Source organism: Wyeomyia smithii, chromosome 2 (genome assembly GCF_029784165.1).
Source record: "Wyeomyia smithii strain HCP4-BCI-WySm-NY-G18 chromosome 2, ASM2978416v1, whole genome shotgun sequence".
NCBI classification, from domain to species: Eukaryota; Metazoa; Arthropoda; class Insecta; order Diptera; family Culicidae; genus Wyeomyia; species Wyeomyia smithii.
Window position 1 is genome coordinate 193,678,597 of NC_073695.1, and position 1,128,133 is coordinate 194,806,729.

The 1,128,133-nt window shown below is 39.1% G+C and overlaps 36 protein-coding genes across 75 annotated transcripts in view; 21 read left to right on the top strand and 15 right to left on the bottom strand.

Annotated features, from left to right (window-relative positions):
• LOC129725645 (uncharacterized) overlaps positions 1-18,112 on the top strand; it is a 73,214-nt gene extending 55,102 nt beyond the window's left edge. For both annotated transcript variants that reach the window (XM_055681695.1, XM_055681697.1), the window contains exons 4-7: positions 12,098-12,218; positions 12,817-12,893; positions 13,590-13,971; positions 14,043-18,112. In XM_055681695.1, the coding sequence (XP_055537670.1) occupies positions 12,098-12,218; positions 12,817-12,893; positions 13,590-13,971; positions 14,043-15,225 (1,763 nt within the window). In that variant the 3' untranslated portion in view covers positions 15,226-18,112. The remainder of the gene's footprint in view (positions 1-12,097; positions 12,219-12,816; positions 12,894-13,589; positions 13,972-14,042) is intronic.
• On the bottom strand, positions 17,132-29,875 carry LOC129725646 (sodium- and chloride-dependent glycine transporter 2-like). The gene is made up of 9 exons (XM_055681698.1): positions 29,696-29,875; positions 29,581-29,641; positions 29,290-29,524; positions 28,807-29,224; positions 20,595-21,333; positions 20,334-20,543; positions 20,100-20,273; positions 19,913-20,045; positions 17,132-18,344 (listed from the first exon to the last, which is right to left on the bottom strand). Exons 1-8 carry the CDS (start codon positions 29,719-29,721, stop codon positions 19,950-19,952), a joined length of 1,959 nt encoding a protein of 652 aa, XP_055537673.1. The 5' UTR covers positions 29,722-29,875; the 3' UTR covers positions 17,132-18,344; positions 19,913-19,949.
• On the bottom strand, positions 29,833-32,091 carry LOC129725648 (ankyrin repeat, SAM and basic leucine zipper domain-containing protein 1). Its single transcript, XM_055681701.1, has 4 exons — positions 31,571-32,091; positions 30,993-31,460; positions 30,454-30,941; positions 29,833-30,298 (listed from the first exon to the last, which is right to left on the bottom strand). Exons 1-4 carry the CDS (start codon positions 31,646-31,648, stop codon positions 29,944-29,946), a joined length of 1,389 nt encoding a protein of 462 aa, XP_055537676.1. The 5' UTR covers positions 31,649-32,091; the 3' UTR covers positions 29,833-29,943.
• Positions 32,092-36,135: 4,044 nt separating this feature from the next.
• Positions 36,136-37,615, top strand: LOC129725649 (superoxide dismutase [Cu-Zn]-like). The gene is made up of 3 exons (XM_055681702.1): positions 36,136-36,287; positions 36,347-36,434; positions 37,049-37,615. Exons 2-3 carry the CDS (start codon positions 36,369-36,371, stop codon positions 37,442-37,444), a joined length of 462 nt encoding a protein of 153 aa, XP_055537677.1. The 5' UTR covers positions 36,136-36,287; positions 36,347-36,368; the 3' UTR covers positions 37,445-37,615.
• A 150-nt stretch (positions 37,616-37,765) lies between these two features.
• LOC129720291 (superoxide dismutase [Cu-Zn]-like) lies at positions 37,766-38,137 on the top strand. The gene has a single exon (XM_055671755.1). The coding sequence runs from the start codon at positions 37,766-37,768 to the stop codon at positions 38,135-38,137; it is 372 nt and encodes a 123-aa protein (XP_055527730.1).
• A 48-nt stretch (positions 38,138-38,185) lies between these two features.
• On the bottom strand, positions 38,186-40,050 carry LOC129725647 (uncharacterized). 2 transcript variants are annotated; one of them, XM_055681700.1, is made up of 2 exons: positions 39,815-40,050; positions 38,186-39,739 (listed from the first exon to the last, which is right to left on the bottom strand). In XM_055681700.1, the coding sequence occupies exons 1-2, from the start codon at positions 39,884-39,886 to the stop codon at positions 38,387-38,389; spliced, it is 1,425 nt and encodes a 474-aa protein (XP_055537675.1). In that variant the 5' UTR covers positions 39,887-40,050; the 3' UTR covers positions 38,186-38,386. The 2 variants fall into 2 exon arrangements, with proteins under 2 accessions (XP_055537675.1, XP_055537674.1); XM_055681699.1 differs by having other exon boundaries at positions 39,794-40,045.
• A 2,291-nt stretch (positions 40,051-42,341) lies between these two features.
• LOC129725650 (pre-mRNA-splicing factor ATP-dependent RNA helicase PRP16) lies at positions 42,342-46,460 on the top strand. The gene is made up of 5 exons (XM_055681703.1): positions 42,342-43,005; positions 43,063-45,365; positions 45,421-45,562; positions 45,695-46,121; positions 46,188-46,460. The coding sequence occupies exons 1-5, from the start codon at positions 42,509-42,511 to the stop codon at positions 46,353-46,355; spliced, it is 3,537 nt and encodes a 1,178-aa protein (XP_055537678.1). The 5' UTR covers positions 42,342-42,508; the 3' UTR covers positions 46,356-46,460.
• A 1,302-nt stretch (positions 46,461-47,762) lies between these two features.
• LOC129722580 (DNA/RNA-binding protein KIN17) lies at positions 47,763-49,279 on the top strand. Its single transcript, XM_055676163.1, has 2 exons — positions 47,763-48,889; positions 49,000-49,279. The coding sequence occupies exons 1-2, from the start codon at positions 47,921-47,923 to the stop codon at positions 49,192-49,194; spliced, it is 1,164 nt and encodes a 387-aa protein (XP_055532138.1). The 5' UTR covers positions 47,763-47,920; the 3' UTR covers positions 49,195-49,279.
• A 39,481-nt stretch (positions 49,280-88,760) lies between these two features.
• On the top strand, positions 88,761-110,306 carry LOC129725061 (uncharacterized). Of its 7 annotated transcripts, none has more exons than XM_055680463.1 (8): positions 88,761-88,966; positions 94,526-94,870; positions 94,931-95,071; positions 106,680-107,306; positions 108,706-109,136; positions 109,193-109,348; positions 109,420-109,723; positions 109,784-110,306. In XM_055680463.1, exons 3-8 carry the CDS (start codon positions 94,954-94,956, stop codon positions 109,948-109,950), a joined length of 1,803 nt encoding a protein of 600 aa, XP_055536438.1. In that variant the 5' UTR covers positions 88,761-88,966; positions 94,526-94,870; positions 94,931-94,953; the 3' UTR covers positions 109,951-110,306. The 7 variants fall into 7 exon arrangements, with proteins under 7 accessions (XP_055536438.1, XP_055536434.1, XP_055536440.1 ...); XM_055680459.1 differs by having other exon boundaries at positions 94,537-94,870; XM_055680465.1 differs by having other exon boundaries at positions 94,601-94,870.
• A 6,062-nt stretch (positions 110,307-116,368) lies between these two features.
• On the top strand, positions 116,369-117,984 carry LOC129721654 (zinc finger protein 888-like). Its single transcript, XM_055674449.1, has 2 exons — positions 116,369-116,680; positions 116,733-117,984. Exons 1-2 carry the CDS (start codon positions 116,417-116,419, stop codon positions 117,864-117,866), a joined length of 1,398 nt encoding a protein of 465 aa, XP_055530424.1. The 5' UTR covers positions 116,369-116,416; the 3' UTR covers positions 117,867-117,984.
• Positions 117,985-118,813: 829 nt separating this feature from the next.
• On the bottom strand, positions 118,814-121,182 carry LOC129721658 (7-methylguanosine phosphate-specific 5'-nucleotidase). Of its 2 annotated transcripts, none has more exons than XM_055674455.1 (4): positions 120,921-121,182; positions 120,232-120,847; positions 119,467-119,893; positions 118,814-119,409 (listed from the first exon to the last, which is right to left on the bottom strand). In XM_055674455.1, the coding sequence occupies exons 2-4, from the start codon at positions 120,594-120,596 to the stop codon at positions 119,293-119,295; spliced, it is 909 nt and encodes a 302-aa protein (XP_055530430.1). In that variant the 5' UTR covers positions 120,597-120,847; positions 120,921-121,182; the 3' UTR covers positions 118,814-119,292. The 2 variants fall into 2 exon arrangements, with proteins under 2 accessions (XP_055530430.1, XP_055530429.1); XM_055674454.1 differs by having other exon boundaries at positions 120,907-121,182.
• Positions 121,183-127,520: 6,338 nt separating this feature from the next.
• Positions 127,521-130,069, top strand: LOC129721656 (uncharacterized). The gene is made up of 2 exons (XM_055674452.1): positions 127,521-127,973; positions 128,041-130,069. Exon 2 carries the CDS (start codon positions 128,061-128,063, stop codon positions 129,288-129,290), a length of 1,230 nt encoding a protein of 409 aa, XP_055530427.1. The 5' UTR covers positions 127,521-127,973; positions 128,041-128,060; the 3' UTR covers positions 129,291-130,069.
• A 3,532-nt stretch (positions 130,070-133,601) lies between these two features.
• LOC129721657 (oocyte zinc finger protein XlCOF8.4-like) lies at positions 133,602-135,141 on the bottom strand. Its single transcript, XM_055674453.1, has 2 exons — positions 134,081-135,141; positions 133,602-134,016 (listed from the first exon to the last, which is right to left on the bottom strand). Exons 1-2 carry the CDS (start codon positions 135,010-135,012, stop codon positions 133,803-133,805), a joined length of 1,146 nt encoding a protein of 381 aa, XP_055530428.1. The 5' UTR covers positions 135,013-135,141; the 3' UTR covers positions 133,602-133,802.
• On the top strand, positions 134,928-140,552 carry LOC129721655 (zinc finger protein 62 homolog). Its single transcript, XM_055674451.1, has 3 exons — positions 134,928-135,914; positions 136,025-137,001; positions 137,065-140,552. Exons 1-3 carry the CDS (start codon positions 135,762-135,764, stop codon positions 137,240-137,242), a joined length of 1,308 nt encoding a protein of 435 aa, XP_055530426.1. The 5' UTR covers positions 134,928-135,761; the 3' UTR covers positions 137,243-140,552.
• Positions 140,553-141,984: 1,432 nt separating this feature from the next.
• On the top strand, positions 141,985-144,164 carry LOC129722105 (myoneurin-like). The gene is made up of 4 exons (XM_055675340.1): positions 141,985-142,337; positions 142,391-142,636; positions 142,694-143,488; positions 143,814-144,164. The coding sequence occupies exons 1-4, from the start codon at positions 142,113-142,115 to the stop codon at positions 144,096-144,098; spliced, it is 1,551 nt and encodes a 516-aa protein (XP_055531315.1). The 5' UTR covers positions 141,985-142,112; the 3' UTR covers positions 144,099-144,164.
• A 102-nt stretch (positions 144,165-144,266) lies between these two features.
• Positions 144,267-160,631, bottom strand: LOC129722520 (uncharacterized). 8 transcript variants are annotated; one of them, XM_055675987.1, is made up of 8 exons: positions 160,316-160,344; positions 159,587-159,670; positions 153,826-156,549; positions 150,869-153,740; positions 145,834-147,017; positions 145,649-145,772; positions 145,030-145,209; positions 144,267-144,964 (listed from the first exon to the last, which is right to left on the bottom strand). In XM_055675987.1, the coding sequence occupies exons 1-8, from the start codon at positions 160,327-160,329 to the stop codon at positions 144,683-144,685; spliced, it is 7,464 nt and encodes a 2,487-aa protein (XP_055531962.1). In that variant the 5' UTR covers positions 160,330-160,344; the 3' UTR covers positions 144,267-144,682. The 8 variants fall into 8 exon arrangements, with proteins under 8 accessions (XP_055531962.1, XP_055531968.1, XP_055531965.1 ...); XM_055675993.1 differs by lacking the exons at positions 159,587-159,670; positions 160,316-160,344 and adding an exon at positions 160,482-160,631; XM_055675990.1 differs by lacking the exons at positions 159,587-159,670; positions 160,316-160,344 and adding an exon at positions 160,374-160,531.
• A 17,504-nt stretch (positions 160,632-178,135) lies between these two features.
• LOC129724076 (phospholipase D2) lies at positions 178,136-194,955 on the top strand. Its single transcript, XM_055678685.1, has 10 exons — positions 178,136-178,338; positions 190,563-190,950; positions 191,010-191,199; positions 191,263-191,445; positions 191,512-192,180; positions 192,344-192,454; positions 192,524-193,289; positions 193,350-193,920; positions 193,977-194,217; positions 194,283-194,955. Exons 1-10 carry the CDS (start codon positions 178,275-178,277, stop codon positions 194,721-194,723), a joined length of 3,624 nt encoding a protein of 1,207 aa, XP_055534660.1. The 5' UTR covers positions 178,136-178,274; the 3' UTR covers positions 194,724-194,955.
• Positions 194,956-205,803: 10,848 nt separating this feature from the next.
• LOC129724075 (zinc finger protein jing homolog) lies at positions 205,804-489,497 on the top strand. Of its 3 annotated transcripts, XM_055678681.1 has the most exons (7): positions 354,475-355,930; positions 413,775-414,009; positions 432,738-432,785; positions 469,156-473,284; positions 473,351-473,492; positions 473,564-473,741; positions 476,981-489,497. In XM_055678681.1, exons 3-7 carry the CDS (start codon positions 432,763-432,765, stop codon positions 477,456-477,458), a joined length of 4,950 nt encoding a protein of 1,649 aa, XP_055534656.1. In that variant the 5' UTR covers positions 354,475-355,930; positions 413,775-414,009; positions 432,738-432,762; the 3' UTR covers positions 477,459-489,497. The 3 variants fall into 3 exon arrangements, with proteins under 3 accessions (XP_055534658.1, XP_055534656.1, XP_055534657.1); XM_055678683.1 differs by lacking the exons at positions 354,475-355,930; positions 413,775-414,009; positions 432,738-432,785 and adding an exon at positions 205,804-206,202 and having other exon boundaries at positions 469,156-470,075; positions 470,145-473,284; XM_055678682.1 differs by lacking the exons at positions 354,475-355,930; positions 413,775-414,009 and having other exon boundaries at positions 469,156-470,075; positions 470,145-473,284.
• On the bottom strand, positions 489,238-491,707 carry LOC129724077 (peptide deformylase, mitochondrial-like). Of its 3 annotated transcripts, XM_055678686.1 has the most exons (4): positions 491,420-491,706; positions 491,263-491,355; positions 490,808-491,201; positions 489,238-490,751 (listed from the first exon to the last, which is right to left on the bottom strand). In XM_055678686.1, the coding sequence occupies exons 3-4, from the start codon at positions 491,183-491,185 to the stop codon at positions 490,428-490,430; spliced, it is 702 nt and encodes a 233-aa protein (XP_055534661.1). In that variant the 5' UTR covers positions 491,186-491,201; positions 491,263-491,355; positions 491,420-491,706; the 3' UTR covers positions 489,238-490,427. The 3 variants fall into 3 exon arrangements, with proteins under 3 accessions (XP_055534661.1, XP_055534662.1, XP_055534663.1); XM_055678687.1 differs by having other exon boundaries at positions 490,808-491,191; positions 491,263-491,707; XM_055678688.1 differs by lacking the exons at positions 491,263-491,355; positions 491,420-491,706 and adding an exon at positions 491,239-491,257.
• A 4,814-nt stretch (positions 491,708-496,521) lies between these two features.
• LOC129722817 (peptide deformylase, mitochondrial-like) lies at positions 496,522-498,253 on the bottom strand. Of its 3 annotated transcripts, XM_055676592.1 has the most exons (4): positions 497,979-498,253; positions 497,822-497,914; positions 497,367-497,760; positions 496,522-497,310 (listed from the first exon to the last, which is right to left on the bottom strand). In XM_055676592.1, the coding sequence occupies exons 3-4, from the start codon at positions 497,742-497,744 to the stop codon at positions 496,987-496,989; spliced, it is 702 nt and encodes a 233-aa protein (XP_055532567.1). In that variant the 5' UTR covers positions 497,745-497,760; positions 497,822-497,914; positions 497,979-498,253; the 3' UTR covers positions 496,522-496,986. The 3 variants fall into 3 exon arrangements, with proteins under 3 accessions (XP_055532567.1, XP_055532568.1, XP_055532569.1); XM_055676593.1 differs by having other exon boundaries at positions 497,367-497,750; positions 497,822-498,253; XM_055676594.1 differs by lacking the exons at positions 497,822-497,914; positions 497,979-498,253 and adding an exon at positions 497,798-497,816.
• A 5,643-nt stretch (positions 498,254-503,896) lies between these two features.
• LOC129723854 (protein DDI1 homolog 2) lies at positions 503,897-507,071 on the top strand. 2 transcript variants are annotated; one of them, XM_055678314.1, is made up of 5 exons: positions 503,897-504,154; positions 504,338-504,634; positions 505,231-505,949; positions 506,017-506,218; positions 506,383-507,071. In XM_055678314.1, the coding sequence occupies exons 2-5, from the start codon at positions 504,361-504,363 to the stop codon at positions 506,652-506,654; spliced, it is 1,467 nt and encodes a 488-aa protein (XP_055534289.1). In that variant the 5' UTR covers positions 503,897-504,154; positions 504,338-504,360; the 3' UTR covers positions 506,655-507,071. The 2 variants fall into 2 exon arrangements, with proteins under 2 accessions (XP_055534289.1, XP_055534290.1); XM_055678315.1 differs by lacking the exon at positions 503,897-504,154 and adding an exon at positions 504,216-504,233.
• Positions 506,998-508,525, bottom strand: LOC129723856 (actin-related protein 10). The gene is made up of 2 exons (XM_055678316.1): positions 508,342-508,525; positions 506,998-508,272 (listed from the first exon to the last, which is right to left on the bottom strand). The coding sequence occupies exons 1-2, from the start codon at positions 508,410-508,412 to the stop codon at positions 507,201-507,203; spliced, it is 1,143 nt and encodes a 380-aa protein (XP_055534291.1). The 5' UTR covers positions 508,413-508,525; the 3' UTR covers positions 506,998-507,200.
• Positions 508,526-509,454: 929 nt separating this feature from the next.
• On the top strand, positions 509,455-510,725 carry LOC129722332 (CD2 antigen cytoplasmic tail-binding protein 2 homolog). Of its 2 annotated transcripts, none has more exons than XM_055675696.1 (2): positions 509,455-509,727; positions 509,797-510,725. In XM_055675696.1, exons 1-2 carry the CDS (start codon positions 509,585-509,587, stop codon positions 510,692-510,694), a joined length of 1,041 nt encoding a protein of 346 aa, XP_055531671.1. In that variant the 5' UTR covers positions 509,455-509,584; the 3' UTR covers positions 510,695-510,725. The 2 variants fall into 2 exon arrangements, with proteins under 2 accessions (XP_055531671.1, XP_055531672.1); XM_055675697.1 differs by having other exon boundaries at positions 509,598-509,731.
• Positions 510,726-511,393: 668 nt separating this feature from the next.
• On the top strand, positions 511,394-522,158 carry LOC129720817 (probable citrate synthase 2, mitochondrial). Of its 4 annotated transcripts, none has more exons than XM_055672590.1 (6): positions 511,394-511,448; positions 511,757-511,862; positions 516,163-516,321; positions 518,694-518,820; positions 519,759-520,450; positions 520,510-522,158. In XM_055672590.1, the coding sequence occupies exons 2-6, from the start codon at positions 511,815-511,817 to the stop codon at positions 520,882-520,884; spliced, it is 1,401 nt and encodes a 466-aa protein (XP_055528565.1). In that variant the 5' UTR covers positions 511,394-511,448; positions 511,757-511,814; the 3' UTR covers positions 520,885-522,158. The 4 variants fall into 4 exon arrangements, with proteins under 4 accessions (XP_055528565.1, XP_055528566.1, XP_055528567.1 ...); XM_055672591.1 differs by lacking the exon at positions 511,394-511,448 and adding an exon at positions 511,458-511,700; XM_055672592.1 differs by lacking the exon at positions 511,394-511,448 and adding an exon at positions 511,458-511,690.
• Positions 521,779-537,607, bottom strand: LOC129720816 (putative leucine-rich repeat-containing protein DDB_G0290503). Of its 3 annotated transcripts, none has more exons than XM_055672588.1 (7): positions 537,542-537,607; positions 536,557-536,842; positions 525,738-525,870; positions 525,380-525,684; positions 525,153-525,322; positions 523,569-524,833; positions 521,779-523,508 (listed from the first exon to the last, which is right to left on the bottom strand). In XM_055672588.1, exons 3-7 carry the CDS (start codon positions 525,753-525,755, stop codon positions 523,398-523,400), a joined length of 1,869 nt encoding a protein of 622 aa, XP_055528563.1. In that variant the 5' UTR covers positions 525,756-525,870; positions 536,557-536,842; positions 537,542-537,607; the 3' UTR covers positions 521,779-523,397. The 3 variants fall into 3 exon arrangements, with proteins under 3 accessions (XP_055528563.1, XP_055528562.1, XP_055528564.1); XM_055672587.1 differs by lacking the exons at positions 536,557-536,842; positions 537,542-537,607 and adding exons at positions 526,362-526,612; positions 526,700-526,956; XM_055672589.1 differs by lacking the exon at positions 537,542-537,607 and having other exon boundaries at positions 536,557-536,914.
• Positions 537,608-538,873: 1,266 nt separating this feature from the next.
• Positions 538,874-539,730, bottom strand: LOC129723580 (vacuolar protein-sorting-associated protein 25). Its single transcript, XM_055677894.1, has 2 exons — positions 539,448-539,730; positions 538,874-539,386 (listed from the first exon to the last, which is right to left on the bottom strand). Exons 1-2 carry the CDS (start codon positions 539,495-539,497, stop codon positions 538,915-538,917), a joined length of 522 nt encoding a protein of 173 aa, XP_055533869.1. The 5' UTR covers positions 539,498-539,730; the 3' UTR covers positions 538,874-538,914.
• A 127-nt stretch (positions 539,731-539,857) lies between these two features.
• Positions 539,858-550,571, top strand: LOC129723578 (uncharacterized). Its single transcript, XM_055677891.1, has 3 exons — positions 539,858-540,421; positions 540,490-542,514; positions 549,113-550,571. The coding sequence occupies exons 2-3, from the start codon at positions 540,532-540,534 to the stop codon at positions 549,725-549,727; spliced, it is 2,598 nt and encodes an 865-aa protein (XP_055533866.1). The 5' UTR covers positions 539,858-540,421; positions 540,490-540,531; the 3' UTR covers positions 549,728-550,571.
• Positions 544,980-549,084, top strand: LOC129723579 (uncharacterized). Its single transcript, XM_055677892.1, has 2 exons — positions 544,980-546,917; positions 547,600-549,084. The coding sequence occupies exons 1-2, from the start codon at positions 545,420-545,422 to the stop codon at positions 548,355-548,357; spliced, it is 2,256 nt and encodes a 751-aa protein (XP_055533867.1). The 5' UTR covers positions 544,980-545,419; the 3' UTR covers positions 548,358-549,084.
• A 9,280-nt stretch (positions 550,572-559,851) lies between the features above and the next one.
• Positions 559,852-878,588, bottom strand: LOC129724986 (solute carrier family 12 member 4). 7 transcript variants are annotated; one of them, XM_055680328.1, is made up of 24 exons: positions 818,656-818,986; positions 773,008-773,752; positions 686,032-686,102; positions 651,421-651,541; positions 650,800-650,933; positions 641,136-641,218; positions 639,971-640,073; positions 630,675-630,780; positions 617,070-617,199; positions 616,820-616,941; positions 616,625-616,707; positions 616,300-616,435; positions 610,883-611,039; positions 610,361-610,753; positions 609,301-609,420; positions 608,563-608,925; positions 608,303-608,492; positions 608,030-608,245; positions 590,317-590,424; positions 588,189-588,248; positions 579,533-579,661; positions 579,170-579,342; positions 578,857-578,996; positions 559,852-566,646 (listed from the first exon to the last, which is right to left on the bottom strand). In XM_055680328.1, exons 2-24 carry the CDS (start codon positions 773,168-773,170, stop codon positions 566,555-566,557), a joined length of 3,393 nt encoding a protein of 1,130 aa, XP_055536303.1. In that variant the 5' UTR covers positions 773,171-773,752; positions 818,656-818,986; the 3' UTR covers positions 559,852-566,554. The 7 variants fall into 7 exon arrangements, with proteins under 7 accessions (XP_055536303.1, XP_055536302.1, XP_055536300.1 ...); XM_055680327.1 differs by having other exon boundaries at positions 579,170-579,357; positions 818,734-818,985; XM_055680325.1 differs by having other exon boundaries at positions 579,170-579,357; positions 818,656-818,985.
• Positions 878,589-962,765: 84,177 nt separating this feature from the next.
• On the top strand, positions 962,766-964,155 carry LOC129724785 (uncharacterized). The gene is made up of 3 exons (XM_055679947.1): positions 962,766-963,130; positions 963,190-963,333; positions 963,392-964,155. Exons 1-3 carry the CDS (start codon positions 962,783-962,785, stop codon positions 963,554-963,556), a joined length of 657 nt encoding a protein of 218 aa, XP_055535922.1. The 5' UTR covers positions 962,766-962,782; the 3' UTR covers positions 963,557-964,155.
• A 70,863-nt stretch (positions 964,156-1,035,018) lies between these two features.
• LOC129725140 (uncharacterized) lies at positions 1,035,019-1,037,490 on the top strand. Its single transcript, XM_055680615.1, has 8 exons — positions 1,035,019-1,035,131; positions 1,035,195-1,035,415; positions 1,035,467-1,035,626; positions 1,035,685-1,036,047; positions 1,036,105-1,036,216; positions 1,036,273-1,036,551; positions 1,036,607-1,036,817; positions 1,036,874-1,037,490. The coding sequence occupies exons 1-8, from the start codon at positions 1,035,074-1,035,076 to the stop codon at positions 1,037,381-1,037,383; spliced, it is 1,914 nt and encodes a 637-aa protein (XP_055536590.1). The 5' UTR covers positions 1,035,019-1,035,073; the 3' UTR covers positions 1,037,384-1,037,490.
• Positions 1,037,491-1,044,846: 7,356 nt separating this feature from the next.
• On the top strand, positions 1,044,847-1,062,965 carry LOC129720297 (uncharacterized). The gene is made up of 9 exons (XM_055671760.1): positions 1,044,847-1,044,861; positions 1,046,879-1,047,095; positions 1,047,225-1,047,261; positions 1,047,313-1,047,591; positions 1,047,650-1,047,860; positions 1,047,918-1,048,067; positions 1,055,432-1,055,536; positions 1,057,734-1,057,906; positions 1,062,962-1,062,965. The coding sequence occupies exons 1-9, from the start codon at positions 1,044,847-1,044,849 to the stop codon at positions 1,062,963-1,062,965; spliced, it is 1,191 nt and encodes a 396-aa protein (XP_055527735.1).
• Positions 1,062,966-1,063,096: 131 nt separating this feature from the next.
• On the bottom strand, positions 1,063,097-1,063,679 carry LOC129720298 (uncharacterized). Its single transcript, XM_055671761.1, has 3 exons — positions 1,063,590-1,063,679; positions 1,063,325-1,063,530; positions 1,063,097-1,063,273 (listed from the first exon to the last, which is right to left on the bottom strand). Exons 1-3 carry the CDS (start codon positions 1,063,642-1,063,644, stop codon positions 1,063,097-1,063,099), a joined length of 438 nt encoding a protein of 145 aa, XP_055527736.1. The 5' UTR covers positions 1,063,645-1,063,679.
• A 12,735-nt stretch (positions 1,063,680-1,076,414) lies between these two features.
• Positions 1,076,415-1,078,885, bottom strand: LOC129723281 (uncharacterized). The gene is made up of 7 exons (XM_055677403.1): positions 1,078,819-1,078,885; positions 1,078,551-1,078,756; positions 1,078,340-1,078,499; positions 1,077,905-1,078,270; positions 1,077,439-1,077,835; positions 1,077,170-1,077,380; positions 1,076,415-1,077,108 (listed from the first exon to the last, which is right to left on the bottom strand). Exons 1-7 carry the CDS (start codon positions 1,078,871-1,078,873, stop codon positions 1,076,560-1,076,562), a joined length of 1,944 nt encoding a protein of 647 aa, XP_055533378.1. The 5' UTR covers positions 1,078,874-1,078,885; the 3' UTR covers positions 1,076,415-1,076,559.
• Positions 1,078,886-1,079,499: 614 nt separating this feature from the next.
• Positions 1,079,500-1,093,887, bottom strand: LOC129720655 (uncharacterized). The gene is made up of 8 exons (XM_055672150.1): positions 1,093,173-1,093,887; positions 1,081,549-1,081,979; positions 1,081,366-1,081,494; positions 1,081,182-1,081,312; positions 1,080,979-1,081,128; positions 1,080,814-1,080,916; positions 1,080,224-1,080,751; positions 1,079,500-1,080,164 (listed from the first exon to the last, which is right to left on the bottom strand). The coding sequence occupies exons 2-8, from the start codon at positions 1,081,870-1,081,872 to the stop codon at positions 1,079,514-1,079,516; spliced, it is 2,016 nt and encodes a 671-aa protein (XP_055528125.1). The 5' UTR covers positions 1,081,873-1,081,979; positions 1,093,173-1,093,887; the 3' UTR covers positions 1,079,500-1,079,513.
• Positions 1,093,198-1,120,260, top strand: LOC129720657 (uncharacterized). Of its 5 annotated transcripts, none has more exons than XM_055672164.1 (5): positions 1,093,198-1,093,511; positions 1,117,674-1,117,950; positions 1,118,006-1,118,232; positions 1,118,302-1,118,412; positions 1,119,500-1,120,260. In XM_055672164.1, the coding sequence occupies exons 1-5, from the start codon at positions 1,093,376-1,093,378 to the stop codon at positions 1,119,550-1,119,552; spliced, it is 804 nt and encodes a 267-aa protein (XP_055528139.1). In that variant the 5' UTR covers positions 1,093,198-1,093,375; the 3' UTR covers positions 1,119,553-1,120,260. The 5 variants fall into 5 exon arrangements, with proteins under 5 accessions (XP_055528139.1, XP_055528140.1, XP_055528141.1 ...); XM_055672166.1 differs by having other exon boundaries at positions 1,093,368-1,093,825; XM_055672168.1 differs by lacking the exon at positions 1,093,198-1,093,511 and adding an exon at positions 1,117,092-1,117,323.
• Positions 1,120,261-1,128,133: the final 7,873 nt, after the last annotated feature.

Below are 1,128,133 nucleotides of genomic sequence, written 5' to 3' on the forward strand. Positions count from 1 at the left end.
TCGGGCGCAGTTGTTTATTTTTTTATGCTTTTTCATTTGCCGTCGGCATCTGTCATTCATAACTTTTTTCGCAAATTTCTGGGAAAATTCATTTTAATTAGGTACCTAGATTTGCATTCAACAGAACAGAGAATTGCCTAAACAATTAAAAGTGGGATGTGAATATCTGTCAACAAGTGTTGGAATAGCGATTCCCACATTGACCTTTTGTCGGTCCTGTCATAATTAAATGATTATACAATATTATTTATGACCTGTGTGTAGTTTTTTGGGTTTCATTAGCTAATTAGTATCACGCGTGCTTTGATACTTTCCGAATAACAATTTACCTTTCACTTTAATTCACTAAATACAGCTTCTACATGCCTAAATGAATGCAAAAAATAACATTCTGGAAGCAGAACTGTGAAAAACTAGTACTGTTTCCAACGTATTTAGATGTTTTCCCACAAAAAGACGTTAACCACATTGTTGTTTTTTTTTTTTAGCTCGAATTGAACGTTTTTGATCACAATTCAGCCAAAATGTAGATTTTGCTTTCTCCCTTATACGCGCTCGGTGCTTGGTGCTCGTCTTTGGATCGGCACGCAACGAATGAAGAACAATACCACACAGCGAACATCTTTTTTTTTAAATCTTTTCTACGGTTACATGGAGTGTTCGATGTGGCATCATAATCTGACTGATTTTTCCGTTGATCTACGGATTTTTTCGCTTCTATGGCTATACTGAATTTTTCGAAATATTTACAGAAATCTACGGTTCAGGGCAGTTTGGAGGATTCATCTCATTTGGGACACATGTGACATTATTTGTTTTATACCACCCTAGTGCATCCTTAGAGTAATGGCAGGAAGCAAGATCGGACCAAAAGATTGGAGGATTGTTATGCTGCTTAACCATGGGTAACAACCTTTTCTGCAAACACTCTTTTACGTAAATTTTACCATTCATTGTGTCATTCGTAATGAATGGACGAGATATTTTCCCACATTCACAAATGGCCTGCCAAACCATTACCTTCTTGCCGAATTTTTCGGTGTAAATGGCTTTCACTGGTCCAGGGACATCCTTTCCCTTCGGTGATGTATAAAATTGCGGTCCTGGTAGAGTCTTATAGTCCAGTTTTATGTAGGTTTCGTCATCCATGATAACACACCCCATTTTATTGGTCAGAAGTTTGAAATAAAGCTTCCGAGCTCTCGGTTTCACAGATTCAGCTTGTTTTGGATTTCGTTTTGGCTGCTTCTGCTTCCGACGGGTCTGCAGACCTATTCTTCCCTTGGCACGCATAACGTTACTCGCCGAGGTTCCAAGCTTTCTCGCCACATCTCGTACTGATACTGAAGGATGCCGCTTGTAGTATTCCTTAACCTTTTTGTCCATTGTGGGATCAACAGGCCCGGGTTTTCTACCACGTCTTGGGGCATCAGTAAATGTGCACTCTTCACAATACCTCCGCAATGCGGTTTGAACTACTCCGACACTTATACCTTCTTCTCTGGCTAATTTTCTTATAGAAAGACCACTGCACAATTTGTTTTCTTTGCTCGAGAGAAAGGCCACGCATTTTCAAAATTTCGCACCAAATGTTAGAAGAAATGACAGCATCTGTTTCTTTTGGATGTAAACAACAGGACGCAGCCAACGTTTGGTTGAATACTGCACGTTATTTGAAATGACGGTTGATCGTGAGTGTATTTATAATATATGTGAAAAAGTGTGGCAGCCATTTGGGCCCATCCACATTCCACGTGGACAGACTTCCCTTACGTGGACAACTGCCCATATAAATTGTGTGAGCAGAAAGTTGTGAATTTTACTACACTAAATGAAGACGCAGCTTATTGCCTTTAAAGTGGAATAGCAGCTAAACTAAAAGAGTACAACTTGTAGAGTAGACTTCAATGTTTAGTTTAATTAACAACAATACCCATGTCTATTACATATTTCAGATAAAAAAGTGCAGCTCAGATTTCAAAAAACATTTGATTTCACATTTGTTCCTTTTTAAGTGCTTTTTATTCTCTCTACTTTGACGTTTTTGAGACACTATTGTTAACCAAATTTTCTCAGCTTTCTAACGAAACCAGTAGAATTGAGCTAGCTATCACACTTTTTGTGCTAGAGCTCGTTAAAGGCAACATAACCGAAAACTGAAAAAGTGAATAACTCTGCAGTAGTTAAACTTTAGCCATATGCGTAGAAGGGTTTTTTCACCGAATAGGGTCTTCTATCACCTATTGAATGATTTTACCACCCTGTATATCGTCAGTTGATTTCAAGACTGACACAACTTAAAATGGATAGTTTTTATGAAAACGTATTTGTGAATTAGCGTTTAAAATTGCTTTTTCCCGAAAACTTTGAATAAAATTTGTCACTCGAGATAACATCAGTTCTCAACGTTTCATGCATTTCTTAGATAAAAAAAGCAAAGCCTTGGTGCTACATTCCGATTCGGAACTCGGCCTTCGGTTAATTAGACACAGACTTCGCAGCCAACTGTTAAGTGTACAGGACAATTGCGGGGCCAGCGCTACGATCCTACTAATACTAACAGTCTCTCCCGAGCCGAAACTTGAACCTACGACAACTGGCTTGTTAGGCCAGCATCGTACCTCGGGACCAGCTGGGAGGCTGGGAGGCATTTCCAAGATATTTAGCATGAAAAAAAATTGGTATCGACGATTTCATATCTGTGCATTTTTTCATCGATCGAAAAGTGAAATTTTGATCGGTATGAGGCATTGGGAACACCCCGAAGTCCGGTTGAGCTGAAAGTTTGACTGGGTACTCTTTTCGAAAAGACGAAGCACTACTTCCAAGCGAAATTCGAAGGTCAAAGTTTTCAAAGCCGCAGAAAGTCGATTTTTTTCGGGATTACACCAGATCTCGATGTTTCATGCATTTCTAAGACATTTGGTATTTAAAAAAATCGATATCGATGATATCATGTGCATTTTTTTCATCGATTAGGGGTATTATCCAGCAAAAAAATTTTTTTATTGGCTTAAATCATGCTAAAACTATCCTAGAATCAATATCTACATCGCCCAAGTACTGATCTAAACTAAAAATTCGTTAAAATCAATTTTTACCGAACAACTTTTATGTTTCAAAATAATGTTTTTCGTTTATTTTGGCGATGCCCGTTTTTTTTAATTCCGAGGCTTTGTAAACTAGAAAAAGTTACCTATAATCGATATCGTGTTTCAAATTTGAATTATAGAGGTCGCTGCATCAAGCTTCGACCGTTACAATGTCTCTACAGCACGTGTTTACTCACAATTTCCCTTTGTTTAGTCGATCAGCCGTTCTCGTACGTTACGTTTTTTGTTTGAGATTTTCTATACTTTTGCACGATTTGTGTGCTCTAAAAGGTGGGTAAAACATGAATATTAAATCCTTATTCCATTCCTGTAACGAAAGGCCTGAGCTTATATTCAAACAGCTTATTCAATCTTCACTCGAATTAGTATTACAGATTTCGACCAAACAATGCTGTTCGAAGCGGTTCTATCGTGATTCACACCGTATTACCCTGTTCAAAATAAAGAATTGAGGCCGTGAACTGAGTTAGCATCGGTACGGGATGTGACAGCCTGTTTACATTCATGTATGTCGAACTTGGTAACAAAGTTACCGGCTGTGAATCACTCAACCTTGAGCATCGATCAACGAGTGCCTGACTTTGTTAAGCCGCATCGCTGTGTTTATCACGATGCAAGTGATACTAAGTGTTAAGTCATTACCCGGAGAATTCACTCGTTCAGCTAAGCTTCCGATCGTTTCAAACGCCCGCGAACGTTAGTTGCCTGTGAAGTCGCTATTTTCGTGCCAATCGCAATTGTATCAAGATAAGTTTTTGTTGCGAGGTAGATACTGCATTTCGTACTATATGCTTTGAATGACTAACAAACGGCTGATAATGACGAATTGATTGCAATTGATGGTGCTTTGCTATCCGACGCGTGAACTGAGGTGGTATTCGCTCATTGAACTAAAACTTGTTTTCGTATGGAAGAAAAAAATGCTCGCAGTAGAAAGCAAAACAAACGGACCGGTTCGGAGTGGTATTCGGTTTGTTTATAAATATATATGTTTGCGGATATTTTCGGACGTGAACTTTTCGTTCGTTTGGCGGATGCAAAGGATCAAATCAACCAGTTTTTCGACCCGTCGGTTCTTACGTGTTTCTTTCCACACGTCGGATCATTATCCAAAACAAAACAGGTGATACCAAGCTTACGACGGCAGTACATGGCTCGGTTGTGCACCCGGGAACCGTTTACTATCTTATCTCTTGAAGACGTATGCTTGTTGCTAATGAAATAATCACTTCGGGAGATAGTGAACCACTTTATATCTTCTGTTTGGACGCTGTGACGAAATCCTGCCGCTTTGGAGCTGTGTGAAACGGAGCTTGACTCCGCGATAACATCGTTTGGCTTCAAGCGGTTTCTACAGGTTCCGCACAGCTCGCGTGGCTTTTCGTAGATTTATTTCTTTCCTTTTTATTTTTCTTTAGAATGCGTCATAGCCTTCACTATTGCATCCATTGGCGACAAACGTTTCATTGCTGGGGTACCGATAGCTTGATTAAAATTTTACTGCTTCGCTCGCACACGGTCTGTTTTATTATTGTTAATTGATTACTTAAGCGTGGTACGCAGTTGAAAAGAAAAGAGGTTCACGAAATTTTGCCCTTTTTACTAAACGGAATTTTGACAGCTGAGAATGCTTCACAGTAACGATATCTGACGTGAGTGAGCGCATGATTTTTCCTTTTTTCTAGAACACTCGAACATACATGTTTACCGCGATCTGGTGTGAGAGCAGGGATGCCAGGTAATTTTTTCAAAAGTCTGGTCCGCGAAAAAATGTCTTCCTACCCGAAGCCCGATGGCTGAAAAAACATTCCGGCAAATCGAAAACTGTCGAGCAAAAAAAATACAGGTCACTACTAATGCACTAATGTAAAATTCGGGTCATTCACATATTTTTCAATGTCTTCACATGTTTTCTCCAATGTCTTCACGTCACAAAAATGGATGTCTTCATCGTACACTCAAAATATTTTTCACGTTATTGTTACGTGAAAGTTCCTATACTTGTTCATTTCCTGTCATTTTGCATGATTTATGTGACAAACATAACATCTACGTGAAAATCTCATGCATACCATGGTTAATCACGTACCATCTACGTGAACTTGACAACGTCAAACAGGATGTATCGCGTGAATTCTCTGCGCGAAATGAACCAGAAATCAAAATGGCGAAGCTGTTGTCTGATTCTGAACATAGAACAGTCTGATTCTGAACATAGAACAGAATTTCTGGATGGCTTGCAAATAAGTGAATTTTCGAAAAATCCTAATAAACTTGAGACTTGAGCATACAGGTTTCACACAGCTTCAGTTCAAAGGTGGAAGAGTTACCTGAACGGAAACAGCTGCAGTGGACAATAACAATCCCCGAGAAGGTCGTAATATTCATCAGTTTTTATGTTGTTTTATTCATTTACGAATTGACGAATTTGCATACCTGAGTGATATCTGATAGCAATCACGTTTTACGAAATGTACAATTTTCATTTATCTCTCTAATTTTTATGAGATAGGAAACGCGTTTTAGAAACTATCAAAATATGTTGCGTAATAAATCACTCAGGTATGCAAATTCGTCGTTTACCAGTAGATGAATTCTACGTGAAACTCACATGAAATGCTTGCATCTACTGAATAAGTTTCAAAGGATAATTCATCTCACCAGGCCATGATGAACTCAAATTTGGGCGCGGACTGAATTTCAATATTTATTTCCCAAATTTCTAGTAGTGTCTAACGGAAACCGATAATTATTTCTTTTGATTTCATGAACTCAAATGACAATCACGTAGAATTTACTAGAAAACGATAGTGGAAAATATTCACGTAACTTTTCCGGTAACTATAACATGAAAAATATTTTGAATGTAGGCTAATGTCTTCCAATCTGGCATCGCTGGGTGTGAGACGACCAATCAACTGCCTGTCACTTTCAGTACCTGAATAATGTCAGTGCTAATTATTCCGTGCAAAAAAAAGTGACGTTTTGCTTCACAGCAGTGTTCACAGCAAGTGAACTTTGTTTTCCATTTCGGTTTATGATTTCTTTTTAGCTGCGTACTAGCTACCAGAAGAAATTTCATTGCCTGAATTTTACATGGGATTGAGATAGGAAAATGAATTTCTTTTTGAACTGCATACTGCGCTTTAGACAGGAATCGTATTGTCTAGCGATACCGACAATCGGTGCTACACTTGAAATGTACGTAAAATGATTGTGATTGCGCGTGGCTCTTTTTGATTCATGTCATATAGATAAGTTAGAAAATACTCTTTTGTAGGGTGATTGTTTCGTGAATCATGAGAGATCAAATTGATTCATACTACCAGCTCGCAAGATTTGGATATTTTTCAAACTTAAAATTTATTTATTAATAATCTAATTTTGAATGTATGTGGACCGTTTCATCTACAGAGGTTATTACCCCAATTGCAAATCCAGGAAAAAGCGTTACTTCTGATGGGGGATACTACGTCAGGAGTAACGTTTTTTCCTGGATTTGAAATTAGGGTAGTTGGTAATAGTGTTAATGAACCGTTTTTACCATTATGATAATTGAAAAATAACAATATATTAGTCACAAGTACAACCTCTCTAGCAACGCAGAAGTTTTTTTTCGCAATCGTGTTTATATGTTATCGAATACGTTGGAATGAACTTTCGAGTTTCGTTATTTGACTAGCAATATCAATGTTAATATTGGAAATCCACGTAAAGTTTTTAGTTCAAGTTCTTGTATAGAAACGTTGTTGTTCGGAGCGGAACCGGAACGGAAAGTTCCGGAACGGGCAATGGATAGGGCAGTGCTTTCGGAGTAACGAGAAATTCGTTGCAATTGCTCGCATTATTATAGGTAGCGGTGTTTTGCAGTTTTAATTGTAATGTCTTTCCACCATCAAGATTTTTTTTTGTTAGACTCCAAGATAAAAATTGCGTTATGGTGTAAATCTATGCGAATTACTTTCACTTAAACATTCCATCAAAATTGTAACAAGAAAACAATAAACTCAAATTATGCTATCATATAGTAACACAGAGGGCAAATAACCGCCGCGCGCCGTGTCAGAATCGGCTTATTATGCAACTTCAATGCACCTCGGATTTTTCTTCACCAAACGTTAGTGTAGGGTACAAGCCTTCAAATGAAAGTCGTTTTAAAATATTTTATCGGGGAAAACTAAAATAAAATGAGTTTGAATTTTTTTCACTATTTCCATAATTTTTACCCGTATACGGGGACGCTGAATACATTGTAACATATGGTATTGTAACGGTATAAACAGTGTCTGTATGTGTGTGTATGTGTAGATGAAAGAGAAAGTGAGAAGGGGGGGGGGTGAATAAGGAGAACACTGTGTAGTGTATGTCTGTGTAGTCGATAGGAAAAGAATAATACAAAATGTTTATGATAATGTATTTTTTACTGTGGTTCCATATAAAGTGATGACGAAAATAATAAATACACTTGCAGTGTTGGTTATTTTCCATATTTGCACACTGATTTTAGTTGTTGTATGATGTTCTGCTTATGTCTTTCTTGCGTTTTAGGAACTCAATGATTCATCCGTGTTTTAGCAGAATCATGGTGAATAATTTCAATGGTGTGTTCCGAACACCGTCCAAGTCCTTCATTTGCTGCAAAGCAAAACTCGGTTACATTAAAATTTATTGTATCTTAGAATCTTCGGAGTTATTGGATATCCTTAAGCCAACCAGCTTTCGCAAAAACAATTGATGAATTTGCGATATCCATATATACGCTCTGTTGCGAAGCATAACAATAAAGAAGGCATTAGGTTTGGTAAAACCATGAATCGGCTCACGAAAATAAACCACGGTTTTTTGAGTGTTCCTAAACTGATCGTTCGCTTGAAACCAAGTTTACCAAAACATCACAATTTTTTTGGATATGATATAAATTCCTGTCTCGATCTATGTCAATGTACTCATTATTCAAATCTTGCATTATGCAATTCACACATTTGTTGTGCGAAATTCGAACAAAAGTTGTGAAGGATTTCGTGCCAGCTCGATCAGACTTTGGCAGCACCCTATCAAAATTCAATAAACCTTTATGAGTGTGTAGGCATTACTACCCAAAGCAACTTTGCGTATTTTTAGAAATAAAGAAGTGACTGTGAGATTAAGAAAACATTAGTTTTAGTCTGAACTTTTATCGAAAAGTATTGGCGGAATAGAATTCGAGATTCGAGATTATATTCTTCTCTCTCTCTCTCTCTCTCACACACACACACAAACATTGCTTATAACGTTACCATACCATGCATTTCAATAAACCTAGTGTCTCCATAAATGAGCAAAAATTGTCGAAAATTAGGAAAAAAAATCAAACTCGTTTTATTTAAGTTTTCCCCGATAGAATATTTTAAAACCACTTTTATTTGAAAGCTTGGACCCTAAACTAACTTTTGGTGAAGAAAAATCCGAGGTGCATTGAAGTTGTATAATAAGCCGATTCTGACACGGCGTGCGCCGTAAACCAGCCAAGCATTTGGAGCGTGTGAATCATCCAGCGGCCAGCGCAACATCATCCGATTTTTTGTGTCCCCGTCCGTTCCTACATATGTAAAACTGCGACGACATTTTTCACAACACAACACACGAAAAAAAAAACGCGAGAGTTGACGGACGACCATTTTCATACCGCAATTATCACCGTCGTTTCTCGAATGGCACAGCTGCCGCCCAAAAACCAAAACACACTCCACACACAAAAGACACACAGCCTTTATGGATCGACATGCATTTTATCGGTCACCAGGACAGCCGTGGTCGAAAAAAAAATCGCTAAAATGTGACATTTAGTTTGTTTTATTAATCGTCGTAATAACACATATTCAGCCATGTGACTTGGCCGTAACCAGTGCAAACTAATATCAAAGCTGGGCGTTCATCCTGTCATGTTTTCAGCCGATAGAATCGATCAAGCAGAACGTTACGTCCACTCCATGGCGCCTGTAAATACTAAAAATATGACCCGTGGCATACATCTGGATCCACTTGTCCGTTTTTATTTTCGCTGAGTTAAGATTTTCTTCTACGAAGTGTCTACATACACATTCCTATTGAAGGAAAGTGACCGTGATCCATGGATATTTTCTCGGCCGGCGGCGACGTTTGGGAGCAATCACCATAAAAGAGTAACAAAAATGCGAAATAATCCCCCGGGCCGCCACTTAACTCAACTCGACTCGGTTCGGACGTCGTTTTCGGTCGTCGGCGCTACCGTAAGAGATTGGACGCGCGACGGCGCCAAGATGTACGCTCGCGATGGTCAATAGCAAAATTCCAACAACGCCGAACGGCGGCGAATCGCTAGATTTCAATGGCTTTTTTCCAACGAGGGAGAGTAACAGTCGGAGGAGGGTTTGATTTTCAACACAAGTGGAAACATACTTTCATCAGTGCGGAAAACATACTCCACCGCTACGAGGCTGTGAAAGATTTTGTTTATTGCGCGGCGAAATTGATGGCAGTATTTCATTTACCTGGTATTGAAGATTATTTCTGCTAGCACTTTTCTTGGTATCTGTTTGGAAATGTTACGAGAGACCGAGCGAATTTGTTTTCTTGCTTAAGCAACCAACTAAGCATTATTATCGCGAGCTCTTCCGATAAGTCAGTTTTCCCATAGACATCGGGGCACTATTAGTTTGAAGCCTTTTGTCATCGCTCCAGAAACTGCCACTCATTCGGCATAATACCGTTGTTATTTCAGAGCTGAAAATATTCTGAATGCCATTAGTGTATCGTATATATTTGTAAATTAAGACGTCTGAAAAATGTTTAATGGATTCCATTAGTTTCGCACATTGAAAAATGCTACTAGCGTGATTAGCGATTTATTATGCTAGAAAGCAGATTGATTGGGTTTGGGATTAAACATAAACGAATGGAAATATTTTAAACTTAGTATCTACGTTGTATTCGGACCTATGATGTTTAGTTCTGAAAATAAGATAGTCATACTATATTCGTGCTTTGCATTAGAAACTGTAAATTATTAAGCAGTTTACGCTGATGATACGTTTGGGAGCCGTCCACTTTTCGGTGGTCAGACATGCTTTTCCTCTTTGTCCACGTGGACATATTTTTACCCAGAAAAATTGAAAAGCATTTATTTCTGTTTTTCTATGTAGTGATTGAATATAAAAAAAATGTCAACAATTTTGAATTCAGCCCAATACCTCCTGGAGCGGAAAAGTTATGAACGAGAGAATCCCATCAAATTCAACCTAAAATGGCTCAGAAACGTACCAAACAAACAGGAAAGAGTACAGTAAAAAATAATTCCAAATTTTTCAGTAAATGGTTCTGAAGATGGAAGAGACCAAAAGCAGAAATGATTTCTAGTTGCTGTAAATTTTTGTTAAAAAAATCTGAAATGTTGATCTCATATTAGTCATAAAAACATAATAACTTCTTCAAGCCAGCAAAGGAGTTCAAATATTTGCGAACGCCTATATAGTCCAGGAGAAACCGACAAGAATATAATCACAATTTATTTGAATGATTGAAAGCACTTCTAAACACCAGAAAAAACAATACAATAGACCCCAAAATCCGCTCCAAAAAGCTAGAAAAACCAGAAGCAAAATAGTCAAAATTGCACCATGATATAACTGGAAGCCAACTTACATAATCAAAATTCAGCCAAAAAAAAGCCAGAGCCTGAAAAACGTAAAACAGTGAAAAACAGAAAACTATTCGAAATTGAAAATAAAACGGTTCGAAGGAGCTCATGAACCAAACTTGAGAAAAAACTATATTAAACTTAGTTTAAAATGCGTAAAAGCCCTTACAAATATAGGTCTAAACATTTGAAAACACTTCGAAGGCCAAAAAAAAATGAATTACGAATTCAGTTCAAAATGGTTGGAAAACATCTCTCAAGGCTGGGAAAGCCAACAATAAAATGTAATGGAATGGTTTCGAACGTTACGTAGCCTGTTATGAGTTACACCTCAGCTTCCAGGACAAATCGCGAGTCTAACATCAATATGTCATTCTCACAATGAAAGTGTGAAAGAAAAGCAATTTCCTGGGCAATGAGCAACGCCATTTGGTCCTAAAGTTTTAGACAGTTTTCTGATTTTAATGTATCATCTTTCAGCAATTTTCTGAGCAAAACGTGATTTTTGAAAAATGTTTATTGTTGTCCTTCGATTTTTAAATAAAGAATTAAAAACTGCCCGAAATGCATTAAGTGACAGTTCTCCCATATACCGTACATGGGCGAACTGTCATTTGAAACATTTCGAGTAGTTTTTTAGTCTTTATTTGAAAGTTGAAGGAAAACGATGAACATTTCTAAAAAATCACGTTTTGCTCAGAAAGCGCGGTTTTTCAAATGATATATAAGAACTGGTATAGCTTCAGGACCCAATTGTTCACTTAGTTGTTGAATTATCGTGTCTTTTTTTTACATGACCTGTATACGATTGTGACACAACATAAGTTATTTTCATCACAACGTTTATTTACTAAATTGTTGCATTCGTCCGTAATAAAAACTATCTGGAAACAATCTCATTATATTGATTTCTTATACAAACTGAATAAAGCTGAGCTGATCGAGATCGTTTGCTGCATTGTTTTATAATATATGGTGATAATTAGAGCAATAACGTAGAACCCGCGAACAAAGATAATTACCCGCAGTTTCGTGATTTATATATCCGCTTGCCGTTCAGTGTGTATCAAGGCTAGCTTAATACGTCTATGTTAGAGAATGATGCAAACCGTTTTTGTTGGATTGGTGAAGTGCTACGTTGGTGTTCGTCCTATTATCTGAGTTGATAATAGTTTTCGTGGTCGATAAATATTGCAATTTGTAATACATTTCTTCTGCCTACATACCAATACACTACCAATGTATAATAACCATCCTCCTCCATCGATTCTACCCTCAACTAAATTGATTTATTTCACTAATTTCCTGTTTTCCTTTTCGCCCCACGCAGGTGTCATGCAGGCCGCAACCATGGGTGGCACCAAGTTGGAAAAACGTTACTCGCCCAGCTTCCGGGATGACCCCGGTCGCAAACCCGCCGCCTCGAAGCGCAAGCGCGAGGAAGTACTTCGGTAGGTATCGCCTGTTTGGTCCCCTCCCCTTGCCATGACCACTATTTTGTAATCCAAATTGCAGCTTTGTTCAAACATACGTGTCACTGTGCGCGACATAAACGTACACACTCAGAGACACCGACTTGAATGGCGCGCATGAAAAACATGCCAGAGCTCGAATCGCTGCCTCCCAGCCAGCGAAAAGGCTCGACAAAATTGGGCTGACCGTTCGCGATAGTATCCCTATAGGCTGCTACTATCCGAAAGCGCAATTGTGGGAGCAGTGAATCCACTGTTTCGAAATCCACCCACGCCCGGCTCACACGCACTCGCTTCTGCCCTGTGGTCTGATAATGGTAAATTATTGCTTACCTATCGCAAAGAAAACCTGTGTCTGTTCCTCTTTCTCAGATTGAACAGAGTGATCCAAAATCATAACTTGTAGAGCATAAACATTTTATCCAGTGTCCTCTTGAATTGAGAATAAGTAGTAAATCTTTCGAAATCCATAAACAAAAAAAAACCTTCAAAAACTTTCAACCAATAACCTATGTTTCCTTTCGTGGTTGGCACTAATCAATGGCATTTGTTTTACTTCTCTTTCTTCTATTTGCAGGATGAAAATACATAAGAATGGGATACCTTCAGAGGTGTTAAAAAGTATTTCACAGATAGACAACTCCAATAAACAATGTTAGTATCACGGAATCATCGCCGCCAATGCGCTTCGTCCTTTCCTACATTTAGCGTACCCTACCTACATGCAATCGCTGATCGCACAATAGACACATCCACACACGGTCCACAAAGTCAGAGTTTCATCACTCGTCATCTCTGTCTACGTTTGTAGTCTGTCCTCGTGCGCAGTTTTAACATTGGGAGTAGAAGCTGCTCTGCATCATTGTTTGTTTTGTCACCCCACCACACTTCGGTTCAGTAAAGTTTGAAATTGAAGTCTACTCCGAAAACTTGTCACTGTTTTTGTTTCATCCGGAGTTTCATTAGTCTCAAACTGAGAACCGATGCTGTAGTAGCAAGGCCAAACAAACTCCAGTTTGTTTTATGTTTGTCAACACAAGTTAAACAGGTTCGGCTACCGGATCCTACGAAGAAGCAACCGACGGACTGTTTTGTTTGCTTTTCCACAAATCGCTTTTAAACAGCGCGCATGTCGTCGATCCGAGGCCGATCTGCAGGGCAGGATTTTGGTTTCGCTCATCACCTCATACAGCTCTCGCAAGTCAACGCTGTGCCCGTCTATCACCCATGTGCGATGCATCATCAAGCATATTAGCGAAATGTGTGACTTTTGTTTTATTTGTTATAACCTTCATGTCGAATGGCGTTCAAAATTATAATACTACTGTGTTTTATCTGTTGTTTCCACAGATTTCCTCATGCTGGAAAACATCACATCGGCTTACCGCCAACCTTGCATCCTAGATCTGAAGATGGGTACCCGCCAGCATGGAGATGATGCCTCGGCGGAGAAACGCAGCAAACAGATGGCAAAATGTGCCGCAAGCACATCCGCGTCTCTTGGCGTTCGCCTCTGCGGGATGCAAGTCTACCAAGCCGATATTGATCACTATATGAAGAAGGATAAGTACTGGGGCCGGGAGCTCAATGAGGACGGGTTCAAAGGTGCCCTGCACAACTTTTTCCACAATGGGCTAAAGCTACGCGTGAAAATTATCACCAAAGTACTGGACAAACTGGAGCAGCTGCGAAGAGTAATCGAAAAGCAATCCAGTTATCGGTTCTATTCCTGGTAAGCTCTATTTAACTTCAGCAGAAAATCCACTTCAGTAATGTATTTGTGTCTTTTAATTTATTCACCAGTTCTCTACTCATCGTATACGAAGGGTTCGAAGAACCTCCAGTAACACCTGTCTCCACCAGTCAACGTCCGTCGATTGGCGATTATCACTTGCTTGAAACGGAATCCAACTCATACTGCTACGATGCAGATGCGTCCAACAGTTCAATTGAACAGTGCAATCTGTCCTCATCGCATGAAGATATGATTACAAGCTCTGCGCATCATCGTCTGAATGCATCAATGGCGACCGTTGCTACGGCAGCCGCCGCAAGTTCATCTGCAGCAGCAAGTTTGCCATCCGGCACAAACGCGAATGCCATCAGTGCGGAAAAGATTCCCTTTGTCCCGATCTCCGAGGAAACAGTGTACCCGGGCGTCATCTGCGACTCACCGTTAGTGACGGCGGCTGCACAGAATGTCAGCTCTAGTCCGCACTCGATGGACTCTTGGATGAACTATAGTAGCAATAGCAGCAGTGACGACTACGCATCGGCATTTGTGGTACCGACTCATGTACAAAAAGCAGGTGTCGACACCAGCCCAGATTATGGTGGAGGTTTTAGTGGGCGTGTTGTTCCACCCGATGTCCGAAAGATGGATAGCGTGGAAGCAATGGAAGCGGAACGGGAGAAAACTTCAGAGACGGTATCCTCAATAACGACGATGACGACTGAGTTGACAACGGCGCCTGCAATGCCCACGACTAAGCATTGTTACGGTAGCAGCAGTATTAGTATTAGTAATACCAACAATAATAGTAACAGTAGCAGCTGTGGCAAAGTCCACGATCAGTCCGATGCTGGGTACCATGAAGAGGTGGATGATCTCGATGATGAGGAAGACGAAGGTGCTGTTGACGACGACGATGAGGAACAGCTGCTGCATGAATCGACCGTCAGTTCGAAGCGGCTGCGCGGTAAGGACAAACCGGGCAGTCGGGCAGCTAATGTCCAGCAGAGTCTTCGGAGACGGCTCAGTTCCAAATCGAAGTCCGCCTCTATAGGGAGCGGAAGCACAGGTAGCTGCGCCCTTGGTATGGCCGATGTACGAATGATTGATTTCGCGCACACGACGTTCGAAATCAAAAATGGAGCCTCGATATGTAGCCCCAGCACCAAGGTGCATCACGGTCCAGACAGCGGTTTCCTGCGGGGACTAGATAGCCTAAAGCGGATTCTCAACGAAATTTGCTCCGAGCACTGAGAAAAGCAACGCCGCTACATTTCCTGACGATGGTGGTGGTGGTGTGATGTGGTGATATGGCATGGTACGTTTCTGCTGGTGAAGTGGAGAAGCATGATCCGCCACTGCTCAGCTTAGTTGTATCGCGTAAAAGTGTTTGTCGATACCAGGGAAACACGTTTTTTTCTTGTGAAATATTGTGATACTGAAGCATTTTTCATCCAAGTACATATATAAAGTATATATTTAATATGAGAAGAGTATAGAAATCTACGGAAGCGAAAGCGTTACTTTTAGAAGAAAATTCCTTACAAAAATAGTTTACATCTGTCCAAGTCATCGTGAACGATTTTTCGCTAATTTTCGTTTCATCGAGGCAAGAAGGATTAGCGCAGCAAGGAAGTGACGTTTAATTCAAATAAAAACACACAGTAAATTCTGCTTGGGTGAGTTTGCCTGAAGTGAGCTTTAGCTCTGTCTTTACGTTAAATTTGCTTGAAAGTAAGTATTGTGATTGAGATAACAATCAAAGCTTTTTCTCCACTGATAACTGTCGACTTTCAACCGAATTTGTTTTGTGTAAAAACTAAGCGCTGAAAAGTTTAATTTCCTTCAATTGTATAGTTTGCTCAATTACCCTGATTGACGGCAATAAAATTGTGACAATTGAAACATAAAACGAACGACCATGCGCTTGCAGCTGTTTCAGTTCCATGGAGCCGCATGGTTTTTGAAAAATCTAAACAACAATATTAGAATAAAAAAAGAAACATGAATGAAGGTTAACCATGACCTGAATAGAGCAACCACGAAAAAGAATGATACAACGTATACGTCAAATGTATTGTGAATATTTTCTCCAATACATTGAAGATTGAATTTGGAGTTAATAACTTGTGTGGCAACATCGTTGGCACCAGTCCCTAAGAAATTGTGGTAATTTCTTTAACAATCAGTAAAAAAGGCAAAGGTAAGCAAGCTTCCTGTTTCTAAAAAGTAATGTTCTGGTTTTGGTTAGAATGCGTACTTATGAACCGAAGATAAATAACAGCATACACGTCAAATGTCTTTCATTTTCTTTGCTATTTTTGCTTTTGAATTTTAAAAGTTACCAACATATTTTTAACAAATGTTTGGTCACCGGCAGCCCTCGGTTAAGGTGTCATACTCGTGTGTCATTAAATTACTAACAAAATGGCACACGATAAAATAGAATTGGAAACAAACATTTTAGCTAAAGCCCACTTTACGCAAACTCACCTACAGAAGAACGATGCTATAAGTAATTTACGCCCAATTTCCCCTCCGATGGTGCTTGCGTTCATTTTTAGGTACATAGTTGTTGCAAAGTTTTCGTTATGGCGATTAGTTTTTTAGACGAATAATCTTGTTCCGGTATTGCCACAACCGTTCTAGATCTGTAGTAAGCGTTCTACCGACGTTATGTTAGACGCGTTCATAAATTATGTATATTTACCTTTAGATTTTTAGTGAGCTGACGACAGCTAGGCAGTGTAATTGCCATCGCATAGGAATCGTCTAGTTTTTGCAAACAATTTCGGAAACACCTCATACCGTAAGTTACAGAGTTGAATCCTAGATTATTCGGCATACATTGTTGCTAGACGGAAGGAAAATGAATCCCTCATTAGATTATGCCTACATAACCGATAGCAATAAGCAACACAAATCAGTTATCAGTATTACAATGATTTGACTGCACAGTTTCGTTTTCGGAGTTTGTCATCCAAACGATTATTTTAATGTCCATTTGAAAATGTGTGATGAACATTTGGCCAAACAAAATGATGCGAAATTAGCTACAGTTTCGAAGAAAAAAGTGTTTTTGAAAACGAAATTTGTATATTCAATCGCACTATCTTACTCTCTACTAGTTCCGTTAAATTCGTTCGTTGTGTTGTGACCATTTTCGTTTCGTTCAACTTGAATAGCGCTGAGAGGTATCATAACTACTAATACAGTGAAATCAAAGACCTGAACTTACCTTACTAACAGTTAGTGAACTTTTAAGCAAACCACACAACAAACATCGATTGTTGCAGAATCACACCCCCATAAAGTAAACAAAAACTCATTAATATCGTTATCTCGATTTATATAACTGTAAAATCTGAGAGTAGAAATGCCAACAAATAAAAGAAAAACCAAAAAAAGTCATCTATGTACTCAAGTCTACTAATCCTATATAAGAACCATAGGAAATCATATGGTAATCCAGAAATAATAAACAGCAAATCAAACACAGAATAAACCTTGCTGTAGATAGCGATATTTATTGAAGAAGATTGTAAAGAAAAATTGTGTACATTTTCTAGCAAAACAAACAGTTGTATCATAAGATAGCACGCACCCATGCGGGAAGATGTATTCCGTTCCCAAGTGGTGGCACCTGTTGCCAGGTAAAATCCACAAAGCTACTTACTAATACACATCTGCTAGCCATCCTTTTTCCTCGCCTTTCGTTTCCGCATAGGAAGCGTGAGTTCTTTCCTTTTATTAACTTCTAGTTACGTAGGAAACTGATGTATAATTTAGAGCAAAGAAAAGCCTGTCTTCGAAAACAGAACAGAAAAAAACTGAGCAAATCCGGGATATTATTCTCGGTAGGCCAAAACTTGCACATTTGAAAACAAAAAAAAAACAAACAAAATTGTTGGAAACCTGCTCGATAACGATTAGGTACGGCGTTCAAACATTAGATGCCCGTTTCATACTTTGGCAGTGTTTTGCAAACAAATTACTGGTAGACGATAATTGGAGTCGATATATATCGAAAAAATTGACAAAACAGAAAAATTGAATACCTACATATATATATTTATTTGTGATCGGACTAAAAACACAAAGCAGGGGTGTGAATAAAACTAGAATTTTGAAGTATTGGAAATATTCAACAGCTCGCTTCGTTTCCTTAGGCTCTTGATGACGTCCATATTTTGGTAATCAGCCGGTGGAGTTGACTGGCCGCTAGTGGCTGACGTGGTACATGATACTGTACGGTTATGGCGGCGGTGTTTTTTCGCTGATTTATCTTATCTCCGGACAGACGTTGTTTGGTGCTTCTTGTTGAACCAGGTCTTTATGATACTTTACAATGAACAGTGAACACTGCTACGTACCTATGGTGCGAAATCAAATCGAAATTGTTCGATGAACAAAAATGCGTCGATAATGATAAACAGAAAGCTGGTATTTTTGTTGTCTGTTGTCTGAGAGTAATCAAGTGAAAAATTTGAAGCAGCTGGACTTGATGCGGCTGTTATGTTACTGACATCATAGAGATAAGATAGCAGTTGCACTTTCAGTGTAAAATGGGGTTAATGTCGGCGAATATTTTATTTTTTGTTTATTTCGATTAACCACAATACTGGGGCTTATTACGGATGTCACCTCACGGTGAGAACGAAGTGAAAAAATCTCACGGCGAAAAAAGACGCGTGCAAACCAAATGGGAATCATTTTCATCGTGCCTATTACGGTTGTCATTACACCGTGAAGTGACTACCGTAATAAGCCCCACTATCGTCGAATGAGTATGCAAATTTACGCAGAAAAAATTCTATGCTAGAGTAAACGGAAAGATTGCATCGGAGGTGGATCTAAAACACCTTGAAAAGAGGAACGATCTAGATCTGCAAAAAAGCACTAGTCTAGAGCGTCTTGGTGACGCAGCTTAGGTTACGGCAGCCAAGTTGTTAACGATAATCCTACGGCAATGGAGATTTCTGATTTCATCCCTATGTTCCTCCGAACTAGTTGACACGGACCTTCAAGAGGGTCTTCTCATCAGTCGTAAGTGGTTTCGCATAACTTTTTTCGAGGTTAGAAAAGCTACAAAGAGAAATAATCTTTCACCTTTCTTTTAAAGTAAGGCATGATCACAATAAAACTACTTTTGTTATTTATAAAAAACGCAACTATTACTCTTCAGTTTGAAACAAGTTTTTTTTTTCAATTTCTTTTCGATTTCAATTTTTCACAAAAAATAAAACCAAATATTCTACGTTGTGCTAAAAAACTAAAACTTCGAGATGCTTATTTCTAGGTAGACAAGAATAGACCTTGTAGGACCTTTATTTTTGTCGAGATGCCCTTCTCCTGGTACCATCTATTTTTAAACTCCTATCAAAATCTCAATAACATCTATCATTCTCTACGGTAATTGCTTTGTTCAAATGCCATAAGCCTACGTAAACTAGAGGCACGTATCGTATAAGTCAACACAATTTAAGGGTACACGAACTTATCTAATTCCGCTGCATTCGTGGAAAACAACTTGTTTTTTTTTTGGTTCGTTATCATTAAAATCAATAGTTGCCCATCGTTTTCTCCGAGTTCGCTAATTAGGAAAGGTAATCTGTGCTCAGGATAGAATACAAAAATGGAAGCAATGTTGATATGGTAAACAAGTGTCTGCAACAAAAATAAACAATTTGCAATAATCATTAAGATGAAATTGCTTTAAAATCTCCATGGTAAATATTGATACTGCAATTCTGATGTCAAGATAACGCTATCGTACGATAAGTACGACTATAGCAACCAAAAGTGTGCCAGCGCGTTACGCCGTTGGCGTAAATATAATTTAATAAAACAAACAAGTAACGTGGATATGGGATTAATGGGGACCAGACTAGGTCTCGGTTCTTTCCGATAACATCCGCTACAGAGATATAATTTATCTCACCTTCCGTCTTGATGTTTATTAGCCTGCAAAACCAGGGTTAGATTTCAATGCCATGGTCGTCATACTCGAGATGGTAAAGTGAGGGTCGGGCCGCCTTCCACTCGTCGGTTGGTCTAAGTAGGATTGCGATTTGCTAAAATGGGAACATGTAGCACTCATATGTTAAATGCTGCACCAGCTAAAATACCTTTGTTATGGAGTCGTTACTGCTGTAGGAAAAAAACTTGTACAAAGCTGTGATTATTACGGCAGCTATGGGAAGTAACCCAATAATCCACCCAGCGATATCTGCCCAATCCGGATAGCTGTATTTACCATAGGACACAGGTTTGTATTGAATCCAGTTAAAGCACAGGATGAACTAGAAAAAAAGTCTTAGGTTGAAAATAAAAACACTCGAGAAATCAGAATTTTCCCTTACACACAGCGTAGCCGGAGTGACTACTTTCCAAATAGCGCTCCAGAACAGCACAAAGCATCTTGACCGAGTTCCAATCATTTCCTCAATATTACAAATGAACCTATGTGACCCGTAAATCCACGCTACCAAAATGCATTCGAGGATAGCGATCAGCAGCACGGACCAATTCGCGGCGTACTTATCGACCAATTGGAACCAATACATGCCACTCTAGAAGCAAATTGAATCATTTCGTGTCCATCATAGAACACCACCACTTACATTAGTAATGAAAACCAATCCCCCCGCATACCCAACGACGGCAACCCCAAACACGACTCGCAGCTTCCACCGCCTTAGTTTGGGAAACGTATCCAAGATACCGGTCACTACCGTTTCCATTAGAGCAAACTGAGAATCCAGACCGAGTGTGAGTAGCATGAAGAAAAACAGCACCGACCAGAACATTGGCATCTGCAGTTTAGTCACCATTTCTGGAAATACTACGAACGCCAGACCGGCACCCTGATCGATCACGCTTCCCACCTCGGTGTCCAATTCATGGGCCAAAAAACCAAGGATAGAAAATATCACAAACCCTGCGAAGAACGACGTCAGTATGTTCGATGTAGCCACTATGATTGCATCCCTGTAGCAGTTATTGGTGAACTTGTTGTAGGAAGCCAGCGTCAACAAACCACCCCAGGCTGGACTCAAGGCAAAGAAGATCTGCACGGCTGCGTCACCCCAGATCTGTGCACTCTTCAATTTGCCCCAGTCCGGCTCCAGGTAGTAACGGATGCCATTTCCAGCTCCGGGCAACGTTATACCCCGCACGAAGAGCATCACTAAAACGACGTATGGAAAGAGAGCCGTAAAGTAGACGACCTTTCCGGAAGACTTTACTCCACGACAGAGGCAGAGAAAAACGATGAGCCATGCCGCCAGCAGGGAAAACGCTAAGGTGTAGCTAATGTTTCCGGTGTGCTCGATGCCAGGTGATAGCTGTAAAAAATAGTTTCTGGAGTTCGAGAAAGAAAAAAAAAACAATTATTATAAAATGCCACAAACTAGAAATGATGAATGATTAGAGATTTAACAATATGTTCAATGGTATCATAGAGAATGTACACTGAATATCCTTTAAATTTGAAACTTGTCGTTTCACGCTGAAATCCACCTGATTAGCTTGAATCCGCGATAAAGACCGTATTAGATAAAAAACAAATCCACAAAAATGCTCGCGAATTGTTAAGGTTGATTTGATCCAGAAGGTTGCTTAAAAGATAAAAGTGTCTTGTCATGGTCGAGAGCCAGACAATATTTTCATTTTACTCTTCAAGATGTCTTTCTAAAAAAGACATGCGAGAAGTTACACATTTACTATAAATTCACAATCAAAGCTATTGTTCGAGACTTCTTGGTTTCTCGCTCGTCGTCCATCTGCATTTTACAGCAGATGGCACGCAGCTGCTTCCGGTCGAAGACAACGCGTTGGTCGTTCAGTCCTGATCTTGTGCCCGTTGACTTGCTAAAAGCAACAGCCGAGCTGCTGACCTATACGGATGTGTACGGTCTTCGTAGTAACCTTTTTTTGATACCGTGTATTGAAGGTAATTTGCGACGTTGTCACGGGTCAAAAACTGAAATTACATCAACAGCATCATCCATTATAGTTTTGTGCGCCCATTGGTTCGGTATTAAGGCAGATGGCATCACCTGACACTTGAACTTTGATTATAGTTTAACAATTACACCTGAAATTTTAAACTACCTCGAAGCTCAGGTCTCCCATCTCTACTGCACTTGATGGTATACCTTTCGTTTCACGAACACAAGCCATTTGTTCGCTCAATCCACTAGCTCTGGTATCCTTCCATTGGTCTAAAGATCGACGTGACTGTTCCCTGGCAGGAAAATTCGGATACAATGGCCTTTATTATAGAAGACGAGACTAGCGGCGAGTTACTCCTTTGACCAGTTTTGGCATTGCAGATGGTCAGTCGGCTGGATTTTGGGCAAGTACCTCGTCTGACACTCAGCTGCCACCAGGCAAGTTTCACTTGCGCTCTCTAATACAACATTTTGCTCGCTTTGTCAGTTACTGCGGGCTAGGCAAGCTGTTCGCCTCGTCTTCTGTAATAAGGACTAATTTGGAAATTCCATCTTGACATGTAAATATCACATTAAATTTCTGAATATTTTTTATTACAAGTATTTTCCATAGTGAACATCTAAACCAGTCCCTCAGTTAGCTTCACCAACTTCAAACACTTTTCGAAACTGCCGCACGCACGGATTTTATAGGCATTTGCTCGGCGTGCAGCCAAACCGAACCAAGCGCCAAGAACATTATTCCGAGTAAACGGCATACAAAATTTCATCACCTGGTATGTTTTCTGCAAATTGTTACAGAGAAATTTTGTTATCATAGCATTATGAACTGTTCAAATGATTTTGTTTTTTCATGAAAGATACTTTAATAATTTCAACATCTACTGATGTTGATAACTAAATTTAAAAAAAATGGCGCTTGGTTCGGTCTGGTCGCATTTTTCAACCAAAATTTTCTGGGAAACCAGTTCAAACTATTACAAGCTGGAGATCCTGTAATCAGCTAGCTTCGTCATCATGTAAAGCCATACAAAAAAGTTCATTGGGTTCAGATCTAAGGAGCTTGGCGGTCATTTTTTTCTTGTATGACTTACTCACTGCGACCAGAATCGTTGATCTATTTTGAGATATGCCCCGGTGGTTGCTGGTTCCTGCACTGATATTATTAGCAACACCGCTAAGAAGAACATATTTTGTTAAGAGGAAGTCACACTAAATTATCATAGAATTCAGGGTGCCTGAGAATAAACCCATGCTTCCTGGCCATTGCCGGCCATTCGTGTTCATCCAGAAAATCCGTCAAATTTACCCTACATCTTTTTTGAACAAAATTCGCAGTGTGCGCTGGTGCACCGTCTTACTGGAACACATAGTGGTCATTTCCGAAGATTCGGGGCCAAAACTCTTCGACCACGTCTTTCTTAATTCTCGTTTTTTGCCAGATGATCATCGGATATCACTTCGAGCGTTCACACTATAGTGAGCTGATATGATTTTTTGTTTCAGGTACGACGTTTATGGCTCAATGATATGATTTGACATTTGCTTTGGTAAATGAAAAGAGAAGAAACCATAAACAGGTCAAAGCTAAAACAAGAAAACAAGAGCAATGGGATTAGGATAGAGATGTCAGCTAGTTGGCTCGCACCAACGCGAACTCTCATATGCAATTGTCAAAATGTGCGGGATGAAAATAGCGAAAAGATTTCCTTCCTTTTTTCTCACATGCAACGCGAATTGCGAAATTGGTAGGGTTGCGTCAAATGTCCGTTGGTCGTGTTGCCAACTGCTGGAAATGTGGTTATTATTGGTTTTCGAACATGATATCCGCGATAGCATGTAGCCGAGGTGATATCCGTTGACAGCTCGATTGTATGGGATATCAGGTTATGGTGCTTTACGGGAGTCACTTCACGGTGAAATATATTTCACTTTCACGCTCACTTCACTTTTTGAGACCTATTCCCGACTCACCTCAAGTGAGGTGACAAAAATCAGCTCCGTGAAGTGAGATTGATAGTGAAGTGAAATAGAGAATAGGACAAGTGCAATGAGCGAGTTTCCCAGCTCAAAAATTTCAAGTCCCGGAAAGTCGATTGCGCTGAAATTTTGTATGAGAACATTTTTCGACAAGAGGAAACTTTTGAGCCCTACCACTAAACGAAATTCGAAGGTAAATTTTTCTGTAACGTTCCACCGGCCGCAGCTCAAAAATTTGTTAGTCCCAGAAAGTCGATTTTTTTCAAGGTAAAAAAAAGATTAGCCTTGTAACTGGAAAGTAAATCCCATATATATTATCACTAGATTACAAATCAATCGATTTTTAAACTTCCCTTTCTTCGTGAAATCATTTCACCGTTCAAAATGGTCGTGAAATAATTCCACGCGAAACGTCGCTTTTTCCGTTTCCACTTCACTCATATGACACTTATAATAACCCAAATTTCACGGCAGATGTCACCTTGCGACGTTTTTCTCACTTACGTGAGTCGCGTAATAGGACTTCATTCACTTCACTCTGATTTCACCGTGAAGTGACACCCGTAATAAGCGCCAATATGGATGGTGATATGGCTTCGATAGCACGAATCGTCTGATATCAGGTGATATGCGGTGTAGTGTGAACGGGGTATTTTACTGTTTTTTAAGCAGTACTGTGGAGTTGAAAAACATGGTTTCATGTCTAAGCAATCAACAGACACAAATCTCCTGACGCAATGGTCAGTTTTGACAACCAGTCTCAGAGGAATGTTTTTTCACCGACCTAAACCTGTCTGAAAAACCTAATTACTGAATGGCGGAAGTTGAAATCTTCGATATCGGTGACCCACTGCTCCACTGCACACTAGGCCAGGAATAGAATCTATAGCAGAACGAAATTATTAGCGATCTCAGGGTTTGACCAATTGGTTTGCAATCTTCTACAAAGTTTCTTGATATAGTTAGAGCTTCGATTTGGATGTTTGAATTAGTTCGGAATTAAGCTGCGAATTATAAAATCATTTGAATTTCACGTTTCATTGTGATAATTTTTTGAATTCGCTCGATTTGATTTCTTACAAATTTTTTTCTCGATTGAAATGGAATAATTAAGTCATTTTCTTCCGAGTACAGAAGTTTTTTAATTACTTAAGTGAATATGTGACACAAAATTTGAAAAAATACACAATTTTATGACTTAGATATCTCAACGGTTAGCAAGTATTAGCAAACCATTTTTTCTAAAAATTGTCCGTCAAAAAATCTTTGTTTTCTGAAATTTTGGGAGATGTGTTTTTTTTGTGTTTTTGTGATATTTCAATTTTAGTATAACCATAGGTTTCATGTAGAAATACAACTTCTATGTATTTATTGCATGGAATACACAGTCCAGTGCTCTGATACTCTACCCAATCGATTCTGATTCAGAAAATTGCGTATGCTTTGATGAGTAATGTTTCGTATCAAAAAATTATTTCGAAAACATGAAATTCAGACAAATTCAGCAAAAACTCGTATATTTCTGAAATTTGAAGAGACCGAAATTTTGTGTTCTCTACGAAGTTACATGAAGTTTTATGAATTCTATGATCTATCACTTTGTCGAAAACTGCAAAGCTCTAGCGTGTAAAAATAAAAAGTTGGTGTCGAAGGGCCATCTCTGCGGCCAAATCGCGAACTAATCTAAACGTCAAATTGAAGCCTTTATTACACCGAGAAACTTTGCTGAAGACCGATTATCGATTGGATAAAGTATCAGAGCAGAGCACTGGACTCTGTATTCCAAAGTCAGTCAAATTGGACAGGCATACAATAGAATGGGTGCATAATGCCAAAAATCTCGGCTTCAATTTTCAATCTGATCTTTAATGGGACAGCCTGATCAGTCAACAATGCGGTAAAATATACGCTAGCCTCCGCTCGCTCTACTGCTGCAGCTCATTTGCTTCTATTGATACTCGTCTGAAGCTTTTTAAGGCTCTTATCCTGCCGCACTTTTTGTTCAGCGATTTACTTTTAATCAACGCACGTTCCGGCGATACGGAAAGACTACGTATCGCTTTAAATTGTTGTGTACGTTTCGCATATGGCCTGAACCGCTACGCTTACGTGACACACCTGCAAAAGAGCTTGATCGGATGTCCTTTGACCACCTTCTACGCTTACCGCTCATGCATCTTCCTACGCAAGCTGCTCTCAACACGTTCTCCTCAATTACTGTTCCAGAAATTACTTCTGCTCCAAGGACGTCGTCTTCAAAATCTAATAATTCCACCAAACTACACAACCTGGTACTCTAACTCACTGTTCGTTCAATCAACATTTCCTGTTGCAAGCAAACGTTCAACCTCAGAAGTAGTTTGTAGGAGGGACTGCTAAGAATTTTGGAATCGATGATAGTATATGAAGAATAGATGTTTTATTATATGAAAAATCAATAGTCAATAAGATGTGTATGTTTAAATACATAGTAACGTTTGCGTTAGAAAAAATTAACAAAATATGACGATTTTTGATGGGTTTACCTTTACACGCACTGACGAAACTAGACACCGGACGCCCGTTCCGGGATTTGCAACATGTTGGCGCTATTGGACAACAATCAGAGCATCGAAAGAAAGCCCGGTTCCGGACGGGTGACGAGCATGGACAAACATGTCAGGAAGCGGTAGTCCCTTATACTGGTTTCGAAGCTACAGGCAATGACGCAGCCGTAGCGACTGAATAAGATGGTCAAGCAGATTTTCCTGGCGAATCGCGACGTGGCGATGGTGATGAACGACAAGATCTATCTCATACTGGAAGGCAACGACTGGCAGGGCACTTCGTGTTTTACTTCCCCCACGAAGGAAGTGAGCTCCGAGGTTCATTTCACACCAAGTTTCGCAAGAAGGTGCTGTTGTATTTTTTTATCACCATCCGAAAAAAGGTAAAAAAAGTACATTTTTAGTGCAAACGGTAAACAGTGTGTAGTCCTCAGTAAACAGATTTGTTCGCTTTGCTTTCCGAAAACTGCCGTGGTATAACCTCTTCCGACTACCAAGCTGTAAACACCTTGCAAATTTGCCGAGACGTTATTTGAGTTTTTTTTTTCTTGAACGGGTTAACCTCGTGGGTAGATCGAGCAACTCAACATTTATGTTCGCCCACGCATGTTACAGAACAGGTGAACAAACTACAGCAGCTTAAGCACAATAGTCGGTATTCAGTGCCACTTTAACCGTTACGCTACGTGCTTCGGTTCCGACGCCGCCGAGAGATATTGAAGACTCGTTTTTCGAGACTAGCACGTTATTTTTCTGGAATAAAAAGATCAGTTGGGCCACAAGGCCTGTTGATGTATTTTTAGAAATGAACAAATGAGTAATGAGACTTTTAACGTCATTTTTCTAGGTGAAACATATTATTCTCCGCAGAGTAAGGGTATAAATCGATTTTTCCATACATTATTGGCAATGGTAGACGTGCCGCAAGCCGATATGTGCAGGAGCTTGGACGGCAACCTCCGTACGGACGAGTGTGGGGTGATCGAAGGTGGAAGCAGCACTTCGATGAGCACCTGAACGGCGATGTAGCAAAGCGCGAGGACGGTATGGCAACTGATCTTGGTGCACGAACAGAAAACTACAGCATTCCAGCCCCCGATCCCCTGGAGTTGGAGAAGGAGATTAGCCGGCTGCAAAATAATAAAGCTGCTGGAATAATAAAGCTGCACCAACTTCCTAGCGAGCTGTTGAAATACGGTGGAGAAGCACTGGCTAGAGACATGCACTGGGTCATTGTCAAAATTTGGGAAGAAGAACGAGTACCGGAGAAGTGGATGGAAGGTATTGTGTGTCACATCTACAAAAAGGGTGACAAGCTGAAGTGCTGCAATTACCGAGCAATCACTCTGCTGCACGCCGCCTACAAGGTACTTTGCCAAATGCTCTGCCGTCGACTATCACCATTTGCGAAGCAGTTCCTGGGCACTCCCAGGCAGTATTCCGCACCACCACGGATCAGATATTCGCGGTTCAGCAGGTTATACAGGAATGCCGTGAATACAACGTGCCCACACACGGGTTCACAAGAAGACAGTGCAAACCTCCCACCTCGAGTCAAGTTGGTGGTCATCAAATCGAGCTGTTCGACGAGTTTGTAGACCTGGGCTCTCTGGTAACTGCCGATAACGATACCAGCAGAGAAATTCATTGGCGCATTATAGCAGGAATTCGTGCATCCTGTGGTCTCCGGAGGACGCTCCGATCGAGTAGAATTCGCCGCCGCCCCAAGTTAACCGTTTATAAGACGCTGATCAGACCAGTCCTCTACGGCCATGAGTCATGGACTATGCTTGTGGAGTCAACGCGCCTTGCGGTCTTCCAGCGAAAGGTGTTGGATGGAGAACGGAACTTGAAGGAAGCGAATGAACCACGAACCGCAGGAGTTGCTTGGGGAGTCATCTATCGTCCACACCGCCAAGATTGGCAGATTGTGGTGGACTGGGCATGTCGAAAGGATGTTGGACGACAGCTCAATGAAGATGGTTCTTGAAACCACTCTATCAGGGACGAGAAGGAGAGGTGCACAGTGCGTAAGGTGGATCGATCAGGTGGAAGACGATCTTATGCAGACTGCAGAGCTGCAGCCATGGACCGAGTGGAATGGAGACGACTCTTACGTATAGCACAGACTACACCACGGCTTGAGACTGTTTGATTAGTTAAGGTACCAATAGGTGACCCTATCGGTATTGTTAGTCTATGTCGGCTATGATGCGTACCTGGAGTCCAACTGTAAGTCTTCCTTAGTATAACTTTAAAAATATTTCTTCGACAGTATCATACATGTACATACTTAATTGAATTTTTTTCATGCTCCTAAAAAATGCCATAACCCTATTAAAATAAATACTTACTTGAAAAACTCCTCGGCAGGTGGCTTTTTAGGCATCTTTACAAAATTCTCGATCAGACTAGTATTGGCGAAGCATTCCCGCATATAGTAGATCCCATCTTCACTGAGGCACTTGTTTTCGTCTTCGTAAGAATAGCAGAGCTTGCTGGCCCAGGCATGATCACAACCCTTCCAGGGTAGCGGTTTCTCGAACGAAGCAAACATGTAGAATAATGTCCAAGCTAAGATAACATTGTAGTAAAGCATTACAATACCGGCAACCAAAACCATCCCCAAGCCGAGCCCTTGTAGCAGTGGGGATAACCGTTTAAACAGTACCGCTGGCCCAAGACCTGCATACTGTGCTAAGGACAGTTCCATAAACATCAGAGGTAAACCAGCGATCACCAGCATGACGGTGAATGGAATTAAAAATGCACCTGCGTTTCCCAAAAGAAAAACAAAGTTTTTTCCCGCACATGCGCACATGAAAATGTTAACTTACCGCCTCCGTTGTTGTAACACAAATAGGGAAATCGCCACACATTGCCAAGCCCGACAGAATACCCCAGTAGCGAAAGTAAGAAATCAAACCTTCCTGACCAGGAACCGCGTCTGGTTAGTACTTCATCTTCCTCCCCATTGTAATCGTCAAGATATGCGGCCCGTATTCGCTGATGGACTGCACTGCAATTGACGCTAGTACCGGTCAAAGTACTAAACCGGCGAAGTTTACTTTGCTAAAATGTATTTCCACTGCTACTCCATGATCATGTTTAAATTTATTGCTATCTACCTCAAAACTTCGTGGCATCTGCATGTTGGACGATCCGTTTAGAGTACTTGCTTGAAAACTACTGCTTGAACAAAAATGATCAGATAAGTTATAACAAGATTCATCATTGATTTACATTACTATCGTGGATTTGGCAAGCATATGTTAAACATTTTTCACGTGCGCATGAGTCCCGCTTTTGGATTTACATCTGTGCGCGTCCAGCTCAGCGCATCACTATTGAAGTACGACGTTAGTGAAAAGACAACATAGTTATAGGCGAATCTCTTTCGAAAATAAACTATTTATTGATATAAAGGACTTAAGGAACGATTTCTTCGAGAAGTTGTTATAATATTCTTTCATTACTATTAGAAAAAAGCGTCACTTATATAGCTTACGAAAGATACAATGAACAACTTTGGCAGTAGTTATTGCTCCTATGATACACAGAAAGGGCTGTTTCCAAAGAAAGAAACGTTCTGCTTTGGTACGTGTAGCATCGATATGCAACACTGGTGAAGACACTGTAACACTATCGATATGCTCCAGCTCCTGGTTAAACGAAGAAACAATTTGCTTGAACTGATTTATCTTGTTTTGACAAATAACTAGCTGCTGATCGAAGTCGTCTTTTATTTCCGCAGGGGACATCATTTGGCCTATATACAACAATGACGCTTGCATCACAGTTAGCTGCTTCAAATGATTACTAAGAAGTTCCAATAAGTCATAGGAGCTGAAATGAGATAAGCCTCGGTAGTTTTGGTCTTAATCATGAGTTTTTCAAAAACGTCCGATAGCAAAATTTTGTTTCTAGTTTTTTGTCAGTTAACACAAACAAACAGGCCTTTTTCGGAATATAAAATTTGAAACTAATCGTTAAATACTTACTCGAGTGATCTATCTTTGCCAAATTTCTTCAAACAATTCCTATTCCAAGGCTGACGATGAAATTTAAGCAATCCGTACAAAATTTTCTTACGCTCAAACGGCAGTATAAAGCCCAATCGTTTCAAATTCTCATCATTGAGGGTGAGAAATTGTAGCAGGTTGATACCCTCTTTAGCGAACACTTCCAGGTGCTGCTCACTGTACATTCCGTACAAGAGCAAGCCTATTTCCTGGTAGTATCCCGGCATTTCACTCTCCTTCCGACCTTGGCTTATATCTTGGTAAAACGCGTAATTTAAGTACTCTCTTGGAACATTGAAAAAATCCACTTCGTTCGGTAGCAATGCTGCAACCTCAGAATATGCCCTGAACTCGGCTTCTTGCTTTGGTGTAAATCCTCGTCTGTTTACGTTATCTGTGATAACGCCAGCTTTCAGCAGCATTTGCACAATCTCCGGTTGATTGTTATTTACTGCGTGAAATAGAGGCTGAAAAGACATAATTACCATTTGGAAATGTTTTACTATTCGTACACTTACGGTTAAACCTTCGTTATCGGTGGCCTCTAATGATGCCTGGTCTAGCATCAATTTGACTACTTCTGTGTGGCCGTTGGTAATGGCAGACATTAACGGTGTCGTTCCATAGCTGTCCTTACAATTTATTACGGCACCAAATTCCAATAATAATTCAACTACCTTTAATACTTGATCCGAACTGCGGGACGATTCACAAGCCGCCATAAGCGCTGTTTTGAGTCCCGATTGTTGATTCACATCAACTCGCTTTTCCTCTAAAAGGAACTTGACTATCTCGTATTGTGCCTCATTACATGCTAACAGTAGAACTGGCCAACCGTGCCTCAAACAACCATTCAGCAAATACCGGTCCATTTCCACTATCCGCCGCACTTCAGATAGATTTCCTTCCGTGGTTGCTTGATACAACAAGTCATCATTGCTCTCTACTGGTTTTGGCGCAGGCTGAGCGTTAACCCGGGAACGAGTCTGTGAAACACCAGTATGGTTAGAATTTATTTATTTATTTATTTCGTCAAGCAAATGTAGACTACAGTTATAATAATATTTCCCAGCATATACTAAATATTTACACTTACCTTCGGTTCACCGTAGCCATAATCAGAGTAATCGGAATCTTCCTCAGAATCCGAATAGTATCCTGCAGGTCGGAACATACCGTATTGAATACGTTGTTCGAACGGAATGGCCGAGCACGCGACAATGTAACAAATACGGCGAAAAGTAAATCGGTAAACCGAACAAAAACAAGTCGCTAATAGTTATATAAATGCGTTTGGTTTAAGGATCAACTAACATCAAGCAAATGCCAATTAGCATAAATTTGAGTAGTCCTACAATTTTAAATTATAAACTTTTCAACAACACATTTGTTGACATCAATGCACAATCTGGTTTATTTTTTGCCGGGGTTGCCGGGCAAAAATCGTCTAGGGATGCCAGACATTAATTTGCAGATTTGGATGTGATCAAACGAATATATTTTTATCCGATTACTTTAGTAACACCACGATAAATATTCCAGTAGCCTTATGTGTAATTGATACATTTTAACAAACTGCACAACTTTAATCAAAACTATTAGGTCAACTTGATTCCGTGTTCGTTGGTTAAAAACTGACAATCTGATAACCCTGATAACTCTGCATTTGTCGACAACGGGCCGTTATTTGTTGTCATAATGCTATCGGGTACAGTTTCTAAAGGGTGGTGTAAAAAAATCACATTCAAGGGCTCATCATTAATTACGTAACGATTAGCAAAAGACGGCAATTTTTTTTTTTTAGCAGTGCATAATATTTCCCATGAATGTTCAACACTTGTAACTTCGATCAATAGAATAGTAGTAGGTCTGTTTATGCATAGATTTTTGTGTGGTTCCCGTGTATTACACTGATATTTTATCCTTTGGCGTAAATAAGAAAGAATCCTAGGGGGGAAGGGCTAATTTTTCATGCAATAACGGCAGGAAGACGACAAAAACTGAACTAGCCCCCGTACGCCATTGAACTTATCATTTACATAGTTCAATATCAAATTTTTGTAAAAGGTGTCGCTGAGTCTCTTCCTGATATATAACATTATCAATGAAGTACAAAATAGGGGGTATAAAAGTCCTGACATTTATAACAGGCCTGTGTCATCGAAGAACCCTGATTCTTTTGTGTTTCAAATGTACCGACCTTTTATTTTAAGACTACCTGTCACGAATTATATTATTTATATTTATTTACTTAATTCGGAATAATCCTTTCTTTTCTGAACCCTATGACAAATGTAATTGTATTATGTCAGCGACTATCATTCTATAGAGTTCTCCAGGCGCGTGTGTATTAGTGCGATGTATTCGACTTTTCTTTGTTAGCTGTAAGAATTTTTTGTCAACTGTGAGAACTGTCATTTGAAAGAGAGGATAAAAAACTACCGAGTTTCATTCACACTCTCACAAATTTAAATATACAGTGTAAAACAGGCTGTGTCGTAGTGTTCGTGTGTTTTCGCTTGGAGAACTCTATACAACTCTATTTCATGTATCCAAAGCACAATTGGGTTGTTTAGCTACTCACGGATTTCTGATTTTTATATATCAGGTAAAAGAGTGTATTTTTTTAGCAAAACGTGATTTTTTTAAATTTCATAGCATTGTCCCTCGATTTTTAAAAGAAAAATAAAAATCGCACCAAATCGCTACAATGGCAGTTGGTTATGGGTGAACTGTTATTGTAGCTATTTCGGGCAGATTCCGAGCAATTTTTATTCGTGATTTGAAAATTGAATGACAACGATAGAAAATTTTTGAAAATCACGTTTTGCTTAGAAAATGCAGCTCTTTCAGATGACATAAAAACTGATATAGCTAAATAATAAATTATTCATCGAACGATAAACACTTCGAAAATTTACATATACCAGAGAGTTTGAACATTAAAGCTAAAACAAACTTTAATTGGAGTAAATTCAAATATTTTTTAAATAATAATAAATTGATAATCGTGAAAACACACCATGTGGCGCTAGCTGTAGCAAAGGATACTAGTACATCTGGTCTACACAGCATCCCGAAAAAATAACCTTTAAAATTGACATGTACATACTGCCGCTCTTCGCATATTTGTCCCATATCGATTTTCAATGATTTTGTTTTTTTTTTTGTGGAAATGTGTTCAAAATCATCTCAGGTTTTTAAAAAAATAATAAAATAATAAACTTTGTTCGCAAAATTTGAAAAATCAAACCCCGTTTGTGTTGTCTCATGTCGAAAATTTTGGGGGTCTCACTGATGTCTTGAAGTGTACATTTTTGAACCATACTATGTGATGGAAATGCTTATTATTCTGAAATTAACTCTAATCATACTTATATTACACAATACATTCAATAATTTACTTGCGTGTCGCCCTATTCCCCATACTGCCTGTTCTGGCCTAACACGCCAATCGTCGTAGGGTCGAGTCTCGGCTCGGGAGAGACTATTAGTGTTTGTAGGATCGTAGCGCTAGCCCCGCAATTGTCCTGTACACTAAACAGTTGGCTGCGAAGTCTGTGTATAATAAAACAGAAGGTCACGTTCCGAATCGGAATGTAGCACCAAGGCTTTGCTTCTATGTGTGGTGGATATAATATGGCATCACACGCAGGGAAAGGGGTAATAAGTAATTGACGATTGTGACAAAAAAATGGGAAAAGTAGGGTATTGGACTATTTCAGTAGCAGTTTTCTTTCTTGCATTAGATTGCTGTAGAAAACCTGCCGGAGAGAACCACTGCCGAAGTTGTCTGATACCCTGATGCAACACTTTTCTTCACGAGACGGTTATGCGAATGTTAAGCTGGTCAGATCGAAAATTATTCGCATATCAGTCACATTGCTGCTATATTTCTAGAGAAATATAATTTGTGTCATTTTTCTAGTCAATCAAATTAAACATACTTGAAAGAACCGAAAATTGATCGAATTATTCAATCGACGTTTTCTCCACTTGAGTTTTTTTTTGCTATGTGATCGACATGCGAATAGCGGCAGCATAGTTATATCACATACTAACAGACATAACACTTTTGACAAATTTTCAATAAAATCATCGTTCGGACGATTCCAGCACCATCTGCTGCCGTGTTCGCGCTGCGTCATGTATTTCGACATCAGCGCTAGCGTTACGGCATGTGCCAAATGGGGAACCACAAAATATACATGAGATTGCATGACAAGCGGCGTTGTCGCGCGATGACTTATTGGATTGGGAATTTGAAATGATCGCTTTTTCGTGACGATTGAGCTAGGGTTCAGTATAACGTCTGTTAGTCTGTGGTTATATCATAATTCATCAATAGTATATAGTTTAACTATAATTCAACTCTGTTTTTATATTTATAAATATCATAGTCCGAAACAATGAAAATAAACAACGAAAAAGGGGTTTATATGAATCTTAACAGCAATTTTTCAGGAATTTATCCCATACATGTAGAAGTCAATAACAAGGTTTTTCATGGTGAAATCGTCAGTGGAGGATTCAACTACAAAAAACGTAGTAAAAACATTGTAACGACTGGAAGCTCACAGCAAAAGTACCATGTTTTTATGGTTACATTATCGATTTCCTGTTTTTTCGGGCTTTTCTTTCGAATCTACTTTTTATGAGAATTGAAAATGATTAGGATCATTCAAATAATACATAACGCGCTCAGGGGTGGGTAGCGAACCTATACATTAGAGAAAAGACAAGACACTCACCGTTAAGGCAACTGTCAACATCAAAACGGATAACGGCAATGCAAAATGATACAACTCGCCCGTTTTGATGTTGACAGTTGCCTTAACGGTGAGTGTCTTGTCATTTCTCTAATGTATAGGTTCGCTAGGGGTGGGGGGGTATTCAGCGAAGCGTTATATTGCATGTAGTCAGCCTATACACCAGAGAGACGCCGAGACACTCACCGTTAAGGCAACTGTCAACATCAAAACGGGCGAGCTGTATAATTTTGCATTGCCGTTTTGCGTTTTGATGTTGACAGTTGCCTTAACGGTGAGTGTCTCGGCGTCTCTCTGGTGTATAGGCTGACTAATTGCATGTGGCAAACATGTAGAATTGCGTTACATGGGGGTGGGTGGGTATTGAATATTGCCAAATCCCGTGTTATGTAATGTTTGACTGATTTATATTCAAGTCCAGAATTCAGTAAAGGCTGGACGACGCACCCCTTGAAAACATGCGTTTCTAAAGGGTATCCTTATTTCATACGAACCGTTGTTAAAAAAACGATTCGTTTCATTCTGGTTTATAAAAACAAACCGTTTTATCAATGCAACGGAAAACCACAGACTAACAGACGTAACACTGGACCCTAGCTCCATCGCCACAAAAAACGTTCATTTCAAATTTTAAAGCGAATAACAGTCATCGCGCGAAAACGTCGTCTGGGGCGCTGTCATGCAATCTCATACATATTTTGTAGTTCCCCATTTGACACATGCAGTAACGCTGGCGCTGATGTCGAAATACATGACGCAGCGCGAACACGACAGCAGATGGTGCTAGTGTTACTAACGTAAAGTACTTGAATCGTCCAAACGATGATTTCATTGAAAATTTGTTCGAAGTGTTACGTCTGTTAGTCTGTGGGAAAACGAAAACAATTCTTGTATAGCGCGTATAGCGGAAATTAATAGCGGAATGCGAATTAAACGGTGACGCCTTCCTTCTACGGCTATTGCTTTTGCTTGTCATCGTCCGTCATTCGCTGTTAAGGCACGAGGAAGTGTAGAGCTCGTTTTAATTTTCTTTTTTAAGCAAAGGTATATAATTATTTCGAAACGGTTCGCACTAAAAGCAAGTAACATTCTGCCATTTTCAGTCAAATATTCACTGCACCGAAAATGCCGGCTAAAGCTGTCTGCGTTCTAAGCGGTGATGTCAAGGGCACCATATACTTCGAGCAAAACGTAAGTAACAAATAAACGCAAATAATTTGTCTTGGCCTTTCGCACCTCCATTACGCTTATAAATATGTATATAGATATGTTATCGTCGGTGTGCCTTTTATATAATCGTAAATCGAGAACATTCGCAGCTGTGGTTTATGTTTTTTGGGCACAAATTGTTCGATTATTGTTATCAAACTGAGATGCCGTGGGTGCAGTGTGCAAAAGTTATTCTCGTGTAAATGAAATAATAAATTCTTGAAAAAAAAACAAGCTTTATGCAATGCACAAGAAAATCGATTTCCGTGATGGCTTCTATTTGAGATAAATATATTCTAGTAGACAAGTGTTGTTTATTTTAGTTAAACCTTTATGATAAGATTACAATACATGAAATTATCAGAATGACTTTTAGACTTTGACAAAAATGTTGTGACAAGCAAATTTGTTTTAAAGGTATAAATTTAAAGAAAAGGAACTGGGCGAAATTAAAAAAAAAGGTTTATATTTGTAGCATCACTCTTCAATTAGATAACTTTGTCGACATACCAAGCGTTTTTGTTCTTTTCATTCAACTTACATTACTAACGTGCCTTCGATTCATGCACCCACACCGTTCATGGTTCTATTTACAGGGTGATGCCAGTCCGGTTAAGGTTACCGGCGAAGTAAGCGGCTTGAAGCCGGGCAATCACGGCTTCCATATTCACGAATTTGGTGACAACACCAACGGTTGTACGTCGGCCGGCCCACATTTCAATCCCCACAACAAGGAACATGGTGGTCCGGATGCAGCTGTAAGACACGCCGGTGATTTGGGTAACGTGGTGGCCGATGACAGCGGAGTCGCTAAAGTGGACATTACTGACAAACAGATTTCATTGTCTGGACCGTTAAGCATTCTCGGTCGCACAGTCGTTGTTCATGCCGATCCAGACGACCTCGGTCTCGGTGGTCATGAGCTGAGTAAGACCACTGGAAATGCGGGTGGTCGTTTGGCTTGCGGTGTAATTGGAATCTGCAAAATGTAGATCAACTAGTGTAGTGAATCGTAAAATGTATTCACTATAAGCTCAACTTTGGGAGCTGGGAATCTTGTCCTTTTTCAATCCTGTGCTAAGCATCCTTTAACTTTAAGTCAAAGAAGAACAATGTTCAACATTTCGGTCAATAAAATCGAAAATTTGTTATTCGTACCCTCATATGTGTTCGTTTTCATTTATTTTCAATAATTGACTAACCCTTACCCACTTCCTGCTACCTAGAACAATCCTTATCCCTACTTTCCTCCACAGGGTGGCCCGGTGTCAATCAATGGATATGTAGAAGGTTTATCGCCAGGTTATCATGGGATGCATATTCATGAATTTGGAGATTTTTCGCGAGGTTGCTTGTCAACTGGACCTCACTACAATCCATATGGCAAAGACCACGGTGGACCTGGGGACGCAAACCGACATGTTGGCGATTTGGGCAACATAAAAGCTTTCAGCACTGGCATCGCAAAAATTCACCTGGTAGATCATCAGATAACCCTATTCGGGGAGCACAGCATTCTCGGTCGCACTTTATCCATTACTGAGTTTGAAGACGATATGGGAAAGGGAGGTCACGATTATAGTAAAACTACTGGAAATTCCGGAAATCGACTTTGCTGCGCGATAATTGGTGTTGCTCGGGAGGAGTTTTTCCCGGAGCGAGGACATTTGACGACACGAGATTAGATTATTTGCAAGCGACTGGATAAATCTTAAGTCAATGATGCTAATAAATTTATATTTTTAATTAATTTTATTCATTTCTTGCGTTTACAGTCCTCCCAGTCACGATGCGCAACAGCGTCTAAATTGAAAAAAAAAAAAATATTGTTCAGTTTGAGAGTTACCAAAATTAAAACCACCATATAATACACATTTTTGTAGGGCTTTTAGAAATCAATGACACAGCTTGTTAACACTTGCATAATTGTAACTTTATTCTAACAAACTGCTAAGTGATTCCATGCTCTGAATGCGTCGTGGTGGTGTCGCTTCCCATGGATCAATACGAGTCGGAGAACAACCTGCAGATCGGAATCCAGTCGTACTGCTAGCGGTTATCATCTTACCACCAGCACCTGTTCCAGCAGTACTCTGACAGGGATGGATCGAGTGTACAAGTTCTCGAAAGGACGGCAGGAATGGTTCTTCATCTGAGCATTGCGTCGAGTCATTATCAGAAGATACAGCGGAAGACGACGAATGATCTTCCTCACTAGAACTATACTCAAATTGGGAGTCTTGCAGTACTGCTTGGGACAGTGATCTTCTTTTGAGTTCTTTCTTTTTTCGCGATTTTCGTTTAACACGTTTCAGCACTAGATCTGTTGAATTAATTATCACTGGTTCAACGATCGGAGCTCTATTTTTCATGCTTCGTTCTATGAAATCTAGCATTCGGGCCACTTTCTGGTTGTTTCCTAATTTTTTGTTGGCAGGTAATTGAGTGGAAGACTGGTTATCCATCTGTTGACTTCCTTCTGAATTCGTTCGAATGCTGTTCAGCGTCTCGAGAAATTGCAAAGGTTGCATTCGATTTTTCTTCAAAAGACGTTCCGCCGTTGGGAAAGTAGAATAGTTAGTTCGACGGTTCGATTTGTGCCTTTTCGAAGGCGAGACTTTCTTAACCTTTACTTTATGAGAGTTTGCATTTTCTGATCCAGGTAATGGCGGTACCTTGAATAACTCGTTATCAGGCTTCGCAATACCAGCTTTGTCCTCCTGAAACATTTGCAAACATCGCTTAAGTTGACGCTTGGTTTTATTTACTTCCAAATGAGTCACGGGTTCCAATGGTAGCGTATTGATCTGCTTCTTTTCTGGTGAAGGCTCCCCGAGATCGTTAAGAATATCGTCTATAAAACCGGTATCAAATCCTTCTGCGAGGTTTTTGTAGCTAAGCGAAGGACTGTCAAAAATGTTCAGATCACTTTGCCCAGGAGTGCTTGTAAAAGGTGTAAAAGCGTTTTGACTAGAAAATCGCTCGGGCGACTCGAAGGTTAATTTAAAGTCACCCGTCTGACTTGTCTTCGCTTGATCTACATCCTTAGGTGTAGTGGCCTCATTAACTGCTAAAGAACTAAAGTCCGGAATAGATATTTCTTCGTCAGCGGCTTGATAGTAATAAACGGTTTGTTCGACATAATTTTTGTACTTGAAATCTCGAAAAGGGTACATGCAACCTGCTGCTTCGCATTTATAAATCGCTTCTTGCATGTTAATATACATGTAACGCACGCTACTCTGCCGATTTTGTGACCAACATTTTGGACAAGATTCCGACTTTTCCTAGAAAATGGCAAATTGAGGAAACGATTCAAATGTGTGTTAAGTTGTAGTTACCACTTTGGGGTCTTCATTCACATAAACTTTGCGAACTTTCAGCGTCTTTGGAGCCGAACATTTGTTTGCAATTAAGCTTGCAAACAAATCCATTTCACCAACAAAATATTAACTTTAAATCAAATACTTCTCTCGTTTTTAGTTATTAAAATGCTTCACAATTTTTTATATGTGCAATTCCGGTTAAAAGTGCGAGAAAACAAACGTCAATTAACAACAGAGTTGCCATTTTTTATTGACAACACATGAAAATCATGAGTGCAGAATGCAAATGACAAAATGATAGTTCACCCTTCAGAATGTTCGCTAGAAACTAGCTGCGGCTTTGCCGTGATTTTACCGTGACCTGTTATCTATTGTCGTTTTCGTTTTCGCGGTGTAACTACACTCAAACGACACTTTTGACACCGAAAATGTTTTATTTGATTTTTCATGCTACCCTTTTTCTGTCTCTCCCTACACTTTTTCTGTCACTGATGACACCCGAAAAAAACAGAGTGTACTGTAGGAAGTTACCAACACATTCACACGTATGTGTCAAAACTGGTTTGTTTTGGTTTTCGTTCCACGTGGTAAAGTGTCAGGTAAATTTTTTCTCAGCACATTTGCGAGATGGACATATGAAATGGAAACCAGGAGGATGATATCTACTAGAAATCATGTATCGAACATCGTTAGCAATATGGCGGCGTTTGTGTACATGTGTACATTTATGTAGAACAAAAGTTATTACACATTATTTGTGTTTATACAACAGCCTGTGAATTAAAAATAAACAGTATAAATAACAGTTCACTTATTTAATACCGTTTCATACACATCACGTGATCAAATTGATAAATTTGATCGCTTTTAGTTTTATTTTGTCATCAAAAGATAGAGCTAACATATGGAGCAGTTGCCCGAAAATCCTTCCCTTTAGAGTAAACTGCCCATTTTCCGGGTACCGCTAGTGTCAGCGGACCATTGAGATGTTGAGTACAGTCGCCGTTCGATAACTGCAAGTCTTTTAACTGCAACGCTTTTTAACTGCCAGACCGATAACTGCAACAACTTTGCAGTTATCGGACCGCAATCCGTCAAATCTGAAGTCGAAGTCATATTTGACATTGAAGTGACAAATCTCGCGGGGGGATTCTAAATGCATTCGAAAATTAAAATTGTTGAATCTCTAGAAACATTTCAAAAGGACTTTTTCATTTTTCTCGATTTCGTTAACTTGTTGTCTCTTCATTCTAAATGGGAGATTATAGATCTCCACTATTAATCAATGAAGCAAAATCACCATGTTATGTGATTCACTTCCCGTAATTATTATAAGAGAAAAAAAATATTCCTTGTGCTTTGTTTGGCTAGCTTTCCCTACTCAGTGAGGCAGTGCATAGTAGATCACAAACAATATTTCTCGCGTAATTTTTCAAAGCGACCTATCTAACATTGAGAGACTCTCTTTGTTTACTTTCTCTTTGATCAATAATAATGTTTTTTTTTGCATATTTCATAACACTCAATGCATAGTAAGCAAGACAGTATTACTATCTCTCGATTAAGGGGAAGAAAGCTTAGAAAATATATATAATGACGACGTAATTAACGAAACAAAGTGAGAGATGAGAGAATCTGTCATTGTTACTTAGGTCCCTTTGAAAAATTACGCGAGATTTTGTGACCTAGCGTTGAATAGACCATTTTAAGACTGGTGTCACGGATCCTGCTGACATTGATGTTGCTTTTACTTGCGTTATGTCAACGGTTCCGAGCTTTCTGTCAAAATTTCATTCGTGAATTGAGTTCAGAAACGTCTCGTAAAATGGTCTTCTGTAGTGATGAACTTGATCTTCGCTTACATATTGGTTATGAAAAGTAGTTACTAAAACGCAATAAATTATGATGCGGAAATATGACTATCAAATTGATTAATCAAAAAGCTTGCCTATTTTAATTTTCTGCTATTTTTTGCCACTATTCCATTAAAAAAATACATTTCGACATCATTGAAAAATTAAAAACAAAAATGGTAGTGACGGAACCCCTCTAAATTTTGGCGTGTGTCAAGTGTTGCAGTTATTGAACGGCATTCGATAACTGCAATGTAAACATGTTGCAGTTAGCGAACGACGACTGTACACTGCAAATATATGAGATTTGACAGCGATAGTATAGTCCTGGATGGAAACGAGACATAATGACGAATGCGAAAATGACCAAAACAAAACGAATTGACAGCTATCCCATTATTACGCATACCAATGCAATGACACTGAAAATGTTTTATTTGAAGCTGCAAAGTATAGCACGGAAAAAGGGTAGCTACACCGCGAAAACGAAAACGACATATGTGATGGATTGTTAAGTTTTTCTAGTACATAGCGCATTTGGGATGAAAATATTATTTTCAATGTACAAATCAACATATATTCTATTGATAATGCGTGCAGATTATATTGGATTGGACACATGGAGTTGAATTGGACGCTGTGATTGATTTTTAAATGCAAACAGAATTTGGATCGATTGTGTCGATTCTTTTCAGTGTAAATGTCGTCGGCTTTGGCAAACCAAAGTGACATTTCTGTAAAGGATTGTTTGCAATTAAATTATTGCGATGTTGGTTGTAAAAATATAGTAATTTCGATAATAATCGAAATAAATCGTTTGAAGACTTTGTTTTACATATTCTGTAGCGATCTGAGTAGCCACCGTGCTTGAGCATTAATGGATAAGTTTTCCGATGTTTGTAAGTTGGAACAAAGTACTAACACGACCAGTGGGTTAATTATCAAGAAAAAGGACAAAGAAAAAGATGTTTTCAAAAAACCGAAACCCTCATTGCTGGGATTGGATAAATTGGCTGCAGCGCAAAGAGCACGCAAACAACAAGAAACAGTTCGGTTGTCTTTCAGAGAAGAAGATATGGAATGTGAGGATAATGTATCGAGCAACACACCTGGGAATCAGAGGAAGAATGCATCCTTCACATTATCATCAAAGAAGTATAGAGAAAGTACTGTAGAAACTCCGTCGTACACTGGAGGGGTAAGCGATGTGGCTAGAAAGCGACTGGATGAACGGCAAAGGGATGACCACGGTAAAGGTCTATACGCTTCATCGCAATCAAACAAGAACGATGAACAAGATAATCGGAAAAGGCACAAATATTCTATAAATAGCGCGAAGAGTCGCCGGGAAGATCCATCTCCTAGAACACCGAGGTAGGTATGATAGAGCATGTTATGAAGTTTAATACTCATAATAGTTATTTTATACAGTTACAAGGATGAACCGAGAACTCCTAGAAGCGATCGAAAGATGGATGCTTTTGGCTGGGAGGACGACGATGAACGACAACCTTCAACTTCGAGAAAATCTTCGTGGGATTATCCAACGCCAAAAATTCCCAAAGGCTCAGAATCTGTCCGAAGTAATCGTTCTTCGGCCTCATCTTTCCGGCGAAGAAGAGAAGACGACACACCAAGGCCTACACCAGCTCACAAATATAACAAATGGGCGCCTGACAGAAAAGAGTCCGGTGCTACACCCCGCACAACGAGAAAAGGGATTCCGTGGGAAACCGATGAGGACAAGGATTTGTGGGAGAAGGAGCAAGTTCGGTTAGATCGTGAATGGTATAGTATAGGAGAGGGGTACGACGAGGATAACAATCCTTTCTCAGGAGCCAGTTCAGAGTATCTTGCAAAGCGTGAAGAGCAACTGGAGCAACGCAGAATAAAACGCATGTCTGCACAACAAAGACAAATTAACAAAGATAATGAACTGTGGGAAAAGAATAGATTGTTAACATCGGGTGTCGTTATGTCTATCAACTTTAACGAAGACTTCGACGAAGAAGCAGTTGAACGGATTCATTTGTTAGTGCACCATACAGTGCCACCTTTCCTGGATGGTCGAATCGTTTTCACTAAACAACCAGAACCCGTTATACCGGTAAAAGACGCGACATCGGATATGGCTCTTGTTGCCAGAAAAGGAAGCCAGCTTGTAAGAACCTACCGAGAGCAGAAGGAACGGAAAAAAGCACAGAAAAAACATTGGGAGCTAGGTGGTACCAAATTGGGAAATATTATGGGTGTGGCGAAGAAACAGGACGACGAAGATGCAAAATATGATGCGGATACGGATACAGCTGATTATCGAAAGGATCAAAAGTTTGCACAACATATGCAAGATCAGGATGATGATGCTTTCATACGAAAGAGACCTATATATGAACAACGCCGATCGTTGCCAGTATTCGCTGTTCGGCAAGATTTACTGAATGTAATCCGGGAGAATTCTGTGATTATTATAGTAGGAGAAACAGGTAGTGGTAAAACAACACAACTGACACAGTATTTGCATGAAGATGGCTACAGTCGAATGGGAATGATTGGTTGTACACAGCCCAGGAGAGTAGCTGCAATGTCAGTAGCCAAGCGAGTTTCAGATGAAATGAATACAAAGTTGGGACAGGAAGTAGGATATGCTATTCGTTTCGAGGATTGCACTTCAGAGAAAACGGTGATAAAATACATGACTGATGGTATTTTATTAAGAGAGAGTTTAAGGGACAGCGATTTGGACGGTTATTCCGCTATTATTATGGATGAAGCTCACGAGCGTTCACTTTCCACTGATGTTCTTTTCGGTTTGCTACGAGATATAGTCGCTAGACGCAGAGATCTGAAGTTGATAGTCACTTCTGCCACAATGGATGCTACGAAGTTCGCCACGTTTTTTGGAAATGTCCCAAATTTTACCATTCCTGGTCGAACATTTCCTGTTGACATTATGTTCAGTAAAAATGTATGCGAAGATTACGTTGATTCGGCGGTTAAGCAAGCACTACAAATCCACCTACAACAATTGGAAGGAGATATGTTGATTTTCATGCCCGGTCAGGAGGACATTGAAGTTACATGCGAAGTCTTGACGGAACGACTGACCGAAATTGATAACGCGCCGCAACTTTCTATTTTACCGATTTATTCGCAGTTACCTTCCGATCTACAGGCAAAGATTTTTCAACGGTCAGCAGAAGGTTTAAGGAAATGTATTGTTGCTACAAATATTGCTGAGACATCTTTAACAGTAGATGGAATCATTTTTGTCATTGATTCCGGCTACTGCAAACTCAAAGTTTATAATCCACGAATCGGCATGGATGCGCTGCAAATATATCCCATTTCACAAGCGAATGCTAACCAACGTTCTGGTCGAGCTGGACGAACAGGTCCAGGGCAAGCTTTTCGACTTTACACTGAGCGGCAATATAAAGACGAGTTACTTCCTCTTACTGTACCAGAAATCCAGCGTACCAATTTAGCAAACACAGTGCTATTGCTCAAATCGCTTGGTGTAGCCGATTTACTACAGTTTCATTTCATGGATCCGCCCCCACAGGATAACATCCTAAACTCACTATATCAGCTGTGGATTCTTGGTGCACTAGATCACACAGGAGCTCTTACGCCGTTAGGACGACAGATGGCCGAATTTCCTTTAGACCCTCCACAATGCCAAATGCTTATCGTAGCCAATCAGATGGGCTGCAGTGCAGAAATTTTAATAATAGGTGAGTACGGTTTATTGGATATTTCACCGTCTGTTTAACTATAGTAAATTTTCAGTATCGATGCTTTCTGTACCATCAATATTCTATCGTCCCAAAGGAAGAGAAGAGGAAGCAGATAACGTTAGAGAAAAGTTCCAAGTACCAGAATCAGATCATTTAACTTATCTAAATGTCTATCAACAGTGGAAGATGAACAAGTGAGTATATTTATTATATACATGTTAAATGTTTATTAAAAGGGTTACCAAGTTATTTCGCTACTTCATTCATTAAATTCTAGTGATAAGTGTGATATTTTTTAGTAATAGGTAAAAATTTTATTGTTGCAGATATTCATCTAATTGGTGCAACGAACATTTTATTCATATCAAAGCAATGCGAAAAGTCCGTGAAGTTCGTCAGCAATTGAAAGATATTTATGTACAGCAGCGTCTAGATGTAAAATCCTGCGGCACCAATTGGGACGTCGTGAGGAAATGCATCTGCTCGGCCTATTTCTATCAAGCGGCTAGGCTGAAAGGCATTGGCGAATATGTTAATTTGCGTACCGGAATGCCCTGCTATTTGCATCCCACGTCTGCTCTATATGGTCTAGGAACCACTCCAGATTATGTTGTTTATCATGAGCTCGTAATGACGGCCAAAGAATACATGCAGTGTGCCACTGCTGTGGATGGTTTTTGGCTCGCCGAGCTTGGGCCAATGTTTTTCTCTGTTAAAGAAACTGGAAAAAGCAGTCGTGAAAAACGGAAACAGGTAATGGAATTTGCTGTTTTTGTAATAATTTTTTCATGTAATTTTAAAAATATGTTTTATTCTCAGGCAGCAGAACATTTACACGAAATGGAGTCTCAAATGCAAATGGCTCAGGAACAAATGGAGAAACAGAAACAAGAAGAGGTGCAAAAGCAGCAACAAGCAATGGTCAAACGAGAAATTGTCACTCCTGGAGCTACACCTCGTAGAACACCCTCACGAATTGGACTATAAATAAGCAGATTTTTTCACCAAACAGCTGTGAACCTACATGTAATGTAATATAGTTAATAAAAAATTCAACAAGTAAATAAAAACAACATAACTTTTGTTCAATAATCGCTCTGATAACCTAATATCATAGTATACAGGTAATTTATTTTACATGTTCAGGAATATATTAACCTTTTTATCCTTTTATTTTTCTTAGAATATTTCCCAAAGGTTTGCGAGACTGTTTGTTATTTTTTTTATTAAAACCAAAAAATACAAAAGTTTATAACGTGATTCTATTTCTAACAAAAAAAACAACAACAACAACAAACAATAATTATTCAGAAATCTTCAATTCAAATTTTAGGTTTATGCGAGACTGTTAGTTGTTTTTTTTTTAATTTAAAACCAAAAAAATACAAAACTTTCATAACGGGATTCTATTTCTAACTAAAAAAAAAACAACAACAACAACAAATAATTGTTCAGAAATCTTCAATTCCACGTTTTCAAGATTCATTTATCCAACAAAATTTAATTGAATTTCATATGGTGTACAAGTGCATTACCAGATTGTGGAGTCTATACGCGTTGACGGTGTTGCTGATATTTGTTTGGTTTTTGCATTCGAAAAAGAAGGAAGGAAATATTTTTGCTTTTGTCATCACGCACATTTTGACGATTACATATGAGTGTTCACGTAGGTACGAACAGCCTTCAAAATCTCTTTCAACGCGAATAACCCGAATTTAAATAATGATGATTTAGTTATTTTTAGGTCACAAAAATGCTCATCTAACAGAATCTACTTTCTAAAACAAGTAAGTCACTTCTGATTTATAAATTAAAAAGAAATTATACATCATTTTCTGGAAAAACTATTTTTTTTATCAGCGCCAGCTATGTGTCGAACGGAGACTTTTTCCTTTAAAAGGACGCCAGTAATGCCTGTTATTTAAATGTATTCCGCGACCTTTTGAAATGTGGCGCATGACATATAGAGTTCTCCAACCGAAAACACACAAACGCTACAGCACGGCCCGCTTTACACTGTATATTGAAATTTGTGAGAGTGTGAATCAAACTCGGTAGTTTTTTATGCTCTCTTTCAGATAACAGTTCTCACAGGTGACAAAAAATTCTTACACTAACAAAAAATAAATCGAAAACATCGCACTAATACAAACGCACCTGGAGAACTCTATATTAGAGTGCCTATAAAATAACTAGAGTGGCGCCATGTCATCAAAAGTAACGCTGGTAACACTGGTAACACTCAACATCCTTTCTCTTTTCCCCACACGAGTTTAATGGGTTGTTTGCTCAATTGGAATGACACTGACAGATGTTTTCTATTCCAATTTTGACAGTGGCGCCACTCTATATATATTTACAGGCACTCTAACATATATCTATCTGAGAAAAACAACTAGCAGCTCTGCTCTAATCATCAACATATCCAACGTCAACATTGAGTTGATATCGCATCTTTTAGCTTTTAGAAAGTTTATTAAATTAAAATTACATTATCGTATCTTGATTGTTGATAGTTGACATTCTGAGTGAGGTTTCTAAAGTTCCCAAAAATGGGTAAAGGAAAAGCGGAAGTGGGTACGCCCAAATATTTGGCGAATAAAATGAAGGCTAAAGGCTTGCAGAAACTTCGATGGTACTGCCAAATGTGCCAGAAACAGTGCCGAGATGAAAACGGTTTCAAATGTCACACCATGAGCGAATCCCATCAGCGACAGATATTGTTATTTGCCGATAATGCTGGCCGTTTCATAGATAGTTTTTCAGCAGAGTTTATGACGGGGTATATGCAAATCCTGCGTCGCCAGTTCGGAACCAAGCGTGTATCCGCAAACAAAGTATACCAGGATTATATTTCCGACCGACATCACCTGCATATGAATGCAACAAAATGGCATTCACTGTCCGAATTTGTGAAATATCTCGGAAGAAATGGCCATTGCGTGGTTGATGAAACAGATAAAGGTTGGTTCATTTCATACATTGATCGCGATCCAGACACACTTGCTATGCAAGAAAAACTGGCCAAGAAGCAGCAAATGGACAAAGATGATGCCGAGCGGCTAGCCGAGTTTATCGAAGAGCAGGTTCGGCGAGGCCAAAAAGATGAAAAACCAAGTACATCATACACCGAACTGAAGCGGGAAAATGAAGAGGAAACGATTAAAATTGAATTGAAATTGGGATCCAGTTCTAAAACAGAAACAAAACCTATCAAATTGGAGAAACGGCCACTTGAAGTCGCCCCTGAGACACGAAAAGAAAAAAAGTACAAGCCTGGGAACTCGGGGGAATTTAAAAAGCCATCGGCGCTCGATGAGCTGATTCGAGAAGAGGAGATAAAAAAGGAGAAGAGCAACCGGAAAGATTACTGGCTAGCGGAAGGGATCGTTGTGAAGTTAGTAACCAAATCGTTGGGTGAAGATTACTACAAAGAAAAAGGTGTCGTACTGGATGTGATTGATCGTTACAGGGCAAAAATCAAGCTGCTGGAAACTGGCGAAAAGCTTAAGGTCGATCAGGTAGGTTTATTTAAGCTATTTTGTGTGAAGCTGACCTAAGATTTCAGTGAAACTATGTTTTTCAAATTGTTTATTCTAATTTGGTCTATTTGTGTTCTCGTAAATTACAGGCCCATCTGGAGACAGTCATTCCGGCAATTGGCAAACAAGTACTTGTCCTAAATGGAGGCTACCGGGGGAGTACCGCTGTTCTTAAGGAGATTGACACGGATAATTATTGCGTGACAATAGAAATCGCAGCAGGTCCTCTGAAGGGACGAATCGTTAATAATGTACAGTACGAAGATATAAGTAAGCTTTTTTAAGTTTAAAAACATTAGAACTAGGTTACTACTAATTAACCACTTGCTTGAGAGTAAATTTACAAAATGCAGCGAATGCATAATTACAGTCCACGTCTTCTACACCGGTGGCGTCGCGACGGTCCAATGCATTGTTTCGTTTTTTGCATACACATTACTCACTTTTATTTTTCAGTAACTGTTACGCGATGTACCGGTGTCTTATATGTTTGTATACTTCCGATTTGGTTAGTACCGCATTCTCAATCGCTCACCTTCGCTGTATTCGAAAACATACACCCGAAAGCCCCAATGAGTGTGTCTTCATTTGTGTTTTTTTTTTCACCCAACGCTGCTGTAGAGTGCATAACAAAAGTAAAGAGCATAAATTTGTTACAAATCCATGCATACTTTTACTGTCGGCTGGCAATCAATGCGTGCTGTGTTGCGAAAGGTAATGGAAATCATGGGAATCGAGCGCGGTCATTATTTAAAAAAACGAATCACGGTGTATATGACGGTCGGTAACTTTTGGCAAGCAAGTTGTATCCGACAGTTTGCTCTATTACACGCAATTGCAGTTAGCGCCTGGCTATAATAATTGATCAACAAGGTGTTAAAGTAAGTAGTGAGGTATAAACAACGATTTGATTTTGACTAACGTTTGTTTCCGATACTGTCAACATGTCTATTCTTTATTACTCCAAGTTATAAGGATTTTTTTATTTACTACAGGTGGGCGCATAATTGTCGCATGTGACATTATTGCATTGTGCATGTCCAAGACCGATGTTATAGTGTATACGAATAGCCGCGCGAAGCGTAGGTTAATGTACAGCCTAAGCAGAGCTGTACATTTAGGCACAGCAAGGCAAATCGCCTCGCATCGCTATTCGCGTCCACTATGACATCGGTCTAACGATCAGTAATCCCATTGTTATAAGGTTATAGGTTCAAATTTCCTTTTTTTTTTCTCGCGTAGAGTTTAGGCCCAAGCATAATGGATACGGTTATGTTACGTTGTATGGAATAACCGTCAAATTGCTGCAAAAGCAGCCGCAACGTATCAGTTGTGTTTGGGTCTTTCATCGTCCTTTAATCGTGAATAAAGTTTAAAAATTGCGAAACTAAAACAGAGTTGTCACCTTGTTTGTTATGGGTATACACATTTTTTTTAAGAGGGGGATTTGTTAGTAGCTTAAGTATTTATGATAAATATTAGTAAGTAATGAGTATGTGTGTCCAATCACAAATGGTGACTTCTCAACACTGTTAAAAATTTGTAATTTTAATTGTTAGGATTTGTTTGCTTTCGCAATTAGGACTTATAGTTCGTAGGGATTTAAACCTACTTGTCAGAAAAGGGGAAGTAAACTTATAACTAACTTAATTGTTAACTTATTGGCTATAAAGAGAGCTTATCGTAGCAATTGAGGACTGCAACGATTTTTGTCGAAAATTGTTAATAATTTTATTTGACATAGCTTCTAATGGTTCAACACCAGTAAGACTATGTAATTCGAGTGTACCAAACCAAGAAGGACGCTTCAAAATCATTTTCAGAATTTTATTCTGAATCCTTTGGAGCGTTTTGTTACTTGTTGAACAGCAACTTGACCAGATCGGTACAGCATAAAGCATTGCTGGTCTAAAAATTTGTTTGTAAATCAAAAGTTTGTTCTTTAAACAAAGTTTAGAATTCCTGTTAATGAGAGGATATAAACATCTCGTATATTTGATGCACTTGGCTTGTGTACTTTCAATGTGCTCTTTGAAAATAAGTTATTTATCGTAAATTAGTCCCAAGTACTTAACCTTGTCAGACCAATTTAAAATAACCCCATTCATCTGGACAACGTGATTATTGTTTGGCTTGAGGAAAGAAGCCCTAGGCTTATGCGGAAAAATTATCATTCAAGTTTTAGAAGCATTGGGAGAGATTTTCCACTTTTGCAAATAGGAAGAAAAAATAACGGGTATACAAAATTAGGAACAATAATTGGTCGGTGTGCGCCATTCGAAAGAAATCAGTTATTAACACCAGTCGGGGTCGGATTCAGGTTTGTGGTGGTCCGGGGGCCAAGTGTTTTGCGGGGGTCCCTTTTTCAGCTAGCTCAGCAATATTGTGTTAAGCAGGTATTAGACGAAGCAAACAGTTGCTATTTTTGGTACGAATTTTATTTGCACAAAATAAAATCCGTACCAAAAATAGCAAATATTTGCTTCGTCTAATACCGGCATTAGTTTTATTAAAAATTCGATTATTATACAGTGTCACGATTTTTTTGAATTTCTACTCTTTTGAATTTAGTTATGAGTCATGCCCTCCCCCCAGGGACAACCCTAAATTCGGCTATAACACCAATGGAAGTGAAAATTAATAATCTATCTTTCATGAAAAAAAAAACGGAATCACTTATTTAAACAGTATTTAATGATTTAGTAACAAAATTTCTCTGTAGTAGCTTGCAGACATACGGGTTGGTAAAACTTTTAACTTCGATTACTCGAAATAATGTTTTTGATGCCTGGTTTGGCTGTTCATCAATCAACTGGGTTGTTGAGCTATATTAGTTTTCATGCATCATTTGAAAAAGCTGCATTTTCCGAGCAAACCGGGTTTTTTAGGCTTGTACAGAAAAATCAAAAACTCTTATATAACTAAGCAACCCAGTAGTAAACCAGGTGGATAAGCGAATTCGCGTTTCAGACAACAAAAATCTTCTGAAATAAAATTTAGTTCAAATTAATAAAATATTTTGATTACCTATTTTTAATTTTTACCTTTTAGCTCTTCGCACAGGAAATTCGGAAAAATAAAATTATATTGAGAAGTGAATTAATTTCACAACTTCTTCTTTGGTTACTTATTTACTGGTTTTACAATAATTTATGTAAGCAGATTCAGGGCCGGATTTAAAAAAAGGTCGCCCTAGGACTAGGTGGGTCCCTTCAATCGGGAGGCCCGGGGCATTTGCCCCCTTTGCCCCCCCTCAAATCCGGGCCTGAGCTGATTCCTAGATTTCTTTGAATCGCGATTCTGAACTACTGTTTCTCATTGCGTCTATTTGATTTCTCGCTTTCACGTCGTTTTTTCTGTTTTTTTTTTTCTTATTCAATAAAGAAGTATTGAAACCTAAATACTGGTGTTTGTAATTTAACTGACCATTCATCAAGAATTTATGCAGAAAAACTTGCTTTTTCAATTAGTTAAAAGTCAATTTGACGCATGAATATTTCTTTTTAATTGTTGTATCCACAGGGAATGAGAAGACGAAAGTTTTTTAATGTCTATTCCGAGATATCGAAACCTAATCAAAATTGTTTTCAAATATTACTCGAATTAGTGTCATTTTTTATTATTACAATCAGTTTATTTGTCGAAATTGAATCTATTTTCATTCCCCGGATGGTCGAAAGCTTGCTGCAAAGTAGCTAAATACATTTAATGTTTTTATACGGGATGTATTTTCTTTTAACCATTTTGTGCTCTACTAAGGGTCCATTTTTTTTCTGCTGGATAATTGCGTACAAAACTAGCCGACAAAGTTCCTGCAAATCCCTAACTCTAGCAGTTTCCGCATTAACTATTGCTTCGCAGTTTATCTTATAATAAATTATTTCGTTTCATCTACCTTCAGCACTATCAACAATACCTGCATGCTTATAGCAACCGCAACGCAATTGAGTCCATGTCGAAATTGTTGTGGGTCTCATTGCAGCTATCAACAGTAAGAGTCCATTGCCGTAACAGACAGCGGTTTCGACTGCGAAGAGTAAAGAAATTTATTAACTGTGCAAAAAACTTATACGGTTTGATGTTTAACCCTATGAGGTCCGTACGCGCAATCATTTTTCAAATTACGCTATCTTTGTGTTGAAAAGGGTGTTATTGGAACACACTTTAAATTGCAATCAATTTCTGGAATTTAAAAAAAATGATTTGAACTCTATATAGGTTATCTTCGAAGAAACCATCGGAATGGAATCGAAATCATGTCGATAGAATTGCATCATGTTCCATCGCCACTGCACCGTACAGGTGAATAGGCGGCCTTCTGAAGCTATATGTATTTCTTTTCAAAGCAACTCATTCCCTACTGACTCTATATACGTATTGCACCGAGTGCCATTTAATGTAATAATTTAGCTAGTACCATTACAGGCTAGGAATAATGCTTGTTTATGTAACGAGATTTACAACAAGTGACGACTAGCGGGTAAATTTCGGTTTCATACTCATCATGCTTCACTCCAGACTGTGTAAAACCATGGCTCATGGGTACGCATTCATTCAGTTTGGCACGGTTCCATTGGATGGTAATTGTTGTAAGACTCAACACCGACGAATTTCGCGACTCGATGCCCATTCCCTCAAGACGCCGATCGTTGTGTTGATAGATCTTAAATAGTATAACCCCAACTGCATATAGCTATTGGATTGTTTCGGAATAGCCGTTCAAGATCACTTATTTTTGGAGTGAGCCACAAGCTAGTCGGAATGGAAAATTTTTTTTACTTGCGCTTTGCAAGCCAAACACTGATGGGTCGAGAGTTGGATGAGGGACTGAAATGGAAAAAATATTTATCTATCAATGCGCTATGCGCCTTAAGCATGGTTTTTCATATTTACAAGTGGCAAGAAGCTTCGCTTGTTGACGCATTTCGCGATAAACCTTCAGACGCGCCGGCTCTGCGTTATTTATAGGTCATAGGTAATATTGACTTACTTTGCCAGAGCGTATTGTTTCATCTAGATGCACTTACTGTACCTAGGAACCGATCGCGAAATAGTTCTTCAAATGTTTCTTCAGTTGTAACGATACTTGAGTTTAAATGTCAAAATATGCAACTACTGGTTGCTCTTCAAGAAAAGGTAACCAAAAGATATATTACTGCTGTATAACTGCTCCAACAGTGATTTCAACTCAGCAATAAGCGCAATAGTTGATTTCTTGGTTTATGAATTTATCGTTGGTCATCTTAGAAACCTATATTCTTTTACATTCATTTTTAAATGTAGACCCAAAATATTTTGTTGCATAGAACATTTTCTAAAATTACGTTGTACGAAACAATCAAGCTTTGTAAAAAATATGCACCATTTGTTTCTACGAAAAATAAAAATCCACTAGAGTTCAGATTACACACATAATCATATTTTATGTTTCTCCAATATCTTTTTTGAAATTTGAAGCCACAATGGATCTTAGCAAAAGATAGGCTGCAAAGGTCTCCGTTCACGTGGTTGACCCACCGATGCGCGCAACGACGCCGCGTTCCTGTTGGGTCGTTATCCAGAACCATTGTAACTGGGTTTTCGTCCAACGTTCTTTTTTTTAAAATAAGGGGGCATGTTAGTAGTTTTAGTATTTATGATAAATATTAGTAAATAATGTGTGTCCAATCACAAATGGTGACTTCTCAACACTATATGAAAAATTGTAAATTTAATGGTTAGGATTTGTTTGCTGCCGCAATTAGGACTAATCATTCGTAGGGATTTAAACCTACTTGTCAAGAAAGGGAAGTAAACTTACCACTAACTTAATTGTTAACTTATTGGCTATAAAGAGAGCTTATTGTAGCAATTGAGGATTGGAACGATTTTTGTCGAAAATTGTAATAATTTTATTTGGCATAGCTTCTAATGTTTCAACACCAGTAAGTCTATGTAATTCGAGTGTACCAAACCAAGGAGGACGCTTCAAAATCATTTTCAGAATTTTATTCTGAATCCTTTGGAGCGTTTTCTTCCTTGTTGAACAGTAACTTGACCAGATCGGTACAGCATAAAGCATTGCTGGTCTAAAAATTTGTTTGTAAATCAAAAGTTTGTTCTTTAAACAAAGTTTAGAATTCCTGTTAATAAAAGGATATACACATCTCGTATATTTGATGCACTTGGCTTGTATACTTTCAATGTGCTCTTTGAAAATAAGTTTTTTTATCGTGAATTAGTCCTAAGTACTTAACCTTGTCAGACCAATTTAAAATAACCCCATTCATCTTGACAACGTGATTATTGTTTGGCTTGAGGAAAGAAGCCCTAGTCTTATGCAGAAAAATTATCATTTGAGTTTTAGAGGCATTGGGAGAGATTTTCCACTCTTGCAAGTAGAAAGAAAAAATATCTAAACTTTTTTGCAATCTACTGCATATGACACGAAGACTTTTTACTTTTACCGAAATGCTTGTGTCATCGCAGAACAATGACTTTGTGCATCCTGGAGGCAAATCAGGAAGATCTGAAGTGAACATGTTGTACAGGACTGGGCCCAAGACAGAACCTTGAGGCACACCTGCTCTGACAGGAACTCTATCAGATTTTGAATTCTGATAGACAACATACAGAGCTCGATCAGTAAGATAATTTTTCGAAATTTTGATTAGGAAAATTGGAAAATTATATGTTTGCAATTTCGCAATCAAACCTTTATGCCAAAAACTGTCGAATGGTTTTTCTATGACTAAAAGAGAAGCTCCAGTGAAATAACCTTCAGATTTGTTAGCTCGTATCATATTAGTAACTCTGAGCAACTGATTAGTAGTGGAATGCTCATGGCGAAATCCTGTCCATCTGCAAAAATTGGATTTTCATTGATGTGTGACATCATCCTGTCAAGAATAATTCTCCCAAACAGTTTACTTATTGAAGAAAGCAAACTGATGGTCGACAACTTGAAACCTCAGCTGGATTCTTATTCGGCTTTAAAATTGGAGTTATTTTTGCCTTTTTACATAATTTGGGAAAATATGCAATTTTGAAACAGTAATTGAACATTTTTAGTAAAAATTCTATTGTGCTCTCAGGAAGATGTTTGATTAATATGTTAAAGATTCCATCGTCACCGGGTGTTTTCATATTTTTAAGATTTTTAATAATTGATTTAATTTCATTCAAATTAGTTTCAATTAATTCTGCAGGTAAAAAATTCTGGGAAAAAATTAAATCAAATTGACGTGTGACTTCATTTTCAATTGGACTCACAAAATTCAAATTTAAATTGTGAATACTCTCAAACTGCTGAGCAAGTCTTTGAGCCTTTTGTTCATTCGATACAAGAAAACGTTCACCATCTTTTGAAACCGGTATGGGCTTTGAAGGATTTTAAAGTATCTTCGACAGCTTCCAAAAGGGTTTTGAATATAGTTTCAATTTTTCAAGTTTAGTCTCAAAATTTTGATTTCTCAGAAGAGTAAATCTATGTTTAATCTCTTTGTGTAAATCTTTATAAATAGTTTTAAAAACAGGGTCACGAGAACGTTGATATTGACGTCTGCGGACATTTTTCAAACGAATTAGAAGTTGAAGATTTTCGTCATTTATTGGTGAATCACTTTTCACTTGAGCCTTTGGAACAGAATAATTCCTGGCATCAATAATTGCACATTTCAATGCTTCCAAAGCGGAATCAATATTCACTTCGTTCTGCAAATCCAGTTCATTTTTGAAATTATTTTCAATATAAGTTTTATATCTTTCCCCATTAGCCTTGTGATAATTAAAAACAGAGCTTATGATATGGAAAAAGTTATTGGAAGATAATTAGAATCAAAGTCAGTATGTGTGATCAATTCACTACATACATGATTTTGATCTGTTAGCACCAAATCAATTGGCCTTGCCCTCAATGAGCGAGCATTCCAATTTAAAATTTTGATTGTTTTATTTAAAATCATTACTAAATTTTAAATTAGAAACAATTTTAATTGTAAAATTTGTTCCAATTTGAATGGCTTAAAACATGGATTTTGCCTGCAACATGGCGTTCATAAGATCGAACATTGCCTGTTGCAGAAAAGAAAGTTCACCTGCCGTAATAGGCCCCAGGCAGTTGACATTAGAAAACATATTTTCGGTAGCAATCTTAGCTGGGGTAATAGGTGTTTTTTATTTTCTACCGTATTTTTCTTACCTCCCATATTAACGATCATATTCGAACTACCAACATTAGGTGGTAGAATGTTCGAACTACCTGTAACCTGTAACATATGTAAAGCATGTGCTTTTTCAAAAAATTTTAAGTTATTAACCTCACTGCGGTTGAAATGAATTAAATAATTAACAAGGGAAATTCCAGTTCGCTGACTGTTTTCGCCTCGTGATTTTTGTTTCATTAGAATTACTTGGGTAGGGGCTATGCCAAGTAATTCTGTTAAAGTAAGTTTGATCTCATCACCGGTTTGATCGTTGGTGAGACCTTTCAATACTAACTTGAACGGCTTGGCGCTCTTAGTGTCATATGTAAAAAAATTATACATCTTTTCAGTTAAATACTGAATAAGACGATTACGACCCTTGATAGAGTCGGCTAATAAGCGGCATTCGCCTCTACGACCAATTTGATAGGTAACTTTAACGTCAGAAACAAACGTTGAAAGTTCCTTTTTGAAAATGTTGAATTCAGAAGAAATAGTTGCCACAATAGGTGGAACTTTCTCCTTTTTTAAAGATTTTACATTTTGTATAGTTTCATTACTACTAACTTCCATTTCACCAGCTTCTTGCTCAGGCAAAATATCAAAAGGATTGTCACTACAGACACTCGAAGTGTCAGAAAGAGATGCCTCTCTTTTCCTCCCCGCAGCGATGCGTGGTTTCTTTTCTCCTTCTTCAAAAGTAGGTAGTCTTGAGAAAGACTGATGGGAAATAACTTTCAGGTAGTCTTTAAAAGACACACTGACAAAACACAAACTTTGCAGCTATAGGCAGTCAAAGACCAGTCCACAAGCAACCGAAAACACGTCTGATCTTTAGGACAGTTCAAGACGCACTGATTTGAAAGCTCCAGTGTTTTGCGAGTCATAGGACCGTTCGATGTTATAAACCTCTTTGACTGCCTACCAATAGAAGTGTTTGTCCAGTTGAACTCCACCTTCAAAATTTCCCATGCTCTCAGCTCCATTTTGAGTTAAGAAGCGGATAAGCCACAGAAAGGTTCTGGTCCTATGAACTGATGAGACGATCCAAGTCTTGCAAGTTCATCGGCTTTTTTGTTCCCATCAATTCCACAGTGACCAGGAACCCAATATAAACTTACTTGATTATTGCAACCCAGTGTTTGAGGTGATTGAAAACACTCCCAAACAAGTTTTGATGTGCATGTTGCAGACTTCAGAGCATTAAAAGCTGTTTGACTGTCGGACATGATGCAAATGTTTGAGTGTCTGTATTTCCTGCGTAGGCATATAACAGAACATTCCAGCACAGAGAACAGACATTCATGTTCATATGAAGAAATTTGAAAATCGTGAGTAAAAATTTGAATCAAAATACGTTAATACACTAACGACATCTGTCTAATGGTGCCCTAGTTGCATTGCATAAATATTGCTGTATCGATATTTTATCGATATTAGTGCTTGGTTTGTAAGTGACAAAAGCGCCACATAGCGGGAGCATTACCACTTAGTGGTAAATGACGGTTGCAAGTTTTTACACATCTTTTGAAAAGAAGATGAACGTCTGTTCTCTGTGATTCTAGTATAGCTTGGACTTCGGCTTGGAAAACGGTTGGCCATCGACCCATCGGAATTGATAGATCTACTCCTGGGCCTGTTACTCCCACTGCTCCCACTCGATCATTCATTTTTGAACCATCTGTGTAAAAAACAATTGATCCCGGACGGAGATCGGGACCCCCGCGTTCCCAAACAACGCGCTCAGGTTTAACTATTTGATATCTTCTTTCGAAGTTGTATCTTTTCTCCATCCAGTATTCATTGTTGGTTACTAGGGGATTGATACGAATAGTTTTTAGAATATTTAGATGACCTGTTAAGTAACCTTCAAAGAGTTTCAAAAGTCTTTTGATCCTTAAAGCACTCTTCTCTGCTTCTAATTGTATAAACTGATGCAGTGGAAGCATAAAGAGAAAAGCTTGCTTTGGTTGGTGTACTTCTCATTGCACCCGTTATTGAGAGAGTAGCTAGCCGTTGAAGTTTTTCCAGCTTATCTTGAGCACCTCTTTCTATTGTTTTTGGCCACCAGACCAGTGAAGCGTAGGTAATTCTGGGTCTCACAATAACCAGATAAATCCAATGGATCATTTTCGGTTTTAGTCCCCATTGTTTACCAAAAGTTTTATTACATATTCATAGAGTATTTGTGGCTTTGCCTATTACTTGCTCTAGATGTGTATTCCAGTTAAGTTTTTTGTCAAGGAGTACCCCGAGATATTTGACGTTGTCTGAGAGTTTCAAGAGCTCACCTTTCAATCTTATATTATTTAGCATAACTTTTCTCCTTCGTGTAAATGGAACGATAGTAGTTTTTGAAGGATTTACATTTATACCTTCCCTATCGCACCACGAGAAACAATGTTTAGGGCAGTTTGCATTCGGTTAGCGATGATATCGTCATACTCGCCACGAACAATTATGACTATATCATCAGCGTACCCAACTATTTCAAACCTTTCATCTATCATTTATTTAAGAAGATCATCAACTGTTAACGACCACAATAGAGGAGATATCACTCCTGCTGGCGGGCATCCTTTTATTTCTTTTACACTTATGTACGAGCTTCCAAGGTTTGCTGATATTTCTCTTTTTGATAACATCTCGGTGATCCAATGAATAATGCAATTGTCGAAACCACGTTTCTTCATAGCAGCCGTCATTGAGTCATGGGATGAATTATCGAATGCTCCTCCTATATCAAGGAACGCCGCAAGTGAAATTTCATTCGCTGCAAAAGGTTTCTCTAGTTTTGTAACAATAGTATGAAGTGCTGTTACAGACGATTTACCCTACTGATATGCAAATTGATATTTGCTGAGAGGAGATTTAGAAAAATATGATGACTTGATGTGTTCACCGATTATTTTTTCCATTGTTTTGAGAAGGACTGACGATGAGCTTATAGGCCTAAAGGATTTTGGTGATGTTTTGTTCCTTTTATTGACCTTGGGGATTAAAATAACCCGTACTTGTCGCCGCGCTTTCGGAATATAACCTAGAATTAGGCTTGACTGAAAGAGTTGTGTTAGAATAGGTATTAAAACTGCTTTACCCCTCTGTAGTAGTACTGGATGAATCCCATACCTACCAGATGACTTGAAGGGCTCAAAAGAGTCTATTGCCCATTCAACTCTACTTCTAGTAAAAATTTTGTTGGCCAACGTAATTGTATCATCCCTGGTTCTATCCAGCCCAGTCGTCATATTCACTATTTCGTGAATTTCCGTCCTAGTTTCAGAAATTCCAGTTCTCGATGCAGATGTACTTTTGTCTACACGTGAGTCAATAATGGACCCGAGAAAATGTGTTCTCATCATTAGCTCCAATGTTTCGTTAGTAGAGCTAGTATAAGAACCATCTTCTTTCTTTAAAGTACCTAGTTCATTTGAATGATTTTTTGCAAGGACTCTTTGCAGCCTGGCGGCTGCTGGAGTATTTTCGATGTTTTCACATGTATGCCTCCAATGTGTCTTCTTTGATCTTCGAGTTTCCTTGTTATAGGCGGTGAGGGATTGTTTATATTCATCCCACTGTTGACTTCGTTTAGCCCGGTTGAACAATTTCCGGGTTTTTTTCCGAAGTTTTTGTAAGGATTGATTCCACCAAGGTACCTCTCTGTTTGTAGAACGTATCTTTGTAGGACAGCAATCTAAGTATGATTGTTGGATTAAATTTGAAAGATGTTTTGAGTTTACTTCCAGCTCTCTGTATGATTCGGAACATCCTTCAAAACCGTTCAAATCACCCATTAGTTTTGAAGTAATTCAGTGTGTTGTTGATTAGCTTCGTAATCAAATAACATTTGCTTGTGATCAGATAAAGATTCTTCATCTGGTACATGCCAGTTTTTTATCCTACCGGAAATAGTCGGACTGCATAATATTAAGTCAAGAAATTCTTGTCTTATTGCATTTACAAAAGTTGGTTTATCCTCTTTATTACATATATCTATCCCTTGTGATGATAAGAAATCCAAAAGGTATTTAATAGTTTAACTTTCGAATATTTCAATTTCGCCGGCTTCTTGCTCAGGCAGAATATCAAATAAATTTTCACTGCATAAGCTAGTGTCAGAAAGAGATGCCTCTTTTTTCCTCCCCGTAGCGATGCTTGGTTTCTTTTTTCGTCCTGCAATTTCAGGTGATACTTGGGAAAGTCTTGAGAAAGAGAGAAATAGGTAGTCTTGAGAAAGACTGATGTTTGTTAACTTCCAGGTAATCTTTAAAAGACACACTGACAAAACACAAACATTGAAGCTATAGGCAGTCAAAGACCAGTCCACAAGCAACCGAAAACACGTCTGACCTGTCGGGCAGCTCAAGACGCACTGAGATATATGTTACTAATTTTAATGATTGAAACGCAAACGATGCAAAGTTTTTAACATCTATTTTTTCATAGTTTCAAGGATGCAGGTGCTCCACCAAATATTTTGGCCTGAAAAAGTGCTCCGCCGAGCAAAAGTTCTGGGAACCCCTGGAATAAACCATCGACCTGTTCTGCTAATTGCTTCCGATAATTTAAAGAAATGAAAGAATAAATTGATGCAAAAGATTTTCAAGTGTCTAGTAGCAATATCCACAAATTTGTGTCTTTTATCATGAGATGAAGGAAAACACTTATTTGTCGATATTTTCATTTAACAAAATCAATCGCTTATCTAGACATTAACGCATATTATTTGCTGGCTTGGGTACAGATCCGGATTCAAATAGCATGTTACTAATTACCATCATGAAAACGACCAACATGTGTATCCCGGGAAAGCGATTTTTGCTTCCACCAACGGCATTGCAGTGAAAGGTGCAACGGCAGTAGCACAGCGCCCAAATGAACTAGAAGAGATAGTCGATTTATCAATTAGAGGTGCCCAAGCCACTATTCGACGCGTGTAGTTTTTTTCTGTATTCCTTATTACACGTTTCACACGTCTTTCACGACTAAAGCATGACTTACACGCAAAAAGAAAAAAGAAGAAAAATAGATACATCAATACGGGCACGTGCTGATTGCAGTCATCTGCAACATCCAACCGCGAACAATCACCCCTGTCCGAATAGAGGCAACGGCATCGCCACAGGTTCACAGTTCAGTTTTGTACTTAGGCAAAGGCCATTGGCCGTGACAGCGAATTTACTAAGCTCAAACTGTCAATCTCCAACCGTCATCATCCCTTGATTCAGAAAGGCTGTTGCCTTTCATTGGGTTGTAGAGGACAGAAGGGTTCAACGTGCACCTTAACAAAACAGGGTCAATAAATATAAAAATTCCTGCCTATCTGGCTTCAATATTGTCATGATGGACATGATTTAAAGTTTTTAAAAACCTTATTTTATGTGCAAAAAATAGGCACTTCACAGAAGAGTGGCAATACCCGTTTGAGCCAAATTGCCTCTCAATCTGCTGGATTGATTTTTGTTTGCCTTCCCGTATGGACCACTCCACTGCATTGAGTTGGTCGCCGGTTGGTTGATTATGTAGCCGATGAGGATTACCGCTTAAATGGCTAACCTGGCCAATTCCGAGTGAACGGTTTTGGAAATAATAGAGCAGAGTTCAGTCGTATGCATGTTAATATGATACCGAAATAGGGAAAGTCTGTGTTCGCATATGTAATTTTTTAATTTGCCATTGCCTTTCTTCGATTGTCGATTGACTTACGTGGCTAGTCAAAAGTTATAGACGTTGATGTCTCTCCTTTGGCTGGCAGCAATTATGCTATCAACCTACACACTGATGTATGAATCGAAATTACTAGATCATCCTCGGATAAAGTCATTTTTCAAACCCATCTATAACACTTGCAATCGCAATCGACTACGATAAAAATCTGTCTCGCTTATTAAGCGAATCGTATCATCATCGCCGGATGGGAAACTTGTTAGTGGACGAGCAACTTGATACGAAATTTTTTGACGCAGCTAATGGTTCAACCTAGGAAACACCTTCTCTCTCAGCGTGGGGTGGCAGCAAATGCCTCAAGGTGCCAAGGTTAAAGTCGCTGCGAAGGCTGCAACACTACCAGGGACACTTATCGGTCGTTTCGGGGGCAAGATCAAATCAAAACACTCCTCAGAGCGATACAGCTATACAGCTGTACAGTGTGTCTTCGGAAGTTTGAACACCGATTGGCTGGACACAAAGGATTCTCTGATGATATGTCATTCATGCTATAAATCCCTCATCTCGCATTGAGAGCATGCTACTCCAGCCACAGTACTGATCGGTAGCCTCATGGTAATTTAAGACCCTTCTACGTAGCACAACACGGACTGAGCTTCTAATGAGGATTCATTTGTCCTGTCTTCTAATTAGGTATAACTATATTCGAGCAAAGTTTGTTCAATTGATTAGAGTATTGTTTTTTTGTACGAATAATCGACAGCACTCATCCAACGAGTGCGGAATCTATCTCGAAGTTGACGGCTTCTATCGGGATTCCTGCTAAATATAGTTTTCCGCTAGTCCTTTCTCCGGCATTCATGATATATGCCCAGCTCACTCTAGCCTGCCGTGTTTTGTTTATTTGTTTATTTGAAATTCGAATATAGGCTGAAAGCCCGTTACCCATTCTTAAAAAAAAGTAGGAGGGTGGTATTCAAGACCCGACCGCATGACGTTGACTACCGTATTCTTAAAAAAAAAATATTCCATTGAAGCAAATAGTAGAGGGAATTGCAACGCTTCTTTTACAAAACTTCTGTAACAAAATTTCGAGGCTCCAAAAGGTACCAGTTTCCGATTATTCTCGTCCAGAATTCCAGCCATTTTAGTATTTTGCAGTGGCCACCAGCATCACGGGTCAAACCGGCACGAGATGACCGGTACTATTTTGTTTTTCCTCCTTTTAGCTGCTAACACCGAGCGTCCGTATGTACCCGGTACGGTTTAATAATGAAACTGATGGGGTGAAATGTTCGAACGATACGTTTTATACCAAGGCTTCGTCAGATAATTAGAAAGAGGGAGGGGCTACATAGATGATGGAATGGTAGAGACAAATGTTACTTGAAAGCTGCGCCGGCCGCTGTCATAATATTAACACCAACACAAACATGCATTTTTGCAAGGTTTTTTTCCGCTAGCAGCAGCATTTGGTAAAACAGAAAATTCAATTTGCCGCTTCTGTAACAAAATTTCGAGGCACCAAAAGGTGCCAGTTGCCGATTGCATTGTTGTTTTCTGGTGAAACTACTAAAAGCCACCAGCATAACGGGTGAAACCGGCACGAGATGACCGGTACTATTTTGTCTTTCCTCCTTTCAGCTGCTAACACCTAGCGCTGTCGTGAAATTAACATCAACATAAACATGCATTTTTGCAAGGTTTTTTCCGCTAGCAACAGCAATTGTAAAACATAAAATTCAACTAACCGCTTCTATTATAAAACTGCTAGGCACCAAAAGGTGCCAGTTGCCGATTTCTTGTTTACTGGTTTCCGTCCAGAATTCCAGCCATTTTAGTATTTTGCAGTAGCCACCAGCATCACGGGTCAAACCGGCACGAGATGACCGGTACTATTTTGTTTTTCCTCCTTTTAGCTGCTAACACCGAGCGTCCGTATGTACCCGGTACGGTTTAATAATGAAACTGATGGGGTGAAATGTTCGAACGATACGTTTTATACCAAGGCTTCGTCAGATAATTAGAAAAAGGGAGGGGCTACATAGATGATGGAATGGTAGAGACAAATGTTTCTTGAAAGCTGCGCCGGCCGCTGTCGTAATATTAACACCAATACAAACATGCATTTTTGCAAGGTTTTTTCCGCTAGCAGCAGCATTTGGTAAAACAGAAAATTCAATTTGCCGCTTCTGTAACAAAATTTCGAGGCACCAAAAGGTGCCAGTTGCCGATTATATTGTTGTTTTCTGGTTAATCTACTAAAATATTTTACAATCCATTCTTAATAATAAATTTCACGGTACACTTATACTGGTTAGTTACATACGTAAATATAATTATAAGATTAATAAAATTACGTAGACTAGTCAAACATTAAAAGAAAACACTAATACAGTTGTCCTTTAAAGTATATACTAGGCCTATGTTTCAACGTTGAGGTACTCATTTCGACATGATGATCTGCTGCAGTGTGTTGAAGGTATTCATAAATCGAGTAGTTGGCTCGTTCTGCGGATAATTTCTGGATCGGAAAGGAGGGTCGAAAGTTCTTCGTTGTGAAGCGTGACTTGGCTGTTGTTGAAGATCATTTATCCGCTTGACTATATCCGCCTGTATGCCTGGTACACTTCATAGTTTATGCGTCTGTGCCAAACACTATTTCCAGGTTGCCACCAAGGATTGACCGCAAGATACTACGCACGAAAACACTAAGAACTCGCAGATCAGCCTCTTTCAGTATCCATGCTTAATGGTATTGAGGGCCATCGGGAGAAGCCGTGTTTTACTAGGACCTCAGCTGGTTACGCAATCCATAGAAGGTCCTTTTTACGGCTGCTAGCCGCCTCTTTATTTCACGGCGAACCTCATTGTCACACGTCACCAATGTACCCAGGTAAATAAATTCGTCAACTACCCACTTCAAATGATATCATAACTATAACCACCGCAGCACCAATCTCCGACGGGCTACCAACCAGCATGTGAGACTTCGGCATGCTGGTGCCACTTTGCTACACGCCAGCTTTCCGTATAGCAACTTCCAATGCGACATCAATAATATGTTTGACAGCCCGTCACCCTAATGCAAACCATCTAACGTTTCGTGAGAAAGGGTCCGATATCTCACCATCTACCCTGACGCTTTATGTAGAACCATCAAAAGTGGCACGAATTAGTCTAATTCAATTTGTTAGAAAACCATGTTCGAGCATTATCTGCCAAAAATCATTTCTCTCAACTAAGTCGTACGCTGCCCTAAAATCTATGAACAGATGGTGAGTTTGCAAGTTGAACTCTCGAAATTTATCGAGGATTTGTCACAAGGTAATCATTTGGTCCGCAGTTGAGCGTTTCCCTCGAAAACCACATTGGTATTCGCCCACAAAGGTTTCCTGCAACGGCCTCAACGTGTGACAAAGGATGCGAGAGAGAATTTTATATACGGTATTGAGAAGAGTTATGCCCCGATAGTTACTACAGTCTAGGTGGTGTCTTTTTTTGTAAATCGAACATATGAGGCCCTCCAATCAGTCCGAAGGCAATTTTTCAACAGCCCACACTTCAGCATGATCCGATAAATGGCACGACATAGCTGTTTGCAAGTTCGGCGGGAATGCGGTCTTTCCCAGCTGCGTCTTTAACTGCTTTGTTGTCGAAATAATCATTCATAACACTAGTCATCACAGGTTTTGCCCTAGAGTGCTTTCGAGAAAACTTTATTGAAGTCTCTGAAGACAAGATGTACTTTACTTTGTATAGTTTAGTTGTCGTTAATTCTCCTCTGTTAGGAAGTTAACATCATCTATGATTTCTTATATTTCAGTCTATTATGGTTCATAACCTAGAATGCGTTTAGATCTGAAATATGTGCTAGTATTATCTAGATTGTTTGGCGAAACAAACCATCTTTTGAGCGAATGATACAGTCAAAGTTTCCTGTGTGTTAATTTATTTCACGAGAACTACAAACTAATATTTATTTCAAGTTTTGTTTTCAACTTTCCATAAGATTTTCTTACGATGGTAGTATTTTACTTATTTCCCACAATCTTTTACTGTTATTCTGTAGAATGCAGAGTGTTTTTCTACACCTCATTAGCGGAGTAGCACTGTTCAAACGAAAAGCGACCTCCCGAATAGGCTGAGAAACTTTCGACCAGTATGTGAGCGAGCAGACAGCTAAAACCAATCCGGTTTCGCGCAATGTTTAGGTCCCCAAGCTGTCTTCTGCTGCGGTTGGCGACGGAAGCAGCGCTGGCGGCGTTCGCAACAACGTGCGGAGCCAAAGTTCAATGGTAAGTTGTTTTTGGTTGCCATCGTGGGTATTACTATATTTGCCTTTTTATTTTGATACAGTCAGACGAACTAGCGTCCGGCCGCTTTCCCTTTCGGTAAACAGACAAGTTTCTTCTTGCATGCAAAGATACGATTTGCCTAGTATGGATGTTGTACGCGTGCAAGTTACCTCCGACGCGAAGCCGTGTCGTGCTAAAGACCTTTTTACATGGTCGCGCTTAGCTGTTGCGAAGCCTTCTTCTCCTGCTTCACTAGACATACAAGGAGGCTCGGATGCCGTTGCACGCGGGAAAAATCTCACCGTCCTTCGCGAACGTACATTTCTGCAGTTTTCTTTTGTAAATTTTAATGACTTCTCGACTGCATTCGAAGGTGAGCCAGCAGCGGCATGAATGCGGTTCTCTTTCAGTATGGTCAGTACACGGTCGTAGCCCTGAAATAGTTTCGTATCGGGGTGTGATGTTTATGTTCTCTGGTTAAGCCACCCTTGAATCAAAATTTGATGTTCAAAAAAGCGAACCGAGCAATTTGTTCCGAGCATTATTGTTTATTTATCTGCTTCCATCGTCGGTTCGTTTCGCCGTTGGGTTCGTCGCTGATATTTGACGAACCGTGCATTGAAATCCTTTGTTGCAGACCGGCTAGCGGTCGCATAAAGACGATAGAGTGTTAATCAAACAGCTTCTCGAGATCCAACAAGAGCTGCTTCCATCGAACAGGTGAAGGTTACCCTTGAAAACTTTTCGATTAGCATATCCGCGAAGCGCATTCGATATGTTTGAAAGGGGCAATAAAAATCGTTGAACAAGATGCTTCCGAAGCGGGGTATAGTGAAAAGTGGTTTTTGGTTTTTGGTTAATCGAGCCTATCATTATTCACCATACTCGAGCGTTCCATATTGAATTATACCGAGGCTAATTCGAAAATTGTATTTATCTTGTGGTAAATAAAGGAAAAGACTAAGTTTAGATTAGAAAAACACGGTGAATCATGAGAACAGTACTTTTCGCCATATATTCTGCAAGACAAATATTGTTTATGTGTGTTGTAAGTATGACTGTACTTTTTCGTTTTTGATTGTTACTTTTTGGTTTTCTTTTAACGGATTTTCTAATTAATTTGATTCTTCTAACAAGCACGCGTACCGTTTTGTACGAGTCTGAGAACTGGGATGGCATTGAACAATTGGCTTTTTATCAGTCTCGAAATGGGTACCACACTAACCTTAGCTTATTTGAACCATTAATAATTAATAACGCAAACTGTTTGCACAAGTTTTCCGTTTGTGGTTATTAATGTTTCCACATTGCAACGATTAGCACACGTTCCAAGTGTAAAACTAATTTACCTCAATGGCATCATAATTTCTCCGACTGTCGCAGTTTAACAGTAAATTACGAAACACATTATCGCTGCTCTTTTATAGCAGTATAAAAAAGAGTTTTAGTCTAACGAGTAAACGGAACATTATGCCGTATCGTTTGCAAAGAAATTAAGGGATTGAAGCTGCATCAATGTTAGTGAACGTCCAACAGAGAAATAAAAAACCTGAGGAAACTTTCCACTAGAGGCTAGGATTATTTGTACAAAGCATAATTTTCGCAGAGACAGAGAGCATATAAATCAACCGTAACGAAGGTAGTTACGCAAATATGCTATATTATACAGTTCTACTACCATGTAACAAGTGAAACAAAACCAACGAAAGGGAAATAAAAATGTCCACGTTATGCAATTATTAGAGTAATGTAGCAAAACTGTTTCATCAATTTATTAATGTTTATCATTACAGTCATAAATAAAATATTAAATTTGTAACATTCCAAAAATACTTGAGGCTGATAAAACTATCTAAAAGTGTGGCGTGATTGAATACTCTTATTATCCTCATCTCAATGTTTTTCAATCGGGTTTGCCTCAAATAAACACAGAACCGGGCTTCGGAGAAAAATTACCGCCACAATGTCATAATTGCTTATGATCTTCATGGACAGCGCAATACATGTTACAATGTTTTGAGCTCAGATAATGTTTTCAACTTTGTGGTTTGCGTTATATCACACCACCATTCATTGTGAATGCATTGGCATTATTCTTCGGTTTGACATACTTTTTCAAATAAACACCACTGGATTTGTGTGACCGTATTTTACCCCAACGCTAGAAGATCTGGTATCAAGCGCAGCTTATGCAATAATATACATTTCTTTCAATGCAACATAGATACCGCTGCACGTTTCATGTGGGAAATTTTCCGACGAGGAAGAGAACGGCCGGTAGTATTTTGCCCCTAGACATGCTCGTCGGTATCAGTACATATAGCCAGTTTTCGTGGAATGCAACTGAAATTGAGCTTTCAGTTCCTAGGGCTAGGTTTCGCGATGCAAATCCCCTCCGGCTCAATTAGATATGGCACGTGTGTTATGTAACAAAAGCAAAACTTAATCGTTTACAGTTACAACCAAAACCAGCTGCTGCTACACAATTGGTTTCAGCCCGATACGCACGGCGATTTGTTTACAACTCTTTGCTTTTCCTTATAGGTTGGCTGAAAAAGTGGACAGTTGTTACAAGCATTTTCAATTTGTAGGGCTTCAATTTGATGGTGACTGATGACAATCGTTTCCGTTATTTACCCGACGATTTCCTTTCCTCAAAATGCCTCTTATAGCCACAAACTGTACCTTTCAATCATGGTTGTCTGCTTTTTTGGGAATACCTAAGCTCACCTAACAGAGTTCTCTTTTCCATTTTCCATTCACCACGATCGGATTCAGTTATTAGGGTTTTCCGAAAAAAAAACCGATTCTGCAAATTACAAAATAAGAAAGCCACACTGCCAATCTATCATTCAGATTCAAAAGCGATAAAAAACAGAACAGTTTCTCAATTTAGGAAGTTTCCCATTATAATCGCCATGTTATAAGTTGTTTACGTTTCCGAATCGACCAGATACAAAGTAGACACACAAAAAAGCCATATTCGCTCATAATCGTTAGCGCATTTCAATCGCCGAACCCGTAAATGTGGCAGGTGCCTCCCGGCATAGCGCGAACCAAACGGCACAATTGACTAAGTGAAAATGAAAGCAATCGATTGTGGTCAAAACGACCTTTCTTTAGCAGCAGATGGCAACGTGTTTACATGTCGGAACAATAATTAACCGGATTTGGACGATTTTACTTTCCTGCTTCTGGCTTGGAGCACTCAATTGACAATTAGACAACTGCTTTTCGGGTGTTTTCAAAAGCACATGTAGGTACCTCCCAGTTAGTTTCGAAACACGAAACTAGTTTGACAAGCCAGTATAAGTACTCAGGTGGGAGAAAATATAAGATTTAGTAAGACAATGAATATTTAGTGAAACTTGCCTTGCCATACGATTGAAGAACATATGCAAATGTCAATACAGATCTCGTAATCCTATTTTGGAAACTATTTCTGAAGATTTTTTTCGGAATGAAAATTTTATGAGAAAAGCCACGAAATTAACACAAATTATAAAATCCTCTCTAGAACAAAGGTTTTTAAGATTCCTTTAAATCCAATCGCAGTTTTTGAAGATGGTGGCTTACTTAACAGTTCGGGAGTGTTCATAATTTTAATTTGAATTTGAATGTAGTGCGTATCCTATCAGAATACTACAATGTATACAGCCCTAGGGGTTGTACGAAATGGTGACGTAGGACTAAATGTATACATTTTATGCTGCGATAAACTGTTCATAGGCAACACTACCGTTTATATTTGATGGTCGTAATTGTGAAACTAACGATGCACAATTACATGAAAATTTTACACTAGTAGTAATTGCGAAAATTCTCATAATTCTTATCTTCAAGCATCTATACTGCCGGTAACCGCAAGTCAGTCCCATCTGTAATTTTGTCAATTTTGAGTTAGCATCGTATTTTGGCCTAGCTTTGAGTATATTTTCAGATGTACCGATAAACGATAGTGGTTTGTTCAACAAAAGTGGAAATCAATACCAAGTCGAATTGTCACATTAGGCAAAGTAACCGCAAGTCAGTCCCAGATGAAAAATAACCGAAAGTCAGTCCCGATTTACAAAAAAAACATGCATAATACAACAGTAAATGAATGGGGAGTAAAAAAGAGTTCGATACGATCGTTTAGAAATAAGTTATCTAGTAACAATTATCAATTATTGGGATTATTTTTTAGTTTGAATTGGTGATGAATTTATGTGGAGCAATTTTCTGCTAATACGAATTCAAGTCAATTTTTTTTCTTGGTTCGCTTCTTCGTAGATCTATCCGCATAATCTTGAGTATCGAAAAAACTTGCATCAGAATCGTTCCAAGAAATTTCCAAAGGTGATGCTCGAACCTCAAATGGATTTGGATCATCTTGACATTTGTTGTCGGATGAACCAACTGCAGTCCCGGCTTCAGTTTCTTTATCCGAGTCCTCACCGGATAAGCTATCATCGGTTCCGTACATCATGAGATTTTCCAACGTCGACATTTCTTAAAAGGTTCTCATGGACATACACTTCCTAACAGCGAAGGATTGACAGTTTTCCACGGCAACGAATAACAACACGTCAACACGCACTATAGTTTCAACATGGCAATGTGACTGACTTGCGGTTACTTTTCTCTTCGGTGTAGAATGTAACGGCAAGTCAGTCACACTCAAGGTTTTTATCATAAAATCAATTATATCAATGGTTTTTACAACGTAATTAGTGCGGGCTAGTATGCAAACTATATTTTAGCATGAATATTGTCAAAATAATTCATCTTATATAAGTGATAACTGAGCGTGAATGAAATATCTTTCGAAGCTGTTTTCTCGTTTTAACATTTTTACAGATGGGACTGACTTGCGGTTACCGGCAGTATAGTTCTGAAAAGAACCGATTCCATAATCTTCAGTATGAAATTCGTGCTACAGAACGCTGATGATCGCACTATCGGTAGCATTGAATATTTTGCTTGACTGCGCATAATCAAGTTTACTCTCCGCTGAGATAACATGTTCCGCAGTGCCTGGAACAAGACTCGTATGCAGCTCTCGTTTCTCAATGTCGCGTACCTCTAACAGCTATACTCCACTCGCTATTGTGTGACAAACTAGACTGAAGCTGAATTTTCTACACGCAGTCTTTTGTATCGAGTTCAGCGCAGATTTTTGCCATTAGGGCGTGGCCACGCAGCTTAGAGAAAAAGGAACAAAACAAAACACCTTCGATACTACTGAGTGATTTTCATAAGCATCAAATTTTTGTTACTAATATTTGACTGATAACGGTGTTCGAATGGACACAAAGAAACAATTAAACCGGAAAATCTCTCAATTTAGCAGTGAAAATTCTTGAAATGAGGGTTATATCTTGCTGTGATGAACTATTCATAGGCAACACTACTACCGTTTATCTTTGGTGCGCCCTGGTCGTTATTATAAAAATGATTATTGAATAATAGATGAACATTTTACACTAGTAGTAGTTGTGAAAATTCTCATAACTCTTATCTTCAAGCATTTATAGTTCTGAAAAGAACCGATTCCATAATCTTCAGCTCGAAATGTGTGCTACAGAACGCTGATGATCGCACCACCACCGGTAGTATTGAATATTTTGCTTGGCCGCGCATAATAAAATTTGCTCTCCGCTGTGTCCCCAAATATCCTGCAGCGTACGATGGTGCTTGTTGCTGCCGTATCTATACCTATAAAAATGCAGTCCGGTCTGTCTGTCGGTCTGTCTGTCTGTCTGTCCTTATAGGCTCGGAAACTACCGAATCGATCGACGTGAAAATTTGTATGTAGGGGTTTTAGGGGCCGAGAAAGGTTCCTATGATGGTTTGAGACCCCTCCATCTTCTGCAAGGGAGGGGTCCCATACAAATGAAACACAAATTTCTGCACAGCTCAAAAACTAACCTAGCAAATGAAACCAAATTTGGCATGTGCATGTTTTTGGGAGTAAAAAGTATGTCCATATTGGTTCGACACCCCTCCTTTTTCTGGAAGAGAGGGGTTTCATACAAATGAAACACAAATTTATGCACATCTCGAGAACTAACCAAGTAAATAGAACCAAATTTGGTAGGTGAATGTTTTTAGGGGTAACAAATATATCCATAATGGTTTGACTCGCCTCTCTCTTCTACAAGGTAGGGGTCCCATACAAATGAAACACGAATTTCGCAGAGCTCGAGAACCAATCAACCAAAAACAACCAAATTTGGTATGTGAATGTTTTTAGAGGTAAAAAATATGTCCATAATGGTTCAACTCCCCTCCCTCTTTTGTGAGGGAGGGGTTCCAAATAAATGAAACACAAATTTCTGCTTATCTCGAGAACTAACCAACTAAATGGTACCAAATTCGGCATGCGAATGTTTTTAGGGGTAACAAATATATCCATAATGGTTTGACACCCCTTCCTCTTCTATAATGGGACATACAAATGAAACTCAAATTTCGCACAGCTCGAGAACCAATCAAGCAAATATAACCAAATTTGGCAAGTGAATGTTTGTAGGTGCAACAAACATGTCCATAATGTTTCGACACCCTTCCTTCTTCTGGCATGTCTCAAAATACTATTTCGAAATCCAAGATGGCGACTTCCGGTTTCTGAAAAACAGCGGCAAATGACCAAATACCACCCAACATGGGTATTTCCGGCATTGTTATGATGCACTTACCGACCTTCGGACAACATGTTGAAATGTAAGATGGCGACTTCCAGTGTCTGAAAAACAGCCGAAAATGACCAAATACCACCCAATATGAGTGTTTCTTTAACCAGATTGACGCTCAGAGGCCAGAAATTGTTTGCAAATGCCATTTCGTTTTGAAATTCAAGATGGCGACTTCCGGTTTCTGAATAACAGCTGCAAATTATCAAATACCACTCAATATGGGTATTTCCGGAATTGTTATGATGCACTGAAGCCACAAACCGACCTCAGACAACATTTTGAATTGTAAGATGGCGACTTCCGGTGTCTGGAAAACAGCCGAAAATGACCAAATACCACCCAATATGAGTGTTTCTTTAACCAGATTGACGCTCAGAGGCCAAAAATTGTCTACTAATGCCATTTTGAAATCCAAGATGGCGACTTCCGGTTTTTGAAAAACAGCGGCAAATGACCAAATACCACCCAATATGGGTATTTCCGGGACTGTTATGATGCACTGAAGCCACAATTCGACCACAGACAACATTTTGAATTGTAAGATGGTGACTTCCGGTGTCTGGAAAACAGCCAAAAATGACAAAATACTACCCAATATGAGTGTTTCTTCAACCAGAATGACGCTCAGGGTTCAGAAATTGTCTCCAAATGCCATTTTAAAATCCAAGGTGGTGACTTACGGTTTCTGAAAAATAGCCTAAAGTGACCAAATACCACCCAATATGTGTATCACCGGATCCAGAATAATGCAAGGAGCTAAAAATTGACCTCAGACACCAGTTTGAATTGTAAAATGGCAACTTCTGGGAAACAGCCGAAAATAACCGAATACTACTACATATGAATATTTCCGTAATCGAAATGATGTATAGAAGCCAAGCATTGACCCTGGACACCATTTTGAATTCGAAGATGACCACTTTCAGTTTCGGGAAAACAACGAAAATAACTGAAATGCATTCAATATATTTCCGGAATAGAGGTGATGAACAAAAGCCAAAAGTCGAGGATGTTGTCATTCCGATAAAACCAATCATTTCAAACGATATAAACAAATCGCAAGGAATCAATGAATTTGAAATTTTTAAAATTATTAAATTAAACACTTAAATAGGCGGGACGAAGTTTGCCGGGTCAGCTAGTGTAAAATAAAACCGAAGCGCTCCCATAATCTTCAGCTCGAAATGTGTACTACAGAACGCTGATGAACGCACCACCGATAGCATTGAATATTTTGCTTGGTCGCGCATAATATAATTTGCTCTCCGCTGTGCCCTCCAATAGCTATGCCAGCAAAATATCCCGCAGCGTACGATGGTAACTGTTGCTACCGTATGCAAAATAAAGGTAACATGCTCCGCAGTGCCTGAAAGTTGACTCGTATGCAGCTCTCGTTTCTCAATGTCGTGTACCTCTAACAGCTATACTCCACTCGCTATTGTGTGGAAACTAGACTGAAGCTGAATTTTCTACACGAAGTCTTTTGTATCGAGTTCAGCGTAGATTTTCGTCATGAGGGCGTGGCCACGCAGTTTCGAGAAAGACAAACGGAACAAAATACTTTGTTGAGTCAAAATATGTAGGCAGTTGAATTTATTCCGTCCATGTTATTGTTATCCGTGCTCGGGAAGCAAGCCAATAGCGAGGGAAATGTATGGGAAAGCTTGACCTAGGAACTTTTCACCTTTTTTCACCATTAAGCAGTGAAGCAACAATGTTAAACATTATATCAAACAATTGTTTCACATTTTATCTATCCACCGACATATAAATGACTAAGTTGCATTAAGTCGCGAGGGTTTGATAGTAAGAATGTCAAATTATGGTTTTCCTCTTCAAATCACGAAAATGATACAAATCATTATTATTATTAATTTTATTAAAGACACTTTACACATATTGTGTGCATTCGTGTCTAAGTAAAATGATACAAAGCTTTTGGGCTTACTGAACTCTCCAGGGTGTCTGAATAATGATAAACTCAATAAATGGCCCGTTAGAGTTTGTGTACTTTGAGGAAGTATCTTGGACCCAGTCTTGAATATATTTTTATTTCTGAATTTCCTGATTTACTATCATCTTCTTCTTCTCATCCAGAAGTAGAGCCGAGGTGGCTCGTACCGCAGGGCCGGCGGTTCATGTAGGTAGTATGGGTAGTAGAAAAATATCCCTGTGGGTACTTACCCACACGGAATTATCGGAAAAAACCAAAAAAATGTAATGATTTCTATGTTCGAAACTTAAAATTGCCGCACACATATGCGAACGACCGCTTTTTAGTGGATGTCGTTGAGCGAGAGTTTATAAAGCTACAGATTTAATGTATTTCTAAGCAATTTACTATCGAACATAATTTCGATTTCAAAAACTTCAAGAGCTATTCTCGTGCATTTTTTTCATAGGTAAAAAAATGATACTTTCTGTAAGTGAAGCCTTACCAGAAGTCCACTTAAGTTTAAATTTTAGATGGAGATGACTTTGCATTAAAAAATGCACAAAAATTATCTATTTCTCATGGGCTTACCTTTATATACACTAACGAAACAACCCATGCAGCATCAATCATAGTAACCCATAAGTCACAGAAAAAAAAATCGAACTCTAACCGTGATGGCGAAAACAGTGAATCTACTTCATTCAGAACTGTGCGCGTTTAAAGAACGCTACCCCGCCACGCAAAAACGGATATCGTGCGACACTTTGTGGACGCCGGGTACGCCCGTTTCGGCATTTATAGTATCCTGGCACTATTGGACAAGAATCTTTGAATCGAAAAAAACCGGTTCCGAACGGCCGATGACCTTGAGCGATAAGAAGCTTTAAAGGCTGCTTAAGAGGAAAACCGAGGGCAAAGTGGCTACATCGCTGCGTGCGCTTGGTCGGGACCTTGGTGCCATCGGCCAAACTGTCAAAATTACCTGGCGAACATGGATGGCAACGACCGGCAGGGCACTTCGTATTTAACTTCCTCCACGAAGGAAGTGAGCTCCGAGGTGAAGATCATTTGACACACCAAGTTCCCCAAGAAGGTGCGGAAGTAGCTGACAATCAGCGAGAATGGGATGTCAAAGCCGCTGACTAGTAAGAAGTGCCTGCCGAATGTTGAGTCGTTCATCAAGAAATACCATAAGGGCGAAAAAGCGGTGTACTGGCTGGATCTGCCGTCGGCCCAATACTCGAAGCAAGCGTTGGAGGAGATGGTGCGACCCCCAGCTGGCCCCATCGAGAGTTTCTGGGGAAAACTGAAGCGTAAGATCTACCCCAACAATTTTGTCGCGAAAATTAAAAAATTGAATGAAGAAATAACTCAAAAACATGCCTACACGCATGTTTTCGTCCACCATGGCAATTTTTCCGGTTAACTACTGGAAGGCCACCCATGAACCTTCCATATTCCTTACTACCCACTTGAGAAAATAGTGTGACGCAGGCCCTGTCGTACCGTTCTGTGTATTGAACATAGCTAGCTTTAAAATGTGCAAAACAATTGCGGGGCTAGTGTGATGATTTTACTGACACTAACAGTCTTTCCCAAGCCGAGGTTCACATACGACGACTGGCTTTTTTGATCAGCGTCATGAATATCTGTTTTGTAAAGACAAGCATCTCCGCAAAAGGAAAACAAAGTCTCACCATGTAGGGTATCGAACGTCTTCGTCAGTGGTTTTCTTCGGCAGGTTGTGCATAAGATCGCTGCAGAAAACCTGCCGAAGAAAACCATTGACGAAGACGTTCGATACCCTATACCATTTTTTTGTCTGCAAACGAAATTTATTGAAATTGACTTTCTGAGAAAAATACTAAGTTGCAACCGAATTTGGTTGATGCATGAGCGTTTACAACCCGAAGATTTAATCGGCCGTTTGTGATTTGGAGGAATCTTTGCACACTTTCAAGGGTCATCGACAAATTACGTAAGGTTTCTGTAAAGGGAAGAGTAGGAGTTTTCCAAAATTTCTTTTGAATTTTTACGAAGGGAGACGATCCAATTTTAACAAAATTAATGCCGAATGAAATGGCTAGTTGTCCACTGATTGAAATTGGGTCCTAAAGTTTTAAACGGTTCCTGATTTTTATATATCAGTTAAAAGAATGCAATTTTCTGAGCAAAATGTAATTTTTAAAAAATGTTCATAAAGTTTCTTCGATTTTTAAATGAAGAATAAAGAACTGCTCGAAATGCCTTAAATGACAGTTCTCTCATATACCGTACATGGGCGAAACGTCATCTAAGACCTTTCGAGCAGTTTTTTTATTCTTCATTAAAATCGAAGGAAAACGATAAAAATTTTTTGTAAATCACGTTTTGCTCAGAAAAAGCGGCTTTTTCAAATGATATATAAAAACTAATATAGCTTTGGGACCCAATTGTGAATTTTGAGAATATTGAAAAGAGAGGTAGGTTGAGAAAGAGCAACCTAAATCAATGTCCATTATGTATCAGAACAGGATCAGAAAAACACTGGTTTGGCGTGCCCATGACACTCACTCTCGATACAGGTTACGTTGTAGTAGGGATATGAGTGCAGAAGAATATTGGAGAAAAAAAAGAGACAACAACATAAGAGATAAAGTGTTTTCCTGCTATCATTAGCGATGTTGCTTACCGTGCAAGGCACGTGGTGTTTAAAAAACTATTGCGTAGTTCAGTCGGTGGTCAATTCGGAAGCAACATTCGAATTGTTGTATATCGCATGACATAAACAGTATGGTGCCAATGGAAATCGACTTTTCGAATTTCGTTCAGCGGTAGGGCTCAAAAATTTCGTCTTCTCAAAAAAAAATCCCACGCAAAATGACCGGCCTTTCAGTAAGCACTACGTAATTTTTTCCTGATTTTTAAATTATAAAAATACATTTTCCCAAATTTTCACTGTGACATTTCTACACAACGACAGCTGGCTGGTCTGTGGGAAATAATACCATGGTTTACGTGTCATGACAGGGATACCAGATATGAAGACATAAATTCATTTCGAAGACATTAGAACAGGTGTCAAGACGTGGAAACTTAATAGTCGGTTGATAAACCGCTTCCGATTTAATGCGTTTACTAGGATTTTTGCCAATTGTCAAAATTTTAATAGGCACGTATTTACATGTAACAGTTTTTCGTGGAGTGTGAAGACATTTGAAAAAATCACCCGGCATCCCTGTGTCACGAACTCTTAACGGCTGGGGTGTCTTAAAACCACTAACGATTATTCAATTTTGAAATAGATTTTTTCAATAGTTCTGCTTTTTAAATTTAAAAATGTCAGTGAAATATGTAATTCTTTTGGCAAATCAAACAATAACAGACATACCCTTAAAATACCCTATGCACGAATTCAATTGGGATCCTACCCAGAGCGATTCGTTGTAGGGTTTGCAATCCCGGGAACGATTTCCCGGGAAATGTCTTTCTCCGGGATTGCCAAGTCTCGGTAACAGAAATATTGATTATCGGGATCCCGGGATTCCCGAGTTCCTAGAAAAAATCGCAAGATTTACTATACTATAGTGCAATACAACTAAATTCACTATCGAAACTCGAAACTGACTAAGTTATAAAGTAGGTAATGTATGTAATTTTTTTCGAGGATGCGAATAATGAACACGGGCTGAGGAGGATTTAGACTTAGAAAAAAAAATTCCTTGTCTGGACGGAACTGACGTTATTTGCTTGCCGTGTAATATCAATTTATTTGCTTCGATTACTTGTCAAAAATATTTGCTGTCTTATTTAGTAAACGAAAAATTAGGGGAATATTTGTTTCGTCTAATGTCATTCTTTCTAACTAGTAGTTCACTACTGAGCGAGCTGCTTGATTTCAAAAAAATCATTGACAAACATTTTTGAACCTGTAAATTGATATAAAAATATTGAAACCCGTTAATCAATGCAACCCGCAATAAATAATTTAATGAAGCTGAAAGTCAGTGCAACTTAGGTCGTGGGCGTGGCCGGGGTTTCACATGAAAAACATCTTTGGTATTCAAATGCTCTAAAACTTACCTATTTCGAGTCGATTATTTAGTATTCTATCGTTAACTTCAAACTTTCGAATGGCGGAATAAGGCTCCAGTTAATCAATTAAAATTTCCACACGGAGTCCTACTTTCTAATCCATGGTGATACCAACTCCAAAAGGGTTTGAAATATTGTTCTGCCAATAAAAACAAGATTTACCAGATATTTGATGAAAAATGAGCGATGAGGCAATAGTATTGCATATATATTAGCCCGTTAAAATGTGTTGCCCAAAAAATTCCGTACCGAATAAAGCAAATATTTGCCTCGTCTAATGCCTGCCTAACACTCCAGTTTCTAATGAAATGTAGCAAGAACTGGAATCGGTTATTCGTAGTACCCTAGAAACCAAAAACAGCGGTGATTGACTTAAATAAAGTTTTACAGAAAAATATTACATTATTTTATCTTAACGTAAATTTGTCAGCGGATCCGAAGCGATTGTTTGACGACATGAAAACTCTGAACCCTTCTTTTCTGCAAATATTCACAACAAAAATCGATCGTGAATCTCTTATGTAAACTTGAATGTTTTTTCTTTTTTAATTTGTTTTTCATGCGAATTGATAATGACATTTTAAACGAATGTTTGTTACCTTTTATTAATAAACTTAATTTGAAATTCCATTTTTGCTAAGAAATTTTTTCCATTCCCGAGTCCCGGGAATTCCCGGGAAATGAGAATTCTCATTCCCGTTTCCCGGAAAATCAATTCCCAGAAATATTGCAAACCCTAGTTCGTTGATTCTCTCCTTTAATATTCTGGATATCATGGGACCCAAACTTTGCGATTTCACTAATTCCATCATTATTATTTCGCAGGAACAGTCTTTATAACTAAAATTATACTTGGAGCAGAACGCGCATTCACTTGGCCTTGTTGCCAGACTCCTCTCTGCGTCTCCAGTAACTGCCTGAAAGATTAACTTAGCCTTTGCAATCGGACTTCTGACTTCTTTATGACTTCTTTATGACCAATGAGAAAGTGCATAAAATTTTCGATATAGTTTAGTAAAAGTTTTACTGATTCCGCAAAAACTTTACTGTAAAATCGAAAAACGAACGGAATACCGTAAATTTGTTTGCCGAAAAAAAACCGTGAAACTGCAAATTCCCGAATTCCGTAAACTAAAATACCGAATATCGATACCCTGATATCATTTAACTGAGATCTCGGCGAAGGAAATGGATAAACAAAAATAACATGAAGATAAATTCAAAAAAACAGTTTGAGGTAATCATTATTATTCAGCAAATTAGGATTCTTACTACGACACATGCACGAGCTATGCGACACAGGCACACGAATGTTAATAAGTTTTTTTTCTTCTTCAAATGTTAATAAGTTAGATTGAATAAATTATGAAAAATCCGATCTTGCAAAAACTATATACTGAAGTTTCTAATCTTACTAACTTTTATGGCGACAGGTCGTTAACGACCCGCTGCCGAATCCAGAATACATCTCCAAATCACTCGATCTTGGGCTAGTCTTCTCCAATCGTCTCTAACACCTGCCGATTGGGCGTCCTCCTCCACGTGACTAGCCCACTGTAGCCTACCGTGTTTCATCAGCTTGAAGATATCCGCATGTTGGTATGCTGGTGCTCGCCAGCACCGGGATGATCAGTGTCCTGTAGAGCGCAAATTTCGTGCGGACATGCTCAGCTGACTACATACACCGTATAAGGTTCTGTTAGCGGCTCCTATCCGTCTCTTCACTTCGCGGCTAACATCGTTGTCACACGTCACGAGAGTACCAAGGTGCACAAATGCGTCGGCTACCTCTATCACAATCTCAGTACCAAGTCTCGACAAACTTCCACGCTCTCTACCAGCCTCCATGTACTTTGTTTTGGCAGGGTTGATGATAAGTCCAATTCTCGCTGCTTCCCTTTGAAAAGGCACGAATGCCTCTTCCACTGCTCTGCGGTTAATAGCGACGATATCAATATCATCCGCAAAGCCAAGGAGTATATGAGACTTCGAAATAATGGTACCGCTCCAATGCATCCTCCAAGGCAATATTAAACAACAGATTCCAGAGCCCGTCACCTTGCTTCAGACCGTCCAACGTCACGAATGGGTCCGAGATTACGCCCGCTATCCTGACGCATGATGGAAGCCGTCAAGGGTGGCACGAATCAGCTTGATCAGTTTAGTTGGGAAACAGTGTTCAGGCATAATCTGCCATAACTCGTTGCGCTTAACTGAACCGTACACCGCCTTGAAGTCTATAAACAGATGGTGGGTCTGCATGTTTACAAATATCTTAAATACCAATATAGTTCACTTACGTGAAATTATGGAGAAAATTGAAAAAGACTGAAGCGTTAGTCACCTTTTCGACCGCTAGGTGCGCCACTTCTGATTTTGGTCTACACGACATGCTAAAAAGAGTAACTTTTCACAATAATATTACCCTAATGGGTACACTGAAAAAAATGCACATTTTATTGTGAAGTGGACTAGGCCGAATATTTTATAATAGTAAAGTTCGCCTATGTATGAGGCAATCCATGGGTGGTGTTCCACGGTTTGTACGTTTGTCGACCTCCGACAATATTTTGAGTTGTAGAATGGCGACTTCCGGTGACTGGAAAACTGCCGAAAATGACCAAATACCACCTAATATGGGTGTTTTTTTAACCAGAATGACGCTCAGAGGCCAGAAATTGTCTCCAAATGCCAGTTTGAAACCCAAGATGGCGACTTCCGGTTTCTGAAAACAGCTGCGAATGACCAAATATGGGTATTTCCGCGATTGTTATGATGCACTGAAGCCACGAATCGACCTCAGACAACATTTTGAATTGTAAGATGGCGACTTACAGTGATTGGAAAAGAGACGAAAATGACCAAATACCACTAAATATCGATGTTTCTTTAACTAGAATGACGCTCAGAGGCCAGAAATTGTCTCGGAATACCATTTTGAAATCCAAGATGGCGACTTCCGATTTCTGAGAAACAGCGAGATATGACCAAATACCACCCAATATGGGTATTTCCAAAATCGTGATGATGCACTGAAACCACAAATCGACCTCAGACAACATTTTGAGTTGTAGAATGGCGACTTTTGGTGACTGGAAAACTGCCGAAAATGACCCAAAAACAACCAAATATGGGTGTTTCTTTAACCAGAATGATGTTCAGAGGCCAGAAATTGTCTCCAAATGCCGTTTTGGAATCCAATATGGCGACTTCAGGTTCCTAAACAACAGTGGCAAACGACCAAATAACACTCATTATGGATATTTTCGGGATTGTTATGATCTACTAAAGCTACAAATCGACCTCAGACAACATTATGAATTGTAAAATGCCGACTTCCGGTGAATGGGAAACTGCCGAAAATGACCAAACACCACCCAATATGGGTATTTCTTCAACCGGCCGATTTCCATCCAATATGAGATGCTTCGATACCAGAATGATACACAGGAGCTAGAATCGACCACAGACACCATTTTGAATTCTAAGATGGTGACTTCTGGTTTCTGTAAAACAGCCGAAAATGACTAAATAACACCTCTTATTGGTGTTTCTTAAACCAGAATGACGCTCAGGGGCCAGAAATTGTCTCCAAATGCCATTTTCAAATCCAGGGTGGTGACTTCCGGTTTCTGGAAAATAGCCTAAAGGGACCAAATACCACCCAATATGAGAGTTTCTTTAACCAGAATGATGCATGGAACTAGAAATTGACCTCAGACACCATTTTGAATTGTCAGATGGCAACTTCTGGGAAACAGCCCAATACTACTGCATATGAATATTTCCGTAATCGAAATAATGTATAGAAGCCAAGCATTGACCCTGGACACCATCTTGAATTCGAAGATAACCCCTTCAGTTTCTGGAAAACAACGAAAATAACTGAATACCACCCAATATGAGTGTTTTCGGAATGTAGATGATGTACTAAAGGCAAAAGTCGAGGATGTTGTCATTCCGATAAAACCAATAATTTCAATCGATATAAAAAATCGCAAGAAATCAATGAATTTGGAATGTTGAAAATTTTTAAATTAAACACAAAAATAGGCGGGACGAAATTTGCCGGGTCAGCTAGTAAATACATAAATATGCTGGTTAAAGCAAAGCTGCAAGTGATGAATACGAAGATTAGAACTCGAGAGCAAAAAATTCGGAGGGATAAAAAAAAAATACTTTCAAAACGAAGAAAACTAAACATTAAATAATAGTTTTTGCGTAACAGTTGTTATCACTAATTATGTTTGTTTTGTTTAATATCTCTTATAAATATGATATAATAAAGCTTTTAAACCAGTTACAACATTATATGTATCCATACTTAAATTGTTGAATTGATAGAACATTCAAGTGTTATCTAAGCTAAAAGTTGCACAACACCATATTCGACTATTAACAACCATTGTGCGGTTTCTCCTTTTATCTTTTCCACGAGGTAATTGAAACATTCATTTAATTGTACATTTCGTGGCCTGCTTATTGAGCTTGAGCTTGACGGCCGCACATTTCGTAGTTGCTTCCCGTGATGGATCTGAGCTAGTGAAGTTACGTCTATAGCAACTTTGGTTGGGATTAGTTTACATTTACAGGTCGTGGCCTGATTATTCGAATATTTCTTCTTCGTGCCTCGATAAGCTACATCTATTATATTATCAATATTTAACTCCCGGTATGGCGTTAGTTTTACATACAAACAATATACGCACGAAATCTACAAATTTTTTTCTGTGAAAGTATGAAATTGAGTCAACTAAATCTAAAATTGAGTAAATTCAGTTTCGTGTGTGAGAATGTCACACGCTCACAGAAATTCAACAACAATGCACAGTGGTACAGTAAGGCAATGTAGGCAGACATGAGTTTTTCGATGCGATTTTGTGGTTTTAGAGTAAAATTTTTTTCTAAGAACTTGTTTCTTATATTTAGTCTATTTTTTATGTGCAAATGAAAATTAGGGTTGTCCTGAAATCGACTAGATAAAAAAACTAACTTTTTCATTTGCAGAAATAAATGTATACATTCATCGGCACAGTTGTAGATCAACTAATTTTAAGCAACTTTCGGTATTTCTTCACAATATTTATACAATATTTGCTCTTTCAAATGATACCAAAAAATATTGTTTATGTTTGCCCTAAACGGAGACATTAATATTTTAAAAGGGCCTATTTTTAAAATAGAAATAGTGAAAACTCTTCATCTGTACAATATATCGACAATGTTTTTTCGTCAAAATTGGCGTATTTTTGAATAAAGTTACCGAAGAAAACTTTGTTTTTAAATTTGAATTGAAAAAATAGAGCGAAAAGACTGTTTTTGGAAACCAAATTTAATGTCTACAAAAAAGTTTTTTCACAAAGTTACTTAGAATTAGTTGATCTACAAGTTTGCCAAAGAATGTTTACAATTATTTATGCAAATAAAAACAAGTTAGTTTGTTTTTATTTCGTTGATTTTAGGACCACCCTAATTTTCATTTGCACATAAATAGAGAACTATGTACGAAAAACAACTTGTTACAAAAACTATGGCTTTAAACCGCAAACCAAAATCGCAACGAAAAGCTCATGTCCGCCTAAAATGCCTTACTGTACCACTGTGCAACGAGTTCAGTTACCTTTTTCACCACAAGAGGGGGTGTTCCCTGTCTGTCTTCACGAAAATATATGTGAAATTCGAGAGTGAACTATATTGTTATTTTAAGATATTTGATGTTTACTTCTCTGAACTTGTCAAGGATTTGACGCAAGGTGAACATTTGGTCGCCTTTCCCGGATACCGCACTGGTATTCTCCAAGAGAGGCTTCCTGCAACGGCCTCATTCTATGAAACAAAATGCGGGAGAGTTTTTAATCATCGATATACTTGGATGTTTCCAGCTAGCTGCTGTTAACATGTTGTTATAAAACAATAACATGGTTCATAACGCTCGGAAACAACTATTAGGCACGGTGAATCTATCTAATGGCTATTTTAGAATATAATCCCTAAGTTGATAGGCACCACCGCAAATATGTTAGAGATATAAATAGAGCAATACATCCAGTTTTGTTTCTGAAATATGTCACATAGATTCACCGTCGCAATTTCGAACAATTTTATTGCTATGAGGAAAACTGCAAGGTGATTAGCAATTGTAACATCAGAGACGCGTCGTGACATTCAAAAACTATCCCACTGAACTCTCATAAATATTAAACTTTTTCACGCCTGGCAGAAGTAATGACTCGTAAATTATTTGCTGATTTTTTCTACATTTTTTCGTTGTTGTGAAAGGGATTATACCAGAGCAATTCTCGCTGAAACTAGGGAAGTAGGCCGTGATCAAGATTGGCCAGCTGGTTCCTGCTTTGAAATAATCATATTATTTGGTGATTTTCGGTTATTTTACACTTAAAGAATTGTTAAACATACATACAGGTGTTCTATTGCAATGTGCTGAGTGCGAAAAGTGTGAAGTTCCACAAAAAAAAGTGAATTTAATTGTGAAAATTGAATATCATTGTGTTGCTTTTTAGATTCACCGAAGTGTTTATTTTTTCTTGTTTTTTTTTTCTATCGCTGTCTTGGCGACGGTTTGAAAGTGTGGAGTGTGTGGTGTTATTGCATACAATAAGAATAGTGTTTTTCGAGCAGCTGCTCCACATAGTTTTATAGTGACTGAATGCTCATTAGGAATTTATCCGTTGGCATAGTGCAAATTATATTTGGCCTGTATCTAATTAAACTTGAATTGAAAATTTGCCAATAAGATCAAAACCACGCATCGCCGTTTACAGTGTTTATGTGCTATCTCTTTTCAACGAATGAAATGCTCTATGGATTAAACGAGTGTGTGAAGGCATACATGCATGTTGCCACTGTACTGCCATTTAAAGAAAAGTCCAAAAACGATGAAAACAACTGGAAAATGAAGATATGAAAGCTAAGTATACGTTTTGTCTTGTCTGTATTGTAAAGTGATATTTTGGTGCTTGTTTCTAGTTTTACTTTTTGTGAGAAAACAGATACAGAGAGATTTTGATTTCATCATTGAAATTTTGTGCGCGGTATATTTCTCGCAGGGTTTCAGTAACAAGTTTTGTTTTTGTCCACAAAGTGTTAGTGTGGTTTGTGGAGTTTGGAGTATGTGTTTCTCCGGAATCATATGCTTTGATTTTTTGATTGTTCTAGCTTTTGACCAGTTGTTTTACATAATATGTTATATTTATGACTAGTTCGGCACTTTGTCAACAAATTTAAAAATATATTCTGGCTAATATGTATATTTGCATTTTTTAAATTGTTGAGGCTTTGGATGCATGGAACTTTGCCAATTTTCATATTTATTAGGCAACTCGTACGTCGTTAAGAGAGAATCGACGTAAACGCCGAGTTCCTGCGCGTCCGTGTCGGCCGGCGGGATTAAAACGGTTGTTCGTAACGCTTCGGTGTAAACGCGTATTCAGCCCGGGCGGGTTTTGCTTATATATTGACTTCCGGCGTCAGGTGATTTCGCGAAGTCAACCCAGGTATTTCATCATATCTTTCTGATCTTCATCAACGTTGAGCCGGAGACTGCTCGCGCGTTGCATCTAAATTAATACATCGCAAATCGAAGTAGATTTCGTTCAATCGATAAATATCATTTCAACCTCCGCGTCGATACCTTCCATGAGGTCGTATTATCTACAGATAGAGCAACAACGCGCAATAGTTTTAGGTATAAAGAGGATCACCTTACGAGGAGATATACGGTAATTTTAAGTGGTCTCGGTTTAGTCAAAGGTCCTGTATCCTCGCGTACGTTTTATTGTTCCGGTGTTACATTATCAAACTAAATAAGTTCGAATCACATTATGAATATCGTGGCGGATGTAATAAACTTGTAGGTGCGGCACTTGTTCTGAAGAACCCGACATTCGAATATAGCGCATCGTTTACCAAAACGAACCCTGCTGTATACCTTTCCCTTTCTCCAACATCCCAGTGATTTCTCGTGGAAGTGCAGAGGTGTTCTCGGCTTCCAATAAAGCGAGTATCACGTCAACATATTCCTATACAAACTCCTTCTTCGACCTGCATTCGGATGCGGCCGGCGCTGGTATTGCCTAATATAAAGATTTAGGTCACCTGTTTTTACACATTGAGGATGCATGTTGGTCCCAAACATCATCTGTTGGTTCTTTGTGTAATTACAGCTGATCTGGCAATAACGGAGTAGCAACTGCGGGCGGTCAATCATGCTCATGCTCATGCTCATGCTCATTTTTTCGTTGTTGTGAAAGGTTAAACGAAAAACTGTCCACAGGTTAAATTATTGTGAAAAGCATAGAGAATTTGCCAATTCCTTCTATACTAGGCTTAAATCATTATACATAGTATAAAAGGTATTTACAGTTTCTAAAGCAAACTGCCAATTACAAATTCTAACACATGATTTTATTACACTAGTCAACACAGGTGCACTCAAAATATTCTAACCAGAAAAAAGTTGAAGGATTCAACCATTCCTGTGAATTTTGGTGTCCCTAGCCACTAACTTTTCCAGAGACTTAAATGAGTTTTCTCGTAAACATAACGTTGAGCGACGAACCCGGCGAGCAATTACTATGCGCACTCACGTAAGTTGACGCGTTTTGGTCAAGGCTTGGGGCAGCAAAATTCATAGGAATGGTTGAAAAGCAATAATTTTTCATTTTTTTCCAGTTTGAGTTTTTGGAATGCACTTTTTTCATTTTGTCGACCAGTATTATTTATGCAAAATTCATTTTTTAGAACATATCCATGTAGATCATACCGGCAGTTTATCGACAGGGAATTGTCAGCTAAACGCACTCCTAACCGCGAAAGTACCGTCGCGTCTCGTAATCTCGGTTCTTCGACGCCGACGACAACGACAAGCGCCGCGTCGTCGAGACGTCGCGTCGGATTGTTTCGCATTTTGCGCGATTCCATCATCTTTACTTAAGCCCAATTGAAAGCCCGACTGCAGGTTTGCCGGATCACGCGATTTCAGTTTCTGCACGCTTGTGCTTCGAAACGGTCGCGTTTTTCAGTTGCTTGCGCAGCAGTTAGCTTCTCTCGTATCGTGCTGTGATTGATCCGGTTGCAGATTTTGTAGTTGTGAATCTTCATGATTTGATTGTTGTTCGAGTTTTATCCAGGCGCGGTTTCGCTCCTTTGCAGGGCACACTATCAATGGTCTGCCGGTTGTTTGTCGGCGAATTTTTGTTATGGTGATTATCCTGCGATTGGTCGTGGTGATTATGCGATGGCAAAATATTTTTGTAAAACAAAAACGTAGTGGATATCCGTTACCGCATTGGTTATGGTATCAATTGATTTTCTTATCGGAGCATGGATTAAAATGGCTGGCAGTGTAAAAGCGATCCCCGTAAAATGTCAACATAGTGGAACCTGAATATTTGTGCCAACCATCGTTTTTGGTTTGTCGATGAGCGACCCGCACGAATTCGATTACGAGAAAGTGAAATTTCCGTTACCTGGGCCTTCACAGGTGATATGGATGCTCGCGTGCGATATATTGCGGGAAGTGGCGTTGTATGCAGTGGACAGGAAGCGTGGAAGAAATTCATATTCGTAGCGCTAGTAAGCTTGTGAAATGTGTCTATTTCAAAAGAAGTTCTCCATGCCAAGCGTGTGCATCTACTAGGCAAAGTTAGGGCTAAAAGTTGTTATCAGCGTGATTGTAAACTCAGTTTAAGGGGTCTCTGTGCTTGGTGAATAGTGTGATACCGCAAACATTCCAATTTTCCACACGATTGGACTCAATTGACTTTATCTTCACGGTGAAATGTGGCCAAATGTGCATTCGAGCATGTTTCTACTATTTATTCGCGTATACATATATTGTTACGGGCAACATTCCTCGTTGTCTTCTTACTCGTACGGTGTTTTTTCTTCTTTGTTTTGATCTTCATCCATTGCGCGATGATGATGAGCGTCGTCGTCTCGCTGATTGTTGGTAGGCAACCGGGCCACAGTCAGAGCGCTGGATATGAAAAAGTTATGCTAATTGTACGAAATCTATGTTTCGATGTGTTGAAATCGGTATAATAATGTGTGCATTATGAATATGAGCTGTCGAAATTTCGCAGCTAATCATTATCCAGCAGCTTCACCGATACCGGCTTTTTATTTTAGATTCTCCTGTCCTCATTGCTCGCACTTAATATGATACAGACGTAATATTTGCATGTTTTTTTGATAGATCTGTAATGAAAATAATTATAATTATAATTATTCGTTGAATCATCTGATCTGATTTATGCTCATTGCTGGATACTGCCAAATGAATGAAGGATTCAATCGAAATTAATCACAGCAGATTTTATCTTCAAAAAAGTTTCTATAATATGCATTCGACGACACCAACTGGATTTTAGGCGATAGAACCAGAGCTGCCAATTTTCAATCTAAGTTTTTGAAGCAGGATAACAGTAATTACTTGAGGCTAATATTGGCGGGGTGTTAAGTTCCTTCTTAGGGAAATATCTCAGAAGCTGATAGAGCATATTTGATGAAAAAATTCTTCTATGCAGTTGTCCTAGCATGGAATCTCTTATCAGAGTTATTTAACTTTGAAGTTTCTTAAATAAAAGCAAAGCAAAGCCTTCGTGCTACATTCCGATTCGAAACTCGACCTTCTGTTTATTTATACACAGACTTCGCAGCCAACTGTTTAGTGTACAGAACAATTCTTTAATTGCGTAATTCTTTAATTGTCTGCAAATCTGTGTTATTCTTTACAAGACGTCAAATTTTTCGAGATTATTCAAGTAGGATGTACGCACTTCACTAACTTGTGCGGTTTAAAAATTGCAACTTCCCATCCCACTTTCAATAAACAGAAAAGTTAAGGCCTTTGTTCAAAAGATTTTGTTGCTGGTGTGAAAATTCGTTTTTTCTCTAATTGTCTTTTTACTACTCTTATTTCGTAACAACAACTGTTCCCCCTCACACTGTTCTGCAACTTTTACTTTGGTCAAAAATTCTGGGCACCCAAAGGGAAACTCTTTGGCCAATCTCAAATGAAGGGAATAGCACTCTAAAGTGACTGAATTTAATTTACTATAGAGACGTACACTATTTTTTATCCACTCCAATTCCATCTTCCTAATGAGAAAAGGAGGAGTTAAAGTTCTAGTTCTAATTTTGACCTCATAACTTTTGGGAGTCAATCGGTATTTGACACATTGCTTTAAAAAAGCTATGTCTTTTTGAATTATTGCTATTTTCTTCCTCAACCCCAAAAACTTATTCGGCTCAAAAGGCTTGGATACCATGTTAAAATTCATTAATTCTGACGCGAGCTGTTGACAGAATCTCCACTGTTTTACACTAGGTACAGTTTTATTTCACTTCACTTTTTAATTCTATCACTTTTCACTTATCACTTGCAAATACGCATTTCAACGCTTACATAGCGCCTTCTTCAGTGCTTAGATGGACTGCTGAGGAAATAGCGAACCCTTTGAATTTTTATACCTAAGTAGGTAAAGGAATTGGTCAAATTTTAAGTCAGAGAACGTAAACAGCTTGAGTTAGGTAGAGGATCGTGTGGCCTGGTGATCCATGCCTTGTAAGGGAATTTTGGGTAGGCATTCGAGAAGCTATGAGAAGTAATTACCTTGATCTCTGTTAGGAAGGGTAGCTGGGTTTTGTTTAAAAATTTCCAAACTTTCTGCGACATCTAATTTCCAAGGGCATGTTACGGATCGAACTAGACTATTATTATTCATTATATATTCATGAAAAATTTGTTCGGCTTTTTTGGATCTGAAATGGTGAGTTATTCCCTTTTCCGAGTCTTTTTTAGCCTTTATAAGTTCTTCTAAAAGGCTCTTTTAATGAGGTCACAGAAAATTCCATCATCGACTATCATATTTTTGAAGTTCTTTATTCAAGTTGGCCTCGGGAACCTCTTCAGAAAGAAATTCTTGAGTGATCTGTTTATAATTTGGTGATATCTACTTCATTTTCAATAGGACTCAATGCGTTCGAATTGAAATTAGGAACTTTCTCAAACTGCTGGCAAGTTTTTTAACTTTATCTTTATTCGTAAAAAATGCGGTCATTATACTTGAGGATTGGAATGGGCTTTGAAGGTTTCTTAAGAACCTTCAAAAGTTTTCAGAAAGGTTTCGAACATGGTTTAAGTTGTTCAACTTCTCTCATGATGTTTTCATTGCGCAAAGGGTCATAGATTGTTTGATTTCCTTTTGTGACTTATTAAAGTATCTTTCATAGAAGCATCGAGTGATCTTGGTATTGACGATTTGGAGAGGAAAATTCGAATAAACTCCAGCCTAGCAATCGTTATACAATATTTCTCCATTGGGATTGCTTCGAGCATTATTTCGAGATCGATGTTTTGCAATTAAAATCACCGAGGATTGAAAATTTAAATTAATTTTTCGTGAGTTTTTGTCAATCTCTTTTGAAATGATTTTTTCCGCATTGAAAAACATAACGTTTGTCTCAACCTCGTACATCGAGTAATAGTACAAGAAAGTGAACATTAACTACAGCATTTAATGTTGTTGTAATCTCCAGAGGTCCATCTTCTCAGGAGTGCGACTACCCAAATCACAATTGGCTGACTTATCTACGCCAAACATATTACTTTATGAATATAAAATATTATTCGAAAGAGCATTAGCATATGAATAGGTGATGCCTGAACACCACTTTTTGTCTTTAATTTGCTGTTATGTAAACCTTCAGACACTTTTTTTTTGTAAGATTTGGACCACTGCGTTATTTATTTTGATATTTTGTGGTATATCTCTCCTTTAGGTATTCGTGGCATATCGCACTCTTTCTCTCAGTTTGGCACTGAATCTCGGCCAAAATGTATTACCTCATTAGAATTTGCAGACCGTAGACTCCATAGTTCCTTTGTCAAAAGCTCTTATTCTGCGCTGTATTAGTGCACTGCATTGTCAGAGCAAATGTTCTGCGGTTTCACATTCGAATCCGCAGAGGCGACAAGTTTTGTCATCTGACTGACCAATTTGCTTCAGGTGATGCTTACTTGGACAATATCCTGTAAACAGACCTGTGATTGCCCTGAGTTCCCTATGTTTAAACTAAGCAGTTGTTGTTTTTTTCCCACGCTTGGTTTTATAGACCGTTTCGACTGGCGCAGCTTTTCTTTCAGACACACTAGCTGTAGTAAATACTGGTGGTGCTTGAACTGTATTAAACGTCTTTTATTAGATTAGTAATTAGTATTGGTTGGTTTGAATACCTGCGTTGTCGGGATGCAATACTTTTTTACCTAACGGGACAATAAAAAAAAAAGAGATTTGTCTTTACCCCCACAATTCACACATTTGAAACTACTAGCGGCCTTTCTCACAGGACAGTTGTTTTTTGTGTGAGAAAAAACACCACAAATCATACAATTTTCTGCCGTATGGCTGTTATGAGTTCCATGAGGATAGACTTCGCAATTCCGGCATTTCGTGAAATTATCGATTTCTCCATGTCTTTTGAAAATTTTTAAGTCATTCTGTTGAACAATTATTAATTTCACCAACCTTTCAAAACAGCCCTAATCGGTCTCAAATTCTGTAAAAGATGATTATAGCCATCAAATGATTCGGCCAAAATACGAATTTCGCCTCGGCTGTCAACTTGAAGAGCAACTTTCACACCTGAGAGAAATGATGAATGTTCTGAATGAAAAGCTTTGAAATTTGCAACAATTACCATAATAGGTGAAAGTCTAGTTTTCTTCATAACAGCATAATGCTCAGAATGAGAAGCTTCAAATTCATGCAATGGAAGAAAAAATATCATACCTATTACAGGAGGTTTCTGTAGTCTGTATCATATCTTTGCATTCTGTACCATTTTAATCGATATCTTAAAATTTAATATTGTTTTGATTTCATTTTTGTTTGTTGAATAAATATTGTGTTCTCCGGGTTCGAATGAATAAATATTACAACGTGATTATGGTCATTTGATAAAAAAACTTGAAGATACATTTTCCTTTGAAATAAAAATAACTATGGCTATCTGTCTGACAAACCCTTTTGCAACTCATTGATTTTATGGTCCATTTTCACTTTTATACTGGAGTCATTAAAAGATAGCCGGTTTTTCTCACTTTCATTAGTTTTCCCCTCTGTGTATTGTTTGCGATGCTCTTTTTTACTAACTGTTTGTGTTTGCGGTCAATTTTTGGAACTATTGATATTGTTGTGTTCAGCTTACATAAAAATTCACGTGTGGTGTGCATGTATAATACTTGTGATATTCAATTGATCCGTGTGACACAGTTTTATGCGGAGATTTTCAAATTGCAAATTGCTCAGAAAAAAAAAGGAAACATTTGCAATATTTTGGTAATTATTACGGATGATTCATCTACGAATAATTCATAAGCTGCCAAACGTTTGCCACCACGAAACACATCATATCATTCCGGTTTCCATCTTTCAGAAAGCGAAGAGTGTGATCTTTTCATTTTTCAAAGCCTATCGGCGTTAATTTCCTGAAAATAAATTTTCGCTGTTTATCGAAGTGTTACGAGACATCCGTTAAAGGGCCTAATTGCTTGCAGACTGTAGAGCACTGAGTAAATAAAAAGGGAATGCAGAGGCGCGGTTTTTCCATTACAGATGAAAACGATAGAAAGCTCCTTCTCATTTGTGAATCTCGTGTTGTGCAGTCAAGCGTCTTAAATGCATTGATTGCCTTGGAAGATTTTAATCTGTCTGGTATATGTATAACTAAAGGTTGAGATTGTGACTTATTTTTAGTTCTTTGTTAGTGTTCTTCAATTATAACTAGAAGATAAGAATCGATTTGGCCACATCTCACGCTCAACTGTACAGGGTAAACCAATGAAGAGAAGAAAACGAAGAAAAAGTGCATTCGGAACGAGTGTCCAAACTGATTGCTGTTAGTGCAGTTGGCTAGGGGGTGAAATCATCGAACGGTCGCCGGCGGACGTCGGTGATGTAGAAATATGCTGTAAATATGTGACGATCGAGAATCAACTGAGGCCAAAGCAGTAGCAACAGCGGTAGAGAAAGTCCGTCTGATAATCGACGGTGCAGTTTTCTGCCTGTGCGACTCGAGCGACAACCGCTGAAATATTACTAGTAAGCGACGAACTTGTTTCTGTGACGTCACAACAACTATATGTTAACGCAAAATTATAGTCCACACAAGCTAGAGGAATAACATGAGCTTAAGGAGCTACGTCTGGCCAAGTATCGTTATCTTCCTAGGATTACTTTCAACCGAAAAATGTTGGTCCGCAACTGCGGATGACTTAGCTGGTCTGTCCGAGAGAGAAGTTGGTAAGTTCTAAACTCATTGTTTGAAATATATAAGGAAACAAATCGATTATGGGATAGAATAAATAAATATATGTCAACTGTAATCGAGAGGTTCACAATTGGCAAGTTATCACTATTTTAAGGAACACACGAACCGTTTATCAACTCCAGCATGTGTGATATCGCTCATAGGATTTGACTATAAGCTTTTGAAGTAGATAGTTATAGTTGATTGTTAATTTTATTAGTATCAATAAGCTTAATGTGAAACCGCATGTAAAGTCACGAAATGTTATCTTTCTTTGTTTGATATGGCATTGGTAAATTAGTGAAAAGGAAGGCCAAAATTCTGCACGCTGTCTGATTTGTTAGCGACAAACCGCCGGCATGATTGTTAATGTGTCCGCTATTTTGTTTTTGTTTTTTATCGACATATGAATAAAATGCAAGAGATTGTTTCTTTGTGTCGCTTTTTTAGTTTGTAAATTAAGAAAAACACCGTTTTGGAAGTCTCTAACGAGGAGACTTTTAAGGAAGAATACTTTAATGACGTAGCATCTTCTCATGATTTTCGTACCCCCTCCCTCCCCTCCTCGTAGCATTTGGTCACAAAATCTCGAAAATGCTACGATGATTCTAATCCAACAACAGACCCCCTGATCCAGCTTGTTTCTGCTTGTCACAAACCGATGATACCGCCCTCTTCCCGTCAATGCTATGCCATTCAATTGTGCTTTTTAACCGAATCAAATTTGAAGCACAATCTGAAAATTTTTACTTTTAACAAACTAACAGCTCCTTACACAATTTTGTTATATCTTTCCGATCGTAATGTATACTCATTTCCCATTAACTTCTGAATCGTTTCCTTCCTTCAATTTACCACTGTTTTATTTGTAAAGCCTAATATTTTATAGAGAAGAATGGGGTAAATGGGGATTTTCTCTATCAATTAAATAATAAAATTGTAGGTCTTTGTTTTATTCTCGAAAAGGATTCGACTAAAAAACCTAAAACTTAAAAAGTTATAAAATGCAATACGCCAGTAAAGGTTCAAAAATGAACCACAATAAAGGGATGAAAGGGGGGGTAAATTGAGTCACGTAAAGAGGGTAAATCAGAGCCGGATTTACGGTTGTGGTGGTTCGAGGCCCAGTCTTGTGTGGGGGCTCTAAATAATATATATATTTGGCAACCTTTATTTAGCTTTGAAAACTTGTCACAAATTTTTAGAACATCTTTTTATGAGTTTTTTTCGCTGAAAACTTATCAATTACAGAATCAACATTCAATTTCTTCAGTATATCGTATTTGCAACTTCACAATGTTATTCAGTTTCATTTTCGAAAAAGACAATGAAATTTCGTTGTTTAAAATACATTCATATATTGTTGTTCAAAAGCAGATTGTACAAATCTCGTATAATTTTTCAAACCGGCGTAAGTCGCAAAATGTAAACAAAGCTTTTAACGAACGAGCTTTTAATGTTATATTATCATGCAACATGTAATTTTGACAAAACGACCGAACTACCCTGCTTACACTTTTTGACTTACATCATTTTGCTAGCAAACCGTTATCCGGATAAGTACTCAGCTTCGATTTCGGCTTCCGCAAGTGATAGCATGAATTTTCTTTTTACTGTACAAGGAATTTGTCCAGTTTCCCTGGGGTTTACTTAAAGGATTGACCATTTATCTATTTATGCGAAACTATGGTTATGACTGGTCGACTGATTTCTAGGGTTAAATTCTCCAAAATCCACTGATTTAGCATCGAACAGAAGTTTCTTGATGATCTTCGGGAAAATTGTTTCTTGGGTACAGCCTTAACAAATTTCGCGCCCGTTATTATAATTTTACCCAGTATAACTATTAACATTCAACAGACTGAATTTTATATCCCGAAGGACTAACGTTCTATATGAAAAAAAATTCGCGTGTAACTTATCACTTCAATGTAACATTCTACTGTTTCGTGTTACTTTACTTATCTGCGATTCAAATAGTATTTTTACTTCGTTTTCTTAGATGTAACCCAATTCCAATATAGAAAACACAAATTGTATATTTTGTGGTACATACCACGCACACGTGTGCCTAGCTCCAACATCATCTCTGAATGTTGGTTTCAACCGGATTCAAATCATAGAATCTAATTCAATTCTGATATTTACTAGACCAACCACACACACACACACACTCGTGTGTGATCCCAACAATAGATATAATATTTGTTAGTTTAACTCGTTTCTAAAAATAAAAATTGCATGTATAATACAACTTTTATTTCTCTCAGAACTCCACAAATTTAAAAGTGGCTTCGGTATAAATCAGATCACGATGAGGTGTGTTGGTATAAATGCGTTGTCCGTTGGTTTAAATCGGTCCTAAATCAGAAAATTAAACAAATTTGTGCTCTGGTAAAATAAATCACTCACGCGTGGCCCCTACAGCATTTTTAGTGTACAGTCCCTCCACAGTTATGGGCCAGCTACAATAATGGGTCACTTTCACGCAAATACGTCTATTCTCACGAAACTGAACAATTTTCATTAGCAGTGGTATTTTTTGCAACTCATTTGTAACCTCATTCATACGATTAAAATGATTAAAAGTTGAAAATGTCACTAAAAACTATAAATCTTCTCGGTGCAATAAGTGAAGTGACCCATAATTGTAGTAATGTTACATCTTGCGGTAGGTACACAATTGTGGGTCAGCCCATATTTTGGCTATTTTTATTACTTTTACATGATTATGCGACAAGACTGAATGAAATAACTTATTATAAAGCTTTTATAACATAAAAAACTTGCGTTATGTAATTTGATGATTTTGTAGTCTAAATGATTTCGAATGCCAAAAGTGACCCATAACTGTGTCTCTGGGTATGTAAGTGATATTTTTCTTCCCAACCGATTTACACGCCTCAACTGCAGTGAAACTTATTGTTGATCGAAAGTACACATCAGAACACAGAGATAGATAGTAAAACATTCGTAGTTGATAATTTTTCCGATTTTATATCCATTTTTGAACATTCAGACAACACGTTGACTGACCCATAATAGTTTAAACCAGTAACAAATATGAATAAGCTAAGTGTGCACAGTGTTTTATTTTGTTGTTTTCGTGTGATTAATCAAAAAGCGACGGAAATGTTGATTATAGCCATAATGTATGTTCAGAGAAGTTTCAAGATATTCAAAAATGCATCTTTCTATGTAGGAAGATGAGTGATCAATCCAGCTAAAAGTGAGGTAGAAAATTTACTTTTTCATCAGATCATCATCAGATTGAGGTGTCTTCGGTAACATTTTAGGTGATCTCAAAACAGGAAACTTTGCCGAAGACATCATGTTTCTATCTCTTACATATTACGAGCAACATAAAGTTTTTACGAAAAGGCACTGAAAATCTCAATTTTCGTTATATCTTTTTTCTCAGATTTTTCCGAGTTTTAAAATTTTCTACAAAGTTATCAGGCATCCAAAAACGCATGTTTCTGCTGTACATTGTTATTTAAAAAAAATTATAACGAAAATTGTTATTTTCAGCACCTCTTCATAGAAAAATTTGTGTTGCTCGTTATATGTAAGAGATAGAAACATGATGTCTTCTACAAATTTCCTTGACTTAAGATCGCCTAAAATTTTGCCGAAGACACTATACGTCTATTTCAATCTGATGAAAAAATAAATTTTCTATCTCACTTTTAGGTGGATTGATCACTCATATTCCTACATCGAAAGATGCATTTTTGAATATCTTGAAACTTCTCCGAACATATGTTACGGCTATAATCAACATTTGAAACGCTATTTGATTAATCGCCCGAAAACGGCAAAATAAAACACTGTGGTGTGCTTCTCTGATCAGCCGATCGAATAGAGAATAAATCGAAAATAGTCCAATAGAGTTGGGTATAAATTATATGTATGATCGCATATCAAAGTGAATCCTGATCTAATTTACCCTTCCCTACTAACAAAAATCTTCTTCCTGTGACTTTTGTTAACACGGTCTCCGAATAGCAAGAGTCACACTAACATCCCTCCACGCTGGATGCCATCGCCTCCGTCACCAAGACGGCGGGAATAGCACTCCAGCGCAAGAGAAGGGGAATACGCTATTGCGCAATCGTCACGGTTGACGTGAAGAATGCGTTCAATAGCTCCAGTTGGGATTCCATAGCGCTCGCGCTCAGGAGCATCCACGTACCGGTGTCGCTGTACAAGATTCTGGAAAACTACTTCCAGAATCGAGTACTGCTTTACAACACAGAGGAGGGTCAGAAGTGCGTCCCAATCACCGCCGGGGTTCCGCAAGGTTCAATCCTGGGTCCGGTGTTGTGGAACGTCATGTATGACGGGATGTTGAAACTAAAGTTTCCTGTAGGGGTTGTGATCGTCGGCTTTGCAGACGACATAACGCTAGAGGTTTACGGCGAGTCGATCGAAAAGGTCGAGTTGACGACTTCGCATTGCATAAGGAAGGTCGAGGACTGGATGCGCTCCAGGAAACTGGAGCTCGCGCACCATAAGACGGAGGTCACGGTTGTGAACAACCGTAAATCAGAGCAACAGGCGGTGGTCAGAGTCGGAGACTGCACCATCACCTCAAAGCGATCGTTGAAGCTCTTGGGGGTTATGGTCGACGACAAGCTCACGTTCGGGAGCCACGTCGACTATGCCTGTAAGAGGGCCTCATCGGCTATTGCAGCACTATCTCGTATGATGTCCAATAGCTCAGCGGTCTATGGCAGCAAGCGAAGACTTCTTGCCAGCGTGGTTTCGTCCATACTTAGGTATGGTGGGCCAGTATGGTCCAGAGCGCTAGGTACTAACAGTTACCGCGGTAAACTGGAAAGTACCTACAGGCTCATGTGCCTGAGAGTTGTGAGTGCGTATCGTACGGTGTCATACGATGCAATCTGTGTCTTGTCCGGCATGATGCCTATCAGCATCGCCATCAAGGAGGACAGAGAGTGTTTCGACCACCAAGACACAAGGGGCATACGAGGCACCAGAAGGTCATTCTCGATGCTCCGTTGGCAGAGGGAATGGTCTAATTCCACGAAGGGCAGATGGACGCACCGACTTATACCGGAGATATCCGGCTGGGTCGGGAGGCGACATGGCGAGGTGAACTTCCACCTGACACAGATCCTGTCAGGCCATGGTTGCTTCAGGCAATATCTGCACAGGTTCGGGCACGCGGGGTCCCCCCTGTGTCCCGAGTGCGTGGAAGAGGAGGAGACTGCAGAGCATGTCTTCATCGTATGCCCCCGTTTCCTAAGAGCGAGGAGCAACATGATGGCTGTGAGCGGGCCTGGCACTACTCCGGACAATCTTGTCCGGAGGATGTGCGACGACCCGGACATCTGGAACGCGGCCTGTGCGGTCGCCTCCCAGATTGTCCTGGAGCTACAACGGGTCAATCACCAACACGCCAGTGGTAGCTAACTACCAGTCTCCAGGTAGTTAGCTAAGAGGTTATAAGAGTAAAGAGGGTGCATCACGCACAAAAGCCACTTCCCGACGTAATACTTAACCGTCGTTCCGGGAAGACCAGGGTTGGAGACTGGAGGGGTTTTAGTGGGTCAATCACCAACACGCCAGTGGTAACTAACTACCAGTCTCCAGGTAGTTAGCTAGGAGGTTATAAGAGTAAAGAGGGTGCATCACGCACAAAAGCCACTTCCCGACGTAATACTTAACCGTCGTTCCGGGAAGACCAGGGTTGGAGACTGGAGGGGTTTTAGTGGGTCGGGACAGGGATCAGTAGGGGTCTGCTTTTACCCATGCTGAGCAACCTAAGCTGAACAGCTAAAGCCCTTGGTCTCCCCGGGACCGCCGTTAGGCATTACTTCAGGGAGAGGGCCCGTCGTGCTTTTCGCACTTACCTCTATGGGTAGCAGAGCAGCCTATACAGGCCAGTTAGTTAAGCGTTAACTAACTGGGGCACGTCGATGGTTTCCCGTCGATTGGTGCCCTGCAAAATACTAACGATCTGTGATGCTGCCGTGATGACCGCATCCCAGATTTCCCTATTTTCGCACACTACGCACTATATTCTCTGGCGTGGTGTCCATCCCACTTATTGCCAGCATTTCGTACCGTACCCGCTCGAAGCGCGGACATGTGAAGAACACATGCTCTGCGCTTTCTTCCGCACCGGTACAAGCGGGGCACATAGGGGACTCGGCGTACCCGAACCTATGCAGGTACTGCCTAAAGCAGCCATGGCCTGACAGGATCTGTGTCAGATGGAAGGTTACTTCCCCATGGCGCCTATTATTCCAGCCTGCTAACTCTGGAATGAGTCGGTGTGTCTATCTACCTTTTGTAGTGTTGGACCACTCCCGCTGCCATTGAGGATGACCGTATGGTGTTGCGAATACCCCTCGTGTCACGTTGGTCGAAGCACTCTACATCCTCTTTGAAGATGATGCTGATGGGCATCATGCCAGCCAGGACGCAAACCGCCTCGTACGACACTGTTCGGTATGTGCACGCGACCCTTAGGCACATTAGCCTGTACGTACTCTCGAGTTTGCCGCGATGGCACGAGGTACTCAATACCTTGGACCACACTGGTCCTCCATACCTGAGTGTGGACGTGGCCACGCTAGCAAGGACTTTGCGCCTGCTGCTACGGACCGCCGAGCTGTTTGCCATCATGCGAGATAGCGCTGCCACAGCCATGGAAGCTTTCTTGCAGGTATAATCGACGTGGCTCCCTAACGTGAGCTTGTCGTCGATCATAACCCCCAGAAGCTTCAACGAGCGTTTTGAGGCGATAGTGCATGTACCGGCACTAATCGATGCCTCCTGCTCAGACTTTCTGTTATTTACAACAATAACTTCAGTCTTATGGTGCGCTAGCTCCAGTTTCCTGGAGTGCATCCAGTCTTCCACTACGCGTATTGATAGCGCGGCCTTTAACTCTACCTCTCTAATAGACTCGCCATAGACCTCAAGAGTTATGTCGTCGGCGAAGCCCACGATCACCACCCCTGGAGGGAGTGTTAGTTTTAACACGCCGTCATACATAGCGTTCCACAGTACCGGACCCAGGATGGAACCTTGCGGTACACCTGCGGTAACCGGAACGCTTTTCTGACCCTCGTTTGTGTTATACACTAGCACTCGATTCTGAAAGTAGTGCCCAGAATCTTGTACAGCGGCGTCGGCACTCTGAGACTCTGTAGCGCTAAGGCTATGGAGTCCCAGCTGGCACTGTTAAACGCGTTCTTCACGTCAAGCGCGACGATCGCGCAGTAACAAAAGCCCCTCCTCTTGCGTTGGATTGCAACCTCAGCCGTTTTGGTGACGGAGAGAATTGCATCCACCGTGGACCTACCTTTTCGAAAACCGAACTGGTTGCTTGATAGACCGTTCACACTTTCTGTATATTTCACCAGTCTATTGAGGATTACCCTCTCAAGCACCTTGCCCGCCGTGTCCAGCAGGCAGATTGGTCTGTATGCCGATGGGTCACCTGGTGGTTTCCCAACCTTCGGCAACAGCACCAGCCTCTGGCGCTTTCACACGTCCGGGAAGAGGCAGTCGTCAAGGCATTTCTGCATGACCGCCCTGAACAACCCGGGGGCTTCTTTGATGGCCGTCTTGATGGCCAAATTCGGGATTCCGTCTGGTCCCGGAGCCTTGCCTACCTTCAGGGAGTTTGCGATCTCGATCAATTCATCTTCCGTCACCCTTACCGCATCGTCAGCCTCTGCACGGCCGCCGTCACTCACGGTAGGTGGTGACTCGTTAGCCGGAAGCCAGGGACTTGGTTCGTGGCTTGGGAAGAGGCCCTGAATGATCGTTTCTAGCATCGCTGGTGATTGTTCGGCCGGGGCTAGCGCACCTCTAGTCTTGGTCATAACGATCCTGTAGGCGTCACCCCACGGGTTCGAATTGGCACTGGCGCAGAGTCGTTCGAAACAGGCTCGTTTGCTGGCTCTGATTGCGCTCTTAAGCGTTGCCTTAGCGGATCTGAATGCGACACCGCGTTCCGCTCTTTGCTCGTCGGAACGTGTGCGTTGCATCCTCCGTCTTGCACGGAGGCATGCATTGCGCAGACCTGCTATCGTATCGCTCCACCAGTATGTCGGTGGCCTACCCTCTCTAGGCGGACGAGACCTAGGCATCGTGGCGTCGCACGCCCATGACAGCATCGAATTTAGATGGTCCACATTCGGGAGCAGTTCACCCCCTTCGTGCTTCCATCTAATTGCCTGCCCAAAAACATCTGCATCGAAATGCAATGTTTTTCAGCCGTAGAAGGATGGAATATTGGCCCTACTCGCTGCTTGCTTCCGCACGCCTACCTCATAGCGGATCGATTGGTGATCGCTATTCGTGTAATTGTCGTCTACCCTCCAGTTAGTGATCAGTCCCGGGCTGCAGAACGTCACATCGATAATCGATTCGGCACCGTTTCTACTGTAGGTGCATTTTGTACCAACGTTAGCCAAGTCTAAGTTGAGCTTTGCCAAAGCTTCCAACAAGACCTGGCCCCTCTGGTTTGTACAGCGACTTCCCCACTCGACAGCCCAAGCGTTGAAGTCACCCGCAACCACCAACGGCCATAGGCCCGTCAGTTCCACGGTTGCTTGATCGACCATCTGCGTGAACGTTTCGGTAGACCAACTTGGCGGAGCATAGCAACTGCAGTAGAATACTCCATCCACTTTGGCTATAACGTACCCCTCTCTGGAGGTCGACACAATCTCCTGAACCGGGGACCTGCCTGTCGTGCAAATGGCCGTCTTCCCAGACTTGTCCGATGCCCAGTTACCGTTTCCGGTTGGGATGCGGTATGGGTCCGAGACGATGGCCACGTCCGACAACGACTCAGCAGCCGCTTGGTGTAGCAACTGCTGCGCCGCATAGCAGTGGTTCTGGTTTAACTGTATCACCCTCAGGCCAGCGGCTTAGTAGCCGGCCGTGCAGCCGGACATTTGGGGCCTCCCATGGCGTGTTTGGCGTCCCGTTTACCGGTGCATACCAGACACTTGGGAGGTGCACCGCAGTCCCGTGCCTTGTGGCCTGCGCCACCGCAGCGCCGGAATAAATTGGACCTGTCGGGCCCTTTGCACGACCAGGATTTATGCCCCCGCTCAAAGCACCTGAAGCAAACGTCAGGCTGTTGGAAGGTGCCCAGAGGGCAGACCGACCAACCCACCTTCAACGTGGCCTTCTTCAGGGCCTTGTTACCCTCCGCTAGTGGAAGCTTTATGGTAGCAACCTGGGTGCCGGCCGGGCCCCTGCGGAGACGAACTGCCTCTGCGGTCACTACCACTCCACACTCTCGTTCGAAGGCTTGTGCTATGTCGCACCCTTCGGTGATCTCGTCCAGGTTTTTAAGCTGGGGAGTCACTTCAGGAGTGAGGGCTCGGATTTGAACCTCCTCGCCTAGCACTTCCTGGGCCGTCTTTTTATAGGCACAGCCCTTGCCCTTCGCCTCTTTGCGGAGTTCGAGGATCATCTCACCGGTGCGTGACCGACGAATTGACCTGACGTCCGTGCCGAGGTCTTTGAGCTTGGGTTCGCCTCTCATGGCCTTCAAGACTTCGGCGTACTTAGACGCATCGGTCTTGAAAATGAGCGCGTCACCCTTGCTCCGCCTACTTGCCCCTTGTGGCTTCTTATTGCGGTCGCCGCGCTTCGCGCGTCGTTCCCGCTTCTACCGCTTCTTATTCACCACGGTGGTCCAATCCGTGGCTTCGCCGTTTGCCGGTTCTTTGCTCGGCTGGACCGACGAGCCAGCTTCCTGGCTGTTACCGAACAACCGCCTTCGTTGCGTCTTGGGGGCCGTTTCCCCCGGGGGCTCCCCGGGGGCTCCCCGGGGGAAAGCACGTTTGCCAGTCGGTTCAGTTGAACAGACTTCGGCAAACGATGCTGCAGCTGTTTGTGTGTATTTAGACACAGCTGCAGCACTCCCTTTTTTAGGCTGGTTGAGCCTCGCCTCTAGCGCGAGTGCCTTGCTTTCGGCATCGTTAGCCCGTTTAAGGGCTTGCGAAAGCTCGGACTTCGCGCTGCAAACGTTCATACGTAACAACAAGACATTGTTTCAGGTCTTTTGATATGTTGCTACGTTCGTCCGTGAACTTGAGTATTTCATCAAGTTGTACGGACACCGCCTCCACGCTCGGGAGCTTGTTCATGTGGCTTTCTACCGCAGAGAGTAGCATAGCCCCAGATATCTGTTCCCGCTCCTTGGCGGTTTTAGGTGTTTCCACCTTGCCACCAATCTTCGCCGTTCCGGTTGGTGCTGGCTTAGGCGTGCCCGCCTTTGCCCCAACTCGGAATTCCCCTGTCGGTGTCGCAAAAGGTGTACCAACCTGTGCGCCGCCTTTACCGGCATCGGCCAGTCTCGGTGGAGACCGGGCGATGCCCCGCCTGGCAAACGGCTTTACTAACCCGTCCGCCCCATCCACTACCTTCGCCTCTTCGTCGATTTTATAAGAAAACATTTTGGTTAAAAGGGTCCCCCTTCCAGCCGCTATCCTTGGTCATGGTGGAGTGGTCGCCTATATTGTCCCATAGTGGCCTATGCCGGAGCAGTGAGGTTATGGTAGGGGTCTGGGGGAGTGTAACTACCCCAGCATCTCTCCCCTAGTCTCATCCCCATACCCTGAGTTCTCTTCTCAGGTGTCTGTTTGCAGATTTCCACGCCACCTTTGAAAAAAAAAACACTAACATCCCTTCCCTCTTCCCACCTGATTGCAAGGACGTGGCCGGCGTCGTTATTGATCCTTCAAAGTATTGAATCACTTAAACGTGTACAATGAGAATAGTCGGTCACTCCCAGCCCCATTCAGTTGATTAACTGTGCAATTTTACCGATTCGGATCAATAACGGAGTGCAACCATTGATATGTATAGTCAGTCAAGCTAAGCTAAGCTAAGCCCTTTTGCTAGCAAACCGACGAAATTGCGAAACGAATTGCCATCTCAGATACGCTCTCATAAAATCGACGAAACCGATGCGAAAAAAAAAAACAAAATACCATCACAACATAACTTGAATTTAGCTACTTATTAAAATGTGATAAACAAATTACTCTAAAAATTTATTGTCAATGCAGTGGCATATCATCTCAAAAGCGATTTTTACGAGTTTTCATTGTTAAATCATTTAGTTTCGCGCTGCTGGTTATTCTCCAGATGTTTATATTTAATTGTTAAACAAGCTACAAATGCATCTTGAACATGTAATAGGTTAAATTAGAGTTATTATTATTTTTAAGCTTAATTAGCACTATTCAACTTGGTCGATCTAAGCATACTTATCAAATAGCTCAATAAGAGTATATAGAGCATAAAACACTGCATAATGCATGTACATTTTCTAGCAGGCTATATATCACTTTTTCATAACGATTTGGCCAATTACCATAAAAACGAAAGAGAGATAGATGGACAGTATCGTAACAGTTCGAAGAACACGATCTGGAAAACACCAAACTGAAACGAAACACTTTGAAGCGAGTGGTTTATGTTGCTCATTAACATATTTCGATTGTTGACACTATAAACGAACAGTGTTGGTGTTTGTCGTAGGTCAAGTAGTTCATTAATATTTTTATTCTTTTTCTCGTGTTTTCTTCGCAGTGGAAGCTCTTGTGAGAAAGTGGGCCCCCTTGGTTTGGTTGGCACCGAACGAAAAGTATCTACCAGGGTCAGTGTCAACGTTCCTGGAGCACGTGCATGCTGAGAAGGTAAAAGTTGTAACGGTTTATCCGGGCAACGAAATATCGGACGTCAGTGAGTTGAACCACTATCCATACTATTATGATACCGATAATGAGCTGACCTACTACGATCCAACGGTACGGCAAGCCCGTAACCGGAACAAGCGCAACTTTCGTGATCCATCAACATCACTCGATCTGTTGTTTGACCTACCAATTGGAAACGAGTCTAAGAATTGGTACCTGGTCACCAACAATGAAGTCGAGGAGCTTATAACTGATAAAAGCTCTTTCATATATGGACAGAACCCACAAAAAGAAAATGTGCCAATCTACGCTGTCGTGAGCATGTGCCGTTCGACGTCCGCCACGGTTGGATCGCCGTCACTTGTAGCCGCCGTGGCAGCAGCCGCAGCCGCTGAAGGAACTCCTCCACCGGTTACAGCAGTGCCAGTATCACTTTCGTCCTCTGTGCCACTGCAACCGCCAACGACCACTTATCCTCCACCATCCGCTACGGCGCATCACTATAATCACGTTGAAAATGGTAATTTTGTGCTTATATTCCTCATTAACTGCATCAGAATGTGAGATTTAAAAATTACAGAAGTTGAGTCTGAGATACGAACGCACGTTGATGTAGGATGACGTAAATCCAGTTTTTGCGTTAGAACCTTAAATGCTAGAGTAGTTTTTTTCATTAATTTTGAATTGATTGTTGACGAAGTATTTTGTGAATCTGACTCTAGAGAGATGGGTTAAATATTGCCACTTTATGATTAAGGGTTCTGCAAATGTTTTCAAATTTGAGCGAATAATCACCTCATTTATTTTTACTCCCTTGTTCTGCGAATGTACTTATTGTAAGTTATCGTAGGTTATTGTGGTAAACATATAACCTGTTGATCAAACAACAAAATACTTAGTTTTGAATTTTAAATCAGCTAAAATTTCACGGGAAAAGTTGATGAAATGTTTCATTTAACCGCATTATGTACAAACGTAGAACTCTATCCAATTATTATAACAAAAGAAGAACTGTGTGCTAATTCACTCATTTCAAAAACTGTAGATTGATCTAGTCAAAGGGTAAAATTTGTTTCGGTTGTGAATTGATGTTGTTTAAGAACAATATTACTACAAATATTGCAACATTAAGTTACCGAAATGTTTACCGGTCTGATAGCTAATTGCTTACTCATAATATTCAATTTAAAAAATAAAGTAAAGCCTAGAAGCTTAAACATTCCGCTGTCGGAACTTTACCCTTTTATAATTGGACTCAGTCTGCGAAAGACAATTATTAGTATACAGACTACAATTTTACTGACAAGATAATTTTAATTTATTCAGTAATTGAAAGTTACAGAAATTGAACCACGTAAAACCAGTCTGCATTAGAACCTTGAATGCCAGAAAAGAATTTTCATTGATTCGGACCACTAGATTCGATAGTTGATGGAGGATTGCGTGAACCTGGATCTATTTAACCCAGGAAAGATAGTCTGCGTCAATTTGACTCCTCATTTTCATTAATGTTGCGCTCGTTTCGTCCTACAGCGCGTCAGTATTTTCTCGTTTTTTCTTAATCAATAAAAAAAATATTGAAACCTAAATTCTACCGCGACTGCGAGTAATTCCGCGCAGCACATTTTTGCGTGCATTCATCTTGAAAAATTATTTTTCAACAGTAAATTTCACTAAAAAAAAACAATTAATTTGTGTGCTTTACCACGTGCATAGCATAGCCTGCTGTGATAGTACAGAAATTAGGTATGTTTTAGTAAAATTTACTGTTGAAAAACAGTTTTTTAAGATGAGTGCGCAAAAAAAAGTCCCCGCAGTCACGGTAATTATCTATCGTGAAATTATTTCTGATGTACTCATTCTTTCTCACTGTTTCAAATTATAACCGTATGTTAAACGAGTGATATTCTCCCTTGCAGAAGTAGTGTATAACACAATAGACCACATCGGTTACAAACGCCAATCGTACGCACCAGTGCACAAAAACCTCTTCGAATTGCAACCAGAACTCAAACCAGATATAAATAAGATCGAGAAAAGCATTAGACTCATACGGAAGCGTCGACGGCGAGGAATTTCGATGCCACAAATGCCAGTGTTGAGTAACAGAGGTAAGGACGAGGAAGTTACCGAAAGCCCCAGTGAGGAGTTATTAGACAAACTAATGGAGGGTCGCGCAGAAGATGAAGAGGATGATGACAACGAAAGTTTTATTAACAATGATAACGACGCTGATGAGTGGGAAACCATTACGGAACGACGCGATGGCATCACGATTCAGAGTGGAGATGATTCTAATGACTATCCGCACTTTCATGTGACCTACTGGATGTTTTATCCATACAGCCAGGTAAAACTGCATCACGTTAATTTTTCACATACGATATCAAAAATCTGTACTTCCAGGGTAAGGTTATCTGTACCGTCAATCTAGGCCCTCTAGGGCCATGGCCAATCCCTCTTCTTTTTGGCATGTGTCTTGGAACCAAAAAGGAATTCGGAAGCCATGTTGGCGATTGGGAACACATGAGCTTATTTTTTAGGGGCAAAAAGGAACCTGACGTAAGTTCATATTTTATTGTAAAAAAAATATTTTTAATTTTTGAAACAAAAAATTCTAATTCCTCTTTCAGGAAATGTATGTCTCAGCTCACGATGCCGGAGCGTTCTATTCATACGAACGACTCACGGGTACGTTCGAGTATCGCAGTCAGGAAACACGTAAAGGAATCCTACAGCGGCCAACTTTTCCAAAGACGGTAATCACCTCCGGTAATCATCCAGTTTTATTCGCAGCTGAGGGATCTCACGGTCTATGGACGGCACCCGGAAAGCACAAATATGTGCGCGTTCCTCGGCTGTATGATGTAAACGGTTTCGGCACACCATGGACAACGTGGAAAAGTGTCGAAGTGATTCACGAAAATGATTCTAAAGGTATTTGGGTTAATTAGCATATTTTCAGCCCGGTAATTAACCCCCTTCATCATATTCTAGGCCGCACTGCACTGAACCCCAAATGGCTAAAATTCAATGGTCGCTGGGGAAATCCGAAAAATCGCTGTCATCCGTTGAAACGTTTTGGTTTGCACATCTGTGAGCTGACCGATGGCCCAACTGGAATACCACGAAAAAAGCCCCATTTTAAGTGCAAAAAGCGATAACTTTCCAAGCACTCTCTCTCTCTGCATTATCTTTAGGATTTAGTAATTACTATTTATTTGGTATTTTAATAATTTATTTATTGCTTTGTTCTTCTTCCGCCATGGCGTCATATTCTCACAGCTTAGATCATCATTTATTTATTTTAATTTCTCTCATGTGCCTTTTATCTATACAAAATTTAAAAGCATATATTCTCATCTAAACCCATTTCATGCTAGCACTATCGCTTCATTTTATTTACGCAAAAACTTTGAAAAAGTTGAAAACCTACAAACTTCCATTGTGATTTGATAAACATGTTCCACTTAGTATTCGATGTATCATTGTGAAATGTAAATAAAAATGTTATTTTATTGTCTTCGAAATGCGATAAATAAACGAGAATACATAAATATTTTTAAATGAACAAGTTTATATTATTTAAATGTGCAATTTTATATTATTTATCCTTTAATTTCCTAAGAATATATAGTTATCTCCTTTTTTGTATCGACCATACAGCGACAAGTAAAAACTTGATGTTTTGTGGCATCGTCTGAACGTTTCTTACCGTTATCGTTACTTTTTTTGCAGTATTATAACTTTTTTTGTTCACAACATTTATTTGACACGGCAGTTCATCACTTTTTGAGAAGTTAAGTACCATGGAACGGGGTGAAATTGATTAATTTTTATAACAATTTCCAATTAACTAGCTTCATGTACATTTTTCCCGAATGGTATAATTTTAAAACAAGTACTGGTATGTGCTCCAGTAAACCTTTATGGCTATTGGCAAAATTTCTACCGTCTACTTCATGAAATAAATTCGATAATTCTATAAGGTACTATGAGGTAAATTGGGGTGGAATTGATCACCATTGAAATCCATACATTCTTTTGGCAATGTACTTTTTTTTCGATATGCTAAAGATAAATGATGATTTCTGTACTGAAAAATATTATTTACAGCTAGTTTGGAAACGAAAATAACGATATTTCAGGTTAAAGTTTGTTTATTTTGGTTCACGAGCTGCTTGTTGCTAAATTTGCTCTTATTTGATCGTCGTTAGACCGATTTCAATTGGGTTGTTTAGCTATATCAGTTTTTTATATCATCTGAAAGATCTGCATTTTCTAAGTAAAACGTGATTTAAAAAAAATTTCTATCGTTGTTCTTCGCTTTTTAAATCACGATTTAAAACTGCTCGAAATCTGCACGAAATCACTACAATGACAGTTCGCCCATATACTAACAGTCATTGTAGCGATATAGAGTGAATTTTTATTTTTCATTCAAAATTCGACGGTTAATGATATAAAGTTTATAAAAATCACGTTTTGCTCAAAAAATTACACTCTTTCAGATGATATATAAAAATCGGAAATCCGTGAAAAGCTAAACAACCCAATCCGGTTTGTTGCAAAAGCTCAAAAACTAGCTCTGAAATTAAAATCTTTGTGGTTTCCTGCGAATTCATCAGTGTTTCTTTAATGGTATGGAATGATAATTTTTGAAAATTACATTTTTTGAGCTTTTATCAGACTTTACTCACTTCTCCAAATTTAACGTAATTAACCCTCAACTAAGATTACTTTAAGTAAATTCAATACTTTTTTTTTGTTATTTGGAAACTTGTTTGATCAAATTTGGTAGAGTTTTGACTGAGTTAGAAGAATTTCTCGAAAATAAGAAAAATTGCACCGGGCATGTAAGGGTTAACTTTGACAGGTATGTGAATCATGCAAAAGTTGCGTTTAAGGATACGTTAACATTGCCTAGTGTTGTAAGAGCAATATCTTTTGATTAGTATTTTTATCACGAATTTTCAGGTGATCAATTTCACCCCGCTGATCAATTTCATCCCATTCCACGGTACCTGCTTCATGTGATAGATAATAGTCCTTGTATTCACCCAGATATTCGCTTATCTTCGTTATCGACCTTATCATCGCCTCAAGCATGTTGCTAAAGCATATAACACATGTTATGGGCGGATGAGAATTTTTCGTGTTGAGGAGTCGCCTGAGAATAAAAACCCCATGCTTAAGTCCTTCGATATCGAATGGCCTGATTTTACTAAGATTCGAACTCATGACCAACCCCCGCTCGTCAAAGCACACTCTTTAACCTTGCGGCTACAAAACTCATCATACATCTGTTGAAATAAAGGTGTGAGGTTATGTGTGAGGTTACAAATAAACTGCCGTGAGATGACAAAGTGACGCTGGGGGGCTCGGGGCAGATATTTTCGTGGGGCCCTCTATTCTTAAAAAAAATAGAGGTAAGATAATTTTTAATTTTGAAATGACTTGACGCTTCGCTGGAAGGTGACGATCAAAAAAGGTCACCACTCTGTCTTCACGTTTGGCCCAGGACCAGAGGGGCCCTTGAGTCGGAAGGCACGGGGGATTTGCCCCCGTTCGCGTTTTTCATGTTCTATTGCTAAACAAAATTGGGAATGCTCCAAAATTGCTTCATCACAGTGATTTTTAACTGGTGGCTCACAAACCTTCTGTATGGTAAACAAAATAATAATCAAATGTGGTGAAAGTAGATAAAATTAAACATAGTCACAAAATTTAACACCTTCACGGTTTTTGTGATGCACTTTATTATCCACCAGAACTTCCACCGTCAAAATTAGTTACACGAGTCAAATGAAAAAGTTAGTCAACATTGCGCTTTGAGAAGAGATCTGGCACCTCTGACATGTGAAACCTAGTTGCCAAATAGACCATTTTACGAGACGTTTCTGAACTCAATTCATGAATGAAATTTTGACAGAAAGCTCGGAACCGTTGACATAACGCACGTAAAAGCAGCAGCAATATGAGCAGGATCCGTGACACCTGTCAGTTCATAAAATGGCCTATAGGCAGTTATTTTCATCGCTTATCTCTCTCTGAGTATCTCTAGCGGTGATATGCTATCTCGTTTACACATACGTTGAGATGTTAGCCCTTGAAACCTGGCGCGATGCCTCAGGGGTGGTCAAGTATTTTCAACACTGAAAATAAATAAAGTTTATAAATTTTTCCACGATTCCTCTATTTTGGAATGGGCTTAGAAGTTCCAGCAGTAATGCCAATTGTAGCTAGTTATTTATTCACGTCGTCTGCTACAATTAATCGAAGCCAGTTAATTGTGGACTTCAGTTAAAACACACGCATCACGAACAAACAAACTTAAACCTTTTGAACTCCACGGTGTGTTACCACCGTCGCGCGATGAAAATTCATTGTGAGCGTGACAATATGCGCAAAATCTGATAAGCAACATCAAGTGTGCGATTTGTGCATCCAAATTATATGAATATTTTTGCCTGAGTACACACCTAACTGCATAATGTGTTTTCGGTAAAGAGAACACATTATGCAGTTAAGTGAGAACATGTTCGTCTACCGTTGTTTCGGGAAAAAATTACTGAGAAATCGGAAACCGAATGTGTGTACCGGGATACCGTAAATTTGTTTGCCAAAAAAATCCGTAAAACAACAAGTTTTCGAGTTCAGTAAACTAAAATACCAAATCTCGGAACCCAGACATCATTTAAACAAGATCTCGTCAAACCAAAAAAAAACTCTTACCGAGATTCCGAAAAATAGAGCTGTCAAAATAACGAAAGCTTCACTATCAGTTTTGCTCGTGTTTTGGTTCAGATCATCTGAATCAGATGTGAAAGAAGCAGGTGTTGCAGTTGATTATCATTATGAAGAAATTTGTAATATTCAGATTAACCTGAAATATTGAGAGAGTATATAGGGTAGAGCGGGGCTAGTTGGTCATACTTGGTCAAAATGTTCTGTAACTTTTTGTAGGAAACATTATGGCAAAAACTCATTCCATGGAAATATTGTGTTAAGTCTATAGCATCTAGAAAAAATATAAACTGTTCAGAACAGTTAACGATTTTGCGGATATTCTATGTTTTTTGATTGGATGTCTAATTGGCCAACTAGCGTCAGGTATGAAAGAGGAACACGTTTTTTTTTTCATGCAATTATGAGTTACTTTTCTTATGGTTTGGGATTTCGGAAAGCAAACGTATAAACAAAAAACCGGATGCGGTTTGACCTCCGCTGAGACGCTACAGGCTGCCACAAATGCAGTGAGGAAGGAAAACTGAATTGTCCTTCCGAAATATAAATGGTCAATTTACCCCACACACTGACCAACTTACCCCGACTGAGGGGCTAGTTGGCCAATTAGACATCCACTCAAAAAACATAGAATATCCGCAAAATCATTAACTATTTTGAACAGTTTATATTTTTTCTAGATGCTATAGACTTAACACAATATTTCCATGGAATGAGTTTTTGCCATAATGTTTCCTACAAAAAGTTACAGAACATTTTGACCAAACATGACCAACTAGCCCCGCTCTACCCTATTCTCATTGACCAACTTACCCCGTAACCAACTAGCCCCGCTCTACCCTACTGTTTTTCCTCAGATCTTGTTTATGTTTATTGCAAATAATACTAAAAGAAAACGATTAATTCTTTCTGCACTAAACTTTGTAGGTTAACAACTCGCTTCACTGGATGGAAGTTGCAGAGTGATGGATGTTGTTTCATTTCCAGGAAGCAACATAACCACAGACAGACGTCCAAGCTGAGTTCCAAACTTGTGTAAAGTTTTTTTAGTAGCAATTTGTAACCAGATGGCTCTACAAGTGACGCCAGCCTCGTACACCAGCGAAAAAAAATGTATTGTAGCGATAAGGTCACCAGGCGACGCTAGTGTGCAAGTGATTTATAACGCAATTCTCTTTGAAAATTTACACAGAATTTTCGATCAATGTTGTTCTTGCTTGGACGTCTGTCTGTCCCGTTTCTACCAATGATATAATTAGTTGAATCATTTAATTTAACCCTGGAAAGTTAGTCTGCGTCAATTTGACTCCTCGCTTTTAGCAACGTTGCGCTTTTTTCGCCTAACAGTACGTCAGTTTTTTTATTCTCGTTTTTTCTTAATCACTTAGGAATTTTAAAACCTTAATTCTAGTTTTTGTTATTTAACGATATGGTAACTCCGTAATGACCATTCGTCGATAATTTATAAAGAAAAAGTTGTATTTTCAATCATTTGAAAGTCGGGAGTCAATTTGACGTATGATTATACTTTTATGCATATCAAAGTGTGATTATCTTTTCAGGGTTAATAATTAATAAAATTATACGGATAATCAACTGCTTTGATCATTTTTATGGATTAATATGAAAAATCGCAAAATACGTACTTCAGTAAATTTTACCGAAGTTTTCGTAATAACACATACACATACACATACATACATTATGTATGTGGTAATAATTTGACAGTTGAAATTTCCGAGTGTTCAATAAATTAAAACGAGTTTCGGCGTTAAATAATGAGTATCCCGGTAAAATATTACTGAGAATCTCGTTGATGTTTGACAAGTTTTTAATTGTTGCTTTAACGAAATCTCGGTATTTTGATGTATTACCGAGGGGTAAGACAGTGAGTAAATTTGAGGTTTTCCGAGTTTTTCTGAGAAAACCTGAAAAATAAAGAGTAAATCTGAGTAACTCTCGTGTCACCGAATATCCATCCTAAAACTTTTTTCCCACCGCAAATGTACACATGAATGTTGCTCGGTCCCACCGTTCACATATATCTTGCTCTCAAGGTAATCAAAGATGTGAATCGTCTGAGGATTTTGGAGTAATATTGAGTAAATTAGAGTAACTTCCAAGCATAAGAGTAACACAGATAAAAGTGAGAAAATGTGAGTTTTTCTGCAAAACGTGAAAAATAAAGAGTAAATCTTAGTAACTATCGTGTCTCTGAATATCCATCCTTAAACCTTTTCTCCACCGCGAATATAAATATAAATGTTACTCGGTCACACCGCTCATATATTTTTCTTGTTCTCAAGGTAATCGAAGATGTGAATCATCTGGATATTTCGAAGTCATATTGAGTAAATAAGAGTTACTCTCAAGCATAAGAGTAACTCAGATAAAAGCTGTCTCGCTCCTCGTGTATTACCGAGATTTTTACCGAGATCTCAGCTGTTGAAATCTCGGTAATTTATTTTACCGTACTCGGTGATAATATCTAAGTGTGTAAACGCCATTTTTCCGAAACATGGGTAATTGGGTTGTTTAGCTATTCACAAATTTCTGATTTTTATATATCAGCTGAATGAGTGTAATTTTCTGAGTAAAACGTAATTTTTTAAAATTTTCTTTCATTGTCCTTCGATTTTGAAATGAAGAATAAAAATAGCTCTAAATCGCTTGAATGACAGTTGGTTATTGGGCAAACCACAAACATAAGTCATACGCATCTAAACGATCTAAACAACCCAATTATTTTTAGATTTCACGTTGATTTTTTTCGAGTAGTTTCCGATTTTTTTTCAAGAACATCTGGCACCTCTGGACGTTTGAGACAAAAGATAAACAAACAAAATATTAACACAAACGTGTTCGAAGGATTCGAATTTGTGAATGGTAAAAACGGAAAAAAATGTAATCTATCCAACAATCCTAAGAAAGTGTAACGTCAAAATGAACTTGAATACTTTTGATGCTCTGCAACAGAAATATGAATTTGTTTTACAAAACTTTCACCGGTTGTGCCGGATTTGTGCTGATACAAAAAGTCTTATAAACATCCTTGTGGTTGATGAGACCGCTGATGCTAAACCAGAGTGCTATGTCTACAATGCCGAGCGTAATATTGAGGCACTGCTGAAAGAAAATTATTTCCCCGTATGCATGACTTATATTAAAAAGATTTTATGTACATCGCAATTCATTTTAGTTCAATCCTACGGAGGAATCTGGTCTACCAAATTTTATTTGTGAGAAATGTGTAGACACTTTAGTTCGATGGCATCGCTTTCGGGAAGTTTTCGCTGTTACTACTAATCTGCTTCTTAAAGTGAAAGAACAAATAAATTCAGAGCTTATGGCAATTGATGAAAATTCTTTACTTGAAGGGTCTTGTACCGACAATGATAAGATTCTGAAAAGTGCGTTTGAGGAAACAGCAACTGAAACAGAATGCCATTATGAGATAGAATTTCTTCAAGCGTTACCAGCAGATGCTACTATCGATAATGTTACTATTGTAAAGGAGAGCAATGATTCACAGGATTATGATAAAATCGAAAGTGAACCTGGTTATCTCGAAGAGAATGATGATGAAATTCAGTGCTCGAGCAATTCAGCCACAGACAATGATGACAGGACGCAATCGATGATAAAAACAGCAAAACGTAAAAACCAAATAGAATCACTGAACAAATGTATTGATGACAATCCCGAGTGTAGAATACTTAAAACTAAGCGCGATTTTAATCAATGTCCTGTATGTGGTATAATTGTAAAAAGCAAAATGAAACACCACTTGATGCGACATGCAGTTCCCGGAGGTCGCCCTTTCAAGTGTCCTGAATGCGACAGGGCATATTCGTTTAAACGTAGCTTATCCGATCACATTCGGCAAGTACACGAAAACATTCGCCATATGTGCGAAATTTGTGAAAGGGAATTCGTCAGCCGAGACGTCTTACGAATTCACAGAAAGCTGCATTTGGATGAATCTTACCGATGCGACATTTGCGCTCAGACATTTCAACAGCGGGTATATCTTCGGAAGCATATGGCTATGCATGAAGTAAAGCGGTTTAGCTGTGGTGAATGTGGAAAAAATTTCCGTTATAAAGAACTGCTGAAACAACACATGCGAATTCATACCGGAGAAAAACCATTTGCATGCACCTTATGTCACAAAAAGTTCCGGACGTCCAGCCATCTCAAGCAGCACCATCGGACGCACACGAAGGTGAAACTGTTCAAGTGTAAACGTTGCCCCGCGGTAGAGTATGCTTGCAAGAAATCCTTGGATCGGCACAATTCATTAGAACATCCTACGACAAAAGATGCGCGGTAAGTGTTTTTTTTATCTGATTCGTTGCTCGTTTCAAAAGTGTGAACATCATCCTGTAAGTGCTGATGAAACAAGCAACATTTTCAATAATAAAATATTACCTTCAAAGACACTCCATCAGGAATAACTTTGCGTTTTGCGTAAAATGTTTGAAATTATTGAACATCTTTGTTGCCCCTCAAAACCTAAGAGCTCAAAACCAGCATTAAGCCACGCATAAAAACCGGTTCAAGCACAAAAAGGCCTGAACATAAACCATCATTTTGTGCTTGAAAAGTATCTGGTATAAAATTAAGATTAAACTCAGGCACAATTTTTCTAATAAAACCAGTATGTTCTAATTTTTAATATAAATAAATTTATGTAATGTCCAAGGGAATCAAAATATTATTATATTTTAAATATTTTATTACTTTGCTAAAGATGTTCTTCATAAACTTATTTCATGACTCGATTTATTTGCATTGTGCACAATGGCGTAGCGTGACTATGTGACTTTCGGACTGAAAGTTTTGTCAATGAATTTCAATAAAATATTGAAATTTTCTGTGCTCTAATCTAATGATTTGGTATCAACTGATAGGTAAATAGAACAGAGGTCATATAAAATAGACACATTTTACGTTGGAATGACCATTAATGGCATTTATTTTATTCAAAAGAATGTATACTTATTATAGCTAATTCTACTTCTTCTAATTTGCTCACTGCTCGCCTCGTTCAACTTACTGCCTCTTATAGGCAAAATTTAAGAAAGTATTTTTTGCATTACTTGTAGAGCTGAGACACTTGGTTAAAATTATGAAAACCATTTACCCTTTTCCAAAAATGAACCAGAAAACCGTAAAAAGTCACCAATTGCATGTTTCAATTAAATTCGTTGTTTCCTTTTGTTGGTAACTGTTTTACATTAGCTGGCAGTCATCTAGCATCAAATAAAACCAAAGATATTATCAGTTCAGATTGTTATATTACCGGTCCAACATTGATAATTGTCTACCAAATGTCCACAAGGGAAAACAGTAAACAAAAAGTTACTGCATACATTTAAAAATAATTCTGCTGGTTCATCTGCCGGTCAATTTTTAACATTTTTTTCGAGGTCGAAACATTTTACTTTTTCTCAATAGATAAATAAACATTTTGTAACTTTCTCTAAGTATCTACCGGTAGGCAGTAGTGTTGTTATGTCATTTCATTTAATTATTAGTATAGCGAAATGGTTGTGCTTCAAGTATCGCATGTAACTTTTGTAAACTAATGGCCTCATGGTTTTGTTTAAAATACTTATGCCACAGTTTAGGAAAATATTCTCGCATTTCACAAAAAAAAAAACAAACAACGTAGAAAACAAACAATCGATTACACACCGATGAAAGGTTATGAAAGAAATTATGCTAATACACTTTACGGGACAGTGACTTCGCTTTTACTGGTGAGATTTATTTTTAACCATTTCTAAGATCGCTCGTGGCACGTCCATAGTTTGATCATCAATCAGCACAATATCAAAGGTGTCCATGTAGCGTGGCAGATTTTGTTCCGGCTGAAAAAATGCATTATTTGTTCAATGAGACATTGTGTGACGATTTCAATTACTTACATGATCAAACAGAAAACCAATCTTCAATACATGAGACGAGGACGGTATGCCGTCGGCCATGCCTGCATCCCCGATCGAGTCTCCCATCACAATTACATGGTCCCGATCGTGCACTAGATCGTAGTACTCGGTACCTTCCAACGCTGTTTCATTTTTATTAAAAGTGTGAATCATCTTTTCCTGCAGTCCATTTAGGTTGCCGTCGGCGCCGTACTGCAGGAAATTTGAAATGACTTTAACGTTTGGATGTAGCACGTCGGCTTGCCGGAGGACCGACACGACAGAATCCCCGAGGCCGGCAGAAAACACTAAACACGGTACCCGCTGTTCATTCAAGTCCCAAAACATTTGATGCGTTCCGTCCCGCAAACCTTCCTTGAAGCGCTTAGCTACTTCGGCGATCTCTTCCTGCGGGAGCGGAAAACCTCTGTGGACAAAGAATAGAACGCATAGTGATGCTATTTAGTATAACTAACGCGCATATTATAAACTTAAACACCGAACTGAAATAGGAAAATATAACAATCAATATGTTAATTGAGCGTGCGTGCTATCCTATTGAAACGTCATTAAAAGAGTGATCGATTCAAAACAATAAAATTACGTCTATGAATACAAATAATCCAATGCTCAATTTAAGCCTTTGTTGTAAAGGACATTTTCAATGTAAAATACACATACAATGGAATCAATTGAATATGGCGTATATTTCAAACAATTTAAAATCCATTTAGTAGCGATTCCAAAAACATTCATCGTACTTACTTGAGTAAATCGCCTGTCTTGCTCCACCACTCAATCATGTAAATTATTTTCTCCTCCAGTGGCATATGCGGATCAATCTCGATCGGTCGGTACTTCTCAAACAATTTTTTCGATTCCAATAGCACACTGGCCGGTAGCGATCGACACTCGTTGAACATTCCGAAGCTCGTAAGAATCTTTTCCCCATTACTGAGCCGCTGTTTCGTTATTGTGTAATCGAAATCGGTCACAACTTGCAATTTTTCGATTCCGCCGGCCACCAGCTCATTTAGCATAAGCTCTACCTTGTCCGGATCACGAATTTTAACATGGTCCTTATTTAAGGCAGACACCTCGTTCAGTCGAAATCTACGTTGACCAACCATTATATTCCGTGCGGCTATAAACACTTGCCAGAAGCGAATTTTGCTTACTTAGACAATATAGCCTGTGATACTTATCTGTCGATTTCTGTCAATCTCCTTTTTGTTTTCTCTCTGCTCTAAGTAGTCAGCTGAGAATTTAAGGTCCGTTGAGGCAACACGCGCGATTTATCGTCTCGGACTTGTTTGTTTTATTTATAAATTCTTATACCGCAGTCAACAAGCAATCGGAATACTAACTGCCACGTAAAGCGCTGAAAAAGAAATAAAAACGTTTGCATTCAACAGCTGAGCTGAGTAACAACAATAATACTGCTCCACATATACGTTAAGTTTTTACAGATGCACTTGCACTTCCAGACAATTTTTTGCTGATGTAGTATTTTGCTGAGTCTATTTTTTATAGATTCTAGTTCACTTCTGTTAGAAAAAAAGTCGTGTTTTCCTTAATCAAACTCGTAAACATCTCACAAAACAACTGATAAGAAAATTGTTGCACTAATCAATTTTTTATTTTGGATCATATACAGAGAGCTGCAAAAAGTGTATTTTATCGTTCTCATAGTTCTGGATACTTGGCATACATTAGTGATGGGAAACTTATCGATACTTATCGATAATATCGATAAATGCTCGTCATCGATATTATCGTTAATTTTTTGACGTTAACGATAATTATCGATATTATAAGGGTGAGCACAAGTCAGTGCGGCTGGTTACTGGAGGAGACCCAAGAGAAGGAGACCTCACTTACCCTACCCCAGGAGTTGCTTTTGCTGCTAGGTATTTGTTGGGCGCTGCTATTCGACAAGACTTAGCATTGTTGGGGGTGGTGTAACGGTTCGCCCCGGGTGTCACTGAGTTTCCGAGAAATAATGGTAACTAAAAAGATATTCATAGTTTTTCGTTTCCTAAGAACAGATGAATTCGACAACTTAGTACTGGTGAACTTTATAACAATATCCAAACTTTTTGCACCATCTCATAAAAAGCAATGATACTAAATTGTAATAAAATGCATTTTCTTTGGCTTGCCAACTCTTATAATATGATGGACATGCATAGCGGCAGTCTATTGGTAATTCTTTGGTAATTGTTTAGTTTAACTTGGAACTGTTTAAGTTTAAAGTATCTGTTACCCAACAAACAATTTTTAGTTCCACTAAAAATCCAAATCAACGAAATTGTTGCGCCAAAAAAGTATCCTGATTTATACAGGGGGTAGACAAAATAATTGAGAAAAATAAAATTCTCTCGAATTTTAAATGGCCAGAACTTTACGAAAAATGAATCAATTTTGAAAACCGGTTTCATTTCACTACAAAACAGTATTATATTATAAGTTTAGTAAAGCGGGCAATGTATGCAGTTTGCGAGGATGCGAAAATGAACGGGAATAGAAGGTGTGACTTTTAGGCTTAGAAAAAAATTCCCTCGTCCAGACGTCTGGGTCTCGGAGCTGCAGGCAATGACGCAGCGACAGCCGGTGAATAAGACGGTCAAGTCGATTTTCCCTGCGAATCGCGACTGCCGCGGTATTGGACGACTAGACCTATCTCACCCTGGATGGCAACGACTAGCAGGGCTCTTCGAATTTTACCTCCCCCACGAAGGAAGCGAGCACCGAGCAGTAGCGTAGCGTGACCGGGTGACACCCGGGCGGAAAATTTAGGTTTCACCCCTTTCCCTCTGGGTGTCACCCCCACCAGATTGCAGTTAAATCATCTTGTTACCAAAAATGGCGAGAGTTAGTCCGCTCGTTTTCAAATGCACTAAATCTACCTGTTTTCGAAAAATTTATAAATTTTCGAGAATTTCAGCTCGACCTCCACTTAAATGGTAATTAATCTCACCCTTTCGAAGGCGACACGCATAAAAAATTTCTTCTAGGGGGTGACACCCGGGGCGGACCGCCCCCTCCACCCCCCTGACGCTAAGCCAGTGGCACCGAAGTAAAGTTTATTTCACAGACCAAGTTCCCCAAGAAGGTGCGGCTGTGGCTGACAATCAGCGAGAAAGGGATGTCAAAGTTGCTCTTCTTTCGCTCCGGGCTGGCCGTGAACGGGGAAATTTATAGTACGAAATGCCTGACAGAAGTTGCGTCGTTCATCAAGAAATACCATAAGAGCGAAGACACGGTGTTTTGGCCAGATTTGACATCGGACAACTACTCGAAGCGATCGTTGGAGGAGATGGAGCGGCTGAATATCGATGTGGTACCGAAGTCAGCGAATCCGCCCAATGTCCCCCACCTGCTTCCCATCGAGAATTTCTGGGAAAACTTGGAGCGCAAGATCTATCCCAACAATTTCATCGCGAAAACGGAGGAGGAATTAATAAAAAAACGAAGAAAGAGCTTAAAAACATAGCTACACGCATGTTTTCGTCCGCCATAGCGAATGTTCCGGTTAACTGCCGGCAAAAGGCTGCACGCAAGGACGTAATATTTTTTTGTGAGGAAGCTAACATGATAACCTTCCATGGGAAATTTATCCAACTCAATTATCTGTCATAGTATTTTTTCATCGCCATCTGAAATAGTTTTTTTTTTCATCACCATCTGAAATTTATTTTTTACTCCAAACGTTAGCTGTCAAATTATCGATTCTTATCGATAATATCGATAAAAGCCCCGGAATTATCGATTGTTATCGATGTCCGTTTTGGGCGATATTTCCCATCACTACATACATCCGACGCAAAATATGTGTACGAACTAAAAGTACTCAAACGTCAGAGGGTAGCCAGCATAAACAAAAACAAAATATTTTGGGAGAGTCATTTACAGAGAGAGAAGACAATGCATGTAGAAAAGTTTTCTTTGCTAATCCTTGGAAAAATTATGCTGCTAAACAACAAAGATGACAAATGTAAGCTTTCCGGGGGCAAATAGATGCTGAAGTGAAAATCCGTAAGAGCAAAAAATGCTCTGTTCGAGACGTAGCTGGCGCTGATGAAAAAATGATAATTTGCAAGCGAACTTGTAGCTCCATCGCCACAAAAAAAAACGATCATTTCAAATTTCCAATCGAACATGCTGTAAAAATCGACACATTACTGCGAAGTGGATTCCACTTACATCGATGCTAATAGATGAAACATTTCATATATACGTGGAATACATTTGCGTTTCAGTTCACAGCACAAAATCATGTGTTTTACGCTTCAGTTTGCTTCGTCAAGGTTATTTAAATCCAATGAGGTATACAAAGGTGAGGAAGAAGAAGACATTTGTCTGTATTAGTAACGAAAAAAAGGTAAACAGAAGCTCGTGTTGGGGTTGTGACGTAGATCTTCAAAAACAAGAAAATGCCATTTGGAATTGTGTTCCGCATTGTTTAACGGCGCAGGTAGGCATTTCCAGCCGTAAACCGTTATAACTTGTGAAAATTTCTTGAAAAAAATGTACCGAACATTGATTTTTGGGCATTGTTTTTGGAGTTCTACGTCATCACTGTTAACAAAAGAGGAGCCTTTTAAACCCGAGACTCAAACCATCTCCGTACCTTTCTATATTCCATTGATTTAAATCAACCTTCATAAACTCAGATTTCAATGCTTAACGCCAAAGATAACTAGAACAAGATACCTAACTCCATATTATTCATACATTTTGAACACGACCGATTTCCGACGGTTAGTGCTGCCATTTGATGACTTAAATTCTCATAAAATTGTCACTATGACCAAAACCGATTAATCGTGCATAGTCCGTCATCGATCGTTGAGCTGTTCAAGATTATATATGAAAAAGGTGTAGCAGATGTTGTCATTTTTCGCACTTAATGCTCTGCACCCCAAAGTTTGAAAGAAAAGTGTGAAATTGACTGTCAGAGTGGGGGTATATATTGAGGGGTTATATTTGTTTTCAGGTCCCATTCTACCAAAACTTAAAGTTAGATATGTCGCAAGCCAGGTTTCAGAACCATTGTGCATCTGATCAGGTTCACCGGGATACCCGATTTTTGCTTTATTAACCTCGAAAAGAGTGGAAAACTTGGCTGTAGAGCGTGCTCATAGCGGTTATCAGGAAGTTCTGATGGTACGCTTAAATTAGTTAAATATATAAATTATGTATAAATAATGTGTATAAATTAGTTCGACTTTTGCTCACGCGCAGCGACAATCATGTCCGATGAATTCTGCAAGAGTCAGATATCATGTTCTAGTCATCTTTGTTAACGCGCAACAACACCGTCTCGGGCGCTGTCATGCAATCTCATACATGTTTTGTGGTTCCCAATTTGACACATGCCCGTAGCGCTGATGCCGAAATCGTCGAAATACACTGGATTCTTTTTTTGCGCGAATAATGCGTCCATGATGTATAGATACATGGTGCAGGGATGCCAGGTCATTTTTCCATATGTCTTCACGTTCCAATTAAAAAAATGTCTTCACATGTCTTCCAACTCGAGATGGAAGAGATGGATAAATTACCGGCAAATCGAAAACTGTCGAGCAAAAAAAAGTCACATGTGCAAAATGTGGGTCATATTCACATACTTATGTCTTCACATATTTTCGAATGTCTTCCATTTGTCTTCACAAACAAGGATGTCTTCATCGCAGGGTTAATGTCTTCCATTTGAAGGCATGACTTCCAATCTGGCATCGCTGACATGGTGTAATGGTATGTCAAAATGCATAGTCAGCCATGTTGAAAAATCAGTTGACATGGCATCGATTTGTTTATAAATAATAATTGAATCATCAGTTGCAGAGAATAAAGCAAATAAGATTTGATCTGCTATTATCGGTATCGGCAAATCAATAGGGCGATCAACTAGCCCATCTAACTTAAAAAGATGACACCGTACCGGTATAGAATAATTTAAATATGAACAACGGGCATTATTGAAATCGGTAACAAAGATAGATGAATGGAAATGCCCTAACTTCAAATATCTTGTGGTTATTTATTTTTATCCAAGCGAGTTTTAACAATCGAAAAATTTCTTGCAGTTGGTTTTCCCGATCTTCAGGATCTGCTTTTGAAGAATTTGTTCCGCATATTAATTTTTCAGCACCTGCACAGATTTCTGGAGCCCCAATTTTCCTCCAATAGCTTCAGTGCTGTTTTGAACACTCGCTTTTGACCCAGAGCTCCTTATATACGTATATGATTCCTGAGAAATTTTATTAAACAATTGTGCGGCATTTGCTGTGCTGATTAGCCCGATTTACGCACGGTATGCTGCGGACGGCCGTTCTGATCTAAAATTGCTATTTCAGTTATTGTTATCAGTTCAGTACTCATCTTATCTGTATTTTATCCTTAGCGTAAAAGATCAGTCGCAGTGGCACATTCGGGACAGGACGATTATAACGGAACTCTTCTTAAGAAGGAAACGCAACTAGCGAATCAAGCGAAAACAAATGAACTGATGTTATTCGAAAATTTTCTAGCTGTCACTTAGCGACGTCTCGTCTCCATTCCTCCAGTGCAAAAAAGCTACGTCAGCACGCGCCTACTTTTTGATTAAACCGTTAAACCATGTATCTATACATCATGAATGCTTCCGCGTAATTTTAAACAAATCGCGTAAAAGAGATTGCGTAGTTTTAAACAAATCATGCAAAAAAGGATCGCGTCGTTTCGAAAAAATCTCGCTACGTGGTATATGTTGATATAACGCTGACGTCACTGCGGTGAAACTAACGACAGAGAAAACGCGTACCTTTATCATTGTTCCCGCTTATTTAGGATTATTAAATAAAAGCTAAAACACGCGTTTCATAACGGTTCAAATTTATCTTTTTTCTCACGCGGAATATAATAGTTGCCTTGTGTTCCACTGTCAGTATAGAACAATATCTGCAAACAGTATACGTGTTTATGTGTGTACGTGTATGTATGTGTGTGTATGTGTGTGAAAGTGTGTGTGTTATATCTTGGTTTATGTAGGAATGTTTCCCATATCACTAAACACGTAATTTCAAAAAATTCGCGTAAAAAGAGATCACGTGATTTCAAGAAAAACGCGTAAAAAAGATCGCGTGATTTCGAGAAAATCAGGTTAAAAAAATCGTTCAAAACAAAAGCACGTAAAATAAGTCGCGTAAAGAAAGGATTCAGTGTACGAGCTTTTTTTTCGAAAAGAATGTTTGTTTTCGTTACTTATCAAATTCTGATAACAATTTTTGACCACAGCTGAAGAGTTAGTTTTTCGTTCTGATATTATTTGAGTACAGCCTAAAGCGAAAAATATGCAAACGCTAATGAAATCAAGTAACTAGTAAGAGTATAAGAGGCCATTTTGAATATTAAACCTGCTCTTTCCTAAATGAATGAATGATAAATGACATCTTTTTGACTCGTGAGCTTAAAAAGTTTTTTTTGACTCGTTAATTAGAAAAGTGCCTTCTAGCTGGCCTCGAGGCTTTCTACTGATCTAACAAACCAATCGTCGTATGTTGAAATCCCTGCTTGGAAGATACTATTAGTGTCAGTAGGATCGTGACGCAAATATCCTGTACACTAAACAGTTGGTTTCGAATTTGTATCAAAAAAACAGAACAGAACGAGCCTCCTCGGCTCTAGTTCTGGATAAACAGAAGAAGTATTCGCTTGGTTTATCCATTTGCGGTCAATCATGTATTTCAAACAGAATGAGTTGCTCGTCGAAGCTTCTGTGATACGGCCAATAAGTAGACCATATTGTCAACACACTATTTTTACCTGGCTAAACCTGAAAAAAATATTTTCATAAGTGTAAGTTCTGTTTTTTGTAACATTTTTTGGGAAATGTTGTACCTAAAACATGTTATTTTTCGAAATAATATCTCATCGTAAAATAACATTAGGCATACTATCCAAGAGAACATAAAAAAATCTTCCTTTTGACCTACCGTTCATACGCTTTGTTGTGCTTCGAAAGCATAACAATGTTAGAGCTTTTAACATATACATGCAAGACAGCTGTCAAGGCTGGTTTGGCTCATAAGTGTTGCACACAGCATAACAATTTCAGGCGCTTAGATCGCAAGTGTACCCAGGTAGACAAATGGCCTAACGACAAAGGTAGCTTTATTTATTATTACCGTGTTCATTTCTGTTCCGAACCCGCCATGGATTGGTCGCATCTGCCGTTGGACCCGTTGGAAGTAATTTTCAGTAAGCTCGAGTTTAAAGATCGGATTGCTTGCTCGTTGGTGTGTCGCAGCTGGTGTAGTGCTCTGTTCTGTTGCCCAACATTGGCTCGCAGTATTGTGTTTAGTATTGGTCCTAAGTATTGCAGTGAAATTAAAAGTATAATAAGAGCTAGCGACCGCAATTACCGCCAGCTAGCAATTGTGTTGAATGATACCTCTGCTTTAACTTTAGATGAAATTGTTTCGGAAGCTTCCGAAAAGTGGGATGTCAGTTATGTTTCGCTGGTTAGTGACCCATCGCGATTGCTCAGTTGCATACGATCGAATAGCCAACTTTTCAACTGTATTACAGAGCTAAGTTTAGAATTTACCATGGATCGCGTGTGGCCAGAGATGCCAGTGCAAGAGGTAACTTTCAAGCATTTGAAGAAGTTTCACTACTTACAAGTTTACATAGGTCCCAATCATATGGGCATACTATTTCGTTTGAAAATTCCAAAACTGGAGTCGGCATCAATAGTTCTTGACTCGCTGGCTAATGAGGAAGCAATGTACTGGGAAGATCCTTTAATAGAACTGTTGGAATGTGATGAACTGAGATCATTGGAAGTTGATTTGAACAGCACTATGTGGGATAACTTTTTTGGAGTGAAAAGACCGAAAATGGAGCGTCTGGTGATACGACGCGCCAGTGATGAATGCCATGACCGGGATTGGAATCAACTTTTCAGTAATATGCCGAACATAAAGCACGTAGAATTTGCTTTCTCAAACGATATTATGCTTTCGAGTTTGGTTAATAATTGTAAACACATCGAGCAGATTATGTTTTACGGTTTTTGTCTCCATCATGGATCTTTTGCTAATAACATGGAGCTACTCCAACTAAAGCATGTACACTTGGATGGCTGGTTAACCGGATCACTGTTTTCCTCAGAAGGTCGGTTGGATTTGTTTCATCTAGATGAGCTGACATGGAAGTATGTAGAGTTGGCACCTGCTCAAGGCACTTTCACAATCGTCGCACCTGAATTAAAAAGGCTGACTTTGAGAGGTTGCGATTACAAGCGGTTTCTGTTAGAAATCGGTGACTGTTTGGAAGACGTAGATATGGATTATTACGAAACTCAAATAATGACACCGAACTTTTTCGGTTCGCTGGAACATCTTCAGAGACTTACCCTGCATATCAATAGTAACTCTCAGAAGTTGGCACTGGAAATAGCACCGATGCTGAGACTCAAATACTTCGAATTAGTATGTTCTACGGAACGTCACGGATACAACTGTAATGCTCTATTTCGCGGCATTTGTGAGAATTGTCCAGAGCTGGAAGAGATGTGCATACGTAACGAGCACGAGCACGAACTCAGACTAGGCTACTCTTTCTTTGTGCAGTTGGTTAGACTAACGCAGCTTCGTATACTTACAATGCACTACGTTACTCTGCTTGACGTTACCGGAGACATGCCGCTGCGGCATTTACAGCGGTTGAATATTTGGGGGTGTACAATTTGTGATAATTCATCAAAACAATGTTTCTTTTTTCGAGCAGAAGAAAACAAAATGGATACCTCAGAGAACGCGGTTCAAATGACTTAGTGTTGGAAAATATCTGGAAAAATTATACAAACATTTTACACTGAAAACAGCAAACGAAGGAAATTGGTTTTACAATTAAACATAACAACATCACCATAGTTAGCAGCATTCATCACGCAGGCAGGAAATGTAACCAGTTTTTTTTAAGTAGGTTTGATAATGCCAAATGGTTAAATCAACGAAAAAGGTCTGGAGATAGGTATCCGATTTAAGGTGAAGTGGAAATTCGAGAAAGTACTTCGAACTCATTGTAACAAAAGTAAAGAAATATCAATATTAGCAGAATTCAATAGTTTTGTCTTTGCATATTGTTTGAGAAGTGTGTGTTCGTAAATTTTAGTATTCGTAACAGTGAACTTTATTTGTACGTCATAATTATTTAAAAGAGAGATAAGGTAGTTCTTAGTGTAAGCATGTAGAATGTGACATTTTAGGGGCTATTTTACGCATTTGAAAACAAAAATTTCCGGACTACTTCGTGATTAGGGCGAAACTAGATAGGAAAACAAGCAAGGATTCGCCCTTATCACGAAGTAGTCCGGATTTGTGTTTAAATTCCGATATTCTAGACCCGAAAGTTCTTTAAAAATCGCCCCATGCATGTTTAATTTATTTGTGCACTATTATGAAATTAAAAACATCACAAATAGCCATAATACACATTAGGCTAAAAACATATGAATCTTTTGTAGGTCCCTTATGCCCCTTATGTACTATTATGTTAGATATTAAATTATTTTGTTCATATTAACAGAAAATATATTATAATGCACAACTGATACACTTTTCATTTTGATTTTACTATCGTCTTGCTTGTTGGTTCCTGTTGACTACCCATTTAATTACATTTAACATTTCATTGGTGAAATAGGATCGTTTTACGTTAACTACCGTCTTTTTCCTGGGTTTAGAAAGGGTGAAAAAAGTCAATGCTATATCATATTGCACCATCGTAAAAAAATAATAAAATTTGATGCCAATTGGGTCCTAAAGCTATACCAGTTTTTATATATAATTTGAAAAAGCCGCGTTTTCTGAGCAAAACGTGATTTTAAAAAAACGTTTATCGTTTTCCTTCGATTTTTAAACGAAGAATAAAAAAACTGCTCGAAAGGTCTTAGATGACGTTTCGCCCATGTACGGTATATGAGAGAACTGTCATTTAAGGCATTTCGAGCAGATTTTTACCCTTTATTTAAAAATCAACGGAAAATGATAAACATTTTTCAAAAATCACGTTTTGCTCAGAAAATTACACTCTTCCAGCTGATATATTAAAATCAGAAAACCGTTTAAAACTTTAGGACCCCATTCTTAAAAGGCAATGCAAACAAACTACTTCAAAAACTGCCTCTAGACCATCGTTATAACACAAAGGCATTGTATGCATCCAGGAGTATAAATTCTGTTGTTATGGTTTAATGGGAGCCGGAAACGAAAGGGACGATAATCAGCAGCCCTGCCTGCAGGTTCTGTTTTGTTCTTTCCACTCACTAATTTGTATGTCTTCTCTATTTTGCGCATTGCGAACCTTATCGGCTCGTTCCAACTAGGTTTAAATTGCCCTCCAAGTTCTCAGAATTAGAGCCTGACAGGCAGACAAGTGAGAATTTAGAAAATGGATGATTTTTCGTTTTTGTTCTCTGCTCCGTTGGTTTTCTAACCGTACGTGTCGACGAGCTCTTTTGGATTGTAATATTCTCTGAGTTATATTGCTCTTTTGTTATTTTATTTGTTTTTACGAATTACATGAAGGGGTAGAGCAAAAACTTGAAAGATTTGTACAAGATACCTGACTCTTGCAGTATGCAGCGGACACGATTGTCGCTGCGTGTGAACGAAAGTTGAACTAATTTGTATATGTACTGGTAATTTGATGATGACGCCAAGGTGGCGAAAGGTGAAGCAATTTTTTTCAATATCCTGTGTCCTGCACTAATTTTTAATATCCTTGCACGGTGCGGCCATCTGATGTTGGATATCCTTATACGGTGCTGCCATCTAGTTTTCATCTGGCGGACTATGCACGATAAATCGATTTTGCTAATGGGACACCCGAAAAAATGTTCAATGCTAAGAGATGGCGCTGTAGTGGCAGTGATAGTAAAATCGAAATTTTCACGGGCATTTTGCTTGACCGGAAAACTGCTATAAGTAACTTGTTTTTGTATTATTCTAACTTTCTAGTACACTATAAAAAAATGTCACGATTACTTCAAGTGTTTTTGCACTAGACTCAATTCGTCACATCACACTGCAAGTTGAAGTGATTTAGTGTTGATTTCTCGAAGATTAACACTTTCCAATGAAGTGATCTTGCGTTTGAAACAGGTTAATGGAAATCACCATCGTATTATAATGAATATCTCTTGTATTATCACCACTGTTTAAATCAATTGAATTACAGCTGCAATTCCAATTGACAAACGTCAAAACCATAAAGCGAAACAAAAATGTGACGATGGCGAACGGCGCAAGCAGCACATTAACCCAAAGATCAAAATTTTATTCGAGCGCAAGTTTCATTGAATCTTTTAAATTAAAATAACAATAAAATGACTTTTTACAGACCCTGAAATCTATTGCATCGATACAGTGACAGGGATAATCTCTAGGATCATTTTAATTAAATTCAATTAAAAATCTAAAATAAAATAAGAAGGAGAAATCTAAAATAAAAAGAAGTTTCTTGAATTTATTGTGAATTTATATAACTATCCAACTGACCGACATTCCGTATCTCAAACATAAGTATATCAACAAAGATTAACATAACAACAGAAAATAAAGTGATTTGCGGTTGAATCCATCGTTCTTTCAATTAATATATTTCTAAAGATTTTCATTCAACTCTGAAATGTTAAGCAAGTAGTGCGAATTCAACAGCAAATCACTTTACTTTGACGTGATTTTTATTAACAGTGTACTTACTTTCACCACAGACTAACAGACGTAACACTGGAACCTAGCTCCATCGCCGCAAAAAACGTTCATTTCAAATTTTTCAATCGAATAACAGTCATCGCGCGAAAACGTCGTCTGGGGCGCTGTCATGCGATCTCATACATATTTTGTAGTTCCTCATTTGACACATGCAGTAACGCTGGCGCTGATGTCGAAATACATGACGCAGCGCGAACACGACAGCAGATGGTGCTAGTGTTACTAACGTAAAGTACTGGAATCAATCGAACGATGATTTTATTGAAGATTTGTTTGAAGTGTTATGTCTGTTAGTCTGTGCTTTCACTATATGCAATCTATTTTTATCAAAAAACTTGATTTTCATTTACAACTATGTTGAGTCAACGGAGTTGTATAGAAAAATCATTTTTTTTTTGATAAAAGCAGATCGCATATAGTTAAGTACTAGAAAGTTAGAGTAATGAGTACAGGGTATCTAATAGCAGTTTCCCGGTCATTAAGCAAAATGCTCGTGGAAATTTCGATTTTACTACCACTACAGCGCCATCTCTTAGCATTGAACATTATTTCGAGTGTCCCATTATCACAGTTTTATGCGCATTTAAGGCAGCACTAGGTGTGGGCAGAATGTATGAAAAAACTGGAAGTCAGGTATCTTGTTCGTTATTGAAAACTCTATGATAATAGACCATTTTACGAACTGACAGGAGTCAGGGATCCTGCTGATATTGATGCTGCTTTTACGTGCGTTATGTCAGCGATTCCGAGCTTTCTGTTAAAATTTCATTCATGAATTGAGTTCAGAAACGTCTCGTAAAATGGTCTATGAGATCTCCCCCGCAGTTCTGGATAATTTTGGATCTAGAACCAGTTGGGTTAATCACGGATTTCTGGTTTTTATATATCAGCTGAAAGAGTGTAATTTTTTTGAGCAAAACGTGATTTTTTTTTAAAAAATCTATAACAATTTTCCTTAAATTTTAAAATGAAGAATAAAAATCGCTCTGAATCGCTACATGGGTGAGCTGTCATTGTAGCGATTTCGAGCAGTTTTAATTCGTTAATCAAAAACCGAAGGATAACGATAGAAAATTTTGAACAATCACGTTTTGCTTCGAAAACGCAGCTCTTTCAGATACATAATATAAAAACTGATATAGCTAAACAACCCAATTCCTGATCAAGCCCAGATAACATTCGGATTGAAAAGGTTCTGGGCGAGCGAGTGATGGAAAATGATATTTTCAAATATTTTTTGAAGTGTGTTGAAGATATGAGACGGAGCCATAATGATGATCATTGAGGCCGACCTGACCTTCCACCGATCTGATATTTTTTAAGACTCTGTTGGCGAGTACCGACGATTGATAAATAATTCTGAAAAGTCACTTGGACAATGTGGATCGGTTCCAGCATTTTGCTAGAGTGTGCTGTTTTATCGATTAATTTCCCCGCGAAGCATAGTCCCCAAGGTGTTATAATTGCAGCAAGCTAGGATATGTATAAACATGTCAATTTACACAAGCTTGTAAATCTGCCGTTCACCGTGGTGACCTAAGATGCAAAATCAACTCTGAATCATATCTTTTATTGTTTATTAGACTGATCTGCTGGTTTCGGATTTGGCACAATTTTGTTGTTGTCGGTTTTCTCTGACTCAACATTCTCGTTGTTTGGAGGTGCTCGGTGAGTTCGACCATGCTGCCGCAAGTGATTCATCGTTCGAAACTTCTTGGCGCAAATTTTACAACTGAAGGGCCGTTCTCCGGTATGAACACGCAAGTGTTCTTTAAGATATTCACTGAAACAGGATTACAATTTGCAGTTATCTCTGGTCATATTGATAAGTAATCAAGAAAACTTACCCTACTAGGAAAGATTTCCCACAAAAAGTACACATAAACTTTTTTACTCCCAGATGTTTCTGCTTGTGTTTATACAGGTACTTATTGGAAGTAAATATTTGATCGCATTGATCGCACCGGTACTGAACATCAGAGTTATGCAACTTTCTATGGACTGATAGAATATCCTTAGTGCTAAAAATTTTACCACATACGTCACAAGGATAGCGAATCATCAAATGTTCACGCTCCTGATGCTGACGGAGATTTTCTTTGCGACAGTAAGTCTTATCACATTGTTCGCATTTGAACGGTCTTCCTGTTGGATCGCTATGCACCAGCAAGTGTTCCTTGAGACCCCTCCTAAGGACCAGACCACAAATTGGACATTGCCGGCGATAGTCATAACGTTTTTTATCTTTGGCCTTAGCGGTCTGGCCACCCCTCTCTTCATGCTTGTTTGTTTGCTCTGTTTCAATTTCTTTATCGTGAGTCGGCTGCAACATTTCTACTTTTACTTCAACGACTCTGTCGCTCAAGTCATCCGGATAATCACATTCTGTTTGTCCCGTTTCGATGTATATATGTTCGAACTTGACATTCTGTACGACAATATCGGTGCCGATGAGTTCCTCTGCTTCTTCCAGGGCTTCTATTTGACAATCCATTTTCAATCCCTCAAGAAAACTATACGACTCTAAGCACTTTGTTCGAAAACAATGCCAATTTCGTAAACACTCGGTGCACTTTTCACACAAAAAGTTAGGCAAACCATCTTTTTGGTCAATAGGAATATAGCTGGGTTCTAGCAGTTCTGCTAGTTCATTAACCATTATTTGATTCGTCCGGAAGATCTGGGTCAGTCCTTCTGTTGCTAAACAGCAGCGACACACAATCGAAAAATCCGCTTTTATTATAGTAAAATCTTCAGGTATATCACACGAATCACTCATTTTACTATTTTTGAATCCTAATGCAAACAGGATGAAAACAGGAATTCGTTTATTTTCTTATGTCAAATTCGTTTTTGCGGCGGTACGAAACTGTTTTTGCAACTAAAAAACAAACTAACAAACAAAGTTACCACCAGGGTTGCCACATTTAAATCTGTGTTCGCCCTTGAAAAAATCTGTATCTGGTACAAAAATATCTGTAAAAAAAATCTGTATTGTTTAAACATAAAGAACTTTGTATTTTTTAAGTTTTTATGGTACATAAACAAAATTTTTAGCTTAAAACGTGTTAGGAGTTGAAAATATTTTCAATTTGCTTAATTTTTAATGAAATAAAATATGGAGTGTTTATAAAAATTGATGTCAATTTCGAAAAATCTGTAAGTCTTTACTTTTCGACGAAAATCTGTATATCTGTATATACAGATTTTGTACCGTTACTTCGGCCAAAAATCTGTAAAATACAGATTAATCTGTACATGTGGCATCTCTGGTTACCACCCTGCTACCAGACCACAGCTGCTAGAATGCACTTCAAAGACTTTTAAAGCATCCGCAACCGCAACCCGCAACTGGGGCTATGTCAAAAGTGTCAAAAGCCACTGATGCAAGAAGAAACGAAAGAGATCTAAAATAATTGACACCTTTGTGTTTGTATACACTTTACTAAGCAGTAAGCAGTTAAACGCCGTGCTTTCGTAAATATTAAATTAAAATTATAATTGTGTAGTTATTCCATTAGTGATACTATGAATAGACCTAGCCAAACGCAGTTTGAACAGATTTGTCGTTTGTGCTTAAATGCGACAGATTTGGTTAATTTATTCGAACGAAATCCAAAGACCCAAAAACAGTCACTCGGTTTGCTTGTCCGCGAGGCCGTTGAGATGCTCGGTTTAACGGTAAGTGTTCATATTTTATAGAAATGTAGAAATGCATAAATTTGCAACCAAAGCACATTTCTTTTACATTGGAAGCTAGATTGCAGATGTAACATTTCAAAACATTCTAGATCGAACCGGGCGATGGATTTCCAACCAAAATTTGCCTCACATGCAAAAACTTTCTGCGACAGCTGTACAAATTTCGGAATCAGTGCCAAGAAGCGAATGATTTACTGGTGGAAGCACTGTCCACATCTACGATTCACGAGAATTCACCGCAGAAAACCGCGTTATCAACCATTAAACAGATTCAATCGACTCCTCTTCAGAATATTTCCGAAAGTATTCGGCATAATCCGCAGCAAATGGAACATACTGCGGAAGCTGACTCCAGCAGTGGACTTGGCAAACAAGTAGCCATTAAGAATGAGTTACCAGATTCTCGGGAAGGTGAATGTGTAACTGCGAATTCTGGATCACTGAATGAGGAGTATGTTTTGGAGACTGTAGTAGAAGAAGTAGAGGAAGAAGAAATTCTACAGGAAGATCTTACAGAACATGTTGAAGACGTAGAATATGTGATCGAAGTACACGATGACGTTTTATCAGAGGAACAGAATCTTGAAATGTTAGTTGACGAAGACATCGACTCAGGACGTGAAGCAACGGTGGAGATGGAAAAGCATGAACCGAAACTAACGAGGGCATCGAAGGGCGATACGAATAAAGGAGAGTTATGCAAAGTTTGTGGTAATTATTCAACTTGTTTGAAATATCATATGATGTGTCATACCGGCGAGCGACCGTTCTCGTGTAGTCATTGTGACAAATCGTTTCGCACTAGTACCAAGTTGAGAATACACGTGAACGGTGTACACCTGAAGGTACGAAAATATACATGCGATATCTGCGGGAAAAAATTTTTGGACTCTGGCAACCTGAGGAATCATAAAGTAACTCACGATGGTGAACGGAAACATATGTGTGACTACGCAGGCTGCGGGAAATCCTTTCGACTACCCGGAACATTGACGGTTCACAAAAAGTCACATATACAAGATAAGACGTTTATTTGTGATATTTGCTCAAAAGCATTCCTCTATAAGTAAGAAACCAATGTTTATTTGATTGGGAAGTTTCAACTAATATCACATTTTTCATTTTGCAGATGGCTATTAGTTAAGCACATACGTACTCACACTGGCGAAAAGCCATACGAGTGTGAAGTGTGTCATAAAAGGTTTACTACTTCTACTCATATGCACACCCATAAGAAATTACATGACCCAAACCGAGAAAAATCTCTCAGAAAGCGAAAAATAAATAACGAAGATAAGGTGCAGTAGAAACACACATTAGGAGACATATAATATTTACGTTTAGTGTAAGTTCAATGTTTATAGGTAAAATCACCGAAAGAGTTGTGAATTTGGGTTCAAAAAAAAAGTGAATGATGAAAATGAGACACAACTTTGTTTATCTTTTATTGGTAAAGCTGCATAGAACAAACAGATTTAAATGTTCGTTAAGCAGTGAATGAATAAACAAGTTTTCAACCGGATATATCAAACAACTAACTGAAACTTTATGTGGATATTATTGTAATTAGGATATAAACACAAGGATTAGGCTTAAATTTTGCAAAATTGTCTTGCTTCAATTTTCTAATATTTAAGGCGTTTAATGTATTGCTTTTATCGTTTCCTGATTATTGATTACAAACCATAGCTTACAAGTCAGTCTTCTCTAATAACGCTTGTCGCTTATAATCCTTATAACGCTTATAACCGATTGGTTTGATCAGGCTGGAAAAAGTCTGGCAACTCTTAATCGAAATTTGAATCAGGTCTAAATGTACACTAACAAATCTATTCGATTCTTTCCGTAGCATCATATCATGTGATATCGCCAAGGGATGAAGTCAAGCAGTTTCGTTTTGAATCCATAAATCTACTTTTCATGAAAAAATTTGGTGTATGACATTTGATATTAAAATTGGTGATGATATCCGGTGTAGTGTGAACGGGTTATGATATTATATTACATGATATCGCCGGATGATTACGGCTATCACTTTTGACGTGCATTCATTAAGAACCAGCCAACGCAAACGGTCTGTCTATGTCTGTGAGTTGAATCATGACAATTGCAAAACATTTTTAACATTTGAAAAATTACCTCATAAAACAGCATTAAAATGTATCACTGTACCATAAACTGTGCCTGCATAGTTTAGATCACAATCCAAAACTAAAAACTTACTAAATAATCATTTTGGGCTGATTTGAATTTTCGCTTCTTCATATTTTTTCACTATGACTTCTTCATGAAAAAAAATGTGTTTTAAACTAAACAGCCTGTGAAATTTACCAAAAGAAACTGCAAAATGTACAAGGGAAAGGGAGGAGATTTTTCAAAAAACCGAAGCTCCTGAGCCCTATCGCTAAACGCAATTCGAAGGCCTTCTTTCCCCACAACTTCTGTTGGGCCCAGCTCGAGAATTCCTAAGCTCCAGAGTCTTTTTTTATTTGAAAAATGGTTTCCTGAGATAAAATAATTTTTTTCCAGTGCCGCAAAAGTGTACAGCGCATCGTTACTATGTCTGTCTCCTGCATCTTCAAAATTGAGCTCTATAGCGTAGCGTTATTACTTTCATAACATGTTAGACATAATTTACTTTACGAACTAATTTCAATTTTTGTCATGTGACTTACATTTAAAGTTTAGTAAAGCGGGCAATGTATGCAGTTTGCGAGGATGCGAAAATGAACGGGAATAGAAAGTGTAACTTTTAGGCTTAGAAAAAAAAAATTTTTTTTTGCAAGTTTGCGAGAATGCGAAAATGAACGGGAATAGGTGTGACTTTAGGCTTAGAAAAAATTTTCCTCGTTCAGGCCAGGCCCGTAGGTACCGGGGGGGCTTAGCCCCCCCACGCGTTTGTATTGCCTCACCACGCAATTTTCTCATGTATGTGATTGTTACTAGGTGAAAAAATCCAAAAGAAAAATCTGAAATATTAGCAATAAGCATTATAGCACATACATAAGACATACGTAACACTCAGGAAGAAATCTTCCAAAAAAGTTGGTATAAAATAAACCACTCGAAAGTACCAACCTCTGTAAAAAAAAACCTCTGTTTGAGTAGTTTATGGAGGTTATGTACCTGCGCAGCCCTGCATTTGTCTCGTTCCCACTCGAAAAATGCAGCATTCATTTTGTAAACAACTTTTTGACAGTTTCGTAAGGGATTTTGTTGAGGGCTCGAGTAGAGCCGCTATGAAGAAAATTCATTCCGTTCATTTTCGTCGAGCAGTTCATACTGGTGTTGGTACCGGGTGATATGGGGCAAAAAGACCAACAAAAATCGCCAGTGTTACGTATGTCTAAGTATGTGATTATAGTCACCAGTTTTTTTTATTGTTGACGGTATCAGTCAATTTTTCGGTCGAGCAAATATGCCAAAAAGGATAAATTATTCAATCTTTTGGTGAGTCAGTATCCTAACTTCCTGCAATATGATCGTGTGATTCATGTTCATGCTCAGTTCAATATATTTTGGCCGGATTTTTCCATATCTCGGAAGCATAACCCAGTCCGTTACCTGGCCCGGACAACTCTGTTCCGGTTCGGTCCAAAATAAAATCAGACTATAAAAATTGTAGTCTGACCGGACTTTGGACTAGGCATTCCACACTCTACCTGGTCTGATGGTAAACACTGATCAAACAAAGCCTATCGTAAATTTTAGTATTTGGGCTGACGGCTGAATCGCTCCATTCTCTCAGTATTTCTTCGCGAATAGTTTCTCTCAGTATCGTTGGTTGACATCGATCGGCGACTCTCAAAGCTGGATTTATAACGCTGTAATTCCTTCAATGCATTTGTTGCTTCAGAGTAGAACTTTTAAAAACTCTCTTCTGTTCTTAGTTTTTCGATCGCACATGGTCGCACCACATACATAAGACATACGTAACACTGGCGTTTTTTCTGGTACACGTTGCCCCATAGTACTCCGTACATCGCCCTGTCAAACTGCTCGATAAATAATGAACCAACTGAATTTTCTTTTTCTCGGCCTTATCGAGCCCCAAAGAAAATCCCATAAGGAACTGTCAAAAAGTTATTTACAAAATCGATGCAACACTTTTCGAGTAGAAACGAGACAAATGCAGGGCTGCGAAGGTACACAACCTCCAAAAATTATTCAAACAGAGGTTTTTATTACAGAGGTTGGCACCTTCGAGTAGTTCATTTTGTACCAACTTTTTTGGAAGATTTCTTCCTGAGTGTTACGTATGTCTTATGTATGTGGTCGCACCCTCAAGACATTTGAAAAAAAAGTGGAAGATACACAGTTTGGAAGTTGTGGATTCCATGATATTTTCAGTTAATTCAAGTTTCTACCTTCGTGACTACATTTACTCCTTGAACCAAAAGTTACGCTAATCAATAGCCGTTTTCACGTCGAGCTCGAATACAAATACCTAGTCGTAACCTGTATATTAGGGTGCCAATGAAAATCAATTTTTCGAATTTCGTGTAACGATAGGGCTCAAAAGTTTCGTCTTCTCGAAAAAAATCATCCAAAATTTTTTTTAAAGTCCCTTTTTTGTCGAGCACATAACGGTTTTAAACTGCTTAAGCAGGTATTAGACGAAGCAAATATTTGCTATTTTTCAATACAGATTTAATTTTGTGCAAATAAAAATCGTACCAAAAACAGCAAATATTTGCTTCGTCTAATACCTGCTTTACTCCACAAAAAATAACGTTTCATTTAATAAAAATTATCAGCCCCCCCCCCACGCAAAACGGAGTAGCTACGGCTCTGGTTCAGACGGGACTCGAACCCGCAATCTCCGTCGTCTTCGGCAAGGTGTTTTTGCCAATTAAACTACTGGGAAAGGTATAACTCACCCTAAACCAAAGTCGAATCACCCTCTACTATTGTGTTCCCGTATCCCAGCACGCCACGATGAACTGCACACACTGCCCTGTGGGAGTTTATTTTTGTAACTGAGAGAGTGGCCTCTTCACGCACACTGTGTATAACGACTTATTATATCTACAGCGACGCAAGAGTCGGTGAGACACTTCAGTCGGTGGCCAAACCCCAAATGCGTATCACGGAAGAGGTCCGTTGTGCTAAATTTACTTTACCAACTAATTTCATTTCTGTCATATGACTTACATTTTACTGTACTAAGTTGTCGTACCATGTTCACTAACCGATCTAAAAATAGGCGAAAAGGTGCCCATCGCTGATGGCAATAAATCGTACGTGTCTTTGATGATGAATATGATATTCTTTGCTCGATCGAGACAAACGAAAACCTAAGAAACAAATAAAAAGACCCTAATTAACTAATGAGGTGTAGAGAATAAATCTTGTTCGGATATTTTTGTATTTTAATTACGAGCATTTCACTATCCCCAGTGGAGTGCAATTCCTTACAGCACTTTTTTACCAGTGTTTGAAATGCATTTTGTACAAATGCAGCTGAACAAGCGCTTTAGCATTTGTACAAAATGCTGAAGCGCTAGTTCAGCTACAATTCAGTTTATATACAGCCAATGTAAAAACAACAGACATTTCGCTTCACAGTAGTGAACTTTGCTGTCACTTTCAGTCAATGATATCTTTCAAGCTGCGTGCCGTTTACGAAAAAAATTCATTGTCTAGTTCAATGCTCTAGGTTTACATGGGTTGTTTAGCTATATCAGTTTTTTCATATCATCTGAAAGAGCTGCATTTTCTGAGCAAAAGGCGATTTTCAGAAATTTTCTATCGTTGTCCTTTAATTTTTAAATCACGAATTCAAACTGCTCGAAATCGCTACAATGACGGTTCGCCCATGTATCAACTGTCATTGTAGCAATTTAGATCAATTTTTATTCTTCATTTAAAAATGGAAGGACAATGATGTAAGATTTAAAAAATCACGTTTTGTATGTAAAAATCAGAAATGCGTGAATAGCTGAACAATCCAATTGGGATAGGAAAAGATTTTTCTCAACTATATCGTTGTAGATATAAGTATAACATTTTATCAAGAATTAACATTTCTATTTGTTTCAGTGTAGACAAAAAAAGATCTAAAATCTGACATTTGTCTCAGCAGCAGTTTTGTTTATTGCGTGCGTTTATTTAGAAAGTTTTCAATTTTTAGTAAAAGTTTCTTTTTTGTTGAGTTTATTCTATTCTGTGGGAGTAATGGAACCCCCAGCGCATATTAGTGTTGCAGAGCAAAACGTTGATAACGAAGAAAAAAATAAACTGCTTGAGCAAATACGTTTCTATGTCGAAAATTATGAACGTTTGTGTCGGTTGTGTTTGACCAACCAACGTCTGGTAAATCTCTACAGCATCGTGCAAGAACGAAACGTTTATTATGTGCGACATTTCATCAAAGAAGCTTTGCGATTGATGGAGCAAACGGTAAGGAAACCCGCGGACTCTAGAAAACATTTCAAACCTTATCTGAATTTCAGATTGACAAAAAAGATCGCTTGCCGAATTTCATATGCGAAAAATGCGAACGAAATTTGAACATAATATTCAACTTTAAGAAAAAATGTGACAAATCACGACGTATTCTCGAAAAGGTTCGTGACAAATCAATTGCAGTTGATGATTTGGTGGACACCGACTCACAGCAAACTGCAGATAAACTCCATGTCAGTAGTCGCAGCCGGATGAAACGTGACAACCCGAATTGCGCTGATTTACTGAAGAAGGTATTCGTAATGATGGCTTTGTAACGTTTGAAACTGCAACATTTCTTTCTTCCTTAGCTCCCTAACGATATTAATATAGCAAAGGTGCGTGATTCAGCAAAATCTGGGAAGTTAGCTGTAGAAGAGCTGGCAAATAACGTGCTCAAACTCGAATCTGACGATATTAAGCAAGAAGTTGCTAGCTTAGGGCTTTTGTTTCCGGGAACGGATCTTAATATAGAGTTGAATGAATTTTCTAATCTGGTGGATGATGGCAGTGCTATCGTTTCTCAAGAAGATGTACACCATGATTCAGTAAGCGAAAAGGATTTCAAAGTCGATCATACTTCGGACAATGATTGGGAACCAAACGAACAACAAACTATGTCAGACGAGACGGATGAGCAATCAGCTAACGACCTTCCTGCAGAGCGGAAGAGAAGGAGGAATACAAAAGTTAGACACGGAAAACAAGGACGACCCATTGGCTCGAAGTCACGCGGCCAAGGAAAAAAACTGCCGAAGGAAAAAACCATCTGTCCGGTGTGCGGCGCGTTGGTGAACAACATTAAATGCCACATGGTCACCCACGATGAGATTCGGCCGCATCAGTGCGAACAGTGTCCGAAAGGTTTCACCTCCCGCAACAAGCTGCAGTCGCACGTAAACAGTGTTCATCTGAAAAAACGTGACTTTAAATGCGAAATCTGTGGCAAAGCGTTTCTGGAGAAGAACAACCTCAAAGGCCACCAGAGAATCCACAACGGAGAACGGAAGTACAAGTGCGACCTCTGCCCGAAGACATTTCTTTTCGCTGGTACATTGCGCTGTCACAAGCTGACCCACACGCAGGACAAGAAGCATGAATGTCAGGTTTGAAGCAATCTTCTTTGTAACTTATCTATATTCTACAATTCGATCAGGAACGGTTCAATGATTAGAAATGATATTTTGAACAAAACAAAACTGTGATATAACACAGTTTGATTCAATCTAGAAAGTTATTGACAGATCGGGTAATGATGCGAGCTTCGCTTAATTTAGACGTATTTCGTGGCTTACCAACATTCTTCACTAAGGTCATTTTAGAACCACAGTTGACCATACTTCAATTATTGGTAGAATTTTTTTTTTGTTATTGTCTATGGATCAATTGTGTTTGTAGCATTCGTGGACTAACGACATTCCATAATTGCAGGTTTGTGGCAAAATGTTCTTAATGCGTACCACGCTTAACAAGCACTTGTACGTGCACAGTAACGAGCGGCCGCATAAGTGCGATATGTGCGATAAAACGTTTCGGACGTCGACGCATAAAATCATACACATGCGAACGCACACAGGCGAGAAACCACTGCAGTGTCGGATTTGTGGAGCTGGTTTCGCACACCACAAGGCGCGTAGTGTCCACATGAAGACTAAGCATGCGGAAGAATTGGTCGCAATGGACATGCTGGATGAAAGAGGTCATCTAAAATTCTAGGAACATAACTGGGTAGGTGTTTGCCAAACCTCAATGTAGAGAATATATATGTATAATTTTTGCTCATCCGTACAACGATAAATTGTCCGAAAAATTCTTGGAGCAATTGAGAAAGTTTATCTACCAAAGTTGTTACATGGACCTGTCATCAAAATCGAAAACACAAGATTTGTAATTTTCTATATATCTATTGTGATGCTTACAATGTCTACGTAGTCTATGTAATTTTTCTTACTTCAAAATCTACGAAACAAAAACGTTCGAGTTTTACTATTCACTTACTGTACAGCAAGACAGTTTTCTGTGCTAATCAAGATCTAAATCGTTATCTCGATAAGTAGAGGTGCGTTTTTCACGTTATTTACAAATGATAAAGGTATGGCTGAACCATTAGAAGTGTCGTAAAAAATTGAAAAAAATGTCAATTACATTTAATTGACATAAACTCAATCAATCGACTAGTGCATCTTTTTTTGGATTTATATTTTAACAGAATCGTTTTCAACGTGAAAAAGAGAATCTAAAATAGTTAACACTTACCCCATTCATGCAACGCCAGGGTAATCGTTTGGAAAACAAGGAACCTAATCATCATCGATTACAATCACAGTTTCTTTTTGTCTTGGTTGTTCGCAGACCTTGCCGGCTATCGAGGTTTGCTTTGCTGAGATCGGATTCGTCATACGGTCCAGCACAGCTTGCGGTACAGAAACTCGTTTCGAGATTACTGACAGCGATTGAACGCTCGCGTTGGCCTTCAGTTTCTTCAAATATAATCGTCGCTTCGTTTGTTGCTCGCGCAGGAAGTCACTCTGCGTCGTAAGCGCCTCCGATGCCGACTTCAGCTCCTTAATCGTGTTTGTAGCCTATAACATAAAATAGCGTTGGGAATTTAACGTTTACCAATTAAACAGGTTAACAGTTTACCGACCTTAATAAATATATTTTCGAAGTACTTGTGACACATCTCCTTTTCATATTGTTCCTTTTTACAGCAAAGTATCGACAGTCGTAATAGCAGAAGTTCCTCGTAAAAGTTAGGTTTTGAACTCTGGAAGGCAAGGATTTCACTTGCTTTGTACAGATCTATCACTCCATCCGTAGAAACAATCTGTGGAAAAACGGGAGAAAATTTCATCATCAAAAAATTGTGTTACTATTTTACCATCTATGTTCTAAAGCAAGACATCGGATCGGGGTGAAGTGACTTGAGTTTATAACAGAGCGTTTCGGAGCACCCAACGGACCAGGTAAACGGTTTTTATCCTTCGAATTGCAGTCGCGTAGCTCGATTGGGTCAACTGCTTGAAAGTTCGTGACTCAACCAGGTTTTAGCTACTTTCCTACTCGATTCATCTTATATAATGGGGGTGAAAAAGTGAAGACGATCGAGTTTGCTTACAAGTTCTCAAATTAATTCAGTGATTCGAATCTATTTATCTGAAACATTGCCTCAAAATTTTCTTTAAAACTGAATCGTTGTAGAATACTCCACTGACAACACATGACGGCTCAAAGCTTTCACATAACAAGGTGTTCGTCATACTTACACATCTCAGGCTGATGGTGCTAATTAGATTCTCCTCCGATGGCAAAGGTGTTGATCGTTCTTCGAACTTCCAACCGATGGTTAAAGAGAACGGTTTGAAGGTGTACGTGTTTTTACGAATAAACCTGAAAGAGAGATATCAACGTATATTAGGATCTTTCTTGTAGGACTTTATCAAATTCTTACCGATTTAGTAACAAAACAGCTGCTTCGAAGTTTGCTAGTCGCACAAATTGATGCCTAACGGACAGTTCGCGCACCTTAACTACGATGTCTCTGGAGGACCATGTTACCGGAACCAAGCCCAGACCAGGAATGTTACTACGCATCACTCCATCGACAGGGATCCTTGGTGGCACAACGCGTCCATCCTTCTTGTACACCGAGCTTTTCTGCGTTAGCGGTGCCTGAGGTGTTGTCGGTGGGGTAATAATAGAGCTCGGAACCAAACTAGAAGAATTGGCTACTTCTTGTACTTTCGAACTACTGACAGGTTGCGCTTTAGAACTACTAGCCGTGACAGTGGGAATAGCTAGAGAAGAACCTTCGGTTATGCTGTTCATGAGGGATCGTTTTATTCGTAAAACTCCCGTTGAAGGATTATACACGACACCCTTCTGACTCGGGTTAAGTAGGTTGATTTTGCTTGCTATCAAAGCCGCCTGTTGACTGTTGAGAATCGTGGTACTGGAAGGTATTTTCGTGCTGGATGGTGGCGCCGAAAATTTCCGATTTGCGTCTGCACTGTTATCTTCGTCGTCATCAAGACATACAACATCATCAGCTGAGGCATGCGAGGCAGTTGGCGTAGGTAATGAAGTGCGCATTTTCTTCGCTTTTTCAGTTGCTGAAGTTTTTTGTTCAATTTCACTCGTGGATTTACGTTTTAGAGGGGCAGGTGTCTGTTGTATGCTAACGGCAGATTGGATTACCGCATTCTTTTGCGTATCAACTGGTGTGATAGAATCGTTAGATAATCGTTTAACAGGAGGACATTCAACCGATGTTGCTTTCACCTGCAGCTGTTTACTTTCGGCGATAGTTTTTTCAACAAGCTTCGAAAGTTGATTCTTAGGGGTGTGTTCAATATCGGGGATGATCGTTTCAGGTACCGGTTGCTGGGATGATAAAGTTTCCGTCTTCGAATCAGTGTCGGAATCTGAATCGTCATACAGCTGGTGGATCAGCGACTCTAGCTGACTGTTGTTTTTATACGTGTCCAGAACATCTATTTCTGATTGATTCGATAAGTTTGGAGTAACTTGCGCCAATGGATCAACCTTGTTGTTCTCATCGCCATCGTCATCATCATCGATTACGACACACTCGTCGCTGCTTGGACATGGTGCAGTTTCTGGTTTTGGAGAGGACTGGAATAAATAAAAATACCTTAACTGAAATAAAATTACGTAAAAACGGTATAGTAAGATAATATAGCAATGTTCTCTCCGAAGTGCTGTGAACTTGCTAGTATACAGCTCGATTGCAACCTAGGGAATCACCCAAATTTTTACCCCTTTACGTTTTATTTCAATTTTACTTTTCTATATCCTGCTTCTTGTGCAGTTTTTTAACGTTGTGAAAGAAGATTGGTAGGTAAGTGGCTGGGCACGTGTCACTTGAGACCATATTATGGTCATCCATTGCTGGACAGAATTCCTATCTCAACCTTCACGAGGCGCCGACCGGGATACGAGTAACCTTAGCGGAGATCGGGTAACCAGCCTCCAGTGGAAACTATGGCTGATTAGGAAGGGGGATCGTACGCGGCTGTATCTCTATGTTATGAGCGGCGTATAACAGTGTCTGTCTCGGAGCGGGCGGCTGAATCACGAAACGCGGTGCCTCGCCAGCTATATCTAAGACGGCAGCCTCGTCGTGAGACTAGGTTTCCCAGCCATAGTAAGGCAGCATACCGAATGTAAAGTACTACGAATAATCCAGATATAGATACGGAATGGAATAATCGGCATGGACCTAGGCGAACGAAAAAGGACAACGGTTATTGGAAACTCGGTACTTGGAATGTAAGGAGTCTACTCGAACCGGAACGAGCAGGTATCCTGGCTAGAGAGCTGCAGAAGGTGAATGTAGAGGTTGCTGCCATACAGGAGGTGAGGTGCACGAAAACGGGAGAAGTAGAATTCCGGGTAGTAGATCATATTGCGGGCACTTCATTTAAGTACCATATCTACTACAGTGGCGGCGTGAAAGCTAAAAGGGGAGTCGGTTTCGTGCTCGTAGGCGAACAGATAAAGCGTGTCATTAGATCGAGACCGATCAGTGACCGTATATGCCTGTTGAGAATTAAGGGCAAATTTTTTAACTACAGCCTGATAAATGTGCACGCACCAACCAACGATAAACCCGACGAAGAGAAGGAGGAGTTCTATGAGCTCCTGGAAAAGACGTATAATGAGTGCCCGAGACACGACATCAAGATCGTCATCGGGGATGCAAATGCGCAGGTCGACTAGGAGAACTTCTGACGCCCCGTGATTGGTAGAGGAAGCCACCACTCTACTACGAACGACAACGGCCTGAGGCTTATCAAATTCGCTGCAACCAGAGGCTATCTGAAGCACTTATTCTACACGCCGGAATATTCGTAAGCACACCTGAAATCCAGGACGACAATGAGGGTACAGTCGAACATCCAGCGGCTATCAACTGGAGAAGTGGCTATAGAGTACCAGCAGAAAGTTGATGAGCGGATCGAAGTTCAAGTTGGAGGTAGCCTGAATAAACAGTGGAGGCGTATCCACAGTACAATCAGCACCACAGCGGGAGAAGTGTTGGGTTCATCTGCGACAGCCACGTCCAATGAGTGATTTGACGGCGAGTGCCGGCGACGGATGAAAAGAATCGCGCCAGAGTTCACATGTTAGCCACGGCTGTGACTCTTCAGAGCTGCTGAGCCGTGAAGCTGGAGCTGCTGAAAGACTCCATCGCCGGAAGCAACGACAGCATTGGGAGCGTATTCTTGCGGAGGTGGAAGGTTGCTTCTCCAGGCACCATGCGAGAGGCTTCTACAAGAAGATAATGGAATCAGGAACCGAAACGTGTTAGCCCCTGTTATGTGCAACGATAGGAAGGGGAACCTGATTACCGATAGAACAGAGGTGGCCAGGCGTTGGAAGGAACACTTTAGGAGCAGGATGGTGAATAAGTAAAGCTGAGGACCCACCATCCATGTACGAGGTGAAAGAAAAAGTGCAAGAGCTGAAAAACTGCAAGACAGCTAGTAAGGACGGCATTCCAGTCGAACTCTTCAAAGTCGGGAGCGAACAGCTGTGTCGTGATGAAGAATTACCCTCGGACTGGTTGAAGGGTCTCAAATGTCCGATCTACGAGAAAGGCCACCGCTCGGACTACAGCAATTATCGGGGCTAACCCTTCTCAACACCGTTTACAAAATTTCTCTCTCGTATTCTGTTCCATAGACTGAGGCCGTTGCAGGAGACCTTTGTTGGCGAATACCAATGTGGTTTCCGAGGGGGACGCTCCACTATGGGCTAAATGTTCACCCTGCGACAGATCCTCGATAAATTTCGTGAATTTAACTTGCAGACAAATCATCTGTTAATCGACTGCAGCTGATACGTGCTACCCTTGAAGGCTCTACGTCATGCGTCAGGACTCCTTCGTGACGTTAGATGGTTTGAAGCAGTAAGACGGGCTGTCAAACTTATTGTTCAACAACGCATTGAAGGGTGATATGCAACGCATTGGAGGGTGTAAGCCTGCGTGCAAAGAAGCGGCACCATCTTTGCGGACGATTTCGACATCATTCGTAGAGCCCCTCGAACCTCTCAGGAGGGAAGCTGCAAGAATAAGGCTCATCATTAACTTTGCAAAAACGAAATACATGCTGGCTGGCAGAGGGCGTGGTAGTCCGACAGATGGTGCTGAGGTGGTGTTAGATGGGGAAACTTTTCAAGTAGTAGTTGCTATTTATTTACCTGGGTACACTTATTTACCTGGGTACATTGACACATTGACAAGTGACAAAGAGGTTAGCCGTGAGATAAAAAGACGGATAGCAGCTGCAAACAGGGCCTTTTACGGATTACGTAACCAGCTGAGGTCCAGCAGTCTGCAAACCTGTACTAAACTTGCACACTACAAAACGCTAATCCTTCCCGTAGCCTTTTTCTACGGCCATGAAGCATGGACGTTGAAAGAGGCCGATCGGCGGACTCTTGGTGTTCTTGAGCGTAGGATTTTGCGTTCATTCCTTGGTGGCAAACTAGAAAATGGTGTTTGGCGCAGACGCATGAACCATGAAGTGTACCGGATGTACAAAGCGGCGGATATAGTCAAGCGGATAAAACAGGTTGGTAGGTTGCAATGAGCTGGGCATGTAGCTAGAATGCCGGAAGAACGACCAGCGAACACCATGTTCAGCAGAAATCCCGGTAGAGGCCGTCGTCTTCGAGGTAGGTCCGCACTCGTTGGGTGTATGCTGTCGACGAGGATGCCCGCGAAATAGGTGCTGGGGTAGATTGGAGGATAGTAGCCCAAGAACGAGTGACACATTGCGACGTATTCTGGATTTGGCATTGGATCAATTATCGGTCCGTCGCCGTATAAGTAAAGTAGTGAAAGAAGCTTGATTCATAAAATAATTTGGTGACGATCTACACGGTTATGACAACTTAACATACAACTGAGACACTTTCATAACACTTCTTGACGAAAGCGAGAACAAATTGCCCGAAAGCTAAAAAAGTTGCCCAGAAAAGATTATAGCTTTTTAACCACACAATATCGCACGCTAGCTTGTGGGGCTAATAATGGTCTCAACTAGATTAGTTGAGAGAATTCGTTATCGATATTGTTTTTGGCACATTTTGTATGTGAAGGATAACTACAACGAAACACCGTGCTCCAGTGCTGAGTTGAGAAAATTTCCAGCTCGAAAACATCCTCTACCGTATGAAGAATCGAACCCGATATTACAATCGTGTGGGAGAGATAGCCGATCGACATTGCTAACCACAGAACCACGGGTACCAATAAATGCAAAAGTGTGTCAAACGGCCGCAGAAAAATTGCTCGCCGTGCTCGTCGTCGTAGGTCTGCTTCATTTAAGTCTCTGAAAAAGTTATCTTCGCTGGGGGTAGCAAGATTCACAGAAAGGGTTAAAAAGCTATAATCTTTCCTTTTTTCTAGTTTAAGCTTTTGCCCTAGAGCCCTAGAAAACAACAGTCTCACTTACCATGACTTGCATGTTTTGCGACGCAACGCTCGGCTTCATGTACAGCCACGACCCGGTGGTCTGTTCCGTTCGGACAATGTGATTGCTTTTTTCGTACTCTTCCCTGGTGAACATTTTACCGTCCACATTCTGGCACAGCATCAGATCGATGTTCTGTGTGTATTTGTACGGTCCAAGAAAGATGCAGTTGCCTTGGCCCGGAGCAGCGTAAATTTGAGGCAACACATCCTCTTGCTTGTTTTTCATCACAATCGACGTCAACTTAACGGTTTTGCCGTACCGGTTGGCCAAATGAATCGCCTGCTGGATCCGGCCGTACGTAAGACAGGACTTCCAGCTTGGGATGTATATATCGCTGAAATCATTTATCACATTCAACATGAACCAACGACGGGTGCCAACATTTGGAATGGCAATATTTTTGAAGTCTTTAATTTTCGTCTCCATTAGTTTTACATTGGTTTTGATGCTAAGTAGTTTTGGTGGTATTGTTCCGGATGACGATTTTCTATTCATTTCTTGGATTGATTGAGGCAAACTATCATCTTCTCGTTTGATTGGAATGGGTACTGTATCGGATTTTGGTACATGCTTAGATACAGCAGCAACCGCTGCCGCGGTTTGGTTTTTCTTACTGGCAACATACGCTTCAAAATATCGATTAATTTTGGGTGCTAATTTTGGATGTGACACTGGAGTCGGCCGTACTTCTATACCTTGATCTAAGGTGTTACTGCCGGATTTGATGAAACCACTGAACCGCCAGTAGTTTTCTGTTCCAAAAAGCACTAGCGATAACTTGTTAGTTTCGGGATTATCTATCTGGTACAGTACCATTTGTGACAACAATGAAACACCCTGAGTTTCTAATGTACAACGACGGGTTTGTCGAACGGATTTGGAGTTTTTGAAAGTAGGAGGGGTTTTTCTGCCATTGTCTGATGTAATGACTACTAGTTCCGAGCCATTTTGGAATGTTATATCCCAAACATCAACCGTTTCTTCGTTGAATGCTCGCAGAAATTTATCCCATCGAAACAGATAGAGTATACCCTTCTTTGGTGGATTCAATTTTGCGGTATTTTTTCGCAACATATCGCGAATATGCTGCATTGTGTGCATTATGTCTGAATTCACCTGATCAAGCATCAATTTTTGAGCATCAGTTTCCCCGGAAGAATCCTGCACAAGCGATGGAGTGCTGGAGTGTTCATCACTGTCGCAGTTATTCAAATCCACATGCTCATCTGCTGCCAACTCGTACGGTTGGTTTCGGCGGTAAGCTCGACCATGCAAAACGATTGTTTCATTCTTGTAGCTGAATGTGATGCTTTTGGCATGTGATTGTTTCGCAACTTTTCTAATCACGTATACCGTTGTACGAAATTTTTTCGCAATGCTACTCAAATTAACTTGACCATTTCGAATTGCATCGCTCTCCACATAATACTTCTTCTTTCCACAGGAAATGAGAACCTTATTGGTGTCCAATAGTGGACTGAACAAACTATGATTTGCGAGCTTATCATCACCTCCAACTATGTCGATGTGAATGGGATCACCTGTTTGTCCGGGTTTGTCCCGTTCGCTAATTGTTCTCGTCTTTGAAGCTGCTTTTTGAGAAGCCGCCTCAATTCCTCTCCGCCGTTCGTTTAAAAACGCTTTCTCACAACGTTCTAGAAGGAACTTTAGTCTTTTTTCAGCGTGGGGATTTTTCCGTTTCAATTCTTCTATGTCACGTTGGTAGCGTTCCTTTCTGTAATAGTTTTTTGTTTTATAATAACTTCTATTGACAGAAACTACTCGCCGGCATGTTAAACCTTCATCAGAGGGTACATTTTCGTCCGAAACTTTACTCGATATTGTTACCGATTCACCGCATTTCTTATCGTCTAACGAGCTTCGCTGAAGTGCATTTTCTTCTGTACGGCGTTTTTTCTTTCTACGCTCGTTCCATGGTTTGTATGACTCCTCAGAACTGTCTCGTTTACGCGTTGGCTGGGGTATAACTACTACTTCTTCGCCGGGTTTTTCAAAGGAATACAGCCGTCTTCGACGTGGTTCGTACACTTGTAATAACGGATCCGGTGGAGTAATCACTGGAGTTGGCAATACGATAGTGCTTTCTTCATTAAATTTGAATGGTTTGCCTGCAGTTGCATTTCCTTTACAGTAGCACCTATAAAGACAGTGGATCATGCACCACGGTTCAATGTCATTCAAATCCTGCAGCCGATTGAGCACTACGTGGCTGTGTCGAAGCTTATCTAGAGTACTTAACGGGCGATCAACAACAGCTACTGGAGCTCCTTTACCCGTACGATCTACCGACGTATCACGAAGGTTCGGTTCCGACTCTGAAGGAATTATTCCATTCAAGATATTCTTCACACTATCTCCGTTGTAATAATCGTCGTACTTTTTCGGTTTCTTTTTATGCCGTCGAGCATCCATTTCCGTGTTTCGAACAAGCACGGTACTGTTAGTGGTCATAATCACGGTTGGCGTGAACTCCCGCTCCTCTTTGGCCAATCGCGCGGTCGCTTTTTCCCGCAAATACTTGACATCTTCATTAGATAGTGAACTAAGGTCATTTGACATGTCTTCCATTCCAGCCGGTCCTGCCGTTCGTAATTTGGATTCGAAGCCACATTCGCATTCAAAAATACAGTCAATTTTGTTGCAATGTTTGCTCCCGCTAAGAACACTACTGCCAAGCATAGTCTTAGGTCGACCACCAAGCAATACGTCGCATATGCAGCCTTTTGAGCAATACTGTTCATTACAGCATAGTTTAGAATCGGTGCCTGCACCACTGCTGGGTTCCGGAATAGTCTCGATAATGGTTGCATTCAGCCGCTTCATTTCACGACTGTGAAAAAAGTATAAAGTATAAATAAATATTATTTAAATCGAGTTACTAACATTGTTCGAAAATAAAAATGATATATACTTACAGCATCCGTTTCGACTTGGCAGCACACTCGCTAGTTTTTCCCGCATCAGCGCCCCCAGAAATAGCTGTACTAGCTGTTTTATTGAGCGGCTTGTCCTCCTTGCCGTAATCGCAATCGGGATCCTGATCAATAAACAATTCATCGGCAAGTCCTATGGCAATAGCGTTGGTCATCTCTGACAAAATATCGGCACACTCTTTCTCGACCGGATCAATTTGTTTAAGCTTATCATCACCAACATCCAAATGCTTGCGAAACGATAAAGGTTGTTCTAATTCAGCCTCGAACTTCTGGCGATTTTCCGCTGAAGATAGTAACCGTGAACGGCCGGGAGTTTCTTCCAGCAGGCGACGCCGTATCAATAAACGGTGCTGATTGTTATTATATGGCAGTGAAAATGAAAATGAACTTTCGTCCTCATCGCGGTCTGGCGTTTTCAAAGTAGACACAGCAAATCGTGCCCATTTTTCAGTGATTCCACGGAAGGGTAGAATCATTTTAAGGTATGGCTTTACGGCTGGGTCTAGGGGGCGATCAATTCGTGGGAAAACTTCAATCTCAACACGAGGCATTTCAAGAATTTCCAGTGGTCCGAGATATGCATCTTCTTCGGTTATGGTTCTTGATTCCTGATTGTAGCTCAGTTTGGATGAAAGAGGACCTGGACGAATTTTAGACGTTGCTCGACTGATGTCGTTGCAGAGTAGCTTCTTATCTGGCTCAAAAGCAACAGTTTCGGTTTCTTCAGGTTCAATTTTGACCTTAGATGATGGCTGAATACTCGCACTGATATCTTGAATGTAGTTTTCTAGTAGCTCAGGACAGCGGCACGATAGTTTACGGGAAATTGTTGGAGGAACAGAGAACTGTTTCTTGCCGTGTCGTTTGCTGGCATGATTGCCTTTGCAGCCGCTCAGTTTTATGGAGTGATTGTCAACGCGGAGACTTTGGAAGAAGTATTTTCCTTTTTCGGTTCGTAACCAGGCAAGAGCTCGCCAAGTATCGCGGGTAAAAGGGATGTTTTGGTTCTGCAGCTCTAACATGCGTTCGAAGTCCAATTCGGCATCAATATTTTTGCTGCGTTTTTCTAACTCGTGAAAAATTTTAGATTCGTTATCTATCATGAGGTAGCGGACGTCATTCTTTTTTTGCAGAAGAATACGTTTTTGAGCAACCGTTCTAGGGCGAACCATATCGTCTGGACGTCGGGGACATTTTAGCCGTGGCGGCAGCGAGCCAAACGAAATCAAACCCTCTTCCCGGAAGAGATCATCGCGATTTTCTATTTTAATATCCTCGAAAGAAGTACCATGCGCAAGAAATGGAGCATTTGGTCGGGATTTTTTTACTATTGGTGTCGGCAGTAGGCCTGGAACGCTAGGTTTATCTAATTTAACTACCTCTCCCTCATCAAACCCGTAGAACTCTGAAGATGAGTTGGAATTTGTATTATCCAACTCGAGATTGAGGCTTTTATGGATTTTATCGAAGATCTTTGACGGACGGATTTTCTTCGGTTCATCTTCGTCTACATATCGTGGTTTCGTAGCAATCTTACTGCGATCACGTAGTCGACCTATCATGGATTCCTCATCCTCTGCCGATTGATTCAACGTTGCTTTTGATGGGGAATCTGGGAGCTTCAAATTGAACTTATTGAACAACGAATCAACAACTGAATTCTTTTTATCCACAGGCTCCAACTTAATAGTGCTAAACGTTGGATCGAGCAAATCTGTCTTGGAAATGTCTTTCAGGCTTTTGAGTTGTATCACGTTTTCTTTCGAATCCACTTGCTGCAGCATTGTTGCTTCGGAACTGTCATCTTCAAAAACATTTGCATCCACAAACAGAATTTCTGGTTTCGATTCTGCTTCTTCCGTGTCACCGGAATCTTTCTTGATTCCTTCTTTGGTGTCGTCATCATCAGAATCATCGTAATACTTCTCTGCTAAAGATTCCAATTCTGCAGTGTCGAACTCGGGTTCTTCACATGTTATCGTGGATGCAATAGGTTCCTCGAGTTGTACTTGGATTTGTTCATCCTCATCGGCATCGCACTCCAACTCTTTGGCTCGAGACCTCAACATTGAGAGCACAATTTGTATTTTCTCTTGTACCTCACAATACTCTATGATCTCTTGCTTTAGCACCGAAAACTTTGTTGGATCAGGAATTTCTATGTGTTTTGTTGGTCTCAGCTTTCGTTGGTCTTGTTCATCCAACAATATACAGTCGTCGTCGATATTGTTGTCGTTAGTAACCAAGGTAGCTTCACTAATACATGAAACATTCACTTCCTCTCCATCTGTATCAGTATTCTTTTCCAAGCGCCTTTGCTTCAGCATACACTTCCGGAAGTAGTTCGGAATCGTTCCTTGTACTTGAGGCAGCCCAACACGCTTATTCAGCACTAGGCGAAAACCCCGATGATGAGCATTTAATCGGTGCTCCAGATACCGTTTGTGCATCAGACGGTAGTAGAGATTCCGCAGCCTCCAGCGCCCACCGTTCGGTATACCAGGTGGTGGAAGCCGTTTGATGATACGAGTGCCTGTTCGGTAGTGCTTAAGCAACAGACGCTGGTACAGGGCACGCTTAGCGGCTGGTATCGGATGAGATCGTATAGCAGGACTGGTCTGCCTTGCTGCACCCATGCAATCTGTTTCTAGAGTTTCATCGCTGTTTAGTGTTGAAAATAGCTGCCGGTTATCGGCACGGCGCCTGTGCGTGTAAAAGAAAAAAAAAAACTCTAGGTTAGTGTAATCATTTCCCAATAGAACAGTAATTATTATGGAGTATTGGTACATGTCAATGTTTTTTCTTGTTTAAATTTTTAATCCAAAGACACAAAAAATATTCAGGAAGATTGGAGAGCTGATTGGGAAAAATTCGTTTCGATTCTATAGAACTGCGAGGAACTTCAAATTATAACTGGATTTAATTCTCCACCAAGGGAAGATTATTCTAATTTCGATCCTATAGTAGAGGTTTCATTCATCATGTTTAATTGAAAAATATCAGATATAAAAATTCTATCAATTTTATACAGTTTTAAACATAACTATATAGAATAGTGCTAAGTGCGCTTAAATTTGCTACGAAGGTTGTACACACCTGTCTGACTTGACTGGAAGTTATCAACTGAAAGCTCTTTAATATAGTTATAATTACCGAGCTGCTGTAATTGCTGTAATTGTAATTGCTGTAGCTGCTGTTTCCACAACATTATTGAAAAAATCTTTTTTTATGCGGTGGATAGGGACCGCATAAAAACAATTCTCAGTAAAAACTAACTCGAAAGTTAATGATTCTGATTAAGAATAACTGGCTCAAATAGTAACTTTTTGACGCAACACTTATGTAATGCGTTAAAATTCATTCAATCTTGTCGGATGTGGTTCTTTTTCATATACCGCACAAAAGAAAATTCGCATGAAAAAAATTGCACAAAGAAAATAACCGCATAAAAAAAGTCACACAAAGAAAATTTCGCACAAAAACAGGTTTGACTGTAATGGTTCATTGGATACTGAGTAAGAATATTAGTTCTTCGCTACCCCAATGATATTTTCATCAAAAGTTTGCTGGATTGCAATGCCTATTGACTGGTCCGCCCTCGGTGTCATGAAAGTATTTTCATGCGTGTCACCTTTAGAAAGGTGAACTCCGCGAAAAAAATTATCGATTATCATGCGTGGATCATTCAGAGGTGACACCCATGAAAATTAAAAACATTTTCTCTTTTTTTACTGCGACCTAGGAGGGCGACACTCAAAAATTTCCACCCCGGGTGTCACCTAGTTACGCTACGCCACTGATTGTGAGTGTTTTATCTACGTAGCGTTTTATGATAACAATGCTAGAAGTAATTCTATTTTTTGCCATTTTCACTCACTCTTCTTAGTTAATGCTCAAAACTGTAGGTAAACTTTTGTTTCTCACTATTGAGAGGAATACATTTTTGGAAAAATGCATTAAAATATTCGGCTTTAGAGCATGGTTTTACTTCAGGCCTAAAAACAATCGTTCAGGACCAGTGTTTAGCCCCGCTCATCACATTTTTTGAGTCGGATAAGCGGTTTCTGAGAAGTTAAATTAATCAGACAAATATTTCCGGATGTTTCGACCTTTTTTATTACAACTTTTCGAAAACATCCGCTAATCGTTCATTGTAAATTTATTTTTCTGGTATACGTTTTAAAAATTAAGTGTACTGTTCTAAAGTATTTTCGACAGTATACTGTAACAGGTTGGAATATTTAGAGGAGAATCACATAACTCAAACTTAGAACTCAAGCACTGCTTATTCCACTGTTTAACGTCAAAAATACAGTGACTACTCTGCGCAAATATTTTGGTAAGTACCATTATAAATCAGCAACATTTAACAAAAGTAAAAAACAACAGCTCCTTTTTAGTAGATATTTTTATTTGCGTTCCACTGCAAAATTAACGATTAGCGAAACGAAAATCAAAATTTCGTGACGCTAACAGTTTTACTAACCGATTGAAAAAAAATGTGAACAGTGTTGATAATATTCACTATCATGATATTCAAAAGCAGCAATTTTCAGCCTTCTTTATATTGATGACCTACTATCCTCGTGAACGTTGACGTTAATGATACCAAACAAGCGATGAACACTGACCGAATAAATATTCATAATCGTGTTGATAATTTGATCGTCAAAAATAAAAATCATTTCTTAATGGTGAAAATCAATACTACCTCATTTGACAATTTATGCTGTACCGTACCGTACCGCACAATGTTTGATAATCTCCGAAATTTCTCTGAATGTCATTTTCGAGATCTTTAATATTCATTCCACTGTTCTGTCATTGAATATAATAAACGAAATTCATTCATCGTCGCAATGAGCATTGGTTACTAAGTTACTAAGTTGCATCAGAAAATAAACGTGCTGATACTGAATTCATTTATTCGTGAACAAACACCGCTTTATATCACTGTTTGTGAATTCACTTGTTCGATAATAAACGTACCTAGTCATGAGAATATAGGTAATCAATTTCCATAACATTAGATGAAGAAAAAAAATCCGTAACATACAAGCAATGCAAAGCTTGCTGCGTACACTAAACGCTAACTATGTTCTGTCGATTGGATGATCCCTTGTTTCCCTAGGTAAAAATTTTAAATTCTAGTGACGATATATTAACGAATGAGCACAACGCGTACACCACTGAAATTCAAAATGGTTGCCTGTTTCAGAATATCAAAATGGCTACCACAGGCACAAAATATTCATCACGTAAAATAATACATCTTGACTGCAACCGGGAAAAATATTCATTGATTACAGAGCATCAAAGCACGTGCCAAATCTTAAAAAAATAAACTCCATGACACCTTTGACACACCCACTCATTTCAACACGAAAGTATTACCAACTATCAACTAAATTTTCTGTGATAGATATAATTGCTCTTTGTTAATTTGTCGATTACGAGATATACTCTACCGAAATATACCCACAAATGTTAAGACAACTTCAAGTCGTATTTATTCTTCACTTGCTAAACCATTAAAAGGATAAAATGGCAGTCGTCAACGCTTTTCTTTGCACTGAAAACACTACCACTTCTTACTTGAGCTATGGGCAAAGTGTGAATATTTCACAAAATACCTTCAACTTGCCATTTCGCCTCCTTCAGAATTCGTATTAACTGTAATACAATTTGCCTGCAAATATTTTCCACGCTAACTGAACTGCATCCGTACAGAATTCCTTACCGACGTGTAGCAAGATTTGTTTCCCTTTGCTCTACCCACCACAATGTTACTTTTATTCTGTCACAGCCTATAGTTTTGATGCTTCTGTGCGGGCAGTAGAATGATGTTTGTGACGATTATGGCTACGTGCGGCAAACGAATGCCTCTATGGTAGCGAGAGAGTAAAAACAGTCTCGCGAGCAAACCGACGTTCTTTACAATGGTATCGTACTAAGGTGCGCGCGAGATAGATACGAAAACCAAAACAAACACTGCAGAACGTTACATAAGCTAACTCATACGGGAATCACCTATTGTAATACACAGCACTGGCAAGTTGCTAAGTTAACTATGATCAGCTCGAATACTAAGAGATATAACGAAAAAACAAAAGTTCACCGCCATCTTGTTTTTGCATCCACCATATTGTTTTTGGTTGCAGCTTCACTGCATGTCGTTACTAGTAATTGCGCACTTCAGATACAAACCATTGCATTGGAAAATGAATCTACACTATTTTCAAAACACTTATCAGCAGTAGTTACGAGATGAGCCACATATTAATTCCAAACATAACCTCATAGCTACTTTAGGGTGCGTCTTTCGCAACCGTTTGTCAACGAAGCGTTTGTTTTTGTCTCCACAGAAAAAAGACGTGCGCAGTGTAAACACACAACTACGAAACGGTAACACTGCGGAATAACCAGCGAAAACGAAAATGGCGGCCGACTCACTTCACAGTAAGCTCACATTGTTGTTTTCATTTTTGCAGTAAAGTGCTTTTGTAACATTGGAAAACATCACCTACCGGTAGTTGAACGTTAACAAATCACAGTATACCACACTAAACCCCACTTAAGCAAGCATTTAAAAGGAAATTGTCTATTCAAATGGGCAAACACTTGATCCGACTCACTTTGACGTATGACTGAATAGCGTTGGTAGCGATTTTCCTGTTCCGGACCGGTAGCACTCTGAGTTGTCAAAAACGAAATGAGACAGACGCAGAAAAAAACTAACACTCACTAACGCTCACTTCGTTGGTAGCTCTCTTTTCACACATTTTGCTCCCGTGATAGTAAACGAATAATCTCTCGCTTTCGATAAGCACGTGGTTGTTATTATTGAATATAAAACACAGAGAACGGTGTTGGTAGGTAGTGGAATCATAAAAGGCTAAAAATCATATGGTTCTTAAGGATTCGATCGACCGATAGAGGGATGAAAGCAACATAAACAGACGGAGCGTTTGTCGTCACCATCTCAGCACTGACGAGAAATAATATCAGCGGAGTTGTATGCTTATATCATGTTAACTCTGTTTGAGTAAAATTGCTTTCAGAGAAGTATTGGAAAACGTTTGAGAAATATAAATATTTTGATAGGTAAATGCATCTGGGGAATTTGTGCAACATCCGAAAGTGTCAGCGATTTTTAAATGTCGCATTTAAAATTGTAGATAAAATTAATAACTAGCAGAAACATCAACAGTAAAATAAGGTTTATATTCTCACAAGCTGAGTAGATATTTTCTTTCTGAAGTCCTGCCTTTTTTTCAAGTTTTGGCTTAACAAAAATAACTATCATGTAAGCAAAAATAACAGAAAAAATATTTGAAGTGTCGCAGGAATTACTTTGTTAACGACCAATATCAAGCCGAAGTAAATTGTGTTAAAATATTGACCAATAAATACTCTAGAAATGGTTGTTTTGGTTTTGGTTGTTCTTTACAAAAGCAGCTATCAAAATATCTTTGATAATTTTTCTTGAACTTGTTTTAACTGTTTCACTAGGTTTAACACTTGAACTGAGACGACCAGAGTTGTTACTGAATGTGTAATGTTTTTGACAGCTATAGCTAAACATCCGAAAAGGGCACAAGCGGCAAATGTACAATTTTTGTTCTTTTAAATAACACGCCTGATTCACCTCTACACATCAAATTGTACGGTACGGCCTGTATTCAAGCGGATAGTTGTCCATCTTTTAGGCAGATTACAGGGAGAGTGAGGGGCGTGCGTTTTATCACTTTGGTGCTCGATGAAAGGTATTTTTTTTGTTGGAAAATAAGACGTGACGAAAAGTATTGACCAAATACATTAATTACACACCTCAGCAAAAAAAGCAGGATGAAGTTTGTTTACTTTGACACAGTTTTATCACTATAAAATTAGGAAATCTTTTCAAAGCAGGAAGAAAACAAACAATCGTTGCTCCTATGTGAAACATTTGCCCAGCTGTCAGTACACTCAACATACGAACACGATTCGCTAGTTGGGTGGTAACCAACGAACTCCGGCTATGAAGCTTTCCACGAGCGGTAATGGCGGATAGATTTGTCATTTCATGAAGGTTGTCAAACTACAAATTTCCATTGAACTAGTTTTAGTTCAATATAAATATTGAATTAGTAGTTTGACGACCTCCAAGCAAAGCAAAGCCTTGGTGCTACATTACAATTCGGAACTCGACCTTCTGTTTTATTTTTATTTATACGCAGACTTCGCAACCAATTGTTTAGTGTACAGGATAATTGCAAGGCTAGCGCTACGATCCTACTAACACGGACAGTCTTTCCGAACCGAGACTCGAACTCACGACGACTGGCTTGTTAGGCCAGCGTCGTACCTCAAAACCGTCTGGGAGACGATCTCCATTATATATCAAATCTATCCGCCATTACCGCTCGTGGAAAGCTGGAAAAAAAATTAACCTTCATATGAGCCGTTGCGGAACAGAGTGTTCTATAAACCATTTTTTTCAAAAATGAGTTTTTTTGCATAAGCTGCATCTACTGAAAAAAACTGAAGTTAGAAAATCATGAAAATTTAAAAAAAATTGAACTTTAAAACTGATTTATACCACGTTGAAATTTCGTCCGAAACATAATGGCCATTCTGTTTCGGAACAGAGTAATCTATGTACATAGATCGGTGTGATACCATCTCGTGATATGACATGTCACATGTGATTTGTAACTTGTTACACGTATTGTAACATGAAGAATGTAACATGCGATATAACATGTAATACGTAACATGTTGTGTTACATGTAATGTTACACGTCACATGTTACATGTGACATGCTATGTATATCATAAAATATGTGACACTAGCCATTGTTTACGAGTTACCGTTATTTTTATTATAGACCACTCTGTTCTGAAGCGATACGAAGATTCCAGTAAAATATATATGAAGTCAGAGTGGTCTATGTACATTGGTATGGTGAAATTACTTGTTTCTTCAAAAAAAAAATGGAAATTGTATGTATTCGCATGATGAACCGCTTCATACCCTTTCTATTAAAACATTTTGTTTGAAAAAAATCGTTGAACAGAATTTTATTTAGAGATTTTTCGAAAGTTGCCTCTTCTGGCAAATTTGCTCGATAGTACATAAATTACGCTGTTCCGCAACGGCTCATATAATTATAACTTTCACTGCTTTTACTATCAAATTTAAAAACATATTAGTAATTTGATTATTGAAAAAAAAAAAAAAAACAGGGATTTTATCAAAGTACAAAAGTTGTTGGATAATTGCAACATGTTTACATCGTCAACTTTTCAAAATATTTATTGCTGTCGGGATCCAAAAAAAATGTAGGCAAGGACAATTACCTTAATATTACTTAGGTAATTAGGTAGTACACAATATGTACTGTTCGATTTGAAAATTGTCTGGGCAAAGGCAAACGAGATAAACAAACAAAGCTGTCAAAGTTTATGGAGATTCATAATTTTGCACTATCAGTTGCATTTAGGAACCTCTCGCGATAATTTACATTTTAACGTCAAACATGACTTTGACATTAGAGTTGACGGACTGTGGTGTTGCAGTTATTGGTATTGTAGTGAAAAAGCGTTGCAGTTAAAGGTCTTACAGCTATCGAATGTTTTCTGTATTTGTAAAAATAATCTCAAACCATACAGAAGAAGCCGTGCTTTTCCACGAGAAAAGAAAAGGGTTGTTCGATCTATTTTGTATTATGAGTTTGACGTTGCTGAGGATCTGCCACATTATGCTGACGAACTTTTACTTCTTCGCACTTTAATATTTCTCATCGAGTGTTATTGCCATCACTTTTCTCCGTTTTGACAGCATTCATGTCAGAAAGGACAATGTTGTGGTGAATAATATGTTGCAGTGTTGCTAGAACGTAAATTTTCAAATTCAATATTCTTGCTTTTTTTCGAAAAATAGCAGTAAATTTATTATTTATAGAAAAATCCGATTTTAGCGCTATCTTTCTTTGAATACAACATACCTAGAAGAAACAATAGAAAAAACCCTCTGCTTGCGTTGTTTACGCGCGTGAAAAATAAACATTTTGTATTATATTATTATTACGCTTGAAGTCTTTTTAGAGCTGTTGATACAAATTAGGGAATTTGTTCCATTATTGTTCTTAGAACCTATATTCATCTCAAGGAACACTCAATTAAAAACTAAAGAGCTCATATTTTCTAACTAAATTTCTAGTCCTTTCTACACTCCACAGATTATCCGGATTTCTCTTTTTTAACGTGATACACGTCTTACTTTAGTAGGGTGGCATGCTGTGGAAAGTGTAACGAAAATAGGCCCTCTTGAAATGCATATTGTGTTTTTACCCCTGAACGGATTTCAAACGCCAATGTCTCAAAAGATGAAGGTTGGTCCAAATTTATGGTATAAGAATTAGCGTATTTTTGTTATGGTAAATTAGTGAAAATTTGAATTGAAAATCTTTAATTTCGGTATTGTTTCGCAGCTTTCAACTAATCACAAGCTCGCTTCCCCTGCACTTGTTTTCTGCTGCTTGCTGGCTCACATAAAAAGAGGAAGTACGAAAACCAATCACTCATTTTACTTTGTGTGATCGTGCTGCACAGATGTGTATTTCTCGATGGTTAGGCCGCGTCGAACACTGCAGCGGTAATGTTATCAATTTTAAATGCTTTAGACTCTAATACACTTTTTGACCAAGCGTCAAATATTTGTCACTTTTTGACAGATAAAAATTTGGTCAAAGATAATTGTTTGTCACTCTCCAATTTTAACATGGAGCAAACGCGGGCAAACAACAACCATGATGTCAAATAAATTTGACCATTATGTCAGAAGGTCAAATATTTGACCATTAGACAAGGAGTCTAATACAGGCTTTTCTGTGTCTTTACCACTGACTAGATTCCAGACACCAATATCTCGATCGACAGTCAAAACTTCCCTTCAATCACTGGAATATCTTTACAATACTAAACTTGTTAAAATTGTGTACATTCAACCAATCACAAGCTCGCTTCCCCGTCGTAGCTGTGACGAGCAGGTAGAGCGTTGCGATGTGTACTTCTGACTGGTTAAGTTAGACTGCATCACATACTGTAGCGGTAACAGATGTTATACACTCAAAATATTTTTCATATTTTTGTTACGTGCGATTTCGTGTACTTATTCGTTTTCTGTCATTTTGCAAGATTTATGTGACAAACATAACATCTACGTGAAAATCACATGCATGCTATGTTTTATCACGTAGTATCTACGTGAACTTGGGAACGTCAAACAGAATGAAGTATCGCGTGAGCTCTCTGTGCGAAAATATACAGAAATCAAAATGGCGAAGCTTTTGTGTAATTCAGTCTCTGAACATAGAAAGGATTTTTCGATGGCTTGCCAATGAGTGAGATTTAGAAAAACCATAAGAATTCGACATCGAATCTTTAGCTTACAGGTTTTACTCGGATTCAGTTCAAAGATCCAGGAGTTACCTGAACATAAATAGTTGCAGCTACAGTAGTTATCAACGGCGAATGTCTTAATATTTATCAGTTTTTATGTCGTTCGACCCATTTTCGAATTGGCGATTTTGCATGCCCGTGCGATGCCCGCGCGAAGCAACAAATTTCGAAAATTATACGTTTTATAAAACGTAGTAACTATCAGTTAATCAAATGCTTTCCACTTTACCGGTAATTAAGTTCTATGTGAAAACAGCATGAAACGCATATGCCTATTGAATAGGATTTACAGGATAAATCATCTCACCAGATCACGATGAACTCAAATGACAATCATGCAAAATCTACCTGAAAATGACAATGGAAAATATTCACATAACTTTTCCGGTAATTATAACGTGAAAATTATTTTGAGTGTACTTTCATTTTCAAATGCTACTCTTATAGACCATTTTACGAACTGACAGGTGTCACCGATCCTGCTGATATTGATGTTGCTTTTACGTGCGTTGTGTCAGCGGTTTCGAGCTTTCTGTCAAAATTTTATTCATGAATTGAGTTTAGAAACGTCTCGTAAAATGGTCTATTGTCACTGAACGGTTTTTTGACACCAATTTCTCTTCACAAAATTATTGAGTGGCGATGAACATTACTATTGCGCATCTGTAGCGCAATCTTTTGCTTTTGCTAAACCATTTGCTAAGCTTTGGTACGTGGCGTGATGAATTTCTATTCCTATTAAAACGTTGTGAGTTTTCTAAAATGGATTCAGCATTTTCAGCATTATTGAGTGGCGATGAACATTACTATTGCGCATCTGTAGCGCAATCTTTTGCTTTTGCTAAACCATTTGCTAAGCTTTGGTACGTGGCGTGATGAATTTCTATTCCTATTAAAACGTTGTGAGTTTTCTAAAATGGATTCAGCATTTTCAGCAGAACGTTCCGAACTTTTCTGTTTGAAATCGGATTAGGATTACGTAACTAACGCTAGGTAATGCACAGTTTTATCGAATTATAGTGTATCACACTACTACACACTTATTCTCGTTTTAATTGTTCAGTAATTTTTATTACCGTCATGTTCAGTAAATTTGAAAAAATACTGAGCATTTTGTAATTGTCTCAAAAATAACTGATTTCGGTTGAAGTTTTTACCGAATTACCGTTATGCAAAAGGCACTTGACGAGCTCAGCAAAAAACATTACTGACCTTTTCTGTAAACTAAAGTATGTTCTGCACTTTCATAAAGTTCAGTAAATATTTGACGATCTGTCAGCATCTTCCTAGGTGTTGCTGAAAACTCTTCAATTGTTTAACTGTACTCTTGTTGTTTTTTTACTATACTGTTCGGCAATTTTTCTGCATCTGTCAAAACGAAACATCAAATGTCCGCCATTCTCAAATATTCAGGGTTCCGAAGCTGAGTTTTTAAAGTGTTTCGCGTGTGATTTTCAAAAAAAAAATGGATATCTTACTTTCAAATCTACAAGAAAACGACGTGGAGGTACACGATCTATTCAGTCAGCATATGGAAATTTTTCCACTACAGGAGAAAAGTTTACTAGAAGCCTGCAACCAAAATCCTGTATTCATCAGAACATTAAACGTATCAAGTTTTTACTCGAATGTGCTGGAAACACCAGTATAATCGATCTAAACAATCCGAAATTCCTTCCTAAAATTATTCAACAGTTACATAGCAACTTTTACAATGGTTCATATTTCTCTCGTAACCATGAAAAAACTTTACGTTTACAGAATGCTCGGTACTTGTGACGAATCGTCAGCTTTGTAAATTTACAGAACGCTCGGTAATTCGTGACGAATAGTCAGCTTTGTGAATACCGAATCATGCAGCAATTTTTGTTGAACGCTTCGTAAATTTTTACTGAGCTATCTTCTATGTTTGACGTTTCAGCGAGAATGAAAAATTACCGAGCACTCGTCAAGTAAATAAATTGCTGAACAGATTGCTGATGGCTCAGCTGTTAAGAACTCGTTAAAAAGATTGCTGAGTTCGGTAAAAGAAACTAAGTGTGTACGCATTTGCAGCAGCTTCAAACCACAGTTGCCCTAGGAGTTAAAAAAAAAATAGTTTGCAAAAAAGATTACAGCTTTTTAACCATTCCACAGTGGTACGAGAGCTCAAAAACGTGAACCTTATTTATTTGCTCTCCAAATAATGGTTTTATTGACATACTATCTTCCGAAGATATTTAGTATATAAAAAGGCTCAAATCATGACAAAAATTTTTAGTTCGAAACTCAACCGCTAGTGGCGCTGCAAAATCTAACTTTTAGCCTTACACTTTAGAGAAATGGTGTCTTCAGCAGAAGTTATAGATAAATTTCTTACAAAAAACTTTGTCGAAAACACCTGCTTATTATTCTTCTTGTTTTGGGTATATAACGCTTCTTATTAGACTTGTTTTTAAAATTAGTTTTTTTTTCAAATATACAAAAAACTGTAACATTTAGGAGATAATAATGTACAGCATATATTTGTATATCATTAAAACACACCACTTTGTAAAAGACATAAAATAGATAGCTTCCACACAAACCGAGTTATTGCCAAAAAATTTTAAAAAATCATCATTTTTTGTACACACCAAGAACACAAAAAAGCAAAAATTAGCAGACGAAACCTGCATAGAATGAAATATTATCATAATCACTCTACTAAATCACTTTGATCGTTTGTCCCTTTTAGTATCTTCATTGCCTGATATGAAATTCAAAAAGACAGTTCATAGTGCAATTGCAAGGCGAATATGTCATAAACTTTAATTAGTTCACGCAAAGAATCGTTCTCACTGTATTGATCTGTTTTAGTACTGTAAATCTAGTAGGCATTTCCTAGTCCCTATTGGCCAGCTATCTGAGAAGGCAAAAGAAAGCCGGAACAAAGTCATCAAGAGGTATGGTGAACTTGCTGAAATATTTGAAAACGAAAAATAATTATTACCTTCATAAATACAGATTAGACCACACCAGAAAGTTTTCTAGAACAGCTTAAAATGTTGATTTACTACACCGTTATCTGGAATCAACAGATCCAGTTATAAGCAGTTTGCGAGACAAGTCACCTAATGAGCTCTGCGGTGATGCAAAATACAGGCTAGATATTAATTAGGAGGATAATGCTAATTCTGATGGGGATGATTTTTCAACTTTATATTTTTTATTCATTTATTTTAGCAAAATTAATACATGAAAATATAGTTTTATTATTAGAACAATGCAATAGATGATACAACATTTTCAATTTGGAAAAGGTATGTAGTGATCAGTAATCTGGCCATCGTTTTGACGTGTATTGTCATCGAAAACGTTGAGTAAGGCTGTTTTTGAAACAAAACTTAGGCAATGAAGATACTGGAGCATGAGCATGAGCATGAGCATTGACGACCGTGTACATATCGTAGTTGCACCTCCGTGATTGACCTGAGCTAGTGAAGTTGCACAGAGAACCACATGGATAGTTTTTGGGATGTTATACCATCTTCAATGTACAACAATTCAGTAACTCTCACTTTAAAAAGATCAATAACGGCGCCTTACAGTCGTTGGGGGAAATAGGAAGAGGATTGTTAGTTCGACAAACGTTGTTATGAGACCGAGTTCACCTCTGCATCTCTACGGATGTCACAGGAAGGGTATTTGTGTTAGGCAATACGATCAGATATTTTCAAATCACTCGCGCGAAGAATAATTTTGCAAACCAAATAATAAATCGTCAGATACAAAAGCTAAGCGCGAATCAACGAGCTGATTCGCAGGTACCGATTTTATGACCTGTGAGAGTAAGCTGCGCGATACGAATCTCCAGATCACCAGTCACAGCAAACCGAACTTAAACGATTGTTCACTGTACTTAAAACAAAACCTATCTTTCTTTATTTTTGTTATTCCAGAACCAATAAAGGTAATATATTTAATAATAAAAAACAATACTGTGAACAATTAATATATATCGCGATAACGTTGTTTGAAGCGCCCAGCTGTCCTTAGGCAATGAAGATACTGGAAGGGACAAACGTTTAAAATGATTTCGTAGAGTGATTATGATAATATTTCATTCTATGCAGGTTTCGTCTGCTAGTTTTTGCTATTTTGTGCTCTTGGTGTGTACAAAAATGATGCTTTTGTAATATTCTTTGGCAATAACTCGATTTTTGTGGAAGCTATCTATTTCGTGTCTTCTACAAAGTTGTGTGTTTTAATGATATACAAATATATGTTGAACATTATAACCTTCTAAATGTTACAGTTTTTTGTATATTCGAAAAAAACTGATTTTTAAGACAAGTCTAATAATAAACGTTATATATCTAAAACAAGAAGAGTTAGAAGAAAAGTGTCTTCGTTACAATTGAGTGGGATCATCACAAAATTCACATTTTTATTTTCACGCCCGGTTTGCGCCTGTTTCCTCGCAAAGGGTGTAAACTTCTCATTGATAATTCAATTTGTTCAGATTGGACCAACTTCTGAAATAATAATAAAGTACAATTTTTGTGTCATTCCTGTTTGGTCAATTTTAACCGTTTGTTTTAGCAGCTATGTCAGTCTAGTTTTCAACAGAAAAGTTACAGCGAAACGATGCCCACTGTAAAGCTTTCCTCTCTCTCTCTCTCTCAAAGTTGTGTCTCGATGTTGTTCATCAATTGCTCCTGAGTAAACGCTCCCAGCCTGCTCAGAAGGAGTCTGATGATACAGTATGCTGCTAGAGAGTATGCACACGCCTTCAGTCCAGTCAGTCAGTCGCATTCAAACCGTAGACGTTCGTGATCGTGTTTTATGCTGGCCCGAGTTGTTGATCGTCGGTTAATTCGTTTTACATATGTAGTGAATGAAAAAGTGTTTTTTTTTTTCTCATTTATACATTTATAATTGTTGATTGCTGCACTGCTGCTGGTTAGCGAATTAATATTGTGTGAGTGCTTTATATGCAATTCACCGTCAATAGGGCATCATTCACATTACTCAATGGGTTTTATTTGGTAAACTGTAACACAATTCCCCTGTCCTCTATATCAACAATTTCTGGCATAAAAATGTTTACGTGAGAAGCCCCAAATGTCAGGGACACTTCTGCGTTACATGTAGCGGCGTAGAATACGAGGGTCATATGAGTCATTCAGCAAAGCATTTGCAGAAAGATGATCGTTTGTTTCGGTGACGTTATTGGTTTGGTAGAGCTATCGATACAGTTGGGTCGACGCAACATGAAAGTGAATGACTTTGATAGGTCTAAACCGCTGACCTCGTCTCGGAGAACTGAAAATATATATTTTGTTCATATTCTGTATATGATGCCGAAATAATGCCAAAGAGAAAATGAGTGATTTTAGATATTTATGCGTGCTTCTCGTGTGTGAAGGCGAGCTGATTTAGATTTCGTTTATTATCAAATTGACAAAGATGCAAAAGAGTATCTGTATGTTGCTGGCAGAGATTTATAAGGAGTGCTACTTTAATCTGCAGCGTAAATTGCAGATAACTCGCTATAAAGACTCATAGCGAAAATGCAGTTCAAGTGATCCTATTTGAAAGTATAACGTTGTGTTATCTGTGTTTGGAATTTATTCGTGCCACTGGATCTGGCGGGTTTGTACATTCTTCAAGTCGCATTGCGTCAGTGCAAACCGTTCTTGATCGGCTAGGCAATTATCTTTAAATACAATGGTTGTGTTGTGTCTGTGACGTGCCGCTTTGGAATGTTATACTTCGTCAGTTGAACTGGGAAAATTATCAAAGTGGAGATTGTTTATTAAATTATATAATTGAGCGGTAAAAATTCCTGTATTATTCGCTATGATGAAAAAAAAAAAAACAAGAACATATTGACACCGAAAACAAGTAAAGCTATTAACTTGAATATAGAATATCCATAGTTAAACAGGAAATTTTGAATTGCATCGCTAAAGTAGCTATAATATCTAATAAAAATATACTATTAGATCACACCTACGTTAAAATTACATTTGTAATTGGAAAACTATTACTTTGCTTCTACGGTAATCAGTAGTACCGACCGTATATAAAACACACTAAGCCGCGACGTGTGCTAACTTCAGGTGGAATCTGATTACGGTGCCGATTGAATAATAGTAATAACAGTGATGGCAATAACGATGCAAATGAGTGATGTATTTCTTTCCGATGCTGCCGGGCGGGCTACTGACCGGGTAATATCGGAGTGTATGAGCGTTGGATAGGAAGTTATCATTTTACTGCGCCGAGACATGTGAGGAGCTATTAAGTTTATTTTCACACATCATGAATTGTTGTGATTGGTTTTGCTGTTCAGGCGGTTGTGATATATTGGTTCAGTGACCAAGTAACCATGCCTTGTACTGGACTTGTTCAACTGGCTTGAGTGTATTTGAAAAGCAAAAACAGTTCATTTGAAGTACGACATCGCTCAATCGGCACTTAATGTTTGATATCACTGTATAGAGAATAATAACCTGTATGAATTCCTAGAAAAGCTATTCAAGAGCACAACACGACAGTTCGCTAGAAGCGATAGTGATGTTATGGAGAAAAGTCAGTCGGATCGTATCGCTGGTCCCATAATTATTTTGTGCATTGACAGCTAGCAGAAAAGTCTGTTGAATAACAGAATGTCAAGGTCCTCAAGCGGAATGTAGAACATAGTCGTTCATCGGCGTTTTTATAGCGGTAGTATGTTAGATTTTTTAAATACATACGTTAAGTTATGCAAATGGTTCTCAAGGCTCGTTCCTAAATCTCTTTTCCTGTGTAGCTAATTATGGTTGTAGACCTAATAATAAACTCAGTTTTGTGGACTTCATACACTGATTCAGACATTGTCTAGATTCAAGAATGCGAAGTTGGAGTATACTAATCATAGCTGGGGTTTATTTCCGAACTACTTTCTGTTTTTATTACGACTGGTTATCTGTCAAAATTCAAGTTCTTAAAAGTAGACAGTGTATGCTGTTTCAACTTGTCAGGAATGCGAAAAATAAGCGAACTGGAAAAATGTGATATAGACTTGGAAAAATATACCGCATCCAGGCGGGACGCGGTACAATTTTTCCAGTCCGGTAATTTTTCGTTTTCCTAATTACGCTGTCAGCTTTGAAAACTTGAATGTTGACTCGTAAAAAGTCGTTTTAGATTAGAAATTGCTTCGAAAAAATTTCCGCCTAACAGAGCACCTAACATTGGTGTGTGGTAAAATACAGACTGGCTGGGTCTCGATCATAGAGGTAACCACTGGCGTAGTGTAGGGGGCCGGCGGGGGCGGTTCGCCCCGGGTGGCACCCTGAGGGGGGTGACACCCATGAGAGCATTTTCATGCGTATCACCTGTAGAAGGGTGACATCCGCGAAAATAATTATCGATTATCATACGTGTCATCCTTAAGAGTTGACACCCACGAAAACTATATACATTTTCTCCTATTGGTTGCAAGATAATTTTACTGAGACCTAGGAGGGTGACACCCAAAATTTTCCGCCCCTGGTGTCACCCAGTCACGCTACGCCACTGGAGGTAACAGAAGCTATCACTTACAGCAGACTCTTCTGCACGACACTTCAATCTGACTTGGGTATAGGCGAGGAGAAAGAAGGCAGGTGCTCCAGCCCCCGGCTGGGTGACATCCCTCCAAATTCTGGTCATAGAAGCCCGACAATGAAACACTCGGAGCCAGAGTAACATGATTTCTTCAGGCAACTATTTATCTTCAACTATCTTTACACATATGTATATTACGTCATCGCTTGCTGTATTACTTTTTTCACACACACACACACACACACACACAAACACACACACACACACAAACAAGTAAGTGGTCTGTTCAAGCACACCTCGTACAGATTTTGAAGACTTGATTAAGGACTTTTCAAAAGCAAAATCTGCACAGTGCTTCATGTAATTTTAAAATCTAGGAAATTCTACTACTTCAGTGTATAACAATAAACGCTATTGAAAACAATTACTTGCAATTTTCTTACCTTGGCCTTATCTGCCCGGACCCCTCAAGATCCAAATCCGGCCCTGCTCTCAATACTAGAAATACCTCCCGCACAGCAGTGTGTGTAATTAATCGGAGTACGCAATAGCAGACGGGACCGTTTTTCAAATCTATACCACATTTTTCCAGTTCGCTTTATTTTCCGCTTTTCTAATTACATACATTGTCTACTTTGAAGAATATGAAAAGAAGTCCTGGAAATATTCTAGTAACTTTTAATTAAATTATGTTCTCTAAGAAAATAAACTGGTTCAAAATAATCCGCCAATGTTGGGCACAAAGTATAGCAGCACAGTGAAGTTGTTGTTTGTTACACATTTTCTCTTCTTCTTATTATCTCAAATAATTTATTTTAATACAGCTTGATTTAAGTCATTACCAAACTGTATGCATTCAAACAATCTATTACTATAAATTTCAATATTAGAAAACCTCTAGTATCGCACATTGTTTTAATTCGTATATTTTTGCTTCAAAAAAAATGCATGAAAGATTAATTTTGGGAAAGCTTTTTATGTAAGTATTACTAGCTGACTAGCTGATCAGCTTTTTCATTCCCTTCAATGCCGCAATGCCCAGGTACCCAGAATAAGTTTACTTTACTATTTCTAGCCACCTGCTGTAGCAATTGAATACAATACCATACTAATTTCGAAGAACAGGAAACGGATTTCAGTGCTTTTAGTGCAGCTTGACTATCCGAAAAAATGCATATATTTGTATGTCTATAGTTACGTCGTAAGCATATTGTAGCGCATTCAATTATTGCCTGTATTTCTGCTTGAAATACTGTTGGCCACTCTCCCATAGGTATTGATAGACTGACTCCAGGGCCTGCCACCCCAGCACCAACCCTATTGTTTAACCTGGAGCCATCCGTGTAGAACACTATTGAGCCTGGTTGAATGCTAGGCCCACCTGATTCCCATTCAGTGCGACTTGGCTCAGTCACTTGGAATAGTCGTTCAAAGTTGTACTGCCTATCCATCCAGTCTTCCTGAGATAACATTGCACTGATTTTGAAATTTTCGAGTATACTGAGGTGTCCCCTAAGGTCTCCTTCAAGGAACTTTTTTGTTCTTTGTAGCCTTAGTGCGCTTTTTTCTGCTTCTAATTGTACAAATAGATGCAATGGAAGTAAGCTTAACATAGCATCTAGTGCCTTTGAAGGAGTACTTCGAATTGCTCCAGTGATGGAAATTGTGGCAAGTCTTTGCAACTTTTCCAGCTTCTTTTGAGCATACTTGACATTTGTTTTTGGCCACCATACTAAGGACGCATATGTTATTCTGGGTCTAACGATAGCTGTATAGATCCAATAGATCATCTTTGGCTTCAATCCCCATTTGTTACCAAAGGTTTTTTTACTGATCCATAAGGCACTTGTAGCCTTATTTATTATTTTTTCCATATGTAAGCTCCAGTTTAATTTGCTGTCTAGAGTTACTCCTAAGTAGTTGACTTCTTGCGAAAGTTCTAATTTCGTTCCATTGAGACATAAGTCAGGAATTTTGATTTTTTTCCTGCGTGTAAATAGAATAACGTTAGTTTTCTTTGGATGTATCGTAAGTCCCTCTTTTTTGCACCACATTGTAGTTAAATTTAGAGCATCTTGGAGTCTATCTTTGATTACATGCTCATATTTTCCACGAACTATAACTACTATATCGTCCGCAAAACCAATTACTTCGTAACCCTGTGATTCTAGTTGTGTCAACAGTTCATCAACCACTAATGACTGGAAGGGTTGGTTCCTACACGAATAAAATACGAATTTCTGCATAACTCGAGAACTAATCAAGCAAATAGGACCAAATTTGACATGTGGTGGACTTGTGGGAGGTGATTCCACACAAATGACACACATATTTCAACCAATTTTCCCGGAAAACAATATCAAATCGAAACCCAAGATGTCGACTTCCGGTTTCTGGAAAACACCCCAAAATTACTGTACACCACCCAGTATGTGAACTTGTGCAATTGACTCCACAATCAATTTTAAATTTTAAGATGGCGATTTCTGCTCTCTGTAGAATAGGACAAAACGTCCGAATACCTCCAAACACAAGTGTTTCCTCAATCTTGATGATGCATAGAAACCAAAAATTAACCCAATGCTATTTTTAGTCTTTTCAAGGTCAAGGTCTATATCAGTCAAAAAAATATTAAAAAAGAGAAGTTTGTTTCAAACTATTGATTTTAGTAACAAGCAGCCTTTTGTAGTTCTACGTTGAAATTAGAGATTTTTGTTTGGTTGATTTCGTTTCCGCAATATTTCTGCCGCTTAATATCGACGAAAGAGAAACTTATTACAAATATGCTCCCGAATACCTAACGAAATATTGTGAATGATTTTGAGTGCATTTGCAATCCTGGCGGCGAAGATCAACATGATCTAGTAACCTATTTGATCTCCAGGATATCGGAAACTAGGACTCTGTTATCGTTTGTAGGCACTATAAAGTCCTTGCATTGATCCGCTCCTGAGGTACTCACTGAAAAACAAGTCGATCACCTCGCGCTCGCTTGTGATCAAGTTTCTCTCCACATTCTCTCCACATATCTGGACTCGGTGTGTAAGCTTTACGGGATCTTAAGACCTACACGTGTAATAAGCCCGCAACAGTTGCTCCGGTTGTTAATGATCTCTGTCCTCCTGCTAATGTTACGCTGATTCCTCCTCAGAATCGTGGTCAACTCATTTCGAGCTCGTCGATATTTGGCTGTGTTTTCTCTTGTCGCGTTGCTTAGATATTTTTTCAAGCTCTCCTTTTTTTCTCTCCATCGCTTGCTGACATTTTCCGTGTAGCGCATACCCAGGGATAGGAGCATTCAAATCACACAGAGTTCATCCACTTACTATCAACATCCACCGGCAATCTTCAGTACGTTCATTTAGAATAGAAATCATTGATGCAAATAAACAAGATCACCTTCGAAAATATTGGTCAGAGAGCGAAGATCCCGAATGGAATAAAACCTGAAACCGTCCGTGAAACAGTCGACTAATCAATGAACTATACCTATTCTGTACAAGTGCTTACTCTCGACTCTCTTTTTAAAAATATAAAATCAATTCGGGTCGCTACGCTCTGTGGCCCTGCATTTCTCTCCACCTAACAAGATAAAAGCATTTTGAAGAGATATCTTTCAACTGCTTGGGACTGAAAAAATCTGGTCTACTGATTCACTTACGATCCACCATCGCGGGAGCCAGTTCCGCCAGTTCTCTTTCCTTATCGGGTTCACACTAAAAGTTCACTCGTCTTACTGTTCTCCACTTTTACTGGGGGACCATTTGGTAGTGCTGATGCATCGGAGTTACGTTCCGGAGTTACGTTCTTCTATGATCTCTTCGTCTTAATTTCGTTGCAGGCATCCTTCTAGCCCTGTAGATTGCGAGCTAAAAATCCTTAAATTCCAATTGAGGTTGAGTAAGCCTTAAAGATACGTTGGTCCTCCTCGAGTTTCTTGGCTGTAGAGGACTACCGGTCTGATCAGTATTTTGTAGATGGTCAACATTCTGGGTCGGCAGTTTTTATTCGAGTGGAGCGTTCTCTGGAAATCAAGGTAGGCACGATTTCCCGCCATAAGGCGTCGAAAATTTTTTCTCCTAAGGTCATTCACCACCTCGATTTCATTACCACTCATATGAAATCCTAATGGAAGATTGGCCCCATCTTCTTTAAAACATCTTCCTCTCATTTGACGCGTGCGATGCATGTATGATGATGCAGCATGAAAACGCGATCAAGATTCCTATAACATATAATTTATTCCGGATGATTACCAAAACTTTATCTGAAATGACAGATTTTGATTTTAGTGAAAAATTAGGGCAATATTCATTTATTATCTCCCAGCTGGTCTCGAGGTACGATGCTGGCCTAACAAGCCAGTCGTCGTAGGTTCGAGTCTCGGCTTGGGAGAGACTGTTAGTGTTAGTAGGATCGTAGCGTTAGCCCCGCAATTGTCTTGTACACTTAACAGTTGACAGCGAAGACTGTGTATAATAAACAAAAGGTCAAGTTCCGATACGGAATGTAGTACCAAAGCTTTGCTTTTTCGTTTATTAATGAACAATTTTGCTTAGTCCACTTGGGTAGATAAAAATACAGTCTCCAAAAACCATTGAACCAAACTGTCTTATTCAGAATCTGTTCTGATCGACTTGAAAATAGAGGTTGATTTATATTTCGAAATACTCCGTGCATGCTTATGAATAAAAATGAAAGAAGGAAAAGAATAGAAACAAACATGATTATTGGTTGATAGCCCTGATACGTTTGTACTTCACTCAAACACAGTGTTGTGTAACAACTTTAGCTCATAGTGTACTGTATATATGAACAAACGTAAAACTTTCATTGACATCCAATTTTCTTGTCACGCCAAAACTCGGAATGGTAGCAGATCATTCACAGGAGAATATTTACCTTAATAATAAGCAAAGGCGATTTGAAGGTCAATGACGTGGAATCTCATTGAACGTGATGAACATGAGTCTGTTGATCTTTATTAGCGAAACGCTCTGCACCATTTGGAAAAGATAAGTCCAGGACAGTCACGTGCCGGTGCCATGGGCTCGAGAATCGGACCTAATCGACATGTACATATAATTGGGCCAAGTTACGTGAATCGTTAGTTTGCTTATCAAACTATATCAAAAAGCTGTGCGATAATACCTTGTGTGGGACTCACTAACACTCGCCTGCCGCACTGATAGCGCAGGAGTGCCGTAGAACTTCCCGTCTCTCCTTAAGCATACACAAATGATAGCTCGTACTCTTTTCTATTTAGTATTATTTCGACTGTCGCGAAACGTGGACGCCACACCAGAAACCCGCCGATCGGTGACTAATCGTTCATTTGGAAAAAAAAGTACACACACTTGGCGCGATAGTAGACTGCACTGTTCTGGTCTTTACCTTTGGAATTAGAACCCTGGACGGGAACCGAAATGGAAGCGCACTTTAAACAAAGGCCCGTTCATCGGAGCATATCGTTGTTACTCAAAGATATCGGTGGGTGTCTACCACAGTAAATTCTGAATTCTGGGCTGCCTGTCAACGGGTTGCTAATAGTTCGTTTAATTACCTGAGGTGATAGTTCTGGTTGATAGAGAATTGTGTTAACTAATAGACGAAAAGATGATATTTAAAAAAACGTTCTGGATAATAACAGGTGTTTGCCAATACGCGTAGATAAGCGAGCGATCGGTGCGATCGATGTTAAGTGGTTGTGAACAGCTGTAGTCTGAGAGGATCGTTTGAATTTGTGTTTCATTGGTAATATGGTGGAGCGGGGTTTTCTTTTGCAAGTCGAGATAAGCACCGAAATAAAAAAACTGCTGAGTGTTATCATCGTTTGTGTTATCGTTTGAAATCAGCTGAATATACCTATGCGTTTTCTGGCGGTTATATGCTGTGGAAAGATACAAGAGCTATCGATTGCTGTAGTTGTTATCAGCCGTTGAGGAGAAAGGCAAATGCTATTTTCTACATAGCCCGGTTTTTTTCGTCACGAGGATTATTCGATGCTATAGCGGTGACAATAATGCTCCGCAAAAATACGAAAAGCAACGATCGTATTGGGGATCAGTGCGATCTGTTTATTCAACTGTTTGATAGCCAACAGATTTGTTATTAAAAATGTGTCATTACGTGTACTAGCGACGTATTTCCTTCTTCTTATTTATTTTAATTATTTACATACAGAAACATGAAGTTCTAACATTCATTCTGAATCATTTGCATTCGGATTCGGGACAATACCCTCTCATAAATAAATTCGCTTTATTGGTACAGTTTTCGCAGTATTTGGAATAATTAGGTGAGTACTGAGAATACACCACGAGCATGGAGCACAGAACGGAAGGTCAACTTCAGGTATATGATCGAACAGAAAGTGCACACAAAAAGGACTGAAAAATGACAATTGAATTTTCTGTGCTCTCGGGCAATATATATTTGTCGTGTACGTTTATGCCGCTTTGCCAGTGGTATAATGTGGCATAATTTATTCGATGTTTTGAATTGACGGTTATTTCAACAGTTTAACCCGTTTAATACAATCTATTACGTTCGATGCAAAAACGTTTTGGGTGAAAATTCGCAATTATTCACATTTGTGGAGTTTGTCATATTACAATAGTGTAACGAAGGTATTGTAATCGACAAATGTTGATTTGAAACACGAACAACAATCAATGTTATTGAAAAATCGTGCGTTTTAAAACGTTAATGTTGCAATTCCATTTACAATTGTACCATGTGTCATAGACAGCTATTTTTGAAAATTGTTAAAATTTAAAATGCAGCTCGTGAGTATTTTTTTTTTTTCAACTAAAGAAAGTACTTTGAGTTTTTAAAAATCATGGCACAGATGGATTTTTTAACGCAAATTTCCAGAATATTTATGATAAATGAATCACATTTTTATTCGAAAATGAAATTTATAAACTATTTTCATCCTCTTATAAGATTATATTAAATGTTTTGTCGATTGACTCTAGTCCATTCTGGAGAATATAGATTTTCTTCTCATTGATGGTACATACGACATGCCATTTAAACAAAAATAAGCTGAATAAGGTTAATTAAAATCAGGTTAGCTTCTAGAGCAACGAATAATGCGATTGTAAGAGGTACCGGTTTCATTGTGCAGTCCTTTTTTTAAATCTGATAAAAATCTAATCGTGATTCGAAAAAATGCGCTCGAGCAGGCAGAAATCTGTAAAAACTGCACACATTTTGAGAAAGTCATAGGAAAAAAAAATGTAGTTAACCTTCCGCATAATCAATAACCATAAAACGTGCCTAACAACTAGCTCGGGATATAGTTTCGACTGTATGGGGTATCGTTAAACCATATGGATTATCATCCGTTTATGGTTATTGATTATGCGGGATGGAGATTGAAAAAAACCGCACATACCTGCGAATCAAAACAAATCATCGTTTTGCTGACAAATCTGGTATCTTTGCTGACAACCGAAAGTGACAACCTTACAGAACACTAAAAAAGGATCCCAAGAGGTTCGTTTCTAGGGGTTTCGAAATGCGTCGTAACCTGAGAATACTCCGAAGTAACCAATGTCATTTTTTTCGAGTAATCAAAGATAACCACCAACAATCAATGACAAATAAACTCAAGTACGAGTAGTAAAAATTTATTTTATTTTTTATTCACTTTTCGGGTTTCTTGCATGCATTTGAATGTCGTTCCATTATGACATAAGAGCGCTTTTTAGATGGATTAGGGCCCAACTAACAAACCCCCGACTAAGGAGCAACCGGTAAGCGAATCACCATTGTATATCAATAGTGCCTTACCTCTAGCGTTCGTTCATATATGGAAACATTTGTATAATACATAACGCGCTCAGGGGAGAGGTGGAGGAAAGGTATCCAGCGAAGTGTTACACTGCATAAGACCACCATGCAAATTTGCGTTACTTATTTGATGGGGGTTTTGAAAATTGCCAAATTTCACGTTACGTAATATACGAATATTCTTTAAGAGGACTCTAAACGAGATGGTAATTAGAGACTTGAAACAAAAGATGCGACGCTCACTTTATGTAACTCGTGTTAATAATCTGTTTATTTTCACAGTTAAAAGGAGTAGATTACTGAAAAACAATAAAGGAACAGTTCTACAATCATCTATGCCGGTATCTGAGTCAGCTGTTTTGAAGAATGCTAGGGGCAAGACACTGCGTAACCCAATAGGTGATTAGTAATCCTAACAAAAAGAAACAACCGGTGTCATCTTGCAACCTGGATAGCTCAACCCAACGCGTGAAAGTCCTTCACTAGTTGGGCTACGAATTTAGTGCAACGAGCAAAATTTGATTGTATTATTGTTTCTAAGTGTTTATCGTTGCATTTTCAGACACTCCTCTAGTTACATCAAAACTCTTTGAAGTCATATTATCGTTGTTGTGATGTTGGTGTATAGAAACATAGTAAAATGGTATGTCAAAAGTACAACCGGCTATATTGCAAAAAAAAATGCCGAAGACTAAAGTTGTTTATTAAAACAACCGATGACCAAAATTCATCGCATCTTATAATATACTATTTCGATGCATTCAAATTAGAAAAATCCGGTAAAGCTACATACCTTGCTACTGATATTCATTCATTTTAGAAGCAGTTCACAACTTGAAACACATGAATTTGCGATTCATTTGCTTAGTTAGTAAGAATCTATTAACAAGTAGAAAAAGTTATTTGCTGTCGCTTGGTGATGCCTCGTCTTCAACCGTACAAAATAAAAAAACGCTTCCCCGCTCGTGCCTACTTGTTGATCAAACTGTTTCACCATGTCCTATACGCTATGGTTGGGAAGTTAATGTGATAAATAAATGATAGATATTAATATATATATCAACCATTACCGAAATATTTTTCATGAAATAAAGTTGTCAAGCCCCTAGAAATAATGTGTTTTTCTTCTTACAGATGCTTAGCAGGGTTAACCTGTAGTGTTTTCGCCGACAGATTTATACCAGTGTGTTTGATTGATTTCGATGAAAGTAGTATAAATTTTGTTTATTTTCCGTGTAAAAAGCGTTCTTTCCACCCCTAGAGAGCGCTGCAAAATTCACTGAGCACTTAGCAGTTTTCGTATCACAGATGACCTTCCGTTCTGTGCATGGAGTCAAAAATACTGGATGGATTTGAGCATGCAGTCATGTCATAACTGTTTTTTTTCATGAGATTTTAACTTAACAGGACTGTAGAACTGAACGAAAGCGTAATGTGTCTAATGAGTTCGTTATTCATAATTGATCTCTATTGCCTTTTTTTGTTGCTAGTTCAAATATGACTTTTGATCTGAATTTATCTCTGTATCTTCCATTTGAACAACAATTAGTAGAACTTTATAATAAGATGTTAAACGATACATTAAGCGAACATATATGGAAGATCATTTACGAAACTGTACGACCCGAATTTTTCCATTTTATGAGTTGCAAATATGTTTTCCATGATTGTACTGATAGGGAACCTGAATTGGTTTGCCTTCAATACACCGTAGCTTTACTAATGCCAGTTGCTAGAGAAAAAATGTCTTGTACACAGTATGAATCATATCTTATGATGTAATATCTCAGAAGTAGGAAGGTCTCTTTGTTTCTCGTGCCATTAAAAAAAATCCGGTAAATAGCGAATCCACTTGTTTTCTATTAACTAGTGTTGACCAATTAAACACTTTTTTTTGGTTCGATAATATTTTAAAACGATGAGCACTGAATGGTTGAAACACAAAATAATACTACCGGACCAAAGCATATTACCGAAATAGCGATTTATCAACCTAGCTTTTATTTTTTGGTGAAAAAAAAATGCGAAAAATAAAAATCGAGAGCTCAAATTACCTTTAAAATATTATAGAAAAATGGCGGAGAAATCTTTATTAGCTTTCTAATGTCATATGGTATCTTTTGCTAGAGTGGGATTTATATTCCAGACATCATCAAATATCGAGGATCTGCTCAACCTACGTTGAACTTATTTAAAATGTGTTGAAAAAATCAAAATACAAGATATCCTTTTCTGGATCAATTTTCATGGACGTAATGTTCAATGAAAACTTTTACGACGTATTAGCTAGGAGCACTCCCTCTTTGTATTGTATGGCCTGGCCCATCGCCATATCGTTCCAGATAAGAGCTTCTCAAACTAGTTCATACTGCTCATAGTGAACATTAGCGCTCTGTTTGGCCAGCGTGTGTGACCATACATAAAAGTTTAGGGGATTAAGTTCTAAGGAGCTGGGAGTTAACAAAGTTTCATCGAGAAAATCAGTCAAATTTTCCCGACACGACGGATGGACGATATTCGCCGTGAGAGCCGGTGCGCCGTCCTGTTAAAAGACGTTCACTACACTTCCCGCAAAGGTCTTGAAGTGCCGGTACCACAACCTTAACCAGAACCTCGATCTTATAATACGCGATGTTGATTTTTACGTTTTTTCCCGATAAACAACAGTGCGAGCTTCCCGCACTTGGGTAAGCCACCCAAACCATCACCGATGCGGCGCTTTAGAACCGCGGGATGTTTATGCAGGATCTTGCACGGTTCTTGGCCGGGTCCGTGTCTTGCTGCTGACGGATGGTGTCATAGATAAAATTCCGCTTCATTCCGTGCAATTACAACCGTCGGAATATATCGCCGGATCGCTCACTTTACTACGACGTCGCGGTACTCCTTCATCATGCGCGGTAAAAACACAGCAAATGACAGCAAGTCGACACTGTGCGCGTTGGTAAGCCTATAAATGAGGCTGAAACTGTCGCCAATACCAATACACAGAATGCACATGATGTGCTCCAGCACAACAACACAGTGAAAAGTAGTATTCGAATTTATTGAACACCCTGTGAAACTCTGAAAGTGATCTAATATACATTTGGCTTTGTAACAGTTGAAGTATTTGTATGCACAAGGCCAAATGGCATCTACGATAAAATTCGAGCTTAAAGTAATTCACAACGCAATGAACTCAACTCATTCAAACACCACAAGAAAGTCACCCATAATCCGTGCAAATAGCCAACTGCAGTGCGCAGTTAAAATATCGATTCACTGTGGATTCGCCAAATGCGCACTCGTCGGTAACGGATTCACATGTCGGTAAAGAGGGTTTGCAAAATAGTTTTGGAAAATCGGTAGCACGGCAACTGTCAGAGATAGAGGAGCTGTCAAAAGTATCATTAAAGTGCAGAGCAGACGGAAGTTCTTTCTCATTGTGGTGCCGGAACGTCGAGGTTGGTTGTAAAGCTGCAGCGCATCGTGTGTCAGAAAATTACTGCACAAACACAGCGGAAAACACAAAGGATAAACTTTGCCCGTCAAACCATTCGAGAAGCGAACAAAAGGCTCTCAGAGGAGGTAACCTCAAAAAGCTGAAAACACGTGTACACTTGCTAACGTAAGAACCGATTGGTTGCAGGGTTTTTGTTCCTGGTTCCGGTTTTGTCGGCATCCTGCGCTGTCGGTCTTGGCTACCACAATCGTCGCGAATGGTTTCTCCAGAGTTGAATACGAACCAGCACTGAGCGGAGGACGATCCGTAGGCACACCAACATCTTCGAGAAACTTGCCAAAGGGCACGCAACTGGGAGCTGTCTTTTGCCGTAGCATCGTCACAGTGGCTTCGCAGAGGAAATCAGCATTTGGCGGCCGGTTACTCATTGCGCTCGGCCATTGGAGGTCGACTCCCCGCAGCAGTTTTTATTATTATTGAATTCACGTCGTCATCCTCCTTCGTGAGCACCGAGGTGAAGTTTATTCCACACACCAAGTTTTCACAAGAAGGTGCTGCTGAGATGGCTGACATTCAGCTTTTCTTTTGCTCCGGACTGGCCGTGAACGGAGAAATTTATAGTACGAAGTGCCTGCCGGAAGTTGCCTCTTTGATCAAGAAATACCATAACGCCGAAGACGCGGTGTTCTGGTCGGATCTGACGTCGACCCACTACTCGAAGCGATCGTTGGAGAAGAAGTTGGCAAGCCCGCCCAACGTTCCCTAGTTGCGTTCCATCGAGGATTTATGGACAAGCCTGAAGCGTAAGGTAATCTACTCTAACAATTTTGTCGCCAAAACTGCGATTTTTTAGAAAAATGTCTCAAGCTCGTCATACAGCACAAAGACGGTGTACTTCCAGCTGATATGTCGTAAAGGTTCTTAATAAACACTGTTTAAATAAAAATTGATTCAGGATGGAATGTCTTGATTTTTATTTTTTAACACACTTTTAAAGTGCATTCGAACTTATTGAACACCCTGTAGTGGTTTTTCTTGCTCTTCCAACTTTTGGGCTTATCATCAGCTAACCTTACTTTTTAAATAGAATGTAAAATATCTGCTAAAATGCTAATTTTCAATAGTGGCCATGCATTTTCAACCTTATTATAATCAGAGACTTCTCCAAACCAAATTAGGATGACGTGTTGTGTTGATAAATGTAAACGACTTCATTGACAAAATTACACTTTAATACCAGATAGAGATGTAGAGTGAGCATTCATGTTGTATTAGAATTGTGATAAATAAACATCACACAATTCTTTTATCGTTATCATCAAATTAAGTTTTCAATGTTTACTCAGTCAAGCACAGAGTAGCTGAAATCAGTGCTTACTCAATCGGAGATGTGTAAGTTCATGTTATTTATTTGTAGCATGAATCATAGTGCTCCCTCTTGCTTAGCAGTTATAAAAATTCGCGGTAGGAAAATAGAGATATTAGCACAGACTAACAGACGTAACACTGGAACCTAGCTCCATCGCCACAAAAACGTTCATTTCGAATTTTCAATCGAATAACAGTCATCGCGCGAAAACGTCGTCTGGGGCGCTGTCATGCAATCTCATACATATTTTGTAGTTCCCCATTTGACACATGCAGTAACGCTGGCGCTGATGTCGAAATACATGACGCAGCGCGAACACGTCAGCAGATGGTGCTATGTCACTAACGTAAAGTACTGGAATCATCCAAACGATGATTTTATTGAAAATTTGTTCGACGTGTTATGTCTGTTAGTCTGTGATATTAGTTTTCTTAGGAGCTTTATCAATTCAAGTAAAACTATTGGTTGAATGGCATAGGCAGTGCGTTTCTGCTGCCTGATAGAATCAAGAGCAGGGCTTTGACGAATCTCACTTTCTAACGAAATCATAACAACCATTCATTCAATATCACCTTCTTCGTTTTGTGTGGGATTTCGCACATTATGCACCTCTCTGATTTTACTCGCTAGTGGAGATCCTGTGTCGAACCCAGAATACGTCTCCACGATGCCGCTCTTACACATCCAACTCTGCTGAATATTACAAACACTTTGTCGATCACTCGTCCACCATACGTGCTACGTGGAAACCCCATTTGTTCGTATACTTCGGGAGGATCAGCGTCAAGTAGAGCCCAATTTCGTGCTAATCTGTAGGCTGCGGCATCTAAACTGGCCCCGCAATTCGTAATAAACGCGGTTCGCTGCCGCAATCCGTTTCTTCACGTCGCGACTACCTCGTTATCACACGTTACAAATCGTTTGGCAATGCTTATGGTGAGTCCAATTAAAGAAGCATCCCTTATGAGCACTGTAAAGCCCTCCTCCACAGCTCTACGACTAACACCGATGATATGAGTGTCGTCAGCAAAACTTAGAAGCAGGTGAAACATCGTGATGATGATACCGCTCCACTGCATTCGTATAGCACTCGTCCCCTTGCTTCAGATCATCCAACGTCACGAACGCGTCACGAATTCGTCCGCTGTCCTGACGCATGATGTGAAATCGTCACGAATCGCACGTATTAGTATAATCAGTTTTGTTAAGAAACCATGTTCAAGCATGATCCGCCACAGCTTGTTGCGTTTCACTGAATCGTACGCCATCCTAAAGTCTATAAACAGATGATGTGTATTAGGGTGCCAGACAAAGTGGTCATGTCGAATTTAAAAAAAAAACCCTATACAAAATATTCACCTGCTCGAAAAAACACCCTGTGCAAAATTTCAGCTCAATCGGACTTAAAATGGGGTGGCGCAAAGCGATTGAAGTTTGACTTTTTTGAAAACCGAAAAATCACCCAAAACGTGAAATTTCGGTTTTCGAAATTTTTCTTTGATGCCAAATGACTTAAAAACGCATGAAACGTCGAGAATTGGAGTCATCTGAATTTTTTTTTTTTGCAAATTTACTCTCTAGGACTTAGTCGTTTTTTCAATTGTGGAAGACGGAGTTCAAAATGTTCAGAATTTATCTTTTGAAATTGATCACTAGTCTCTCGAAATAGCTTGTATAATGATATACACTATAACTAGCATCGAATACATTATGTTTCATCAGGGTGGTTCATTTATTCGGCATAGGGTGGTTCAAAATATTTTGAAAAATGAATATAAAATAAAAAAAGCACTTCGGTTCGTTTGATTATTGTGATGTCTTCGACAAAGCTGTAGATAATAATTCGGTCTTACCAAAAAATTACATTCAAAAAATTGTTCGTTCAAAAGTTAGGAGAAAGGTTAAACATTAATTATTCAAAAGAGCTCATATTTTAAAAACTTGATTTTTCAATGAAACCTACGAAAGATTACCAAAACAATGAAACCAGTGCTATCATATAGAAATCAAGAAAAATAAGTTATCATTCTTTGAAAAAAAAATTTTTTTTGAAAAAAAAATGTATTTTCAATCATTTTTTTTTAAGACAAATTTTTTTTGGAAGAACAAAATATTATCTACAACTTTGCCGAAGACACTATGCCGTTCGACTGTAGACATATTTTTAATTTCCAATAGAGCACTCTATGAGGAATCAACAATATTTCTACAGTCAAAACGGTTTATTTGATTGGCATAGTGTATCTGGCAAAGTTGTAAATAATAACTTCGTTCCTCCAAAAAAAATGTACCCTGTGAAAAAAAAATTAAAAAATATAACTTTTTTTCTGATTTCTCCATGGCCGGTTTCGTTGTTCAGAAAAAGTTTCGTAGTTTTTATAAAAAATAAATCAGTTGTTTTAAATGGGCTGTTTTCGATAATTAATTTATAACTTTCTTTTATTTTTTTTTAAATCAGTAATTTGTTTTTAGAGTGTATATTTTTTTGAAAAACAAAACTATTATCTACAACTTTGCCGAAGATGTCACACCGCACACCGACACGTTCACGTTCTGATGATGTAAACGTGACAGAAAATGTATGGTCGAACTGTCAAAACGACGCAAACCCAGAAAGAACGAGTCAATTGTGTTGCCTATCTGATTGAGATCCCTATATTCTCATTATCACTGAATAACATCGATACAGTCTTTTGTCCGATTATATAAGCCAGAGCACTGTGTGTTCAATCAAGTGTTGGCAAAGAACATTATTGTGGTAAATAAAACGAATAAATTGTCTGGTACAACATTCGAAAGACGAGTGCAAGTGTCTTAGAGAGTAGATTTTTCAAACAAAATAATATAACATATTCCATCAGTTTCCACCGTTTCATTTAAAAGTTTAAGACACTTGGAATCGAAAACATTTTTCAAATATTAAAATTCCATGTACCACCCGTGTGTGGTATTGCAAATGACATGAAGGCATTCAACATTTTCCACGAGACACAATTTTAATTTTGGCTGAGATAATTTTTTTTTGCACAGAGTAGTTCGATACATTTTGTAAATTTGTTTTGTAATATTTTGCCGTTTTACTTATAATTTTTCCAATTCAACATTGCCACCCTAACAACAATCATATAACAAATATTATATTTCCAGGAATTTTTCTTTTGGTATTCAGTGAAAAGTGATTTTTTCCATTTTATACTCATTTTTACACAATATTATGAACCACCCTATGTCGAATAAATGAAACACCTTAATGAAACATAATGTATTCGATGCTAGTTATAGTGTATATCATTATACAAGCTATTTCGAGAGACTAGTGATTGATTTCAAATAATAAATTCTAAACATTTTGAACTCCGCCTACCACAATTAAAAAAACGTTCCAGAGAGTAAATTTTCGCAAAAAAAATTTTTTTCAGATGACACCAATTCTCGACGTTTCATGCGTTTTTAAGTCATTTGGCATCAAAAAAAATTTCGAAAACCGAAATTTTACGTACCCCCCCCCCCCCTTGGGTGATTTTTCGGTTTTCAAAAAAGCCAAACTTCAATCGCTTTGCGCCACCCCATTTTAAGTCCGATTGAGCTGAAATTTTGCACAGGGTGTTTTTTCGAGCTGGTGAACATTTTGTATAGGGTTTTTTTTTTGAAATTTTCTGGTCACTTTTTTCCATACGATGATTGGCGCCCTAATGTGTATACATGTTGTGTTCTCGAAACTTATCTGGTCCGTTGTAGATCGTCCCGCCGCACAGTGGGACGAAATCAAAAATAGTAGGACATTGGTGTTTGTGACGAAACGCATGGTTTCAGCATTTTGATGTCTTTTAGAAAGTTTCTCAGCTTTATGAGTACTTTATTTTGACGATAATTTTTTTTTCATTAAGGGGGTTGTACACCAAAATAAAAATAATAACTTTTTTATTTCTTGATGAACTTGGTAATTTGCTTCCGACACATTGTAGAACTAGCTATTACGAGCAAGTTTGTAGAGCATTGGAAAATTCTATCTCTGAACCTAACAAATTTATAAGGTATTAAAGTAAAGCACCCCCTCAAAATGTGTTTTTGTGTGATAACGCTCTTATCTCAATTTTTCCATTGTTCAAGTGTTCTACAAAGTTTAAACTAAGATTAATTGTCACATTTTTTTAGGAGAAAGTGTATCGTTATCTCTTAATTTGGAGGAGTTATGTCTGTTTTTGCACTTTTATGGCACAATTTTTGAGAGAACATATTTTGTGGAAAGGCAGATATTGGCAGCTACTTTTAGTTTCATTGTATTTGGATACTTATTCCCTCCAATTGTGTATATATATATCGTACTGGAATCGAAGGGGATTGATAGTAATTTTTTGGAAATTAGGTTGCAACTTTTTTGGATTTTGATTATATTTTAATCAACTTTTTTTTTAAACCGGACAACCAGTGCCAGTAAATGAGTAAGCCATGGACGTTTGGTGATTCAACAAGTGCTCGGAAATTTTAGCAAAGTGTTGAAATGTGTAACTTTAAAAAATCTCAAAAAAATATATAACTCATAACATTTCCATTTCGTACCAGCGAATCGGACTTAAACCAGACGTCGGATTTTTCAAAATTACACATTTCAACACTTCGCTAAAATTTCCGAGCACCTGTTAAATCACCAAACGTCCATGGCTTACTCATTCACGGGCACTGGTTGTCCGGTTTAAAAAAAAAGTTGATTAAAAAAAAATCAAAATCCTTTTAAACCGCGCAATCCACTAAAATTATGATCGCTTGGCTAGAGCTTGTTCACCATAAACATCAACTTAAATTCGATGATTTTCAGCGTTACTTTTTCCCCATGTGGAAATAATTAAATAACAAATTTCAGGCACAAATTTTGATATGTTCGATGACGCACAACAAAATGTTATAAGCACATATACATACGGTCACATGGCGAAAAATGTACTCAATGTCAGTAACTTTAGAGAAAATATTTACTTCCATACGTGCGCCTTGGAAAGCTCTTGTAAGGCGCTATTAATTAATTTTAACCCTCTAATAATTTAATGCGTAATATTTTAATATGGTTACATATCATTGCAATCATTTTTTTTCTATTTCCAGATGAAATGTCCCTTGCCGAAGTCGGAACTTCGAATCCGGCAATAAACGACGATGACAACGGCACAGTCAGCACAGCACCGATAGATTTAAACTTCGACAGTAGTTTGGCCTGCTACTCGCTGGCCGAAGAGTATGATGAGAATCTCGGCTTTTCCGACTCGATCACCATCGTATCGATGGGTGGTGAGGGTCCAGTCGTGGTGCAACGGAAAGACGGCGACGTCGATAGCATTGCAACGGAATCGGAAATTCCGTACTCATGCGTACACAACCCACCGGTTAAGTTTAATTCAATGCACAGGAACATCTTCGTTCCCGGCCTCGAAATCAATGTTGAGATTATAGACTACGAGCGCAGCTCGACGGCGCATATCTTAAACCCCAATCTGTAGGTTATCAAGCAATGGATTAGTTGAGCTTAGTTAGGTAATCCTTTTACTTATTCAGGTACACGATTAAGTTCACACACGGTCAGTTTTCCTGGACAATCAAAAAGCGCTACAATCACTTTCGAAACCTGCACCAACAGCTGACAACGTTTCGAACGTCACTCAACATTCCGTTTCCCACCAAGAGTCACCGAGAACGACGAACTAGTTTTAGGAATATGCACAATGTGCACCAATGCACAGCTTCGGTAAGTCAATTAATGTCGGAGATGATTACAAATATGCGTCAAAATAAATGTTAATTTTTTCAGCCAACGATGCAGATGAAACTGGACAAACCAAACAAGAAGCGGAAACGAAGTGCTCTGCCAAGATTCCCACTGAAACCTGACTCTCTAGTGTCTTTCGATGCCATTCCCGAGCGTAAGAAGCAGCTGGAGGAATATCTGTATAACTTGCTGAATATCTCCTTGTATCGAAACCATCAGGACACGGTGAAGCTGGCTGTTTAATCACCAGAAGAAAAATTATTATGAGCAGACCATGTTTCTTATTTACAGATAAATTTTCTCGAAGTGTCGCACATTTCTTTCATCGCCGCACTTGGTGAGAAGGGCAAAGAATGCCTAGTGAAGAAGTGCACCGGATCCACCCGTGCTGGACAAGCCGGGTTCAATTGTTGTGGGTGTCTAACGGCTGGATGCTGCATCCGATGCAGCTACTTCTGCTCGGATGTCGTTTGGAGCAAGTGGCGAAATAGGTGGTTTTTTGTAAAGGAAACCTGTTTCGGTTACTTTCGTCCGAAAGATGGTGTGCTACGATGCGTTGTGCTCTATGACCAGGGTTTCGATATATCCTCGGGCATGTACAGTACCGGAATGCGCAATGGTTTGCAGATTGTGACCAACAGCCGCTACTTGGTGATCAAGCATCCTACCCGTCGGACGGCCAAAGAATGGATGTCATTTATGAAGCGGGTTGCGAATGAAACTGCGCGGGACTTTACAATGCCGAATCCACACCAATCGTTTGCACCGAGCCGACCAGGAATGCAAGCTGGTTGGTTCGTGGATGGTGCTAGTTATATGAGCGCTGTGGCGGACGCTCTGGAAGGTGCTACGGAGGAGATTTTCATCACCGATTGGATGTTGAGCCCGGAAATTCATATGAAACGACCAGCCATCGACGGAGACTACTGGCGGTTGGACAAGATTCTCAAGCGAAAAGCGGTGAGTAGAGTGGATTTTATGAGGGTTGATCGGTTTCATGTTGCAATCATTTCATTTCCATGATTTCATGCACATCTAGAAGGATGCAGGTAATTTCATGTTAGTCGTGGTTGTTTGAAAACTTCAAAGATTTCTCGACTAAACTTTTTTTTTATATTTTTAGGAACAAGGAATCAAAATTTTTGTGCTACTGTTCAAAGAGCTTGATTTTGCACTCGGGATAAATAGCTACTACAGTAAACAGAAACTAGTAGAACAGCATGAGAATATTAAGGTAAAAAACTTTTGGAATTACCGCTGAAACAAATTCAAAAATGCTGAGTACTGACTTACTTTCTTGTAGGTGCTCCGACATCCGGACCATGCCCGCGCGGGTGTTTTATTCTGGGCTCACCACGAGAAGTTGGTGATAGTCGATCAGACTTATGCCTTCGTGGGAGGCATCGATCTGTGCTACGGTAGATGGGACGACTTCAAACACCGGCTGACCGATCTGGGCAGTATATCCAGTAGTAACTGCAGTTCGGTTAACAACACCACAGTTCGCAAGCCATCTACGGTAGTGGAACTGGATGGTGGGGGTGCTGTATCGAATCTAATGAGAGCTTCGAAGAACATTGCGGAAGTAACGGCACTGGACACGGTAGACAGAGGATTGCCGATGTTGGAACCTGGTGATAAGTTGCTCGTAGCGGCTGCCCAAAAGTTGGCTCAATCGCCCCAGCCACAAAGAAATGAAAAAGAGGATATGCCGGAAAACATAAAGAAAGACACACCTGAAATGGAACGGAAGAACATAATGGGAAAGATTAAGGACATGGGAAGAGATCTGAAGAATAGGATTATTTTGTCTGATAGCGAAGGTGAACCAGGGAAAAGCAGCTCCAGTAGTCCCGGTTACCTATCTGATGAAGAAAGTAGGAAAAAGAGTAATTTAGAAAAAGTGGTTGAGCCAATCAACGACTTACCTCCGGATGGTGTATTGAGCCCAGTTCCATTTAAAAGTAAAGTTGTATTTGAGCTAGATGGACAGGCCAAATTTTGGATCGGAAAAGATTACATTAATTTTATCGTTAAGGATTTCTCTAACCTAGATATGCCTTATGTTGGTGAGTAAACATAAACCTATCTGGACATTACAGAATACAAAACATTGGTGTTTCGTATAGATCTTGTCGACCGCTCAACCACTGTCCGTATGCCGTGGCATGACGTAGCTACCGTAGTGTTAGGTCAAGCTGCCCGCGACGTCTCCCGTCATTTCATCGAACGATGGAATGCCGTTAAGTTGGAGAAATGCCGTGAAAATATACAATACCCGTACCTGCTGCCGAAAAGCTATAACGACATTAGAATAGATAGCCAGTTTTTGGATGTTCCTTTGCAGCACGTAACTTGCCAAGTGCTGCGCAGTGCATCCAGTTGGAACTGTGGTTTTATAGAGCAAGATTATGTTGAACAAAGCATCCATGAAGCATACGTACAAACCATTTCCAAAGCGCAGCATTACATCTACATTGAAAATCAGTTCTTCATTAGTTTGGAGTTTGGGAATGCGACGGTGAAGAACCAGATTGCAGAGTATCTGTTCAAGCGCATTATGCGAGCACACCGGGAGAAAAAAATCTTTCGAGTGTATGTTGTGATGCCTTTACTTCCTGGTTTCGAGGGGGATGTCGGTGGTGCTTCGGGAATCTCTCTGCGCGCCATAACGCACTGGAACTATACATCTATTTGCAGGTGTGTAATTTTAGTATTGATTTTACGAATTCCGTTACGAACTAATTTTTTTACAGGAGTAAAAGCGCGATTCTAACCCGGTTAAGTGCGTCAGGTATAAAGAATCCACTCGAGTATATCTCTTTCCACAGTTTACGGACGCACTCGACGCTCAATGGTGTTCCAGTTACGGAACTGATTTATGTTCATTCAAAATTGCTAATCGCCGACGATAAGGTAGTCATTTGTGGATCGGCTAACATCAATGACCGTTCATTGCTAGGTAAACGCGATTCTGAAGTGTGCGTCATGATCACGGTGAGTATAATATATTATAAATTCCTGAAATTTTTATAATAAATTGAGCTTGCAACATTATTTAGGATGAATGCTTCGAGGAGGGACGGATGAATGGTGAATCCTATCCGTGTGGAGTTTACGCCGGGAAGTTACGCAAGTATTTATTTAAGGAACACCTTGGTTTGCTGGAAGCGAATGCCAATCGTAGTCCCGTAGACGTGACTGATCCAGTGATTGATTCTTTCTGGAACGGTACTTGGCGGTGGACTTCCCGCAAGAACACTAGACTTTTCGATGAAATATTCCGCTGTATTCCGTCCGATAATGTGCAATCGTTTGTGATGTTGAAAAAGTTTCTTGAAGAGAAGAGCTTAGCACAGACGGACCCGGATGGGACCCAGAAAGCACTGCAGCGCATCGAGGGCAACCTAGTGGATTTACCGCTGAAGTTTTTGTGCAACGAAATTCTAACACCGCCAGGAACCAGCAGGGAGGGTATTATGCCCACCTACATGTGGACGTAAAGGTCCATTGTTGTATTATTTAATTGTAGAAAAAGTGACAATGCCCTTATAGGGGACACTAGTTTCAGTTTTAAAGAAGCATTTCATGGGAACAATTTTATTTTTCTGGTTTTAACTTTGCAGTGCAACAGTTATTAAAAGTAGATGTTTTTTTTATTTTATGGTTGCCACGTACTAGTATTGCAGAACAAAAGTGAATTAAAATAAATGACTTATTTTGCTACTGTTCGAATATGGTTCATGTTTCTATGTAATTGTTTAAAAACGAGAATTCGTTGATTCAAGTACCTAAACCTTTGTTTTTTATTTAGTTCCGCCAGCTAGGCTTGAACCACACACGGTTGTACGGAGCCTTCACAGTAGCAAACAATTTTGTGCATAATTCTGTTTTCTCTGTTCTAAGCAAGACTGAATAGTCGAAGTACGAGTAGGTACCAGCGAACGATGATGAAGCCGAAATGTGTACAGATAAAGAGGGAGGCTGAATGATTGTGAGGTGATCAAAAGGAGAAAGCAGCATTACGATGAACACCTGAATTGTGTGCAAGCAGGTGACCATAACAGGAGCGGAGGAGGCATGATCGGTGCAATGAACGACGAAGATGTGCCACCCCCAACAATAAGCAAAGTACAGGGTGCGCTCCGGCAGCTCAAGAAAAACAAATCGCCGGAATGGGGGCGTTGGAGCGTAACTTGTAAAAATGGGCCCGGGAAAATTGGCCAGCTCGCTTCATAGGTTGATTGTTGATTGATCGTAGGGGAGACTGAACAGCCATCGGAAGAGTGGAAAGAAGGGGTCATCTGCCCCATCTACAAGAAGCGCGACAAACAAGACTGTGAGAACTATCGAACGATCACAGTCCTACAAAGTAGATTTCGGGTGGAACGTCGGACTTCTTCGAGTTCCACAGGGGTCTTTGATTAGGTGATGGTCTCTCCGGCCTAATGTTTAACGTCGCACTAGACCAAAATGAAAGGCAGGTTCGAGCACGCCAGGGCACGATTAGGATTAGGTAACAATCTACGGGGATGAGTTCGGGGTAGTCGACGAATTTGTGTACCTCAGCTCTCTGGTAACTGAGAACAACGATAACAACTAGGAGATTAAATGGCGTATTATCAGAGAGTGTCGTGCCTATTAGGACCGGTCGTTCTTTACGGGCATGAGACGTGAACAATGCTCGGGAAGGACTCGTGAGCGTAGGATTTTCTGAACGCAGGGTGCTAAGAACCATCTTTGGTGGTGTGCAGTAGAACGGAGTCTGGAGGCGTAGGAAGGACCACGAGTTTTGGCGAACCCAGCATTCAGAAAGCGGCAAAAACTTAAAGGATACGCAGGCCAGGGCATGTAGCTAGAATGCGTAATAGCTACCCTACAAAATTGGTGTTCGCTTCAAAACCGGTAAGAACAAGAAGACGCGAAGAGCGAGATGGGTGGACCAAATGGAGCACGATCTACAGAGTACAGGGTGCCCGCGGAATTGGAGGCAGGCAGCCATGGACCGAGGAAATTGGCGGAACTACGTTGTGCACGCCTTGTCTTAGGACGTACGGCCATTTAAGTAAGTGAGTAAGTTTGCGTTGGTAAAATTTCTGGTAATTTCAGATAAGTGCAAGCCGAGTATGAGCAAAAGTTGAAGAGATTGTGTAAACGACACGACCACAAGTTAACGTAAAGTAAGTTAATTGGCCTACTGACTGGACATTGTCCGAGTAAGTATCAACAGACGTCCAAGCTGAGTTTCAAACTTGTGTAAAGTTTCTAGTAGTAGTAATTCGTAACCAGCTAGCGCTACCAGTGACGCTAGCCTCGAACATCAGCGAAAAAAATGCATTGTAGCAATTAGGTCACCAGGCAGCGCTAGTGTACAAGTGATTCATAACGCAATTCTCTTTGAAAATTTACACGGGATTTTCGATCAATATTGTTCTTGCTTGGACGTCTGTCTGTGGTATATATCACCTTTAAAAGTAGGTAAACTGACAGATGACATTAGTCTTTTTTGTAATTTCGAAGTAAAAACTTCGGAACACTTACATTACAGTGTCAATGCAGCCTTTCAGCGAAGACTGCGTATCCTCGGAAAACGTGTCCTTACGCCTAACGAGATACGGTCTGTTGAACTAATAAACGTAAGGAGTTTCATCAAAGAAGTCATACCTTATTAGGATGAAACGCATTGTATTAGAGCAACTATCACTGATACCCATAGTGATGGAACGAACTAACAGTGCATGAAAAATAACGTAGTAAGTACGTAGAATTAAATTCGACTGTGGTTATTCAATTTGTCGGTTGATTGGCCGCAATTTGCGTTCAAAACAAAAATCAACATTTTTCAATTGTACAATAGCAAGCATCACAAAATTGCAATTTTCCGCATTCCGAGGGATGCATAGCGAATTTTCCAATCGATTGCTGTAAAAATACAGAGCTAACCCATTATTTATTCAATAATTCATCCGACAACAGTCTTAATGTGTATATATATATATATATATATATATATATATATATATATATATATATATATATATATATATATATATATATATATATATATATATATATATATATATATAATATAATATATATATAAAATTATATATATATATATATATATATATATATATATATATATATATATATATATATATATATATATATATATATATATATATATATATATATATATATATATATATATATATATATATATATATATATATATATATATATATATATATATATATATATATATATATATATATATATATATATTAGGGGTGTGCGAAACTGGCTTTTCTGGTGTCGAAACGAAACGAAACGAAATTAACCCTTAATTTCGGTTTCGCCAAATTAGTCGAAACGAAATCAAGGTGGATTTCGAGTTCTCGATACGAAACGAAATTGGGCTCTAAATTTCGCGAAATTTCGCGAAATTTTGAAAAATAAAATAAATGTTTCTGAAACATAGCATTACAACGATTTGTAACGTTGGAGCGTACGCTAACGAAGTACGAAGAGTAACGGTATTCAGATATCGATAAACCGATAATGACGAGAAAATCAAAAATGTTAAAAACTAAAATCTTGATGCATTCATTTATACAGATTATATTGCAGGTAATAGCACCTCGATAGATACAAATGATATAAAGGTCAAACTCGAAATTTCTTTGTAAATAATAATTTAATACACTTCTGAACTGATTCTTTTGGTTTGAATGCAACTTTGTTTAAAATAGTAATCCTTCTTTCATAGCACTTTCATCATTCAAAATCCAAGTTTTGTCCTAGAGCTCGAACTGGAAAACATGAGAGATGGGCCCTATGCAAACGTAAAAGCGACGAATCCGATAAGCAATTACTCGGCGGCCTTCTGATTCTGATGAGCAAAATTCACAGGAATGGTTAAAAAGCTGTAAAACCTTTGGAGGGCAACTTTTTTGTCGCTTTTGTCGACCAGTGTAATTGAATTTTTTTTAACACCGTTTAGTCAGACTAGACTAAGTGACATCTTTATCAATTCGAGGAAAACAAAATTTAAGTTAACTATTCTGTAAACTTTTAAGTTTTCAATATTTTTGCACATTTTTTAATATAACTTAAAATTACTTTTTAACTGAGCAGTTCCACAAAAAATGTCCCAGTTTCAATATTTTTTGTCATTTTAGATTTGGCCTAAACTTTGCATAAACGTTTCTATAGGCTGAGAAGCTATTTAAAATGCTATTTTGGGAGGGTTATTGTGATTTTAAATATTTTCAGAGCGTAAAGTTTTTTGATCAGTGTGACGTCTCTGGAAAAGTTTTAGACACTAATTTTATCTTTCCGATCAAAGAAACTCTAAAAAATTCATTTTTTTATTGTAAAAGAAACATTAAAATTAAAACTTATTTTTCAAAAATCTTTTTTTTTTTTGTATAAAAATCACAAAAAAATTATCGAAGCGATGAAGGAGTCAAAAAAAAAAGTTATATTTAAAAAAAAAATTTACAACATGTTTATTTTTGGAAGGACAATATTATTATCTACAACTTTGCCAAAGCCACTATGCCAATCAAACCAACTGTTTCGATTATAAAAATATTTTAATTACCCACAGAGTGTCCAATTGGAGATTTAAATTATTTTTCCAGCTAAATAGGTTTGTTTGACTGGCATAACTAGTGTCTCTGGTAAGGTTGTAGAAAATAATTTTGTCCTAAAAAAATATGCCCTGTGAGTTTCTGCGAGACCAAAAATAATAAAATGCATTTGGGACCATTTCAAACTACGTGGTCATATTTTGATCCCTTTTATACCCCCCTACTCCCCCGTGGTCTCTCGTGGTCTTTTGTTTTGTTATCTTATTCTGCAAATATATGTACAATAAAGTATGAAAAATTTATAAAAAAAATTAAGGTTCAAGAAAACTGATTATTAGTTATTGCGCAAATTGTAAATAGAATTTTCAGTAATATCATTTTCTCACAACCAAAATAACAAATAGATAATGGTTGTTTAATTTTTAATAATATTTCATTGTCTTTTACATATATAATAATTTTCTTACCTGAAAGTAATTTAAAATATGTTTTCTGTTGAGTATATTCAAAATGATTTTTAATTTGTTGTTGAGTATCAAAATAAATAAAATTTGTTTAAGTAGTTTGATCATCTACGATAAATTCTTCGCTTATAGTTACGGTAAATTGTATACTCATCTAGAAATCATCTAGAAAAATATTTAGTTGATAATAAGTAAAACCTTACTTTTAGTGATTTTCAGATATCGGATTTGTAACTTAGTTTTTTTTAATAAATTACAAAGTTTTTGAATGTCGAACAAAGTATAAACATCTTTCTTTCTTCCTTCAGTTCACGAACATCCAGGTCTTATATATTGTTTTTAAGACCAAAACGTTGATTTGTTTTACCGGTCGTTGAGTATTGAAATATTCTTCCAGGAAAAATAACACAAATCCCGACGCATTGCAAAATAGAACTATTATTCTAAAGAAGAAAATGCCATATAAGGCAAAGCCTGTTTAAAACAAAAAAAAATTCTTCGTTCGGATAAATTTGAAATATGTTTCAAAAATTTGATTACAGTTAATTGCTGACAACTCTATTAATTAGTCGTGTCAAATAAATTTATTAATTAAAAACCTAAATTAATCCACCTAGCGGTCAGACCCAGCCTTTCTCATTTAAACTTATTATATGTTAGAATAGATTTACACGATTTAAGAGAAAAAAATACTCCTTGAAAATTTCTGCTGGTTTCAGCACAACTATACCATTATCAAATACGATACCATTATTAAATTAAAATTAAAAACCTAACATTCATACATATATGAGCATACATTAAAACATATATATGCAAAAATAATGAAATAAATATGTTTCGAATACATCACGCAAAAATCCAGATGACTACTTCTGGTTACCGGAGTACATCCTAAAATGGCTAAATTTTGCCTAATCCGGGTATTTCGATGGCGAAGATGCCGACTTCATCCATTATGAGTATTGCGGAAGCGGTACACCCAAAGGCCAGAAATCAACTTAGGACGCCATTTTAAATTTCTAGATACTTAGTAGCTTCCGATTTCTGGAAAACAACCTTAAAGGGACAAACATTACCAATGTTTTTCAGGAACATTATCCCGGGCTCGAAAGCCGGGAGCAAACTTCATATTTCACTTTGAAACCCGATTTTGCAGCTTTCGGTTTCTGGAAAACATCCACACACCCACACACAAACATATACACCAATACATGCACACGTGCAGAAAATGCTCGTTTCGTCGAACTGAGTCGAGTAGTATATGGCATTCGACCATTTGGATCACTTTTCTACCTTTTAATTAGCCAGTGATCGTTAGGAGAAAGTCAATATGTTTACTTTCATTATGTGATTTCACATTTTTATGAACAACGGACAAAGTTACAATCCGAATACAATGAAATTCAATAGCAACCTATGGGGCAACTAGACCTTTCATTTGACACTAATTTTGTGAAAATCGGTTCAGCCATCTCTGAGAAAAATGAGTGAGTTTAAACAACCTCAGGATAACTTTTCTTTACATAACTTTTGAACCATATGTTCAATCATAACGAAAATTAAAAGTTAAGGGTTTTGGAGACAGCCCGATCATTTGAAACCAGTTTTATTGAAATCGGTTATGTGGTTTCTGAGATATTGATGTTTCGTGATTTTAACATTTTGATACATAACTTCTAAACTAAATATCCGATTACAATGAAATTCAATAGCAACCTATGGCACAATTAGACCTTCCATTTGCAATTAATTTTATGAAAATCGGTCCAGCCATCTCTGAGAAAAGTGAGTGAGAAAAAAAGTTGCACATACACACACACACACACACACACACACACACACACATACATACATACAGAAAATGCTCAGTTCGTCGAAAGGGGTCGAGTGGTATATGACATTCGGCCATTGGGACCACTTTTATACCTTTGGTTTTCCCAGTGATTGCTATACCTTTCTAGGAGAAAGGCAAAAATTGCGAAAGCTTCGTCTTGACTTAGTGGCAATAAAAAATTATAAGTCAGAAAAAAGACTACGTGGTCTATTCGTTAACCCCCACACCCCCCACGTGATTTTTCGTGGTCTTTTGATAACCTCCCCGTCTCCCTATATATGACTACGTGGTTTGGGAACGGCCTCTTTGGAACAAACCTAAAATTATTTTTCTTTCAACCAATCAACAGTTAGAATGGAATGTTGTAATGCAACAAACAAATAGTTTTCTCTTTACTCAATTAAGTTATTCGTAATCATCTTCGTTCTCTTATTTCTCGTTCTTTCTAACCTTTCTTTTCTTCTACCTTGTATATTCGTCAAGTGCAAAGTCAGAATCACTTTTATGCTATAATCTGAACTTGTTTTTGACATTGTAAAATTTTGTGTCCCCTAAAACAAGAGTAACATTTCTCAGTTATGTGTTCAACGAGAGCAAACCATGTACTTTTTATTCATTCATTGATAAAGTATACTTTTTTGGTAACACGTTTAAAATATTTTTGATAAGGTACCTGGCAATTTTGAAACCTATGCTGACTTTGAAGTCAGAGTGTTTTGAAACAGTACTAAAAATTCAGGCAATTACAACTTTTTCTGCTTGACACATCGATCACTAAGTCTGCACACTATAAGGCATGATATCCCGTCAGCCTAGTGATAGCAATGAACTATCTGAAAAAACACATTTAAATACACTACGGTGTGCGAAGAGGAGTCCTCTAACACAGAGAAATCCGAAAAAAAGGCTTGAAAATTTTTACAAGTCGAGTAGCATAGAACATTTGGCCTGTAAGATAGAGCTTCAGAGCTTTAGTATTGACAAAAACTGCTATGCCCTCCTAAACGAAAGACTAAAAGTGACCTCTTTAACCTTGTGGGCTGCAAATATAACCACATTTTGATGTACGTAAAAGATGCGTAAAATTTATTCCTACAAACAAATTACTAGATACCTTGTAGTGCATTTGGACGGCTTCATATTCCTCGAATATGACTTCAGTGATGACATGAATTTTATGCTCTGCGTGAATAAAAAATATCTCCCGCATGATGTTACGGTTTTGCCTTTAAAAACAAAAATTACCGGCTGAGAGTTTATTCTTCTATGTCTGACTTAGTATACCAGATATCTGTTGAGATATATTCAATTTAATTTATAGTCGCAATGAGCACAAACCAAAATAATGTAATAATGTGCATCGGAAATTTGGTCCGAAATTTCGCGAAATTTCGTAATCGTCGAAATTGGAAGTTTAATTTGTTTAATGATTGAACATATGGTTCAAAAGTTATGTAAAGAAAAGTTATCCTGAGGTTGTTTAAACTCACTCATTTTTCTCAGAGATGGCTGAACCGATTTTCACAAAATTAGTGTCAAATGAAAGGTCTAGTTGCCCCATAGGTTGCTATTGAATTTCATTGCAATCGGATTGTAACTTTGTCCGTTGTTCATGAAAATGTGAAATCACATAATGAAAGTTAACATATTGACTTCCTCCTGACGATCACTGGCTAATTAAAAGGTAGAAAATTGATCCAAATGGCCGAATGTCATAAACTACTCGACTCAGTTAGACGAATCGAGCATTTTCTGCATATAAGCATGTATAGGTGTATATGTTTGTGTGTGGGTGTGTACGTGTGTATGTGCACCTTTTTTCGCACTCACTTTTCACAGAGATGGTCTGACCGAACAGATTTCAATGAAATTAATTGCAAATGAAATTTCTAGTTGCCCTGTAAGACCCTATTGAATTTTATTGTAATCTGATTTCTAGTTTAGAGGTTATGTATCAAAGTGTAAAAATCACGAAACATCAATATCTCAGAAACCACACATCTGATTTGATTAAAATTAGTTTCAAATGAACGGGCTACCATAAAAACCCTTAACTTTTGAATTTTATGAAGATTGAACATGTGGTTCAGGAGTTATGGAAAGAAACGCGTTCTGGAGACTATTTAATCTCTCCCATGTTTCTCAGAGATGGCTGGCCCGATTTTTATAAAATTAGTGTCATATGAAAGGTCTTGTTGCCCCATAAGACCCTAATGATTTTTTTTTTTCAAACGGATTATTACTTTGCCTGTTATGTTTAAAAATGTGAAATCCAGCTATGAAAAGAAACATATTCCAAGACAACTTACTTGGACTCACTCATATTTCTCAGAGATGGTTGACCCGATTTCCACAGAATTAGTATCAAATGAAAGGTCTACCTACCTCATAACTCCCTATTGAATTTTGCAGTAATCGGACTGTAACTTCGTCTGTAATGTATCGAAATGTGAAAATCACGAAACTTCATTATCTTAGAAACTACACAACCGATTTGAACAATATTGATATCAGATGAACGGGCTAGTTAAGGGTTAACTGATGAATTATGATTGAACACGTGGTTTCAAAGTTTGGCTGCCCCATACGTTACCTTTTCATTTGATTGTAATCAAGCTTAAGCAAGCGTTATGTTTTAATTTGTAAAACAACGAAAGTCTATTATCTCAAGTACTACACGACTTATTTAAACATAACTAGTGTCATACAAATGAGTCATCTCTCAAACTTACAAATAACAAACTTCATAACAATTTGATATGCTGTTCAAAAGTTTTAGAAAGAACAGAAATTCAAAGACTATTCAACACTTTACCTGCTTCGATCAATATATATGGCCTCAACATGATTTAGATGTGGTATCGTACTATCTGAACGTTCCCGGCATCGCTCGTGATTAAATTGTTTGAAATTAAGAGTCATTGCTTTTATTTCGCTATTTCTTAAGTACTAACATTACGTCAAATTTCATATTTTATACTTTAATTACAACATCAATATTTTAGAACCCAAAGAGTGGATAACATTTATTGGATTTAAGCATTCATGTAAATCTATTTTTACAAATAATAAGTTTGAATGAGAAAGGCTGAGTCTGACCGCTAGGTGGATTAATTTAGGTTTTTATATACCGGAAACATTAACGACACTTTTCATTTACCGGGAAATTGATGTTTTAGCAAGGAAAGATTGAAAATAGCAGCTAGCGGTGACTCTAAACTTCCGGAACATTTTTTCAGGAGTACAGCAGGAATTCCATCTGGTCCAGGGGAGTAGGACTGTTTCAGATCGCAGATGGCTTTGGAAACCTCTCCGATTGTGATCTCGAAGACTTCGGCATTGAAAACGTCGCTCGGCACAGAAGCCATTGTCGCGGCAATGTCGTTAGGTGAAGCGTGCTCCTTGTTGAAAACACTAGCGAAGTGCTCGGCAAACAAATCGCATTTACTGTTGTTAGTAGACGCTTCAAAAAAATTATGAAAATCCGTTGAAAACTGACTGAGATTGAGCGTTTGAAAATGACCATTTTTCGTGATGCCCTCGATGTTTTCGGTTTTTCAATTTGCACTCCCATAATAGGGTGTTTTAGGGGTATGTATATTATTTTTTTCTTTTGATAAGAAGTGTCAAAAGAAATACATATTCTACTGATATTTCTTAATTTAAACAGCAAAACTATTGAAAAAATCGATTTCGAATTTCAACAACTGTAAGTGATTTTAAAACATACCCTACCGTCAAGAAATCAGGACACAGGGAGGCCAGGCAATTTTTCAATTATCTTCACACTCCACAAAACAATGTCTTTATACATAGGAAATCTGTAAACACGGTCCCCGTTGAAAGTCTACAAAACTTTCAGTGACACATTAAATCGAGTGCGGCTAATCAACCGCCTATTAGGCTTCCACTTATTCACACGCGCTCAAATGTTTTCAATATTAAGACATGTTTTCACATCTGGCATCCCTGTCATGACACGTAAACCAGGGTTATATTTTCCACAAGCCAGCAGCAGAAATGCCACTTTGCTTACTATCAGGGTTATATTCCCCAAAAGCCAGCAACAGCAATGTCACTCTGTGCACTACTTGCCAGTTAGTGAAAATTTAAAACAAATATAAATTTTCAATTTTAAAATCAAAGAAAACTTGTAGAGATCTAAGACAAATTACGTAATGCCTACTGAAAGGTCGGTTATCGATAAGTATAAGAAAAAGCAGGTATTTTTTCAAATTAAAACCCCCTATTCTACGTCAAAAATGTGAAAAACTGTCATAATGTGATCTCAATCCCGGCCATTGCTTGCGTTGCACAGTGCTGCATTATTTCGTGAAACATTTCGTTTCGTCGAAATATTTCTTTTTCGGTAGGTAAGAATCGGGTAGGTAAGTTTACCTAGATTATTTCAACCGTATTTTAGTGCAAGCTTCAACAGGTGTGAAAAAGCTTTTTTGACGGGGGGTACGTAAGCAATGAGTTTGGTAACTGCTCAATGCGGGAATAGGAATCAAAACAAAACGTACGTAAAGCTCTACGAATATCTTCTCGCTTCGTTCGCTCTCACGAGTTATCAAATTCTTTCATACTGCTGATCGGTGTTATAAATATGTATATTATTTTGTTTCCACGCTGTGGTCAGATCTGTTTTTGTTAGACTGATAAAAATAAGCTAAGATACCTACTGGTGGTGATGATAGTTTATTGGCAAGAAACAAAATCTTTGCTGAACATATCCTTTAGTGAGCGATTGTGTAGTCTTTCCGGGTGCCGGTGGAACCGATTACCGGGCACCTGTTGCGGTTGTATGCAACTTATGCGAATAGTGTATAAGAAACAATCGCAATCAGTGCAGTGATAGCAAAACTAGATGTCAATAACAGCAGTGAAATTGTGCTTTTATTATTAGTCAATGAAGTGTATCTACTATGAATATCTTATGCTGATTACGGAAGTCGTTTTCAACAGTGGAATTACCAACAGTTAGAAGAAAGCGAAATATTGAAAGGCAGTGTAGGATGATCGATGTTTGAGAAAAACAAGAAGCCGGCTCCTAGTCATGCTTGGATTCAGCCAGTTCATTCAGGTTAGATAAACATAGTTATTATTACTGATACCAAAAAAAATATTTTCTGTGAATATTTTCCCAGGGTTAACATTTTCATAAATTTAAATTTGAATATATCAAACAACGATTTTTCTAGGAAGTTTGATTTGGTTTATAATTTCTTACAACCGTTGAGAACATATAAATAATATTTAGTTTTTTGAAAAGCTTCTTTTTGAAAAAAAAACCAGCTATATATCATGATAATGTCAACCAGAAACAGAAGATTGATTTGATACCATTAGCTATAACGTAGTTACTACGCTGCCGTTCTACCGATAGTTATCCCACATCCGCTGACGTCTATGAATTGCAAAAAAAAAAACGATTCTCAGTGAAAAATTAATATTTCTTATTATTTATTATTATTTAATAGCTTTCATAGACTTGACAACAAGCTCCCAGATGGTCTCGAGGTACGACCCGAAAATAAATAACATTAACAAAACATTAAAAAAACCTTAAAAATTGCTGTAATTGTACATAGTTATACCATAATTTAACTATGTTTTTCTTTGTAGATACATCAATTTTACATTAAATATCATTGTTCAGAACAATAAAAAACATCCTTTTGCCATTTTTACGCGATAGCTCCAAACGGCCGAAACACAAACGGCCGAATCTCAAACGGCCGAATTTCAAACGGCCGAATTATATCAATACTAACGAAAGGCCGAAATTTCGATCGGCCGAATCACGAAAGGCCGAATTTTATTTTTATTTGACTTTTTTTCTTGTTACAGATATTTTAAGCGGCGGCCTCTCGCATGCAAACAAGTGATCTACGGGATTGCCCGGTTTACTGAAGCATAGGGGCAATCCCCTAGTTGAACGAGCGGTAGCGAGTAAGGACAGCATGCGCCCCGGACAATCGAGTTGGCCGAAGGCCACGAGTGTGTTGCATTAAATTTTTAACAAAATCAATTTTTAATTTTTTTTTTCATTCTATGAAACAATTAGGGAACGGAAACAAAGAACAAGGAAACAAAATAAATATTTTCGAAACCTTCTTCTTTGTATAAATTCTCAAAAATTTTGGCATGGGTGGTAACACTTTATCGAATCAAATAGCCAAAATTCTCCTCAAGTATTACGTCTTTCATGGACGTTTTCTTACAACATTTCAGCTTTAGATAAGTCATACTTAAAATAAAGAAAAAAATCCTGCTATAAATAATCGAACCTAAAATGATATATAATAGTCCAACGTTATCCATATATTATTGAGTCTATGTATATTCGAGTCTATATATAATCGATTCTGATCTATAAATAAGTACAGTGACGTTTCGATTATACCAAGATCAATTTTTTATTTATTTCATGTTATTTTCGTGTGTATGTGTTAATATATGTTCATATGTGTGTGAATGTAAAGTTTTGAATGTTCGGTATAGTTGTGATGTTGGTTACCAAAAATTTGTTACTTAGAGTGAATAAGACATACACCAGAAATTATAGAAATCGTGTTAATCTATTTTAACAAATAGTAACTTCGAATGAAAAAGGCTGGGTTTCACCGCTAGGTGGATAATTTCGGGTTTCATTTAAATCAACATTAATTATCAATGATTTATCGGCCTTTTGAATGATTCGGCCTTTGTGGTTCGGCCGTTTGTTATTTCGACCGTTTGAAATTCGGCCGTTTGTGATTCGGCCGTTCGTGTTTCGGCCGTTTGTAGGTAAACCCATTTTCACAATGAAAAAGGGGGGTCGTTATGTATCTTAACAGCATTTTTTCAGGCATTTTTCCCATACATTTAGAAGTCATTGACAATGTTTTTCGTGGTCAAATTATTGTCGGTGGTAGATTCAACAACAAAAAACGTTGTTAAAACATAGCTTATATAGCTAAAACTTATACAGTAAAAATACCGTGTTTTTTATGAACCATAAAAACACGGTATTTTTACTGTATAAGCTTGTAAACGATTGTTGTCATTACCATGTTTTAACAACGTTTTTTGTTGTTGAATCTACCACCGACAATAATTTTACCATGAAAAACAGTGTCAGTGACTTCTAAATGTATGGGAAAAATGCCTGAAAAAATGCTGTTAAGATACATAACGACCCCCCTTTTTCATTGTAAAAATGGCAAAAACAATGTTTTTTATTGTTCTGGACAATGATATTTAATGTAAAATTGATGTATCTACAATGAAAAACATAATTAAATTATGGTATAACTATGTACAATTACAGCAGATTTTAAGGTTTTTTTAATGTTTTGTTAATGTTATTTTTTTTTCGGGGATGCTGGCTTAACAAGCCAGTCGTCGTAGGTTCGAGTCTCGGCTAGGGAGAGACTGTTAGTGTCAGTAGGATCGTAGCGCTAGCCCCGCAATTGTCCTGTACACTGAACAGTTGGCTGCGAAGTCTGTGTATAACAAACAGAAGGTCAAGTTCCGAATCGGAATGTAGCACCAAGGCTTTGCTTTTTTGCTTTTAGACTTGATAACACTGGTAAACACATGTTTTACCCTAGAGCTGCCGTGGTAGTGACCGCAGAGGCAGTTCGTCTCCGCAGGGGCCCGGCCGGCACCCAGGTTGCTACCATAAAGCTTCCACTAGCGGAGGGTAACAAGGCCCTGAAGAAGGCCACGTTGAAGGTGGGTTGGTCGGTCTGCCCTCTGGGCACCTTCCAACAGCCTGACGTTTGCTTCAGGTGCTTTGAGCGGGGGCATAAATCCTGGTCGTGCAAAGGGCCCGACAGGTCCAATTTATGCCGCCGCTGCGGTGGCGCAGGCCACAAGGCACGGGACTGCGGTGCACCTCCCAAGTGTCTGGTATGCACCGGTAAACGGGACGCCAAACACGCCATGGGAGGCCCCAAGTGTCCGGCTGCACGGCCGGCTACTAAGCCGCAGGCCTGAGGGTGATACAGTTAAACCTGAACCACTGCTATGCGGCGCAGCAGTTGCTACACCAAGCGGCTGCTGAGTCGTTGTCGGACGTGGCCATCGTCTCGGACCCATACCGTATCCCAACCGGAAACGGTAACTGGGTATCGGACAAGTCTGGGAAGACGGCCATTTGTACGACAGGCAGGTCCCTGGTTCAGGAGATTGTGTCGACCTCCAGAGAGGGGTACGTTATTGCCAAAGTGGATAGAGTATTCTACTGCAGTTGATATGCTCCGCCAAGTTGGTCTACCGAAACGTTCGCGCAGATGGTCGATCAAGCAACCGTGGAACTGACGGGCTTATGGCCGTTGGTGGTTGCGGGTGACTTCAACGCTTGGGCTGTCGAGTGGGGGAGTCGCTGTACAAACCAGAGGGGCCAGGTCTTGTTGGAAGCTTTGGCAAAGCTCAACTTAGACTTGGCTAACGTTGGTACAAAATGCACCTACAGTAGAAACGGTGCCGAATCGATTATCGATGTGACGTTCTGCAGCCCGGGACTGATTACGAACTGGAGGGTAGACGACAGCTACACGAATAGCGATCACCAATCGATCCGCTATGAGGTAGGCGTGCGGAAGCAAGCAGCGAGTAGGGCCAATATTCCATCCTTCTACGGCTGGAAAACATTGCATTTCGATGCAGATGTTTTTGGGCAGGCAATTAGATGGAAGCACGAAGGGGGTGAACTGCTCCCGGATGTGGACCATCTAAATTCGATGCTGTCATGGGCGTGCGACGCCACGATGCCTAGGTCTCGTCCGCCTAGAGAGGGTAGGCCACCGACATACTGGTGGAGCGATACGATAGCAGGCCTGCGCAATGCATGCCTCCGTGCAAGACGGAGGATGCAACGCGCACGTTCCGACGAGCAAAGAGCGGAACGCGGTGTCGCATTCAGATCCGCTAAGGCAACGCTTAAGAGCGCAATCAGAGCCAGCAAACGAGCCTGTTTCGAACGACTCTGCGCCAGTGCCAATTCGAACCCGTGGGGTGACGCCTACAGGATCGTTATGACCAAGACTAGAGGTGCGCTAGCCCCGGCCGAACAATCACCAGTGATGCTAGAAACGATCATTCAGGGCCTCTTCCCAAGCCACGAACCAAGTCCCTGGCCTTCGGCTGACGAGTCACCACCTACCGTGAGTGACGGCAGCCGTGCAGAGGCTGACGATGTGGTAAGGGGACGGAAGATGAATTGATCGAGATCGCAAACTCCCTGAAGGTAGGCAAGGCTCCGGGACCAGACGGAATCCCGAACTTGGCCATCAAGACGGCCATCAAAGAAGCCCCCGGGTTGTTCAGGGCGGTCATGCAGAAATGCCTTGACGACTGCCTCTTCCCGGACGTGTGGAAGCGCCAGAGGCTGGTGCTGTTGCCGAAGGTTGGGAAACCAACAGGTGACCCATCGGCATACAGACCAATCTGCCTGCTGGACACGGCGGGCAAGGTGCTTGAGAGGGTAATCCTCAATAGACTGGTGAAATATACAGAAAGTGAGAACGGTCTATCAAGCAACCAGTTCGGTTTTCGAAAAGGTAGGTCCACGGTGGATGCAATTCTCTCCGTCACCAGAACGGCTGAGGTTGCAATCCAACGCAAGAGGAGGTTACTGCGCGATCGTCACGCTTGACGTGAAGAACGCGTTTAACAGTGCCAGCTGGGACTCCATAGCCTTAACGCTACAGAGTCTCAGAGTGCCGACGCCGCTGTACAAGATTCTGGGCAACTACTTTCAGAATCGAGTGCTAGTGTATAACACAAACGAGGGCCAGAAAAGCGTTCCGGTTACCGCAGGTGTACCGCAAGGTTCCATCCTGGGTCCGGTACTGTGGAACGCCATGTATGACGGCGTGTTAAAACTAACACTCCCTCCAGGGGTGGTGATCGTGGGCTTCGCCGATGATATAACTCTTGAGGTCTATGGCGAGTCTATTAGAGAGGTAGAGTTAAAGGCCGCGCTATCAATACGCGTAGTGGAAGACTGGATGCACTCCAGGAAACCGGAGCTAGCGCACCATAAGACTGAAGTTATTGTTGTAAATAACAGAAAGTCTGAGCAGGAGGCATCGATTAGTGCCGGTACATGCACTATCGCCTCAAAACGCTCGTTGAAGCTTCTGGGGGTTATGATCGACGACAAGCTCACGTTCGGGAGCCACGTCGATTATACCTGCAAGAAAGCTTCCATGGCTGTGGCAGCGCTATCTCGCATGATGGCAAACAGCTCGGCGGTTCGTAGCAGCAGGCGCAAAGTCCTTGCTAGCGTGACCACGTCCATACTCAGGTATGGAGGACCAGTGTGGTCCAAGGTATTGAGTACCTCGTGCCATCGCGGCAAACTCGAGAGTACGTACAGGCTAATGTGCCTAAGGGTCGCGTGCGCATACCGAACAGTGTCGTACGAGGCGGTTTGCGTCCTGGCTGGCATGATGCCCATCAGCATCATCGTCAAAGAGGATGTAGAGTGCTTCGACCAACGCGACACGAGGGGTATTCGCAACACCATACGGTCATCCTCAATGGCCAGGTGGCAGCGGGAGTGGTCCAACACTACAAAAGGTAGATGGACACACCGACTCATTCCAGAGTTAGCAGGCTGGATTAATAGGCGCCATGGGGAAGTAACCTTCCATCTGACACAGATCCTGTCAGGCCATGGCTGCTTTAGGCAGTACCTGCATAGGTTCGGGTACGCCGAGTCCCCTATGTGCCCCGCTTGTACGGGTGCGGAAGAAAGCGCAGAGCATGTGTTCTTCACATGTCCGCGCTTTGAGCGGGTACGGTACGAAATGCTGGCAATAAGTGGGATGGACACCACGCCAGAGAATATAGTGCGTAGGATGTGCGAAAATAGGGAAATCTGGGATGCGGTCATCACAGATCGTTAGTATTTTACAGGGCACCAATCGACGGGAAACCATCGACGTGCCCCAGTTAGTTAACGGTTAACTAACTGGCCTGTATAGGCTGCTCTGCTACCCATAGAGGTAAGTGCGAAAAGCACGATGGGCCCTCTCCCTGAAGTAATGCCTAACGGCGGTCCCGGGGAGACCAAGGGCTTTAGCTGTTCAGCTTAGGTTGCTCAGCATGGGTAAAAGCAGAGCTGCCTCTAGCAAGGGTTTCTTTCTTAGAGAAAATGAGCTTTCCCGTAAGCCAATGTAGAAGCGACGAACTTGACGAGCACTTCCCGATCAGTCAAAAATATCAGATTTATAACAAACTTGATATTTTCTTACGAACTTTTTGTATCAACTTGTGTTCCAAATTTGGTCTCGTTAATAGTTATATTAATATTAATAGTTAATAGTTATTTCCTGCCAAAGTTACTTGCTGGTTATTACAAATTATAGAAAGTTTTGTAAGGTTTTTGGCAGAAAAAATAAGGATTATTTAGAATGTACCATATTTTGTTAATTAGATAACAAATTTTGTTATAAATATGCTTTTAAACACACTTTTGATCATTCAAGTGTATGATCATTCTGGTATATCAAAAATATTACAGGCTTAGTTGTTTTTTTATCAAGTTCAGATATATTTGTGTTACCCGTTTGCTATGATCATTAGATCGGGTTACTGTGCGGCACTTTGGGCGCACTTCTGCATACACTAGGGGCCAATGGGAACCATGTTGAAGCTCTCTATACAGACTTTAGCTAAGCATTCGATCGTATTAACATACCAATGCTACTTTTTAAACTGCAAAAAATTGTAATTGAGTCTGGCCTCCTAAAGTGGCTTGAATATTATTTAACAAACAGGCAACAAATAATAAAATTTAATGGAAGAAAGTCAAACCCCATTCAAGTTACTTCAGGTGTTCCCCAAGGCTCCCACTTAGGATAACATCTTTTTTTTTTGTACGTAAACGACATTTCCTTCATCCTCAAAAATATTAAAGTTCTAATATATGCCGACGACATGAAGCTGTTTTTGGAAATAAAAAATCAAGAAGACATCAATGTATTTCAGAATGAAATCCACACATTTTACATCTGGTGTAAGAAAAGCCTACTTGAAGTAAATGTAAAAAAATGCAATGTAATATCCTTAAGCAGAAAATTAACAACGCCCAAAATTGTAATTGCATTAGGAGATCAGAATGTTTTTTAGTTTTTAAATAGTTTATTTGACACGGCACGATACAATTTATGTTTAACTGAGCTAAGTACATTTTTTTTTAAATTCTTAATTAGCAGGGAAAAAAGAGGGAGGCCTTTTTTTTATTCTCGCGGCCGACTACGAGCTAGTGGGGATTTAAGGTGAGAGGAGGGGTGTTACAATTTTGTTTTTAACTTTATATTACAGAATGTATTCATTTGTACGTGGCTAACCAGTGATGTTCTATTTGAGCAGTTTTGGTCTGAGGTATCTGCGTAAACATAGAGATGCCGAGTCTTCGTTTTAGTGTCTCCAGCCGGGTGTATCATTCTCTTTCAGTTTGTGACAGAAATTGTATTCTAGCAAATAGATAAAAGAAATCAAATTTTAATGCCAGCATTTTTTATAAACCCGTATAGCTGTGTCATGTACTGGAGATCACCGCTTCCCAGAATGTCTCTAACGGGTACGTTCGGTTGTTTTCCTCGGGCCCGAAGGGAATCTATAAGCTCAGACCTAACACCACAGTATTCGGTACACGACCAAACAACATGCTTGATGTCATGGTAGCCATCGCCACAAACGCAGTGATTACTGTCTACAAGCCCTATACGAAAGAGATGCGTGTTTAACGTATAGTGATTGGACATAAGTCTGGACATCACGCGAATGAAGTCCCGGCCTACATCCAACCCCTTGAACCATGCTTTCGTCGATACCTTAGGAGAAATGGAATGTAGCCACCGTCCCAGTTCATCTGAGTTCCATGATGATTGCCAACTGTTGAGTGTTCTCTGACGCAAAATGCTATAAAATTCATCATAAGCAATTGGTCTTACATAAATATCGCCATCAATAGCACCCACCTTAGCTAAAGCGTCAGCCTTTTCATTGCCCGGAATGGAACAATGAGACGGGACCCACGCTAAGGTAACCCGGTAATTTTTATCTGTTAAAGCACTTAAAAACCGCCGTATTTTCCCCAGGAAATACGGGGTGTGCTTCACAGTCTTCATCGATCGCAGATCCTCAATGGCACTAAGACTGTCTGTGAAGATGAAGAAGTGGTCTATGGGCAGGGTTTCGATGATCCCAAGAGAGTACTGAATGGCAGCAAGCTTTGCGACGTACACGGAAGCAGGAGCATCGAGTTTGTAGGAGGCGGTAAAATTTTCGTGGAAAACACCGAAGCCAGTGGACTCATCTAGATTAGATCCGTCAGTGTAAAACCTTTTATCATAAATAACATGTTTAAACTTATTGGAAAAAATTTCAGGGATCTCTTGGGGTCGCAATTGATCCGGGATACCAGAAATGTCTTGTTTCATGGTGGTGTCGAAGAATATAGCATGATTAGAAGTATCTAAAAGTGCGACATTGGAGGAATCGTATGAAGAAGGATTAAAATCTTGAGCCATATAGTCAAAATATAAAGTCATAAATCTGGATTGAGATTGAAGGTCGACCAACCTCTCGAAATTTTCAATTACCAATGGGTTCATAACTGTGCATCGAATTAGCAACCGGTAAAAGAGATTCCAAAAACGATGTTTCAACGGAAGAATACCCGCTAGCACTTCAAGACTCATCGTATGGGTCGACTGCATGCAACCTAAGGCAATACGCAAACAACGATACTGTATTCGTTCCAGTTTGATCAAATGTGTGTTTGCTGCGGAGCGGAAGCAGAAACACCCGTACTCAATTACAGACAATATCGTTGGTAAAGCCTTAGAAGGTCTCCTGGGTGGGCTCCCCACCAGGTTCCGGTAATCGTACGAAGAAAATTAATCCTCTGTTGGCATTTTTGTGTCAGATACCTAATATGACAAGCCCAGGTGCATTTAGAGTCGAACCAGACCCCGAGATATTTAGCGACTAAAACCTGAGAGATCGTTTTACCCGTTAGTAGGAGCTGCAGCTGAGCTGGATTATGCTTCCTAGAAAAAACGACCAGCTCAGTTTTCTCCGGAGAGAATTCAATACCCAGCTTAAGAGCCCATTCAGACAAATTGTCTAAGGTATCTTGCAATGGTCCTTGCAGATCGCTAGCCTCGCTACCAGTAATGGATACAACGCTATCGTCTGCAAGTTGCCTTAGCGTGCATGAATTTGCAAGACATTCATCGATGTCATTGGGTAAAAATTATATAAGAGAGGACTTAAACATGAACCCTGGGGAAGACCCATGTAACTAATTCGGGAAGTTGTCGAATCGCCATGTGAGAAATACATATGCTTTTCTGACAACAAATTGAGCAAAAAGTTATTCAAATTTGGTGAAAGTCCCTGCGAATGAAGTTTCGCGCTTAAAACTTCTACAGAGACAGAGTCAAAAGCCCCCTTAATATCCATGAACGCAGAAGCCATTTGCTCTTTTCGAGCAAAGGCTAGTTGAATTTCAGTAGAAAGCAACGCTAGGCAATCGTTCGTCCCTTTGCCCCGGCGAAAGCCAAATTGAGTATCTGAAAGTAACACGTTTGTTTCGACCCATTTGTCTAACCGTAAGAGGATCATTTTCTCCATTAATTTCCGGAGGCAAGAGAGCATCGCAATCGGCCTATATGAATTGTGATCAGAGGCAGGTTTCCCGGGCTTCCGAATAGCAATGACTTTTACCTCCCTCCAGTCATGTGGAACAATATTTAGCTCAAGAAACTTGTTGAACAAATTCAACAAGCGTCTTTTTGCAGAGTCGGGTAGATTCTTCAACAGGTTGAATTTTATTCTATCTAACCCTGGAGCCTTATTGTTGCACGACAGGAGAGCCATTGAAAATTCCAACATCGAAAATGGAGGCTCTTCCGTAGTTACTAATAACGCGTCGCGAAAGGTTTTCTGTTCCGGTACAGAGTCCGGACAGACCTTTTTGGCAAAATCGAGTATCCAGCGATCTGAATACTCCTCGCTTTCATTCGAAACGTCACGGTTCCGCATGCGCCTGGCGGTATCCCAAAGAGTGCTCATCGCTGTTTCCCTCGACAACGCGTTTACGAACCGCCGCCAGTACCCGCGTTTTTTCGCCTTTACCAAGCTCTTCATCTGCCTGCCCAATGCCTCGTACTTTCGAAGCAGGTTGACAGTGCCGTACTCCCGGTAGTCCTTATACGCCGCGGACCTTCGCACGTACAGCTCAGAGCACTCTTTGTCCCACCATTTGTTGGGAGGGCGCTGTCTAATCGTTACCCCGGGTATCGGTTTCGTCTGAGCTTAAGTCGCGGCGTCGATTATCAAGCCAGCTAAGAACGCGTATTCTTCCTCCGGAGGAAGTTCCTCGTGAGTCTCGATAGATTGCGCTATAATAGACTCATAACACTTCCAATCAATATTACGTGTAAGGTCGTAGGAAATATTGATTGGGTTCGGGGGAGTTGAACCATTAGCAATTGATATAACGATTGGAAGATGATCACTACCGTGGGGATCGTTGATTACTTTCCACTGGCAATCTAACGCTAGTGATGTCGAGCAGAGGGATAGGTCAAGCACGCTTTCACGTGCTGGAGGATTAGGTACGCGTGTCGCTTCCCTAGTATTCAAAACTGTCATATTGAAGTCGTCGATCAAGTTACAGATTAAAGAAGATCGGTTGTCGTCGTACAGCGACCCCCATAGCGAACAGTGAGAGTTAAAATCTCCCAAAATCAAAAAAGGTGCGGGAAGCAATTCTGCTATACCAAGGAGTTGCTTCTGTTCAATCCGCGCGGATGGGGGAATATATGACGAAACAAGGCAAAGGTCTTTTCCTTTCATATTCGTTTGAATGGCAACAACTTCAATATTCGAGATCGAGGGGAGGTCGATTCTGAAAAAAGAATAGCACTTTTTGATCCCTAAAAGTACCCCTCCACCGTGTGAGTCTCGATCTCGACGAATGATGTTGAAATCGTGGAAATTAAGTTGGTCATTTGAATTGAGAAAAGTTTCACAGAGCGCGAACGCATCACAATTGTATGTGTTTATCAAATGTGAAAATAAATCGAATTTGGGGATGATATTGCTGTGAGTTGCTTCAAATAGGTTTTCACTGTAGGGAGAAGGGCAAGAAGAATGTTTTGAAGGGGATCTGGTATGTTGAATGTTTTAAATATCCAGTCCACAATATCAGAGAATTTTATGAACCCTGTTTCTTTTGTGTCTTCTGATCGAGAAATGGGTGCACGAGGGGTTTTTGGTGCCCCAGGAAGCGGTGGGTACTCCTGGTTTGATTTGAAATTAAAACCGGGGGGTACTTGCTTCGGTTTTTCTTCACCGCTTCCTTTCTGTGTTGTCTTATTGGACATTCCGCTAGGGGTTATCTTACGACCTTTGCGAGAAAGATTAGGAGAGTTGAGCATTTTCCTTTTCCTAGATCCCTCTGGCAAGGCATAAGAACACCCTTCGACGGGATCGTCAGATGTACCCTCATCGGTTGGCAAAAAGGAAAAGATGTTTCCTGTCGAGGGTGGCTCAGCCCTCTTAAGCATTTCTGCAAAAGAGCGCTTTGATCGTTCCTTAAGGGAACGCTTAATTTTTTCCTCGCGCTGTTTGTACGCGGGACACGCCGAAAGGTCATGCCGAGTTCCCTCGCAGTAAAGACACTTTTCAGTATCCTCACTGCAAGCGGTCTCAGCATGATTGCCTCCGCACTTGCTGCAGCGTGCCTTGTTGCAGCAGTAGGTGGCTGTATGACCTAACTGCTTGCAGTTTTGGCAATGCATGGCCCGCGGTACAAACAGGCGTACAGGCAGACGAACCCTGTCCGAAGAGATGTAGTTCGGCAGTGCGGATCCGGCGAATGTTACACGGAAGGAATCCGAAGGGAGGAATTTCTTCTTACCTTCTTCGATGGATACTGAATGTAATTGCTTGACATCCAGTATCTTTACATCTTGAATCAGGGGGTTCTTGAAGCAGCCAACCCCGTGACGCAAAATGTCATCGACCGTGAGGCTTCCTTCGGTAACCACACCGTCGATCTCCACGTCCTTGGCAGGGATGTACACGCGGTACTCCCTTGTAAAGAGCTCGTAGCTAGCAATTTCGTTTGCTTGCTTCAAGCTACTCACGACAACTCGCAGTTTGTTCGGCCTCACCTTCATAATCTCGGTTACGGCCGAAAACTGTTTTGCCAGGTCCTTGCCTATTTGTATAATGTTAAGAGGCTTCTTTATGGGCCTAAAGTAAACTACGAACGGACCTTTCGAAGCATCTAGGTAAGCTTTCACCCGTGTTGCCGGTACCCTTGGTACGGGGTTAGGTAGCGGGGAAGGTAGCGGGGAATTGATGGGGGAGATCTCAATCTCTTCCCCATTTGTTTCCACATCCAGGAATAGTTGCACCTGCATGTCGTCCATTTTGCGGGAGCGTTACGCTCTACCGCACACAAACGATAAATATTCGAATGAGGGGGGGGGGGTGGAGGGATCAAGTAGTTGATATTAAATTTTAAAAACAATTTTTCAAACTATAATGGATCAAAATAAAAAAAGACAGTAATACTAATACTAATAACAATAGTAATAATAGTAATAATAATAATAATAATTATAACAATAATAATAATAATAACAATAATAATAATAATAATTATAATAATAACAATAATAATAATAATATTAATAATAATGATAAAAATTCTAAAGTGAATACTTCATCGAACGTCTGTCACGACCTCACGGCTGATAGTTGGATTAATCGAGTGTCTCCGCAGAAAAAACAATGACGATCCAGCCTCGTGTTGTGACACAGTGGCCGTATCTTACACTCGACCTTGTAGATGCCACTTGTAGTTGACATCCACTCGCTCGATCGTATGATGGTCCGTGCTGCTAGCGGGGTAACAGCGGTGCGGGAGAATTATTCTTGCTGATATATCAGCTGCGTATCAGATCACTGGCGGGGTAGCCTGCCCCTACCAGTGTGCAGGAGATGTTTCTGCCGATATATTGCAGGCTATTGTTATCGCACACAAGAACTAATCGAAAAAAAAACACCCGTGCGATAACTCGTGTATTGTTATTTTGCGAATCAAACGGAGATAAACAATTTGCGTCTAATCAAGACGAAAGCAAAACAACGAATGAGATCAGAATGTGAAGAAATGTGATAAAGTTAGGAATTTAGGAATAATCTTAGATTCTAAACTTAATTTCATCGACCACTATAACACTATCATACACAAGGCAAACAACATGTTAGGGTTTATCAAACGCTTCTGCTACAATTTTCAAGACCTGTACACTATCAAAACTTTGTATATTGCCTATGTGAGGTCAATACTGGAATACTGTAGCATTGTGTGGTCTCCTCGTCCTGGCGTACACGAAGAAAGAATAGAATCAGTACAAAAGCAATTTCTACTATATGCTCTTCGTAAGCTAGGTTGAACCGCACATCGTCTTCCGTCATATGAAGCACGCTGCATGTTGATTGACATTCAAACATTAAAAGAACGGCGAGAGTACGCGATGGCTTCATTTGTAAACGATATCGTTTCGCAGAATGTTGACTCAGCAGTACTACTTTCTAAATTGAACTTTTATGCACCCATTCGACAACTTCGACACCGTAGTTTATTTGCTCTTAACCATCATCGTACAGAATACGCAAAAAATGGACCTATAAATAGTATGATGAATTCTTATAATCAACACTGCGAAGCCATTGACTTTACGATGTCCCGGTATAAACTGAAACAGTATTTCAAGTCCTTGAGGCTGAGGACACAAAATTAATTTGTTTTATAGTCGTGTATAGTTTAGAAATTAATGTAACCAGTCTACATATATGATTGACGAAATAAATAAATAATAGCTTAAGAAGTCAATCTTTATAGGGCAACTTATTTTTCGCTTTTGTCACCAATGTAATCATTGATCTTGAAACATCATTACCTGTTGCTTGAGTTTCTTCTCTAACATTTGACAGGAAAATGAAGGATGGTGATCGAAACCTCCGGGTGGATTACATTGGATTTAAAAATAGAATTTTTCAAGTCAGTATAAATTCAGGAAAAAAAAACTGACAGGAAGAGGAAGAATTGCAGGATTTTGAACATTTTTACTGTTTTTCTCTGTCTAGAAAGTCATTAAATACCCACAAGTATGTATTATAGAGTAAATATTTTTTAAATACTGTTTTGCTATATACCGTTTTCTTAAAGTTCAAAAACTTAATTAGGTATCACGATTCAAAACAGAAAATTCATCAAGAAATAAATTTAAAACACACCAGCAAACGATGATGCAAAACTGCACTAATCGTTTACACTTACGCAATTCAGAGCAGTGTTCATTATTAGTGAAGGAATGAATATGGAGATTGCATCTATCATCGAGGCGGTATCAAAACTTCATCACCATCATCACCGTTGTTGCAGATTTCTGCTGAAGCTTACCTCAGACCGTTCAAAGTTGTTCCAAATCAAATCACCCACTTGATCACGTATGCTGTTGCTCCCTCTTACACTCTTGTCCTGTGGCGTCGTTCATTGTTTTTTTTGTTGCGCTTGTTTGCAGTGATTGGCCACATTAATGTTGTTTTTGTTGTAAATGTGTATAACCACCAACATCGGCTTGTAATTTCCATCGTTTCAGTCGCACTGGTGCTTCGTCTCCTCTTGGTGAAACCTGCATCGCTGAATCTCAGCGATTGTCATGCGGACTATATAGCAATAAAAATGCATCACAAAAAAGGGGTTTGTCTTGTGTTCTGAGAGCTACCTACCCAGCCAGACGACAGTGAATTGCTGCGTATCCCTCGGCAGTGAGGCGATCAATTAAAACGGTACGATTATTAGATGCCTCCGTCCTCATTCGCAGACCTTTCCCTAACCTACGTGGAAAGATGGACAGAAAAATGATTTGATTGCCTTTTGACAACAAGAAAAATATAAGTGGCAATTGAAAAGCTGCATTTATCGAAATGGAAATATATATTTAATTTCGAACAACTCATTTTATTATGGTAAAACAAACAAAACACAGCGGGATATAATCCAATAAAAAAAAGAAAACACATGTATTTAGATCATCACAACCGAAAGTTTAGCCATTTATTCGCAACCGGAAATGCATTCGAAGCTCCGAAAATGACTAATTTACGTTTCAATATAATTACTAGATTGAGGCCACAAATCGAAATATGATTGCCTACCGAATGAAAATTGCCTTAATTATATTCCTTGCATCACCATAGAAAAAGGAAGAAAAAAAAACAGTTCGTGAGCGAGACCAAGGACAGGCGGCTATACGACCGACTATAAGCCTAACCCATGCTAGAAAGACGTTACATAACTGGTTCTGTCTATCGACACCGTGTCCGGTGATAATTTATCGTCAGCAGTTCTGTGACGCATTGTTGGCCTTTACCCGGTGGTAAGGATTTCAAATTTAAATGCAGCAGGAAACGTGAATCCGCTTGTCCCGTTGCCGTTACAAAATACGAGCCAGCAAACGTTGGATAAGGTCGAGAGGTCCCAGCTCGCATAGGTCAATGGCATCAAGGGTCCATCCGAAGTTGCAGCGTTTATACAAAGGTTCCCAGAAAAGCGGTAGGATTAGATCACGATTTCGACTCGAAATAGGCTATTCTGTCAGTTGAGACAATGGAGGGAATGTGTGTGGAAGTGTACATCTGAAAGATTTATCATAGGATATTTTGGTACTCGTTTACCATAGCATGGCAAACATTAACCATATACCAAACGCGTAAAGTTGGCAATTATACCGGAAACAAAACTATAACGCATTGTTTTTCTCTTAATATGCTCGAAAAACTGGTAAAGTGGAAACAACGTGGACAAAGCGCTACCCTGAAACACAGTTGAATATTTCACTGTTTGTTGAATGTTGAACTGTTGTATTCAAATAGTCACACTGTGCACAACCATAATAGCACGCGCGAGATCTCTAGTATATTGCCCTATTTGACAGTAAACTAAAAAGTTATTGAATAGGTTCGTTGAAATAGTACGATTCATTTATTCGAGCATAGATTTCGAGAATCAATACAAGTCACTCGCGACTTCACTAAACAAAAGTCATAAAAAAGAGTTTCTTCACTCGCCTAGAATGAATTGCTGACTCTTTTTCTGCTATTATCTAATAACTATTCGATTAGCAACAAAACTTAACCGAGAACTTTTCCTAATTACACTAATAATATTCAGAGAACAAAAACCTCTGTTACTAAGAATGTACGTAGACCTTAAAGACGCATAACACTTATTGGCCCTCAGATGTTTTCTTGTTTATTTTTAAATAATTATAAACTTTAATATCTCAAACTAGTTCACGTTTCTAGTTCATGAATCAGTCATTCAAATATATTGCTTTGTAGAGAAGTAACCTCAACTTTTCATTACGTTGCGTTAGACTCCCTTATTTTCATGGCGACAGGTCGTTATCGTCTCACTGCAGAATCCAGATCACGTCTTTTCGTCAGTCGAAAGGGGGGGGGGGGCTAGTCTTCTTGAATCGCTCCTAAAACTCGACGATCGGGTGTCCTTATATACACCACACATCCAACAGCACAGAGTCTACCATGGAGTCACCGATCTCTGACGGGCTCTCTATAGAATATTATCTTCGCAGGACGCTCCTCTGGCAATCGTGCCGTGTGGCCAGCCAGCCAGCTTGACGATATCCGCGTCTTGGTATGCTCGGTATAACTCATGGTTCCTCCAGTTTGCGCTAGAGTACCACCGGCAGTACAAGGCGCAAGGATTCGAAACAAGGTAAACATTTGTTTTCTTTTAAAACGCCCTTCCTAAAAGCCGTACTGAAACTCTCCAACAAAGGCTTCCTGCAATATTTTGAAACAGGATACGGGAGAGAAATTTGTATGAGAAATTGAGCTCTTTGCAAGCTCTCTTAACGTCTTCGTTTTTGTCGACTGCCTTACGTTCTTCGCCGTATCTCATCGGTTATCATGTTCCCATTCATGTTGTTTCACATGGCAGAGATTCAACAGTGATCCACTCTAGAGCTAATCACCGTCAAAACCTCAAACTCATTTTATGAATTACGGTTTTCTAAAGCCCTTTAACTTATTCCGTATCAAAATATTTACATAATATACCTACAACCTCCCAAAAATGGTCAAAACTCATCATACGACCACGCAGATGATTCGGAATTATAAAGTTAGGTTAATTGTAACCACATAATATGTCTAGGTAGTTACTGACCAGTCCTGGACATGTACCGGAGTTCAGTTTATTTTTAGCTAAACCAAATTCCGTCATGCAACCCTTCTTTTCCTGGATTCTCGTGGAGGGCTAATTCGCTTAACATTAACCTAATCAGTTACTCAAAATGTAATGCTTTAGGAGTGCAATCAAGCAAGTTTTTATCAGATACTTCAAGCATTAAACATTAAACGAACTTCGAAATAAAAGCTATAAGCCTATTTATTATCAATACTCATATTTACTAAGATGTATTACATAATCGAAATAACATTAGTGAGATTTGAAGGAAAATGTCTTAATCTGAAACAATTTCACACTTAAACGTTGTGTTCTCCACGTTGCTTATATTCGAAACAGCCGTTTGTTGAGCACGTGTTCCATTGCTACTACGATTGAATGAAGCGCATGAACGTGATTCGCAATCAGAATAACTTGCGTAAGAATATGTTCTTGTTATCTTGAATTGGATGGAAAGCTATCTATCGCTAGTTTTCGCTAACTCAAACTTTAACCATTTGGAAGCTTATGAATTAACCTTTTAAATGAAACCTATTGGATAGCGGGCTTTAATGGGAAACTATAGTTTTAAGGCATATTTAACCCGAAATATGTTTCTGAGACAACAATTTAATACAATACGCAAACCTCTAGTTGCTTGGAAGTTTCTGAAATCGATAAAAATTTGCCTTGAACATATGTGAACAGTTTTTTCTGAAGACGTCCTTATGTAAGGCATATAGTGATTATCCACGAAAAACACGATATTTGTCCATTCCAAATGCTATGAAAAAATCAAAACTCAATGGATTACACTCAAATGTTGGATTTTTATCACTGTTTTATAAAAACATTTTGTTTACTGTTTTATAAAAACTTCTCTCGTATCGTGCCTGGGCATACTTCCTCCGCTTTTGCGCAGTACTCGTGTTTCTGGCGCTGGTAGAGTCTCTCCTTTCGGCCGCTCTAGACTCTCGATTCATCTCATTTAGCAAGAACCACACGCGGTCGTTCTAAACACCTCTCGCGTAGAATGCCTGTATACACAGGAACGCCATGCCATCCAAGGTAACGCTGGCAACACTGGTAATACTGAAAATCCTTTCTCTTTTCTTCGCGCGAGTTTAACAGATAGTTTGCTCGATTGGAATGACACTGACAGATAATAGCAACTTCGTCAACCTCTGAGTATCCAACCGTATCCTCATCGAAGTGCTCTTATAACCTCCTAGTCAACCACCAGGAGAGTGGCAATTAGCTACCACTGGTGGTTAACCCGCCACATATTGTAGGACAACCTGAGAGGCGGCTGCAATAAACGCGCTCCGGATGTCCGAATCGTTGCATATCCTTCGGACTAAGTTGCCTGGAGTAGTGCCTGGCCCGCCCATTGCCATTAGGTAGCTCCTCGCACGTACAAAGCGAGGGCTTACAAAGAAGACATGTTCAGTACTCTCTTCCGTATCTACGCATTCGAGACAATTAAGAGTAGATATGGCCTGGAGCAACCATGGCCTTCTTTTTTAAGGTGGCGCGGAAATCTGCAAACAAACACCTGAGAAGAGAACTCAGGGTGTGGGGATGAGACTAGGGGAGAGATGCTGGGGTACCTACACTCCCCCAGACACCTACTGATCCTTGTCCCGACCCACTAAAACCCCTCCAGTCTCCAGCCCTGGTCTTCCTGGAACGACGGTTAAGTATTACGTCGGGAAGTGGCTTTTGTGCATGATGCACCCTCTTTACTCTTATAACCTCCTAGCTAACTACCTGGAGACTGGTAGTTAGCTACCATTGGCGTGTTGGTGATTGACCCGCCACACACGTTGTAGCTCCAGGACAATCCGGGTCGTCGCACATCCTCCAGATAAGATTGTCCGGAGTAGTGCCAGGCCCGCTCACAGCCATCATGTTGCTCCTCGCTCTTACGAAACGGGGGCATACGAAGAAGACATGCTCTGCAGTCTCCTCCTCTTTCACGCACTCGGGACACATGGGGGACCCCGCGTGCCCGAACCTGTGCAGATATTGCCTGAAGCAACCATGGCCTGATAGGATCTGTGTCAGGTGGAAGTTCACCTCGCCAAGTCGCCTTCCGACCCAGCCGGATATCTCCGGTATAAGTCGGTGCGTTCATCTGCCCTTTGTGGAATTAGACCATTCCCTCTGCCAACGGAGCATCAAGAATGACCTTCTGGTGCCTCGTATGCCCCTTGTGTCACGGTGGTCGAAACACTCTCTGTCCTCCTTGATGGCGATGCTGATAGGCATCATGCCGGACAAGACACAGATTGCATCGTATGACACCGTCCGATACGCACTCACAACTCTCAGGCACATGAGCCTGTAGGTACTTTCCAGTTTACCGCGGTAACTGTTAGTACCTAGCGCTCTGGACCATACTGGCCCACCATACCTAAGTATGGACGAAACCACGCTGCCAAGAAGTCTTCGCTTGCTGCCATAGACCGCTGAGCTATTGGACATCATACGAGATAGTGCTGCAATAGCCGATGAGGCCCTCTTACAGGCATAGTCGACGTGGCTCCCGAACGTGACAAGTCGACCATAACCCCCAAGAGCTTCAACGATCGCTTTAAGGTGATGGTACAGTCTCCGACTCTGACCATCGCCTGTTGCTCTGATTTACGATTGTTCACAACCGTGACCTCCGTCTTATGGTGCGCAAGCTCCAGTTTCCTGGAGCGCATCCAGTCCTCGACCTTCCTTATGCAATGCGCAGCCGTCAACTCGACCTCTTCGATCGACTCGCCGTAAACCTCTAGCGTTATGTCGTCTGCAAAGCCGACGATCACAACCCCTACAGGAAACTTTAGTTTCAACACCCTGTCATACATGACGTTCCACAACACCGGACCCAGGATTGAACCTTGCGGAACCCCGGCGGTGACTGGGACGCACTTCTGACCCTCCTCTGTGTTGTAAACCAGTACTCGATTCTGGAAGTAGTTTTCCAGAATCTTGTACAGCGACACCGGTACGTGGATGCTCCTGAGCGCGAGCGCTATGGAATCCCAACTGGCGCTATTGAACGCATTCTTCACGTCAAGCGTGACGATTGCGCAATAGTGTATTCCCCTTCTCTTGAGCTGGAGTGCTATCTCCGCCGTCTTGGTGACGGAGGCGATGGCATCCAGCGTGGACCTGCCCTACCGGAAGCCGAACTGGTTGCTTGCCAGACCGTTTACACCCCCTGTGTACCTCACGAGTCTGTTGAGGATAATCCTCTCAAGTACCTTGCCCGTCGTGTCTAGCAGGCAGATAGGCCTATATGCCGATGGGTCACCTGGTGGTTTCCAACCAATTTCTGCCGCTTCCACCTATCCGGAAAGAGGCAGTCATCCAGGCACCTCTGCATGACTACTCGAAACAGCCCGGGGGCCGTTTTTATCGCCAGCCTGATTGCCAGGTTAGGGATGCCATCCGGTCCCGGTGCCTTGCTCACCTTTAGAGAGTTGGTGATCACGATGAGTTCCTCATTCGTAACCCTTGCCTCCTCCTGAACCTCAACACGGCTGTCGTCGCCCACGGATTGGATGCTCGGCAGGTTGGCCGACCATCCCTGGTCTGTGTCTGAGATACTGGAACGTCGGACGTGGGACTCGACCGCCGGAGGCCAAGGACTTGGCTCGTGGCGCGGAAAGAGTCCCTCGATGATCTGCTCCAGCATCGCTGGTGATCGCTCTGCAGGCGCCAGCGCGCCTTTGGTCTTGGCCATTACGATCCTGTAGGCGTCACCCCACGGGTTCGTATTGGCACTCGCGCATAGCCTATCGAAACAGGCCCTCTTGCTGGCCTTAATCGCACTCTTCAGCGTCGATCTGGCAGAACTGAATGCTGCGCGGCGCTCTGTCCTCTGTTCGTCTGTTCGCGCACGCTGCATCCTCCGTCTCGCACGGAGGCACGCACTGCGAAGGTCCGCTATCTCGTCAGTCCACCAGTAGACCGGTGGCTTCCCATTCCTAGGTTGGCGAGTCCTAGGCATGGTGGCGTCGCACGCCCGAGATAGCATAGCAACTAGTTGGTCAGGCGTCGGGCGAAGCCGACTGCCCCCCTCGCGCTCTCGTCTAATTGCCTCTTCAAATACCTCGGCATTAAAATGCGATGTCTTCCACCCGCGGGCGAACGGAGTGTTGGCCCTACTCGTCGCTTGCCGCCTCTCGTTGTTGTCTACACTATAACAGACCGCCTGGTGGTCGCTATTAGTGTAGCCATCGTCTACCCTCCAGTTCTTGATCAGTCCTGGGCTGGAGAACGTCACGTCGATGATCGACTCCGCGCCATTTCTGCTAAATGTACTTTTGTTCCCAACGTTGGCCAGATCTAGGTTGAGCTTTGCCAAAGCCTCCAAAAAGATCTGGCCCCTCTGGTTCGTAAAGCGACTTCCCCACTCAACAGCCCAAGCGTTGAAGTCGCCCGCTACCACCAACGGCGTTAGGCCCGTTAGCTCCATGGATAGGAGATCGACCATCAGGGTGAACCTTTCGGTAGACCAACGTGGCGGAGCATAGCAAATGCAGTAGAACACTCCATTCACCTTAGAGTATCCAACCGTATCCTCATCGAAGTGCTCTTATACCTCCTACTTAACTACCTGTTGAGTGGCAATTAGCTACCACTGGTGATTGACCCACCACACACGTTAGAGCTCTAGGACAACCTGAGAGGCGGCTGCACTAAACGCGCCTCAGATGTCCGAGTCATCGCATATCCTCCGGACTAAGTTGTCTGGAGTAGTGCCTGGCCGGCACATTGCCATTATGTAGCTCCTTAAACGTACAAAGCGAGGGCATACACACTTAGTTTCTTTTACCGAACTCAGCAATCTTTTTAACGAGTTCTCAACAGCTGAGCCATCAGCAATCTGTTCAGCAATTTATTTGCTTGACGAGTGCTCGGTAATTTTTCATTCTCGCTGAAACGTCAAACATAGAAGATAGCTTAGTAAAAATTTACGAAGCGTTCATCAAAAATTGCTGCATGATTCGGTATTTACAAAGCTGGCTATTCGTCACAAATTACCGAGCGTTCTGTAAATTTACAAAGCTGACGATTCGTCACAAATTACCGAGCATTCTGTAAACGTAAAGTTTTTTCATGGTTACGAGAGAAATATGAACCATTGTGAAAGTTGCTATTGCAACTGTTGAATAATTTTAGAAAGGAATTTCGGATTGTTTAGATTGATTATACTGGTGTTCCCAGCACATTCGAGTAAAAACTTGATACGTTTAATGTTATGATGAATACAGGTTTTTTGTTGCAGGCTTCAAGTAAACTGCTCTCCTGTGGTGGAAAAATTTCCATATGCTGAGAATAGATCGTGTACCTCCACGCCGTTTTCTTGTAGATTTGAAAGTAAGATATCCATTTTTTCTTAAATCACACGCAAAACACTTAAAAACTCAGCTTCGGAACTCTGAATATTTGAAAATGGCGGACATTTGATGTTTCGTTTTGACAGATGCAGAAAAACTGCCGAACAGTATAGTAAAAAACAACAAGAGTACAGTTAAACAATTGAAGATTTTTCAGCAACACCTAGGAAGATGCTGACAGATCGTCAAATATTTACTGAACTTTATGAAATTGCAGAACATACTGTAGTTTACAGAAAAGGTCAGTAATGTTTTTTGCTGAGCTCGTCAAGTGCCTTTTGCATAACGGTGATTCGGTAAAAACTTCAACCGACATCAGTTATTTTGGAGAAAACTACAAAATGATCAGTATTTCTTCAAATTTACTGAACATGACCGTAATAAAAATTACTGAACAATTGAAACGAGAATAAGTGTGTACAAATAAGACATGTTCAGTACTCTCTTCCGTATCTACGCATTCGAGACAATTAAGAGTAGATATTGCCTGGAGCAACCATGGCCTGACAGCATCATTTTGCCATAGTGCCTCTCGGCTTAACCGGGTACATAACCAGAATAAAGCGGTGCGTTCATCTACCCTTCGTGGAGTTAGGCCATTCTTGCTGCCATCGAGACATCGAGGGTGTCCTTCTGGTGCCTCGTAAGCCCCTTGTGTCACAATGGTCGAAGCATTCTTTATCCTTCTTAATGGCGATGGGCATCATGCCGGACAACACACAGATTGCGTCGTAGAACACTGTGCCTGTAAGTACCTATAGGTACTTTTCACGATAACTGTCAATACCTAGAGCTTCGGACCACACTGACTCACCATACCTAAGTATGGACGAAACTGCTCTGATAAGTTTTCGCTTGCTGCCATACACCGCTGAACTATTAGACATCATACGAGAAAGTGCTGCAATAGCCAATGCCTTATTGGCATAGCCGATGGGGCACCCTAACGTGAGCTTATCGTCGACCATAACCCCCAAGGAGCTTCAACGATCACTTTGAGGTGCTTTGGTGCAGTCCTTGAATCTGACCACCGCCTGTTGCTCCGATTTACGATTATTCACCACCGTGACCTGGAGTGAATCCAGTTTTCGACCTTGCGTATACAGTACGCAGCCGTCAACCTCTCCGATTGACTCGCTGTAGACATCCGCAAAGCCTGTGGCTGTGTTTACCAATAATGGGACAGAAGAACTGTTCTGTATAACCTGTGCGTTTACGCCCCAAATGACGATCTTTTTATAATGTTTCAAGAATCCTTAGTTTGTTTGATCATGAATCATGGATAAAATTTCTTCTTCATGTCTTTGGGTTTGTCGTTTGCCGGTACCAGACTGTAATTGAAGAATCTGTCTTCGATTCTCAACACTCATAAGAGGCTGTCCTCCATCTAATATCATGCTTGATCTGTTACCCTTGTATGACGAAATTGACGGCTCGTTCACCTTTGTTCCCGCTACTGTGGGATATGTGGTATTTAAAAATCGTTCCCGCGATAGGATCTACCACACGGAACTCCCGTTCACCTGTCTTCAACCACCGCACTAACCTGGATAGCCACCTTCACTTTCCGCAGTTTCCTGGTTAAGATGCTCATGAGAGTTCCTGATGTTCCAATCACCGAGTTTCCAATCTTTGTTCCTTCTCGTTCACCTGGGTCGACACCTTTTGTTCCGATTTAATAGTATTTCTAGATTGTCTTTATGGCATACTGTCTTTCTAGGGCTGCAATACCTAGCCTCGCGACAGGGTCACCGTTCTGAATACAGCTGGCGAGACACCTCATTTCATAGCTCAACCGTCCGCTTCGGATCAGACACTTTTACACGCCGCTCAATATGGGAAAACTCAGTTAGCATGCGACCAAAGCTTTCACCGGTGGGATCCGATATACACTAAGGTTATTTGTATCCCAGTTAGCACCACGGAAAGGTTGAGATAGCGACATTCGCAGCGAAGCCTTGCAGTGCACTTACCGAAATTTACTAAAGGGTGTCCTACATCAAATCACGAAAAAAAAGCTGTAGAAAATTATCCATTGAGTATTTTGTCTTGAAAATTTGGATAGAAGTAGTTTTTAACTGTATTGTTTACACTGTATTTTCGGCACTGTCAGTTTTTCGAAAATTGGAAAAAATAGCCGGAAGGAGAAGTGCGATCAGAACAGATGAGATCTTTTAGTAATTAGAATCACAAGCGTGTCATTAAGGCGTTTACGTGGAATCTCAGCGCTCCGGTATTGTGGTCAAAAAGATGAATCTGTCCAAGTCTTTCGTTCTGAGAGCCAAGGACCGGGAGGTACTGCACACGTACAAAATGCAACAGGTTCCAAACCATGACGAACGGCAAAATTCGGTGGGAAAGTGATGGCCTCAAAAACTGTACAATCAGATGCTGACGAAGCCTTACTGTCTCATCATGGATGATGAGACTTAAGTCAAGGTGGACTTTCAGCAGCTTCCGGAGCTACTGTTCTTCACTGGGCAGTTTGATGTTCCGGAGAGAGTAAGGAAGCAGAAACTTTCAAAGTTTGCCAAGAAATGCCTGATTTTGCAAGCGATCGGCAAAAGGAGTGCACCGTTCGTGACCACCGGGGCCGTGAACGACCGACCTCAAGTAGTGCCTACAGAAGCGCATACTTCCTTCATTGAAGCAACACGAGAGACCTACGATCTTCTGGCCGGATCTAGCTTCGTGCCACTATTCAAATTATGTTCTGGAGTGATACGAAACCAACTTTCGCCTTCAAGGACATGCATCTCCCCAACGCACCGGAACTAAGGTCTATCGAAAAGTACTGCTTCAGCCAGATGTTGTACAATAATGCAATTTGATGTGGGTCACGTTTTAACCAACTTTGCTTTAGACTATAACTTTTAAAACTCCGCCTAACCAAATCGCACGCAGTGTCGAAATTTACAGATTTTGGAGAATAAACCATTGGTCTGTTGGTATGAATATCAAATGGAACCAACTATTCGTCCGACTGAGAAGAGTTTTTCCGGGGATCGAGTAACTCTTTCAAATGAATTTTCTAGAAAGAATTACCAAAAAAGCAAAAGAAAAAACTATCAACCACGCAATATATTTTTTCCGCCATTGGGCAACATTTAATCGAGAATCTTATTACAATATATAACTACTTTAGAATATTCAAAACTTAACTTAATCCTAAAATTGCTACTTTGAGGAACCGATTACTTTAGAATTCACAATAGAAATAATTTACAAACATCTTACTCGCTCTCGCCACTTACCCAATCCATTCCCACCCACACGGTCATCTAAAGAGGAAAAGAATTAAACTCATTTCACTCGGGGCTAGTCGTCAGATGAATTAGATAAAATTTGAACTTTAATCTACGTTTCATAATATTAAAACCCGTCTTCCCAAATACAACCGCCGTTTTGTTCCATCTATTCTGAAATACCCACAAAAGTGTTACAGAAAAGTGTTACATTTGCTTGATTGTATTAAAGCTCAACGGGGTAGAATCGCTAATAAAGTATGTAATGTAACAAAATGTATGGTAAAGTCTGTGAATCCCTGAAAGCGGAAGTTACTTTTGCCATACCCTCGCTCAGTTGTTTGATGATATGTGGTTAATCCAAATTGTGTAGATACACAAATGAACAAGGGTAGTTGGAGTTATTCTTTAAATCATCAGGAAATCAGACACAGCTCGAGTATTGTATTATCACATATTAGTAAATGCTGAAAAGAAAAGATAGAGTTCATACTATACATTTACTGCTTTGCAATCACAAGAATATTGGTGTAAAAAAACGTTGGATGGCACAGTTTCACCCCATCTAACGGTGTACACCTTTTAATTACGTTAACATATTGATCAATCATACATTCCAACTTTGACATAACCAGCGGTAATTAATTTGGTTATTTGCAATCGTGTCCTCTCCGTGGGTCAATTCATCCTACTCTAATTGCCCCAATCAGCCGCACGTCAATGGAAGCACGGCGACAATTGATGGAGCGGCAAATTTCGGGTTCGGATTGAAGTAAACCATCAAAACAATCGTTTGCTTAGATGAATAGATCCGGCCCGGGCGATTCGTCTCGCGTGCGCACGCTTTTTTGCTGTGATTTTCTATGCGATTTTTGTTTTGTCCACCGCGCCGTGCCGCCGCCGCCGGTGCCGCTGCCGTCACAGTAGTTGTCCAGCCGCACTCATCAAGGCGTGAAATTAGACAAGCGAATAGTAAAGGTGTCCACGCGCGTGTTTCTCACCAGTAATCGAGACTGGGGGAGAGGCGCCACCGTGGGCATTTAATTGAGCTGTTTCAGCTAGGTTTTGCCCGGCAATGATTGGGCGGATTTCGCAGATAGTGCGGACGGAACGCGTACTACTGGTGATGATCACCGACAGCGAGAACTGACGCTAATTGGAGTGTAAATCTTTACCATCAGCTTTACGAATCTGTAAACTCATCCGTAAGTGGCGATGTGCCTGAAAACACTTTATTTCACTGATGTTTGCAGAAGAAAAATAATAGCTAAAGATGAGCAGAAACGGAAGAGAACTCATTCTATTAGTCGACAAACGCTAGAAAAATTTGTGGCATTTCCTGTTCCGAAACTTCTGCATGCTACCCCGCATTGGTTGGATAACATTCTGAGGCACCTCAGTTTCAATAACTTTTCATGATGGGATCGTTGTTTTCAGATTAGAAAATGCCACGCATATTGGAGATTTCTAGCATGTTTATTAATGCCATAGTAATAATCGTAAACAGAATGGCTTATAATCATTACATGCTTGTCATAAACGACTTTTTGACGGAACATTGCAAGATACAAATTCGCTAACTCCAAATAAGTGCTTGCACGAATGGCAACCCGCAATCCAAATAAAGCTGAAGTGGGTATTTTCATTTCGCTGATTTGATTAGTTTGTATGTAATGTACATACATACAAATTATCGGTTCCTTGCATCAACTACCAGAGAGGACGCAGGCAATTTGTATAACTAGCATAGACTAACACTTAAAAAAATTTACTCAATTTAGAAACTACAAATAATTGAATTTATAAGCGTTTTTCCTTTGATAAATTCGGTTCACTGGTATTTTATTATTAGGTTGAATGTTGATTGCGGTTAATTACTTGGTGCTGACTTCCTTATGAGGTCATGGCTACTTTGCAACAATCTGGAAGAATTTCCCAAAAATGTAAATGTTACAACAGCCATCCGTTAATTAGCTGGCCCTGTATTGTGTTAGAACAGACAAATACACGAGTCGGAAATATGTCCCGGTCCCCACGACCGATGCCCGACCAATCTGTGTAGTGCGACAAAAAGCTTTAAAAGTTGCTTTCCGTATCCCCCTCGCAGTTCGAGAGTTTTTCGTACTTTCGCCTCCCGTAGTGTTTGTTGTGCAGTTACGTCTATTCACGTTTATCCACGAGGGCAAGAACATAAAATACAAGCTTGTAAGATTATACACACAGACAGTTGCTGTAATGCTGTTTAGGGGGTCACGAAATCAAATTCGAGTACTTTCCCCTTGAGGAGTGCTTTCTAACCTCGACATGGTACGACGTCTCCGGATTGTATGCACTGCTACGAGACAGAATCCATTTGCCGAAATTTTATTAGTTTACTAACCTCGCCCTGTTCGTTCTGAGTGACGCGGTGTCTTTTTTTTTCGAAAAGCACAAACTACTTCAATGAAGAAGTTCCCAAAAGTTACTACTAAGTGAATCGCTGCCAGACTTTTTATTTCCTCGACGGGTTCATTGGCTCATGGCGGACGATGCGTCGAGTGGGCCGCTACTTCCTCACCTCCGTATCGCGCTGAAAATGTCTTATGCATGGACAAAATAAATAACTTCTTTCATCCTTTTTCGCGTATGAATTATGTGACTTTGAAAAAGTTTCGTACAGCCGTGCTGTGGAAGCTTTGTGAGACGAAGGCACCCAGCCAAAAAAAAGGCAAATTTGCATAGGGAAATTATTCGAGCTTGCTTTTTCTCTAACAGTAAAACAACACCGCTAGCAGAAAAATATGGGAATATGAACGGTCATGAGAAGTGGCTTCCTTAACTTGCAGCACAAAAGCTGGATAATATAGCGTCGTGGAATGGTAATAAGATTTCCGGTGTATTTCATCCAAAAACTGTTTCATCGCGAGCACGCACATTAAAAACAAGAGCAGCAAATCATTGAAAGGAATTTCAATTTTAAACCTGTAGCTCTACAACTTTTCAAATTCTTTCAGTTTTACATACATTTCACCAATATCCTTGTTATCCCTGTTACTTAAGAGGGTGAACGGTAGCCGATACATATATATGTACTGTTTACGTACGTTACAGAAAAAAAAATTCAAAGGGGAACATGTGATTGTCTGCAAAGTTTTGAGAAAAATCGATGTTGTTTTATACTGTTTATGTATAAATTTTACTATTGGCACTTAGGACCGATGGTATTGGGTGCTATGAATGTGCTAAATGAAATAAATTACATCATTCCTAAAATGTGTGAAACCCTCTATTGTTAATCATTCGATGATACTATTTTGAAATTAACTATCCAGAATTGTTATATGATTGATACTAATTTTAAATTGATCATAAATTCTGTACAAGTGATACAATTCAAACTCTATGGCTACGATCGCGTCCTCGCGGAGGAGGCGAACTGCTGCACCAGACACGACACGAGGTCAGAAGAGAAATTGGAGAGGATGGATAAGCTGTGGATCTGTCAACCCTGGACGAGGTGAAAAACACTTGCAGAGAGCTAAAAAATCACAAAGCCACTGGGAAGCCGCTGTACAAGGACAAGTCCTCAGATTATTCTAAGGGTATCCTCTGAAAAGAAACTATCTACGGACTTGTTGGAAGGACTCATTAGCCGATCTACGAGAAGGGACATGCACTCGACTGTAGCCTCTATAAAAGTATAGCTCTACTTAATTCCACGTTAAAAATTCTCTGCCGCATCCTGTTCCTTAGACTGAAGTCGTTGTGAAAGCCTTTGCTGGTGAATAGTTATCAGTGCGATTTTCGAGAGGGATGATCTACAACGGATCTGAGAACAGATTCTCGAAGTAACTATACCATGGGCAAGTGTGCAGAGGAGCGGTGCCATCATTACAAAGTCTCACATGCTTCTAGGCTTTGCGGACGACATTGACATCATCAGTGTCCCTGCGGATCAACATCAAACAGCTCTGAACGCGCATCAGTTATTGGAAACGGCTGGTGCAGGATTCTCACATTTGGAATGCAGGCAGCGGTGAACAGGGCTTGGTATATACCTGAGCAAGCCGACGAGGGAGAACAAGACCTGGTAAAACAGGCACAAAACAACATGAGAAGGTGAACCAGTCTCGCAGAGGCTATGTGCAGCAAACCGGCATGTCCAACAACGCGTGATGGAAACCTTCTCACAGATGTCAGTAGAGTGGTCGACAGATGGGTGTAGCACTCCGATGGACACCTGCATGGCGGTACAGCAAGCGGAACAGGAACTGACCTAGGAACACCAGCAACAGATGATCGAGTCCCCGATGATCTTTGAATTTTTTGTGAGATCAGGAAACGGAAGAAAAACAAAACTGACTGCAGAGCGGGCTCTTCAAATGTGGTAGAGAGGCGCTGGCTAGCGCACTGCACTGGTTTATTCCTATGATTTGAGAGGACGAAAAGCTACCAGACGAGCGAATGGAGGGAGTCGACTGTTCTATTAACCAAAAAGACGACAAGCTAGAGTGCGGCAACTACCGCAGCATCCCTTTTATCAACGCCTTCTACAAAATACTATCACTTTCACTCAGGAAGTTTGTGAGCCAGTACCAAGCGGGTTTTATGGGACTCCCGGTTACCATGAACTAGATCTTTTCAATCTAACAGAACCTACAGAAATGTCATGATCACACAGTGCCAGATCTCAACGATCAGGTTAGCTTGGAGGATGAACTCAGATCGGTTATTGGAGAGCTCAGCGCACACCAGCTGACAAACGAAAACGGCCTTCGACTCATTGACTTCGCCACCTCCAAGAACATGGCCATACGTAGTACCTACTTCCAGCAAGGCCTTCCATATCGGTACACCACGACAGACTGAAACACAAATCGATCACGTATTGATTGACGGGAGGCACTTCTCGGATATTATCGACGTCCGAACCTATCGTGGCGCAAACATCGAATTCTCAAGAAAAAACGTAGATTCTACTAGAAACTAGGTCTAATTCCGTGAGCTGAAATGTGTCGGGCTAAAGAAGAAGGAATCTTAACGGATGAACGTGAGGTGATCGACAGGTTCCTGTCTGCATCAACTGATGTTCAGGATCTGGGATACATAACAGGTTACCGGGGGAGTGGAAGGAGGGAGTATTATGCCTAATATACAAGAAAAGCGACGAGTTGGAATGTAGGAACTACCGAGCGATCACGATTCTCAACGCAGCCTACAAAGTTCTCTCCAAGATCATCGGCATTAGCAGGTCTTGCCGCTAAGACGGAGGTTTGTGGAAAGTTATCAAGCCGGTTCTGTGGATGGACGATCGACAACGGACCAAATCTTTACGCTGCGGATGATCCGCGAATACCAAGTCCTCACGCACCATCTATTCATTGATGTTAAGGCCACTTACGATACTATCGCCCGTGTAGAGCTATGGAATGTTATGAACGAAAATGGCTTCCCTGGGAAACTAACAAGACCGATTAGGGCCATGATGGATGATGTACAGTGCTATGTGAAGATTACGGCTGCGGTGTCAAACCCGTTTGAAACACGCAAGGAACTACGACAAGGCGACGGTCTTTTCTACCTCCTATTCAACATTGTACATGAAGGTGTTACGAAACGTTCGGTCTCTAACATGCGGAGCACGATCTTCAATAAATCCAATCAGTTCATCTGCTTCGCTGATGGCGTGGACTTTTCCGGAAAGACGTTCCAGGCGGTTGTTGAACAGTACATTAAACTGAAACGTGAAGCTGAAAAGGTTGGATTGAAGGTGAATACGTCGAAGACAACGATCTGCTGGAAGGGGGAACCGAGTGCGATAGGATCCACAGAGGCAGTAGTGTAGTAATCGACGGATATGAGTCCGAGTTGGTTGGGGGATTTATAACAAGTACACCATGTACAAGACGCTCATGAGACAGACAGTCTTCAACGGGAACGAGTCATGAAACTATGCTCGAGAAAGAGCCATTTTCGAACGACCATCTTCGGCGCAGTATGTGAGGATGGGAATATGGAGGCGCAGAATCAACCACGAGCTGGCGCAACTTTACGGCGAGCCCAGTATCTAGAAAATCGCTAAAGCTGGAAGGGTACAATGGGCGGGATATGTTGTAACTATCCCGCAAACATGGTGTTCGTCTCGACATACACAATACAAACGGACGATGGAGAATGGCGAAGGTGCATGAACCATGAGCAGCACGCGTTGTTGGACCTTATTGCACACCTGGCGAAAGTCAACAGGCTGCGGTGGCCCGGACACGTCGCGAGGATTCCGGATGATAACCGAATGATATCGTTTATTCTCAGCAAACCTACCGGCTCCAGAAATAAAAGATCGCAGCGTGCACCAGCATTGCCAGGTGATTTTTTTTTAAATCTGGAAAAAGCAAAAATAAAATCTGGAAATAAGACTGGCAGTCATTCTGTGAGGCAAAAGGTATTTTTTTGGATAAAATTCTTGGGGTATTAAAAATTTAAAGTGACGAAATTGCAAAATTTTGCGCCAAATTTGAAGTGATGACCTTTTTGCGAAACAGAGAAAATAAAATCTGGATAATTGAGCATCAAATCTGTTTACCTGGATTCATGTTCAAAAATCTGGATAATCCGGATAAATCTGGATACCTGGCAACGCTGGCGTGCACGATGGCTCGACAAGATTGAAGAAGACTTGCAGGTGATAAGATCCTAGGAAACTGGTAAAACATGTCTCAGAACCAAACAACATGGTAACAGCTTTTTGATACAGCACGAAACACCACAGCTAAAATTGATCCACCTCTTAATCGGTACAAATCAATTCGATAGGAAGGTAGTTAGGAAGGTAGAGTTTTGCTGGTGCTTTTTATAGGTGGAAAGGGCAGAGAAATTGGACGGAAAAACGATCGGATCATCTTGAGGGTAAGCACCGAGGATGAAATACCCTCGGGATTCATATACAGTGGAATTTAGATTTTATCACGGTCAAAAACACACTTTCCGGTAAAGATAGCGAAACATTGGATTCGAGGAAATAATAGAGGTTAGTATTTTTTGTTGCATAGCAGTGAAATCTAACGAAAAACACTAATTTTTATCATTTCACCAAGTCCACAGTTTCGTTGGATTAATGGGAGGATGTTTTTTTGACCGTGATAAAATCGAAATTCTACTGTAATTACTATACAAGAAAAACTACCAACTCGATTATGTTCTCTAGATGAATTGTAACTCTCTGGAACATACTTTTTCGGAGGAAGAGGTCTATCGGGAAACTTTTTTAGGCAAGCACCAGAGCGATTTTCGTGAAAGGCATTTTATAATAAACCACTATGCTACGCCAAATTCTTGGTAAATTTTGAGGTCATCTTGCAAATTTTCAAAACGGTTGAACTTCAATACAGCGTACGAATTAGTTAAATGCAACAGGTTATGGTACATTTTAGACTGATTCGTGCTGCTTTTAATGGTTCGACATTATGTGTCAGCACTTGTTCATGCGGTTGGTTCCGCAAGGTGTGCTTTGAGCGCCCGTGCTGTGGCATTTGATATAAGATAAGGCATTTGTGACTTGTAATAGGAAACCCCAAAGTTGTTGGATGTGTTATATGGACGAGACGATATAGTCATGCAGTACTGGCTCGATGTTTGGCTTTCTGCAACAAAGCTACAATAGGCGAGTTAGTTCGCAAGTTAAATTTTGCGTGTATTTTCGAGAAAAATCGCATAAAATGGCATATCGATTATCTTGGTATTGCTACAATAGCTAATGCCGACGAAGTTCTTTTCTTTGGTGTTTCTACATTCTACAACATCCGCTTCATCAGTTTATATCGTACACTTCGGGCAAACTTGTGACAAAATTAACAACAAATGAGAATTTATACAATTTAAGATGAGTTGAATACGATATTGATACTTGAGCTAGATTAGAATTTATTTTCCAGGCATCATCTCAGTTCATAACTTTTTTGATGGGCCAGTTGATTTTATATTCTTATGCAAATCAGGCGAGAGTAATCCAAAATAAATCTGTACAATTTGCAATCTCAATTGGCCGAACGTTAAAGTTTCTGCTGAGTTCTTTATTCAGCATTAGCAGGTCGTGTGATACTGATTCTTGAACAACCTCAAGATAAATGAAAAATCTCAACGAAGATACATGCTTTTCAAAGTTGAATACTGAATACAATGCGAAAAAAATAAATTGAGCCGTCTCACTAACTTTACGATAAACTGCCACTGTGTTTCCAAGACATTATTTGAAATAGCACAAAAGAGGCATTACAATTCCTACTAAATCTTCTTTGTTTTGTTTTTCTTCCCCTTGAAATAGCACATCTTGAGTTCTGGCAAGGTGTAAAACGAATCCTGCGCGTACCTTTCGCAAAGCAAAAACGATCCAACATTATTCCACTTAATCAATATGTATGTCGATTTCCACGCGGAAAAAAATTAACATTGCGCATAATCATGCATTCGAGACAGCTAGCAGCTGCCTACCGTTCGACTGCCTGTCCGGGGCAATGTGATCCCGATTGATGGATTACTGCCAACGGCGGGTAGGCTCGGCTAGCTTTAAAGATAAAAAAAATCGATCCCCAAATATCGCTTCGTTTTTCTGCAGCCCGATGTTTGCGCAAATTGGGGCCACTGGGCGCTGCCTCGCACGTCAAAGCTACTTCCCGTTCTCCTGATCCAGCTTCAAATCCACTTTCTCGACCGTCAAGCCCTTATTCCTTTCGGCTGGTATGTTTGGCGATTAGTGCTTAAGAATCAGCTGAAGGAAGAAGACACGGTTTCTCGTTAATATCCTCTCGGCGTTTTTTCTTCTTCTTTTCTTTGTTAGTCGAAATCCCTTGCCCTCCAACTGTATCGGACCAAGACGATCTGGTTGGCCATAAATTTCCTCTCGGGTGGTGTGGCGGATGTTCTCGGAGTGAGCAACGATTTGCGAACAGTTATCGCATCGTTGCATCGTCCTTTTCGGTTACATTCTGAACAATCTTCCAACTTGCAGTGCGGGTTTAGGCGGCTTGCCGGTGGGGGTGCAGTCGCTCGGGAGGAAGACAAATCTTGCGAGACACTCAAGAATCCCATGAAGTAAGCAAATCGGAGAGAATCTGAGACTGACATTCGATACCGAGAAAACTGGTAAATCGCAGGGTCATTAGCATTTTGCTCGCACTTCCTTTCGGTGGACCACCAGAGGGATTCGATTCAACCGTAAAAACTCTATTTCGTTTCATACGGGGGGCTTGGCATGTGGATCTACTGGTTAGATTACTTGCTGGAATCTGGAAGAATAAATCACGGTAGTCAAATCGGGTAATCAGGTAAAATGTTATGCTCGTCTTTCGAAAACGAAAAAACGTTTTGAGTAAGTTATTGGTTTGCTTGTTTTGTCATGTGATTTCAAACAAACGAACATGTGAAATATTAGCGAATTTTCTAAGATCGTCAACGATGACTCATGTAATATGCCTTCAAAAATATTCATTTAGCGCGTTTTAAAAAGTTTCTGAACAATGGTTAATGTATTCCTCACAACTCAGGTCAACAATTTTCTTAAGCAGGACAATTTCTGAATTTTGGTGTATGAATTTAACTGTTTCATCACTAGAAGCCTATATTTTTTTCATTGATAGTCCTTAGCAAATCTCGTTTTCCCTTTTATACATAGGTTATTGAAAAACTCCAAGAAGTTAAACAAATATTCAATTATTTGTACCATTTTGATGCTTTGCTCATTACTTTTACTAGAAAAAAAATCATGTGATTTTGAACGATTAGCACATAATGAAGCCAAGTATTTTATACAATGTGTTTGTTTTTGAGCAATTTTCTGAAAAATTTCCCAATTTCAATATTTTTAAGTTGTCATTTATGATTTGGCACAGATTTTTGTTTTTAAAATGATTTTTTTTTTCAGTGTAGGATCTCAAATACAATTTTGTTAATATTTTTATATGAAAGTTCAGACTTTTATTTCTAAAAGTCATCTCTTGACAACTTTCCTCAAATCTTTTGTTATTATTCAGATATATCGGTTCATAAAAAAAACCTTCAGCCCACATGTTTGTATAAACAGAAATGTTTCTCTCGGTTCAAGAATAATAAAATGTACACAGACTCAGTTATTATAATAACCAGGATACTGGGTCCAAAATTTTAGAAGCATGATATAGACATAACCTGCGCCAGTAGCAATATGCATTTAAAAACAAAATTGGAGACTATCAGAGATTCTATTGACACTTTGAGTAAAGGGTGTTACATACTACAATAGTTCTAATTAATGGACGCAGTAGTCTAGTTCCACTACAAAAAAGGGTGTTACGGTCAAAAATTAGTCAGTTAGCATTGAACTGCATCTCGTTGACAACTTTCTTACGTGTCTTCTTGAGGTTCCGCTTGATGATAGCCCAATATTTTTCTATAGGGCGGAGCTCTGGTGTATTGGAAGGGTTCATATTCTTTGGCTCCGTTAGGACGCTGTTCGCAGCACACCACTCCATGGCCTTTTTCTGTAATGGTAAGGTGCCAAATCCGGCCAAAACAGAACGGAACAACTGAGTTACTTGAGGAAAGGCTAGAGACGATTTTTTTCAGGCGCTACTGAACATAAATTGACGAAAACTTTTGCGATTAAAATGTTGCTTTTAAAATCACAGGAACACAAACTTCGACAGCTTGATGTGTTTGACAACCTCTGTCACCTTTCTTTTACCAGTTGCCGTATAACATTCCTGTCTAGGAAGCTGCTGAAAGTCTGCCTTAATGTAAGTTTCATCATCCTGTACCACGCAATCGAACTTCATCTGCATCTTCACGTTCAACTTTCGCGATCGTTGTCTGGCCGACTTGTTTTGCTTATCGTCACAATTTGGAGTCACCACATTTTTATAAGTCGATCATCTCTACGTGAAGTTTAACTAATTTATGCTATTCTCTCCCAAATAAAATTAGTATATTCAGTGAGTTTCAAAGTTACATAGTTGCTGGTTACCGGAACAGTGAAAAAAGGAGTGACTAGGACATTTTAAGCAAGCTAAGTAACATTTTACTCTCGAAATTTGTTGTTTGTTTTGGAGTCGGTTAATCGAGACGCACAAAAAACACCGACGAATAAAGTACGCTCGCAGCGCCGTCTGTTAACGGATAGAAAAGCGAGACCATAGAGGTGTACATGAAAAAGTTGTGCATATAATTCACTCATATTCAGCTTATATTTTTCATTCATATTATGCATATGTTCCACTCATATTATTGCGGGCGCGTTGGCCAATCCCAATTTACCGTTTTACGAACTGCTAAGGTAGGATACACGGTATTTGCTGTTCCATATTTTCTGTGAAAATATTACTCTTGAGTTGAAATCTGAAACGTCTCGTAAAATGGTTTCGGTTTCGCTCAATTTGTAAATCGTCGCATCACGGTGCTCCGATTTTTCCATTTTTCGCCGATAACGTTCGAGGTTGTGGTAGATGCGTGAACGTGATCTGTTTAGATGACTTTATACGATGAATAGTCGTAGAAAAGAGCGACACTTCTGTGCAAGCGTTGCAATGTTTTTGTAATAACCTATTTCAATTCATGTTTTCAGCCGCTAAAAGGAGCACAACAACAACCATTGATAGTCATGAATTAGTCTAGAAAAAGTTCAACAATTCTTTTGGGAATACAATATAACAGACACTCGAATACGTCTTATTTTTTTTGCGTTTTCCACGTTAAAAATTTGAAAATTTCAGCTATGAGAGGCAGTCAACTGAGATTTTTATTACATGCCTCTTGTTGTATTTTATAATTCATTTTTATTAATCTTACATTATACAAGATCATACTTACAATGTTTGGATGACTTTATACGGTAAATGGTTGCGCTGCAATGTCGTTGTAATAACTTATTTCAATAATTGTTTTCAGCCGCCGAAAGCAGCACAATAACTACTATTGAAATGTCGTGAATTAGTCTAATATAAGTTCATCTATTGTATTTTAGCACAACATGACGGATAATTACCATATATTTTTCGAACCTATTTTTAATGTATCTTCAGCGTTTTCTGCGTTGAAAATTTAAATATTTCAGCTATCGAAGGCAGCCAACCGAGATCTTTTCTACATACCATAGTACTTCTTATTGTATTTTAGAATTCATCTTTATTGATCTCACATTATATGTATATGATCATATCTTACGGTTTAAGTTGGTTTATTTGACACGGCACGATACATCTTATGCTTTACTGAGCCAGATACAATTCTTATTGTGTCTAAGTTAGCAGGAGAAAGAGGGAGGCCATTTTTTTATTTCTCGCGGCTGACTTCGAGTTAGTGGGGATTAAAGGTTAGAGGAGGGGAGGTACAATTTTGAATTAAAACTATTTAGCACTTTGTTTTTCAACTGGTAGAACAGTAACAGTGATGTGGCGCAGTTTTGGTCTGAAGTGTTTACATAGATGTTGGCTCTTCGTTTTCGTGTCTCCAGCATAGTGGTATTCTGACAAATAGACAAAATAATTTTAAATTTTAATGTCAGCATTTTTCAAAAAACAGTATAACTGTGTCATGTACTGGAGATCCCCGCTTCCCAGAATGTCTCTGACGGGAACGTTCGGTTGTTTTCCTCGGGCTCGAAGGGAATCTATCAGCTTGGACCTAGCACCAGAGAATTCGGTACACGACCAAACAACATGCTCAATGTCGTGGTAGCCATCGCCACAAATGCAGTGATTACTGTCTACAAGCCCTATATGAAAGAGATGCGTGTTTAACGTGTAGTGATTGGACATAAGTCTGGACATCACGCGAATGAAGTCCCGACCTACATCCAACCCCTTGAACCATGCTTTCGTCGATACCTTAGGAGAAATGGAATGTAGCCACCGTCCCAGTTCATCTGTGTCCCATGATGTTTGCCAACTTTTGAGCGTCCTCTGACGCAAAATACTGAAAAATTCATCATAAGCAATTGGTCTATCATAAATATCGCCATCAATAGCACCCACCTTAGCTAAAGAGTCAGCCTTTTCATTGCCCGGAATGGAACAATGAGAAGGGACCCATGCTAAGGTAACCCGGTATTTTTTATCTGTTAAAGCACTTAAAAACCGCCGTATTTTCTCCAGGAAATACGGGGTGTGCTTCACAGGCTTCATCGAATCAAATTGAGTATCTGAAAGTAAACCGTTTGTTTCGACCCATTTGTCTAGTCGTAAAAGGATCATTTTCTCCATTAATTTCCGAAGGCAAGAGAGCATAGCAATCGGCCTATATGAATTGTGATCAGAGGCAGGTTTTCCGGGTTTTCGAATAGCAATCACTTTGACCTCCCTCCATTCGTGCGGAACAATGTTTAACTTAAGAAACTTGTTGAACAAGTCCAACAAGCGTCTTTTTGCAGAATCGGGTAGATTCTTCAACAAGTTGAATTTAATTCTATCCAACCCTGAAGCTTTATTGTTGCACGAGAGGAGAGCCATCGAAAATTCCAACATCGAAAATGGAGGCTCTTCCGTAGCTACTAAAAACGCGTCGCGAAAGGTTTTCTGTTCCGGTACAGAGTCCGGGCAGACCTTTTTGGCAAAATCGAGTATCCAGCGGCCTGAATATTCCTCGCTCTCGTTCGAAACATTACGATTCCGCATGCGTCTGGCCGTGTCCCAAAGAGTGCTAATTGCTGTTTCCCTCGACAACGCGTTTACAAACCGCCGCCAGTATCCGCGTTTTTTTGCTTTGATTAAACTCGTCATCTGCCTATCCAGTACATCGTACTTTCGAGGCAGATCAAGAGTACCGTGTTTTCGGAAGGCCAAATACACCGAGGACCTTTGCGCGTACAGTTCAGAGCACTCTTTGTCCCACCACTTGTTGGGAGGACGCTGCCTAATCGTTACCCCGGGTATCGGTTTCGTCTGAGCTTGAGTCGCGGCGTCGATGATCAAGCCAGAAAGGAACGCGTATTCTTCCTCCGGAGAAAGTTCCTCGTGAGACTCGATGGATTCCATTATGATCGTCTCATATGACTTCCAATCAATATTACGAGTAAGGTCGTAGGAAATATTGATTGGGTCCGGGGGAGTTGAACCATTAGCAATTGAGATAACGATTGGGAGATGATCACTACCGTGGGGATCATTGATTACTTTCCACTGGCAATCTAACGCTAGTGATGTTGAGGAAAGGGATAGGTCAAGCACGCTTTCACGAGCTGGAGGATTAGGTACACGTGTCGCTTCCCCAGTATTTAAAAGTGTCATATTGAAGTCGTCGATCAAGTTACAGATTAAAGAAGATCGGACGTCGTCGTAATGCGACCCCCATTGCAAACAGTGGGAGTTAAAATCTCCCAATATCAAAAAAGGTGCGGGAAGCAATTCTGCTATATCAGAAAGTTGCCTCTGTTCAATCCGCACGGATGGAGGGATATAAATCGAAGCAAGGCAAAGGTCTTTTCCATTCATATTCGTTTGAATGGCAACGACTTCAATATTCGAGAGCGAGGGGAGGTCGATTCTGAAAAAGGAATAGCACTTTTTGATCCCTAACAGTACCCCTCCATATGATCATATCTATATTGTTATATAATTCCAATTTAAATATCAAAGTGAATCCTGATCAAAAACCCATCCCACTAACAAAAATTCCTTTCCGTGGTATTTGTAGGGATGCAGAGGTATACTCGGTCTCTAACAAAGCAAAGACTACATACTAACATTTCTTCCTTATTGTAGGTTTCCTGCGTCACTGACACAACTCAAAATTCCTAGCTCCAAGAAGAACGGGATTGAAAAAAAAATTAACCATGAGCAAGTAAAAATCTCTTTTTTACTATCTTTGGAGCATGTTTTCGATTTGAAATCCAAAGACGCATCAGCTTATATCTAAGTTATTTTTTGTGAATTTTGAAATAAGTCTTTGTGGAATAAAACTTAATCCTATTTGGCATCATTTGACTAGAAAATGAAAAACTTTTGAGTTGTGCCGGTGTTGTACGAAACCGACGATATTCTCACCTGACTGTAAGGACGTGGCCGGCGCCGTTATTGGTCTATAAAAAATCGGGTCATTGAATGATGCACAGTGAGAAGAATTACCACTCCCAGTCGTTCTTTCAGTTGATTCATTGTGCATCTTGAGTGACTCGGACCCATCACGGAGTAGCAACCATTGATATGTACAGTCAGAACTAAGCTAAGCTAAGCAGAAAGTCTACAACCGAGCGTAACTTAAAGATTTGTGATCACTGAAACAGTTCAATGTCTTCTTTCATTGAATTATTACACTTCTTGTACGTCTGCAGTAAGCCATAAAAAGCGGCAAATCGCGATCAAGTTTCACCTACTTCAGAAGCACGCCATTTGAGGATACCCAGAGAAAAAAAAACGATAAAATGTAAATGAAACTTCAGTTAATGACAAATCTGAACCTCGCAAAAAAGCTCGTGAAATCAAATCAGAATTGGATGAATGATTAATGGTCTGCCAGACGTAATTAAAATGATTAATTCGAATGCCCCAAAACCGCCGATTAGCCGGCGTTTTTTTTTTTCTTTTGTCGCAAGGCAGTGTGATCGTCTCGTGACTTCATTCGTCGAAACAATTTGAAGTTCTACCGAAGCTCGACTGGACCCTGCTAATATCACCGATACCTACACATACAGTGCCGGACGCAGACAGGTATGCAATTTCGCAGACCATTATTCGACCGTTGGCGATACCGTCGTCCGGCCGGCAATGTCTGGCTACTTCTTCCGTTCTTAGTGCTGAGCGAGTTCCCGCCGACTTAGGCTATTAATTTCTGCTTTACGATCATTAGACCGAGAGCCGTTGTGTTTTGATCGTTCTTATTCTGTCGCGTTTGAAGGCGCCGCCGTTCACTGGAACTTTCTCGGAACATGAAAATAAGCGCCATTCCCATAGGGGACGGTTGATGGGTTCGGGATGTGGTAGCACTCGGTTTTGCGGTGGTCCTGTCACATTTATAATCTATAGAATTAAATTATTATCTGTCGGTAACAGTTCAACCAACACACTACATTACTACTCAAGAACGTTTGTTTCGTTATTCTAGTGTTTTTTGCGTGTCGTGAACAGAGATGATTATGGTTCACTCAGAATTTGGTGATTGCTATCACTACTCAAATGATCTGTTTACAATGCGCAAAAGTAAACCGCCGTCGCCACTTTGCCATTGAGAGCCTTACCTAATCCGGGCGCTTTGATAATAGATAAGGCATTGCGGAATTTCTTTCCCACAGTTCTTGATGTCCGTCGTCTAAGCTTGAGTTCGCTATCTTATCGTAACAGAATTCTCAGTAGGCTTATTGTTGGTTATTGGGGACGATTGCGCTACTCGGATTTGACATGTTTAAACATTACTGGGAATATTTGTAATCATGTCTCCATTACCTAGCTGAGTCTTAAAACAAGATATTTACAACCGATTGTATGTTTACTAACAAAGGCCACTCAAGCAGTCCTTGCGCCGAATGAAACCTGCCATAATAGAGATAACCTTGGCATACAATTTCCACCGTTTGAATTACCGTTACACAAGCACTGGGTAATTTAATTTTTAAAGGGACCTTTAACCGCCAGCACCCCCTCGGTGCCAGATCAGTCCCCTTCACACTCTGTAATAATTTATGTAAATTTTCATAACAGTTTTTCCCCATAATTTCTACCTTCTTCACCAATGTTTAAGTAACCCTCACAGATTTTTCCCATTCTGTTTTTCGCCTGTTTCAAACAAAGAAACCGTTTTTTTTTGTGCCGGACCGGTTTGCTGCAAACTGACACTTCTCTTCGCTTTCTCGATCTCTGTTTCTGCTTTCTGTGCAGAGATGCCAGACTTTTTTTTGGCAAGTCTGTATAATCCATAAAAATGTCTGTATAAGTCTGTATACCGCTGCGAAAAAAAGTGACCGATACATTGATACCTAATTATTTGTCGACCTGTCAGATTGTTTTGTTTTATTGCTTGTTTTGATTGTTCTTTTTCTAGTCTATCATAGTTGGTCGATTAAACGATAACTAATTTATCTTTTAAATCTAAGTAACACATAGAAGTAAGAGTCTTTCCCGTGATAAAAATCGTCGTTCGTCGTAATGTAGCTAAACTGATACATGATGGCAGAACACACATTTTAAGCAATTCTTCAACGTTGGATATTGCTCCGAATAGAACAAACGGTCTTTTCACCAATATAACCTGCATGGCAATCGATCGAGACAATCAGCTGTTTGTTACTGGGGGCGAAACAGGCAGATTAGTGCCCACGGGGCCGATAAAAACCCCGATAGCCTGACTCGATTCCCGTTGTCATGATTTCACTCTCAAAAACGCAAGATTAATATGTTCAGCAAAGTGTTCAGTTCCTAGTTCACTTTTTCCAGCAACGGCTACAGTGACTTTTGGTTTTTGTGTTCGTTTTTTTGTGTATACTGGTAAAACCATTATGTAGAATATCAGATATCTGTGTAATATCTGTATTATACTAAATGTATGTATACAATCTGTAGGCTTATGCGTGTCTGTATCGCAACACAGAAAGTCTGTATAATACAGATTTGTCTGTATATCTGGCATCTCTGTTTCTGTGGCACAGCAAATGCCCTTGAACTACGATAAAACTCACATGTTGCAGTGCAGCAAGCCCTGTGCATCCGTTTGGAAATTTGTCTAGCTTAGTGCTCTGTCTCATTCTTGCCACCAGGTAACGGCTGCGCTGCTGTGACCCCTCTAACGATAGCAGATTTTGAAGGGGTTTTTTATTGGTTCACTTCCTCTATCCAGAAACAACCCTTCGCATCTACGATTTAGCCGGATTTCGCACGTTTACTTCGATGGTTTAGGAGTGCTGCTATCATACAACCGGGTTGGAGATAGAAGCAATTTAAATGAAACTTGATATGCTCGTGCTGACATTCCATCTGCTATATCTATTTAATTCGTAATGAACCGTCGTTGAAAAAAAATAATACCATTATTATTTTGCATATCTCTCGTTTTTTCTGCTAATACTACGTTATGTGTTTATTGAGGGGAATTTATATATTGTGTAAAAACTACAAGGTTTTATAGTGGAATTGGCTGTAGATTTCCGTAGAATAAAATGAAAAAAAAAAAAAGAAAACAAAAAAAAACTCAGTAAATCATGAGATGGACGATAACTGTCGGAAAACCTTAACTCGAGATTATTTTGTGCGATTTACATTAGTATTCCTAAAAAAACTAATCCATCAACAGCCGTTGTAAAAAATCATTATAATTTAGAGGTCTACAACTGATGATATCATCGCTAGAGTCCTCTTTCGTCAAGACTCTGGAAAAAAAGAAACAGAACGCACTAAAACTTTTGTGTTATTCTCAGATTTATACTTAAATTACACTGGTAAATACAGGTATTGTCTAAGCGCTTAAACCGAAAAAATGGAAATTTTTAACTTTTTACCCATTCCTGTGAATTTCGGTGCCCCTATCAAAGATAACTTTTTCAGAGACTTTAAATGAGTTTCGCTGTAAGCCAACGTTGAATCAACGAACCTGGTGATCAATAACTCAGCGGCTTTTGGCATATTTCTGCATTTACTAGGGACACACTTTAGGGCAATCTTTTTCGCTATTGTTGTCCAGTGTTATCAATCTAAGTAGCCATATCATGATTAAGTTCATTCATTTCCAACTGTCTGTGCCTTTATAAATCGAGCTATCGTGCTGTTCAATACAATCAATAATTTTAGTTACGATTGAGAAATAAAAAATAAATCTTTTTTTTACTTAAGTGCTATAATTGATTGGGCTCTAAAAGTACGCGCTGCTTCATTTCAGTTTCAAAAAACTTTCGACATCGAAAAAGAAATCAGAAACTGTCATGATGCCATTTCTGAATAAACATTGAACAAAACTCTCCCCCGTCTAAAAATATAAAAAATAAAAAATATATGGTAACTTGAATTTCAGTTAGTTTTTTTTTTAATTCTATTAACACCATGTTTCAGGAAGCGTACAGAGTCAATATTAGCAATTTTCTATAAAATTATATTTTCTGATGATCTTGCACAATACTTACTTTACTTTGTTGGCCGAACAAATAGGAGATGTCCAGCTTTTTCTCTCTTGGGCAGGCGTTTTGCATCTTCTTTCACCGCGCACATTCATCGAGTGCGTGGCCTATCAAGGAGTCGACAGTCTCTTCCTGGTTCTCTGCTGTAAATAGTTTTGGCGGCTCTGGCGTCAGGCATTCTGGCTACATGTCCTGCCTTCTAGAACCAGCCACACTGTATTACCTTCACAATATCAGCCTGTTTGTACAACTACTACTCGTGATTCATGGGTCTGTGCAACACTCCATCGGCAATTAAACGCAGAACTTTGCGTTTAAAAACTCTTAGCACTCGTCGTGCTTTTTTCAGCGTCTAACTTTCATGTCCGTAAAGGGCGTCTAACTAGCAAACTACGGGACGTTAGGTTACGTAGTCCGTAGAAGGCCCTGTTCTCAGCTGCAACTCGTCGTTTCACTTCACGGCTCGTATGGTTTTTACATGTCACCAACGTACCAAGATAAACGAATTCATCAACCACTTCAATTCGTTCATCAATCTCCACTTCAGAGCCAACATTACCGGAACTCCCACGCTCCCTTCCAGCTACAATGTACTATGTTGCGTAGAATTAATGCTGCTTCAGTACATCCAACGTAACGAACGCGACTGATGGCTATCCGCACGCATGGTTTCGATACCTTCAGCGTCATACCACTCACCTTAATCAGTTTCGTCGGGAAACCGTGTTCCAGCTTAATTATCGAGGATCTGTCGCAGGGTGAAAATTTGATCCGTCGTGGAACGCATCTGTCGAAAACTAGCCTAGCTTTAACAACGAGGCTATTCCTCTCAGATAACAACGTTTCTGGAATCCAAAGAAAACCAACTGGAACTCTTTCAAGAAAAATTTGGTCAACGTGAGAACATCCTGCCATAAATATATTCCAACTCTAGCTTTTACTTCAAACTGTTAACTAAACAGACAGTCTGCTGCAATGTGCCTTGGAGGACTGAAACACTCAGCGAGATCAGATTTTCCTGGGGGGGGGGGGGGGGGGGGGAAACAGGACAACTGGGTTGGAAAAACGGGACTCTTGGAAAGATAAATTTTTGAAAATTTTCGTTAACCAAAGCATTGGTTGCTGTAAGAAACTTGCACAAGTTGCGGAATTTGTCACAGATAAAAGAGAATTTATGTGTTATGTTGTTTATGTGTATTAGGGCGCCAATCATCGTATGGAAAAAAGTGACCAGAAAATTTAAAAAAAACCCTGTTCAAAATGTTCACCTGCTCGAAAAAACACCCTGTGCAAAATTTCAGCTCAATCGGACTTAAAATGGGGTGGCGCAAAGCGATTGAAGTTTGGCTTTTTTGAAAACCGAAAAATCACCCAAGGAGGGGGGGGGGGTACGTGAAATTTCGGTTTTCGAAAATTTTTTTTGATGCCAAATGATTTAAAAACGCATGAAACGTCGAAAATTGTTGTCATCTGAAAAAAAAATTTTTTGCAAAAATTTACTCTCTGGGACTTAGTCGTTTTTTCAATTGTGGAAGGCGGAGTTCAAAATGTTTAGAATTTATTTTTTGAAATTGATCACTAGTCTCTCGAAATAGCTTGTATAATGATATACACTATAACTAGCATCGAATACATTATGTTTCATTAGGGTGGTTCATTTATTCGACATAGGGTGGTTCATAATATTGTGTAAAAATGAGTATAAAATGAAAAAAAAATCACTTTTCACTGAATACCAATAGAAATATTCCTGAAAATATAATATTTGTTATATCATTGTCGTTAGGGTGGCAATGTTGAATTGGAAAAATTATAAGTAAAATGGCAAAAAATTACAAAACAAATTTACAAAATGTATCAAACTACTCTGTGCAAAAAAAAAATTTATCTCAACCAAAATTAAGATTGTGTCTCGTGGAAAATGTCGAATGCTTTCATGTGATTTGCAAAATCACACACAGGAGGTACATGGAATTTTAATATTTGAAAAATGTTTTCGATTCCAAGTGTCTTAAACTTTCAAATGAAACGGTGGAAACTGATGGAATATGTTATATTACTTTGTTTGAAAAATCTACTCTTTAAGACACTTGCACTCGTCTTTCGCATGTTGTACCAGACAATTTATTCGTTTTATTTACCACAATAATGTCATTTGTCAACATTTGATTGAACACACAGTGCTCTGGCTTATATAATCGGGCAAAAGACTGTATCGATGTTATTCAGTGATAATGAGAGTTTAGGGATCTCAATCAGATACGCAACCCAATTGACTCGTTGTTTCTGGGTTTGCATCGTTTTGACAGTTCGACCATACATTTTCTGTCAAGTTTACATCATCAGAACGTGAACGTGCCCATTGGCTGAAACTTTGCATAGACGTTTTTATAGGCAAAAGATGCCATTTTGTACTATTGGTTTAATTTTTTGAAACCAATTCATTTTTGAAAAGCTATTGGAAAATGCTATTTCGGATAGGTATTGATGATTACAAAATTCTTTAGAGCCAACACGGTTCGTTTTAGCAGTGTGACATCTTCGGCAAAGTTGTAGATAATAGTTTTGTTTTTCAAAAAAAAAAAATATATATACATTCTAAAAACAAATTACTAATTTAAAAAAAAATAAAAGAAAGTTATAAATTAATTATCGAAAACAGCCCATTTAAAAAAACTGATTTTTTTTATAAAAACCTCGAAAGTTTACCTGAACAACGAAACCGACCATGGAGAAATCGGAAAAAAAGTTATATATTTTAAATTAATTTTTTTTTTCACAGGGTACATTTTTTTGGAGTATCGAAGTTATTATTTACAACTTTGCCAGATACACTATGCCAATCAAATAAACCGTTTTGACTGTAGAAATATTCTTGATTCCTCACAGAGTGCTCTATTAGAAATAAAAAATATGTCTACAGTCGAAACGGCATAGTGTCTTCGGCAAAGTTGTAGATAATATTTTGTCCTTCCAAAAAAATATGCCTTTTAAAAAAAATAATTGAAAATAATTTTTTTTTTCAAAAAAATTTTTTTTTTTTTCAAAAAATGATAAGTTATTTTTCTTAATTTCTATATGATCGGACTGGTTTCATTGTTTTGGTAATCTCTCGTAGGTTTTATTAAAAAATCAAGTTTTTAAACCATGAGCCCTTTTGAATAATCAATTTTTAATCTTTCTTCTAACTTCTGAATGAATAATTTTTTGAGTGTAATTTTTTTGAAAAGACAGAATTATTATCTACAACTTTGTCGAAATCGTCACACCAATCAAAAGAACCGGAGTGCTTTTTTTTATTTTATACTCATTTTTCACAATATTATGAACCACCCTATGCCGAATAAATGAACCACCCTAATGAAACATAATGTATTCGATGCTTGTTATAGTGTATATCATTATACAAGCTATTTCGAGAGACTAGTGATCAATTTCAAAAAATAAATTCTAATCATTTTGAACTCCGCCTTCCACAATTGAAAAAATGACTAAGTCCCAGAGAGTAAATTTTTGCAAAAAAAATTTTTTTCAGATGACACCAATTCTCGACGTTTCATGCGTTTTTAAGTCATTTGGCATCAAAAAAAAATTTCGAAAACCGAAATTTCACGTACTTTCCTGTACTTGGATGATTTTTCGGTTTCCAAAAAAGCCAAACTTCAATCGCTTTGCGCCACCCCATTTTAGGTCCGATTGAGCTGAAATTTTGCACAGGGTGTTTTTTCGAGCAGGTGAACATTTTGTATTGGTTTTTTTTTTTTTTGAAATTCGAGATGACCATTTTGCCTGGCACCGTAATGTGTATGTTATGTGGTCCCCGTGGCTCTGTAGTTAGCGATGTCGGTCGGCTAGCTCTCCCACACGGTTGTGATATCGGGTTCGATTCCCGATCGAGTCGAGGATCTTTTCGTGCTGTAAATTTTCTCGACTCAGCACTGGGGCACGGTGTATCGTTGTACTTATCCTACAACATGCAAAATATGCCATAAACAATATCGATAACGAATTCTCTCAACTAATCTAGTTGATCGAGACCGCTATTAGCCCCAAGGCTAAGCGTGCGATATTATTTTTAAAAGAGAATTTATGCCTAACTACTTGCCACTTGAAACCGTGACTTCTAATCAGTCAAAATACCTTACTTACCTTGAAAAGAATCGTTTTAATCGGGTTGTCGTCCGGCATCCTTGCGACGTGTCCAGCCCATCGCAATCTGTAAACTTTAACCAGATGTGCAACGGGGGTCTCAGCACTCTCCCAGCTGGTCTCGAGGTACGATGCTGGCTTAAGAAGCCAGTCGTCGTATGTTCGAGTCTTGTACACTTAGCAGTTGGCTGCGAACTCTGTGTATAATAAACAAAAGGTCGAGTTCCAAATCGGAATGTAGCACCAAGGCTTTGCTTTGCTTTGCAATGGAGGTCTCTCCTAGCAGCGCGTGCAGCTCATGGTTCATGCGTCTACACCATTCTACGTCTTCAGTCTGTACTCCACCGTAGATGGTTCGCAGCACCTTTTGTTCGAAAACTCCAAGGGTGCTGAGATCCTCTGAGCGCAGTGTTGTCTTCTCTAGCCCATTAGGACCACCTGTCTGAACAGTGTTTTGTACAGCTTCAACTTCGTACGACGGCGTACTAGGTTGGATCTCTTAGTACACGAACTCGTCTACCACCTCAAGCTCATCGCCGTCTACGGTGTTCCGGCGTGGGAGGCTAACATTAGTTTCCTTGAAGCCTCTTCCCTTTATCAGCAAAACCTTTAAACCTCTTTCCTCCATCAGCGAAGCCTTTGAGCTGAACTCGCTTCGTGAAAATCGTACTACTCGTGTCCATGCTCGCTCTTCGTGTGAGCAAACAGGAAAGTCCATCACTTTGTCTCAACCCTCGGCTAGACTCGAAGGAACTCGAGAGTATCCTCGAAACACGCAAGTAACACATCACACGATTCATGGTAGCCTTGATTAGCCGCGTCAGTTTTTCCGGAAAAATATCCTCGTTGTCGTGCATGATCTACATTAGCTGTTCTCGATCAACTGTATCATAGGCTGCCTTGAAGTCGATAAAACTGTGATGCGTGGACACGTAGCACTCACGACATTTTTGCGAAATCTGTCGGATTGAAAATATCTGGTCCGAAGTTTCGCGGGTCACGATAGTTGCAGCACACCAGTTTATCGCCCTTCCTATTATAGGACTGCACTGGGTCATTTTCAAGATCTGGGAAGAGGAAAAACTGTCGGAAGAGTGGATAGACGGAGTTGTTCACCCCATCTATAATAGGTGGGGTGAACAACTCCGTCTATCCACTCTCCATCTATAATGGGCCTTATTACGGGAGTCACTTCACGGTGGAATATATTTCACTCTCACGCTCACTTCACTTTTTTAGACCTATTCCCAATTCCACCTCAAGTGAGGTGACAAAAATCACCTCCGTGGAGTAAGATTGACAGTGAAGTGAAATTGAGAATAGGACAAGTGAAATGAGATTGTTTCCCAGCTCAAAAATGTCTAAGTCCCAGAAAGTCGTTTTTTCCCGTTTTTTTTAGAGAACACCAGATCTTGACGTGTTCCGCATTTCTAAGACATTCGGTATCAAAAAAAAATGTTTTTTTCGGTATCGAAAATTTCCTGAACTACACGCAAAAGTTCAAGTCGTGTACAATCATTGTACTTCCCGATTCGCACAGATTTCGCACTAAAATCGCACAATAAATGTGTGGAAAAGATGACGCAACATTTGTACTGCGAATACATTGACACAGAATGAAATCAGAATATGTATCATATATCGACACTTTATTTCTCACATCGAGTGTATTAGTGACTGCTACTCAAGGTGCAGTGCAAGCAGTGAACAACAACTTGTGAACTCACTAGATTTATATAGCCATAATACTCGATCGATTTGTCTCGATGGATTTGGTCATTTAAAAGTACCATTGAATGTTTTGCAAAAAATAACGAAACAAAATTATGTTAACAACATTTTGTAATCAACGCTAGCTTTACCGAAAACCCCCCATTCCACAAAGTCACAAAAGCGTTGCTAATGGCAACACTTGTAAACTGTGAATATTTATTATTTGTCATTCTGTGCACGAGCTTTTTCCTCAAGCGACGAGAGAAATTTCTCTCTCGCTCGTAGAATTTCCATGTTCGTGCGACAAAACTAGACACGTCACATACTATTTGCAGATTGCTCTTTCGCTTCACTTTCGGTTCGGATTGCGACGCGCAAGGCGATGTCTCGTTACTTCACGAAATGAGCGAGACACCCGTGATGTACATACTTGATACCAGTGTTGTTAGTTTCACTCATACTGTCGGTGCGTGCTTGCTGCTATTCAGAGGAATGCATGAAGAAGAAAAAGTATCTCGTGAGCGTGTGTGCAAAAGACTCGAAAAGCGTAGCATATGTCTTGTCCTCGAGCAGAAAGAAGGAGAAAGGTTTTGCTTCTCGCTCGCTTTGCAATGCTGCTTGATACCAGTTGAAACTGTTTGGGTGTAGTAGTTTGGAGCTGCCAAATACATTGGAGAAACGCTAGCGCATTTTGTGCCGTGTCATATAAATGTTGTGAAAAACAAAAAAAAACACTAGCGCATTAATTACGTTATGCCCAACACGCAATCATTGTACTGGTTACAAATTACATCAAAAATTGCACTGAAAACGCACAATTTTGTACTGGTTTCACACCATCCAACTTTTGCGTGTAGTTTGAATTTTTTTCATCGGGCAAAAAAATGAAAAATTGACCGCTTTAAGGCACGGATCAAACTCTGATTCGCTTCGTTATTGAAGAATAAATCCAATATTCACCATTAGATCACAAATCAATCAACTTTAAGACTTATGGCAGCTTCGCGGAATCATTTCACCGTTCAAAATGGTCGTGAAATAATTCCACGCGAAACGTCGCTTTTTCCGTTCTCACTTCACTGATATGACACTCATAATAACCCAGATTCCACGGCAGATGTCACTTCGCGACGTTTTTCTCACTTACGTGAGTCCGGTAATAGGATTTTGTTCACTTCACTCTGATTTCACCGTGAAGTAACTCCCGTAATAAGCACAACTCCGTCTATCCACTCTTCCGACGGTTTTTCCTGTTCCCAGATCTTGAAAATGGCCCAGTGCAGTCCTCTAGCAAGTGTTTCTTTACCATGTTTGTAGAGCTCACCCGGCTTGCCGTCTTTACCGGTGGTTTTGTTGTTCTTCAGCCCCATCTATAATAGATGGGGTAAACAACTCCGTCTATCCACTCTTCCGACAGTTTTTCCTCTTCCCAGATCTTGAAAATGACCCAGTGTAGTCCTCTAGCAAGTGTTTCTTTACCATGTTTGTAGAGCTCACCCGGCTTGCCGTCTTTACCGGTGGCTTTGTTGTTCTTCAGCCTCCCAATATCCCGCTGAATTTCGGGTATCGGAGGCAAATACCGTTCCGTTCCAGTTCCGCTTCTGTTTTTTGGCATCGCCATTCAGATGTTCATCGAAGTCTCCCTATCGACCACCTCGCCATAATACATGATGAAATCATCTTCCACATCCTTGCGAAAGTCGGCTCGCGGCACATAATCTTTGCGGGATTGGTTAATGTGTTCGTAGAACTTTCACGTATCACTAGCAGTGAATAGCTCTTCTAGCTTTTCATGGTTACGATCCGCTGTTCCTAGTGTCGTCGTCGCAGATTCTCTGATGGCCGTGTGAATCATGATCCAGCGATCCTCGAGAGAAGCTGCACCAAACTACTCTACCGTGGGCAATGCCGTTTCAAGCTATTGCGCGTAGACAGTCAACATACCATTTACAATAAAAATGTCCTTTTCAGTGGTGGGTGTGATACTGCCAGGAATGCGCAAAAGTTACTCAGTAACTTCAACATAATCCTAGTGGCTTAGAAAGTAATTATTAATATTTGAACCCAATAGTTTGCAGCTGTCACGGACTTTGTGTTCATTGGAGCCTTATTTGAACATTTTTCATCCAAAAAAAACGGTAAAAATAGGAAAAAAGATAGGGCGATTGGAAATGGCCCAAAAACGGTACTGTCCCGTTCAAAATGGTTCATCTGGTCAGCCTACAAAAGCAGATCCAGGGTTCGATTATGTGGGGACATTCCGACTTTGCCTGAGGCGACGCTATTCCAAAAAGCGATGCAAAAAGATCTTACGAATGGTCTTGAGTAATTGACTATCATTACCAAAGAAACGCTAGAGTTTCTTACGAACATCAACTTCCCTGACTCGACAGAGACCTCGGGATCGAACGTTCAAGATCTACAGAACCTCGGATCCAGACGCACGACGTCACGCGACTTCGCAGTGCTCGCTCGTCGACTGTTCACAGATCATTGAACTACACGACGTTCTGAAAAAACAATTTTAATGCAATTTTCAGCGCTCAAAACATGTTTTTTTTTTTGGGGAAAAATGTTCTTGTTTGCACTGAAAATAAAATTCTTATAACAACGATCGTTCAGATACCTGACACACTTTTAAACTAATGAAAGAATATGAGTTTTTTGATTTCAATTGATCCGCTGCGTTGCTATCGTAAACACCGCAAACCTCTGCCGGAAAAAAAAGCGTTTCGGGGAAACGGCCATTACTCCCCAAATAGTGGGTATTTCTTATGCACGAACGTGTTTTGTTGTTGTTAAATAGCTGAACTCAGAAAATTACTACTTATGCAATAAACTACTAATGCAATAAAAAGAAGTACTACACGCTTAAAAAAATTCAAACTTTGCTCTTTTTATCAAGCAAAAAGGTATATAACTCCTTAAAGTCCGCCAAATGTGTTTCCGAACTAGTCTGTCAGTGCAGTGCAGCACTCATGGAGCTTTCCCGCCTCAACAATGTTATGCTACTTTGGGTACCCGGTCACTGCGGAATCGAGGAAAAGGAACATGTTCACAGCCTAGCAAAATAAGAATCTGCTCAGCAATTAATTGGACCTGGACCGTTTTTGGGTAGGGTAAAGGCACCGGTTTTGGCCATAGTATGTTACTAATGAGAGATATTTGGCCTTCTTCCTTCGAGAAATATGTAATTGAATCAGTTCAACGTGGAAATCGGATGAACACGCCTATATTTTCACTAACATTGAGTTTAAATAAATAAATAATGTTATTTTGTTAACTTATTTAGCAACCAAAAAACTTCTCTAGGCTCTTATTTTGGCCAAAGCATTTCTTAATTGGCCACTTGGGGCTCCTATTTTGGCCAATTTGCGAAAAAGTTGAATTCACACGTTTTTACTATATAATTTGACTTTACCATGTAGATATATTTTATCACCAAAAATCATCGTTATTAAACTAACTGAAAGGCCCGTATATCTATCAATCAAACTGAATACTTACTTTACTTTACTTTTAAGGCGACAGACCGATTATCGATCCAGAATACGTCGCCATGTCCCTCGGTCTTGGGCTGCTATCCTCCAATCGCCCCTCCGACGGACTACCACGCACTCTGCCAGCCACCATGTATTTCGTTTTGGCAAAGTTTATGACAAGCCCTAATCTCGCAGCTTCCCTCCTGAGAGGTCCGAAGGCCTCTTCCACAGCTCTACGGTTGATACCAATAATGTCGATATCGTTCGCAAAACCGAGAAGCATAATCGACTTCGTAATGATAGTGCCGCTTCTCTGCACACCAGCCCTCCGTATAGCACCTTCTAATGCGATGTTGAACAATAAGTTCGACAGCCCGTCACCCTGCTTCAAATCATCTAACGTCACGAACGAGTCCAATATCTCACCGGCTATCCTGACGCTTGATGTAGAACCTTCAAGGGTGGCACGTATCAGCCTAATCAGCTTTGTTGGGAAGCCATGTTCAATCATAATCTGCCATAACTCATTTCTCTTGACTGAATCGTACGCTGCCCTGAAGTCTATGAACAGATGGTGCGTCTGCAAGTTGTATTCTCGAAATTTATCGAGCATTTGTCGCCAGGTAAACATTTGGTCCGTCGTGGAGCGTCCCCCCCCCCCCCGAAAACCGCATTAGTACTCGCCAACAAAGGTCTCCTGCAACGGCCTCAGTCTGTGGAACAGGATGCGAGAGAGAATTTTATACACGGTATTGAGAAGTGTTATGCCCCGATAATTGCTACAGTCCAGGCGATGGCCTTTTTTGTAGATCGGGCATATGAGACCCTCCAACCAGTCCGAGGGCAATTCTTCATCAGACCACACTCTCAGCATGATCCGATGGATGGCACGATACAGCTGATCGCTCCCGACTTTGAAGAGTTCGGCGGGAATGCCGTCCTTCCCGGCTGCCTTGCAGTTTCTCAGCTCTTTCACTGCTTTCTTCACCTCGTCCATGGATGGTGGATCCACAGCTTGACCATCATTCTCAATAGTCATCCTGCTCCTTTCGACTCCACTGTTTCCCTCACCGTTCAACAGCACACTGAAGTGTTCCTTCCAACGCCTGGCCACCTCTGTTTTATCGGTTATCAGGTTCCCCTCCCTATCGTTGCACATAACAGGGGCTGACTCGTTTCGATTCCTGATTCCGTTGACCTTCTTGTAGAAGCTCCTCGCATCGTGCCTGGAGAAGCAACCTTCCGCCTTCGCAAGAATACGCTCCCAATGCTGTCGTTTCTTCCGGCGATGGAGTCTCTTTTCAGCGGCTCTTGCATCTCGATCTCTACCCATGCTCTGACGAGTCACAGCCGTGGCCAACATGCCAACCCCTGGCGCGGTTCTTCTCCTCCGTCACTCGCTGGCACTCAGCGTCAAACCACTCATTGGGCGCAGCTGCCGCAGTTGTACCCAACACTTCTCGCGCTGTAGTGCTGATCGAACTGTGGATGTTCATTCAGGTTCCCTTCAACTCTCTCCTCAATCCGTTCATCAATCTTCTGCGAGTACTCTGCAGCCACTCCTTCAGTTGATGGCCGCTGGATGTTCAACTGCATCCTCCTCGTTGCCTTGGATTTCAGCACGTTGGACAGCCGGGCGCGGATTTTGGCTACTACGAGATAGTGATCCGAGTCAACGTTCGGTCCTCTGAACGACCTCACGTCTGTAACGTCTGAAAAATGCCGTCCATCAATCAGAACGTGGTCAATTTGAGAGCAAAGCTCTCCATTCGGGTGCATCCAGGTGTGCTTACGTATGTTCCGGCGTGCAAAATAAGTGCTACAGATAGCCATCCCCCTAGCTGCAGCGAAATTAACAAGCCTCAGGCCATTGTCGTTCGTAGTAGAGTGGAAGCTTTCCCTACTAGTTACGGGGCGGAAGAAGTCTTCCTGCCCGACCTGTGCATTTGCACCTCCGATGACAATCTTTATATCGTGTGCTGGGCACTCATTGTATGTCTTTTCCAGGAGCTCATAGAACTCCTCCTTTTCGTCATCGGGTTTCTCGTTGGTCAGTGCGTACACATTTATTGGGCTGTAGTCGAAGAGTTTGCCCTTAATTCTCAACACGCATATACGGTCACTGATCGGCCTCCATCTAATGACACGCTTCATTTGTTTTCCAATTAGCACGAAACCGACTCCTCTTTCTGCTTTCACGCCGCCGCTATAGTAGATGTGGTACTTAAATGAAGTGTCCGCAATAGGTTCTACTGCCCGGAATTCGCGTTCTCCCGATTTCGGCCACCGCACCTCTTGGGTAGCTGCAACCACATTCACCTTCCGCAGCTCTCTAGCCAGGATACTTGCGCGTGCCGGTTCGAGTAGAGTCCTTACATTCCAAGTACCTAGTTTCCAATAATCGTCGTCCTTTTTCGTTTGCCTAGGTCCATGCCGATTATTCCGTTCCGTATTTATATCTGGATTGTTCGTAGTATTTAATATTCAGTATGCTGCCTTACTAGGGCTGCGATACCTAGTCCCGCGACGGGGCTGCCGTCTTTGATATAGCTGGCGAGACACCGCGTTTAATGATTCAGCCGCCCGCTCCGGATCAGACGCTGTTGTACGCCGCCCCTAACATGGGGAAACAGCCGCGTACGTTCCCCCTTCCCAATCAGCATACGACCAAAGTTTCCACCGGGGTTGGTTACCCGATCTCCGCTAAGGTTACTCGTATCCCGGTCGGCACCACGTGGAGGTTGGTACTTCGGGCTAGAATTTTATTTAAATTGAGAAGGATATTTAACAACACTGACATGACATCGTCGTTCTATGTTAATTTCTCGTCTGTCATTTATCTTTATTAATAAGCTTCCGCTCTTTGATTTTTCTCACATAAAAACTTATTTGTATAGTCTACCAATCATAGTCATCAGGTTTAAAGGCCGAAGCGTTAAGCAGGTATTAGACGACGCAAATATTTGCTATTTTTGGTACGATTTTTATTTGCACAAAATAAAATCTGTATTGAAAAATAGCAAATATTTGCTTCATCTAATACCTGCTTTAGTTTCAGTAAATACAACCGAAGTTTCAGTTTTGTAAAAAATCTGAACAAATAGAGAACGGATATATTATACGGAACGGATGTATTATATCCAATACCGGTGCTGTAGTAATGCAATCGTTCTTATCCAAACCCATTTTTGTTTTTTCACTAATCGCATGCGATGTCTTATGACGGCTCGAAAAAATCCCTACTTTTCATGTTTTTGTTTATTTGTTTATTTATTTAATATCACATCATCTGACACATAGGTGGTCTTAATGATAAACTAAATCTAGGATGTACACGTAATAAAAGTTGCTTGAACATATTTACCGCCATATTAAAGTCAAATGAGGCTGCAACGGTGTTGAAGCTTGCTGACATAAAGCGAATGGGATCATGTTGTCCATATGATGCATTACGCTGGGGCAGAGAAAGAAAATTTCTTCGTCTTAATGATCGTTCTGGAGCATATAAATCTAATCGCTCTAAAATTTTTTGGGCGTCAATCCCACCAGCAAGAATTTTGAATACGAAGGTAGCCTGTGCATCAAAACGTCTTTTATGCAGTGTTTCTATGCCTAAAAGTCGGCAACGATCAGAATACTCCGTGAGCTGCTGGGGATCTTGCCATGGCAGAGAACGTAGGGCGTAACGTACGAACTTCCGTTGCACGGCTTCAATTTTTGTTATCCAATTTGCGTTGAATGGACACCACACTACCGCATTCGTTTCAAGAACAGAACGGACCAAGGAGATGTACAGTGATCGAAGGCACGAATTCCGATGCTATTCTCAAGATAAATCCAAGTTGTCGATTCGCCTTTGCAATAATCTCGTTGTAGTGCGCCCTGAATGATAGCGATGCGTCTAAAGTAACACCCAAGTCTCGAACCTGGTTAACTTTCGTTAATGTTTGGTCAAAGATGGTGTAGCTGAACGTTATAGGATCATTTTTTCTATGGGAAGAGATTACGCAACATTTCTGGATACCGATTGTTAGCAGGTTGATGGTACACCACTTATAAAAAATGTTGATAAGCCGCTGGAGTTCGTGACAGTCAGCGATACTTCGTATAATCCGCATTAATTTGACATCGTCCGCAAAAAACATTCGGCTTGGCTCTGGCAGTAATAAGGATGCGTCATTTATGAACAGTGCAAAGAGCAGTGGTCCTTAATTACTACCCTGCGGAACGCCGGATAGATTCGAAAAGTGTGTAGAATGTTGTGACCCGATTTTAACGTACAGCGTTCGATTTACCAAATAGGACCTTAGCCATTGTACGAGAGCAGAAGCAACTCCTAATTTCTCCAACTTGGCGAGCAGGACACAATGGTCAACGCGATCGAACGCAGCTTTCAAATCTGTATAAACTACGTCGATTTGGGCATCTTCAGTCATGTTCTGTATGCATGTAGTAGTAAATTGTACGAGATTGGTAGTTGTAGAACGATTTGGATAGAAGCCGTGTTGGTCCATCGAGATATAATGCTTGCAACTAGCAAAGAGTGCGTTGTAAATTATAATTTCGAATACTTTTGAACAAGCGCAAAGAGAAGTAATGCCTCTGTAATTCTGTATATCGCGTTTGTCACCTTTTTTGTGAACAGGGAACATAACCGACAATTTTCAACTGGTAGGAAAAGCACATCGCCGAAGCGACAAGTTAAATAGTAAATTAAGCGGGCGAAGAAAAACAGCTGTACATTTTTTCAAAACACAGGAAGGTATGCCATCAGGGCCAGGAGCAAGAGAGGACTTCATTTTTTCTATTGCAGCTTCTACTTCACGGTTGGTTATCAGGAATGGGCTAAAGTCAATTACGTCGCTAGGAACACAATCTAGAGCTGAGCTTATCTCTGCGATTGTAGCGGTAGAGCTACGAAAAATCTGCTGGAAGTGCTGGGCAAATAGTGCGCACTTCTCTAGAGCCGTGTTGCCATGTCTATCACCCAAAAACATATTTTTGGCAGGCCCACTTCCTTTCTCTTGCTGTTGACAAATGTCCAAAAAAGCCTAGGGTTCCGTCTTAGACAGCTCTGCTTCCGAAGAGTACGTCGTTTGTACAGGTAGAGATTTAAAATTCGGTAGGAGTTGCTAGCGTATTTAAACGCTTGTTTCGTTAGAGGGTTACGCATTCTGCAATATCTGCGCAGAGCCAAGGATCGTTGTGACAAACTTAAACAAGGTTATGCTCTATCAAAAATAGCTTGCAAATTACCTAAACGTTAGACTGTACAGTAAACCTGGGAGAGTATAATTAGTTCCTTTATTAAAAGTAAAATACGCATATTTGTTTGCTACAGTAAGTAATGTATTTGTCGAATAACATCAGCAGTTTCAAAAGCAGACTTCGAAATAGGAGTAATTTAAGTCACTTCTTCACAATTATCAATTTTATTCTATCATGGCCAAAACCGGTGTTTCTACTCTACCTCCACATCCACCATCAAAGGCGAATTAGGTACATGAGAAAAGCTAGCAACAAGGGGCAAGGTTGCAGACAAGCAAAACAGTTTATCTACCCTACATTGCAGCTACTTAAAGGCTTTGTTTACCTTGTAATGATCTACTTATCATCACCGTGAGGAGTCTCACTGGACACTATCCTGCTCTTTTTCATTCAAAGAAAATCGACAAAGTCCTTCTGCAACGCTAAATCTGAGAGCACAGCGCATTTGCTCTGCTTTTGAAAGGCTCTTGCTTCAACGTGGTTCAACTTCTACGGAAGTTACCTCTCAAGTCCACATCAGGTACGAGGAGCCAATCACAAAACGGTCACTGGTTTCGTCAACCAAGTAGTATCGAATTGGGACAAAGACTTGCAACCAACAAGCTCAACCCCATTAATGAATTTAAGCATCTTCTGCGTAAAAGCAATCAAATTGTTTTGGATTACTTTGCCATTTTTTCATTTCGAATTTCGCCGTTTGATGTATTTGAGATTACACCAAGACGCTTGAAACAATTTGTGTTCATTTGTTGCATTTTGCTAGACAAAACTGTAAAAAAGTCGTTTGTCAGTTATTTGATAGCAAAAATTATACTACTACTCCTAAGAATGATTGTGCTGAAAATAAAAACAACAAAATTGCGCTTATCGTTTTCATGACACTGTAATCCATAAACAGTAACAACAAATTCTTTAGCCACCAGGGCGCACATCCTGCTCTGTCCCCTCTTCGACCAATTTATTAGAAGTAGCCTAGGAGGGAGTACATTTAAAAAAGAGATCATTAGAGTCGCCCGTTGTCGCCGTGATAAACGATCCATTGCGGACTGGAGGCCGACCGTAGCGCGAGATAAAGTGATTGATTTTCTACATGATAAATTTGACGCGTAAGCTTGAAGTTTGTCCCCTGCTGCTGTCTCCAATACCCAGTGTGTGCTTTTTGCACAGTTTGCAAAATTGTTGTTAACCTACCTTACCTTGCAAGCCCAGAACACCCTCTGTCGCATTAGTGTCAGCGGACGTTGGACGGGTCGCCATAAGCATTTCTTCCCACATGGGGACCGATTGGTTCACCGCTCACTCACTCACTCACGCGTGTTAGTTTCTTGCGGCGAACGGTTGCACACTGGAAATGAGGTCAAATTACCGACAAAAACAAACGACTTCGAACCCGAACCACAGCGCACAGACTCCGGTTTGAAGAAATGTATTACGGCGACGACGATGGCGACGATGGTGGTGATGAAGATCCGTGGTAGTGTTAAACGATTTGCCACAGAAATGCAGAAAAACTGCATATGTGTACACATCTTGTGACGAATCATGCCGATCGCTCATTCCGAAAACATTGTAAAGTTGGTTACACAGTTTAAAAACAAACTGCTGGTTTTGGAACTAACAATTGGAATGCGTATCAAAGTTTCACATGAATTCTGAACTTCTCGCTAAACGACTAATAGAACGAATATCAGTACAAATGTTCCGAAATTGGTGTTACGGGGTTTTTTTGTCAAACACAGTTGTGCAGTTGTAGTTGTTGATAGCTGCATGTATATTGTTTCCGAACTCGACATGAACGGTGCATTAGAGGAGTTGTGGCAAATCGCCGAAGAATGGCGGTAAAATGATCATAAAGAAAAGCTTGTAATTTACGATATGGGAAACGACCGCAACAACCGCCACGTTTGAGTCAGACAAGGGCCGAATGCGTTGGCTGAGAATGACACTTTGCGTCGGTTGCTATGGGAACAACACGTAATAAAATTCTTGTGGTTATAACGCACGTGTGCATTACAATAATAATCAATGTTGAACTGATCTAGTTCAACAGTTATAATAAACAAAATTTTATCGTACAACGATATCCAATTTTAAAGGATCAACTTTGTACTGTAACTGTATAGAATGGATCTTCGCAAAAGTTGAAAGATATGTATCATAACAGGCCATCTCGCTTTGAGAAAAAGTATAGAATTTCACGTGTTACCATAGTAGAGCGGTATCATCATGATTTGATGGGCGGTACATCAATGGGATCACTGGAACAGCTGTTTGCTATTTCGCTTTGCAACGTATGCCCCAGGGGAGATGTTTCCAGTTTCCAGGTAGAACAAGGTGCGAAAGTTTACGGTTGACAGCTTTGTGGTGGGTCCACCGCTATCAAGTTTCATCGATGCGTAGAATTGTTTTTCTAACTTTTTCCGAGAAATTGTTTCCGTACGCTAACTCCAATAATATTTTGTCGCACCTTGTTCGTTTAGTTACGCCTTGCACCAGTTATCCACAATTCCTTGAATTCGATCCGTCACAATCGCGCAAAAAATGGACGTATAATTCTTATCACCTTCGGCGCCTTATCATTTCGACATACTTTCGATACCAGCCAACTAAACAATTTATTTATGTTGTTACTTCGGAAAGTATAGTAGCAAAGCAAAGGAGAACAGTTGATAAAGGAACTGATAGGAAGAGGCCGAACATAAAAAAGAACAAAAAGTAAACAGAAGTAGAGTCCCACTTTCACGTTCGCACCCTGAACTTTTTTCCAACGAACCGTCGAGTGAAGTTCAAACAGATAAGACTGATGTCGTAGGACAGGTGTAGGGTATTATTCACTTGCCCGAGCACGTCATTTTCTTCGAGGAGGATGGAATTCACCGGCCATCCGAAAACTATCTTGCCAGGTACCAATAATGACAATTGAGATGTTGTTCGTTCTCCTGTCTGCGATGAGCTTTCACCTTTGCCCAAGAGGTATTCAGTTTTACGCTGTCAGGAATTTGACAGTATTTGTCACCATCACGAGACATGGATGGTTCGATTGCTAAATTTTGGTCGGTCTTTGGCAAACAGTACTTTCAGATAAATACCTTCCGCAAAATGCAGCACGAAACAAGTTTCTAATATCCTAAAGGATATAATTTAGCTTGTATAGATTAATGGCATGTTTTTTGCTTGGAAACATAAATCAACTATACTAATAAAAGTGCAACAGAGTTGATTTAACGTAATTTAATTTAATTTATAAATTTCAAGTATTTCAATACAGTAAAGTTCTTTTTTACACGATTCCACGTACCGTGCGTAAACGTCGTAAAAAACCGCGTTATTTGGAAAAACTCGTAAAAAGAACCGTGTAAAATAAAACCGTGTAAAAATTAACCTGTGTAAAAAACAGCCTGCTATAGTACGTTACCGTTACTGTTACTTACTGTAACAATTTTACGCGAAGACGAAAAATCGTGCAAAAAAAACGTGTGAAAAACCGCGTTATTTGAGAAAACGACGTAAAAAAATCGCGTTATTTGGAAAATCGTCGTAATAAAGAAGCGAGCAAAAAAAACGAGTAAAAAAAACTTTACTGTACAGTGTCGACTTACAATCGACGTGGAAGTTCCATTAAGGCGTCTTACACAAATTACGTAACGCTAAAAATTCCAGATTTCAGACCCCCTCCACCCCCATAACGTTCAACGAGACTCCCCTCCCCCTAAAATTACGTAACACTAAGCCCCCCGAAATTTTCGACTTTGACGGGAAATCACAGTTACGTAACTGTTTCAACTAAACCACCCTCTTCCCCCATATGTAACGATAAGTAACGCCTACTAAAACCCCCCTTCCCCGCCACCTTTATGCGTAACGTAATTTGTGTACGACGCCCAACAATCAATTTATAACTTTCAGCTACCTAAACGAATTTTAATCAAGAAATCATTATTGTTAAATTGAAACTATAAAGAATGGGTGATTTTGACACAGTTAAAAAAATGTAAAATCTACGTCAAAAATTAAAATAAAAGGAATGTTCTATCATTTAGAGTATTTGAAGTAAACAGAAATAAATTCGTGTCTTCGATTTAAGGTAAAGTGAAACAAATAAATATCTTTTCGATTTCGATTGAAAATCTGCGAACAAAATAAAAAAATATTTTATTTAAGAAAATATAAGGTTGAAAGTCCAATGTTGCATCTTGCCGCCACGACTCCAATATTTCCAGTTGCATTTTTCCTATTGTAACATGATTTTATTCAGTAATAGGTACCATATTATGCCACATCATTCTTTTGTCCGTTTAGTTAAAGATTGTCGATTGCCTGTTTTCACGGAAGAATACGTAGATTATTTTGTGTGTCGGAAACACGCTAGAGAAAAACGTATTAGGATGTATTCATTCAACGACACAGTCTTTTTTTTTGCAGCAGCAGCAGCTGCATTGTGCAGTCTTAGCTACCCGCCCTAGTTGCGAAATCACTGACGCTGCCCCTGTCTTCCAACCAATCAGCTAACCCGCAAACCTTCCCCGTCGCCGGTTCGATCGTGACAGCCTTCCATGCAACTATTCTATTGCAAAATTAGATGGGTGATGGTGTGGGACTCCGAACGAAAAGCGAAAGGAACTCCAACGAGTGGTGGCGAAGCTTCAGCTGCACGATGCAGGTTTAGCAAGCACAGATTTTAAGGTTCACCATATACCGAGCAATGTACACCAGCCTTTAAGCAGTGGTCTAAGCGCGCGAGAGAGGCCGGTCGAATGACTAATCATCAAGCTGCACTACTGGACGCCAATGGAGTGGGAAGCGTTTGTTGTATTTACGTAACGCTCGCTGATTCGCCTCAAGAATTGACCTTCTTTTGGATGATAAACAAAATAGGGTAGTAAATCGATTTGAGGGTGAATTTTTATTGCTTCCTTGCAACCATTTTTTCTTTGCTTTAAATTTGTTCCGATCGACTATCAAATAGTTCATTTCTAGTTAAATTTCGGTAGAAAGAATGTAAACATTGACGATTCGCCCTCATGAACGTAACTTTATATAAATCACACATAGACTTGAGACATCTTCCGTGTGCTCATATGCATATGCAATCGCTGGAGATGACGTGGCTCCGGGTACATTCACATTCTCCACCAGCGCTAGCACATGATTATTACATCATTAGCCATTCCGCTCACAACCGCTACAGTTTGAATCGGCGCAATTACCGTTCTGCGATGACAAGATGCATCGCCGCCGGAGAGTGCAATATATATCGTGACGCCTCTGGTTCCACACTGCAGCTGTGCACACGCAGTCAGCCCGGAAGGATGCATCAGGCCGGTCCGACAGCCAACAAAAATGACAGCCGTCATCGTTTATCCTCCTACGGAGCTGCCTGGGAGCTACTTACCGGTCTTGTCAACCGGCCAAGCCTTTCCCGATGCGAGGTCCAAGGTGAAAGGCAATGAAGTGTGTACGTGTTGATGTACCTGTTGTATTGTCTCAATTACAGTTGGCCCACGTTAGTTTGACAAATTCTGGCGTCAAAGAGCATCGGTTTGTTGCTAGGGTAACACTGTATTGCCTCCAGTGCGAACCACGCGACGGTAGCTATCGCATTCAATTAGACTCATATTGTCGTCGAATGTGAGCTCAGTTTCTTTGTTAAATGCAATTTGCTTGTGGATAAGGTTCTGCATCGGATGCGCCGCCAAAAGAAACCAGGGGCGTGAATGTGTCATTCGAGCAAAAGTGTCGACAGCCGTAAGCTATTTATTGTCACTAAGAATTTCCGCTGTACTTTTGCTTCGCTGGGGCTTCAAGTAAATGGGTTACCGTTAGATCATTACCACCAGACCAGACGAAGCGACGTGAAAGGATGGCTGTCACTGAATGCAGTTTGGAAGAAAGCAGTTGGCATTTTATTAATTAATAAAAAAAATTCGGAAGAGAACAGCGGATTCCACGCAGTACTGCACAACATGAATGCGGTTGTAACGTAATAGAATCATTTTGTAACACTAGTGTTCAAACAGTGGTGGGCACCGCTAACCGAAAGTTTAGCGACGCTAATCGCTAAGTCGCTAACCGGAAAATTTAGCTCGATAATCGCTAAACGCTAACCGCTAAACCCACATTAGCGGAATTTCCGCTAATCGCTAATCCCTAACTAATTAATATGTAAATAGTCATATCGCTATATCTATTGCTCGTGTTTTGTAAGATTTGGACCAATGTGATCTTTTGTGGTAAAACAAACGAAAACAAATACTTTTGGAAGCTATTTACAATACGAGGTTCACAATACAGTGCTCATACTTGATTTTGAAAAACAAGGAGTAACAAAAGTTATTCAGCTTGAATAAAAACACCTTGGAATATTTTCATAAAAATTCAATTATTATCTGAATCGAAAAAGGAGAACCAAAGTTGTCATAATTTCAAACCGGAATACAAAAGTTCTTGGTTGCCGAAAATTCAATCTAGACCTTGAGCTTGTTCTGAAAAATGCTCCTGTGGCTTGTACGATAACTGGAACTCCATTCTAGGGTAAAAAGATTGGCTTGCACTTGTGTCGTAAAGAGAGGAACTCTAGACAATTGAGACAATTAAACGTTGTTTGAATGAAATATTCGTTCTAAAAGTAACTTTCGCAAGTATGTTCATCTTTCGAAGCAATTTACGTGCGCCATCAGCAATTCACAGTTTTTCTAAATATTTCTATTGTCGCTTCTCTACCAAATTTAGCGAATTAGCGATTAGCGTTTCGAAGGCCAAAATTTTAGCGACGCTAACAATTTCGCTAACTAGCTCAAAGATAAGCGAACACTTGGTGCTGGAGACAGAGTTTGTAGTTCTTATTAACCAAGACGTCAAAAAAACAAAAGATGTCAAAGTTTTCGAAATTTAATGAGCAGATTAGTGTGGGAAGCAAAGCACCACATTTGTGATAACCGGAACGGTCAAAAGGCCAGTATACAAGCAAGCATATTATTCAACTTTTGTACCTTCTATAAATAACTAATGGTCAAATTAGGGTTTTGTACATCGTCAGTTTCGTGCGGCTTCATATGCTCCTGGATCGAAGCATCCACCGAACGCAAAAGAAGGCCCGATTTCTAGTTTCAATACGTCGGTTGATCTCCTTACTTTTGTTATTGTCGGCGGTTACTAGAGATCTCACGTATACGAACTCATCTACGTCCCTGGGAGGCTAATGCTGGTTTCTTTCGATGGCCGCTCGTCGGATTATACCCCCAAAAACATTGTTGCAGGATAGGGAATTATAATTACGTTGTCCATTGATGCGAAATACGTGCAGGATAGTCTATCTCCTCGTCTCAACCCTCTGCGCGCTTCGAAGGAAGTCAAGAGTGACCCCGATACGTATACGTCACACATCACTCGATCCAAGGTAGCTTTGATAAGTAGCGTCAGTTTATCCGGAAACCCGGAATCGTGCATTATTTGCCATAGCTGGTCTCGATCGACTGTATCATACGCTTCCTTGAAGTTCATGAAAGACGCGATGTATGAGTACGTTGTTCTCCCGGAATTTCTGCAGGATCTGCTGGAGAGTGAAAACTTGATCCGTAGTAGTGCGTGCTTGCGTGAAGCCCGCTAGATACTACACTACGGATCCTTTTGCTAGAGAATTTGGGAGAGGACTATACAACTTCTGTCATCGAGTCCATAAAACTTGCGCGTGTCATTGGCCCGAAACAGTTGCTCCAGCTCTTCACGATCTCTTTCCTTTTGCTGGCGTTTCTTTCTCTTCAGAATCATGGTCAACTCATTTTGAGCTCGTCGATATTTGGTCACCTTCTGTCTTGTGGTGATGCTTGGACAGTTTTTCCAAGCTAGTTTTTTCCTCTCTCTTGCCCATCCATTGTCGAGAGTCGAAGTACAGTCGAATCCCTTTAAAGCGACATCGCAAGAGACTATCGTTATAGCGAAATGTCGCAATAATACGGAGAATTTTTGTATATGTAGGACAGAAGGTACCGTTGAGAATGTCGTTATAGATTTAGCAATGTCGTTATAGAGAGGTTCGATTGTACTATTGTCGCAATAAAGAATGACAAGTATGAGTTTTGGTATGCCGTTATAGAGGAAGGTCGTAATAGCGAAATGTCGCAACAAAACGAAAAATGTTAGTATAAAACTGAGGGACCTTTGAGAATGTCGCTATAGCGAGATTTGTCGTTATATAAAATGTCGTTTCAGAGGGATTCAGCTGTACATAGTTTCTCCGTGGAAGGTAGTGCCTCGTCAAGTAAACTGGCTGCCATCTTGGCTCTAGCGTTCGAGACATCACGTTTCTCAATTCAGCTGCTCAGACGATGTCGTTAGCTGCCCCTAGTCTGGAAAACAGACGCTCAGAAAGATTGGGATTACCTCCGGAAGGTCAACCCCCTTCCCCCTTTTCTGTCAGCATACGACCGAGATCCCACCACGTGTTGGTTACCATGATCTTCGCTTGGTTACTCATATCCCGGCTGGTACCACGAGGAGGTAAGGCGTCGTACACAAGTTACGTAACGCAAGAAGGGGGGTTGAGTCAGCGTTACTTATTGTTACGTGGGGGAGGGGGGAGGGTAGTAGTGACAGTTACGTAACTGTGATGTTTGCTCGAAATTGAAAATTTCGGAGGGAAGTCAGGCTGTTCAGCGTTACGTAATTTAAGGGGGGAAGTCATATCGAACGTTACCCATCGTTACATAGGGGGGAGAGGGTCTGAAATCTAGATTTTTAGCGTTACGTAATTTGTGTACGACGCTTAAGGATATGAAATGCTGTCTATTTAAAATGGGTCTATTTTATGTCTGCAGTACTGATGATACGCACTGCCCGGATATAGGTCGTGGACATCTGTCAACATCAGAAGCCGACAAAGTAACTTTCAATTGACAAACGTCAGATGATGATGACACTATCAACCGTCGTTTTCAATTGAAAAAACCAATTGTTTCATTTCCGAGCACTTGTTTGTCACGTAATAGCTGCTCGAATACTGAAGGGCTCGAAAATAATCGAAGAGGGATTTAAGAATATCCGGACGATACGTGATGTAGAAGGGGAAATAAAATGTTTAGAAATTAAAAAAAATGACTGGGAAAATTGAATAGTTTCTTTTTGGTTAGTAATTCTAATACCAGTTTTAAAACCCAGATCAGATACAAGACGCAGCTGCTTACGCATTAAAAAAAAAAATTAACATAAAATAACGTGGTCCAATTTTATTTGACACACTGAAGAAAAGGAAAGAGTCATAATTTGCGTTAGTCTCTTCGACAATTGAGACAGTCATTAGCATCATTTTAAATGAACCAATGAACCAGATGGTAAAGAAACTCGTAATCGAACCCGTTATAAACGAAAGCAATAAATAGCAACAACCAGTGTTTTGAGTATTATAAAATTTTGAATGTATCTAATTGTTTTTTTACAATAAAACCTCAAATTTAGAAAAGATGGCAAAAGTAAACTTGTACACCTGATGAAATGTTTCCCTCGGTATCCACCTACTTTTATGGAAAAAAATTGAATGAAAATATTCTATTACACTAGCGGTAGATTCCAAACTACACAGATGCATTTTTCCCCAGCAGTTGGAATCATATATTAAAGTCAATTTATTCAGTTCTACAGCCGAGATTACCTACTGTTTAAGACTATTTTGAATCCGCACCCTTACCAAACCAAACAACTTTTTTACAAGCTCATAAAATTCATCCCCTGCAAATTCTAACATCTTTCAGCTCTACAGAGATTGTAATCTTTTTTTCACTTTCTTAGAGATAATAATTTCTTTATGGTTAATGCTATCACTGGCCCACATCAGATAGCAACGAAAGAGAGTTCTTATGTTGTTTGTTCTATTTTGTTTTCGGTTGCATCAAATCCGGTTATTTCTTCGAGGTTTCTTTTCTCTTTCGCATCGAACATTTTTACCAACCCTCATCATCCCGGCTATTAAGCCTTGGTTGTTTTACGCATGAATGAACCCACCAACAAAGTGGATAAAAGCCGTTCAAAAGAATTTTTTGTTGTAGAATAATTGATAAAAATCAACTTGAACACGCTGATGCGGTTGAAGTTTGGAGCGAAGGATATGGATCCTTTGTTAGCAACCCAAAACCGGGATACCTGCATGATTTGAGCATGATTGTATTTGATGTTTTTTTTAAAGCAAATTTCGCCTCAACTCACAAATAAATGATAAATGATATTAAAAAAGACAACAGAGGAAACTAAGCAAAACACCCACAACCAATATGTTTTTTCCCGTACTATGAGAAATGCTTCCGAAGGAATATTTCAAACTCAATAAACACCATCGCTGCCGATAATAATAATTTTCGTGCAAATTATTCCATTTACTCCAAAGACTTTTTTCCTCCGTCAGATTTTTTTTTGTTCCTAGTCTCCCTTTGCATGGCTTGCTTACTTATCCCGGCGGTGATGGGAAATGGAGTTACATATTTTTTCCTTTGCAAGAGGCACCCTCTTCTCGTGGTGACGGCCATTGAGCCGCTTACTGCCTAGCTGGCTTGCACGGATGAGTGAGAATCGAAACAGATGGGGGACGATCACTTTTTGCTGGGATGATATTTGCTTTTTAGGGTGGCTCCATCCTGTTCTAAAACTATCTTTTCCCCCTACTTCCCGGTAATCATTTGCTCAACGATTATTTGACGGAATCCATTTTCGAAACATATTAATGGGCTTCGAACAAACTTCTTGTTTAATTTTTATTTTCAATTTGTCGTAGCCACCCTCCTGAACTGCAAGGCAAAAAGCTAGGTAAACGCTGCCTGTTCGTGAAAGGGCTTCCCCGCACGCACCCACTCTCTGCTGCTGAATTATGTTGCGATAGAAATTCATGATGTGCAAGGGCTGGCGATGCCCTTCCCGGACGAACCGTAACCATTCACTGAGAACATGCATATTCAGGGATTTTCGCTTCCAGGTTTTATTTTCTTCTACACCTAGTCTCACTGGGCCCTTCCTTCGCTTCAATTTGGCAGTAGCAGCAAGTTGCAGCCCCGAAAAGACCTCGTTCAAGACTTCTTAGCTGCCAAAGGAAAACGAGTGCCATTTAATAATAATAAAATTTGTAATAAAAAGTCAGGCAAATTCATCATGGTTTGCGCGTTAGTCAAATGAGTTTCATTCATGCGAGGGCTTGCCGGGAGGCACTGATGATGGGTTGTTATGGAAATCCGTAATTATTCAATTAAGAAGGTACAAGTGGGAATACGTCGGTCGGTATGGGAAGACAATAGAGTGTCACTTACCGCGAAATCATGCGAACATACTGAAGAACATAGCGCCGTGTTGTTTCTGTAAATTTATAGCTAATCTTGATGATTAATACTTTGAAAAAAAAAGGCACATCCCGCTAGAAGGACGCAACGAGTATTGAATAGCGTTTCAGTGGCTTTACATAAATCTTATACACCTGATTTCAATAGCTAGGTTGTCAACAGGTTCCCATTGAAAGCGACCACCTGGTGAATCAATGAATTAAATGAATGGAAATTAACGTCCCCTTGCACACGGCAGGTTGTCCGGGTTTTCCAGCAACAGCACTGTGAACGTAACTTGATGAATAATACAAGCTCATGAAAGCGACCCAAGCAACAGTTTAAATTTTATTGCTCTATATATGAGGTTGTTAAGGGCAATTTTATGCAACTGTTAATAAAACTAAAAGCTTCACCGTGACCTTCTAATAACCACCACAAAGCTATCCTCACGTCGAATGGCTCTTTTTCGATCAGGTTTTCAGTGATATGGAGAATATTCATTGGTGTTAGCTTAGGGTGGTACTGTGCAGCAGTCACAAATAGCCGACTTCAATTTTTTTAAGACACAAAATTCGGAAACAAACAAGATAGACATACAAGGAGGATCAATCGGCAAAGACCGGGGCGTTGATTTAGTAGTGCTGGGTAGCCAGAAGTTTAATTCATAAATAAAAAATTATTCAACTGCAGCCTAATCCATACTTACGCATCGACTACGATAAACCCGATGGCGTCAAGGACGAATTCTAGGTAAACCTCATGCGAACTTATGGTGAGTGCCCAAAACGCGACGTAAAAATCGTCTTCCCGGATAACTTTCGACCACAGTCTTCATGCTTCGACCAATGAGCCAGAGGTTGATAAACATGACCACGGCCAGAGGATGGTCAGCTGGAGCACCTACTCTCCACGTTTGAATATTCGAAGGCACACCTAGAGACACCCAAACGGTGACCCTTGCTCCCAGATTGTTCTGATTGAAGGGTCGACACTTTTCGGACGTTACGAATGTCAAGTCTTCTCAGGGACCGAACATCGACTCTCACTATTATCTCGTTTTATGCATGATCCGCGCACTGTTGTCGAACGTACTGAAATCTCGCACAGAAAGGACGATGCGTTACAACATCCAGCGATGATGATACTAGACGGGGATAAGAAAGGTCACTTGATAATCTTGAATCTCCTACCTGCTGAACCAGCAACGTACATGAATAGTGATTGGATGGAACCTACATCCAACTACGACATCCTTTACTCAGTGTATGAACCCTCTCGCTCAGTATGGGATGCGGGAGGACCTAGCGTTCGAAATGGCTCGATCAAGTTATATACTGACGGTTCAAAAATGGGGATCGTAACAGGAACGGGAGTGTACGGTCCTAGAACAAAAATAAAAGTAGCAATGGGAAACTGGCCTACAGTAGGCTCTGAAAGCCTACAAGTGCATGTCTAGCATTGTCTGGGGCTGCATTTGCCTTCTACAACAAATGAGCCAGCTGAACTCTGTAAATCTTTACTGGATTCCTGGTCACTGCGGAATAGAGGGCAATGAAGTCTGAAGACCTTCATTGGTCCAGAACCGTTTTGTGGTATCTCAGATTGTGTCCTGAAGGCTGAACTAAAGAAATGGGAACAACGAGAGATTGCAGCCAATTAGAAGGCAGTGGAATATAGATTTTACCAATCAAAAAGATTTATAACACCAAACAGAAAATTGCTCAAAAGTCGCTGAGTCTCAATTAGAGAGATCTCAGTATATTCACTGGCCTAATAACTGGTCACTGTCCGAGCAAACATCATCTTCAGAAAATTGGTTTCACCTAAGACGATATTTGTCGCTTCTACAGCTCAGAAAGCGAAACTTCGGACCATTTGCTCTGCAATTCCGGAGCACTAATTAGACGCAGACTTCAGTACTTCAATAAGGGCTCCCTTGAACCCAATGAAATCTGGTCTGCGCCGCCAGTCAGGGTAACTAGTTTCATAAAACGAGTTATTCCCGATTGGCACCTATCTCGCTATAGCTCGCCGTCTATCGCTTCCTCAATAAGTGGTAGACAAGCGCAGTACAGCAAACCGGGACGTACCACAATATTTCAAATAAATGGACACAGTGTTCCAAGAAAAACCCCAACAGGAAAAAAAAGCGAGAGAAATGGTGAGTAAGACGAATAGGTGTACTATAAGATCGAGGTTCTGGAGAAGGTTGTAGACTTCTACGGTAAGGATCATTACGTCATTCAACAGGACGGCGCTCCGGAGAATTTGACTGATTTTCTCGATAAGACTTTGTGAACTCCCAACTCCCGGATCCTAATCCCCTGGACTTTTATGTATAGTCGTACATGCTGGTCAAGCAAAGCGAACATAAAGTGAGCTCATTTTCAAGATCTGGGACAAGATTACGATGGACCAAGTGCTTACCGCGTGTGATTCTTTCGAGAAAGGTCTCAAGCTCCTCATACAGCACAAAGAGGGAGTGCTTTCAGCTAATGTTGTAGACTCTATAAACATTGTTCAATAATAATTTACTTTTCGAAGAACATCTTGTATTTTCATTTGGAAGTGTATTCGAATTAATTGAACACCCTGTAAACGCATCATGTTGCTAGAGCCATTATGTTGCTAAATTCATCGTTCACCTTGGAAACGTTCCATGTTCTTTTTTTTTTTTTTTTTGAATGGTTAGAACTCAAAAAAGTTGTAGTCTACCGACGAATTCAGAGCATATAATCAGCTTCCCGAATAGACAGTTTTCGGTGAAAAAAGAAACTTCGGAATACAATTCGTTTAGACAAAATTCAGATACTGAACACAAATCCAAATTCCATCAAAAGTTAATAAAAGAATGCACCGTTGCGTGACAAACGCCAGCACTGCGTGTATACAAATCGTACCTCCTTACTCTTTTCCTCCCTGTCATTGGATTCTCTATCGCGAACCCTCCGTACGACGATCAGCATACCTGAAAGGTATGCAGTAATAAAATTACTAAAATGAATAGAAGGCAATTTACGACTCCTATAAGAATCACTGCATCATGGTCAACGGCATTACGCTGGCTGGTTGGCATCGAACGCCCATGCAGCTGGTGTTGCAGTCGAAACTGACGGCGAGGATCCGCCCCGTAGTTCCCTCTACCTTCTCCCTCGTTGCGTTGGCTGATGTGTAGAGAGAGAGTCATTGCGTAGAATTACCATCAGTGCCCAACTCATTCCTCCAGTGCCAACTCCTACTGCGGGGACAAGTGCACACAAGTTGTCTTCATCTGTACGGTGTGTCTTTCGTGACCACTTCAACTATAAAATAAGCACTATAAACCGCATGCAGTTGGCCGTAACATGGAACAAACAGTAGAACGCAACTAAACGATGGGACTGCATAGTTAGGCGAACTTTGGAGCGAGGGAGACAAAGCGATAGGATCTCGGTGTTTTTTTTATAATCTCCTTCTATTTATCTTCTGCCGGTACCGTGCTGGTGCAACAGCTAATGCACATGCAGTGCCCGCCGTCAGGGATCTCAAACCGGTGAGAGCCGCGATACACTTTGGGTTGTGCGGCGAGGTGAGACACCAGATTGACTCCAAAGCAGAGTTTGCCAAGTGGCACAAAAACTGGACTTCGCCGCCGCCGGAGAACTGCCTGGTAAAGTGGAGGGAAGGTGGCGCAGCTGGGTTGTGTGTCTCTTTTGTGCGGAAAATGCGCAACCAGTTTGGGGATGAGTTTAGCCGGTGGGAGTTGGGGCGAACGGGTTGAAGTTGCTGCATTTTATGCGTACGAGACCCACTATTTATAAATTCAACAAGTTCTAATATAGACCGAGGTTGGTTTTGGCAGGAATGTAAACATTCAACGCTTGAAATAGTCGGACCGGTTTCTGCTGTGGACACAAACTGCACTGCACTGGCGATCGGAGCTCGTAGAACAAATTACCGTTACCAAACTCGAATATTGCAAATTTACGGCTACGCATTGCTGGATACAATTTTGACTGCAAGATATTCTCCTAAACTAATACCGTAGCTTTGATTTGTGTTGAAAACGAAAATAATACACTCTGCACGATGAACAATATTTAATTAATAATTTAATATTGGGTAGTGTTGAAATAATCATTGTTGTATTATAGAAGGAATACGATTGGTTGAATGAAAAAGGGCAATCATATGCTAGCTATACGAAAATAAAAAAAAACTTGAAGAGAATGAATGAATGAATGTAGAAAATTTGTGTAATGTTGTTAATGTTCAATGATCATAGCTCTACGCATAAGTGGAGAGGGTGGGTTTAGACCTTCCTTTCCGAAGGTGAAAAAAAAGTAACTGAAATGCGAAAGTCTAAAAATGTCAGGACGCTGAGAAATATAAGTATAAAACTGCCTCCAAAGGAGTAATTAGACTTTTGAAAATTTTATCAAGACTCTTATCAACATTTAAGAAGAAAAAACTGCAAATTTAAATAAAACCAAGATAACCAAGAATTACGCAAATTCTGAAAAAAATTGGGTCACATAAAAAAAATCTTGTAAAATGGTTAACAAAGTATCAGAGCGCTCACAATAAAAATCGCAAAAAATCTTGAAGACATAAAAATAAAGGAATCAAAGAGAAGTATCTGTGGGCTACAAACAACGGATTTACAGGTAAACTGTGGTGATTAGGACTATAACACTGGTAAACACAGGTTTGGCCCTAGAGCTCAGATAACAAAATGAAATAACATTGTTTTTTTAGATATTCTTGTAAATTTTGGTGCACCTAGCAAAAATCAAATACTTTTTCAAAGACTTCACTGAGATTTCCCGTAAGCCAACGTAGAAGCGACGAACTCGACGAGCAATTATGCTGGGGCCTTTTGATGCAAATCTACATTCACTAGGGGCAAAAAGCTATAATGTTCTCAGTGCAACTTGTTTGAGCTTTAGGGCAACTTTTTTCGCTTTTGTCGACTAGTGTTTTTTTTTAAAGGTGGCGGGGAAATCTGCAAACAGACACCTGAGAAGAGAACTCAGGGTGTGGGGATGAAACTAGGGGAGAGATGCTGGGGTAGTTACACTCCCCCAGGCACCTACTGACCCACTAAAACCCCTCCAGTCTCCAGCCCTGGTACCTTGACGGATATCGCACCAACTTGACAAGACGTTGGCAGTACCCTTTAAAAATCCAATGAAACTTTGTGTGTAGGCCTTACTACTCACTAGTTCCAAATGTGTACTTCTAGAAAATTGTATGAATTTGAAATTCTGCACTGAAAAAAACTTTTTGAAAGCAAAAAGTGATTTTAAAAACCGGTCATCTCAAAAATATTTTTATTTGTAATGGCTTAGCTATTGATCTGGATTGAAAAACTTTTTTGTCAGGTGAGATGCTAACAGTCGAACATTTTTTGTCATTCTCCCCGCGGACTAAGTTTCCGCTGTTTTTGTTAAAAAAATGAAATTTATTCTGAAAAAAAAAAGTTACCTATAAATTATTCAAAGTATTCACCGCAAGCCGCAAGTTTGTCGCATCTTTTTGGTAGACATCTTGGGGTTATGGCGAGTAAGGTAAGACTTCTCATTTGAGAGTTTTTATGTAAGTTTCAACGACTTTGGCAGTATGAGGCAGAGCGTTGTCATGCAGTAGAATCACTTTTCCATGCCTCTGTTAGTATTGTGGCCTGTTTTTCGCGCAGTGTTCAGCCTAATCACATCCATAGAGTGTTCTAGGGGTATTTATGTTATTTTTTCTTTTGATAAGCAATGTCAAAAGAAAGACACATTCCACTGACTTTTTTAATTTGAACAGCAGGACCATTGAAAAAATTAATTTCCATTAATCAAACCTACGAAACCAATCATCGTTGTTTAATTTGAAACGGCCTTCCCTTAAACTGTTTTTACTCTCGAGGCGCTTCAGCCTCCATTTTCTTCGAATGAAGTGCAAAAAGTAACATTTCACGCAAATGACGAATGAACAGAAAATCATTTTTATCACTGAACTAAATGTACCTGTATGAAGCCCCAATGAACTCTCTATCGTATCAAAGCAATTTGATTACCATATGTTTTAGCTTGGTTCATCACATTTTAATAAGGTAAAATGGACGCCATTTATTGGCAAATAGCGAGAATAACTTAAACTTGCAATATTTTCAACTGTTCGGGGCTTGTATCAGAAGTGTATGCCATCTTCGATCTGCAACCGCAACGGTTGTTTCACAAATGACATAATAAGTTAAAGGCTCTATTGTATGAATATACGTTTATTTTTATAGGGTGCCAATTCGAAATAGCGAAAATAGAGTGAAACGGCAGAATGAAAGATTTCAAATGCTTACAATTTTGTTAACACTCAACGGATTTCAATTATTGATCTCGTTGGATAGAAAAAAGTAGGAGGTTGTATCCAAGACACGTAGAACTACGCACACTATTAACAAATGCATTGTTGTAAATGTTTCATTAATGAGTCATAAAGTCTACTAATGGATGCTTTGTGCTGCCTCAACAGTGGGGGAATAAAGACACTGAAAACACGAGCTGTAAAAGCTGTTTCACATTCAGTAAATTAAACGGCCGCTACAGATTTAAATTGCAAGTATCCAGCACAGATTGCGCATTTGAGTTGTCAAAAAATTATTAACCTTCAAATACTTGTTTATTTGCCTTGAGAAAGGCATTTTGCTGCTTAAAATTGGATTTGCTGATGGCAACCTTTATGCTGCCTCAGTAGTGGGGCAATAACGGCAGTCTGACGACACACGCTGAGAAGTGAGAAGAACCGCGCTGCTCCTGAGACATGGTGACCAACCAAAGGGCAAGTGAATTGTTTGATTTAAAGGCAGCCATAGGCGCAACCCGCTGCTATCCGCTTCAATCTGCTGTTACTGCTGAGTGCTGATATCTGCTGCTACTGCTGTCAACGTTGTGGACGGTCCAGCCAGCTTACCTTCCGACTAATGAATGTAGTTGGTTTTACCAGAAACACTTTTAAAGCCGAAGGTTACTACGAAATAGGCCACGCTTTCCTGTTCAGTTTTACCATTCTCTAATGTTCTTTAGACGAATAATTCCACAATTCGCATTTGATTTTTGTATACAGCGAATAAACACCACTTTAGACGAATTATTTCACAATTCGCATTTGATTTTTGTTTTTAATGAATAAACACTGATGGTGCTCTCACACACGCAACGATTTTAACCCGTATCGTGTTGCGGTTTGTAACATCAAGCGATTTCGTTTGCTCGTTGTTGCGTGTTGCATCATGTTGCAACTGGGCAGCTGGGAGACGATGAAATTCTGTTCATGTTGATTGCTTGAATCGACTTCAATTTATTCCTGTAAAGTCGAATTAATCTCCTTTGTTAAGGCGTTCTAACAGAACAGGGCAGTTTGTTGTTCTAAATCGGTTATGCTGATCGCAGCCTTTATGCTGCCCCAACAGTGGGGGGATTAGGTAAATAAATAAAGTAAATTTTTCGATCACGATAGTATTTGATTGCTAGGATCCAGCACAGAATGCTTGTGTTATTGCCAAAAAGTTATTAACCTTCAATTACCTGTTAATTTGCCTTGAGAAAGGCATTTTGCTGTTCAAAACCTGTAAAAGCTGTTTTCGCATTCAGTAAATAAGACGGCCGCGCCAGATTGTGTTTTCTTGGATTCAGCACAGAATGTGTTGTTGCCAAGATAAAGTAAAATTTTATTGCGGGAAGAAAGCCGAAGCTCTTAACTGGCATATTGAGAGTTTGGTGCTATCTCGCTGCTGCTTAGATACGTGATGTGATTCGTTTACTGGCGCATTCCGCTGCTGCTGCTTCCGCAAATCGCTACGATGCGGCTAACTAGTTATACTATTCTGTCGACCTTTTTAGGTAAAGGCAGCAAGCGACCAATCAGTGGCCGTAATTTTCGATTCAACAAGGCTTCACAATTCTCAATAGTAAAATAGTTCGCCTAATCAGTCAACATTTTTCTACTTCTCGGTGGATGCGTGTATAATTTTCCAATCAATTGCTGCAAGAATCAAGGAAATCGGTTGAACTCAAACCGATTTATAAGCATTTAAAAAGGGACATTTCTCGTCCACTTTTCATTAGTAGTTTTCCTATTTTCATCCCTATGTGCTAGGCTAAAGAAAAACGTAGTTCTACGTCAAAAAAAATTCCAGTTTGTGAAAACTGTTTATGAGACATTTTCTTTATAAAAAAGAGGTTAAATTTGATTATAGTTCAAACCAATCGCGTTCCCGCAATGATGCAATCCAAGCACTTCCCCAGCACAGCCGACACTAATGATTTGCCTTTCCTTTGTTGGCTCGAGTACACAACGACACTCCCACCGGAAGTTTAACTATCATTAGTCACATACAAAAGCTCACATGCGACAATTTAGTCTCCATTGTTCATCGGATCAGTGTAACAGAACGATTTAATGAAAATTGGATCGACCATTAGCATGCAGACTTGCCGCAGCGCAGAGTTTTAGTTTCGGACCCAGCGTTCTTGACTAGCTCTTCTAGTAACAACAATAGAATGGGAGGCTAAACTTGGCTGCTCTAGCACTTGTCCGTGGCCCGCTTGTGCACACAATGCAATCTTAATGACGAGTTCGTTGACGGTTGCACAGTTGACGGAAACGTTCGTTTTTATACTTAAAAACCTAAATTAATTCACCTAGCGGTCAGCCTCAGCCTTTCTAATTCAAACTTATTATTTGTAAAAATAGATTTACATGAATGCTTAAATCCAAAAAGGTATATTCACTCTTTGGGTTCTAAAATATTGATGTTGTAATTAAAGTATAAAATATGAAATTCGACGTAATGTTAGTGCTTCAGAAATAGCGAAATATAAGAAATGACTCTTAATTTCGAACAATTTAATCACGAGCTATACCGGGAACGTTCAAATAGTACGATACCACATTTAAATCATGTTGAGGCCATATATATTGATCAAAGCAGCTATAGTGTTGAATAGTCTTTGTATTTCTTTTCTTTACAAACTTTTTGAACAGTATATCAAATTTTTATGAAGTTTGTTATTTGTAAGTTTGAGAGATGACTCGTTTGTATGACACTAGTTATGTTCAAAAAAGTCGTGTAATACTTGAGATAATAGGCTTTCGTTGTTTTACAAATTAAAACAACGGTTGCTTAAGTTTGATTACAATCAAATGAAAAGGGAACGTATGGGGGAGCCAAACTTTGGAACCACGTGTTCAATCATAATTCATCAGTTAACCCTTAACTATCCCGTTCATTCGATATCAATATTGTTCAAATCTGTTGTGTAGTTTCTAAGATAATTAAGTTTAGTGATTTTCACATTTCGATACATTACAGACGAAGTTACATCCCGATTACAGCAAAATTCAGTAGGGTGTTATGAGGCAGCTAGACCTTACATTTGATACTAATTTTGTGGAAATCTGGTCACCCATCTCTGAGAAAAGTGAGTGAGCCCAAGTAGTCATCAGAATATGTTTCTTTTCATAGCTGGATTTCACATTTTTAAACATAACAAGAAAAGTAATAATCCGTTCGCAAAAAAAATCATTAGGGTCTTATGGGGCAACAAGACTTTCCATATGACACTGATGAGATTAAACAGTCTCCAGAACACGTTTCTTTCCATAACTTCTGAACCATATGTTCAATCTTCATAAAATTCAAAAGTTGAGGGTTTTTAGGTAGCCCGTTCATTTGAAACTAATTTTGTTCAAATCGGTTGTGTAGTTTCTGAGATATTGATGTTTCGTGATTTTTACATTTTGATACATAACCTCTAAACTAGAAATCAGATTACAATCGAATTCAATAGGGTCTTAAAGGACAACTAGACCTTTCATTTGCAATTGATTTCATTGAAATCGATTCAGCCATCTCTGAGAAAATCGAGTGAGATTGGGAGAGCGCACACACACATGCAGAAAATGCTCAGCTCGTCGAACTGAATCGAGTGGTATACGACATTCGGCCCTTTTGAGCACTTTTATACCTTTAGTTTTTGCAGTGATTGCTGACCTTTCTAGGAGAAAGGCAAAAAGTGAAATGATAGAAATGACTTTTAATTTCAACTTCAATCCCGAGCAAGGCCGCAAACATTGAAATAGTACAATATTAAATTTAAATGATGTTGAGGCCACATATTTTGATCGTAGCTATAGTTTTAAACAGTCTGCGGGTTTCGTTTCTTCCTATAACTTTCAAACCACATGTTTAAACATTATGAAATTCATTGTTTAAGGGTTTGAAAGCCCATTCATTTGAATTCAACTATGTTCATAGCTTCTGAGATATAAGAGCATTTTTCACATTCTGACGCAGCGCCAAAACTAAAAGTTTGATTACAATGAAATTCAATAGCAACCTATGGGGCAACTAGACCTTTCATTTGACACTAATTTTGTGAAAATCGGTTCAGCCATCACTGAGAAAAATGAGTGAGTTTAAACAACCTCAGGATAACTTTTCTTTACATAACTTTTGAACCATATGTTCAATCATAACGAAATTCAAAAGTTAAGGGTTCTTGGGACAGCCCAATCATTTGAACGTACAAACGATCATTTGCCCAAACCAGTTTTATTGAAATCGGTTGTGTGGTTTCTGAGATATTGATGTTTCGTGATTTTTACATTTTGATACATAACCTCTAAACTAAAAATCCGATTACAATGAAATTCAATAGCAACCTATGGCGCAACTAGACCTTTCATTTGCAATTAATTTTATGAAAATCGGTCCAGCCATCGCTGAGAAAAGATAGTGAGAAAAAAAAGTTGCACATACACACACATACACATATACACACATACACACATACATTCATACATACAGAAAATGCTCAGTTCGTCGAAAGAAGTCGAGTGGTATATGACATTCGGCCATTGGGAGCACTTTTATATCTTGGGTTTTTTCCAGTGATTGCTATACCTTTCTAGGAGAAAGGCAAAACAATGCGCAACGCAGTCCAACCTTTTTGTTTTACCTTCATAATGTTCTTCATAATACCGTGTGCGTGGTCCCGTCCAATTGTCACATTAGTCCTCTCCATAGGTTTCTGAGACAATCGGATGGTAAACGTAGAAGAAGACGTTCAGCTAGTCCTGAGACTACTAACGCCACGGTTAGTATCCGTAAATTATGTGGGTTGATGCAAAAGTACCTATCGATCTGGCGGCTGCAATGTACCTTGCTGCGGAAGTTCTGGAAATGGCGGATAACGCTGCTTGAGATAATAGCACGAGAATCATTCTGCAAGTGGCAATTCGCAATGGCGAGAAACTGAACGAACTTCTATCCGGCATCACTAATTGCCCATGGAAATGTTCTTCCGAATACCCAAATTGTTCTGCCTTCGAAGAAAACAGAGAAAAGGCATTACTCGATTGATTTCTAGCTTTTTAGAAAATTAACCCAACCGTCCTTTTAGGGACGATCACTTGCTTTCAAGTTGAACAAATCAAAATTCATGTGGACTATTCGATGAAGAGTTACTTGATTTGAACAAATGGTCGGCGTGCGACCAGACCGAACCAAACGCCATTTTTTTAAATATTGAGTTTTTAACACCAGTGGATGTTGCAATTGATATTATATCTTTCGTGTAAAAAACGAAATCATTTGAATAGTTTATAATGGTATTATAACAAAATTTTTCTGCATCAGCTTGCAGGAATCATACGGCGTGGTTAAACTTTGATCGCCGATTACTCGAAACAATGTTTTTGGCGCTTGGTTCGGTCTGGTCGCACGCCGACCAAATTATAGTAGACTTTATGACAGCTTATGTAGTTCAGCCGAAATCCGTTTGATAGCAGCTTTACAAGTTGTAAATCAACAAAATTGTTTGTCGGGAAGCGTGCGTATTCTACGTCAGTTACGCGGTCGTGTATTTGTTACAACCTCCTACTATTTTCTGGAATTCAGTGTGAGGGAAGTATCGAAGTAGGGCGTAAAAGTCCCTCTGACATCGAACGGTTTGATTCTACTAAGATTCGAACTCATAACCTCTTCGCTTCGCTTATCCATTTGATACCATTTCATGATAAAAGTTATCATGAATCAAAATTAAACAGTGGCGTGGTCTATTTAGTCGTTTCAATATATTTTAATTATCTTTTAAATTCTGTTAAATATGCAAACAGACTATATGTATGCTTTGAACGTAATAACTATGAGATGCTAACTAACTATTTATTTCTTTACCAGTGAAAAGTGTTAAGATCTTTTCATCTCTGAAAGTCGGTCGACGGTCATGTTACTTGAAGGTATATATTATAATATAATGACAGGGTGAAAACTATGTGATGCATGAAATTGGAAAAATAAAAATAAAAGAAAGAGTCTCAGGTTTGCCCCGATTCAAGGTTCGTTCGACAAAAGGTTGTAATAAGTAAATAATGAACACCCAGATAAGCAAAATCTCTGCAAAACATCTTTACAAATCATCGTAATTACAGGAAATTTACTAACAAATCGAAAAAACGGCGGTTGAACTTGTTAACCAAACTACCTTACTGATGGATTGTACCAAAACCAATTGCACCAGCGCAGAAACCTTTCGCATCCCGTTACAGTAAATTTTCTTCGAGCTATGCACACAGGTAAGCCCGTGACCTGTTCTATAGCCCCTGGGGCACTAGCGTACAAACGACTATCTGCCAGGTGGCAGCCCGTGAGCCTGTGAGCCAACTATCAAAGTCTATTACGCGAGATGAAATTAGTTTTCAATTCAATTATCATTTATCGCTCCCACCTGTGCCCTCGCTTCCATACGTCGCGTTTGCCAGCAGCAACGGTGTATTGATAGCTCAGTGAAAAACCATTTAACCTCCGGTGCCCTATTCTCCACTTCTCTCCATCAATCCCGCGCCACTCAGCCGGCAGGCAGGCAGTGCTTCGACAGTCTATGTCTCGTCATTGCCGCACTCGAGGAGATTCCCAGTAACAATTTCATTTAACACTCCATCCGATTTGTTGCTTGACATGCTTGTTTCCAACCTGTCTGAGGTCGTACAGCTATTCCAGCGGGCGTGGAGAGAAGGAAGATGGAGGATCGGTGCGTGTCATCTGTATATACACCGCATCGCCCCGTTCGTTCGCATTATCTCGCGTTGAGTTCGAAGTTTATGAATACTCAGATTTCTTCCTCGAACCTCGAAAGTAAATCTCGGGTAATAGTGACGCAGCAAGTTTCCTCATTTCCCTTGCCTCTTAACGGCGCGGGACGAACGCGAAGCTCCAGTGGAAGCGGCTGTCAAGCGGTAGAAGGGAGTGCATTGACCTCTGCTCGGTTCAAGATGTTTCTTATGCAGTTTCCTTCAGCACCGTCGTCGTTGCCGTTGTTGTCGTCTTGCTCGGTGTCAACTCTGTTTGCAGGTATAGGAACAAGAATTCGTCTTCTTTGTGACGGTTTTGTCGCATACTTCCTCCATACTGCATACTGCGTATCAATTCTCATATCAGCACAACAATGAACGTAATTCATTCGCGTCAACAGAACAGAACGGTGTTTGCCGTACTGAGTGCGCTGGACGACAGCTATGTCCGCATCGGTTCGGATGCATCTTGTCGCGGGTTCAATTGTGTCTGGCTCAGACTGGGCTCGCTACTGTCAATCTGCAGCGAGAGACGACAAACGTGACACGAGCCACCGTCTACTGTGTCAAACTTTTACTTGCCACGCTAGTCATTGCCAGAATGCCGAAATGGTTGACAGACAGATGAACTCAATGAAAGAGTCTTGAGGAAGTTAAACATTAACAGTAGCTATGAAACTGTTTATATCGTTTATTTATTTATCCACTGAGTAAATATGGGCTATATACAACAACAATATAACAAAATCAATGTTTACTGCATTATTTCTTTGAACTTTTTTTTTTAAATGGATGGATGGATGTTACTATGCAGTTGACCAAGATACCTACATTAAATTTTTAACACAGTAATTTATGACGCAGTTCATTCAATGTGAAATACTCAAGCAATTAGAATTTTTAAGTTTACGTCTACAGCTTGGAGATAGGAAAATAATTTGAACAGTTGTTGTTTAGATTGTATTTCTAGAAAAATATTGTAATAAACCTCAGTTTTCGTTCATAAGAACGATACACCGTGCTCCATAGGAAGGGGGGAATGATTCCTAATTCCCAATTCCTAATTTCTAATTTATTTTTCGCAGTGTGTATAGATAAAATTGTTCTTGAATAGATTCGTCCTACATTCATACATTACTGCAAAGTGATCGAAGGTTTAAAACATAACTAGCTAGAATGATATTTTTTCATGAAAGCTTAAGTATTTGTAACCCCAAATCGAACTGAGGCAACAATCTTATTAAAATTCAGAACAAATTCAAATTAATTACTCTCAAATTATTCTGTTAAAACCGCGAATCATAATTATCAAATTTTCGTTCGTAATAACCGAACCTGCTGCATTGGCGAGGTTTCGGTCGAGCAAGAGCAAAACAAACCCAGTGTAATAAAATCCGTAAAGTTTTCACCGAAAAAAGCGGAGCAGCATTTCCCACATTGTTGTTGCACGATGCATCATGGCTGATGGCGGCAGCACCGCTCCGAAACCTTGCAACTCCGCTTTCCCTCCCGTCAGGGACAGTGACACGAAAGGGCAGTTCGGCAGACTCGTCGTTCCGATTGGACGCGTAGATACAGCATACGGATGTACGGTGAAACATAATGCCAATGTTATTTACACTTTAAAGTTAAATATTTAATTTGTCTGGCTGGTTGGATGGATGACAGATACCGGTACAAGGTGTGTCTGAGCCATGTTCTGGAGAAGGCAGGAACGGGGTCAGACTGTGGCAAGGCGCCACTATATAATGAGTCCAACATTATGGCAGTTTTGCATGAATGGCGAAAGCGTAGTTAGCCTGTACGAAACAAATTAAACGACAATCACAGTCTGAATCAAATTAGAAAATCGTGAAAAACCAAACAATATCTCACCAGTCGTTAATTCAATTCTAGATTCCTCCACACGCAGTGGATGCCTCTCCAACTCGGATAGTTACGTGACTCGATATAAAGCCACGGCTTAACAGAGTAATGTACACAAAACCCTCCTCATCCCGCCCCCGGTTACTTCTTTCGGTGCTCACCGTTGAAGAATCCTTACACGAAGGTGGCTCCGACTAGTACCTTCAGAGTTCAAGGTACCTTCTTCTTTCTTTGCCGGTTTCGTTCGAAAATTCTCCTCACTGTGCAGTTAATTTGTTTATTTTCCCTTTTTTTAACCCGCTGCTGTCCACGGTACCTCTTTTCACGTCTCTTTCCGTGATTTGAATGCAATGAATAAAAAACAGACACAACAGAATACGGTAGCGTACCAAGACCGAAACCTGTCCTCTACACCTTTGTACCGCTACCTTCAACCCAACCTTCACCACTCCAACACGGTACGAAGGGACATGACCACCAATAACAGCCGACTAGAAGGCAACACTGTGCGGCAGTGGTAACCGGGAAGAACGCTGAAGAGGCTGCCAGGGGCCACGAAACCGAGAGAGCAAATTTTAAATATTATTTTCCCGTCTGGTGAGTCTTTTTCCTTCGGCGAACCTCTGATCGGTGTAGATAAACACATTCGAAGCGTGTTGTGCGGTGGTGTGTACTTATATTTTTTTCTGCCACCAAAAGCTTAGCCAAACTACGTAAGCACGTTCGCCGACATGTCGTTGGCCTCTCTCTCCGTATCAGCTGGTTATCATGTTCTCCATCACACGACGGCAATACTGATGAAGAAATAACCTTATTTCACTGTGTATCTGGTGGATTTAATCTTTTTCATTTGTCATATTTGACATGGTTTGTGATGATGGACGAAAATGTATTAGCAAATTCAGATTTTAATCTTTTAAGTTAGTTTCAAAATTTCAAAAAAATAAATAAATTTTAAAAAACATTTAAACTATAATTTTTACTGACCTGTTGATAGATTTTTTTTACACTACATCTTATAACGGCTGACAATTAACAATTGTGTTGAAATATAGCTTGTTAAGCTACTATTCGGTAGATTTTGGTTGAACATAAGCTTAAAAGCTGTTGTACAACAAAATTGTTCTCTGGGCAGTCCCGCAGTTGCCCTGAACGTACACTAAACAATTGGCTGTGAAGTCGGTGTATAATAAACAGCAGGTCGAGTTCCGAATCGGAATGTAGCACCAAGGCTTTGCTTTGTATATACCTCAGGGTAGTGTTCTGGGTCCATTGCTACTCGTTTTGTACATCAATGACATGAAATGTCATTTTGGAAGACGTGCGGTAAAAATATTTACCGATAACTTTACGATTTTTTGGGGAGTGACGACTACATGTTCATGACTACAAATATATAACATATTAACTCAAGACACAAAATAGATGACAAATATCGCTCGATTCAGAAGGACGTTAACTGACTTTGTTAGGACACAGAGAACGACAACAACAACAACGACTGCAAAATTAGGAATATTTTCATTTATATAATAATAATAATGACAGGTGATGGACAAGCGCAGGAGAGAGATGCAACAAGTCGTGAAATACCGGAAAATAATCCGAAGACAAATATAGAAACTAAAAACAAACCTAAATTATCTATGACGATGGCCTGTGCGCACCTCCTAAAAAGCACATAGGTAATAGTATGCTGCTGTACCGACCTGACAATAGAATGACATATTTGTAAAAGGTGAAATGACACAAAAAGCAATACCAAGTTGATTTCGTTACGATCTACAGGATTGACTAAAATTTACAGATTTGGATTATAATATTACTGAAATTATCACTATATTATCTATAAAAGATATATCCTTATCAATTCTTGATTGTTCGTAGTATTTTAATGTTTCGGCATGCTGCCTTACTAGGGCTGCGGATGCCTAGTCACACGGCGGGGCTGCCGTCTTGGGTGTAGCTGGCGAGACGCCGCATTTCATAATTCAGCCGTCCGCTCCGGATCAGACGCTGTTTGAGCCGCCCCTAACATGGGGAACAGACGCTCGGACAAGCTGCCCTCCTAGGAGAGCAGCTCCCCCTTCCCTGTCAGCATACGACAAAGTTCCCACCGGTTCACCGATCTTCCCTTGGTTGCTCGTATCCCAGTCGGTACCATGTGGAGGTAGGGATAGGAGTATAAAAGATATATTATCTATGAAAGAGTGCCTCCTAGATGGTCTCGAGGTACGATGCTGGCCCAACAAGCCAATCGTCGTAGGTTCGAGTCTCGGCTCGGGAGAGACTGTTAGTGTCAGTAGGATCGTAGCGCTAGCCCCGCAATTGTCCTGTACACTTAACAGTTGGCTGCGAGGTCTGTGTATAACAAACAGAAGGTCAAGTTCCGAATCGGAATGTAGCACCAACGCTTTGCTTTTTTGCTATAAAAGAGAATTGTTTTTGAGCGCAGAATTAAAGTTGATTAAACAAGGAAGCTAAAATCTGAAGAGGGGAGCTCCGTAGCCGCAAGGTTACAGAGTCCGCTTTGGTAAGCGGGGGGTCGTGGGTTCGAATCTCAGTAGAATCAGGCAATTTGGTTGTCGAAGGACTTTACGATGGGTTTATTTTCAGGCTCCCCACCACGTATTTACCCTTCCTTCAATCTGAATTCTACAGTACCCCTGTTGACTCTCCTTCTAACAAAAAATAAGTCCCTATTATGATGGAAAAAATAAGTCCCTATAAAAATTGAAAGAATAAGTCCCTATTATTGGATGGACAGAGGCTCGATATAGTAGAGCGGTGAGTTTGAAACGGAAAGGTAAAACTTACACACAAGCACGGATATGAATAATAAGCGTATCACTTACATCAATAGTGATACTGCCAATAATATGAAGTGCAGAGTACAGAAAACACCTGGGCAATATCACAATAGATCTAATCTCTGGTCGCAGTGATGAGTCCACACAAAAAAAAATCTGAATGAAATCTTAAAATTTTAATCTCTAATAATATTTGGTGAAACATCGCATTGATCCAGCTTTTTTTATGTTGTGGAATTAGACTACTGCGTCCATTATTTAGAACTATTGTAGTATATCCCCCTTACTATACGTGCTATATAGGATACCCAGTCACCCCACTATTGATCGAGTGATGACCGGTTGCCTCGGCACGCTCCCAGTCAGGTATAATGTGCTTTATAAAGCGAATTACCTTCCGAGGATTAGCAGACCAAATTTCACTAGGTTGTAAGCAACCCTTGTTGAGAAATTTGATTCTGCTCATGTATAATGCACCACAGCTGCATATCAGATGTTCCGAGGTTTCACTTTCTATGCTACAAAAGCGACAAGTATCGTCTTGAACCCGACCAATGTTCTTTAGATGATACTTACTCGGACAGTGCCCTGTTATTAGTCCTGTGTAGATACAGAGCGCCCACTTATTAAGCTCTAATAGCTTTTTTGTAATTTTTACGTTTGCCGTTATTACCCTTTTGGACTGGTGACATCCTCCGACAGCCATCCAGTTGGAAGTCACCCGTTGTTCTTCCCAGTTTTCAAGTTCCATTTTTATTGTACAGTTTGAAATGCCACAAAAGGGTTCTGGACCAATGAATTGGGAGGTGGAGCCTTGTTTGGCCAGGTCGTCTGCTTTTTCATTGCCTTCAATTCCGCAGTGCCCTGGAACCCAGTACAGATTGACAGAGTTCATACGACACAGGCTCCGCAGAGAGAGAACGCACTCCCAGACAATTTTTGACGTGCATTTGGAGGCACATAAAGCCTTCAGCGCCGCTTGACTATCAGATAAAATGCAAATATTCGCATGTTCGTAATTTCTCCCTAAGCAAACGTTAGCACATTCAATTATAGCGTAATTCTCTGCTTTCTACTTTATTGTTCATAATTTTCTAAAATAGTATACTTTACAGTTGGTAAGTCGACATTTTTGGATTGCTTAAGTTCTCAAAATATTAAATCATCGAGGCATATTATTAAAGCAATCTTAGAGGTAAATATTCACCTAGATTCGAAAAAAAAGAAAGCAAGACGTGAGCAATGAAAAAATCTAAAATTTAACCTATATTAAGCCGAATCTAACAGTATTATTATTTGTCACGATACATATTTAAGGAAAATTATATTCTCTTATAATTGGAGACTATTTCGAATAATTTCGGAAGTTTTTCTTCGTTGAAATTTAGTTATAAATTTCAACAAGCGTATTGGCAGGAGGTGGATAAGAGGGTTGGGACCATCACAGGATTTAATGAAAAAAAATTCCTAAATATTGAAAATCCCAAACTGGCCTGTTAAATTTTTCAAACCTTCTAAGCTGTCAATATTATCGAAATGTCGTGAAAATGTATATAAAAAATGTCAAAAATGGAAATGATGGTAAATAAAATTTAAAACATCAAAAATGGTGAAAATGTCATTACTTATTACAATTTTAAGAAAGGCAGATATCTAAAAAATTCTATAACACACGACAACTGCCCCAAAATCAAATTGATTATGAACTAAATCGATTATTATGTGGAAAAAGTTTCTTTAGTATTAAGAGGAAAACAACTAACTTCTTCGATTCTGTTGTGTTTCCTCTGGAATCAGCGATCGAATGTTCTGAGATTTATCCAGAGGCATCGAAAAAAGCTTCTGCTTTTTTAGTTAATTTATTTTAACTTCTTCAAAACTTCGCCATAGTCCTCACCCAATACCTAGTATTTTAAGGTCGAAGTCGAATTCGTTTTCGCAGTGTAGCAACTTTTCCCCGGACTACACTTTTCAGCTTAAAAAAACATTTTCAGGGTAGTTGCATTGGTATGTGTAATAATGAAGAAAGCTGTCAATTTGTTTTGTTTTGGTCACTATCGCCATCGTCTTTTTGTCCCGTTCCCTTTCCATATTCCCATCTCGCAAATGTGCTGAAAAAAAAATTACCTGACACTTCACCACGTGGAACGATAACCAAAACAAACCAGTTTTGATTAGTGTTGCAAATTCTCACTGTCAGTGATAGGTTCTCAGTTGAAACTGAAAACTGCGAATATCAGATTCACCACGAGCGAGCTGACAGTGATAATCACTTTTAGTTCCAATCAGTTGACAGTGATAATGCAGCATTACTCTTATTTCGCACACGCTTTGTTACTTTAGCTATGTTTATGCGGTGGAGGATGAAGATACCTACCTACTCCATTGACTTTATGCAATGGATTGGCTCAGATCAAATCATTTCGGGATTAATTAGCACATATCATTTATGTCACTGACATGATTTTCATCGACAATTGACTCAGGTGACACTCAATATCAGTTTGAAGAGAGTAAGAGTGACTGCTGTTGTATTAGGGGCCATCCACATACCACGTGGACAGATTTTGACCGATTTTTACCCCCCCTCCCCCTCCGTGGACAACTGCCCATATAAATTCTAAAAAAAGTGTATGGACCGTGGACATTGGCCAACAGCCCCTCCCCCCCCAAAGCTGTCCACGTGGTATGAGGATGGCCCCTTATTTTCTTTTTGCACTGTCGAAATTTCGCAACACTGGTTTTGACACATACCTGTGAGTTATAGACACTATATATATATATATATATATATATATTATTTTCCCGAAATTTCGGTTTCGCGAAATTGCCGAAAAATTTCGTCGAGTTTCGCTAAATTCCGCCTGAATTTCGCGGAATTAAACTTCCAATTTCGACGATTACGAAATTTCGGACCAAATTTCCGATGCACATTATTTTGGTTTGTGCTAATTGCGACTATGAATTAAATAGAATATATCTCAACAGATATCTGGTAAACTAAGTCATACATAGAAGAATAAACTCTCAGCTGGTAATTTTTGTTTTTAAAGACAAAACCTTTTTTTTGCCTTTTCCAGATTTTTAAAAGAATGACCTGGCAACGCTGCCCACAAGGTTAAAGAGGCCAATTTTTGTCTTTCGTTTAGGAGGGCATAGTAATTTCTGTCAAAACTAAAGCTCTGAAGCTCTATCTTACAGGCCAAATGTTCTATGCTACTCGACTTGTAAAAATTTTCAAGCGTTTTTTCGGATTTCTCTGTGTTAGAGAACTCCTCTTCGCACACCGTAGTGTATTTAAATGTGTTTTTTCAGATAGTTCATTGCTATCACTAGGCTGACCAGATATCATGCCTTATAGTGTGCAGACAGAGTGATCGATGTGTCAAGCAGAAAAAGTCGTAATTGCCTGAATTTTTAGTATTGTTTCAAAACACTCTGACTTCAAAGTCAGCATAGGTTTCAAAATTGCCAGGTCCCTTATCAAAAATATTTTAAACGTGTTACCAAAAAAGTATACTTTATCAATCAATGAATAAAAAGTTATCAAAAGACCACGAAAAATCACGCGGGGGGTGTGGGGGTTAACGAATAGACCAAGTAATCTTTTTTCTGACTTATAATTTATTATTGCCACTAAGTCAAGACGAAGCTTTCGCAATTTTTTAATTAATAAATTTTTTTGACACGGCTAATTAATAAGTGTCACGGAAAGTTTGAGAGTTGTCAGCAATTAACTGTAATCAAATTTTTGAAACATATTTCAAATTTATCCGAACGAAGAAATTTTTTTTTTGTTTTAAACAGGCTTTGCCTTATATGGCATTTACTTCTTTAGAATAATAGTTCTATTTTGCAATGCGTCGGCATTTATGTTATTTTTCCTGGAAGTATATTTCAATACTCAACGACCGGTAAAAAAAATCAACGTTTTGGTCTTAAAAACAATATATAAGACCTGGATGTTCGTAAACTGAAGGAAGAAAGAATTTATATTTTGTTCGACATTCAAAAACTTTGTAATTTATTAATAAAAAAACTAAGTTACAAATCCGATACCTGAAAATCACTAAAAGTAAGGTTTCACTTATTATCAACTAAATATTTTTCTAGATGATTTCTAGATGAGTGTACAATTAACCATAACTATAAGCGAAAAATTTATCGTAGATGATCAAACTGCTTAAACAAATTTTATTTATTTTGATACTCAACAACAAATTAAAAATCATTTTGAATATACTCAACACAAAAGCTTATTTTAAATTACTTTCAGGTAAGGAAATTATTATATTTGTTAAAGACAATGAAATATTATAAAAAATAAACAACCATTATCTATTTGTTATTTTTTTTCTCGCTTGTTTACCGTCGGTATAGTTCCGCCACTGTTGTGGCCAATCACCGACGCCCAGGGAGGCGACTCCACACCCAGGACCCTAACTCACGACCCGTTTATTAACGGACCGGCGCCAACGGCTTTACTTCCTAATGCGATGGAAGGCGTGATCCCAGAGATTTTTCGCCTCAGAAAATCTCCCGGTGTCGGCTAGGATTGAATCTAGACCAGTTGGGTTGGTTGTGAGTGGATCACGCCACCTCACAACCATCGACACCTATGTCGGCGGTGGGATTCGAACCCAGGCGTCGAGCGTGGTTGGCGGAGACGTTACCAACCACACTAGGCCACACTATTTTGGTTCTGGGAAAATGATATTACTGAAAATTCTATTTACAATTTGCGCAATAACTAATAATCAGTTTTCTTGAACCTTCATTTTTTTTTATAAATTTTTCATACTTCATTGTGCATATATTTGCAGAATAAGATCACAAAACAAAAGACCACGAAAGACCACGGGGAAGTAGGGGGTATAAAAGGGATCAAAATATGACCACGTAGTTTTGGAATGGTCCCAAATGCATTTAATTATTTTTGGTGTCGCAGAAACTCACAGGGCATATTTTTTTAGGACGAAGTTATTTTCTACAACCTTACCAGAGACACTAGCTATGCCAGTCAAACAAATCGATTTAGCTGAAAAAATAATTTTAATTTCCAAACACTCTGTGGGTAATTAAAATATTTTTATAATCGAAACAGTTGGTTTGATTGGCATAGTGCCTTTGACAAAGTTGTAGATAATAATATTGTCCTTCCAAAAATAAACATGTTGTAAATTTACTTTACGAACTAATTTCATTTTTGTCATATGACTTACATTTTAAGTTTAGTAAAGCGGGCAATGTATGCAGTTTGCGAGGATGCGAAAATGAACGGGAATAGAAGGTGTGACTTTTAGGCTTAGAAAAAAATTTCCCTCGTCCATGTTGTGAATTTTTTTTTTTAAATATAACTTTTTTTTGACTTCTTCATCGCTTCGGTAATTTTTTTGCAATTTTCACGCAAAAAAAAAGATTTTTGAAAAATAAGCTTTTTTATATTACTTTAAATGTTTCTTTTACATTAAAAAATGAATTTTTTAGAGTTTTTTTATCGGAAAGATAAAATTACTGTCTATTACTTTTCCAGAGACGTCACACTGATCAAAAAACTTTTGGCTCTGAAAATATTTATAATCACAATAACCCTCCCAAAATAGCATTTTAAATAGCTTCTCAGCCTATAGAAACGTTTATGCAAAGTTTAGGCCAAATCTAAAATGACAAAAAATATTGAAACTGGGACATTTTTTGTGGAACTGCTCAGTTAAAAAGTAATTTTAAGTTATATTAAATAATGTGCAAAAATATTGAAAACTTCAAAGTTTACAGAATAGTTAACTTAAGTTTTGTTTTCCTCGAATTGATAAAGATGTCACTTAGTCTGACTAAACAGTGTTAAAAAAATTCAAAAAAAAAGTTGCCCTCCAAAGGTTTTACAACATTTTTGATTTTCTCGTCATTGTCGGTTTATCAATATATGAATACCTACGTTACTCTTCGTCGACCAGGTAAGCACCTTGCGATCAGCTACTGAAGGGTACTTCGTTAGCGTACGCTCCAACGTTACAAATCATTGTAATGCTATGTTTCAGAAACATTTATTTTATTTTTCGAAATTTCGCGAAATTTCGCGAAATTTAGAGACCAATTTCGTTTCGTCTCGAGAACTCGAAATCCACCTTGATTTCGTTTCGACTAATTTGGCGAAACCGAAATTAAGTGTTAATTTCGTTTCGTTTCGTTTCGACACCAGAAAAGCCAGTTTCGCACACCCCTAATAGAAAGAGGGTATCATTTCGAACGGGGACATTCCGTACCAACCGATCAGTATGTGAGATTTACATAAATATAATCATATCACAAAGCTAAGAAAGAACACTCCTTTGTTGACCAAAATCCTGGGATGGAACAAAGGGAATACCCTGTTTATGTTCTGGTTTCAAAACCAAGGACATAGCACCTATACTCGCTTGAAAAAATCTGCGAAAAAAACACTGTAAATGTAAACTTTAGTTCAGCAGATTATTGACACGCGCACACTGGTAGCTGTACCGCCAGAATTAAAATTGATAATAAATTTTCGTCCCGTGCGTTGCTGTGTAAATATCATAGAAGCTCTTTCCAATTCGAAAACCACAATTCCTGTGCAGTATAAATGTACTTTAATCCGGTTGAAAACATCGTCAATGGTACTTTCGACTCAATCTATTAAGTAAATAAATTAACTGACGGATTATGATGCCCGCTTCCCCATTGCGTGGTTGTAAATGGATATTCAACGAGAAAATCAATTTAGTAAAGCATAATACCACGTCCAGGCAGTTTAATCGTAAGAAATAATTGAAATGATAGGTACTGCCATGGTTATATTGAAAAGTGGTTCGCATAATTAATATCAATTTGCATTGCCCATACATTGTAGGTCTCTCTGCAAAAACGACATGGAACTGCACTCTGAGCTCATCTCCGGCCAACCGAACCGAGAACTGCAGCTAGTAGATCCTTATCGTCTCCGGGTGCAAGTGTTTCCGCTTGGCCCCACTCTTCGGTGGACGCCTCTGTCGGTCATTGCCGTCGAATGAATCAAATGCATTGTTGAAAAGTTCACCACTCTTATGCTACAGCCTGTAAACCAGCCAGTCAGACTGTCAGGGCAAATAATTCCCCCTATCGTCATAATTTCATACACTGTCGAATGCAGTTCTTGAAACCACACCTCATTCACTCCGTCACGCCGGGTAGGTTGGGCTGCTGTATGCATTACCCTACCCTGCCTTCGGGGAAGAGGATTTTCTTGAAGCTATTACGGAAGGTTACTGGGAAGTGTGACAGCAACTCCCCGAATCCGACCGTTTACTCGCTCGTTCGCTGGTAGTTTTGTTGGACACAATCGAGCTAATTTGCATACGGTGCAATCGCACAAATTGCAACCGTATTCAATGCCTAGCGAACCATCCATTGCGGAATGGTGATCGCGCTATTGTTGTGTACACCTGTTGACGGAAGAAGGGGACTGCCCCAATGTGTTTTGCAGTGTTCCGCTCACCTGTGAGTTTGTCAAAGGGGGTTCCGATGAAAGGTTAACCTCCAGTAAGGTGGGGTTTAACTATCGCCTGGGATCTCTTAATCGGGTCTTAAGAATGGGGTGATGACTGTCTAAGTGATGGCATGTTTTATATGAATGCTTGTACAAGTTCCGCGTCGGTACATTTCAATGCTTGGGTCACCGCAGATACGAAGGAGATGCAAAATTTATTGATCAGGCCAATCGTAGAATTAAAGTGTACTAAAGTTAAAACACGAAAAAATCCGGACACGTGAAGAATATTGGCATTTATTGATTTCATAAGTAAAAATATAGATCTTTTTACTGGCATACTGTAGGCATGTGTTGTCAGTATATGTTCATTTGTTTACATTCCGATGTCGCGTCGAGAATCAGCTGCTTTGAGAAATTTTAAATTCCAGGTTGCATCAGATCGTAACGCGAACCGATAATAAAGTTCTCAAAAAAAGCTTCAAGAGAATTTGCTGATATTGGGTAATCGCTCCATTATTCATCTCAACAGCTAGAAGCACCTATATTCATCTTATTTCTCTCATTTGTCCAATTTGCCATCGAATTTTCGAAGGTAAATCTATTTGCTTCTCGATTTTGTCAAGTGGTTGTAAATATGGTAAAATTCAACGATAAATTGATTAAACAGGCGTGATAAGATGAATATAGGTACTGAGATGAACATAGGAGCACTTACCCTATACGATATTTTTGCGTCGGTTGAAATGATGAAGTAACGAGAACATGACTATGATAAATTAGGGAATTAACCAGAAGTAGTTTACAGCCTTTTTCTGGAAGAGCATTAGAATTATGGCCACTTCTAGTTCTTTCCCAACCGCCATATTCGTTAGATATTGCATCATAGAAATATCACTTATTCTGTTCAATATCACATGGTTTGGCTGAACACCATTGCCGTATATATAAAAAATAATTTGAGTCGTGAATAGCCTTAGACGATGGAAGCTTTTAATACTATAACAGTATTCAAACTCTGCAGAAACTCAGGAAAAAGGTTGATACTAGTGATGGACAATATTTCAAATAATATATCTGTAACCATTTTGACGTAGAATTATTTCAAACGACCTGGAAAAACGCGAAAATTAAATCGATCATTTTTAAGTTGAATAGGTTTTATTCGAAGCATTGTAGTCCAGTAACCGTTGGTTCAATAGAAAAACTGTCTGAGAATGAGTTGTAGGGAATTAAAAAAACACTATCAAAAAATTATACACTGTACAAAAAAAATTTTTTGACCAAAAAAAATTAAAAATAAACATTAATTTCTAATTCAATTTTTCAAATAAACTTGACGTTAAAACGCAACTTTTAAAACAAGTCCAGGATGGAGAAATGAAAAATATTTTTTTATGGTAGATTGATTTTTTAATAAAAACTCTAATTCAAACATTTTTCAAAAAAATTTTATTCTGATGACTTTAAAAGATGCAGATAGTCATTTTAAATCAAAAAGCTTTTGGTAGTTAACATTCTAAAGGCATTGGGTTCCGAGTTATTTCTAATTGAAGCTCGAAAAATTTTTAAAAATTTAGGAAAATACACGTTTTACTTAATTTGTCCGTCGTTCTCCAGCAAAAACCATACGTTCATTGGAATGCTTGATCAAAAATATACAATTCATACTTTGACAACAAAACGATTGGGCGAACGGTTCTCAAGAAAAGAGCTCTGACAAAATCACACACTATAACAACTTCACCATCTTTTAAATTATTTTTTGCTTCTCTCATGTAAGTTGACTGTTGAATTTTTATGTGATCGTGGGTTATCAACTTTTCCAATTTTTCACAAAAATAAGATACAAATTCATCAATTGATTTCACAAGTGTCTCTATATTACTTCGATCTGTTGCAATCCACTGTTCGAAAGGTATTTCTCTCACACAACGTTCCTCAAGTTCTTTGAAAAACCTGTTTTCAAAATCCGAACGGCTTGGGCAATGTTCACATTTGCGGAGATAACAATATTTGGATCGTGTAGTTGAGCTACATAATAGTTGTTCAAAGTGAAATTTAGAATCATTTTGGAATGAATATTTCTTTAGACTGTGTATCATCAATTCAATATTCTCGTGATCAGTACAAACACAAATATTATGAGATCCTGAGCTTCCAAGTAATTTACAATGCTTAGGTTTCAGAGCTCTAAAAGAAGTCAACCGAATGGCCCTGGCATGGCTCTACTGACCTGGTCACTATCATAAAACTGCAATACCTCGTTTTTTACTTCCAGGGGCAATCCATGTCCAAGCCTCACGTCAGGAATAGCCAATATTCCACTAACCTCTGATATGCGCCGAGCCTGTTTCACAATGTATTTCGTTGTTTCAAACTTTTCTGTTACCGTTTGTTAGTTCCAAGATTTCGGTAGAACCGAAAGTATTCTTACTTTATCTTCCCTCGAGCATTCGGGCGCAGTAAATTATTCTTTTAACTGCAAAATCATCTCGTCGAAGTCTCTCGCTTTACGTTTCAATAAATCCAGGTCATCTTCAGCATCAAAATCGAAAATGTTTTGAAGTAGAATACTTCTCTCAGGAAGTTCGGCTACATAGGGATGTGAAATGAAAATCTAAAACCGAAAAAAGTGAAAAATATGTCCAATTTCAAATGCTAATGAATCGGTTAGTTTTCGATGGATTTCCTTCGTTTTTGCAGCAATAGATTGGAAAATCTTCTAAGATTCTTCCCAAAAGAAGATAATTGTAATTTTATTATTCACACTATTGTACTATTGAAAATAGCCAAGCCTTGTCAAAACGAAAAATTCGATCTCTGATTGGTCGTTATATGATTGCTTTCCCAAGCACGGTCGACAGAGTTATGGACCTAGTAAATTGGGAATGCATTATTTGGCCTATATAAGAGCCTTTATCAGATATTAAACAGACATCAGATATCAGAGAACAACTGAAATTTGAAGAACACAAATGAATATTTGAAAAGTTAATATTTTCTCGTTTTGCGCTATAATCCAAAGTTGATTATCGTCATCTACATGCATGCTCTGGCTATTATTACGTGTTTGCGTCGCTAAGTGTTTGGCTATGGTTATGCAGAACGCAAATGACGGCGCGATGCGATTCGGCAAGACGAAATGTGTTGAAATGTATAGCTCTACTTCGCCTTAAGAAGAGCTGTACATTTCACCACGGTAAGGCGAATCGCATCGCATGTGCATATTACAATTCGGCAGCACTTCAACTTCTCATTTGCGAAAAATTTTAAAAATATTCAATGAATTAGATTCAAAATATCAAATAAAGTGAAATTACAATACTTCCAATGAACGATCAACGTTTATTTACTAGAAAAAATGACTGACACGCAAGCAACCGGGTTATCTTTCTTGTAAAAGTATTCTACTTCAACCTTGCGATCGTGGCTTTGCATACAACCTTCCTGTGATTTTTTCTTATACCGTCAGTAATGTTCCGATACTTTTTTAAGGATATTTTTCCTGATTGAGCTTTGCCAGTGATAAAGGTGAAACGTTGATTCCAGCTAGGCCTTTGTTGAATAACTTAATTTTCTGTGTCCTGGAGTATTTTTTTGAATTCTTTCTTGAGAATATTGATGGTATCTCCGCCAATTCGTATACAGATGCAGATGGTTGCAACTCCGTCGGTAGAATGTTTCTTCCACATCCTGATGTTGATGGTTCCATATATGAATTGTGTGGATGCTCTTCGAGATCAAATTCATCTTTCACTTCGATACAATATGATCTACACGAATCACAAATCGATAAAGACGTATCAAAATGAGCTTGACAGTTCAATATTTTCAATTTTGCAATAACGTTTTCGTTAAATTAACGTAAGCTTGATGAGCACCGATGATCAGGAAAGAGTTTACAGCACTTGGGTTTGGTGTATTTCATTTTCACTTTATCCATCTTCACAAAATGCAAACTGTTACTAACACTTCTAAAAAAAGTGCAATCGTATTTATATACGAAAACAGATATTATAGGATATTGGTAGCGTACTTTACAAGTAGGTAGTGTTGCACGACAAACATATTTTTTTGTAAAACATTCGGCAAAGGGAAACGTGTAGGTAGGCTAAGGCACAGCGCCTGAGTTATTTATCCAATCGTTTTGCTGATCAAGCATTCCAATGAACGTATGGTTTTTCCTGGAGAACCATGGACAAATTAAGAAAAACGTGTATTTTCCTTAATTTTAATAATTTTTCGAGCTTAAATTAGAAATAACTCGAAAACCAATGCCTTTAGAATGTTAACTACCAAGAGCTTTTTGATTTAAAATGACTCTCTGCATCTTTTAAAATCATCAGAATACATTTTTTTTGAAAAATGTTTGAATTAGAATTTTCATAAAAAAATCAATCTACCATAAAAAAAATATTTTCCATTTCTGTATCTTGCACTTTTTCTTAAAAGTTGCGTTTTAACGTCAAGTTTATTTAAAAAAAATTTAAAAAAATTCAACTCGTTTATTTTTAATTGAAATTTAATGTTTGTTTTTAATTTTTTTTTTTTTGGTCAAAACAATTTTTTTCGTACAGTGTATAATTTTTTGATAATGCATTTTTAATTCCCTACAACTCATTCTCAGACAGTTTTTCTATACAACCAACGGTTTCTGGACTAAAATGCTTCAAACAACACCTATGCCAAAAGACATACGCCCTTTTAGAATGCAACTCATGGGTGTAAAAAATCTCTCCATCTGTGAAAAATGCTCAGTTTGCTAAGCCAAATACGTGTGCAAAGTTTCATTCAAATCAAAAATGGTCGATATTCGACCATCGGTCATTTGGCGCGATTTGTCTCATGAGCCGTTGCGGAACAGAGTGGTCTATGTGCCATCAAGCAAATTTTTCAGGAGAAGCAATTTTCGAAAATTCTCTGAATAAAATCCTGTTCAACAGATTCTTTTAAACAAAATGTTCTAATATAAAGGGTATAAAGTGGTTTAACATGTGAATACATAAAATGAATAGTTTCTTTGCGAAATAAGTGATTTTATATCACCAATGTACATAGACCACTCTGACTTCATATATATATTCACTGGAATCCTCGAATCGTTTCGGAACAGAGTGGTCTATATACACAAACCTGGTAAATGACAAAGAAAATGACGGTAACTCGTTTAAAATGGCTAGTGTCACATGTTATATGATACATATAGCATGTCACATGTAAGATGTCACGTGTAACATTACATGTAACACAACATGTTACATATTACATAATATTTTACATGTTACATTTTTCGTGTTACATTACGTGTAACATGTTACATATTACGTGTGACATATACAGAAAAAGTGACATGTTACTTATCACATGTAATATGCTACATGTTACGTGTGACATGATAGTATTACACCGATTTATGTACATAGACCACTCTTTTCCGAAACAGAATGGCTATTCTGTTTTTGACGAAATTTCAACACGGTATAAATCAGCTTTAAAGTTCGATTTTTCGAAATTTTCTTAATCTCCCAACTTCAGCTTTTTGAGTAAATGCGGTTCATGCAAAAACTCATTTTCGAAAAAAATGGTCTTCAGACCACTCTGTTCCGCAACGGCTCATATATAGGGGTGCAAATTGAAAAACCGAAAACATCGAGATCGTCACGAAAATTGTCCACTTTCAAATGTTTAAACCTAATCAGTTTCCAACGTAAATTCTTCATTCTTACATCGATTGGGAAATTAGGTATTAGCTATTAGCACCGAAATGCGGAAAATTGAAATTTTTTGATGCTAACACGCAGAGAATCCTAAGTGAGAATTCCGGATACCTATAACTCGGTGACGGAACTGCGATAGGAATCGTTTCTGTGATACGGACAGAATATGTGCGAATCGCATATGGGAAACATTCTTATAGATTCCTCAAGAATTGTGAGAGTAATCGTTTTTACGATCGGACAAAATCTGTGCGAACCTTCATTGATTCTTCAGGAATCCAAATGTAAGAATCTTTGGGATTCATTTTAGAAATCTCTCGGATTCTCCTAACTGATACACAGAGAAATCTGAGTGCGAATGCCCAGAAACAAAATCTTTCAGATTTGCATACACGTATCGAGGACGCTCACGAATTCAATGTGAGGAATCCTAGGGAATCCCAAGCAAAGTTTTTCCGTATTACCTAATTAGCAATAACGTGAAATGACTCTTTAGGTAACAATCTGTTACTTAAAAAGCAATAAAATTCATCTCCAGTCAAGTAACAACACATACTGTCACATAGCACGTGTTACAGGAGTATATCTAATAATGGACGTTTCAACCACATGCAAAATTTTCTCTGTCGAAAAATGCTCCCTTTCCATCTCCAGTCAAGAAACAACACCGTCGCATATGTTGTACATGCGCTGCGAGGGCGACCCCCCCTGCCGCAGGTTAATGTACAGCACTACTTAGAGCTGTTCATTAACTCACGGCAAGACAAACCGTCATCGCAACTCAAGCCGTTCCTTCTATCTCCAATTCATCCGGTGTGCGTATATTCGTTTGTTGTACGCATACGGAATAAAGAAATAATATGACAAGAGTTGCAAAGCAGCATTTTTTCCCGTCCTACAGTATGCAAACGTTGATGATTTCAAAGAAACTCAAATGCATCTTGGAATCACATCACGATTTGTAAACTGCGTCAGCGAAAAACACAAACATTTGCCTTTATGCAAGCTATCTAAAACACGCAATAAGTGTGCTTCATTTGGACTTGTTTGAAGATACAAAACTCGTGCCCATCCCGAACAATATTCGCAACTCTGGGCTCACGGTATTGCATATTTTCATTTCAAGCAAACACTGGGGAACGAAACAGTGGTGTTTCTAATTAGACATTCTAGGTTGACGGGCGAGATTCTTATTATGTGTGAATAAGGGGACAGAAATGAACCTGATCGTTGCATCAATACAAATGCAACGAGTGAAGTTTTGCTAACACATGCATTGCGGTTCTTGGCTGTGTGTTCTCCTGCAGAAACACATACAAGCGTGTGGCCGTCATAATTTTTGTTACTTTTTGTTTATTACTCTTTGTGTATAATGCGCGGTCTAATACACAATAAGTAATAAAAAGTTGCACCAAAGTAACTAAATGTTCCCCGTGTGTGTTGGGTGTACTGTTGAAAAATGTAGAGCCTAGTTGAACCGGCAGAGCAGCAGGGCTGAGCAGGCAACTTGCTCGGTTGTAGTGTTCTACACTGACCAACTGGCGGACCGCAGCATTGCATAGCAACGCTGTACATGTCCGGCCATTATTGTGATATACTCTTTTGATAATCAAATTATTCATCAATCAAGTGTATTACCAAACCTATTGCGAAAAATACAGTGACATAAGACAGGCTGTCGTAATGCTACGTAACTGTTTTTCATAATTATGTCACAATTTTAATGAAAAAGCGTGAGAGCTTCAGGTTTGCACTCAACCACTATCCTTTATCGCTGCGAAATAGATTGCAGAACAGACTAATGAGGAAGAACGTACAAGATGCCCCAGCAGAAACATTGCCAACAACATACAAACCTATGCCCTACATCGACAGATTAACGGCGCGCATAAAGAAATCACTGCGTATAGATTTCCCAGAAATTACCCTCGCTACACGTAATGAGCACACCATAAACAATTTGTTCACGAACACCAAAGATCGGATCGCAACATTAGATCGCAGCAACGTCATTTACAAAATTCCCTGTGCCAACTGCGATGCGTGCTATGTTGGACTCACTACACAGCATCTCAAAACAAGAATCAGCAACCACCGGTCAAACATTAAAAAACTGGATGAGCTCAAGTCAAACGAACATGCCACCAGCCCATCTACTATTGCCAAAATACATCACCTGAGGGAAAAAACTGCTTTACTCCAACACAGCATCGACGAGAACCATTCATTCAAGTTGAATGAGGTGTGTATCCTGGATGAACATAGGCGAAAAACAGCGTTGAACGTGTTGGAAATGTGCCACATTATCACGAACGATCATACGGTAAACAAACGCAGTGATGTTGAAGGCTTAAGCACAACATATACAGCAATCATGCAACACGTCAAGCGGAGTACAGAAATAAACAACAGCAAACGTCAACGGTCGCTGACAGCTTCCACCGAGTGTCACACAGCATAACTTGTGCGCAATAGAGTTTGCATGCAAGGTTGCTGGTTACGGAAAAAATGGTTTAGTATGATTGAGAGTGCTACGAGTTCCGCTTCGTTAAAGTGTACAGTTTTTAATTTGTTTTTTTTTTTTTTTAATTTGCATAATGTAAGAAGCATGAATTGTATTTGATATCATGTTTAGCTAATTTAATGTATTTTTGGATGTTCTGTTAGGATGATTACTTTCTGTTTCGACAATTAATGCTCTAGCCGAAGAACCACTTCACAGGAAAATGGTCCTCTCGGTAATGATGTTATGTGCATAATTTATGTATTTGTTTCTAAAAATCGTTTTGATCTTAATTTACTTGTAGAGCCTTGAACGTCGGTGTAAGAGAAAAATATCGTTTTCTTTTCACATTTTAAACACTGCGAAGCCGAAAGAAACTCCCCTGACCTGCACTAATATATTCACAAATTTTTTTTTTAATATTTTCATAATTATTCATTTGAAAAAATAACTTTAACCTTTCAACTTTTGAAGAAGAGCTATGTCTTGAAGGATCTCTATAAAGGTGTAAATTGGATTCAATAGTGTTTTTTTTCCACCACCCTAAAAACATTACCTCACGCAAAAATTTTTCGGAATCACCGACCCAGAAAAATTCCACTTATTTCTCCGTTCCTCTTTGAAAGAGAGTGTCTGCATAGTGTAATGACGTAACGTAACATCATATAACAACGAAATCAGTGCCCAAAATATGTAGAATGAACCAAAACTGCAAGTGTATTCATTATTTTCTTCATGACTGTATAACAAACAGTCTTACATACATCAACTTTATGGTCGTGGCTTTGCTTCGCCACAGAAAAAAAATCATTTTTTTTATCGAAATTAAAATATATAAACTACACTAGTCATCACATCTGTGGCCCCAAGACTCAAACTAGAAAAAAAAGTGAAGGATTATAGGTTTTCATCCATTTCTGCCCCAACCACTAAAAATTTTTCAAAGACTTAAATGAGTTTTCTCGTAAACATAACGCAGAAGCGACGAACCCGGCGGGCAATTACTATGCGACACTCTCACGTAAGTTGACGCATTTTCGTAATGGCTAGGGGCACCAAAATTGACAGGAATGGTTAAAAAGCTATAATCTCGCTAGTTCGAACTTTAGCAGTATTTTTCGTCTTCCTCGACCAGTGTTATAGACCACTTCATAAAGAAAAAAATCTGACTTCTACTCAATTTTACGATTATTTTTTCTAGATTAGGATTTTTTGAATTGCTCAACCTATAATTTTATTTGTATTGTTATTCATGTCACTAACCGAAGTTACTGACTTTCAACATAATTGTTCTTCACAACTTGTATTTTAAGAACAAGATTTCCGTTGACCATAATGTTAAAGGGATCAAAACTTTGAGTTTTTATCTTAACTACAATTTTATCACTTTTTTGTTTGTAATGCGTTGAGTTGACGTTGAGCACGTTTTCTTGGCAAAAACTAAAAAAAATGCATTAAAAACGTAATCGTAATACAGAATAGTTTGACAGTTTCCATTTAAGGCTGGTACTTCAGAAGCAAATAGCCTGTTATCCGAGCACTATAAATGCACCATTCAAATAACCGATTACTCAAATTAATATTGATCGACACGATAGTAGGGCTATTCAGCAAAGTTTCGACCAACACAATTTCACTGTTAAGAACTACAGCGGCACGATATCATGCATGACTTAATAACTAAGTGAAGGATAAATTCATTCACTGCCAGCCATCCATTTATCCCAGCTTATTTGGTCGGGTCTTCCATCACCCATAGATTGCGTGCCCCGTACTACACAGCTAATGATTAAATAATAAATAATAGTGTGGTAATTCATTAGATTCGAAATACCGATGCAGTATATGTAGGGCTGTGCACGTTAAGCTTTCACTTTGCACTATGGTCGTGCCATCGTTTGCATAATCAAATGGATGGGTAAACAAACGAAGTCTGAGAGCTGGATTTCCATCATCTTCGGAATGTTGGTCCGGCCTAATCGATTCCATTTCAACCTCGAACTGAGTTAGGATATCTGACCACTTTACATTTAAGCTGGCCCGAAAAAGAACATTTTCAATATTTTATAAGTATTTAATCGTTTTTCGCATCGGTTAATCGTAAACAGTAAATGACTTTTTTTGCGTGATGATGAGACATGGTAAAAAAAATTTTTTTTTTGAATCAGTCTGGCTGTATATGCAAATGACGGGTGAACCTAACCCTAGAAGATTCGTTGCATGCGCTATTCAAATGCACACTTTACAGGTTCTTCTTAGAGCGTTCTTCCACTGTACCAGTTGGTACCTGAAAATCAGAGAAAGAAAAACATTTAATTGCACAACAGCTTGTGGTGAACCGCAGGGCAAAGTAGCTTCAGCCTTATTCTGTAGGTACATAAAGAGTTACAGGTAGTACCATCTTGATGGCCTGATGAACCAACGAGGAGCACTGACTGTGCGTTGGATCCTCTATGTTTTCCCGTTAGGGACAATCTCTCGAAATGGCTTTGACCTGTGTACTCGAAAATGAAAAATTTTTCGTTCCGATCAATTTCATCTCCACCCGAGTGCGATATGCTGAAGAAACGGGAAGAAAAGCGCAAAATTCAATTAAAACTAATAAATCCGTCAGTATTTCCCTTGTTTTTAGATGCTGATAAACAATAAATGATCACACTTTCCCATTTCACATCATCAATCATCATCAGCTGTAATGAACCGTGACAGGTGTATGGAACGGGAAGGATGGTTTAGAAGGGGTAATACCAGTTTTGTTTGTCCCTTCGGGATCTTCGAGATAGGCCATATTGGGTCGAGATGTTTTTTTTTCTGCAGGTTGTTGTGGATGACAAATATTGGACATCCATTTTAATTATTAGTTTGGTCTTAGGCTGGAAATCCCGAGCAGAGTTTGAATACTAGGTGATAGCACCTAGATAATTAGTTTTTTTTAGAGATTGATCATTCTAATACCAGGGGGAAAACATAATTTTTTTCTGCTTAGAATATCGTTTTTTATCATTAAAAGAAACAATTTTAAATGTTAATTAGGTTCCCAGTTTTCATTATGAGTTTTAAATTAACCAAACTGTCTGATTAAAAGGTAATATTGTTTGATTGACTCAGTGAACAATCGATTACAAAAAATACTGATCTGATTTCAGGAACCTCTAAAGCTTGTTAAATAATAATGTTTCTGTTATCACCAGCGATTAGCATGACATGTATTTCTTCAAGCTCTTTGAGATGCAGGGGTTTTTGGAGAAAAAATGCATACGGGAGTAAAGTCGCTATTACTCTGACAAGTTTGTCAACAAGTTTGTTCATTTGTGCTTGTTAACATTTAATTTTGGATGTCAACATTTTATAGTACATTTTACCTTATTTTAATGCACATCTTTTTACAAAACCTATCTCAATCGCTTATTAGTTTTGTCCGAGTCAGATTACTAGAAAAATTCGCTAAATGCTGGGGAAAGTCTCCCGATATTTTAAGCTCATTTTAAACAGACTTACTCTAGATCAAAACGAATGTTCTAGACAACCCTTTCAGCGAGACATAAATGGCACGACGCTGACACGGTAATGAAAATAAAAATTATAACATAACGTGGTATAACGAATTTTTTACCTCGATTTAACATTTTGTGACCCTTTTTCAATTATTAACTATCGACTTAAAACTGGGAACTATTAACAATAAATTCTTTACTCATGCGCAGAACATTGATCTGAAATTGTATAGCCGTTTCTATTTAAGGAGGGGATTAGTTTTATTGTCTTGTTTCTTTTATCGGTAAAGGTGAAACCCTAGAAATTTCATGTGGCCGCCTTCAAACAAATTTTCTAATCCTCAAGAAATACACCCGATACGTAATGTGGTGTGTAGTTTTCGATCTTTTAACTTTTAAATTGAAGTGCTTTTCTGTTGGGTAGGTATATTACAACAGTTCTCCGTACCATGAAATAACACAAAATCGATCTTTCAACTCACCCACTAACTAGAAGTGTAGCAAGAAGAAAAGAAAACTCGTATTGAAAGAACTGCTACCAATAACAAAATCAGTGCCCGAAACTGTTTGTTTCATTCGTCAATTGAACGGTTGGTTAGAGCGGCGGGGATCCCATATGTACCATGGCCTTTACCTATACACAGATATTGCCTTCGCAGCTACCGGTTTTAGGCACTTTGTTTTCTTTGCAGCAGACCAATATCCAGCTGGAACAATTGGGTCCTCTCGTATTTTCCTTTTCGTTCGAGAACGAAGAAGGTAAACCTCCGAACGGCTCGCCCCGTATCTACTCTCCTGCCAGTAGCTGGGAATGTAATCATTGCTTCCGATTCGTGCCGAGCACACCCAAGAGGGACGGGCCACTCCAGAACGGGTCTATTCAAACGAGGCCCCGGCTGCCGACAGGATCGTTTTCCTTTTTATCAATTTATATACAGCAGTGGGAGCCATTTATTGTAGTCGAGGTTGTGATTGTTTCATTGAATGGCAATGTTTTCGATTGATACGCGATAGTAATTATTTCTTTAATACGTAGATTGTTTATTTAAATGTAACAATAGATTTACGTCATTACCTAACCGCGACTAAAACCTCCTCCTATTCTCATGCAAACACTCCTGTGCACAGCGTTGCCAGGTCATTTTTTTAAAAATCTGGAAAAGGCAAAATAAAAATCTGGAAAAAATCTGGCAGTCATTTCGTGGGGTGAAAGGTTAACTTTTCGGATAAAAGTCTTGGGGTACGCAAAATTTGAGGTGACAAAATTGCAAAATTTCGCGCCAAAATTGAAGTGATGACCTTTTTGCGGAACAGAGAAAATAAAATCTGGATAAAATCTGGATCTACCATGAAAAATCTGGATAATTGGACATCAAAGCTGTTTACCTGGATACATGTTCAAAAATCTGGATAATCCAGCTAAATCTGGATACCTGGCAACGCTGCCTGTGCATATGTTACAAGTTCCCTGCATCGCTGTTCCTACCTACTACACAGAGGTGTTGGTGCAGCCCAGCAGCAACAAATGCACATGTGGAGTGCCCTCGAATGGGTGAAATAACGAAAAAGAATCATAACAAAAAAAGAAAAATAATCAAACTCGTTGCATTCACTTCTTTTTCTTCTCCGATTTCCGTCCGTCGGTCCATCGTCGTTGTCGTTTGTGCAGCAACAAGACCGAAAACGACGAGGACCGGTTTTCAACTATTTTTCTAACAGCGGCTCTAAAACTGCAGCCAAGTAGCATGCAAGCGTTGCCGTTGCCTGGATGGAAAACTTTTTATAGCAAGGTATTCGTATGCGGAGACAGGCTCCCATCGTGTTTACAGACAGACTCTGGCCGCTAGTCGGGCTCAAAATGTTCCGTTTCAACTGCGCGGGTTTATACATGAGAGAACGAGACGGAGAAAGAGAGAGAGAATGGTTTCCTGTTGTCCGGCTTCGGCAGTGGCAATCCTGGCGTATGAGAACATATCGATCGATTTAAGTTTATTTTTGATTTAGATTTATTGTTTGTTGAATCGTAAACAATGGTTGGCTTACTTAATGCTTGGATTTAAATAATTTAATCTGTAAACAAAACTGATGAACAATCCGTGATACATGTATAAAATTTGAATTTGAACATTGATTCAAGATTCTTAATGCTCTTAAGTATGCTTATTGAACTAACCGCTGAAGAACTAAGTTGCAGTGCTTTTTATCATGCATCATTCGGAAATATGTATATTACTTGGGTGCTCAGTTCTTTAAATTTTGAAGTCAAAGATAGAGGAAGACAATGAAATGACAAAAATAACGTGCGCGAGGTTTCTTTACATTCAACCACAAGGGGCTTTTTTGTATGCTACTGTTATGGTTTGGTTACACTGAACATGACGAATGTAGAGTGATCAAGTCCATAAAACATATTTGTTCGAAGGAATTGTTATTATTGGCAATTGTGAGACACGTTTTTCATCACCAATTACTAACAAATTTCCTGATTATTAGGTGCACAAATAAACTCTCGCTGTTCTGTTTTTAGCAAAAATACAATTTAATTGTGACAAAATTGTCCCTATAAATCATTTGAAGTATTGCACATCGCTAGCTACAACTTTGTCACATATTTTTGGCAGAGAATAAGTTTTAATGACTTTGGTAGTATGAGGTCGAGCGTTGTCACGCAATAGAATCATTTTCAGTGCCTCTGCTCGTAATGTGGCCGTTTTTCGCGCTGTGCTCGGCCTAACCGCATCAATTGCAGTCGTTACCGTTTTCCAGTGATAGTTTCGTTCGATTTCAACATGACAAAAAATACCGACCGGTCTCACCAAATACACAGCATAACTTTCACAGCGTGTATATTCGGCTGAGTCGACGACGTAGAAGTGTGACCTTGTAGGTCCCACGGTTTTGTTTTGTTTCAACGAAAACGTTGTTTTATTACCCGTCACGCTGCGATAAAAAAAATCCCTTCCCTTTTTTGTCGTTGGAGCAGGCGAAAAAACTCAAGTTCCTTGTTTTTAAAACATTCCAAAAGCATGCAAACGCTTGGAAATGACTGCTCCCAATATCGAACCCAGCTGTTCCGACGTTTAGCATGAATCATTATCGAGCACACTCACTTATCAATCAGACGAAAGCCGTGGTGGCTCGTGCTGTATCAAGAAGTTGTCGCCATGTTGCTCGGTTTTGGGCTGTGTTTCACCAGTTCCCCAGGCGTCTCATCACCAGCAAGTTTTCTTCGATCTGGTCGAGCCATCGTGCACGCTGTATTTCACTATTTCTGGTGCCGGCAGGATTCCTGAAAAGAAGTGATTTCACAGGGTTGTCGTCCGGCTTCCTTACGACGTGACCGGCCAACCGCAACCTATTGACTTTCGCCAGGTGTGCAATGGGGTTCTCTCCAAGCACCGGTGCAGCTCATGGTTCATGCGTCGTCGCCATTCTTTGTCGTCGCCATTGGCGTTGTTTTCTCGAATCCGTAGACGACTACCTGTCTTATCAGGATTTTGTACAGTGTCAACTTCGTGCGTCGTCGCACTCGACTCGATTGAAGCTTCTTCCGAAGTGAAAAGTAGGCCTTATGTCCAGCCTGGATACGTCTCTGGATCTCATTGCTGGTGTTATTGGCTGCGGTCACCAGTGACCCCAAATACACGAACTGGTCGGCTACCACAAGCTCATCGCCGTCTACAGATACTCGAGTTGGGCGGCTGATGTTTTTCTCCTTGGAGCCTCTCACTCGCATGTATTTCGTTTTCGACGCATTTATTCGCAGGCCGATTCGTCCGTCTTAGGCTTCAATCGGGCGTAAATTTCCTCCACCGTCGCAAAGTTACGTGTTATGATGTCAAAGTCATCCGCGAAGCCCAGAAGTTGAACAGATCTTGCGAAAATCGTGCCCCTCGCGTCGATGCCTGCCCTCCGGATAACACCTTCAGGGACGATGTTAAACAGCAAACAGCAAAGTTCGTCACCTTGTCATAACCCTCTGCGCGATCTGCAATAGCTGTTTTCGATCGACTCGGAAGTCGATGAAGATGTGATGTGTGGGCACGTTGTACTCGCGGCATTTCTGTAAGATCTATCGGATTGAGAAGATTCGTTCATGGTTCATGGTTCATGGTGGTACGGGCTCCCATGAAACACGCTTGCTACTGGCCCACGAACCTACTGGTTGAAGGCAATAGACGAAGGAACAGGATCTGTGAGAGTATTTTGTAGGAGGCATTGATAAGCGAGATACCGCGGTAATTGCGGCACTCCAGCTTGCCGCCCTTCTCTTCGATAGGGCAGACGACTCCCTCCATCCACTCGTCTGGCAGTTTTTCCTCCTCCCAAATCCTGGAAATGACCCATTGCAGTGCCAGCGCCTCTCGCCCATGTTCTAAGAGCTCGCTCAGCAGTCCGTCTTTGCCTGCAGCTTTGTTGTTCTTCAGCTTCCAGATCTCACAAAGAACTTCATGAACATCGGGGGCTGGTACTCGGTCAGCTGCTGCTGGTGCTTCTAAGTCAGTTCCTGCTCCGCTTTTGTTTACTGTATCACCTTTCAGGTGTGCATCGAAGTACTGCTCCCACTTGTCGACCAGCCTCTGCGAGACTGGTTTACCTTCTCATGGAACTTTCGCGTATCACTGGCACGGTACAGCTGCTTCGGCTCCTCATATTCACGATCCTGGCGATTCTTTCGTCTGAGAATCGTGGTCATGTCGTTTCGCACCCGTTTGTAATTGACCTTGTTCTCTCTCGTTGATCTGCCTGCGTATATCGCCCAGGTCCGGTTCTTCTCATTAACCGCTGCCTCGCACTCCCCGTCGTTTCTGCCACTCGGTGCTTCCACTCCTAGTGTCGCCGTTGCGGTCTCCCCGATAGCTGTGCGAATGCTGCACCAGCCGTTCTCGAGAGGCGATGCGCCAAGCCCCTCCGCCGTGGGTAGTACATCTTCGAGCTGTTTCGGCGGTGTCGCGCGTGGTATACGGTCGACAGTTTCGAGCGCAAAGATACCACAACTAGATAGTGGTCAGAGCCAATATCGGTGCCACGATTGGTGCGTACAATTGTTATGTCTGAGAAGAACCGGCCGTCGATGAGAGCCTGGTCAATTTGGTTTGCTGTACGTTGCTGGTTTTTTGGATGTCCTTTCGAAGACTGCCAGTCCTCAGGAAGCTGCAAAGTTGACGCATCGCTAGCTATTGTCGTTCGTCACGGTGTACAGGCTGTGTTGGCGAATCACTGGCTTGTATATGTCTTCCCAACCGATCTGAGCGTTCTTGTCCCCGATGACGATCTTGATGTCTTTATGCGAGCAGCTTTCATAGCGTTTTACCAGCTGTGCGTAGAACGCTTCTTTCTCTAAACCGGGTCTTCCTTCTGAGAACAGTGGACATAATGTACTTGTGCCTTCAGTTTTCAACAAACACAATCTGTCGCTGAACACCTGCCACTTGATCACACGACTCTGCATCCTGCCCAGCACTATAAAACCGGTACCAGCTCATTGGCTGTGCCGCCGCTCTGGTACTACTGTGCCGTACGGCCACAAATCATCCGTACCTTCTCTTCTTTCCGGTGAAGCTCCTGAAGCTCAACGATGGCGAAGTGACGAGGTTCTAGCTGATCCAGCAGAATTCAGTCGCCACCCGGGACGTTTAGCGATCTAAAGTTCCATGTACCGAGCTTCCAATCGTCGTCCTTATTTTGTCGCCTAGGTCATTGCCGATTGGTCCGGTCCGTATTCAATTCTTGATTGTAGTATTTCTTGATTGTGTAGTCGTAGTATTTCAATTTTTCGGCATGCTGCCCTTTTAGGACACCCCGTCGCGAGACTAGGGATCGCGACAGGGTGCCGTCTCAAATGTAGCTGGCTAAACACCGCATTTAACAATTCAGCCGTCCGCACTGGATCAGACGCTGTTTGAGCCACCCCTAACATGCCCTCCTAGGAGAACAGCTACCCCTTCCCTGTCAGCATACGACCAAGTTCTCTCCGGCTCACCTATCTTCCCTTGTTTTTTTTTTCCTTTTAGGAGCCCTTGGTTGCTTGTATCCCAGTCGGTACCACGTGAAAATAAGGATAGGAGTTGCTTAACATTCTGCTTTGGACCACATTGGGACCGTCGGGATGCGGTATATGTTTCCAAATTCTGTATCATATTTCCAGTTCGCTTTTTTTTCGCTTCCCCTGCTGCACACATTGTCTGCCTTAAAGAACCACACTGGGGTCTACTTAATAACAACTAGTACGGGTGTACTACCGGTCTAAGTTGGTTACTCTCAAAACTACCATTCTAAACACTTAGTGTTAATTCAAAGACGCTTAGAAAACAAAAATTTTTACCGATATATTTCTAAAAGTTAGAATTTAAGGAATCATTTTTAAACTATCTTTTCAAACTCAAACTATTGTGGGCGAGCAGTTTCAAGTTGAATTCTAACCTGGAAAAAGGTTACTCAGTTCAACTTTGAATGAGTTTATGCCATTACTGTTGTCAGTATTAACATTAGTTATTGGCATTTTGGACACTTTGGACATTATTGACTTTATTAACATTATTGACATTATTGACATTATAGACATCATAGATGTTGTTTACATTGTAGACAATATAAACATGATTGATGATGTTTACATCGTAGACATTATCAACGTCATTATTATCAACAATAAATCTATTATTCGGATTTATTTATTTACGTATGAATGTGTTAGTGTTTGCTTGCAATGCTACGAAGCAGAACCTGCTGAATATAATCGACCGAAAATAGCAAAACGTGATAAAAAGTAGAAACAACTAGGTGCGATAATTTATAGTTTGTAGGAAACAAAAGCAATTTTACACGGCCTTATACGTTAACTAGTGTGTGTAGGTAAAAAGTCACTTATCTCTATTGCCATTTTTGGCATAGTTTCCATAATTGACATTTTTAACTGCTTTAACATTTTCGCTATTTCTGACAAAAAGAATTTTTTTTTATATATGACAATTTGAGCAGTTTTTTTTTCTCTGAACTAAGGATTGTACTCGAAAAAATTGCAACACTTTGTTCCGTGAACAACTCCAATTAAACAGAATTACTTTACTCTACTTTGTTGGCTAACGGACCGTTCACCGGTCTAGGGCCGAACGAATTTGAGATGTTCAGCTTCTTCTGTCTTGGGCAGCCGTTTTCCAGTCTCCCCGTACACCAGCAGATCGTGCATCTTCTTCCACCGCGCACATCCACCGCGTGCGAGGCTTACCACGGAGTCGACGGCCTCTTCCTGGTTCTCTACTGAAGATAGTTTTGGCGGCTCTCTCGTCAGGCATCCTGGCTACATGTCCAGCCCACTGAAGCCTGCCTCGCTGTATTACCTTCACTATATCAGCATGTTTGTATACCTGGTGTAACTCGTGATTCATGCGTCTGCGCCACACTCCATCTTCCAGTTTACCGCCAAGTATCGATCGCAGAACTTTACGCTCAAAAACTACGAGCACGCTTCAGCGTCCATGCTTCATGTCCGTTAAGTAGGCTGGAGAGCGCATCCCCCTGCTTCAGTCCATCCAACGTTACGAACGCGGCTGATGTCTCGCCAGCTATCCGCACGCACGATTTTGATCCCTCCAGTGTCATACGGCTCAGCTTTATTAGTTTCGTAGGGAAACCGTGTTCCAGCATGATCTGCCACAGCTCGTTTCTTTTCACTGAGTCGTATGCCGCCCTGAAGTCCACAAACAGATGGTGAGTCGGTAAGTTGTACTCCCGGAACTTATCGAGGATCTGTCGCAGGGTGAAGATTTGATCCGTCGTGGAGCGCCCCTGTCGAAAACCAGCCTGGTATACGCCAACAAAGGATTCCGTTAACGGTCTCAATCTGAAGAACAGGATACGGGAGAGCACTTTATATGCGGAGTTGAGCAACGTTATCCATCGATAGTTGCCACAATCCAATCGATGGCCCTTCTTATAGATATTCCAACCAGTGGTTCGGCATTTGTTCATCCACCCAGATCCTTAGTATTATCTGATTAATCGCATAGTACAGCCGCTTGCTTCCCGCTTTTAGAAGTTCGGCCGGGATACCGTCCTTCCCAGCGGCCTTGCCGTTTTTCCGCCCTCTAATCGCCTTTTCACCTTCTCCTGTCTTGGTGGCTCCACAGCTTGTTCGTCACTCATAATCGTCATCCTGTTCCTGCTCTGCTCATCTAGCTCCTCACCGTTCAATAGCGCCTGAAAATGCTCCTTCCACCTGGCTGCAACCGTCGGTTTATCAGTAAGCAGGTTGCCGTCCTTGTCATTACACATGACCGGCACAGGGAAATTCCTGCTTCTGACTCTGTTGACAGTTCTATAGAATCTCCGCACGTCGTTTTGAGCATAGCTGTCCTCTGCGCTGGCGAGCACCTGCTCCTCGTACTCGCGCTTCTTCCGACGGTGGGTTCTATTTTCTTGCCACCCTGTACCTCTCTCTGTTCTGACGCGTAGCCGCAGTGAGCATGCGGCTCCTGGCACGATTCTTCTCATCTGTCACTCTCTGGTACTCGGCATCGAACCAGCCATTAGGCTGTCTTCCACGCGTCGTACCTACCACCTCTCTCGCAGTCGTTTCGATGGCGCCGTGGATACTGCTCCACAGTCCATTTATGTTTTCCACTCCTTCCTCCTGCTGTTCTGCGATCCGTTGATCCAGCTCTCTGGCGTACTCTGCTGCCACGCCATCAGCTTACAACGGCTGAATGTTGAAACGCGTCGTCCTCTCTGTGCGAGATTTCAGCACGTTCGACAACCGTGCGCGGATCTTACAAACGACGAGATAATGGTCAGAGTCAATGTTTGGTCCCCGAAAAGACCTAACATCAGTAACATCCGAAAAGTGCCGACCGTCAATCAGTACGTGTTCGATCTGGGAGCAAGCTTCTCCATTTGGATGCCTCCAGGTGTGTTTCCGAATATTCTAACGTGGAAAATAGGAGCTACATATGGTCATTCCTCTGGCCGCGGCAAAGTTTATCAGCCTCAGGCCGTTTTCATTGGTTGACGAGTGGAGGCTATGCCTTCGAATGACCGGACGGAAGAATTCCTCCCTCCCAACCTGTGCGTTTGCGTCTCCAATGACGACTTTTACGTCGTGTTTTGGGCACTCGTCATAGATTCGCTCAAGCTTGTCATAGAACTCATCTTTGACTTCATCGGATTTGTCGTTTGTCGGTGCGTAGGTGTTGATTAAACTGTAGTTGAAGAATTCGCCCTTAATCCTCAACACACATTTACGGTCATCTACGGGCCTCCACCGGATGACTCTTGTTTTTTGATTTCCCAGTACTACGAAGCCGACGCCCCGTTCCGCTGCTTTGCCGCCACTATAGTAGATGTGGTAGTTGAAAGAAGTGCGTGCAATAGGGTCTACTGCGCGGAATTCCCTTTCTCCGGAATTTGGCCACCGAACCTCCTGAATCGCTGCGATTTCGACTCCCTGCCGCTGTAGTTCTCGAGCAAGCAAGCCAGCCCGCGCCGGTTCATTGAGAGATCGGACGTTCAAAGTACCCAATTTCCAATCGTTTACCTTAATCTTTTCCCGTGTTTGTAGCCTAGGTCTTTGCCGATTGATCCGTTCCGTATTTCTAAATTCGTTGTTCGTGGTTGATGAAAGGTTTCGGTATGCTACCTTACCAGGGTCGCGATACCTGCATCCTGCTGATGGGGCTGCCATCTTAGGTGTAGCTGACGGGATACAGCATTCCATAATTCAGCCGCTCCGGGTCAGACGCTGTTGAACAGAATACGAAAGGCCAAATTGGTGCAACCTAAATGCATTTTTAGTTATTCAACGTTTCCTATATAAAAATTGCCGATATAGGAAACGTTAAATAACGATAGTAGAATGCTCAAAATACCTTAGTTAAATAATTCTGGTTATACAAACCCGCAAAGTTCATGCGCTAAACAAAAAACGATACCTTTAATTGCTTTGAAAAAGCCGCAATCAACGGCCGAAACGTCCCATGTGAAGAAAATATTCGTTTAGATCCCTTACTAAGACTGCAAAGCCGAAAATCCAAGACCTTAAAATTTCTTTTTCGTGATCTTTACGCTTTTACTTTTTCCGATTTGTTTATTATATTATTTTCCTACTTCTGAATCAGGTTAATCGTTGTCTTCATCACTATTTTTAACATTTTCTCTCTTAGCAACTCGCTATTTTTTGTGATATTTAATTTTTTTGACCTTTATTATTTATTAATTTTTTCTCTACTCTACTTTCGTCTACTTTTCCAGATATTTATTTGGTGACTATTTTTCTAACCTCCCATTTTATTTCTAGATATAGTACTAGCACAGACAAACAGACGTGCCTCTTCGAAGAAAAACCCTGGAAAAACTTCGTCCTTATTCAAAACGTTACACTCATGCGCCACCATGGGAGCTTATTGCCTACTAACTCACTTTCGTAAAACGGTTTTTGTTTTTGCTAATGGGTGTGCACGCTTGCTTAAATCAACACCAGCGGCATTACTGATGGTTTTTGTCTTTGATAAGGAATGTGCACGCTTGCTTATAGCGACACTAGCAGCATTACTGCCCACTAAGTAAAATTTCAAAATAATCGTTATTTTTCTGGTCGATAAAATCGTCATCGAGTGGCACGTCTGTTTGTCTGTGGTACTAGTTTAAAATAACAGTCACCATATGTTCCAATCCCGACACGGGAGAGACTGTTATTGTGTTTAGTCAAGTTCCGAGGAAAGAATGTTGGTATCTAAGCATTACTTCACCTTTGATTGTTAATATGACCCATTTTCGTGATAATAGACTAACTAGACTAACGCAAAAACTAACTCACACCTGAACAATCCCAATACACCGAAACACGTCATGTTTTTCCAGAAACTTCACTCCACCAAACTTCCTCGTAGACGCAGGAGCGTGTAAATGACCGGTTTCATCGATTGTAAAATTGCGTGATTGCTATCAGATGTTTGCAGCGGGTAGAGTTTGTCTTTTGCATATTGACTACCCCGAAGGAGGTATCCGATGTCATGTAGTTTCAGTAATTGACAACTTGGTGGTACTTTCCGGTTTTCTCCCTACCTCAACGGAAAAGGAAGAAGCAACTAATGGTTATCGACTATTGTTGAACGGGTGACTTATACATGAAAGTTTTACTAGAGATAACACTACGAGGTATCAGCGAAGGTGGTGACCATTTTACCGTGGAAATTTCGCATGTGTCTCTTTATTTTTTGATTTATCAATTGGACTCATGAGTACCGTTGGATTGGTAGGCAGATGGCAACTGCGTGAAATGAGTTACGCAACCAATATATTGCAGGTGATTATCCTGCTGGCAGATAAACGGTTTGGTATCGATCAATAACAGTTTGTTGGTTTAATTGTTGTTTGGTTAACGGCGATAACGTGCGGCAGAATTAATGATTGCAATGTTTATTGACACAACAGCCAAATGAAGTTGAAGGCTGGTTGATCGGACAAATGACAAGCAAGCCGTGTTCATTCAACACAAAAGTAGAGACGTTCTACCGGGTGAGAAATTGGGTCCATCCATCGTTGTGGTGTAAAGTATTCAGCGGGGTCCTTCCACACCAGTAGGCAGTCGGTCGTTTCTAGTGCGGCTCTAACCTACAACACAAAGAATATAAAACATGAGAATGGCGAGAAAATCAACACCCCGAATCGGGGCGATATCCTTTTGCAACGACGACAGCACTGCGGCCAAACGGGTTGTCTTTTTCTCGACACATACCATCCTGCTGTATATGCATGAGGAAAGATAAATGTCTCATTAGTCGAAACAAGGCATCCCTCCGTGGTCGGAAATGAAGCGCGGTAGGTGGGATGGGTGCGATAAACGAAGGGAGAATCGTGCTTCTGCCAATATGGCACATTTCTGCTGGCGGCCAGCACCGGGGGCCGCCGTGTGTGGGAGGTGATTAAAATTAAAATTTAAATTATTCTCAAGTGATGCATGTTCACGCCATTTCGTTTGAAACTGTGCTGTACTGTGCATGTTGCATAAAGTACTAGCGTTTGCGAGAGTAATTACTGCCGGGAACTTTATTGTGCGATGAATTTTCAAACGGAACTGCGTTTGGAATTGTTACATAAATGCCTCACAAAGTGTACAATGAGATAAGTTAGCCTACGTTATGAACGGTTAACATTTGACTTGAGCAGAAACTATGTTTTGATAGGTTTTTAATTGTCTTTGTTCCGGTATTATTGGTTTGTTCGTTTGATTGCATAAGTAGAAAGACCTTTCATTGCCGAGTCCAACTAAGACTTTCTGGTTTGGAAATGGAAGAAGTGTACGGAGTTGGAATTATAGCATACCACAAATATAAATCTTTCCTGTAGGTATCATAAATTTTTAATCAGCTTTCTTGATAAAGTATTATGCGCCCTTACTTACGAATGCATGAATGAAGTTACTTCAGAACTTAAATTTATTAACTATGAGGGTGTAAACGGCTTCATATTAAAAAAACACACAGCGACTACTACGTCTTCACGGTTGTTATTGCACATGGGGATCAGACTTTGGCCAGTTGTAGTTTGTATAATATGTTTTATAGGTTATTGTGTTTATTTGAAATTTTAAGCTAGTACCGAACTTTGTGACATTAATAAAATATTTACAATTTCACATAATTTTACGGTGGCGGTCCTTGTTTTTACTGTAACAAAGAAAACTAGATTAATTAGCGAGCCTGATAAATTCAGGTCGACTTCAAAGTTCCATTGATTGTGATTTCCAATTAATCTCTGTGGGAAAAAGCGAAGTTGATTAGACGCGTTTGAAGGAGATCTGGGGTCCACAAGTGAAAGCTTTAAAGCTCCAAGAGCCCTGGTAACCGGTGGACCACACCCGAGATTCCATAACAAGATTCAATTCAATTAAATTCTAAATTCAAATAGAGGTATGCTAAACACACATGAGTAATTCTTTGGGACTTGAAACAGAAAAAAAGAAATCAAAACAATTAATGAGAGTAATTGACGGCTTCGTCAGCTCGCATGCGTTATCGGATGGTTCAATTTTATTTTCTCTTCTACTCTTATTTTACTCAGAAACTGAATAAAACACTGGTCGACAAAAGCAAGAGAAAAGTGAAAAAGCCAAAGAATAATTGCCCATGGGTTCGTCGCTTCTACGTTTGCTTACGGGAAAACGTATTTAAGTCTCTGAAAAAGGTTATCTTTGCTAGGGTCACCAAAATTCACAGGAATGATTAAAAAGCTATAGTCTTATATTATTTTTAACATATCCGTCGCATGAATAAATCACTGTGGTTAAGACTCGCGCTTTGCGGTCAAAACCAAGCGAATAGAGAAGGGTGTTGGCAGCAGTTAGACTGCAACTGGGTTGGCACTGGGAATAGAGAAATTCGCTATAACTAACAATCACGTACAGATTTATAGATTATCTCTTATTCGCAATTCGAATATTTTGGATTTATTATTTTGGCCTCGTTTCCCTAATTCTAATATTCTGTTCAAATATATAGAAATATGTATATTTCACGATACAAACAGAGCCTCAGGTACTTCTCCTTCATCTTCTTCTTGGTGGTGCTACACTCAGGGTGGCCACTCAAAACTCGAAAGTAAATTCCAGGTTTTTTCCCGGTTTTTCCCGGTTCGTTCAAATATTTTTCCCGGTTATTTGTACTTCTGAATCCTGCAGTTTTCCATACAGTTAAGGATTAAAAAAGCATGCCTTTTGATTTACATCATAATACGCTCAAAGTCACTTTTTAAACGTGTTCAGTCTTATTGAAATCTAGAGATATTGTTGCAGAAATCCGAAAGGAAGCGACAGTCCCGTTCACTGGTCTCGGAGCTACAGGCAATGACGCAGCGACAGCGGTTGAATAAGATGATCAAGTCGATTTTTCCGGCGAATCGCGACGTGGCAGTGGTGATGGACGACGAAACCTATCTCACCCTGGATGGCAAAGATTAGCTGGGCAGGGGCACTTCGTATTTTACTTCCCCACGAAGGAAGTTAACACCGAGGTGAAGTTTTTTTCACAGACCAAGAACCCCAAGAAGGTGCGGCTGTGGCTGACAATCAGCGAGAAAGGGATGTCAACGTCGCTCTTCTTTTGCGCCGGGCTGGCCGTGAGCGGAGAAATTTATAGTACGAAGTGCCTGCCAGAAGTTGCGTCGTTCATCAAGAAATACCACGAGGGCGAAGACATGGTGTTCTGGTCAGATTTGGCGTCGGCCCACTATTCGAAGCGATCGTTGGAGGAGATGGAGCGGCTGAATATCGATATGGTACCGAAGTCGGCGAATCCGCCCAACGTCCCCCAGCTGCGCCCCATCGAGAATTCCTGGGCAAACTTGAAGCGCAAGATCTATTCCAACAATTTTGTCGCGAAAACGGAGGAGGAATTAATAAAAAAAAACGAAGAAAGAGTTTAAAAACATTCCTACACACATGTTTTCGTCCGCCATGGCGAATGTTCCGGTTAACTGCCGGAACTCAATTATCCGTCTTAGTTTTTTTTTCATACCATCTGAAAAAAGTCCATTTTTTTACCGCAAACGTTATGTTGTCTACAAGTAACTTATAAACAACGCATATAATACTCATTACCAGGGACTCCTAGGCCAAATTAAGTTTGTAGGAACCGTTTTTACCTCAACCACCTAAGATTCAATATATAAAAAAAATATGTTACACGTTTCTTGCAAAACAAAATTTATATTGATCAGACCAATCAGATTCTCACAACACTTAAAACACATTACTTCACATTATACTTAAACACATTAGCTTCAAGAGCACGGGCCTTCTTCCGGGCTTCTTCATCTTGATCTGAATGTTCCTTCTTCTTTGTCTTCAACAATTCAACATATCGGCTATGTGAAATGCGAGCGTAATGGATTAACGACTTGGTGATATCAATTTCGTTTCCACCATCGGCATCCTGTACTGCATCGTACACCAACCGCTGGATCAAAATCGTCTTAAAAAACACGGTCAAGTTTGGAAGTTTCTTGCCTAAACTAGCTATCAGATCTCTACAGAAAGTATCAAGGCGCTTCTCGCTACGGCGGTAGGAAGTCAGCAATGTCTTCGTCGAATGCAATCTGTCAACTACAGTTCCCGCGAGATTATCTTTGTGAACCATTTGCTCTAGGCAAAATTCGAGCCGTTTGACTGCTACTTCCGGGGAGCTTACCATGGTCAAGTTAGCTTCCAAGAGAAAGATGAATAAAAACAAAACTGATATATGCACTGCAGGAAATGAGTTGAACATACTGTCAGCCGGGGTGAGATTGTGCCATCCAGCCCGTGACCTGTCAGCCATCTCTTCCGGGTCAGAAGACCAGTCTTTCTTGGTCAAGTTTTCGAGAAAACTTTTTCAGGAAATTCCGGTTTTGTGATCGCCATGAGATAGCTGACAATCTCACCCCGGCTTGTAATATTCAGTGAAATTCCCGGTTTTTCCCGGTTCCAAACAATTCCAGGTTTTTTCCCGGTTCTCCTGGTTTTCCCGGTTGGGTGGCCACCCTGTACACTCCGCAATCGGAACATGACCTTCTGTTTTACACTACGTAGACTTCGCGTCCATTTATTAGTATACAGGACAATTGCGTGGCTAACTTTGGCCGATGACATAGTAAGCGCGAATAGCGTCGCGAAGCGATTTGCCTTGCCATGGATAAATGTCAAGCCCTACTGAGAGCTGTACATTAATTCACAGCTTCACAGTCTTTTCCGACTCGAAGGTCGAACATACGACGACTAGTTTATTAGACCAGCATCGTACCTCGAGAGCAGTTGGAATGTATGTGTACTTATACATTCGGAATTATTCGACAAAACCAAAAATTCTAATGTTTTCTATGTTCGAAATTCAAAAATGCCGTGCGCCCGCGTAAGCAGACGACAATCGAGCTACAGTTCCCAATATTATACCTCTCTTTCTCCCTTTTTCTATTCTCTGAACGAGAGTGAAGCATGTGACTGAAAGCGAAGAGTAGCGTTTTAACATCTACAGCGTGAGGGATAATTATCCGTGTTTTTTGTTTCAATGTATGAATAAGAGTTGACAGATGTTGCAATGTGCTTACCTATGCAATTTTCAATCTTGGCTATGTGTAAACAAAGCCACGAAATCTTCTTTGAAACAGTGTGCATTTAGTGTCATAATGAAGTCAAGTCCATTACGCAGTGCGGTGATCGAGTTGTATAAACAAGGAAAGCGTCCAGTAAGTATCGCTAGTATGTTAAAAATGCCTATACAAACCATTAGCGGCGCTATAAAACGATAAAATGAGCTGGGAAACTTAGAGGACCGTTCAGGAAGAGCCAGAAAAAGAACCGCTAAAACCCCTGAGAACCGGATAATTATTCATCACCGGATTAACCGTGATTCTAAAAGGTCAATTCGAAAAATGGCAAAATCATTAAATATTGACCCGAAATCTGTACGAACTATTCTTTACAAGGTATAAGGGTTACGTTGTTACAAATTTTCAAAAAATCATTGCCTAAATGATAGGATGAAAGAAAATTGGTACCGAAAATCGAAGATTCTGTTGGAAGAATTTATCGATGGACGCCATCGCACAATTTTATTCACCGATGAAGAAATTTTCACTGTGGAGCAACCGTCAGCTTCTGCCTAAAGGCTCTTCTAAGCGTATGAACGTAGATCGATCACATCATCCAGTTCCGGCGATGGTTTGGGTGGAAATTACGGCTACCGGTAAACCCCCCCCCCCCACAGTGGCACCTTGGGCACGTGTACATTTCGGTAAAACTAAATGGACATTACAACCAGATTGGGCTCCATCGCATGGGGCGAAAAAAACACTGGAACTCTGTAGCAGACTTTTTCCGAGATATTTAACTAAAGATGAATGGCCTCCAAACTCTCCTGATTTAAATCCAATGGACTATTCCGTTTGGTCTACTCTTGAATCCAGAGCCTGTACTAAACTACACAAATCATTGGATCATTTGAAAGCTAGTCTAACCAAGCCTGGGATGCCATATCTGTGAAAGAACTATCGTCCATCGTCGATAATTTCCATATACGATTGAGGGCGTGCGTTGAAGCCAAGGGTGGGCATTCCGAGTCCGTGATGTAAATGTTACAAACCATGCTTATGTATCTACATTTTGTATAAATATCTTGCTGTTTAATATTGAAAGAAAAAAGTTATGACTAAAACATTAAACACGGATAATTTTTCCTCACCCTGTATATTCACGATAAAAAAGTGTGACGCCGGTCAATCTGCCTGGTCTCAATAACATCTTTACTACTGATATTCACTTGCTTTCTTTTGTATTTTTCCCAGGTAAACCCCACACACTTGTGCGCGGCCCCAACAGCATTCTTACCGTCTGTTAATCTAAGCTAGTTGTTGCTTCGCTAATCAGTCGACTGAACAGATATTAAACCGAAAATAGCTGAATGGATAAAGGAGAATAGTGCTGAAGCTGACATCATGGCAATCCGTTTCTGTAAGATCCATTCGACTTTAGTTGGAATTTTATATTCCTCCCAAACTCTCATGCTTAAAGTACCCCTCAGCTCAGACAGCTGAACGTAATCGTAACGCAGCACTGAAAAATTTACGTCGTCATAGAGCGCATAGCACTGAGCGTGATTTCAAGCGTGCAAGAGCAGCTTATTGTAGGCTAAATAGTATTCTGTATAAATCTCATGTACTCAGAGTTCGTAGTTTCTGAGGTTTTGTTGACAGTAAAAGGAAAAATTCGAGTTGAAAGGAATCAACGTGTCACTCTTGATGGTGAGAAATCTACATCCTCTGGTGAAATGTTTGCGTAACACTTCGCATCAGTCTTTGAACCGAGGGCGATTAGTAGCGTCGATGCAAAATCTGCTGCTTCTGATACTCCTGCTGACTTCTTGGATCAGTCCACTTTCATAGTTTCTCCAGTGCTTCCAGTGCTTTCAGCAACGAGAATACTCCAGAATTCGCTTGCTCTTGGGTCGAATGGGATTCCGGAAGTGGTCAATGCTTAGTTGCTTAAACCGATCTTATATCAGCCATTTTCAGTGCATCTTTTGAGGAAGGTAAATTACCACCATTATGGAAGAAGTCATTTTGGTTTCCCGTCTTCAACGCTGGGGACAAGCGAAACATAAGATCCTTTTGTGGTATTACCAAACTCAAGGCAGTGTCCAATCTTTTCGAGATCATCCAGAAGCCATCTTGAATCGCTCTAAAAACTACATTTCATTTGACCAGTATGGATTCATCCCCGGGCTTTCGGTAACTACTAACCTCTTATATTTTACTAGTACATGCATAAACGCACTAGAGGATAAAGCATAAGTAGACGTAATATATAGAGCATGATGTATAAAGACATGGTGTAACGATATATCAAAAGCAGAATCGGCCATTTTGGAAAAAAAGATTGCCAGCCAGTGGGTTTGTTTATAAACAACTAGGGCATAAAAATTATCGCATCTCGAATTATATCATTTGGATGCATTTAAATTATAAATATGGCAATGCTACATACCTTGCTACCAATATTCATTAATTTAAGAAACAATTTCCAACTTAAAACACCTGAATTTGCGGTATTCAATAGCCTAGTTAGTGAGGATATATCAACAAACACGAAAAAGTTATTCGCTGTTGCATAGTGATGCCTCGTCTCCAACCCTCCAAACTGAAAAAACGCTTCCTCTCCTCGCGCCTAGTTTTTGGTCAAACCGTTACACCATGTTCTACTCATCATGATATAAAGTAGAGATGGTCGGCTTTGGTTTTTTTCAAACCCGACCCGTACCCGATTTTTTTTTTTTTTCGGTTCAAACCCGAACCCGAAACTTTTTTTTTTCGATCAAACCCGAACCCGAAAATTTTATTTTTGTGAAACCCGAACCCGAAACTGTAAAACCCGACCCGAAACCGAGATTTTTTGGGGGTCGATTTTTCGTACCAATTTGAGGCTGTCCTAAAGCTTTGAGCCTCGAATGGTATTGAAATGTGATTTTTACTGTTGCATGAAATTTGGCATCATTATCTCATAAAAATGCTTATTTAATATAGTCGGGTCTCGAGTTTTCAGATCTAAACCTGACATTTTCAAACCCGAACCCGAACCAAACCCGATAATTTTTTTTCCACCAAACCCGAACCCGACCGATCCGTACCCGACACCTTCAAAAATTTTGAATTTTGATGGGTACGGGTCGGGTTTGGGTTTCGGGTTTGAAAACCCGAAATTCGACCATCTCTAATATAAACGTCTGAAAGCAGTAATCAATATGATCGACCATAAAATTTTTCTATGCAAGCTTTCACGACTTGGAGCGTCCGAGCAGCTAATAACATGATTGAACTCGTCCTTGACTGGAAGAACTCTGCGTGTGCGACTTGACTCTTGTGTCTCTACAGCGTCCATCAGCTCTCCCGGGGTACCACAAGGAAGCAACCTGGACCAACTTCTGTTCACATTATTCTTCAACGATGTGGCTGCTCTATTGGGAGTTGGATGCAAGCTCATTTATGCAGATGATTTCCAACTTTATGTTGTAGTTTACTCGATCGAGAACTGCCATCGTCTACAGGCTCAACTCAACTTCCGTATTCCCCGAAGGGACCATCCATTAATGATGTCACGCGTTTAGGGGGGGGGGGTTTCGATTATTGTGACATTTTGTGACATATGGGGGAGGGGGGGTTGGCTTGAGTGTGACATCATATTGCAACTAAAAAAAAAAAAAATAAATAAAAAAGTCACATACCTAACCACAAAGTTCAACTCAGAACTATTTATGATATTTACATCATTCATTTATAGTTCTACGATACCTTTTTTGCTTAAGATTTGCTTAAGATAAAATAAATGACAATTTTTTTTCTCGTTAAAAAGCATAATGTTCGTTAATTCTGTTTTACCGTTCATGTTCGTTTATGAATGACAGAGCAATTTCATCAATTTTTAGTGTCTCTCAATCCAATCAATACAAAAATTGTGACAAAACGTAAATAAGAATGCTTGGCTATTGTAACATGTGGAGAAGGTTTGGATTGCGAAATGATTGAAGAAGAGGAACTAAATATTGATGGTCTTTCAAAAATCAGCAATGATGCTGCAGTTACTGTCTCGGCTTTCTATGTCGTGGATATGCGACTCCATCAACAGTATCATTGGACTAAGAACTAAACGCCTTTTCTAGTTATCTTCTATAATCTTCTTTTCCTTTTAGTTTCAGTTTTTCTTTCAATAAAATCGTTCTTATTAAGAAAAAATGCATTCCTAACAAATTTCTCGATTTTTAATCAATTATTACCAAAGAAGGGGGAAGGGGGTATAAAAACGTGAAGTAATTAAGGGGGGGGGGGTCAAGGAAGTTGTGACAGCTTGTGACAAGGGGGAGGGGGGGAATTATTTTTTTCCAAATTTTGCGTGATATCATTAATGGATCGTCCCTAATTCGTGAATCTTCTGCGGTGGAGTCTCTGTTCGAGTTTGGTGAATCGTCGAACCAATTGAGGAATCGATTCAGAAGAGAATATTTTCAAATGTCTGTTTATGCTTTGTTATATGTAGTATACGTAAGTTTCATTAACGGTAGGATTCGACAAAATAAAAAAAAGTGCATTACAACAGCACAAACCGTAAAAAATGAAAGAAGGAAAGAAGATTACAGCTATTCAACCATTCCTATGAATTTCGGTGCTCCTAGCCATTACCAAAACGCGTCAACTAACGTGAGAGTTCGCATAGTAATTGCTCACCGGGTTCGTTGCTTCAACGTTGGGTTTGTGAGAAAACGCATTTAAGTCTCTGAAAAAAAGTTAGTGGCTAGAAACACCAAAATTAAAAGGAATGATTGAAAAGCTATAATTTTTCATTTTTTTTACCGGTTTGAGCTTTTGGAGTGCATCTGTGTTGACCAGTGATACAGTATATTATATTATAATCTTTCGATTTGTGGCAAGAAGTCGTTGTAAACTTTCATACTGACGCTGTAATTAACGAACAGAAGGAGGATAGGAGAAGCTCCCTCATAATTATTTAGGTCTTTATGAAAAGTTACGCGTGAATTGATTTCTATTTCAACTAGTTTAGATTTTTTATGCTGCAGAAGACAATTGTTGCAAATTTTCTACGCCCATTGATAACCATTGACTCAATTGTTTATCTTCGAATAACGCTTATTTCGTTGCACTAAAGGTAGCAAATAATTCAAGCACTTTGAACACATACGACTAATAAGAGCTACACGAGAAATACTAGAATAAAATTCAAGTTCAAGCTATTGTTATACAACGACTCCGCATATTGATTGTGTGTTTGTGGCCAGAACCAAAGGGAAGTTTTTTTTTGCAAAACTCGCGTTAGCTTATCTTTACTCAAGTTAATGAAAAGTAATTTAAAATGAATTATAATTGTCGATGACAATTGAATTGAGCAAGCTCATATTTTATTTTAATATCCAGATGCAAAAAGACACGTAATAAATCAAATCCAGTTATCAAAAGTTTGAATGGTAGATATAGCAACACTGAACAAAAACACAGCGAAAATATTTCGCTCTCTTTTAGCTTTAAACGTTCAGTTTAATCCTTCGTAACACTTCCTAATGAAACTGATGGCATAAACAGTAGGAAAGTATTCAAAAAATAATATAAGTTAATTACAATTCCAACTAAAGAGGGTGGGCAATTTGAAAGATAAATTAGTCACATGATAGCACAAAATCTGCATTGAACGGCCAATTAGAGCAGTAAATTTTATTAAAATCAAATAACTTTCTTTTGTTAAAACTGCTACCAGGCTGCTTTTAAAACACTAGTGAACTTCAAATCGAATCATACGTTCTAAGCTTCAGTTTGTATTTTTCCAGATTGTTATCTCTGTACGTAGAATGTTACGTTTGAAAAAATGCCATAAAAAGTTTTATGGCTTCCCACAATAAAAACTAACAATCAGTGAACCAACCAGAGCCATTAGTATTTATTCAATATGTATTTGTTCGCTGTCAAGATACACCCTTACTCGACAGAGAAAAAAAGAATCCTTATTCTGAAGCGGCATTTGATCCCGATGGTGATTCTCTTTAATTTTCCACCCCAACTCGAGAAATCTACTTTTACAAATAACTAATGCACACAAAAAATGCTGCTAGTAACTAGCAAAGCTATACACAGCCAACCAACTGCGAAGAAACACGCACACAGCAACGTTTTTCTTGTGGCGGCAGCAGAGGTAATACTCATCCCTCGATCAAACAGCGGGAGATCATGTGGATTTCACGCGCTGTGCCAGAGCCTAGGGTTAGGAGGCCACGTATTGCTTCCCGCTAGCGATGCCAGGATAAATCCCATCAACGGAAACTAAATCCCTGTCAAAACGTGTACCAGACAAACGCGCGGTCGTAACATCATCCACCCCAGCGTGCACTTCGAAGTAAGCAGAACAGGTTTCTAATCTGATGTGAAAAGAATTCATCAATAAGTTGGTATCTACTTGCTTTTAGCATGCTGTCATTCCGTAGGAAAATTCACATCTGCTTGCATTCACTGGTGCACTGCACGTTGTCAAAATGGTGTAATTTGGTTGTTTATAAGGTATGTTTAACAATTTAAATTATCCACAGTTGCTGAACTGCGATAACATAATGTGTAATCATTAAGTGAGAACATATGAAGTTCACTGTCAGAAGGGGAAAACTTTTCATTCCTTTGTCTCGCTACATGAACTGATGAAAGATGTAGTTTCAGTGCCAACCGTGACTCACACTTCATTCCTGCATAATTAGAAACCCCGCTTTCGCTAAATTCGAAAATAATCATCCTGCTATCTAGCAGGAAGCAGCTACACGTCTTGCAAAATTGCACCTAAACCGCACTCCAGACAAATGGGATTGGCTTCGGAGATCATAAAACTATCACCTCTTGGTTTTCGGCTCCAGTCTCTAGTACTAATGAAGGTTTCGTTCGTCTCCTAGCTTCAGTTTGTTTCAATACGATTGCATGTTCAGGACTAAAGCTGGTTCCAAATCGGTCGGGAGGATTGGCTGTTCAGAAGGTTAGACTCATAAATTAATCCGAATGGTATTTAGGTAGACAGCGGAAGGATGTTCTCCTTTTCCTGGAAATTACTTGACTCTCGAACAGTGACTGGAGCGAGAATGAATCCATGTGTGGTAAAATAGTAGCTACAGTATCGGATAATTTGCTGACATGAATCCAGTATTCCTTTTTCGGCTGGCTGGGAGAGGCCACTAGAGTTTAAATATCGTGACAACCTCCGGAGTGAACAACAACCGCAGTGGAGCGGGTTCGAAACCCAACAGACGTCGGAGATTATTTGTGCATGGAGCACCAAGACTCTGTTCATTAGTTAATGGGATTAAAGCTAGTGTCTTGAGTATATCGAATAGATTACACAAATATATTATATTATATATCATTATTATATTTAAGCAATTTTACGCAAAAATTAAGCATCCGAAAACGGATTTCTGTCAAACTTTGTACATTCACCTAATTATTTTTCTTCGAAAATAATTCAATAAACAATGCTTATTATCAATCCTTCTCAGCGGAACGAAGATAATTAGTTTGAAAATATGAATGGAATTATGAAAATATTTTACATAGCCAATTTTCAAAGTTAAGTTAACGTAACTTTGTGATTTTACATAATATGTGAAAATATAGTAAAGTTTCTACAAGTTTTTGAGCTACTAATGAAAAATGATAATTTTCATAAAAATATTGTTTTATTTCCTGACTCAGTGCTCCATCTTGAGTTGGTTAATTGTAACGGTCGACTAACATTTTAATGCCAATTTTGTAGTTCTGCGCGTCGAATCGTTCGAAGTAGACTTGTTACTGTATTTCTTCATTCGAGTGAACGCGCTTACCAGAAAGTTAAATTTTCAACCGGGAAAACAGCGTAAATCCTTACGTTACCTTACCTTACGCTACCATATTAATAAACAAACAAACAAGCGTAAATCTAATTCCAATTTATCGGTCGAATCGCGACCAGAATAAGCGGAAGTATTGTCGTGGTGAAAGAGCACCGGCCGTTTCACTTTGATTACAACATCCAATCGATCCAACAATGTGCAATAATATTGTTTATTCATTGTTTTACCATGTTCAAGAGAGTCGATGAATATTCCCCCCTTTGCGAACCTCCAAAAATACTGGCCAATACTTTATCGACTAATTGTTGCGTTTTTTATGACTTCCAACAGGTAAGGACCACTGTGCCGACTGCCGATTGGACTCAAGAGTGTCGTGATAGATCCTTGTTTATCTTTTGTACCGTATCGCCGCAAAAATTCTTACCTATTGCGCATAATCAATGCCAAACACTCTGTCGAAAGGTTGACAAGTCTTTTTGATCAATTGTTAAGAAACGCGGCACCCATCCCGCGAACAGCTTTTTCATGTGTGAACATTCATGATTGATATGACTAATAGTTTCTTTGAGTAAAAGAACACGCCAAATAACAGTATAACTTCGCGAGTAGTAATTTGAGAACGAGTTAATAGCATGTCATGTAATTTTGACAGTATTTAAGGTTGGTACATTCGGACAACCCCAAAGATTTTTTATTTACAGCGCCATCTCTGTGTGAGGTCGAAGCTCATGTAGTACATTAAATGGTTTGTAATGTAAGTGTTTGCATTTAAAGTTTTCAAAATTTGTAATACAATATACAAATAATATTTCTGGTGATTGTTTACTATTAGGTAAGACAGGAAAATTGAAAAGAAAAGTACACAAAGCTGGTGGATCATAAAAAACTCTTTGTTGGCCTTTTTATTTTCACCATACCTACACCAAGCACAATCGCAGCTGACATGCTGCTAACCTCAGTGTAAATTGTCTCGTGTTATTATATCCTACTTCTCTGATAAATTGTTTATATTTTTCCTTACCATAATTTGGCTTACGATAGACATCATCATAAACGAAACATTCACATTACGATTATGGCACACATTCATCATGCCGAAAGAAGATTTTCATCTGCTGCCGGGAAACAGAATTTTCCCCTAAATCTTCATCGTTGCAACATTTACGGTTCCGATTCTTATCACCGCTTGTATATGTTCGTGTTGCCGTGAAACCGTGACGAATGGAACGGCAGCTTGATGGATGGAAGGGTCTGCCAATCAATCGAACCACATCGCACTCACTCACTCGCTCACTCACTCGTTTTCGTCCTTGCCGGTCGCGAACTGGCGGCAGCAATAGTGACGAACCCTGGAAGTAATCACCCTCATGATTCGATTTCGTTTTTTCCCTCTCCTTTCCTCGGACTTACATTTGATTTTCCTGCAATTCATTTATTCATGTATGTACGCTTATAAATGGATCAATTTATTGATCTTTTTTCTTCGTTTCTTGATGATTCCCGAAAGAGGAATTGTAATCAACTGACGACGAACTGGCGTGCGATCTTCTCTCGATACATGCAACGCTACAATTTCCGTCGAAGGATGCCCACTTTCAACCGTATCCGCAGAAAAACACTCCAATAGGTTTCGGTTAGCTTTCGAGTATGGGATAAAATTACACTTCAAAAGTCCTCGAAAGCCCTATCTGGATGAATCCAGACGGATATCGCGACTACCCGTTCCTCCTTCCAGTACCTCCCCAGTTTCTTCCAATCGTAAAACAATCGCGTGCGTTTCGATAGCAGCCAAAGCAATTGCTATTGTTATTTATTATTAAATTAGGAACGCGTGCAGCAAACACCGCATTTGAAATGTTTTTTTCCCCCTTCGCGGCAGTCTGGAAGGTATCTTCTTTACGCCCTGTTTTTTTTGCTATGCTTGCTCTTGCTGCTTTGAAAGATGTGTTCCCGTACACGTGATGTTCGTTTCACAGGAACGACTTCGTGTAAAGCAGATTGTGTAAACGACATTCGAATCCGCATAAGATATGTTTTTGAACTGTTTCCTAGAAGTGATTCCATGAACGTAATAATAAAACTTTACTTTGTATTCCAGTTGGGAAACTGTTAGTTTATGATAGCGTAGCAGCTGAGGTGGAGAGAAGTCAATGCCTCTTGGGAAGGCAACGCGTTGTCAGGTGCACCAAGGGGCCATCCACATACCACGTGGACAGATTTTTGACTATTTTAATGTAAATTAAAGACTAGAAGGCATTCCAGCCTCATTTCTCAAAACTCAGTATGTCTTCTTTTCAACTTTGCTGAAAGATGCCTTCAACGAATGCGTTGAATCAGGATTGTCTCCGGATTTTTGCAAAATAGCTTAGTGTTGTACCTTTTCATGAGCCGCTTGTGATTTGGCTGATGGTGTTCCACAGGGAAGCAATATAGGCCCGTTGATGTTGAAATGAGATGATGAAATGAGAGTCAGTATATGTAAGCTTCCTCTCTCTATCTCTCTCTCTATCTCTCTATCTCTATCTCTCTCTCTCTATCTCTCTCCATCTCTCTCTATCTCTCTCTATCTCTCTCTCTATCTCTCTATCTCTCAATCTCTCTCTCTCTATATATCTCTCTCTCTCTATCTCTCTCTATCTTTCTCTCTATCTCTCTCTATCTATCTCTCTCTCTATCCCTTTCTATCTCTCTCTCTATCTCTCTCTCTATCTCTCTCTATCTCTATCTCTCTCTATCTCTATCTCTCTCTCTCTCTATCTCTATCTCTCTCTATCTCGCTCTATATCTCTCTCTATATCTCTCTCTATCTCTCTCTCTCTCTATTTCTCTCTCTCTCTCTATCTCTCTCTCTATCTCTCTCTATCTTTCTCTCTATCTCTCTCTATATATCTCTCTCTATCTATCTATCTCTCTCTCTATATCTCTTTCTCTTTTCTCTCTCTCCTCTTTATAACAGTATTTTTTATTTTGTTCATGCATGTCCAGTTTTATTCAAAGTGGCATTCAAACAAGGAGAATTCTGTAAGCGATTGTACAGTTCGCTATCAACTGCACAACAATTCTGGCAAAAAGTTCACGGTAAACCATTTTGAAAGCAAAAATCCATCGGTTTCGACTGTGTATAATTTTCTGCTAACCTCAACAATAATCCACCAGCCAGGTAATGAAATACCGGCCAGAGTAGTGGACAGAAAAGACTTTTTCCTTCTTGTTTAAATCATGGTTTAAGCCTAGAGGTTTGATTAACTGAAGATGTAAACGTAGAACTATTGTTTGAACAAAATTTTAATATGCATTTCTTCCAAAACACCATACCGATGTAAGTGTTATAGCCACATGTGTTGCGGCTAGATAAAGCAACTCCTATTCCCACCTTCGCGAGGTGCCGATCTGGATACGAGTAAGCTTAGCGGAGACCGGGTAACCAACCACCGCACATTGGGAAAAAGGACCCAAATTCCCACTAAATAACCGCCGCTGAGCTGGCAACCTGAAATATAGCATTTTTGCCTTTCTCCTAGAAAGGTATAGCAATCACTGGAAAAACCAAAGGTATAAAAGTGGTCCCAATGGCCGAATGTCATATACCACTCGACCCCTTTCGACGAACTGAGCATTTTCTGTATGTATGTATGTATGTGTGTATGTGTGTGTGTGTATGTGCAACTTTTTTTTCTCACTCACTTTACTCAGAGATGGCTAGACCGATTTTCATAAAATTAATTGCAAATGAAAGGCCTAGTTGCGCCATAGGTTGCTATTGAATTTCATTGTAATCGGATTTTTAGTTTAGAGGTTATGTATCAAAATGTAAAAATCACGAAACATCAATATCTCATAAACCACTCAACCGATTTCAATAAAACTAGTTTCAAATGATCGGGCTGTCTCCAGAACACTTAACTTTTGAATTTCGTTATGATTGAACATATGGTTCAAAAGTTATGTAAAGAAAAGTTATCCTGAGGTTGTTTAAACTCACTCATTTTTGTCAGAGATGGCTGAACCGATTTTGACAAAATTAGTGTCAAATGAAAAATCTAGTTGCCCCATAGGTTGCTATTGAATTTCATTGCAATCGGATTGTAATTTTGTCCGTTGTTCATAAAAATGTGAAATAACATAATGAGAGTAAACATATTGACTTTCTCCTAACGATCACTGGCTAATTAAAAGGTGGGAAAGTGATCCAAATGGCCGAATGTCATATACTACTCGACTTAGTTCGACGAATCGAGCATTTTCTGCATATAAGCATGTATAGGTGTATATGTTTGTGTGTGGGTGTATACGTGTGTATGTGCACCTTTTTTTCGCACTCACTTTTCTTAGAGATGGTCTGACCGAACCAATTTCAATGATATTAATGCAAATGAAAGGTCTAGTTGCCCTATAAGACCCTATTGAATTTAATTTTAATCTGATTTCTAGTTTAGAGGTTATATATCAAAAAGTAAAAATCACGAAACATCAATATCTCAAAAACTACACAACTGATTTGAACAATATTGGTTTCAAATGAACGGGCTACCATAAAAACCCTTAACTTTTGAATTTTATGAAGATTGATCATCTGGTTCAGAAGTTATGGAAAGAAACGTGTTCTGGAGACTATTTAATCTCACGCATGTTTCTCAGAGATAGCTGGCCCGATTTTTATAAAATCAGTGTCATATGGAAGGTCTTGTAGCCCCATAAGACTCTAATGATTTTTTTTTACAAACGGATTATTACTTTGCCTGTTATGTTTAAAAATGTGAAATCCAGCTATAAAATGAAACATACTCCGAAGACTACATAAACTCACTCACTTTTCTCAGAGATGGTTGACCCGATTTCCACAGAATTAGTATCAAATGAAAGGTCTAGCTGCCTTATAACACCGTATTGCATTTTGCTGTAATCGGACTGTAACTTCGTCTGTAATGTATCGAAATGAGAAAATCACGAAACTTCATTATCTTAGAAACTACACAACCGATTTGAACAATATTGATATCAGATGAACGGGCTAGTTAAGGGTTAACTGATGAATTATGGTTGAACACGTGGTTTCAAAGTTTGGCTGCCCTATATGTTACCTTTTCATTTGATTGTAATCAAACTTAAGCAATCGTTATGTTTTAATTTGTAAAACAACGAAAGTCTATTATCTCAAGTATTCACGACTCATTTGAACTTAACTAGTGTCATACAAACGAGTCATCTCTCAAACTTACAAATAACAAACAATTCATAACAATTTGATATGCTGTTCAAAAGTTTTGGAAAGAAAAGAAATTCAAAGACTATTCAACACTTTACCTGCTTTGATCAATATATATGGCCTCAACATGATTTAAATGTGGTATCGTACTATCTGAACGATCCCGGTATCGCTCTTGATTAAATTGTTCGAAATTTATTTCGCGATTTCTTGAGCACTAACATTACGACAAATTTCATATTTTATACTTTAATTACAACATCAATATTTTAGAACCCAAAGAGTGAATAAACCTTTATTGGATTTAAGCATTCATGTAAATCTATTTTTACAAATAATAAGTTTGAATGAGAAAGGCTGAGTCTGACCGCTAGGTGGATTAATTTAGGTTTTTATGTAGAATTGGTCAATAAATCGATTGGTGATGGTTTCATCCTGTGCATGGTACGGGAAAGGGTCTATTTTGCACTTTGCACCCTATATTTGCGTGTTTTTGGGTTTACTCTGTCTGGGTTTACTGTAGCTTTGATTGCCGCAGAAATTTTTGTGCAAAAACGAATACATCAGCGAAAGACTCCATAGAGTTGGTTTCATTCAGTTCCCAGCCCTAGAAATGGTGTATTTCACCCCATTTCAGCTTATATATGTGATTTTTGTGCTGAAACGTGTAAAACAACAAACGCCGCTCAGTAAGCTGAGTCAAAAGTGAAAATTTGTATGCAGGAGTTTTTGGAGCCGAAAAAGGTTATTATGTTAGTTTGAGGCCGAAATCACCACAAAAATATTTCTTGCTTCCAAAAACCCTCACATGCCAAATTTGGTTCCATTTGCTTGATAATTCTTAAGTTATGCATAAATTTGTGTTTCATTTGTTAAGGAGCCCTCCCTTCCAGATGAGGGAAAGGCCTTAAACCAGCATAATAACCTTTTTCGGCTCCAAAAACTCCTAAATACATAATTTCACTTTTGAACAGTAAGCTGAGCGGCGTTCGTAGTTATACACGTTTCAGCACAAAAACTACGTAAGTAGGGTGAAATGGGGAGAAATATACCAATTCTAGGGCCGGGAACTAAATGGAACCATCTCTATTATTTATTTATTTCTTCAAGCAAATGTAGACTACAGTTATATTATTACAATGTTTTCTTATATTCTATACATTATTTCCAGTAGTTAGTCGTTTTTTGATTTGAATTCTGCCCATAGTAATGTCGATATTTTCGCAGTGCCGGTTATAGTGACGCATCATGCGATTTATTGGGCCATTTTTTGAGTAGTTGGTTCTGTGGGAGTTTTCCGAAAATATTTTACGATTTCTTAATTGACGACTGGGTGCATAAAAATTTAATTGTGATAATAGTTTAGGAGATTGCACGCGTTGAGAAATAATGTCATTGATTGAATAAAGCATTGAAAGTTCGCGGCGTTCTTTACATGATGGTAAGGGAAATGCTGTCCAATTTAGCTTACGAAGCGCGTACAAAAGAAATTGTTTTTGGACAGATTCAATGCGTTCTTCATGTGTTACAATATAGGGATTCCATGCAATGCTACAGTATTCCAGAATTTGTCGGACGTATGTAATAAATAATAGTTTGATTGTATATGGGTCCTGAAAATTATGGCCGGAGCGTTTTATGAAGCCCAACATACTATTTGCTTTGTTGATTATTGTGTTATAATGTTCTATGAATGTAAGTTTGGAGTCTAAGACAACGCCTAGGTCCCTTACAATTTTGCATTTTTCTACTGGTTGGTTTCCTAAGAAAATGTCTGTTGGTGGTGTTACTATTTTTCTGCTGAAGACTATTGAATTACATTTTTTAATGTTGAGTTGTAATAGACTTTCGTTGCACCAAGTGTAGAATACATTAATTTCATTCTGGAATATTTAGAAGTCTTCTGCATTGATTATTTCTATAAAGAGCTTCATGTCGTCAGCATATACAAGCACATGTATTGATTTATGAAGAAAGGAAATGTCTTTCACGTATAATATAAAAAGAAGAGGAGGAACCCCAGAAGTTACTTCTATTGGGTTTGAAAAGGAATTCTGAAAGCGAACTATTTGTGTTCGTTTTGTTAAGTATGACTGCAGCCATTCCAAAAATTTTGTTTCCATTCCGTATTTTTCGAGCTTGAAGAGCAATAACGGTATGTCGATTTTGTCAAATGCCTTGCTAAAGTCCGTATAAAGAGCTTCTACGTGGTTGCCGTTGTCCATTACAGTCAAAGTGAAAGTTATGAATTCCAAAAGATTTGTGGTAGTTGATCGGCCTTTATAAAAGCCGTGCTGTTGAGTTGTAATTTGGTTTTTTACTTGCTGAAAGATTTTTTCATTAAATATTGATTCAAATAATTTTGGAATGCATGAAAGAATGGCTATTTCACGATAATTACGAATGTCAAATTTGGCCCTAGATTTGAAAATTGTCACTAAATATGAAGTTTTCCAGAGTTCTGGAAAAATTTCATTCTCCAGAGACATGTTAAAGAGGTGTAGTAAAGGTGTAGATAGTTCTTCTGGCAAGTTTTTGAGAAAAATTGGAGCTATTCTGTCAGGTCCAGGACCTTTCGTAGCGTCTAAATTTTTAAGTGCGTTCTGAATTTCGAATTCAGATATTTAATTGACAGATATAGAATTTAAATATTCAGGAAATACGAGAAATATTCGCGGTCTGTTTCTTCAAATGTGATATATGTTTCTTGAAAAAAAGTGGCAAAAATACTACACATTTCATTACTAGTATGTCCTACATTACTGTCAAGATGCATTCGTGATGGAAAGTTGTTACTTTTTAGTTTGATTTTTACGTAATTGAAGAAGTTCTTAGAGCAAGACTTGATTTGATGTTCCATTTTACGGTTATGTTCTTCATGTGCAATTTTAATGGCTGCGTCAAGTTGACAGCAAATTTCTTGGTATTTTTGAAGATTTTCGCTATTGTTGTCTTTTTTGTATATTTTATGTGCTTTTTGTTTTCTATTTTTTAGGTTCTTCAATTGTGAATTAAACCACACTGGATATTTGTTGGTGTTCGTTCGTCTTCTTTATCTTATTGTTACATTTTCTGATATAATTTGATCAATAATTTCATAAAATTCTTCGTTGACATTTCCTTCTTTACAAATTATACTACGCCAATTTATTATGCGTAGTCTACGTTTGACTTGTTCGAAGTCAGTTTTGTGGTATTCCGGTACATCCTCGTACTCGCAGTCGCTAGGGTATGAAGTGTTATTCATTACTATTGAATATTCAATTGCTGTGTGAAATGCTTCATTTTTCCAGATGTTCAGTTTGTGAATAATAGGTCTAAATATGCATTTTGTTTGTTTTTGGCATGATTGATTTGATATATAACACTGCAGTATCTTTTTGGCAAATCCTCAGAACTCGGTCTATGGGGCTTATCACGGGAGTCACTCCACGATGAAGTGACAACCGTAATAGGCACGGTGAAAGTGATTCCCATTTGATTTGCACGCGTCTTTTTTCACCGTGAGATTTTTTCACTTCGTTCTCACCGTGAAGTGACTCCCGTAATAAGCCCCATAGACCGAGTTCTAAGGATTTGCCAAAAAGATACTGCAGTGTTTCGTTTTCGCCTACGACAAGTCATTTTTGCATACAAAATTCAGTCGCAATCGTAGCTACGACAGAGTAAACCCAAAAACACGCAAATATAAGATAAAAAGTGCAAAATGAATCCTTTTCCGTGCCCTGAACAGTATGGAACCATCACTAATCGATTTGTTGACCAATTCTTCATAAGAAATGCTATATTTCAGGTTGCCAGCTCAGCGGCGTCTATTTAGTGGAAATATGGGTCCATTTTTTCCAGTGTGCACCGGAGGAAACTTTTATAGTATGCTGACTGGGAAGGGGGGTCATACATCGCTGTCTCCTCATGTTAGGGGCAGCGTACAACAGCGTCTGATCCGGACCGGGCGCTGAATCATGAAATACGGTACCTCATCTACTATATCCAAGACGGCCTCCCCGTCACGAAGCTAGGTAATGCAGCCCTAGTAAGGTAGCACACCGAATGTGAATTACTACGAACAATCCAGATAATATTACGGAACGGAATAATCGGCATGAACCTAGGCGTTTGGAAAAGGACAACGATGATTGGCAACTAGGTACTTGGAATGTTAAGACTCTACTCGAACCGGCACGGGCTTGTATCCTGGCTAGAGAGCTGCGAAAGGTGAATGTGAACGGCGGACACTGCATTTAAGTACCACATCTACTACAGTGGCAACATAGAAGCGAAAAGAGGAGTCGGTTTCGTGTTAATTGAGAAACAGATAAAACGTGTATTTAGATGTTGGCCTATGCGTGTTTAGGGGTAAAGGGTAAACTCTGAAATTATAGCCCAATCAATGTGTCCAGACCGACTAATGATAAACCCGATGACGAGAAGGAAATCTATGATCTCCTTGAGAAGACGTACAGTGAGTGCCCAGGACATCAAGATAGTCATCAGAGATTTAAGGTCGAGCAGGAAGTCCTCTTCCGCTCTGTATTTGGTAGAGAAAGCTCCCACTTTACTACGAACGAGCCTGAGCATTGTCAATTTCGCTGCAGCCAGAAGCATGGTTAACTGTAGCACTAATTTTGCACGCTGAAATATTCGTAAGCACACCTGGACAATGTTTTAATCAATGGTCGGCAATTTTTAGATGTTACAGAAGTAAGGTTGGTCAGAGGATCAAACGTTGACTTGGATCACTATTTCACCCCCGTAGAAAATACTAAACCAAATACGTGAACATAATTTGAATCCAAACCACTCGAAATTGAGCGATAGGCCGTTTGGCTAGAAAATTCACATTAGCAAGCATTGTTATTCTTCAAACAGCTGTTGAATAATTTAAATGCCAGGAGATTCTGACGTTACCCTTGGTTCTTTTAAGAATATTTATGAATTTGACTTGAAAACTGCTAAATGGACATTTATCCCCCATTGAAACTGAGTCGATTAGTTCTACAAAGCAGCGGCACTTCATTGTTGAAATATTCTCCAGTGCCTAGAATCAACCAAAGCATAGATCACATTACTAAACCATATTTTCGAAACAAAACATTTATCGATTTGAAGAAATCTATTTATCCCTTGAACTAGTTACCAAACAAATGGTAGATTATTATCTCGTATGTTTTATTTTTCTATCTTCATTTATCTTCAAATGTGCTCTGCGAACTGCTCAAATACATTTCCATCTTTTTTCTTTTGTTCAGGGTACAGTGGACAGGTGAAACCCATCATAGAGTGCTAGAGAAGCATTGATCATCAGACGATTCCATACGTACAGCTTTTTGTTGTTGCTTCTATTCACATGTGCTAGAAAACGATTTCAGGTCGCTGGTCTATTTACAGTGAACATCCTGATGAGAAATGTTCTTCAGAAGGGAAAACATTTTACCACCTTCTTCCTGTCGGTGGTTCCCACTAGCTTAGGGGAGGTGTTTTACTCTATTTCATTTGGTGCTGTTGTTAATACGCCATACGTGGTGTTCGTTGTTTTAATAGCTCCGGAGTATGGGTGCATTTTCGGATCCTTCGCCCGCCGGTCTGCTTTGTGCCCTTGCCATCTGCTCGATTTTTTTTGTTCATTTCCTTCTGCTGCAAGATGCGATTGAAAAATTGGTACAAGATGAATTAACTGAAAAGAATGAATGCTTTTTTTGGTGATTTGAATTGCCCAATTACCGATTTTGATAGATTTCGTGAGTAGATAGTCGTGAACAGTACAATTTCCGAACAGATGAAAATATAAATGCAGATGTAGTCGAACTTGTTGTACTTTTTTCCGTAAAATGCAAAGTTAATTCAATCTAATTGAAGTGCAATTTCACTTCATTTGTTGTCTATTTACATTTCTCTCCCTTGATTGACACTCCCAATGGAAATATTCAATATGAGCAAATTTCTGCAATTACCAGAACATAAAACAAATAAAACAAACGTTATTTGTGCCCCTATCAAGGACTTTGGCTTTCCCTTCTTCAATCTTTATGAAGTCGACGGTTTGTCTCCGTTTTTCTGGTTCAATTCATTGCGTGTAAACAAAATTTCCATTTAGCAAGGCTGAAGGTGTCCTCTGTCAGTTTTTAGCCATAAACCATAAAGTGAGATTACAGAAAACTGCAAAACCGCACTAATGGGTGCGAGAAAAATTTGATCCGAAAGGCTGACAAACTCCACCCCTCCATCGAAAAGTCAGAATAGAATCCCCTTCCCGTGGGAATCGCTGCAAGTGGTCGCTCGAAATCGAAAAGTTGATTAGGGGTGCGATTTTTACGACGAACGGCGCGCGCGCACGCATGGTTGCCGGGAAGCGCTACCAGGGCCAGGAACGGTGACTTCTGTTGCCAATCGCTGAAGGGAAGGCAGACGCACTTGGGACGAGCAAGAGTACGGGTGGAATCCTTCGCTCCGAATTGTTTCTTGTTTTCCAATTCCCTCGAGCGATGTTTTCCACTTCATAGTGTACGCAGTTCGTAGTTTGCTGATTGATGACTATCGACACGACGAGAACGATTGTTTGGGGACTGGCAATTTCCTTTATCTTACAAACTCCATCATTAGTTATGGTCAATTCAGTGCTGGGCCATTCCTGGTTGTTAGCTTCCACTCGGCTATTGAAGAATTTGATTCCACATAGAAAACATGTTTTTTGGCTATGCGCCTTGTGGCGCCAGACCCCTTAAAAATAAAAGTCATAATTTCGAAACATGGCTATGACAACAATTTTTTTTTGACTGTAGTAAACTCTTAGGTACCAAAATTTTTTGAATGAAAAAAGAGCTTAGTATTTTTTTTTTGTTTTCGAATAAAGTTATGATAAAACTTAAAATAAAAGTGATCTTATTTTATAAAACTTATAAAAAGTGATCAAAACATGACCACGTGGTTTAGGAACGCCCTAAGCCAACGTAGAAGCGAGGAACCCGGTGAGCTATTACTCTGCCGCACTTCGACGCACTTCTGCATGCCCTAGGGGCACTAAAATTCACAGGAATGGTTAAAAAGCTATAAAAATATAAAGGGCAACTATTTTGAGCTTTGGAGCAACTTTTTTTTCGCTTTTGTCGACGAGTTCGATTAATGGAAGGTACAGTTACGCTTTTGAATGTTATTACAAGTTTTGAATTCAAAAGCATAGAATGAATATAAAAAATTAATGTTTTAGTTTTTTTTAAATTTTTTATTATAGAGCTAACAGCTTTTTCGATTGATTGCAAAATTTTGTCTTTACAAATTTATACAAAATTCTGCAACTGACCTTGTCCTTCCAAAAAAACATACACTATATAGAAAGTTTATATTTTATATTTTTATTTATTTTTGAAAAATTTTTTTTTTTGAAGTTATTTTTTGTTAGTTTATCATGTGTAGCTTTCGTAGAAATAAGTCAGTGTTTGTGTTTTTTTTAACATTCTTTTTGTCTCATAGTGCATATTTTGACGTAGAACTACGTCTTTCAGAAAGTTACGCTGCATAGGGATGTAAAATGAAAACCTGAATAATTTTGAACGCCTGTAAGTCGTTTTTTTCAACGGATTTCCTTCGTTTATGCAACAATCGTTAGAAATATTAAGTATGCACCCACTCAAATTGCAATTTGATTATGCGGAATGTCGTACTATTGAAAATTGTCAAGCAGATTTCGTTTGCTTGCTCTCCCTAACACGGTCGATTGAATATTATAACTTGTTTTACTGGGAATGCACTCTTTGAGTTATATAAGACCCTCAATCTGCTCAAATCACTCATTTTACTAGTGGAAGATAGGAAGGACGGTCCCAATTTAGTAGCAGCTGGTAGCAGCAGCCGGCAGCAATAGTTGCAGCGAATACCAGTAACGGTTAAGGTAGCTTTCGGCTCAAAAAAATAATTATACTAGCAGTTGGTGGGACACCAACGGCTATTTCGTCCGGTGAGTATTCTGGATTCTAGCAATCAAAATCTGCTGGCCGTCTAATTTTCAGTGTGAACTTCTTACTGTGCTGTCGGAGTGCCTTATTTCCACTGTCGGTATAACACAGAGATGCGATCAGCGTTATATCCGATTAAAAATTGAACAACAAACTAGCTTTTTAGGATAGAACAAATAAATGATTGAAGATTTAATATTTTCTCAAGAGGTTTTTTGCTAGAATTACATAAAAGCGAAATACTTTTTTAATCTACATGCATTCTGACTGTTGAAACTTGTTTGCGCCGTTTCATTCCTAGTGAAGTTGTATTTTTTGTGTAAATTAAAGTCCGGAAGGACTTATTCTTTTAAAAATATTTATCAGTGCCCGATAGCCTCCAAATGTATTAGTGGCCGATCAAATAAACAAACAAATAAAAATATTCATTACACTTCATTCAAAATGTTGATGGTTAAGTCGACTTTACGGCAGCAATTCGAACACCATCCTCATTTCTGTCAACACGAACAGATTTTTTTTTGTCTTCCAGCCGCATAGCTGTAATATGCAACACGCAACAGCATAATAAACTGTTGTGTAACTGAGAGTGCGCCGCATCTTCTGCTATCTGCTTCCAATCGTCAAGAAAAGAAGAAAACGCTTGACGGTCCAAGCCGGAACACGATACTGGTTATATTGTTGCGTGTATGAGAGCTCCATCGGGATTTTTCCGCTGTTTACCAACATAAAATGCAACTCGTTACGTCTTGTGTCCAGCGAAACTTGACAAAAAGGCGGAGCTAATTACAAAACGGGCGTTGTCTCTTGCAACATCTCTCATTCTTTGGGCTATATAATAGCCTTCTTCTGTTCAAACAAATCATTTTACTATGAGATTGTGCGATCGTCGGACTTAATTTAGCAGCCGCGGATTAAATTGAGAATCTGGCACATTAAATTAAACTCCTAACGCATTTTTGCTGTATATCTCAAGTGACATCGAAACGATAGAGCCAAGCTTCGATCTTGATCTTGTAATAAGTCTTTACACATAAGCCTTTACACATAACCCTTGTGACTTTTTTTTGAAATGCCGTCAATGTTTAGCTAATCTTTTATTGATTTTAATAATTTTTTTTAAATTAGCTTCTCAAATAATTAATTTTAATATTTCTTTTTAACTTATTTTTCTCACAATTTTTTTCAGAGTGTATATTTTTTCAGAAAGAAAAAAATATTATCTGCAACTTTTCCTAAGACGTTACACCATTCGAACTAACCGGTTTGACTCAAACCATATTTGTAATGATCAATACTTTTTCTGCGTAGCATTTCCACATAGCGTTTCAAAAACGAATCGTGATTAAAAAAACAATAGCACAAAATGGCATCTTCTACCCATAGAACCAAAAAAAGTTTCAACGAAAATGAAAATGGTTGCCCGTTTTTTATGGAATTACTCAGTGTTTCTCCATTTTCTTCCAATAAACGAGTATCTCGTTTAAAACAAAATAACAGTGTTTATGAATGTGATTACATGAAAAACGCTAGAACATAAATAAGCAGTGGTGGGCACCATTCCGCTAATTCGCTAATTAGCGACGCTAAAATTCAGTTAGCGATTTAGCGATTTCGCTAATTTTTGAGCTGGTTAGCGAAACTGCTAGCGTCGCTAAAATTTTGGCCTTCGAAACGCTAATCGCTAATTCGCTAAATTTTGTAGAGAAGCGACAATAGAAATATTTAGAAAAACTGTGAATTGCTGATGGCTTACGTTAATTGCTTCGAAAGATGAACAAACGAAAGTTACTTTTGTCAGTTTTTGTTTACCTTAGAATGGAGTTCCAGTTATCGTACAAGTCACAGGAGCATTTTGAAGAACAAGCACAAGGTCTAGGTTGAATTTTCGGCACACCAAGAACTTTGGTAAATTGCAAAGCGCTTGAAATTATGACAACTTTGGTTCTTTTTCGATTCAGATAATAATTGAATTTTTATGAAAACATTCCTAAGAGTATCTATTTTCAATGCAAGCTAGATAACTTTTGTTATTCTTGTTTTTACAAAATCAAATATGAATACCGTTTCGTGAACCTCTTACTGTAAATAGCTTTAAAAAGTAATTGTTTTCGTTTGTTTAACCAAAACAGATCAAAGTAGTCCAAATCTTACAAAACACGAGCAATGAATATAGCGATATAACAATTTACATATTAAAAAGTTAGCGATTAGCGAAAGTTCCGCTAATGTGGGTTTAGCGTTTAGCGTTCAGCGATTATCGAGCTAAATTTTCCGGTTAGCGACTTAGCGATTAGCGTCGCTAAATTTTCGGTTAGCGGTGCCCACCACTGTAAATAAGACATAGAAAAACACTGATCGACAAAATGAAAAAAAAGTGTATTCCAAAAGCTATAATAGGTTTTTAGCCATTCCTGCTGATTTTGGTGCCCCCAGTCACCCACATTTTTTCAGAGACTTCAGTGAGTTTTCTCGTAAACATAACGTTGAAGCGACGAACCTGGCGAGCAACTACTATGCGACACCCTCATGTAAGTTGACGCGTTTTGGTAATGGCTAAGGGCACCAAAATTCACAAGAATGCCTTAAAAGCTATAATCTTCCTAGGGCAGCTATTTCGAACTGCAGGGCAACATTTTTTTCGCTTCTATCTGTTTCGGTTTAGTTGTGGTGGTGCGAATTTTTTTCAATTGTCGCAAAAAGCCCTTTCTAACTGATCCACAAAAGCTCTTGGGCTACTACGCCAATTCCGTACATCCGGCTCCTCCAGGTATCATCCCTTGAATCTTGGAATATCCGCAAATGCTGATAAAATTCAACAAAATTAGCAATATGACTACCCTACTCCACTAGTCAACTCGATGCCGTATATCGACAGTGCAAGTGTTGTTATGGCAAAAGAGGAAGAGGTAACTCGTACCGAGTACCGCGCGACATCGGATCGAAACAGAACGGAATGAAACGAAGCTAAATGTTATTATGGCTCGGCTCGGGCCCAACCAAAGCAAAGACGAACAGAGTGAAGTGAAGGGAGAAATTTATGATCGTGACGATAGGTGGTAGAGATAGAGAGCGAGGAGAGAGAACGGAGAAGATAAAAAACGATCGAAGTGTGCGTGTGCGTATTTTTCTTTTTACTTGTTCTATCGCTCAATGATCGGTCGGAAAAACTTCTGTGCACTAGTGTGGGTGAAAGCTTCTACTATTCGCATGTTATTGCTATATGTTTGTATTTATGCTACAATTTTGTTGGTTCGTAAGTCGCCTAGTGGGTAGTGGCGGCCCCCTTGCGCCTTTGCATTTATGCTGCTATGGTGTGAAGCGCACTCTCGCGCTCTCGGCCTGTTATTCTCGGGTTGATTCACTACTACTACTACTGGGAGCACATTCGGTTCGTGCTTGCTTATGCTGTGCGTGTCGAGCGAGGGGTTCTACGCTGCGACTGTCTGGGTTTTAAATCCAGTCCGCCTTGAACCTCCGAAGGGACGATATCGTTTTCGTCGGTTAGTGCGCGCGTGTGTCATTCTCCTTTAGGAACAATTTCAGGCTTTTGTTCTCCCCGAGGGAGGAAGGAAGAAACGGTTTGGTTTGGCTCACATACCATCCTGCCGGAACTGCAATCAATGAAAGCGAAGAAATAGAACACGGTGTTAAAGAGTAGGGCTTTTTTTTTGCTATATGTGTGATGATAGTTATGTAGTGTAACGAAATAACGCTCTCTATGTGTCTTCTCTGTTGTCTTAGAAGACTGAATAATAATTAGAAGTTCGATAATGATTAGATCCGCGCCCTCTTCCAAAAGTTAGCTCCATCAACAGTGCGGGGGGATTGGTTGGCTATTGCTGTTACACGCAACTCACTGGAGTGAAAAAGAGAGGGCAACCACTAATGTATGTGGAGCCATTGAGTGTCGGGGGCCAAAGCTAAAGCTTCCTGCAATAGAAATTTTCATTTCAAGTGAAGTCTCGATGCTGGTTGACGCGCTCCGCGAGTGTGTATGTGTGTATTTTTATGCTGCCCTCGTCTGCAGCATATCATCAGCCTCTCTCACTGTCTATGCCTATTATATAAGCGGAGAAGCATAAGTAGGGTTTGTTTCCGGAGGGGGGTTTCGGGTAGAGCGGGGTGTTCCCTAAGGGAAATCATCAACAGCGCGCGCGAGAGCAAGTTAGAGAGATTGGGAAGCCGACTGTGTGCGTAGGTACGTGCGCGGTCCGTCGGCGAAGTAGCACAAGGGTAGTGCGAAGGACGCAAAGGGCGCCAGTGGCAAGAGCGTGCCTGCTGTTTCGGGTGTGTTTGTGCGGGATATCGGTACTGCTTTTTTCCCAGCAAGAGGGCTCGCTTGTGTCCCGTTGTGTCCACACTGTGGTGTGCCTGTGCACCAGGAACCCTATATTGTGGGCTTGCGTCTGTCCGCGTTTCTGTGTGCGTATGCACGCAAAACCAGCCAGGAGAGGAGTCCAGAATACGAAGAAGAAACAGCACCACGGGAAGGAAGAAAATTTCATGCTGGCTCTGACGAGCATTAAAAATATGTTTTTCCATCGCGGTGAAGTCTCGGGGCATTCGGCCACAATTTGAAGGTTTCCTGGAAGAAAAAAGTCGCGAAAAGTGTTTTCGCTATTAGTTTACACTTCCGGCGCGCGATTCGAGTTTCTTCGGAAGTTAAACGAGAGTGCAGATTGAGTGCGATTCGCGGAAAAGTGCCATTATGGTGTAAATTAGAAGGATAGGTTTGACAGGCGCCTCACAAGGATTACTGAGAAAAATCGAAATCAGTAAGTGAGGGCAAACTGAGTTTCTCGACTTTTAGTGTCATCAATAGCAGATCAAATCTCGCTTTTCCATGTGCGACCAAGTATGGATTATCACCGGAAGCTGTAGAGCGAAAACCCGCAACTAGACATCTCGATCTCATCTAATAGAAAGGTAATTAGACTGTCTGTGTTAGGTTCGATTAGTATGGTCACCCAAGAGAAGGTCTAACTAGATCGATCATAATCTTTGGGTCGACACCATGAACCATCTTTTATTCACGGATAAACCTCTCGGTTCTCGAAAAATAACATAAAATGTCGAACATGCGGACATTTTCTCTTGTGGTTCTTATGTTGCTGCTGTTGCTGACATAGTCATCGCAATCATCATCCTTGCCACCATCTAGCATCATCATCATCCAGCCAAAGTACCGACTGACGACGGTGGAAGAACCCCGCAGAGCGAGTGTGTCGGTAGAGACAGACAGAGACAGAGCACTATACGGACGGACGAACGAGCGGCCGACCGAAACTGAAACCAGCAGCAGCAGCAACATCAACACCAACAACAACAACAGAGGATGCCCTCCGCTAACGTCGAATTTGTTACCCCGCACTGCCCCGGCCAACCGATCGACCGACTGCGTTCAGGCCGATGACTGATGGTTTCAGTTTTCTCTACTTTGACTGTACGATGACGGTGGTGATGATGATGCTGATGATGATGACGATGATGGTGGTTCGCGAGAATACCTTTCTTCTTCGGCGAAAAACTGAGTTTAACCGACGAGCCGAGCAGGGATTCGATCTCGCTGAACCAGGAAGACTTTTACCGAGTCGCTCCACCGAATCACGTACAGCGGCAGCAATCGGCTAGAATCAGTGTGGGGCATTATTTGTTTTTCTTTTCGTTCCTGCTTCGAAGCGGCAATCTCTCTTGGATTCTGCCCTCGGCGAAAGTGTCCCACGGGAGGAGCACAGTGTTACGAAGACGGTGGGTTGTAGTACCACTCTTGGAAGATAATCCGTCGCACTCGATTCACTTTAGTGAATAATTGTGCCCGCTTTGTGGCGTAGCTGTGGCACTAACTGCGAGCAGGTGTAATTGAAGAGATTAATTGAAAGTGCTAGCTAGCTACTTTGAGAAATTGAAACCATAGATTTGCAAATGGCATTAGTGCAAGATTGTGGCGCCACAGTCGAGGGAATTCTGTCGTTTACAGAGAGAAAATATCAGTTTTGTAATAATAACTCTTCAGTTTGAACGAAACTTCAATAAACGTTGCACAAAGTGAAACGGCCGATGCGAAAATTTTGAGAGAATTTGATGCCATTTGATTGGCATTTATTTATTTATTTATTGAATTAACGAGGTTTCAACCATCTGTTGGTCATTCGCCTCGAGCATTTGATTGGCATTGTTTGCCAATGAAAAATTTACTCTACCTTTCTGATGTCTGTGTTAGGGAAATAAACCAATCGCAAATTACTTTTTAGTACAGGAGAAAGCAATCACAATTTGCTTAGAGAAGGTTGTACAAACAGCTGTGGTCGAGCCAACAGGAAGACGCGAATTGACAATAATGAGGAAATTTTGCGAAATGATATGCCTTTTGGTTAGAATTGCTAGTTAAAGTATATTCACAATCATTTGCTCTACCTTTCTGTTGTCCGTGTTGGGAAGATAACTCTTCAGTACGAAGAAAAGCTTTCTTACCGTGAGAACATCTCCAATCAACTCTTCATTACGAAGGACAGTAAACACAATTAGTACATACAACTATGCGCATCAGCAGGCAGGTAACAACTGAAAATAATCACACTGCTAAAGTACTTATATGTATATCATTTCCTTTGCCAGGCTACGGGAACGGAATCCAATGGTGGTCCGTTGTCTTCTGACATGTTGTTCTTCGCTGCGTCATAGGTTACGCTACAATATTGTGCCGATTGGTTAGTATAGATCGTATACTTGCAATTATTACGTCTACTTTTTGGATGTCTGCGTTAGGGAAATAAGCCAATTACATGCAAAATGTATTTAAATGCTTGATCTTGAAACTACTTCGTAATTTTCAACAAGTAATAAGTAAAAGGCGGGCATAATTATCGTGTCATACACATCCTGTATGTTTTAGCTTTTCAACGACATATTATTCATTGAATTCGGGACAGTTATATTAGAGCTATTAGCATTTGAAAACTTCCATTCCGCATACATTTTAGTTTTACAGAATGTACCCCAGTATAATGAAGAAAGACGTAGTCCTACGTCAAAATGAGAGATTATAGCTTTCTAGTCGTGTGAAATCCCCCTTGCCGTCACGGAAGTGCGTGAAGTCTTTAGAGACTTAAATGAAGCTTTCCCATAAGCAAACGTGGAAGTGGCGAATAATTACTCTGTGACCTTTTGACGCACTCCTATTTTTGCTGTTCACAGGAATGGTTGAAAAGCTAAAATTTTTCAAATTTATCCAGTTTGAGCACTAGGATAAAACCTGTGTTAACCAGTGTAATCAAATCCGACCTGTAGAGTAGTGAGGAGCAGAAGTGCGCACCTATTTACTTTCGCAGCAGAACTGCTGCTGGAAAAACTATCATAAAATTCGATTTTGTGCTTGGTACCTTTTGTATTCAAAACGTTTTACCAGAGTTTTTCGAATTTTGCTTGCACGAATTTTTTTTTTTTTTTAGAAAAAAAACTGGAATGCGAACTTCTACCCCGCAAAAGTGGCAGAAGTGCGCCGTCTAGAAGGCGAAAGTTCACACTATACAAATTATTAAAACCCCTTAAAAAGTAAGTCATTATTTTGCTAATTTCATTTTTTATGTCACAAAATAAAATCTCCTATCTCTACGGCCTTATCCTAATACGAATAATATAAGATTCTTAGATATAACAATATATAATTGAATCCATCATGTGGATTTGAACTGAATATCTGCATTTGTTTGCTGCATATCCTGAAAAATTCTTGGCAACATATAAACATCCTACAAACACGATAAGCGGCTAAGGGTCGAAAACTGTGAACCTCTAAAAAACGATAGTGTCTTCTGAAAAACTATTTTCACGAAATCTGTTCTTCTTTAATCCAATTGTTACATTTATCTTTAAGGTGAAACGGTTTAAAAGCCAAAAATGGCCGACTTTGAATTTTCTGAGGCACAAGACTCGGAAAAAGGTAATTCATCACCTGTGAAAGCTTATCCCCCTGTATATATTTTTTGCATTATTTTTTGCATTAGCTTTTTTCCGAATCTTGTGCCTTTGAAAATACCAAGTCGGCCATTTCTGGCTCCTGTCCTCGAAGATTTTTTAAATTTTACTTCGTATTCTTAAGGGAGGTGTATTAATAATGACAATATCCAAAAATGTATCAGTTATGGCAAGAGCTAGTTATGCTCCATTAAGTTGTCAGCCATAACTGATACCATTGCGCTTATGCGGTATAGCCAGAACTTCTCTGATAACTCCTGTACAAAAAAAAAAACATTATTCAGAATGGTTGAATTTTTTTTTCCTCACGGCGTAGAATCTTAGTACGCTCGACTAACTTTTGCCCCAAAATAAGTTTCCCAACTGTTTTGATTTCTATGACAAGCGCTGAAGGATTTCAGTAGAACAAATTCATCTTACAAACCCCAAATACCAAAGAGTTTTTTAGGCTCTGTTATTTTCGAGTGTTCGTAGTTTTCGAGTAGATAAATTGGAATTCCCAGAATTCAAATATATCAGTGTTCATCAAATAACTGTCCATAGATAGGCTTGTTATTCTCCTAAATATGTGGAAACACGCAGTGAATATTTACCGCTCACTTTATGTCCAGCATGAGTGTTGCTCTTAGCAGTTTTTTGCACCACACTTTTTTCTTCTACTTTGTCCTGTGTTTCTGTTGTTCGCAGAAAAAATAATACACTTGCTGCTTACGCCACAGCTGAGCGAAACAAGAGTGTATCACTTTAGTGAGAATAAACAGAAGTACACCGTGGCGCGCACTCCTGAGATAAATTCGATAGCATTCGAAGAGCAAACGTGCAGTGAGCACTGTTGTGTAGTTATTGAGCGTAATATTCTTTCGAGTGAGAAAGCTCCTCGAATACACACGATTCGGTGCTCTATTCGAGCAAGTACGTCGCTTTGCCCACCAGAGTGAGAGCAGTTGGTTTCGCAGTGAAAGATATTCTCCTACACGTTAGTTATTCTGGGAGAAACGATAAGCCTGTCCATAGACAAAAACTATTAGCAATCTGCGATAATTCTTTCGCTAAACGTTTCTCGAGGAGAAACCCGAAGGAGTAAAAGGGGATAAATCCAATACCAGCCGCTCCAGGGGGAGTATCTTTGCTACATGTTAATGTTGAGCGATACTACGAATTCTCATCAATGAAATGAAAAAATCATCATTTCGATTCATGATGAAAATTTAGTTTAAAGCACTCTTTCTCGTTGCGCATCTCCTAGTTAAATTACACAATAAAACAATCGAGTATTTCCGACTTTGATCACCTAGTCATCAGATCTCATGGAATTGGAATAAAAACATGAGATTCCCAGAGCTGTTTCGGACTTTCTATGCTTTTGAATTCCATTTCCCTAAGACAAAAATGCAATAAAATTTGAAATAATTTCTAGCAACATCAAAGTATTTTAAATAACTTCTAGCAACACTAAAGCAAAAGAATTCCAATTCGAACAATTTTCAGATTACTAGGTAAATGGAATAAGGTCATCAATACTTCATTGTAAATATAAAATATCTAGCAATTTTGTCTCATAACAGTGCGCACGTTTTTGCAGGTGACTCAATTTTGATGTCTGAGAAAATGTGTTTGTTTGCGGCGGTTTTTTCTTTAATTTGAAATTTATTGCAAAGGTTGAACCAATCAAGGTTCAAATAGAAAATAACAACACTAGCCAACACAGGTAAAAAGCTATTATCTTTCCAGGGTATAGGAATATATTGAGCTTTGGGAAAGGATTTTTATTCATTTTTTCGATGAGTGTAATCTAAAAAAACATATTTTTTCTATAAATGTTCAATTGTGTGGCTTAAGCGTTATAATTTGATGTGATACCGCTGAACACTTTTTACGAATGCGCATTTAATTTGCATTACTTAAATACGGAGACAATATACACTTCTCCATTAAAACATTTCAAACCTTTTAACTTCGCAACTAATTAATGCAATTGTAATAATTTGATTCTTAGAGCAAAAAAATCTTAACAAATACCAACAAGTTGGATTGTTTTTACTGATATTCTCCTTCACAAAATGAAGGTAGTAAAATGTTCCACAATGTTTCAACGCAAGAAAAAATTAGATAGATGGAATGCTAGATGCTCTTTGCTCCGTCAGCTGTTTGTGAAATGCGATCAGTTCCTCACAAAAACGTGTAGTTCTAATCTACTGCTTCCATGATCTTCTTAGAATCTGATACATGTAATCGGAGCTAGAAAAAACACTCTTCTCTAGATCGAATTTCCACTACAACACTTTGATACGTTTGGTGTTCTTGGATTGTTACTGCAAAACATCATTTTCTTTACAACTTCTAACTTAATTATAACATCCCTAACAGTCGAGACTCCCAATCCTGCCGTTTACCAGCTGTTCTGTACAGCAGTTCCGATTTTCTTATTTCGAACAGAAGAAAAAACTCCCAAAAATACCCTCTACTAGTGGCATTACTCAAAACCGAGCCGAAAATCGCAAAGCACCCAAACCAGCAGTAAGCCAGCACAATCCCCGAAAGTGATTCCTCAGGACCGGTTTGGTATCGACTTGGGAAGCTTTACCTGCTGCCGCCGACTGACGGCGATGGTACCCAGAGTTGCCAATAAAATTTTCAATTTAACTGGAAAATGGCTGAAGAAAAAACTGGATTCCAAATAAATTTGTAAAAAAGCAATGAAATGATTTTGAGAGAGCTTTTTTGTCATGGAAACTAAATCCAGTGTCAGTTTCGAATACAGCAACTAACGAAATAACTCTTCGCACAAAATTACTCATTTTAATCAGAACTGTTTTGTTTCGGGCTTACATTTTTTTAAATTATGGACTGGAAAATTTCCTCTAACAGCAGCAAAATTTAAAATTACGCAATCAATCTACTTCAAAATTAAGAAAATAGAGCTTTTTCATTTACTTTTATCTTCAACAAAAGTATTGACGCAGCATTTTCATCCGTTACATCAGTGAAGTTTAAATTTCAATTATTTCTGACTTCGCTATCTTTTGGTATCTAATTCTTCTAACAATTTTTTAACTGCTACGCCACAGAAAATAAATAAAAGATTTTTTTCACGGTGTGATAAATTTGTTTGGTTTTATCTTAACCATGTCATGCAGTCTTTAATTAGATCGTGTTTCGTGCGAGAAGATAGAATACTGAAAAAGCTGTTAGAAATTGTCAAAATAATTTATCAATCTACAAAACCTACGTTTTAAAAATATTTCCGGAAACCAATCGGAGCTTGAGTGAATAAAAAACTGGATAAAACTGGCAAACATCTGAAAAAACTGTAAGATTTTGGGAATAAACTGTTTGACTGGATCACTTGAAAAAAACTGGAGGAATCCAGTTTAAACTGGAATATTGGCAACCCTGATGGTACCGCAGGCTGCTGCGGTCGATCGGAAGTTCAACAGCCTTTTTCGTCTTCTGCGGTTTGCCTGCGTTTTGCGGTGAGCTTTTTTGGCTGCACGATAGTGAGAGCGAAGCGAGAGAAGAACAAAACGAATGAGCAGGAAAACAATAAAGTCGACAGGCCAACAAATTATCCAAAATGTGTGTACATCATGACATGATCGCTTCGTCAGCAGGAACCGCATTCATTTACGTGACACATGCTGCCTGTTCGATAGGATGACCCCAGAACAACCAACATCGAGTCGATATCATACCTGCTTGCTTGCCGACCGAACATTCCCTGTGGTGTATTTCGTCTAACCGCTACTAATCGGTGGCAAAGGATAGCCAGCCGCCACAACCGGTAGTCGAGAATAATTGTAAATTATTATCATTATTTTGGGAGCCAACTTGGTGGACGAAAGACAGTCCCGCTCGAAAAAAAGGACAAACGGTATTGTAAATTATTAAATGTGTTCACTGCTACAAGCGAGGCTCGTTCCGTATGATGTGGACGGAGGACTGTTATTAATTTTTATGGATCACCAGGAATGTAATAATTGTAATTATCACATTCGGAACACATTTTTTTCTGGAATTTAACACAATTATAACCGAAGTTGAATGCAAAGGTTCCGAAACTTTGCGGATTCCGATTTCTTTGTGGAAATAACTGGGCCACGAAAAGAACGTTGATCATAATCAAGTAGTTATTTTCCGTGTCCAGACGCGTCAGGTGAAAAAGCTGATCAACTGGAATGTTCTTCAATCAAGAATAAATTCTACGTATATCACTTGTGATTTTTTTTTACTGCTATAGCTATAACACGAGCACAATTAAACTCGCGTTATCGAAACAATCACATATGTTCTTAAATTTGCTATTGTCCATCAGATCAGATCAAACAGGGTCTTTGAGCTAATTATTATAAAACAAAAATTGAAAGGTTTATAACTTCATAGCGCCATTTTGCATTTTCGAAACCCACTAGTGATCGAGAAGCGAGAATAATCAAACAGACGGTTACAGATTCTGAACAGAGAATTCAGATCGACCAAAATTGAGTGGGAATTAATTACCCTTCGCGCCCTTGGGATGGCGATTCCTCACGATTTGTAAAGTGCTTGGTAGCTCGCTGTCGTTGTATACTATAGTAAGTGGTAATTTAATACCTTCTTATTATTTATCTAGATTCTGCACCCTTCCAATACAACAAAGCAGCATTTCGACTGGGTGGCCAAATCTTTTTACGATTCGTTTGCAATGAAGCGTCGGCTGTGAATTTGCTTCTTTGGGGGAAAGAACGATTGCTCCGCCAAAGGATGGAATAGAGAGTGTAGCTGCTCTACTGTACGAACAGGTAGCGGGTTAGTGATTTTGAGTACCGTGGTAGCAAGAGATTTACCGGACGGTCTGGGTGTGCGTGATTTTTTTCTAGGATCGTTTTAACTTTGAGGGTTAATTTTCCGGCATATAATTGGAAATATTTGATGGCGTGCGTGTTCGTACTTATTTGCAAGGCTGAGTGGTATCGGTTACCAACTCAGAATAAAGGGATTTTCAACAACAATAAGCTTTGTGTGCTGAAACCATAACATGTAAATATTGCTATTTCTGCAATTCAAATATGAACTATTAGGAAATGTAAATATAATTCGATAGTCTAAAAAAAGTCTTGAACTTCAATACTAAAATGTAAAGATTCCAATAAAAAGTGCTGGGAAAAATCACAAAGTAAATTAAAGGTAGTCTAGTCGTCTAATATTAAAAACCTAACTTTTCTTTGCAACTTCCCTTGGTTGATCGAATTGAGTAAAAAACCGAGCTATCATTAAAGTAAAAATGTTGATTCCGCCTGAAAATCCACATTTCCTCAATCCTTCCCAGGGGTGCACAACAACATATTCGATCCCTATCGGGGACAGCTTCAATTTGCAAAGTCCCCCTGCACACCGGTAAGACCAAAAAAAGTTGATCACCTTCGTTTATTTTTCAATTAAAACACGCTGCATAATCCAATTAGGGGCCCAATTTAGCCCCATGCGGTCACCTATCATTTCTGCCGCGCAGCTGCAAACTGGACCGACTGCCTGCGAACGAAACAGCTGTAGATTTCGACCGCTAAACAAAAAAAAAAGCTAAACTGTTGGCGGCCCCCGGCGGTTCTCTTTTACCGCGCGATCGGAAAAATATTACTTCAATTATGCCCTGCCAATGTTGTGGCCCATGTGTTCGCTAAAATGCCTATTTAGGGCATATATTCTCCACCACCAGAGCATTGATCGACGATTACGGACAACCACTATTAAGTAAGGTATTGGGTGGAGGGTCCTTTTGCATTATTCCTTCCACTAGCCCGGATAGAAGGAGATTGCGGCGTTTCCCAACAATTTATCATCTTTACGCATATGCCGGGTTGTTAATTACAATTTTGCGTGCCCGCGCAGGTGCAATGTCATCGATAGTGAGTATTGAAAACAACTTGTCGGAAGTGTAAAAACGGAACGAAGAATTCTACTGCTTTAGTTCAATTAGACCGATTGGTATTGTAATATTTTCCGAAGACTTACAGCAAACAGGATTATCATTTTTTTCTCTTCAATAAAGTCCACTAATCATTGTTGACAGTCGTATGGCAAACTTTTTTAATACCTCTAAATGTAAAAAGTCATCGTCGAATCGCCAGACGGATCGATAAACACGCCGAAGAGAGGCATCTGTTTTGGTACCGGTTTGGCAGAACGTTAAATATTTGTGCTTTATTTAATTTTTTGTTCGTTCATTGCCGCTCGTAAATCGTAAATCAACCCTGCCGGGTGGTAGTGGCAAGCACTGTCAATTACGCTTATCATCAGAGGCTTGCTCTGCATCTCTTTCTCTCTGCTCCGCATCCCAATTATTTTTCGGGCAAGAGTATTGTGAAGCTCATTTCTCTTTTTCTCACTATCTTATCATTTTTTCTCTACGACTACTCTGTTGTCACCATCACCCAACACCCCTCGTCATGTTTTGCATTCGGGTCGAGTAAGTGCTATTAATTTCATCATTTTTCGCACCATCTCATTCTTGTCATCATCATCCACAGACAAGTGCACGCATATCGCATCGGTTATTTGTTGTTTGTTCTTCAGTGCAACGCATGATTCGCGCACCACTTACTGGTTGTGTGTATTTTTTTTCTCAGTACGTCATCGTTTCTCGCGTGCGGCATCGCTGCTCTTCGTCACCGCGCGACGCACTGTGCGTCGATGATAAATTTGGTCGCGTGCCATTTTTTTTATTATTCATAGCATCTTTGCAGCGTGCGAATGTTGCGTGAGAAACTCGTCGATCTCCTACTGGAAGTTGTGTTTTGTATTTCCCGCTCGACTGGTTGTAAGACTAAAACCATTTATTTCAGCGCGTTTACTGTAGCGGGTAAAATATGAGAACACACGGACGGCGGGTCGTCAACATCTGTCAGTCGAACAGTGTGTTTCGCTTGTAGTGTTTGCAGACTGTCTGTGCAGAGCGTTCCCCCCAAATAGCTCAGCTGTAATCGACACCTTGGGGACTGGTTTTCGGTATCTTTTTTCATCATAACATGAATTTTATAACGTGGACGCTATAACGCTGTATAATGGGGGTCTTTTTGATAAAAGGGTTGTGTTTCTAGTTTCCAAAACTGAACTAATTAATGTGATAGATTGTTTTTATAAAACATCATTCAAAATTTGTTGACTTTCCTGCCAGTATCATTCATTTTAATGAAAAACTGTATCAGCATTTTTTTAATGCACTGGATATCTGTTTATTTATCCGGTTTGAGACGAACATGTGTAAATACAATGCAACCAGGAAATTTTGAAAATTTTTTTATATATAGATACATACATACTCGAAAATAAAAATGCAGGAGCACTTTTCCCCCGTGCGTAAAGTAAGTTTAGAACGAATGATTCTGACTTTCTTTTCGTATTTTTACAGTTTTTTAAAATTATGTATAAGCAAACAGTCTGTCAGTTGGTCTCGAGGTACGATGCTGGCCTAACAAGCCAGTTGTCGTAGGTTCGAATATTGGCTCGGGAGAGACTGATAGGTGTCTGTAGGATCGTAGCGCTAGCCCCGCAACTGTCCTGTACACTAAACAGTTGGCTGCGAAGTTGGTGTAGAATAAACAGAAGGTCAAGTTCCGAATCGGAATGTAGCACCAAGGCTTTGCTTTTTTTATAAGCAAACATGAAGACGATTTCACGCAATTATTCAACTACAATCATTGAATTACATACAACTGCTACTAAATTAAAATAGAAAAGCGTAGAATTCGAGCGCGACTGGTTGTAGAGCGTCTTGGGTTTTCTTCTAAAGCCTTTCTCGGAGGTTAACTTTACGAGGATTTTTGAGTTAAGGCGGTTTTTACGTGGTATTTATCGACCGTGTAAAAAACCTGACTGTATGTGGATTCTATTTCCAAAATAAACTATACGTAGACAAAAGACAACAAAATAAGGTATTTGAAGCCATATTGCTGAAGATGTTTCATGATTCGATGTAATGTACAATTCGATATAAAGTACGTTTTAAAAATCGAAATGTACTTTATATCGAAGTTCGCCTATATTTGTGTTTTGTTACTTTTCTTGAATAGTTTGTGTTTCTAGGTTTGAGACATACATTTTTACTTATTCTTACAAATACAACTATCGAGAACTTTTATTTTGGTTCAATATTAAAAGCATGTAGAAAACTCAATCACCCTGCAGAAAGTCAACTGAGAAAAAATGGAGGAATTCGATAACCAAGTGAAAAATTAAGCAAATAACACTAAATAAAGGAATTTACGATCAAGAATTTGTCAACTTCAACTTGCCGTATTATTTTTATCGTTTTAAAAAAAGAATCTGAACAGCACTCATTTTAAAGATGTGTGTGTATCATAGTATCATGCCTTATACTGCCGCTCATGGCAAGTCCGTCCCAATTGCATTTTTGTCAATTTTGAGTTTATTTATGGAATCAATTCCTTTTCATATCTACTTTCGATAAAACAAATATTTTTGAATACTTCGTTCTGAGAAACTATAAAAAAAGTAGGAGGTTGTATCCAAGACACGACCGCATAAATGACGTAGAACTACGTACACTATTAACAAATGCATTGAGTGTTTCATTACCCTAGTAACACAACTGTTTTTATCAAAGTTTTATGGCGCTTTTTTGGCTGTATTGAGCGCTATCAAACTTTGATAAAACCAATATTTTTACTTGGGTAATGAGTTTTAATGTCTACTAATGAAGGGGTGTGAATTTCGTGAACCGGTTTCGGCAGTTAGCAGATCGTGCCGAGTTAAAAACCATACACAGCACACACACAAATCATACCATATCATTATACCATACACACATGATACCATATCATACACACACAGCAAGCAAGCGACCAATCAGAGGACGTTATTTTTATTTCAACAAGGCTTGACAATTTTCAATAGTGCAATAGTTCGTAGATTCAAACAACATTTTTCTGCATGTGGGCAGATGCGTGTATAATTTTCCAATCGATTGCTGCAAGAATGAAGAAAATTGGTTGAAAACCAACCGACTTATAAGCATTTGAAAAGGGACAAATTTCGTCCCAGTTTTTTAGTTTGCATCCCTGTGTGGTATGGTAAAGTAAAACGTAGTTCTAGGCCAAAAAGGCATTTTGTTGTTCAAAATCGGTTGCTGATCGCAACCTTTGTGCTGTCCCAATAGTGGGGGAGTTAAGATACACGGACAACATGCACTGTGGAAGCTATTTCACCTTCTGTAAATTAGACGGCCGCGACAGATGTAACTGCTAGAATCCGCACAGAATGCTTGCTTACGTTGTCAAAAATTATTAACTTTCAATGACTTGTTTATTTGCCTTGAAAAAAGGCATTTTGCTGTTCAAAATGGGATTTGGTGATGACGATCTTTATGCTGCCCCAACAGTGGGGGAATAATGGCAGTCTGGCGAGGCACGCTGAGAAGAACCGGGCTGCTACTGAGACGTGATGACCAACCACAGCGCAAGTGATTTATTTAATTTGAAGGCAGCCACAGGCGCAACCCGCTGTTACTTCTGAGTGCTGTATCTGCTTCTACTGCTGTCAACGTTGTGGACGGTCCATCCAGCTCGCCTTCCGGCTAATGAATGTAGCTAGTTTTCCCAGAAACACTCTTTTATAGCCGAAGAGTGCTACGTAATAGGCCACGCCTTTCAGTTCAGTTGTCTAATTCTCTAATATTCTTTAGACGAATTATTCCACAATTCGCATTCGATATTGGTTTCCAGCGAATAAACACCGATGGTGCTCTCACACACGCAACGGTTTTAACCCGTATTTTATTTCGATTTGTAACATCAAGCGATTTCGTTTGCTCGTTGTTGCGTGTTGCATCATGTTGCAACTTGACAGCTGGGAGACGACGAAATTCTGTTAATGCTGATTGATTGGATCGACTTCATATTAGCTCTGCATATTCGAATTAATTGCCTTTGTAAATGCGTTCTAACAGGGCAGTTTGTTATTCAAAATCGGTTATGTTGATCGCAGCCTTCGTGCTGTCCCAACAGTGGGGGTATTAACTAAATAAACTACAACAGAGTTTGATTGCTAGGATCCCGCGAGGAATGTTTGTTTGCGTTGATGCTAGGAAATTTTCACCCTTCAATTACTTGTTTATTTGCCTTGAAAAAAGGCATTTTGTTGTTCAAAATCGGTTGCTGTTCGCAACCTTCGTGTGGAAGCTATTTCACCTTCTGTAAATTAGACGCCCGCGACAGATGTAACTGCTAGAATCCGCACAGAATGCTTGCTTACGTTGTCAAAAATTATTAACTTTCAATGACTTGTTTATTTGCCTTGAAAAAAGGCATTTTGCTGTTCAAAATTGGATTTAGTGATGACGATCTTTATGCTGCCCCAACTTGGCTGGGGGAATAATGGCAGTCTGGCGACACACGCTGAGCAGAACCGCGCTGCTCCTGAGACGTGGTGACCAACCACAGGGCTATATGATTCTGTCGACCGTGCTTGGGAAGCAATCATATAACGACCAATCAGAGGACGTAATTTTCGTTTAAACAAGGCTTGACAATTATCAATAGTACAATAGTTTGCATAATCAATCAACAATTTTCTACATTTGGGTGGATGCGTGTATAATTTTCCAAACAATTGCTGCAAAAATGAAGGGAATCGGTTGGAAACAAACCGATTTAAAAGCATATAAAAAGGGACATATTTCGTCCCTTTTTCGTTAATAGTTTTCCTATTTACATCCCTATGTGGTAGGCTAAAGAAAAACGTAGTTCTACGTCAAAAAAGAGCAAGTCGGTTTGTCCCACAGCAAAAGTGATCGCAAGTCGGTCCCATTGCAAAAATCTTCGCAATTTAACCCCACAGCCAATAATGATTATGAAAAATGTGATATTTACCACAACTTATGGTGTTCAGGTTTAGAATTGGATGTACCAAGTGATATTCGATAGGAGGTTTGATTGAATTTTACGCGTTCTACATCGTGTGGCTCTAGCTGATAGTACAATGTTTTCTTCAAGACAAAGTTTCCACCAATAACTTTTTTCAGCTGTTGTTTGTTGACAGTGAACGCTTTAGGTGTGCCACTGTATTGTTAGTTAAAGCATTCTTTAGTCAATACTACTTTTCGTATTTTATCCGTATTTTATGTAAAGACGTGGGCAAGAATTGTTCAATTATTGTCGTGAATTTCGTTTTAAAGAATTTGCCAGTATATCAAATACGTCGGTACGCTATTTAGCTGTTTTTTAACGGAGCAAACATTTCCCTAAGCAAAGGTGTTCTTTCCTATTTGCTTCCACTGCTACGTAGAAGCTGTCCGCCGTCACGAACGTGTGACCGCTATCAGGAAAATTTAGAACAAGTTTCTACGCCTAAACTGATTTCGAATTCTCAGTAGTATCATATGTAAAAACAAAATCTAATTTTATTTTGAGCGGCGCAGTTATGCTTCTTACAAAAAACTTGGTTAATGAACCACGAGAGAAGGTCATTTATGAATTGACCAGCAATGGATTCATTCCAAACGCAAGCTATAGCAACGCCATCGAGTTTGGGACTGACTTGCTATCATTCTGGCTACGTACCCTAAAAGTAATATTTGATTTTGACATTTGCTCTTCAGTTGTGAAAATCGCATCGAAGCAAGAAAAGTAACGCATCAAAATTTTACTCGCGCATTGTGAAAATCCCAACTACTCGCACACCAAGTTGGCAAAATTGTTGAATGTGGCCAAATCAACCGTCGCGAACGTAATAAAGTATTTAAAAAACGTTTGTTGACTACCAGGATGACCGGATCGGGAATAAATCGAAATCCGAAGGCTGCAAAAACGATGAAAAGAGTGGCCAGCAGTTTTAAGCGAAATCCTAACCTATTCATCCAAGATGTCGCAGACAAGCTGGAGGGGTCATCTACAACTGTGAATCGAGCTAAAAAAAACGAACCGGACTGGTGTCTTCAAATCGTGACGATAAGCAAAAAGGCTCCGTCCACCAGGAAATTTATGTGCAGGAGTGCCAGAGAAAACGTCTGTTGCCTTTCCTTAAGCAACACAGTTGTTCCGTTCTGTTTTGACCGGATTTGGCATTTTGCCATTACGGAGAAAAGGCCATAGAGTGGTGCCGTGAACAATGTTCAGGTGGTGCCAAAGAACATTGTTAAAAGGGTTAACACACCAGAGTTCCGCACTAAAGAAAAATACAAGAAGACACGAAAGACAGTTATCAACGAGATGTTGTTCAAGGCTAACTGGCGGGAATATGGCCGGTGGGATAGGACTTCCCATTTTAGCGTTTCTATGTGAGTTTGAACAAGCGTTGTCGTGCAGTAAAATCACTTTTTCGTACCTCTTGTTGATTTGTGACCGTTTTTCGGCCGAACCGACGTCTTGGATGCATGACCAGGCACTTCCGATGACATTCTTTTCTTTAGGTTGTTGAATTAAATCTATTTTTCATCACCCGTCACAATGCGATTCTTTGTCGCTGGAGCAGTTGTTCACAGGTGAAGAACGACGCTAAGCTTCCCCTGGCTTCGAATCACAAGGAAACCCAGTTTAAAACGAATTGGCAAGTAACTTCTTATACCAAAGCAAGCTGTTCCTGCGTTTGGCATGGATCTCCATCGAGCAATTCCTCCAATTCAGTGTCTTCGAAGGTTTTCGGCCTTTCTTCATGCCGTTTTCTTCTAAGGAATGAGTATTGGCATGTACTATGCAAAATGCACTCAATATGTCAAGAGTTTAGTAATAATTTTGTGGTTTTAATGTTGTTTATATCCATTTTCAAGACAGGGTGATTTTTATTGGCGCACAATGTCTTCTAAAACCTATGTTGAAAAATGTTTATTATATAATAGCTATTGAGCTTATAGCGGTTGGAAATCGTGGACACTAAAACTGGCTTTATATACGTCAAATTCCTCTACCAAACATTCCGTAAACTTACTTGAGTATTCTGATAATAATTTGCCTTTTCGATGCTAGAATATTTTATTAAACGGCGAAAACTACGACCACCGCCTGACTCTGTTTCACATCGACCCTCGAGCAACAGGTTTACTGTCCACTGCCACCTTTGATAAGCATTAATAAACCAAACCTTTTGATTGGTTCGAAGGATCCCTGCAGCCCAATAGCTGTCGGAACAGCGACTAAACATATAAACTAATAAATACAAAATTTATTGCTCCAGCAGCTGTTTCCCTTTTCCGACTGACACCGGACCGACCGATGCAATGGTTGTGTCGTTCTTCCTGGGAGCAGGTTTTCAGCAAACCCAAGCAAGCCAACCTCTAGCCGCTGGCAGAGTGAGAAACAACAGAGCAAACCTGTTATTTTCATCTGCCAGCAGCAGCCTGCAGTGCCATCTTATTGCTGTCAGCAAGCTGTTGTTCCGTCCGCCACTGTTGCCTGCCTACGACGGAAGGTGCCACGTAACCCACAACAACAGCTTTCCACTCCTCTGGGACTGCTACGATTACATGTGCCCAGGAGGACGTGACCGGAATGTGTAACCCAACTGTACACTAAATTTTATGTGTGGAGAATTTAGTGTGGGCTTCATACATATTAGCATTTTAAAATATGCTCTATTCTTCTCATCAAACAGAGTCGTAAAGCTGTTTTGAAGTTATTTTTGTTTCTTCACAAACACGTATTGGTTAATAATTCAATTCAGGCTATTCTGTACATAAACAATACATTACTGCTACAGCCAAATGATTTTTGAATTTAAAATCAAACCGAATCAATGAGGGAAAAGTTTCCCTAACCTTTTCCGAGCAACGGCAAACTGACACATCCTACTTTTCAATCTTCGTTCGCCTAGCACATTAATTCACACCCAATTACATCCCTTTCCCGGGACCGAAGTGCTTCATGCGGCTTGATTATCGATCTGACTTCGACAGTACTTCTAGGTTTCAGGTTACCAATCACGGTTGAGTGAAAAGGGGACGGAAAAGACAGAAACACGATAAGAAATCTAGACTCTGGTTTCCCGCTATATATGCGACGAAGTGTAAAGATAAATAATATATATGGATTCAATTTGTGATAATATGCTTACAAATAGATCGAGAAAGTTTTTATCAGAAAAAAAAGTTGCAAGCTGAAAATAAATACCTTAAGTGATGTGGAAAAATTTAATTGAATAGCGTAACCAACTTCGTAGAAATGAATTCGCACAAGGACTATTCGGACCGCTGGGCTTTTGTTCAAGTTCTGTTGACCTCTTCGCCATATGTGCAGATACCTGTTTCTGTTTGTTACCGCTGCTGGGGGCTAATGGAACCGACATGAAAGAATGCTGACTTATTCATGGAATTATTTACTTTTTTTTCTCTCGCACTCATTTCCTGCTGCTGCTACCCAGCAACACTTTCCTTGCAGTTCTGCATGGGGCTTTGTCCGAGCGCTTGGTTATTTATTTGGCCTGCCGGACAGGAAAGGTTCTCCAAGGCCTGTCAAATCACTCGCGGAACAATGCACTTTTGCTTGAGTGCTAATGCATTTCTATGCGATTCTTGCAGAAGCAGCAACGCAGCCAGTGGAAGTTAGCTGCAATTATCGTTTGCATGCTAATAGTAATTGTGTACCTTGCAGAAGCTCGAAAAACGATGGACATTGGACTGCCCCGGGCCTGTTTAACACAGTTGTAAGAATCGAAGTGAGGATTTTTTTTGTTTTTGCTGTAATTGTAATCTTGCTAGTTAGTTGAATCATTCACTAAGGAAGTTTGCTTCTGTATGAGTGTAAATTGCTTAGAACTTTTTTAATAATTTCACGGATATACGACCAGATTTTGTAGATTTCGCACCTTTCAGAAAGCATCTAAGGCATACTAAATACATTAAAACATGAGTCAGTTAGAGTCTTAATTTAAAAAAAAAAAGTTCTTTTTCGGAATTGCCTACGCAGTTAAGCGTACGGATGAAAATTATTTATTGTAATTTTCGTTCTTGAAACTGTTTGAATATATCACCCAACGCTGATCTAGCCACTTTCAACATGTTTGCGATTTTTGCCTTGTCTATATCGTATTTTCAATGTGGATATCCAATAACAATTTTCTTGATTCGGCTCTTGCATTTTTCATGTGTTGAGTACGCATCGAACTGAAACTTTGTTCTCTGCAAAAAAAACTCTACAAAACAAACTTCTTTTAAGAGATTCCAGATTCATCCATTAGGAGCAATGTCGTTGATTGATTAAATTGATGAAAATTAGAATTCTAATAGAATGCAAATGCTACAATATCTGTTATTTTAAAATTGAATTCGCAGCATATTTTCTGATCCGAATAACATCAATTCAATAGACAAAGTAGTCCCTGCAAAAATATGGTACCTACCAGCAATCGGTAGAAAGCCCCATTGGCTGAGTTCAATGAGTTTCCATGCCAACCCAACTCTAATGGCCTCGGGGTTTCTAACCATTCTACTGGAAACGAATCGTTCCTTTTTTGTTCGAGTTTCTGATACTCATGAATATTTGTTAGGTACCAGCAGGAGTCCACTAATGGTGGAAGTTAGCTTGTAACGGCACTTACTTTTTACTGGCGGTATTAATTTACATCCATTTTTAATAACTATTATTCAGCAGAAATCTACGAGACTTAAACGTTGAGTTATTGATACTTATTTATTTTCCTTTTTTTTTCTTCCATTCCAGGTACGCCCTTTGTTTCAAACCTGTCAAACCATCAGAATTCAATGCACGGTAAATTCCCTTAATGTCTGCTCACAACCTTCACCCACAACAATCAATCACACACATACGGAAAATTCACCTGTTGTTGGCCTCTGGTTCGCCCTAATTTCAAAAAAGCCGACACACTGGTCCCCACTTTCCAATTGGAAACCTGCGAAATGCCAAGAATCAACTCAATTATCAACCATCAAAAACACGACACCCGGACCCGGGGCAACCCCTTTATTTCTTGCCAAGAAGGCACCCCAATTTTCGTTGTGAAATGCAAAATAGTCATTATCTCGGTATAACAGTGCAGTGTGTGTGAGTGTGAGAGCAGATTGAAATAGTACGTAATTTACTGACAAACCAAGAGTAACAACAGCAGCAAACTTCCAACTGTCAACAGTGCGTGAAATATTTTCCTCTCGCTCGACTGATTCCAAGAAGACGTCGATGCTTGCGCCAAAAAGACGTACGACACACGAAAGGACGACAATCACTTCCCCTCGCTCAGTTGCTTGATTTTTGCGGCTTTAGTCCTTGTTCAAGCGTTAGAAATTAGGCCACTGTGTAATTTTTAAAGAGACGCAAAGCACCCAAGAACATCAGAAACATATAAGCATAAACAACCCAACCGGAGAAGACACTGTTTCGATCCTGTTGAACAACCACCACCCGTCTTAACGTTCTTCTCCAACAACGGGGGAAGCCATTTGAATCAATGATTCAATGTAATGTAAATCACAATATTTCACTTACATTATTTTACGTGCAGTGGTATTGGTATGCCCGCTGGCACAAGCATACGGATCATGGGAGGTAATTCATTAGGATTTCTCTGTCAAGTTTTTTTCCTGCAGTTCGCAGTTCACCCCAATTTACAACATTTTCATTGATGTAAAGTAGAATCGTCGGAAGGGGAAAATTAGATGCCCTTTAAATGTTGAGTGTTATTCTGTTCGGACGGAGGACTTTTTTGCTGCATTTGTTGGATAGACGGCTGACAAAATAATGGAATATAAGTGTTTACTTTCGTATTTATATTCCAGAGAATGAAGATGGAATCAACACACAACGTAGTTGTGTTTTAGTAAATTAAACTACAGTTCACTATAAAGCGAATTGAAAACGAATATCAAAAGAATATTACGCTGAACAGCTAATTTACTGTAGATGTTTTTATTATTCAATTCATAACATTATTTTCAATTTGTGAATCATCAGAATTAATTTTTTTTTTTTTCATTTTTCGGATACCTTTGTATAAAAAATAGCGCAAATAAAGCAGTTTTGAGTACCTTTGTTATAATTATTTGTGGACGGATTTTGTCTAAAAGTCGTGATTATATACGGAAGACTTCCGAAGTTCAAAAATGTCAGTGGCGAACCTCCGTGCGAGATTGTTCATAAACCCGTCATTTTGTTTTGTTTTTTTATCAAGTTTTTTTTTTACATGTGTAAACTAACCTATATATAATACTAGCTTTTCTTTGTTTAAATAATTTTAATTTTTTTAATTGATTCCACATACATCCAAAGATTGATGCGTTCGAACTCAAAAGACAAATCTCTTGAAATGGTTGCATCGGAATGAGGATTCTCGCCTTTTGTCTGATATTCGGTCATTTTCAGCTATATTCCAGAAACAGGAAGTAAATTTCAAAATGGCATGTAAAGTCAATTTTGGGCCTCTGGGCGTAATTTCGGTTCCGGAAATTTTCATATTGGATTGCATTCGGTCATTTCCGGCTGTTTTCCAGACAGTGGAAGTCACCATCTTAGAATTTAAAAATGGTGTCCAGGGTCGATTCCTTTCTTCTGTATATCATATTGGTTCCGAAAATACCCAAATGAGGTGAAAATCGATCAGTTTAAATTGTTTTTCAAAAACCAGAAATCTTTACCTTAGAATTCAAACTGATATCTAAGGTTGATTTTTGGCTTTTATGCATCTACCCATATTGGGTGTTATATAGACACGTTCGGTTATTTTCCAAGAACATGACTTCGTCAACCTGGAATTCAAAATGGCTTGTGGAGTCCATTTCTGGTTTCGGAAATACCGATATTGGTTGGTATTTGCTCATTTTCGGTTGTTTTTCAAAGACCGGAACTTTCATCATGGATTTCAAAATGGCGTCTGTAATCTATATTAGCTGCTGTGCATCATTCCAATTATTTTAGCGTGTTTTCCCTAAAAATTGGTTGAAATATTTGTTGGTTGAAATATTGGCGATATAGCCCTCCTTCTCCTCCTCACCATGGAAATATTTCTTGCTACCATTAACCTTCACATGCCGAATTTGGTTTCATTCGCTCAATTAGTTCTTGAGTTGTGCAGAAATTTGTGTATCATTTGTAAGGAAGCTCTCCCTTCCAGAAGAGGGAGAGGTGTCGAGGCCCCATGTAAATATGTTTTGCCCCTAAAAACCGCCACATGTCAAATTTGGCTCTATTTGCTTGATAAGTTCTCGAGTTATGCAGGAATTTGTGTTTCATTTGTATAAGAGCCCTCCTTTCCATGGAACGGAAAGGTGTTACAATTCCACAGAAACATATTTGTTCTCAAAAACCCTCCACATGCCAAATTTGGTTACATCTGATGGATTAGTTCTTGAGTTACACTGAAATTTGTGTTTAAGTTGTATGGGAGTCCTTTTCTCCAGAGGAGGGAGGGGTGTTAGACTACAACAGAAATATTTCTTGCTCCCAAAAACCTCCACATGCCAAATTTGGTTTCATCTGATTGATTAGTTCTCGAGTTATACAGAAATGTTGTATAAGAGACCTGAAGGGAGGGGGGTGTCAAACTATTATAGAAATATTTTGTGCTCCTAAAAACCCCAACATATCAAATCTGGTTTCATTTGCTTGATTAGTTCTTGAGTTATGTAGAAATATGTGATTAATTTGTATGGGAGCCCTCCCTTACAGAAGAGGGAGGGGTGTCAAACTATCGTAGAAATATGCCTTGCTCCTAAAAACATCCACATCCCAAATTTGTTTCATTTGCTTGATTTGTTCTTAAGTTATGCAGAAATTGGGGCATCATCTGTATGGGACCCTGCCCTTCTAGGGGAAGAAGAAGTCTCAAACCATAAAAAGAACCTTTCCCGGCCCTAAAAACCCCCTTAGACAAATTTCACGTCGATCGGTACAGCAATTTCCATTTTTGTATGAATCAGTCAAACAGACAGACAGGATTCCATTTTTATATGTTTATAGATGATTGTTAAAGATTCTCTACGTCGCTTTTTTCACTTCGAAAAAAAAAATTGATGGAATCCTTCTGTTTTGGACCACTGGTGACGAGACTCCTTAAGGTAAGGATTTAATCTCAGGCTCCCTATAAGTCCTTTTACGCTGCTTACCTCTTCGCCTGTGCGTATTCCTTTTGACAATGTAAGTCATTCTTGTAACAGAATGTGCCAGATGAATTTTTACGCTCTGGTACGCTCAAAATTTTCAGAAAAATCTCCCTTTCGTAACAAATTTGTTACCTTATAAGTCATATCATTCACCTCCAGTCAAGTAGCGACACATATTGTCATACTTTTCTTTTTTCGACTCTAAGCAAAGTCATGCTATTTTTAATTTTTGGTTCAAGGAGTAAATGTAGTAATGAAGATAGAAAATAAACTAACTGAATATATGATAGTAGAAACTACTAATAATATAGTTCAGCAGGTTGTCATATATTTTACACATGTTACGAGATCACAAGATCTAATAATGGCCATTGCAACTGCACGCAAAACTTTACTTGTCACTTTAATATTTTTGTTTTGAAAAATTCTCCTTCTTATAGCAAATTTGTTAGGAATTTCAAAAGTAATAAGATTCACAAGTAACAACACATATTTCCGTATATTTTTCCCATGTTGCTAGTATCTTCCATCATCCGGTGTACGTGTATTAGTTTGTTCGTCGTACCCATACGATGTAGAGAAAAAACATGACAAAAGCTGCCAGGTATTCTTTTTCTCGTCATGTATGACGAACGCAAATGTTGATGATTTCGAAGATCTAATCTTCTAAGAGACGCATTTCTCTTAATCACATCACGATCTGTAAACTGCATTAGAGAAAAACACACATTTGCTTTCTTGCAAGCTGATGCAAACCATGTTTAATGGCGAATGAGGTATGGCGAAACGGGCAAAGAAGAAAAAATGAAGTGGCGTTTTCAGTTAAACATTTGAACCTGCAGCGCTACGGGAGAGATTCTGCAGATGTGCGAGTAGAAGAACCTAAACGTTGCCTCAATACAAAAGCTGCGGGTAAATTCTTACTAACATACGCATTACCGCTCATGGTTGTAGGTTTTTACGCAGAAACACATACAATGCGCGTTTATAAAACACAAAAAGAAGTAAAATCATGCTCAAAATAACAAAATCTCTGTTTGTTTTGGGTGTAGAGAAGTAAACTTAAAAAGAAAGGAATGATTATACACGCAAGCACGGGTGAATGATAAGCATGTCACTAAGTCTTAATTTTGACATTACTAATACTATGACGTGCGGAATACAACAGTGAAATTGGTAAAATGATAAAAATCAGTATTATTTGTTAGATTTCAATACTATTCAACAAAAAATACCAAATCCCATCATTTCCTCGAATCCATAAGGAATTCAAGAAAAAAAATCAAAAATAAGGAATGAATAGTTCAGAGGTTGTGTAAACAATAAGAAAAAACAAAAATTCAAAGTTTATAATCTAATCACTTAAATTAAATTTTTGGATCAATCTCCTTTTTTAAGAATCCTGTACAGATTTTAAATTTATCAAACAGTAGATTTTTAATTATCAACTCATCTTATGATGTGTATAAAATTCTACAAAATAATTTGTTATGTGAGATAACATGCTGTTCAAAGCATTTAGTGCACAGTGTCTTGTGTCCCAGAAAGTGGTAATCATGAACCACTTGTATTCAGTTTTTCTTTTTTTGTTCTTTTCTTCCTGAGGTCCAGAACGTCGAAATTGCCCTAATGTTCAATCGGAAAAGGCGCGGTGTGTACCATGTATAATTAAAATAGCCGCGCTCTAGCGAACCCGACCCACCGCGTCCGGACAGAGCGCGTGCCTCTCCTTCCGGTTCGGTCGTGCAAGTCGGACGCGATGTACCTACGGTTGGAAGGATGTAGAAGTAGGTAAAAGCGTACATATGTATGGCCGGATGAATGAATGAACAAATAGCCACCACCATTCGGTTCTTCTTCATTTTGTTCGAGTTTTAATTATAGTCGTTCCGCTGGGGACAGTTTCGTAATATTTAATTTCGTAGCATGTTTAAACTAAAGTTATTACGGTGGGTGTATCCGATTGTCTGTCGGCAGGTAGAAATGTGGAGCCCAATTTAACTAGTTGACAAATGACCTTAGTTTCAAATGGGATCCAATAGAACATTTATTTTCGTTGTGTGAAAATAAATTGGTTCCCTAAAAGAATTTGATTACATTATTCGAAAAGAAACTTTTCGTACTTTGATTTATTTTTCAAAGCAGTATTAGAACGTTTTTTTACTCTTTCATAAATTGGTTCCATTTGAAGTTATTCTCGCAACTGGAATTAAATTAGATTTTCAAGCAGATGTCAAAAACAGAACCTACAATAAATTACCGGTTCCTTTGATCTTTGACCGTGCCTCCATGGAAAACATCGCATCGTCAAATCGCTATTCTCTCGAACGACAAACGAAGTTTCACCGTCGCGTCGTTTTTCTGCAGCCGAACCAGTCCCAAATAATCTGTATTGCAGCGGGAAAACGCATCTCTGCGGAATGTCCCATTCTTCTGGGACTCGTCACCGAGCAGGCAGAATTTATGGACCATTTCTCAGGCGCCGGCGGCTTTCTGGCTCCATTCGACTGCAACGTCTAGCGTATGTCCGTAGGCGTCACTCGCTATTGCACCCTTCGCTGACGATAATGGACAAAACGCGGCTACGATCCGAACGGCATATTTATGCGCCGCGGTGTCCTTACAAAAACAGTAGTCACACGTCGAGATGAAAATTTGCATTAATATGCAAATCGGTTCGCCTGTTTTTTAGTTCTCTATCGCCATCTCATTCTCCTCTCGTTCTCTTTCCGTGTCTATTGCTACCACGATTTCCTTTGGTTACGGACCTCATCTACTAGCATTTATCTCTACGTTGAAGATCAGAAAAGCTCAGCGAGGCGTAGCAAGTTCCTTCATTCGCGCATAAACAGTATGCGCTTAGGGTGGTTGTTGTTAGTGTGCTTTGCTTCACCTACTCCCAGAAAAATTAATCTTTCCTCACTAGAGATAGGACTCTACAGCTGAACCGTTCTGTGTAGATTTTTTGCACCGGGAATCACTTGCCATAAGTGACCATTTTACCACCCTAATTACACATCAACACAAGCTCAGATCTTCATGCTGCAACACTCGCTCCCGGCTGTAAACATCATTATGTAAATGATTGTTATGAAAATGCCTCCCCCCTCTTCAGCTCTCTGCAGCAGAGTTTTTCCAATTTCTCGCCTGGAACGGACCTACCGATCCAGTTTCAGTCCTCGTCTGCTCATTGGCGGCGCATCGTGTCTCCCGTTGCAGCATCAACATTATGCGAATCCTTTGTCGTGAAACGGGAAAAGGGTCGTGCGTCTGTCAGTATTCGCTCCGGGAAGCCATATGTGCACTCAATCAAGCGATGAAGATCTAACTCCAGGCAGGATGCATTTCGCTGACCGAACCCTAAAGTGTAGCACGTCCGCCAGGAATGACACAAAAAAAGGATTAGACTTAAAATGGAAACGCGTGCAGGGCAGCAGGCGCGCTCGGGCTTGTGCACGTGTTCGAAATATGGTTACCGCTTTCCGGAGTTCTCTTTGATGATTTTAATAAGAGTGCTTGATTTATCCTCGGCTTACGCTGACACCGCTGCTGTTGCTGCCAACTGTCTGCTGTATTATTGCAACACAGCCCGCGCGGCTGTCGGTACGAGGTTCTGCTGTCTGCTTGTCACACGGTTCTCGGTAACAATTATGAAATGATTGTTTCGAAAAAGTTTCTCCTGCTTTGGATTTTGTTGCTAGGGGAACTGCACACGTTCGCTTTGTTTGCTGTAAATTAACTTACGAGGGTTTCTAAAAAGGAAATTATATTATAACGTTCCATAGTTAGAAAATTTACAAAACACAAAATCTGGGTTACACATACTAATTCAATACATACTAAGTTCTCGTTGTTTTGTTCCGATAGAAATGAAAATCTGCTTTGAAAAACAAATAGATACCCATATATCATCCAAAATATTGCCCATCGCTAATTGCAACTTTGTCCCATTTCTCTAAAGGGTGTACGGAATCAAATTGCATCACAAGTTTTACTCATCCTACCAATCGCCTTCTAACTTTCAGGTAATGCACTGCTGCGCTGCAAAAGCACTGCTCATAAGGTCACTGGTTTTTATGTGGAAATCCATTTACTCTTCATATCCTCCTCCGATTCCGGAGGCATTCCTTGAGGTATACCTTCCCATTGACCGTCCCGGTTGCCACGAATGGTGTGCTCCGCTTTCCAGACGAGCATTTTGCGTGCCAAACCACGTACTTTTTGGCAAACTTTGACACCTTCTGCTTTTCCACGTCCTTAGGAACTTCGAATTTATGATGAGCGGTGAAGTACTGGAGCCTCGGAAGCTGCCGGAAATCTGCTTTTACATGTGTCTGTCATCTATAATGAGGCAATGTGACAGCCGAGTGCAACTTACACAGTATCAACAATACACATTGAACAAATTTCACCATAATGTTTAATAGAAAATACTTAATAAGTGAAAAGTTACAGCCATTTAAACATGATGCAATTTAATCCCGTACACCTTTTACTCGGCCCGCTCCGGACCCACTAAAACCATTCCAGTCTCCAGAGGGTTAAGTTTTTGTCGAGAAGTGGCATCTTGTGCTCGATGCACCATCTTTATCGTATACCTCCTAGCAAACCACCTGGAGACTGACAGTTGGCTATCTCTGGCAACCTCGCACCAGATGTCTGAGTCTTCACGCATCTTCCGAACTGAGTTGTCTGTAGCAGTGTCTGGCCCGCTCACCGCATCCACGTGTAGATACTGCTTGTGTCAGGTGGAAGATCACTTCTTTATGGCGTCTTCCAACCCATCTGGATATCACCAGAATAAGTCAGTGCGTCCATACCCTTCATGGAAGCGGACCATTCCCACTGCCATTTAATCATCAAGGATGATCATCTGGTACCTCGTATATCCCTCGTGTCACGTTGGTCTAAGCACTCTACATCTTCCTTAATGTTGATGTTGATAGTTATTATGCCGGACAAGACACAGATTGCGTCGTATGACACTATACGATTCGCACTTGCAACCCGCAGCCACATGAGCCTGTCCGTACCCTCCTGTTTACCTCGATAACTATTAGCACTTATCGCTTTGAACCACAGTGACGCACTTAAGTATGGGCGAAACCGCGCTGACAAGAAGCTTTCGCTCGCTGCCGGGCACCGCTGAGCTATTTACCATCATTAGTGCTGAGATAGTGCAGCAGAAGCCGTTAAGGCCTTTTTGCAGGCATAACTGTCATGACCCTCAAATGTTAGTCCAAGAGCACCACAGATCGTTTTTAGGTCATGGTGCAGCCTTCAACTCTTATCATTGCAACAACTCCAGTTTTTTGAAGTGCATCTAGTTCTCGACCTGCAGTACCTCGACTATGCAGTACGCGGCCGTCAACTCGTCATAGACTTTTAGCGTTATACCGCCACATACCCGACGATCCGACCTCTACAGGAAACTTCAACTTTAATACTCCGGCATACATATCATACCATAACACCGAGCCCAGGATGAAACTTTGCGGTATTCCTGCGGTGGTTGAGATTTTGATCCTCCTCCGTGTCGTAATAAAGTGTTCGATTATGAATATAATTCTCCAAGATCACCGCCACCGGTACGCGGATGCTCCTAAGCGCAAGAGCTGTGGAGTCCCAGCTGACGCTATTAAACGCATTCTTCACGTTAAACGTGACGATTGTGCAATCGCGAATGCCTCTTCTCTTGCGCTGGAGAGCTACCTATGCTGTTTATATGACGGAGAATAGGATCCAGCATGGACCTACCTCTCCGGAAGCCAAGCTGGTTACTTGCCAGATCATCTACACCTCTTCACCAGTTTGTTGAAAATAATCCTCTTCAAGCACTTTGCCCGCAGTGTCCAGCAAACAGACCGGTCTATATGCCGATGAGTCCCCTGGAGGTTCCCTGACTTCGGCAACAGTCATCCAGGTACTTCTGAATGTCCATAAGGTTGACCGACAATCCCTGGTCTTTGTCTGAGATACTGGATCGTCGGACGTGAGACTTGACAACCAGAGGCCAGCGACTTGGTTCGTGGCTTGCGAAGATTCCTTCGATGATACGCTCCCTGATGATAACTCCGCAGGCGCCAATACGACTTTGATCTTGGCCACTACGATCCTGTTGGTGTTACCTTAATTGCCGCTCGCGCATAGCCTCTCGAAACGAGCACTTCAGGTCGCCTTTATCGTACTCTTGGGCCGATGACATAGTAAGCGCGGATGGCATAGCTAAGCGACTCGGCCGTAATTTGAGCTGTACATTTAACCACGGGAAGACGAAGCGCTTCGCGACGCTATTCGCGCTTACTATGTCATCGGCCTTCGTGGCTCTGTGGTTAGCGATGTCGGTCGGCTAACTCGCTCACACGGTTGTGATATCGGGTTCGATTCCCGATCGAGTCGAGGATGTTTTCGAGCTGGCAATTTTCTCGACTCAGCACTGGGGCACGGTGTATCGTTGTACTTATCCTACTTGCATGTGTAAAATGTGCCAAAAACAATATCGATAATCTAGTTGATCGAGACCGCTATTAGCCCCCAGGCTAAGCGTGCGATATTGTTTGATATTGTATGTCATCGGCCTTAAGCGCCAACGTTCGTTAGGTGGAAAGTCGTTAGGATCACGCGACGGAAGTCTTCTTTACGCACGACGGATAAACTTGTGCTGGATGGATTGGATTATGGATTTCTACATAGTTTTATATGGTTAAAGAAACGACCGAAGCAAATTCGGGTATTGATCGAGTTAGGGAGCAATAAAAGGGCACGCAAGCAAGCTGAATTACTGAAGTCGTTTACCTCTTTCAAAACAAATCCTAGCTGACGACTAATAATGCAGCATGACTGATAGTTGGTTTCAAGCACCTGATCATCTACTCTTCGACACGTTTATTTTCAGGAAGTTTGACTTCCTGAAAATGAGCGAAATTATCCAACAACTTTTTGTTCTCTTTGCAATCGGTTCCAATTCGTATGGGAGATTTTCGAATCGTTAGCGTAAATGTATTCCAATATTCGCAATCAGTATCGTCACATCACTGAAAAATAGTGCAAACAGCAGTGTGCCCAAATTGCTTCTTTGAGGTACGCCAAAGGATGGCATAAAACTATCAGATACTGTCGATCCGACTTTCACATGAAGCTGTCTGTTGCCCAAGTAAGAACGAAACCAATTGCTAATTCCGCCGGAAATTCCTAGACGGTGTAGCTTTAAAGAAGAAGGTTAAGATTAACGGTGTCAAACGCAGCCTTATTGTCGGCGTATATGGCGTCACCTTGAGCTCCACCGTCCATCGCAATGATCAAAATTATGTAAATTCGCACAGGTTCATTACGATCTCAGGTAGTTACTGGACGTTCTCGAATCGAATCGAAATTTTGTTATGTCGTTTTCGTTTTCGCGGTGTAACTACCCTTTTTCCGTGCTATACTTTGCAGCTTCAAATAAAACATTTTCAGTGTCATTGCATTGGTATGCGTAATAATGGGATAGGGGAACATACTTAAATGACGTAGCATTTTTTTCATGATTTTTTGGCTTTTGTACATGACCTCTATTCCGGATATATATTGGGTGCATTTCAGTTATTTTCGTTGTTTTCCAGAAACTGAAAGTGGTCATCTTCTAATTCAACATGGTGTCCAGGGTCAATGCTTGGCTTCTTTACATCATTTCGATTACGGACTTATCCATATGTAGTAGTATTCGGTTATTTTCTGCTGTTATCCAGAAGTTGCCATATTTCAATTCAAACTGTTGTCTAAGGTCAATTTATAGCTCCTTGCATCATTCTGGATCCGGTGATCCGGAACCGTAAGTCGCCATCTTGGATTAAAAAATTGCACTTGGAAACAATTTCTGGCCCCTGAGTGCCATTCTGGTTTAAGAAATATCCATATTGGGTATTATTTGGTCATTTTCGGCTGTTCTCCAGAAACCGGATGTCACCATCTTCGAATTCAAAATGGTGTCTGTGGTCGATGCTAGCTCCTGTGTATCATTCTGGTTCCGAAGATACTCATTTTGTATGGAAATCGGCCATTTTTGGTTGTTTTTTAGAAACCGGAAGTTGCCATCTTACAATTCATAATGGTGTCAATTTTCAGCTTCATGCTCGTTCCAGAGATACTCATATTGGGTGGTATTTTAGGCTGTTTCCAGACACCGGAAGTCGCCATCTTACAATTAAAAATATTATCGGAGGTCGATTCGTGGCTTCAGTGCATCATAACAATCCCGGAAATACCCATATTGGGTGGTATTTGGTCATTTGCCGCTGTTTCTTAGAAACCGGAAGTCGCCTTCTTACAATTCAAAATGTTGTTTGAGGTAGATAGGTCGATTTGTGGCTTCAGTGCATCATAACAATTCCGGAAATACGCATATTTAGGGGTATTTGGTCATTTGCCGCTGTTTTTCGGGAACCGGAAGTCGCCATCTTGGATTTCACATTGGCATTAGGAGACAATTTTTGGCCTCTGAGCGTCATTCTGGTTGAAGAAACACTCATATTGGGTGGTATTTGGTCATTTTCGGCTGTTTTCCAGACACCGGAAGTCGCCATCTTACAATTCAAAATGTTGTTTGAGGTCGATTTGTGGCTTCAGTGCATCATAAAAATCCCGGAAATACCCATATTGGGTGGTATTTGGTCATTTGCCGCTATTTTTCAGGAACCGGAAGTCGCCATCTTGGATTTCAAAATGGCATTTGTAAACAATTTCTGGCCTCTGAGCGTCAATCTGGTTAAAGAAACACTCATATTGGGTTGTATTTGGTCATTTTCGGCTGATTTCCAGACACCGGAAGTCGCCATCTTACAATTCAAAATGTTGTTGAGGTCGATTTGTGGCTTCAGTGCATCATAACAATTCCGGAAATACCCATGTTGGGTGGTATAAGGTCATTTGCCGCTATTTTTCAGAAACGGAAAGTCGCAATCTTGGATTTCGAAACGGTATTTGGAGACATGCCAGAAGAAGGAAGGGTGTCGAAACATTATGGACATGTTTGTTACACCTAAAAACATTCACCTGCTAAATTTGGTTATGCTTGATTGGTTCTCGAGCTGTGCGTAATTTGAGTTTCATTTGTATGGGACCCCTCCCTTATAGTAGAGAGAGGGGTGTCAAACCATGATATTTGTTACCCCTAAAAGCAATCACCCGCCAAATTTGGTTCCATTTAGTTGGTTAGTTCTCGAGATAAGCAGAAATTTGTGTTTCATTTGTTATGAACCCCTCCCTCACAGAAGAGGGAGGGGAGTCGAACCACTATGGACATACTTGTTGCCTCTAAAAACATTCACATACCAAATTTGGTTGTATTTGGTTGATTGGTTCTCGAGCTGTGCGAAATTCGTATTTCATTTGTATGGAACCCCTCCCTTGTAGAAGAGGGAGCAGTGTCAAACCATAATGGATATATATGTTACCCCTTGAAAAATATATACCTACCAAATTTGGTTCTATTTACTTGGTTAGTTTTCGAGATGTGCAGAAATTTGTGTTTCATTTGTATGGGACCCCTCCTTTCCAGAAGAGGGAAGGGTTTCGAATCAACATGAACATATTTGCTACTCCTAAAAACATCCACTTGCCAAATTCAGCTCCATTTACTTGGTTAGTTCTCGAGATGTGCAGAAATTTGTGTTTCATTTGTATGGGACCCCTCCCTTCCAGAAGAAGGAAGGGTGTCGAACCAACATGGACATATTTGTTACTCCAAAAAACATCCACTTGCCAAATTTGGTTCCATTTGCTTGGTTAGTTTTCGAGATGTGCAGAAGTTCGTGTTTCATTTTTATGGGACCCCTCCCTTACAGAAGAGGGAAGGGTGTCGAACCAACATGGACATATTTGTTACTCCTAAAAACATCCACATGCCAAATTTGGTTCCATTTGCTTGGCTAGTTTTCGAGATGTGCAGGAATTTGTGTTTCATTTGTATGGGACCCCTCTCTTGCAGAAGAGGGAGGGGTCTCGAACTATCTTAGTCACCTTTCCCGGCCCCTAAAACCCCTATATACAAAATTTCACGCCGATCGGTTCGGTAGTTTCCAAGCCTATATGAATCAGACAGACAGACAGACAGATAGACAGACAGACAGACAGACAGAGCTGCATTTTTATATGTTTAGATTTTTCCTGCAAAATAAATTAGTCTTTAAAAAAAATGCTACGTCGATTTCACTACAACCCACCCCCCTCCCCCCTTGTCACAGCTTGTCACAAGATGATGATAACCTCCTACGCTACGTCATTTAAGTATGGTCCCTAGCTGTCAATTCGTTTTGTTTTGGTCATTATCGCATTCGTCATTTTGTCTCGTTTCCATTTCATGTGTCCATCTCGCAAATGTGCTGAGAAAAAATTTACCTGACACTTTACCACGTGGAACGAAAACCAAAACAAACCAGTTTTGACACATACGTGTGAATGTGTTGGTGACTTCCTACAGTACACTCTGCTTTTTTCGGGTGTCATCAGTGACAGAAAAAGTGTAGAGAGAGACAGAAAAACCGCGAAAACGAAAACGACATTAGCTATGCCAAAGGGATCAATCCTTTGGTCACTGCTTTCCTCAATGTTCGTCAATTATTTACCCACAATCTTGAATACGTATGTTTGCCGATGACGTTCAAATTTATTTTCATTCCCTCTCGATCTTTTTTTGGACTCGATGACAGATCTCATTAATGATGATTTGTCACGATTTCTCGCCTGGTCTGATAGTGTTCTTCTTCAAAGCTAAGGTGATGCCAAACAAAAATCGTAATATCAACGATCTTGCTGCAATTTTTCTAGGTAACGATGTCGTATAATACGTCCCTAAAGCATCTATTCTTGGCTTCATGGTGAAAAAGTGTACAAAAATTTATGATGGACTAAGGGGTCTAAAACTGTCTTCAAGTAAACTGCCAAATTTTGTAAAATTGAAATTGTTTTTATCTTTTATTTTGCCTCATTTTTTGTATGGAGATGTTTTTATTGGAATTTCTCAGTTTCAGCTATGAAAAGCTTGCGTATTTAACTGAATTGATGTGTTCTTTTCGTTTTCAATTTGTTGAAGTTCTTTAGAGTATCTTATCGCCAACAGGAATTGATTGGTTGTAGATTTTATGACTCCTTTAAGTGACGATTAATTTTTGTAAACAAATGAATGATAAAAAAAGACAAACAGATTCATTGAGTGTTCTATTAAGAGGTTGAACCCACTTGAACGAGGATTTCACAGCAACTTACAACTTTGAGTAGAAAATCCGTTCCATTAAATAGTAAACGCGATAACCACGGTTGCCCAATGCTACAAATGCAATGCACATCAAGTTATTATTGCTGCAGTCATAAACTGAAACTACACAATAAACTATCGCTGTTTGTTGCAGAGCTGACTGCATTCCAATACAAATGAAAACCGTGGGATAGTTATCGTGACACTTCCAGATGTGAGCGATTACGATTAATTAGCGACAATTAGTGGCCTTTGTTTGGTCCCTCTTCACTGATGTTGCTTCCATAACTAAATTTCTCTGGGCAACTTTGACAACCCCCGAACCGGTACCGGTTGTATGGAGGCCAGACGCTATTCATTCCATCCATTATTGTTGCTGTAAAACGTAAACACCGCAACGGCGTTTACACTCGTGCACATAACAAAAACAATTGTTGCTAGTTTACTACCTGGTGGGCGTCGTCGCATTGTCCAAGTCTGCAACACAGAAGGTGTGTGTATGGTAAATTTGGCTGAAAACCGGTAAGGGAGGTGAACAAAAAAACATTAAAAGCTTGCGAGAAAAAAAAACGAAAAACTCAAATTAGCAACAAACAAGGAGATGAAAAGAAAGCAAAAACAGTGTCCAATTCATTCACCGATGGAAACAACAATTCGCGAACAGCTCGCGGTTAAAACGTTGGCGTTTGATTCGTGGATGCAGCGCGTTGTTAGCTCCCAGTTCGCCGATGGGTGTAAACATTGATTTAACCTAGAAAGAAAATAGAAGCTAACGAGCAAAAGAAACGTGGCGGAAAACAACTAGTTTGATTGTTTCACGCCTGTTTTCATGTCTTCTCTGTCCTATTTGGTTGATTGGATGGAATCGTCTAGATTTTGGTGCTTTTGGATAGATAATGTCTCTAGTCTCTAGAGTACAAACAAAACAACGAGAAGTCAAACAGGCAATCCGACTAAGGCAGACAGGGCAGCCGCGAGCTGAAAATTCTACCGGATGTTAATTAGGTAAACGAATACTTCCGGGCAGTTAGGACGTGAAGAATATTTAATTCGAAAGTACTCCAAACTAAAAATAGATTTTTTATTATGAATAATGATTGCGGCACCCTTGTTGTTGGAATGAATATTCTACCCTCCCGAAAGCTTATGATATTTTTCTTCTCTACCTCCGTCATAAGGAACCCCAATTTCTGTCCCCTATTTTGCATTGTAATGCCTAGCCAAGCTGTGTGCCCTAACGAATTAATGAACTATGGATGCACTTTGTTTGCATTGCAATTTAACTACCGCTTTTCAACCACTCCCAAGTAACAAAACGGGTTTTATCAAAGTTTTATAGCGCTATTTTGGCTTTAATGAGCGCTCTAACACTTTGATAAAGCCCATATTGTTACTAGGGCTCAGTGCTAGTGCTAGTACCGGAGCGAGAAAGTGATGACCCAGCGGGGTGCATGAAATTTGCAATATGCAAATAAGCTCCTAATCCCTCGAGAGGAAGCTACAATGCACTCTACTGTCCGCCACTGAATGCAGTAGCGGGTTCGCTTGGGGTAGAAATTTTAGTATGGGATATTTCATCCCCAAATGTCGACCGGACTCGTATCTGGCAGCCTGCTTACCGTCCCTCTTTATTAGCGTCGTTCGGTACGGACAAATCCTGATGGATGAGTTTCACGGAACGGTTCTATTCCCCGGTGACCAATATATATTCTTCTTGCTTTCATTAGCGAATGTAGATTGGCCGATCTAGCTATCTGTTATATTTATTGCTTTTCTTGAACGTGATTAATTATGTTGTACTAATTCTACCCACTTTTCTATTTTCTTGCAGGTAATGATCAAAACTACTATTAAGAGGTGTGAAAGGAGTAACGTAAGTAACACTCACTAGTAATTCGCACTCATGAAGTTGAATCAATTTATTTTTAAAACAATCACCTATCGTAGTCATTGATGTTGATAATAGTGCAGAGAAAATTCGCTGTTCAATTACTTTTGAAAATTGATTGATTCTTCAAACGAATTCTGATAATTTGTTTGAAGCTTCACGCGTGTCTTGCCTGAAATTCTATATAGTAACAATAAATTTTACAATTTGTGGATGATGCTTTACAGGTTAAAATTCAATTTTCTTCAATTGTAATTGTTATCGGATCACAACATCATTTAGAAAAATAGGCTTCAAAAATTGGCTCACCTTATAACTCCTAATTCCAGAGAACAAGGTATGCGAATCAGTACAATAAACACACAATTACAGATTCACTACGTTTACCTTCTAATGAAATACGTGCACGGGAAAGTCGCGAGAAATCAAATTCTTGGAAAAGTATTTATGCTTAACTTCTTTCCCACACAATCATTCCGAAGCCCCTGCGACCTAGGGCCCATCATCCGCACACCCATACATGTGTTTACACTAGTGCGAGTGGGTTTAAGGTCGTAAAGCAAAAAGCCGCGGTTGTTGAATTTTAATGATTTTGTCGAAACTCGGGAAGTTGAAACAAACTGCTGAGTTTTGATTGGACTTGATTGCAATTTTGTGTTAAATTCACGTCGGAAGTGGAAGCGCAAAGAGGTGTACCGAAGAGGAAATCGCGAACATGATTGAATTTAATGTGTAATTACGATCGATGTTCCAGCGGAAAAAGAACCAGCAAATTGCGAAAAAGAGTTCTACCGCAAATTCTAATGAAGCAGGAAACAGAGAAATAAACGTGGAAACCAATTATCGAAAGCGAGTGAAAGTGAGGTGAGAACCCTACGTACAAGCTCAGGCCGGATGTTTTACTCGAGTAAGATTCGTTTTTAACGCTTTAATTATCGAGAAAATTTTTGTTAGGAGTTTAAATATAAATTTTCTGCCGCAACATATTTAATTGTTTCACTTTATAAGTTAGGAAACTTCCACTCGAGGGAACAGAAGCAAAATTGTGACATGCAAAGTTTTAACAAATGAACATTGAACTTGTAGGTACGAAATATAAACCAAATGTTAGAAATGCGGCTCCCACAAATTAAGTATCAAAGCAGTGTCGTAAAATTATAATTTTATAGTCACACTTGCGAGCTACCTGAGCATAAACCAACCAAAACATTCCAGAACTAATTCGCTAAAACTTTATCGTTTCGTACAGTATTATCTACCTGTACGTAACTAACCATCCACAGAAACATCTGATCCGTCATAGCCCTAGTTAGCGGAAAAGGCTGGAGGAAAAGAAAATTAGGGGCAAAGTTCAGGTAAGGACAATAAATTCTGGAAACTCTTCCTATTTGCGCTGTGCTTCTTTGGGCCTACATACCTTGGGGCATGTGTTTTCGTATGCGTGTGGGCAAAATGGAATGCCACGGATGTATCGTAGAACCATAAGTACAAGAATAGAACACGGTGAACCTGTTTTGGAACTATCATCCACGGTGGTACATACCGACCGTGCATGTGACCCATCAGTCGAGGTAGATAAAAGTGAAGAAAGAGGAAGAAGGACCATCCATTCGAGGTTTTCTCCTTCTTTTCTTTTCTCCACTCAAGCGGAGAGGTAGCCAGAGTGGTTCGTCGTTGGGGTACTATTTTGTTCCACCTTTATGATTCTCGATTTCAACCATTCTTCACAAAGAGAATGTTTCAGAGTGGATTTGCGATAAACATACGAAGGAAACAAAACCGTACCGAATCGACCTTTTATGCTTCCCCATCGGAATGTGGCAACAGCATCAAGAAGACAATTCGGTTGTCGGTCAGCCAGCATAGCATCATGTACATTCTATCAATTTGGTCACGGTTTAGGTATGTGGCAAGTGGAGAACAATCATTAAATTTCTCCGTCTGAGTCATCTCGGGTCGGTCATCTGCGGGTTCAAAGTAGCGGCAGCAGCAGCATCCCAATGTGGTCACCGGATGTTTGTATTAAAGAAACAACAAGCATACTAACCGAAGAAACCGCGACGGAAATCGTTCAGACACGCGGGCGGATTCCGAGAATCGGTTGAGCGCGATGCTCGAGGACATCTTCGGTGGTTACCCGTGGTTCGGATGGTGTCGAAATGTTTGTGAATTGATAATGGAGTCGAAGCATAGAATAAGCCTTTGGGTTTTTCAGCAAGATTCTCTTTCGCAGATAGCTTTTTATAATTAAATAGACCTTGAACAAATAAAATCATGTAGATCGCAGCATCAATGAAAATTAAACTCTATCTAACTTATGAAGATTTTAACTGATGATCTCTAATACTATAACAACCATTTTTCATGATCTGAGGTAAGACTGTTGTAAAAGAGCAGGTATTTTATATAAGGTGTTTTCAAAGTATTTGAGCCGTTGCGGAACAGAGTGGTCTAAAGACCATTTTTTCCGAAATTGAGTTTTTTGCATAAACCGGATCTACTCAAGAAACTGAAGTTGAAAGATTGAGAAAATTTCGAAAAATCGAACTTTAAAGCTGATTTATACCGTGTTGAAATTTCGTCCGAAACAGAATGGTCATGGTCGAATATCGACCATTTTTGATTTGAATGAAACTTTGCACACGTATTTGGCTTAGCAAACTGAGCATTTTTCACAGATGGAGAGATTTTTTACACCCATGAGTTACATTCTAAAAGGGCGTATGCCTTTTGGCATAGGTTTTATTCGAAGCATTGTAGCCAAGAAACCGTTGGTTGTATAGAAAAACTGTCTGAGAATGAGTTGTAGGGAATTAAAAATGCACCATAAAAAAATATACACTGTACAAAAAAAAATTTTTTTTGTTCAAAAAAAATTAAAAATAAACATTAAATTTCAATTTAAAAAAAAAGAGTTGAATTTTTTTTTTTTAAAGAAACTTGACGTTAATACGCAACTTTAAAAAAAAAAGTCCAGGATGGAGAAATGAAAAATAATTTTTTTATGGTAGATTAATTTTTTTATGAAAATTCTAATTCAAACATTTTTCAAAATATTTGTATTCTGATGATTTTAAAAGATGCAGAGAGTCATTTTAAATCAAAAAACTATTGATAGTAAACATTCTAAAGGCATCGGTTTTCGAGTTATTTTTAGTTTAAGCTCGAAAAATTATTAATATTTCGGAAAATACACGTTTCTCTTAATTTGTCCATGGTTCTCCAGCAAAAACCATACGTTCATTGGAATGCTTGATCAAAAATATACAATTCATTCTTTGACAACAAAACGATTGGATAAATAACTCAAGCGCTATACCTTAGCCTACCTACACGTTTCCCCTTGCCGAATGTTCTATAAAAAATATGTTTGTCGTGCAACACTACCTACTTGTTTACTAATAATAACTGTTTGTAAAGTACGCAACCAATAACTACTGGGTTACCTATAATATTTGTTTTCGTATATAAATACGATTGCACTACTCCAGATGTGTTAGTAACAGTTTGCATTTTGTGAAGATGAATAAAGTGAAAATGGAATACACCAAGCCCAAATGCTGTAAACCCTTTCCTGATCATCGGTGCTCATCAAGCTTACGCAAATTAAACGAAAACGTTGTTGCAAAATTAAAAATATTGAATAGTCAAGCTCATTTTAATACGTCTTTATCAATTTGTGATTCGTGTGTCGGAAGTACTCCATCATGATACTGTTGCGGTTCAGGTGTTCATTGCCAAATTAATGAGTTTTTTGAAAACAACAATAGAGTTGAAAAAAGCGATATAAATGTCTGATGGAGCTGCCTCACAATATGAAAATAGAAAAAACTTTGCAAGTCTTTGCAAGTTCAAAACAAAATATATCGTCGATGCAGAGTGGCATTTTTTTGCGACTTCTCATGTTAAAGGCCCATGCGATGCAATTGGTGGCATATTAAAACGAATGGCAGGAAATGCAAGTTTAGCTAAAGATCATGGACATCCCATTACAAGCGCAAAAGAATTGTATGATTGTAATAAAAATTCATCAAAAATATCATTTAGTTGGGTATTATATGAAGAATATAAACAAGGAGTAACAGAATGGAGCAATATTTTCAAGAAATCTATAATAATAGCTGCCACACAAAAGTATTACTCTTTTGTTCCGATTTCAGAAAATAAGATACAAACGAAGTTGTTTTCAAAAGATGACGAATCATTTACTTATCATGTATATAAAATATAAGGTGAAACTAGTTCTGTAAAGTATCTATGTCATGAAAAAATATGTTCCTAAGATAATACAACTCGAAAATAATTGTTTGATTCTTATATATATTTATATCACTTAGAACATTTAACTCTTTTCTTGAGAACCGTTCACCCAATCGTTTTGTTGTCAAAAAATGAATTGTATATTTTTGATCAAGCATTCCAATGAACGTATGGTTTTTGCTGGAGAACCAGCTTTTTGATTCAAAATGACTCTCTGCATCTTTTAAAATCTCCAGGACACAAATATTTTGAAAAATGTTTGAATTAGAATTTTCATAAAAAAATTAATCTACCATAAAAAATTATTTTTTATTTCTCCATCCTGGACTTTTTTTTTAAAGTTGCGTATTAACGTCAAGTTTCTTTAAAAAAAAATTTAAAAAAAATTCAACTCTTTTATTTTTAATTGAAATTTAGTGTTTATTTTTAATTTTTTTTTCTCTCCACCTGTGAAAAATGCTCAGTTTGCTAAGCCAAATACGTGTGCAAAGTTTCATTCAAATCAAAAATGGTCGATTAAATTTTCGCGTATTTCCAGGCGATTTGAAATGATTTTGCTCCTTAGCATTAAGAAACTTCTCCTTAGTTTTTTGAACGGCGATAATAAAAGCTTTGTTAACACTAATTTGCGATCTATTGATTTTTTTAATTGTGTTTTGTGCTATTTAGCGAACGTTTACATTAACATTTACGCGGTCCCACTGAAAATACAAGTGCTACTCGTAATTGGATATAGATGATGAAACTATGATTCAATTTTTTTCCAAAATCTCTTAAATTTACTTTACTACTTTACCTAAGTTTGGGAATTCACACATTTTTCCATGCAAATTTAATTTAAATCGAATAATTTGGTGAGAGTTTTTAGGTTAAGTGGTTCAGAGTGTCGGTTATATTTTCAAAATCAAATACCCAAATTTTCGACCACTTCTAACGTTTATATCCATTCGCAAAGCGAACTCACCCTGCTCTTTTTTAAGAAAATTTTACAGAAATCATTGACTTTCTACAAATAAAGTTTCCTTACGCGGTTTCAGGAATTAGGGCGGCTTTTTACGCAGTTTCACAGAAATTTAGGGGTAGTTTATTTCGTTCTAATAAGAAAACCGTAGCTTGGCTCTATTTTATACCCTTGCTGCAGCACTAGAACGACCAGGATTCAATTCCAATTGCCACAGCGACAAGCTGTTTGCTTGACACTGATGAAGGATAGAAAGAGAAGCGAAATTTAATTAAACGGAAATGGCTTCCAAACGTACCTAGTGGCAATTCGGTGACAGTTGGTCTTTCAAAAGCTTCCCGCTTCTCACCCTGCGGGAAATCGAAACTTCTCGGTCATCATCATCATCCCTCAGGGTGCCGCTGTTGTTGTGCGGATAAACTTTTAATTGATTCCTCTGTAGATGGCCTCTCGCACCATACGCCTGTAATACGCAGCGAAAACGAAGGCCTATTGATGGGAAATGTTTACAGGAGTAGCGAACCTGCGGGGAAAAAGAATGCACAGCATTAATCACAGAAATAAAGAACTTTGATGATGATCACTTCCGGAGGGGATCGTGTATACAGTACTTTATGTTATGTATTGACAGATAACAAATTATCTTAAACAAATTCCGATTTGCAATGACCACCCAACGCAAATTCGTTTCGGTGAGTTAAATCATTTCATATTTTGCTTCTGGCTCATTCTACATTGTACGTCCGCATTTTTTTAGCCGTAAAATGCAAATCCTTACTAAACCTTAAATCTCCTTAAGGCTTGAAGAGGACTTATCTTCTCGATCGCCGCCACCTCCAAACATAGTTCTCCGGAATCACTGCCAGCCAACCAACCAGACACGAAAAACTGGCGAGAGCTCATTACCAATTCCAGCGAGAGAATCGCTTACAAATTTTATTATCCTCACTTTAATATTTAGTTTGTTTTATTGCACCACCAACACCAGTATCACGGCTGCGTCGTCGTCGTCGTCGACACCGAAGGGAGTGTGAAAGGAATGATCTGGCCTCGGGTTGCCGCGACTAATTTATACTCCCTTCGCGTTGTGGGATGGTATGAAGTGACAATAGAAGAGCGGGTCGGAAAAGGGACATGACGACGATTGTTCAACTTCCGTATTTTATCACGAAAGTATGTTCTGTCTTGCAGTCTAATCTTCGACGAATCTGCTCTCAGCAATCCGAACGCCACGAACAACCTGACCTTTTGCCATATCCAACCGTAAGGTGGCGGGCTTTGATTAATTTGATTTTAAAGCCGGCATCCCGCACCCAAAATGAACATGGGATGAAATATGAAAAAGCACAATATTCGAACAATTCCTGTACACTCTAACAACTGTTGAATCTCTACGCTTCACGAGTGTTTATTGATCCATAGCTAATAGGAAACATGGTTTTGTTGTATTAATTCCGAATTGCACTCGCCTGAAGTACTTTCCATTGGGCCGCCGGAAGTGCATGCCGGAGATGGTAGGAGCAAATGAACGTAAATTTGCAAATTATCAAATCAACCGGGATAAGCATCTCACCTTTTTGCCGGAGTGCATGCGAGCGCAATGCCGTTTTAGTCCGAGAACTAGGGAGAGCAAGCAAAACAATACAAAACGTCAAGTCAAGAGAGTGAAGTAAATACGCGCGACGGAGCAGAAACAAAAAAAAACTCAAAAAAAAACAAACCAACTGGCTCGTAATTGCACTGACAAATTACTGGTAAAACTGACGGCACAGGGAGCGAGTTTTTTTTCGCTTGGGAGTTTCCTAGGGGTTTTGACGAGGGGCTCTGGAGTGGTTCATTTTTCGTTGTGAGCAAGTTCAAGTTAAGCACATCGGTTTGAAGCATTTTTGAGAACAATCAACAGTTTCCGACCAAACAGGTCTAGCGCAAAACCCGACCCAGCCGCCAGCTCGCTATGCGATGACGCAAACGCGAGAGCGGGCGAAACTGTGGAAAATGTGGAACGCAATTGCACATTAGGCTGTAATTCCGAGAGAACTCAACAACTCTTTACGCGATTTGTTCGGCCGAAGTCACTCTGGAGACTGCTTCAGCTCCTCATCGCAGACGATTACCGATCTTATCGCGATTCTGTGACTTGCATCTTACCGAAACGCACAAGGGGTATCAAGAGAGCCGCTGAGAGGTCGTAAAAAGTAACTTTCAACAGACCTCAAACGTCGTGCTGCTGCTGCTGTTCTTGCTTCAGAAGAGTCTTCAACCGGGCAGGAATGCGATCGCCAGGTTTATTTACAGTTAGAGGGCAAAAATACACAAGTCATATAATACTTTGGCTATAATGAATTAAAGAGTGTACCACTGAAATTGGATGTTATTCCCCTCTCTCTGCTTCGAGCGAACGTCCGTCGTCGTTACGGATGGTTCGGAAATTGAATGTTTGCCCATGTTCGGCAGGAAAATTACGCCCGGGAACACAAGAGCACGAATGGAAACGGCAGCACGTATGCGAAAAATTCGTTGCACTCGAGAGGGAGAAGTTCAAGTACGAGCTGATTTTATGACACTGAATAATGTATGACAATCATCGTATAAAATGAAAATTAACAATCATTAAGTACGTCTCAAGTCCGTACAGTTTTCATGTGAAAAGTCAAGACACAATTAGGATGGATTTTATGGTTCCATTAGTAATTTTATGTTTAGTCTAAGTGGTTCACTTTGACCGTATATAAATGTATGTTTATCTTATGTCCATCGCCATTCAATTACACCGATGCTAAAGTGATTTCGAGATTGCTACTACTTTGGAAAATTACCATTTTCCTTACGATGCTATGCCTGTCGATCCTTGAGTGCTATTTAAGAGCAAAGAGTTATTAATATCAATTTTTATAAATATTGAGAAAATTTATTGTGGATATAAAAATTATTGCTAAATGAAGTATAATATAGATACTCTCCAGCTGCATAATCAATTTTAATGACGTGGTAAGTTATATAAGTGCCTTATCCACATTTAACAAAAAAAAATCCACATTTATGGGGTTGGCATTCGATTTCCGCTCTACTGTGCTTACAGCGGCAAATATAAAAACAACTATCAGTGGAAGAGATTAAGCTTCAATTTTGCCTTCTATGATTGTTCTTTTGTTAGGTCAACAAGCTGCATTCTGGAATCGAGGAAAACTCCTATGAAACTCCAAAATATTGTCTCTTGCTGCTGCCCACAATCGATCAATTTGTGGATTGTGTGGCAACTCCAGGACAAATAGAGTCTCATAACAAAAAATGGACCCGTAACCAGCGTACCCTGAAAGTATCATCTTCGCTGTATCGAGTCTCTTCCTCTGAGAGGACTTGGTAACGCCTTGAACTTAAAGCTTCTTGTAGACCTGAATGCTTGTGGAAAGATCCTTAACGACGCTTAACCTCACACGATTTCAGACGTTTGGATATTGAGCAAGAGCGGTCAGCGGCCAAAAACCGCTTTACTAGGACTTCCCGAAATTGCTTCATCGCGCATCAAAAACAAAACACAACTGGAGCACAACTAAAATTATGCGCACTTGTGAGTGCATACATAGAGCAAGGAATCTCACTAAGAATTTCATATAATATACGAAAAAAAAAATGGAAGAGACAAATACTGTGGACTTTAAACGTTATAAAAGAAAAAGCAATAAACTACTATCTGATTTTTAACTCCACCAGATGAATTGTATTAATAAATTAAAATGGTTTGCCGATGACTGAAGTTTTGGTTCAATATATACAAATATGAACAATTCTGATTAAAATCAAGTAAGAAAAATAGATTTTAAGGTAAACAAAAATTAAGTTTATCATGCAATTGTATTGTCTAAGTTATTATTAACTCCCATTCGCGTTACAGTAATTCTAAACTTTCCTCGTTAAAGATTCTGTTTCAGCAAATAGTGAATAAGTGTTCGAAAATAATATTTTTCAGCCCCGTCTTTTTGTAGTCAAGTCAATGGATGTTTATCCTCCAATATCTGTTTTGACTACTCACGAGAAACGCCTTAATAAACATTTTATTTTCTCAGCCTCTCTCTCCCTTAAGACGATCGTTTAATCTTATTTATGGATACAATATCTTCACTCATCAATAACCTCAAAATTCAGAAAAAAGAGCGCAATATTACAACTCAATTTTATCCACTCGCCGGTAGGGGTCCTCCGCCCAGCAGAGCCGTGTCTGGTCCTGCTCAGCCGAGCTCGTAACAGTCGTCCATATCGCCATCCCACAGGGAGCGGACATCCACTTTTGGCGTTCAACAGCCACCATAATTTTTCCCGCTCCGTTGAAGTCCGGTAAAAACCGTCAAAACGACCAGCGGAGCGCTCATGAAAAAAAATCGGCTATAAAGTAGAAAATAATCGATTTATGCTTTCAGCCTTTTCAAAATGAATAGTTTTGAAGTAGAATACTTCTCTCAGTAAGTTCGGCTACATAGGGATGTGAAATGAAAATCTAAAACCGAAAAAAGTGAAAAATATGTCCAATTTCAAATGCTAATAAATCGGTTAGTATTCAATGGATTCCTTCGTTCTTGCAGCAATAAATTGAAAAATTTTCTAAGATTCTTCCTAAAAGCAGAAAATTGTAATTTTATTATTTCAACTCTTGTACTATTGAAAATAGTCAAGCCTTGTCAAAACGAAAAATTCGGCCTCTGATTGGTCGTTATATGATTGCTTCCCAAGCACGGTCGACAGAATCATAGACCTTGCCTTTTGAAATGGGCAATTTGACCTATATTAGAGCCTGTTTCAGTCGAAGCCGCTCATAATAGTTCTAGACTGCGACAACAGCAGTCCTCCCTTAGCAACAGCAGTAGCATTGCAGTGGATACCAGGCGGATAGCGGCCACAGCTGTGGCATAGCAATGGATAGCGCACTAGTTGCAGCGAATCTCAACATCGATAGCAGCTGGGCCAGCTGATGCAGGGACAACGGATACCTATAGCAGCGTTTAGCGAGCAAAACATTGGCATGGCTACGGATAGCATAGCAGTTGCACCAGGTATCAGCATCGATAGCAGCTTTAGTGAAATGCAGTCTCTGCGCGATAGCGGGCTTAAATGCGTTCAATGAAAAGTTGACTCATTTTGACAACACATGAGCCGTTTAGTTTTGAGTGTTAAATCAGCTTTTCACTGTTTGTTTTATCACAAGGAATACTTTATGATGTCAGTGATAAGTGATATGTCAGTGATAACGCTAAGATGTGATCAGTATCTTATTCGATATTGAACAACAAATGAAAAAATTACTGATACGCAAGCAGCCGGGTTATCTTTCTTGTAAAAGTATTCTACTTCATCCTTGCGGTCGTGGCTTTGCACATAACCCTCCTGTTTTTTTTTTCTTCGTTCGTCTTTCTCTATATTTCTCACTTTCAAACCTTGATTTGTGAATCCTGAGTGTATGGCCAAAGCTGACTGAAAACAGATCACCCCTGAGGGACGAACACCGCTGCTCATGTTGGCTGCTTCGGATGGAGAACGACGATGATGGAGGCCATTCGTAGAGTCGAAAAAAATACGAACACGGGCGCACAGTTGCGATGTACCGAACCGACGTTTGTTTGGTTAAACAGCCTCTGGGGGAGATTTGCCGGCTAGATTCGAACTGGTTATGACAGACTCGTGGTTTATCATCAGCGAAATTAGTCTGCCAGATCTTAGGTTAAGTGTATTTAAACTAGGCCGTAATCGTAGCCATTTAATTTCGAACAGTGTTTTTCGTTCGATCACCCCACAATAGCATAAACCATTGCTTTATTTATTATCTTTCGAATTCAGAACAAAAGCAACCCGCAGTTGTCTTCGATTCTCATTGTTGTTCCATTAGTGTCAAATAAATCGAGACCATGGCAGAGACATTGAGTAAGTTTTTTTACTTCTATATTACTCGTCTCCGTCTTCTTTAGATTTTATCCTTCGTTTACATTTTTATTTACTTCATTCGTCTTCTTCGTCGTTGCCGTCGCCGTCTGTTGAACTCTTCTGTGAATTCAGCTCTCAATGCACATGTTTACTTATGTTTTTTTTCGCTTTCTGAAAAGTCATTCTTTAAAATTATTTTTACGTTCTGCACTCCGCACTCCGATCAGTACCTACCCGCATTCTTACGGAGTACATAAGGTAGAGGATTTTACAGACTACTCTCAGCGGAGGTATTCCGTGTGGTGGCACAGAATCCTGTTCTCCTACCTCTCATTCTCTTGCCATTAAAGAAAAACGATCGCCACGATGCAGTCCATTGGTCTTTCTCGTCTGCTTCGAACGAAAAATCGGTAAATCTGAGTAAACGACGGAACGGTGTATTAGTGCGATGCACTTCAGTTCCAAGAAGCGATTTGATCGATCACACACACAAACAGGACTGCAGCGTGTCATCGCACGCCATGGCAGTGATGTGAGAACGGTGTTAATTCCTGCCTGATGATTGTTTTTATTTTTATTGTTATTACTGTGCTTCGCATAAACCGGAACGTAGGGGACGTAAGAAAAACGAGTCCTCGACGCTTGTTTTTATTTACATTAAACCATACCCATACAAAACACACACTAAAAAGGTCTATGTGTCATTGCACGGTACGCTACGAGAATGCTGTGCAGCTCAGCAGCTTAGGTTAATCTAGGCTAAGATTGAATAGTTCGTTTCCAGAGCCGGATTTACGATTGTGGGGGCCCGGGGCCCAGTTTACAGTGGGGGCCTCAAAATAAAACAAAACGGTTCTTTTCATCGTACGAGTTAAAAACATTTATTTGTTATTGAAAAGTTACCAAAAATTTGCTAGAATTTTTTCTTACGAGTTTTTTTGTAGAGAATTTATTGATTGAAAAATCAACATTCAACTCCTTCAGAAAATTGGCCCTGACGACTCTGTTGATATTGGTTTGGGTTCTTACTTGCGAAAGTGAAGGAAGGAAACATTTTTGCTTTTGTTTTCACACATAAATTGACAATTGCATATGAGAACTCGCGTAGGTGCGAACAGCCTTAAAAATCTCTTTTACTTGTGTCAGGGCCAATTGTACTCTCAACTTAACAATGCTAAGTTTGATAGCCTTTCATTCTTCATAGTGGTATGCAACCTATTTTCAATCAGTTTTATCTTCGAAAAATAATTTTTGCAAGGCACTAACAAGTTTTTGATTTTTTTTCTTCATGTAATCTTCTTTTTTGAGCTCCAATTTGGTATACGCGGGGTTTTGTGGCGATCGCACATTTTGAATAAATGTAATAATAAATTCGGTTCTTGCTCACTGTTTACAGCCAGATCTATCTGTCGAATGATTTGGACCAGAGGTGCCAGATGTTTTCGAAAAATGTCTGTAACTGCTCGAAATCCGGAAATTTTTTCTTGATATCTGAAAAAAACCTACCGCAATCTGAAAAAAATGCGATCCACAGGCAAAAATTTGCACACAAAATGCGATCCACAGGCAAAAATTTGCACACAATTTTATAAGGCTACGCTGGCAATAATCTACAGAAACTAGGAAAAAACTACACACATCTGCAGGTCAATAAAATCTGCACACGGACTCTGAAAATCTGCATTTTGCAACGCAAATCTGGTATCCCTGATTCGGACAAGTAAACTTATTTTCAACAGCAATGCATTAAAAAACTTGTGGATTATTTTCTTTCCTGCTTGATCTCCCATGCGCGCTGGTTCGATTCAAGTGGTGTGTTAATGTGTGTCATTCCAAGAGAATCGAAGGTGAACTCTTACGGATGTAGTTGTGATATTGGCGCTCGCGAAAAAATAACTCTGAAAGAAAGTTTCAGATTGAAATTGTCTGTTCAAATTTTCTTGCTGTAAATTGAATTTTTGATTGAATTTCATTTTTGATAGAGAAAAGAGCTTTTTCTCGTTTGGTTGGGGCCCGGGCCTCCTGGGCCCCCCCTTAATTCCGGCTCTGTTCGTTTCTTTCCGTCCGGTCTTGGGACACATTCGAAGTTGACCGCGTGGGTCTGAGTGTCTTCTCGGAGTGGAAAATATGGCTGTACTTCTAAGCGAAGGTGTGTGGGTGTCGAGGGGATTTAAGAGCGTCTAATATTTTCACCATCACAGTTTGAAATACACCCGAGTTATGGATGACTTTGGAGCAAACATTTTCTAGAACTTGAATTTGTTCGGGTAGAAGGTAATTTAACATAACCATCAACAATGATGTATTGTGCTAAACGATTTATTTGTTTAACTTGAACCTTCAAATAAAATTGCGGAATGTGGTTTAAAACATATTAATATTTATTTATTTCTTCTACTTTCAGGTATGAATGCATTCTTGTTTCCACATTTGTGTAAGTTTCAAATATGTTTTATTATATTCACAACACAAATACAACCAATATTCAACCCTATAATTGTTGGCAATTAAAGTTCCATATCGATATTACACGCCCTTTAGACATTTTCGCATATTTGTAGGATTTATGTTGTTTTTGGATAAAAATCCAACGATCTCTAGACACATTGAAATTAAATCTCAAATGAGATTCTGATTATTTTGAAATCTATTTTTATATAATAATTTTGAATCGAATAGTTCATAATAACATGTGACATTTTTGTTATCAATTGCATATTCGAAAAAATAAAAATAAAAAGAGCATTTGAATGTTCTGAGGAAATCCATTAGGTAATTGATATATTTCATTCCAGCCAATGACAGCTCTAAAATAAAAATACATGATTTTATCTTGAATATCTCATCTATGTGAATGTCATGCTTTTTTGATTGATTTTTCATATACTAAAAACTTATTTAAAGTAAGTCTTTATTAAAATATCTCAACTTTCAAAAACTCATAATTATGGGATCATGATGTCAATGTTGAAAATACTATTAAAAGCATTATATTGTGATGATCTTTCAACGATGTATATTTTTAAAAGTAAAGTTTGCAAAATACTAACAGACTCTGCTCAGAAAACCTCATATGTTTTATCTAATTTTTTCACTTTTTTTTGTACTTGTAGCAAAATTTGGTTGATTTCATAGAATAAAAAGAAATTCCACTAAAAGTTTAGGAATATATTAATGATAAAGTATTTCTTTCAAATATTTCACCTCTATGACATTCGTTTTTCGTTTTTTTTTTGCGTTTTTACGCGAGGTGAAAAGTTAAATGCATTTTATTGAAAACTAATAAAAGAAGCCCAAAGCTAAATACTTCACAAAGAATTACCTAAAACTTATATCATATTTTCAAGAAAACTACTAATGTATTTTATCATTTTTCGTCAAACTAACCAGACACATATTTTGTTCCAAATTGATATCCCCGAGACACTCGTCTGCTGATAAACTTTTTGATTTCAATACAAAAAGATTAACCAAGAGTTTGAATGGTAAAATAAGCTGGAACCCTACCTTTCCGTCACAGTCGTGGAGATGCTCGGTGTCTGATAATAACGCCAGTGATACCTCCTTTCTTACAATCTCCTTCTTTACCTTAACGATCGTAAAGACGTGAATCTATACAAAGCGGAAGCTACTGAATTGTTGTACATTGAAGATGGTTAACTAATCCCAAGTTGCCATACGTAACTACGAAATGTACAGTCGTCAAACTCAAGCTCAAGGTAAAAGAGGCAGGAGTGGTTTTATTATTGACAGATTTAGATGTCAAAGAATCAAAACGAATTCTTCTTGTTAATTTGCCGGTAATTAAATCGCGTACCTCATTCTTCAAACCATGAAGGAAAAAAGTCACTTTGCATTAAAGCAAAAAGTGCTAATTTTTAATGACATTTGTTGCCTTAATTATTTCACTGTTGAACTCTCTTCACAAGTGAACCCCAGTGGTGACGATGAGGAAAAAAACGACAATTCTAATCTTGTTGAGGAAGGAATACGAGTCAAGGAATAATAATGCCATATTTAGCATAATATACTTACATAATTTAGCATAAATTTACCTAAGTCATGCTTCCCTCAAAACATAGATACTCAATTAATTCGTGTTTTTTTTTAGTAAAGTTTTAGTGCTTTCTATTTCCATTTTAATCTTGATCCACCAAAGCCACCAAGATCATACGTTTGAATCGCGAAAGGGAGAGATTTTCAATGTCAGCTGGATCGTAACACAAGCAACTGAATTGCCAAATTTGGTCGCAAACGGTTAGCTACGAGGTTGGAGTCGAATATATAAAATGTTGAGCACCAATATCGTTATGTAGCACCTAATTTAACAATCACCATTGGATTTTTCCAAACATGTTTGATGGAGGCGCATAGTCTTTTGTAATAATGAGAACAAAGTACAAACAAGATATCGGTTATTCGAAGTAATGAGCCGAACAAAAATAACTGATTCTATGTAAAACAGTTAGAAATTGCTTCGATGCTCCTTTCGGCTATAATCCCTTTTCATATCAACAGCTTCTTTGAACGAAACGATTAACTCAAAACCAGAGTAGAGTCACGCCTTTACGATTAAACCAGAACGAACCTTACAGTACTGTCTAATTTGATACATGAAAAAGTTTTAGTATGCTTTTTTGTAACATTTATTAGGCACAAAAAAGTTATTATGTCTTCACAGTAAAATTCACGATATATTCCATTGTCAGTTATTCACGTCATTTGTGTGTGCAAATTTTTCCACGAAACCAAAAAAAAAATTACACCTCGCATTTTTACGACTGCGTACGGTGTCAAAAGACGGGAACTAAAAAGAAGAGAAAAGTTTGCGCAAGTGGCAGCAGACCCGCAAGAATTCTTCTTCTTTCACGTCACATATCACCCGTGTCGATTGATGGGTACAGTGAAGTTGTGTGTGAACGACGATAAAGAAGTTTACGCAATACGCACTTACGTATCCGTAACATGGCTATCGGTAGATATGGCAGGCTAAGAGCGGCTATTTTCGTCCGCTAGGGAGGACACAATTATACAGTACCTTTAACTGAAAATGGTGGCAGCGAATGGTTCCATTATCTTTTTATAATTATATCTAACAAAACATTATTGTACCTTCATCAATACGACCAGTGGGCAGCTTATCGAAAATACCTAGCAAACTTTTCGAACACCGACACACGCACAGTAATTTCCGCACATTTGTTGTGCTGTGTTTGATATTTCGATTGCAAAACCCATTGTTTACTTATTTTTGACACACTCCGCATTCATTCGCGTTTCTTTGTCCTCCTCTGATCGCACATAAATGACAGCTTTGTAGTGTGTAATCAACCGAGCAGCCGCGTAAAAAAATTCAACTGAAAGAAGATAGCAGAATCGAGCTGCCAGGGTTGAGCATAGTGCAAAAAGCTAACGGGTGCGCAAAAAAACAGAGCCCCAATCGAGCAGCAAAAGTAATAATAAACGAGAAACACAGCAGGACGCGAAATTACATAAATATATATATTTCTGTATGCACACACGACCTAGGGCAACAATAAATTTCAATGTCCAACAAAAGACGCGACGACACCAGCGGAGTAGCAGTGGTAGCGACGCCAGCGGACGACATTCGACGTCGTTGCTCGTCGTTTCTTTCGCTGTTCACCAGCAGCAGTCGTGCTCCACTCTCGGCTGTCATCACCGTTGGTTCTGTGCGATGAGCACAAGCCACGAGTATAAGTCTGGTCGTCGCAGGTCTCACTGACTGAACTCACCATACCATAGCTGTCGTTGTTGCGCCGGGGAAAAACATGACTTGCTCTATCTTTTCTTTTTGTTTTGAAACGTGTCCGAACCCAAAATAGATCATGTTCTACCTTTTCTACAGACGGTAACGTGACAAAGATGGCGACGACGAAGACATCCCGGTGTCAAATCTTTCGTTTTGCTACTACAATACTGTTATTTCGGATAGGAAAGCTACACTGTGTTTTGTTGTTTAAGGGGTTGTTTCTGAACCACATGTTCACTGAGGTGGTGGTTGTCAAAAGACCACGCAGGAGGGTGGATGGATAAAGATCGAACCACGTGAGTTTTGTTTTTTTGTAACCATGAAATAACATCCCAAAAAAGTCAAGAATTATTATGAATTCATTCATCGATAGCGAAGCGAATAAAGTAAAATCCTAATGTGCTAATGTGAATAAATCTATAAGGCGGTACTAACCCAGCAAACAAATTGGTTCATATAACTTGCACTCAACTCTGTAAAGTGAATTCTTATTTGGTAAAAAATGATCATATGAGATGCATGAAATGCGCCTATGTGTACAAATCTGGACGCCATATACGTGCATTGTAAAAAAAAAGTCTTACGATTTTGTATAACTTCGCAGGCTATTTCAAATGGCCTCATTTTAAACTTCAAATTGCATTCTATACGACTTAGAGGAATGACGCGTTTTACAATTTTATATGACACGATAAATTACTTCATATATAACCTGATATTGCGTCTTATAGGATTTAAATTTTATACGATATAAGCAAATTTTATATTGCATCTTAAGTAATTCTAAACTTGACATGCACATTTGGGCGACTTAGAATTAACATTCTTTTACGACTTCTGGTTTGCTGGGAAGTGTTTCAAAATGATTAAAAATTTTAGCACAATGGTACTAGAAAAGAAATGAAATTTCAAGTAGAAATTTGTTTCATTAATCTTATAAACTATACTCTCATATTCAACAACTAGTTTTAAAATAACAACGAAAATTAATATATTTAATCATATTTATTTTCCTTCCACGACTTTTAGTACACTAATTTTTGGAAAAAACACAAATTTTCGGTCATTTTTTTCGGGATAACACCAGATCTCAACGTTTTCTGCATTTTAAGTCATTTGGAATCGATTTTTTTTTTCGATTTTCCCAATGGTTTCCCTCTTGGTAGATTTTCCTGGGTCAAAGAATCACAGTTTTGAGTGCTTTGATAAACCCCTAAACCATGTTCTATTGAGCTGAAATTTTTTACGGGTCATTTTTTGGGACCAAGAACAAAACATACATGGTCGGTTTTGGAAACTTGATAACTCCTTTCGCTGTCAACCTAATCAACATAGGTTTGCAGTAAAACAAAATGTTCACCACATGTTCTAGGTGATGACACCCCGTTAAGCATACAGACGCGAGGCATACGGACACGAGGCATATAGTCGCGAGGCAGAATGGAGCCGAGGCCGAATGGACGCAAGACCGAATGGACGCAAGGCCGAGGGAAAGAAACTCTGTTTGAGTAGACCGAGCAAACCAGTAGATCAGTCGTTTGTGTGTGAGAAACCGCCGCTTCCGATGGCGGGTCGGCGGCCGGCTCGGACTGCGGGAACTACGGTGGCTTGGCGCCGCCTCGTTTCCTTGCCCTCGATTATGCGTCTTATGATTTAAAAAAATATGCCCAACTTTAGCTCTTTAGGAATATATTTACATTTGAACTACATACGCAGAGAAGAAAATATCTGAGTTTAGTATGTAATTCATTCAACGACGCTTTTTGTCAACCTTTAAACAAGCAACTTATTTTTCAATAGACATTTTTATGCAACATGGATGTTGCAAATCCGGGACACATAGTCACGATAATAGGATCTCATGCGATCATACAACATCGTATTCGGCCTCGCATCCATTCGGCCTCGCGTCCATTTGGCCTCGCGTCCGTTCGGCCTCGCGTCCGTTATGCCTTGTGACAGTATGTCTCGTATCCATTATGCCTCACATCCATTATGCCTCGCGTCTGTATGCCTAGCATACTATGCCTTACATCCATATGCCTAGTGTCCCGTTCCCGTTCTAGGTAGTCGATGAATATGGGTCATTCCATACGAAGTGACCACGAAAAAGCACAAACTTGGACACGACCATCACAGATTTTGCTCAAAGTTGGGGGAATTATTCATCTACTGTCACTTTGGAAAAATCCCAATTTTGGTGTCGATTGGAATACCCCCCGCTCTGTAGGACCCCCTCTTTATTGTAAAGTCACGCATTTTTTGTTAAAAATCTCTTTTCTCTTTTTATTACCATTCATAGACGTAAGATGTCCAAAAAATACTGATAGATGATTTTTTAAGAAAATAAGCCAAGGAATCCAAAAAAAAATATAAGTTTTGACCGGAAGTGTTGCCAGATAAATTATTTTTGTAATTGAAAACAAAATTTACATTTTCCGGCAAATGCAGCCATTTTGATTTTGAGTTTGATAATTTCATCGTGTTCCTTGGGAAATTTTACATAAGAAACAACTATCATCCCGAGATATTATGAGCCAATTTCTAGATATAACATTTTTACGAAAATAGTTGTTAATTTCGTTATTAATTTATTTTATAATTTATTGATGTAAGACACTCGAAAAATAGTGATAGGTGAATTTTGAAGAAAATAAACCAAGGAATCCAGAAAAAAATATTGTTTTTGACTGGAAGTGTTGCCAGATAGATTCTTTTTGTATTTTAAAACTAAATTCGCATTTTTCGGCAAATGCAGCTAAATTTATTTTAAATTTGATGGTTTCAACGTACGTCTCGACATCTTACGTCTATTAATTGTAAGGGAAAGAGAAAAGAGATTTTGAACAAAAAACGCGTGACTTTGCAATAAAGAGGGGGGTCCCACAGAGCGGGGGGTATTCCAATCGACACCAAAATTGGGATTTTTCCAAAGTGATAGTAGGTGAATAATTCCCTCAACTTTGAGCAAAATCTGTGATGGTCGTGTCCAAGTGGCATGTACACTTCGTATAGAATGACCCATATTATACCATGTGCATCCCAAAAAACGGAGGTCTTATCCTTAACATCCAAATTTACTACACCAACGACAAACTTCCGTTTTCGGAGGAGCTTAACATATCAGCATCCATGATTGTTTAGAATTTTTTCCTATTAAAAAATGTTTGATCATGCTGCAACAATCATAGCTTGTGAAAAAATAGACGAATTGTCTTGGAATTTCACCGTTGGTCATGGCTAGAAGAGATCGTTAGAGTCCGCAGTATCGTAACGGTAGCTCAATGATTTTGTTTATGATTCTTTAAACTGACTTCGAAATCTGTGTCGCAGAAACAAATCGGAATGCAGACTTTGGTTGACTCCAACCAAAAATGTTTAACTTTTTACTTGTTAAAACCGACAATCGCAGTTCGACCACGACGAAAACATGAAATCAATTTACTTCTTTTTGCCATTAATTGTAGCGTCATTTATGAAGGCACACTCTCTTCCACATCTATCTCTCATTCGGAAATTGCCTTCAAAACTTTTTTTTTGCCATATGTTGACTTTGTCATTCTTCAAAAATGCTCTGGAAAGGCAAGCTTAAACTGCGATTAAATATTCCTGTCCTGCGAGTTGACGGAAGTCAGCTTTTGCGTACGTTTCGTCATTCATCGGTTGGTTGACATTTGCTTCTAATTGAGATTTCGGTTTAAATAACATATATAACCTTAAATGTTTCGTGGTTTTCTGGTCTAAACAGACTGACATTTGGGTGTTTTAGTGATACGCTAGCGTTTGAATTCTGCCGAATTTCTCTCAGTGTTTTCTAACTTAGTTCTTTGCTCAGATGTGCAATTGTGGAGTAGAATTTCGAGCGAAAAATGGCATTTTACGAATTGTGGTCGTCGCCCAAAATCAGTTTTCCAACTTATTTTTCCTAGGCAGATTTACACAATTCTTACCTAAATCAATAGTAATAAAACATAAACAAATAATTTCCACACCTGATACATGCTGAAGTGATTTCGAACAATCCAATATAGAACTTCACCAACAGAAAAAAAACGTTTGCTCAAACTTTTCAACCCCACTTAAAGCTTCATTTTTCGAGTTTCCTTTTTTCAATATCCATCGCTCTTGAAAGCCATCAGGATGAGTTTATCGAACTTTCATCCCATCCCCTTCCATCACCCCTGGAGCTGGAGTGTGTGATAGCAGTACAACTCTTCTGCTCTGCGGAATGTCTTCCAGGGGGGATGGCAGTCATCCCAACCCGAAAGCAGCCCACAGCAGCGGGCTGTTGGGAGGGCTGCTTCCTGTGATGATTCCTCCAACTGTGTTCCTTCTTCCTCCAACTGTGGCTGTTCGTGCATTGTGTACCGACCGGAACCGAGTACTGCCATGCGCACTTCTGCTGTACACAACCCGCTGGGATGTGACGGCACTCAGCAAACGCCACCTAGCACGCGGAACAAACACAGCGACGCGCACGTAAACGGACACCACAAATACCTGTGCATTGACATGGCGTGTCGGCTGTCGTCGTCTGCCGAATGAAACAGGAAGCGGAAAGCACCGGATCCTGTCTTCCTGTTATCACTGGTGACGTCGCGGGTGTATGCTGAGCACGTTCACGTCGGCTGATAGGGTGGTTCAAAGGTTGCAAAAATATGACCGGATGGAGGAGAATGGCAAAAAACTGAATTTCAACATGATCTTATCTAACAATCGTTTACAATATTTCACCTTCAGCGCAATAAAGTGAAATTTATTGAATTTTGATTCCATTTTCAAATTCGAATCATTCTAAGAGATCGCCGTGCTGCTTCCGGAAATTGGGCCGCTTGTCCTCTTATGTTGAACACAGTGCGGTGCAAATGCGCGTGCTGAATGCTGAATTGGAAAAATTGTTGAAACTGTTTTTTTTTAACAGCGGGTGTTTTTTTTAATGTGCAATTTCAATCTGGTGTGAGTGGTATTCTACTCCTCTTACCAACAGTAGTGTATTCACGAGAACGGACGGAGCTGCTGCCAATAAGAAGTGGCAGGGGTTATGGCTTTTTAAGTATCGCTATCGGGAGCTCGACGATCGAACTTCCGTGAGTGAAGCACATGGGGGGGTGGGAGGGTGCGACACAAAATAGGTGTGCAAAACGTTGGAGGAAATGACTTTTTTTCGCTAGCAATGTGCCAAGTGGATCAAGAAAAACGAGAATACAAACGATGTAGCGTTGTTGCCTATGCTGTTCCACAAATCGATTGCCAGCTATGTACTTGTGGCGATTTATATCATTGTTATTAGGGATATGTTTGCTTCTTTTTATCCACGATTGTACACGGACAAATCAGTCTAGCATCTGTCCTAGTTTCGAACCTATCAGTCTAAAATATGGCATTTGAAGGTGCCCAACAATTATTTATAAGTGAAGTAAATTTTTATTTCGCTTAAACACAATTGGTTTATTGGATAGTTAAGTATTGAAAATTCTGTTGTTAATTTCAATAACACATCTAATCGCCATAGAAAATTCGAAGAAACTCTGGAAACATAAACATACGAATCTAGTGCACTGAAGTTTTTTTATGCAGATTTTTTTTAGATTGGCGCATTTTCCACTGCTCTGATTTTAACACGATTTCCGCTGCATCTGCATAAAAGAATCCAGTGTGCTCCGTTATCTTCCTTCATCAAGATCATTTTTTAGTGACCAGGCATCTCTAATATGTCCTGTTTTACTGCTATTTGTTCTCCACAGAGACAAACAAGTTTCACAAACCAGAGATTAGAGTAAGACTGCATGTTGACTGGCTCACGGGACGCACGGAGTCCAGCGGCAACCTGTGCTGGGTATTTCGGCTGAACCGCAGCGGGTACTCTGGATCCTAGCAAACAGCACTCCCGAACACTGCCTTATCAGCAGGGCAACCGGTATCAAGAGATGGTATAAAACCGTTTGATGTGATACGTATAGGAAAAGCGTGATCAATGCGGTGAGAGAGTTCCGTTTTATATATAATGTTTCATATCCACCCGTCTTTTAGGTATTGCTTATTTTTGGTTTATTTTCGGCTTGAACAATGTTCATACTAATGTCTGGGTTTAATGGGTTTATTTAACTGTAAACATTGGTATGACAATGAAAGTATTTTAATTTCTCTTTAAGTTTGAGAGAACTCTTCAAAATTCTATTATTATCGAAAGTCGCAAAACGTCTCGCCCTTTCGATTCTTCTTATTCTGGAAAATTGAACACTATTTTAAAAAATCATTTTCGATTTGGCTAAATTATCAGGGATTTTTCAATAATTTTTTTTCTTATAAGAATATTGTCATCCTAATGTATGCATATCTAGGTGGATAAGTATTTGCGTGTGCATGCTTATAGTATATTCTGTGTCAAATGGTTTAATCTTTCAATTCTATCATCTAACTCTGGATCTATCATCTAACTGGAAATTATCGTCATTGTTGATCATTTCTCTACTGTCGCCATTGTCACACATTTTCACTGTTTTAACATCCGCATCGAAACCATTAAAAATAGTTAAACAAAAAGTAGTATCTAATCTTTTCTGTAGTCATGCTTTGTATGCGAACACTTTCAAAAACGGTTACACTTCAAAACACAAAGACATGTTTTGCAATTACCAAGTTCAACACTCGAATTCAGCATTTTGTTGTTAGTTCTAAAGTAGAAAATTTGACTTTAGAGATGTACATAGAAGGATTAAAAGATAAATTATTGTCCATCTAAGTGTAGTTACGGAACATCAACCCCATCATAGTGTGAGACTTGAAAGCAAAAATGGTTAGCTAAATTACCTCTGCAAGCACTATTGAGAAGATCTTAACTTATTCCCGGCGGAGAGAAATCATTTTTTACCTCAAAAAATGAGCTTCAAACACTTATTACTCAACGATTGACAAAAACTATATTGCATATTTAAGATTATTTTGTTCTCTAACCACACTGAATAGTTTCACCGTGCAAATTTTCAAGTATAACTGTTAAACTTAAATCAAAGTTTGAATGTCAGGTGATGCCATATGGCATCGCCCGCCGGGAATGGGTTTAATTAATATCTTGTACAAGACTGGACTAAAGCTTGAGCTTTAAATTACCACCTTGAGCTCTGACAGAGAATCTATCAGACTTTGAGTTCCTTCGATCAGTTAAATAATTTTTGAAATTTTTGTTTATAAGAATAGGAAAATTAAAAGTTAACCATTTTACAATCAAATCATTATACTGAACATTGTCGATTGCTATATCTATATCTACAAGAGCTGCTCCAGTGGAATAATTTTCACATTTATTAGCTCGTATCATGCTAGTAATTCTGAATAATTAATGAGCTGCAAAAAAAAAAACAGAATTTAAAATATGCACACTCTCAAACTACTTGTCAAGTCTATGAGCTTTTTGTTCATTAGTCACAAATAATTTGGTTTTAGCGTTCGCCTCAAGAATCTCAACATTTTATAAAAAGGCTTTGAATATGGTTTTGATTTTTCAAGCTTAGTCCCAAAATTTTGATTTCTCATTATTCTCAATACCAAATCGATAGTAGCTGGTGTGTTGCACAGAACGAAAATACATATGATGGAAGTAAAATATAATATCATCTTGAGGAACAATTTATATTAAAATTTAGCCCTAGGAATGATCCAGATATCGTTTTTTGCGAAAAAATTACTTAAATGTACTTAAACATTAGAAGAAAATGTAGATTTGTTTTTAAATTTTAAAATAATTACCCTTGCAGGGTTGTTACAGTCGGCGCGGATTTCGCGTTTTTTGCGGATTTTGCGTTTTTTGCGGATTTGGCGCGTTTTTACTACTCCATGGCGCGGATTTTGCGGAAAGCCTTGCAACCTTGTTTTCAATTACCTAAAAATTAGGATATCGACTGATGAGCTGGCAGCACCCTTTCAGAGTTCTATGAAATATGGTGGGTGCCAATCACTTGTATGTGAAAAAAGTAATCGAAAACTTTAGGAAAAAAAACCCCATACAAAATGTAAACCTGCCCGAAAACACCCTGTGCGAAATTTCAGGTCAGTTGGATTCAAAATGGGGTGGCGCAAAACGAAGTTAGACCTTGAGAAATCCGAAAAATCATAAAAATCATGATTATTTTCAGATAATACCAGATCTCGACGTTTTATGCATTTATAAGCTATCTGACACCAAAAAATTTTCGAAAACCGAAATTTCATGCAGCCAACCCCTCTTGGGTTTCGATTTTTCACTAGGTGTTTTTTCGGGCAGGTGAAAATTTTGTATATGGTTTCTTAAAATTACCATTTTGGTTGGCATACTATTTTTTATTACTATTTTTTAGAAATTATCTAGACTTACATTCAAAGAGAACTGAAGTTTTTTGTAAATCGATATATCTGAATAATGACAAGAGAAAAAAGTCGTCAAAGAATAACTTTGAGAAACATGTTTGAATTTCCATTTAAAAATATTGATAAAAATAAATAATTGAGATACTACAAAAACAAAATTTTATCGTAACCGTTATGTGCTCGACAATAAAACACCCTTACGTGCCCCCAAAATGGTCCTTCCCGAAAAGATTCTACTGGGGCTTCACTAATAACATAACTCTTTGGATGTTATTTGGTGGTCCTGAATAGATTCAAAATGGCAATTGTGGTCGATTTACGGCCTATGAATGTCATCCCGGCTCCGGAAATACTCATATTGGGTGGTATTTGGCCATTTTTGGCTGATTTTCGTGAACCGGAAGTTGCCACCTTGGATTTCAAAACGACGTCTAGGGTCGATTTCAGGTCATCCTGATTTCGGAAATACCCATAACCGTATATATTACTTGTTAACAAGTTTTGAAATCACATGCGTCTCATCGACGTGACAAGAATTAGAGAAAAGTTGCCAAGGGCTGGCGTATAGAAAACCGTCTGAAATTCATTGATTATTCATTGAAACTCTTCTGGTCATTTCAACATGGTCACTAGACTGGGACACGGTTATATGGGAAAAAAGAGATGGTGTTATTTTTTCACTCCCATGCACTTTTCGTGTTCCTTATGGGTCCTATACCAACTATGTAACTTTTCAGATCGATCGGTGAAACGCCCGATTTGCGCCCGATTTTTAAAGCTTCTATACGATTTTATATGGGAAAAACCACTTTTCAAAACTTTTTCTATAGAGATGTCCAGTTTGCTCCTAAAAATATATCAATACATGATATTTATAGGAAATTTTCCTGGGAAAACTCTTCTGAAGACCGCAAGGCGCTACCCTGCTTGTGAAAAAAGATATTCACCCCGAACTGATTAAATGTCTGACGAACGGCTCACCATTGAATTTTACTAGCAATACTGCTGCAGCAGAAATGATATCGCTTAAATTTATCTTGGAGGCTTCCCCGAAGATACTATGAGCAAAAATCACACTTTGAAAATAAATTCCACGCGAAATTATTTCACATACTTAAGCAAGTTTGCAATAGCAGCATGCTGTAGCAGTGTTGCTGGAAAATTTCAATGGCGAGCCGTCCGTCAAACATTCAATCAGTTTGGGGTGAATAGCTGTTTCTACAAGCATTGTAGCGCTTTACGGTCTCCAAAAGAATTTTTCCCAGAAAAATATCCTACTAATATCATGTATTGATATTTTTTTAAGAGCCAACTTGACATCTCTAGAGAAAAAGTATTGAAAAAGTGGATTTTCCCATTTAAAATCGTATGGAAACTTTAAAATTCGGGCGCAAATCGGGCGTTTCACCGATCGATCTAAAAAGTTACACAGTTGTTATGGGACCCATAAGGAACACGAAAAGAGCATGAGAGCTAACATTTATTTTTTGTCCCACCCTAATGGTCACTCTTTTGAAAAGAAAAGTTTTTCTAACAAAAATTTCTCTATTTGAAAATCTTAAATTTGTTCAAAATGCAAATTTCCAATATTGTTGGTGTTTTATTTTTTCTTAATTTCAAACTGTTTGTTTAGGTACAAAAGTAAACAAAGCTACCAACGCAAAGCATAGCAAAGCCTTGGTGCTACAATTCGATTCGAAACTTGACCTTCTGTTTATTATACACAGACTTCGCAGCCGACTGTTAAGTGTACAGGGCAATTGCGGGGCTAGCGTTACGATCCTACTGACACTAACAGTCTTTCCCGTGCCGAGACTCGAGCCTACGACAACTGGCTTGTTAGGCCAGCATTGTACCTTGAGACGCCTACTTAGCAGTTGCATCAAATCGTCGTTTGAATCTTTGTTTTCAAAAATGTTTACGTACATTAATAATCAGGGTGGCCACTCTACCGGGAAAAGCGGAAAAAGTCGGGAATTTCAAATCACCGGAAAAAAGACGGGAAAAGCGGGAAATTAGGCTTCACATCAGGAAAATCATCCTCCTGCATGTCTTCTACTAATGTTGCCAATGAACGAGTTGTAGCAAACTAATTCCTAGATCTGGAAAATATATACATTGGATTAAAAAAGAAAATGATTTATTTTTTAATTATTATTCTTTTTTTTTCCAAATTATAACGATCTAAAATTGATGTCATTGAAAAACTATTTTGGCAATACAATTTTTTGATATATCTTAGAATTTTCAAGACGATTTCGTTAGGACGTGTTGTATAATGTTTCAAAAAAGGGCCTCCAATTTATCGAATTCCTGAAAAACTGTCAATCTTTCGTTTAGAAATGTATTAAAATTGCTTTTTACGCAGTTTTTGGTTTGGTTTTTCTTTTTTCACGTCTTTTTTTAATGCGAATTTCGGAATTTCCGTGGTTTATCATGCGGATTTCCAGGAAAAGTCGCGTTTTTACACCGATTGTTTCAAATAATATTCTTTTCAAATTGCTTATTCAGAGTGTCGGTTGAATTTATTTTACGGATTTCAGAGAATTTCTCAAATATTTAATTGGTCCCAAGAACGAAACTTTTCGGAAAAAAATTATGTTCCGAGATGACAGATCTCAACGTTTTATGAATTTCCAACATATTTACCATAAAAAAAATAATTTTAACAGTTTTATGTGAATTTTTTCATTGGTCACTTTGAGGCTTTTCTCCCCGATCGATGTTCGTTTGAGAACAAATTTTGCATGGGAAGATAAAACTTCTAAGCTATAATTTAAAACGATCGATGTTTAATTTTTTTCCATACATTCCATTGGCATTCAAGAGCAGATTGACAAAGAGTAAAAAAAATGATTTATTTTTTAATTATTATTCTTTTTTTTTCCAAATTATAACGATCTAAAATTGATGTCATTGAAAAACTATTTTGGCAATACAATTTTTTGATATATCTTAGAATTTTCAATACGATTTCGTTAGGACGTGTTGTATAATGTTTCAAAAAAGGGCCTCAAATTTATCGAATTCCTGAAAAACTGTCAATCTTTCTTTTAGAAATGTTTTAAAATTGCTTTTTACGCAGTTTTTGGTTTGGTTTTTCTTTTTTCACGTCTTTTTTTTAATGCGAATTTCGGAATTTCCGTGGTTTATCATGCGGATTTCCAGGAAAAGTCGCGTTTTTACACCGATTGTTTCAAATAATATTCTTTTCAAATTGCTTATTCAGAGTGTCGGTTGAATTTATTTTACGGATTTCAGAGAATTTCTCAAATATTTAATTGGTCCCAAGATCGAAACTTTTCGGAAAAAAATTATGTTCCGAGATGACAGATCTCAACGTTTTATGAATTTCCAACATATTTACCATAAAAAAAATAATTTTAACAGTTTCATGTGAATTTTTTCATTGGTCACTTTGAGGCTTTTCTCCCCGATCGATGTTCGTTTGAGAACAAATTTTGCATGGGAAGATAAAACTTCTAAGCTATAATTTAAAACGATCGATGTTTAATTTTTTTTCCATACATTCCATGGGCATTCATGTCAACGATTTTTAGATAAAAAGGGCGCAAGTTGTGCAGGTTTCCATGAAGGTACTCGCTAAAGTCGATAAACAGTTAAAGGAAGAAAAATTTTTGAAGGAGAAATATTTTTCACAGTTTTAATGACACTATTCTCGCAAAGATATATATATATATATATATATATATATATATATATATATATATATATATATATATATATATATATATATATATATATATATATATATATATATATATATATATATATATATAAACATGTAAAATTGATGTTTTTCACATATTTTTTGAAAATAAAGCCCCGAGAAAATTTAAAACCTATCATCAGGAATACCGGGAAAAAGGCGGGGAATCGAAAATTGATTTTGAGTGGTCACTCTGCATTGAAAAACTTTTACTTGAGACTATTTTATGTTTCTACAGAGGATGTTGTTCAGACTTTCCGAAAAACATTTTTAATGGCGTTCAACTTATGTTTGAATGTTAGACCTGAATTCGAGTTGAGGGATTTTTCTACTTTTTCGAGTTTGGCGCTATACGTGAGTTACATATACCTAATCGTATTAATAACCTTTTTTTCCAGCTAAAACCTATCTCGTCCTTTCGAATTATTTTCAACAAGATTTTTTGCAAATTTTAATAAACTTGCTCTCGTTTGCAGCTCACGAAGATTATCAATTACTTATTGAATGTTCCGACAATATACGGGTTTAAATGGTTATCCATCACTTTCCAAATCTCGTCATTCAATTCTCATTTTTTATGTCTAACTTACTGCCCATAAACGCATAAGAGTCACACTGCCAAAAACGTACAACTGAGTAAAACACAGTAGATGCAGGTAAACCATAGTATTTTTTCCTTTCTATGGATTCAATCAAAGAAACAAAAATTTAAAATAAGCATTCATCCGAGGTAAATAAATTTGTACAAAATACTTTTATATGCAATAAGGTTATTGTTGCTCCGATCAGTATACTTTATTTAGTCTTTTAATGAAAGTTACCATGATTTTCTGCTAATTGGTTTTAGCTCTGAGCCTGTTATGCGTTTATTCGTAACGTGGGACTGACCAAAATCAATATTTTTTTCATCATTTTAGCAACAAACCTAACTTTTGTCGTAAATTTTCGAGAGCACACGTAATGTAAAGATGTTTCTAAGGTTTATCTCAAAAGTGATGAAAACTCACATGAAACTGTTATGCATTTATGGGCAGCTTATGTCTCACAGGAATTTTACTCGTCATAATCATACTCTTTTCAACGAGAGAAAATCGCGAGAGAAAAAATCAGTGCTACGTACATTTTACATTTGTATATAAGAATTTCCAAACAACATTTTTGGTCAGCATCATTCCTAAACATGGCCGCAGTAAGTCAACTGTCCTGCGTTTGAAGCTAAATACAAACAAGTTATACATATCAGCATGACATTTTAAAGATGGTATTGATTTTACCAAGTTGAATCATAAGTTTTTATTAGTTTTTTTTTTCGGCGCGGATTTAGTTTTCACGGCGCGGATCCAAAAGCCCGTGGCGCGGATTTTGCGGATTCAAAATTAAGGTTTCTGTAACCCTGCCCTTGTTACAGTTAAAATATAATAAATGTATCACTAAGGAAGTTCCAGTTTTCTGGCTGTTTTCGCCGTGTGATTTTTGTTTCATAACAATCAGTTGGCTATTCAACGCTGTAAAACTTCCTACTATAGCAGCTCTATATTTGTATTCTATTCCAAACAATTTACAAACTATGAACTCAAAAATAGGTTTTGAGAGGGAATGTGTAGAGTATTTTAATAATTTATTGTAGAAGCTTCGCACTGATACAATATTCGTTTATTTTCGTACTCCTTTCTGCCGGTATTTTCAGAACCAGGAAACGAAAGACTTTTGTATTAAGGTTGTTAATAAACATCTTATATAATAAAAAAAAAGTTGGAGTCCGCAAATTACGATTTTACTCAAGCACGAATCAGCGGATCGACGTGAAAATTTGTGTGTAAGGGTTTCTGGAATCGAGGAAGGTTATTATGCTGGTTTAAGCCCCTCCCCCATTATCTGGAAGGAAGGGTTGCCATACAAATTAAACACAAATTTCTGCATAACTCTAGAACTAATCAAGCAAATGGAACCAAATTTGGCACGTAGAATTTTTTGGGAACAGAGAATATTCCTACGGTGATACGACACCCCTCCCTTCTCTGAAAGGGAGAGGTTTCATACATGAGCATGAGCATGATTGACTGCCCGCGGTTGCTACTCCGTTATTGCCAGATCAGCTGTAATTACACAGAGAACCAACGGATGATGCTTGGGACTAACATTCATCCTCAATGTGTAAAAACTGATGACCTAAATCTTTATTTCAGGCAATACCAGCGCCGGCCGCATCCGAATGCAGGTCAAAGGAAGAGTTTGTATAGGAATATGTTGAATGATAATTGCTTTATTGGAAGCCTCTGAAAGGGAGAGGTTTCATACAAACGAAATACAAATTTTCGCATAACTCATGAACTAATCAAGTAAATGAACCAAATTTAGCATATGGAAGTTTTTATAAGTAGGAAATATTACTATAGTAATTTGACACCTCTCCCTTTTCTAGAAGCGAGGGTTCCCTTACAAAAGTAACACAAGTTTCTGCTTTACTCGAGAACTAATCAAGTAAACGGAACCAAATTTGACATGTGGTGGTTTTTGGGAGCAAGAAAAATTTAAGTGGTATTTTGAGACCCCTCTCTCCTCTGCAAGGGGAGGGCTTTCATACAAATGAAACACAAATATTTGCAAAACTCGAGAACTTATCAAGCGAATGGAATCATATTTGATATGAGGCGGTTTCAGGGGACAAGATATGTTTTTATTATGGTTTGATACCTCTCGTTCCTCAAAAAGGGATGGCTTCCATAAAAATGACACCAATTTCTACATAACTTTAGAACCAATAAAGCAAATAGAACTAAATTTGGAATGTGAATACTTTAGAGTGCGAGAAATGTTTCTATAATGATTTGACACCTCTTCCTACTTTGGAAGAGAGGTGAGTCTAACACTAATGAAACACATATTTTAACCTTTTCCGGACAACAGCTTTAAATAAACGAAATGATGCACAGAAGCCAAAAATTGACCCCAGAAACCATTTTGAATATTGAGATGGTGATTTGCCTTTTAGGTTTGAACGTATCTAATATCAGATTCGTCCTGCGTCCTTTGAAAGTACGTGAAATCAATTGGAATTTCCCATGTTTAAAATTCATTGAATATGAAAAAATGGTCGGAACGAAGTTTGCCGAGATAGCAGTTATAAATAAATAAATAATGAATATGTCAAATGGTTTTCTTTACATAATTTAGATCCCATTGACGGGTTGATCGTCGTACAGTGGAACGAGTACGAGTATCAAGATTAGTGGGACATCAGTGTTCATAGCGATACGCATGATTTAAACGTGTTGATGGCTTCTTAGTTTCGCATGTACTTTATTTGGATGGCTAAGTTTTTTGGCTTAAGAGGGTTTACACTGAAATAGAAAAAAAAACTTTTTTATTTCTTGATAAAATGGATAACTTGCTTTGTAAACATTGTAGAAGTAGCTATTATGAATTAATTTGCAATAGACTGAAAATCTCTATCTCCCAATCTGACGAAATTATAAGGCATAGAAGTGAAGAACCCATTTGAAATGTGTTTTACACTATAACTCTCTCATCTTTTAAGATATAATTTTTCGGTCTTCTACAAACTAGCTCAAGATAGTTAATTCTACAATGTTGTCGAAGCAAGTTATCAATTTGATGGAGTAATGACCAATATATTTGTTTTATTGAGCTTTTCCCCCTCCAGCCAATAATATGACCATCCATATAGAGTACTTACCAAATTGAGAATCTATTTGAAGATATCAAAACCTTTAAATCATGCGTATCGTCACAACTGTTTTTAATTTCGTCCCACTATTTTTAATTTCGTCCCACTGTGCGCAGGTGTGAACTTTCAAAACAATCTGCCTGAAGTTCTTGGTGTCACAAATAATGCCTGTCTGTTTCGGACAAAAAGCGACATACACCTCTACGACCGATTTGGTAGGTAGCTAGGAATTTTGAGAGTTTTCTTTTATTATTATTAAACTTAGGAGTAATAGTTACCACAATACATGAAACTTTCTCTATTTTAAAAAGATTTCCATTTTGAGTTGTTTTATTATGAATAATTTGAAAAAGGCAAAAATATTGAACAAATTTTCACTGCAAACGCTAGAGTTAGCAGAGTTAGAAATCTCCCTCTTATTCCTCATAGCGATGCGTGTTTTTTATCCAATAGGAAAGAAAGTTAAATAAAAAAAAAATCTTGAAAAAGACTGATGTACTGTCCAAAAACACAAATTTTTGAAGCTGTAGGCAGTCAGAGATCAAAACACAAGCAACAATCTCGATCGCAATTGTACTTTAAATGGTTCATTCGGAGAACCCATTTTTTAATCACTTGTGACGAGTCATGCATTCGGTATGTGGCGAATAACATTCCTAATGTTTGTTCCCAGCTCTTGAATCAAAGTAGGTTTGCCTGCATAGATTTTTTTTTTCACACAGCTCCAAAGAAAAATGTCTATAGATGCGAAATCGCGGGTTTCAGATGGCAGATTCAACGGTCCGGAGCGTGGAATTTACGGCATACCAAATCGATTTGAAGACATCAAGACAGTTGTGTCAGTCAGATTATAGTCAAGGACCTTCAAAAAAATGTCAACACATTGTTATTGAAATTCTCTGTTGAAAGTGTAACCCTTATCAAGCTACGAATACGTAAGAAATTTCTTTCGAAAGAGAACAAGCTTTGAGCTCCAATCACGTTTCTTTCCTTTTTGGGAGAAAAAGAAATATCTAACGACATTCCATCTCTCATCAGTTCAATATTAGCAGTATTGTCGCAAAGCACGATTTTTGCTTTAACGCACTTTTGCCGCTGAGTACAAACGTGATTTTGGTCCTTCAGATTTTATGATTCCTTTTTTAGATTGATACTCGTATAGATCGATAACCTACAAAGTTCCCGGTCGAATTGCGAAGAAAAGTAGTAATAGTAGTACTCAGGCTTGGTTTTGTTTCAGTTTGCTGTAACACTACTTATAGTGTTGTAAAATATAAATTAAAGTGTGTGAAAATTACAACCAGCAATTTCATCGTTAGAAGGGGACTATCGTATTTCGGACTGCCAAAAGCCGTATCGCTGAATGAATAGCTCAAACATAACTTTAGATTACGTTGTAGGTTTGCAAATTTCCTCTCATTAGCAGCCCACAAAACAACATTGAGCTAGTAATGAGTTTTAACCTGTCTACGTGTGTGTGTGGGCAGTTTACCCTATAATTGGTTTTAATCGTTTGCTTCCTGCCCCTTGGACGGACGCTGCTAGCTGCTATAGGTAGCATTGGTCTTTGCGGTTGCCTCTCTCATCTTCGTGACGTCGGTTCAACCCGGCACTGCCTTTTCATGCCCAAATGAGTCCGAACTCGCAAATGTTGCATTTTTAAAATCGTGTTCGTTTAATTTTTTTTGGCACGACAAAGTCGGCAGTCAGCAGCAAAACCATAAGCGTCAGTTGAACTGTGATGGTTGCATTTTTTTGCTGCAGTTGCTTTTTAACACAAACACGTAAGTTCGAACAGACGAACGAGCAAGGAAATAATAATAACAAAAATTGGGAAACCTTGGAATTGCCATTGTACTTTGCACGGTAATGGCAGATGGCTTGGCGATGTGGTTTAGCATTCTATGAACTATTTTCGATTTATTTGGATTATGTTGAAAGGATTCATTCACATTATTCATGCTGGGCGTTCATATGGTTTTTGCGACTCATAACGAAATACTTTGTTTAAATCGTTAAGAAGTGGTAAAACAATTTTGTTAACAATTGAAACTGTTACTCGAAGGTTTCATTCAGTAGAACACTTACCCCTGTAATTGGAGGTAATTTGAGAATCGAATGCTAGTTCAGATATCTGTGCTTCGTAATCGTGCTCATGACGACATTCCTGAACTCAGTGATCGCAATTATCCGAACGCACCGCAAATTAAAATGCACCACGCGCGCTGCCTAGTGCAAGTATAGCTGAGGTACAGGGCGGCGCAATTTGGAAGTTATTTATCCGCAGTTTTAAACCACCGCCGCCGGCCGGACACGCGAAACGTTGCCAAAGTAGACCCTGATTGCAGTCTGTGCGGGCCATGGCCGTCCCTGACTGCGTTGGTCAAGGTGGCGCGGCTTACGGCTGCCACCACACACCACCAGCCTAGCCCCTGGTCTGTTCGCTGAAAACGATGGCGAAGGCCAATGACCTGCATTTGCTGAATGCTCCGTACGCACACACAGGCAGGGTAAACCCAATCCACTAACTTACTAGTGGTAGGTCTGTCGGTCTTTGTTCGCATCTGCTTGCTGGCGGACTGTTCAACATGCACGTTTGTGTTTGTGTATCAATGCACACGTTGTGTATCGTGATTTTCGATGTTGTTTATTGTTTTTTTTTTCGCTTTTGCTGTTGACGACGGGTTGGATGCATTTTTTGAGCTGTTTGTTTTTATTTTTATTTTTCGCGAAAAAAAAACGTAAGCCTCTTGCTGGCGGTGCGGTTATTTTTGCCTCATTCGCGAACTGCTTTTTGTGTCATCAATGCTTTGCACTTCCTTTCCGCTTCTGTGTTTCTCTATTCAGTAGTCTAGTATTGTTAGGGATTTTCTTAGTTTGTTCATGTTCACAAGCAAAACGGACTACAACAAATGCATGGGGTGGGGGACCAGTAGGTTGTTCGAGAGAAATGAATTTGATTTAATGCAGCGAGAAAAAGTGAATGGGCGTTTAAATTGGATGGATCTATTAATCTGCAATTTCAATGCGGAACGTTTGATCGCGGTTTATTGTGGTTTCGATGTTAGTGGATGAAAAAGTGTGAGTGAATTTAAGGTAAATTTAAACAGATTCCGCAATAACTAACCTTCACCTATCGTTAGTTGTTTGTATTTTTTGCAAGTGGAAGGCATTTCACAATACCGCATTAGGGAAAAAGTTGGCTATACGCTATGGATGTATATGTATTAGGTTTTTTTGAAGTATTATTCTATATCTTTGCGTTATGATTCTAACAAGAAGTTAAGAATACAGATATTTGAAAGGTTGTATGAGCATATGAAAACAAATCGATGCAAAATGTATTTGTGAATATTCAAATTCCATCATATCTACCTACGTCATTTTACTTTTTTATATTTAAAACATCGCAAAAAAACGCTTGAGAAATCTAGAGAAAATGACATTCTGCGCGCGCGAGTTTGTGAGTCGACTCGAAACAGGTTTTTATTGCGTTTAAATGCATATACATAGTTAAAATGACTACGAAATTAGACTCACATCATTTATGTTAATTTTTAATGCATTCGATTCTATTCTGTAAGTAATAAACCACAATCTAAAATTCGAGGCTTTAGAACTTCATGCAGAACTAAAACAAGAATAATGCTCTTTACTTCTCTACTACAACGCAAACCATGAAGAAACAGGTTGAAAAAAGGCCACCGCAACGTCAGTTCGAACGCATTAACCTATTTAAAGCCGTCAGTTACAAAACGTTCCTATCGTTTGCTGAATTAAAAATAGAAGAAAAAAACTTTTGTCCACCATAAAAGAGAAATTTCGTTTTTTGCTTCTCCATGTTCTTTTGAAAGTGTGCAACCTCCTGTGGCACATTGTACTTCTTTTTCGAGAGACGTGGGTCAACAAAAATATATTATTTTTTTTATTAGTTTATTTTCGCAGTTTCGATGGCCCACGACTGAAGTAATAATAAAAAAGTAGGTATATCCTTCTTTTTTATACAGAACTAGAGCCGTGGCGGCTCGTACTGTTTTATTTGTTTGACACAGATATCGAGCCGCCAACTGTTTAAGTGTACGGGACTAGCGCTACGATTTCACTGCCACTAACAGTCCCTTTCAAGGCGGAATTCGAACATATGACGACTGGCTTGTAAGACCAACATCGTACCTTGAACCCAGCTGGGAGGTAAATCCCACGGAAGAAATTCAAACTGATAGTTTTATATTTAAATTTTAATGTGACCGTAACAGCGTACACATTAGTTTTTTTATCCTGGTAGAATTTCGTTAAAGTTATATTTCACAGTTTTTCGAACTAATTAATATTTCTTTTAAAAGAATGATGAATAAGAAAAGCAATGATTGATCAAGGCTAGAACTTTTGTCTGTAATATTGATATTTAATGCATTAATTGAAATAAATGGAAGTCCGCCAAACAAGATTTAACGCAAGAACGGATCAGCAGATCGGAATTTGTATGTAAGGGTTCCTGGGCCTGAGGGAGGTTGTTATGCTGGTTTGACTCCTCTGGAATAGGCTGCCATACGAATGACACACAAACTTCTGCATAACTCAAGAACTGACCAAATGGAACGGAATTTGGCTTGTGGAAGTCTTTGGAAGCAAGAAATGTTCCCATACTGGTTCGGAACCTCTCCCTCATCCGGAAGGAATGGTTTCTATACAAATGAAACACAAGTTTCTGCACTATTCGAAAGCTAATCAAGCAAAATGAACCAAATTTGACATGTGGAAATTTGTAAGTGCAAGAAATATTTATGTGATTGTTAGAGACCTCTCACTCCTCTGAAATGGGGGGAGCATATCATACAAATGGAACACAGACTTCTATATTACTCGAGAGCTAATGAAAGAAATGGAACCAAATTTGACACCTGGAAGTTTTTTTTAGCAAGAAATATTTTTAAGGTGGTTCAACATGCCTCCTTTCTCTGGAAGGGAGGGTTCCCATACAAGTGAAACACATTTTTTTACATAACTCGAGGGGTAATGCAATAAATGGAATCAAATTTAGAGGTGGAGGTTACAATCAAGAAATTTTTTTATGGTAGATCAAAACTCCTCCCTCCTCTGGAAGGGAAGGGCCTCCGTTTATATGGAAACTTTTTTTTTATATAACTTAAAGACTAATTAAGCAAATGTCCCCGAATTTGATTGGCAGGATATGTTTTCATGGTGGTTTGATACCCCTCGCTCCTTTGAAAGGGAGGGCATCCATACAAATGAAACACGAATTTCTACATAACTATAGAACTAAAGAGTAAATGGGACTAAATTTGGAATAATTTGTGCCGCGTCAAATAAATATTAGATGAAAAAAAATTGGAATATTAAAATTTCAAAGCAAAAAAAAACGTTTTTTGCTGATTTAACACCTGTCCTTACTCTGGAAGAGGGCTGTAGGGCCTAACCTAGCTTACGAAGTGCATATAATAGAAGTTACTCTTGCATTGATTGTATTCTGTCTTCATGTATGCTTGACTGAAGAGATCACACAATGCTGCAATATTCCAGTAAAGACTCTTAATAAGCAATATATAGAATTAGGGATAATGTACTTGTGTTGAAGAATTGTAGCACAAGCGTTCAATTAAGTTGAGAATCTGAGATTATTCCCAAATCCCACAATTTTAAACATTCTGATTGCTTTGAATTGCATTTTTTACATTTAAATTCAATAAACTTTTCTTACACAAGATGTATATTATATGGATTTCAATGTAATGCTAGTCCCAAGCACCATTCATCTCCATTGTGCAATTTTGTTGGTTCGACCAATCACGGAGTGCAACTACGGGCAGTCTACTTATGGTATGCTATGCTACAAGGTGTAGAATATAAGGATTACATTGATATATATTGATGTCTTCTTTGTTCTTCACTCCCAAACACAGCTTTATGGCGTCGACACTCATCAGTGCTTTCGGATTTTTGAGGAAAAAGAAAATGTCGTTCAAGTACAGAATAAAAAGAAGTGGTCCTAAATGGGAGCCTTGGGAGTCACCTGAAGTAACTCAAACAAGAGTTGATTTTCATTGTTGAATTTTATTATTTATTTCGTGTTAGTTAAATATGATTCGACACCCCATGCTCCAGGCTGTCGAGAAGGATGGATGAACATAAAGAAAAAATGATTTATTTGTCATGAAGAATCAATCATTATTAACAAAACAAATTAATGAACACTTAAGAAAGGTCCTAAATCGGATCTCCGAAAAAACTTTTTTCATGATGCCGAAAAAAGAGCAGTGTACGGCCTTCACGTCGAATTGTCAATGCATCGTTCGTTGTTATTTTTGTACACTAATGAACTTAAAATCTAAAGAATAGAACGGCACTAAGGCCAAAACACTTATTGCCATGGTATTTTTGACATTCAGTCTGCTACACATTTTTATTGATATCCAATCCACTGGACCACTAAATTTTACCATGATTTAGACAAGAACCATGATTTAGATAAGAAGAGCTAATTCGGTCTTCCGCTACCTTCCTGGAAAAATCTTGTTGTAATTGGCAGGAAATTGTACAAAGTCGAAATCAGAATATTTTCGCTTTTGAAATAGCTTGCCCTGAACTTTTTGTCAAAATTTTTGTACCATTTAGTTACAACTTCATAAAGTGCTTGCACAATGCTTCTTGTTTCGACACCATTTTGAATAAAACTGAGCAGTCATAAACAGAACAAAAATACTGGTATGGAGAGGAGAAAGCGAGCACACATATACATACTCTCATTCCTCTCTGAGCGTGTTTGTTGTGGAGAAAGAGAACCTGAAAAAAAACCAAAATTTTAGTGGTCACCTTACACTTTACATAGTTCTCGGGTTTGTATTCGAAAACTTCGTCGAACTCGCAGTCTTTGGTACTCATGTATGCACAAGGAATAATAAATTGCTGTGTAAAACTTTCGTTTTTCCACATTGGGTTCAATAACCCGTCACACGAAGTTTGGTCTTCGAAAGTGTCAGGCAGATTTCATGCAAAATTTTAGGATTTCATTCGGAATCGAAATGGATTTTTGCTCAGCTATGAAAATATTTTTTTGTAAAAATTGTTTTATTAATAGGAAAATAATCGAAGACAGTGTATCTGATAACCAGGGTATCGCACAACCGAATAAATGTTAGTCAATTATTTCAATTCAATAATTCAAGTAGTCGGACCTCACTAGTTTGCAAAAAATAATAGTACAAAAATTCTAATAACATGTTTTGTTGAGGTATGTATTTTATCGGTTGCAATACACCTGGAAGTATGTCATTTTTATAATAGTATAGTGCTGAAGCTGAATTTTTCATTAAAAAACAACACGTAAAAACATTACAATTACATTAAAAAGGGAGTTTTATCATAACACTTCCTTTTTGTGCAGCGAAAAACGTGTAATTTTGCCTGATTTTTTTGGAATGAACATAAAAACATGAATTTTTAGTACAAACAAATTTATTCCGAATCAACTCACCAACTCGCGTAGAACAAAACCTCGCATGGCGAGAATTGTTTACTAGTTTTTTTTTAAGCTGAAGCGTAAGTTTCACAAACTTAAAAAAACGAATTTATTAGTTTAAAAATAACTCGTTAGAAGTTGGAAACGACAGTTGCTGCATCTAGTGTATAAATCTTCTGAATCCGCTGCAGTGTCTTCCACTGTCATCCTTGTGTTCTAGCGTCGCGGTCCAACAGAAGCGATTGACCAAAAAGTGAAAATGTACTTCTATGGCTGTCTGTCACGAAGTAAAAATAAAATAACAACGGTCGACTAGAAAACCGACAAGCAATGGCATGGCGACGAACGGAGAACGGAAGGAAGCGCGCTTACCTTGTCCTATATTCGAGCAGTTGCAGCTCTTTGTGTGCCTGTCGTGCTTCACCGCCTGTTGAGCTAAATGCGACGGAAGAACTGCGCTATTCTACTGCTTTGTTGAAGATAAGCACTTTTGCAGCATATTTTTCATTTCGTTTTGATAGTCACAAGTTTTTGAACTAATATTTTTTTGAAGAGTTGGGGACCTTTTCATCAACGATCACCACAAAAATCAACGATTATTTGACATGCAGTGTAGAAAAATTATGTCACCTATAATATGTCTTGACTAGTTATTCAAAAAAAAAAAAAACAAAACAAAAAACAAAACGAAATCCTTGTCAACGACAGATTAGGTTTTGACAGAACATTGTCATTGAATTATCGACCAAAATCAAGTTAAGCATGATCTCATCTTGGAGTGGTTTTTTATTCTCAAACACACTTTGTGCAAAGTTGCATTGACCTTAAGCCTGATGTAAAAAAAACTGGCTGTCAAAACGTCTTCCGAAGAAGTGCCTGCCTGCCTTGTTGTATAGTCGTCGTCTCCATTTTATGACGCCAATCCGCTCGCTTGGGGATTCAAGAACTCACCTCTTCTTTGTACTAAATCATCCTAGCGTTGAGAAATTAAAATGCAATTTGAAGAGTTGCTGATGCAGTCGCGTATAGAATGCGAATCATTACGCTTTAACTTATTGCTGCTGCTACTCCTGCAACAAAAAAGGTATGCGGGGCGATCGGGGAAGGGGCACAGCGATAAACCGCGCAGCTCGCTAGGAAAGAGCACTGAAATACCATGAGGTGGCTAATTTTCGAGCCCGTTCGTATAGTAACTCGGTTCGGTACCTCCGGGGCAAGGCATAACGCTGCCCTGGTAACTGAAGTGTGCGCAATTTTGCTGCTGCTGTGACTGCAATTAAATTGCTTGCGCAAGTGAAAAAATGCAGCACAGCCGGATTTTAGCATTTGACGCTCCCGGCCGGGTAGGAACGGGTGGTGCGGAAACTTGCAGAAGCATTGCTTGCAGGTATTGATTGTATTTTTTCGACTGGTACCGAGACTAAAATTAACCAACTTATTTCTAACAATCATTCCTTTTCTATTTCCAGGTAAGAATCCAAACCTAATTCTCTGATGATGGTGGAAAAATATTGGAGGTAAATCTTAAGTCAAAACCTATTTCCGTGTCGTCGCGGCAACCATACATATAAACATCGTATAATTACCTCATTCCGGTCGGTACAAACGCGAATCAGCGTAAAAAGTGCATAACCTCTAATCTTCAATTTACCTCACAATAATGTTAATGAGCTGCGTACTAGAGTGGAGCACCGGCGCAGGGAGGAAGTGCACAGTAAAAGGAAATCCCGCGCTGCGTTTCGTTATGGGTTCCTAACCGATTCTTTCCTAGTCCGACGTAATTTGTCGATTTGCTGAAACCCTGCGCTTTAGTTCGACTTTGTGACCTCTAGAGAAATTTACATAAAGGGCGAATGTATTGCAACATGGGACAAATTTACGACCTGTAACGTTGCTCTAAACGAGAATGTTACTAACTTGTCTTAAAAACTCAAAAGATACATTTTACCAGCGAATTACACCTTCTTCTCATCAAGAAAGACAAATCGCACTTAAAGCAAGCACACTCTAGGCGAGAATCCAACGCGAGGTCCGAGAGTTCGAACCCGTGTTACTAGCTGCGAAAAGTATGTGCTCATGTGGTCCCCCCTCTGCCATCGTAGCATATATGCACATGCATAACCTTTTCGTGCGGAACCAAACCTGTCTTCCCACATTTGTTACAGTAGCTTCCATACGTGGTGAGAGCTGGTACCTACTCTGTGACCTCGAAAAAAAAATGCAACAATCTAGCGACTATGTTCTGTGTACCGTAACTATCGGCAGCAAGATATGGGAAATCGAGAAGGCGTGTGACGGACGGCGAGTACTTTAAATGATCACTTATCGTTCGTCGCCATGCAATCCTACTTGCAGAGGAACGGAGGGTACATAGTGAAGAATCGGTAGTCGACTAGGAAGTATGCAAGTATGTATGTAACATCTTTTATGGTTTGAGAACATCGCCGTTGTCGTACTCGTTGAAGCAGGTGTAATTAGCAGTTTAATTTTTTTTATCGAAGGTAATATTGCTGCTGTTGTTGCAACTTCTGCAACCTTGCCAATTAGTTTGTCTTTAACTCGACGTAAGTTTGAATGTTACATTGTAATAGACGCATTAAATGAAAATAAATTTAAAATTCAAGTTGAAACCATGTTGTTGAACCGCATACTCAACAATGTTTTCCCGTCATCTTTGATGAATGTGACGTTGATGATGAATTGCAACGATTTTCACCCTACATGAACTATAAAATATTTGCTACATTGTATGCTAGGGTCAACACGATCGTTTTCTTCGTAGAACTACAACTTACTATAAAATAGTGATTGTAGAAAAAAGCACATGTATTCATATCCAATTTTGGTGATCTTGGTTGTGATGTAGAATCTCCAAATTCAAACTCGCTGTTTTTTTTTTTTAAGTGTAGCATTGTTTTGGAAAAATCATTGCCCATCGCTAGCTACTACAACTTTGTCTCATGGATAAGGCAGGGTTCCCATTTGAGTGTTACTATGTAAATTTTAATGACTTTGGCTGAGTGAGGCCGAGCGTTGTCGTGTAGTAGTATCATTTGTTTGTGCCTCTGCCGTTTTTTTACGCAGTACTCGATGACTACTGACTGGGTTGCTGTAATTAATCCATTTTTCACCGCATGACGCGATGCGACAAACTAAACTCTTTCTATTTTGCCACTGGAGCAGTTGTTGACAGGCGAAAAACGGCGCTCGTTGGCCATCAGCTTAATATTTCTTGATTTTGAATTATTCCCAAAGGATGCAATCGCTTGGAAATTGTTTGGTGGGTGATTCTCAACACCGAAACAAGCTGTTCCTGCGTTGGGAATGGATCCACAACAAGCAATTCCTCCAATTAAGCATCTTCGAAGGTTGTTAGCCTTCCTTCATATCATCGAAATTACCAACATCGTCATACCATCTTGAAAGCGACGGAACCAACCATGGCACGTTGCCAAAAACTTTCTCACTCTCGATGCGCTTTAATCGCTGTGGAATGGAATGAGAAAAGTATCACTCCACGCAAATGACGATTTTTCAGCACAAAGTCATCAAAAATTGTCCACAACTAAAATTAAATGAGATTGGATGCGCACCCAATAATTACCAGCTTATCGCGCTTTAAAATAGCCAATTGCGTGTCTCGTGTTGGTATAGTTAACTCTTGTTGTAATTTTATATTCTAAGAAAGAATCCAAGTGTAGCCCCAAGTACAACTTTTTCAATGTTCATATTCCCAATGAATGGATCAGAGTATTCTCTTTTTTATGTCAATAAATAAACAAATAAATTAGAGCGTAGTATCATCAAATAGTTTTGCTATTTCTTCAAGCTTCAAGTTACCAATATCATTGATAAATATTAAAATAGTAATGGACTTATGTTACTTCCTTGAGGAACTCCATGAACAGATTGCTGAATTGTTAAATAACTTTTGATCAAATTACTGGCGACTATTCTAAGTTTTTTCAGTTTATGGTGTTTCATTTCATGGTTCATGGTATCAAGTGTTTTTTTTTTTTGGTTGATAGATAATCCCCGATTTTGCTTTGACCGATATGATATATAAACTTGTCAACAAGCTCTATAATTGCAGTTAAAGTTCTATTATTCTGCTCAACACCTATAATGTAGAGATTGGACGATAGTTAGAAGAGTCACACAAATATCCGGATTTTTATACTAGCGAAACCTTGTCAATTTTCAAAACGTCAGGATTACATCCAATTGCTATAAGTTTCTTGAAAAGTCGCAACAATCTCGCAAAATATGTTTACGTTAGTTTTCATCAAATTTGCTGGCAGATTGTTACCGATACAGTAAAACTAGTTAACTTCGCGATCGGAGACTATGAGTTTTCCATCAATATTGAATTTAATTATGTTCTCTGGTTATCTTGCGGCCAAAAATTTTAAAAGGACAAAGCTCATCAATAAAAATTGTTTAATTGTTGAAGTACGCTTCCAGTTTACCCAGAAATTCTCGATAGGACGCAGCTGGGGGACGTTTAGCCGTTCCATTTTCTTCAACGGCCGCTTCGAGTGATGGGCCGACGCCAGATCCGACGTAACTTCCGGCAGACACTTTGCACTATAAATTTTCCCGTTCATTGCCAGTCCGGAGCGAAAGAAAAGTGGCTTTAATATCCCCTTCTCCCTGATTGTCAATCACAGCAGCACCTTTATGAGCAACGTGGTGTGTGAAATGCCTTTGTGGGGGAAGTAAAATGCTGCCTTTGTGGGGGAAGTAAAATGCGAAGTGCCCTGCCAGTCGTTGCCATCCAGGGTGAGATAGATCTCGTCGTCCATCACCACCGCCACGTCGTGATTAGCCGGAGAAATTGACTTCAACTTCTTGTTCAGCCGTAGCCGCTGCGTCACTGCTTGCAGCTCCGAGACCAGTGGACGGGACTGCCGCTTCCTGACATGTATGTTCATGTTCGCCAGGTACTTTTTCACTGTTTGGCCGGTTGCACCGACCTGCTCCGATGAAGCCACTTTTCCCACGGTCTTCCTCTTCAAGACACTTTGGAGCTTCTTGTCGCTCGGGGTCGTCGGCCGTCCGGGACCGGGTTTCCTTTCGATGCTCTGATAATTGTCCGTATTATTATTCTCGTAGAGCTCGCTTCAACATGTCTTTACCTGAAGATTCTGCTTTGCCTTACTGTCCGTCAATTGTACAAAAAAGAGTTGAGTTCTGGATGACAATCATATATATTTCTGAAATCATAAAAAAACTTTTCGCTAGAATTCTTATCTTCATGGCATCTTGAAGATTCACATGCTTGCAAAACTTCCTAAACCAATAATGTGATCAACAAATAATGATTCTTCACTGGCTTTTCGTTAGGACCAGGAACTACAATCCCCTAATATTCCATGCTCGAAACCCAATCGACCATGACTTATGTTTCCATCCATGAACCGGAAGTGACCCACATCTATCTCTTACTAATAGTTAAAACATAGGCACTAGCGATACCCGCTTTCCCCGTGGCTCACCGTTTCCCCTCTGCAGGATTTATTACCGTAACCACAAGCAGCACTCGAGTTCTGAGAGCACGAGAATTCTGGTGCAACGCGGGGTGGCGTAGACGGCAAAGGAACGGTGCGCCGCCTCACAAGTGCATCGAACTCACTGCGCTCGCGGGTACATACCCACTAGCGCAGCAGCTTATGTACTTGTGTATGTTTGTGTTTTGTCATGCGCTCATGGCCTACACAAATCACGGCCCGACCGAGAGAAGTCTACAAACAACTCTACAGTACAACCGTGCGGCGCGATACACCCGATGAACGATAGCAAAAGTTGGAACCACGTTCTTCTTGCTTCGCTCTCACAGCACAGCGCATGGCTTGATTATCGTGTCAGTAGAAACTGAAAACTAAACCACGTTGCGCGCAGAGATGGTGGTGTGACCGTCTGTAACTAACACCACTTTAATCAAATGGTAGTGTAATAAAATGCATAAATTACAATCTTCCGACTGGGTTTCAAAGTGTGGGTGTACTAGAATTTTCAACATGCATTGGAGTACTGTCACCAGTCTCCGTTGGTTACTCTATTCTGTTGATGAACGTAACATTTTCCGACAAACTAGTAAACCGAACTATTTTATGCTATTTATGTTATTTACTCTGTGTTAGCTAATTACAGGTGTTCCCTGTGGTGAGTTCTACGACGTTAGTACATCTCTTAGCGTAGAAACCGCTACTGCGAAATGCGAATCTAATAAAGTAGTAAACGATCGTGATGCGGCATTCACTGAATTCAATGATCTCCTATGGTTGGACCTCACTCAACAACTCATGCTATTTCTTTCGCACGTACATGACTCTGTGGGGTGTCCCATTACGGTTGTGTACAAACACGGGGTCGATCGTCGTCGCTATACTCCGCTGCTGCGTGTTGGCCGTGATGATGATGATGTTGATGATGATGAGTGTTTACGCGAGTGCATACCAAAATAAATAAACAACTGTATTCCCGTTGTCTGCATTGCATTGGTCTTCTCTGACTGACAGACAAATATGAAGAAAAAAAAGAAAAAAATAAACCACGTAAATATAGAGATAAAAAACGAAACCAAGACACTCTACCTACTGCTTCTCTCGCTTCTCTTTTTTTTCTCTCTCTTTAATTGCTTTTTGTGTGGATTACGGCCATGGCGCTGCTGTTAAGCGGTGTGGCATGAAAACTTAAAAGGAAGCAATGAAACGGAAGAAACAGTTGAGGGACAGCAAAACAAAACGCATTTGATTAGTGGTTAGTAAGTCTCTACTACGGCACAACACTACCTTAAATCGTGAGTCTCCCACACATTCGTGACACTTTTTCATTTGCAATGGTGGCAGAGAAGCTTTCCTTGGCTGCTTCGTCGTTCGTCGAACTTGTCGGTTGTGTGGCAAGAAGTTATTACAAACACACGGAGTCTACATATGAGTAAATGTCCGAAAGTAAATCCCAAGATACTTTGGTTGCATTACGTCGTGACTAGAATCTGTTTCACTAGCTCTCAAGGATCGTTCCCTGATCCTATCGAAACTGAAATATTCAAGTTTCGAAACTACTACTATTTTTATTACAGGGATTCTTATGCATTATCTCTAAAACGGTTTCATTCCAGATGACTATTTCGCTAATCTTTGAACTGGTCTATAAAACTGTTAACGTCGCTGTAATGGATGATTTTTGAAGGAGCGAGAGAGAAATCTTAGCTTTTAGAATGAAATGTTTCATTCGAGGACTTTTCAAATGTCTTCATGTTACGAGACATGTGCAAGTCTAGTTTTCTAAACATATGCTTTCAATAAAGACACATTTCTGTAACGCTTTACATACTTTTCGCGTGCTGTTGCATAAATTTTAGTTGTGACACTAGAATAAAACTACGTTCGAACTCATTCTACATGAGAAGAACGGTTTTTCACTCGGTTGTATTGAAAACGACTCAGGTAAAATGCACATTTAAAACACCACTTTTCCTGAGGCGTACAAAAAAGTCTCACAAACGGTACACACAGTTTAGGTGCCGGAGTAATGTAGCTCGTTTGTTACAATAATTAGCTAACAAGATGAAAACTGTTTTACATCCCCCACCCTGGCCGGTTGGGTAGAGCAAGAGTAAAAAGTGAAAACTATTCTCCCACCCATTTCCACCTCTCATGGGGGCGACGCAATGGGATAATAACAGTTCATTCCCGTTGTCAGTGGGAAGCAGAGCTTTTCCGACTTGTTTATGGTGTACATAAATGCTAACGTAACATAGAAAGAAAAAGAAGAACATAAGATGCAACTGTAGAACACACACATGCGCGGTGATCTTCGACTTGTCAGTATCGGTAGTCACACACACATGTTGAAAATTGAAGTAACTGGAAAACAAAATTTGTGAAAAACCATATGATACAATTATATCCCCTTTCCCCGTGGCGAACGGATCAGTTCTATAACGACAACCAAGCGAAGGTCTATTAGGTACATCTTTTATTCATTTTGGCTCATAGTTAATGCACGCCATAAAAGCACAGGTTTTACGCACTACGTATGTAGTTACAAGCTTTAAGTGCAGATAATCCTCATTTGCAATGAATTAGCTGTGCCACCGTATCAGATATTACAGTCACAGTACCTGCCCGTGTGCCGTGTGCACGTGTGTCGCCTTGTGTCAGAGGCAACTGTCTGACTTGCAACGGTTAGAAATAACAGCTTCCTCCAGACCCGATACAGGCAGTCAATTAAGGTCGACCCAAACATTCGTTGAAAGTGTGCGAATAATTTGCAGACGTAGTGCGTCCAAAACCCATGCCTGCCTGGAGATCACCGGAACAGACAAAAAAAAAACTTTCGGGGAAAAAATAAATCAAGTTTATCGGATTGCATTTTTTCGTCTGCGGCAGGTTTCTACATCTCACTCTTTGTTTCGTTCATAAGGATGGTCGTCGGGGAGTCCTCGACCTATACAAGTGCAGCAAACGTTCGGATATGGATTTGAGCTTTTTCAGAATCACAGATAGACAGAGAGAGAGAGCGAGAGTGTGAAAGAGAACGCGAGATGCACTCACTAAACTGCGCTCCCAGTACAACTTCTCATCATATGGTTTTCTGGCCAAAAAAGTGGAAAGACTGCTTTTGTGGCCCCAAACGCAAAGTAACGACGAGTTCAGAGAACGAAGCTTCGCGACTGCAATGTTAGGGGGCCAGGGCTCCCGGACCCCGCACGGTAATTGTATGGTGATTCAATCACGGCTGCCTGGGCTCGGTAACTGATGCATTGTGTCATTAATTCTTTATTTTCTGTTGTTCGGTTTACCTCCTCTTCCCCTTGGCTATACAGCACGGAAAGGCAACGATGGGATGTGATGACACGAGTCGCCGTGATGCAATTCGGCCAACACCGACAATGTGGCGCACGGTTGAGGAAGGCACCCAAAAAGGGAGCAAGGACAAGGCTATACATATACTGACTGGTTGATGGTGCGACCATGCAAGTCAACAGCCAGCCAGCCAACCAGCCGGTTAGACTGGATCTTTTTTGTCCTCGCCTTTGTTTCGGCCGAAACTGGTTTGTTTGCAGGGCTCATTTGTTTGGGTATCGTTTTCGGATCGATTTACCATTAGATACATACTGTTGGAAGTTTGCAGACTTCAAAATTATCGTCGACCTGGGTACTAAACATGCAATGCATTGTTTCTAATTTTAAATATCTATTGTTTAATCTATTGATGTGCAAGATTGGACACTCTAAGGTTCTAAGCTAATAATGATATTACAAAGTTAAAAATGTAAATATAAAGGAATTCTTCCACGGCTATAAGTTTGAACCAAGAATAAAGAATCTTGAGCTTCATCTTAGGATGCATAGACAACTGGAGTCTAGGACGCCATGTGAGAATTTGAGCATTGATCTGTATTCTATCCGAATCGGTATTTCATTCTGGTAATCTGCGAAGCCTCCGCAACTCGATGCCGAGATCACCTTTCGTTTTTTAATGTTCATTAGATTACGCTTGAAAGTTTAGTCCAATCCAGTTTGAATTAAAGAAGTACTGAACTGAATGGAGAGCTTCGTAGCCGCAAGGTTACAGAGTCCGCTTTGACAAGCGGATGACCATAGGTTCGAATCTTAGTAGAATCGGGTCATTCGATAACAAAAGGACTCAAGCATTTTCATGTTATCCGCTTTAGTAACATGTTTGAGTTTATGATAAGGTCGATAAAGAAGATAAGAGAATAATATGTCTGGGAGAATACAAGCGCCAAACCACGTAGCAGGTAACTTCTCAATCAGCGACACTGCAGAAAAAAAAACTAAAAAACAAAAAGTGCGAAAGTAAGAAACGTTTGGACAATGCCACAAAAGATCAAAATTACTGGTCGTAGTGGGGTCCATACAAAAAAGGCAGAACTGGAAAAGTGGTTTGATTCCATCATTTTCAAGCTGTCGACGAAGACGTGGCCCAAGAAATTGGTTGTAAGTCGAACTATTATTTTCATGATGTCTAGACTTGTTTTGTATCATGCTAGACTAGACACGTATTGCACTTAATGAGAGTTGAATTGGAAAGGATTCCAGAACCGTATTTGTTGCACGGTTACTGATATGTGAAGTGGCATCTGTGTTCTGGGATGTCATGAATAATGTTATTCGACTTTTTCTGGAATGATAAAAAAGAAGTCTGCCGTATCACAAATCTATGAACGATTTTTTCTGTTTTTAGTTTTTAATCACATCTTACGTCAGCTGCGGTTTCGTACTTGTGGAGTCTTGTCATTCGAATTTCAACGAATTGTGTGCAGTGCTGATAAAAGTCATTTCCCCCAGCGAAATTCTTCGAAAATTACAGCCAATCATTTTCAATTTTCACTTCCAATGATCGCAGCACTCTTTCAGATACACTAGATTTTCGTCCTAGTAACGTGCTGTTATACTCAGATGAAATAGATCGCGCGCATCATTCACGGTTACGGAATAAAATTTGACGACAAATCCAACCAAATGACCTTCACTTCAAAGCGAAAAAGAAAAACAAACAGTCCACTCAACCAAATGAACCTTACCGAAACACTTTTTCACTGACACTGACCGATGCCTTGACAATCTTCGTTAACTGATAAACTGATTTTGTTGTCTTGCTTCCATCGCATGAAATATAATGAGGTGTTTTGACAGTTCACTTCCATGCAAAAAGCGGGAAGGGAGAACTCTGAAACGATTGTAAAAACATAACTTTTATGGATGCTTTTTTTCACTTTCACTCAAGAGTGTCAACAAATATCAACCCTGATTGTGTGACATAATTTCCAAAAATTTTGATTACTTCTTTTGTATAGTAGGGACTTGTAAACAAAGCACTGATATCTTTGCCAAACTTGTATTTCATTATCAGTAAATGAATATGAATGACAGTCGCAACGATTGGTTTAGACCCGGATTTTGTTGTTCTTTTTTTATAATAATACAGATTATGTAGTTGAACAAAAAGTGCAATAAAAACGTTCCATCCGTTTCGTTTGTAACCTTAACATTTACAGCGGAGTGACTAGTTCCGTAAATACCGAACCCGTCATTTAGTCACTGCGAAACCTATGACGGTATTCGTCCACTGCTTTGCATAATAGTGACTAACTTCTCGTTGAATCGCTCGATTACGTACGTGATACCGAATTAAACAATACTTCCTGACCTACAAGCGGGGTGTAAAAACCGTTTTTCGCAAAGCTTCCTATCAGTCAAAGCGATTCGTTCGTTACTCACTCCGGGTTTGGTGATATGATAAATATTTTTCTAATTAACTCGGTGAGCCGTGACGCTATTACGACAAACAACGGAGGAAAGTCGTCGGCGTAGGGGTAGGAGATGAACATCGTGGAATTGATTTGGTGTGGTTTCACGACTCACTGAGCAGGAAGGCAGGCAGACAGACAAGCAGTTTCATGATGTCATTGATTGAGAAGTGCCCCTTCTTTGTGTGCGTGTCTGCGGGTGAAGATCTAGTTCTTATGACATAACACTCCACTTCGTTTTCGTCTTATCGGGCATGAGTGGAATGTTAATGTCGTAAATAAATTATCGTTGTAATTATAATGGTACGTATGAGATAGAGTTCCGCTGAAAGCGTAACGCTCACACGGATGGGAATGGAACGGTAATGAAAATGCCACAATATCATCATCACCGTATAAGTTATTTCTGTCGCATGAGTGATAAGATATTATACCGTCATTTTCACACGCGAGTTGGTTTCATACTGAAACTGTAAGTGGTATTGCCTTCTGTTTAAGGGTCAGCCGCTGTAGTGTAATGTGTGTACAAGTATGTGACTTGCAGCACTTAAACCTCGGATGTTAACCGATTATCGTGAATGCAGTCATACAGCCATAATCAAAACGGCTTCGGAATCATTTGTTTGACACCTTATGTTGACCAGAGTATGGAATTAGTTGAATAACAAAAAGGTAAATTGACCAATATATAACATACCTAATACAGTTGTCATTGTTATAGTTTTACAATTCTTCATTATGCCTTACTACTTACGTTACTTTTACGGCGACAGACCGATTATCGATCCAATGCCGAATCCAGAATACGTCGCCATGTCACTCGATCTTATCTCCCAGATGGTCTCGAGGTACGATGCTAGCCTAATAAACCAGTCGTCGTAGGTTCGAGTCTCGGCTCGGGAGAGACTGTTAGTATCAGTAGGATCATAGCGCTAGCCCCGCAATTGCCCTGTACACTGAATGGTCGCCTGCGGAGTCTGTGTATAAATAAACAGAAGGTTGAATTCCGAATCGGAATGTAGCACCAAGGCTTTGCTTTTTTTGTCATTCGGTCTTGGGCTGCTATCCTCCAATCTCCCGTAACACCTATTTCGCTGGCATTCTCATCGACAGGACACATCCAACGAGTGCAGGGCCCACCTCGAAGTTGACGGCCTCTATCGTGATTTCTGCTAAATATACTCTTCACTGGTCGTCCTTCCGGCATTCTAGCTACATGCCCAGCCCACTGCAACCTGCCGTGTTTTATCCGCTTGACTATATCCGCCGTGTTCTACACCTGGTACAATTCATGGTTCATGTATCTGCGTCAAACACCATTTTCTAGTTTGCCGCCAAAAAAAATGAACGCAAAATCCTACGCTCAAAAACACCACGAGCCACCGGTCGGCCTCTTTCAACGTCCATGCTTCATGGTAGAGGGCCATGGGAAGGATAAATGTTTTGTAGAGTGACAGTTTAGTACGAGTTTGCAGACTGCGGGACCTCAGCTGGTTACGTAATCCATAGAAGGCCCTGTTTTCAGCTGCATTTTTATCTCATGGCTAAGTAAATGATGAGTCCTATTCTTGCAGCTTCCGTCCTGAGAGGTCCGAAGGCCTCTTCCACTGCTCTGCGGTTGATACCAATAATGTCGATATCGTCCGCAAAACCTAGAAGCATGTGAGACTTCATAATGATGGTGCCTCTTCTTTGCACGCCGGCCCTCCAATGCGATATTGAACATTAATTTTGACAATCCATCTCCCTGCTTCAAACCATCTAACGTAACGAAGGTGTCCGATATCTCACCGGCACCGGATCAACCTAATTAGCTTTGTTGGGAAACCATGTTCGAGCATAATTCGCCATAACTCATTTCTCTTAACTGTATAGTACGCTGCCCTAAAGTCTATAAACAGATAGTGAGTCTGCAAGTTTAGTTCTCGAAATTTATCGAGGATCTGTCGCAAGGTGAACATTTGGTCCGTAGTGGAGAGTCCTCCTTGCAGCTCTTTCACTGCTTTCTTCACCTCGTCCATGGATAATGGGTCCACAGCTTTACCATCATCCTCAATGACGATCCTGCCTCTTACGACTACGCTGTTTTCTTCAACATTCAACGGCACACTAAAGTGTTCTTTCCAACGCCTAGCCACCTCCGTTCTATTGGTAATCAAGTTTCCCCTTCCTATCGTTCCATTAATTTTCTTGTAGAGGCTTTTCGCATCGTGCTTGGAGAAGCAACCTTCCGCTTCCGCAAGAATACGCTCCCAATGCTGTCGTTTCTTTCGGCGATGCAGCTCTATCTTCCTGGTATCTTCCTACGCTTTGCCGAGTCACAGCCGTGGCTAACATGTGAACTCTGGCGCGGTTCTTCTCATCCGTAGCTCGCTGGCACTAAGCGTCAAGCCACTCATTGGACGTGGCTGTCGCAGATGTACCCAACACTTCCCCCGCTGTGGTGCTGATTCCTGATTGTACTGTGGACATGCCTCCACTGTTCATTCTGGTTACCTCCAACTTGATCCTCGATCCGCTTACAACATTCTGCAGGTACTCTGTAGCCACTTTTTCGGTTGATAGCCGCTGGATGTTCAACTGTGTCCTCCTTATCGTCCTGGATTTTTACAACGTGTTAACCGGGAGCGAATCTTGGATACCACGAGATAATGACCCGAGTCAACGTTTGGTCATCTAAACGACCTCAGGTCTGTAACGTCTGCAGACCATCAATCAAAACATGGTCGATCTGAGAGCAGGCCTCTCCATTCGGGTGCATCCAGATGTGCTGACGTATATTCCGGCGTGCAAAATAAGTGCTACAGATCTCTGGCTCCAGCGAAATTGACAAGCCTCAGGCCGTTGTCGTTCGTAGTAGAGATAAGGCTTTTTCTACCAATCACGGGACGGAAGAAGTTCTCCTGCACGACCTGCGCATTTGCATCCCCGATGACGATCTTGATGTCGTGTCCTGGGCACTCATTATACGTCTTTTCCAAGAGCTCAAAGAATTTATCTTCTGCAGCTCTCTAGCCAAGAAACCTGCACGTGTTGGTTCGAGTAGAGTCCTTACATTCCAAGTACTGAGTTTCCAATTCTAGGTCTATGCCGATTATTCCATTCCGTATTTATATCTGGATTGCTCGTAGTACTTTACATTCGGTATGCTGCCTTACTAGGGCTGCGAAACCTTGTCTCACGACGGGGCTGCTGTCTTAGACATAGCTGGCGAAGCACCGCGATTCGTGATTCAGCGCCCGCTCCAAGTCAGACGCTGTTGTATGCCGCCCCTAACACGGAGATATAGCCGCGTACGATCCCCCTTCCCAGTCAGCATACGACCATAGTTTCCAGCGGGGGTTGGTATCCCGATTTCCGCTAAGATTACTCGTATCCCGGTTGGCACCTCGTGGAGCTTGGGATAGACGTTGCCGGACAGAGGTGGGTAACCACAATAGGGTCTTAACTGCACGTGCCAAGCCATTTACCAACCATGCCTCTTTATGCCTTAGTTTTTTTGTAAATATTTATCATCCATATACAGCAATTCAATACAAAAAAGTTCTATTCGATTTATTTTTACTCCGACCATACTCCTTATAGTTGGCCTTCATTGAAACATTTTAGACCCGTTTATTTTTGTTTAGCCCTAAGAATGATGTTTATATTTTTGCATTGAGAGAGCTTTTGTAATGGAGACGCATTGTAGTCACGGTGGATATTGCCGATTGAAAAAATATCTCCAGAATATGAAATATGTATAGATACTTCCGTAAAAATTTGACATTTTATGTAAAATTAGGCTGATACAAATTTCGAATTCTTTTTATGTCCAAGGTTATCAAAGTTAGCAAAGGGGGTGGCAAAAAATAAATAACACCGAGACGAAAAAAAAGAAATATCTTTGATCAAAGTTTGTGTGCAAGTTATGACGTTTGTAACTTGCACTCAAATAAATGTTGAAAAATAACACTTAATTATTATTATTATTAATTTCGCTTGCCTTTTGACGACAATCCCGCTGTCACTGGACTTGTTTGTTGCTAAATAAAGCATTTATGCTGTCGGAAAACCAATAAAATGAACAAAACGGTTTGAGCTTTTTTTTCTTCCCCTTCCAATATTCAAGATTTTTGAAGGGGGGGGGGGGTGTTCATAAAATGAAAATAAAATTTGTAACGGCCTTATCACAGAAAATAAAAAAAATGATAGAGTCTTCTGGGTCTCGATCTCGATCTAGCCAAAAGGCGAAATACTTTAATCTTTAGTAACATTTTTAAGTATTTATGAAGCTTTCTAGAGGTTCAATTGAAGCGTGTCTGAAGGCGGCACTGGGCACTAGAGGGTTAAGAGTATAGTTTGGTATTAAAAATAAAAAGCGCACTCATTACCTTCAATTTGACGCTCAAGGATTCAAAATCGGTGAAACGACTTAAAAGTTACAAAATTTTGAAAATAGTAAATTTCGAAAAAAAAATAACAAATTTTGTTGTAGATACTGAAGATTTACAATACTACATTTCGGCTTTTAGACTGACCACTATCATATTCAGTCAAAGTTCAAACGTTTTGAGACTGTTTTGAACGTTATTTATTCAACACAATTTAATCTTTTTCGCGCGGTTTCATACAAGTTTGGAACGTATCCCCGCCAAAAAAAAATCCTGTCGTAAACAACTTGGAGCAATTATAGATACAACCTTTCACACATATAAATGGACGTAAAAATAACATATTAAAAGCAAAACGTGCTAAAGTAGTAGGTACTGTTTTAAAAGTATTCTGGAGAATATCAAACCACTCTACGGTTCGTTGCCGTAAAGCTCAAACAGGAAAAAAGGCCTTCCTTCTATATGGACTTCCTCAGTGCGACCAGAATCGTTGATCTATTGTGAGATATGCCCGGGTGTCTGCTGTATCCCGCACTTCTATAATTAGTTATACCGCTATTGAGAAGTGGCATGCTTATTGTTAATTTTTATCAGTGCTTGTGTGTAATGTACTACCCTTCCTTTTACACGCTTACTGTTCTCCTATACCGAGCCTCCTTCCTCCTGCCAAATATCGCCAATTATAATTCCCTGGAGAAGTTTCGTTGTGCGTCCTTCTGGCCAGTTTTATTGATAAAAGGGACTTATTTTTGTTAAGAGGGAGTCACGCAAATGTGTTGTAGATTTCAGCGTAAAGGAAGGGTAACTGGTGGGGAGCCTGAGAATAAACCCATGCTTAAAAGTCCTTTTTGACATCGAATGACCTGATTCTACTAAGATTCGAACCCACGACCATCCGCTTGACAAAGCGCACTCTGTAACCTTGCGGCTACGCAGCTCCCCGAAAAAAAAAGGCCCTACGGGTAAACTCATTCAAGTCTCTAAAGAAGTTATCTTTGGTAGAAGCATCGAAATTCACAGAAATAGTTTAAAAGCTATAATCTTTCTTTTTTTAGTTTGAACTTAAGAGCCAGTTCGCGAGAGGCGCAACCGCATGTTGTTTTGATGTTCTCCGATTGGGCTGAAATTTTCAGCATTTGTTTGTCTATTCAAGGTAAGAAGTTTTGCAAAATTTCAATTTTTTTCATTGAGGTTAAGTGGGGTAAAACGGCCATTGAACAGATTTTTAACGATTTTGACCCCCCCCCCCTCCCCCTCCGTGGACAACTGTCCATATAAATTCTAAAAAAAATGTATGGACCGTGGACATTAGCCAACCCCCCCCCCCCCCCAAAGCTGTCCACGTGGTATGTGGATGGCCTCTTATGTAAATCTATTTGTCATTTTTGTCATCTTGCCTTTAGGTTCGTATTAACTTAGAGTAATTATCTAAATTTTCAGTAAATCTATCGAGTCTAACCCGAGGTCTTGCAGTATTGGTGATTTTGACGGCATTTTTCGAAAAAAAAATCTTCAAGGAACGTTTTACCCCAAATTGCCTATCTTCTGATAGAGTAGGTAGATCTGGTAAGGTACAGTGATAATCCAAATTTTGAGTAAAATATTTTAAGTCTAGCAGAAACTACAGTGTTTCAGTGATTTTGACGGTTTTTTGAAAAAAAAAACTTTCTAGGGCCGTTTTACCCCATTTGGCACACTTGGCTTATACATGACATCAAAGCTCTTGAGTTGCTCTACAAAACGCCTTATTCAGATATTTTTTCTAGCGATGTTGAAAAGAGTAGGATGACCCTGAAAATTGACAATTTTTAAAAGAAAAATGCGTTTTTTTCGTCAATTTACCTCTTTGCCCTATATTGTTACCATGCGTTTTATAGTACTTTTAGTGTAGAATAATACCACAAATTTTTAGAAAAATCCATCAAGTCTAGCAGGAGTTATTGCACTTTTTAGTATTTGGACGTTTTTGGACATAACATTTTCAAGGGCCGTTTTACCCCACTTAACCTCAAAGAAAAAAATTGAAATTTTGCAAAACTTTCTACCTTGAATAGACAAACAAACGCTGAAAATTTCACCCCAATCGGAGAACATCAAAACAACGTCCCTCAGAAAGGCGGTTGCGGCTCTCGCGAACTGGCTCTTAAGAGCATACTTTTTTCGTTTTTGTCGACCAGTGTTTTTTTTTTTTTTTTTGTTAGATTTGGACCACTGCGACCATTGTTTTGATCTTTTGCGGTGTGTCGACCAATGTTACGTATTTGTGGTTAGTCGAATATGGGAGCGTTGTGGAAAAGGGCAAGCCAAAATATCGGATAAATTTTACCAAATATACTATATTTTTCTTGCTGGTCGATCTCGTGAGAGTAGGTAAACATGTCTTGCTTATTTCTTCGATAATTTTGCGAAAATTTGATGTTTATTCCGTATATTTCCCACGATCGTCGACTCAATAAGATAAAAATAGGAACAAATACCCTATGTTTGGTATGTTTTGCTGCAAACTAGCACTTTCGAGAAACCGATCTTGAGTAGAAGATATACAGTCCCAGATACGTGTCACCGTGTGATACGACGCTTTCTAAACATATGACACGTGGTCGACGACATCATGAACTGAGACACGCGGATCGGGTTTCAGCTAGTAGTTAGCAACTATAATCCTTGGGAGCACTACGGGCTCGACAAACAAACGCTAAAAAAGGGTACAATAAGACGTGCAAATTGGCCACAATTCGGCATTTCGCGCGGTCATTGTGATTATTCGCGAGACCGATTCATTGTTTCCGTGGCATATGACGCAACTCGATACAGCTTGCTGTACTTTCAGCGAGACAAATACTACCCGTGGGAAATTCGTTATCGCCTCTTCCGGCCCCAGCTGCAATTGCAGTAGTTTACTGTATATATGAGAGCGTTTACCCGGGAGGCAAACGAAACTTGGACGTGTACGGCTGACTGATTGCCGCTGTATGACCAGCCCGAGACCTGCTTGATACAGCACCTGTCAACGGTAGGGATATTTACGACCTACCCTTCGGTGTTTCTTTTGACCGGACTAGGAGAGGGTGATTGTAAAACTGATTGGCTGATTTTACACTGCGATTTGTGGCTACACGATAAGTCTATTCGCCGTAAACTAGACACAAGAGATATATTAACTTGTACACATGCATAAAAACTCAATCAAGTTTCGCCAAAAAAGCACTACTGATATACAATTCAGTAAATATGTTAAACAGGTTTTGTCACAATAAAGCAACAAAAAAGCTAACTTCTTTTTTTTCTGTCTCTCTTTCGGATTCTTTTCGCAGGTAAGAAGGAGGGCCAACAACCGGTTTAGCTTCGAAATTTCGTCTCGTGCACGAAAGCGAGCCTTCCGATCAATGACCGCCCACAGCAATCGCGTCACCCTCTCTTGCTGCCACCGAAGAAAGTTTTCTGCTTCGCAGACCACCAGAACAAGAATCACCACCACACCACGTATTCGTTGAAAAAATCACTGCTTCGCGGGCTTGCGCGAATCGTCAAATGTAAGTCAACAATTTTCGGCCGTATCCGCCGCGCACTGTACACGGAGTCCAGCCGAACGTGTCTGGAATGTACGAGATTTGATTACTCTTTTACCTTCTTGCTCGTTGTTCATTGACGGCCGCGGTTTCACACTGTTTGAAGTTTGCCGCCTAATCAAAGGTTATTACAAAGTGACGGATCGAGACCAATCCAGTCGCGCTGCTGCACGCCATTCAGTGCGGCCTCGCTTCGACATCTTCCGGAAAAGGTCGAAAAAAAATTCGAGGAGGAGGCACAACAGTAGTGGAAATCCATTAATCAATTATAGATCCGACGGAGAATCGAGCCCCTGTTTTCTACACACGCACACGCAGCTCGGGTGGGGAAGTCGCGGGCAGTGTCGGAAATGGAGTACAAAAGTTTCTTTTCCCTTGCTGGGGCTTGCTAAAGAACACATCGTAGCACGCAGGGCGAAACGCTGGCAGAGGGTCGCAAGAGGATCAGGAAGTGGCCAATTAATTCCGTAGAACGTTTTTATGATGTGTAATTTCGCTTCTAACTCGAGCTATTAGAGAATAGCTTAATGGTTGTGTAGTTTCGGGTAGAGAGTGGCAGCAGAGTAGTGCAACGACCAGTAGAAAGGCACTCTGTTCTCTCCCAGCGGTTTGTATAACATGTAAAACCCGGTTCGGTAGGCAGACAGGCGGTACGGTAGGAACGCAGATGGAAAGAGGCGTCGCTGAATGTGGGTTGGGAAATGATGAAGAACTTTTACTTTCTTGTTGATGTTGGATTGTGTTGATTTGCATAACCAAAGTAGAGAAAAGTAATTAAAGGTTGTTTGGTTCTGTTTGCAGTGTGTCTTTGCAATGGAGAGCATTTTGCATCGGGTAATAATTGCACCAGTTATTTGCTCGAACATGTTAGTTTAATGTGCGAAAAACGGAACAATTATTTGTCGTAATATAAAACTTACGTTATGGGTCGTAATTGTTGGATTGTATATGTACTTTCGACAATAAAGCAAAGAGCACAAAACGATGACAAAGGTGTTCCTTTTATTTGATGGGAAGGGTATAAAAAATATGTGTTTATTCAATCACATTTTTTTATTATTGTTACTCTCTTGAAAAATTTTTCGCTGTTTATATCCTCAATTCAGCCTAGATTTAGTGGAGTTATTCACAATGATGTGCCTAATAATTTACCCAGAAACATTTCTGAAGTCATTTGAAGGCATAGAGACTAACCTATTTTTATTATCAAAAATGACTTCGATTGAAATAAGAAAAGTGTCAACAAGAACTATACTTTCAAATGATGATGATGATGACACTGGTCAACACAGGTAACTCTAAAAGCTCAAACCAGAAAAAATGAAAGCCTATAGCTATTCAACCATTACTGTGAATTTGGTGTTTCTAGCCACTAACTTTTTTCAGGCTTGCTTGTCTCGTAAACATAACGTTGAAGCGACGAACCTGGCGAGCAATTACTATGCAAACTCTCACGTAAGTTGATGCGTAATGATAATGGCTAGGGGCACAAAAATTCATAGGAATGGTTGAAAAGCTATAATCATTCATTTTTTTCAGTTTGAGCTTTTGGAGTGCATATATTTTCGTTTTGCTGGACGATTTATGTATGTAATATATTTTAAAAAACAAACAATGTAATTAGAGGGCAAGCAAATAACGGACTAATCAATTTCAGACAAACCCTTCAACAAAATACCAATGGTTAAAAAAGATTAAAAAAAACTTTTCAATCAATAAAGCCCAACTAGAAAAATATTTGATTTGATTAGAAATTGAACCTAATGTTCAATAGCGGTCACTAATCAGAATTGGTTTTAGATAAAGATCCAAAATCTCGTGAGAGATCCTATAATTTGACAGTTCTCGATAACGAACCCTTTAATTCACAGGCAAACCTAAGCCATTCTAGTTTTCGCTCCATAACTTGAGATTTTAATGACTAATACACAAAACGGTTATTTCTCCGTGGATTTCTTAAGGTCGACTTGTGCGAAAAACGGAACAATTATTTGTCGTAATATAAAACTTACGTTATGGGTCGTAATTGTTGGATTGTATATGTACTTTCGACAATAAAGCAAAGAGCACAAAACGATGACAAAGGTGTTCCTTTTATTTGATGGGAAGGGTATAAAAAATATGTGTTTATTCAATCACATTTTTTTATTATTGTTACTCTCTTGAAAAATTTTTCGCTGTTTATATCCTCAATTCAGCCTAGATTTAGTGGAGTTATTCACAATGATGTGCCTAATAATTTACCCAGAAACATTTCTGAAGTCATTTGAAGGCATAGAGACTAACCTATTTTTATTATCAAAAATGACTTCGATTGAAATAAGAAAAGTGTCAACAAGAACTATACTTTCAAATGATGATGATGATGACACTGGTCAACACAGGTAACTCTAAAAGCTCAAACCAGAAAAAATGAAAGCCTATAGCTATTCAACCATTACTGTGAATTTGGTGTTTCTAGCCACTAACTTTTTTCAGGCTTGCTTGTCTCGTAAACATAACGTTGAAGCGACGAACCTGGCGAGCAATTACTATGCAAACTCTCACGTAAGTTGATGCGTAATGATAATGGCTAGGGGCACAAAAATTCATAGGAATGGTTGAAAAGCTATAATCATTCATTTTTTTCAGTTTGAGCTTTTGGAGTGCATATATTTTCGTTTTGCTGGACGATTTATGTATGTAATATATTTTAAAAAACAAACAATGTAATTAGAGGGCAAGCAAATAACGGACTAATCAATTTCAGACAAACCCTTCAACAAAATACCAATGGTTAAAAAAGATTAAAAAAAACTTTTCAATCAATAAAGCCCAACTAGAAAAATATTTGATTTGATTAGAAATTGAACCTAATGTTCAATAGCGGTCACTAATCAGAATTGGTTTTAGATAAAGATCCAAAATCTCGTGAGAGATCCTATAATTTGACAGTTCTCGATAACGAACCCTTTAATTCACAGGCAAACCTAAGCCATTCTAGTTTTCGCTCCATAACTTGAGATTTTAATGACTAATACACAAAACGGTTATTTCTCCGTGGATTTCTTAAGGTCGACTTGTCAACATACAAGCTAGATTTCATTTGAATCGAGAAGTCTGAGGCAACTCTTCTGCTACTTGACATAGAAATGTTTTGTGCCCTCCAAAACATCCAACCCTCCTAATTGAAGGATACCCAGGGTTATTACTATCGATCCTTAATATGCGGATGTTTTCAAAAAAATTCGAATAACCCTCAAACGCTCATTGGTATCTGGTGACGCCGAAGCGAACAAAATGTAATTATTCCACGCACCAGCCTCCGGCCAGCGTTGCCAGCCAGCGGCGCTCTGCACAGTCAGTCACAGTCGCCACATAAACCCAACCCGACAAGCCGTCACGTTTCGTTGGTGATAAAATTTCATTGCGCTAAAAAGCGTTGTCTCAATTCATTGCAGAAAAAAACGGAAAACAGCTTGGCCAACAAAAAAAAATCGAACGAAAATTGCACAAAAGGAAGGAAGCGCATATAACCTCACCCGTCCCAATGTTGTTCCCCTAACCTCCAATGCCTGCGGCATCTTAAATTTAACCTGAGAGCAGCAAGAAAAAAAAAACGCTGGCAAGAACATAAATAAGCACGTTTAGTCTACTCGTCTGCTATAATATTACGGAAGAGCACCCCAACTTCGACGAGGGGCCGGGCCGAGAAGCTCGTGAAAGGGAAAAGCAGGGGTTCAGCCGAGGAAAAGCGACTTCCTCCACCCTCCCTCGATATTATTCCTTGTAAACATTTTTTATGCAACTAAGAAATTCTCACAATCACCGACACACTGTTGGTGTGATTCGAGAGCGAGAGAGTAATAGCGAATGTGATTTGGAATCTGCTCAGTTTGCGAATGTGTTCGTGTATGGTACTGTATTCGACTATAGTGGGTTGGCCTGCCAGAATGGAGGAATGGTATGCAAATCATATGATATGGCCAGGTAACTCACCGACCTCCGATCGGGTGTATGGGAGAACTCAGTGTATACCAATACAACATGCCGAACGACAGCGGAGACGCTATCGAACACATGTTTCGGAATTTTAGAGCAAGATAGCAAACTAGCGTATGCGCAGGCATTATTTTCGCGATTTCCGCGTTCGGAGTTGCTTCGTTTGCTGTAGCTGTCATTCGGTTATGCCTTTCGAGGTCGTCCGACAGTCGTACTTTTTTTCATTCACTAGAAACGCGTTGTGTCAATCAGAAACGAATAACCATCATTATTAGAGTGTGTAAACATTCAAAGCTGGGTGCAGTTAGCAGTGGGCAGATAAGTACAATGGTATTGATATTCGAGGAGCACCTGTCTTCATTCTATTATCTTGATATTCGGAATTTGAATTCACGAACCTGACTATGTGATGGCCTTCGTTTCGTTCAAGCTCGGCTATCGATTCTCTTCGACCGAACCCAACCGATCTCACCCGATCTTACGTTCGGGTAAGATCGTACTCCGACAAGTTATACGCTAACGTTTAGTTTTATGGCTTGCTCACATGGTACATTTTGCGCATAACGGCTAATCGTCGTCGTAAGAAATATCTTGACATGATAGTTTTCTCACGAACGATGCTAATTAGTTGTCAAAACAAACGCGATTACTTTCGTTTGTTGTCGAATCGAAGCAAGTGCACTCGAAGAAGAGCGCACGACGAAAGCAGTAGATCGATACGTCACTCGGTTTATAGCGCAGGAATGTGTGGCGATCCGTGCTTGTTAGTAATATTGGCGAACGCAGGAAATTGGCAGAACGGCCACCGAAAAATACGAATGAAAGCAGAGAAGCGGTCAATGTACCTAAACTGCCAAGGTCACGAAGCAAGCCCGTTTCACCGTTGCGTTTCGGTTCGCGCTCCGAAGTCATACCCTCCCTCATCATTCCATTCCGAGGGGTCGCGCATCATGTCGATATGCAGCCGGCCTCGTTTGGCCCCAAGTCAGGTTGGAATTATCGCTTATCTTGTTTTTTTTTTCTCTCTCTCCGCGTCTGTTCTTACTTCTTCGCTGTACAGTTTTGTTTTTATTCATAGCAAAGGTATTCGGGTTACTTTTTTTGTGGTAAACGTGGATGTAATGAAAAATGGCTTCATATTTTGTATACTCTTTTTTATTGTGAATTAGGTTTAAATGTTTCAGATGCCATACGGCATCACCCGCGGAATATGGACAAAGTTTCCGGAGAAGGTTGTCGCCATAATGACAAGTTTAAATATTTGCGTATCATGAAATTGTTCACAAAAATAATGGGATAACTTTTGCCCTTGATACTTTGATACATTTCTCAAAGCAGACAGAATCTTAAATTTTATGTTAAAGTTTTTGTTTCAACGTAAAACCTAACTCCGAATTACTCGAAGTCGGAATGTGATACCGTTGTTCTATAGAAAATTAGAACATTTCGTCTCTTTTGAAGGGTAAAAAGAAAAGCATAATCATTTGCATTGTTGTTATCTTCATCTATTTTGGAAAGTGGACGCATGGTCGTTTTTGATTTTGACATCTCCATCAATGTCGTTGTAAAGAAACTGATCTTACAACTCTAGATAACATTAACGTGCCGTTAAATAAAACTTTTACAAAACTCACATATGAATTTAAAATAACACTTGAATGCCAGGAGTTCCATATATTTTCGTAAAATTTCTACAAATTCGTCAAAACTCAAACATATTTTTTAAACAAATTTTCAAAATTCCAAATATTTATCGAATTTACTCAAAGTAAACTGCATTTAGGATAATTTACATTATTCTGGGAATGTACAGTAACGTTTGACTAAAACTAGAAATAGAAGGAAGGCATAATATAATTTTAAACGATTTATGTAGAATTGATTTACCAGGAAATTAATAAAATATTAATTCCAGAGCTAGTATATGGCGATGTGAGATTTTAACCATAAAAATCGTTTCGTTCCCAAATTGAAATTTTTTGTTCAGAAATCATCGTTTGCCATGAATGCATCGAATGATAGCATATTTCAAATAGAATGCATGATTTTAGTGGAAGATCAATTTTACAGACAAACAGACGTGTCTCTTCGAACGAAAATCCTGAAAAATCTTCCTCCTTATTCGAAACGTTACACTCATGCGCCCCCATGCTAGCTAATTACCTAATTACCTACTTAGAGGACCCCCCCCCTACCCCTCCGTGGACAACTGCCTAATAAATTCTAAAAAAAAATGGATGGACCGTGGACATTACGCCACCCCCCAAAGCTGTCCACGTGGTATGTGGACTGTGGACCCTTATTTTTTCGTAAAACGGTTTTTGTCTTTGCTAATGGGTGTGCACTGTGCAGGCTTGCTTAAATCAACACAAGCGGCATTACTGATGGTTTTTGTCTTTGATAATGACACTAGCGGCATTATTGCCCACTAAGCATTCAAAATTATCGTTATTTTCCTGGTCGATGAAATCGTCATCGAGTGGCACGTCTGTTTGTCTGTGGGACCACCTTTGAGAATTCCTCATGATGTAAACGAAAAAAAATTCATAGCCACAGGGGTTTCTTGGGCACATACCAGTACCCATTTTTAAAGAGCAGGCTTGGAAATGGTCATGGTAGAACAACCTTTCGCTGCGATAACCGACTTTTTTCTTCTGACGATGGCAAGGCTCGCTGTTTTAATACATTCTTGAACAAAAATGTCAAACGAGTACGCGCCACTTCGACGTTTTTTTCTTCAAACGTATTTTGACAATTTTTTTAGCAATGAGAATTACGCACGTTGTGTGCGGAGGTTTTGAAAATTAGTCATATGATTGATCTTGTAATTTCGCAATATAAACAGAACGAAGTAGACAGAAATAGGCCAAAATACCATCGCCAAACGAATGACAGTGTGCATCGCTTCGATGCGCGAGTGTCAATTGACCATCTGTTCTTTGTGTGAGAGGCCAAAATCGAACGAGGTCTGTAATAAAAATGTTATAAGATTTATTTATTATGAAGTCTTCTCCATTGAAGCCGTTTATTGTGCAAGATTAAACTTTTTTGTCCATTTCTAGCTCAAAATCTTCACCTTACAGTTCACATTCTGGTACTGAAATAGAAATTTTGCTAACCATCAATATTAGAATTAACAGATTTGAATTTATGTGCCCGGTTCATTTCTAGTTTTGGGTTTTTTTTATACATTTCGAGTGAAACAACTTATTTAGACTGTAACCGAAAATCATCAATCCTTTTGAAGTGGTTCCCGTAACTCTTAGTTCAGCTATTCACATTTTCAATAAGATATGTCTTTTCGAGTTGAAAATTTTAGCGTGTAATATATCATAGAATTCTACTGTGCCAAAAACGCCATCGAAATCCTCTCAACCACAATCACTGATTGATCGAGATAATAACTGACCTGGAAAAAATCCTTTCTGAAACTGTAATGCAACGGAGACAAGCTTACTTGACATGATTTATTCTTTGTATCGCTTGGTACGATAAACAAACATCATTTGACCACCAAATAGTGCCACCATACATGTATGTATATATTGCCAACCTTCGCGTGGAACAACGAACCCCCCGGTCTGAGGAGGCGACTAACAACGCAATAACCCACTTTTATCCGCCACTCAACCACATGTTCGAAAGAAAACCCTACCAAAAGAAAGGGGAGCCCATCATCATCATCGACAAAAACAGCTTCAACAACCGTTCACGCGATGCGACGAAGAGAAGGAAAAAAGGTACAAACGACGAGAAAATACTAACGAACGAACAAACCACCGATTTACCTGCTTACCTCCTCACCTGAAGTTGCAAGCTCTAGTGCCGAGCCGAGTCCGACAGCAGTGTCGGGAAGCAGGCGGAGGAGGGTTGTGACAGAGGGCAAGTATCATTTTAAAACCGGTTCCTGGTCAGCAGAGACAGCAAGGTTGAAGTGAAATTGTCTATGGACCGTTCTCGCGCTGGTACTGTCAAACGGTGTTCCAAACGAACGCATCCCAAAGCCATATCTACCGAGCGCTTCAGATCTGGACCACTGTGGTCAAAATACGAACCTATTAGTAGGTCTTAGGATCAACGGACTCTCGAGCAGCGAGAATAAGGGGGTACTAGAATTGGCAACGAATAGAAAGAACGAATAGATGGGGACTACCAGCAACAGGCAACAAAAAATGTCCGTTTACTGGAGAGGAATTCACAACCAAATTGAAGCAAGGCGATGGCAGGTATTTAAATTGATGGTTGATTTAGATATTCGGAATGAAGTTGGCTGTTGTGTTTTTGACGTTGACTAACGTCTATATCGAAGTTAGGCCTCTGAATTTAAAAATCTAGTAATTCAACCAGGGAAAACCAGAGAAAAGTGGTCAGGTTTTGAGCGCTTATTTTGCAGTCATCTATAATCAGGTTTTCGAGGTTTTGGCATCAATCGATCAGAAATTCTTTTACGGTTAAATTTATGTAACAAAAACAAACTATTGTTTGAGATACACTATTGAAAAATTGGTAATTAATATCGATTGTCTAAATCATACCGCGCAGCCAATCACTACCTCTCTTCCCAAGCACAGTCGACACTAACGGATACAATCGATCTGACTTTGTTGTTATTGTTGTTGTCACTTTCTGTTTCCGATGTTTATGCTGCTGCTAGCGGAAAAAAACCTTGCAAATATGCATCTTTTTGTTGGTGTTAATTTTACGACAGCGGCCGGCGCCCCATCATTCTGATTCCAAAACCGCACCAGTGACATGCGGACGCTAGGTGATAGCAGCTGAAAGGAGGAAATACAAAATAGTACCGGTCATCTCGTGCCGGTTTCACCCGTAATGCTGGTGGCTTTAGTAGTAAATGGCTACTGCAAAACACTTAAATGGCTGGAATTCTGGACGGACTAACCAGGAAACTATAATCGGCAACTGGCACCTTTTGGTGCCTCTAAATTTTGTTACAGAAGCGGCAAATTGAATTTTCTGTTTTACCAAATGATGCTGCTAGCGGAAAAAACCTTGCAAAAATGCATGTTTGTGTTGGTGTTAATATTATGACAGCGGCCGGCGCAGCTTTCAAGAAACATTTGTCTCTTCCATTCCATAATTTATGTAGCCCATCCCTCTTTTAATTTATCTGACGAAGCCTTGGTATAAAACGTACCGTTCGAACATTTCACCCCATCAGTTTCATTACTAAACCGTACCGGCTACATACGGACGCTATCTTGAAAGAATTCTGGACGGACTGACCAAAAACATGGATATATTCGGCACCTGGCCCCTTTTGGTGCCTCGAAATTTTGTTACAGAAGCGGCTAATTGAATTTTCTGTTTTATTACAAAATGCTGCTGCTAGCGGAAAAAAAGTAGGAGGGTGGCATTCAAGACACGACCGCATGACGTTGACTACCGTATTCTTAAAAAAATAGTACCGGTCATTTCGTGCCGGTTTCACCCGTTATGCTGGTGGCTGTTAGTAATAAATGGCTACTGCAAAATACTAAAATGGCTGGAATTCTGGACGAGAATAATCGGAAACTGGTACCTTTTGGAGCCACGAAATTTTGTTACAGAAGTTTTGTAAAAGAAGCGTTGCAATTCCCTCTACTATTTGCTTCAATGGAATATTTTTTTTTAAGAATACGGTAGTCAACGTCATGCGGTCGTGTCTTGAATACCACCCTCCTACTTTTTTTTTCTTCTCGAACATCAAGCTTAAGCAACACTGACTGACTCATCGGTTGATGACCTGAGATGGAGTAGTAAAAAATATATAAATATGTTAACAATATTGGCTCCAATACAAACTGATTGTAAGAACCCTGAACGTCAGCATTATCATTCCTAACATCATAAATATTAATGGCGAAAGAGTCTGGGTACCGAACCGTGCTGCCTCACAATATAAACTGATGGAATCAAAGGCAACTAAACACCATATTGCCAAAACTGGTACATGTTTGCCACTGGTTCTGAAATGTGAAATTATTTAATCCACCACATTCCATCGCTCACCAATTTCAAACTAAACCGCCGGCAATTACCAAACAACACGCAACCACAACAAAACAAACTGACTGCATTGGCTTGCGGGTCTGTCGAGCATTACTACTTATCAAGATTCGGTCTGTGCCTCGATTACCGAGAGCAACAACCCGCGAATTGCACCGAAATGTAACCGGATTATCAGTTTTGTTTTGGCCGCGGAGGCGGCACGTGGTTAGGTTTGGCATTTAGCTTGTTGTCGTGACACATGGTAGCGTCGCGACGCCGCGTACGAATCGTCGCCCGTGGGAGGGACACAGCGCCAGCGGAACAATGGTAATCTTCAGACAGACTCGCCGGGTGCTGTTGAAGTCCAGACGGGTTTATCGATTTTAGGTTGCGACCCCGGGAGTGTGCTAACACGAGAAAGGCACGCCATTCTGGTCCATTTAACAAGTTGCACTTAGTTTTAATTGTGTTTCTATTGAAAAGTTAGATAATTTACTCGCCCTTGCGATTGGGGTTTTTTGTTTTGTTCTGCGTAGGGTGAACGACTTGGAAAGTGGGAAAAGTCGATTTATGTGCGGTTTTTCGTGTCTCGGCGACAGTGGAATTTGTTTACGAGGTCCAGATTTTATCTTAATTTATAATTAGACACATTTCTTCTCTGCTTCGTACCTTATTGTAGACCACGACCAGACTAATTAACTCAAATCTAAGTCTAGTGAATCTCATTATTACTACAGTAAACATTGCCTTATAATGTTAGAAGCTATTGTTTTGATCGAAGTTCAGAGCAGAGCACCAATAAAACAATGCTGAAACATGTTTTCATCAGGCGATACACTGTTATACATTATGATAAACTACATTTTTTCTTATACCCTTTCGTCTCAAACAAAATAACTGAGAATGCAAAATGAATGCATGTGCAAAATGAGACGTCTGATGAAAAAAAACTTTTTTTAACACAAAAATATTCATTCTTAAAACTTAGTTGTCGTACATCCTTCACGGAGCTGCTGAATAGTTTCATTATGTTTGATTTATCTTCTCAAGTTTCTTTTAGCAGTTAGGCAGTGCTTCTTATTACGTTTATCAACGATACATCACTGAACCTAATTATTATAGAAGCAATGGTGATAGTGAGATATCAGGGTGTCTAGCGGAATTTTCAGAATGTTTCGCTGTTTAAAAAGAATTTTGCCCTAAGAATCCAATTTTGCTTCCTGCTAAAATCGATTGAAAAACTCTACATAAGTGAAAATACCATTACACTTTTCTGCATAGATTTCGAAGTCAACGGTTCGGATCACAATTGGACAGGTGTCACACATCGAGACCAGGGAATTGAAATAAAGCATTTATGTTTCATGCATCCAAGATACACTAAAGTTGCTTTTTACGCGGCTTTTTTACGCGGATTTCGGAATTTACGCGGTTTTTTCTTACGCGGATTCCGGAATTTACGCGGTTTTTTTACGCGGATTCCAGAATTTACGCGTTTTTTTTACGCGAATTCGGTTTCCCTTCACTCGGAATGCAAAATTAACGATGGTTTTTTTTACGCAGATTCCGGAATTTACGCGGTTTTTTTTACGCGGCACGTATCCCCCGCGTAAGGAGCGACTCTAGTGTATTTAGTGTAAAAAATAAACTACAAATTTTGTTTTGGTTTATATTTTTCGATAAGCATTTCAAAACTACAACGAATTCAAGTCGATCGATTATTGATCAGTGTTTTTTGACGTAGAATTACGTCTCACCGCAACATATATAGGGGTACCAATTGAAAAACCGAAAACATCGAAAATTGAGAAAGGTTTCCCGGGATTACCTTCTCCCGGGATTCCAGATCCCGGTAATAGAAATATTGATTCCCGGAATTCCCGAGTTCCTCGAAAATTTCGCAAGATTTAATATAGTTTCCCATACAATATTGGATTTTATCCAAACATCCAAATATCTATCGAAACGCAAAAGTTACGTCGCCAAAGTGTACAGCAGCTTCAAAGGGTGCTGAAAATAAATAATAAAATAATTAATAAAACTCAGACAGTGTAACTTGGATCGTGGCCGGGATTTCACATCAAAAAGCATTTTCGCAGGTTAATTATGTTGGCATTCAAATGCTCTAGAACTTACCTGCCTAACATTCAGCTTTATCTTCAACAAACTTGAAGTATTGGACACTCCACTTTCTAAACAAATGTAACAAGAGCTGGAATCGGTGATTTAGAAGTATACTAGAAATCAAACACCAGCGGTGATTCAGTGAAGTTAGCCAAAGTTTTACTGAAAGAAATAACATTATTTGGGCTTAACGGAAAATTGTCAGTGGAGCTAAAGCGATTGTTCGACGACATGAAAACCCTGAAACTTACTCCTCTGCTAAACATTTGCGACAAGTCATGAATTTCTGGTGTGAACTTGAATAAGATTTGTTTTTAAATCGTTTTTCATACTGATTAATAATGAAATTGTAAACGATTTTTTTATGCCTTTTATTTATAAACTCTATTCGAAATCTCATTCTCGCCAAGAAATTTTTTCCAATCCCGATTCTCGGGAAAGGATATTTTTCATTCCCGTTTCCCAGGAAATCAATTTCCAGGAATATTGCTAACCCTAGTTAGTAATTTTCACAAATGCACTACCTTATGTATAATTGCGTCATTCAGGGTCCCTGATCTCTAAAATTTTGTAATCTGTTTGCAAAGCTGTTAGTATCATTTGTAGTTTGTTTAGAAGTGTTGATTTTAATAAAGTTACTGCATAGAAAGTCTAGTTTTCATTACAGCAGAACAACATTTTATCTGTCACTCGAAAATATTTTGTTTCGAGTGAGAATGCCTAATCTCAAATGAAAAAAAGCGTTCAGTTTGTTTTTTTTTTTTTGGTCATGTCATCATCGGAAACGACGGAAATCAGAAAAGTCTTTGGAATCTTCGTGGCATGTGAGTGCGCGATTGGGTGACACGAATGAAGTGAATATTATTAAATTATACTATTAAATTAAAAAAATTGTAAAATTGAAATTGAATAATAAATCCTTTCAACAAAAGTTAAACGAAGAATGACTTGCAAGTTGGGTTTAAACTTTTTTTACGATTCAAGAAACCGTTACTAAATCAAATCATATCAGTTTCACTTTTCCTAAAAACTACCAGGTCTGCGTCGTGAAGAATCCAAACATCTGATTTGAAGCGACACGCTGAAATCCATTTGCTATAGTTTGCAGTAGTAAGCTCACTAGCAAAGAACTATATTGGACGAGGCAAATATTTTCCCAATGTTTTGTTTGGCTAATAAGACAGCAAATACTTAATTTGTTGGCCGACGGACCGTTTACCGGTAAAAAGTTGCACGAATTAGAGATGTCCAGCTTCTTCTGTCTTGGGCAGTTGTTTTCCAGTCACCTCGTACACCAGTAGATCGTGTATCTTCTGCCACTGCGTACATCCACCGAGTATGAGACCTACCAAGATAGTTTTGGTACCTATCACGTCAGGTATTCTGGCTGCATGTCCAGCCAGGTGTGTGTAATGATGACACCCCGTTAAGCATACAGACGCGAGGCATACGGACGCGAGGCATAGTACGCTAGGCATAATGGACGGCAGGCATACGGACACGAGGCATATGGACGCGAGGCCGAATGGACGCGAGGCCGAATGGACGCGAGGCCGAATGGACGCGAGGCCGAATGGACGCGAGGCCGAATGGACGCGAGGCCGAATGGACGCGAGGCCGAATGGACGCGAGGCCGAATGGACGCGAGGCCGAATGGACGCGAGGCCGAATGGACGCGAGGCCGAATGGACGCGAGGCCGAACGGACGCGAGGCCGAATGAACGCTAGGCCGAAAGGACACAAGGCCAAGGGGAAGTGATATGGAATGTGTTATTATCGTCATCATCAACACAGCATTCGATAACATGTATTTCGATAACATTTGAAAAGCAATACACTCGCGGCCTTCGGCCGACTCGCTGTCCGAGCGAATGCTGTCCTTACTCGCTACCGCTCGTTCGGACTTAACTAAGGGAAGAAAACTCTGTTTGAGTAGACCTAGCAAACCAGTAGATCAGTCGTTTGGGTGCGAGAGGCCGCCGCTTCCGACGGCGGGTCGGCGGCCGGCTCGGACTGCGGAAACCACGGCGGCTTAGTGCCGCCTCGTTTCCTTGCCCTCGATTATGCGTCTTCGCCGCATGATTTCAAGAAAGGTATTATACCCAACCTAAACTCTTTAGGAATATAATAACACCTGAACTACATAATTGGATCTCATGCGATCGTGCAACATCGCATTCGGCCTCGCGTCCATTCGGCCTTGCGTCCATTCGGCCTCGCGTCCATTCGGCCTCGCGTCCAATCAGCCTCGCGTCCATTCGGCCTCGCGTCCATTCGGCCTCGCGTCCATTCGGCCTCGCGTCCATTCGGCCTCGCGTCCGTTATGCCTTGTGGCAGTATGCCTCGTATCCATTATGCCTCACATCCATTATGCCTCGCGTCTGTATGCCTAGCATACTATGCCTAACATCCATATGCCTAGCGTCCATATGCCTCGTGTCCCGTCCCCGTGTGTAATACCTTCACTATATATATATACAACTCGTGATTCATGCGTCTGCGCCACACTCCACCCTCCATTTTACCGCCAAGTATCGGTCGCAGAACTTTACGCTCAAAAGATCGATCAGTCTCCTTCAGCGTTCATGCTTCATGTTCGTAAAGAGCAACCGGGAGGTTCAGCGTCCCATACAGCGCTAGTTTTGTGCGAATTTTCAATCTACAAGACCTCAGCTAGTTACGTAGGCTGTAGATGGCTCTGTTGGCAGCTGCAGTTCGTCGTTTCAATTAACGGCTCAGAAGCGTACCAAGATAAACGAATTCATCGGCATTTGTTCATCCACCCTGATGCTGAGTATGATCTGGTGGGTCGGATAGTACAGCCGCAGGAAAGAGTCTTGCCGTTTCTCAGCTCACTAATCGCCTATTAAACCTCTTCCTGAGTAGGTGGCTCCACAGCTTGTTCGTCGCTCATGATGCTCATCTGTCCCTGTTTTGCTCCTCTTGCTCTTCTCAATGATGAGAACTCATTTTCTGCTGAAGTACAGGACTCAGATGGTCAACAGACAGATGCCTATCCTGAATCCTGCGGAATCTTTACGCCTACTATTGTTGAATGGGCTCTAATTTCTTTTCAACCATACAAATCTGCTGGAAAGGACGGAATCTTTCCAGCTTCACTCCTCAGTTCTTATTCCTCAGTTAACTGAGCTTTTCCGAGCCAGTGTTACCATGAGTTACATACTAGTAACCAGGAAACAGATTCGATTTGTCTTCATTCCAAAAGTGCGAAAAAGAGAAAAAACCGACTCCTAAAGCTTTTAGACCCATTAGTCTTTCCTCTGTTCTTTTAAAGACTATGGAAAATTTTTTGGACGACTTTGTTAAGTCAACAAGCTTTGTGAAGTCACCATCGAGTAAAAATATTTTCGTACCAATCAGGTAAATCTACAATAACGGCGCCAGAGCTCCGAAATCTCACATTGAATGCTTGGAATACACCTGAAATGAAGCTAATAGTGCACTCACTCTTACCCTTTGCAGTGATACTGAATTAAGCCTAGTTAGTTACTCTTAGGCCGTTTACATACTGGCGCGTTCTGGGTTGCGAAGACGGTACGCCTTGCCGCGGGTTAATTTACAGCTCTACTTAGCGCTGTACATTACCCCACGGCAAGGCGAATCGCCTCCGCAACGCAGAACGTGCCAGAATGTAAACGGCCTTACTCCAAACTTAACGTTTTACTGATTCGGCTGGTGTTACTTTTTTGTCATGCTTCGCCATTCATTCGTTCAAGAAAGTAATGAATGACATCAAACTTATAGCGCCTATTTAATTTCCTCAGGCTACAGCAAGCATTGAGTTTACAAGAAACCAATGGCTAATAGTTATTTCGGCACCAGGAATTGGGAATTTTGAACAGAGATTTCAGTCAAGCAAGCGCAAAGAAGTTGATATTTGAACGAACGAGAGATTCACATCGCTATCGGCACGGTAAAATTTTTTGTCAGAGCATGCTGTATGAGGGATAGAATAGAATCAAAAAGTTGGAATTATTGTACTCTGGATGCTTTTATTATTCGCCTTCACACAGTTCTGTCACTTTTTACGAACTCTGAACGGCGCTACAATCACTAGTTAGTAATATCGAGAAATCGCTTCAAGCCAAAGAAACAACTTTGGTTGCTTTTCTTGATATTGAAGTAGCATTTGATAATGCATCCCATAGCTCAATGCGTTCCACAATGGCAAGCAAGACTCCTGGATAACAGTATTATTGAATGGATAACAGCGCTGCTAAAAGACCGAGAAATCTCTGCTGATCTTGGATGTGTGCAACTAAATATCAGATTGATAAAAGGGTGTCCTCAAGGAGGAGTGCTTTCGTCCTTGTTGTGGTCCTTAGTTGTAGATCAACTTCGTAAAAGGCTAGCAGAACTAGGGTATGAGGTGATTGGCTACGCAGACGATCTAGCCATAATAGGTCGTGAGAAGTTTGATGACACGATTTCTAATCGGTTACAAACTGCGCTCAAGCTAATATTGAATTGGTATGTAGAAAAGAGGGTTTAAATGTAAATTTTTAAAACTGTTGTAGTACCTTCTAATAAAAAGTTAAAAACTCAAACAGCTTACTTGAGATGGAGTTTAAATTCAGTTTGCAGAAGAAGTTAAATACCTCGGTGTAACTATGGATAACAAACTGAATTGGAATTCCCAGCGAGACAAGGTTATCACTGAGGGTACAAATGCCCTATAGGTTTGTAGCAGAACTGTGGGGAAAACATGAGGTCTACGACCCAAAACAGTCCACGCTTATTCGACAATTATTCGACCGAAAATCACATACGCCTCACTTATATGATGGCCTAAAATTACCGAGGTAAACGCTCAAGCGAAGTTTTAGAAGCCCTTCTCTATGTGCTAACCTTACACATGTGTGTAAAGCAGCAGGCTGCAAAAAGTGCTCTGCAATTAAAACGTTATAACAATATTTTAGATGATGACCTGGTAGGACATTTAAGGATCCCTAAGGAACTCGGACTATACTCCGATGTTAGAAACATAGAAGATTGGATGACATCGAAGGTAAACTATGAACTTCAAAGAAGTTAAATTAAGCCGCTATGAATGAGAGTCAGGAGGCCCGAGTCTGCTGTTTTATACTTTAGGGTCTAAAATGGTTGAAAATACTGGAGCCGGGGTGTTTGGCCCTGGAATCAGCAGAACTATATCAATGGGACACAGTCCAACGGTTTTTCAAGCAGAAATCCATGCCTTTGTTGAGTGCGAAAATATTTGTTTAACAAGGAAATACAGATTTGCAAAAATCTGCATATATTCTGACAGTCAAACAGCTTCAAATGCACTTCAAGCTTTTAGATGTAGTTCGAGGCTAGAGTGGGAATGCATTCGTTCTTTGAGACAATTAACCAGTAGGAACGAAGTCATACTGGGTGCCCGGAATTGTGATCCTGGTAAGGTATTAGACTTCATAAAACCAGTCGATCCTAACTGGGACCAATACCAAATCAAATATGGGTCATACTACAATACTCCTAATTAATGGACGCAGTCGTGTTCTGGCTCTACAGCAGGAAAAAAATTCTATGGAGAATTATCATTCCCTGGATTTTTTTTTCAGTTTGTGATGAATTTTAAACTTCAAGCTTAGCACTATTTGTTTTACTATAGTTTTCAAGCATTTTTTCTGTGTCCAGATTTCATCTATTTCCTAACTATTAGAGCTCTGGTGAATTTTATGATTTTTGATATGTTAAAAAAATAATCTTTGTAACTGTTACTGTGTTTGATTCTCTAATGAATGTTTTCGATTTTCTCAGCAATGACGACACGCATTCAAGCATTTTTTGGTATAATAAAATTATTACAAAAAAACAAGCCATTTGATGACTGTTATATAATAAGCCGAGCGTGCTTTTGAATCAAAAGTACACAAAAAATAGTTTCAAATCTTTATTATTCCGCTCGAGTTTCAACTGACGGTCATCGCTCATCTGTACCGCTTTTTCCGGCCACTTCGTCAGCCTATTTACGACCTTACACCACCGCTGGCATGAATGGCGTGTCTCGCTGATTTACTATTATTATGGCATCTAGTTTACACGTTCGTCTAAATTTAAACAACTCCACAACAGCTTCGCAATCCGGTTCCTGCTTCGAAATTAACCGGTAAACCAGATCGGAATGTGGTACGGTGAAGATGTCAAAGCAGATATGGCAAAAAATTATCATACGAATCAAGGCACACATAGGAAGAGAAAAAAAAGATAATCAGCCGATTCAAATTTTCACCGCACTGTCCTGCTGAGAATATTAGAATAGAAATAGGCGTAAAAAGACGGCTGAAAACCAGAATGGGTCATCTAATCCTCCCGCTTGTCAACGCTATAAAACAACTTCCAAATCGAGCCGAAATATAAGAACTCGACGTGAGTAATAAAAAATATGGAACGTAGGCGGTGGATGACCCGTTATAAACGTCCCACGCATTTCCGGTGTTTTATCATGCTTAGCGAATGCTCAAAAACTTGTCTGTCATATTGCAATAAATAATTATATCCTTCATAAATTATTAATTGCATTTTTCTCTGTTTCTCTTTGCAGTGGTGTCACGACATTAAATTGTACGAACAGTACAACATTCAGCGAAACTTCTAATCCAGGATCTCCGTGCGAAACCCACGCCAGTGGTGACGATGTGCCACAGCAACGGATCTTTCGTAAGTTAAGGACAGTAATCAATGCAAAGACTGCCGCAGGCTGTAACACCAAAAGTAACGCACATAGTCGAACAAACGTACCATTCGCGATCTTTTCACTGCGAATGGCTTCCATCAGTGCAAAAATGGCACCACACACGCAGGCTGCCAATCTTACAATTAAACAGCAATATCAACCCCACCAGTGGCCATGGAGTACCAATAGCAATAGCAACAGTAACAATTCCACCACGAGCAATAGTACAGCCAATAGCAGCAGTAGTCTGCCAGCTTCCGTCAATACTCATACGCAGACACAGCCAGCAAGTAATGCAGCTAACTCTGTCATATCACCATCCATAACGGTTACACCGGTAAACAAACTAAAACGCCTTCAGCCGGTTCAGTCGGAGGCATCCCATGGTGGTAGCATCACCCGAAGCAATAGCACCAATACCATAGCAAACGGTGCGAAAAGGATTCGAGCAACGAGTGTTGAAAAAGTTAATAAATCGGTCGGCACCAACACCACCAATCTCAGCGGACCACCGGGGCTCGTAGCCGTAGGTTCCAGTTTGGCTGCTGCTACCAGCAGCACCACAACCAAAAAGCTAACACAGATGGCTATCGTCGCCGCCAGCAGCATCAACCATCAGCAGCAACACCACCTCCACCACCAACAGCAGCAGCAGCAGCAACAACAACAGCACCAACAGCAGCAGATCTCAACCGGCACGACCACAACAACCATCACCAAGAACACGAGAAACTTCACTGCCACGCCGAACGGAAATGCCGATCTTAGCAACGCAAACAAAATAACAGGTTACTTCAAGTCCCAAATGAAAACCACCAACACTTTTAATAATCTAAAGAAAAATATTAAAACTATAGCGGGACGAGCCACGACACTGAAGACCACTGCCACAGCTTCGGCGACATCGACGACCACAGCGACGGCAGAAGCGGAAGCAGAAATCACCACTACCACCGAGTTGATGACAACAACTTCCACCGTTCTGCAACAGAAGAGCATCATCAAGACACCGATCAAGGGCTCCAGTGCAAGTCTGGAGAAGTATCTCAATCTCCTGCAACAGCAACAACTCGTAAAGCAGACAGATTTGGACGTCCGAACGCTTACTACTTCTATTTCTCCCACAACCTCACTGAAGAAGGTAGAGCGAAAAACGGCGCGAATAGCACCGACCGTTTCAGTAAACCGTAAGGTCAGTCATTCAACGCAAGGTGGCCTCGGAGTAGGACAGCCCAAAAAGCCCATTACAATAGCTCCGAGAACGGCTGATCCTAAACTGGGAGTTAATTTCAACCAGCAGCAGATGGGGGCCACTAACAGCAACAGTCAAACCAAACAGCAGGAACAAATTGTCAAGTCCCAGCAACCTACGGTTCTGCTTACGGCAATACGTATCCCCCAGCAGCAGCAACAGTCCACTCAAACACAAACGACGCAACCACAATCCAGTCAACAGACACCTCAACAACCACCACAGCAGCAACCCCAGCAGCAGCAGCAGCAGCAATTTAAGCAAACAGTACAACAACAATCTCCAATCAGTAGTCCTCCGCGTACACCAACGAAGTTGGGATCGGCCGTATTTCAGTTTCACCCGCAAACTACAGCTGTAATGCCAAATCTGGTCCAGATTCCTAATCTGGTGCCTACTCAACCGGTGTCCTCGGCAACTAAGCTGAACACTGTTTCAACAACCGTTTCTGCAACAACTAGCAGTCCAAGTCAGTCTGCGAACTTGCTTATGAACAATGCAAGCCACGGTTTGACGGCTGCTCGTTTAAACAACGGAACTACACAACTATTCATGAATGGAGCTGTAATCAAACTGCACCAGATACAGCAACAACAGCAAGTTGCTGTTTCGTCTGCCCAGCAAGTACCAACCAGCCAGCAAAATCTTACCATGGAAGCTACCACCGTTAACATGAACCTGAACGGACTTATCTCGAAGCCGCCTGCACTGTCGGCAACGATGCCATTATCGGCCACTGCCACCATCGGTACAAATCAGCAACCACAACAGGGTAAGACGTTTGCCCTTCATACACAACCATCTGCACAGTTGTTCCAGCAAACAAATGCAGCCACCGCAGCCGCTTTTGCACCTCAGCAACTGTTTATGACTCCCACTGGAGGAATTTTCCTCAATGCAGCTGCCCTGCCAACAATGCTAACGTCGGGATTGACCGCCGCCAGTCTACAGCAAGCTCTCACGCAAGCTGCACAAGCGAATGTTCCGGCACTTCACCCACTGCAGCCAACTCAACCTCAGGCAACTCAGTTACCAAACATCACTGCCATCATCCAACAGCAACAGCAGCAACAGGCGCAGCAAACTCAGGCACAACACAATTTCCATCAGCTGTTGGCGAATATCCCACAAGCAGTTCTACAGAATCTACAAGCCACTACCAAATTCGGCCAAGGTCCACAATTTGTTCCTATTCCATCTCACCTGTTCCTTAACCCGCAAACCCCCGCTCTAGCCAGCAACGGTTCGTCCGCCTCCCTCACGAACCCGATAACGATCTCAACCTCAACAATACCCTCGGGATCAACAACCGTAACGCAACCACTCTCTCCGCCTCCCCTGGTCGCCACAGTCTCAACTTTCTCTACCACCACCAAGCCGATCATGAACACCTTGAACAGCCAAAAAATTATCATTGCTTCGGCCACTACCGGTACAAGCACTGCCAAAGCACCAGTGGCAATCAAACCAATCTCTTCGACGGAGCCACCTAAATTGGTCCCGGTACAGATGAATAAACCGTCGATCTCTATCGCTCCTGTTTTGACAAATCCTCCAAAACTTGTCACACCATCCGCGCCTGTCCCCAAACTGGTTCTGTCGGCCTCGGTTGCCTCCAAAGCTACATCAACCACTGCTCTACCAACAAAAGACCTGCCGAAACCGTGCTTGCTCTCACTGGAACCACCAGCACTCGCTCCTGCCTCAATCCCTGCTGCAATAAAGTTGCCTCTTCCTGGGCCACCAATCAATACTCAACGAGCCATCGATAACAAATCTCCACCAGCGTTGAATCCACTCTCACTGGATTGCGGAAGTAGCAATGATAGCGGCTTCGTAGCCAACTCTAGTGATACCGAAGACAAGTCCCTGACAATCGATCTCTGCTCTCCTGGAACGCCGGATTTTTCACCACAGAAGAAAGAAGAAGAAATTACCAAATCCGTCGAGCCACCATCACCCGATTCACCAACTGCTGAACCGGAAGAAGAAACTGAATTCGATTCTAAAGACGATGAACCAACCGAGCCAGAACTTCCGGAACGCCCACCGCAATCATCCCCTCCTCCGTTACGATTACTTCCGCCGACCATTGAAACCTGCCTGCTAGAAAATCTAAGCCACAACAGCTCCCTACCTCCCAGCCAGAAGTCACCTAAAAGTTTAATCCTGGAGCAAATCAAACTCAAGCTGCCAGACAAACCGGACGATCAACCACAAGAGTCGATGTCCTCCGATCAGGATTCAACTAGCCAAAGCCCGCTGGACGAACAGCAATCATCGATGGCGACTCCGTCAGAATCTCAACGGTCTACAACGCCTATCGATCTCTCGCCACCCAGCATCGACACGGACCTCCTCGCTACACCTCCCCCGGGATCCGAATGTGCAAAAAGTCCCATCCTATCACAGCCGAAAACGATTCGCTTTCCGGCTCTGAATGGAGCTCATCACAACTTTGGACGCAAAGGTTTCCGCCGTCTTTCCGACGGTCGGCTGTTTGGTCTCTGCTACTGGAACAACTGCGACGCCCAGTTCGACACCAGCTCGAAGTTGCTGGACCATCTGCAGATCGAACACGTCAACAGCCAGTCGGGACCATTCGCTTGTCTCTGGGATGGGTGCAAAGTACACAACAAGGAGTCTTGTAGCCGCCGGTGGCTAGAGAGGCACGTACTGTCGCACGGTGGCTCCAAACCGCACAAATGCATCGTCGCTAAATGCGGCATGCGATTCGGGTCACAGGTGAGAATCGGAATGATGTCAGAGGAGTAACTCGCAGATTCGCTAAACGATGTTTTTTTTTTTCAGTTGGCATTGGAAAAACACGTCAACAATCACTTTAGCAATTCGGATAGCGCCGGTTCCAGCAAGCGATCTTCGGACCCACCACTGCCGAAAGTGCTCCGGAAGACCGGTAAAAAACTGCGATACCGACGTCAACCATGGTCTGGTAAGTAACTCAGTAGCTTTCGTGTGTGGCTGCAATTCTAATTGATACTATTACCTCTCTCATAATCACAGCCCGACGGTTTGATTTCTTCGACATTGGTGTGATGGAAGGCTTACAGCATAGACTGATTTTGGCTGGCAGTGTGGCCAGTGCACGTCGTGGCACGGTAACCTTCCGTGGACAAGCCGCTGGACGGCGAACGACCAGTACGGGAACGGAAGTTTTCGTTAAGTGGTACCCGAGAGAAATGTAAGTGTTAATTTATCGTTATTAGATCCACTATATCCTGCAAAGAGTTAGGCCGTGGCAGGCCTGGATGTACTTGCGTTTGTCAGAAACATTCCCCTGTGACGATCATTGTTACTAGGTTTTAAATAAAAAGCAACAATCCAATTAATGCTTAATCAGATATTGTGGCACGTTTTGTATATAAGAAGCAGATTCATGCCTTGAGTCATAAAGTTGCTTGATTAGTCCTATGATTCAGGACTATAGAATTTTCCGAAACGATGGAATGTATTTTACGTTTACCATCTTTTATCACAAGAACAACTTAACAAGCTTAACACTTGCAATTCAAGAAAGGATGTAAAACAAGTTTCGGCTATATAATCGATTCATTTCTATCTGTTAAATGAATCACCTTCAACGTTGATTACAATTGCATACAATAACCCTTAATCTGTCCATAGAAAACATCTAGAAACGTCCACACCAAAGGGACAACACACCCTAGGTTTGCACATAAAAAACCTAAAATCGTAAGTTTTTCCACCGACGCTCCGTTTGATCGGTAATCTTCAATCCAGAGGAGATCGAAACGTCACTGAAAATTATGTCTGCAGTGTATTCGAAATGTTTTGTTTATTTTTACACTTATATGATGAAATTTGTATTTTTTACATTACTACAAAGAAACGAATGACATAAAAAAAGTTATTTTCTTCCTATAGGGCAAGGTCGCCTCGCATTGAAATCAATTATGTTAAATTCACTTTCGAAAACGAGTATGCCAATAAGTTGCCACATCGAAAACCTCAATGACAGGGATTTTTTTCTTTGAACTAATCACTAAAAAAACAATTTGAAAACTAGGAACTTTTCTTTGCTTTAAAAAAACTGAAAGCTCAAAGTTTTTTCTTCCGAATATCCAAAAACAATTGGTGTGGCCCGAATTCATTTTTAACGTAAACAAACAGTTACTTTCATAATCTGGTAAGGAGAGAAAGAGTTCATTTAGCATGAGAATATTTATTTCAGGGTATATTTGCAACGTAGACCATTTCATTTTTCACTATTATTTTCCGTTCATTTCAACAAAAAATCGAAAATGATTCTCCAAACAAATTCATTCTTTTTTTTTTCATTCTTCCAAACACGCGTTTCAAGCGAATTATTCGTAACTGGACTGTAGTACGGGGCCAAGTCCATAACTTGTTGTCTAATAGTGTTTATAAACTTAGGTCACTATAGCAAAATTGTTTGACGAGTGAAATTCTGTAAGGCACTCACCTTGATTGTTGATATCAGAAACTCTCACACATTGAAAGCGCAGTCGATAATGGAAGATTGAATTTTCCTCTGGCGTTAATCATGTATAGATCGAATCTTACATCGACGTTTGTATCTTAACACATAATTTTTCAAATTCTAGGAAGAAGGACCCCGCAATGGAAATTTGAATTAATAAAATATAAATATCATAGTTTATTACCTTTTCCTTTGATACTTAAAAATGCTTTTCGTCACGCTATAAAATTCAATTATATGCAAGAGCTCTCATCAGAAAAAACATGGCGTACTTCACTGCGTATACTTTTCCAAAACGACGATCTTCAATGCTGATTTCAAGTGGCGATCTTGCCCTGTGTTCTCCAGCTCTGCTGAAAAAAGTAACTTCTACACTCACTTCCTATGCTTTTCGCATGTAAATCAATTATTCGTCAATTCTTCGAATGAATATCGTCGGAGTACAAAACTGGCAGCCAATATGGCCGCCAACTGCTGTTGTGAGCAGCATACCGGCTGCCATTGGTGCGCTCCGATGAGATTCACCCTAATTGCAGTTCTTCGTGCAAGCAGATAATCACGGATTCAATGTTTTATGATTTGAATTTTTCTGCCAACCAATTCTTCGAGTAACAACCCAAGAAAAAAAAACCTAATGCAAACAAAGTGATTTTCTCTTCAATTTCGCCACAGTAAAACCAATGTTGTAAGAATGTCTGACGTTTTTCTATAGGAAACATTTTCAACTTTTAGTGCAATGTACATTTGTAAACTTACTTTTGAAACAGTATTTACCGTAATTTTGACAGGTCTTGAGTTATATTTTTATGACCCCCCCTATTTGTTTGTGTTGAGTCAATCGACACATAAAAAAATGGTTACAGCGCAATATTTTCAATTAGTGCGGATTTATACGATTTGGTTAATTGAACAATTTGGTTCACATAGACTCAACGTTCACATCAACTTGCTTTTGCTGAAGCATTGCATTAATACAGGAGTGTAAAACAGTCACTGTGCTTCGATGCAATTTTCGAATGATAGAAGAATTTAAATGTAGTGAGGCAATAATAAGGGGCTCAGGATCAAACTTTCGGAAATTAGTTTGAATCCATCCAAGCGTGATAAAAATAGTCTGACCTTTTTGTTTATTTGAAACAGATTTTGCAGTCAACTAGTAGTAAGTAATAAAAAGAACAGTTTCGAAGTTGAGTGCTTACGTCCTGCTGACACTATCAATCTCTCTCGAGCCGGGTTTCGGACATACGACGATAGTCTCTGGCTCATTAGACGAGCATCGTATCTTGAGACCAGCAGGGTAATTTCGAGAGCAAAACCATTTCTGACCAAAACTGTGTGCAGAAGAATTATAAAAAGATATCTCATTCTCAACATTCAACCAAATCAGTCTTTTGCTGTGAAAAGATCAGAATGAGGGAAACGAATTTCTCTGAAACTTTTTTTCTGGGATTTTTCTGTTGACGATACCGGAAGGGGTTTTTGGCGAATCACACCGGTTTGCGCATTTTAAGGAACTTAAAAGGGGATGTTCTTTTGCATAAAACAAATTGAAACTTTGATTAATGCTGGGACACTACATGCGGGTTCTTGAAGGCGTTAAATTTATTTTTTATATAGTAATGACAGCTTGGTTTGGTAAAAAATAGAAACATCGCTTTCTTATTATGGTGATAATTGGCATATCAGATAATCACCGAACCGAGCTGGCATTTCAAAAACTTTTTGAGGTGCATTTATCTGCTTGCATTGCGAAGGAAAAAGGATTGGAAAAATTGGAAACATTTCTCATACATATAATTTTATTCATGCCGTCCACTAGGCAAATGATATCGAATCTCTCCCAATGACACACAATTCCTTGCCATTTATCCTTGCGAACAGCAAATACAACTTTTTCTTTTATTTTGTCATGTCATTTCACTCAACGCCTAACGGATTATTATTTCTGCTCTCCACAGTATCTCCGACGATTGGATCCCCGAGGCGGAAGTAACTCTCACTAGAGAAATTTCGATACAGGAGCTCAGCCCGGACCAGCGCTTCGAGCTAGAGGCGCAACTGAAGACCAACCGAAAGGCAAATGCTGAGCTTCTGTCCGATCTGCATGAGCTAAACCTTAAACTGCAAACGGTTGCAGACGCCACCAGCAGTAGTTGTTGTAGCAGCAGTAGCAGTAGTAGCCGAAGCAGCAGTAGCTTCAGTTTTTCGTCCAGTGGATGTAGCAGCATGAGCACACCCATTCCGTTCAACTCCAGAACGGGACCGAAAAAATTACGCAAACCTTCAAAAGATTCCTACACAACATCATCATCTCCCCTCTCGTCGGTACTGTCGTCTTCATCGTCATCGCTGCTCTCTAGTGGAAGCAGCAACAGCAGCAGTAGTTGCAGAAACAGCGGAAGTGCTAGCAGTTGCTCATCCTCCACATCTTCCTGACCTACAACATCCAAGGCCGGACCGTCGTCAACACTACAGCTGATGATTTCCGGCTCACTTGCGCAGAAGCGCACCCGGAGGGCCCTAAGCTGCCTAAGAAGGTGCCAAGCGACGGCAACACCAGCAATGCAAGCTGTTTCCCGCGGCCGCATTTCCAGCAGAGGTCAAACGTCGGCGAGCAGGAAGCTGGACTTTTAAAACGACACCCCCTAATCCTTCTCCTAAGTGTACAGTTGAGTGTAATAATGATGGTTTCTTCGAGTGGTTCCCAACTCGACCAAAATATTGCGAAATAGGGAAACAAATTGTACATACAAAAAAAAAATCATCTATCAAAACCACCAGGGCCCGCCTAGGGAGAAAAGCTATAAATGCTTGTCCAAAGTTGTCGTTTTTCAGGAGATAGAACTTTGCTCTTGTTTTTTTTTTTTGCTACTGAGCAAGGAAGATTAGGCAACAGGAAAAAAAGACGAAACACAAACATAACTGCCGCCATCTCTAGCGATTTCGATCCTTCCGTTTATATATTTTAACTGTTTTTCACTTCTGCCTAAAATGGAGATATACGAGGATTGGACTATTTCACGTTTAGGTAAATTTTTCGGTCTGCTTAGAAACCGCTTGTGGGGAATCAGAAGAGAGCGCCGTGAAATTTCCCCCGGCATGCGGAAAAAATATTTAAATGTTTAGTTGTAGTAGTCCTATTTTTTAGCCTGAGAAAGCGGAAACGCGAAGGCGAATTTCGCTTAGTGTGCGCCAGGTAAGGCGCCAAGGCGCATTTTTAATTGTATACATTTTCTAGGATAATTTTATGCGTACTTCGCGCACAAGCAAATACTAGAGCTGTAGAAGAAGAAGCAGGCAAAGTTTAGGGTTAGGTAAAGCGAAATTATTCGAATGAAAGGCGAGCGATTCTTTGATCTCAGTAAGCAGACAGACAACAGCAGGAAGTAAAAAGGGAAAGCAAAACAACATATGCCGTCTGGATGTGTGTTGTTTTTTTGCTTCGTGAACTTTTGAAGTAGCCTATTCAACAACATCGGCTTAGCATAACACCTTCACAGAAAGGTACTGATTTTTATTTTCTAGTACGAGTGTGTTGATGTTTGGTAGAATTTTGCAGTAGTATGAAGATTTTGTGTCTCAATTCTGAAACATTTATCAACTATTTTCTTTTGCATCACAAATACATTAAATGTAACACTGTATTCAAATTTGGTTCTTCCTGTTAATAATTCGTAGACTAAAATTTCGTACCAAAGTGATGTTCACGACCGTTTTGAAAGAAAGGATTTTGGATCTAACTGGGGACAACTGAAACAAAAACTCTGACTGTAATCAAAGTTTGATATGAGTACCAACAACATTAGATTTCATATGGCTAATATCCATTCAAATCGCATAGCTTTTGAAAAGATCTCAACCACGTTCAAGGTTTAAAATTAACTATAACTCCTGTTGCGATAAAGTTTCGAGCCATTTTATGATAAAAATTTATCATTCAAGATCACGATTGCGGACAATTTGTTGGAGAGATGTTGCGTTTTGATTGAAATACTGTTTTCGACAAAGTTGCTAAACATACAGTTCAGGAGAAAAATAAAATAAATTAAAAAATTATATTACAATTTTCATATTTTGATCAAATTGTACAACTTTGCTGAAGACACCATAACAATCTAACAAGTCATATTAAATGACGAACTAAAATTATAAAATGACATTGAACCCCAAATTCAAATGTTTCGAATTGTAACAAATGTAAATACTTTGATTTCATTAGTACACTATTCAATACAATTGGGGTGACAAAAAGGATGTGCTCTGTTCAACACTTTCAATAATCTGACATTTACAAAAAAAAATCGAAGACAACTGCTTTACACCATTTCTCCATTACTACTGCAAAATTTTACTATTATAACAAAAGTGCCAATCCCTACAATTAGATAATTTAGAATTAACTTGGCTTTCTCGAGTTGTTGCAACTTGAATTGGCTTAACGTTGGTATTAATTTACTGTACATAAGAACGAAACCAAACTGTGTCTAGATATGAGCTCCTGAATAAGTGGGGCAACAACAATTATAATCTGTAAATAGCAAGCACACATATTTTGTTAGACACGCAGCCGACTTCTAATACTGTATAAAGAGGTTTTGTATACACAGAAAAAATGCATACAACGCTACTCCGAGACGTTATAATTCGGAGCGGTATTCACTTGCAAACCAAAAAAAGAATCAGTCAACACATAACAATCTAACCAAACCTTTCCGTTTTATAGAAAACGTAGCAGAAAAAAAACTTGTACAACCGCATATCAATACCAACGTTCGACCGATCCTGGTGCAGTAAACAAGAGCCACGTTGGCGCTCGGTTTGCGTAATACATATTCTGCAAAAAATGCGTACGCACTTTTTTTGTGTTTGAGCTTTTGTTTTCCCTTCTCATGAGTGCTGCCTCTAGTTATCAGTTTTAGCGAAAGGACTATATACTATCAACCTAAGCCCAAGTGTAATCAATCAGCCCCAAGAACGTCTTTCCAGCAGACGCAGTCCCGCGCTGCATCCTCCGTATGTTCGTAACTATTTATCTACCGTGTATTGAACTTTATTTCGCTAGAATAACAGAAAACTGAAGTATAGGTTATTAGCCGTTAGATTGCTTAAGTGGCGTGAAACAAGTGTATCCTTCAATAAATGTGTTAGTACACCGGATGTATATGGTAGAAAAGCAAACGACCACATACACACGCACCCACGCAGATCATAAACATCATTAAAACAAAAGAAACAATCGAGAAATACTAGGTGTCTATGTGTAAAACAAATAATGTTACGAAAATTATAAGTTAGCGAATCGATAGAAAACCCCGCAAAAAATCAATTTAATAGAAAAGTCATTTGTCTCACAGTTGTTTGTCTAATATTTAGTAAGAGAACGGTGAGATTAAGCTTGAACCAACACACATACACACTCACTCAAACACGCGTAGTAGATGAGACGATTGAGGTAACATTTTTCGTTGTGATTAACTGATTGCAATTGACTATGAGTTAGGGGGGAAAAACGAATAAAAAACAACAGAAACCAATTTCTGTCGAAAAAGATCACTGCCAAAACAAATGACTGATTAAGTGATTATTTAACAGTATAAAAAAAACAAGCGAAACTTATTAAAAAGATGAGCAAAACTTACGTGGCAATACGATCCACCTTGCTAGGAAATTTTGAAATTACCTATAGAAACGACGTGGAAAATAAGTAAACCACAGTGGCACACACGCGCGCGCAAACAGGAATGGTTAACAATTTGCTGTCAGTTTTTGATACTATTCATCCGTTCAGCTATTCAGTCCAGTATTTTTTTCGTTAACCGAACGCTTTTTTCACAAGGAACCGAAGCATTAGTCAACTGAAAAGGATCTGCGTGACATAACCAACTGAGTGTATTCTTTTCGAGGCCTAAAACAATGATTTTGACACTGCCATATAAGGAAGGGAAAGCGATAGTTTTTAGTCAAGTTCCAGGTGTCTCCATCGCAATAAGTTCAAAGTCACCGTCACATACACACACACACACACACACACACAATCGATACCATTTGGTTTCAGTGAAACTACCCAGCACACACACATACATACATATATGTAATCAAAGTAAAACGAAGCATAAATACAAAACCGACTGCCATCGCGAACTGCATGCATGCATTTTTTTCTCTCTTGGATAAGCAATCACACCTGAGTAGAGTGCTGGTCACTCGTCATAGTTTACAAATTTTCGAATCAACCTTGAAACCCTTTCCACGCGCTAAACGGTGACAAAACAGGATTGTTGGCCAACCGCGACAGCAAATGGAGAATTGAGTAATGAGTATTCGCTTACTTTTGGACTGAACAAAATTTTAGTTAAATTAAAATTTCAAGTAATGGAACGATCAACTGAATTAAATTAATTTTTTATATCGAATGCTATACAAAATATTACTTTTGATTTTCTTAAAGTAAGAAATTGAAACGCAGCGAGAAAAGCAGACTTTTAGGTTTAGAAAAACAAAAAAAAAAACAAAATTGTTTTCTTCTCGAAGGAACTTTTGCGTAAGCGACTGGTTAGAGTTTTAACGTCCCACCCACATCTGGCCGCGGTAGGCGGCAGCGTCCGAAGCGAGTGAACATTTCGAACAAACTGAAGTAGTAGTGTGATTTTCTTTCTTTTGCGCATAATAAGAGTCCCTAGGGAAAATTTAGACAAACTATGCGTGTACAAAACAAACAAACAAAATTAAGGGCAAGCAAAGGAAAGGTTTGAACAAAAAGTCAACTATACAATACAACATATTTTGCCGTGTGCAACTTGATTTCTGTCAACCGTTTTTTTTTTTTGTTCGATTTGTGCTTCTTTCTTAACATCTTAGGTTTTTTTTTTACTTTTTTAAGCTAGCCTGTAACGATTCTTTAGCTGTATATCTAGTAGTGTAAAATATTTTAGTTATACTTGAAGTTCTATTAAGTTCTGTAGTAAATGTTAAACTGTAATTAATTTCTAAATTCGCTACTGGCCCTAGCTCTGGTACGCGACAGTAACGATAATAATAATAATAACATTATTATTAGTAATAACGATAGTAATAATGATAATAATAATAGTGATGAAAATATTCGATAAACGACTTGTGTTTTTCTTTATTTTGTTGGAATAAACCTCTAATTCACGGCTTTTCTGTTGTTTGGTTACGTCTCGTTATATTTCGTTGTTCGGCTTTTTTATTTTTGCTCCTTTGCAAGTAACAGGCGCATTATCCGTTCTTATGGGTATTGGTCTTTTTAAAAAAAATTTTTCATTTATATGAAATCCATTGAAACAAATCTATTCGGTTATTCTGTAAGCACTTGTGGAAATATTGATTTGGATGGAGTTATTCTGACATCAATTATTGCTGTTATGCGTAAATACACAGTGAGGTTAAGATAGCTACAACAAATCTTACCAGGAAAGTTTCACATTATTACATTGCGAACAGATGATTTTATTTCTGTTCGATTTCTAAATTACCATCACCGGTTTAGTATTTCCAAGTGCGTTTTTCAGGCTAAAAACTGGCCTCTGGGTACGTTCCATTTTCTAAATGTTACATAGCCCTCGAACTTATCTTTGATTTCCCTGTTTTTCCGGGCATATGAGTCAGAGTTCGTAAAACGGATTACTAAAAATCAAAAATTTGAAGTTTTTCACCCAGCAACTTAATTCATTGAATACGTGTTGTTATTGAAAGAACCTATGCACTGAATATGATAAAATTTTCAGAATTGGTACTTATTGAAGAATAATATTTTGAGGCATTAAAAAACATCACGAGTATTTTTGACATAATTCGACAACATTCCTGAAAGCTTTAAGTCATCGTTATTTTTTTATAACCTATGCTATTTGATTATGTTTAAACAATTGGTATCAACTCAAACATACTTCAGCCAAAGATGACTAGAACAAGATACCTGACTCTTGCAGAATTCATCGGACATGATTGTCGCTGCGCGTGAGCAAAAGTCGAACTAATTTATACACTGTTAATATGATGTATACTTAACGTCAAAATCAACTGACTACAACGCCAAGACATGACTGCTGAAAGGTGAAACAATTTTTTCAGTATCCATGTGGACGACTGTACGGTACTGCCATACGAAAAAATATGATAATGTGTACGAATGCTTAGTTCTCAAACATGAAGCTTTCCGGAAGAATCAAGAATTATCGGCGCATCATTTAAAATTAAGCGTAGGTACCATCAGAAATTTTCTGATAACCGCTTTGAGCTCGCTATACAGCCAAGTTTTCCACTCTTGCCGAGGTTAATAAAGCAAAAATCAGGTGCCCCGGTGAACCTGACCATATGCACAATGGTTCTGAAACCTGGCTTGCGACATATCAAACTTTAAGTTTTGGTAGAATGGGACCTAAAAATAGATATAACCCCTCAATATAAACCCCCACTCTGACAGTCAATTTCACACTTTTCTTTTCGTACTTTGAAGTGCAAAAAATATGGCAATAGCATTAAGCGCAAAAAATGACAATATCATTAATCTGCATTTTATCTTAAGCGTCAAGATGACCAAACTGCTACACCTTTTTCATATACAATCTTGAACAGATCAACGATCGATGCCGGACTATGCACGATAAATCGGTTTTGCTCATAGTGACAATTTTATGAGAATTTAAGTCATCAGATGGCAGCACTAACCGTCGGAAATCGGTCGTGTTCAAAATGTATGAAAAATATGGAAGTTAGGTATCTTGTTCAGGTTATCTTTGCTTCAGCACAACTTTGTTTGAATGATCATGCCTTATATATAAAAAATTCCTTTTTGGAGAAAAAATGAAAAAAATCCAAAATTTAAATAATTTTGAGTTTTAACAGTATTTCAAAGCGTGTAACAGATTATTTTAGACGTCATCAACATCTTAAACGTCATTTCGTCAATTTTTCAATCATCATTCGAATTACAAAAATTATGAAAAGCTCATTTTTAATGCAGGATAATTTGATCTGCCATTACCAAAAATGCATAAATTTTAATCTATTTGGTACATTGTAGAGTCGAAAAAAAATCACAGGAGGGTTGTGTGCAAAGCCACGACCGCAAGGTTGAAGTAGAATACTTTTACAAGAAAGATAACCCGGCTGCTTGTGTGTCAGTCATTTTTTCTAGTGAATGACCGTTGACTAATCAGATCAATTGAATTTTGCGCTTCAACAAGGATTGACTATTTTCAATAATATAGTAAGTTACTTGTCATGATTGGGGCTTGACAATTTTAAATTTCGGTTATGCGAAAAAAGCTGATTTAACACTTCATACTAGACGGCTCATGTGTTATCAAAATGAGTCAACTTTTCATTGAATGCATTTACTAGTGCCCGCTATCGCACAGACACTGCATATCACTAAAGTGCCTCACTGCATCAGCTGCTATCGATGCTGATACCCGCTGCAACTGCTACGCTGTCCGTAGCCATGCCACAGTTGTGGTCGCTATACGCTGCCATTGGTATCCGCTGTCCCTGCATCAGCTAGCCAAGCTGCTACCGATGCTGAGATCCGTTGCAACTAGTGCGCTATCTATCTAAGGAAGGACTACTGTCGCTGTCTAGAACTATTATGAGCGGCTTCGGCTGAACAGACTCTTATATAGGGATGAAAAATCGATGATTTTTTACTACTACCGATAACTATCGATAGCCATTTTAGTCGATATTTATGCAGACAAATAGTACATTCAAATTTCAAGGTCTATGTTTCTGTCGACTGTGCTTGGGAAGCAATCATATTAACGACTAATCAGATCAATCCAATTTAGCGCTTCAACAAGGATTGACCATTTTCAATAATATAGTAAGTAGCTTGTCATGATTGAGGCTTGACAATTTTTATATTTTGGTTATGCGAAAAAATATTTTTTCTAACTCAGTTCAGTTTTTAGCTCGAAAAGGACCTTGAAGGTCACAATTGGCACAAAAAAAATTGAAGATCGATCTGTTCTCTAACAGTATTAAAAAGTTTCATCGTTTAAAAAAATGCATGCATGTGAATGGGTTAAATTAAATCAAAATATCGCGATGATAACACTGGTCTAACTCTCTAATAATGTTTTTTTGAGAGTTGATATGTTGACAACTGTGCTCAAATGTTTTTTATATTATTCGTATAACGGTAATAACGATCGAGATCGCTTGTCATGATCCCTGCAGAAAATTGAGGAGAAGTTTCAAAGAACACTCCATACACAGGCGTCAAAATTTAACATACCACGCGCATACTGTGACTCCCTCTATTTTTGTAAGTGAAAAATTCCTCACAACATCCTCGTTCTCACAGATCTACTAATTTGATGTCCTGAAGGTGAAGCTTGTTTGGAGCGTTTCTATGCCAAATGATCTATTACTCATCCAATCTTCTTGCTACCGTATTTTTCAATTAATTTCTGTTTCCTGCTGGAAAACCACAGATATTTTACAGAAAAGCGTATTTTTCACAGTAAACTAAAAATTTCTAAACTTAAAATTAAAATGTCCCAAAAAGGATGCATTTTGAAATTCATAATGCATCATTGGAATTTGATTTTTCTCTACATAATTGAAATTTGTAAAATTGTGTTAAACTTAACTTTCAGGTAAAAACTTGTTTTTTTTTATTTCTCAATCCAGGTCTTCTCATCAAAAGTTTTGAAATAATGGCAAATTTCAAGAAAAAATAAATTTGAAGAGAAAATTCAACCTTTTTTGGATTTGGTGTATAATTTAATGTTTATTTTCTCTCTGACAGTTTTTCTACATAATCAAAAGTTTATGAGCTACAATGCTTTGAAATGATAACCTATGCCGAAAGGCATACGCGCTTTTAGAAAATTACTCATAAATCTAAAAAATTCCTCCTGTTAAAAATACGCAATTTGGTAAGCAAAATACGTGTGCAAAATTTCATTCAAACTAAACGAACTTGATAATTTTTTTTTGCAAATTTCCAGATCATTTGGCATGAAAACGCTCTTGGTATATTTTGTGGAAATCTTTTTGCTTATGTAATGTAATAATATGCTGTTAGAATTTACTTCAAACGAAAGTCAAATTTGGAAAATTTTAACTTTCCCTGAAGCCCTTACATTTATGTAAGTAACAAATTATTGTCCTTTCCATCTTCATAATTTATGCCCTAAAAACTTGCTTTGGAAAAGTGTAAAAAAAACTTCGATGTAAAAATACAAAAAAAAAACAGATTAATTTAGATTAGTTTCCCTTAGATTGATTGTTAAAATAGTTGGAAAAATTGTTTTATCCTGTATCAGAATTTATGGCTAGGTTTTTTGGTATACAAACGCTACATGATTTATTTCAGCGTTTTGTATTTTTATTATTTTTTATCCGTGCTTGTGTTAGCCCTTCCTTATTCAGCTTAGCCTTCTCTACTTCATTGAAGTCAAAGTAGCAATTTCCATTCACAGTAGAGGGTGATTTTAGTTACTCTGGTCAGTGATTGTGAGCAAGCTTGTTATTCTCCTCAATGTGTGGAAAAAGCAGAGTGAATATTCACCGCTCAGTTCTTGCCCAGCATGTGTATCGCGTGTAGCAATTTTCTTCTGCTCTGTGCTGTGTTCCTGCTGCTCGCAGAAAAATTAATACACTCGGTGCGTACGCCACAACTGAGCAATCACTCTAGTGAGAATATACAGAAGTACACCGCAGCGCGCACTGCTGAGATAAATTCGATAACATTTGAAGAGCAACCATGCATGACGACCGACTGGATTATTGCTTTTATAGCAGTCTACCATTTGCAAAACAAAACCTATCAATTCGACAGGATTATTTTAGATTTCATGAGAAAATTTTGAAGTCGTTTTTTCGTTCAATACATTTCATATTTTACACATAAAAAAAGTTGAAGACACCGGATTTGTCGCAAGCGAGAATAGACAATAGTCGATTTGTTTTCAAAACAAACCTTTATCATTGAACACCTCGTATTGAAACTTCACTAGAAGCCAGAAAAAAACTAATGAACGGCAAAACCAATCGAAGTTTCAATCTGAAGTACTCAAAACTAAGGGTAATAGGCTCTCTCAGTAATTCACTAAGTTGCTTATGTTACCCCTCTTCCCAAAAGTTGACTTCTTTTCAAAATTCACACAATATCTCACTAACGCAACAATGTAACTACCAACAGACATCCGAGTTTAGCAAAGACGAAAAAAGAGCGATAAGATTATCAGGACACATATAAGCTGTACATACCTACTTAAAAGCTTGAAATCGATACAATATACGCAACATTTTTCCAAGTAGTAATAACAGTAAAAGTGATTCAATAACTAATAAACAGAGAAGAATGACTTAATCAACAAGAATATGCCTATAATTATTTAACTAGAAGTGTATGTGTGTTTGTAACAAAAAAAACGGAAATTAGACTACATATATCGATGCAGGTATCAATGCAAGCAAAAATAAACCATTAAAAAAACAGGATCGCGATGATCTAAAGAATAGATTACGTTGATTTTTTTTCACGACATACTTACGCACAGTCAGTAGAAAGATCGCAGCATCAATGCAATGCAAGCCGCGAGGCGTACAATGTACAGAAGACCGAGTAGAAACCGCAAAACGCTAGTACAGACTGCCAGTGGAGATAATTTTCATAAAATTTGAAAGATACACCGAACTTTTATGAATCTTATGAAGACTATTTAGGTCAGGGAGTACAAGGACTGGTTGCTTCTATAGTGTTAAGACAAAGTGACAGTTGAACAGTGCCTACTTTGTGTCTAGGCCAACGCACAAATTCGGAATTGCAGCTGAAAACGATGTTACAGTAGAAGATGTATATAGATTCAGAATCTGACGCTTCGGGCGTTTAGAAAGCCGCTCATTTGAGCGGAATTTCGGTGGTTTATGAAATAGATATGAAGGGAAGGCGGAATGAGTTGAAAAATAGGACCGATTGCAACTTTATTGCATAATCAGTTGTCATTTATCTCAAGATACGTCAATATCAATAAGACACATGTTCAGTAAAAGGTTATAATATCCAAACTTAGTGTTAATTATTCTATAATTCAAAATGATTTTAATTGCGATTAACGATATTAGAAATTGCGTGGAATAGATGAAACAGATTTAAAGACCGAAGTGGGGGACGAAATGAAATCGCAAGTAAAACTTCTACGATATACTTCTAATCTTTGATGGAACTAGATAAATTATTTACCCTGTAGCAAACAGGAAATTTAAGGAATGTGGCAAAAATACATAAAAAAAAGTTACTTAGCTTAATGTAATTAAATTTCATCTCTTCTGCCTGTTTCGTCGGTAACGAGATCTTTCGTAAATACCGCAACTGGCAAGTTCTCGATTAACGGGCGGAAAGAGATAAATCTCGAACCAGAATGGCATAAGCATTTTTTGTAGTAGGTGTTGTTTCGTATCTAGGGGTCAGCGAAGAAAGGTGATATGACAAGTAAAATCTAGTCATATTGTAGTGTATACTGGATCGTAATTCTAATATCGTATTCTTATCAATTTTTCGTTTAAATACGCGTCTTTCAACTGCTTTGAATCAGCTCAAGTTATCGTTTTTACGTCACCTTTTTCGGTTGGGAAAGATCACATTGACTGATACGACATCGCTCAAAATTTTGATCAAACAGCAAACAAAATTAGGAGGAAATGCAGAAAAGTAGTGGAAAAGAGGACCACAGTTTGGACATAGTTTACTATTCAACAAACACACAAGCGAACACACAGAAGAACAATATTAAAATCTACCGCATCAAAAGCAAAACGTTCATCAGCAGGAAAATTTACACAAACACTTTCACCCAGAAGCAAAAACAAAACATTTTGAACAAATAACTACCTCATTAATTTTAAAACAAATGTCAGGAAAAATCAGCGACAGCAAAAAGCAAATAACGGACAGCCGAAGTCGATGGAAATTCAGTTGCTTGCAAAGAAAAAATAAAATATAGAAACCATACGTTCAGATAAAGTCCTTTATCGAAGTATTTTGTACGGAAATCAGAGAAACGACCATTACGCGCAGCCACGAGGAATTTCGGTATGAAGTATACAATTTACAGCGTAATCTTGAAACCAAAAACAATAGCATGTCCATGCGAAATCGGTTACTTTCAAAGCTGCCGTTATGTGTTACTATAAAAACAACTGTCTCATATATTAACTTTTCTTTCACGAGCATATGTGTTCTATTTCTGTTGAATTCTAGCAGGAATTGTCCTTAATGCACCCGTAAATATTACGATATAGTTTTAACTGTTGTTCGTGACAAAAATTGAACAACCGCATTATGAAAAAAAATGAAATCTAAACACACAGAGTTAGTAGAAGAGAAACAGAAATCAACTGATGATGCTTATTAGAGTATAACTGGACAAAGCGTATTTGAAAAAAAATGTATCAGTATGTTTAACGGTAAAAATACGGAAAATATATTACAGCAAAAATTAATCTTTATTTCTCTTTCGTATGGTAATAGCCCAGCCCCGTTCTCTGTTGTCATCAAAAATTTATTCACAAGCTTTAAAAATCTTGCATTTCAGACCTTTTCACCCTTTCCCGGGGAAAGAAATCAGTTTTTAGCTCGAAAAGGACCTTGAAGGTCACAATTGGCACAAAAAAAATTGAAGATCGATCTGTTCTCTAACAGTATTAAAAAGTTTCATCGTTTAAAAAAATGCATGCATGTGAATGGGTTAAATTAAATCAAAACATCGCGATGATAACACTGGTCAACACAGGGGCACCAAAACTCATAGGAATTGTTGAATAGCTATAATCTTTCATTTTTTCCGGTTTGAGTTTGGAATTCACTTTTTGTTATCTTGTTGACTAGTGTAATAATTCACTGATAATTGTATTGATATTGTGCTTACACAGCTACTACCTAGGTACTACCAAAGGACTTCAAGTTTGTCATACAAAGTTGTTCGAAATTATACTTCTTTATATAAAATACAGGCTTACGAAAGAAATGTACCTAAAAGATAATTTACAGCTTTGACTGAGAGAGCGATAACACATTCTATTAGCTTTCCATTTTTAAATTTTACATTGTAGCACGTTCATTGCAACTAAAATGCTGCTCTAGTGTTTATCAAATAAAAATTTTGGCGAAAAAACGTCGCTCTACCAATACCTACCCAGTTTTATAGTCTAGAGGTTTATACAAAACTCATAAAATTATTGCAACATGTATCACGAATAGGTAGATGGCGATGGAGTTAGATAACCAAATCAAAATCGATCTGAATAATTTAAAGGAAAGGAAACTTCGAGTAATACCATGTTGTTCTGGAAGAGTTCCCTGAAGGTATTTTCTCTATAAAACATTTACGATGTAACTCAATATTTTTTTCTAATTCAAATCAGTCCCTTCGCCTAGTTTATCATTTTTTTGTGGAAGAATATACTCACCCTACCACGTTTTTCATTTACCGCTTGCCAACAGGTACACGTGAATGTATTTCGTTTCATTAAATCCGTGTAGACTATACCATCCAAGTGGTCCATTTCATGCTGGGCAATCCGGGCGTTCCAACCTTTCAGCGCCAGCTCTTTTTCAGAACCATTTTCATCCACTCCCCGTAATAACACTTCCGAGTATCTGGCCACCTCACCGGAGTAGCCTCGCACGCTTTGGCATGCCTCGGGAAAAGTTTTTTTCTCGTAGTTAAGTACTTTTAGTTCGGGATTGATAAAGACCTGAAATAAACCTTCGTACTAACGTAACAAACAAAAACGTACAAATGTTACCTCACCGTCAGTGGTAGTGTTTCCATTTCCTTAATCTTATACTCGGCAGACGTATATTCGTCCTTTAATTTCTCCTTGAACTCCATCACAAGTATTCGCAGTGAAATTCCTATCTGTGGTGCGGCTAAACCTACACAGCTAAACTTTCGCATCACGTTAACCATGCTTTTTATCAAATATTGCACTTCAGGAGACTTTGCCATTTCGGGCGGGACCGGATCAGCTTTTTTACGCAGAACCGGATCACCAATCTGCGTTACATGATCGTACGGTGGCTCGTTCGCCGGTGCCGGCTGCCAGAAATCACGATACCAACGGCCAAATGATGAAGCCACTGGCACTGAGTTGGAAATGTTACGGCGTGTTACTTGAACAAGAAACATCTTGACCTTAAAAAACCTGTTTTAATAGGATTATTTACTTAATAATAATGTACCTTTAAATTGGTAATAATATGTACCTTTAAATTGGTCACACTCCAAAACTTAACCCTACTTATCCTAAAGATAAAAACAATTCTAGTAGCTCCATCTCTAATGCACTAGATGATACACTGTAAATAAATGGTACGATTACTTCAAGTGTTTTTGCACTTGACTCAATTTGTCACGTCGCACTGCAAATTGAAGTGATTTAGTGTTGATTTCACAATGATTAACACTTTCCAATGAAATGATCTTGTGTTGAAAGCGGTTCAATGGAAATCACCATCATATTATAATTAATATCTCTTGTATTTGCACCACTGTTTAAAACAATTGAATTAGAGCTGCACTTCCAATTGACAAATGTCAAAAACATAAAAGGAAATAAAAATAGTGACGGTGGCGAAAGGTGCAAACAGCTCATTTTCCCAGAGATTAACAATTTGTTTGAGGGTAAGTTTAATTGAATCTTTGATATTAAAATAATAATAAAACAACTCTTCTACAGATCCTGAAATCGATTGCACCGACACAGTGACAGAGATCATTTTGTAATCAAATTGAAAATCTAAAATAAAATATAGTTTAAAAATCCAAAAAACAGGTTTACTGACGTTTACGTACAACATAAGTGAAGCCAGCATTAGCTGGATCACTGGATCAATTTTACATGCAACTTGACAGCTGATTCATCGAAACACGAAAAAAAGCAGTGTTCATACGTGCATACAGTATCGGTGTTCAGCGGCAGTGAGTTTATGTGTTGTTTTCGAGTGATGTATTTATTGCACATAACGTCGAGTGCTTTGCTTGATGAATCAAAAAATGAACGCGTTGCATTATTATAGAATGTACACAACTTTTATTCTTACCGATTTCGAACGGCGGTGTTTCTTGCAGGCAGGTGACATCGCGCGATGATTCAATGATTAACATCTCAACGTATGTGTAAATGAGATAAAATATCAACGCGACTTTTGAACCTTTACAAAGCTAAGCTGACCTTTTTTTAAATGATTGAATTGATTCGAGCGCATAACTCTGTACAACATATATTATGCTTCGTTCGTCATGCTAACACTTCTGTGTGAACAAACCTTCAAAAACATAGATGAGACTAGCGCCACTGTCTTTCACGGCAGCTTCAGGAAACAAGGCCGATGCCACCGAGTTGGTTTCGAAGGATTTTCTTTTCACTTTTAGCGAATTTCTTTATTCCACCAGCTCACCTCGTTTTGACCTGGAAGCGCTCTAGCTGTTGTCATGCTCGATTTTGACCTAGTTTTAACCTGTCGTGCTGCCCGAAGCGCACTGTAAAATTTGTCAGCTTCAACTACCGCACGTGCTAAGTTCGTAAACAATCATCTGGCATCTCTTACTTACTTGCGTCTTAAATGGCGATGACGTTTTACTATTCCTCGGCAGTTTTGCCCGCACACAGTGGAATAAAGAAATTCTCTATTTGAAATGTTAAAAAAGTAGTGCGAATTCAACAGCAAATCTCTTCACCTCGACGTGATTTTTTTGCGAAAAGAATGTTGTGAGCCAAACGAACATATCAAAATCCAAGCCAAACGAACAAGAAAGGTAATCCATTGAAAGGTATTGCAATCAGGTACAATAAAGGATACATTTATTTTGACACGTTTTTCATGTTCGATTTCTGAACAATGTTTTGGGAATGCTCCAAAATTGCTTTATCACAGTGATTTTTAACTGGTGGTTCACAAACTTTTTGTATGGTAAACAAAATAATAATCAATTCTGGTGAAAGTATATAACATTAAACACAAACATGAAATTTAATACCTTCACGGTTTTTGTGATGCACTTCATTATTCCCATAGACCATTTTACAAACTGACAGGTGTCACGGATCCTGCTGATATTGAAGCTGCTTTTACGTGCGTTATGTCAGCGGTTCCGAGCTTTCTGTCAAAATTTCATTCATGAATTAAGCTCAGAAACGTCTCGTAAAATGGTCTATAAGGCAATCCACGAGACAGTTGCGATCAGCTGATTTCAGTCTGTTTTCAACTTATGACAGCTTTACGTATGTTCGATCGGTCGCAACCCGGATCCAGAAGCGTGAAAAACAAATGTTTTCCGATCGGTAGCTCTAGTATTGCGGGTGCCAATCCTAAATACAACAATAACAAATCACTTTGATATTATTGCCGACATTAGAAGATTTCGGTTTTGGTAGTGTTTTGGTTTCGCAGCTTGAAAAACAGCAACAATAACAAACGTACAAGCATTGAAACGTCACCCGTGGATTGCCTTATTATTCCCCAGGACTTCCATCCATCACCATCAGTTATGCACTGTAAAAAATCGACACGTTACTGCCAAGTGGATTCCACTTACTTCTGTGCTAATAGATGAAACATTTCATATCTACGTGAAATACACTTGCGTTTCAGTTCACAGCACAAAATCAAGTGTCTTACACTTCGGTTTGCCATGTCATGCATACCAAAATCAACCATTTTCAACTCAGGTTTCAATGCTTGCACACGTCAAACGCCAAAACACGTTGAAATAGCGTGGATTCCAATAAAAATGGATATGTGTCGACATAATAATATGATTAGGTTCGTTTATTGACATTCATATGTAACGAGCATTAGGGATTAGCGTGCGATTTATTTTTAGTGTGCGAGTCGAATAAAAAAGTTATAGCGAATTTCTTTATTCCACCTGCTCACCTCGTTTTGACCTGGAAGCGCACTAACTGCTGTCAAAACCCTTCTTTACTCGTTCCACCACCACCACCACCGCACGTGCTAAGTTCGTAAACAATTATCTTTCTTACTTGCGTCTTAAATGGCGATGACGTTTTGTTATTCCTCAGCAGTTTTGCCCGCACACAGTGGAATAAAGAAATTCGCTATTAGTCAACATTGCGCTTTGAGAAGAGATCTGGCACCTCTGACATGCGAAACCTTGTTGCCAAATTGCGGGTTTTTTCATCGCTAATCTATCTCTCTCTAATAGCGAATTTCTTTATTCAACTGCATCAGGGCAAATCTGTCGAGCGATAAAAAACGCAAGTAAAAAAGAGATTCCGGATAATTGTTTACGAACTAAGCACGTGCGGTGGTGGGCTGAAGCTGACAAATTTTACAGTGCGCTTCGGATAGCACGCCAGGTCAAAACTGGGTCAAAATCGAGCGAAAGAAGAAGGGTTTTGACAGCAGTTAATGCGCTTCCAGGTCAAAACGAGGTGAGCTGATGGAATAAAGAAATTCGCTATAAGTAGCTCTAGGAAATTCACGTTAGGTAACCTTTTTGTGATTTTTTATTGACATTGTTCTAGTATTAAGTTTTTCATTAAGACACTCTGTCAGATGAGTTTAAAAAAATTATAACAGCTATACCACATACGTAAGACATACGTAACACTCAGGAAGAAATCTTCCAAAAAAATTGGAAAATGAACTACTCGAATGGTACTACACTCTGAATAAAAACACTGTTTGAGTTGTTGTTTAAGGCAGTGTATCTGCGCAGCCCTGCATTTGTCTCGTTCCTACTCGAAAAATGCTGCATTGATTTTGTAAATAACTTTTTGACAGTTCCTTATGGTGTTTTCTTTGAGGCTCGACAAAGCCGAGAAAAAGGAAATTCATTTTGTTCATTATTTATCGAGAAGTTTGACAGGACGAGGTACGGAGTACTATGGGGCAACGTGTACCAGAAAAAAACGCCTGTGTTACGTATGTTTTATGTATGTGGTTATACCACCGACAAACTGACATGAATCCTCGAACAAAAATGTACGATTATTCTGCTCAAAAATTCAAATCTAAATACGTTACAACACTAGCGCCATACATACTTGGGTTCGCGCAACAACTCTACCGTACACTGAGAAAAATGGGCACGCTCCATCCAAGTGTTTCATTATTTGGGTATGAAAATGACTCTGCATCGTTATTTGAAGAATTTTTCTTATCGAATTCAATCATTTTTCACTTTCGTTTCAAGTTGGCACACACATCAACTTACATCTATGAGCCACACTTCATTTACGTATGATTCCAACATCCCTTTCAAGTGAATTGCACTTGAATCTGCCCCACTGTTTCATCACAGTGATTATCATGTGCGAAACACTTTCAGTTGATATGTTTTGTTTTTCTATGTCAAATGAAGTGCCGTTTCTGCTGAAAAGTAGGAAAATGGTGACAGAAGAGTCAGTGAGTGTCAAGCGGCTTAGAAATTCGACGATTTTCCCGACTACATCTGTAAATTTTTGCAAGGTATGTAATTTATGTCATGTAAAAGAATCGAATTTTAATCTTATTCCGTTCTTCTAGCTCAAGATCACAGAGATTCTGATGTTTACATCTTTGCGCTAGAGGCAAGGTAAATTATCAATGAAATTAAATTATTTAAATTCTTTGTTTGCTTTACAGGCTTCTTCAACAGAGAACGAAAGTGTATCTTTGGTGATTAATTATTATAGTGAAATTTAAACTATATAAATAAAACAAAGGTTACATTATATGCAATCATTTCCAAAAACTGTTTTCATTTCAAAATCGAATAAAAATCATTCGAAGCTCGATTAACATTGATTTGAGATTCAAAATCAAAACACTTTATGTCTATATGTCATAACACGAGAATTGAAAGTGTTTTCCTTTTGAAAATGAGGTGTTGCACGATAAATAATTCTAAAGTGTTTCGCATATGAATTCTATATGTTTTGACCAGTAGGGCGAATTCAAGTGCAAAACACTTTATAATGTCGTGTCGATTTTTTTCAGTATACTACAGATGACCAGAGATGCCAGATGTAAAGGCTTGTCTTTATTTGGAAGACATTTGAGCTCGTATGAAGACGTGAAAGCCTAATAGTCGGCGGATTAGTTGAACACAGTTTAGTGTGTTTACTATGATGTTTGGTAATTGTAAAATTTCAGTAGAGATGTGTTCACATATTAATAATGTGTGATGACATGTTTCGTGATGCGTGATGACATTTGAAAAAATGACCTGGCATCCCTGTAGATGACTGATCAGCATTCCGTGTTTTGCACTTGATTTCGCCCTACTGGTCAAAACATATAGAATTCATATGCGAAACACTTTAGAATTATTTATCGTGCAACACCTCATTTCCCAAAGGAAAACACTTTCAATTCTCGTGTTATGACATATAGACATAAAGTGTTTGGATTTTGAATCTTTAATGAATTTTTACCGAGCTTCGAATGATTTTTATTCGATTTCAAAATGAAAATAGTTTTACATGGAAATTATTGCATATAATGCAACCTTTGTTTTATTTATAAAACTTAAAATTTAATTTTATCTATAATAATTCATCATCAAATATAAACTTTACTTCTCTGTTGAAGAAGCCTGTAAAGCAAACAAAAAATTTAATTAATTTAATTGTATTAATCAATGTTTAAGTAAACAAATACTTGCCTTGCTTTCATCAGAATGCTGCTCTAGTGTTTATCAAATAAAAATTTTGGCGAAAAAACGTCGCTCTACCAATACCTACCCAGTTTTATAGTCTAGAGGTTTATACAAAACTCATAAAATTATTGCAACATGTATCACGAATAGGTAGATGGCGATGGAGTTAGATAACCAAATCAAAATCGATCTGAATAATTTAAAGGAAAGGAAACTTCGAGTAATACCATGTTGTTCTGGAAGAGTTCCCTGAAGGTATTTTCTCTATAAAACATTTACGATGTAACTCAATATTTTTTTCTAATTCAAATCAGTCCCTTCGCCTAGTTTATCATTTTTTTGTGGAAGAATATACTCACCCTACCACGTTTTTCATTTACCGCTTGCCAACAGGTACACGTGAATGTATTTCGTTTCATTAAATCCGTGTAGACTATACCATCCAAGTGGTCCATTTCATGCTGGGCAATCCGGGCGTTCCAACCTTTCAGCGCCAGCTCTTTTTCAGAACCATTTTCATCCACTCCCCGTAATAACACTTCCGAGTATCTGGCCACCTCACCGGAGTAGCCTCGCACGCTTTGGCATGCCTCGGGAAAAGTTTTTTTCTCGTAGTTAAGTACTTTTAGTTCGGGATTGATAAAGACCTGAAATAAACCTTCGTACTAACGTAACAAACAAAAACGTACAAATGTTACCTCACCGTCAGTGGTAGTGTTTCCATTTCCTTAATCTTATACTCGGCAGACGTATATTCGTCCTTTAATTTCTCCTTGAACTCCATCACAAGTATTCGCAGTGAAATTCCTATCTGTGGTGCGGCTAAACCTACACAGCTAAACTTTCGCATCACGTTAACCATGCTTTTTATCAAATATTGCACTTCTGGAGACTTTGCCATTTCGGGCGGGACCGGATCAGCTTTTTTACGCAGAACCGGATCACCAATCTGCGTTACATGATCGTACGGTGGCTCGTTCGCCGGTGCCGGCTGCCAGAAATCACGATACCAACGGCCAAATGATGAAGCCACTGGCACTGAGTTGGAAATGTTACGGCGTGTTACTTGAACAAGAAACATCTTGACCTTAAAAAACCTGTTTTAATAGGATTATTTACTTAATAATAATGTACCTTTAAATTGGTAATAATATGTACCTTTAAATTGGTCACACTCCAAAACTTAACCCTACTTATCCTAAAGATAAAAACAATTCTAGTAGCTCCATCTCTAATGCACTAGATGATACACTGTAAATAAATGGTACGATTACTTCAAGTGTTTTTGCACTTGACTCAATTTGTCACGTCGCACTGCAAATTGAAGTGATTTAGTGTTGATTTCACAATGATTAACACTTTCCAATGAAATGATCTTGTGTTGAAAGCGGTTCAATGGAAATCACCATCATATTATAATTAATATCTCTTGTATTTGCACCACTGTTTAAAACAATTGAATTAGAGCTGCACTTCCAATTGACAAATGTCAAAAACATAAAAGGAAATAAAAATAGTGACGGTGGCGAAAGGTGCAAACAGCTCATTTTCCCAGAGATTAACAATTTGTTTGAGGGTAAGTTTAATTGAATCTTTGATATTAAAATAATAATAAAACAACTCTTCTACAGATCCTGAAATCGATTGCACCGACACAGTGACAGAGATCATTTTGTAATCAAATTGAAAATCTAAAATAAAATATAGTTTAAAAATCCAAAAAACAGGTTTACTGACGTTTACGTACAACATAAGTGAAGCCAGCATTAGCTGGATCACTGGATCAATTTTACATGCAACTTGACAGCTGATTCATCGAAACACGAAAAAAAGCAGTGTTCATACGTGCATACAGTATCGGTGTTCAGCGGCAGTGAGTTTATGTGTTGTTTTCGAGTGATGTATTTATTGCACATAACGTCGAGTGCTTTGCTTGATGAATCAAAAAATGAACGCGTTGCATTATTATAGAATGTACACAACTTTTATTCTTACCGATTTCGAACGGCGGTGTTTCTTGCAGGCAGGTGACATCGCGCGATGATTCAATGATTAACATCTCAACGTATGTGTAAATGAGATAAAATATCAACGCGACTTTTGAACCTTTACAAAGCTAAGCTGACCTTTTTTTAAATGATTGAATTGATTCGAGCGCATAACTCTGTACAACATATATTATGCTTCGTTCGTCATGCTAACACTTCTGTGTGAACAAACCTTCAAAAACATAGATGAGACTAGCGCCACTGTCTTTCACGGCAGCTTCAGGAAACAAGGCCGATGCCACCGAGTTGGTTTCGAAGGATTTTCTTTTCACTTTTAGCGAATTTCTTTATTCCACCAGCTCACCTCGTTTTGACCTGGAAGCGCTCTAGCTGTTGTCATGCTCGATTTTGACCTAGTTTTAACCTGTCGTGCTGCCCGAAGCGCACTGTAAAATTTGTCAGCTTCAACTACCGCACGTGCTAAGTTCGTAAACAATCATCTGGCATCTCTTACTTACTTGCGTCTTAAATGGCGATGACGTTTTACTATTCCTCGGCAGTTTTGCCCGCACACAGTGGAATAAAGAAATTCTCTATTTGAAATGTTAAAAAAGTAGTGCGAATTCAACAGCGAATCTCTTCACCTCGACGTGATTTTTTTGCGAAAAGAATGTTGTGAGCCAAACGAACATATCAAAATCCAAGCCAAACGAACAAGAAAGGTAATCCATTGAAAGGTATTGCAATCAGGTACAACAAAGGATACATTTATTTTGACACGTTTTTCATGTTCGATTTCTGAACAATGTTTTGGGAATGCTCCAAAATTGCTTTATCACAGTGATTTTTAACTGGTGGTTCACAAACTTTTTGTATGGTAAACAAAATAATAATCAATTCTGGTGAAAGTATATAACATTAAACACAAACATGAAATTTAATACCTTCACGGTTTTTGTGATGCACTTCATTATTCCCATAGACCATTTTACAAACTGACAGGTGTCACGGATCCTGCTGATATTGAAGCTGCTTTTACGTGCGTTATGTCAGCGGTTCCGAGCTTTCTGTCAAAATTTCATTCATGAATTAAGCTCAGAAACGTCTCGTAAAATGGTCACAGCAACAACAGCAACAATAACAAACGTACAAGCATTGAAACGTCACCCGTGGATTGCCTTATTATTCCCCAGGACTTCCATCCATCACCATCAGTTATGCACTGTAAAAAATCGACACGTTACTGCCAAGTGGATTCCACTTACTTCTGTGCTAATAGATGAAACATTTCATATCTACGTGAAATACACTTGCGTTTCAGTTCACAGCACAAAATCAAGTGTCTTACACTTCGGTTTGCCATGTCATGCATACCAAAATCAACCATTTTCAACTCAGGTTTCAATGCTTGCACACGTCAAACGCCAAAACACGTTGAAATAGCGTGGATTCCAATAAAAATGGATATGTGTCGACATAATAATATGATTAGGTTCGTTTATTGACATTCATATGTAACGAGCATTAGGGATTAGCGTGCGATTTATTTTTAGTGTGCGAGTCGAATAAAAAAGTTATAGCGAATTTCTTTATTCCACCTGCTCACCTCGTTTTGACCTGGAAGCGCACTAACTGCTGTCAAAACCCTTCTTTACTCGTTCCACCACCACCACCACCGCACGTGCTAAGACCGTAAACAATTATCTTTCTTACTTGCGTCTTAAATGGCGATGACGTTTTGTTATTCCTCAGCAGTTTTGCCCGCACACAGTGGAATAAAGAAATTCGCTATTAGTCAACATTGCGCTTTGAGAAGAGATCTGGCACCTCTGACATGCGAAACCTTGTTGCCAAATTGCGGGTTTTTTCATCGCTAATCTATCTCTCTCTAATAGCGAATTTCTTTATTCAACTGCATCAGGGCAAATCTGTCGAGCGATAAAAAACGCAAGTAAAAAAGAGATTCCGGATAATTGTTTACGAACTAAGCACGTGCGGTGGTGGGCTGAAGCTGACAAATTTTACAGTGCGCTTCGGATAGCACGCCAGGTCAAAACTGGGTCAAAATCGAGCGAAAGAAGAAGGGTTTTGACAGCAGTTAATGCGCTTCCAGGTCAAAACGAGGTGAGCTGATGGAATAAAGAAATTCGCTATAAGTAGCTCTAGGAAATTCACGTTAGGTAACCTTTTTGTGATTTTTTATTGACATTGTTCTAGTATTAAGTTTTTCATTAAGACACTCTGTCAGATGAGTTTAAAAAAATTATAACAGCTATACCACATACGTAAGACATACGTAACACTCAGGAAGAAATCTTCCAAAAAAATTGGAAAATGAACTACTCGAATGGTACTACACTCTGAATAAAAACACTGTTTGAGTTGTTGTTTAAGGCAGTGTATCTGCGCAGCCCTGCATTTGTCTCGTTCCTACTCGAAAAATGCCGCATTGATTTTGTAAATAACTTTTTGACAGTTCCTTATGGTGTTTTCTTTGAGGCTCGACAAAGCCGAGAAAAAGGAAATTCATTTTGTTCATTATTTATCGAGAAGTTTGACAGGACGAGGTACGGAGTACTATGGGGCAACGTGTACCAGAAAAAAACGCCTGTGTTACGTATGTTTTATGTATGTGGTTATACCACCGACAAACTGACATGAATCCTCGAACAAAAATGTACGATTATTCTGCTCAAAAATTCAAATCTAAATACGTTACAACACTAGCGCCATACATACTTGGGTTCGCGCAACAACTCTACCGTACACTGAGAAAAATGGGCACGCTCCATCCAAGTGTTTCATTATTTGGGTATGAAAATGACTCTGCATCGTTATTTGAAGAATTTTTCTTATCGAATTCAATCATTTTTCACTTTCGTTTCAAGTTGGCACACACATCAACTTACATCTATGAGCCACACTTCATTTACGTATGATTCCAACATCCCTTTCAAGTGAATTGCACTTGAATCTGCCCCACTGTTTGTGATCTTGTGCTAGAAGAACGAAATAAGATTAGAATTGGATTCTTTTACGTGACATAAATAACTTACCTTGCAAACATTTACAAATTTAGTCCGGAAAATCGTCGAGCTTCTGAGCCGTATGACACTCGCTGACTTTTCATCTGTCGCCATTTTTCTACTTTTCAGCACAAACGGCACTTCATTTGACACATAAAAACAAAACAAATCAACCGATAGTGTTTTGCACATGATAATCACTGATGAAACAGTGGGGCAGATTCAAGTGCAATTCACTTGAAAGGGATGTTGGAATCATACGTAAATGAAGTGCGGCTCATGGATGTAAGTTGATGTGTGCGACAACTTGAAACGAAAGAGATTGACTGAAAATGATTGAATTCGATAAAAAAAAATTCTTCGAAGAACAATGCGGAGTCATTTTCATATCCAATTGATGGAACACTTGGATGGAGCGTGCGCAGTTTTTTCAGTGTACGTAACACTCAGGAAGAAATCTTCCAGAAAAGTTGGTACAAAATGAACTACTCGAATGATACCACCCTCTGAATAAAATAACTGTTTGAGTTGTTATTGAAGGCAGTGTACCTGCGCAGCGCTGCATTTGTCTCGTTCCTACTTGAATAATGCTGCATTGATTTTGTAAATAACTTTTTGACAGTTCCTTATGGGATTTTCTTTGGAGCTCGATATAGAGCCGAGAAAAAGAAAATTCATTTTGTTCATTATTTGTCGAGCAGTTGGACAGGGGTGGCATTGCGCATTTCGTTTCGAGTGATTTTTGTTCGTTTCGACCACATTTGACATTGCCGATTTCGATTCGAGCTCGAAACGACTAGATGGCGTATTATTGCAGTTGATCTTCGAGCAAAACTGGCATTACGTAATAGTTTGATCGAGCATTTTTTAGCTCGAAAGTGATAAAAAATGGTCGATAAGTTGAAGACGTTCGTTTGTACTTAAGTTTGTTGACTAAAACATCAATAATTTCACTAAACATCTGTGGAGCGGAAAAACATTAATTCCACTAGCGAGTAGATTCAAAGTAGGGGCTAACTTTAACGGAGCAGGAATTGTACTAGTGCCGTTTGGAGGGAAATATTGTACTTAAAATAGGTTCGAGTGCTCCCCGCCTTATTCTGAAATGTTGACGAAACCATGAAAAAGAAATTTCTTTTGCATCAGAAAATAACTAACTTTGTTTCATTTAATGTAAGCCTAATTCTCATATCTTATTGTTTACGTCTTTGTATATTCCTAAAACCATTTTCATCACTAGAAGATCGTAGAAAAACATTCAAAGATTAATATTTTGTTTCAAGGACAAATCTTATTATAAACGTGAAAAATGCCAATCTCTAGGGGCAAGACACTATTGATATATGGCGGAATATTTCCAATACTAGATATTACAAAGTATTTATCGTTGCATTATTAGGCGTCGGTGTGATGTCAATGTGTCGGATAAATAATAAATATCAAAATTCATCAACCGATATCGTATAATACTACCGAAATATTTTCATGAAAATAAAGTTGTCCAGCCCCTAGACAAATCTGACATTTATTTTCGAGTCAATGTTTGCTCGAAATAAACTGCAATAAAATTGGGGTGTCGAAAATAATACGCAATACCAACTCCATCTCGAAACGAGTTTGATTTCTCTCGGTTCGAGTTATTCGAAGCGAAATGCGCAATGTCACCCCAGGACGAGGTACGGAGTACTATGGGGCAACGTGTACCATAAAAAACGCCAGTGTTACGTATGTCTTATGTATGTGCTGATATCCTATTCGTATTATTCACTGGAGTGGGAATCAAGTACATTACGGTATAAAAGCGGTGTGGAATAACACTGTACAGATGAAACATAAAATAAAGAGAGTTGCTCAGAATATGTCAAAATTCATCAGAATTTTTCAAACTAACCAGCTGTCTTGCCCCTATGCAAAACCTTGAACAAATGATAATCCATATGGTTTCACTATAACCCGTACAGTCGTAACTGTATTCCGAACTAGTTGTTAGGCACGTTTTATGGTCATCGATTACGCGGGTTGCTATTGATTTTGTTGTGAGATCGGCATTTCACATTGAAACGATTAACGATTAAGTGACAAATCACTTCAGATCAACTTATAGACTTTTTACCGTGTACAGACATTGTATTAAAGTTCGGTAACCTCCTTTTCATTTACGTTGGCGTTGTTGTTGTTTTTGACATTCTTCTATATTCGCTCGCTTGTGCATGTGTGCTGTGTGATGATTTGATGGTGGCCACCGCAAGTCAAAAGTGAGTTAACGGTGAGGTGACAACGCGTTTGCATTTAAGTCGTATATATATTTTTTGGGTTTACTTTTGCGAAACTGCTGGTATTTGTGCAAAATTTTCAAGTAATTAAAGGCAAGCTGTTTTCAGCGGAAAATTTGGATACAGCTAGTTTCATTGTCTTTACAAAAGCGGCAATTCAAGGTACACAGCTTGAAAACCAGCAGAAGGCTTCAAGTGGATCAAGTGAGTAATGGGAAAGTAAGAAGGGAAAAGGCCAATGTCCCTTGCGTATGCGATGGTTTAAATTTGCCATGACAAATTAGTATGTGTCTCATATATTTTATTTTTACATCAATGTTTTTAAAAGTTGAAACTGCTTTGGTGATTTTACAATTAAATCGTCGAGATTATTTTCCTTGATTTTAGCTTTGTTTTGAAAAGAAGACATCATGCGGGTCACTGTAACCACAATGGCAGATTATACCTTCCCACTGGAAGTGTCTGACGATATGGAGCTTGAAAACTTTAAAGCCCTCTGCGAAATCGAAAGTGGCTTCCCGGCGAGTGAAATTGTTATTTCTCTAAACGGCCAACCTTTGCTTGACGATAAAAAAACACTCGTGGAGTTGGGCATTCGTGATGGAGACGTTATCATGCTGCAACATATAATGCAGGCCGCCCAGCAAGCTTCTCAGTCAGCCCGAACTCGACCACAACAGGCCGGTAAGTGTAATAGGTGAGGCGAGTGAAAAATTTTAGCAATTCAGGTCATTATACTCTGCAAATGCATTTTTGCGTAGGATTGTGGCAATCCCTAATAAACTTCTATCAGTTCCACCAGTGGAACGATTGTGAAATTCTAAAAATATTTCACAACGTTACCAGCTGCATTCACGCTGCAGTAAACAAATTTCGAACACCTACTCAATATGCGGTGAAAAAAATATTTTCGAAGAATTGCACGCAGTAGATTTTTGTTATCAACGTGTGGAGGAGGGTTTTTTTTTTCATATTTTACATTTTTTAATTCATACACATAACATGACCTAAACCTAATTTAAACTAAAGTGTAAAGAGTTCATTTATCTAATAACTTAAAAGGATACGACTGCATTTTTAATATTTTTATAAAAGCTTTTTCAATACTGATCACGTAAGTGTCATGCGAATTGTTGAAATGGACTTATTTTAGTTTACCTAAATAACACAACTATAGTTGTGTTCGAAATATCCGTACGAAACTTAAATATCAATTGCTGTAGAAGCAGTTCTTTATATAAAAACTACAGACGCCAATTATAACAAAATATTGTTTTCAGAACCCTCCCGATTGGCTAGTTTAGATTTCAGCTCAATACAAGTTCCGTCAGCAGTTGCCTCCAGTAGCGGAAATTCGGGACTATTGAATAACAATCGTCCGTCACCTACAGTTGCTCCCGAGGACGATCCAGCTGTTGTGCGTGAAATGTTTCTCTCAAATCCAGATCAGCTGGCACTCCTCAAGCAAAACAATCCTCGTCTAGCGGAAGCCCTGATTTCTGGCAATTTAGAAACATTTGCAACTGTGTTGAGAAAACAAATAGCTGAACGAATGGAAAAGCAACAGCAGCGGTTGCGTATTCTACAAGCAAGTCCGTTTGACGCGGAGGCACAACGTTTGATTGCAGAGGAAATCAAACAGAAAAACATCGAAGCGAACATGGAGGCCGCGATGGAGTATAACCCAGAAACCTTCGGAACTGTGGTGATGCTATACATCAACTGTCGCGTCAATGGTCATCCAGTAAAAGCATTTATCGACTCGGGCGCTCAGGCAACCATAATGAGTGCCGCAGCCGCCGAACGATGCAACATTATGAGACTTGTCGACACCAGATGGGCTGGAATTGCCAAGGGTGTTGGTGTGCAGAAAATTATCGGACGAATTCATATGGTGCAAATTCAAATCGAAAACGATTTTCTTACCTCGAGTTTTTCCGTATTGGAGGAACAACCTATGGACATGCTACTTGGATTAGATATGCTTAAACGCCATCAGGTTTGAAAATCGCAAGATGGAACTGTTTTTGAGCTTTGATTTACTACGTATTATTTTTTCTTTGCAGTGCAACATTGATCTGAAAAATGGAGTACTACGAATTGGAACAACCGGAACTGAGACGAAATTCTTAGCCGAAGGAGATTTACCGGAATGTGCCCGACTGACAGGAAGCCCCGAAGAAAAGCACAAAGCATTGACCGAATCGGCACGAATTGCTGAGGAGCTGGCTATAAAGGAGGCGATCGTTAAGAGTCAGCAAGATCAAGGTTAGGATACGAAATTAAACGAAAGCTTTTCTTGTAATTAAATTCATGGGTTTCCTTGGTTAATAAATTTCTAACATGACTCTAATTAGATTATTTAGTGATTTTGATTCCAGACAACCCATAGACAAGTTCATTTTTGACAATTACTTTTGCATACATTTTAGCATCATCCAGTGCTAACAATAACAATACGACTCCTAGCGGTAGTAGCAGCAGCAGTACTCCTACATCTTCTGGTCAGCAGAAACCACAGCCGCCAGTGGAACCAGCAGAAAATGTACCACTTGTTCTACTACCAACGGATAAATTTACTGAATTGGATGTCGTTGAGCTAGAATCTATGGGTTTTAGCCGACAGATGGTGATTACTGAGCTCAGGGCTGCCGATGGGGATAAAACTAAAGCCACGTCTGGCCTTTTCGCTAAGCTAGGATAAGTTGTGAGCTGAGAGCCTCCAAGTGGAGGAGTGACTGCATTTGTTTGACAATTTCCGACATGCATTTCTGTATTAAATTTTAACAGAAAGCATAAAACAATTCGTGTTATTTTTGATGAAAACAAAAGGTTTAGATAAAAAAATTTCGATTATTTCTGCTAGCATGGGTTTAAGGGATGGAGATTACTGAGTTTAGCTGACCTCATCATATTTTGAACAGTCAAATGATTTCTAACCATGCTGTTTATTTACACAATAGGTTAACTGAAATGAAATTTGAACACAACTGCACTGACATCGTAAGGGTTACTTAAGTATAATAAAAATGCATTGAATTTTAATAACAACTTGAGTTTTATTTTATGTTGTTAGCAAGATTTTGAAGCGTTTCATACTTTTCGGTAATAATTACGATACTCATTTTGAATATTATTTAAGGTGTTTTTAGTTTTTAATTATATATATTAGAGATGTAGTACACAGAAAAATTTGAACGTGTTACGTTATACATTATATGATCTAAAATGTATAACGCACCTTTCGCTGCTAGACTCTTCCATGAGATCGGGTTTCGTCGAAATTGGTGAAATCCGGTAACTGCTGGCTTTTGCTGTATGCTTCGCGCGCAATAGATTTCGACAGCACCAGATCTGTTGCTCCATAGATAGAGCCGCCCAGCCAGCCAGTAAAATTGGCCTTAGACGGGGGTTTGTGGAATTTGAAGTTCTTAACAAACAACTTATTCTCGTACTGACTGCTTCGCAAAAGTGCTAGCAATTCATCTTTTAGCCTGGCAGCTAAGCCAAGCACCATTGTTGTGCCACCTATTAGAACAATATTCTCCGCCAAAGCTTTACGCATATCTTTAGGGCATTTTAAAATAGAATTTAAAATGATGTTCGCCAAATTGAGATGGTCATTATTATCCGGGAAAAGTACTTCAAAAGCTGTTTCTCGAATAATACCAGGAACTTTAATAATTTCATCTCCTTTAATGGGATAGTCAACATCTGGACAAGTTTGAAATTTTTCCTCTTTTCGCCATTTGCTTGCTCTCTCCATAGTAGTTACAAAACAGGTTCGAACCTTGATATCTTCGATAATGTAGTCAGTGAGTAACTGTTCATCAACTCCGTTTAATATTAGTTCGCCTTTGATGTGTTCATGCACTGCTTCTGCCGCCAGTGGTTGCGCCTCCCATGCAAACAAGGCTTGAACTCCACTATACACAGGGACCACAACAGCTTCCTTGTAACCAATATCAACTACCAGTGCAGTGTCCACTGCTAAAGTAGCCAAAACCACCAGATGAATCGGAACAAAAAATATCGAAGAAACGTCAAAATGGCAGAATAATGCCCTAGCTAGGTTTTCTCGAATCTGCGTGGGACACAGAACCGATTCAACGATAACAATCTTCCGATCTTTTGGACTGACAAGGACATATTTGAAGAAAATAGTTTTGAGAAACTCCACCAGCTGATCGTACAGATCTGCCTCGTTAGCATAGTCGAAAAGTTTCTTGTTTGGTTTTGTTTGGCCACTGCTTTTTGCTTTATGATTCAGCACTTCCGATGAAATGATACTTCGTGGATGAGGTTCGCCAGCAAAACCCAATCTGTTTGGATAAAAGTGTTTTAATGTAAAGGAGAAAATATGTTAGCGGGTAAATTCAAAGTAATCTTACTTAGTAAAAGCGTGTCCAATCTCCAGTACTATTGCTGGCTTTTCTTGTAGTACGGTATCGAAAAGAGGCATTATTTAATAGATACTTTAATAATAAAATATGTATAAAGTTAAAACCGATACCGACTTGCAAGGTGTAATTTTGATGACTTGCCTTTTGACGTCAACATTGGCTATGCCATCCAGAGATGCCAGATTTTTTTTTAATTACAGCAACTACTCAAAAACCAGAAAGATTCTGTTTTTTTCCATAAGATTTGTACGGGATGAGTAAACAACCCGCATAACCAGAACCATAAACGGATGATAATCCAGATGGTGTAACGATACCCTATACAGTCGGGATTATATCCCGAACTAGTTGTTAGGCACGTTTTATGGTTATTGATTATGCGGGAAACACTTTCATTCATACGGCCTAATGTACTCAAACTTTGAGAAAAAATAGCTGCCAAACATCTACAGATTTTTTAGGAAAGTCTGCCTAAATATGAAACGACACGAACAAAAATCAACAGAAAATTATGTCGAATTGGGTTGTTTAGCTATTCACGGATTTCCGATTTTTATATGTCATCTGAAGGAGCTGCATTTTCTAAGCAAAACGTGATTTTTTTGAAACCTTATATGATCATCCAAGATGACTAGTTATCTTTGATCATTATCCTTCGATTTTTAAATAAAGAATAAGAATCGCTCCATATCGCTAGATAGAAATATAGAAATTTATTGAAAGTCACGTTTTGTTTAGAAAATGCAGCTCCTTCCGATGACACAAAAACTGATATAGCTAAACAACTCAATTCGTTTTAGTGGTGGTGCTAACACTGCTTTTGCAGCTGAAAGCCGAAGAGATAACTGAAGCTACATCAAGCTGTCATATTCCTACATTTGCTAAGAAACTGCTCGAAATTCATTGAATGACCGTTCGCATACCAACTGTCATTCAATAAGCTTCAGGCACTTTTTTTGCTTTATTCAAGAAATCGAAGGACGTTTTATTTTTTTTAATTTTGTTTTTCTCACAAAATAACTCTTTTAACTGATATTTATATAAAAATCAGCAAATCGAGTAGCTTAGCAACCCTATTCTGTGTATGTCTAAATGCCCCACACCTTCCCGTATAGTACATTGCTGTCAGCCAGCCCAATCGATTGTTATTGTTTTCGCTCTCACATTATAAGTTTTCATTCAACAATAGTCAGGTTACCTAAAACAACGGAAGTTTTAATCGCAAAACGAAATGTCCAAAAGAACCTCAACCGTAGTTGCGGAGGAGGACAACTACCTTGATGATTTGGTACAAGACCAACAAAGCAATCGACCATCCAGTAGCAAACACACATTGGACTCGGATGAAGAGGACAGCGGTGACGATGATGCTCAGTGAGTACGATTAATAAACGACTGAATAAGATATTTGTTGCAAATCTTCCCATAAACCTACTCCAACAGGTACACTTTAAATGATAATGATATCGAAGGTGAGGAGGAGGGGATCGCTCGGGTAGACGGAGAAACTAAGTTCACACCTTTCAATATGAAGGAGGAAATGGAGGAAGGACACTTCGACGCAGATGGACATTATCTTTGGAAAAAAGGAGCGGAAATCCGTGATAATTGGTTAGATAATATAGATTGGATTAAAATTAAGAAGGATCCAAATTATAAGGATAAAAATGACGCTGCAGTTAAGGGACTGGGAGATTCGGATTCAGATGATGATGAAGAAAAGACAAAACCGTTCGATTCGTTTGTCACTTATCAGGCTATTTTAAACATGATGGAGCCACATGAAACCATCAAAAAGACACTTCAAAGAATTGGCAAAAAGACGGCAAAGTTAACAACGGCACAACGTTGGAAAATGAGAAAAGCTGGCACGGTTGATGAGTCTAGCGAAATGGTAACCAAACTAACCGCGTTAGCTAATGAAATATTAACTCGCGAAGGTAATATGGACATTTACGATGAAACTTACGAAATAATTCAAAAAAAGTTAAGCACATCCAAAACGAAAGCAGGCGATGAGTTAGATATGTACGCGGATGATTTTGATAGTAAAGAGAAAGATAAGCTAGTAGACGGTCATTCAGAAAATGAACCGTCTACTGCTTCGGATACGAAACCTTCCTCATCGAAGGATGCGAATGATGAAGACAAACGGCCTCTTATGTGGGAGTATAAAGAGCAGCAAAACGCAGATAAGATAAAAGGGCCGTTTACCACGGAACAGATGCGACAATACTCCGAAGAAGGTAAATTCAATAATGGGGCATTTGTAAGAAAGGTAGGCTCGGAGGATTCGCGATTTTATTCTGCTGCCAGAATTGACTTTGAATTGTATTTATAATTCGCATGATACTTAATAAATAAAAGAATACACAAAATGTTTGGTCTTGTGAGGTATATTTTGCTAGGAGGGGAAGAAACATTTTATTTACACTCGTTTTGCAGCAAAATATGTCGTAACAGATTGATGGTTATACGGTATAACCATCAATCTGTTACGACATATTTTGCTGCAAAACGAGTGTAAATAAAATGTTTCTTATACCTAATTAATGCAGACAAATCACAGTTTTCAATGCTATGTCATCTATGACGTACTAGAAACAAAATGACGTAATGTTTCTTGATAAAAGCTCTCATTTACGAAGCTTACTCAATACGACCGAGCCGGCACGACTCTCATAATTGCGAATTCTGTGTGTGTAGGTGAATCATTGCCACTGCACTGAACCAATTAAAGCTGGTAGATATATGGGGTTTCCCAAAATAACGTCATACAAAATATACTCAATGGATATGATGGATATATTCATGTTCGGAATATGTTATCGCTTGGACAGCTAGGTTTCTTTTCAAAAATATCGCCAGCAACTTGAAGCTCTATATGAAATTTATGACTGTTTAACTGTTGTCAATATCTGTTACAGTATTTATGTGCAAATCTGTTTACAAATTCTCAGTTTCTAATTATCTTGTGGCGTCGTTTTGGTTCGGTACTCAATCAAACTGCAACGCGGGACCTTCAATAAGCGCGATTCTCTCTGCTTTCGATCAGTTGATCTGGTGGTAGCGAGCAGAACAGAGGTGGTATACAGGTTGGTGAGAGCTTCATATTACGGTGTGAGAGTTAGATAAGCAGCAGCAAGAAAGAAAAGTTTGGTGCCTTCTTTTTGCTGGGTGGAAAGTGCGTGTGCGCGAAGAAATCGCATATTTAGATACGATAAAATCGCTGGTTCGACTTGTTTGTAACTCGAAAGGAACTGTTGAAGTAAAGTTTTGTTTCACCCAATATAATAAGTGAATGTGTGCCTAGAGGGGGATTGAAGCCGTCATTCCTGTCAATCCTAGTATTCTAAATAGTAGCAGGCTAAAATTACTTCAAATTTTCACTCTTCTCTTCTAGGCTCGAAAGGTTAGTCTGTTAGTGAAAAAAAAACCGCACTTGAAAAAAATCGGCGATAATGGCTCTCAGCCGCATCTACACATCTAAATTGGCCAGCGCCAACAAGGTAAGTTGAATTAAAATATTTAAACCCGCGAAAAAATTCCTTTCCGCGTTTCCAAGCACAGGCTTGGGCGATTTTCTTTACTGCAGAGTTTGCAAAAAAAAAAAATCTGTCACCTTATATTACGTAATGAATAGAACTTTTCTTTAAATTATCTGCTATCGGTCTCCCTTTTGCAAGATTCTGTACTTCAGTTAGTAATATATTTCTGAGGGTTTTCAAATATAAAGATGTGAAATAATAGTTTTTGAAGTAATATTAGGTTATATTTTGGTAGTACTATTAAAAATCTATGTAGTTTCTATATTCTTGAAGGAGTCAAGAGAAAATTGAGCAGAGAGCAAATTATTGCACATAAGTCAGTGTTAGTGTATTGAAGTAGTACATACGAGTAGTAGCCCATATTTTGTAGTACATAGACGGTTTCATTGCAAGTGATACGAAAGTTGCAAAATGCTCTTATTCGCTCTGTGAAGTGAAGATGACCTGGTCTTGCTTTAGAGGGCGTAGTATAGTATTATGACGTAAGAGTGCGTGAAACTGCATGTAATTACAGTTAATTCAACCAAGCTTTTAACCTCTACAATGTATTCAAACATTGTCATGAGTATTTTTTTGTATTTTAAATTTTTTCAATGGGTTCATATTTACTTTGAAACCATTATAAATTGACTAAGGTATACTGTTGCACAAAAATAGTTAACATTTTCCTAACTTTAAGTATCCAAAATACAACAAGAATGTATCTGTTTCGGAACATAGGACAAACTTGTTGAGGCTATTATTTTTCGATGGCCTTGCTGTTTTCATTTTTATTTAATTGCCGATACTTGAGTTTGTACGAATAGTTGGTAATTAGCAATAAAAACATGCACCACAGTTCCAAGAATCTAACTGCACTGAGCCATATCATTAAGCTTGCGACACGTCTAAATTACCTCCTAGTTGCCGGTTTACGTCACCACGTGGTAAAAAGTCTACTTGAGCTCCGGTTTTGCTTGCAAGCCGCTACCCACAACTGATGTGAGCGTAAGTCAGTAAAGGAATAAGAAAACCGGTTCATAAGAAGATGATTTGACCCTCCGTATCCATTAGGCTGTTACCACGGGCGCGATCGTCTGTTGGTATGAGTGCGAATAATTACGTACGCGTTATGAATCGGCGACAATAGCACAGTTCTCAAGACCCTGACCATGTGCGTGAAAAAAATTTGATACCGTATAATACTAGAGCATACTCACTTCAGGAAAAGGAAAGAGAGAACAAGTTTGTGCCGTGCCTCCAATTTTGTTTCTTTTTGTGTTGTAGCTAACAACTTTGGCTTTGGTCGGCTGTTGGCTACAGCGGTAGTTGTTCCTCTCAACCTCCCCCGCCTGTAATACATCAACAAGTAATTACAGCGCCAAACAGTACCTACATGAAATACGCTGAGCTGTTATGATTAAAGCCCCAAAGGCTGGCTCGCTGGTCGCACCATCCGTTGCTTGAAAATGGGCAATTGAAACGATATGCACTCGTTCTTGAGTTCCTAGGCTTCTCTTAAAACATGTTCTGCTTCTACAGCTGTAATTTTCTTTTGAATAGGCTGGACTAACAAAATCGATATCAATGACGGTTTTGCAGAAATTATATACATAATGAATGAATGGTCTATTGCTTTTCTACTAGATATAATTTTTGTCTTTTCCACTGAATATAAATTTTGTTTTGTAAATTTAAATAGTACAATATCTTTAACTGGTTTGATAAACACTATTTACTTACTTACTAACTTACTTACTTAGATGGAAGTACGTCCTAAGACATGGCCTGCATAATGTGGTTCCGCCAATTCACTCGGTCCATGGCTGCCTGCCTCCAGTTCCGCGGGCACCCGGTACTTTGCAGATCGTGCTCCATCTGGTCCACCCATCTCGCTCGTTGTGCCCCTCGCCTTCTCGTTCCCGCCGGATTTGAAGCGAACACCAATTTTGCAGGGTAGCTATCCGGCATTCTAGCTACATGCCCAGCGTATCCTTCCAGCTTTAGCCACTTTCTGAATACTGGGTTCACCGTAGAGGCGCGCAAGCTCGTGGTTCATCCTACGCCTCCACACTCCGTTCTCCTGCACACCGCCAAAGATGGTTCTTAGCACCCGACGTTCAAAAACTCCGAGTGCTCGCAAGTCCTCCTCGAGCATTGTCCACGTCTCATGCCCGTAGAGAACGACCGGTCTTATTAGCGTTTTGTACAGGATACACTTGGTGCGAAGACTCAGATTATGCGACCGTAGTTTTTTATGGAGGCCATAGTAGGCACGACTTCCACTGATAATACGTCTCCTTATCTCCCGGCTGGTATCGTTATTCTCAGTTACCAGAGAGCCGAGGTACACAAACTCGTCGACCACCTCGAACTCATCCCCGTCGATTGTTACCGTATTGCCTAGGCGTGCCCTGTTGTGCTCGGAACCAACTGCAAGCATATACTTAGTTTTTGACGTATTAATCTTCAGTCCGATCCTATCTGCTTCACGTTTCAGTCGGGTATACTGGTCTGCCACCGTCTCAAATTTTCTGCCGACAATATCCACGTCATCCGCAAAGCAAATAAATTGACCCGATCTGTTGAAAATCGTGCCCCGCATGTCAAACCCCGCTCGTCTCATAACACCCTCTAGCGCGACGTTAAACAATAAGCAGGAGAGACCATCACCTTGTCGGAGCCCCCTGTGAGACTCGAATGGGTTCGACGTTCCACCCGAAATTCTCACACAACACTTCACATCCTCCATCGTAGCCTTAATCAGTCTTGTCAGCTTCCCCGGGAAGCCGTTCTCGTCTAGAATTTTCCATAGCTCTTGTCGGTTTATTGAATCGTATGCGGCTTTAAAATCGACGAAAAGATGGTGTGTAGGGACTCTAAACTCACGGCACTTTTGGAGGATCTGCCGCAGTGTAAAGATTTGGTCGGTTGTAGACCGTCCTTCCATGAAGCCGGCCTGATAGCTTCCTACAAACCTGCTGGCTAATGGTGACAGACGTTGGAAGATGACCTGGGAAAACACTTTGTAGGCGACATTCAGGACTGTGATCGCTCGATAGTTCTCGCAGTCTAGTTTGTCGCCCTTTTTGTATATGGGGCAGATAACCCCTTCTTTCCACTCCTCCGGTAGCTGTTCTGTTTCCCAGATCTCGACGATCAGCCGATGCAGCGAGCTAGCCAGTTTGTCGGGGCCCATCTTAATGAGCTCAGCTCCAATGCCGTCTTTTCCGGCCGCTTTGTTGTTCTTGAGCTGCCGGATCGCATCCTTAACTTCGCTTATTGTGGGGGGTGGCACATCTTCGTCGTTCGTTGCACCGACCACGTCTTCTCCGCTCCTGTTGTGGTCTCCTGCTTGCACGCCATTCAGGTGTTCATCGTAGTGCTGCTTCCACCTTTCGATCACCTCACGATCATCCGTCAAAATGCCTCCATTCTTATCCCTACACATTTCGGCTCGTGGGACAAAGCCTCTGCGGGATCCGTTGAGTTTTTGGTAGAACTTTCGTGTTTCGTGTGTGCGGTGCAGCTGCTCGAGTTCTTCACTTTCCTCCTCTTCCTGGCGACGCTTTTTTTCCTTGAAGAGTTGGACTTGCTGCCTCCGTTTCAGTCTATATCGCTCCACATTCTGACGGGTGGCTCTACGCAGCATAAACACCATTTAAATGAATTAGATTGGATTGTTTCATTTCTTTAATAAATTTTAATGTTGACAAAAATAATAATTTTAATATCAATAAAATGATATAAATAAAAAGCCTGTAATGTGGGAGTGTAAGGGGCAGTTGTATCCAAAACTTTTTTAATAATATACCGAAGCAAAACTGCAAGTACTGCTTTTTATCGAGCGCATATGTATACAATCCTTTGATGTACAGAATAAATACAAGTTGCAATACACCTGTAAATTGCGAATCGAGGCCACCAAACATTGTTCATTGTATGCTTACATAAAACTTTTGAGTCAAGTATTACCGCTTGTAATCAATCGGTTACGTTATAATAAAATTTTATCAACTGCCACTTGTAGAAGGAGAGTTGAGAGCATATATTGATGAATCGCTGATTAATTGGTTGGAAAAATAACCACCTGATTCAACACAGCAACATGTGGTAGATTTTGATGTAATTTCTGATAAGAAGGAGTTGCCTCATCCAGTTGATCACTCACTTGATAAGATAATTGATTTTTTATTTATAACAGAAAACGGGAGCTCTGGCGGTGTCGATAAAAATTATCAGCTTTCCGAAAATTTATCATATTTTCTCTCTTTGATTACAGAATGTTCTCCCAGTTTTGACAAACTACGTACGGAATGCATCTGACAGCACAGATCTGAAGGCAATCTTAACCGACAAGATTCCGAAAGAGCAGGAGCGCATCAAGAACTTCCGCAAGCAACATGGAAACACCAAAGTGGGCGAAGTTACCGTTGATATGGTAAGTTTAGGCTCTGAATGAAATCTTCCTGTCAGTTGTACATGAAGCAGTCATAAAATACATTAACGGGGTTCCGTTCATCGTGGCCTGAGGGAAAAAAATATAAAAATATTGTTTTTGTTACGCATTTTTTTAAGAAGGTAATCGTCATATCGCTTGATTTTACCACCAGCACAGATTTTCTTTATTGATTTATCATAATCTTATTAGATATTGATTACCATCAATAGAATGAGTGCGTGCCACAATTGTCAGCTTGTGCCATTCCGTGCTATAATTCAATTCACAGATGACCCCCGCATATGCAGCACATGATAGCTCTCATCAGCGTCGGCAATTGAATGACCAACGAGAAGGGTAGTATGTCATCACAATTGACAAATTACGTTAACTGGACTGCGGCTGTGTATGTCACCGCTGATGCTTGTAGCAAAACAATCACTTCAAGCGCAGGCGTCAACCAAGTCGATTACGGGGATTTGTTTGCAGGATTTTCCGAATCACATGCATAATCAAATGAACCAGGTCCAGCTGGCAACTTTAAACAGTTTAATCATGTGGATAAACTGGTCTCTTGGTAAATCCTGGGTTTTTTTTTTGCTGGTAATATTTTGTTTCTGTTGGGTTTATAGATGTATAAATAGTAACTTGTTTTTATGACACCAAGAACATTGGATTTTTTGGAATATCCAGACTACATCAACCACCTTCCAATCTCACAAGTTCTGAAAGATTTGCAATCAAGACCGACACTGAAGTCAAAGGTTATCGTTATAGTGTGTACGACATCTGGGTAACTAATCTCACATTCATCGCGTGCGCCTTTGTCCGTTTATTGTTTTGTAAACATTTTCTTGTTAGGTGCATTATGCTGACACAATTGCTTTTGTAAGCAAAATCTCACATTGTACAAAGGTTAGATTCACTGACTAGATTCTTTAACTTCGTTTCCAATGAAACAATGATCAGTTAAATGTTCATCTTGTTGGAATGCCTTATGCGCGAAAGTAAAGTATGTATATCTTTTCATTTCTTTGATACAAACATTTTTTTCCGCTGAGTGGTCAACATTTTGCTTGACATCTAGCTTTGATGCTACATTTTTGACAATTAGCACAGCCACTCTAAGTCTTGAGGCTACTATTAGGTAGAATTTACTGTGAAATCTACTGATGCATTGATGTCACCTTCAAAATACACAGGAGGTCTATTATAGAATGCAGTATTTTTACTTATCAACGAATAATGATAAGTGGCCATGTGATTGATTATATAAAATTCAATATACACGTCTTTTAGCATTGTAGTTGAACGAAAGCGTCAGTTTTTTTTAAAGTCACGTGACACCATAAACTTGTAGTCAAACAAGAAATGTTTTTGTTGCTTCATGATAAAATCAGCTGTAAAAGCTAGTAGGAGTGGGTTCTGTTGACGTTTTCGCTTTATCGTAATTTCCCTGTTGGCACGGTTGGCACCTTTACCTACAACCTTTTCTGTTTGCATATATTACCAGGTCAATCGCACATGTCGCATTTACTAGGAAAATAACCAGTTTGACGGTGATAATAAACTTGCAGTTGTCATCGTCGAACATGTGATGATGCAAGTATGTATAGGTATATGTACTAAACTGATACGATCCAGACCTTGCACACAATACAGGCAGCATGATTGATCATTCGCGGGCGAAGTGATTACTCTCGCTCTCGATGCTCATTAAGCTTGCAGCTCAGTGCTTCCTGTACATGAGGGTGGCACTTTTCATACCTTTTACTTAGAACAGCTAATCAAACACTGGGAATCCAAAATTTATAAATTGTCAAATTTTAAAATGAATTTAAATGTCATAAATTTAATTAAAACTAGCAAGTACGGTAACCCTATTTAGCATGCGATGCACTGCAACAGTTCGATTTCTGAGTAAATGCAATTACACATCTAATACATAGACTATGGGACACGTTATGAATGCAAAGCGCTGTCAATGGAAGGTCAAGCTCAATGACGCGACGTTACGAGTTTATAAAAAGTATATTAAAAAAACTTTCGGGAGGTAGATAACATCTCATGTTTTTCACCTTGAATTATACTGGTAATAATTGAAGGCTTGATTTATGTTTTAAATTTTTCTAACACTAGAAAAAAATTATCTAAATACATAATAAAAACAGAAACCGAAGACGAGACAAAAACTAGAGGAAAAAATTGAATTTCTGGGTGTTGCTTCTTACATAATTTTGGTTATTTATAAACTGATCGTGGGAAAAAACACAACAGACTACCGAGCAACGCACGAGCAATCACATGATTCGTTCATGTTTACTCTTCCAATGTGATAATGAGTGGACTTATGTGTTCGTTTTTTTTTTCAGATGTACGGTGGAATGCGAGGTATTAAGGGTTTGGTGTGCGAAACCTCGGTTCTGGATCCGGAAGAGGGTATCCGTTTCCGTGGCTTGTCGATTCCGGAGTGCCAGAAAGTATTACCCAAGGCTCCAGGTAAGCACTAACTTTGAATGTTATTGACCAACAATTTATAATCAACTTTATGGGGATAAACTGCATTTAACTGCATTAAGGAAAAATATAACTGTCAAGATACAAGGATTAAATAATAAAATGTAAAGAATGGTCATTGTCAGCATCTAATTTACTATCAAGCAACGAAAGGCAGTCACGTCCAGTTGTGTTGGCATTGACGGCTTAGTTTGCAAACCAGTACGAACGCCTCGATGATGTACTTGTTCAGAGTGTAGTTGATTGCGAACGTGGAAATAACATTTAAAGTACAACGACGTCATGTCTACGATATATGGTCTCGTCTACAATTGGAAATTCGAATGCCGTAGGCAAACTGAACTGAAATGCGCCCATTAGCTGTCGATTATGTTCACCTACCAAATGTTACCGCAATCGAAGCTTAATTAGTTTTGGATGATTCAGGAGAGAAATCCTGATTCTATTTTTCATATGCCTCAAAAATTTACTAAAAGGAATGCATTTTTCTTTGACTAAAAATGTTAGTTTTAAGAAAGTATTTAAATTCTCCTGTTACTGTTTCAAAAACTACGTCAATTCTGTTGTGTGGATTTCATTTCGATCCAGTGTGTGGGTTCGTCAACACGACTGTAGGACAACCTGTTTTCAAAGTTGATCATGCAAGTCGCAGCACAATCTTATATTTTCGATAAAAAAATAGTTTCGGTTCACGAACAGCATTCTCAAGTTTTCACGTGTTTCTCTCAATATACCTTTGTATCAATGAGAGATGTGTTATTTTCTAAATAGTATTTGAAAAATTGTACCAATCGGTGCAATGTTATTAAAGTTTAACATTTTAAAATGGTTTTGTTATTGTTTGAGATGGACTTTGACAAAATAGCTGTCGGTACTCTCATATTTCCATGTTTTAATCGTTTCAAAATCGTTCGTTTCAGGTGGCGCTGAACCTCTACCCGAAGGTCTGTTCTGGTTGTTGATCACCGGTGATGTTCCCACCAAGGCTCAAGTGGATGCGCTATCACGTGAATGGGCGAATCGCGCTGCATTGCCGTCGCACGTTGTTACAATGCTGAACAACATGCCAACCACTTTGCATCCAATGTCCCAGCTGAGTTGCGCCGTGACTGCTCTCAACCACGAGAGCAAGTTCGCAAAGGCTTACTCCGAGGGTGTGCACAAGAGCAAGTACTGGGAGTACGTCTACGAAGACAGTATGGACTTAATTGCTAAACTGCCAGTTGTTGCTGCCACTATTTATCGTAACACGTACCGTGATGGCAAGGGTATAGGTGCCATCGATCCAAAGAAGGATTGGTCCGCTAACTTCACCAAGATGTTGGGTTACGAAGATGAAAAGCTCACCGAATTGATGCGGCTGTATTTAACCATCCATAGTGATCACGAGGGTGGCAACGTATCTGCTCATACAGTTCATCTGGTTGGTTCAGCCTTGAGCGATCCTTATCTGTCGTTCGCGGCAGGAATGAATGGATTGGCTGGTCCACTCCATGGTCTGGCCAACCAAGAAGTATTAGTGTGGTTGCAAAAACTACGCAAAGAGCTTGGTGATAATGCGGGTGAAGAGAAAGTCAAAGACTTTATCTGGAAGACCCTCAAATCGGGACAGGTAATTACAACAAAATTATTCATAGATAATCTAATTGATAATTAATGTTTTTTCTGTAGGTTGTTCCCGGGTATGGGCATGCCGTACTTCGTAAAACCGATCCTCGATACACTTGCCAGCGCGAGTTTGCTTTGAAACATCTGCCAAATGACCCCCTATTCCAACTGGTTTCCAATATTTACAAGGTCGTTCCCCCAATTCTGACTGAATTGGGCAAGGTCAAGAACCCATGGCCAAATGTAGATGCTCACTCGGGTGTGCTGCTGCAATATTACGGACTCAAAGAAATGAACTATTACACTGTGTTATTCGGTGTTTCCCGCGCTCTTGGAGTGTTGGCTTCATTAGTTTGGGACCGCGCTCTTGGTCTGCCTATCGAACGCCCAAAATCCATGTCCACAGATGGACTGGTCAAAGCTACCGGTGGCAAGTAAATCAGCGAAACGAACTATCCAAACATCAACCAAAAATCAAATCAACAATTATCCCGAAACTGTGGCAACCGTACGAGCCAAGCATAAGCTACATTCTAGAGACAATTTGTGACACCTCGTTGAAGAGACCGTCTACAACTGTCAAGCGAGTAAAAACCTTCAACTCAAGTTTCCTTTCACATCTTTGCGTAGTCTTTGCCTCCTCAAGAATAATACGGAAAACTTCTACTTATATACATTTGTAAAATTGTATGATTTTAATTAAGTGTTATGAGCATAAGTAACTTAACTAATTGTAGAGAGCAAATCAACGCAATTGCCTCATGAGCGCCATCAGAAAATAAGGCCTTGCGAAAAAAAGCCAGCGAATGAGTGGAAGACTCTCGCAGACCTGAAATCATTTTTATTTATTGTATACCTAAAATAATAGGTTTAAACCAACTGTGTTGAATAGAAGCCTTCATAAAGCGTTAGAGAAAAAGAATCACAATAAAAAGAAACAAAAATAAAAAAGTTCTTTTCTCGTGCAGCAGCAAAATTAGTCACCTTTAAACACCGAAGTGAAAATGCTACCTCAACAACCATTTTTCTTAAATTCTTACAATAACCTACGATGATGGCAAAGGCTTGGTGTTTTCGCGATTGATTTACAATGAAGAAGTCACTTGCGAGCAATACTTCAGTAAGGTGAAGCACATTCGAATGGGAATAGATCAAATATTGTGTTCTCTTTTGGATTAAACTGTACATTTTATGTACACTGAATGTGTCCATTGCACAGTTTAAAGCTTAACTTACAAATCTTACCCTGGATTGGTTAAAATTGATATGACAGAAACTGCACTTATAATATACACACTAACAGTAATGTAACACCGTGTAAAAATGTGAATGGGCTTAATGTAAACTAAGCTAGTTATAGCATTAGGCATCACCATACAAACAAAACAAGTCAAAACCAATGATAATAAGCTAGTGAATAGGGCTCAAAAAGCAAATTGAATATAGAGTACTTAAACGCAATGTAGCAAGAGTGATGTAAACAATAGTAAAATTAATAGGTGGTGCGCAGACCAAACTGATATTTTTCTCAATTGTTTCAATTACTTCTATTTTGAAGTTCCTTATGTTTTCACTCTGTTCTTAACATTCTCGTATACAAAGGCTTTTATTCAGTTCAGTTTTCTTTCTTTGCATCTACATGAAATGATAAATGATGTTGTATGGATCTGTTAAAATTTACTTACGACTGCAATAAAAATAAGTTATTCAAATCTGCTCCGTATGATTAAATACTGAACGAAACAGTCCCATCATCCTTTTGTGCATACATCATGTTTTCATTGCCACGTGCAAGTAACAAGCTTTAATCCTAAAAAAAAAATTGCTACTCTAACGAATGTTGGGGAGTACAGGCGGAGGGTCTTGAGTTCGAACCTAAGTAGAATCAGGGCCATTAATGCCGAAAGACTTTTTAGGCATGGGTTTATTTTCAGACTTCTTCTCCTGCCCACTTATACTTTTAACTTTTAACTTTTTAACGCTACTATATACTGACACTTAATTTGACAAGACTAATGACGTTTTTAATTATAGAAGTCCCTTTTATAATTAAAAAAGGCCTAAGGGCATATAGTCAAAACATTTCCAGGGAATCATAATTATAATTGAAGATACTTGGCAGGAGGAGCAGGACTAGTGTAGTAGAGCATTCAGCGTAATTAGGTAGAACACAAACACACATACACGGATAAAAATAATAGGCATATTACTTCCTCTCAATAGTGATTTTGCTAATTATAGAAGTGCGGCACATAGCAGACATCCGGGCATTGTTTTCATTGTTTTTTAATTTGAAATTCGTCATAAAATTTAGTTCACATCGCTCGATTATGGATACTACCAGAGTGTTTCGTTTTTTATGGTGTTGAGGTATAAAAGCATCCTTAAAAAGTTTCTTTTTTATAACATGTGGAGGGTCCGAAAGAGAACCACATTAAGTTTTAGGGACTTATAAGTCCATTACTTTGTGATTTATCATTGTAAATTTAAGTATCAAGATCGTTTCAGTTAAACTCTAACTTATTTTTTTTCAAAAAATGCTCATCTACGTCAAATAAAAAAAAAACAGGAAAAGATGGAAGCTGAGAATCTGTTCTGGTGCACATGGGGAAAAAACTATTAAAAAATCATAACGTATTGTTAACATAGTTTATTACAATTGAACAGAATTAAAGTACGCAGAATTGCATCTACAAACATAGTTGACACGTGAACAGTATAAATTCAAAACTGAACTGGTTCTTTTCGTTTTTCTCTTTAACAACAAAAATATTAATAACGAAACGATATAAAACCATATGTATTACATATGTGGCACTTATTTGATTATAAACGGAAGGCAGTAGACCGTTTAAAGATAAACCAATTAGTCAAACTTGTGATCAACGGGTGAATTTTTTTAACAAAATGCAACAATAAAAAACAGTTGAAACAAACATCAGCAATGAAAATTACGGATCTTCCTGATTTTTTCGAAAAAATGGTTTCACCAACCGAATTGAAGAAGAGATGTTAGAAATGTTGGTATTTTCTATGGGGTCGTCGTCAATGTTAATGGTGCTCTATATAAAACAGTGAATAAAGTTTAATATGGAATAAGCAAAGTGATAATGAAAACTTACCGCGTCACTAAAATTTAAACTCTCATGAAGAACCACACTCTGACTTCGTTGATTACCGATTGACAACGGTTTTTGGTTGTTGTTTTTTGCACTTGGTGATTTTCGACCGAAAAACTTGTATTGTGTTGTTGCTCTTTTCTGCAGAACTCTATGTTGAAAGGTACTATAATTTGAGCTACTACCAATACTTTTCTGTACATTTGGTGTTTCTTCGGTGTCAATGTTACGCGCTATCTTAGGTGGTATTTCGTCAGAACTGCCGGAGAGCTCAATCGGTCGGAAAGGTGTTGAAGTTAGCTGTAGAGTGGATTGGAAGGCAATCGAATTGTTACAATTCATTTTAGATGTTTGATCAGCAGCTGTGCTTTCATGCTGAACTGCGTTTTTTGTCTGTTCGATGATAGATTGTTTTTCTTTAAGTATACGTAGTTCTTCATTTCTCGCATTAAGCTGATCCTCCATGGTTGAAAGTTTCGAAACGTAGTTAGCAAGGTCAGTCTCCAACTGCTCTAGCTTATTTTTTTGAGTCTCCGACTCTGACTGGATATTCTGCAACCGAAGTTGCATTTCTGAATTTTTCTGTTGCAACTGCTGTTTTTGTTCCTCAAATCGCTTTTGCTCTCCATTCAACTTAGCGTGAAGGGAATATAGTTCATTATTGCGGTCCTCCAAAATAGCTTGCATTCCACTAACTTTGTTCTCAAGCTCTTCAGAAGTGTTTCTTTCATTGTTCACTTTGTTATAAGAATCAGCGAGCTCTGCTCTCAGTTTCTCAATACTGTCAGTTAGAGCTTTTATTTCGCTATTTAGTTCTACTATCTTTTCATTAAGCTTAGAGCACTTCATCTCAGATTCTGTAATCTGGATAGTATATTGTTGTTGGAATGATTTCTCTATTTCTTGCATCTTAGATTCCATCTCCTTTTCTTTTTCTGCCATTCTGATTTCCAATCCTGCTAATTCCATTGAAATTTGCAGTTTTTCCGCGAGAACAGCATCAAAATTTTCTTTGAGAGCAGCGTTGGTACAAATTTCTTTTTCGATACGTTTTTCCGCGTCAGCTAATTGGACATTCTGATTTGACAGTAACATCTCAATCTCATTCAGCTGAGCTGAATGGGATGAAATTAATGTTTGGTTCTGATTTTCGACTTGCGTGAGCTGTTCCTTTAAATGATTGTTGTCATGCAACAAATCGTCAATCTGCTTTTGTTGTTCAATGATTCGGTTTGACTCTGATTCAGCACGAGACGTTTGTTCTTGCACTAGAATAAAATAAAAAAACAATTACATTAACAAGATATAGGGTATTGGACTACTTCGGCAGGGTGTGCGCTGCAATGCAATGTTCTATGGAAAGAAGTCCCATAACACTCTCATGCTTCCAGCGGAAGCATACGTCACGTTAAATTTCACTTCACATTCAATTCTATCATCATTCAACCAAAAAACATGTCTGCCTGTAGTTGTTAAGTGATAAAATTCAAAGTGAATTGAAATTTCATTTAAGAAACAATCTATATAAATTTTTTTTAGTGAAGTGTTAACAATCTATATAAATCGATGGGTATTCAGTATACTAACGTTCTTTCTCGATTTGTGCAATTTGCTCTTGAGCCCCGGCGAACTCGCTCTGCAGTGCACGCGTATCTTTGAGCAACTGTACCCGCTTGAGGTCCAACTCGCTCATTAAGTCAACAGCTGTGTTGTATTTTTCAGTCATTCTAGTGGACAGATCGACTTGTTCCTTTGCACTGAAAGTTAAGGAAATATTGTTATTGTGCTTATCGGACGAATAAGATAAAACATACGCATCCTGTAACAACACAGCAATTCGATTGCTGTATACTAAATCCAGCTGTAATTTCATCTTCGACGCGCTAGCCTCCTCTAGTGCTAGTTGCATTATCTCTACTCGCTGACTAAGTCTGGTTTGGTGAATACGACTTTTCACTAACTCCATTAAAATTTGTACTTTATCGTAGTGGTATAAAGCGCGTACTTCTTCCACAATAGCCTGACTTATTTCGTTGCTTTCTGAACTATTGGACTCATCGCCGGAAGTAGCTTGATCGGAAGCGTCTTCACATGGTAGTTCAGAGTCAGTAGGGTTTACCTGTAGAGTTTTCGTCTGTTAAGAAGCGTTATGCGAAGAAAGGTCTGCCTTACCTGTTCGACTTCATCCATGATTTTAAATAAGTAATTTAATATGTGCACAGTAACAGTGAAGTAATGAACGAATAATGGATTTACTCTGCTTTAACTTTCGATTAATACACACCGCGCTAGAGTGGCAACTTTACTGGTAATCAGAGATGTCAAATGGTTTTTTGAAAATTTTACTTCATCTGCTGAAAAAAAACTGCTTGTATTTCGAAAAACCAAAAGTCTTTCGAACTTCGAAAAAATTAGCTGATAGACTAGCAGAAGCACCAAATTTACCGGATTTACCGATTAACCTGCCTGCACGCTCATTATTTGTTACTCTAAAGTGAGTTAGATATGACCCATTTTTGAAAAAAGTGGAGGTACCCTAATTTGAGTACTTTTACGGTTACTCACTTCTGAGTAAGGGCGTCATACGTCAAAAACTGATTAGAATCTACTCTGTTTATGCAAACCAGGAATTAACGAAAATGAGTACAAGTTAAATTTGATGATTTCTGGTTTTTGTAAATCTTACTCAATAAATAAAATAAATTCAGAACAATCAAAATCATAGATTTATTTTTCATCGAAACATTATGAAAGTTTTAAATCATTCACGTGTCTTTATATAATGCGGCAACCAACCGGTTCACAGTTGCCCGTGAACTGTGGCTCATGTTTTTGTACAGTATCATCATCCGTCACCAAACACTGCGAAGGATTTAAATTGTATCGATTGCATGTATTGGGCACTGTACATCGATACAAATGTTTCCGTTCATTATCACGAATAAAAGCCCGACTTAAAACGGCATCGCAGGACACACAACATGCGGTTGTTCATTTTGAAGAGATGTTTTTTATGTTTTCAAATCCTCTGCAATAATGATGTTGGGCTGAAATTGTTATGGAATATTGTTACATGTTGTTTGTAATGTAATTGATTAGGAAATTATTGATTTGATGAAAAATCAAATACTTACTGCTAGCAAACGAATAAAAAGCGACACCAATTGTTCTTCGGAAACAGATAATATCGCTGTTGAAAACTTTTGACATATACATATACTCAGGGGTGAGTAAACATCATGGATAATAACTCAAAACTGAGTAAACATGGTAATTATGAAAATTTGGGTAAATGTTACTCAATTATCCAGTACCCGATAACTCACTTTTTGACATTTTGCATAAGAATACCAAACTGAGTAGATCCTAATCAAATTAGAGTTAAAATAAAGCAGCGTGTGCACGCTCTAAAATTTAACTTTACACAGAAAAATAAAGTTACCCAAACATACACACGCTCATTATTTGTTACTCTAAACCGAGTTAGATATAACCCATTTCCGAAAAAAGTGGAGGTACCCTAAATAGAGTACTTTTATGGTTACTCACTTCTGGGTAAGGGCGTGATACGTCAAAAACTGGGTGGAATCTACTCTGTTTATGCCAACCAGAAATTAGCGATGTCGTTCGGCTAGCTCGATTTCCTATCAGGTCGAGGATCTTTTCGAGCTGGAAATTTTCTCGACTCAGCACTGGGGCACGGTGTATCGTTGTACTTATCCTACAACATGCACAACGTGCTAATAACGATATCGATAACGAATTCTCTCAACAAATCTAGTTGATCGAGACCGCTATTAGCCCTCCAGGCTAGTATGCGATATTGTTGTTGTTTGTTTGTGATTCAATATTGAGCAAAATCATTTCAAATCGCCTGGAAATACGCGAAAATTTAATCGACCATTTTTGATTTGCATGAAACTTTGCGTACGTATTTGGCTTAGCAAACTGAGCATTTTTCACAGATGGAGTGACTTTTTACACCCATGAGTTACATTCTAAAAGGGCGTATGCCTTTTGGCATAGGTTTTATTCGAAGCAATGTAGCCCAGAAACCGTTGGTTGTATAGCAAAACTGTCTGAGAATGAGTTGTAGGAAATTAAAAATTCACCATAAAAAATATATACACTGTACAAAAGAAATTTTTTTTGACCAAAAAAAAAATTAAAAAAACATTAAATTTCAATTTAAAAAAAAAAGTTGAATTTTTTTTTACTTTTTTTAAGAAACTTGACGTTAATACGCAACTTTTTAAAAAAAGTCCAGGATGGAGAAATGAAAAATAATTTTTTTATGGTAGATTAATTTTTTCATAAAAATTCTAATTTAAACATTTTTCAAAATATTTGTATTCTGACGATTTTAAAAGATGCAGAGAGTCATTTTGAATCAAAAAACTCTTGGCAGTAAACTTTCTAAAGGCATCGGTTTTCGAGTTATTTTTAATTTAAGCTCGAAAAATTATTAATATTTTGGAAAATACACGTTTTTCTTAATTTGTCCATGGTTCTCCAGCAAAAACCATACGTTCATTGGAATGCTTGATCAAAAATATACAATTCATTCTTTGACAACAAAACGATTGGGCGAACAGTTCTCAAGAAAAGAGTTAAATGTTCTAAGTGATATAAATATATATGAGAATCAAATATTTATTTTCGAGTTTTATTATCTAAGGAACATATTTTTTTATGACATAGATACTTTACAGAACTAGTTTCACCTTATATTTTATATACATCATAAGTAAATGATTCGTCATCTTTTGGAAACAGCTTCGTTTGTATCTTATTTTCCGAAATCGGAACAAAAGAATAATGCTTTTGTGTGGCAGCTATTATTATAGATTTTTTGAAAATATTGCTCCATTCTGTTACTCCTTGTTCATATTCTTCATATGATACCCAGCTAAATGACATTTTTGATGAATTTTTATACTTTTCTGATTAGACCAATCATACAATTCTTTTGCGCTTGTAATGGGATGCTCATGTTCTTTAGCTAAACTTGCATTCCCTGCCATTCGTTTTAATATGCCACCAATTGCATCGCATGGGCCTTTAACATGAGAAGTCGCAAAAAAATGCCACTCTGAATCGACGTTATAGTTTGTTTTGAACCTGCAAGGACTTGCAAAGTTTTTTCTATTTCCAGCTCCATCAGACATTAATATCGCTTTTTTCAACTCTATTGTTGTTTTCAAAAAACTCATTAATTTGGCAATGAACACCTGAACCGCAACAGTATCGTGATGGAGTACTTCCGAAATTATGATGAAGCTGATATTCTTAAGTGTTCCAGATTCTGAATAGTAAACAACGAAGGGATGAATAGTGACTTGACTATCATTCAAATAACTAAACGAATCACAAATTGATAAAGACTTATTAAAATGAGCTTGACTGTTCAATGTTTTTAATTTTGCAATAACGTTTTCGTTTAATTTGCGTAAGCTGGATAAGCACCGATGACCAGGAAAGGGTTTACAGCATTTGGGCCTGGTGTATTCCATTTTCACTTTATTCATCTTCACAAAATGCAAACTGTTCCTAACACATCTGGAGTAGTGCAATCGTATTTATATACGAAAACAGATATTATAGGTAACCCAGTAGTTATTGGTTGCGTACTTTACAAACAGTTATTATTAGTAAGTAGGTAGTGTTGCACGACAAACATATATTTTTATGAAACATTCGGCAAGGGAGAACGTGTAGGCAGGCTGAGGTTTAGCGCTTGAGTTATTTATCCAATCGTTTTGTTGTCAAAGAATGAATTGTATATTTTTGATCAAGCATTCCAATGAACGTATGGTTTTTGCTGGAGAACCATGGACAAATTAAGAAAAACGTGTATTTTCCATATTAATAATTTTTCGAGCTTAAATTAAAAATAACTCGAAAACCGATGCATTTAGAAAGTTTACTGCCAAGAGCTTTCTGATTTAAAATGACTCTCTGCATCTTTTAAAATCGTCAGAATACAAATATTTTGAAAAATGTTTAAATTAGAATTTTTATAACAAATTTAATCTACCATAAAAAAAATATTTTTCATTTCTCCATCCTGGACTTTTTTTAAAAAGTTGTGTATTAACGTCAAGTTTCTTTAAAAAAAAAAATAAAAAAAAATTCAACTCTTCTTTTTAAATTGAAATTTAATGTTTATTTTTAATTTTTTTTGGTAAAAAAATTTTTTTTTGTACAGTGTATATTTTTTTATGGTGCATTTTTAATTTCCTACAACTCATTCTCAGACAGTTTTGCTATACAACCAACGGTTTCTGGGCTACAATGCTTCGAATAAAACCTATGCCAAAAGGCATACGCCCTTTTAGAATGTAACTCATGGGTGTAAAATATCTCTCCATCTGTGAAAAATGCTCAGTTTGCTAAGCCAAATACATGCGCAAAGATTCATTCAAATCAAAAATGGTCGATATTCGACCATCGGTCATTTGGCGCGATCTTGCTCTATTACAAAGTATGACCACAGACAGACGTCCAAGCAAGAAATACGTTGATAAAAATTTCCGTGTAAATTTTTCAAAGTAAATTGCGTTATAAATCACTTGTACAATAGCGCCGCCTGGTGACCTTATCGCTACAATACATTTTTTTCGCTGGTGTACGATGCTGGTGGTACTGGTAGCGCTATCTGGTTACGGATTGCTACTCCAAAAAACTTTACACAAGTTTGGAACTCAGCTTGGACGTCTGTCTGCGGTATATGATCTTTGGGGCAAGACAGGCAAGACACTTTTGATATATTTCCAATATTCGATATTACAAAGTATTTATCGTTGAATTTTCAGTCACCCGTCTTTTGTATCATAACTCCTTGACAGCACATTACTGTCGGAGTCTGTCGGAGTGATATGAATGTGACAGATAAACGATAAATATCAAAATATATCCACCAATATCGAATAATATTACCGAAATATTTCTCTTGAAAATAAAGTTGTCTAGCCCCTAGGTATGACCCCTATTACAGAGCGAGCGGCGAAAACAATAAAATACAACATTTTGCTCGCCTCGTCTTCTGTAATAGAGATAAGTGACTTTCCACCTACGCACACTAGTAAACGTGTAAACCCATGTAAAGTTGCTTTTGTTTCCTCCAAACTGTAAATCATCGCATCTCGTTGCATCGACTTTTATCACTTTTTACCATTTTTGGTCGATTATGTTCAGCAACTTCTTACGATTTCCGATCATGAATGAAAAAAATTATTCAGAAACAAGTTTAAAACATATAATGAATGTACAACTGGATATTTGTCCAGCTGCTTAATACCCCGTTTACAAAACACCGCATATCACCTGATATCAGGCGATTTGTGCTATCGAGGCCGTATCACCACATACATAAGACATACGTAACAATGGCGTTTTTTGAAGTAGAATACTTCTCTCAGGAAGTTCGGCTACATAGGGATGTGAAATGAAAATCTAAAACCGAAAAAAGTGAAAAATATGTCCAATTTCAAATGCTAATAAATCGGTTAGTATTCGATGGATTTCCTTCGTTCTTGCAGCAATAGATTGGAAAATCTTCTAAGAATCTTCCCAAAATAAGATAATTGTAATTTTATTATTCACACTATTGTACTATTGAAAATAGTCAAGCCTTGTCAAAACGAAAAATTCGACCTCTGATTGGTCGTTATATGCTTGCTTCCCAAGCACGGTCGACAGGATCATATACCTTGCAATTGAAAACATGCTATTTGGCCTATAATAGAGCCTGTTTCAGCCGGAGCCGCTCATAATAGTTCTAGACAGCGACAACAGCAGTCGTCCTTCCTTAGCAGCAGCACTAGCTCTGTGGTTGGTCACCACGTCTCAGGAGCAGCGCGGTTTTTCTCAGCGTGTGTCGCCAGACAGCCATTATTCCCCCCGTGTTGGGGCAGCATGAAGATTGCCATCAGGAAATCCAATTTTGGGAATCAAAATGCCTTTTTGAAGGCAAATAAACAAGTCATTGGAAGTTAATAATTTTTGTCAACGCAAGCAAGTATTCTGTGTTGCATCCTAGCAATTTAAATTTGTTGCACCCGTCTAATTTACTGAATGTGAAATAGTTTCCACAGTGCATGTTGTCCGTGTATCTTAATTCCCCCAGTGTTAGGGCAGCTCAAAGGTTGTAATTAGCAACCGATTTTGAACAGCAAAATGCTCTTTTGAAGGCAAATAAAAAAATAATTGAAGGATAATAATTTTATGGCATCAACACAAGCAGACATTCTGTGCGGGATGCAATCAAATTCTGTTGTAGTTGTCTAATTTTCACTTTATTTAGTAAACCCCCCACTGTAGGGGCAGCGCAAAGGCTGCGATCAGCATAACCGACATTGAATAATAAACTGCCCTGTTAGTACGCATTCACAAAAGCAGTTAGTTCGACTATGCAGAGCTCATATGAAGTCGATTCAATCAATCAGCATAAACAGAATTTTGTCGTCTCCCAGCTGCCAAGTTGCAACATGATGCAACACGCAACAGCGAGCAAACGAAATCGCTTGATGTTACAAACCGCAATAAGATACGGGTTAAAACCGTTGCGTGTGTGAGAGCACCATCGGTGTTTATTCGCTGGATACACTATCTACTGTCTACTGAACGCAGTAATCTGCTTACATGCGACATGGGGACGGGAACATTTTCTTCAACCAAGCTGCGCAACACGACACAAAACATGTTAATTTGTTGCTTCAATGAGAGTGCTATCGGTCCGGCTTGACAGAATGTTCACAAGAAATCATTTTTGTGCATCCGTGCTACGAAACTGAGGAAAAACTTTAGAAACTGAAAAAAGAGGTGGAGCTTATCAAATGATCGCTCTGAACCAGAATGAAGTCACACATATTTTTCAAGTTATATCATTCCACCACGTACGTAAAATAATTCATTCCTATTTTCATCCCTATATAAGAGCCTGTTTTAGTCGAAGCCGCTCATAGTAGTTCTGAACAGCGACGACAGCAGTCCTCCCTTAGCAGCAGCGGGAGCGAGCAGTGGGTACCATCGATAGCGGATAGCGGCCACAACTGTGGCATGGCTGCGAATAAGTGTAGCAGTTTCAGCGGATCTCACCATCGATAGCAGCAGGGCCAGCAGATGCAGGTACAGCGGATACCAATGGTGGCCACAACTGTGGCATGGCTACGGATAGCGTTGCAGTTGCTCAGCAGTTGGGCCAGCGTATAGCATAGCGTAGCTGTTGCAGCGGGTATATCAGCATCGATAGTAGCAGGGTCAGCTGATGCAACGACACTCCCTTCACTAAAATGCTGTTTCACTGTGGTAGCGGGAAGCATCAGCAGCAGGCTTGCATGAAGTGAATACATCAGCCAGCAACTTTCTCTAAGGCCTCTGCCATAGTAGACGCGAAAAGCGGCGCGAACCGATTCGCTCGGCCGTAGGTTGATGTACAGCTCTACTGATGGCTGTACATTAACCTACAGCTGAGCGAATCGGTTCGCGTCTATTATGGCAGAGGCCTAATGGGAAAGTTGTGTCAGTTTGTTCAGAAGAATATTATTGTAGGTAATATTACAGAGATGCGATTGCGTAAATCCGATTTTGAATTGAACAATTGTTCTTTTGAGAACAAATAACACACTTATTTGAAGAGTTAATAGCTTTTGGTACCAACAGCAGTATAGTGACAGCCTCAGCGGTAGATGCAGATGCAGCCGGTACTTCCCTGAGGCCGATGTAAAGGTAAATGGGAGCAGCACGGCGAAACAGTTCGGGTTATGCTTAGACGCGCGTCATTTTTCGTTGTTGATATTCCCCACATGAAACGATGCACTTTCGTATGATAGCGGTGGTATTAGCGGTAGATGCATTTGCCAACACTTCCTCCAGTAAAGCCGTGTCTAGTTTTCAATGTGCAAACACCTTTCTCATTGTGTTAACCGTGCGCCTTAGGGCATCTTCAGCGGTGGTCCAAACCGTTGTTTTGTTCTATTTTTTTGGAACAAACTCAAATTCACTGCTGCACCGGTGGTGTAAATTTTGTTTTATACCAGATCTAAATTGAAAAAATTTGAAACTGGTATACGTTTTGGTCTATTTTTGTCACTTTTTGGAACAAGAAATAGATCGTTCTAAAACCCTTTGTACGCTGCCAATAGGTGGGTAAAATGTCATATTTCAATTGAATGCCTCATTTTTGGCTATTTCCATGTTAGCGTTTTGCGAGTGTTGTGGAATAAACAAAACAAAGATTTTTAGGACAACTCATAATTCATTTTTGTGGCTTTTCTGAAGCAGAATATGTACAGGTTTGTCGCAAAAGGGGGAATTCTGAAAGACCATAACCGTCGCCTTAATTGTATTGGGACTAGAGGAGAACTCAAGAGGCCAGAAAAATGTTCCTAGAAGACACTGAACTGAAAACGTTCAAAATGCTGGGGTGACATTGCGCATTTCGTTTCGAGCAACTCGAACAAAACTAAATGTTCGCTGGGGGGCGTTATGTTTCGTTTTTCGTATTTTTCCACTTTGCGGGTTAGATGAGCCGCAGGACAAATGACAATGACTGCTCCTTTTAAGCTTGAAGCATAACTGGCAATATGTGACCTACGCGATCAAATATTTTACGCTATCCTCCGAAACCCTACTTTTAGCAGAAATTTTAGATCATACCAATCCATCCTGAGAAATGTCATTGACGCTCGGGTCAAACCGTCAAATCCAAAAAGTCTTGTGGATATAAAGTGTCTTGCCAAAGTAATCGTTTAATGTGCGTAAAAATTATCGAATTTCCGTTTGTTAAATATTGAGTGTTTTTTATTATAACAAGTCTCATTAACTGGTAGCATGGGGTATTGAATTGTTGACAGTGTGACAGATGTCAGCGGTTTAAAACAACAAGATATACAACACCGGTGCGGAGAACGAACAGTTGGTCTATATTTGCTGGTTCTATTTAGGTTTCGCTGGTGTAAATCTAGTATAAAGATGTTTCAAAAATAGACCACCGCTGAAGATGCCCTTAGTCCTCACTATCAAGGTAACACAGAGATGTAAGATAAACACTACATCCTATGATAAATTGAACAATTGTCCTTATAAGGACAACAAATGAATTAATGAAGAATTAATTTTGAATTAGAATACTTCTCTCAAGAAGTTCGGCTACATAGGGATGTAAAATGAAAATCTAAAACTGAAAAAAAGAGAAAAATTTCAAATGCTTATAAATCGGTTAGCTTTCGATGGATTTCCTTCGTGTTTGCAGCAATCGATTAGAAAATCTTCTAAGATTTCTACCAAATGCATGAAATTGCAATTTTATCATTCGAACTATTGTATTCGACCTCTGATTGGTCGTTATACCGCGCTTTCCCAAGCACGGTCGGCAGAGTTATGGACCTAGTAAATTGGGAATGCATCATTTGGCCTATATAAGAGCTTCATCAGATAATAAACAAACATTTCATCGGATATTAAATTGAACAACTGAAATTTGAAGAACACAAATGATTATTTGAAGAGTTAATGTTTTCTCGTTTTGCGCTATAAACCAAAGTTAATTATCTTCATCTACATGCATACTCTAACTATTATTACGTGTTTGCGTCGCTTAGTGTTTGGCTACGGTCATGCAGAACGCAAATGACGGCGCGATGCGATTCGGCAAGACGAAATCTGTTGAAATGTATAGCTCTACTTCGCCTTAAAAAGAGCTGTACATTTCACCACGGTAAGGCGAATCGCATCGCGCCGGCATTCGCGTTCTGCATAACCGTAGCTTTTGTTCCGTTCCCGTTTAATGATGTCGTATTAAATGTGCATATTACAATTCGGCAGCACTTCAACTTCTCATTTGCACAAAATTTAAAAATATCCAATGAACTTCATTCAAAATATAAGACAAAAAGAAATTACAATACTGCCAATGAACGGTCAACATTTATTTACTAGAAAAAATGACTGACACGCAAGCAGCCAGGTTATCTTTCTTGTAAAAGTATTCTACTTCAACCTTGCGGTCGTGGCTACTCCGTACCTCGTCCTGTCAAACTGCTCGATAAATAATGAACAAAATGAATTTCTTTTTTCTCGGCTTTATCGAGCCCTGTCAAAAAGTTATTTACAAAATCAATGCAGCATTTTTCTAGTAGAAACGAGACAAATGCAGGGCTGCGAAGGTACACTGCCTTCAAAAATAACTGAAACAGTGATTTTATTCAGAGTGTGGTAACATTCGAGTAGTTCATTTTGTACCAACTTTTTTGGAAGATTTCTTCCTGAGTGTTACGTATGTCTCATGCATGTGGTATCACCATCCATATTACCTGATATCCCATACAATCGAGCTGTCAACGGATATCACCTCGGCTACATGCTATCGCGGATATCATGTTCGAAAACCAATAATAACCACATCTCCAGCAGTTGGCAACACGGCCAACAGACATTTGACGCAACCCTACACGGAAAACGAAAAGTATCCATTTTCATTTTACGAACTAATTTCATTTTTGTCATATGACTTACATTTTAAGTTTTAGTAAAGCGGGCAATGTATGCAGTTTGCGAGGATGCGAAAATGAACGGGAATAGAAGGTGTGACTTTTAGGCTTAGAAAAAATTTAAGAAAATTTTAAAAAATTTAAGAAAATTTTTTCTAAGCCTAAAAGTCACACCTTCTATTCCCGTTCATTTTCGCATCCTCGCAAACTGCATACATTGCCCGCTTTACTAAAACTTAAAATCCATTTTCATGTCGGTTTCACTCAACGGCTTCGTTCCGTGCAGGAAGCCAATTTTGAGTAGTTGTAGATTAATTCAATAGAAGGTATGTAGTATTAAGGGTAATAATACGTCAAAAATACCCAACGTTAAGTTCAATCTTTTAAACTATGCCTTGGGTAGATTTCAGTTAGTTTCATTCAATTGAATTAATATTAGTTTAAAAAAGCGTATCATTGAAAAAAATCTATAAAATCTAGCTCGAAGCCTACTCACGTACCTTCTAATTTGGTGTAACTTGCTTCATTAATATCCCCTTTAAGTGCCTCCGTTCCTAGCTCCATTCTCACAATGCAATTTTAATCTTCTTTTTAATTGGCGGCTATTATTCAAAAACAGAAGCACAAAAGCACGTTCTTCACTTAACATCACCAATTTAAAACCAAAACCACCAATATCAAAGAAATCTCTGTCACTTTCGCGAAATCAATTTCATCACGCGGGTTAAGAATTTTCAACCAGTTTGATTTTTCATCCAATATTGAGTTCAAACTACTCAATGTTGACTTATTGTCAATACACCATCATTAAGTAAAAGCATGTTTAAATAAATTAAGTTGAAATGACTCAGCGATAGCATTGCAAAACTACCCAACACGTAAGTTGTATAAGGTTTACATCATTTCAAGTAGTTTGTACGCTCTGGTTGGGTAGATTTTGTTTTCCGTGTACAAATTTCGCAATTCGCCTTGCATGCGAGAAAAAAGGAAGGAAATATTTCTGCTATTTTCATCCCGTACATTTTGACAATTGCATATGCGAGTTCGCGTTGGTGCCAGCCAACTAGCTGACATCTCTATCCTAATCCCATGCACACGAGAAATAACCTAACTTTTCTAACACTTCCCACGGGTTTTTTTAAAGGTGTTCCATCCACTTTTAATGTGATAGAAATTCGGGTTATTCGCGTTGAAAGAGATTTCGAAGGCTGTTCGCACCTACGTGAACTCTCATATGCAATTGTCAAAATGTGCGTGATGACAAAAGCAAAAATATTTCCTTCCTTCTTTTTGCATGCAAAAACCAAACAAATATCAGCAACACCGTCAACGCGAATGAAAATGAGTGATACGAGTACGAAAAAGATGAGAAAACTCTCCGCCTAAAAATTTTCCTCAACGTGGACAAGAATCAGCCACTTTTCCCGGTAAATTATACGTGCATTTTTTCAGAGTGAGATCATTGCACACGAGAAATAACCTCACTTTTCTGACACTTCCCACGGGTTTGTTTAAAGGTGTTCCATCCACTTTTTATGTGATAGAAATGAAAATGAGTGATACGAGTACGAAAAAGATGGGAAAACTCTCCGCCTAAAAATTTTCCTCAACTAGTGGTACTAACACATTCGTACGTAAAAAGGTCTATAGGGGCCTATTCGCGTTGACGGTGTTGCTGATATTTATTTGGTTTTTGCATGCAAAAAAGAAGGAAGGAAATATTTTTGCTCTTGTCATCACGCACATTTTGACAATTACATATGAGTGTTCACGTAGGTGCGAACAGCCTTCAAAATCTCTTTCAACGCGAATAACCCGAATAGATCATTGCACACGAAAAATAACCTCACTTTTCTGACACTTCCCACGGGTTTGTTTACAATGTGTTCCATTCACTTTTTATGTGATAGGAGGGAGTGAAAATGCATGATATGAGTACGAAAAAGATAGGAAAACTCTCCGCCTATGCGAATTCGTTGCTGTGATCTTTTGGTTTATTCTTGGAAACGCAATTTTTAATAATGTCGTTTTCGTTTTTGCGGTGTAGCTACCCCGCGGACTACACTTTGTCCTATCACTGTTTTTTTTTACATTTTCCGGACTATCCCTGACTACCCTTTTTCTGTCCCGGACAGTCCGCGCAAGAAACAGAGTGCAGTTTTGAAGACACCAACACATTCACACGTATGTGTCAAAATAAAAAAAAAATGTGTCAAAATCGGTTTGCTTTGATTATCGTTCTTCGCGTGTCTAACATCAGGTTGAATTTTATTTATTTTATTTTGTTATTTTGTCATTTTTCAGTAAATTGGCAAATTTTTCGTACAGCAGCACAAACGCGATAAAAGACAATGGCGATAATGACCAAAACAAAAGTGACAGCTACCTCTGGTATTATACGCACACCATTGCAACTGCTCGGAAAGTGTTTTTTTAAGCTGCAAAGCGTAGTCCGGGACGGGATAGTCCTGCCGTAAAAACGAATTCGACATAAGACACTTCTATAATAAGTCACCCGCGACAACTGTCAAATCCCTTTCTTCTTCTTGTTTTGTGACGTCATCGTGCAATGATCTATTTATCATTGCATTCTTGGGCACCCCTCTATCTATATCAAAACTCCTTGACGTCAAATTATCGACAGTGATGTTGATGTGACAGATAAACGATAAATACCAGCATATTATATCACCGATGTCAACCAATATCGTATAAAATCGAAATCTTTTTCATGAAAATAAAGATGTCGAGTAAAATCGTTTTCGCATAGACCCTTTTGTTAATTCATGTTGCAAATTTAATTTCAGCTGTAAATCATACATTTCATATATTTATTTACACTCAGTACTTATTGTACATTAGAAAAACTTGACACCTTCGTTGTCATCGAATGCAATTATTTCACATTTACCCTTAGCTTCTAGCACTTGCAGAGCTTTCTTAAATACATCTTGATTCAACCCGTGAAACTCTTCCCCAGCTGTATTCTCTCCTGCAACTAACTCGTAGATGGTGCATACAGTATTTGTCATACCGTTTGCCACAGCCCAGTCGTAGATAAGCGTGCTCCACTCGTCCAGCGTATGCCAGTAAATCTCCCATTGCTGCTTGCGTTTGTCCACCGCCGCGGCATTACCAGTTTTTACAAGCTCCTCCATTAGCCAGAGTCTCCCCTCGAGGGGCAGTTTTCTTGAAACTGTATCATTAACGAACAGCGGGCTATCCTCGTTAATATTCAACACCGCTTGTTTACAGTGCTTCTGATAGTCCAATATTAGCGATTTCCACGTTGATAACTGCTGCATTTTCGTTTTGGCATGCGACTGAACTCTGAAAAGTTGTTATGCATTTGGTGATTACTTCATTTTCTTTCTCTTTGCTTTATACATACGTAAAAAACGGAGGGAAATTATATTCCCAAGGCCACTGGTATTCTGCCATCCAATAAAAGGAACTATCGTTCGTGAATTACTAATAAAATGTAATGTTAAATTCGTTTTTTTTCCTAAGCCATGTTTGTAAACAACATGAATATGCTTCATATGGGACGAACAAAAGCGAAACTGACAATTTGCGTTTTCACTGGGGACTACCTACTTGATTCGTCTACCACTTAGCTTAGCAGAAAACTTCGGTTCTCAAAATAATCATAGACTTAAACCTATTTTCGGAAACTCATTTGTACTCACCAAATGTAACCTGACTCCCAAAGCATATAAAAAATCCCTTTTATGTTTTGGTTTGACAGCATGTCAGACCAAACGAGAGACGCAATTTTTCGGAAATGTGTGCGTGTACCTTTTGCATAACCAACACTTCGCTATGTTGGTCGCCGTTCGCCGCGGTTCTCTCTTGTAGTTAACTTCCCCGTCCAGTCTGTATATTTTGTCCGAGGTAGTTGCTGCTGGACACAGCTGAACGATTCTCGAGTTTGAGACCGCGATCTAATAGAAAACGAGTCATAAAACTACGCCAGTTAGAACAGCTCAACCTGCGATACATACTAATAGAAACTTATGTAGTGATTCGCATCATTTTTTATTTGTATAAAGCATCAGAGAATTCGCAGAATAATTATTTGAAGCGCGTTTTTCGGGAGGAACAATGTTACTGGTTACTGTTAGCTAACCTGGCAAATGTAGCGGATTTGGCGAGAGTCGTGGCAATTTTTTGGGAGTTTTGCCTTACCTAAAAAAGGAGTAGAAAAAGCAGCATTGCGTGTGTGTGACTTGCGTTAATGCCGTCCTTGGTTTTTTTTTGTGTTTGCGTCTATACATGTAGTGTACTGTGAAAAATAGTAAAACTTTTAATTTGGTAAAAGATTAACTACTTCTGGAATTTGTGGCTTGCAAATGGACAGTTGAGGTATTCAATGGTTATCCAAAAAATCGTAGAAAGTGGAAAGTCAAAGATTTTATTTTGTTTTCCAACAGGTTCTTGCATGTAGTGTCCGTTGTGAAGAAAGAAGAAACAAAATGGATGAGTTACAACAGCTGCACCGCTCAGTCGATCACCAATACAGCGATAAAAACCCTGTTGGTAACAACAACAAACCGCTGAAAGACGAGGTAATGCAGGACGCTGGCGTTCACGATGGCAGTGGACACTCGGTTGATAGTGGCTATAATTCATACCAATCGTTCAACGCTTCTTCTTCGGTGGCTCGATCGGTGCTGGCCACAATCGAGGAAGATAATGAGGCGGATACCAGTTTGGACGAACTTCGTTCGTCGGAAACTCCCCTGAGTCAAAATAGTATTCTTACTCCCACTACGGCGGCGAGCATTGAACAAATATCAAACTTTCATCTGACAACACCAAATAGTGCGATGAAAAAGCCACTGGAAAAGCGTATAGTTCTTGCCCGCAAACCTACCTGTCAGAATTTGTTTGTCCAGCGCACTCCAGATAAAACGAACGATGAAAACAATTTTTACGATCAAAAAGGTACACCAGTCCGATCTGGTCGGAAATCCACTTTGGGAAGTTTCACACCTCGCAAAAATAAAGCATCTGCCAAAAGGAAACTATCAACCTTTCGGGAGAAACTGTACTCGGATGGTGACAATACTGAAAACCTGCGATCTCAGATTCATTCAAACGATTCCTTGAACGCAGATTGCAAGCAGTTAGAGCAAGAAGACATTTCACCAATTTTCCACTCAAAACGTCGTAGAAATTCCGTGATTGATGATCTTATACGATCAAGTACACCAAAAACAGCGAGCTTCGAGCAGCGTTCTTTTAATGTTGAAACTCGTGAAAATATCGACCACAATGCATTACCACAAAGAAAAGTGGATGGCTATATGCGTAAGCCGCTCACTCTGCGCAGGTTCCAAAGTTTTAGCCCTAGCAAGATGCACAGTTATCGTGGGCGAGGTTCAATATTGCAGGAACAATCAATGAACACCAATCATAGGGCTCCCCTACAGAGACAAAATGCTTTGGAAGTAATGTCCCCACGGAATACTGTTAGACCTTCCACCATTACTACTACACAAAAAGCATCCGTAAAATCTACAGATAAAGCAAAGTCGACAAAAACTGTCGATATAGTTCCAGCAAAGACAGAAAGTATCAGTGCCTTGCTAGATGCTCCGTTGCTGCCATTGCAATCGAGTTCCGTTGACAATTTAAAAGAAGCAGATTTAGACCGGGAAATAACGCAGCTTCCATCGTTTGATGACTTTAGCTTAACTCCCTGCAAAGCCAACATCACGGCAGCTGCTTGTCCACAAGATTCCATACTGCGTGAGGCGCCGGTGCGTAAACCAGCATGCATGATAACCTCGATTTTGGATAATGATTCTGCTTTCATCGACTCTCTAAGCATTCCCATAACACCCACCTCTATTGGAAAAAGTACCAAACTGAAACGTTTGTCATCGCGCAGTCTATCGTCCACTAAGAAGGGAAAATCTCGTAGCAAACCGTCGTCTCCAAAGCTTCGCTCGCAACCAGTCATCCCGGGAACATACCGTCGATCTTACGTGGGCGTTGAAAGACTAAATATACTGAAACGGCTGAACGAACAGGATAAAGACGCTCTGGGGATTCTTCTGGATTATCTTGCCGACAGTGACCTGGTTCAAGTAGTGGCAGTTTCGCGCGGATGGCGTTCTATAATTGAATCGCATCGCCGCGTCAGTCGACGATTGCATGATTTTCTGGCTCGCGAATCACACTACAAAGAAAATTTAGATCGAACTGGACTAGCAGAAGTAGCTGCTGCGGACTGCAGTTTCCTGTTGCTGGGAAAATCGGTCAGCAGTGATGGAGCAAAGGAACTGAAGGATTCTGTGGCGGCTACAGCACAAGTGATACACCGTCAGCCGTTCAGTTTGTGCAACTCTATCGATGGCAATAGTTCGGCGCTGGAACAGAGACGCGCCAGCTCGGTACAGAAGTCACCACCCGTTAGTCCATCTAAGAGAAAGTTTCGAGAGAATCAGAAGGTAGGTAGTTTTGGTCGTTACGTATTGTAAATTTTCAAATACACTAAGGTTGCTTTTTACGCGTTTTTACGCGGCTTTTTTACGCGGATTCCGGAATTTACGCGGTTTTTTTTTACGCTGATTCCGGAACTTACGCGTTTTTTTTACGCAGATTCCGGAATTCACGCGTTTTTTTACTCGGATTCCGGAATTTACGCGGTATTTTTTTTGCCCGAATTTCGGTTTCCCTTCACTCGGTATGCAAAATTAACGATGTCTTTTTACGCGGATTCCGGAATTTACGCGGTTTTTTTTACACGGATTCCGGAATTTACGCGGTTTTTTTACGCGGATTCCGGAATTTACGCGTTTTTTTTATCGTATCTCCCGCGTAAAAAGCGACTTTACTGTACTGAACATTACTGCTTTTATGATTTTAGTTGTTGATTTTATGTAGGTAGGAGGTTAAAATTTGAAATTGTTACATTATCGAATAATTTCATTTATGGTCTTCTACAAAAGGCTGCAAAATTTGAGAAAAGCGAGTAGAGGTATCTGAAATCTGATCTCAGATATTTCAAACTATAAAAGTTCTTATATTTTCGAGCTTAAAACATTTGATATTTCTCGCATGATTTTTCAAAAGGACCTAAGTAACATTAAGAGACTCTCTTTGTGATAGATACTATTTGCATAGTACGCTAGGCTTTATTATAACCTTTCGATTTTTGGCGAAAAATTTAGAAAAAACGTTCATAATGACGCTGTAGTTAACGAAATAGAGTGAGAGAGGAGAGAACTTTTCGTTGTTACTAAGGTCCCTTTGAAAAGCTACGCGAGATTTAGTTAATTGTAAGGTGTATAGTAGACTGGGACACGGTTATATGGGAAAAAACGATGGTGTTATTTTTTCGCTCCCATGCAATTTTTGTGTTCCTTATGGATCCTATAACAACTGTGTAACTTTTCAGATCGATCGGTGAAACGCCCGATTTGCGCCCGATTTTTAAAGTTTCCATACGATTTTATATGGAAAAATTCACTTTTTCAAAACTTATTCTCTATAAATTCCCAGTTGGGTCCTAAAAAATATAGATACATGATATTTGTAGGAAATTTTCCTGGGAACAACTCTTCTGAAGACCGTAAGGCGCTACGATGCTTGTAGAAACAGCTATTCACCTCAAACTGATTGAATGTCTGACGGACGTCATTAGATTTTACTAGCAATACTGCTGCAGCATGCTGCTGTTGCAAATTCAACCATGTGATGAGAAATGATATCGCCTAAATTTATCTTGGAGGCTTCCCCGAAGATACTATGAGCAAAAATCACACTTTGAAAATTATTTCCACGCGAAATTATTTCTCATACTTAAGCAAGTCTGCAATAGCAGCATGCTGTAGCAGTGTTGCTGGAAAATGTCAATTGTGAGCCGTCCGTCAGACATTCAATCAGTTTGGGGTGAATAACTGTTTCTACAAGCATCGTAGCGCCTTACGGTCTTCAGAAGAGTTCTTCCCAGGAAAATTTCCTACAAATATCATGTATCGATATATTTTTAGGACCCAACTGGGAAATTATAGAGAATAAGTTTTGAAAAAGTAGATTTTCCCATATAAAATCGTATGGAAACTTTAAAAATCGGGCGCAAATCGGGCGTTTCACCGATCGATCTGAAAAGTTACACAGTTGTTATGGGACCCATACGGAACACGAAAAGTGCATGGGAGCTAACATTTATTTTTTGTCCCACCCTAGTGTATAGGTACAAATCTGTACCCACATCAAACAGTTTCTGACCATCTTATTTCTTTGTAAACACATATACAAGTTTCATCTAATGTAGAAGGTCTGTTGCCAATTTAAAACAATAGTTTTGAAAAGTGCATGAGTCTGCACAGAATCTGCACGAATTATTTAATTATTATAAAAACTGGAAACTCGGTGCCTCAAGTGCGAAATTTTGATATATTGCATATTTTATTAATTCTCGCGTAATTTTTCAAAGGGACCTAAGTAACAATGACAGTTTCTCTCCTCTTTCACTTTGTTTCGTTAATTACGTCGTCATTATATATATTTTCTAAGCTTTCTTCCCCTTAATCGAGAGATAGTAATACTGTCTTGCTTACTATGCATTGAGTGTTATGAAATATGGAAAAAATAACATAATTATTGATCAAAGAGAAAGTAAACAAAGAGAGTTTCTCAATGTTAGATAGGTCGCTTTGAAAAATTACGCGAGAATTATGTGACTCATTAACTAAATTTTTATTTGGGTTGGATTGAGCACAGTTCAATAAAGTTTGTTTTCTCGACCAATACTGAGTAGATATCCGAATAATAGTTAAAAATTCGAATGCTAGTTGAATCCAGAGATAAATATTTTTCTAGAGAAAACGATAATGATTTTCTTAATTACTTTGCGAGCAGATTTTTTAAATACTGATTGCCTTATGTCCATTTCGTTTTTCGGTGTACATTTGAATGAACTAAAAATGTTTATGCGGACGAAAACGATATTCAGAAAACGTCGCTGCATACGAGCCTTAAAGTAGAAACTCGAAACCTGGGCTGCAGCATAAAAATATCCCCTGAATTGAAGGGAAATTTTTTATTCAAGGCTTTCCAAACAACCAACTGTCAAACGCGCATATGTATGGGTAACAACGCTGTTAGGGGCAGTCGGTTTTGTATATATTGTACGTATACATTTGTTTGGCCTGGAAGAAAAGTGGTGAAATGTAGGTACGCAAAAGTATGTGTCTGGCCGGTAATCATATCGTAATCCAGTAATGTTTTAGCGTCCTGGTCTTTTATTTTGATTGTTCTCAACCCCATACGTCGTTTGTTGTTTGCCGATATGTGATATGAAGTGTAACTGCTAAATTTTACGGTTAAGTTTAAAGTGTAGTATCCACGATGTCTCGAGCAGAATATTATCTAGCGCTGTGTCTTCTGGATGCATTAGATGATCAATGCTTGGAATCGCTCCGAGTGCTGTTGGAAGTGCATAAAGCTAACCCGAACGCTATTGTGTTGGAGAAAAACGTTGCCCCGATTCATCTCGTCATTGGTGTCGAGGATGAGCGGCTTGCGGAACAAATGACCCGCCTCATGCTGCAGCACGGAGCGGATCCAAATCTTAGTACCAACACTGAAGGAATGACTCCTTTGCATGTTGCTGCTAATTTAGGACGAGTGAAGCTGGTTGAGCTTTTGCTGAAAGCTGGCGGTGATATGGATTTGAAGGACGATGAATTGAAAACACCAGTACAGTATGCTGTCGAGGAAGGTCATTATGATGTTATTAAAGCAATGCAGAATTTCGCTTTCGAGAAAAAATTCGAAAAGAAACGGGAACAGATGATGCAGCAGAATCATTCTTCCGGAAATGGGTATGTCAAATGCCTTGGAGGTTATCTCAGGTTGACCACTCCAACAAAGAACTGTTTGAATGCCGTACAAGTTCTTGACGAGAACAAATTGACTCCGAATCGAATTCACTATAATTTTGATGTTACTTCACCATATTACATCAATATAACACATCGAAGGAAAAGTCGCTCAAAAATAGTGAAAGACAACATTAATAAATCCATTATTGAAATTGAGCAAGCTGAGAGGCAAGAAGAGGCAAATGAAACACAAGAAAGTTCCGACGAGGAAGACATTGTGGTAGGACGGAGAAATTTGTTCGAGCTAACCGAACGAAACTTGACAGATTTTAGTCGGAATATGACTGGTATGGGCCGAAGAACCTCTTTCATTGAGTGTTGGCGGGACAAGGTGTCTGCTTTACGTGTAAAACACAAACTAAGTACGAATCTGCACGACATCGAGCGAATTTTATCAGGTTTTTCAGATGATAGCATCACCGAACAGCCGAAAAAAGATTTTTTGCTCGAACACAATAGTGGCAGCAGTAATATTTTCGATTCCGACGCTGAGCAAAATAACTCCTTCCAAACAGCTGTCGAACAAACACATTACGAAGATAGTCTGAAAACAAACGAATTCGCTCGTGAACCGATAACTTCACCAGAATCAGTGATCGTTTCGAAGTCAACCACACGAGAGCCGCACAACGGCATCGTGCAAATCACAGAGGAGTACATCCATACAGATGATGAAGCTGGTTTGGTGTTTTACGAGAAAAAGTTTCTAACTGAACCCACCTCAAAAGGACTAGCAATTTCTGACTATAGACGCAATCCCTCATTATCTAGCCAATCGACTGCACTCACACTGCCCCCACTGGATTACGACACCGATGCTCTACGAGCGGAACTGACAAATTTCGGTGAACCGCCTGGTCCTATTAATAAACACACGAAAAAGTTATATCTTAGAAAGCTAATCAAATATAAACGAGATCCTGAGCGAGCTTTAGTTACAGCCAGGGACAAACAGTATCCTAGTAAGTAAACAATACTACATAGTATGTACTTTGGTTCGGTGTTATGAATCTTTCAATATAATTAGTCTACCTTGTTCGATTTATTAGAAACTACCGTCTTTAGTCAAGGTTGCATATCAATTTTAGGGTGCTTTTTCGCCGCGTGCCGAACGATAACAAACTTATAGTCCCTAAGTAGTACCACAAGTTTGTCGAATAGTGCAGTGCTCTAACTCTTATGCCTGAAGCGAGAGCTCATATGCAATGCAATATTCAGTCAATATTTAGGGTGAATATTATGATATTCACTGCGAATATTAGCTGAGTATCGCACTGAATATGGGCTCTCACACTTGAGACATAAGAATTAGAGCATTGCTTTCTTCGACAAACTCGTACCATTATTTAAAGACTGCTCGTTTGTCGTACATTATGTTTCAAAATTGTACTTGTAGGGCGAGCCATCGGCACGCGGCCAATTGAATGGAATTGACACCTTAGAATTAAATATACAACCTTGTCTTTAGTCTTGCTCAATAGCAAGCGTATTTCTAATAATGACCAATAATTGTTGAAAAATTCCATAATACTCCATTACAACTGCATCGTACAAGCGATCAATCAAAGTAGCACTTCTATTTTGATATGCTTCGTCTTGTAATTCGTCAATTTTGTTCTAAAAAAATATTTTCGCATTATGCAGATTTCTCGGTAGAGCTTTTGTCTACTGTTCGCAGTGAAGATGTCTTCCGACAGATAGCTGACTATGCTCAACTAGAGGCAGAAATGTCAGTAGAATTTCAAACTACCACCGAAAAAACTTGGCGAGAAGGCCATCTGAAAAAGAGCTTCATCTATCTACTGATCGATCCACGCATCTCGGAAAATCTTCCTGCCCAGCAGAAGCTACTTACACCACATGAGCTGTGGAAGCGATTTCTGACTTCCATATTTTATGTTGGTAAAGGAAAATCCAGCCGACCCTACTGCCATCTGTACGATGCGATGAAGCTGTACCAGCAAAAATCAGTCGATCAGCACCACCTGAAGCTCCCAATTACCGAAACACAACTGCAGATTGAAGAGGAGCAAATCATTTTCCAGAGTGAAGATCGTATAGAGAGGGTTTGTCGTGCATCCAAGATACTTAATCGCAAGCAGATGACTGACAGTGCCAAGCTAAACCGGATAATCGACATCTGGCGCGCACAGCGAGGCGTCATTTGTTTGCACGTGTTCCACAGTATTATGCCTGCCGAAGCGTACACCCGAGAGGCGGCCATTATCGATGCGTTTGGGGTACAAAACCTGACTAACCTCAAACGTGGCGATTACTACGGAAAGGCTTTGTCTTGGCCAATGAAGCGCCGTAAACAGCTGGGTATTTTACTGCTTTACAAGGCAATGCTAATGTTTTTGGCAGAAGGCGAAACGCAACTGCTGCCGAGTGATTTGATTTAATGTGATTAAGAGCAAAGGTTCGCAATTATGTACTTATTTTGTAAAAATAAATTAACGGATGTAAAAAGTCTGCCAAAATATAATCTTTGTTTCTTTTTTTTGGAAGTACGGAAAAAGATAGTGTAAATACACAACACCTGAAAGCGTTTTTCCCCGTTTGATTAAAAAAAAAAAAAAAGAACTAGGTGTAACAACTTTTGATTTATTTTCCTAAAACAATTTTCTGATGGCATCACAAATGCCATTGCCACGAAAACCCAATTGCCAATTGTCACTTTGCCGAAACATTTCTCTGAATATTCGGTTTCATTGAATGACTCCCGAATCAATTAGTTTTTAATATTATTTCGCTTAATTTTGATTGCTGAAAATTCCGAATTGGTTGTAAAAAAATGCCCTTCGTGATTACAAAAACTAATATCCCAATCTTAGAAGAGGATGATTACCTACATACCGACAATAATCCGAGCACGATTGATAATAGAACATATTCTACCTACATTTTTTCTATAACCGGTGGTCAAATTTGGAAAGTATATCGCTTGGCCCCCTTGTCCCGAATCAGACGTGAAGCACAGCAATTTTTTGTCGAGTTCAATCCACGACTGTGGTTGGAAGTCAAAATCTTATGCTTACCGCTCAGTAACGTAGGTAAATTTCAAATTAAAAAAAATATTTCCATAGGCATTCTATAACAGTTAGGCACAATATTGTTTGAATCATTTTAATTTTATCCCTTTTATTGCTTTCCACAGATTGCCTCGCATCTGAAAAAATCTGAAAGACTGAAAACTTGCCCTCGCTGTGAGAAACCAAGCCGCGTAGTGCTCTGCAGAACCAGGCTGGCGCCGGGCGTTGGAAATCTCAGCCCAGGATCAGTGGTAAAGGTGCTTGAGAAATCCTACACGCTTCCTGACACTAGCAGCAGCAATAATGCAAGCGCTGCGTCCATCGTTAGTCCGGTGTCCCCAAACAAATCGGACCGAATCCGTCGCAACCTGTTTTCGACCAGTTTGCTTCCGCGAGCCTGTTCGGCGGAAGCCCGTTCGACTCCCGTTTTCCGAGGTAACGCTACACGTAGACGCAGTTCTGCCGATGGCAGTGCAAATTTGTCCGCTTCGTTGATGGAGCGCAAAATGCTCAGGAACGGAAGCCACCAGAAACGTGATGACGGTTCGCAGTGTGATTACGCTGTCTGTAGCGGTAAAAGTTGTGGGTTTGTGTTCTGTATCAAATGTCTGTGTGAATACCATCCGGATTCAGTGTGTAAAGATTTAGCACCAAACTCGCCTAGCAAAGAGGACGAACCGGCGCACAATGTCGCATGTAGTAAACAGAGTCGCCGTTCTCTACTGAGATTGCGCAAGTAGATATCCGTTGTACCTTTGTTCATCGTTTCAGGGATAGGTTACGAATCACTAAACGGTATTCAAATTGTTCTAGATAGTTATTTATTGCTATTAGGTATGTAAGTTCTCACGTTTCATTTCCCAGTTGAAAATTCGGATTTTTGTATTTGTACTTCTTTTATTTTAATGTGTTTTTTTTTCGTATCAATGACGTGCAATTGTATTGATTTTCTTTTATCGCAGACCCTTTGTCCTACTTATGAAGAAACTAAAAGTAATACACTTCGTTTCATTTTTCTCCGAAGGCTAACATTTTTATTTAAGAACTTAATTATCCCAGTATCGTTTGAACAAAAGACTTATAGGTTTACGATTTGCTACTAGTTCAAAGATTTATGAAAAAGTCTTGTGAATTAGGCAAAAGATAAATTTTGTCTTGTCTAGTTAGCTGTAGTAGTTTCAAAAACATTCTCAGCAATAATGCAAAAAGTATACAACATCGAGCAAACAATGAGCTAAAAGACTTAGCAGTCGAGATTCAGTATCGTGCAGCGATTTTTAAAAGACAATGACAAGAGTGTAGTCGAATCTAAACAATCTCAAAACTACCTCGTGAATTACCGTAAATTAGCACCGCGGGTAACTTTAATCGAATAGTGTTAGGCTTGTGGCTGGTTTAGCATGTATCACATCACTACTTTCCGATTGAATCGTGATTTGACAAAATGGTCAATTCTACCATTGAAAAAACATCATGATTGGTGTTTGGTAAAATCTATCCTTTTGTCGATCTATGAAATAATTGTGGCGATTAGCATTTATATGAACACTTTTTTACGTTTCCTAATAAAATTCGTTGAAACCATTTGAATGTTGTAAATATTTGATGACATTACGAATAACATCGGTGAAATATTATGACATCAGTTTGAACCCAAAATCCAAATATATGCAGTAAAGGCAAAGGCGCAGCGGACATCAATGCTTTTACGCAGGTAAGTACAAAAATTTTATAAGTTATTCCCCGCAGTTTTCTCCACATCCAACCGACGGAGAATTTGAGACGATCCCGAAAATGAAGAAGTTCTGCACTCTTCTGAACGCAGTAACATTGGATCAAATCGGTGAGCGATGAGTTGGCGTCGAGAATAATGTGGGTGCTGGTGGATTTGCAAGACGGGGCAGAGCTGCTTACGACGCTCAGGTTGAGACTGGTCTGAGTGGCAATCCTAGAGAGATATCGATTTAATCTGCTTGAGTCGTCAGCAAGTCGTTACTAAACCAAAATTATCTTTGGCGCGGATGGAATTCCATAGTGTGTTCTGAAACAACGTGCCGCTGTCCTCGTTCATCCGAACAGCAGACATCTTTTCAATTTTTTACATCAGCAAAGTGTGTTTCCTGTCAGTTGGAAATTTTCCATCATGTTTCTCGTCCACAAGAGAGGTGATAGGCGTGAAGTACAAAACTGCAGAGGCATCATAATTATTAACGACGCCCTATTCGCCAGCTGCTAACAACGCATCTCATCGGGCTAATATGGTTTGAACCCGAAACGATCGATAAAACCTTACTTGGTTGATCTTTCTTCGACTTGAAGCTCAAATAGACTGATCTGAAAGCAGATTTGATGGCGTAGACCACAGAATACTCTAAAATCGAGAAACTGGGAGTGTCATCTGCTCTTGTTCAGATCCTATTTAACGAATCGAGAACTCCGTGTGAAGATAGGGTTCCAATATTCTGTACAGTTTGAAAATGTCTCTGGAGTACCGCAAGGTAGCAATCTTGCACGCTACTCTTCATGTTATTCATCAATGATATTCCTCTACTACTTCCGAAAAGTTGCCGTAAACTGTACACCGATGCCGTTAACCCTTCATAAGGCCGTGAAAACTACGCAAGGAATCGACATAAGAGCAAGTTCGCGCCAAATCACCGATGGTCGAATATCGACCATTTTTGATTTGAATGAAATTTTGCACACGTATTTGGCTCAGCAAACTGAGCATTTTCCACAGATGGAGCGATTTTTTACACCCATGAGTTACATTCTAAAATTCGAAGCATTGTAGCCCAGAAACCGTTGGTTGTATAGAAAAACTGTTTGAGAATGAGTTGTAGGGAATTAAAAATGCACCATAAAAAAAATATTCACTGTACAAAAAAAAATTTTTTTGACCAAAAAAAATTAAAAATAAACATTAAATTTCAATTTAAAAAAAAGAGTTGAATTTTTTTCTTATTTTTTTTTAAAGAAACTTGACGTTAATACGCAACTTTACGCAAAAAAAGTCCAGGATGGAGAAATGAAAAATAATTTTTTTATGGTAGATTAATTTTTTTATGAAAATTCTAATTCAAACATTTTTCAAAATATTTGTATTCTGATGATTTTAAAAGATGCAGAGAGTCATTTTGAATCAAAAAGCTCTTGGTAGTAAACATTCTAAACGCATTGGTTTTCGAGTTATTTTAAATTTAAGCTCGATAAATTAATTATATTTCGGAAAATACACGTTTTTCTTAATTTGTCCATGGTTCTCCAGCAAAAACCTTACGTTCATTGGAATGCTTAATCAAAAATATACAATTCATTCTTTGACAACAAAACGATTGGATAAATAACTCAAGCGCTAAAACTTAGCCTACCTACACGTTCCCCCTTGCCGAATGTTTTATAAAAAAATATGTTTGTCGTGCAACACTACCTACTTGTTTACTAATACTAACTGTTTTTAAAGTACGCAACCAATAACTACTGGGTTACTTATAATATCTGTTTTCGTATATAAATACGATTGCACTACTCCAGATGTGTTAGTAACAGTTTGCATTTTGTGAAGATGAATAAAGTGAAAATGGAATACACCAAGGTGAAACTAGTTCTGTAAAGTATCTATGTCATGAAAAAATATGTTCTTAAGATAATAAAACTCGAAAATAAATATATGATTCTTATATAAATTTATATCACTTAAAACATTTAACTCTTTTCTTGAGAACCGTTCGCCCAATCGTTTGGTTGTCAAAGAATAGTCAGTCAAAGAATAATACCTTCCACAGTACTCTAGCCTTCTGCGTTAGGCTACCGAAACACGCAGAGGACCCCCTTCTTTCATGATAAACTCGTGGTCAAAACTAGATTCAAATAAAAAAAAACAAACTTTAAATCCGGTCCCCGGTAACCTGGTTCTGCTAGAACAAATAAAGCTAACACATTCCATAGCTTGCAGCCCCACAAGGTTGCACGCAACAGGCGAAACCGAGGAGATGGACCTGGAAAAGGACTTCAACCTCCACAGCGAATCACTGGACGGAGAGCCTTCAGCTTCATCACTAATCCCTGGTTCGCCTTGCGGGGAAGAGGAGAACCCGACAGACAGTCTGGATCCGGAGACACAGCCAAATGTCAAGAGGGAAACCCATGTCACCTGGTGCTGCTGTAAAACGGCTCTCCCAATCGCAACGGTGGCGTCTAAGAAACTGTTAAGCCTGGGCCACTCACACGATGAGGCCACAAGCTCAGTTCTGTCGCAAACAAGCGACAGCGGTCGACTGAAAAGGCCTCACCAAACCCAAGCGCCAAGGGCCCTATGAGCAAAATACCTCGGGATCTGGCATGCGCGGAACCATCTGCACCGCGCCAAACGTTAGGGGTATCCTATAAAGAAAACGCTGGAGGCCACAAAAATTGCCGATTTTTCATGGGTTTACCTTTACACGCACTGACGAAACTACGCATGCGGTGCAACCGGTCAAACAGTAAAAACGTACCTGGCGAACAAGGACATATATGTCACGAAGCAGTAGTCCTGTTCACTAGTCTCGGAGCTGCAGGCAATGACGCAGCGGCAGCGCCTGAATAAGATGGTCAAATCGATTTTCTCGGTAAATCCCGACGTGCCGGTGGTGATGGACAACGAGACCTGTCTCACCCAGCAGGGCACGTTGTATTTCACTTCCCCCACGTAGGAGGTAAGCACCAACGTGAAGTTTCTTTGACACACAAATTCCCCCAAGCAGGTGCTGCTGTGGCTGACAATCAGTGAGAAGGGGATGTCGAAGCTGCTCTTCTTTCGCTCCGGACTGGCCGTGAACGTTATACCGACAACGACAGAGTTAGATAGATGGAGACCACGCCATCTCTTAAACTGTGGGACACGGAAGACCTGCTGAAGGGCTTAAAATTATATAGGGCACTGCCAGGGTAGTGCGGACACCACAAATGAGAGAATTCTGCATCTACACCAGAGCAAAATCATTTCAAATCGCCTGGAAATACGCGAAAATTTAATCGACTATTTTTGATTTGAATGAAATTTTGCACACGTATTTGGCTTAAGCAGGTATTAGACGACGCAAATATTTGCTATTTTTGGTACGATTTTTATTTACACAAAATAGAATCTGTATTGAAAAATAGCAAATATTTGCTTCGTCTAATACCTGCTTTAGCAAACTGAGCATTTTTAACAGGTGGAGAGATTTTTTACACCCATGAGTTACATTCTAAAAGGGCGTATGCCTTTTGGCATAGGTTTTATTCGAAGCATTGTAGCCCAGAAACCGTTGGTTGTATAGAAAAACTGTCTGAGAATGAGTTGTAGGGAATTGAAAATTCATGGTACACTGTACAAAAAAAATTTTTTTTTTGACCAAAAAAAATCAAAAATAAACATTAAATTTCAATTAAAAAAAAGAGTTGAATTTTTTTTTATTTTTTTTTTAAAGAAACCTGACGTTAATACGCAACTTATAAACAAAAGTCCAGGATGGAGAAATGAAAAATAATTTTTTTATGGTAGATTAATATTTTTATGAAAATTCTAATTCAAACATTTTTCAAAATATTTGTATTCTGATGATTTTAAAAGATGCAGAGAGTCATTTTGAATCAAAAAGCTCTTGGTAGTAAACATTCTAAAGGCATTGGTTTTCGAGTTATTTCTAATTTAAGCTCGAAAAATTATAATTATTTGGGAAAATACACGTTTTTCTTAATTTGTCCATGGTTCTCCAGCAAAAACCATACGTTCATTGGAATGCTTGATCAAAAATATACAATTCATTCTTTGACAACAAAACGATTGGGCGAACGGTTCTCAAGAAAAGAGTTAAATGTTCTAAGTGATATAAATATATATAAGAATCAAATATTTATTTTCGAGTTTTATTATCTTAGGAACATATTTTTTCATGACATAGATACTTAACAGAACTAGTTTCACCTTATATTTTATATACACAATAAATAAATGATTCGTCATCTTTTGAAAACAGCTTCGTTTGGATCTTATTTTCTGAAAACGGAACAAAAGAGTAATACTTTTGTGTGGCAGCTATCATTCTAGATTTTTTGAAAATATTGCACCATTCTGTTACTCCTTGTTCATATTCTTCATATGATACCCAACTAAATGACATTTTTGATGAATTTTTATTATTTTTCTGATTAGACCAATCATACAATTCTTTTGCGCTTGTAATGGGATGTTCATGTTCTTTAGCTAAACTTGCATTCCCTGCCATTCGTTTTAATATGCCACCAATTGCATCGCATGGGCCTTTAACATGAGAAGTCGCAAAAAATGCCACTCTGCATCGACGTTATATTTTGTTTTGAACTTGCAAAGACTTGCAAAGTTTTTTCTATTTTTATATTGTGAGGCAGCTTCATCAGACATTAATATCGCTTTTTTCAACTCTATTGTAGTTTTTAAAAAACTCATTAATTTGGCAATGAACACCTGAACCGCAGCAGTATCATGATGGAGTACTTCCGATATTATGATGAAGCTGATATTCTTAAGTGTTCCAGATTCTGAATAGTAAACAACGAAGGGATGAATGGTGGCTTGACTATCATTCCAATAACTACACGCATCACAAATTGATAAAGACGTATTAATATGAGCTTGACTGTTCAATATTTTAAATTTTGCAATAACGTTTTCGTTTAATTTGCGTAAGCTTGATGAGCACCAATGATCAGGAAAGGGTTTACAGCATTTGGGCTGGGTGTATTCCATTTTCACTTTATTCATCTTCACAAAATGCAAACTGTTACTAACACATCTGGAGTAGTGCAATCGTATTTATATACGAAAACAGATATTATAAGTAACCCAGTAGTTATTGGTTGCGTACTTTAAAAACAGTTAGTATTAGTAAACAAGTAGGTAGTGTTGCACGACAAACATATTTTTTTATAGAACATTCGGCAAGGGGAAACGTGTAGGTAGGCTAAGGTTTAGTGTTGAGTTATTTATCCAATCGTTTTGTTGTCAAAGAATGAATTGTATATTTTTGATCAAGCATTCCAATGAACGTATGGTTTTTGCTGGAGAACCATGGACAAATTAAGAAAAACGTGTATTTTCCCAAATAATTATAATTTTTCGAGCTTAAATTTAAAATATCTCGAAAACCGATGCCTTTAGAATGTTTACTACCAAGAGCTTTTTGATTCAAAATGACTCTCTGCATCTTTTAAAATCATCAGAATACAAATATTTTGAAAAATGTTTAAATTAGAATTTTTATAAAAAAATTTATCTACCATGAAAAAATTATTTTTCATTTCTCCATCCTGGACTTCTTTTAAAAAATTGCGTATTAACGTCAAGTTTCCTTAAAAAAAAAAAAGAAAAAAATTCAACTCTTTTTTTTTTAAATTGAAACTTAATGTTTATTTTTGATTTTTTTTGGTCAAAAAAATTTTTTTTGTACAGTGTACCATGCATTTTTAAATCCCAACAACTCATTCTCAGACAGTTTTTCTATACAACCAACGGTTTCTGGGCTACAATGCTTCGAATAAAACCTATGCCAAAAGGCATACGCCCTTTTAGAATGTAACTCATGGGTGAAAAAAATCTCTCCATCTGTGAAAAATGCTCAGTTTGCTAAGCCAAATACGTGTGCAAAGTTTCATTCAAATTAAAAAATGGTCGATATTCGACCGTAGGTCATTGGGCGCGATCTTGCTCACCAAAATCAGAACGACGGTTTCTCCACACGTGCATGGCAAATATGCCATCGCAACATTAGGCATCATGCACAAATTACGTAACGCTAAAAATCTAGCTTCTAGACCCTCCCCCTATTTTACGTAACACTGAAAAACCTGCCCCCAAAATTTGCAACTCTCATGTCGTTTTCGTTTTCGCTGTGTAGCTACACTTTTTCCGTGCTATACTTTGCAGCTTCAGTGTCATTGCATTGGTATGCGTAATAATGGGATAGCTGTCAATTCGTTTTGTTTCGGTCATTATCGCATTCGTCATTTTGTCTCGTTCCCATTTCATATGTCCATCTCGCAAATGTGCTGAGAAAAAAATTACCTGACACTTTACCACGTGGAACGAAAACCAAAACAAACCAGTTTTGACACATACGTGTGATTGTGTTGGTAACTTCCTACAGTATACTCTGCTTTTTTCGGGTGTCGTCGGGGATAGAAAAAGTGTAGAAGAGACAGAAAAAGGGTCATCCGAAAAGTCAAATAAAACATTTTCGGTGTCAAAAGTGTCGTTTGAGTGTAGCTACACCGCGAAAACGCAAACGACATAGGCAAACATCACGAGCTACGTAACTGTCACAACTACCCCCCTCTCTCCTATGTAACAATAAGTAACGCAGACTCAACCCTCCTCCCCTCTTCATGCGTAACGTAATTTGTGTACGACGCACAGTGCGTTGAATGTATGGGAACGCAAGACAAAAATCAAAACAGCCATTTTAGTATTTTTTCCTCAATTGGTGTGACACGAAAAATGTTTAGTTCCGATGAGAGCTACTATTTGCATAATTAACGAATGTCAAATACGTAATCGCAAATATGTCTCCAACGCCATATATTTGTACAGAAGCATAAAATGATAATTTTCCAAGAATATTATCCATTTCGAGATAAAAGGCTTGAAAAGAATATTTGAATAATTTCTAGGCGATGAACAAGTGACCTAAACGCCATAACAATTAGTTTTTATTATTATTTTTATGTAATTCCCTTTTAATTATGTTTACATACGTTTTACTGTTGCAAGACATTTAGACATCATTATTCCAGGAATCGTGTGTTGTGTTGTTTATGAGTGAAATGTGTTTCACTCATAAATTACGTATTATATATGAAAATAAGGAACAGATGTACGATAAATTGCTCACTCTCGGTTCCAGAGGTATCATTCGACAACGCGAATTCCGGTTGAAAGAGCAAATTTGAGCAATGGCAATTGCTTCCAAAGTTTTAAGGATATTCCAAATAAGGGGAAAAAGTGACATTTAGAGCGGTACTTCGGAGTACTTTTTTTGAAGATCGATTTGAAATCGAAAATATCTTTTTTCTTTAAGCATAAAGAAGCATGACCAAGAAGCCTTTAACTTTCAAATGCGTTACGTTATGTTTCAATAGTAACATTTGAAATGTAGCAGTTACATACCTCTGCCGTTGCCATTTTGGTTTCAACTTGAAAAGATATAGAGTATATTAAAACATTATTTTGAAAACTAAGATTTTTTTTTAAAATAACGTGTCACTTGAATAGTTGAAACAACTTCACAGTAGATGCGTTTTATAATCGTATGGGTAAACTTACGAGGTTAATAATATCACTACAGTATGTCTCAAACATGTATAAAACATATCAGCATATAGAATTAGTTTAATAAGAAATCCACTTTTTTTATTTTTGTCTATGGAACGTTGCACTGTGCGACGCCTCGCTGAAAAGACTGTCGAACTGATGATGGAGCTGGACCAACAGTCTGCTAGCCTCATAGCAGCACCGAGCTTCCTGCTGAAACAAGTACGGCAAAGCACGCATGCGGGGTTGGCAGTCCTCTAGCACAGGCACGAGAGGCTCTGGTGCAAAGGCAGGAAAGGTACGTTTGAAGATTCCCTCTGGGAGTGTACCATTAGCACCGGACACTTTAACCTCGACGTAAGCAGACTTCGCTCATCAGCTTTTCGTCGCGCTGATCCGAAAATCACGGGTTTACGACACCAGGTTCTTGACTTAACCAACGCAAACGGTAAGTTGATTTATTACAAACAGTTAAATCCTAGGACTGCAATTCTGTAGAACAAAAATATAAAATTTGTTTCCATTACAGATTCAATACAAGGGGGTTTTGGTTGCCATTGTGGTGGAAGTCCCAACGACTAACGGCACCAGGGTTGTTATTTGTTGACACTCTTGAGTGAAAGTGAAAAAAGCATCCATAAACGTTATTTTTTTACAATCCTTTCAGAGTTCTCCCTTCCCGCTTTTTGCATGGAAGTGAACTGTCAAAACACCTCATTATATTTCATGCGATGGAAGCAAGACAACAAAATCAGTTAATCAGTTAACGAAGATTGTCAAGGTATCGGTCAGCGTCAGTGAAAAAGTGTTTCGGTAAGGTTCATTTTGGTTGAGTGGACTGTTTGTTTTCCTCTTTCGCTTTGAAGTGAAGATCATTTTGTTGGATTTGTCGTCAAATTTTATTCCGTAACCGTGAATGATGCGCGCGATCTATTTCATCTGAGTATAACAGCACGTTACTAGGACGAAAATCTAGTGTATCTGAAAGAGTGCTGCGATCATTGGAAGTGAAAAGTGAAAATGATTGGCTGTAATTTTCGAAGAATTTTGCTGGGGAAAATGACTTTTATCAGCACTGAACGGCACACAAAAGATGGTCGTAGCCTCCGCTTACTTCCCGGGGGACGTGGACGACATATTGTCATCTGCAGTCATAGTGCTTGTGTGGTACTGCCGAAGCATCAACAGGCCACTCGTCGTCGGCTGCGATGCCAACGCGCACCACACAGTCTGGGGCAGCTCGGATGTCAACACACGTGGTGAGTACCTGCTTGAATACCTTACTTTTAACAACGTTAATGTATGCAATGTAGGGAACGATCCAACTTTTAGTAATGTTATTAGATAAGAGGTTTTAGATCTCACTCTAAGTAGCGCCTCGATAACGGAGAAAGTCAAAAACTGGCATGTCTGATGTACTCAGGCAATACTATAATTTTCAGGCCCATTCACACTCGCTCTAAGAGCTAATCGACCTGTTCGTTAAATGATAAAAGACGGAGTACGTAGACTTTCCTGGCACTGTGATATTCACTACCAGTTTCAGCGTGCATGTTGTACGATTTTAATTCCAATTTATTTTCCTATGTACTTTCTTTTAGCGATCTCAACCGTGTGTTTGGTTTTGCGTTCTTTCGCGGGCCTAACGGGTCTGGATTTGCGAATTTATTTTTCATCTATCCGGGTAACGCTGGTATCTCAGTTTTTTTTTGTTTTTGGTTTTCATCGATTTATTTTCTCTATTTCTTTGCTCTAACCACTTGATTTTACTTGAGAATAATTCAATATTGTTTCTGTTGGTTATTTGCTCGTTTCAATCAGCTAGAGTTTAGGTTGAAATTATTTGAAGACTTCCTAACATCCATTTTAGTTGTTGATTACTTGTGTTCTTGTTTGTGTCCATGAATCAACGATCGGTTTTTTTTATCTGTTCTTGTCTTTTCTTTTAAGTTGTTTAGTTGTTTTTACCAACATTATTTGAATTCATGACACAACTTTAGTGGTAAGTGTTTTTTTGTTTTCTTATTCGTTCTGACTTTTCCGACAGTAACTGTTATATGGTAATAGGCTGACTGCGTTAAGTACTGTGTTTTTTTTTCATTATATCATTATTTCGAGAAAAACTATATTCTACCTTGCGGTTGTTGGTTTGCTTGCGCACCTTTCCCGGGACTACCGGAGTTGACTTTTTCATCACGAGTCGTGTGAGCAGGTGCCCTTTTACTAATTCATTATAAACTTTGCTCATAATAAAACTCACTTGGTATAACATAGCGTTAGACGTCTCTTTATATGTTGCTCTATGGCTCTACACGTAAAAAAATAAAGTCTACCATAAATCTTTAAATGATACTATCAACAACAACAGATACAATATACATATAAAATTAATAATTCATATTTTACTCATTGTCGTTCGATGAATACAGGCAATTATGAAGTGTTTTGGTTTGTTTTTCTCTCGTGTAAGTGCATCTTATATCATCCTTTCTCGCTATAAAGTCAGATCGAGCGAATGTCACATACAGTGAGTCGTCGAGTTCGGGGACTTCATCAATTATAAAAATCTAAATACCGCGAGCAGCTCGTCATCTCTGGGTATTTCTCTTCTGAAGAGGCTGGGACAAACGGCAGGACTAACAAACTGTAATATTATAGGAAAATAAAAGATTCGCCTGGGTAGCGAACGCAGCTTGTGCTTCGCCAGTCCCCAAACTAGATTGTTAGTTTTCACTTGGAAATGGTTCCTCTGTACTTAGTGATTGATCCGGCTAGCATCTAATACTATATATATAATATATATGCTCAAATTCTGTAGATATACTGTTCTAACGTTTTTGTTTTTATACAGATTTTTTTTTTGAATTGTTAGTTTTGGCAACGGTTGTTATGTTTGTTAATTATCGATTATACGTATGATCTTAAGAACTTGGTTTAGTTTGAGTTGACTGCAATTTTTGTTCCACGGATAACGTTCTGGTAAAAATGGGTAGTTGTTATAGGTTGTAGAGATTTTTTTGGTGTTTTAAGGTATGAGTATTAGCGGGTCAAGGGGTAGTTATAGGTTAAATGCGAATCGAAGTGGAAAGATCGAATTTATAGCGGGTGCGATAGTGAAATAAAAACATTCAGCTGCAAAGATGCCGTACAATAAGAACTTTAAGTGGTGGTTATTTGCGTTACAAGGGGGTTCTAATGGTTAAATACAGTAGGACCATCTGATTTGATTTGATTTGTATTTTAATTGATTTTATCTTTGTGTCGGTTCTACTTGTGATAATTTTATTAAATTTTAAATATCTCGGCAGTGATTATGACCTTTTTAATTTACTTTTGGACTTTTCAAGACACGGAATGAATCGGGTAAATAATGTTTTGTCGCGGGAATGTAAAACAGCCTATTACTCTGTAATTCAAAATGGACGAATGGATTGGAACTGCTTTGAATTGGTGAAAAGATCAGCTATTATCGGAGCTTGGAAATGAAAAAAGTTTTAGTAAGCAATTCTAATGCTGCATAAATGATTATTTAATTTTGGAAGATGGGGGATGTAAGATGTCAATGCAAAAAAAGCTTATAGATTCAGTATGCGTAATCTGACTAAACCGGTTGAAATATCATGCGAATATTCACAGTCAGATTTTTGCTTGGTATCAAAACTTGAAATAAAGTGCAGCAATGTGTGAACTTGGTGGAAAAAATGCCTTGAATATCTTGAAGTTTGCTGAAATTTTCGAGAAGAGCGCAAGATGTACAATTGGCCATACTATGAGTAAAGACATGACAAAGTGATTTTGTTGCACGGCAACGCTTCGCAACATGGTGTTTAGGTCGTTATAGTCTACCGGCTAAAACTGAACTCAAACCTTGGGGCTGGTGAAAAAATAAAATCGTTGTTGCTTAAAACAGATTAGAAACAAAGCAAAGTGGCTGTTATACATTAACCATCCTAGTAAGCCCAACTAAATTTGATTTTAAGAAGCAATATGCTGGAAACTTAACAACAAGGTGTGAAGAAAACTAATCAACAAGAAGCGGGTTAGCCTGCTGGGACCAAAAAGCTAGACATCATTCCACAAAATGCGGCCAAAAAGGTCAATGTTGTTCCGCTGGATCACTTTGTTTGTCTACTTGATGTTGCGCCGTTTGGCTATGTGTTCGTAACCTAGCGCAGAACCCCCAAGCCATGCACTGGATAGCGGAAATACCGGCGTGAACTGTATACTTTCTAACTACACTTATTATTATTTCTGTTCGAAACATGGAAACTTTAACTTAAGTGCATCTCGAGAGGAGCTCCTCTACGAATCGACTAGTGTTTCTTAGAAACCCCCTTTTTCAAAGCTTAACTATTTTTTCGTGGATCCTCTTTTTATTGCTTCTGAAAGTATTTGTTATTTTTTTGTTCAATTTTATCATTTTTTTTTCTTTTTACCATTTGATTTGCCTTTTTGTGTGGTTCAGTTGTCTACTCTAAAGAATTGATAACATGGTATCATCTGGATGCAGGTGTGTATGTGTGTAGCTTCACTATCGATACTATTAAACTGGTTCGCTTATTGCGATCGTGCTGTTTTGCTCAAGGTTATCTGATAACTAAGAGAAAAGTCTTCCACGCGCACTTACTGGCTAAAATTATACGCTTGGTTGGGTTTAACATGCATTTTGTTACTTCATTTTATGTACAAAGTGTCTTTGCTTGTTTCAGCAAGAACCGCAGAGTTTTGAAAATTTATCGGCTTGCTGATAGCTGTATAGTTTCGAAACTTTCCAAGCCATAGGATTCGACAGAGTACAAAGTAATACTTTTAGGATGATGTATTTTCGGCGTTGTTGGAAACTGACTTGTGACGATAGAGATTTTCAATTCTGAGCAACTTTTCATTTGTGGGCAAACTGAGAAAGGGTACAACAGACGGATAGTGCCTCCTTACATTAGCTAGGTATAAACTTAATCTTTATGGAGTTTGACTACCTTAACTTTATGGTAAACCTACAGCTTTACTCGAATGGGAGTAGAACCGACTCTATCGAAACCGAAGAGGAAACTCTTCTGGTTTTTGACTCTCCGCCAGCACCTATTATGTTTTTTTCTCGGTAACTACTTTATTTATACGTATTTGTCAAATTTGATTTTCACAGTAAATGAGCTATATTTTTTCCAAAACACCACAAGTGTCTTGAATCTAAGAAAAACCATTTGTCCGTCGCGTGCATTGGCTAACTCAAACGCTCCTAACGTTGCTGCATCATTTTGGCTACGATCCGTTACCTACTTTTTGATTGTTCAGTTGTCACATTGTCCTTCAGGTCGGCCCCGTCTCCACTTCTTAAGTTAAGTTTTTCTTTGATCAATGCTTTGGTGTTGAAAAGTTTGTTTTGTTTTGTTATATTTTTGATAATTTATATCTTACGGTCTAGACTGCTAAACTTCCATCGTCTAACCTCTAGAAATGATAACTTTTTTTGTTTTTTTTTTTCATTATTAATTACTTTTGCTACCAGATACATTTAGCTTCCTGAAAAAAGTAGTTTTCCTAATTCTAACCTTAGGTTATTTCTCACCCTTTCCGGATCTGTTCCTCACTCATGCGTTGCCTAACACTTGCTGGTTTCTCTGCGCTTTTTATTCATTTAAAATAACCTGTAATAAAATTATGTTAATTTTTTGAGTGTGTCTTTTCTTCTTTCAAATACATAATTTGCACTAGATTTAGGCAGTTTACATATTTGCGAAAGAGAGATTGTAATTAATTGTAGTAAATGATCAATTGTCATATAGGTTTTCTTTTTTTATTCGCCTAGCACATTTAGATAAATTTTTATATTAAATCGTGTTTGCTCCGTGTTTTGCATCGAGTCTAAAATAGTGTGTTGATTTTTTTTTCACTATATCACCTCTAAAATTTTACTTTTACTATTTATACTGCGTCGATCGCTTTGTTCTATGGTACGCATTGTGTTTGTTTCAATCGTTAATAGTTAGCTGTTGTAAATTTCCTTTCAATATTTTCTGTATAGAACAATTCTTCCTAACAATATAGTACTTGTCGTTCTGAAGGAAATCTTTCTACAATCAGTAAAACAGATTGGTTGGAAAAAAATACAGTCTTAAACATGTTAATTGTCGGAAAATACTCTCAACTTTCTATTCTACTTCTTGCCACTCGTTTGTGGAACGCTTTGTGTTGTGTATGTGTAGGCCTAAAGTGGTTCACCTGTTCCACATTAGATAAGAAACAACTTATACGGAACAAATTAATCGAGTACAATCAATTTCTTTGAGATAAAAAATAAATATTAAATTAATCAAAAATGGGTTAAACATAACATGTTAGGTGAAACAATTCAAGTTTTTGAGCTAAAACGAACCAATATAGAATAGAAAACTTACCTGCGGCAGTATTTTTCAGGCTTGCCCTGAGGCAAGAATATTCATGCGAAACAATAACTAAGGTGAAAACAAAACGAAATAAAACAGCAAAATAGTGTAGCTGGTTGCCCATTTACAGCGAAACCCAATGCCGTTCGTATTGTAAAGCGCTGCTTGTGCTGCCTAGTTTTGTCTCTATTTGCCATTGTTAATTATATTCAGTTTACTCTGTTAAGTATTGTGTTTGTTGCGTGATTTTTCCTCTTCATTGGTGGTGATGGACTTTGTACTCTTAAATGCAACAAGGCGTAAATTTTGTGTTTCCAGTCTAGTCCGTTCGTCGAGTCATTGTGCTGTACGTCATATCATCCCTGCATACGCCACAAACCACCATGCGTCTTCACCACTGAAACAATTGACGCCAGCGCATGGTAGTTTGTATGCAGCGACTACTTTTTCGTTCAGAGTCAGATTAGGAAACAAAACCGGGATGTTCTTTCTGCTCTAGGGAAGTAAACTGAAAGGCGAAAAACAAAATTCTAAACAACTACAACGGGATCTTCATTTCGTCGCTTAAACTATGCGAAGACTATAAACTTTAACAGAATATAAAACGAAAACAAATCACATATCCTAATGACGCATCGGGCAGTTGTTACCTGTCCGAAGTTAACCGTTATCTGTTTGCAGGACAGCCAACCGGAAACACAGTCCGATTGGTCTGTCTGTCATTAAAACAATTATTTCTAATATTTTTTTGCGAACTAATACTTTTTGCATTTTGGTTCATTTACGGAGAGTTTCCGATGGGTAATTTCTAACAACTACAAATACACATTAATGATTTCAACGATTCGGTTGAGAAGCAAAGCTAGTGCTATTACTTAATAACAAATGAAAAAATAAGCTCTGTTATTAATTCCCCGTATTTCGTCAGTTTGGCTGTCACTTTGATTCTCGTGCTTCAGAACCGAATAATTTGCTGATTGTTCTACTTGGTTTTTGTTATTGTTTTCAATCTGTCCGTAAAGTCTGATGGTTATGAATCACGGCATATTTTTTTCGTTCGTATGTGTGTATGTGTGTTCCAAACACAGTTTGTTTGTGGTTACAAAATTTCCGGTGTGAAAGTGTAAGTATAAGTGACGCCCAGTTGAAGGTACAATTCTGTTTAATTCTTCTAACAATTGGACTAAACAATTTTATAAAAGAAGAACACATAATTATTTCCTTTCTGTTTTCTTCTTCACTCGCGATTAAAGAGTTATTATTATTTTTTTATTTGCATTTTGTTCATTCTTAGAAGTATCTATATCAATTTGATTCGCACCAACAATATGGATGAATTTTGCATTTCCTAGTTTCTACTATTTTGGTATGTTGACTGTTCCACAGCTTTCAAAACGGTAATTCGCGATACGTACGTACACTTGGGAAAGTTTTATTTTCTCTATAGATCTTATCCGTTTTTTTTTAATTCTATAATATTAAAGTGTACCTTTTTCGATATTGTAACCTAATGCTAGTAGACTTTACAGTTTGACTAAAATTACTAGCTTTTTGTTTTTTGGTTTTCCAAACTGGTTTTTTGTTGTTCTTGTTGTTACTTTTTTTCATGCATTTTCGAGTGTAGAAAAATGTTTCCATACTGCTTGTGTATGAGACTACGCGGTAAAGTGTTTGCATTCGCGAAAGACTGTGTCTGTTGTGTGGTTTTTATGTGTGTTCGTATGTGTATGTTGTAGTGTAACGACGACGATGTAGAAGCGTAATTGATACCATACTGCCGGACTGCTGTCGCCAGTCTCGGCACACGACGGGTTAGCCCTCCATTTCGCGTCACGGCGGCTCGGGAGCAGGCTGGGATGGCAATGGGGAGGCTCTTATGAGTAAATGGTAATCACTTCCCGGCCACCACCCCGAACCATCAGCACTCGTTCCAGGCCTTCGGTTAGGACCTCCAGGAATTCCATGTCTAAGAGAGTTGATTTAAGGAACGATTATGTGAAAACATGAAGGAAGTAGCGCGTAATCTGCTGAGAAAAACATCACAATTTCGAAAAATGAGTTTTTGGTATTGATGAAATTAAAATAAATTTTATAAAATGTTACGTTATCTGTATCTAAAAACTTTTTATATTATACAGAGTATCAATAACATTAGTCGACAAAAGCGTTGCTCTAAAGGTCACAATAGTTGAAAGGTTATAGCTTTTAAACTATTTCTGTGAATTTTGGTGCGTCAAAGGGCGGCAGAGTAATTGATCGCCGGATTCGTCACTTCTACGTTGGCTTATGGGAAAACTCATTCAAGTCTCTGAAGAAGTTAACTTTACCGAAATTCACAAGAATTTCGGTAAAACTGACCGGTTATCAAACGAATACCGTAGTAGCTGTGCGAGGCAGTGTGCCGAATCTGTTTTTGTTTTGTGTAAATACTCGAAAGTTCTATCAAATTTAGAGCTTTTAAGTTAGTTCATATAGTTTTTGTTGAAAAATGATGGCCTCTTTCTAGTTTTTATTTGAGTGTCAATGTTCCACGAAATGAAAATAGAGGCTGAGATGAATCATGGAACAATTCCCCTTTGAAATTACAGTTAGCTTTAATCGTCGTTTTCCCTCATTCACCGAACTCAGCTTTTACAGCGCTTGGTGAGACTCCACGAGAGGGTTCTGGACCAACAAAGCTAGTGGATGAGTTAGTCTTCTCACTTTCTTTGATTCCATACTGACCAGGAGCATCTTAATCCCAATTTCCAAGTTTCTCGTCCTGGGTCTTTTGATCAGAGATCGCAGTTTCATAGACAGGAATAAAAGGACATTCAGCGGCGTTCTGGTAGCAGTTTATAATCGTCACCCTTCCATGCAAGTACGTACTAGTCATGGCGAAATTTTAGAAAAGGTGTTTGTTGAAACTGCAGTTGGTCGTAATCGATCCACCTGAGTGCAGTCGTGATCCAGTTGATGGGCGAGCATGTGACAACCGTTAATGAGCCTTGTCTATTGACCAGGTGCTGATAAGCGGAGATTATAATGAAAACGTGTAATGAAAATATTCGTAGTCTTGTGTTTTGAGCTTCTGACTGAAGACAACTGTTGTCATTGGTGCTGCATCACTGTTGTCCATTGGACCACCTCATCCGCCGTTGGAAATGTTTGCTCCTGTTCTACGAATGTGCTGGGCTGACGACCTGGATCCAATTTGCAATGAGCACATTCTGGATTATGACAAAATTGGTTATTACGAATTACGGGGTTACTTCTTCACCGTTGACTGGGATTGCGTAAATACTTGCCAAAATCATTGAGTCATTGAAATCATTGATGAAATGACCGCTAATTTCTGTTCGGTAGTTCAGTAATGGGTGCAAAGTAACGTTCCACGAAAGAGACGATCTCTGGTGTATCTGGTGCACTGCTACGTGAACTAAAACTTAAAATGCTTGCCAATGCTACGAACCCCTTACAGAGGAATTGGATTCCAACGCGCTTCAAAAGCTGAGCTCGGCTCTATACAAAGCTCATGTTATGAGAATGCAGTTCGACCTGGGACGTAATTCGAAAAGTTTCTGGAACACTGTCAACAATAAAAGAAAGAAAAACCGTCGACGTGAAAGAGGAGATCTGGGAACTCTTTGAGAAAACTTATGAAGAATGCCCACAACACGACTTAAAGATCGTCATCGGAGATATGAACGCACAAGTTGGACGGGAGGAATTTTTCCGGCCCATTATTGGTAGAAGGAGCTTTCAGTCTCCCTTCAACAATGGTTTGATACTAGTGAACTTTGCCGCGGTCATGGGAATGGCCATCTGTGGTATCCGTTTTGCACCTCTGAACATTCGGAAGCACACCAGAAGAAACCTCAATGAGAAGGTCTGCTCTCGACCATATACGGATCGACGGCCGGCACTTTGTTCGGTCTTGTTGTAGGCAAGATTCGCACCCAGCTGTTCAGTGTATTCTAATCAAGGTTGGCAAGGAAGATACGTCTGAGCATCCAGAGGCTATCGGCGGAGGGAGTTGCTGCAGGGAACCCGTTGATGGACGGATCGATGAATTAGTTGGAGTGGACCTGAAGTGGAAGTGGAAGTACATTCACGACAAGGTCAGTGCGACAGCGCCCCGTCGCGAGACTAGGTATCGCAGCCCTTGTAAGGCAGCATACCGTACATTAAATACAATCCAGATATAAATACGAAACGAAACTAGGCGAACGAACAAGGACAACGATTATTGGAAACTCGGTACTTGGAATGTAAGGACTCTACTTGAACCAGCACGCGCAAGTATCCTGGCTAGAGAGCTGCGGAAGGTGAATGTGGGGGTTGCAGCTGTCCAAGAGGTGCGGTGGCCGAAATCGGGAGAACGCGAATTCCGGGCAGTAGATCCTATTGCGGACACTTCATTCAAGTACCACATCTACTATAGCGGCGGCGTGAAAGCAGAAAGAGGAGTCGGTTTCGTGCTAATTGGCAAACAGATGAAGCGTGTCATTAGATGGAGGCCGATCAGTGACCGTATATGCGTGTTGAGAATTAAGGGCAAATTCTTCAACTACAGCCTAATAAATGTGTACGCACCGACCAACGAGAAACCCGATGACGAAAAGGAGGAGTTCTGTGAGCTCCTGGAAAAGACATACAATGAGTGCCCAGGACACGATATAAAAATTGTCATCGGAGATGCAAATGCACAGGTCGGGCAGGAAGACTTCTTCCGCCCCGTAATTGGTAGGGAAAGCTTCCACTCTACTACGAACGACAATGGCCTGAGGCTTGTTAATTTCGCTGCAGCTAGGGGGATGGCTATCTGTAGCACTTATTTTGCACGCCGGAACATACGTAAGCACTCCTGGATGCACTCGAATGGAGAGCTTTGCTCTCAAATTGACCACGTTCTGATTGATGGACGGCACTTTTCAGACGTTACAAACGTGAGGTCGTTCAGAGGACCGAACGTTGACTCGGATCACTATCTCGTAGTAGCCAAAATCTGCGCCCGGCTGTCCAACGTGTTGGAATCCAAGGCAACGAGGAGGATGCAGTTAAACATCCAGCGGCTATCAACTGGAGGAGTGGCTGCAGAGTACTCGCAGAAGGTTGATGAACGGATTGAGGAAAGAGTTGAAGGGAACCTGATTGAACAGTGGAGACACATCCACAGTTCGATCAGCACTACAGCGCGAGAAGTGTTGGGTACAACTGCGGCAGCTGCGTCCAATGAGTGGTTTGACGCTGAGTGCCAGCGAGTGACGGAGGAGAAGAACCGCTTCAGGGGTCACATGTTGGCCACGGCTGTGACTCATCAGAGCGTGGGTAGATATCGAGATGCTAGAGCCGCTGAAAAGAGACTTCATCGCTGGAAGAAAAGACAGCATCGGGAGCGTAATCTTGCGGAGGTGGAAGGTTGCTTTTCCAGGCACGATGCGAGGAGCTTCCACAAGAAGGTCAACGAAATCAGGAATCGAAACGTGTCAGCCCCTGTCATGTGCAACGATAGGGAGGGGAACCTAATAACCGATTGAACAGAGGTAACCAGGCGTTGGAAGGAACACTTCAGTGAGCTGTTGAACGGTGAGGGAAACAGTGGAGTCGAAAGGAGCAGGATGACTATTGAGAATGATGGTCAAGCTGTGGATCCACCATCCATGGACGAGGTGAGGAAAGCAGTGAAAGAGCTGAGAAAATGCAAGGCAGCCGGGAAGGACGGCATTCCCGCCGAACTCTTCAAAGTCGGGAGCGGACAGCTGTATCGTGCCATCCATCGGATCATGCTGAGAGCGTGGTCTGATGAAGAATTGCCCTCGGACTGGTTGGAGGGCTCATATGCCCGATCTACAAAAACGGTCATCGCCTGGACTGTAGCAATCATCGGGGCATAACTCTCCTCAATACCGTGTACAAAATTCTCTCCCGCATCCTGTTCCACAGACTGAGGCCGCTGCAGGAGACCTTTGTTGGCAAGTACCAATGCGGTTTTCGAGGGGGACGCTCCACGACGGACCAAATGTTTACCTTGCGACAAATCCTCGATAAATTTCGAGAATCTGTTCATAGACTTCAGGGCAGCGTACGATTCAGTTAAGAGAAATGAGTTATGGCAGATTATGCTCGAACATGGAACACCCTTGAAGGTTCTACATCAAGCGTCAGGATAGCCGGTGAGATATCGGACTCTTTCGTGACGTAAGATGGTTTGAAGCAGGGTGACGGGCTGTCGAACTTATTGTTCAACATTGCATTGGAAGGTGCTATACGGAGGGCTGGCGTGCAGAGAAGCGGCACCATCATTACGAAGTCGCACATGCTTCTAGGTTTTGCGGATAATATCGATATTATTGGTATTAATCGTAGAGCAGTGGAAGAGGCCTTCGGACCTCTCAGTCATAAACTCTGTCATAAACTCTGCCAAAACGAAATACATGGTGGCTGGTAGAGTGCGTGGTAGTCTGTCGGAGGTTGGTGCTGCGGTGTTGCTAGATGGGGAAACATTTGAAGTAGTCGACGAATTTATTTACCTGGGAACATAAGTGACATGTGACAACGAGGTTAGCCGGCCGTGAGATAAAGAAGCGGATAGCAGCCGCAAACAGGGCCTTTTATGGATTACGTAAGCAGCTAAGGTCCCGCAGTCTGCAAATACGTACTAAACTTGCACTCTATAGAATACTGATTCTTCCGGTGGCTCTCAACGGCCTGAATCATGGACGCTGAAAGAGGTTTATCGGCGAGCTTTTGGTGTTTTTGAGCGTAGAATTTTGCGTTCAAACCTTGGCGGCAAACCAGAAAATGGTGTTTGGCGCAGACGCATGAACCATGAAGTGTACCAGGCATACAAATCGGCGGATATAGTCAAGCGGATAAAACACGGCAGGCTTCAGTGGGCTGGGCATGTAGCGAGAATGCCGGATGAGCGTCAAGCGAAGGCTATATTTAGCAGGAATCCCGATAGAGGTCATCGACTTCGGGGTACACCCCGCACTCGTTGGATGTGTGCTATCGACGAGGATGCACGCGAAATAGGTGTGAGGGGCGATTGGAGGATAGCAGCCCAAGACCGAGGGACATGGCGACGTATTCTGGATTCGGCACTGGATCGACAATCGGTATGCCGCCTTAAAAGTAAAGTAAAGTAAAGTACAACACGAGAACCTTCTATAGAGTGATTAAAGGAACCAAGAACCGGACGGATCCAGTTCCTGCTGTTTGTAATGGCTCATATGTAGCAGGTGACTAGGAGAAAAAAGCTTGCAGAGTGCTCAAGAACCACAAAGCCGTTGGAAAGGACACCTTCTGGGCCGATCTTTTCGACGTCGGGGAGCGAGGCTGTCTAGTGCAATTTATTAGGACGGGCTGTAGGACTAACACAGACTCGACTGAAACAACTATCGAGGCATAACCGTACCTAATTCCGCATATAAATACTCTACCGTATCATGCTTCCTGGACTGAGGCCTTTGCAGGAGGCCTTTGTTTGGGAATACCAGTGTGATTTTCTTACGGGACGATCTATAACGGACCAGATGTTCATAATGAGACAAGCTTTTGATAAGTTTCAAGAACACAGCTTACAGACACATCATCTTTTTTTAGACTTCAAGGCAACGTACGATTCAGTGAAACACAGCGAGCTATGGCAGATTATTTTTGCGCATGGTTTTCTAACGAAACTGTTAAAGCTGATATGTGCAACCCTTGAAGGTTTGACATGAAACATCAGGTCAGAGGGCAAATTTTCGGATGCGTTTGTGACGTTGGATGGTTTGAAGTAACAAAGATGGACAATCAAGTGGGATGGTGCTATTTAACAACCAAAACGGCAACTGACCTCCATGTTAGGAACGGCTGATCAGCGTCTTGGTGTCAGCGTGGGACTCTAAACAGAACTGACACGATGGTCCTCCGGCGAGACGGGGCGTTGGGGGAGGTCCAACATGTTACCCCGGAAGACAATATGTTACAAACAACGTAAGAGATAATATGAATCCGAACAATCGGTATAAATCTAGGCAACGAAATAAGGACTACGATAGGAAATTTGGGACATGGAACTGAAACCGCTTGCTTCCAGTGTGCGACAAGACTTTGTTGGACAGGACAGAAGGTAGGGAAACGCGGTTACCTGAAGATTACTTTCTACCAGAGTTGTGGCACCACCAACGAGCTGGTAACCGGCATCATAGTACTGGGCATGATGCGCCAACGCGTGATGGGGTGGCAGCCGATCAACGCAAGGATGTGCAAGTTGAGGAAAAGGGCCGGTTCTTCAACTACAGCATCATCAACATGAACTATTCACATGCAGGAAGACCCGATGAAGTAAAGGAGCGTGAGCGCAGCTCGTCATGGAGGACATGAATGCTCAGGTAGCACGGGACGCAATGTACAGACCTGTTATCGGGCTAGGTAGCCTGCACACCGTGTCTGATGATAACGAACAACAGTGCGTGATCTTTGCAGCCTCCCATAGTATGGTAATGCGAAGTACCTTCTTTCCCGCTAAGATATCCACAAAATCACCTGAAGAAGATACCTTCTTTCCCGCTAAGATATCCACAAAATCACCTGAAGATGAGAGACGCCAGGGTTGCACAGAAATACACGCAGCAATTAGAGCCAGCGTTACCCACGGGTGAGCAACTTGGCGCAGCTGCTCTTCAAGATAACTGGAGGAGCATCCGATCCGTCATAGGTAGCATAGTTGTAGCGCTACTAGGTACAAGCGCTTTGAATCATAGAAATTACTGGTTTTACGGCGAATGCAAATAGTTAGTCGAGGAGATGAACGCAGCACGGGCTAGAATGCTGCAACACCGTTCGAGAGCGAACATGGAACGATACTGACAGGCACGGAACAGCCAAACCTCAATCCTCCGAAGAAAGAAGCGCTAGCAAGCGGACTGAGATCGCGTAGCCAACGACACTCGGAAGTTCTACGAGAAGCTGTAAAGGCTACGTGCCACAAGCCGATATGTGCAGGAGTTTGGACGGCAACCTCCTTACGGACGAGTGTGAGGTGATCGAAAGTTGAAAGCAGCACTTCGATGAGCATCTGAACGGTGATGCACTAGAATGGGAAGACGGTATGGCAACTGATCTTGGTGCACTAGTAGCAGACAACAGGATTTGACTTGCGATCTCGTAGAGGTGGAGGAGGAGATTGACCGGCTGAAATACAATAGAGCTGTTGGAGTGGACCAACTTCCTAGCGAGCTTTTGAAATACGTTGGAGAAACATTGACTAAAGCCTATTGTTTGATGTTGCCCTAGAAGGTATCATGAGAAGAGCGAGGATTAACACGAGTGGCACGATATTCCAAAAGTCGGTCCAACTGTTTGGCTTCGCCGACGATATCGGTATTGTGGCTCGAACCTTTGTGAAGATGGCGGATACGTACATCGGACTAAAGGCCAAAGCCAAACGGATTGGAATGGTCACGAAGTACAGGAAAGGAAGGGGTCCACGAGAAGATAGTGCTAACCTCCCACCCCGAGTTCAAGCTGGTGTTAGTGAAGTCGAGGTGGTCGATGAGTTGGTGTACTTGGGCTTACTGATAACTGCCGACAACGATAGCAGCAGAGGAATTTTTCGGCGCATTATGGCAGGGAATGGCGCATACTTTGGTCTCCGTAAGACGCGTTTGAGCGGAAAGTGTTGCGTACCATCTTCGGTGGACAGCAGATGGGGAACGAACCGTGGAAAAGGCAAATGAATCACGAACTACAGGAGCTGCTTGGGGATCCGTCTATCGTCCACACTGCCAAGATTGGCAGGTTGCGGTAGGTTGGGCATGTTGTAAGGATGTCGGACGACAGCCTGGTAAAGATGGTTCTTCTTCTCGTACGTCAGGGACGAGACGGAGTGATGCACAGCGGGCAAGGTGGATTGATCGGGTGAAAGGACCTTCGGACCTAACTACGCAGACTGCAGATCTGTGTCTTGTCCGGCATGATGCATAGCATCAGCATCGCCATCAAGGAGGATAGAGACTGTTTCGACCAATGTGACACAAGGGGTATACGAGGTACCAGAAGGTCATTCTTGATGCTCCGCTGGCAGCGAGAATGGTCTAACTCCACAAAGGGCAGATGGACGCACCGACTTATTCCGGAGATATCTGGGTGGGTTGGAAGGCGCCATGGTGAAATGAACTTCCACCTGACTCCGATCCTGTCAGGCCATGGTTGCTTCAGGCAATATCTGCACAGGTTCGGACACGCGGGGTCCCCCATGTGTTCCGAGTGCGTGGAGGTGGAGGAGACTACTGAGCATGTCTTCTTCGTATTCTTCCGTTTCGTAAGAGCGAGGAGCGCATGATGGCTGTGAGCGGACCTGGCACTACTCCGGACAACCTAGTCCGTAGGATGTGCGACGTCCCGGACATCTGGAGCGCGGCCAGTGCGGCCGCCTCTCAGATTGTCCTGGAGCTGCAACGTGTGTGGCGGGTCAACCAGCAACACGCCAGTGGTAGCTAACTACCATTCTCCAGGTAGTTAGCTAGGAGGTTATAAGAGTAAAAAGGGTGCATCATGCACAACTGCCACTTCCCGACGTAATACTTAACCGTCGATTCGGAAAGACCAGGGTTAGAGACTGGAGGGGTTTTAGTGGGTCGGGACAAGGATCAGTAGGTGTTTGGGGGAGTGTAACTACCCCAGCATCTCTCCCCTAATCTCATCCCCACACCCTGAGTTCTCTTCTCAGTTATCTGTTCGCAGATTTCCCCGCCACCTTAAAAAAAAAGAAAAAACGCAGACCGCAGAGCTGTCGAACTGCAGCCATGGACCAAGTGCTATTGAGACGACTCTTACGTACAGAAAAGGCCATACCACGGCTTGGGACTGTCTGTTAAAGTAAGGAAAGCCTTTCAACAAAGCCTTGGAAGGTGCTACATGGAGGCTGGTTTACAGAGGACCGGCACCGTCATCACGATGTCTCAAATGTATCTAGACTTTGCGTACGACATCTGAATCATGGGTGGCAATCGTAGACTTGTGCAGGAGGCCTTTGGGGCTCTCAGGAGCGAAGCTGCGAGAATTGGACTCGCCATAAAAACTTTCAAAACGAAGTACAAGTAGGCTGGCGGTGAACGTGGTAGTCCTACGGGCGCGGCGTTGGTGCTGCGGTAGTGATGGATGCAGATACTCTTGAAGTGGTTGATGAAATTATTTATCTTGGTACACTGGTAACGTGTTATCACCTGGGAATCAATGATGATTGATGCCAACTGGAGGACTTACTCCAAAGCAAGACAATCTAAACTATTCATTACACCATGTAATAGAATCACACGGAACCTACTCAGTATGAATAAAGCTGATCTGAGTACGTTAACTGGTCTACTGACTGGACACTGTCCGAGTAGGTATCACCTTAAAAAAATGGGTAAACATGTGTTGTTTCTGTAATTCTGAAGTAGAAACCTCGGAACACTTACTGTGCCAATGCAGCGCATTGATTCAGCGAAGACTGCGTATTCCTGGAAAAGGTGTCCTTACGCCTAACGAGATATGGTGTGCTGAACTAACGAAGGTAATTAACTTCTTCAAAGAAGCCATACCTTCTTGGGGTGAAATGCAAAGTCTGGGGGCGACTATCACTGATACCCATAGTGATGGAACGAACTGACAGTGCATATAAAGTAACGCGGAGTATACCGCAATATATCTAACTAATGGTAGCAGTGGTCATAGGCTCCTACAAGAAAAAAAAGGGTTATCACACGAGATAAGTCGCGAGTTTAAGAGATGGATTGCGGCAGTGAACATGGCTTATTACGGATTTCATGGCCAGTTTAAGTCCCGCAGCCTACAGATCCGCACGCAATGGCACCCGGATAAGACGCTGATCCTCCCGGTGGCGGTCTACAAGAACCGTGGAAGGAAGCAGATTGGTTAGTGCTTGGGGCTTTCGAGCGTAGAATTTCGATAGCAAAATACTACTTGGTGGCAAGCCAGAAAATGAGGTGTGGCGAAGGCGCATAAATCATTAAAATGCCCGAATAGCGGGTGTAATAATTATATAAATAAATATATACGGTATTTCATCAGTTATTGACGGTAGGCACATTTTGTTCTTGGTTGTTCCTCGTTATAAAAAGTCTCAAAAGTCTCTGTTCGGTCACCCTATATGCTCCATTTGTGTATGGGAGGCTCAATAGACGAGTTATGAATTGAATACTTTTAATTCTTAATTTCATCGCTGTTTTCTCTTTCTTAACCTTGCTCCCGCGTTTGTTACCCATGTTTTTATTTATAATCCAAGTCATTGAATTGTTCGGATGTTGATGTTGTTCAAGTTTACTTCTCGTGGACCGTGGCACAACAGCTGAGATCCTTCTAAAATTAATTCAATGTAGATATGTTTGTGAATTTTGATAGTCGCATATCGTTAGCATTTCTTCATATTGATGAATATCCGTTTTAAATGACATGTTCCACTTTCGATTTTAAGTATGAATAACAATGTTCTTAATCTTATTTTTTAATATTGTCGATCTTATTAATTTTACTAGGACAAGTTACAAAAAATTAAATCAAATTTTTAAATTTGATTGTAAAAAGTGTCATTTTAGTTTGAATACTCTCAGGGATTATTAGTAGAAGTGTGAGATGTGCCTTGGCATCCTTTCGACTTCACATACAAGTTAAGGTAAATGTATTGGCAGTGGGGAATGTGCCCCAGAATATCCTTAAATGAAATACAAGTCACAGAAGCTTTCTGAAGAACAAGCTCGGGTGATCTTGATTAAAGTTTTTCAGCTATCGGCAATCTACTTTGAGTACCGTGAAACGAGGTATCATTGATCAGCGGGGTAACATTGATCAGTTTTACCCTTCTCATGAATAGTTGAAATAAAACTGCTCCGTGATTACTTTTGCTAAAATTGAGTATAACATCTTAGTCTTGTGTCATTCGAGGTCTGAACAATATTGTATTGGTTGAAATTTTTTATTGTTCTGATGACCAAACTTTAAAATTAATTCGATCGTTATATTTCTTACTCTCAGTAAGTGCCAGAAAAAGCACTTTATACTAGTCGAATATTGAACATTTCGTATTCATTGACATGTTTTCCGAATTCGTTATAAAATTTTCTCAATCAACCAGAAAAATTTTTAGTCAAATTTATTACATTCAATGTTAATTAGTTTATATTTGTTAAAAAAGTCCAGTTTTATGCTCTAGCAAAGACAACATCCTGCCCTACGCCAGGATGTTGTCTTGGCTAGAGCTGGCCTATTGATACTTCCGTTGTTGAAAAGGCCTTGCATATAGGATCAACATACGTTTTCTGAACACAAAAAATTTACAACGATTGTTGACTTACAAAATACTTTTAGCAACTTTCGCGACCAACGTTTACGTTTTTCATCATCGAAAGGTAAAATTACATATGGCATAAAAATACCTCGCAGTACATACCGCCGCTAAATGCAAGGACAGGACTATCCTCCGCAGTAAAGGCAGTCAAGGAGAACGGGAAGCGTCTCTAAACATGTTATCAAAGCATTATCTAACATTTTTAGTTCAAAAAGGTTTCAAAACTATTCAAAATTGAAACTGATCAAAGTTACCCCAAATAAGGCAAAATTGAAACAACGACGAAAAATAAATGTTTTTAATGTTCAGGATTTTCGAAGGGCTTTGAAAACTAACTTCTCGAGTTCTAAGGATGCCAGTACTGGTTTTAAAAATATGAAACCTGTAATTTCAGTTGTAAAATATATAAATACTCACGAAAAAGTGAAAAAATTATCAATGTTACCCCGTTTTACGGTACTGTTCAATTTTAAAATGTGCTATTTGGTTAGGTATGTTTTAAAAATCTCGATTTTTATCAAGAAATTTCGTGAGAAAATGAGGAAATCACAAGGGTTATTTGGAACGAATTAGTAGTTATGCAATGCTGTATAATATCGACATATCAGTCAAGTTTCATTCGAATCAGAGAACATTACGATCAACTGATGTTCTGGTTTCGCCGTCATGATATTCTGAAACAAACTAAAGCCTTATGAAATCTATATATTTCATAGAGCATGGTTTGAATTATTAGCAGCACTAGTTTTCCCCATATGTGCAGGCCTGCCACGGCAGCCGAGGTTGTACGCTTGGGGCCAAAAAGGTGCACTGCCAGGTTAAACGGGTGTCATATTTCGAGACGTTGCAAAAGGATACAATTGCTTTCCCGCTCCATGCGGGTCTCCTTTGGTGGGCCGGGCAGGTTCAGTATGACCAGCTGAGCGTCGTGCGATTTGTTGACTATAACCTCGTTGAGCTTTACAGCCGTGTGCATTCGTCTCACGTTGCCTTCATCACTGGTGGTACGGTGGTTATAATATTTACGGTTTGAATAGTAACCAGTCGTGCATAAAGAAAGAGAAAAATAAATAGTGTTATTAGTAGTTTTGCAGATTTTCTCCAGATTCGGGGGGGTTCTTATTGTTGTATATTGTTGTAACACTTTTCGGCAATCACTCGCCTAACTTACGGCTTATAATTAGCTTTACTAGGTGATTTGGGTGTTTCTTCCCCAGCATTTTTCTTGCCATCTTTGCCGGGAGAGGCCACGTTGTTGCCAAGCTTTGGTGTCGTCTCCTTCTGCTCGGAAGAGTTCTCATTGGCCGACTCGTTATCGTTCTCACTCTCTCTGGTGTCCTTATCCTTTTCGGTTTCAGTCTAGTCTCGGAAGTATGTTTGGAAATGGGGAAGCGGGTCCGTCAAAAGTAGACACCGAGATGGAAATAAGTTGGGATAACGAGACAGGAAATTATTAGCAAAAAATGTTAGATAAAAATTAAGCTTCTTGTCAAGGTCGCGACGCGAAGCGTCTGATGAGTTAAAAAGCAATTACCTCATTTTTTTCCTCGCGCTCTTCGTCGTTGAAGATGTCCTTGTTCTCGTCCGGATCAGCGAACCGAACTTTAGATGCCGTCTTGGCGTTGCTTTCGATGTGATGATGATGATCAACAATTGCTTGTACCTTTTATATTAATTTCGGCATGAATAAATTGCACGAGTAGAGAAGAAGAAACAGAGTATATATCAGCAATTAGCAGAATAAACCTATTCGTACACGCTGTTAGCAGGGCGATTATTTTGATTGATCTGTTGGATGGATCCAAATGGCATTTTCCATGCCACGGGTACCACCGGATATGAAGAGAGTCTTTGAATCAACTTGGTTGTGTCGGGCAAAATTGACAAAACACAGCAAGATACGGTTCCATTGGAAATTAAAGTACAGGTTCGTACTTTAATAAAGTTTTATGAAATTCTTACTCGACCGGGGTTCTAATTTCATGATTCTGTTTATCACGCAATTGAATTATTTTCAATCACTGCCTGCGGTATCCAGAAGGCCAACATAGATCCGTACATGTTCCTGTGCAGCTGTCACCTTCCGTTACAAGAGCAGCAGCTCAGTGAACAATGGTGCTATGTATGACAACGTCTACAGTTACACTGTACTTCCAATGTTATCATAACCGCGGCACAAAAAAGTATATTGGCAATTACCCGTCACCTTTTCGTTGAAGCCGCTCTCCAGTATCCGGTAAGTTCCTGTGTCTAGTCTCGTCTTCATAACCGCGAACTATGCGATATTGACGATGGAGACGAGAATAGGCACGTGTCGGTTGTTTTTTTTTCTCTCTCTTATGCTTTGGTTACTCTTTTATATGGCAGAAATGGCTGATTCCTTTTTAATATGGATTGGTAATTCTTGGGAAAGAATAGAAAAGAAAATTTTCCGCAACTGTCCCTGGACGCCTGGTCACCGCAACTTTCCGTCGGGCCACTAAACCAAGCGATGGGAAAGTTTTCTTTTCTACCTTCCGGCAAAGTTAAATGAGGGAATAACAGTAGCGATAAAAGTGTAATCAAATTACGGGGGAAACATGAATGGTGGACGCTACTTGAGAGGTGAATAAAGTGAGAGAGCTAAAATTAAAGTGAGAAAAAAAGAAACGAACACTTGGGAGGAAAGATAACATGACATTTTGACGGTTCAAACGATCGACTGGACTTGGTATGTTGAAGACAATAAAGGAATTATGCAGCGAAAAAAAAACGCGTAACCAACAGACAGATCTTGCAATAACGATTGTGTTGAAGAATATAAAAATTAAAGCTTTCAAAAGGAAAGAAATGAAGCTCTAGTGATGTTTTATGATGGTGACGTTGAAAACAACACGAACATTGACAAAAAGTTTTGTAATGATATAAGCGAGTGCGTTTATTTCGTTCGGTGTACTGATATGATAATGAATGTGAACAATGAAGATGGTTTCCGTTGAAATAACTTATTGGCTACATTAGGTCAAACACTTAAAACACGTATGATAAAATTAACTCTCGTTACCTTTTTCTATTCTATTGTAATAAAATATTTATACATGTTTATTTTGCGGGTGAAATCTTACTGAATTCTTATTCTTTTTTTATTCTTTTTTTTTTCATCGCACTTTGAATTCTCGAAGTTGCTTGCCACCATTGCGTATTGGCGATGGCTTTTATAGGATACCCAACACTAGGGGAAGTAAGTTATGCCACCAGGCGGTGGTGGCGGCGAAATTTGCTTACCCCTGCGTTCCCCTGCGCCCAGCGAGTAAAACTTTGGCCATAAATTGTCAGCCCAAACGAGCATTCTGTTTAAAGTTTACCGATACGGGCTTGTTCCGCCCAGACCGTGTTTGTCTTGTGGATGATATCCCAGTTGTCGTGTATGTGTGTGTAAAGTAAATAGAATCCCAACGAGTGAGATGTTTAGGCCGTAGTTGATTGCTCTATCGGAGCGAAAGGGTTTGACAGCAAGCTAATCAGTGTTGGAAGTTGATACTGTTCTGTTTCAGTTGCGCTCACAGTAAAAGGTTACCGAACGAAAACAGCAAATGTTATCGTTTACACTCTTTGTTTGATATCACATGTGACATTTTATGTGACAGTAAACGGGAGGCAAAAAGTTTGTGAGCTAGTCTGTGCTAATACGGCTTCCAGTTCATTTTCACGCAACTTAACGAAAAGAAGGCATTTCTGCAAAATTCCAATTTTAAAAGTTATCATGCCAAGAATAAAGGATAAGTAGGTATGTAGCAACAAAAATAAAACAAGAAGGACGTTTCATGTGACTTCCGTAAAAAAAATAAACTATTGGCAATATTCAGCTCAGCTAACTTCTTTCTACGTTTTAATTGACTAAGGTTGACGAGACTCCTAAATGCATAGATTTCATGTTCCGGTCTAATACATACCAAAAGTATTATTCTCCAGGATTGTTGTTTATGAAATTCGTCAGTCAAACGTTATTTTAGAAACGTTATCTACTTCTTATTATAAGTGCGAAATTCTGTAACGCAGTTGATATGCGTTTCTGAGGTGTGTTCGGTTTACATACTCGCTTTCATGGAGACAGATCAGAGAACCTATGCTGAATCTAGAATACGCCTCCATAGAACTTGGTTTCGGGCTGTCCTTCTCCAGTTGCACCCTACACCCACTGCTCGTCCATCCTTGTCGACAGCATACATCCAACGTATGCGTGGTCTCCATCGATTCATGTCCGTCGAGCGCCACCGGGAGAATCAGCATCCTGTAGAGCGTAAATTTCATGTGGATCTGTAGGCTGCGGGACCCAAGCTGGCTACGCAATCCGTAATAAGCTGCGTTCGCTGCCTGTGAAGGCCTCCTCTACAGCTCTTCGATTAACACCGATGATAGCGATGTTGTCCGCAAAGCCTAGATGATGGTGGTACTTTTCTGCACACCTGTCCTTTGTATAGCACCTTTCAAGGCTATATGTTCGAGAGTCTGCAGACCTGCAGACTGAAGACCTTCCAACGGGTTTGAGTTTCGCTTCATTGATAAACCATGTTCAAGTATAATCTGCCATAATTCATTGTGTTTCACTGAATCGTACGTCGCCTTGAAGTTTTACAAGAAAATGATGTGTCTGGCAGGTGTGTTCTTGAGACTTGTCGAGAATCTGTCTCAAGGTGAACATCTGGTTCGTTGTGGATCGTCCTGTTCCTGCAATGGCCTCAGACTATGGAACAGGATACGGAAGAGAATTTTTAATGCGGAATAAAGGAGGGTTATGCCTCGATTGTTACTGCAGTCAAGTCTGTGTCTCTTTTTATATTTGTTTATTTGTGTTTGTTTGTTTATTTATTTATTTGTGTATAAAATTTATCTGACTGATAGTCTTAATGAACTAGTATAAAACTAATATATGATATTAAAAACTTATACGTGCTAGCTTCTTTTGCTATTTAAACGAAGGTTCACCAAATTCAAAATATTCCTCCACTCGATTAAACATACTAATGCATGAGGCAATAGGTTCATTACGACCAGAGTTTGTGCGATGATAACGGTCGTAAGGCTCTATGTGGTGCATGAAAATTCAACAACTAACTGTCATCACCTCTTGTGCTGTTCAGATCTACTTCAGTCGGTTCATCGATCCGTCCATCAACTTCCCGAGTGTACTCTGCACTAACTCCGCCCGCTGATAGCCTCTGGATGTTATGACATATCTTCCTCGTCGATCTCGATTTAAAAACATTGAATTTTCTCTACCACGAGACAGCGATCTGAATTGACGTTTCGCCCTCGAAAAGATCGCGCAAAGATGACGTCTGAAAAATGCCAGTCGCAGATCAGCATGTGGTCGATTTGGGGGCAGGTCCCCCTATTATGGTGTCTCAAGGTTTGCTTTTGAATGTCCCGACGTGCAATTGACTATTCCCCTGACCATAGTGAAGTTCACTAGCCTTAAGTCGTTGTCGCTGGTGGTAGAGTGGAGGCTTTCTCTACCAAGCGAAAGCGAAAGGATTTGTGCCGTCCGATCTGCGCATATATCCCCGACGACAATCTTTATGTCGTGTTCTGGGCACTCTTCATACGTTTTCTCAGGGAGCTCGTAGAACTCCTCCTTTACGTCGTCGGTTTTATTGTTTCTCGGCGCGTAAACGCTGATAAGGCTGTATTTGAAGAATCTACCTTTGATGCTCAATACGCAAAGAGTCATCAATGGGCCTCCATCTAATCACATACTTAATTTGTGCCATAGTAGCACAAAACCGACGCTCCGTTCCACTCTGTTGCTGCTACTGTAGTAGATGTGGTAATTATTGTATAATTCGGCTAAGAATCCAATTTAAAATTAAGGATGGCGACTTCCGGTTTTACTAAATACTTTTTCTATAAGGGGGAATGTTTCGTGATGGGTTGATTATTTACTAATATTTATACAGATTTTATTTTGTGTGTTCTGCCGCAAACGTTGATACATCAACGCTATTACATACGTTATTTCGAATTCCTGATGGTTACTTCTAGTTTCCGGGAAACTGCTTGAATGATCAAATACATTTCCATACAGAAGTTTCTTTACACGCATTTGTAATAGTGATGAAGCATTTTAGTAAAGAGGTAGTAATTGTCGAATATTTGTTTTAAATAAATAATTTTGAGAAAAAGGCTAAACTAGCTATCTGAGAGGTATGTTGTACTCGAAAGTTCTATATAAGACCAAGTGGGTCGAATGTTGTTTAAAACTAAACTCATTGTGAGAAAGTGACGGCGTTAAATAAATAGAATATGTAAATTGTTTGAGATGAAAAATATTTGTAATCATTGAGAAAGTAATAAAATTACCTTCCAAACACAACCGAAATTGTTAAAATAGGACTTTCTCATCAAAAGTAGGGAACAACGATATAAAACGCAAGCTCCCCCCTTCTCCCTTCCTAAGGAACAACGTTAACATTGCAGTTATGTTTATCACAAATAACAAATCTTCCATCTAGTTACATACACTATTTAGTTGGTAATGCACTGCTATTTTTTAATTTTGTATGAACTGTTACACAAAAACGGTAAAACTCCTCTAAAGAATGATTAAATCGCAATTTCAATCTACCTGGGTAAAACGCCCTTGATGCTGTATAATATTTGCCCCAATGCAAAAGGCCAAAATGCCCCTACGAGAGCTGCAAATTTTCGACAGGGCAAACAATAAGGACAAAAACAGAATTTTCACTGTCTCAATTGAAACTGGCCTTCAGTGTCACCCGTGTCAATTTTCAATGAAAGTCCGGTAATTTAAAAAAAAATGAGATGTCTGATTTAATGTCGAAATTATTCGATCTACTTCGACGGGTCAGGTTCGGGTTTGATGGAAAAAAAATTTTCGGGTTCGGGTCCTGTTAGGGTTTGAAAATGTTGGGTTTAGGTCTGAAAACCCGAAACCCAAACCCGAACAAGTATTTTTATAAGATAATGTTGTCTATTTCATGCAACAGTAAAAATCACTAACATTCCAATACCATTCGAAGCTTAAAGCTTCAGGGCATCCTCAAATTGGTACAAAAAGTCAACCCGCCAAAAAAATATCGGGTTCGGGTTCCACACAAATAAAATTTTCGGGTTCGGGTTTGATCGAAGAAAAAAGTTTCGGGTACGGGTCGGGTACGGGTTTGAAAAAAGCCAAACCCGACCATCTCTAACGTCCATGTCAACACTACACAAACAGTGCGTTTCGGCAACAACCCAAATCCACGGGAGATATTTCGTTTCCCTTCCCTTTTCCATTTTTTATTTGCCTATAACAAATATCGTGTGACGGCTTCCTGTTTACCAAAGCTCTAGTTCAAGTGAAAAAAAATGTAAAATAATTCAAGTGTAAAACAATGCATCTAGAATTTTACCTTTTACAAAAATTGACAAGAAAGAAAAAGAAAAAAAAAAACAGTATGCACAGTAGCACAGTCATTATAAAAGGTATAAATTTGGTGAAAGTTCTCTTACAGGGTCTAGCAATTACGCTGCACATGAAACTGGACGACTCCTCGTTACTTTTTTACATCGTGTCTTAGCTGACAGTTGATTTATGTACTACTTTTGTAATCAAGTTTTATCCGGAAGATGGACCTCGAATAGAGACATAGTGCTGTGGTTTTTTGTTACGAGCTGCAAACGGCAGAAGGAAAAGTTTCTGAGCTGTCCGATTTTCGTGTGCAGAGGTTTTGTATACGTACAGTTGAAAGATAACTGGAGACCGGAAGTATCAAAAAATCTGATTCAATCTGATCGAAGCGTCAGATTCTGAAAGATAAACTTCAGACCAGATCGTACAAGATCCGGAAGGATGAAGGCCTTTCGGTGAGGTAGAAAAAAGAACGAGTAACAAGAGCGAAGGCGCTGGTGAAGAAAGCCACGTTTACCACCGAAAATCTATTCACCGTACAACAAACTCGTGAATAAGCAGAACGACTGAGTTTAGTTGCCAGAAAGAACACGAGAGAAATCAGCGTTTTGAACGTCCTCGAACCATGAGCATGTCATCATTTTTGTACCGAGTCCAACAGGAATCGGCGCTGGCTTACAAAGCCAAGAAAATCCTGCCGTATGTTGAAGGCCGAAGTCTGCTTAAAAAACATGAAGATGTGAAGCGACATTTGACTGCAGCCTAGGATAAAATACCACAAGGGCACCTGTGGGCCTCGTTTGATGTGTTGCTCGATCGTCTCGGGCGTGTGAGTAAAACTCACAGGCAAACATTTCGAACTTGAACAGTGTTTCAATTTAGCCCTTTACTTGTCGGACCGTGTAGCAAAAGCGCTTTGATAAATTTGGTTGTGAATACTGTTAAAAGTTGCCCTCTAGGTCGCTAAGAATTTTTAGTAAATATGTTATGTACAATACAATTTATTCTGCCAATCATCAACATAATCCTTCATGAGATCAATAAGATCATTCAGAAAATCAAACGCTTCAGAGTTCATCAGGTGTTAAAAGAATATGTTTAGAATTAATGTGTATGCACTAATATATTTTGTCAATGATATGAACGGGTTTTGAAGTTATCTTCTCTTGCTTAGAAAATATCCTTATGAAATCCTTTGAAGTTGTTTGGTGATTTGGATGATTTTTCCATCAAATGATAGATTATTCAGACAGTAGAAAAATTGGTTCACTACACTCCATCCTCAGACTGTTGCACTTCTGTTACATCACTCTTGTAGAATTTAATTTGAATAAAGCATGCACTAGTATGCTATGTACTAGTAGCATATTCTCTTTTTGCTTTCAAGCCTAGAACAAATAATTTCTACATAGGGCGATGTGTTGCATTGTGTCTTGTTTTATTTAAGTTCAACACTGAGTACACAGGTAGCAGCATGTTGGCGATGAAGTTAGAAACATGAAACCAGCTGGTGAAGGTTGAGAAACGACACAATGGCCGCATGCAACACGGTTCTACAGTATAGTACTTATAGTTGTCAGCATGAAACAAACATAGTTTACTATATTTGCAGGCACAAAATCTACTTTAATTACATTGCTTCGCAATTTGAAACTGCCACTTGCGTCGATGTGACCGTACAAGATTCTACTTCCAATCAAATCAGAATCAGAACAAATAATTGCTTGAATATAACCTGTTGATTATGGATTCAATCGATGCAACCAGTAGTTTCAAATGGCAGAGCGGTGTAATAACAAGGTGAGTTGTTTTTCGTTGGGATGACTCCTGGTATGATATAATGGTAATGATGTTGATGATGATAGCACGATGATTATATGGTATAGCCATGCCATGATGCAGAATGAATGTGTAATCGAAACAACTCAGCCGATTCGTGTTCGCCACCGATTCGTGGGTTGAAGTGAAGATGATGTGGGATGCTCGAAAGGAGCCGGTACGGTACTTTTTTTTTCTGCGTTGGCTACTAGCCCTGATGAAGGATTTGAACAAGCTAAAGAGCGGCTTGGCGAAAAAAGAAGAAGAAGAAAAGATGGGTGTTGTTGAGAAGTGACCATCGACGGGACCCGTGCTGTGTGTTGGCCTATTTTCATGACTGTTGTAGGATTACAACCCATGGATAGGTGAGCAAGTACCAGCATGTTACATCGATGAGCAGTAGTTGGTAATAGGCTTGATTCAATTCTAAATTCAAACGAGAACGTTGCGGTAGTAATGGAAAAATAAGTGGAAGCTTCAAGCTTTTCTACATATTTTAGAATCAAAACACAAGCCGGTCTATAATCCCTATCCGCTGGAGAACCGATAGTCACTTAACAACGATGGATGCTGATGCTGCATAGAACGATGAAGGCACTACACCGAAAGTTGCACCATATCATGCAGTCGAACTGATGAAGTGTATGAAGTGATGAGCGGTTTTTAAGAGCGATGAAAAAGGACAAAGAATGTAAATTAAAATGTTTGCCCATCAAAACAACTCCCCTAATGCGAAGAGTGCTTTCTGCGGCAAAGCTGCAAGGATCGCTATGAACTCGAAATTGTTGATCGGGCTAGTGGATCGTACAAAATAACTACTTCAACTAAACTGTGAGAAAGTTTGCTTTGCTTTCTGCTTTGCTGAGGCACGTATTCGGTAAAATGTGGAACGAAAAGTTAAAAAACAAAATGAGCGAATGAAGAAAACTGGGGGAAAACTAGTGCTCTTGCTCATGGCGTTCGGTTTCGCTATCATCTTTACCAGGGGTGTTCGGTCCTCTCCGTTGGCGGTGGGTTGGCTGAACTCCACCATGTTATCCACCTTAATTAATTGGGTTGCGAAGTGTTTTCGTAAATGTGCATTTCCGGAATTATTTTGGGGGGAGAGAGAGAAAGAGAAAAGGCAGACGCAAAAAATGGGAATGGGAAAAGACAATAATTAAGATTGCATTTGATTTTTTTTTCTGTTGGTTTTCGATGGTTGTCTAAAGTGTGGAACATTTACTGTTTGAATAGCAATAATAACGACCAATTGCTGACATTTTTAGAAGCAAACATTGTCCGTTTGAAGACACACAACTATATGGCATATATCGAGATGTTGAATTTTCTTCAGTTTGTGATATATGAATTAGTAACTAGGGTAACGGGGGTATTTTGGCCCACATGCATATTTTGGCCCACCCGGTAACATTTTACACATTTTTTCTGATAAATTCAATGAATATTAGAAACCTATGCATGCAACATTGAATAACACACCTAAGAATCATACTACACTATAATTTTCGGCAAAAAACTGGCTCTAGGTAGTGTTATTTTGGAATTAGTTCATACATACATAGTTCATACATGACTTTGAACATGGCTGAGTCAACCCAAAGTCAAGAGGAAGTGGTAATATATAAGTCAACGTCCGGAAGCTATTGTAACAAATATGTATGCTTTTAAAACATTTCGTTGTTGTAGTAACATCAATAAAATATCATAGAAACAGTTTGTATACTCTAACATGTTGAAAAAAGTTGAAAAAGTGGTTAAATGCATGGCCGAAATATGTTTGCCTCTTTCTGAAGCCAACATATTTTGGCCATGCCAAGTTTTACCATCTCTTCGATTACCGTTCGACCGTTGCACGTGAACAAAGAAGCAGCTTGTGACAATTTACAGGTAATTACTACGCAATTTATCACATTTAACGATATGAAATTGGATGAGAATGCCTGTTAAACCGCTATAAGCCAAGTCATTTCATTTTTAGATGCCTAAAGTTTACAAAAATTCACAGCAGAAGGATGTTCTCCTCAAACCCACTATTTTTGCTCTAAAAATACCGATGATGATCTTAAATATAATTAGTCCGAACTATTTCCATACACGTCTGTAGATATAAAGGTGGGCCAAATTAAAAATTTGGTGGACCAAAATGTGTTTTTAGTACTTCGTAGAAATTTTGATATTTCTAGGATATTTTTCAATATATTGCATTGTTAAACGGTGTATATTAAAATAGACACTTTGCTTTTAACAATGGTATAATAGAGTAGGTATTTATGTTGTAAAGTTGTGTTTGTTTTTAGGAACTGTGAGAACACTTCCCAAAGCTGGCCAAAATACCCCCGTTACCCTAGTAGGTACACATTTTATTAACAAATTTTATATATTCTTACCTTCAACTTTTTATCAATCACCTTACAACCAATCTCCTTGAAATTTTGTTTTGTATAAAAGGATCATTCTGAAAAACCTTTTATACTTCAATAGTTTAATGACCGTGAAATAATCTCTAACGACTAATTCATTTTCGGGAATAAACTAACACAAACATTACGTGTCAAAATAAAACTTATAAAAAAAGAATGCTTATCAAAACATGTCGCCACTTAGGATTACACGAATACAAAGAGAACACACTGTATGAGCTAAGGCTTACCGTAGCTCGAGGACAACGAATTTGCTGAACCAAATATGAAACACGAAACAAATATTTTCACGTCGGTTAGATCGTTTTACCCACTCTCATCTCAATTTATGCCACATACTGGCTTCGTCTTCAAAGTACAACGTGTACATCAACGTGCTTCAGTTGGCTGAACTTTTCCAGAATATTGCCATGCTCTACTCAGATTGCGACGGATAATTTGTTTTTATTAGCGTTTCTTTTTCATCCTAGACGACAAAAACTTCTTAGTCACGACAGGGATGACTGATACGTGGAATCCATACCCATTCCTAGTATCTGCGCTTTTTTTCGTCAGAATATCTATTCTGTACCCCGCGACTATACTGCCAAGCCATATATAGGTTCGACTTTCGGAGATTTAAACGGTACGTGTCGAAAGTATTGCATAGAGCAGATAAAGAAGCTAGATTGGAAAAGTGATACTTACGACATTCTCCTTCTCGCGCTTGTTGAGCCGCAACTTCCGGAGCATCTGGTTGCGCTGCTCCATCATTAGGGTGCGCTCGTAGGTGTACGCCGAGATATCGCTATCCATCTGTGGCGGAAAAGAACGGAGAAGAAAAGAAATTAAAATCAAGTTGAAGTGGACCACTAGAGGAGGTACGCGGGTGAAACTTTTATGATCGGGTCGAGCTGAATCTCGCTATATCCTTGTTCGTCTTCGACTAGAAAAGGCGGTTGCAAATATAAAAAAAGTATTTCCTCGTGATGTACGAGTTTCCTTTTTTTCTAGACTCTGGTAATGAGTTTGTAGAGTGGGAGTTGTATGGGTTCAACAGGTAAAAAAGTCAAATTTTCCCGTAAACATTTTTCACTGCACTTCGATGAAATGATTACAAAACGATATTGAATACAATGGCGTGGGCAACAAGTTTCAAGTTTCACTAGAGCCTTAATAGCAACATGTTGAGTAAACTTCTTCAATATAAAATGACTATTCTTTTATTCACTTTTGATTGTAAGGAATAAGCTTTTCAACCTGAAAAGCAAATAGAAAGAAGCTCCAATATAAGCTTACATTCCATACGGATAAATTGTGTTAAAACTTTTCTTGTTACGCGAGGGATATTAAATGTCTGTCCTAGTAAGAAAAAATAATAATTCTGCACACACCAGCGGGATTATAGAAACAGCGCGCTAATGGAGTTCAAAGTTTAGCAACATATAATCGTACAGTGGCAGATGTTTGCTAGTACTGGGAGTAAAACTTGTTCACGGTTGTGAACTAGGTAGTATGAGCTACGTTAAATTGGGTCCAGTTTTGTGAAGCCCTACGAGTCGTTGTTTTTTTTAGAATGGTTCCCTGCTGGTGACAGGTTTATGTGGTTTGCTATCGTGTGCATTCGGATTTTCAGTGGTGCAATATATTTTTATAACCGCTGGTGTTGAATTACGATCGGGCGCATTGGATGCACAACCAACCCGCTCCTGAGAACGATAAATTTCGATAAACGCGGCGAGGAAGAGACCGTACTTGAAATGTTTCGTTAAGTGCCATAGAGACCAACGAGCTAAAAAATACCGTTCGTAGGCTACAGTTCTGTATGGGAATTGTTTCACGCTTTTCTGTATTATATAGTTTGTAGTAAGCTCTAATGTCTTGAATTGAAAGAGGTACACGCGTTTGTGTGGAATAATCTACTTTTTTTTCTGGAAAATATAATTGACGGTAGAAGAAATATGTTAAGCCATTTCCACTGCTTGTAATTATTGCACGAATTTGCTTACTTTTCCTTATCGAAGCAAATATGTACCCAAAGTAAATGTACAATTCTCGCGTAATTTTTCAAATCGATCAATCTAAATTAACTTTGAAAATTTCACTCAACATTTTGAATCCTATTTAAAAACGAAACAATATTTATTCCAATGGATACTTCTAAACAGTACTCCTAACTAATGTTTCGCATTACTGCGTTGAAGATTCTAATTATGTTTGAGAATAAATGAGTTTTCAGCAAAAATAAAATACACAACGCTTTGCTTCAGCCAAATCTAAATACGCCCTTTTCATAGGTCATAATGTCAACTAGCGTGACGGTATGCTGTGAGCTGGTGCGTTATTTTCGTCAAAATGCTGTGTAAGGGGCGGTTCCTAAACCACGTGGTCATACAAACGGGGACGGGGAGGTTTGTCAAAAGACCACGAAAGACCACGCACGGGGCTGGGGGGGGGGACGGGGGGGGGGTGGTGCGTGGGTTACGAAATGACCACGTGGTATTTTTTCCTGACTTATGATTTATTGTTGCCACCAAGTCAAGAATTAAGCTTTTGAATTTTTTCTCGGAAATTTATAATGTACTGAAAGTTTAATAATAAAAATGTAGAAATTTAAGTGAATTTTTAGCACAAGACAAATGAAACGACCACATGGTTGAAGTCGCAAAAGGGGGGGGGGGGTTGACCAAAAGACCACGAAAGACCACGGGGGGGGGGTGTACTGGGGGTGTAAAAAGTGATCAAAATATGACCACGTTGTTTAGGAACGGCCCCTAAGATTCTCCAGATTGATTGCTTCACATATGTGATTTGGTTGCGTCAAAATGGTGTGAGTGATGTTCGAGGAATGATTTTTTTCGCGTCGGTTTCGTCGATTTTATGAGAGCGTATCTGAGATGGCAGTTCGTTTTGCAATTTCGTTGGTTTGCTAGCAAAATGGTGTAAGTAAAAAAGTGAAAGCAGGGTAGTTCGGTCGTTTGTCAAAATATTTAAAAAGTGTCGAGAAGCTAATTTTCGCAGAATTCATCAAGTAAGCTCCTTCGTTACTTGTTGCATGATAACATAACATTTAAACCTCATTTGTTTACATTTTGCGACTTACGCCGGTTTGATAATTGCGATAATTGAAAACCACGAGTATTACAAGCAGGGCTGTCATTCGCACACTCATTGCGCTCAGTGTGTTAATTTTACGTCAAGCCACAACGAGAACGGTACCTACACATTTAGACAACCAACAGGCACAAAGAGAAAGAGCGAAAACGAAATGACTATGAAAGATATCACCAAGTGATAAATATTTCAAGAGAGGGAGAATAAAACAACACTTTGTGCTGCTTTTTGTGACACATTGCGTGAGAACCAAGAGCTTCAGTTTGAGCAGTTTGCGTTGCGTTTGCGGGTAGGAAAAATAGCAGAGAAAAGAAACCAAGAAGACCATATACATTTTTGAGAATTCATTTAAACACGATTCTCAATGGCGTGGACGTGTTTCTTAGGATATATAACGCACGTCCAGACATGTTTCTGTCCCGGTATTTATATACAATCGCTACATGCATTTACTGCTCATACTGTTCATTAGGGTGGTAATGACTTGTATGGAAAAAAATTGTCCTTCGTCGCATTTAGAAGTTCGTGCAGTCGAAAAGTGAAAATTTAACCGATCGATTTTTTAATTTTTTGTTTTTGTATAACACCAGATCTCGATTTTTCATGCATTTTTAAGACATAGTAGGAAGAAGTAGGAAAGAAAGTAGCTGTATTGTTTTAAAGAAGCATGTAAGTTCCTCAAAAGAACTCAACGCATTTCGAAAATGTTCTGTGCCGCGAACCGAAATGTGCCGGAATAAAGATGCAGGTTATATGACGGATGATCGTGAGGTGATCGGAAGGTAAAAGTAGTACTGCGATGAACACTTGAATGGTGCAGAGGCAGACGACTAAGACGACTGTACTAAAATAGCGGAAATAGGAAAAGTGCTAACTTCCACTATAAGCGTAGTTAGGGAACAACAAGACAGCTGGGGAACATGATATTAAAGCGGCCCGAAAAAGCAAGGAAATCTTGGCTAGTTAACTGTTGGTTGTTACAACCTGGATTACAGAACGACTACAGGAGAAGTGGAAAAAGGGGATAATACACACAATATACAAAAAGGGTGATTAGTTGGAATGTAAGAACTATCGAGCCACCATTATTCGCAACGCGGCCTACAAAGTGCTGTTCCAGATCTCTCGTCGTCTATCGCCTAGTGGTTTTGGGTTCGCCACAGAAGGCAGAATCACGAAAGGCAGAAGCACGAAAGGCAGAATCATGAAAGGCAGAACTCTATGACCGTGCACACAAGGCAGAATATTTCAAAAGGCAGAATTTCGAAGGGCACGAAAGGCAGAATCACTGATAGCAGAACATGACTCACGATAGCCAAGTGCGTGATGGAAAATTGGTGCGAATCCTGGTCACGGTATCAAAACTGCTACTCTACATTTATTATTTGATATTATTTGGTAACCAGACATAATAACTAGTCACACAGCAATGATCAGTTTTGATAGGGGGTGCCATTCAAGCCTAATTATTAGATCCGAAACGCGCAAACTGGTTTGGCTCAGCTCCTCAAGACTCTCATGGCATCGCGGAGAGTAATCTTTCGATGTTAGGTATAACTCACACTAGGCTCAACGGCTTGTTGGTTATAATTAACATAAAACAATTCATGCGGCGAAGACGCATAATCGAGGGCAAGGAATCGAGGCGGCACAAATCCGCCGTGGTTTCCGCGGTCCGAGCCGGCCGCCGACCCGCCGTCGGAAGCGGCGGCCTCTCGCATACAAACAACTGATCTATTGGTTTTCTAGGATTATTTAAACAAGTTTTCTTTCCCTTAGTTAAGTCCGAACGAGCGGTAGCGAGTAAGAACAGCATACACTTGGACAATAGAGTCGGCCAAAGGCTACGAGTGTGTGTTGTTTAAAAGAAAATAGACCATTCTTTGATTCTGCCACTCGTGCTCTTTGTGATTCTGCCATTCGTTATTCTGCCTTATGAAATATTCTGCCTTTCGTAATTCTGCTTTTCGTGAGTCTGCCTTTCGTGATTCTGCCTTTCGTAGGAGACCCGTGGTTTTGTGGGAAATTATCAAACCGATTTTTTGAACAAGCGATCGACAACGGACCGAACCTTTACGTTACGACAGGTACTATGTTCCTACGCACCTCTCAGTCATTGATTTCAAGGCCGCTTACGACACTACTGATCGTAACGTGGTTTGGAAGATTATGGACGAGGACGGCCTTCATCGACGTTTGTCTGCTACGCTGACGACGCGGGCTTTGTTGCTAGATTCAGGTGGTTGTTGAATCATACACCAAGCTGAATCGTGAGCTTAGTTCTAGGTTATCAACGGGTTCGTATACCTCTAATCCTTAGTAAAGTCGGATAACAACGGCAGCATAGAAACTCTAAGACTTATCATTGCTGAAAACCGGGCTTACTATGGACTTCACGGTACCCTAAGGTCTGGTAGACTTGTACCTTGCCGTCTTGTCGTTCATAAGATTGGTAGTCCTCTACTGGGTTTTAAATGATGAGTTGAATCCCTGGAAAGAGCTCTACACTCCTCGCATATTATTGATGTCCGAACCTAACGCGGCGCAAATGTCGATTTTGACCGCTATCTCCTGATGGTCCAATTTTAACAAAGACCTTCGGTTGTCAATGTGGCATCTTTGATGTGATATTTTCGATCAGTGTAGAAGGCTATAGGACAGAGATAGAACGAAGCGAATAAGAATAAGAGTAAGAAGAAAGTAATCAGAAGAGTAGGCACGGGCGTTGATAAAGAAGCACGGATTTGCGCTAAAACTAAACCTAGATTTCTTCCTTAAATAAGTACCGGAGATCCGAATTGCCGTGTTCATTTGGCTTTCACATTGGCGACGAGGTGGAAATGTAAGTTGAAGTTAACTATATTTCTCGTTTCAGCGGAAAAAGATCGTCTTTCGAAATTGCTTACATCATTCATGAAAGTAGAGCTGAAATTAATTAGCGCTATGCCACCCGCCATGTGTATTACATGTGTTGGTGAGATCACCTCTCTTGACAGAGTTAACAGGATAAGGAAGTGAAACACGAAACTTGAAAAACATTACACGGCGGGTTCGCTAAAATTTTATAGATTCACCCAGAAAAAAAAACGGAGAGGCGGGTTCGCCAATTGCGTTATTGCACAGTGTTTACTTGTGAGTTGTCGTAAAAATTCTAACGGCGGTGGGTTCACCAAAAGGAAAAAAAAGAACAGTTGTTCTACCATGAAACAATATAACGGCGGGTTCGCTGAATGTGAGATGGTGGGTTCATCATAGACAGGAGCTACAGCGGGTTCGCTGAATTTTAATGAACGGTGGGTTCACCGTGGACAAAGGCAGATAGCGGGTTCGCTGACAACATATGAATGTTGATTTTAAAACATACTGTTGAGATGTATTGTAGGGCGGTATCCCCAAGAATGATCTGATCGGTTCAATTTGAGCTTCACAGTTTTGATGTTTATTTTATCTATTTTACTCATGACTAGGGCTGGAATGGATTGTCGTATTAAACCATTCATAACTACCATCGAGTCATCTCACCTACCGATTGCTTGGGCCAAGTGGAAAAGGGACTTGGAGGCCTATTTCAATTCGGAAAAAATTGAATCGCAGTTGGACAGAAGATCAAAATTGCTGTATTTGGGAGGCTCAGATTTACGTGATGTTTATGACAATTTACCAGACAAAAGTCGTATATCGTATGTAGTTAAAGATCTACCATATTATGATGCTGCCATCGCCAAGCTGGATGCACATTTTGAGCCTTTTCGGCGCCGTACTTATGAACGACACCAATTCAGGCAAATTGCACAGGAATCTAATGAAAGATTTTCTGATTTTCTACTTCGGCTGCGAGCTCAGGTAAAACGATGTGACTATGATAAACCTGATGAAATGATACTGGATCAGATTGTGGAGAAGTGTGGTTCGAGCAAACTTCGCCAGAAACTATCAAAAAAGGATCTGAATCTGGAGGAGGTGGAAGCCCTTGGTACGAGTCTGGAAGAAAGCGAGAAAAAGCTGAAAGAGTTCGCAGATGTCAAACCTTCGGTGGACGTTAACAGAGTATCTGATCCGATTGCAAAGCGGAATACTATCAATGGACCTAAGTGGAACAAACCACCATCTGTGTGGCAACCACATCAGCAAAAGTCATGGAGAAGTCGATCAGATCCAGTCTGTTTTGCTTGTGGTAAGCGAGGACACGTAATAGTTGCCAGGCGAAAGATGCGACATCATGAATTGCAGAAAAATTGGACATTATGCGAGACAATGCCGGAAGCGTCCAAACCAAAATCCACGACCGACGTTTTCTTCCGTGGCTCCAAAGCGAGTTCGAGTAATCGAAGAAACTTCAACCGAAGACCAGAAAAATGAGAATTATATTTTCTATGCAATGGGAGAAAACACATTCCCCTTCAAAGTTGGGAGTGTGGAAGTACTCATGGTTATCGATTCCGGTGCAGCCGCTAACATAATAAGTCACCCTTCATGGCAGCAGATGAAACAGAAAGGAGTGTTGGTAACGAACATGACGACGGTAGTAGATAAGATTTTGAAGGGTTATGGATCGGACAAGGCAATGGAGATATTGGGTAGCTTGACCGCTACTATCGAAGAAGTAGGACGACAAACTGAAGCACAGTTTTACGTCGCCAAGAAAGGACAACAGTGTCTTCTGGGAAACGATACTGCGAAGTTGCTGCAAGTACTAAAGGTGGGGTTTGACATTGATCGAGTTGGAGAGGAATCATCAATGGAGTTTCTAAAGATCAAGGGCGTAATTGTTGAGATACCAGTCGTTCCTAATGCTCAACCTGTTCGCCAAGCATATCGACGTGTTCCCTACGCTCTTGAAGCCAAAGTCGAAGAGAAACTGGATATGTTGCTGGCTCAAGGGATCATTGAACGTGTCCAACAACCTTCCGAGTGGGTCTCTCCTATGGTACCCGTCATCAAAGATTCTGGGGATATTCGATTGTGTATTGACATGCGTCGAGCCAACCAGGCTGTAATGAGGGAGCCTCACCCTTTGCCCTTGGTCGATGAACTTCTGGGATCAGTCGATGGGGCAACCGTTTTCTCAAAAATCGACGTTAAGGATGCCTACCATCTACTAAAGATCTCTCAGCAATCGCGTTCAATCACCACCTTTATCACGAAAACCGGTTTATACAGGTAGATACTTACGTTAATATTTGAATTGCATCTTACTTGTTGTCTTATTTCTTTTGCATAGCTCTTCAATAAATAAAATAAATCGCAGCAATTGCTTATTGTTGTAATTATTTTTTAATTATACTATTCGTTTTTAGATACAAGAGACTAATGTTTGGGGTGTCGTGTGCTCCTGAGATTTTCCAAAAAACTATGGAAACAGTACTGGTAGGGTTGAAAGGAATTATAATATACCTTGACGATATTGTGGTGTTTGGTGCCTCCAAAATCCAGAGGAGTTACTCAAGAGATTGGAACAATATGGGGTACTCCTGAGCCACCAAAAATGTGTGTATCGTGCAAACGAGATTGAATTCCTCGGCCACGTGCTAAATGCCAATGGTGTGAAACCCACCGAAAGTCGGATCACAGCTTTAAGGAGCTTTCGAGAGCCGAAGAATGTGAGCGAACTCAGAAGTTTTTTGGGATTGGTCACATATGTTGGTAGATTTGTATCCAACCTCGCTACGAAAACTGATCCTCTCCGACAGCTTTTGCGGGCTGGGTCAACATTTACTTGGAAAGATGAACATAGCGCTGCATTTGAAAAAATCAAAGAAGCTGTAAGTGATGTTGGCTACTCAGGATTCTTCAATCGGAAGAATAAGACAAAATTAGTTACCGATGCAAGTCCCATGGGCTTAGGTGCCGTTCCTTTGCAGGCGAACGAACAGGGTGAGCCCAGAATCATAGCATTCGCCAGCAAAGCGCTCACTGATCTAGAGAGGAAGTATTTTCAGACAGAGAGAGAAGCCTTGGCCATAGTATGGGCAGTGGAAAAATTCAGTCTGTATCTGCTGGGAACTAGATTTCAACTCATCACTGACTGTAAAGCGTTGAAATTTCTGTTCAACCCTCGATCTCGCCCTTGTCCACGCATTGAGCGGTGGGTTTTGCGTCTCCAGGCCTATAATTACGAGATCATCTACGAATCTGGCTCGAATAATCTGGCCGATGCACTTTCTCGATTGTGCGTAATTCCACCTAAAGCCTTTGATCACTCAACCGAAATGCATATCCATCAAATGGTGCAATCTTGTGTTCCAGACGCTGTTGTACTGAAGGATATTGTGGAAGCGACCAAGAAAGATGGAACCCTTCAAGAAGTCCTGCTATCCTTGGAGATGAATACAGAAAATACTAGAGGGTATAAACAGTTCAAGCCGGAACTACACACGGCAGGAGGAGTTGTCATGCGTGGAGATCGCCTGGTGATTCCAGAGACTCTTCAAGCCCAGGTTATTGCTTGTGCCCATGAGGGACACCCAGGGATGAGCGTAATGAAGAGACGTCTACGCCAAAAAGTTTGGTAGCCGAAGATGGACTCTCAAGTCGAGAATTACGTTAAAAGTTGCAACATTTGTACCTTGGTTTCGTCTGTAGAACCTCCAGAGCCGATGCAAAGAACAAGAATGCCCACCAAAGCTTGGTCAGAGCTAGCAGTAGATTTTTTGGGACCTCTCCCTAATGGGCACTACTTGCTAGTTTTAATCGACTATTTTAGTCGATTCGTGGAGGTGGTGATAATGAGGCAAACCCTTGCGGAACTTGCAGTACAGGCGTTATACGAAACATTTTGTCGGTTCGGTTTCCCTGATATTCTTCGATCGGACCACGGACCACAGTTCATAAGTGACACAATGAAGACTTTCTGCAAGGAGTTCGGCATTGAGCAACAGAAAACTACACCCTATTGGCCGCAAGCAAATGGGGAAGTTGAACGCATGAATAGATCCATTTTGAAGCGTTTGCGTATAAGCCAGGAATCAGAGAATGCAAACTGGAAATGGGATTTGATGGGGTTATCTTCTCATGTACAACTCCACGCCGCACTCTACGACAGGAGTTGCCCCTTCGCTGTTGATGTTTGGAAGGATGCTAAAGGACAAACTGCCAAGCGTTACAGGAGCACCGGAACAAATATCGGAAGGTATAAGGGATCGAGACTGGAATCTGAAGCTCAAAGCAGCTGAATCGTGCAACAAACGGAGACAGGCCAAATAAAGTACGTTGCAGGAAGGCGATGTGGTAGTGGTGAAAAGAACATCGAAGAATCACAAACTGTGCAGTAACTTTAGTCCAGAACCTTTCGAAATTATCAGCCGTTCTGGGTCGGAAGCTGAAATACGCTCCAAGCAAACGGGGAAAATATACTACAGGAACGTTTCTCATCTTAAGCCGATAGTGTCTGATATACGCGAGGAGGAACTTGTTGAAGAACGCTTAAGTGAGGGTATTGAAGCAGAAGAATGCACCACTGACTACCGGGTTATTGGTGAACATTCGAGGCCAACAACGGATGATCCTCCGGAGACGAGGCGCGATCGCAGAATTCAAAAGCCGCCGAGATATTTGGCAGATTATGTAAAAACACTAAACTTTAATAAAAAGTAAAGGGGGAGTGTGGCATCTTTGAAGAAGGCTATAGGACAGAGATACAACGAAGCGAATAAGAATAAGAGTAAGAAGAAAGTAATCAGAAGAGTAGGCACGGGCGTTAATAAAGAAGCACGGATTTGCTCTAAAACTAAACCTAGATTTCTTCCTCAAATAAGTACCGGAGATCCGAATTGCCGTGTTCATTTGGCTTTCACAGTCAACAACATTCACTACTGTCGCCCCAGCTGAAGTTTCAAGCTGAAGTTCGACCAATCAGTTTGCTTTCTTCAATAAGTAAACTGTTTGAGAGAATTATTCTTAACAGAATGATGTCACACATCAACGAAAATTCAATTTTTGCAAATGAACAGTTTGGATTTCGCCATGGGCATTCCACAACTCATCAATTGCTCAGAGCTACTAATATGATACGAGCTAACAAATCTGCTCTTTTAGACATAGAAAAAGCATTCGACAGTGTTTGGCATAAAGGTTTGATTGCGAAATTGCAAACTTTTAATTTTCCAATTTTCCTAATCAAAATTTTAGAAAAAATATCTTACTAATCGAACTCTGCAGGTTGTCTATCAGAATTCAAAATCTGATAGATTTCCTGTCAGAGCAGGTGTACCTCAAGGTTCAGACTTGGGTCCAGTCCTGTACAACATATTCACTTCAGATCTTCCTGATTTGCCTCCAGGATGCACAAAGTCATTGTTCTGCGATGACACGAGCATTTCCGCAAAAGGAAAAAGTCTTCGTGTCATATGCAGTCGATTGCAGAAAAGTTTAGATATTTTTTCTTCCTACTTGCAAAAGTGGAAAATCTCTCCCAACTTCTAAAACTCAAATGATAGTTTTTCCGCATTGTTTAAAGAACAAACTTTTGATTTACAAACAAATTTTTAGACCAGCAATGCTTTATGCTGTACCGATCTGGTCAAGTTGCTGTTCAACAAGGAAGAAAACGCTCCAAAGGAATCAGAATAAAATTCTGAAAATGATTTTGAAGCGTCCTCCTTGGTTTGGTACACTCGAATTACATAGACTTACTGGTGTTGAACCATTAGAAGCTATGTCAAATAAAATTATTAACAATTTTCGACAAAAATCGTTGCAATCCTCAATTGCTACGATAAGCTCTCTTTATATCCAATAAGTTAGCAATTAAGTTAGTTGTAAGTTTACTTCCCCTTTTCTGACAAGTAGGTTTAAATCCCTACGAATGATAAGTCCTAATTGCGAAAGCAAACAAATCCTAACAATTAAAATTACAAATTTCTAACAGTGTTGAGAAGTCACCATTTGTGATTGGACACACATACTCAATATTTACTAATATTTATCATAAATACTTAAGCTACTAACAAATCCCCCCTTATAATAATAATAAAAATTCACTACTGTCGCCCGCCACGGTATGATCTGCAACGACTTGAACTTTTCGAAGTCAACACTGAGTACGCGCAAAGCCTTGAGGCAGCGTTGGCGTATTAGACAGAGCTCATCGAAACCCCTCTAGAGGAACAATGTCAAAGAAGCCATTAACAGTGTAGCGGAAGGTGCTTCTGTGTTTGTCGAAAGGTATCGACGGAGCGGCTGATTAGAAGAGGAGTGTTAGTCGTTTCTAGACAAAACGAATGCAACACGGGCAATAATGCTGCAGCAAAGAACCCGTCGGAACGTGATGCGGACCAATCTTTTCCGGGACAAAAAGCGCCGCATGGAAGTAGCTTTATCGTTTTCTAGAAATGCGTAAGTTTCACAAGAAACCTTAACATATACCGCGCCGGCTTTTTGTCGCGAGCCGAAATGTGTTTAGGAATGAGGATGCAGAAATCTTGACGGATGAACGTAAAGGTGATCGACAGGAGGAGGTAGCACTACAATAAACACTTTAATGGAGTAGTCAAGACGGCAGAAGAAACGATTATGTCCGTACAGCGGATGAGGGACACATACGATAGGTAAAGTTGATCAGTTGGGAAAGATGGCAGCGGAGCTTATCAAGCTGAGCCCGGATAAGTTAGCTTCCTGTCTGCACCAGCTGATAATCAGGATCTGAGATACAGAATAGCCACCGGAGAAGTGGAAATAGAGCGTAAATGCAAAGCCTTGGTGCTATATTCCGATTCGGAACTTGACCTTTTGTTTATTATAGACAGACTTCGCAGTCACTCTCTCCCAAGCCGAGACATGAACCCACGAGGACTGGCTTTTTAGGCCAGCATCGTACCTCGAGACCAACTGTAAGAATGGAAGAGGGATATATATATGGCTAATATACAAGAAGGATGACAAGTTGGAATGGGAAAACTACCGAGCGATTACAGCACTCAACATAGCTAAGATCATCTTTCGCCGTCTCTCGTCGCTAGCTAGAACGTTTATGAAAAGTGTTCAAGGCGATCGGGGGGATGAACGATTCAAATCTTGACGATCCCCACGAAGCATCTGTTAATCGATTTTAACGCCGCTAAAACACTATCGACCGGATAGAGCTATGAAACGTTATGGACGAAAATGGTCTTCCTGCGAAACTGATAAGACTGATCATCCAACGTTGGTTGGATGGTGTCCACCACTGTCTGAAGATTTCGGGCGCGTTATCAACAGTAGAGTGGCAATGCTTGTATGAAAAAAATTTCATCATCGAATTTAAAAAACCGAGCATGTACATTTTGTTCATTGGCCCAAGAAATGATCTGTGCAAATTTTCAGCTCAATCGGAAATGATTAAGGGGTGCCTCAAAGCGCTTAAAGTTGTGATTTTTCGACCTTCGAAAAACTACTAAGGGGGGAGTACAGGAAATTGGGAAAATCGAAATTTTGTTTTCAGTGCCAAATGTCTTAAAAATACATAAAACGTCGAGATCTGGTGTTATCTCGAAAAAAAAAATTTTTGACCGAAAATCGACCTTCTGGGACTAGCCGTTTTCTGAGCAACCGGAAGCTTAATATGAATTATTCTAGAATGGGCTTCTGAAATGACTCACAGCTCGTGCCAAACCAGATGTATATTATTTTAATGTTCATTTGGAATCTTGAACTTGATTTTCATTAGGGTGGTTCAAAATACCGAGACAGTTGCTGAAGCTTCAAGGGTACATAAACAATACGAAGGGCACGAATACGAACGGTTTTTACCCTGGATTCGATCGGAAAAAGACGCAGAGATACACAAGCGTGTATTGTGGTTGAATCAAGTGGAGTAGCAGGGGAGCTGGGTAGTTGCGAGGCTACAGAGTCCGTTTTGGGAAGCGAGTGAACATGGGTTCGAATCTCAGCAGATCTTAGTAGAATCGAGCCACTCGATGTCAAGGGACTTAAGCATAGGTTATTATTCTCAGGCTTCCATTTGACGCTGAATTCTACTATAGCACGCTACTCGACAAACTCAGTCCCTCTTATAATGAAACTGACCAGAGGGACCCACAATTGAAACCTCTCCAGGGAATCATAATCGTCGATACTTGGCAGGAAGAGCAAGGCTCGGTAGACTAGAGCAGTAAGCATGAAAGGAAGAGCAACTTCTAAATAGCGATATTGCTAATAAAAGGAGTGCGAAACACAGCAGACACCCGGGCTATATCATTATAAAGCAACGTTTTTGGTCGTAGTGATAAGTCCAGTAGAAAAAAGTGGGGTAACACTCTGAAAGTTTGGGACGTTCGAGGGAACCAGTGACCAGGTTTGTTAGGGTAATATTGTGACGCAGGTTTTTATTATTATTCTGGAGACATCCTTTTTTAAATCTTCATTGTCACTAAATATATCAGAAGTCATAAATAAGCACAATTCGTCTCCATTGAAAAAAGTTACTGCAGAAGATTTCTGACTTATTTAGTGACATTAAAGATCAACAAAATTATATCTCCAAAATAGAAAAATATAGGTACAGGGCCAGGTGGTGGGAGGCCCGGGGCAGATATTTTCGAAGGGCCCTTTATTCATAAAAAAATTAGAGGTAAGAAAATTTTGAATTTTGAAATGACTGAGCGCTTCGTTGGAAGGTGACTAGTAAAAAAAAGGTCACCACTCTGTCTTCACGTCTGGCCCAGGTCTAGGGGGCCCCTTGTGTCGGAAGGCCCGGGGCATTTGCCCCCTTCGGCAATCATCGGCAATTGCCATCATTTGGTGTCCCAAAATTATGTAATTGAAATAGGTAGTTGAATTTTTTCTCTTACAAAACGTTGCTGATAGCGGTAAAGCCATTCAAATAAGCTTATAATTGAATTCTTGCTTTTTTTACTAATGTACTTTTTTCGACCGCGGCCGGTGCAGCTTTCAAAAATGTTTTACTTTCCTTGCTATTTACTAATTTACTATGTTCCACCCTCTTTCCAAGCAACTGACGAAACCTTGATGTAAAAGGTACTATTTAAACATTACACCATCATTTTAATTCGTAGACCGTACCGGTGACATACGGATGGCAGATTTTTGTATTACAATTTTACCGCGATAGCAGTATGTAAAGCTGTTTCGTTTAGTGAATAAACGAATATATTGAGAATTTAGACGATCATCTCAATCCTCGCAAAGTCTCGTCATATGAATATGATGTAAAAGCGCAATTCCCAGAAGCGTGCTAAGGGTCGGCAGAAGACGTTTTCTCCAAAATAACGAAACATAGAAAAATGCCGTAGCCCTACGTCATGCGGTCGTGTCTTGGATACCACCCTTTTACTATTTTTTTAGAGAACAATCAACTATAATGATTTTCAAATTTTATTGAAGAGAACTTTTTCGCGTGGAGTCGTTTTTATACGCGAGAAGAACGTAGCGTGTAAATAATCGAGTAAATTAAAAAAAAAAAACGGGTGAAAATAGGCGCGTAAAAAGCGACTTTTGTATTATTTAAAAGGTTATATACCTTTTTAGTTAAATAACAGGAGGGTTGTGTGCAAAGCCACGACCGCAAGGTTGAAGTAGAATACTTTTACAAGAAAGATAAAGTAAATAAACGTTGACTTATCAGATAAATCGAATTTTGCGCTTCAACAAGGTTGGCGCTTGACAATTTTTAAATTTTGAGATGAAATTTTTTCGGATATCGTGCGTTCTGAGACACGGAAATAAAGTAAAATTTATACCTTTAACAAATTTAAAAATGTAAATTAACTTTAGAGAAAACATTAACGCTTTAACCATCAGGTTTTTATTTCATCCTGAAAAGGATTTGTTTGTATTGTATTTGTTGTTCATTTTAGTATCGGATAAGATGTCGATCACATCTTTGCGTTATCACTGACAGTGCGAATAAAGTATTCCTTGTGATAAAATAATCAGTGAAAAGCTGATTTAACACTCAAAACTAGATGGCTCACGTGTTGTCAAAATGAGTCAACTTTTCATTGAATGCATTTACTAGTGCCCACTATCGCACAGAGACTGCATTTCACTGAAGTGCCTCACTGCATCAGTCGCTATCGATGCTGAGATCCGCTGCAACTAGTGCGCTATCCATAGGCATGTCACAGTTGTGGCCGCTATACGCTGCCATTGGTATTCATTGTCTCTGCATCAGCTAGCCCAGCTGCTATCGTTTCTGGAATCCGCTGCAACTAGTGCGCTATCCATTGCTACGCCACAGCTATGGCCGCTTTCCGCCATCGCTGGTATCCTCTGCACTGCTAGTGCTGCTGCTAAGGGAGAACGACTGCGGTTGTCGCTGTCTAGAACTATTATGAGTGGCTTCGGCTGAAACAGGCTCTTTTATAGGCCAAATAGCATGTTTTGAATTGCAAGGTATATGATTCTGTCGACCGTGCTTGGGAAGCAATCATATAACGACCAATCAGAGGTCGAATTTTTCGTTTTGACAAGGCTTGACTATTTTCAATAGTGCAATAGTGTGAATAATAAAATTACAATTATCTTCTTTGGGGAAGAATCTTAGAAGATTTTCCAATTCATTGCTGCAAGAACGAAGGAAATCCATTGAATACTAACCGATTTATTAGCATTTGAAATTGGACATGTTTTTCACTTTTTTCGGTTTTAGATTTTCATTTCACATCCCTATGTAGCCGAACTTCCTGAGAGAAGTATTCTACTTAAAAAAAAACCGAAATTTTTTTTTGCCTTATGTCAAAGTACAACATCTTGAGAACATTTTTACAAATTTCCATAAAGATCTGAGCCATAGGGAGAAAGTTTGAGCGATTTGCAGCGCGCCAGGCCAGGGCCGCATAAGCTAAACTTGAAACTTTACACGCGTTTATCTCGGAATGGTGTTTCTCAACAAATGACTTTGCCGTGTTTACGATGGCGATAAAACTAGTGAACCGATTTTCTTCATCTTTTTTTTTTAAAATGTTCGTTATTAAAATCCCCGGTTGTTGAACGATCGTTTTTTGATACACGAAGTTTAACTTTGCCGAAAAAACAATTTTATTACAATTTTCAGCGTTCAAAACATGTTTTTCTCGGGAAAAGCGTTCCAGTTTGCACTGAAAATAAAATACTTATAAAAACGATCGTTCAGATACTCGGCACACTTCTAAACTAATGAAATAATATGAGTTTTTGATTTCAGTTGATCTACTGCATCGCTATCGTAAACACCGCAAAGCTCTGCTAAAAAAAGGCGTTTCGGGGAAACGGCCATTACTTCCCAAATAATTGGTATTTCTTATGAACAAATATGTTTCGTAGTTGTTGAATAACTGAACTCTCAGAAAATTACTACTTTTTATTTACGCAATAAAAAAGGTCTTACACGCTCAAAAAAAAATTTCTCTTTTTTCTCGAGCAAAAAGGTACAAAAATAAAAACAAACCGTTAGTAGAACAACCAGCTGCGGGTATTTCTTAAAATAATGCTAATTTAATTTGACAATAAGTGTGTACACTTTAATGAAAGAGAAAAAAAGTGTACCTACTCTTTGAAGATAATGCCCTGTCGGTTGAGTATAATCATTGACGTTTCCTAACATGTTCTGTTGAACATCGTTTTTTAACACAAGCATTCAATATTTTCTTTACGGCCAGCGAAACACATTTTACTAAGGTGTATTAAACGCTTTGCAAACACACAAGCGTCATAAATTTTGGCTGGAAAACAAATTACTCGAATCAAAACGACATTTACGTGATGGTATTGGCAAATTCGTGCACGTACGAAACTCACACCATTTCAATTATTTCGGGATAAATCCTACTGCTGTCGGATGAGCCGATAAATAATTCAACCGAAAGGCGGTGGCTTCTGTCTCGACGCGAATCGCTGCCCATGCGGCGGCTTGCAAATATTTCGAAGCGGCCAACAAAAGCCATTCATCGTATGATGAAACTATATGTAACACCCTATTCAATCGGGTGTTTTGAATAAAATGTATGCACTACTTTCCAACCACACAACCAAACTGCTGCCACGAATCGCTTCCAGTTCGCTCGGTTAACATGGCAGGCACCTCCCCGCTTGTTCGTAAAAAGTAAATAGAGAGCAACAGTGGCAAACATGATGCAAGAGGATTTTGTATCCCCAAGCTCTACCCTACTCTGGGTTGAGAATTCAATTAGGGCAGACTGGCTGCACATTCAGTGGGGAAGGATCCGCCTTGCATGTCTGCATCATTCATGTTAGTGTCATGTTTCGAATAACAAACGAATGGGTTTGATACACAAACGCGGGCTAAAACCATCGCCGGGAGTCTGTTCTAATATTATCAGTCTTGTGTGTTTTCCTGTGATGATGCTTGAATGAAAGTAAACCAACAACTTACCATTTCAACGACTTCCACTTCGGCCTCGATTCGCAGATGGTACAGGAACATCTTCAGGTCCTTTTTGATCTGGATCGAGTTGTCCTCCATTTGGGCGACGGTGAAGATTCGCATCTTACAATTTTTCCAGGAGCGATGTTGCTTCAGCAAGAATGGCAACAGCATCAGCAGACCGCCATCGTGTACAATCCACCAGATGTCAATGTTTCCGGCAATCTGTGAAAAGCAAGAATGGTTGACTAAGTGCGTCGAAAATTAGCAGCGACCGCTTACCTTATCCTGCGACGTTGGGAAGAAATTGATTCCTTTCGGTACCAGTAGTGCCATTCGGGCAGCACTGACATTGCGAACTGTCTGCAAGAATACGTGCCAGGTCCGATCATCTTCACTTTGACGCCAGCCATATGGCCAGCCCAGGATCACAGTGTTCGGTTTCATACCACCAAGACCAATTGTCTGAACGCTATCGGCAATAGAGATGCATCGATTCAGGTGAATTTAAATGAATTTAATGGGCTAAACAATGTTCTTACGCATGAGACAATCCTTCGGCCACGTTGGATGCAACCATCACATCGCAGAATCCTTTCAGCCTTTCCTCTTCCATGGTCTTGCGGAGGCTCTGCTTGGCAGCGGCCGCTTCGCCAGCCCGTCTGGTGAAATCACCCGGCACGAGGGAAACAACCACAACCAAACCCTTGCCGGCCTTCAGCTGTGAGGTTAGCGAGAATAGTTTGCGATACTTGGGCGTAAAGTCGTCGTTCAGCTTGGCCAGCATCAGTATTTGCGGTCGCCAGTTCTTGGTGTGCGGTGGTCCCTCCTCTAGGCGGAGCAGCGAGTAACGGGCAGCCGACAGGGCAATACCACGAATTCCGTCACCCCATTCCTTCTCAGCTCTGTTGATTGAAGATGGACAAACAGGGGGAAAAATGATTGATCGCTCAAGTGAAATCACAATGTAAATAATGATTATGATGATGGTAGCGTCGGAGAGTCCACTGTGTATTGCTGATAACGTTGTATCGATTATGTTACTTGATTATGATGTTGAACGAGACATGCGATTGAACGCATTATGAGTTAAATATATATTTTGCAATCTGTCGGAAATACATGTTCACGTCAAATTCAACATCCTGACTCTGCAACTTTAAAAATAGATTACAATGCAATCATAACCGAGAGGGGAAATACGAAAGTACACCTCGATTATCGATGAATGCCATTTTAAGTGTTATGTATATAGTTTGCGGATCACTAGCCACACTTACCCTCGATACTCGATGTACTTGTAGACGAGAACCGCCAGACCCATCGCAATCAGTGCAAAATACCAAGATGTCATGAACATAATCGACAAGCACAGCGTTAGCCCAATGAGTGACAGAGACCTGTTGAGAGAGCGAGAGAGAAAGAGGTGAGTGTGTAGTTCAGTTTATTGGCAACATCCGGCATCCGGTATCCGGTGCTGGGTCATTGATAGTTTGCATTGTCCAGCGTCGATTGCACCGCAGAAACGGTGAATAAAGAATCGAAAATGTACAGGAAAAAAGCACACAGCGTTAAATGGTTCCATTAGATGTTTGGCATGGTGAGTGCACGGATTGCGTTTGAATAAATAAGCTTTTTTCAAACATCACAAAATTTTTTGTGTTATTTCTGAAACGGAGATGAAAAACCAGTTCAGATGACCTTTGTAGCAACGGAAGGTTTTACTTGTCTTTGAGAATATTATAAAAATTTGTTAAGATTATATTAGTTGTTATTAATGTAATTGGCAAAGTAAAAAGTCTTGTAGGAAAAGTTGAAAGTTTAGGAATATTAGGTTGTCCTGAAACTGCATCAAGAACCTGCATTTTTTCTGCAGAAATGTAATATTTGAGATGATTAAACCTTCTGTTTTGACACATTTTGCATATTGAGCCAAAGCACAATTGCATACTATGCCACTGGGTCTGGCATAATAATTTACTTGTCCATTTTAATTAGTCTAAATCAATGTGGACTTGGCAGATGCTAGTGTAATTTTCCAACCACAGTTAATGTTGAAAAACCTGCAGCAGAAATAAGTTCTAAATGGTTACTCTGTATATGATTTGCTTGTCTGCTACGAAAGTTTTACTGCGAGAGAAAAAAAACATTCATTTATAGAAGCGCATGCCAAAGCTAGTGCAAAATGGTTTCCACCGGTAACCGTTCAACCAAAACTATTCCTTTCATGCACAAAGTACAACATTTACATTCAGAAATTTTCAAATTTTCTCCTGACTCGGATCCAATGTACAGCAGAACAAAACAGAACAAAAAAAAAGCTTGTTATCGCCAACTTACCAGTGGTAGAACTTGAAGCGTGGCCGCCAGTTCGGGGTTCGTAGCAGTGTCTGGACGGCACAAGCTAGATTGACAAAACCGTAGCACATCAGGAAAAACATGGACAGCAGCGGGGCGAGCAGATCGACATTTCCTAGCAGGATGCCACTCTGGCAGATTAGCAGTGTTAGAATAAGGGCACGCGTCGGTTCACCACGCTTCGACGACACAGCAAACGGTTCGAGAAATGGAATGATGCCGTCCTTAGCGATGGCCTGCAGCAGCCTCGGAGCCCCGGTTAAACTTTGCAGTCCAGCACCCAACGTCGAAAGAAAGGATCCAATCAGGATGACCCACTGGTTCGGCCAGGCCATGTTCGCCACGACCAGTTTGCCTCCTATCGACTGTCCGAATCTGCCGGAAGATGGACGGTATGTGAGATAAATTGAATTGTTATATTTATGAGCCATCCGTGCGGTGAGTAACTCGAATTACATACCGCCCCTCAGGCGTTCCCAGCGCGGTCATATGTTTTATACTCACTTGTCACGCAGCAGCAAATTGTCAACCGTTCCGGCGAACAGGATCACACAGGACAGATATACGGTCGATGTAGTCAGGATGGCACCGATGGTACCGATCGGGATACTCTTTTGTGCGTCCGCCAAATCACCGGATCGGTTCGAGCCCGCCATGATACCTTTTGGGAGGGGGGAGACGATTAGTGCGGGTAGGTGACGTCAACGTATATTTTGGTCCATTGGTTAGTTAACTAATAATGTCACTCAACAAATCTTCTGGAGACATTTAATATTTTTCCTCTTAGTGATATAAGTGCGGAAGATTGATGAACTATAGGATATAGTTATAGTTATAGGATAAGTCAACAAATCCTACACCGAAAGAAACAAAAGTTTAAATAGACCAAGCTCTTCTCTGATTTGACTAAAAGTTTGGGGAATTGTTCATTTAAGGTTACTATGCAAAAATCCCAGCTTTAGTGCCGATCCGTGAGACAAGTTTTTTGATAGAAGTACCATATTTTTGGAAAAACTTTCTTTAGCCCACAAAAATATAATATCTAGAAATAAACTAAAATATTATTGAAAAAAAAAAAAAAAAACTAGTCAAGAAATCCAAAAAAAACTATTTAAAGCGGCAGAGTTGCCATATATGTTCTTTTTGCGTTTGAAAAATTAAATTGCGTTTTTCGGTAAATGAGTATATTCTAATTGCTAATTTGACAATTACTATACGCCCTATTACTATTAAAGAAATTCAAAAACATTCTAAATTTCGACCGGAAGTCTTGGCAGTTGCTTAGATATACAAAACAAATTTTTTTCAATTTTTAAGTTCTTGCTTAAACCATAGACAAACGCAAGGAAGCACTCCATACAAAATTCTTTAAGAAAAAAAATGTGGTTTTAATTATCTCGCACGCTACTGGAAATATTCCGCAAAAGATAAAGTTTCAGCATTTCTAGCAACCATATCCCCAACTGCGTTCAAAGGGAAACAGCACTTCAGCGCCACCATCGCTGTGGCAGAAAAATTCCGGAATTTCCGTACCTGAAACCGTTCACCGTTATTTTGATCCAGGAAAATAAATTATCCAAGAAAATATTTTGATCTAAGAAATAAATTATGTGTTTCGTCTGTGCTTAAGTATCGTCAAGAAAGTTTTTTTATTGGTGAAAATTTCTCTAGAAATAGATTCTCGTTTATGGAATAAATGCTTTTTGACGTAGAACTATGTCTTTCAGAAAGTTCGGCTACGTAGTGTAAAATGAAGATCTGAAACCTAAACATGCCAATTTCAAATACTCAAAAGTCCGACATTTTTCAATGGATTTCGTTCGTTCTCGCAGCAATCTCTGATCGGTCGACACAATTATATAACTGGTGAACAGGTGCATTCGCACTCTTTGGGTTATATAAGAGCCTGCTTCTGCTTAAACCGATCATTTTACTAGTAGGTGGCGAATCGGACGGTCCTTTTTAAGTGGAAGTAACGTCTGCGGTAGATGCAGCAGCAGTTCCTCTACAATGAAGCTGCCTTTGTGCGGTAGCGGCAGCATCAGCAGTAGGTACATTGACCGCCATATTCTCCAATGAATAGCTACCGTATGTTAATAACACACAAACGCTTTGTGATTCTGGGAATCAAAATCTGTGGGCCGTCAAATTTCCAGTGTGAAAACAGTTTACCACTGTGTTAAAATAAGAACGCCTTATTCCTACTGTCAGGGGTAGCATAGAGATGCATCATATGCGATATTAATTTTACCATCAAATTGTCCTTTTGAGAACAAATGAAAATTTCAGTCAATATGTTCGGTAATAACATAGAGGTATGAGAAATTACTCATAGAGAAAATTAATCAACAAAAAACCTTTCTATGCGACTGAAACATCGCAACTCAAAAATTTCAAATTAAATAAAAAACTGTTTTTTTAATATCCTAGTAACTACCAACACTTCCGAAAAATTTACAAAGTTTAAAAATTCCTTGGCAAATTTTCTTAAAAATGCATCATCCAGAATGGCCATAATCAAAAGAGTTGCAAAGATAGTAAAAAATAAGTATAGAAGTTGTAAGCAAATCAGAGTAAATTTGACTTCATTTCTTAAAAATGCTGTAATTCGAATTTTGCTCATTATATCTCGGGGTGATAAACATTTTCCATGTAAAATTTTCTCAGGGACACTTTGAAAGTATCAAATTTGAAATAAAAATTTACTCGTTTGCCGAAAAATGCACCGTTTTTGTTTCAAATACCGAAATATCATATCTGGCAACACTGCCTCACCGTTTTCACAAAAACCGTTTTCAAAACTTAGTCGTAGTTCGAAAAAATACTAATAACACAAAATGACATATGGAATTGTAAAAGCCGGTCACCCAAATTGATTAATTGTGCTCAAAATTACAGGGATTGATCTCTAGCGAGAATAATCATACACGTATTTTTTGCTGGGTTATTAGGATGAAATAAGGTGTCCAGAAAAAAAAACGGCTTACCGGATATTCTTTACTTTAAAAAAAATTTTTACTTTTGGATCGGTTGATTGATTTTCGATCTATTTCGATACATTTGAAGGAAATTATTTCTGGTTTAGAAAAAAACTTAGCAATCAAATATGTGTACTTTTGAATTCCAAAAAAAAAAACACTTTTTAGCAATTCTTGTGAATTTTAACCAGTGCTATTCACTCAAATATCAAAAAACATGCTTTTAAAATTTTGTGTATGGGGTAATCGCTGCTATATTCATCTCAGTACCTATTTTTACCTCATCACGCCTTTTTGATCAATTTATCGTCAAATTTTACCATATTTTCAATGTAAAACTTTCAACCATTTGACAAGGTCGATGAGCAAATAAATTTACTTTCAAAAACTTGTGGAAATTTGACGATAAATTGGACAAATGAGAGATATAAGATGAATATAGGTACACCTAGCTGTTGAGATGAATAATGGAGCGATTACCCTATGTAGAGTCAAATGTGCCCTTCAAAATGAGGCTAAGAGATATTTTTATGTTTGCTCTAAGAAGTTCCAACGCTTTTGATTCTACTTCTGAGACTTCATGCGCTTCTCACTTCGCGTGCTGATTGCTGCTTGGGGCATATTAGCCTTCTCCATTGGAGCCCATTGACCTTTGCACAAGTTGAAGTTACAAGTCCAAGTTAAAGTTCCAAGTCCAAGTTGAAACTCCAAATACAAGTTAAAATTCCAAGTCCAACTTGAAACTCCAAGTACAAGTTGGAATTCCAAGCAAGGTTGCATATTCAACTTTCGGGTGTCAATTCAATTCAATTGGCCGCGTGCTAAGAGCTTGCTGCACAAGTACAATTTTGAAACATGATGTACGACAAACTTAAAGTCCTTAAGTAATGCTACAAGTTTGTCGAAGAAAGCATTGCTTTAACAAGTTGAAATTCCAAGTCCATGCTGAAATTCCAAGTTGAAGTTGAAATTCCAAGTTAAAGTTGAAATTCCAAGTTAAAGTTGAAATTCCAAGTTAAAGTTGAAATTCCAAGTTAAAGTTGAAATTCCAAGTTAAAGTTGAAATTCCAAGTTAAAGTTGAAATTCCAAGTTAAAGTTGAAATACCAAGTTAAAGTTGAAATTCCAAGTTATAGTTGAAATTCCATGTTAAAGTTGAAATTCCAAGTTAAAGTTGAAATTCCAAGTTAAAGCTGAAATTCCAAGTCCAAGTCCAAGTCCAAGTCCAAGTCCAAGTCCAAGTCCAAGTCCAAGTCCAAGTCCAAGTCCAAGTCCAAGTCCAAGTCCAAGTCCAAGTCCAAGTCCAAGTCCAAGTCCAAGTCCAAGTCCAAGTCCAAGTCCAAGTCCAAGTCCAAGTCCAAGTCCAAGTCCAAGTCCAAGTCCAAGTGCAAGTCCAAGTCCAAGTCCAAGTCCAAGTCCAAGACCTATTTTTAGTCCTGGTCCATGTTCCAGTACAATTTCAAGTCAAAGTCCAAGTCCGTCTAAGTCCACGTCTAAGTTCAAGTCCAAGCCAATGTCTATGTCCTATTTTTAGCCCTGGTCCAAGTTCCATTGCAACTCTCCGCCGACACTTTATTTGCTCAAACTCAAATAAAATCATATTTTCCCAAACTGCAAGCAGCAAAACCGCCAACTGGGTCTAATCAGTGTCAAGCCACAATCATGAAAACCAAGCAGGCGAGCAAACTAATATAGCAAAAAATATGAGCGCATTTATTCCAACCCGATGGCTCCGGAGAACACCGAGTCATGCTGCTTTCCAAAACATGAAGGAGCTTGTGGTGCACGTGAAAATTTCACCCGTCCTCTTGATGTCACGTAGAGCAGCAGAGTAGTATAATAAAAAAAAAACAAAAAAGGAAAAAACCGGCATCACTCGGATTTGCACCAGCATCAGCCCCTTGAGAAGTTCGACTTGCAAGAAAACTCTCATAGACGGTGGTAAAAAGGGGGCCAGCGAAGAAAGGCGATTCTAGTTAAGGTTTTCTTCTTTTTTCCTACGACCAACTACGGTGAAGCAACTGCTGTGCCCGCTGCATTGTCACTTTGGGAAACTTTCTTAGCCGGATTCTTTTTTCAACACTGTTCATCTGTGAAATTTTTCGGCTCAAAACAAGAGCAGTGTACTTTGAAAGTTGAGAATTTAATTATCCTGTCATGCTGTTTAAAGTACGGTATGCTAGCGTACCGATTATTAAAAATCTTAGTTTGAAATAAAATAGTTGTTCGGGTGAATTTTTTATGATTATGTTATTTATGTTGTTAATTGGGGTGTGTTTTATACTCAAATGTTTAGATAATTAATGTGAATAATTTATTCATACTTTTACATTATTCCTTTTGTTTACCACGAAGTCTGTGTCAAATGGCAGGTTGGCACAACTGTATATTTCAAGTAATTATATTCTCTTCTCCACATTATAGCTGGTGATAACCCCATCATCATCACATTCTTCGCAGTCTTAGCGAAAGCCGTCTTGTTGTTAATTAACCACTTAATTTTACCGAGCGTGGTTGGGCAGCGGGAAACAAATCGTGGTGCTTAATCATGCCATAATTCTTTATTACAGTTTCACCCGCAGCAATGTATCTCCTGAGAGAGAGATGTAACTTTAAAAAACGCGGTACTTTTTCTGACATTTGTCAAAGATAGTGCATGCCGATAACATTTGCTAAATTGAAATTTAAAGTCTCACGGACAAAGTGAGACTGGAGTAAATAATTGAGGACGTCTACAAGGTTCATGATATAGAGATATGTGTCCATTACAATTTCATATGTTCCGAAGACTAAGACTATACATTTTCAGCGATGAACTTGACTCTGTAGTAGAATCTGACTAGAATTCGTAAGATTATTACGGAAAACACCAATCTTGTATCCATGACACGTTCAAACTATAAATTAATGCTTCAAGGTTTATCTAGCAAAGCTGTTAACTTACCTGTTACCGAAGGGAAGAAGATACCGATCAATATCGTAAATGCGGTGGTAATATCGGCATAAACTTGGTTGTACGATGGTCTATCCAGTGGTTCGATGTGTTCCGGATCCATACCGTAAGCGATGAACTGCCCTTCCTATCGAATCGATGAACAAAAAAATGGGAAAAATCAAAATCATTGTCAAATATACTCGTACGCAACCAAGCGTATGCATAGAATTTTATCTCCGAACCGAAGCGACATTCAGTATCGCCGGACGCATGACGCCAAGCCGTTGGTTACGTTCGAAAAATTTCGATTAGATGGAGGTGGACGGTTACTCACTTGTAAAAAGGACGGGAACAAATTGTCGAAAAATACCCCACTTCTCAGCCCCTTGATGCCTCGGACGAGTGAAACGTTTTGCTCTGAAATTGAAATTTAATCGAAAGGAATCAGAGCAAAACAAGAGTGTCAGTATAAAGGACCATTTCCTTCGCGAGGATAAATTAGAATTAGATTTCCAGCAGTGCCACTTACGAACGAAATATGGGTCACATTCGCCATTCTCGCAGAATACATTGTAGAGTGGCCCTCCTGCCTCCTTGGTGCAATTGTCAACGGCAATATCCTTCAATAGACGCTTTCCGAGTACGCACATGCTGGAAGAATGTTGAAATATTGCTAGTTTAGGTCATAGTTTCGCCAGTAGGAAAATTTAATGTGACATTTTGCTTACAAAGAATTGAACTAGGAAATCTAACGGCTAGAAAAAAACTTGCACACTTACAATAGTTTATCATTGCCGTCGATGTTGTTGATGATACCGGCGTACACCGCAATGATGGAGAATATGACACAAGCCAGCGCGACAGTTGCGAATTTGTTCACGAATTTTACGCCCAAGTATACGATCAAACCTGGATGGAAGCAGAAAAGGATGATATAGTGGGGGTTGAAATGGACAGATTCATTATGTTTGTGTGTACCGCGGCGGATTCGCTATGGGTAGCAACGATAGAGAAATAAATTGGCAGCGGCTGGAAGGGTCCCTATTAATTCTGTTTGGTCGATAGATTCTGTTCGGCGTTCATAATTTCTATATCGCCTATCTGCAGCTTGTTGCTGATTGGTTCAATTTGCATGATAAATTGGACCAAATATGTATAGACATGCCTACGTGGCGATACTGCAGATGTACTGAATATAGATGATAAATTGCGTTCGATAGCTTCTCTCCCACACCAGCAGCGATATTCGCAGCGCATATGATGCAATTCAAATTAAATTGAGCTCAAGTTTATCGCAATTTCTGGATTAAAATTAGGTCCTAAATTACATAAACTTAACATAACTTTCATGTTGGGCGGCACTCCATCCGGTTAAGTTCGTGGCAGAGATACCAAATTTTTTCTCTAAAGGCGGTCCAGTTTGAATTCCTATGAGTGAAGGGCGTTATATATCTGTAGATTTTTGTTGGTAGGAGAAAACGCCCGACAACATGGGAATTATCGTGAGGTCAATTGTTCAATTCAGTAAATATGTAAATAACATACGGTTGCAAAACATTCCTCCCCACCAAAAAACGACCGGATGCTCAGGGACATACATCATAAAGTTTTTGCAGAATCAAAGCTAAGTCGTGATTTGTGTACTTAATATTTTGTACCATGTGTACAAGCAAGGCATTTCATTGATTCTAGTTAAATTTGGCGTCGAAGTTAATGTCTTCAAAATGTCGAGTTCAGCGGCGTGAAATAGAACTTAAACAAAATTTTTTTCAACATGGCGAGCTCTCAAATATTTTTTCCATATAATGAGAAAAAAAAACGATCCTAAGAACAATTGAATTTAAAATCAAAATTGATTTAGTCGAAATATTTATATTTGTTGCCTACAGGTATTATTAGCTCTTTGTACATTTTCAGCGGATTTTGATGAATGGAGGACACAACGCGGTCGATCAAATATGCTATACTGATGGGAGTTCGGTTTTAAACTTTTTCCAAGAGATAACATTTTCATCAAGTAATTTTGCAGCTGACTTTCAAAACTAAAAAATTGCTTGACTATACTTTTTATTAGCACAGCTTGCTAAACGACTAACCTCTCCTGCATCTCAGTGCAATCCACAAGTTACGGCTAATGAAAATGGCTGAGAAGATATGGCACAGGTTTGTGCCATTAATTGTGCATTGTGCAAGGTTACGACTTGCAACTTAACTCAGTGCTCGAGGGTGGAAAAAACCCGTTTCCGTTCTCGAAGAAAGGTGACCAATTATCTACTACAGTGGCAACAGTGAAGGGGCGGTTTTTTAATAGGATCACCGAGAAACTGGACCGAATGCTAGCATGGCCATGAATACGTTAGTGGTGTTCTGAACCTGGCAAGAGCATGGTCTTCCACAGCTGCTGATGCAATTAAATGCGGTATGAAGTGAGGTGACATACGATAATGATATATTAATTAATTGACAGGCAAGTCTGCACCTGACGCGTAATATGCGAGGACATACGAATGTGAGTCGCCTCCTGCCCTATATCCTATTTTATGTTCGGCGTACACGCTTCTAACTGCCTGGTGTTGATGCTTGTATCGTTTTTTTCTTATCCACTAGACATAAACATTCAACAGCAAACAGCTTAGCAAGTGCAGTTTATGTTTGGCAATAAAAATAAATATTTTTGCTGTCGGTTTTCCTTGGATTAATGCATCCGTGCTGCGGTAAACGGTAGACTATAAAACTGATAGCTACACTATTGAGCGTGAATAAAACGGTGTACTGTGTTATTGGCTTAATTTTAGTTCCATCATACGAATAAATATCAGATAATATTGGATGTTGCAATTATTCCAATTTTTTTTTTCAAATAATAAAAAACGTTCTACGATGATAACTTTTTCGTATTGAAAATTAAGTATATTTTTGCTTGTAAACTATCATTCCTCTTCATTAAGCTGTCAATTCATATGCGAATTTGTTTTATTTATGTTTTAAAGTAGTTTCATCGAAGCATTACTGAATGTGTTAAGTTTCATAATGGGTTTTCTGAAGTACTTGTGGATTCTATTGATCAACAGTTCTCATGATGAGTAATTGAAAAACACTTGAAGAATCCTCCATAGAACTCCATCATCAATAAGTATTATTGACCTTATGGTTTGAAAACAAATTCGATTTCCATTTCAAAACATCTCTAAGAAACTTCCTTATGTTTCGCCAAAGTTGTATGGTATTCATCTTAAAGATGAGTCTATCTTGAAAACTGGCCTATAAAAGTTTTTTTTAAATCTTTTTATCCCATGGAAGAGAATATAGTTTCGAAAAAAAAAAATCAAAAATAATCAAACATAGTTATAAGCTTGTGAGGGCGTGTATCGTACGACAGCTCGAAATCGTGAACTATTTCTATTTACTCTTCAAATACTGGTTTTATTGACATTTTATCTTCAAATGAAATTTAGTATATGAGAAGCTCCGGAGAATCCGCAGCAAACACACATTTGATCAAACTGGAGCGAATACAATATCGTTGTTTGCGTATCGCCTTGGGTTGCATGCAATCGACCCATACGATGAGTTTGGAGATCTTAGCTGGAGTACTACCATTGAAAAACCGCTTCTGGAGCCTGTCTTCTCGCATTCTAATCAAATGTGAGGTCTCGAACCGTCCCGTGATTGAAAATTTTGAAAGGTTAATCGAACTTAATTCTCAAACCCGTTTTATGACATTGTATTTCAATCACATGTTCCAAAATATTAACCCTTCTTCGAATATTCCAAATCGTGTCGACTTATCAAATACTTCTGATTCTACTGTGTTTTTCGATACATCCATGATAGAAGAAACTCGTGGAATCCCGGATCATTTACGCGTGCAGCAGATCCCTAAAATTTTTTCCAATAAATATCGAAACATCAACTGCGACAATATGTACTACACTGACGGATCACTTCTTGATGGGTCCACTGGCTTCGGTATCTTCAATAACAATTTAACCGTCTCCCATAAGCTCGATAATCCTGCTTCTGTTTACGTCGCAGAATTAGCTGCAATTCAGTACACCCTAGGGATTATCGAAAAAATGCCCACGGACCATTATTTCATCTTTACGGACAGTCTCAGTTCCATTGAGGCTCTCCGATCGATGAAAGATGTTAAGCACTCTCCGTATTTCCTGCGGAAAATACGGGAACATCTGAGTGCTTTATCCGAAAAATCTACTCAGATTACCTTAGCGTGGGTCCCTTCTCACTGCTCGATACCGGGTAATGAGAAAGCGGACTCTTTGGCTAAGGTGGGCGCAACAAACGGTGATATTTATGAAAGACCAATTGCTTTTAATGAATTTTCCGCATTTGTACGTCAGAATACGATCATCAGTTGGCAAAATTCTTGGACCAGACGGAACTGGGAAGGTGGTTACATTCCATAATCCCCAAGGTATCTACGAACCCGTGGTTCAAGGGGTTGGATGTAGGTCGGGATTTCATTTGCGTGATGTCCCGGCTTATGTCCAATCACTATAGATTTGACGCGCATCTCCGTCGTGTTGGGCTCGGGGAGAGTGGTATCTGTGCCTGTGGTGAAGGTTATCACGACATAGAGCACGTTGTTTGGTAATGCCCTGTACACCGTGACGCCAGGTCTAGATTAATAGCTTTCCTGCAGGCCGAAGGTAGGCAGCCGGCTATTCCTGTTCGTGATGTCTTGGCGAGCCGTGACCTATCCTACATGTCCCTTGTATACGTTTTCGTGAAATCCATCCACGCCCCAGTTTAGTCCTATTCCCTTCCGCCTACATCCAACCAAACGACAAGAACACGTTAAGACCCCGGATCCGGAAACAGCAATCAGACCCGAACGATACTCTCAAGGCCCGATGGAAACAACCCAATATGCCAGTCCGTAATATCTTGGCCCAGCAGCGGAACAAATTTAATATGCTGCTTACCTATGGCAATGAAAACCATCAAACAGCAAACCTGTGCTTTTAATGCAAAATATTCTAGCTTCAAGTTAGATTTAGTTTCAGCTCGTAGTCGGCAGCGAGGATAAAAAATTTGCTTTTAGTTATTAAGATACTTTAGAAAGTAAGCTACCAGATATAATTGGCGCCGTTAAACATTGAATTGTATTTGTGCCGTCAAATAAACTATAGATGAAGAAAAAAAAAGCTCCGGAGAATGACTATAAGTTTCAGTTCGGAACTTTGCCGATAGTGGCGCTGCAGAATTTAGTTTTCCAGATTTACACTTTAAAGAAATGGTGTCTTCAGCAAGGTTGTAGATAATGTTGTCACAAATAACTTTGCCGAAGACATTTTTCTTCTAACTTTTCTTGACTAGAAGATATGACGTAACATATTAGACTAGCTGAGCAAGATCGCGCCAAATGACCTATGGTCGAATATCGACCATTTTTGATTTGAATGAAACTTTGCACACGTATTTGGCTTAGCAAACTGAGCATTTTTCACAGGTGGAGAGATTGTTTACACCCATGAGTTACATTCTAAAAGGGCGTATGCCTTTTGGCATAGGTTTTATTCGAAGCATTGTAGCCCAGAAACCGTTGGTTGTATAGAAAAACTGTCTGAGAATGAGTTGTAGCGAATCGAAAATGCACCATAAAAAAATATACACTGTACAAAAAAATTTTTTTTACCAAAAAAAAATTCAAAATAAACATTAAATTTCAATTTAAAAAAAAAGAGTTGAATTTTTTTTATTTCTTTTTCAAAGAAACTTGACTTTAATACACAACTTTTGAAAAAAAAAGTCCAGGATGGAGAAATGAAAATTAATTTTTTTATGGTAGATTAATTTTTTTATGAAAATTCTAATTCAAACATTTTTCAAAATATTTGTATTCTGATGATTTTGAAAGATGCAGAGAGTCATTTTGATTCAAAAAGCTCTTGGTAGTAAACATTCTAAAGGCATTGGTTTTCGAGTTATTTCTAATTTAAGCTCAAAAAATTATAATTATTTAGGAAAATACACGTTTCTCTTAATTTGTCCATGGTTCTCCAGCAAAAACCATACGTTCATTGGAATGCTTGATCAAAAATATACAATTCATTCTTATACAACAAAACGATTGGATAAATAGCTCAAATACGTGTGCAAAGTTTCATTAAAATCAAAAATGGTCGATTAAATTTTCGCGTATTTTCAGGTGATTTGAAATGATTTTGCTCAGCTCCAAAAATTAGATTACTAAAATATTTAAAAACTGCAGCATATATGTGTTTGTATAACATCGAAACATACAACTTTGTATATGACACAAAAAAGAAAGCCTCTGCAATGACCAATTTATCGCTAAAAAAGTGAAAAAATGATTATTTTTTGTACATCCTCAGATCACAGTGCATAAAAACCTATCTGTGAAAGAAGATCTGAAGCATCATACTCGTAATTTAGAGACAAAAAGGACCTTGGACACAGGCCTCCGTTTGTCTAGCGCGTCTATGCCCAGTAACCGACAGCGATCTCCATACGGTGTTAAAAATTGCAGCTCTCTGCAAGAAAGCTGCTAAAACTGTCGAAATTCAGGACTAGTCTACTAAGACTAGAGTTTTATACCAACCTTGAGCATTATCCTCTGGCGGGACCGATCGTATGAAGGAATCATGGATGTTTTACCGCAGTTTGTGAGTTTTTATGCCCGGTTTCAAGGGACAAACATCTTCAAGTGCATCGTAAAATTGGGTATTAGCTTGAACGTTACAGGAGCATACATTAGGCCGTTATAAATTTTATATTCATTTGTGTCGCGCCAAAACCCTCAAACATACATTTTCGACACAATGACAGGATGTTTTCTCAAAATGTCGCGTCTAGCAACTGTAATAAAACTTGTATCTTCTTCTTTTTCATATATTAAAATTAAATTCTATAACACAAAATATCAATTTCAATTTTGATCTTATTGCTATTGTTCCCTTCGCTTTTGAGGTGTATGAGACTGTAAAATGGCCGCATTCCATTCAACATAGATATTTTCAGAACCGGGATGAGGTCCTAAGGTCAGAAACTTCTGGTGGCCATAAATCCCCAAATATGGGTATTTTTCCTAAATCAGGATGATTTAGGACCAAACAATCAACTTCAGACACCATTTTGAAATTCACGAAATAATGTAAGAAATGATTCTTAATTTTTAACCCTTTAATGTCTAGCAACGCACACGTTTCCAAAGCAGCAAAAACACGATTGAAATTATGTTCACAAAAAAAAATGATATCAGAGTCAAAGTGTCCTCAGTAAAGTTGTTTCATCAATTAGAATAATTATTCCTCATTTAATAAAAGTTTTCTTTGTGATTGCAATTTTGAGAATAATCTAACTAAAAGTGAGAAACGAATTTTGCTTTTCTCTTTTTTGCATTCAAAAACCCCTTTGTTAGACAAAGTTGTGACTAATTTTGTAAGAAACAACATTGTCGAAGACATTATAGGGGAACTGCTCCATTATTCATCTCATTAAGCCGATACTCACGGAGAATGCACGGATTAAACACCAAATTTTCACGGATTCATTGAGCAAATAAACAAAATACGCTTACGTGCTCTTATGGAATCATTCAGCATTGTAGGTATATTTAGTAAACTTAGCTAGATTTATTCTTACCATTACCATTTTTCACAACGCTTCCATATCCATCTCAAAACTTGAATCATTGCTCAATTATTTATCTCACGACGCCCCCATATTCATCACAGTGTTAATCATGAATGAAACACATTATCATAAATGAGCGCAGCCGCAGCCCGTCGTAGTAGGTTTCCTAGATATCCGCTGTAGTTGTTTACATGCAAAATTGGTAACCTAGGTAACACCTACAGTGCTGTCGATTTATGTCAATTATGTCGGAATAATTTAACATTTTCAGTATGTTTTTTTCGTATTAACAGAAACTGATTTGGTAACTTTTGATTTTCTTCAACGCAGTGAAAACAGATAAAAAACACATATAGTTGAAATTTAGAAATTGTAAAAATTCATCTCATATATTTCTGCTAATTCAAGCTTGTTTTTGGAAATTTGAGGTGAACATTTCAAAGATTAAAGTAATTAGAGTAGTGAGTGATTTTGTTTAGTGATTAAAATGAAAAGTGGAAAAAACTTTGGTTGGCTGCTGAACGAGTACCGTCGTAGCCGTATAGAACAATGCGCGGATTTTGTTTTCTGAGGTAGGTGATTGAATTAAATGAATTTTTGCGTACAGATGCCCGATTAGAATATCAAATTTAGAGCTTTTAAGTGAGTTTTTGAGGATTCTACTTTATGAGAAATCTAAAGTGTGCCAAGAAGAATCCATTCCATGGATTAGCAGATTGGTTTGGTTAGAATATATGCGTTTTTTCCTGTTTTCAATTGTGTTTTCATGTTGTATGAGATGAATATATGGGCTGAGATGAATAATGGAGCAGTTCCCCTATTTCTATCTGCTAAAAGTTGAAATGGACTTTTGAGGGGATTTCTATCTTCCTTAATCAGTTTTTTTTCAATATAACTTTTTATACTGTAGTTGGCTCCGTTAAACATTATATGTATTGTGCCGTGTCAAATAAACATTTTGTTAAAAATAAAAAAAAAATATTGTGAATTTTTACAAATTCTTCTGCAATGTTGTTTGCTATGACAAAATACACAATTCCAACAAAGAAAAAGGTTTTGTTCGGGATGTTTACGGTTTTTGTGGATAATATGTTAATTATATCAATGCATTATTTTAATAAACATCTTTTTTAACTAAAGAAATATAAAAATGCAGCTCTGTCTGCCTGATCCATATATACATGGAAACTACTAAACCGAGCGGCGTGAAATTTTGTATATAAGGATTTTAGGGACCGGGAAAGGTGACTAAGGTAGTTTGAGACCCCTCTCTATTCTGGAAGGAAGGGGTCCCATACTAGTGAAACACAAATTTCTGCCCATCTCGAGAACCAATCAAGTAAATGGAACAATATTTGGCATGTGAAAGTTTTTAGGGTCACAAATATGTCCATGATGGTTCGATATCCCTCCCTCTTCTGGAAGGAAGGGCTCTCATACAAATGAAACTCAAATTTCTTCACAACCCAAGAAGTAATCAAATACATGGAGCCAAATTTGCCATATGGGGGTTTTTGAGAGCAAAAAATATTTCCATAGTGGTTCGACACCGCTCCTACCTCTGGATGAAAGGGCGCTTATACATGTGTATACACAATTTTTTAACCTGGTTTGAGACTCCTCCGTACTCTGGAAAGGGGGGGGGGGGGAAGTCTGCCATACAAATTAAACAGACATTTTAACCAGTTTTCCCGGAAAATAGCCTAAAATGATTGGGAGCTATAGGAGCCAAAAATCGACTCCAGCCGTTATTTTTAAAATCAAGATGAAAACTTAAGGTTTATAGAATACATCCGAACACGACCAAATACCACATAATATGGTTGTTTTCGGAACCAGAATGATGCCCAGAGGCTACAAGTTGACTCCAAATGCCATTTTGAAATCCAAGATGGCGACTTCCGATATCTGAAAAACAGCGGAAAGTGACCAAATACCACCCAATATTGGTATTTCCGGAATCGTAATGATGCACTGAAACCACAAATCGACTTCAGACACGATTTTGAACTCTAAGATGGCAACTTATGGTTTCTAGAAAATAGCCAAAAATGACAAAATATCATCCAATATGAGTGTTTCCTGAATCAGAATTACGCTCAAAGGCCAGAAATTGTCTTCAAATGCCATTTTAAAATCCAATATGGCGACTTCCGGATTTTGAAAAACCAAAAGTGACCAAATATTACCCAATATGGATATTTCCAGAATCGAGGTGATGTACTTTGACTTTGATCGTATCCAATGGCCGATTCGTCGTGCATCTTCAGACTATAAACAAATCGGAATCAATCAAATTGGAATGTTTAACATTATTTAAATTAAGACAATGGCCGGGACGAAGTTTGCCGGGTCAACTAGTAAGAGATAAGAATTATCTCTTTTTGGTGAAATTGTATGTTTTATCAAAGCAAACAACATTGTATAACATTGAAAAATTGTAGAAAATCATTAGAAAAAGCTATATATGAAAAAAAAAATTCAGGAACATTCTTTTCTATTTAAGAAGTCGATTCAAAAAAACAGATTCAAATATGGTGATTTCGACAATAATGTTTTTTTATAAAATGTGCCACAATTTTGCCGAACTAAGTGAGAATAGCAAAATTCGTTTTTCACTTTCAGGAGGATTAATCACAAAATTTTAATTTCTGTTTCACCATAGTCTGATTAAGCTTAGACTTAATGTGGAATTTTTTTTCGAGAGGACGAAACTTTCGAGGACTACTGCTCTTTGTATGATTTTTTGAAGAAGTTTGGTGCGAAAATAAATTTCCCTGAGTTTGAACATATTTCAACTTAAGGGGCAACAATGGCGCCATTTTAAATTTTTGAGAAACTGGAAATTTTTGAGGTTTTTTCGCCGCCATTTTGTTTTCAGACCAAATATCAAAATTCTAAAAGTTTGTCCACATATTAGCATCCTTTTACCTATCTTTTGAAAAAAAAACAGATCTTAAATCGGACAAAAACTGAGCTCAAAACGGTGATTCTACGAAACCGGGTTTGGCATAGTTTTAGTATATTTCACAAAGCAAAATAATATCGATTATTTCTGAGCACCACTCATGAACACAATTATGGTCGTGTTGTATGCAGTCAGCAAAGCTTATTGCAGGAAAAACGTCGATACAAACGTTGCTGATTATCGATTTTTAACATGAATTGACATAAAAACAATCGTTTCGAGAACTCGAATAACTCGATGAGTCGCAACTAGTAGCAGAAAATTTTTGGTTAAGTGCTAGTCAATACCCTATATTTTAGTTCAATAATAGTATCAAAGCAGAAAAACGTAGAACTTTTTGTTTTGAATATGGTTGAAAGTGAGTAAAAACACAGAAAATTTTGCTATGCCTACTATAACTATACTTTCTACAACACTGTCCTAATTTTATATGCTTTCTTAGTGAATACTATATTTTATGAGGATCAGATGTGTAAGATAAGTAATAATTAAGCATTTGGATGTTCTACTGGAAAGATCTGTAATAATTTTTGCTTCCATTTGTGGCTTGTATGTCTTACAAATCCTCATTTTCACAAAATTTTAGCACATTTTCTATATTATTTTTTAGAGTAAATAACTATTATTACCAGTCGACAACTTGTCCACTGCAAGTAAAAATTAAATAAGGCGTGAAAACTGATTTTCTTCATTTGAGTTTTATTTCATTTTTTCTGGGTTCTGCCTCACAGTGCGACGTCAACTAATATCCTAAAAATAAATGATTTGTTTTCCAACATTTTGCGAGAGTACTTTTTCACGAAATTAGCTCTGAAGTATTACAGCAAATACCCCTGCTCACGACTCTTTATCCCAATTCGTGTGGAATGACCTGCTAATGGTCCTTTTAATTGCATACCAAGAATTCTTGCGATTTTCCTATCGATGCACACTGGGAAAAAACGAACCAAAATTCTTACTAAATTAATGCCGCTGAGTTGGCAACCTGAAATATAGCATTTCTTATGTAAAATTGATCAATAAATCTATTGGTGATGGTTTCATTCTATGCAGGGCACGGGAAAAGGTCTATCTTTCCAAAAATACGCAAAAATAAGGTGAAAAGGGGCAAAATAGACCATTTCCCGTGCCCTGCACAAAATGAAACCAGCACCAATCGATTTGTTGACCAATTTTAAATAAGATTAGCTCTATTTCAGGTTGTTAGCACAGCGGGGATTATTTAATGGAAATGTGGGTTACGATTTTTCCACTAAATAATCGCTGCTAGACTGGCAGCCTGTAGTATAGCATTTCTAATGTAAAATTGGTCAACAAATCAATTGGTGTTAGTTTCATCCTGAGCAGGGCACGAAAAATGGTCTATTTTGCACCTTTTCACCCTATTTTTGCGTATTTTTGGAAATATAGACCTTTTCCCGTGCACAGAATGAAAATATCACCAATCGATTTTTTGACCAATTTTTCATAAGAAATGCTATACTTCAGGTTGCCAGCTCAGCGGCTTCAAATTAGTGGGAATTTGGGTTCATTTTTTACCAGTGTGCGATGCAATGAATTGTGTATTGTTGACTCACACACATTTATTCACTAGGAAGGCATAAACAACAACGTAGGCATGTCGTTGAAAAAAAAAACACTATTAAAAAAAAATCTAGGCTACCAAAAAATGGAATGTTTCATACAGGCTGAAATCTCTTCATATTATTGTTTGCGACATTAAAATGTCAAGAAAGTAACATTTTTTGTCGCTTTGATGTTTGTCATAGTTTTTAAACTATTGTTGTCTTGTGCACTCCAGCATCGGTTATTATCATCATGTCGTTTGAAATAACGGCGCCACGCCGACTATGAACGACGCACAGTTACCGAGATTCGGCAGTAAATACTAAGTGTATGTAAAGCGTATATTTTACCCCCAGAAAATGTTCGCTTGAACCCCTTTGAATGGTTAATGAAAAGAGGATTCACCTCGTTAATACTTTCCCTCTCGGTTCATTTCAGCGGCTGTTTTCTGTTCAAATAAAACAATCACATTGAGAGGTTTTCGCGATGTTGGGAATTATTTTTCGACCACTTTAGATGACTTTAGTAAATGATAGTGAATCTTGATATTATTGATGGTATGTCATAAAAATAGGTAAAAAAGAAAGACTAACTTTAATCATGGGAAACTAATAGTAAAACACGAAATGGATACTCTTCATCTTCGAAGATGTTGGTTTGAGTGGTTTAAGAGATTTCAATGGAACATATTTTTTCGCAGAATTTATGCTCAAAATGGTTAAATGGTTGGTGCCAAAGTATGAACACTTAAGTTTGTTTTTGCCATGCTTTGGATGCTCAAAATATTCCGTAGACATGATTGAAAACATAGTCGCATACGAGAGAGTCCACTTTTTTAAATCATCAACAAACACTAGTACAATACCTGCTCAAGATTCTGTTATCGGCAAAAAAAATTTACTGTTGTATTTTTCGATGGCAAACATTTTTTTTTTTGTTCTCGCTTATTTTCCGTCGGTCTAGTTCCGCCACTGATGATGTGCCAATCACCGACGCCCGGGAGGCGACTCCACTCAGGACCCTAATATACGACCCGTTGATTAACGGACCAGCGCCAACGGCTTTATTTCATCATGCGGAATTTTTTGCCCCGGTGTTGGCTAGGATTGAATCTAGACCAGTTAGGTTGGTTGTGAGTGGATCACGCCACCCCACAACCATCGACACCTATGTCGGCGTTGGGATTCGAACCCAGGCGTCGAGCGTGGTTGGCGGAGACGTTACCAACAACGCTAGGTCCCCGCCCGGCAAACATTTTAAGGAATAATGTTTGCGTACTTTTGCGATTTTAAAGAACATGCATAATAGCTAAAACAATTATATTTCACAAATTTTGGTGTGGTTTCCCTCCATATTTTTTTTTAAACCAATGTACAATTTAATACTAACAATTCTAATCATTCTATGAATTCATCAGTTCCAACCAACAACAACAAAAAACTCTTTTACCAATTAGATCAATAGATCAAAAACTGAATTCGATACCCAATTAGCTCTGTCCACTTAGGTATACTATGTACAGTATTTCATAATTAATTGAATCAGCCCATTCGTTTATTTCTACTACATAACAGTTAGGTATTTGCCAACCTGGCATCGACGGCCTGCTAACGACAAACACGGAATCGGATATCGAAATCAACATGGCTGCGCTACTTTGTAGGCACATCGCATGTACGTGCGCCCACATTAGAGTCAGCCATTCCACTCGAAGTCTGCCCAGATTCTGTACAAGGATGGGACCGCTGCTGAGCCTCGCGAAAGCCCGCTTGAACCCGTACAGATTTGCTCTACCGGACGTGATTTATTTATCGTTTCCGCGATATAAATTAATCCGACCGGTCCACTTTGGTGTCGTATCAGGATTACAAGCGTACCTACTACCCGATCTCGAACCGAAGGACAAAGACATTGATAGATGCATCTTGTACGGGTGGTAACGAGGCCGCGACAGAAAGGAGGCAAATATGCATGATTTATGAATGTATGTAGTCTTCCCCCGCTAGCGGTGACTACAAACGCGTTGGGCATTGGGCAGCTCGCTTCTGAGTGTACTAAAGCTTTGTCGCCGGGAAGTGCTTTGCAGGATGGCTAGTCACATGCTGCTTTAAATGGAATATAACAACTGTTTAGCTTTAGGATCAGAAATTTTTGGCACAAACTCTTCGTTGCTACGGATAGCTATTATTATATATTGTGATGTGATTATCCGCGACTATAACATGCTTACCCATAACGCAGAGTAGACCGGTTCCATACACTCTGAAGTTATTGTACATCGCTGAAGCGTCCTTGGTGAAATCGCCGAATATCGACAGCCAGGGTGCCATGTATGTCTAGAAATAAAAAAAACAATAATGAGAAACATTTCAATTATGATGGTGAAAAAAATTCTTATAGCAGCTCACTGTTCACCTGTTTCATAACGATTTCCAACCGCATCCACAAAGTTATATGTAGTGGTAACAAGAGATTTATTTCATTGACATTGTTGTACTGTGCATTGCAGGTCTGTAAATGCAGTGTACCAAAGCCATAGTGTTTCGTTTGCCGAAACCGCAACTGTGCCTCACACCACACTGAAACTGAATTGAAAACGAACCACAAACCACAACAATAAGAAAATTTTCTTCCGCCCGTCAAGTCGAGCAAGCAGGCAGGCAGGCTGGGTGTCAATAAACCACCGAGTACCACATGGAATTTTCCGCATACCACAACAATAAACTCAACTATAACAACGTGTGTGGTGTGTGTGTTCGTAAATAAAGTTCCAACTCGTCGTGACTCGTTTCCCGGTTCACTATTTCAGCTGTGACAGGGATGCCTCGAGTAACTTTTCGATTGTATAGGTACTAGGATCATTGTCAAGGTTGGCATTTGAAACGCTAAAGTTAAGCCTGAGTAGAGGACTAAAATCGTTCTGTTTGAGTAACACCTCACAGGGTCACTGAAACGTCCGATGGAAATTTTATTGCCCTATAAAAATTCTATCTCCTTTCCCCATTTTCTTTCATCTCGAAAAGTGACGAACGGGGAGCTACCTGTAAATTTCGTCATCATTCAGAAGGATAAACAATAAATCCTACGTGGGACGTGGTCTTCAGGATTCCACCTGGAAAAAGTCTTGCACGAGTGTTCGTTTTTTTCTTGTTTGTTCGTCCCAAACCTAATTAAAGAGCCTCGAATAGACAATTAAGGGAGAAGGTTGAACGGAACAGCCGAATCACCTTTTTGATTCCTTTTGAATTAAATCCAGTTTGCGGTTCGTAGGTATCATATTTTTGATCCTTTTTCTAGACGTGTGATGTGTTAATAATTTGAGTTATTGGAGAAAAGGGTTTCTTAGGCATTTGTTTGATGAGAATGTTGGCTACCAGGCTGGGAGTTTAAAGTTCTTTTTATTTTTATTAAAACATTTTTTAAGTTTTGTATTGAATGAAACTTTACTAATAAGGTGGATTATGTACATGCTTGTCATAATCAATCAATTATCGTTTAAGTTTTTACATGTCTAGACATCCATTTTTCAAAAACCACCAACCTTCTAAAACTTCTATTATTGTTTTCCATAGGTCAGGTTCTAAGGTTTCATGAGAAAATAGTACTAAGCATGATTTTTTAATTTGGCAAGGTGTACAACGAGACTTTCATAAAAGCAAAATTGAATAGCTTTTACTTACATCACTTTACTTATATCGATCCCATGTATATTGAAGTTGAACGGCTTACATAAAGGCAAATAACCTTGAAGCTGAGCTTTACTCTGTTTGATATTATCAGAAATAATAACTTCTGCACACAATAAGCATACACCTCGTAGATTCCTTTGGTAATGATTACTTGCTATTTTTTCATATGCAGAAAAAAACACCTTCAAATTTACGTACTCCCACTTCCCACCTTAGATCTAATAATTAACTTAAAGATGTCAGTGGCACCAATGCATGTCGTTTTCCCGTATTTGCGTTCTGAGCATCGCAGCATTTTTTTGTCATATCCCACGACAACCACTGAGACAGCGGAGCCCGGAACACGTCAAATACCCTTAGGGCAGTCTGCGAGCTTTGCACCAGCGAGACTCGTTCTCCTTGAATGCTTTCTGAACTTGTGGGCGTGGGCGCGGGTTTATTTGCCACATTTTGTGTGGGAGAGGCAGCCCTTTAGAAATATTCGAAATGGTCTAACGCCAACGCACTCGAAGCTGTTTCTACCGAAAAAGGTATTTGTTTTGCTGGCAGCGCAAATATATCCAATTTTGGGCTTTCATCTCCCAATGGGGCACTGAATGTTACTTCACTTTAGTTGTAGACCGTTATGGAAGGCGTAAAAATTTTATCGTGAGAACAATTTTATCTTGTTGAAAGCGTATTGGGCAGGAAATAATTCAATTATCTTCCGTCTTTGGCCGAAAGCTCAAGTTGCGATGTGTTTGTAGTTGTGACTGTGCAACTTTAAGTAAAGCCAATAAATCAATGACCTTATTATCATAAATGTGAATGGAACTAATTTTGTTTCTGTACATGTGTATTTACAATCCTATATCCTAACTTCCGAGCGAGGCACAGATATTATCAGTTACTTTACACCTGTAGAGTGTTCATCGAAAACCTCCAAATAGTGTATCATGCTTCGAAAAGTATGAACCACGAATATCATACCGCCACGAGTGAAAGCGGCACATTATGCGATCGTGGGCTGAGCCAAAGGATAGGATTTAATTGATTATAATTGGTCGTAAAATCCATTATCCTGGACATTGTCTGTCACCTTGTTATCCTTCTAACAGAGTCTACAAAATGGTTGACTCATCCCAACACGGTCTGGAAACAGCCCAGTACTGTCAGACACAGCCTATCAAGCTCTGCTAAGAATTTAATCCCGTGATTCTCCTTAACTAAAATATGTACGCAGGTAGTTTTGAATTCTGAACCTAGTTTAGTAATTAAAGGATGATAAAAGTTATCGACCGATAATTAGGTTTTCGGGAATCAAATAGGGTAGGGACCACATGCTTATAGGATTGCGAGATTTTAATCTATTTTCTACTCGCTTCTGCTATTGCTGAAGGTACGGGGAGATTCATCTCTATTTTTTTTACTATCAAAGAGGAAGTTCAGAATAATATAGAGAAAATCTGAAAATGATGTTGAGCAAACCCTTGGCAACAACATCAAAACCGTTGGAAAAAAATCAAACATTATTAAAAAAGCAAAAAAAAAAAACAACAACAGCAAATAACAACAGGACATGAACAGTAAAAAATGCCTCACCACTAATAATACTACAAGGTATACAGCCCTAGGGATTGTATGAAATGGTGACGTAGGACGAATGTAAATATTTATTTTAACTCTTGTTTAACATATTTCACTACGCCTTTTATACACCGTGTATCTAACACAGGTATAATGGATCCACTTGCTTTCGAGTTAAGAACAAGAATGAAGCTTAATTTTCTACACGCAGTCTTTTCTATCGAGTTGAGCGTAAATTTTTGCAATGCAGGCGAAGCGACGCAGATTCGAGAAGAAGAAACGAAACAAAACGCCTTCAATACTACTGAGCTATTGTCATGAGCACCAAAAGATAATTTGTGCTTTTCTTATGCGAAAATTACCCTGGTTCTAGATTAACTAATCTGCGTTATCGATATTGGACCGATAACGGTGTTCGACTGGGTACAAAGGAACAATTGAACCGGAAAATCACCCAATTTAGCAGTGAATTTTCTTAATATGAGGGTTATATCTTGCTGCGATAACCATTCATAGGCAACACTATCGTTTATATTTGGTGCCTTGGTCGTTATTATAAGAATGATTATTGAGAAATACATGAAATTTTCACACTAGTAGTAGTTTCGAAAATTCTCCTAACTCTATCTTCAAGCATTCATAGTTCTGAAAAGTTCTGATTCCATAATTTTCAAATAGAAAAGTGTGCTGCAGAACGCTGATGATCGCACTTGACCGCACATAATAAATTTGCTCTCCGCTCTGCCCTCCGGTAGCTGTGCCAGCAAAATATGCTGCAGCATACGATGGTACCTCTTGCTGTCATATGCAAAATAAAGGTAAGGTGTTCCGCAGTGCCTGAAAGTTGACTCGTACGCAGCTCTCGTATCCTAATGCCACGTACCTCTAACAGCCATACTCCACTCGTTACCGTGTGACGAACAAGAATGAAACTGAATTTTCTACACGCAGTCTTGACCTTGGAACTTTTCACCTATTTTCACCATTAAGCAGTAAAGCAACAATTTTAAACATTATATCAAACAATTGTTACACATTTTATCTATCCACCGATGATAAATGACTAAGATGCATTGAGTCGTTCGTTTGCTGTAATCGTTTGAAATCTGACGCAACATTTACCAGTTTCATGTTCAGTTTTACAAAATGTAATCTAGCATAGAAAACAAAGGCGTAGTCTTACGTCAAAAAAAATGAAATAAACGTTACAAATCAAGCAAGAAGCTATAGGTGAAGTTTTCCTCAAATTTTCGATCGACAAAAGCGAAAAAATTCTGCCCTAAAGCTCGAAATAGCTGCTCCAGAAAGACTATAGCTTTTTTTCAACATTCCTGTGAAATTTGGTGCGTCACGCAACAGTTTATTGTGCTGTCGCGTGTTGCATATCGTAGCTGTGCGACTGGGGAACATTACAATTCTATTTGCGTTGGCGTTTGTTGGTGGCAGATATGAGAATGGACTTCAATCCTCTCGCCTGAGACGTTCCAATATTTTGAATGTAGTGTAATAAATTTTCTTAAATGAACTTAACAATTTAAGCAAAACACACCGAACTTCTGATTAAATTCAGATTAGTTTTGTAAATTTGATAAAAATCTTTCGCTAACGTCTTTCAAATATGTGTAATTATCTTGAATAAAATATTTTTAATGCAATTGTAGTTTTCATTATTTAATATCATATTTTGTCTTGTCTGGTTTTTGTTTTAGAGGGATTAGAAACACAATATTAGCTATTATAACCATAGCCCTTAGCGATAGTTTTTCTAGATCCATGTTGTAAGAGGCTCCGCCTTTTTTCGAGTTATGTCATTTTCTCAGTTTCGCAAGATCCTAGGGGATTTTGTTTCGTAAGTAATAGGAATGCATGAAACATGAATCACATTTCGTGGCAAACAGGAACGATAGCGCTCTTAGACACGCAACAAAATAATACGTTGTATCGTGTTGTTTCAAAGGAAGACTATCAAATTTTTCTTGTATCGAATGGAAGCAGATATCAAGAGTGCAACATTGTGAACCATGCTACAGTATATCAAGTTGTGGCGTGTTGCCCGACCCTTAAGAGGACCACCAGATTATAACCGAAGAGTTTAATGAATAGAAACACTGGTTGCCCCAGAAAAACAAACATTATAGCTTTTTAATCATTGTTGTGAATTTTGGTGCCCCTAGCAAAGGCCGCCGAGTAACTGCTCGGCGGGCTCGATGCTTTTACGTTTACTTGAGGAAACACTTCTTTTAAGTCTCTGCAGACTTTACGCACTTCCGACTTTTCGACGAACTTCCGAGAAGCGACGAACTCGCCGAGCAATTACTCTGCGGCCTTTTGACTCACTTCTATCTCTGCTAGGGGCTCCAAGATTCTCATGAAGCTATGTTCCTTACTTTTTCTCTCAGGTTGAGCTTCAGGGCAACCTTTGTTTTGCTTTTTTTGACTAGTGTTGTAGTTTCTAACCGTTCCTTCGAATTGTGGTATCCCTTAGCCAGTTCGGAAGTGGGTAAAGTCTTCAGAGACCTAAATGAAGTTTTTCCTTATGCAAACGTAGAAGCGATGAACTCGGCGTGAAATTACTTTAGGGCCTCTCGACGCACTTCTACCTTTGCTAGAAGCACCACGGAGGCTTCTTAGCCGCAAGGTTACAGAGTTCGCTTTGACAAGCGCGTGGTCGTGGGTTCGAATCTAAGTCAAATCAGGGCCGTTTGATGTCAACAAACTTAAGCATGGGTTTATTCTCAGGCTCCCCGTTAGCCCTACCTTCACAAAACCTCGACAAATACCTCGACAAATACCTCGACAAATACCTCTTGTCAAAATTAAATCCCTATCACAATAAAACTGGTTATAGGGCCATTCATCTGAAACCTCTCAGGAAATAGTAATTGACGATAATATTGGAAGGAGACAGCGAGGTTCGGAATAGTAAGCGTAGAAAGGAAGGGCATACACACAAGCACGAATTATAACGTTCATATCACTTATTTTCAATAGTGATATTGCTAATAACAGAAGTGCGAGATACAGCAGACACACGGGCGATATCACAAAAGATAAATTTTTCTGGTCGCAGTGATGAGTCCACACAGGAAAAAAATGGAGCATCAAAATGCACAGAAATGTTTGAAGAGTTACAAACTTTCATTTTGTCCAGCTTGAGCTCTAGGGCAAAACCTGTATTGAATAGCGTAATTGACGTAGTCTTACGTCAACCATGTGATCCTGTCTTGGATACCACCTTTCTACTTTTTTTAAGCTGTGGTCTTAGAGCATGTTTTTCCATTTCAACTTCAACAGAATGATCCTATTTCTGATGTAATATGATAGTATTTTCAAACCATCAAACTCTGGTTCCTACTACAATTAACGACCGACTTTTTCATGCCCATGAATCATTTTCAACTGAAAATAGTGTTATACATTGAAAGGATAGAAACTTTTTTTATTGCTAGTTCCCATTTTGAATTGGTTCAAAGAGTCCTGGGCAACTAAATTTTCCATCTGAAAACTTAAGTTTAAAAACATCTGAGATAAATATTTTTTATACCACATTTTGTTTTTAAAACAAATGTTTTTCAGTGTGGGATCCTAAATTCAATTTATTCAATATTTTCAAGAGTTAATTCAGATAGTTTTGTTACAGTCAAGCCTTTGAAACCTTTTCTCTAACTCTCGTTATTATTTAAATACCTATTTCGATTTATATGAAAAAAGGTTTAGAACTACAGACATTTTCAAATGTTACACTAGATCAGTTTTTACAAAAAGTATGCAATGCTCAGTTTAGTTAGGCCTACACACCCACGAAGCTCTATTAAATTCTGAGAGAGTGCTGCCAAGCCCGGCTGAGGGTTGACGCGAAATCCGTCATAATGAGAAACTAGAACGGTAGTAACAGTTGTATTTTCGTACAATTCATTAAAAAATTGAGATATGTAAAATAACCAACCAGATAACTGGACAAGGAGGTAAATATCTTTTCTTTGGTAAGTCTACTAAATTGATATAAAATATTCGAAGTAGAGAAGATTGTTTAGAATTTTAGTTTCTGGACAAGTATACACATTGCCTTGCATTCAGATATGCGTAACCAGTACAAAATTATTAAGTTTTTCAATTAGTCGGTAAAATGTTTCAATATGACCATTTGCTAGGCTTCCCCTTCTTTGCAACTGAAAATCCTAGGATTGTGTGGTTTATCAAACGTGCAGCACGGGCTGAAAAATTATGTACCCGGCTTGTCTATTGTTTCATAATAACCAATTTCGTACTTCTTTTCCATTTCAACCGGCAAACTCGATTAGATTGAGGAATAATTTATCACATCGCTAGCAGCTTCAATCATCTGGTACGAAACACCTCTCACAATTCCCTTGACGATTCGTGTGCAGACGTTTCGTGGTAGGTCCAAATATTCTCCGAAATGCAAACAACGTGATTCGAATTACGTTCGATTTCGGTATGAAGCACCCGCCCGCCAGTCCAATGGAATTTCGTTTTCTACCTACGTCGTCATTGTTTAGGAGTAGGAACGTTGAAAGAGGAGAGAAGGCCGATATTCCAGCTGAATGGGAAGATAAAAAATACGCTTGATAGAAGACACTTTTGTTTTAATATTCTCATTGAATCTGTTTTGTTACCCTGAGTGGCTTTGAATTTGAAATTTTCATGCATGCTTTTGACATGATAGAGAGAAGCATACGGCAAAATGTCAAAGCACTGAATGCAAATTTTAGAGCGTAGAAAATTGTAACATATTGATAAAGTGTATACACAAAAAGGAAATTAAGATCTTCAGTACCTGCTAGTTTGGTTATGAATACAGTTGTAACAACTTTTTGTAATGACCATACATCTGAAAATTATGAGTATATGACCAAGGGCCTCCACCGATTATAAACAAACGAGGTCGCATGACTATTTATATGCACATCGCCGTAGAACGTATCAAAATTTTGTTCCTCAATAAATTACCAACTATATCATCTAATACCCAAGCAACACATAATTGTTGGAATGAAGCAAATGCAACTCTCAATGCAGCATTCAAAGATTGTAATAATTCGCATCCGTTGCTTTTATTCAACTTGTAAATAACCGAAAATGCGCAAGAGGTGAAGCCTATATGCAACTAACAGTGCTATGTGAAATCATCATCTGCATCGATAGCCGCTGCAGTATAGGAAAAAAAGAGAGGAGAAATAAAATTCAGTTTGTTCACCTTTACTCTCATTACTCTTCGGTGATGGTGTCGCGAAGTTTTATATAACTATGCACATACATTATAAAAAACCTCAAATATATCGATTTTTTTTTCTTCTTACATTTCTGATATGTATGTAATTCTACCTGTGATTCAAATTTACCGTGCAAAAAATGTTTTTACTTCGTAATTATTCACGCGCCTTTTATAAAGTGTTGTAAAAAGAAATTTTATGATTCAAACTTGCCAAATTTCTAAACAATGTTTTGGGAAACGATAGTTCAGAAAACCCTGCTCAGTGAACCATATTTCCAACAATAATCATTTATCATTCATTTATATTGAAAATGGCTGTTTACTGTGTGGTAATTTCAGCAAATATATGCTTTAACAAGTTGTTGCTATACATTTTCATCACTAGTTTGCTTTCGTATGAAGAAAACATTTGTGAAACAATAATATGCAACATCATGTGACATTATCGTTATTTAAAAGCATAATGAAATATGCAGTTGGAAATAGATTGAAGAAAACTATTGAGCAACTTCTAGTGTTCAGCTACGAGAATGATACACGTAAATAACAAAATGTTGCTCAATTCTTTTAAATTTCTTTAGAGTAACCGGAAAAGTTTCATGCACCGTTAAAAAGTTTTAAAACAACAAATATTGAGTAGTCTCATTTGAAAACATGTTGCATGGGTAAGCATAAATCGGATTTGAAACCTCAACCTTCCGATTTTCGTGAATTGGATTTGGCGCGAATCAAAACAATCTCATGACAAAGTAAGTCAAAGAATTCAGATAAGTACGTAACTTTTACAAACGCACTGTCTTAAAAAAGTGTACCAGTCTTTTTTACGATACATAAAAAACAACAACAACAACCGTGCCAAAGTAAGAACTTTTTATACTGTACAGAAATGTTTTTTTTTCTGTTTTCAAGAGCTATGATCGATTCGCGTTTTCAACGGTTGGCACAATAACGGGCCCAGGAACGGAGACGCAGTCCGCAAACTGAACTAATCTTCTAAAAGAGAACTGCAGATTTTACGAGGTATATGCTACTTACCAGCACGATTTCAACCGCACCGACGATGTACATTGCAGCAGCGAGCGTTGTTCCGGTGTAGAACAGCATCCCAACCGCACCGCCGAATTCAGGTCCGAGCGATCTGTAAATAATAGGTTAGAAGATTTAGCAAGCAAACAAATGTTTACCTATCTTTTATAATGTTCGATTTTGTTGATTAGGTAAATCTTAAAGGCTGTTTTGTTTAAACCGTTTTCCATTCAATAACAAACACAATACAATAACAAACAAAATTAAATGCTAAAAGCATCAAAAGCGATAATCGTTGTGTTGTGAAAACTTTAGAAGATATTTTTTTCTATCTATTTCCGTCAACTAACCAGCAGCAACGGATGGACGATAACTGAAAGTTTCCGGTGTACATTGCCATAAAGAACAACACACTCACAACGAAACTTTTAAATATAATTGAAACTTGAGCTGCCGGGACATTCAAGTTATTGCAAGAGAAAACTTTTCTCGGTCTGGCATGGTAACCGATGTGATTCCGAGCCTGAATATCAAATAATAAAAATCTGCGTTTCCGTAATCGAATAAGAAAACCGAGTGCTCTGGAAAGGCGCTCGCATGGATTGCTGGTTTGTTCGAGGCTCGAGATCAGGAGAAAGCATGCCGACATTTGATTTGAAAGTAAATATGCCGAAGGGATTGTCGGCTTTGTTGGCCTTGCCCGCTGTTGACTTCTGAATAGGGCATTGTAAAGTGATGATAGTGAAAGTTGATCCGTGAAGTGTACTGGTGGCATGTTTGTTTTCTGTTTCGAGGAATGTTGAATATGGTAAATATGCAAGAAATCCTAAATGTTTCAAATGTCAAAAATGTTATAAATACAAAAAAAGTCAAAAATCGGTTTTCCTTGCATCAAAAATTTAAATTTTGTTTCCTCTCGAGCATTTCAAAAGTGTAAAACAGAATTAAATTCAGTGGGTAATACTCATATTTTACTGACAGTAGTCTCAGTGGAGCATGAACGATAATTCCATTCGAAGTTCATTTTGAATTATTTCATTCCACTGAAATATTCGTGAAAATCCCTGGAAATTGCTTCGAAGGAAATGATTGATTATTGTTCCTGTCTAGAACATATTAGAGAGGATGTCCCTGTCAACGATTGGCTACCATTTGTTTTGATACCTCTACTCACCTTGATATCATGAAATAGCTCCCGCCCGCAGGTACCACCCCGTTCGTGGCAATCGCAGACATCGAAATGGCAGTCAACATAGTCTGGAACGAAATGGAGCGCGGGAAGAGGAGGCAGTTTCCGGGACGGTAGGCATCAGTTTCGTTGAGGGTGGGAACAAGAGAATGGAAAACAGCATTTAGTAAAATATCATCACCATCTAAGTGGATATGTGTGTGCTGGTGTGGTTGTCTTTGATAGAGCGAATGATATAGTATGGCGTTAGATGGAAGTTAAACGTGAGGGTGGCTTCATAGTGCTCTGCTAATTGATTCTACTTCCCGGGGGCTGGGATGAATGAACATGAGAAACTACCGAACTATCTACACACAGATGGACTAATGAATGCGGTTCCGTGAACGGTTCGGTGTACACGGAGCCTCGGGGGAAATGGTAGGATGGAAAACTTTTGCCGAACAACCGCTAGCATATCCCTTGTCAGGGGGAAATTCACTTCACAAATGTGCTCAAATGTAAAATCACTTCTACCGCCGAATTACTATACGGCGACAAGTTTTTTGAGGCGGAAATTCGCTGGATGTTGAACGTATTGTAACACTGGTACAAAATTCATTTATTTAGGTGTTTCTCTGATATTTCGGAAATAGGAAATAGAGACAAATAACGAGATAAAGAGAAAAAGCCAGAAAACAAAAACGGGGGAGAAGAAGGAAGGAGAAAACGGAAGAGGGAGAGATCCGTGTCATCGAAATCATCTGTCGAATCGTATCGAACAATTTTACCAGCCTTCCCCCAACCATTAAACAGTTTCCTGCAGTACAGTGTGTGTGTGTGTCAAAAAGGACCGATAGTCGAACGAGAGAGGAAATGAATTATGTCATTGCCCGAAATCTTTTGAAAGGCAAATAAATCATACTGAAATTGGAGGCGTCTTTCCCACTGACAATTGACCCATACTCGGCAGTCAGCCAAGTTTGAACCCGGCCGGGGGTGCTCAGGGTGGATGGTTCATGGTGGAAACTTGTGAAGTTTGCTGCATGCCGCGTGCGATTTTGCCTGTGACTGTGAGTATGATTTAGGTGGAATATTTCGAGCTATGCTGCTACGTTGCGTGAAAAAAACTGATGATGTAGTAAGAGAAGAGTGAAAGATTACTATCAACTAGATCGTTCGAAAATGTATTTGAACAATTGAACAAAAAATGGTTTCGATTTTTTAATCGATCAGGTCAGTTTTTTTTCAAAACAAGTTTTTCACATAGACAATTTGGTTGGATAAAATTTCTTCTGAGAAAATAGGGATAAGAAAAATGTTTTTCTTGCTAAAACTTTTTCTTTTCTTAAGAGTGCCCATTTAGATTTGTTCAGAAAAGTTTCAGGGAACTGAATTTGCTATCTAAAAAACTTATTTAAAAAAAAAAAATGTGATAGGACTGATTGTTGAGATCAGTTTTTGTTTTAAAAATATTTTTTGGTGCAGTTTCTCAAATTAAATTTTTTGAATATTTTTCGAATGGAAGTTCAGACAATCTCCAAAAAGTCATTATCAACAACTTTTCTCTAACTCTTCTCATTACTCAGATATATTGATTCATAAAAATGAATTTTAAGAACTTTAGACTTATTCATATGTTAGTCTAGACATATTAAAAAAAAGTAAGCAAAGCTACTAAGGGTAGTACGACCTCCACACTTACAAAGTTTCATTGAATTTTGAGAGAAGCTGACAGCGCCAAGTTGGCGCGAAAAGCACCTTATCTAAAAATAGTGATTACAAATATTTCTAGAGCCAGAACGGTTTGTTTGATCGGCGTGACGTCTTTGGCAAAGATGAAGATAATAATTTTGTCTTTGCAAAGAATGTACACAGTGATAAAAAATGATTGAGAAAAGATATCAAAAAATTATTTTAATTTATTTTTTTTTCAAAATCTCGTATTTCAAAAAGATTAATTTTTATCAAAATAACAAACGGTGCACCATAAGACTGCAAAGTGATTGCCTGCAAAGTTCGTCGCTTCTAGGGTTGCTTACGAGAAAACTTCATTGAGGTCTCTGAAAACTTTACAAACATCAGAGCTGGTTAATGGCACCAAAACTCATAAGGACGGTTGAAAAGCAATAATCTTTCCTTTTTTTCAGTTTGGTTCCGTCAATTGCCACGGTGACATAAAAACCTCCCTTTCCACAACATTTGCGGAGAGGCAGAGATAAACTCGGTCTAGCCCTTCTATAATAGCGCGTATACTTTTTAAAATTCGCGCCCGGCGAAGTGCATTTGCCTTTTCGAGGATACTCGGGAATAGTACTAGACAGACATTCACGCACGCCGCTCATATAGGCCTGCGAGGTATGAGAAAAAAAACTCATCTTCCGTTTTCGCAATGAGTCAACTTCGCGCTTAACATTTTTCGACTGCAACGAGGTTGGTCTCGAGGTACGATGCTGGCCTAACAAGCCAGTCGTCGTAGGTTCGAGTCTCGGCTCGGGAGAGACTGTTAGTGTCAGTAGGATCGTAGCGCTGGCCCGCAATTGTCCTGTACACTAAACAGTCGGCTGCGAAGTCTGTGTATTAATAAACAGAAGGTCAAGTTTCGAATCGGAATGTAGCACCAAGGCTTTGCTTTTTTGCATTTACCACGATGACACAACTCTTCCTTTCCGTCGCAGTCGTGGAGATGCAAAGGTTCACTAGGTTTGCGGCAACAACGACCGTTACACCTGCTTACTTACTCACCCTAAAAATCTCAAGGACGTGGCTGGTGCCGTTATCGATCCATACCAAGCGGTAGCTACTGAATTATTGTCCATTGAAAATGGCAAACTAATCCCAAGTAGCCATTTACGTGGTTCTTTGTGCAACTTCACTAGCTCAGATTGATCACGCAAGAGCAACTGAGAAATGTGCGGTCATCAAGCTTAAGCTTAAATTTCAACTTTTTTCTGCATTTTTTCATGATCAGATAACAATCAATGAAGTTTGAAAAAAATAGGATTACAAAAATGAGCTTTTTGAGATACTTCACGAACTAAATTATTTTTGGTATTATGACTACATTTCATGTTCAGTTAAGTGGGCAATGTATGTAGTTTTTCGAGTTTGCGAAAAATAAACGAGGACAAAGAAGGTGTAACTTATATTTAAAAAAATTCTCATCCAGACGGGACTCGAACTCGAAGTCACTATACTCATCGCGTGAAGAGACATACTGTTTCAGTTACAAAAACTCCCGCAAGATAGTGTGTGTGGTTGATCGTGGCGCACTTGGGACGGAATGCAATAGTAAATTGGTTATAGGGGTTATATTGGTTATAGGGGAAATTATCTTCACAGTAGATTTATTGGCGAAAATATTATACCGGTGACATCGAAGATTGCGGGTTCGAGTCTCGTTTGTTTGAGAAACACTATTTCTCAATCACACCTCCAGTTCTCGTTCATATTTCGCATGCTTGAAAAACTACATACATTGCCCGCTTTACTATATTTTCCAATATAGTAAATTTTAAATTGTTTGAGACTTTTTTCTTGAAAAACAATTATATTTCTACGATGTATATTTTTTTCGGAAAGACAAAGTCAAAGCAAGACAAAGACCTACAACTTTGCCGAAGATGTTACAGCGATCAAACAATCTGCTTTATCTCTAAAAATATTTGTTTTCAATAGCATTTTTACATAAACCCTTCTGAAAATTCTGAAATCCAATAGCACAAAATAACATATGACATCTCTAGCCCATAGAAAAATCTGTGCGAAGTTTCAGCCAGATCAAAAGTGGTTGCATGTTTTGTTATAGAACTGCACCAAAGGCAAACATGTCGAAAACGTCAAATTTGACATGAACATCAACAATGTTAAAAATGTCAAAACGATCAGCAATGTGAAATATCAGAAATGATAATGTGTCAAAAATTGTTGAAAATGTCTAAAATGGCAAAGTGTTGGAAATGTAAAAAATTTCACGAATGTCAAAAATATCAAAAATGTTTAAAATGTCAAAACTGACAAAACTGTTGGAAATGTGTAGAATATCAAGTATATCATGAATGACAAAAAGGTTAAATATGTCAAAAATGTCATAAAGGTCATAAATGTCAAAAATATCATGTATGTCAAAAATGTCAAAAATGTCAAAAAATGTCAGAAATGTCAAAAAATGTCCAAACTGACAGAAATTTCAAAAATGTCAACAATGTCGAATACACTAAGGTCGCTTTTTACGCGGTTTTTTTACGCGGGTTTTTTTTACGCGGATTCCGGAATTTACGCGGATTCCGGAATTTGTGCGGTTTTTTTACGCGGATTCCGGAATTCACGCGGTTTTTTTACGCGGATTCCGGAATTTACGCGGTATTTTTTTTTGCCCGGATTTCGGTTCCCCTTCACTCGGAATGCAAAATTAACGATGGTTTGTTTTTACGCGGATTCCGGAATTTACGCGTTTTTTTTACGCGGATTCCGGAATTTAAGCGGTATTTTTTTTGCGCGGATTCCGGAATTTACGCGGTTTTTTTACGCGGATTCCGGAATTTACGCGGTTTTTTTACGCGGTTTTTTTTACGCGGCACGTACCCCCCACGTAGAAGGCGACTTTAGTGTATATCGAAAATGTTTAATATGTCAAATATATGAAAAATGTCATAAATGTCATAAATGATAAATATATTAACCTTGACGCAAACTCTGCTTTGTCTACATCACTGTTTTGCCCCCATCTAACGTACCGCTCATGCAACTGTCATTAGGCAGTTTCCGTTTGGCTATTTCCTCTTTCTTTCCAAATAAACATTTGATGAATAAACACGTGATTTGTTTTCTCTCTAAGAACATCGTGTCCTAGTTCTTCTAAGTCGATCCGCAAGTCCATCCGCTGGATTATTTCAATAAATATCATAAGTGTCATAAATGTCATAAATGACATAAATTTCATAAATGTCATAAATGTCATAAAGGTCATAAATATCATATACACTAAAGTCGCTTTTTACGCGGGAAATACGTGCCGCGTAAAAAAAACGCGTAAATTCTGCAATCCGAATGAAGAGAAACCGAAATCCACGTAAAAAAAATACCGCGTAAATCCCGGAATCTGTGTAAATTCCGAAATCCGCGTAAAATAGAACCGCGTAAATTCCGGAATCAGAGTAAAAAAGCAGCGTAAAAAGCGACCATAGTGTGTGTCATAATTGTCATAAATGTCATTAAAGTCATAAATGTCATAAATGTCATGAATGTCATAAATGTCATAAATGTCATAAATGTCATAAATGTCATAAATGTCATAAATGTCATAAATGTCATAAATGTCATAAATGTCATAAATGTCATAAATGTCATAAATGTCATAAATGTCATAAATGTCATAAATGTCATAAATGTCATAAATATCATAAATGTCATAAATGTCATAAATGTCATGAATGTCATAAACAAGCATGGAAAAGTTCACTCACTAGCAGTATTTCATGCAAATGTGTTCTTTGATTTATCAGTTATCGTTCAACTATTTCCACTCGCGTACAAGTTTTCCATAGAAACGCTGCTGATTGTTTTTCGCTTCTAAGAGTTCCGAATACCATAGAAGGAGACTGAATGATTCAAACACGATAGTATTTATTGTATCCAAGTTCACTTGCATTCAAAATTATCGCGAGAAGCTTTGAGATATTATCGCCAGTGATACAAAATTATGAATCCAAATGAACGTTAGATTGCGTTCAATTGTTTGCTTGCCGGAGCAAATAGGTATCATCAATGCTTACGGAAATTGTAGCATGGTGCATTAGCATCTGATACTTGAAATCACCAAGAATCATCGTGGTATATCACGGTGAAAGCACGACGTGGAGTAGCCGAATTCAGCCTACAAGCAGCCAACATTTGAAAGAATCATTGCGATCGCTTGAGTGCAATCATTTACGATTCTTTCGTGAAACACTCGCTAGATGTAGCTCGCTCCGCCTAAAGCAGGCAATACTGAAACAAAATCATCAAAGAAAGCTACCATATATTTCTTTGCTCTAAGTTGTCGTTTGCAAGCTTGAGAATGTGTAACTTTTAATAGCGATGGTTTGCTAGGATTGAAAGCTTATAAATAGCACGTTCAGAAATGATACCCGAATGATTGTTATGCGATACGAGTTTTTCCATCCTTGGTCATAAATGTCATAAATGTCATAAATGTCACAAATGTCATAAATGTCATGAATGTCATAAATGTCATAAATGTCATAATTGTCATAAATGTCATAAATGTCATAAATGTCATAAATGTCATAAATGTCATAAATGTCATAAATGTCATAAATGTCATAAATGTCATAAATGTCATAAATGTCATAAAGGTCATAAATGTCATGAATGTCATAAATGTCATAAATGACGTAAATGTTATAAATGCCATGAATATCAAAAATGTAAGAAATATCAAAATTATCAAAAATGCCAAAATCGTCAAAAATATCAAAAACATTTAACATGGTAATAATGTCAAAAATATAAAAAAATAATTTCAATATTGACATGTTTTGGCATTTTTAGCATTTTTAAAATCTTGAAAAATGCCAAAAGAGTCAATATTGTCAACAACATTCAGATTGTCAAAGATGTCAAAAATTTAAAAACTCATAAATATCGAAAATTTAAAAAAAAAAATTCGAAATGTCATAAATATTTGATTGCTATAATTTCAATAATTAAGTTAAAAATTAATAACAAATAAAGATAATCTTGAACTAAAAATGTTTATTCAACAATCAAATTTGCATTCAGCTCTCGAACTCCTCTTCTTTGGTCAGTTCATCACCGTTTGAGTTTGTCATTCGCTTCCCTTTTGAAGCCATTCCCAACATGATGGGTAATTTTTCTTTTCATGAATAATCAAATTATTCTCGAAGCTCTACACTCCACCCGAGAGTTGACCGCATTCATTGGTCCTGCTGATTGTTCCATTTGGTTTTTCACCGAATTCCACACGCACGTCGGAATCTCTACATAATGAAAGATTAATCACGATATTACCAGCTTTTGCGGTGGCAGCGCTTCTGGCGGCTCCCAGTATATTATCGTGATTTATGTTGGCTCGTAACAGTCACCGGTAGCTTATGAATTTGGAACAGCGCATAGAAAGCGCCACTCGATTGCGTGCCGCTGGCAACGATGATCGATTGAATCCCGTTAAAATAACTCAGCGCATAATTGCTTCTCTTATTTCATGCGGATATAGGCGAGCGATGAGGGGCTGATGCATATTCAATTACAAATATCACATTTTAGCTTCAACCTATCGGTAAGAGAATATGAACATGCAGACATAGTTTATTAACCCAATAGTTCAACAATACAGTTGTGTTGTTGCCAAAAAATTAACTTGAAATTTAAACAGCGGTGATACAAAATCTACCAATCAAGAACGTATGCAAAAAACCAACATAATTTCAATGAATAATTTCACAATAATTTTGTTTACCATGCATGTTGAAATTGTATTTTAGAGGTCTGCAATCGTTTACGACTATCAGCAGTGATGTTCAGCTCGGTGCAACAATGAAATGTCAATTCTACGAAACGCGGGAAAGTGTCGCATTGATTTAGAATCTGATTGGATTCTCTCTCGGTCCACTCAGCATTCGGTAGCGACGGTACCAATAAAGAACTGCTGAATGTAGGTCGCTCGAAATTTCACCCCGTGGCCTTACGGAGTCGAGAATGCCTTACAAATCCCAACCGTTAAGTGCGGCTAGCAGGCACGCTTTAAGCCTTTCGTTCGTCACTGTTCTTAGCGTAAATGTCACGGGAGGATGAGTGTTACTCTTGAACCGAAAATCGGCAGCGATCATCCGACACTTTCGTCAGCTCAGTACTGTGTGTAACTGCTATTTGAAGTCGAATTCGCAGGAGTGGGGTCTGTAGGAAAACGACAGCGCAGTGATTCGCAACTTCTGAGTAGACTAAGATTGTTTATCAAAAGCCCTTTCGCCCTCGGCAGACGGAAGCTTCTAACGAAGCGTGTGTTGTGATTATCCAGACCCAATTACTATGAGCAGCGAGTGTTTCCAGTTAGCATATTATTACTTCGCTTAAAGGACGATTTTCAGTGATATTGAAGTGCCACCGAAGCTTTAACGATTTGAGGAAAATCAAAAGGATGGTTTCGCGAAAATGTCAGTGAGGGTTGTTTAATTAATCATTTAACAGAGGCTCGCTGTTTCAAAGCAATGCTTTTGATCAACCGTGGCGCTTCCGTTTCAGCAGACAACGCAGAATAGACAACGGGAAAATGTAGTTTACTCGGAAATCTGCATTACAATCAAACCGTTTTCGCCTTGATTGGACCTTATCAATCGGGAGTAATTGGCACTCGTCTATTAGAGCGACATCCAATCGCAAAAAGGAACATTTATCGGATGCCCTGTCGGAGCTCATTCATTATTGCCGACGATGTCCGCTATAATTGCTGTGGAAGCAGACACAAGAAATCGCAATTTTCTTTCAATGAGATGAATATTTAAATTCAGTGTACGTTCGTTGTTACTCCAGCGTAGTCAGCTAAATTGGTACGATTACGTTTCGTTTCGTTTGCGGTATGAACATGAAACCGACAAATAGAATTAAAGATTAACGTAGATAGAAAGATTAAATTTAAAGAGAGAACGCCCACCAAATTTGGGTTCTTGGAAGTATGCGTGGAAAAGTATTTCTCTTTTACGTTGGTAGGAAAGTTTAACTTCACAAAATTTAGTCATGTAATTGTTAGGTTCCAGGCTTGACAACAGCGTACCGCATCCAGGTACACTTAAAATAGCTTATTTATCGCAAATGCGTGGGTAGATCCGGCCCCAGGCAAAGTATGCGACATTCATGTTTTCGTTATAAGATGAAGTAAAAATGGTAAACAGTACAGAACTCACTGAGGTGGAAATTTAAAACGGTAAGGGTGGTAAAGCGTTCCAGTGTCGCGTGTGGCTTCCCTGACAGGAGAGTTACTGCCAGTGACGATTTATATTTACCCGCAAATAACGTGCTACGGTTGTTTTCACGGTGAGGCTTTTCATGTAAATTTCTCTATGAAGGTGGCAACACTGTGTCAGATTTCGGTGTGATTTTGTGAGTTTGGTGACACCGGTAATTTAAGCATATGTACTTGATTTTTTTCCAGAACAGCGACCACTTTCCAAAAGGACGTCTACTGCTTAAAAAGAGGTCAAAGATTGTACATAGATTGTACATTTTTCTTGAACTATTTCTATTTAAAAACTCTATAATCTAACAGTTTTTATCAATAAAACTGAATATGAGAAATTGTTTGAATTTTTATAAAAAAATTCACAAAGTTACTAATCTCAAAAAAAATTTCCAAAATCTGGGCCCTTCTACCATATAGGTTATTTGGCGTGAAATCCACCGCCTACGCTGTGGAATATCGAATCTGTTTGCATGGCGGTCGCGTGTGAGGTAATTAATCGCAAAGTAAAAACGGATTAATAACATCATACAACTCGGGGAGGTTTATCTTACGTATGCTATAGAAGAAATAAAGTGGTTACAAGGTGGGTATGGGGAGGAACATGCGGGTATCAAACAGGCTCTAACGTTGGTACGTGCGTGAAGAGGATGAAATGACTCGAAAGTAAAGATATTGTATAAAAAAATGTAAACATACCACGCAACAACAACATAACACAATTAAAAACCCATAAATAGCTCCGGCCGTTCCGACGACCCATGTTAAACGAATGAATAAAATTACACCAAAAATATTCTGTATACACGGCAGAAAGACACCGATGAGTGTGCCTGGTAACAGTGGAAGTGGTGGTGGTCAGTAGTAAATAGGTTTTGGTTGTTTTTTTTTTTTTTTTTTCGAACAGGATGTTGATGAGTTGCGCGTTTAATTGGTTATTTCACCCCAGGATGTTCCATTTCCAGGTATTGAATCCACGACCCATGAAGTAGGATAGTATGTTTAACAGGAAAGCAATAGGAAAAAAAAAAAGAAATAAAAACCAGTGTGAGTATACGGCTAAATATTGGATAATAGTCTAAATGTAAAGTTATTCCAGCATTTAGTAGTTGGCCGATAACCCGGTTATTTTAGTATTATCGTAATTCTTTCGTTAGCTATTGAATAATTAGGTATGGGTTATCTCATTTGCCTTGTCGGCCGCTACCAACCAGGTAAATGAGATCCATGCTCGTTTTAGTTGGAATCGTTGATATCGGATACTGTCATTCAGTTTGTGAAAATCATGTCCAATTACCGAGTGAAAAAAGGTGTACTTACCCATGCGGGCAGAGGCAGGTGCTGGTTTCGCATCTGGATCCGTCGGTGCGGGGATCGTATTCGAGTAGTTTGCCAGGGACGAGATGAGTGTTGTGATTTGTGGACGTTCTTGGATTTCATCCTGAAAAAAAAATGGAAATGTTATGAATTTATTGTTGTGTTAAATATTAAATCGGGTACAATTTAATTGCTAACATGTAAAGAATGTGGCCTGATCAATGCCCTGATATTGTGAATACTCGAAAACGAACATATTCATATAATGGAAATACTTATAATTTAACTTGTTTGACTATGTAGTAGGCTGTCCTAAAAAAATCGATGTTGATAAAGTCAAGGTGCTCAGCCCTGAATTAAAGACAATGTTATTTATAGCATTTTTGTAGAACATTTCGACTTTCTAAAAAATTGTTTTCAGGTTGCCCAAACGTGATTTATGAAAAAATGACCTTTTCAAGCTACAAAACCACTCTTTTGTACTTCGTTCAAACCTGTTCGATTCCTACATTTTTCCATTTAATTTTTTCATTTTTGTGGGATCGTTTTTGAATATTTTGCATGGTTTAGTTCAGCATCACATTCAATTATTTGACTCACTGAGCCCATTGAACATCACAAAAAAGTGAATTTTTCTCATTATGAAGAAAGATGGGTGACGAATCCAGCAATGAGTGAGATAAAAAATTAACTTTTTAATCAGAAAAAGAAAGATGCAAGGTGTCTTCGACAGAGTTTTAGGTTATCTTAAAACAAGAAACTTCACCGAAGACATCATGTTCCTATCTTTTACATTTTACGAGCAACATTAAGTTTTCTATTGAAGGCACTAAAAACACAATTTTCGTTCTAACTTTTTTCGCAGATTTTTTCGAATTTTTAAACCTTCTACTAAGTTATCAGCCATTTAAAAATGCATTTGTTTTCTGAATATTGTTATTTTTTATCTCCTAAAATAAAACAGTTATTTAATATATTTGTTAAAATGCATAGTTTTCATCACATATAAAAATGCCAATATCTCAGCCCCCGATTTGATATCAGGGCTCTCAAAAATGTTCTACAAAAATGCTATGAATAACATTATCTTTCAAATTGGGGCTGAGCAACTTGACTTTTTCAACATCGATTTTTTTGGGACACCCTACTACGTAGCCAGTTTGCACTGATGGAATAAAAATTAAAAATGGTTTTCATTTTTTTCAGCCGTACCACAGAGCTTGGAAATTGAGTTGCTTTTGAAATTTTAGAAAGGTAACCAACATTATGCAACTCACGCCTCTACGAGTCATATGACTACAATAGAATGCTAGCTGAAACATGAACACAACTGGCTGGCGGTGCCTGGGCAATGTTATCATCCGATAACAGCTAAGTGAGAAGCGACGCGATCATTGGCGCGTAAACCATACTCCGGTGGTAAAGTAAATGCTTCGTCGACCCGAGCGTCTGTTCACCAAGATGGTGCGGCTCAAAACAGTGTATGATTTTCGTGTTAGGGGCGGCTGATCCTGGTGTCAGCGTGGAACTATAAAGAGAGTTGATACAATAGTTCTTCGGCGAGACAGGGGGTAATGGAAGGCCAAAAAGCCGCCCCAAAACAGCAATATCCATGAATACTCGTCGAATTCTAACGCTGCTAACAAATTTGAGCAACTGAACAATTCTCGCTGAAACCGTCCAACTAGAGACACGAGGTCTTTCGAAACGGATATTTTTGTGTCTAAATAATTGGAAGTAGGAAAAAAATGAGAATACCACTTTCGTTAGTTCATATTGATAGAACCCTCGGGCACCAAGGGGACAAAAGGTTTTTAGAAAAGCGGTATTATGAGCAATCCGTCTTACTGCTCTATTTTTCTTCTCAAGATAGGTGGCAGAGTTTTCATTTGAAGTAGAAATCAATTCGCCGCCATTTTGGATTTTATCAAAAATCATGTTATTGAGCAAGTTCGCAAACACCGATTTTATATTTGATGTAACCATTGGAAAGCTGAGAAAAAATGTTTTTAAATGCATTACCTTGCCATTCAGATCGCTTTTCGAAATCAAGCTTCGAACAATTCAACCCCGTGCGTCATGCGTTGAATTCTTCGAAGCTTGATTTCGAAAAGTGATCTGAATGGCAGGGTAAACTCGAAGTCTTTTTTTTTCAGCTTTCTAATGGTAGTGTCAAATTTAAAATCAGTGGTTGCTAACTTGCTCAAAAACACGATTTGTTGATAAAATCTAAGATGGCGGCGAGACCCAAGATAGCACCCAATAAATAGATCAAGAATTGCTCAAAATGAAACCGTTTGACTCCTTGATTCCCGAAGAGTCCATCAATATGAACTAATGAGAGTGGTTTTCTCATTTTTTCACTACTTTCAATCATTTAGACACAAAAATATTCTTTTTTAAAGACCTCATGTCACCAGTGGGATGGTTACAGCGAGAATTGCTCAACTGCGGAATACCGGGGTTGCACTGGAATACGCGCAGCAGCGAGAGGAAGCGCTACCCACGAAAGAGCAACTTTGCGCAGCTACTCTTGAAGAGTACAGCTGGAGTGGCATTAGGTACAATGATTCCGAGCATTAATAACTACGACGAGTGTAACAGTTAGTAGAAGAGAAGAATGCAGCACGAGCGAGAAGACTGCAACACTAAACGCAGGTGAACGTGGAGCGCACGGAACCGGTAAAACTCGTCTTTCGGTAAAAGAAGCGTCAGCGAGAAGATCGAGGTCATAAAGCGATAGCGGAACTGTACCGTGCAAATAACAGACGAAAGTTCTACGAGAAGCCGAACAGTTACCGCAAAGGCTACGTGCTGCAAACCGAAATGTGCAGGAACCTGGACGTCGTCTATCACTGTTTGCGAGGAAGTTAGTGGAGCAATACCTGGCGGAATTCATGGATGTCCGCACCCCCACGGACCAAATCTTCGCGATACGGCAGGTCGGAAGAAGAAGCACCAGTAATAAGCCCGAGATCACGAAGAAATGGAGGAAATGTACCGTGTCAATGACACACGAAAGGTCTACAAGAGGCTGAACAAAATTACGTGTCGCAAACCCAAAATGTGTAGGGACCTGCGCGGTAATCTTATCTCTTATCACGAACAAGTGTAAGGTCATTGAAAGGTGGAAACTGTACCACGAAGAGCACCTTAACGGCGATGCACCATAAGACGACGACAAAGTGACAGTAGACACTCTCCTAGCTCTTCTACGCCTAGACATCAAAATTTCAAACTGCATATTTGACCCAGAATTGTTGTGTATGTGAAAGAGGATAAATTGAAATTCACGGAAAACGTTTGTTTCATTTGAATTTACATGCAAAACTTGGCTAAATGATTGAATTAAAACACTCATAAAAAAATTAATAAAATCATAGTTTTGACACTATTTTTAAAAAATATGCTTAAATGATACTATTTTGAAGCTATGGGGATGTGATACATCAGAAAGTAAAGGGTTTTTTAATGGACGTATTCATGGCCTAAACGTAGTTGTTGCTGCTATTTTGTAGATTCAATTGGTAGGTAATTGAAAAACAGGTCCTTCATTATGGTGTCGCGTTACAAAAATAGTAGTTTTTTTCGTATTGTGCAAATGTTACAAACTGTAGAAAAGTAGTATTCAGGATTTTCTTAGTACTCGATGAGACCTTTCTTAGCATATGCTGGTATGTGAAATTGGTGCATTCTACTCAAAGTTACAATAGGGTCAAAGTTATGGTGTCGCGTTACGAAAATTTAATGTGTTTTTATAAAGTTACCAAAAACGAGTTTTTGAGCTTTTGTCAGGGTATACTGATACTACAACATGGAATCATGATAAATAATATTCATCTGCATCAAGTTATATCCACCTAGAAGTGAGAAGTTTGCTTTTGACTGGAATTAGATCATTACATGTTCAATGCCAATGGAAACCCGTGAGAAATTCTTAAAATGGTTTACAGATAACATTAAAAATGTAAAAATATCTTTGTGCTTTAAAATTAAAATAAATTATGGGAACGCGAATATATTATAATTTCAAAGATAGTGTAAAACAGTGTATTTGACTATTTTAACCCCAAATAGACTTATGCTGTTTCTTGAGCGATCGATTCAATTGCTAGGTTTAGTGTTTTTCTTTGCTTTTTGGCGTAAATACTGCTTTAATCACCCATATTATTTACGAAAAACACATCAACACTAATCATTGCCACAGGACAGAGAATAAAACAGAAACCTCACGTATACTACATATACTCTGGTAATGTTTTTACTTCTAGTCAAAAATTAAAAACGTATTATACCTAAACGATATACCTAAATATCAAACGATGGAAACTCGTTGGTCTTCAATACTCAAATCTCCGAAACACGAAAACAACTAGGCCAATTACACTTCACTTCGTTCCTTGGGGAGTTGCTGAATAATACCTTTTCAACACACCAACAACCACCTTAATAAAGCAATAAAATCACAGGAGGGTTGTGTGCAAAGCCACGACCGGTTGAAGTAGAATACTTTTACAAGAGAGTTAACCCGGCTGCTTGCATGTCAGTCATTTTTCCTAGTAAACAAATGTTGACCGCTCATTGCCAGTATTGAAAATTCTGTGCAAAAGAAGTTGAAGTACTACTCAATTTCAGTTTGCACATATAAATACGACCTCACTGAACAGGGAAAGTACAAACTCTTTGCGGCGCAAACAAGTTTCAACAGTCAGAGTATATGTACATGTGAATTCAAATTAAGATAATTAACTTTTGGTTAAAGCTCAGAACGAGAAAATATTGAATCTTCAATTCATTTGTTTGGTTGTCCTAAAAGGGACAGTTTGTTGTTGAAAAAAAAAAAATCGGATATGACGCTGACTGCATCTTTGTGTTACGCCGATAGCGAGAGTTATGGTGAACTTGCGTATGACGAAGGCATCGTATCATCTGCTTTATTGAATGGGAGAAAGAGGAATATTGTAAAACTTTGTAAACATTAAATTCAAACAATATTACACAATCGTAGTCAGGCACTCTGATAAAAAACTTAAAGGCTGTTTTCACACAGAAAATCAGACAGCCAGCAGAAGTTTTGATTGCCAAAATCCAGAATGCTTGTGTAGTTGCCAGTTGCCAGTAGGAAGGCCGAAACCCTCAACCGGCAAGGATGCTCCGATAGCAGGAAAATAGTGGTTTCGCATTCAGGAACGGCATCATAGTTAGGGATTCTATTTTATTCACCCGGCCGTAGGTTAATGTACAGCTCTACTTACGGCCGGGCGAATTGGTTCGCGCCGCTTTTCGCGTTTAGCCTGGCAGAGGTCTAATGCGCACGGCCAACACAATAGAGAGGTGTTTTCACATTGAAAATTAGACACGGCTTTACTAGAGTAAGTGTTGGCAAATGCATCTACCGCTAATACCGCCACTATCGTACGAAATTTCGTCGTTTCATGTGGGGAATAATATCAACAACGAAAAATGACGCGCGTCTAAACACACCCGAACTGTTTCGCCGTGCCGCTTCCATTTACTTCCTTATAACATCGGCCTCATGGAAGTACCGGCTGCACCTACCGCTGAGGCTGTTACCATACTGCTACTGGTACCCAAAGCTATTAACTCTTCAAATTAAGTGTTTTATTTGTCCTCAAAAGAACAATTGTTCAATTCCATATCGGATATAATGCACTCGCATCTCTGTAATTTTACCGACAGTAATATTCTTCTGAACAAAATGATCCAACTTTTCCATTAGAGGAAGTGCCGGCTGATGTACGGCAAAAATCTCGCCCGATCGCTCGCGTTGGCGTTCAGCCTGGCAGTGGCCTGAGACGTGGTGACCAACCACAGGGCAAGTGATTTGTATAATTTGAAGGCAGCCACAGGCGCAACCCGCTGCTATATTCTGTTACTGCTGAGTGCTGATATCTGCTGCTACTGCTGTCAACGTTGTAGTAGACAGTCCATCCAGCTCACCATCCGACTGATGAATGTAGCTAGTTTTCCCAGAAACGCCACGGCCACGCCTTTCTTTTCAGTTGTACCATTTTCTAATGTTCTTTAGACGAATTATTCCACAATTCGCATTTGATTTTTGTATCTAGCGAATAAACACTGATGGTGCTCTCACACACGCAACGATTTAACCCCTAACCATATTGCGGCTAGTAACATCAAGCGATTTTGTTTGCTCGCTGTTGCGTGTTGCATCATGTTGCAACTTGGCAGCTGAGAGACGACGAAATTATGTTCATGCTGATTGATTGAATCGACTTCATATTAGCTCTGCATAGTCGAACTAACTGCTTTTGTGAATGCGTTCGTTCCGCACAGAATGTCTGCTTGTGTTGATGCCAGAAAATTATTAATCTTCAATTATTTGTTTATTTGCCTTGGAAAAGGTATTTTGCGCGGTTTAAAATCGGTTGCTGATCGCAACCTTTGAGCTGCCCTAACAGTGGGGGAATTAAAATACACGGACGACATGCACTGTGGAATCTATTTCACATTCAGTGAATAAGACGGGCGCGACAGATTTAAATTCCTAGGATCCAACACAGAACGCTTGCTTGCGTTGTCAAAAATTATTAACTTTCAGTGACTTGTTTATTTGCCTTGAAAAAGGCATTTTGATGTTTAAAATTTGATTTCCAGTCTTCATGCTGCCCCAACACGGGGGGAATAATGGCAGTCTGGCGACACACGCCGACAAATTCAAATGCTAATAAATCAAATACTAACCGATTTATTAGCATTTGAAATTGGACATATATATCACTTTTTTTGGTTTTAGATTTTCATTTCACATCCCTATGTAGCCGAACTTCCTGAGAGAAGTATTCTACTACAAAAAAAAATTTCAACATTCATTCAAACTCATCAAACTCTAGGTACATTATAAATTAACAATATTCATACCAAACTCAGTTATTGATGGTTACGACACTACCTAATATTCCAACACACAAGCCACAAAAAACCCCAAAAAACGTGTTTTCACATATCTTTGCTTATTTCAAGTACATTTTGATATTTTTTTTCTTAAAAATCTCAACAAATTTGAAATTTTAGTGGAATTTTGAGTAAGATTGTAGCAGAAAAACCCAAACGAGACGAGTTGCTCGCCGAGGCTTCAGTAAAAGGGCCCAATGCTCCATAAAGATACAGCTATTTTTGTTTGACAGTCGAATAATGGAGGGTGCGGAGTGATAGCTTTGCATAAGCTACTTGTTTCCCCTTGAGTTAAAAAAAACTGTATCAAAAAAGGTTAAAATCTGAATGAGATATAACTTTTTTATGAAGGAAATAATTCTCAGTACGATTAGTGGTGAAATAATATAAATCTGAAACGCCCCCATCGGCGTAACTTTGAACTAAATGTAAATGTCATAGCACAAACTTGTTGGTGTTAACCTAAACAACAACTTTGCTGAAGATAGTATGACTAAAAACTAATCATGATGCCCATATTTACGAAGCTCGCATTTTCGTAACGCGACACCATTTGCAGGAGACTGTTTTGCGTAACGCGACACCATTGACACACCGAAATGTTTTTGGGAACATTTTGCTAAAAAATCAGTGTTTTCTATTTTGTAATATGTCATTTTGTTGGATTTTGTCTCCGGAACAAATGTCTAGAAGAAACCAGGGTTCAAGAACTTACAGCAGAGCAGATATCTGAACGTATGCCATCGAAGGTTGAAAAAGCGAAATTCAGCGATGGTGTCGCGTTACAAAATGAATCGGGTTGCAGTGCATGATAAAACTATCAAAATTGCTAAACCAACCCGTCATAAGAAAGTACATTTAGTTGGCATTATTTACGACCTGTTTAATCATATGCTCTTTAAGCTAATTTCTAATATCCAGCCTAAAATGTACACCAAAGTCGGTTCCTCATGGTGTCGCGTTACGCTGGAATGTGTCAGTAGATCTTGGTGTACACGCGTATGGCGACATAATTTCAGCCCCTGACCTTCAGGAGGTTCAGCTGAAAAACAACAAAGCAGGTGAAGTTGATCAATTCTCCAGCGAGCTGTTGGAACACGGTGGTGATGGTGCTACACTGGGTTGTTGCCAAGGTTTAAGAACTACAAAAAGGGTGACAAGTTGGATTGCTGCGACTACCGTGTAATCAGGCTGCTGAACACTTTCTACAAGGTACTCTCCCAAATTTTATGCCGTCGACTATCACTGTTTGTGAGGGAGTTTGTGGGGCAATACCAGTCGAGATTCATGAGTGCCCGCGCGTGAATACAACTTGTCTACTCACTATGTATTCAACGATTACAGATAGGCATACGACACAATCGATCAAGATTAGCTATGGCAGATTATGGATGATTACGGTTTTCCGGATGAACTGACATCGACTTGCCATTGGTGGATTGGGAAATGTGCGTAGCTCGAGCTTCAGGGACACTTTCGAGTCACCTTAATCTCGAAAAGGGTTACGGCAAGGTGATGGATCGTGCTTGCTATTCAACATCGCTTTGGAAGTCGCGATACGTGGCACGATGGTCAGGAGGTCCATTCGGCTCTTTGGCTTCACTGACGAGATCAATATCGTAGCATGAACCCTTGAGAAGATGACGGAGTCGTACATCAGACTGAAGACAAAAGTCAAACGAATTGGACGGGCCATAAACGCTTCGAAGACTTAATACCTACATGTAAGGAAGCGTATCCAGAAAAGACAAAGTCAACCTTCCACTACGAATTCTGATTAATGGTGATGAAACTGAGGTGGTAGACGAGCTCGTGTACCTGGACCAGGCTTGTAAACGGTCACCATTTTCATTTGATCTCGCTTCCTTAGCGTGCGTCACAGTCGGCTTTCGCTCGTAAATGTAAAACAACCAAACCATCGCACATAGGAGTATTTGACCCAAAAAGTTGGCCAAAAGTCCGATATACAAAATACACGATTTCCATTATTTTCAATTAATTTCAGTTAAAACATACCCTCATGTTATCCCAGAACTCATTGGTGTCTTATCACATAAACCAACCTGTTATATGTCAAAGTTATTCCACAGTAAATTGGTCAGTTTGAAAAATACGTGCTACTGCTCGGGTGGCATATAAAATTAAAAATTAAGTCAAATAGTTTTTCTCTCTCACAGGACATAATCTACAAAATAAGTAAAATGTTTTGCAATATTAAAACGTTGAATACATAAAATAATCATGGATTATTTACGAAATAAGTGATTATGAAAACCAGCCGCGAAAAATCCATAATATTGCGAAATTAATTTTATGATTTAGTAACCTTCCGGGCAAGTCCCGTTGGAACTTTATTCATCAACAGAGAGGTCAAAGCCTTCTGAAAGTATACGAAAAGAAAAACCTTCCTCCTGGTTCCTCTCTTTTATTTTATTGACATTTTATTAAATGAAGATTTATATGGAAATTTCGAAATCTTTGTTTTATATTCTGTGTAAAAAGACACTAGAAAAATGGAGCAAGCGAATTCAAAGTAATATTTTATATATTGGGTGACGTTTTAAATGGATGTCAACTTTTTTGTGTTGATTATACGAAAATAACACGTTTTTGATGTAAATCTATCCATTTACTACCAAAATAGAGCGACTTGGACTTTTGGCCAGCTTTTTGGCTCAAATACTCCTATGTGCATCGTTGCTCAGCTCACAGAATGAACAGGCAAACGACACTCACGTATCAAAGAGATGCACACTGTCAATCGTTTAGCGATGTTATTTCGGCCTATTTCTGTCTACTTCGTTCATTTATGTTGAGAAATATTATTACAAGATCAATGATATAAATAACTTCCAGAAAACACGCACTCAACGTGCGTAATTCTCATTTCTAGAGAAAATGTCAAAATACGTTTGAGGAAAATAACGTCGTAATGGCGATACTCATTTGAGATGTTTGTTTAAGAATGTATTCAGACAGCGAGCCTTGGTAGCGCCAGAGGAAGGAGAAGACGATTATCGCAGTGAGAAGTGGTTCTATCGTGACCATTCCGAAGCCTGCCTGGACTCACTGCTGACTTCTGAGAATGACAACAGCAGAAAAATTCGTCGACGCCTTATGACACGCTCTGCCAGTTCTGTTGCTATTTACCATTGATTCACTTCAATTAAATTTCATGTTTTTCCATTTTCGTTTAAACATTTTTTTTTTGACTTTAAATTTTGGGGTATGTGCTAACATAAGAAATATATGCCACTTAACGAGACGGGATATTTCTTTTGGTTGGAAGAAAGTTGAATCAAAATTAAATAATGATTGAATTGTTACGCTAATTAAACCGCAAAGTACTCTGAGCCTAATAATGTTCTAACAATGTATTTATTCCGCTGTCTATAAGCGCGTTATCAAATTACCTGGTCGATAAGCATAAAGTGTTGTAACATCAACAATATGAAGATTTTGAATGTTGGTTCCACTCCCAGGATAGATTAATCAGTTAAAGAAGCTCATTTTACTGGAAAAAAAACATTCAAAAATGTCGAAAGCCTGGGTTTCCCATTTTCGTTTTCAATATCACTATTTACTACCAATTTCATTTTTCTAGTCGGGTTATAACTATAATGTTTCAAGAAGCTCATTTGTATTCAATGAGAGGAACTCCTCTAAGCTATAATTGAGAAAACTTGTCAAATCATTCAATATCGCTAGACGTGATATGTTCTAATATTCCAACTCATAATCATTCTGCATCAAGGGTGAAGATTATGCGCATTGATTTCAGTATACGAATACAATTTAAATAGATTTCCACTACATCTCAAAGTTCAAAACGAAACCTGAATGAAAATTTCATTCCATATTGTTAAACGGGAAAAGTGAGCTTGCTTTTATTCACACCATCCACGAACCACTTCCTACAAGTTCATAAACTAAAAATAAAAACAAACTTATTGCATTGTTTACTAACGGGTGTCGGTAATGAATTATTTGAAGTTCATTTAAAAGCAACAACTCCGTGAGACTGTGATGAATGTGGAATAAAATAAACAATGCGTGACTGGCAGCATCCGGGGATAGCAATTCTCACATCCTTCTACCAACAGCACCAGTGTTAAGGTCAAGTGCTGCGTGGAATCTTGCAGGTTCCGGGAACAAATGAGAAACTGCTTGCAATCTGCAGAGCTCTGCGAGTGTATAAATGGCGGGAAGCGAGCAAAAGTTGCAGTATTCGAGTACCTACACTTTTGTTGCTGCCTGGCTGCTGGGCCGGTCAACGTGGCTCTGAATCGAGGTTCCATGAGACTTTCTGTACCGTATATATGGGTTGCATAACCATTCAGTCTCAAGCATCATTCCGAAAGTGGTATTATACAGTTCATGAAAAGGATCCGTGTTCGCTCTCGTCTGCCTCGCACTATGGATACAAGCGTCGAGGACGTGTTACTGCTGCGTTGTAGTTGTGCTTGGCTTCCGGTGCCCTTTACGCCTAGGCCACAAATAGAGTGGTTATTAATATTACGGACCAGCAGACGCTAAGTTAATAATTGGTAGAGCTTCTCGAGGGTACTTATCACTTTGTTGAAATATGCTGAGAAATCAATTATACTACTTTTTGGAAAATAAGTGGCTGCAAAGACACCATACTAGGTATGCACTTTTCTTTTTTTATATTCATACAGAATATGTAATATATACTATATTGAAAGTGAACCATAGATGGGATAGCTTTTGTAGGTAGATATCTCATCATAGAGCGAGTTTATTTTTCGAAGGGATCAAGCTGTTTATGTTGTTCGTAGCTGGGCATTTGAGAATGCGCTAGGAGATTTACTGTATGTCTTGCTGCAAAACTCTTTTGCCAATAATGATAGCGATGAAATTCGGGTGTTAAAGGTACAAATTTGTTATGGGTAGCTCCGTAAGGATTTAAAGGAGGATCGATCTCGTCGGTAGACGAACAATAATTGAGCTCAACCTTTTCTTGGTTCAACATTTACGGTTGGTAATTAGCAGGATTTATAGCACCTTTTGAATACTTAACCGTAAAACGGCAGATCGTGCTCGTTTCTTATCAAACGAATTTAATTTAGGTAGAAGTTAGAGGTAAAACTTCTAGCTCAATATAATCTACCTTTTGTGTAAAAATATTTTCCACTCGTTCTTATGGCGGAGAATTTTCTCACTTTTTATATCAGATGCTTTGAATGAGTTTTCGAACAATAGCAAACAACTGGCAAAAGGCGCGCTGCAATGCAGGTGGATGCTCGGAACACTAGTGATTAAAAATAGATGGGTCTTTTGTGTGACTAGTTCCTCTGTTCCATGCCATGCCAGCGACAGAATTAATGGTGACATGATTGCCAGCATAGCAGAAGTTGGTATTGCTTGAAAGGTGCATTTTGTTAAACTCGTCAGGATAAGCAAGACTGAAGTTGAGAAGGGTGCAAGAACGTAATTGGAAATCAGGGGCGTATTGGGCTGCGAAACACGGATCGAGAGTAGGGCGCGTTACATTTCTAGAGTACTTAAGAACAGGACCAGATAAATGAGATAGAATAACAAACGAAGCAATCAAAAGCAGGATTAGTCCGGTTGACATGAAAGAATTCCGTTTTGGTTTGGCAGTTTGGGATTAAAACCACTTCAATTGAATGCGAAGCGATTCGTTTCGATTGGAAAATCGATGTATCGTATATGGACTTCTGAATGAGTTTCAAAAAAGCGAAAAAAAACCGTCAATTATATTTAACTTCAGCATAAACGATAATGGCAGACAGTGTACAGTGGTACAAAACGACAATTCAGGAGGGAATGGAGTATTTTCGATAAAATTTTGTAATTTTAGAGCCATACTCTCTTAGTTATAGTATAGTATAGTTAGGGTTTCAATTTGGATTCTTAGATGAGTTGCATTTTGGCTATAGAAATGGCGCAGCGATGGCAACTTCTTTCTTTTACACGCTAGTGTTTTGCAGTTTTCGACAAAGTTGTACCTAGATTAATTGATGATAATTGAATTATAACATGTGAAATGTAACGTCACAAGGGCAGTGAAATTTAAAAGTAATTTTTATTTTGTAATCGGTAAATCCTGAGCGAAGCTAAGAACCTTCAACTAGTTGAGTTGCAGTAAAATAACAAGACTCGGGAATGACAAAAATACGGAGAATTGTGGCCGCAGGGCGCAATACCACAAGAGCCGAGTATAGGCTTTGAAGTGCTGGTCATGATACGAAGTCAAGTGACAGGCGATCAGCGACAGAATGTGTACTAACCAGTGCTGATAAAAGTCATTCTCCCCAGCAAAATTCTTCGAAAATTACAACCAATCATTTTCAATTTTCACTTCCAATGATCGCAGCACTCTTTCAGATACACTAGATTTTCGTCCTAGTAACGTGCTATTATACTCAGAGGAAATAGATCGCGCGCATTGTTCACGGTTACGGAATAAAATTTGACGACAAATCCAACCAAATGATCTTCACTTCAAAGCGAAAAAGAAAAAAAAAACAGTCCACTCAACCAAAATGAACCTCACCGAAGCACTTTTTCACTGACACTGACCGATGCCTTGACAATCTTCGTTAACTGATAAACTGATTTTGTTGTCTTGCTTTCATCGCATGAAATATAATGAGGTGTTTTGACAGTTCACTTCCATGCAAAAAGCGGGAAGGGAGAACTCTGAAAGGATTGTAAAAAAAATAACGTTTATGGATGCTTTTTTTCACTTTCACTCAAGAGTGTCAACAGATATCAACCCTGGTACTAACATACTTTTCTGGTGAAACATCTCCCAGGTTTTCTCAATGTTACGCTAACGCACTCGGTCCATGACAGCCAGCCTCCAGTTCCTTGAGCGTCCTACATTTCCGATATCTTGCTCCACTTGGTCCAACCACCTAGCTCGTTGTGCGCCTCTACGTCTTGTACCGGCTGGATTCGAGACGAACACCATTTGTGCGAGATGGTTGTCCGGCATTTTTAAAACATGTCGGGGAGCACCGTTGCCGCAAGGTTACAGAGTCCGCTTTGATAAGCGGGTGGTCGTGGGTTCGAACCTTAAAAAAATCAGGCCATTTGTGGTTGTCAAAGGACTTTGGCATGAGTTTATTCTCAGGCTCCCCACCACATACACTTCCTTCAATCTGAATTCTAAAGTACCCCTGTTGTTGAAACAGAAGGGTAAAACTTACACACAAGCACGAATATGAATAACAAGCGTATCATTTATTTCAATAGTGATACTGCCAATTATATGAAGTGCGGAGTACAGAAAACTCCTGGGCAATATCACAATAGATCTAATGTCTGGTCGCAGTTATGAGTCCAGACAGAAAAAAAATACAGTATGTCCAGCCCATTGTACTCTTCCAGGATACTGGGTTCGCCGTAGAGATGCGCCAGCTCGTGGTTCATACTTTGGCTCCATACGCCATCCTCACATACTCGACCGGAGATCGTCCTAAGCATGCGTTTTTCAAAAATAACTGGAATTAAGTCCTCCTCGAACATTGTCCATGTCTCCTGCCCGAAGAGGACTACCGGTATAATGAGCGTCTTGTACAAGGTGCACTTGGTACGGGGGCGAAGTTTGCCAGACCTCAACGTCTAGTGGAGTCCGTAGTAGGCACTCGGAAGACGGATTTCTCTGCTTCAGTTGTTATCTGACGTCCCCAATGATCCGAGGTACGATCACTACGCTACTGCCTATGCGAGTCCTAACGCGTTCGGTTCCCCTTACTAGCACGTCTTCGACGTTTTAATCTTCAATCCAACCTTTTCTGCTTCACTGTTCAGTTTGGTGTATTGTTCAGCAACCGCCTGGAGGGACAAATGACCGTTTGGGGTTAAAGTCCCTTCAAAAGAAATCAATCAATCAATCAACCGCCTGGAACGTCCTTCCGGCAAGGTCGGCAGGATGTGTATGTTGAGAGTAAAAACCGGCACTATAATTACACCATCTTCAAAGTGCGCTACCCTCATAAAGGAAGACCCGATGTCGAGAAAGAAACGTGCTTGCGGAGACATCAAGATCGTCATCGGGAACATGAATCCTCTGATCGTGAGAAAAGAAATGTATAAACCGGTGATCGTTCCGCACAGACATTTACAAAACCACTTGGAGATCACTGGCCAACGCACAGTGGGGCGATTCCATACAAAGGCTGGCCAAGCAAAAAAAAATGTCGATAAATGCGACAAAAACTTAGCATTTACATAATTTTGGGGCGCTAAACACGAATTTTGCATCCATTTTTTGTTTGGGGCCGTCCATAAAACGCGAAATCCAACTTTTAATTTTTTTTTGGCACTTTTTTCCTTTTTTATAAAATTTTATGATATTTGACCACAAGTAGTGCCACCGGGCGTCTTCCCCATTGAAGAAAAAAATAAACGTAATTTATGGACGACCCCTCAAACTAAACGAATTTTGCCTAAATATATATATTTTTTTAAATAAACTAAAACAACACAGAATCAAACAATATACCAGATAGCTCAAGCTCAATAGAAGCAGAATAACTGCCATACTTATCCGACACTGAAATCCGACATCTTTACCCGCCACTTAGTGTATTATATGTGATAAGGTTTGAAATTGTTTGTGACCGCCAATACCGACAACTGTTTATAATTGTAACTTTGTTTTTCGTTATGTTTAGTGATGTTATTGATTATGACCAACTAAATGTGTAAATGACAACTAGTTTAGTGAACAAACAACTTGACATAGTTCGACCAAAATTATTTTTTTTTCTTCATCTATAGTTTATTTGACACGGCACAAATACAATTCAATGTTTAACGGCGCCAATTATATCTGGTAGCTTACTTTCAAAAGTATCTTAATAACTAAAAGCAAATTTTTTATCCTCGCTGCCGACTACGAGCTGAAACTAAATCTAACTTAAAGCTAGAATATTTTGCATTAAAAGCACAGGTTTGCTGTTTGATGGTTTTCATTGCCATAGGTAAGCAGCATATTAAATTTGTTCCGCTGCTGGGCCAAGATATTACGGACTGGCATATTGGGTTGTTTCCATCGGGCCTTACGATACTCTCGTGCGGGTCTGATTGCTGTTTCCGGATCCGGGGTCTGAACGTGTTCTTGTCGTTTGGTTGGATGTAGGCGGAAGGGGATAGGACTAAACTGGGGCGTGGATTTCAGGAAAACGTATATAAGGGACATGTAGGATAGGTCACGGCTCGCCAAGACATCACGAACAGGAACAGCCGGCTGCCTACCTTCGGCCTGCAGGGAAGCTATTAATCTAGACCTGGCGTCACGGTGTACAGGGCATGACCAAACAACGTGCTCTATGTCGTGATAACCTTCACCACAGGCACAGATACAACTCTCCCCGAGCCCAACACGACGGAGATGCGCGTCAAATCTATAGTGATTGGACATAAGCCGGGACATCACGCAAATGAAATCCCGACCTACATCCAACACCTTGAACCACGGGTTCGTCGATACCTTGGGGATTATGGAATGTAACCACCTTCCCAGTTCCCCCTTGGTCCAAGAATTTTGCCAACTGATGATCGTATTCTGACGTACAAATGCGAAAAATTCATAAAAGGCAATTGGTCTTTCATAAATATCACCGTTTGTTGCGCCCACCTTAGCCAAAGAGTCCGCTTTCTCATTACCCGGTATCGAGCAGTGAGAAGGGACCCACGCTAAGGTAATCTGAGTAGATTTTTCGGATAAAGCACTCAGATGTTCCCGTATTTTCCCCAGGAAATACGGAAAGTGCTTAACATCTTTCATCGATCGGAGAGCCTCAATGGAACTGAGACTGTCCGTAAAGATGAAATAATGGTCCTTGGGCATTTTTTCGATAATCCCTAGGGTGTACTGAATTGCAGCTAATTCTGCGACGTAAACAGAAGCAGGATTATCGAGCTTATGGGAGACGGTTAAATTGTTATTGAAGATACCGAAGCCAGTGGACCCATCAAGAAGTGATCCGTCAGTGTAGTACATATTGTCGCAGTTGATGTTTCGATATTTATTGGAAAAAATTTTAGGGATCTGCTGCACGCGTAAATGATCCGGGATTCCACGAGTTTCTTCTATCATGGATGTATCGAAAAACACAGTAGAATCAGAAGTATTTGATAAGTCGACACGATTTGGAATATTCGAAGAAGGGTTAATATTTTGGGACATGTGATTGAAATACAATGTCATAAAACGGGTTTGAGAATTAAGTTCGATTAACCTTTCAAAATTTTCAATCACGGGACGGTTCAAGACCTCACATTTGATTAGAATACGAGAAGACAGGCTCCAGAAGCGGTTTTTCAATGGTAGTACTCCAGCTAAGATCTCCAAACTCATCGTATGGGTCGACTGCATGCAGCCCAAGGCGATACGCAAACAACGATATTGTATTCGCTCCAGTTTGATTAAATGTGTGTTTGCTGCGGAGCGGAAGCAGAAACACCCGTACTCAATAACAGACAGTATCGTTGTTTGGTAAAGCCTTATAAGGTCTCCTGGGTGGGCTCCCCACCATTGTCCGGTTATTGTACGAAGAAAATTCACTCTTTGTTGACATTTTTTCATCAGATACCTCACGTGACAACCCCAGGTGCCTTTAGAGTCGAACCAGACACCAAGATATTTGTGTACCAAAACCTGAGAAATCGTTTTACCCATTAATTGTGTTTGAAGCTGAGCAGGTTCATGCTTCCTAGCAAAAACTACTATCTCAGTCTTCTCCGGAGAGAATTCGATACCTAGCTGTAAAGCCCAAGCAGACAAATTGTCCAAGGTATCTTGCAATGGTCCTTGCAAATCGGCAGCTTTGGCTCCTGTAACAGAGATTACACTGTCGTCTGCAAGTTGTCTTATCGTGCATGAATTTGCCAGACATTCGTCGATGTCATTTACATAAAAGTTGTAAAGAAGGGGGCTTAAACATGAGCCCTGGGGAAGACCCATGTAGCTAATGCGAAAAGTTGCCAAATCGCCGTGCGTAAAATGCATGTGCTTTTCGGACAACAAATTGTGCAAAAAATTGTTCAAAATTGGAGAAAATCCTTGTTGGTGAAGTTTGCACGAAAGAATGTCAATAGAAACGGAATCAAAAGCCCCCTTAATGTCCAAGAACGCAGACGCCATTTGTTCTTTGCGAGCATACGCCAGCTGAATATCTGTTGAAAGCAACGCAAGACAATCATTCGTCCCTTTGGCACGGCGGAAGCCAAATTGAGTATCTGATAGTAGACCATTTGATTCGACCCAATGGTCTAAACGACGGAGTATCATTTTTCCCATCAATTTCCGGATACAGGATAGCATTGCAATCGGCCTATAAGAGTTGTGATCAGAAGCTGGTTTTCCTGGTTTTTGGATGGCGATCACCTTCACTTCACACCTTCACACACCACTCCAATCCTGCGGTACAATGTTTTGCTCCAGGAACTTATTGAACAAGTTCAACAAGCGCCTCTTGGCATTGCCGGGTAGATTCTCCAACAAGTTGAATTTGATTCTATCTAACCCAGGCGCGTTATTGTTACAGGACAGGAGGGCAACTGAAAATTCTGCCATCGTAAAAGGTGATTCTATCGCGTCGTGGCTCGGAGACGCATCGCGAACAATGTTTTGCTCAGGAACAGAGTCCGGACATACTTTCCTGGCAAAATCAAATATCCACCGACTTGAAGACTCCTCGCTTTCGTTGACCGTTACGCGATTCCGCATTCTTCGGGCTGTGTTCCAAAGAGTGCTCATCGATGTCTCCCTCGACGTCTCGTTCACGAACCGACACCAATATCCGCGTTTCTTTGCTTTAGCCAAGCTTTTAAGCTTGGTATTAAGCTCCAAATACCGTATATAGTCGCCAGGTATACCTTTCTTCTTATAGGCCAAAAACGCGTCGGATCTTTGCGTGTAGACATCGGAGCACTCTTGGTCCCACCACGGAGTGGGAGGCCGTTCTTTGATCGTTACGCCGGGATATTTCTTCGTTTGGGCTTGCAACGCGGCGTCGAGAATCAAGCCCGCGAGGAGATTGTATTCTTCAAGTGGTGGATGATGTTGAATCGACTCGACCGCTTTCGAAATCATTTCCTCGTATAACTTCCAATCGACATTCCGTGTGAGGTCATACGGAATGTCAATTGGTCGCATGCGAGTTGACCCGTTATTAATTGAAATAAGAATAGGCAAATGGTCGCTACCGTGAGGATCGAGGATTACCTTCCATGTGCAATCCAACCGTAGCGACGTCGAACATAAGGATAGATCCAAAGCGCTTGGGCGCGCTGGAGGTTTCGGGATACGTGTCATTTCACCGTTGTTTAAAATAGTCATGTCGAAGTCATCGCAAAGGTTATAGATTAAAGAGGAGCGGTTATTATTGTAAGGGGAGCCCCAAGCCACACCATGAGAGTTGAAGTCTCCCAAAATCAAACGTGGCGAGGGAAGAAGTTCTATTAAATCAAAGAGCAGCCGTTGCCCAACCTGTGCTCTGGGAGGAATATATATTGAGGCAATACAAAGCTCTTTACCTTGTATTGTCATTTGACATGCGACAACTTCGATGCCTGGAATCGAGGGGAGGTTAATACGATAGAAAGAATAGCACTTTTTAATCCCTAAAAGTACTCCTCCATATGGGGTGTCTCGATCAAGGCGAATAATATTAAAATCATGGAAGTTGAGATCAATATTTGAAGTAAGCCAAGTTTCACAAAGGGAAAATGCATCGCATTTGTTTTTATTTATCAAAATTTTAAACGAATCAATTTTTGGTGAAATACTTCTACAATTCCACTGTAAGACAGAGATAGAATCCTTCATATACGCAGTTGAATTAGGCATCGAAGGATACAATCGCTGCAAGGAGGGGCCATTGGGCAGTCAACTGCTTCAAAAATGATCTAACTGTTGGGAGGAATGCTGTAAGAAAAATTTTAATTGGATCGGGTACATTGAAATTTTCAAAAATCCAGTCCACAATGTCAGAAAATTTCACTAATCCAGAGTTTGTTTCATCAACTGGATGTGCAAAAGGAACAACTGGGGTTTTAGATGTTCCTGGCAGTGCTGGGAACTCCTTCTGGGACTTTAAATTTGCAAGCTCAGGAGGAGTTTGCTTCGGTTTTTCCGCAGCACTGTTTGGTTTGTTCGTACTTTTCATTACACTTTGGGAAATCTTAGGACCTTTACGGGGAAGTTTAGGAGAACAAACATTTTTCCTCTTCCTAGACTCCCCAGGATTGGCATAAGATGTTCCCGCTGATGAATCGTCAGAATCGGTTTCATCAGAGGGCAACAGATCAAAGGGGTTCGATATGGTAGAAGTGGTCACGGTCTTCTTCAGCATCTCAGCGTAAGAACGCTTTGAACGCTTCTTAAGTGACCGCTTGATTTTATCTCTGCGCTGCATGTACACCGGGCATGTGGAGAGCTCATGCTGGTTTTCCCCACAGTGAATACATTTTTCAGCATTAACACTGCAAGAATCTTCCGCATGAGTCTCCCAACACTTGCTACATCGTGCCTTATTGCAGCAGTAGGCGGCTGTGTGGCCTAACTGCTTGCAATTGGTGCAATTCATAACACGGGGTTCATACAATCGCACAGGCAGACGAACCCGGTCGATCGAGACGTGGCTAGGGAGTGGAGATCCGGCAAACGTAACGCGAAACGAGTCTGACGGAGTGTAAACTTTTTTACCGCAGACGAGAGACATGGACCGCAATTGCTTACAATCCAAAATCTTCGCCTGTGTTTCGGTATTTTTGAAGCAACCGGTTGCGCTTTTTAGGATACACTCGACAGACAGACTCGAATCGGTTATGACACCGTCGATCTCCACGTCTCGTGCGGGTATGTAAACGCGATAGTCGCGTGTGAAGAGCTCAGAGCAAGCGATAGCATTGGCCTGTGCCAGATCACTGACCACGACACGGAGCTTGTTAGGTCGGACCTTGGAAATTTGGGTCACGGCCTTGTACCCCTTCGTCAGGTCTTTAGAAATTTGCAGTATGTTTAATCGCTTTGAATTCACTCCTGCCTTTGGACGAAAATAAACAGTATAGCTGCCCTGTTGAGATCCGTCCGGGTAAAGCCTATGGCGAGGGGGGACTGGAGAATGAACAGGGGAGGGGGTAACAGAAGGGTCAGGGTCAGGGGGGTTCGGGGATGGTGGCACGGGAGGCGAGAGATCTATATCCATCGCGCTAAATGTAGCGCACTAGCGCACTAGCGCCGACAAGAACACGTACCTCTTTACTTCTTCCTTCCAGCAGTGGTTGTCCGATCGTTCGAAGCTGCACCCAAAGCAGCCAGCAGCACCAGTACAGCAGCACCAATACAGCCACCAGCAGTGAGCCGGGTGTGAGATCACTCAGCACAGCGACATGGACTCGACTGTCAACTGATGGCCTTGAACTCGAAAGAATAATACACTCTTTTGTTTGGCTATTCGTACACACGGACCGGATTGTAATAGAACGACCACTTTGCACGTCCGTTTCTGTCGAGTGTTCGACGCGGAATGACCAAAATTATTGTGAGTTTCTAAATGTTTAAAATATGTTTGTCTATTTTTAAATACAATTCTTTTCACCAGGTTCCCTTGAAAAAGACGCAAACCAAGCGTTGAAACGTCGGGACGAATTAAAACCGTGTCGTTCTAAATTTATTTCAAGACTGCTAAGCCGTAATCACAGCGATTTAAAATACCTCTACAGTCGACCTCTCAACGAACAAATAAAACAACATAAGTAATACAAACTAATTACAAATTGAAAAAGTCATCATCATCATCTTTCGCTGTGATCGCTTAAATCTTATGTTGAATTGTTGCCAGAAAATTTGAAGTTCATTATACTTTTTTTTTTCTTCATCTATAATTTATTTGACACGGCATAAATACAATTTAATGTTTAACGGCGCCAATTATATCTGGTAGCTTACTTTCTAAAGTATCTTAGTAACTAAAGCAAATTTTTTATCCTCGCTGCCGACTACGAGCTGAAACTAAATCTAACTTAAAGCTAGAATGTTTTGCATTAAAAGCACTGATTTGTTGTTTGATGGTTTTCTATCGCCATAGGTAAGCAGCCTATTGAATATGTTCCGCTGCTGGGCCAAGATATTACGGACTGGCATATTGGGTTGTCTCCCTCGGGACCTGAGAGTATCGTGCGGGTCTAGTTTCTGTTTCCAGATCCGGGGTCTTAACGTGTTCTTCTCGTTTGGTTGGATGTAGGCGGAAGGGAATAGGACTAAACTGGGGCGTGGATGGATTTCAGGAAAACGTATATAAGGGACATGTAGGATAGGTCACGGCTCGCCAAGACATCACGAACAGGAACAGCCGGCTGCCTACTTTCGGCCTGCAGGGAAGCTATTAATTTAGACCTGGCGTCACGGTGTACAGGGCATGACCAAACCACATGTTCTATGTCGTGATAACCTTCACCACAGGCACAGATACCACTCTCCCCGAGCCCAACACGACGGAGATACGCGTCAAATCTATAGTGATTGGACATAAGCCGGGACATCACGCAAATGAAATCCCGACCTACATCCAACCCCTTGAACCACGGGTTCGTCGATACCTTGGGGATTATGAAATGTAACCACCTCCCCAGTTCCCCCTTGGTCCAAGAATTTTGCCAACTGATGATCGTATTCTGACGTACAAGTGCGAAAAATTTATTAAAGGCAATTGGTCTTTCATAAATATCACCGTTTGTTGCGCCCACCTTAGCCAAAGAGTCCGCTTTCTCATTGCCCGGTATCGAGCAGTGAGGAGGGACCCACGCTAAGGTAATCTGAAACGATTTTTCGGATAAAGCACTCAGATGTTCCCGTATTTTCCCCAGGAAATACGGAGAGTGCTTAACATGTTTCATCGATCGGAGAGCCTCAATGGAACTGAGACTGTCCGTAAAGATGAAATAATGGTCCTTGGGCATTTTTTCGATAATCCCTAGGGTGTACTGAATTGCAGCTAATTCTGCGACGTAAACAGAAGCAGGATTATCGAGTTTATGGGAGACGGTTAAATTGTTATCGAAGATACCGAAGCCAGTGGATTCATCAAAAAGTGATCCGTCAGTGTAGAACATATTGTTGCAGTTGATGTTTCGATATTTATTGGAAAAAATTTTGGGGATCTGCTGCACGCGTAAATGATCCGGGATTCCACGAGTTGCTTCTATCATGGATGAATCGAAAAACACAGTAGAATCAGAAGTATTTGATAAGTCGACACGATTTGGAATATACGAAGATGGGTTAATATTTTGGGACATGTGATTGAAATACAATGTCATAAAACGGGTTTGAGAATTAAGTTCGATTAACCTTTCAAAATTTTCAATCACGGAACGGTTCAAGACCTCACATTTGATAAGAATACGAGAAGACAGGCTCCAGAAGCGGTTTTTCAATGGTAGTACTCCAGCTAAGACCTCCAAACTCATCGTATGGGTCGACTGCATGCAACCTAAGGCGATACGCAAACAACGATATTGTATTCGCTCCAGTTTGATTAAATGTGTGTTTGCTGCGGAGCGGAAGCAGAAACACCCGTATTCATTTACAGACAATATCGTTGTTTGGTAAAGCCTTATAAGATCTCCTAGGTGGGCTCCCCACCATTGTCCGGTTATTGTACGAAGAAAATTCACTCTTTGTTGACATTTTTTCATCAGATACCTCACGTGACAACCCCAGGTGCCTTTAGAGTCGAACCAGACACCAAGATATTTGTGTACCAAAACTTGAGAAATCGTTTTACCCATTAATTTTGTTTTAAGCTGAGCAGGTTCATGCTTCCTAGAAAAAACTACTATCTCAGTTTTCTCCGGAGAGAATTCGATACCTAGCTGTAAAGCCCAAGCAGACAAATTGTCCAAGGTATCTTGCAATGGTCCTTGCAAATCGGCAGCTTTGGCTCCTGTAACAGAGATTACACTGTCGTCTGCAAGTTGTCTTATCGTGCATGAATTTGCCAGACATTCGTCGATGTCATTTACATAAAAGTTGTAAAGAAGGGGGCTTAAACATGAGCCCTGGGGAAGACCCATGTAGCTAATGCGAAAAGTTGCCAAATCGCCGTGCCTAAAATGCATGTACTTTTCGGACAACAAATTGTGCAAAAAATTGTTTAGAATTGGAGAAAATCCTTGTCGGTGAAGTTTGCCCGAAAGAATGTCAATAGAAACGGAATCAAAAGCCCCCTTAATGTCCAAGAACGCAGACGCCATTTGTTCTTTGCGAGCATACACCAGCTGAATATCTGTTGAAAGCAGCGCAAGACAATCATTCGTCCCTTTGGCACGGCGGAAGCCAAATTGAGTATCTGATAGTAGACCATTTGATTCGATGCAGTGGTCTAAAGTAGTATCATTTTTTCCATCAGTTTCCGGATACAGGATAGCATTGCAATCGGCCTATAAGAGTTGTGATCAGAAGCTGGTTTCCCTGGTTTTTGGATGGCGATCACCTTCACTTGCCTCCAATCCTGCGGTACAATGTTTTGCTCCAGGAACTTATTGAACAAGTTCAACGAGCGCTTCTTGGCATTGCCGGGTAGATTCTTCAACAATTGAATTTGATTCTATCTAACCCAGGCGCGTTATTGTTACAGGACAGGAGGGCAACTGAAAATTCTGCCATCGTAAAAGGTGATTCTATCGCGTCGTGGCCCGGAGACGCATCGCGAACAATATTTTGCTCAGGAACAGAGTCCGGACATACTTTCCTGGCAAAATCAAATATCCACCTACTTGAAGACTCCTCGCTTTCGCTGACCGTTACGCGATTCCGCATTCTTCGGGCTGTGTTCCAAAGAGTGCTCATCGATGTCTCCCTCGACGTCTCGTTCACGAACCGACGCCAATATCCGCGTTTCTTTGCTTTAGACAAGCTTTTAAGCTTGGTGTCAAGCTCCGGAGTTGGAGGCCGTTCTTTGATCGTTACGCCGGGATATTTCTTCGTTTGGGCTTGCAACGCGGCGTCGAGAATCAAGCCCGCGAGGAGGTTGTATTCTTCAAGTGATGATGTTGAATCGACTCGACCGATTTTGAAATCATTTCCTCGTATACCTTCCAATTGACATTCCGTGTGAGGTCATACGGAATGTCAATTGGTCGCATGCGAGTTGACCCGCTAGTGATTGAAATAAGAATAGGCAAATGGTCGCTACCGTGAGGATCGAGGATTACCTTCCATGTGCAATCCAACCGTAGCGACGTCGAACATAAGGATAGATCCAAAGCGCTTGGGCGCGCTGGAGGTTTCGGGATACGTGTCATTTCACCGTTGTTTAAAATAGTCATGTCGAAGTCATCGCAAAGGTTATAGATTAAAGAGGAGCGGTTATCATTGTAAGGGGAACCCCAAGCCACGCCATGAGAGTTGAAGTCTCCCAAAATCAAACGTGGCGAGGGAAGAAGTTCTATTAAATCAAAGAGCAGCCGTTGCCCAACCTGTGCTCTGGGAGGAATATAAATTGAGGCAATACTTCTACAATTCCACTGTAAGACAGAGATAGAATCCTTCATATACGCAGTTGAATTAGGCATCGAAGGATACAATCGCTGCAAGGAGGGGCCATTGGGCAGTCAACTGCTTCAAAAATGATCTAACTGTTGGGAGGAATGCTGTAAGAAAAATTTTAATTGGATCGGGTACATTGAAAGTTTCAAAAATCCAGTCCACAATGTCAGAAAATTTCACTAATCCAGAGTTTGTTTCATCAACTGGGAGTGCAAAAGGAACAACTGGGGTTTTAGATGTTCCTGGCAGTGCTGGCAGACTTTAAATTTGCAAGCCCAAGAGGAGTTTGCTTCGGTTTTTCCGCAGCACTGTTTGGTTTGTTTGTAACTTTCATTTCACTTTGAGAAATCTTAGGACCTTTTCTGGGAAGTTTAGGAGAGGAGATATTTTTCCTCTTTCTAGACTCCCCAGGATTGGCGTAAGATGTTCCCGCTGGTGAATCGTCAGAATCGGTTTCATCAGAGGACAACAGATCAAAAGGGTTTGACGTAATGGGAGAAGTGGTAACGGTCTTCTTCAGCATCTCAGCGTAAGAACGCTTCGAACGCTCTTTGAGAGACCTCTTTATTTTATCCCTGCGCTGCATGTACACCGCACAAGTCGAGAGCTCATGCTGACTCTCCCCACAGTGAATGCATTTTTCAGCATTTTTACTGCAGGAATCATCCGCATGATTCTCCCCACACTTGCCACAACGTGCCTTATTGCAGCAGTAGGCGGCGGTGTGGCCTAACTGCTTACAATTCAGGCAGTTCATGACGTGAGGCACATATAATCGCACAGGGAGACGAACCCGGTGGATCGAGACGTGGCTTGGTAGCGCTGACCCGGCGAACGTAACTCGAAACGAGTCTGACGGAGTGTATACTGTTTTGCCACCGATGATCGATGCTGACCGCAATTGCTTGCAGTCGAGCACCTTTACATCGGGACAGGTTTTGTTCTTAAAGCACCCTTTGGCACTTTTCAATATACACTCGACGGACAGACTCGAATCGGTTATGACGCCGTCGATCTCCACGTCTCGTGCGGGTATGTAAACGCGATATTCGCGTGTGAAGAACTCAGAGCAGGCTATATCGTTTGCCTCTTTCAGGTTACTGACCACGACACGGAGCTTGTTAGGCCGGACCTTGGAAATTTCGGTCACGCCCTTGTACTCCTTCGTCAGGTCTTTAGAAATCTGCAAGAGGTTCAACTGTTTCGATTTAGGTCCCGCCTTTGGCCGAAAATAGACAGTATAGCTGCTCTGGGCTCCGTCTGGGTAAAGCCTATGGCGAGGGGGGACTGAAGAATGAACAGGGGAGGGGGTAACAGAAGGGTCAGGGTCAGAGGGGTTCGGGGATGGTGGCGCGGGAGGCGAGGGATCTACATCCATCCCGCTAAGTCTAGCGCACTAGCGCCGACAAGAGCACGCACCTTTTTACTTCTCCCTTCCAGTAAGGTTGGTTGTCCGATCAGCGAGCGATACAACTCAACTGTCAACTGATGGCTTCTTCTTTTTCCTCTTTTGTGTCTCGTCCACTGCTGTAGCTGCTGTAGCACAATTCAGCCAGCAGCCAAATCGGCTTACGCACCAGCTGGCAGTCACGATGCGAAACAGTTGCACAAAGGCGCGACCTTGAACCCGGATTTATTTCACTCGACCAGGCAAACAATGCCAACACTTGTTCACACGTCTTTCGTTTTATATTCTATCGGAGCGATCACCAAACACGTCCGATACTGATGCGTGTTCGGCACAGAATGTTCATTATACTTATCAGCAGGAAAAATGTCTTTCGCTGCAATTTTCATTTCTTTTAGTGATTTTCGATGTTTCATTGTTTCATATATATTTGTTATCTTCCTAATCCGGTTTCTATGGTTGAAAGAGGACATTTAAATACATGTATAACACGATGAATTGACAACTTACTAGACATTGAACTAGGTGGTGCCGCTGAAGTTGAAGGCTCCATAAGAAATCCACGTATTTATGAATTTGAAAACCATGACACTGGAATGACACAACGTTCTTAATGAATACGAAAAGATGCGGAGGGCAAAGACTGTTTTTTGTTTTTTTTTTCTCATAAAGCAAAATGTGTGCTTTACTTTTGTATGCAAACGAGTGCGAAGCAAAAGCAATCTTCGAACGGGCTATTGTTAGCCCGAGTTTGATGGTATGAATTTTCTGCTAGCATTTGACACTTCAATCAGTTTAGCGAATTTCATGATCATAAATTGAAAAGGGCTGAACTTTCTAATATTGTTTTAAATTTGCAGAAAGTGATAAATTTGACATAATTAAGATTTCATATATATTTGTTTACTGTTTTCTTTTTAACACGTATTTTTATAATTTTTTATTGATAAATTTTGTGACTTTTGCCCAAATTTATCTTTTATCCGTACGGATTAAGTTCGATATCATAAATTTTCAATAATGGGGTATCATGGTTATGATTAAAATCAATCCTGGATGAAATTTCAACTTCGAAAATAAAAACTAAAAAAATCTGCTATCGCTTTTTTCACTAAAGTGACAATTTGCGCAGTTTTGCGCTACAGTGGACAGTATGCATTTGAAAGCTTACGTTTTTACCTAAATTTTGAATGTAGTCACAACCGTGGCAAACTGCGGCAACTAAACTTTTAAGCTACATTTTTACAAAAAATCATGTTTTTTAGTTGTTTTTAGTGTCAGGCCTGCTATAACAAAATTTTACATTATCTAATGAAAAAGGTTTGTTTTGCACAATATTTACAACAAGTTTTCCTTTGACGTCAAAAAAATCCAAGCTATTATTGAAGATACAGAGCGTTTCAAAGTAATGTACTTTTTATCAAAAAAAAAAAAAAAAAAAAAAAAAACAAAAAACGTCAGTTCGCCAAGTTTTGAAAAGTCATAAAAAAATTAGATGTCATGATATTGCGCCCAAATGTTGGATTTAGACACTTGAATGTTATAGCAATAAAGAAAAAATATTATAAAACAGCTAACGAAAAAAATTTTTTGGCTGATGGCCAGCGATTCCCCACTGTGCAACTAGCAAACAGCAAACCAAATAGATGGCCTGGTTTTCTTAGACATTATCAATGCACACTAAGCCAGTAAAGGAATCTAACAAAACGAAATTATGAGCACTCTCAGGGTTTGACCAATCGGTTTCCGATCTATTACAAAGTTTCTTAGTATAGTTGGGGCTTCAATTTGGATGTTTGAATTAGTTCGGGATTTAGCCGCGAAGATGGCGTTGTGATGCCAACTTCTTTCCCTTACACGCTAGAGCTTCGTGGGCTTCGACAAAGTTGTAGATCTCTTGATTGTATGAAACTTTACAGAATATACAAAATTTCTAATCTTCACATTTCAGAGATCAACGAGTTTTTATAAAATTTGTTTGAATTTCACGTTTTATTGTGATAATTTTATGAGTTCGCTCGAATTATTTTCTTACAAATTTTTTCTTGATAGAAATAGAACAATTACGTCATTTTCTTCCGAGTACAGGCGTTTTTTAAGTACCTAAGTGAAAATATGACGCAAAATTATATAAATTCTCATCGGGTAACAAGTATTAGCAAATCATGATTTTTTTCGTGTTTTTGCGATATTTCAATTTGAGTATAATCATAGGTCTCATGTAAAATTACATTTATTGCATGGAATACACAGTCCTGTGCTCTGATACTCTATCCAATCGATTTGCAGTCTTCAGCAAAGTTTCTCGGTGTAATAAGAGCTTCAATTTAACGTTTAGTTTAGTTCGTGATTTAACTTCAGAGATGGCGCTTCGACACCAACTTGTTACTCTTTCATGCTAGAGCTTTGCAGTTTTCGACAAAGTTTTAGATCATGAAATTTTAGGTAACTCCGCAGAAGACACAAAATTTCTGTCGCTTCAAATTTTGGAAATATACGAGTTTAGCTGTGGTGGGCACCTAAATGGCGATACAGCAAGCAGAAGTGGTACAGGAACTAACCTAGAATCTACTGCTGGTAGATGGCCGAATTCCTGATCCCGATGTTTATGGTGTTAATTGTTGGATCGGAAAGCTTAAAAACAACAAAGCCGCTGATAAAGACGAACTGCAGAAGGAGTTCTTCAAGTATGGTCGAGAGCTATCAGGCGAGTGAATGGAGGGAGTTATCTACACTCTCGTCTGATCCTGCTTTGTTGTGACCTTTAACTAAGGTGTTCGTGGGCTAGTATTAAGCGAGATTCATGGGGGTCCAAGCCACGGACTAAATATTTTCAATCCGATAAATTTTACAGAAAGCTCGCGAATACCCATCACATCTTCATTGACTTTACAGCGTTCTACGATATAGTCAATCTAGAACAGTGATTTAACAAGGCCACCATGGTGCAAGTAATGTGCTACGGGCTTATTTCGGAGATACTCTCGAGTTCCGTTGAATTACGCAGAGGGTTAAGACAAGGTAATGAAGATTCTTGTTTGCGGTTCAATATCGGCCTTGATGGGGTGGTCCGGAGGGCGGGCATCGACACAAGGTTGGTTCAGCTTCTGGCTTTCGCGGATGATTTTGACATCATGCGACGACGGAGGAATTATGCGCCCGACTAAAAGCCGATGCTAGACGAATCGGAGTGCGGATAAATGCGTCGAGAACCAAATATATGTGAATAAGAGGCTCCAAGAAGAATAGCATTAACCTTCCAACTAAGGGATCCAGGGACGCATTCGGGCTGGAGATCGTACCTACTTTTCAGTTCGGAAGACGCTTTGATCAAATCGAGTGCTGCGGATTATCTACAGTTGAGAACAAACGGGCCATAAATAAGGGCGAAAGTGCATGAACCTAGAGCTGCACGCGCTGCTCGTAGCGAATGGGGGGGGGGGGGCATGCTGAAAATATTTCTTTGTGTGGGTCTCTGTGTGATGTCCACGGTCTATCCAAAATTTTTAGAATTTATAAGGGAAGTTGGGGGAGGGGAGGAGGTCAAAATCGTTAAAAATCTGTCCACGTGGAATGCGGATGGGCCCTAAGGCGAAAAGGCAAAACTTGCAAAAAACAGCACAGAATCATGCAACATTGCGTTAAGGTAAATAATTGCGTTAATTTATCAAGGTTTATTTATAATAATTATTATTATATCATTATATTATTGATAATTATTGACAACTTTGTATAGTACATGATTTTTACGGGTGGTTTGGCTGAAACTTCGCATAGACGTTTCTGTAAAGGCCCGAATACACACACGGCGTGGCAACGCCTTCCTGACGAAAATTGTCAGTACCTTCTTGAAGCCTTGCAATATCCCTTCAGCATCTACCAGTTTCCGCTCGTCTACACGGAAGGCGCAATCACACCGTTTCGAACCCCGCCGTGTGCTAACCTTTTCGTCGTCATGCCACCCAATTCATGTTTGTTTATGTTTGTTTGAAGAAAAAATAAAGCAGCACACTTCTAAAATCACCAGCAGGCGGAAAATGATACAACACGGCGTTGCCAGCGCCTTCGCCAAAAGAAGGCGACACAAGACCGTGTGGAAGGCATGATGCGTCTACACGGAAGGCAGTCAGGTACACAGCCGGAGGCGGCGAACGACTGCCTTCTTCACTAGAAGGCACAACTTGAAGGTTCTGGTTAAAAGGCGTCCCGACGGAAGGCGCGAATTCGCCTTCTAATTTGTATGGAGAAGGCATCATTACGCCGTGTGTGTATTCGGGCCTTAAGCAAAACATGTCTTTTTGTGCTATTGGTTTAATTCTTTGGAACACGACTCATTTTTGAGAAGCTATTGAAAAATGCTATTGGAAAGGGAATTGATGATTTCAAATATTTTTTGGACCAAAACGGTTCGTTTAATCGGTGTGATGTCTTCGGCAATGTTGTAGATAATAAATTTGTCTTTCCAAAAAATTAAATCAATCGCATAAAATGACATCTTTTACTTATAGAAACGTCTATGGGAAGTTTCAGCCAAATCAAAAATAACAATTTAAAGAAAATGTTAAAACTGTTTTTGTGGAACTGTTCAGCTGCAGCAGGCGGTGACTTCGAATATATCGCTGCCTTCAATAGCGGACGGACCAAGAAAGTAAACAGCACATTCCACAGCGTTAGATTTTTGATCTCCCTTCTGTGTGGAAAGCACCGTCAACATGTAGGCATGTTCCCAGTTTTGTGGAAAATAAAACCAACCGTCTCTTTAGGGACTACCACATTTTTCAATTGAAGTCGTAAACAACAATTACTGTAGTACTCAGTTCTGGAATACTCATTGTATTCCAGAACTGAGTACTACAGTAATTGTGAGTTTACTACCAAGAAACGAAGTGCTATTTTCTCCGGGAATTGCTTCTTAGTAAAAAATACAGTACCAACGATTGGTTTACAGTGACTTACAACGTGACAAATAACGAACAAACTATCACAAATTTAGCACATCTTCGTTTTTGTTCAAAACTTAAGCAGGTATTAGACGAAGCAAATATTTGCTATTTTTGGTACGTTTTTTATTTGCACAAAATTGAATCTGTATTAAAATACTACAAGGTATACAGCCCTAGGGTTGTATGAAATGGTGACGTGGGAGAAAACACTGTAATTTAAGAGATTTTTTGTTACAAAGGTTACAGAATCTGCAGACAAAATTAATTTGTTTGTTCAGTGACTTGCGTATTTTCTATGTCCGCCTCCCCTTTTTTAGAAATATATTCAACAACACACAAAAGAAAATCGTTTACACTCGACGATATTGTGCCTGTGGAGTTTTTTTCGTGCAAACAACATTTTTTTGACAAGGCAAAGCGTATTGTTGTTGTTGAAGAAGTTCCAAGAATTTCGCGTATTGCGTCTAAATCAAAATTGACTCTATTTCCTTAAAAGTCAAATCTAGTAATACTTACGTTATCATAATAAATGGTTTTGTTGTATTTAACCCTTATCAAATCAAATTTATTATAAAAATTTATTATAAAACATAGGTTCACTAATAGGGTAACATAAGAAGAAATGTTGAACGAAATTATCAACAATTTTCAACAAAAAATCGTAGCAATCAATAATTAAAACGAAGGTTAAGTTCAAATTTTTGTTTTTCGCTCGACAAGTTTATTTCATTTGTTAACAATTACATTTACGTGTATTATTTGTTTAGTTAAAAATTAAAAAAATATTATCGAACAACGTTCGAATGAAAAAAAAGAGGTTTCAAATTAATCTTGGTAAACGGATAAAAACTTCACAAACATTCGTCGGCTTTTATTCTTCTCCAAATTTGTATTTTTAATAATTTACTATTTCGATATAATGCCAGTCACGATTATTTAGTGAATGTCGAAGATAGAATAAAATAAAAAAAAACCATAACCGGTGCAAAAATGTTCAATTCTTGTTGAGTAATGGTAATCATACTCATGAGATAAACTTCAATCACAATCAGCAGCAGCATTGCAGTTTATTCACACGAATAGAAATGTACGAATATAAGTGAACCGCTGCAATACGAATAGTACTGCTGCTAATAAAAGTGTACCGCTGCTATCATACACGATGAGAGACCTGCGGTACTCTGCTCCCCATTTACTGTACGGTATTGTTGCTTTCAACAGCATGTTTTCTTTCAAGACATCAGTTTTTATTACGCTCTAACAGCAAATCCAGAAATTGTTCAAAGAAACCTTCGAGACATCAATTCAGTCTAAGTTCATGGAAGCAAATATAAATTGACCTTTTGGGACGGGGAAACGCTGTCAATTTTTTTATACTGATACAGAGAACATCACAGGAAATGGTTGGTGTCCATTCACATAGTCTGTGCTAGGAACGCTCGCATGTGATTGGTTCATTGTTCGCGTATATGTGTCCTTGAAACTTTTTATCATTTTTTACCGCATAGCAATGAAATAATAATGATAACTAGCGTATTACAAAATTGTCCAACATTTTATCCATCCAACAACATCATATTGGTTATTGTTATCCATTACGCGGTTATGCTGTTATTATCGTTTGAATTTGACGCATAATTTGCCAGTTTCATTTCCAATTTTACAGAATGCATGTCATTATAGAAAACAAAGCCGTAGTCCCACGTCAAAATAGCAAATATTTGCTTCGTCTAATACCTGCTTTAGACCATTCATAATTTATAGTTTCGAGAAAAACGGACATGGAAATTTAAAATTTCCATTTATTATCAAACATATTAAAACTTTTGAAGACACATAAAAGTTGAACCATATCTTTTCATCTTTCTTTCAAAAGTGTTAACATATGAACATATCGATCCTACATCCAAATCTACTGCAAGAAATACATTGACATAAGACAGGCTGTCGTAATTCTACGTTACCCTTGCGGTCGTGTAGTAACAACAACCTTTTCAACTACACTGAACGATGAAAGAGGAAAAAATTTGTCCCTTAAACTCAAACTGAAAAAATGAAAGAATATAACTATTCAACCATTCCTGTGAATATAGTCGTTTCAAAATCGCGTCAAAACCTTTCACCCACTCCAACGCGAACTTCAACCGTCCGCCTCCTTTCTCTGTTGAATCGATAGAGACGCCAAATAACTATGGCACAGCGTTCTAGGAAACGAGCTTAGTAGTAAGCTCGATAGTAATCTTCTAGAGAAAAACTTTCTTCTACAAAATTGTGCGGTACGATGGACCGCACATTGTTTTTTGTGATTTAATAAAATAGCTCTAAATCGGTTATTTTGAATGCTGTATTTCTTCGAAAATTTTGGTCAATTTTGTGACAGAATACTTTTATATGCAATAAGGTTGTGGTTGTTCCAATTAATACACTTCAATTAGTCTTCTAATGAAAGTTACTATAATTTTCCATTAATTGTTTTTAGCTTTGAGCCTGTTTTGCATTTATTTGTAACGTGGGACTGACCAAAATTTATATTTTTTTCATCATTTTAGCAGCAAACATAACTTTTTTGTGATTTTTTGAGAGCGCACGTACTGTAAAGAAGTTTCTGGGGTTTATCTCAAAAGTGATGAGGCAGTACTCTTCAGTACCAAAAAATTTTTCAATATCGTTTGGATCATAGAACAACTCTTAATTTTGTATTGACACCCAAACGCCACGGGAAGTCAAATATCTGTTGACGTGTTTTATTTTTTCGGTTTTCCATCTACACTTACCGAGTATAGGTACAGGTTGGTGTCCAGATTTTCTTTCTTCGACACGAAAGGCTGGTCATCGGTGGGTTCGCCTAAAATAAATAAAAAGAAAAAAAAAAAGAAATCAGAAAAGTCACAAATCAGGAAATTTTACCTCAATCACTTTTTAGTTATCATTGGCTAACGAAAAGCTTGAATAAAAACCTATTGGCGAGATAGAAAAGAAAGCCGAACAATCGAAAAAGCACGGATCGTGCTCAAGCACTGCAGGAACGATGCTGATGACGTCGGTGACGACGGCAGCGCTGACAACAGTGTCAATGTCAGTAGACAGAAAAGCGTATCGATCAATATTTCAAATAATACAAGCTTTCCGGATTTGCCAAGCACCTGATCATTGCCGGCTTGTCTTCTTTGCATGCACTGAAGCGTGCATTTTTTGTGACATGAAAGCACTTCCACCTCCATCCAAAGAACAAGCCGATAGAATAGACCTTCATTAGCGATTCTAGCTCTACTAATGAACGTCACTCGTTTTTCGTTTCATATTTGTGCAAGTGATGATTGTGAAAAAGTTCAAACATTTCATCGTCGAAAACTCGATAAAGATTGGTTCCGTTTCGATATTCATCGAGCACCGATATAAACAAAATAAAAAAAAACAGATTTGAAAACGAAAATGTTTTTCCCCTGACCTATTGAAGCGATGAAAAAATATTATTCAAAAATAATAATTTACTGACCCGTGAAACGGTTAAAAACAGCAGCATCAAAACAGTATCGGCGCTATTGTTGCATTTTGTTCTTGAAAATATACTTGTTTATGGTTCATCTCAAAGGACAACCTTTAAAAACGTGTATGATCCAACAGCGTATGTGAACGACGTCGAAATGAGTGCGGTACCGCGAAGGCAATATTTGCCTGTTCACAGTTCGATGCGTCAGATTAATGTGCGAAGCGAAAACAACGGCGAAACTCAACGTGGCACCGCTCGAAGGCATAATGCAAATCGATGTCAGGAACGCAATTAATCAATGAAAGGTACGCGCCGCAACTAATGCGATATAAAAACAACATACCGTCAAGCTGAAAATTTATTGGATATGGTATTAATTTTGAGATCGTGAAAGGAACTTTGACAGCGAGCTATGCTATAAAAAGTTTCGAATAAACGATTTTCATATTCCTGATGAAATCAACCAGCCAAAAACACCAAAACCACTCCCTGCTTGTAAGTAAAACAACTCCGTAATTATTTCGCCTCTAACGACTAGTTTCGACATTAACTAACCCAAAGGACCTTATCAAAATTCCCATTTACTGGTACAGTAAACAGTTGAGCTTGGGTCGAAATCAGTTGCGTTGAAAGTGAGCCACGACTGGGAAAACTACATTTTCTCACTTTAATTGTGAGTGTGTGATGAATTTACAGTTCATTAGGTACGTCGCAAATGCTTGTGGCCGGAGCCGTCCTGCTGCCAGTTCCATCACAAGTTCCGACCGAAACCAGTTCCATTTCATTGGGCGGAACGTTTCGATGCTTACTTGTCACCATCGGTAATTTCAGCGCAACCAGAATTGCGATCAACCCGGAATGCGACATCATTAGCAGGAATGATTATCATCGAGAACTCGGTGGACAGGAGCAAGAGACCGTCACGCAGAAAGGAAGCGTCATTTTCAGCTGGTCGTTGTGGCGCACTGTGCGGTGCTTCACTTGCATAACTGGTGGGTCGTCTGATGGCGACAGCTAGTGCAGTTACATTATCCTGGGAAAATTCGCTAAAAAATTAGAAATTATTCGAGTGGAACACAGAAACCAACAATCGGTGGTTTGTTACGGTATGAAGCACCGAGTAAGGTTGCTCTCGTGGATGCATCTGATGTGGAAATACTGCCATGGAATGAAAATTCGTTCAAAACATGGCTGACTGTGGGAATTTCAATCTATTTTGCAAATCGTTTTTATTAATAGTTAATTTTATTTAACTTGAGATTTACCTTCGAGTTTCTAGGAAACGGCATTGTGTGTTGAACCGGAAAGAAAATTGGTGGCTTACAGAATTTCAAATATCACACTTTTCGTTCGCCTATTGGCACGTAGCAGGAAATAGAATCTGAGTGGAGGTGTACTTTTTTCCTGAGCTGTGGCTCAATTTCTCTGACAGGATTTACGGTTTTCACCCGCTGAAAAAAAGGAAGCCAGGTTGAAAAATATTGCTGTTCATGACTGGCTGGTTTCGAGGCCATGCGTACTGAAATCTGTTTTTCCGCAATTTAAGCACGGTTCAGTGCTTTTCCGAGTGTTGGACAAAAATGATCCATGAATCAGCGGAAAAAGAAATCGAAATACCATTCGGGCAAGTGACGATTGGCGATGATAGTCTGTTTATTCAAGCATACTAACTTTTACAGCGAAATATATGCTTGGAAGGCTTGCGAACGAGATCATATTTTCCTTATTTTTAAAACCATGACATTAATGTAGTAGCTTAGTGAAATTAAACCTGAACTTCTTCTATGGAACAATTTGATACATTTGCTTGGAATTGCTTTTCGATTGACGACTCCACCAAAACGTAGCACGTGGATCAGTTATATGGCTGAACCGTTCACCTGTTTATCGTGTAGCAGCAGAACGTGTTATAAAGTAAGTAGGTACTGAACAAACGGGGAAACCATTCGGGATAAATTTCTCATCAATATGTATGGGATACTTGTACGGCTGTGTGATAAGTCGTAGCGCACCATAGATAGCACTCGTCGCGTGGTGGAAATAGCACTACAATGTTCGATTCCTTTCTCGTTTCTTTTGCGGTATATCTTTTTCGCTAAATCGTCCCCAATAAAAAACTACAAGTTATTTCTGACTGTATCGTTAGTGGAATAGGGATGTATGCGCTTTGTTACTTGTACAACCTAGTTTTCAGAGAAACCGTGTAACAAAAAACTGTGTAAAAAACTGCATTGTTTAAAAAACCGTCGTAAGAAAAACGTTGTTTGGAAAAAGATTGTAAAAAACTTCGTTTTTTTGGACAACGGCTTTGTAAAAGCTTGCATTTGTAGTGTTTTTTCACCAGTTTGTTTCTTTAAGACTAGTGTGTTTCATGTGAGTAGTTACTACAGACTGAGGAGGTGCTCGAGTATATTCTGCGCCTTTGCGTGCGGCCTTCCGGCAGTTAACTTTAACATTAGCCATGGCGTGTAGGCATGTTTCTGAGTTCTTTCTTCGTTTTATTTATCAATTTCTCCTCAGTTTTTGCGACAAAATTATTAGAGTAGATCTTACGCTTCAGGTTTGACCAGCAATCCTCGATGGGGTGCAACTTGGGGACGTTGGGTGGGTTCGCCAATTTAGGTACCACATCAATATTCAGCCGCTCCATTTCCTTAAATAATCGCTTCGAGTAGTAGGTCGACACCAGATCTGGCCAGAACACCGCCTCTTGTGGTATTTCTTGAAGAACGACGCAACTTCTGGCAGGCCCTTCGTACTATATATTTCCTCGTTCACGGCCAGTCCGGAACGAAGAAAGACCAGCTTTGACATCCCCTTCTCGATAATTGCAGCCACAGCAGCACTTTCTTGGGAAACTTGGCGTGTGTGTAATAAACGTCACCTCGGTGCTCACTTCCTACATGAGGGAAGTAAAATACGAAGTGCCCTGCCAGTCGTTGCCATCCAGTGTGCGATATATTTCATCACCATTACCAACACCCCGTCGTTATTTGCCGAGAAAATCGACTTGACCATCTTATTCAGGCGCTGTCGCTGCGTCATTGCCTGTAACTTCGAGACTAGTGGACGGGACTGCTGCTTCTTGACATGTATGTCCATGTTCGCTAGGTACTTTTTCACTGTTTGGCCCAGGCATGTCTAAACCCACCACACCGCCGCGTGTGTGTTTCAAGCGATGCCATGGAGGGTGTTCAGATTGCCCTTCAGTGCGTATACTAAACGAAAAACCTGCAGTGGTTTAGATAAAACAGCCCTTCGAAAGATTCGGCAAACACAGGCTCGAGTGTTCTTAACTTCGTGAGCCCTCGGGAGCCCGCATGCCTACACGTGTTTCCTCAAACGCTTTATTTTTTCAAAAGTACATAGGGTAATCGCTCTATTATTCATCTCTCTTATTTCTCTCATTTGTCCAATTTACCGTCAAATTTCTACAAATTTTTGAAAGTAAATCTATTTGCTTCTCGATTTTCTCAAGTGGATGAAAGTTTTACGTTGAAAATATGGTAAAATTTGACGATAAATTGTTCAAAAAGGCGTGATGAGATGAATATAGGAGCGTTTACCCTAAGAAAAAAATATTGCAGGTGGTTGTATGCGATGGCTAACATCCAACTATCCATAATTATTCCATTGTCAATCTCTTCGTGGCGACTTATGCTTGTGTGTTCCCCGAAACTGCAAGCTCTCGGTTGCCTCATGTGCCGAAGTTAAAAACCCTCGGTTGGCTTGTTTACGAATGGCTCTCCAGTGTTTTGTCTTGAACTCGCGACGAAGGGTAATACGAAATGCCCTGCGTGGTGTTTTTGTTGGCAGATAGGCAACATGCGCTCTGGAGTGCTGTGGTTTCCCCATGCCTGGTTTGGCGAGTTGCACCAACTTCTCGGCCAAGTGCACGCAGCGATGTAGCCACATTTCCCTCGGTATTCCTTTTCAGCATCCTTTGGAGCTTCTCGTCGCTCAAGGTCGTCGACCGTCCGGAGCCGGGTTTTCATTGAATACTCTGATTGTTGTCCAATAGTGCCAAGATATTCTAGATGCTGGAACGAGCGTATCCAGTGTCCGTGAATCAATGCATCTCGTTGTTCGACTTTTCACCGATATCGTTCGGGTAGCTTCTCTCGAATTCTGGTCCTGAATAGGCAGTATGTTGTAAACCAAGCTTGAAACATTCAATAAGTGTTCAACTGAACATTTGTAGAGCAGTTCAAATGTGCCATTGAATGATTACACTAGTCGATAAAAGCGAAAAACAAGTTGTCCTTAAACTGAAATTGCCCTGCCCTAGAAAGATTAATTATAGCTTTTAACCGTTCCGTAGCCGTTTAGTGCTCCTAGTGTATGAAAAAGTGCGGCAAAGGCCGCAAAGTAATTGCTCGTCGGGTTCGTCGCTTCTACGTTGTCTCACGGGAAAAATTATTTAAGTCTCTGAAAAACTTTTTTTTTCTAGGGACACCAAAATTCAAAGGAATGCCTAAAATGCATAAACATTTAATTTTTTCTAGCTTGAGCAGGATTGTCGTTTCTCCTCAGAGAATCATTAGCGTGTAGGAGAATATCTTTCAATGCGAAAACAATTGCTCTCACACTGGTGAGCAAATCGACGCACGTGCTTGCAGACACACTTTCTGCACTTTGAGGAGCTTGCAAAAAAACCAAGCGTGGTGAAATATGAAATGTTTTTCATGAGGTGTAATAAATTGAGGGGAGGTTTCTTTCCCGAAAGGACATTACGCGCAATCATTACACAACAGAGCTAACAGCAAATCAGTGAGTCTCTTGAGTATATATCAAGTGAGGGGAGCATCTCGGTAGGAAAATAGATTGCGTTTGCTTTGAATCTCGAAACTAAAAAAAAACAGACACCACTCCGCATCATTCTTCTACCAGAAAATTCAAGTTGTCTCTATTGTATTACCTAAGCAGTGCGTTCTACGGTGTATTCTCACTAGAGTGATTCGCCACATTTGTTTTGCTCGGCCGTGAGCAGCGAAATAGTTATTTTTTTCGGCCAGCGGGAGAAACATAGCACAAAGCAGAAGAAAGAAGTGTGGTGCAAAAAATAGCTACGTTTAGCGCTCATGCAGGAGAAGAAGTACGCGGTGAATTTAATCTCCGCACTTTCAACATATTGGTTTGAACTTTAGGCTAAAACCTGTGTTTACCAGTGTTATAGTTCACCTTTTTTAATAAATGCTATGTACATTTTGTTCGGTTCATGAGTACTCAAGACCAGCCTTGGTATAAACACTGAACCGTGCTGCACTGGTGCGATTTTTACATAGCAACACGATACGACGAGTCTTGCTACCACCACTCAGTGTTAGTGTTAGACAGACGGCACGAAGGGCGAAACTTGAAACACCGAAGGCGGTGTCAGTGTTATATGATCGCCACGGGTGCCTTAAGCTTCGGCAAACACCGGCGCTGGTGGATCTAGCTTCGGAAAACACTGGTCTCACGTAAAGAATAATACCAACAATGTGAGTATTTTTGGAAATGGTTCGCTTCGCATTAGGCCTAGCAGAGCTATATGGCAGTGAAAGAGGTGTTTCTACGAAGTTCAAACATTCGGCTACGGTGCTTTCACGAAAGTAAAGCCCTCGTTTCCGGAGTTTGCCGAAGCTTGAGGCACCAGTGGCGATCGTATAACACTGCCACTGTAAACACTGGTCTCACGTAAAGAATAATACCAACAATGTGAGTATTTTTGGAAATGTTTCGCTTCGCATTAGGCCTAGCAGAGCTATATGGCAGTGAAAGAGGTGTTTCTACGAAGTTCAAACATTCGGCTACGGTGCTTTCACGAAAGTAAAGCCCTCGTTTCCGGAGTTTGCCGAAGCTTGAGGCACCAGTGGCGATCGTATAACACTGCCACTGTAAACACTGGTCTCACGTAAAGAATAATACCAACAATGTGAGTATTTTTGGAAATGTTTCGCTTCGCATTAGGCCTAGCAGAGCTATATGGCAGTGAAAGAGGTGTTTCTACGAAGTTCAAACATTCGGCTACGGTGCTTTCACGAAAGTAAAGCCCTCGTTTCCGGAGTTTGCCGAAGCTTGAGGCACCAGTGGCGATCGTATAACACTGCCACTGGCTTCGGTGTTTTAAGTTTCGCCCTTCGTGCCGTCTGTCTTACACCAACACTGAGTGGCAATTGCTAAGCACGCCGTTTCGTGTTTCAAATATATCCCTCAGTGCAGAGCGTGTTTTGGACATGGCTGCTCAAGACCCATTATGTAATAAAAATACTCCTTTTTGAAAGCATATACGCAAAAGTTCAACCAATTTCTCCGCTCAAAACGCACATTGATTTCTCTGGAATAGCATAATGAATGTGTAAAACGCAATAGATGTACAATGAATACATTGACAGAGATCGAAATCAGAGTATGTATATGTATACACACAAAAATCGTGATGTTTCGGTAAACTTCAGTTTCGGGCGAACGATCAGTTTTGGGGTGGTAAAAAAAACAGCGGTTACTTGCGCGAGCCGGTGCGTATAAAAGGCTAATGCAACAGGATTTACTGACACTGGAGGCAGTATCTTGGAACCGAATGCGTATGAAAAAAAAAACCAAAGTCTTCTTAAAACGCAAAATGTTTTGAACAAACCAAATGTTTTTTCAATTGTTATTGGTTCGATGATGTGTTTAAATGACCGGATTCATGAGAGTGAATCGATTAGTTAATATTTGCATTAGTAGTGCATTAGTTGCACTACCAATGCCAGTACAAATTATCATCACGATACTAGTACTTATTTATACTGTATAAGTGTAATCATTTTGAGCTGTCTAATATAATGAAAATACGCTAGAGCATCAAATGCGTTATTAACAACACACATTAGCTGTACTGGTTCCAAAACTACACAGGAGATGCGCTAACTAAGCACAATATTGATGTGGTTCCGCACCATCCAACTTTTACGTGTAGATTACCTGAAAATCTACTGACATTTTTCTCCACATATTTCAAGTTTTCGCTAATTTAAACGACGGGGGTACATTGAAATGTGGTAAATTTTTTTTGCCTGAATGCACACCATTTTGGAAGGAACCCGATTATTTAACTCCCGGTATTTGACCACATATATGTTTTACCTAAAATGAAAATATTAAATTTCATCAATTCAGATAACATAAAACACCAATTATTGTTAAAAAATAACTGAAGGGTATGCAAAGCTATGACCGCAAGGTTGCGTTGCAGTAAAAAAATGAGTGCGAGAGAATATTGAAGAGAGAGAATAGGAAAGAACAACTTAGGAGATGGAGGAGTTTTTTGTTGCTATCATTAGCGATGTCGCTTACCGTGCAACGCACTTTCTATTTAAACTAACCGTTGAGTAGATTAGGCAACGATTAATTCGAAAACAACATGCAAATCAACTCGAAAGTTTTATCTTCTCGATAAAAAGTCCTATGCAAAATTCCAGCTCAATCGTGCAGCAGCCTCTTTCCCTGAAGTATAGTCACAAAATTCCATTCCTACTACAGACATTCATCGGTTGCATAGTCTGAAACAGTATAATTCCCTCACATTCTTTCGCCAGAATAAAGCGCTGATACTAGACACCTTGTTTTCACGGGAGCAACAACGACGACCGCATGGCAGCAAAATGAGTAGGCAACAAAAAAAAATATCGATAAAGTTTAAAAAAACCCCTGAAACCCCTTGGCTATGCCTCTGCATGAGGTGAGTTGTTACATTACTTGTATTGATTATTTTTGAAATCTGGTGCAAAAAAAAAACAGTTGAAGTGAAGCCGAATTTCATATATGCACATATAAATACGACATCACTGAACAGAAATGGAACAAACACTATGTGGCGCAAACAAGTTTCAAAGAGAGTGTGAGGAAATATCCCAAGTAACGAAACTTGTTATATCAAAGTTGTTCTTAAAACGACAGTTTGTTGTTCAATTTTGTTAAGGGTTAAAGTCCCTTCAAAAGAAATTAATCAATCAATCAATTGTTCAATTTCAAATAATGTAGGATGCTGATTACAGTTCTGTGCTACTCCGACAGCGGGAATAATGGTGGATTTGGGTATGACGAAGACATCTGTTTAATGGAAAGGGATAAAGCAAAATATTTTCAAATCTTGTAAACGTTCGATTCAAACAATATTACCAAATCTCAATGAGGCCCTCTGATGACGAAGTGACAGGCTGTTTTCACACTGAAAACTAGGGACGGCATTTATAGAATACAGCAGAGCTTTTTCCTGGAAGAAGTGCCGGCCCGAACATATTAAGTCTTCAGTTAAGTATTTAATTTGTTAAAATAGGATTATTTGTTGTTCAATTTAACATAGGATATGTTGCTGATCGCATCTCTGTGCTATTCTCGAATGAAAGAGTAAGAAGGCATTCTTCTGATAACACGTTGTTCACGTCGAAACGGCAGCTTTTCATTCCTGGAACAGGAAGGCATTCTTCTGATAACACGTTGTTCACGTCGAAACGGCAGCTTTTCATTGGAGAAAGTACCTGTCGATGTACCTACTAGTAATGCTGCATAATGCTGGATTATGTGTGGACCGGGGAGCAAGTAACATGAGGGCCCCCCACATTCCAGCTGTCAAAATTTCAATAAAGGTACATGTCATATAAAAATCTAAGTTGAAGAAAGGTTATAGAAGGATTGTGTCAGTTTTGTTCAAATTTAAATCTAAATCCGGCTATGACTACCGTACAAAGGCAGTTTTTTGCTAAAGGAAGTGCCACTACCACTACCGCTGTTGGTACCCACTGCTACTTAACTAGGACCGTCCTAGTTGCCATCTACTAGTAAAATAATCAATTTGAGCAGAGACAGGATTTTATACAACTTAAAGAGTGCATTCCTAGTTTACTAGGTGTATATTTCTGTCGTGCACACAAAAAAGCTTTTAGCGACCAATCAGAGGTAAAAACCTGCGCTTCACCACGGCCTAACAATTTTCAATAGTACAATAGTTCGAATAATTGAATTACAATTTTCTACTTGTGGGAAAGTGCATAGATGATTTTCCAATCGATTGCTGCAAGAACGAAAGAAATTCATTGTAAAATAATCGACTTGTTAGCATTTGAAATTGGGCGTTTTTTTCGTTTTGAGATTTTCATTTTAAATTCCTGTGTAGCCGAACTTTCTGAGAGACGTAGTTCTACGCCAAAATCAAACTTGCTCTCCTTCAGATGCATATTTTTTTGTTGCTCGTTCATTTTCTTTTTTCGCCTTATTCAAAAGTTCAAGTATTTTTTGGTACGTTAGGCAGACACGATTATACTACTCAACGACATATGAAAGTCTATCATGTCATTGAACAGTTATTACTGTTTGAATTCTGATTTTAAAATAAGATAAAGTTGAAATATTTAACTACCGATGCAGTTTTCGGTCCGGATGGCAATTTTTCCCTATCATAGTTATTTCACGATGAACTAAGCATTTAACGTTATACTCAGCATTTTCAATACTAAAAAACAAATTAGAATTCTTAAAAGCTTTAAACATTTCGAACCCACGTTGAGTGTTTGTTCAAAGTAAGGTTTTCATTAAAATATCAAGAGGTCCTTCTTATGACTAGATCCCAAAGTTTTAGCATTGAAATAAGTCTTTTAACTAAAAAAAACTTGCTTGGATAATTTTTCAGAAAACATTTTTTTTATAATTTACAGCTAGACAAATAAATTATTAAAAAATTGTTACCTAGTATCACTTTTTGGCAGACATGAAGTTTTTGCAAATGAATAGAGCCATTAGAGGGTTAGCAACTAAATTATGTAGCTTTTCTAACTGTGCGCGCCGAACACGCAAACCAGAGTGTGTTATGTAAGCGCTTAATACTTTCATTTTTTCTCTCATAAATCGCAACATCTGCCAATTGTCTTCCGCCAGAGCGATGGAATCATTTTAACAAGCGCGAAACCGTCCTCGTCTGGCGAATTATCACACGGTCGTCCACCACAGAGAAGGGACACCGTTATTAAATCACCAACATTCACTGATTACATTTAGTCGCATGCAACGTCATCCCTCCGTGCCGCCGCACATTACCATAAAACACGGTTCTGCTTCCGTTCCGAGCGACCGAATTCGCACACAAAGCCGCTCGAATTGGGTCAGACTCGGGCAGGTCCACGTTGCACAGAATATTGTCCCTACTATAGGGCGTTGTCAACTTCGAGGCGTCTTCGGCCTGAGCTTGGTAAGCTTCCGTCCTTCCCCTTACCTGGGGTGATTATGGCTGGTTTGAAGGCAGTTTGCTGCTAAAACGGTACGTGGCAATGACTCGCTGGCTCAACTACAAACGACAGACAGAGGCTTTGTAGATAATCTACACTTGTGCCGCTGCTTGCATAATAAGAAACATCGTCAACAACTGGATCGCCATTGAGTAATGTATTAAGGGAAAGTGAGAGAAATCGAGGTTCTAGGTTAGTTATAATCGTTGCGATTGCGAGACTTGAAAAACTAGAATCTATTGAGAAGCGTTTCGTGCCTTTTTGTACAACTTTCAATTGTTATTAAATAATGACTTTCTACCTACTAGTTTTTAATATCAAACTGTACTATCTTCAATCACCATGAAACAAGCAGCAACTATTCAGCAAATGACTGTTCTGTGAAGCATCATCCATCTGCATTATTAATTTGCTTCATCTAGGTTCGCTCGAAGCGAGAAGCAAATTTGCTCAACTCGAGACGCCTAGAAGCAATTCGGTGTAGTTTGCGCTTAAAGTTTATTTTTCTAACTTTTTTCCCTGAAAACTCTTTCGGTTTATTGGCAGGAATCGTTTAGTTATGGCTGCCGAGTAAAATGGGAAGAAATAATTACACAAGTGATGTCGTACGTTTGTAGGGTAACCAGAATACTATTAGACAGAAAGGATAGAAAAAAAATTGCAACGAAACTTTTCTGTACCAGTCGAAATATTGTCACGACTTGAAACTGTACCTGAGCGAAAATATACGGTATTATTTTTCTTTGAATTGATCCCGAAACATTAGAAAACCCATTTCACATGTGGACCGTTTCTGATGAAAGAAACAAAAACTCAAGCGGTCGCAGCTAAAGTTTAGAGAGCCATCGGGAAAAATGAAAACTGTAAAAAATCGTTTGATACCGGTCACTGTTTGGCTTCTTTATACTTCAACAATAAAATTTGAGGTTAAAGACTCGGCTGAAATAAAAAATTTCCGCAAAAGGCATAACTACTCATTGCTTCGAAAACCAACGAAACCTAAACTAAAATCATTATGTACAAGCTCCACTTCAACCATGGGTTGAAGTGGGCGATATTCGCTGTGGTTATGTGGGTCTTATTCGAACTCTGATATTTGAAGCAAATTTGATTTTAAACTGATGCGCACATAATTGCATAATGATACGAAACGGTGAAATGTCAAAACTGAATACGCTTTCGGAGAAGCTTGAGAGTCGGTTTATTTTTCATTTGTTTCCTTTTTTCTTAGTTTGCACTAAACATAGCCGAAAATCGTACGGAACAATAACCATAAATTAACGCTTTTGGGAAATAAGTCAGTAATCCGTGCAACCATTTTGCAACACAGATTCTCAATTGTTCTAACTAGTGCACTTGTTAATAATTCACTGAACCGCGTGCGGCAAGGAATGACATCTGGACAATAACTTAATCAGAGCATAACAGAGGCAACACATTGTTTGCTCATACAGTGCCTACAATTTTGCAGCGGTAACCTAAGCACAGCTCGGCGACTGAATACCACATAAATATGCGAAGCAAATTTATTACATCTTTTTGAGCACAAACTAAACATCCATGTTAGTGAGTCGTTACTATGTTTTACGAAGCCTGTCATCAGATAACCACCAGAAAAATGAAGATGTAGTTCCGGAAAGCTTAACTAACAAAATTTCAACAACAACAATATTTTCTCCTCATTGCTGGTGAGTAATACTTATATTCGTTACGGTGATTTAGAGCAGCCCTGAGCATATTTTTTCAGAGATGGGTTGATCGATTTCTATAATATTAACGTCAAATAAATGGTACGATAAAGATTTGTCATAATTGGACTTTTAGTTCAAACGTTATGTAAAAAAAAAAAAAGAAAGCGATCAAACTAAACAATCTTAGAGATTCTGTAACCGATTTACATTAAACAACATTAAAAGCATATCAGATTCGGTTGCCTGTGTGTTGCCCGCGATGGTTTAAAATTGGCACAAATTGTTCAAAAAAAAATCGTCACCATAATGCCTGGGAGCAAAAATTTTTCTCAATGTGCAACTTCTGATGATCGCACTTTCGCAAATTGATTGATTCCTTGCGATTTGTTCATAGTCTGCAAATGCATGACGAATCGAATATTAGATACGATCAAAGTCAAAAGACAAATTTCCATATTGAGTAGTATTCGGTCATTTTCGGCTTTTTTTCAGAAACCGGAAGTCGCTATCTTAGCATTCAAAATGGTATCTGGGGTTTTACGCCTCCATGCATCATCACGAATACGGAAATATTCATACTGGCTGGCATTTGGTTACTTTAGACTCTTTTCCAAAAGCCGGGAGTCATCATCTTGGACTTCAAAATGGCATGTGAAGATAATTTCTGGTATTTGGTCATTTTCGGCTGTTCTCCAGACACCCGAAGTCGCCATCTTAGAATTCAAAATGGTTTCTGAGGTCCATTTGTGGCTTTAGTGCGTCATTACGATTCTGAAAATTCCCATGTTAGGTGGTTTTTGGTAACTTTCTACGATTTTTCAGAAACCGGAAGTCGCCATCTTGGATTTCAGAATGGATTTCAGAATGGCACTTGGAGAATATTTTGGGCCTTTGAACGTCATTCTGGTTCCGGAGACATCCATATTGGGTGGTATTCGGCCATTTTCAGCTGTTTTTCAGAAACCGGAAGTTTCCATCTTAAATTTAAAAATGGCGTCTGGAGTCGAATTCTGGCTCCTGTGCATCATTCCGACTACTTTAGGCAGAATTCCGAATAAACTGGTTGAAATATCTGTTTAAATTGTCTGGGAGTCCTCCCCTTTTCCAGAGTACGGATAAGTGCCAAACCACTAAACAAATTTATGTTCGATTTGTATAAGAGCCCTTACTTTGAGGAGAGAGAGGAGTTTCGAACCACCACTTAAAAATATTTTTTTGTTCCCAAATGTGATTCCATTCACTTTATTAGTTCTGGAGTTGTGAAGAAATAAGTATTTCATCTGTATGGGAGCCGTCTCTTTTAGAAGAGGGATGGTTGTCGAACCATATGTTTCCCCTAAAAACATTCACATGCCAAATTTGGTTGTATTTGCTTGATTGGTTCTCGAGTTGTGCGAAATTTGTGTTTCATTCGCATGGGACCCTTTCCTTGCGGAAGAGGGAGGAGAGTCGAACCACCATGGACATATTTGTTACCCCTAAAACATTCATATACCAAATTTGGTTGTATTTGCTCGATTGGTTCTCGAGTTGTGCTAAATTTGAGTTTCATTTGTATGAGACCCCTCCCTTCCAGAAGAGCGTGGGGTATCGGACCGCCATGTAAATATTTTTTAGCGTCATTAGCCTTTTAATTTGTATGAAGATGGCGTCCTTATGCTGTGTATGTATTCGGGCCTTTGGTAACCTTCGCTGGCCCCTGAAACCCCTATATACAAAATTTCACGTCGATCGGTGCAGTAGTTTCCGAGCCTATATGGATCAGACAGACAGACAGACAGCCAGACAGAACTGCATTTTTAAATGTTCAGATGGTATTGATAATTTCAAATGGGGTAATTGTTCCTACATCCATCTCAAGAGCGATGAGATGAATATAGGTGTCGAAACGAATATAGTCGCTATGTTTAAAACCAGAACGGTTTGTTTGATCAGTGTAACGTCTTCGGCAAAGTTGTGGATAAAACTTTCGTGTTTTGAAAAAAAAAATACACTTAGAAAAAATTGAAAAAAAAACTTGGAAAATAGGGTATAGAACTTTTTCGGCAGTTTTTTTTGCAGCAGTCTTATTTTGAGAAAAGCGTATTTTTTATTAAAACAACAAAAGATTAGCTAAACATTGATGGTTGTCTAATCATGGAGAAATGTCAAAAAAAAAAAAATCTAAAAGAAGAAAAATAAATTAAAACCAACACGATTGGTATGTTGTCTTCGGTAAATTTGTAGAGAGTAATTTAGTCCTCTCAGAAAAAAACATACACCGCAAGACTTCTTTTACCAAAAAATAGTAGGAGGTTGTATCCAAGATACGACTGCATAGCTGACGTAGAATACTACACTTCCCGACAAACAATTTTGTTGATTTATAGCTTGTAAAGCTGCTATTGAACAAGTGAATCAAGTAGCAAGTGATCGTCCTCAAAAGGACGGTTGGGCTAATTTTCTACAAAGCTGGGAATCCATCGAATAATACCTTTTTTCCTGTTTTCTCCGATGGTAGAACAGCTTGGATATTCGAAAGAACATTTTACTGATGATAGAAGCTCGTTCAGTTTCTCGTCATTGCGAATTGTCACTTGCAGATTGATTCTCGTTCTTTTATCTTTAGCAACATCCCTTACCAATTGCAACTTTTCCGCAGCAAGGTACATTGCACCTGCCAGATCGAAACGTACTTTTGTACCAACCCGCATAATTTACGGATACTGGTATTAGCAGACTTAGGTCTGGCTGTGTGGCTGCTTCTACGTTTACCACACAGCCAGACCTAAGTCTGCTAATACCAGTATCCGTAAATTATGCGGGTTGGTACAAAAGTACGTTTCGATCTGGCAGGTGCAATGTACCTTGCTGCGGAAAAGTTGCAATTGGTAAGGGATGTTGCTAAAGATAAAAGAACGAGAATCAATCTGCAAGTGACAATTCGCAATGACGAGAAACTGAACGAGCTTCTATCATCAGTAAAATGTTCTTTCGAATATCCAAGCTGTTCTACCATCGAAGAAAACAGGAAAAAAGGTATTATTCGATGGATTCCCAGCTTTGTAGAAAATTAGCCCAACCGTCCTTTTGAGGACGATCACTTGCTACTTGATTCACTTGTTCAATAGCAGCTTTACAAGCTATAAATCAACAAAATTGTTTGTCGGGAAGTGTAGTATTCTACGTCAGCTATGCAGTCGTATCTTGGATACAACCTCCTACTATTTTTTGGTAAAAGAAGTCTTGCGGTGTATGTTTTTTTCTGAAAGGACTAAATTACTCTCTACAAATTTACCGAAGACAACATACCAATCGTGTTGGTTTTAATTTATTTTTCTTCTTTTAGATTCTTTTTTTTGACATTTCTCCATGATTAGACAACCATCAATGTTTAGCTAATCTTTTGTTGTTTTAATAAAAAATACGCTTTTCTCAAAATAAGACTGCTGCAAAAAAAACTGCCGAAAAAGTTCTATACCCTATTTTCCAAGTTTTTTTTTCAATTTTTTCTAAGTGTATTTTTTTTTTTCAAAACACGAAAGTTTTATCCACAACTTTGCCGAAGACGTTACACTGATCAAACAAACCGTTCTGGTTTCAAACATAGCGACTATATTCGTTTCGACACCTATATTCATCTCATCGCTCTTGAGATGGATGTAGGAACAATTACCCCATTTGAAATTATCAATACCATCTGAACATTTAAAAATGCAGTTCTGTCTGGCTGTCTGTCTGTCTGTCTGATCCATATAGGCTCGGAAACTACTGCACCGATCGACGTGAAATTTTGTATATAGGGGTTTCAGGGGCCAGCGAAGGTTACCAAAGGCCCGAATACATACACAGCATAATGACGCCATCTTCATACAAATTAAAAGGCTAATGACGCTAAAAAATATTTACATGGGTGTCCGATACCCCACGCTCTTCTGGAATGGAGGGGTCTCATACAAATGAAACTCAAATTTAGCACAACTCGAGAACCAATCGAGCAAATACAACCAAATTTGGTATATGAATGTTTTAGGGGTAACAAATATGTCCATGGTGGTTCGACTCTCCTCCCTCTTCCGCAAGGAAAGGGTCCCATGCGAATGAAACACAAATTTCGCACAACTCGAGAACCAATCAAGCAAATACAACCAAATTTGGCATGTGAATGTTTTTAGGGGAAACATATGGTTCGACAACCATCCCTCTTCTAAAAGAGACGGCTCCCATACAGATGAAATACTTATTTCTTCACAACTCCAGAACTAATAAAGTGAATGGAATCACATTTGGGAACAAAAAAATATTTTTAAGTGGTGGTTCGAAACTCCTCTCTCTCCTCAAAGTAAGGGCTCTTATACAAATCGAACATAAATTTGTTTAGTGGTTTGGCACTTATCCGTACTCTGGAAAAGGGGAGGACTCCCAGACAATTTAAACAGATATTTCAACCAGTTTATTCGGAATTCTGCCTAAAGTAGTCGGAATGATGCACAGGAGCCAGAATTCGACTCCAGACGCCATTTTTAAATTTTAGATGGAAACTTCCGGTTTCTGAAAAACAGCTGAAAATGGCCGAATACCACCCAATATGGATGTCTCCGGAACCAGAATGACGTTCAAAGGCCCAAAATATTCTCCAAGTGCCATTCTGAAATCCATTCTGAAATCCAAGATGGCGACTTCCGGTTTCTGAAAAATCGTAGAAAGTTACCAAAAACCACCTAACATGGGAATTTTCAGAATCGTAATGACGCACTAAAGCCACAAATGGACCTCAGAAACCATTTTGAATTCTAAGATGGCGACTTCGGGTGTCTGGAGAACAGCCGAAAATGACCAAATACCAGAAATTATCTTCACATGCCATTTTGAAGTCCAAGATGATGACTCCTGGCTTTTGGAAAAGAGTCTAAAGTAACCAAATGCCAGCCAGTATGAATATTTCCGTATTCGTGATGATGCATGGAGGCGTAAAACCCCAGATACCATTTTGAATGCTAAGATAGCGACTTCCGGTTTCTGAAAAAAAGCCGAAAATGACCGAATACTACTCAATATGGAAATTTGTCTTTTGACTTTGATCGTATCTAATATTCGATTCGTCATGCATTTGCAGACTATGAACAAATCGCAAGGAATCAATCAATTTGCGAAAGTGCGATCATCAGAAGTTGCACGATTGGTATGTTGTCTTCGGTAAATTTGTAGAGAGTAATTTAGTCCTTTCAGAAAAAAACATACACCGCAAGACTTCTTTTACCAAAAAATAGTAGGAGGTTGTATCCAAGATACGACTGCATAGCTGACGTAGAATACTACACCTCCCGACAAACAATTTTGTTGATTTATAGCTTGTAAAGCTGCTATTGAACAAGTGAATCAAGTAGCAAGTGATCGTCCTCAAAAGGACGGTTGGGCTAATTTTCTACAAAGCTGGGAATCCATCGAATAATACCTTTTTTCCTGTTTTCTTCGATGGTAGAACAGCTTGGATATTCGAAAGAACATTTTACTGATGATAGAAGCTCGTTCAGTTTCTCGTCATTGCGAATTGTCACTTGCAGATTGATTCTCGTTCTTTTATCTTTAGCAACATCCCTTACCAATTGCAACTTTTCCGCAGCAAGGTACATTGCACCTGCCAGATCGAAACGTACTTTTGTACCAACCCGCATAATTTACGGATACTGGTATTAGCAGACTTAGGTCTGGCTGTGTGGCTGCTTCTACGTTTACCACCCACGTGGTAGGAACGTAATCACAAGAACACGAAGAATAATTGTGAACTGGAATCGATTTTACATTAAATTACCCGAATCGTGCGTAAGTCATTGGACAAATTACGATGTGGTGAAATAAACGCGTGCGATTGGCTTATATATCCACGGGGATGACTAATGCGACAAGTGGGCGGGGCCACGCATACGGTGTTTTTAATGAAAGTAAAAAAAAAGTTGGGCTGCGCTGCGCGTTAGTTGAATGAATTTTAACCTCTTTACTAAGACATAATGTTTTAAGAATTTGATTTCGAAAACTAGAGAAATTTGTTCTCTATCCAACAAGATATTAATGACTAAAAGCCGTTAAGTAATAACAAAATTGTAAGCATTTGAAATCTTTTTATTTTCCGTTTCACTCTATTGTCGATATTTCGGAATGGCACCCTATTGAAGTCAAGAATGGCACTCTATTAGAGTAGAATATTATCACATATTAAATATCTCGTAACCTCACATTTCAAAAACCTGATTTTTACGAAAAGTAAATTTCAGTTTAACATTGATAGTTTGTAAAACTTTGTCGAATAAAAAATTAAAATGTAAAATTTTTCAAAGAAAAACTTTTTTTTGTTTTTTTTTGCAATGCAATCTTATTTTAGGGACAACATTACTATCTACATTTTCATTAAAGACACGATACCGATCATAGATTCCGTAGAAGAAATTCAGATTTTTAACAAGCAGGGTTTTTATTTTAATTTATGTTTTATTCTTTGAACTTTTTCTTGTTATTTTTCGGTGTATATTCAGGGTTTTATTGTTTGTTGATGTTTAGTTACCCTTTCGTAGTGTTCATTTAAAATTTTTTTTTTCAATAATTAAATTTTTTTTAGACAAAAAATTTTTTTAGAGTATTTTTTTGAAAGGACAAAGTTATTTTCTGCAACTGCAACTCAATGAATAAGTTTTTATAGGCAAAAAACTTTTTAGGGTTTTTTTATAGAACAAAGCTATTTTCTGCAACTTTTCTGAAGACGTCAGACCGATCAAACAACCCTATCAGTAATGATAATAAGGAAAAATATTAAATTGTTACCTTTTTTTCTTTTAAATTGCTCTGTACATAAAAATAGTAGTAATATTATATACGAAATGTAAATGAAATGATCATGTCCAATTTTTGACGTAGAGCTACGTTTTTCTTTAGCCTACCACATAGGGATGTAAATAGGAAAACTATTAACCCTTTTCGTTTCGACGAAATATGTCCCTTTTCAAATGCTTATAAATCGGTTTGTTATCAACCGATTTCCTTCATTTTTGCAGCAATTGTTTGGAAAATTATACACGCATCCACCCAAATGTAGAAAATTATTGATTGATTATGCAAACTATTGTACTATTGATAATTGTCAAGCCTTGTTTAAACGAAAATTACGTCCTCTGATTGGTCGTTATGTGATTGCTTCCCAAGCACGGTCGACAGAATCATATACCTTGCAATTGAAAACATGATATTTGGCCTATATAAGAGTCTGTTTCAGCCGAAGCCGCTCATAATAGTTCTGGGCAGAGACAAGTTGTCAACAGCAGTCGTCCTTCCTTAGCAGCAGCACTAGCCCTGTGGTTGGTCACCGCGTCTCAGGAGCAGCGCGGTTTGTTTTTCTACGGAATCTCAGCGTGTGTCGCCAGACTGCCATTATTCCCCCGTGTTAGGGCAGCATGAAGATCGTCATAACCAAATCCAATTTTGAAGTTAATAATTTTTGACAGCGTAAGCAAGCATTCTGTCCATTCTGTGCCGAACACGCATCAGTACTGGACGTGTTTGGTGATCGGTCCGATAGAGTATAAAACAAAAGACGTGTGAACAAGTGTTGGCATTGTTTGCCTGGTCGAGTGAAATAAATCCGGGTTCAAGGTCGTTCCTTTGTGCAACTGTTTCGCATCGTGACTGCCAGCTGGTGCGTAAGCCGATTTGGCTGCTGGCTGGATTGTGCTACAGCAGTGGACGAGACACAAACGAGGAAAAAGAAGAAGCCATCAGTATCAGCGAGTCGTATCGCTGTGTGGAGTGATCTCACACCTGGCTCGCTGCTGGTGGCTGTTTGGTGCTGCTGTATTGGTGCTGCTGGCTGTAACGGCTGCTACTTCGAACGATCGGACAACCAACCTTACTGGAAGGGAGAAATAAAAAGGTACGTGTTCTTGTCAGCGCTAGTGCGCTAAACATAGCGCGATGGATGTAGATCCCTCGCCTCCCGCGCCACCATCCCCGAACCCCTCTGACCCTGACCCTTCTGTTACCCCCTCCCCTGTTCATTCTTCAGTCCCCCCTCGCCCCAGGCTTTACCCAGACGGAGCCCAGGGCAGCTATACTGTCTATTTTCGGCCAAAGGCGGGACCGAAATCGAAACAGTTGAACCTCTTGCAGATTTCTAAAGACCTGACGAAGGAGTACAAGGGCGTGACCGAAATTTCCAAGGTCCGGCCTAACAAGCTCCGTGTCGTGGTCGGTAACCTGAAAGAGGCCAACGATATAGCTTGCTCTGAGCTCTTCACACGCGAGTATCGCGTTTACATACCCGCACGAGACGTGGAGATCGACGGTGTCATAACCGATTCGAGTCTGTCCGTCGAGTGTATACTGCAAAGTGCCAAAGGGTGCTTTAAGAACAAAACGTGTCCCGAAGTAAAGGTGCTCGACTGCAAGCAATTGCGGTCAGCATCGATCATCGGTGGCAAAACAGTATACACTCCGTCAGACTCGTTTCGAGTTACGTTCGCCGAGTCTGCACTACCAAGCCACGTCTCGATCCACCGGGTTCGTCTCCCTGTGAGGCTCTACGTGCCCCGCGTCATGAACTGCCTGAATTGCAAGCAGTTAGGCCATACAGCCGCCTACTGCTGCAATAAGGCACGATGTGGCAAGTGTGGGGAGTCTCATGCGGAAGATTCTTGCAGTGTTAACGCTGAAAAGTGTATTCACTGCGGAGAAAATCTGCATGAGCTCTCGACATGTGCGGTGTACATGCAGCGCAGGGATAAAATAAAACGGTCTCTCAAAGAGCGTTCAAAGCGTTCCTACGCTGACATGCTGAAGAAGACCGTTACCACTTCTCCCGTTACTTCGAACCCCTTCGATCTGTTGCCCTCTGAGGAAACCGATTCTGACGATTCACCAGCGGGAGCATCTTACGCCAATCCTGGGGAGTCTAGAAAGAGGAAAAATATTTCCTCTCCTAAACTTCCCAGAAAAGGTCCTAAGATTTCTCAAAGTGAAATGAAAGTTACAAACAAACCAAACAGTGCTGCGGAAAAACCGAAGCAAACTCCTCCTGGGCTGGCAAATTTAAAGTCCCAGAAGGAGTTCCCAGCACTGCCAGGAACATCTAAAACCCCAGTTGCTCCTTTTACACTCCCAGTTGATGAAACAAACTCTGGATTAGTGAAATTTTCTGACATTGTGGACTGGATTTTTGAAACTTTCAATGTACCCGATCCAATTAAAATTTTTCTTACAGCATTCCTCCCAACAGTTAGATCATTTTTGAAGCAGTTGACTGCCCAATGGCCTCTCCTTGCAGCGATTGTATCCTTCGATGCCTAATTCAACTGCGTATATGAAGGATTCTATCTATGTCTTACAGTGGAATTGTAGAAGTATTTTACCAAAAATTGATTCGTTTAAAGTTTTGATAAATAAAAACAAATGCGATGCATTTTCCCTTTGTGAAACTTGGCTTACTTCAAATATTGATCTCAACTTCCATGATTTTAATATTATTCGCCTTGATCGAGACACCCCATATGGAGGAGTACTTTTAGGGATTAAAAAGTGCTATTCTTTCTATCGTATTAACCTCCCCTCGATTCCAGGCATCGAAGTTGTCGCATGTCAAATGACAATACAAGGTAAAGAGCTTTGTATTGCCTCAATATATATTCCTCCCAGAGCACAGGTTGGGCAACGGCTGCTCTTTGATTTAATAGAACTTCTTCCCTCGCCACGTTTGATTTTGGGAGACTTCAACTCTCATGGCGTGGCTTGGGGTTCCCCATACAATGATAACCGCTCCTCTTTAATCTATAACCTTTGCGATGACTTCGACATGACTATTTTAAACAACGGTGAAATGACACGTATCCCGAAACCTCCAGCGCGCCCAAGCGCTTTGGATCTATCCTTATGTTCGACGTCGCTACGGTTGGATTGCACATGGAAGGTAATCCTCGATCCTCACGGTAGCGACCATCTGCCTATTCTTATTTCAATTACTAACGGGTCAACTCGCATGCGACCAATTGACATTCCGTATGACCTCACACGAAATGTCGATTGGAAGTTATACGAGGAAATGATTTCAAAAGCGGTCGAGTCGATTCAACATCATTCACCACTTGAAGAATACAACCTCCTCGCGGGCTTGATTCTCGACGCCGCGTTGCAAGCCCAAACGAAGAAATATCCCGGCGTAACGATCAAAGAACGGCCTCCCACTCCGTGGTGGGACCAAGAGTGCTCCGATGTCTACACGCAAAGATCCGACGCGTTTAAGGCCTACCAGACGGGAGGTATACCTGGCGACTATTTACGGTATTCGGAGCTTGATACCAAGCTTAAAAGCTTGGCTAAAGCAAAGAAACGTGGATATTGGCGTCGGTTCGTGAACGAGACGTCGAGGGAGACATCGATGAGCACTCTTTGGAACACAGCCCGAAGAATGCGGAATCGCGTAACGGTCAACGAAAGCGAGGAGTCTTCAAGTAGGTGGATATTTGATTTTGCCAGGAAAGTATGTCCGGACTCTGTTCCTGAGCAAAATATTGTTCGCGATGCGTCTCCGGGCCATGACGCGATAGAATCACCTTTTACGATGGCAGAACTTTCAGTTGCCCTCCTGTCCTGTAACAATAACGCGCCTGGATTAGATAGAATCAAATTCAACTTGTTGAAGAATCTACCCGGCAATGCCAAGAGGCGCTTGTTGAACTTGTTCAATAAGTTCCTGGAGCAAAACATTGTACCGCAGGATTGGAGGCAAGTGAAGGTGATCGCCATCCAAAAACCAGGGAAACCAGCTTCTGATCACAACTCTTATAGGCCGATTGCAATGCTATCCTGTATCCGGAAATTGATGGAAAAAATGATACTCCGTCGTTTAGACCATTGGGTCGAATCAAATGGTCTACTATCAGATACTCAATTTGGCTTCCGCCGTGCCAAAGGGACGAATGATTGTCTTGCGTTGCTTTCAACAGATATTCAGCTGGCGTATGCTCGTAAAGAACAAATGGCGTCTGCGTTCTTGGACATTAAGGGGGCTTTTGATTCCGTTTCTATTGACATTCTTTCGGGTAAACTTCACCGACAAGGATTTTCTCCAATTTTGAACAATTTTTTGCACAATTTGTTGTCCGAAAAGCACATGCATTTTACGCATGGCGATTTGGCAACTTTTCGCATTAGCTACATGGGTCTTCCCCAGGGCTCATGTTTAAGCCCCCTTCTTTACAACTTTTATGTAAATGACATCGACGAATGTCTGGCAAATTCATGCACGATAAGACAACTTGCAGACGACAGTGTAATCTCTGTTACAGGAGCCAAAGCTGCCGATTTGCAAGGACCATTGCAAGATACCTTGGACAATTTGTCTGCTTGGGCTTTACAGCTAGGTATCGAATTCTCTCCGGAGAAGACTGAGATAGTAGTTTTTTCTAGGAAGCATGAACCTGCTCAGCTTAAAACACAATTAATGGGTAAAACGATTTCTCAGGTTTTGGTACACAAATATCTTGGTGTCTGGTTCGACTCTAAAGGCACCTGGGGTTGTCACGTGAGGTATCTGATGAAAAAATGTCAACAAAGAGTGAATTTTCTTCGTACAATAACCGGACAATGGTGGGGAGCCCATCCAGGAGACCTTATAAGGCTTTACCAAACAACGATATTGTCTGTTATTGAATACGGGTGTTTCTGCTTCCGCTCCGCAGCAAACACACATTTGATCAAACTGGAGCGAATACAATATCGTTGTTTGCGTATCGCCTTAGGTTGCATGCAGTCGACCCATACGATGAGTTTGGAGGTTTTAGCTGGAGTACTACCATTGAAAAACCGCTTCTGGAGCCTGTCTTCTCGTATTCTAATCAAATGTGAGGTCTTGAACCGTCCCATGATTGAAAATTTTGAAAGGTTAATCGAACTTAATTCTCAAACCCGTTTTATGACATTGTATTTCAATCACATGTCCCAAAATATTAACCCTTCTTCGAATATTCCAAATCGTGTCGACTTATCAAATACTTCTGATTCTACTGTGTTTTTCGATACATCCATGATAGAAGAAACTCGTGGAATCCCGGATCATTTACGCGTGCAGCAGATCCCTAAAATTTTTTCCAATAAATATCGAAACATCAACTGCGACAATATGTACTACACTGACGGATCACTTCTTGATGGGTCCACTGGCTTCGGTATCTTCAATAACAATTTAACCGTCTCCCATAAGCTCGATAATCCTGCTTCTGTTTACGTCGCAGAATTAGCTGCAATTCAGTACACCCTAGGGATTATCGAAAAAATGCCCACGGACCATTATTTCATCTTTACGGACAGTCTCAGTTCCATTGAGGCTCTCCGATCGATGAAAGATGTTAAGCACTCTCCGTATTTCCTGGGGAAAATACGGGAACATCTGAGTGCTTTATCCGAAAAATCTACTCAGATTACCTTAGCGTGGGTCCCTTCTCACTGCTCGATACCGGGTAATGAGAAAGCGGACTCTTTGGCTAAGGTGGGCGCAACAAACGGTGATATTTATGAAAGACCAATTGCCTTTAATGAATTTTTCGCACTTGTACGTCAGAATACGATCATCAGTTGGCAAAATGCTTGGACCAGAGGGGAATTGGGAAGGTGGTTACATTCCATAATCCCCAAAGTATCGACGAACCCGTGGTTCAAGGGGTTGGATGTAGGTCGGGATTTCATTTGCGTGATGTCCCGGCTTATGTCCAATCACTATAGATTTGACGCGCTCCTCCGTCGTGTTGGGCTCGGGGAAAGTGGTATCTGTGCCTGTGGTGAAGGTTATCACGACATAGAGCATGTGGTTTGGTCATGCCCTGTACACCGTGACGCCAGGTCTAGATTAATAGCTTCCCTGCAGGCCGAGGGTAGACAGCCGGCTGTTCCTGTTCGTGATGTCTTGGCGAGCCGTGACCTATCCTACATGTCCCTTATATACGTTTTCCTGAAATCCATCCACGCCCCAGTCTAGTCCCGTTCCCCTCCGTCTACACCCAACAAAACGACAAGAACACGTTTGAACCTTAAGCACAAAACCAGCAACCAGACCCCGCACAACAGAACCAGGACCCAAGGACTACGAGCCTCTGTCCCAACTCACGACATCGTGGCTCAGCAGAACGAATCCATACATGCCATTCGACGATTATCAGACGACCATTGAACAACAAAACACTGATTGGAAATCCCATGCTAGTTTTAAGTTAGACTTAATTTCAGCTCGTAGTCGGCAGCGAGGATAAAAAATTTGCTTTAGTTTTTAAGTCATCAGATATAATTGGCGCCGTTAAACATTAAATTGTATTTGTGCCGTGTCAAATAAATGTTATGTGAAGAAAAAAAAAAAAGCATTCTGTGCGGATTCTAGCAGTTACATCTGTCGCGGCCGTCTAATTTACAGAAGGTGAAATAGCTTCCACAGTGCATGTTGTCCGTGTATCTTAACTCCCTCACTGTTGGGGCAGCACAAAGGTTGCGATCAGCAACCGATTTTGAACAGCAAAATGCCTTTTTTCAAGGCGAATAAACAAGTAATTGAAGAATGAAAATTTCCTAGCATCAGCACAAGCAAACATTCTTCGCGGGATCCTAGCAATCAAATTCTATTGTACACACTTAAGAATTTTTGCCGGGTCTCGGTAACTTATTGCCGAGAACGGCACCACTGAGTGCTCGGGTAAAAAAATAATGACAGCTGTCACATTTTTTCGTCAATCTCGGTTCACCGAACTGAAATTTCGGCACAATATAACCGAGATCCGAGATTTCAGTTAGGTTGAACCGAGATTTACGAAAAAATGTGACAGCTGTCATTATTTTTTTAACCGAGCACTCAGTGGTGCCGTTCTCGGCAGTAAATTACCGAGACCCGGCAAAAAATTTTAAGTGTGTTGTTTATTTAGTAAATACCCCCACTGTTGGGACAGCACAAAGGCTGCGATCAACATAACCGATTTTGAATAACAAACTGCCCTGTTAGAACGCATTCACAAAGGCAGTTAATTCGAAAATGCAGAGCTAATATGAAGTCGATTCAATCAATCAGCATTAACAGAATTTCGTCGTCTCCCAGCTGCCAAGTTGCAACATGATGCAACACGCAACAACGAGCAAACGAAATCGCTTGATGTTACAAACCGCAATAAAATACGGGTTAAAACCGTTGCGTGTATGAGAGCACCATCGGTGTTTATTCGCTGGAAACAAATATCGAATGCGAATTGAGGAATAATTCGTCTAAAGAATATTAGAGAATTAGACAACTGAACAGAAAGGCGTGGCCTATTACGTAGCACCCTTCGGCTATAAAAGAGTGTTTCTGGGAAAACTAGCTACATTCATTAGTCGGAAGGTGAACTGGATGGACCGTCCACAACGTTGACAGCAGTAGAAGCAGATACAGCACTCAGAAGTAACAGCGCGTTGCGCCTGTGGCTGCCTTCAAATTAAATAAATCACTTGCGCTGTGGTTGGTCACCATGTCTCAGTAGCGGCGCGGTTCTTCTCAGCGTGCCTCGCCAGACTGCCATAATTCCCCCACTGTTGAGGTAGCATGAAGATTGTCATCACCAAATCCAATTTTGAAAAGCAAAATGCCTTTTTGACGTAGAACTACGTTTTACTTTAGCATACCACACAGGGATGCAAACTGAAAAACTGGGACGAAATTTGTCCCTTTTCAAATGCTTATAGGTCGGTTGGTTTTCAACCGATTTTCTTCATTCTTGCAGCAATCGATTGGTAAATTATACACGCATCTGCCCAAATGCAGAAAAATGTTGTTTGAATCTACGAACTATTGCACTATTGAAAATTGTCAAGCCTTGTTGAAATAAAAATAACGTTCTCTGATTGGTCGCTTGCTTGCTGTGTGTGTATGATATGGTATCATGTGTGTATGTGTGTGTGTATGGTATAATGATATGGTATGATGTGTGTGTGCTGTGTATGGTTTTTAACTCGGCACGATCTGCTAACTGCTGAATCCGGTTCACGAAATTCACAACCCTTCATTAGTAGACATTATAACTCATTACCCAAGAAAAAATGTTGGTTTTATCAAAGTTTTATAGCGCTCAATACAGCCAGAAAAGCGCTATAAAACTTTAATAAAAACAGTCGTGTTACTAGGGTAATGAAACACTCAATGCGTTTGTTAATAGTGTATGTAGTTCTACGTCATTTATGCGGTCGTGTCTTGGATACAACCTCCTACTTTTTTTTACGTCGTACCAAAAGTGACGTAAAAAAAGGTTTTGCTTTACAATTATTTCTAAAAACATTGAAAAAATGCTCTAGAACCAAACCTATAAAAATTGGCTGTTTCAAGAAAACAACATAGCCGCTTTTTAATTAAAGTTTAGTGATTTTTATTAAAAAAAACTTTCCAGTGTTGCAGAACATTTAAGTTTCCATCAATTCGTTTCTAGTCAGTTTTTCTGTACAACCAAAGGTTTCTGAGCTACATTGCCTAAAATGTATGACTTTTAATCTTTTGGCAAAGACACGCGAATTTAACTATCTCTCAAGATATTGGTGTTCGAAATTCGCTTGGTAGTATGAAGTTTATACAGGATGATTGTTGGGAGTATTTAATGCGCTGTTAGAGGGCCACATTTAATGAAAAAGCTCCTTTATGCATATGCCCTAACATTAATCTACTCAGAGTTTTCCAACTTTTAAGTTTCCTGAAAACTCTTCCTCAAAGTAGTTTTAGCTTCAAATGTATACCACATATGCATAAAAGAATTTTTTTTCTATAAATGTGGCTTCCCATCAGCCCCTGAAATACTTTCAACCTATGACCCTGTGTAGTATGCTTTTCAAAATTATATTTTTTCGTTACTTTTTTTTCTTGATATAATCTACATCAAAATTGACCAGGTTTAAAACATTTATAAAAAACTGGCTTCTCTAGAAAATTAATATACGTTTGGACATAAATCTTCGGACGTCAAATTTATCAAGTTTGCACATTCGATTGTCAATGAAATCACGAAACCCGTTCCAAAACCGTTTAGGCCGTTATTGTTGGTAGAACAAAGTCTAAATTTTGTGTCATTTAATACTTTTTGTCGCTTCACGCCTGGCATGAAACACAAATTACACACCCCCAGCTGGCCTGCCACCTGACGCGTAGAGTAAGCATTCTCGGGCAAGCATGTGACATAGTTTCAAAATCCACATTAATCCGAAACGTTCTCGTCGTCCACACTGTTGTCACTCACTCGTAATTCCAAATGATGGCCCGTCTGCTGTTTCGTATGAGTGCCGCAGGCCAAAGACGTGTCTGTTGGCTACACAGGCGGTGCCCCGAGGAGGGAAAATAAACTTCCCGGACCACCCCTTCGGTGTACACGTGGTAATTGTTACACCAGGTGCGTCCGTCCAAAAAAAAGCATACCTTTTTGCTCTCGCTTTCGTCAGCCATCGCTTCGTTGAGCCCGGTAAAACTTATGGATCCGCCAGCGGAAGCGCTTGGAAAACGGATGGACTGCACTGGTTGCAGTTTAATGAAGTCAAGTTTGCTGTTGTAATGAATAATGTACGGCAAAAAAGCGAAATTTCATTAATTCAGCAGCAAACAAGTTTATAATGATCTCCTAACTTTAGTGGAGTACTTCAGATGAGTGGAATCGGCGGGCAGTGCAGGAAATGGATTGCCAACAAGCTGATAATTAATTTTCCCCCACTCGGAGGCTCTGGAAACGTCGCGGCGAATCACAGTGCTAGGGGAGGCTATTTTAATTACGATCTTTATTTACTCGATCACAGCGATTGAGTTCTACGATATACAAATTATTATTGAAGCAATTTTTTCTACTTTAGAAGATCCCTCTAGCTTTCTTGAGGATTTAATTTCATTTTCTAACTGAACGCGTCTTGAAGTAGCCTCATAGGACTCAACTAGCACCTAGTTACTGTTTTGCCGCGAGGCAGTATTTCATGGTGAGCCTGCTAGAGCTCATGAATTCAGTAGTTCGAGCATTTGCAGCTTAAAAACGATTTAGGTCATAACGACAGCCATAAAATTATCCTCACTCGTAACTCCAAACTTGGCAATCCTCGGGTCGCTATTGACCGAAGCCAAATGGCGAAATGAATACAACGAATCTGCAAAAAAGCTATCAAACAAAGTTTGGATCGCCCCGGTCGGCACGCGGGGCAGGACACCACAAGTATTTTATGGGCAATTTTCAAGCGCTAGAGTGACGATTGATGGCTTTAGACGACACAGAGGGAGGTACAGCTGATGACCTTTACGATGCCGGTACCTGTGCCGTACTGTGATTTTGAAATACACCTTTAGCACTAAACAATTTTTGTTCCGGATGAGAATGTAGCTTTATTTTTAAAGTTCAAATAACATTACAATCTTTTGTTTTGAGATATTCTACTATGTTTATTTTTCATTTCGTACTTAGTATACACCCCCGTTGACGAGTCTGGAATGTATCTGTTCGGATACTCTTCCAAATGTTTCACTTTCTCACATTCTAAGGGCTTTTGACATCAAAGAAAGAAATTTCGCATAATTTGAGCATCATATATCATGTATTTCGCAGCTCTCTGCTGCTGCTGTTTGCTTAGGATAGTAGCCCGGTCGTCAGCTGATGCTTGAGTTTCAAAAATCAACAATCCATTTGGCACTTTTAACTGCTTCAAGCAAACAAGAGATGCTGCCAGCAGCTTCATCGTACAATTAGATTAGTTCTGCACAAAAATATTAAATTGTTTGCGTACTCTGTTTAGTGACAGTCAATGCTGAACACGATTTTTTGCCAATCAAATACCGGTCCTTTATGCCAGTGGAAATGGTGCTCATCTCCCACCCTAAGAGTTTGTGCACCGTCGTTTAATGAATATTTAAAACATGTTGCTCCTTTGATTAATATTTGATATTTTTGGAGTAAACAGCAAGTGAGAAATTGACTCTCCGTAGACGGTTCGAACACCCAAAAAAAAACTCGACATGGATTGTACTACGACGTCTGCTGTACAAGAGCTGAATATTTGTTTTATTTATTTATTATTAAGTTGATGCTCTTATCATTGATTAAAACCTTAAATTTTTTAAACAGTTGAGTTGTACGTACTCTTTTTCAAGTTGCCAGCACTGATATGTAATGGCGTGCAGCCGTCATTACGGAAAGACATACGAACAACAATGTTTGCAAATCACTGAGATTTATTATCAAACTTCATGCTCTGTGTTTAGCTGTTACGCCTATTTAATGCTCGTCATAATCGGCTTATTGTAACCACAAATAGAGGAGTTATTACCCAATTTCGCACCAAGTTAGCATTGTTGTACATCAAACCATCATTTCACGAAACAATGAACATTTTAAGGTGAAACGATATTGAAGACACAAACAGCCGATTTCAAGCCCCCACCTCGAATTTTTAGAAACACAAGCCTCGGAAATAGGCAACGCGTTCTCTGTGAAAACACTTTTTCATGTTTGCTTCGCCACAGCAAACATAAAATAGTGTTTACACAGGTGACGCATTAACTGTTATCGAGTCTTGTGTCTTTGAAAATTCGAAGTGGTGGCTTGAAGTCGGCCATTTCTGGCTTCAATACCGTTTGGCCTTAAGGAATCCGCAATTTTTTTTCTGGTTTTGGCCCCGTAAGTTGGCCACCAAACTAAGATCATGTGGTTTGACACCACAGCACAGTGGTCCAAAAGGCAAAAAGTGGAACTTAATTCTCTAGCGCCTTTCACCTTCATCATAGCTTAATGGTGTCTTTGGAACAATTGTTTGTATGAATGACCCGTATAATCTCAAATTAACACAAGCTATAAAATGTTTTCTATATTAACAATAATAAAACTGTTTTTGTGTCAAGCCGTCATCCATAAATTACGAAACGCAAAAAAAACATGTAACGAAATGTAAAGCCAACACCAACCCCCTAGAAAAATTACGCTGTAGAAAAGTTTGTTTTTTGTACTTAACTTTTGTTAGTTACATTAGTTACATTTGCAAGAAAATATTTTTCGGAGAAATTGTTGAAGCACACAAAACACACATTTTTACTAAGAACCTCATATGTTCAGAACTTTTCCTTTTTTTCCTGTGTGGACTCATCACTGCGAACAGAGATTATGATATTGTGATATTGCCCAGGTGATTTCTGTACTCCGCACTTCATATTATTGACAGTATCACTATTGAAGTAAGTGATACGCTTATCATTCATATCCGTGCTTGTGTGTAAGTTTTACCTTTCCGTTTCAAGCTCACTACTCTACTATACCGAGCCTCTGTCCCTTCCAACAATATCGCCTAATTACAATTCCCTGGAGAGAACCTACATTCGTCACTCACACCAGTTTTATTATAACAGGGACTCATTTTTGTTAGAAGGAGAGTCAACAGAGGTACTGTAGAATTCAGACTGAAGGAAGGGTACGTGGTGGGGAGCCTGAGAATGAACCCATGCTAAAGTCCTTTGACAACCAAATGGCCTGATTCTACCAAAATTCGAACGACCACCCGCTCACCAAAGCAGACTCTGTAACCTTGCGGCTATGGAGCTCCCTATGACTTTTCCTTACACAGTTATAGAATACTTCAGTTTATTTCCTCACTGTGCATCATTTAATGACCAGATTTATTATAGATCAATAAAGGCGCTGGCTACGTCCTTATGATGTCAAATACGGTTATGTTTTATTTCACGAAGACTTGTTTCAAAATTCACAAAAGAACCGAAGTTATAAGTTGATGTGTCTTTGGAATCCAAATCAAAAACATGCTTCAAAGATGCTAAAAAACTAGATTTTAATTTGCTCATAGTTTTCGTAAATGTGATAAAGGTAATTTTAAACGTCAATTTTTCAATCCCCTTCCTCTTGAAACTATGAATTTCGAGTTGTGTCAGTGCCGAAACCTACAATAAGGAAGGAATGTTAGAATGTAGTTTTTGCTTTGTCAGAGATCAAGTATACCTCTGCATCCCTACAAAAATCACGGAAGGGAGTTCTTGTTAGTTGGGTGGGTTTTTGATCCGGATTCACTTTTACTATGATTTAATTGGATTAATGCAACAAGATAGAAATGATCATGTACATATAATATCAAATTCATGAAAATGAATTATAAAATACAATAAGAAGTATTAGAGCATATAAAGAAGATCTCGGTTGACTGTTTTCCATAGCTGAAATTTGCAAATTTTTCAACGTAGGAAACGAAAAAAAAAAAACAAAAATAGATTCGAGAAACATATGGAAAATGTCCGTTATATTGGTAAAAAGAGTTAAAAAGTGATAAACTTTTATGAGACTAATTCATGACATATTGTGATTGTGCTCCATTCTGGACTGAAAACATAAATTGAAATAAGTTATTACAACAACATCGCAGCGCTTGCACAGACGTGTCGCTTCTTTCTACAACCATTCACCGCATAAAGTCATCCAAACAGATCATCCACACGTTCACGCAACTACCACAACCACGAACGTTATAGATCGAGATTTGAAAATGGGAGCATTGCGATGCGACGATTCAGAGGTCGAGCGAAACAGAAACGATTCTGCACGGCTATAGATCATTTTACGAGACGTTTCAGAACTTAAATTATTAATAAAATAATAACAGATAACAAGCAACTGCTGGCATAATGCACGTAAAGACAACAACAACATCAGTAAATACCGTGTATCCTACCCTACTAGTTCGTAAAATGGTCTATACACGTTTGCCAGTGTATGTACGGGAAATGTCACTTATCGTCATGAGCAAACGCATAAAAAATGTATGATGAAGACTGATAAAAAACAGCAGAAAAAACCCGATATTGCAATCCACACACACGACATTTTCTTGCACTTTCAGTGTGGCGGAAGTCAGGGCGTCGAATATTTTTTACTGGGTATTAGCTCGAACATCGATACATAACAAAATCAAAATAATAATTTTTGCATTGCATTGTCAAATAAATGTTGTGTGAACAAAAAAAAAAAAAGGGGTTTTTGCTCATCTTACTGAATATATTGAAATTGTTGCATATTCGAGCACCTCTACAGCATGCAGCAACCACGCATGCAGCAAAACACTTGAAATGTTAAATTCTACTAAACATACAATTCACACGTGCTGATTGGTGCTGACGATAGCCGTGCTCCCAGTCCTCCCCCTTTTGGTAACTAAAAACTATACGTTCATAAAGCTATCGAAAATATAAGCTAAAATATGTTACAAGGGAAAGTCTGAAGATATTTGGTCTATGACAAAAATATGTGTTTCATATGCCCCATTTCTTCTTCAGGACAACGTTTTCATATTTTTATATTTTCTAAAACTTTACAGAATAAACCATTCCTTTATCTCTTAACACAAAAAAGTTAGTATTTTTATATATGAAAACCTACCTCCTCCTTTTTGCCCTATACGTTTTTGAAGTCTTCGAAAAAATAAGCCAAATATGCTATAATTCTGCAAGGAAAAGTCCTGGAGATAGGTGGGCATTCAGTTTCGCATCATCGTATAAAATTACATACATTGCCCACTTTGCACTTTATAAAATGTAGTCATAATGCCAAAAAATAATATTAGTTCGTTTAAAAATATTAAAAATAATAATTTGAGATCCTACGCTGCAAAAAAGTTACTTCAAAAATATAAAGTGATTGTAATTAACGATCGTCTCTGACTTTTTACAAGTTAGGTTTTTAGATAGAAATTTAGCTGACTAAAACTCTTCTGAACGAATCAAGATGAGCACTCACAAAGAAAAAAAGTTTAGCTAACAAGAACCTTTTATATCCAGTATTTTTCACGCTTTCTGTTTCTGAACGCTCATGCCACTTTCCGCCGTACAATATTGACAAGAGTTGGAGAAAAGTTAAACTTAGGTAGAACATTGCAAACATGAATTTTACAAACAAAAAGAGAATACAAAGAACAATTATCTCAGGTCGTTTTTGTGAACAAAGTTATCAAGAGGTGACTTTAAGGGAATTGTCTGAATTTTCATAAAAAAATATTGAAAAAATTGAATTTGAGATACGGCACTGCCAAGAAGTGCAGCCTCCTGTGTATTGAGACGAAATACTCGCAGGTGAAATCCAAACATAAGTACCTATATAAAGTTTTTCAATTACCTCACTAGTATTTTTTTCGATTGCCTGTTTCAAAAATAAAAAAAAAACATGGTTTTTACAATGAAGGGGAGAACATTCGGAAAAATCGATTTTACACCAGTCGATAGTATATAACGTCTGCGTCGTGTAAAAATTTTGTAAACTCACATCTTTTTACTGACCCGTAAAACTGTGTGCGGCCTTCACAGTAACTTGTGTTTGCTAATTGTCGCACCGAAAAGTTGCCTGCATACAGCGAGACAGATTCGGTCGATTGTACTATGCATTTAGTTTCTTCCTGACGACCCGTACAAGTGTGGCAGTTCTTATAGCCAATTTCTTTAGGTATTTTTGGTATTGAGAAGAAAATTCTCTATACTCACGGCACAAAATTCCAAATCATCACTGTTTGGTATGATTGTATGCAGGGAAGCGCAAATTCTCTAAGTTTGAACTACTGACTAGTTTATTTTTTGCATCCTGGTAAAAGGAATGTTAAAATCAAATGATCAAATGACGTTTTATCAACGAAATAAAATATTTGGGTTTCCCATTCTTTCTATTTTAACGTTTGCATCAAACAAAATGGACAAAAATGCCGATTTTTCATGGGTTTACCTTCACACGCATTGACGATACTACCCATGCGGCCTCAATCATAGTAACCCATGAGTCAGCAGAAAAAAATTGCCAGCCCTATCAGTCGATCTGTAACCGTGATTAGGGGAAACAGTTAAGCTATTACATTCAAAAGGTGCGCATTCCGACATCATGCGGCACTTTGTGAACGCCGAATACCCCGTTTCCGACATCTACAACATCTTGGTACTATTGGACAATAATCAGAGCATCGAAAGTAAGCCCGGTTCCGGACGGCCGACGACTCTGGGCGACAAGTCGCTCCAAAGTATTCTGAAGAGGAAGACCGAGGGAAAAGTGACTACATCGATGCATGTGCTTGGCCGGAAAGCAGGTGTAACAGACCAAACAGAGAAAAATTACCTGGCGAACATGGGCATTCACGTCAGAAAGCGGCTTTCCCGTCCACTGGTCTCGGAGCTGCAGGCAATGACGCAGCGGCAGCGGCTGAACAAGATGTTCAAGTCGATTCTTCCTGCGAATCGCAACGCGGCGATGGTGATGGACGACGAGACCTATCTCACCTTGGATGGCAACTACTGGCAGGGCGCTTCGTGATTTACTCCTCCCACGAAGACAGTGAGCTCCGAAGTGACGTTCATTTCAAACACCAAGTTCCCCAAGAAGGTGCTGCAGTGGCTGACAATCAGCAAGAAGGTAATGTCAAAGCCGCTCTTTTTTTGATTCGGACTGGTCGTAAACGAGGAAATTTATGGTACGAAGTGCCTGTCGGAAGCTGCGTCGTTCACCAAGAAAAACCTTAAGGGTGAAGACGCGGAGCTGGCGTCAGCTCACTACTCAAAGCGATTATTGAGAAAGATGCCGCGGCTGAATATCAATGTGGTACCCAAGTCAACAAACCCGCCTAACGTCCGTTAGCGTTAGATCTATTCCAACAATTTTGTCGCGGAAACTGAGAATTGATAAATAGAACGAAGAAAGTACTCGAAAACATGCTTACACGCATGTTTTCTTCCGTCATAGCGAACTCGCAGAGTGTAGAATTTTTTGCAAGTAAATTAATATAGTTATCTCCCATGGAAAATTAATCAAATTCAATTATCTTTTTTGTTTTTGTTTATAACCATCCTAAAAAAAATCCATTTTTTAAATGCAAACGTTACACGAGTTGAACGCTCAATGCTAAGCAAAATTTGAAATTCTGGAATCTACATTATTCATAACCAAATCAATTTGACTCTGTGCTCCTGCGTCAAGCTCGCGTTTGTGGACTTAGGCACAGACCCTTCTACCTTTTTAGTAAATCCTACTTGATTAAACTTTTTCTAGATAAAAAAAGATAGATACGAAAACGATAGGTTAGTTGTATTTAGCATGGAAAGTATTCTTTTCCCATTAAGAGCGTTCTAGAGTAAGTAGAATACTTTGTAGAGGATCGATAAAGTTGTGCTAATAATGTTCGCATGTAGCTTAGAAGTTCGTGCATTTCAATCATTTTCATATTTCGCCGTACTCCACGTTCACGTAAGTTCGTGGAGATATAAATATTTATTTACACTGGCCAACGATCTGTTTTCAGTCGATATTATTAGAAGTCAATGAATTATCAGATTTTATTTGAATTAATTTTGTTTTGGTAAGTAACGCAAATAACGCAATAGAACGAATTTGTAAACCATTTTCTTTAAGTGCGAATCGGGTAATAAATTCGTTAAGTTATTCTCGCCTCGGTCATAAAGGCATTCTTTTATGAACATTGCTACCCAGTTCAACAACCTTAACGACTGCGGCCAAGTGCGTAAGAAGCGTGTAGTGCGGATATTTTCTTGCACAGTGCTCCACCACGGTTGTTTCCGGCCGACGTCATAAAGATAACCTAACGAAATGCAAATAGATTCAGCAGGCGGATAACATAGTTGGAAACATGAGAAGCCAATGGAGGTACCCCGGTCCGGAATTATATTTACATTCAAACAGAGAAACTGACAATATTCGGAGCAGTTGTCTGAATTTCCGATCTAGCCTTACGGCGTTTCCAGATTTCAAATTGTGAGTGGGATTGTGTTCTATAAGGCTCAAGTTAAAAATGTTATATCGACAACGTAGAAATAAATAGCAAAAAGGCTTATACTCAAGCTTGTACTATATCAAACACGGTACCACTCATTTTAGATGCAAAGCAATAGATAGAAAAAACGGGTGGGGTTAAAAACTCTGCAAATGTTAAACGACAAAACTTACTGTGTTGCTTCCCGTCGCAAAGCACAAAATCCTATCGCAGTGATAAACTTCACACGAATTGATCACACCACTTCATTCATAGCTGCAGGCTAGGAAGCCGAATTTTCCCAGCTAGTGCGAACCGTGGGAGTTTCGAGAAAATCGGAAGGAGCGCACAAAGTGTAAATAAGTTTCCAGCGAAGAGTCGCAGAAAATACTGTTCAGTGGCTTATGAAAAATGCATACCACCACCGCCCGCCGTGAATTCGGTGTTGAAAAGCTAGGGTCACCAATATCGTTGGTGTAGCACCGATGGTGGTGCTTCTAGCACTGGAAGGGCAATGAAAAACTTAGCCGTAATCGGGTGTGTGTGTGTGTTCCGGATGCTATCGTCCTTGCTACCTCCCATCAGCATTCTGAACAAGCACTGGTGAGGTTTGCCAAAAAGCGCAACGTTTCTAATTTATGACACATGTTACCTTTGTTGCCCGAATAGGGGCTATAAAATTTGTGGAAAGTTGCATGGTTCGGGCTGGACTTGGATGGTGAAGCTGTGATTTTTATGTTTAGTCATATTTTGCAACAGGCTGAAATTTCACATAAAAATGCTGTTATTATTTTAGTACATTTCCTAGTGAAGTCATAACTGGAGCATCAGATAGCCATAATATATTGCATGCTTTTAATCACTTTCCGCCGTACGTAAAATTCAAACCACGTGTTGTTCAAGCTAAGTAAATTGCATCGAAGAATCAATTACCGTCTGCCGGGGTGAGATTGTGCCAAAAAAGGATATGTTTATGTTCCTTAGCTTTTAATGCACACATTTAGGCGATGAGTTTGATCCAAATCACGCCAATGTACACTTAAATGTTTAGTTGCCGACTACCGCAAAAACGACGACCATAAACAACATGGACTATTAAGGGGCTGTAGGGGGTTGACCAGAAACTACGTTTCATATGAATTATAAAAAAAATGTATGACTGGATCAAATCGATATCTGGAGTAACCAGTTATGAGAACGTGGCTTATAGACAGTCTCTTTACACATAGTGGCGTCTCCAGGTAGCTCAGAAAGGGAAAACGCTAGAACATAAAGCCTGAGAAAAATTTTCGTTGCAATTATTATGTGTCATTGACCATTGTATATTCCATTGGAGATCTCAAAACTGCTGGAACCGTACCCACAACCCCCCTTCCTCGCTTCAAAAATCATCAGTTTATATAGAATAGGTGTACAAAACTTTGTTACATTCCATAAGTAATATCAATCATTGTAAATTTCCATCTAACAGTTGAGAACAGTAAGTTTCTTAAGCTTTTAGTCATTATTATAAATAATATCATAGCTAGACAACATACCCTATGCTGTGAAGAAAAAAAAAACATACCCTATGTAAACAATGCAAGTGTTTTGGTGTATACTGATATAATTTTATCGTGAATGTGAATTCCGCACACAGTACCGTTCATTATAGCTTGGCACAATCTCACCCCCAAAAAGGCTCGTAAAGTGTACAGTTTGTAAAAACATTATTTTCTAAGCTAACACAGGTTCAATGCATGATATTTCCTAAACACATTGGAAACGACATCCTAACGTACCAACTGAGCAGTAAGTTGATGTGATTTCTTGATCGGGTTGGTTTCTCTGGGATATTTTTGGATAACGTTATTTGCGCATGTTTTTCACCCTGTACTTTAAAACATTATTTAAGTGAAACAGTTCACTGATATTATCTATATTCCATTTGAAGTTATGAATAAATATGTCACATTCATAAAGTATTAAATTTGAGGTATTAGGTTTTAGAAATCTCAAGTAATTGAACATACAAACATTCTCCGTTTTGGCTCAATCTCACCCCCGTGGCTTAATCTCACCCCGGCAAACGGTATACAATCGTACGTTCAGGGATCCACCTGCTGGGGACAATGGAAATGTATAATAGTGTAAAATATTGAAAAAAAAATGTTTCATTTTTAGTTTTATGTTTAACTATTTCAAATATTTCTTCATTTATATAGTGTCATCGAAAGTTAGAAAAGTTTACGGAAATGCGGCTCTAAGTGAACCATTGTGCTGTGTTAGATTCTGTTACTTCGAAGTCGGACATTTCGATGTTGATGACCGTCCGCGTGAAGGAAACCAATAACTTTCGAAAACGCTGAATTGTAGGGATTGATTGATATGGATCCATGCCAAACGCAGGAGCAGCTTGCTTAGGTGTTAGGAGTAATCCAGCCATTTCTAAGCGGTTGCATGATTCAAGAATGATTCGAAAACAATTAATTTTGGTTCCCTATGATTTGGGGCTAAGCTTCGTTAAGTGTCGTTTATCGCCAGTGAAAACCTGCTCCGAAGTGATGAAAAATTGATTTAATACATCAACGCAAAGGCGTTCCCATGCCAAATGACCTATGATCGAAAAACGACCTTTTCTTATTTCAATTAAACTTTGCACACGATTTGGTTTAGCAAACTGCGTATTTTTTACAGGCAGAATTTTTTGAACTCATGGATAATTTCTTAAAAGGGCGTATGCATTTTGGCATGGGTTATCATTTCAAAGAATTGGAAGTTATGTAGCTCAGAAATATTTGATTGTACAGGAAAAATATCTAAGAGAGAATTGCACAGAACAAATGTAACCTTACAAAAAAGAATACACAATGAGAAAAAAAATTTTTTTCAGTGCGACGATTTCTAAATTCACAATAAATTTTGATTTACAAAAAAAGAGAGTTGAACTTTTTCTTAATCTTTTGATGTAGAGCTACGTCTCTCAGGAAGTTCGGCTACATAGATAGGATGTAAAATGAAAATCTAAAAACTGAAATCGGTTAGCTTTCGATGGGTTTCCTCCGCTCTTGCAGCAATCGATAGAAAAATCTTCTAAGCATCCTCCCTAATGCACAGAATTGTAATTTGATTATTCTAACTATTGTACTAGTTAAAATTTGTCGAGCCTTGTTAGAACGCAAGATTTGACTTCTGTTTGGTCGCTCCATGCTTACTTGCCCAAGCAAGGGCGAAAGAATTATAGACCTAGTAAATCGGTAATGTACTATATTACCTATAGGAGAGCCTGCTGCTGCCCAGAGTTGTCATATTGGTTCTAGACAGTGACTACAACAGTCCTTACCAGCAACAGCAGTTGCAGCAGGCATCATCATTGATAGTGACAAGGCCAGCAGGTACAACGGCACTTCTCTAGTAAAAAGCTGCCTTTGTGCGGTAGAGGGTACCGTTAGTAGTAGATACATCAGCCGGCACTTCCCCAAATAAAAAGTTGCTTTATTTTGAGAACACACTAACGTTCTGGAATGCTGGCGTTAAAAATATATGGATCGTCAAATTTTTAGCTTTCTACTGTGTTATCAGAAGATACGATCAGCATCATATCTAATATTAAATCAAACAGCAAATTGTCCTTTTCAGGATAACTAAACACCTAATTGAAGAGTCAATATTTTTTCGTTTGATCATTACACTTCATTTTATATTCTCTTTTCCTCTAGCAATATGCAACACCGAACAGTTTTCATTATCTGCTTCTGAACGGCACTAAAATGCATAATCAAATCTTGGACATTGTAAACCCTTAATTATGCAAACAAATGTATACTATTGAGAATAGTCAATCCTCGTTAACACACAGATTTTGATTGATCTGATGGTTCGTTGAATGGTGGCTTTCCCTAACAAGGCCGACAGAATTAAAGACCTAATAGATCAAGAAGGTACTACTTGTCCCACATAAAACCTCGTTAAAATAATAAATTAATAAATAAATAAATACTTGTCCTACATAAGAGTATGCTTGTGCCTAAACTAGTCATATTAGTTCTAAAGTAATGATTAGCCCTTACAGCAGCACAGCAGTGGCAGCGGGTATCAGAAGCGATAGTGGCAGCGCCGCTTCCTCTAGTAAAAAGCTGCCTTTGTGCGGTAGCGGACAGCATCAGTAGTAGATACATCAGCCAGCACTTTCTCTAATATAAGTTGCCGTATCTTGACAACACACTAACGTTTTGGGATGCTGGCATTCAAAATATGTAGGCCGTCGAATTTTCAGTGTGAAACAGCAGTGTAAAAAAATATTTTAAATCCAGAAGCTCATGATGATTTACTTCGTTTTTCAAGTTATAACGGTTGTAAGTAGAGAAAATTGGAAAATAAATATTAAATTTTTCTTACATTCCAAAAAGGAATTTTCTCATCAAATTAATGTTTTTTTTTCAAAACTTGACATTATTTTATAACTATTGGTAAAAAAACCTGGATAAAGAAATGAAAAACGAATTTTACTTAAAAGATAAGTTCTACGCAGTTTCTCAAATTCTAAAATTATAGAGAGAAATCAAGTTTCAATGATGCAGTATGATTTCAATAGCAATTCCAAATCATAAAGGTAGTAAATTTTTTAATTACATCCGTTTTTGAGATATTTCAAGCCGGAATCGAAAATTTACAGTTTTCTATTAAAATACGCTTTTTTGTGAGTTATTCGTGGTTCTCCAACAGAAAACAGAAGTAATATACCATTATTTATTATTTGACAGCAAAGAGATGTATGAACAATTCAGAAGTTATGGTTTTGTTCACTTTCACGGAGATTTATTTGCATAAGTTGAGTAATTCAAAGGACGGAAACAATGTTTACATTATTTATCTAATTTTTTTGCCGTCAAATAATGAATTGTGATATATTGACCGTACTTCCTCGTTTATTTATATTGGAGAACCACAAATAACTCACAAAAGAGCGTATTTTTATTAAAAACTGAAAATTTTAAAATTTAGGTTTGAAAAATCTCAAAACCGGATGCATTTAAAGTATTTTCTACCAAAAGTTTTTTGATTTGGAATTACTATTAAAATCGTACTGATAAATTGTGATTTTTCTCTATATTTTTGAAATTTGAGAAAAATATACCTGTTAAGTAAAATTTGATTTTCATTCCTCCATCCAGGTCTTCTTATCGAATGTTTGGAAATAATGCCAAGTTTTAAGAAAATATAAGTTTGATGAGAAAATTTAATCATTTTTTGATATTATGTTTAATGTTTATTTTCCAATTTTATTAACTAAGACCATAATTAAGACCATAATAACTCGAAACCGGATGATTTTACGAAGTAAATCAGGATAAGATTTTTGATTTAAATTTTTTTAGAATCATTTAACATCATAAGAATTCATTTTTTGGTGAAAAATGACGAAATCGCAACTTTTTTCTAAAACTCTAACTTCACCAAAAAAATATTTTCATTTCTCTATCCTGAACTTTTTACCAAAACATTTGTTATAGCTTCAGATTTCTTTTAAAAAAATAGAAAAAAACACCCCTTTTTCTGGAAATCAAAATTTAGTGTTCATACAAAAACTTTTGCGCTGAAAAATAATTATTTTCCAGCGAAAAAAATCTTATCTTGTGTATTTAAATTAAATCAGGTCAGTTTCTTCAACCCTCTAGTGCCCAAGTTAATTTCTAGACGGGCTTCAGTAAAATCACTATGAATCATTATAAACACTTTATAAGTATTTATTGAAGCATTTTAGAGGTTTGACTGAAGCACAAGTACAAGTACAAGTACAAGTACAAGTACAAGTACAAGTACAAGTACGAGTACAAGTACAAGTACAAGAACAAGTACAAGTACAAGTACAAGTACAAGTACAAGTACAAGTACAAGTACAAGTACAAGTACAAGTACAAGTACAAGTACAAGTACAAGTACAAGTACAAGTACAAGTACAAGTACAAGTACAAGTACAAGTACAAGTACAAGTACAAGTACAAGTACAAGTACAAGTACAAGTACAAGTACAAGTACAAGTACAAGTACAAGTACAAGTACAAGTACAAGTACAAGTACAAGTACAAGTACAAGTACAAGTACAAGTACAAGTACAAGTACAAGTACAAGTACAAGTACAAGTACAAGTACAAGTACAAGTACAAGTACAAGTACAAGTACAAGTACAAGTACAAGTACAAGTACAAGTACAAGTACAAGTACAAGTACAAGTACAAGTACAAGTACAAGTACAAGTACAAGTACAAGTACAAGTACAAGTACAAGTACAAGTACAAGTACAAGTACAAGTACAAGTACAAGTACAAGTACAAGTACAAGTACAAGTACAAGTACAAGTACAAGTACAAGTACAAGTACAAGTACAAGTACAAGTACAAGTACAAGTACAAGTACAAGTACAAGTACAAGTACAAGTACAAGTACAAGTACAAGTACAAGTACAAGTACAAGTACAAGTACAAGTACAAGTACAAGTACGAGAACGAGTACAAGTACAAGTAAGAATAGCAAGACAACACTGTTATGTAGACTTAGGAGGAGTGTTTTCAACCACAAATATCCAACGGATACATGAAGCCTGCTTCAGCTGGGGGAATATCGGCGGAGATACCCACGCCAACACAGTTGGTGCTGAGCAGCAATTTTCTCGGTTATGTTTCTCTGTTTTTTATTGTACCTTCTATTGTGGTATCCAGCTAGTGCCGGGCTGAGTACGAGAGTGAGTGACATGTATCTACATAGAGCAATTTTCCGAAATTGCTTATGCTGATGAAGCCTGGCCGGGACTCAAATTACAGTCGACGGGTTAAATTCGATGGATAATCGAAAATGGGTGATATTGAGCAATCTGATACTGTGCTGTGTGCTGTTACCGGTGTTGTTTGAATCAACTGCTATCGTTGAAAATTTTATTCCACATGCTTCGAAAATTGTTCTAGCACTGGTTCCCTGTCTTACTGCACTGGGGAATAAGGCTGGTGTTCACTCAAAAGCTTTACAGCTGCAATAATTCAATAGTAGAGACGACTCGAGTTGACAAATAAAATGTAGATTTTCTGTGGAATCCATTCAACTGTAAAGGAATGGTAAATGGTCTGCATAACAAATGCTGTAACGAAAAGGTAGATATTTAATGTGCTTTCTTTCTGCACTTTCGATTTTAATTGAAGTAAAGAATTGTAATAGTCTAGGATAGTTTCAAAATTGCCAGGATTATTTACATTTTGTAAATGTTTGTCCGATTACCATTTTCATTCTGTGCACGGACTTTTTTTTCTGAAAGATGTGCGAGAAGCGTTTCTGTCATTGTTTGGTAGAGACATGAAGCAATCATAGAAAAACTGTTGGAAGACATTTCGTATCCAAAATATTAATTTCATAAATAAATTTGAAGACGGAAAACCTTTTTGATCGCCTAAACCTTGAAACAATGTTTTGTTTTTATTTTTCGAGACAAGCATGCATCATTATAAAAATAATTGAATATAAAACAATTGAAAAAGATAGAAACGGTCACATTGTTCTGAGAATCGAGATCAATTTACTCTTGAGACTACGATACTTGCCATTGAGCAACCTTCATCCGGGTGGAGAGCACATAATTGCATTTTTTTTAGTGTCCTAAAAATACGAGCAGACAATAATTTAAAAAAATCATGCGCCTGCATTCATAAAAAGACGAACCAAACCACTAGTTTCTGTGGTGCCAAGCCACACATCCTATTCATTGAGATCATTGACGTAACAACCTCTCTGACTTGAAAAACGCCTGCCACAGCAAAACATGCTATGCACCTAAATTCATCGCGTATGTTTTTTTTGCAGCATCATCAGCATCCACTTGACCCATTATTCGAGCGAGCCATCTTTGTTTTATTGCGGATTGCTTTTCGTGCTTTGGTCCTCTGCTATGGTGTAGTGAGGTCCCCGTAGTCATTTTCTTCTCGATGACGAGCGTCGCTTTTCTGCTTTTTCTTTCTTATCTACTTATCTAGGGGAACCTTCCGAAGGGCCGTTGCTAGCTTTTTATAACTAGCACTGATTTTCACTACTCTCATAGTAGGATACGGTTTGGTTGCTGGCTTCTGTATACAAAATAATTAACTGGGCTAAATTATTCCGACTGACGTTTTAGTCTGAATTAAAAAAAATGTAATGAATATTTTAAATGGAAGATTAAATTACAAACATGTATTCTCCTACTCCACGAAAAACAATTATGGAGGGGCATGGTTATCTCTCTGAAATCGATTCAAAAATTGAGGCAGGTGTTACTAATTAACTCATTCGCTTTCATGAGCAGCATATATGCATTTCCGCATCCAAAGTTTATTTTTGCGGAAATTACGCATGCTACAGCTAGAATGCAAAACTGTGCTCGAAAAAAAAACCCGCTCTGAGAAAGCCAACACTTGTGGTTATCATTTCAATAGCTGTTGGTTTTCATAGTTTCCACATTCTGCTTGTTTTTATGGTGTTAGAGTGCAGCGGCGAAGTGGCTGTTGGCAGGTTTTTTGACTTGTAACTCGACAGTATAAGCACCGGATTAAAACACCTACGACAAAGTTGGCCGCAGTAACGCGTTGGGAATATGCGCTTTTCTGGTTCGAGCACCAAGAATAAACTAACAAACGAACGGCGAGACCACAAAAGATATGCTGCCGGAACGAAAAGTCTAATGGTACTGTGCTGTACTGATTAAAACAGCCATTGCATGGAGTAGTAATTCATAATAGCTCAGCCATGAAAACGTGTGGATTTTTCATTTCAGCTTGAGCAATGTTACTGAAACTGAAACATCCAATGTATTCTAAAACTTCCAAACATTATCCTTTCTTTCGGAAAAACGACACACGGCACAATGCGTGACATTCATTCGCCAGATTCTACCAACAAATAAACTTTAACTTCAAACCAGTCACCTGAGTGTCGCAAGTCATTACTTATGCGTACCCATTATGAAAGCAAGCATATTTATTCATAAACGAAATTTGAATTACGCTCCTGAACACGAAAAAATAAAACTTAATATCATCTCTGGATGAACGAAGCACGGCGAGAATCTCTACTGATTTTATCGAAGAAGTAGAGAGCAAACACTTGCTGCGGTACTATTCAACGTCGCTCGAATGTAAATTTGTGATACTTTGGGAAACCCGAACGGAACGCAGACGAGTTTGCTTCAAGAAAGTTTTCAAATCGCGATGAGTTCTCCGCTCCAACTTTCTCGACAGTGTATTTGTGTTTTACAATAGCGTTGCCGGTTTTGAGGTAGTGGAAAACATTGTTTTTTTGTTGTAAAGTTAGTAACTGAACACCGAGCAGACCGTTACTGGTTTGTGTGGGTAGAACGAAAAACTCCGAAAAAAGGTAAATTGTAATACCATGGGATGTGTTTTCGGTTTGAAAATCATCCGATAGAAGCCTGTTAGATGATTGCTGTAACAAAAGTTGATACAATCAAGAAAGTTTTTAAAAGTTGTTTTTTTTCCTAATAGGAGGTCTTATATAAGCAAAGCGTAATAGATCCTCACGACTTTAAATGTCCTCCAGCAAGTTGCTTCTTTCGTTCATTCATTGCTATTCTACGTTACACCATGACGAACACTGCGTGGGAAGTATTTTTTTACGTATAGGAATGTTTACCTCTGGTAATGCAAAATTGGATAGAATTCGTAAGATTCTCGCATGCACACAAGTATACGACTACATAGTCTGCCATCTAGATCGAGCTTTTGCTGTCAACGTTCTTCAGTCGTCTTGATTCTGCTTGAGAGCACAGAAAAAGAAATCTTTTATGTCTCTGCTTGCGGAAAGTCAACCTGGTTGATATTCCTAGCTGCTGAACATTCTTACAAATTATTTATTCGACCCGATGAATTTGTTTAATTGTCGCACTTTAAAATTAAGAAGATATTATCAAAAACACCTAATACCATAAGTTTTTGGGTAAACTTATCAGAACCGTGTAGGGCTTCTTGAAATTCGTTTTCTTCTTATTATGTGATGTGCAACAGGTTCAAACTATTTTTTTCAAATAAATATTCGAATCTTTAGGGCTGTAAATATTTTGCCACTTTATAATATCATTTACATACAAGATGAACGATTGACGATATTCGAGTATCTAAAAAGTCTTTAGGTTGCTCCCTGTTACTAGATGAATGAACATAGATTCAAGTGTTTCACGTTCAAACTTTTTTTTTCTGTAGAGAGAAAGCACCCGAAATTTCGTATTTTCCAAAAAAATATTTTTTTTCGTCATGTAAATCTATTTGTCACTTTCGTCATCTTGCCTTTAAGCTCGTATCTAACTAGAGTATAATCTAAATTTTCAGTAAATCTATCAATTCTAATCAGAGTTCTTGCAGTTTTGGTGATTTTAACAGCATTTTTCGAAAAAAAATCTTCAAGGAACGTTTTACCCCAAATTGCGTATCTTCCAGTAAAGTAGGTAGCTCTGATGAGGAACAGTGATTATCCAAATTTCCAATAAAATCTATTAAGTCTAGCAGGAACTATAGTGATTTTAGTGATTTTGACGGTTTTTTGAAAAAAAAAAAACCTTCTGGGGCCGTTTTACCCCATTTGGCACACTTGGCTCTTAAAATGGCTGTTTCAAACTTTCCGAAAAATCTTCACCTTTGAGACATCAAAGTAGTCTAAGTTTATGTCAAAGTCAATCTGTGTTAGGCATACTGGTATGTGACATATGGTAATTGCTATCCATCGTGCGGTTATGCTCTTATTGGCGTTTGGGATTCCATGACGGAACATTTGCCAGTTTCATTCCCAATTTTATAGAATGTACCCCAGTATTGAAACAAAGACGTATTCCCACATCAAAATGCCCTAGAGTTCAAATTGGAACAAAATGAACGGTTATAGCTTTTCAACTGTTCCTGTGATCGTTGCTGCTCCTAGCCAAGTCGGAAGTGCAAACGTAGAAGCGACGAAACCGGCAAATGATCACACTGCAGCCTTTTGACGAACATTCGCGCTTGCTAGTGGCTCAAAATAATGACAGGACCGGTTAAAAAACCGCATTTTCAATTTCAATGTTAAGGCCGTATGTTAGGGCCACACCTGTGTTGACTAGTGTTACAAACATATTTATATCCAGAACGGTTCATGTGATCGATATGACGTTTTCGGTAAGATGGTACAGAATAATTACCTATGTTCAAGAAAATTACACTGTAAAAAGAACTCGTTTTTGAGACAAAAACTAAGCAAAAATCAATTAGCTTAAAAAGCCCATATTTGAAATATCTTAATGTTTTTTCAAAACTACAAAAGTTTAGGGTTGTCTAATCTTAAAAAATATTGAAAAAAAAATCTGAAAGCCAGAACCGTTTGTTTGATGGATATGATGACTTCAACAAAGTTATAGATACAACTTTTGTCTTAAAGAGTTAAAGTTTTTTTTACAGTTGGTATGTTTTTGCCTTTCTCCTAGAAAGGTATAGCAATCACTGAGAAAACTAAAAACGTGATATTAATTGCATATGAAAGGTGTACTTACCCCATAGGTTGCTATTGAATTTCATTTTAATCGGATTTTTGGTTTAGAGGTTATGTATCAAAATGTAAAAATCACGAAACATCAATATCTCAGAAACTGCACAATCGATTTTAACAAAACTGATGTCAAATGAACGGGCTATCTTCAGAACTCTTAACTTATAAATTTCATAAAGATTAAATATATGGTTCAAAAGTTATGTGAAGAAATGATTTCCAGAGGCTGTTCAAACTCACTTACTTTTCTCAGAGATGTCAGGACCGATTTTCACAAATATAGTCTCGAATGAAAGGCCTAGTTGTCCCATAGGTTGCTATTGAATTTCATTGTAATCGGTTTGTAACTTTGTCCGTTATATATAAAAATGGAAATCACGTTATAAAAGCAAAGCATATACCAAAGACTGCCTAAACTCACTTACTTTTCTCAGAAATGGTTAGACCTGTTTTCACGAAATTAGTTGAAAATGAAAGGTCTAGTAGCCTCTTAACACCCTATTGAACTTCATTGTAATCGGATTTTTAGTTTAGGCACCGTGTGTCAAAATGTGAAAATCACGAAATTTCCTTGTTTCAGAAACTAAACAACCAATTTAAACAAAACTGGTGCCAAATGAACGGCCTGTGTTGAAAATCCTCAACTAATGATTAAACATGTGGTTCAAAATTATGTATAAAAGATATGCATAAAAGAAGGAAATCACGTTTTGAAAAGAAACATAATCCAAAGACTGCTTAAGCTCACTCAATTTTTTCAGAATGGTAGGACCGATTTTCACTAAATTAGTCTTAAAAGACTAGTTGCGCAATGGAATCCTATTGAATTACATTGTTATCGGACTTTAACTTTGTCCCTTATGTATCAAATTGAAAAAATCACAAAACTTATTAAGGTACCACAGAAACTACACAACCGATCTGAACATAGTTGGATTCAATGGACCAAATGAACTTGTCTTTAAAACCATCATAATGCTTAAGCATGTGGTTTAAAAGTTATGGAAAGAAAAGTAGCTCGGAGACTGTTTAAAACTATAGCAACGATCAAAATATGTGGCCTCAACATTTTTCAAATTTGATGTTGTACTATAACCAGATTAGGCAAAATTTGGCCATTTTAGGAAGTATTCCGGCAACCAGTGAAGTAATCAGGAAGACTGCGGGTTCAAGGTCCGTCTGGATGCGATATGTTTTTCCAATTCTGTATCATATTTTCAGTTCGCCGTTGTTAAAGATAGAAATTAAGGGAAATACGGCTTTTTCAGTCTTAGGGGTGTATCAAAACGCTACTAGGTTTTATGTCCGACGTTTCGGCCTTTGAATTGGCCTTCCTCAGGGGATATAAAGTTGTACCGTTTTTCGTTCAGCGTACAAAGCTTTACGATAGGTTGTCATAGCTATCTATAGGATTTTTTTCAAAGTACCACATCACAAAGCACGATGCGTTGGTTGGATTTAATTCGTTTTCTCGGGCTTTTTATCGCACCTCTGGTAACACCAAAATGGACTTTCACTTATCAGCCATTTTTTACTTATCAGTCGTCCAGGAAAAGCCGTATTTCTCTTGAAATTTCATGTTACAGTCGTCTTCAAATTTGGATAGAAATTAATTGGAAAGAATTTAGCCCTACGGAGCACCTTCCGTTGTTGTATTGCACTCGCAGGCATGACTAAGACTGGCTTTGGTCTCGATCACACAGGTCTATAAGAGTTATCAGCGTCAGCTGACTCTCCTGTGTGTGATGAGACATTTCTTTCAGTCGCATAAAAATGACTGTACAGCAGTGTGTGTAGTTAGGGATGTGCAATAGAATAAGTCGGCAGTGGATTTTTCGCATGATGTTTTTGAAACATATTTATTTCACGGTATTTGCATGTGTAAGTGTTAATGTATGCTCATATGTGTGTGAATATTAGGTTTTGAATGTTCGTTAATGTTGTGCTGTTGGCTACCAGAAATTCGTTATTTAAAGTGGAAAATAAATCCAGCAGAAATTTTAAAGGTGTATTTTTTTTAAATGGGAGTGTTGTGTAATTCTATTTGAACAAATAATAAGTTCGAATGAGAAAGGCTGGGTCTCGCCACTAGGTGGATTAATTTGGTTTTTTTTGAATGAACAAAATTATTATTTACAACTTTGCCGCACCTCATAGAGATCAAACATACCATTCTGGTTCTAGAGATATTTTTATCATTAACAGACTCCTGGCTCAAGAAATCTTCCAAAAGTTAAATAATACAGGTGCCGCCCTGAAGCTCAAACTGAAAAAAAAATGAAAGATTGTAGGTAGCTGTCTAATTATTCCTGTGGATGTTGTTGCCTCTAGCCATTTCATAAACGCGTCAAAAGCTCCAACCCACTCCAATGCGAACAGTAACCGTGCGTCTCCTTCAACGGTTGAATCGGTGGAGACGGTAGATCAACCATTCGACAGCGTTAAAGGGAACGAGTTTAGGGGGAAATTTGGATCTAGAGCTCGAAAATAATATTATAGAAAAAAAATAACTTTCATCTACAAAATTATGCAACATGATGGACATTCACCTGCAATCAAAATTTAGGGTGACCCGAATTTTTTATGCAATTCAGCATTTCACTTTGTTATCATTGCAAGTAGAGTTCAACGATGTTCTACAATGTTGTAACTCCGTCAACTTTGCTCAACTTTGTAAGGGAGCATACTTAAATGACGTAGCATTTTTTCATGATTTTCATGCCCCCCCCCCCCTCCCTCCTCGTAGCATTCGGTCACAAAATCTCAGCCCCCACTGAAAAACCCGTAGCATTCTATAAAACCCCCACCCCCTCCTTACGTTCTAAGAAAAAACGTACACAAAGCAAACTGTGACATTTATAAGAAACTTTTTGAAAAAAAATTTACCGTGTTACATTTAACTTATTTATCACTCATACATTTGGGACAGTTTTTCAACAATGCTCTACAATTTTGTAACTCCGTGAATTTTGCGCAACTTTGTAAGGGAGCATACCTGAATGACGTAGCATTTTTTTCATAATTCATGCCCCCCCTCCTCCCTCGTAGCATTTGGTCACAAAATCTCAGCCCCCTTGAAAAAACGTAGCATTCGATGACCACCCCCCCCTCGTACACGAAGCAAACTGTAACATTTATAAAAACTTTTTGAAAAAAAAAATTCACCGCGATAATTTCAACTTATTTATCACACATACATTTGCATTCTATAAGATGTTGACTGCGCTTTATATGATTGTCGTCTGCGTTGAAGAATTAGTCTTCCTGTGAATTTTGGTGCTCCTAACCATTCCAGAAACGCGTCAAAAGCTCCCACCTGCTCCAACGTGGACGTTAACTGCGCGCCTCCTTTCACTGCTGAGTCGATGGAGACGTCAAGTACATCATTCTAGTGAACAAGTTAAGGGGAAAGTTGGATCTATGGCTCGATAAAAACATTCTAGAGAAAAACTTTCTTCTACGAAGTTGTTACATATGATGAGGCGTATATTTTTATTTTGTCACGAATTGGGGTTACCAGAACTTTCTATGAAATCAGATATCTATCTCTCGATTGCTCCACATGGTTACATTGAAAAAAGTTTTTTCTATCTTTCAAAGCAACCGATTTAAAGTTACTTTATAATTCATAAATTATAAAAAGGTGACAATGAAGCAATGTTTTACATTATGCGTTTGTTTCACGTTTTTTGAAAAACTTATATAAAAATGACCTCTAGATCAAGTTAAAACTTGTCATTTAACTCAAAAAGGTGTGAAGATATGTTTCGCACTTCAGAAGTGTACAGCTTGCGAGTTTGGATGAAAGATATGCTCATTATGCGCAGCCCATATTCTGGAATCTCATTTCGATAAGTTAAAAGATAATATGGGAGCATATTCTGGAGAACACGGCGGGCGTTTGCATCTAGTTATTAAAAGTTTTGAAGCGCGTTACAATAAACAATGCAACGAGCCAATGATTGGAGACAATGTCGATTCTCTAATGACAGCAAATTCGAACGTAGAATTAAATCGTGCATCCAAAAAGAAAATATTTTAGCTTAGTTGAAATAAATGTATTTTGTTTTTGTGAAATGATGAAAGGAAAACAAATATAATTTTGTCCTTTTATTCAGGAAACATGTTAGTATCACAACCATAAATCTGCTGTAAACAAACCAATATCGAGTTACTAGCTACGGTCGATTTTTTAGGCGGATTTTTTTTTGTGGTTACTCATATGGTAAAACACACGACACAAGATCGAAAAACGAGTCGAGATTATTAAATTCGGAGTCTGTGGCCTCATCTTTAGGAGCGCTGTGACCAATTTATGGTTGTCATAATCGTCCTTGCAGATCAACAAATCGTCTAGGGGAAAAATTTGAATCCACAGACACAGTAGTAATAAATTTTAATAATTTAGATCCGCTGTTGGATCGTGTACCTTTCCAATTTAAAATGGCAAACTTTACTAAAGAGAAATGTCAAGAGAGCGGGAAAAATATGGCATTGTTTGTTGTCCTTATCGGTCTGCTTTTGTGGCGCTCTTATTGAAACACCCGTGGAAAACAAATGATTATGAACCAGGTTTACTGAACAGTACTGTAGAATTTTTTTTAATGTTACTGAAAAGGTACAAAAAAAATTGTTCCCGTTCAAGATAGCTGGTAATGTTGGGTACTAAAAAGTTTAATCAATCAACCTCTCCTTAATATCTCATTTGAAAGTGAGCGAATTATTTTATCTCAGCAGTTGATGTATTAACACTATATTTGGGGTATTTAGCATTTCTTATACACCACTTTGTGCGCCATTAACTGTAACAAGACCGAAAAGATTAGTTCAACGAACAGGGGAAAAGATGAGCAAATAAAGTCAAAAAATTTCTGCTGTTTTATTTTCTTCTTCAAACTCAAGTAACAGTATGTGTTTACTTTATATAAGAACAGTGTTAAATTTTTTTGAATGTCTGATTAACAGATTGGTGTAGGTTACATTTGAACAGAACTTGTGATTTAAACTTGTGGTTCAACAACGGCTGAACTAGAAAATCTTTGTTGTATTTAAAAGGTGTTTACACTATATACAGTCAGGCCAGGGGAATACATACCTCGTAAAAATACCGCGTAAAAAACGCGTAATTCAAAAATCTCCGTAAAAAATCGCGTTAATTCCAAAATCCGCGTAAACAACCTGACTATATGACAAAAAAACTACATGAATACCCTATACGACTATGGAGGCGCAAGAACAATTTAAGGGTATGCTTCAATTTTGCAAACAATTGTTTTCAATTTATTTTAACACCACTAGAAATGCGATTAACTTTTTTTCGTTTATATTTTTTTATAATAGATCGATTTTGTATGATAAGAGGCTGTGTAAAAAGTCATGCATTTACTGATAACTGTTTCTACGTGTTTTCTTATATCTTTGATTTTGGGATGTATGGTCGGTGCTACAATTTTGCAAACATTGTGGACTCTTCCGATGTCATCCAAACTCGCAAACTGTACGCTTCTGAAGTTTGGAACATACCTTCACACCTTCTGAATCCGAAAGTTCGATTGATTTTACAGAAATTTTTGGTCACCTCTATTTTTGATTATATAATCTCATCATATGTAACAAGAAATTTTTTCTCTAGAATATTGCTATCGAGCTCTAGATCCAAATTTCACCTAAACTTGTTTTCTCGAACTCTGTTCAATGGTTATTTTGCGTCTTCATCGACTCAACGGTGAAAGGAGGCGCACGGCTAACGTTCACGTTTGAGTGGGTGGGAGCTTTTGTCGCGTTTTTGAAACGGCTAGTGGTATCGAAATTCACAGGAATGGTTAAATAGCTATATTATCAATTTTTTCCAGTTTGAGCTTTCTTTTTCCTGTATGGACTTCCTCACTGCGACCAGAATCGTCGATCTATTGTGAGATATGCTCGAGTGTATGCTGTATCCCGCACTTTTATTATTAGCAATACCGCTATTGAGGAGTGGCATGCTTATTATTATTTTATCAGTGATTGTGTGTAACGTAATTTTACTCTTTCTTTTACACGCTTACTGTTCTACTATACCTCGTTCCTCCTGCAAAATAACACCAGTTATAATTCCCTGGAGAAGTTTCGTCGTGCGTCTTTCTGGCCAGTTTTATTGATAACTAGGGACTTATTTTCGTTAAGAGAAAGTCACGCAAAGGTATTTTAGACTTCAGCGTAAAGGAAGGGAGAGACTGAAAAAAACCCATGCTCAAGTCCTTTTTTTGACACGAATGGCCTGATTCTACTAAGATTCGAACCCACGACCATTCGCTTGCCAAAGCGGATTCTGTAACCTTGCGGCTAGGCAGCTTTGAGCTTAAGAACTGAATTTTTTTCTATAATTATTATTATTATTATTAAAAATAAATTTACTGAGCCTAGTGTCTAATAGTGATAAAAATATTGTTAGTACCAGAACGGTTTGTTTGATCAGTGCAGTGTCTTAGGCAAAAATGTAGATAGCAATTTTGTTCTTCAAAAAAGAAAAAAACACCTTTCTCCAAAAAATTAAAAAAAAAATATTTTTGGAAAATTTTTAACTTTTTTATTAGGTACTTATTCCTTTAAGGTGAAACAACATTCATTGTTTATTATTATTGTTTAGTTTTTGCAGAGAAACGATCTGATTTTTAATTTGTGGGTTTCTTGAGATATTTAATTTAAAATATTATTTTTGTATTGTTTTATTTTTTTTTGTTTTACGGTGTAAATTTTCTCTGGAAGGACAAAATTACTGTCTACAACTTTACCATAGACATTGCACCAATCAAACAAACTGTTGCGGCTTTAGTTTTTTTAAATTTTTTTTAGAAAATTTTATCTTCTTTCTTTATTTTCCATGATTAAGCAATTGTTCGTGTTTTGTACACTTTTGTGGTTTTTCGTAAAAAGAGAGATTTTTAACCGTTTTGGGTGGTATTCATCAATACAATTTTTACATAAACTTATTTCAAAAATTAGCATTGATTCAAAATAAATACTAATAGCGAATTAGCGACAGAGTTCTTGGCCGTTAAAATAACAAGAAAATAAAACAAGAAAAAAAAACATAATAATTTTCGCAATTGAAGAGAATTGAAAATTCGTTTCATTTGAGAAGTTTTTTTGTTCCTAGGTCTTTGCAAATCATAAATCATTGGGTTACCTGATTGTACCAGTCTTAACTTAAATGTTGTCAAAATCTTTTGAGGAGAAACGTCCGCAAAAAAAGTGCTATTCCACCAAGACAACACTCCCGCTCATTCTTCTCACGATAAGATCGATAATATGAAAGAATTGGGCTACGAACAGGACTATTTCCTGCTTCCATGTTTGAGACGATGACTCTCTGGACAGCGACTCCACTCGAATAGAGAAGCGGTGGAAACAAACGACTTTTTTAAAACAATTTGACGCGCAACTGTTCAAAACGTCATTGAAATACTAGAGCATCGCTGCAATGAGTTCATTACTCTAGATGGAAACTATGTCGATGGATGCAAACGTTCGTATTTTCACTTTAGTGAACCAAAGTCTTTTCAGCCCATGTAAGTGATATGAAAATACAGTGAACATTGTAAATCGAATTGGAGAATTAGCTTAGTATTTTACAATTAATTATTTATAACATGTTGCCTTCACTAGTTAACGTAAAATCTGTCACAATAAATGATAGAGGCAAAATTCAACCCCACTTCTAGATGAATTGGAACATGAAATAAAACCATGCATTTTCCAGGTGAGTAAGGCAAACTGCAACATCGGAATTAGTTTGCGTGCTCGAGTATGCCAGAAAACTTTTTACTTGCATCGGTTTCAGTGCGATGAGAAAAATAGTATGCCAATGCCGAGTACGGCTTCTGTACTACAGTATATGGATGTCTGGTACAAGAAAAACATCAGATGATTACTCAGCTAATGGTATAATTTTTTAATGAAAATTCAGTTCACTAGGGCCAACAACACTAACCCATTTTGAAAAATTTACTGATTATGCAGAAACGGACAGCTATTTGATGTTTCATAACCACAGGCCTTATTAAAAGTGTATTCTATACAGAAGTCATTCCTTGCTCCGTTGGGAACATATCAAACCACAACTCTTCTTTTGTCTGCCGCCGACAATCGTCCTTGTCATGAAACTTCGGTTGCAGCGTCCTCGCTGGGATTAAAATTTATGAAAGACCGAACCAAGCATACAGAAAAATAAATTATTTTTAATTATTTTACCGCAACCCATTAGGGATGGAAGTGGTGAAAAAAAGCGATACAACCTAGCCGGAGAGCACAGTTGCAAACTCATTTGGAAATGAACCAAACTAAACAGAATGAATACGGATGCCATGGAGAGCAGACCTACACCTACACAGGCAACCATATATACAAAACACTCTGACTGAGAGACAAACCATCACCACCGGAATAAGCCTCTTTTCAGTTTCCATGGGTCTAACGGTGGCAGCCCTGAAGGACAAAGTACAAGCACACACAGCCACTCACTGCATAACCAATAGCTAGAGAACGGCAGCAGCAATATTCTGCATTTTAATCCTTAATACTGAAGTAAACCCGTCTCGGATCGAAGCCAGGATTATACGGACAGTGCAGTGCAGTGGTTTGATCTGTCAAAATATCAAGCATTTATGAACAGAAAACTAAAATAGAAGTGTTAAACTTTGTGGCGTTTTGACTGGAAATTGCGGAGAAATTATTGACCAACAGCGAAGCATTGAATCGTATGCTTTAGCAACGGGATTATTATTAAAGAGCAATTACAACAATTCTGCTGACATTAACAATTATTCGTAATGTCAGTCACAATAACAGGTTGATGTTCCGGTCATTCAAAAGCCACGTTTCTTGGCGATTAATTGGAATGATAGCCCGTCTCAGCTCGTTGTAAGTAAGAAGATCCAAACTATTATCAGTGAATGGTTACCAGAAAACAGTAGAAAACAGGGTTGCGGTTTTGCAATGTAATTATTTTTTCCTATCATCATCAGAATAATCATCGGCGCAATCATCATGGTATTGCTAACCTTTTGCACGTAGGGAGAAGCGACCTTTTCGGCAAACGCGGCCACTATTTGCGGTGGCATTTGCTGGGCTTCATATTAATGAAGCTGTGGCTTGGTTACATTACGAGGCCTTTTTTTTGCACGTTCTCTTGTAGCTAATGATGTGGCTCGAGGCTGGGTTATGGGTTGTTTTTTTTTTTAACTTGTTGAATCATTCATGGAACCTTTGTCGACTAGAGAGTTTTGGATTTCGCAATGTAGTTTGCCGTAATTGCACTATATTGCAAACAATCACAACCAAGAACAACTTTACGGTTAGGAGATGTTGTGTATCACTTACTGAGGCAGGTTTTTTTGGGTATATTTTATGCTTTGAACGCAATTTGAAAATTCATTGCAATGCTCTTTTTGTGGAATTATTTCCATAGTGTAAGTCCAGGAAAATGCAAACATTATTTTCAACTATATTAACTGTTGGTTTCCATTCGAAGTTGAATAAATAATTATAGGTACTCTAATATATTTTAAATGTGTCAGACTGCAAACGTACAATATACGGTAAGTTTCGAAATATTTCAGCTCTGTGTGAAATATTTCTCTCAAACAGAGTTTGCAGCCTGTACTAAAAAAGATATGTTTGATATGACATTTCGCAAGCGAAATGGCGACGAATGGGAAAAAGAATGAAATGAATGGAACTTCGAACAACTGCTTTAAAATTTGGATTTGTCCATAGGTGAACTTGCAGACAAACAGAAATTTTATAAAGCTACTGTTCAAAGTGGGTCAAAAACATTTTCTGAATGTTTGACTATGGAAAAAAAAAACAAACATTGACTGATCGTGCTATAGACAGAAAGTTCAAGAAGATGCTGGAAAGAAACTCTAGCCTCTATATTAGGAATGTTGTCCGGATTTAGTCAAGAGTCGAACGCACTATCCAACTTTTACGGTGTACGCGGCACCAAAATAACCAATTTTGTAACGATCACATTGTTGAAATATTTTATAGAGATTCATATTTTTCCCTCGAGTTTATTAAAACGCAAAATTACAAGCGCAATTTATATTCGGAGTATGATTCTTAGATTATCAGTAGCGTGTCTCCTAAGCGGGAGGGTATAATAACATAAAAGCATTTCGCTAGGCCATGTGGTACCTACATTGACCTGCGGGAAAGCAGAGCAATGTACATATTAATAATCGTAATCATCAGCATTTGACTCGGAGCTGTGTATTTTCAGCCCAAGCCATGGTCACGTGAATCTCCGGTCTCTGCTTTTTGTAATTGCATTCACTGGTAGCAGGAATGTGAATTCTAAGCCAGAAACGAACAAACAAATTTCTGGAGCAGCGGTGTGCCGATGTAAGAAGAAATACCAAGCTAAGGAATGAAGTCATGGGGGAAAATTTCTAGCTACGTGACTTGGCGAGGTAACTGTTTGTACTCAGAGCTCTGTGGCAAGTAAGAAAATATTGCAGCATTTTCAACGGCATTTAATGACAATAAGCGAAGCCCCTTTGCAGTGTGGCCCACAACACGGAGAATCTGATACCATGCTGAGGCTGCAACTATGCAATAGATAAAACCGTATATTGATGCTTGAGTGTTTCTATCTTGAAGCGCATCTAATATTTTAAGATTCATAAACCTAAGCTTTCGTAGATGAATTGCTAATGTTTATGCTAGGATGTCTGCCAGAAGTTGCACTCACGGATTGGACGAAGAAACAGCTTGAGAGGATTGACACTTTTATTGACTAATCTTTTAAGAGCACTCTGGTTTAAAGCTCTGTCTGAGACTTAAAAATTCTTCCATAAAACACTCCACATAAATATCAATGTAAATGAAAAACAATTAGTTTGAATTATAACGTAATTTTATATGTTCATTAATGGTCCAGCTCAATGACAAAAGAGCAAAAGAATTCAATTTAAATCTTGATTTTTGTATAAAATATGCTGAAGTCACCTGAATGCAACATGAAGATTTCAGTACGCACAACATCGCTCACCATTCGTGTTACAGCTGAAAACCGAGCCTTTTTTGGAAACATGACTTCGTAAAGTACCCACTCACTTTTGTTTGTTCGCTAGATTGAATCTGTGAAAAGTCATTCGCAGCAGCAAAACGGGTTTGACACCTGGCATTAATATTGTCTTTGCGTGGGGATAGGGGTATGTTGACTTTGGGCGGTCTTTCGCACCTTTTGTCGAAGCGGACACGACCGGAGCGGCCGGTGATGGGTGTTTTTCTTCGTTTTTTTTTTTTGGGTGATAAAAGTTTTATTTACTGCTTCACCGGGCGTGTAAAGGATGAAAAATAAAAAAAACACCCTTCGAGCTGGAATAGGTAAGGGGTCATCCACATACCACGTGGACAGGTTGGGGGGGGGGGGGGGGGGTTTGGCTAAAGTCCACGGTCCATACAATTTTTTTAGAATTTATATGAGCCGTTGTTCACGGAGGGGGAGGGGGGGGGGTCAAAATCGTTAAATATCTGTCCACGTGGTATGTGGATGGCCCCTAAGGAAAAAACGCCATCCAAAGATGGCGCTCAGATGCTGGGATTTACTGGACCAGAGAAAAGAACCTTCGGGAGCGGCAAAAGCCTTCACCGTTGAATGAGTCTGCCATGTTTTCAGTACGCTTTCCGCTGGAGCGAAAGAAATAATTTAAAGTGGATTAGCACCGAAAGTTTATCGCAAATGTGAGCGTAAAGCAAGCCGCCATATATTGCGGCAGGATTCCATTAGGAATGGAGTTGGGGTGGTAATGCTCCGTTTTATATGTATTTAAACCTAATTCATGTTGCACAGTTGAAGATTTCCGTGTCGTAGAGAATCTTCCCCTATTTAATACTTTAAATTCGACCGAAGATGATGCCTTAATCTTTCAAGGACCTACAGAGGAATTACAATCTTAAGTTTTAAGCAAACTCATTTTACCACTGTAACCTTTAGACACGTGTCCTTCATTCCTGCATACTTTCGATTAACAGCTCCGCTTGGAAGCTTAGAATCGGCCACACTGGTGTGAGCGTATGTGTAATCCCCCGCTATAAAGAGGGCTTTGTTTTACCGGGACAAGGTGTGACTGGGTCTTTCGTCATTCTAGCACTTTACATTAGGCTCCTCCACTGATGGCTGGCTGGATGGCAGCACTATTCTCAAGACAGCTAAAACGACGAGTGTTTACCGACCAGAAAACAATCCGGGAGATTATGATGGCACACGTATCCCCGGTGAGCGCATTGTGTCACTCAGTCTGTCAATGAGTATTTGAGTTGTCAGACAGACAATGCCAGCAAAGATTTCAAAAGTAGCGTCCTATTTATTTAAATGCACCAGTACCCATAGTGGGGCACATATGCCGTGGCAGTGGGTGGATTGCACTTGAAGACAGAACGCTTGGGTGACTTTTAGCGAACTGGAAACATTTTATGGATTCGTCGTTGGGCTGACAGCGTTTATCTTGCATGTATCTACGTGAGGTTCGCGTGTTGAATTTATTCACGGTCATTACGCGCCACCGAAAGCAGATTGAAGCGTACAGGTACATTTTTAAACACTGATCCCGATTCTATAGTGAACTTATTTTTCTCTTTAGTGATGGACAAAAAAGAATATCGAGTTACATGAAAACTATGTTAAAGATTTTTCCCTGTATGAACCACCAAACCGCAACCAGAAATTGTAATAGTGCTTGCGTGTCTGCCGTATTCCGAACTTCTATTTTTAGCAATATTAGTATTAATAGTAAGTGTAATGCTTATAAGTATGTTTTTACTATTCCTTTTACCCTTCCTTCTACACTTATTGAGGTACTATACCAAGCCCCGTTTCTCCTGCCAATATCGCTAGTTATAGTTCTCTGGACAGGTTTCAACTATGTACCCCTTTGGTCAGTTTTATTACAATAGGAAATTTTTTGGTGTCCTTGAAATAGAACAAATAAACATTTCACAAAAAAAAAACTGTTCATTTTTTGACTCTCGAACAACCGAATTTTATAAGCATAAAATTTATTGGAACTAAATTGCGAACATTTTTATCCTAATCCTTCTCACTTAAGAAAAACTCTGAGGAGTTGTATACCTTTTCCTCAAAAATTGAAATAGTTAAAGAGGTTATTTATTTGATACGACTCCAAGTTTAACATTGAATCACGACAGCCTGTCTTATGTCAATGTATTTCTTGTAATAGATTAGAGAATATACTCGAATAATATTGATCAATTTGGTGGTGTCAAGCGGAAGATTTCAATTTTAATTCACTTTCATTTTTTTTCTTTAATTGAACGATTGCTAACCTTTAAAAAAAGCGTTGTTTAATTGATTTGAAGTTAAATATAATATTGAAGGTTGCTGGAACAGAGTTGTAGGTGAAGTTTACCACTTCACCGTCATAACAAAACAGCGTGGGTGGAACTTAATCCTCCTCGATGAAATTACTGTGTCAGATTTCAAACTAAAAATTTGAGGCGAAAATTCATTTATACTGCTTCAATTTAAAATATTTGATTGTTCTTGAAAGGTCGGTTGCACACTGCTTCCAAAGTTGCAAATTTAGAGTCGTAGTGCCTTCAGAAAAGTTGATCCATTAATTATTTTTCATTTTATAGAAGTGGCAATTTTGTGATTATCCACCTAAAATTAAGAAACAAATTTTACTGTTTTTATTTTTGCATATTAAAACTCACTTTGTTCGGCTGTTGTTAAAGCACATTCTATAAGAAATAACTTTGTCAAAGACACTATACTTCTATTTGTCGGTTTAAATGGACTTTTGTGGAGTTTTCTATAAATTACTCAAGATTTATTTATTTTCAATATAACATTTAATAGTGATTTTCTACAATTTTTCAATGTTCTGTAATGTTGTTCGATATAACAAATTGTTTTTTTTTTTTGTTTTTGTCATCAAAGAAAAATCATTTTTCTTACATGTTTCTGTGGTTATTGACGATTTTAATTAAAAAAGCACTAATTTCCTAACAGATATCTACAAAATCTGCAGACAAAACCATTTCTAAATTAAAGTATCAGTAAAACATCATTTATTTCAGATACAGGCATTTGTCTCTCGCTGTCTCTTGTATTCTTTCTGTGTAGATGTCTGTAAGCAAATAAGTTCATTATTTTAATTAAAATCTTTTATAACAAAATAAATCTAAGAGATAAAAATAAACTTTCTTCGGTAAACTTGTGTGTTTTGTTTCAGTTAACAACGTTCTAGGACATTGAAAAATTTTAGAAAATCACAATAAAAGTCATATTGCGAACAACTGTTTTAGGGGCATTCTAAAGATAACCTCACCATAGTCCAAATAAATTGGCAGATAGAAGTATGGTGTTTTCGACAAAGTTGTTTCTTATAAAATGTGCTACAACTTTACAGCAAAGAGGATTTTTGTTTGGAAAAATGAAAAAAAATAAATTCGTTTCTCATTTTCAGGTGGATTAATCACAAAATTCCAACTGCCGTAACATGGAAACTAATTAGGCGTCGTTCACAAATTACGTAGCGCATAAAATATGGTGAACAATATTGTAGAACACTGAAAAATTGTAGAGAATCACGATAAAACTTGAATCGAAAACAATTGATTTTTAAGAGTAATGTATAGAAAACTCATCTCCCAGATGGTCTCGAGGTACGATGCTGGCCTACCAAGTCAGTCGTCGTAGGTTCGAGAGGAGAGACTGTTAGTGTCAGTAGGATCGTAGCGCTAGCCCCGCAATTGTCCTGTACACTAAACAGTCGGCTGCGAAGTCTGTGTATAAAAAACAGAAGGTAAAGTTCCGAATCGGAATGTAGCACCAAGGCCTTGCTTTGCTTTATAGAAAACTGCACTTAAGTTCATTTCATAGGTAGATAGAAGTATAATGTCTTCAACAAAGTTTTTTCTCTTAAAATGTGTTACAACTTTGCCGAAAACAAAATGGATTTTTAAATTCCAAAATGAGAAAAGTTAAATTTGTTTCCATTGTTAAGTGCATTATTTACAAAACTGCCACTTCTATAACATGGAGAATAATAATTGGAACAACTTTACTGAAGCAATTGCGACTCTAAAATACTTTTTTTTGGGTCAAAATAATTTCGATCACGTTTTTGTAGCTTTGGAAACAATGCGACACTACTGAATGAAAACCTTTTCAGATTCTCATCATTGCAGATAACCAACTGCAGATGACTTAAAATGATTTACGTTCTATAATTATCTCTCAAGATACTCCAATACAGTCAGATCAATAGGCATTCCAGCACCATCGCGCATGATTTCCATTACATAGCAGACAAAGAAATGATAAACCAAACTGCTACCTACGGAGAGCAGTAACGCAATAAGTAGGCGGGGCGGCGTAGCTGGTAGAATGAGGGAATTTTGAAAAAAGGACGGACTGCGTTGCACACTATTTGTAGGTTGTCTAGACGAACATTGTACGTGAATCGTTTTTCGTCAACTGAACCGGAGACAGGCGGTAAAGCAGCTAAGTTCAGACTTTCGAACGTTTGCTGTTTCCAGGAGAGCTAGCCGAATTATATAACCGCAATTCTTCCAATACCATTTTTCATCACTATAAGCAACGTTTTGGCGTCTGGCACAAAATAATAACTACTTCAATTAAATCAGTAGTCATCAATAGTGCTAGACATGCCTGTATGACGGTGCTTCTCACACAGACGGGAAATCCGAAATCTAGCGCTGTGGAAGGTGATCCCTAATCACTAGGTCGGTTTTTACGTTTTCTCTGTTGGTTGCTTAAAAAACCATACAGTAATATTATATTTGAAATTGCCTCCTGTAGCGCTGCGACTTCCCGCAGCTCTGCTTGCATCTAGTCGATCTACTTTCCAGTAAATCATCCTTTTGCACTAGTGATCGGATGGAGAATGAAAACTAAATTTTTGCTTGCTAGCTTTCATACGTGGCTACTGAGAGTTATACTTCCGGTGGCCGTGTTGTTGTGCACTACAGCGAGTAAAAAACCGTTTGTATTCTAGTGTCGGCTGAGTTTAGTTTGATTTAAAATGAGGCTAAAAGTTTCGCTTAATATTTGGCCTTGATTTCAGTTCTTATTTGTTGATATATGCGTATGCTCTACATTTCTCAATAGTACAATAGCAAGCATCCCAAAATCACAATTTTCATGCATTTTGGAGGACGCATAGCTAATCTTGCAATCGATTGCTGGAAAAATGAAGGAGATACTTTGCAAACTGACTGAGTTTCAAGCATTTTTTGTAAATCTCTCGATGTTTCCGGTTTTCAATTTACCGCTTTATGTTGCCGTAAGTGGCCATCCACATTTCACGTGGACAGATTTTAAACGATTTTGAACCGCCCCCCTCCTCTGTGGACAACTGCCCATACAAATTCAATTCTAAAAATATTGTATAGACCGTGGACATTACACCCCCCCCCCCCAAGCTGTCCACGTGGAATGTGAATGACCCCTTAGACGTAATACTACGTTAAAAAAAAGTATAATTTTTTGAGAAAGCTTTCCAAAATTTTCATCGAAATTTTGTACCCATTAGATGAAAGTAACTGTACTTAAAGCGCGCTTTGTTATGGTTATGGTTCTTGACGTAGAATTACGTCCCCCAGGTAGTTACATAGAGATCTATACATATAAAAATGGAGTTTTGTCTGTCTGTCTGTCTGATCCATATAGACGTAAAAATGACTGAACGGATCGGCATGAAAATTTGTATGTAGATGTTTCAGGGGTCGGGGAAGGTTCCCAAGATGGTTTGAGAACCCTTCTTTTTCTTGAAGGGAGTGCTCCCATACAGATGAAACACAAATTTCTGCATAGCTCACGAACTAATCAGGAAAATTAAACCAACAAGAAACATTTCTATGGTAGTTTGAGACCCCTCCCTGCTTTGGAAGGCAGGGCTCCCATGCAAACGAAACACAAATATCTGTATTATTCAAGAACCAATTAAGCAAGTAAACCAAATTTAGTATGACGACGTTTTGAAAGGCAAGGGATATTTTTATGGTAGTTCGAGAACTCTCTCTGCTCTAGAAGGGAGAGCTTCCTTACAAACGAAACACAAATATTTAGAGAACTAATCAAGCACATAGAACCAAAGTCTGCGTGTGGTTAAAAGAAGCAACAAATATTTTTGTGGTAGACCGACACCCCTCCCTGCTCTACAAAAGAGGGCGCCGATACAAATGAAACACAAATTTCTGCTCAATTCGGAAATTAGTCAAACAAATGTAATCAAATGAGGAACATTGAGGTTTTAGAGGGCTAACAATGTTTCTTAATTTGGATACCCTCAGGGCCCGAGGAATACAGCCCTATGTGCTCTATGAGCCAGAAATATTTCTATGGTGGTTCGATATCCCTCCTCATCTTGGAGGGAGGGTTCCTATACAAATACATCACAAATTTTTGCATAACTCGAGATTTATTCAAGCAAATGTAACCTATTTTGACATGTCGAAGTTTTGGGAAAAAGATTTTTTTTATGGTGGCTCGAAGCCACAAATGTAATTCAGACACCATTTTTATGACGACTCTTGGTGTCTGGAAAACAGCCGAAAAGGACCAAATACAATTCAATGTGTGTATTCCTGGAACCAGAATGACGCCCATAGACCAGAAAATGACTACACATGCCATTTGGAAATCCAAGATGACGACTTCTGGTTTCTTGAAATCATCTGAGAGTGACCTAATTTAAACCATAATGGGTATTTCCGGAAAAAAAGTAGACCAAGGACGTCATTTTGAATTCTAAGATGGCGATTTCCTGTTTCTGGGAAACAGCAGAAATGACTGGACTCCACCCAATATGAGTATTATCAGAATTGTAGATGTATACAGAAGCCAAAAGGTGAGGATGTTTTATTCCGATAAAACCCATGATATCGAACGAAAAGGGAAATTTAAAATGCTAATAAGTCTAGTATTTTTTAATAAATTTTCTTCGTACCTGCATTCAATTGTAAATTCATTTACGCATCTTCCCAAATGAAGAAAATTTTAATTTGATTATTCGAATTATTGTACTATTGAAAATTGTCCAGCCCTGTTAAAACACAGATTTCGATCTCTGATTGGTCGCTTTATGCTCGCTTTCCCTAGCACGGTCGGCAGAATTATATTCCTAGTAAACCGGGAAAAAACTCTTCGGATTATATATGATTTTGTCTCTGCTTAAACCAATCATTTTACTAGTAGATGGCAACTAGACGGTCCTAATTAAGTAACAGCAGTAGTAGTGGCAGTATCGTCAGCTGCACTTCCTCTATTGAAAAGCTGCCTTTGTGTGGTAGCAGCAGCATCTGCAGTGACAAAAATTTTGACAACACACAAACTTTCGTGATGGCAATCAAAATCTGTGGGCCGTCAAATTTTCTATGTAAAAAGACAGATTTCCAATGTGTTATCAGAAGAATACCTTATTTCTTCTGTCGAGGATAGCGCAGAGATGTGATCAGTACAAACCCGATAGTAAATTAAATTGTCCTTTTGTAAACCAATTGAAGAGTTCATATTTCCAGATACCAGCAGCGGTAGTTGCAGAGGGTGGTAGCAGCGTCAGCGATGGGTGCTAAAAAGCTCTGTCGTATTTTGGCAACACGCAAAGGTAGGTCTTGTTTAGTTTTCAGTGTAAAAACAGCTTTACTTTATTATCAGAGTGCCTCATTAAAATTTGGTAATATTATTTAAATCATTGAAATTTGGTAATATTATTTCAATCAATAATCGCTGTCGGGATAGCACAGATGTGCATTAAGCATCATATCCGATTTTAAATTGAACAATAAACTGTTCTTTTCAGGACAACCAAAAAAATGAATTGGAGATTCAATATTTTCTTGTTTCGAACTAGAATTGAAAGTGAAACGTTATTTTAATCTGCATGACAGACAGAGTTGTCGAAACTCGTTGCACCGCATAATGTTTGGTTCATTTCTGTTCAATGATGTTGTATTTATATTATTGAAATTCGGTAGCACTTCCACTTTACAAAATTACTCGCCAGCTCTCCAAATTTCCAAATAATCTGGTACATAGCAGCATTAGACTTTTTCACAAGTGTTTCTACAGTTTCTTTGGAACCGTACTTTTGAATAATCAAAGTAAGTACTTGATCGATTCGTGCCATTTTGCGAAGCAACCCGTTTGACGCCAAATCCAAAACGCCAGGATAATGTCAGAAAACGCAACCACACGATGAATGAGTGTTTATCAAATTTGGATTGAACGTTGAAATTTTATCGTCAATTAAAGTTATCCGTTTTATAAAATCAATATCCTTTAATTAAATAGAGTCACGTAGTCACGTAGAATAATAGAATTTTATAGCCAACACAACCTACATCCATAAATTTCCAACCTTTAAATTACCTTGACACAAGAAAATACGAAAACGCATAAACATGCCAAACCTGCCAAACATGAGAAACGCGAAATGCATATAGCTATAGCCGAGTAAAACCGCTCGAGCGATAGATTGACCTTGCCTTTACACTGTATACAGATTAATGTTCTTGTGCTTCCCCCTTGCTGATACACTGGAAGGGGGAAAAATATCGACACAATAAACTTACAAGCAACCACTGCCGGAATAAATGAGAGCATCGCAAGGGCAGCACGATCATCGAGATCACAGGAGCGTGGGTTCCTCTCCCTCACGGTCGTTACAGACAGAAGCGTGAATACTGGTCGCATTCTTTTTTCGTCTTCCATGGATGAAGATTAATTTCTTGTACCACATAATCCGTTTTGAGCGTTGTTTGTTCCTTTCTTCACTGAAAAAAGCTGCGCATTTTGCCGCGCGACTGGCAGCATACGGGACTAGCTAGACTGCACTCCTCGGAGGTCTCCCAGTGTCGTATTCTGGAACAGTAGCAGCTCTGAAATTCTTATATAATCCAACTAATGCTTTCGCTAGATATTAAATTCCGGCATTCCCGTTCCACTACATCCCTTATACTTGTACTCTGGCGGGAGCAACGCAGAAAATACAGTCCATTAGGATGACAAACTACTTTCTCATTCATCGCATTCGTTCGAGCAAATCTGAACTAAGTTACAAGATGGGTGCGAAAGGCAACCAAACGATCAGACAGTTTGAAGAAGAAAAAATGGCCACCCGTTAAAAATGCTAGCTGATGCGGAAAATTTGTAAAACTTTCACTCCGTCCCCGTTCGGCGCCCTGTCCAGTATGCCATCCGCAAACAGTGTTGAAGTTGCCTCTTTTAAGTAATGTATGCAGAAAGAGCTTTCTGCAGTGATCTCGGCATACCAGATGAAAACCAGGCCCGGATGAAGAGACAGAACGAGATGGAGCGCGAGAGTTAAAAGCACAAGAAAAATCGTGTACTGCTTCCTGCGTTTCAGCGGGTGGAAAAAATTACCCACAAAATGCTGACTTTGAACTTTTGCATCCCGTTTGCCAGGCTGTGGAAAGTGTACATCACATTCAATTGACTTTGGGCGGTATGTGCTGTGCCGTACGTCATGGGCATATCTCAACATATTTAGCATAAGCCCAGACGAGCAGAGGAAGGATGACTTTGATACTTGTGAAAATGTTGCGGATAAAAGTTTTATTTACAGTATATTATTCTGGTTACCTTGATGCGGCACTCACGAGTCACGATGAATGTCATCGAGCGAAGTTGTCGGGATTTCTTCTTACCTGTAAAGGGGAACGAGAGGAAACGAGTTTTGATTAGTTAATGGTTCAGTACGGCTGGTAAATTGAAGTTTTTATTGAATTGATAGGATTTTAATTGACCAAATGGTTTGATGCGCAATCGTAAAGCATTTCATGAAATGTAAGCTTCTATAAAAATTCCAAAACTATAATTGTGGGTGGGAAAACGGTGCCTAATTGGGCAACTTATTTATTTATTTATTTATATTATTTATTAACCCTGAAAAGATAATCTTATTTTGATATGCGTAAAAGGATAATCATGCGTCAAATTGACTCCCGACTTTCAAATGATTGAAAATACAACTTTTTCTTTATAAATTATCGATGAATGGTCGTTACGGTGTTAACACATCGTTAAATAACAAAAACTAGAATTCAGATTTCAATATTTCTTAATTGATTAAGAAAAAAAGAGAAAAAAATGACGCACTGTTAGACCAAAAAAGTGCAACGTTACTAAAAGCGAGGAGCCAAATTTACGCAGACTATCTTTCTAGGGTTAACGAACTTAAGACATTTGTCTTTTGTGATATTGTTCTGAAAATAGCTTAGTATATTTTTATTCTTCAAATGAACCAATAAAGTATTTTTGAAAAGAGCAGAATTAAATTAAATTAAAGATAAATGTGATTTAAAATATTTATTTTCAACTGAAAGCCAGTGACATAAGCCAAGTAAGGTACCCTTCGCCATTGATTCTGACATTGGTGTAGAATTTAAGTGATTTGTTTCAGTGGCCTATTCTTATATTTGTAAAAAAAGTAGAAGGGTGGTATCCAAGACACGACCGCAAAATTGACGCAGGACTATGATAGTTTTAAGAAGAGGTATACCACAAAAGATAAAAAAAGATAGTTTTATATTTCATTTTAAGACTACAGGCTATATTTGATTTGAGCACGTTTTACTTTTAACACGGTTCGATTTTGGCACACTATTTCCAAAAACGAGCGATTATGTTCATTAAGCAGACAATGTGTGCAGTAGGGAAGGTGAAAAATAAGCGTATAGTCACTCGGGTGATCAGATCAAGTATCTAGGCCTGTCCCCGTTGAGTTCCGGTTACTCCCAAATTACTGAGCTTAAATTCATCAAGCGAGACCTCCAACGACTTGGAACTAAAAGTAGTTCAATAATGGCCATATCTTCTGCTAAGTTCGTCATAGGCCACTTAAAAAGTAAAAAAAGTCATGAAAAAAATTCAGTTCATTTTTAGCATGATTCGATTTTGGCAACAGAAATTTTTTTGGCGTGCTGGCAAAATCGAACGGGAGTCTGTATTTTGATTACTTATTTGCAATTCTCTATTTAAGAAGAAACAGTGTTCTTTTTAACATTGATGAATACTTTTTATCCGCATACAGTCGATTTGCTTCAATACACGAGAAGCAACATTTCATACAGATTTTAATTAAGTACGATTTAGAAGAATTTGAACTATCTTCTATATTTAATTGTCTTGTGAAAGATGGCTCACTCACCGATTCCAAAGCAGCATCTTGTTAGCTTTACCTGTCTATACCTCATATGTCAAAACGGACATAGAATTTTTTGAACATGTTAACATTTAATTCAGGTTAATTTAAACATTTTATTAAAAAGAAGAAGACAATTCAAACGCAATTCGATTGTCTTTCAGATCGCAACATGATACCCACGCGTTAGCCCAACACACCAACTGTGCGTCGACAGCGACAATGTAGTCTTCACTTGGCTTGGCTGCACACAAATGAATATCGAGTTCTAATGCACTGATAGACGATGAGCGAAAAGCGCTCCATTTATACATCGGTGCAATACTGTTACCTGTGCCAGCATGTTTTCATTCAAGACATCAGTTTTAATAACATTATAACAGCAGATCATTAAGCTGTCTGATAAAAGAGGTGGTTACGAACTCTTCGAAAAAGCTTCACCTTCAAGACATCAAAATAGTTTAGGTTCAGGGCAGCAAACGTTAGTTCACCTATTGGGACGGGGAGAATTTTTTTTGCCGCTGATATAGAGGCTATCGCAGCATGCAGTTGGTGTCTACTCATGAAGTCTGTGCTAGGCGTGCTCGCATATGATTGGTATGATGTTCGTGAAAATTCGACCTTGAAACTTTTATTCAATTTTCACTGTTAAGCAATGAAATGATAACTAAAGTATCAAAAAATTGGCCATCATTTTATCAATCCAAGGACATTTTGACTATTGTGATCCAGCATGTGGTTACACCAGTAGTACCGTTTAAAATCTTTCATTACAACGTCACACTTTGGTTTTAGTTTCCGCAGAATGTATCCCGATATAGTGCGGTAAGAAGATATTTCATTTGATTTTAAATATTGATTTTGATGTAAATTCAACAATTCTTAAACTTCCTCCTGTTTAAAGTCGGGCAAATTTTTTTTGTAGATTTCCTGAGAAAGGCCAACTTCAAATGCCGAAACGTCGGATGAAAACTATAGTAACGTTTTAATCAGCGTTAAGACTGAATAGCCCTTATAAATTTTACGTTACAAAAAATGTAAATGTCAAAACGATATATATTTGAAATGTGTGCAAAACAAGAAAAAAACGAATCATTGAAAATAGTCCTGATTGGAAGAACTTGGAAACAAAAATGGAATAGTCAAAAAGTCAAAGATCAATAAATCAAAAAGTTAAAACGCGAGAAGTCACATAGACTATCAAAAATTCTATAAGTTTTAAAATATTTATAATCGAAAGATAACCAGTCGGATAGTTAAAAGGTCAAAAAGTTTTTGTTATAAATATCATAACAAAATCAGAAAGTCAAACTTTAAAAGATCAAGTATTCAAAAAGTCAAAACAGAAAAAGAAAAAGGAATCCAAAAATAATTATTAAAAAATCGAAAAGTAAGGCAATCATAAAATTATTGAAACAGTTAAAAACTAAAAAAATAGAGAGGCATAGAAGATAAAAACTGAACTGAAACAATCATAAAGTCAATAACTAAAAAAATTAGGAAGTATCAACCACAAAGATTAAAAAATCAAAAATGTCATCAAGTCAATAAGCAATATGGTCATTTGGTAATAAAGTCATGAAGTCATAAAGTCATAAAGTCATAAAGTCATAAAGTCATAAAGTCATAAAGTCATAAAGTCATAAAGTCATAAAGTCATAAAGTCATAAAGTCATAAAGTCATAAAGTCATAAAGTCATAAAGTCATAAAGTCATAAAGTCATAAAGTCATAAAGTCATAAAGTCATAAAGTCATGAAGTCATAAAGTCATAAAGTCATAAAGTCATAAAGTCATAAAGTCATAAAGTCATAAAGTCATAAAGTCATAAAGTCATAAAGTCATAAAGTGATAAAGTCATAAAGTGATAAAGTCATAAAGTCATAAAGTCATAAAGTCATAAAGTCATAAAGTCATAAAGTCATAAAGTCATAAAGTCATAAAGTCATAAAGTGATAAAGTCATAAAGTCATAAAGTCATAAAGTCATAAAGTCATAAAGTCATAAAGTCATAAAGTCATAAAGTCATAAAGTCATAAAGTCATAAAGTCATAAAGTCATAAAGTCATAAAGTCATAAAGTCATAAAGTCATAAAGTCATAAAGTCATAAAGTCATAAAGTCATAAAGTCATAAAGTCATAAAGTCATAAAGTCATAAAGTCATAAAGTCATAAAGTCATAAAGTCATAAAGTCATAAAGTCATAAAGTCATAAAGTAATAAAGTAATAATGTAATAAAGTCATAAAGTCATGAAGTCATAAAATCATAAAGTCATAAAATCACAAAGTCATAAAGTCATTAAGTCAGTAAGTCATAAAGTCATAAATTCATAAAGTCATAAAGTCGTAAAGTCATAAATTCATGCAGTCATAAAGTCATAAAGTCATAAAGTCATAAAGTCATAAAGTCATAAAGTCATAAAGTCATTAAGTCATTAAGTCATAAAGTCATAAAGTCATAAAGTCATAAAGTCATAAAGTCATAAAGCCATAAAGACATAAAGTCATAAAGTCATAAAGTCATAAAGTCAAAAAGTCAAAAAGTCATAAAGTCATAAAGTCATAAAGTCATAAAGTCATAAAGTCATAAAGTCATAAAGTCAGTAAGTCAGTAAGTCATAAAGTCATAAAATCATGAAGTCATAAAGTCATAAAGTCATAAAATCTGAAAGTCATTAAGTCATGAAGTCATAAAGCCATAGAGTCAAAAAGCTATAAAATCATAAAATCATAAAGCCATAAAGTAATCAAGTCATCATGTCACCAAAGGATCAAGTCATAAAGTCGTAGTCTCATAAACCCACAAAGTCATGAAGTCACAAAGTCATAAAGTCAAATAGTCATAAAGTCCTAAAGTCATAGAGTCATAAAGTCATAAAGTCATAAAGTTATAGAGTCATAAAGGCATAAAGTCATAAGATCGTAAAGTCATAAAGTCATACATTCATAAAGTCATAAAGTTATGAAGTCGTTACCAAAGTTATGATGCCATCAAGTCAAATTGTGAAAATATTGAAAAATTAAAAAATTGGGAAACCAAAAAGTAAACGAGAAAATAAGTACTAAAAAGAAAAGTAGTGGCAAGATGGATAATCAAAAAAGTTGAAAAAATGGGTGAAGCAGTATAAGACATCAAAGAATCGAAAGGTGCAAAAAACCAAAAAGATGAAAAATCGAAAAGTCAAAAAGTCATGAAATCAATAAATCAGTATTGTAAAAAGTCAACTAACCAAACGTTCAAGAAAAGTTTGAATGTTAATATATTGAAGAGTCGAAAAGAATAAATCATTGTGGAGAAAAGTGATAGTTTATTTCTAAATGTTACAGCAACTTACGAAACAAACGCTACTACTGATCGAAAAGTTAATCTTTTCCAACCATGTAAAACAAACTTCAGCCACTTGCTGCACCATCCAGTCCAGTCGTTCGGTAAAGCATTACTACACGTGTAAAACCAGACGATAATATTACCACCCCATCGGGAATTCCCATCTCTGATAACCTCATTTTCCTCTGCACCGGGTTTAGATCAAATTTTGAATGACCTTCCATCCGCCCTTTCGCCGCCAGCCACTGAGCAGCTGGCTGGGTATGGGAAAATGGAGCAACAGAACAGAAATAACAACTTTATACGTGAATCCAATATAAATGAGATCTCACCGGATGCACCGACTGCTACATAGTGCATCCGGTGTGCGATGCCTTCGTGTGCATCCATCAATCTCCATCTGTCGAAAGTGACCCAGCGTTGGAGCGTTGTAGCGTTACGAAAGAAAAAGCATTATCCCCCGGGACATTTACAGTTCCGTCAAGGATGAACGAACAAAATGCACCTGCTGTATATATGTAGCGCTGTGAGCTGAGAAGATAGTAACGATTGACGTGCGGCTTGATGCACTATCTCTGATGCTCTGGAGAAGAAAAAAACGAACACGTGACCATACTGACAGAAGCTTTTCACGAGCTTAGAAGGGGTGGATGGGCTTTCTGATGGGTTCTAAATTCTTGCGGTGTAAAGTTTTGCATACCAGATAGGCAAAGTACACTCTTTTATGTTGGTGTATGCGTGTGTGCTTAGACACAAATTGCTCCTGTCAGGTTTTCAATGATGCGAGATCGTTTCGGATGTAATCCTGATTTTGATACAAATGGCTGTGACGAAAACTCACATCACCGTTTTGTTTTGGGCTATCTTTTTTTTATGTTTTTCAGTTTTCAACAATCGTACGGCATCACCTCTGCTCGTAAAGTAAAGAATTGATTTATTTGTGTAGAATAAGGTCGATTCGGTAGTTTAATTAATGTTTGTCATTTGCTAATAAAAGCTACAGTGTTGGTAAGCTCGACAACAAAGGCCATATATCATCCGGGATTTATGATGAATAGAATGTTAAATGGAACAGTGTAACCTAATATCCGCCGGGCTGTCAAATCAAACAATTCAATCAAAATCGATTATTGATTATCGCGCGCCCTCCCTGCGAATGAAGTAAGGTAAAGAAAACAACAAAATTCCGTAACTTAATACCTAATTAGCAATTTGGTTCGTACAGAGATCCATGTTGGGTACACTGGAACTTTGTCGGATGATGTCATAAACGTGCCCTAACGTTGAGTAAAATGAATGAAAATTAAACTCCTATCTTCAAGCTGTATTATATTTCTGTTATGTTACCTTATGCTGTTGGATCCACGAATGTCAGCAAAGGGCACGATTAATAAATTTTTAGCTACCCCGTGCTTTGTTTGTCATCAAAAACAGGGTAAACAGGGGTGACGTCCTGATCAGTGAGCTTCGCTACTTTAACGTTCGGGGGTTTGTTTTCCGTAAGCAAACATGTACCACGGGTGACGCTTGCTGTCAGGTTAGGTTAAGTGCTTCATTAATCGTTTCATCGTGCTTGTGCTCGAATTTACAGAGCATTAATTTTTTTTCGTTGATTCAAAACATAGTGTGAACTAATCTCAATTATTGGTTTCGCTTCAATAGAGTTTGAACTTATCCTAATGAATATCGCAGCATTGCCGGCGTTTTGTCGAGTTTAAATTGAGAAAGCAAAACGACAGTTAACCCAGTTGGTAATCCTCTGGAGAGCTTTTTTTTTTTATTCTCGCTTATTTTCCGTCGGTCTATTTCCGCCACTGTTGTGGCCAATTACCGGCGCCCAGGGAGGCGACTCCACACCCAGGTCCCTAACTCACGACCCGTTAATTAACGGACCGGCGCCAACGGCTTTACTTCCTCATGCGATGGAAGGCGTGATCCCAGAGATTTTTCGCCTCAGAAAATCTCCCGGTGTCGGCTAGGATTGAATCTAGACCAGTTGGGTTGGTTGTGAGTGGATCACGCCACCTCACAACCATCGACACCTATGTCGGCGGTGGGATTCGAACCCAGGCGTCGAGCGTGGTTGGCGGAGACGTTACCAACCACACTAGGCCCCCGCTCCTCTGGAGAGCTTGCTTATGAAATTTATTTCCGGTGCACTTCAATTTATTTATTCAACTAGATTTGCATTTATATATGTAGCTATATGCAGCTTTAATAACTAATGACTGGTGTCACACGTGAAATCCAGTCTTGAACCAGAAAGTTGCAATATGAAATCATGTTAGGGATATGATGTTAAAAACTGGAATTTTCATATACTATTCGAGATCACATTATAGGTAACAAATAATGGTGTGATAAAATATCTTTTGCCGTACACAAATATACAATGCCGGCCTAGAAAGGCTCGTTAACCATGTTTTTGGCAAGTGAGAGAAAACTTTTGACACAAAACTAATTTATTGAGTAAAAACAATTGAGAAAAACAACAACTCATTCAATGTGTCCTCCTTTAGCTCTGATGAAATCTCGGAGATGCTTAGGATAGGACTGGATGTCATTTCGAGTAATTTTCTTCCAAGCTTTGTGCAAAGACTTCTTCAACTCGTCCAAACCTGTGTGTTTTCGTTAGCAGGCCTCTGCTTCTAACATCCCCCAAATCGAGAAATCCATCACGTTGAGATCTGGCGAGTTTAGAAGCCACTCATGCTTGGCGATGACAGATGGAAAGTTGGACTTGTACCAATCTTGAACGGTTTTCTTTAAGTGAGCTGGTGCAACGTCTAGCAAGAAGGTTCAATTTTGATTGTTATTCGTTATTTGATAAAATTAAAATATCGATCCACAAACTTCGCATTTGCTTGTTGCATTTTTGCACTTTGCATTTTTTTGTTGCAATAATTATGGCGCACCCTGTATTGTATATGATTCGATTAAACTGGTCGACAAGATGAAAAAAATGCATTCCAAAAGCTCAAATTGGAAAAAAGAAAGATTGCAGCCATTCAACCATTTCTACGAATTTTAGTGCCCCTAGCCATTACAAAAACGCGTCAACTTACGTGAGAGTTCGCATAGTAATTGCTCGCCGTGTTCGTCGCTTCAACGTTATGTTTACGAGGAAACTCATTTGAGTTTCTGAAAAAAGTGTTATATTCAATTTTAAATTTGATTATATTTTACTTATTTTACGCAATTTTTTGTTACGTGATTTTTTACACGATTTTTTCACGCGATTTTCTCAAAATAACGCGAAACATTAAGAGAAACAAAATTGGCAGAATACCATCGAATATGGGTATTGCCGGAATCGGGATGATGCCCAGAGACCGAAAATCAACTCCAGGCATCACTTTGGAATTTTAGATGGTGACTTTCGGTTTGCAAAAAACAGCCAAAATTGACCAAATATCACCAAATATGAATACTTTTGTAATCCGGATGCTGCTCAGAGGCCTCAAAACGACACCAATCGAATCGGAGGTCATCACCTTGAATTTCAAAATGGCGTGTGAAAATTGATTCTCGGACTCTAGGCATCATCCTTAATCCGAAAATACCCATATTGGGTGGTATTCGGCCATTTTTGAATCTTTTCCGGATGTCGTCATTTTGATATTCGAACTGGCCACTTATGTTGTTTTTTAGTTCTCAGGACATCATCGATTCCGGACTCATATGAGGTGGTATTTGGTCAATTATGGCTGTTTCCCAGAAACCACAATGGAGGATTTCACAATAGAGCAAAATCATTTCAAATCGCCTGGAAATACGCGAAAATTTAATCGACCATTTTTGATTTGCATGAAACTTTGCACACGTATTTGGCTTAGCAAACTTAGCATTTTTCACAGGTGGAGAGATTTTTTACACCCATGAGTTACATTCTAAAAGGGCGTATGCGTTTTGGCATAGGTTTTATTCGAAGCATTGTAGCCCAGAATCCGTTGGTTGTATAGAAAAACTGTCTGAGAATGAGTTGCAGGGAATTAAAAATGCATCATAAAAAAATATACACTGTACAAAAAATTTTTTTTGACCAAAAAATATTAAAAATAAACATTAAATTTCAATTTAAAAAAAAAGAGTTGATTTTTTTTTAAGTTTTTTTTTAAAGAAACTTGACGTTAATAAGCAACTTTAAAAAAAAAAGTCCAGCATGGAGAAATGAAAAATATTTTTTTTATGGTAGATTAATTTTTTTATGAAAATTCTAATTCAAACATTTTTCAAAATATTTGTATTCTGATGATTTTAAAAGATGCAGAGAGTCATTTTGAATCAAAAAGCTCTTGGTAGTTAACATTCTGAAGGCATTGGTTTTCGAGTTATTTCTAATTTAAGCTCGAACAATTATTAAAATTTAGGAAAATACACGTTTTTCTTAATTTGTCCATGGTTCTCCAGCAAAAACCATACATTCATTGGAATGCTTGATCAAAAATATACAATTCATTCTTTGACAACAAAACGATTGGGCGAACGTTTCTCAAGAAAAGAGTTAAATGTTCTAAGTGATATAAATATATATAAGAATCAAATATTTATTTTCGAGTTTCATTATCTTAGAAACATATTTTTTTATGACATAGATACTTTACAGAACTAGTTTCACCTTATATTTTATATACATCATAAGTAAATGATTCGTCATCTTTTGAAAACAGCTTCGTTTGTATCTTATTTTCTGAAATCGGAACAAAAGAGTAATACTTTTGTGTGGCAGCTATTATTATAGATTTTTTTTTAAATATTGCTCAATTCTGTTACTCCTTGTTCATATTCTTCATATGATACCCAACTAAATGACATTTTTGATGACTTTTCATTACTTTTCTGATTAGCCCAATCATACAATTCTTTTGCGCTTGTAATGGGATGTTCATGTTCTTTAGCTAAACTTGCATTTCTTGCCATTCGTTTTAATGTGCCACCAATTGCATCGCATGGGCCTTTACCATGAGAAGTCGCGAAAACTGCCACTCTGCATCGACGTTATATCTTGTTTTGAACTTGCAAAGTTTTTTCTATTTTTATATTGTGAGGCAGCTCCATCAGACATAAATATCGCTTTTTTCAACTGTATTTTTGTTTTCAAAAAACTCATTAATTTGGCAATGAACACCTGAACCGCAACAGTATCATGATGGAGCACTTCCGATATTATGATGAAGCTGATATTCTTAAGTTTTCCAGATTCTGAATAGTAAACAACGAAGGGATGAATGGTGGCTTGACTATCATTCCAATAACTACACGAATCACAAATTGATAAAGACGTGTTAAAATGAGCTTGACTGTTCAATATTTTAAATTTTGCAATAACGTTTTCGTTTAATTTGCGTAAGCTTGATGAGCATCGATGATCAGGAAAGGGTTTACAGCACTTGGGCTTGGTGTATTCCATTTTCACTTTATTCATCTTCACAAAATGCAAACTGTTACTAACACTTCTGGAGAAGTGCAATCGTATTTATATACGGAAACAGATATTATGGGTTACCCAGGAGGTAGGTAGCTAACTTTACAAACAGTTGTTATTAGTAAACAAGTAGGTAGTGTTGTACGACAAACATACGTGTAGGTAAGCTAAGGTACAGCGCCTGAGTTATTTATCCAATCGTTTTGTTGTCAAAGAATGAACTGTATATTTTTGATCAAGCTTTCCAATGAACGTATAGTTTTTGCTGGAGAACCACGGACAAATTAAGAAAAACGTGTATTTTCATAAATATTAATAAAATTTCGAGCTTAAATTTAAAATAACTCGAAAACCGATGCCTTTAGAATGTTTACTACCAAGAGCTTTTTGATTCAAAACAACTTTCTGCATCTTTTAAAATCATCAGAATACAAATTTTCTGAAAAATGTTTGAATTAGAACTTTTATAAAAAAAAATAATCTACCATAAAAAAATATTTTTCATTTCTCCATCCTGGACTTTTTTAAAAAAATTGCGTATTAACGTCAAGTTTCATTAAAAAAAAATCAACTCATTTTTTTTAAATTGAAATTTAATATTTATTTTTATTTTTTTTTGGTCAAAAAAATTTTTTTTTGTACAGTGTATATTTTTTTATGATGCATTTTTAATTCCCTGCAACTCATTCTCAGACAGTTTTTCTATACAACCAACGGTTTCTGGGCTACAATGCTTCGAATAAAACCTATGCCAAAAGGCATACGCCCTTTTAGAATGTAACTCATGGGTGTAAAAAATCGCTCCATCTGTGGAAAATGCTCAGTTTGCTGAGCCAAATACGTGTGCAAAGTTTCATTCAAATAAAAAATGGTCGATATTCGACCTTCGGTGATTTGGCGCGATCTTGCTCAATGGCGGTTTCCGGACTGTGGGTATCATCCCGATTCTGGAAATACCCATATTGAGTGGTATTCGGTCTTTTTTGGTTCTCTTCCAGAAACCGGAAGTCACCATTTTGAAATTAAGAAAAAAAAAATGCCTGTGGAATTATTTTCAGGTCTCTAGACAAAGTTTCGATTTCGAAAATACGGATATGAAGTTGTATTTAGTAAACTAAAACTGTTTTTTAAAAACCGGAAATCACCATCTTAAATTTCAAAATGGCGTCTGTAGTGGATTTCCGCACCCTGGTTATCAATCAATGTTGGTTCACTTCGAAAAGCCGGAAGTCGCCATTTTGATATTAAAATTATTACCAGGGTCGTTTTCAGGTCTCTGAACATCATCCCAATCTCGAAAGTACTCATATGAAGTATCAATTGTAATTGTACCAATAATATTGTGAAATATTTATTTAATTACTCGGTTTTGGAACATGTCCATTTCCAGGAATGATAAAATTCATTCGTGGCACCGTTGACACTGATTTCAAAGTAGATAAGTTGCTGAATCATTTAGTGCAAAAACTATTGAAATCGGATGAAAATTGTCAAAGTTACAAGAATTTCTATTTGTGGGTACCCGGGTACCCCGTCGGGCACATAACGGTTAAGGTAGCAACAAACAAGTCCAGTGACAGTAATGTAGTTACAGTTCAGTGACAGAGTTTCGTTAACAGGCATGCCAAACGATCAATAACACTGGTAAACACAGGTTTTGTCTTGGGGAAAACTGCTGAAAAAAAACTGAAGATTATAGCTTCATAACCCTTCTTGTGATTTTTGGTGCCCCTAGCAAAAATAACTTTTTCAAGGACCTATTTTTTTCCGTGAGCCAACGTAGAAGTGACGAAACTGGCTAGCACTTACTGTGTGGCCTTTTGAACATTCCTGTATATACTAGGGGCTCTTAAATTCACAGGAATGGTTCAAAAACTATAATCTTTTAGGGCAATTGTTTTGAGCCTACCCCCCCCCCCCCCCAGCCCCTGCATTAAACATAGAAAGCATCCGCTATTAGTATCGGCTCTAGTAAAAAATAAATAGGAACACAAAAAAAAGTTATATGGAAAACACAGAAACGGCCCGTTATTCTATGTTACCAAAAATTACTGAAACCAGCACGCTGGAGATGAAACATCAAATTCACTCGATGCTAATGAGAAACAACATTGCTGAGGTTGAGTAGATGTAGTCGCTATATTCTAATTTTATTCACCTTAGGAGATGATTTGAAATAATGTAATTTGAAATAAGAACCAGGAAACAATATGAAACTGAGAATTATTAACTGACATATTGGTAGAAACAGAATTGCTATGAATCAATTTAATCATTTTCGTCTCCATATTTACCGACTCATGAATTCCACAAAATGTATCATAGTATAGCGTAGGCAAATAATGTTTAGTTTCACAATGTTTTTGTTTCTTCGTGTCAGTTTCTAGCGTGTGTTGTTAGATATAACTTTGATTATCTTAAAAATAGATAGGGGCCTTTGTCTCCGCTCAAGTTGTCCATCAAATATATCAATCAGAGCAGCTCTTGATGACTTTTATTAATGGAAATTTGTTTTTTTAATGGAAGGGTTAGTAAGTTGCTTAGGTATTTATGATAGATATTAGAAAATGATAAGTTTGTGTGTCCAATCACAGATGGCGACTTCTCAACACTGTTAGAAATTTATAACTTTGTTTGTTAGGATTTGTTTGCTTCCGCAATTTGGACTTATCATTCGTAGAGATTTAAACCTATTTTACAAAAAAGGGAAATAATCTCACAACTAACTCAATTACTTACTAATTGGCTATAGAGAGAGTTAATTAGGAAATGCAACGCTTTTTGTCGAAAATTGGTTATAATTTTACAACAACTAGAGCAGATCGGTACAGTATAAAGCATTGCTGGTCTAAAAATATGTTTGTAAATCGAACGTTTATTCTTCAAACAAAGATAGAAACATCTCGTAAATATGATGCACGTTCCTTGTATACTCTCAATGTGCTTTTTGAAAATAAGTTTTTTATCGTAAATTAGTCTCTAGTACTACTTAACCTTGTCAGACCAATTTCAAATATCTCATAATCTTCATAACGTTTGTTTGATTTGAAAAAATAATAATAAAAGAATCTCAGAGCTTACGAGCACAAAATTACAAAAGAGTTTTTTGGGCGATATTTTTCATTTCTGCAAGCAGATAATTACTTAAAGTTATGATTAGAAAAATTGGAAAATAAAAAGTTTGCAATTTCTCAATCAAACCTTTATGCCAGATACTGTCGAAAGCTTTTTCTATGTCTAGAAGAGCAGCTCAAGAGGAGTAACCTTCAGATTTGTTGAACTTTCATTGATGTTTGACATAATCCTGTTATGAATGATTCTCTCAAACAGTTTATTTATCGAAGAAAGCAAACTGATTGGCCGTTAATTTGAAACCCAAGCTGGATTCTTATCGGGCTTTCAAATTGGAGTAACTTTTGCATTTTCCTATAACTTGGAAAAATATGCAATTTTAAAGCAACAATTGAAAGTTATAACCATAAATTCCATTGTGCTTTCAGGTTGATTAATATGTTAAAGATCCCTCTATCACCAGCTGCATTAATATTTTCGAAATTTTTATTAATTGATTTAACCCCATTAAAACTAGTTTCAATTATTCTTGCAGATAAAAAAATCTGGGAAGAAATTAAGTCCACGCCATCTTCGATTGGACTCACAAAATTCAAGTTTGAATTTCGAACACTAGGGTGGCAATGCGATGCATTGGAAAAATAAATTCATAGAACCGACCATGTACATTTTGTTTTTTTTTTTTTGCCGTAAATAATAACCAGTGTAATTTTAGCTTAATCAGACATGATTAAGGGGTGCCTCAAAGCGCCTAAAATTTCAGTGTTTTGACTCTCGAAAATTAACATTCCTAATGAAAAAATTATGTTTAAGATGCCTAATGCCTATTAAAATGATTTACATGTGGTTTGGTGAATCATTTTAATGTTTATTAGGCATTTTGAACTAGATTTTGTATTACGGATGTCCATTTTTGAGGGGTAAAACATCAAAACTTTGAACACTTTAAGGCACCCCGAAATCATGTCCGGTTGAGCTGAAATTTTACACAGATAATTTTGTCACGTCAATAAATAAAATGTACATGGTCGGTGACATGACCATTTTCGCCGCCAGCCTAATGAACACCCTCAAACTGCTGAGCAAGTCTCTGAGCATTTTGTTCATTGGATACAAGAAAACGATCGCCATCTTTTATAACCATCTTTTATAACTGTGAGGTTTTTCAAGAATCTTCGATAGCTGCCAAAAAGGCTTTAAATGTGGTTTCAATTTTTCGAATTTAGTATTGAAAGTTTGATTTCTCAGGAGAGTAAATCTATGTTCAATCTCTTTTTGTAAATCTGCATAAATTGTTCTAAAATCAGGGTCACGAGAACGTAGATATTGACATCTGCGAACATTATTCAACCGAATTAGAAGTCGAAAATTTTCGTCAATTATTGGTGTATTAAATTTCACTTGAGCCCTTAAAACAGAACGATTTCTGGAATGAAAAAATGCACATTCTAATGCTTCTAAAGCGGAATCAATGTTAACCTCATTTTGCAAATCTAACTCATGATTGAAATGTTTCCTAATAAGAGTTTTATATCTTTCGCAACTAGTCTTGTGATAGTTAAAAAAAAACTTTGAAATAAGCTGAATAATCAACAAAGAGAAGTTCCAGTTTTCTGACCGCTTTCAATTCGTGATTTATTGTTTCATTAGAATAACTTGAGTATGATTTTAAAATGGTCTAAATTCGATACCAATAACGAACGGTTGAGATTTCGCAAATTAGAAGAAATCCTTATTGAAATATTGAATTCTGCTGGATGCGGGGACGTCGTGCTACCAGGGAGTATTTTATGTAAAATTGATTACAGTCGAACCTGTTTTTGTGCGACTCTTTTTTGTGCGATTTTTTTTTGTGTGGCACATGAAAAAGGACCACTTTCGACAACATTTTCAGTCATTTAGTTTTTCCGATTCTTGGAATGAATTCCAACGCATTACAGAAGTGTTGCGTCCAAATATTACTATTTGTGCCAGTTTTACGTAGGAAAAGTCACGAATTGCTTGCCTACGAAGGAAAGCGGTTGAAAGGATTAGCATGTTTAAAAAAGTTTCGTTCATCAATCCGATGTTTTAAAATTGTTCTCATAGGTATTCTAAATCAGAATCAACAACTTTCGAGTTATTTTTGACTGAATTATTTTTATGCGGTTCCTATCCACCGCATAAAAAAAGTTTTTTTTTTCAATAATACTGTGGAAATATTGTTTTGTAGCCGCCCGTGAAGTTTCAAATGATTTTTTTTGTGGTCCCTATCCCTCGCATAAAACAGGTTTGACTGTACTTGATACTTGATGAAAAAATAATTGTTGCTGAATGATTCCAATAGCAATTTATAATCAAAAAGCTTCTGGTGGTTCAGAATGCTTATGCTTCTGTTCTAGAGATATTTTAAAACTAAGTTTAAAAATTTTGATAATAAGTATTAAGCCATTCACTCCAAAACAGCAACAATATCGGATAAATAATCTAGAAGTTGATACTTGAGAGAATATTTCAACCGACACTATTTCTTAAATATAATATTTCATTAGTATTAGGCCACGCTAACTAAACATTTTAGCAACGATCAACGCTCATCTGATAATTGAAAATTAAATTCAATACACAAGCCGATTTCAGCAAGGGGGCAATTAATTTTTGCGACTGCGGCCCACTTGTGAAACTGATGCTTGCGGAGAGAACGCTCCGGCTGTCGCAGAAGGTAGGTCCAAGATTAATATACAAATTAGGAAACTTTTTCCATATTCTATGATACTATATACTGCAGCAGGAGAGGTAAGCAATAAGAAGCATGGAAGAAAATCACGCTTGCCGTCAAAGTTGGAAAGAAACTTTTTTTTGAGAAGATAAATGCGTTGATAAAAGATAAATGCGACAAATTTTCGGAAAGCGGTTATTATTGGTTCTGCAAGTAATAGAAACTAAAAAAATAGAACGGCATCGAAGTTGGGGGGACTGAAAATGAGTTCCCTACTCAAAATAATCACAGGAAATTAATGCTCTGAAAACAGAGGGCGTTTTTGTTGAATAATCTCCAACTTCTGTTTAAATGAGTAAATAGTTCCGCAAATGCATTCCTATCTGAGCGAGTTGAAATCACCGGAGAGAGCATGTTATTGAAGTAGAATCGGCATTGTCTGTCTAGCAAAAAGCTCGAGGACGTGCTAAAGTTTCGTTGTGAAAAGCTTGTAGAGGTGAGCTCGATTAGCAGGGCGTAGCTCTAGCTGCAGGGCGAACCGGCAGTTTTTGGCACCGAAAGATTGATGATAGTACTTTTGTGGAAAAAGAACTGCGAATCATTTATTACGAAAGATGGGACTTTTTACTGTCCTAGAGGGGTTAATAGAAGTTATTTGATTTGATTTCCCTTCTTTTCGCACAAACCACACAGAGTGGAACATTCGTTGTGGAGCGACTTTGTTTGTCAATTCGCCACAGGAGTTGATTTTTATTTATAAGATTCTATTAATTAAATCTTTGTAGAAATGTATGCAGTTTCCGTTTCTTCAAACCTTCGGCAGTTTCTGCATGAAACCCTGGATTGTATCAATCTTTGAACCAAGAAGTTGGGATTTCGATTTTATTTCAATTTAATACTCTGTTCAAGCAGTATAAAAGAGTGAAAAACTAATTTTCATTGGCTTTGTCATCGTGCAACAATGGTTAAATCTAACTTTGTTACGGTATATAAAAAGAAATGGAAAACCATCTAAAGCTAGTTGATTAATAAGAAAAATCATCTCCAACTTCGAAAACTTTTTTTCTGGCTGGCTCATAAAGAGCAATTGAGTCTGCAGCATAGATAGTCAATTTCAGTTCAGAGCGCTGTACGTAATCGTTAGATATTTCCTTTTATTTATTTCCACAATTTTCCACCGCGAAAACAATCATTTGACAAAGCTCAATAAGTTTGCTCTTTTCATGAAGTAATGAATGTTTGTTGTTCAAATAGAAGCCGGTCATTTGGGGAATTACAGAATGATAGATAATTTAAATTGAAATATTCATGGTCATACCTGAACCAGTAGCTGCTGCCTTGCCGGGTGAAGTTCCTGTAGCGGTGGCAGTTCCTCCGGCCAGTTTTTGCTGTGGAGCCGGGCTTGCCTGCTTGCTGCCAGTTTTCTCCCCGCCACCAGCCGCCTTGTTAGCGGCAGGTGCCTTCTCGCAGTCCTCGGCCATTCTTACGGATGCTTTCGTCGTGGTTGAGATCGTTCGCTTTTTGTCGAAGCACTTGAAACGGTTAACACTTACAACGAGTCACAGTTGGCAGATATTAAAGATTTTAGCAATTGTAACGCTATTATACTAACATGTATTTAACGGCGGTAACAGTTACTATAATTTTTTTTTACTAAATACTATTACATCAACTAGAACAGCTGTGCGTTAGGATGTTTGCTCACTCTTCTCCAGTAGCCAGTACTATACACGTTGTAAGCTTTCGAATTATCCTATCCGTTTTTGGGAGGTTTGACAAATACAGCTGCACTTATCGGCTGTACCGCACCTGCTCCAATCAGCACCGAATTTTTCTTCTCCGCATCACTTTACAGTCAAATCAGCACTTTCTGCGGCAGATGTCAATACTCGGGGAAAGCGAATCGTTCGCAATCCGCTTGCACTTTCGATCCACTCCTGCTTCGCGAGGAAGCAATCGATATTCAGTATTTCATCACTTTCCAAAATAGCGCGGCTATTAGTTTGCGCTAAAACTGCGATACTGGCAGAAATATTTGCACGTTCACTGCCTGACAAAAATTGCTATTGACAGGGGACGAAATAGAAATTTAGCTAGATTCATAAATATGAGATTATTATTAATACTGGTGTCGCTTGTCCTCGAAATTGTTTCCCTCTTCTGTTGATGTGCTTCGTTTTGGCACTTGGGTTTATTTGTCCACCTCTAGAGGTTGCACAATGCACTATCGGTACAAAGTCTCCAAATAGGATCTCGCCATCTCGTAGGCAAGCAGACTGTTTCAAAAAATTTCATCCACCAAATTCTATTTCGCTGCATCCATCCGTCGTTGCCGTCATCATCCGAATTTTCTGACCCTATAATATATACACTCCCCCCCTTGCCTGTAGAGCGATTTCTCAAGAGTTTATATGTTCGTACGATTCTATGGACCGTTATAATTGGTTTGGCAGCAGTCCGGTTCACTTTCCGGTTGTGTGTCCATAGAACGCATGACTAACGAAACGATCACGACACTGTCTCTGCACTAGACCTAGTCGAAGTAGTAAGCACTAGTAGTAGGTTCAATCACATATGTCAGTAGCTGAAGGAGAACGCAGCGGCATGTTCGATGTGATGAACATGCATCGCACCGAGACGAGCCGACTTGACACACAGGGTGACACTCGCAGGACAGCACGACGGATTGATGGAGCTGACCGTGATGGCCTTGAAACAGAGTTCGGCTTCTCGCGGATAAATCACTATATGTGTTTTTTTTTTGTATTTCACGAAGCAGCTTAGTCAATTAATTGGAGCACTTATTCTGGCGAGTGTCCGCCCAACGACCTGTCACTTTATTTTAAGTTAAACTTGACTGGTGGGAAGCAGCGAAGATCATCGGCAGTGGTTTACGGCATACGGGAGAAGTGTGACTTTCGAGGCGATATGGAAGCAATCATTTTCTTCTTCACTGAACGTTTACACGGCTTCAGTAGATAAAATATATGGAAACCTTTTTCTTTTTCAGTAGTAATTGAGTTGTTAATTTATAAACGATTTTATCCGTAAAAGTTTTATGAGAATATTTGTGGATATCTAAACTCAAACATGAAACTCAAATGGAACAGAGAAAGTGCTACAAAATTGTGGTCATAAATGTTTGAATTGTAATGTGAGTTCGCGACTTACTTTAATAGGGTGTCTGCTGTGAAAAGTGTTATGTGAACGTACCAAAATGATTATTCTTTTGTCGATTTGAGTTTCTAGTTGAGTTTTTGATACTGGCCCCCGAAATAATCCTAAATTTGCATAATTATCAGCGTGATTTTTTTCTAACCATCATCGCTATACAAAATTAAGCAAATATCTGATCGTTATTTCTATTAAACTCCGATCCTGTGACCATTTGAATTATTTAGACATAAGTTTGCTTTGTGCGATAAAGTTATAAAGTGATAACGGCCGTAAACCGGCGTAGAACAAACGTAGGGTTTAATGATTACTCTATCCTGCACTAGGTACTGTCAAGAAGCCTAAAATAGAATGATCCATCGAGATTTTATTACACACTGATAGGCTGGTTGAACTACCATGAGCTAATTTCAATCTTCTAAAGTTTATGGCTATGAAATTCACACACCTCATGTTTTATTATGATTGACACTCTAGTATTGCAAGTTTAATATAAAAAATTATAAAATAAACGCATTAAGACAAGCTAAGAGAATAAATTTTATAAAATTGTTGTTAATGCAGTGGTGTATTAATGGTAAAAGCTAAAAAGGTATGACAGTGGAAAATATTATTTTTATTCTGTGTTAACGTTTGTTTTTTTATGAATTTAGTTTCCAATTTCACCAATAATATGATCCTGCACCATTGCACAATGGTCCAGAAACCAAATTAAGGGGGAAATTTGGGTCTAGAGCACTATAGCAACATTTTAGAGAAAAACATTCTTCTACAAAGTTGTTACATATGCTTTATCATGCTCATTGAAAAATTACCAAAAATTAGGGTGACCAACATTTTCGATGCAATCAAGTATCTAACTTTTTCATTGAGGCTCTCCGATCGATGAAAGATGTTAAGCACTCTCCGTATTTCCTGGGGAAAATACGGGAACATCTGAGTGCTTTATCCGAAAAATCTACTCAGATTACCTTAGCGTGGGTCCCTTCTCACTGCTCGATACTGGGTAATGAGAAAGCGGACTTTTTGGCTAAGGTGGGCGCAACAAACGGTGATATTTATGAAAGACCAATTGCCTTTAATGAATTTTTCGCATTTGTACGTCAGAATACGATCATCAGTTGGCAAAATTCTTGGACCAAGGGGGAACTGGGAAGGTGGTTACATTCCATAATCCCCAAGGTATCGACGAACCCGTGGTTCAAGGGGTTGGATGTAGGTCGGGATTTCATTTGCGTGATGTTCCGGCTTATGTCCAATCACTATAGATTTGACGCGCATCTCCGTCGTGTTGGGCTCGGGGAGAGTGGTATCTGTGCCTGTGGTGAAGGTTATCACGACATAGAGCACGTTGTTTGGTCATGCCCTGTACACCGTGACGCCAGGTCTAGATTAGTAGCTTCCCTGCAGGCCGAAGGTAGGCAGCCGGCTGTTCCTGTTCGTGATGTCTTGGCGAGCCGTGACCTATCCTACATGTCCCTTATATACGTTTTCCTGAAATCCATCCACGCCCCAGTTTAGTCCTATCCCCTTCCGCCTACATCCAACCAAACGACAAGAACACGTTAAGACCCCGGATCCGGAAACAGCAACTAGACCCGCACGATACTCTCAGGCCCCGAGGGAGACAACCCAATATGCCAGTCCGTAATATCTTGGCCCAGCAGCGGAACATATTCAATATGCTGCTTACCTATGGCGATGGAAAACCATCAAACAACTATTCAGTGCTTTTCATGCAAAACATTCTAGCTTAAGTTAGATTTAGTTTCAGCTCGTAGTCGGCAGCGAGGATAAAAAATTTGCTTTTAGTTATTAAGATACTTTAGAAAGTAAGCTACCAGATATAATTGGCGCCGTTAAACATTGAATTGTATTTGTGCCGTGTCAAATAAACTATAGATGAGGAAAAAAAAAGTATCTAACTTTTGTATCTTTGTAGATAAAAGAAAAATTTGTTGTTAAATGTTATAGCTCCATTAATTATAAGTAACTTTGTAAAAAAAGATTTTCTCTATCTTTGAAAACAACCGATTTATATTGAAAAAACATATTTTACGCTCTTACTTTTTTATTTAAAGTTTCATCTCAAAACTGTCTTTGAACGACTTTTAGAGCATTTTAAGAGAAACAATTTGCAACGCTGACATCGTAGATATCTCAGTTTTACTCAAAGTTATTAATATTTTTCATAAAAAAATATGCGTTTTTCATTTTTTTTCTCGCTTGTTTTCCGTCGGTCTAGTTCCGCCACTGTTGTGGCCAATCACCGACGCCCAGGGAGGCGACTCCACACCCAGGACCCTAACTCACGACCCGTTTGTTAACGGACCGGCGCCAACGGCTTTACTTCCTCATGCGATGGAAGACGTGATCCCAGAGATTTTTCGCCTCAGAAAATCTCCCGGTGTCGGCTAGGATTGAATCTAGACCAGTTGGGTTGGTTGTGAGTGGATCACGCCACCTCACAACCATCGGCGGTGGGATTCGAGCCCAGGCGTCAAGCGTGGTTGGCGGAGACGTTACCAACCACACTAGGCCCCCGCTCATGCGTTTTTCATTTGTATGTCATTCATTTTGGGGCAAACATAAAAAATATCTCTTGGTCTCATTTTGAAGGGCATACTTGACTCTATAAATGGAGGAACTTTTAAAAATATGTAATTTTTTAAATTTGAGTAAATTCAATTTAAAAACAAGATGAAAATTTCAATAATTTTATAAATTATGCATATAAAAGCACCCAGAGTTGTTTTTTGGTATTTTTTCTTATAACTAGACGTAATTACCTTTAATTTGACCCAAAAAGATCGAAAATCGATCAACTGGTTCAAAAGTTATGTTTTTTTTTAAATTAAATACATCGAACACAGTCGTTTTTTATGGTCACCCTATTTCGAATCTGGAGCAGCTCGGACATCGACAGAGACCGAAGAACTGTACAGTGATGGGTCGCGGCAGGACAATTTGAGACATATGGCGTCTCGGGAGTCCATTCTGCTGGCCAACCGACTGTTCACGGAAGCTTCAATAGGTTGGGCTCTAAGCTGATTCGACCCTATGAAGTCTCCAGGTCCAGACGGCATACTACCCATCTTTCTACAAAAATCGGCCGCAGTTATCATGTCCGAACTCATCAACCTCTTCAGAGCCAGCTTTATCATGGGACATATTCCGGATAACTGAAGGTGAAGGTAGTGTTTATCCCCAAAGTTGGAAGAAAGGACAAAACCCTACCTAAAACTTTCATACCCATAAGTCTGACTTCATCACTTCTCAAGTTGATGGAGAAAATAATGGATAAATATATCCGTGATGAGTTTCTTAAAGACTCCCCGCTGAATAGGAACCAACATGCCTATCAAAGCGGCAAGTCAACAGAAACTGCTCTTCACAGCTTAGTGACGTTGATTGAAAAGTCCCTGAGTTATCAGGAGACGGCGCTATGTGCCTTTCTTGATATTGAAGGGGCCTTCGATAACGCGTCCTCTGCATCAATTAATACAGGTCTCTCCAATAAGGGAATCGACCACACTTCAAGGAGCTGAATACACGCAATGCTGTAGCAGAGTAATCACAGCAACCTTGGGGGATTCGTCTGTAACAATGTCAGTGATCAAGGGATGCCCGCAATGAGGAGTTCTCTCCCCCTAGTTGTCGACGCACTTCTCAACTAGCTTTCACAGCTTGGTTACGAGGTCATTGAATACGCCGATGACATCGTCCTCATCGTCAGAGGTAAAGATGACGCAACTCTGTCGAGCCGAATGCAAACGGCTCTGAATACCACCATGTCATGTGTTTACGGGAGGGTCTAAACATAAACCCCTTAAAAACAGTCCTAATTCCATTCGGCAGACGAAGGAAGATCTCCATCACTCCTCCAATACTGAAAGGAGTTAGACTGGGCTTCAGCAATGAAGTCAAATACCTCGGAATTATTCTGGACAAGAAACTGAACTGGTCTGCACAACTGGATCATGCCGCTAAGAAAGCGATCTCAGCGATCTGGGCCTGCAGAACTCTGTTCGGTAAAACCTTGGGACTGAAACCAGATTTGGCACTCTGGTCTTACAAGACCATTGCCCGACCAAGAATCACCTATGCTGCCCTAGTGTGGTGGCCTAAGGTGAACGAAGTGACTGCGCAAGCCAAACTCAAAAAAGTTCAAAGACTTGCATGTCTTTCGATTACCAGCGCTATGCGAACAACTCCAACTGCAGCCATGGAAGCTATACTTTGCCTACTACCTCTACATCTTCATGTGAAAAAGGAAGCAGAATTTGGCGCTCTAAGGTTGCAAAGGTGGAAAACTATACTTGAAGGGGACCAAATCGGCCACCTTCGCATACTTAGGGAGTTCAAACTAACTCCGCTATTAACCACAGTCTCCGACTGGATGGACGTTAGGACCAACATGGATATTCCATATAGAGTGATTGAAACAAACCGCCATATGTGGAACAATGGAGGGCCTAATCTTCCACCTGGCATCGTCAGTTTTTATACGGATGGCTCGAAAATGGGATCCCTAACGGGATCTGGCATATACGGACCCGGTATCAGGGAAACGTTTTTCAAGCAGAGGTATATGCCATATATATCTTCGCAAAAATATGTCTGCAACGCAACTACAGACATGCGAAAATCGGGATATTCTCGGACAGTCAAGCAGCACTACTAGCACTTAAGTCCGTCAAATGCGCTTACAAACTTGTTTGGGAATGCATTGAAACTCTACGGGAACTTTCCCGACAGAATTCAGTTTTTCTGTTTTGGGTGCCCGGACACTGCGGAGTCGAGGGTAATGAACACGCTGACTACCTAGCAAGACAGGGATCAGCTCAGCGGTTTATTGGCCCCGAGCCGTTTCTGGGTACGTCCATTTCCGCTATCAAAAGCGAACTACTAACTTGGGAAAGGCTAGAAAAAGTATCCCAATGGCAACAGGCACAGGGTTGTAGACAAGCTAAACAGTTTATCTATCCGAGCCCTGGAACCGCCAGAAAGCTACTTAGTCTAAATCGTAGTGACCTACGGATAATCACGGGACTCCTTACCGGACACTGTCCCGCTTTTTATCATTTAAAGAAAATCGGTGTAGTTTTGAACGACACCTGCCAATTCTGCAAATCTGAACCAGAGAGTTCAGAGCATTTGCTTTGCTCTTGCGAAGCTCTTGCTTCCTCTAGGTACAACTTCTTAGGAAGTTACCTGTTAAGTCCATACCAAGTGTGGGGTTTTAATCCCAAACAGGTAATTAGTTTCATCAACTATGTTGTACCTAATTGGGGTACAGGTTTACAACAAAACAGCTCTACTCCATCAATGAGTACGAGCAATCCGTAACCTGTGCACAGCAATCGGGGCCCGCCACAAAAGACAATCAGCAAGAATGTCACAGTGGCATTTCAGTACCCAGTGCCCTTCAGGCATACATTAGAAGATAGAGTGCAAAATGTGTTTTTTCAATATAAATCAGTTGTTTTCAAAGATAGAAAATATTTTTTTTTACAAAGTTACTTGAAATTAATGGAGCTATAACATTGTAGAACAAATTTCTCTTCTATCTACAAAGATAAAAAAGTTAGATACTTGATTGCATCGAAAATGTTGGTCACCCTTTTTTTGATAATTTTTCAATGAGCGCTTTATCATATGTTACAACTTTGTATAAGAAAGTTTTTCTCTAAAATGTTGCTATAGAGCTCTAGACCCAAATTTCCCCCTAAATTCGGTTTCTGGACCATTGTGCATTGGCAAAGGTTAAGGAATACTACAAGCGGCATACTTCAGTATCAGTACGAGATGTGGCGAGAAAGCTTGGAACCTCGGCGAGTAACGTTATGCGTGCCAAGAGAAGAATGGGTCTGCAGACCCGTCGGAAGCAGAAGCAGCCAAAACAAAATCCAAAACAAGCTGAATCTGTGAAACCGAGAGCTCGGAAGCTTTATGACAAACTTGTGACCAAAAAAATGTGGTGTGTTATCATGGATGACGAAACCTACATAAAACTGGACTATAAGACTCTGCCAGGACCGCAATTTTATACATCACCGTAGGGAAAGGATGTCCCTGGACCAGTGAAAGCCATTTACACCGAAAAATTTGGCAAGAAGGTAATGGTTTGGCAGGCCATTTTTGAATGTGGGAAAAAATCTCGTCCATTCATTACGAATGACACAATGAATGGTAAAATTTACGTGAAAGAGTGTTTGCAGAAAAAGTTGTTACCCATGGTTAAGCAGCATAACAATCCTCCAATCTTTTGGCCCGATCTTGCTTCCTGCCATTACTCTAAGGATGCACTAGGGTGGTATAAAACAAATAATGTCACATGTGTCCCAAAGGAGAAGAATCCTTCAAACTGTCCTGAAATTCGCCCTATTGAAACTTTTTGGGCTTTGACCAAGGCAAAGCTGAGGAAATATGTCAAACCAGCGGACAATGTTGGAAAATTTAAAAAAGATTGGCTTAAAGTGGTAGAAATGGTCGGAGGACACACTGTGCAAAAGCTTACGAGTAGTGTTAAGAGAAAAGTTTGAGAACTCGCGTATCTTACGAAAAATAATCCCAACTTGAATTGAAACTGGAAAGAAAACACTTATTATCTATATTTCAGAATAAAATGAACCAAAAAATCCTGTATTTTTTGTTTTATTCAAGAAAGAAGATGTATTTATAATTTTCGGAACAGTCTATATCTCTCCAAACCTTGCTATAACCAAGAGGTTTCTCATCTCGGTCTCGAGCGTAGTGAACTACGTCTCTATACGGGAGTTATTACTGAACACTACCCTGCTCTTTACTACCTGCGGAACATCTACATTGTCTCGTACAACTACTAAGATTCGAACCCACGACCATCCACTTGACAAAGCGGACTCTGTAAGCTTGTGGCTAGCAGCTCCTCTTTTATCGATGTTAAACGCTGTCAAATGTCTACAGCAAGGGTTGGAAGAGAGCAACCATAGTAACAATATGGGCTTTATCAAAGTGTTAGAGCGCTCAATAAAGCCAAAATAGCGCTATAAAACTTTGATAAAACCCGTTTTGTTACTTGAAAATCATCCCTTAGCAAGTGAAAGTTAACTGCGTCACTGACAGTTGTCAACAGAAAATGACATTGAGCACTGACGGAGAAAGGGGGCTTCCATACACTACCTCACGCATATAGAGAAATAAATGGGTTGAAAACTGTGTGACGTCACATGAAATATATTTAGAAATAATAACAGAAGAGTTGTGTGCAAAGCTACGACTGCTCGATTCACGTAGCCTTTCGTTGCAACACTTGCATTGTTGCATTTGGGAGTAATTGCAAATTCTTTGAATGATAGATGCTGAGGTTACGATAGGCTTATCCTATGTCAATATCAATAATTTTCATCCAATACAATTTATTTGTGTAAATCTCTGGAGAAATGTGGTGGCCTTGAAGAGATCCACAATGAAAACTGGGGTTGATTTACTGAATTAATATCATCCCGGTTCCGGCAATACTCATTTGAGCTGGCCATTTTTGGTTATTTTTTATGAACCGAAGGACAACATATTGAATTTGAAAATTACAATAAATCGACCCCAGGTCATTTGAATCTTTTCTCCCAAATGAAACAATACAAGTAATGTGAGCAGTTCCACAAAGGGTGTACCATTATTAATATTTTTTTAATTTGGCTGAAACTTTACATAGACGTTTCTATAGGCAAAAGATGCCATTTTGTGCTATTGGTTTGGTTTAATTTTTTGGAACACGACTAATTTTTGAGAAGCTATTGAAAAATGCTATTTTGGGAAGGTATTGATGATTACAAATATTTTAAGGGCTAAAACGGTTAGTTTGATCGGTGTGACGTTTTCGGCAAAGTTGTAGATGATAATTTTGTCTTTCCGAAAAAAATATACAATCTCAAAACAATTATAAATTGCATGACATAGTAAACTGAAGTGTAAAACACTTGAATCCAATTCACTGTAACGTGTCGATTTTTTACAGTGTGTGATAAAAAAATCTTCATGTGATTACAAACAAGCAATATCTTAAGTATAGACAAGGACACTGGAGAAAATTTTTACTCATTAACGGTCAATCGGACAAGAAAGATAGACCAAATCAATGCCTTCTTTTCAACCTAGTATACTAGAACATTTGAATTGGGCATGATTTTTTCCCTATCCAATTAAGAGAAAACAGTTGTATGTTTTTAATTCATCGTTTGTTCGTCCTGAGAAGAACAATTTGATATTGCATTTGAAATTGGATCGTTGATCGGTTATTGCTACTAAAACACACCGTTCGAAATGTACAACCGTCTTTGTAAAGGCGCGCCAACATTTTGAATGAACGCGGAAATATTAACTCTTCAATTAAATTCTTAATTTGTAGGGACGATTTGTTGTTCAATTCAAAATCGGGTATGATGCTGTTTGCATTTTTGTGCCATTTCTGACAGTGGTAATAAGGCATTCTGCTGATAACATAGTGGAAAGCTGTTTTCCCACTGAAAAATTAGCGGCTTTTGCGTTGTCAAAATACGGCAGAGCTTTTCACTGGAGGAAGTGCCGGCCAATGCTGATGCTGCTGCTACTACACAACGGTACCTTTTTATCAAAGGAAGTGCCGCTGCTGCTTCTTAGTTAGGACCGTCCTAGTCGCCATCCACTAGTAAAATGATTCGTTTAAGCACAATCAGGTTCTTATATAGCTCAAATTGTACATAGGGAAAGCAATCATTAAGCGACTAATTAAAACAATCCGAATCTGCGCTTGACCATTTTCAATAGTACAGTAGTTTGCATGACGCAGGCTTGAAATTGTTTAGAAAATGCCGCTCAAAGTTACGTTACGCTGCTGTTGGGTGTTGCATATACAACCGTCTTTGTTAAGGCGTTCCAACATTTTGAATGAAGTTTATTGAATGAATGAGAAAATATTAACTCTTCATTAAGTTTTTAAATTTTCCACAAAAGGATAATTTGTTGTTTATTTTATCCGACAATATGATCCCATCTCAGTGTTATGCTCGACAGTGGGAATGGGGCATTCTTCTGATAACACAGCGGAAAATTGGTTTTACATTGAACATTTCACAGTCGACAGATTTTAATTGTCCTAGTGGTCATCCACTAGTACAACGGTTGGTTTTAGCAGAGACAGGCTCTTACATAGTCCAAAGAGTGCATCTGCGTTTAACAGGGCTTGACAATTTTCAATAGTACAATAGTTCGAATAATCAAAAAACATTTCTGCATTTGGGAGGATGCATAGATGATTTTCCAATCGATTGCAAGAACGAAGGAAATTTACTGAAAAATACCCGACTTATTAGCATTTGAAACTTCCCTTTTGTCCGTTTTTAGATTTTCATTTTTCATCCCCATGTAGCCGAACTTACTGAGAGACGTAGTTCTACGTCAAAAAATTGAGTAGAAAAATTGTATAGTTCATTTTGTGTTTTCCAACGGGAAATATTTTTGACAACGCCAATACCAATGGTTAACAGCAAAAACAACAAAAAATCTTCCGAACTATTGATCAGAACCTCCGTGACGTACCTAATGATTACCATCTCTGTCGAACTGCGGCTTGCATTGAATCGATGAACAGCCGCATGCTCTCTCACCCCATGCATAGTATAATGTGATTGCTTCCGATTCAACACTGCTTAAGCGTGGTATGCAGTTGAAAAGAAATTTCTCTTTTTCTCTCAATCTCATGTAAAATTCAGGTACTGAATCAGACACTAAAATTTCTTCGTCTGAAAGGTACGCAGTTGAAAAGATATCAGAAACCGGAAGTGATAACAAATTTCTCAAATACTGCTGTGAAGCGAAATGTCACTTTTTTGGAACGAAACAAGAGCAGTGGCATTATTCAAGTGCAGAATGAATCAGGCAGTTAATTGTCCGCTCATCTGGTTGTCTCTCAGTCCCTAAATGATTTAACTTGCAAGAGACAAAAGGAGCAACCAAGTGGAGCCAAGCTCACTGACAACAGAAAACCTTACTGCGAAGCACTCTCAGCTGTCAAAATTCCGCTTGGTAAAAAGGGCAAAATTTCATCATACTATCATTGAATTTCAATTGACACGCTGAAGGAGAGGAAGAAGTCACAACTTGCGTCAGTCACTGTGTGTATGAACCAATGAAGACCAAACGGGAAAGAAACAGCGAAAATTGTCATCGGGACTCAATGACAGTAGCTGAAAAGAATCAAATAAAAATTAAACTGTTCAAATCCAAATAACTGCGCGAAATAGTCAGAAATAGTATATTTTCATGCTTTGAAAATGTGGAGCCCTGATTGTAGCATCCCGAAAAGTTTAGCAGATTTTTGCAACTCTTTCCCGTGATTCCAACAGCACAAAATAATTGTGACATTCAGCCAAGGGAGCCAAGGGTTTTTTTTTAGTTTAGAGCAAATTTTGATTTAAAAAACTCGACATCGCTGGTGTGCATGCAAATTTCAGTGTATTGAATCTAATTCATTTCGTGAATCCGACCAGTTCAAAAGTTATGAACTTCGCCAAAGTTGTGAAGGAGGATAACGGCTTTTGATTGTTATTAAATTTGATATGTTATTCAGTCGTCACGTGGCGCTAGTGTGCATGTAGTTATGCGTATTTTAAAATAAATTTATCTCGTGAATCCAACCACTTAGAAAGCTGTGGTCTTCAGGAAACTTTTTCAGCAGGTTGAAAATAAGACCACTACGTGGTGTTATTGGGCGCTTAGTTTGGAGTATACAGATCCGACTCGATTATCCGGAGACTCGATTATCTGGAGACTCGATTATATGGGGCTCGATTATCCGTAACTTTAGACTCGATTGTCCGGAGTATATTATGTTGTTGTATGTTTTTAACTTTTCTTTAGAAATTTTACCTCTACTATCCTCTTCGGCATATTAGTAGTCCGTTTCTGTTCCTTCCGTCATGTTTGAAACATGTCCATGATAAGTCACACCAAAAAATGATTTTTTTGCTTCTCAAGATTTCACTTCTTTTTTCTGCAGAAATGAATTCTAGCAACACCACTGTATCATACAAGTGACATAACACATAAAAATAGTTATTTTACGTTCATTTGGTGAATATTTAATTTTTTTGTGATTCGATTATCCGGAGTGAAAAAACCGATACTTCGGATAATCGAGTTCGACCTGTTTTATAAACTTAATGTATCTCGGGAATCCAACCATAGACGCCGTTCGATTTGGCACATGTACGGTTTTGCTTATGCATATTTTTTAGTTTCCTTGTTTTCCCTTTATCCAATTTCAGCTCAAAAAGCGCCGAAAAAAGGTATTAAGGTCCTTCATATTGCCAATGAGTATGGCAGGAATCGGGATGCGGTATATTTTTCCAAATCTGTATCATATTTCCAGTTCGCTTAGTTTTCGTTCTCTCTACTTCACATACTGACTGTTTAATGAAGTTATTTCATCCTTCCGGAAAAATGTACACTGTAAGAAAAAATAGGAAGAAACGCAATTTTTTTATGAACTGATTTGAAAAATCTAATTTTTTTCCTTCGAAAACAATTGATAGTTGGTTGAACTTGGAGAAACAAGAAATAAAATTAATCTTTTTACAATATTTTTACGGTGTACTTTTTTGGATGGTCAAAATTATTGTCTACAACATTGCCGAAGACATTATACCGATCAAACAAGCTGTTCTGGCTCTAAAAATATTGTTATTATCAATTTGCACACGGTTCGTAAATTTGATTCATATATCAGCATAAAGTTTTTTTGTGCTAGTGGGTGCATAACTTTATTTTTTTTTCGAAAAGTTTCAGTCAAATTAAAAACGAAAAAATAATATACTAATAGTTAATTAGGAATTTACGAAAAATATAGTCCAGCAGGTGGGGGACTCGAACCCACAACTTTTAATCTCGTATGACTCGGCCTCGCTCAATAGCTATTTTCTATCGCTTTCACACTTTTCGCACGTCAACATTCACTCAGTAGAGAGTATTGTTTAAGGGCTGCCTGTTGTGTAACTCTCACGTCACAGTGGGGTTTACTGCATCAGTAAGAGATATGACAGAAAATAGTTTAATTCCAAGTTTTTTTTTTAATTGTTTGTCATTGTTTACCAACTGTGAACATGTTTCAACAGTGAATGAAAACTAACTGCTTTAGCGTTGGATTGATTAGTGAATAGGTATAAGGAGCATTTCCGGTTCAAAACGTCGAAAAATGCCAGTCTTATTTTGACTACTTTTTGGCTAGAATTGAATTTTGCTGATTTTTTAAGGTAGATTTCGAGTTAAATTTACAATTAAACGTGTGTTTTTTCATTAAGGGTAATTTTTCCGACGTATTTAGAAATATTTTTTTTTGTTTAATAGAAGGTACGTAACCAGAAATCTATTTATACTGTGTACACAAAGTAAAGTCTCAAAAACACAATAAAAATTTCAAAAATATTTTTTTTCTAATAATTACTGTAAAAAATGAGTCCAATTTTTCTTCAAGATAGTTCAAATTTGAAGACATAGTCAACGAAGAGTTATTCATGTTTTAGAAATCTTCAAACGTTGACAGATGCTATACTAATTCACAAATTGAATATTAAAAAAAAAAAACTAGAAACAGTTAGACAGATGTAAATCCGATAAATTCTGTAATATAAATTTCAAGAGGAGGATATTTTCATTTCAAAATTTGAAAAATATTTTAATGCTCTATTTTTTAATAAAAATCTTTGACAACATTATTTGTTTTCTCCACTGAGTTGTGGGCAAAACTTCAACGTAAAACGCGTTTTTCAATGGCTGCCGTAATGGCGATTGCCAAAAAACTAATGAAGCGATTTTTTCTTTTTTTTTTTTTAAATGTTTGTTATTATTTTTGCCAGAACTTGAACAAACAATTTTGAAGGTCAAATTTTTATCTCGTGATTTTTTTTTTAATACAATTTTTAACACGTTCCTGTATGCATTTCATGCATGCATGCATAATATTTATAAAAATGATTTTTCGCGGACCTGGAATTACTCTAAACTATTGGTTTCATGGTTGACTTGCTTAAGAAAAAAAAAGATTCTAGAAAATGGCTAGAACTTCAAAACAGCATCACATTTAGGTCAAAAATATATAGTTCATTCTTATGGAATCTAAGCGTTGAATAAATATTCCAACAAAAAAAAAACATTAGAAAAACAAATTAAGAACATATTTATGTATTCCGAAATCCCTTGTTTCCAAATAAATTATAAATTAAAATACGGCTCAATATCATTCATGAAGAAGAATTTTTAGATTTCCTATGCATAAGTTGAATTCTTTAAAAAGCACTCGATAATTGATAATGAATGTTTGCAGATTATGGCAGCTGAATTAGCCAAATGATGATCTGAAGAATATTGATATTGATGAATGTGCCATAAAAGATTCGTCTTTCTACACTTCTTCTGATCGAAATTCAATCAAATTGGTTGTTGATGTTCGAGGCCTAACACACATCATGCAGCGTTTTCTGCTACAATTTAGATGACGTGCTCCCTCCTTTCGTTCGCGAAAGTTATGTTTTGTTCTGCACGCGCAAATCGATCTGGCAACAGGCGGCGCATACATTTCGCAAAGCACTAGCTATTAAAAATAACTTATATTTACGATCCGAAAACCTGTGAAATTCCATTACAAGCGGCTCGTTTCGGTGATTACTCATTTTTAGCGAAGCTCTTCGCGAAACATCACACAGACTTGTATGGAACCTCGTCTGGTGGAAGCTAAAATTGAATTATTAGTTCGCAGCGCGCGTTCTCGGGCCGATGACGTCAAAGTAATAAAATAGTAGCTGTTTTGGTTCCCTAGCTCTTTCACTTTTGCACTCTTCCGCTTTCTCTTTGTGCCTGCAGCCACTAACTACGTTCGACAGATGGTTGCGAAGATGCTGTGGGAAATTAGCGAAAGTGACTCCTTGTCAATTGATGGTGAAGGATTGCCTCTTTTTTGCGTTCCGTGAGCTTTCACTATTTTCAACATACGAAGAAAGCGAAAACCTTTAATTATTTTAAAATAAACTGAAATGCTATGAAGCACACTGAACAAACTTCTTTCCGTACCAGCAACCTCAGCTGAAAAATACACTTTCTACGTTTTCTTCACCTCACCATGTTTGCCAACCGAGCGATAAAAACCCGAACGTGTCGCCCCGTAATGAGCGGGGGTGGAAAATCTCAAGATACGCTCTGGTGCATACCGAAAAAGTGCTAAATTGTAATTGCAGTCCGGCGAGTGCAAGTGCGTTCCGCTTCGCGACCGATGGTAGACTATCGGTGTCCGCTAGCCGCTACTGGCCAGGTAACGTAGATCGACCGGCGACCCGTTGATAGGTTAGTTCTCCGATAAGTTGATCCCGTGATGATTGGTGTGTTTGCAAAGCCCTACGTCAAGGCTGCAAAAGTCAGCGAGTAAAGACAATAGACTCCGATGGAGTGATAATAAATTAGGAACACCTAGCACCTTTGATAGATTTTACATATACGGGTGGCATTGCCATTTGCGACCGAAGAGCGTTCAATTGAGGAATGTTTTTGTAGTTTATTTTTCTCACCAAAACGAGAAATTTGTCGTTTGCATAGTTTGTGCACTTTTCGCGTATGCGCGACTGTCACGTGATTACAGGCCAAGTTAACGATCGGCTACCGGAATGATCGATTGAATTAATGAGATTCAACTCCGTACGACGACGAGACATTGAAAGCAATTTGCATTGGCTGCTGCATGTGCATACAACACACGTTGGAAAACAATGCGATCAGTCGTTTAGGCGGTTCCCACGCCGGCATGGCGGCATGCAGCCAGCGTTGATTTCATGATCTGTCACGACGTTGTGTGAAGGCAACCCAGGGTAGAGGTTCCCGTAGGAACTAATTAAAAATGCTCACCTATTGGAAGATCTGAAGCGCTGTTGGTGGGTTCAAACCGCTCGGGTCAACTGGTTTGTGAGATTAAACTGTTTCAATTAATTTACACAGCGTGTTAAACGTTTTGACTCGCTGATGCTGGAACAGTTGACAACATATAGTCACGAAAATAAAAAGCTTAGTGGCTTTTTGAACCCGTTCCGAAATTTGCTAAATGTTTAATAACCATCAACAATGAACATTTGCAAATACGAAAAAAAAATTGTCATCGTTATCTGATTCAATAGCTAAATTTAAACCAGTTCCAAAACTTAACGCGTTTCTACTCTGGAAGGGGCTGGAATCGTGAATAAATTGGCTGTGAACTGTGATGATGAGGTTTGCGGTAGACCCATACCAGACATGGCGAGCAAAATCAATCACCCCATTTTGGATCAAAAAAAAAAATTCCATTGGGTATTTGGAGATGCTTTGAAACATGGATACACCGCTTTATCCCTGAGACGAAAGAACAATCGAAGTGAACGCGAAAATGGTTCCATAGATTGGCTTCGTAAGGCATGGCTTCGGTTTTCTGAGATGCAAGTAATAATTTTCTTTATCCTAAAAAAAGATAACAAAATTGATTTAACATTCAACAACAGGTCTGAAAAATGTGCTCCTTTAATCCGTTAATTTGCAGGTAAAATTTCCAGAATTCCTTATCAGGAGAATATATGGAAACATGTCTACAAATATTCACATAATCACAGTAATTGCGAATTTATATTTGTCTTCCGAAGGCCGCCATGACATGCATCCACGTTAATGCTGAATGACAGCCAACTACATCAGCAGCTGCGTGAAACTTCCAGCATTTTCGAATCGAGGCCACATCTCGGGGATGTGAGTATGTGTGAGACACACACATACGCACCTGTTCCGCAGACAGACGAGCAACATATTGGATGGAAGGCGTCGCTCGGTACGTGTTTGATGGTCACAAACTCCGGCGTGTAAGATTGTGGGATCGGAAAAATAAACAGCATTAACCGCGAGGAGACGACGATGGCTACATGTCGATATGATGATATGCGAGAAAGAAAATAGGATTTTCCTGGTACAATCTGCTAACGTTAACCTCGGCCGGGTCTTGATTCTTCAAGCATTAGAATCATATTGTCATTCACGTACAGATGGCTACTTGTGTATAGATTTTCTTCGAAACGACACCGTCTGCGGCAATAATAAAAAGATGGGTTTTTTTGGTATCTTTCTTGACTGGCGAAAATATACGGGAAAATATACGACATATGTTGACAGTGTTAACGCCCCAGGCAGACACAGTTGGTGTGGCGTGACTGAGATTTTTGTTTGCAATTAATTTGTCGCTGTCATCACTGTGACGAGGTTCGATTTAGAAGCGATTGAGGAGGTCCTATAAATTGATTCGGGTAAAATGGCTAGGGATCCTAAAGCTTTGACTCGCTTGTTTTGCAGGAAAATGAAGACCTGACGAAGAAATTGCTCGGGGAGACCTGTACCCAAACTTTTTATAAAGCTGTATTGTTCTTGGAGGTTCACTATGATAAATTGTGTAACCAGCAGGCATTATCTTGTTATAAACATACCTACTTGTATCAAAATCTTACCCTATTTAAATCAAACCACTAAACAGATCCTAAGTAAATATTGGTTTTCTACTTTCAGTGGTGTTATGACTGCGTATTCAAACCTAAAACATCTCCGTTCTCCATGACCTCGCAATATTTTTTAACATTATTCTTAGTACAATAGCAAAACCAAGCTCTTTATTAGTTAAGAAATTTATTCACTTGCTTGGCTCTACAGTATTTGAGTAATACGATTGGTATTCGTTCTTTCCACCGGAGCATCCTGAAGCTTTATATTAAAATTAAAACTTGTTTAGCAAAAAATGCTTTTCATAAAAAAAGAACAAACAATTGCTAAACATCCACCGTCGCTTAGATTTAAGGGCAATTGAGAGAAAATTACAGCGAATAAATCCGCTCTGGTAACCACTGGCAATCGCTGCGAAATCAATCTGAATTGAGAAGTTGATTAAAATGTTCCCGTAAGTAATGGAATTACCCCCGCGAATCAACGAACGAAGTCACCAGCGCCGGCGCACAGTGGTCGGAAAGGACTGAAATCAGGGCGAAATTAATAACTACTTAGGGTTGCCTCCTAGATGAATGATGTCTTCTCGAATATTGATCCTGAAACTATTGGCCAACTTTTGATAATGGCTAGGTAGTTCAAAATTTCACAGCTAGGGCGGCGCTGTCGCTAATTTCACAAGGAAGCAAAAAAGAAGGATAATGTCTAAAGAAAGTTTGTAGAGAATAGTATTTTGAAAAACTTCTCCTTGGATATGAAATTAGTACATGATGTATTTTTTTGAGTAATTTAGCAATTAATCTTAAAAAAACATGATTTACGGCTACCTATAGCATGTCGAAGAAGAAAACCCCGAAAAATCTCGAATTTTACGAGCCAGATTTATCAAAAAAAGTTTAGGTATGCGTAACGGCTATTAATGTGTAGGTAGTTTAAGTTTTAATTTTATGAGTGGCGCCCCAAGCTAACTTTGCTTGCTAAAAAATGGCTGCTTGCGCGTCGCACGGTCGTTTTGATATTGTGAACGTTTCGGCGAAAATTGCCCAGAAAACTTTGTTGTTCCTGTCTCTATGAACACGAGGGAACATTTTAGATTTTGAATGAGCGCGGGTAAAGGCGGGGATACCATTTAAAAATCTACATAAAGTTGGAGTGACAAGTATTTTATTATACTTATTTTGTGGAGAGATTATTTCCATGAAACAACTATAAAAAGGATATCTGAAGTTGTTAGAATACTAGAGTAAGGCCATATAATCATTTCGACACTTCTGTAACATTCATTACTACTTCTGCATTCTGTAATAAATCACCTGGGTAAACAACTTGAAAATGGAGTAGTCGTGAGTGCAGAAGAAGCCTACTTTCTCAACTTAGTTAAATGTATGACAACATTAATTATCCGAACATACTGATGATTTTTCACTAGCCTAAACCCTGCGAAAATGATTCCCAAAAAGGGCTTGCTCGATGCATCAAGTTGAAAAATTGACTTTTTTCCGACTTTATGCAATTTCAGACCATGTGGCGGCGGTTCGTTGTCATCACGAAGATGTGGTGTGGCCCCTGCGGCCAGTGGCAACCACTGTTGGCCCCAGGGGCCGCGTGGGCGAAGCGATGTCGGCGGAAAAAAAGAGAATCGACAAAATATCCAAGGAAATATCAACACCGTCGGTTCTTCGGCAGTTGGGGAAGTCTGTGTGTGAGTGTTTTTTTCGCTTCTATACTTCCCAGGAAAATTAATGGACATGCTTGATTGCAGAGCGTGCTAGCAAATTGCGCCTTTGCTTCCGGAGTAATTTTTTTGAGCGGGAAACAGAACGAATAGTTCGAACCTCGAGGCTGGTTGAATTGTCTGATTCGATGGCTAGCAAAGCAATAGAGGAACGATTCAACTGTGGTTTTATCTGGATGTCGGGTAGTTTTTGCATGGTTAATCGATACTATTGGTGATGCAAATTTGGCTTCCGGCATAATTCAAAGCTTTATTTGAATTCGAATGTTTATAAAGATTTTTCAATTTACATCGTAAGTAATTATAAACCAACCAAATTCTGATTGTTTTCAATACCGAATATGGAACAAATTTTTACAGCTTGTGGCAGCAGTGTAGCTCGATGCGTATCATCGATTTTCTCAATCGACAACCGCCCAAGTTTCGTAGATTGTTAACTATCTAGCAGAAGCAGAAGCACGAGCTGTCGCGAAGTTCGCCGTAATGTTACAAATTGCCTGGCGCTGCGATGTGGAAAATATCCAGCGAATATGAATTGGTAGGTACCTACATATCTACATTTCGCACCGAAAGAGATAAAACGATTGCAGTGAAAATGTTGGGCTGTGGCAGAATTGGGTTGGGCTTGGCCTTGCGTAACCGCGGATTCTGCTATGTGTATTGAATGGGCAGTGGAAAGTAATCTCATAAATTCGGGTCAAAATAGTACATTTTGCACTCCGATTTTAATTGAACGAACAACACTGGTGCTGGAAAAATATGCTTTAATAACAGTGTTATTTATTATGCAACGGTCGATCAAGAGTCTTGCTCAATCATTCACAAAGGATTTCGATTACATTAACATTCGTCGGTTATGGCGCAATGCACTCATTCGGTCGGTCGGTCACTCTCGAAGCTTATGTCATCATATTTTGATCTTAGTTAGAACTCGCTTCGTTGCCAAAAACTTTAGCCTTTTGTGTTGAGAACACAACAGCTAAGAGAGATGGTTGCCAATACGAAGAGATGTATAAAACTTTAGTTCGAAAGGAGTAACGAGGCGAATTTGTAAGACAAAACTATTTCCACGCAGTACATGATACCGACTGCAGTGATTTGTGCAAAGGTGTAACAAGATAAGCTTTTCGTTTGTCACAACGGTATGCAGAACATGACATGCCGTGAAATAGGATTTTACATTAAAGAGGTTTAGTTTCTGACGGAAAATTCGTTCGCTTAGAGAACTCGTGACAATGATGCATAAGTTGAAACTTTTGAGAATGCAACCACACTGACAACATAATTCAAGCTTGTCGAAGTTATTAAGTCAGATTTTCAGAAACTTTGGAAAATCTGTGAATATCTGCAAATCAATAAAAATCTGCCCACGGACTCTAAAAATCTGCGTTTTGCAGACAAATCTGCACATCTGGTATCCCTGGTAACGCATCAAATGTATGGTAGCTACTATCAGGCTTGCCACCGCTGTGTGTAAAGTTTTCATACTCTGATGAAATATTTCACACACCTCGTTCAGGGTTACGCAATAACATTTACTGGCAATCTAACCAAACGGTTTTCAGCGTTCCTTTCATAAAAAGCGAAAATGAAAATCATGCAACAAATGTTATCGAAACGCTAAAATTGAGTCAAGAACGGAACGGAGATCAGTGATCGAGCAATGTACATACGCCGAATTTACAAAATTACAGTTTTTTTTAATAGGGGACATGTTTTGTGATGAATTGATTATTTACTAATATTTATTCAGAATTTTTATTGTGTGTTCTGCCACAAACGGTGACATATCAACACTATTACATGTATTTTAAACTATATTTCATTAAAAGATTGTAAGGGGCCATCCACATACCACGTGGACAGATTTTTAACGATTTGGACCCCCCCTTCGTGGACAACTGCCCATATGAATTCTAAAAAAAATGTATGGACCGTGGACATTAGCCAAACCCTCCCCCCCAAAGCTGTCCACGTGGTATGTGGATGGTCCTGAAATGCTAGAAAAAATCTTTCACCATCCTTGGATTCAGAAGACATTACTCTAAAAATAGAGAGCTTGAAAATTGAAGAGCTAAGTTGAAATCTACCGTGGGAGACTGAGAAAATCAGGTTTCTATGAAAATACGTACTTTGGTGAATTTAAACTGGTTTTTCTCAATATATTTGCATGCTAAAATACATTTTTCATCACGTATGGATTCAGGAGACCTTACCGTAAAAATGTAGAGCCTAAAATTTGAAGAACGACTTTGTTGTTTGATTTCTCACACCCTGGTGGTAAATCAGCAAGATCAGAAGTAAAAATATTATATAAGACTGGGCCCAAGATACTTCCTTGAGGTACACCAGCTCTAACAGGCAATCAATCAGATTTACTATTCAAATAGTTAACCTGAAGAGTGCGGTCTGTCAAGTAACTTTGTATCATTTTTGTGATGTAAAGAGGAAAACGGAAATTTGACATTTTAGCTATCAAACCTTTATGCCAAACATTGTCGAATGCTTTTTCTATGTGTAGAAGAGCAGCTCCAGTGGAATAACCTTCAGATTTATTAGTGCGAATCATATTAGTTACATCATATTAGTATTAGTTTAGATGCGTAGTCGAATGCCCATGGCGAAATCCAAACTGCTCATTAGCAAAAATTGAATTTTCATTGATATGTGTCATCATTCTATTAAGAATCATTCTTTCAAAAAGTTTGCTTGTAGAAAAGAGTAAACTAATTGGACGATAACTTGATGCTTCAGCTGGATTTTTTTTCAGGTTTTAAAATTGGAGTGACTTTGGCATTTTGAGGGAAAATATGCTAATTCAAAGCATCTGTTAAAAATACTCACCAAGAAATTTAAAGAGCTTTCGGGAAGTCTTTCGAGGAGAACAAAATTACAGTTCGTATTACAAGACTCAGAGTAATAAATCTTCGATAAATTTGACACAGTGAAAATCATACGAACACGTTTTCACTGTGACTGACAGATGACGAGACTTGCTTATGTACGAATAATGCAGAAAGTCATATTGTAAATAAAGCCCTGATTTGTTGGATAGGGCTGCCATCCCCTTGGAATGAACATTGCATGATTGTGAATTTTTTCATCATTGAACTCAAATATTTCGATTAAAAATCCAGTGTTTGTTATACATTTTCGGTGCTTTTTGCATAATATAGTGTTGCAAGGTCAATTTTATTGACTTCTGGAAAAAAAACAAAAACAAAAATTTGGCAGTCATTTTATGGGATTTAAGGTCACTTTTTTGGATAAAATTTTTGAAGTACGTAACATTTAAGGTGAAATAATTCAAAAATTTTTAGCAAAATTTGGAATGATGTCCTTTTACGAGACAGAGAAAATAAAATCTGGATAATTTATGAAAAATTCCGGAGTGATTTGCGATAAGGACGCAACTGGTGAAAGATAAACATTTGGGAATATCAGTTTGAAAATTTGCTAGTACATTTTCAAATCGTAATTTCAAAGGAAGTGACTAACATTGACATCAATACCAAAAACCGACGTAAAATAACACTGTCTTATAGTTTCCTAACAATACTACATTAAATTTGTGCATTTATGGCTAAAATCTGCGCTTTTCTTCTAACCCTTTTCAAATGAGCCTTAAATCATTCTGACAACGGGATTCGCCCACCTCTATTTCGCCCTGAAGCATTCTGGCAACGAGATACGCCCACCCTTTTTTCGCCTTGTTTTTATTTTTTCTACAGTTGCGCCCTTTTAAATGCGCCTTTATTTTGAAAACAATGTTGATCCGCCCTTTACTGTCGCCTGTTTACGAAATATTTCGCAAGTAAGCCCGTTGTTTCAAAACAATGTAAAGGGCCTAATTCCAAAGTATCTTTTGTTTTGGTTAAACTGTTTTGTCGCCCATTACTAAAAACTTAATTTAAATAATTCAATCGATTTATACAGAAGAAAGGATTCTTGCCATGAATTGTGTGAGTCTTTTCGAAATCAATGGTGTAATAGAACGATTTGTTTACATTTTGTTAGTTGCGGCCTAAACGCGAATCACTCCGGAATTCAGGTAATTGGACATAAAATCTGGCTACCTGGCAACGCGTACGAAAACACACATGTTGTTGTACGACTGTAGCAACCATCTTGATTTTTAAAATGGGGTTAAACAACATGCTGCCTCCAGATAAGATCGAGGGCATGAGAATATCCATTCTCAACGATTTCTTTCAGAAAGCAATCCGAACAATCACTAGACTTCACTATCAATTGATACCTTCTTTGCTTCCACGGGTTGGTCTTTTTCCCTTTAGAATACATGTTTGACCGCCTTTATTATACGAGGAACACGTATTTCAAGTTTGGTTGATAAAAGGCTGGGCAGTGCGTACCATCGATACCTCGTATATTTGTAAGCATAAAACAGACCCCAATGTGGTCCGTAGCATCCAGCATAGCAACTCTTATTCCTACCTCCTCGTGGTACCAGCTGGAATACGAGTGACCAAGCGAAAATTATCCTCAAAGAATATTCCAACCTTTCTGAGTGTCTGTTTCCCAGGTTGGGGACGACTCACAACAGCGTCTGACCCAGAGCAAGCGGCTGAATTAAGAAAAGTGTCTCAATCGCTACAGCTTAGATGGCATTTACATCACTAGGCTTGGAAGCGTGACCCTAGTAAGGCAATTTACCTCGGCAACAACACTACGAACAGTCAAGAAAATATAACCGGAATGTTCGGCACGGACCTGGGCAACGAAAAATAATCCTCCAATGGAAACTCGGTACCTCGAACTGCAATTCGCTAAAATTTGTTGGCGGAAATAAGATGCTGCTTGAGCATTGAAAACCCTTCAAGTTTGGCACCGTGGCTATGCAGAAGATCTTTCGCAAAGGCGAGAAGGTGTGGAGAGTCCGTGGCGGCAAGAACCAGTTTTACCAGAGCGGTGGAGCAACCAACGAGCTGGAAACAGTGAATGCAGGATCGCATGATCAGCTGGAATTTGACCAACGAGAGGATGCGTTTGTTAAGATTTTAAAGTTGTTTCTTCAACTACAGTATCATCAACGTGCACCGTCCGCACGAAGGTAGACCTGACGACGAGAAAGAATCATACTACGCGCAGCTGGAGGGAACATACGACAGCTGCTTGCCACGGGACATCAAGAACCCTGTCGGGAATATGAACACCCAGGTTGGTAGGGGAGTGATGCATGGGCTGGTGATAGGGCCTCACAACCTACCTACCGATACGAACGACAATAGCCAACGATTAACTTTGCGCCTTCCCGAGGCCTGGTGAAGCACCTTTTCCACGCAGAGTTATCCACAAAGCCACCTGGAGATCACCTGACATAACATTGCCCTTCAGGGTGCGGATATAGACTCAGACCACCACCTAGTAGCAGTTCATGTGCGTTCAAACTAACGAAGGTGTTTCACACACGACCAAACCGTCCTCCTCGGCTAGCATACGGTAATTGCACAACCCGCAGGCTGCCGAGAATTACGCGCCTACTTGATGAGGTCCTACTCTCCTATGGAGGAACTATGTGCTTCGAATCTCGACGATGGATGGGGCATGCCAAGCTTGGCCATCGAGCCACAAGATCTCAGCATCGCCACAAGAGAGAACGCGGCAGGAACTCCAGCAGGAAGACAGAGAACTTGAGGAACTTAAGCAACTGTTTCGGGCTTCGCGAAAGTTTAACAAGAAGGTAAACCTATCCCGTAAGGGCTACACACCGAGTCCAGATATATGTAGGAACGAGGTAGGAAACCTGACCACAGGCGAGTGCGAGGTGATCGATAGGTGGAAGCAGTTTTTTGATTAGCATGACGGAACAACAATAACGGAGACACGGAAGAAGGTGGAAGAGAAGTTAACCTTGAAGTGCCTACCAATGATAACAGTGTCCCAGTTCCCGATATCCTGGAGATCAGAGGGGAAATTAGGTCACTAAAGAACAATCGAGCTGCAGCTAAAGATAGACTACTGGAAGAGCTCTGAAAACACGAAAACGAGGCACTACCACTGTGTAACTTTCGAAATTTGGGATGAGAAAGGCTATCGGAGGAATGAATGGAATGAGTTGCATGCCCCATCTACAAAGGGCAATCGGTTACAATCCAGCTGATCAATGCCACCCACAATGTCATCTCCCAAATTCTGCTCCGTCGTCTTTCTCCACTAGCAAAAGAATGCGTAGAGCAGTGCCAGGCGGGCTTCACGCGCTACTACGAAGCAAATCTTCACTCTCCAGCAGATCTCGAATTGCCGGGAGTATAACGTGCCCACACATCACGTCTTCGTGGACCTCAAGGCAGCGTATAATACAGTTGATCGAAACCAGCTATGGCAAATAATGCACGACTACGGTCTACTGGAAAAGCTGACACGACTTATCAAAGCTACTTTGAATCGAGCGATGTGTTACGTGTGCGTATCGAGGACACTATCGAATCCCTTCGAAGCGTGCAGAGGGTTGAGACAAGGAGATGGGCTATCCTGCACGTTGTTCAACATTACTCTGGAGAGGCTCAGGAGAAACCAACATTTGCCTCCCACGGACAGTGATCATGGACGGCGATGAACTCGAAGTGGAAGACGAGTTTCTATACTTGGGATCTCTGGTAACCGCCGACAATAACACGAGTAAGGAGATCCAACGAAGTATTCTAGTTGAAAATGGGGCCTATTTTGGCTTTCGCAGGACGCTTCGCATACGGTGCCTCACGAAACTGACGATTTACAAAGCCATAATTAGACCAGTAGTTCTCTATGAACTTGAAACCGTAATGCTGGAAATTTTGCGGACGATATTTGGTGGAATACAAATCGGAAGCGAAGAGTGGCGTATGAATCACGAGCTGCAGGCACTACTTGGAGAGATTTCCATTATGCACCTGACGAAGGTCGGGAGGATGCCGAAGCCGGTTCTCTTCGAGGACACCAGCGGCACCAGAAACAGAGGGGCTCAACGTGCCAAGTGGCTTGACCAAGTTGGAGTGGATCTACGAGTGTCGAGATACCTAGGAAATTGGTGACGAGTAGCCCAAGACCGACGAGAGTGGAGGAAAATTCCTCATACGGTACGAGCCACCACGGCTCTAGGCTGCTAAAGTAAGTTCGTATGCCAAATTTTATGGAAATCGCTTTATGCATTACAGAGTTATGATGAACCAAACATCCAAAGTTGACTTTTACATAAATAAATTTAGTACAGATCGGACTCTATTATCCGGAATTTTGGAAAATATTTTAATTCGGATAACCAAATTATAAGGCTGATTGAAGCGATTTTTTATTTTTTTTTTCATTTTGACACATCGAGAACAGTTTGTTGATAAAAAGAATATTGTAGACGGTAAATATGCCGACATACGCAGCATCCTGCAAAACTTTGCATCACTAATGATTATCATAAGATAAATAATGACTTAAATTTATCTCCATAATCCAACTACGCGGCAAATTCAGCGAAAAAATTCCCACAAAAAAATATGCAACTTTAATTATTTTGTTTTTAATTTCTTTTTAATGGTTGGCACTGGCCGAGGACCGCAACTGTCTAAGAAGTAAGTATCGGGGAATTAGTTAGGATCAAAATACAAAGAGTTTCGTACTCACTACTACCAAGTTAGGGTGTCTTTCTGAACAAGTTTACTGAAGACCTCAACTTCGGTCGAGCCATTTCCAAGCGATAATACGCATTGGGAATATGTGTTTAGAAAACAAGAAGCTTGGGTCTTCATGACTAGTAGCCAAGGGACGTTGAGCGTCGTTTTTTCATCTGTGAACTACTGCTCTTGCGGTAAAAAAGTAAAGTTTATCTTCATCGTGTCGTGAATTTTATTTTTCTGAAAGTACATTTCACATTTCTAAAACTTTATTCACGTCATATTATCATGAGATGGAATTTATTGTATTGAAAACAAAATAATTGCATTTTTGAATTCGTCCTAATTTCATCTATGTTTTTTTACATTCAATCAGGATAAAAGACTCATCACCTGTTTATAAACCTTAAAACGACGTATGATTCAGTTACGCGGAACACTAAAATATTTTTTCGTTATTTCACTTACGCGCATTTCCTAAACATGGACTTCGTAGATTATGCCGCAGTTTCGCTGATTGTATAGAACATTCGTATTGCAAGTTATCGAATAGAATTGCAGCATTGCGCATAATTTGTACAACTCACGAATGTGTTTTCGTAGGAACGTAGATAACAACGAACAAAAAAAAAAGCACGAGTAATTACTTGAAGAAAATTTTTATGTTCTGTTATTTTCCATTTTGTATAATGTATGTGTTATTGCGTAAGCTTACTAATTTTTCGTACTATTTACATTGTGCAGCGTTTGTTTGTACGATTGATTCGATTTTTAAAACCTTTCTTTACGTACGCGAATAGAAATCCGAAATAATTTTGATAGTTCTGACGGAATTGTCTTCATATTGATTACGCATTGTTTTCGCTGCAGAAAACAACAAAAGGTTTTGCATGTGATACAAACGTTTTCGTGGAATCAACTACAATATTTCTAGTTTATTTCACGCGCAGTTTTTGGCAAAACTCGTTTTTCTTCCTAGTTTATGTATTTTAAATGGTATTATTCCAAAACCACTCGTTTGTGAGAACATTATTCTTCAAGATAGCTACCTAAATGACAAAGTATGAGGAAGAATGTCGGTGTGCTCAGCGGTTCCGCGGCTTATCAGCCAAAAAGTTACTCTACAAATTCCTCCGCTGCCAGCCGGAAGCAGTCGCGACGAAGAATGCACCCGTCAGTCACGGGCAAAGCATAAACTGAACGTTGAAATTTAAATTATATTTTGTTGCTTATTAGCACCCAGGACCGAACATTTATAATCTAAGTTTTCAACACGGCTGCCATCTCTGGGATGGAAGTTTCGTTCGAATATTAATTCCTCTCTCGTTCCCACCTTAGGAGTACCACGGTAAGAGATACGTCAAACGCACGGCAATGATCTTCGAACGGTTGCAGGTGAAAATTTAAAGATGACGTTTACCGTAAACTGGCTGGATGTTAGATGTCGGATAACTTGTTTCACTTAATCTAAATCCGCTAATTTAAGTCAAATTTGGCTAATTTAGACTAAAGTTTGGCTTTAATCAACCTTTCGTTCCGGTTGACCCGGCCGAATGATACGGTATTGAAATTTTGCTTGTAACGATGATGGTTCGTATATACGAAAAGGAGCTTAGTCCTGGTTCATCGTCGATTCATTCGCCAATCCGATCTCGTACTGTTTATTCGAGCATTCGAGGTGGGATAACAAGATAGGCCAAAGGCACATCGGTTAAGTTTTCCGCTCGACTGATGTTGGGGCCAATACAGTACAAGGAGGTGAAAATGACGACAGAGGCTACAATGCTGGTAAGGATTAATGACGCGATAGAGTCGTTCTTTCGGAGGTGCCTTTGTTCTGAGTAGGTTGTAGTTGTGACGTACAGCCAGGTTTTCTTTTCCTCAGAAATACTCTGCTGTTTATATTGTAAGAAGAAAGGAAGGGTTATTTAATGAAAAAGTTAGCAATTGGAATTTGTGATATGAAGAGAGAAAGGAACTAAGAGCCTGAGGACTGAAAAAATCCACAATTTCGTTAGCAGGCAGCTTTCCGACTAAAAATTCAATCGCAATACGTTACCAAACAGCCGAAAAATAATACCCAATCAGAATCTCTCTTTGAAAATTGCAATTAATGATTCTTGGTGCATCTGCTCGAAAACCCGAAAATGGATAGTTGGTTAACTTTTTTTTGCCCATTCCCTTTGGCCTTGTGAGGTACTCTTTGTTTAGCAGAAGTATTGTCATTTTTTTCTCGTTTTTTCCCTTGCCACATTGAGAGAAATTGATACCGAACGTCCGCAGAAATGTGGAAAAAACTGAGCTTTTGAGCCACATCCAAAACGTTCGTTCGTTTGCTGCACAGAAAATCCCACCGGGGCAACCGTGTTGGTCGGTGTTTTTGTGGCTAACGTTGTCGCCATCTTCTCTACCAGCAATCCAGTTTTTGTTTCCAGGTGAACGTTTGATGTGCCAGCGTTTTTTCCTGCCGGTTTCCCGAAATATTTTCCAGCTTTTCTTCTTTTTTCATCACATACGTGGTACGTGTGGATATGCATCAAATAGTGCCAAGCGATGGGCGTGTACGTGTGTGATTATCCTTTTTTGTGATTTGGATGAGCAAAAATAAAGGGAATGGAGCTTCAAGGCGCAGTGATTCGGGGTCCAAAATTAAAGCGCACAATCAGTAGCAGTATCCCGGGGATATCGAGTGAGGATATACTTACTGTGAACCACGTGAAAGTAGAAAAATAAGTTTGTTTGACACTGGGTCAATCGGTTTTGGGGGATGGTGCCCTCAATGCTGGTTGTGCACTCTGGTCGGTGTTTGGTTTTCAGTTTCTGGCAAACATGTCTGTCATAGTGATTTATAATTTTATTGGCGCAATGTTGAATGTCTAGTCGCGTCCAAAAGTGTTTGTCGTGGAATAGCGAAGGATAAATTTGCTTTAAACTGGAAGATTTAGAATGGGACAATTCAAAAACATGAATTGAGTTTTCTGAACATTACTAGAAAAGTATTGAAATTATCGCGCATCAATAATTTGTGTTAGCAGAAACAATGCTCAATAATTTCACAAAAGCTTTCTCACGTTCACGTCAAGGTGGTAAAAATGCATTGAGCACGTCAATCATATGCTTTGAAGTAGCGTAATTGGCAGCGTTCCACGAAATAGCAATTAGAAAGTTGTGGCTTCCGTCTGCATAAATATAATTTTACTGTTCACATATATTCAATCAATTGCATTTGCCAATTCAGTCTGTGTTTTGTGTTTCATTGGGGGTCCTGATTTTGTGCTTTTTGCTGTACGTAAATTGATGAAAATTTTAAAAAGTTTCATATCTAAGATGAAACTGATCTAAACAGGTTTCGTTCCAGAGTTTGAACTGGAAAAAGATAGGTTTTGGTGCTCCTAGCATAGAAGTTAAAAAGGTATAATCTTTGATTTTCTTCCTGTTAGAGCTCAAAGGCCTTTTTTCGCTTTTGTTGGCCAGTGTTATTATTCTCATCATAATTGCATTGAATTTTCTCTTTCAGTGCATTTTTTCTGAAAACACATTAAATATTCCACAACTTTTTAAGAAGTCCGCAGGAATTTTTCATGTATCTTCATTTAAATTGTGATTGTCAAGATAAAAGTAAATCAAAAGTTATTTAAATTTGAAACTGAGTAAGCAGAAATATGTAAGCTTAGGAGAAAAAATATAAATATGAAATTTCGAAAGTATTTGAGACCAACACAAAATGGCTTATGTAATAATTCTGTCATACACTTTTTTTAGACGTTGTTCTATTCTGATTTATGTTGTTATTGTGATTTATTCCCGTTCTATCTAGATATTCTTATTTTATTTTTTTCCTATCCTTTATTTCAGTAATTTGTATTATTTTTGTTTATTTTTATTGTTTTTTTTTGTCGTTTTTCCGATAATATTGTTTTTATTTCATTCGTTTTGATTATTTATTGTCATTTCTGTAACTTTTGTTATTTTTGTTGTTTTTGACATTCCTGTCATTTGTACCTGTTTGCTTTTTCTGTTATCTTGTTATCATTTTTAAAACTTTGGATATTTTTTTTATGCAATTTTTGCAATTTTTAGCTTATTATATTTTAGCTTGAGCTTCATATTTCGCAATTCGTAGTTGCTCCTCTGTGATGGATTTGAGCTAGTGAAGTTGCACAGAGAACCACGTATATATTAACTTAGGATTAGTTTCTCATCTTCAATCTACAACAATTCAGTAGCTTTCGCTTTGTAAAGATCGAACGGTCGTTAGGATGAGGCAGGAGATTGTAGAAAAGAAGGTGTAACAGTCGTTGTTGTCGTGGACAGAGTTAACCTCTGCATCTCCACGAATCCGACGGAAAGGAAGAGTTATGTCACCATGTTAAGTGACGGAATCAAACGATGTTGCACGCAAAGTTAACTCATAACGAAGGCGAGCGATTAGTATCTTTCTTTTTTAAACAGCTCATTATATTCGTCAGTTTAGTTATTTTCTTATTTTTCCATCGTTTTAATTATTGTTCTAAATTTGTTTTGTTTCTGCCATTTTTTTCAATTTTAGTCATTTATGGTATTTATGAAGTTTCTATTTTTGAATATTTCTATTATGATTATCATTTTTGTCATTTTTTTCGTTTTTTTTTAGTCAAATTTGACTTTTTTTAAATTTTTATAATTTTTGTCATTATCATCATTCTTAAATGGGGTATTTTTCATATGTCTGGTAGTTTTCTTAATCTTTTATATATTTTGTGAATTATTGTTATTTATTTTATTTTTAGTAATACCTTTTATATTTGCAGTTTCTGTCATTCGTATTCAAAATTTTTAACATTTTTCCTATTCTGTCATTTGATGTTTGTCAATTTTGATGTTGCGTAATTTTCATCATTTTCAGTGCTTCTTCTTTTTAGATTTTTTTTTTGTTATTTCAATCATTTGCTAAGTTTGTCATATTGCTTAGTTGACCCAGATTCCTAATATTTTCGTTTCATTGTTTTTATAAACTTTTCTCGTTTCTGTTATTTATGCCATTAAATGCATCTTTGTTAGTAATTAAGTTCGAATAACATTTGTTATTTTTTTCATTTGTGTCATTTTTACCGTTTTTATCATAATTGTCATACTTTTATCAATTGTGTCGTTTTTTTTAACAAAAAAAGGCCAAAAGGTCATTTCTTGTTGCTATTGGCCAAAAAAAGGCCATTACGTAATTTTTGTCTTTTTTGCATTTTGAATTTCGCTTTTTTCGAATTTTTCTTTCTTAATTTATTTTCCATGATATCTTCAATTTTTGTTTTGTTTTTTCATTTTGTAATTTACTTAAATCATGTATTGATCTTTCGTATGTTTTGTGTAAAATCTGTAATATTTGCAACTTCTTTATTTTCTTAAATTTTTATCCTTTGTTAATTTCTGTAGTTTTCCTCACTTCTGTCATTAGTTTATTTTAACATTTTTAATGTTTTTGCCAATTTTGCCAATTTTTTGATTTTTATGTTTTTTGTGATATTTTTAATTTGTGTTCTTTGTCATTTTGATTTTTTTGTGTTTCATTTTTGTCATTTGCACTTTTTTATTTTGATTTTTATCATTTCAGCTATTTTTTGCCAAATTTGTCAGTTTTGTTTTGTTTTTTTTTTTATATTTCTCATTAGTTTCATTGGTTTTCCAATTTTTGCTCTTTTAGTCAATTTGGTTATTTCTGAAAATTTAATAACCTTTGTTATAATTTATGTTATGTTTTTATTTCTCGTTACTATTGGTTAGAGCCATTATGTAATTTTTGTATTTTTCAATTTTGTAGCTTTTTTTTGAATTTCTCTTTCCTGATTTCTTTCCTAAAATATCTTTGATTTTTGTAGTTTTTGTTATTTGTGTAATTTTTTTGTTTTGTTTTGTCATTTCGTCATCATTCTCATGGATTTTCTATTTTTTCTTTTCAGTCATTTGCGCTATTCGAGTCATTAGTAATGTGTGTCTGTCAGTTTTGTAATTTTTGTCATTACTTTGTGGTTGGTTTGTATTTTTAGAGTTTTAGAGTCCCACTGTTTCACTGAGTACATATTTAAATTTGTTTTGTATATGTTTTTTCTACCTCACTGCGATCAGTAGTTTTTCGATCCTTTGCTGTACGCACATTTTTTTTTATTTTGGTTTTTTCCGTTTTTTTTTTTGTTTTTACCTTTTTGCAGTGTTAAATATTAAGAAGTAACCTGCTCCGTGTTATAGTGCTTTTTGTCTTCTCCTTCAGACTTAGTAACCTACTTCTTTCATTTTCGACCTCATCAGATCCTCCTATAAGCTATCACTCTAACAGCGTATAACAGCGTATTAGTCTATGATATTTTCGAAGCTTTGGACCAGTGGTTATTAAGTCTGGAGGGAAGTTCTGTGTGGAAGAGCCTGAGAATAAATCCATACTTAAAAGTCATTTAGCCAACGAATGGTTTGGTTCTACTAAGAAACGCTTGTTAAAGCGGATTCTGTAACCTTACAGCTATAAAGCTCTGCATTTTGTATATTTCTTCGACGCGTTTTACAAGCAACGTCACCAAATCGGAGTTATCTTAGTTGTATTCGATGGGAGCTACCACTGAATTGCCATGGTAAATTTCAATTCACAATCGCAATCCACAATCGCAAAGTGCCAATAATCATTTTTCAAGCCCTTTCGTCGGAAATACGAAGCTAATTTCTTCCAAAACATAATGCACTGTATTTCATCATTGTCGAAGCAGAGTGTGGTAAACAATGAAATGCCGCATTTTTTTTTATCTAATATCGAACAACCCAGTAACTTGAATCAAACGTATCTTCATAGGTAACTGTTCAATCCTATGCTTAACCCTTATCGTAACCTGCGCGCCACTTATCTGAGCAGTATCGAAATCCTCAAGGTTGCAATACGTTCGACACTGTTGGAGTATTTTTCTGTCACTAGCTTTCCTACCAGAGTGCTACTGCCGAGTAGTGTTTTTTTCGCTTCTTGTAACTAGTATGTGATATACAGTACACAAAGCAGTAGCCTGAACAGCAAGGATTGGGTGCAGACAGGCGCCGATAATTGCCTATAGCTGGTACTGTCGAGTGGTCCAGCTTGGGGGAGGAGAGCTTGGTAGTGATGGGTGAGGACAGAGTAACACTCGTTGTATGTCTTTTCTTCCCTTCGGTCACCGTATGTCGATGTCCTAAATAACATATCGAGATCAGCGTCAGGGGCGCTTGCTGTTGAGGCTGCGAGCTGGCGAAGGAGGAAGGCCAGGCGGAATGGAAGCTTTTTGTTTGGCAGGCCCAGACTACTAGCAGGCAAGAGCATGGGAGTCAAGCCTGCCCACATAGTATTTCGCATTTGGTTTGAACAGAATTTCCGACTCGCTCTGTCCTCTGTCCTGCATGAAGCCTACCTCGGATCGGAAGAGCAGAAAAATAGCTGAATACTGCAGCACGTGTGTGCGGTGAAATGGGATTAGGATTCCGGCGCGTACCGGTTAGTGGCAACCGTTTCTGTTCGGGGACGGTTATCTCGATTGTGCTAGGCCCCCCGGTGCGGCACCGTGCGGAAGCGCAGGAAAGTTTTGCTACAATTTTGGAGCTTATTTTATCCGGGATAAAAGAACTCGCCCCGTAAGGCAATGGGACAGACCCGGTCCTCGGTCCTATCCATGTATTTTGCCTGACCAGAGCCGTTTTGAAGTGCTATTTAGGAGAATTGAATTCCCCTATCGGAGAATCAATTTGCGCAGAAAATTGTGTTTGGTGAAAAAGTATATAGTACGAAGCATTGTCAGCCGGTGATTACGATTCTTTACGTGCCACTGAATCGTTAATGTCGCTTAGGCAGTCGGCAGCCATGTTTGAGCCTCGAATGCAATGTAGAACATGAATTGTTATACTCAGCAGCAGTAGGCAGCGCTGGCTGCGGGAGGCGAAACGTATTGATAATTGAGTATTAGATGAAATAAATTAGTTTATGGGGTTGGCTAAATGTCTGCAGTTTCTAATGAGCAAATCTCATTCGCGTGGTGTGGTATTGGTAGATACATTGTGAAGCGACACTGCCCCAACTCGTAATATATGGCTGTATAACTGACCTAATTGAGGGGTGTTTGAATAAAATGAAATACCAGAGTGCTCCTTGTGTTAATTCCGAACACTATATTGACATAAACAGGAATAAAGGCATGTACAGGCCAACTGCTTATTGCTCTTTAAACAAACTCAAATAAGTTCCCCATTTTGACTTTTGTCAATGTTTTCCATTACCTTTCAGATAAAATTTATTCACTCAAAACATGTTTAATTATTGTTCATAAGCAAGTCGTTGAAATTGATTTTCGAAATTCGAATTTTGTTTTAATTATAAATTAACAGGTGTATTAAACAACTTTCGGTTTTTAGTTTTAAACACCTAGATAACCGCTATAAAACTTTGATAAAACCAACATTGTTACTAAGCCAACATTATTGTTTTCCATTGCTGTCTTTTTTCTATTTCTGTGTTTGGAGGCAAATAATACATAATATCTTCAAAATTTAGTGAATATGAAGTTTAGAAGACAAATGGCACTTTTGTATTTCACAATTCATAATTTGAAAAATATGGTTAATTTCACCGAATTTATGATGCCCGATTTGGTTGTTAATGTTATAAGTTTGGACTCGCAAGAATTTATTTTTTAAAATGTAATGAAGTATCGATTTTTTAAAAGTGCGGTATTGAAAACTAGTATTTATGCGGTATTAAAAACTAGTACGAAAACACATGTAATATCATTCTAGCAGCTATAGTTTACAGCAGCTATAGTTTACGCTCAGACTTTGTTTTGCTCATCTTCATCTTGAAAAGGAAACAGTTTTCTTAACTCTTAACAACAGTGAGCTTACATTCAATGTGCATCACACCATCTGCTGTAGAGAGAGCGCAGAGTAATAGTTTCTCTGACGAAAAAACTCTCCTAATATGACAGAGCAAAAACCCAGTGAAACTCTTGTAAATTGCTCATCCACACACGCAAGAAAAGTGATATAAATTGCTTGGCGATCAACTGAGCATTGCGTTACCGTGCTTATCGCTCTGGGGTGTGGCAAAAACAGTATAAAATCGAACTTTCTGCAGAATACGCACTCATGGTGAGTTGTGAATCTACCTATAATATTAAATTCGACAGCGGTTAGGAAGTGGCTTCAATGTGAACCTAAATCTTTCAATATTTGGTCAACTTCTCTTCTAGTAAAGATGAAGCTTACGAAAACTACTCCCTCTTAAACTGAGAGAGCAAACAAATGTTTACCTCTAACACGCGATGATTAAGAGTCAAAAGGATCTCTGCGACTGAAATACTCTACGCCTAAATGTGAATTATTACTCACTCTATGTGAGAGAAAGTCTAGTTCTCCAAGCGGTTTGGTAGATAGAGAAGAAAATTTCAGCAAAAATCAAGAGAACGGAAGAAGCCTGGTTACGCTTCTTCGGTTCCAAACTGCTGTAAATTTTGAATCTTAAAATGAGTTTATTTTTTTAATTTTGAGTTCAAATTCAAAAACGACTCTAACGGGAAACTTATAGAGAAATACGGTTTTTTCAGGCTTAACGGTGGATCAAAAAGCTATTATGTTTCATGTCAGACGTTTCGGCCTTTGGACTTGGCCTTCTTCAGGGGATTGAAAGCTGTACCGTGTTTCGTTCATCGTACAGAGCTCTACGGTTGGTTGTCATAGCTGTCAGCCTATTCTGCTTCCAAATACCACATCAAAAAGCGTGATGCGTTAGTGGATTTCAATTCATCTTCTCGGCCTTTTTATCACACCTATATAATGATACCAAAATGGACTCTAAAAAAACGTTTTGATACACCGTTAAGACTAAAAAACGCATTTCTCTAATATTTTTGAGTTTTAGATGTAATATAGAACGAATTTAAATTACAACGAAACGAAGTTAAAATTTTCTATATGCAATACAAATAAGTCGCTGTCCGTTTGTATGTAGCGGATATTGGAACCGGAAAAGATTATTATGCTAGTTTGAGAGTCCTCCCCTTTCTGGAAGCGGAAATGAAACACAAATTTCTCCATAACCCAAAAACTAATTTTGGCTGAAATTTAACAAATTGAGAGTTTTGGTTGCTAGAAATATTTATATGCTGATTTGATATTCCTCCCTCCTCTGAAAAGAAGGAGTTACATACAAATTAAACACAAATTTTTGCATACCTCGAGAACTAATTAAGCAAATGAAACTAAGAAGGGCACGCAGAAGTTTTTTGGAGCAGAAAATCTTTATGTGGTGGTTCGAGACCCTTCCCTCCTCTGGAAGAGAAGGGTTCCCATACGAATGAAACACAAATTTCTATATAATTCGAGAATTAATCAAGCAAAAGGGAACCAAATTTGACTATAGGAGGTTTTAGGGGACAAGAGTTGTTTTGATGATGGTTTGATACCCCTTCCTTCTCAGAACGAAAGGGCTTCCATACAAATTAAATCAAAATTTCTACATAACTTTAGAACCAATAAGGCATTCGTAATCGAATGTAGATTTTTGGAAATTTTAGAGCATAAGAAATTTTTCTATGATGATTTGACCTCCCTCCTCCCTCTAGAAGGGGTGAGGGGGGCCCCACACAAATGAAACAAATATTTCGACCAATTTTCCAAAATATAAAGCTTTTGATTCACAGAAGCCAAAAATCAACCGTCTCTGGGGTTGAATACAGCTCAAAATGACCGAATACCATCCAATATGAGTGCTTCAGTACTCGGAATGATGCACAGGAGCCAAAAACTGACCTCAATTGTTAGCGATTAGCAATGGAGAAGTATCAGTTGAAGTTTTTGTTCGGTTGATTTGATTTCCGCAGTATGTTTTAGAATCATTTCAAGCTGGGTGAGCCTAATGATTACCAAACGAGTATCCCATACTCATCGAGAACCCGAAATTCGTCATTACAGAAACTTTCAGCGAAGTTCGACTATGGTGTGGGCCGCATTCCTGCATTTTGAGAAGACACCATTTTCTTTTATGTCTCATAAAATGAATTCCGGAGAGTATATTGATCGCCCAGACAACGTTTTGATTGATTTTGGCAGAGTGAAATAATGATTTTCCACACTTCCTGCATTAAACTCTAAACTAACAACACCATTTCTAACATCACGAAGCGTTACTGTTTTGAAATGACCCGATCTAGCGAATCTTGAATTTAAAATTTTGCCCAGAAGTAGTGCTCAAAAATTTTATCTTCTCGAGGAAAACCTCCATGCAAAATTTCAACCTAATTCAACTGATTCGGACCTTGGGAATACGTGCCTCAAAGCGTTCAAAGTTTCACGTTGTTTTATCAATGAAAAAATGCACAGGTAGTAGAAGTACATGAAATTGTCAATATCGAAAAAAAAAAGTTCGAATACCAAAGGTTTCATTAATGCATAAATTTTCGAGATCTGGTGCTTTATCGAAAATATTTTTTTTCGAAAAAAATAACTTTCTGAAACCTCGAAAAATTTGACCTTTGAATTTCGCTTATAAGTCAGGCTCAAAAGTTTCGTGTTCTCGAAAAGAGTAGCCTCACAAATTTCGAAGGAAAACACAAGTAGTAGTTCATGAAATTGTCGATATCAAAACAAAAATTTGATGTCAAATGTTTAAGAAATGCACGAAAAGTAGAGATCTGGTGTTATCTCGGAAAAAAATTCGAAAAAATCCGTCGGCTCATTGTAAAATTTCATTTAAAGAAAACGAAATCGAGAGTAAGATTAGTTTGCGGAAGAGTTGCTCTAAGTGAAACAACGTATGGTGATTGTCCCTTCAAATACGGTAATTCCGATGTTGACGCATGTTCGCGTGAAAGAAGCCCAAAAACCTTTGATTTCGCTGAATTTGAGAGCAGGGCTGCAACAAGAATATCAGTTGAAATTAAAAACTGTGAATATCAATTGCAGCACGAACGAGCTGAAAACGAAATTACTTCCAGCTTCAATCAGTTGACAGTGGTAACACTAATTACTGTGATTTCGCACGCGCTGTGTTGTTTTAGCGATGTTTATTTGTTTGAGGATTTGGATGTTATCTACGTCATCGACATTATATAATGGATTAGCTCAGATCAAATAATTTCAACATTCTCCTCGACAATATCATATTTTTCACTGATATGATTTTCATTGAGAATCGACACGGGAGACACTCAATATCACTATCAACTTGAAAGAATGAAATTGCTGTTATGTCATTTTCATTTTTTAGTTTCGAAAATTCGCAGCTCTGATTGGGAGAATCGCTCGATTAGGATCAATGCCAAATGCAGGAACAGTTTGATTCGGTATAGCCTTCAAAGACGAACATTCTCATCGTAACGGTATTCGAGCTTTGCCAAAAATATGGTACGAAGTTGAAGCTAGCCATGGGCAATATTTAGAATGATTTATAGGTACCGTAAAACGGGGTAACGTTGATCATTTTTTTCACTTTTTCGTAAGTATTTATATATTTTACAACTGAAATTACAGGTTTCACATTTTTAAAACCAGTACTGGCATCCTTAGATCCTGAGAAGTTAGTTTTTGAAGCTCTTCGAAAACCTTGAACATTAAAAACATTTGTTTTTTGTCGTTGTTTAAATTTTCCTTATTTGGGGTAACTTTGATCAGTTTCAATTTTGAATAGCTTTGAAATATTTTTGAACTAAAAATGTTGGATAATGCTTTGATAACATGTTTAGAGACGCTTCCCGGATTGACATCACGTTCTCCTAGACTGACTTGAGTCCTATCCTTGCACCAAGCCGCGGTATGTACTGCGAGGCAGTTCTATGCCATATGTAATTTTACCATTGAAAAATGATGAAAAACGTAAACGTTGGCCGCGAAATGTGCCAGAAGTTTTTGTAAGTCAGCAATCGTTGTAAAATGTTTGCTTTCAGAAAACGTATGTTGATTATATATGCAAGGCCTTTCCAACAACGGAAGTATCAATAGGCCAGCTCTAGCCTCTTACGTTCTATGCTCTAGCGAAGACCACATCCTGGCGTAGGCCAGGATGATATCTTTGCTAGAGCATAAAACCGGACTTTCTTAACAAATATGAATTATTTAAGTGTAAATGTAGTAAATTTGACTGCAATTTTTTCTAGTTGATTGAGAAAATTAAATAACGGATTTGGAAAACATGTCAATGAATACGAAATGTTCAATATTCGGCTAGTATAAAGTGCTTTTTTTGGCACTTACTGAGAGTAAGAAATATAACGGTCGAATTAATTTTAAAATTTAGCTATCAAAACAGCAAAAAATTTCAACCAATACAATATTGTTCAGACCTCGAATGACACAAAACTAAGATGTTATACTCGAATTTAGCAAAAGTAATCACGGAGCAGTTTTATTTTTACTATTCGTGAGAAGGGTAAAACTGATCAATGTTACCCCGCTGATCAATGATACCCCGTTTTACGGTAACTAAATTTGCATTATTATTTGAAAAAAATAAGAGCAATAACTTAGTAAATAGCGAACCTAATAAAATATGACGATGTGGTATAACGGATAAGGTATTGAAAAAGAACACGGAAATACTGAAAAAATATTTAGAAAAACCTAACTGGCAATTATTCATTAATTCATTAACTGCATTAACTATGATTCTATAACTGCTAACTAGTTTTGATGTTTTTCTCTCGTAAAATTTCTATTGGAAAAACAGCTATTACAGAGAGAAGGGGCTCTGGCAGAATGGCTGTCGTCAGCACGTGTAAATTGTTTACTCAGTAAAAGATTGAAATGTTCAAGTGTTTTTTCATCAGTTTTTTCACTGAAACTAGTGTGTGAGTGATTGCTGTAGGCTGCAGAGGCGCTCGAATATGCAACAATATCAATGGATTCAGTTAGATAAGTACAAATTATTGTTTCGTTTTTTTTTATGTTGAGCTATTTGAGCTCATACCCAGGGAAAAACATTTGACGCCCTATCTAACGCCTCACGGAAAGTGCAGGAAAATGTCGTTTGTGTAGTGTGGCAATATCGGTTTTTTTGCTGTTTTTTTCGATCTTCATCATACGTTCTTAATGCGTTTGCTTAAAAAGATAAGTGACATTTCCCGTACATACACAGGAAAACGTGTGTAGACCATTTATCGAAATAGTAGAGTAGGATACACGTTTTTTTGCTGATGTTGATTGCTTTTAGGTGCGTTATGCCAGCAATTCCATGTTTTCTGCTAAATGTTATTCATAAATTGAGTTCTGAAACGTCTTGTAAATGTAGGGTCGTTTCTGACTCACTCGACCTGTGAGTCGTTGTACTCGGTGCTCCGATTTTTCTACTATTTGCTGATAACGTTCGTGGTTGTGGTAGATGCGCGAACGTGTGGTTGATCTGTTCGGATGACTTTATGCGGTGAATGGTTGTAGAAAGGAGCGACACGTGTGCAATATTGTTTTAATAACTTATTTCAATTCATATTTGCAGTCGCAAAAAGGAGCACAATAACAACTATTGGTATATCATGAATTGGTATCATTTAAGTCCATCGCTTTTTTTTGGGAACAAAATATAATGGACACTTTCCATATGTTTTTCGAATACATTTTTATTTTTTTTGCGTGTTCTGCGTTAAAAATTTGAATATCTCAGCTTTGGTAGGCAGCCAACTGAGATCTTCTTTACATACCCTAATACTCCTTATTATATTTTATAATTCATTTTATTTATCTCACATTATATGTACATGATCATATCTATATTGTTACATTAGTCCAATTAAATCGTGGTCATATCATTTATCAAAGTAAATCCGGATCAAAAACCTACCCACTAACAAAAACTCCCTTCCGTAGTCGCAGAGGCGAGTATACCTCTCTAAAAAATAAAGACTAACAAAGTAAAGACTACATTCTAAGATTCCTTCTTAATTGTAAGATTTGTACGGCACTGGCACAAAATTTCATAGTTCCAAAGAGAAACGGGTTTCAAATTACCTTCCACGAAAACTATGAGCAAGTTTAAATCTCTTTTTACCATCTTTGGAGAAAGTTTTTGCTTTGAATTTCAAAGACACATCAGCTTAAAACTCAGGTTTTTTTGTGAATTTTAAGACAAGTCTATGTGAAATAAAACTCAACCTTATTGTCATTGAATGGCATCATTTGACATCAAAATTTCAAAACGGAAAATTTTTGAGTTAATCGATGTTGCACGAAACCGACTTAAGGGGTTATATACCTTTTTGGTCGAGAAAAATGCGGAAAGTTTGAATTTATTTTTAAGTGCATAGCACCATTTTCGTTGCATCAAAGTGGTATTTTTCTGAAAGTACCGTTTATCAACAACAAGAAAATGCGTTTTATTTTGAGATATACCAATTATTACTGGAGTAATGGCCGTTTCCCCGAAACGCTATTTTTTGCAGAGGCTTGCGGTGATCCTGATAGAGACTCAGCGGATCAACCGAAATCAAAAAACTCATATTATTTCAACCCCTAAAACCCACCTGACTGTAAGAACGTAAGCTTAAGGCTCAAATACACACACAGCGTAATGACGTCTTCTCCATACAAAATAGTAGACGTGATCGTGATCGCGCCCTCCAATCTGCATGGAGAAGGCGTCATTACGCCGTGTGTGTATTTGGGCCTTAAGTAAAATTTCTATTGAAAAAATATTGATTATGGATTTGCTTCTTTGTCCAAATATGCTGTGTTATCAGAGATTCAGAGAGTTTGTAATTTTTTTTAGAGTTTGTAATTTTTTTTAGAAAACTGAGGCACTTATTGAATGGAAAGGAAAGGATAGCAGTGCAATATCTAACTTTTGATGACGTGAAAAAAAGTTTGCTGGACCAATCTCCTGCCAATTTGCAATCTCGAAAAAGTTTTAGTTTAAATTTTCTACCTAAAAGAGATCAATTTAAGGTTTTAACGTATGGTCTAACGTCTATCTGGAAGTTGGGCGCCTGAATTTGAAAATCTAGTAATTCAATTATTGAAAAGTGGTCAGGGTTTGAGTGCTCATATGTCAGTCTTTTCTTATCAGATTATTGCATGTCGAAGCAAGCACTAAGCATTTTGTGGCAAACTCAACTATATTACCGCCAACTTGCAACATATCTCTCGCGGTATAATGACAAATTATGATACTAATACTTCATAAGCAGTTATTAATGTCTGTAAGCAGTTATCACGCTCCATAAGCAGTTATAGCTTCTTAAGGAGCAGCGAAATAGGTTAATTGTTTGTGCTAATGCGCACGAACCATAACAACAAGAAAAACAGAAAAGTGCCTATGTTGAATATATTTTAGAAATTCTTATTTTCACTTGGCAGGTAAACTATTCGTTTGGTTCACAATTTATACAAGTTAAGACTCTATATTTTTTAAGGAAAAAACTGGTTTTATTGATTTTTCAAAAGCTCCAATAAAGCAAAAAAAAGCGTTTGTGTCAGCTGGTTTAATTAGAATACTTATAAAAGTTCGATAGGTACCTAGTTATTAGTTTTCAAAATGCCTGTTTTGTGTGTCCCTAATAATAGTAATTTTTTTTAAGTAGTTATTACGGGAATAAAGCCGCCGATAGAATCGAATAGGATTTGTAGAATTGGGTTGTAGCATTAGCCAACAATAATCCGGGATATTTTAAAAAAACAATAATTTTTATTGACAACGTAAGTACTATGAACGAGTAACTCGCGTAATTTTTTTTCTCTTATTTTCAATCAATGTTTAAATTAATGCAGACAAGTTCAGTTACCAGACAATATATCGTTATGAATTATGAAATTTTATATGAACGTAGAGGTTTAGTTGCATCCTAAAACCCAAGGTTCTCGTTTTGGTTTAAAGAGATTGACTAATGGTAGTTACAGAAAATACCTTAGATTTGAAAAAAAATAAGAAAAAAATTAGATTCAGTCAAAAAAACCACATTCTAATGAAATTGCTAACTATGCAATCTGATGAAAAGTTACGTTCAGATCCGGAACGTATAAAAAGCGACGGGCGATGATTGAAATCAAAGTTTCCGTGCGATTCAGGCAAGCCAGAAAGCATTGCTGTCTGAAAAAGTCATTAAACTTTTGGCGCCACCGCCGCAGCGGATACACAAATTCGACAAAAAAAGGGAGTGAACTCTTGGCAGAAATTTTCCTAATCTCATTTTTCCTTTTGCCTTACTGAAACATGGTTACCAGCTGGCTTTTTTTGCATTGCTAATCATTACCTAAATTAAGAAATTTTTAGGCAGGGTCGAGAAAGAACGCACGCTCTTAGTCGTTTCCGGTGAACGAAAAAAAATACTGTTCCTACATACCACACACGTAAGAGACTCGGCCTACATCATGTTCTGATCTCGTATCTCGGGCGATAGAGCTTTTCCGCTCCCGCTTCATCGGCAGAATTTTCCCACCCATGCTCGAAAGCTACCGATAACGGGCAGGTGGCGGAAGAGCCGCAGCACAAAGAAAGAGAGAAAGAGTGGCAGGGAACACATTCCGTAATATTATGGCCTATATAGAGACAAACAACATAACAACTCTGTATCTTCTCGCACAGAGCCCTGGATGCTGTAAAATATTGCTTATCTTCAAACTGTGTCACCAGTAAGGGTTTCGCCTGTGCGGGTTGTTCCATCACCTGGATAACTCTAACAGTGTACTCCGGAGTGAAAGAAAACTTCAGCTACTCTATTGAGCTGTTTGACACATTCAGTGAAATATTGATTCAATGTTTTTTTCCTGCTTCTACCTTTACCACTGCCTTCGGCGTTGTAAACCTCGGAAAGTAGTCCATTTTCCGTCATTATTTGTGTTCACTTCACGTCGTATGTTCTTCAAGAAGTCACATATTTCAGACACACTGTTTATCTACAGAACCCAGTACACGGTGTTCTTCACTGCTTCCCATCACTATCCATCCGAAATCCGAGGTTTCGGGACATCCGGACTGACACAAGCATTACTCACTTACTTTTCCGCAGCAGTCGTGCAGGCTTCCCGGAAGCTGCAAATTCCACAAGAATTACGTATAGAAGGCAGAATCACTCACAGAAAAAAACACTACACTGCACCAGGTTTCACTTGGTAGCAGCAGCAGGAGCCAGCTAGCCTACAGCACACCTCACACAATAGGACACCCAGACGGAGTCTTCGACTGCGGATATATCCTACGTGACGTCAGCGCTCTGACTGAAAAGAACTGGGCTTCCAAATTTGCCACAACCCGGAGAACGGCCGAAAAACGCAAGCAGGACTTACACAACACAGCACACGGTACGAGATTCAGCGCTATACAGCATCCAGAGTATCCAGCTTCAACCAGCGAGGCAGCTGCTGCAGCATCCCAACCCAATCCGATCTGGCGTGTCCTGCGGAGAGTGTTCTGGCTCTCGCTTTCGCTCTACCCTCTCTGGAACACCCCGTGAACTTACGAGAGGAACGATTCGTTTTCCTGAAATGTCCCTTACGGGATGCCTGGGGTTTTTCTGTCCGGTCGGTAGTAACACGCGGCGGTGAGAAAGATGGCGAGAGAGACGTTACGGTACAAACAGAGCGAAAGCTTTAAACTTAGCAGCATCCAGCCGTGAGCCTAATTAGGTGGGAATCATGATGTATATACAAACAAATGAAACTTTAGATTTGCCGCGAGAAGCTCAGCATCCCGAAAGCTTCGAGTAAAGGGTGAGAGGTTCAGCTTCCGTGAGCGATAAATTGACATGTGACAGATTTGGCACAACAGAGAGCGTGCTCGACGGTTAAGATGTTTAGTGTTGAGTACTTTTCTATGCAGAAATGAGCCCCCCTGAAAGCGAGAGTGTAATCGTTATCTGACTGGCTGATGAAGGAATAATTCGTTAAATAATGTTACAAAGGTTACTGAAAATTGATTGTTGATCTTTTTTTGTTTGGGTTGAATTTGTTTGATTCTGATCGTTCAGTGTTCAGTGGCTTAAGTATGAGCTTATTCTCAGACTCCTAAAAAACTCAATTATTTCTTAATGAATTCTCCAATACCCCTTACGATCTTCTCTGACATATCAAGTCATGATAGTTCAAATACTTTTCACTGGAACATTTTTGATGTAGAACTACGTCTTACGGCAACATTATGGGATAGGGGTGTAACTTGAAATACCGAAAATATCGAGAACGACCCGAAAATTGTTCAATTTCGCATGCTTACAACTCAGCCAATTTTCAAACGTATTATCTTGGTTCTTGCAGCAATGGATATGAAACCTACATAGCTACGCGTCCACCGAAATTCGGAAAGTTATAATTTTGGAGCACTAATTAAACTGCTCTAATATCCAGATACCAAGAATCAACTCCAGACGCTATTTCGAATTTTACGATGATAACTTCCGGTTTCTGAAAAATAGCTCCAAATGATAATGCGAGATGATGCACAGAGACCGAAAATTAACTCTAGATGTCATTTTGAAGTTATTTCCGGTTTTCGAAAACGGCCAAACTCCAACTATTATAGTTATTTTCGAAACTGATGCCCGGTGAACGGAAAATCAACCGCAGACGCAATTTTAAAATCCATGGTTGCAACTTCCAGTTTCCGAAAATCAGTCAAATATGGCTGAATTCCAACCCAATATAGGAATTTCCAGAATTAGAGTGATGCACCGAGAACGAAAATCAAATTCAGACGCTGTTTTGATGTTTGAGGTGGTGAAAAAAAGGTAAAATTTCATAATATCACCTAATATGGGTATTTCCGGAATCAGTCCAATGCCCAGAGACCTGAAATTTACTACAGAAATTAACCGCAGGTTAATTTTTAAATGGTTGCAACTTCCGGTTCCTTGAAAACAGTATAAAATGGTTGAATAGCACCTAATATGGGTATTTCCAGAATCATAATGATGTCCAGAGTCAAGAGATCGCCTACAGATGCTATTTTGAACTTCGAGATAAAGACTTTAGGTTTCCGGAAAATAGCCCAAAACGGCCGGATTCCATCCACTATGGGTCTTTCCAAAATCAGAGTGATGCCCTGAAAACGGAAATCAACTTCAGACACCATTTTGAAGTTCAAGATGATGACATCCTGCCACTGGAAAATAGTATAAATGGTCAAATATTACCGGAAGTAATTGATGACCAAAGCCCAGGAATTGACTATGGATGCCATTTTGAAATTCAAGATGGTGACTTCCGGTTCCTGGAAACCAGCTAAACTGACCAAATTAACCCTAATCGAGTGTATTTCGACGAGTTTTCTACGTAGAATACCTCTGGTAGAATTCCTAATCAAAAACGAGTATTCTACGAAAACCTGCAAAGAGATTTTTTGTGGTGAATTGCATGAAGAATAAACGAAATTTGAGCTTAAAAATATTATTTATTTTTAATTGTGATGATTATTTTGTGTGAATTGAGAACGAGTTTGACGTTTAAAACTCGTTGCTTTTAATCTCTATCGATTGAATTTGTTTTTGATGTGTTCCATTAGTTTTCGGATTAGAAATTCCTCCCGTTTGCAATATATTCTAGGGCTTTCTAGCCAGTACAGACAACAAACCCAGGCATGTTTAATTTTATCTTCGAAACTTTATATAAATTAGTAAATTAAATTAACTAGCAATTCAGAACCCAAAAAATTAGTAATTACTCAACTCAAAACTGAGTAATACTGTACCCAAAAAGTGAGTAACAATCACTCAGTTTTTAAACGCCTTGTTTTTCAATTATGCGTATCTACAGAGTTACTCAATTTATGAGTTGTTCCACTTTTTACGAAAATACGTCAAATCTTACCCATTTTAAAGTTATTTTTCCCCAGAGTGTACAGAATTCTTCCTGCAACCGTTTAAAGTTGCATGGAATTTTTGGTTGGCTTTTTTATAGGTATATGCCAGGATAACCATGAACCATTGAGAAGTTGGGTACACTCTAAATCTATGAGATTTGACAGATTTTGTATGTGACGTATATTATGCGATTATGCTTTCATTAGCATTTTTGGATGACAACAAATATGTTGTTGAATCGTGAATTACGATTGAAATTATTGGATGAAAACTTTGTTTGCTTTTTTGAGTCCGGAAAAACAATTTCTTGCTTCTTCGTGTTTCTTTTTTTGTTATATTAATTCTGCCGTTACTTAAATACACTAAACAGCGCAGCGAATGGCATTTTATGACTCATACTGTGAATTTCCGAATGTGTGAGAGATTTTTATACTTGCAAGAGGTTTTCTACCGTAGAAAACCTAGAATACAGTTTTCTACGTAGATTACTTACGAGTCCCAAAAAATCGCGTAGAAGACCAACCCTGATCGTGCATAATTCGCCAGATGAAAATGATAACTAGATGGCAGCATCGATGATGAGGATATTGAAATAATGTAATTGACACGAATCACAAATTGATCAAAATGCATCTAGCCAAATTCGATAGTCTAATCATTTACTTTTTTTATCATGCTGTCGTGTTATTCAATACTATGAAGCTTACGAGTAGATGTTTTATACACTATGTCCTAATTTTGGCTAGTTCGGCATTTTGTCAATTGTATTCTGGCCAATATGTAGATCTGCATTTTTAAATTCTTAATGTTTTGGATGCATGAACCTTTAACAATTTTTTCTACTTAAACTGTAACACTCGCCAGATATTTGTTCATGTCTCACGTTGACTGATTAGCCGAGGATTTCGTGCGATCAATAAACATCGTGATTGATCGTGATTGATCGAAAGAACCGCGTTTGCTTCCTCGGGAATAGTAATAGATAAACACTAAAAGTGTTGGGTGCTACGAGTGGTGGATGTTTTTTCGCGCGGGTCGTCTGCATGGGATCGTGGTGTCTGACAAGAAAGATACTCTTCGCTCGTTTTCGTAATAAGTGAGCTGCGCGCGTAACATTGTTTGATTTCTCGATTTATCATGGTGACTTAAAAACATAAACCCTCAAACTCACTGCAGTTGCGGAGATGCAGAGAAGAACGTGACCTTGGTCTTACCATGTAGCCAAAGATAGCACACGTTATTTCTAATAACGCATTGTGACGCCTACGCAAGGAATACCTAAGTGAAATCGCGTCTACGGAAGTGCATTTGCCTTTCCGAGGATCTTCCCTTGTATGAGCTTATGACCACTGCTACCATTAGTTAGATATATTGTGGTATACTCCGCGTTAATATATATGCACTGTCAGTTCGTTTGCTGAAATAACGCTGTCTTTGCTGAAATAATGCGCCGCATTGGCACAGTAGATGTTCCGAAGTTTCAACTTCAAGATTACAGAAGCGACATATGTCTTCTGTCAGTTTACCTATTTTTTTAAGGTGATACCTACTCGGACAGTGTCCAGTCAGTAGGCCAGTCAACGTACTCAGATCAGCTTTATTTGTACTGATGAAGTTGCGGGTGATTCTATTACAAGGTGTAATGAGTAGTTTAGATTGTCTTGCATTGGAAGTAGCCCTCCAGTTGGCACCAAACATCATTGCTTCCCAGCCTCTGAGCTCTGATTTCAGGCAGGATGTAGAAGCCCCACAGAATGGCTCCGGTCCGAAGAATGCAGTTGAAGAACCAATTCTTGCTAAGAGATCGGCTTTTTCATTTCCTTCTATACCACAGTGACCAGGCACCCAGTATAGATTTACATCGTTTGTTACAGTCAGTTGTCGTAGGGATAAAATACAATCCCAAACTAACTTCGACTGGCATGTGTAGGCTTTAAGTGCATTAAGAGCTGCTTGACTATCAGAGAAAATACAGATATTGGCATATCTATATTTTCTAGCCAAACAAATATTTGTGCGTGTTAGGATAGCATTTATTTCAGCTTGGAAGACTGTGGGCCACCATCCCATTGGAATAGATATATTAATTCCTGGTCCAGTAGCCCCAGCACCAGTAGATTCACCCATTTTAGAGCCATCTGTGAAAAACAAGAGTGATCCTGGGCGAGTTTTAGGACCTCCTTCTTCCCATTCGCTGCGAGAGGATTCAATCACTTTGAAGGGAATATTGAAGTTAGTCTTGGATTCCATCCAGTCTTCATGCATTGTTGCTAAGTTGTTCAGTTGAAAATCTTTAAGGATTCGTAAGTGTCCTTCTAGATCCCCTTCCTGAAGAAGTTTAACGCGTTTGAGCCTAAGAGCACCTTTTTCCGCTTCAAGTTTCACATATTGATGCAAAGGTAGAAGATACAAAAGAGCTTCTAAGACTTTGGATGGTGCGCTGGCTACTTTCCGAGGATACTCGGGAATAGTACTAGACAAACATTCAAACATTGGGATGATACTGATGGTAAATGGTCTTCATGCGCGCCGTTCGCGTAGGGTGACGGGGGTTGCGAAAAAAGATATTCAGCGTTTCTCGTTGTAATGAGTTAACTTCGCGCGCAATACTGACTGATTCAGTCATTTACCGCGGTAACACAACCCTTCCTTTCCGTCGCAGTCGTGGAGATGCACAGGTCTCCGAAAATAACGATTGTTACACTCCTTTCCTTACAACCTCCTTCCCAGAGGCAGGCATCACACGGTCTCCACGGAGACCAGCAGACGCAAGAAAGGTTGGTGCGAAGGTTGGTACGCCTTATGCTACACCAAAGACGGTACGGGCGAAACCAAAGACGGCGATAAAGAACGGTGGAAAGGCGGGCGCGCCTAGGACTGTCCAACTTGAGGAGATACTCAAGTTCACGGACGAATGTAGCAACATATCGAAAGACTTAATACGAAGTCTTCCGTTGCTACGTATCTGCATCTACGATGAAACCTTGAAGAAGGCCGATTGAAGAGGTAGCGATTAAACAGTGCAATCTCGCTTATAAGCGGAAAAGCGCTACCGCTTCCAAATGCGTGCAAACGGACGTGCTAACTTCCTCAGAGGTTTGCTCCGCAAAGAGAACAAGGCAGTCTCGGGAGTACACGGCTCCCGCGAGCGCCAAGTGATGATGGTTGATGGAGCTAACCCAGAGGCTGGCTCGTCAACTGGGCCAACTAGCCCCACGAAAGAGAAGGGTAACGGTCTTTGGACTACCATAGTAAATAAAAAGTGGCAAAAACGGGACAAGCGTGAGAATCACCCCAATAAACCGCGTAAGGGCAAGACGAAGAGTAGGGGCTTATTCTCAAGACTGATGGGTACAAGTGCGCTGAGAGGCGATGCCCAGCTCAAAGACCCTGGCGCAGATGTTAGGACAATCCGTCGGTCTCGTACCGATGAGATGATCCTGGAACTCCGCAAAGGAGGTGGGAAAGGGTTCTACCCCTAAAACGGTAGCCCGAAAGGTGCTTGGCGAGGGTGTGCAACTTTGGGCGCTCACCCAAGAGGTGACTCTCCAGCTTAAGTATCTGGACGAGATAACTGAAGGGTGCGACATTGCACAAGCCTTCGACAAGCAGTGTAGAGTAGTGGTTACCACTGAGGCCATCCGCATCCGTAAGGACCCAGCAGGACTCAGGCAGCCACCAGAAAGCTCCAACTAAAGGAGGGCAACAATGCTCTAAAGATGGCCAGACTAACGCTCGGCTTATGCCCCTAGGTGTCCTCCAGAAGCTTGATGCCTGCTTCAGATGCTTTGAGAGCACCTGAGGAAGGTCGTGCAAAAGGCCTGGCCGATCTGAGCTTTGCGGGAGATACGGAGGTGCTCCAAACCGCTATTGCACAATCGCCACGCTCGCCGTGAGAAACGCGATTAATAGCGTCAATTGGAACTCTCTAGCTCTTGCGCAACAGAGTCTTAACGTGTTGGTGTCGCTGTATAAGATCCTGGACAACTACTTCCAGACCCGTATACTCGTTTACAACACAGAGTACCGTAAGTTTCCATCCTAAGCCCCGTGCAGAACGCCATGTATGGCGGTGTGTTGAAAATGAAGGTGGTGGTTGTTGGCTTTGCAGACGACATAACTCTATTGAAGTCTAAATGGTGAGGCCATAAAAGAGGTCGAGTTGAAAGCTGTACTTTAAGTTAAAATCGTAGAAGACTGGATGCGCTTCATGGAGCGCAAAGGGTCGTTGCGGTAAACAACTACAAATCGCAGCAGAAGGCGGAAATTAATACTGGTGGAGCCACTACAGCCTTGAAGCGGTTTTTAAAACTCTTAGGTGTGATGGTCGACGACAAATTCACCTTTGGGAGCTACGTTGATTACGCCGGCAAGAGGGCTTCAACGGTCATCGCGGCATCATCACGTGTGATGACTAATACTTTAGCAGTAGACAGCAGCAAGCGCAAATTGCTTGCCAGCGTACCTACATCCATACTCAGGTATGGAACATGGTATGAGGCGTTAGGTACTACCTGTTACAGAGGTAAACTGGAAAGTACCTACAGGCTCATGTGCTTGAGAGTTGTGAGTGCGTATTGCACGGTGTCATACGAAGCAGTAGGCTTCTTGGATGGCATGGTGCCTATAAGTATCATCGTCAAAGAAGACGCAGTATGCTTCGATGGACGTGACATAATGGATATACGGAACACCGAACGATCATACTCGACAGAGCGATTGGACCAACTCTACCTAGAGTAGATGGACGCATAGACTCATACCGGCTGTTCGCGCAGCGAACAAGTTTTGAGCATCTCACACCAATTTACATCATCGCTGCAGGACAATGCTCTTTCCATTCACTATTCCAACGTATAATGTCCTTTACGAATGAAGGAACACACCGAAGGACATTTCGTGACGCTTCTGGTACATTCTCCTGCTAAATGGAACACAACACGTGAGCGGCTGCGCTGCAACAGAAATCTAATTCATTCTACAGCATGGAAGAAGATGATAGAGGAGACGAGAACTTTCTGCGCCGCCCCTAAATCAGTATAAATTCCGCGCTTCTGCGCAAGCTAGTTCATTGTGTATTTTCATTCCGAAGTGTGAATTTGAATCGTCATTGTGAACCGAGAGTGTGTATTTAAAACCGAAGTGTATTTCCAATCGAGTGTTTGTAATTAAAGTTACAGTGAATGATATCAGTGCTTTATCATCAATCCGAAAGTATTTATTTGTGTTCGCTAGAAGTGCGCATTGGACCTTAGTGTGGTGGCTCATTTTTTTGTGTTTAAACAGCATTTGCGCTGTATCCCGAGCCAGTTATCCTTTCGTGTGTGCGCCGTGTGTGCGATTTCCGCGTCCTTTGCTTGCCTCGTTCTTCGCTTTGTACTGTGTGACAGTACGGAAGCATTGTACCTGCTGCGCTGATTATTTAGTTTTCAGACGGCAGCGATTCTGATAGCGGTTTTTAGAGGCACCGCTTGCCTACCCGCCTCTACGTGTTGACCAAGGCGTCAACACCGGCGGTAGTCGGATCACGGTGCTCTCACAGACCGTTATTATAAAAAAATGCACCAGAGGATCTGAGTATATCATTCGATTTTTTATGACGTCCTGAATCTCTGCTCAAAATTTAAAAGTCGTTGTACGGTACATTTTTGAGTAATGCGCTTTTGAAGGTCATAAAGTACAAAAAAGTAACATAAAAACAACGAAATACTTATTGTAAAGCAAGTTTTTCAACCACCTTTTTATGAAATAACTTCCAAAATAGTTTCTACGCATTCCAAGGGTTATATTTCAATACATTAACAATTGGTGGAAAAATTTATTCGAGAATCCCACAGTGCACAGTGGTCTAAACTCGGAAAATCGAAATCGTTTTAGATTTGACTGTGAAAAATTTATTTAAAGTACTCAATGTCTTCAGCAAAATTGTTTTATAGAATAAGGTCTTACTTTTGTCGTTTTGGGTTTTTCGATCAATCCACCTAACAGTTGGATACCTTTCTACAGTAAACTGCTGGAAAATTTAAGGAGTAAGCTATGTTCTTGTCTCCTGTTTGTTGGCCAATTATAAATAGAGAGTGCATCAAGTACTAAAACCGGTTCCCTGAAGTCATACTTTATTGTAGAGCCAGGAAGCATAAAATACTAGGAGATTGAAGACTGGGGGTTTCAATGGGTCGGGTCTAGCAAACGTAATCCACCATCTTGAAAGAAAAAAAACTTCTGGGTTAATTTTTAAAAACGTCGTCATTTTTTGAGTTACGTCCAATTTATTGTAAAATGACCCATATACTTCGAAAGTTTATTCAAACTCGAGCAGTAATTGGTCTTAGGGGCCATCCACATACCACGTGGACAGCTTTGGGGGGGGGGGGGGTTGGCTAATGTCCACGGTCCATACAATATTTTTAGAGTTTATATGGGCAGTTGTTCACGGAGGGGAGGGTGGGGGGGTCAAAATCGTTAAAAATCTGTCCACGTGGGATGTGGATGGCCCCTTAGTCTCTTAAGTTATAATGAAACTTTGTAAATGTAGATGTTTTACCAGTAATTTGCATAACAACTTCTTCTACCGATAATATAGCTTTTCCGAACATGCCAAACTTAAAAACATACTTGTTAAGGCGGCAACGACTTGTATGGGAAAAAAATGACCATCGAATTTCATTTCGAAGTTGGGCTCAAAAGTTTTACCTTCTCGAGAAAAGATACCATGCAGATTTTCATTTTAAACGGACTTCGGGAAAACGTGCCTCGAAGCGGTCAAAGTATCACTTTTATGCTGAATGAACAAAAACATGAAATCGTCCATATTAAATGTCTTAGAAAATGCCAAATGTCTTAGAAATGCATGAAACGTCAAGACTCATCTCTAAAATTTCAAGGCCCAGAAGGTCGATTTTTAGAATGTTTTTACATAACATGGGATCTCGCCGTTTTATGCCTTTCAAAGACATTTGCATCAAAAACAGTATTTATGAGTAATGTTTCGAATTTTTATGCATTGTACAAAAAAGTATCTAGGAATATGATGTAGGCAATTAGTGATTAGACGTGGGAACAGTAAACGCTGGAAAAACGACCTTTTGATTTCGGGAATGGATTTGTAGACGTACGCAACGCCATTTTGAACTCCAAGATGACGACTTCTGGTGTCTGATAAACGGTCTGAAATGGCTGAAACTCTCCGTGTTATGGTGGAAGCACAGCTAACTTTCCAATCGATTGCTACAAGAATCAGTCGAAAACTGATTGAGTAATAAGCATTTTAAAGTGGACGATTTTTGTGACACTCTCAATGTTTTCGATTTTTAAATTTGTACCTCTATATATGATACTGTAAGATGTAAATTTACGTCAAAAATAATAACAGCACAAAATGACATCTTTAGACCATATCTGTGCAAAGTTTTAGCCAGATCAAAAATTGACTATTAAAAATGGAAAAATGTTCGAATCAAAATGGAAAGCCTTTTAAAAAAAATATTTTTCCCATAACATTAGTAACAATGTGTGAAAAATATAAACTTAAAAAAAAAAATTTAAAACGAAAAAATTTGAAAAAAGCATCAAACTTTGAACTTAAATATATTTTTTAATTTTTCTTGTGTATAACCTGGGAGTTGTAATAAAAACTTCGGTTGAAACTTTGAGTAAAGAAATGCCAGGCATATTTTTATCAAATCTTAAGTCTTATAGCATTTTTGAATTTAATTTGTTTTTATACGTCTCCCAGGAAATTCTGCAACAAAAATTTTCAATCGAAAAAAGGTGTGAAATCAAGTGTAAATTACAAATGCTTTTAGCTCAGTTAGTTTTCGGTTTCTTTCATCTTTGCAGTAACCAATTGGTAAATTTGCTTAAATTGTATATGATGCAAACTCTTGCACTATTGAAAAACGTAAAACCTAGTTTTCGATATTTGGATAAGATGACACCCAGAATGAGATTTTGAAGTGGTGACTTCTAGTTTCTTAAAAAAACCATCCCAAAATAGCCAGGTACCATTCAATATAAATATTTTGTGAAGTGTTAGTCAATAAAGGTTGGTTGTACATATTCATTACATTGAATAAACATTGAATATGAAGAAATCTGAGTTTTGATATTAAATGATTCATGAATTGTCATTTTACAAAATAAAAATTTGAACGTCTTAAGCTCAAAGACAATTCATCTGATCAAACACATCTCAGAATGGCATTATGCTGCATGAAACCGGGAACCAAATATAATATATTTTCTTATGCGTAAGTGAATTTTTTGTTGCTTTCATAGTTGGAATAATAATACTGTATACTAGATTTTTCAGCTAGAATTATTTACAAAACCGACTAATTATAAAAATTCAAATAATGGATTTTGATATATTCCAGCTGTCGTCCATAAGAATACTGCAATTATTGTAAATTTTTGAAACCCATTTATGTTAATTCCACAATACGCCAAAAACTGAGGAGCACCCAGAAATCAGGTGCTTTTTCCTCCCGCCAGTAATCAACCTCGAGAGCATGCTGGATGCTGAATTCCGGAATTCGGTTCACTTTCACTGCATTCCCCGCTAAACAACGTCGCTCGTCAGAAACTCATCCTGGCTGTTGTTCACAGCTACTGTGGCTCCCTGTCACGCGGTTGCTTTCGAAACATCTTCTCCGTTTATTTTGTTCGAAACTAGGTCAACCCACACAACGGTGAGCTCTCGTCTCGGTACTCCCGAGCCCCATCGTCCGTCAGCTGAGTTAAATAATATCAGTAATGATGAAGCGCTAGCCGCCCGCTAGTAGGTACGGGAGTATGGAGAAAGCGAGAGAATGCTTAGACAGACCCCATACGAGCAGGGGCTGTTTTAGTCTTTCGACGAAGCATCCAAACATTCCAGCCTGACCAGGAGTGCTGTTCTTCACTTCAAGTGTGAGCATACAGTAAGTGAAGGTCGAATGATGATAAAAATAGCATATGAAATATATTTGCATTTTGTCAGGATAGGAGAGTGACTTACCGGGAGCGGTTTGATATAATTATGTTTCTTCTCGATAAAAAATGTTGCAGTTACTCACCTAAAAAGAACAGAAAAATGTATGCATTAATTAAATTACAAATAGTTACGCGCCTCCTCTAGAATTTGTTCGGAGGGGACGCTTGGTGGAAGGTGTTGGATAACTTGTTATTGAGATTTGTCTACGGTTATACATTTATCATATCCATAAATAGAGCATTCCCTGGTGGCATACTTTCCCACCAGCAATTCCATCTACACACATTCCTCGTACTCTTTAAACCCCTTCAGTGTTGTGAGATGCCATCAGCCGTCAACTTCATATGTCAACTCAAGCACAACGTGTACGACCGTTCCTCGTGCTCTCCGCTGGCTGGCGCCGAGTTGCCTTCCAAACAAAAACAAATTCGCGAAGGAAATGCTCTCTCTAGCACGCACACAGATGACAGGCCAAAGTTCATCTCCGTTCATGTCCTTTATCAGTGTCAAAGCGAGTGCGCATGTCCTGGAACGACACGGACCTTGCATACGGCGCGATGTTCAGAGACGGGGATGCATTATACACGAAAAAAAAACGAATAAAACAAGTGTAAGCTTTTGAAGCGGGGAACGCTTCGGAAAATGAATCCAATAGCCGTGGAGCGGAACCACGTTGGCGTAGTCTTCTCGTAAGGCAGCATAGATTGAGAACCAAAGTCACCTCACCAGTGCTCACGAGAAGTGAACTTGGGTAAGGACACGAACGGTTGACACAAGCGGCTAGCAGCGCACGAGACCGACTGTTGACCGAGCGAAACGGGTACCTGCCATCGTCGTGTCGTGCCGTGGGAAACCAGTTTAGGAATGTTGCTCTCAGATGGCGTCTTCTAAGGGTGTGAACTTTAAACTTGGAAACAGTGGGTTGGGTGTGCATTATGGAGGATTCACTAGGCCCGATGTCTGTTTCGGAAAGTGTATCAATGAGGTGTTTACAATCAAAGCGCTTTTAATGACAGTTTTTCGACAATGAAAAGTGACAAGTGATTTGTGGGGCCGGTCGATTTTGTATAATCAGGGTGCTGACAGTAGTTTTTTTAAACTGATTCCTTCTTGTGAATCTCAACCAAATAACACAAGCATATTTTGAACGAAGGATTTCAAACAATCTGCTGAAGACTACGACTATTGTGCTTAACTGGTTGAAAGCTGTAATGCTCTAGATTCAGTAAATTGGCTTTTATTTCAGCTGATGAAACTGAAGCAAAATTTTATCGCAAATTAGAAGCGACCAAATCTTGTTTGTCACCTTTGCAGCAGGCATTGGCACTTGGCGATAGAAAATAAATAATGGATGTCATCGATTCGATCCGCGAACGCGAAGAGGAAGCGAAGGCGAAGGCAAACAAAAACAGCACAAATCGCTGTAAATGGTGCTGGTAAGCATGTTTTATGCGATTCATTTTTTCCGCCATTTATCGATTTTGTTGATCCGAGTTTGCCTATACGATTAGCCAACATGGAACATGCAAATAGATTTGCTTGCTTTGAAGTAAGCTTCATACTAAAGCTGTTTTGAAAATATATTTATAGACCAGAACAGTATTGTAATAATTCTTTATTTAGTGCATTTGCAAGGCTGGATTATTTTTCATTCGCTGCACATTTTGTGTGCACTGTTATCAGCCAGTTAGTAACGCAGTTGTGTTTGATATATGCAAACCTTTCGTGCGTCTTTCCCTGGAGAGCGGATAATGCTTGCAACGGACAAATATGTGCCAACTTTTTGTTGATATGCTGCACAATGCACTACAGTTGTGAATGGGAGAGTATTGAGCTGGGCTTAATTTTACAATAAAATAACAGTTACATTATTTTCTAGCACGAAGTGATAAAATGTATTGTATTGAATTGGACATTTTGTTATAGTTTTGATTTAACTTAATTCGAGCGCAGCGTATTGAAATCATGCTAATTGAAGTGCCACAGGACTTCGGTTAACAGAGCGTATTATGAAATACAGCTGAAGGTCTTGTACATATACTGAAAATATATCAATAAGGTAGCGTAAACAGTAAAGGGTCTAAGTTGCTCCCTTGTGGGACATTCGAACTATTTATTACGCGCACAAATCTATCACATAAAACTCAACCGTGAGTTTTATTTTCAATAATAATTGATGGCCATTTCGATCAAAAACTGTCTCTAAAACTGTATAGATAACGTCAATTTGATCTTATCGTTTCATAGAAAAATTGTACACAAGATCTCTAACTGAAAATAAATGCAAGATTACATATAACTTGGCCCACTTAGCTAGACCGTAAGTGCATAATGTCTTTAGAGACTTAAATGAAGCTTTTTCGTAAGTAAACTGGAAACGACGAACCCGGCGAGCAGTTAGTAGGCGGTCTTTTACGCACTTCTATCAGTGCTGGGGGCATCAGAAATTCACAGGAATGGTTGAACAGCTATTGTCTTTGATTTTTTTTTTGTGGGTAAACCCTGTGTTGACCATTACACCATCAAATATACTTAAGGAAATCCATGCCAAATGATTCTAAAATACGCTAAAATCATCTACCAGTTAAAATTCTTCAACAGTATTTCTGTTCCAGAGTGGCTATCGTTAAAAAAAATGTATATCTGTAGAATATGTTTGTCAATTTTTATTCATTGTCTGATTTCCATTTTTTTTTTGGAAAAATACCGTTTCCATGTGGACATAATTATCACTACAGCGTGGACATTTTCATTGTCGACGTGAAATGTGGACGGCTCCTAACAAAACTTTTGTTAAGAAGTTATGGATGAAGAACAGCTTGAATTCAAAGTAACTCGAAAACCGATGCCTTCAGAATGTTAACTACCTAGAGCTTTTTGATTCAAAATGACTCTCTGCATCTTTTGAAATCATCAGAATACAAATATTTTGAAAAATGTTTAAATTAGAATTTTATTAAAAAAATAATCTACCATAAAAAAATTATTTTTCATTTCTCCATCCTGGACTATTTTGTAGAAGTTGCGTATTAACGTCAAGTTGCTTTGAAAAAAAAAATTCAACTCTTCTTTTTTTTTAAATTGAAATCTAATGTTTATTTTTATTTTGTACAGTGTATTTTTTTATTATGCATTTTTAATTCCCTACAACTCATTCTAAGACAGTTTTTTTTATACAACCAACGGTTTCTGGGCTACAATGCTTCGAATAAAACTTATGCCAAAAGGCATACCCCCTTTTACAATATAACTCATGGGTGTAAAAAATCCTCCATCTGTGAAAAATGCTCAGTTTGCTAAGCCAAATACGTGTGCAAAGTTTCATTCAAATCAAAAATGGTCGATATTCGACCATAGGTCATTTGGCGCGATCTTGCTCTTTTGTAAGGTTTACGTAGAGCTACGACAGCTTGTCTTATGCCAATATATTTTTTGCAACAGATTGGGGCATACATTCGATTGGGGTTAATCAAATTAATGACATGAAGTGGTTAATTTCAGTGATAACATTATTCAACACAGGTTTTGCCCTAGAGCTCAAAGTGGAAAAAAATGAAAGATTATAGCTATTTAACCATTCTCGTGAATTTTGGTGCCCCTAGCCATTTCAGTTACGCGACAAAGGCTCCCACCCACTCCAACGCGAACGTTAACCGTGCGCCTTCTTTCACTGTTGAATCGGTGGAGACACTAAGTTGATTTTTCGACAGCCTTCTCTGGAACAAGCTTAGGGGGAAATTTGGATTAGAGCTTGATAGTAATGTTCTAGAGAAAAAATTTTCTCCTACAAAGTTGGTACATATGATGACGCGGACATTTTCCTATAATTACAAGTTAGAGTGACCCAAATGTTCGACAAAATACACCATCTAACTTTCATATCTTTGCAGATAGAGTTAAACGATGTTCTACAATGTTGTATTTTATGTAAGTTTGTATAAAAAGGTTTTTTTTCTCACCTTCAAAATAACCGATATAGATTTGTTTTACTAATTCAGAACAAAACAACTATGGGTGTGGCCCTTAAGCTCAAACTAGAAAAAAGTAAGATTATAGCTATTTACTCGTTCCAGTGAGTTATGGTGTCCCTAGCCATTTTAGTTACACGAGAAAAACTCCCACCCACTCAAGCGCGAACGTTAATAAATTTTATTTCGTCAATCAATGTAGACTACAATTCTAATGTATACGTTAATCTTAAGCTAACGAGTTCTAGCACGTAATGCGCTTTTTCATGCGTTCCGGGACATGGTAACGTCTATAATCTCGCAGTGTTTGTTGTAGGCGTTCATGATGCTGTTAATTGGTCCATGTTTGGCGTACAGTGACCGGTAATTATTAATAGTAAAAATATTGCGCGTTCTTAAAGGACGAGAAGGAGCATAAAAGTTAAGAGTTTCCAGCAGATTTGGTGAATTAACACGTTGTGAGATCATATCGTTTACAAAGGTAATCATGGTTGTTACTCGTCGTTTCTTCAGAGTTTCGATATTAATAAGCATGCAGCGAGATTCGTAAGAAGGGAGAGGATATGATGCCCAATTGAGTTTTCTTAATGCAAAAACCAGAAATTGTTTTTGAACTGATTCAATACGATTGATATGAACTTCTTGATATGGGGACCAAACTATACTGCAGTACTCTAATATTGATCGAACATAGCTCACAAAAAGAGTTTTTATTGTGTATGGGTCCTTGAAATGATAACTGAAACGTTTAATAAAACCAAGCATACTGTTGGCTTTGTTGATTATTGTGTTATAATGATTCACGAAAGTGAGTTTCGAATCGAGGATCACTCCTAAGTCTCTCATTTTAGTACATCTCTCTACAAGTTGTTGGCCTATGTAATAGTTCATAGTTTGCATTGAAAGTTTTCTTGTATATGATATGACATTACATTTCTTTATATTTATATCAAGTAAGCTTTTCAGACACCAAGTATAGAGGGTATTGATCTGCAACTGAAACAACTCGAGGTCAGACTGGTTTTTAATCTCCATATACAATTTCATATCGTCGGCATAGATTGAAATTTTGATCTGGTTCAGTAAAAAGGTTGCATCATTAACGAACAAAATGAATAGTAAGGGTCCTAAATGTGATCCTTGCGGAACTCCAGATGTTACCTTCACTGGATCAGAGAGATGGTCTTTGAAACGGACAAATTGTGTTCTGTTCGTCAAATAAGATTCAATCCATTTCACGAGTTGGTTATCTAGTCCAATGCGTTTTAGTTTGAAAATCAGTAATGTTATATCGACTCTATCGAAAGCTTCACTATAATCGGTAAAGCCATTGCAGCGAGTGTGAAATTAACGAATTCTAATAGATTAGTAGCTGTGGACCTTCCTTTGAAAAAACCATGTTGGTTGATTGTAATACTATTTTTCACCTGTTCGAAAATTCGTTTATTAACGATTGATTCAAATAGTTTCTGAATACAAGAGATGATTGCTATGCCGCGATAATTTTTTATATCAGAGCGTTTACTTGACTTAAAGATCGGGATGAGAAATGGTTTTTTCCACATGGAAGGAAATTCACCTGTTTTGATTGAAAGATTGAAAAGCCAAAACAGTGGTTTTACAAAAGAAGAAGCAAATGTTTTTAGCATAGATGGTGGAGTTCCATCTGGCCCAGCACCCTTAGTTGCATCTAGGGATTCTAATGATGTTAATATTTCTTGAACAGTTATATTTTGAACTGATACACTATTGGTACATTCAGGTAAATGCGTGAAGTAGTTAAAATCTCTATTTTCATCCGGGTTTTTGTAAACGGTCTGGAAAAATTTCGCAAATTGGTTGCAAATAAGCTGAGACTCGGTACTTTCGTTACCTTCAAAATGCATGCGTGATGGAAAATTATTAGTTTTCATTTTTTCCTTTGCAAAACAGTAAAACTGCTTTGGATCAGATTTGATATTACTTTCTACCCTAGAGTTATAAGTCTCATAAGCTAATGAGATTTCTGCATCTAGTTCGCTGCATATGTTCTTATATCGTTCCAGATTGGTCTCACATTTATGGTGTTTGTACATTTTATGGGCTTTCTGTTTTTTGTTTTTCAAGTTTTTGATCTGTTGCGTGTACCATACGGGATCTTTGAAACAAAAGTTAGTGCGTTTTTTCGTCCTAGGAACTGTATCATTTATAATTTCGTATATTAGAGAGAGAAACGTATTCGCGGCTTTTTCAATATCCTCTTTGCCTCGCAAAAGTGATTGCCAGTCGACTACACTGAGTTTACGGTCGATTTCTGCTTTTTTAAAGTCATACATATACTCAAATTCACTATCATTGGGACGTGATCTAGTGCTATCTATGTTCAATGAATACTCAATGGCTGTATGAAATTTCTCATTTTTCCATAGAGGATCAACGGCTTTATCTACGCTAAAATCTTCAGTGCAGTTTGTGAACAAGAGATCTAAAAAACAGTTCAGCTCATTTCGTATTGCGTTTACTTGATATAATCCTAACTGACTGGTCGTGTCGAAAATTTGCTGTAGTGCCTCGTTATCTCCTACTATAGGAAGCAACAGTGATTCGTTATCGCAGTCCTTGATGAAGTCTGCATCTTTTTGATTGAAATCGCCGTATATATGAATTTTAATTTCCGGGTCAGAGTTACAAATTACTGAGTTGGCGGTTTCTAAAACTAATTCATAATATTGTTTTTTTTTGCAAATTGTGGAGGGAAGTATACTGATGCAAAAATGTGGCATTGACCGTTTAATACAGTTTTGACCCAAACATCGTCAAATTCTTTATACTTCATCGTTGGGACCAACTCTGCATCGAACTTTGTCTTGACGGCTACTAGTACACCGCCACCAGATTTTTTATCAGTTAACAAAAGATCACGATCGCTTCTGAATACTTGATAACTGTTTCCAAAAACCTCCTCACTCTTTATACTTTCAGACCAACTTGTTTCCGTTCCTATAATGATTGAATACATACAACCACTAATATCAATTTTTTTTGAACTACTCATTCTGTTAAAATTCTGGCAATAAATTACTCTCTCGAGGTCAGACTCTTCAGAGCCACGTCTTGAATTACTCGTTAAGTTTTCGCTTACACTATCGGTGCGCGTCAATACAGAAGAAAATTAGGGTTAATCGTGTGCTTCTTTTCACTGTTGAATCGATGGAGACGCCAAATACATCTTTGTAGGATAGAAGCTTTAGGGGGCATTTGGATCTAGAGCTCGATAGTTATATTCTAGACAAAAACTTTCTTCTTCAAAGTTTTGCAAAATTGACGGATCTACAACATTGTAGAACATCATTAAAATCTAACTGCAAAGATAAGAAAGTTAGATGTTAGATTTCATCGAAAATTTGGATCACCCTAATTTGTGATTACAGGAATATGTGCGCTCTGTCATATGAAACAACTTCGTAGAAGAGAGCCTTTCTTTACAATATTACCTACTATCGAGCTCTAGATCCAAATTTCCCCCTAAGCTCGTTTCTTAGAACGATGTACTTGGCGCCTCCATCGATTCAACACTGAAAGGAGGCGCACGCTTAACGTTTGTATTGGGGTGAGAGGTAGCTTTTGACGTGTTTTTGAAATGGCTAAGGCAGTGTTATGAAAATGACTGCTGGACAATGACAGTAAATTTTCAACTCACCCGGCTCTCATTGTATTGCACAGCTCTCTCTCTGCTCCCCAGACGTTCCGTAAACAGTCCGACAGCAACTGACAACAGCACACAAGCAACTCCATACGGGCTGTTATTTTTCATCTCCTTATGTCTGTTGGTATTTCCAAGCTGTCGCAAATGACAGCCTATAATCCTCAACACGAATCCGAGCGGGATGTCAGGTGATTATGATTCACGACATGAAAGAATGAAAGAGAGATGGTGCGAAGCACATTTTTCTTACGTGGGGAACAATATCAACAATGGAAACGGTTTGCTTTGTAGGTATTCAATATGCCACCAGCCTGTGAAAAAGGAGAAACGAAAAAATGCAAGTCGATGACAGCCGCAGCCGATCAGCAGGCTGTCAATAGCAACAGGACATCCTCAAAATGAGCAAACTAGGCTGTCATGCCCGAACGAACAAAATACATGCGCAAGAATGAGCTGTCGTACGCAACACAAGACAGTTTCTTTGCCTTTGTGTAAGCTGTAGCTGTAGGTGAGCTCTCGTGAATAGCTCATGCATGAGGCTGTTAGAGTGAAAAGAGAGAAAAGTCGTCAGTAAAGTGTCGCTCTCCAGTCTTGCTTTGAGCATGAGGGCCGCATTTTTTCTTTTTTTTGTAGACCAGTGTAACTCTTTTTCAACCCTTTTCATTAAATGATGAGTAAAACCAGTACTTCAAGCTTAACTCCAGATACCTGTAACTCTTTCAATTTTGATCCGATTTTGGATCAACAAGTTAATTTTTTGAAAAGGAATTAATGTATCTTTTATCAATTCATTCTAGAAAGATTTTTAGGTTTTTTCCGACTTTTTTTCAGAGACCTGCCACTGCTTACCGGTACACTCACAGTTATTAGCAGCTAACTAACATGCCGAGACACGTTCAGCAATGCTATGCAGTGCATCAATCGCAAGGTTGATGCAGAGCTATACAAAGCTACGTTTTTCTTTGAAAGGGTGGAATACTGTAAAAAGTGTTGCCTCAAACTTGTGTAATAAATGTTGACACATCTTTTCAGTAGTAAATTAATGAAAAATAGAGTTGAAAAGAAGTCATTTTTGGGTAATTTTTTGGGAACAGGCTCTCATAGTGTAGAATCGTACGTGTCATGTGCCGTTTCGATTGAATATATTGTTACTTTCACTTAACAGATCCTGAATATTAATGCTTTATTGATTACGTGAAGTTCTGCTCTATTTTTTGGTATAATAGTTAGCATACATCAAACCGGTGAAAAAATTACTAAAAATCAATTAGAAAAGCAGCGGCTAACCAATCACGAGCTCGCTTTCTGTTCGTGACTTTAGATTCATGTTGTAAGTGAATTCGCCTTTTTTCTAGTTATGTCTTTTTCCCAGTTTCACAATACACTAAGGTCGCTTTTTACGCGTTTTTTTACGCGGATTCCGGAATTTACGCGGTTTTTTACGCGGCATGAACCCCCTGCGTAAAAAGCGACGTTAGTGTATACAAAAAATTTCATTCCGTATGGTATACGAATGAACGAAACTGCCGTAATCTCGCAGATTGACATAAGCGTCAAATTTATCGGTTTGTGTTTTTCGCGATTAGACGGTAAAATTTGCCGAACTAGACCTATAAACGCCAAAACTTGATCAAAAGTATGAAAAATTGCAATATTAAATCACGAAAACGAAATGACGTAATCGCCATTTCTACTACACGTGACTTAGGTTCAACAAAACTGTGCGATGCGCTTATTGAAAGCTAAAATTGACTTTTAATATTCTTATCATTATAAAAGTCGACTTTGGGATTCTCTCGCTCGACCACTTAGTGTGTGTTATTTGTTATATATTTTTTACGTTGTATCGAATTGTCTCGTATGCGCGGTGAGCTGGCATCGTACAGTGGTCTAAGCTCGAAAAACCGTGATCGTTTTAGATTTGACGGTGAAGCATTGATTGTACCCATTGTGTGCAAGTTTATTCCATAAAATAGGGCCTTTTTTTTGGTTTTTGATTCTTTGATCTCTAACAGTTAGATATAAAAAAAATATTTTTCTAATTTTCAAAATACCACATTGATTTCTCCAGCAAAGTTGTAGAAAAATATACACTACCTGCCATAAGTTTGGAATCGTTTTACTGAGTATTACAACACCCAGTTTGAATATTGCAGCACCCAGAAAAGTTTAGTATCACCACAGACAGACGTCCAAGCAAGAACAACATTGATCAAAAGTTCAGCCAAGACGTAAGGCTAGTGTGCATGCAGTTTTGAGTGTTTCGAACCTAATTTAGCTCTAGAAACCCACCATTTGAAGAGTTGCGATTTTTAACAAAGTTAATCAGAAGGTCAAGGGCTTGTGATTGATGGAGAGTACACGCAAAAGTTGGAGTGTGCGTAACCAGATCATTTATGAGCGAAATTAGCGCATTTACTGATTTAAATTGGAACCAGTACAACGCATGTGCGTTGGGCATAACGCATTTGATGCTCTAGCGTATTTTGAATGTATTGCGCAGCTCCAAACCATTACACTTATAAAGCATCAGCCGATGTTCAGAAGGTTGGCGTCGTTAAAACAGTGCAACCAGCAATCAATACTGATAAGTTGGGTACTGACTACATTGAAGAAATTATTGTCTGATCGATTCACTTTCATGAATCAGGTCATTTAAAAACATCATTCAATCATTAACAATAAACAAAAACATGAGATTAGTCCAAAACATTTTGCATTTAATTATGACTCTGGTTTCATTCACATGCATTCGGTTCTGCGTTACTGGCACCAGCGTCAATAACTTCCGCGGCAACAAGGCTCGCTATTGGCTGTTTCGGTTGCTGACAATTTTTAGGGATGCACGAGCCGTTGATACGCACCGGATCGCGAAAGTAAAGAACGGTTTTTTGAGCGCCTCGAAACTGATCGTTCGCCCGAAGCCGAAGTTTACCGAGACATTACGATTTTTGTGTATATAATACATATTCTGATTTTGATCTCTGTCAATCCGTAACTTAGTTTGAAGCGTTTTCCTCCTATTTTGTCATGTCTAAAGTACAGATAGAAGATTGCAGTGTTCAGTAATTCTTTTTCTTATAGGTTTTTCTACAACTTTGCTGAAGAAAGTAATCTGGTATTTTGAAAGTTAGGAAAATAACTTTTATATCTAACTGTTAGAGGGATTGATCATAAAACAGAAAACATTAAAAGAAAGGTCTTGTTTTCTGGAACAAAAACTTCATGAAAATACTGGATACATAAAATCAAAAAACCAATATAGGATAATCGCTCCTATACTCGTCTCAGTACCATATTTATCCCATCACGCGTTTTTGATCAGTTCATCGTCAAATTTTACCATATTTTCAACTTAAAACTTTCAACCAGTTGACAAAATCGAGAAGCAAATAGATTTACTTTCAAAAATTTGAAGGTAAATTGGACGAATGAGAGAAATAAGATGAATATTACAGTCAAATCTAGAACGATTACAGTTTTTCGACTTTAAACCACTGTGCATCGGTTGAAGAATATGTGTTTAGGAAACAGATTGGAGTTACATTTTTATTGACCCGGCGTCGTCAAATGGCCGTTGTGAAATCAATTGATCTGCCTCTTTTGTAGATTGTTTTTTTTATTAGAGTCTATACTCGCTGTGCTATGCTCGAATGGTGCTTGTTCCTTATAAGTGGGGTGCTTCGTTCATCTAAGAGTTTTCGGAGTGTGATGTCTTCGCGAGGTGTACCAATATATTTATTCATGTCTCACGGTGACTGTTTAGCCTGAGACTGCTAACTCGTCGGTTCTATTTAAGCACGTTGTAAACCGCAGTAGGTTTTGTTTCGTCGATCAATATCATAATTAATCTAGTTAATGAAAACACTTTTCCCTTTAAAGAACCGCGACTACCGAAATTCGAGATAGGTAACAGAAATACTCAAATGCTACGGGTGATAGATGATTTTCGCGCGTCATTTGCATAGAATCTCGGTGTTTGACAAAAAAAATAATACTCATCGTTCGTTTTCGTAATGAGCGAACGTCACGCGCAGCATCGTTCGATTCCATTAATTACCACGGAAACATGGTAACAAAAACCTTCCTTTCCGCCGGAGTCGTAGAAATTCAGCAGCAAACTCGGTCTTGATCTGCGCGTGCAGCCGGAGATTGTTCACCTGTTACTTGTATACACGTGTGTTACAAATTGAAGTAGGTTTGGTTTGGTCAATAAATGTCGTGATTACGTATGTCTTTCAAAAAACTACGTTTACCGAAGTGCGTTTGCTTTCTTAAGGGTACTCTGAACTAATAATAAACAAACATTTAAACGCCTGGAAGCTTAGAGTGATTTACTACGGTGACACAACCCTTTCTTTCCATCGCAGTCGTGGAGATGCAGAGGTAAACTCGGTCTTCGACAACACAGGCCTGTTACACCTCCTTTCTTAAATCTCTTTCCTCACCCTAACGACCGTAAGGACGTGGCCGGCGCCTTTATCGATCTATACAATGCGGAAGCTACTGAATTGTTGTACATTGAAGATGATAAACCAGTTCCAATATACAATATACATTCTCGATAGTTTGACAGCCAGAAGCAGATGCAGAAAAACAACAAAATGTTGTTGCCGTTGTGGACAGGATCAATATTTAAAAGTTCATTCGCACACAACGTACGCACTTATGCGAAATCTCGTCGTTGTCCGTACGAGTTAGAGTGAGCGAAAATTTATTATCTCTCAAATTCCTATCAATTTTAAAGAGGATATCATTTGAGAGCGAACAAGCAACAAAGTCTCTTTCAAAACTGGCAAGGCCAATTTATTTTTTCATTTCTGGCATCACTGTGGAGTATGAATGCCAATGCCAAGGCCAATGTGTGGAAAATATCCATAACTATCGTTAACGCTAAAAGCTAAGCGATTCTACCGATAGCTGTCAGCTATCGATAATTATCGATAGGTTTCCCATCCCTAGCCGAGATTAGATTTGATGAGGATAGCGTCTATGGAAATTGATACTTGTGACAATCAGTTCGATTGTGGGAATTGGTTCGTACGAATGTTGGTTTGGGCTTGGAGAAAAGGACAATCGGAATGTTGTTTCGTGTAGGACTTTGCTTGTTGAATGTAACTGGATATTCGGATGGTTGTAAAGTTTTGAGTTTTAGACTCATAAACTTGAAAAAAAACTTGATATTTTCTTGGGTTTAGTATTTGAGTTATTATATGGTTATAATTCAAGGAAAAGGAAACTCATTATTTAAGAGCTTAAATATGCCACACCAAGTTGCCATATACTTGGTTCTGTGTCCATCTTCACTAGCTCAAACCCATCACGGCGCAGCAACTACGAAATGTGCGGTCGTCGAGCTCAAGCTCAAGATCAGGAAGAAATGCCTCATCAAAAAATATAACAATTTTTTCACATGCTAACCAAAATAACTTGAAACGAGTTCATTACACGTCATGGAATTTTGTAGTAAAGGTTTGCAACGCCATTTCTAAGTCTGGCCAAAGACTTTTTAGCCCAAATCGTACCTTTTCCTTTAACTTCTACTTCCACCAAGATTTGTATTGTTTAGCAAAAACTTTTCTGTTTGTTGTCACAAGTTCGAAGCAAGACAGAAGTAAAATCTACGTTCAGTAGAACCATACAACGAAACCAGTCAAATACAATAGTTGACCGTACGCTGTTGACCTTCATTACTAATTAAGCGATCTAATACTCAAATGAATTAAAATGAGCTATCAACTCGTAACATTCTTCATGTTGCTACCAACAGAAGAAGCCATAAACACCGACCCGAAATAATTCCGTCCCATTAAGCAGGAAGGTGTGATAATCATTATAAGTACCACCAGAATCCACTTTTTCGTTTCTCTGGCCTTCATTTACATTTTTCCGCAATTCAGCTATTTTTGTACCGGCCCATAATATTCCCTCACTTCTGTCACTTTCGTCGCCCGTAATCATTCTGTTCCTAACCTTACCGAATCAGTGGGTTATTTCGATTCCCTATATTTTTGCCTACTTTTCAGACAGTAAACGATCGCGAGGAGAAGTAGAACACGCGTTGCCACGTGAGCGGTTCTGGAATGGTAAAAAAATATAGGTCATTTTGACGCGCTACTTTTCGCTTCCGCAGGCTCCTTTGTCCCTTTACTAAAACCTTACCCGCCAAGTCTGGGCTGAAGCCGGCGAAAAAAATCGGCCTTTATTAAATATGATCCGAGCTTACAATTCCCGAGTGGATGGTAGAAATATGGCAACGAAAATTTTATACGTCAAGAAATAGTCGAGCAAAGGGCGTTATTTACCAGGGATAGGAACGTATGCCGATTTTTTTTACTAAAAGTGCTACCCTAGCACGAGAAGTGTGTTTTTGACTGCTCCAGATCGGTGGCAAGATTAAAACCGTATCGATTGTACGGCGATCTAAAGAATGAAGAATATAATCGATACACGGGTAGTGACTAGTCTTATGAAAATGATAGGTTCCTGGCAGATAAATAAATGAATAAATTATTTAGAAAGGAGAAACGAAGAAACTGGACATTCATATCCTTCACATCTTACTGAGTTAATCCAAAAAAGGATGGCGCGTACGGTGAGAAACACGAAAATTCAAATTAATTTATTCTCTAATGCCGCAAACTGAACGGTAAGTCTTGGAAGAGCGAGAATAATCTTCATTGGCTCCAAAGGCTGCTTGACTGCTTGACGGGTTTATTTTCAGAGCTGCTCGTTCGTTCCTATAAACGGTCTAACGGTTTAGAGTAGTGCCATAGTAAGTAGACAGGGGTTGACCACAGGCCACGATCGTTAATCTTAATGGTGAAGCAAATAGCATACCAACGTAAAAAAAGTATATAAAATTGCCAAAATAATAACAAGGCTCTCGTTCGACGTATTCGGGTGTACGGTAAAAGAATTTTGGATGCCTGGTAGCCTCGGTTCCAGTTTTAGCACCAAGAAGGAATTGAAGCAAGCTACTAACGATGTTTTCAGGGCAGTTTTGTGGGCTTGCTTCATTAATCATTCATTCAACTGGATTAGATTAGATTGTTGAGCTTATCAGCAGTAGTTATATGCTGTATTAATTACTTGATATATCTGGTGTGTTGCGTTGCGGCTAAACTGGTTTGCATAGAAATACCAGGAAGATTTCCAGGGAATGGTATTTTCTAGATAGCAGTGATAATTGCTTGCAGCGTTGAAATGGTATTATTCAAGGTTACATGAAAGCTATAAGAAGTTCGAAAAATTCAAGATGTCTTTACTGTTTAAGTATGTACGCGTATTATAAATTAAACGAGTTTGTATCACATTGATGTTCAAGCCAAAGTATCTGGGCACAAAGCCAAGATACGACTCACCTGACTATTTAACCATTACATCGTGCAGTTATTGTATATCTATGCTGTTATTTATTTATCTTATGACAATTTTATACTGAACTGGTTTAGGTAATTATCGCGGAATTGCGTTACTAAGTTTGTAAATTGGCTAATTTTTAACTTAAAATCTTTGCAAATGGCTTTTAATTGTTCGCACATTATTTTCCTGGACTAGCATCGATTTATGACTGAACGCTCAACGACGACAAATCACTTTTACAAAATTTGATAAAATGGAAATTTATGACAACTTGCTTACTTAGCTTCGCTTCTATTTAACTGGCAGATCTGTCAAACTCGCTGAACCTTATTCTTCTTCTCATTCACATCAGGTGTTCCTCAAGGCAGTCACCTTGGACCAATTTTTTTCTTGTTATACATGGATGACGTTGATTCGATTTGGTAGTTGAAGATCTTACTTGCAAAATTTTATAGCAGCAATCAAAAATAAGTAGGGTATCGAACGTCTTCGTCAGTGGTTTTCTTCGGCAGTTTTTCTGCAGCAATCTTATGCAAAAGGGGGCCGAAGAAAACCACTGACGAAGACGTTCGATACCCTAATTAAAAATTTGAGGAGGTCATTAGAGTATGGCATGCAGCCCATACAGCAAGGGGGACTTTATTCTCGTAACTCTATTTGAAAAAATAATCTGAATTTTATGAAGCAGGTGTGTCAAATTTAAAATCGGTGGTAACTAACTTGCCCAAAAACATGTTTTTCTGATAAAACCCAAGATGGCGGCAAGATCTTAGATGATGGCCAATGTTTTTTCTACTTCATATAAAAGCTCTAGCATTCACTTTTTTGACACGACGTGCTGTTTGTAAATTTAAATGACAATTTCATTAAATGACAATTTTGTAAAATTAAATGACAATTTCAAGGGAAATAGATTAATAAAAAGATCAAGGATTGCTCAAAATACAAAAACCGTTTGAGCCCTGGGTGCCCGAGGAGTCCATCAATATGAACAAACCAAAGGAGTTTTCTCATATTCACTACTTTCAATCATTTAGACAAACAAATAAAAATCCTCGTGTCACCAAGGGGACAGTTTTACCGAGAATTGCTAAATGTTTTAGTGAAAAACAGTTATTATTGTACCAAAAATATTAGTTTGATCGGCGAAATTTCCAAGTTTATGTCCTGCTGATACCCGGTATAGTGGAGAAGGAATCACCAGATCGTTATAAGTAAGGTGAATAGCATTTTTATTCGAACTCTGTTGTTCTATTGCTTTGAAGATTGAAGAAAATATCGAAAAATGATCGATTTTTAGATTGCGAGAAAAAGTGGTACATATCCAGTCTGAGCAGGGCAAATGCATTATAGCTTGATAATCCTAAGAATATCTTATAGTTTGGCCACTTTGGACCATATTTCAGTAAACATTTCCCTTGTATTCGATACTTCAGAAGTGGTATCGAGAAAATCGGGAAGCACTAGAAACATTTTTTAAAACTTTCATTGTTGGCGGTAGCTTTAGATCATCCGGTGGGTCACGGGGTGGTAACTTTGGAATATGTTCCAGATAAAGAATTGTTAAATTTCTAGTTGACCGCCAGAGAGTGGTTCAGAAAAAAAACAGAAAGCTTTGGAACAACCAGATTACAAGTTATTCAGTGTTGATTGTGTCTAGTGCAAGTGCCACTTTGGTATTCAACGGTTTCTGGTTGTTAATATTTTTTCATAGAACAAAAAAGACACATGTTTGTTTCTTTTTTCAATACTTCTAAGTTCAATAATCAAATTTTGTTATGTTTTATGCACAGTGTTTTGAAACTTTCCCTACAATGATCCAGTCCAATTTCCTCGAAAGAAAGTTGAAAAGTTGAATTTAATTAACTATTCGAGTTTGCTCATTGAGTTTGTTTATTGAAAAATTTCACTAAAATATACGCACATGTATCTATTTTGCTCTCAGTGGCTCATTTGTGCGTGCCCCGGTAGCCTTTCTATGGTATGCTGATTTGAGTCGGGTCCACATCTTGTAGAATGATAACTTGCATGGCACTGAGATATACAAGGATTTCACGCCAACTCGACCAGATGTTTGCAGCATCTCACAGAATTTAATGGAGCTTTGTGAGTGTGTAGGCGTTACCTGAGAAACTCTAATATTTGGAAAGGGCTTCAATTTTGTTTATATAAATCGATATATCTTAATAATGGCAAGATATAGAGAAAACTGATCAAAGAATGACTTTTAGAAAATTATCCGAACAGTTTTTCAAAATGAAGTTTTTAGATAGCTAATTTAGTTCCCTTGTAAAAAAAACCAAAGTGGGCAGTCTTGAGGAAAAAAACTTTTTCAAACAGATTGGCCTTTTATGAGCCGTTTGAAAACTTTTTTTTATTTTAAATTTGAGATAACCCATTTTTTGTAATATACTTTTTTGTTTAAAAAAATCAGTGTATGATCTCAAATTTAATTTTTCCAACATTTTTAAATGAAAATTCAGAGACTGTTCCAAAAACTATCCCTTGACAACTTTTCTTTAATGCTTGTTTTGGTTTGCTCGGAGGAGTTTTCGACACCTAAACTACCTAAGCTTATTAAAAAAAAAACTAAGATGTCTATTGTTTTTAAAAATCAGTTTTTGCTCCTAATATTCAGATAATTTCCTTGGAGTTATCTCTTGACAATTTTCCCCTAATACTTGCCACTACCGTACTTGGAGGAGGATACATAAAAAATTTTTGAGTGACACTTTGGTTTGTTGAGAAGTATTTAGGGCAACTGAATTCTCTATCTTGAAAACTTATTTTGAAAAAAAAAAATCTGAGGTGACAAAAATCACTTTCTGTTTTTAACATGAAACTGAAATTTATTTTGTAAATATTTTCAACTAAAATTTTAAACAATTCTTTAAAGTCATCCCTTGGTCATTTTTTAGATAAATCAAATAATAGAAAAACTTCAACCCTTTTTTACATGTTAGTACAAAAATAAAAAAAAAAAAAAACGCAAGGTTGCTTAGGGTAGTAAAGCCTATACACCTACAAAGTTCCATTGCAAATCAAGGAGTTAATCCGGTTCAAAGCATGATTCCCCGTGAAAACTTTTCTATTGTTTTTCAACTCTGGATAACTACTGCGTCTACGTATGAAACTAAACTAACTTGGTGTGATTTTCTCTATTAAGCGACATCTCATCACATCTCATAGATACCAATAAAAGTATTGCCAAATGATGGAAATGTCATTGAGTTTTTTTGAAGTAGAATTCTTTTCTCAGTAAGTTCGGCTACATAGGGATGTGAAATGAAAATCTAAAACCGAAAAAAGGGAAAAATATGTCTAATTTAACATGCTAATAAATCGATTGGTATTCGGTGGATTTCATTCGTTCTTGCAGCAATAGATTGGAAAATCTTCTAAGATTCTTCCCAAAATAAGATAATTGTAATTTTATTATTCACACTATTGTACTAATGAAAATAGTCAAGCCTTGTCAAAACGAAAAAATCGACCTATGATTGGTCGTTATATGATTGCTCCCCAAGCACGTTCGACGGAATCATATACCTTGCAACTTGAAACAGCTATTTGGCCTATATAAGAGCCTGTTTCAGCCGAAGTCGCTCATTATAGTTCTAGACAGCGACAACAGCAGTCGTCCTCCCTTAGCAGCAGCACTAGCAGTGCAGTGGATACCAGCGATGGCGGAAAGCGGCCACAGCTGTGGCGTAGCAATGGATAGCGCACTAGTTGCAGCGGATTCCAGCAACGATAGCAGCTAGGTCAGCTGATGCAAGGCCAGTGGATACCAATGGCCACGTATAGCTTGCAACGGATCTCAGCATCGATAGCGGCTGATGCAGTGAGGCACTTTAGTGAAATGCAGTCTCTGTGCGATAGTGTTCACTAGTAAATGCATTCAATGAAAAGTTGACTCATTTTGACAACACGTGAGCCGTCTAGTTTTGAGTGTTAAATCAGCTTTTCATAGTTTATTTTATCACAAGGAATATTTTATTCACACTGTCAGTGATAACGCAAAGATGTGATCGGCACCTTTTCCGATACTAAAATAAACAACAAATTGTCCTTTTCAGGATGAAATAAAACTTGATTGAAGAGTTAATATTTTCTAATGAGTTAATTCACATTTTTAAATTTGTAAAAGTTATAAATGTTACTTTATCTCCGTGTCTCAGAACATACTGAATTATCTTTTCCTTCAGTCATGAGTACGACATCCGAAAAAATTTCATCTCAAAATTTAAAAATTGTCAAGCCCCAACCATGACAAGCAACTTACTATATTATTGAAAATGGTCAATCTTTGTTGAAGCGCAAAATTCGATTGATCTGATTAGTCAATGTTTATCTATTAAATAAAAATAAGTTGGTGTCTGTATTACGGCGTTTCACTCGAAGTAGAATCAACGGATTTGAATAATTCTTTTTGTGTTTGTTTTGTCTTCATCTTCGACGAGTTAATAGGCCATAAAAATAACAATAATCAACTGATAAAGTTAGAAAAAAATTGAAATATATTTTCGGTTTTCCCGCCTTTTACTCCAAGAACAACGTCATTAGATTTCTATGATTGTAGGCTATGACCGGTAGACAAGTTGTTGTAGCGTCGTTATTGAGGCCTCGTAGTTGAGTAAATAAGCACCTGTTATTGATTCACGTATTAGGTGATATTCGTTTTCGCTGCCTACTACACCTTTTCTATGCATAAGCGCTATAGCGTGGCAGCAAACTCAACATGCATGTGAATACTCTCAACGTGGCTTTGATTTTATTCAAGGGCATATACTTGATAATGTAAATTAAATTTCTGGCTTATTTGAGCAAAGTTGCATATAATCGTTTTATTTATCTGATAAATGAAAAGAAAGAACAAGAATAACACTACACGTGCGATGATTTAATTTACCATTGCTCGGATCTAATCAATCTGTTCAATTTTCTCTAAAATGCACACTGACTATCAATGATCTAAACATTTGCTCATGCTGCAATGATTCTGTTAGCTGGTAAAAGAAACGTGTAGTTTTTGCTTCTCAAAAAACATTGATTTCTGTTCATGTTTCGTTAAATAGGCACTATTGCATTCCTACAAATCTCTGGATTTACAATCAATTGTTGAACTGAAAACTATAATGTTGCGAAGTGTCAATTGCACTGTGCTTAGGTAGCAGATTTGCCTCAAAAAGCAGATGAAATATTAATGTCATTGAAGCGAAAATTTTGAAGCTCCGTGTACCTACCAATTTACCATTTAATTTCAAACGTCTGTATGTACCTTCGCGCTCCGCAGTTGGGTGATATTCGATAATGCCCAAAGCCCTGATAACTGGTGGCATTAAACCTATGCATATTCTCGCATAAACAGCTTTATGTCACATGGTCACGTGAAAAACAATTGGTATCATGTATGTTTGAAAAAAAAAAAAAGATGCCCGAAAAATGGTTGGCCATTAGGTTTTGCGAGAATTTTTGTTCAGGACAAAACCATATTGTCACTATGCCATGGCAATAACGAAAATCAACTGGAAAGTTATAAAACGTTAAAAACCAACCCTTGATATTTCTCGCCCTTCTGAGATTCTGAGAGGTTTTCTGTGAGTTTTAGTGAATAACGATTTTTTGTTGCCTTTGAACGGAAAAATTCGAAACAAGTTTTCATTACCGGGGCGTACTTAAACGATAGCCTTCATTTTTTTTAATATTTTATGGAATAGTTCTGTGCGATTTTCGTATTGGTTTCTGTTGATGCCACTTAAATTCAACGTCGGTTCCTGTTAATTTGTGCTGTGACTGTTTGTCAAGAAAGAAGAATACACTGTCGGTTCGTAATAAACATAATAGATTAACAATAATAACGTGTTTTTGCAAGAATTCTGAGGAGTATTCATACTGATTTCAGTTGGTTCCGTTTAATTTTCTTCCACATGTAGTGGGAATGCTTTCTAACGAAGATGCCGCTAAGGGTATTTTATAAAAGGAATGTTCCCTAATCTACATGATCAAACTGATTCTTGCATATCTTCCAGTTGACTTTGACAAATTTCTGCTGTGGTCGAAGTGTTTTTTGTTCAGATGAAGTTGTTGTAAGTGGAATGTTCAAATACTTAACATGCCGTTGAATTAAAATTAAATTCGTTGTTTTTGTTCCAGTTTTGCGAATTAAGACACGAGTAGTAGCAGGTCAATAAAAGTGTCAGGCTTCGCAACACTGAAGATAGAATATTAGAAAGTCAGGAAATATACGAGTCCCGAAGGGAAGTTGATCGGTTAAGAACAAGACGAGCTCGAAATGCGCCGACGTTCGACACCCCATATATCTCAGAATCATCAGTTACACACTTAGTTTTCATAGTTTTCAAACGAGTCTTGAACAAAAGAAGAATAAAGTATAGTAACTTAAACACTCAATTGAGGGAAAAATGCTAATCAAATATTTTCAAATACAACTACTTTATAGATTCAAGGTCAAATTTACCACCGAACAGATGCATTGCTGCCACTACCCGATGGCAAATGTCCTTGAAGCGACAATTCTGACAGGAAACTACAAAGGAGAAGTCGTAATAATCCCGCGTATCTCGATTACTCCTACCGATTTGCCTTTAAATTTTAAACGTCTGCAATTTCCTGTGCGTCACGCATTCGCAATGACTATTGATAAAACCCAAGGACAGTCACTGAAAATTTGTGGCATAAACTCCGAGTATTCATGCTTCTCACATGGACAGCTCTATGTCGCATATTCACGTGACCCTGACCCCGACACTGTGGAATATATAGAATTTAGTGGCTAGGACCACCTTGACCACTCTCACATGTTTCGTATATTCCAAATTTTAAGCTTGAATTATTTAGAATTCTGAAGTTTTTTATAAAATCTGTTCCAGTGAGATTGGCCAGGCAGAAGGGTATTACTATATTTGCATTAAGCCAAGCTTTTGAATAATTGAGAAAATAATGTAATTATTTCCTTCAGAATATTTAAAAGAATGACTGTTTATTTTCAGAAATGTATTGAAATGATTTGATTATGGTTGAAAGGTGCTTCATAATGTTCAATGAAAAAAAAAAACGTAGAATTTTACGAGCGCAGGATTGAAAAAAAAACTAAAAACAAATCAGAGCCGAAACATATCGTAGGTATGCTTTTTAGCAGCAGTTAGATATTTCAGTTTTTGCAATACAACAGTCAATAAAACTCAAGGCGGCGGTACGAAGTTTGCCGAGTCAGCCAGTTTACTAAAAAAATGACTAACACGCAAGCAGCTGGGTTATCTTTCTTGAAAAAGTATTCTACTTCAACCTTGCGGTCGTGGCTTTGCACACAAACCTCCTGTTATTTTTTAAGTTGAGAAAAGTTCAATTTGTCAAATGATGCTATATGAAATCACTGGGATAAAACAATTTTGTGCTTTATCGAAATACTCAATAAACTGTGCGTGGCCCCAACAGCATTCTTTCTGTAAGTAAGTCTAAGCTGGTACCATCTATGAATAAGTTAATTGTGCATCTCTAATCAGCCGGATAAACAGAGAATGAACCAGAAATATTTCAGCATTCTAGAAAAAATCCGATTTCAATAGTACAATGGAATTTTAATAGTAATTCCAAATCATGATATTTTCAATAATCAACTTTCTAAATTGGAAATTCCGCAATACAAAAGGCAACCATTTCCAATTTTGGATTTGACTGAAACATCTCTTAGATGTTGCTATGGGCAAAATGTGCCTTTTTGTGATATTGTTTTTTATTAAACACGATTTATTTATGAGGAAGCTATGTAAAAGCGGTATTGATGGTCAAAAATATTTTTACGGCCAAATCGGTACCGGTGTCTTCAGCAAAGTTGTAGATAATAATTTTTTTTTCAGAAAAAAATACACACTCTAAAATATTTTTCCTAAGAAAAAGAGGTCAAAAATAATATGGCGTACTTGTCTGTAAGGCTGCCAAAAGCCGCCGAAACGTCGTGCAATTCACCATTATTGTCATATAATATTTTTAAAAAGGACTGAGGAAGCCAGATTGATCCCATTCAATGATTATGTTTTCTGAAAACTTGAAAACTAAAATAGCACATGCAATAATTTTGCCTTCAGTGGCTCATTTGGCTCCTTCCTATGCACAGTGGTCCAATAAGGCAAAAAGTGGAACTTAATTCCATAGCGCCTTTCACCTTCATCCTAGCTTGAAAGTGTCTTCGGAACAATTGTTTGCATGAATGACCCGCATAATCGCAAATTGTCAAAAAATATGAAAAGTTTACTATACTAAAAATGAAAAAATTAACTTTTTTGTGTTAGGAGATGCAAGAATAGTTTATTCAGAAAAATTGTAGAAAACTCAAAAAAAAAAGAAACTTTGTTGAACAAATGAAAATCCTATCTTTTTCGGTACAAAGTTATAAAGTGTATTACATGGGACTTACTTGAAAGTTAGTTTTTTGTACTTGACTTTTGTTAGTTGCATTTTACACGAAAGTGTTGTTAGGAGAAATTATTATGACTTACAAAACACACATTTTTGCCAAAGACCATAAATCTCCAGGACTTTTCCTTACAAAGTTATATCATATTTTAGCTTATTTTTTCGATAATTTCAACAACGTATAGATTAAAAATGGGCAAGTGGAATCATAATGTCAATACTTTTCCTTGAAGTTAAGCTGAAGTACTATAAACTCCTTTAGGTTCCATTTTTCCTAATTCACCCATCTTAGAGTACGGCGAGCATATTTTACAGTAGGTTTTCATATATCAAGAAGAATATATCAAGAAGTTTTAGAACGTAAAAAAATATGAAACTTTGCTGAACAAATGAAAATCCTATCTTTTTTCAGTACAGAGTTACAGAGTATTTTCTGTAAAAGTTACTTAAAAGTTAATTTTTTTGCATTTAACTTTCGTTAGTTACATTTTACAAGAAAACGTTATTCTAGAGAAGCATTTAGACATACAAAACACACGTTTTTGTTGAAGACTACACGTATTCAGGACTTTTCCTTACAAAGTTATAGCATGATTTAGCTTATTTTTTCGATATCTTTAAGAACGTAAAAAATAAAAAAAAGGCAATCAGAATCATGATGTCAATACTTTTTCTCGAAGTTTAGCTCGAGTGCTCAAAACTGTTATAAGTTCCATCCGTCTCAATCCACCTAATCTTTATTCTATACGTTGTTAAAGTTATCGAAAAAATATGCTGAAATATGCTACAAGTTTGTAAGGATAAGTTCTGGAGATGTGTGGTCTTCTACAAAAACGTGTATTTTGTATGTCCAAATGATTCTCTAAAATAACGTTTTCTTGTAAAATGTAACTAACAAAAGATAAATGCAAAAAATTAACTTTTAAGTGACTTTTATAGAAAATACTCTGTAACTCTGTACCCAATGAAGATAGGAATTTTGTTTGTTCAGCAAAGTTTCATATTTTTTCACGTTCTAAAACATTGTCAAATAAATTATTTCTCTATCTCTTAACACAAAAAAGTTAGTATTTTTGATATATGAAAACCTACTGTAAAATATGCTCGCCGTACTCTTATATGGGTGAATTGGGACAAATGGAACCTAAAGGAGTTTATAGTACTTCAGCTTAACTTCAAGGAAAAGTATTGATATCATGATTCCATTTGCTCCTTTTTAACCTATACGTTGTTGAAATTATCGAAAAAATAAGCTAAAATATGATATATCTTTATAAGAAAAAAGTCTTGGAGATATACGGGCTTTGACAAAAATGTGTGTTTTGTGTGCCGTAACAACTCCTCCAAACAACATGTTTGTGTAAAATGCAACTAACAAAAGTTAAGTACAAAAAACTAAATTTTAAGTAAGTCCCATGTATTTTTTTTCCGTGTTGGGTATTTTCGTCATTGCGACCAATTTTTTGATGTTTTGTGACAAAAGTCCCATGTAATACACTTTATAACTTTGTACCGAAAAAAGATAGGATTTTCATTTGTTCAACAAAGTTTCATATTTTTGAATTTTCTATAACATTGCTGAATAAACTATTCCTTTATCTCTTAACACAAAAAAGTTAATTTTTTTTTAGTTAGGAACTTTTTCATACTTTTCGACAATTTGCGATTATGCGGGTCATTCATGCAAACAATTGTTCCAAAGACACTTTTAAGCTAGGATGAAGGTGAAAAGCGCTATGGAATTAAGTTCCATTTTTTGCCTTATTGGACCACTGCTGTGCTATGGTATGCTGATTTAAACACTGGGACAACATTGAGTAGAATGATATCTTGCAATTCACTGGAATGTACCACACACACACACACACACACATGCACCCCCTCACCCACACACACGCACACGCACACACACACACACACACACACACACACACACACACACACACACTTATGCTTGGCTCCAATAGCATTCAAATTGTCTGTTGGCTTAAATCGGTCTCAAATTGGAAGCAAAACTAATTTTTGCTCTAGCGAAATTAACTCCACAAACTTGTGCGTAGCCCCAGCATTCATTCCGGATTAATCGAGTCTTCCGGATAATAGAAATACAGGAAAAATATTCAAATTTGCGATTATTTAACAACAAATAAATAATTCTTTTTGTTATTTTACTTGTATGATGAGGTGGCGTATCCAGAAATTATTTTCGAGGCGAAAAGGGGTAAAATCTTGAGAAGTAAAAAAAATAAATTGGACATTGATTATTTTCACTCAATGCGAACATGTCCCAAACATGTTAGAAGTGACATAAATGGTAACAAATATACCAGAAGGGATGGTAAAGGTAAACTTTCGGAACAAAAATTAAAAACGAACACCAGAAAATTAAAATTCTGGATAATCGAGTCTTCCGGATAATCGAGTCTTCGGATAATCGAGTCTCCGGATAACCGAGTCCGACCTGTAGTCTAAGCTAGTACTAAATATTAAAACGAACCCTGAACAGATAATGAACCGAAAATAGCTGAATGGAGACGGGATTAAACTAAAAACTAGAACGCATCACTTATCAAGGTGAATCCCGTTCCAACGTACCCTTCCTTACATTACGAAAATCTCTTTCCTTCCATGGGGGTTTACACGGTTTCGAAACAACAAAAATTACGCTAACATCCCTTTCAAATTTTCTCCTGATTGCGAGGACGTGGCCGGTGCCATTCTTGATCCGTTAAAAAATATTAAGGGCATTAAAACCTATGCAAAAAGAATGATGGTTCACTCTTAACCCCATTCAGTTGATTCATTGTACAACTTTACTGATTATGATCAATCCCGGAGTAGCATTCCATTAGTCTGCTGGCTTAAATCGGCTTCAAATCATGAAATTACACAATTTTATGTTCTATCGAAATAATACTTACTAACTTGTGCGTGGCCCCAACATCGTTTTTACTGTATGAATAAATAACTTAATTGTGCATTAGGGTGTCCCAAAAAAATCGATGTTGAAAAAGTCAAAGTGCTCAGCCCTAAATTGAAAGATAATGTTATTTATAGCATTTTTGTAGAACATTTTGACTTTCTAAAAAATTGTTTTCAGGTTGCCCAAACGTGATTTATGAAAAAATGACTTTTTAAGCTACAAACCCACTTTTTTGCACTTTTTCATTTCTGTTTGATTTCTAAATTTTTCAATATGTTTTTTTATTTTTGTGGGGTTGTTTTTGAATATTTTGCATGGTTTGGTTCAGCATTGCATTCAGTTTAAATGTTCGTCTTGAATTCCGCTTTGCAGTAAAAATTTCAGTTCTTGATCAAAAAAAAATTTTATATGTGTTTTGAAGGGTTTTATCTGAAAATTATAAGGAAAATTCACTTTTTTGTGATGTTCAGTGGGCTCTGTGAGTCAAATAATTGAATGCAATGCTGAACCAAACCATGCAAAATATTCAAAAACAACCCCACAAAAATAAAAAAATATGGAAAAAATTTAGGAATCGAACAGATTTGAAAAAAGTGTAAAAGAGTGGTTTTGTAGCTTGAAAAAGTCATTTTTTCATAAATCGCGTTTGGACAACCTGAAAACGACCTTTTAGAAAGTCGAAATGTTCTACAAAAATGCTATAAATAACATTATCTTTCAATTTAGGGCTAAGCACCTTGACTTTTTAAACATCGATTTTTTTTGGGACAGCCTATTGTGCATCTATAATCAGCCGATTAATCAGAGAATAAACCGGAAACATTTAAACATTTTCAAGAATAATCAGATTTCAATTACACAATGAAATTTTAATAGTAATTTCACATTAATAATCAATTTTGTAAAAAAGTAAATCCGAAAAAATCGGGCAACCATTTGCATTATGCATAGATTTTGTGCTGTTGCTCTTTTTCTTTAATGGATGATTACAAATATTTTTACAGCCAAAGCGGTTTCTTTGATCGGTGTAATGTTTTTCGGGAAAGTTGTAGATAATAATTTGGTCTTTTCGAAAAAATATACACTCGAGAAAGAGTTAAGATCCATTCTGTGCCGAACACGCATCAGTACTGGACGTGTTTGGTGATCGGTCCGATAGAGTATAAAACAAAAGACGTGTGAACAAGTGTTGGCATTGTTTGCCTGGTCGAGTGAAATAAATCCGGGTTCAAGGTCGTTCCTTTGTGCAACTGTTTCGCATCGTGACTGCCAGCTGGTGCGTAAGCCGATTTGGCTGCTGGCTGGATTGTGCTACAGCAGTGGACGAGACACAAACGAGGAAAAAGAAGAAGCCATCAGTATCAGCGAGTCGTATCGCTGTGTGGAGTGATCTCACACCTGGCTCGCTGCTGGTGGCTGTTTGGTGCTGCTGTATTGGTGCTGCTGGCTGTAACGGCTGCTACTTCGAACGATCGGACAACCAACCTTACTGGAAGGGAGAAATAAAAAGGTACGTGTTCTTGTCAGCGCTAGTGCGCTAAACATAGCGCGATGGATGTAGATCCCTCGCCTCCCGCGCCACCATCCCCGAACCCCTCTGACCCTGACCCTTCTGTTACCCCCTCCCCTGTTCATTCTTCAGTCCCCCCTCGCCCCAGGCTTTACCCAGACGGAGCCCAGGGCAGCTATACTGTTTATTTTCGGCCAAAGGCAGGACCGAAATCGAGAAAGTTGAACCTCTTGCAGATTTCTAAAGACCTGACGAAGGAGTACAAGGGCGTGACCGAAATTTCCAAGGTCCGGCCTAACAAGCTCCGTGTCGTGGTCGGTAACCTGAAAGAGGCCAACGATATAGCTTGCTCTGAGCTCTTCACACGCGAGTATCGCGTTTACATACCCGCACGAGACGTGGAGATCGACGGTGTCATAACCGATTCGAGTCTGTCCGTCGAGTGTATACTGCAAAGTGCCAAAGGGTGCTTTAAGAACAAAACGTGTCCCGAAGTAAAGGTGCTCGACTGCAAGTAATTGCGGTCAGCATCGATCATCGGTGGCAAAACAGTATACACTCCGTCAGACTCGTTTCGAGTTACGTTCGCCGGGTCTGCACTACCAAGCCACGTCTCGATCCACCGGGTTCGTCTCCCTGTGAGGCTCTACGCGCCCCGCGTCATGAACTGCCTGAATTGCAAGCAGTTAGGCCATACAGCCGCCTACTGCTGCAATAAGGCACGTTGTGGCAAGTGTGGGGAGTCTCATGCGGAAGATTCTTGCAGTGTTAACGCTGAAAAGTGTATTCACTGCGGAGAAAATCTGCATGAGCTCTCGACATGTGCGGTGTACATGCAGCGCAGGGATAAAATAAAACGGTCTCTCAAAGAGCGTTCAAAGCGTTCCTACGCTGACATGCTGAAGAAGACCGTTACCACTTCTCCCGTTACTTCGAACCCCTTCGATCTGTTGTCCTCTGATGAAACCGATTCTGACGATTCACCAGCGGGAGCGTCTTACGCCAATCCTGGGGAGTCTAGAAAGAGGAAAAATATTTCCTCTCCTAAACTTCCCAGAAAAGGTCCTAAGATTTCTCAAAGTGAAATGAAAGTTACAAACAAACCAAACAGTGCTGCGGAAAAACCGAAGCAAACTCCTCCTGGGCTGGCAAATTTAAAGTCCCAGAAGGAGTTCCCAGCACTGCCAGGAACATCTAAAACCCCAGTTGCTCCTTTTACACTCCCAGTTGATGAAACAAACTCTGGATTAGTGAAATTTTCTGACATTGTGGACTGGATTTTTGAAACTTTCAATGTACCCGATCCAATTAAAATTTTTCTTACAGCATTCCTCCCAACAGTTAGATCATTTTTGAAGCAGTTGACTGCCCAATGGCCTCTCCTTGCAGCGATTGTATCCTTCGATGCCTAATTCAACTGCGTATATGAAGGATTCTATCTCTGTCTTACAGTGGAATTGTAGAAGTATTTTACCAAAAATTGATTCGTTTAAAGTTTTGATAAATAAAAACAAATGCGATGCATTTTCCCTTTGTGAAACTTGGCTTACTTCAAATATTGATCTCAACTTCCATGATTTTAATATTATTCGCCTTGATCGAGACACCCCATATGGAGGAGTACTTTTAGGGATTAAAAAGTGCTATTCTTTCTATCGTATTAACCTCCCCTCGATTCCAGGCATCGAAGTTGTCGCATGTCAAATGACAATACAAGGTAAAGAGCTTTGTATTGCCTCAATATATATTCCCCCCAGAGCACAGGTTGGGCAACGGCTGCTCTTTGATTTAATAGAACTTCTTCCCTCGCCACGTTTGATTTTGGGAGACTTCAACTCTCATGGCGTGGCTTGGGGTTCCCCATACAATGATAACCGCTCCTCTTTAATCTATAACCTTTGCGATGACTTCGACATGACTATTTTAAACAACGGTGAAATGACACGTATCCCGAAACCTCCAGCGCGCCCAAGCGCTTTGGATCTATCCTTATGTTCGACGTCGCTACGGTTGGATTGCACATGGAAGGTAATCCTCGATCCTCACGGTAGCGACCATCTGCCTATTCTTATTTCATTTACTAACGGGTCAACTCGCATGCGACCAATTGACATTCCGTATGACCTCATACGAAATGTCGATTGGAAGTTATACGAGGAAATGATTTCAAAAGCGGTCGAGTCGATTCAACATCATTCACCACTTGAAGAATACAACCTCCTCGCGGGCTTGATTCTCGACGCCGCGTTGCAAGCCCAAACGAAGAAATATCCCGGCGTAACGATCAAAGAACGGCCTCCCACTCCGTGGTGGGACCAAGAGTGCTCCGATGTCTACACGCAAAGATCCGACGCGTTTAAGGCCTACCAGACGGGAGGTATACCTGGCGACTATTTACGGTATTCGGAGCTTGAAACCAAGCTTAAAAGCTTGGCTCAAGCAAAGAAACGTGGATATTGGCGTCGGTTCGTGAACGAGACGTCGAGGGAGACATCGATGAGCACTCTTTGGAACACAGCCCGAAGAATGCGGAATCGCGTAACGGTCAACGAAAGCGAGGAGTCTTCAAGTAGGTGGATATTTGATTTTGCCAGGAAAGTATGTCCGGACTCTGTTCCTGAGCAAAATATTGTTCGCGATGCGTCTCCGGGCCACGACGCGATAGAATCACCTTTTACGATGGCAGAACTTTCAGTTGCCCTCCTGTCCTGTAACAATAACGCGCCTGGATTAGATAGAATCAAATTCAACTTGTTGAAGAATCTACCCGGCAATGCCAAGAGGCGCTTGTTGAACTTGTTCAATAAGTTCCTGGAGCAAAACATTGTACCGCAGGATTGGAGGCAAGTGAAGGTGATCGCCATCCAAAAACCAGGGAAACCAGCTTCTAATCACAACTCTTATAGGCCGATTGCAATGCTATCCTGTATCCGGAAATTGATGGAAAAAATGATACTCCGTCGTTTAGACCACTGGGTCGAATCAAATGGTCTACTATCAGAAACTCAATTTGGCTTCCGCCGTGCCAAAGGGACGAATGATTGTCTTGCGTTGCTTTAAACAGATATTCAGCTGGCGTATGCTCGCAAAGAACAAATGGCGTCTGCGTTCTTGGACATTAAGGGGGCTTTTGATTCCGTTTCTATTGACATTCTTTCGGGTAAACTTCACCGACAAGGATTTTCTCCAATTTTGAACAATTTTTTGCACAATTTGTTGTCCGAAAAGCACATGCATTTTACGCATGGCGATTTGGCAACTTTTCGCATTAGCTACATGGGTCTTCCCCAGGGCTCATGTTTAAGCCCCCTTCTTTACAACTTTTATGTAAATGACATCGACGAATGTCTGGCAAATTCATGCACGATAAGACAACTTGCAGACGACAGTGTAATCTCTGTTACAGGAGCCAAAGCTGCCGATTTGCAAGGACCATTGCAAGATACCTTGGACAATTTGTCTGCTTGGGCTTTACAGCTAGGTATCGAATTCTCTCCGGAGAAGACTGAGATAGTAGTTTTTTCTAGGAAGCATGAACCTGCTCAGCTTCAAACACAATTAATGGGTAAAACGATTTCTCAGGTTTTGGTACACAAATATCTTGGTGTCTGGTTCGACTCTAAAGGCACCTGGGGTTGTCACGTGAGGTATCTGATGAAAAAATGTCAACAAAGAGTGAATTTTCTTCGTACAATAACCGGACAATGGTGGGGAGCCCATCCAGGAGACTTTATAAGGCTTTACCAAACAACGATATTGTCTGTTATTGAATACGGGTGTTTCTGCTTCCGCTCCGCAGCAAACACACATTTGATCAAACTGGAGCGAATACAATATCGTTGTTTGCGTATCGCCTTAGGTTGCATGCAGTCGACCCATACGATGAGTTTGGAGGTTTTAGCTGGAGTACTACCATTGAAAAACCGCTTCTGGAGCCTGTCTTCTCGTATTCTAATCAAATGTGAGGTCTTGAACCGTCCTGTGATTGAAAATTTTGAAAGGTTAATCGAACTTAATTCTCAAACCCGTTTTATGACATTGTATTTCAATCACATGTCCCAAAATATTAACCCTTCTTCGAATATTCCAAATCGTGTCGACTTATCAAATACTTCTGATTCTACTGTGTTTTTCGATACATCCATGATAGAAGAAACTCGTGGAATCCCGGATCATTTACGCGTGCAGCAGATCCCTAAAATTTTTTCCAATAAATATCGAAACATCAACTGCGACAATATGTACTACACTGACGGATCACTTCTTGATGGGTCCACTGGCTTCGGTATCTTCAATAACAATTTAACCGTCTCCCATAAGCTCGATAATCCTGCTTCTGTTTACGTCGCAGAATTAGCTGCAATTCAGTACACCCTAGGGATTATCGAAAAAATGCCCACGGACCATTATTTCATCTTTACGGACAGTCTCAGTTCCATTGAGGCTCTCCGATCGATGAAAGATGTTAAGCACTCTCCGTATTTCCTGGGGAAAATACGGGAACATCTGAGTGCTTTATCCGAAAAATCTACTCAGATTACCTTAGCGTGGGTCCCTTCTCACTGCTCGATACCGGGTAATGAGAAAGCGGACTCTTTGGCTAAGGTGGGCGCAACAAACGGTGATATTTATGAAAGACCAATTGCCTTTAATGAATTTTTCGCACTTGTACGTCAGAATACGATCATCAGTTGGCAAAATGCTTGGACCAGAGGGGAATTGGGAAGGTGGTTACATTCCATAATCCCCAAATTATCGACGAACCCGTGGTTCAAGGGGTTGGATGTAGGTCGGGATTTCATTTGCGTGATGTCCCGGCTTATGTCCAATCACTATAGATTTGACGCGCTCCTCCGTCGTGTTGGGCTCGGGGAAAGTGGTATCTGTGCCTGTGGTGAAGGTTATCACGACATAGAGCATGTGGTTTGGTCATGCCCTGTACACCGTGACGCCAGGTCTAAATTGATAGCTTCCCTGCAGGCCGAGGGTAGACAGCCGGCTGTTCCTGTTCGTGATGTCTTGGCGAGCCGTGACCTATCCTACATGTCCCTTATATACGTTTTCCTGAAATCCATCCATGCCCCAGTCTAGTCCCGTTCCCCTCCGTCTACACCCAACAAAACGACAAGAACACGTTTGAACCTTAAGCACAAAACCAGCAACCAGACCCCGCACAATAGAACCAGGACCCAAGGACTACGAGCCTCTGTCCCAACTCACGACATCGTGGCTCAGCAGAACGAATCCATACATGCCATTCGACGATTATCAGACGACCATTGAACAACAAAACACTGATTGGAAATCCCATGCTAGTTTTAAGTTAGACTTAATTTCAGCTCGTAGTCGGCAGCGAGGATAAAAAATTTGCTTTAGTTTTTAAGTCATCAGATATAATTGGCGCCGTTAAACATTAAATTGTATTTGTGCCGTGTCAAATAAATGTTATGTGAAGAAAAAAAAAAAAAAAAGAGTTAAGAAAAAACAAGAAGATTGATTCGATCATGGAGAAATGAGAAATAAAACAGTTAAAATTTTCTAAAGAAGAATAAAGCCAGAACGTTTGGTTAGATTGGCATAACGCCTACATCAAATACACCTTTTCTGTAAGTTATTTATGATTTTTCAGTAATAGGCACAGATTCATAGAAATGAATGATGAATATAACACCTTTCACTCTTTGAAAACTGAATGATTGGGTGACCGGATGGTCCTTAAAGTTAAAAATTAATATAAAATATATATTTCCATCAAATTAAATCAAAATAATATTTTTTGTATAGTTTGAAGCTAGGAACTCACTTCCCGAAGTCCGACTGAGCTCAATTTTTATCTACGAACTTTTTATTCCAGGTAACTGCAGTTTCCATGAGCAAATCTCTGTTACGCTATCCGGTTGAACTGTACCAGGTGAGGTGATACCTTTTTCTCAACACGTTCGTAGTGTTAACTAGCGTACTGATGTAAATTTTTCTTTTGAAAAAATAATGAAAATAAATTGAATTATTTATTATGACAAATTGGGGTTCGTCCCAAAAGGCAGAAACTTGAAAGGTAGAATCACGAAGGCTAGAATGGTATAACTGAAAACGCACATGATTTACAAAAGGAAATAAACAAATTGCCATGAGTAACATTAAAGGCAGAGTCGTATGTAGAAAATAAGAAATGGATAGCTTGCAGTGAACAACACTCTCATTATTATTTATGTCCGAAATGATTATTAAAAGATGTAACCAAAATGTGAAGAAATGTGTATTACTTGTCCTAATCGAATACTTAGTTCACATGGTAAACGGAAGATCTGTTAACAAGTACCGAAATGCGATCTCCAACCTCATCTGATAGAAGGATATTACGTATTACGAGCCCCTGATATAAAAAATTATACACATTTGAATTCCATCAGTGGATTAAACTGATTAAGCATATTGAATTGCAAATTTGAATATTACAAAAATGTAGCTGAGCTGATGACACTGCAGCAGTGCACCCGTGTCGGAGTGACCCAGCTGCTGACACTTACCACCGCCAGTTTTGTGCAGATGATCTTTGCCGACTATATGCTATGTTGTTCGATTTTTAAAAACGGTGTTCCGCAATTTAGCAAGGAATTAATAACAGCTCCACCGTATGCTCTGAGCACAAGATATCGAGCAGGCGAGCGTTCAACATCCCTAACATGTGCGACAGGATATCGGAATAGGAAAATCAATCAATTCATTCGATCGGAAGAGTGATATCTTCCCGACACTGATTTCTTCTCGCTGGTGGAAGCAAATTTATTCATACCCTAGCGCTCGGTTGCAAGTGAACCGTCAGTCACAGTGAGTGTCTAATAATTTCGGATGAAAATCCATCGATTGCAATTTAGGTAAAATGGTTGTCCTATACCGTTTCCTTCTTCACTTCTTGGTTGACGGAACCAGATGGTTTCAGACAGCACACGTATCGAAACTGCATCTCACGGAATAAATCAATCAAATTTTACAACTGATTGATTTTAGATATTCAGTGGAAAACGACGGAGACGACAACACAGCTGGTTGTATAGCAGTTAGTGCACACGGAGGGGCCTCTCTGAAGGCGGTAGATAAACAAGAGATTTTGATGAGACAGTCACTAATAGTATTTTGTTAAATTCATTGAAAAATAAAACCGATCGTAAATGAACAGTCAGATTTTGATGCACCCTCAGTGAGTGTACCATATTGATCAAAAATTTTTGAATTTGAGAAAATTGTTTAAACCATTAGTTTATTTTGCCTTTCGTATAATACTGAAATATTTATTTTTGCCAGTTTCTCTTCGCAAGTTGATGTAATAAACCGACTATTTGTATGCATTGATAATTCCAAAGTTCCTCCATCAAACGAAAATCTTACGCACGTCTAAAGTAATATGGATTACTCACAGAAATTGTTGCTGTTTGTGGGTTCCACAGTTGTACATTACATGATAACTTACCTGGAAGGAAAATATAAAAATGAAAAGTATATTAATCACCAGTTTATGAATTTTTGTTGAAGCTAAAAATTGTTTTGGTTTATTGAGAGTTAAATTTGGTTAAAAAGACGTATATTTTATTTGTCTAATACCTAAGCATTTAACATTCGTCGACAGTTAATTGTGATTCTAGCATAGAACCCTAATGCCCACCAGAACGAATCTAAAAAGCAGGAAAGATGCTGTGAAAATAAATCATCACAGCTTGATTCTTTTTTTTTGTTACCATACTGCGTGTACCCGTGAATGTGGGTTGGTTTATAAAATGCTGTCGAGTGTAAGAAAAATCCAACACAGACAATCAACACTTTTCGGCAAGTATTTCACCACTATACGAGTAACGTAACTGCTTCAATACAAATCGCTAAACAGGAGCGTGGAAAATAAAAATCCAACTCCACAATGGCGACCATGGTACAAACTTTCAACAATACGGTCTTTTCTTTCGAGTTGTAACAATTTATTTTAAGCCGTTCATAGCAATGTGAAGCAGTAAAGGATTTAATTTTTCTTCGCCATTCTTTCTGAACGAGCTTCGCTATTAAAGTTGTTTCAGCACTTCCGACTCGAGTACCTACTATCGATGGGGTTGATGGTGCGGCGTCATGTAACCACCATTATTGTTTTCGCATTAGATTGATATTCCGTGTACATTTGGCTAGTGCGTGTTTATCGCACCGAAAGGCTAAGGCCACGAATCTACGCTTTTCCGTTGGTTTTATTACTCGTCTTTATTGGTCGTTGTTGACACAAATTGCGACCGCGATTTTCTTCCAATTGAAAACGAAAGCGCGCTTTGTTTATGTGCATAGGGAAATAAATTGTGCGAAAAGATAATAAAGGCTATTCCTGGCGGGAGCTTGTTGTTAGAGAAAGTATTCCGGAGCTCGGCGGGAATGATGCTTATGGGATGCCATTCCGTTTCCTTAAACTATTGCTGTAATGAACGTTTCACACGCGACGGATTAATTGGAATTGTTTGCATAGCCTTACGCTCTTGCTCTTTCAATCACAGCAAACTCGACTGACTGAAAGTATGCAGCACTAGCTGCTGGCGATGAAAACATTCATCATTTCCTAATGCGTATGTTTAACCACAAATTGTGACTAAGAATACCTAGATACACGCAGTTTTGGAGCAGCAGAAAATTCCAAAGCTCGATCGTCTTTTCGGCTTATTGAATTATAAGTATTTCTATATCTAGATACATTATTTATATCAAAGCTTTAGTCAACATGTTTAGTGAAACTTATGTAAAGAATTATGCATAAATTTCATCAAATTATGCTAGTATGCGTACTGCAGCTTTTGTTCTATTTTATTCGAATGTTAAATACCAAAATATGAACGGTTAAAGTAATTGACTGAAACCACTGAAACGCAAACAGACAATTTAGCAGAAAAAGATAACTGAATGACACACAAAGCAGAAAAAGATAATTGATTTTTTTTAATAATACTATATTGCGAATTAAAACATAAATGCTTTAATACACATGTTTTCAAAATGAGAAGTATCATAATTAAAAGCATTAAGAAATGGACCAGATAGGCGACCACTCTAGCATGAATTTGGGTAACGGCTGAAAGGGAGAGCCTGTCATTAAAAATAAACCAAGTTAATAATTCGTAGATGAGTGCAGATGGTTTGCAAAACCCTTTTGCGCGAGGGGGCATCCAGAGGTCTCCGCTGAAGTAGGCACTTTATATGCTTCGGTCCTCAGCTGATGCTGCGAAGACGGAGCATGCCGAGCTCACGGCAAAAGCTACCGCTTTGGTGATAAGAGAAACGGAGGTGGTTGGGAGGGCAATGAAGTCGGTTCAAACAGACACCGCGTTTGCGGCGGTCTGGGCCTCCGTGCCAGCCATCAAACGAACTAAGCAATCCCAGTGAGCGACGGCTCGCGGGGGCACCAAGAAGGACTTAATCGTGAACAGCCCTCAGGTCAGCGAACTGGTGGACACCAATAAGATTCAGGTTCCGGGTATTTTTTTTTCTCGCTTATTTTCCGTCGGTCTAGTTCCGCTACTGTTGTGGCCAATCACCGACGCCCAGGGAGGCGACTCCACACCCAGGACCCTAACTCACGACCCGTTTATTAACGGACCGGCGCCAACGGCTTTACTTCCTCATGCGATGGAAGGCGTGGTCCCAGAGATTTTTCGCCTCAGAAAATCTCCCGATGTCGACTAGGATTGAATCTAGGCCAGTTGGGTTGGTTGTGAGTGGATCACGCCACCTCACAACCATCGATATCTATGTCGGCGGTGGGATTCGAACCCAGGCGTCGAGCGTGGTTGGCGGAGACGTTACCAACCACACTAGGCCCCCGCTATACAGGTTCCGTGTAGCTCGTGTATAACGGTTCCGAGAAGGAGCAGGAACCAAAAAAAGGTGGTCAAAAAAACCACAGTCTGCTATATAGCCTGCCACGAAAAAAGTGAAGAATAAGGGCGACGCGCTCATTCTTAAGACACAAGAGTCAAAGTACTAGGAAGTCCTCAATGGCAAAGATCTGGGAGCGGATGTACGTAACATCCGCCGATCCCGCAAAAGAGAAATGATCCTTGAGGTCCGAAAGGAAGCCAAAAATAAGGGCTCAGCCTATTGTGCGTTGTCAAATCAATGTTGTGTGAACGAAAAAAAAGCTCAGCCTACCGGTTATTGGCCCAAGAGGCGCTTGAAGACGAGGTGCAGGTTTGGGCACTCATGCTGCATGTGACCCTGCAGGTTAAATACTGTTAAATACGGCATGGAGCATTGCGGAGTGGTTATGGCCTCAGAGGCAGTTCGACTGCGTAAGGGCCTAGTAGGGGACCCTGGCCGTCACTGTCAGGCTGGTCGGTGGACGGAAACCTGGCACTTAGGGTAGCGAAGCTCAAAGTGGACTGGTGAATGTGCCCACCCAGCATCTAGCAGCCGCCGGAGGTCTGTATCTGATACTTCGAGCAAGGGCACAAGTCCTTTAGTTGAAAGGGGCCTGATAGAAGCTCCCGGTGCGACGCTGCAGACTACAAGAGCAAAGACTGCGGAGATACCCCAAAGTGCTTGACAAGCGCCGAAAAGTGTGACGCGAAGCACATATCGGGAGGTCTGAGGTGAGGCCCAAGTAACACACAAAACATGTTAGAAAATAAGTAACAACGAAAGAAGTCATATAAGTGTACTACAAGCGCAATTGAAAACTTGTGTTATTATATTGTGTTTGACGTTGTTTTTTATCAGTAATACAACCGCATTTCGAAAACAAGCTCGTTTTTTCTGGTTTTGGAGATGTTTTTAATAACATGAGTTCAAGAATGACAATCACTATCACTTGGTGTTTTCATAAGACATTAAACCAACTAATAACAACGTACCTGTAAAATTCTTTTCCTTAGTACAATAGTCGTAGCATGCAGCACCCGACTTAAAATTACTTGATCAAATTAATACTTAAATTATATGAACGATTTCTTTATTCGAAGCGTGTCAAAACGCGCCATCGAAAGATAAACAAAACGCTTGCAGTGTAATATTACTTCAGTTTTTTGTTATTGTATATCTAACAACGTTTTCTAGTTTTGTTAGAATTTATATCCAGATAACGTTGAAACTATGCGAACACAGTTTCAATATTCAAGCGAAAGAAACAGCTCTTTTTGAAAGGTTGAATATTATATTTTGTCATCATTTTATAATCAATTAAAACTGCCACTGATAAAAGCAATTGTCGATCTAGTTGCACTGCGCAGACACAACACATTTGCGCATGCGCTGGTTAACAGTTGTCATAGCAACAGATTTGCGCATTGCCGTATTACTACTCGAGATGTATTTTGCCACTTAATTATATCAAGTTGGCTTGCTTTCATGCAGTTATCGGTACTTGTTCTACTAGCCTTCATGTTTTGCGCTTTTCTAGTGATATTGATGTCAAGGAATAGGTAACGTCAACTATTCTATACCAACGTGTGTTACTTGGGTTCCCTGACACTTAGCACAGCAAAAAGTGAAGTGAGAACAATTCACCGGATCCAATCACCAATAACTTTTGCATACGTCATTGACGGACAGGTGCTAAAAAGAGTTGATCACGTAAGCGATCTTGGCGTTACCCTGAACCAAAGACTGACCTTGGAAAGGCACCGTACAGCGATTATTTCTAAAGCCACTAGACAACTCGGCTTTATCGCAAAAATTGAACGCGATTTCAAGGACCCCAATGGCTTGAAGGCATTATACTGCTCTTTGGTTCGTCCCATATTGGAAAATGCAAGTGTAGTTTGGACTCCGCATCAACTATCGTGGAATTTAAGATTAGAGCGTGTGCAGAGAAGATTCGTCCGTTTGGCTTTGAAGGATTTACCTTGGCGTGATCCAGCTAATTTGCCTCCTTATCCGGATCACTGTCGTTTGCTTGGACTCGATACGCTTAAACATCGCCGCAAGATACAGCAGGCATTATTCATTGCAAAAATTATAGCTGGTGAAATAGATTCTCCGAAATTGCTATCTATGATTAATTTCCGGGCATCACAACGCATGCTAAGATCATCTTCGATGCTACAAAATATATTCCACCGCACGAATTACGGTTACTTCGAACCTGCAGCGTACATGATTCGAGTTCTCACAAGTGTTAAACAAGCTTTTAACTTTGACGAACCTTCACATTCATTTAAACAAAAAATTAGCAGGCTTGGATCTTTTTAAATATCGATTCATTAAAACAACTGTCAGATGATTTAAGCAGTAAGAATAAATAATAAATAAATAAATAAATAATCTGACACAGATTCTGTCAGGCCATGGCTGCTTTAGACAGTATCTGCATGGGCTCGGGCTCACGGAATCCCCCATGTGCCCCGAGTGTGAAGACATGGAGGAGACCGCTGAGCACGGTTTCTTCGTACGCACACGCTTCGCGCGCGCGAGAAGTGACTTAATGGCAGTGAGCAGGATGAACACTGCTTCAGACAACGTAGTGCGGAGAATGTGCGAAGATCCGAATACAAAGAGGGCTGTATGTGCGACAGTCTTCCAAATAGTATTAGACTGTCAGTCTCCAAGCAGTTAGCTAAGAGGTTTTAAAGAATCAATAGGATGCTTAGAGCCTAAAAACTGATCTACGAAGCAATACCTGACGATGGTACTGGGGAGTATTATGGGCTGGAGACTAGAGGGTTTTAGTGAGTCGAACCCCACACTGTTTGAGGTTGGTCATTCATTCGACTGGCAATCAGATTTCCCCTACCATGAAAAAAAAAACATTTCATATCATATCATATAATATAAAATAACAAATCTACAAATTTACAAATTGAATTAAAGATATATAAGTTATAAAGTAGGCAATGTATGTGATTTTTCGAGGATGCTAAAAATGAACACGGGCCCGCCTGGACGAGGGAAATTTTTTCTAAGTTCAAATAACATCCTCAGCCCGTGTTCATTATTAGCATCCTCGAAAAATCACATACATTGCCTACTTTATAACTTAAAATGTAGGTCATAAACCAAAAAAGTTAATGAAGTGAAGATATATAATTTTTAGACTGCACTTATGTATCTTTTTTCTAGTCGAATTCATTTTATGGCTATTCAAATAAATAAGTCTCTTAAATGTAAATACAAATATAGGTTGTGTTACAACGAGCAATCGAAGTCCCCTCGAATGACCGTTACTGATAGCAACGGATATTAACGTGAGATAACAGAACCAGCGCGAAGATATGACGTTCTATTGTCACTCTCGCTAAAGTGTTTTTAGATTGGAGTTGAGTCCTGGCTTAGGAAAAAGACTGAAAAGCGACACAATACTGACGACTTTTATCCGTTTTCTCTCTAACAGCCTCATGAATAAGCTATTCATGAGAGCTCACATACAACTACAGCTTACACAAGACAACGAAACTGTGTTGTGTTGCACACGACAGCTCATTCTTGCGCATGTATTTGGTTCGTTCGGACATGAAAGCCTAGATTGCTCATTTTAAGGGATGTCCTGTTGGCTTGGCTTGCGCTGTTGACAGCCTGCTGATCGGCTGCGGCTGTCATCGACTCGCACTTTTTCGTTTCTCCTATTTTATAGGCCAGTGGCATATTGAATGCAAAGCAAACCGTTTCATATGTGTTTCCATTGTTGATACTATTCCACACGTAAGAAAAAACGTACTTCGCACCTTCTCTCTTTCATTCTTTCATCGGCCTTACTGTCGTGAATCATAATCACCTGACATCCCGCTCGGATTCGTGCCGAAGAATGTCAAAGATTATAGGCTGTCATTTGCGACAGCTTGGAAGAACCAACAGACACACATAGTAGTAAATCAAGTTAAAACCTGATCAAAAGTCAAAAAAGCAAAAGTTTATTAACCATGTTCTGCATAGTCTCATTTTTAAGTTTGATACTTACTGAATCTTTTGAATGTTCATGAGTATTCAAAAGCATTGTAAACCTTTGTTACAGCTGGTTGAAATCGATAAAATTTTAGCTTTCTGTTGTTGCATTCGATGCTCCCGTACCGTTCACTGTTTTTCAAAACAATCAAAGGCATCGTAGTGATTTATCATCAAATCAACTATGGATATTGTCAAAGAAGGTTAGTTTAATAAATTTGTAAACTTAGAAGACTTATACATAGTTTTGATATTGCCAGGGAACATTTTAATATACACAAAAATGCTATAAATGTGATTTCATATAGGGCGTATTATATGAAGTAAGTTAAGTATCAATGAGTTTCAATGTAAACAGTCAATTACAAATAAAACCCTGTGTGTTTCCGGTCAAACTGGTGGTATTAGATCATCCGAACCAGTCTAAACTCATAAGTTACACCATTGTGAAAATCATTGGAAAATTTCAACTTTTCATCGTCCGGCAGTGTTGTTGCCCTAGTTACAAGAACATACCCCTGCCATGTAATGGTTGAGTGTTCTGAGCATTCTCAACAGGTTGCTATTAAATTCGGATTCTTTGATTACGAGCTCTATGCCAAAATTCTAGAAATACGGTCAAACTTTTTCGTCCGAAGCAATGCAAATGTTCCGAGTGAAACGTTCATACACGGACAACGTTGATAACACTAGTCATCTATTTTTTTTTCTTCATCTATGATGATAACACTAGTGATTCTTCAGATTATTCTAAGTGCTGATTATTAAACGAAACAGTGTTAACCCCGAACCTCACTGACCTAAAAACAGTTATGCTTTATTCATGAAGGCTCAGCCATTTATTGCAGAAACATTTATCACATCATTAGAAAATTAACAAATCACTCAAAGGTGGGTTACTCTATTAAAATTTTCAGTAACAACTATTTATTTAACTATATTTTTGATCCATGATACGTTTCCAGTTCAAAAATCCTTCAAATTAATTTTGATCAGGTTTGATGTTCTAAGTGCATCACTGTGAGACACAAGGAGATGAAAAATAACAGCCCGTTTGGCATCGCATGTGTGTGCTCTCATCAGTTACTGTCGGGTTATGTACCGAATGTACGGGGAGAGCTGTGCAATGCAATGACAGCCTAATTAGTTGAAAACTTGCTGTCATGGATATGCAGTCTTTTTCATAAGCTTGGCTGAGTCATCAAACAAGAAGATTAAAAGCATTCACCCGGTTGAGTAAATTTATAAGACAGAACTTTGATAGTAGTTAATATTATATATTATATATATTAAGGTAATTACCCTCATGGGGATTTATGTAGAATGATTAAGCGTTGAAATATTATGCAATATAATTTATAATGATTTGTCGGTTGTTACACGTGCGGAGAACATTGACCAAAAGGGAATCAAATATCATTTACCGCGCATAGGTCGGAGATCAGCATTATCGATTGAGATCAAACACCAAGATTGTGAGTAATTGAATAGAATAGAAAAGAATAACCTAAACGGATAGTTTCTTAGTATTAAATTAATTGCAGCTCAAAGGAATTTACGAATAAAGATTTGCTAAAGATTTGGTTACTCGAACAGGTTGTGTACTGAACATTGCGCAAATGGCTATTTTTAAGTTCTTTAACATTTAATCACAATCATAATATGCATGAAATAATTTTGTACTTGCTGGAAAACAATTTGATGTTAAATGGTGCATTTAACATACTACCAATAATAACAATATTTCTATAACAAATCTGCAGATCATACGTACATTAGTCGAATAAATATTGAAAATGGAGATGGGGTCTGTTGGTGCAAAAAAATTACCAGTCTGGGATAATGTAGTTTAAAGCGAAAAACTGTAAGCCGAACGAAGCATAGTGTCATGTTCTGTTCTGTTTTTTTACTATAACCCCTTGGATGTGTACTTTTATCGATGGAAATTTCTCATTTAGTTGTGAAAGTTTTTTTTTTCCTCAATAGGGCACAATGAAAAAATTAACGTATGCATTCCAGTTTTCATGTTATTGTGTGAGTGCACATTATTATGGAAACACAAATGAAACATGAGTGGGTTATACCTCACATCTACGTCTATCGTTGTCAGCGTTTTTTTTTCAATCGATATGAGAACCTATGAATGTTTCATTTCGCATCAATCTATAAAGTTCGATTCTCTGTTGATGCTTTTTTTCTTCCAAGCCCAAGCTGACATCCGTGACGTAAGATTGAGTGAGACAATAAAACTATAACACACTCATCACTTTCAAATAGATTCAGATCAGACGTGCCCAGTGGTTGTCCCTATTTTGATTTTAAACCAGAAGTTTTACTATTTCCACCGAAAATTTTAAGAAACTGAGCAAATGTCCACAAAAATTCAAACATGTTTCCTCAACCACGGCTGGAAAATGCATTTCATAACAGACATTTTAGTATGTTCGAAGGAGAAACCCGTAAATGGACTCAATGTTGTTGAATAATGATGTGTGCAGCTGTTGAAGGAATAGCCATGATGTGTTGCAGACTTGATCTTGAGCCAGTCCAGGAGTATTATTAAACTCTCCGGTAAATTACAGCATGAGAAAATTGATAACGAAGGAGTGTGTTTTGCGGTTTGGTTGGGATTTAAAATGATTTAAAAGCTCCTCAACGGTTTCTACCGTATGGTATCGGTTATTCCCTAGACCAACATTAAACTGAATTATGCAACTCATGGAAGCTCATCGCTGGAACTAAATTTACCCAGAATTATCAGTAATTTTAGATCACTGTGGTTTTTCAACTGATTTATTCAACCGAATGTGCAACTCGGTTAACTGTTTAAAACAACTTCTACGCATTGTTTGACTCTGATTTGTTCCCAGCTATGAATAACCAAAACGAGATTATATGTGCTCGTGTTCAAATGCTATCCACTCGCCATACTTTCAGTTATCGGTTCCCGCAAACGATGTGACGAACAACGGAACGTTAAAAACACACCAAGCGGCCGCTAATAAAAGTGACCATTAAAATGAAAAATGGACCTACGGTCGCGGTCATAAAAGTTAATAAATTCTTTGTTTTTCCTCTCCTCTTTATAACCGGAAACCATGGCGAGAATTTTATTGCCCAACATGAATATGAGAAGAACTAAACAGTACAATATACAATATATTGATATACTTTGTTCACAAAATCATTCATGAAAAGATCTATTCAATAAATGGAAGAATTCGAGTAGGTAAACAGAGCACTTGGAGAAGACGGTGAAATCATGGACGAAGTTATTCAATTTACAAAAAAAAAACTTTTTTCCAAACTCATCCTAAAAATAGTTCGTTCAATATTTTTCCAAATTAGGTACTAACAATTCAACGCAAATTCAAACACTTATTACTTCTACGATGCGCTAAAGTTAAAGGAGAGTGCTAAAGGAGTAACGCATACTGCTGGTTTTGAAGGTGAAATCAGTATGATCACGCTGTCAGGGTTATTACTTAATAAAAAAATCATTGAAAAATTACCAGTTTTTCTCTACTAACTTCTAAGAGTTAATTCTAGAAACAATTCGGCACTAAAAACTCATGGAACATAGTTTGTACTTAAAGCTTTTTATTTTGTTCCAGACACACCCTAAAAAACTATTGGACGTCATTCAAAACCATTATAGACGAAAATGGCTCTTTGAAATGTGAAATTTCCTGTAAACAAGTAGTCCTACAGCGAGGGATCAGCTCTGACATGCAGGATGCGTATTCAAACTTCAAATTATCTCCGCTGCGGAGATGTGAGTTTACTCTTTCACCGTTTTGCCATCTACAAACGCTAGAAGCTAGAAGCCAATGAGCAAGGGAAATAAAGGCGGCGCCCGGCTTCATGAACTTGTGTGCAGTGCAGTGCATGCAAAGAGGCTGACATACATGTGCAAGTCAACATGCACATGAACAAACAAACTCACAGCAAGGCGATCGTTGAAATTTTGGGGTAAACATGTTGATAACCGATTCACATGTCGTTCATGCGAAATTGGATATTTTATGTTGACTCCGGTGTGTTGCCATGGATCCCGTGGGATGCGGTACCGGGTTACAGTGTCGTTTCAAAATTACCGGGCGCAGAGGAAATATCGAAGGCCGTGAGTAATCTTGTAATTTTGACTACTTTTTCGGTCAAATATGAAAATGTTCCTCTGGGGGTAAAGTCGCCCACTATACAAGGGGTAAAACCGCCACGAATCCAACTGCTTGTTGTTTTACTTCAAGACCCAAATGCCTCGACACTACAAAGGGAATATTTACAGGATCAGTAAAGCAACTTCAAGCCACATAAGACATCGATGTTAATCGACGATTTTCGATTTGGTTTAAGCTTTTCTAGTAATATATTTTAACAAGACTTATATATATTTTTTTTCAAATTTTTTTGAAAAAAACATGTTTTTGCCTGTAAAATCTACAAAAGGTAAGCTAAAATTCTATGGTTGTTGGATCATGAAGTAATAGAAATATTAATAGCTCAATTTTTGTGAAGAATTTTTTTTTCACGGTTTATTTGGTGTATAGAGTCGTTGGTAATTTTGTTCTTCAAAAAAAAAAAAAAAACATAGAAAATTGAAAATATAAATAAAAGAAATAATAATTATTAGTATTTTTGTATACATAATAAGTCTTCAAAAGAATCATACAGATAGGTTTAATGAGTTTTAATTTTTAGCTTAAAGATAGGTATATTATGAATTTAATATCATGAAAAACCCCAATTCTGAAAAATCTATTTATTTTGAAAACCAAAAAAGTTACCTAAACATTGATCTGAACTTGAATAATCAGAAAACAAAATAAGTCAAAACTTAGAAAAAAATTTTTTTTTCAGATTTTTCACAGTGTATATTTTATTTAAAAAGAAAAAAAAATACCATCTACAACTTTGTCAGAGACACTATACCGATAGAATCAACCGTTTCGGCCCTAAAATATTGTTTATCCTCAAAAAATGGTGGGCGATCTTACCCCGCTGGTGGGCGGGCTTACCCCGCATGAAAAAGATCTGCACATTTTCAATGAATTTTTAAAATTAAAAAAAAAGCTGTAAAATAAACAAAAATATTTCAGTTCTTATTTTTTAAATGCGGGTATTGAATAGAAGAACCTCTTAGCGAAGAAAAAATGAAATTGCAGCCGCAACTTTTTTTTCTATAAACAGAATTGCTTAAGGGGGCGGTCTTACCCCGCTTACCCCTACACGATATTGTTATTGCCTAAAAATGTTTCTTGAATGTTGTGCAAGACAAATACCAAGAAGTTCATTTTTGTTTTTCTTTTTACTGTAATTATTTATAGACATAAAAAGTATACAGCAGCTTACCTTCGGTATCGTAGACATCCATCTCGATGGACTGCGAATGGCACTCATAGCGGCGTGACATGGTGAAGAAACTGCGCTTGGCTTTAACTTTCGCGAGAAGTGAGCTGGTAGGCGTCGCACTGGTTGATGGACCAATATCCTCTAGCCCCGGACTGTTGGTTCTAGCGGACGTTCCGTACCCTGGGCAACCCGCGCCCAGTGGTCCGCACCGCTGGTGCTCGCGAAAGTTCGGGGAATGACAGCGATGACGGCGATGATGATGAAGGGATGGATGATCTCGGCGGCCAAGACGTGCCGCCGAAGAGGGGTCCGATTCCCGGTCACGGTCCTCCTCTTCCTCTCGGCGGGATAATTCGAACAGCAAAAGAAATAGAAGCAGCACAAAAAGCACGAACGGGGATAGTGGCAGCAACAATACTGTGCCTGGCTAGACTATTCGATTGATCGGTTTCCGAAGGAAAGGAAAGCGTATCACACCACTAATCACTCCAGAATGAAGTCTGTCCTCGAGCAAGGATAGGATGAAATACAAAACTTTTCATTCACTACAACTGCAATCAATTTACTCTGTTTCACTTATTTTCATTCATATATTTCCTCACTGACTTTCTTTTGAAACTTATTCCTCAGTACAGTTATTTACACTGTACATGCAGACAATGGTTTTCCGTTCAATTTTTAATTTCCTAGAGCTTTCATAACACACTACATAAAACTTTTTTTGCGCACGCACTCACTCCCTTTACTGGCAGTAAATTGGCTAACAGATTCTTTTGTGCACCAAAACTGGATAGCGTTTTCTCTTGGCACCACCCGCAAGAAATCACTTAGAGAAAACTTGGTCCGATTGGGTGGATTTGCAGTGTTGAAGGGTCACGTGCGGCGTTTGCTGTCGAACTTGCATTTTTTAACTTCTCTCGACGATGCAATAAAAAACTCACAACGAGTTGTGACCGTTCGTGTTCGCTACGAAGCACAAGAAACCTCAACAATTGCGCTGTTTTTTGGGGTGGGTATGGCAGTGTAGACGTCAGCGAACTCTGACCGCTTTAATCTTTTTCTCTACAATCAACTGAGGAAAAAAAGGATGGTGTCAAACTTTCCGGGTGAAGTTTTTCCTTTGTGTGCGCATTGATGGTTGTGGTGGTGTCTTGTTTCATAAGACTTTTTCAATGCTGCTTGAGGTGGCTTTGGCGCAAAGTTTCGATAGATTTTAACCCTCTGAGATTAGTTTTTCAGCAAGAGCGGTTTTCTTGGCATTATCGCGAAAGTGGTTGAGTGGTAATCTAGTAAGTAGAAATGCATCCTGTAAATACGGTCCCATACAAATGAAACTCAAATTTCTGCACATCTCGAAAACTAATCGAGTAAATGGAATCAAATTTGGCGTGTGGAAGTATATTTTTTTTTTCTTCACATAACATTTATTTGACACGGTACAAATACAATTTAATATTTAACGGCGCCAATTATATCTGATGACTTAAAAACTAAAGCAAATTTTTTATCCTCGCTGCCGACTACGAGCTGAAATTAAGTCTAACTTAAAACTAGCATGGAATTTCCAATTTTTGTTTTGTTGTTCAATGGTCGTCTGATAATCGTCGAATGGCATGTATGGATTCGTACTGCTGAGCCACGATGTCGTGAGTTGGGACAGAGGCTCGTAGTCCTTGGGTCCTGGTTCTATTGTGCGGGGTCTGGTTGCTGGTTTTGTGCTTAAGGTTCAAACGTGTTCTTGTCGTTTTGTTGGGTGTAGACGGAGGGGAACGGGACTAGTCTGGGGCATGGATGGATTTAAGGAAAACGTATATAAGGGTCATGTAGGGTAGGTCACGGCTCGCCAAGACATCACGAACAGGAACAGCTGGCCGTCTACCTCCGGCCTGAAGGGAAGCTACAAGTTTAGACCTGGCGTCACGGTGAACAGGGCATGACCAAACAACGTGCACTATGTCGTGATAACCTTCACCACAGGCACAGATACCGCTTTCTTCGAGCCCAATACGACGGAGATGCGCGTCAAATCTATAGTGGTTGGACATAAGCCGAGACATCACACAAATGAAATCTCGACCTACATCCAACCCCTTGAACCACGGGTTCGTCGATACCTTGGGAATTATGGAATGTAACCACCTTCCCAGTTCCCCTTTAGTCCATGAATTTTGCCAACTGATGATCGTATTCTGACGTACAAATGCGAAAAATTCATTGTAAGCAATTGGTCTTTCATAAATATCGCCGTTTATTGCACCCACCTTAGCCAAAGAGTCCGCTTTCTCATTGCCCGGTATCGAGCAGTGAGAAGGGACCCACGCTAAGGTAATCTGAAACGATTTTTCGGATAAAGCACTCAAATGTTCCCGTATTTTCTCCAGGAAATACGGAGAGTGCTTAACATCTTTCATCGATCGGAGAGCCTCAATAGAAATGAGACTGTCCGTAAAGATGAAATAATGGTCCGTGGGCATTTTTTCGATAATCCCTAGGGTGTACTGAATGGCAGCTAATTCTGCGACGTAAACAGAAGCAGGATTATCGAGCTTATAGGAGACGGCTAAATGATTATTGAAGATACCGAAGCCAGTGGACCCATCCAGAAGTGATCCGTCAGTGTAGAACATATTGTCGCAGTTGATGTTTCGATATTTATTGGAAAAAATTTTAGGGATCTGCTGCACGCGTAAATGATCCGGGATTCCACGAATTTCTTCTATCATGGATGTATCGAAGAACACAGTAGAATCAGAAGTATTTAATAAGTTGACACGATTTGGAATATTCGGAGAAGGGTTAAAATTCTGAGACATGTGATTGAAATACAATGTCATAAAACGGGTTTGAGAATTGAGTTCGATTAACCTTTCAAAATTTTCAATCACAGGACGGTTCAAGACCTCACATTTAATAAGAATACGAGAAGAGAGGCTCCAGAAGCGGTTTTTCAATGGTAGAACTCCAGCTAAGACCTCCAGACTCATCGTATGGGTCGACTGCATGCATCCTAAAGCGATACGCAAACAACGATATTGTATTCGCTCCAGTTTGATCAAATGTGTGTTTGTTGCGAAGCGGAAGCAGAAACACCCGTATTCATTTACAGACAATATCGTTGTTTGGTAAAGCCTTATAAGGTCTCCTGGGTGGGCTCCCCACCATTGTCCGGTTATTGTACGAAGAAAATTCACTCTTTGTTGACATTTTTTCATCAGATACCTAACGTGACAACCCCAGGTGCCCTTAGAGTCGAACCAGACACCAAGATATTTGTGTACTAAAACCTGAGAAATCGTTTTACCCATTAACTGTGTTTGAAGCTGAGCAGGTTCATGCTTCCTAGAAAAAACTACTATCTCAGTCTTATCCGGAGAGAATTCGATACCTAGCTGTGAAGCCCAAGCAGACAAATTGTACAAGGTATCTTGCAATGGTCCTTGAAAATCGGCAGCTTTGGCTCCTGTAACAGAGATTACACTGTCGTCTGCAAGTTGTCTTATCGTGCATGAATTTGCCAGACATTCGTCGATGTCATTTACATAAAAGTTGTAAAGAAGGGGGCTTAAACATGAGCCCTGGGGAAGACCCATGTAGCTAATGCGAAAAGTTGCCAAATCGCCATGCGTAAAATGCATGTGCTTTTCGGACAACAAATTGTGCAAAAAATTGTTCAACATTGGAGAAAATCCTTGTCGGTGAAGTTAACCCGAAAGAATGTCAATAGAAACGGAATCAAAAGCCCCCTTAATGTCCAAGAACGCAGACGCCATTTGTTCTTTGCGAGCATACTTGTGGAAGTGTATAAAGACAGAAAATATTTCCATGGGAGTTTTACACCCCTACCTCTTCTGGAAGGGAGAAGTCCCATACAAATGAAACATAAAATCTGCAAATCTCGAGAACTAGTCAAGTAAATGGAACCAAATTTGGCATATGATGGTTCTTGGGAGGAAGAAGGGGTCCCATACAAATGAAACACAAATCTTTGCACATCTCAAGAACTTATCTAGTAAATGAAATCAAAGCAATTCCACGGGGGTATGACAATCCTCGCTCTTTTCGAAAAGAGGGGTCCAATAAAAATTAAGCACAAGTTTCAGCACAACACGAGAATCAATTAAGCAAATGGAACCAAATCAGCATGTAAAATTTTTTAAAGCCAGAAAATGTTTTCATGGTGGTTTGACACCCCTCCCTCTACAATTCGAGAGCCAATCAAGCAAATAGAACCAAATTTTTCATGTGGATGTTATTAGTAGAGGTAACAAATATATCCATGTTGATTTGACAACCCTCCCTCTTCCATAAAGGAGGGTTCTCATACAAACGACATACGAATTTCTGCACATCTCGAGTACTAATCAAATAAATGGAACCAAATTTGACATGTAAGAGGTTTCGAAACAGAAAATACTTCCATAGTGGTTCGATACCCCTCCCTTTTCTGGAAAGGAGGGGTTCCATATGAATGAAACACAAATTTCTTCACATCCCTACTCTGGAATGGGAAGGGGTGCTCTTCACTGCAGAAATTCGTATTCTGATGGAATTCCCTATTAGAGGAGGGAGGTATGTGAACCAGAACGCTGCCCAGAGGTCGAAAACTGACTCCAGTTGTCATTTTGACCTTCAAGATTACTGTCGAATCTAATAACGCATTTCATATAACAAACTGTAGTTTGTAGGTCTATGTCAGTCTTGGGATCGTGGTTCTACACAACAACCCTTCTGAATTTTTTTTTGTAATAGTTACAGAAATTTTCTCAAAAAATGTTTAGCAAATGGCAAAGGAAAATTATCAATCCGCTCTATATCGACGAACGAGAAACTCATTACGAATGTGTTTCCGATTATAATCCAGAGTTGAATGCATGTATAATCTTGGCGGCGAAAAACAAAGATGGAATTTTATCTTAAAAAAAAAATTCTTGGAAATCGACCGATTATATAGAATCAGTTGGGAATTCTCATGCCTCGAATTGGAATTCAAACTTCGTTATTACAAAAAAAGCAAAGCCTTGGTGCTACATTCCGATTCGGAGCTCGACCTTCTGTTTATTATACACAGACTTGGCAGCCAAATGTTAAGTGTACAGGACAATTGCGGGGCTAGCGCTACGATCCTACTGGAATTAACAGTCTCTCCCGAGCCGAGATCGAACCTACGACGACAGGCTTGTTAGGCCAGCATCGTACCTCGAGACCAGCTGGGAGCTACGTTATTAAATAAAGAGGAAATAATGGGCAGGTCAAAGTTTGCTAGGTTAGCTTGTGAACTATATTCAAAAAGTGAGAGTGAAAAATAGATGGATTGAAAATGAAAGGCTGAAAACAGAGAGAGTAAAATCAGAGCGAGTAGAAACAGAGAGAGTGGAAACAAAGAGAGTAAAAACAAAGAGAGAGTATAAACAAAGAAAATGAAAAAAAAAACAGAGAGAATAAAAACAGAGAGAGTAGAAACAGAAGAAGTTGAAACAAAGAGAGTGAAAACGAAGAGAGTAAAACATTGAAAATGAAAAACAGAGAGAATAAAAACAGAGAGAGTAGAAACAGAAGAAGTTAAAACAGAGAGAGTGAAAACGAAGAGAGTAAAAACAGAGAGAGTAAAAACAGAGAGAGTCAAAACAGGGAGAGAGTAAAAACAAAGAGGGGAAAACAGAGAGAAGAGAGAGAAAAATCAGAGAGAGTAGAAACAAAGAAAGTAAAAACAGAGAGAGTAAAAACAGATAGAGTAAAACAGAGAAAGTAAAATAAGAGAGAGTGAAAACAGAAAGAGTAGAAAGAGAGAGGTTCAAAACAGAGCGAGAGAGTAAAAACAGAGAGAGTGAAAACAGAGAGCTAGAGTAAAAACAGAGAGAGTTAAAACAGAGAGAGTTAAAACAGAGACAGTGGAAACAGAGAGAGTAAAAACAGAGAGAGTGAAAATAGAGAGAGTGAAAACAGAGAAAGTAAAAACAGAGAAAATAAAAACAGAGAAAGTAAAAACAGAGAGAGTAAAAACAGAGAGAGTAAAAACAGAGAGAGTAAAAACAGAGAGAGTAAAAACAGAAAGAGTAAAAACAGAGAGAGTGAAAACAAAGAGAGTAAAAACAGAAGGAGTAAAAACTGAGAAAGTAAAAATAGAGAGAGTAAAAACAGATAGAGTAAAACAGAGAAAGTAAAATAAGGGAAAGTGAAAACAGAGATAGTAGAAATAGAGAGGTTCAAAACAGAGCGAGAGAGTAGAAACAGAGAGAAAAAAAACAGAGAGAGAGAGTAAAAACAGAGAAAGTAAAAAGAGTAAAAACAGAGAGAGTGAAAACAGAGAGCTAGAGTAAAAACAGGGAGAGTTAATACAGAGACAGTGGAAACAGAGAGAGTAAAAACAGAGAGAGTGAAAACAGAGAGAGTGAAAATAGAGAGAGTAAAAACAGAGTAAGTATAAACAAAGAGAGTAAAAACAGAGAGAGTAAAAACAGAGAGAGTAAAACAGAGAGGGTAAAAACGGAGAGAGTAGAAACAAAGAGAGTAAAAACAGAGAGAGCAAAAATAAAGAAAGTAAAAACAGAGAAAGTAAAACCAGAGAAAATAAAAAGAGAGAAAGTAAAAACAGAGAAAGTAAAAACAGAGAAATTAAAAACAGAGAAAGTAAAAACAGAGAAAGTAAAAACGGAGAAAGTAAAAACAGAGAGAGTAAAAACAGAGAGAGGTTAAAACAGATAGAGTAGAAACAAAGAGAGTAAAAACAAAGAGAGCAAAAACAGAAGGAGTTAAATTAGAGACAGTGAAAACAGGGAGAGTGAAAACAGAGAGAGTGAAAACAGAGAGAGTAAAAACAGAGAAAGTAAAAACAGAGAAAGTAGAAACAGAGAAAGTAAAAACAGAGAGAGTTAAAACAGAGGGAGTAAAATCAGAGAGGGTAAAAACAGAGAGAGTAAAAACAGAGAGAGTAAAAACAAAGAGATTAGAAACAAAGAGAGTAAAAACAGAGAGAGTAAAAACAGAGAGAGTAAAAACAGATAAAGTTAAACAGAGAAAGTAAAATAAGAAAGAGTAAAGACAGAGAGAGTAGAAAGAGAGAGGTTCAAAACAGAGAGAGAGAGAGAGAGTAAAAACAGAGAGAGAGAGTAGAAACAAAGAGAGTAAAAACAAAGAGAGAGTAAAAACAGAGAGAGTGAAATCAGAAGGAGTTAAAACAGAGACAGTGAAAACAGGGACAGTAAAAACAGAGAGAGTGAAAACAGAGAGAGTAAAAACGGAGGGAGTTAACACAGAGAGAGTAAAATTAGAAAAAGTAAAAACAGAGAAAGTATAAACAGAGAAATTAAAAACAGAACAGAAAAACAGAGAGAGTAAAAACTGAGAGAGTAAAAATAGAGATAGTAAAAAACAAATAGAGTAAAACAGAGACAGTAAAATAAGAGAGAGTGGAAACAGAGAGAGTAGAAAGAGAGAGGTTCAAAACAGAGAGAGAGGGAGAGTAAAACCAGAGAGAGTAGAAACAAAGAGCGTAAAAACAGAGAGAGAGAGAGAGAGAGAGAGAGAGAGAGTAAAAACAGTGAGAGTAAAAACAGAAGGAGTTAAAACAGAGACAGTGAAAACAGGGAGAGTAAAACAGAGAGAGTGAAAACAGAGAGAGTAAAAACAGAGAGAGTAAAAACAGAGAGAGTGAAAACAGAAAGAGTTGAAACAGAGAGAGTTAAAACAGAGAGAGAGTATAAACAGAAGGAGTTAAAACAGAGAGAGTGAAAACAGAGGAAGTAAAAACATAGAAAGTAAAAACAGAGACGGTAAAAACAGAGAGAGTTAAAAGAGAGAGAATAAAGATAGAGAGAGTGAAACCAGAGAGAGTAAAAACAGAGACAGTAAAAACAGAAAGAGGAAAAACAGAGAGAGTAAAAACAGAGAGAGTAAAAACAGAGAGAGTAAAAACAGAGAGAGTAGAAACAGAGAGAGTAAAAACAGAGAGAAAGCGACAACAAAGAGTGTAAAACAGAGAGAGTGAAAACAAAGAGAGTAAAAGTAGAGAGAGTAAAAGCAGAGCGAGTAATAAAAAGGGAACGAGAAAAGAGAGAAGAGAGTAGAGAGACGTAGAAGGTTGAAGTAATAGAAGAAAAGATATCAATATGAAGAAAATGTGAAGCAGCGAGAAATTAAAAGAGAAAAAAGACAAAAGGGAAAAAGAGTGAGCAGAGAGTAACATAGAAGCAAGGGTGGGAGAAAAAGAGAAAACGAAGGAGAGTGAGAGCAGAAAGATGACAGAGCAGAGGGATAACAGAGCAGAGAGATCAGCATATGAAATTTTGGAACAAAGAGAAGGTAGAAGATATAGAGAGAGAATGGATTAGGGAGAGAAAAGTAGAAAAAAAGGACGTGTATTACGGAAAAAAAAATAACAAAATAAAAACCAACATAGAGATGAATGGAGGAAAGAGAAAAGTGACAAAATGACCGATAATTAATTAATAAGAGAGAGAGCACTAAGAGAGAGAGAGAGAGAAAAAAAAGAGAGAGAGGTAGAGAGAGAAATCAGAGAGAGAAAGAGCAATGAGAAAAACAAGCACCGTCTATTTCAAAGCATATTTTATTTAATTTACGTGTATTTCAGAGAACAATGCAAATATGTTGATTTTGATTTTGAATTTAAGTATCTGATTGTTTCTACAATGCTGACATCGTCAATATTTCAATTCTACTCATAGTTATTGAAGTTTTTCATCGAAAAATATAATTTTTTCATCTATTTGTCGTTCTTCTTGGAGCAAACATAAAAAAACATCTTTAGGTATCGATTTGAAGGGCTCGTTTGATTCTATATATGGAGAAATTTTCGAAAAAAATTTCTTTTATGTTTGAGTAAATTTAATTTGAAAGCATGACATAAATTATAAAAACAATATCTATTTTGCATGTAAAAGCACACAGATTCATTTCTTTAGTAATTTTTCTTATAACTAGAAAAAATAACCTGTAATTTGCTCCAAAAAGATAAAAAATTGATCAACTGGTTCCAAGTTATGCATTTTTGAAAATATATATTAGGCATGTTTGAAATACATCGAATAAAGTCGTCGAAATGGCCACCCTATTTCGGAGGTGGTCGCCTTAACGACCCAACGAAAAAATACGAGTTTAATTATTTTTGACGAATATCCATCCCTGCAATTTTGAGGACAATTGAAGCACTTTGGGTGACCAGTTTCGAAATAGGGTATTTTATTTTCGAAAATTTAAAACTTTAAAATCAGCTGATCGATTTTCAATCTTTTTTGATCAAATTAAAGGTATTTTTTCTAGCTGTAAGAGAAAACACAAAAAAATAAATCTGAGTGCTTTTACATGCAAAATATATAGAATGATTACAATTTTTGTCATATTAATAAATTAAATTCACTCAAGCATATAAACTTACATATTATTAAAAATTTCTCTCTCTCTTTCTCTCACTCTCTCTCTCTCTCTCTCTCTCTCTCTCTATATATATATATATATATATATATATATATATATATATATATATATATATATATATATATATATATATATATATATATATATATATATATATATATATATATATATATATATATATATATATATATATATATATATATATATATATATATATATATATATATATACGTTATGAAAAGACGAGCCCAGCCGACCATGCCAACACGCCGCATCGATCGACCACAGCAACCGATGCGCCAGGGAATTGATGAGCCAGGAGAAACCAGCGTAGCAACAGCCAGGGTAACTACATCGAGACGACCAACGCCAACTTGCCCCATCGATCGGACGCAACGATCGATGCACCGTAGAAATGATGAGCCAGGAAGAATCCAGCGTAGCAACAACCCAGGAAGGCAACGTAGACACGACCAACGAGTACCAACGTGGAGGACCCATCGAACGATATTGGTTGTGCTGACTAGGTAGATTTAGTTAATAAAAGGTTTAGCGATAGGAATATCGAGTTAGTCTTAAGCGTGCGTTCTATTGTAATCGGTCTTAAACGTGAATAAATATTTTTTTTATAATACTCGTAACCATTCGAGCATTACTGGCGCAGTCGACGGCAAGTGCGTGGAAGTAGTGAAACGCTAAATTTCCTTAGTGCGAATTAAGGAAAAGACTTAGTGCGGAAAAAGCAGTGCTAAGTGAACCGGAAAAAATACAAGTCCAAGTGAAAATTAGGACTTAGTTAAACAAACCAAAAGTGACTATCAAGTGATATCGCAAATAGAAGCTGCACTTAGTGAAAATAAGCGCAGTTTTAACAAATAAAAGCGCTTGGAAACAGAGCACCTCACGAAAGCCCAATCCGAGCAACATTCATCGAGAATAACCGGATCATCGGCGAAGCCACTGGTGAGCGCATATCACTCAGTTTGCGTGATTCGGAGCGACGGAAGGACCCACACACATCTACCTACAACCTACCAGAGGACCATACTTGAGACTCCAGATGATGCTGAAAGCATTTCTGTAAGTAAAACACTCTTAAACTAAATCTAAACATAATTCAATCGTCACTTTTCATCGAGACTAGTTGCCGATTGAATACCACATATCACAACGAAGTGTGTGAAACTCAAAATAAATTTGTGAAGCTAGTGCAAGTGTGAGCGCATATCTAACTTAAAACTGGTTCGCATATTGTTTAGTTCCCATAACAAGTGAACAAACAAATCTCACTTCATTTAAAATGGAGCGTGAACTTATGATCTCCCCAGACCTCATGCCAGCACCAGAACTGGACGAGTTAGGAGACCATCAAAATGCACCACCACAGGTGCAACAACAAGAAATAACAGTGGAGCAATTGCTTCAACATATTAGAAACCTGACTGACACCCAGTAGGATCTTGTTTCAACCATTAGGCAAATGAAAGCCAAAGCAGATGATCCATTCCTGCAATTTCAGACACCCGATCCGATTAAAAACTTACCAACTTTTAACGGTAATAAAAAAGAAACGAGTGCATGGCTCGAAGACGCTGAGAACACACTCGGTTTGTTCGAACGGTATCGTGACCAGGCAGTATACTCTCAACTCGTTAGAGCAGTTAAGAACAAAATCATAGGGGAGGCAAAGGAAATCCTGATTGCCGCGGGTAACCCTAACAATTGGATCGACATTAAAGATGTCATCCTAAATTCTTTTGGAGATAGACGTGATCTCACGTCTCATATCCAGTCGCTATTCTACATAAATCAGGGCAAGAAAAGTTTGCCAGAGTACTACAATGAAATCAAGACCATCGACACTGCCATTAAATCCACGGCAGCGACGATGGATGATTACAGACATTCAACAAAAGCAATTAACAACCTCGTTAGTCTTATGACGCTTACCAGGTTTATTGATGGCTTAACAGATGACCTTTCAATGCACGTGAGAAGCTACAGGCCAGAATCTTTAGAGGAAGCCTACGCCATCACTACGCAGTATGCGAATGCAGCATACAGACGTACGCTAAATAAGAAGCCGACAATAGATAACATGGACAAACAAAGTTTTCATAATAGACAGGCGAAACAAAACAATTACAACAACAACGGCAACTCGCTTAATGCGAAACCTGCCAACTCCAATTCCAACAACCCAAACCATTCAAAAACATATGGGTCGGGAAAATTTAAAACGAGAAGCTCACCATCGGACGATGACGTCTCCATGAGGACGGCGAAATCTCGTGTCGAGGTGAATAACCACGACAATAAAACAGAACGCGAAAGCAAACTTGAGGAAAAACCTGACACCTCAAATCAGCTGGAGGAATCCGTTCTAGAGTCGGATGACGATGACTACTTCGTCGACGACGAGCTAAATTTTCAGGTGAGCGAAGCACTAAAAGCAAAAAGGTAAAGAATAACAACAACTTCATACCATATATTACAATTCCAACGTCGAAAGGTGAAATGAAATTTTTGGTCGATACAGGTGCGAACAAAAACTATCTTTCACCAGACCACGTCAATATAGAAAACTGCAAAACCGAAACGGGAATTAAGGTGACGAACATAAAAGGAACCCACTCAATAAACAGATCGGCCTCTTTCGACCCGTTTCAAATCAACAATAAATTGAAGTTTTTCATCTTTAAATTTCACAACTTCTTTGATGGATTGATTGGTTATGAGTCGTTAAGAGACTTGAACGCTCAAATTGACATTCGCAAAAACACATTAAAAATCGGGAGAAAGACCATTCAGATGAAAAAGAGATTCCCAGATAATCACAGAATAAATATAACAGAACAGGAATTTCAATTTGTAAAGATTAAAAAAAAAAAGACGGAGATTTTCTCATTAAAGAAGAAAAGCACCACGAAAACTTCACCATATTACCAGGCCTCTATAAGAGTGAGAATAATTTAGCCTTCATAGCAGTGCAAAATCATACCAAGTCCCCAATAGAAATCAACATAAACCAACTTCAAGCTAAAGCTGAAAAATGTGAAATTATCAAGTTACCTGATGCAGGCATCGCATCGAAGAAAATCAACTACAACATTCGAGACAAACACATGAATGAACTAGAAAAAGATGCTCTTAAAGAAGTAATCAACAAAAATAGAGACGTTTTGTATGAAGAATCTGAAAAACTAACTTTTACACACAAAATCAAACATAGCATACGAACGACTGATAACATACCAATTCATGTAAAGTCATATAAATGCCCACAAATATTTGAAGCTGAAATTCAGAAGCAAGTGAGGAAAATGCTGAATGATGGTATCATTAAGGAGTCTATCTCTCCATACACTGCCCCGGTATGGGTCGTACCGAAAAAAGCAGATGCCTCAGGTGTAAAAAAAATTTCGTTTGGTAATCGACTATCGAAAACTGAACGAAAAAACGATCAATGACAAGTACCCAATACCAGATATCACAGATATACTGGACAAATTGGGAAGAGCCTGTTACTTTTCGACAGTTGACCTGGTTTCCGGATTCCACCAGATACAACTTTCAGGGGAAGATACCGAAAAGACCGCTTTCTCAGTAAATTCAGGAAAATACGAATTTACCAGAATGCCGTTCGGTCTTAAAAATGCTCCGGCTACATTCCAACGCGTTATGGACTGTATCTTGAGAGATCTTATCGGAGTGTGTTGTTTCGTCTATATGGACGATATAATAATATTCTCTAGTTCTCTCCAGGAGCATAAAAAAACATCTGGATATGATTTTAAAACGACTTAAAGACGCTGGACTAAAGATTCAATTAGACAAATGCGAATTCTTTAGAAAGGAGGTTCAATTTTTAGGACACACCGTTTCAGAAGACGGAGTACGGCCAAACGAGGATAAAATTAAAAGTATCAGATCGTGGCCAATACCTAAGAATGAAAAAGATGTTAGACAGTTCCTCGGAACCTTAGGATATTACAGGAGATTCATCAAAGATTTGACGAGCCTGTTAAGAAAAAATAAAGAATTCGAAATCACTCCTGAAATCAACGAATGTTTTCAGAGATGTAAACAAATATTAATAAGGGACCCGATACTTATGTATCCGGACTCCTCCAAAGATTTTATTTTGACAACCGATGCAAGCGATTACGCAATTGGAGCTGTTCTTTCGCAGGGCACACCTGGAAAAGATCGTCCAGTAGCATACGCATCAAGGACATTAAATAAAACTGAAGAGAGATATAGCACAACAGAAAAAGAACTATTAGCCATTGTATGGGCGGTAAAGCATTTTAAACCGTACCTATACGGACGAAAATTCAAGTTGGTGACAGATCACAAACCATTAATCTATTCCCTTACGAACACAAATGACAATATAGTGAGATGGAAGTTAAACCTAGGAGAATTCGATTATGAAATCGAATATAAACCGGGCAAACAGAACGTCATTGCAGACGCACTATCAAGAATTAGAACCGAAACAAACGAAGAAGTCAACGTTAATACCTCAAGCGACGACTTAGAAACGGTACACTCAGCGGACACTAGCGATGACTACTTTATAAGTTGCACGGAAAGACCAATTAATCTGTTCAAAACGCAATTGATCTTTAAAATTGGCAATATAGATACCGATCTTCATAAAGAGGTTTTCACAAAATATCACAGATATACAATTGCTAGACCTCAATATACAGAGGTTGATATTGTGAACATCTTCAAAAACTATCTGAACCCCAAAGGAGTTAACTGCATAAAAGCTCCAGTTTCACTGCTACAATTAATTCAAGAAACCTATAAAACACATTTTTCCACTAATAAAATTTTCAAAGTATTTATTTCAGAGAAGCTGCTAGAAGACATCCGTCTAGATACCGAGCAAGATGAACTTATCGAAGAAGTCCACGAATTTGGTCACAGGGGGATAAAGGAAAATAAGAAACAGATTCTCCAAAAATACTTCTTTCCCGAGCTTGAAAGGAAGCTGAAAATTTTATCACATCCTGTGATATTTGCAAACGTAGCAAATATGACAGAAAACCTCCAAAAACTGATACAAAGAAGTACCTTTGGTGAAACTGTTTTTGACAGAATCCATATCGACGTCTTTTTCATGAAAGGTTATAAATGGCTCACAATCGTTGATTCATTTTCCAAATTCGCGAATATAATTGCACTCGAAACAAGAACCATTATTGACATGAAAAAAGCAATAACGGATCACATTAGACAGTTTGGAAGACCTGTAACGATTGTGTGCGATCAAGAACCTTCCTTTAAATCCATTGATTTTATCGGATTCCTAAACGATTTAGGAATAGTCGTTCATCACGCTAGTTCCTCCGAATCGAATGGATTGTTGAAAGGTTTCACTCAACATTGATTGAGCTGTACAGAACTTTACACGCGAAGTACAAAGATTTGGCATTAAACGAAATAATGAATATTTTAACCGACATTTACAACAATACTTTTCATTCGGCAATTAATCAAAAACCACGCGATGTAGTCTTTAACAAAACAAATATTACAAATAGCGAGGAAATCGCAAGAAATTTTGATAAAATTCAATCCGCGATAAAAGTTGAACTCAATAAGCGAAAGGAAGCACACGAGAATAAATTTGATAAAAATGAAACACCAACAACTTTAAATATAAATGATAAAAAATACATAAAAATTGGTCAAAGACAAACCAAAGATCAAAACCTTTATAAAATTGCAACTGTTAAATCCAATGATGAATTCACTTTTACTGATGCAAACGATATTAAAATCCATAAAAACCGAATTAAAAACTAACAAAATAATAATAATAAAAAAAAAAAAACTAAACATTTAAACCATCCCTTTTTCCTTTCAGAATAATTTTCATCCACACAATTAATGCTACCACATACAAAGAAATTCCCAACAGCAATGGACTGGTTGCATTCAAAATCAAAACAGCAAGGATCAAAACTTGATAAAATCATTGCAGGGAACCCAGATAATGATGATCTCGAAATCATACATAAAAGCTTAGGAGAATTGCAAACACAAGAAAACAAATTAGTCCGCAACCAAGTCCGACAAATTCAAATCAATGAACTTTTTAAAGACAAAATCAACAACATTACAGATGCACTTGGAAAAATCAGCTCCAAAATATCAAAAGAATATAATTCAGTACAAGGCTTGAGATCAGATTTAGAATTCATTAACCTTATTTGGAATACAGATAAAATTATTCATATTTTAGAGAACATCGAGGAACAGATAGAATTTTCTAGAATAGGCTTGTTAAACAAAAATATTCTTTCAGTAGAAGAGAAAATGTACATTTTCGATAAACTTGTAAACCAAAACCTTAAATTGAATTATTTAGACGAAATTTTTCAGTACAGCACAGCTAGTATCGGCATCAGCAAAGGACAAGCAGTTATACTCATCAAGACACCAATTCTAGACGAGAAGACGTACGACCTTTTGGAACTTCATACCTTGAAAATCAACGAAACACGAATCGACACTCATATCAACCTGGTTACTAAGCATGGCGATCTAATTTACTCCCAAACATCAAAATGCGACATATGCGAGGGTAACAACTTGGTGGAAGACGAATGTATCTACAAAATTTTAACCCATCAAACACCAACATGCCCGCTTGTAAAGACGAAACAAGCATTCCAAGTCAATGAAATTGTAAAAGGCGTTATCCTGATCGATACCTCCGAAAACACTGAAGTAAGAGACTCTTGTGGAAACTCGAAGATGGTACGGGATGCCACCATTGTAGAAACCGAAAACTGTACCATTAGAATTCGCAACCTTACATTCTCTGGAAGGCTTGACGTAGTTCAACAAGACGAGTATCTGGTTCCAATCTACAGCAAACCTCTACAAAACACATCTTACTCAAAAGATGACGAAGAAAACTTTATGCTTCGGATCCTGAACCTAGAAGAACTCAGCGAGATTCAAATATCTCTAAACCATACACAAAAACGGGTAACATATGGAGGTGTCATCCTCCTCGCACTAACCTTTTTTTGTTTCTTCACTGCATTTTTCTACAGAAAAATACATGCGAGGGTGAGCAAGGAAAATCACACCAAGCTACCAGAACTTCTTACCCCCAAACATATAGGAGAAATAGACGGGACGGCTAAGACAAATGAAGATACGCCTAAGCACGGAAACAATGGAGTCCACACCATGACGCCATTATCCGAGGTCCTTAAACATCAAACGAGGACGCTTGATACTTATGGGGGGAGACGTTATGAAAAGACGAGCCCAGCCGACCATGCCAACACGCCGCATCGATCGACCACAGCAACCGATGCGCCAGGGAATTGATGAGCCAGGAGAAACCAGCGTAGCAACAGCCAGGGTAACTACATCGAGACGACCAACGCCAACTTGCCCCATCGATCGGACGCAACGATCGATGCACCGTAGAAATGATGAGCCAGGAAGAATCCAGCGTAGCAACAACCCAGGAAGGCAACGTAGACACGACCAACGAGTACCAACGTGGAGGACCCATCGAACGATATTGGTTGTGCTGACTAGGTAGATTTAGTTAATAAAAGGTTTAGCGATAGGAATATCGAGTTATTCTTAAGCGTGCGTTCTATTGTAATCGGTCTTAAACGTGAATAAATATTTTTTTTTAATACTCGTAACCATTCGAGCATTACTTATATATATATAAATATATATATATATATATATATATATATATATATATATATATATATATATATATATATATATATATATATATATATACATATATATATATATATATATATATATATATATATATATATATATATATATATATATATATATATATATATATATATATATATATATATATATATATATATACATATATATATATATATTTATATATATATTTATATTTATATATATATATATATATATATATATATATATATATATATATATATATATATATAAATATTTATATATATATATATATATATATATATATATATATATATATATATATATATATATATATATATATATATATATATATATATATATATATATATATATATATATATATATATATATATATATATATATATATATATATAAATTTCTGAAGCCAAGAGATATTTTTTATGTTTGCCCCAAAGAGATCGACAAACAAATGAAAAAGACACATGTTTTGATGAAAAACATTAATAACTTTGAGTAGATCTGATTATTTCTCAAAAAAGCCCTAAAAGTCGTTCAAAGACAATTTTAATGTAAAAATTTTAATAAATTATGAGCTCAGGATTCATAATGTACAAATTGTATGACACGCCAGATTAGGGAGAGGTACCGAGAGGCTAAAGCGGCTGGAAAGAGTCTCCACCAACGCAAGCAACGCGCGTATTGCGATAGTTTCTCCACGCATGGCACGAGAAGATTCTTTGAGATGGTTAATGGAATCAGGAACGTGCTTTGATAAACTACCAGTGGACTGGTGGTCCGTCCAACCATTTGCCCAGCCTATAAATAGGGACACCGACTTGATGACAGTAATTATCGAGGCATGACATACCTCAGTTCTGCTTATAATATTCTCTCCCGCAACCTGGTTCAAAGACTTAAGCTGCTACAATTTTTACTACAATAGTTCTAATCAATGGACGCAGTAGTAGTAGTGGAACACTACAAAAAAAAAAGTCGTTGCAGGAAGTTTTCGTTGGAGAGTACCAGGGCGGTTTCCGGGAAAGGCCATCTACAACGGACCAAATGTTTACTTTGCGTCAAATCCTGAACAAGTTCAGAGAAGTAAACTTGTAGACTCATCATCTGTTTATAGACTTTAAGACGGCGTACAATTCAGTTAATCGCAACGAGTTATGGCAGATAATTCCGCATTTAGAACCTTTTATGGTTTATGTAGCCAGCAGAGATCCCGAAGATTGCGCTCTACAGGACGCTGGAGGATGCCGGTCGGTGAGCATTTTAAATGATCCAGCGTACGATCCTGCATTGAATACTTGCCAGCAAACTAGAGAATGGAGTGTAGCAGACGCATAAACAACGAGGTGTACCAAGAATATCAAGACGCGGAATTCGGCTAACTGATAAAATACGGCAGACTACAGTGGGCTGGGCACGTGACACGAATGTCGAGGAAGCGATCAACGATAATATTCAGCAGAGAGCCCGCAGAACTTGGCGATCTCGTGGTACCTCTCGTAGTTGATAGATGTGTGGTATGGATGAGGACGCTCGATAGGCGAGTGTTGGGGACGATCGGAGAAGACTAGCCCAAGATCAAATGATGTGGAGATGTATTCTAGATTCGGTAGCGGGTCGGACTTATCGCCATAAAAGTAAGGCAAGTAAGTAATCATAATCCGACAGCTCAGGGCTTGCTCTATTTGTTTTAAACACCGTTTGACGCCACTAATTCCAAAAATTCGCAGTTTCTGAACCTGACCATATTAGATTTACAAAGTGGGTGTCCAAAATTATTTTTTGTCCACGGCTTTAAAACAAAATGAATGAACCTTTTAGCCGTCTTACAAGAGGAACCATTTCAAAACAACCTGATGTGCAAACATTCCAGATCCGATCACTTGGACAGTACTATTCACTATGTGGAAAAAGTTATCTTGAAAAGTTATTCCATGAAGATTAGAACTCCGAGCGGTGTTATTTCCTAAACAAGAAACTGAAAACTTAGAATGCACGCGTGGTGCATGTAGATAGAATTATTACTCACACTTCCACACAGAGGCAATGAAGAGAAACATTGAATCTGTGGCTACGAACGCATTATTACCCATTAGAAAAGTGGCAAACCGTGCACTAACGTAGCAAAACACAATCGCCAACAAATGTGGCACAGTGACATACCGAAACGTAGCCGACGGCGTTACATTGTAAGGCATCCACGCTACCAGCCCTGCACTCCAGAGACTCTATTCAAGCGACAGGTGAATACGAGTAAAGCAAGGAAACATGAATAATTAAATAAGTCAATTAGTATCGAAAACTGATATCACCTTGTCCTGCTTTCCAACCTTCGATTGGCGAAGGCTAAGGCAGCTTCGCCGTCTGTCTCTACGTAGGACGCGACCCAATAAACCGGCTGCATTTCTAGTCGATAACCTAGAAAGCTTTCTGTAAGGGGATAGAAACTATCCCGCATATGTGCACTTTCCGATATCCTCTGCCACACAACCCCAATGGCAAATGACTTGGAATGTTATTTTTAAACTAGCTAACACCGGCACAGTCACTGCGCTCTGGAGCGGAAAACAAAAGTTTACTGTCTTTCTTCTGTTTTCCTTATTCCCTTTCACCTCGGCACGTTTCCGTCTATTGGCACACCCACCACCACTGGCAGCAAATAGGTATAGACGAGACCACGAGACAAGAAGAAAACTAATATCCTGCACGATGACAGTCTGACACTTCGCTAACGACCTGATCCCAGAAACCCTGTCGGTCGGTGGTTGGATGATATAATCATTACCATCATCGATTAGATGGTATCGTGTTACCGGGTAGTAGCTACCTCTAGTGCAAGTCGCAGACACTAACTGTGCAATGGAAATCTCAGCGAAGCAGAAAATAAGAGAGAGAGGGTAATGCTAATACAACCTGACAATGATTTTCCGGTGGAAGGCAAGCGACGAGCGACGCACGGCGGCATCGCGGAAAACAGAATGAAAAATTCTTATGCATCTTTAACCGAATCATTTGACGGAAACACGTTCCGAGCATTAGTTTGAATTTTCACCGCTTTGTCTGTGTGTCTCCTCCGCTGCGGTGCGCTTCGCTGCGGGCCTCAGGCGAGGGATGGCAACTATTTGCATAAAAATTGAATTTGTAGCTTTCGCTGATAGTTCAGTGCCAACCAACCGTGGATAAGCTATTTTATGAATATTTTAATGTTCACCGCTGACGCAAATCCCGCTCACAGCAGCAGATGTTGGCTGGATGTGATTCGCATACCGGCGTGCCGCTTTGAACTTATTTACTGAATTTGAATTCAGTGAGAGATTAAATGTGTTGCACTGCCAAGTGAAACAATTTATTGGAGATTTATTTTTGTTTTTTTTTTCACTTTTCACTTTTTTCATTGCAATTTTAGTTTATTTTTGTCTATTTTATTCTCCCACCAGCAGGGCAACAATAATTGTGCTTTTTTGTTCTTTCATACACAACAATATCTCGAAAACTAGACTCAGGAGATATGCAAAAAAACATTATTGTCAACGTCAATCTGATTCTTACTAAAAGTTTCTTGAGTAAATAAAAATGACATGCGTGTAGAGGTTAACCCAGCAGTGAAAAAACGCCAAGACCGGATACAAACTTTGCTGTCTAAGCATTTTGCATGTTTCATGTTTTGTCAGTTCAGAAGGAAAAAAATGTTATACCTACAAAGCTGGGAGGAACTTTTTCAAACCGGTGCGAGTGTCGTGTCATCCACAGCTGTTTCTATAGATTTTCATATCAAAGTTCATACATTTTTGGACGAATAATTTAATTATTTTATACTTTTACGAATTGTTTACCCTAAAAGCAATTTGCTACGCGAAACAAAGCGTCAGAGCCCGGCTGACGGCGAAGGCTTCCAAGCACATTCGCGCTCGAAGCTTGCGTGCTAATTGTTGTAGAATGCTAAACACATTGTAAATTTACCCAAACACTTGTCTCAGTGTCACCGTATAACAAGCTCCCCTATTCAGCAATAGCGAAAACAAATTATGTTGAATGCGTAAAGCGTCAAAATAAACATGACATTTCCCGAGTCGGTTGATTCCAACAGCCCCAGCGCGAACCAATTCCAGCTGATTTAATTTCACACGCCATAATTGCACCGCCTGCAGTTATGCACGAGTAACTAGGAACGGACAATTCATTGCCAGAGCCACTCGGAATTACTTCCGCCAGCGTCCCGAGTCCGAGGACCGTGGGCGTTTCAGGGATGCCAGATTTTTTGTTAGGTTATTTCCGAGACCGGACGTTGTTTTTTATGATTGATATCTCGATTTTTTGTAAGTGATGAAAAGCCACTGCCAAAGCCAAAAGCTCAACAGCTTGTTGTGGGTCTGGTCATTCAGTAGAAATATAAAAATCATCAGGGTACTTTTGATTGTTTATTTATCACAACAGGTTAAAATTTGAAAGTACATGAAAGAAAAATTCACAGCAGAATGTATTTAAAGAATAAAGAACGTTCGATGTCAAGTGTCTTATACATAGGTTAAGTTTAAAGATTAAAGTTGAAGTTCATTGTAGCTTAGAAACAACTGCAATCGAAGGCATAGAAAACCAATCTGAGAATGAATTATAGGGAACTGACGCATGTGCAATTCCCTTCTGAATGCGGTTTGTTTTTTCAAATCGGTATAATTTTTTTCAGTTCGCCCATTTTTCGCTTCCCCAGCAGTACATACTGTTTGCCCTGAAGAATAACTATTGATACCTTGTAGAAAAATTATACAATGTAGAAAAAGATGACGATGATGATTACTTGTCAATGCGGAAAAGCAAAGAAAAGCCTTGGTGCTACATTCCGATTCAGAACTTGACCTTCACATTTACACACATACTTTGCAGCCGACTATTTAGTGTACAGGACAATTACAGGGCTAGCGCTACGATCCTACTGACACTCACAGTCTCTCCCGAGACGAGACTCGAACCAACGACGACTGGCTTGTTAGGCCAGCACCGTACCTCAAGACCATCTGGAAGGTTGGCCTTTCAAATGCTGATCAAAAATACTCACAATAGTACCTGTACCTGAGGAACCTGATTTTCAATTCATTTAAACGTTCTGCATAGCAAAAATTAATATTTTAGAACTGGTAGAAACTGGTCCGGAACAAAGCATTTTGTGGATAAAAAAATGAATGAACGCATTTTTGCACACACTAACTTCGTAAAGCTATTACTTAATCGTCATCGATACAAAGTTGCCAGAATAATGGATATTAAATTTCCAATTACTTTGTAACTAGAGCTATCATTAAAAAACCAGCCAGATTTTCTGTGACATGTTTGTAATATAGAAAAATTTTCGAAAATAACATTACTGGACAGATATGCGCACTTTTTAGAGAACGAAAAGAAATAACTAAAAGACACCGCGTAAAGAGCCCGATCTGCTGGCAACCGTAATATTCAGCTGTGCCGGTGCCTGCATTTTGCAGCTGCCGACCAAACCCTTTGTGTCTTTGCTCAAGTTTAATCGTGACTTTATAAAGTGTACGTATAACGTTTACATGAAAAATGGACAGAAATCGCCGATTTTTCAAAGGTCGACGAATCATAGCAACCCGTGAATCAGCAGAAATAATTTGACAGCTCTATCAGTCAAACTCTAACCATGATGGCCAAAACAGTAAAGCTACCTCATTCAAAAGTGTGTGCGTTCAAAGAACGATAGCCCGCTGCATAGAAAACGGACGTCGTGCGGCACTTTGTGGACGCCGGATAAGGGCGAAGACGCGGTGGCTGGATCTGACGTCGGCCAATATTCGAAACGATCGTTGGATCGGCTTAATATCGATGTGGTACCCAAGCTGGCGATCAACGAGAGGATGTGTCTGTCGTTTCTTCAACTACAGCATCATCAACGTGCACTGCCCGCACGAAGGTAGACCTGACGACGAGAAGGAATCGTTCTTCGCGCAGTTGGAGGCAATATACGACGGCTGCTCGTCACGGGACATCAAAATCGTCATCGGGGATATGAACGCCCAGGTTGGTAGGGAAGCGATGTATAGACCGGTGATAGGGCCTCACAGCCTGCACACCGACACGTACGACAACGCCCAACGATGCATCAACTTCGCAGCTTCCCGAGGCCTAGTGATTAGAAGCACTTTCTTTCCACGCAAAGATATCCACAAAGCCACCTGGAGATCACCTGACCACCGTACAACAAATCAAATTGACCACGGTCTCATTGATGGCCGATTTTTCTCAAACATTACAAACATACGCTCCCTCCGGGGTGCGGATATCGACTCAGACCACCACCTAGTAGCAGTACATGTGCGCTCAAAACTATCTACGGTATTTCACACCCGTCAGAACCGTCCTCCCCGGCCAAACATCCGGCAGTTGACCAACCCGCAGGCTGCAGAGAACTACGCGCGCTTACTTGAGGAGCTATGTGCTTCGACTCTCGACGATGGATGGGGGAAACTACGCTCGGCCATTGGAGAGGCCGCATCCGCGGCATTAGGTGTGGTATCGTCGAGCCGACAAAATGACTGGTTTGACGGGGAATGCCAGCAAGCGATGGAGAGGAAGAAAAGAGCTTGGAAAAATTATCTAAGCATCGCCACAAGAGAGAACGCGGCCAAATACTGACGAGCACGAAATGAGTTGACCACGATTCTGCGGAGGAAGAAGCGCCAGCAGGAGGACAGAGATCGTGAAGAGCTGGAGCAACTGTTTCGGGCTAACGATACACGCAAGTTTTTTGCAAAAGTGAACCAATCCCGTAAAGGCTACACACCGAGTCCAGATATGTGTAGGGACGTGGAGGGAAACCTGATCACAGGCGAGCGCGAGGTGGTTGATAGGTGGCAGCAGTTCTTCGATGAGCACCTCAATAGCGGAGCAACGGAAGGAGGCGGAAGGGAAGTTATCCTTGGAGTGCCTACATACGACAGTAGTGTCCCAGTTCCTGATATCCTGGAGATCAAGCGGGAAATTGGGTCACTTAAGAACAACAGAGCCGCCGGCAAGGACAGGCTCCCGGCAGAGCTCTATAAACACGGAAAAGAGGCTCTAGCTACGGCACTCCACTGGGTAATCTCTAGGATTTGGGAGGAAGAGAGACTACCGGAGGAATTGATGGAAGGAGTTGTATGCCCCATCTATAAAAAAAGGCGATCGGCTACAATGCAGCAACTACCGCGGCATTACGCTGATCAACGCTGCCTACAAAGTCCTCTCCCAGATCCTACTCCGCCGTCTATCTCCTTTAGCGAAAGAATTCGTAGGGCAGTATCAAGCGGGCTTCACACAAGCACGCGCAACTACGGATCAAATTTTCACTCTCCGGCAGATCCTTCAGAAATGCCGGGAGTACAACGTGCCCACACATCATGTTTTCGTGGACTTCAAGGCAGCGTATGATACAGTCGATCGAGACCAGCTATGGCAAATAATGCACGACTACGGTTTTCCGGATAAACTTACACGACTTATCAAAGCTACCTTAGACCGAGTGATGTGTTACATGTGCGTGTCGGGGACACTCTCGAACCCCTTCGAAGCGCGCAGAGGGTTGAGACAAGGCGATGGATTATCCTGCACACTGTTCAACATTGCCCTTGAGGGTGTAATCCGACGGGCGGGCATCGAAACGAGAGGCACGATTTTCAGCAAAAGTAGTCAACTCATAGGCTTCGCAGACGACCTGGACATTATTACAAGAAACTCAGTGACGGCGGAGGCAATCTACCCCAGACTAAAAGTGGAAGCTAGAAGAGTTGGACTAGAAATAAATGCGTCGAAAACCAAGTATATGATAGGTAGAGGCTCGAAAGAAACTACGGGTCACGGTTTCGAGCCCATAGAAAACTACGGGTCTACTGTATTTTCGATGTTTTGTGCAACGTAAGAACCGACGATCACATTATGCAACGCGACGCGAGACCAGACAAACAACACTTAATGTTCTTACAACATAAAAACGCATTAAAAATTACCTTTAGTCGACCGGTTTCGGGCTGCTACCGCCCATCTTCGGGACTATGTCCAGGTCTGGACATAGTCCCGAAGATGGGCGGTAGCAGCCCAAACCGGTCGACTAAAGGTAATTTTTAATGCGTTTTTTATGTTGTAAGAACAATAAGTGTTGTTTGTCTGGTCTCGCATCGCGTTGCATAATGTGATCGTCGGTTCTTACGTTGCACAAAACATCGAAAATACAGTAGACCCGTAGTTTTCTATGGGCTCGAAACCGTGACGCTGCTCACAGAGGACATACGCGCACTGGCCGTATTTGAACGGAAAGTGTTGCGGACAATATTTGGTGGAGTACAAACCGAAAGCGGAGAGTGGCGTAGGCGTATGAACCACGAGCTACAGACACTACTTGGAGAGATTCCCATTGCACACCTGACGAAGGTCGGGAGGCTACGATGGGCCGGGCATGTCGTGAGGATGCCGGATGACTGCGCGGTAAAATCGGTGCTAGATGGCTTGACCAGGTTGAAGCGGATCTGCGAGTATCGAGACGTCTAGGAAATTGGCGACTAGTAGCCCAGGACCGAGTAGAATGGAGGAAAATTCTTGATACGGCACGAGCCACCCCGGCTCAAGGCTGCCGAACAACAACAACCCAAGTCGGCGAACCCGCCCAACGTCCTCTAGCTGCGTCCCATAGAGAATTTCTGGGAAACGGTTAGGCGTAAGATCCACTACAACAATTTTGTCGCGAAAACTTAAGAAGAATTGATAAATAAACCGAAGGAAACACTCAAAAATATGCCTGCACGCATGTTTTTGTCCGCCATGGTGAATGTTCCGGTTAACTGCCGGAAGGCCACTCGCAAGGGCGTCGGGGTGCCTCCAAGTACTCAAAGTTTTGGGTTTTTGGCCCTCGAAAATCTACCAAGAGCAGAGCTTTTTTTATGTTAATTTACTTAAAAATGCGCATATCGTGGAGATCTGGTGTTATGAGCATGAGCATGAGCATGATTGACCGCCCGCGGTTGCTACTCCGTTATTGCCAGATCAGCTGTAATTACACAAAGAACCAACAGATGATGTTTGGGACCAACATGCATCCTCAATGTGTAAAAACAGGTGACCTAAATCTTTATATTAGGCAATACCAGCGCCGGCCGCATCCGAATGCAGGTCAAAGAAGGAGTTTGTATAGGAATATGTTGACGTGATACTCGCTTTATTGGAAGCCGAGAACACCTCTGCACTTCCACGAGAAATCACTGGGATGTTGGATAAAGGGGAAGGTATACAGCAGGGTTCGTTTTGGTAAACGATGCGCTAATGTCGGGTTCTTCAGAACAAGTGCCGCGTCTAAAAGTTTATTACATCCGCCACGATATTCATAATGTGATTCGAACTTATTTAGTTTGACAATGTAACACCGCAACAATAAAACGTACGCGAGGATACAGGATTTTTGACTAAACCGAGACAACTTAAAATTACCGTATATCTCCTCGTAAGGTGATGCTCTTTAAACCTAAAACAATTGCGCGTTGTTGATCCATCTGAATATAATACGACCTCATGGAAGGTACCGACGCGGGGGTTGAAATGATATTTATCGACTCAACGAAATCTACTTCGATTTCCGATGTAATCATTTAGATGCAACGCGCGAGCAGTCTCCGACTTAACGTTGATGAAGATAAAAAAGATATGATGAAATATCTGGGTTCACTTCGCGAAATCACCACACGCCGGAAGTCCATATATCAGCAAAACTCGCCCGGGCTGAATACGCGTTTACACCGAAGCGTTACGAACAACCGCTTAAATCCCCCCGGCTGACACATACGCGCAGGAACTCGGCGTTTACGTCGATTATCTCTTAACAATGTACGCCTAATACGCCTAATAAATATGAAAATTGGCAATGTTCCATGCATCCAAAGCCTCAACAATTTAATAAAAGCAAATATACATATAAGCCTGAATATATTTTCAAATTTATTGACAAAGTGCCGAACTAGTCATAAATATAACAAATTATGTAAAACAACTGGTCAAAAGCTAGAACAATCAAAAAATCAAAGCATATGATTCCTGAGAAACACATACTCCAAACTCCACAAACCACACTAACACTTTGTGGACAAAAATAAAACTTGTTACTGAAACCCTGCGGAAAAAAAATACCGCGCACACAATTTCAACGATGAAATCAAAATCTCTCTGTATCTGTTTTCTCACATAAAGTAAAACTAGAAACAAGCATCAAAATATCACTTTACAATACAGACAAGACAAAACGCATACTTAGCTTTCAGTTGCCAGAGAAAGTTTCTGAAGCCAAAAAAAAACTGATTCCAAATTGGGCTCAGGATCGCCGGACACCGTTTCTGAAGTCCAGAATTGTCTTAAATTTAGTTCAGAATAGCTGCAAAACGTTTCTGAAGTCCAAAACGTTACCGAAGGCCAAAAATGCCAAACAATAGCGATCTCAAGCCAAGCTCAGAACCGCCGAATAATGTTTCTGAAGGCCAGGAAGGAAAATGATCCCTAATTCGAAGTCCAGAAACGCCGAAAATTGTTTCAGAAGGCCAAAAAGGCCAGAACAAAAAGCGATCTCAAATTGAATACAGAAAACTAGAAGAGGCCAATAAAGAAAATGATCCCAAAATAAGCCTAAAATCGCCGGAAACGTTTTTAAATACCAGAAAATGCTAATTTCAAATCTAGTCTAGTCTAGTCTACACTAACACAGTCAGTACTTGAAAGGATCCTGGAAAATGATATCCATCATTTAAAAAATGATTTCCATACATTTTTTCTTGTCAACGGCCAGGCCTACTGTGTAGCGCAATATAATACAATATAATCTAAGATCGGGGACAATCCGTACCAGCCGATCCGTATGTAAGAAGTAATATACCTAATTCGTTGGGAGTGATAAAGCTAAGAAAGTACACTCCTTTGTTGACCAATCTCCTGGGATGGAACATAGGTATTTCCTCCTTATGTTCGGGTTTCAAAACCAAGGATATAGCGCCTTTACTCGCTTCAACTGTTACGGTTGGAACTTGAGTACTAACTCTAGTCCTAGCATTTTTGCTTATAGTTATAGCGCCATTACTCGCTCTCTGAAAGGAATATGAATTAATTAAAATCTCTGAAAGGAATATGAAACAAATTTGAGTTCCATTTATACTGAGAAACGGTTTATATCTCCTGTTTCTTTAACAAAATATCAAAAACATGGTAACATTCATGCATCCAAAGCCCAAATATTAGACAAAAGTGCATTAACACTATTTACAACATAAAATTCTTAATTCATCCTCGAAACGCCAAAGTAATCATGATTCGTATTATATTTTTGAACTTGAACATATAACATATTTGTCAAAAACTCTGTCTGGGAGCAGAGTAATTATTCAAAAGCTAGAAAAGTCATAAAAAGGTATGGAGTTCAACATCAAGTTCGGCATTATATTGCACACAGATTCATCAACGCGAATGCGCACAATTTCATACGATAAATATAATGTACAGCTGTTTATTCTTCATTCTCTAATGCAAGAAAGCAAGTAAAAAAACAGCAACTATGTGACCAAAAATAAAACGAAATTCGCCCGACTTTTCCATAACATCATAACAACTGACTCTCAAATATCGTGGAGATCTGGTGTTATACCGAAAAAAAGTTTTTGGCCGGAATTCGACTTTCTGGCACTTAGTCGTTTTTTTGGGTAATCGAGGGCCTAATATGGGATATTTTAGAATTGACTTTTAGAATGATTTGAAACTAGTTCGAAACTACATATAAATTATTCTACCAAATCCCGAACGGCATCCCGAACTTGATTTTCATTAGGGTTAATCATTTTTTTGCCCGGGGGGTCCAAAAACGATTGAAATGAAACCAATAGCGGGTGAGTATGAAAGATGCTCATATATATTTGCTGATTTAACACCTCATATTTGATGCACCACAAAGATGGACTAACTAGTTCTCGTAAGTATGGTGGTAATAACCAAGGAAGTAAAATATCGCTCACGCTCATTTTTTCCGCAAACTGATAGCTCATTCAATAGGCATATTTTTAAACGACGAACTTAAAGTTCTCAAGTAGAACTACAACTTTGTCGAAGAGATTATTGCTCGTATTCAAACACCGGAGCCGTGAGAGCACATTTAATGTCGCCAACTTTTGTACATATGTACTTCGAAGCATCGACAAGGAATGAAGTAGTATTAGGTGAAGACTGTGCCAAACCGTAATGACAAGCAGAATGTGACGACGAAAACACACGTTCGTAAGTTGTTTCGTGAATATTTGACGAAATTTTCTTGCACTACATAAAATTGCAAAACATACGTCCTGGAAGACTTTAAGCAGTTTCCAGGCATGTCTTTTTACATTGCCATGCAACGGAATGCTGTGGCAGAGCGTTTTAGGACAAAGAAAAAGGTTAAGTTTTCTTAAAAATATTGATTTTGGCAGGCAATATGTAGCTGTGGTCGATCTTTTACTATTTTCATAATTACAGGACCAACAAATGAAGAAATTTACCTTAGGGAATGCTATTTTTGTAAGATTTGGACCACTGCGGCCATTATTTTGATCTTTTGTGATAGAAAGGAATGCTTGTAGAAGCGATTGTTATCATTCCTACGAAGCCATGATGTCCCTTCACTATTTTGGGGCCTGATTTGGCATCCTATTACTACGCCAAGGATGTTCTAGGATGGTACGAAGCGAATGGAGTACATGTTGTATCGAAAGAGGCAAATCCACCAAACTGCCCGGACTAACGTCCTATCGAACGATATTGGGCGCTCGTGAAGAGAGAGTTCTCAGAAATAACTTAAGAGAAATTTTGAAAATCGGGGACAAAAAAGTAGTTCCAGGTTCCAGAAAGGTCTGCACAGACTCTCATGGCAGGGATAAACTCAAGTGTTCGTTAATTCATCATTATACAGCTCAATTATGCAATGGATATATGACTTTTAATGAATATCCACGCTTGAATTAAACTAATTGTACGATTGTTTTATTCCAAAATTCATGAATCCAAATTTGGTCACGAACAAGCCTTAGGCTCTCGGGTTGTCCAAAAACAGTCACAGAAAGTAAATCTTTAACCAAAATTTCTTTTTTTGGGACCCGATCTCAACGTTTTATGCAGTCCAAAGTTATTTGGCATCAACAATTTGGTTCGATTTTGCCAGTTTTATGTACTCCCCCCTTGGTAGATTTTCGAGGGTCACAATATTACAACTTAGAGCGCTTTGAGGCACCCCTCAATCATGCCCGATTGAGCAAAAATTTCGCACATGTCATTTTCATGACGAATAAAAAAATGTACATGGTCGGTTTTTGAAATTCGACGATGGATTGTTTGTCATACAGTAATTGTCATATTTGTATAAGAAATCCGCCCTAAAACTCTAGAAAAGCGTATCTCAAAAATTAGTGCAAACATGTTTTTTAAATTTGGCTCAGAACAGTTTTGATGGCATATTATTTTATAATAATGGTATTTGGAACACCGTGGTATCCTAATTTCTAAGCTTGAACGTAGGGGTTTTTGTAAAAAATTTACTTTGCAGCTTGTTTTTGGTTTTTTTTTGCTTAAAATAAATAAGGAACAATCGACTCGATTTAAATTAAGAGTCAAAAACACTAATGAAGTTATTAAAAAAACCGCGTTGCGTTGCGTGGGGCTTTCGATATGTAACATTAAAGCTTGGTAAAAATTTGGTAACAATATGATGAAAATAGAGAAAGTAATGCTGCACGCTGCTGTATTCTTGTCGTAAGCATTATCAATTCCCTACAACTCGTTTGTAGAAAAAAGTAGGAGGTTGTATACAAGATACGACCGTATAACCGAAGTAGAACTACGCACAGTATTAAGGTATTAAGACTCTACTATGGAAAGTTGAAAAATAATGAATTTTCGTGATAATTGTAAAATTGGATGTTTAGAGAAAGGTGAAGTGTTAGGGCATTTTGGCTATTGATTAAGGTATATTTAAAGATGTATTTTGTATAGTGAGTATTACGCTATTGGCAGTGTTTTTCAACTGGTGGTACGTTTTTCTCAGCACCTACCAAACCGATTTGGCTGAAATTTTACAAGCAGCTGTAAAAAAATTTCAGCCAAATCGGCGCAGTAGATGCTGAGAAAAACGTACCACCAGTTGAAAAACATTGTTTCGAGAGAAACGATGCGTAATACTCTTTATATTTGTATCCAACACATGCAAATTATATCTCCAAATATACCTTAATCGATAGGCAAAATACTCAAACACATCACTCTACTCTAAACATTACGGATTTTTTTACTTTTCAAACTTCCAGAGTAGGGTTCCCCCTTAACAAATGTACACGCAAAAGTTGGATGGTGCGAAACCAGTACAAAATTGTGCGTTTTTAGCGCAATTGTTGATGTAATTCGGAACCAGTACAATGATTGCGTGTTTGGCATAACGCAATTAATGCTCTAGCGTTTCTTAAATGTATTTAGCAGCTCCAAACTACTACACCTAAACAGTTTCAACTGGTATTAAGCAGCATTGCAAAGCGAGCGAGAAGCAAAACCATTCTCCTCCTTTTTGCTTGAGGACGAGACATATGCTACGCTTTTCAAGTCTTTTGCACACACGCTTTCGAGATACTTTTTCTTCTTCATGCATTCCTCTGAATAGCAGCAAGCACGCACCGACAGTATGAGTGAGAGACTAACAACACTGGTATCAAGTATGTACAGCACGGGTGTCTCGCTCATTTCGTGAAGCAACGAGATATTGCCTTGCGCGTCGCAATCCAAACCGAAACAGAAGCGAAAGAGCAACCTGCAAATTGTATGTGACGTGTCTATAGTCTTGTCGCACATACACGGAAATTCTACGAGCGAGAGAGAAATTTCTCTCGTCGCTTGAGAAAAAAGCGCGTGCAGTCACTATTACCCACGACGTGAGAAATAAAGTGTCGGTGTATCATACATATTCTGATTTCATTCTATGTCAATGTATTCGCAGTACAACTGTTGCGTTATGCATTTCACACATTTATTGTGCGATTTCTTTGCAACATTTGTGCGAATCGGGAAGACACAATGATTGTACAAGACTTCAACTTTTGCGTGTATGGTTTGGGTTGTTTCATTAACGAGTCTTAAAATCTACTACTGCTTGCTCAAATCGAGAAACTTTTCATTGGATAAACTCTGGAAGTCTACTGTACGAGAATAATACAATACTTTGCACGTTTTGTGGCGTGCTGGAGTACAAAATATATGGCTGTGTGATCTGGAACTCACATGGTTAAGAAAATTCCACATCTATCGACCCATTTCACATGAGCAATATACCCGTACTGTTTCACATGCTAAGTGAGCGCTTTACCTTGAACTAAAATAGCCATAAGGTTGGAAAAGGTTTTATTTCTACTGTATTAAATGTTGCTAGCTTAACATGAATGAGAATAACAGCGAATAAAAATAATAAACATGCAGTGACGCCTTCAATTCGATTTTTCTTTGCAATGCCAGTGCTATAGGCTTCTAATTCGCATATAAAAAATACGATGTCAATGAACGAACTGGAAGAAATTGCTGTTGAAATCTGGCGCTCGAGATCTTTCGAAAATATGATTAATCTTCGATCATTTGTTTTTTTTTACCTTAAGAAAGGCACAGTTTGCTGTTCAAAATCAATAAAGGCACTCTGACAACACGCACTGTGAAAGCTGTTTCCATATTCAGTAAATTCGATGGCCGCGACATAATTTGATTGTAAGGACCCAGCACAGATTACTTGCTTGTGTTAAAAAAAAATATTAATCTTCAATTACTAGTTCGAACGGTATTTTGCTATTCAAAATCGGATATGCTGATGGCAACTTTTGTGCTGCCCCAACAATGGGGGAATAACGGCACTCTGACGACACATGCTGAGAACCGCGCTGCTACTGAGACATGTGACCAACCACCGGGCAAGTAATTTGTTTAATCGTGAATCAGCTACAAAGTAACCCGCTGCTATTGCTGCAATCCGCTCCTGCTACTGTCAACGTTATGGACGTTCCGTCCAGTTCAACTTCCGACAAAAAAATTTAACTGATTTTACCAGGGAAACTCTTTTATAGCCGAAGGTTGCTACGAAATAGGCCACGGCTCATTTCTAAGTTTTACCATTGTCTCATGTTCTTCAGACGAATAATTCCACAATTCACATTTAATTTTTGAATCCAGCGGAAAACATCGATGGTGCTCTCACACACGCAACGATATTAACCCGTATCGTATAAATTGAATCTACTTCAAATTATTTCGGTAACGTCGAATTAACCACCTTTGTTAAGGCGTAAGGCGTTCTAACAGGGCAGTTTGTTGTTCAAAATCTATTATGCTGATCGCAGCCTTTGAGCTGCCCCAACAGTGGGGGAATTAACTAAATTAATAAAGAACGACTGCGATTTGATTGCTAGAATCTCGCACAAAATGTTTACTTGTGTTGATGCCACAAATTAATAACCTTCAATTCCGTGTTTATTTGCTTTGAAAAATGTATTTTGCTGATCAAAATCGGATATTGATCGCAACCTTTGTGCTGACCTAACACTCTGACAACACGCACTTCGAAAGCTGTTTTCACATTCAGTAAATTAGACGGCCGGAACAAAATTTGATTGTTACGATTGTTGTCAAAAAATATAAATCTTCAATTACTTGTTTATTTGCCTTGAAAAAGGCATTTTGATGTTCAAAATCGGTTGCTGATCGCAAACTTTGTGCTGCCCCAACAGTAGGGGAATAAAGACACACGCATAACAATCATTCAGCAAATCAGACGGCCGCGAGATTTAAATTGCTAGGATCCAGCACAGAAATTATTAACCTTCAATGACGTGTTTATTTGCCTTGAAAAAGGCATTATGCTGTGTAAAATTTGATTTGCTGATGGCAATCTTTATGCTGCCCCAACAGTGGGGGAATAACGGCACTTTGACGACACACGCTGCTACTGAGACATGTGACCAACCATCGGGCCAGTGATTTGTTAAATCCGAAAGCAGCTACAGGCCGAACGCGCTGCTACTGTTGGTATCCGCTCCTGCTACTGTCAACGTTGTGGACTGGACGTCCGTCCAGTTTACCTTCCAACTAAAAAAATGTATCTGATTTTACAAGGGACACTCTTTTATAGCCGAAGGTTGCTACGAAATAGGCCACGCCTCATTTCTAAGTTTTACCATTGTCTCATGTTCTTTAGATGAATAATTCCTAATTCGCATTTGAGTTTTGTATCCAGCGAAAAAACACCGATGGTTCTCTCACACACGCGATGGTATTAACCCGCATCATATTGCGGCTTGTAACATCAAACGTTCTCGTTTGCTCGCTGTTGCGTGTTGCATCATGTTGCAACTTGGCAACTGGGAGGCGACAAATTCTGTTCATGCTGATTGATTGAATAGACTTCATATTAGCTCTCATTAGTTGAACTAACTGCCTTTGAAAATGCGTTCTAACAGTGCAGTTTGTTGCGGCTATGCTGATCGCAGCCTCTGTGCTAGTGGGGTATTAACTGAATAAAGTAAAAATTAGACAACTACAACAGTATTTGGTTGCTAGGATCCCGCAAAGAATGTTTGCTTGTGTTGATGCCAGAAAATTATTACCCTTCAATTATTTGTTATTATTTGCCTTGAAAAAGGCAATTTACTGATCAAGATCGGATATTGACCAGGGTTGCCACATTTAAATCTGTGTTTTCCCTTGAAAAAATCTGAGCATCTGTATCTGGAACAAAAATATCTGTAAAAAAAATCTGTATTGTTTAAACATAAAGAGCTTTGTATTTTTTAAGTTTTTATGCTACATAAACAAAATTTTTAGCTCAAAACTTGTGAGGAGTTGAAAAAATGTTCAATTTGCTTAATGTTTAATAAAATAAAATTTGGATTGTTTTTAAAAATTAATCTCAATTTCGAAAAATCTGTAAATCTGTACTTTTCGTCAAATATCTGTATATCTGTATATACAGATTCTGTACCGTTACTTCGGCCAAAAATCTGTAAAATACAGATTAATCTGTACATGTGGCATCCCTGATATTGACACTGGAAACACGAACTGTAAAAGCTGTTTCACAATCAGTAAATTAGACGGCCGCGACAGATTCAAATTGCTAGGATCCAGCACAGAACGCTTGCTTACGTTGTCAAAAATTATTAACTTTCAATAATTTGTTAATTTGCCTTGAAAAAGGCATTTTGCTGTTCAAAATTAGATTTGCTGATGGCAATCTTTATCATGACAGTCTGGCCACGCCTTTCTGTTCAGTTTTCTCATTCTGTAATTTTCTTTAGACGAATTATTCCACAACTCGCATTCAATTTTTATATCCAGCGAATAAACATCGATGTTGCAACTGGGAGACGACGAAATTTTGTTCATGCAGATTGATTGAATCGATTTCAATTTATTCCTGTAAAGTCGAATTAATTACTTTTGTTGAGGCGTTCTAACAGAACAGGGCAGTTTGTTGCTCAAAATCGGTTATGCTGATCGCAGCCTTTGTGCTGCCCCAACAGTAAATAAATAAAGCAAATTTTTTGACCGCGACAGAATTTGATTGCTAGGATCCAGCACAGAATGATTGTGTTATTGCCAAAAATTATTAACCTTCAATTACATGATTATTTACCTTGAGAAAGGCATATTGCTATTCAAAATCTGTAAAAGCTGTTTTCGCATTCAGTAAATAAGACGGCCGCGACAGATTGTGTTTTCTTGGATTCAGCACAGGATGTGCTGTTGCCAAGATAAAGCAAAACTTTATTGCGAGCAGAAGGCCGAAGCCCTTAACTGGCAAATCGAGAAGCTTGGTGCTACCTCGCTGCTGCTGTGTACTGTGATTAGTGTACTGGCGCAACTCGCTACTGCTACTTCCGCAATTTGCTACATTGCAGCTAACTAGTTATACTATTCTGACGACCTTTTTAGGGAAAGGCAGCGAGCGACCAATCAGTGGACGTAATTTTCGTTTCAACAAGGCTTGACAATTACCAATAGTACTATAGATTGCATAAGCAATCAACAATTTTCTACATTTGGGTGGATGCGTGTATAATTTTATAATCAATTGCTGCAAAAATGAAGGAAATCGGTTGAAAACAAACCGATTTATAAGCATTTAAAAAGGGACAATTTTCGTCCCTTTTTCGTTTATAGCTTTCCTATTTACATCCCAATGTGGTAGGCTAAAGAAAAACGTAGCTCTACGTCAAAATTCTATATAACTGAAGGTTTCTGAGGTAAAATGCTTTATACGAAGTGTATGCCTAAACAGATCACCCTTTAAGAAAATTATTCTCAATTTTGAATGAATTCTCCATCTGCGCAAAATACTCAGTTTGTGAAAAAATACGTGCGCAAAAGTTGTGTTCAAACTAAAAATAAATTTGCAACTTGCACAAAAATCAAACCAGAGGAAATATTTTACAGCATTGATTTAAGTATAATATTATCTGTGAAATGTATAATTGTTTTTTCTTTACTTTAATTTGTTAGAGATATAAAATAAGTTTTAATTTATTTTCAGGTTTAGGGACAATTTTACTAAGACTTGAGGGGAGGAGAGGAATTATGAGAAATATAACGATGCCTTGTTATGGCCTTACGTAACTTGTGAATGATCCCTAAAAATACTTCTGTTTCAGTTAGAGAAAGTCACGATAAAAATGAGGCATTTTAGGTTGTGAACATTTCGTGCGACAACAGTCTCAATTATTATACACAATATCTGGCACCACTGCACGTTGGACACGCAATTAAGGTGCTGATGACCAGAAAGAAAAAAAAAGGTTTTCGTGTTCATTCGCACAGACCATAGACCTCCGTCGAGGCTTGAGGGCGCCGACACACATGATGTGTCAGTCTAACGTTCTACTGTTTCAACTGTGTGAACTGTCAGAATGATACAGAATAGAGAAAAAAACAACAATCTGAACAAGAGTAGCTGATGGGTAACGGGAAATAAATATTCAACAGGAAACTGGAACCGGTAACAAACCTAATGAAACGGTTTGTTCCGTTTTGGTGTTTTGCTCAGTCTGCCCCTGGTGTGTAAATGCAAATTGCTGCTTGATTTGCCAGACAGGTTCGCTAGGGACGGACAAGGTCAGCTTGAAGATGCGTGTTCGAGTTTCAGGCAAGTTGGGGAACAGGTGCTTTTATAGTGAGAGACACGAGATTAACTTTTTGAAGGTTACCAACGATTGACCTGATTTTTGGGTGACTGATTTTGATAATGATTACATAATGAGGATGCATGCAACTGAAGTGTGTGATTTTTTTGAATATACTATTCATGTATGTAATGTTAGATTGAATTGGAGGGATGGATTGATGCAGAAATTTCTTTTTGTATGCATTCGGTTTAGCACAATATTGAAATTTTATTGATTGCAGTGGATAAACCGTGATATGAGTACAATCGAATGTTGCATCTCGCAGAAATTGAACTTTCTCGTCGATCCCTTGCTGTACCCGAGAGACACGATTGGATGCTTGTTGATATTATTTTCGAAGCCGTTCAAATTAATTCACCCATCAGCTTACTGCTGCTGATCTGTATCTCTAGAACAGATGGCTTTAAATATATGTGCTTTTTGTTATTGTTTCGATCTCGAAGTAAGTAGCAAGAAACAAAAACAGAAAAAAATTGCGTGTACTTATTTTCGATACGAGAGCAACCGTTGTTCGTTGGGAATATTTCCCAGGAGCTATGTTTGAAAATAATCCCGCACAATGAAAAGAGGGAGAATAAATTGAATTAACGAAGTATAATCAGTATTTATATTCGTGATATCGTGATAAAATTTTGATTCCAGGTCACCTCTCTGCTTCTCTGCGAAAGTAGTTTTTAGAACTTACGTTCAGTCAAAAAGTATCGAATAGCAACTGTCGATAATCGACAGCTGCTATTCGATACGAGTTTATGTTACGTAATATTAAAGCACTAAGAACTAATAATCTGCAATTATGTATGGAGATTTCATCCTCAAAAATGTGGTAAACAATAGAACCAATTTCGTTTTCTTCTCGTTTGGCGATTCAATTATGTCGATTTTTCAATTTCTAGTCCGGCATTCATTGAAACACTGCTCTACCAGTCTTCACTTTCGACTCACAGCACAGCTGAGTGAGGGTGACCCACATAGTACGGACGACGGCACATCAAAAGGATCAAATGACATTCTGTTCGAAGCTGTCATTCAATCGCTAGTTGGCGGAATAGCAGAGTACTTCCCGGCTGACTGGATACCGCGTATTTAATACTTGAGTGTTACACCAACCCTTTGTTTAAGCAGTCACCCGAGCAACGAGTACTCTGCCCAACGAGAACAACCCTAACACGGACGGACCCGTTCGACAGAACGGGAGAAACCCAACCGAACGTGTGAGAATTAATTAAATTACCAACTCTGGCCGCTGCTTTCTACAAGTACCCCAATCACAGTCCGACAGTACCTTGTGATGGGTTTGCGTGGTTATTCGTTGCAATAACATGTACATTATTGGCATTTCAAGTTCAGCTTTTCATTTCTGTTCAGTCATGAATATCGCAACTTCTTATCCGATTCGGTCAAATTTGCGAAAATCAACAGTTTTCCATATCGCTTAGCACGCAAACGATCTTTCGGTGTTATTCCAGCCGTGCTCGGAAGCACGTACTAACTGATGACGTTGTAAGTCCGAACCGTAACAAATTCACCACAATGCAGCTTGGGTCCGTAGATAACAGGAAAAAAATCGCTTCTCAAAACTATAGCTAGTATAACATACACAATCACACTGTTGCTGGAAAGCTATGGATTACACACAGTCAGTCACTCGGTCAGAATTACAAACTACCACGCGTCTGCTTCGGTTGCTCTTCCCTATCGTTCCGGGCGCAGACAGGCGAGTAAATCAAAATGGGATTAAAGCCTGTCCGATCGTATCAAGCAGTTATATCAAACTGATGCCTCGTCGTCGTGCTGCTGATGCTGCGGCTCCGTACGAGACAATGTACGTAGGAGAGTAAATCCTAGCCTAGCCGGAAAGCACCAGCGTGAGGTATTTCCGCTTTTTTTTGTACACTGCGTTCTAGACTTTGTCACTAGCCCATATCTCAACGGTGAATAAACGACAAATCCAGTCACTGTTCATTTTTTGTGGTCCAGGTAAGAATAGAATGGTGTTTTTTTCAGACGTGTAAAAATTGTTCAGGTTTAGACGGTCGAATGAATCGGTGGGTGTAATCCGGGTAGAAAGAATGAAGAACAGATGGGGCTATGACCAAGCTAGAAACGATGTACGCAAAGCGTAGAAAATCTCGAAAGGATAAGTGACAAGCAGCAATGACAAGGGCCAGTCCAGTAGCGTTAAAAAAAACTTCCGTAAACGATAAAATATTGTACCACATTCGAATGGAATCGACAACATTAATTTTGGGTGAGCCGAAGGTGTTCTCTTACATTATTTACATTATTTAAGCACTATTCGCTTCTATTTCTGACGTCCTTCAAAAAGTATAGATAACTGACTCTTTGTTCCCAAAAAACCTTTGAAAGAGTGGCTCGAATGTTTTATTTATCGAAAATAAATGAACACCGAAGTCATTGCGAAATTAACTCAACAAAACAGTGGTGGGTAAGGTCAGGAAAAGGTGCTCCAGAATTGCTGAATAACTGCCACGCGTTTGAATTTCGGAGCCCTTGAATATACGGAATGATTAATGTGTTTTCCATAGTGTTAACCTAGATTTGATTGCTAACGAGAATAGGGTTAGGGAAAGATTCGAATGCTTGGGAAGCACACATACGCAGTCATTTTGTGGAAGATTGATTCGTAATCAAATTAGAAGCATTTTGAGATCCAAACGCAGTGTGTTGCAGTCGAAGAACTAAGATGAGTGTAATGCTCATACTAAAATATTTTAAATCGTTCCTTTCTATCAATTCTTATTGAAAAAAAAAGTGCTGACTAGAGCGTTCTGAGTAGAGCGCTTTATTATTTTCAGTATTGCAGCATTTTATGACATCGACAGCTTATCAATTTTGGAATGTTCTTATTGTTCGCTACCATTTGAACTCCTGGAAGCATTTCCTAGCCAATTCAAATCGATCTGCTGCGTCCGGTTATTACATACCCTTTCACTGTAACTATCAATGTCATCTCACGTTGTCAATAATTTACACAAACTTAAGTAAAAGAAATTTTCAAAGTTTGTATCGTCAGTTTGTACATATTTGCTTGGATATCATTTATCAATATCAATTCATTACTTATAAACTGACCATTGCTATATAAAACTATACGAATATGTTGCAAATTTTTCTTGGCAATTCAAAATATTGCGGAAAAGTTTTATAACAAAAATAAAATCATATTTTGGAGAAATTATAATCAGGAAAGTGAAAATATTTAAAAATTTGTGGTGACATTGTTGAAAAGGATTGACTTTTTTTTGCTGGAGTATGTGTCATAAGTCGAAAATTTGGATTTTGGGATTTCCGGAAAATTGACGACCTGCGTCTTTTTTTCAAATTTCCATTATTTGATCCATGGACTTTATTTGCCAGAAAAAATATTTACTAAATTTTGAAACTTTAGGCTTGTAACATAACAAAAAACAACCACGAAACTGAAGTTAAACAACATTAAATTGGAGTGCTGTTGTACTTGAACTTATGGAACATCTCCAAAATAGTAAACTTCAAAAAAAAAAACATCAAGATTACACAACAAAGAATAAAATAAAAATTGATAAACAATCCTATGTTATTCGCTCCTCTGCTAAGGAAGGAGGATTGGAAAGGAAAGGAGGCTTTCGTTTTTGCTCGCTCGAACAAACAATACCGTGTGGTGTGCAGACGGTGCTATTTGCGTTCTCGCTACCTACCAGTACTGTGACAATAAAAGCCATTCAGCAGTCGGAGCTAATTCCCCGCACCGCCGGGTGCTGGCTATCCCACTAGCGGCGTTCACGCTCTCTCCAGCCTTCCGCCTGAGTGGTTTTTATCTTGTTAGGTGCTTTGGAAAAATTAATCCAACTAACAGTCACAAGGACGTGAAGGCAGAAGATACAGAAAATCGGTGAACTATTTACTTTTTTTTCAAAACGTTTGTCTTTTTTCTTCATTTGATTCAGTTCATTTCGAAAAATTGACGGTGTGGTTATCGAGGGAAATCTCACTGTCAATGACATTTTGCGTTATGGAGTGGGCTGTTTCAAGAACCCCATGATGCAAGATGTAAAGATACTGGATTGCAAGCAATTGCATTGAGTATCCATCGAGCTTGAGCTTGAGTTTGAACGACCGCATATTTCGTAGTTGCTCCTCCGTGATAGATCTGGGCTAGTGAAATTGCACAAGGAACCATATATATGGCTGATTGGGATTAGTTTGCCATCATCAGTGTACAACAATTCAGTAGCTAGCGCTTTGTATGTATTGATAACGGCGCGGGCCACGTTCTTACGATCGTTATGGTAAGGAACAGTGTTTTAAGGAGGCAGGTGTAACAGTCGTTGTCGGAGACCGAGTTTACCTCTGCATCTACACGACAGCGACGGAAAGGAAGGGTTGTGGCACTGTAGTAAGTGACTGAATCGGACAGTATCGCGTGCGAAATCAACTCATTACGACGACGAACGATGTGTATCTTTTTTTAAACCTTGCGGGTCTGTACGAGCGGCGCAAGCGAAAACCATTTATCATCAGAAGCATCCAAGTGTTTGAATGGTTTTTTATTACAATTCCAGAGTGTCCTCGAGAAAAGTAATAAAGAAAGAAAGAAGATTCCTTCCGAGTAACATTTGCCTGGTCTAAATTGCCGAACTATATCCTTCTGAACAGGGTTGGCTGTCTGTATACCTGTTTGTGCCGCGTACAAACAGCGCGAGGAAAAAATAAAACTTTTCTTAAGGAACAATCACAGCGCTCATTTGCAGAAATGCTAAAGAGGGCTGAGTCACACTCGACAGGAAACATCTTCCTTTTTTTGCCAACCGATGAGGGCACATTTGACGATCCCGTCGAAGTGTGTGCTTATGTCATGCAAGAATGATCTAGGAAGAGGAGAATAATTAACTCCTCTAATCTATCTCACAAAGGTCGTCAGGTAACGCCTAGCGGAATGACCAATAAGCCAACACAAAAAGGAAGCGATAAAGAAAAACCGAAGCAAATACCCCCGGTTTTAATTTCAAATTAAACCAGGATTACCCACGGCTTACTGGGACACCGAAAACACTTTGTGTACCCATTTCTCGGTCAGTAAAAAAAAAAAGAAACAGGATTCATTAAATTCATTTGCGTTCTGTCAGACTTTTCTCAATTCAAGTGACCATCTTAATTTTCACGATCGAGATGCGGGTACATTTAGGGTTCAAAAAGTACTATTCTTTTTTCAGAATCGACCACTTCTTGAACTCGAATATTGAAGTCGTTATTCAAACGAATACGAATGAAAAAGACCTTTGCCTTATTTCGTTTTATATCCCCTCATCCACGTGGATTGAACAGAGGCAACGAAAATAGATTCTACTGCATGACAACACTCAACCACATACTGCTAAAGTCCTTAAAACTTAAATGGGAAGTCCTACCTGACCCGCCATCATTGTGACATTGTAATCGATTTGAAAACGGTATCCAAGAGGAACCATATCACTCTTCATAAGATGTTGTTATGTACCAGATAGTTATGAACTCTTTTTAGATGTTGTTCAAAGATATGAAATGGTGTGATAAATAAAAGTTTTTGCAGCGAAAAACAAGGCCCAAGTTAACGAGGGGCGCTCGTAACCTCAAAGCTATTTGACAAGCGAATGGTCGTGCGTTCGAATATTTGTAGAATTAGACCGTTCGTGTTAGTGTTCCCATCCCGCAACTTTGACTCTTTCCTCGCGAATAAAAAAAAAAATGAATACAATGCATCTATTTATCAGTTCCACCCGTTCAACCTAGAGCGACAGTGTAGCAGCGAGCGAACGCAATTTGACACTAAGTACGTCGTAGTAGGTAAACACCGGTGTGTGATTTTAGCTCCACCCTTTGTGCACTTTCGCACTGCGGAAAGGTATATAAGAGATGCAGCTGCTGTTGCAGCAGTGTATAGTCTTTTGTCAGCCGCGGTAAGATGCACATCGGAGAGTTAATAGTAGTAGAAAGAAAAATAGTAGCAGCTACAGTACCAGTAACAGAGGTTCACATCGGCAAGCAGAATGACGCGAATGAGATTTGACGCAGAGATATAATAAAAATAGTTTTTTGTGTTTGCACTCGACCACCGCACATCCTGTTCTTCGTCTACACCCGCAAGAGATGAATGTTGATTCGAAGAGTTGATTGAGAATTGCTTCGAGCCAAGTGAGGCTAGTCTAGGCCAATCAGGTCGTGGTTCATAAGGCGGAGCTGAGTCGAGGTGTTCGGGACAGTCCAGTTGCTATCCTTGGAAGGGATGATAGGGTACCTGCTCCTATCCGGTTTGGTTCCCGCTGGGAATGTGACAATCGACTGGCGCAGTTACAACCCGATGAAGCTCCAATACTTATAAATACCTATATTCGGCAGAGAGTAACTAGCGATGTTAGTTACCAGTTCCAGCTGGTCTTGAGGTACGATACTGACCTAACAAGCCAGTCGTCGTAGGTTCGAGTCTCGGATCAGAAGAGACTGTGAGTGTCAGTAGGATCGTAGCGCTAGCCCCGCAATTGTCCTGTACACTAAAACAGTCGGCTGCGAAGTCTGTGTATGATAACAGTAGGTCGAGTTCCGAATCGGAATGTTGAACGATTTGAACCCCCTCCTTTTCTTCCTCCGCTCACCCGACTGTAAATACGTAGCCGGCGTCGTTATCCATCTATACAAAGCAGAAATAACTAAATTGTTGTACAGTGAAATTATCCCAAATTAGTCATCTTACGGTGCTTTTATGTGCAACTTCACTAGTTCAGATCCATCGCGGAGGTCGGTCAAGTTCAAGCTCTAAAACAAAACTCAGGTTAATGGTAATATTCCAAATACTTTTTCAACCAGAGCCTGACAAAGTGATATTCGATTGACAATTATCCGGTTACAGTGACCCTGTGACCTGTTGCATTCAATAGAAAAACATTTATTTCAGTCTCGAGCACTTTGTGAGTCAAATGAAAACTACTGCTTTGGTTTCGACAGCTGAAAAGCATTGAAATGAAAGAAATGATTTTCATTTGGAAGCGTAGAATAACAGTGACGATTCTCAACTGAAGATAACAATGAGTGCTGACGGAGACAGGGGCCTTCCAGGGAAGAGGGAGTATAAAAAATCGTGATGAAATGCCTACACCAGTTTCACAACCCGTAGTGGCTGCAGGAAATCTCCCAGATGGTCTCGAAGTACGATGCTGGCCTAACAAGCCAATCGTCGTAGATTCGAGTCTCGACTCGGGAGAGACTGTTAGTGTCAGTAGGATCGTAGCGCTAGCCCCGCAATTGTCCTGTACACTAAACAGTTGGCTGCGAAGTCTCTGTATATCAAACAGAAGGTCAAGTTCCGAATCGGAATGTAGCACCAAGGTTTTACTTCTTAGTGGCTGCCAGATCCGTGATAAACAGCAGAAAAAAATCTCTGAAATATTGATCGGAACTTGCGTGACGTATTTATTGGATGCCATTGCTGTTCCAACTGAGTCTTGCGCTGTGAGAAAACTATCATAAAAAAACATGTTGCGGTGCTAATTTCAAATGACTCGTTGAAGGAAAGGAAAATGTCGTAGTATGCGTAGGTATCTTCGTCAATTAGGACAGTCATCAGTTGCATTTGAAACGACGCGATAAACACCAAACGGGAAAGAAACCCGAAATCAAATCTGATTAACAGTGTAAATGTTCATCGTGGTTTGATGACAGTAACTGTTCGGAATCAAATGAACTGAAGCTGTTCGAATCGAAATGAACGCGCGAAACGTTCGGTTTCATTGTTATGTTTCGAAAATGTAAAGCCTGGTTTCAAGCAAGACTCGAACAACTTCATACAGAATTTTTCAATCGCATTTTTCTTGTGCATGCATGCAATGCATTCATATTTCTGTATCGATCGTTATCAGAACTTTTGTGTGAGAAAAAGTACTGGAAAATAAGCAAGTTTCTGGAAAAAACTGGAAAAACAAAGGAGTTTTAATTTCGAAATTTGCTAGACCCTCAGTTCATCTATAACGATAAATATTGATAAATAAATTGTCTTTCGTGTTACCTTTATTGGTTGTTTTGTCTCCATCCAATTACATCTTCGTCTTGCTTTTTTAACACATTCAGAATAAAACACGATTAACATGACACTTAAAATCGAATCCGCTACAAAACACATTGTTCATCGTTCAAAAACAAAACTGTTTTAACATTTTTACTAACGGTAAACAAATTTTGCAGAATGAAAACAATGGAATAATGCTGCTGTCGAAATTTTCCAGCACTTGCTGAAATATTTCATAGCAGCAAGCGGTATATTCACCACAGGAAATCTTTTTGCAAGATTACATATTTAGAGTAATCGTATAGGGTATCAAACGTCTTTGACAGTGGTTTTCATCGGTAGGTTTTCTGTAACAGTTTTGAGCATGAGCATGAGCATGATTGACCGCCCGCGGTTGCTACTCCGTTATTGCCAGATCAGCTGTAATTACACAGAGAACCAATGGGTGATGTTTGGGACTAACATTCATCCTCAATGTGTAAAAACTGGTGATCTTATCTTTATGTTAGGCAATACCAGCGCCGGTCGCATCCGAATGCAGGTCAAAGAAGGAGTGTGTATGGGAATATGTTGACGTGATACTCGCTTTATTGGAAGTAAACGTCTTTGACAGTGGTTTTCATCGGTAGGTTTTCTGTAACAGTTTTATGCAAAAACCTGCCGAAGACGAATCTCATAAACCGGATTCTAAATCCGGTTCACAATTGTAATAGTGAAATATATTTTAATCAGATTGGTCTGAAGTTGGTTTTATTGCTAGTTTTTATATGGTCGCTGTGCAACCAAACCGAACCAAGCGCCAAAATAATCATTTTGAGTAATGGGTCTTCAAATTTTAACCACCCCGTATGTTTTCTACAAAATTTTTGTTGTGATAGTAATATGAACTGTTCAAATGACTTCGTTTTTTTTTCATGGAAGATAGATTAATAATTTTGACATCCTCTGGTGTTAATAACTCAATTTATGAAAATAAAAATGGCGTTTGGTACAGTCTGGTCACGCCTCGACCATATATTTCTTTGTTATTTTTTAGTAATACCTTGCTTGGTTGGCCCATCTCATAATCTCATTTGAACTAAATCTTAATTCATGAGGATTTAAGTATGCAAATAAAATGGTGCAACCGCGAAAACTAGTTGGCTTGTAAATGAGAACGAAAGGTCTGAAATTTCAAGGAATACGATTTTTTGGAAAACTTTTCTTGATTTTTTTTCCCCAAAACACTATCGGTCTCACGGTGTCATTTTAAAGGTGATTATTGCGGCGTTCGATAATAATGTTCCTTTTTGTGAACTGATGCTTTCGGTCAATATAAGTGGAAATGTGATACGCAACGTATTCATAAAATACCAGAAATATATTATTTCCATCGAACAAGTATTTTGAGTAAGTCATACAGAACACAAACGTTTACAGCAGATTTTTTTACTGCAAACTTTTGCTTATGATGAACAAAGGCACGGAGGGACTCAATGGAGAGCATTGTTGAATAAATAAAAAGTTAAAATTAATTTACTGGTTCTAGTACCAAAAAGAATGCTTATCTAGGGTAAATGCATCAATTATAGTCAGTACAGCTATCGCTTAGTTGATATACATCTGACAAGTGCCCACTCTTGCCCAATCTTCACGCTTCTATGATGGACATTTGCCGCATTAAGGCCAAACGGTATTGAAGCCACAAATGGCCGACTTCGAGCTACCACTTCGAATTTTCAGAAGCACAGACTCGGAAATAGGTGATGGGTTCCTAGTGAAAACAGCAAACAAAAAATAACGGTTTCACAGTTGACACATTAACTGTTACAGAGTCTTGTGCCTTAGAAAACTCGATGCCGAGGCTCGAAATCAGCTCGAAATTGTGGCTTAAATGCCGTTTCACCTTAAACTTTGTCCGGATTAAATGGAACCCATACATATTTCTTAAAGCCGTGCATGATGCTGTTATACACTTCTCTCCATTATTTTAGCCAACGTTGGCTCAAAATGTGGTAATGAGAGAAAATTTCTTTGCGGTTTTCCTATTGGCATTGCTCTTTTTTTTTCGTCCTTAAGAGGTTAAAACAACACGACATCATCAACGACGTCGCGTTTTTTACAACCACTAAATCCCATATAAACCAAAGAAACAAGCACCAAACACTTAGAAAAATCGATGGCGATTTGTTTATGATCGCTTGATTCGACTCAACACGATGTGACACGGAGGACGGCGATAACTGTTGTCGTCAACTTTTATGCGTGTCCTACTTCGCATGTTGCCGAACAAGCCACTTCATATTGTGTAGTTGGTATCGATTGTAGAAATACTAATAAATTGTTTAATTCGATAAAATTACTTCAACTTAAATGTTTAAATGCAGAACTCCTTCGAATAATTTGCAAAATATGAAATTGATTTTGAGCTCAATCTTTTTCTGGTAGTGACCAGTATGTTTTTGTGAACATTATTCTTCACGTTTTGATAAAATATATCTCGTTACTAGATCATCAATTTCCTTAAATTATAAATTGAGCAGTGTTGTTATAACTGACGCTTCTACTCTATACGCTGTTTATAGTTTAACTAAAATCTGTAAAAGGACATGAGCTTCTCCAGTTTCTCCTTAAGCTAGGTATATAGGTATAGGTCTCCTTATGCTAGGTATATAGGTAATAGGTATGTACTTAGAAAAAACTGAAGTTGAGTATCCGTTACACAGAAAATATGTCTACATGGAAAAGGAAGTGCAGACAGTATCATTGCCGATTCAGCCCTGTTCTAAAACACAATTGATCATTCTCCCTCAAAAGTCTAGAGCTTCTTCTCTCAAACCAAAGAGTAATCACATAATCAAGATTGCTGGTTCTGAATAATGAAAATTGTTTTGATGGGCCTGCCTTGGTTTACATCACTCGAATGGTTTACTGACAAAACAAATCGACATCGAATAATCAAGAATAACTCGCATTCACTGGAAACGAACAGAGTTGACGGTTGTTCAATGGGTTTGGTTTCGAAAATATTTTTGCCTTGTTTGATGTGGATGTTGGAAAAAATATTTTCACACCACATAGACTCTGAATACTTCACAGTATTGGTTATAGCCATTCCTATGTTACCAAAAATCCACGAGTTGAGCCTCACAGTAAGCGATTTGCATGTTTTTTTTTCGCAAATTAATGGTTCATGCCTAACGGTAATTTACCATATTCAAATGGCCTGTTGGTGCCACTTTAGGGGCTAGATTTATTACTATTCGGTTGCGGTTAACTAATGTAGCACCGTTTAATGCTAGATTTGTATCAACCATTGGGATTTTCCTTGGAACGATCGTGGTTCGGTGGAGTCGAGTTATTCGCTAGTCAAATTTCATTAATGATTTTGGTTTTTCTTACTTGTTACTCATTTCCTTCGGCAAACATGTTGGGTCGATAACTAACGGCCAAGTGAGCTGTAATTAACAATGCTAAGTTATGTTCAGGCTGGTCTGAATTATTATTACATTTTCACTCAGCATTTTTCCGGGAACAGTGAATAAACGGGATGAATTCACACGCTCACGTTTTTACGTATTTTAAACATTCAAGATTATTCAGCTTTTGATGAATTTTTAAAACAGAATACATGCTTGCAACTTCACGTGCACGTTGCTACGAGCTACAAAAGATGTGAACAACGCTCATACATCCGTTTTTGGCTGCACACCATAATACAGCTTTCACAGCTTTTACATTATTCATCATATCATTTTCGATCTGAAACATTCTAGCCCCAATCTACAAGCTTTTTTCTTTCAACAGTTACGGTTCCGAAAGTCCGTGCCGGTATTTTCAAGTCATTGGAACTTTAAATTAGGTAAAAAATTGTAGCTGAACGTTTTCACCAACTATTATATGGCCGAATATCTTTCGCAAATTCAGGAGCGTGAAAAAACCTTAGTGTGAGCCCTCAGGCGGACAGGCGAGCTTTACCACGACCGAAAGTGATGACAATAATTACATTTCCCTAGCGGGCGGCGGTGAAACATGAGCCAGTCGACGTATATCCGGAAAATAAGACTCGAAGCGTGAAAGGAAGTGACACTCTCGAACAAAAGGTTTTCCGAAGGGGGTCGGCCGGAAGACGACAAGACAAGAGAATGATTGCTCGGGCGCACACTAAAGACGTTCGCTCCTAATTAAAACACGCCGAAATTAAATATTTGCTTGCTTGCGCAGAGGGAAACCACTGGCGTGGAGGAGGAAATGTAAATAGACTAATTTGTTCAATTTGTTGTTTATAGACAAGCAAGAGATTTGATTGGTCTTGAGCAATTAAAACTGGTGTGTTTGTTTGGTCATAAAGAGCAGAATAGGGTCACGTTCTATTTGTTGCATAAACATGCTTTATATGATTTTCGGTAAAGTTTTCTGCACCCAATGAAAATCCGAAATTCTTCGAGCGTTGAAAATGTCCCTAATTCCATTTTATGATAGTGATAGACACTTCGTAACGACTATACACTTTGCCATCCGCTTTGCATGCTGAGCTGCCGTTAAACGAATGGAAGTTGAAGTTGCAAACAGTGCGATGTCACTTGATGCGCACCACTAGGCGAATTACCACCCCCGCGCACTATCGGTATTGATGAAACTGTCAAGCGTACCGCTGCCTGTATCACGGGTGACTGCGGTTCAGCCACCAATGCGGGAAGCTGGCTGCTGCGAATTTGTGTAACGAGGAAATGAGAACAATTATATTTTCCTCAACAATGCGCAAACCAGGTCAGAATCCTCTTAGCAATAGGTTCGTGTGGGAACTAGGTAGGGTGTCCGCGCCTTGGAATACATTCACAGCATTCTACTGCGAAAAACTATTGTTGAATCGCACATATTTCACAACAGATTTCCGCCCAAGGATCACACTTCTCACCACACAAGCCACCAAACATCATCAGCACTGCCTTCTGTTAGCTTTGTGTTCCGTTTGAAATTTTACGCTTGCTTCTGGTATTTTTCTGATACCACATAAAGGCTTCCCTTATTCCGTCCGTCGATACAGGTGCCATCAAACTGTTTTATGGTCTTTTTATCGACTAAGGAATGCTGACGTTGGACAGCACATAAATTAAATTCTCGTTTTCAGTTACTCGCATATCAATTAACACCATCGAACAATCGTGCAAGTATCACACTCACGCACGCATGTATGTGGAGGCAAATCTAGAACCGCAACAAGCAACAGTGACCTACGACGAAAATCAGCCGCGCGATCCAGTGAGTTTTCCGGCCGAACGCGCGATCATGCGGCACGATGGCCAACCGGCGGCGACACGTACCGTGATTAATTTTGTCCGCACGCCACTTCTGTGTTCGAGTGTAGATTGTAGACGTGATGCGATGGTGCAGCCCACCAGCGACTGATAGGAGACTTCACTAGGGATTCACTGCACCACTAGGCAAGCCGGACTTATAAATCGCACAACTAGCACCGAGAGCCAGCCAGCACAGGATTTACGCGCAACACACGACGGCAACAGGACGAAAAGCAGACTGCTGCTGCCTGGGCTGCCATCAGACTCGCTTGGCTCCCGTTTGTTTCAGCGTGGCAAATTTGCGGGCTTCCGACGACGATGACGACAGAAACGACGAATCCCCAATCCTGCCAACCACCTGTGCGTCTGTGTGCTACGGCGGGTGAACGGCATGTGCCGACTGTGGGCCCATTGAGCTGCTGTTTTGGGTAATGTAATTACAGTGCTTCTTTTCTTCGCTCTTAGTTGGGTTGATGGATCAAATGACAGATATAAGTATAAATATGTATCTCATCTGGTTGCTGTCAATGAGTTAATATTGATCTTATATTTCTCGCAGTCTAGGGTTCTGTAAATTCACCAATGACTTACGAAAAAGACGTACTTTATTTTTTTAAAGCAAATCTAGCCTTCTACTCTCAAATTTCAAATGTGTTGAAATCGGATGCCATTCTAAAGTTAATGACTATGAGTTTTTTTTTATTTGAACTTACTGGATATTCTTTTGAATATGATTAAAAATAAGAGCACTGAAACTTAGTTGTTTTCAATCAGTCATGTATTTCTCTATGTCATATTTACCAAAAATTTCCCATAACTCGTTCTTAGTAGGTTTTTTTATACAACTAAATATTTTGGCGGTACAATGCTATAAATATGTTGTTTGCTAAAATATATACGCTTTTTCAGATAATTGCTCTTGAGTTAAAAAAAAAACAAAAAACAAAAAAATAGATCAAAGGTGTCAAAATCTACCACAAAACTTTACAGTGATTGGTTTGGTACAAATTTGACATACAACAGATGCATGAGTACCCGCTAACTTTTCATTTGTCTCTCTAAAACCAACAAAAAAGATATAGTTGGCTTCATAAAACATTAATTTGTATTGTGCCGTGTCAAATAAATGTTGTGTGAACAAAAAAAAAAACCAACAAAAAATAATTCTCCTTTCTGCAACAATTTTTTTACCTAAAAAGCAAGAAGATCAATCTCCCCTCAAGCATGCTTGTCTTTTCTCCTCAGAAAACCTCTAGAGTGCAGGAGAACATCTTGCACTGCGGAGACAACTGCCGTCACAGTCATGCTAGAAGAGAGCGACAAACGATTTTTATCTGTTGAGCTACCTGAACGCACTGTGGTGAAATCTGAAATCTCTCTCTTGCGAGACAATGAACTATGGTGTACTTTCTCACACGTGTGGACATCATGCACAATAATTACACTGCAGAGTTATCTGCGGTGCGTTTCACAGTTGGTTTCTTGAGCATGGCAGAAGAGAAAAAGAGATTGGGAGAAAAAAATAGACTGCGTTGCTCGTGCCGGTCGAATTTACTCTGGTGGAATTCGTTCGTAGCTACACGAGGACTACATTTTTGCCCGGCAGGTTTTTTTTTCACCTTCCGGACTACTCGCCAGTGGACACTGTTGTGCACTTCTGCGTTTTCTCTGTAGAGTGATTCACCCCTCTTGTTTCTATCAGATGTGGGGTGAGCTGGAAGTGTGTTTGTCTCTCTGTAAGCTGGTTGAGACACTTTGGAGTGAGAAAGAAGCAGTGTGGTGAAAGCATTTGCTACACGCAGGCACATACTGGAAGGGAAGTGCGCGGTGAATTTTTTCTCCTCTCCCTTCTCATACTGAGGAGAATGACAAGCATGCCCTCAAGTACCATCACATACTGCCGTATATTTTGCACATGTTACTAGTTTCTTCCATATCCAATTCATCCGGTTTTCGTCGTACGCATATGGAGTAGAGGAAAAGTATGGCAAGAGCTGCCAGGAATATATTTTGTCTTCGTCATGTATGTCAGCTGCAAATGCTAATGATTTCAAATGCCCCCTTTTTTTAAAATCGTTTTAAAGTCACTATCAGTAAACTGCTTTAGAGAAAACATAAACATTTACTCTCTTGCATGCGGGTGCAAGCCATTTTGAAAACATAAACTCATCGCCAAACAGATTTGCAGATCCACATGCAATTTTTTTTCCTTTTTAAGGATTTTGTTTCCCTAATGTTCATCGTGTTAACCAAAAAAAAATTTTATGAAATATGTAAACTTTGTAAATATAAACGGGAATGAGGGAATTGATGTGAATGCGCTAGACTTTGCTTTGAGTTTAGAAGATTAATTAATGTTTAAGTGTAAGAACTTACAAATCTTTATAACCAAATAAACAATATTTTATAAAAAAAAAAAACGATAGTTGTAGTGATGGAACTCATCTGACGTAAAACAATACAATTATTGTAAGAGGAAAATTAATAGCAAAAATCTAAAATAATAAATAACACCTCTCAACAGTTTCCCCTGATGAAGGCACCAACAAGTGCTTAAGCGTTGGAACGGATAAGAACAAATTCGTTCTAGATCTAAAGTTTATAGACTGTCAAACCCAATTATTGGAACCCTTTACACTACCGTTCAAATCATAGTAGTCCCATGTTTACACAAATCTTATGCACACTGGGACAACCATGCTTTGAACGGCAGTATAGTCGATCTCAAGCACACAATATGAACGAATCGTTAGTGAAATGACACTGGTGAATACATTTATTTTAGTTTCCAGTCGAACAGAAAGCCATCCACGATTCTCGTAGAACTGTATTTAGAAAACAATCCGATCTGATGATAATTTAACGTCTCTTTATCTCCTGCATACCAATACCATAGTTTTTCTATTACATATAGGATTCCAAATCAGGCTAGAAAAACGTCCTTGTTTGCCACACTATTTTTTAACGTAGGACGACGTCTTTTTCTATACTGGAATGCTTTTTGTAAAATTGGGAATGAAACTGGCAAATGTTGCGTCAGATTGCAAACGATAATAAAAGCATAACTACATGATGGATAACAATAACCAACATGTTGTTGGATGGATAAAATGTTGAACAATTTTGTAATACGTTTGTCTTTATAATTTCATTGCTAAGCGGAAAATATTGGTAAAAAGTTTTAAGGCCAAATTTGCGCGAACGATGCACCAATCACATGCGCCCATTCCTAGCACAGACGACGTGAATAGACACCAATCATTCCGTGTGATATTCTCTGTATCAATATCGAAAAAAATTGACAGAGTCTCCCCGTCCCAATAGGTCACTTTATATTTGATTCCATGAACTTAGACTAACTTGATGTCTCGAAGGTAAAAGTTTTTCGACTAGTTTGAAACAGTCCTTATTTTGAACAATTTATGAACCTGCTGTTAGAGCGTAATAAAAACTGATGTCTTGAAAGTTTGAAATGGAAGTGCAAAAGTGTAAAAATATCTTTGAGTTAGTAGAAAATTATTTGGATGAATAAATAACGACGGGCGTTTTACGTCATTCGATTGCGTTCAATATCTAACGATTTTTTTAAGATATTTAGGTTGCATACATACACACTTGCATAAAATCATATTTATTCCAATTTCTTTTTTATATTTATATACACATTTATGTTTGTCTGTATATTTAATCTGTTTTATTTTTCTTTTTTAATTCGGCCGTCTTGGGATATAAATCTGTTTATTATTCGATTTCGGAGCTGGATTCTTCTTCACTTCCTATAGTATTGTAAATTTCTTCCTCTGTTTTCTTAAATTCCGTTTTGTTTTTCGCTAGTTCGTGCCATTCTGTTTCTGATATTTCCATAAATTTGTTTTTGTCTTCCCTAATCGCGTTTCCCTAATCCATGTTTTCGCGGGTCGTCCTCTCTTTTTTCCGTAAATTCCAATTTTTCAGCTGATTTTAATGGGTGTCCTTGTTCTCTTCTTTGTATGTGTGCCCAGTATTTCAGCCTCATTACTCTTACTCTATTCACTGCTGTTTTTCCATTTGATAATTTTGAAACCCTTATTCTACCTTTTGGCCTATCCCTAGCTAATTTCAATAATTCCCTAATAATTTGTAATTCGTAACTAGCAACCGATGTTCTATTCTTTTTTACCCATGCCGCTGATTTGAGGCCGTAGATTATTGCCGGTGATATAACAGTCTTGTATATTCATTTTGCTATATACCAGCTTGGTTTAAATTTTTTCATGAAGTCTAAAACTACTCTTGTAGTGTTGAGAGCTTGTCTACATCTAATTCTTGTTGTATTTGGTCTATCCAATGTCTCCGTAAAATATGTTCCAAGGTATCTTAATGTTTGTATGACTTCATATTTATCGTTATCTATTTCAATAATGTCAGGAATATTTCTGTCTGAATTAGGCTTCCTTATTAATATTTTACTTTTATCTGTATTTAGTTCTAAGCCTACTTTACTAAATTCTACTTTTAATAATATAATTATTTTTTCAAGTTCATCTACATTTTCAGTTATCAGTAACAAATCATTCGCAAAGGCTAGGATAATTGGGAGACCTTTGTCATGCAACTCTAAGATATTTAATGTTCCGATCTTTTCCTTAATCTGTTTTAATATTTTTTGAATAACACTGTGCTACAGCGATTTAGAACTTCTGAAGTGACCTAGCGTAGGTTGTAGGTCTTGTTGGGTGTAACATTCGCTCATACTAGAAATTTTCCAAACACCCCCAAAATCTGAAGTTATGGTCAAAATACGGTTCTTTGGACCTCAGGGCATACAATGTTTTTTAACTCAGTCCTTCCTCAACCGATTTTTAATATTGAGGCAGTTTTGGAAAGAAGATAAACAGAGCTTTCAAAAAACTTACAGGTTTGTACTAATATCACTAAAACATGTTAAGTTATTTGAGTTTAAATATAATTTTTTTAGACTTTTACATGCTATTTTTCCAGTACTTTGACAGCTTTGGTTTTGGATGCACGTGTTTTCCAAAACAGCTCCGAGTGTGTTTTATTTTTCGATATTTCGCGGACCCCGTCCGTCGTGCAAGTTTTTTACATCATCGTTTCCGCTAACGGAACACCCCTGGACACGAAATGACCTCTACGGTCGACCGAACCTTCGTCATCAACTTCAAGGCAGTCCCAAACAGGCTGAAATGCACCGACATCTCTGACTTTATTGTGCAGAAACTGAATTTTCCCCCGACTCAGGTCAAACACCTCCAAATCATCAACGGCCGTGTCTACGTTGGAACTGAATCCCCCGAGATAGCCCAGAACATGGTCCAGAGCCACAACATGCAACACGAGCTGGAACACGACGGAAAACTCTACCGCATTCCTCTATCCAAGGAGGACGGTACAATTTAGGTTAGGATCCATGACATTCGACCGAAAATTACCAATCATCAACTGGTACAAAGGATGAATGAATACGGACAAATTCACTCTGTGCGAGAAGAGACCTGGAAAGATTTTTGGCCTGGTGTACCTAACGGTGTTCGTATTTTACGAATGGTCCTCTCCAAATCGATCCCATCTCACGTACACATCGATACAGAGATGTCACTCGTCACCTACCGCGGGCAAGTGGCGACGTGCAAACACTGTAACCGAAATGTACACTTTACCCAAACCTGCGCTGAATATGCTAAATCATTGCGACCATCCGTCAATGACCACCTCACTCTCGCGGACGTCGTCAAGAACTCCAACACCGTGAGCAGCGCTGACGCTGGAAACTCGGCGGAAAACAGCTTCGATCCCTACGTGAATTTCACCGAAATCAAGCGAGCAAGGCGCAGTAAAACCAACAAAACTGTCGACAAAAATACACAACGGGACCGATCCAAATCCACCGTTTCAATTGCTAGTCAAATTTCCATCTCCTCGACCGAATTCCCAACTGAGACGCCAGTGGGCGAGCTCGGCCCGGAGAATGTCATATCCCCAGAGTCTGAAGCGGCATCGACATCTCACAATACAGAAGACACCAACGAAATGGACACAGCGGACACCAACGGCATCGAATCACCAGCTTTCTTCGGTTTTCCCATCACTAAACTAAATAACAGCAACAATAAAAGGAAGCACAACAAACAACAGCCAGCTACAAACAACATCGATAATGGGAACCGTTCTACACAGTCCATCCCCCGTTCCCGATCCCCATCAAGAACAAAGCCCAAAAACTAAAAACACCCTCTAGCACTCCCCCCTATACACCTACAGACAATCCCCACCCCGCTCCCAACCACTCCAATAACAATAAAAATGGATAATTCACCGCATTTATCACCATCATTATCAGAATCGATTCCGGATGTCCAAAATAGGCCTTCGGGGAGATGCCTCGCGTTGCAGTGGAACCTCCGTGGTCTACGCGCTAACAAGTGTGAGTTAAAGCAACTCATTGCGGACTATCAACCTACTGTAATAGCCATTTAAGAAACTATGGTCAACGCCGAAACTATACCCGCAGATTTCATTGGGAAGGATTACACACTACTGGTTGAAAGCGGCCCCAGCCATACGTGGACCCATGGGGTTGGCCTGGCAATCCGCGAAGGGATCCCTCACGAAAGACTCCAGATCCAGACCACCTTGCAGGCGATAGCGATTCACATGCAGATACCCACAGCTGTTACGGTGGTTTCAATCTATCTTCCGCCTAACACAGGACACATCGGTGACCAACTGGCAGAGCTCCTCGAGCAGCTGCCTGAACCAGCTCTGGTACTAGGGGACTTCAACGCACATCACCCTGCATGGGGATCCTGTCGTGCAGACACCCTCGGTCGGTTTATTGCCGAAAAAGCTCTAATGAGAAAACTCGTGATCTTAAACGATGGTTCTCCTACTCGCTTGAACCTTGCTAATGGCTCCATGTCATCGATCGATCTGTCACTCTGTTCGGACTTACTCGCCCCGAAACTAGTCTGGAAAGTCCTACCCGACACGCACAACAGTGATCACTTCCCTATCGGAATATTTTTCCCCGGGTGGTCACAGTCTGCAAAGGCTAGGCAAAAATGGCTCTACGATCGTGCAGACTGGAGCCAGTTCGAACGGCTAACCTCAGCTTCAATCCGACCCGGCGCTTTGCTCGATTTGGACACCTTCGTAGAGCGGATACTGTTGGCAGCAAAAGCAAGCATTCCACAGACAAGCGGAAAGACGGGTCCCAAGGCGGTACCATGGTGGTGCCCGGAGGTTAAAATCGCTATCAAACTTCGAAGGAAAACTCTGCGAGCCCTACGGCGGCTTACTGGCCCTGCATGCGTTCCAGCAAGCTCGAGCAACTGCAAAAAAGGCTGTCCGGGACGCCAAAAGACAATCATGGGAAACCTTCGTGGCCAAAATCTCTCCTACAAGTTCGACGACGGAATTGTGGCAGTGCATCAATACACTGGGTGGCAAACGCCGCCATAACACTAAAGCTATTCGAGGCCCATCAGGTCCAACTGACGATCCTGCAGAAGTTGCTGAAATACTGGCTCACCACTACAACGAAAGGTCAGCAACCTCCAGCTACCCAAAAACATTTCAAATAGCAAAGGCAAAAGCTGAGCGCAGTTTCTCCAACCCTGCGACCGGTGTTTATAAGGAATACAACGCGGATTTTACCCTCAGTGAACTCATCTGGTCGCTCGATAAAGGGAGAAGTCTCTCCACAGGCCCCGACTCAGTCGGGTACCCAATGCTAAGACGGCTTCCTTTGTCAGTAAAAACTGCACTTTTGGAGCTGTTCAACCGGATCTGGCACAACGGTGTTTTCCCGAGCAGTTGGCGGACTGGTATCGTCATCCCAATACCCAAGCCAAACTCAACCGAAACTGGACCGGCGGCCTTTCGACCCATTACACTCATAAGCTGCATATCCAAGGTCTTCGAAAGGATGATTAATAGGAGACTAATTACGGAACTGGAAGCCAATGGACGACTCGACAGACGACAACATGCCTTTCGATCCGGCCACGGGACTGACACGCATTTCGCGAACCTAGAAAGGTACCTACCAGACAAAGACGAACACTGTTTGATCGCGTCGCTGGATATTTCCAAGGCGTATGACACTACCTGGAGGCATGGCATTCTGAGGACTTTGAAGAAATGGCGTGTATCAGGACGGCTATTCAACATACTGGCCAGCTTCTTATCGAATCGTACGTTTCAAGTAGCGGTAGCAGGGCAACTATCACAGATACATACACAAGAGAACGGAGTCCCGCAAGGCTCTGTTTTATCCGTCACTCTATTCCTCGTAGCAATGCAACCGGTTTTTCAAGCTGTTTCTAACGGAGTCCAGATTCTTCTCTACGCTGATGACATCTTGCTGGTTGTGACTGGCTCTAAAAAACAAAGGCTAATTCGGAAACTACAAACTGCAGTCAACGCGGTCGTCAAATGGGCAAAAAGCATCGGCTTCGCAATATCGCCGACCAAATCAACCATCTTTTATGGGAGCCCCAATCTTCGCCGACAACCAAAGAAAGACATAACTATTGACCGCATCCCTGTTCCAAAAACAAACCAGCTCAAAATCTTGGGAGTTATATTAGATCGAACTTTCAGCTTTAGAGCCCACTGCAGGCTGACCGTTAAAAATTGCGCCACCAGACTACGCATTTTGACCATCGTTGGAGCAAGACTACCTCGAGGTGCCCGTCGCTCACTTCTGCAAGTAGGATCGGCGATTATCACATCACGCTTACTCTATGGAATGGGAATAATTAGCAGAGGAGACTCGACCGTGAAACTATTAACACCAACATACAACCGGATGGTCAGACTCGCTTCCGGAGCCTTCGTCACTAGCCCTACACTCGCTATAATGGCCGAAACCGGAGTACTGCCTTTCGACCTGCTTGTTTTACAACTTCTAGCACGACTAACAATCCGGCTGCAAGAAAAAAACTGCGACGCTTCGAACTTCCCAGTGGCCCGCAGAACTAGAGATCTTTTCACTAGAAAGACCAATTCGACCATTCCCAACACCTGCCGACGGCCAAGATCAACAGACCGTGAATGGAATGCACCGAAACCGCTTATAATATGGGACGTGAAGCAACAAATCAGAGCTGGTGACCCTCCAGATAAGGTTCGCCCCGTAGCACATGAAGTAATTGAGCGACGCTTACACGGGTACACCCTGCTCTACACCGACGGGTCCAAAGGCGACGAAACAGTTGGGTCAGGCTTGTTCGGGATAGGCATTTCAAAATCGGAAGCACTACCACAACACTGTAGCGTTTACTCTGCGGAGGCTCACGCTATTAACATGGCACTTAAGTTCCGGCACTCAACCCCAATAGCCAACAGATTCTGCTAGCTGCCTATCTGCTCTCGAATCCGGTAAATCTAGTCATCCCTGGATCCAAAACATCGAGAAGGCCATACGGAACAGAAACGTCCAATTCTGCTGGATTCCTGGCCACACCGGTATCCAAGGAAATGTCATGGCTGACCATCTGGCGAAACAAGCCAGAAATAACAACCCACAGGAAGCCCCCATACCAGCCATGGATGCAGTAAGGGAAATCAAACACACCATACGACAGCAATGGGACCTCATTTGGCACGCATCACGGGACATAAAACTACGCGAGATTAAACACACCACCAACCCATGGAACGACAGCAAAAATGCAGCAGACCAACGGGTGCTAACACGACTCAGAATCGGACACACTAGGCTTACTCATGGGTTCCTGATCCAAAAAGCTGATCCACCTGAATGCGAATGTTGTGGAACCACTGTGGACGTTCGGCACATCTTGCTGGACTGCAGAAAATATCAAGACGCACGGATAAATGCCAACATCGATGCATCGAGTCTCCAAACAGTTCTCAAGAACAACACAGATGATGAAAACAAAGTTATAACGTATCTCAAAGAATCCAATCTGTACAACCAGTTATAATATTATATCTTCAGACACGAATGCACACAATATGTGTAAAGTGTCTTTAATAAAATTAAAAAAAAAAATGCTATTTTTCAACATAACTTGAAATTTTTCACCTATTTTTGTAAGAAAGATACTACAAATACACTAAAATTTTAAAATAATATTCAATTACGAATCAAACAAAAGTGGTTTTGTGAAAATCGGTGAATATTTGGCTGAGTTATAGGGTTTTCAAGAAAACCAGATTTTTTGTCATCTAACGCACAATTGTTTCACGGTGCTACATATATCGGTGCAGGTATCTGTTGGAGTTTTTTCTATCCGCCAAAAATAAAAATTATATGAAAAAACTATCACCTAAACAGATAGTCTTTGGTTAAAAGTACAATATTCAGATAATTCGTAAGGAAACATCAAACTCCAAACAAACTCCTTCGTTCCGGTTTATAGCAGTCAAAGCGTCTACTGAAATACCTTTATGAAGGTATTTGGATTTGAAAAACGACATTTATATAATTACCTAAATACTTCGGGTGGAAAATGATTTTCACGCACCTCGATCGCGGTGTTTGATATCGCTCGTTTTCGTAGCGAGCGATGTTTTCACGCGCTGATCGCACAGATTCGCGGTATTTTAAAAGAAAGATAATCATCGCAACATCGTTTGATTCCGTCACTTGTCACGGTGACGCAACCCTTCCTTTCCGTGGCAGTCGTGGATATGCAGAGGAAAACTCGGTCTCCGGCAACAACGACTGTTACACCTCCTTCTTGACAATATCCTTCCTCACTCTAACGATCGTAAAGACGTGGCCGGCGCCGTTATGGATCTATTCAAAGCAAAAGCTACTGAATTGTTGTGCATTGAAATTGTTAAACTAATCCCAAGTCGCTATATACGTTGGTCTCTGTGCAACTTCATTAGCTCAGATCCATCACGGAAGAGCAATTACGAAATGTGCGGTCGTTCAAGCTCAAGTTCAAGCATGCATTATGTGTTTCACTAAACAAATTTTGAACATTACTTTCTTCATTTATAGGTGAAGTTTTCCCCAAGTTGTTGGTATAGTAATTGGTATTTATCTTGTCAATTGCAAACTAGGAAAAAAATTAGCTGAAAATCAATTGGAATATCAGCGGCTCTATCACAAAGTAGCTTTTGTAATCTAGTTGCTTCAGAACGGTTTTCAACAACTATGTCTTGATTGACTGGTGAAGTATTATCAGTCTGTGGTAGAGCGTATCTGCAACGAATTTTGATCACAATTCCAATTAGGTAAATACAATATTTCCTCGTTTGCGATGTTTATTACATACCCACGTTGTAAGTGGCCCCATCTTTATTCAAGTTATGTTATTCTCTCAATTTCGCGAAGAGATTTCCAATTGTTTTGGGCATTCTCAAAGAAAAAAAAGATTTCTAACTACCTGAAACTTTTCCATGATCTGTACCTACGTGAAATCCATCATTACGTCAAGCCCAGGCAAAGTCTCAGAAGTAAGCTGTTCCGATCATGATGCGAAACGGGCCTTCAAATTCAATCAATAATTCCAACTTTAATGCAAATATTTCTCACTATAGAAGCATTTTATTGAAAAATGTACTAGATGTTTCGAATGTTTGATTTCATTATCACTGTCTGTAAACAAGGCATGATAGCAATCGTAAGGGCAAATTGTTCTCTGAAATGGATCATTTTTAAGACTTTCTATCTAATAGTATTGTTAAACAATTCTCAATGAAACTTTCTGAATGTCACCAGGAAAAGGTTGTTTGATGATACCGGTAAATATTTGAAATAAATTTTCTTTAAACAGTGACCAATCTTACATATTAAAAATTGTTGCGATCGTGGTACATTTTCTGACTGTTCCGATCATGATACAACCTCCTACTACATCATTCGAATATGATTTTTCGAAAAAAAAAAAAAGATTTACCCTTAAACTTTAAAATTTATTTTGAAAAGCATGCAAAGCTTGACGGGTAACTCCTAATACCGAAGCAAGCTGTTCCTGCGTATGACATGAATCTTTATTAGAGTGGTGTGGAAAACATTTCATTATCGAATTTCAAATATCGACTATGTACATTTTGTTTATTGGCCAAAAAAATAATCTGTGCAAATTTCAGCTCAATCGGACATGATTTAGGTCAAAGTAGCGACTTCTCGACCCTCGAAAATCCACCAAGGGGGGAGTATATGAAATTGTGAAAATCGAAACTTTTTTTCGATGCCGAAAAATATATAAAACGTCGAGATGTGGTGTTATCTCGAATAAAAATTTTTGGCCTGAAATGGACCTTCTGGGACTTTTCTGGGCAACCGAAGATTTAATATTTGCGAACTGGCGAAAAATTCGTTACAAACCAGATGTAAATAATTTTAATGTTTGCCTATTCGACATCTAAAACTTGATTTATAACAAAGATGGAACAACTAGTAAGAGGGGTGGCGATTTTTAGTTTCACGCATTAAGGCAATTGGCATCGAAAAAAAAAATAGCTTCAATTTTCCCAATTTTATTGTACTATCCCCTTGGTGGATTTTCGAGGGACGAATATCACAACTTTGAGCGCTTTGAGACACCCCTAAATCATGTCCGATTGAGCTGAAGTTTTGCACAGATAGTTTTTTTTGGCCAATAATCAAAATGTACATGGTCGGTTTTCGAAATTCGACATGACCCTTTTCGCTGCCACCCTAATCCCCATCGAGAAATTTCTCCAATTCAGCGTCTTCGGAGATTTATGACGTTTCTTCACGCAGACAATCCTCAACATCGAAATTACCCGTTTCAAAGCGAGGTTGTTTCACTAAGTACAGCATTTTTGTAACCTTTTTTCAACTCTCGATGCGCTTCAGCCACCGTTTTCCTTTATTTAAATTTGAAAAGTAACGATTCCTGCAAATGGCGATTATTTGGTACCAAATCAGACATTTTCACACAACTGATTTATGACTTCGAAATGTAATAACTGAAGTGTAAAGTGTTGTAGGGTCACGAAAAATTAAATCGTCAAAAAATTCCAGGTCAATCGTACAGCAGCTCCTTCCCTTCGCCGGAATAAACTGCCGTTACAAGACAACTTGTTTTCCGTGAGAGAAACGCGTCCGCATGGTAGCGAAATAAGTAGGCGATAAAAAAAGGATAACGATAAAGTTTCCTTTTTTGGTATTTATAGGTGACAGCAACAAAGCCAAGAATTAAAATGCTAGAGAATGACAAGGAGGAAAATCTAAAAACGAAATTGTTTGCGGGGTTAGAGAAGACTTGGTTTCCGGGCGGTTATTATTTTTCCCCAACGTATGAGGACTTATGTATTACAAGTCCCAAGATCAAATTTTTATCAGCATCCTAATAAGCAGTGATGCATAACCCCAATATTGAAAAAAATGAAGATCGAAGGCACTGGTGGGGTCTGAACCCTAATCTACACTCTCCCCTTATTCTATTTTTTACATTAGTCTATGTTTCAGTATTACTTTAAAGATTACTAGTAACGTGAACATACGATTAACTAAGCTATGGAATCTTGAAAAATTTGAGTAAAAATTTCAGTAAATAAACCTAGACTCGAGCAAAAATTACAAAATGGTAGAAACTAGCAAATGTGAACGAACATGAATGAGAATGATTGAGTTCTCTTTATTAATAAATCATCAACAATAGTAATTGTGAGGCATGCCTGATTTTAAATCGAAACCAGAAACTCCCGATCATCTCAGCCCACAGTGCCAAGTGATTCGCAGGTTAGCACAAGCGAACCAACATTGCTCTTTACTTCTCGTTTTTGGCTCAGCGCGTTTCACCTAGCTGTGTTTGTGTCCTTCCTCACCCGCTCCCCCGCCTGGCCACAACAAGCGGCAATGTGTGCCACTATGACGCTGCACTTGAAAGTTCTTCCCCACAATGACGAAAGCAACTGCCGCCCGCCGTTCACCATTCCCTAGTCGCGGACTCGGCACACGCCCCAAGCAGAAACGAGTTGGTATAGTTTTCCATTTTCGCTTCTGCGAGCGTTTTCCGTTTTGCCCGTGAAGGAGGACTCCATCTACAACCATTACTGCGATGTTCGTCATTGATAGATATTATTCCGTTTTATCATTTTTTATTGGTCCTATTGCTCTAACTTGCCCGAGATATTCTGGATAGCCTTTCGCTTTCGATGACGACGACGACGACAGCGAATCCTTTGGGTCTCGCTTCCAATTGCGTATACATATACAGCTAGGTGGCCTCACGGGAACTTTTCCTACTGCGAAGTTCAGTCCTTTTCGCTCCGTACAAGATTCAACCCGGAAGCTACAAAATGATTGTTGTGTAATTGAATCCGGCAGCTCAGGTCCGGTTTTTGATGATGTTCTGTACTGAAGTGGCAAGAAGAAATAGCACACCTGCGCAGGAACGGAAGGTGTGTCGCGAATTCTTTCGGGTTTTCTTTTCCGATTTTTCACATGCCGAAGGCACTCTTCGATATGAAACGCTTTTTCGATAACCGAACACGCCGTAATAATTCAGGACCATGGGACATGCATGAAACACATGTCGATTGAGATGAGGTGCAAAAGTTTGTTTGATGGGATCTCTTTTCGTGTTGTCCTTCCGATTTGCGTCACCGCTGTACTGATAGCAGATGAGTAGGAGTAGGGAGGTTCGCGTCAATGTGGTTTCTCGTTTAGGTGAGATGGTTATAGAGAGGATTTAGTAAATTTGAAGAAATTTAAACTAAAATTATCTAGTGATGGAGGTATTGTTTTCGTGTTCTAGTTTGCGTAGAATTTTGTACGAAAAGCTATCAAAGCTATAACTTTTCATAAAGGCGTTTTGAGAACATTTGAAATATTTCAAATTTTTAAGCTGGTACATATGAAATATTTCAGAAACAGACGGAATTCGCGCTAACTCGGCAAGCATTTTCTTAAAATTCAATGAAACTTTGCAGGTGTTAGTTCTGAGCTAAGAGTGCTTTTAGAAAGGGTAACTTCACTCCATGACGAGTTTCATCGATTGACGTCATACATTCATTTCACGATCAGAAACGAACGAGTTCGATTATGGCCAACCGCCCCTACAGTCCAGCCCAACGTGCATCGCATCCTTGGCAGCAATACCGCGAGGAAAACCGAGCAAATGTGATATATTTTCCATTCGAGTGTTTGTTAAGCTGGTAATCGCGTTTGCTATATACTTGCCAGGATAATAACCCAGCGCGGTGAAACAACGGCCAGTCACACTGCGAGCGCGGTCCGTTTGACGGAATCGTCTTCGGCCAACGCTTCGCAACTATAATCCGTAAACCTTGAAAGTTTATTCTTGGGAACAATTGTTGCTTTATTCAATACAAACAAACACACTCCCCCTGCCTCCCTTTGTACACCAACACCGGCCTGTCCATATTGTTCTTGCTTTTCCTTTTATCGAGCTTACTCGCAGTTTTTCCACCGCTCGTTATTTAAATACCGGCGACGAATACGCCTTTTGAGTACACTCCAATGCCAACCATATTGCCATGCGATTCTATCATCGACTGTTTCCGAGCAACATAGTTATAGGACTTTATGTTTATTACGGAAAACTATAGCTTCGCCGTTGATTCAGTGCAGGTACGTAAGAGAAGTGGTTCCTAGCGAAAAGCAATGCAGGATGAAAATGCGTTGGATAACCATCGACAGAACTGATGAATAGTTCGGTATAATAGGTATTCGAATTTATTTTTCTAATTATCATAATTGTCAACAAAAATAACATACAGTTCAATTAGTTCAGATTGGTTTCATATAGGTAGGTTTACCATATATGAAGCTACCAGAAGCAGAGCAGAGCGCTTCCTTGTCGTCGTTATGAACCAACTATAAAAGGGCTTCTTCAACAGTTGGAACTACAGAACGACGATAGCGTTGACCCCGTTGTTCCCTCTAGCAGGGAACATATCCAAACTCGCTTGCCGGAGACTGTAGGTGAAGGACGCTTAGCGAACCAAGAGCTTCAAAGGCTTAAATGCTCTCCGGGGAGTGCTCATGCACATGCGTCTTTTGAAATTCTCGTTCGCACTCGGTGGCACAGTGCTGCTGGGATATCGCAAAGCATCAGCTATATCTATCAGAAGATAAGTTGAAGCTATACAATGAGCGCCTAATGAAATTTGTGGGAGCTGGTGAAGCCATCATTTCGGTCACAAGTCACAAAGGGAAGTTTCAGGGAGCCCCCTTGGGGTGCAATAAAAACTTGCCAAGAATAATGAAGCAGTCTACATCAAGAGGAATAATGCACAACTTCAAGAACCTTACTTGTTGGACTTTGAAATAAGCATGACTGAATGGAGTGGTTAGAAAATAACTACGGACATGCTTTGGGATCCGGAAGTCCGGAATGGCCCTCGGCAGCTTGTAATGCGCATGTTTCCTGCAATAGTTTTAATTAAATAATCGTTAGTTCTTGTTTATTTTGATGCAATATAGAGAAAATTTAAAACCAGTTCAGCTAGGATTTGCTTTTTTTCTGAAAACGTCAACCCTGATGCGGCAACTAAATGTGACTGATGACAAGTGCTTGGCCTAGAGTAAAAAAAGGGAAACAAACCGAAGATAACTGCAAAAGGACGTGATTTGAAGTTTTATTAACGGTCCGGAAAAGATCCATTTAGAATTACCACCTAGCAAAAGAGACAAGATGGGATTCGCCTCCTGATGTGCTGTGTTGTTCCAGCTGCAGCACATATGTAATGTAGAAACAGCAGCTCCCATTCTAACTAACCGACTAGCTGTTGGCCTTTGGTTGGAATAAGCAATTCGAAACAGTAGATGAACTTTCCTGTGCATAAAAGTAATCTGTCGGATAAAAGCGAAAGCATGGTCTTACCTTCGGCTAGTGTGTGTCTATGAGGGCTTTTGCTATTAACGATCGTAGTGATGATGACAAAGCATGATGCATCAAATAAATGGAAATTTAATAAATAATGAATAGCAGTCTGTACCACTTTAGCACTGCAACATTGAATATACGGATTATTCATAACTCAACATATCTGATGAAATATATCTAAACTTTGTTTCAGCATAAGCTATAAACTATGACGATTTCAATGTGTTCATTTTTCGTGTGTCATAAAAAATAATTTGGAACGGTTCAAGCTGACTAACAACGGCTGAATCATTTGTACATACATACAACTCTATTTTGAACTATGATGTTGTTCATGGTGAGAATGACCTTCTATAATCTGTTTTTTTTTTCGTGATGGGTATTTTCGTCACTGCGACCAATTTTCTGATATTTTGTGACATATTCCCCCTTTTTAATTTTGCTAAGTCAGGATAACGTATCACTATTGGAAGTGGTCGTCACAGTCTGGCCAATAGCATTAGTCCAGTCCGGTATTATACTTCTATACTATAATCTGTTGAGGTTGCTTTCACGCTTTTTTGCAACTAATTTTACGACAGTTACTTGGTGTATGAAATCTTTCATGTAATTTCAAATCAGGAGCGGTTTGTGAGTAACTTTTGCAACTAATATCGTTGAAGACAGTGAAGCTCGGGGTTTAGTCCTACGTGCAGCGTAATTTTAATGCAACACATAAATAGTGTTACCAATCTCGCTCATGATTTGCATGCAATACAAGATATCAGTAGTGTTCTCACTTTTACTGACATCACACACTGGAATATTTTTCGTTCGAGCTGTTTTTCGTCTTTTTGTACCTTCTTCGTTGCTCAATAGACCTATTTACATACAAATCGTTGAGGAAAACATAAACAAATCATCAGTTTATTTGCAATGCTATGTTTTTAGCAACTGGACAAATATTCAGTTGAACACTTATTGAACATTCAAACTCGCTTCTGAATATTCCTTTCATCCGTGACCACAAGCTGAGAGAAGCTGCAGAACATAACCGATCAAAGTGTCTGGGGTCGAATTTTGGCCTCTGGTTATCATCCCGGTTCCAAAAATACCCGGTGGGTCGAAATATATGTTTAAAACAAGGCCCTATATTTTTCAATAGTACAACAGTTAACGTGTGCGGTCAAAAAGGGACAAATATTGCCGATTTTACATGGGTTCACACGCACTGACGAAGCTACCCATGCAGCATCAATCAAAGTAACCCATGAGTCAATAGAAAAAGTAGGAGGGTGGTATCAAAGACACGACCGCATGACGTAGGACTACGGTATTGTTCTATGTTTTTAGCTATCAGTGAATTTTTTTGTGCTGGGACCAGTGCTTTTCAAAGGATCGCAAGTTGACTGTTAAAACACGAAAGCGAACGCCTTCCGCAGTCAACTTGACTGCTCGATATAGTCAAGCGATCGGCCAGAGAGAAAACAGTCAAAGTAAAGTTGATCGTTTTTTTAGTTTCTAGGTGGCGGTCATTCGCTATGGCAGCGCTCGTTAATTACGTTCACTCTCCGATTATGTGTACAACAACAAATCGTTTACAAAGTCAGATCGGTTGTATTCGTTAGTGTCGGCTGTGCTTGAAAAGAGAGGTAGTGATTGGCTGCTCGGTATGATTTAGACAATCAATGTTATTTACCAATTTTTTAATAGTGTATCTCAAACAATAGGTTGTTTTTGTTACATAAATTTAACCGTAAAAGAATTTCTGACCGATTGATGCCAGAACCTTGATAATCCGATTATAAATGACTGAAATATAAGCGCCCAAAACCTGACCACTTATTCCTGGTTGAATTCCTAGATTTTCAAATTCAGGTACCTAACTTCCAGATAGACGTAGTCCTACGTCAAAAATTTCACAGCTCTAACAATCAGAGCATCAAGCGAAAGCCCGGTTTCGGGCGGTCGACGACCCTGAGCGTGAAAGCATGCCAACGAGAACAGTATGTAACCATTACAACTAGTAAATAAGAAAATTGAACCAAAAATAAGAGTTTGAGTATACTCCTTCCTTCAATATAAACACTTATTTTCTTTAATTAACTTGCTATCAAATTTATGACGAGAAATACCATATTGCCAGACATTGAGAAGCGGGTAAGTGCCAACTCGTCGATCTGTCTGCCTTGTTGCCCTGAGAGTAGCTAGCCGTATCAGTGATGTAATAATTATTTTTGAGAGAAACGAAGAGAAGTGTTTCAATACTTCAAAAGTGTTTTGATTTTGAGCCGTCCAATACATTGAACATTCGCTAGAGCACCAAATGCGTTATGAACAACATACATTCGAAACAGTGCAATAAATGCTCTAGAAAGACGCAATATTGATGTGGTTACGCACAGTCCAACTTTTGCGTGCATCATTCAAAAAAGTCCATTTTTTACCGCAAACGTTAGCATAATACAATTACAATTTTCCTCATTCTGTTGGAGGCTTAGCTAATTTCCAATCAAATACTGTACTGCCAGTACCCGGATAACTGTCCCATAATAAAAAACAACATGTTGAGAAAACGGCGATTTAACATTATCCGTAAATTTTCTGATTTCCAGCTATTTTATGCAATTGCTAATGACCAGAACAGTTTCATGGCACCACAAGTTTAGCATGAGCATGAGCATGATTGACCGCCCGCGGTTGCTACTCCGTTATTGCCAGATCAGCTGTAGTTACACAGAGAACCAACAGACGATGCGTGGGACTAACATGCATCCCCAATGTGTAAAAACTGATGACCCTAATCTTTATATTGGGCAATACCAGCGCCGGCCGCATCCGAATGCAGGTCAATGAAGGAGTGTGTATGAAGGAGTGTTGGAAGCCGAGAACACCTCTCCACTTCCACGAGAAATCTCACGAAAATTGGAGAAGAGGGCAAGGTTTACAGCATGGTTCGTTTTGGTAAACGGCGTGCTGAGTTCGAGTGCCGGGTTCATATAACAAATATCGCGCCTACGAGTTCGTTATATCGGCCGCGAAAGTCGTAATGCGATCCTAATTTATTCTGTTTGCTTATTTATCACCGTAAAAACAAAGCGCACGCGAGCCATATTACCAATTTAAAAAAAAAAAATCATCTTTGCGGGCATCTCCTCGTGAAGTCATTATATCACTACCGAGCGATATCATTTATTTATTTCAGTCGACTACAAAATCTTACAAAAATTCATCCGCGGAAACACACACCCGACAAATATCAAGTCGCTCTGGTCTTAACGTATTCATTCAGTTATCTGACCTAAGGTTAAATATCTGAAAAGTTACGAATGACTAAAAAAAAGTGGAGTCATTAAATAAAGAGAAACTAAATAAATAAAAAATAAATGAACGGGACAAAGTAAGCTGTTGTAATTCAAAGCCTCCAGCGAATTTTATACGATCTAACGAATTTTCCGTGCATGGTGTACCGATATGGACGCTATCAAGCTCGACGAATTCATAGTATTATCTCTTGAATACTATGCGCGCCGTGGACACGGGTAACGGGAAAAGTTCCGGAAAATCCGGAAATTTTTGCGTAGAGTAGGTGATCAGGACTCACCTCGACAAGCTATGCGATCGTATCTATAATTAATAATCTTTGATTACACCGACATATTAGAGTATTTGAGACCAGTTTAAACTGACAGTAAAAATGATGTTACATGTTTGTGATTTGTTTTATAATATATACAAATTTGTTTAAAATTTACTTTATGTGTGAGGAAACGAAGCAAAAATATTTTTTAAATCGCGAATAACACTGAACGGTAATTCTTTACAATAAACGATAAATTTGTACGCGATTATTACTTAGATAAAATGTTAGTTTTTCGGAATCGGGATATCACTACAATAGCCGCCGCGTGGATAAGGATAATAACAGCGAGGTTTAGTTTCATGGCACCACAAGTTTAACGGTGAAAACAAAAAACCATGGGCGGAATTGGTTTTACGTTAAATAACTTAAAAAAAAAACAATATGGAACAAAATATGCGGGTACATTCCAAGAGTTCTCGCATATTTTGTCCCATGACATATAAATTCAACCAGCAACCGGCATAATCACTGGTAACGTAGATTGTACTACTGAAAAGCAACATTAGTTTAGTTAATTGAATGATATACTTCTATATGCCAAAAATTATCCGATATACACTAATCTGGAGTAGAATTATATGTTCGAAGTTTGTACCACTATGCAGTGGGACTGTAATGCGGGTACTTTCAATATGGGACAAACACAACTTGGTATTTTTTCAATGTTTTTTCATACAAAAGTATCAATTTTAGATTTTTTTCGGAAAACATGATAACAACTAAGTCGATTCTCGATGATAACTCAAAGTGACAAAAAACAGTATGGGACAGTTATGCGGGTATGGGCAGTGTATGGATGAAAGAGTCCGTTGAAAACTGACTAAAGACTAAATTCTAAATAAAAACCTAAATTAATCCACCTAGTGGTCAGACCCAGCCTTTCTCATTCAAAATTTTATTTGTAAATAGATTTACATGAACGCTTTAATCCAATAAATGTATATTCACTCTTTAGGTTCTAAAATATTGATGTTGCAATCTATACATATAAAAATGCAGTTCGGTCTGTCTGTCTGTCTGATCCATATAGGCTCGAAAACAACCGAACCGATCGACGTCAAAATTTGTATGTAGGGGTTTTTGGTGCCGATAAAGGTTCCTTTGATAGTTTGAGACCCCTCCCTCTTCTGGAAGAGAGGTGTCCCATACAAATGAAACATAAATTTCTGCACAACTCGAGAACAAACCAAGCAAATTAAACCGAATTTGGCATGTGGATGTTTTAAGAGGTAACAAATATTTCCATAATAGTTGAAAACCCCTCTCTTTTCTGGAAAGGAGGGGATCCATACAAATGAAACACAAATTTCTGCACATCTCGAGAACTAATCAACTAAATGGAACCAAATTTGGCAGGTAAATGTTTTAAGTGGTAAAAAAATATGTTCATAATGTTTTGACACCCCTCCTTTTTTGGGAGGGAGGGATGCCATACAAATTAAACACAAATTTCTGCACATCTCGAGAACTAACTGAGTAAAGGGAACCAAATTTAGCATGCGAATGTTGTTTGAGGTAACAAATATGCCCATATTGGTTCGACACCCCTCTCTTTTCTGGAAAGGAGGGGTTCCATACAAATGAAACACAAATTTCTGCACATCTCGAGAGCTAACCAACTAAATGGAACCAAATGTGGCAGCCAAAAATGGCCGATTTCCACCCAATATAACAATATCCGGATCTAGAATAATACACAGGAGCTAAAATAGACAACAGATACCATTTTGAATTCTAAGATGGCGACTTCTGTTATTGGGTGTTATTCGATCATTTTCGGCTGTTTCCCAGGAACATGTGCTTCCAAAAGAGGGAGGGACGTCGAACCATTATGGAAATATTTGTTACCTCTAAAAACATTCAAGCAGAATGACGCTCAGAGGCCAGAAATTTTCTTATATACCATTTCGAAATCCAAGATGGCGACTTCTGGTTTGTGAAAAACAGCCTAAAATAACCAAATACCATCCAATAATGATGGAACCAGAATGATGTGATGAGCTAACAATTGACCTCAGGCACCATTTGAATGGCTTAAGAATAACTTCTATGGCCATTTTGAATGGCTTAATGGCAACTTCTAGGAAACAGCCGAAAATGACCGAATAATACTCAATATGGATATTTCCGTAATCGAGATGATGCATAGAAACCAAACATTGACCCCAAAATAACTAAATACCTCCCAATATGGGTATTTCCGGTGTCAGATTGATGCCAGAAAATCTGATGAAAATGACCGATTACCACCCAATATGAATATATTCAGAATTAAGGTGATGTACAGAAGCCAAAAGTCGAGGATGTTGTTATTTTGATTAAACCAATCATTTCAAACAATTTGTTATTTGACTTTGATCATATCCTATGGCCGATTCGTCGTGCATTTGCAGACTTTGAACACATCGCAAGGAATCAATTATTTTGGAACGTTCAAATAGTACGATACCACATTTCAATTATGTTGAGGCCAAATATATCGATCAAATCGGTTGTGTAGTTTCTGAGATAATGAAGTTTCGTGATTTTCACATTTCGGTACATTACAGACGAAATTATAGTTCGATCACAGTAAAATTCAATAGGGTGTTATGAGGTAGCTAGACCCCTCATTTGACACTAATTTAGTGAAAATCGATTCAGCCACCTCTGAGAAAAGTGAGAGAGTTTAAGTAGTCAAGTAAATATTTTACATTTCATAGCTGGATTTCACATTTTCAAATATAGCAGGCAAAGTAATAGTCCGATTGCAAAAAAAATCAATAGGGTCTTATGAGGCAACTAGACCTTCCATTTGACACTGATTTTATGAAAATCGGTCCAGCCATCTCTGAGAAACATGAGTGAGATTAAACAGTCTCCAGAACACGTTTCTTTTCATAGCTCTTGAACCACATGTTCAATCTTCATAAGATTAGAAAGTTAAGGGTTTTTGAGGTAGCTCGTTCATTTAAAACCAATTTTATTCAAATCGGTTGTGTGGTTTCTGAGATAATGATGTTTCATGATTTTTACATTTTGATACAGAACCTCTAAACTAAAAATCCGATTACAATGAAATTTGATAGGGTCTTATGGGACAGCAAGACCTTTCATTTGCAATTAATTTGATGGAAATCGGTTCAGCCATCTCTGAGAAAAGTGAGTGAGAATAAAAATCTGCACATACACGCACACACACACACACACACACACACACACACACACAAACATACACACACACACATACAGAAAATGCTCAGCTCGTCGAGCTGAGTCGAGTGATATATGCCATTCGGCCCTTTGGAGCACTTTTATACTTTCGGTTTTGCAAGTGATTGCTATACCTTTCTAGAAGAAAAACAAAAACGAATATCAGTTCTAGCATGCGATCTATACAATTTGATTGTACGAGGACACAGGTACATATTTCGCTTTAGCTGTATAATTACGAGCCCAATACTACGAAGATGCGCGTCAAATCTTGTGTAGATGTATGTGTGGAAAATTCTGAATATTACACGTCACATAAAATATTTTCTCATTTAAATTCCAGTTGCTTCAGACGTAAACCTCGATTCTTTTTAAAAATAAGGTGCAATACCATTCAAAATTACTCTCCCAGCTGGTCTCGAGGTACGATGCTGGCCTAACAAGCCAGTCGTCGTAGGTTCGAGTCTCGGCTCGGGATGGACTGTTAGTGTCAGTAGGATCGTAGCGCTAGCCCCGCAATTGTCCTGTACACTGGTTGGCTGCGAAGTCTGTGTATAATAAAAAAAAAACAGAAGGTCGAGTTCCAAATCGGAATGTAGCACCAAGGCTTTGCTTTTTTTACCATTCAAATTCCAGTTGCTTCTGACGTAAACCACGAATTTATTTGAAAATAATGTGCAATATCATTTAAATTTGAGTGAAATATTATGGAATTTTCGATCATAAACGGTGAAGGCAATTCGAGCAGCAATCGAGAGAAAGTTATGCGTCGAAATACAGTCATTGTGGTTTTAATTATACAATAGTTCGCATAATCAAATTGCAATTAACTGTATTTGGACGGATAACTTTCTCTCGATTGCTGCTTGAATTGCCTTCACCGTTTATGATCGAAAACGGATATATAAAAATATTTTGCAACTTCGGATAACCGTTGTTCGAAGTTGCAAAATATTTATATTTTTCATTTGGAGGAATCGGAGAAATGTATAATTACCAAGGAAATTATGTACAATTTGCGGTCTTTCATTTTACTAGTTTCATTTATTTTTTGTTTTAATATAGGGTAGGGAACATATTCTAAGCAGCTTTAGGAACCGCCTGTGTATTCAGACGAAATACTCGAAATGTGTTGGGTGAAATTCAAACAGTAGTATATCAATCTGTTCTTTATTGTTTTCTCTGTCAGAAATCGTTTTCAGATTGTAAAACTAAGTTAGCCAACTTTAAAAATAATCAATTAAAGTTACCAATCGAGGAACACTGTTCCAATCACCTCGAACCTATTTTGAGCAGTTTTCATCTGTTTTGCAGTCGTTTTTTTTGCAGCACCCGAAATGGCTTCTGAATGGCTGCAATATAGGTCGATTTGTTTCAATTGGTGATTGTTCACAGATTTATTTTTGATTGACGGTATTACTTATATTCGCAAGACAGCTAGACAATCAATTTCTCTCGATTGCTGCTCGATTGTACTATTGAAAACGGTCGAGTCTTGTTAAAACTCAGATTTCAACCAATCACAGCTGAGCAGCTTTCCCTAGCACGGGCGATATAATATTATACCTAATTAACCGGGAAAGCACTCTTTGGGTATTTACTAGTTTACTTTCGGCCCAAACAATTATCATGTCATATATCAATATGTAACACGCAACAGCGTTGCGAGGATGAGAGTGCGGCACCTCCTGCTATCTACTTCCAACTGACATGAAAAGAAGGAATCCTGTAACGAGTTCTTGCTGTTCACCTCAGGTGACATCGCACTGTTTCAATTTGTTTAGTAGCTCTACGTCAATCTTGCGATCGTGGCTTTGAACACCATCCTTCTGTTATTTAATTAAAAACCAAAATGACTACGGTAGAAGCTTGTGAGTAAAACCTCTTGCGTTGGTAATAATGTATTCTTTAGTAACAATCAATGTTACATTTGTGGAGCCCTGCTAAAATATATGAACTCATCAAAACCTGCTCAAAACGTACCCAGCATGGAACCCCATACACAGGCTTTTCATAACAGACACACACATAGAATGTTCGATAAACATGATATTAACCATTCATTTCAGCAGATTGCAAACCTAACTTGGCAAGTGAAAGCTGCTGAACATAAAAAAGCTCTATCTGAATCTCTCCGAAAGGTATTACATATGTGCCTGTTACTGTCCATAAATTATTGGTACACAGTTTTGGTATCATAGAAGTATTTGATCTTTGTATTGGTCAACTTTCTGAAGAAGCTTAGGTTAGGGTAGGTCTCACATCCTATCAGGAAGTAAAGACATAAACATAAAAGAAAAGCAGCAGGATTTTATATCAATAAAAAATTGATGGCTTATTCATTGCTTTTTTTTTGACTTTTCCTATTGCGACTCCCCAGTTGGCACATTTCACCTAGTTTTGGCTTCAGCAGCGCCTTGCTCTCATTCGTTTGTTATCTTTCGTTTTCGTAATGTCAAGCTGATTAGAAGATTCTGAAATATTGCCTTGGCCAAGAATACGACCTCATTCCCGCAAAAAGGGAAGGATCCTGTTGATGTAGGGTAGAGCGGGGCTAGTTGGTACGGGGTAAGTTGGTCAATGAGAATATCTCCGAATTCACGGATCAAAAAAATCGGGTTATATGGGTGATACGTAGTAGATAACCAGAGAAACTGAATGACAAAATGAAGTACAGTTTTAATTAGGACGTATAATAAATACAGGTTGGTGCCAAATTGGCCTTTAATTCTACTCGGTTTTCAAGTTGAAACTTTTTGTCTAAACAAAGCTAGCCAAATGGAAATGAACATGGCTCAACATATTATGAAAGTCATTTTCGTTAGTTTTAAGTTGTGTAAAGCAAACTTTCGCCAAAATTTTATTTTCATATATTTCAAGTAATTTTCATATTTAATACATGAGGGGCTAGTTGGTCAGATACTAGCGGGGCTGGTTGGTCATATGGACATCATAAATGAATTCAAGTAACCAAGTAAATGCAATTTCAAGAACAGTGCTTTCGTGATGCAAACTTAATCCAAGCGAAAACAGCATTTTTATTGTTTAGCAAAACCATTTATTTAAAACGATTAAACTATTTAGTAAAAGTTATCTCCTTTGCATGTCATTTTGATGAATATTTTATTGCACACTAAAATTTGCTGAGTCATTGATTTGAAAAAACTATAACGTACACTAGTGCATCGACAAATGCCTTCTACCTGATGAAAGTTTCGGCGAAAGCAAGCTTTCAACAAAAAAAAAAAAAAAAAAAAAACTAATGTAGCTATAGTTTTGTGCTTGTGATTGCAGATGCGAATCTAGAATTTGGCTCCGGTTCTCAATTTAATCCGTATTGTCTTTGATTTGTCTTTGATTTAGTTCGCAACCAAACTATTAGAGAGATTTAAACATATACTTCTCGTCAGGTATGAAAGAGTAATACGATTTTTTCATGCAAATATGAGTTACTTTTTTCATTGTTTGGGATTTCGGAAAGCAAATGTATAAACAAAAAATCACAAGAAGGTTGTATGCAAAGCCACGACCGCAAGGTTGAAGTAGACTACTTTTACAAGAAAGATAACCCGGCTGCTTGCGTGTCAGTTGGCAGTATTGTAATTTCTTCTTGTCTGATATTTTGAATGACGTTCATTGAATATTCTTAAATTTTGTGCAAATGAGACGTTGAAGTGCTGCCGAATTGTAATATGCACATTTAATACGACATCATTAAACGGGAACGGAACAAAGGCTACGGTTATGCAGAACGCGAATGCCGGCGCGATGCGATTCGCCTTACCGTGGTGAAATGTACAGCTCTTTTTAAGGCGAATGAGAGCTATACATTTCAACAGATTTCGTCTTGCCGAATCGCATCGCGCCATTATTTGCGTTCTGCATGACCGTAGCCAAACACTAAGCGACGCAAACACGTAATAATAATCATAGTATGCTTGTGGATGAAGATAATTAACTTTGGATTATAGCGCAAAACGAGAAAATATTGACTCTTCAAATAATCATTTGTGTTCTTCAAATTTCAGTTGTTCAATTTAATATACGATGAAATGTTTGTTTTTTATCTGATGAAGCTCTTATATAGGCCAAATGATGCATTCCCAATTTACTAGGTCCATAACTCTGCCGACCGTGCTTGGGAAAGCGCGGTATAACGACCAATCAGAGGTCAAATTTTGTGTTTTGGCATGGCTTAAGAGTTTTCAATAGTACAATAGTTCGAATGATAAAATTGCAATTTCATGCATTTGGTAGGAATCTTAGAAGATTTTCTAATCGATTGCTGCAAAAACGAAGGAAATCCATCGAAAACTAACTGATTTATTAGCATTTGAAATTTTTCTCACTTTTTTCAGTTTTAGATTTTCATTTCACATCCCTATGTAGCCGAACTTCCTGAGAGAAGTATTCTACTTCAAAACCGGATGCGGTATGACCTCCGCTGAGACGTCACAGGCTGCCGCAAATGCAGCGAGGATGGAAAACAGAATTGTCCTTCCGAAACATAAATTGCCAATTTACCCCACCCCCTAACCAACTTACCCCAGCTTAGGGGCTAGTTGGTCAACTTGACATCCTCTCAAAAAACATAGAATATCCGCAAAATCATAAACTGTTCTGTGCAGGTTAATTTTTTTTCATAGATGCTATAGACTTAACACAACGTTTCCATGGAATGAGTTTTTGCCATAATATTTTCCACAAAAAGTTACAGAACATTTTGACCAGGAATGACCAACTAGCCCCGCTCTACCCTACTGTTATTGTATCTTTGAGTATCGCTTACACTGTTGATATTACATCAAACAAATTTCAAATAAGTTAATCCTACGTCAAGAATGACCTATTTTAGTATTGTAGGAAAACTGGGGCAGAATTTACATGTTGCTGACATTTTACGTGGATCAGATACCTACCAATCAATTTCTGAGACTGTTTTTCTCAACATAAGACATAATATGACTACCACATTTAGACATTAGCGGATACAATAATGCTCTACATACTAGATATTATTTTTCTCTGTGAAATACATTAGGACCATGCCAAAACTGTTTTCGTAGAATCACCGTTTTGAAGTCAGGTTTTGTCTGATTAAAGATCTGTTTTATTTGAAAAAGGGTAAGAAAATGCTGTTATGTGGACAAACTCTTAGAGTTTTGATGTCTGGTTTTAAAAAATTGGCGTCTAAAAAACATAAAAAATGTTCGACTTCTCGAAAATTCATAAGTGGCGCCATTATTGCCCCTGATGGTGAAATAGGTCCAAACCCGGAAACTTTTATTTTGCAACAAAATACGTCAAAAAATCATAAAATCAGCAATATCGTACGTACCCTGTATGATTCATGATTCATCTTGCAAGAGACTTTAATGAGTAACGAATAATAATTATATTATACCTATTATGAGTAGAACTCGTTGTCGTTGATGATAAATGTAAATTGAAATTGGGTAATGCAAAATTTCATATCGCATATAACAAACGTCATGATTAAGCATGATATTTTACCATCACCGATAAACTCTTTTGCGTCCAGCTGTTTTAAAGTTCATTATGTATTCACTAGTTAAATTTTTCGACTGTTGATTCAAACGCAATGAATGATAATAGCGAACCAAGTTTACCAAATTAGTGGGAGACCGTAGGAGCCAAAATTTATTTTTGCTATACCGTATTATTACATCACATGCAGAAGAGAGGGACTTACCTAGCAAAAGAGTGTCAAATATGTAAAAATTAAAAATCATTTTCTATCCTACATTTTAATGCAATTCCAAAACAACCTTACCGAACAGAAATGTTTTCTCAGTACTAAGACCCTAAATAAACCTCATGTAAATACGAATGGTATGACTGATGTCTGAATTACAGCGTCTTGGGCAAAATAATTTTGTTATCTGCGTTTCTTATTCTTACCACAATAGTCAGGTGAGTTGTACTAAAATGGTCTGCTTATTTTTATTGTTGTGTATTGAAGTTTTTTTCACCAACCTGAAATGAGATGAAATCAACGTAATTTATTAAAACTTTGTTACTAGTTATACGACATCAGTAAACAAGACATTTGTTCAGAAAATTTTAATTTAAATTGTTTGTGTTTACATTTAACATTAAAATAAGCAGAATTTAAAAATTTCATAACTATATAATATATAGAAAAACACTAATCAAACAACGTTTTGGTAATAGATATGAACTAAGTCCCTTGTGAATTTATAAAATCAACGCACGCTAAAGAAGAAAAGACATTATAAAACAGTGTATAGAACCAAAACTGAACCATGTTCTTAGCCATGTTGAGAATTTCTTGCAGCTCACAGCTGCTGCCGCCGCCCCGTCACTCAGACCAGACCGAGTCAGAGTTCAATCGCCTTTTGACCGAGCAAACTGATTTTATACCGGGAACGAAACTTTTGGGTGAAAAATTTACACTAGCAGTTTCGTGCCAAGGTAACATTTTTCTCCAGGTTTTCAGCGCTTTACATTGCTACAGTCGAATCGGTGGCGCGGTCGCGTGGTCGCAACTCGCGACATGGAATTTTATGACTAATTAAAGTTTAAAGCAACTTTTTTTGCACTGCTGTTCTCGGCAATCGTGTTGCGGGTATGAACAGAAGAAGCGCCAGCCACTTCCGTGTGGCTAAGTATAGATCCGGGCTACCAGACGGTTCCTCGTACATCCGTGCATAACATATTGTGCAGCTATTTTCCCCACTTCCCGATTGTGAGGTATTTCCACGTGGCTTTTTTGCCTGGCAGAAACCATGTAGGGTACAAGTTTCAACACAACTAAAATAGCACTGGGTAATGGCGAATTCATGCTTATAATTAGTTGGATACACAATTATGGAACCTCAAAATACTGAATGCCGGCTGGAACTTTGTGCTGGGTAACATTTTTTTGCCAATTGTTGTGCCTAGAGACGCCTTTTGCACAGAAATATTCGTGCAACATTTTGATTCAGATTTCCAGGTACGTTAGGGCTTTGTTAACATTTTGAACAGACTTTCATAAATTCAACAAGAATACCATTTGCTTACTATATTCACCCTAATGCGTGGAGTTCAGCACAGCGCACGTGGAACCCATTTGTTCTGGGTTATCAATTTGCTACGGCACCACTGAAACTTGGTTAAATTTATAATTTCCGCTGGAACACGTTCCAGGTCTCGCGCAATCGCTACCGAAGCTTGTCAAAAGGAAGTGTGAAAGCAAACAATTTCTGCCACGACAATGGTTTTTGTGGGAAATCTATTAGGATGTAGATTACAGCTGATACTTTTTACGAGCATAAAAAAATGTAGGCTTGTAGAATTTCGCTGATCTTGGTTGATTGATTAAATAAAAAAAAATCCATTAGAAAAAAAAATTCTTTTTACCAGTATTTCGTTGATTTTATTTTGTTTCTCAAAAAACAGTCAAACCATACCAAAGACTGACGTGAAACGGTGAATCTGCCCATTCAACTAGTATGCAGTAAGCACACACTTCGTTATGCGGACAAGTGATATTTCCTTTTTCGCCGCTAAAACTACTCAAGTACTATGCAGAAGGAAAATGCAAATACTACCAATGGCCCCCTAGCATCAAAGGTATACATCCACACAATATAAGGCGCATGTGCTGGAAAGCTCCGAGCGGTGTCCTGGAAAGGTAGCTGACAAACATCTCCGCAAGGTGGCCGCTCACAGTTGGAGCTTTCAGCCGTTTAGTAATATTCCTTATACTGTGAAAGTTTCACATTTGAAAAACAAATTGAAATACTAGCTGAAAATTTAATTTTGTTTTAAATTTTTTGAAATTTTGAATGATTTTTTGAATGTGGATGAAATTGAACGGTCATGAAGACCGACGAAAAATATGAATTTCGACAAAAAAACTTCATATTTTCACTGAAAATAATTAAAGTATTTCAAATTGAGGGTCACAATTGTTCAGAATTTCCTCGCTAAGCATACATTTTCTCGGCACCGCCAAAAGTTTATTGAAAATTGCTTTGCAACTTGTAACAACTGGGTTGTAACAGAAGCGTAAAGATACACTATTTGCACACTTTCCTGAAACTGAAGGTTTCATCAGCACATAGCAGGGGGGGGGGTCATCCACATTCCACGTGGGCAGCTTGGGGGGGGGGGGGGGTGAGCTGGGCATTTGAAGTGTTTGCACTCCATATGATTTTTTTCAGAATTTCTTTGGGTGGTTGTCCGCGGAGGGGGAGGTGGGGGGGGTCAACATCATCTGTGCGCGTGAAATGTGGATGGTCCCTGATGAAATATACAGGATGTTAAATTCTTTGTTAAGAATGTTACTGTACAGGAAGTGATAGAGAGCCTTTTTTCAATTCTGAAAAACGGCTTTAAAAATCTTCCAGTTGACGATATGCCTCATCTCTGCCAGCATGCTTGGTATTCTCCTCAATATGTGAGAAGAGCAGAGTGAATATTCATCGTTTACCTACTTCTTGTTCAAGATTAGAGCTGCGTGTGGCAATTTTTTACACTACACCTTTCTTTCAGTTTTGTGCTGGGTCTCTGTTGCTCGCAGGAAACTAACACACTTACTGCTTACACCAAAACTGAGCGGAAGAAGAATGGTGAATCACTCTAGAGAAAATACCGTAAACTGGGGTGACTTTGAACACCGGGGTGACTTTGATCACTGTACCTCTTGTTTGGAAATGTGGTAAAAAAGCGCTCGTAGTGCTTGGGATTTGTCGTAATCTTCACTGATTGTGTGGAAATATGTCTGCATTGCTACTATTCATGCATTTCCTGCTATTTAAAGAGTGTTTTTCATGCTAAAATATTAATTGAAAATGAAGTGTATTTTGACGATTTTTGTTGCATACAAACAATCGGTTCAAGCAAATTCAAAACAACAAGTTTCAATATCTAAAGTTTTTTTTATTTTGTTCTCGGATTAGTTCTTAAGATGAACGAATATTATAACAATACATTTTATTGTTATTTTTGCAAGTTTTTCCTCGAAGGCAATGTTGAGTCAATTCGTATTACATATTTCTTCTTAACAAAAACCGAAGCCGTGAAGTAACATGAAAATTTAGACAACGTCATAAGTCATATTACTCGTGGACTAGTTTCTTATGATTTAAGACCACCTTCCCTCTCAGTGGATAATCATTCATATATATTCTAAAAATTTTGTAAGAATCATGGACATTTGCCAACATAAACTGTTCACGTAGAATGTGAATGGCCCCCAAATTGCTTTCCATATTTATAAACTCGTTTAAGTCGTTTTAGGCTGTTCAATTTAGTGAAAGTATCAAAGTGTTACTCCAAATTCAACAAAACAATGAAGTGATCGAAGTCACCCCGGAATGATGATTGGTATAAAATTTTTAGATCATATCTAAAAACAGCAAAATTGTTGCTAAACTTTTGAAGTAGTGACTGAATCTTTCTCAATGCATGGCAGTACTTATTTTAAAAATATCAAAGAATATTGTTTTCAGTATATTCTGAAAATATTTGGGATACAATCAAAAAAGTGAGCAAAGTCACCCGAGTTTACGGTACACAAAAGAACGTCGCGCTCACTGCTGAGATCGATTCGATAGAATTCGAAGAGCAAACATGCGTGACGGACGACTGGGTCATTTTTTTCCAGTTTCGTAATGCATACCCAAGCAGCACACGTTGTTACATAGCAGGCAACGTTACGCTTAATGCAACTTGCGTTAATGGTGCAAAATTACATCCACTACTTCAATTCAACTGTAATGTAACTGAAAAAGCGCAAGAGGTGGAGCCGATATGTAACCAAAAGTCACAACGATGCTTCAGCGTACATCAGTATAACACAGTTTTATAGTGTCATTCATGTTAATAATTAGTTAACCATAACATCATGTTGCTTAACTACAACCACAATCAAGTATCTTTTATTGCTTCATATCCATCAATGAAACAAACCAACACAAAGCATCAATAACCTGTTGAATCATATAGTACGTGGATTTAAGAAAAGAAGAATCAAATTTCTCTTTTTTTTGTGTTCCCTTTTTTGCGGTGCATCATGCAAAGTAGGATAGACATATTTACGTTGTTGAAAGTCTTAGGTATGGAAGTGAAATCCAACTTTAGTAAATCTCGTTCTGTGAGAAGATAATCGTTATGCGATTCAAAATTTATCGTGAAATTGAAGCTTTTAGTGCGCATATCTCCAAGCGCCTCTTTTAAATGGTAATCTGAAAGGTCTCGAGGATTTTAATATTATTTTGCAAGTTTGAAAATACTTTTTTGTTGAAAATATGCAACCGAAAACAAATGTTCATCAAATACTAGCATTGGAAAAAAACAGTCATTGAGGATTATTTGGAAAATATTCGTGTATTATACATTTGAGTTGAAAATGGCTTTCTAAAAAGGTTTTACTTTTTAGAAAAAAAATATGGCTAAACACAATGTTGCTTTAGTTATATTTTCTTGTTGCATTTATCAAGAAAATATATCCGTGGAATAACAAGGTGCAACATAATGTAGCTATATTGTTTACTAACCGCATTATAAAAACATGAAGTTTCAATTAAGTTTGAGAACACTACCTTACAATACTGCAATACTGCAGTGCTATAAGTAATAATGATTTATTGGAAACTGCACAATTCCATAACGAACCTTTTATGATCTGATTGAAATCTCGTTAATCTTCTCAAAAATTAAAAAAAAAAAACGAATACGAACTGCATGCGAACAAACGCGTGTTACTTACAAATATACCTGTCAAATGCCAGAATGTTGTGAACCCCTTGGCGCTTTAATTTATGTCAGCACAGAAACCGGGACAAGAACAATTTTTTGTGAAACACACAAAGTTAAATGCTCACGCGCAATGAAAACATCTGGTTACACTGGCGTATTGTCTGGAAAAACATTCTGATGTACGAATCAGATACAGTACAAAATGGCGTTTTCAGTAGTACAAACGAGAAAAACTTTGTTGTCGAAACCTGCTTTAACTATTGTTCCCTCGCTTTGGGTGTCGGAAGATACCGTGAAATGGCCACCGAACAACCTTATTACTCTATCCAGGAATGAGCAGGCTTATCCCGGTAAGGAATGGAAAACACAAAAATGCAAAATTTTGGGACATCGCTCTTCGTATAAACAAGCCGAGCAACTAATTGAGTATTTGGAAGAGATAACGGATTCCGACGACGCCGCACAACAGAGCCGAGGAACGCGATGCCGACCGCCGACAAAGCTGGAAAAAATACGAATGAATTTGTACAGCTTGAAGCCAAAAAACAAGGTATTTTCATTTGATTTATTTTTCTACGTTTCACATTCTGATCAGACTCTGTTTAACAGGCAGCGAATAATTTGTGCATCACTGATGTACAGCTCGAATTAAATGAAATAAATCCAACACCAAATATTGTTATACCAGAAGGTGCAATGGGTAAAGCGGATAGGAATTTTCATACATCAAACGATCAGGCGGACTTGATTGCAGTATGTTTTGGAAGTTTTTTTTTGTTTTTTTTTGTCTACAGTTAAATTATTTTTTCAGATAGAAAATTCCAGTCAAGCAGAATTTTATGTGCAGGATGAAACAGAATTTATTTGTATCAATGAACCGCCTTACCTGACGGAATTAGTATCACGCAAAACTTTTCCTTATTACCTTAGAAGCAATAGCGCAAAATTGCCTTTAAGGCAACAAACCTATTACTAAAAAGGCAATAAAATTCTTCCCCAGTCAAGTAACAACACATACTGTCATATATTTAGCACGTGTTACGGAAGTACGACTATCTAATAATGGTCGTTTCAACCACATGCAACCACATGCAAAAACTGCTCCCTTTTCATCTTAAGTAAAAAAAAAAATCACACACCGTCGCATATGTTGCACATGTTACAAGTTTCTTCAATCTCCAATTCATCCGGTGAGCGTGTATTAGTTCGCTCGTTGTATGCATACGGAGTAGAGGAAGAATATGACAAGAGCTGCCAAGCAGCATTTTCCCCGTCATAGAGTATGCAAACGTTGATGATTTCAAAGACTTGAAATGCGTCTTTAAATGACATCACGATCTGTAAACTGCGTTAGAGAAAAACAAAAACATTCGCTTTCTTGCAAGCTATCCAAAACACATACTCATTGGTTTATGGAAACTCATTTGCACCTGTTTGAAAATACAAAACTCGTGCCCATCCAGAACAATATTCGCAACTTCGGCAACTCTGTTCAGACAGTATAACATATTTTCATTTCATGTAAACACTGGGGGACGAAACGAAAGTGTTTCTAATTAGACATTTGAGGTTGACGGGTGAGATTCTCATTATGTGTTGATGAAGATAGCAAAAATGAATCTGATCGTTGCATCGATACAAATGCAGCGAGTGAAGTCTTGCTAACACATGCACTGCGGTGCTTGGCTGTATGTTCTCCGGCAGAAACACATACAAGCGTGTGCCCGTTATAATTTTTGTTACTTTTCGGTTATTACTATTTGTGTATAATGCGCAGTCATAAGACACAATAAGTAATAAAAAATTGCCCTAAAGTAATAAAATGTTCCCCGTTTGCGTAGGGTGTACAAACAGATCAATCAAACGGTATCGATGAGGAAAACGATCAGCAATATTATCAAATTCATGAGTCGGATAGGTTGACTCAAATTGAGGCTAAAATCGATACACAGCAAGCAGTTTTGGAGAAAATACTTTGCTTATGGCAAATATAAACAAATTTTTGGAGTATCAGCAGCCTGCACGGGAAAAAGAACATGTAGCCAGAGCTGAAATTTTTTCTGAATTCGGAAGCATGAAAAAAACTGAAACTGATGAAGAGCTACACGCGCTAGAAGAGTGTCTAAAAAATACAGATTTCGAAGGCAAATATTTCAGGTATTTCCATACAGTCTATAACCTCACAGGAAAAAAAGAAGGAGCTCCCTTTTTTCGAACTGTTATAAGAAAATTAATTAATCCTACGGTTTTATTGGATTAATCATGGAAAGGAAACAGTCGTGCTAAACAAAATACGATTGAAGCAACGAAGAATAAAAGTTTCAGGAACAGTTTTCCCCACATAGTTGAATTTTTGAACCGTGTAGTTAAAGCTGCAGATTTCGAATACACCAAGGAACAAAACGAGGAGGTTTTCAGTGATTTTTTGAGACAAAAACTAACAGAGGTGAAACGATATGGCTCCGGTCAATCAGTGAAACGGGTTGCGTGTAAGCGCAAAAGAAAGATCAACGATTTATTACATACCGCAAGCACAGAAGAAGTGGTACACTCGAACGACCAGGATTTGGAAGATGTGTCAACAGACTATTGTTCGCTAATGCAATAAAATTGTTACTCAATCAATTTTGTTAAAATTTAGTGTCATTAGACACCTTGCGTTAGGGTAAACTTATCGCTGATGATTTGACGAATAAGTTTGGAAATGTAGAGAAAAGCCTGCGTGTGCAATTTTTAGTTGGAGTTTGATTGATTTATTTTATTTTAACAAAGAAATATTCAATAAAAACGATACATAGTCTTTTTCAGGCGAGTTGCTTCTAGAGTTTACAATTCGAATTAATTAAAACGAGTGCTCTTGGATTGTATGAATAAGTGGTACAAATACGGCTTTGGGCATGTTGTTGTCTTGGGTACATACCATTACCATTTTGCAATACAAATCTTTTAAATCAAACAATGCAGGTTCATTTAATGTTAAGTTAGAACAATAAATCTGTGAAGAAGATGATCGAACGGGCTTAAAAAAATAATCATATATATTTGATAAAGAAGCTCCATATAGTTTAATGGAGTTATCGGTAGACATTTTAATAATATACTTTACAGAGACTAATTTAAAGTCTTTCGTACAAATCCAACTATCTGAAGACGATTCAGTATTAATACAAAAATCTTAAAAATGAACAAAGAGATAGACTGACGCAAAAGAAAAATCTAAAAGTGTTTGAATTTTTGGATCAACATAACATAAGTATGAGCAGCGGTGTTTCAAAGTTGGGTTTAGCCTGTTTCGTCGAGAATGCATCGTTTTAGTTTTAAGTCTGATTGATTGTTCTTCAGTTATTCTTCGCGAAATTTGCGACAAAGGTAAATTGCCACTTCGTAACATGCTTTTCAAATTATACAGTTTAGACTCAAAAGGATAAGCGTCGAATGATTCAAGTGGGCCATATCTCTCAACATCGTCAATAAGATGTACCAGATTGTGCATATTACTGCAAAACATTTGAGTCCCGTATAGTATTTTGACCCCTTTTAAAAAATCAAATATAATATTTCGTGCAATACAGTAGTTATCCCTGCTTTGATCGTATCTAGAACAAATATGAATTGCGCAGTACAAATTAAGGAAATTGTGAAATATATCTTTTTCAACAAAAAACCTGTTAATCACAACAACACTCGTAAACATGAAAAATGACCTTAATTCTGTTCCCTTCCAACGCGATAAATGCTCTAAGCCTCGACCTTGACGTCTAATTTCTCTGGGTAACTTGGTAATTTTAAGAAAGTTTGAAACCTGCTCAATTTCTTTTGTTGACCATTTAGCCTTATAATTGTTCATTGTTCCTGTTTTCCAGCCACTTAAAAACCGTTTCGTAATACCTAAATCAATCAGGTGTAAAGCATCACCGATTGGAAAATCTTTAATCATATCTAAATCGTTGATTTTTTCCAAAACGCTATCAAATTTATGATGACCTTCATACTTCCTGGCACGAAAGCTTTCATCATTGCGAAGTTGTGCATTTAACTCCGGGAAAATCATCGTGTTAGCAGTAAATGAAATGAAGGCGAGTACTTCAGTAACACACTTCAAGCAAGAGCTATATCCGTTATGACCAATCACACCTGTACGAAGACAAAGTAAATGCAAATTATTCATGAAATTGAATTTTTATATATTTACCTCTAAGCATTGATCGGGCTGGAGTATCACATATGAAGCACCTCAGTTTAAATGATATATTTACACCATTAGCTACTATACCGTTTGCTAGAACATCATTAATTTCCTGAACAAAAGGTTCAAGAAAAGCATTGATATCTTTAGGTTTACCTTAAATTGTATAAAACTAGGTAACTACTTTGAAAAAGTATACATTTACAAGTGAGAATTACTTATTCCAGCAAAAACTCCAATAATAAAAGGCGGAATATCTCGTCTCATTTCATGAATATTTACTAATATAGGCCACAAAGAGATCGAGGAACTTTTAAAGGCCGGTAATCCATCTATGTTAATATTGAGTGAATTTGTTGAGTTAAATTTACCAACACCTGTCAAAATTTTCTGTTAAAAATTTTTTCAACCCATAATGCCAGTATTTTCCATCCTGATTATCAATTGATTGTACAATAGTTCTTCTTGGAGTTTTCACAAGTGCGCTGGAATCCGTAGGAAGAACGTTATCCGGTATATGGTGTCGTAAAATAGAAAGTAGTGGATTCAAAGCGGAGTGCTTGATTTGATATGATACAGCCCAATCTCGTAATTCTTCGCGGAAATCATACATATTTTGCTTTAGCCCGTATACATTGACTTTACTAATACAATCTTCTTCGCTACTACTCCCATTGTCTAGAGCGTCAGTTACATTTTCTTTGTGATGTTCTGGTCTGTCGACGATAATCGGGACCCTTGGATATTCTTGTACTTTTGATGGGTTTTCCTGAGACGAGAATTCTGGAGACTGACACAGTTCGATTCGATCAACAGATCCACTACAAACCAGTGACGATGGTGAATGTTTTTTACTATCTTGCACTATTTCCAACTTTTTTCTCCTGAAACTTCCATTCCGTTTTATTCTTTTCCATAAATTTTTATTATTTCTAACTGAAAAACCACTGCTGGCCATTTGCTTCATCGTTAACTTCTTATGTGAATTTGATTGTTGATTGCTCTTGCTGTTGTTAACTACGCGTCTTTTAAATGTTATCTAAACCATATTGTTATTTATTAGTTAAAATAAAGTTTCAAAAAGAATAAGCGCAGCATATTTGTGAAAAATGTGTTTCTCGTCACTAAATATATACTTATACGTAGCGAATATCTGAAAAATGTGTTGAAAAATCTTAAAACTACCTAAAATCAACATCGAGTTGAGCATTAGTTCAGGATTTCAATATAGCAACCAGCAAAATTTCATGCAACTACAATACAACATGATTATAACAAATGTTGAACATTATCATTTAAAAAGATGTTACAAGTGCTGCTTGGGTAGCAAACCCCGTTATCTACTTTCCTACCTAGATTTTTCTCTTATTTGATATTTACCTAGGAAAGTAAAAAAAAACACACAGTAAAAGGAAGTACTGCAGTGATCTCTGTTGTGTTTGAGCGTATTGTCCTGTCGTGCCAAAAGAATCACACCAGTTTATTATCCCTCCGGAGAAATATTTCAGATTCCACAGCGGTGTTTTTGAGAGCTCCTTAGATACACACGATTGGTTGCTCTTTTCTGAGAGTAGTTGTTTGCGCAGTGAAACTACACGATAGTGTTTCTCCGAGGAGAAAAGACAAGCCTGTCTTCCAGTATGCTACTGAGTCTATTTTGGCGGTGTGCGGATAAGTTGAAAGTTACGTATCTTACCAATCACATGAGAGCCGTGCTGATTCTTGCATCTAGGAGTTGTCACCATGTTGCTCGGTTCTGGGTTGTGTTTCGCCAGTTTCTCAGGTGGCTCATCCCCCGCAAATCGCCTCCGATTTGGTAGAGTTTCTATTTCAGGTGCCGGTAGGGTTGCTGAAAGGAAGCGGTTTTACGGACGACAACCCTCGTCCGGTATCCTCGCAACGTGTCCGCCCCGCTGCAGTCTATTGACCCTCACCAGGTGTACAAGTGGGTTCTCTCCAAGCATCACGTACAGCTCACGGTTAATTCACCTTCACCATTCTCCATCATCTGTCTGAATACCGTAAATAGTCCGCAGCACTTCCGGTTCGAAAACTCCAAGCCCGTTTCTCCGCGAGAAGCGTTATTTTATCCATTCCGTAGAAGACTATCCGTATGATTCATGGTTTTGTACAGTGTTATCGCACTTTATTCGAACGAAGCGTCTTCGACGTTAAAAAAACCTAATATAATCCACCTAGCGGTCAGACCCAGCCTTTCTCATTCAATTTTTTATTTGTAAAAACAGATTTACATGAACGCTTCAATCCAATAAATGTATATTCACTCTTTAGGTTCTTAAATATTGATGTTGCAATCTATACATATAAAAATGCAATCCGGTCTGTCTGTCTGTCTAATCCATATAGGTTCGTAAACTACCGAACCGATCGACGTGAAAATTTGTATGTAGGGGTTTTTGGTGCCGATAAAGGTTCCTATGATAGTTTGAGACCCCTCCCTTTTCTGGAAGAGAGGGGTCCCATACAAATGAAACATAAATTTCTGCACAGCTCAAGAACAAACCAAGCAAATGAAACCGAATTTGGCATGTGGATGTTTTAAGGGGTAACTAATATGTCCATAATAGTTAGATGAAACACGAATTTGTGCACATCTCGAGAACTAATCAACCAAATGGAACAAAATATGGCAGGTAAATGTTTTTAGTGGTAACAAATATGTACATAATGGCTTGACACCCGAATCCCTCTTCTATAAGGAAGGGGTCCCATAAAAATGAAACACAAATTTCGCACAGTTCAAGAACCAATCAAGAAAATACAACCAAATTTGGTATGTGAATGTTTTTAGAGGTAACAAATTTGTCCATAATGGTTCGACGCCCCTCCCTCTTCTGGAAGTTCATGTTTCTTCACAAATTTCTGCACATCTCGCGAACTAATCAACAAAATGGAACCATATTGGCAGGTGAACGTTTTTAGTGGTAACAAATATGTTCCATAATCGACCTCAGACAACATTTTGGATTGTAAGATGGCAACTTCCGGTTTCTGGAAAACAGCCAAAAATGGCCGATTTCCACCCAATATAATAATATCCGGATCTAGAATAATACACAGGAGCTAAAATCGACCACAGATAGCATTTTAAATTCTAAGATGGCGACTTCCGGTTTCTGAAAACAGCTGAAAATGACCAAATACCACCCAATATGAGTTTTTCTTTAACCAATCTGCCGTTCAAAATCCAGAAATTGTCTCCAAATGCCATTATGAAATCCAAAATGGCGACTTCCGGTGTCGGAAAAACAGCGCAAACGACCAAATACCACCCGATAAGGTATTTCCGGAACCGTCATGCCACAAATCGACTTCAGACAACATTTTGAATTGTAAGATGGCAACTTCCGGTTTCTGGAAAACAGCCTGAAATGGACGATTCCCATTATATATGAGTATTTCTGGAACCAGAGAGATGCACAGAAGCTAAAAATTGATCACAGACACAGTCTTGAATTTCAAGATGGTGACTTCCGGTGTCTGGCAAACAGCCGGAAATGACCAAATACCATTCAATATGAATGTTTTTGGAACCAGTATTACGCCCAGATGACAGAAATTGATTTCACAGGCAATTTTATAGTCCAAAATGACGACTTTCGGCTTCTGAAAAACAGTACAAAGTGACCAAATATCACCCAATATGAGTTTTCTTTAACCAGTATCCTAAATAACATTTTGAAATGGCGACTTCCGGTTTGTGAAAAACAGCCTAAAATACTATCCAATATGAGTATCTCTGGAACCAGAATGATGCAAGGAGCTAACAATTGTCCTCAGGCACCATTTTGAATTGCTAAATGGCAACTTTTAGGCAACAGTGGGAAATGACCGAATAATACTCAATATGGATATTTCCGTAAACGTGATGATGCATAGAAACCAAACATTGACCCTGACACCATTTTAAATTTAAATACTACCACTTTAATTTTTGGAAAACAACCTAAACAACTAAATACCTCCCAATATGGGTATTTCCGGTGTCAGATTTATGCCAGAAAATCTGCTGAAAATGACCGAATACCACTCAATATAAATATATTTAGAGTTAAAGCGATGTACACAAGCCAACAGTCGAAGATGTTGTTATTTCGATTAAAACCAATCATTTCAAACGAGTTGTTATTTGACTTTGATCATATGCTATGGCCGATTGGTTAAGCATTTGCAGACTTTAAACACATCGCAAGGAATCAATGAATTTGAAACGTTCAAATAGTACGATACCACACTTAAATTATGTTAAGGCCACATATATCGATCAAAGCAGGTATAGTTTAAAGTAGTCTTTGAATTTCTTTTCTTTCCATAACTTTTGAGCCACATATCAAATTGTTATGAAGTTTGTTATTTGTGGGTTTGAGCGATGACTCGTTCGTATGACACTAGTAATGTTCAAATAAGTCATGTACTCTTTGAGATAATAGACTTTCGTTGTATTGTTAACAATTGAATACATAACAGTTGCTTAAGTTCGATTATAATCAAATGAAATGGGAACGCATAGGGCAGCCAAACTTTGAAACCACGTGTTCAATCATAATTCATCAGTTAACCCTTAACTAGCCCACTCATCTGATATCAATATTGATCAAATCGGTTGTGTAGTTTCTGAGACAATGAAGTTTCGTGATTTTCACAAGTCGGTACATTACAGATGAAGTTACAGTTCGATTACAGTAAAATTCAATAGGATCTTCTGAGGCAGCTAGACCATTCATTTGACACTAATTTTGTGGAAATCGGGTTAGCCATCTCTGGGAAAAGTGAGTGAGTCCAAGTAGTCATCGGAATATGTTCCTTTGCATAGCTGGATTTCACATTTTCAAACATAACAGGCAAAGTAATAGTCCGATTGCAAAACAAATCAATAGGGTCTTATGGGGCAACTAGACCTTCCATTTGACATCGATTTTATGAAAATCGGTCCAGCCATCTCTGAGAAACATGAGTGAGATTAAACAGTCTTCAGAACACGTTTCTTTTCATGACTTTTGAACAAAATGTTCAATCTTTATAAAATTCAAAAGTTAAGGGTTTTCCAGATAGCCCGTTCTTTTGAGACCAATTTTGTTCAAATCGGTTGTGTAGTTTTCGAGATAATGATGTTTTATGATTTTTACTATTTGATACATAACCTCGAAACTAAAAATCCGATTACAATGAAATTGAATAGGGTCTTATGGGACAATAAGACCTTTCATTTGCAATTAATTTTATGAAAATCGGTCCAGCCATCTCTGAGAAAAGTGAGTGAGAATAAAAATCTGCACATACACACACACACACACACACACACACACATACAGAAAATGCTCAGCTCTTCGAGCTGAGTCGAGTGATATATGCCATTCGGCCCTTTGGAGCACTTTTATATTTTCGGTTTTGCAAGTGATTGCTACACCTTTCTAGGAGAAAGGCAAAAAGGTCACGGTTTTCAGCCTGGATGCATCTCTGGATCTCTTTGCTGGTGTTATTGCCGGCGCCCAACACTTACTTACTTCTGCAACCTAGAGCCGTGGTGGCTCGTGTCGTATCAAGATTTTTCTTCCACTCTCCCCGGTCCTTTACTACACGTCACCAATTTCCTAGGTGCCTTGATACTGGGAGATCCGCTTTAACCTGGTCAAGCAACCTTCTGTTTCTGGTGCCAGTGGGGTCTTTGAAGAGAACCGATTTAACCGTACTGTCGTCCAGTGTTTTAGCGAAATGTCCGGTCCATTGCAGGAAGCTGAACCTTTGTCAGGTGCACAATGGGAATATCTCTAAGTAGTAACTGCAGCTTGTGATTCATACGCCTGCGCCACTCTCCGCTTTCGGTTTGTACTTTGCCAAATATTGTTTATGGTGAAATACAAGTCTAGGTTTTTTGCATCGTCAGTTTCGTGCGACACCGTATGCTACTGGATCGAAGCGTCCCGTGAAGGTAAAAGTAGGCCCGATCTCCAGGTTGAATGCGTCGTTGAATCTCTTTACCTACTTGTGTTATAATCGGCGGTCAAGAGCGATTCCAAGTATGCGAATATAGCTACCACTTCATTGCCGTCCATGATCATCATCCATGGGAGGCGAATGTTGGTTTCTCTCAAGCATTTCCCATTCATGTTTTTGGTTTTCGAAGCATCAATTTCAAGTCCAACTCTCCTAGGCTCAACTTTTAGTCAAGCGTACATTGCCGCCGCAAAGTTTCTCGTAATAACGTCGAGGGCGTCTGTGATGCTTATGAGTTTACTACCTGAAAATCCTGGTTCTCGTTTCGAAGTCCGCTCGTCGGGTTACACTTTCAAAAGCAATGTTAAATAACGTGCAGGATCTTATTGTCTCAACCCTTTGCGCACTTCGAGAGTGTACCCGATACACACACGTAACACATTACTCGATCCAAGGTAGCTTTGATAGTTCTCGTTAGTTTATCCGGAAAACCGTAGTCGTGTAGGTACCGTGCTGGATCAAAACCCGTACAGTATCGAAATCCGTACACCTTGATGTTTTTCTTCAGTTTTAAGCATTATAAAAGTGAAAATTCATATGATAGTTACATGTACATATCCGTTGAGCTGTTGGCGTTCTGTTAAATTAAAACTATGCGCCAGTAGGCCATGAAATAAAAATATTAAAAATGAAAAATCAATCGTGTATCGGTTTCAGTTGTCATTTCGTTGTATCGTTAGAGAATTTACTAAGGAAACGTTCTTCAGATAAAAACGATTTTCAAGTGGGATATAAGTGTTTTACTCTGTGAATCTTTTTAAAATTGATGGAAAAGGTAAGTCTTTGTCATTTTCGAGCTGTATATTGTCTAATAAATAGTGTAAGTTGTATTTATTCAACAAAAACTGTGCCGTACGGATTTTGATTCTTGTTATTTGCTTGAATCGAAATCCGTACAGCGTGTGTATCATGCATATATTGTTGAACTTTCTTCTTGTTTTCAGCATATAATGGAAGAAAACAAGTATAAATATACGGCAAACAATTTTAAACGAGCTGTGACTGAGGTGCGCAAGGGAAAGTTGTACCGGGAAGCTTTGAGAGGTTCCGGCGTTCCGGTTACTACGAAACGCTACGAAAATTGCACTATTTCAGCTGATATCAAAAATTAGAAAACCGTGTGAAACTCTAGGAGCCAGTTGATCCTCAAAATATACTTATTCGGTAATTTAAAGATAAATTATAAATAAAAGATGTTCATTTTTGTACTTCTTCATCTATACGGAGTTTGATTTATTGTTGTATGGACTTTGATCCAGTCTATATCGCGTGTGTGCGGATTTCGATTCAAAATTGTACGGGTTTTGATTCAGACAAAAAACTGTGTACGGATTTCGATTCAAAACATGTTCTATTTAAACATGATTTTTTTGAGTTTCGGAGTGATTTTAATCATTTTGCTGGAAAATAGTGATAAAATATAAGTAAACCTATAACTAAACATGTCAGTTTAAAGCAATATGTGATTTCTTGATTTTATATTGACCGTCGAAGATTATCATGTGCTTAGGTGTACGGAGTTCGATCCAGCACGGTATTATTTGCCATAACTGCTAGTGCCTGTGCCGTGTTTATAGAGCTCTGCCGGTAGTCTGTACTTACCTACGGCTCGATTATTCTTTAGTGATTTGATATCCAGGATATCGGGAACTGGGACACGGTTATCGTTTGTAGGCACTTCAAGGTGAGCTTCTTTTCCGCCTCCTTTTGTTGCTTCGCTATTGAGGTGCTCATCGAAAACTGCTTCCACCTGTAAACGAACTCGCGCTCGCTTGTGATCCTTCCTCGTTCCTACACATATCTGGACTCGGTGTGTAGCCCTAGCTCCTTAAGCGCAACACTGTCGAGGTGGCACTAGCTGATCCAGCTCCTACCGGGGACGTTCAGTAATCTACGATTCCATGTACCGAGATTCCAATCATCGTCCTTATTACGTCGCTTAGATGCTGGTCCGTATTTACTTCTGGAGTGTTCGTATTGGGGCTGCGGATATCTAGTCTCGCGACGGGCCTACCCCGCATTTTATAGTTCATCCGTTCCCTCCGGATTGACGCTGTTTGATCCACCCTTGACATCTGGTTTGATCCGCCCTCAGACATGCTGTCTTTCGAAGAGAACAACTCCCTCTTCTCTGTTAGCATACGACCAGTTTACCACAACACAGTGGCACAGATGAAAAAAGCGGACATTTTGTTTTGAAAATTTGGGTAGAAGGAGTTTGGAGTATATTGTATACACTGTATTTTCATCGCTGTCAGTTTTTCAAACATTGCAAAAAATGTCGTTGCCCGAAAAGCAACGTCGCGAATTGATTTTGCGCTAGCACCTTGGAAATCGTCAACGCTCTCATCGGGATAGCATAGCATAGCATAGCATAGCATAAACAGCTGCACAACTTCGTAGGTGGTGTCAGCAACAATACTCTGTTTACGAGAACAATTTAACCTCGTTTGTGAGTAGCAACATGTAATTTGGGATCTAATCAAATGTTGCTAAACAAAGGTCAGATGTCTCCAGAGAATTGTTACTGCCCTGGCCACGTCCTTGCAACTGTTGGGGAACGGAAAAAGAATGTTAGTCCAACATTTACTTAAGAGAACCACAGAGAACTCTACGTGCCCTCATAAATGTTACGTGAGATGGGAAATTTAAGTAGGAAAGGGAGACCCTGGGATACATCTGTTAGATGTTGCAGGTCGATTATTGATTATATTATAGGTATGACTTTTGAGAGCTACGAAGAGCTGAAGCTATTGTGATTTACTGACTTTTTAGTTTAATTTGTATTTTATCAGTTCATTTTTTGAATTTATATAGCAATTTTACTGTTTTATGTTTTGTGGTTGTGGGTGAATAAATACGTAGAGTTTAGACTCTTAATAATTTAGTTATACGCTTATTTATATCCACCGGTTTGACGTAACTTTCATTAGTAGCAAATCAATCTTTAAGTCAGCCAGCCTAGAGGGGCTTCACCTCTTAGTTGAACATTGTCAAATAAGACCTACGCGAACAAAATCCAATGTTCTCCGAAACATAAACCCGAAACTCTAAAAATATGTGCTAAGTGACGTATTCGTATGAACAAGACATCCTCTGTTTATTTGCAAACATTTTAGTAAATAATTAGTTAATTTTTCCTCTACCCTCAACCAAAAATAAATACGAAACAGATCTGTATGAATCTACCTCTACACGTCGATGATCAAAGCCAAAAATACAACGCCGCCTACACGTATCGTCAACGCTCTCATCGGGATGTCGGAAAACTACTCTAAATCGTGCAGATAACGGTGAGTCGTGTGATTAAACGTTACAACGAAACTCTAAACATCAAACGGAAAGAGAAATGCGATGTAGAAGTGCTTACGCGGAATCCCAATGCTTCGCGGTGAGGGATATGGCCAAAAAGATAAATCTGACCCAGATGCGACAAGGCGAATTTCCGGCAGTTTCCGGGACTACTGTTTTTTCACTACTCGGAACAAGTTTGATGTTCTTGAGAAAGTAAGGAAGCAGAAACTTTCAAAATTTGTTTAAAAATACCTGATTTGGCAAGCGATGTGGCAAAAGGAGTGCGCCGTTCGTGACTACCGGGACTATCAACGGGGAGATTTATCTCACGGAGTGTCTACAGATATGTCTGCTTCCTCTCTCCAAGCAACACGAGGGACCTACGATCTTTTGGCCATTATTAAAATTATGTCCTGAAGTGGTACAAAGTCAACGGAGTCACATTCGTACCCAAGGACATGAAATCCTCACCCCTCAACGCACCGGAACTAAGGCCTATCGAAAGCATCCCAAGGAGATCAAATTTGAGGAATACATCACGAAAATGTGGATTTTCGTACAGAAGAAGCTGCTGCTAGATTTTGTACAAAACTTAAAGAGTTGAGCTAAGCGTAAAATGCGAGCGTCCGGTTGAAAAGGGGCGGGTAAAGTTCGCAGGTCAGCAAGTTTCTAAAAAAAAATAAAAAAAAACTGCAGTATTAATGTTGGTGGTACCATACAGTGAGAATAGGCGTTTCTTATAAAACTCTCAATATTTTGCAGAATTAGCCATTTTTCGAAAAATATTAAGTGCAGTTTGATTACCGCATCAGTTTTTAAGTTTAAAAATAGACTCTGTACAGCAACATTTCCTGCAATAGGTAATGGAAAATAATTCCCGTTTTTTTCTAACGCACATACAGTCGATTTAACGATTTTCCACACCCGGTCTTCTGCCGGACACTGTGCAGTGTGCAGAAAGTCCAGTGGGAGGGCTATTCGTGTTCACGTGCAGGGTAGAGTTTCCTTTCGGAATTCGGCGCTACTCCTCTTCCGTTCACTGTCGCTTTCGGAACCCGGAATAGCCCCGGCTACCCTAGTGCACTGTTGGCACTGACTGGGCTGGTGCGATGTGCAATAATTTCAACTAAACACAGTCAGCATGGCAAAGCCATTAGAAACCAGTCAGTGGTGCTGCTAAGCTAAATTACGCTGAAGCGTCGAGTCAGCACGGGAGCGGCCATTTGCATTGGACCTACGATGACGACGCTGTTTGACGTCGGCCTCGCTTCGCGCCACGAATCTTGTACTTCTACCAAACCATTATTGTTACAGGCTTTATTTTGCGCTGCTAGGACAATTGATGCACTGCCTCCGCTATAGGGGTGTTTTTGTCAGTTGTTTTGAATATGGAAATTGTATTTTATTTTTTCCGGAAAATCTGGATGGATTTCTAACGTTGTAGAATGTCGCAAAAAAAATAGTGATACCTGACGGGAAATGAGAAAAAAATCATTCAATTACAAGCACTACATGCCCTACCGGTAGCAGTGCTCCAGCAGGAAACATTTGCACAGCGGAACTGTTACAGTTTGTTTACATTTTTCCATAAATAGCGCCCATTGATCGCTGTGGAATGGAGGGGGCACCGCTCTCTGGTTGGTGCTAATAAACGACGCTCATTGCGCTGCAATGTGGCGTGGCTCTGCCATATGCGTTTGAACAGTGAATGTTGATTTTTGCCACTGCTTGGTGCATTCATTCGATGCAATTATCTATGTCGGTAGATTAAAATGAGATTATGTCGATTAGTGTCGCATCAGCGGACAGGTGAAGCGATGCTAAAGTGTCTAATATTTTTTACGCTACGGTTGCTTTTTGCATTGCAATACGCGACAAGTTAAATCAAATTAAATAATAAAAATATGACTGACTACTCAGCTACACGTAAGTCGAAGAATGTCGTTAATAAGTAACCACCGCACCGCTTTGCTAAACATAAATCAAATTAATTGAATTAATTTGTGTCACGATCTAAAACAATAATGAATTTATAGGAACGTTGAAAAAGAAATATTCCTTCGTTGGTTGACAATGTACTTGGCTTTGACCCAAATAGTTTACCGCACCTTCAACCTGTGCCCATGACCATCCTGCTCCCGTCTAAGTAACCCGTCGCACATTCGTGCATTCGTTCGGCATGGCTTTTCCATTCGTTCAAATTTGACGAAACCGACGAGGGTCGCCCGCAAGTAAACAACCGGTAGCAATGCTTCACTACTACTGCGGGAAAAGCCAATCGAGCTGCACATCACCGCTGCCGGTTTTCCGTTACCACGTTTCATCATGACAGTGAGCTTGGGTGCATACTAGCATCGGAACCAGTGTGCTAGCGAGAATGCGATTATAAATAACTATCGCTGGTGGACGATTGGAGATAATAATTTTCCTTTTCGGAATAATTTTCAAATGGGTTCATCTTTAGGAGACGGACAGTCTGAGTGATATTAAATTGACAAGTGAATTCAACTTAGCGGTGGTAGTTAAAAGATTTATTTTTATCAACGAAAACTACATTCGAAAAATGATTTTTTTATCTAGGTGTAAAACTCAAGCTTCAAAATAACTTAGCTTCAAAATAAACCGTAATGAATGGTTTGTGCATTAGGCAAATACATTCCGATACAAAACGTCATTCTTTATGATTTATATTATACTACATTGGAATTTGTTGGCTGTTTTATTTCGACAATAAACATTCGACGCGAATCAAACCAGTTAATCAAATAGTCGAAGCTCATTTTAAGCCCCATACCTTTTGTTTTTACACCCATCATCTAAGTTTTAGAATCAGAACATTACTTTTTGTTTAAAAGGCAGATATCTCGTGCTTCCGACGACCTAGGAAGTTGTGGTTTTCAGTTGAACTGTTCAGAAAGTCTATGGAAAGACTATGGACAGTTTGGTACATAATTGCATCGTTGCTTGGCGCTAGTCTGCTCTTAACTCTTTGTATATTGACCTTAACTTATCTCGCGATTCCGACTCCCTAGAAAGTTCAGCAAAGTTCTCAGAAGATCGAGAGCGAAATGCCACTGCTATGTGCACGCATTTTTCGTATTTTAACCTTAATTTATCCTGCGATTCTTACATTTTTGAGAATTTCGCTCTTCAGTCAGGGCTAGCGGTTTTTTTTCTATAATGCGTATCGTATGTCTATAGCAACGATTTCCATGCCGAGAAATTCAAAGTTTCCAAAGTCTTGTAAGAACTTCTTTGTATCTACAGAAGTTATATCCAATCAATGTAGTGGAAAAAAAGCTCTGTTTTTTTTTCTGAGAAATTTTATCCGCTGAATTACTGAATATTACAACTTCCTAGGTGGTTGGATTCTTGTGATAAAATTGTCCATGGTTCAAAAGCCTCTGACGGCCCTAACAACTTCGTTAAAGAATGCAATTTTCTAAGCGGTGGAATTTATAAAATAAAGTAAGTGGAGAATATTGAAAACATACGCACTAGAAGTTGATGTTCAATGAAAGTTCCCTCCAACCGGTTAAACCATGCCGTTCCGGTGGACAGAGATCTAATTGGGTGATTGTACTTTGTTTCTCTGCACTTCATACATACTTCCGAATAGAGTACATGAGCGTGAATTGATTGTTGTTCATTGCCAATATGTCTTCTCAGTGTTGGAAATTGCAAAAGCAACAGAAAACCGAGACGAGTTTTTCTTTCCGGACTTGGATCATTCGAGTATTCATTCTAACGCTGCATTCTTTTGGATCGTTATAGTTCAGCTGCACTCACTGAATTTTATTATATTTATTTACCAACCATAACAGCCGCATTTTAGACCTTTACTTTGCGAGACCCCTGCTCCTTTAGTGAAAATAGTCCCGCACCACCTCGCTTTATTAGATACCATGAACGTCGAATTAAAACGTGATCTCGACGTTACATCCGCTGCCGTACCTTACTATTTTTCAAACGCCGACCATAGCAGTATCACTGAGTTTTTCTTCGAGGTCAATTAGAATTCTGTTCTAGACGCTGTCAACGCCAAAGGCGCCGCTCAAACTTTCTCTAATGTATTGGCTTATGCTATCAACTACGCTACGTCTGGAATACCACAGGGAGCTCACTTAGAACCGCTTATCTTCCTGTTTGATTTTAGAGACGTGTACATAGTACCAACATCAGCTAGATATTTTTGCCGACTTGTGCCATCGGAACCGTGTTAATCCATGTAAATGTTTGATTATTTTATTTTCGTGGAAAATTCAGATTTCATTTCATATACGCTTAGATAGGAACAGAAATCCAAATCATGCTATCCTCTGACCACAAGCTTTTGATCCAGAACAACTTTGCTGTAAATCACAACTCTCTAGGTTGGCGGAATAACGAGATAGAGTGACAAAAATTTGCTCATTATTTGATGTGCTGTAATATTCAAACTGGTTTTGGTTGTTGTAATACTCAGTGATTCGATTCCAAATTTGTGAAATGTGACGGGAGCATTCGAGTATAGCTCCGTTTTTTTTTGCTCGCTCGAACAAATAACATTGTTTGCACATCACCCAAATCCTCTCGCCGCCGGGCGCTGGTTACCCCCTTAGCGGCACAGAAGACTATGTGCATTGTGCAGACGATACGCGTGCTACTTGTGTTTTCGGTACCGATACTGTGATAACAAAAGCCGTTCATCAGCCGGAGCTATGCCATTAGGAGCGGCGTTGACAATCTCTTTAGCCTGCCGTTAGAGTATTTTTCATCCTGCTAGGCGCTTTGGAAGGATTATTCCAGCAAACAGCCAACAGCCACGAGGACGTGTATGCAGGAAATACAGAAAGGGGTGGGTTATTTCAAGAGCCCCGTGTTTTAAAATGTAAAGATACTGGATTGCAAGCAATTGCATTCAGTATCCATCAATAAAGGAAAGAAGAAATTTTAGGCTTTGAATTCCTTCTGAATAACAACTGCCGGGTCTACACTGCCGAACTACATCGTTCTGGACAGGAATCGTCTGCCTGTACGCCTGTTTGTACCGCGGGTTTTGCACTGCCAAAATTGCAATAATTCGGGCCACACAGCCATCTACTGCTGCAACAAGGCACGCTGTAAAAAAAGCGGAGACAATCATCCTGAAACCGCCTGCAGTGAGGACACTGAAGAGTGTCTTTATTGCGAGGGATTTCGGCATGGTCTTCCGGTATGTCCCGCGTACAAACAGCGCGAGGAAAAAAAGCGGGGTAAGGGGTTATATACCTTTTTGGTCGAGAGAAAAGAGGGAAGTTTGAATTTATTTTTAAGTGCATAACACCAATTTTATTGCCTCAAAAAGGTATGTTTCTGAATGTACATTTCATCAACAACAAAAAAATACGTTTGATTTTGAGATATACCAATTATTACGGAAGTAATGGCCGGAAGGTGATCCTGATAGAGACTTAGCTGGTCAACTGAATTAAAAAAACTCATATTATTTCATTAGTTTGGAAGTGTGCCGTGTCCTTGAACGATCGCTTTTATGAGTATTTTGTTTTCAGTGCAAACGGGAACGTTTTTCTCAAAAAATGCACGTTTTGAGCGCTAAAAATTGAATTAAAATTTTTTTGCGGCAAAATGTAACTGTATGTTTCAAAAAGCGATCGTTCAAGGACCGTCGAATTTAATAACGAAAATTTAAAAAAAAAGATGAAGGAAATCGGCTCAGTAGTTTTCCTACAATCAGGATCACGGCAAAGTCATTTTTGGAAAAACACTATTCCGAGATAATCGCGTTTGAAATTTCAAGTTTAGCTTATGTGGCCGTAGCGAGGCGTGTTGCAAATCGCTCTAACTTTCTCCCTATTGCTCAGATCTTTATGGAAATATGTAAAAATGTCCTCAAGATGTTGCAGGTCAAGATACAGTAATAAAAAAAATTTCGATTTTTTGAAAACTAAAAAGGTATATAACCCCTTCAGAAACGAGCAATGTGGTCTTTTTCAGTAAATGCTAATGAGAGCTGAGACACTGATACATCTTTCTGACAATCTCGTCGAATAGTGTTCTTATGCCATGCCAGAAGGATCTGGGAATAGGGGATTAATGAACTCTCCTACTCTTTCTCATAAAGATCGTAAGATAACCTCTAGTGGAACGACCAACAAACCAACACAAAAAGGAAGCAGTGAAGAAAAACTTAGCCCAAACGTCTCCCACAATTTGATTTTTAATAATATCGAAATGTTTGGTGTTATTCTTTTTCGATAGAATAATATTGGGTTGCATCTTTTTACATTAAGCTCTTTTAGACCATGTATAGAATACAGCAAGGTCTTTTTTAAACGTTTTTACACGGTGTTTTTGCAAAATTTTTCGTCCTTGAATAACACTGCAACAAAAAATTACTTTTTTTCTGCCTTGGTTTCTATGTATGATTTTTTCAAGTATTTTGACCCAAAAACAAAGTTTACCGAGTTTGAACACATTTCACCTTAAGGAGCAACAGTGACGCCATTGTGAATTTTTGAGGAATCGGAAATTTTCGATGTTTTTTTACCCCATTTTGTTTTAAAGCTATCAAGTATCAAAATTCTAAGTGTTTGAAAACTTAGAGAACAGATTTTAAATAGGACGAAGACTGAGCTCGAAACGGTGTTTCTACAAAAACGGTTCTTGGCATGGTTTTGGTATATTCCACAAAGCGAAATAATATCGAGTATATATGAGCACACCGACTCGTGGAAAGTAACGAAGTCTACCGAAACATCACGATTTTGTGTGAATGATACATATTCTGACTTCGATCTCTGTCAATGTATTCATTGCACAACTGTTGCGTTATGCATTCAACACATTGTTTGTGCGTTTAACTATTTGCTGGTGGTCAGTTGAATGTGATTTAAGAGTCCTGACTCAATGGCAATTGCTTGCAATTTGAAAAGTAGCATTGGTATGCCTTTCTAAAGTCTGGTTCAAGAGCTTCTACGTGGTTTCCATTATCCATTGCAATTAATTTATAATTTATATATTCAAATGTTCTTTAGTCTTCAGTATATCAAAACAGGACAGACAAATAGTATCTATTACTACTTAAATTATGGCTTTCTTCAACCTAGTTTAACTAATTATATCTTGAACATATAAAAATTCCTCTCTGTCTGTCTGATCCATATAGGCTTGAATCGATTGGCGTGAAATTTGGCATATATGAGTTTTAGGGGCTGAGAAAGGTGACTAAGATATTTTGAGACCACTCCCTCTTCAGGAAGGGAGAGGTCCCATACTAATGAAACACAAATTTCTGCAGATCTCGAAACCAAGTAAATGGAACCAAATTTGGCAGGTTAATGTTTTCAGGGGTAACAAATATGTCTATAATGTTTCGACACCCTTCCTTTTTCTGTAATAGAGGGGTCCCATGCAAATGAAGCACAAATTTTGCACAACTCAAGAACCAATCAATCAAATACAACCAAATTTGGCATGTGGACAAACCTTAGGCTGACCAGATTTTCTCGGGATAAAACGGGACAAAAGGGTTCAAAAAACGGGACACATGATGAAATTGATTTTTGAAAATTCTTACCAACCAACAATTAAACATTGCTTTGATGCACTTACCCGATCCTGAATTTGTGTGATTTTTTTGCAATGAGTTCCTGAAATTTATCACATGATGATCGAGATTTTGACTAACAATTATCATGGTCTCAACTTTCAATCGCGACTTTTTCGTAAGTTCACGATAGGGGATGTCCTTCCAGTGCACACAGGGCCAGAAATGGAATCTAGCGGAACGAAATTAATAGCGCTCTTAGGGTTTGACCAATCGGTTTCCGATATTCTACAAAGTTTCTTGGTACTGTTAGGGCGTCATTTTGGATGTTTGAATTGGTTCGGAATTTAGCCGCACAGGTGGCGTTGCGATGCCAACTACTTTCCCTTATACGCTAGAGCTTTGCGGTATTCGACAAAGTTGTAGATCTCTAAATTTCATGAAACTTAACTGCTAGTACCCGCATAACTGTCCCATACTGATTTTGAACACTTTTGAGTTATCATCGGGAATCGACTTAATTTATTTATTTATTTATTTCGTCAATCATAGTAGACTACATCTTAAAAACTATTGCTAACATCACAAATATAGTTATGTAATTCTAGTGTTCAATATTTTTCTAAGAGCATTTCGTGACATCGTTAAATCAATAACTTCACAATATTTATTGTAAAGACTCATCATACTATTAACTGGCCCGGCCATGGCATATTCTGTTCTATAAGAATTTAATACGAAAAAACATCCCATATTGAAAGTACCCGCATTACAGTCCCACTGCATGGTGGTACAAACTGCAAACATATAATTTTGCTCCAGATTAGAGTATATCGGATTATTTTAGGCATATAGAAGTATGTCATTTAATTACCTAGACTAATGTTGTTTTTCTGTAGTATAATCTACGTTGCAAATGATACTGCCGGTTGCTGGTTGAATTTATATGTGATGGAACAAAATATGCGAGTACTTTTGAAATGTACCCGCATAGTTTGTCCTATTTTGTCTTTTTTTCAAGTTATATAACGTAAAACCAATTCCATCCATGGTTTTTTGTTCTCAACGATAAACTTGTGGTGCCATGAAACTGTTATGGTCATTGGTTCTGGATGTAATCGCTGGAAATCCGAAAATTCACGGATAATATTGAATCACCGTTTTCTCAACATGTTGTTTTTCACTATGGGACAGTTATCCGGGTACCGGCAGTTTACAGAATATACAAAATTTCTAACTCTTCAAGTTTCAGAGATCTACGAGTATTTATAAATTTTGTCTGAATTTCACGTTTCATTGTGATAATTTCATGAATTGACTCGAAATAATTTCTTACAATTTCTTTCTCGATAGAAATTGAATAATTACGTCGTTTCCATCCGAGTACAGAAGTTTCTGAAGTACTTAAGTGAAAATAATACACAAAATTTGAAAAAAATGCATAATTCTGTGAAGTAGATATCTCAACGGGTAGCAAGTATTAGCAAACCATGGTTTTTTTCTAAAAATTGTCCATCAAAAAATCTTTATTTTCTGAAAATTTGAAAGAAGTGTTTTTTGGTGTTTTTGTTTGAATATAACCATAGGTTTCATATAAAAATACAATTGCTGTGTATTTATTGCATGGAATACACGGTCCAGAACTCTGATACTCTATTCAACCTATGTGCAGTCTTCAGCAAAGTTTCTCAGTGTAATAAGAACTTTAACTTGAAGCTCAGTTTAGTTAGCGATTTGGCCGCAGAGATGGCGCTTCGACACCAACTTTTTATTCTTACACGCTAGAGCTTTGCAGTTTTCGACAAAGTTTTAGATTTTTAGCGTATAAGGGAAAGAAGTTGGCATCGCAACGCCACCTGTGCGGCTAAATTTCGAACCAATTCAAACATCCAAAATGACGCCCTAACTATACCAAAAAACTTTGTAGAAGATCGGAAACCGATTGGTCAAACCCTAACAGCGCTATTAATTTCGTTCCGCTAGATTCCATTTCTGGCCCAGTGTGCAGTGGTGCGGTACTGTCAGGAAGGCACAAAACGTACTCAGTAATATTAAAAATATTCTGGCTGCTTGAAAACTTTTTTTCCATTTAGGAAGAGTTTCAATGCAAAGCTCTATTTTAGATTTTTTCAAGGAGCATCCGAAAATGGTACAAAATGGCAAAAAGACGGGACGGTTTAAAATAGTCGAAAAAACGGTACTGTCCCGTTCAAAACGGTACGTCTGGTCAGCCTAACAAATCTTTACATATTGGTTCGACACCCCTACCACTTCTGGAATGGAGGGGTTTCATACAAATGAAATACAAATTTCTGCACATCTCGAGAACTTACCCAGTAAATGGAACCAAAGTTGGCAAGTGAATGTTTTAGGGGTAACAAATATGTCCATAATGGTTCGACATCCCTCCCTCTTCTGGCAGAGAGAGGGCTCTCATATAAATGAAACTAAAATTTCTTCACAACTCAAGAACCTATCAAGTGAATAGAACTAAACTTGGCGAGTGGAGGTTTTTGGGAGTAACAAATATTTTCACGGTGGTTCAACACCCCTCCCACTTCTTAATGGGAGGGCTCTGATACAAATCAAACACAAATGGTGGAGGTTCGACACTCCTCCATACTCTGGAAGACGGGGAGGTCTCCCGTACTCTCCCGTATATTTCAACCAGTTTTTTCGGAAAACTGCCTGAAGTAATCGGGTCGATGAACAGGAGCCAAATATTGACTCCAAACGCCATTTTCAAATTTTCGATGTTAACTTCCGGTTTCTAATATGGGTGTTTAAGGAACCAGAATAACGCACAGAGACCAGAGATTGTCTCCAAATGCCATTTTGAAATCCAAGACTATCGGTTTCTGATGTCACAAATCGACCTCAGATAAAATTTTGAATTTTAAGATGAAAACTTCTAGGAAACAGTCGAAAATGAGTGAATACTACTCTATATGGATATTTCCGTAATCGAGATTATGATTGGGGCTCTTAGATCCTTCATAGAGTCGCATGGCTTCTAGTTACTTTCACTAATTCTGTAGGTAAAATGTTGTGGGGGAGGGGGGGGGAGGGCATTGTGGCTCGGACCTTTGAGAAGATGGCGGATACGTACATCGGACTAAAGGCTGAAGCCAAACGGATTGGAAGACGAAGTACATGAAAGGAAGGGGTTCACGAGAGGACAGTGCTAACCTCCCACCTCGAGTTCAAATTGGTGGTGATGAAATCGTGGTGGTTGATGAGTTCGTGTATCTGGGCTCATTAGTAACTGCCGACAACGATACAAGCAGAGAAATTCAACGGCGCATTATGGCAGGAAATCGTGCATACTTTGGTCTCAGGAGGACGCTCCGATCGAGTAGAATTCGTCGCCGCACCAAGTTAACCATCTACAAGACGCTGATCAGACCGGTAGTCCTCTACGGGCATGAGACATGGACTATGCTTGTGGAGGACCAACGCACCCTTGCGGTCTTCGAGCGGAAGGTGTTGCGTACCATCTTCGGTGGACTGCAGATGGAAAACGGAGTGTGGAGAAGGCGAATGAACCACGAACTGCAGGAGCTGCTTGGGGAGCCATCTATCGTTCACACTGCTAAGATAGGCAGGTTGCGGTGGGCTGGGCATGTTGTAAGGATGTCAGACGACAGCCCGGTAAAGATGGTTCTTGAAACCAATCCGTCAGGGACGAGACGGAGAGGTGCACAGCGGGCAAGGTGGATCGATCAGGTGGAAGACGACCTGCGGACCCTACGCAGACTGCAGAGCTGGCAAACTGCAGCCATGGACCGAGTGGAATAGAGACGACTCTTACGTACAGCAAAGGCCACACCACGGCTTGGGACTGTTTGGTAAGGTTGGTACTTACTTATCGGTCGGCTGGTATGAAGAAAATGTTGTGGTTCGACCTGACAGATATAAAAACAGTCAATTGGTTATCCGTAGACCTAATCGTTTATTTTTCTTAACAGTTAACTCTCAACCTAGTCGAAAGCTTCGGAAAAGTCGATGTATATTGCATTTACTTGTTGGCGATTCTCCATGCGTTTCAAAACCTTTGTCATATAGCACATGATCGTTTTTTCACGAATACATGTTGATAGTAAGTTATTACGTGACGGATAGCTGAGTATAACAAGCGGTAAAACGGTCTTCGAAAGAGCCGTTTTGCTTTTCAGTTGTTCCGTTCTTATGTCGGAGGAAAAAATTCTCGTTAACAATTGCCTTGAACAATTTAGAATTATGGATGTTCCAGGATTATTACGTGAGTCAAATTTCCGGCCATATTTGAAAATATACATTATAAATGAGCATGTAGTTGGCAAATGGCTGGACACGTGTAACTTGAGACCCTAATGTGGCCATTCACCTCTGTCCAGCAACTCCTATCCCAACCTCCACGTGGTGCCGACCGGAATACGAGTAACCTTAGCGGAGATCGGGTAACCAACCCCGGTGGAAACTATGGTCGTATGCTGACTGGGAAGGGGGTCGTACGCGGCTGTATCCCCATAGGGGCGGCGTACAACAGCGTCTGACCCGGAGCGGGCGACTGAATTATGGAATGCTGTATCCCGCCAGCTACACCTAAGATGGCAGCCCCATCAGCAGGATGTAGGTATCGCGACCCTGGTAAGGTAGCATACCGAAACCTGTCATCAACCACGAACAACGAATTCAAAAATACGGAACGGATCAATCGGCAAAGACCTAGGCTACGGACACGGAAAAAGATTAAGGTAAACGATTGGAAATTGGGTACTTGGAACGTCCGATCTCTCAATGAACCGGCGCGGGCTGGCTTGCTTGCTCGAGAACTACAGCGGCAGGGAGTCGAAATCGCAGCGATTCAGGAGGTTCGGTGGCCAAATTCCGGAGAAAGGGAATTCCGTGCATTAGACCCTATTGCACGCACTTCTTTCAAGTACCACATTTACTACAGTGGCGGCAAAGCAGCGGAACGGGGCGTCGGTTTCGTAGTAAATTCTAAAATTCTTCAACTACAGTTTAATCAACACCTACGCACCGACAAACGACAAATCCGATGAAGTCAAAGATGAGTTCTATGACAAGCTTGAGCGAATCTATGAAGAGTGCCCAGAACACGACGTAAAAGTCGTCATCGGAGACGCAAACGCACAGGTTGGGAGGGAGGAATTCTTCCGTCCGGTCATTGGAAGGAATAGCCTCCACTCGTCATCAATGAAAACGGCCTGAGGCTGATAAACTTTGCCGCGGCCAGAGGAATGGCCTTATGTAGCTCCTATTTTCCACGTTTGAATATTCGGAAACACACCTGGAGGCATCCAAATGGAGAAGCCTGCTCCCAGATCGATCACGTACTGATTGACGGTCGGCACTTTTCGGATGTTACTGATGTTAGGTCTTTTCGGGGACCAAACATTGACTCTGACCATTATCTCGTCGTTTGTAAGATCCGCGCACGGTTGTCGAACGTGTTGAAATCCCGCACAGAGAGGACGACGCGTTTCAACATTCAGCGGTTGAAAGCTGATGGCGTGGCAGCAGAATACGCCAGAGGATCAACGGATCGCAGAACAGCAAGAGGAAGAAGTGAAAGACATAAATGGGCTGTGGAGCAGTATTCACGGCGCCATTGAAACGACTGCGAGAGAAGTGGTGGGTACGACGCGTGGAAGACAGCCTAACGGCTGGTTCGATGCTGAGTGCCAGAGAGCGACAGATGAGAAGAACCGTGCCAGGAGCCGCATGCTCACTGCGGCTACGCGTCAGAACAGAGAGAGGTACAGGGTAGCAAGAGCTGCCGAAAATAGAACCCACCGTCAGAAGAAGCGCGAGTACGAGGAGCAGGTGCTCGCCAGCGCAGGGGACAGCTATGCTCAAAACGATGTGCGGAGTTTCTATAGAACTGTCAACAGAGTCAGAAGCAGGAATTTCCCTGTGCCGGTCATGTGTAATGACAAGGACGGCAACCTGCTTACTGATAAACCGACGGTTGCAGCCAGGTGGAAGGAGCATTTTCAGGCGCTATTGAACGGCGAGGAGCCGGATGAGCAGAGCAGGAACAGGATGACAATAATGAGTGACGAACAAGCTGTGGAGCCACCAACACAGGAGGAGGTAAAAAAGGCGATTAGTGAGCTGAAAAACGGCAAGGTCGCTGGGAAGGACGGTATCCCGGCCGAACTTCTAAAAGCGGGAAGCGAGCGGCTATACTATGCGATCCACCAGATAATACTAAGAATCTGGGCGGACGAACAAATGCCGAACGACTGGTTAGAAGGCCTCATATGCCCTATCTATAAAAAGGGCCATCGATTGGATTGTGGCAACTATCGAGGGATAACGTTGCTCAACTCCGCATATAAAGTGCTTTCCCCTATCCTGATCTTCAGATTGAGACCGCTAACGGAATCCTTTGTTGGCGAATACCAGGCTGGTTTTCGACAAGGGCGTTCCACGACGGATCAAATTTTCACCCTGCGACAGATCCTCGATAAGTTCCGGGAGTACAACCTATCGACTCACCATCTGTTTGTGGACTTCAGGGCGGCATACGACTCAGTGAAAAGAAACAAGCTGTGGCAGATCATGCTGGAACACGGTTTTCCTACGAAACTAATAAAGCTGAGTCGTATGACACTGGAGGGATCAAAATCGTGCGTGCGGATAGCTGGCGAGACATCAGCCGCGTTCGTAACGTTGGATGGACTGAAGCAGGGGGATGCGCTAACCTACTGTTTAACATCGCTGTTGAGGGTGCAGTACGAAGAGCAAACGTCGAAAGAAACGGTACGATCATCATGAAGCCTCACATGCTTCTTGGTTTTGCGGACGACGTCATCGGTATCAAGAGATGGGCAGCGAGATTGGGACTTGTCATTAACTCTGCCAAAACGAAGTACATGGTAGTTGGCAGAGAGCGTGGGAGTCTCCGTGGTGTAGGTGCTGAGGTGGAGATAGATGGGGAACGATTTGAAGTGGTTGACGAATTCGTTTATCTTGGTACGCTTGTGACATGTGACAACGATATGGGCCGTGAAGTGAAACGACGAGTTGCAGCTGCGGGCTTTCTACGGACTGCGTAACCAGCTAAGGTCCCGTAGTTTGCAAACTCGCACAAAACTAGCGCTGTATAGGACGCTGATACACCCGGTGGCCCTTTACGGACATGAAGCATAGACGCTGAAGGAAGCTGATCGACGAGTGCTCGTAGTTTTTGAGCGTAAAGTTCTGCGATCGATACTTGGCGGTAAATTGGAAGGTGGAGTGTGGCGCAGACGCATGAATCACGAATTGTACCAGGTATACAAACATGCTGATATAGGGGTATACAGGTATACAGCGGGGCAGGCTTCAGTGGGCTGGACACGTAGCCAGGATGCCTGCCGAGAGAGCCGCCAAAACTATCTTCAGTAGAGAACCAGGAAGAAGCCGTCGACTCCGTGGTAGGCCTCGCACGCGGTGGATGTGCGCGATGGAAGACGATGCACGATCTGCTGGTGTACGGGGAGACTGGAGAACGGCTGCCCAAGACAGAAGAAGCTGGACATCTCTAATTCGTTCGGCCATAGACCGGTGAACGGTCCGTTAGCCAAAAAAAAGAAGAAAAGAAAAAGAAATGAGCATGTTTTTTTGGAAGGTATCCATATTCCAGTCACATGTCGAAAATCCAAAACAATGGATCAGTAAGTTCCATGACAGTTTTTTATAAGGGGGTTCCGTCTGGTCTTTGATCTTTTAAGGCATCTAAATCATTTCACGCCTTCAAAATATCCTTCACATAAAGTTGGTTTACGCCAATATCTCCAGCCTAAGTTAGAATTAGACCCAAAAAAGGCATGTAAGTTCACGTAGCCCCATCTTAAAAATGTTAAATTTTATATTATTGGAAGATTATGCAGAACGTTAAACGTTACACTGTTTTTGTCGAACCCGAGAGCGATGAGAACAGTAACGCAATTCTCAGATGTTCGCTAAATAATTCATACCACTTATCTGTTCGGTTAGGCTATTTACAAGGGTTACACTGGATCTATGCTCAGTCAAATTAAGAGCGTTTATTCGCCAGAGAAACTATCACTCTTCGCTCTCTCACAACAGACGGTATGATGCACATTGGATGTGAACTCACAATTGTTAAGAGGGTAGAAAATTTTCCTCTCTTTAAGTTCAAGATGAGCATATAGATTGCTAATTTTTTATTATTATTGTGTCTTTTATAGGTTTTGTTTGCTTTCAGATCATTTTGATTTTTTTTTGTATTTCTATAACGTCTCCGCTTCTTTGGGGGTATTTTCTGTTCAACTATATCAGGAAAGTGTAGAAAAGGTTGCCAGTTACCATTCTTTAATCTTGCGAATGTTTTCATACACAGTACCAAAAAATGAAATTTACAACTAAAACAAATGAAAGCACATAGCGGTTTCTAGCACATAAAGTGAAAAATATATATAATTTCACACCGTTAATAATGCACATTACAGAATCGTTTTAAACCAAGTAAATTTGTACGTTAAGTTATGTAAACTTAAAGCTTTGAATATAAATATGCATGCTAATTAACAATATATTCATTTACATTGCATGTGAATATAATGCCATACGGAATATTACATGGTTTCCAATGCTCCATTCATGTGCATTTAAAAAAATGTAGATTTTTTTACTGTGTAGTTTACCTTCACATATTCAAAGATTTCCTCGTATTCATTCCTCAATGAATCTTTGATGCGCATGTACAAATGAAGAATATCCGATTGCCTTATGATGTTCAGTCACACAGGAATCATCATAATCATCCGCGAACAACAAGTCTAAGTAATAGTTTTGTTGGTTTTTCATGTTGGTTCAGTTCAAATTAGCAATTTTGTCAAGAAAAATTCCAGTGTTTCATTGCTTCTAACAACTGGAAGAAAAATACGAAAATCCATGGAATATGGCATGTAAAAGCTACACTCTGACTACATCGAAAATACCAAAAAAGAGATTGTTTTATTTTGTTTTGGTATTATTTTGTGGTAATTTTCATAATATTACATTCTATCGGAATGTGATAAATGTAAACTTGTGAAATGAAATTATTTCTTCCATATATAAAAAAAAAAACACTTAATAACAAGTAGATTAAATATAATTGAAATTCCTCCCCTGACCTATTTAACGCAACTCGTAATTCTGAAGTGGTGACTAACCAATCAAATCCAGCCCTGTGTAACAGTTTAACTTAGCACTCCAACTAGTTGGAATTCAATAACATTCATTTAAATTCAAGGTTTACGAATCAGACCGCCAGCAACGAAAACGAACTTCCCGTCGAAATGGAAAGGAAATTCAAAAAGAAGCCGCCGTCGCAAGTGCCTCAACCGCTAGAAGAAGGCAGCAGAAGCAACCAACAGGCTACTCACCTAGTCAGTATGCTACTAGAACTAAACTGCAGTGATTTAATGAGGTTATATGGAGACTTCGGCGGGCAATGGAGAACGGCAATGAACCATAAGTAGTGCTGCTATAGAAAAAAAAAACATGTTTATGGGTTCACTGCTGTGCTGACCATAACAAACGCCATTACAAACAGCGATGTAAACATTAGTTTTTGAAAATTTACATACTTCTTCGTTATGATGACCCACTTTATATATTAATATAATGCGAGTTATGAAAAAACTACACTAGTAAAAGACAACAGAGAATGCAAAAGAAAATATACTCATAGTGGAATGAAAAAAGAATTTGAAAAATGTAATGTAAAAAAGAATTTGTAGGGCTGTGCAGCATTTGATTGACGCAATTCAATTTAATATATCAATATCTAGACAAAACTCTAAACCCAACGTTGAGACCAATGAGTCAACGCAGAATTGAATTGTGACATTCCGCTTGCTTGATTATTGAGTAGCTCACTTTCTAACCATTCCTGCTTGGTTGTTTCCCTTTTCCATCACCCTGTGTCTCGCAGTCAATCCGCCAGATAATAATCTTTTCAACTGCTCAACATGCGGGCTCGGGCGGCGCAACTGTCCTTTTAAATCGTCGTCGGACTCTGTGTATCATCATAAATAACATTAATTAAACAAAAATGATAGCCATCACAGCTCGCACAGGAAGATGCGAGCTCTCCAATTCATGATAATAAAATCACACTAAGCGGCGAACGGTGGCTTAGCGTTTATTCTCAGCGCGAATGTCTAAACGCAACGCAAAACGGTTCCATACATTTCCATTTCTTTTTCATTCTACTTGGGGCGTGACTCTTGGTGCTTGGAGAACTATTGAGTTTAATTGGTTAATTGTGATAGCGGCGTTTTGTACGAAGTCAATCGTTCTTTGAAGTAGACCTGCCATCAAGCTATGACTAATATTGCTGCTCCATGCAATGTTGAATGGAGTTACCGTGCTGGACCGAAATCCGTACACCTAAGCACATGATAATCTTCGACGGTCAACATAAAATCAAGAAATCACATATTGCTTTAAACTCACATGTTTACTTATAGGTCTACTTATATTTAATCACTATTTTCAAGCAAAATGATTAAAATCACTCTGAAACTCGAAAAAATCATGTTTAAATAGAATAGCGCACCTCAGTCACAGCTCCTTCGAAATTGTTTGCCGTATATTTATACTTGTTTTCTTCTATTATATGCTGAAAACAAGAAGAAAGCTCAACAATATATGCATGATACACACGCTGTACGGATTTCGATTCAAGCAATTAACAAGGATCAAAATCCGTACGGCACAGTTTTTGTTGAATAAATACAATTTACACTATTCACCAGACAAAATACAGCTCGAAAATGACGAAGACTTACCTTTTCCATCAATTTCAAGAAGATTCACAGAGTAAAACACGTATATCTCACTTGAAAAACGTTTTCAACTGAAGAACGTTTTCTTAGTAAATTCTCTAACGATACAACGAAATGGCAACTGAAACCGATACACGATTGATTTTTTATTTTTATTATTTTTATTATTTTTATTTCATGGCCTACTGACGCATAGTTTAATTTAACAGAAGGCCAACAGCTCAACGGACATGTACGTGTAACTATCATATGAATTTTCATTTTTATAATGCTTAAAATTGAAGAAAAACGTCAAGGTGTACGGATTTCGATACTGTACGGGTTTCGATCCAGCACGGTAGGTTATATTTTAACATTTTCGAAAAAAAAATGTTCGTTAAATTTTATTGAACTTCAGGCGCTGTTTTAAAAAACTTCGTTATTATAGTCATTTGTCATTTTGCGTCGTTTAGCTACTACGATGTGAACTAGAGTTTTCTGGGAATAAATTTTCCGATGCGACTCTACATGTACTTTGATACAGGTCTGTATTAAATCCCTATTACGACGAGTCGTAGGTCAGAGAACTGGCACCTGCTGAACGAATGGCGTGGCAACACGCAACTACCTTTTGCCGCTACGTTGTTGATCTATTTTGAACGCGGCAGCGAACCGAGCGGCAATAAATCATATTCCCGTAAAGAGACTTCGGGGCTGTTTTTCCTACTGACCAACGCGAAGGATAATCGCTATCATTAGCTTAAGCGGAATTTTACTACGTGCGGGGGGTATCGCACGGTTTAGACTCACCTAGTTTCTCGCTGGAAGAGGATAGTAGCTTGCCGGTAACGGCTCCCGCTTCCTCATCGCGCGCTGACAGGGTGGTGTCCGATTTGGTCACCTTGAAGCGCTCCGGCATCTTGGTAGTCTTCGAGGGCTGCTCCCACTGCACAGAAGACACTCCCACGCTAGGGCACAAAAACACACGTGCAAAACTGCTGTTTATTCTATCTGCGAGCTCAAATTATGCGGACGCTTGTAAACATTGAATAATCTTCATTTAAACATTAACACTCTAAGAACTCAAATTTTGCAAGAGAAGCACACTTTATTGAAATATTTACACCACTACACACCTAAAAACAATATAATTCCTATTTTACACTTGAAGGTATATGAACGAAACCAGCTGAATGCATCTGAAAAGAAATCAAAACGAAACAAACGTGAGTTAAGATTGCATTGGAAGGGTGTCATCATCAAAATCTTTCTAGTCACGCATTCGACTTTTCAACATTTACCAATTTTATTTCAATACAATGTTAAAAAACAACATTTTATAGCCTTCCTTATAACTTTAATTTATCATATAATTATAACACTTAAGTTAAGCTTGGATAACAATACTCCAGATAAATGGAACTCGGGTTTAAATTTTACCGCATATTTCTCAATCAAATTTTATTCTTAAGGATTAAACTAAGCCAGTAGCGCCCACCAGCCCAATATCCACCCGCAGCAATTAGAAAGATAATGTCTGATCCCACTCCGCCCGCTAGCTAGTACTTGAAATAAGCTCATAGTGGAGGAGGCCGATAAAAACACTTTTTTGTCTTTTCTTTTTTTTTTCAATTTTCAAGACGCAGAAACGTGACAGTGTAATCTAATCGCTACTAGACGAGGTATGTTATCACCTATTGTTTTGACGAAAAAAATCATTGATGATACAATTATAGTCTTACATCTTTTATCTGAAACTTAATTTATTCAACCTCGAACTCAAACGATTTGAAGTTATGTCACAGAATTATATTTAGAACATGAACACAACACCGATTCACACAGTTGTCAGATGCAGTCTGCTAACTAATAATCAAGATTCAATAGCCACATCGTTGAGGTTCAATTATAAAACATAAAATAAACATCAATAGGTCAAATGAAAATTATGCACTTTTCTTACCCGTTTCTCACAACCAGTTTGCAGAATAAAACGTCTGAAAAATCACACACAAATTGCGGAACCCGTTCAGGACCTAATCTTCCGAGCAACTGCCGGGGTTAGTCAAACTTTTCGGCTGGTTCCCTATCAGTAAAAATTATATTACACCATCACTTGTTTTTCGACAGCCAACAGGCCAACACGTAGGTGCGTTACCAGCCGCCAACCCTGCATCCCGTTCCAACCGGTAAACGGTGGACTCGTGAGCGAACGTGAGGCCCAATTCTGGAATTGAAATTTCGAAGATAAGAAAACTTCGTTTGCTTGTCGAACTCAAGACCGACACCTGATAAGGGGGGTCGAGCCGTTTTTTTTGCATGCAAGATACCGAACAAACATGTGCAATGGGCGAAATTATCCATGTCGATTACGTCTGTGTGGTGAAGCCGGTAATCTCCGGTTGACAAGGGCTAAAAAGTTAGACTGTTTATCGTTGAATAACGTTAGTCATGCCAGTAAACATCAGCTCGAACCGAGTCAGCAAAGATTAAGGAATGATTAAGAGGTTTATAGAAAAGTAAACTTTTTTCAGCCGATCTTTGCTGCAGTAATCCATACTTTCGCGAAAATGTCTAGTTTGATATACGATATTAGAATACCGGCATCACGTGGTAGTTTACGTTACCAGAAGGCTACAGTAACTGGCATAAACTGCCTTGTCAGGAAAAGGTCAGTCATTATCAACGATTAATAATTCAGTTGACTCCAACAGCAAACTATGAGTAATGAGTCATTGCTGTACTTTGATGAGCCCGACAAATTTGTTTTTCACAAATCCGACCGTAACTATAGACGTAATTATCCTAATCACGCTTTGTAAACTTGTGTTACTCATTAGGTATTTTTTGATAGGTTGCCAGAGTTGAGTTAAATTAGATTTGCACACCGACAAAATTATCTTAATAATCATTTCCCCGCCGTTTCTACGATAACAAAAATATGCAAATCTATAAATTTCCACGTTTGTGCACTTCAGCTTTTCTTACTGCAATTTAGCATGAAGTACAAGGTGGTTTATAGAAAATAAGTGATACTTTACAGACTTAACAATAATTTTGGTCTTGTTTGATTGCTGCTCGTAGGATGCAGTCAGTTTTTGTTTTGTATTACCTATTACCTACACGAAGTTGAGGTTTCATCATTGTTTAAATTTTCTAAGAGTAAGGAGATCTCGCCCAAGCAAACAAATAGATTGCTTTTGAATTCATAGAACTAATAAATCACGGTTTTGCTGCTTGTTTTTGCCAGTTCGAGATCTTATCTTTGACGGGTGTCCTAATTGCTTTTCTAGTGTGTCTTAGGCAACTGCTGACGTAGTTTGATGATGTCAGCTGTATGATTTGATTGACTTGAGATGTTCTATTATCTGTTTTCGGATATATGTAGGTTTAAAAAACTTTTTTTATGCTTTTGAAAATTTGGGAATAATTCATGCAGTTATAGTGCTCTTGTAAATTATAATGATGTTATGGACACCGTCAATAAAATATTTTTAAAACAAAACAAATTCATTGCCTGTTCTATAATTAGTAAAATTTGATTTGAATTCACAAAATTGGAGTACTGGACATGGTTGTAATAGCATAGCTTTAAGGCATTTTCAAACGAAATAGACCAAGGATGGAACCTGCGGTTCACTTGACCAACTTATTTATTTTTATTTTTCATTCATCGTAATGACTCATTTGAATATAATTATTGAAAAAAAAAATTGTTATTGATGAAATTTTTCAAATTTAACTTAAAAACAACCCGTCTTGAACTTCTTACCCAAAGTTTTTGAAGAACTTTAAGATTCGACAAAAACATCAAGGGATTTTTTATTTGTTATTATTTTAAATTGGGTGCTTATTTTCTAATTCGTCATTGAAAAACAATTCTTGCCAAACATGTGAAAAGGGCCCATGTGCTATATATAAACAAGCCAAATATTCTCGTTTTTTGATTAATACAAGCGAAATCTGCCTTTACCAATAAGCTTTATTGAGAAAAGAATTTACTCTTAATCAAACAATCTTTTTTTTACGGGTAGGTTTAGCTTGTATTAATTGAAAAACGTGAAATTGTGGCTTGTTTTCATATGGCACATGGGCCCTTTCCACATGTTTGGCGAGAATTATAATTATTCTCAAAGTGTTGAAATTAACAAATCCTCTGAAGCTTAACCAACAACAACATTTATATCACGTATTTTCATCCTTGACTTTTTACCAACAGTTTTATTATAGCTTTTTTATGAGGCGAACCAACCGTAGGCTGAAATCTAAACATATAAAAAAGCAGCTCTGTCTGTCTGTCTGTCTGATCCATATAGGCTTGGAAACTACTGGACGGATTGGCGTGAAATTTTGTATATGGGGGTTTTAGGGGCCGAGAAGATGACTAAGATAGTTCGAGACCCCTCTCTCTTCTGGAAGGAAGGGGTCCCATACAAATGAAACACAAATTTATGTACATCTCAAAAACTAACCAAGCAAATGGAACCAAGTTTGGCATGTGAATGTTTTTAGTAGTAACAATATGCTCACATTGGTTCGACACCCTTCCCTCTTCAGGAAGGGAGGGGTTCCATACAAATGAAACACAAATTTCTGCACATCTCAAGAACTAACCAAGTAACTGGAATCAAATTTGGCGTGTGAATGTTTTTAGAGGTGACAAATATGTCCATAATGATTCGACACCTCTCCCTCTTCTGTGAGGCAGGGGTTCCAAACAAATGAAACATGAATGTCTGCACATCTCGAAAATTAACCAAATAAATCGAACCAAAGTTGGCAGGTGAATATTATTAGGGGTAACAATTTTATCCATAATGTTTCGACACCCCTCCTTATGCTGAAATGCAGGTGTTCCACACAAATGAAACACAAATTTCTGTACATCTCGAAAAATAACCAAGTGAATGGAACCAAATTTGGCATGCGGAAGTTTTTGGGAGCAAAAAATATTTTCATGGTGGTTCGACACGCCCCCTCCACTTCTTGATGGGAGAGCTCTTATACAAATCAAACACAAATTTTGATGGTGGTTTGCCACTCCCCCGGAAGGGGAAGTAGGTTTCCCATACAAACTAAACAGATATTTCGACCAGGTTTCCCGAAAAATAGCCTAAAATGATCGGGTCGATGCACAGAAGCCAAAACTCGACTCTAGACACCATTGTTAAATTTAGGATGAAAACTTCCGGTTTTTGTCCAGAAAATGTCTCCAAATGCCATTTTGAACCCCAAGATGGTGCCTTCCAGTTTCTGGAAAACAGCGGCAAATGACCAAATACTACCCAATATGGGTATTTCCGAAATTGTCATGATGTAATGAAGCCACAAATAAACCTCAGACAATATTTTGAATTGTAAGATGGCGACTTCCGCTGTCAGGAAAACAGCCGGAAATGACCAAATACCACCCAATATGGGTGTTTCAAAGTAGAATACTTCTCTCAGGTAGTTCGGCTACATAGGGATGTGAAATGAAAATCTAAAACCAAAAAAAGTGAAAAATATGTCCAATTTCAAATGCTAATAAATCGGTTATTATTCATGGATTTCCTTCATCCTTGCATCAATAGATTGGAAAACCTTCTAAGATTCTTCCCAAATGAAGATTATTGAAAATAGTCAAGCCTTGTCAAAACGAAAAATTCGACCTCTGATTGGTCGTTATATGATTGCTTCCCAAGCACGGTCGAAAGAATCATATACCTTGCAATTTCAAATATGCTATTTGGCCTATATAAGAGCCTGTTTCAGCCGAAGCCGCTCATTATAGTTCTAAACAGCGACGACAGCAGTCATCCCTTAGTAGCAGCTGTAGCAATGCGGTGGATACCAGCGATAGCGGATAGCGGTCACAGCTGTGGCATAGCAATGGATAGCGCACTAGTTGCAGCGGATCTCAGCATCGATAGCAGATGGGCCAGCTGATGCAGGGGGCAGCGGATACCAATGGTAGCGTATAGCGGCCACAACTGTGGCATGGCTACGGATAGCGTAGCAGTTGCAGCGGGTATATCTTATCATGAAGCATTTATGCAATAATTGATTGAACATTGCAATTACAGCAATCGGCCTTTTTCAAGGCTACTAAATATTTTTTGAAGAGCATAATGAATGGATATTAATCAACTGCAACTGAGGTTTGATGCTGCTTAAAATGCACAGCAGTGTGATTTTTTTTTCTTCATCTATTCAGCAATGTGATGTTTATTACGATTTTTTTTTCACAACATTTATTTGACACGGCACAATACAAATTAATGTTTTACGGAGCCAATTTAATCTATTGCCTTATGGTCTAAAATATCTTGTAAGCTAAAGACAATTTTTTTATCCTCGCTGCCGACTACGAGCTGATACTAAATCTAATACTAAAACTAACATGGTTTTTTATTATCCGAGATTCGTTTCGCTTTTAAATTGGCACTTTGATGCTCTTCAAGTAACTATAAACATGTAGCATGTATGGCAAGTTTCGCTGAGCGAGGGTATCACGAACTGGCACATAGGGCTGTATTCCTCGGGCCCTGAGGGTATCCAAAAGTAGAGATCTGGCGCCGCGGAATTCAGCACACACCCAAACCACGTGTTCAAGGTCTTGGTACCCCAATCCACAAACGCAATGATTACTGCTCGCCAGCCCAATACGCAGGAGATGTGCGTCTAACCCGTAGTGGTTGGACATAATCCGAGACATCATGCGAATGAAATCTCGTCCTACATCCAACCCCCGAAACCAAGGTTTGGTGGAAACCTTGGGGATGATGCTGTGTAGCCACCTACCCAGTTCTCCCTTATCCCACGAGGCCTGCCAGTTGACAAGTGTATTCTGACGTGAAAATTTCAAAAATTCATTGTAGGCAATAGGTCTGTTGTAAATATCACCGTTTGTTGCACCCACCTTAGCCAAAGTGTCCGCTTTCTCATTGCCCGGAATGGAACAATGAGAAGGGACCCACACTAAGGTAATCTGAGAAGATTTTTCGGATGAAGCACTCAGATGTTCCCGTATTTTCCCCAGGAAATACGGAGAGTACCTTACATCCTTCATCGATCGGAGAGCCTCAATTAAACTGAGACTGTCCGTAAAGATGAAGTAATGGTCCGCGGGCATTTTTTCAATAATCCCTAAGGTATACTGAATTGCAGCCAATTCTGCGACGTAAACAGAAGCAGGATTATCGAGCTTGTAGGAGGCGGTTAAATTATTGTTGAAGATACCGAAGCCAGTGGACCCGTTGAGAAGTGATCCATCAGTATAAAACGCATTGTCGCAGTTGATGTTTTTAAATTTGTTATAAAATATTTTAGGGATCTGCTGCACGCGTAAATGATCCGGGATTCCACGAATTTCTTCCATCATGGATGTATTGAAAAACACAGTAGGAACAGGAGTATCTAACAAGTTGACACGATTGGAGGTATATGAGGAAGGATTTATACTTTGAGACATGTGATTGAAATACACAGTCATGAAACGGGTTTGAGAATTAAGTTCAACTAGCCTATCGAAATTTTCAATTACCAAGGGGTTCAAAACCACACATTTGATGAGAATACGAGTAGTCAGATCCCAAAAGCGGTCTTTTAATGGGATAACGCCCGCCAAAACTTCCAAACTCATCGTATGGGTCGAATGCATGCAGCCTAAGGCAATACGCAAACAACGATACTGCAATCGTTCCAGCTTGATTAAATGGGTGTTTGCAGCGGAGCGGAAGCAGAAACACCCGTACTCAAGCACCGACAATATCGTTGTTTGGTAAAGCCTTATAAGGTCTCCTGCGTGGGCGCCCCACCATGATCCAGTAATTGTCCGGAGAAAATTCACTCTTTGTTGACATTTTTTCATCAAATACCGAACGTGACATCCCCAGGTGCCTTTCGAATCGAACCAGACACCAAGATATTTAGATACCAAAACCTGAGAAATCGTTTCACCCATTAACTGTAAGTGGAGCTGAGCAGGCTCACGCTTCCTAAAAAAAACTACTGTCTCAGTCTTCTCCGGAGAGAATTCGATACCTAGCTGTTAAGCCCAAGCAGACAAATTGTCCAAGGTATCTTGCAATGGTCCTTGCAAATCGGCAGCTTTGGCTCCTGTAATAGAGACCACGCTGTCGTCTGCAAGTTGTCTTATCGTGCATAAATTGGCCAGACATGCGTCAATGTCATTCACATAAAAATTGTAAAGAAGGGGGCTTAAGCATGAGCCCTGGGGAAGACCCATTTAGCTAATACGAAAAGTTGTCAAATCGCCATGCGTAAAATGCATGTGCTTTTCGGACAACAAATTATGCAAAAAATTGTTCAAAATTGGTGAAAATCCTTGTCGGTGAAGTTTGCCCGAAAGAATGTCAATAGAAACGGAATCAAAAGCCCCCTTAATGTCCAAGAACACAGATGCCATTTGTTCTTTGCGAGTATAGGCTAGCTGAATATCTGTAGAAAGCAACGCAAGACAATCATTCGTTCCTTTGGCACGGCGGAAGCCAAATTGAGTATCTGATAGTAGACCGTTTGATTCGACCCAATGGTCTAAACGACGGAGTATCATTTCCTCCATCAATTTCCGGATACAGGATAGCATTGCAATCGGCCTATAACAGTTGTGATCAGAATGCTGGTTCTCCCGGTTTTTGGATGGCGATCACCTTCATTTGCCTCCAATCCTGCGGTACAATGTTTTGCTCCAGGAACTCATTGAACAAGTTCAACAAGCGCCTCTTGGCATTGCCTGGTAGATTCTTCAACAAGTTGAATTTGATTCTATCTAACCCAGGCGCGTTATTGTTACAGGACAGGAGGGAAACTGAAAATTCTGCCATCGTAAAAGGTGATTCTATCGCATCGTGGCCCGGAGACGTATCGCGAACAAAGTTTTGCGCAGGAACAGAGTCCGGACATACTTTCCTGGCAAAGTCAAATATCCACCGACTTGAAGACTCCTCGCTTTCGTTGACCGTTATACGATTCCGCATTCTTCGGGCTGTGTTCCAAAGAGTGCTCATCGATGTCTACTTCGACGTTTCGTTTACGAACAGACGCCAATATCCGCGTTTCTTTGCTCGGACCAAGCTTTTAAACTTGTTTTCAAGTTCCAAATACCGCTTAAAGTAGGCGGGTTCACGTTTTATCCGAAAGAAGGCCTTAAACGCGTCGGATTTTTCCGTGTAGACATCGGAGCACTCTTTGTCCCACCACGGAGTGGGAGGCCGTTCTTTGATCGTCACGCCGGGATATTTCTTCGTTTGGGCTTGCAACGCGGCGTCGAGAATCAAGCCCGCGAGGAGGTTGTATTCTTCAAGTGGTGGGTGATGTTGAATCGACTCGACAGCTTCTGAAATCATTTCCTCGTATAACTTCCAATCGATATTCCGTGTGAGGTCATACGGAATATCAACTGATCGCGTGCGAGTTAAACCATTATCAATTGAAATTTGGATAGGCAAAAGATCGCTACCGTGGGGATCAAGGACTATCTTCCATATGCAATCCAACCGTAGCGATGTTGAACATAAAGATAAATCTAAAGCACTGGGGCGCGCTGGAGGTTTCGGAACGCGTGTCATGTCCCCGTTGTTTAATATTGTCATATCGAAGTCGTCGCAGAGGTTATAGATCAAAGAGGAGCGGTTATCATTAGAAGGGGAACCCCAAGCCACGCCGTGAGAGTTGAAATCTCCCAAAATCAAACGTGGTGAGGGAAGAAGTTCTATTAAATCAAAGAGCAGCCGTTGCCCAACCTGTGCTCTGGGAGGAATATATATTGAGGCAATACAAAGCTCTTTACCTTATATTGTCATTTGTCATGCGACAGCTTCGACGCCTGGGACCGAGGGGAGGGTAATACGATAGAAAGAATAGCACTTCTTAATCCCTAGAAGTACTCCTCCGTAAGGGGTGTCTCGGTCAAGGCGAATAATATTAAAATCATGGAAGTTGAGATCTACATTAGAAGTGAGCCAAGTTTCACAGAGGGCAAATACATCGCATTTATGCTTATTAATCAACACTTTAAATGAATCAACTTTGGGGATGATACTTCTACAATTCCACTGTAAAATAGAGATAGAATCCTTCATCTCAGCCGATGAATTAGCCATCGAAGGATACGATCGCTGCAAGGAGGGGCCATTTAGCAGTCAACTGTTCCAAAAACGTTTTAACTGTTGGTAGAAATGCCAGCAGAAGACTTTTAAGAGGATCAGTTATGTTGAAATTTTCAAAAATCCAGTCCACAATATCTGAAAACTTCAGCAGTCCAGATTCTGGCTGAATCTTGGACGAAAAAGAAGGAACAGTTGGGTTGTTTGATGTTCCTGGAAGTGCAGGAAACTCCTTACTTGAATTCAATCTTGCCAATCCCGGAGGAGTTTGCTTCGGTTTTTCTACAGCACTTTTATGTTTCTTAGTATCAGCCACTTCAGATGGAGACCTTCTCTGTCCCTTCCTAGGAAGTCTAGGAGAAGAGATGTTTTTTATCTTTCTAGACTTCCCGGGTTCAACAAAAGGAGGTTCCCCAGCTGAATCGTCAGAATCGGACTCATCGGATGACAAGACCTCGAAGAGATTCGGGGAAACCAGTTTGGTGGCAGCGGCCTCTTTAAGCATTTCTGCGAAAGTGCGCTTAGAGCGCTCTTTCAGAGACCGCTTGATCTTCTCTTGGCGCTATTTGTACGCGGGACATGCAGACAGCTCACGCGGAGTCTGCCCAAAATAGAGGCACTTTTCAGCACCCTTATTACTGGCGTCATCCGCATGTTGCTCTCCGCACTTGCCACAACGTGCTTTATTGCCACAGTGGGAGGCTGTATGGCCCAACTATTTGCACTTGAGGTAATTCATTACCCGCGGTACAAACAAGCGCACGGGTAGACGCACTTTGTCCACGAGCACATAGCTCGGCAGAGCAGACCCGGCGAAAGTCACGCGAAAAGAGTCGGAAGGGGTGTAAGTTTTTACACCCTTGTCGAGCGATACTGAATGTAATTGCTTACATTCAAGTATCTTGGCAGGTTCAAGGCTAGTATCCTTGAAAAGGCCTTTTCCAGCCTTCAACAGGTCCTCGACAGTCAGACTCGATTCGCTGACCACACCGTCAATCTCAACTACGCGAGCTGGAATGTACACGTGGTACTTCCGCGTGAAGAGCTCACAAGCAGCAATCTCGTTTGCTTGCTTGAGGTCGGACACCAAAACACGCAGCTTATTCGGGCGTACTTTAGTAATTTCAGTCACGGCTGTAAACCGTGCCAGATCTTTACAGATTTGCATTGTGTTCAATGCTTTCACTTTCGGCCGGAAAAATACAGCCCCAATACCAGCTTTGCCCTCCGGATACTGCTTAAGCCGATGGGTAGCTTCCTGCGGGGCTCCATTTTTAACCCTTGGAACTTTGTATCCGGGAGGGCTAGGCGGTGGAACGAGCGGGTGTTCATCCCCGCTTTCGGTCATGCCACCATCGTCGTCCATGTTGGACGCGTGAGCCACACACGCAAAATGCCAATCAGTAAATAATATTGTAGAAAAAAACCAAAAAAAAACTACTTAGCGTATGCAGCCGCTCTCCTTCACAATCAGCGCACGGGCGATGCCAATCTCTGCTTGCTGCTTCCTTCCTTGGTTGTCCGATCGACCAATGAAGCCAAACGGCCGTGCGCCGGCTACCGAATTTCTTCTGGCAGCGACACAACGCACGGGCTATTGTTGACTTCTTCTTCTTTTTTCTGTCTTCAACAGCGACGACGGCAACGAGTAGCAGAGCACAATGCACGGTGACCTTGTGGGCGAATTACTGGTCGGCACTATCGAGATCGAAATAAAATTGCGACCGAACACGACGAGAGCACAACTCGGAATGTTTATTACGATTTGTTGATACTGTGCCTAACAAGCGGTATATACGAAACAAATCCGATTTCAAAATGACTGAGCAAGCAGCCGGGTTATCTTTCTTGTAAAAGTATTATACTTCAACCTTGCGGTCGTGGCTTTGCATACAACCCTCCTGTGATTTTTTTAACCAGAATAATGCTCAAAGGCCAGAAATTGTCTTCAAATGCCATTTTGAACCCCAAATGGTGACTTCTGGTTTTTGGAAAACATCCGAATATGACCAAATACTACCCAATATGGGTGTTCCTTTAACCAGAATGACGCTCAGGGGCCAGAAATTGTCTTCCAATGTCATTTTGAAATCCAAGATGGCGACTTCCGCTTTCTGACAAACAGCGGAAAGTGACCAAATACCATTCAATGTGGGTTTTTCGGAATCGTAATGATGCCCTAAAGCCAAAAATTGATCTCAGAGAACATTTTGAATTGTAAGATGGCAACTTCCGGTTTCTAGAGAACAGCCGAAAATGGCCGATTCCCACCCAACATGATTATATCCGGAACCTGTGTATCATACAGGAACTAAAATCGACTAAAGACACCATTTTGAATTTTAAGATGACGACTTCCGGTTTCTAGAAAACAGCCGAAAATGACCAAATAACACCCAATATGGATGTTTGCGGAACCAGAATGACGCTCAGGGGCCAGAAATTGTCTTCCAATGCCTTTTTGAAATCCAAGATGGTGACTTCCGGTTTCTGAAAAACAGCGGAAAATGACCAAATACCACCCAATATGGGTATTTTCGGAATCGTAATGATGCGCTGAAGCCACAAATCGACCTCCGGTTTCTGGAAAACAGCCAGAAATGGCCGATTTCCATCCAATATGAGTATCTCCGGAACCAGAATGATGCACAGAAGCTGAAAATCGACATGAGACATGATTTTGAATTCGAAGATGGCGAGTTCCGGTGTATGGAAAACAGCCGATAATGACCTAATATCATTCAATATGAATGATTTCGGAACCAGAATGACGCCCAGCGGTCAGGAATTGATTTCACATGTCATTTTGAAGTTCAAGATGACGACTTCGGTTTTCTGGAAAAAAGCCTAGAGTTACCAAATACCACACAATATGAGTTTTCCTGGAACCAGAATGATGGAGCTAAAAATCGACCTCAGACACCATTATGAGTTGTAAGATGGCAACTTCCGGTTTCTGAAAAACTTCGTTTAAACAGCCTGGTGTGCCGAGAATTCAAGCAAAAGAGGACAATTCCCTTTTGTTACTAGTGTTTATTTAAAGTTTAGTACTCAAAATATTCAAAACTCCCTACAACTCGTTCCTAACAAGTTCAAAGGTGTCTAAGCTACAAAACTTTAAATAAAGTATGGGCTTGAATCCGTGCACTCTTTTGAAAATTACTTTTAAGTTTGAGATATTCCTCCATCTGTGAAAAATACTCGGTTTGCTAAGCCAAATAGTACGTGATTGATATGGAAAATGGTGCAAATATGGTGAGAATATTTTTATACTGCCAAAAAAAAATGGGTTTGCTCTCTCTTTGACAGCTGTTTTTAATTTATAATGTCATACACTCGATAAGAAACATCAATCCAAACATAACAGATAATCTTATATATGAAGAAAAAAAAAAACAGATAATCTTAACAACCAATTATCTACCACCACAAATCAAAGCTTTATCGTCTCTCTAACACACCCACAACAAACCGTCAAGAAATAGTAGACTTCAGAGGAAGACGAAAAACCAATAGCTTAGAATGTTCAAATACCACTCGGAGTGAAATTGAAACAAATGTGCTAGAAAAGTTTTAGGACCTTTTGTAGTGTGGCACATCAAAATAAATACACATGTTTTAAGTACAGTTTACCAAAGAATATTGATCAATGAATATTTTTTTTATGCATAACCAAAGTGTGACGCCATTTGTAAAACACACCAGACAACCGATGTTGGGCACTAACATTCCTAACAATAAAACGATAATCCTTTCTGTGAGTGAACAAACCCATACATAAATCACAAAACCGTAACGTAAAGGGAAAACTACACACATTATCAGGGCCGGATTTAGACGCTGGAGGGCCCGGGGCAAATTTGTTTGAGAGGCCCCCTTTTTTTAAAACATTTAGAGGTAACGTTCTGGAAGGTGATGAGCAAAAAAAAGGTCGCCCTAGGACTAGGGGAGCCCCTTCAATCGGGAGGCCCGGGGCATTTGTTCCCTTTGTCCCCTCCCCCTCAAATCCGGGCCTGCACATTATACATTTCTAGACATCTTGAAAAAGGTTAAATAAAGTCACCGAAACTGTCAGATTAAGAAGAAACAAATCGGTTTTCCTTATATACACGGACTGATTAAGCCGGTAAACCCCCAAAAATAAAATAGAGGGTGGAACAAAATTATTGTAACACAGAAAACATGGTGTCGAACTGTGCAACAAATAAATAAACCTTAGTTTGCATGTATTGGATAAATTTTTGTAGGTTCTTTGATAAAACGCTCGACACTTTCGACGCCATTCATAAGAGTCTGTAAGTTGTATCCGGTTCCTTTTTATCATGTTTCTTCTATTTTTTGAGCATGTCACTTGCCTTTTTACATTCTCCTTGGTCTTTCTTATTTCCTGTTTCATCATAGCCCAATAAGTTTGATAAGCCAAAGCTCCGGGCAGTTTGGCAGATTCATGTCTTCGGGAACAAACCTGACCGACTTTTCCTCATACCATTCTAGTACAGTTTTCGAAAAGTAACAAGAGGCTATGTCTCACCAAATTGGTGGGCTTTCAATATGCTGTCTTAGAAGTGGCAAAAGTCGTTTCTTGAGGCATTCAGTCTTGTAAATTCCACTGTTTGTGATGGAAACTTAACTTCGCTTGCCACTGGTGCAGATAGTCTTCTCAATCAGGTAGGTACTTGGCAGTTAATTTGGACACTTACTTCTTCTCGAAACGATCATTTACTTTAAACTTATACTTTCCAGTTAAAAATTCCTATCTTAGTAGTTCCGTTTACAGGTTTGTGTGGAGCTGTCTGGCGCGGGTTTTGGCAGTTGTTTGATGGCATTCATCAAGATTTAGAAACTTTTTAGCCTTGTACGTGTGTAATCTACTTCTTACCTTGATCTTCTGGACGTACGATTTCTAAACTCCAAGCCTTTTGGCCACATCATGTATTAAAATGTTGTGATGACAGTCAAAAATTTTCTTGACCCTCCCATTTTTCTGCCTGTTGATCTCAGTCTTCTTCCAGCTCCGCTCTTGTGATCCAACGTCAACTTTTAAGAATTCATGAGACGGTCGAATTACAAATGTGAAGCCTTTTTCCCAACGTATGATGAGAAAACTCCGGATTTGCCATGTGTGCGTACAATTTCACTAGCAGGGCTTTGCGAGCCCGCACCAGGAAAAACAACCAAGATAATCCGGAATAATTGACATGGACTCAGGCGATGAAAACGGACTGACGATTGGAAACTCGGAACATGGAACTGCCAATCTCTCAATTTCTATGATGAGCTTTTATCATGATGGGCCGAGGACGACCACTCCCCGAATGTACCGGTTGAGGAGGTTCTTCAATGTCATCATCATCAATGTGCGTAGCGCTCACATCGAAAGCACCGATGATGAATTCTACGCGCATGAACTGCCCATAAATGCATAACAATACCATGTAGTTTCTCATAACTTTTTGCTTAAACCTCAAAAACTTCTTCATATACCCGGTGCTCTCGAAAACTCGTAAGAAAAAGCTTTTTGTTGCTAAATTTATTAGATAAATATGAATTTTGGTCAATCCCCTGTTACAAATAAACGCAAAACAAGCTCAGTGCTGAAAATAAGTAGCATAAATTTATGGTCACTATCATAGAAATACCAATTGAAGTACTAATAGGAAAAATAATTAACTTGTTGCCTATACAAGTATTCTGTCATAAATATATTTACCTCAGATAAATGCATTTTTGCACACACATGTTATACACACATACACACATACACGTAATACATATACACACGCTATACACACACACAACTCACACACATTACTCACACACACATTACTCACACACACATTACTCACACACACACACATTACTCACACACACACACATTACTCACACACACACACGCACACACTACTCACACACACACTACTCACACACACACACTACTCTCACACCCACACACACACTACTCTCACACCCACACACACACTACTCTCACACCCACACACACACTACTCTCACACCCACACACACACTACTCACACACACACTACTCTCCCACACACGCAGACACAGACACACACACGCAGACACATACACATGCAGACACACACACGCAGACACACACACGCAGACACACACACACGCAGACACACACACACGCAGACACACACACACACACACGCAGACACACACACACACACACGCAGACACAAACACACACACACGTAGACACAGACACACACGTAGACACAGACACAGACACACACACACGTAGACACAGACACACACACGTAGGCACAGACACACACACACGTAGACACAGACACACACACACACACATACACACACACGCACATACGCACACACACACGCACATACACACACGCACACATACACAAGTTACTTACACATACACACACACGTTACTTACACATACACACATACATACACGCACACGCCGCTCACAAATACTCACACACACGCTATTCACTCACCCACACGCTACTCAGACGCACACGCTTGATATACGACACACTATACCTACACTATCGGCAGCACCCAAACGGCTTCCAAGTCTTCCAATGGTCCCCAGTGTCGTTCACGTCTAATTTCGGGCTATATTCCAACAACGATATCTGAATTAGATTACCACTGGTGGGGTCCAACTCAGATCGAAGGGAAGCCGAACTGTTCGCTTTGACGGTCGTACAGGGAATGATCTTCTCTCAACACGGAATGTCCTTTTATAGCGTCACTCAGTGTGGGGAACTTGGATGATTGGGGAAGAGCCAATCACGTGGAAGCATCTCTGCTTTCTTTCTTCGTCGCTTACGTTGGGTGATGAATGCGATGCCAATTGACTGGCATTGATAGCCAATGACTGAATGCGTGAAATCATTTCGGCTATGTTTTTGAAGTTTGCGTTAGGGAAATATACCAATCGTATGAAAAATGTATGTGGATATTCGACCTTCAAACTTTTCCGCAATTTTCACGGAGTAATAAGAAAATGGTAACTGAAATTATCATGTTATACAAATCTTGTATATTTTAGCTTTGCAACGGTATATTAACTATTGAAATCGAAACAGTTGTTTGAGCGCTATTAGCATCTTAAATCTTCCATTACGCCAACCAAAAATGTTACATGTTCAATCCAGTTTTCACATAATGTACCTTAGTACAGTGAAGAAAGACGTAGTCCCACGTCAAACGGAGACAGCAAAACCAACTATTCTCTGAGAAGAAGCGCCGCCAGGAAGAGGAGGAGTTCGAGGAACTAGAACAGCTATATCACTCTCTTGAGACGCGAAAGTTCTACCAGAAACTCAACGTATCTCGCACAGGCTTTGTACCGCGAGTCGAAATGTGCCGAGGTAAGGAAGGGAGTATTCTGGTGGACGACAGTGAGGTAACCGAAAGATGGAAGCAGTACTTCGATGAACACTTGAATGGCGTACAGCAAGAGGAAAACGCCGGAGACGTGGCATTCCCAACGATAGATGAAGTTCAAGCGACTGAAGAATAACAAATCGACCGGCAAAGATGGTATCGGAGCGGAGCTCATCAAGATGGGCCCGGATAAGTTGGCCGAGTGTCTGTATCGACTGTTTGTTAAGATTTGGGATACCGAACAGCTGCTTGCCGAGTGGAAGGATGGGGTTTTATGCCTTTTCTACAAAAAGGCGACAAACTAGAGTGTGAGGAACTAGCGTGCCCAAAACCGCCTACAGAGTGTTTTCCCAAGTCATCTTCCAACGTCTGTCACCACTACTGAATGGATTCGTGGGAAGTTATCAAGCTGGCTTCGTAGAGGGCCGGTCAGCGACGAACCAGATCTTCACCTCGCAGCAGATCCTCCAAAAGTGCCGTGAGTGTTCATCACTGTTCAAGAAAGACTTGCGAGCACTTGGAGTTTTCGAACGACGGGTGCTGAGAACCATATTCGGCGTCGTGCAGGAGGACGGTGTGTGGCGGCGGAAGATGAATCACAAGCTATAGCCACTCGTTGGCGAACCCAGTATCTCGAAGGTGGTCAAAGCCGGACGGATACGCTGGACAGGACAAGTTGCACGAATGTCGAACAACTACCCTGCAAAACTGGCGTTCGTTGGTAATCTGGTTGGTACACGACGAAGAGGAGCGCAGCCAAGTGGAGCAAGACCTGGCAAGCATTGGATGCCCACGGGACTGGGGTAACGCGGCCAGGAACTAAGCTTATCGGAGAAGTTTTTTGCTCATCATGCTATATCTTAATGATGTTACGCCGAATATAAAAAAAAGTTAAAAATGACGTTTGTATTCAGTGATTATTCCTCAATTTTAAAATATACTGACATTGAATAAGTTTGTTCTGAATGTATGTAACTGCGTGCAGGTGTCAACAACATACTTAATACCTGTTGTTCGAATGAAAGGCTACAATAAGGTTCAAAAAGTTAAATATCCCAATGTTTGATGTATTCCGCATTTCTAATATTAGCAATACCACTAATAAGAGTAAGTGATATGCTTATTATATATCCGTGTGTGTATGCTTTTACCTTTCTTTTTACGCTTACTGTTCTACTATACCGAGTCTAGTTTCTTCTGCCAAGGCTCTCAAGCAAATAAAATTTTCATGGGAAGGTTTCAACTGTTTGTCGTTCTACCAAGTTTTATTTGAAGGGGGAATTAATTTGTCAAGAAAAGATCAGTATTGTAGAATTCAGCGAGAAAGAAAAGTAAGTAGGTTGCTTCCATATATTATATCTTGTCACGCCATCGTATAAAATGGCAGGAACTATCACAATATATTGCACCGTGTACAAAATAAATATTAGCAGAACCCAGCTTAATTTGGGTAATCAGTTTATTTTAATGTGTGCTTTCTTCGCCTTCTATTAAAATATGCTTTGTGAATCACAGGGCGATGTCACATAGACAGATCACTGTAGTATCCAAAGCTGAGCTAACTTATGTCTGTGATAGGTGTGAATGAGTGTAAAGGTGCGGTGCAGTAGACATATGCTTCTGTTTTAAATACAACTTTTCGTTGAAAACCATAATTTTAATTCTTTGCTAAAAATCATTACAAGATTTTACAATTACTTAATTGCTTGCCACTCTTCCGGGTTGCAGTGATAATAACTAAGCCATCTTCAACGATCTAGAAATTAATCTTCTCAAGTTTACTTCGATAAAACGAAAAAAATAATCAAGGTGAAACCTCATTGAATCAAAAAATGACCGACTTCGAGTCATCACTTCGAATTTTCGAAAGCACAAGACTCAGTAATAGTTAATGCGTTTCCTGTGATAATGCTATTTTATGTTTGCTGTGGTGAAGCAAACATCAAATAGAATTTTCATAGGGAACGCAATGAGTATTTCCGAGTCTTGTGCTTTTGAAAATTCGAAGTGGTGACTCGAAGTCGGCCTTTTTTGGATTCAATGAGGTTTCACCTTAAATTGTCGATCGACTTTCAGTTGTCGACAATACGCACTGCACCAGCATTGAGCTAGCGAATGCTATCGATGTGAATAATCCAAACTGCCAGCTGTACCTACTTGGGTGGGTGATCTAACGACTGAAAATGGTGAGGTACCTTCCTTGCGGCTGCATACTGCGAGCTGATTGACCGATTGAATAACTACACCGGGTCAGGCATGCGGAGAAAAATAAAAGACAGAAACAAACAGCAGGAAGAGAAAACGAAAATCGATTTGTTTGTTGTAATTGAATATATATTCCACTCGTTTGCGTATCCCTTTACAAGGCAGGTATTTACTGTCAGTTATGTCAACATTTGACTTCGAATGAAGTGTTTTCTGCAAAAGCGTTCTTTTTTATTGGACAGGTCGGTCTTATTTGACACCGAACGGAAGCGAATAATATTCAGGTGGAAATTTAGGACCTATGCAGAGCAATTTGTTCGCTTCCGTTATGATATCGCGCTGTAGTAACGTGCCTACTGAAATCTCCCCGAAACGATGGAAGAAGTGTAACAGGTTCCACAGCAATGTCAGTGGCAAGCAATTTCCGCCGCTCTAAATGGACAACCTGTTTGCTTACGAATGCACACTCCTTACCTTCCTCCATTGGGTAACATTTGCAATTGTTTTGTTTTATTTTCACCTAGTCAACGAAGGAAGAATGCCTTTGATGCCTCTAGCTGACATTCAGTTCTTCGGACTATCGGTCGGCACAGCTGGTAAACTTGCAAAACACCGCAGGACTGCGCATGCCTTGGGCCGACTGGAATCGCGACCCGATGGAATGGGATTTAATCAACTCACAGCAAACGGGCACAATTAGGAGGAAAGTTTCGTTGAAACATTATTACGGCAGGGCGGAAACGAGAACTGGGCTAACAGGGCCCGTGTAGATATTATTATTTATTCAAATAGCTTCGAACACTACCGGACGTGACCGTGAGCGTTTCACGTTACTCGGAAAGTAAGAAAAGTAATCAATCCTGTTCAGACGAAGTTTTAGGTGACTTTTTAAGGACGATCTTTTTGTTTCGTTATACAAGAAGAATGTACCTTTAAAATTGATTACAAAGAAAAAACAGTAATTTTTTGCTATAGTTATCAAAAAAAAACTTAAATTAAATTGTCTGCGTTTCAAATTTTAACAAATTTCTAACTTTCCGGCTAGCTTTGGCAGTTTTGTGTCTTTATACTACTCACACTAACTGTTCAATGTTTTAAATATGGCCATAACTGGTTACTTTCTCCTTCAGCTTTTAAGGAAAAGCGACTAGTGTTCGTCCCTATTAAAAGAGGCATTCGTAAATAAACCTTCTCTACCCCGAGTCTCGTCTTCCTTTGTGAATGAGTCTCATCGCTTCTGTACGTTTATTTTCTTATTCTTGGCATTTCATCGACTTTAGTCGTTTGGTAGGTAGATATAGCAAATCGACCGAATCGAAAGCTGCCGAAATGTCAACCGCGACTTGTCTCTTTTGGACGCATTGTCTGACAAATAAGGAAACATAACTGTGGGAATAGAACACGTTGGTTTCCCCGCAGCTCTTAACTTATTTTAGTAATAAACGAAAATGGCGTATCTGCAACTAGAAACTAACTTTAGCAAATGTTTATTTCCATATGTCTGACTTGAAAAGAAAATCTGCTACACTTTGGCAGATCCGCCTGAATGTATCATTACTGTGTATACATATTCAACCGCCAGTTGCGATTATATCGGTTGTTCGGGTGTCTCCTGGCGAACGCCACGTGTAGGTATTATATATAGAAGTCATGAAATAAAAATAACCGTTATTGCCAGCGTGACAATCCCTTTTTGGTAACGCATGCCATGCCAAATACAAATCGGAGACATTGCACGTCCAAAAAAGTTAGCAATTTTTTTTCCTGTTTCAATACAGAAAATATTCGTAGTTCTAAAAACTTATTTTCTGTTGATATATAATATTGAGGATGCTAGGTAAAATTTATCACACAATCAAACATGAAATTTTCGGCGTGCATCCCGCAGGGTACAACATGAAAGCGAGTGAGTATTAAAATTATAACTTACCTCAGGAGTGGCGAACAGCAGCTACCGATATTTCTACTTCGCTTACTCGCACCAACCGTCTGGAGGCGCTATCGACTGTATCGCCACGGGTTTCCGTATCAACCATCAGGTTTCTACACGCCCGCACGGGTCGTCTTTCGACCTTGACTCAGAAAAGCCACCGGAAGGTAAGGCACAACTGTAATCAAACATCCACCGCTACTGCCCAGCAGTCAACGGGCAACCGAAAAGTGCTACTGCTAGACTGCAAATACACACCTCTCGCTGTACCTCGGCACTACTTATTTCACTTTCGAACACTGTTAACCCTCGGAACTTTTCCACTGACGCACCGAAACGATTAAAATATAATTTTGGAACGCCTTCGATAACCTAGAAAGCACCTTCCGCACCGAAAGGAGAACTTTTGTTTACTAATATTTCACGGCAATGGCCCAACTTCTGCTGCTCTTCAGAATACGATACTCGATAGACTAAATGTTTACGTTTGTCGGAATCACCACGGAATACAAACAATCGTGCAGGGCAGGGTGTCCACTCGGCAAAGTTTTCCGACCGATGTGGCAGGCGACGGTCGCCCAGAGTAGTCCAAGATCAAGATCTCCGCTTCCTTGGACCGCGAAAGGCGTTTACTCTACAACACCGATAGAATAACTACTGGCTGCACTTGATGTTTCCGATCGATGCGCTGTGGTTGTAAAAATTTGACACAATTTCTGATTGTTTCTATTTTTTTTTACTGTTGTTGTTGTTTCGTTCGTTTTCGCACACTGCCCGGTTCAATCGACCGAAGCGATCAGTCTTGTTCGACTATTTGTACGTTGACACTGCCTCCGAGATAGACTGCCAGGAATTAGATTTTCAATTAGATTGTGGTTCGTGTGGCGTGAACCAGATACGTTTGAGTCGTATTCACATATGTATAAGCGCACCACCAGTACGACGATGATGAAGCGCCAGGCATTTGCTGATTCTGTAATAAATGATTTGTTACACTTGGTAGGGAAAACGTGTTTGGATATCTGTGGGCCCGCTTTAGTTGGATCGTGGTGCAGCTGCCTTCCATTTATTAGGGGGCGAAATGCACAAAATTTATGGAGAAACGGAAAATATTTAGGAAACAAACGTTCCAATGTCATGTGATCCGGTGTTTAAGTATGGAATTTGTTTTTTTTTGTAGTTTTGATTTTCATTAGTAATTATTTGTAAACTATTTGCTACAATTTTCGAAAAAATGAATTGAGTTTTAATTAAATTTTAAAATAAGACAAAAATGTGCTGTGGTAATCACAAAAAAACGCAGTGTTGCATCGGTGGTGACTTTATTTTCATGAATGCTATCCATTCCACATTCTTCAAGGTAAATTAATACTAGTGATGTACTACATCATACATAACGGAGAGAAATATTCGCGCACGAACAGTGCTTCCGTATCTAACACAAAACATGTTTGAGTTCCCAAATTGATTACCATACTCGTTTGATTTATAATCAAACAGTGGCTTTACATGTCATAAACTCGAATGAAGAAAAGTTAACGCACGTTTGGCAACAATATTAGAGTTTCTCTTGTTCTAAAAACAAAACACATAAAAATACTAAGCCACCGAGTCGACCTTAGAAGCTGTTTAAAGGTTAATATCAGTTTAAAATTTACCCCGAAGTTTTTATTGATCAAGAGTGTTCGAAGAGCCTGTGTTACTTGTTATCGCTAGTCTAATGAAACCAGAGTTATTAGAGGATGAAAAGTTGTATATTTTTAAGGAGAATGATCATTGAATCTCACAGGCGACGAAGATATGTTTCATGTAAGTTTTCTTCGGCAGCATAAATTATCTGAATGACTTGAATTTGAAATGCTTTTTTGTAACAATAAACATGTTGATTGAACTTCAGTATTCAAGCTGATATACATTATATTCAGTTTCTAAGATAAATAAAAGTAAAAGCAGAATAAATCAAACTGAACCCGACAGGTAATACATTCAACACATTTCGAGTAGTTTTGAATTCTTCATTTAAAAATCGAATGACAACGATAAACATTTCACAATCACGTTTTGTTTGGCAAAGGCCTCTTTTTCAAATGACATAAAATCATCCACAATTATGGATCACTTGAAAAGATGTATAAATTCAAAAAATCGTTTCTGGCCAATTTTATTGTTTATTGGAATTCTCTAAAAGTTTTCAGACACAGAAATATGTAATCTTGCACTTGATTGGGTATTAAATTCCATGTTTTGTAAATATTTCTCAAAAACATATTTATTTTATAACTCATCAAATACACAATTATGGATAACTTTTGAGAGCGGTCAATTGTTGTCATGTTGTATAAGATGAATATGTGGGCTGAGATGAACTATGGAACAGTTCTTCTACACCGCAGAAGCTCAGACATTTTTATTTTCAGTTTTAGATGATGCAGTAAATAATTTTGTTATGTTATCTGTTGAAAATTCAACAGAGCTAAATTTTGTTTGTTTGTTTATATTGTATTATATTGTTTATATAAGATTTAAATATTATATTGTTTATATAAGTTTATACCAATCGAAAAAATAAGAGAGGTGAACAAAAGTCAATTATAAACAAACGAATATACTCAACATTGCACAAAAGTGTATACAAATAATATTTCCCGGAACTCGAGAATTTCAGGCAAATTTTAATTATGGCCTATCTCATATGTTTATTGCAATTTACTTGTGTACAACTCTCAAAGTGCTGTTTAAAAATATGTTATTCATCGAAGGTATGGAAACAACGAATAGGAACAACGAAGGTATGCGAAGGGATCAATAATTGGATTAAGTGAGCTCATGGGACATTCTAAATAAACGATTTGAAAATAAGACAGCATTAAAATCACGCCGCGTAGAAAACGGCTTTTCTGGGAAATTCGCGTAGTAATCAATTCTACGCGTACTTCTATAGAATAACTTTACGATGATGGATCGAATATTGACCTTAAGGCGGCGTACGATACAGTAAAACGCAACGAGCTGTGGCAAACAATGCTTGAACATGTTTTTTTAAATTAAACTTTTACGTGCGAAGGTGACGGGCTTTCGAACTTGCTATTCAACATAGCTTTGGGTGTTGTTGCTGCGTTGGAGATGGATGGGAACACTTACGAAGTGGTCGACGAATTTGTTTATCATTGTACTCTCGTGACATGTGAAAACAAGTGAGCCGTGAGGTGAAGAGACGGATTGCGGCAGCGAATAGGACATATTATGGATTGCGTAGCCAGCTTATTTGCGCTCTATAGGACTCTGATCCTTCCGGTTGCGATCTACGGACATGAATCGCCGACGTGAAAGAAGGCTGATTGACGAGCGTTTGGGGTCTCCGAGCGTAGAATCCTGCGATCAATACTCGGAGGCGAACTAGAAAATGTAGTTTGGTGTAGGCGCATGAGTCACGAGCTGTACGAATTATAGAAACTCGCTAATATTGTTAAGCTGATGAAACACGGTAGGTTACAGTGGGCTGGCCACATAGCACGGATGGTGGATGAGTGGATCACGACTTCGAGGCAGACCTCAGGACGCCACGATGCCTAGGTCTCGTCCGCCTAGAGAGTACCCTCTCTAGCCACCGACATACTGGTGGAGTGAAACGATAGCAGGCCTACGCAGTGCATGCCTCCGTGCAAGACGGAGGATGCAACGCGCGCGTTCCGACGAGCAAAGAGCGGAACGCGGTGCCGCATTCAGAACCGCTAAGGCAACGCTTAAGAGCGCAATCAGAGCCAGTAAACGAGCCTGTTTCGAACGACTCTATGCCAGTGCCAATTCGAACCCGAGGGGTGACGCCTACAGGATCGTTATGACCAAGACTAGAGGTGCGCTAGCCCCGGCTGAACAATCACCAGCGATGCTAGAAACGATCATTCAGGGCCTCTCCCCAAGCCACGAACCAAGTCCCTGGCCTCCGGCTGACGAGTCACCACCAACCGTGAGTGACGGCAGTCGTGCAGAGGCAGACGATGCGGTAAGGGTGACAGAAGATGAATTGATCGAGATCGCAAACTCCCTGAAGCTAGGCAAGGCATCGGGACCAGACGAAATCCCGAACTTGGCCATCAAGACGGCCATCAAAGAAGCCCCCAGGTTGTTCAGGGCGGTCATGCAGGAATGCCTTGACGACTGCCTCTTCCCGGACGTGTGGAAGCGCCAGAGTCTGTTGCTGTTGCCGTAGGTTGGGAAACCACCATGTAACCCATCGGCATACAGACCAATCTGCCTGCTGGACACGGCGGGCAAGGTGCTTGAGAGGGAAATCCTCAATATACAGAAAGTGAGAACGGTCTATCAAGCAACCAGTTCGGTTTTCGAAAAGGTAGGTCCTCGGTGGATGCAACTCTCTCCGTCACCAGAACGGCTGAGGTTGCAATCCAACGCAAAAGGAGGGGCATTCGTTACTGCGCAATCGTCACGCTCGACGTGAAGAACGTGTTTAACAGTGCCAGCTGGGACTCCATAGTCTTAGCGCTACAGAGCCTCAGAGTGCCGACGCCGCTGTACAAGATTCTAGGTAACTACTTTCAGAATCGAGTGCTAGTGTATAACACAAACGAGGGTCAGAAAAGCGTCCCAGTTACCGCAGGTGTACCGCAAGGTTCCATTCTGGGTCCGGTACTGTGGAATGCCATGTATGACGGCGTGTTAGAACTAACACTCCCTCCAGGGGTGGTGATCGTGGGCTTCGCCGACGATATAATTCTTGAGGTCTATGGCGAGTCAATTAGAGGGGTAGAGTTAAAGGCCGCGCTATCCATACGCGTAGAGGAAGACTGGATGCACTCCAGGAAACTGGAGCTAGCGCACCATAAGACTGAAGTTATTGTTGTAAATAACAGAAAGTCGGAGCAGAAGGCATCGATCAGTGCTGGTGCATGCACTATCGCCTCAAAACGCTCCCTGAAGCTTCTGGGGGTTATGATCGACGACAAGCTCACGTTCGGGAGCCACGTCGATTATACCTGCAAGAAAGCTTCCATGGCTGTGGCGGCGCTATCTCGAATGATGGCAAACAACTCGGCGGTCCGTAGCAGCAGGCGGAAAGTCCTTGCTAGCGTGACCATGTCCATACTTAGGTATGGAGGACCAGTGTGGTCCAAGGTATTGAGTACCTCGTGCCATCGCGGCAAACTTGAGAGTACGTACAGGCTAATGTGCCTAAGGGTCGCGTGCGCATACCTAAGTGTCGTACAAGGCGGTTTGCGTCTTGGCTGGCATGATGCCCATCAGCATCATCGTCAAAGAGGATGTAGAGTGCTTCGACCAACGCGACACGAGGGGTATACGCAACACCATACGGCCATCTTCAATGGCCAGGTGGCAGCGGGAGTGGTCCAACACTACGAAAGGTAGATGGACACACCGACTCATTCCAGAGTTAGCATGCTGGATTAATAGGCGCCATGGGGAAGTAACCTTCCATCTGACACATATCCTGTCTGGCTGCTTCAGGCAGTACCTGCATAAGTTCGGGTACGCCGAGTCCCCTATGCGCCCCGCATGTACGGGTGAGGAAGAAAACGCAGAGCATGTGTTCTTCACATGTCCGCGTTTCGAGCGGATTAGGTACGAAATGCTGGTAATAAATGGGACGGACACCACGCCAGAGAACATCGTGCGTAGGATGTGCAAGAATAGGGAAATCTGGGATGCGGTCATCAAGGCCGCATCACAAATCGTTAGTATTTTGCAGGGCACCAATGGACGGGAAACCATCGAAGTGCCCCAGTTGGTTAGCAGTTAACTAACTGGCCTGTATAGGCTGCTTTGCTACCCGTAGAGGTAAGTGCAAAAAGCACGACTGGTCCTCTCCCTGAAGTAATGCCTAACGGCGGTCCCGGGGAGACCAAGGGCTTTAGCTGTTCAGCTTAAGGTTGCTCAGCATGGGTAAAAGCAGGCGGACCTCGCACGCGCTGGATGTGTGCAGTCGACGAGGATACCAGAGTAGCGGGTGTAAGGGGAAACTGGACTGTTGTGCCAGGTGGTAGATTTTCTGTAACATCATTGATGATCAGCGAAAAAAGTAGCGGTCCAAGTATGCTACCCTGGGGAACACCGGAACTTTTACTAAACCTATTGGACTGCGACGTGCCCAACTTGACAGCGATCTTATGAGTTCGTAGGTAGGAATCTAGTCATTTCCAGGAAATCGAGACTCAGCAAGGAAAGATAAAAAATCGCATTAAGCGATAATTCTAGACTTTTAGTACATTTTTTCAGCAGTACGGCAGGAATACCATCAGATTCAGGGGACAAAGACTGTTTCAGATTGCAAAGGGCTGTTGCAACTACTTCGTTTGTAATCGTAAAGATTTCAGCATTAAACACGTCACTCGGAACATGAGTGAGAGCTGCAGCAAAGTCGTTATGTGAAGCGTACTCCCTATCAAAAAAGCTAGCGAAGTGCTCGGCAAACAAGTAACATTTCCTGCTACTCGTAGCCGCTTCACTGTTTGGTTAAAACATGTTGGATGGTAAACCTTGCTTCTTACGCTTAGAATTAACGAACCTGCACAAGCTTTTCGGATTTGAGCATAGGCTGTGTTCTGTTTTGCGCACAAACGTTGTGTAAAGACTTCAATTCAGCGCCTTATATGATCGACTGGCAAAAGGAAACCGGATACGATTGATAGGGATTCTATACTTTTTGGTAGGAACGCAAAGCTGACTTTGGAATTATATTGAGTTTAGCGAGTTGCCTATTTCCTTAAACTGCCTTACGATGAGGACGAACATTTGGAGCATGTCGAAGTATAAGTTCCTGAACTGTCCCCCATATATGCTGCCGTAAGACAAAGTCTACGTCAAAAATAATGAACCCTTTTGTATCTCAACTGAAAATAGCTGCACCGGTGTCTATTTAGGGTAAGAAACGGCTTAAGCAGTAGCGCCTATTTTGATCAGTCGAAGAAAACAGGCCTCAAACTCCTAATTTTTGATCAATATCGACAATTTCAATGATGGAAACCAAAACTTTGATTGTCTAGCTGTCTTACGAATATAAGAAATACCGTTAATCACAAAGCAATCTGTGAACAATCATCAATTGAAATAAATCGACCTATATTGCAGCTATTCAGGAGCCACTTCGGGTGCTGAAATAAAACGCCTTCAAAACATATGGAAACTGCTTAAAATAGGTTCGGGGTGATTGGAATAGTGTCCCTTGATTGGTAACTTTAATTGATTATTGTTAAAGTTCACTAACTTAGTTTTACAATCTGAAAACAAGTTTTAACAGAGAAAAAGATAGAGAACAGATTGATATACTTTTGTTTGAATTTCACCCAACACATTTCGAGATTTCGTCTCAATACACAGGCGGTTCCTAAAGCTGCTTAGAATATGTTCCCTACCCAACTGCTAACACGTTCGAACTTGAAGGTCGCAAATTATTCCTGTATTTGCTGCTCTAGAGAGGAGAAACCTACATTTTGTTCAATATCTAAATTCATTTCTAGAAACACCTTTTGTAGAAGCAGCATCATATTCGCTGCTTATAAGTTTTTGCAGCTATGAGTTTCTTACCACAGAGTGGCGATGAAAATTTTCTACAACTTAAATGTTTCTTGAAGGCATTGTTCCTCTTATTTTTGTATAACTCCCAGAAACATCCGAAGTTGAGGGCTTCGATTTTTCAGATAGCAATCTAAAATATGCATGTTCTGTTGCTTTAGAATGAATAAAAAGTAATAAAGAAAATATTGACATAGGGTAACGGCTCTTTTATCGTTAGGTTTGTCCTATTATCCGAAGGGTTGATGAAGTCATACAGAACTAATATTTTACAGGAATCAATTTTATGAACCATTATGCGAGAAATCAACGCTCTAGAACATCATTTACCCCTCGGACGATAATCGGACAAATCTGACGATAATAGTGCCGATACCCTACTTAAATACCAAACGATACCCTACTTAAGTACCAAACACATTTGAATTTGAGTGCTGAGAAAAAAATTTATGTGCAATGTGCACGTTCCATTGCTCTGAAACCAAGAAAACCAAAAAAAAAATTGACTGGACACTCAAATTCCTCCGTACAAACACCCTTTGTACGAGAATTTAGCACCACAGTACATAGTGTACCGCATTGAGAAATTCGTAAGCTTTTTTCCGTTGATTCCAAAATTTTACTTCGGTAAATTGAATCCATTTACAACAATCTATACTCAAATGCTCACCGGCGGAATTGAGCCTGTATAAAATAAACTGGAAATCAGGGCGCGTTAATGGATGTTTGGACTTACCACATTTTAGAGCGAAAAACGACTATAAAGTATACCAAAATTGCAGACGGCCCAAAATGTAAATAATTCCAAAATTTATTACCCTCCTGTGTCATATTCTAGAACCAATGAACCAAATTGAATGCCTTATAACGAGTAGCAAAAACATACCTTCTACGCCTTGCTATCCATCAGAACTGCTGAGGTTTGCAAAAAAATCAAATAAGTTATTCTCTCGATTCTGCGGTCTTTGTGTCACGCAGCAATCGTACAAATCATGTTGTCAAAACGCTTGAGTAGCAATGCTAGTTGACAAAATTGTCCAAATACGTTCCCTGCGGCCGTGTCCGCTCCCCCTCGGGAATAGAATAGCAATTGCTATGCAGCCGTTCAATTCGATCAGCTTCACTGGCCCCAAACCGTCAGGCGGCCACTGATCGATATAACGTTAGCAATTGGTTTCAATTAATTGTTTTCGAATATATAGAACTGCGTCCTCTATTAATATCGCATCGAACTGTTCAGACGGGTAAAAGTGGCGTCACCAGAGTGGGAGAAGTAGTCCCCTCCACTGAAAGCATTCTTTTATCACTGTAAACTAACGTTGGGTATGTCGCCCCTCCAACTCGAGCCGTCCCTTCCCGATCTCCCGCGATGATGTGATACCGCGATTCGCACACAATTCAGGCCGTACGATAAAATCTGTTGACTTTGGGACACTCCGCAGTCGTACTGATGCACTGGGCTATCGGCGTCATCGAAGGCGCTTTCGATTGTACCGTACTTGTTTTATCGCCAACGAAATACACTGATTGCAACACAACATGAAACTGATGCAGGCTGGATTATGCCGGTTTTTCTGAACTACGTCATCGCAAGGTATTGGTTATTGAAAAAACTATTAAACTTTCCAGACGAAATAGTATGGGGTACTTCGCTGTACCAACCGCGTGACACTTGATAACAAAAGTACTTCACAACACGGACTGAAACGTCACCTTTCTACCTTAAGAATTTCCACGAAGGGCAAACATGCACCGAAACACCCGGAGAGAATGATCCAGACTGAATGGGAAGACGCCGACCGATGGTGTATGTGTACAAGACCATAAAATAGCATGAACAAAACAGTGCCGCGTCGCGTCTCTCTAGTAGCGGCGGTAACAGCAGTAGGAGTTGTTGAATGTAATCTGGTCCGCGGGCCGTCTCCGCCGCCGCCGTGCCGTACGGTTTGAAACGCGTGGTATATCGAGTCTCTCTCTGTTCCCAGTGCTCTCGCATCGTCGTCACATCGCGAGCGATGATTGTTTACCGTTTGGTTCACTACACTACACGATAGGAGCGCTCCCAGTCTGCCGATATGGGAGTTCCTTTATTACTCACCCAACAGGCAGCACAGTGAGTGCGTGGTCCTGTCAGCATGGCAGAGCGCGGAATACAACCACGAGAGTCAGCTAGTCAATGTGACTGTGTCTGTAATTATATGGAAGGCACAACGGGTACAGCAGACGCAATATTCGGATAAAGTTCGTTGTGGAATGATTTACCTTGTAGCCGTTACGGTGTGACGTCTTATTCCCTTGAGTTTGCCACGTGCTATTTTCCTATGAATATCATTATAAGCCTAACCCTTTTAGCGTACAATAGAAAGGGGTTCGATAGAAATCCGGTTTCCTCTTCTAATTTGTGAAGCCTCCCAGTAAACAGGATTTATTCACTTTCCACTCCAGCGTTTCAAAATAATGTTGCTGAGTTAGATTTTTAGCAATTCTCGAAGAAACTCATTACGTTTTTGTATTCATTAATAATTAGAGTTAATTTAATTACTTCGTGATAATTATTTCTTAAATTAGTGAGATATATGTAACTTGACCAGGGTAAATGGCCTAAATGGGGGTAAAATATAATAAATTGTCCAAAACTAGAGCTTTTGGCCTGGATCGAGTACTTAATAATGAGGCTGACGCTGATAATAGCAAACTAAAACTTACTTTAGTAGAGTAGTGCGCCTATTTTGCATCCAAGCTGCGGATTAAGAATAATACTCGAGTATTTGTTGATGTAAACCTTGCTCCATTTAAAATCCGGAAATATTGTCAGTTCTAGAGCAGTGCTTGTAGTGGCCGGATTTAAAATGTTTTGACAGCTATCTGTTTGGAAATTTTTCGCCGTTCAGAACTGAAAGTTTCATTCAACACGCGCTCGAAAGTTTACGATGGAAAGGTTTTTGTGAAGTACAAAGGATGCTTGTTTCTGAACGACGATACATACGCGAAGTTGAAGTTGAACAGCTGTCAAAAACAATATTTTATCTCGGTGCAACACGGAGTAATGGCCCCAACAAGTTGAAGTTTGTTTTCGCTCATAACGAAAACTCTGACAAGGAACTTGCCGAAATCGAAGGTTCATGACAAGAACAAGTCGATGGACTCAACTGTATACAAGCAAGAGTACCTCAAAAAGCGAGATCTACGGTTTATCAGGCACGCAGAGGTCCTTCGAAGTTTTGACCAGATTTGGTAAGCTGTCACTACAGCTGAAAAGATATCAACCCACCCAGCTGTCCTCGATCCGCCAAATCGAAAAATATCAAGCAATAATCAAGAGGAAAATGAAGAAGATTGAAAAGATGATGTGGGATGCTGCACAGATAGTGAATACCTGTTATCAACTAGGACCTGAGGTGGACCAGATTCGTCTGCAGAAAATGATGGCGCGAATTTCGAATACATTACATTTGCACTTGATTATCATAAAAGATATGTCACATGGTTGAATGAGGTAGATCAGATCGATCTCCTATCATAGAACTATGATAACACCACCAAGAGAACAGTTCTTTTTCGTGGTCAGCTTAAGAGGAACGCAAACAGATTTTTATTTCATCACTGTTTATTAGGGTGGGGAAAAAGATCGATTTTCCAGAACCAAGTTTTTTTGGTTCCTTTTGGGGCCCCAAACAACCCTAAACTTACCGGAAGTCGATTGTTTTTGTCTCCGCTTGGCGCATTGCATTTCAAATTTGTATGAAAATTTATATGGGAAAACCTACTTTTTTGCATTTACCTTTTTATAGAGCTCAATAGTGATCTAATAATGCACTACATTATGTAAAAGTATAGTATTTTAGATGCCTAACAACTTTGCACTGAAGAGCTAAGTTGTCTCTAAGAAGCGCTATAGCTGTTCAAAGTTGAGTATGTCGATTTAAATGCAGAAAATCTTGTTTTCTGCCAACATTACCAATGTACAGGTGTCAGCAGGATTCCCATCAGAAGTAACCTGTCGTAACGAGTTTATACACTCAGCTGGATCAAGCAAACAAAGCCAGGTCAAAAATCTAGGTAGGTAGTATTTACGACGTGTTTCAGAGGTTACTTCTGATGAAAATCTGACTAACGCCGGACACTGGCAGTGTTGGCAGAAAAAATGATTTGCAACATAAATTTTGACATACTCAACTTTGAACAGCTCCAGTATTTTTTTGGGACACCCTAGCTCTTTGATGTCTTCGGCCAAGTTGTTAGGCATCAAAAAACCTACCTTTTGAAGTCATGAAACCTATGGTTTGAGCCACTTTGAGCTCTTTAGAATGGAAAATGCAAAAATTTTGCTTTTCCCATACAAATCTCCATATAAATTTGAAATGCAATGCGCCAAGCGGAGACTAAACCAATTGACTTCCGATAAATTTAGGATTGTTTGGGGCTCCAAATAGAACAAATGAAACCTGGTTCTGGCTTTCTGCTATCAAGTTTCGTTTTTTCCATATAACGATTCCCCACCCTACTGTTTATGACATTTTGTGAATTATATTATTTTGTTCATTGTAATTTACTTAAAAAGTATTGTGCCATCTACTATATAAAAATGGAATTCCGTAACGCTTGATCTTATTGATATTATTCCCTCAGTCTCTGAGGTGTACAGTATCATTTTGAATCGTTCTAAATCTACTATATAAAAAGGGAACTCCGTAACGCTTGATCTTATTGATATTATTCCCTCAGTCTCTGAGGTGTACAGTATCATTTTGAATCGTTCTAAATCAAAAATAATAAGCGATGACATGTAGGTTTTTTTAACATGAAAATGTTCGCTGATGTTCGGGAAAGACATTTGAGAAAAAATAATAGGTATCTAATTACTAAAACTTGAGATATTATTCACAAAACTACGTAAAACATGCAAAATTATGACTTGCTGTGCTAAATTTGCCTCTAAACCAAAATTCAAAGCGATGACATATGATTCATTTTCCACTAAAATGTTTGTTGATGTTCAGGGAAGATATTCGAGGGAAAAAAAACTGGTATCTGATTATTAAAACTCGAGATATTATTCACAAAACTACGTAAAAGATGCCAAAATATGACTTTTTATGCTTAATTCGTCTCCAAATCAAAATTCGAAGCGATGACATGTGATTCTTTTTCCTTTAAAATGTTCGTTGATGTTTAAGAAAGACATTTGAGAAACAATAACAGGTATCTAATTACTAAAATTTGAGATATTATTCACGAAACTACATAAAAGATGCAAAATTATGACTTTCTGTGCTAAATTTGCCTCTAAATCAAAATTCAAAGCGTTGACATATGATTTTTTTTTTCACTAACATGTTTTTTATTGTTCAGGAAAGACATGTGAGAAAAAATAATTAGTATCTGATTACTAAAACTTGAGACATTATTCACAAAACTACGTAAAACATGCAAAATTGTGACTTATTCTACTTAATTCGTCTCCAAATCAAAATTCAAAGCGATGACATGTGATTCTCTTTTCATTAAAATGTTCATTGATGTTTAAGAAAGGCATTTGAGAAAAAAATAGTTCTCTAATTACTAAAACTTGAGATATTATTCACGAAACTACGTAAAACATGCAAAATTATGACTTTATGTGCTAAATTTGCCTCTAAATCAAAATACAAAGCGCTGACATATGATTCTTTTTTCACTTAAATGTTTGTTAATGTTCAGGAGAACCATTTGAGGAAAAATAACAAGTATCTGATCACTAAAATATGCGATATTATTCACAAAACTACGTAAAACATGCGAAATTATGTTTTTTTACTTAATTCGTCTTCAAATCAAAATTCAATGCGATGATATGTGATTCTTTTTTCATTAAAGTGTTCGTTGATGTTTAAGAAAGACATTTGAGAAAAAATAACAGGTATCTGACTGGTAATCAAACTCGAGATATACTTCACAAAACTACGTGAAACATGCAAAATCATGACTTCAATGCTGAATTCGCCTCTAAATCAATCGAAACAGTAATCTGTGATTTTTACTATAATAAAATGTTCATTGTGTTAAGGAAACATATTTTAGGGAAAAATAATAGGTATCTGATTATTTGTCTGATTATTTGAAATTCAAATATTTTCCACAAAACCACATGAAAAATGAAAAACCATAATTTTTTAGGCTCAATTTGTCTCTAAATCTGATTTTGACTTTTTAGCATGAGCTTAGTTCGCCTGTAATTTTTTTTTCAACAAAATTTTCGTCGTTCCTTCAACATCTGCAAATATTTTCTTGCAGAAGAATTTATGTTTTAATTTACACAATTACAATATCTGATGTTTTCGTAGTTTTGTGAATAGTATCACATTACGGGATTCGAAATACTTTTTTGCTTTTTCTAAAACATTTTGGGACATTTGGCTGGAAGAAAGGCCCCATTTCATTGTTTTAATCTTTTTTTTTTAATTTATACGTAGTTATGTGGATTAAAACGTTAGCTTCTTCTCAGACGTGTTCCTTGGACACCAACAAATATTTTCGTTACAAGATTAGATATGATTATAGAGGAGAACTAAGCATGAATGGTTACGCTAAATTCTTCTTACTTTGATTTCTTTCTTCTGAAAGTTACATAAAAAGAGGTTTTACTGTGAACGATTGACGAATATCCGGTTATCACCCGAGTGTGGTATATTCGGAACTGTGATGACCCCACACAACATTTTCCAAAATAATGACTTCTGGTTTCAGGAAAATAACCTAAAGTGGTATTTGGCCAACCAGTTCAATACTTCCGAAACTTCCAAACTACATATGTCATTTTGAAACCCGAAACGGCGACTTACAGTTTCTGTAAAACATCCCCAAATCCGTATTCCGTTCTGTGCGTTCCCAGAATGTTAAAATACATAAAAAGATGATGGACGTATAAGATGAGAAATATTTTTGAATTGTGCTGTGCTAATAATGCAATGAATCATAAAAAATGATTTCTAATTTGGAAACTTTTGATCCCGAGCATCGCCGGGAACGTTCAGCTAGTATCAAATAAATGTTGTGAACAAAACAATTTTCTAATTTTCAAATATACAACGAGAAACACATTTCTTTTGTATGTAGGTACACTCATGAAATATCTGGCAACGAACAATGGAAGTTTGAGAAATTGCATGGTTAAGAAAAAGTAGTTAAGACAAAGTTGGTAAAATATACCTGTACTTTTAGATGACCCTTGACCACGAAACTATAAAAAATACTTCGAAATAGATGTGATTTTTGAATTCAACATGAGAAAATACACTGAGATTGACGTTTTGAACCTGAGACAGAGGAAAACAATATTTATGTCCGCCCTTCTTAGAAAACGGAACCACTGTGGGCTGGTGCCATGATCTTTGGTTTGATGGTGTCCAACAGATGATGTGAAACCGTCAAGAGCCGCACGTATCAGTGTAATTATTTTGTTGGGAAACTATGTTCAAGCATAATTTGCCATAACTCGTTACGCTTCACTGAATTGTACGCTACCTTGAAGTCTATAAACAGATGATTTGTCTGCAAGTTGTGCTCTAAAAACTTGTCGAGGATCGCTTTGAAGGTGAACATCTGGTCCATTGTAGATCGGTCCGCTCGAAAAACGCACTGGTATTTATTAACTAAGGCTTCCTCAGCGAGGATAAGAACAGAATGCGTGAGAGAATTTTATGTGTGTGAAATTGAGGAGTTTATTTTCCCGATAGATGCTGCAGTCGAGTCTATGTCCCCTCTTATAGATACGGCACATGAGTCTTTCCATGAGTTCTTTCCAACAGTCCATTGATAGTTTCTCCTCAGGTCATACCTTCAGGATAATCTTGTAAATGGCAATATACAGCCGTTAGCTTCCGATTTCAAAAAAGTCGTCGGGTAGGCCGTCGTTGTAGTCCATGTGACTTTGTGGCCTCTGAAGCGTCAAATAATTTGCTAACAATTTTCAAATCGATCAGTGTGGCCCGGTTCTTTTCTTCAGTCACTTTTAGGCACTCCGCATCAAACCACCTACTAAGCGTGGTTTCCACCTCGCCACCTGCCTATCGCCTCTCGCGTTGTTTCACTTACCGTGTCGTCCACTGCTGGTTCAGGTCTTCTTTAACTGGTTTATTGAGGTATCACCTCCTACCGCTGATATCCTATAGATGCTCAGACGTATCTGCAAGCTCAATCTCAATTCGGAAAGCCGGGCGCGAGTCTTGCCTACCACGAGAAAGTGATCTGAAAAATAAAATATATTATTTGTCAAAAATATAAAATAAAATCATTTTTTTTAAACTTTTCAAAATGTATGCAGAAAATTATTTTGAACAGAGCTTGAAGTAGAAACAATGCACAATGGTCCAGAAACCAAATTTAGGGGGAAATCTGAGTCTAGTTCTAACAAAGCTGTTACATATTCTAGGCATGATAAAGCGCATATAAATGCATATAAAATGCATATAAAAGCGCACAGATTTATTTTTTGGTTTTTTTTCTTGAAATTAGAAGTAATTACCTTTAATTTGATCCAAAAGGATCGGAAATCGACCAACCGGTTCGAAAGTTATGAATTTTGAAAAATAAAATACATCGAATAAAGCCGTTTTTTATGGTCATCCTATTGAGATCAAGAGATATTTTCTATGTTTGTCCAAAAAAGAATGACAAGCAAATCAAAAACGCATATTTTTTGACAAAAACATTATTAACTTTAAATAGAATTGAGATATTCACGATGTCAGCATTGCAAATGGTTTCTCTTAAGAAACCCTAAAAGTCGTTCAAAGACAGTTTTAAGGTTAAAATTTAAATAAAAAAGTTAGAGCGCAAAATGTGTTTTTTCAAAATAAATCGGTTGTTTTCAAAGATAGAAAAAAACTTTCTTTACAAAGTGACATAAAATTATTGGAACTATAACATTGTAACTTTTTCTTCTATCTACAAAGATAAAAAAAAAATTATATACTTGATTTCATCGAAAATTTGGGTCGCCCTAATTTTTGCTAATTTTTCAATAAGCACTCTATCATATGTAACAACTTTGTAGAAGAAAGTTTTCTCTTATATATTGCTATAGATCTCTAGACCACAATTTCCCCCTAAATTTAGTTTCTAGACCATTTTGCAATGATACGGAACTTTGCGTTACTACTTTACAGGGTGTCACCATGAAAGTGATACAAATATTTGAGTAGAGACACTTTCACATCGGGAGGTCTACTCTGTTGATCAGGTGTGTTTGATCAGAGGAAAATTGCATTGGATTCAAGTAGAGAAAAGATCAGAACTTTTACCCTCGCTTGAATGAGCAACATACAAATCAGGAGGAAACTGTCACATTTGAATTTGAGCAGATAACTCGTGCACAGGACCATCAAATGATTTAAGGCACGCACGGTTGTCCCCAAGAGAAACCGAGTGAATAACGGAGAGTGCGGCCTGCAACTATGATCAACACGGTTAAAGAACGTATCCGGCGAAATTCAGCCAGGTCAGCAAAAAAATTGCTCGTGGAATTGGAATAAGTCATAGAACTATACTCAAAATAATCAAAACGGACCTTAGATACGGAGCATTCAAGACACAGTTCACGGATTTTCCCGCAAAATTATGGCCGACAGGGTTGCCAGATCTTAATTGCTAGTGAAGACGCACGCTGCCTACAATATATTTTTTTAAATGAAAAATTGTTTACGTTGCAGGCTGTTTTGATTAAGCAGAATGATTGTGTGTATGAAGCATGTTTTCGTGATAATTCAGCCGAGTGGAACCATAACAGCTGTGAGGGTTCGTGAAGCAATATCCAACAGAAAAAAGTTGGCACTGCTGTGAAAACTAATATAGAATACTATGGGGACATCCATAAATTACGTAACGCTCATAGATGGGAGTGTGGGTATCCTTGAACGTTACGATTTGTTACATAGGGGAGGGGAGGAGGTAATGTCATCGTTACGTAACAAAAAATCTCTGGAGAGACTCTCCACAAACGAGCATTTTTATTCAGTTAATTCTTCTACAGCTTTACGTAATTTTTATGGGGGGAGGGGGTTGGTGTTGGCGTTACGTTTCGTCACATATGGGGTGTGGGGGTCCAAAAATTTAGTTTTTTGCGTTACGTAATCAATGGATGACGCCTATCTACAACACGCCATTGAAGATCGTTTGCTGTCTTGTGCCAAGAAAGTTTTTGCTTTCAACAGCCCCGCAATTGTCCTGTACACTAACGGTTGGCAGCAAAGTCTGTGTCGAATAAACAGAAGGTCAAGTAGTACCTGGGCTTTGCTTGCATATGGCATTGCACACTGGGAAAAAATCAACCCAAATTTCCACTAATTAGAAGCCGCTGGGTTGGCAACCTGAAATATAGCATTTCTTATATAAAATTGGTTAATGAATCGATTGGTGATATTTTCATTCTGTGCAAGACACGGGAAATGATCTATATTTCCAAAAATACGCAAAAACAGGGTGTGAAGGGGCAAAAAAGACCATATCCCATGCCTTGCCCAAAATGAAACCATCACCAATCGATTTGTTGACCAATTTTACATAAGAAATGTTATATTTCAGGTTGTTAGCCTAGTGGCGATTATTTAGTGGAAATGTAAGCTCCGGGTTTTTCACTAAATAACAGCCGCTAGACTGGCAACCTGAAATATAGCATTTCTTATGTAAAACTGGCCAACAAATCGATTGGTGATGACTTCATTTTAGGCAGGGCACGGAAAATGGTCTACTTTGCCCCCTTTCATCCTATTTTTGCGTATTTTTGGAAATACAGACCCTTTTCTGTGTCCTGCACAGAATGAAGATATCACCAATCGATTTATTGACCAATTTTACATAAGAAATGCGATATTTCAGGTTGCCAGCCCAGCGGCTTTTAATAAGTGGGAATTTGGGTTCATTTTTGCTGAGTGAAGTAAAACACATGACTTTTGACACTGATTCAACTGTTACTTTACTGCTCTATCATGATAACGAAAAAGAACCAGAGAAAAAATATTCATCTGTTTTAATTCCATGGTATAAATGCAAGTGTATCACATTCACGGTGACATTCTGTAAGTTGGAACTTTGTACTCAGTAAGGACTATGTTTTTGAAGCAATATCTCATAGTAAATCATTTTGCTGCAACAAGGAGAATAGTTACTTCAAAAAGTGTAGCTTCGAAGCAATTACACATTCAACCAGATTATTTTCTCGTTGTGTAGAGTTTCCTACTCTTAATTTCGGGGTAAACAACGTGATATAATCTAATGTTCGCGTAATCAGAAAATTATGGCAGGCGAGTTAAAATTTCAACAGGTTGCTGCACGTGTTCTACAATATTGAATTAAAACTGCTCGATTACCTTTCGTTGGATCACCGCAGACAGAAGTAAATTTGCGAAAAGGCAAATTAGCGGTGATGCTTTGATTGTTGACAAAGACTCTGAATACTGAGCAAACATGGGAATGCTAAGTTGCGAATACTTAAATAAAACGCTGGCTGGAATGAATTGCACATTGTGATTTAGTGCATCAATCATGTTGGCAGCTAACGGAGCTCAACAAGCTGGTTTGGTGAACTTCTTGCAGTATCTCGGTAGAGCATTCCATGAGTCAGATTAGGCTAAGAAACAGATTGCATATTCGATTTCATCTGCAGTGTCTTCGTACTTTTTAAGTGACACGTTCTGTACGGTGATTTACTACGATCGAATCTTGACAAGCGTTCAGCATGGATGCGATCAATATTGTGCTTTTCTTATGGGTTTAGAAATTGCATTGGCTGGTTTAAATGGCGAGCAACGTTCGGTGATGTGGATTACGGCTGAATCAGGAGAGGAAGCTGTGAAGCTGGAATATGCAATTGAGGAGGGATGCCAGGTGATGCTGATTCCTTCGCCATGAAACATTACCTAATATTTTATTTTATAGTCGTTCATTGTTATAACAAGAGATGTGATGAATTTTTTAAAGTTAAAACTTGACTTGAAAGAAACATCTACGCAGAGAATGCGTGATAAAAATTTGTTGATTTATTACGAAAATAATACTATGCTAGATAGCAGTGATATAACAAGAGAAATACTAAATTGTATGTACATTTCTAACCTTATCGGTACGTTAAACTGTGATTTCTATTTTAACTGTAGTCTATCCCAATCTTTGGTTCCTTGTTCAAACTGACGACGAAAACTTCGATGTTTATACCCAAAACTATACCGTTAATTCCACGGATGTACATTTGGTTGATAGTTATAACATCATAAAACAATCATTCAACAGCGACGGTCATCTTTTTTACGATAAACTGTACAATTTGCATGGCCGAATAGTCACTGTGGGTGTGACAGAATATACTCCATATTGTGTGACGACCAAAACAGATGTAAATCAAGGAAACGCAGATGCCTTCAACTCGAGTTTAGCGAAAGAACTTCTTGTCCGAGGCACCGAGGGCATTTTAATTGTTGAATTTTGCAAAATAAGAAATTGTAACCTTCGAGTATGGCCATGTAAGAAACATTTTGTTTAGATTCGTACTTTGAAAAAGGACATTGATTTTCTTTCAGATGGACCAAGCGATTGGGGTGATATCTACGCTAACGGTTCCGGTTACGGTGAAATTTTTTCAACCTACTCAAAACAAACAGAATTTGCGATCTGTTGTTTGTACTACAATTGGTGAAATATTGGAATAGATTTAACATAAGTTATAGTTTGAAGTTATTCTTTTACAGGTTTCTCCATCTTTTGGATGGCAGTCAGTACATAGCCAAATCAACTGTAACCGTCATGGTTCCGGGAGCTAGACTACTTCCGATGTCCTTGACTGTCATATATCCATTTTCCGGTACGGTATGGCTTTCCATTTTCATAATGCTACTAGTAACGACGGCCATTCATCACTTGATAACCAGCTTAAATCTCAAGCACGATGACAAGTCAGTTCGGCCGCCGATTGCGAAATCGATTTTCGACATGATTTCAATTTATCTGGACCAAGGGATTTTTCCAAAGTAACTTTTAAAGGTTCGATTGGCTTTGAAAAATAGCTTCAAACTTTACTTTCAGTTCCGTTTCCTCCTCCTATCGCTGGTTGGTATCATTCATTCTCCTATCAGGGGTCGTAATAAGCAACAGTTACTCCAGCGGCTTGGCCAGTGTTTTGACGGTACCAAAATATGGAAAATCAATCGAAACTATTGATGATTTTGTTCAAACTCCGTTCCGGTGGGGAGCACCAGCTATTGCTTGGGTTCTATCCTTGTACGGGGCGGATTCGGTAAGTAGCTTTACTTTTAAAACTGTCTTATAGTCATCAAAAAACCATAATTTCAGTATGACATCCAGAAAGTTGTGGAAAAATTCGACATTGTTGCTGACGAAGACGCACTCTACCAGCGTTCTCTTGCAGGAGACTACGGAGTTGGAGTTGAATTGTTGAACGGTGGAAATTACGCTTACGGATCCTTCATTCGAGAGGACAATGTTAGAAGCTTTGACATCTTAAAGGAAGAACTGTACTATACGTACACCATTGGATATTCACAACGTGGTTGGCCCCTAATGGAGTACTTCAATAAGTTTAACTTGGAAGCAATTCAGCATGGGTTCCTCATATTTTGGGAAGAACAAGCAATACGAAACTTTACCGCTTTTAATGTGGAACAAACTTTGCTGGAAATTGCCAAGGGTCACAATGAGAAGGAGGAGTTGAAACCTTTAACTGTAAAGCATGTTTTAGGATCGCTGTGGATCTTGATGATAGGTTCAATCGCATCAACAGCTGTGTTCCTATGCGAACTTTTGTGGTATTTTTTGCAAAAGTATAGGGATAGAAAAACATAACCGAAACGAGAAAGATTGAACAATCTTCAGTTGAAATACACCAGACGGTTGAAATGAAATTGAAAATATTAAAATATCATAGAAGAAAGCAATATTGCATGATGAATATCCTAAATTATATCGTACATGAGTTGTAATAGAATAGGGTATCGAACGTCTTCGTCAGTGGTTTTCTTCGGCAGCTTTTCTGCCGCAATCATATGCAAAAACCTTCCGTAGAAAACCACTGACGAAGACGTTCGATACCCTAAATAAATGTAATGTTATGCACAAAAATTGTCGTGCAATTAAATTTAGCGAAGAAATTAAAGCTTTGGTACAACATTCCGCTATTGAAACTTCTGATTATCCAACACAGACTTTGTGGTCAACAGTTAACGTACATGACAATTGCGCGGCTAGCACTACGATTCAAACCGGGATTCGAACATATGGGAACTGGCTTGTTGTACTTCGAGTCCAGCTGGGAGGCAAAACAAAACTTACTTAGTCGCTTTCCAGTGAAACATCCCTCAGGATTCCATCTACGTCACAATTTTACGCTAACGCATCCGGTCCATGGCAGCCTGTCTCCAGTTACTTGAGCGTCCCTCGTTTTCAAGATACTGCTCCACTTTGTCGAACCACCTAACTCACTATGCTTTTCTACGTCGGATTCGAGACGAACACAATTTTTGTGGCCTGTCATACAACATGTTCCGCCCATTGTAGCCTTCCAGCTTTAGCGGTCCAGATCCAGATACAACATTCGCCGTAGTGTTGCGCTATCACGTGGTTCATTTTTCGCTTATTTACGCCATCATTAGGGACAGTGGTAAATCACGATTTCGCGGAAGCCGCGAATTCCTCGAAATCCAGCATCGGTCGCGAAATTACCAAAAGTCCGCGAAATGCCGCGAAAACCAGCAACACGGACAAATCAAAAGATTAATGGGCACCTTTATGGCAACGGGAGGCCTTTTCCTACGCAACCAATAAGATGGAATAGTACTGCTGCTCTCTTATAACGAGATTTTTTCAGCCTGAGCTGAATTGTTTTCGGATGGTTCGGTTACTAGATCCTCTTTAGGCAAAAATTTTGGCGATTGGAGACCTGCATGATAGGGTTCCATAGTGTGCCAAATCAAAGTTGAAAGAAGTACCTACCTAGTTCAAGTAGTAAACATTTCTGCATATAAAAAATACGCAACAGTGAAATTGATATTATAATTTTGGTAAGTATTTGAAACGCAGGCGGTTTTTTGAGGTTTCTCGATTGACAAATAAATATCTATACATTCCCGGAATCTCGGTAGATGCGGAATGCTTCGTGAGTCAGAATAACATGAATAATACGTGCATGCCGACCTCAAAATATGATTGAACACAATTTGACAGTAGTTCGTTCTGCAAAGAAATCATGAATCGGACGGTAATTACCGTATATATAAATTTTGTCAATTTAACAAAAATAGTTTTTTATTGTTTTTACCCATAAAAGCACTTCATTTGGCGTTTTTTAAAGAAAAGGTTGCCGCGAAATTACCGCGAATTCTGAATATTTTCTATTTTACCACTCGCGAATTTTCAACTTTTTTTCCGAGAATTATCACTGTCTCTAGCCATCATCATTGGTCTAGATCGTCCTAAACACACGTCGTACGAAAATGGTACATGACTGCAAGTCCTCCTAGAGCATCGTCCATGTTTCGTGTTCGTAGCCGGTCTTACAAGCGTCTTTTACATGATGCACTATTTTTCTGTCTGGACTTCGTCACCAGAACCTGAATTGTTGATCTATTGTGAGTGCTCGGGTGTCTGCTGTATCCCGCACTTCTATTACTAGCAATACCCTAGTGATAGTCGAACCCCTTCAGCTCGAATACATCGTAATAGCAATACGGTTACGCTAAGAAATCCAAGAGCGTTTAACCCTCCGCAACGAGCTCGGAATTATTCACAGCATGAACCTACATGCCGTTCCATGAGATCATTTAATGAACTACAGCATATTGTTAACTTCGAAATGTCGCCTGCAATCTTAAAAAACAGACTAAGTTTATATTTAAGAGGACAACTTGATGAGTGTTCATTGATTGTATTTTTATTTTTAATTAATTGTAATTCAATATTAAGTGTGGATAACGGGCCTAAAGCCTATATATTCCAGAAGAAATAAAAATATCGCTATTGAGAAGTGATATGCTTATTATTATTTTATCCGTGCTTGTGTGTAATGTGATTTTACCCTTCCTTTTACACATTATCTTGCTCTACTATACCGAGCCTCGTTCCCCTGCCAAATATCGCCAATTATAATTCCCTTGAGAAGTTTCGTTGTGCGTCCTTTGGCCAGTTTTAGTGATGAGAGGGACTTATTTTTGATAAGAAGAAGTCACGCAAAGGTTCTACAGAATTCAGCGTAAAGGAAGGGTAAGTTGTAGGGAGCCTGTGAATAAACTCATGCTTTAAGTCCTTTTTGACATCGAATGGCTTGATTCTACTACAATTGGAACCCACGAGCATTCGCTTCACAAAGTGGACTCGGTAACATTGCGGCTATGCAGCTCCCCACATGGTGCACTTGATACGTGAGCGAAGTTTACCAGACCTCAAGGTCTTGTGGAGTCCTCAGTAGGCACGACTTGCAGCTACATTATATCTGAGGATTTCTCTACTGCAATTATTGTCTGACGTTACCAAATTCGACCACCGTCTCGAACTCATATCCGTCGATTGTTACGTTACGGCATATGGAAGCTATGTTTGAAAATTTTTGTTTATTTCTAAGTGTATCATCTGACATAAAGTTTTAATGAAAAAGAAAGGATAACCACTAAAAGTAACTAGACTTAGCTATTCTATGCGATATGCTCTATTGTATTTGGGATTATATTTCTTCGTCTTTATTTGGGAATTTTATTCCTTGCACTCCTCAGGTATCTGTGCTCTTTTGCAGATCCTGATTATCAGCTGGTATATACAGGAAACCAACCTATTCGTGCACCTCGCTTGTTTTTACCTTGCAGGGTAAGTTGAGGATCATTTTTACAATTTTATTTTGCACGCGTTGGAGCCTAAGTTTGTGTGTTCGGGCACAGCCCTTCCATACCGGAGCCACGTACTCTAAAATAGGGTGGTAGATGATCTGTTTGTAGACCGCTATTCCATTCCTCAGGTACAGCTACGAGGTTCTGCAAATTAAAGAGTACATGACCTTGATGAGAATATTGCATTTGTCCTTGGTCTTATCCACATGTGACCTAAAGCCTAAGGTAAACTACCACTCTATGAAGGAGCCACCGAACCGTGTTCTGCAGTTGTTAGTAGAAACAAGTCTGGGCAATCTCGCATGTGGGAACGGAATGACCTGTGTTCAGCTGGTAAAGTTCTCCAGGCCTTCCTGAGGCCTGGAGCGTGTCAGAGCTCGGATGACGCGACCCTTGTACATGATCGCGGTACCATCCGCGAATTGGGACAACATACCATTCCCAGGAAAAGGTGAGAAGTCCGAGGTGTAGATGTTGCATAGAGGTGGACCGAAGCTGCTACCTTGTGGCACCTCTGCGCTGATTTTGGGTTGCTCTGAGCACACATTGTGTAAGCAAAACCAAAGAGCTCTGTTTGAGATAGTTTTAATCGATCTTAATCTGGTGCATTGGAAAATTGTGTCGTTACAGCTTGTACACTAGGCCATCGCGCCTAGTGTGCACATCATCAAAAGCATATTCGAGAGCGTTATTGTAGCCTCCCCATCTGGTCTCGAGGTACGATGCTGGTCTAACAAGCCGGTCGTCGTAAGTTCGAGTCTCGACTCGGGAGAGACTGTTAGTGTCAGTAGGATCGTGACGCTAGCCCCGCAATTGTCCTGTACACTTAACGGTTGGCTGCGAAGTCTGTGTATGGTAAACAGAAGGTCAAGTTCCGAATCGGAATGTAGCGCCACGGCTTTGCTTTGCTTTATTGTTGTCGCCTTGGACACCAACTTGCTCCGCTGGATAATGTTAGTAACACGGTTGAGTTGGTGTATAGCGGACCTACCACTGTGGAACCAAATTTTTTCCTCAGGTAGTACACAGTCTCATCGGTGAATAAAAGCAGACGGCCCTGGATTGTCTTTTCAACAGTTTGGAGAGGGTAGAGAGTAAACTGATGACGTTGAGCTCTTAGTAATAAAAGGATCTATCCCCGGCTTGAGTATTGAGATGACTTCAGCTTACTTCCATATTGAAGGGAAGCAGCGAAGCTCCCAGCATCGGTTAAAAACATGTGTTACTGAAGCAAATGAGCCGTGGCTCAAGTGCTTGAGCTCGAGTGTTAAAGCCGGGGGCCTTATGTTTCTTGATCTCCTCGCTAAACCAATGAGCGCGTCTGCCGTTACTCTTGTTTCCTCCGGCACTAAACTGTATGAAGGGTCAGCAATGGCATCTCCCTCAGAAACAGCTAGCTTGAAAGGGCTGAAGATGGTTCACCCCAAACCATGTGACGACACGAACTGCAACTCAAACGCGTTTGCCTTTTCAACAGATGTTATAAGGTGACATCCATGAATTACGTGAAGCTCATAACCATATGGGGGAGGGGGGTATTCTTAAGCGTAACGATTTGTTACACAGGGGAGGGGGGAGGTGGGTTCAGTGTTACGTAACAAAAAATCTCTGGAAAGACTCTCAAAAACGAGCATTTTTATCAAGCAAATCCTTCTACAGCGTTACGTAACTTTTGTGTGGGGGGTTTGGCGTTACGTTCGCTACATATGGGGGGTAGAGGTCCAAAAATATTTTTTTTTGCGTTACGTAATTTATGGACGTCGCCCAAGCAAACTACCCGCCTGGTAAACGGCTGAATAATGCATACCATCTTTACAAAATGCACCTACAGAAATAAAACGAGCTCCGCAAGTGGTTCTTAGCGTCTTATCTAGCCACTCACAACCCGACCTCCTCGCGTTACCAGCTGGGATACGAACAACCGAGCGAAGATCAGGTAACCAACCACGGTGGGAACTTGGTCGTATGATGACAGGGAAGGAGGGCTCTTTTGAGTTTCCGAGCGTCTAACATCCATGTAAGGAGCGGCTCAAAACGACGTCTGTACTCCAGGTTATAGGCGGCCGATTGCCGGGACTCTAAACAGCGTTGTGCACGATGACAGGCGGGTGGTGCACAGGCCTTACAAGCCGCAACTGTAAAACACTCACAATTAATGAACGAGAAACGAAGAAATTCAGACTGGAACAATCGGTACAGACCCACGCGACGAAAACAGACTAGCGATTGAAAATTCGGGACGTGGAACCTCAATTTCCAAGGAAGCACACGAGTGCTCTCCGAAGTATTAAAATCATGCAGGTTCGATGTCGTACGTCCGAGAGCGGTTTCGACTTCAACCCCGATAGTTTCGATAGTCTTAAGCTGGAAGCTCCGTAGCAGGCAACGCTTAACGTTGCACTTCACTGCGATAACAACTTCTCCATCGACATTGTGGCTCGGACCTTTGCGAAGATGGCGGATACGTACATTGTACTAAAAGCCTAAGCCAAACGGATTAATCATCAATGCATCGAAGACGAAGTACGTGAAAGGAAGGGGTTCACGAGAAGACAGTGCTAACCTCGCACCTCAAGTTTAAGTTAGTAGCGATGAAATCGAGGTGGTCGATAGGTTCGTGTATCTGGGAGCACTGGTAACTGCCGACAACGATACCAGCAGAGAAATTTAACGGCGCCTTATGGCAGGAAATCGTGCATACTTTGGTCTCCGGAGGACGCTCCGATCGAGTAGAGTTCGTCGTCGCCGACCGAGTTAGCCATCTACAAGATGCTGATCAGACCGGTAGTCCTCTACGAGCATGAGACATGGACTATGCTTGTGGAAGGCCAACGCGCTCTTGCGGTCTTCGAGCGGGATGTGGACTGCAGGAACTGCTTGGAAAACCACTATCGTACACACTGCTAAAATTGGCAGGTTGCGGTGGGCTGGGCATGCTGTAAGGATGTCGGACGACAGCCCGGTAAAGATGGTCCCGGTAAATGCAAATAGATTCAACCGTGCACAAAAATCGATCTCAGTGAACGTTGTATCCCGGAATCAGAAAAAGATCAATTTCTGAAAAATTCTGCCTATTTTCAAGTTACAAAATTGAATACTTTAGGAAAATCAGGACAAATGCTAGAAATTGAAAAATGAATCAGGACGCCCAAAAGTGATTTCAAAATCAGGACCGTAGGTCGTAGGTCACTCACTTTTTGATAGCCCTCCAAGTTGTAGCATAGGATTTTGGTAACCATAATACATTTTTATAGAGAGGTTCTAACGATAATTTAAAAAGCTCCATAAATAAAGCGACTATACTGTTCAACACGCTAGCAGAGAATAATGATGATGAGCTTCTCTTCTTGCTACATGTCTCTTATAGCGTCATTTAGAATGGAGAAGTTGGATGATTGGTAGAAGAATCAATCAGGCGGTAGCGATTCTGCCTTCTTTTCACATCGCTTGCGTCGGATACGAACGCGATGTCAATTGGTTGACATTGCTAGCCAATGACTAAACGCCTGAAATAATTTCGTCTACCTGCGATGTCTGCGTTAGGGAAATAAGCCATCCGTATGGAAAATGTATGCGGATATTTAACCTTGGAATATAAAAAAAAAGTTGATAACAATTATCATGATATTGAAATCTTGTATTTTTCAGCTGTCCAACGGTATATTAATTATTAAAACCAGCACAGTTGTTTGAGAGCTATCAGCATTTATAAACTTCCTGACAGCAAAGGACGTTACACGTTCATTTCAGTTTTCACAGAAGAAAGATGACGACACGGTTTTATTTTATTGTGGGGCCTTCGCTGAGCCCATACATTCGTGAATCGCATGCTAGCTCCCACTAAAATGATGGTAGCGATTCGGTACCTACTTTAAGTCAACCAAAGTAGGAATTTTAATGTTTTGCAGATTTTTCTGACAAATGAAATTAACGTTATACCGGTCGACACATTCTGTTATCACCATCTAATAGAACATTTCACGGTTGTTGAAAAAATACCAAAACACATGAAATTGTTTTCATGTTTTTTGCTATATTTTTATATTTAAGTGTCTATATTTATTTTTTTAGGCTAAAATATAACCTCCAACGGAAATCCTACGTATGACAACAGCGTTGCATAACATGTTTTACAACGAAGGCTAGATTGCTTCATGGTATGATGTCATGATGATATGTCAACAAGTACCTATCATATTTTTCTCTAGAAGCACATTTACGTCACATCGCATTTCTTTGTTCGCAATGTTGGTAACATTTTTGCATTTAATAGTTGGAAAATTGATTTGTATTTACCAAGAGTGTAAACAAAAGTTCATTTACGTTCCTGCAGATGTAATGAAATAACTGAAGGATCGATTGCATGAAAAGCATATATAAATACAACGTCATAGCCATTTTCCAGTTATTGTTTTGCGATTCAAGAGAGTAAACATGTTGGCAACAAAGGTAACTTTGCAAGGTTTTTTAGCGAGTTTTCTGCAATACCTTGGTAGGGCTCATGAAAAATATATATACCGGACTTATAAACCAGAAGTATCAAATCTTCCAGTGACTTCGTATTTCTCAAGTGACAACTTCTGCACGGTCTTTTACTATGATCGACCTTTAGTGAATGGTCAACATGAATGTGACCGATATTGTTCACTTCTGATAGCGCTTGAGTTTGCATTGGCAGGTTTAAATGGTGAGCAGCCTTCAATGATGTGGATTACGACTCAAACAGGGTAAGAAGCTTTGCATCTCGAATATCGAAAGTGGTTGTCAGGTGAAAATTATATATTGAAGTTTAATGTATGGTCTGAATTTTATTTATTTTAGTCATACATCGTTATAACTAAAGATGTAGTGAATTTTTTGAAACTAAAGCTTGACTTGAAAGAAACATCGAACCAAAGAATACGGGATAGGAACTTCTTAACCCTCTCCCGCTCACGAGGTTTTTCATGATTTAAAAATACTTTCCGGGTCAATTTAGGCAAAATACTTTGCAGGGTAGTTGAAATCACTGTAAAACATTGTATTTTGAAGAAAAAAGCGAATTTTGAAATGGTGCTCCAGAGCACCTATGAGCACAGCAAGTACATTTTTAAAAACACGAAAAAAAAATTTCTGATACTTTTTGAACTATTTATTCAAATACTTTAGAAAATAATGAAAACAACGTAGTTTTCGAAAAAAAACTTAACCCTCTAGTGCCCAATGCCGCCATTTGGCGGGCTTCAGTCGAAGTTCCGAAAAGCTTCAATAAATACTCAAAAAGTGTTTATAATGGTTTATAGTGATTTTATCGAAGTCCTTTAGAAATTAAGTTGGGCACTAGAGGGTTAATTTATATCTATTTGATGATTTATTTTTTATTGAGTAAGGAATTTTCTAGGCTACAAAATTGGCTCTCACTGCATCGATGAAAGGAAGAATTTTGAAGAGCTTGTCATATCCGAGTTCTCCTCTTTTCTTCATCTCTGGTTGTCATGTACCTAGATTTTGGCTTGCAGCTTTTCCCAGAAATGGTAAGTTTTCGTTTTTGGTCCGCTTTCAATGCGTTTAGACCCACTTTCATTTCTTTCTTGGCCCGTTTTTGTCTCGGAAAAATACTCATGAACTTCATCTGGTAATGGATCTATCGCAAACATAGCGACTTCATCTTCGATGTCGCTTCCTATCTCATCAGCTTCTGATTCATCCCCTTCTGGAATCACCACGTAGTGAGAAGAACGGCCAGCAAAAATATGAAATCAGATATATAGTTTATTTAGGGTCATCGGTTTTTTTTTGTCTCCTGTATGCCCAAAGGTGCTCTGAGGCACCATTCAAAAACTTATGGAACAAGTGAACAAGAACAAAAATTGTTAATTTTATGGACCGTTACACTCAATGAACAATAGATCTACGTAAAAGTTATTTTTATTATAAAAACGAATAATGAATGTTATAGAAAAACAGTTGCTAAAAACACACATTATTTTTTTATCGTAAAATTCGGACTTTCTTCTGTAGTTTTCTTGATAACAGTTTAAACATTGAATAAAGCTGACATTTGATATGCCAAGTTGAAAGTACATTAGAAATGCAAGATTTTGTAGAAAAAAGAATTCAAAATAATTTATTTTTTGTCGAGGTATAGTCATTACAATTCTTGGTGCTCTAGAGTCACCATGAGCGGGAAAGGGTTAATTTTTTACGAAAATGTTTCGATGCTGAATGGTAAAAGTAGTAATGAGATATTGAAGGAAGCCCTGAAATGTACGTAAAGATGTGACAGTTACATATCAGCATTTCCTCCAATCTATTGATCTGTTTGATTTTTGTTCCAGTTTATCCAAATCTCTGGTTTCTTGTGCAATCTGATAATGAAAAATTCGATTTCTACACACATAACTACTCATCCACAAATCCGGATAATGTACAACTAATAGACAGTTATGACATAATCGCGGAAAAGTTCAAAAACGACGGGCAGTAGTTTTACAATAAACTTTATGACTTGCAAGGTAGAAACGTCACCATAGGCGTGGTAGATTATGCTCCATATTGCGTGACAACTAAAGCAGAGACAAATCAAGGAAATGTTGACGCATTCAATTCAAGTTTATCGAAAGAACTCTTTGTTCGAGGCACCGAAGGAAGTTTGATAGTTGAGTTCTGCAAAATGAGGAACTGTAATATTCGGTTGTCTCCATGTGAGTAGAATTAATTCTCTTACAAGCAATCTTAAATGATTTGATTTTTCTTCAGATGGCCCGAGCAACTGGGGTGATATTTTCCCTAGCGATTCCGGTTACGGTGGAATTTTTTCCACATATTCGAAGCAAACGGAAGTTTCCATCTCCTGTTTTTTTATACCTGGTAAAATAATCGCTAGAATTAATTTAACAAGTCACGAGTCATGTTTTTCAGGCACCATCATTTCCTGGATAGCAGTCAATATATTGCAAAATCTAGTGTTACCTTAATGGTTCCGAGAGCCAAGCTGCTTCCGATGTCGTTGACTATCATTTACCCTTTCGACTACTGGGTATGGGTTTCCATATTCATTATGCTAGCAGTAATGACAGCTATCCACCATCTCATAACCAGTTTAAATTTCAAACACGGCAACAAATCGGCACAGCCACCAATTGAGAAATCAATTTTCGATATGATCTCCATCTATTTGGATCAAGGCATTTTTCCAAAGTAATTTGTGCTATCTCACTTCTTTCCTCACTATTTCACAAAATTTTTAACTTTGTAGTTCTGTTTCCTCGTCATATCGCTGGTTGATAGCGTTCGTTCTCATATCTGGGGTTGTATTGAGCAACAGTTATTCCAGAGGCTTGGCAAGTGTCCTGACCATCCCAAAGTACGGCAAGTCAATTGAAACTATTCACAATTTTGTACAAACTACTTTTCGCTGGGGTGATCCGTCGTATACCTGGATTTTGTCCTTGATTGGAGCGGATTCGGTATAAAATATAACGTCCTGATATTTATATGAATTCTGATAGAAACACATATTCTAGTATGACATCCAGCAGGTGGTGAAACAATTTGACGAGGTTCCTGATGAACAGGAACTGTACCAACGTTCACTAGCAGGAGACTACGGTGTTGGTGTTGAGTTACTCAACAGTGGCAATTACGCTTTTGGTTCGTACATTAGGGATGATAATGTTATGAATTTCGATATCTTAAAGGAAGACTTACACTTTTCTTATACGACCGGATACTCGCAGCGCGGATGGTCTTTGATGGAATACTTTAACAAGTTCAGCCTGGAAGCAATTCAACACGGTTTCATCTTGTGTTGGGAAATGCAGGCTTTACGTAATTTTTCAAACATTCACATAGCGCAAGCGATGGTGGAAATCTCCAAAGGTCACAACGGAAAGGACGAAGCAAAGCCTTTATCCATAAAAACATACTCTAGGAGCGCTGTGGAATCTTGCAATTGGCTCGATAGCGTCAACGGCTGTTTTCTTGTGTGAACTTGCATGGCATTCATTCAAGAAGTTTTAAATTAAGTTTTTTCTTTAAGAACTCAACTAGGTATATGATAAAGAAGAATTATTCAATATTAAAAAGTGTTGGAATTTGATTTTTTTACAAGTCAATAGCACATGCTTTAGGAAGCTGGCAGAAAAAAGGACTAAATACTTTTTTAAAATATGACGTTGGATGATTATTGATTTCAAGCAGTTATAGTAGTAAAAGCAATACTCAATTGCAACAATCAGCTCGCAGTCTTTGATTTTTTTTGGATAACACTCAATTACAAAAGTAACACATACATCCACTGAAAGACACGTTCAAAAAAGTGTTGAAAAACTGAATATAGAAAATATTCTTATATAAGTCCTTGAGAACCTCTACGACCTTGAGAATTCTCTTTAAAGAATCGAGCATGGCACGCACCTAGTCCATCGACATCTTGTCCCAGATCTTGGAAACGAGCTCCCTTAATTGGTCCATGGTCCATGGTCACTTCATGTTCGCTTCGCTTAGCCAGCATGTTCGGCCATACATGAAAGTCCTGGGAAGCTGTCAAATCAGGCGAATTCTCCCTACCCCGAGCAGGAGAAAATATTATTATAATATCACAACCAGATATTGGAAATACACCTCATTTTGATCTTGATATGGTTTACATAGTTGGTAAAAAAACAAAAAATGATAACCAAAATATTGTTTCTCGAAGACTACATGAATAACAAAGTTTTATATTTCAATAACAAACCCATAATTTGCATTAAAAATCACGAAAATGCCCGATTCAGATATTTTCAATTTATTGAACACTGAATGCATAACTGAATATATTTTAAATAATCAATAACGAACAATTTTCACTAAAAACTTACTTTTAATGAGATACTTTAAAATCAACTGAAATATCTTATTGAAGGCATAGCGAGATATGATATCAAAATTTTATGATATTTTCATATGCATGCTTGAAACGTGAATATCTTCCAAATAACACGATAAGTCCTCATAGCTAAATATGTTATTGATGAGTTATGATTTTGTTATGCTCTCCTGCCCGGGACACCACGTGATATTTGCTGTGTGGGCCAATACGCCGTTCTGTTGAAAGACGTAATGATCCTTCCCCTAGAGGTCTGAAGTTGCCGGGGTCACAATATTCTCCAGAACCTCTTTTTCGTACGTGGCGTTAATTTTCACTTTTTTCTCGGTAAATACCAGTGGAAGCTTTCCTCGCCTGGATGTGGCTTGTATCCCTGGTCTACATCCAGGTCAGCAGCGGTCTTCCGGTTCGAGCGGTTCATTTTCCGAAGAACCCGCTCTCTCACCATCTTGATGGTTGCTGGCTTCCTCGCCAGACGCAGCCGCCCAGATGTCGCATGGTCCATGACTGAGCCGTTCTGCCGGTACTGATGGATGGTGGTTTAGATGAAATTCCTCATCACACCGTAGGATTTCAACCACCGGAACATGTCGCCGGGTGGCTCAGCTAATCGACACCGTGCGCGTCGGTTGGTTTGTATATGAGACTAGAATTTACACCAACACACATGGTGTGCACCGACACTGTGATGAAAACTCCGGTAAACAAAGCGACTAGAGTCATAAACCTCCCATCTGGTCTCGATGTACCATGCTGGGCAAATAATCCATTCGTCGTATGGCGACTGTTGGTGTCCTAGCATACTGTCCTGTACTCTAAACAGTTGGCTATGAAGTCTGTGTCAAACAAGCCACTTTGGCTCCAGTGCTGAGAAAGAAGAAGAAGAAGGAGGGGTTGTCCAATGCTGTATCGTGGGCAACGTTCAAATAATCCACCGGACGAATATCTGGTTAATTTGGGAGGTCGGCGGATTTTGGAACAAAAATAACGTTATTGTCTTTGTACCAACCAAACGTCGATCGTGCGTAATGGCATGAGGCCAGAACCGGCCAAAATAATGTCTCGCTTCAGTGGGACCACGGAAAGGGTAACAAACGCTTCTAGAGGCACTCGGTGCGATACATTTCTCTGTTGATGGTACCCGTTGTAATGTATGGTTTACTCAGTTTACCGCATTGACATATGGAGTGCCAGAGCAAGTTTATTTTTTGACGAATTTGTCCACTTTCTTCCTACTTATGTCTTTCGGAACATCAAACCGTGATTTGACAACGTAGAACTCCAGTCTCGGTATCTTCTTTGCGTCTGCCTTGATGTAGGTATCGTCATCCATAACCTCACACATCGGTTTCGTTAACCACCCTCGATATAGCTTTCTTGCGCGGAATTTAGCCGCCGTCTTTTGTTGATCACGCCAGTTCGGTGCCTTCCAGGCTTTGAACACACGAAGCTCAGCCTGCTCCATGGATTGCTGAACGAACCAGGCGGAACACTTCGCCATCAGAGCCGCGTCGTGATTCAAAACGTACAGAATACGCTTGAAATACAACACCTTCCGGGCCTTCACAGGGTCAGCTGTCTTCGATTTTCTTCCACTTCCAGTCCGCCGCTCGGTCGTCTGGGACTCCTTGAACGATTTTACCACCTGAGACACAGTTGTATCGGTGGTTCCCAGTTGTCTTCCGATCCATCTCATGGTCGCAGTCGGATTTTTCATGACGCCGTGCAAAATTCTCTGGCGTTTTTCTTCTCAATCAGGCCTTAACATTCTCGAAACAAAACAATTAAACTGATTATTCAGCGCTGTCATTTCGATTCAAACAGTTTCATTTTCTGTTATCGAATCACTTCTTTCTCTCTTTCCCATCTGTTGTTCATCGGATCGTTCCAAATGAAACCGATGACTATTTCAATTGACGGAGAGAGAAATTTTTTTATTTCCTTCAGCGTCTCAATTGAAACTGGCACCGCATCGCGTCGTTTGATGAGAGTTTTCTAATACCGCAAGCCGCAGTTAAAACGGTAATGGCATCCAATAAGTACGACACGCAAATTTCGATCAATATTTCGGATTTTTTTTGTTGTTGATCACTGGCGCTACGTAATCACATCGGATTGCGGAACTGGTTTTGGTGATCTCCGATTCATATCGTCACGGTTTTCTTTTCTCCCTCGTCCATATATTTGTGCGTAGTACTGTATGGAAGCCCCCTGTCTTCGTTAGCGCTCATTGTCATTTTCGATTGAGTCATGTGAGAGTAACGGTAATAATTTTTTCTTTCAATTGAAACACATTTGTATCAGTTTCTAGCCCTTCAGTTGTCAAAATCAAAGCAAGAGTTTCCGGGTAGTTTTCATGTGACTCACGAAGAGAATGAATCAAAAGCTTTTCAATTGAAAGCGACGGGTCAAAGCGTCACTATAATCTGATAATTGTCAATTGAAAATGACTTTGTTAGGCTCTGATCTCAATAACCACTGAACCGATTGTTATGAAATGTTGCACATGTAAACATACACCCCAAACTAGTTATACCCAGCTTTTTATCAATTTTTACCCTCGGATGAAAAAGTCACACATGAATAAAAATGGAGCTCTTTTTCAAGCATCAGGCCTTACCTTGATTTGTTAGATTACCAAACACGCGAAAACTGTCATCCGTACAGGAAACAAAACTTTGATTAAGCATGAAAATCGTCGAAGATTGTTTACAAATTATGTAACGCTCAAGTGGGGGGAAGAGGGAGTGAGAAGATTTTTTGCTTGACGTTATTTGTAAGCAGACTTAAAGTCGAAAACTGAGTAATATCTACTACACAGAAAGACACACCACAGGCTCAGCATATTGCATTGATTCGATGTTGGCCGCGCGTCATGTGTAGAACTGTTTGAAGCTCGATTTCGAAAAGTGATCTGAATAGCATGGTAAACTCGATACTCACCTAATTTTTGTGAATGTATCTTAATGCATTTTTTCCTAGGTTTCGAATGGTGGTGTCAAATTTAAAATCGGTGGTTACAAACTTACTTAAAAACACGTTTTCTGATAAAATCCAAGATGGTGTCCACTTATTTATCTATTTCAAATGAAAGCTCCATCATTCCTCTGAAACGACGTACTGGTTGTAGTGGGTTCAATGACAAATTCAAGAGAAATTGATCAATCAAGAAATCAAGATTTGCTAAAAATACAACTTTTCTAAACACCGCTTGACCCCTTGGTACCCTGATGGACCAGTATGAACTAACCAATGTTGTTTTCTATTTTTTTTTCTCTACTTCCAATGATTTAGATACGAACATATCTTTTCTGAAAAACCTCGTGTCACCAGTGGGACGGTTTTAGCGAGAATTGCTCCGCTAACACAAAGCTATGATATCAAATTCATCCGCAAGACCCAGAAGCTGAACCGAACATATCACACCCTCAAGAGCGATTTTGAACAGGCAACAAGATTCAACGGGACCCGAAACACGCACGTGGCACATCACTTGAGCCATGGTGGCTTGATCAGTTTATCCCGCAAACGGTTGTCGTGCATAATCTGCCATAGCTGTTCTCGATTGACTGTATCGTAGGATGCTGTGAAATCAATGAAATTGTGTTGTGATGTGAGGGCACGTTGTGTTTGCCACAATTCTGTAAGATCTTTCGGATTCAACAAAATTGGTCCGTGGTGGTGCGGGCTCCCATTGAACTCGCTTTGTACTGCCACCTGAGCTTTCTGGTGATAGACGACAGAACAGGATCTGCGATAGTATTTTGTAGGCGACTGTAGATGGGGCAGATAACTTCCTCCATCCACTCGTCTGGTAGCTTTTACTCCTTCCAAGTCCTGAAAGTGATCCAGTGTAGCGTGCTAGCCAGCGCTTCTCTATCATACTTGAAGAACTCGCTCAGAAGCTCATCTATGCCGATGGTTTTGTTGTTCTTTAGCTTTTCCATCGATTCGTCCAAATCTGATTCTTCTCATTCACCGTTGCCTCGAAATTTCTCGTATGAAAGTCATTCCTGCCGACACAGTACCTCCACCCCTAGTGTCGCCGTTACGGTCTCTGTAATAACTGTACGAATCCTGCAAAAGCCGTTTTCGACAGGCAATGCGCCTAGCTTCTCACCGTGGCTAATACCCTTTCGACCCGACTCCACAGCAGCCTGGAATGTTGAGTCGCGGGGTTTGACTATGCCGTGCGTGATATACCGTAACTAGGAAGCGGTCCGAATCGAGATTGCACCGTGATTGTTGATTCTCAACATACACATCCAGTCACTGATCGCCTGCCACATGACATGTCTCGCGACGGGGTATCCGTCTTGAATTAGCTGGCGAGACATTGTCTTTCATATTTAAGACGTCATTTGAATCAATAACATTCCCACCCTTACACTGTAAGAAAACTTTATGTCGAACCTCATATAAAGAATTGCCTCTATCTTTGCTATACAGCTTTGATACAAAATTCCATAATATTCCACGTAAAATTAAACGATGTTGTACATAATTTTCGAACAAAATCGTGATTTACGTCATCAGTAACTGAAGTTTAAAGTTTTTACGTCAGAAGCAGCTGAAATTTAAATAAGATAATATTTTACGTTAAGTGTAATATTTTTTTTTTACTGTGTAGGAAAGCCCTTCAAAATTGGTGAAAACCCCACGATGCTGGCCTTACAAGCCAGTTGTTGTATGTTTGACACCAGGGTCGTGAAAGACTGTCCTGGTCAAGGTCAAGTTCCGATAGTTAGCACTTCATCTTTGCTTAGTTTGCTCAATAGGCCTACTTTCTTCGTGATCTTGATCGATTAAGCATGGCTTATTAATACGTAAGACATTCTTAATTTTATGTTTTCCAGCATTATTTTTCAAAAAAAAAACTCGACGCAATTTCACGACAACATTGTGCAGTGAAAGTATAGTATTGTTCTACGGTGAACCAAGACAACGCTGAAAATAGAAAAAAACGTCATCTAGGTTTCTGTGCACGCAATGTCAAATAATTTAAAATTTCAAACTATGCCGGCGAAAACCGAAGGACAAATTATTTATTGTTTTTGTTGGTTTTTCAAATCTCAAAATGATAATGACGAAGTAGAAAAATTGGTCAACTTTCTACTTCCGGATTTTTGAGAGTAATCTACGTTTGTTCAATGATACTTAATAAGATTGTGTAATAAATCAAATTTCAGAGCCCAAAAATCAATCAATGCAATCAGAAAAGTATCTAGATACGCAACATTCTACCTAAAGAAAATGTCAAGATTTAGGAATTAACTGATGCCTACGCGCATCTCACACACATTAAAAAATGACTGTATTAGTACTTATTTGCCTTGTAAAATAAGAGTAATGATGTTAGGATTCCACACATACATTGAGCGACAGCGTACATGATGTTTTCATGATTCAACTATTAACTAAAGTAGGGTAGCAGTTTGAACAAGTCAAAAGTTCAGTCGCATTTGGATTTGTTGAAATCAGTTAGCCAACCATTTAGATTTTACTCAGTTTTGCAAAGTATTAACTTTGGAAGCGGCCTTTCACGGGAGAGTTCGGTTCATCAAGTTACTGGTAATAATACTGGTAATAATTAAACGTAAAAGTTATATAAAAAGTATTTTCCGTACAGCTTTCAAATAATTGTTCTTGTCCCAAATTGAATAACATCAATTATTGCAAATTAAGTTCAACTTTATTGGTTTTGCTGGTGTTTTATTGCATCTATACAAGTTAGTAGCAATAAGCTGGCTTAATATTACGTGCAGATTTCACAATAGTCGTTATCATTCTGTTTTTTAAAATGTTTGATAAATATTTAAATGACTTTATCAGTGTTGTACCTCATTATTCACCGAATCAACCTTTTGTTTTTATTCGAAATTTTAATTTCATGTTGATTGGTTTACGTTTCATTGTGTGCCATCCGACTTCCACGATGAATATAATCAAGGCTACCGATAACCCGAACAGAAGTACAAATAACGATCCTAGTATATGCTCTACGGTGAGAGGCTTTGCTTCATCCTGCGAATAGTCATCTCTAGAGATACTTGAGAGCACTTGTTGGATGTAGGCACTGGTGTACTTTCGGATCGCCTGAGGCTCCCAAACAATGACGAATCCGTGCTGTATTGATTCTTGACTGAACTTGTTGAAATACTCCATCAGTTGCCATCCTCGTTGGGTATATGCGATCGTGAAGGCAAAGTAGGCAGCTTCTTGCATCATATGAAACGAGGCAACATTGTCAGCCCGAACAGCTTTATTGTAGGAGTAAGTTCCTTCGTTGAGTAGTTCGATTCCAATCGAATAATCGCCCTTCAAGGAACGGCGGTACATTTCATCCTCGTCGGGAACCTCGTCGAATTTTGTTACCATTTGCTGAACATCGTACTGTAACAGATAACTAGAGTTTAATAGTTTTCGACATCTAACTTCCATTACCGATTCAGCCCCGATCAAAGCAAAAATCTATGCTACGGATTGAGCTGCCCAACGAAAAGGACTCAACGCGTATTCGTGGATGGTATTTATAGGCTTTTCGTATTTTGGTATTGTTAAAGCACTCGCCAACCCACCGGAATAAGAGTTGCTAAGGACAACTCCGGACAGCAGGATGAACGACATCAGAAGGCGATACGACGTAGAGACCGAGCTGCAAAAATTAGAAGTCACTCTGAAATATCGATGATTCATAGTGTTACTCTTTACTTGGGGAATATTCCCTGATTCAGATAGATAGAGATCATATCGAAGATCGATTTCTCGATGAGTGGCTGCACTGCGTTTTTATCATTGTTATGCTTCAAGTTTAAACTGGTAATCAGATGATGAACGCCAGTCATTATTACTAACATAATAGAAATCGAGAGCCAGAGCTTCTGGGCAAAAGGGTAGATAAGCGTGAGAAACATCGGGCGAAGCTTCGCCTTAGGGACCAGTAGAACTGCTGTGGATTTGGCGATGTAAGTGTTACCATCCAGAAGATGAAAGTACCAGTTATAATAAACACAACAGGTCGAAAGCTCGGTTTGCTTCATATAAGTAGCGTACGTTTCACCGTATCCAGTACCATTATCAAAAATTTCACCCCACTCGCTGGGACCAACTGGAAAGATTCAGGATATATAAACAACAAAACAGAGGAGCGGGGGTCTAGTGTGGTTGGTAACGTCTCCGCCAACCACGCTCGACGCCTGGGTTCGAATCCCACCGCCGACATAGGTGTCGATGGTTGTGAGGTGGCGTGATCCACTCACAACCAACCCAACTGGTCTAGATTCAATCCTAGCCGACACCGGGAGATTTTCTGAGGCGAAAAATCTCTGGGATCACGCCTTCCATCGCATGAGGAAGTAAAGCCGTTGGCGCCGGTCCGTTAATAAACGGGTCGTGAGTTAGGGTCCTGGGTGTGGAGTCGCCTCCCTGGGCGTCGGTGATTGGCCACAACAGTGGCGGAACTAGACCGACGGAAAATAAGCGAGAATAAAAAAAAAAAAAAAACAGAGAGAAAAAATCCATGAAACAGTATACTCACATGACAATAGCTTGATATTACAATTTCGTAGCTTACAAAACTCCACAAGCAGATTCTGTGCCGAACACGCATCAGTACTGGACGTGTTTGGTGATCGGTCCGATAGAGTATAAAACGAAAGACGTGTGAACAAGTGTTGGCATTGTTTGCCTGGTCGAGTGAAATAAATCCGGGTTCAAGGTCGTTCCTTTGTGCAACTGTTTCGCATCGTGACTGCCAGCTGGTGCGTAAGCCGATTTGGCTGCTGGCTGGATTGTGCTACAGCAGTGGACGAGACACAAACGAGGAAAAAGAAGAAGCCATCAGTGTCAGCGAGTCGTATCGCTGTGTGGAGTGATCTCACACCTGGCTCGCTGCTGGTGGCTGTTTGGTGCTGCTGTATTGGTGCTGCTGGCTGTAACGGCTGCTACTTCGAACGATCGGACAACCAACCTTACTGGAAGGGAGAAATAAAAAGGTACGTGTTCTTGTCAGCGCTAGTGCGCTAAACATAGCGCGATGGATGTAGATCCCTCGCCTCCCGCGCCACCATCCCCGAACCCCTCTGACCCTGACCCTTCTGTTACCCCCTCCCCTGTTCATTCTTCAGTCCCCCCTCGCCCCAGGCTTTACCCAGACGGAGCCCAGGGCAGCTATACTGTTTATTTTCGGCCAAAGGCAGGACCGAAATCGAAAAAGTTGAACCTCTTGCAGATTTCTAAAGACCTGACGAAGGAGTACAAGGGCGTGACCGAAATTTCCAAGGTCCGGCCTAACAAGCTCCGTGTCGTGGTCGGTAACCTGAAAGAGGCCAACAATATAGCTTGCTCTGAGCTCTTCACACGCGAGTATCGCGTTTACATACCCGCACGAGACGTGGAGATCGACGGTGTCATAACCGATTCGAGTCTGTCCGTCGAGTGTATACTGCAAAGTGCCAAAGGGTGCTTTAAGAACAAAACGTGTCCCGAAGTAAAGGTGCTCGACTGCAAGCAATTGCGGTCAGCATCGATCATCGGTGGCAAAACAGTATACACTCCGTCAGACTCGTTTCGAGTTACGTTCGCCGGGTCTGCACTACCAAGCCACGTCTCGATCCACCGGGTTCGTCTCCCTGTGAGGCTCTACGTGCCCCGCGTCATGAACTGCCTGAATTGCAAGCAGTTAGGCCATACAGCCGCCTACTGCTGCAACAAGGCACGTTGTGGCAAGTGTGGGGAGTCTCATGCGGAAGATTCTTGCAGTGTTAACGCTGAAAAGTGTATTCACTGCGGAGAAAATCTGCATGAGCTCTCGACATGTGCGGTGTACATGCAGCGCAGGGATAAAATAATACGGTCTCTCAAAGAGCGTTCAAAGCGTTCCTACGCTGACATGCTGAAAAAGACCGTTACCACTTCTCCCGTTACTTCGAACCCCTTCGATCTGTTGCCCTCTGAGGAAACCGATTCTGACGATTCACCAGCGGGAGCATCTTACGCCAATCCTGGGGAGTCTAGAAAGAGGAAAAATATTTCCTCTCCTAAACTTCCCAGAAAAGGTCCTAAGATTTCTCAAAGTGAAATGAAAGTTACAAACAAACCAAACAGTGCTGCGGAAAAACCGAAGCAAACTCCTCCTGGGCTGGCAAATTTAAAGTCCCAGAAGGAGTTCCCAGCACTGCCAGGAACATCTAAAACCCCAGTTGCTCCTTTTACACTCCCAGTTGATGAAACAAACTCTGGATTAGTGAAATTTTCTGACATTGTGGACTGGATTTTTGAAACTTTCAATGTACCCGATCCAATCAAAATTTTTCTTACAGCATTCCTCCCAACAGTTAGATCATTTTTGAAGCAGTTGACTGCCCAATGGCCTCTCCTTGCAGCGATTGTATCCTTCGATGCCTAATTCAACTGCGTATATGAAGGATTCTATCTCTGTCTTACAGTGGAATTGTAGAAGTATTTTACCAAAAATTGATTCGTTTAAAGTTTTGATAAATAAAAACAAATGCGATGCATTTTCCCTTTGTGAAACTTGGCTTACTTCAAATATTGATCTCAACTTCCATGATTTTAATATTATTCGCCTTGATCGAGACACCCCATATGGAGGAGTACTTTTAGGGATTAAAAAGTGCTATTCTTTCTATCGTATTAACCTCCCCTCGATTCCAGGCATCGAAGTTGTCGCATGTCAAATGACAATACAAGGTAAAGAGCTTTGTATTGCCTCAATATATATTCCCCCCAGAGCACAGGTTGGGCAACGGCTGCTCTTTGATTTAATAGAACTTCTTCCCTCGCCACGTTTGATTTTGGGAGACTTCAACTCTCATGGCGTGGCTTGGGGTTCCCCATACAATGATAACCGCTCCTCTTTAATCTATAACCTTTGCGATGACTTCGACATGACTATTTTAAACAACGGTGAAATGACACGTATCCCGAAACCTCCAGCGCGCCCAAGCGCTTTGGATCTATCCTTATGTTCGACGTCGCTACGGTTGGATTGCACATGGAAGGTAATCCTCGATCCTCACGGTAGCGACCATCTGCCTATTCTTATTTCAATTACTAACGGGTCAACTCGCATGCGACCAATTGACATTCCGTATGACCTCACACGAAATGTCGATTGGAAGTTATACGAGGAAATGATTTCAAAAGCGGTCGAGTCGATTCAACATCATTCACCACTTGAAGAATACAACCTCCTCGCGGGCTTGATTCTCGACGCCGCGTTGCAAGCCCAAACGAAGAAATATCCCGGCGTAACGATCAAAGAACGGCCTCCCACTCCGTGGTGGGACCAAGAGTGCTCCGATGTCTACACGCAAAGATCCGACGCGTTTAAGGCCTACCAGACGGGAGGTATACCTGGCGACTATTTACGGTATTCGGAGCTTGATACCAAGCTTAAAAGCTTGGCTAAAGCAAAGAAACGTGGATATTGGCGTCGGTTCGTGAACGAGACGTCGAGGGAGACATCGATGAGCACTCTTTGGAACACAGCCCGAAGAATGCGGAATCGCGTAACGGTCAACGAAAGCGAGGAGTCTTCAAGTAGGTGGATATTTGATTTTGCCAGGAAAGTATGTCCGGACTCTGTTCCTGAGCAAAATATTGTTCGCGATGCGTCTCCGGGCCACGACGCGATAGAATCACCTTTTACGATGGCAGAGCTTTCAGTTGCCCTCCTGTCCTGTAACAATAACGCGCCTGGATTAGATAGAATCAAATTCAACTTGTTGAAGAATCTACCCGGCAATGCCAAGAGGCGCTTGTTGAACTTGTTCAATAAGTTCCTGGAGCAAAACATTGTACCGCAGGATTGGAAGCAAGTGAAGGTGATCGCCATCCAAAAACCAGGGAAACCAGCTTCTAATCACAACTCTTATAGGCCGATTGCAATGCTATCCTGTATCCGGAAATTGATGGAAAAAATGATACTCCGTCGTTTAGACCACTGGGTCGAATCAAATGGTCTACTATCAGAAACTCAATTTGGCTTCCGCCGTGCCAAAGGGACGAATGATTGTCTTGCGTTGCTTTCAACAGATATTCAGCTGGCGTATGCTCGTAAAGAACAAATGGCGTCTGCGTTCTTGGACATTAAGGGGGCTTTTGATTCCGTTTCTATTGACATTCTTTCGGGTAAACTTCACCGACAAGGATTTTCTCCAATTTTGAACAATTTTTTGCACAATTTGTTGTCCGAAAAGCACATGCATTTTACGCATGGCGATTTGGCAACTTTTCGCATTAGCTACATGGGTCTTCCCCAGGGCTCATGTTTAAGCCCCCTTCTTTACAACTTTTATGTAAATGACATCGACGAATGTCTGGCAAATTCATGCACGATAAGACAACTTGCAGACGACAGTGTAATCTCTGTTACAGGAGCCAAAGCTGCCGATTTGCAAGGACCATTGCAAGATACCTTGGACAATTTGTCTGCTTGGGCTTTACAGCTAGGTATCGAATTCTCTCCGGAGAAGACTGAGATAGTAGTTTTTTCTAGGAAGCATGAACCTGCTCAGCTTCAAACACAATTAATGGGTAAAACGATTTCTCAGGTTTTGGTACACAAATATCTTGGTGTCTGGTTCGACTCTAAAGGCACCTGGGGTTGTCACGTGAGGTATCTGATGAAAAAATGTCAACAAAGAGTGAATTTTCTTCGTACAATAACCGGACAATGGTGGGGAGCCCATCCAGGAGACCTTATAAGGCTTTACCAAACAACGATATTGTCTGTTATTGAATACGGGTGTTTCTGCTTCCGCTCCGCAGCAAACACACATTTGATCAAACTGGAGCGAATACAATATCGTTGTTTGCGTATCGCCTTAGGTTGCATGCAGTCGACCCATACGATGAGTTTGGAGGTTTTAGCTGGAGTACTACCATTGAAAACCCGCTTCTGGAGCCTGTCTTCTCGTATTCTAATCAAATGTGAGGTCTTGAACCGTCCCGTGATTGAAAATTTTGAAAGGTTAATCGAACTTAATTCTCAAACCCGTTTTATGACATTGTATTTCAATCACATGTCCCAAAATATTAACCCTTCTTCGAATATTCCAAATCGTGTCGACTTATCAAATACTTCTGATTCTACTGTGTTTTTCGATACATCCATGATAGAAGAAACTCGTGGAATCCCGGATCATTTACGCGTGCAGCAGATCCCTAAAATTTTTTCCAATAAATATCGAAACATCAACTGCGACAATATGTACTACACTGACGGATCACTTCTTGATGGGTCCACTGGCTTCGGTATCTTCAATAACAATTTAACCGTCTCCCATAAGCTCGATAATCCTGCTTCTGTTTACGTCGCAGAATTAGCTGCAATTCAGTACACCCTAGGGATTATCGAAAAAATGCCCACGGACCATTATTTCATCTTTACGGACAGTCTCAGTTCCATTGAGGCTCTCCGATCGATGAAAGATGTTAAGCACTCTCCGTATTTCCTGGGGAAAATACGGGAACATCTGAGTGCTTTATCCGAAAAATCTACTCAGATTACCTTAGCGTGGGTCCCTTCTCACTGCTCGATACCGGGTAATGAGAAAGCGGACTCTTTGGCTAAGGTGGGCGCAACAAACGGTGATATTTATGAAAGACCAATTGCCTTTAATGAATTTTTCGCACTTGTACGTCAGAATACGATCATCAGTTGGCAAAATGCTTGGACCAGAGGGGAATTGGGAAGGTGGTTACATTCCATAATCCCCAAAGTATCGACGAACCCGTGGTTCAAGGGGTTGGATGTAGGTCGGGATTTCATTTGCGTGATGTCCCGGCTTATGTCCAATCACTATAGATTTGACGCGCTCCTCCGTCGTGTTGGGCTCGGGGAAAGTGGTATCTGTGCCTGTGGTGAAGGTTATCACGACATAGAGCATGTGGTTTGGTCATGCCCTGTACACCGTGACGCCAGGTCTAAATTAATAGCTTCCCTGCAGGCCGAGGGTAGACAGCCGGCTGTTCCTGTTCGTGATGTCTTGGCGAGCCGTGACCTATCCTACATGTCCCTTATATACGTTTTCCTGAAATCCATCCACGCCCCAGTCTAGTCCCGTTCCCCTCCGTCTACACCCAACAAAACGACAAGAACACGTTTGAACCTTAAGCACAAAACCAGCAACCAGACCCCGCACAATAGAACCAGGACCCAAGGACTACGAGCCTCTGTCCCAACTCACGACATCGTGGCTCAGCAGAACGAATCCATACATGCCATTCGACGATTATCAGACGACCATTGAACAACAAAACACTGATTGGAAATCCCATGCTAGTTTTAAGTTAGACTTAATTTCAGCTCGTAGTCGGCAGCGAGGATAAAAAATTTGCTTTAGTTTTTAAGTCATCAGATATAATTGGCGCCGTTAAACATTAAATTGTATTTGTGCCGTGTCAAATAAATGTTATGTGAAGAAAAAAAAAAAAAAAAAACTCCACAAGCAATGTTCCTTCGAGACCATCGAGGAAATATTCCTTCGACAGATCTGAGTTCGCGACATCCACATTTCCTTGGTTTGCTCCGACGCGGCTCGTCATGCAGTAGGGTATGTAGTCAACAACTCCCATATCCACCGATTTTCCACCAAGATCAAACAGCTTGTCGTAGAACAAAACTCCTGAGCCAGTGAATTCATTTGTCTCGAGGTCATAACTATTCACCAGCTGAACGCTTGCCACGGCTGTTTTCGAATAGTTTTGAGTGAAGAAATCTATTATTTGTGGTTCGAAAGGAACAATGAACCATAGATTTGGATAAACTGTGAAAGAATAACAAGGTCTCAATTATATTAGGTTACCCTAAGACACCGGAGCTGGCTTGCATTTCAAGGCTTCCCTGGTGAACCAACTGCTGTCTAGAAGTGTATTGTTTTCGTAGTACATCAAAATATTTTTGTCACGGATTCGTTGCATGGTGGTTTCCTTCAGCTTAAGTCTAATAAAGTCCATCAAATCGTGGGTTACGGTAATGTATGACTGGAAAACAGACCTTTTTAGCTTAATCCGGTCAAGGCATTTTGAACTAACCTGACATCCATGTTCGATTGCATCATTGAAGCGTAAATAATTTTTATCATTCTCCGTTCTAATCCACATAACAGGATATCCTTCAAGTGCTGCAATGACGGCTGCGAAAAAATCACAATACTGGTTGCATTCTTGCTGTCCACTGGTGATAATCGAATCGTGATAGATGATGGTACAATAGCTGTTGCTGGAGATATATGTTAGAACTAGAAATTTCGAACGGTTTGTAAGTATGTAATCCGATCACCAGTCACCCTTTCATTACCCAAGTATTGAAGAAGCTTCGCCAAATTGGTTTGCTGCTGAATCACTGCTATCATTTTGTTTCAAAGTTATTGCTTGGGATACGCTTTTATAAGTAAGCTAAACGTTCACCACGTCCACACATGAATAATTCCTGAAAATCACTGTATTCACAGGCAGTGATTAGCCGTACGCATTTTATGATCGATAACCTCGACTATTACAAAGTAATTGCGCTATTAGAGTGATGATAGTGTGTGGTTGGATCCTTCGTAAACGCTCGATTGGGTTCAAATTAGTGGCACTTTTATGAAATAAATTGCATCATTATGCCATTGAACGCCCATGGTATTTAGAGTTTTTAAAGCGCTCACAGGTTCACAGTTATATTATAGTTTGGAAAATCTGCCAGAAACAAAGCTTGGTAATTAAAAAAAAAACAATGAAAGGAATCTGCAAAAATGCTACGGAAATAGAGAATTCCTAACATATACAGGGTGAGTAACGAATCTTTGCATTAAACGAGATGTTGATTTACACCAGTTTACACCAGTTAGTCATATATGCGATGAATGTTTTCTGGTTTGTTTCTTTATTTACATATGGAAATTGTAAATTACGTAATTAAAAAAAGTCTTCTCCCTTTTCGAAGACTGTTGACAGCCGCATAGATATTTTTTTTCCTCTGTGTGGACTCATCACTGCGACCAGAGACATTTGATCTATTGTGATATTGCCCAGGTGTTTTCTGTACTCCGCACTTCATATTATTGGCAGTATCACTGTTGAAGTGAATGATACGCTTTTCATTTATATCCGTGCTTGTGTGTGAGAATTTACCCTTTTGTTTTCAAGCTTACTGCTCTACTATACCCAACCTCTTTCTATCCTACCAATATCGCCAAATTACAATTCCCTGAACTGAGGCTACACTTAACGTTCCTCTCTGGTCAGGTTAATTCTAAGAGGGATTTATTAAGTCAGGAGGAAGGAGTCTTATCGAAACCTCGTTCCTCGTGCCTATATCGCCAATTACAATTCCCTTTAGAGGATAAATATTCTTGAGATCAGTTTTATTATGAGAAGGACTTATTTTGTCAAGAGGAAGGAGTCTTATCAAAACCTCGTTCCTCCTACCAACACTGCGTCACAATCACATTTCCCTGAAGAGGCGCTCAATGCTTCACCTCTGGTCAGTTTTATTATAAGTAGGACTAAGGCTGTGCGAGATTTCGAATGATTTCGTATAATTTCGCAAAACTCGAAATTTCCCGAAATTTCGCGAAATTTCGGTTTCGCGAAATTGCCGAAAAATTTCGTTGAATTTCGCTAAATTCCGCCTAAAATTTCGCGAAATTAAAGTTCCAATTTCGACGATTACGAAATTTCGCGAAATTTCGGACCAAATTTCCGATGCACATTATTACATTATTTTGGTTTGTGCTCATTGCGACTATAAATTAAATTGAATATATCTCAACAGATATCTGGTATACTAAGTCAGTTATAGAAGAATAAACTCTCAGCCGGTAATTTTTGTTTTTAAAGACAAAACCGTAACATCATGCGGGAGGTATTTTTTATTCACGCAGAGCATAAAATTCATGTCATCACTGAAGTCAAATTCGAGGAATATGAAGCCGTCCAAATGCGCTACAAGGTATCTAGTAATTTGTTTGTAGGAATAAATTTTACGCATCTTTTACGTACATCAAAATGTGGTTATATTTGCAGCCCACAAGGTTAAAGAGGTCACTTTTTGTCTTTCGTTTAGGAGGGCATAGCAATTTCTGTCAAAACTAAAGCTCTGAAGCTCTATCTTACAGGCCAAATGTTCTATGCTACTCGACTTGTAAAAATTTTCAAGCGTTTTTTCGGATTTCTCTGTGTTAGAGGACTCCTCTTCGCACACCGTAGTGTATTTAAATGTGTTTTATCAGATAGTTCATTGCTATCACTAGGCTGACCAGATATCATGCCTTATAGTGTGCAGACAGAGTGCTCGATGTGTTAAGCAGAAAAAGTTGTAATTGCCTGAATTTTTAGTATTGTTTCAAAACACTCTGACTTCAAAGTCAGCATAAGTTTCAAAATTGCCAGGTACCTTATCAAAAATATTTTAAACGTGTTATCAAAAGAGTATACTTGATCAATGAATGAATAAAAAGTAAATGGTTCGCTATCGTTGAACACATAATTGAGAAATGTTACTCTTGTTTAGGGGACACACAATTTTACAATGTCAAAAACAAGTTCAGATTATGGCATAGAAGTGATTCTGACTTTGCACTTGACGAATATACAAGGTAGAAGAAAAGAAAGGTTAGAAAGAACGAGAAATAAGAGAACGAGGATGATTTCGAATAACTTGATTGAGTAAAGAGAAAACTATTTGTTTGTTGCATTACAACATTCCATTCTAACTGTTGATTGGTTGAAAGAAAAATAATTTTTGGTTTGTTTCAAAGGGGCCGTTCCCAAACACGTAGTCATATATAGGGAGACGGGGGGTGGCTTATCAAAAGACCACGAAAAATCCCCCCGCGTGCGGGTTAACGAATAGACCACGTAGTCTTTTTTCTGACTTATAATTTATTATTGCCACTAAGTCAAGTCGAAGCTTTCGCAATTTTTTAATTAATTTATTTATTTGACACGACTATTTAATAAGTGTCACGGAAAGTTTGAGAGTTGTCAGCAATTAACTGTAATCAAATTTTTGAAACATATTTCAAATTTATCCGAACGAAGAAAATTTTTTTTTGTTTTAAACAGGCTTTGCCTTATATGGCATTTACTTCTTTAGAATAATAGTTCTATTTTGCAATGCGTCGGGATTTATGTTATTTTTCCTGAAAGTATATTTCAATACTCAACGACCGGTAAAAAAATCAACGTTTTGGTCTTAAAAACAATATATAAGACCTGGATGTTCGTGAACTGAAGGAAGAAAGAAAGATGTTTATATTTTGTTCGACATTCAAAAACTTTGTAATTTATTTCGGCCTTTGAACTTGGCCTTCCTAAGGGGATCTACAAGTTTATTAAAAACATTTTATAAAAATAGTACTTTTTTTTTTCTTCAAAAACTCTGACATTGTTTTTTTCAAAAAACTTACATATAGTTGTACCGTTTTTCGTACAAAGCTTTACGATAGGTTGTCATAGCTGTCTATAGGATCTCTTTCAAAGTACCTATATTGAAACGTTAGAGTTAGTTTGAGCTTTACTGCCGCTCATGGCAAGTCCGTCCCAATTGCATTTTTATCAATTTTGAGTTTATTTATGGAATCAATTCCTTTTTATATCTACTTTCGATAAAACAAATATTTTTGAATACTTTGTTCTGAGGAACTATGAAAAAAATAGCAAGTTGGTTTGTCCCATAGCAAAAGTGATCGCTAGTCGGTCCCATTGAAAAAATCTTCGCAATTTAACCCCACAGCCAATAATGATTATGAAAAATGTGATATTTACCAAAACTAATGGTCTTCAGGTTTAGAATTGGATGTACCAAGTGATATTCGATAGGAGGTTTGATTAAATTTTACGCGTTCTACATCGTGTGGCTCTAGCTGATAGTACAATGTTTTCTTCAAGACAAAGTTTCCACCAGTAGCTTCTTTCAGCTGTTGTTTGTTGACAGTGAACGCTTTAGGTGTGTCGCTGTATTGTTAGTTGAAGCATTCTTGAGTAAATACTACTTTTCGTATTTTATCCGTATTTTATGTAACGACGTGCTTAAGAATTGTTCAATTATTGTCGTGAATTTCGTTTTGAAGAATTTGTCAGTCATATTAAATACTTCGGTACGCTACTTAGCTGTTTTTTAACGGAGCAAACATTTTCCTAAGCTATAGGTATTCTTTCATATTTGTTTCCACTGCTACGTGAAAGCTGTCCGCCGTCACGAACGTGTGTCCGCTCACAGGAAAATTTAGAACAAGTTCCTACACCAAAACTGACTTTGAATTTATCAGTATGTAAAAACAAAATCTAATTTTATTTTGAGCGGCGCAGTTGGTAGGTATATTGTGTTATGCTTCTCACAAAAAACTTGTTTAATAAAGCACGAAAGAAGGTCATTTATGAATTGACCAGCGATAGATTCATTCCAAACGCACGGTATAGCACCGCTATCGATTTGCAGTAGTTTGTTTTTCATCACCGGTTGTAGCTGGCTATGGGACTGACTTGCTACCATTCTGGCTACGTACCGTAAAAGTAATCGCATGTGAGTCCCAGCTTATGATTTTCAACAAATTTTAATCAAATTTCGGTGTTCATGCAAGTTTTATGATGCAAAAGTGTTAGATTGTCATTGCAGTACTAAATTCTGTTGATGGTATTGATTGAAAAAGCATTTGAGTGCAAAATTTCACCTGAAGCGTTACGATTTTCAATTGCTGTTTTCTCGTCAGCACCAAAACGCAAATGGGACGGACTTGCTATGAGCGGCAGTTTAGAGATTACCTCCAAACTTTTACCACATCACAAAGCACGATGCGTTGGTGGATTCAATTTCTTTTTCTCGGGCTTTTTATCGCATCACTCCCCTACGTCCCAGGTTTAAGTAATGCTATCGTCAGGTGCCTAAAAGATGATTACCCGTTGATCACTATGGGGCCGTGTCGACTGGTGTGCCCCAAGGTAGTAACTTGGGGCCAATTCTTTTTCTGCTGTTTATTAATGACCTGGCCAAGTTAGAGCTGCATGGAAAGTTACGTCTCTTTGCTGACGACACGTCAGTCTTCTATCAAGAAACAGAATGCACTGCTATCCAGCTTCAAACTAATTTGATGTCAATGAATCTATCGAAAACCAAGTATATGCTCATTCACTCGTTCCGCAGAGAACTCCCGGCTAGCGAGCCAATTGAAATCGCCAATCGTGTCATCGAAGAAGTATTTGAATACCCATTTCTCGGCCTAACGCTAGACAATAAAATGAACTGGAAGGCCCATCTTGAGTCTCTCAAGCGAAAGCTAACATCACTCTGTGGTATATTAAGGAAGGTTTCATCATTTTTGCCTTTGGCGACTATGAAAACACTATACTTCTCACTAATCCATTCTCGGCTCCAGTACCTAGTTGCAACGTGGGGACTGGCTTGCAAATCTTCTTTGAGAGAGCTACAGGTGATACAAAACAGAAGCTTGAAAGCCGTGTTCCGGAAACCTCATCTGTATCCCACTCATCTACTATACGAAGATCCCAGGGACTCAACCCTACCAATCCGTGTACCCCAGGAGTATCAAATGTTGATCCACTTGCGAAATAACATCACTTCAACCGTCCTTGTCACAAGAAGAATGCACGAAAACCGCTCAAGCAGACAAACTGGTCACCTGTATTTGCCACGATTCAACACGGAATACGGTCGCAAAAAATGTCGTACATTGGTAGCAAACTGTTTAACGACCTCCCCCCATCATGTAAAAATGCCCCCACAACATATATCTTCAAGCGTCGTTTGCGAGCTATCATGAAAACGAAAATACCACAGTATCTAGCCCAATTCTGGATTACACCCGAATACCACAAAACACTACTCACCAATGCCTCTGCCGTACGCCGTAACCAGAGCAACGCCATCAACGCGCGAACCACCAGCACCACCCCACAATTGTCGACAAGTATCATCACCAGCTTCAACTTATAGTTAACAACATCGTATCACACTTCCTTAAAAGAGCAGATGCTCACTGGAAGTGCAAACTTGTTCTAGCGATTCAAGTGTAAAAAATATATCGGAAATAAATTAAATTAAAATTAAATTAAAAGGTTTCACTTATTATCAACTAAATATTTTTCTAGATGATTTCTAGATGAGTATACAATTTACCATAACTATAAGCGAAAAATTTATCGTAGATGATCAATTTGCTTAAACAAATTTTATTTATTTTGATACTCAACAACAAATTAAAAATCATTTTGAATATACTCAACAGAAAAGCGTATTTTAAATTACTTTCAGGTAAGGAAATTATTATATTTGTTAAAGACAATGAAATATTATCAATAATTAAACAACCATTATCTGTTTGTTATGTTGGTTTTGAGAAAATGATATTACTGAAAATTCTATTTACAATTTGCGCAATATCTAATAATCAGTTTTCTTGAACCTTCATTTTTTTCATAAATTTTTCATACTATATTGTACATATATTTGCAGAATAAGATCACAAAACAAAAGACCACGAAAGACCACGGAAGAGAAGGGGGGTACGAAAGGGATCAAAATATGACCACGTAGTTTAGGAATGGTCCCGAATGCATTTTATTATTTTGGGTGTCGCAGAAACTCACAGGGCATATTTTTTTAGGACAAAATTATTTTCTACAACCTTACCAGAGACACTAGTTATGCCAGTCAAACAAACCGATTTAGCTGAAAAAATAATTTTAATCTCCAATTGGACGCTCTGTGGGTAATTAAAATATTTTTATAATCGAAACAGTTGGTTTGATTGGCATAGTGCCTTTGGCAAAGTTATAGATAATAATATTGTCCTTCCAAAAATAAACATGTTGTAATTTTTTCTTAAATTTAATTTTTCTTTGATTTCTTCATCGCTTCGGTATTTTTTTTTTGTAATTTTTACACAAAAAAAGATTTTTGAAAAATAAGCTTTTTTATGTTAATTTTAATGTTTCTTTTACATTAAAAAAATCAATTTTTCAGAGTTTTTTTTTTATCGGAAAGATAAAATTACTGTCTAAAACTTTTCCAGAGACGTCACACTGATCAAAAAACTTTTGGCTCTGAAAATATTTATAATCACAATAACCCTCCCAAAATAGCATTTTAACTAGCTTCTCAGCCTATAGAAACGTTTATGCAAAGTTTAGGCCAAATCTAAAATGACAAAAAATATTGAAACTGAGACATTTTTTGTGGAACTGCTCAGTTAAAAAGTAATTTTAAGTTATATTAAAAAAATGTGCAAAAATATTGAAAACTTCAAAGTTTACAGAATAGTTAACTTAAATTTTATTTTCCTCGATTTGATAAAAATGTCACTTAGTCTAGTCTGACTAAACGGTGTTAAAAAAAATTCAATAACACTGGTCGACAAAAGCGAAAAAAAAGTTGCCCTCCAAAGGTTTTACAGCTTTTCAACCATTCCTGTGAATTTTGCTGCTTTTAGAGAATGTAGAAATGCATCAGAAGGCCGCCGAGGAATTGCTTATCGGATTCGTCGCTTTTACGTTTGCATAGGGAACAACTCTTTGGAAAAGTTATCTTTGCTAGGGACACCAAAACTCACAGGAATGGTTGAAAACCTACCTACCATCTCTCATTTTTTCCAGTTCGAGCTCTAGGACAAAACTTGGATTTTGAATGATGAAAGTGCTATGAAAGAAGGATTACTATTTTAAACATAGTTGCATTCAAACCAAAAGAATCAGTTCAGAAGTTCATTAAATTATTATTTGCAAAGACATTTCGAGTTTGACCTTTATATCATTTGTATCTATCGCGCTACTATTACCTGCAATATAATCTGTATAAATGAATGCATCAAGATTTTAGTTTTTAACATTTTTGATTTTCTCGTCATTGTCGGTTTATCGATAACTGAATACCTACGTTACTCTTCGTCGACCAGGTAAGCACCTTGCGATCAGCTGTTGAAGGGTACTTCGTTAGCGTACGCTCCAACGTTACAAATCATTGTAATGCTATGTTTCAGAAACATTTATTTTATTTTTCGAAATTTCGCGAAATTTCGCGAAATTTAGAGACCAATTTCGTTTCGTCTCGAGAACTCGAAATCCACCTTGATTTCGTTTCGACTAATTTGGCGAAATCGAAATTAAGGGTTAATTTCGTTTCGTTTCGTTTCGACACCAGAAAAGCCAGTTTCGCACACCCCTAAGTAGGACTTATATTTTGTCAAGCGGAAGGAGTCTTATCGAAAACTCGTTCTTACAGCTAAGACCGTGCCATAATTACAATTCCCTGAAGAGAGCTGTTATACGTTACTCAGAACAGTTTTATTATAAGAGGGACTTTTCTTGTTAGAATGAAAGTTAGCAGGGGTACTATAGAATTTAGCTTGAAGGAAGGGTATGTTGTGGAGAGCCTGAGAATGAACCCATGTTAAAGTCCTTTGACAACCAAATGGCCTGATTTTAAAAATTCGAACCCACGACCACTCGCTTATCAAAGCGGACTCTGTGACCTTGCGGCTACGAAGCTCCGAAGCCGTTTAGATATGGACGGTAAATAAAATTCCCGCATGCACGATTCACCATGTTTCGACTCATGGAAGTCATTTCCTCCATGATCTTAGCGTTGAGTGACTGTCATGCGAGGCGTTCTATCGATATCCTGTTCGACGACGCCACACACAAAATAATCCAAAGGATTGATACCGGGACTGTTAAGGGACCAAATTTCATTCTCCCATAACTTTGGAACATTTTAGCAAGCCATTTCTGTGTTTCCATTATGAGCTGGTGCTGCGCCTTGAAGATAAAATGACGGCCAGCAGCAACTTTTCTCATCCACGGGATCAAAACATCATGCAGAACCTTTGTTTTGGTACCTTTTTTTCGTATAACACTTTGTATGAAGCGCACAACCGTACTGGGATTGTTACCTTTATTCGTTAATCAAAGAAATTCGTGGGCATTACATCTCCCTCGCTGGAGTCTACGCCTAGAACGATTACATGTGTCGGAAACTTCGTTGACATGACGATAGGAGTCTGTTTCCCGATCTGACCACCAGGAATCCTTGCGAATGACCTATTGATCTTGATTGAAGTTGTTTTCACTAAAGAAAAAGAATTCAGGGGTGACATTGCGCATTTCTTTTCGAGCAACTCGAACATAACTGAATGATCGCTGGAGGGCGTTATGTTTCGGTTTTCGTATTTTTTTCCAGAGGGGATTCACTGCTGTCAAATTCCATATATGTGTGCGTTATCGCAGATCAACTCTGGTCCATGACGTTTGTTGGTCCATGATGTTTGTAACTATGAACAATAATGGGGGAAAAATATCACTACACAACACATTCATGAAAGTTTTCCGCGGTTTCTCGCGTTTTTAAAAATCGTTCCAATTTTATAATATTTCACATCGATCAAATTCATGACTAAAAAGAACAAAACCTAAACAAACGCCTTGTTGCCGAATATGTTAGTTACACGATGTTTGACTGATAGATCCCCCCTGTTTTTTCGACTTTGCGGGTTAGATGAGCCGCAGGGCAAATGACAATGACAGCTCCTTTTAAGCTTAAAGCTTACCTGGCAGTATGTGACCTACTCGAAAACCGTTCGAATCGAGCTGCGCAATGCCACCCCAGGATTAATATGAAGAGGGTGTTTAAACCGGCTCAGGAGTCTTTCAGTCTTTTAAAAGCACCTTTATTTGGTCGCATACGACTTATGGTCAAAGTTTTCGGCCATTAATTTTAACGCTTACTGAACACTGTTTGTTTACATATGACAGCTAACAGTATATGAACTATCCAGTGCTGCCAGATTTATCTGAACCTTGTTCCACAAGCATGAGAAATTTCTATTTGAAATTTACTGCAAAAATTTATCACGGACCCTGTATGTGATTGTCTAATTCCACACAGAACTGGCCAATGAATGCCTCGACTGTTTACAGATTCAATATCACTGTCACTGTCTATACGCCTGCTACTATCGAAAACAGGATTTTTAAATCTCATTGAATGTTGATACTTTACTGATCTCATAGAGTTGTTGTGCTTTGTTGAAAAATACTACATAGGTACCATTTCTTTCCTCGGAATGGCCTTTACCCAGTTATTTATAGTTCTTCGCTGTAGGTCCACTTCCAGGGAACCAGCAGGCGTTGAAAAAAGTGGCAGTCAATATTGAGACGGATTGCCTATCTATCTCTTAGTGATTACATTGAAGTGTTCGGAATTTGAATCAAAGCCGAGTTCCGAATTCTCGTTAATTTAATAAGCAAAACATGTTTGAATCTATCTAAATAGCCCTTCATTGCAACAAATATAAAATAACCAACATATTAAACTTTAAAGATGGACGAGAAAATTCATTATTTCAATTTTTTCGTCGGTGTCGGACATCGCCATCGTATCGGACCACTTCCGCATCTCTCCTGGGAACGGTAACTGGGTCGCGCATAAGTCCAGTATGGCGGTCGTATGGACGACGAGTAGCTTCCTGGTTCAGGAGGTTGTTTCAACCTCAAACGAAGGGTCCGGGATTGCCAAGGTGAACGGAGTGTTCTACTGCAGTTGGAATGCTCCACCACGTTGGTCTACCGAAAGGTTTACCCAGATAGTCGATCAGTTATCCATGGAGCTAACGGGTGTAACGCCGTTGGTGACTACAACGTTTGGGCTATTAAGTGGGGAAGTCGCTCTACGAACCAGAGGGGTCAGATCATGTTAGAGGCCTTGACAAAGCTCAACTTAGATCTGAACAACGTTGGAACCGAATGTAAATATATCAGAAATGACGCGGAATCGATCATCGATGTGACGTTCTCCAGCCCAGGACTGATCACGAATTGGAGGGTAGATGATGGCTATACCAGTAGCGACCACCAGTCGGTTTGCTATAGTGTAGAAAACAACGCGAGGCGGCATCCATACTATCACGGGCGTGCGACGCCACCATGCTTAGGACTCCCTAACCTAGGAGCGGAAGGCACCGGTTTACTGGTGGACTGACGTAATAGCGGACCTCCGCAGTTTATGCCTCCGTGCAAGACGGAGGATGCTGCGTGCACGAACAGGCGAACAGAGAATTGAGCGCCGCACAGCATTCGGTTCTCCATGACCGGCACTAAAGAGTGCTATTAAGGCAAGCAAGAGGGCCTGCTTCGATAGGCAATGCGTGAGTGCCAATTCGAACCCGTGAGGCAACGTCTTCAGGATCGTAATGGCCAAGACCAAAGGCGCGCTGGCGCCTGCAGAGCGATCACCAGCGATGCTTGAGCCTATCATCGGAGGACTCTTTCCACGCCACGAGCCCAGTCCCTGTCCTCCGGTAGTCGAGTCTCACGTCCGACGTTCCAGCGTCTCAGACACAGACCAGGGATGATCGGCCAACCTGCCGAACATCCAATCCATAAGCGACGACAGCTGTGTCGAGATCGAGGGAGAGGTAAGGGTTACGAATGAGGAACTCATCGGTAGAATAAAGCTACGTCATCAATGCATGCACCCTTAGGGTGGCGATAGCATTTAGTGCTGTGCGTGCTTTGCCAATTTGTTGTTGTCTGAACCAGCTTTGTGCCTTCAAGACAACAGTTTTAATTAAACTTTTACATGCAGAACATTAAAATGTCTGTAGAAGAATAGCTGTTTAGAATATCTTTATCTTCGAGACATCAACATAGTTTCAAGTTCACTTTTACGAAGTATACGAAGTCGTTGAGATATACACACTTAATTCATCTCGGCAAACTTCCCAACAGCTGATCGAGCTCGGCGAACTTTTTAACAAATATCAGCAATATATTTCGACGAACATTCAGCAAATATATCGATTTACCGTGAACCAGCAAGTAATAACATCTCGCCTGCCGAAGTTCATGCAAATTCTACCGAAAACTTGTAAAACAGTTCGCTGAATTTATCAGCTGTTGAGTTCTCGGCAATAAAATCTAAGTGTGTAGGTATCTACTATTATTTTTATTTATTTATATACGATTTTTCCATTCATTGATATGCGATTTGTGAACGATGTCAATCTGATGTTGCTGTACGCCTTTTTTATGGCTTCTTTTTTTCGACGGTATATCGGGTATCTTTAAATTGCAGACATTGATATCATCGACTAAAACCATTTGACTTATCGCATGTTTTAGTTAGCAGGGGATCTTCTAGAAATAATCTCATATTTAATTATGAGCATTGACTTGAAATACGGCCAAGACGAATAAACCTCAAAGTTCAATAGTTACAGATAGCCGGATCTTTCCTTCACAATTTCACAAACGAGCTTCGAAGAGATTTTCACTTTTTTTCGAACCGCATCCGCTGAAACCAGAGAATAAATTGTTAAATCGAACACTTTGTTAATTTTGTTTTTCAACTTACTTGTTAGTTCACTTCCCGGTGAATTGGCAACTAGCTTTTAGAAGTTTTCCACCATCAATCGGTTCTGGTTAATTTTGTAAGGTAAATTTTCTGTTTCACGTTCCATTTTTTTTTCACTCTAACCTATAACCGCGCCTCAAAAGATTTCTCGCCAAATTGGCATTTCTTGTTGGGATGTCATCAGTCTTACTCTTCTCACATTTTTAAACAGATCTATGTGTGAGTCGAGTTACGAAGATTGCAAAAGCACACCATAGTATCTGTGGTAGTGCACTCTGTTCTCTTTCTTTCTTACTAACTATGTACCTTTTATTGTGTATCTCAATGTGCACAAGTTATATGAGATTAATCGGATAATGTACATCTGATGAACAGAAGTGATCGTATTTCGAAAAGGATCGTGATTTTTTGCTAAAAGAGAAAGTATGTGAGAGTGTGAATTTTCCTGCTCTCACTGTTGCTGCTCAGTTATAATCATTTTCGATCGATATTTACGACACTCTCAACAATCCTCCTATTGCTAATTGCTATTGTTTCCCCCTTACGATGTGCCACGTATGGAGATTCTTATTTTATAAAGAAAAAAAGTAAAGTAAACTAAGAGGAATCCATACCAAGAATTGGTAGACTAATTTAGTAAGATATGAGGTTTTTTATCTTGTTTCCAATTGAGTAACAAATCCCAAAATTGTTATTTTCTTCAATCATTGAAAATTCACGTTAACCTCAGCTATGTGCTGTTCGAATAGGAACTTTATTGGTTTGTTACTACAAACAAGAAATCTTTTAGTGCATCTACACAAGTTGTAAGCATGCTGTTGAATAATTATTGCGTGCAGAATTCATATTTAGTTGATATAATCTTTTTCTCACGATAGTTTGATAAATTTATAGATGATTTCATTATTGTTGTGCCCCATTATTCACAGAACTGACCTTTTGTTTTTGTTCGCAATTTTAATTTCATTATAGTCAGTTTACGTTTCATCGTGTGCCAGCCGATTTCTACGATGAATATGATCAAGGATGCCGATAACCCAAACAGTAGTACGAATAGCGATCCTAGTATATGCTCTACGGTGAGAGGTTTCTCTTCATCCTGTGAATAGTCACCGCCAGAAATACTTGAGAGCACTTGTTGGATGTAGATACTGGTATACTTTCGGATCGCTTGACGCTCCCAGGCTATGACGAATCCATGCTGTATTGACTCTTGGCTGAACTTGTTGAAATACTCCATCAGTGGCCATCCTCGCTGGGTGTATCCGATCGTGAAGGCGAAGTAGACATATTCTTTCATCATGTGAAACGAAGCAACATTGCCAGCACGAACGGCTTTATTGTAGGCGTAAGCTCCCCCATTGAGTAGTTCAATTCCGATCGAATAATCTCCCTTCAAAGAACGGCGGTACATTTCATCCTCATCGGGTACCTCGTCGAATTTTTTCACTATTTGCTGAATATCGTACTAAAATGAATAATTTAGGGCTCGTTTTGTTTGGAAGTTCCTAGAACTTTAATTTCATTACCGATTCTGCCCCGATCAAAGCAAAAATCCATGCTATGGATTGAGCTGCCCAACGAAAAGGACTCAACACGAAATCATGGATGGTATTGATAGGTTTCTCGTATTTTGGTACCGTTAGAACACTCGCCAACCCGCCGGAATAGGAGTTGCTAAGAACAACTCCGGACAGCAGGATGAACGATATTAGAAGGCGATAAGACGTTGATACAGAACTGTAAAAATTCGAAAGTCACAAAGATTGTATCTCAGTTTCATAAGAATACAGGTTACTTGGGAAATATTCCCTGATCCAGATAGATAGAGATCATATCGAAGATTGATTTCTCGATCGGTGGTTGCACTGCGTTCCTATCGTTGCTATGCTTCACGTTTAAACTGGTAATCAGATGATGAACACCAGTCATTATTACGAGCATAACAGAAATCGAGAGCCAAAGCCTTCCGGTAAAAGGGTAAATAAGGGTAAGATACGTCGGACGGGGCTTTGCTTTAGGAACCAACAGAACAACGGTGGATTTAGCGATGTAAGTGCTACCATCCAGAAGATGAAAATACCAGTCATAATAAACACAACAGACCGAAAGTTCGGTTTGCTTCATGTAGGTAGCGTACGTTTCACCGTACCCAGTGCCATTGTCATAAATGTCACCCCACCCGCTAGGACCAACTATAAAGATTAATGATAAATAGACAATTTGTTTAAAGTAAACATAACTCCAAGTAACACTGTACTCACATGGCCACAATTTGATATTACAATTCCGTAGCTTACAAAACTCCACAATCAATGTTCCCTCGAGACCATCGATGAGATATTCCTTCGACAGATCCGAATTCGCGGCATCCACATTTCCTTGGTTCGCTCCGACGTGGCTCGTCATACAGTATGGAACGTAATCAGAAACTCCCATGTCCACCGATCTGCCAGCAAGATCAAACAACTTGTCGTAGAAAAGAACTCCGGGGCCAGTGAACGCATTTGCCTCAAAGTCATAACTATCCACCAGCTGTACGGTCGCCACGGCTGTTTGCGAATAATTTTGAGTGTAGAAATCGAATTTTTGTGGTCCGGAAGGAACTATAAACCATAGGTTTGGGTAAACTGTCAAAAAAAAAAATTACCAAGTATCTGTTGCGGCAAATGTATCTTTGGAAAAGGTAGCTGAATTACTTTTCAAGGCTTCCCTGGTGAACCAAGTGCTGTCTAGAAGTGTATTGTTTTCGTAGTACATCAAAATATTCTTATCACGGATTCTTTGCAAGGTTGTTTCTTTTAGGTCCAGCTTCAGTTGAATAAAGTCCATCACATCTCTGGTTACGGTAATGTATGACTGGGGAAGAAACTTTTTCAATTATATTCGACCAAAAAGTTTTGAACTTACCTGACAGCCATGTTCGATTGCATCATTGAGGCGTAAATAATTTTTATCATCTTCCGTTCTAATCCACATAACAGGATATCCATCAAGTGCTGTATTTACGGCTGCGAAGAATTCGCAATACTGGTTGCATTCTTGCTGTCCACTGGTGATCGTATAATCGTAATAAATTACGGTACAATAACTGTTGTTAACGATGTACGTGAGAACTAGAAATTTCGTGTAATTTGTAAGGCTACATATCGGATGTCAATTATATGAATCGTATTACCTAAATACTGAAGAAACTCCACCAGCTTGGTTTGTTGCTGAACCACTGCTATCATTTTATTGCAACGCTAGGATGCAGTAAAATGAATGCCACTAGTTGCTCGCGATAGGTTTTTATCAACAAGTTGTAAAAAATCACTACACTCACGAGCCGAGTGTAATTGACCGTACGCCGTTAATAATCGACAATCTGGAATATTCCAAAGTAATTATGCTATTATAGTCATCGTTATGTATTTAGATCCTTCGTAGACGCTCGATTGAGTTCAAATTAATGGAACGTTTAAAGAGCTAATTGTTCTATTATGCCATTGCCCGCCCATTGCTTCTGGAGGATTCTTAGATTGTAGCCCACGATTTGCTGGCATATAAGCTTGCTGGCGTCATTTTATATTGGACTCTCATACGTTTAGTTCTCGTCGTCACACAAAAATATGAGAATTAAAGGATTTATTTGAATATTTTTGAAGCCTTCTAGATTAAACTCTAAAAATTTAAGCACTAAACATTATTTACATTTATTAACAATCGTTGTTGTATAATTCATCCGTGAAAGATTGTTCAAAGCCAAAATCAAACGGTAGGTGGACTAATCCGGGTTCCTCTTTTAAATTGGAATAAAAATAAAAGTGGTACAAAAAGTTTCATTGACATGAAATGCATTTATTAGATATTCGTGGGATCGCCGATAATTTTCTAGGGTGCATTTAAAATATCTTCTAGCTCACTGCAAACCTCGCTGTCAAGAAGATTTATAACATCCAGCAACAGTTGAGCATAACGTTGGTCCTCCTTGGGAAAAACTAAAATACAATGAGCAGTTTCTTCAGCGAGAGATTCTTTTGTGTGACACGGTCTCTGGAACTTCCGACGTATTATTTCCAGCTGCATAACATCGATTGAGGTTAGAACCCGACTCTCCACATTCCGACAGACTATCGTACGGAACTTCATTAGGTTCGTTTCCAAATAGCGCTTCTGTCTCACAGTCAGATGAATTAGCGGATAATCTTCGGTTGTAATGCGTCGCTCGATATACGCCGTAACAGTTGACGGAATTTCCAGGTCACTCGCTGGAGAAATCATTTCGTTTGAATCTACCAGGTGTTCGACCAGTGAGGTTACCGATGTTACTGGTGTCGGTGGCCGATTACGGGACTTTTTAAACTGCTCCTGCTCGGTTTGAAATTCATCAACAATCTGTATCTCTCCTATCGAAACCCGAAGGCCTTCACTGGTGGAACTGCTGTCCAAAGACGGACGGTGCCAACGACAACTCCATGGACCGCACAAAGACGTTCGTCGACGCTCGGCAGACTGCATTCGATTTCGCATCTTGGTAGCGACCTGTAAGTAAAGTCATTCTCATGTTCAGTTCCTCATTAACTAGGCTTGTGGAAAATTACCTGCTCAATCAGTTTACATCCGGCATGAACGACCTGCTCTTTGATCTGTCCCATAATGCTTTGCAACGCATCGCTGGTGTACTTCATGATTTGACGATCCAACGGAAGCTGCTCTGAGGGCATATTGGCAAAATCGTTTATCAACTGTCGAGCGGTGTCAATAATTTGAGTACTGCTGATCGTTGGACTGATGGTTGTGTGCATGTGGTACGCAATGTTAACTGCGTGTTCAACGGAAGCACGTGACAACTGTTTAGACATATCCGGTAGTCGAACGCGAATGTTGTGCCATGCCTTCAGCATGGCTCTCATCAGAGCTTCCTTGGAACGTTTGCGGTACTTGCTGGAAAGGTTTTGCGTTTTACGGAGGGTAAGTTGCTGCTCGAAACGCTCCTGCAGAGCGAGCGACCGCATCATACGTTTTTGCACGTTGGATTTTGTTTGCTGCAGGAAACTGTTCAGAAGTTCCTGTCGATTTGCTTCCGCTTCTTGGGCCGAAATGAAGAGCAACTTGTAGCGTTCTTTTTTCTGTTGAGAGGGAAAATATTTGTATTGCCGACTTTATTTATTGTAACTTTTGAGTTAAATACCATAATCCGTTTCGATTCTGATATTCTCCTTTTAATTATCGCCATCCGTCGTCGTCTCATGTGGTCCTTCTCTCGAAGTCTACGTTTCAATCTCAATCGATAACTGTGAATTCACCAAATTTGTTCAACATCAACTCATATTAACATAATAAGTGTTTATATTACGATTTCGTTGATGCCTGTAACAGTGCGTTGTTGTATTGGACCTTCAATGCCCGTCGATGGCCATCGATCATTTTAATTTGTTTCTCATTCTCACGGCACGCCAGGAACCTTTGCAACTGCCGCTCGTATTTTGCTTTTAACTTCAAAGCTCTGAAGTGTCGTAATTATTACAACATAAAATTGTACAATAAAAAAACGGCTACTTTAGTCTTTTGGCCTCCCAAAGATTCTTTGCAGTACATCGATTCCGTTGTGCTTTTCCTTCAAAATCATAGTATTTTTTGATGTGCAGCGCTGCTTTCTGATCACGAAACCGCTGCCACCAGACATGATCCTTTGAATATAAGTTTGTTTTATGAAAAACCTCTTTGAGAACAAAATGCTTACCAATTTTTGAAACTCTTTGCGAATTTCGTGTTTGTGAAGTTTCCACAAATAATATCTAAACCGGTTGAACTCCGCCAATGTGCAAATGACTTCATTTGTATCGTTAATTAAGTTGTGGTACTTCAAGCTCTGAGGTTAAACTTAATTTAAAATACTTAACAGAAAAATCATATGATTATTCACCTCTCTCACTCTTCGATCGCGAAAATAGTACTTTAGATTTTTGTCGTGGGGTTGTAGATAGCGGTAGGACACTTCTAGACTCAACGGGTCGCTCAAATCGAACCCATAATCATTCGGTTTGATCCACGGAACATCCCCTAGGCGTCCTCTGCTGAAACTAGGCGGGTGAATTGGACATGCCTTGGCCGGCAGCTTCTGGTCCAATGGCAGATTTTCCCATAGTGGCAGGCCTCCATGTTTTGGAAGAGCTTGTTCAGGCTTGGGTATGACCTGCTGAAGTCGCGAGAAGGTTGTGGGACGCCGGAGTTGTAAATAGTTTGACATCCCTGTTGGTAATTTCGTGCTGTAATGTTCACTGGGACTGCTACGATCGATTAATTTTCCTACTTTTGATTATGATTAGGCTTATAAAGCGCTTTATTGCTAATGTGCTATTGTACGAAACAGTTTTGGTACAAATTAATCAGAATATTGTGTTTAAAATCAATGAGAAATATTTCGTTTCGGTACCTGATCTTCTGAACATCTAACAAACTTTGCACAATTTATTCTCAATTAGCAATTAGCAGAATTTAGTTTGGTTAGAAGTGCGTCAAAGGCCACGGTTTCCTCGCTTCAACCCTAGAAAAATAGTCTGCGTCAATTTGACTCCTCGCTTTTAGCAACATTGCCCTCTTATTCTCTCAAAATAGTGCGAGTCTGTTCTCGTTCTTTCAATTAAATTCTGGTATTTTTGTTATTTATCGATGTGTCAACACCGTATAATGGCCACACAGTAATAACCTATAAACAAAAACATTCATTTTCAATTATTTAAAAGTCATGTGGCAATTTTATATCAAAATATAGGATTGTGTCTCTGGGAATGTTAACTTGGCTAAGAGCACCAAAATTCACAGGAATGGTTAAAAAGCTAAAATCTTTCATTTCTTTTTAAGTTTGAGTTCTTGAGCAAAACCTGTGCTCACCATTGTAATTGTTATTTTTATTGCACGATAATAATTAATATTACATGATGATAATTATCATTACACGATAATATTCATTTTTACATATAAATCAATGACATGAAACCGTTGTTTACTTCTGTATTATAAAGAAACTATAGTATACGTATACGGAATAGTTATCGCTCGCTTGTCTTGATTTTTGTTTCAATTCAAACTGTCAAAATCAGTAACGTTAATTACGTCAATTTCGTGTTTCTAGTTAACCTGGACAAATTTAATAATTGAGCTAAACAAGTTTTTTAACAATTTAAATTAATAAGAACGGGCGGAATTCACTGAATTACATATACATATCGCTCAGATAAGGAATGATTAGTTAACACTCGAACCTTAACAGAGTTTCGCTTTATTATTTACAGATGGCGCAAATTAATTTCTTCTATCACGTTCTTTCAAAGTAAACGAGATGAGGTGAAGTGCAATGTACGTGGTCTTGTCCAAAATAAATCGATGTTGAATAAGTTAAGGTCACCCTAAATGAAAGATAAGGGATCATTCATATAATACATAACGCGCTCAGGGGTGGGGGGGTATTCAGCGAAGCGTTACTTTGCGTGTGTCAAACATGTGAAATTGCGTTACGTGGGGGTGGGTGGGTATTGAAAATTGCCAAATTCCGCGTTATGTAATATTTGAATGGTTCCTAATGTTATTTATAGTATTTTTCAAGATTTTGAAACCTTCTACTAAGTTATCAGCCATAAAAAAATGCATTTGTATTCTGAACATTGTTATGTCCCAAAATAAAAAAGTTTTTTGACATAATTGTAAAAATGCTTAGTTTTCCATCACATATAAAAATGCCAATATCTCAGCCCCCGATAAGATAGCAAGGATCTTTTTTAATGTAAAATTTCGTGGAAAATTCCACTTTTCAGTAAAAATTTCAGTTCTTGAACGAAAAGTTTTTTCATTTGTCTTTTGGAAGGTTTTATCTATAAATTTCGGACGCAAGGGCTTTGTGAGTCAATTAGCTGAATGCAATGGTGAACCAAACCATGCAAAATATTCAAAAATGACCCCACAAAAACAAAAAAAATATACGGAAAAAATATACGGAATCGAATAGAATTGAAAAAATATACAAAAAGTGATTTTTAAGGTGAAACCTCATTGAATCCAAAAATGGCCGACTTTGAGTCACCACTTCGAATTTTCAAAAGCACACGACTCGGAAATACTCATACCGTTCCCTATGAAAATACTATTTCCTGTTTGCTTCACTACAGCAAACATAAAATAGCATTTTCACAGGGAACGCATTAACTGTTTCCGAGTCTTGTGCTTTCGAAAAATCGAAGTGGTGACTCGAAGTCGGCCATTTGCGGATTTAATGAGGTTTCACCTTAAGCTTGAAAAGGTATTTTTTCAGAAATCACGTTTGGGCAACCTGTAAACAATGTTTTAGAAAGTCGAAATGTTCTTCAAAAATACTGACCTTGACTTATTCAACATCGATTTATTTTGGACAAGACCACGTACATTGTACCTCACTTCATCTCGTTAACTTTGAAAGAACGTGATAAAAGAAATTAATTTGGAATGTAGAAAAAAATGTATATGATACTATCATTCAATTTAGGGTTGAAAACCTTGACTTTTGCAACATCGGCACTTCTGGACCACGCACCCTGAGTTGGCCAGTCGACATGGTTTATTGGGTAACCAGTCAACAACACTTGTTAAGCGACCTCGGAGTATAAATGATACCAATGATGGCTGCTGAGATGAAGAATAAATTGCTATGTCTGACGATCGACTCAGATATTCGATTGAACAACCGAAATACAATACCAGCTTTGAATACCACAAAGCTACATCCCCTCCAATGTGCTGCCTAACATGATGGGAGGAATCTGTAAAATGATGAATTCATTTTTGAATCAAAGGCCATTCTTTCAGCAGCTGGAACAAAAGAGTTTGGAATCGAGTATAGCTACTTTAAATAAAATTTGAATTCACTAAAAATTTTAAGCAATGCTTCATTTGTACTAAAAAACTGCAAGAAGCACACGTCCCCCTCGACGATTTTTATATGGAATAGTTGAGGACAATTTGTTCTGTGAGAAAACTCGAAAGCAACCCGTTTGAACGTGATCTTATGAAGAGGCCTTGATGAAAAAACGTTTGTCAAAACTTCGCGATTCCACGGCATTCAAAATGGCTTTATGTTTGGACCCGTGGTTCAACTACCCAAATTCAAAAATATTCACGAGTGAGGAAAAATGGCAGATTCAGGTGTAAATTATTCGTTAAGCATGCACAACATAACAGAAAACATCTTTTAATGTTTCTCTCGGCGGTGTGTCACTATTCGCACGTGAGACCGATTAAAAAAGCTGACACCGTAGCACACTGATGAAGCATCATGTACTATCAACACCAACACGGCTAACGATGGAGAGATGATTTTATAACAGAAATGTACCTGTGCTTGAGAGAGCATTAATTGTTCTAGGATTGGTGCTGTCACCTCTTCACTGGTTAATATTTTGCTCATCAAGCTAAACAAGGAAGTGTACCAGCAAGACAACTGGAAGAAACCTCTAGCTCAGCGGTTCTCAACCTTTTTATGTCCGCGTACCCCTTGACAATATTTTTCATATCGATTGTACCCTCTGGCTTGGTATGTTCTCGCAGAGTGGGAGAGTAGCGGATGATCATGTCGTGCTAGTCTATTTCAGGTTTCAAATTGAACTATGGTTTGTTTGATTGTTACAGTCATGTTTAAAGCTCATGATTGATTAACAAATAAAATATTATAAAGAAAAAGGGCTTTGTCCGCCATTACTGTTTTTTCTTTCGCGTACCCCCTGAAGGCTTTCGAGTACCCCCAGGGGTACGCGTACCCCAGGTTGAGAACCGCTGCTCTAGCTGAACGCTTATTAAATTTACTTTAATTTATTATTTTCACTCTTATAGGTAATCCTAAAATCAAAAGTAAACCACCAACCCACTAAATTAAGGGGTTATATACCTTTTTAGTTTTCAAAAAACCGGAAAAAATTTTATTACCTTATCTTCAAATCCAACATCTTGAGAACATTTCCACAAATTTTCATAAAGATCTGAGCAATAGAAAGAAAGTTAGAGCGATTTGCAGCGCGCCTCGCCACGGCCGCATAAGCTAAACTTGAAACTTTACACGTGATTATCTCGGAATAGTTTTTTCCGGAAAATGACTTTGCCGTGATCCTGATTGCGGGAAAACTACCGTGCTGGATCGAAATCCGTACACCTAAGCACATGATAATCTTCGACGGTCAATATAAAATCAAGAAATCACATATTGCTTTAAACTGACATGTTTACTCATAGGTCTACTTATGTTTTATCACTATTTTCGAGCAAAATGATTCAAATCACTCTAAAACTCGAAAAAATCATGTTTGAATAGAACTTGTTTTGAATCGAAATCCGTACGCAGTTTTTCATCTGAATCGAAAGCCGTACACTTTTGAATCGAAATCCGCACGCACGCTATATAGACTGAATCGAAGTCAGTACAGCAATGAATCGAAATCCGTATGAATATAGAAGTACAAAAATGAATTTTATTGTTAAATTTATCCTTAAATTAACGAATAAATATATTTTGAGGGTCAATTGGTTCCAAAGGTTTCACACGGTTTGATGATGATTGATATTTAAAATGATATATATGGTATAGCTTTAGATCCCAAGTGAATGATTCGACCAAAGAAAACATACAATTTTTCTCAACAACCAGCTACAAGGCGCCTTCTTCCAGGCCCAGATTTAAGGGGGGAGGGGTCAATTGTCCCGGGCCCCCGATTGCTATGCCCATGCATAGCACCCACTTTATGATCCTATCTTCCTCTCCAGGAGTGAAGGTTGGTGGAGCTTTCTTTGATTGAGATTCGTAGCGATTCATTACGGCATCCCTTATCGTAGTCACCAGAACGCCGGAACCTCTCGAAGCTTCCCGATACGACTTCCCGAACCTCAGTCACAGCTCTTCGAAATTGTTTGTTGTATATTTATGATGGTTTTCTTCCATAATATGCTGAAAACAAGAGTAAAAGTTCAACAATATATGTATGATACACACATTGTACGGATTTTTATCCAAGCGATTAACAAGGATCATAATCCGTACGGCACAGTTTTTGATGAATAAATACAATTTACACTATACACCAGGCAATATGCAACTGGAAAATGACAAAGACTTCAAAAAGATTTACGGAGTAAAACACTTATATCCCACTTGAAAAAGGTTTTTATCTGAAGAATGTTTCCTTAGTGAATTCTCTAACATTGCGACGAAATGACAATTGAAACCGATGCACGATAGATTTTTTATTTTTAATATTTTTATTTCATGGCCTACTTGCGCATAGTTTAATTTAACAGAAGGCCAACAGTTCAACGGACATGTACAAGTAACTATCATATGAATTTTCATTTTTCTAATGCCTAAAATTGAATAAAAACATCAAGGTGTACGGATTTCGATACTGTACGGGTTTCGATCTAGCACGGTACTGAACTGATTTCCTTCATCTTTTTTTTTTAAATTTTCGTTATAAAATTCTCCGGTCCTTGAACGATCGCTTTTTGAAACATACAGTTACATTTAGCCGCAAAAAAATTTTAATGCAATTTTTTGCGATCAAAACGTTCATTTTGTAGGGAAAAACGTTCGCGTTTGCACTGAAAACAAAATACTCATAAAAGCGATCGTTCAAGGACCCGGCACACTTTTAAACTAATGAAATAATATGAGTTTTCTGATTTCGGTTGATCCGCTGAGTCTCTATCAGGATCACCGCAAGCCTTTGCAAAAAAAATAGCGTTTCGGGGAAACGGCCATTACTCCAGTAATAATTGGTATATCTCAAAATCAAACGTATTTTCTTGTTGTTGATAAACTGTACTTTCAGAAAAATACCACTTTGATGCAATAAAAAAGGTGCTATGCACTTAAAAATAAATTCAAACTTCCCTCATTTTTCTCGACCAAAAAGGTATATAACCCCTTAACCAAACTGCCAGCATCATTAATCCGCCTCCTACGCGTTCACATCATCACTACCCTGAAACATTTCATCAACAGACTTTTTCCGGCAACTGCGGCTTTTCAGGTGATATATAAACGGCTTTTCAGTTGATATATAAAAACTTCAAGAGCTTAAAAACCCAATTGGGTTGTTTAGCTATATCAGCTTTTTATATCATCTGAAAGAGCTGCATTTTCTGAGTAAAACGTGATTTGAAAAAAATTTCTATCGTTGTCCTTCACTTTTTAAATCACGATTTAAAAGTGCTCGAAATCTGCTCGAATCGCTACAATGACAGTTCGCCCATATACCAACTGTCATTGTAGCGATTTAGAGAGAATTTGTATTCTTCATTTAAAAATCGAAGGCAAATGATATACAGTTTTAATAAATCACGTTTTGCTCAGAAAATGACACTCTTTCAGATGATATATAAAATAGAAAATCCGTGAATAGCTGAACAACCCAATTCACGGTTACATTCATTTTGACCGTGATAAAATCAAAACAGTACTGTACTTTTTATTGTTTTGGACGATGGCATTTGGTATTATTAATAAAAGATGCTTGTTCACGTGGTTCTGATTGACAGTCGATGACAGTTCATTCTGGTTCTTTTTGATACTCCTACAGCTTTTTATCCGGTTCTCCCCTCCAGAATTGGGTTGTTTAGCTACATATGAATTTCTGATTTTCATATACCCATCAGCTTAAAGAGTGAATTTTTCTTAGCATAACGTGATACTGAAAAAGACTCTATCGTTGTCCTTCGATTTTTAGAAGAATAAGAATCGTTTTAAAACGCACGAATGACAGTTGGTACATAGAGATAAGTGACTTTTTACCTACGCACACTAGTAAACATATAAACCAGTGAAAAGTTGCTTTTGTTTCCCCCAAACTGTAAATCATCGCATCTCGTTGTTTCAACTTTTTATCCCTTTTTACCATTTTAGGTCGATTATGTATATTATCTCCCAGGTGGTCTCGAGGTACGATGCTGGCCTAACAAGTTAGTCGTCGTAGGTTCGAGTCTCGGCTCGTGAGAGATTGTTTGTGTCAATAGGATCGTAGCGCTAGCCCCGAAATTGTCCTGTACACTAAACAATCGGCTGCGAAGTCTGTGTATAAATAAACAGAAGGTCAAGTTACGAATCAGAATGTAGCACCAAGGCTTTGCTTTTGGTCGATTATGTTCAGCAGCTTCTTCCGATTCATAGTCATAAAGGAAAAAATTATTCAGAACCGAGTTACACACATATAATGAGTGTTCAACAGAATATTCGTCCAGTTATCAAACGCGTAGCATTGCAATCAGAACAGCGATTTGTTTATGTTAAAATTGGTCACCTTGTGTGTTCTTCTCATTATCACAACCTTCTGCTTTCCCCTGACATTTTCCAAAATGTAACATTAATTTCACTGATATTTTTCAGCATTCTGCAATAAAAATGCAACGTAGGTAAACGCAATTCTGGAAGCCCAGTGGAAAAAGATACAATCAGATATGAAGACGAACGTTAGCGGTCCCGAATTAGGCTCTTATGCTAAAAAAATCAGTTTTTACGTTGAAAGGCCGTTTAGAAGGAAATCGCGTATCGGGTAATCAATTTTCTCTGATTATTTTTCAGTTTTCCCTGATATTCTCTGATTTTTCTGATCGAAAAATGAAATCCCTGACATTCCTTTATTTTCCAGGTTTTTGCCAACCATATTCAATTTCACAATTCAAAAACCGCGCATTGGATTGGTATCATACTCTTAGTGATGAATTTTCAACATTGTAGTGTGTAGCTAGAAGAAAACATTAAAAACCCTTCAGAGTGAAAATGTCAAAATTCTCAAATGTTCATAACTTTTTTGTTTTCCTTTTACTATCACCAAATGTTGACAGATAGTAGCACAGATCACAACATAGGTTATCTAAAAAATAAGTGTAAAAAATGTAAAAAATAAGATTTAAAAAATAAACCTTTTAAGATGTTTAATACATTGCACACTGGGCCAGAAATGGAATCTAGCGGAACGAAAATAATAGCGCTTTTAGGGTTTGACCAAACGGTTTCCGATCTTCTACAAAGTTTCTTGGTATAGTTAGGGCGTCATTTTGGATGTTTGAATTGGTTCGGAATTTAGCCGCGAAGGTGGCATTGCGATGCCAACTTCTTTTCCTTACACGCTAGAGCTTTGCGGTGTTCGACAAAGTTGTAGATCTTTAAATTCCATGGAACTTTACAGAATATACAAAATTGCTAACTCTTAAAGTTTCAGAGATCTATGAGTTTTTATAAATTTTGTCTGAATTTCACGTTTTATTGTGATAATTTATGAATTCACTCGAAATAATTTCTTACAAATTTTTTCTCGATAGAAATTGAATAATTACGTCGTTTGCATCCGAGTACAGAAGTTTCTGAAGTACTTAATTGAAAATAATACACAAAATTTGAAAAAAATACATAATTTTGTGAAGTAGATATCTCAGCGGGTAGCAAGCAGTGCTGATAAAAGTCATTTTCCCCAGCAAAATTCTTCGAAAATTACAGCCAATCATTTTCAATTTTCACTTCCAATGATCGCAGCACTCTTTCAGATACACTAGATTTTCGTCACAGTAACGTGCTGTTATACTCAGATGAAATAGATCGCGCGCATCGTTCACGGTTACGGAATAAAATCTGACGACAAATACAACCAAATGATCTTCACTACAAAGCGAAAAAGGAAAACAAACAGTCCACTCAACCAAAATGAACCTCACCGAAACACTTTTTCACTGACACTGACCGATGCGTTGAGAACTTCGTTAACTGATAAACTGATTTTGTTGTCTTGATTCCATCGCATGAAATATAATGAGGAGTTTTGACAGTTCACTTCCATGCGAAAAGCGGGAAGGGAGAACTCTGAAAGGATTGTAAAAAAATAACGTTTATGGATGCTTTTTTTCACTTTCACTCAAGAAGGTTAACAAATATCAACCCTGGTAGCAAGTAGTAGCAAACCAAATTTTTTTCTAAAAATTGTCCATCAAAAAATCTTTATTTTCTGAAAATTTGAAAGAGGTGTTTTTTGGTGTTTTTGTGATATTTCAGTTTGAATATTACCATAGGTTTCATATAAAAATACAATTGCTATGTTTTTGTTGCATGGAATACAAGGTCCAGTACTCTCTTCAACCTATGTGCAGTCTTCAGAAAAGTTTCTCAGTGTAATAAGAACTTCAACATGACGCTCAGTTTAGTTCGCGATTTGGCCGCAGAGATGGCGCTTCGGCATGTAACTTTGTAGAAGAAACAAAATTTCTCTCACTTAAATTTTTTTGGAAATTTACGAGTTTTTAAAGAATTTGTTGGAGTTTCACGTTTTTTGTAATAGTGTTGTGATTCGAAACATTAAAATTAAAATTAGGTTGAATAGAGTACTGGACCGTGTATTCCATGCAATAAAAACATAGCAATTGTATTTTTATATGAAACCTACACACCGAATTCCCAAAGTCAGATTCGGCAATCTTTACTGAAATTCAACAATAAAAGCCATGTACTGAAATTTCAGCTATTTAAATGTGTACTGAAAATTCAGCAATTCGTTTTGGTTTACCGACATTCAGCAATCTTTCCTTCTATAACTGAATATACGGCAATATACTGTCAAAATGAAAAAAAATGGAGCTTGTCATCAATATTTTTTGTCCACGCACGTGAAAAAGGCATGTGCGCGCGTTGAAAGGCGTCAAAAAGCTTGTAGGACTTGAACGCCGACCGTTGAGACGTGAAGGAAGTGTTTGGTGAGTGAAAAACTTAATTTATCTTGTTTTTCTTTAGTTCAGTGAAGGAAGATGGCGAAAGGACATCGGATGGACGGATCGGACTTGGGCAACACATTACTCGAGGATCAATTTTATTTTTGTGACATGGTGAAAGGTTATTAAATAATTAGCAAAAAATCGACTTCCAACGTGTTTTAAAATCTACACGAAGAATTCCCACTGAACTGATATTTCAGTAATTTAAATGACGTTCGCTGGAAATTCAGTAATAGTCCGTCAAACATGAATGACATTTCACATTGCTGAAAATTTAGCAAAGTACCGTCAAAACGAATGACATTTCACATTGCTGAAACATTCAGTAATATTTCATTGCTGAAATGATTACTGAAGTTTCAGCGTGGCAAAATTCAGTAAAAGTTTACTGAATTTCAGTAAAAAAAAATGGTGTGTATGGTTATATTCAAACTGAAATATCACAAAAACACCAAAAAACACCTCTTTCAAATTTTCAGAAAATAAAGATTTTTTGATGGACAATTTTTAGAAAAAAAAAATTTGGTTTGCTACTTCTTGCTACCCGCTGAGATATCTACTTCACAAAATTATGTTTTTTTTTTCAAATTTTGTGTATTATTTTCACTTAAGTACTTCAGAAACTTCTGTACTCGGATGCAAACGACGTAATTATTCAATTTTTATCGAGAAAAAAATTGTAAGAAATTGTTTCGAGTGAAAAAAAAATAAAATTATCACAATAAAACGTGAAATTCAGACAACATTTATAAAAACTCGTAGATCTCTGAAACTTGAAAAGTTAGCAATTTTGTATATTCTGTAAAGTTCCATGGAATTTAAAGATCTACAACTTTGTCGAACACAGCAAAGCTCTAGCGTGTAAGGGAAAGAAGTTGGCATCGCAACGCCACCTTTGCGGCTAAATTCCGAACCAATTCAAACATCCAAAATGACGCCCCAACTATACCAAGAAACTTTGTAGAAGATCGGAAACCGATTGGTCAAACCCTAAGAGCGCTATTAATTTCGTTCCGCTAGATTCCATATCTGGCCCAGTGTGCATTGTAACAATTTGGAAGATTTAGCACAGAAAAAAAAATTACAGTGTATACATATTTTCTAGAACTGCCATTTTATTACCTAAACATTTGTCGAAGACACCATTTCAATCTAACAAGCCGTTTTTCTGATATAGAACTATTTATTCATCAGCCATTACTTTGGATAGGCCCTTTTGAAATAGCAGTCGCGAGTCTACATGGAGAATTGATATCATAAAATGACCTTTTCATCAAGAAGGAACTACTGTGAAAAGTTTCAGCGAAATCGGAAACTATCGCTCAGCATCGATTCACGAAGTTGCGTGGATTGCCCTCAGGGCAAAAACGTTATTGCCAGACCTGTATAATATAGCGCATGGGTAATGTCAAACAAACGCAGTGGTGAGCAGGGTTGCCACATTTGAATCTGTGTTTTCCCTTGAAAAAATCTTAGCATCTGTATCTGGAACAAAAATATCTGTAAAAAAAATCTGTATTGTTTAAACATAAAGAACTTTGTTTTTTTTAAGTTTTTATGGTACATCAACAAAATTTTTAGCTTAAAATGTGTTAGGAGTTGAAAATATGTTCAATTTGCTTAATATTTATTGAAATAAAATCTGGAGCGTTTTTAAAAATTAATGTCAATTTCGAAAAATCTGTAAATCTGTACTTTTCGACGAAAATCTGTATATCTGTATATACAGATTCTGTACCGTTACTTCGGCCAAAAATCTGTGAAATACAGATTAATCTGTACATGTGGCATCCCTGGTGGTGAGTTTCCACCATTCGGTTTTCATCGCTGACGTCGCTTGCGTTGTGTGTCATGCGAAGTGTTTTGTTGTTGCTGTAGCCGCAGCTCGTGGAGTAAATGAGATTTTCTGTACACTTTTAGTAGCTAAAAACAACTTGAATCAGAGAGCCGGTAGTGCGAAAGTCAAGTAGTAAAAATTTCCATTGATGTTACTCAACATCTTCGTACGGGTCAATCACAGTGCCAGAAGCTGCCAACCGATCTCCCGAAGGCTTTATCAAGCTTACACCGCCAAACAACAGCAACAACAACGAAGCCAAATATTTACCCTCCCACACAAAGGTAATATTCATAATTATTGGAACTGAATTCAGCACAGGTGTGATTACGGTGAGGAAGTGGAAGTGCGAAAAAACGTGCCAACCCTCGTGCAGTCTTTACTAACTACCTCAGTGACAGGAGCAAGAATTATTTATCAGAACTAATCAGCAAGAATTTAACTAGCTAATTTTGCACCACTAATATTCGATATACTGCGGATATCCACTGTCGCACTATCCACTTCACGGTTTGTGTGTGATTCGTCTTAGCTATTAACAACCCGAGTGCAAGAGCTAATCCCACGATGCTAACACTGACTGTCGTGATTGTACGGGGTGAGTTGATCTAAAATCTCACAGAAAGATGGTAGAATGAAGTCCTATATATTATCAGTTGTAGTCAGACGCTTCGAATTCTAGCTCAATAAAGCATGTTTCTTGCGTTTGTTTTCTGTAAGCTGTAAATGTACCGATAAGTACGTTGCAAAGCCAATCTCGAATAAATGGCAGGGGTGTCACAACTAGTAGATGATGTAAATTAAAATTCTCAAATATTTTTGGTTTTTTTCAGTTATGTTCTTCGCATGCACACAAAATAGTAACTGTAGATGTATGCATATATTTAGAATAAACAATACGAACTACGCTTTAGATGCATGTTAAATGTGCGTATATTCGCAGATGTTGTTTGAACTGTCATAATTATTTACTTTAGAACCCATGATCGTAAACGGAAACAGAGATTGTAACTTTTGCACAATCGATGGCTTGCGGTTTAATCTGGAGAATGCTCAACAGTTTATAATTCGAGTTAGCTGTAAACCTGCCTTGCCGGTTTGTTCAATTCGTTGCTCGGCATATTTGATACTTTAAGCGATAGTTGGTTGGTTGGTTAACTTTGTCCTCCACTGTAAGTACTTGATATACATAAGTACCTACAATTGTACACGAATTACCAAAGTACAAACTTCCGTGTTGCTTGAATCACAGTAGTGACATTGCATATACAACGGTACGGATATCAGTCATTTTTCCCTTATTTTCAGTCGGTGATTGTATCTCATTCCATCCTTGTACATGTTCTACCTTAAACTCTTTCCGAGCTCGTGGCGAACATGTATGCATCAGTTATTCCAGGAACGAAAATAAAGCTAGTTGCAGAAATAATAGGTACACGATAAAAAAGTATCAACATTAAGGGGAGTAACCAGAATTATAAGCACAACATATTTGCAAATATCCCACGTTCAAATTTGTATGAGAATTACCTGTCCTAAAATGTCAAAACACTCAATAATATCAGTCCTGATGAAAATATGAGCTTTTTCGTTATTGCTAAACACAGATTATTTTGATAGAGCTGAGTTGGTTCAACTAAGTTCTTATCTCAAACAGAGGCTGCATTTGCATGATTACGATGCTACTCAAGTAATTATTCCAAATAATAGATTTTTTTAAATAAAATTTCCCTAGTAGAGCACCATTCCGCTTTTGGCTTTTTCAATCTCAGCTAAAATATGGAAAGGAATCACGCTTGGTTGTAGTAGAACTCATCTCTAGCTCTGACACCGATGGTGTGCCAAATACTTCAAAATTTTACACGTCCCGTTAAGACTAGTTTCCGAATCGCGTCTAAAAATACCCATCAAACTGCACCCAGCTCTTAACCCTCGTGCCCATTGGTTCTAGTACAGACGGATTCCTATACGGTTCAGAGAAGTGAAAATTTAATGCGTAGAAATACGCGATAAATTCTGCTGCTGCGACATTAAAATGCAGACCGGAATGGAATGGGCAAACATCCGTTGGCACCCGTACGTGTGTATGATCGATTATAGCTATTTTAGATTAAATTATTATTTCCTCATGGTAACAGAGTGATAAATCTGACTCATATTCAGTAGTGTTATTAACTATTAACTATCATGACGTTAGGGGAACGGTTTGGGATAAAGGCGGTTTGTAATTGCCTACTAAATTTTTGAAGATCAGTAGCCAAAATGTCTCTGGTCGAAATAACGTCGCTGTGCGACGATGACGGAGACTTATTCTCATAAGTAGCGCATCGTTTTGCATACGATATTTGCGTCAACGTCTAACTTTCGGTTGACAATTGCATTCGTAACGCTTTGTTGTAGATTAGACAGGTGCAAGAAGCTATGATTTCGTCGTCGCACAGTGGAACACTTAGAACATCAAACCTGATCATAATTATTTGAAAAAATTTTTTGCACTGAAAACGTATCATTTTGTGATAATAAAAACAAATAATTCTCGCGTAATTTTTCAAAGGGACCTAAGTAACAATGACAGATTCTCTCCTCTGTCACTTTGTTTCGTTAATTACGTCGTCATTATATATATTTTCTAAGCTTTCTTTTTTCTTTTCTTTCGAGAGATAGTAATACTGTCTTGCTTACTATGCATTGAGTGTTATTATATATGGAAAAAATAACATGATTATTGATCAAAGAGAAAGTAAACAAAGAGAGTCTCTCAATGTTAGATAGGTCGCTTTGAAAAATTACGCCAGAATTGGATTTGGATAATTTTTCACATGGAGTAACCCACCTTAAAGTGATGGTTGAAATTTCTTATAATGAAATTTAAATTCAGTCATAGTCGGGTCAGAATTCATCCAAATACTTGAATTTATCATGAAATGACTTTTTAGTACACATTTCAGTCCTTTGACAAAGTTTCATTTGGGTAACCAAGGCAACAACTATCCAAGAAGCGAAAAAATAAGAATTTCTTGATTATTTTCACATAGCGATAAAACACGAGACCGGAAGCATCCGGAAGGTTTTTCTTCACCATTATAACCAAAAATATTAGCACTTTCACGTAATATAAGCCGTTCAACCGGATTTTGCCGGAAACATAACTTATCCCATTTTGAGTTAACTTATAAAAACAAATATTTTGGGTTTTTTTTATATTGATTTTGACAAACACCTGGGTATTTGGAGAGACTAGCATACATGCTTAGTACACATTTCTGTTCGATTAACATTCTTTAACAATCTCCATCGTTGTTTAATTTAAAAATCACTTGTTTATCTTTGGAACGTTATATTTTGGCTCACGGTATCAAAGCGTCATTATCATGCACAAAAAACTGTCGGTTCAAACCTCTCGTTAAGACCGTAAACATAACTTTTGGATGTTGATAAGCTGTCAAGTGATCAAGCATACATCACACTTCAAAATGAAACACTACAATACAAAGTTGATTTACTTTGAATTTTTCACTTATGATCAGGTTTTAAACGCATTTACTCCTATGTGCGTCGTTTAGGAATTGGGTTACATCGTTTATTTGTTGAAATTAATTCATTTAATTGTTGAATGTTTGTTTTGCCTTTCTCCTAGAAAGGTATAGCAATCACTGGAAAAATCGAAGGTATAGAAGTGGTCCCAATGGCCGAATGTCATATACCACTCGACTTCTTTCGACGAACTGAGCATTTTCTGTATGTATGTGTGTATGTGTGTGTGTGTATGTGCAACTTTTTTTTCTCACTCACTTTTCTCAGAGATGGCTGGACCAATTTTCATAAAATTAATTGCAAATGAAAGGTCTAGTTGCGCCATAGGTTGCTGTTGAATTTCATTGTAATCGGATTTTTAGTTTTGAGGTTATGTATCAAAATGTAAAAATCACGAAACATTAATATCTCAGAAACCACACAACCGATTTCAATAAAGCTGGTCTCAAATGATTGGGCTGTCCCCAGAACCCTTAACTTTTAAGTTTCGTTATGATTGAACATATGGTTCGAAAGTTATGTAAGGAAAAGTTATCCTGAGGTTGTTTAAACTCACTCATTTTTCTCAGTGATGGCTGAACCGATTTTCACAAAATTTGTGTCAAATGAAAGGTCTAGTTGCCCCATAGGTTGCTATTGAATTTCATTGTAATCGGATTGTAACTGTGTACGTTGTTCATAAAAATGTGAAATCACATAATGAAAGTAAACATATTGACTTTCTCCTAACGATCACTGGCTAATTAAAAGGTAGAACAATGATTGAAATGGCCGAATGTCATATACTATTCAACTCAGTTTGACGAATCGAGCATTTTCTGCATATATGAATGTATAGGTGTATATGTTTGTGTGTGGGTGTGTACGTGTGTATGTGCACCTTTCTTTCGCACTCACTTTTCTCAGAGATGGTCTGACCGATTCTTTCTATCTTGGTGTCAAATGAAGGGTCTATTTAAAGCTTAGGTTGCTATTGAATTTCATTGTAATCAAACTTTTAGTTTTGGCGCTGCGTCAGAATGTGAAAAACGCTCTTATATCTCAGAAGCTATGAACATAGTTGAATTCAAATAAATGGGCTTTCAAACCCTTAAACAATGAATTTCATAATGTTTACACATGTAGTTTGAAAGTTATAGAAAGAAACGAAACCCGCAGACTGTTTAAAAGTATAGCTACGATCAAAATATGTGGCCTTAACATCATTTAAATTTAATATTGTACTATTTCAATGTTTGCGGCCTTGCTCGGGATTGAAGTTGAATTAAAGTCATTTCTATCATTTCACTTTTTGCCTTTCTCCTAGAAAGGTATAGCAATCACTGCAAAAACTAAAGGTATAAAAGTGCTCAAAAGGGCCGAATGTCGTATACCACTCGACTCAGTTCGACGAGCTGAGCATTTTCTGCATGTGTGTGTGTGTGTGTAACGCTCTACCAATCTCACTCGATTCTCTCAAAGATGGCTGAATCGATTTCAATGAAATCAATTGCAAATGAAAGGTCTAGTTGCCCTATAGGACTCTATTGAATTTTATTGTAATCTGATTTCTAGTTTAGAGGTTATGTATCAAAATGTAAAAATCACGAAACATCATTATCTCAGGAACTACACAACCGATTTGAACAAAATTGGTTTCAAATGAACGGGCTACCTAAAAACCCTCAACTTTTGAATTCTATGAAGATTGAACATATGGTTCAGAAGTTACAGAAAGAAACGTGTTATGGAGACTGTTTAATCTCACTAATGTTTCTCAGAGATGGCTGGACCGATTTTCATAAAATCAGTGTCATATGGAAAGTCTTGTTGCCCCATAAGACCCTAATGATTTTTTTTGCGAACGGATTATTACTTTTCCTGTTATGTTTAAAAATGTGAAATCCAGCTATGAAAAGAAACATATTCTGATGACTACTTGGGCTCACTCACTTTTCTCTGAGATGGTTGTCCCGATTTCCACAGAATTAGTATCAAATGAAAGGTCTAGCTGCCTCATAACACCCTATTGAATTTAACTGTAATCGGAATGTAACTTCGTCTGTAATGTATCGAAATGTGAAAATCACTAAACTTCATTATCTTAGAAACTACACAACAGATTTGAACAATATTGATATCGAATAAACGGACTAGTTAAGGGTTAACTGATGAATTATGATTGAACACGTGGTTTCAAAGTTTGGCTCCCCCATACGTTCCCTTTTCATTTGATTGTAATCAAATTTAAGCAACCGTTATGTTTTAATTTGTAAAACAACGAAAGTCTATTATCTCAAGTATTACACGACTTATTTGAACATAACTAGTGTCATACAAACGAGTCATCTCTCAAACTTACAAATAACAAACTTCATAAAAATTTGATATACTGTTCAAAAGTTTTGTAAAGAAAAGAAATTCAAAAACTATTCAACACTATAGCTGCTTTGATCAATATATATGGCCTCAATATGATTTAAATGTGGTATCGTACTATTTAAACGTTCCCGGTATCGCTCGTTGAATTAAGGTTGAATCATATTCCATCGAAATGGAGGGTAGTAAGAGTAATCTTTATACCTAAAACTGGGAAGCGTGATAAGACGCATCCTAAATCATTCAGACCCATTAGTCTTTCTTCGGTTTTGTTGAGACAATGGAAAAAGTGCTGAATGATTTCATTCATACATCTTACATGCAAACAAAACCGCTTTCAAAGTTCCAGTTTGCCTATCAAACTGGAAAATCCACTATAACAGCGCTTCATACGCTGGTCATGAAAATTGAAAAGTCACTTTCGGCTAAAGAAATTGCTCTGTGCTCTTTCTTGGATATTGAAGGTGCTTTTGATAATGCGTCCTATTCTTCAATGTCTAGTGCAATGAAGAACAAAGGATTTCACACGAGCATTGTTAACTGGATTCATACCATGCTTGCAAAAAGAGAAATCACTTCTGAGTTGGGAGGCTCGTCTATCGTCTATAAGGGCAACGAAAGGATGTCCGCAAGGAGGTGTTCTTTCGCCACTTATGTGGTCTTTGGTGGTGGACGATCTTCTCAAAAGCTTAGAAGCAAAAGGTTTCGAAGTTGTGGGCTTTGCAGATGACATAGTCATCTTGGTAAGAGGAAAGTTCGACAACATAGTTTCGGAAAGAATGCAGGAGGCTCTGGAGTATACCCAGTCTTGGTGTATAAAGGAGGGTCTCAGCATTAATCCGACAAAAGCTGTAATCGTACCTTTCACTAGAAAGAGGAAATTCTATCTAAAAACTCTCAAGCTTGGAGGAGTAGAAATTCCATTCAGTGAACAGGTTAAATACTTAGGAGTTATCAGTCGCGGTCAGTGCATTATGGTTGTGCTCCAAAACCGTTGGAAGAAAGTGGGGCTTGAGACCGAAAATGGTGATGTGGATATTCACATCTATTATACGTCCAAAACTGACCTACGCTGCGTTAGTGTGGTGGCCAAAAACCAAAGAGTCCACCGATAGAACAAAGCTAGATAAAGTTCAACGACTTGCGTGCATTGCTATAACAGGAGCAATGAAAAGCACCCCGTCTAAAGCTCTTGATGCAATTCTTCATCTGCTGCCGTTGTACGAAAACGTGCAACTAGAAGCAGAAAAGAGTGCCTTGAAGTTAAAAAGAACAAAAACTATATTGTCAGGTGATCTTGTGGGTCACCTGACAATACTGGACTTTTTCAAAGAGGGCCAGTGATGAGTATGAATGGAGACTGGATGGCACCTCAGGATAACCATGATATTCCCTACAAGGTATGCGAAACGTCGCGTACAGACTGGGAAGTCGGAGTTCCTGATGTCCGTCCCGGTTCAACGATATTTTTCACAGATGGCTCAAAAATAGGTACCAAAACTGGTGCAGGAATCTTCGGCCCTGGAATTAATATTTCAGTGGCAATGGGACACTGGCCAACAGTGTTTCAAGCAGAGATTGTTGCAATCCTTGAATGTGCGAATGTATTTCTGACTAGGAAATACATACATGCAAATATTTGTATTTTCTCTGACAGTCAAGCAGCACTGAAAGCACTTGATGCTTATAAATGTGCATCCAAGATTGTCTGGGAATGTATTCTCACATTGCGACAGCTATGTCAAACAAACTCAGTAAATTTGTATTGGGTTCCAGGACATTGTGGCATTGGTGGGAATGAAAAAGCAGACGAACTTGCAGAACAAGGATCTAACTCACAGTTTATCGGCCCAGAACCTTTCTGCGGTATATCAAACTGTGCAGTGAAAATGGAGCTTAAACGCTGGGAGGAACAAAAGGTGATAACCAATTGGTTTGATGTCAAAAAGTGTTCCTAATCTAAAAGATTTATCACACCAAACGAGAATCATTCGAAAAAGCTCCTAGAGCTCAACAAAAGAGCTCTTTGTACATACGTCGGCCTAGTAACGGGGCACTGTCCGAGTAGATATCATTTAAAGAACATTGGCCGGGTTCAGGATGATATCTGTCGCTTTTGTAATATGGAAAGCGAGACATCGGAACATCTGCTGTGCAGTTGTGGTGCATTATTTAAACGCAGATCAAGGTTTCTTGGCAGTGGCTGTTTACAGCCCAAAGAGATTTGGTCTTTGAATCCTGGGAAGGTGATTGGCTTCATAAACCATATTTCACCTGACTGGGAGCGTGTCGGTGCAGGTACCTGATCACTCAACAATAGTGGTCATTGTATTTTGCAAGGGGACACGTATAGCAATTGACTGGGATATATATTACAAAAGTTCACATCAATGGACAACGTAATTCTAATTCCCTAACAAAAAAAAAATCGCTCGTTGATTAAATTGTTCGAAATTAAGAGTCATTTCTTATATTTCGCTATAACTGAAGCACTAACATTACGTCAAATTTCATATTTTATACTATAATTGCAACATCAATATTTTAGAACCCTAAGAGTGAATATTCCTTTTTGGATTTAAGCATTCATGTAAATCTATTTTTACAAATAATAAGTTTGAATGAGAAAGGCTGAGTCTGACCGCTAGGTGGATTAATTTAGGTTTTTTCAATAGTTTCTACTGTTAGTTATTTGTTAGTATATTACACCATGTATGTTTTACCGTATTATTTTACGCTATGACGTATGCATGATCTACCTATGAGAGTAGCTTACGAATGTTTTCAAGCGGAGGTTCTTCTTTGTTGTTGGTTTGTAGTTGTTGACCCTGTGCTGACTATCTTAACTGGAAGTGGGTTGAAGGGATGGAATTTGACGATGACATTGTTATCCAGGTGAGGAAAATACTAGGTATGTTGTGTTATTTGAAAAAGAAGGTAAACACATAAGCGAAGTACGTTTAACAACGGTTTTTCATTCATACTTGAAAAACAAAATATAGTAGTATAACGAAATCTTCGGCAGTGGTTTTCTCTAGCAGATTTTTGCATAAGACTGCTGCAAAAAACCTGCCGAAGACGCTCGCTACCCGATATCATAGTTTTTCTTAAAAGTAATATACATATACAAAAGTCTTTGGAACTAAAAAAACTTGGAAGTCACCTACGAAGCTAGACCGTTTTCTCTCTTGACATTTGATTTAGGCTTACTGATCCAAAGGGATCAATCATCAGGGTGCTTAGCAGAGAAACCTGAAATTATCAAAAAACTTGATTTTATCTGGAAAAACCTAGAAAAGTCAGGGAATTTTTAGAAAAATTAGGGAATTTTGCGTTTCAAACAGAATTTTCCCCAAAAGATCTAGTTTTACTTTTTGTGCAATTGCATATCATTTTTTGAAGTTCATATCTCCTGAATTTTGTCTTGATCTTATTCCAATACTAATAAATATATTTATACTGCAATTGGCTATTGTTCCAATAGTCATACGCCTAGAATATACGATTCGATTGCCCCAATTGGGTCCTAAAGTTTTACACGGTTTTCTGATTTTTATATTGTGGCGCCAGCACCAAATTAAAGTTCGGAAGTTGGACTTCCGACTTCCGAACTTTCTTCCGACTTTACAAACACATAGAACAACTGCGTGTTCACACAACGTGAACTGCGGGGATGATTTCAATGTATTTGTTTTTGTAAGCCGGACTGACAGTGCAGTGGCGGCTGAGATGGTTGCAGTGTTGCGAGAACAACAAAAATAAACATCAGAAGTGATCCTGACTGCCAGTTCATCAGCGACGTTTTGACAATTTTTATTTAAATGCAAAATATATCAGCTGAAAGAGTGCATTTTTCTCAGCAAAACGTGATTTTAAAATTTTTTTATCGTTTTCCTTCGATTTTTAAATGAAAATACAAAAACTGCTTGAAATGCCTTAAATAACAGTTCTCTCATATACCGTACATAGGCGAAATGTCATTTAAGACCTTTCGAGTAGTTCTTTAAATCTTCATTTAAAAATCGAAGGAAAACGATAAACATTTTTTTTGAAATCACGTTTTGCTCAGAAAACGCAGCTTTTTTAAATGATACATAAAAACTGGTAAAGCTTTAGGACCCAATTGCAGCAGACAGCTTTTCCTAAACGTCTTTAAAATCGAGCATAATATATTCAGGGCGAAAAACAAAAAATTGAAGTGCTCTCAAGCTTTGGATTTAAGGGGCCATCCACATACCACGTGAACAGCTTTGGGGGAGGGGGGTGTTGGCTAATGTCCACGGTCCATACAATTTTTTTAGAATTTATATGGGTAGTTGTCCACGGAGGGGGATGGGGGGTGGTCAAAATCGTTAAAAATCTGTCCACGTGGTATGTGAATGGCCCCTAATTCGGATAGTAAAACAAACTTCCCCGAAGAAAAACTGATAAAATTCGAAAAATGGAGACAGAGTATTAAAGAACCTTAACATTTAGGAAAAGAAAATGAAAATTTGACAAAAGTAATAATACTAAAACCACAGATAACAGACATCCAAGCTAGAACAAAAAACTCCAGAAATCGTGTGTAAAATTTCAAATTCTTACTCGTTTGGAATGCTAACGACATCTTCCTGCAACTTGCGACTTTAACCACTTTAGTGATGGCAGCGCTGGTTTACGGTCAAAGCTGCCAGACGCATGAAAATTCTTACAGATTATACAGTCACTGTTTATGCAACGATATAACATAGATTTTGTGGGGTTTATGAATTTATTTTTTCAAACCAACACCAAAACAAACCAATTTATCGCAAATATACAGAGGGATTGAATAAAGAAGTCGATAATACACACATTATGACTGCTCAAAATTTCTACATTCGAAAACGGCAACCTTTCTCATTGCGATAATATCGATAAAAGCTGGAAAACTATCGATTTTATCGAATCATTGACCACTGAGTGTTCTTAGCGCCACCATACTGCGTATTGCGACATGCTAAAAAACCGTTGCGTCTTTTTACACATGAAGCAAAGTTAGCTTGGATATCTGTTATCTGTGCTTAAACTAAAATCAAATCCACACAAAAAGCAAAACAAAGCCCTGGTGCTACATTCCGATTCGGAACTTGACCTTTTGTTTATTTATACACAGACTTCGCAGCTGACGTTTTAGTGTACAGGGCAATTGCGGGGCTAGCACTACGATCCTACTGATGCTAACAGCCTCTGTCGAGCCGAGACTCCTATGACCTATGACGACTGGCTTGTTAGGCCAGCATCGTACCTCGAGACCATCCGGGAGATCCATATAAAAAGTTCCAAATAATGGATTCACGAATATTACGTCGTCAATTTACCCTCTACTGCCGAAGTCAATTTTCAGACGGACTTCGAAAAAATCACTATGAATCTTTATAAACATTTTTTAAGTATTGATTGAAACTTTTTAGAGGTGTAACCAAAGATCATCTGAACGCGGTACTGGGCACTAGAGGGTTAAGTCGGATTTTGCCTTACCGATCTGATTGTGACGGTTCACTCCACGCAGTTGCTACAATGAAGTACGTTTTATATCCTAACCACTGTAAGCCAGCTTTAAACCCTCTAACGAATATAACAGATCTTTCGTATATTACGTAACGCACTCAGCAGAGGAGATGGTTATTCAGCGAAGCGTTCCACTGCACGAGGCCCACATGCAAAATTACATTGTGTATTCAAATTTATCTTAAATATTGCCAAAAATCCGCATTACGTAATATGTAAAAGTAACTTTTTGGAGAACCAAAGGCTATTAAAACTAGAAAAAAAAACTAGAAAAAGCGATACAAAAAACGGTAATTATTATAAGAATCTGTTTTTGCAAATACACTAAAGTCTTTTTTCACGCGTAAATTTCGGAATCCGCGTAAAAAAACGCGTAAATTCCGGAATCCGCGTAAAAAAAATCGCGTAAATTCCGGAATCCGCGTAAAAAAACCGCGTTAATTCCGGAATCCGCGTAAAAATACCGCGTGAACTCCGGAATCCGCGTAAAAAAAGCCGCGTAAAAAACCGCGTAAAAAGCGACCTTAGTGTATATGCGTTTGTGGGCCCATTTAATGAACTCGGATAAACTTCAAATGTTCATGGGTTAATTTTAAAGTAAAAGGGAAACTTTTTCCGCCCGGCACTCATCGAAATTGCACAATGTTTAAAAAAATGGCCACTCTGTTATCTATAAATTATGTTATGTGAAATTTCGAAGATCATATGGAATACTCAATGCACTGATTTTTTTTTTGTAACTCTAATATTTATTTAGGCCCAACCGCGAAGCATAATGGGGCCGAATGTCTTTTTGGAGTAGGGAAAAGCCAGCTTGAGTAGAGCTTGTATCCCGACTGCTCCTCCTCAAACAGGCATAAAAACCCTCTCATCTTTTCTCTTTAAAATACAAATTAAAAATACAAAATTAATTCAACCTAAAACTAATATGTACATCTATCTATATCTATCTATATGTAAAACGATCTATCTATATGAATAAGTATAAAATTGAGGGATGATGAGTCCTTGTCTCTTGGAAATCATAACCTAAGATGAAAGATGGAGAAAGAAAGATAAAGATTAGTATAATCCTTAAAGATCTGCTTAGTGAGGGGGGGACAGAGAGAAGCGAAGAAGGGAAGAGGATTCAAATACGATAATTTATATCTTTAATAAATTGGTAAATATGGGTGAGCAAACTGATATCATGACTGGCAAGTGCATCCCGAACTTGCATTGCAGATGGTGCATTGCGTTCCCGGAGGGAATCGAAAAGTTTATTCCTTGCTCTGTGGTATTTAGGGCATACGAAGACTACGTGTTCTATATCCTCGTACCCTCCACATTCGCAAAGGTTGCTATCGACTATCCCTATTCGATAGAGGTGAGTATTTGCCATGTAATGGTTTGACATTAGGCGTGAAATAACTCGTATAAAATCCCGAGTTAAATCGTGCCCTTTAAACCATGATTTCGTAGACACCTTGGGCGAGATGGAGTGCATCCATAGCCCCAAATCGCCAGAATCCCACTTTTCCTGCCAGTTTGCCAGAGCCAGTTGTCGGGGTAGGTGAGAATACTCGGTGTAGGTGATCGGTCTATCAAATATATCTCCTTCTATGGCACCCCTTTTCGCTAGTAAATCAGCTTCTTCATTGCCTGGGATTGAGCAATGGGAGGGGACCCACACAAAGCAGATAATGAAAGACCGATCAACCAGCACTTCTAATATCCGTCTAATTTCCGGGAGGAAATAGGACGGATGCTTGACCGGTTTGATCGATCGGAGAGCTTCGATAGAACTGAGGCTGTCCGAAAAGATGAAATAATTGCCTGGTGTCTTGAGCTCGATAATTCGCAGCGAATTGTGTATGGCAGCTAGTTCCGCTACGTATATGGAGCAAGGTTGTGCCAGTTTGCGGGATATGCGATGATCCATGTTGAAAATGCCATATCCGGAATGTCCATCCATTTCAGATCCGTCCGTGAAAAAGGAATTCTGTTCTGGGAGGTGGCCAAATTTTGCCGAAAATATTGATGGCACAACTGTTGGTTTAAGGTGTTCAGGAATTTCATGGATTTCTTGTTTCATCGTCAAATCAAATACAACAGAAGGATTTTTGAGCGATGTTGAAATCTCACGGTATGGATCAACAACCGAAGGATTTATCTCCATAGACATGAACCGCTGGTATACTGACATACAGGGTTTCTGAACAACTTCCAGACATTTCTCATAGTTCGCAATAAGCATTGGATTTGCTATTTCCGATCTGATGAGGAAACGTAGGGCCAGCTCAAAAAGTCTCTCTTTAATAGGTAGCACTCCAGCTATGACCTCTAGAGTCATGGTATGCGTCGATTGCATGCAGCCTAGAGCGATACGCAAACATCGGTATTGTATCCTCTCTAGCTGCAGCATGTGTGAGGCTGCGATACCTCTGAAACATATGCTGCCGTATTCTATTACGGGCAGAATCGTAGTTTGGTAGAGTCGTATCAAATCCTCTGGATGAGCTCCCCATGTGGTTCCTGTTACCATTCGAAGAAAATTGATTCTCGGTTGCCATCGTTGCTTCACGTAATTCACATGTTTTTCCAATGTGCACTTAGAGTCATACCATACTCCTAGATACTTGAAGCTAGGTGACTGAGTGATGGGTCTTCCGGACAAAGTTAGCTCTAAACGGGGTGGTGGTCGCTTTTTTGAAAAGACTACATTCTCCGTTTTTTCAAGCGAGAACTCAATTCCAAGACAACTGGCCCAACCGCTCAGATTATCCAGCGTATTTTGCAGGCTGTTTTTCATGTCTACAGCCAGAGACGCCGTGACTGATACTACGCAGTCGTCAGCTAACTGGCGAATGGTGCAGCCGTCCGCCAAGCATGTGTCAATGTCACTGATGTAGAAGTTGTACAACAGCGGACTCAGACAAGAGCCTTGGGGGAGACCCATGTAGCTTGTTCGTGTTATTGTTGAAGAACCGTGGTTGGAAAGTAAATGCTTTTCAGACAGCAGGTTGATCAAGAAGCTCGTCAATATAGGGGAGAATCCTCTTTGATGCAGTTTATCGGAAAGAATTTCGATTGAAACTGAATCGAATGCACCTGTGATATCCAGGAAAACTGAGGTCATTTGTTGTTTGCTACCAAGAGCCATTTCCGCTTCTGTGGCTAGCAATGCTAGGCAATCGTTAGGGCCCTTGCCCCTACGGAAGCCGAATTGGGTCTCTGATAGCTGGTTAGTTGTTTCTGCCCAGTTGTCTTGTCTACGCAGAATCATTTTTTCAAGCAATTTGCGTATGCATGAGAGCATTGCAATCGGCCTGTACGAGCGATGATCTGTGGCAGGTTTTTCTGGCTTTTTGATTGCGATAATCTTAACCTGTCTCCAAGCTTCCGGGATCATATTGTTCCTGATAAGCTTATTAAACAGTACAAGAAATCGTATCTTAGCCGAATCCGGTAGGTTTTTCATCAAATTAAATTTGATCCTGTCCGGTCCTGGAGCCTTGTTCTTGCAAGAAGCGAGTGCGATTGAAAATTCCAGCATTGAAAACTCTGGTTCTTCAATGGCCGTTGTGTCGCTGAATTCCTGCTGTGATGGGACAGCGTCTGGGCATACCTTTTTCGCGAAATCATAGATCCAACGTTCAGAGTATTCATTAGCCTCATTGTTGTCGGACCTATTGCGCATTTTCCGAGCCGTATTCCAGAGATAGCTCATAGAAGCATCTCTGGGTAACGTGCTTATGAAATTTTGCCAGTACGATCTTTTTTTCAGCTTGTGCAGTTTAGTCTGTTTCAGTTCCAGCTCTCTAAACTGATCAAAAAGTTGAATGGAATGATCTTTCCTGAATGCTAGGTATGCTGCTTTTAGAGTTTTTTTCATCTCGGTGCATTCTTTGTCCCACCATTGTTTGTTAGGACGAATTTTCAACTTGTTCTCAGGGGCGGGCCTCGTCTGAGATTGCAACGCGCTATCTAAAATTAATGTTGCAAGGAAGTTGTATTCGTCGGATGGAGAAAGCTCATCGGTTGTTTCGAGACCCTGGGATATTATGTTCGCGATTTTTTCCCAATCAATATTCCGGGTGAGATCATACTCTACTACGACTGTGGTAGCAGACTGGAGCCTGTACATAATCGAAATATTTATTGGCAAATGGTCACTACCATGGGGATCTTGAACAATCTCCCATTTACAATCCAAAGCTATTGAGGAGGAACACATAGACAAGTATAAAGTGCTCTCTCGTACTGGAGGCCTTGCTATTCTTGTAGCTAATCCAGGTATATTCAATAGGGTCATATCGAACTCGTCTAGTAAGCTTTCAATAAGAATAGCCCGGCTATCATCTCCAGGTGCTCCCCACGCCATACCGTGAGAATTGAAGTCTCCCAAGAGAAGACGTGGTGTCGGAAGCAGCTCCGTTATTTGAGTTAGCTGCAGCCGGTTAATAGTAGCTCTGGGTGGAATATAGACTGATGCGACAGTGAGGCTCTCACACGCAATTGTTATATGGCAAGCAACAATTTCTATACCATCAATTGCTGGAAGAGGGATTCGGAAGAATGGGTAGCATTTTTTGATACCAATGAGCACTCCACCATAAGAGTTTCCGCGGTCTAACCGAATGATATTGAAGTTTTGAACGGTCAGTGTTGTATCCGTTGATAACCATGTTTCTGATAGCGCGAAAATATCGCATTTGCTATCGTGAAGCAGGAGTTTAAATTTATCTAATTTGGGGGTCAAGCTCCTACAGTTCCATTGTATGATCCTTGTTGTCGATTCGTCACTTCTGTTGTCTGATTTAGACATCGAAGGATACGAACGCGAGGAGGGGCCATTTGGTGCTTAGTTGCTTACCCAACATGCAAATTGTTGGAAGCCAAGCTGAAATCATACTTTTAAGAGAATCGGATAAACCAAAAGTGGTAAATATCCATTCAACGATCATTTTGAATGAAATACAACCATCAGAGGACGGTTTTTCAGATTCCGATGACAATTTAGCTGTGGGAACAGCTCGTTTCCCTGGGAGCTTAGGGAACTCTTTATCGCAAACAACTTTGAAACCTGGTGGTGACGCTTTAGCATTTTGCTTGGAAGTGGAACCACGAGGGGTATCATTAAGCGCCTTGTTCTGCTCCTTTCTAGGGAGTTTAGGAGAAGAAGCACTTGACCGTTTTCGTACAGCTCCGGTTGATAGCAGAGGTTGATAATCCTCTTCGTCATCATTTGAATCATCGTTTTCCAAACTGGAGTAACGATTTTCCTCCTGCTGTAACGCTGTCTTCAGCATCTGTGCGAAAGACTGCTTACTGCGTTGTCTGGTCGATTTTTTTAGTGCGTCAGAGCGTAGCTTATACTTTGCGCACTCTTCAATTTTGTGTGGGTTGCCACCACATAAGGAGCATTTTGCTTCCTGTTCGCTACAAGTGTGGTTATTCTCCATTATTTCACCACACTTGCAACATTTAGTCTTATTACTGCAGTAGGCTTTCGTGTGCCCTAACTGCAGACAATTAGTACAGGTCATTACTTTCGGAATGAAAAGTCTAACCGGTAGTCGGAGTTTGAATAGCTCTAAATAATCCGGAAGCACTTTTCCTTCGAACGTCACTCTAAACGAGTCGTTCGGGGAGTATTTGCCCATGTTGTCTTTAGAATACATTCTTCGGCATTCTAGAATTTTTATTTCTGGAAGGTTTGGGTTTTTAAAACGTCCAGTTCCTTCCAGTATCTCTTTCTCTGTAAGATCGGGTTCTGTTATCACGCCCTCGATCTCAATAGCGCGTGCCGGAATATATACCCGTACTCAATGGTAAAATTTTGATCTTCAACGACCGCATTAGCGTGTTCGAGATCAGAAAATGTCACCTTTAATTTGTCAGTTTTGACCTTATATACCTCGATTAGGCTGGTATATCTCAAGCGCAAAGTTTTACAAATTTGCACCACTTTCAGGGGTTTGTTTTTGGGACGAATATATACAACTCAGCGAAGTCCAGGTTGATTCTTCTGGTACTTCTTTACTCGAATTGGTGCGTCATTGGTGGATGGGATAGGCGAAGCAGTGTGACGAGGTCTCTTACGTTTTTTCTTCACTTCAGAGAAGCCGTCCACACTGTTGTTAGGGGTGTCAGAGAAATCCATTACGGACTCTTCTCCCTCTGAACAGGAGGAAAGGTCCGGGGGAATAGACAGTCCACCCACCGCCATTGGGTCGTGAACTGCCTACCGCCGAAAATTTTATAAAAACGAGTTACTCATATACACAAAAGTAATGAAGATGATTTATATAATATAAATTAGAAAAAGGGAAGATAGGAAAAAAATAAATAAATATGTATATAAAAATATGCCAAAGAGAATTAAATCGTAGTATCACTTATCTTATACATATATCGATGTAATTCCGCAACACTGGATACGCTGTCGCTGTAACTGCGTAGCGGCGGCGCCACTTGCTTCTCCCCAGTCGGGGTTCCCCCACCAGTCACAGCAATTCTCTGTGATGCGGGACGGGCAATCCGAAGTAAATCTGCACACGTATCAGCATACGCGCCAAGTACACCACTACCACAGCTGCACTCCCCTGCTGCGGGGCAATCCAGACCAACGCAGTATATACGGTTGATCGTGCCGCTCTCGTCTGCACGCACAGCGTACCACTACCACAAAACTGCACTGCACACGCGAACGCTAGAAAAAAGCGGGAATTAATTCGGTAAACTGCAGAACGCAAGAAACTCGACTTATCTGCTCGGCTGCCGAATAAGCAATGACTCAATGCACTGATAATCAACGACAAATATGTTTCTCAGCTGGTCTCGAGGTATGATGCTGGCCTAACAAGCCAGTTGTCGTAGGTTCGTGTCTCGGCTCGGGAGAGACTTTTAGTGTTAGTAGGCTCGTATTCAAGTAGGTATTCAAAATTTATATTTTGAATGATATTTGTCGATTTTTCTTAGCATGAAGTGCATTCTAATAGAAATTCATTACAGGAAATCATATACCAACATTAACTGTTGGACGATTCAGTTGTTTAGTGTATATTTTCCATCTGAAAAGTATACTTTTCCTCTTTGAACTGCGCAATTAAAGGATGATAATCAGTTCTAAAATGACGCACAATACTTAAGGCTCAAACACAATGGATATGTGCGGCCGCGTTTGCGCCAATTTGCCAGTTAGCACATCTGTTCAACTGAAGAACCAAAAATGAGACAAAATCTTTTTATTTTGAGTATCGACATCTAGCGGTGGAGAGTACGCATTTTACACTCGAAATTTTATTACGCTTATATTTCATTCATTCAATAAAAGGACTGTATGAGCTCTCGCCGCTTTTCGCCGAGAGAATCCTTTGTTCTCCACGGTACTGGTATAGCGAGGGTGCCTTTTCATGATAATACACAGTACCACCCGCATACGTGCAACGGTTTTTATGTAAATATATTTTTAATGAATTTCATTGTTGCCCAAGTTGACAACTGAATATCTTGACTAACGACAATCATTTTTCTGCATTGTACCTAATGTAAGCAGTGCTGTGTAAAGCGCGTCTGATATGCATTACTTGCAATGTTAGGTATAAAAAACGGTACGAGAAAAAAAAATATTGTCGTTGGTCAAAAAAATTCGGTTTCCAAGTCCAGCGAAGATACTCAAGTAAATCAACAAACAGGTTAAAATAGTATCAACAGTCGCGAGATGTACAATCCAAGAAAATTTGTTAAACAATGTTTGAATGGTTGAAAGATTTTTAGTTTAATTCGTTCTATTGATGTTGATTGTGAATTGTTACTGAATTTCCGCTTTAAAGATCTCTTGAATGCGGTCCTGTCTTAACTTGATTTTGATAGATTCAACTATTCAAGATCACTATTCAAGATTGTTCAAAGTTACATATCTGTTCTGTGAAGTTAGCCCATACATTTTCTGTCAAATTACGTCAACGCAAAGCAAACGTATCGTGCTTGGGCTTCTATGAGGCTAAAGTCAAGCAATAATTATACATTTATGTACGAGCAATTTGGTTACCAATACCAAAAGTTGCTTTCTTAGAATTCAAAATGGCGTCTTAGGTCGATTTTTGGCTTCTGTGAATCATTACGAATCCGGAAAGACTCATATTGGGTGGTATTTTGTCACTTTCGGCTGATTTACAGAAACCGGAAGTCGTCATCCGTGATGCCTAGTTCCGGAAAAACCAATATTAGGTGATATTCGGTCATTTCTGGTTGTTTTCCAGAAACCTGAATTTTCCTCCTCAAGTTTAAAAAAAGCGTCTGGAGTCGATTTTTGGTTGCTGTGCATGATTCCGCCCCCCTCCCCTTCTTCCACAGTATGAAGGGGTGTTAAATCATCATAGAAACATTTCTTTCATTTACTTGATTAGTTTTTGAGCTACGCAGAAATTTATGTTTCATTTGTATAGGACCCCGTGGTTCTGTGGTTAGCGATGTCGGTCGGCTAGCTCTCCCACACGGTTGTGATATCGGGTTCGATTCCCGATCGAGTCGAAGATCTTTTCGAGCTGGAAATTTTCTCGACTCAGCACTGGGGCACGGTGTATCGTTGTACTTATCCTACACATGCAAAATGTGCCAGAAACAATATCGATAACGAATTCTCTCAACTAATCTAGTTGATCGAGACCGCTATTAGCCCCAAGGCTAAGCGTGCGATATTGTATAGGACCCCTCCCTTCCAAAAGAGTGGGGAGGGGAAGTGGGGATATGTCGAACTGCTATGAAAATATTTTTTTAGATTTTGTTTATTTGTATAAAAATTATATGACTAAACTAGATCTTAATGATCTATTGTAAAATACATAGAATATCACATGCTACTACGAATACGCTGACGGAATTTTTTGTTGTTGACAAGTTGAAATCGAGCAAGTAGTAGTATCTTGGAATCGTTTGCTCACACTTATCATAAGGCTCGTTGCCGTCATACACAGTATTTCTGTAGGTTACCTTAGCCATTGCCTGGACCTTAGAATGCGTTGCGGTGCATAGATATGGAGTTGATCAAGTAATGCGGGGCAATCCTGGATTACAAAACTTTCGTTCCGAAAACTTCTTGGTTGGTATCCGGCGATCAGTGAACGTTTCGTTGCCAATCAATGCACATCGGTCTCGATAGGATGGCAAGTCATGCGGGTGCGTCCAAGGTAGATTACGTAACGCATATCGGACAAACTTATGCTGCACTGATTCAATTCTGGAAATCCACACTTCTTCATAGGACGATCATACACTAGAAGCGAATTCAAGAATAGATTTCACTGAAGAACACTGCCGCTCCAAGCATAACTGTCCCATATTCTATGCAAACCTTATGGACGCTGGGACAGTTATGCTTGGTATGTTTTATTTGAAAAAGTCGGGAAAAAATGTGAGGTCAAATTGTCCTATCTTTAAAATAATCGCATATCAGTCCCACCAAATGTTTATCCTAAATATGGCCATATTTTTTTCTTCAATCCATGTAGCAAATATTTGGTGCTGTTTTTCAAGCTTGATACTGTTAAAAAATCATCAAATAATTAAATAATGCAAGGTTGTTTCAAACACACACAAATTGTCAGAAATCAGAAGAAATCATTTTTGGTTGCTTAGCTAAAAACAGCTTTTACCTCTTTTCATCGCCGTCGTCTTCCGTCAAGCCACTGTTGTAATGAAATTGGAAACTTCCCTTTCTCAATACCACTTTTCCAATATGCTAAATGCACGGGCTTATGCGGAATAATGTTATTCAGCACGTATTGCGAAACACTGAAGACGTAAGTAAGGAAATTATTCAGTAGCATATCTAAGACTCCAACCTTATACTTTGCTTGTTCTAAGACGACCTTAAAGTTGGGGTAAGTAATGGGTGGACGTCTCCCCCATTTTCAATGCAGCATAGAAGCAGTCTGCGGCCATAAACATCTGATCATATTCAAAATACTTGAGAAAAATATGACTACTCCTACACATAGCGGTTGAAAGTGAGACTGGTATGCGATTATTTTGCTACTCGATGGCCTAAAAATCGCATATCAGTTTCGTCTTTATCTTTCATTGTAATTTTCACGAAAAAGGCAATTCTTTCATGAAAAAGTGATGATTAAGGACTATTTCATTACATTATGTCGAAAAAATAAGAATAATCCACCCCAAACAGGTGAAATACCTAAAACAAGAAAAATATCTTTAAACGCTGTTTTCTCAACTCGACGATTTTCCAGATGGGACTCATATGCGATTATAGGGAGTATAGGCGTTTTGAGAACCGATTTTTTTCGTCGACAGTATACCGAGCATTTGCGAACGGTTTCGTTTCAAATCCCTCAATCGCGCATTAGACCAAGATGATTTTTGGGAGTTCTGAGCAGAAGTACTACTTGAGTAAAACAATAATGCTATTCGGTACTGAAAGCACTAACAGCATCATCACTATTCACACTTGTGTAAATGTCAGACCAACCAATTAGGTAGAGCAATCCAATGAGGGCATCGAAGTCAGTTTTACGAAAATCGAGCTCAGACATGACAACGTCGTTGCTCGTCCATTGCCGTTGCAGCACTATTTATCACAGTGTTCGGTGCTTCAGTTTCTACTGTGCTAGATTACGCATCAACAGTTACGACCTGAAGATTTGTCTAGATCGACAGGTTTGGGAACTTCCGTGATGTTGTACACAGAGCATCTGAAACATTGAAGAACATTAGGCCGGGAGAAGTTGGAAATATCCGGATATTTGCCTGGCATATCACGCCTAGATGACTATCTTACTATGTTGGCTGTGATACCATTGCATGACTGATGGCTCGACTGTACCGGGGCCAGAAGAGGCTCCCAAAAACTTCCACAAGCCAAATGTAGTTCCAGTCACCTGATTAGTTCTTGAGTTGTGCAGAAATTCGTTTTTTATTGATATGGGACCCCTCCCTTCCAGAGAAGAGAAAAGTGTCGAACCACCATGGAGATATTGCTAACCCGCAGAAACTTTCACATGCCATACTTGGTTCAATTTACTTGATTGACTCAAGATTTGCAAAAATTTGTGATTCATTTGTTCGGGACCCCTTGCTTCCAGAAGAGGGAGGGGTCTCGGACTACCCCAATCACATTTCTCAGCCTCAGTTCAGTTTTCGGTTATGTTTGCCTTCAACGAAGTTTATCGTTAGAAGTATGATAACTAACTGAATTATGTCGATTTAATTGTAAAGCTGAAAAAATTTCGTAATCAATAGTATCTTTAAAATGTTAAATTAGAGAGAAAAGAAGCACTTAAAAAGGAAAAATGTAAAAATGTTTTTTTGAGAACTAAACTGCAATTGTCTCTCTGAAATGTGTGATAAACATGGGTTTGTTAGCTAGATTGAACATTGAAGTCTTCTCTACAAGTTGTTTTTTGGAACCAAGCGTATAACTCTTTTAGTTTAGCTGCTACTTCATTTTAAAAGCAATAAACTGTGCCTTCATTTAGTGTTGTAAGATTCACAACTTTCTGCTCCACTGTGTTTCAAGCAATATATAAAAAACAAAATCTTTTATAAATAACCCCCTCTTAACCCTATCCCCGCCGAGAGAAATCATTTTTCACATCGAAAAATGACATTCAAACTCTTATTACTCAGCAACCAATTGGCATAAACTGTATTGCATGTTGAAGATCAATCTGTTCTCCAACTGGTTAGAAAATTTTCATCGTTAGAAATTCCAAGTATAGTTGTTAAACCGTTATCAAAGTTTATATGTCAGGTGATGCCATATGGCATCACCCGCGGGGAATGGGTTAAGTGTGGCATTTCCTCTTAGGGGTCTTGAATCAAATAAGCGATAAGAGTATCTTTGCGAGAGAAATGAATTATCGCAGTAAGCAACCAACGCAATATCGCTGAGGTGTTCGTTGACCGAATCGACTAACCACCCGCCGTCGAAAGCGGTGGCCTCTTGCAAGTTTATAACAAATAGCCCTATTACAACATATCTTTAAAATATCACGATGGCATAAGCAGCTCCGAAAAAAATAACTTTTGTGTCTTGATACAGAAGAATTGATTTGAATCCTGCTGGTCTGTTGATGATTAAAAAAGCGTATATGAAAACGCGCACCGAAAATCAATCAGATAGGTTTTCGAGAAATAACTTCTGGCTAAGACTAAGGTGAACGGCCTTATTTTCAACAAATCTTCCACGATAGTCGAGCCTTTCCGGGACGGCCCGACTTGTACAATTGCCATCCCAGTCAACCATATTGGAGTAAAATTTACTGCAGAATAACCACATGGCAACAAAAAAAACTCACGCGACTTGGCCTGGTTGATCAGTGTGGTTGTATTTTTACGTTACCGAAATCCGTAAGCGGATTTTGCGCAGACTCGGCCAGCTTCGGCCGGCGCTTCGCGCTCGAATTCGCAGCACGCGAACCTTCGACCGCATTCAAACCGCCGGATTTTGGCTCAGTCATCCGAGAGCATTCATTGAAGCCGGTCCCAGAGAGAGCGGAGCCCTATCAGTCCAAGGCCATCAGCCATCAGCAACGTGGTCAAGTTTTTGTGTAAAACCGCGTTGAGTAAAAATAGAAGTGAATCGTAGTTTGTTGTGTTTTTGTCGGAATTTGAACTGTTTTCCTTGCAACGATCCGCACTGAGGGATTGAGGCGTCTCGCATAGGAGTGAGTGAGTTTGGGGGAAAGCACATTACTCACACGCGAGTAGACTTGAAAGGTGCGACAAAACCTAACAAGGCGACGTGCATTTATAGTTGATTGACATCATTTTGATTGGGAAGGACAACAACGTTTGTGGAAAACATTGCGTGCCAGTTGTCTTATTTCCTCAAGTATTTTTCTTACGAGTTTTCCATTAATTGAAGTGCTAACATAAGACTTATTAGGTACCTTAGCTGCATGTTTAGTTGCTTGATGTAGTTTATTCCACAAGTACTTGAGCTTCTGTGTAGACTAAGTGGTTCTGATACAATAAAATAATTCGAAATTGATTGACATTTTTTTCTTTTACATTACCAGCATTTTCCCGATTAAGCAACATGGTTAGGCAAGGTCCACGACCACTGGTAATTTGTGGCCCATCCGGCTCCGGCAAGAGTACCTTACTTAAGAAACTGTTTAAAGAATTCCCGGACACATTCGGTTTCAGTGTGTCACATACAACTAGGAAACCACGCCCCGGAGAAGAAGATGGAATCCATTATCATTTCGTTTCGGTGGAAGAAATGCAAGCTGCGATCGAGAACGGCGAATTTATCGAGACTGCCGTTTTTAGTGGAAACATGTACGGAACCAGGTGAGAAGAGATTGCTTAGGAAGTTTTTTCCTAATTGATGGATTTTGTTTTACAGCAAAAAAGCTGTGGAAAATGTTCAGCACCAAGGAAAGGTATGCGTGTTGGATATAGAAATTGAAGGTGTAAAACAGGTGCGCAATTCGGAGCGACTGAATCCTCTGTTGGTGTTTATTAATCCACCATCGGTGGCTGAGCTTGAGCGTAGGCTGCGAGGCAGGCAAACCGAAACCGAGGAGAGTTTACAAAAACGTCTGAATACCGCAAGAATAGAATTGGAATATGGTGAGTGTCTTGCTGTCAATCCTGTAAAAAGCATGGCTTGGTAAAATCAACTATTATTGCGCATTTTAGGCTCCATTCCCGGTAACTTTCACATAGTAGTTCACAACAACAACCTGAAACAGGCCTACACTGAACTGCGGGATTTCATTGTACGCGAGCTAGAAACTCAACAAAATCAAGGTATCAACGTTTGTTTGACTCGTGTTCCCTTGAATGATAATTAATTGAGGTGTCAACCTGACCGCGTGTTTTGAGTGCATTTGATATCCCTCTGTCGACTGTGTCGAGACAAAAAAGCGACCATGCTTTATTTTATCGGCCGAGATTTTTCCCTGCTCGCAGATCTATCCGTTTTACCAATTAAACTCTAACCATTAACATGTTTTCAACATTCAACTCAGACACATTCTATGTATCGGTATTATTATTACGCAACATTCCAGCCTTCGAAAACAAAGTTTCATAAACTTAGAGTAGACAGACGGGTGCAAAGACAAACTTGTGCGTTTTTTTTTGTTAATTGTAGGGTGCTTAGAACTTAATGTTACAGCCGGTGTTAGGCAATTGTCTCACAAATATCATTGCAAACCATTTGAATATGACGCAATACAACATTAGACTGTACCTTGATCTGGTACAGGTTAACTTTTTTTAGAAAAAAAATCAAAGTGTTAGAATTCACACCTGTTATGTATAAAATCCATCGAATTTATTAGTCGTGACAAGCGATTTTTCGTTGTAAACAAATAAGCAATAAAGTGATTTAGTCATTAATCACTTAGTCAAAATATACATTCCTAGTAATAGAATTATTCGGTATAACTTTTCTCAGTAAACAATACTCTATCTACAAATTGTCACACTTTTCATGTTGCTGACATTATTTGATTTTTTTATGTTTTGTTAATTTTTTCTCAACTAATTTAAAAACTAAAATATCTATAGCATTATGTAGGCAGAGTTAGTGCATAATGAATTTACTCTTTTTCACTAACTGTGTTTGCCTGGTGTTCAAATGAATAACACAACTAGAAACATTTTCCAGCTTAAAAGGTAAATATTAATTTGCTCTAATGATAGTGTGCTAACCAATAATTGATTGCTTGGTTGTATCCTGCGGTTGAGAACAAGAGTTCAGTGTTCGAGTTATGAATTCGGCGTTTTTATTGCTCTGCAATTAGCTATAATGTTAACCCTTTTCGTTTTCTCTTTCTTTTTCTTTTCTTCGATTACAATTTGTATCCTTTGCGCGTTGCACGAACAACAGAAAAATTGTTCATACCGTCTATAGTTACAGAATATAAAAGATGCGATTCCTAAGTAAGCTTTTAGCCAGCAACCGTAAATTGTGTACTAAAACTGCTTTTTAAGGATAAGTTCAGCACACATACTCTATTCAAAGCATAAGTTCACGCCAAATCATAAATCTTTTGTAACACAACATGCACCAAAAATAAAAATATGCCACTAAAAGGAATCTAATCCCACTGAAATAAAAAACTGCTAAACAAAACTTTTTAGTACGTAGGTGTTAGGTGAGAAGGAAGCAGAATCCGTGTGTCCGAATTGGAGGGAAGTTGTTTAGTGACCGAGAGAAGATTCGTGTGTTTAGGCAATAGTTTTAAGGTCATCTATTTTACCATCTATCATGGATTGATGCAACAGCATCAGAGGTACCAGAACCACTTGAAACAACAGCCCGGTGTAATAGATGATGGTGCTAGTATTACGAAACCAGCTTCGAGGTCAGATCAGATAAGGCCGGAAAAAACAACAGAATATCTGATCACAAGCCTCTGTATTTACCTATTATTTTTGTCTTTTCGAAAAAAAAAGTTTTTTACTGCTGTACTTTTTAACTACACCGATGAAATGAACTGAAGAATTCCATGTTGAATTACTAATTCTATTGTATGTAATTGGGGTGTATGTAAACTATAGAATAGTCCAGTAAACCATAGGCGAATATTATTATTCACCAACGCATCAATAAATAATTACATATGCTTTTAAATGTCGGAAACTTGACCGTGGCATTTCAAATTCGAAGTGATTATATCACCGAACTAAGCTGAAGTTTATAAGATGTTATTATTCGATTCGATAAACCTAGTGTAAATCGTTTATTTCTTTTTTTGAGATAACATTAGATCTCGACGTTTCTGCATTTCTAAGACATTTGGCACCAAACAAATTTTTTCGATTTCGACAGTTTTATGAGCTACTACCTGTGCTATTGTTTTCAATGGTCAAAAAGTTGGAACTTTGACCGCGTTGAGGTACGGATCAAATTCTAATACGTTTTCTTACTCAAAAATAAATCCGATATTTATCATTAGATCACAAATCAATCAATTTTTGATTTATCTCATTTCCGTGAAATTAGTCCTAGGCCCGCTCATATTTATATTGTTCATCAACGATCTGTGCTCTCGTTTGAAATGTGATAAATTGCTGTACGCTGACGATTTAAAAATTTATCGCATTGTGAAGACTCACCTCGATTGTTATGTACAGACGGATATAAATGAGCTACAACGTTGGTGCCTCGAAAACGGGATGGAATTAAACATCGAGAAATGTAAATCCATAACATTTTCCCGCCAACAAACTAGAATCGAATTCGATTACTCTATTGGAGTAAAGACCTTGCAACGCGTTGCTTCTATCCGAGATCTTGGATTCGTCGTTGATAGTAAACTCGAGTTCGATGAGCACATCTCTATCACAACCGCTAAAGCGTTCGCAACACTAGGATTTATTCGACGTATCACCAAAGACTTCAACGACATTTATGCTCTCAAGGCGCTGTTTTGCTCGCTGGTTCGGAGCATTTTGGAGTATGCGGTATGCGTGTGGTCGCCAGTTCATACAACGCAAATTATTCGACTAGAGAGAGTCCAGCGTTGCTTTATTCGATTTGCCCTTCGCCACTTGTCTTGGTCAGACCCAGCTAACCTGCCCTGTTGTGAAGCCGCTGTAAACTTATCGCCTTGGAGACGCTTAATTCCAGACGTACTAATTTGCAGAGGATTTTTGCGTTTGATCTGATCGACGACTGCGTGAGCGTGACTTATTGTTTATTAGACGTCATAGAACTTCCTATGGTTTTAATAATCCTCTGAACAGATGTCTTCGTTCGTTCAACAGTGTCACTAGTATATTCGATTTTAATATTTCTAAATATATGTTTAAGAATAGAATTAGAGCCTTAGAATAATTTAAAGTCTGTGGAACCTTTGTTATAACAAGTTCGAGACGCTGACAAATAAATAAATAAATAAATTATTTCACCTTTCAAAATAGTCGTGCAATAATTCCATGCGAAACGTCGCTTATTCCGTTTTCGCTTCAGTGATATGATGGTGGCGGTACTTGTTTGACATGTTTGTTCAAGAATGTATTAAGACAGCGAGCATTGGTAGCGTCAGAGGAAAAGAAGACAATTATCGCAGTGAAAAGTGGTTCTACCGTGACCATTTCGAGGCTTAATCACTACCTGTGCATTTTTTTCATCGATATTTTTCGTGAAAAATATCGCGCTTTGAGGCACGTGTTCCCGATGTCCGATCGAGCTGAAATTTTGCATGGGGACTTTTTTCGAGAAGACGAAACTTTTGAGCCCTACCACTAAACGATATTCGAAGGTCAATTTTTCATACATCTTATGGCACTCTAATGTGGAGGTTGCTGCCATACAGGAGGTGAAGTGGCCGAAAACGAGAGAACGCGAATTCCGGGCAGTAGATCCTATTGCGGGCACTTCATTTAAGTATTGCATCTACTCCAGTGGCGGCGTGAAAGTAGAAAGGGGAGTCGGTTTCGTGCTCATAGGGAAACAGATGAAGCGTGTCATATGGAGGCCGATCAGTGACCGTATATGCGTGTTGAAGATTAAGGGCAAATTTTTCAACTACAGTCTGATAAATTTGTACGCACCGACCAACGATGACCCCAATGAAGAGAAGGAGGAGTGCTATGATTTCCTTAAAAAGAAGAACAGTGAGTGCCCAGGAAACGACATCAAGATCGTAATCGGAAATGCAAATGCGCAGGTCGGACAGGAAAACTTTTTCTGCCCCGTAATTGATATAGAAAGCTTCCAGGAAACAATTGAACATCCAGTGGCTATCAACTGGAGAAGTGGCCATAGAGTTCCTGCAGAAGGTTGATGAGCGGATCGAGGATCAAGTCGGAGGAATCCTGAATGAACAGTGGATGCATATTCACAGTACAATCAGCACCACAGCGGGAGAAGTGTTGGGTACATCTGCGACAGCCACCGTATTCTGTTCCATAGACTGAGGCCGTCAACTTCGAGATAGGCCCCGCATTCGTTGGGTGTGTGCTGTCGACGAGGATACCCGTGAAATAAATGTTAGGGGAGATTGGAGGATAGCAGCCCAAGACCGAGTGACATGGCGATGTATTCTGGATTCGGCATTGGATCGATAATCAGCCTGTCGCCGTAAAAGTAAAGTTAAGTAAGTATCCTAAATTATGATGGAAAACGAGGGTGCCATGAATTAGCTCGATCAGTTTCGTTGAGAAACCGTGTTTAAGCAAAATTTGCCATAATTCGTTGTACCTACTTAACTGAATCGCCGCTTTGAAGTCTACGAACAGTTGATGAGTCTGCAAGTTTACTTCTCTCGCCCTTTTCGGAAACCCGAACTTCAAGAACGGCTTCCTGCATCGGCCTCAGTCGATTAAACAGGATGTGGTGGAGAGTTCGATGTGCAGAATTGAGAAGTGTTATGCCTCCATAACTACTGCAATCGAGTTGGTAGCTCTTTTTATTGACTAAGCAAATGAGTCCGTCCCTCCAGTCCACTGGTAGTTGTCTTCGGCCCAAACTTTCAAGATGAGCCGATGGATTGCACACAACAGGTGCATACTACTGGCTTCGAATAGTTCGGTTGAGAGACCTTCCTTTTCAGCTGTTTTATGTTTTTTTATCTCTTTTCAAGCTTCCCTAACCTCGTCCAAGCTTGGCGGATCCACAGCTTTCTCCTGTTTATGTCGACGGCTCTATCCTCTCCTCCGTTTAGCCACACCTCGAAATGCTGTTTGCATCGCATGATCACCAGTGTCTCATTGGTTATCAGGTTCCCTGCCTTGTCGTTACACACGGCACCAGGGATTGGCACCGTCCGGTTCCTGATTCCGTTTAGCACTTTATAGAAACTTCTTTTGTGGTCTTATTGTAAGCTGAAGCAGTAATCAACAGTTTTAAATCATTGGTGAGATCTCAATTGGCGATTTTTTGGTTTGCCTAAGCGTCATTTGAAGAAAGTTTTGATTTTCGCTTAACCCCATGCCAAATCTGTTGAGGATGAGAAGAATAGATAGTAGAATATCACAGAATCTTCTGTTATTTTATAGTCGGACGATTAACGAATTGTTAATTGTTCATGATCAGAGGACATGAAACAAAAAACTTTTTGCTCTGTATCAAGACATCTTGCCTAACGACAACCTGCCATCTGAGTCCTGTGGCGTTTTTTAATCATTTTTTTTTTGCAAAAGCAAAACAAAACTCTGAGCGATCTGTTGCTATTCTGTATATCTGTTGCTGTTGTTATATTAACAGTACTAATATAACGTGAAACGCGGCGCAATATTAGAACTAGTCTGTGTTACAATGAAGTTACCCGATTTTAGGCTTTTCATATGTGCTGTGTACATCTCACTCGATCGAAGCCGCGATGTTGATGTAATTCACGCTCAGGTTGCCTCTGTAGAAGAGCTTTTCGACATGGTTAGTATTGAGGATTGTTCGCAGTGATTATAATCAGCCACTTCTTCAATGGAACATTAGTGAAAGTATAGTTACTCTTTCTGGTGAATCTAACTTTGTCAACGAAATAGCGTCCGGAATACACGCGGCCGTACTCTGTATTTGGTGTTTTGCCGAGCCACTGTTGCCTATTGATCCTCCTCATCCGTCTCTACTCGTTTCAGTTGCTGTACCTCATTGCTGCCCTTCTTACATACCTCAAGATGCGAATGCCTAAATAAGACAACTTGACTTTTAGAGAATTGACTACGCTTCACTACTACATACCTGGTCAGTCAGAATTGGACTGTTGTCATCGAAAGCGCTGACGTTGACATCATGGCTACCCGCTTCTGTGAAATCATTCGACTTTGGTTGGAATCAAATGTCCCACTCAAACGTCTCTCCTGCTTGGAGTACCTCTCTGCTCAGACAGCTTAAATGTGATCGTGACGAAACTTAAAACCACTCAACGTGATTTTAAGTTTGTTAGTACGGCTCATTGTAGGAATAGAACTTTATACAAAACTCACGTACAGAGAGTTCAAAAGAATTTGCGGCGCCACCCTCGAAGCTTCTGGGGATTCGTCAACAGTAAAAGAAAAGACTCGATCATTCCAGCCGACTTCTTGGATCTATCCACTTTCCAGGTAACTCTAGGTATGGTGCTTTCGGCTTCGAGAAGGCTTAAGACTTTGCTTGTTCCTGGTCCGCCGGGTGGAATTCCGGCAGTAGTGTTCTGTTGACGCTCAGCTGCCTTAGCCGATTGCCAATCAACTTTTGAGCGAGGTAAATTCCCAGACACTAGAAAGTATCGTGGTATTAATGATCTCTCGGCGGTGTCCAAGTTATTCGAGAATATCTCGAGTGAAGTTATCTTGACTCGCTCTAAAAACTACATCTCAACTGACCAGCATGGATCTATTCCCGTACGATCGGTAACTACTAACCTTCTAGATTTTACTAGCGCATGCATCAACGCGCTTAAGAAGGGAGCACAAGTAGACGTTATATATATACGGATCTGTAAGCAACATTTGGTAAGATCGACCATCAAATTCTGCTAAGCAAGCTTTCTCGACTTGGAGCATCCGAGCAGCTTATAATATGGTTGGACTCGTATTTGACTGGAAGAACTTTTCGGGTGCGACTCGGCTCATGTGTCTCTTCAGCATTCATCAGTACTTCCGAGGTACCACAAGGAAACGACCTGGGCCCACTCCTGAACTGAAAGAAATGCGCCTGAAACAACCTGGGCCCACTTCTTTTGACGCTATTTTTCAACGATGTGGCAGCATTGTTGGGAGTTAGGTGCAAGCTCGTTTATGCAGATGACCTTAAACTGTATGTTATAGTTTACTCGATCCAGGATTGCCATCGTGTTCAGGCTTTGTTGAATACTTTTGTTATGTTCGTTAATACTTTCGTTAGTGTTCCAAAGTGTGCGGTGATGGCGCTCCACCGCTTTATAAAACCAACTCTATACAATTACTCTATTGAAAACGTAGATCATGTGACTGATCTTGGTGTTCTACTTGACTCAAAACTCTCGATAGCTCGAGATTTATACGACCTGCAATGACTAAAAGCAGTCATCCCTGCTACAGCCTAGCTTTCATCGAAGCCCATGTAACACCCATGCAACCAAGAACCGATGACAGCGATGACTCGTGAATTCTCTGCGGTTGAGTATTTTATTTTATTTTATTTGATTAATTCCATCTGATCAACAACAATCTACATGAAATGTAATGTGAAATGTGGATGGAGAAAAGCTCATTGGAGGTGGTCACAAATTAACCTTCCTCAAATGTGCGTAAAAACCCCATCATCTTTTGGCAAGTACAATAAGTCAGTACCTTTTTATAATTGTATGACAATCATATATCACTTTCTAAGATTCAACGGCGAAACACAGAGACTGGAGCATGAGCAGCATATTGCGTCGACTGATATTCAATTTGCAGCATAGTTCTCGATCGTAGGACTCTTGAAGGTGCATAGAATTGAATTTGTGATAATAATTCGGGCGCATCGGCTTCAGCAGTAATCAACTTCGCAATAAATACAGCTTGTGTTACGCGTCTACGTTGGGCTAGCGTTTCAATTCCTAGTAGGCGACAGCGATCTTCATAAGGCGGCAGGTTTTGCGGATCGTTCCATGGGAGATGTCGTGGCGCATAGCGGACGAACTTTCGCTGAATGCTTTCCAGTCTATCAATCCAACTAGCAGTGGTGGGCACCATTCCGCTAATTCGCTAATCGCTAATTAGCGACGCTAATATTCAGTTAGCGGTTTAGCGATTTCGCTAATTTTTCAGCTGGTTAGCGAAACTGTTAGCGTCGCTAAAAATTAGGCCTTCGAAACGCTAATCGCTAATTCGCTAAGTTTTGTAGAGAAGCGAGAATAGAACTATTTAGAAAAACTATGAATTGCTGATGGCGTACGTAAATTGCTTCGAAAGATGAACATACATTACTGCGAAAGTTACTCAGTCTTTTTACCCTAGAATGGAGTTCCAGTTATCGTACAAGCCGCAGGAGTATTTTGAAGAACAAGCTTAGACCTTAATTGAACACCACACCAAAAACTTTTGTAAATTGCAATGCGCTTGAAATTATGACAACTTTGAATCTACTTTTTCGATTCAGATAATAACCGAATTTTTATAGAAACTCTCCTAAAAGTATCTATTTTTAATGCAAGATAAATAACTTTTGTTACCCCTTGTTTTTACAAAATCAAGCATGAACACTGTAAATAGCTCTAAAAAGTAATTGTTTTCGTTTGTTTAACAACAAAAAATCAAAGTGGTCCAAATCTTACAAAACACGAGCAAAAAGTATAGCGATATGACTATTTACATTATAATAAGTTAGCGATTAGCGGTTAGCGAAAGCTCCGCTAATGTGGGTTAAGCGTTTAGCGATTATCGAGCTAAATTTTCCGGTTAGCGACTAAGCGATTAGCGTCGCTAAATTTTCGGTTAGCGGTGCCCACCACTGCCAACTAATCTGATAAGGATTCCAGACGACACTGGCAAATTCCAACTTCGAGCGGACTAGCGAACATTATAATGCTTTAGAGCATAACGGATCATCGAACTCACGAGCAATTTTAAATATGAATCCCAGCTGTCGGCTTGTATTATCAATTGTCGAAGATAGATGAGGCTTGAACGATAGCTTCTCATCCAGTATCACTCCCAAATCCTTAACTTGATTGACTCTGGTTAACTTAGTTCCAGCTATATCATAGTCATATAGGACTACGTTCTGAGTGCGGTGGTAACTAATAACGAGGCATTTATCAATACTTAGCATCAATCTATTTTTCATACACCAATCGTAAAACATATTCAATAGGTTCTGCAATTCTCTGCAGTCCTCGAGTCGGCGGATAACCAGGAATATTTTTAAATCATCGGCAAAAAACAGTTTGCCGCCGCGATTGAGAACAATTGCCGCATCGTTGAAAAATATTGAGAATAATAATGGGCCTAGGTTACTACCCTGTGGTACGCCAGATGAATTAGTAAATTCGGCGGAGTTACAATTTTCAATCTGTACACAGAGTTGTCTGCGTACTAAGTAGGATTTCAACCATTTGCAAAACCTTTGTGTACATCCAAACTTTTCCAACTTGTTTATTAGAATAGTATGGTTAACAGTGTCGAAGGCGGCTTTCAGATCAGTTTATATCGTATCTACTTGGGCTTTGGCACTCATATTTTTAGTACAGAAGGACACGAAGTTCACAAGATTCGTTTCAACGGATAGACCACGAAAAAATACGTGTTGTGTAGTACTTATATAATTCCGGCTGGCAGTAAACAAGGTCTCATTGATAACACTTTCAAGAACTTTCGATTCCACACAAAACGAAGTTATTCCTCTATAGTTTACTACATTGCATTTATCTCCCTTCTTAAAAACTGGGAATACATATGATTTTTTCCAGGTAATACGAAAACCCTGTTGATCCAAAGAGCGATTAATAAGCCAGGTTAACGGTGCTGCTAGAATATCTGAGCACTGTTTCATAATAGCAGTAGGAATTATTCCTGGTCCAGGTGCAAAAGATGATTTCAAGCTACCTGTGGCGGAGATCACTGACTGTTC

Excerpts from the sequence above, each read along its gene's own strand:
- LOC129725646 (XM_055681698.1), bottom strand. The coding sequence starts at position 29,721 with ATGCTTGCCAAATCCACGATAGTAAT. Across the intron at positions 21,334-28,806 it reads CCTGCCGAGGAGTTTTTCAA|AAACTATTTTTTACAGCTAT; the intron begins GTAAGTATTTAT and ends CTCGAACTCCAG. Across the intron at positions 20,274-20,333 it reads TCACTCCGGCTACGCTGTGT|TTCATCCTGTGCTTTAACTG; the intron begins GTAAGGGAAAAT and ends CTTTTTTTCTAG.
- LOC129725648 (XM_055681701.1), bottom strand. The coding sequence starts at position 31,648 with ATGTTCCGACCTGCAGGATACTATTCGGATTCTGAGGAAGATTCCGAT. Across the intron at positions 31,461-31,570 it reads ATGGCTACGGTGAACCGAAG|ACTCGTTCCCGGGTTAACGC; the intron begins GTAAGTGTAAAT and ends GGTGTTTCACAG. Across the intron at positions 30,942-30,992 it reads CCGATAACGAAGGTTTAACC|CCTCTATTTCACGCAGTAAA; the intron begins GTAAGTGTACGA and ends ATGTCTTTTCAG.
- LOC129725649 (XM_055681702.1), top strand. The coding sequence starts at position 36,369 with ATGCCGGCTAAAGCTGTCTGCGTTCTAAGCGGTGATGTCAAGGGCACC. Across the intron at positions 36,435-37,048 it reads CCATATACTTCGAGCAAAAC|GGTGATGCCAGTCCGGTTAA; the intron begins GTAAGTAACAAA and ends TTCTATTTACAG.
- LOC129720291 (XM_055671755.1), top strand. The coding sequence starts at position 37,766 with ATGCATATTCATGAATTTGGAGATTTTTCGCGAGGTTGCTTGTCAACT.
- LOC129725647 (XM_055681699.1), bottom strand. The coding sequence starts at position 39,886 with ATGGATTTGTTTGCAAGCTTAATTGCAAACAAATGTTCGGCTCCAAAG. Across the intron at positions 39,740-39,793 it reads TGAATGAAGACCCCAAAGTG|GAAAAGTCGGAATCTTGTCC; the intron begins GTAACTACAACT and ends GCCATTTTCTAG.
- LOC129725650 (XM_055681703.1), top strand. The coding sequence starts at position 42,509 with ATGGATAAGTTTTCCGATGTTTGTAAGTTGGAACAAAGTACTAACACG. Across the intron at positions 45,366-45,420 it reads TGCAGAAATTTTAATAATAG|TATCGATGCTTTCTGTACCA; the intron begins GTGAGTACGGTT and ends GTAAATTTTCAG. Across the intron at positions 45,563-45,694 it reads CAACAGTGGAAGATGAACAA|ATATTCATCTAATTGGTGCA; the intron begins GTGAGTATATTT and ends TTATTGTTGCAG.
- LOC129722580 (XM_055676163.1), top strand. The coding sequence starts at position 47,921 with ATGGGTAAAGGAAAAGCGGAAGTGGGTACGCCCAAATATTTGGCGAAT. Across the intron at positions 48,890-48,999 it reads AAAAGCTTAAGGTCGATCAG|GCCCATCTGGAGACAGTCAT; the intron begins GTAGGTTTATTT and ends CGTAAATTACAG.
- LOC129725061 (XM_055680463.1), top strand. The coding sequence starts at position 94,954 with ATGAGCTTAAGGAGCTACGTCTGGCCAAGTATCGTTATCTTCCTAGGA. Across the intron at positions 107,307-108,705 it reads CTATAATCACGTTGAAAATG|AAGTAGTGTATAACACAATA; the intron begins GTAATTTTGTGC and ends TCTCCCTTGCAG. Across the intron at positions 109,349-109,419 it reads GGGGCAAAAAGGAACCTGAC|GAAATGTATGTCTCAGCTCA; the intron begins GTAAGTTCATAT and ends TTCCTCTTTCAG.
- LOC129721654 (XM_055674449.1), top strand. The coding sequence starts at position 116,417 with ATGGTAAAAACGGAAAAAAATGTAATCTATCCAACAATCCTAAGAAAG. Across the intron at positions 116,681-116,732 it reads TGAAAGAAAATTATTTCCCC|TTCAATCCTACGGAGGAATC; the intron begins GTATGCATGACT and ends AATTCATTTTAG.
- LOC129721658 (XM_055674455.1), bottom strand. The coding sequence starts at position 120,596 with ATGGTTGGTCAACGTAGATTTCGACTGAACGAGGTGTCTGCCTTAAAT. Across the intron at positions 119,894-120,231 it reads AAGACAGGCGATTTACTCAA|AGGTTTTCCGCTCCCGCAGG; the intron begins GTAAGTACGATG and ends CTTTGTCCACAG. Across the intron at positions 119,410-119,466 it reads TTGGTTTTCTGTTTGATCAT|CCGGAACAAAATCTGCCACG; the intron begins GTAAGTAATTGA and ends GCATTTTTTCAG.
- LOC129721656 (XM_055674452.1), top strand. The coding sequence starts at position 128,061 with ATGGATCGCGTGTGGCCAGAGATGCCAGTGCAAGAGGTAACTTTCAAG.
- LOC129721657 (XM_055674453.1), bottom strand. The coding sequence starts at position 135,012 with ATGAGTGATTCGTGTGATATACCTGAAGATTTTACTATAATAAAAGCG. Across the intron at positions 134,017-134,080 it reads GGGAAATCTTTCCTAGTAGG|TGAATATCTTAAAGAACACT; the intron begins GTAAGTTTTCTT and ends ATCCTGTTTCAG.
- LOC129721655 (XM_055674451.1), top strand. The coding sequence starts at position 135,762 with ATGAATAGACCTAGCCAAACGCAGTTTGAACAGATTTGTCGTTTGTGC. Across the intron at positions 135,915-136,024 it reads TTGAGATGCTCGGTTTAACG|ATCGAACCGGGCGATGGATT; the intron begins GTAAGTGTTCAT and ends AAAACATTCTAG. Across the intron at positions 137,002-137,064 it reads TCAAAAGCATTCCTCTATAA|ATGGCTATTAGTTAAGCACA; the intron begins GTAAGAAACCAA and ends TTCATTTTGCAG.
- LOC129722105 (XM_055675340.1), top strand. The coding sequence starts at position 142,113 with ATGGAACCCCCAGCGCATATTAGTGTTGCAGAGCAAAACGTTGATAAC. Across the intron at positions 142,338-142,390 it reads TGCGATTGATGGAGCAAACG|ATTGACAAAAAAGATCGCTT; the intron begins GTAAGGAAACCC and ends TCTGAATTTCAG. Across the intron at positions 143,489-143,813 it reads ACAAGAAGCATGAATGTCAG|GTTTGTGGCAAAATGTTCTT; the intron begins GTTTGAAGCAAT and ends CCATAATTGCAG.
- LOC129722520 (XM_055675987.1), bottom strand. Across the intron at positions 156,550-159,586 it reads ACAAATCTTGCTACACGTCG|GCGCCGTGCCGATAACCGGC; the intron begins GTAAGGAATTCT and ends TTACACGCACAG. Across the intron at positions 145,773-145,833 it reads GCTGTTTTGTTACTAAATCG|GTTTATTCGTAAAAACACGT; the intron begins GTAAGAATTTGA and ends TCTCTCTTTCAG.
- LOC129724076 (XM_055678685.1), top strand. The coding sequence starts at position 178,275 with ATGGAAGCGCACTTTAAACAAAGGCCCGTTCATCGGAGCATATCGTTG. Across the intron at positions 191,446-191,511 it reads ATCGAAACCATCAGGACACG|ATAAATTTTCTCGAAGTGTC; the intron begins GTGAAGCTGGCT and ends TCTTATTTACAG. Across the intron at positions 192,455-192,523 it reads AACAGCATGAGAATATTAAG|GTGCTCCGACATCCGGACCA; the intron begins GTAAAAAACTTT and ends ACTTTCTTGTAG.
- LOC129724075 (XM_055678681.1), top strand. The coding sequence starts at position 432,763 with ATGATGGTGGAAAAATATTGGAG. Across the intron at positions 432,786-469,155 it reads ATGGTGGAAAAATATTGGAG|TGGTGTCACGACATTAAATT; the intron begins GTAAATCTTAAG and ends TTCTCTTTGCAG. Across the intron at positions 473,742-476,980 it reads AAGTGGTACCCGAGAGAAAT|TATCTCCGACGATTGGATCC; the intron begins GTAAGTGTTAAT and ends TGCTCTCCACAG.
- LOC129724077 (XM_055678687.1), bottom strand. The coding sequence starts at position 491,185 with ATGTTTCTTGTTCAAGTAACACGCCGTAACATTTCCAACTCAGTGCCA. Across the intron at positions 490,752-490,807 it reads TGGAAACACTACCACTGACG|GTCTTTATCAATCCCGAACT; the intron begins GTGAGGTAACAT and ends GGTTTATTTCAG.
- LOC129722817 (XM_055676592.1), bottom strand. The coding sequence starts at position 497,744 with ATGTTTCTTGTTCAAGTAACACGCCGTAACATTTCCAACTCAGTGCCA. Across the intron at positions 497,311-497,366 it reads TGGAAACACTACCACTGACG|GTCTTTATCAATCCCGAACT; the intron begins GTGAGGTAACAT and ends GGTTTATTTCAG.
- LOC129723854 (XM_055678314.1), top strand. The coding sequence starts at position 504,361 with ATGCGGGTCACTGTAACCACAATGGCAGATTATACCTTCCCACTGGAA. Across the intron at positions 504,635-505,230 it reads AACTCGACCACAACAGGCCG|AACCCTCCCGATTGGCTAGT; the intron begins GTAAGTGTAATA and ends TATTGTTTTCAG. Across the intron at positions 506,219-506,382 it reads TAAGAGTCAGCAAGATCAAG|CATCATCCAGTGCTAACAAT; the intron begins GTTAGGATACGA and ends CATACATTTTAG.
- LOC129723856 (XM_055678316.1), bottom strand. The coding sequence starts at position 508,412 with ATGCCTCTTTTCGATACCGTACTACAAGAAAAGCCAGCAATAGTACTG. Across the intron at positions 508,273-508,341 it reads ATTGGACACGCTTTTACTAA|ATTGGGTTTTGCTGGCGAAC; the intron begins GTAAGATTACTT and ends TTATCCAAACAG.
- LOC129722332 (XM_055675696.1), top strand. The coding sequence starts at position 509,585 with ATGTCCAAAAGAACCTCAACCGTAGTTGCGGAGGAGGACAACTACCTT. Across the intron at positions 509,728-509,796 it reads AGCGGTGACGATGATGCTCA|GTACACTTTAAATGATAATG; the intron begins GTGAGTACGATT and ends CTACTCCAACAG.
- LOC129720817 (XM_055672590.1), top strand. The coding sequence starts at position 511,815 with ATGGCTCTCAGCCGCATCTACACATCTAAATTGGCCAGCGCCAACAAG. Across the intron at positions 511,863-516,162 it reads AATTGGCCAGCGCCAACAAG|AATGTTCTCCCAGTTTTGAC; the intron begins GTAAGTTGAATT and ends CTTTGATTACAG. Across the intron at positions 520,451-520,509 it reads AGACCCTCAAATCGGGACAG|GTTGTTCCCGGGTATGGGCA; the intron begins GTAATTACAACA and ends TTTTTTCTGTAG.
- LOC129720816 (XM_055672588.1), bottom strand. Across the intron at positions 524,834-525,152 it reads TGCACAAATCGAGAAAGAAC|TGCAAGAACAAACGTCTCGT; the intron begins GTTAGTATACTG and ends ATTTTATTCTAG. Across the intron at positions 523,509-523,568 it reads GTTTAAATTTTAGTGACGCG|AGCACCATTAACATTGACGA; the intron begins GTAAGTTTTCAT and ends TGTTTTATATAG.
- LOC129723580 (XM_055677894.1), bottom strand. The coding sequence starts at position 539,497 with ATGGCAGAATACCAGTGGCCTTGGGAATATAATTTCCCTCCGTTTTTT. Across the intron at positions 539,387-539,447 it reads AATTTCCCTCCGTTTTTTAC|AGTTCAGTCGCATGCCAAAA; the intron begins GTATGTATAAAG and ends ACAACTTTTCAG.
- LOC129723578 (XM_055677891.1), top strand. The coding sequence starts at position 540,532 with ATGGATGAGTTACAACAGCTGCACCGCTCAGTCGATCACCAATACAGC. Across the intron at positions 542,515-549,112 it reads AGTTTCGAGAGAATCAGAAG|ATTGCCTCGCATCTGAAAAA; the intron begins GTAGGTAGTTTT and ends TGCTTTCCACAG.
- LOC129723579 (XM_055677892.1), top strand. The coding sequence starts at position 545,420 with ATGTCTCGAGCAGAATATTATCTAGCGCTGTGTCTTCTGGATGCATTA. Across the intron at positions 546,918-547,599 it reads CAGGGACAAACAGTATCCTA|ATTTCTCGGTAGAGCTTTTG; the intron begins GTAAGTAAACAA and ends CGCATTATGCAG.
- LOC129724986 (XM_055680327.1), bottom strand. The coding sequence starts at position 773,170 with ATGGCCGAGGACTGCGAGAAGGCACCTGCCGCTAACAAGGCGGCTGGT. Across the intron at positions 610,754-610,882 it reads AATTTGCTGCTGCGTGACAA|ATTCGGACAGTCGATAGGAG; the intron begins GTGAGTATAAAA and ends ATCTTCCGGCAG. Across the intron at positions 578,997-579,169 it reads AGTAAAGCTAATTATAAGCC|TGATGAAGGCAACGTGAGAC; the intron begins GTAAGTTAGGCG and ends CCGTACCACCAG.
- LOC129724785 (XM_055679947.1), top strand. The coding sequence starts at position 962,783 with ATGGCGTTTTCAGTAGTACAAACGAGAAAAACTTTGTTGTCGAAACCT. Across the intron at positions 963,131-963,189 it reads GCTTGAAGCCAAAAAACAAG|GCAGCGAATAATTTGTGCAT; the intron begins GTATTTTCATTT and ends TCTGTTTAACAG. Across the intron at positions 963,334-963,391 it reads ATCAGGCGGACTTGATTGCA|ATAGAAAATTCCAGTCAAGC; the intron begins GTATGTTTTGGA and ends TTATTTTTTCAG.
- LOC129725140 (XM_055680615.1), top strand. The coding sequence starts at position 1,035,074 with ATGTTGGCAGCTAACGGAGCTCAACAAGCTGGTTTGGTGAACTTCTTG. Across the intron at positions 1,035,416-1,035,466 it reads CAATTGAGGAGGGATGCCAG|TCGTTCATTGTTATAACAAG; the intron begins GTGATGCTGATT and ends TTTATTTTATAG. Across the intron at positions 1,036,552-1,036,606 it reads GACCAAGGGATTTTTCCAAA|TTCCGTTTCCTCCTCCTATC; the intron begins GTAACTTTTAAA and ends CTTTACTTTCAG.
- LOC129720297 (XM_055671760.1), top strand. Across the intron at positions 1,047,096-1,047,224 it reads TAATATTCGGTTGTCTCCAT|CAAACGGAAGTTTCCATCTC; the intron begins GTGAGTAGAATT and ends ACATATTCGAAG. Across the intron at positions 1,047,592-1,047,649 it reads GATCAAGGCATTTTTCCAAA|TTCTGTTTCCTCGTCATATC; the intron begins GTAATTTGTGCT and ends TTAACTTTGTAG.
- LOC129720298 (XM_055671761.1), bottom strand. The coding sequence starts at position 1,063,644 with ATGATAGCAGTGATTCAGCAGCAAACCAATTTGGCGAAGCTTCTTCAA. Across the intron at positions 1,063,531-1,063,589 it reads GAAGCTTCTTCAATACTTGG|TTCTAACATATATCTCCAGC; the intron begins GTAATGAAAGGG and ends CGAAATTTCTAG. Across the intron at positions 1,063,274-1,063,324 it reads CAATCGAACATGGATGTCAG|TCATACATTACCGTAACCCA; the intron begins GTTAGTTCAAAA and ends TCTGTTTTCCAG.
- LOC129723281 (XM_055677403.1), bottom strand. The coding sequence starts at position 1,078,873 with ATGATAGCAGTGGTTCAGCAACAAACCAAGCTGGTGGAGTTTCTTCAG. Across the intron at positions 1,077,381-1,077,438 it reads GATCAGGGAATATTTCCCAA|TTCTGTATCAACGTCTTATC; the intron begins GTAACCTGTATT and ends GAATTTTTACAG. Across the intron at positions 1,077,109-1,077,169 it reads CTTTGATCGGGGCAGAATCG|TACGATATTCAGCAAATAGT; the intron begins GTAATGAAATTA and ends TATTCATTTTAG.
- LOC129720655 (XM_055672150.1), bottom strand. The coding sequence starts at position 1,081,872 with ATGTCAAACTATTTACAACTCCGGCGTCCCACAACCTTCTCGCGACTT. Across the intron at positions 1,081,495-1,081,548 it reads GCGATCGAAGAGTGAGAGAG|AGCTTGAAGTACCACAACTT; the intron begins GTGAATAATCAT and ends GTTTAACCTCAG. Across the intron at positions 1,080,917-1,080,978 it reads TTACAGGCATCAACGAAATC|TTATCGATTGAGATTGAAAC; the intron begins GTAATATAAACA and ends GTGAATTCACAG.
- LOC129720657 (XM_055672164.1), top strand. The coding sequence starts at position 1,093,376 with ATGTTACTCAACATCTTCGTACGGGTCAATCACAGTGCCAGAAGCTGC. Across the intron at positions 1,093,512-1,117,673 it reads ATTTACCCTCCCACACAAAG|CATTTTCCCGATTAAGCAAC; the intron begins GTAATATTCATA and ends TTACATTACCAG. Across the intron at positions 1,118,413-1,119,499 it reads AGAAACTCAACAAAATCAAG|AAAAATTGTTCATACCGTCT; the intron begins GTATCAACGTTT and ends CACGAACAACAG.